The sequence below is a fragment of the Staurois parvus genome, unplaced genomic scaffold, assembly GCF_062004578.1.
Source record: "Staurois parvus isolate SC_StPar_1 unplaced genomic scaffold, SC_StPar_1.0 ptg000634l, whole genome shotgun sequence".
Taxonomy (NCBI): domain Eukaryota; kingdom Metazoa; phylum Chordata; class Amphibia; order Anura; family Ranidae; genus Staurois; species Staurois parvus.
In genome coordinates this window covers 3,299,056-4,452,488 of record NW_028318430.1, presented here as the reverse complement: position 1 = coordinate 4,452,488, position 1,153,433 = coordinate 3,299,056, and the positions used below count along the sequence as shown (strand labels likewise).

At 40.1% G+C, this 1,153,433-nt stretch overlaps 1 protein-coding gene across 2 annotated transcripts; it reads right to left on the bottom strand.

Annotated features, from left to right (window-relative positions):
* Nucleotides 1-263,485: 263,485 nt before the first annotated feature.
* GABRG3 (gamma-aminobutyric acid type A receptor subunit gamma3) lies at nucleotides 263,486-1,036,100 on the bottom strand. 2 transcript variants are annotated; one of them, XM_089693488.1, is made up of 9 exons: nucleotides 1,034,923-1,036,100; nucleotides 1,032,627-1,032,775; nucleotides 871,601-871,668; nucleotides 623,947-624,167; nucleotides 588,990-589,072; nucleotides 401,960-402,115; nucleotides 309,264-309,416; nucleotides 282,480-282,676; nucleotides 263,486-264,726 (listed from the first exon to the last, which is right to left on the bottom strand). In XM_089693488.1, exons 1-9 carry the CDS (start codon nucleotides 1,034,994-1,034,996, stop codon nucleotides 264,448-264,450), a joined length of 1,380 nt encoding a protein of 459 aa, XP_089549614.1. In that variant the 5' UTR covers nucleotides 1,034,997-1,036,100; the 3' UTR covers nucleotides 263,486-264,447. The 2 variants fall into 2 exon arrangements, with proteins under 2 accessions (XP_089549614.1, XP_089549615.1); XM_089693489.1 differs by having other exon boundaries at nucleotides 401,960-402,097.
* Between the last annotated feature and the right edge of the window lie 117,333 nt (nucleotides 1,036,101-1,153,433).

Here is a 1,153,433-nt window from a genome sequence, read left to right as displayed (position 1 = left end):
GAAACAACTGAACATCAGCAGTGATGTGTCACTGATCACTTGGAATGCCGACCAGCTGCAGCATCTTCAAAACATTATATCAATATGTTCAGGCAGTGTGAAGGTTAGACAGTATACGTACCAATCAGGAAAAGTCTCCCTTCCCTCTTGTCTTACTCTTTTTTAATAGCTGCCTAACCCAACCTGCACACTGCCTGAAAACACTGATAAGATTTTTGAAGACAATGCAGCTGTTTGGCATTCCAAGTGACCAGTGACTCATTGCTGCTGATGGCCACTTGTTTCTCTGGAGCTATTTTGGCTAGAGCTCTATGTGATGCAGGACTTCTTTGCTGTTACCTTTGGAGGATTTACTGCTGGTGCAGGCTTGCAGCTTTACTGATTCATTACCTATTTACTGTCCTCCACTGCTCTTGACCAGTTGTCTGTTTTATAAGACAAGATTGGAAGTGCTACTGCCTTCTGTCACTTAGGTGTACTTTCAAAGGAGATTTCCGACTTGATATTACAGGGCTGCAATATTTTACACTTTTACACTGGATTCAGGCATAATTACATAAATGCAGTCTCTGACCATCTCCTGTTGTATGTTTGCAGTCTCTGACCATCTCCTGTTGTACGTTTGCAGTCTCTGACCATCTCCTGTAGTATGTTTGCAGTCTCTGACCATCTCCTGTAGTATGTTTGCAGTCTCTGACCATCTCCTGTAGTATGTCTGCAGTCTCTGACCTTCTCCTGTAGCCTAACATCAGGTAGACTATACGGGGCCCCATGATTTCTAACAGTGGCCCTGGTAACACCCGTAACACCACTCCAGTGATTGATCCACATCTCTCACTGACTGTCTCCCTGTCTTACACAACAGAGCAGAGTCTGCACTGAAGCCCCCCCCCCCTTGGAAGGAGGAGGAACACCGCTGTAGATGTCCTACAGTGATCTGAGGTCTGTATGTATGTATGTATGTATATATATATATATATATGGGCACTTTGGGAGGGAAGAGGACCTATGCTAGAAATGGGGGTTGGATTTTTAATCTGACCTCATCTCCCCCCTAGCACAAGTGGAAAGGGGTGTGTGTACTGAGGAAGGGGGGTCTATACTGAGGAAGGGGGGAACTATACTGAGGGAGGGGGGTCTGTACTGAGGGAAGGGGTCTATATGTAGTGCAGATGGGGTCTGTACTGAGGGAGGAGGTCTATACTAAGGGGGACTATACTTGGTTTTATCGCACTGGGTGACATCAACCCTAGTGATGTCACTGTGCTGCACCCAAACCTCAGTGCACCGGTGTGAACCCTGCCTTAGGCAGGCCATAGATGGTGCAAATTTCTTTCCCACAACCACAGGTTGCAGGAAAGAAATTCACACGGTTTCCCCGTCAACACAGACAGTGGTAACAGGGAAATCCCTCCTGCCAAGAAATTGCCTTCTCTCAGAGAGTTGAACTCGCCCCCGCCAGGAGAAGACAGTCATTATTGTTAGCGGCTTTAGTAGCCACTAACAAAAATTGCAGGCAGGCTGGTTCTACCCAAGTTGATTGATCAATCACCTTGGAACATTCGGCCTGCCCACACATGGTTCGAATCTTGCCTGGTTTCTGCTGAACTAGCAGAGTTTCGAATTGTCTATGGCTGGCTTTAGTCACATCATGTTGAGGTTAACCTCATTCTGGCACTTTTAGTGAAATTTTACTGTTTTACGTTTGTTTTACATTTGTTAGGGGCTAATAAATGTATGCTGACATATTCAGTAATTAATCTGCTGGTATTGGTATTCAATGCTATCAATGCTTTTTTTAGAATGATGTACCTATCTTCACAATGCTGACATCATTGTTTTGTTAATTAGTGTTAAGATCAGATGAAATGTGTTTTAAAAAGATTACTAATTAAATTGGGTCTAAAACAAACTAAATTGTCAAATTAACACTATTAAAGCTGCCTCATAAGGGGACACATGGACTGCTAAATTATCTGGGGATAGTTATGTCAAGATAAAACAGAATTAAACTCAAAACTAAAAAAATCAAACATATGTTCTGAATATTCTACATGTGATATAATGCATTTTTAATGAATCCTATTTTGAATGAATCCTAGGGTTGAAAAAAAATGTTTTTTTCTACTTAATGGACAATCTAACTATTCCAGCTCCCGGGTAATTGCTTCCCTAAGCTTCAAGACAGTTTAGGAGCATTCATCACATTGAGAAATCAGACTCTTACACATGTATAAGAGAGCTAACTGTTCTCTGCTGCAGGCCAACAATAAAACTTTATCTTCCACCTCCAGCCTGTGATTAAGCAATGAAGAAGCAGTATAAGGCTGATGAGGTAATCTCTCCTCCTGTCAGCATGTTCTTCATCAGCACATGTGCATACAGCATGCCTGATTGGCTGCTCCTTCTCCAGAGTGTTGCTGTAAAGTCTATTGAAGACTGAGGTCAAGTGAAATGTTATTAACTTATATTACCCTCTAATCAGGTGTTACTTTATATTATATAAACACAAACCTGTTGTCATTACATTGGCTGGCAAAGCAGTGACTTTTAATTATGCTGTATAATAACATATAAGAGGAGATAAAGGTGTGACTTTGCAAAGTCATCATACATACTTTTTTTTTTTAATAAGGCTCTACTTTTCCTTAGGGTACATAAAGCCCAGTTATCTCAGCCCCCTACAATACAATATTTCTTCTACAGACAAACTGTTCTCCTATTAGCAGCTTTTGGACAGTGGGGAAAAAAATAAAGTGCCTAGAGAACCATAGAAACCCCTATGCAGATAACATGCTTGGTGGGAAATGAACCCAAGACTTTGTGCTGCAAGAGACTGGCACTAACAGCTAATCCACAGTGTTGTCCCAGACACCTCTTCAAAAACCTACTTTAAAATAGTTTGCTTCAAAGGATACTTTTTATTATCAAATTCTTAGTTTACATTGCTTTTAAGACTGCAGTAAGAAATTATGGTACGAAGGGATAATTTGAGTTAATGTGAGAAAAGAAAGACCTAATCTAGAGCACCAAACTGGCAGTGATAAATGGTGTAGCAAAATGATTAATATGTGCAATTACACAGCTGCCACTCATACCATATATCACTTTAGTCAACTTGAATAAAATGTGTCAGTGTGCTGCATAGATGCATGATATGATAAAATAACTGTGTGTAACAATAACTTAGGTAGAGAAAACAACAAAAGGTTAAAAGAGTAAAAGAAAGTAAGAGCAAATACAAATTGTGAAGTCAGGCCACCTTTCAGTTTAGAACATGAATTTAAATAAAATTCAAGGTTTCTGACTAAAAAGCAGTGTCATAGAAAACGATCCAAGATCAGTTGTGTATTTAAATATTTGTGCAAATGTTGAAAGGCAGAGCTGAGATACTAAAAGGGCAAGGTCAAATGTGGATGTGCCAAACAATTAGGCTCTTTGATGGCGCAATAATGCTCTATAGCGCAAAATGCAATGCCAGTGCATTATGAAGTATAAAGTTCAGTAACCCAGTAAATAACTACGTAGTTTGAGCTGAGTAAACTGAAATGTGAGAAAAAGTTATGAGTCTCTGCACTTTTCACATCAATATTTTTTATCATCTTATTAAAGTGGATATTTCCTGAAAATATGTATTAAGTTTGAGAATACAAATATGTTTTAAAGTACTTTAAATGTAAAATTCTGACATTTTTTATTTAATTTCAAATACACAATGGCAGCATTTTTAATGCTCACAGTTTACCATAATTAATGGCAAAAAATAACCCATCTGTATGAAAATTAAACAAGTTATGGTGTAAAGGGATGTTTGATTTTCAAGCAGAATCAAAGGCTGAATGTTTTTGACTAAATATAATTCTTGATCCCATGTTTTACAATAATTAAAATGTAACTAAAGGAAAAACTTTTTTTTTTTTTGGATAGAGGGAAGAGGAATTAGAACACCTGTCCATTTATATTGTTGTTTGTGCCTCCACTAAGGAGATTCACCTTCTCTGTTTGTCTTGTTTACTATTATCATTGAAAGTGAAAGTAAAAAAAAATAACTAACTTTGGGATCTCTCCAGAAAAGAGGGGAAATCGTCCAATGGGGACACTGGTTCTGGTGACCTGGGGGTGCCCAAGGGATTCCCTTAATTTTCAGGGATTTGCTCTCACTTCCTGTTTGGCTATGGGACTGCAAATTAAGGGAAATCTATAAAATTAGAAACAGATGGCGAAAAAAATTCTGACAGGAGTTAACCTCCCCTTTAGTGGATCCAAAATTTAAAAAATAAGTTTTGCCTATAGTTCTACTTTAAATCATATTCATCAGCTATAAGTATTTGGTTTACAAGGTTTAGTCTGTGCATTAATATTTTTAAAAAGTGCACAATATCAGAAAAATATATTTGGAAGCTTCTTTGATGATTGCTTTTTCATATGCTAACAATGTTTTCCTACAAACCACGAAGCAAATGTCACTTACTAATATATGATTGCAGTGATACTTGGTAATTTTTGTGACTGCTTATATGAAAATTAATCATTATTTATTGTTACTCTGTAAAATAGGGCTACTTTTAACTTTCAATAAAAATGAAATGTTTTAATTTAACTTCCTTAATGTGCAGTTTATTGCTACAGTCCTATATTCAATACAATATTCTGTTGTAAAATAGTAATTCTAGGCAACAAGTTAAATTATTTGGTTAGTTATTAACTCAAGCCAGTAAAATAAACAATTTTGCTAATATCAGAAAATCCACCCATCTGGGTTCTCCATAATCCTCAGCAGCATAAGAACACACATCTCCACAAACAGTAGGTACTTCCTCATGTCTGTGCTTTGTGACTTCTCTTTTTCTGCTTCTTTTGTGCTACCAACCATTTTCAGACTTTCAAGGAAGGTTTGAATTTGATTGGTGGCTCTAATAAACTTCCTCTGTGTGAGATGCTGAATTACCGACAGTTGTATTACAGAATCACCAGATTGCAGGGGAGCTGTATTTACTGTATTAAAAGGTATTCCGTCACTTGGTTTACTGTCCATCTATGTCTTCACTTTTTCTGTGTATTCTGTTTTCTGGTCTTGGAGGGATTTTTGCTTACTTGTTAAAACTTTTTTTATTCATACACAGTGTGGTTTAAGTTTCCTAAATACAGCTACACAAAACTGGTCACACTTGTTGTTGCTGGAGACCTGTACTTGGTATCCCTAAGAGAAACTCTATTAACATCTGCTCGCTTGCATTACCATGTGCACTGCATTTACACAGAAAAGTTTAAATCCAGCCAACCAAACTCATACTCGCCATCAACTGACTGAAAAAGATAAATATAAAACATATGTACCATGTTTATTATTTAATAGACTTTGTCAATTCAAGAAAACAAAAATCTGCTGAAACGAAAATGATGTATAGCCACTGTCAAGTACCTTGGTGGAGGTTGAAGTGGTGAGAGGGCTTCCCTTGAGGCTCTGGTCCAAACAAACTTGTATGTGAGAACTGGTATGCTCAGGGATGGTCTGCAGAGATGGTGGTTGATGCAGATAAGGAAACACAGAATCACCAGTGGTAGACAATCTGTGCACTGATTGTGTGGGAATGCCAGACAAGGCCCAGAAGGCAGATCTGGTAACCATATTTTGAAGGATCAGGCAGAAAGATGTAGTCGGAGAGCTGGATTCAAGGTCATACATGGTCAGATGACTGGAGAAGAGAATGGAGTCCAAAGCCAGGCCAGGGTCATACATGGATCAGCAGAGGTAGAAGCAGCAGTGTCTGGAGAACAACTGGGTCACGCACAGGATATCAAGCAGGAGCAAATTCAAGCAGCAAGCCGGGGTCATGATCAGGAGAGAGTCATAGGGAAATCCAGTAACAGACCTAGTTGGTAATAGGAAGTCAGTCAGCAGGGTAACCAGGAAACACAGGAACAAGAATCACAGAGTTGAAGAACATCCAGCAATCAGCACATGTTAGGACCTCTTTTAAATAGGCATCTTGGCACCATTCTGAGGACTAGAAGTAAACAGACAGGTGCCAATTCATGTCACAATTTCACTTACATGTCAGTACATGCTGGTTACTAGCCTGGGTCCATCTATGTTCTGACAAATGTACACGAGCATTAGCTGCATGAGTACTAGTTACCTGACAGCCACACTGTCTTCAAGAGCTTACCGCACCTCCTTCCTCACCTGAATTCTGGGTTGTTTTGGGCAAAGCTCCAACATTTGTGTAATATCAGAGCTTATTCAGTCCCTCCCTTTCACCCCCCCCCTCACACAAGATAACTGACCTATCACTTTCATTGGCTGCCCTACTGACCAAAATAATGTGCAGAAGGCAGAAAGAAGAGGACAAAGCAAGGGATGCTAAAGGCTGCTGCAGGTATGTATAGGCATCTCTGGGTGTCTACACCTCATACCTATCTGCTGCTTTTGTTTTTTTAAAATGACAGACTCTCTATGATGCCACTTGAACATAGGAAAAATAGCTAGTTTGTAGCCACATAGCATTTTCATTTTACAGATCTGATTACAGGTGCATTATTGTCTATGGGACAATGCACACAGCTGCTTTAAGATCTGTAGTCCTGTGGTCAAAGCTATTAAGAATGAATAGAAAATTGCACTTTTGAGTGCAGAAATTTACAAGCATACACGTGTATAGGTACGCAGATAGAAGTGTGTATGCGTATATTGCAAAATTAGCATTTAGAAGAGGATGAAGAAGAATTTTACGAATGTATACAAATGAGCACATTTTTGCACCTGTCTGTGCATATGGGCAAAGATGTTACTAATTATAATTTGCCTTTTTTTTTACTCCGTATCTTTCTGCCAGCAAGATCCTGCATATAAACATCAGTAAATAATTACATCAATGTCTGAGATGCCTAAAGGACTAAATAAGTAATTAACAAACAACACATAAAAGTACTTCAAAACATAATACATACATAAACAAAATATTTGGACAAAGGCCATTCACTCCCTTTCAGATACAACATGCAATTATACTGTACTACAGATGAACCTCTCTGCCATTACTTGCAAGAAGTTACTGCATCTTAAACTTATTCAAAGTTCCTGACTTTCTCTAATGTTTTTAATTTTGCTATATGTAGTGTTAATAAGTTTGATATAGCTAAAATAATAAATATACATACATATACATTTTTACCACATAAGATGAAGCTGAAAATGCAGACACATTTACAAATGTAATTATCTGGTATTAGATAGCTTTCATTATTTTCAAAAGTAAATTGCTAATAATTTCTTGATATCCAGGATCTGAGTGGGTAGCTATCAAGGGTCATTTGGAAAATAGAGCTGCACATACACCAAGTAGAAATGAGTTGAAACACTTTGATGTGGACTGCAGTAATTGCTGGACAGGGATGGATTTTACTTCGTATAGTATACTGCTTTTAGCCTTTAGAAAATATCAATGCTATTTAATGGTGAGGAAAAAAAAAACTAACTTGACCGACAGTAACCTTTTTGTAGCATTAAAGTTTTAATGAATATAATTTTGTATTGTGCTTTGTTTTTTACTGATGGTTTCGGAAAGAAAATTACTGGAAAACTATTATGTTTTAAATGCATACTTTGTAGATTGGGAAAAATTGTATAGAAGGTAATTCTGAGAAGGTATGCTTTCTCCACATACTACATATACAATGGCTGGTAATATGTAAATTGTCAGTTCCCTGACTCGTGAAACTCTGAGAGATATCTCTCCAGATTCAATCAAAAATTGTGGATGTTGATGTAACCCTAAGCAGCACTAATGCTTTGGAAAAGCCAGTAAATGGAGTTTTCTTGCCATTTTAGCAATTTTGTGTAGGACTCTCATAATAATTTAACAAAATTCAAAACTTTGTGTCTAACATTCTTGTTTGTCTCTAGCAAATTCTCTAGTGCTCACTTGCTATGTTTACTAATTCTTGCAATGCATGTTTTTGTGTTTCATAATGATTCCACAGATACTTGGATATTCTCACTTATTTTCAATTTCTCTAAATAAGTGGCGTTTAAACTTTTTCTAATTAGACATCATATTCTAAGTCCTGAAAATTCTCATGCTTTGCCCATTATAAAAATAATTCCAGGGCTGTAAACTGAACTTTAATGCACATTTTATATTACGTTCTGGCAAGTATTTACAGAATTGTTTGCCATTAATAAAAATGTATAATGTACAAGGTAGTTAAGCAACATTCTAGTAAACTCCACAGTATAAAATGCAACAACACCAATCTCAAATGAATTCTAACAGGAACAATCATAAGTTGAAATGCACATGAGCAAATACATTGGATACTTGAAAGAATTATCATGGATTCCATTGATGATCTATTCTGAAACTTGTAGTTGACTGGATGTCATGCTGATGGATTATTGCTGAGTTCTGAGTCACTTCCATGGAATTAATATGTACATTATGTAGAATATGTATGACAGCCAGGTAGCTAGAAGATCCACCCATACTCTTCCATCCAAAAGTGTATCCAGAGGCATGCTTCATATTTAATGGCAGGATGGCCCCTGTGAGGTGGGCAGTGTCCTTTCATGAAACAAGATTGAGCTTGCTGCATCATAATGTAAGCAAACTCTCTGTTTGTGTGTGTGTGTAGGGGGGTCTTTATTGTACAGCATATATATTTTTTATCACTTGGTAGAGAGTAGCTATGTTGAAAATTGTGTGCATCAAATGGTGGATGTGGCCAAATTGCACACAGTGGGAGGTCACTGTTAAAAAAGGGTAATTGTTCAATAAAAGTGGTAGGCTTCAGGAGTGCATTATGTACAGGGTGCAGAGTTTAGGAATGCCTTGATTCATGAATACACAACACATGCGGTGCAGGATCCAAGAGCGCATTATGTACAGGGTTCAGGAGTGCACTATGCAGAGTGCAGGGTTCAGGAGTATACAGTTGCAAGAAAAAGTATGTGAACCCTTTGGGATTACGTGGAGTTTTGCATGAATTGGGCATAAAATGTGCTCTGAACGTCATCTAAGTCACAACAATAGAAGAACACAGTCTGCTGAACATAATACTACACAAACATTAGATGTTTCCATGGTTTAATTGCACATAACATGTAAACATTCATAGTGCAGGGAGGAAAAAGTATGTGAACCATTGGACTTAATAACTGGTTGACCCTCCTTTGGCAGCAATAACCTCAACCAAACGTTTCCTGTAGTTGCAGATCAGACCTGTATAACGATCTGGAGTAATTTTGGACCACTCCTCTTCACAAAACTGTTTCAGTGTAGCAATATTCTTGGGATGTCTGGTGTGAATCGCTCTCTTAAGGTCATGCCACAGCATTTCAATCGGGTTGAGGTCAGGACTCTGACTGGGCCACTCCAGAAGGCGTATTCTGTGCTGTTGCAGCCATTGTTTTGTTGAATTACTTGTATGCTTTGGGTCATTGTCCTGTTGCATCACCCATCCTCTGCGGAGCTTCAGTTGGTGGACAGATGGTCGTACGTTTTCCTGCAAAATGTCTTGATAAACTCTGGAATTCATTTTCCCATCAATGACAACAATCCGTCCAGGCCCTGAGGCAGCAAAGCAGCCCCAAACCATGATGCTCCCTCCGCCACGTTTTACAGTGGGGATGAGGTTTTGATGTTGGTGTGCTGTTCCTTTTTTTCTCCACACATAGTGTTGTGTGTTCTTCCCAAACAACTCAATCTTGGTTTCATCTGTCCACAGTATATTTTGCCAGTAGTGCTGTGGAACATCCAGGTGCTCTTTTGCAAACTTCAAACGTGCTGCAATATTCTTTTTGGACAGCAATGGCTTCCTCCGTGGTGTCCTCCCATGTATTCCATTCTTGTTTAATGTTTTCCTTATTGTAGATGTGTCAACAAAAATGTTAGCATGTGCCAGAGATTTCTGTAGGTCTTTAGCTGACACTCTGGGATTCTTCTTTACCTCATGCAGCATTCTGCGCTGTGCTCTTGCAGTCATTTTTACAGGACGACCACGCCTAGGGAGAGTAGCAACAGTGCTAAACTTTCTCCATTTGTAGACAGTCTGTCTTACCATGGACACATGAACATCAAGGCTTTTGGAGATACTTTTGTAACCCTTTCCAGCTTCATGCAAATCAACAATTCTTGATCGTAGGTCTTCTGAGAGCTCTTTTCTGCGAGGCATGGTTCACATCAGACAGTGCTTCTTGAAACCAGTAAACCCAAAACAGGTGTGTGTTTTTTAAGGGCAGGACAGCTGTCAGCAACACATCCAATATCATCACACTGATTGGAGTCAAGGTTGGCTCACTCCTGGCTCCAGTTAGCTCTGGGAGAAGTCATTAAGCTAGGGCCTCACATACTTTTTCCTCCCTGAACTGTGAATGTTTACATGTTATGTGCAATTAAACCATGGCAACATCTAGTGTTTGAGTAGTATTATGTTCAGCAGACTGTGTTCTTCTATTGTTGTGACTTAGATGACGTTCAGAGCACATTTTATGCCCAATTCATGCAAAACTCCACGTAATCCCAAGGGGTTCACATACTTTTTCTTGCAACTGTATATCTCATAGACTAAGTTACAACCAAAAATGACCCTCCTCCCAAATATCATATATTAATTGGTTCAGGTGAATTTGAAAAATTTGATTATTTTTCCAGAAGATTGTTATGTATTTGATATACTGTATTGATGAATATTGATCCATTATCTGAATCATCAATCAAATTTGAAAACTGAATTAATTTCCCCATGGCCTCAAACTACTATCGCATCATGTGACATCAGAATGAAATTAATGCATTTGTTAACCACTTGCCCTCCTGAAGATTTACCCCCCTTCATTACCATACCATTTTTTACGTTACGATGCTGCGTTATTTTAACTGACAAGTGCGTGGTCATGCAACGCTGCACCCAAGTGAAAGTTACATCCTTTTTTCCCCACGAATTGAGCTTTCTTTCAATGGTATTTGCTTTGTGTTATCAGCAAAAAAAGACTGACAATTTTGAGTAAAAAACAAAATTTTGGACTATATGCAATTAAACAGAAAAAAAAAAAATCAAATTTCATCATAAATTTAGGCCAACATGTACTCTGCTACGTGTCTTTGCTAAAACAAATCCCAATACGTGTAAATGAATTGGTTTATGTGAAAGTTACAGCGTTGACAAATGGCGGTATAGATAATGGGATATTTTTTTTCTACTAGTAATGGCGACGATCAGTGACTTTTAGCGGGACTGAGACGGACATTCTGACACTGGGACGAACTAACTTGGTATCACTGACATCCCAGTGACACCAATACAGTGATCAGTGCTAAACAAAAGCACTGACACTGTTCTAATGGCACTGGGCAGGAAGGGGTTAAAGTGAGGGGTGATCAAAGGGTTAACTGTGTGCTGGGAGTGTTTTACTAGGTGGTGGGGGTGTGTTCTTCACCGTAAGCACACTGATCGGGATGGCTGTACTGTGCACAGCCATCCCGAGCAAGGTGCTCAAGCTGACAGGGAGGAAGATTGTTTGTAAACAAAAAAATAACATTTACATTATATCAAACACACACAAAGCAGAGGAGATCCAAACATTCAGACCACAAACTTCGTAATGTTAATGCTCTTGAAAGAATTCCAGTCAGTCAAAAATAAACTCTTAGCTTTTACTTTCCCTTCATTTGTTACTTTAGATCTGTCATCGAAGGTCCTGGCCAATATAAACACTTGTCTCTTCAACCACTTCAGCCCCTAAAGCCCCCCCCCTTCCTGACCGGGAATTGCTATTCAATTGGTAATTGCACAGTCATGCAACACTGTACCTAAATGAAATGTATGTCTTTTTTCACACAAATATAGCTTTCTTATGGTGGTATATGATCACCTCTGGGTTTTTATTGTTTGTGATATAAACAAAAAAAGCCAATATTTTCTACTTTCTGCAAAAAAAAAAAAAAAAGCCCATAGACTCAAATTTAGTCATAAATGTAGGCCAAAATGTATTCTGCTACATGTTTTTGGTAAAAAAAAAATAATCCCAATACGTGTGTATTAATTGGTTTGTGTGAAAGTTATAGCATCTACAAATAATGGTATATATATTGGAATTCATGCAGTTTTTACTTTCTGACTGCCTATCACATTTCTTGAAGTGCTAAAATGCCAGGGTAGTACAAAAATCCCCCACATTACTCCTTTTTGGAAAGTAGACACCCCAAGGAATTTGCTGAGAGGCATGCTGAGTTCATGGAAGATTTTATTTTTGCCACAGCAGAGAACATGGACATATGATGAATCGGGTATGTGGATCAATATGGCCTCAATTTATTTTTTTTGTAATGCCTATGTTGAGGGATAGGCTTAAAAAAGTTTTAAAGTAGGAAACCGTGATAGGTTTCCATGCAAATTGTCTGGCAAGAGCTGAATTTGGGTAGACGACGAAATATTGTTGTGTGTATAAATTGTTTTGGATCACAATCAATTGATACAAATCAGTGGAGGGGCTAAACACTAGTGCTGGCAGTGAACGGAGCTGATCCAACTAACAATACGTTTTTGGGGATACTATACTAAGGGGGCACTAGTATAGTTCTGTTCGTGATCAACACATTGATCCATACAAACACTATACTAGTGATAGTATAGTGGTGATTAGCGCCCTATAGCGTGAATGCAATAGTGTGCAGGAAATCTGCTACCAGCTGATCCTGGCTCGGAGGGGCACTAACTGACCCTGATGCTATCTGATGTCGCTATTGGCAGTAATACAGTGATCCGTAAAAAATTCTATATACTGACACTGTACTAATGGCACTGGCTGGGTTACAGGGGTGATCAAAGAGTAAATAGAGGCAATCAAAGGGTTCAATGTGCTAATCTAACTTGTGTGTGTAAAATGTAGCACTTGTACTCACAGTGTGGTGTTCTCTCTTCTCTCCCTATTGCATAGCAATCACATGGTCACCGGTCCCGATTACCGGATACACAATCTACTGTGTATGGTGGACACAGCAGGCATGGGGGGGGGTGTCCCCTGTGTTAGTACAGCCAGAGTGACCTACCAGTATGTTGCTCTGCCTGTACATGGTGCCCACCTGCAGTACAAGTACTGTGAGCAGTCAGCAAGTGGTTCAGCCTGTCTTGACTTGCACAGCGAATAGAAATTACAACAGGGATGGCATCTGCATCACATAATTATTTGATTCATTAAGGAGATTTCGTAAAGAGTGTTTACAGTACTAATGTCGGTGCTTACCACAAACTAACGCACCTGTCAGAAACAGGTACATGAATTTGGAGTAAACACTGACATTTGTTGTGCAGAGGGAAACTGGGGCTGAAGTGTCCATACAGACACTATGTCCTCAGTGTGGTAGAGCCCTACAAAATGACCTCCAGCAGGCCACTGGTGTGAATGTCTCTAAACCAAACAATCAGAAACAGACTTCATGAGGGTGGCCTGAGGGCCCAAGATCCTCTAGTGGGCCCTGTGTTCACTGCCAGGCACCATAGAGCTCGATTGGCATTTGCCATTGAACACCAGAATTGGCAGGTCGGCAACTGGCACCCTGTGCTTTTCACAGATGAGAGCAGGTTCACCCTGAGCACATGTTACAGACGTGAAAGGGTCTGGAGAAGCTGTGGAGAACATCATGCTGCCTGTAACATCGTTCAAACTACAACAACAAATCTTCAGGACCAGATTCTCTGCCGAGCAAAATTTATAAAGATTGCAGACAGCTTCTCTTGCCGGGACTCTTGCAGGTCTTTGAGGAGGCATATACACAACATAAACTTTACTATGTGTGAAGCTACCATTACTGTGCTTGTAAAATTTGGTAAGGGGTTGCTATTAGGTCATATCAGCCAATCTCCCTACTCACATCCAACATACGTACAAGAGTCTTGGCAAATAGCTGGCACAATCTATCACAGATTTCTCAAGGGACTTGGTCACTAATATCTGATGATTATTTGTAAATATGCAATTCCTGGTTGATAACCTGGTACAAAGAGCAATTCTATCATTGGATGATAATAAAGTGTTTGATAGTGTGGAATGGGAATATTTATGGGATGTCCTATCAGTCTTCAGTATAGGCCTGAAATTTTCTACTTGCATTTGTTTGCTATACCAATGTCCCATGGCTAGGCTGAGAGTCAACAACACCCTTTCTCAATTATTCAAACTGCCTGAAGGTACAAGGCAGGACTGCCTCCTTTCCCCATTCCTGAAACTAGCTATTAGACAAATTCCTAACATAGTGGGCTTTTCAGCAGGGGCAGAGTGAGGACAAAATGGCATTTTATGCCGATGATGCCCTATTATTTCTTGGAGATATACAAATTTCCTTAGAGGGGTTGATAAGGTTGATTCCACAGATTGGAACATTTTCAGGTTTCTGTATTAGCTGGGGCAAGTCTGTTTTCCTGCCCATTGACCCCCCACAGACTCCTCTACCTAGAGAAGCTTTTCATATTCATTACAGTTACAACTTTAAGTACCTTACTGTGAACATATCCTGGGATGTGCAAGAGTATGTATCTTTGAATATGAAACTGGATAGGTATAAAAACAAGTGCACCAGCTAATGTAAATTACCACTATCAGTAGGGAGAGCAAATTTGTATCAAAATGATTTGGGCCCTCAACTGCTCTACATTGCTTTACAATTCCCCCCTGGTAACATCTACCTGGTACAAGAGAACTGACTCTGTTTTCTGCACTCTAATGTGGGTAAGGAGTGTTAGCCATTACTTACCCAAAGTTCTATTTTCTGGCCTCACAACTTCCATTAAGGTGGGACAGAAAGGATAAGTCAGACCTAATTCAGGGTGTACTACTTACTAAGTTTACTAAATACCTTCTCTTTGCTCTCTTAGACTCCAGAAGCCTAAAACTTTACTCTGAACTCCCCACATGTTCACTCCTGGACAAGCTGTGGCAAACTATGAACATATGATGGGTGCAGATGATTTTCTTCACTATACCCCACTCTGGAACAATGCTGACTATGAAGAATTGCATAAACAGTGGGAAACAGTGCCTGTTACATTACCAGTGGTGTCTCTGTCTCCATTGCAGAGGCTCATGCAGCTTTTTCTTTTACCCAGTACTTATCACACTGCTGAAAAATGATTTACATGGCAAAATAGGTACACTCCACTTTTCCTAAGTATAATGGTGGTCCTGCTAACCTAATTCACATGTTTTAGAGACACCCCAAACGCCACCGCTATTAGAAAAGAGTATTAGCAGTCATATATATGGCCTTTCAAGTAACTCTGACAGACGACCCAAATGTTTGCTTGTTGAGTATGGTAGTGGCCACCTTACCTGAAAATACTTACATACCCATCATTAGAATACTATTCCAAGTCCACAAACTAATGGTTATCTCCACATTCTCCAACACAGCAAGAATTTAAGACCCAAATCAATAACACACTATTTAAAGAGAAATTAAATTCAAACACAGGAATGAAATTTGAAAAGACCTGGCACATGTGGTTGACTACCCCAGACCTATCCCAATGTCGCTGATTCTACATAGACTGCCTTCATGACTGGACTGTGTACTGGCTGGCACATTTCCCTACTCATCTCCACATTAACCATTTGCCTACTAGGCACTTCTAGCCCCTTCCTGCCCAGGCTGCCAATTTTCAGCTTTCAGCGCTGTCGCATTGTATTTACCCAGTGATCTGCTGTGTCATTGGCCATTTACCATATGATGTGATCAGCTGTGTCCATAGGACACAGCTATCATTGGCGGCGCCGGGTGCGTGCCACAGGGGGCAGGCAGGGGGGCGTAATCTGGAATGACATCCATGGACGTTGTCCCAGAATCAGACAACCACACTGTAGATGTCCTTTGGCTATAACGTGGTTGGGAACTGGTTAAATGGTGTTGCCCTCAGAGGATTGTTTCACTAAGGTTAAGGCATGCTATTGTCAATTGTAATAATTACAGGAGTCGTATGGCATGACACATTTAATGCTTTATTGTACTGCAAGTTAAAATAGGCATTATACATAGTTCAGCTTCTGTTAAAGAAAAGATTGTATAAGTTCAGGTGTTGGTAATATACATACTATACAACATTTACATCAAAGTAGTTGATAACTGCTTGACTGCTCATATGAAGTATGACCTTGAATGGAAGATGTGATGTGTTTTGAAAGGATTGTTTGCTTTTGTGGAAAAACTCAAAAATCTTGAAAAAAAACTATCTGAAAAACCTGTGATTAAACCTAAGGGCTACTTCTAGTTGTAATATACAGTATAGTGAGTGCTTGTTTGCAGTTTAGAAATAATTACTTCCCGTAATTAAAAATACCTTAGAGCAAATTGTATGTAGTTCTTGTCTGTGGTTAGAGTGCAGACAAAGTAAATGAAAATAATGCAAAGGCAGAAAATATTATAGAGGTGAAGTGGCTTTGTATACGTGACTTTATTAAATAAACAACTATGTTTTAAAAGTACAGCAATCCTTTTGCCTTGATGACCTTGTAAAGCCCAAACATATGCTTTGTATTTATCTTTTATTGTGCAGTTCTGTTCAGTTCTGTTCTAAAGTAATTAATCAAGATCAATAATTTTGTTAACAGGTAAGATAAAAGTACACAGAGCAAATGTAAAAAAAATGTTGCATTTATATGAATATCATCCTATCTCTTCACTGTTTTTACTTTCGAAAAGGTTCTCCCTGTAAAAGTATCACAGAAGAAGGATATGAAATGAGACAAAACATACAAATGTGATCTTAGCAAGTCCTAAGGGATAGCAGACTATTGGCCAGGAGGTTACATTGTTGGCAGGGGGAGTGGAGAACCAAATAGTGATTGAAACTATGCATTGTTACTGTGTATAAAAACTAAAATTCTACTTAAAAAGTAATGTGGCATGAATTTAATTGAAAAAATAATTGCCTATTTACACTGGGTACATGGACAAAATACGTACTTACATCACATAAAAATTGGTTTAAAAATAAAAAAAAACAGGTTATGGTGAGATGGACTAAAAACAGCCTTAAATCAGGAGGCAGACACTGTAAATATCAAATTTCCACCACAGATCTTAAAATAAAAATGTTTTTCATTTCAGGATAGTGGATGGAGCCACACAAATTGTTCCTATATGCTGCTGGGCCAAATGTACATTCAAAGCCTCCAGTTTACAGCATAGATGCAGAGATGTATTCCAAACTACACACAGTTGTTTCAGGCTTGGGAATGTAAGAACAAATTATAATCAAACAGTTTATAGTGATAGAAAGCCATGTTCCGTGTACGTTTCCCACACCACATTCAAAAGCACCACTTTTGTGATCTTCTGAGGGTGCCAATACATTGTTAATGGCACCCCAAATGCAGATCATAAATGCAGTGTTTTTGCAGGCACCAGATCTCATGGTATTACAGTACCATGCTATTTGGTGGAGCTTGTTTTTTTCAAAAGTAGAGCAGCACTACTTTTTGTGCTTTCTGGGGCAATTTGTAGCCCATTCAAATAAATGCAGGGTAATACACATGAATCACACATGACCTCATTCCTGTGCAATTCTGGTGTGAACTGGCCCTTAAAGTGATGATATGCGAGATGGTAAAAAGCATTCGCTGTGCAGCTCTCCCATCAGCTGCCTTCTTATACTCGCCTAAACCCGATCCTGATCTAGCGATGTGCACGAGAGGAGAAACTCTCCTGGATTTTTGCCTCTGCTGCCAATCATATCCAGTGAGGAGGAAGCAGGGTGTTTTTGGCTTTTGATGTTTTTTTCTACAGCCAGTAAACTCCCCAGCATGTTATCCTATGTGTCCATGCACACAGACTGTGATCAATGTTTTTTGGCAGGGGTGTTTTTGGCTGGAAAAAAAACCCTGAACTAGTGGGTTTCTAGAGGAGTTTTTTAGCTGTAAAAACATTCTATCGCTGAAAAAAAAATCTTTTTTTTGGTAAAAAAAACCTCTAAAAAATGCAGCAAAATGCCACTAAACGCTAAAACAAAAATGCTAAAAAACGCTGAAGAACTCACATTTTTAACGTGACTTTACACAGCTAACGTTACCAGTGTTATTAAAATGCACAGTGTGCATGGAGCTTCAATGTACTACATCCCAAAATAATAGAAAAAAGAAGAAATTGGAACCAGAAAAGGGGGATGATTCCCCTTGCCAATCTCCAATATACTGTATGAGCGGACTCTATTGGCACATCACAAGACAGCAATATTACAATTCAAACAGTTTATTACAAAATTAATTAAAATATAACAATATATAAGTAAAGCAAGCATTCAGGGATCTCAACCCTAAATAGTTAAAAACATGTACAATACCCTCTACTAGACTGGTAAGGCATACAGCCTAAAACGTTATACATATATATGTACAACCACTCAATATATATAATAGGCAGTTTGCTCCAAACTGTTAATGTGTTTCTCAGTAAGATTGTTTCTTCAGGACAAAGGGGTATGTAGATCAAAGCTGGGTAAATACTGTAAAAATAATTACGTAAGTGAAGTATACAAAAGGTAAAAAATGCATGTCATTCTTATATCTTTAGAGTTTATGAATAGTATGCTCCCATCTTGTACTAGCCAATTAAGAATGTATGGCATTGTAAAAAAAAAGCAAATAGCACATAGCAAATATAAATGGAAGGCCACTATATAACCTCCCAAAATACCTCTTTTTGGAAAGTATGTACCCCAAGGTGATCTGATCTTTTTCTACAATTTTTGGGAAATGAACAAACATTCCATTATTGAGTGGAATAAAACATGGAGCTTGGTAAAATATATTAGATACATTAAATGCACAGGTCATTTGCAAAGGAGGAGGAGGTGCAGAGGTTATTGTACAAGTCACATATAGTGGGAGAATGGAGATAAAGGGGTTAATGTACAAGGTAAAGATAGTACAGGGTTGATATACAGGTCACATCAGAGACCAGATGTAGCTGACACATACTGTAGGGGCTGGATGACATTATATTTGGTACTGGATGACACTGATACTAATTTACACTGGAAACCCTGAAGAGTGTGCCATTGTGGTTTAGGCTTTTAAGGGGTGCAGTGCTCTTTGGTTATTTGTACACCCAAACACCTGCTATGAATAGTAAGCTAGTGATGGGCCAGCTAACAGAAAGATGTTACTCTTAGCATTATTATTGTTTGCAGTAGTACTAATAGTAGCAACGATAGTTATACTAATATTATCTAACTATTTATTGCAATACTAACAACAAACTAAAATATAGTTTAAGTGCCAATGTATATAGTCTAAAACCATTCTCTTTATTCTAGTAAACTTAGAAACATAAACTACAATATTATGTGGCGAGTAAGATAAAACAAACTGAAATTGACTGAATAATTATTTGCCAGGCTAAAGAAAAGCAAATGATCCTTTTACTGTGCCCACATCAAAAGAAATGCCATATAAGTCTGGAGGAAAAGTAACAATGGAAAATGTCACTTCAGGTCTTGCACATCTCTTAATTGCTGCAGGCTCTGACCCCTGTTTATGTATAGCCAGCAGGGAACATGAATTCCTACTGACTAGATAGAAAGTTCACTGAAGTTTATTATTTTGTCCTATGAAATAGTGCCTTTAGTGTCTCTGTATTGTGCACTCAAGACTCCTTTATTATTTGATAACAGAGATTTATGACTGTAAAGACTGTGAAGGCAATGTGAAAGCTATTTAAAGGTCTCAGACCCGTAGAGGAGAGGGAAAGGTTGGAAAATGATGGACTGTAAAAAAGGCAAGAGGTCATATAAAAAAAAACAACAAACAAACAAAAATGACAAACAAGTGTTATGCAAAATAGGGAGCTGTAGGCTACAATGGCACACATCACTGTCCTCATAGCCATAGGCTTGTGCATGGGGTGCTTTGGGTATGCCTGGGCACATCCTAATCACTCCGTGTGCATTAGCATTGTACAGGGCTTTTTTTTTTTCAGGCAGAAATTCCAGCTGCGTTCCTCCTCCTCCACCAAAAGATATAGTAAGGGAGCAGAACTTTTTTACAGCAGGTTTGTGGTGGGACACATAATCCAAGACAGCTTCTGTACTGTTGGCTGTAACCCTGAAAGAGTGGAAGCTAGGGTGATACCAGCTGTACTCTGCCTCTCCCTGTAGCGGACTGGATCTTCCTCTCTTTTGGTGCCAATCAGAGTGGTAAGTAAGAGCTCTTGAATACATTTCTATTTGTAGTTTAATTGTCTGTGTTGCTGGATGTGGGATGTCTATTGTTGCTGACTGGATATGGGGGATGTCTTTTGCTGGTGTCGGTATCAGAGGGGTAAACAGGCTTTTGGGAGACAGTTCAATAAACTTAATCTTTAGCTTTATTCAGCATCAAACAGAAAAAAATGACAGGCTTGTCTTGAAATTCAGGCTACACACACCAGGAAAATCTTCCCAATAGCACAACGCAGGCCTACAGGAATTGCTTTTAGCATCTAATCAAGATATATACAGCAAAGAAGGTCCCATGTAGAGGCCAGATCACCCAACAGGGTCAAAGTCCGAGTATGGAGGCTTCCATGCAGCATCCAGGTCTCCTCAGTACAGATAACAAAGCTGCTGTCAGCCATTCTCTTTGACCAGCTGCTTAATAAACAGGCCTAAAAGGGATGTATCTGCTCTTTTCAATTAACCCTCTCTTAGCCCTCTCTTACACCTGCCCCAGGTTGATTCTCTACACTGGATTTGGGGGATGTCTCTTGCTAATATTGGGGCTGTCTCTTGCTCGATATGGCGGCTGCCTCTTTCTGAATATGGGGCTGCCTGTTGTTGGATATGGGAGATGTATCTTGCTGGATATGGGAGATGTCTCTTGCAGGACATGGGGCTGACTCTTACTGGATATAGGGCTGTCTTTTGCTGTATATAGGGGTTGCCTCTTGCTGGATTTGGGGCTGTATCTTGCAGGATATAGGGATGTCTCCTGCTGGATATGGGTCTGTCGTTTGCTGGATATGGGGGCAGTCTCTTGTTGGATATGGGGATGTCTCTTGCATGATCTCTCTGTGTGCCAGCATAAAATTGGAAAGATTGCCCTCTGCTTCCGCATTTCACTTTTACTGTGCCAGTTGGGAGATAAGAAAGATCTCCCTGGCTCTGTTTGTAAGAAAAGCATAGAAGCACTTTCACTCTGAATTTTCACTCTGAATTTGCAGGAATGGAGGTAATATGTCGGCGAAGAGATCAGAAAGACCGCCTGGCAGAGTGCCAAAAGAGAGAGTGGTACTGGCATTACAATTAATCAAGACACGTGGTAGGAGCTCATGTGACCATACTCCAAACTTCCTGATTGTTTGGAAAGGCAGTCTCACGGGACATCTGCAAAGAGAGGTAAGGAAATGATAATGCAGTGTAAATCTCAGATCCATTACTCCCATTTTCCAATCCCTCTAGTGGCTAAATAAGATATTTTAAGTCCAGCTTTATAGAGAGGAACGGATAAAGGAGATATCGCGAGGTCTGGATGTGTGGATATGTCATATTATTAACACGCAGTTTTTACATGCGTTGGAGGTGAGAGTTCTGTAGCACTGTTATTAGCATGAAAATTTGCATTCACCATGGAATTGTAGTTACGGTGTCGGATCATGTGATATTTGGAAATGTATGCACTAATTTATTGAAAGCACTTTAGTATCTTTATTCACATTATTCATTCGTTTATATTTATGGTCTATGTTCTTGGTCATTTATTCACATTATGATTATGAGCTTAATTTATCCACCTGTATTGTTTATTAGTATTGATTGATGTTCATCAGCAGGGCTACATCACCTTAAATTAATTAATTTATTTAACCTTTAGATTCTCTTTAGATTTATAATCTTAAACTATGTATAATCACTAAGCCTCATATCCCAGTTTTAGCTATGCTTTTACTTGCTTGGTAAATGCAACAAAATAAGTTGTCTGTTTTATTAGATTCATCAACTTCTTAAGACCAGTTAATCCAACAATTATGGACTGAGGTGTTTGGCCCATGAACAACAATTTTTTGAGGATTCACAACAACTATTTTGGAACTATGCAGTATATAAGAGGTGTAGGTAGAGTAACAGAGTCAGCTACATGGTTTAGATTAAAGAGGGGAATTAAGAGTTCTTGCTCTGAGAAGTGATAGACAAAACAAGCTGGAATCCAAACCTGCATGTGGGATGTGACCTATGAACTCCCTATAACTCACTGGAGTGATAGGGTGACACAATAGATAATGTGTACACACTTGATAAGGAACATAGTGGTTACCAGACAGTGTGAGTGGAGGAATCCTGATGTCTAACAGACTGGTGTGGAATGAGTGTGCTCCAGTAAGAGTATGGGCTCAGTGGCATTAATGTCAAAACATCCATTTTGTACCTACTTAAGGATCTACTGTAGCTTGAATGGTACAGTTCATATAGACAAGCATTGTTCTACTACATTTGACATGCTTTTGAAATACAAATCAAACACAGATTCTAATTTACCTATATTGTGTGGATGATAATTATGTGGTTGAATTTGATCTGCTTTGCTTTGTGTTACATTTTTTTGGATGCAGCAGGTTCTATTGAGATGTGTTAGAACAATCCTAGGTTTGAATGCAAAAATCATTTTTTTTAAAACAATGCCCATATTCACAAGCCCTTAAAGTGGAACTGGACTCTAGTAGCTGTGCCCAAAAAAGGCAGAGAGAGGGTACTGAAATACTCACCAGTATTTCCTGTGACCTCTCCTGCAGCTAATCTTTTCCTTGTTACTTACCATGCCTTTTCTGCACTGTATCCAGGTGTGGTGGCAGCCATCCTGGTAAGGGTAAGGCTTTGCTTCCTCATGTCAGAACATCAAAGAGAACAACAATAAGCAACACAGTAGCTACCATAAAATTCCACTGCAAATTTCCTGATACTAGTATAAAGCCACCAGTGCCTTGGATCTCACACTACAAATATACAGCTATCAGGCTTTAGACACAGGAGTGTTTAGGCACCATCACATTGCCAAGAAGTGCACTACAATTATTCTGGGAACAGGGGTGGACTGACAACTCATGGGGCCCTCGGGCAGTAGGGGATCATGGGGCCCCTGTGTCCTCACCCAAACCCAAAAAAAGCCTATGAAAAAGCCAATGAAAGGTACCAGGGGCATCTCATGAGGCCCCCTACTGACCCCGGGCCCTCGGGCTGTGCCCGAGTGCTCGAATGGTCAGTCTGCCCCTGTCTGGGAAATTCCCTACTAAAGGTACATTTTTTAGGGTACAACAGTTCTAGGTTTTTCTAATAACATAACAAATCTTCACTTTTTGAAAACAGGTCAACTTTAAGCTTTACTATAGAAGCCAAAGATCAACTTGGATATATACAATCAGCATTCTGCTGTCATAGCATTCAGAGAAAAATGAACTGCTACAGTTGTGTGCTCCAATACACTTGGTACATTGTGATCACTAAAGAATATTAAAATGTTGCAGGCAACTTTTGATGCATTAGTAACAATCAAATACCATTCTAATAGGACATTTGAGATATTGCTATAGCAAGTGGCCAAGTGAGGTACACAGTATGTAAAGCAACACATTTGGGAATCTTGTTGTTTGTAGTTGATGAAATATAGTGTTGTTTTCTTTTGCACTTTATATGTATATTGTCTAGGAATATGCCAAACATACCCAGATATGGTTTGATGCAGGATTAGAGAACATTGCCAAACTTTGAATCCTAAAACTTTTGAGCACTCCGTGCTCAGTGGCAGTATCATTAATGTAATAAAATGCAAATAATGCTTCCCATAGTGTATAACTGATTATTATTTGGTAGAAGTGATAGGAGACCCCACATAAAATAGTACTCCTCTTAAGAGTGAACTTAATAGACTGTGTGGAAAGGTATCTCAGTATATCCACTCTCACAATGTATCCTCCATCAAGATAAAGTACTCTGAGGATTACCAGAGCATATACAACCTCCACACGAGAAGCCATAAACAGCGTCTGTATCAAGCAGGTTGTTGGACAATCATTCGGCTCCAAATCGCTCCCTCAATATGTGGCAGCTTTTTATGAGAAAGTAAGCAAAAACTTGAGCAAAGGAGTAGCTATGTATATATTATACCTGGACTTTGCTAAAGCATTTGACACAATTTTACACAAACTGCTAATATGTAAGTTAGGGTCTAAAGGCATAGAAATTCAGTCTGTAAATGGGTCTGGACCAGGGGCGGACTGACAACTCATGGGGTCCCCGGGCAATAGGGGATCATGGGGCCCCTGTGTCCTTGCCCAAACTAAAAAAAACCTATAAAAAAGGTACCAGGGGCATCTCATGGAGCCCCCTACTGACCCCGGGCCCTCGGGCAGTGCCCGAGTTTCCAAATGGTCAGTCTGCCCCTGGTCTGGACCTTTTTTTTAAATTTTTGCTAAACTCCTTAATAGAGATGAGCGAATCGAAGTATCCAAAGTGGAATTCGAGTCGAATATCGGAAAAATTTCGATTCGTGCCGAATCCGAAAAATAGCCTAATTCGGACGCGCGAATCGAAATTTTTCAGAAAATGGCGGCTGACATGTGCGGCGACGGAGCGGGGATGTCTGGGAAGGCGCGCAGACAAGGCGCGCTGACCCATAATGCATTCCTCAACTACATGTGATCGCATCAGCCAATCAGCAGCCAGCCAGCCAGCACTGTGTAATGGTCGAGCTATAAATAGCGGCCATTTTGGAATTCTTCATTTGCCTGCAGTTATTGAACAGAGGCAGACCGCTCTGTACTAGGGACAGGGACAGAGTTAGGGCCACAGAAACGATAATTGGGGACAGAGAAAAGTTACTTAGGGACAGAGAACCATTACTCAGGGACACAGACTTGTTAATGAGGGCCACAGAATCGTTATTTAGGGACAAAGAAACGCTAGTTAGGGCCACAGAATTCATAATCAGGGACAGACAGAATTGTTACTCAGTGCCAGAGAATTGTTACTTAGGGCCACAGAAACGTTATTAGGGCCACAGAATTTTTACTCAGGGACAGACAGAATTGTTACTGAGTGCCAGAGAATTGTTACTCAGGGACAGACAGAATTGTTACTGAGTGCCAGAGAATTGTTACTTAGGGCCACAGAAACTTTAATTAGGGCCACAGAATTTTTACTCAGGGACAGACAGAATTGTTACTGAGTGCCAGAGAATTGTTACTCAGGGACAGACAGAATTGTTACTGAGTGCCAGAGAATTGTTACTTAGGGCCACAGAAACTTTACTTAGGGCCACAGAATTTTTACTCAGGGACAGACAGAATTGTTACTGAGTGCCAGAGAATTGTTACTCAGGGACTGACAGAATTGTTACTGAGTGCCAGAGAATTGTTACTCAGGGCCCCAGAAACTTTACTTAGGGCCACAGAATTTTTACTCAGGGACAGACAGAATTGTTACTGAGTGCCAGAGAATTGTTACTTAGGGCCACAGAAACTTTACTTAGGGCCACAGAATTGTTACTCGCACAGACACAGAATTGTTACTCGCACAGACACAGAATTGTTACTGAAGGCCACAGAACTGTTACTTAGGACCACAGAATTGTTACTCGCACAGACACAGAATTGTTACTCGCACAGACACAGAACTGTTACTGAGGGCCACAGAACTGTTACTTAGGGCCACAGAATTGTTACTCGCACAGACACAGAATTGTTACTCAGGGCCACAGAACTGTTACTTAGGGACAAAGAAACGCTAGTTAGGGCCACAGAATTCATACTCAGGGACAGACAGAATTGTTACGGAGTGCCAGAGAATTGTTACTCAGGGCCACAGAAACTTTACTTAGGGCCACAGAATTTTTACTCAGGGACAGACAGAATTGTTACTGAGTGCCAGAGAATTGTTACTCAGGGACAGACAGAATTGTTACGGAGTGCCAGAGAATTGTTACTCAGGGCCACAGAAACTTTACTTAGGGCCACAGAATTTTTACTCAGGGACAGACAGAATTGTTACTGAGTGCCAGAGAATTGTTACTCAGGGACAGACAGAATTGTTACTGAGTGCCAGAGAATTGTTACTTAGGGCCACAGAAACTTTACTTAGGGCCACAGAATTGTTACTCGCACAGACACAGAATTGTTACTCGCACAGACACAGAACTGTTACTGAGGGCCACAGAAACTTTACTTAGGGCCACAGAATTGTTACTCGCACAGACACAGAATTGTTACTCGCACAGACACAGAACTGTTACTGAGGGCCACAGAACTGTTACTTAGGGCCACAGAATTGTTACTCGCACAGACACAGAATTGTTACTCAAGGCCACAGAACTGTTACTTAGGGACAAAGAAACGCTAGTTAGGGCCACAGAATTCATACTCAGGGACAGACAGAATTGTTACGGAGTGCCAGAGAATTGTTACTCAGGGCCACAGAAACTTTACTTAGGGCCACAGAATTTTTACTCAGGGACAGACAGAATTGTTACTGAGTGCCAGAGAATTGTTACTCAGGGACAGACAGAATTGTTACGGAGTGCCAGAGAATTGTTACTCAGGGACAGACAGAATTGTTACTGAGTGCCAGAGAATTGTTACTTAGGGCCACAGAAACTTTAATTAGGGCCACAGAATTTTTACTCAGGGACAGACAGAATTGTTACTGAGTGCCAGAGAATTGTTACTCAGGGACAGACAGAATTGTTACGGAGTGCCAGAGAATTGTTACTCAGGGCCACAGAAACTTTACTTAGGGCCACAGAATTTTTACTCAGGGACAGACAGAATTGTTACTGAGTGCCAGAGAATTGTTACTCAGGGACAGACAGAATTGTTACGGAGTGCCAGAGAATTGTTACTCAAGGCCACAGAAACTTTACTTAGGGCCACAGAATTTTTACTCAGGGACAGACAGAATTGTTACTGAGTGCCAGAGAATTGTTACTCAGGGACAGACAGAATTGTTACTGAGTGCCAGATAATTGTTACTCAGGGCCCCAGAAACTTTACTTAGGGCCACAGAATTTTTACTCAGGGACAGACAGAATTGTTACTGAGTGCCAGAGAATTGTTACTCAGGGACAGACAGAATTGTTACTGAGTGCCAGAGAATTGTTACTTAGGGCCACAGAAACTTTACTTAGGGCCACAGAATTGTTACTCGCACAGACACAGAATTGTTACTCGCACAGACACAGAATTGTTACTGAAGGCCACAGAACTGTTACTTAGGGCCACAGAATTGTTACTCGCACAGACACAGAATTGTTACTCGCACAGACACAGAACTGTTACTGAGGGCCACAGAACTGTTACTTAGGGCCACAGAATTGTTACTCGCACAGACACAGAATTGTTACTCAGGGCCACAGAACTGTTACTTAGGGACAAAGAAACGCTAGTTAGGGCCACAGAATTCATACTCAGGGACAGACAGAATTGTTACGGAGTGCCAGAGAATTGTTACTCAGGGCCACAGAAACTTTACTTAGGGCCACAGAATTTTTACTCAGGGACAGACAGAATTGTTACTGAGTGCCAGAGAATTGTTACTCAGGGACAGACAGAATTGTTACTGAGTGCCAGAGAATTGTTACTTAGGGCCACAGAAACTTTACTTAGGGCCACAGAATTGTTACTCGCACAGACACAGAATTGTTACTCGCACAGACACAGAACTGTTACTGAGGGCCACAGAAACTTTACTTAGGGCCACAGAATTGTTACTCGCACAGACACAGAATTGTTACTCGCACAGACACAGAACTGTTACTGAGGGCCACAGAACTGTTACTTAGGGCCACAGAATTGTTACTCGCACAGACACAGAATTGTTACTCAGGGCCACAGAACTGTTACTTAGGGACAAAGAAATGCTAGTTAGGGCCACAGAATTCATACTCAGGGACAGACAGAATTGTTACGGAGTGCCAGAGAATTGTTACTCAGGGCCACAGAAACTTTACTTAGGGCCACAGAATTTTTACTCAGGGACAGACAGAATTGTTACTGAGTGCCAGAGAATTGTTACTCAGGGACAGACAGAATTGTTACGGAGTGCCAGAGAATTGTTACTCAGGGACAGACAGAATTGTTACTGAGTGCCAGAGAATTGTTACTTAGGGCCACAGAAACTTTAATTAGGGCCACAGAATTGTTACTCAGGGACAGACAGAATTGTTACTGAGTGCCAGAGAATTGTTACTCAGGGACAGACAGAATTGTTACGGAGTGCCAGAGAATTGTTACTCACGGCCACAGAAACTTTACTTAGGGCCACAGAATTTTTACTCAGGGACAGACAGAATTGTTACTGAGTGCCAGAGAATTGTTACTCAGGGACAGACAGAATTGTTACTGAGTGCCAGATAATTGTTACTTAGGGCCACAGAAACGTTATTAGGGCCACAGAATTGTTACTCAGGGACAGACAGAATTGTTACTGAGTGCCAGAGAATTGTTACTTAGGGCCACAGAAACTTTAGTTAGGGCCACAGAATTGTTACTCAGGGACAGACACAGAATTGTTACTGAGGGCCACAGAACTGTTACTTAGGGCCACAGAATTGTTACTCGCACAGACACAGAATTGTTACTGAGGACCACAGAACTGTTACTTAGGGCCACAGAATTGTTACTCGCACAGACACAGAATTGTTACACAGGGACACAGAACTGTTACTGAGGGCCACAGAACCGTTACTTAGGGCCACAGAATTGTTACTCGCACAGACACAGAATTGTTACTCGCACAGACACAGAATTGTTACTCGCACAGACACAGAATTGTTACTGAGGGCCACAGAACTGTTACTTGGGGCCACAGAAACGTTAATCAGGGACACAGAATTGTTACTGAGGGCCACAGAACTGTTACTTAGGGCCACAGAATTGTTACTCGCACAGACACAGAATTGTTACACAGGGACACAGAACTGTTACTGAGGGCCACAGAACCGTTACTTAGGGCCACAGAATTGTTACTCGCACAGACAGAATTGTTACTCGCACAGACACAGAATTGTTACTCGCACAGACACAGAATTGTTACTCAGGGCCACAGAACTGTTACTGAGGGCCACAGAACTGTTACTTAGGGCCACAGAATTGTTACTCGCACAGACACAGAATTCTTACTCGCACAGACACAGAATTGTTACTCAGGGAAACAGAACTGTTACTGAGGGCCACAGAACTGTTACTTAGGGCCACAGAATTGTTTCTCGCACAGACACAGAATTGTTACTCGCACAGACACAGAATTGTTACTGAGGGCCACAGAACTGTTACTTGGGGCCACAGAAACGTTAATCAGGGACACAGAATTGTTACTGAGGGCCACAGAACTGTTACTTAGGGCCACAGAATTGTTACTCGCACAGACACAGAATTGTTACACAGGGACACAGAACTGTTACTGAGGGCCACAGAACCGTTACTTAGGGCCACAGAATTGTTACTCGCACAGACAGAATTGTTACTCGCACAGACACAGAATTGTTACTCGCACAGACACAGAATTGTTACTCAGGGACACAGAACTGTTACTGAGGGCCACAGAACTGTAACTTAGGGCCACAGAATTGTTACTCGCACAGACACAGAATTCTTACTCGCACAGACACAGAATTGTTACTGAGGGCCACAGAACTGTTACTTGGGGCCACAGAAACGTTAATCAGGGACACAGAATTGTTACTGAGGGCCACAGAACTGTTACTTAGGGCCACAGAATTGTTACTCGCACAGACACAGAATTGTTACACAGGGACACAGAACTGTTACTGAGGGCCACAGAACCGTTACTTAGGGCCACAGAATTGTTACTCGCACAGACAGAATTGTTACTCGCACAGACACAGAATTGTTACTCGCACAGACACAGAATTGTTACTCAGGGACACAGAACTGTTACTGAGGGCCACAGAACTGTAACTTAGGGCCACAGAATTGTTACTCGCACAGACACAGAATTCTTACTCGCACAGACACAGAATTGTTACTCAGGGAAACAGAACTGTTACTGAGGGCCACAGAACTGTTACTTAGGGCCACAGAATTGTTTCTCGCACAGACACAGAATTGTTACTCGCACAGACACAGAATTGTTACTGAGGGCCACAGAACTGTTACTTGGGGCCACAGAAACGTTAATCAGGGACACAGAATTGTTACTGAGGGCCACAGAACTGTTACTTAGGGCCACAGAATTGTTACTCGCACAGACACAGAATTGTTACTAAGGGACACAGAATTGTTACTCAGGGACACATAATCGTTTAATTAAAGAGTATGTCAGACAACATGCAGAGGAGTGGCAGAGGAGGCAATGTTTTAGGAGCGAGCAGACGTGGCAGCAGAGGAAGGGGTCGAGGCAGCACTATTCGCAGCCAGAGGCCAGTGCTCCCGGTGTCATCCAGCGGTCGTGTCTCCACCGACAACCCTGCCGTCATCGATTGGTTGGCTCGGTCGTCTTCCTCTTCCCAGGTCACCTCTGACACCTACAGCCAACGGTCGGTGGGTACGTCAGACACAACCGTTAGTTGGCATGGCCCGGGACCAAGCCCACTGAAATCACGTGTCCTCTACCTGCCCCTGTCCTTTGGTGTTCCCTCACCAAGCGAAGTATCGCATGCTGTGGGCTCAGCCCCACTGTACAGTGAGGAAGAGCTAACAGAGGGCGGTCAGGAACGGGGGGAGACATCCGCCTTTTCAGCAGCTAGGCGAAGAAGTAGTGGCGAGGAGAGTGGCCCGGTAGCCGGTCTAGAGACAGGTCTGTCTCCTGACCCAGACGCAGCCGAGGGGGCTAGTAGTGAGGCGGAGACCCTACTTGATGATGAGGAGGTTGATCGCACTTGGCAGCCTCGTCGTCATCAGGCAATTTCTTCCGCATCATCAGGAGAAGAGGGTGCCAGCTTGGCAGTGAGCGAAACAGTCGGTGGGTTGCCCAGGAGACAGCAGCAGGGTCGCAGCAGTGTCAGTGGAAGCAGTGTCAGTGGAGCCAAACGGCCACGGAGTAGAGCACCAGCTCCACTGCAGCCTACCACCACGGCCAGTAGTGGTGCCGGTGTGCACGGAGGAAGCAGCAGTCAGCCAGTGAGGAGTATCGGGGGCAAAGTTTCCTACCCGGCGGTGTGGCAATTTTTCGTCAAGCCGCCCGAGGAAGTAAACGTAGCCGTATGTCGACTATGTGGCCAGAAAGTCAAGCGTGGCCAGGGGGCCCATGTTGGGACTACAGCGTTGCGGCAGCATATGCAGCGTCGCCATTTGGTGGCCTGGGAAAACCGTGATAAAGATACGGCGGTTCTGCCCGCCCCAGCCCCCGCTCCATCACCCGCTCCGTTACTTGCTCCGTCACCCGACGTCAATCGCCCTCCATCAGCCAGTCAAGGCTCCAACACCTCTGCTGAGGGGAGTTGTCGCTCGTTGGCATCTTCCGCTCGTTCAGATGCTCCTTCTCCTGCTACTCCTCTTCACGGATTCCGTCAGCAGTCTTTCTTGGAATCCGTTTCCAAGAGACAACAGTTTGCGAGCACGCACCCGACGGTGCAAAAGCTGAACGTCCTCCTGTCCAAGTTGCTGGTGCTGCAGTCCCTCCCTTTCCAAGTGGTGGACTCAGCACCTTTCAGAGAAATGATGGCTTGTGCCGCGCCGCGGTGGAGAGTGCCAAGCCGTCATTTCTTCGCCAAAAAGGCAGTGCCAGCCCTGCATTCACATGTAGAAGACATGGTGGGCCAGTCTTTGAGCATGTCGGTCTCTGCCAAAGTGCACGGCAGCGCCGACGTGTGGAGCTGTAACTATGGTCAGGGACAGTACATGTCATTTACGGCCCACTGGGTGAACGTGGTGCCGTCACAGCCGCACCAGCAACTTGGACAGGTCACGCCGCTTTTGCCTCCACGTTTGCACGTCCTTGGTCTGGCAAAGATGTCCGCCTCTACCACCTCTTCTTCCGCCGTGTCCTCAGCCGCCACCCCCGTGCCAAGTCCCATTACCCGACCGGCATATCACATGTGCAGGGCGCAACGGTGTCACGCTGTTCTGCACCTGGTATGCCTTGGCGAACGTAGTCACACAGGGGAGGAACTTCTGAGTGTAATGAACAGAGAAATCGACAGATGGCTGTCTCCGCGCAAACTGAAAATCGGAACCATGTTGACCGACAACGGAAAGAACATGGTGTCTGCTCTGCGTCAAGGAAGGTTGTGCCATGCGCCATGCATGGCTCACGTGTTCAATCTGGTTGTCAAGCGGTTCCTAAAATCCACCATCCCACTGCAAGACATCCTTAAAATGTCACGTAAACTTTGCATGCATTTCAGCCATTCCTACACCGCAAAGCACACCCTCCTTGAGCTGCAGCGGCAGAACAGAATTCCACAGCATCGCCTGATCTGCGACGTTGCAACAAGGTGGAATTCAACCCTACACATGTTAGACCGCCTTTACGAACAGCGAAAGGCCATCACCGATTTCCTGATGTTACAAGCGGATAAAGGTACTCCCCTGTGTAACTTCGATGTCAGCCATTGGCAGCTCATGCGTGACACCTGCCACTTGCTCAGGCCCTTTGAGGAGGCCACGCTATTCGTGAGTCGGCAGGACTATGGGATGAACGACGTCATTCCTCTGTTGCACGTCCTTGAACAAATGCTGTTAACAATGGCTGGTCAGGGTGCGGTAGACGTGGCGCACAGATCTCAACGCCACATGACCCCTGTGGGGGCAGGACAGGAAGAAGAGGAGGAGGTAGAGGAGGACATTTGTGCTCAGGAATTATTGAGTGAAATGGGTGGTTTTTCCACTCAGCGGACAGGAGTGGAGGAGCAGGAGCATCTGGTAGAGGAGGAGGAGACAGAGGACCCAGACGCACCGTGGCAGTATGCTGTGGAGATGGAGGCAGGGAGTCCCTCGCATTCCTTGTCACAAATGGCCCATAGCATGCTCGGTTGCTTGCGTAGCGACAGCCGAATAATAACCATCAGACAGAGGGATGACTTTTGGCTGTCCACCTTGTTGGACCCTCGCTACCGTTCCAAAATGGTGGCCTTTTTCACACCTGCTGAGAGGGAGGCCAAAATAACGTACTATAAAAACCACCTATGTAGTCAGTTGGTCTCTGCCTTTGTGCGCCAACGTCCATCCTCAGACACTGTGGGCCCTGTCATGGCAGCAGGGGAGGGGTGGGGTGGTAGGAGCAGTGGCAGCTCCACCAGCAGCGGCTGCCTCAGTCTGCAGTCGATGATGAGTAGCTTTCTTCACCAGCGCAGTGAGGAAACTACTAACCAGCCGCAGCAGCAGCAGCAGCAGCAGCATCAGGTGGACCTGGAGCAGGACCTCAAACAACAGGCTTGGGCCTACTTGGACAGCACCCTGCCAACCGAGGTAGACAATCCCCTTGACTACTGGTCAACGAAACTTGACCTTTGGCCTCAAATAGCTGAATTTGCCCTTGAAAGGCTGTCATGCCCGGCCAGTAGCGTGGCATCGGAGCGCGTGTTTAGTGCGGCAGGAGGTATTGTAACTCCGCGGAGGACACGACTGTCCACCCAAAGTGTGGAGAGACTGACGTTTGTGAAAATGAATCAGGCGTGGATTAGTCTGGATTTCAAACCACCAGTTCCTGACACAACTGACTAAATCCGCCATGAATCATGCCTCAAACATGTGCCACTTTGAGGTCTCCTCACACACTGCTGGTGTGTAGAATTTTTTGACATAGGGTGCTGGCAGATTACGGGCCTCCCATAGCTGCTGCCAGGCCCCTAATCTGCCATGGGCCCCTATATACCGCCTCCTCATGCTGCTGCCAGGTCCAGAGTCTCTCATGGGTCCCTGTACGGCCTCCCATTGCTGCTGTCTCCATCGCCACACTCTGCCATGTGCCACTTTCAGGTCTCCTCACACACTGCTGGTGTGTAGAATTTTTTGACATAGGGTGTTGGCAGATTACGGGCCTCCCATTGCTGCTGCCAGGCCCCTAATCTGCCATGGGCCCCTATATACCGCCTCCTCATGCTGCTGCCAGGTCCAGAGTCTCTCATGGGTCCCTGTACGGCCTCCCATTGCTGCTGTCTCCATCGCCACACTCTGCCATGTGCCACTTTCAGGTCTCCTCACACACTGCTGGTGTGTAGAATTTTTTGACATAGGGTGCTGGCAGATTACGGGCCTCCCATAGCTGCTGCCAGGCCCCTAATCTGCCATAGGCCCCTATATACCGCCTCCTCATGCTGCTGCCAGGTCCAGAGTCTCTCATGGGTCCCTGTACGGCCTCCCATTGCTGCTGTCTCCATCGCCACACTCTGCCATGTGCCACTTTCAGGTCTCCTCACACTGCTAAGGTGTAGAATTTTTTGACATAGGGTGCTGGCAGATTACGGGCCTCCTATAGCTGCTGCCAGGCCCCTAATCTGCCATAGGCCCCTATATACCGCCTCCTCATGCTGCTGCCAGGTCCAGAGTCTGTCATGGGTCCCTGTACGGCCTCCCATTGCTGCTGTCTCCATCGCCACACTCTGCCATGTGCCACTTTCAGGTCTCCTCACACTGCTGGTGTGTAGAATTTTTTGACATAGGGTGCTGGCAGATTACGGGCCTCCCATAGCTGCTGCCAGGCCCCTAATCTGCCATAGGCCCCTATATACCGCCTCCTCATGCTGCTGCCAGGTCCAGAGTCTGTCATGGGTCCCTGTACGGCCTCCCATTGCTGCTGTCTCCATCGCCACACTCTGCCATGTGCCACTTTCAGGTCTCCTCACACACTGCTGGTGTGTAGAATTTTTTGACATAGGGTGCTGGCAGATTACGGGCCTCCCATAGCTGCTGCCAGGCCCCTAATCTGCCATAGGCCCCTATATACCGCCTCCTCATGCTGCTGCCAGGTCCAGAGTCTCTCATGGGTCCCTGTACGGCCTCCCATTGCTGCTGTCTCCATCGCCACACTCTGCCATGTGCCACTTTCAGGTCTCCTCACACACTGCTGGTGTGTAGAATTTTTTGACATAGGGTGCTGGCAGATTACGGGCCTCCTATAGCTGCTGCCAGGCCCCTAATCTGCCATAGGCCCCTATATACCGCCTCCTCATGCTGCTGCCAGGTCCAGAGTCTCTCATGGGTAACTGTACGGCCTCCCATTGCTGCTGTCTCCATCGCCACACTCTGCCATGTGCCACTTTCAGGTCTCCTCACACACTGCTGGTGTGTAGAATTTTTTGACATAGGGTGCTGGCAGATTACGGGCCTCCCATTGCTGCTGCCAGGCCCCTAATCTGCCATGGGCCCCTATACCGCCTCCTCATGCTGCTGCCAAGTCCAGAGTGTGTCATGGGTCCCTGTACGGCCTCCCATTGCTGCTGTCTCCATAGCCACACTCTGCCATGTGCCACTTTCAGGTCTCCTCACACTGCTGGTGTGTTGAATTTTTTGACATAGGGTGCTGGCAGATTACGGGCCTCCCATTGATGCTGCCAGGCACGTAATCTGCCATGGGCCCCCGTACCGACTCCTCATGCTGTGACGTTGCAACAAGGTGGAATTCAACCCTACATATGTTAGACCGCCTTTACGAACAGCGAAAGGCCATCACCGATTTCCTGATGTTAAAAGCGGATAAAGGTACTCCCTGTGTAACTTAGATGTCAGCCATTGGCAGCTCATGCGTGACACCTGCGCTTGCTCAGGCCCTTTGAGGAGGCCACGCTATTCGTGAGTCGCCAGGACTATGGGATGAACGACGTCATTCCTCTGTTGCACGTCCTGGAACAAATGCTGTTAACAATGGCTGGTCAGGGTGCGGTAGACGTGGCGCACAGATCTCAACGCCACATGACCCCTATGGGGGCAGGACAGGAAGAAGAGGAGGAGGTAGAGGAGGACATTGGTGCTCAGGAATTATTGAGTGAAATGGGTGGTTTTTCCACTCAGCGGACAGGAGTGGAGGAGCAGGAGCATCTGGTAGAGGAGGAGGAGGAGGAGACAGAGGACCCAGACGCACCGTGGCAGTATGCTGTGGAGATGGAGGCAGGGAGTCCCTCGCATTCCTTGGCACAAATGGCCCATAGCATGCTCGGTTGCTTGCGTAGCGACAGCCGAATAATAACCATCAGACAGAGGGATGACTTTTGGCTGTCCACCTTGTTGGACCCTTGCTACCGTTCAAAAATGGTGGCCTTTTTCACACCTGCTGAGAGGGAGGCCAAAATAACGTACTATAAAAACCACCTATGTAGTCAGCTGGTCTCTGCCTGTCTGCGCCAACGTCCATCCTCAGACACTGTGGGCCCTGTGCGCTCGCGTTCCGCTGCCATGGCAGCAGGGGAGGGGTGGGGTGGTAGGAGCAGTGGCAGCTCCAGCAGCAGCGGCTGCCTCAGTCTGCAGTCGATGATGAGTAGCTTTCTTCACCAGCGCAGTGAGGAAACTACTAACCAGCCGCAGCAGCAGCAGCAGCAGCAGCATCAGGTGGACCTGGAGCAGGACCTCAAACAACAGGCTTAGGCCTACTTGGACAGCACCCTGCCAACCGAGGTAGACAATCCCCTTGACTACTGGGCAACGAAACTTGACCTTTGGCCCCAACTAGCTGAATTTGCCCTTGAAAGGCTGTCATGCCCGGCCAGTAGCGTGGCATCGGAGCGCGTGTTTAGTGCGGCAGGAGGTATTGCAACTCCGCGGAGGACACGACTGTCCACCCAAAGTGTGGAGAGACTGACGTTTGTGAAAATGAATCAGGCGTGGATTAGTCTGGATTTCAAACCACCAGTTCCTGACACAACTGACTAAATCCGCCATGAATCATGCCCCAAACATGTGCCACTTTCAGGTCTCCTCACACTGCTGGTGTGTTCCATTTTTTGTCATAGGGTGCTGGCAGATTACGGGCCTCCCATAGCTGCTGCCAGGCCCCTAATCTGCCATGGGCCCCTATACCGCCTCCTCATGCTGCTGCCAAGTCCAGAGTCTCTCATGGGTCCCTGTACGGCCTCCCATTGCTGCTGTCTCCATCGCCACACTCTGCCATGTGCCACTTTCAGGTCTCCTCACACTGCTGGTGTATTCCATTTTTTGTCATAGGGTGCTGGCAGATTACGGGCCTCCCATAGCTGCTGCCAGGCCCCTAATCTGCCATGGGCCCCTATACCGCCTCCTCATGCTGCTGCCAGGTCCAGAGTCTGTCATGGGTCCCTGTACGGCCTCCCATTGCTGCTGTCTCCATCGCCACACTCTGCCATGTGCCACTTTCAGGTCTCCTCACACTGCTGGTGGGTTCCATTTTTTGTCATAGGGTGCTGGCAGATTACGGGCCTCCCATAGCTGCTGCCAGGCCCCTAATCTGCCATGGGCCCCCGTACCAACTCCTCATGCTGCTGCAAGGCCCGTAATCTGTCATGGGCCCCTGTTGTCGCTTGTTGGCATATTCCGCTCGTTCAGATGCTCCTTCTCCTGCTACTCCTCTTCACGGATTCCGTCAGCAGTCTTTCTTGGAATCCGTTTCCAAGAGACAACAGTTTGCGAGCACGCACCAGACGGTGCAGAAACTGAACGTCCTCCTGTCCAAGTTGCTGCTGCCAGGCTCGTAATCTGTCATGCGCCCCTGTACCGCCTCCTCATGCTGCTGCCAGGTCCAGAGTGTGTCATGGGCCCCCGTACCGACTCCAAATGCTGCTGCCAGGCCCGTAATCTGTCATGGGCCCCTGTACCGCCTCCCCATGCTGCTGCCAGGTCCAGATTGTGTCATGGGTCCCTGTACGGCCTCCCATTGCTGCTGCCAGGCCTGTAATCTGCCATGGGCCCCCGTACCGACTCCTCATGCTGCTGCCAGGCCCGTAATCTGCCATGGGCCCCTGTACCGCCTCCTCATGCTGCTGCCAGGTCCAGAGTGTGTCATGGGTCCCTGTACGGCCTCCCATTGCTGCTGTCTCTATCGCCACACTCTGCCATGTGCCACTTTCAGGTCTCCTCACACTGCTGGTGGTTTCCATTTTTGTCATAGGGTGCTGTATGGCCTCCCATTGCTGCTGCCTCCACCGCCACACTGTGGCTCCACACTCTGGTTTTGGCCCCGTGACTGGCCAAATGAGTGAAGTGTGCGGTGATTCTAAGATCGACGGCACTCATCTGCATGTCATACTGCCTGACAGTATTATTTCTCTTCCCCAGCAGACTCCAAGGGCATTTAAATTAAAGGTACAGTGTTCAGCACTAATATTAAGTCTCTCTGAAGCCTAGAAACACCCTTTTTTAAGTTAAATTCACAGCGAATATATTCGACTCGAATCAAAATTTTTCCACGAATTCGCCGAATCAGTCGAATCGAATTTTTGAATACTTTGCTCATCTCTACTCCTTAATGCCAGGACCACATCCCTCTTGCTCCCCACTAGCACCTCAACCTTCCTACCAGACGAGGAGGAGGAAGCAAAGGATCAGTTGGCAGTCCTCCAAAAAATGGCTGCTATGTGCCCTTGGAGATGAGAAAAAGGATGCATTGGCATTCCTCAAAACACTATGGTTGCCATGCACCCACAAGGAGGTGGAAAGGGGTGCATTGGCAGCTCTTGGGTGCAAAGTAATTGCAAATAAATTGGCATCTTCAGTCACAGAGGAATAAGCTAAGCGGCACCAACGATTTTCCCTCTTTGAAGCTCAGTAAGCTCTGACATGACTCCGTATTACTAGCAGTACATGCAGTGAATGACGAAAGTGAGGCTGCCCATCTGTTAACTAGGTTTCTCATCGCAAAGCAGAAGCAAAAAAAGGTTACATCACTTTCGCTTTCAATGCGAAACATGTCACTTTCACACCTGCAAATCATGTAGCATTTCCATTTTTTGTCCTGCCCCCTGTATATATTTAACATTTTTTTGGACAATTGCAAGAGATTAGGCTACCATTACTCTGGGAGAGTTATTGCAGATAGAGGGCATAGGTTATCCTATTCCCCTTTCTGTTTCTTTGAAATCATTTAAGTTCCTCCCTGTAAGTAAATAGTCACACACAGTTTTGTATACATATTTTTAATAACATCCTAATAAAGCTTAAGTTGTACCCTAGTGGCCACTGGTATATGGGTAAATGCACTCCCGTTCTGCAGTAACATGTCAATTTCCCACAAGACAATCATACATAGGCATATTTTACAGTGAAGGCTTCTTGTGAGTTAATTGATCTACAATATTTATGCATCAGAAAATTTAGGGTGATTGCAACTGGGGAATGATTATAAAGGATCTGGGAGTTCTGGTAAATTATAGAGTTAATAACAGCATACAATGCTGCAATTTCTAAAGCAAATGACAGAAAGCAAGAGACATAATGTAACCCCTGTACAAGGAATTAATAAGACCTTATCTGGAATGTGCAATTAGTTTTTGGGATGTTGTAGAACTGGAGAGAGTGCAAAGAAAAATTAAACCAATAAGAGGCATGGAGGACCTCTGCTTTTGAGAATTGCGAGCATGAACAGGAACTTGTCATTGTTGGACTCAAAAAAGTGTATATATATATATATATATATATATATATATACACACATATATAAATATATATACACTAAATTGCAAAAAGTATTGGGACACCTGCCTTTACACGCACATGAACTTTAATGGCATCCCAGTCTTAGTCTGTAGGATTCAACATTGAGTTGGCCCACCCTTTGCAGCTATAACAGCTCCAACTCTTTTGGGAAGGTTTTCCACAAGGTTTAGGAGTGTGTCTATGGGAATGTTTGACAATTCTTCCAGAAGCGCATTTGTGAGGTCAGGCAGTGATGTCAGACGAGAAGACCAGGCTCGCAGTATCTGCTCTAATTCAATCCAAAGGTATTCTATGGGTTAAGGTCAGGACTCTGTGTAGGCCAATCAAGTTCCTCCACCCCAAACTAGCTCACCCATATCTTTATGATGTGATGGTGTCAGGAATGGACTGGCCAGCAATGGTGGGACTCACCTGCCTTTTGATCTGCAGTACCAGGGCTGGCCAGCGGGTGCTCCCAGCAATCAGAGACTCAACCTTTCAGCCAGCTAACACCTGGAACTGATGATACTGGTGTATTTAAGGGATGGCCAGACTTGCAGACTCTGCCTTGGTGTTGTGTTTGTCCTGGGCCCTGTATCTGTCCTGCATCCTGCATCCTGTATCCTGTTCCTGCTCCTGCTCCTGCTCTCTGTTCCTGTCTGATTCTCTGCTGACCCTGTTCTGATCCCTGGCTTGTGACCCTGACCATTCCTCTGCCTGACCCTCTGTACCACGCTGCTTGCTACCTGTTCTGATCCCTGGCTTGTGACCCTGACCATCCCTCTGCCTAACCCTCTGTACTACGCTGCTTGCTACCTGCTGAACCTGGCCTGTGACCCCGACCATCTCCGCTTGCTCCCCCTGTACCTACCTGCCCTATTGATATTGACCCGGCCTGCCTGACGACGCTTGCTTGTTTGTACTGTTATCTGTGGGTGGTTGGTTTGGTTTGTTTGCACTGTATTATGTTTTAGTATTGCACTGTGTTTATGGTTGTATTGTTAGTGTTAATAAATTACATTGTTTATCACATATCTGAAGTCTGCGTTTCCCTGCGTCAGTCACACATCTCTGGTCACACCTGGGAGCCCTGACATTACACCAAGGCCAATCCTGACCAGAAGTGGCTGCACAGGGAAGCCATCTTGGCTTGTTGATGGGAAGGATGGATCTGGATGAGGTTGAGTATTTATCTCTGCTAGTGCTTGATGACAGAGAGTATGCTTATCAGACTCTGAAGGAGTATCCCCGGGATGAACTGCTAGAATGTATACGGCTCGCTCATGTTCTAGTAGATCAGGGCACAGATTTCTCTATGGTGCAGCCATTGATTCAGGTTTGTGTTGAGTTGGTTTCATCTGGTTCCCCCAAATGCAGGGATGAATTTTTGCCACCATTTAGTGCAGACCAGGTAGAGTCCCTGGTATGGTTATTAGAGGATGATGTGGGTTACTTTCTGGAGCGTTATTCCACATGTTCACCACAGACACTAAGAGATTGTATAAACGCAGTGCAGTCATTGACCAGACAGGCTTTGTGTAAGCTCAGCTTTGTTCAACCCATACTGCAGACATGGACAGACTTGTTGCACCCAGCCTCAGTCAGCTTACAAAGACCCAGTCCTGCTTCTAACTCTACTCCTGTATTCCCAACAGCTCCTCCAGTTACAGCCCAGTATACTTGGCTATCTACCGCATGTCAGTACCCTGTTCCCACTCGCTGCACCTATCCTGCCTTTAACCCTGTAAAAAAGCCCTCTGTAGCAACTGCTCCCTCTTCTGTTCCATCCTCCAGTTCTTCTCTGTCTCCAGCTGCCCCATTCGTTTGCAGACCTGCGTTTACTTGCAGTGCTCCAGTAGTTAAAACCAGAAAAAAACGAAAATTCTTTCCAACCAATACCATCCTGCCAGTATCCAAACCGGTGAACCTGCCTTCCGTGACTCGGCCTGAAGCCTCTACTCGGCCTGAAGCCACTACTCGGCCTGAATCCTCTACTCGGCCTGATGCCTGTACTCAGCCGGATGCCTCTCTTCAGCCTGAAGCCTCTACTCGGCCTGAAGCCTCTACTCGGCCTGAAGCCTCTACTCAGCCGGACGCCGGCATTCAGCCTGATGCCTCTACCCAGCATGATGAACTGATCCAGCCTGACGATCCTATTAGGCCAGTTGACTCGATGCCCGCTGTTGATCCAGATGATCCGGTACCTGATCCGGTGCCCGCTGTCGTGCCAATTGACTCAGAGCCCGCTGTCGTACCTGGTGACTCGGTGCCCACTGCCTTGCCAGATGACGCGGTGCCCGCTGGGGAGCCAAATGACCTGATGCCTGGTGACCCAGTGCCCGCTGTCATACCTGGTGACCCGATGCCCGCTGTCGAGCCAGACGATCCAATGCCTGGTGACCCGGTGCCCGCTGTCAAGCCAGACAATCCGGTACCTGATGACCCGGTGCCCGCTGTCGTGCCTGTTGACTCGGAGCCCACTGCCTTGCCAGATGACGCAGTGCCCGCTGTCGAGCCAAATGACCTGATGCCTGGTGACCCGATGCCCGCTGTCCAGTCAGACAATCCAATGTCTGACCCAGTGCCCGCGGTCATACCAGTTGACTCGGAGCCCACTGCCTTGCCAGATGACGCGGTGCCCGCTGTCGAGCCAAATGACCTAATGCCTGGTGACCCAGTGCCCGCTGTCATAACTGGTGACCCGATGCCCGCTGTCGAGCCAGACAATCCGGTACCTGATGACCCGGTGCCCACTGTCGTGCCTGTTGACTCGGAGCCCACTGCCTTGCCAGATGACGCGGTGTCCGCTGTCGAGCCAAATGACCTGATGCCTGGTGACCCGATGCCCGCTGTCCGGCCAGATGATTCAATGTCTGCCCCAGTGCCCGCGGTCATGCCAGTTGACTCAGAGCCCACTGCCTTGCCAGATGACGCGGTGCTCGCTGTCGAGCCAAATGACTTGATGCCTGGTGACCCGATGCCCGCTGTCCAGTCAGATGATCCAATGTCTGACCCAGTGCCCGCGGTCATACCAGTTGACTCGGAGCCCACTGCCTTGCCAGATGACGCGGTGCCCGCGGTCGAGCCAAATGACCTGATGCCTGGTGACCCGATGCCCGCTGTCCAGCCAGACGATCCAATGTCTGACCCAGTGCCAGCGGTCATGCCAGTTGACTCGGAGCCCACTGTCGTGCCTGGTGACTCGGCGCCCGCCGCTCCGCCTGAGGGCCCAAGACCTGTCGCTCCACCTGGGGGTCCGGCGCCCGCTGCTCCGCCTGAGGGCCCGAGACCTGTCGCTCCATCTGGGGGTCCGGCGCCCGCCGCTCCGCCTGGGGGCCCGAGACCTGTCGCTCCGCCTGAGGGCCCGAGACCTGTCGCTCCACCTGGGGGTCCGGCGCCCGTCGCTCCGCCTGAGGGCCCGAGACCTGTCGCTCCGCCTGGGGGTCCGGCGCCCGCCGCTCCGCCTGAGGGCCCGAGACCTGTCGCTCTGCCTGGGGGTCCGGCGCCCGCCGCTCCGCCTGAGGGCCCGAGACCTGTCGCTCCGCCTGGAGGTCCGGCGCCCGCCGCCCCGCCTGGGGGCCCGATGCCTGTCGCCCCGCCTGGGGGCCCGGCGCCCGCCGCCCCGCCTGGGGGCCCGATGCCTGTCGCCCCGCCTGGGGGCCCGATGCCGGTCGCCCCGCCTGGGGGCCCGATGCCTGTCGCCCCGCCTGGGGGCCCGGTGCCTGTCGCCCCGCCTGGGGGCCCGGTGCCTGTCGCCCCGCCTGGGGGCCCGGTGCCTGTCGCCCCGCCTGGGGGCCCGGTGCCTGTCGCCCCGCCCGGGGGCCCGGTGCCTGCCGCTCCGCCCGGGGGCCCGGTGCCTGCCGCTCCGCCCGGGGGCCCGGTGCCTGCCCGATGTGCCTCTGCCCGGTGTGCCTCTGCCCGGAGTCCTGCCCGATGTGCCTCTGCCCGGAGTCCTGCCCGATGTGCCTCTGCCCGGAGTCCTGCCCGATGTGCCTCTGCCCGGAGTCCTGCCCGATGTGCCTCTGCCCGGAGTTCTGCCCGATGTGCCTCTGCCCGGAGTCCTGCCCGATGTGCCTCTGCCCGGTGTGCCTCTGCCCGGTGTGCCTCTGCCCGGTGTGCCGCTGCCCGGAGTCCAGCCCGGTGTGCCGCTGCCCGGAGTCCTGCCCGGTGTGCCAGTCTTTGATATCCCGCCAGTTACCAGACCCGGGCGGTGGAACATTTTGCCCAGCTAGGACTGTTTGGAGCGTCCTGAGGCCGCTCCTTGAGGGGGGGGGTACTGTCAGGAATGGACTGGCCAGCAATGGTGGGACTCACCTGCCTTTTGATCTGCAGTACCAGGGCTGGCCAGCGGGTGCTCCCAGCAATCAGAGACTCAACCTTTCAGCCAGCTAACACCTGGAACTGATGATACTGGTGTATTTAAGGGATGGCCAGGACTTGCAGACTCTGCCTTGGTGTTGTGTTTGTCCTGGGCCCTGTATCTGTCCTGCATCCTGTATCCTGTTCCTGCTCTCTGTTCCTGTCTGATTCTCTGCTGACCCTGTTCTGATCCCTGGCTTGTGACCCTGACCATCCCTCTGCCTGACCCTCTGTACCACGCTGCTTGCTACCTGTTCTGATCCCTGGCTTGTGACCCTGACCATCCCTCTGCCTAACCCTCTGTACTACGCTGCTTGCTACCTGCTGAACCTGGCCTGTGACCCCGACCATCTCCGCTTGCTCCCCCTGTACCTACCTGCCCTATTGATATTGACCCGGCCTGCCTGACGACGCTTGCTTGTTTGTACTGTTATCTGTGGGTGGTTGGTTTGGTTTGTTTGCACTGTATTATGTTTTAGTATTGCACTGCGTTTATGGTTGTATTGTTAGTGTTAATAAATTACATTGTTTATCACATATCTGAAGTCTGCGTTTCCCTGCGTCAGTCACACATCTCTGGTCACACCTGGGAGCCCTGACAGATGGCAACCTATCACAGTACCACTGATATAGTAAAAGGTATATGCCACGCTCATAAACATATAGACATGACAAGCATTAATATATCTCACGATCAATATATCCAAATTGGTGCTTAACACAAAGTGATGAAAATGTGAACCATAACATATAACATTATATCATAAGTAATATGGAAAATCTGTGACTTCTGTGATAAAGTCAATACAGTTTAGTTGAATATCCGTGACTCTTGTGTTGGTAGAAATGGATGTAGATTGCACTAACCGGATAACAAAAGTGCTTGCACATGGAGTATATAAGACCTACTCCTGGTTCTCTGGATTTGGAACACTGCAGACAGTAGAAGTCATCACCGCAGCAGCCACCAGGTGTCATACATCAGGGTAAGGTTTCCAGCCTCCAGAGATGCCGATTTCAGTGACCAGGGGGATCATTTACAATACCATGTGTCAGATCAGCAGGAATCAGGATATACCTTTAAAAGTGGGGCTCCCAGACAAAAGCCCCAGAGAAAAGCCTCCAATAGTGCAGTATTGTTTATTAAAGGAATTCAAACAAGCAAAAAGAATCTCACTTACATAAAAATCAAAGATGGCCACCGGCCGTCCATTTATGGCCATGTGGTGTGTACACAGTGGTTAGGGGCACCTCTCTAACGCGTTTCGTGTTAAAACACTTTTTGAAAGGGCACTTGAATTCACTGAGCTCCTGAGAGACACCCATTATACACCTGTGGCCATGGAGGTGGTTTGGAACACCTGAATCCAAAGATTTGGAGGTGTGTCCCAATACTTTTGGCAATATAGTGTGTGTGTGTGTACAATTTTCTGATTGGCTGAATCTAAGAAGCTGACTGTTGCACTACCAAAATTGCAGACGAAGTTCATCCTGATTACCAAAGCAATAGTATAACTGCCTGGATGAACATGTTGCAATATTATTTCTTTCCGATATTTAGCCATTTATATTTTGTGCACTTGCAAACACATCCTGCCCATTTTAAAGAAGTCTACAGAGTCAGCTAGAACTAGATCTTGTGGAAGACAATTTTCACATCTCTTACTGTAAAGAAACATATTCTCTTGTCCAAAATACTGGGACAAAAAATAAAAAATACAATTTTAGACTGAGCAGCCCATTTTTTAAAACCAAATTACAATTAATGAGCCAAGGGATCAGGTAATCTTCTATTGTGTATAAGAAGCCAAGGGATCTAGTAAACATCTTGTATATAAGATACCAGTGGATCATGTGAATATCATTTCTATATAAGAAGCCAAGTGATCTACCATTTCTCGTAAGTAAGAAGCCAGGGGATTGAAATAAAGAAGTCAAGAGATCTAGTCAGCATTTTAATATATAAGAAGCCAAGGGATCAAGTGATCATCTTTTATATAAAAAGTTCTAGGGGTTGAGTAATCAGCCTAGTTATAGGGATGATCTGTAACACGGACTCTTGCTCAGAAGTCAGGGGAAGAAGTAGTGAAGTCCTATAGACTCATTTTGTGGGTTCTCTTTTTCTAGATGCTCTCCACAGTGAAGACATGTTCCCCTGTGCCTGGGAGCCCCATTCTTGCAGTGCTCAGATGGTGGTGGGGAAGGCTGGGTACCCGAAGTGACAATGTTCATATACCTGGACTCCTTTGTCTACAGCTCTGCTGTTCCCTCCTGCTCTTCCCTGCCAGAGTTCATTCTGTAATGTCAGAGGGCAGATCTTGCAGCTGTCATCAAGAAACAGCAATTGCTGCTGATTGGGGCTCGACAGGCTCTGCCTCCCCAGAGTTGGAAAACAAAGAGGGAAGGGAGAGGATTGAAGCCATGGTTGACGAAGATTTACATTGGATCAGATTTTGTTAGAACATGCAACCCGGTGACACTGGCCCATTGGGCAAATGCTTGGTGTGCCCTATCGCCAGTCTAGGCTTGTTTTGTGGTGACCCTAAAAATGAACAATTTCAGTTTACTTTATTCCCTATGTATATACTTATAAAGAGTGATCATACTACTCTTAGTTACCTCTTCTGAACTTGTTTTCCTTTTTTCATGTGTCCTCCAAATGTATTAGAATAGCAAAAGTGATTGCTTGTAATTCTCTGTGGAGTCTTGTAAAACTGACTTACTTGCTTAGCTGCTTTCTGCATATATAATGGCATTAATTATCACACACTGCCACACTGACATTAATTGCTTTGCAAGACAGATAAATGAGCTATGTAAACTATGCAATTCTTTGCATTTATAAATGATTTGAATGGCAAGTGTGGATATAATGAACTATATTCACTGTTGTATCATGTAATGAGAACAATCAAATTTCATTGCAGTAAATTAAATGAAATAGTGGTATATAATATAACTAGATTTTTTATGGATTTACTACCAAAGAATATTCACAAATTATGCTTTGTTTGCCACATATACCATCTGTTACTCTTCTACATTCTTCATTGCCTTACTGTTTTATAACAATAAAAAAGATTGTGTATACTGTATATGGTCCTTTTTTGCAGTTCTTTTGATGGTACTGTGGTATGTGAAAAATGTAAATGAAGACAACTAATGTATAGAGTCACTGGTCAGGATTGTCCAAAATATAGTGATTAGGTGATAAAATGGAACCCATTTTTTTTATCTTCCATTAATTATTTCCACACCATATCATTCCCACCTTAGATCTAGCCCATGGCTGTATAAGGCAATGCTCTGAAATAAGGCTCCAATAATGTCAGGCAATATTCCTGGAATTATAAAGAGCATGAGCATTGAAGCAAGCTGTGCTTAAAGCCCAAGTCCAGCCAAACCTTTCATTTTCATTTTTTATTTAGCAAGGTTTTCATTTTTGTTTGTGTCTCTGTTGTGGTGACCACTTCTTATTTCAGGACATTGAATGAGGGGAATTTTTTTCAACAGAGACACAAGTAACAATAGAAACCCCAATCAGGTTATATTGTTTTCTGTGTTTTCTCTTCAGAGAGTTCAGTTGCTCTACAACTACATAATCACAGTGTTAACAAAGCTGTTATGAATGAATTCCATGTTTCCTATGCTGTAATTGGTCCTCAACCATCACATTGTACCTCGGCCAATCACATCACCCTCTACCATGTGATTTGCTGTAGCCAGTCACAGACCACTTGTGATCACAGCTCTCATGAATGTAACCCATTCATGACAGTTGAAAATGTTGCTATTACAATGAGCTTCATTGTATCAGCAAAGTGTAAAAAAAAATCCCTGATCACTCCCTCATTGTAGTACAATGGTGACACTGAACTACTCTGAAGAAAGTAAAAAATTAAAAAAGTTAAAAATGTTTAAAGATTAGTAAAAAAAAATGTCCCAGATCACCACCACATCATATGATAATGCTGTACTGTACTGGTGGCAGTATTTTTTTAAAAAATAAATGTATTCAATTTCTTCATGTTCAAAAAAAATGGCAAAAAATTACAACTTCAAAAAAATTGCTGTGCCTCTTACTAAATGCCTCAGACAGTCTCTTTTCAAAAAAGGGGTCATTTGGGGGGAATTTGTACTGTTGTAGCATTTTAGGGTTTCAAGAAATGAGAGGCTGACAGTACATTAGAAATTATCAATTTTCAAATATATGTATATCCCATAGTTTGTAGACACCTAGATAACTTTCACACAAACCTATGAATATACACTTATTGGGATTTTTTTTCCCACCTCAGAGAGAGGTCAGAGTGTTGGAAATCACAGAGGAGGCGTGCAACCATCCCAGGTGAGGCACCTCAGAGATTGTGCAGCACGGACAATTGACAACAGAAAAAAACTAGGAGAGACAGAGCCCCAGTCATCATCCCTTAAAGGAGTTAACCCTTGGAGACTGTACTTTGTGGATGTGGTGAGCAACTGCTAACCAGTGACATGTCAGTCCTTAAGAGCGCTCCACCGATTCACTAACACAGGCCTGTGCAACACATAGACTCACACAGTGTTACAATCCCACAGTATACAAGTGAATTTGGGACTGAGCCTAAAGAGATGTCAGTTTAGCTGGGGACATATTGCTGCTGTAGTTGCAGGGGGTTATTACTGATCTATAGCTATACCGGTATTACGTATACACATGAATATTGTGTTTATTGATATTATTGTGATAATTCTAGAAGGTTTGTGTATTCAGTGCATTTAACTGCTATTTTCCAAGTTAATTTGCAGTCTATTTGCAAAGTTTTACCTGTCCTATTAAACCTGTTATAAAACTTCCCACAAGGTGTACTGGTGTGCTGTGGATCCAATATATACAGTTGCAAGAAAAAGTATGTGAACCCCTTGGGATTACGTGGAGTTTTGCATGAATTGGGCATAAAATGTGCTCTGAACGTCATCTAAGTGACAACAATAGAAGAACACAGTCTGCTGAACATAATACTACACAAACATTAGATGTTGCCATGGTTTAATTGCACATAACATGTAAACATTCACAGTGCAGGAAGGAAAAAGTATGTGAACCTTTGGACTTAATAACTGGTTGACCCTCCTATGGCAGCAATAACCTCAACCAAACGTTTCCTGTAGTTGCAGATCAGACCTGCACAACGATCTGGAGTCATTTTGGACCACTCCTCTTCACAAAACTGTTTCAGTGTAGCAATATTCTTGGGATGTCTGGTGTGAATCGCTCTCTTAAGGTCATGCCACAGCATTTCAATCGGGTTGAGGTCAGGACTCTGACTGGGCCACTCCAGAAGGCGTATTCTGTGCTGTTGCAGCCATTGTTTTGTTGAATTACTTGTATGCTTTGGGTCATTGTCCTGTTGCATCACCCATCCTCTGCGGAGCTTCAGTTGGCGGACAGATGGTCGTACGTTTTCCTGCAAAATGTCTTGATAAACTCTGGAATTCATTTTCCCATCAATGATAACAATCCGTCCAGGCTCTGAGGCAGCAAAACAGCCCCAAACCATGATGCTCCCTCCGCCATGTTTCACAGTGGGGATGAGGTTTTGATGTTGGTGTGCTGTGCCTTTTTTCCTCCACACATAGTGTTGTGTGTTCTTCCCAAACAACTCAATCTTTGTTTCCTCTGTCCACAGTATATTCTGCCAGTAGTGCTGTGGAACATCCAGGTGCTCTTTTGCAAACTTCAAACGTGCTGCAATATTCTTTTTGGACAGCAATGGCTTCCTCCGTGGTGTCCTCCCAAGTACTCCATTCTTGTTTAATGTTTTCCTTATTGTAGATGTGTCAACAAAAATGTTAGCATGTGCCAGAGATTTCTGTAGGTCTTTAGCTGACACTCTGGGATTCTTCTTTACCTCATGCAGCATTCTGCGCTGTGCTCTTGCAGTCATTTTTACAGGACGGCCACACCTAGGGAGAGTAGCAACAGTGCTAAACTTTCTCCATTTCTAGACAGTCTGTCTTACCGTGGACACATGAACATCAAGGCTTTTGGAGATACTTTTGTAACCCTTTCCAGCTTCATGCAAGTCAACAATTCTTGATTGTAGGTCTTCTGAGAGCTCTTTTCTGCGAGGCATGGTTCACATCAGACAGTGCTTCTTGAAACTAGTAAACCCAAAACAGGTGTGTGTTTTTTAAGGGCAGGACAGCTGTCAGCAACACATCCAATATCATCACACTGATTGGAGTCAAGGTTGGCTCACTCCTGGCTCCAATTAGCTCTGGGAGAAGTCATTAAGCTAGGGCCTCACATACTTTTTCCTCCCTGCACTGTGAATGTTTACATGTTATGTGCAATTAAACCATGGCAACATCTAATGTTTTTGTAGTATTATGTTCAGCAGACTGTGTTCTTCTATTGTTGTGACTTAGATGACATTCAGAGCACATTTTATGCCCAATTCATGCAAAACTCCACGTAATCCCAAGGGGTTCACATACTTTTTCTTGCAACTGTATATATGTTTCATCACTGAAGTAAGGACAGAAGTGCTCGTTAATTCCAGCGACTCCTTCGGGGTTGAGCGCTACACTAGCTATATAGTTTGCAAGGCCCAGCCTCCTTCCCTGTCCCTCACTGCCAATTTGGAATTCCTTTTTTCTTGTCTTTTTTGGCAAGCTATTTTGAGATAATGGTTATATATGTATTGTTCCAACACTTGTTGCTTCTTTATGGTCTTTCAATCTTATGTCTATTTCTAGCTACTATTCCTTCTTTTCCTGCCTGGCTCTCCCTCGGAGCTTCCCCTCCACCCTTGGACCACCACGAAATTCCCACCTATCTACTGTTGTCCGTCACCTGCTGTCCTAGAATCTTGCTTATCTACAAAGAGATAAGTATAGCTTTTTCCATTTTCTTCCATCCACCGTGATTAAACTCTTCTCTCTTAATGTGAAAGGCCTTAACTTTAAAGCAATACTAAAGGTTATTTTTTTTTTTGTAAAATAACAAACATGTCTATGCTTACCTGCTATGTGTAGTGGTTTTGCACACAGCAGCCTGGATCCTCCTCTTCTCGGGTCTCCTTCTGGAGCTCCTGGCTCCTCCTTTCTGTCTCAGAGCCGCAGCTTGACCCCGCCCTTCTCTTTCCTCATTGGCTGACTGGCTGTGATTGATAGCAGCGGGAGCCAATGTCTCCTGCGTACTGTCTCAGCCAATGAGGAGGCAGAGACCTGGGACAGCCGAGACTGTCTTGCACATCGCTGGATCATGATGGTGTAAGGTAGGTATTGAGGGGGCTGCGGACACTGCTGCACACAGAAGGTTTTTTACCTTCATGCATGAAGGTGAAAACCCTTGAGCCTTTACGACCATGTTAATAGTAATTGACACCAGACCCTCTGTGAGTTTAGGTACTTCAGAGATAATATAATTTTTGTTCAGGGGACTCATCTAGACAAGACAGAGACATTGTCATTGACATTCTGATATTTCTCTAAAATTTACTTAGCTTCTAATCCCAAGTAGAATTCAGATGTAGCTATCCTCTTTAAAACAGGGTACCCTTTTCAAATAAGGAGTTCTTATACCTCTGATAAGTGCTGCTATCTCACTCTCAGGGGCACCTAGAAAGATACTAACCTCACCATCTGCAGTGTGTACTCTCTTAATACAAACCAACTGGATTTCTTAAATAGGGTATATCAGAGCCTCTTTCAGTTTGAACATATATTCTTAATCATTAGCTGTTACTTTAATTTACCATTCTCTACCTGTTTAGACAAATATACTTTCAACAACAGAAGCTCTCTTATGGTGCAAAGGAATCTCTGATCTTCTGCCAACTTACCAGGAATTATTCCCTTTTTGTCACAAGGCAAAAAACATGACACATCCTTCAAGCAAACAGTTCACTTACTATTGTCATACCCATCTCTCCCACTGTCGCTTTATGCCCCTACTTTGAAGATATATGTGGATTCTTCATCCAATTTCTTGGTCCAAACTGGTCCATATCACCTTTACACTTAAATATTGCCGGTCACACTCGAAACATGCCACTAGAATCTTAATGAGCTTTTACTTAAACATAACCCCTCTAGACTTGTTCCTGAATCTACTCTCCCTCATTACTTCACAGAAAATGCTTCTCTAGATATTCCTCTTACTTCCTGAGGGAAGCACACAAAGCTGTTTTATATGGACAATGCATCGTCCTATCTACTGCTCTAAAGAAAAATGTGAATGCCATGTGACTCTCACTTGAGGCTAAACTCAATCAATTAAAAAGGCAGGAACACCTGACCCCATCCATGTACCTCTCTAAAGACATTGTCCATACAAGTCTTAAGCTGACCATACTTTAGATAGATTTAAATTCGATCCATCTTCGGCCATTTCTGTTCATGAAAAGATGATCTATAGATCGATTGCTTATGAACGGTCTTGCTGCAAAAAAATTTCCAATTGGCAGTCATCGTTTTTGATGGTGGGGGAGTCCCACTATCAGAATATGATGACACAGCATGGAAGATATAAAATGTGTATATGGGGGAATTGGGTCAGTTTTTTTATTCAATTCACTGGCTGAAAGAAAAAAATGACTCTTCTGGCAAAGAAGCTTAGGTAATGAGTTAGTTATACTGCACCCACACTATCAAAGACAAGGTGGGCACCCCACATTCTCATTCAACCAAATAGCTCAAAACTTTTATGATTTTTACACTACTATTTATAATTCCCTGGATATCCCACACAACCCCCCTTTTCTGGATCTTCTACTGAAAATACAACAATAATTTATAGACAGTCATATATCCACAGTTCCAACTTCAGAGTTAGCATCACTTAATTCACCCATTGATAAAAAAAATATTTTCAGCAAACAAAGTCCTGAAACCAGACAGGCTACCTTATTCTTAATATATTATAAAAATTTGTTTTCTTATGGATACTTCTAAGGGATATGCAATTCTCTTTTCTCACACTTATTCCCAAACCAAAGACCATACTATTTGTGCTAATTATAGAATGATAATCTTATTGAACTCTGACCTGAAAATCTTTGCAAAACTGTTAGCCCTCTGTTTAAACAAAATTTTACCACTGATAATACGTAAAGATCAAGTCAGCTTTATTCCTTCTTGACAAGCTGGCGATAAAATTAGAAAAGCTATCAGTCTTCCTAAAGTAGCCAGAAGGGGATTGAAAGAGGCCCTCTTATTTAGTCTTTATGTGGAAAAGCCATTGAGAGGCTTAGCTGGCCCTTTGTTTGCTGCCCTTAGGTATCTTGGTATGAATGGACCCTTTCTGCATGCCATCTATGACCTGTTTAATTCCCCTACAACCTTGATTAGAATGCCATATGCCTTCTCTCAGCCCTTTTCCATATCCAACAGTACAGACACTTATTCAGGCTTCATCACAAACAATACAAATTTCCAAAACTGACTGTTTGCACAAACCTGTTTAGAAGGCCCCGCCAGTAAAGCCCTGGTTTCTAAAATGTACTAAATGTTAACAGATTATGCTTTTGGAAGCCCTAACCAGACATTCTTATATTTAAAAGTGGTAGCAGAATATAACGGAAGAACTGTCTTTGGAATCCTGACAAATGATTTGGAACCAGGCTTCCAAAAGCTCAATAAAATATTGTTTCACTGGTGTTCACTGGTCTGGTCAAGCATTTGAAGTGTAGAATTTTTGTTGGACTATTGCAGATCACTTTGCAGATTGGGCATACACTGCCCTGTATATTAGACAAATCTTTTTCAACACTATTATTTTTGTTTTCTTTTGTAGTTTTTTTATATAGTGCTGTGGTTGTGCTTACTCGATTGCTGCTGTGCTTAGTATAGTTGTTCTTACTTCATGTCCTAGCTTCAGTGACTCATGCATTTTTCAGGTAGGTCAGGATCTTACTAAGTATAGAAACTCCAAAATGAGAATAAAAAAGAAGGGGATCTAAAACCTAAAATAAAGTCATAAATGGTAGTTTACATATTCTATCTATAAAGTTTTATGTTCAAATTTTAGTAAAACAAAATAAATTGTTGGTTTCCTTAAATGTAGTATAGTAACTAAAGTCTTCTTGTCACTGGCTGCATTGTCTAGTTAAGGAAGTTGTAGGCAAAATTATCAAGTGATTTGCCAGTGCATACTTGACCATGACAGCATATGTCCTGCTGTGTGATTTTCATCCCCCAGACTCATGGTATGGTGATGGTTCACATTTTATTTATAGGAGGAAAGGTGACAAGCATCAGTTGGCTATGTTACTGTTGAAGAAGGGATGAAATGTTTCTCCTTGTGTACAACATCCTTTTTTTATGGAGCCCTCTTTCACAAATAACAAGGCTAATTGCCATTTGTTAATTACATAATTCATGTAAAGGGAAGTGTTATCGTGGTAATTGACCTCATACATTTATTTTTTACTGTCTTCTCCCCACTGGCAATGTGATAAAATATACTGTAACAGTCATAATATCCTCACTGCACTGATATACTCTGTTAGCAACACATACTAATCTTAGTTGTTGAGATGTCATTGAAAGCATATCCAGGGCTTTAACAGGTTTTGGGCATGAGCATTTGGGAAATAATCACTTTAGCAGTTCTGAGCCCAGGTTCTTTTTAAATATGTATATATCAGAAACAAACATTTCCTGTGCACGGGTGTGGGACAACTTGCTAGTCCATCTGAAGATCCATATATATATATATATATATATATATATATATATATATACATATACAGAAAATTACTATTATTATACAGGATATCTAAAGCTCCAACAGTTTGTGCAGCGCTTTACAATAAAAGGGAGACAGTACAATTACAATACATTTCAGTACAGAAGAAATGTGAGGGCCCTGCTCGTGGAGCTTACAATCTAAAGGAAGGGAGAGGTGATACAAAAGGTGATAGCTGCAGGAGGATGACCTGGTGGAGGTGATTCAAGTACAGTTCTTAGGTGGAGGTGGGGTAGGCTTCCCTGAAGAAGTGAGTTTTCAAAGATCGCTTAAAGGCAGACAGGGTGGGGGCTGACTGGACATGCTGTGGTATGGAGTTCCAGAGGATGGGAGAGGATGGGAGATTCCAACAGGTGGGGTCCAGCGAGGGTTTTTTGAGAATGGGGGTAACCAGTGCATGTTTGAGTGGGGATGGAAAGGTGCCTATGGAGAGTGAGAGGTTGAAGATGTGGGTTAGAGAGTGGACAGGATCCAGGGGACAGGTGGTGAAGTGGGCCTTGGAAAGGAGTTCAGTAACTTCCTTGGTGGTAACAGGGTCAAAGGAGGAGAGTGTTGAGTTTGGTGTTGGGCCTGGTATGTTGGTTAGAGGAGGAAGCTTGACACTGGAGATTTCATCATGAATTGTGTCGATCTTCTTCTTGAAATGACTGGCAATCTCCTGTGCAGTAAGTAATTTGGTGGGTGGAGACAGTGGGTGGTGGAGTAAGGAATTAAGGGTAGAGAAGAGTTGATGAGGATTGGATGAGAGGGCCTTGATGAGAGTGTTATAGTAGGTTTGCTTAGCACCGTGGAGACTGGAGTTGTATTTGAGAAGAGCGGATTTGTAGAGGGTAAAGTCTTTCAGGGATCTAGTTTTATGCCATGCTCGCTCAAGAGTGCGGCTGTGTCTCTTGAGACTTCTGGTGTCATCTGTTTGCCAGGGTTGTGACAGGCGAGGCCTGGTTCTGCGTGTAGAAAGAGGAACAAGAGCGTCCAGGGGGGATGATAGATAGTTGTTGTAGGCAGATGTGGCCAGCTCTGGGCAGGACAGGGGTGCAATTTCATCATAGAGGCGCTCAGTAGCGGAGTGAAGAAGGTCAGGGCTGAGGTAATGGAGGTTTCTACAGGTGACAGTTTGCTGGTTGGAGGCATGGGAGGTAGGAGGCAGGGAGAGTGTGAAGCTGATAAAGTTGTGATTAGAGAGAGGAAAAGGGGTGTTAGAGAGGTTACGGGGAGTGCATAGGTGGGTGAATACAAGGTCAAGGGTGTTGCCATTGGAGTGGGTGGTGGATTGTGACCATTGTGTTAGGTTAAAAGAGGAAGTTAGGTTGAGTAGTTGAGAGGTGGCAGGGGTGTGAACATTGACTGGGATGTTAAAGATAAAAGGAGTGTGTGTGGAGAATCTTCCAAAGTCTACCCGGAGGACTTGCAAGGTCTTGCTGCCTTCAACTGGTGGGGGAATACCAGACACCCACTGTAAAAGAAAACAAAAAGGTGCACTGGTCTAGTGCATTTAACCCACAAAGGTTTATTGATAAAAAACAAAAATTAAAATATACTGACAAACCATGGTGAGAATGAAGCTTAATAAATCACAAAGACAATGGCGAGAAGGACCCATGAGGAAGATTCCTTCAAATGGACATCTTCAGGGGGTCTGGACTGGCTTATGCATTTTGAGGGCAAGCCCTCTTCCTAGGGAGCCAAGAAACGGATACATACTACATGGTGGGACTTAAATAATGAATGACCTTGAGGTCATTGACGGAATCTCCCTCATGGGTCCTTCCCACGATTGTCTTTGTGATTTATTAAGCTTCATTCTCACCTTGGTTTGTGAGTGTATTTTAATCTTTGTTTTTTATCAATAAACACTAGGCCAGTGCGCCTTTTTGATTTTTTGTTCCTTTTTAAACATCGTTCTCCTGTAAGCATTTGGCCATAACAACCCTAAAACCTAAGTGGTTCACTAGTATAGAGCCTGTTGTTGCTATATTTTACAGAAAAAACATTTTTTATATAGGCTTTTAGGGAGTCTAAATGTAAATATACAGTATTTCCCTTAGCAGTCTGCTAATCCTGGTTACAGTGATTCATAGGATCACTTGCCAGCTTTTTTGCTTTGTCTCCAGGGTCATCATCATATTGACTCCTTAATGTATATGTAGAGGTGAGTAAATGAATTGGAAAATAAAGATCAACAATTTGAATTTACTTTGAAAAAAATTTGACCCATTTTGTTTCCAATGCCTGTTGTATAAAATTACTGATGTGTAGGGATGGGTGGAGTTAAAAAGTTCTAAAGGGGAGCATAACGGAAAAAGTTTGAGAATAAAGACAACTTTGGCAAGAATAATGTATTGTATCTTGATCTGAGAAAAAATAAAATAATATGAGGAAGAAGACCACATTCAATACCAAACTTGCCACCATGCTGTTGTGAGTTACCCAAATGGAGAGTGCAAGAAAGTTCATTTGAAGTATGTTAATGTGCAGGAGAAAGTGGACACTAATGCTGCCTTTGTCATTAGATATACTAGCATTGTTCATGTTGATAATGTTAACAGCACATTTTAACATAGCACAGTTCTCTAGAACTTCTTCTCCAGCAGTAGGGCAGGGTTGGCAATTGCAGGGCAATTGTGTTCCTGGTGAAGGTCAGATCTTGCTGAATGGAACCAGGAGTTGTGCCTGTGGTGGACCAGTTTTAACATATGCTATGAGTTCTCTATAATATGAAGGACATATACAGTATCTCCGGTAAGCCTTCAATTGAGGTCATTGGTGGTGGAGTTCCTTCCTTGGAGTGGGATACACATTTCAAAAATTTTTTGGCACTTGAGCATTTTTTTAATTATTAACAGAGAGTGAATTATTTCACAAGTGAACTCAACTTAAAGATTCACAATTTTGTATATTTTATGTTTAATGCAATTTCCATATTCTAGCACAGCACAATGTATATGCTTAATGTTGTTACTGTGGTGATTATCTCATAGTGTGGTTGCAGCTCATTCTGTTATTTAATACTTTTCACAAGCACAGGTTTTTTGCTTTTTAATTTTTGATTACTAGCTGTCTGACACTTGGCAGGCCACACATGGGAACTTGGTGGGCCGTAGAATCTAATGCTGAGAAAAAAGAAGTTAACTGTTATAATTACTTGCTAAATTGTGAGCAGTTATAGACCCATTTTGCTACAATAAATTCAATTGTGGGAAACCTCTAAAACATCTGGGGCTAAGAAGTTTGACTAGTGTAATTGGTGGTAATTGACTGGGTAATCAGGTGCAAATTTGGAATCAATAATGCAAAACAGGCCCAGGATGGCAAAGAGCATATGTACACTGCAGAATAAAACAAAATAGTTTATAAATTGTAAAGGTGAGCACTAAGTTATAAAAGCAGCCAATGCACTAAAAGGAAAAAACCATATGCCTTCAGATAAAAAATATATATAAAAGTGCAGCGCAAAAAAAAAAAATATTAAGACAAATATAATGCATCTAGAAAAACGCACATAGATGGGAATGTGTATTTAGACCATAAAATGTCCATTCATAAATTAAATTAAAAAAGTTCAAAATATCACCGCACCGTGGTTAAACATGCATTTATGTCATATAATACTCAAAATATTAAAATGAACACAGTTCATCAAAATGATCTCCTGATGACGCTATTATTCCCAGTATTCTTGAAATATTCAGGTGGGTGTGCAGGTAAATGGATAAAATGCGCACTCACCAGATGCACATGTAATTAGCACGTTGTATAGTAGAGAGGTGGTCTGTCAGATATCCCTTCTCAGCGTGGGTCTGGATACAGCCTGAGGGTAGTTGGCCCTCCTTTTGGTTACAGGAAAGACGGTCAGACAGAATTCCCCTTTAAGAGATATGTGGATCACCCTCTTCCAGGCACTGGGATGGTCATCAGGGGATAGCTGGGAAATTAAAGTGCTCGGTGCAGAGCAAAATATGGGGGGATTCCCATAGTGTAGTATTTAAAATTAAAGTGCTTTATTAGTAACGTTATCCATAAAAAGATCAAATGTAAACATGGTACGTTTTGAAAAAGGGGTGTGCTCCATGCTGACATGAAGCACACCCCTTTTGAAAATGTACCATAGTGCGAAACGCGTCAAGGAGGAGCCCTGCACGCCGTGACATCACGCCACTAGATCACGGAGGTCCGGTGGCCATTTTACTTCACCAGCTGGTCAGTTTTTACAGAGCAATTTCCACTGTATTGCTTTATTATTTGCACAAACTACAGTGTATATTTACATTTGATCTTTTTATGGATAATGTTACTATTAAAGCACTTTAATTTTAAATACTGCACTATGGGAATCCCCCTTTATTTTGCTCTGCACCGAGCACTTTAATTTCCCAGCTATCCCCTGATGACCATCCCAGTGCCTGGAAGAGGGTGATCCACATATCTCCTAAAGGGGAATTCCATCTGACCGTCTTTCCTGTAACCAAAAGGAGGGCTACCTGTCAGACCACCTCAATACTATACAACGCGCTAATTACATGCGCATCTGGTGAGTGCACATTTTATCCATTTACCTGCACACCCACCTGAATATTTCAAGTATACTGGGAATAATAGCGTCATCAGTAGATCGTTTTGATGAACTGTGTTAATTTTAATATTTTGAGTATTATATGACATAAACGCATGTTTACCATGGTGCGTTTCCCGATATTTTGAACTTATTTAACTTATGAATGGACATTGTATGGTCTACATATGTATTCCCATCAATGTGCGTTTTTCTAGATGCATTATATTTGTCTTAATATTTTTTTTTTTTGCGCTGCACTTTTATATATACAAAATAGTTTATTAAAGCAGCACAAACATGGACTCTTCAACGCAACATTTGGCTGCAAAGCATAGTCTTTGTCAAACTTTAAAACAATAGACAGTCAAGCTGAGATTTACTACTTTAGTAAAACAGTTAAAGTGTACTCCTTCCATGAGAAAGGTTACAAGGACAAAACTATCAACACCGGCATAAACACAGCCTTGAGAACCCGAAGGGAAAATCTACTTCAGTACAAAGAGAAAAAAAACAAACAACCGTGTACCTCTAGTAACCACATACAACCCAGCACTAGAAGGAATAAGAAAAATAATCAAAGATTTACAACCCATCATAACAGGGGATGGAACTCTGAAAGAAATATTCCAGCAACCCCCAATACTGGCTTTCAGACAACCCCCCAACCTCAGAAATAAACTAATCAGTTGGAAACTTCCTTCTGATTATGATTAGAGATGAGCGAAGTATTCAAAAATTCGATTCGGCGAATTCGAGGAATAAATTCGATTCGATGCGAATATATTCGCTGCGAATTTAACTTATAAAAAGGGTGTTTCTAGGCTTCAGAGAGCCTTTATATTAGTGCAGAACACTGTACCTTTAATTTAAATGCCCTTGGAGTCTGCTGGGGAAGAGAAATAAGTATGACATGCAGATGAGTGCCGTCGATCTTAGAATCACCGCACACTTCACTCATTTGGGCAGTCACGGGGCCAAAACCAGAGTGTGGAGCCACAGTGTGGCGGTGGAGGCAGCAGCAATGGGAGGCCGTACAGGGACCCATGAGAGACTCTGGACCTGGCAGCAGCATGAGGAGGCGGTACGGGGGCCCATGACAGATTACGGGCCTGGCAGCAGCAATGGGAGGCCCGTAATCTGCCAGCACCCTATGACAAAATGGAACCCACCAGCAGTGTGAGGAGACCTGAAAGTGGCACATGGCAGAGTCTGGCGATGGAGACAGCAGCAATGGGAGGCTGTACAGGGACCCATGAGACACTCTGGACCTGGCAGCAGCATGAGGAGGCGGTACGGGGGCCCATGGCAGATTACGGGCCTGGCAGCAGCAATGGGAGGCCCGTAATCTGCCAGCACCCTATGACAAAATGGAACCCACCAGCAGTGTGAGGAGACCTGAAAGTGGCACATGGCAGAGTCTGGCGATGGAGACAGCAGCAATGGGAGGCCGTACAGGGACCCATGAGAGACTCTGGACCTGGCAGCAGCATGAGGAGGCGGTACGGGGGCCCATGACAGATTACGGGCCTGGCAGCAGCAATGGGAGGCCCGTAATCTGCCAGCACCCTATGACAAAATGGAACCCACCAGCAGTGTGAGGAGACCTGAAAGTGGCACATGGCAGAGTGTGGCGATGGAGACAGCAGCAATGGGAGGCTGTACAGGGACCCATGAGACACTCTGGACCTGGCAGCAGCATGAGGAGGCGGTACGGGGGCCCATGGCAGATTACGGGCCTGGCAGCAGCAATGGGAGGCCCGTAATCTGCCAGCACCCTATGACAAAATGGAACCCACCAGCAGTGTGAGGAGACCTGAAAGTGGCACATGGCAGAGTCTGGCGATGGAGACAGCAGCAATGGGAGGCTGTACAGGGACCCATGAGACACTCTGGACCTGGCAGCAGCATGAGGAGGCGGTACGGGGGCCCATGGCAGATTACGGGCCTGGCAGCAGCAATGAGAGGCCCGTAATCTGCCAGCACCCTATGACAAAATGGAACCCACCAGCAGTGTGAGGAGACCTGAAAGTGGCACATGGCAGAGTCTGGCGATGGAGACAGCAGCAATGGGAGGCCGTACAGGGACCCATGAGAGACTCTGGACCTGGCAGCAGCATGAGGAGGCGGTACGGGGGCCCATGACAGATTACGGGCCTGGCAGCAGCAATGGGAGGCCCGTAATCTGCCAGCACCCTATGACAAAATGGAACACACCAGCAGTGTGAGGAGACCTGAAAGTGGCACATGGCAGAGTGTGGCGATGGAGACAGCAGCAATGGGAGGCCGTACAGGGACCCATGAGACACTCTGGACCTGGCAGCAGCATGAGGAGGCGGTACGGGGGCCCATGGCAGATTACGGGCCTGGCAGCAGCAATGGGAGGCCCGTAATCTGCCAGCACCCTATGACAAAATGGAACCCACCAGCAGTGTGAGGAGACCTGAAAGTGGCACATGGCAGAGTGTGGCGATGGAGACAGCAGCAATGGGAGGCCATACAGGGACCCATGAGAGACTCTGGACCTGGCAGCAGCATGAGGAGGCGGTACGGGGGCCCATGGCAGATTATGGGCCTGGCAGCAGCAATGGGAGGCCCGTAATCTGCCAGCACCCTATGACAAAATGGAACCCACCAGCAGTGTGAGGAGACCTGAAAGTGGCACATGGCAGAGTGTGGTGATGGAGAAAGCAGCAATGGGAGGCCGTACAGGGACCCATGAGACACTCTGGACCTGGCAGCAGCATGAGGAGGCAGTACGGGGGCCCATGGCAGATTACGGGCCTGGCAGCAGCAATGGGAGGCCCGTAATCTGCCAGCACCCTATGACAAAATGGAACCCACCAGCAGTGTGAGGAGACCTGAAAGTGGCACATGGCAGAGTGTGGCGATGGAGACAGCAGCAATGGGAGGCCATACAGGGACCCATGAGAGACTCTGGACCTGGCAGCAGCATGAGGAGGCGGTACGGGGGCCCATGGCAGATTACGGGCCTGGCAGCAGCAATGGGAGGCCCGTAATCTGCCAGCACCCTATGACAAAATGGAACCCACCAGCAGTGTGAGGAGACCTGAAAGTGGCACATGGCAGAGTGTGGCGATGGAGACAGCAGCAATGGGAGGCCGTACAGGGACCCATGAGAGACTCTGGACCTGGAAGCAGCATGAGGAGGTGGTACGGGGGCCCATGGCAGATTACGGGCCTGGCAGCAGCAATGGGAGGCCCGTAATCTGCCAGCACCCTATGCCAAAATGGAACCCACCAGCAGTGTGAGGAGACCTGAAAGTGGCACATGGCAGAGTGTGGCGATGGAGACAGCAGCAATAGGAGGCCGTACAGGGACCCATGAGACACTCTGGACCTGGCAGCAGCATGAGGAGGCAGGCAGAACCGCCGTATCTTTATCACGGTTTTCCCAGGCCACCAAATGGCGACGCTGCATATGCTGACGCAACGCTGTAGTCCCAAAATGGGCCCCCTGGCCACGCTTGACTTTCTGGCCACATAGTCGACATACGGCTACGTTTACTTCCTCGGGCACCTTGACGAAAAATTGCCACACCGCCGAGTAGGAAACTTTGCCCCCGCTACTCCTCACTGGCTGACTGCTACTTCCTCCGTGCACACCGGCACCACTACTGGCCGTGGTGGTAGGCTGCAGTGGAGCTGGTGCTCTACTCCGTGGCCGTTTGCCTCCACTGACACTGCTGCAACCCTGCTGCCTCCTGGGCAACCCACCGACTGTTTTGCTCGCTGCCAAGCTGGCACCCTCTTCTCCTGATGATGCGGAAGCAATAGCCTGATGGCGACGAGGCTGCCAAGTGCGATCAGCGTCATCATCATCAATTAGGGTCTCCGCCTCACTACTAGCCCCCTCGGCTGCGTGTGGGTCAGGAGACAGACCTGTCTCTATACCGGCTACCGAGCCACTCTCCTCGCCAGTACTTCTTCACCTGGCTGCTGAAGAGGCGGATGTCTCCCCCCGTTCCTGACCGCCCTCTGTTAGCTCTTCCTCACTGTACAGTGGGGCTGAGCTCACAGCATGCGATACTTCGCTTGGTGAGGGAACACCAAAGGACAGGGGCAGGTAGAGGACACGTGATTTCAGTGGGCTTGCTCCCGGGCCATGCCAACTAACGGTTGTGTCTGACGTACCCACCGACCGTTGGCTGTAGGTGTCAGAGGTGACCTGGGAAGAGGAAGACGACCGAGCCAACCAATCGATGACGGCAGGGTTGTCGGTGGAGACACGACCGCTGGATGACACCGGGAGCACTGGCCTCTGGCTGCGACTAGTGCTGCCTCGACCCCTTCCTCTGCTGCCACCTCTGCTTGCTCCTAAAACATTGCCTCCTCTGCCACTCCTCTGCGTGTTGTCTGACATACTCTTTAATTCAACGATTCTGTGTCCCTGAGTAACAATTCTGTGTCCCTCAGTAACAATTCTGTGTCTGTCCCTGAGTAACAATTCTGTGTCCCTGAGTAACAATTCTGTGTCCCTCAGTAACAATTCTGTGTCCCTCAGTAACAATTCTGTGTCTGTCCCTGAGTAACAATTCTGTGTCCCTGAGTAACAATTCTGTGTCCCTGAGTAACAATTCTGTGTCCCTCAGTAACAATTGTGTGTCCCTCAGTAACAATTCTGTGTCTGTCCCTGAGTAACAATTCTGTGTCCCTGAGTAACAATTCTGTGTCCCTCAGTAACAATTCTGTGTCCCTGAGTAACAATTCTGTGTCCCTCAGTAACAATTCTGTGTCCCTGAGTAACAATTCTGTGTCAATGAGTAACAATTCTGTTTCCCTGAGTAACAATTCTGTGTCCCTCAGTAACAATTCTGTGTCCCTCAGTAACAATTCTGTGTCTGTCCCTGAGTAACAATTCTGTGTCTCTGAGTAACAATTCTGTGTCCCTCAGTAACAATTCTGTGTCTGTCCCTCAGTAACAATTCTGTGTCCCTGAGTAACAATTCTGTGTCCCTGAGTAATAATTCTGTGTCCCTGAGTAACAATTCTGTGTCCCTCAGTAACAATTCTGTGTCTGTCCCTGAGTAACAATTCTGTGTCCCTGAGTAACAATTCTGTGTCTGTCCCTGAGTAACAATTCTGTGTCCCTCAGTAACAATTCTGTGTCTGTCCCTGAGTAACAATTCTGTGCCCCTGAGTAACAATTATGTGTCCCTGAGTAACAATTCTGTGTCCCTGAGTAACAATTCTGTGTCCATGAGTAACAATTCTGTGTCCCTCAGTAACAATTCTGTGTCCCTCAGTAACAATTCTGTGTCTGTCCCTGAGTAACAATTCTGTGTCCCTCAGTAACAATTCTGTGTCCCTGAGTAACAATTCTGTGTCCCTCAGTAACAATTCTGTGTCCCTGAGTAACAATTCTGTGTCCCTCAGTAACAATTCTGTGTCCCTGAGTAACAATTCTGTGTCCCTCAGTAACAATTCTGTGTCCCTCAGTAACAATTCTGTGTCTGTCCCTGAGTAACAATTCTGTGTCCCTCAGTAACAATTCTGTGTCCCTCAGTAACAATTCTGTGTCCCTCAGTAACAATTCTGTGTCCCTCAGTAACAATTCTGTGTCTGTCCCTGAGTAACAATTCTGTGTCTGTCCCTGAGTAACAATTCTGTGTCTGTCCCTGAGTAACAATTCTGTGTCTGTCCCTGAATAACAATTCTGTGTCCCTCAGTAACAATTCTGTGTCCCTCAGTAACAATTCTGTGTCCCTCAGTAAAAATTCTGTGTCTGTCCCTGAGTAACAATTCTGTGTCTGTCCCTGAGTAACAATTCTGTGTCTGTCCCTGAGTAACAATTCTGTGTCCCTCAGTAACAATTCTGTGTCCCTCAGTAACAATTCTGTGTCCCTCAGTAACAATTCTGTGTCCCTCAGTAACAATTCTGTGTCTGTCCCTGAGTAACAATTCTGTGTCTGTCCCTGAGTTACAATTCTGTGTCTGTCCCTGAGTAACAATTCTGTGTCTGTCCCTGAGTAACAATTCTGTGTCCCTCAGTAACAATTCTGTGTCCCTCAGTAACAATTCTGTGTCCCTCAGTAACAATTCTGTGTCTGTCCCTGAGTAACAATTCTGTGTCCCTAAGTAACGGTTCTGTGTCCCTAAGTAACGGTTCTGTGTCCCTAAGTAACGATTCTGTGGCCCTAACTCTGTCCCTCAATACAGACAGGTGGTCTGTCTCTCTTGAATGACTGGAGGCTAATGGAGAATTCTAAAATGGCCGCAATTTATAGCTCGACCATTACACAGTGCTGGCTGGCTGGCTGCTGATTGGCTAATGCGATCACATGTCATGAATGAATGCATTATGGGTCAGCGCGCCTTGTCTGCGCGCCTTCCCACAGATCCCCACTCCGTCGCCGCACATGTCGCCGCCATTTTTGGAAAAATTTTGATTCGCGCATCCGAAGTCTGCTAATTTTCGGATCGAAATTTTCCTAATATTCGAAACGAATTCCACTTTGCCAAGTTCGATTCGCTCATCTCTAATTTTGATGTCACAAATAATGGAAGCAAACCCTGCAATAAGAAACGCTGCAAGCTGTGCAACCAAATCAATCCATCAAAAAGTGTCAGACACTCAAAAGGGATCTTCAATATTTCCAGATCATACAGCTGCACCTCCAGTAATGTTGTGTATCTTATCCAGTGCAGAAAATGCAGCAAAGGATCTTATGTTGGCGAAACAGGACAGAAGTTGCAAACAAGGATGAATTTGCACAGACATACCATCAAGGAACATAAAGAAGATGACCTCTGCACACCTGTAGGACACCATTTCACACAACCAGGCCACACAATGGAAGACCTCAATGTTTTAGTTCTGAAAGGAAAATTTAAATCCATCCAGGAAAGAAAAACATTTGAACTAAGAATGATAATTCTATTTGACACAAAAGATAACGGCCTTAACTTGGACATGGGATTCCTCAACCATTATCCGACAGTTTTATGACTATCTATTAGCTGAAGCTTGACCCCCTCTGTGTGAGTGTAGTATCCCTCCCCCCCTCGCTTTTGATGTATCTTATCTGTAGCCTTTTTTTTTTTTTTTCAATCCCTTCTAACATTTTGCTTAAACTTTGTGATTTGTAATAGTACTGTTTGGACTTTGAAGAAGGGGACATACTCCGAAAGCTTGTCCTCAAAATTGTATGCTAGTGCAAATAAAAAAAGTATCACGGACAGTACTCAATTGTTTCTAGTGTAACAGTGACAAATTCTGGTAGCCAAAATTGTCCAAAGGCAACTCTTTTAAAAATCTTTACACGTCATCAGCTAACTACTGTATGAATAATGGCACAAGGTTCATTATGCTCACTCTGGAATGCACAATAAGACCTAACATTTTTAGCACAATTGTCAGTTTTGTATGTAATTGTACCTGACACATGCATTTATTTATGTATATGATTATACATAAGTCCATCCCCCAAAATAATTTTTTTTTGACTGCATCGGTTGCAGGCATTCTGATATTTCATACAATGAAGAACCAGCAGTCTTGCATTGAAAATGAGGAGGCCCACCCCCAACCTGGAGCATCCAAAGCAAGAAAAGAGTGCTGGCTCCTAAGAAGAGCAGGGGATTAGGTAATGAAATTAGCTTTTTGTAGGTACCATAGACAAAAATGAGCATGTAACCTTTGCAGTGCAAGGGGATCCCCATTGCAAGGGTAGTTTTGAAATTTCCATGAAGTTCAGCTTTAATTAAATTTTATTAAATAATAGAACTGATAAATGTTAATAAAATATTCTGTTTAACATTCCAGCTTGAAGACTTAAATAAAAAATCACTGCAACAGTGTGGGCCAGTTGGCTATTTTCAAACACTTCCTAAAGCCAAGTAATTTTAGTGTACGGTAAACACAGCTGTGCTTGATTTTAGAGAGTTTATATTTTATTTGATGATTTATAGTCAGGCTCTTTGTTTTCCATGTGTATAACCTAGCTTATAGGATGGAAGCAAAAAATATATTTGGTTTATAAGGACTACTCTGTAATTCACTTAAATAGTGATCCCCTGATTAAAAAATAGTCAAAGAGAGCATAACCGATACAGTCAGACATTAATAGCACCCTCCATCAATTTCACCCATCATTGTTCTCCAAACAGTAACCTCTGGTCTTCAGTGGCATTTTTTTTATAATTCAAATATTTATTAATTTTCCATTTCAATTACATTTCATCATCACAATATAAATATATATATATATATAAAATATATTCTATAATATTATATTAACCAACATTTCTACTTTATATACTCTATGCAACCTTTTCCCCCCTTCTCCACCCCCCACCCTATGTCCCCTCTGCCTATTTCTATCTTTTCTCTACGTCTTCTTATATCAGCAAGTGGAATTTTTCTGTTGTTATCTTTATTCTTTCCTACACCTCATATATAATCTGGCTTTTTCCCAGTTCTCCCATTTCCCATGATAAACCTCCATCTTATCTTCTTGGGTATGGCACAGCCTTTCCATCTTTCAATCCAGTCCTCTTCCTTTGGTGCCTCTATTTGCCTCCAGAACTTGGGTATCAGGGCTTTTGCAGCATTTATATAGTTTCATATCCCTGATTTTTTATATTTATTTACCGTTATATCCGTGATGTGCAAAATACATACTTCTGGATCTAGATTTATATCTATTTCTGTCAATTTTCTTATTAAGTGGATTATTGTTGTCCAGAATATCTGGATTTTTGGGCATCCCCACCATATATGGTATATTGTGCCTATTTCTCCACATCCCCTCCAACACAGCGGTGTACTCTCTCCACACATCTTATTTTCTACTACTGGTGAAATGTGCCATCTTGTCAAACACTTATAGTTCATTTCTACTTCTCTCATAGAGACATTTTCGTGAGTTAATCTATACATTCTCCTCTGCTTTTCCTCATCTATCACAACTCCCATATCCATTTCCCATTTTGTTAAATATGTTGGTTTCGTGTTTGTGTCTAGTTCAGTGAGTATTTTATAAATTCTAGCAATCCCGTGTTTCCCATCACCTTGTGTTCCCAATGTCTTTTCAAACAAGTTCCAATTGTCTCTTGTCCTTAAAGGTCTTGGCAAACTTCCGACAAAACACCTCAATTGGAAATACCGCCATTCGTCTAATTTAGTGAAAATCTCTCCCTCTTTTTTTTTCAATTCGCCATATGCTCCTATTTCATCTCCCACCAAGATGTCTCCTAATTGCACCTTATCTTTTTTAAACCACTTCCCTCCTATTTCTTCTCTACCTGGGGGAAAAAACTCTGTATTTTTTAGTGGAATCAGTGTAGAATTAAAAGTCCATTTCATACTTCTGTGTAAGTTATCCCAAATCTTTAAAACATTCAAAGTGTATGTATTTACATTGTCATTTAAACCCCTATACTGTGTTGGTACCCATATCATTCTTCCCAAGTCTGTTCCGCTGAGTTCATTCTCTATTCTCACCCAGCTTTTTTTATTATTAAATATCCAATCTATGGTTCTTGCCAGTATTACCGCTTTGTAATATCTTTTAAAGTCTGGGAGCCCTAAACCCCCTCTTTCTTTCCTCCTACTTAGCAGTTCGTATGACAGTCTTGGTTTTTTATTCCTCCATATGTATCTTGTTATCAATTTCTTAATTATTTTAAAGAAAATCTCTGGGAGTTTAATTGGGATCATTTGATATCTCTATATGATTTTTGGTACTATTACCATTTTTACCAGATTAATACGGCCCATCCATGTCGGGGTTCCTCCCTCCAATCTTTTTAATTCATCTCTAATCTCATTTATCAGTGTAATATAGTTTAGTTTATATAGATGTTTATGTGAGGCTGTGAGTTTTACTCCTAGATATTTTATATCTCTATCTTTCCATTTAAAGGGAAATTCTTTTTGTATCCTTTCTTTTTCGTTTTTTAAGATGTTTATATTTAGAATCTCCGTTTTTGTTGGATTTATCTTTAAATTTGATAGTTCTCCGTACTCCTTTAGTGACTTCATTAAGTTTGGAAGTGTTATCCTGGGGTTTCCTACATAGAACAACAAGTCGTCTGCAAAAGCAGCAACTTTATGTTCCGTATCTCCTATTCGGATTCCCTTTACGTCTCTATTCAGTCTTATTGTTGATAGTAGAGGTTCTAGAGATATAACATACAGCAATGGGGATAATGGGCATCCCTGTCTTGTTCCGTTTGACATCTCAATGGGTTGTGACCTCTCCCCATTTACCCCAATGACCACCGAGGGGTATCTGTACAGCTTTCCTATCCATTCTCTCATCCTAGGCCCGATTCCCAAAGCTTCCAGAGTGTCCATCATGAATCTCCAATTTACCCTATCAAACGCTTTTTCAGCATCTATAGACAGTAGTACCGCCGGTTCTTTTCCCTTTTTACTCTTTTGGATTAGCATCAATGATCGTACCCCATTATCTTTTCCTTCCCTCCCTGGAACAAAGCCCACCTGATCCTCATGTATCCATCCAGGCATTAGCTCTTTCAATCTGTTTGCTAGGACCTTTGCGTACAACTTAGTGTCTGTGTTCAGTAGTGAAATAGGTCTATAGCTAGAACACTGAGAGGGATCTTTTCCCTCTTTCTGAATGAGCACGAGTTGGGCTTGTAATGATTCTCTTCTTACTTCCATCTCTCCACCTAGTGCATTCATGTAGTTTTTGAGTTTTGGTACTAAGATTTCACTGAATTTTTTATAGTATCTCACTGTATAACCATCTGGGCCTGGGCTTTTCCCCGACACTGTCCCCTTTAATGCTAGTTTTATTTCTTCCTGTGAGATATCTGCGTCTAGGGAGTTTAGTTGGTCCTCATTTAATTTTAATAACCTAGCCATTTCCAAATATTTCTTTCTTTTCTGGTTTTTCTCACTGTCTATAGTTTCTGAACTTTCCGAGGGGCTTATATTGTACAGTTTCCTGTAATATTCTATGAAGGCTTTGGTGATATCTTTATTTGAGTGTTTCATGTTTCCTTTAGCATCTTTTATTTTTTCTATATAATTTCTATTTTTCTTTTTCCTCAGGGCTCTCATCAGATACTTTCCAGGTCTTTCTCCCCATCTATATCTCTCACTTAGAACTCTATTATATACTTTTCTCCTCTCCTCTTCTATCATTTCTTTCAGTTCTTCCTTCTGTTTTTTTAACTTCAGCTCTATTTCTTTTGTTATTCTATTCTTATGTATTTGTTCTAATTTATCTATTTCTTCTAAGAGCTCATTCATTTTCTCCCTTCTTTCTTTTTTCTTTCTAGCCCCAATCGCCATTAATATTCCTCTTATATAAGCTTTGTGAGCCTCCCACACTGTGGCTGTTGACACCTCCCCTGTCTCATTCTCCTTAAAAAAGCGTTCGATCTCCTCCCCTATTTTCTGAGCTATTTCCCTTTCCACTAAAAGTGTCTCATTCAATTTCCATCCCAGCCCTCCGCTTTTCCTTCTCCCCCATTCCATTTTCATAGTAACTGGAGCGTGGTCTGATAAAGTTATTGTCTCTATATCTACCTGGGTCAGATGGTCGATTAATTGATGTTCTATTAATATATAATCTAATCTTGAATATCTCTTGTGCATATTTGAGAAAAAAGTATAATCTCTATCTTGCGTGTGTGTAATTCTCCAGGCATCTATCAGTTGACTTATGTGTAATTCTTTTTTCAATAATTTCAGGGCCTTACTTCCTTCTGTCTTTATATGGGAGGTGGCATCCCTTTGTGGGTCCATACAGAAGTTAAAATCCCCTGCCAGGATCAAACGTCCTTTTTTAAAGTCCATCAACTTCCTCAACACCTTTTTCAGATACTCCTCCGGTTTTTTATTAGGGCAGTAGATGTTGGCCAGTGTACACTCGATCTCCTGTAACTTGCCCCTTAAGAACAAAAATCTCCCATCTGGGTCTGTTTTTCTATCTTCCAACTCAAACCTAACGTTCTTTGCCAGGCCTATTGCTACCCCTTTTGCTCTTTTAACCGGGGAATCTGCATAGTACCATGTTGGGTATTTTTTAGACCTCAGTCTAACATTTGAGCTTATCTCAAGATGTGTCTCCTGTAAAAATATCACTGAGGCTTCTCTATGATGTAATTCTTTAAATAATCTATATCTTTTCCCGGGACAGTTCAACCCATTTATGTTATATGTTATAAACTGAATCTCTTCCATCTTCCTTAAATTTCCTCTTTTCTCCTCCATCTATATTTTTTATTTCTCTCTCCTTCTCCCTTCTCACTTGTTTTTATATCATCTTTTATTTTGCAGAGAAAACAACCTCCCTCTCCCATTTCCCACCCTGCCAACCTTCCAACCCCCTCCCTCCCCCCTCCCCTCCCCCCTCTTTTTAGGCCTAACATTTGCCTACTAATCATTTATGGATTAAAAAATCCACCTTTGATTTGATCCTTGGGCTAAAACTCCGTCCATGGACGACTTTCCCCTTGACTAACCTCCCCATAACCTCCCAAGCCCCACCTGGATATTATCACTGGCAGAAAAATAGAGAGAGAAGAAAAATGAAAAAAAAAAAGAACGAAAAAAATCCATAACGAAGGCAATAGAGTGGGGGTAGGTGGCGAGAGGAGAAGAAAGGGGTTAAAAAAAAAAAAAAAAAAAAAAAAAAAAACACCTCTCTCCTCCTCCCCCCCTCCCCCCCCCCTCCACCTCCTCCCCCCCACAAATTGCCAGTCCTCTTTTCTCTTCGCTCTACTTTCTCATCGTTCTTCTTCCCAGCCAGGGATTTCCATTCTTTGAATTTTTAAACTGTCACAAAAATTTTTCGTATCTTCTGGAAACCTAAGGTATGCTGTAGTCCCGTTTTTCCATCCTATTAGGCATTCGGGAGTCCCCCATCTATATTGCACCTTTTGTTCTTTCAACCTTTTCAATAGGGGTCTCAAAGTTCTCCTTCTCCTCAAAGTCTCTGGAGCCAGATCCGCATATATCTGTATGTCTCCTCCTTCATACTTAATTACTGATTTTCCCTTAGTCTTCCTCCAGATTTTTTCTCTGTCCCGAAGTTCATAAAATTTGACAATTATATCTCTCGGCCTTTCTTTCCCCAGGTCTCTCAGGACTTTCCCCTTTCTAAAGATTCCTTCTATTTTAGACCTTTCCATTTCAGAGCTGTCTGTTATAATGTTAAATATTTTGCAAACCACCTCTTGCAAGCTTTCTCCCTTTAGGTTTTCTGAAACTCCACGTATCAAGATGTTTCTTTTCCTGTCTTTATTTTCTTGTATCTCAGCCTTATATAACAGTTTTTCTTGGACTTTCCCTATATTAATTAGTTCTTTTTCAAGTTCAGAGATAGCCTGGGTCTGGCCTTTAACTTTCTCCTCCGTTTCCTCAATTCTCTCCAAGAGATGTCCCAGATCACTGCGAATGTTTACCATTTCTTGTTTTATTGTTTTCTCCAGTTCTTTAAACATTTCTGCCATTTCCTTTTTATTAGGTATTTGTAGGTCTTTTTCCGCCTCTGTATTGCCTGATATTTGCTGGTTACTAGTATCCGGGCCTATTGATACTCTAGGGCTTCTTTCCATACTAAGGTCTGCTTCTCCTTTTTCAGATCTGCTCTGAGGTCTTTCTGGGGTTGCGTTTCCTTGGGATGTATATTTTTTAATTGTGCCAGTCTGGGACCCTTTAAGCCCACTTCCTTTTACATTTTTATTTTTCATTTTTCTCTGTGGCACTTATCCTTCTTATAGTCCTTTATAAGTTTATGGGTAGGGCGGGATATTATTTCTTAAAACTTTCAAGTCTCTGCTCTGTCCCCCTGCTGGTTTTTCTCCTTCTCTTCTCCTCCTCCTCCTCCTTCCCCCCTCTCCCCCTCCTTCTCCCCGAGCCTCTCCTCTTCTCTCTGCGTGTCTCTTCCACCTTTTATACAGACTCTAGGGGTCCCCCGTTCTTATATACACTTTTTAGAGGTCAGCATGATAGATCTTCAAAAGTGCAATTCATAAGTGTCACTCACCCTCCTCCTATGTCTTCTTCCAGTGAGTGCCTTTTCAGTCGATTCCTCTGAGGGTCTGTTCATGGGGGGGAACTCCCCAGGGTCTCTTCAGACTCCTTGTCCAGGTTTCAATAGTTCTCCTTTCACGTATTTTTAGGCTCCAGGGTTACTAGGGGGATAGGGGGAGAGTGGGAGAGTGTGTCGGCCCCCGGCAAACAGGTCAGCGCTGCTCTCTCTCCACAGAACGCCGGCCGGCCGGCTTCCCGGTCTCCCAGAGGTGCTTTGCGGCCGGTCACGTGATCGCGCCGGCCCCTCTCGTCTCCCAGCGTCCAGGGACTCTCTCTTCAACAATCGCCCGCCGCTCCTCTCTTTTCCCTCACCCACATCAGTCTCTCCTCCGCCGGGAGCCGTCAGACCGGGTAAGTCCCCCACCGCAAGGCTCTAACATGTTCCAGGGGATAAGCTGGGAGGCCTGGGGAGGTCAGACACCGGAGCTCCGTCCACGAGCTCCTACACTGCCGCCATGTTCAGGCTCCGCCCCCGGAGAATGTGGTCTTCAGTGGCATAAACTGATTTTCTTTCCAGCTGGGACATGGAGAAGAAATAATTCAAATCTCTGTATGCATCCTGACTCTAAATATGTTGGTCACTGATCTCATCCCAGCAGTGAGCACATGTCATCTCCCTGTACAGATCAAGGCCATGCTGGGAGTGCTGGCAGAGTCCAGGAAGAGTTCAGAATCCGGGCTACGTAGTCCTGGAGTCCTGAAGTCCTGTGTTGAGCTCAGAGTGGAGAGGAGGAAGGAGGATGAATAGGAGGAGGTGAGGGGACTCAGGAGCACTGCAAACCTATATCCTGCATTGTTGAAGAATTATCCAAGACCAGTCTGGGTAAAGCTAGATGTGTTCACCATCAAACTCTATAGTGTGCAGACCGCACACTTTGTGCATGATTTCCTCCTTGATTGGGAAGTCATGGACCCTGAAATCGACATCCCTCAGTCAGAAGGTAGACTTCACGATCAAAGAAACCGATGAGTTTAATCCAGTTTTATAGCTTGAGTTGAAGGATGTTGTTAAATAGCATGTGAAGGACATGTGTGAAGTCTTTGTCCTATTTTGCCTTTGGAAGGCCATAAACTTTAGTATTGTTTAGCCTTCCTCTATTGTCAAGATCCTCCAGAGACTGTTGGAAGTCTCAGATCTTGGAGGCTTGAAAGGTCAGATGATCATGGAGGTGTGACACTTCTTGCTGAATTTCATGTAGCTCCTTCCCCAAGGATGACACCTTAGCAGAAAGAAAGATATGGTCATTATGTAATATGTGCAATATGTTAATTTCAGATCTGGAAGTTTTATGAACCTCCTGTATGAGCAGATGAAAGTCATGTTTAGTTGGTAAAAACCTAGCATGTTCTCACCAGATAGTACATTCACCTGGGCCTAATTCAGAATCCCCCAAAGTAGCAGCATCTGAGGTCACTAGTAAAGATGTTTGTGCACCTAGTGTCTGAAGTTGAAGTTGGGAGAGATGCCATGACACAACATGTCAGATGTCTGCAAAAGCATGTGGTGTTGCAGAGAGCAACCATGTGCCTGCGTACCTCTCTGGGGATCCTACCTGTCTCTGAAAGCCCCTGTCTAATGGCTGCAGAGGGGGTGTGGTGATTTGCACGTGGGGACACTGAGGAAGAGCTTGCTGTAAATCCCAGCCCTGGCGTTGTAGGCCCCATGCTAGGGATTGCTGAAAGGCTTGTGGTGAATTATAACCCATATGTTTAGGATGGAGGAGAGGCATGTCTGGGTTCCTAGCTACCCTGGCGGCAGATATGGCTGAAGTGGAGGAGGCCAGGGTAGCAGCTGCTGAGGGAGAGGAAAGGAAAGTCCACCTACTTGTTGGTCTGTGTCTTCCTGGTAGGAGGAATAACTGCATTAGAGGAAGAGAAGAAGCCACTACTGGAACAGTCTGCACCATCTTAGGCAAGATCGATCCTGCCAGTGCACCTTGGTAGAAGGTTGGCGCAGGTGTCTTAGGATCCTTCACCCATTTTTGTTTGCCCATAATGTGGGGTTGCTGTGTGTGGGAGGATTAAAGGCAGGCCCAGTGAGGAGAGCTAGAAAAACATGTCCACTGCAGAGGTCATCCAAACCATGCCTGAAAAGTAATTTAAATCAGAAAGGTAGATATTGGGCAACCAAATTTTGAACATTCATTAATAAAAGCAATTGGGTACATTTTTTCAAGGCTTATGCAAAGGAAATTTTATTAATATATTATTATGCTGTCAACTTATTGTAGCCACACTTAAAAAATTTTAAGCTCATAGATGCCTTTTTTATGCTCTGAATATTGCAAAACAAGTACAGTATAATATGTAGATTTTTTTAAACCATCAACACAAATGCTAAAGATCTCTAGTACAAAACACAAAAGAGAATGTTGGGACATAAATAGTAATTTTGTTTTTTAATTAGAAAGCAAAAATTTTATGTGGATACATCCTAGGTTTGTTTAGGTTAAAAAATGAAATGAAGAAAACAAAAATCAATATTAACCTTTTAAGCTCAATAGTGGCAGAGTGGCAGCATTTGCAGGTTGCAGTAGATAATAACAGCACAATTTGGATTTTGAAATTGAATTGAAGGAATCTTTTGGTTGTCTCATGCATAACTCAGTCTGTATTTTAATGGTGGCTTTTTTAAACTATATATTTACTGCATGATATTGTTAAATTATTTAAAAATATAATTATTATTTAGAAAATTTCCAGCAGGGCTAGCATATTGATTGTGTTAGTTACTAAAACAATTGCTTTGTTTGAACACAATCCCACAACATGCTCTTCTCCTCAGAGGATTTTGTTGTGCATGAGATGGTGACAAGCATGTAAATCCTGAAAGCCCATTGGGTTATCTTCTCACTTTTATATTGTTTTCTCCTTTGATGATAGAAGGTGATGCTTGACTAAGTTTTTCAGTGGGAGTTATCAATTCTGTGACAAGTATTTTTTTAACATCATCCTGCAAACCAGAAAGCAAGATTATTTTTTCAAAATTGTAAATTATGCAAGAATGCACATTTATATTGGATATCCTTATGTTTGCAACTCAAGTTCTAATCCTTGTATACTTATTCTATGTAACTTAATGAATGGTAGCTGAAAATGTGTCACCATTCCCTTTGCACAACAAAGAATAAAAGAAAACAGTTTTTTTTGCAAGTGGATGTGCACCTTGTCTTTATAATAGACATTTTTTCCCCTCTTTGCTAAAACTTTCTACCACAAAAATTCTACCACAAGACATAAGTCAAAATAAAATTCTTCTCAAATATACAAGGGGCAAAAAATAATTGGCATCTAAATTGTAAATGCGTGACTTTTGGAAACCACATAAGCTTTAAATCATACAGGCATCAGAAAACATTCTTTTAGCTTGCTCCTAAGTTTTTCCAATTAGCACAGGGTAAGCACTCAGGCACTTATCACAGACAATAAAATTATGTAAACTCTGTTTATAAAAGCAAACATTTGATATTGAGTACAGCTAGTTTATTGTATTTGATTCAAATACCAACAGCATATTCATTTCATCTGTAAGGCATGGTTCAGGTTGACTTTTGGCTACATTGCCCTCACAGGGCTCCATTAAGGTGTCCGTTTATGAACAAGTGGTAAATGATCGCTGCTCAGTTCTCCGGCATTCTCGGAGAACACAGTTCTCCTGTGAATGCCTTTTATGAAACAGTTCTCCGAGCGAAGGGAGAATGGTCTCCAAACGCTGGAGAATGGTCTACAAAAGCTGGAGAACGGCTGATTTTACTATAATCTCACGAGATTACAGTAAAAGATCAGTTTACTAAGCAGAGGTAAATTATCGCTGCTTAGTTTGCGGTTCCTCCGATTCTCCAGCTCTGGGCTGGAGAATCTGGAGGGAGAACACAGATCTCCAGTGAAGGGCTGAACATGTTCTCCGCTGATCTCCTGAGTGTCATAAACTGTGAATGACCAGAGAATAGCTGCGATCCTCTGAATCACAGCTATTCTCTGTGTCATAAACGGAAACCTAAGTCCTGTGTAGCGTTTTAGTTTTTTTTGTGACATATTTTAAGTTATGATAGCAGTGTTTACCCTAAAGCTATTTTTATTGTGAGCTTCACATTTTACGTGCTTGCTGTCTCATATTTTTATTAAACCCAAAGAAGTGTAGTGATAAACAAAACAAATGTGCATACATATAGCATAAATCAAATAACAAATATGTGTTGAAAACAAGTGAGATAAATCAAATACCGTCATAAGATCGCAATAAGGTCCATAATATAGAACTGTGTAAGCTGTAGCAATGTCTGAATACAGTGGAAGATGACAAAAACCACACTGTTTATCAGAAATAAATTACTCTCTTATTATGAGAGGTCAAAAAGAGATTGATGGTATTGAAGCAACCAATATAGAAAATTTGCATGGACCTCCTCAGACTCCTCTCAATGTACTCCCACAAAGAACCAAAAACCAGGATGCCATTATGTGAAAACAAAAACTGTGACAATAAAATAAAGATGGTGTACAGTAGTATGTATTCTAACAGCTCAATAATACATGAGTGCAAACACTTGTGAAAATTCTGTTTTAGACCAAAACAGGCACACGCTATTACAGTAACGCCATCCCTCTGCCAACACTGTGAGAAATCTGTGCCCAGAATGTTTTCAGAAAGTGGGAACAGCACCAGCACCCAACAGCCAGACTGCTTACCAGAATCAATGGTACCATCAACATATGAAAGGTCTCAGGCTTAAGAACTGTGCAGCACTCCTGCCTTAGGGATGGATGGATCAGCCCCACTCCATTCAACACAGCAATATACAGAGGACAGATGATAGATAAAAAGAAAGAGGTTCCACAGTGTAGTAAAGTTAAAAGCTACTTTATTATCAAGGTCAATCAAAACACTCACATAAAATAGGAAAAGAATGGTACCGCCAGTGTATTTCAAACAACCACTGGAAGGAAGAGAGTGGCTCTGTCCGTGCTTCTGGAGACCTCCAAAACCCTGTCACCAATTGTAGTTAGGGAGTCACTAATGCTAAATTAGTTGGAGAGTGCAAAATCAGACTCACGTCTGCATAGAAACCAATCAGTATCTAACCTCAACTTGTTCAATTAAGCTTTGGCAATAAAACCTGGAAGCTGATTGGTTTCTATGCAGAAATGAGCCTGATTTTGCACTCTCCAACTTTAGTAAATAAACCCCACTGTGGTCCTGCATAACTAGTAGGTCTAGATGGCAGGATCACTTTTGCATAGAAACCAATCAGCATCTAACCTCAACTTGTTTAATTAAGCATTGACAATAAAATCTGGAAGCGGATTGGTTTCTATGCAGTAGTGAGCCTGATTTTGCACTCTCCAGCTTTAGTAAATAAACCCCACTGTGTTCCTGCATAACTAGTAGGTCTAGATGGCTGTCCTGTCAGTATCCAACATCCTGAGCAAGGGGGCATTTTCTGAACGCTGTGGGCCTGTGTGTAAAATCATGAGTTGAGCCCTCTTATTAAAATAAAAAAGAAAATGCAGTCTGTGCAGCCTGTCATGGAAAATAAGTGGAAATGGTATTCACTGTGCTGAATATTGGGTGTGGCTTAAAGGGGGCTAAATGGAGTCCAAACTAACTTACATAGTATAGAATAAGGTAGTGGTAAGGAGGGATAATATTAAATATAGTATGCAGTACTTTTTTCAGCACAATCCACCACATCACACCATCCTTTGAACAAACTTTCAACCTAATAGTGTAAACAGTGTAATGCACCAGGACCAATGCATCCGCACTGCTATTAGTCTACCACATGCCAGCAGCTGCATTCTAGCTCAGCTACTGGTGTGAACAAACCCTTATCAATTTATAGAATGAGGCTGGGGATGGAGGTACAGTTGTGATGACAACCTTTTAGATGCTGACCACTGAGCTGCACACAACACAGTTTACAGTAGGTGATGCTTTAAAGGGTAACTCGTCTTTCGTGGGAAAAAAAAATAGTAAATAAAAAAATAAATAATATAGCGTTTACAACTGTGACTCAAGTCATACTATAATTGAATGCTATTAAAAATGACTTTACCTTTTCAATCTGCAGCACTGTAATTTTCCCTAAAATGCAATGTAATATGGCTACCTGGAGGTGTTCTGTACACAGAACTCCCCCTGAAAATGTCATTTACTGCTTGTGTGATTGGCCTACTGCTTTTCCCAGAAGTCTGCACTAAGATACAAGTCAAATTTCTGGTATCTCCTGCAGCAAAATGTCATTTTTGGTGAGATATTCTCTGTGGGAAATTACATTTAAAGGGAGGCAGATTCTGCAATTTTCCCCATTAGTGCCCTGCAAGTACAGCTGCTGCTTGATAATTGTATACAGATTCACTTAGCACATGGACACAGACAAACAAACATCTATTTCTTCAGAATAACAAAATGCAGGACTCTGCAACACATTTTGTTAAAATCCCTACAATGTACACAGATCACCTAGAGGGGAATGTTTTTTTGTCAATAAAAGTGGAGGTACTCTTTAAACTCAAAAGGATTGGCACAAGATATGGTTAAACTCCAACTTGAAGAATTACAAAAGACTACCCTTGCAGTGTAGGCCAGCACACTGCAAGGGTTAAATGCTTATTAATTCTGGAGGATGAGGAATAGTCAGACAGGCTCAGGTACTCTCTTCATCTACTCTGGGTTGTGGGCAGTCCCCCATTATCTTCATATACAGGGAAGGGCTATTGGCCTATTCATCATCCCCTATATTTAATGTGCATTTAACCCTTGCAGTGCATGGGGCGGGGGTATACCTACACAGGTAGTTTTTTTGTGTAGGGCTTTAATTTTATATTTTATTTAATTATATTCTATTTTGTTTTGATCAGAGAACTGCTGTAAATTTAAAATTTGACCTATGATACTTATCTCAAAAATAACAAAATACAAGATTAGATGTTTTTTATCTGACCTCGGTGTCTACCCATTTCCTTGCTGCTTGTATAAGGCAAACCATACAGCACTGAAGACATGTATTGTCCTTGCCATATGCCATTGTATAAAGAGCAAACAATCCTTTTTCCATAATAAGATCTAGGCTATTTACTTTTTCATGGAAGGCAGTTTTATCTTTTTCACTCATCACTGTTCTGCACACCTGCTAAACTGCAGCTAATAAAATGAAATAGGTTTAAAATTTATCTATTGGGTAAAAGAAAAACTTCCACGTTTAAGGCCATCTGGTATTAATTCTTATTATGCAACGTCTGAATATAACCATGTCTACTCATAGATAAAGCAAAGGCATTCTTTCATCTGAGGTAATTCTCACTTCTTTTTTTTTTTGTAATTTGTATCTTTTTTTTTTTGTATTACTTCTAATATATGCAAATTTCAAACAAATGTTTTTTTTTTTAATCTGAGATGACTTTTTTGACACAAGCACATACCCCTTAGCATAAGTGTAACTGTTCTGCAACTAAAATTGTTATGCTCGCAGTTGTTGCCTATGTTCCATGTATTTGTGGATACATCCCAACAGCTGTAGGAGTATTTACATGAACACAGCTGGATCTGAGAGTTCTTACATAAAAGGGATAGTTCCAGCTACAATATACATTTATTGATAGAGTTATATAATATATACAAATTACACACTAAACAGTATCTACAACACAATGTACAGTTTAAGTCCCTTGACATCTACAATATTTACAAATTACCCACAAAACCATATTTTCAATACAAGTATGAAGTTAGTTTACCTTTCAACTTCTGGTCTGATCAGGCTGCCTGCTGTGTGTCCCAACACAAAGAGAGACCCACAGCTTAGTGACCAAGCATTATATCCCCCCTCCTTTCAGTACTGTGGCTAATATACTGTTCCCTAACTGGTCACTGTACCTAGCAAATGTATATTGAGCATAGCCTGGTTGGAAGTTCAAAGAAGGCTGCTGTTTACAACTCATGTGAGATGTGATAAAGGGACAACAAAAGACCAGAATGTATATAGTGGAAAACTATATGCATTTACACCAGTATGGAAGCTAGGAATAGTTTGATGCTGCAAAACACTCAATGGTTTAAATACTGTATATTTCAAACTAACTAAATATACTTGTAATTATAACATTATTTACATCTATTAATGAAGATTTCACATAAACTCATCTAACACAGTTCATTGCTCATGCATGCTTATTGGCCTATTCATTGGCAAAATGAGTAAGGTGAAAAACTGGTTGGTTGGAATGGGACATTGGTCTCTGCTCTTTGTATGAGGTTATTGAATAAGATACAACGAAAATGGCATACTTTGGTCAGGTACATAACTTGTGTTCACAAAATCAAATTAGTTTTTTATACAGTGATTACATTTTTTATTTTTGAACTTTGTAAGTACAATGTAATATAAATTTAATACAAACCAGTAGAGTAGGGAAAAAACAGAATTATTCACAAGGGTCCTTTTAAAGTGCTGGGATATGTGACTTTTATTAATGTCCTTTTCCTGTATTACATCGTGTGGATTACCCAGAGATATGTACAATATCTGCATAATTTTGAGACTGCTAGGTTAATTTCTGAAACAATATAGCTAAAGTGCCTACATTTTACAGGCAGTCCCTGGGGTACGAACACGAAAGGGTCTTTAGGTTTGTTCTTAAGTTGAATTTGTATGCAAGTTGGAACAGGTAAATTTTTAAGTATAGCTCCAGCCAAAAAAATTAATTTGAAGTTTTTTGGATAGCATAAGGAAGGGTTCACACCCCTGTAATGCTTGTTTTGCTGTCTGTGCTTCTATTCTGAAGATTTCACTTCACATTCTGTCCATGTGACAATTGGATTTGAAAATTTTGGGCTATCTTTGAAACAGGAATTGGTGATAAACCTTCAGTGGAGACACTTTTTTCCCCTGATAACTTTTACAGGAGTAAATTTCTCTTCCTAGGGGTAGATTATCTCACTTCTCATGTTCGTAAGTAGGAGTAGTTCCTAACTTGGGGACTGCCTGTATCAGACGTGCGCTCCATAGGGATTAATTTACTAAAGGCAAATAGGCTACCCACTTTGCAAAGAATATCTAATCACATGGAAGGAAAATTTAAAAATAACAGCATTTTTACTTGTACATAATGGGATGAATAAAGTCAGCAGAGTTTCACCTCATTCACTAAGCTCTTGTGCAAATTACCTAGCAAAGTGCAACTTCCCTTGCAAAGTGAACAGCTTTTTTGCCTTTAGTAAATCAACCCCATACTATACAAAGACAACACTCACACATCTATGTTAATGAACTATATTTCTAATAAAATCTACATTGCAAAATAAGATGAATAAAAAGTAAAACGATACAGTATAGGAATTTAATTCTCTTGTGTCTATTTGATGATTTTTATGTTTTACTCTTTTGCCTGTTACCTCCAGACTTCTGTGTTCTCGGAGATTATTTCTCGGTTATATTATCGACCATCTCTGTTTAGTCTTCTCAGTGCTGTTCCAGAAGTATGACTAGAAATTTTGTTTTGCATATTTAAACGCTTTATGACCGTCCTATAGCAGAAATACTGCTACAGGGTGGCATGGGTGCGCAGAATTTTGCATTTCCGAATAGGGGGCTCGAGTGAGGCGTGCCATTCGCGTCCATGGCTGTCAATCACCGGTGATTGCTGAGCATGTCCGATGGGGAGGAGAACTGTATGTAAACAATACAGTTCTCCACCCTGTCAGCTCGTGCACACTGCTTTGGATGATTGTGCACAGCACTGCCATGCAAAGCAGTGTGATTACAGTGTAAAGCACACACACAGACACAAGTATAGCACAAAAAAACAACAATGCACAGGCAATCAAATACCACTGAAAGAAAGCTCAATTCATGGGATAAAAAGGACGTAAATGTCATTTGGGTGCAGCATTGCATAACTACGCAATTGTCAGTTAAAGTAATACAGTGCTGTAACGCAAAAAATGGCCTGATCAGGAAGGAAGGTAAATCCTCAGGAGGGCAAGTGATTAAGAAATACATCTACAGTAGGTAAATCACCAGGATTACTACACATACATTAGCACTTTTGCTGCATCACACAGACCTCATAGCAGGGGGCTTCAGTGTGTAAATCTGACAAGCCAATTTCTGGCTGTCAGATACAAGTAGTAAGGCATCTCTGTTCTACTTGCTGTAACTGCCGCCCTTTCCACATGTCCCCAACATCTAACCCAGAATTCACTTACTCATCTGTGGGCCCAGGGCCAGCATAGTGGGTGCTGCTGAGTAAGGGGGAGAGAGCAGAGCAGACATGCATCCACTCTTCTCCGCTTCTTGTTGGTGACCCAGAAGTGACCTGTAGAACATCAACTTCACCCCAGACTTATTGTCCCCTATGTGATTAAAAAAACAGTTAAGTTAAAAAATATACTATATATAATATAAAGTTACACCCCAGCACATAACACCCCCCCCAATTTTTTTTTATGCCTTTCACTCCCATGTATAATAACGTAAGGACATAAACACACACATCAGGGGCACCTATGCATGAGTGAGAGCAATACTTCTAGCACCAGACCTTCATAATGCTAAACTGATGATCTATAGGAGGCTTTTAAAGCATCACCTATGAAAAATATAGGATGTTGAAGTCTGTTGTCATTTCATGGGCACACATAAATTTAAGGATTCCATGGTAGGTATCTACAGTATTTACTCGGAGCAACCTCATCTTTTATACTGTGCCAAAACTGAGTTAATTGCATTTATTTGCACCAAAATTATCTTGAGTGTATTTTTTTCTGAAATTTTGCATTTCCTTGACCTTTGCGGTAATATTGTGTGACAAAATTTGAAACTACCACTATCTTTCAGAAAATATATAATGTTTTGGGGATTTGTGCAACCTTCAGGCCTAAAATTACTTTTTAATGTGCAAATAATGCAAACACAGCTCTGGCAGCGAAAGGGTTAAACTATATTTAAACTTGTAAACAAAAATAAAAAAAAATATAAGGGCTGTTAAGCTGCAATATATATGTGGTGAATGCATTATTTTTTCACTTTTTTTAGGCTTTTTTCCCTTTATTTGCACCTGGTATTTCTGCCACTAGCACACTTCATGTCTTAAGCTGGGTACACACTGAGCGTTTTTCTCCATTCAACCACATCCATACATCAGAGAATCCCCTTCCCAACTCCCAACCCCCTTCACCAGCCAAATTTGGGTCCATGTGTACCCAGCTTTAGGGTTAGAAAATTTACGCAATGTACTGTATCTATGTTGGAGCAGCTTTGTCAACCCAGGAGAAAACGTGCTTAAGGACTGCAAAAGATTGTCATACAGTATGTCTTGTTCAAATGTTACATAGATTTTTGCTACTTACAAACTCTTTTGCTCATAATCTGTAGGAGTCTTCCAGCTAAGAACCAGTGATGACTAAACCAGGGGTAATTTGCAATATGAATATCTGGATGTTTGAATATTAGTCTAACATCTGCCTAATGCATAATTTAAATGTTTTCTTGTTTTGTATTTTTATCTGGATTAGTTGTTGATTTGGCCACAGAAAGACATTCCCATTGGGCTTTTAATTGTTTTCTATTGCAAATGTATGTATTTTCTTTATTTCAGTGTACATTAAGCTATAATACATGCTCACCTAGCATTTTATATTGAGTGAGTATGTATGTATATATATATATATATATACACACACAGTATACAGTTGTGCTCAAAAGTTTGCATACCCTGTCAGAAATCGTGAAATTATGGCATTTATATTGAAAATATGACTGATCCTGCCTAAAAACTGTCTTTTATTTAAGGTTGGTGATCATAAGAAGCCATTTATTATCACATAGTTGTTTGGCTCCTTTTTAAATCATATTGATAACAGAAATCACCCAAATGGCCATGATCAAGAGTTTACATACCCTGGAATGTTTGGACTTGGTACAGCCACACAAGGTAACACACACAGGTAAAAATTGCAATTAAAGGTTATTTTCTTACATTTGTGACTTTTTACATTGCATTTGGTGTCTGTGTATAGAAAATATTCAGTTAGTTTGTTAGCTCTCAGGTGGATGCACTGAGCAGGCTAGATACTGTGCCACGGGGAGTAAAAAAGAACTGTCAAAAGACCTGCACAACAAGGTAATGGGACTTTATAAAGATGGAAAGGGATATAAAAAGATATCAAAAAGCCTTGAATATGCCAGTCAGTACAGCTTAAGCATTTGTTAAGAGGTGGAGGGTTCAGGAATCTCTTGATCCCAAGCCAACGTCAGGTAGACCAAGAAGGATTGCAACCACAACTGCCAAAAGAATTGTTCAGGATACAAAGAAAAACCCACATGTAACCTCAGAATAAATTATAGGGTGCTCTGGAAAAAAGACGGTGTGTTTTTTTTTTTTTAAGTAAAACAATATGAAAATACTTGAACAAAAATTAGCTGTATAGTTGAGTTGTCAGAAAGAAGCCATTACTGCACCAAGGCCACAAAAAAGCCCAGTTACAATATGCCTGACATCTTGACAAGCCTCACCAGGCTTTTTTTTAGCATTGGTGCAGTAAAGGCTTATTTCTGGCAACTCGACCATACAGCTCATATTTTTTTCAAGTATTGTCATATTGTGCTCCTTGAAACAACCACACTGTCTTTTTCCAGAGCAGCCTGTATTTCTCCTGAGGTTATCTTTTCTTTGGGTTGTTCTTTGTATCCCGAACAATGCTTCTGGCAGTTGTGGCTGCAAACTTCCTTGGTCTACCTGACCTTGACTTGATATCAGGCGATCCCCAAACTTTCCACTTCTTTAAAAAGTGATTGAACAGTAAAGACTGGCATATTCAAGGATTTGGATATCCTTTTATATCCCTTTCCATCTTTATAAAGTTCCATTACCTTTTTAACCATGTCTTTTGACGTTTTTTTTCCTGCATCTCATGGCTTATTGTCTAGCCTGTTCAGTGCATCCACCTGAGAGCTAAGAAACTCACTATTTATACACAGACACTAATTGCAAAGTAAAAAGTCACATATGTAGAAAATTAACCTTTAATTGCCATATTAACCAGTGTGTGTCACTTTGTGTGTCTGTACCAAGGCCAAATATTCCAGGGTATGTAAACTTTTAATCAGGGCCATTTGGGTGATTTCTGTTATCATTATGATGTAAAAAGGAGCCAAACAACTATGTGATAATAAGTGGTTTCATATGATCACTATCTTTACATAAAAGACAGTTTTTTGGCATGATCAGTCATATTTTCAATATAAATGCCAAAATGTAATGATTACTGCCAGGGCATGCAAAGTTTTGAACACAACTGTATGTATACATCTGTATTGTATTTTATAAATGTACATACCTTATCTATTTATTGAATGTTTCTTGTTATTCTGTTGTGTCTAACTGACCATATCTGCTGCATTTGAACTGCTGACTTGAGATATGAAATGTTTTTGCGATCTTACCCCTCAATCTGTCATTTTGAGATAATATGATTAATTTTCTGTTCAGACTTGTAAATTTTACAAAACACTGCAAAGAGAGATATAACATTTTCTTTATCTGGCCAATCTCCCTTTGGCATATTTAAATCAATCCTTTTTTCCTCCTCCAACACTTTGTCCCTGTGTAAAGCATGTTTAACTCTGAATATATGATGCTTTAGACTGCAAAGAACTTTTCCTTTACCCTCCTACCTGCAGAAGAAATAATTATTTGGCACTGTGATTTGAATGGCAAGATCGAGCTGAACAGTTATTAAAATGATTTTGTAAAGGATAAACAAAAACATAGCTGGAGGTGAATTTAAATAACAAAATAATTACGCAAAGCTTGATTGTTGGCATATAACACTAAAATTATAATGGGCATGAAAGATTAATCTTTCTAACTTGTCAGCAGATAAGTAATACAAAAAACTCTAGTGCCATAAAATGAGAATTACATTGGGTAATATTCATACTTTTCTGCAGTAAGACAACCATAATGTTACTGTACCTACAGAACAAAGCTAAGGGAACACAATACTTTTGGTAGTTGACACATACATTATTCCAGGATTTGTAATATGATTAACAGTGCTTTTCTGAGCTCTGTTTTATTTGTTTGCATATGCTACTAACATCTTTTATCTTCTCTCAACTGGATAGATTATATGCTGATTGTATTATATTAAATAGCACAATACATTTATTGACAATCCTTTATTAAGGCTGACTATACTGCAGAAGTTAACCAGTAGAAGTAAATTATTTATATTTTATATTCTTACAAAAGTGTGCCTTTTGTAGAGTAAAGAAGGATTATAATAATGGTATATTTCTAAAGTATCACAATGGTGCAAAATGGTACAGTGTGTGGTTTAATATTGCTCGTCCAGCTGCAATGCACTGCTTTGTTGCTGGACATACACACCTGTATGAATGTTAGCAAGCTATGACATTTCAATGAACATAATCTTGTCTTTTGGAGATACCTAAGTGTATAGAATGACAGCTATTTTGGCCTCAACTTAAAACCTGAAATTTTCTGATACACAGAGTTTATGTTGTTTATATTCCTGCAAGGCAAATGCATGTATAGGTATTCCTAACTGAAAATTCTTTTTTTAACATGAATCTATAACTTATACATTCCAAATCTGCAAAATGTTTTAAATACCAACATTTATATTTTATGTTACCAATTTATTTGGGCTATTTTTGCATTTTGGTATCCTTATTCTATAGTACAAAAAAGTGGACAAATATGATTATTGATATTAATAACAGTAATAATAATAACTCAGTACATGATTATGGGCCAATTTATAAAATCACAAAAAAATAACATTGGGAATAAAAGTGATCTGATTCCTTGTTTTATAAAAAGCTAAAACCTGAAGGGTAACAATGGGCAACCACTCAATTTTTATTCTTGTTTTAATAGACCATTTAAAGGCAATAAGTAGGCTTCAAGTTAGAATTAAAAGCAGCCTTGAGTGTAAACCATACTAGCTTGATATATTAGCACTATCATCAACCCAATACTCTTGGGGGGTAAAAAAAGTTTGCACATTTATTTCTTTGAAATAGGGACATGCAACCCCAGGAAGGTCCCTATCTTCCCTATCTTAACCTGTAGAAAAAGTAGTAATTTTATTTACAAACTGCCCACTGAGAGCTGAACTGACATTATTACACATATACACTCCCTGCCACTTGGTGAATCCTATTTACATATTGCACTATGGAATATGCTCTGAGTAATAAGCATAAGTAAGCAGTTGATTCATAATAGCATTTAGTTAAATAAGCATCTGATAAGCAATTGATAAGAAGGGAGCATGGTAGACGTTAGGAAGAGTTGAACTGAGAGTAGTGGATCAGCAGCAGAGCAGTGGAGAAGATGTAGCTAGATCAGTTGTGACATCAGGCAATAGAGAGACATTTTAGTTGAAATCATCTGAGCAGTGAAAAATATATATATAGCTGGAAAATATATATATATAGCTGGATCAGTGGAGAGGGAAAAAAATCAGAGATGGCTAAGTAAACAGAAAAAAATAAATGAGAGATTATGTCAGCTTTGGTGAAACTCAAGATTTTGGAGCCACATCTCAATATCTGGATCCATAAGAGAAATTAAAAGACCAACATGGCTGGCAACTACAGTAAGAAACCCACTCTAAATTGGTGAATGTTTTGTAAGAAACAGCAAATGTTCTTGTGAGCATATTTCTTGATGGTTTTTGCATACCTGCAAATAAAGTTGCATTAATAATATTTCTGATTCAATAATTTTTATTAAAAGAAGGTTAGGAAAAACATAAAAATGAGTAGAGCAGCAACAATTCCATACTAAAAACTCTGATGACATAGTATTAAGTACATCTGGATGAAGCTACATACAAATAGAAAACACATATAGAGCAAACGTTGTCTATAAGTTGTCTCAAGTATAACCAGGTTGACCAATGTAGTACTAGTTGCAGACTGCTGTCTCTTGACTGGAAACTAATAAACAAATAGTCCACATAAAATGTGAGCCATTAGAGTTAAAGATACGTGTGTGCCAACCCCCGACCTAAGGACTGAGCGATGCTCAGCCCACAGCCAATTCTACGGCAAGATAGCAGCAAAGATATTATGAAATATGGTTCCATTTACCAAAAATAGAGATATAAATTCTATAGCAGCTATGTAAACAGTCTAAAAATTGTCATAGTTTACTTGCATCAGAGAATGCAGTAACGAAGGAGGGAAAACAAGAGAGACAGGAGAAGAGTGGGGAGAGAAGAAAAGAATACAGGACACACTTGACCACCTCCATCCCCAAGAAAGCCCACCTCAGGATGGCAACTGGAGGTAATTAAGCCAAGAGGTCCAGACTGGGTTAAATCTGGCCTGTTTATCGCATAGGATACTTGCTGTTTTTTCATGGACCATAATCTAAGAAATTTTTTCCTTAGTGTACTCATAAGTTATTGTCGGAGTCTTTCATGTTTTGCAATGGATACCCTAGCCGCCAAAAGAATAAAGAAAGCTAGGTTGTGATGGTGATTGGGGGCTCCTTCCAGGAGGTCTCTAAAAGTGCTGTCTTAGCATTTTTTGGCCAGTTACATAGTATATAAGATTAAAAATTCTGATCCAATAACATTGGACCCTTGGACAGGACCACCAGATACATAGTGCCTTCCTGTTTGCAGCCTCTAAAACACAAATGACACACTAAGCCACATTTTTGCTAATCTCCATGAAATTAAATACCAGAGGGAAAGCACTTTGTAATTAGCTTTCACTAATGTTGTATTAGGAATCCTCTTATGCACCATGACTGACCACTGTGCCTAGTCTTCCTCCACCATTTCCACACCCATTTCCTCTTCCCAAGCTATATGAGAAGTAAGTTTGTTCAGGGAATCAGAAAAAAGGGCATACAATTTGGAAATGCCCCTCCATACTATTTTCTCTCATCTATATTCAGAAAGGGTTCCTGTGGACAAACCATCTGTCTGGTGCTTGAGCATGGTTAAAAAGCCTCGAGCATGTATATAACATCACCTGCTAGGCCCCACCCAACATGTTTCGCCACCAATCAGCATCGGCAGGGGATGCATGCTCCATGATTGGTTGCAAAACATGTTGGGCTGGGCCTAGCCGGTGATGTCATATACATGCTGATACTCAAGGCTTTGGTGTCTGTTTTGTATGTGCTCCTATACTTCTTATGTTTGTGAGTATATATATGCTTATTTTAAATAAAAAATAGTTTTATGATATAACACCATTGTAGGCCTTTCATCTTCTTCTCCGGAGGGAATATCTGTTTATTGCACAAGAAGATTCCTTCTGGTGTCTTTCACATTATGCAGAGGATGTGGTGAAAGTATCCTGTCAGTGAGATGAGTGCTGAGTACGGGCACACAAGCATGTATTGAGAAAGTGAGATCAATATTTTTGGTAAGAGGCTAATCTTTGGTGGAGGAATCACTTTTGCTCATCACCTTTCAAGATTTGATTGAATCTCGGAGAATATATGTTGGACTGAGCACTTTTTCATTTTTTATATGGTTGGTTTCACTTTTCATATGACGGATTGCACTTATTTATAATAAAGTTGTGGTTTGTTAGCCTTTTTGTATTGAGAAAACTAACATATGTGTATATTGTATTATTATAAATATAAAGATGCACACCAAGTGTATGTTTAGATTGTTATAAGGTTATTATTCAACTTTTTTGGGAGCAGCACTATTTTTGATTTTTGTTTCACGAAGTATAAATAATTTCTTATAGATAATATTTTGTTTTGATGCCTTTGGCATCCAAAACAGCCTGAATTCTCCTGGGAATCGATAAATCTTGGACGGTGGATAATGGAATCTGATACCACTCTTCATGCAAAAATAATTCAAGTTCGCACAGAGTTGCCGGGGGTGTACAATGAGTCTAAACCTGGTTCTCCAAAATTGACCACAGAGGCTCTATGATATTGATGTTCAGTGGCTGCAGCAACTAGGTAAGGTGCAAGACTTCATCTGCATGCTAATCAAACCACGATTTGACAACACCAGCTGTGTGAATCGGAGTATTATCACCTTGGTAAATTACACTGTCTTACTGTCTTTGGAAACTAATGTCTGCACCATGAGATGCACATGGTCAGCCCGAATTTTTACATAGTCGCTGGCAGTGACTCTACCTTTCAAGGTGATGAAGGGGCCTGCAGAAAACCAAGATCTGGCTGCCCAAACCATGGTTGCACCACCACCATGCTTTACCGTTAGCACAAGACAGTCCTGGTAGTAAGCTTGGGGCAGTGTTTGCTTCACATAAACACGTCTGGTGGTAAGGAACAGTGTGAAGCTTGAATCAGAGGACCATCATACAGTCTTCCATTGATCGATAGTTCACGATTTATGGGTGTTGCAACACACTCTCTTCTTCTGAACATTAATATTGGTCACTAATGGTTGCAATTACTGATCGCCCATGAATGTTTTGCTTATGGAGTTCCCTCTGCACGGTTTTTGTGGACACAGGCTTTTAAAGACTGAGATTGAGCTCTACAGTGACTTTTGCAGCAGTTGTTTTCTTATTCAGGGTCACAATTCTGCGCAATGTCCTTTTGTCTCTTTTGGTCAGTTCACCATGTCGACCGCACTTACGCTTATCAGACGACTTTTTCCCAGAAACTGTATATTCCATCATAACCTATAATACTGTACCCCATAACACTGCAAATAAATTGGCAACATTAATTACAGAGGCACCAGCTAAGTGGGCACCAATAATTTGCCCTCTTTGAAACTCAGAAAGCTCTGGCATGACTTTGTATTACTGACAGCACACACCAGTTAGCTAGGTGTCTCATTACACAGCAGAAACAAAAGAATGTTCCACCAGTTCTGTTTTCAACACGAAACATGTCATCACTTTCACAACTACAAATCATGGAGTGTTTACATATTTTTGTCTAAACCTGTACATTTCACAATAATACAGTATAAAAATATAACCAAATTGTGAATTTTATATAATATAAATGCTAGTTTAGGCAGAAGAAAATTGGCATATGTCTTGTTCAAATGTTAAATAGATTATTTTTATACTCACAATTTCTTTTACTAATGATCTGTAGGAGTCTTCCAACAATGAACTGGTGAAACAAAAACAGGGGTTTCTCTGATCTACAAACTTGCAATATGAAAATCTGGATATTGGAATACCAATCTACCATCTGCCTAATGCACAGTTTATTCATTTTTCTTGTTTTGCATTTTTATTTGATAGATTTTGTTGCTTTGACCACAAAAAGAAATGGCATAGTTTTTTTTTTGAACATACCACTTGGTTATTGACCTCTGTGATTAGAGATGAGCGAATCGAACTTGGCGAAGTGGAATTCGTTTCGAATATTAGGAAAAATTCGATTCGCATCGAATCTGAATTTTAGCAAACTTCGGATGCACGAATCGAATTTTCCCCGATCAGCCGGCAAAAGTGTCACTGCAGAGAGCTCCGCTATTTCTGACAGTTCTCTGACAGTTCTGACAGTTCATTTACAGCGGTTGAAACATTGTATCTATTTGTTTCCATTTAGGATACAGATGTTTTTATTCGGAAATAAATAGATACAATGTTTCAACCGCTGTAAATGAACTGTCAGAACTGTCAGAGAACTGTCAGAAATAGCGGAGCTCTCTGCAGATACACTTTTTGCTGTACTGGAATTCTTCTTCTTTTCATTCTTCTTCTTCTTTTCATTCTTCTTCTTCTTTTCATTCTTCTTTTCATTCTTCTTCTTCTTCTTTTCATTCTTCTTCTTCTTTTCATTCTTCTTTTCATTCTTCTTCTTCTTCTTCTTTTCATTCTTCTTTTCATTCTTTTCATTCTTCTTCTTTTCATTCTTCTTTTCATTCTTCTTCTTCTTCTTTTCCTTCTTCTTCTTCTTCTTTTCATTCTTCTTTTCATTCTTCTTCTTCTTTTCATTCTTCTTCTTCTTTTCATTCTTCTTTTCATTCTTCTCATTCTTCTTTTAATTCTTCTTTTCATTCTTCTTCTCATTCTTCTTTTCATTCTTCTTCTTCTTCTTTTCATTCTTCTTCTTCTTTTCATTCTTCTTCTTTTCATTCTTCTTTTCATTCTTCTTCTTCTTTTCATTCTTCTTCTTCTTCTTTTCATTCATCTTCTTCTTCTTTTCATTCTTCTTTTTATTCTTCTTCTTCTTCTTTTCATTCTTCTTCTTCTTATTTTCATTCTTCTTTTCATTCTTCTTCTGCTTCTTTTCATTCTTCTTCTTCTTTTCATTCTTCTTTTCATTCTTCTCATTCTTCTTTTAATTCTTCTTTTCATTCTTCTTCTTCTTCTTTTCATTCTTCTTCTTCTTCTTTTCATTCTTCTTTTCATTCTTCTTCTTCTTCTTTTCATTCTTCTTCTTTTCAGTCTTCTTTTCATTCTTCTTCTTCTTTTCATTCTTCTTCTTCTTTTCATTCTTCTTTTCATTCTTCTTCCTCTTCTTTTCATTCTTCTTCTTTTCATTCTTCTTTTCATTCTTCTTCTTTTCATTCTTCTTCTTCTTTTTTTCATTCTTCTTTTCATTCTTCTTCTTCTTCTTCTTTTCATTCTTCTACTTCTTCTTTTCATTCTTCTTTTCATTCTTCTTCTTCTTCTTCTTTTCATTCTTCTTCTTCTTCTTTTCATTCTTATTTTCATTCTTCTCATTCTTCTTTTCATTCTTCTTTTCATTCTTCTTCTCATTCTTCTTTTCATTCTTCTTCTCATTCTTCTTTTCATTCTTCTTCTTTTCATTCTTCTTCTTCTTTTCATTCTTCTTCTTTTCATTCATCTTTTCATTCTTCTTCTTCTTTTCATTCTTCTTCTTTTCATTCTTCTTTTCATTCTTCTTCTTCTTCTTTTCATTCTTTTTCTTCTTCTTTTCATTCTTCTTTTCATTCTTCTTCTTCTTCTTCTTTTCATTCTTCTTCTTCTTCTTTTCATTCTTCTTTTCATTCTTCTTCTTCTTCTTCTTCTTTTCATTCTTCTTTTCATTCTTCTTCTTCTTCTTTTCATTCTTCTCATTCTTCTTTTCATTCTTCTTCTCATTCTTCTTTTCATTCTTCTTCTTCTTCTTTTCATTCTTCTTTTCATTCTTCTCATTCTTCTTTTAATTCTTCTTTTCATTCTTCTTCTCATTCTTCTTTTCATTCTTCTTCTTCTTTTCATTCTTCTTCTTCTTCTTTTCATTTTTCTTTTCATTCTTCTTCTTTTCATTCTTCTTTTCATTCTTCTTCTTTTCATTCTTCTTCTTCTTCTTTTCATTCTTCTCATTCTTCTTTTAATTCTTCTTTTCATTCTTCTTCTCATTCTTCTTTTCATTCTTCTTCTTCTTCTTTTCATTCTTCTTCTTCTTCTTTTCATTCTTCTTTTCATTCTTCTTCTCATTCTTCTTTTCATTCTTCTTCTTCTTCTTTTCATTCTTCTTTTCATTCTTCTTCTTCTTTTCATTCTTCTTCTTCTTTTCATTCTTCTCATTCTTCTTTTCATTCTTCTTTTCATTCTTCTTTTCATTCTTCTTCTTCTTCTTTTCATTCTTCTTCTTCTTCTTTTCATTCTTCTCATTCTTCTTTTCATTCTTCTTCTCATTCTTCTTTTCATTCTTCTTCTTCTTCTTTTCATTCTTCTTTTCATTCTTCTCATTCTTCTTTTAATTCTTCTTTTCATTCTTCTTCTCATTCTTCTTTTCATTCTTCTTCTTCTTCTTTTCATTCTTCTTCTTCTTCTTTTCATTTTTCTTTTCATTCTTCTTCTTCTTCTTTTCATTCTTCTTCTTTTCATTCTTCTTCTTCTTCTTTTCATTCTTCTTTTCATTCTTCTCATTCTTCTTTTAATTCTTCTTTTCATTCTTCTTCTCATTCTTCTTTTCATTCTTCTTCTTCTTCTTTTCATTCTTCTTCTTCTACTTTTCATTCTTCTTTTCATTCTTCTTCTTCTTCTTTTCATTCTTCTTCTTCTTCTTCTTTTCATTCTTCTTTTCATTCTTCTTCTTCTTCTTTTCATTCTTCTTCTTCTTCTTTTCATTCTTCTCATTCTTCTTTTCATTCTTCTTCTCATTCTTCTTTTCATTCTTCTTCTTCTTCTTTTCATTCTTCTTCTTCTTCTTTTCACTCTTCTTCTTCTTCTTTTCATTCTTCTTTTCATTCTTCTTCTTCTTCTTTTCATTCTTCTTCTTCTTCTTTTCATTCTTCTTTTCATTCTTCTTTTTCTTCTTTTCATTCTTCTTCTTCGTCTTTTCATTCTTCTTCTTTTCATTCTTCTTCTTCTTCTTCGTTTCATTCTTCTTCTTCTTCGTTTCATTCTTCTTTTCATTCTTCTTCTTCTTTTCATTCTTCTTCTTTTCATTCTTCTTTTCATTCTTCTTCTTCTTCTTTTTATTCTTCTTCTTTTCATTCTTCTTTTCATTCTTCTCATTCTTCTTTTCATTCTTCTTTTCATTCTTCTCATTCTTCTTTTAATTCTTCTTTTCATTCTTCTTCTCATTCTTCTTTTCATTCTTCTTCTTCTTCTTTTCATTCTTCTTCTTTTCATTCTTCTTCTTCTTCTTTTCATTCTTCTTTTCATTCTTCTTCTTCTTCTTTTCATTCTTCTTCTTCTTTTCATTCTTTTCATTCTTCTTCTTCTTCTTTTCATTCCTCTTTTCATTCTTCTTCTTCTTCTTCTTCTTTTCATTCTTCTTTTCATTCTTCTCATTCTTCTTTTCATTCTTCTTCTTCTTTTTTTCATTCTTCTTCTTATTTTCATTCTTCTTTTCATTCTTCTTCTTCTTCTTCTTCTTCTTTTCATTCTTCTTTTCATTCTTCTTCTTTTCATTCTTCTTCTTCTTCTTTTCATTCTTCTTTTCATTCTTCTCATTCTTCTTTTCATTCTTCTTTTCATTCTTCTTCTCATTCTTCTTTTCATTCTTCTTCTTCTTCTTTTCATTCTTCTTCTTCTTCTTTTCATTCTTCTTCTTCTTTTCATTCTTCTTCTTCTTCTTTTCATTCTTCTTTTCATTCTTCTTCTGCTTCTTTTCATTCTTCTTCTTCTTTTCATTCTTCTTTTCATTCTTCTCATTCTTCTTTTAATTCTTCTTTTCATTCTTCTTCTCATTCTTCTTTTCATTCTTCTTCTTCTTCTTCTTTTCATTCTTCTTCTTCTTTTCATTCTTCTTTTCATTCTTCTTCTTTTCATTCTTCTTCTTCTTCTTTTCATTCTTCTTTTCATTCTTCTTCTTCTTTTCATTCTTCTTCTTCTTCTTTTCATTCTTCTTTTCATTCTTCTTCTTCTTCTTTTCATTCTTCTTTTCATTCATCTCATTCTTCTTTTCATTCTTCTTCTCATTCTTCTTTTCATTCTTCTTCTTCTTCTTTTCATTCTTCTTCTTCTTTCATTCTTCTTCTTCTTCTTTTCATTCTTCTTTTCATTCTTCTTCTTCTTCTTTTCATTCTTCTTCTTTTCATTCTTCTTCTTTTCATTCTTCTTTTCATTCTTCTTCTTCTTCTTTTCATTCTTCTTCTTCTTCTTCTTTTCATTCTTCTTTTCATTCTTCTTCTTTTCATTCTTCTTCTTTTCAGTCTTCTTTTCATTCTTCTTCTTTTCATTCTTCTTCTTCTTTTCATTCTTCTTCTTCTTCTTCTTTTCATTCTTCTTTTCATTCTTCTTCTTCTTCTTTTCATTCTTCTTCTTTTCATTCTTCTTTTCATTCTTCTTCTTCTTCTTTTCATTCTTCTTCTTCTTTTTTTCATTCTTCTTTTCATTCTTCTTCTTCTTCTTTTCATTCTTCTACTTCTTCTTTTCATTCTTCTTTTCATTCTTCTTCTTCTTTTCATTCTTCTTCTTCTTCTTTTCATTCTTATTTTCATTCTTCTCATTCTTCTTTTCATTCTTCTTTTCATTCTTCTTCTCATTCTTCTTTTCATTCTTCTTCTCATTCTTCTTTTCATTCTTCTTCTTTTCATTCTTCTTCTTCTTTTCATTCTTCTTCTTCTTCTTTTCATTCTTCTTTTCATTCTTCTTCTTCTTTTCATTCTTCTTCTTTTCATTCTTCTTTTCATTCTTCTTCTTCTTCTTTTCATTCTTCTTCTTCTTCTTTTCATTCTTCTTTTCATTATTCTTCTTCTTCTTCTTTTCATTCTTCTTCTTCTTCTTTTCATTCTTCTTTTCATTCTTCTTCTTCTTCTTTTCATTCTTCTTCTTCTTCTTCTTCTTCTTCTTTTCATTCTTCTTTTCATTCTTCTTCTTCTTCTTTTCATTCTTCTTCTTTTCATTCTTCTTTTCATTCTTCTTCTTCTTCTTCTTTTCATTCTTCTTCTTCTTTTTTTCATTCTTCTTTTCATTCTTCTTCTTCTTCTTTTCATTCTTCTACTTCTTCTTTTCATTCTTCTTTTCATTCTTCTTCTTCTTTTCATTCTTCTTCTTCTTCTTTTCATTCTTATTTTCATTCTTCTCATTCTTCTTTTCATTCTTCTTTTCATTCTTCTTCTCATTCTTCTTTTCATTCTTCTTCTCATTCTTCTTTTCATTCTTCTTCTTTTCATTCTTCTTCTTCTTTTCATTCTTCTTCTTCTTCTTTTCATTCTTCTTTTCATTCTTCTTCTTCTTTTCATTCTTCTTCTTTTCATTCTTCTTTTCATTCTTCTTCTTCTTCTTTTCATTCTTCTTCTTCTTCTTTTCATTCTTCTTTTCATTATTCTTCTTCTTCTTCTTTTCATTCTTCTTCTTCTTCTTTTCATTCTTCTTTTCATTCTTCTTCTTCTTCTTTTCATTCTTCTCATTCTTCTTTTCATTCTTCTTCTTCTTCTTTTCATTCTTCTTCTTCTTCTTCTTCTTTTCATTCTTCTCATTCTTCTTTTAATTCTTCTTTTCATTCTTCTTCTCATTCTTCTTTTCATTCTTCTTCTTCTTCTTTTCATTATTCTTCTTCTTCTTTTCATTCTTCTTCTTCTTCTTTTCATTCTTCTTTTCATTCTTCTTCTTCTTCTTTTCATTCTTCTTCTTCTTCTTCTTTTCATTCTTCTTTTCATTCTTTTTCTTCTTCTTTTCAATCTTCTTCTTCTTTTCATTCTTCTTTTCATTCTTCTTCTTCTTCTTTTCATTCTTCTTTTCATTCTTCTTCTTCTTCTTTTCATTCTTCTCATTCTTCTTTTCATTCTTCTTTTCATTCTTCTTCTCATTCTTCTTTTCATTCTTCTTCTTCTTCTTTTCATTCTTCTTCTTTTCACTCTTCTTCTTCTTCTTTTCATTCTTCTTCTTCTTCTTTTCATTCTTCTTTTCATTCTTCTTCTTCTTCTTTTCATTCTTCTTCTTCTTTTCATTCTTCTTTTCATTCTTCTTTTTCTTCTTTTCATTCTTCTTCTTCGTCTTTTCATTCTTCTTCTTTTCATTCTTCTTCTTCTTCTTCGTTTCATTCTTCTTCTTCTTCGTTTCATTTTTCTTTTCATTCTTCTTCTTCTTCTTTTCATTCTTCTTTTCATTTTTCTTCTTCTTCTTTTCATTCTTCTTCTTTTCATTCTTCTCATTCTTCTTTTAATTCTTCTTTTCATTCTTCTTCTCATTCTTCTTTTCATTCTTCTTCTTCTTCTTTTCATTCTTCTTCTTTTCATTCTTCTTCTTCTTTTCATTCTTCTTCTTCTTCTTTTCATTCTTCTTTTCATTCTTCTTCTTCTTCTTTTCATTCTTCTTCTTCTTTTCATTCGTCTTTTCATTCGTCTTTTCATTCGTCTTTTCATTCTTCTTCTTCTTCTTTTCATTTTTCTTTTCATTCTTCTTCTTCTTCTTTTCATTCTTCTTTTCATTCTTCTCATTCTTCTTTTCATTCTTCTTTTCATTCTTCTTCTTCTTTTTTTCATTCTTCTTCTTATTTTCATTCTTCTTTTCATTCTTCTTCTCATTCTTCTTTTCATTCTTCTTCTTTTCATTCTTCTTCTTCTTCTTTTCATTCTTCTTTTCATTCTTCTCATTCTTCTTTTAATTCTTCTTTTCATTCTTCTTCTCATTCTTCTTTTCATTCTTCTTCTTCTTTTCATTCTTCTTCTTCTTCTTTTCATTCTTCTTCTTCTTTTCATTCTTCTTCTTCTTTTCATTCTTCTTTTCATTCTTCTTCTTCTTCTTTTCAATCTTCTTCTTCTTCTTTTCATTCTTCTTTTCATTCTTCTACTTCTTCTTTTCATTCTTCTTCTTCTTCTTCTTTTCATTCTTCTTTTCATTCTTCTTCTTCTTCTTTTCATTCTTCTTCTTCTTCTTTTCATTCTTCTTCTCATTCTTCTTTTCATTCTTCTTCTTCTTCTTTTCATTCTTCTTTTCATTCTTCTTCTTTTCATTCTTCTTCTTCTTCTTTTCATTCTTCTTTTCATTCTTCTTTTCATTCTTCTCATTCTTCTTTTAATTCTTCTTTTCATTCTTCTTCTCATTCTTCTTTTCATTCTTCTTCTTCTTCTTTTCATTCTTCTTCTTCTTCTTTTCATTCTTCTTTTCATTCTTCTTCTTTTCATTCTTCTTTTCATTCTTCTTCTTCTTCTTTTCATTCTTCTTTTCATTCTTCTTCTTCTTCTTTTCATTCTTCTCATTCTTCTTTTCATTCTTCTTTTCATTCTTCTTCTCATTCTTCTTTTCATTCTTCTTCTTCTTCTTTTCATTCTTCTTCTTCTTCTTTTCACTCTTCTTCTTTTCATTCTTCTTTTCATTCTTCTTCTTCTTCTTTTCATTCTTCTTTTCATTCTTCTTTTTCTTCTTTTCATTCTTCTTCTTCTTCTTTTCATTCTTCTTTTCATTCTTCTTCTTCTTCTTCTTCTTCGTCGTGCCCCGTGACTGCCCAAATGAGTGAAGTGTGCGGTGATTCTAAGATCGACGGCACTCATCTGCATGTCATACTGACTGACAGTATTATTTCTCTTCCCCAGCAGACTCCAAGGGCATTTAAATTAAAGGTACAGTGTTCTGCACTAATATAAAGGCTCTCTGAAGCCTAGAAACCCTTTAAATAAGTTAAATTCGCATCGAATTGAATTTCTCCCGCAAATTCAGCGAATCAGCCGAATCGAATTTTTGAATAATTCGCTCATCTCTATCTGTGATCTGTAAATCTAACTGCAGGTCTGCTCATGATCCTTTACTGTGTCTTTTATTATAGTTGTCTTATATAAGTCTTTAATAGTCTGTAATCATGGTAAAGCCTCAGAATAACTGAATCAGTATATTACAGGGTAATACAGACTTAAAGGGTAACTCCATTTTAATGAAAACAAAATATAGTAAATAAAAAATAATATAGTATATTCCTGCACAAACTATTTTGTAATTTAATGTTATTAAAATTAACTTTTATTTTTTATCTGCAGCTGCTGTAATTTTCTGTAAAATTAAATGCAACATGACAGCCAACAGTGTACAGAATGTCCCAAGAAATTTAATTTCCTACTTTTGTGATTGGCTCACTGATTTTCCCAGAAGTCTACATCCACCAAAAGGGGTGCTGACACTGTAGCTTTTTCTCATCAAACCTTGAATAATGCAACACCTTAATATAACAAACCAGTCACTCTCATACAGTATCGCTATCCAAAGGTCATAATGGATTAAACAACGTTCTTGCTTTTCAGAGCAGAAACAGGTAGGACTCATCAACAAAGTTTGTTAAAGTCCCTGATATGCACATTAATAACCCAGAGGGTATTGTGTTTTTTCTCAACAAAAGGTAGCGTTAGTCTTTACTGGTGTACTTCAAAATTTCTCCAAACACAAAGAGACACCATTGGTCTATAACAACCATAAAAGAACTAAAGAATGAACTTTGTAGATGGACATTATTTTACATTACAGTGATTAGACAATATATGCATGAAGGAGGTTTAGGAAAGAATATAACTAAGGGAAAACTAGAAGAGCGATGGCAGAAAAGAGACCAAGTGGTCCATCTGGTCTGCCCATTTTTTTAAAATGTATACATATTTGTTACTTTTGTTTTTGCCTTTTTGTTATCTTTTTTTTGTCTGTATATAGATCTATGCCTGTTCCAAGCATGCTTGAATCCACTTACTGTTGACTGACTCACTACCTGTGTTGAAAGGCTGTCCCAAGCAGTAGCCTCCCTAGCAGTCTGATTATGTCCATATTTCTGTGCTCAAATCCGTACATTTTTTTGCATGGAAATATTTCATTTTTTTTATTGTAGGCCTGTAATTTTTAGGAATAACTCACTGAAATCTGTCCGAACAAGAGTCTAGTAAACATTCCGGGTATGTTAAATTTGAAACACTAAATCATAAATTATAATTTAATAAATAATCATAAAAAATAATAATAATACATTTAATTCAATAATATAATCAAACCAAAAACACTGAAATTTAAAATAGAGCGTCAGTTCACTGAGCAGTCTCAAAATCGTTTTCAGTGTCGGATGACGAATTTCCCTACAAATCATTATCACTCAATTCTGCAAGTGGTTATAATTTACTATCGCTGTTCTCTAGCTGGTCTAAAACTGCTTTTTGGACGCCATGGACTTTTCTAAGTTTCAAGGCAGAAAGAACAGTAAAAATGCAGGCAGGGCACAGGACAAAGAACTCGGGACAAAATGTATGTGAAATGGTTTGAAACAGTAATGTTTTACTATGAGATTTTAGTGAATTTAGTGAATGTCACTTTTAAATTTTCAAATTTCCCGCCAGTTCCGTCCCCGTACATCCTAACGTCGCAGGGAATGGAACCCGGAAGACAGATGCCGGCATCGGCTGGAGGACATTGCCAGGGACACTGCAGGGGGGAATCGGGGGAGCGCAGGACAAGGTAAGTGAAGAAGAGATCCCGGAGCAGTGCTGCAAGGTATTCCCAAGTGTAGCTCGGGGTTACCGCTTGTGGTGCTGAAACTTTACCCCGAGCTACTCTCGGGAATACCTCCAGTGAGGTTAACAACTATTTTGGTAGCTGATGCTTGGAATAGATTTCCAGCAGAGGTAGTGAGTCAGTCAACAGTAAGTGGATTTAAACAAGCTTGGGACAAACACACAGTAGATCTATACTCGGACATAAAAAGAAAAAGAAAGAAAAAATGTATAACTAAAAAAATGTTGTTAACTACTTCAGTTTTTTGGATTATGTAGTACGTCCAGTGAGCGAAGGGTTAAGCACAAACTCATGGCAGCAGCCATAAGCATGTGCCCCATTTATTCAACTGGCTCCTGGCTGTAAAGTAAAATTGATCTGTGCTACTGTATAGCTGCCCCATCATTTTACAGTGAGGGCAGTTTCCCCTCCTCCCCTGGCACCCCCCTCTATGGTTTCCGGGATCTCCCACTCTCATATCAGAGGGCACATTAGAGGGCTTCAGGATGCTGAGCCAGAAAAAAACAAGGAGCATCCATTCCTCAATCTCCTCTGCAGTGAATGAAGCCAGAAGCAACAATGTTTTTGTCACTTCCAATTTCAGTTGCTACAGCCAAGGAAACAGCTAACCAAGCATGATCTGTGTGTGAAAAAAAATGCTTTACATCATTTTAAAACTTGACATGTTTGTATCTATTTACTCAACACAACCCGACCTTTTATATTTGACCAATAAATTGGGTATTATATTGTGTGTGCTTGCAGTAAATTCCTTTTATAATAAAAAGTTGCACAAATATTTTGCAACATTAAAGATGGCAAATATTGTCTTTTTATTCTGCGTGTTCTGTAGGTTTTAATCATTTTATGACCAAATGCAGGATTTTATATGAATGAAGAAATGCTTTAAAGATTAAGTGGTTAAATATTGTTTGGGTAGTGCTCATAAATATTATATACGATATGCCCCTTCTTTGGATATACAAGTGACCTTTAGTCCCTTTCATATGTTCTTTGTCATTCTTATTTCAAAATTACATTAAAGCGTTGATTGGCCTGTATCACTGAAAATTGATTGTATGTGCATTTTATCTGTTTTAAGATTTGTATTGATTTTACTGTTGAATAGTTTGATAGTTTATACATTGGAGTTCAAAATATAATGAAATGTTTAAGAATTAAATAAATGAACAGTGAAACAATAAAATGGAAGGCTACCTGATGAAACAGGCTCCTTATTTCACTGGGGTTGATTTACCAAAGGCAAATAGACTGTGAACTTTGCAAGGGCATTTGCTCCGGATCTTAATAAATGAGGTGAAGCTTCACTTTGCAAAGACTACCCAATCACATGCAAGGAAAATAATAAAACAGCATTTTGCTTGCACCCCACACATTACACCTGAACCCCACTGAAGCCTACGGAGCCAAATCTTATTTTTTTCTGGGTTTTTTCAAGTCCATCTTTTGTTAAAAAAAGGCATGTTTAGCTGAGGACTGCCATAATAGGCATGTACTATTCAAAAAAATACTATTCAGGTAAAGGGTAACATAAAAAAAACACAATTCCTTTGAATAACATGCTTGAGAGATTCCCTAAAACTAAAGGCAAAACCATGTTTTAATTTTGGTTAGAGTAAAGGAAGGTATAAAAAGTTTCCTTTTCCATGTCCCATTGGGGATACTTTTCTGTCCCATAGCTAAAAAGGAAGTGAGAGTAAATCCATCAAAAGAGGGAGAATCCTTGGTTGTCCCTAGGGTCACAAGCACTAATTTCACAACTGGAAAAAAATCCCTCTATTCCTGTTCTTGTGACAACCTAATAGTTAAAATTTTCTTTAACTCTTGATGATAACAGTAAACAAGACAAATAGAAAGGGTGACTCTCCATAACAGCACAGACAGAAAAAAAAGTGACTATGGTTCTAATCCCTCTCCCCTCTATCCATATTTTTAAAAAATGCCTTTAGTTATACTTTAAATCTTTACATAAAGTTGCAGGATGTACTCCCACAAAAGTGACATTTAGAAAATAGCTATAGCCACCAAAGGACAGTTCCCCTTAAAGTGCATACCATTTATGAAGAATAGTGTCTCGTACTGGAAGTGGAGAGCAGAGCTTGAGCCTCACTCTGGATGATCCTCATATAAAGTGGTACACAAGCTGAGAGCTGATATAAACCTCAAAAGCAATGTTTGACGTCCTATAATGCACAAGGGTAGCGCAATATGTGAGGGTAAGCTTCCATTTTTTGATCACACAGGTGCTTGTGTTGGATTGATTCAGTGGTGGCTGCCTTATTAAGAGTATAATTGAAATTTGATTTAATTCCTGGCCAGCTGAATGGTGATGGACACTTTTATAATATGGACATTTTTCAGAGGGTCAGGGAATTAGACATATTCACTTTGGTCACTGAATTGTATTGATGTATTGTTTCAGAGATATAAATTGATGATCATATAGAGTATATATTTTGATTGATTTTACTTTATGATGTAAAAGATTTTGCAGTGGGGATACATTTATATACATTAGTGTATCCCTTTGCAATTTTTTTTTTTAACTGAGTTAATTTGCACATGTGTTTGAGCATTGAAGATTTGTGGTTAGGAGCACTGCGCCATGTTTTGGTGGATATTGCATAAATACTTACATCGGTCCAAGCTGGAGGTCCTGATGGATCAAGGAACTTATTTACTGTATGTCAAAGGTAATGAAAGAGTTGCACAAATAGTTGATCATTAGACAGTTTCACAAATCAGCCTACAACCCTCAAACAGAAGAAATTGGTATAAAGATGTTTGCTAAAGAAAGTGTTAAACAAAGATGGGGAGATTGTGATTGCCTATTGCCTTATCTGTTTTTTGTAGTTAGAGAATTTCCACAGTCTTCTGCACGGTGTTTACTGTTTGAACTGCCCTATCGGCATCACCCTTGAGGGTTTCTAGATATTGCAAAGGAAATTTGGGAGATTAAGATTACTTCCTACAGCAGAATGTATAGCATATCTTGACCATGCAAGACATAATTGCTTTGGTTATGCCACTGGTCTAGGAATACCAGCAGTATCAAAAAACCCCAAATCAAGTATTCAGTGGGTCTGCAAAGGTTTAAACTTTCCATTAAAGAGATTGTGTACTAGTTCTAGCCTCCACAGTGCAAAGTAAGTTTCTTTGTAAATGGCAAAGACCCTATAAAATATTGGATTGGATTGCAAAGTTAAACCAGGTGTACCAACCAGACAGAGGTAAGAACTTAAATGGACATTTAACAAAATCCTGAAAAAACTGAGAATCCCCCCTAACCATGGGATATCATATAGCCCCAAGGTAGGAGGAAGGCATATGGAAGGTTGAGATAGCTGAGTGCCGGTCCTTAGCCCAACAGCATTAAACTTGAAAATATCACAAAGTTCAAGTTTGGCTTAAGCCAAAACTGTGTTGTGTTACAGAGTCTAACAAACAGGCAGTAGCCGAGGAAGTACAGAGAGTACTAGATCTTGGGGTGACTGAAGAATTCAAAACTAAATGATGTAGCCTAATGTCTCCTGTTTCCAAGCTTGAAGGTTTGATAAGGATCTGTGATGACTTCAGAAAACTGATAAGAGTATCAAACTTTGATACATACTTGATGCCAATGGTACACAAACTCATTGAGAGGCTGGGTCTGGCCTGATTCAAAACCAATCTTAACCTTACTAGGGGATATTGTCAGATGCAGCTAAAAGTGAAGGGAAAAGAATAGACAGCATTTGCTACCCCACAAGCATCTTTCCAGTATGTTGCAATGCCCTTTGGCCTACAGGGCCTATATTTCTGCAGATGATAGATTAGATCTTTAGACCTCATTTGTACATTTCAATGGCTTATCTAGAAGCAGTCCTGGTAAAATCCCATGTGGAAGCAATTAGGAGTTGGCCCACTCATGTAAGCAAGAAGAAATTTGGACCATGTATGGGCATTGTAGGATAATATAGATGCTTCCTTCCATAGTATGCTTCCTTCCATAGTTTGCAACCTTAGCAGCATTTTTCACTGATCTGACCTAAAATAACAAAAATATTAGACCTTCAGAGTGGGTGTAGGGGCTCCTTTGTCACAGGTGGTAAGTGGAGAAGAGCATCCGGAAGTCTATTTTAGTCAAAAGTGAATGTTGGCTTAAAGGAACTATAACATTGTGCAGCAAGAGTGCCTGGCTATTAAGAGGGCATTCGGGAGGTTTTGTGATACTATCCAAAAGGATGTCACTTTAGACTAATGATGTTTCTGTTCAGCTCCTGTACTGTGTCCGCAGTCTCTGGTCATCCCCTGTACAAATGTCCACAGTCCATTGGTTCAGAATATTTTTTTTCTTGTTTTTCTCCTCTAAAATCTATGTGCGTCTTATGGTCAGGTGCGTCTTATGGAGTGAAAAATACGGTACCTTGGACAGTGTACTTTCCAAAAAGGGGCCATTTGGGGGTATTTGTATTGTCCTGGTATTTTAGTGTCTCATGAAATGAGATGGCATGAGGACTGATCATTTTCAAAAATATATCATAATTTGTAGACTCTGTAACTTTCCCACAGACTAAATAATCTACACTGTTTTGGATTATTTTTATGAAAAAAGCAGAATACATGTTGTACTAAATTTATGAAGGAAAGTTATTTATTTGGAACATTTTATAAGAGAAACTAAGAAAAAAGTTTTTTTTTATTATTTTTGGTATTTTTTCATTTATATAGCAAAAATAAGAACAAATTCTGTCTGTCTCAAAAAATTACAAAATTTTCATTTATTTTGCATGCCTGCATGACTAAAAGATAAAAACTGGCTTGAACTGGAAGGGGTGAAAGTGTCCAGACCTGAAGTGGTTAAGGGGGAATGAGCAGTACATGCTCATACAGGATTGGAGACGATGCCAGTAGAAAGGGAGAAATTGAAGATGTGAGGTAAAGAGTATAGGAGAGAGAGCAAGAGGGTGGCCATAGCATTTGTGGTGGAATGGGGTCCTGGGGTCAGGTTGCATTGGAAAAAAGTCTAGTAACTTCCTCTGTAGTAATAGGGTTAAATGAGGGAAGTATTGACTGTGCAGGTAGATATGGAATGTTAGGAGGGAGAGAGTGTAATGAGAGTGATAAAACAGGTCTGTTTGGCAGTGCATAGGCAGGAATTGTATTTTTAGATGAAGTCTTGCTGGGACTTAGCCTTACGCCACTGGCACTCAAGAGCGTGGCTATGTTTTTCTTAGACTTCTGGTGCCATATGTGTGTTTTTTTTTTAACATTGGTATTAGAGATGAGCGAAGAAATGAAAAATTCGATTCGACTGATTCGGCGAATTCGTGGACAATATTCGATTCGAGTCGAATAAATTCGCTGTGAATTTAACTTAAAAAAGGGTGTTTCTAGGCTTCAGAGAGACTTAATATTAGTGCAGAACACTGTACCTTTAATTTAAATGCCCTTGGAGTCTGCTGGGGAAGAGAAATAATACTGTCTGTCAGTATGACATGCAGATGAGTGCCGTCGATCTTAGAATCACTGCACACTTCACTCCTTTGGCCAGTCACGGGGCCAAAACCAGCGTTTGGAGCCACAGTGTGGCGGTGGAGGCAGCAGCAATGGGAGGCCATACAGCAACCTATGACAAAATGGAAACCAGCAGGAGCGTGAGGAGACCTGAAAGTGGCACATGGCAGAGTGGGAGCAATGGGAGGCGGTACAGGGACCCAGGTCACACTATGGGCCCAGCAGCAGCGTGACCAGGCGGTACGGGGGCCCATGGCCGATATGGGGCTTGGTGGCACCTATGGAAGGCCTGTAATCTGCCAGCAACCTATGACAAAATGGACAACCGCAGGAGTGTGAGGAGATTTCAAAGTGGCACATGGCAGAGTGGAAGCAATGGGAGGCCGTACAGGGACCCAGGTCACACTGTGGGACCAGCATCAGCGTGAACAGGCGGTACGGGGGCCCATGGCCGATTTGACCTCATTCATCCCATAGTCCTGCCGACTCACGAATAGCGTGGCCTCCTCAAAGGGCCTGAGCAAGCGCAGGTGTCACACATGAGCTGCCAATGGCTGACATCTAAGTTACACAGGGAGTACCTTTATCCGCTTTTAACATCAGGAAATCTGTGATGGCCTTTAGCTGTTCGTAAAGGCGGTCTAACATATGTAGGGTTGAATTCCACCTTGTTGCAACGTCACAGCATGAGGAGTCGGTACGGGGGCCCATGGCAGATTACATGTCTGGCAGCAGCTATGTGAGGCCCGTAATCTGCCTGCACCCTATGTCAAAAAATTTAACACACCAGCAGTGTGAAGAGACCTGAAAGTGGCACATGGCAGCAGAGTGTGGCGATGGAGACAGCAGCAATGGGAGGCCGTACAGGGACCCATGAGAGACTCTAGACTTGGCAGCAGCATGAGGAGGCGGTATATAGGGGCCCATGGCAGATTAGGGGCCTGGCAGCAGCTATGTGAGGCCCGTAATCTGCCTGCACCCTATGTCAAAAAATTTAACACACCAGCAGTGTGAAGAGACCTGAAAGTGGCACATGGCAGCAGAGTGTGGCGATGGAGACAGCAGCAATGGGAGGCCGTACAGGGACCCATGAGAGACTCTGGACTTGGCAGCAGCATGAGGAGGCGGTATATAGGGGCCCATGGCAGATTAGGGGCCTGGCAGCAGCTATGTGAGGCCCGTAATCTGCCTGCACCCTATGTCAAAAAATTTAACACACCAGCAGTGTGAAGAGACCTGAAAGTGGCACATGGCAGCAGAGTGTGGCGATGGAGACAGCAGCAATGGGAGGCCGTACAGGGACCCATGAGAGACTCTAGACTTTGCAGCAGCATGAGGAGGCGGTATATAGGGGCCCATGGCAGATTAGGGGCCTGGCAGCAGCTATGTGAGGCCCGTAATCTGCCTGCACCCTATGTCAAAAAATTAAACACACCAGCAGTGTGAAGAGACCTGAAAGTGGCACATGGCAGCAGAGTGTGGCGATGGAGACAGCAGCAATGGGAGGCCGTACAGGGACCCATGACAGACTCTGGACTTGGCAGCAGCATGAGGAGGCGGTATATAGGGGCCCATGGCAGATTAGGGGCCTGGCAGCAGCTATGTGAGGCCCGTAATCTGCCTGCACCCTATGTCAAAAAATTTAACACACCAGCAGTGTGAAGAGACCTGAAAGTGGCACATGGCAGCAGAGTGTGGCGATGGAGACAGCAGCAATGGGAGGCCGTACAGGGACCCATGAGAGACTCTGGACTTGGCAGCAGCATGAGGAGGCGGTATATAGGGGCCCATGGCAGATTAGGGGCCTGGCAGCAGCTATGTGAGGCCCGTAATCTGCCTGCACCCTATGTCAAAAAATTTAACACACCAGCAGTGTGAAGAGACCTGAAAGTGGCACATGGCAGCAGAGTGTGGCGATGGAGACAGCAGCAATGGGAGGCCGTACAGGGACCCATGAGAGACTCTAGACTTGGCAGCAGCATGAGGAGGCGGTATATAGGGGCCCATGGCAGATTAGGGGCCTGGCAGCAGCTATGTGAGGCCCGTAATCTGCCTGCACCCTATGTCAAAAAATTAAACACACCAGCAGTGTGAAGAGACCTGAAAGTGGCACATGGCAGCAGAGTGTGGCGATGGAGACAGCAGCAATGGGAGGCCGTACAGGGACCCATGACAGACTCTAGACTTGGCAGCAGCATGAGGAGGCGGTATATAGGGGCCCATGGCAGATTAGGGGCCTGGCAGCAGCTATGTGAGGCCCGTAATCTGCCTGCACCCTATGTCAAAAAATTTAACACACCAGCAGTGTGAAGAGACCTGAAAGTGGCACATGGCAGCAGAGTGTGGCGATGGAGACAGCAGCAATGGGAGGCCGTACAGGGACCCATGAGAGACTCTAGACTTGGCAGCAGCATGAGGAGGCGGTATATAGGGGCCCATGGCAGATTAGGGGCCTGGCAGCAGCTATGTGAGGCCCGTAATCTGCCTGCACCCTATGTCAAAAAATTAAACACACCAGCAGTGTGAAGAGACCTGAAAGTGGCACATGGCAGCAGAGTGTGGCGATGGAGACAGCAGCAATGGGAGGCCGTACAGGGACCCATGACAGACTCTGGACTTGGCAGCAGCATGAGGAGGCGGTATATAGGGGCCCATGGCAGATTAGGGGCCTGGCAGCAGCTATGTGAGGCCCGTAATCTGCCTGCACCCTATGTCAAAAAATTTAACACACCAGCAGTGTGAAGAGACCTGAAAGTGGCACATGGCAGCAGAGTGTGGCGATGGAGACAGCAGCAATGGGAGGCCGTACAGGGACCCATGAGAGACTCTGGACTTGGCAGCAGCATGAGGAGGCGGTATATAGGGGCCCATGGCAGATTAGGGGCCTGGCAGCAGCTATGTGAGGCCCGTAATCTGCCTGCACCCTATGTCAAAAAATTTAACACACCAGCAGTGTGAAGAGACCTGAAAGTGGCACATGGCAGCAGAGTGTGGCGATGGAGACAGCAGCAATGGGAGGCCGTACAGGGACCCATGACAGACTCTAGACTTGGCAGCAGCATGAGGAGGCGGTATATAGGGGCCCATGGCAGATTAGGGGCCTGGCAGCAGCTATGTGAGGCCCGTAATCTGCCTGCACCCTATGTCAAAAAATTAAACACACCAGCAGTGTGAAGAGACCTGAAAGTGGCACATGGCAGCAGAGTGTGGCGATGGAGACAGCAGCAATGGGAGGCCGTACAGGGACCCATGACAGACTCTGGACTTGGCAGCAGCATGAGGAGGCGGTATATAGGGGCCCATGGCAGATTAGGGGCCTGGCAGCAGCTATGTGAGGCCCGTAATCTGCCTGCACCCTATGTCAAAAAATTTAACACACCAGCAGTGTGAAGAGACCTGAAAGTGGCACATGGCAGCAGAGTGTGGCGATGGAGACAGCAGCAATGGGAGGCCGTACAGGGACCCATGAGAGACTCTGGACTTGGCAGCAGCATGAGGAGGCGGTATATAGGGGCCCATGGCAGATTAGGGGCCTGGCAGCAGCTATGTGAGGCCCGTAATCTGCCTGCACCCTATGTCAAAAAATTTAACACACCAGCAGTGTGAAGAGACCTGAAAGTGGCACATGGCAGCAGAGTGTGGCGATGGAGACAGCAGCAATGGGAGGCCGTACAGGGACCCATGAGAGACTCTAGACTTGGCAGCAGCATGAGGAGGCGGTATATAGGGGCCCATGGCAGATTAGGGGCCTGGCAGCAGCTATGTGAGGCCCGTAATCTGCCTGCACCCTATGTCAAAAAATTAAACACACCAGCAGTGTGAAGAGACCTGAAAGTGGCACATGGCAGCAGAGTGTGGCGATGGAGACAGCAGCAATGGGAGGCCGTACAGGGACCCATGACAGACTCTGGACTTGGCAGCAGCATGAGGAGGCGGTATATAGGGGCCCATGGCAGATTAGGGGCCTGGCAGCAGCTATGTGAGGCCCGTAATCTGCCTGCACCCTATGTCAAAAAATTAAACACACCAGCAGTGTGAAGAGACCTGAAAGTGGCACATGGCAGCAGAGTGTGGCGATGGAGACAGCAGCAATGGGAGGCCGTACAGGGACCCATGACAGACTCTGGACTTGGCAGCAGCATGAGGAGGCGGTATATAGGGGCCCATGGCAGATTAGGGGCCTGGCAGCAGCTATGTGAGGCCCGTAATCTGCCTGCACCCTATGTCAAAAAATTTAACACACCAGCAGTGTGAAGAGACCTGAAAGTGGCACATGGCAGCAGAGTGTGGCGATGGAGACAGCAGCAATGGGAGGCCGTACAGGGACCCATGACAGACTCTGGACTTGGCAGCAGCATGAGGAGGCGGTATATAGGGGCCCATGGCAGATTAGGGGCCTGGCAGCAGCTATGTGAGGCCCGTAATCTGCCTGCACCCTATGTCAAAAAATTTAACACACCAGCAGTGTGAAGAGACCTGAAAGTGGCACATGGCAGCAGAGTGTGGCGATGGAGACAGCAGCAATGGGAGGCCGTACAGGGACCCATGAGAGACTCTGGACTTGGCAGCAGCATGAGGAGGCGGTATATAGGGGCCCATGGCAGATTAGGGGCCTGGCAGCAGCTATGTGAGGCCCGTAATCTGCCTGCACCCTATGTCAAAAAATTTAACACACCAGCAGTGTGAAGAGACCTGAAAGTGGCACATGGCAGCAGAGTGTGGCGATGGAGACAGCAGCAATGGGAGGCCGTACAGGGACCCATGAGAGACTCTAGACTTGGCAGCAGCATGAGGAGGCGGTATATAGGGGCCCATGGCAGATTAGGGGCCTGGCAGCAGCTATGTGAGGCCCGTAATCTGCCTGCACCCTATGTCAAAAAATTAAACACACCAGCAGTGTGAAGAGACCTGAAAGTGGCACATGGCAGCAGAGTGTGGCGATGGAGACAGCAGCAATGGGAGGCCGTACAGGGACCCATGAGAGACTCTGGACCTAGCAGCAGCATGAGGAGGCGGTATATAGGGGCCTATGGCAGATTAGGGGCCTGGCAGCAGCTATAGGAGGCCCGTAATCTGCCAGCACCCTATGTCAAAAAATTAAACACACCAGCAGTGTGAGGAGACCTGAAAGTGGCACATGTTTGAGGCATGATTCATGGCGGATTTAGTCAGTTGTGTCAGGAACTGGTGGTTTGAAATCCAGACTAATCCACGCCTGATTCATTTTCACAAACGTGAGTCTCTCCACACTTTGGGTGGACAGTCGTGTCCTCCGCGGAGTTACAATACCTCCTGCCGCACTAAACACGCGCTCCGATGCCACGCTACTGGCCGGGCATGACAGCCTTTCAAGGGCAAATTCAGCTAGTTGGGGCCAAAGGTCAAGTTTCGTTGCCCAGTAGTCAAGGGGATTGTCTACCTCGGTTGGCAGGGTGCTGTCCAAGTAGGCCCAAGCCTGTTGTTTGAGCTCCTGCTCCAGGTCCACCTGATGCTGCTGCTGCTGCTGCGGCTGGTTAGTAGTTTCCTCACTGTGCTGGTGAAGAAAGCTACTCATCATCGACTGCAGACTGAGGCAGCCGCTGCTGGTGGAGCTGCCACTGCTCCTACCACCCCACCCCTCCCCTGCTGCCATGCCAGCGGAACGCGAGCGCACAGGGCCCACAGTGTCTGAGGATGGACGTTGGCGCACAAAGGCAGAGACCAACTGACTACATAGGTGGTTTTTATAGTACGTAATTTTGGCCTCCCTCTCAGCAGGTGTGAAAAAGGCCACCATTTTGGACCGGTAGCGAGGGTCCAACAAGGTGGACAGCCAAAAGTCATCCCTCTGTCTGATGGTTATTATTCGGCTGTCGCTACGCAAGCAACCGAGCATGCTATGGGCCATTTGTGCCAAGGAATGCGAGGGACTCCCTGCCTCCATCTCCACAGCATACTGCCACGGTGCGTCTGGGTCCTCTGTCTCCTCCTCCTCCTCCTCTACCAGATGCTCCTGCTCCTCCACTCCTGTCCGCTGAGTGGAAAAACCACCCATTTCACTCAATAATTCCTGAGCACAAATGTCCTCCTCTACCTCCTCCTCTTCTTCCTGTCCTGCCCCCACAGGGGTCATGTGGCGTTGAGATCTGTGCGCCACGTCTACCGCACCCTGACCAGCCATTGTTAACAGCATTTGTTCCAGGACGTGCAACAGAGGAATGACGTCGTTCATCCCATAGTCCTGCCGACTCACGAATAGCGTGGCCTCCTCAAAGGGCCTGAGCAAGCGGCAGGTGTCACGCATGAGCTGCCAATGGCTGACATCTAAGTTACACAGGGGAGTACCTTTATCCGCTTGTAACATCAGGAAATCGGTGATGGCCTTTCGCTGCTCGTAAAGGCGGTCTAACATGTGTAGGGTTGAATTCCACCTTGTTGCAACGTCGCAGATCAGGCGATGCTGTGGAATTCCGTTCTGCCGCTGCAGCTCAATGAGGGTGTTCTTTGCGGTGTAGGAATGGCTGAAATGCATGCACAGTTTACGTGACATTTTAAGGATGTCTTGCAGTGGGATGGTGGATTTTAGGAACCGCTTGACAACCAGATTGAACACGTGAGCCATGCATGGCGCATGGCACAACCTTCCTTGACGCAGAGCAGACACCATGTTCTTTCCGTTGTCAGTCAACATGGTTCCGATTTTTAGTTTGCGCGGAGACAGCCATCTGTCGATTTCTCTGTTCATTACACTCAGCAGTTCCTCCCCTGTGTGACTACGTTCGCCAAGGCATACCAGGTGCAGCACAGCGTGACACCGTTGCGCCCTGCACATGTGATATGCCGGTCGGGTAATGGGACTTGGCACGGGGGTGGCGGCTGAGGACACGGCGGAAAAAGAGGTGGTAGAGGCGGACATGCTTGCTGGACCAAGGACGTGCAAACGTGGAGGCAAAAGCGTCGTGACCTGTCCAAGTTGCTGGTGCGGCTGTGCCGGCACCACGTTCACCCAGTGGGCCGTAAATGACATGTACTGTCCCTGACCGTAGTTACAGCTCCACACGTCGGCGCTGCCGTGCACTTTGGCAGAGACCGACATGCTCAAAGACTGGCCCACCATCTCTTCTACATGTGAATGCAGGGCTGGCACTGCCTTTTGGGCAAAGAAATGACGGCTTGGCACTCTCCACCGCGGCGCGGCACAAGCCATCATTTCTCGGAAAGGTGCTGAGTCCACCAGTTGGAAAGGGAGGGACTGCAGCACCAGCAACTTGGACAGGAGGACGTTCAGCTTTTGCACCGTCGGGTGCGTGCTCGCAAACTGTTGTCTCTTGGATACGGATTCCAAGAAAGACTGTTGACGGAATCCGAGAAGAGGAGTAGCAGGAGAAGGAGCATCTGAACGAGCGGAAGATGCCAATGAGCGACAACTCCCCTCAGCAGAGGTGTTGGAGCCTTGACTGGCTGATAGAGGGCGATTGACGACGTCGGGTGACGGAGCAAGTAACGGAGCGGGTGATGGAGCGGGGGCTGGGGCAGGCAGAACCGCCGTATGTTTATCACGGTTTTCCCAGGCCACCGAATGGTGACGCTGCATATGCTGACGCAACGCTGTAGTCCCAACATGGGCCCCCTGGCCACGCTTGCATTTCTGGCCACATAGTCGACATACGGCTACGTTTACTTCCTCGGGCGGCTTGAGGAAAAATTGCCACACCACCGAGTAGGAAACTTTGCCCCCGCTACTCTTCACTGGCTGACTGCTACTTCCTCCGTGCGCAACGGCACCACTACTGGCCGTGGTGGTAGGCTGCAGTGGAGCTGGTGCTCTACTCCGTGGACGTTTGGCTCCACTGACACTGATGCGACCCTGCTGCTGTCTCCTGGGCAACCCACCGACTGTTTTGCTCGCTGCCAAGATGCCACCCTCTTCTCCTGATGATGCGGAAGAAATTGCCTGATGACGACGAGGCTGCCAAGTGCGATCAACCTCCTCATCATCAAGTAGGGTCTCCGCCTCACTACTAGCCCCCTCGGCTGCGTCTGGGTCAGGAGACAGACCTGTCTCTAGACCGGCTACCGAGCCACTCTCCTCGCCAGTACTTGTTCGCTTGGCTGCTGAAAAGGCCGATGTCTCCCCCCGTTCCTGACCGCCCTCTGTTAGCTCTTCCTCACTGTACAGTGGGGCTGAGCCCACAGCATGCGATACTTCGCTTGGTGAGGGAACAGCAAAGGACAGGGGCAGGTAGAGGACACGTGATTTCAGTGGGCTTGGTCCCGGGCCATGCCAACTAACGGTTGTGTCTGACGTACCCACCGACCATTGGCTGTAGGTGTCAGAGGTGACCTGGGAAGAGGAAGACGACCGAGCCAACCAATCAATGACGGCAGGGTTGTCGGTGGAGACACGACCGCTGGATGACACCGGGAGCACTGGCCTCTGGCTGCGAATACTGCTGCCTCGACCCCTTCCTCTGCTGCCACGTCTGCTCGCTCCTAAAACATTGCCTCCTCTGCCACTCCTCTGCATGTTGTCTGACATACTATTTAATTCAACGATTAGGTGTCCCTGAGTAACAATTCTCTGGCACTCAGTAACAATTCTGTCTGTCCCTGAGTATGAATTCTGTGGCCCTGAGTAACAATTATGTGTCTGTGCGAGTAACAATTCTGTGTCTGTGCGAGTAACAATTCTGTGTCTGTGCAAGTAACAATTTTGTGTCTGTGCGAGTAACAATTCTCTGGCACTCAGTAACAATTCTGTCTGTCCCTGAGTAACAATTCTCTGGCACTCAGTAACAATTCTGTCTGTCCCTGAGTATGAATTCTGTGGCCCTGAGTAACAATTCTGTGTCTGTGCGAGTAACAATTCTGTGTCTGTGCAAGTAACAATTTTGTGTCTGTGCGAGTAACAATTCTCTGGCACTCAGTAACAATTCTGTCTGTCCCTGAGTAACAATTCTCTGGCACTCAGTAACAATTCTGTCTGTCCCTGAGTATGAATTCTGTGGCCCTGAGTAACAATTCTGTGTCTGTGCGAGTAACAATTCTGTGTCTGTGCAAGTAACAATTTTGTGTCTGTGCGAGTAACAATTCTCTGGCACTCAGTAACAATTCTGTCTGTCCCTGAGTAACAATTCTCTGGCACTCAGTAACAATTCTGTCTGTCCCTGAGTAACAATTCTCTGGCACTCAGTAACAATTCTGTCTATCCCTGAGTATGAATTCTGTGGCCCTGAGTAACAATTCTGTGTCTGTGCGAGTAACAATTCTGTGTCTGTGCAAGTAACAATTTTGTGTCTGTGCGAGTAACAATTCTCTGGCACTCAGTAACAATTCTGTCTGTCCCTGAGTAACAATTCTCTGGCACTCAGTAACAATTCTGTCTGTCCCTGAGTAACAATTCTCTGGCACTCAGTAACAATTCTGTCTGTCCCTGAGTATGAATTCTGTGGCCCTGAGTAACAATTCTGTGTCTGTGCGAGTAACAATTCTGTGTCTGTGCAAGTAACAATTTTGTGTCTGTGCGAGTAACAATTCTCTGGCACTCAGTAACAATTCTGTCTGTCCCTGAGTAACAATTCTCTGGCACTCAGTAACAATTCTGTCTGTCCCTGAGTAACAATTCTCTGGCACTCAGTAACAATTCTGTCTATCCCTGAGTATGAATTCTGTGGCCCTGAGTAACAATTCTGTGTCTGTGCGAGTAACAATTCTGTGTCTGTGCAAGTAACAATTTTGTGTCTGTGCGAGTAACAATTCTCTGGCACTCAGTAACAATTCTGTCTGTCCCTGAGTAACAATTCTCTGGCACTCAGTAACAATTCTGTCTGTCCCTGAGTAACAATTCTCTGGCACTCAGTAACAATTCTGTCTGTCCCTGAGTATGAATTCTGTGGCCCTGAGTAACAATTCTGTGTCTGTGCGAGTAACAATTCTGTGTCTGTGCAAGTAACAATTTTGTGTCTGTGCGAGTAACAATTCTCTGGCACTCAGTAACAATTCTGTCTGTCCCTGAGTAACAATTCTCTGGCACTCAGTAACAATTCTGTCTGTCCCTGAGTAACAATTCTCTGGCACTCAGTAACAATTCTGTCTATCCCTGAGTATGAATTCTGTGGCCCTGAGTAACAATTCTGTGTCTGTGCGAGTAACAATTCTGTGTCTGTGCAAGTAACAATTTTGTGTCTGTGCGAGTAACAATTCTCTGGCACTCAGTAACAATTCTGTCTGTCCCTGAGTAACAATTCTCTGGCACTCAGTAACAATTCTGTCTGTCCCTGAGTAACAATTCTCTGGCACTCAGTAACAATTCTGTCTGTCCCTGAGTAACAATTCTCTGGCACTCAGTAACAATTCTGTCTGTCCCTGAGTAACAATTCTCTGGCACTCAGTAACAATTCTGTCTATCCCTGAGTATGAATTCTGTGGCCCTGAGTAACAATTCTGTGTCTGTGCGAGTAACAATTCTGTGTCTGTGCAAGTAACAATTTTGTGTCTGTGCGAGTAACAATTCTCTGGCACTCAGTAACAATTCTGTCTGTCCCTGAGTAACAATTCTCTGGCACTCAGTAACAATTCTGTCTGTCCCTGAGTAACAATTCTCTGGCACTCAGTAACAATTCTGTCTGTCCCTGAGTATGAACTCTGTGGCCCTGAGTAACAATTCTGTGTCTGTGCGAGTAACAATTCTGTGTCTGTGCAAGTAACAATTTTGTGTCTGTGCGAGTAACAATTCTCTGGCACTCAGTAACAATTCTGTCTGTCCCTGAGTAACAATTCTCTGGCACTCAGTAACAATTCTGTCTGTCCCTGAGTAACAATTCTCTGGCACTCAGTAACAATTCTGTCTGTCCCTGAGTATGAATTCTGTGGCCCTGAGTAACAATTCTGTGTCTGTGCGAGTAACAATTCTGTGTCTGTGCAAGTAACAATTTTGTGTCTGTGCGAGTAACAATTCTCTGGCACTCAGTAACAATTCTGTCTGTCCCTGAGTAACAATTCTCTGGCACTCAGTAACAATTCTGTCTGTCCCTGAGTAACAATTCTCTGGCACTCAGTAACAATTCTGTCTGTCCCTGAGTATGAATTCTGTGGCCCTGAGTAACAATTCTGTGTCTGTGCGAGTAACAATTCTGTGTCTGTGCAAGTAACAATTTTGTGTCTGTCCCTGAGTAACAATTCTCTGGCACTCAGTAACAATTCTGTCTGTCCCTGAGTAACAATTCTCTGGCACTCAGTAACAATTCTGTCTGTCCCTGAGTAACAATTCTCTGGCACTCAGTAACAATTCTGTCTGTCCCTGAGTAACAATTCTCTGGCACTCAGTAACAATTCTGTCTGTCCCTGAGTAACAATTCTCTGGCACTCAGTAACAATTCTGTCTGTCCCTGAGTAACAATTCTCTGGCACTCAGTAACAATTCTGTCTGTCCCTGAGTAACAATTCTCTGGCACTCAGTAACAATTCTGTCTGTCCCTGAGTAACAATTCTGTCTGTCCCTGAGAATGAATTCTGTGGCCCTGAGTAAGAATTCTCTGGCACTCAGTAACAATTCTGTCTGTCCCTGAGTAACAATTCTCTGGCACTCAGTAACAATTCTGTCTGTCCCTGAGTAAAAATTCTGTGGCCCTAATAACGTTTCTGTGGCCCTAAGTAACAATTCTCTGGCACTGAGTAACAATTCTGTCTGTCCCTGAGTATGAATTCTGTGGCCCTAACTAGCGTTTCTTTGTCCCTAAATAACGATTCTGTGGCCCTCATTAACAAGTCTGTGTCCCTGAGTAATGGTTCTCTGTCCCTAAGTAACTTCTTTCTGTCCCCAATTCTCGTTTCTGTGGCCCTAACTCTGTCCCTGTCCCTAGTACAGAGCGGTCTGCCTCTGTTCAATGACTGCAGGCAAATGAAGATTTCCAAAATGGCCGCTATATATACCTCGACCATTACACAGTGCTGGCTGGCTGGCTGCTGATTGGCTGATGCGATCACATGTCGTTGAGGAATGCATTATGGGGCAGCGCGCCTTGTCTGCGCGCCTTCCCCGACATCCCCGCTCCGTCGCCGCACATGTCAGCCGCCATTTTCGGAAAAATTTCGATTCGCGCGTCCGAATTAGGCTGTTTTTCGGATTCGGCACGAATCGAAATTTTTCCGATATTCGACTCGAATTCCACTTCGGATGCTTCGATTCGCTCATCTCTAATTGGTATACATCACCTGTGGAAGTATCCAGTGTTTCATACCTTTCTTTAACAGTAGTTATAAACCAATAAACCCTAAAATTCATAATTCAACAGAAAAGTTTGCCCCCCATAGACTTCATATGTTTACTGAATTTTATTCAGTGAAACGTTGGAGAACTGAACCATTTTTATACTGTTTTATATATATATTACATGTGTATGTGGTGTGTAGGACATATACTGTACAGCAACGTTGACATACAGTATGCCAAAATAATTTGGAAACTGATGACATACCTTATATGAAAGCTTATTTTTGCCTCATGTCTTTAGCTTCTGACCACAAAATCAAGATGCAGCAAACATGACTGAACACAAGGTGACAACAAACAGCTGGTGGGTGTGTATTCTGTATGTCTAGAAAATTCATTGCACTTCAGATATTGGTGTTTCTCCCTCAGCTGCCAACATATGCACTGTTTGTTGGAGGAAGACTAAAAAAAAATTGTGAAAGTCATAAAACTTCTGTTGTGCCTGCTGTTGCCTCCATTGAAATAATAACCTAAACGTATTTATTGGAGGATAGAGAAGCTGTAAGTTACTGAGTGTCAAGTGCAACCTAATAAATTCCCAGCAGGAGTTTTGAAGGTGTTAATAACATAAGGACCATGAGCAGCTGTTATGTTTTTTTCTGGCAATTAACATTGAACACGTTAGCAAAATTTGAGAAAATGAGGAAACATTAAAAAGGTAATGGTATAATAATTTGATCATTCATCCCTTGCAATTAATTATAATAATCCTTTTCTTATTGTACAGCGACACTGAAATGCAATACTTTTTTCAACAAAATAAAAATATGTGTAATTATAGCCAAAGTTAAATATTCGCATAATGAGTTAAACAATAAAAAGAAATACCAGGGGAATTTACTATTGAAGATTATGATTGGAATGGTTTCTTTACTCAGTAAGTGAAATTCTTAGAAACAACGTTTCTGTTTTCAGCAAACTTTAGTGTTTTTTTGACCAATCTGTAATGAACCAAAATAATTTCTCAAAACAAAAACTACTCCACAAAACAGTTAGACAGCACTTCCTTTGGTGGTATTTAATCAACTTTTTTTTTTTTGGGGGGGGGGGGTTTGCTATATAAATGAAAAAATACAAAAAACAAAATACTCTTTTCTTGCTTTCAGAGCTGTAACAGTTTGAATATCTATTACTTGGTGACGCAACACTGCGCCCAAATGAATTTGTTTTTTTTAATTTTTTTGAGCTAGACAGCACTTCCTTTGGTGGTATTTAATCACCATTTTTTTTTTTTGGGGGGGGGGGTTTGCTATATAAATGAAAAAATACAAAAAACAAAATACTCTTTTCTTGCTTTCTGAAAATACATAATTATCTTTATTTAGACAGTTTGACCAAAATGTCTTATGCTACATTTCTTTACTAAAATAATGCAAATCAAGGTATAATATTTAGTCTGTGTGAAACTTATAGGGGTTGATTTACTAAAGGCAAATAGACTGTGCACTTTGCAAAGTGCAGCAAATGATGTAAAGCTCCACTTTGCAGAGAATAACCAATCACATGCAAGGAAATAAAAAACAGCATTTTTGCTTGCACATCATTGGATGATGGAAGTCAGCAGAGCTTCTGCTCATTTACTAAGCTCTTGAGCAATTGCACTTGCAGAGGGCAACTGCACTTTGCAAAGTGCACAAACTGTATGCCTTTAGTAAATCAACCCCATAGTGTCTACAGACTATGGTATATTTATTTGAAAATTGATCAGCCTTGATATGCTGACTGCCTGTCTTATTTCTTGAGGCCCTAAAATGCCAGAATTGTCATTTTAACAAGTTATTTCTCGCACGCGGCATAGGCGTACTTTCACCCCAAAACGCATTCAGCTACTCCTCCCAAGTTTGGGGATGCCAAATGTATGAGTCTCTTTCACAGCCTAGCCACATAATGGGGCCCAAAATCCAAAGATCACTTTTGGGCTTTCAAGGAGCAAAAATTATTTATAAATTACTCATCTAATATCCTGACCACCTATCACATTTTTGGAGGCCCTGGAGCACCAGGACAGTGAAAACACCCACACAATGACCACATTTTGGAAAGCAAACACCCCAATATATTTTCTAAGAGGCATTATGAATCTTTTGAAAATGTCATTTTTTGCTACAAGTCTTGAGAACATTTTTTAACACAAAGTTGTCAGTCTATAAGATATTTCTAACACACAGTATGGACGTAAATAGAATTACACCACAAAATACATTCTGCTACTCCTCCCAAGCATGGGGGTACCATACGTGTAAGATCTTTTCAATGTCTGGACTGATTATGTAGCCAACATTGCAACACAAAAATCAACATCAAAAATAACAAAACAATGTACTGTAATGGTGGCTTCTGTATGAATGGTCAGTGAATATACCATAGTGTTATTTCACCTACAGCAGTCATTGTTCCTAAAAGTCAAGCAGGCCTAATCTAATAGTACATGACTAAACAAAAGATTTCATGTGGTATCAGTACTGCAGTTGTCAATAGAGGATAATTGGGATTGGTGACTCACAAGAATATAGCCAATGGGATGTGCAGAAAGGTCAGTACTGGTGCCAGACTGAGGCATGATCAGCAAACAGGCAAAGGATTGGTCCAGGCAGCAGGCAGAGACATGGTCAGCAAAAGCCAAAGGAATTGTCTAGGTAGTAGGCAGAGACACGGTCAGCACAGCCAAAGGATTTGATGATCAATAAACAGGTCAGGGTCAGTTCAGGTGGCAGGCAGAGGCATGGTCAGTATGAAGGCAAATGGTTAGTCCAGGCAGCAGGCAATTGTCAACACAGAGGACATTAGATACAAGGAAGTGACAGGTAGAAATATGCTCATAATACTTAACTAAAATCATAGTAGTTTTCTATACATAGGCCTGGTTGGGAGGACATTGAGGACAATGATAATGGGTGTCATGTCTTAATCCAACTCTGGTGCATACCCAACATTTTTTTGTTTTTTTTTAGCCTGTTTCTATGGGAGAAATTATATCTGTGAAATGTCTTTCATGCAGTTTGCTCAATGCATCAGAGCAAATGGTTTCTGGAAGAGGGCCTTCCAGGTACACAAGGGCAGTAACAAAATCATTTTAACATTTGAGAAAGGGTCCTCATCTTTCTGTGAACTTATGACAGATGTCTTTCTTGTATTCCCATTGAGGTGTCATTGTGATCAGAGGAAAGCCCATACATATCTTGTGCATCTCTCCATAACTCACTGACACCCTTTTTGTAGATTTGTGGTCACCAGCCTTTGTGGGAAGCTCTTTTGATTTGCACTAACTGTGCCACATGATAGAGTTTAAAAAAAAAATACTCCTTTGCTGACTATATATAGCTTTTTCTTCTCACAAGCTGTCAGCAAGTACCGTTATGTGTTTCCATATCTAAATAAATGTTGTAAATGTTGGTGTCCCACTGCTCAAAACTACCACCAAACTACACTGCAGTTTGGTGGTTATTTTGTGCAGCATGACACTAACATTTACAAAATGCTAGAGTTTGCTTCAGACAAAGATGGTAGAAAAGGGGCAGGCTGGTGTAATGTGATACCCCTTATTGACTAGTGGTGTTACAAGGTCCTACACATTTTTTTCACTGTTCCCCATATAAGTTGGGCATTAAGGGGCTCCATCTGGCTGCCCTTTCCTTCATATGTGTAGAAGGCATACATGTATCCTGGGCCCTTTACAAAGTCTGTATAACTTCACTCCATATCTGACTCTTTTACTTTGTATGTACTGTTTGATGCCCAGCCTGCCACTGAAATGGATCAGTGAATTGTCAACAGGGATATGTTTCTCAGCAGTATACATCTGAGAAAATTTCTGGGAGAAAAATAAGTGGCCACATGTTATAAAGTTTGTCATAGTTAGGGTGTTATCAGGGAGGGCACAGTATGTTGTTGCTAAAAAGGAGGAACTGAGTTATCTTTTCATAGCATGTTCTTTACACAAACCAAAAATATCAGTGTCATGCGACAAACAAGACTGCCACTCCCACTATACTTGAATATAAGATATGTTTGAACAAAGAAAACAAAAAATGGTGAGTTGTTTCTTTATATCATCCTACTAAAGTGCAAAGCATGCTTAAATATCATAACCAACCAATGATAAAGCAGAATAAATAACTTGCAATGTGACATAAATCACTTACTATGCAATAATTTATCCAGAAAATAAAGTGCTATGTGCAATATTTTGCAAACATAATCCACATAATGTCCAACAAATGCCATTCCACTGCTATCGTGAATGGTTGCTATGGGTTACAACTCTGAGTGGGAGATCCCCACCATCCTCACAAAGTGCTCGCCAGACAGTTTACCTCCACATTATAAGAGGCTAACAAAGCATGGTTCTCCACTAATCCTATTGCAAAGTGATCAAAAACAGCATAGGGTGGTCCCAAAAAGCACACCTCCTTTCTCCACAAATCACCAACGCAATGCCTGACTGTGCATTAAATGGGTGGATTCTAGTTGCTGCTCAGTTAGAGGGAAGCTATACCAGATTTGCAAGGAACACTAGTATGGGCTCTAACCCTTTGTGGCTAACGTGAAACCCCACCACTAGTACCTGGCCTTTCATCCAGATGTACTGAACTGCTGGTGCTCACCACTTCACAAGGGTTATGTACAGTGCCGCTGGCAGTTGCCTGCTCCTCTCCAGAGCACCTCATATTTTTTGTAGGCACCCTATACTCATGTGGTTGGTTAATGACTCAATGCTCTCCATAGGTTTGTACTCAGAATCTGAATGAGACAGTAAGAACTCCCAGCTGCTGTCATCTGCAATGCTAAGGATTTGAAATGCCTGCTTGCTAAACTACAGTTTTTGCATATGGTGTACTCCCGCTCTGGTGACACAATACTGGTGTGGCTGAATCAGTCACCTAGGTTACCTTGTCTCTATAAAGACTTGTGATACTCACTAGCTTCCTATCCTTGATGAAGTAACGTGATGTGTGATGCAATGCGTCAGACGGAAGCGTGGTGACTTCATTTCAGGGGCGGCGACGATCATCACCATCTATGTTTATACATAACTAATGCTGTATGAGGGTTTCTATCCCTTATGTTCCATGTGTGGGTTTTTTTTAGTTGATTTTTATTTCTTTGATAAAAATTTTTGCACGATATGGAGCCCCTTTCCTTTATTGTGTTTTTGAGCACATCATCTACCGGGTTCCTGGTACTGGATTTTCCATCAGCCATGACACGCAGAGCAATAAGAAGTTGGATTTAGGTGCAGTTTGACCTGTATCATGTGGGTCACTTTGTGGGGGTGAACATGCATGCCTGGTGGTGGTGGATACAGCAGCACAACAAGGGAAAGATTGAAGAGGATTACACACTGTGGACTTATTATTGTGTGGGATATGATATTCTCATTATGGACTGTTACTTCATTTATTTATGAACTTTATGTATTGATTATCACTTTATGCCACAAGTTTTAATATTCAGTGTTTGGGATTTACACTTTATTTCACACGGCCCATACTAGGTGGGCAGTCGGATGTATATCTATAATTTTTTATGTATTTTTACATTCATGAATTTCGTTTCTTTACACTTACTTACATATTGGGGTTTACATATAGAATTAAATTTTTACATAATGTATTTTATATACTTTTCTAATTGAGGCTCTGTCTGACGTTTATGGATTTAGACTGTTGAATTTAGCATTGGTTTTATGCACTTTATATAGACATATATAATAGTTTTTTTGCACATTGTTTAGGAGGTAGATTTGTTAGTTTATAGTGCAGCACTTTTTACATACAATGAATCAGGACACTGACCTGTGCTGCAGTTCTGTGGCTGAATCAAGGCACTGACAGATGACTACACTGGTGGGGCTGAATCAGGGCATTGACGATGGCTGCAGTGGTGTGGCTGAATCCGGACACTGACAGATACTGCACTGATGTGGCTGAATCAGGGTACTGAGGATGACTGCACTGGTGTGGCTGAATCAGGGTACTGACAGATGCTGCACTGGTGTGGCTGAATCAGGGCACCACATATGGTTGAGTTGGTGTAGTTGAATCAGGACACTAACAGATGCTGAAGTTCTGTGGCTGAATCAGGGCACTGACAGATGACTACAGTGGTGTGGTTGAATTGGTGTGCACTGCAGATGGATGCAGTACTGTGGCTGAATCAGGGCACTACCGGTAGTTGCACTGGTGTGGATAAATCTTGACACTGATGATGGCTGCACTGGTGTGGCTGAATCAAGGCTCTGACAGATGGCTGTGATGGTGTGACTGAATCAGGGCACTGATAATGGCTGTACTGATATGTCCAAATTAGAGCACTGATTATGGCTGCACTATTGATGGCTGCAATCAGGGCACTGACAGATAGCTACAATGTTGATGGTTGCAATCAGAGCACTGACAGATGCTGCACTGGTGTGGCTTATCAGGGCACTAATGATGTCTGTACTGTTGATGGCTGAAATCAGGGCACTGACAGATGTTTGCACTGGTGTCGATGAATCAAGGCACTGACAGATGGCTGTACTAGTGTAGCTAAATCAGGGCACTGGTGATGGCAGCACTGTTGATGGCTGCAATCAGGTTACTTACAGATGGATGTACTGGTGTGGCTGAATCAGGGCACTGGTGATGGTGGCACTGTTGATGGCTGCAATCATGTTACTTACAGATGTCTGCGCTGGTGTGGCAGGATCAGGGCACTGTTTACAGCTACACTGGTGTGGATAAAATGGGTTAATGACAGATGGCTGTACTGGTGTGACTGAATCAGGACACTAATAAATAGCTGCAATGTTGATGGTTGCAACTAGGGCACTGACAAATAGCTGCACTGGTGTGGCTGAATAGGGAAACTGACAGATGGCTGCACTGGTGTGGCTGAATTAGGGTGCTGATGATGGTTGAATCAGAGCTCTGACAAATGTTTGCACTGGTTTGGCTGAAACAGGGCATTGGTGATGGCTGCATTGGTGTGGTTGAATCAGGACACTATCAGATGCTGCATTGGTGTAGCTGAATAAGGGCATTGATGACAGTTGCACTGGTTTGGCTGAATCAGGGAATTGACAGATGTTGCACTGGTGTGGTTGAATAAGGGCACTGTTGATGGCTGCATTCAGGGCACTGACAGATGCTGCACTGGTGTGGCTGATCAGGGCACAGATGAAGCTGCACTGGTGTGTGACACTGAGTAGCAAACAGACTCACTCATCCCACACAGATCGAGAGAGCCTGTAACTGCAAAAGATCTTTTTTTTAATACATTTGTGATTGCTGTAATTGGACACAGCAATCACATGGTAAAGGACCGGGGTGATTGGCCCTTTACCCCAATCTGTGATGTTTAGATTGCACCACTGTGCACCCCCTGGGTCTGCACTAGAGGCAGAAGGGGGGAGATGTATGGATACGTCCTTCCACAACTGGGAAGCACTTTCTCAGCCATATGTTGGCCAGACAGGAAGTGGTTTAAAGATCACTAAACCCAAGAATAAAAATTGCAGCTTACTGGTACTTGTAAGGTTGGGGTAAAGTTCATGCCAATCCAGAGTTAGACCCAAACTGTGCCTGTTCAATATTTGCCTGAACACTGAACCTTTATGTCAGTTCACAGGAGAACCAAAATGAATCTCCTATAATGCTATGAAATAGACTGAAAACTGTGGTCAGATTAAATTCTCTGGCCAATAATGTGGTTCAGATTATGTGCAATCACCCTCACTACACAAATTCTGCTCTGCCATAAGCCTTTTGACAATGTGTAAGTTTATTTATTAGGGGACAGCTCACAGTGCCTGCAGAGAGAGACAGTTTGTTCTGCTATACTGTACAGGGCTTGTGTGATAACACAGAGCTATACAGTTTTATATAGCGACCCTGCTACAGTACAGTGAAATTCACTGTGGTGGGAGTGGAATGTAGACATGTGCACACCAGAAATGTTCATTTCTTTTTGGCTGCATTTGTTCATTGAAGAATTTTGCTTCGTCACATTTGTTATGTTGACCCAATTCATTTTCAGAATTTGTTTCATATGTTCGGCATTCATTTCATATATTTGTTGGTCTGGGTGGTTTCGGAAAACATTTTGCAGGTTTTTCAGAAGATTGCTATATATTTAATATATTATCGAATCGGACAGATTTGAATCAGGAGGATTCCATATTTGCAGATGCTAGACCAATCCACCAAGAGAAATGGCATTAGCTGAGCGGACAATCAACTGATGTCATGTGCATTTGAATTAACACATGGAATGAAATTCGGATCCATTTATTATCCAAATCTAAATTATCAAACAAAGTAAAAAATGTAAGTAATTTCCCCATGGGCTCAAACTACTATCACATCATGTGACATCATCCAAATGAAAAGAAAGAAGTGAATGCAGTAATTAATTTTATTTTAACTTTATTTGTTGACTTCCATACTACGCTTATTTGGAGATTCGTATAAATATGAATCTGCAAAAATGACATTTTTGTTCCAAAAAACTGAACTGAACCAAAACAAAATGCACATGTTTACTGTACACACCGTATATTCACTGTAGTGTTCAGTGGCATCAGTGATTTATTACTGTAAATCTGCATTGTGATGTGACTGTGTACCAGCCATTGTATTCAGAGCAAATATTCCAAGCAATCCCATTTAGGACTGTTGATGTGTAGCATATGCTCCCAATGTTTGTGGTCAAGTTTACTGACAAATCACTACATTGTATCAAAGCACTACACCCCAATCCACCTATAGACATAGCTTGTAATCAGATTAGGCAATCGGGTAACAATATGTCCGGAAGGCCTTAAAGGAGAGGCAGAGGTTGTTCACATGCAGCTATTGGGGATGGACAGGTTGTTTATTCACAGACCAAACCTGACTGTCTTTGGGTCCTGTCAGAGGGTTTTCTAAATGGTCAGAACCAGGGGCGGACTGACAACTCATGGGGTCCCCAGGCAATAGGGGATCATGGGGCCGCTGTGTCCTTGCTCAAACTCAAAAAAGCCTATGAAAAAGGTACCAGGGGCATCTCATGGGGCCCCCTACTGACCCCGGCCCTCAGGCAGTGCCCAAGTTTCCAAATGTTCAGTCCGCCCCTGGTCAGAACACTCAGAGGAGGTGGTAAAGTGGACCATCCTTCTCCCTGGCACAGAGTAGTGAAACATCTTCAGCAGCTGCAAACGCACCCTCTATTTCTTCATCCTCCACAGCTAATCCTGTAAATTCCCCACAAGCTAGAACAGAGAAGTAGGTTAAATTATTACAGCACAGATTTAGTCACCTATGTGATGTGCAGCAATTATTTTCATCTTGGGATTAGGAGGATAGAACCAGGAGCACCAAGGGAGGGGACAACTTGAAGGGAGAATCTATTGCCAGTAACGTTCCTGCAGCTGCAGCTTGCTGCCAAGTTGGCTGGAGCAGTGAGGAGGGTGGGGATAATGATAAGGCTCAGACCATACTTAGATGCCCAAGAATGTAGAGGAGGAAGAGGCACAATGTTAGTGAAGCAAGTTGGCATCCAGAGGAGAAGAGAGAGAAACTGCGTATTAGGATGGCTCCAGAGGTGCAGGCCACTGTTATCCAGGTCCAGCTCAGCTATGTGGGCCTTTTTCACACTTGTTTTGCAGACAGCACCATAGTGCTTTGCAGTCTCTACCTGCAGTGTATCAAGAAGGGTAAATCTATCCACAATTTAGGTATCATTTGCATGAAGAGACACATGACTATTCGCTATAAAACACCTGGTGGACAGGCTGTGGAAGAACCTCTTATTGTTCTTTTGAGAGTCTAGCAAAAGTGCAAGTGGAAGCAGATCTAACAGTGGCTGTCTAAGTGAGGCTTTCAAGTTCTTTTTTAGTACACAGCACTCAAGACTGCCTGCTGGCAGCAAGTCTAGGCAGTGCCTGGGTTCAAGGGCAAATGTTTACCCTCTCACAATAGACAAGCCCTTGACTTTTGGACAACAAGAATGAACTACTGCCTGGAGCCTACTCCGTATGTGTTAGAGCTGGTGGGCACTTCTGCAGCTAATGTGATTTTGAATGTGCATTTAGTGCAGCTGGGCATTTTTTGACAGACCAAAGTGTCTGTCTGTCCACAGACACAGTTCATCTTTCTAAAAATGAACTAGTCCTGGATCAGTGAGGAATACCAAGCCTCTGATGCTAATGATTACATTTTTGGTTTAAATCAGGCTTCAATGCATTATTATATCATACAGTGTAAGCTTTTCCTTCCACCATTTCAGGCCTGTGAAAATACCACCTCTTACCACAATTACTATCTTCTGCCACCATTATCACATCTTGCTATCATTACTAGCTTCTGCTACCACTGCTGGCTTGACACCATAACCATCTCCCACCACTGATGTAGACCTGCCAGCATTACTATCGAATGCTGCCTCTACAAAAGTAGATTGGTGTAAGGACACTGTCATGGTTTCAGTTTTTTCTGGCTTCCATCTTAGAAAAAAATAAACTGTACATTTTATTTGCAGTTGAAATCTACCTGGTCTCTTTATCTGAAATTGTAGCCTAGCAAAAAGGCTCAGTTAAATTAAAGCAGATTTCCAGTTGATTTAAAAAAAATAAAAGTCAGCAGCTACAAAAATTGTAGCTGCTGACTTTTAAAATACAGACACTTACAGTACCTGTCCCATGATCCAGCGGTGTCCTCACCACAGCTGGTTTCACCAGCTGTCTTCTCTCCTCAGCTCCAGCATCTTCAATGTGGGCACCCAGCTGTGACAGCTTGCTGCTTCACAGCCAGGTGCCCATTGCGCATGCGCGAGCAGTGCTGCGCTTTGTGAATGGTTCCTTAGTCTTCTGGGACCTATCACATGTCCCAGAAGACTATGGGGAGGGAGGGGGGTGGACAACTTCCACTTCCGATCACCTTAGGCGGGAGCGGGTACCTGTCAAATTCGGGTACCCGCTCCCCAAAGGTGCCAATCCTTAACGGGGAGTGGGGGACAAAGGCTTGAAGTGGAACTTCCCCTTTTGGGTGGAGCTCCTCTTTAAATCCACACTTTTTTGTTTCCTGTCTGAGAAAAAAAACACTACAGATTGTATTTGCAGTTTAAATCTGTCTGCTCTCTTTCTCTGAAATTGCATCCAAATAAAAATGATAATATACTGTGCATCAAACATATACACTTTTTCTGGATTTTCCTTGAAAGAAGACACTGCACTTTTTTTCAGTTAAAATCTGCCAGTCTTATCACTATAAAAACTGCACCCTAAAGAACAATATACTGCACATCAAAAATTACAGAAAAAAAGTATTGTTATTTTTTAAATCCAGGTTAAAAACTGCCTGCATTCTCACTTTGAAATTGAAGCATAGCAAAAAAGGCTTAAATACTTTGCATCAAATTTGTAAGATATTTTGTATTCTTTGATATGACAATACATTAATTTTTGTGCTTTCATAAACACTGGTTCATCTCTCCATCTTACATTGGAACCTTATACCTGCTTACATAGTATGCATCAAGTATCTACAGCATGTACAAGTCAGCAGAGCTGCACCTCATTCACTTAAACTCTGTTACAAACTAACCTACACAATGCAACTTGTCTTGCAAAGTGATCAACCTAGTTGGCTTTTGCAAATAAAACACCTATATCTGGTTTTTATCACAGTAAAATGTCAGTAAACAGTCTGATTTTTATTTATTGATAACATCTGCCTAGTATCTAACTCTGAAAATATGACCTAGGGAAAAGGCCTACATATTGTAAATTTAATCTGTACTGCATTTGTCACATTTATCTCAGAAAACATACACTCTAATTTTTGTTTGTAGAAAAAAAATGCCTGGTCTCTTCTTCCTGAAATTGTAGCCTAGTAAAAAGACTTACATACATAATGATAACATTCTTAGTCTCTCTCCCTTTTAAATTGCAACCAACTAAAGCGGCTTACACAGTGTTCACCGTGTATGAACAGTATATTAGGTATTTACAGTATCTCTGAAATAATACACTGTCATTTTTATTTTATGACACCTGCCTAGTCTCTTCATCATCCATTATGACCTAGTAAAAACACTTGATGCACAGTTATTAGTGCAAGATTTCTGGCTCTTGACCATGATATAATAAACTGTAACTTTTTCAAAGTATAACCCGTATCTCTCCTTCTAACAAAGTTAACAAACAAAACTGCTTACATTATGTAATTCTGTGGCTACGTCTTTCAAATAGCACACTCTATTTGTTATTTTTGATTGAACAATTAATGATCTCTACCTATTACATTGCTGCCCAATCCAGCTGCTTACATGGTTTTCAGCCACTGTACTATATGTCTGGCTATTGTCTATGCATTGTATGGCATTATAACTTTTAGTTCAGCATGACAACTGCCTCATCAATGGAATGTTGGGGTTGTGATTTTGTGCACTCTGTATTGACATTTTTTTATACGTTGTACACAATACAGTGTGGTAATAAAAAGAAAATTACAAGCTATGCTATGAAACACATTTTCCACTGTTTGGCAATTTGTATGAAGTTGATGTTTTCAGCTTTAATTTTCTTGAGGTAAATACCTCCCAACAAGTTTTAGATGTGCTGTTTTCTGCTTACTGGTTCCACTGCTCAATTCTAGCCTATTTATCCTACATACAAATCTGGCGTCTTTGCAAAAACATCCTAATAAAGACTTTACTTTTTTATTTGAAAAAAAAAACCACATTGAGTTGCTGCTGCAAAGGAATAATGTAAAAGTAAACAAAATGCAATTGTTTATATGATCCCAGAATATGGTGTCAGTGATGCTGTCCCCACAAGTCTTACTTTTCTGTAATATCACATATAGCTTAAAGCGATTCTAAAGGTTAATTTTTTTTATTTGTAAAATAAAAAAACATGTTATACTTACTGTGTGCAGTGGTTTTGCACAGAGCAGCCTGGATCCTCCTCTTGTCAGGTCCCCCACAGGCTCTCCTGGCCCCTCCCTCATGTCAGGTGCCCACACAGCAAGCAGCTTGCTATGGGAGCACCCGCTGCTCCCTGTGTCCATTCACACACAGAGTTGTGACTTGGCCCTACTCCCTCTCTCATCATTGGCTGACTGGCTGTGACTGACAGCTGAGGAAGCCAATGGCTTCCACTTGTCTCAGCCAATGAGGAGAGCTGAGGCTGGGGTTCACATTGCTTTATTGCAATGAGGATCAGGTAAGTATTAGGGGGAGGGGGGCTGGGTGCACTTCTGCACACAGAAGGTTTTTTACTTTCATGCATAGAATGCATGAAAGTAAGAAACCTTCAGCCTTTACAACCACTTTAAAGGAAGCTCTAATGCATGTTATTTGAAGCCTTCATGCCTCTTTTGAAATTGTAAACATTTGAGGTCCCTGTCCCCTGAACTGTATTTTTTTTTTACATTGGTACATTTCCCCCATTAGAGAGTGATCAACCCCCCCCTCCCTTTTTTTTACAATCATGTTAATTTTAGCCCTGAAAATGACCAAAATTGGCATTTGGCATGACATTCACAAATCGCAAACTTTATGATCGGTTTGACAAATGTGTTGCAAATCAATCCCAGCCACATTCAGCCTGTCCCTAATCCTTAGTTATGTTGGTGTTGTGGAATTCAGTCAAAACCACTAGGCTTATGGTGGGATAACAAAGGGGTTTATTGATATACTATGAATGCACAGTATATGTTCTGTAACATTTATATTGTGGCTATTTATAATGTGAAGCAAACACATAATTGGTCAATAAATTTACAAACATTAGAAGACTTTAACAGCATAACCGAACAGATGACCAAATATGGGATGTCATAATATAATAAACAACATGTCAGGCACAGAATAACCCTTTACATATGCTACCAGATGGTTATGGTCATTAAATATTTACACATTCCTGTTGTAGCTAACCCAAGAGGTCTTGGAGATTTCAGATTTTACCAATATTTTTTTCAGCAGCAGTAATAGTTTAATTATGTATATTTATTTAAACAATGCCCTTTTTGAATCTTTACAACTCTGGTCTCTCTTGCTCTCTTGTAGTCTGTTTTTAGTGTGAAAAATTTGATCTGCTAGTCATGTGTATTTTATAACTCCTGATTGATTTATTCACAGGTACTACCTCACTCCATTTCAGTACAAATTTAGATCAGCTTTATGGTACAAGCACAGCCCTGAGAAAGCAGTCAGAAAAAGGAAATTTATTCACAATATAATCAAAAATACTCTTTCAAATAGTGTATTCAACTATTCAACACAAAATGACTTTAACCAATATGTACCACTTGACATGCCAGTTCTAAAACATTTTTTTTCAAACTTACATAAATGAGATTGTATAACAGATTATTTACTGAAAATATGCAGTATTTAGGCAAGACTAGAGAAATCCTCAGAGATGAGATGTGTTCTTATCACACAAAGCATCCCTGGAGAGAGAGACAACCCACTCAGAGTAATTTAAAAGGCAACCACGATCAATAAAAGTACCCATAAACAGTCATTTAAAGGTAAAGGTTAAGAATATCTATATGGGGCAGCACAGTGGCTTAGTGGTTAGCACTTCCGCCTGGCAGTACTAGGGTCGTTGGTTTGAATCCCAACCACGGCACCATCTGCCTGGAGTTTGCATGTTTTCCCTGTGCCTGCATGGGTTTCCTCCGGGTACCCCAGTTTCCTCCCACACTCCAAAGACATGCAGGTAGGTTAATTGGATCCTGTCTAAATTGGCCCCAGTATGTGTATGTATGAATGTGAGTTAAGGACCTTAGATTGTACACCCCTGGAGGGTTAGGGACTGATGTGAATGTATTATATATATATATTACATATATATATGTAAAGCGCTGCATAAATTGACAGTGCTATATAAATACCTGAAATAAATAAATATGACTCCCTAGGGCATTATCCCTAAAACAAATCCAAATGTGTATAAATGGGACTTTAAATAAGGCATCCAAGGGTATTCTGGGGCTGGCCCCACACCAAGGGTGGGACCAGAAATCCCTTCCAGACAGAATTGTGCACCCGAGGATAGGTCTCTCCCATTCGCCAACCAGTGCCAACATAACACTAAATGGAGTCCCAATATGGCTTCGGAAAGCAGAAATCACGTGACAGAAGTCCCATCAGTCCACAAGTAACCGGAGATGATGTCAACCACCTTAGGACCAGTCTAGATGTCAGTCTAGAAGTGATGTCAGGATAAGACAGAATTCAGAAACCAGGCTCTCAGTCAGAAAGCACTAGAGTAGAACTTCCCTACAAAGGTAGATCCCCTCCAGCAGCCAGCACCAATAGACCTTCCAGCACACCCCAGAACACCTTGTCATTACATACATTCAGTGCTGGAGATGGCGGAACTGAGTTCTCCCACATTCATACTAACAAAAAGCACTGGTAATAAGAATACCAAACATGTCCATCTTATCTGCTGGGAGGTTTACAGTCTGAACAAATTCATTCACATTCTGTTACATACATATTGTGCACTCTATAGCTGAAAGTACAAAAGCAAAGTACATTATGCCCGATATATACAATTCTAATATTTTTATACAGAATGGACCCTCCTAGATGACATAGATACAAAAACATTCTGCACATATTTGCTATCAGTCAAATTCTGCCAAATAAGGACATTCCTGAATTCCTGAATAGGGTAAACTATGGGGTTCATTTACTAAAACTAGAGAGTGCAAAATCTGGTGCATCTGTGCATAGTAGCCAATCAACTTCTACATTCAAATTGTTCAATTTGGCTTTGAGAACAAAAAAAACAAACTGGAAGCTGATTGTTTTCTATGCAGAGCTGCACCAGATTTTGCACTCTCCAGTTTTAGTAAATTAACCCTTATATATGGAAGCTCCATCCCCGTTAGTAGGAATATCTATTTTGTCTGTACCTGCTAAATAATCTGATCAAAATCCTCCCTCTAGGTAGGAGGTGTGCCTTAGCTAGGGCCACAAATTTTAACAAGTTTATCTTATATCGATGGGAGGAGGTAAAGTGTCCTGCTATGGGGAGCGCTTCAATTCCCCTTAAGATATCTGTGAGATATACATCTTTTATATGTTTTTGCCCTGGGGTATTCCCAATGGTTATTAGGCATCCACTTTTATGCCCCCTAGAGAATCCCTGTGGTCCCTGTGCTGTGCAGGGGTAAGGGAAATATTATTTGTGTAGACCAACTTATATCATCTTGACAGTCATATTCACGAGTGTTGGAACCTACTTACACCATTGCGATCATCATATATGTATAATATATATATTTATGGTGGAGCATACTGTAATATTTATGGTGAAGCAACTGCAATATTTGTGGAGCATACTGTAATATCTGTGGCGAAGCAATTGTAATATTTGTAGTGGAGTAACTGTACTATTTGTAGAGCATACTGTAATATTTGTGGTGGAGCAACTGTAATATTTGTAGATGAGCTGTAAAATTTATGGTGGAGTATACTGTAATATTTGTGGTGGAGCAACTGTAATATTTGTGGATCAGCTGTAATATTTATGGTGGAGTATACTGTAATATTTGTGGTGGAGTAACTAATATTTGTGGAGCATACTGTAATATTTGTGGTGCATACTTTAATCTTTGTGGTAGAGCAACTGTAATATTTGTGGTGGAGTAACTGTAATATCTATGGTGAAGCATGTTGTAATATTGTGGTGGAGTAACTGTAATATTTGTGGTGGAGCAACTGTAATATGTATGGTGGAGCAACTGTAATGTTTGTGGAGCATACTGTAATATTTGTGGTGGAGAAACTGTAATATTTGCAGTGCATACTGTAATATTTATGGTGGAGCAACTGTAATATTTGTGGTGGACTAACTGTAATATTTGTGGTGGACTAACTGTAATATTTGTGGCACATACTGCAATATTTGTGGTGCAGCAACTGTAATATATTTGAAGCATATTATAATATTTATGTTGGAGCATACTGTAATATTTGTGGTGGAGTAACTGTAATATTTGTGGAGCAATTGTAATATTTGTGTTCGAATAACTGTAATATTTGTGGTGGAGGATACTGTACTCTGACCATTCCTTGTGCCATGTATGCAGTCTCTGACTATCCCTTGTACAAGTACGCAGTCTCTGATAATCTCTTGTGTCATGTTTGCAGTCTTTGACCATCCCTTGTGCCATGTATGCAGCCTCTGACCATCTCCTGTACTATGCCTGCAGGCTCTCATCATCTTCTGTACTGTGGCTGCAGTCCCTGACCATCTCCTGTACTACTCCTGCAGTCTCTGACCATCTACTGTACTACTCCTTCAGTCTCTAACCAATTCCTGTAGTATATGTACTGCGTCTCACCATCTCCTTCTACACGTGAAGTCTCTGACGAACCCGTGTACTACACCTGTAGTCTCTGACCATCCCCTGTACTAACTGCAGTAACCTCTAGCAACCAATCACTGAGTGTGGACCAATTCTTTATGATTACATTATTAAAGTTTTTTTTAGATATGTCTATGTGTGTGTTTGTTTTTTGGGATGTTGAGGTGGAAAGCAAAATTGCATTGGGGGAGCCCAAGAAAATGACTCTAACCACACCCCTTTATGTCACGCCCAATATTTAGCGTACTTTAAACCACACCCACTTTCTGGCACAGCACACTATTCTTTTAACTAAACCACACCCACAAATTAATGTCCCACCGCTGATTTCCATATCGCTCTGCCTAAGCTGGCTTTATGGACAGTAAAAAAAGTGCCCCTAAAATTTTTTGGGAAATGTTGGCAACTATGTAAAGGTAAAGTTCACCTTTATACAAAAAATAATAAACTGACATTTTTTTCCAGTTAAAAAATGTGCATTTATTATTTTTTGTTGCAGTAGCCTCTAAAGCATTGTACCAGCGATTAGCAGATCGCTGATGCCATGCAGGTCTCCTGCAAAACTGTCAGTATATCTGCTTGCTTGTATGGGATGTACGAGCAAGCATATATTACTGACAGGAAGAATCTATGAACTACCATGGTGCTCCACAGTAGTTTCTCATTCACAGAATACAGTGAATGAGTGAAGCGCCTGGGCGGGTTGAGCCCCTCACGGCTGTGTTTTTTTTTAAAATTTGACAGCTAATGAGGGGGAAGAAGATCCTTCGCTAGCTGTCAAAGCAGGGGAGTGGGGGCCAGTGCATTCATAACATGTTACGTTACGCTCTGAATATGGATGTAACATGTAAGATGTTATGAAAAGTGAGCTTATCCTTTAAGTGTCTTTCGACTCATGACCTCACAAAGCACTTGAGAATGAGGGCTAGTTAGTATAAGATGCAAAAATGTTACAAGTCCAGTCAAAGGATGTGAATTTTAAGAAAAACTAAATTCATTGTTTAGTGCTTGGCAAAAGAAGTCAAAAAGGTAAAACATTCAAAGGTTTTAGCAACTTGGTCCATTCAAAGTAGCAATATATCTAGTTTCTAATTCATCTGGGGGAAAACATGTGGGGTTAAATTTCTGATACAACCCCTATTCTTTCACGAAGCTAAAAAAAGTGCGCTGTCCACTTTACATATAATCAATCAATAAAAATGAATGATCTCCAATCCCAGAGGAAGCCATTTTTAGGGAAACGCATCGGGGGGAGTCTTCTTGTGACACAAGCTGACGGACTGACAACATGGCCAAACAGTTTTATATGTTAATACTGCTCTTTTTACCCATCTAAGTGTAAGTGCAATATTAAGCTTTAATAAATCATTTGGTTTCAGTTGAGTTGCCCTATGAAGCTTCTTCCTGTTTAAACCCTTCCATACATGATCACGGAGAGCAGTATGAGGCGGTTAAGCAGGTATTGGGTGTGAACACGCAGTTGATTGCCGTATGCATCTGTCCTTCTTCAATCTGTCAGTGAGTGTATCAGTGTGGAGTTTGGACACAATCTGCTCATTTGAAACTCTTGAGCAGCACAGTGGCTAAATGGTTAGCACTTCCACCTGGCAGTACTAGGGTCATTGGTTCAAATCTCAACCATAGCACCACCTGCCTGGAGTTTGCATGTTTTCCCTGTGCCTGCGTGGGTTTCCTCCAGGTACTCTGGTTTCCTCCCACACTCCAAAGACATGCTGATAGGTTAATTGGGTATTGTCTAAATTGGCCCTAATATGTGTATGTATGAATGTAAGTTAGGGACCTTAGACTGTATGCCCCTTGAGGGTTAGGGACTGATGTGAATGTACAGTATATATATGTAAAGCACTGCGTAAATTGACATCACTATATAAGTATCTGAAATAATAATAATATAGTTTGAGATCAATGCTGTCTGGTAAGAGGCTTTCTTGTCTTCAGAGGAGCACTATTTGAGCACAGCAGCACTTTATTGGAAGTTATATTTGGCACGCCGCACTTCTTTCTTCACATTGGATTCAGGAACTTTTAATTTTTTATTTGTATTTTTATACTTAATATGTAATAATGATTTGGATTAAGTTTGTTGATAAATTTAGATGTATATGAACTATGTTTCACTTATATGTATAGGAATTTTATTTAGCACATATTTTTATTGATTGATTATATTTAAAGCGGACAGTGCACTTTTTTAGGTTGTTGTAAGATTCATTCTGGTATTCAGGAAGGTAGTAGCAGCAGTTTACTTTTTGTTATTACTCTATGCACTAGTTGGCTAAGCGCAAAGATTTTTTCTTATTATAAACCCCTATTCTTTCACAGAGGCTCAGCTGTTACTCTTTAAACTGTCTAGGACTCTACCTATTCCAGGAAACACGTCAACATACACAAGCACAAATAAATTCAAAGGGACTGCACTAATTCACAAGCTGTTTTTCTCTTGTTCTGGTAATATTTTCTAATACCACACTTTATCCCACCCCATTTCTCATTTATACTGCTCTGTAAATAGTGGTGATAAACCTTTCATATTATTATATCACTGTCTATTCACTTATGAATATATGTAAAAAAATGTACAAGGGTTACCGCACAGGTTTGTCACCCCTTAGGGCTCATTTAGACTTGCACAAGTCATTGATTCCCCTCTTAAAACTGGTCTGAGGTGCCTCCGGAATGTCCGTTTTAACATATGAAAGCCTGCAACACCACACCGCAACCACATGAGTTACATTGCTGCAACATGATCATGGCAGTCTATGGTAACATGGCTTCTGACCATGTCAATTTGCATCTGCTTTTGGCTTTTGTCCAGAACAAGTTCTTTGGAGCACTCACTATATTGGCAAGGAAAGGGAGAAACTGCAGCTGCTGCTCAGTGAGGCAGTGATAGTGTGAGACAACTCTATTCTAACAAAGCAAACAGCACCTTTTTATGGCTCCTGCCACAATAAAAGAAACACACTTAGATGCCATCACATATATTATTTTTTTTTTCTCTTACCTTTTGACATGCTTGCATTTCTCACTATTTACTGTTGTTGCACAGGATACAATCCTAATAACTTGTTTTGGTCTGGTCTATATGAGCTGTCTGCACATCAGGCCAGATTCATTTATCCGATATGTCAACACCTCAGACTTGTTAGTGCAAAGTATTGTTATGACATTTTACAGAGGCTTTTCATAATTGCAGATCTAGAGTTCCGTCCATAAGCATTTGTTTTGCTTTGTGTCTATTGATGTCACTTTGCAACAAAGCAAGGAAGTTTAGAAACCTCTGTAGTGTATTAATGTGCTTTTACTAAACAAAAATGTTGTACATAAAAACTATTCCAATTATAGGAATACAATACAGGACTGACAAATATGTATACAACAAGTAAAATTAACTACTTGCAAGCAAATAAGCATGATGGTCCATATACCAATAGGAATATGCTAAAAGTTGCTTAGTCGGGTTATAGCAGCTTCAAAGTCTCTAAAAGCAGCTAGGACGCAACTAGGATTCAACTATGACTACAGGCTACTTTGAGAGATTGCAGAAATCAGATGCTAGCTTCCTCCAGGTAAAGTTTCTTCGGACATAGACCTTCCTTGTTGTTATGCCGTCATGGAGTCCCCCTTCAGCTTACGTTGCTGGGCTTTTTATTTAGAAAGCTTAGGTAGACAATCCCACATGGGAGTAGCCGTTCTCACTACTTCTGTAGGAGTGAACATTTCCCAACTCAACATCTAGATGGCACTGTTGTATCATACATGCCATAGATCCCATATGTCAAAAGTCATACTATTGTTGACCTTTGGCTACCTGGACTGTTGACTATGGTTACAGAATTAACTGCTTTCTGGCCGCCCATATACTGCAGATATACAGATGTACTGCTACAGGGCGGCAGAGCTGCGCAAAATCATATCTATATATCTATCTATATATATATATGTAATTTTTTTTATTTCTGGGTAGGAAATGTGCCTTACCCACACCGCTATTCATGGCCTTGGCTGTCATTCACTGGGTCCCGGCCGCTGATTACTCACCAGCAGCCGGTGATCAGGGAGCATTACCGACGGAGGGAGAGAACTGTATGTAAACAATACAGTTCTCTCCTGTCAGCTACTGCACACTGCTTTGCATGGCTTTGCATAGCAGAGCTCTGCCTAACAGTGTGCTTACAGTGAAACAGCTTACAGTAATACAGCACACAGTTAACCCCACATTCCAACCCCTTCCTGCCCAGTGCCATTAGTTCTTTTTATTAGCACTGTTCACTGTCTTGGTGTCACTGGGGATGTCAGTGATGCCAAGTCAGTTCAACACAGTGTCAGAATGCCCACCGCAGTCCCGCAGTCCCACTATAGGTTGCTGATCACCACCATTACTAGTAAAAATAAAAAAAAAATCCTAGTATATACACCACCATTTGTAAACGCTATAACTTTCACATAAACCAATTCATTTACACGTATTGGGATATTTTTTAGCAAAGACATGTAGCAGAATACATTTTGGCCTAAATTTATGATCAATTTTGCTTTAATTTTTTTTTACTGGACATGTTTAATAGCAAAAAGTAAAAAATATTGTTTTTTTCTCAAAATTGTTGGTCTTTTTTTTTTATAGCGCAAAAAATTAAAAACGCACAGGCGATTATATACCACAAAAAGAAAGCTCTATTCATGGGAAAAAAAGGACGTAAATTTCATTTGGGTGCAGCGTTGCTTGACTGTGCAATTGTCAGTTAAAATAACACAGTGCTGTAATGCAAAAAATGGCCTGGTCAGGAAGGGGGATAAATCAACTGGAGGGCAAGTGGTTACTGTAGAACAGTAGAAGCATTTAACCACCAACTAACATACAACAATAGTGTCTATGTTCTCATTGTTTTAGAGGACAGCTTATGTAAACATTTCCAACAGCATTTCTTTGAGACGTGTCCACTTAAACACTCAAAGTAGCCTCATGCCTGCTTCTAATATAAACAAAGAAACAAACAAATTCTCCTAGGTAAGTCTGTTAAAAATCAGAAAACAGCATTCAGCAGTCCCAAAAATTTTTTAGGGGTTCAACCCTCTATGAATTCTTCCCTCTTTAAGAGTTTCCTAGCAACCACACCGCAAACAAAGGTCCCCTAATTATCAGGGATATCACTAGCAGAGTTCAGTTAAAGCTCCCTTTCTGTTTATGTGCATTCAAAGTTAGAAGAGTCAGCAAGATACACAGGAGAAGGATCTGTAACATCAAGGGTTGGAGGTAGTCTGCATTTCCCCACACATTTGTGTCAAGCCTTTAAAAAATGAAAACGATGGCACAAAAAGGAATGAAGGCCCGTTTTCCTCAGTTGGGGAACACACATACACATAGGGGTTTATTTACTAAAGCTGGAGAGTCCAAAATCAGACTCACTTCTGCATAGAAACCAATCAGCTTCCAGGTTTCATTGCCAAAGCTTCATTGAACAAGCTGAGGTTAGAAGCTGATTGGTTTCTATGCAGAAGGGAGTCTGATTTTGGACTCTCCAGCTTTAGTAAATAAACCCCATAGGGGTTTATTTACTAAAGCTGGAGAGTCCAAAATCAGACTCCCTTCTGCATAGAAACCAATCAGCTTCTAACCTCAGCTTGTTCAATGAAGCTTTGGCAATGAAACCTGGAAGCTGATTGGTTTCTATGCAGAAGTGAGTCTGATTTTGGACTCTCCAGCTTTAGTAAATAAACCCCTATGTGTCTTGTGTATTTGTCACAAGGCCATTTTATAATCGCTCTGCTGCTAGACCATTACTGGAAATAACGGTTTAATTTAATACCAATCCACATGGAAGAAAAATATATTTGAAATATATTTTAAAAGTATTCTTCCCGAATGCTACAATTTTGGCCATATTCAATATATTTAAAAAAAATAATATATATGTGTGTGTATATATATATATATATATATATATATATATAGCATGTTGAAATGCGTTATTACAAAATATATGAAAAATATTATTAAAAATATATTTTATATATACTTTATGTTTTTAAAAATACAAATCTACATTTTTGGAGTGCATTTACAAATATATGTAAAAATCTATGTTAAAATGACTGAAGAATATATTTAAAAAATATGTATTTGTAAAAATATTTTTCAGATATTTTGCAATTAAAATGTAATTCAAAACACTATATATATACAGTGGGGATCGAAAGTTTGGGCACCCCAGCTAAAAAGTTGTATTAATGTGCATAAAGAAGCCAAGGAAAGATGGAAAAATCTCCAAAAGGCATCAAATTACAGATTAGACATTCTTATAATATGTCAACAAAAGTTAGATTTAATTTCCATCATTTACACTTTCAACATAACAGAAAAAAAAAATGGCGTCTGCAAAAGTTTGGGCACCCTGCAGAGTTAATATCTTGTACTGCCCCCTTTGGCAAGTATCACAGCTTGTAAACACTTTTTGTAGCCAGCCGAGTCTTTCAATTCTTGTTTGAGGTATCTTTGCCCATTCTTCCTTACAAAAGTCTTCCAGTTCTTTGAGATTTCTGGGCTGTCTGTTACGCACTGCTCTTTTAAGGTCTATCCATAGATTTTCAATTATGTTGAGGTCAGGAGATTGTGAAGGCCATGGCAAAACCTTCAGTTTACGCCTCTTGATATAATCCCCCGTGGATTTCGAGGTGTGTTTAGGATCATTATCCATTTGTAGAAGCCATCCTCTCTTTAACTTCAGCTTTTTCACAGATGGCATCAAGTTACCATCCAAAATTTTCTGAAATGTTATTGAATCCATTTTTCCTTCTACTCGTGAGATGTTCCCTGTGCCACTGGCTGCAACACAACCCCAAAGCATGATTGATCCAACCCCATGCTTAACAGTTGGACAGAGGTTCTTTTCATTAAATTCTGTGCCCCTTCTTCTCCAAACGTACCTTTGCTCATTCCGGCCAAAAAGTTCAATTTTAACCTCATCGGTCCACAGAACTTGTTTCCAAAATGCATCAGGCTTGTCTATATGTTCATTTGCAAAGTTCAAACGATGATTTTTGTGGTGAGGACGTAGAAGAGGTTTTCTTCTGATGACTCTTCCATGAAGACCATATTTGTACAAGTATCTCTTTATAGTGGAATAGTGTACCACAATTCCAGTGTCTGCCATATCTTTCTGGAGGGATCATGCAGTCAAAAGTGGGTTTTGAATTGTTTTTCTCACAATCCTGTTTTGTCTGATATTTTTCTTGGTCTTCCAGATCTTGCTTTAACTTCCACTGTTCCTGATGACTGCCATTTCTTAATTACATTCCGTACAGAGGATATTGACATCTGAAAACGCTTTGCTATCTTCTTATAGCCTTCTCCAGCTTTGTGAGCGTCAACTATTTTCAGTTTCAGTTTTCTAGACAACTGCTTAGAAGAACCCACAGCGCTGATTGTTGGGGCAAGGTCAGATGAGTCTGGGCATTTAAAACCTTTGAGCTTGACATCACCTGGTCTTCCCAGACGATGATTGAGAACAATCCATGACACTGGCAGGTCTCAGCTTTGCAAAGGGGGCAGTGCATGCTATAAATTCTGAAGGGTGCCCAAACATTTGCAGACGCCATTTTTTTGTTTTCTGTTATTTTGAAAGTGTAAATGATGGAGATAAAATCTAACTTTTGTTGACATATTATAAGAATGTCTAATCTGTAATTTGATGCCTTTTGGAGATTTTTCTCTTTCCTTGGCTTCTTTATGCACATTAATACAAATGTTCAGCTGGGGTGCCCAAACTTTCGATCCCCACTGTATATATATATATATATATATATATATAAAATATATTGAATATGGCCAATTGAATATGACATATATGTCAATATATTTGGGAAGAATATTTTTAAAATATATTTCAATATTAGAATATTTTTCTTCCATATGGGTACACACACTGTCTAAGGTGATTTTTGTGAATATCTACTTTATCCTCATACAAATCAGACAAAAATATTCTTTATGAGTGTATTTCTATGTGTTTCTATTGAGAATCTTACTTAAGCTGAACCTGTTACTGATAACAGTACTGGTAAGCAAAAAATGACCTTTTTGTTGGGGTTCCAGTAATTTTTATTTAATGTATGTATAAAGCCAACACCTGTTTTATTTTGGTTAGCATATGAAATTATTAAAACCCCTGTCAACTAAATTTTGCCATCTGCATCCCATTTAAGGGATTTTCCCTTACTTCTTTTCCCATAGACAAAACAGGAGCTGAGAGGAAATCCCCCTTAAACAGTTGTTACAGAAACTTATCCCCATTGGAAGGTTTGTCTTCTATTCCTGTTATGGTGACAACTCAAAATGTTGGATTTCCCTCACTTTTAGTCTTGGTAACACTGGTCACCAGGACAAATAAAAGGTGTACATCTCTGCAACAGGACAGTTAGTACAATCCAATAGGGGTGCTGTATCTAAAACTAGAAAAATCACAGTTAGATGAAATGCAGCATAACAAGTACTACTAGAAAAAGATCAAAATAATCATCATTGATAAGACCCAGGTGTGCCACATTTGTATAGCTTTTAGTTGTACACAGTAGAAACAGAATGCATAAGAACATAAATCCAAGTAGAAAAAAAAAACCGTGCTATGGCAAACACTAAGAAAACCCTTGTGTACACTCATGATGCACAGGTGGGAATCACACACCACCCATATATTTAGTGAGAATAAATGTTTCCTATTGCAAAACAATTGATCTATTCTGCACAATAAGTGCAATCTATGGCCTATAGGAAAGTTAACACCTCCCAAATCATGAAATGGAATTCAGGAAATGGTTACCTTTCTCGAGTGCCACATTGCGTTCTTAAGAAAGGGGCTTGAAAATGTCAATAAGGTGCATAGTTACTGGCCCATAAAACAAATAACTGCATTCCATTTGCATAGCCTGGGCAATTCTCTACACCTTCACTAACTACTTCTGATAATACCACATAATCTCATTATTGGACAGCTTATCTAGAGGGTAGGTATGCCTTGTGAACTAATGGGACTATTGGATGAGCGCTACCTGAACCTGATCTCTCAATTCACTAGCACCAGCAAGAGTCTGCAATGCCATCCTGCTAGCAGCATGAGAATTGCTCTCTGTGCTAGCTGTTTATTTTATAGTTGCCAGAAAAACCAAATGAAAGCTGAACTATTTAGGTAACTGCTGATTGCTAAAAGGCATCCTGAGATATAGAATCTATGACATACAATATAGCTCAAAAATAATGTCCTAAAAGTTTTCTAGGTTTTGACAGCAATTTATGCCACTACAGAGCCATAGCATTTTTGTTATATTTTTCCAATTACAAACTGTCAAAGTTACACTTTAAATCTTTATAAAAACAGAGAGGAATATTTTACAGTGAACAAAGCTCTGAAATAAAATTTTTGCAATAAAATATAAAAAATATAGGCCTTTAAGTGTGCTTTGCTACTCAAAAGGAACCATAGTATATGTGTATTATTGAGATAAGAGAGTAAATGATAACTCTAATTTCATGGGGAGAAATAGCAAATAAAAAATAATATAGCCTATACAATTGCTACACAAGTCATATTGCAATTGAATGTTATTAAAAATTATCGTTTTGTTCAATCTGCAGCACTGTATTTTTTTGTAAAATGCAATGTATTACTGCAAGCTGGAGGTGTTCTGTACACATATGGTGTATAGAACACCCCCCAGAAAAATAGTTTCCTGCTTGTGTGATGGGCTTACTGGTTTTCCCAGAAGTCGCACTAATCTACAAGTTAGACTTTTGACACCCCTTACAACAAAATTTCAATTTTGGTATATACTCTACTCCCAAATACAGATCACATCTAATGGGATGCAGACCCTGACACTTTTGTGACACTGCAAGTGCAGCATCTAATTGATAATTATAAAGTCACTCCCATTCACATTCATTTTGCACATGGACACAGACAAACAAACTGCTATTTTTTCAGAATACCAAAATGTAGGAATCTGCAACAGAGTTTGTTAAATAGATTGCTTATGATCATGATAAAAGATGGTCTGATAACATATTCATATATACCCAAATACCACAAACAAGTAGGTTCTTCTTAAATAATTGTACTATCTAGATTAGTGCAAAATAGGTGTCTCTCTGTAATAGATTACAAAATATACAAAAACTTTCATCTTCGAGATAAAGAAGTCAAACAGGACTGAGCAATTTTGCATTTAAATAAAAAATGAATAAACAGTGGGCAAAATGTGGAATTTGACTTTATATGCTGACGTTTATACAAATAATGCAATTTTTCACTTATGGAAACTTGACAAATAACAATAAATCATAATTTCTAAACTGATCAGTCAGGAATATAAAAAATATGACAAAATATAGAGATAACTGGTATATTCAAATGAAAGTAATATGATATTTATGAATTTAAAAAATGGTTTAAATGTGTAAGATCGATCATCGTTAAATGTCAAATAATAGGTATGTGTATTTTGCTATCTACGGCCTTATGTGAACATAATTCATTCAAAAAGAGAATGTGATAGAAATGTCAAGTGTTAAAATGAATTATGCCTACTACTATGCTACAATTAATGTCTGACAACTTTGCATTTTTTTTCATCTTGGTGTACTTATGGCTCTTTTTTTAAGTTTTCTATATTAGTGAAAATATACAGTATTTTACTGTGCAAACTTATGGGTGATTTTCATTGCTCCAGGGTAAGCTGCCAGTGCAATGTAATGTTTTACATTTTCAAACTGGACTGAGAGGAAAGTTATCATTAATTGGCTGTCATCATTGGCTGTCTATATTTCATTTTTATAGTGGAAGGTGCTAAGATGTAATGCAAATACTCGATAGGTAACAATTGTTATGACCTCCCAGAACTAATGGTTTTACTACACTTTTGTGCTTCACAACTTTGGACCCTTCCCATAGAGAAGAGAATTCATAAGAGCAATAACAATCAGTAGGTTTACAGAGACTGACAAGTGTTAACCTATGTTATGTGTATTTGTGAATACACCCCAATCCCTGTAGGAGTATTTACATGTACACAGCTGGATCTGAGAGTTCCTACACAAAAGAGGTAGTTCCATCTGCAATATACATTTATTGATAGAGTTACATAATATATACAAATTACAGGCTAAACAGTATCTACAACACAATGTACAGTTTAAGTCTCTTGACTTCTATGATATTTACACATTACCCACAAAACCATATTTTCAATACAATGTACAATACAAATATGAAGTTAGTTTACCTTTCAACTTCAGGTCTGGTCATGCTGCCTGCTGTGTGTCCCAACACAAAGAGACCCAAAGCTTGGTGACCAAGCATTATATTCCCCCCTCCTTTCTCTACCTTGGCTAGTATAATGCTCCCTAACTGGTTACTGTACCTAGCAAATGTATATTGGCAACAGCCTGATTGGAAGTTTAAAGAAGACTGCTGTTTACAACTCATGTGAGATGTGATAAAGGGGCAACAAAAGACCAAAATGTATATAGTGGAAAACTATATACATTTACACCAGTATGGAAGCTAGGAATAGTTTGATGTGGCAAAACACTCAATGGTTTAAATACTGTATATTTCAAACTAACTAAAATATACTTGTAATGATAATATTATTTGCATCTGTTAATGGAGATTTCACATAAACTCATTACACTGTTCAACAGGTAAAAAGTTTTGGGCATAAAATTAGCTAATCTTACATAATTTTGGGGTGCTGAAAACGAAAATGACCCTAAAAAATGTTGATTGGCTCTAGTTTCCATGATATATTCACCCATCTAATGACGTAAGCCATTCAAAATTATGATGCAACTTCAGCTGCATATTGCGCAATTGATACTGGTGACCAATAGAAAATTGCATGTATACTGAGATGATGCAATATTAGCCCTTTAATTGCATCACTTCACTGCATAAAAGCTGCAGTATCTGTAGCTGATTGTAGTTCGACAGCGTCTTTACATTTCGTTTTATGCTTATATAGGCTACTCAGTAATGCCTCGAACTTGTGTGAATAAAGCAGATAATTTCTGCTATATCTGCGGTGAAATAACTTTTATCTCACAAAAAAGGAGGATAACAGGAATGATTAAGAAAGCCTACAACTTGTATTTTGGCTGCAAGATAGGAGACCAGGACAAGAGCTGGGCACCACATATATGCTGCAATTCTTGTGGGACGGCACTGGAGCAATGGTTGAATGGAAAAAAGGCATCTATGCCTTTCGCTGTGCCAATGATTTGGAGAGAGCCAACAGATCATGTTAGTAATTGTTACTTTTGTATGGTGCCTCCAATTGTAAAAGGTCTAAATAAGAAGAAAAAGTTATCTGTGCACTATCCAAATATTCCATCGGCAATACGTCCAGTTCCTCATGGAGAGGGGCTACCAATTCCTAAAGCACCAGAATCCTTTGTGGTTGAGTCAAGTGAGAAAGAACCTGAAGCGTGTAGTCACGTGCAGTTGTAAGAGATAGCCCTTTCCTCGAATACAAGAGAAAAGCCAAGAGAAGCAAAACCCACACAAACTGAAGACAAAACTAGTGAGAATCCTAAGTATTAAAATGATTCAACTTAGCTTATGGCTATAATTTTTCTTGGTAATCCTATGCAATATATTATGCCATTTAGGCTTTGTTATGTAGTCAATATCACTTGCTTTATATTTGTGGAAAGACATCTATCTATATAATTATTGTGCATTATGTAGTCATTACGCCTATAGTAGAAAACTTTCCGTTTACAGAAAAACTAGAGCCAATTGACAAATTTCATTGTTATATTTGAACTCAGAATGTGAAATTCATTAAGAAATGGATCCTTTTGTTTCCAAAACTGGCAAAAAATAAAAATTTGTTGAACAGTGTTATCTAACACAAGGGCCTGTTGCTGCAGGAAACATTTGGCACAATGTGATATAGCATAGAATGATGTCCATGCTTTCTTACTAGTATGCAGTTGGCCATTATGTCCAAGGTACCATTTGTGCATTTAGCCAATGTAAAGAATGCTGAATAGTTGTCAATGTAATAGGGCATACAGATGGCTCAGGATCCTTCTGGATATACACATATGTTATATTCTACAATAGATGGTGTTGGAATACATTGCATTCCAGTGCCCAACCTGGTTCTTGTTGACTGGCCCAAGCAATTGTAGAGTACTGAAGCTAGCCTGCAATTCATATTGTTTAAAAAAATTAAATATAATGCATGCAATAAATAAAACCAAAAAAATAAAGGTCTAAATTAAAGTAAAAACTGATCACATAACAAGCAAATATATTGTTATTTTGTGTCAAATTGTTTCAGCTTAGCACGGTCTTTGTCCAAGAACAGTGAAATTTGTAAGACTTCCACTTATATGCCGTTGTGCTTTTTTATATATGCTAACATTATACCACTTTCTTTAATGATCATAAGCAGAGACTAGCCCCTACCGATTTGCTTGGTATAGAAATACTCTAATATTTTATTAAAAAAAAGCTGTAAAGACATTATCACCACAGGAACATGGAACACACTTATTATGAACCTAGGAAAATTAGAAATTGTTAAAGATCAAGTGGATAAGGCCAACATCGGTTTATTAGGAGACAGTGAACTCAAATGGAAAGGGCAGGAACACTTTCAATCAAATGAACACTGGATATGCTAGTCATGAAACTTATAGGAAAAACAGTGTGGCATTACTATCAGTAATAGAGCAGGGGCGGACTGACAACTCATGAGGCCCCCGGGCAATAGGGGATCATGGGGCCCCTGTGTCCTTGCCCAAACTCAAAAAAGCCTATGAAAAAGGTACCAAGGGCATCTCATGGGGCCCCCTACTGACCCCGGGCCCTCGGGCAGTGCCCGAGTTTCCAAATGGTCAGTCCGCCCCTGTAATAGAGTCATCTCAATCCATCTACAGGGAAGCCCTGTCGATGTCATCATAATTGATGTGTATGCTCTAACAATAGATGCAGAAGTGGAGGATGTAGAATTGTTTTATGAACAACGTCAAAGTGCAATAGATCAAGCAGTGTCCATCATAAATACACAGTTCCAGCACCACAAGTGTCTTCTATACACGTGGACCTCTCCAAATGGCATGCATCATAATCAAATTGACCATATCTGCATAGGATAGAGGTGGAAATCTGCAGTTTTGAAAGCAAAGACTAAACCAAGAGCTGATTGTGGCAATGACCATGAGCTTTTGACATGCAAGATCAAGGTAAAGCTTCGCAAGCAAAAGATCATTAGAGGCCTTCCCAGATATGATATTGAAAATATTCCACAAGACTAAATTAAACAACAGATTTGCAGTTCTGGATACAGGAACTAGAGAGTCCAAAGAGTTATGGAATAATATCAAAACCATAATTAGCGACGAAGTTGAAAGAACATTACAGATGAAGAAAAAAGCCAAAAAGTCACCTTGGATTTCAGAAGAAACTATAGAAGTAGCAGAGCAAAGAAGGTAAGCCAAAATTTCTGGTGATAGAGTAAAAGTATCTCAAATGAATCAAATGTTTCAATGCCAAGTTTGGACTATAAAGAAAGATATCTCAAGGATATTTGTCAGAAAATTGAGGCTGAGAACATAAAAAGAAAAACCAGACTAGCTTTTCAGGACATTAAGAGATTGAGGCAGAAATTCCAACCTAGATTGGAGATGCTTAAAGACTAATGGACTGATACTGAACGATCCAGGGAAAGTTAAGAAGAGACGGACAGATTATACTTAAAAATTATATAATAAAAAGCAGTGTGGATAACATTGTAGAAAGTGGACCAGACAGTGACACTGAAGATAAACCAGATATACTAAAGGAAGAAGTCATAGCAGAAATGAAAGCTTTATCGAACAATAAGTCACCAACAATAAGTCACCAGGTATCGATGGAAATCCAATTGAGTTAATCAGACTCTCCGAAGGTACTATCATGGCCCTTACTCAGCTATGTCAAACGATCTGGAAGGAAAAAACACAGCCAACTGACTGGAGAAGGTCTCTGTTCATTCCTACATTGAAGAAAGGAGATGCCAAAGATAGTAACAATTGCAGAACAATTGCATTAATTCCTCATGCCAGCAAAGTATTAATGAAAATAATACAAAGCAGAATATAATCATATGTTGAGCAAGAACTACTTGAAGCACAGGCTAGGTTCAGAAAAGGCAGAAGAACAAGATACATTATTGCCAATGCTAGGTGGATATTAGAGACAATCAAAGAATACTAAAAGACTGTATACTTTTGCTTCAGACCTGCAGAGGGAAGAAGAAAGTGCTTCGAAATGCATTACCTGACCCTGTTCCTGTCCTGCCATTGGTCGACTGCCTAGGTCCTGACTTCCTTTCTGTCTATGCTGGTTTCGGCACCATTTTTAAAAAACTCTCTGCATTGCTGAATACTGACGGCTGCATCTCTGCTCATCCTGAACAACCAGAATCCAACTTCACATCACTGGCAGACTGAGGGCTTACCAAAGGCATTATTTTACCATGCTATTATACTTCTTACGTTTGTGAGTAGTTTTTAACCTCTTGTTACCAATAAATCTTTAACCCTCTATACTGAGATTGGTGCCCCCTTGTGCCCGATTTGTCTTCTACAGAGTTCTGCTTCACTCTATGGGGAGCTGCCTTCACCATCCATCCACCACCTAGGATCCTTTGACTATGGACTTCCCTGTCTCCATTTCTCGCTTTATCGCCACCCCATTTTGAACTCATTACTATTGTACGCTTATAACCCTATTTGTGTTTGTATTTCTCCTGCTGTATCTGTCATTTTTCACTAACCTATCTAGACTCTTCATGTGTGGTCCTCTCCCAGAGCCATTTTATTTTTCGTTTGTACCTACTTTTGCTTCATTGACTACAGTAAAGCATTTGAGTGTGTGGATCATGTCAAATTATGGAGGACTCTGCTGCAAATGGGAATACCTAAAAACATAACACAGATAATAAAGAACATCTTCATAAATCAAGAAGCTGCAGTGAGAACTGAATAAGGGAACACTGATTGGTTTCTGATAAAATGTGGTGTCAGGCAGGGATGTATCTTGTCACCTTACCTCTTCAGAAAAGTAAATTTGGAAGAGTTTGTTGGCATTAAAGTTGGCAGCCGAAAAATAAACAACCTGCGTTATGCAGATAACACAACATTCATCACTAGTAGCAAAGAAAATATGCTGTATCTACTGAAGAAAGTTAAAGTCAAAAGTCGTAACATGGAATTGAAACAGAAAACAAGATGAAGATCATGAACACAGAAAATAACAACAATTTTGAGCTTGAGGGTGATAGAATAGAAGTTGTAAATAATTCTAATCTCCTAGGCTTTCTCAATGATGAAATATTTCACAGAACTGCACTTGGTAGCTACACAATAAAGAAACTCAACAAAGTTTTCAAATGCAAAGAAATTACACTGAAAACAAATACCAGACTTATCTATGCTCTAATTTTCTCAGTTGTCAATTACAATTGTGAAAGCTTGACACTATGGAAACAGGACCGAAAGAATATAGGCTCATTTGAGCTTTGATGCTAGAAAAGTCAAACTCTGAGGAAGGAAAGGTCACTGGAGATAGGAGATTAAAGGAACCCAGCGAAGAGGGAGACTGACTACTAGGTGGTTAGACACATTGACTACAGCTGTGGAGAGGACACTGGATAATATCACAAAACTAGCACAAAGCAGACTTCTTTTTAGAGCTCTTATTCATCAAGTTGGTAGGACTCGAGTTGATGGCACTTAACAATATTAATAATAAGAAAGCACTGTATGACAGCAGTGATCTCATCGACACAGGAAGACATACCCTAACGTCTCAAACCCACCTATACTAAGAAGCCTGTACATGTGGACCTTGGAAAGTTATGGTTTAAATAAATAAAAACATCAACAGATTTATGTTTTCAGAAAGCTTCACACTATTTTTCATGAGCAACTAAACAATCATTAGTAAGCAAATTAGGAATTTATAATATCTGTAAGAATATAATTTCAGTTTAAAAGTAATTCTGTAAACATTGTGGGGATCCAGGTTGTGCTTGACTGCAATTAGCTTCATACCATCAGATTGTGCTATAGGTGTGCCCAATATTAATCCTATCTTTGTGTAATTTATTTTCATGGATTTTTAAAAAACATTTTAAAGGTTGTGAAATATATTCCTGGCCATACATTTATAATGTACTGTATAGTGTTAGCCCAGGGTTCCTCAACCTGTGTTTTGTAGAATCCTGGACTCCTGCAAGAGGCCCTCAAGAGTTCTGCCGCTGGAGGGGGTAGAGCAGAGTTAGAAGAGGATGCAATTTGCCAAGACGAAACTGGGTGGCATTTGCCAGGCTATCAGAGACAGAGGGGTTCTGGGCATAGTCAACATAAAGAATGGATGTTTGTACAATGGGCCACTCAGACACAAATGGAGCAGTGGATGCATCAGAAAAGAGCAGCTAGGAAGTTCAGAAAGCAGCATGGAACATGCAACCTGGAATGGCTACCTTTAATACATGCTGAGACATAACTGGAATGCCTGAACTGAAAAAGTACAGTTGGTACAGGACAGTGCTTCTGTGAAAAGAATAATAGGGGTTTGTGAGCATTCTGAATAGAGGGGGGGCTTCATGTGTTTTCTGTATGCCTCTACCTGCCCCTCCAAATATTGGGTCTAATAGGGCATCCGGAGGACCAGGATGACTATAATAATGATAGTGTGAGGATTTCTCTAAGGGGATACTGGACAGCAGCTATCCAACATTACTTTAAAGTCTTGACTTATTCTGCAGTGCACTACAAGATTGTGAAAGGCTGTATTAGATTGCTGTGAGACTGGCATTATCAATATGTGTCTGACAGTTAAACCTTCAACAGTGTGTTGTAAGCATGAGCTTCTTGATCTTGATTGGGACCAGGGGCATAGATAAGAGGGGGGGGGGTCAGAACCCCCCAGAAGGGAGTTGCCAACCATCCCTGCAGCCCTCGATCCACTCACCCACGATTGGAAATAAGGTGGGGTCAGCGAGCAGTGTCAGGCTAGGGGTGTGTGAGAGGGGTGAAAGTGGGGGCATTGACAAGCAGCAATCTCCAGTATGGCTTTCAATAAAGCAGCTGAAAGCCGTGGGAGGGAGAGGAGGAGAATCAGCCTCCAGCTGCTTCATTGAAAGCCATACAGGAGATCGCTGCTTGTCATTGCCCCCACCGCTGCACAGAACATACCTGATGGTTCAGTTTTCTTTCTGCCCCCCCCCATCACCTCTGTTTTCTTCTCAGTTCCCAGCCCCTCTCTCCATCCTCTGCACCAATAGCAGAAGAGGGGAGAGAGACTGGATCTGCTCTGCCTCTACCTGTGCCCACAGTCAGTGCAGCTTCAGAGGAGGTGTGGGTGGGAAACTTAACACGGCAGCCAACAGCTCTGATGCATCTGAAGGAGTCATGTTGAGTCTGACCTAGCCATCCTTCCACCCACCCCTCCCTTCCTTTCACCCCCCTTCCTTCCACCCCTCCCTTGCTTCTTTCCACGCCTCCCTTCCTTCCTTCCTTCCTTCCTTCCACCCAGCCCTTCCTTCCTCCCACCCCTTCCTTTCACCCTTCCACCCACCCATCCCTTCCTCCTCTTCTTCCAGTCACCCACCCTCCCTTCCTTCCACCCACCCACCCCTCCCTTCCTTCCTTCCATTCCTCCCTTCCATCCTTCCACCCACCTCTTCCTTCCTTCTTCCCACTCCTCCTTTCCACCCACCCCTCCCTTCCTCTCCTCCATTTAGCCACCCTCCCTCCCTTCCACCCACCCCTCCCTTCCTTCCATCCACCCCTCCCTTCCATCCTTCCACCCACCCCTTCCTTCCTTCTTCCCACTCCTACTTTCTACCCACCCCTCCCTTCCTCTCCTCCATCCAGCCACCCACCCTCCCTCCCTTTCATCCTTCCACCCACCCATCCCTTCCTCCCCTTCTTCAAGCCACCCACCCTCCCTTCCTTCCTTCCACCCACCCCTCCCTTCCTTCTTCCCACTCCTCCCTTCCATCCTTCCACCCACCCTTTCCTTCCTTCTTCCCACTCCTCCTTTCCACCCACCCCTCCCTTCCTCTCCTCCATCCAGCCACCCTCCCTCCCTCCCTTCCATCCACCCCTCCCTTCCTTCCATCCACCCCTCACTTCCTTCCATCCACCCCTCTCTTCCTCCCCTCCTTCCATCCACTCCTCCCTTCCTTCCTCCCACTCCTCCCTTCCATCCTTCCACCCACCCACCCCTTCCTTCCTTCTTCCCACTCCTCCTTTCCTTCCATCCACCCTTTCTTCCTTCCACCCATCCACCCCTTTCTTCCTTCCACACTTCCTTCCACCCTTCCTTCCACCCACCCCTCCCTTCCTTCCTCCCACACCTCCCTTCCTTTCTTCCACCCACCTATCCACCCCTCCTTTCCTTCCACCCCCTCCCTTCCTTCCACCTCCCCTTCCATTCTTTCCACCCCCCCTTCCTTCCTTCCACCCTTCCCTCCCTTCCTTCCACCCACCCACCCCTTCCTTCCTTAAGCCCCTCCCTCTCTTCCACCCACCCCTCCCTTCCTTATTTCCATCCACCCCTTCCTTCCATCCCCCTCCCTTCCTTCCACCCCCTTCCCTTCCTTCCACCTCCCCTTCCCTTTCTTCCCCCCCTTCTCACTTCCTTTCAGCCACCCCTCCCTTCCTTCCACCCCTTCCTCTCTTCCTTCTTTCCATCCACACCTTCCTTCCTTCCACCCACCCTTCCTTCCTTCCACCCACCCCTTCCTTTCTTTCTCCACCCACCCACCCCTTCCTTCCACCCCCCCTTCCTTCCTTCCTTCCTTCCTCCCTTCCATCCACCCCCTTCCTTCCTTACACCCACCCACCCTTTCCTTCCTTCCAACCACCCACCCCTCCCTTCCTTCCTTTCACCCACCCCTTCCTTCCACCCATCCACCCTTCCTTCCACCACCCCTCTCTTTATTCCTTCCACCCACCCCTCCCTCCCTTCCTTCCTTCCACCTACCCTTCCTTTCTTCCACCCACACCTCCCTTCCTTCCTTCCATTCTACATGTTGTGGGCAGACTTGTGACCTAGCTTTATTGCTTGAAGTGAAACTAAAGACACACTCTTAAATTTACATTGTCCCTTCTTTTTCTGTATGTGGATAAAGGCATTGTACTTTTTTTAAAAAAATTGTTTCCTAATTGATTTACAGCTGTCACATGACCCAGCTCTCTCCCAGCCCTTTCTATAGGGAAGGATAAGCAGGAGGAGCTTCTAGTTCTCTGATGCTGGTCAATATAAAAAAATCATGCAAATATATATTTGAAATCAAATGTTTATTATTTTTTGGCAATAGCATGGTGTGGGTGGATTTTTGCTAGTCACAGTCTTTGTCACACCCTTCCAGCCTGTGTCTAAGACTAACAGGAAGGTAAAGCCTCCATAAATCAAGATGTAATATTGTGTTTAGCTGGTTAGTGGACATGGATGAGGAGGGAGGGAGTGGGTTGTCACTTACCAATGTGTATATGCCCACATGTGGGACTCTATAGTCACATGGGCTGCTCAGATAGGAATAGGAAGGGAATGCTCAGCATCAAAACTCACTGAAAACTGAGCATGTGCAGTAGCTGCAAAAATCCCAACTGCATTGGGGACGTAGACAAAAAGGGGAGATAGAGAACAACAGGATCAACCCTTTTTTTTTTGTAGAATACAGAAAACAAATCCCATAGTGAATGAGTGTGTATGGATAGCATGTAATACAGCAATAGGGTATTTTAATCCTAGCAATAAACTTTTCTTATTTGGCTGCATGTTGTTATATTTGTTTGAAAAAATGTGTTGATCTTTTCAGCTGAAAAGTGGACTCTGGCTGTGCTGAGGACTTTATAAAACCTCTGAGGTTATCTCTGAGGACTTCAGAAAACCTCTCTGTTATGGTAAAGAGAAGAGCAGAGGGGAATTTTACAGTAATCCTATCCCAAGGTGACAACAATGCTTCACCATATATACTGCATGGTGAGTGAATGCAAGGACAATAAGTGGGTCCAGGTGGAAATAAAGAAAAAAGCTTGAAAAGGAAAATGAATGCAGGGCTGGTAGGCAGCAATATATTACATTTTGTGTTCTTGGGTTTGGATACTCCTAAACCGCAGAGAAAGGTTATGTCACCGGCATGGTTGTACAGGCAGCCAGACCTGTGTAAATCTCAGACTGGATGGACATAAATACAAAACTCTGGCAGGTAAAAGCTACATTATATGTTTAATGGTATACTTTGTTGTTTTTCTGCACAGCCTTAAGTCTGACGCAGCTTAAAAGGCCCTTTCTGATCTAGTCATAACTTAGAATAACTGTTATTAACTTGCTGGCTGCAAATGAATGAGTATTCAACTAAATGTAACATCTATCTTTTTTTGTTTGTTCCTTTAGTGCAAAGTAAATGTAATCACCTGAACTGTGAACAGTGAGCAGGCAAGTGAAAAATGGTGTGTGTGTGTTATGTGTATATATATTATTATTATTATTGATATACAGTATTTATATAGCGCCAAAGGGTATGCTCAGCGCTGTACAGTAGCAAGGGGACATAACATGAGACCAGACAGTAACAATACACTACACGAGGGGTTCGAGGGCTCTGCTCTTTCGAGCTTACAATCTAGGAGGGAGGGGAAGGTGGCACAGGAGGAGATGGCTGTGGGGGATGGAGTGGTGGGAGGAGTTGAGGAGGTTAGTTGTTAGGTGGGGTCGGGTGTTAGGTGAGGTTGGGGTAGGCTTCCCTGGAGAGGAGGGTTTTCAGGGTGCGCCTGAAGGTGAGGAGGGTAGGTGACAGTCTGATGGACTGGGGTAGGGTGTTCCAGAGGATGGGGGAAGTCCCTGGAGAAGTCCTGCAATTGGGCATGGGAGGAGGAGACCAGGAAGTTAGAGAGCAGGAGGTCCTGTAGGGAGTGGAGGGCACGGGTAGGGTAGTATCTGGGTATCAGGTCAGTTATGTAGTTCGGGGCGGCATTGTGAATGGCTTTGTAGGTCAGGGTTAGCAGCTTGAACTTGATGCGTTGGGCAATCGGGAGCCAATGAAGGGATTGGCAGAGGGGGGAGGCAGATGTGGAGCGCTTGGTGAGGTGGATGAGTCTGGCCGCTGAGTTTAGGATCGACTGGAGTGGGGATAGCATTCATTTGGGTAGGCCAGTGAGAAGGGAATTGCAATAGTCCAGGCGTGAGATGATGAGGGAGTGTACGAGTTGTTTGGTGGTGTCTGGGGTGAGGAATGTGCGTATCTTGGAGATGTTGCGGAGGTGGAGCCTGCAAGATCTAGATAGCAGTTGGATGTGGGGTAGGAGGGAGAGGTGGGAGTCCAGGGTGACACCCAGGACTTTGGCGCGTGGGTTGGGAGAGATGGTGGCGTTGTTAGTAGTGATGGAGAGGATGGGGGGGGCACGGGGTGGGGGGAAGACCAGGAGCTCGGTTTTGGATAGGTTAAGTTTGAGGGAATGGAGCGACATCCAGTCTGATATGTCGTTTAGGAGGTGGGCGATGCGGGCAGAGAGTGAGGGGGTGAGGTGGGGGGTGGAGAGGTAAATTTGGGTGTCGTCAGCATAGAGGTGGTAATTGAAGCCGTGGTAGTGAATGTTTGCCAAGGGAGGAGGTATAGATGGAGAAGAAGAGGGGCCCAAGGACAGAGCCTTGGGGGACCCCGACAGAGAGGGGGAGGGAGGGGGAGGTGGCAGTGTTGTAGGTGACGCTGAAGGAGTGTTGGTAAAGGTAGGAGGCGAACCAGGAGAGAGCAGCGTCCTTGATGCCAAGGGAGTGCAGTTTGTCAAGGAGGAGAGTGTGGTCAACAGTGTCGAAGGCCGCGGAGAGGTCGAGGAGCAGGAGGATAGAATAGTGGCCATTGGCTTTGGCAGTTAGCAGGTCATTCGTGATTTTAAGTAGGGTGGTTTCGGTGGAGTGCAGGGGGCAGAAGCCAGACTGTAGGGGGTCAAGGAGGTTGTTATCAGTAAGGTGGGCGCTTAGGCGATTGTAGACTAGGCGCTCAAGGAGCTTGGAAGTGAAGGGCAACAAGGAGATGGGTCTAAGGTTGTTAAGGTTAGTGGGGTCAAGGGAGGGTTTTTTGAGTATGGGGGTGATGTGTGCGTGCTTTAGAGGGGAGGGGAAGGTGCCGGTGGAGAGGGAGAGATTGAAGATGTAGGTGAGGGAGCGAATGATGGGGGGGGGGGGTGACTGGAGGAGCTGTGAGGGGATAGGGTCCAGGGGGCAGGTGGTGAGGCGGGCTTCAGTGAAGACCTTAGAGACCTCCTCGGGGGTAGTTGGGCTGAAGTAGCGGAGTGGTGGGGAGGTGATGATGTGCGGGGCGTTAGGTATAGTGGGGGGTAGTGCGACTATGAGGTCAGGGGAGGGGAGGGTTGAGGGGTTGAAGGAGGGCGGGAGGCTGGGTGGAGAGGTGTATTGTGTGTTGACAATGTCCTTACGGATTGCATCAATCTTGTTTTGGAAGTGAGTGGCAATCTCGTGGGTGGTGAGTGAGGTGCTGGGTGGGGGTGGGGGGGGGGAGAGCAGGGATTTGAAAGTGGAGAAGAGCCGACGAGGACAGGTGGAGAGGGTGTGGATAAGGGTTATGAAATAGGCTTGCTTGGCGGCGTGGAGGGAAGTGGCGAGGTAGGCGGCTTTATAGAGGGAGAACGCGCGAGGGGATCTGGTTTTGCGCCATAAGCGCTCCAGCGCGCGACTGCGTCGTTTGAGGCATTTCGTGTGGTCGTTTTGCCAGGGTTGAAGCAGTTGGGGTCTAATATATATATATATATATATATACAGTATATATTACATACATAAACACACAGTACATCTATGTTTATGAAGGTTATATTAGTCGTTTAAAATAAAAAAATACATATTCTTAGCTATAATATTACTGTGTTCACAACCACAAGTCTAATAAAAGTGCTTAAAGTAATTTACACATCTGTGTGAAAGCAATTGATCAACAGCGTCTTCTAATGCATTGTATTATTTCACATATTTATACCTTGCATTTGCCATTCCAATAGTTTAGGCAATGTCTTCCTTTCTCATACTCGTAATGCTTGGTATGAATCACATCTGCTCCTTTGGCTCTTAAGCACATAATTAGTAATAGAAATACATAAGGTTTGTAGGCGAGGATCTTTATATCTGATGTGGAGTCTATCTCATTCATATTCATAACATTGTACCAAATAAAAATGTCAACAGGTTCTCTATACTAAAGAGTTCTGCCTTGATCAAACTTTAAAATTTCTTCCAGTGTCATGAAATAATAAAAAAATAAATTCAGAACATACTGTAAATTCTTACATTCATATCTGATAACACTTAAAGCAAGATTCAAAAGCTTTGCTGACAGAATGGTCTAACTTATCAGTCCATTTGTGATTTTCCATTATAGATGAAAAAGATATAACCATGCTTCATCAGAATTATGTCTGGGAGAAAGGTAACTGCCCAGTGGCAATAATAAACCAGGCTTATTTAAGAAGGAAATACAGAGAGCAAATGCTGATGTCCAAACCAACCAAATTTCCTATGACTAAAATAAGAACACTTGGAATAGTTCTGAATAATTGCTGAGGTTATTGAACTTTGTTCCATTCCACATTGCCTTATTATAAAAGCCGTGTTTGTTGAATTATTGTTAAAAAGCTTACATATACTGAATTTTAGAACTGCACTTTTACAATCAAATTATCTTATAGCAGCCATTAGACTGTCTCATTAATTCTGAATCAACAAATTGCTGCTTTCTAATTTAAGAGTGATGAGACATCCAGTGGCCACATCCAGAACAGAAAAGGAAAGAGTAATTACACATTTTTACTTTTTAATATGTTGTTTATTGATATTCATATTTTACATTTACTATACTGCCTATCTGTTATATACAGAAATTTCGTTTTGTTTTCTTTAACAAAATGTGATCTAAATTTTTGACTAATGAAAGTAGTGACCTTTTGCAGATATATCAGCTGGACACACTCTTTGCATTCTTTCTACAATGGAAGTCAATGACTATTCAGAAAGTACTTCCCAACACTGTTGCAGATGTTCTGACAAACGTGTTGTACTTGTAAATTGCTTTGCTTTCACCCTTCTGTCCAGTTCATCCCAGACAAGCTCAATGGGTCTGGAGACTGTGCTGGCCATTTTATGATTTGAAGCCTACCGTCTTGTTCTTTTCTTCTAAATTAGTTCTGACACAGCCTGGAGGTATGTTTTGGGTCCTTATCCTGCTAAAGAGTGAACCACTGTCCAACACGGTGTATGGCATGGTGCAGCAAAGTGCTGTGTTTGTGGTTTTGGTTCAGGATGCCATTCACTCTATGCAAGTTGCTCTGGAAACCAACACCATCATGCTATCTCCTCTACATTTGGCAGTTGTTGTCACACATCAAGGAACCATTCTCTTGCCTACTCAATGGTGTGAAAAAACCCCGCGTGATGAACTGGGGATCTCAAATTTTGATTAATCATTCTATAAGACTTTCTTCCAGTCTGTCTGGCTTTATTGCAACCACTCGACCCATTAAACATGCAGCTTGAAGTCTTCTTGTCAGGGATCACCGCAGCGCTGGTCCCGGCGCAGGCGCAGTTCGCCGCCTCACACAGGAATGCGGGCACTAGGTCCGGGCCGGCCGCGGCGAGCTCGCGCATGCGCACTGAGTGACACGGGCACGCGCCGGACACCAATGACAGCGCAGGGTGCGGTATTTAAATCGCCCTGAGCTGTCATTGAATGCCGTTCAGTCTATTCTGTTCCTGTGTTACCTGATTACTGTGAGTACTTACCTGGATTGTCTGACCTTGCTGTTTTCTCCTGCCCTGACCTCTGGCTTGCCTGACCTCTCTCCTGGATGCCCCCTGTTTATTCTGACATACTGTTGCTGACCTGGCGTGTGACCCGACTACTCTCTGCCCGCTGTTTTGTACCTCGCAGACCCCACGGTTCCCGACCCGGCTTGTTTGACCCTGCACCTGCTCAGCCATCCATCCCGTCAGGACCTCCCGACCTCCTCACATCAGGCTCTTCCTCTGCGGGAGCCCTCGGCGGATACCTCTACCAGTGGTGGGTGTGCCCAGTAGTCGCAACATGGTCTCAGAGCGCTCCAAGTCCATCCCCACCATCAGGGGCCCTGGTGAACAAGTGCTCTGGGACTTAGATTCCGCATTCTGGAAGCACCTCACCGGTGGATTGCTAGAGGTACTGCCGGGTGGTCCCTTACACTTCTCTTCACAGAGGAATCTGAGACTTGCTCACTTCAATCAGTGTTAATCTTGAAGCTGTTGTCCTGTGAGCCACCTGTCACACTAGTTGCTGGCTCCCAGAAACTTGTCTTTTGGTTCTGTTGTGGCATTGGGTCTTCCAGATTTCATCCTTTGCCAGAGTTTCCCCTGCTCCCCATGTCCTTTTGATGGTGTAGGAAACTGTATGCACTGACACCTTGGCTTTTTTTGTAATTCCTCTGAAGGAAATTCCTACACTTTTAATGATTATAATGGTCTGTCTGTTAATTGCCTTGTCACCATTTTGAGAACAATATACTACTTCCTGCAATACAATACTGTCCAAATATTGCTTAAGAGGGTGTAGTAACGCAGCCTGTATCAACACTGATTTTATACAGACAGAGAGCTTGTAATTTACATACATTGCTGCAGAACAGCTTCTGTACCTCTTCCCTGAAAAAAAGCCTTTTTGTATAACTCTGAAATGCAGTGTTTATGAAACTAAACATTTTTCCTCTAAAGCTTGCCACTTACCTTTGTACCATTTCAGGCTGTTAGGTGGATTTGAACTGTTTGCATTTCAATAAAAACTGGAAAAATGGTGGTGCTCTAAAATGTTTGAATGGTAATATATATATATATATATATATATATATATATATATATACAGTGCTCAGCATAAATGAGTACACCACTTTTGAAAAGTAAGATTTTAATCAATATCTCAATGAACACAAGAACAATTTCCAAAATTTTGACAAAACTGAGTTTTACAGAACATTTGTTTAGCTCATTACATGCAAGTAAGGTTAATAATATAACTTAGATTACAAAATCTTCAGTTGTTCTCAAATTAGTTGACGCAAAAACGAATACACCCCACAACAAACACTACTCCATATAGTATTTTGTATGACCTCCATGATTTGTAAGGACAGCATTAAGTCTTCTAGGCATGGAATGGACAAGTTGGTGACATATTGCAACATCTATCTTTTTCCATTCTTCAAGAACGGCCTCTTTTAGAGACTGGATGCTGGATGGAGAGTGATGCTCAACTTGTCTCTTCAGAATTCGCCCATAGGTGTTCGAGTAGGTTCAGATCAGGAGACATACTTGGCCACTGAATCACTTTCACCCTGTTCTTTTTCAGAAATGCAACAGTGGCCTTAGATGTGTGTTTTGGATCATTGTCATGTTGGAAAAGTGCACGACGACCAAGGGCACGGAGTGATGGTAGCATCTTCTCTTTCAATATAGAGCAGTACATCTGTGAATTCATGATGCCATCACTGAAATGCAGCTCCCCAACACCAGCAGCACTCATGCAGCCCCACAGAACACTGCCACCACCATGTTTCACTGTAGACACCATGTATTTTTCTTTGTACTCCTCACCTTTGCAATGCCATAGAGGTTTGAAGCCATCAGTTCCAGAAACATTTATCTTGGTCTCATCACTCCAGAGTACAGAGTCCCACCTGTTTAATGAATAATTAGACTCACTTGTAGTTGAATTCTTGTTAATTAGGATTTTGTTGCCTAAAATTTTGCTTGTACTCATTTATGCTGAGCACTGTATATATATATATATATATATATATATATATATATATATATATATATATATATATATATATATATATACACACACAGTAAGTGTGGCCCTGCAGAATTAATCTTGATATGAAAGGGGAAGCTCCGTGAAGATTGTATTTTTAATATGTCTAAGCAGTCTGAAAGTGACTGTTTTGCCAAAATGTGAAAAAAAGGAACTTGTGAAAGAAGAGAGTAGTTATCACTTCTGCTACCTTGTCACCTGTTCTTCTGACCTTCACTCTTATGCATAGATATGCCAACTATAAAGGGTTCAGCAAACCTCTGTGGCAGCCACCACTTTGGTCTTCTTTCTTGTTCAGGAATGCAAATGGTCCCTTAACATTATTACTTACATTACAGGATTAGTGGTGACCACCAGTCCTTTACAAACTCAATAACATTTGCAAGAGGAGGGCAAAATGATGGTAAAAAAGTGGCTTTGGGAGACAAGATGAAACTCAGAGAGGAATCTTGAGGGAATAAGATAAGTAATACACTCTATTACAGTTTCCCTAGATTAATAGAGTAGTATTCTGTGTCCTGTATATGGGGGCTTTCACTAACTATTTTTGCAGTCAGCTCAAAGTTCAACAAAAAATGTTGCACTTATCAATGGCCCTGGCTCCAAGCACACAACTGAAAGAAGCAGAGCAGTAGTGCGACCACCTCCCCCTCTTTCCTGTCTGTTTTGTTCTGTTCACATATTTTAGTACCAATTTTGAAAAAAAGGCAACATTTTTCTAAACTCCAGATTTTTATGTTGCTTCAAGGGTGGTGTTGAAAATACAAACAAACATTCTTTAAATTATAATCTTGGGGGATTCTATAAAGCTGTGCTTTTAGGGAACAGTATGGTTTTCACAGACAGTCTCAGTGACAACATACTCTGACAGTGAATATTTTGCTGTTGGATTGCATTTTGTCTTTTGCAATTAGCTTGGCTTACATACAGCAAAAACACCTAAATCTGATTCATTTCAGCTTTTTTCAGATTTCTAACAGCTACACATACTTTTTCATCAAGCAGTAATAGGCCGCCCTGGCAGGCTTACATTGGCTAGTAGTTCCCCAAGGCTGTCTATGTTCTTGCTGATGCAGCAGGTTACTTTTAATGAGGAAGATTTGGTGGGAGATTGATGTGCTAGATACACAGAGTACGGGCAGGTGTTTTACTAGATGAATTAAGAAACCACACCAATACAGCACTGTTAAACTATTCAGTAGCAGGACAATTTTAATGAGCAAGATAAGGCCCAAATTCACTACTGACAAATGACACACCAAGGGATTTTGCTAAAAGAATTAAGATGCAGCAGAGAATACAGTAGTGTAAAAATTACTTGTAAGAGGTCAGTTTTAATCAAAGGTAACAAGCTGAACCTATATTGATAGAAGGGTGCAGTGAACCTGAGTGATATAATTTAAGGTGTTTTAGGTGCATATTGTTCTTGAACTTTTTTTCCACAGATACCAGCACTCTGGCAACTCACTTTTCACAAAGACAAAACAGAAGGATTATAGGTAAAGATGATTTATGTTCTAAAATTATCTTGGAGAAGGGGTGATTTAATGTAATACTAACTATTGACCATAAGATGCAGCCATGCAGCCATTTCTCTACTGAGATGTATATTTATAGGGTGATGAATATGATAATCAATTTGTTTAGGTAATAGTGATTGAAGTTCTTAGTGTCTGCTGATACTGGTTACCTGATATGAAAAAAGTGATGGACTTGAACAATGAAGAGTTAATACTGTGAAATGGAAAGGGAAGTGGAAATCACATCCAGAAATTCAGAGAGAACACTTTCTGGGGTACACCCTGAAGAGATCAAGGGATTATCTTGATTAAATGGATCAGTGATTTGCCTGAGACATGGGTACAAATTCCATTTCTAACTGCATATATCACACAAGACTAAGTAACCAAGTAAGCCTATAGCCCTGGAGATCAGCAGTGCTGAGCTGCTTTTGACTTTGCAAGAGATGTTGGGTGTGGAAAGTGCTGAGGAGAGAATGTAATATAATTCACAGCTTGACTGTGTGTGAAAGTAAGTTTGTAACAATGTATACACTGGCCAAGACTGGACACAAGTGAATGAAAAGGACTGGATAAGGAGATAGAGTAACAGAGAAGTGAATAAAACTCTTATTTTGCAAGCCTATCTGCTTGATTCTCTAATACCTCCATATCTATTGTGGATACAAGTTTGAAAAATTATAAGGACACTTATAAGAATTGTTATAGCTCACTCTGATGTCTCTACTGATATATAATTTGTGGGAATGTTATCTTGGTAAACACAGTGTATGTGTAATAGCTGATCCTAATTGATTAACTTGAAACTTTGAAGCAAAATTTGTTGCAATAAATCACATAAGATTGTGTCTAAAGGAGTAAACTCATCCTACAACATTCAGCATTGACACTTCCAACATCAGCCTTTTCGTAGGATTTCAATTTTTTAGCAGTTAGAAACAAAGTGTTTGTGCCTTGTATGTGTGATTGTACAGGGTAATGTTACTCAGAATATTTCATTTCAACAGAGATGGTTTATATTGGGGTTTTCTTTCTATATTATATTGTTTCTAGAATGGTTTGATTTGCTGTGCATTTTAAATTTAATAAAAGGTGTATTTTTGATAATACTGGGGAAACTAGCTATTACTTAATTAATATTTTGCTTTTTCTTTCTAATGAACCCTACAATTTCACCCCTGGAAACAAAAGCCACCAGCAAAGAAAAAGCAGTTTGAACTAAAATAAAGGTCTTATCTACATACAAATACTCGATCCTTCCAAGATAAATGAAAATCCATAAATATTACCCCTGAAACAAAATCCACTTTTGTATTCTGGAGTCCATACTCTGAGATGCAATATACTCTTCAGATAGCTTACTCTGTAATTGATTTTCTCCCAGTGGTTATGCATGTTGATTTTATATATATATATGGTATCAAAAATTCAAACTATAACAAGAAGCAAGTAAAAATCTTTAAATCATGTTAATTATTTTTTTTGAGAAATGTTATGCTACCAATGCAGTGTAGGTAATTAATAAGTGCAATATAATTTCTCTTTAAATGCATAAATATTTAAAGACCATCTTATAGTTAAAGGTGGAATAGTCATTTATTAAAGACATCAGTTAATTATGCATGAACATATAGTGCCATGATCTTAGTTTAATGGTTTTGTTGTTTGCAAATGTGCCCTGAAAATCTTTCTAATTAAATTTCTTCAGCACTTCATGCTTAGCTTTAGGATTTTTCTAATATTATCCTTGGAAGGTTTTTAAATAGGGATGAGCAGAATCATAAAGTTAGAAAAATGCAAACTTTAACATAAAATACCATTGAAATCTAAGGGGGGGGGGGAGACTCTTGAAAAACAATTCTGGCCATTTTCAAGGCTTATTCACAAGTGTTTCTGAAAATAAAGGTACAGAAAGCTGGGTGCTGCCATAGGGGACATGTACCAAATAAAAATTGTTAAAAATATTGTACAGTGAAAAGAGGGTCCTCCTTTTTAGATGACTTGGAAGGTGACATGAGAAATAAACATGAAATCATTACATTAAATGCCTTTAAGCTGTATTTGGTGCTGGAGAACTGTATAAATCTCAAGGACAGTGATTATTCTGACATCAGATACTTTACATGTGAAATAGATTTTTTTTTTAATGTTACATTAGTTCTTGGCTTAAATATAGCAGCCCAAACTGATTCATTATAACTTAAAAGGAAAGTTTTTAAGGGTGTTTTGGCTGCAACACATGCGTTTTTATCTATCCTTTTTTGTGCCTGCTAATACACCATTTTGCTCCTCCTCAATGGTGCACTTCATCTATTTTTTTATGGACTCCTAATGTGGCCTTTCCCTCCATCTCCTCTTAATGGGCCCATACTCTAACTGCCAATTTTAAAGTGTAGCTAATGTGCCTTTTCCCCCCTCCTTCTCAAAGAGGCATACATTTCAGCCATGCCATTTGACTGCTAATGCAGTTCTCCTCTTCAGCTAATGCTGTACTCTATCCCTACATCTGTTTCCCAGCAACTTGCTATCAAGAGTTGGAGAGATTTTTGTGATGCTATCCAGGGCTAGTCCATAAACCTCCACAGACCCTTGTTGAGGAGCAGGAGGTGTATTGAGGTTCTGGCAGTGAGAAGAAGGCTTAGGAAACTGCTAGTGAGGAAGAGGGGGTCAATAGGGCAGGTGGTAAGAAGGAAATTTGTGGTGGCTTCAGTAAGGATGCTTCACCCCTTCCTCATACAAGGGTAAAATCTGAGAATCTACTGCCACCATTCCAGACGGAGAACAAAATGCAACACTTTGAGGAGGCAGTATATATAAATTGTTTGCTGAATTTCCTGATCATCAAACAAATGTATACATTTTAATATCACACAAAGATAACCCAAGTAAACACAAAATTCAGTTTTTAAGAGATGATTTAATTTATTAAGAGAAAAAAAGCTGTTCAAAACTGCCTGGCCCTGTGTGAAAAGTTAATTGCCACCTAAACCTAATAAATGGTTGTGCCACCCTTGGGGGCAACAACTGCAGACTGCAGACCACTCTAACACCTTAATTTTGTTTTTCTTGAGCCATTTAGAGGTAGACTTGCCGGTTTGTTTTGGATCATTGTCCAGCTGCATAACCCAAGTGCGATTGAGCCTGAGGTCACGAACTGAGGGCTGGACTTTTTGCTTCAGGATTTTCTGGTAGAGTACAGAATTCATAGTTCCATCAATTATGGCAGGTAGTCCAGGTCCCGAAGCTGCTAAGCATCCCCAGACCATCACACTACCACCACCATGTTTGACTGTTGGTATGATGTTGTTTTTATGAAATGCTGTGTTAGTTTTATGCCAGATGTAACGAAGCACACACCTTCCAAAAAGTTCAGCTATTGTCTCATCAGTCCACAGAATATTTGTCCAAAAGTCTTGAGAATAATCAAGATGTTTTTGGCAAATGTGAGATGAGCCTTTGTGTTCTTTTTGGTCAGCAGTGGCTTTCACCTTGGAACTCTCCCATGGATGCCATTTTTGCCCAGTCTCTTTATTATTGTTGAATCATGAACACTGACCTTAACTGAGGCAAGTGAGGCCTGTAGGTCTTTAAATGTTGTTCTGGGTTCCTTTATGACCTCCTGGATAAGTCGTCATTGTGCTCTTGGAGTAAGTTTGGCAGTCCGGCCATTCCTTGGAAAGTTCACCACTGTTCCAAGTTTTCTCCATTTGTGGTTTCACTGTAGTCCCAAAGCCATAGAAATGGCTTTGTAACCCTTTCCAGACTGATACATGTCAATTAATGTGTTTCTCATCTATTCTTGAATTTCTTTAGATTGTGGCATTGATGTGTTACTTTTTTTTTAGATGTTTTAGTGTAGGAGAAAGTGTACCTGAGAAAACATTCATCTTCCTAATCTGCCCAGGAACAGACCATCTATTTGTCTGTGAGAGCTGCTAATGTGCCCCCTCCCCTTTAGGCACCATATTAGTCATTTATATGGACTCTCGATGTCTAAATTCCTCCTCAACCTCTAGAATCCAGAACAGCAATGTTTATTGGCCTGCCAATGAGCCCCTTTCTTGCAGCCTGTACTGTACCACAGTGGCACCACATTGGCAAGTACAGGTTCAGAGCCAGCACCATTATTTTGTAGGGAGAGACATCCCTGCCCTTCACCTGCATGTGGTATACCATGAGGCAGCAGAAGTAATAGGAGGAATGCAAAGGAGAGGGTTAGGGTGATGGCAGTGAAGAAGAGGAAATTTTGGGGGGAGGCTTCAATGAGGACATTTCATCTCTCTCCCCAGTACAAGGGGAAAATATATGGGGGTCTACTTTTGCCATTCAAGAGAGATCACAAAGTGTCCTATTGTAAGGATGCATAGCAAATAAGCTCTTTGTGGCATTTACTGATGGTGGGCAAATCCAATACTGCAAGGGGAAAACATATGGCAATAGGCTGGCCATCCTTCCATGTAATGGCTATGATGTGACACTTTTTGCTGGCACAGGCAATGCTTCCCTTTGTCTTTAGCATGTCACTGCATACTTGTTTGGAACAGTTTTGTGCACTGAAACCCTACTTTTCCCCACATATGCCATAGTTGCCATTGCATTTAGTAAATCTGGTGTCTGGATCTGCCACAGTAGAGGTAGAGATGCAGGGGGAAAAAACCTTATGGTAGAGGCTGGACACTGTCCTAAAAATCCACTTTGGTTTAATACACGTTGCTGAGAAATGAAAAGCTGCAGCACCAACCCATCTTGTTTGCTATACAGTAGCTGCCATTATGTGTTGCATTCTTAGGTAGTAGGTTTTTTAGGATTTTTTTAAGTAATATTTTTTATTTTAGCTACAATTCATTCAACGCATCTTTTGTATTTGTTCATTGAAAGGTCATCACGCCCTGTTGCAGGTAACATCTGCAGGAATGGCAATGCAACCTGAGTACTACCTTTAAAAAAAGCAATTCCTAGTCCTAAACATCATCAGGTCCCTGTTCAAAAAATAAATAATATGTTTCCTGCAAGATAAGGCTTATGTTCAGACACTGACCTTTCAAAGATGATGATGGTGACAAGGAGTCCACTTGGCATTATTTGTCCACAGTTCTCTAATGTAAAAGAGCATTCCTGTTTTTTTTTGACAATGTAGAGAGGGTATTTATAGCATAATAAAAATGTGGACACAGGCATTTCAAATAAAAATTGGCACATACAACAGATTTGTAACACAAATCAATGAAGGTATTTGTCTTTTTGAAACAATCAAATAAAATGGATGTATCCAGTATTAAATAAAAGAAAAATGTACAGTGTATCAATACAAATCAAAATGGGGATAACCTAATGGCAGTCAGTCAAAAACAGAATTAAGGGATATTGTATGTACTCTCCAGTGCCTCAGGAAATGCACAGCCAAAGGGAAGCCAAGGGAACCAGGACAGCGACAACCAAAGTAGATGCTTCAGGGGTGCAGCCCTCCTCAGAGGGGAGATCAGCCACTGGATAGAGAATAAACTGTTTGACTTCAGCTGACCTTTCAGTCCCTTAATTCTGTTAAAGAATAGACAGGTGGCGCACACACCTAGTGCATTATCCAAGGTTTATTCAAAGGTATAAAGGATAAAAACATACTCACAGACGAAGCATGTATCTAAAAAGCATTTGCATTATGAAGATGGCCACAACGGCAAGCAAGATGTTCCAAATGTCAGTGCAGTCAAATGACTGACGTGTTTCGGGGACGAGTCCCTTTCCTCAGAGCTGCTGACCAGCCTCTTGTGCAGATGTGTAGTGGATGGATGGTAGGAGTCTTGCTGGTGATGCCTTGAGGCATTGACAGTTGGAACACCTTGCTTGCCGTTGTGGCCATCTTCATAATGCAAATTCTTTTAGATACATGCTTCATCTGTGAGTATGTGTTTATCCTTTATACCTTTGAATAAAACGTGGATAATACACTAGGTGTGTGCACCACCTGTTTATTCTTTAACAGAATTAAGGGACTGAAAGGTAAGCTGAAGTCAAACTGTTACAAAGCAATATGGAAAAGTGACAGGAATAAAAAATACCACCTTGTAGGTGAGAGAGGAATGTAATTAATCAGTTAAAGGCCATTTCTGCAGAGAGAACCAGATTGCTGCAGAAAAAAAAATAGTGGACTCTGTGTTATCTTCATGTTGAGAGGAGGCACTTAACACAAAAGAGACAAAAGGTCTAGAACATTATGCAACCAGCTTTAGTAAGCCACAGTTTAGGAGGGAGAGTGCAGGCAGGTTTTAATCAAGAAATCAAAATTAGAGTGTATTATTTCACAGAAAAATATGATACAAAATTGTTGAACTTTATGTAAGCAGCTTAAGGTAAGCTCCAGTTTAATAGGAAGAGACCAGATAGGTTTTAATGTGAAAAAATGAGATTGTATTATTTCACATTCAGCAGTCAGAATATTGTACAGACTTCATATATTGTTACTAGGTCAAACTTTCAGAGGCAGAGACCAGGTAGGTTTCAATCAGGAAATAAATCGTAAAGTACATTATTTCATGGAAAAACCAAAAATATTGTACAGTCAATACCCACTATGTAGGTAGCTTTAGTAGTAAGGGAGAGCCCAGGTGGGTTTTAACATGAAATAAAAATTAGAGCTTATTCTGTTTGAAGTATTAGACAAATATTGTACAGGATCATGCACATATGTAAGAAGGTTTAATAGGCTGCAGTTTAACCCCTTCTAGCTGGTGGGAGCTCTAGGCCGGGACCTAGAGCTATCAGTGAGAGCATGGTTACTGTGCTAGGGGCTCCAAGTATGCTTGCTCCCAGTACAAAAAAGTGACACTGACTGCACACATATACAGTATGTGGCAGCTCAGCATTAAAGCCCACCACTGCGCTGCCATATATATGTGTGTAGCCATTGTTACATGATTAAAATGGAGAGACAAGGCATATTTTATCTTGAAATAAAAATTAGAGTGAACTATTGCAAAACAGCAAGAATTATCACATAAACTTGATGCATAATATATAAGCAGTTTTACTAAGCCACAATTTAAGCAAGAGAGACCAGGCAGGCCTGATTGTGAAATACAATTTAGACTTAATTATGAACCCCATGTAGCAGTAATCATATGGTGTAGGTGCTGCCTGTGACTGTTGCCTGGTTTGTGGTTGGAAAAACAACTTAAAAACATAGCTGAGGCAATCACTGCAGCTCCTCCTTTCAGAAATCTGAGGATTGGAGGCATATTGGGCATGGGAGGGGATATTGCCATAATCTGGAATTGCAGACATGAGATTTTCTGCATGTCTTCTAAGTGGCACTTTTTTTTGTTCCTTTTGTTCAGAACCTAATCTCCCATTAATAGCTGCATATGCAGATCAAGCCTCTCCTTTTTTGGCAAGCCTGATTCTATGAATACTGGGGTCTGCCTACCATTATTAGCAGATGGATGTGGTGTTTTGGTGCACTTAACAATGTGGGGATTTGTTCACTAAACTGTATCTCACAAGTATTCAGGGATGTGCTGCAAACAAAAGGCAGCTTAGCCTGTGCTAGGAACAAGTTGACACTGCTGACCTGAAATTAAAAAAAGACCCTAGCAATGATATCAAAATAAAATATACCGCCCTCAAACCTGAAACACTAAACTGAGTCCAAACCCATCTTTCTTTTGGTTTGTTTTTTGCTGAAAGTAAAAAATATATATAAATATCAAAAGTGAAATAAAACTCAAGAAGGGGGCAGCAGCTAAACAGCAGCTAAAATGATTGCTGATAAACAAAAAATGTAGTCTTAGAACGGACTGTTGGGTCTATGCACTGAGAACACAGATGGGGTACACAATAACTCATGAGGCCCCCGGGCAATAGAAAATCGCTGGGCCCCTGTGTCCTCGCCCACACTCAAACCACACCCAAAAAAGCCTATGAAAGGTACCAGTGGCATCTCATGGGGCCCCCTACTGACCCTGGGCCCTCAGGCAGTGCCAGAGTGCCTGAATGGTCAATCTGCCCCTGCTTTAAATCATTCTAATGTAGCACTATACAGTACTACATAAGGTGTAAAAAGGGGGGGTATACGAGCACTAGGAAATAAGTAAATAATTAGCAGCTAGCATAAAGGTATAACCTCTGAACCTTTGGTGTAAAATCTGTCAAAAAATGCAGCGCTATATTTCAGATGATAAAATGAGCAGTACTGTAACATAAATTCATATGAATGCGCTGTGGAGCGCTTGAGTAATAGCAAGTGTAAAACGTCTTTGATAGTAAAGTTTAAAGTGCAAAAAGTGACATATAATAAATTGAATACAAATCACACAAAATAATAGTAAAACGTCCAATAATAAAACATTAGCAAAATCCGAGACTGAGAATGAGTATATATTGACTAACCAGAGAGCACAAATAAATGCGCCTTGTCAGACCTCTCCTGGTCATCTGGATCTGGAAAGGCGAGGATCAGGAGATCATCTGGCAAACCAGCTGCAGGACAGGTGATCAGCTTGTCATCACTCTCCAGGTAACATTACTCATCCATCCAGCAGGGGGTCATAATCCAGGTATCATAGATGCTAAGCCATCCAGCAGGGAGACCTTCCCAATGACAGGTATGGGGCACCAAAAGGGAACCACCTTGAAAGGGGGGGGCTCATAATAAAAAGAGCCCAAGCAAAGATCTTGATACTGCAGTATTTTCCAATTTATTAATAAATTCACAGAAAGCAATGCACTCACATCCGCATATACAATAGTAAAGATGGCCGCCAGCCTCCACGTGGCCCGAGCGGCGTGACGTCACCGGCTAGGCTCCACCCTAAAGCGTTTTGTGCCACGAGCACATTATCAAAGGCCGCCTACTGACCCTGGGCCCTCAGGCAGTGCCAGAGTGCCTGAATGGTCAATCCGCCCCTGCTTTAAATCATTCTAATGTAGCACGATATAGCACTACAGTTAACATCATTCAGCAGCATTGTATCATTAAACATCAACAATCTCTCCCTGCAAACACTCATCTCTTCCTATTTGCTTTGAGTTTCCCAAATACGTTGATGGTGTATAGCACTGTACAGTATACTAACACTGTTCAAAAGTATTGTATAGCATAGCAGCAACTTTCTCTACCTGTAAACACTCTGTCAGCTCTCCTATCTATTCTTTGTTTCCAACACACACTGACAAAAGGAGTGATGGGAACCCTGGCTTCTATAAGCAGGGACTAGAACATAATAACCTTCATTACTGAACCTGCACCACCTGACCACAGTTTACAAGTCAGAAAGTGCATTACTGGTATTTGGGTGCTAAAGTGGTGAATGGCCACATTATTTTGCCATTTTACCAGACTGAAAATGACTTGGGTTTGGGTCAAACCTAGATCTTATCCCTATTTCTAACTTATTTTCTAGCCTGTTGGCAAAAAATGTAGCTTTCCCTGTGTAAGTGACTACAGCATGATGTTAGTCACAGAAAATGGAACTTCCAACCTAAGTACTCATTTTGAATTTCAAACCTGCATCAAAGGGCTGAGTGTGTAGGCTAATAGGATGTCTATTAGGAAGGGATGGCTGAAGCTTGACTATTCTTTGCAAAGTCAGAATTTGCATAAATACTGGCTTCCCATGGTGGTGCTAAGACACCATAAAAGGAAAAACCAAGAGTGGGCTGGTACGTTGCTTAATATGCTGTATACACGCACCTTGTAGGTTCACAGATTATGTGTTTTTGTTCACTTCAAGGATAAGTTCACCTTTGGAAAATGTTACATGTTCCAACTCCTGCCTCCTTTCCCCCCGATCCCCCCTTTCCTGTGATGGCGGGCAGCTGCTGTCAGAATTTAAAAACAGCGAGTCCCTGCAGGGCTTTACCCACATGGACCACATAAGAGTTCGGTCACTGAAAAAACTACAAGTGCCATTGGCTTCCACAACCAATGGCTTGTAGTTCTCAATGAACTGCAAAGGCACTGGGGAGCGCTCTCATAATTAATTTATTCTTCCTGCAATCCAGTAGCTGTTTGCCCATATGAGGCACGGGCAAACGGCTGTACTGAGTGTCTGCAGGATGCTGAAATTGCACCTGTGATCTGCTGATTGCGGGTGCATTGACGTACAGGATACAGAGCAAAAAAAAAAAAAACAAATGCATGTTTTTTACTTTGCAAAAAGATGTGCATTTATTATTTTTTTAGGAAATGTGATGTTTAAGCACACTATATTGCCAAAAGCATTGGGACGCCTGCCTTTACACACCCATGAACCTTAATGGCATCCCAGTTTTAGTCTGTAGGGTTCAATATAGAGTTGGCCTACCCTTTGCAGCTATAACAGCTTCAACTCTTCTGGGAAGTCTGTCCACAAGGTATAGGAGTTTGTCTATGAGAAAATTTGACCATTCTTCCAGTAGCGCATTTGTGAGGTCAGGCACTGATGTCGGGCAGGAAGTCCTGGCTCACAGTTTCTGCTCTAATTCATCCCAAAGGTGTTCTATTGGGTTGAGGTCAGGACTCTGTGTAGGCCAATCAAGTTTCTCCACCTCAAACTCACTCATCCATGTCTTTATGGACCTCGCTTTGTGCACTGCTGCACAGTCATGTTTCCACAAAGTTGGGAGCATGAAATTGTCCAAAATGTCTTGGTATGCTGACACCTTAAGAGTTCTCTTCACTGGAACTAAGGGGCCAAGCCCAACCCCTGAAAAACAACTCCACACCATAATCCCCCCTCCACCAAACTTTACGCGTGGCACAATGCAGTCAGGCAAGTACCGTTCTCCTGGCAATCGCCAACCCAGACATGCCCATTGGATTGCCAGATAGAGAAGTGTGATGCATCACTCCAGAGAACCACTCTGTAGAGTCCAGTGATGATGTGCTTTACGCCACTGCATGCAACACTTTGCATTGTACTTGCTGATGTAAGGCTTGGATGCAGCCTCTCGGCCATGGAAACCCATTTCATGAACCTCTATGCACTGTTGTTGTGCTAATCTGAAGGCCACATGAAGCTAGGAGGTCTTTAGCTACTGACACTGCAGACAGTTGGTGACTTCTACACACTGTGCACTTCAGCATGTGCTATTTTACATGGCCTACCACTGTTTTTCCCCGTTGCTTCCACTTTGTAATAATGCCACTAACAGTTGACCGTGGAATATTTAGTAGCAAGGAAATTTCACAGATGGACTTATTGCACAGGTGGCAACCTATCACGGTTCCACACTTGAATTCACTGAGCTCCTGAGTGACCCTTTCTTTCAAAGATGTTTGTAGAAGCAGTCTGCATGCCTAGGTGCTTGATTTTATACACCCATGGCCATGGAGGTGATTGGAACACCTGAATCCAATGATTTGCAGGGGTGTCCCAATACTTTTGGCAGTATAGTGTATATTGTATGTCAAATTCCAACCCAATAGCTTGTAACTTTAAAAATATACATAGGGAATATTAAAGTGACATTAAAGGCAATTTACAAAAAAATGACAAAAACTGTATGATTACCTGTTCTGTGCAGTGGATTGCACAGAGCAGCTGCTATTCTCGGGTCCCCTGCAAGTGCTTCTGGCCCCTCCATCCTGCCCCCAAAGCAAACAGTTTGCTATGGGGTATCCAAGCAGGTCGTTCCTGAGCCACTGCTCTGCATGTCGATCCCCCCTCTCTCCTCATTGACTCACTGGCTTTGATTGACAGCAGTGGGAGCCAATGGCTCCCACTGCTGTCTCAGTCAAGGAGGAGGGAGAGTCCCTGGAAAGCGGAGTCTCTTGCACACATTGTTGGATCACAGTAGGGCTTAGATAAGTATTAGGGGGCTTCTGCATTCGTGCATTCTAAAAAACCTTGAGCCTTTACAACCACTTTAACTGAAGACCGAAAAGCTTCCAAACACAGTTATGTGAAGCATACACTCACCTGATACCCTGCTTGTTCTTTGGATTCATAATTGGTCCTTCCAAGCTTATAAGCTGAAGCAAATAATTTTAAAGGGTAATTCCATTTTTGTTAAAAAACAAAACAACTTAAATTGTTTTGTAATTTGTTGGTAATACAAATTAGCATTTTAGCTTGAGTTGCAATCACCTATAGTGTTCTAAAAAAAAACAAATATGGCTTCCTTTTTCCCTTCTAATTATTATTTTTTTGTATCAGTTTATTTATTTAAAAAGTTGCTTTTAATAGATGTGTTATTACTAGTTTGTGTGATTTTTTTTTTTCTTAAGTCAAATGCAATTGGCAGATTTTTTAATTTATTTCTTTGAATGATACTTCTGGATCTTATCACACTGCTATTTCTATTTTATTTTTCATGATAAATTCTTGGAATGAGCACATCAGAAGTATATATAAGCTTCATGTGCACTGTTAGGAAAAACAGAGAAGGTGTAAGATGGCTATTTGGATTACATACAAATCTTGGCAGCTACAGACAAGCCAAGAGTTACATAATGTGTTTGCATGCTGATGTATTTCTAAAATCTTGTATTTTTCTGAGTAATACATCAGAAGGTTTGTTTAGTTTAGATTTAGATAGATTTTTCCAGCATTGCCAATTTACAGATGTGGGCTTTGTTTTGTATATCTTCACTCTCATGCTAAGCCTACAGCCAAATGCATGAAAGCATATTTTCCCTGGAGCATTGGAGAATTAAAAATAGCCAGAAAAATAAATTGCAGCTATTTGCATACCTCTCTTGAGATTTTTTTTCTAGTTATATAATGAAACAATCTTTTAAATCGTCATTTTATTGCAGGCATTTTTTTTTCTCTGAAGTGCATTTTCTCTAAAAGCATTTGTATCATACAAGCATCTTGCCCATCAACATCAATCTTTGTATGTTTTACTAAAAAATAACAGACAATGTTTGGTAGTATGTTCTTTTGTCTCTTCAGAGATTTTTGATCTAATGATTTCCTCATTGGGTCACTGTGCATCTTTATTCAAAGCTTCAAAGCAAGTAGATCATGGCTGATGGAAGGGGTTTTCAGGATGCTGTACATACAACATAGCTTCTTGAAAATAATACCGCATCCTACCTTAGTACTTTTTGTAGGGGCCCTCAGCCCTGATGCAAGTAGTGGGCTTTGTAAGGCGTTATACAAACATCAAAATGCCTTGATGATTGGGTGTCAGCTTGGAACAGTGGGCATTCCTTGCAAGATTTAATTTGCATGCTGACCACCCTGGGTAACACACACGTCATGCTGAGCTTCCACGATTGAAAGAACTGAAATCCAATGAAGGAAATGGGTGGATCAGAGACAGTCAGACATGGGAGGAAAGGACTAGATGTTGGACATCGTCCAGCCAGAAAATAAGACGGCTCTATGTGACTTGCTGCAGCATCTAATGAACATTATGAGAAGCTCAGTGTGTAGAATAAAAATTTCAGTAGAGCAGAGGAACATGTATGGGTACGGGTTAGAAAGTGTACTTTAAATACATATACATATAAAAGAAGGCAATTTATGACCTTATCAATCTTTTGTTTTGTTTTATCCAAGAACTGCATGACTGCACTAGACTTCCAGCTCTAAATGTCTAAAGTAATTACACTATTCAGTCTTAAACCACCCATCAGAGAAAGCATTGGAAGACATACAGTGCATCTTAATTTTAATTCTGAAATGATGCATTCTTTACAACTTACATTTTACAAAGATGCCATATACAGTATTCCTATGATCCATTTTATTTAAGTCCATTAAAATCATTGTACAGTATGCAGGGATTTACAGTTCTGAGAGAGGAAAGTTGTATAGCTCATTTTTGAGTTGAGTTTAAAGTGATACTAAACACACACTGTTTAACCCACATTGTCCCTTCTACTTTTGTATATGGATGATGACAATTATTTTAATTAAAAAAAAACTATTTAAGTACCTTTTTCCTAATAGATATACAGCTGTCACATGACCCAGTTCTTTTCCAGCCTGTCTGCAGAAAAACATAAATAGGAGGAGCGTCTAGTACTCTGCTGCTGGTCACATGTTAAAAAAAAACAGCCTTTGAAATGCAGAGTAAAAATAAATAATTAATATCAATAAACTGTTTTTAATCATCATACAAATATGTATTTTAAATCAAAACTTTATTATTTTTTTTTGCCAATAACATGGTGTGGGTGCATTTCTGCCAGTCAAAGGCTCAAGCCCCAGCCTGTGTCTTAGAATAACAGGGAGGTAAAGTCTACATCAATCAAGATGTAATATCCCCCCCCCATTGTGTTTAGCTGGTTAGTGGACATGGAGGAGGAGGGAGGGAGTGGGTTGTCATTCGCCACTGTGTATACACCCACATATGTGACTTTATAGTCACATGGGCTGCTCAGATGTGATAGGGAGGAAATGTTCAGCATAGAAACTCACTGAAAACTGAGCATGTGCAAAGCTACCAACACTGCTCTGCAAAATCCCCAACTGCATTGGGGACTTGGACAGAAAGGGGAATTAGAGAACAGCAGGAGCAACAAGTTTGTTTTGCAGAATATAGAATTCAAATCTCAAAGTGAATGAGTGAGTATGAACAACATGTAATACAACTATTAGTAACAGTTTTATGATGTGGATTTAGTGATACTTTAACCAATTGTGCTTGCTCATTATACAGTAACAATGGAATTTTGTCATGAAAAAAAATACAAAACTGCTGAAGCTGCCTGCAGGCACAGCTCTCTTTCAGCCCTGTCTCCTGTCATTATGATGGGCAATCTCATTGGTCAATTTTGTGAAAAGCAGGAAGAGAATGACAAAATTTAGCACTATGAGGAAGTTGGCTGTCAGAATGTCATTTGGTTTAGAAGGGAGTTGGGAAGGATGCTTCAAGCATGTGTAGGCATCTCTAAGTTTTTTTTCCCCAGTACCTCTTAAATATATACATACAATAGACATGTGGTAACAGCCCCAACTCCTTTACAGTTTTTAGCACAATGAGGCTACATTGTCATGCCCATGGGTAACTGAAATGCCACCTGTTGGCAAGCAATTTGTAAGAGCTGGAAATCCTTTCCCAATCACAATTTTCCCCCTAAAAAGCAAGAGACTGGCAGTGTTTTCCCCAATTCTTCACCCTCCCTTCAGTTCTTTTCATGCACTTAAACATGTAAGCTCAGCAGAGCCAAGCTTACCATAAAGATGCCCCATGTCTGACCATCTGCTTAAGTCTAATAGGATAAATGTAACTGGAAATGTCTAATCCTTTACTATTTGTGCTCATCTAAAATACAGTATAATACAATCTAATTAAGATAGATAAAAAAAAGCAACAACAAATTTAGATTTTTATTAATTTTTATAAAAGATGCAACCTTCATGAGTAAAAAAACCCACAAATATAATATAAACTATGAATAAGTAAATGCCACAAAAAGAGCTATGTTTGTTGAACATTCTGAAATGTTTAAAATATTTTGAAATTGTTCAATGTGTAATAATTAACAATTTTCCAAAATAATTATTTATGTAGTCTATGCTACACGATTTATCCCATAATGGCCAAAGCCACTAGAAAAAAAAATGTATAATTTGTTAACCACAGATTCTCTATTTTTCTGTTATAAATACAATACTTTGAGCTTCAATAGCTTTCTGAAAACTGAAAACAGATAAAAACTCAGAAAAAGACTAGTTTTTGCAATGAACCTGACAACTCACACAAGACTCCTTGCTGCTTCATTGTCCAGTAAAGAAAATGACGGTGGAGAGATTAATATGAAAAATCTATTCAAATTACAAGACTGGCTGGATCAAAATACTTTAGTGGGTAAAACAGTAGACATGTTATGAAATAAAACTAACTGATATATATATATATATACACGCACAGTTGTGCTCAAAAGTTTGCATACCCTGGCAGGAATCTTGAAATATTGGCATTTATATTGAAAATATGACTGATATCTGACCTTGGCTTGGTATCAAGAGATCCCAGAGTTTTTCACTTCTTAACATATGATTGAACAGTACTGACTGGCATATTCAGGGCTTTGGATATTTTTTTATATCCTGTCCCATCTTTATAAAGTTCCATTACCTTGTTTCATAGGCCTTTTGACAGTTTAGTTTTGTTCCCCTTCGTTCAGTATGTAGCCTGCTTAGTGCATCCATGTGCAAGCTAACAAACTCACTGACTATTTATACATAGATACTAATTGCAATTTAAAAAGACACAGATGTGGGAAATTAAACTTTAATTGCCATTTTAACCCTTGTGTGTAACCTTGTGTGTCTGTAACATGGCCAAACGTTCTAGGGTATGTAAACTTTTGATCAAGGCTATTTGGGTGATTTCTGTTATCATTATGATTTAATAGGTGGCTTCATATGATCACTATCCTAAATAAAAGACAATTTTGTGGCTTGATCATTCATATTTTTAATACAAATGCCAAAATTTCACGATTTTTGCGTGTGAAAACTTTTGAGCACAACTGTATATATGTTTTTTATAGTGTATAGTATCCATAATAAAAATCCACTAAAGTGTATGTGTCAAAACCATAAAAAAAGCGTTAATATTAAATAGCCAGAATAGCATAAGCAAACCTATAAGAGCAATAATCTCCCATGAATACATGTAAATGATAGATAGATAATACATAGTATGGATTAAATCATGATACCGAGCTTACCTCCTTCATTAAAGCCTCTTGAGATCATACCATTCAATGTAAAGGTCCAATACGTCTATCTGTGACATAATTTTGAGAAACTTTCAGATTATGGTACATTAACAGGGATGGCCTCTATGCAAACAGCAATAAACTCTGTGTGTCCTTAACCATGATATAATGAAAAATAGCCTGGCACACTATGGTACAAACCACCTTACTCTAAGGGTTATGGTGTTTCACCAAATCAAGTGCACATGCACTGTCTTGTGAAGCCCATATAATAAAATCCGTAAAGGCATTTGAGGCTATAAACTACAAACTTTGTGCTACAACTGATAAACATTTGCGATTTGGTTAGTTTGCATTATTTTTTGGATTAAAGTTTCAGGCATGATGGATCCAAATTTTATAATGCATTTTGCATAATGCATCCAAATTTCCGAATGGACATAGAAACCTATGGCAAAGCATCCAAGAAAAGTAATAATGAAAAAATACCAAATGCATTCGTTCATTAGTTTCACTTGGATTATGTCATTTTCAAATTCATTTGAAAGTTATCCAAATTCATTGTAAATAGCTGTGGTTGTTAGGAGTGAGCAGCCACCACTGGATTCCCTGCTGTCAGCAGAATGTAAATAAAACAAGTGCTGGTTAAAAAAATGTAAAAAAAAAACAACAGTGTGAGGGTTCTCCCCAATTCTTACCAGACCCTGTCTGATATGGATTTTAAAGGGAAACCCACTTCAAAATAAAAAAAAAGCAAACAACAAGGAACAGAGCTTATCGCATTACCTTAGCGGTAACTTTATTAATGTAAAAGAAGCAGATGTATACTCACAAGCAACATCAGAATAATTGCACATCAGTCCACAGTATACTATAAACAGCCTGGTCCCCTGGACTAAATAAATCACATGGTATCCAGTGCCATCTCCTCCCATCAGTGGGTAGATGACTTACAGATGTCAATAAACAAATAGATGCCTGACCACAAAATTAACGAACATGAAACTTAGCACAATTAACCACTTGTCATCCTGAGGATTTACCCCCCTTCCTGACCAGGCCTCTTTTTGCTATTCGGCACTGAACTATTTCAACTGGTAATTGTGCGGTTATGCTGTGCTGCACCCAAACTAAATTTACGTCCAAGGAAGATTTATTTTTTTTCTACAAGTTTTTGGAAAATGACAAAAACATTTTTTACACAAAGTTGTCATTTAAATGATATATTGCTCACACAAGCCATGGGTATATGTAGAATTATACCCCAAATACATTCTGCTACTTCCACCAAGTATGGGGATACCACATGTATGAGACTTTTTGGGAGCCTAGCCACATACAGGAGCCTGAAATCCAATGACCACTTTGAAAGCCTGAAGGTGCGTAACTTCCTCATTACACTTCCTCACTACCTATCACAGTTTTGGAGGCCAGAAAATGGTAGGATAGCACCAAACCCCTCCAAATGACCCCTTTTTGGAAAGTAGACACCCCAAGGAATTTAAAAAGAGGCATGGTGAGTATTTTGCAGATCTAATTTTTTCCCACAAGGTATTAAATTTATAAAAAAAAGAAAAGAAAAAATATTATTTGTTTTCTTTCTTCATTTTCCAAAAACATGTGGCAACAAATGAGATCTGCAAAATATTCACCATGCTTCTTATCAAGCTCTTTGGGGTGTCTGCTTTCCAATAAATTGGTCATTTGGGGGGGTTTGGTGCTATCCTGGCATTTCAGGGCCTCCGAAACTGTGATAGGTAGTCTGGAAGTGTAATAAGGAAATAAAGCCCTTTAAAAGCCTGAAGATGATTATTGGATTTTGGGGTCCTGTACTTGGCTAAACTGCCAAAAAGTCTCTCACATGTGATATCCCCATACTCGGGAAAAGTAGCAGTATGTATTTTGGGGAGTAATTCCACTTATACCCATGGCATTTGTGAGCAATACATCATTTAAGTAACAATTTTGGGTAAAATAAAACAAAACATTTTTGTCATTTTCCAAAAACTTGTGGTAAAAAAATAAATTCTTCTGTTGACTCAACATGCTTCTCAGCAAATAGTTTGGAGTGTCTACTTTCCAAAAAGGGGTCGTTTTGGGGGGTGGAGGTATTCTATGCCCATCATTAGAGGTTTATGCCACACATCACTCAGTCTTCTAACCACCTGAAGACCAAGCCTTTTCTGACACTTTTTGTGCACATGAAAAAAATCTGTATTTTTGCTAGGAAATTAATTTGAACCCCCAAACATTATATATTTTTTTAAAGCAGACAACCTAGTGAATAAAATGGTGGGTAGTGCAATTTTTTATGTCACATAGTACTCGTGCAGAGGTTTTTCAAATGCACATTTTTTGAAGAAAATATACTTTTTTTACTTTTAAAAAATATAAAAGATGATGGTAAGCTGAGTAAATAGATACCAAACATGACATGCTTTAAAACTGTTCATGCCCCGTGAAATGGCAATAAACTGCATACATTTTTAGTATCCGTAGGCAACGCTTTAAATGCCTTTACAAGCTACCATTTTAGATTTACAAAGGAAGTCTAGTGCTAGAATTACTGCCCTTGATCTAACACTCGCAGCCATACCTCACATGCATGGTGCAACCTTTGTTTACATACTGGCTCAGGGTCGACCCTTGCATACGGAGGTGTGCACACGCGTGGGAGGGGTGGAGGGTGCTTTTTTTTTGTTGGGTGTATATGCTATGTTCTTTTTTTTAATGTGGGCTTAATGAAAAAAAGAGAAGAAATCTCTGCCAGAAAAAGTGTGTGGTATGCCCACCGTTAGAATATACCGCCCTGCCTTCACCCACTTCTAGTCTGGGGAGCAGAGGGGCTCCACGTGATTAATATTTCCCTCATTAATCTGAAACGTATATGTATAGCCTGTTGCCCTCTCACAGGTCTTATACATCTTGACCCCAATATCTGGCATGCTTGCTGGGGGAGAAATTGTTTGAATGGAAGGCGGCCAGAAAATATAATGAGAGACTCATCAACACAGATGTTTTGCTGGGGAGTATAGACATCTGCAAATTTGTGGTTAAGGTGATTTGTGAGGGGCCGAATTTTGTGGAGCCGGTCAAATTCAGTGTCACCCCAAGGAAAGACAGAGTGTGTTGTCATTGAAATGAATAAAACACATTATACTCTCATATCTATGCCTGGCCATGGCAGCAGAGAACATGGGCATATGATGAGTCGGGTCTGTGGATCAATACAACCGCAATTCATTTTTTTTAGTAATGCCCACGTTGAGGGTTAGGCCCAAAAAAATGCTAAAATCGGAAACGGTAATGGGTTTCCATGCGAATGGTCTGGCAAGGTTTGAATTTGAGTTGGCAGCAATAAACTGTTGTGCATAAAAATTGCTTTGATCCACAATCAATGTATACAGATCTTATATGAAAAACAGCTCCATAAAATCTGGATTGGGCAGTGAATAGGGGAAGTACAGGTGCTGCAGAATTTGTGGGTTACCAATCGGGATTTGCAAGCACGTACTAGGGGCTCTACGGGCTTGTGTGCGAATTCTTGGTGGCTGCGGGACACTACTTGTGCTTGCCTCCACACCAGCTTTTACTGCACTTATGGGACTCGCCATGGAGCACCTGGCTGTCAGGGACTGCTTGAACCACTACAAAAAAAATTCCTAGAAATTGCTAACAGAGATCAGGCCTGATTCTGCGAACACTGCAGTTTTCTGTGCAATGTATCAAGTGACAGTGACCTACTTACACTGCATTTGCTGGGGAAGAAGGGGGGTGTAAGCGTAGGGGCTCAACGGGAATCTGACGCTATCTGGGAGGGGCGTGAAAACCGTAAGGGGCTAAACGCAGGTGCTGGCAGGTGCCGGGGCTGATCCCGGTAAAGCTGCGTTTTTGGGAACACTATACTAATGTGAATGCTGGTGTAGTTCTGATCTGATCAAAGATATTGATCCGTTCAGACACTACACTAGTAATGGAGGTTTATTGTGTATGTGAGCATTTTCCTGACAATCAAGGGGTTAAATGTGATTACTGGTGTACTGGCAGGCAATCTGACACTATCTGGGAGGGGTGCAAAAACCGCGGGAGCACAAATCACATATATATATATGTGATTTTGCACACCCGTGCCACCCTGTAGCAGTGTTTCTACTATAGGGTGGCGCGGAAGCGGTTAAACATGTCCAGTAAAAAAAAATTGAAAAATCTAATTTCGTCATAAATTTATGACAAAATGTATTCTGCGACATTTCTTTGCTTAAAAAAATCTAAATACGTGTAAATTAATTGGTTTACGTAAAACTTATAGAGCTTACAAATGGCGGTGTAGATACTGTCATTTTTATTTTTTTTACTAATAATGGCGGTGATCAGCAACTTATAGCGGGACTGCAGGACTGCTGTGGACATTCTGACACTGGAGGGAACTGACTTGGTGTCACTGACATCCCCAGTGAAACCAATACAGCGATCAGTGCTAAAAAAAAAGCACTGACACTGTACTAATGATACTGGGCAGGAAGGGGTTAACAATGAGGGGTGATCAAAGGGTTAACTGTGTGCTGGGAGTGTTTTACTGGGGGTGTGTGTGCTTCACTGTAAGCACACTGCTCTGGATGGCTCTGCTCAGACATCCAGAGCTCAGACAGCCCAAGCTGACAGGGAGGAGGACTGTTGGTAAACAAAGCAGCCCTCCTCCCCATCGGTGATCCTGGGCAATCACCGTCCGGGACCCGGTGATTGACACCCGGGGCCGCAATCAGCAGATCGGGTAGGACATGTGTGCGGCCCATGGACCCCCTACCTGGAAATGCAAAATTACGTATATATACGTGATTTTGCGCACCTGTGCCGCCCTGTAGCAGTAATTCTGCTATAGGGCAGACGGTAAGTGGTTAATACAAATGTAAATATAAATAATCATGTTACATGTCATACATCAATAACAAGTATAGATAAAAATAAAAAAAGTATACGTAGATACAAATGATTACAGATTATTATTATTATCTTAATGACATCATAATATAGTTTAATAATAATAATTAATTAGATGAGGAGCCCCTAATGGACCAAGTAATAAAGGTAAAAGCATAGGTTTACTGGCTGCAAATGGTGTCCTAGCCGACACCAGCAACAACAGCATGTTAGACACAATAGACGAACCCAGCTACTCAGCACATGCGCCGTAGACCACTGGGAAACGTAATGACGTCACATCAATCAACCCCGCCCTACACGTTTTGGCAGACGTCCATCCGATCCGTGAGGACGTTGATGACAAAACGCGTAGGGAATCTTTTAGGTCAGGATCTTAGAATAAAAGACTGCAAAAATGTCATACATCTGTCTGAGGACAATTTCAAGCAGTTACTGAAAACATAATACCATTATGCAATCAATATACTCAAGAGCAAAGGCTGGTGGCAATGTTTTGATCCCTTGAAAAAGGAAGCCAGTATCAAGAGCTGAAGTTTTTGCCAGTCATTTCATCACAAGCTCTTGGAAAAATTATCCCTGATACATGCACAGCAATAACCGAATCTCTTGTACCAGAGTACTCAAAGGAAAGTGCAAGAAAACATGCTTAAAAAAATTCTGTAATTACGTTTTGATTATAATTTGTCTAGTCATTACTTTCTTTTTTTGTACTCACTTGCTAAAGTACACCATCTCAAATGTTGCATTCTAAATTAAACAAAAATGTTTAACAATATACTGAAAAATAACATAAATGTAATATATATTTCTGGGTTCTCGATCCGAGAACTAGCATATCCCTTTGCATATTAATTACTCTCACTGCTCACATTACAAGAATCCTATCCTGCAGATCTCTCACCCAAAAAAAAATATTCTTGCCTGTTGGTATTGTTGCATTGGTGCCCTGCACAGTTTTCTGAGGAGACACAATGCAAAACAATAATGTCTGACTGGAGTTATGAACCTGTGGAAGTGTCTTAGCAGGGGAGAGGAGAGCATCACAGCTGTTTCCTACATATATGCAACACTGCCACACTGAGAAATGCCACATTAAATGCAAACCAAAACAGAGAAATATGTTGCATATTTCAATAGGAATGGGGCAGGAATAGCAGCCTGGGGACTGGAGACCTGGCCACTCAAAACACCTTGAACGACTCATAGCAGCACTTGCCGAATCATATCAAATGTCTCTGTGGCAGATTTGCCTAGTTTCACACAGACTTTCATGTTTTCTCTTTGTTCTAACTTGCTGTCCATGATGAAATAGCAAACATGGTAATGCACATGGTCAGAATACCACCAGTTGCACAGCTCCCGATGTACACAAAGCAATGTCATTTGGCATGCTGACTTATGAAGGTCAGTGCTCCCTGTGACTGTGCATGCAGTCTTGTACTGCCATCTGTTGGTGTGTTACAAAACTAGTCTCAAAACCTTTTGATACCACCTCATATATATATAGTCCTTTACTTAAAATTCAGAATCAATATATATGATCCTTCACTAGTGCAGTGTATTCACTTCATAATCACCACTTCATGCTCTACCAGCTATCACACAATCTGCTCACCTGGCTTTCCCTTTATTCAGGGCTTTTAACATCCCCAAATGCTTTGATAGACCATCTCCTTTTTCTCCAAGTACTGGGCTCCACATATACAATGACACTCCTCCAATCTTCATTTGTGTCTCAAAAATGATAAAATCACACCATTGTGTATTGCATTTAAAACACCATGCTTTATTTTAAAACTAATAAAACCATTCACAAGTGTACTATTATGCCAGTGCACTGTGGTATGTTCACTCTACAAAACCAGCATCTACCCATAAGAATATGGCATTAGTATTACCTGTGTATAGAACCACTGGCCGACACGTTGGGATTTGTGCTATGGTGTCAGCAAGTACCAAGACTGCTCAGCTGAACTCTTAAGTAACATGGTTACATACTTACATAGTTAGTCTAGCCAAAAAAAGTCCATCCAGTTCAACCACAGGAAAAAAAAAGTTATAATCCTGAACCCACAGTTGATCCAGAGGAAGGCAAAAAAAAACCCCCAGCAAAGCACGATCCAATTTGCTCCTGCTGGGAAAAAAACATGGTGGTCTTTGAAATTATAAAATAAATCATTAGCAAGCAGATAACAGATAATATACTCAGTACTTAGTTTTCACTGAACTCAGGTACCAGCTCCTTTTCTTCTTTCTCTGCACTTCCTCCATTGTTGGTTCCCTGATTCACAAGACTCTTTCCATGAAGCAACTGCCAGGCTCTCTCTCCTCCTTTCAAACTCAGAGATGCTCATGTGTCAGGTGCTGAGCATGCTCTGAGTCAACTCCAGAGTGCACTAAGTTGCTGCAGCTTACATGATTTCCATTTTTCTTCACCTGTCCTGTGCTTGCCCAGTGATTTCTACTCCTAGTCATAGTTCAGGGAAAGCTCCTGCCACAGATACTGTTGTCTGGCTACTAATCACAGACAAATTAGTCCAGTTGGGACCTAACTCAGTGTCCAAGTAGCCACTTTCTCCCTGCGACTAGTGAGGGATGGCACTATGTACCTATCTAAACCACAAATAATATCACATTTATGAAAATTAAGGCTAGGTATACGCATTGAAATTTCTCTTATTCAGCCTTGGGGGCTGAGTGAGAAAAATCAATAACTTAGATCAGCTATGCTAAACAGCATGGATGGATGAATCTCACCTATCGGCTAATGTATTCTGATAGCCACCGCTGTCAGAATACTCAAGCAGTGGCTGCATCTGATTGCCTGCATCAATGTTTGGCTGAAAAATCTGCCTGTCTCCATTGATTGTCAGATTAAAGTTTGGCAAGTCAGGTGGCTTTGCCAGACCCCACACTGCTGATATTTTAGCTGATTCAGCAGGAATCAGCTAAAATATCAGCAGGTGTGGCCAGGATAAGTATTGAGTGACCCTCTTGATACTGTATGTTAGCAAGAGCACTTGAGGCCCCTTATGTTTTCCAAGTTGACCACCACTGGCTTAGGTCAATTTATTACCTGATGGTGATCAATTAAAAAAAAATGCTGTACTTCAAATCTTTGAGGGGCTAACTACAGTTTCAGTTGCAGCTATGACAAGAGATATACTGAATTACAAAACAACACAAAATTATGCAATTTTCATAATGAGAAATAAAAATCTGTAACTATGCCTGCACCTGCATCTGGTAGTAGATTGCTTGCAGGATCTCATTAAGTGCTAATAGCAGGTGCACCCAGCTTCCAAACATCATTACAAAATTATAGATGAGAACGCAATTCAAAGCATTATTTTCCTATACTCACTACAGCAACAAGCTAAAATGCCACATTTGTGCACTAGCTTCAAAAAGGCAATGGTTAATTATTTTATATAGCAGCTAATGAGTTTCCATACAACCCATTCTCTATGTGTTTCATTATGGTTTAAATAAAAGTACAAATTAGCAGGTGAAGGACTAGTAAAGAATTAATTTGAAGACCTGAAGCTGATGAGAATTCAAATCTACTCATAATCATTTTTTGCTAATGCTATTATTGTTTCATCAGAAACTCAATCAGGATCTTTCTTACACAGGAAGAAAACAAGTTTAATTATGAAAGCTGAGTTTTAAGGAGAGAAACCAGAAAGTCAAAGAAACTTAATCTAGCTAAGAGCAATATACAAAGGGCAATATCCTTAGGCATTAGATCAATAAAAGGCATTGTTCTAACTGATAATACTTGGTGGTAAGTTCTGATTACTTGGTAGGAGTTGCAGTGCATCATTTATCTTTGTACTGCTTATAGGATAAGCTCACCTTTCCACAAAAAATAATAAATGCACTTTTTTTGCAAGTAAAAAAGTGTATTCATTATTTTTTGTGTTAGGAGCTTGTAAAGCATTGCACCAGGGATCAGCAGACGTTTTCTTTGATGCAAATTTTTGCTGTTCACAGTTTGCCCCAATGGTAAACTTATAGGTATATTCACCCCTGCTGTTTAATGCATGAACTGCGAACTGTGGTCAGGTGGCAGAGTATAGTCAATAATGGGGCTTGGAAAATGTTCCTCTCCCCTCCTTAAATAAGTCAGCTTTTCCTTCATGCTTTTTGTCAGTGTGTTGGAGTTGGAATAGTAACAGACATCTGAGAGTAATTCCAGGGAGAGGTAGCTTATTTATGCTACTGTGACTGGCATGGGATCACTGTTATTGTCCACTGCTACATTACTGTGAATTGTAGTGTGGTGGGCTACAAAGAATGGAGTGTATTCCCCTGTATTCACTGCATTGTGTACCAGACAATAAATTCACAGTGAATAGACCCAAACAGTCCTTGTTAGGGATACCTTTCTGGCTTCCCCTTTTTCTAATTTTTCTTTTGGGGGTGTTTTATTGATATTATGTTTTTCTTTTTTTTAACATATTTTGGTACTTTTTATATTTTACAAAAAAAAAGCAATATTCAAAACTTACATAAAAGGGTTTGGGGTTCCTTTTAGCATTGGTGTTTGGGTTTAGGGTTTTACTTTTTTATTTTTTGGAGGGGAACACATTTTGTTTCTATATTTTGATAGGATCTTTTAATTTTTTTTCACGGTTAGTAGACCTTTGTTAGCAGCACATCACCTTGTACTATTGTGGTCCACAAAATAGCCACTGAGTTTTGATAGGCTTCCCCTTTTCTAATTTTTCTTTTGGGGGTGTTTTATTGATATTATGTTTTTCTTTTTTTTTAACATATTTTGGTACTTTTTATATTTTACAAAAAAAAAAAGCAATATTCAAAACTTACGTAAAAGGGTTTGGGGTTCCTTTTAGCATTGGTGCTTGGGTTTAGGGTTTTACTTTTTTATTTTTTGGAGGGGAACATATTTTGTTTCTATATTTTGATAGGATCTTTTAATTTTTTTTTCACAATTAGTAGGCCTTTGTTAGCAGCACATCACCTCGTACTATTGTGGCCCACAAAATAGCCACTGAGTTGATTTACTAAAGGCAAATAGGCTGTTCTCCTTGCTAGGGAAGTTGTTTTTTGCAAATAAATTTAGATTAGATTAGATTCACCTTTATTGTCATTGTGCAAAGTACATGTACAGAGCCAATGAAATGCTGTCAGCATCCAGCCAGAAGTGCATAAATGGCTCATTTACAATAAATAACAATATAACAAAAATCGGGGTATGGAATATGCAGTAATACCATAACCGGTGCAATGAGTAGAGCATTAATGGATAACATATTCAGTAATGCAATGGTGAATAAAATATACAGTAATGCAATATTGTCTAATGATTAGCTGTTCAATGCTTTAACAACCACAGGGAAAAAACTATTTTTCAGTCTATTTGACGGGCTCTGAGACACCTGTATCGTTTGTCCGATGGAAGGAGTATGAACAGTCCATGGTTAGGGTGAGAGGCAACATTAATAAATTTACCCCAGAGCAACCTGTCCTGCCCAAGCAAGTAAGAACCCCATGCAACTGCTCTTGCAAATTCTGACATGCTGTTATGCAGCTGGTATGGACCCACACTAGGGCCAAGATTATTTTTGATTTTCAGGGAGAGGCTGAGAGTTTGCTGACCTCACACCACCTTGTATTGCTTACTGCTCTTCTGCAGAGAATGTTCTCACATGTACCTTGTCGCATTCTCCAATTTTTGGTGCCGCAGTTCATAATTAGGTACCCTGTGTTCCACGATGTTCTGCGGCAGGTCAGAGGAGAATGCAGCCACTTTAGTTGTCATACACAGTCACTGCTCAGCTGGCTGAAAATCAGTGGCAACACCAACTGCCTGCTAACAGCCTGATATGTGTTATGCCCACATGCTGGAATTTGAACTTGGCCATGTTGCAGCAGCTGCACTTGCATTTTCAGGCTGAAAATGTATATTCATGTTAATATGGCACAAGGACTGACTCTAAGGATGTATTTTTTTTTTATATTGTCACAGTTTGAAGGTGAGGTGACAGAATAGTGAGTTGCAATGAGGTGGGGATTAGCAACATGATACCGTTGGTGTTTTTTGAGCAAAAAATTTGTGGTCTAATAAACTCTCAGCCAGATTTATCTTGACTCTGTCTCTGTAAGACACACCAAATATTGAAGGAGGAGGAGGGTTGGGGTGCCAGCAGTGAGAAGGAGGAACACTTGGGGCAAATTTCCAAGGATATATTAGACCCCTCCCTTACACTTAGATCTGTACATGGGTGAGATTAAATTGTTGAGGACACTGTTGTCCTCAGTGACGTGGAAGACTCAGTTCTTTTGCCGCTAGAAATTTGTGGAGTGCACTGCTTATGAAAGAACCCCAGAATATGGGCCTTTTGTCTGAAATAGCTTTTAAAGGACAATATTACAAGCCAACATCCTAATTGGAGATGAGCGAATTATTCAAAAATTTGATTCGACTGATTCGGCGAATTCGTGAAAAAATTTCGATTCGAGTCGAATATATTCGCTGCGAATTTAACTTATAAAAGGGAGTTTCTAGGCTTCAGAGAGCCTTTATATTAGTGCAGAACACTGTACCTTTAATTTAAATGCCCTTGGAGTCTGCTGGGGAAGAGAAATAATACTGACAGTCAGTATGACATGCAGATGAGTGCCGTCGATCTTAGAATCACCGCACACTTCACTTATTTGGGCAGTCACGGTGCCAAAACCAGAGTGTGGAGCCACAGTGTGGCGGTGGAGGCAGCAGCTATGGGAGGCCATACAGCACCCTATGACAAAAATGGAAACCACCAGCAGTGTGAGGAGACCTGAAAGTGGCACATGGCAGAGTGTGGCGATGGAGACAGCAGCAATGGGAGGCCGTACAGGGACCCATGACACACTCTGGACCTGGCAGCAGCATGAGGAGTTGGTACAGGGGCCCATGGCAGATTACGGGCCTGGCAGCAGCAATGGGAGGCCGTACAGGGACCCATGACACACTCTGGACCTGGCAGCAGCATGAGGAGTCGGTACGGGGGCCCATGACACACTCTGGACCTGGCAGCAGCATGAGGAGGCGGTACAGGGGCGCATGACAGATTACGAGCCTGGCAGCAGCAACTTGGACAGGAGGACGTTCAGCTTCTGCACCGTCGGGTGCGTGCTTGCAAACTGTTGTCTCTTGGAAACGGATTCCAAGAAAGACTGCTGACGGAATCCGTGAAGAGGAGTAGCAGGAGAAGGAGCATCTGAACGAGCGGAATATGCCAACAAGCGACAACAGGGGCCCATGACAGATTACGGGCCTGGCAGCAGCATGAGGAGTCGGTACGGGGACCCATGGCAGATTACGGGCCTGGCAGCAGCAATGGGAGGCCCGTAATCTGCCAGCACCCTATGACAAAAAATGGAACACACCAGCAGTGTGTGAGGAGACCTGAAAGTGGCATATGGCAGGGTGTGGCGATGGAGACAGCAGCAATGGGAGGCTGTACAGGGACCCATGAGAGACTCTGGACCTGGCAGCAGCATGAGGAGGCGGTACAGGGGCCCATGGCAGATTAGGGGCCTGGCAGCAGCTATGGGAGGCCCGTAATCTGCCAGCACCCTATGACAAAAAATGGAACACACCAGCAGTGTGAGGAGACCTGAAAGTGGCACATGGCAGAGTGTGGCGATGGAGACAGCAGCAATGGGAGGCCGTACAGGGACCCATGAGAGACTGTGGACCTGGCAGCAGCATGAGGAGGCGGTACTGGGGCCCATGGCAGATTACGGGCCTGGCAGCAGCTATGGGAGGCCCGTAATCTGCCAGCACCCTATGACAAAAAATGGAACACACCAGCAGTGTGAGGAGACCTGAAAGTGGCACATGGCAGAGTGTGGCGATGGAGACAGCAGCAATGGGAGGCCGTACAGGGACCCATGAGAGACTCTGGACCTGGCAGCAGCATGAGGAGGCGGTATAGGGGCCCATGGCAGATTAGGGGCCTGGAAGCAGCTATAGGAGTCCCGTAATCTGCCAGCACCCTAAGACAAAAAATGGAACACACCAGCACTGTGAGGAGACCTGAAAGTGGCACATGGCATGAGACACTGTGGACCTGGCAGCAGCATGAGGAGGCGGTACAGGGGCCCATGGCAGATTGGGGGCCTGGCAGCAGCTATGGGAGGCCCGTAATCTGCCAGCACCCTATGACAAAAAATGGAACACACCAGCAGTGTGAGGAGACCTGAAAGTGGCACATGGCAGAGTGTGGCGATGGAGACAGCAGCAATGGGAGGCTGTACAGGGACCCATGAGAGACTCTGGACTTGGCAGCAGCATGAGGAGGCGGTATAGGGGCCCATGGCAGATTAGGGGCCTGGCAGCAGCTATAGGAGGCCCGTAATCTGCCAGCACCCTATGACAAAAAATGGAACATACCAGCAGTGTGAGGAGACCTGAAAGTGGCACATGGCAGAGTGTGGCGATGGAGACAGCAGCAATGGGAGGCCGTACAGGGACCCATGAGAGACTCTGGACCTGGCAGCAGCATGAGGAGGCGGTATAGGGGCCCATGGCAGATTAGGGGCCTGGCAGCAGCTATAGGAGTCCCGTAATCTGCCAGCACCCTATGACAAAAAATGGAACACACCAGCAGTGTGAGGAGACCTGAAAGTGGCACATGGCATGAGACACTGTGGACCTGGCAGCAGCATGAGGAGGCGGTACAAGGGCCCATGGCAGATTAGGGGCCTGGCAGCAGCTATGGGAGGCCCGTAATCTGCCAGCACCCTATGACAAAAAATGGAACACACCAGCAGTGTGAGGAGACCTGAAAGTGGCACATGGCAGAGTGTGGCGATGGAGACAGCAGCAATGGGAGGCCGTACAGGGACCCATGAGAGACTCTGGACCTGGCAGCAGCATGAGGAGGCGGTATAGGGGCCCATGGCAGATTAGGGGCCTGGCAGCAGCTATGGGAGGCCCGTAATCTGCCAGCACCCTATGACAAAAAATGGAACATACCAGCAGTGTGAGGAGACCTGAAAGTGGCACATGGCAGAGTGTGGCGATGGAGACAGCAGCAATGGGAGGCCGTACAGGGACCCATGAGAGACTCTGGACCTGGCAGCAGCATGAGGAGGCGGTATAGGGGCCCATGGCAGATTAGGGGCCTGGCAGCAGCTATAGGAGTCCCGTAATCTGCCAGCACCCTATGACAAAAAATGGAACACACCAGCAGTGTGAGGAGACCTGAAAGTGGCACATGGCATGAGACACTGTGGACCTGGCAGCAGCATGAGGAGGCGGTACAAGGGCCCATGGCAGATTAGGGGCCTGGCAGCAGCAATGGGAGGCCCGTAATCTGCCAGCACCCTATGACAAAAAATGGAACACACCAGCAGTGTGAGGAGACCTGAAAGTGGCACATGGCAGAGTGTGGCGATGGAGACAGCAGCAATGGGAGGCCGTACAGGGACCCATGAGAGACTCTGGACCTGGCAGCAGCATGAGGAGGCGGTATAGGGGCCCATGGCAGATTAGGGGCCTGGCAGCAGCTATGGGAGGCCCGTAATCTGCCAGCACCCTATGACAAAAAATGGAACACACCAGCAGTGTGAGGAGACCTGAAAGTGGCACATGGCAGAGTGTGGCGATGGAGACAGCAGCAATGGGAGGCCGTACAGGGACCCATGAGAGACTCTGGACCTGGCAGCAGCATGAGGAGGCGGTATAGGGGCCCATGGCAGATTAGGGGCCTGGCAGCAGCTATAGGAGGCCCGTAATCTGCCAGCACCCTATGACAAAAAATGGAACACACCAGCAGTGTGAGGAGACCTGAAAGTGACACATGGCATGAGACACTGTGGACCTGGCAGCAGCATGAGGAGGCGGTACAAGGGCCCATGGCAGATTAGGGGCCTGGCAGCAGCAATGGGAGGCCCGTAATCTGCCAGCACCCTATGACAAAAAATGGAACACACCAGCAGTGTGAGGAGACCTGAAAGTGGCACATGGCAGAGTGTGGCGATGGAGACAGCAGCAATGGGAGGCCGTACAGGGACCCATGAGAGACTCTGGACTTGGCAGCAGCATGAGGAGGCGGTATAGGGGCCCATGGCAGATTAGGGGCCTGGCAGCAGCTATGGGAGGCCCGTAATCTGCCTGCACCCTATGACAAAAAATGGAACACACCAGCAGTGTGAGGAGACCTGAAAGTGGCACATGGCAGAGTGTGGCGATGGAGACAGCAGCAATGGGAGGCCGTACAGGGACCCATGAGAGTCTCTGGACCTGGCAGCAGCATGAGGAGGCGGTATAGGGGCCCATGGCAGATTAGGGGCCTGGCAGCAGCTATAGGAGTCCCGTAATCTGCCAGCACCCTATGACAAAAAATGGAACACACCAGCAGTGTGAGGAGACCTGAAAGTGGCACATGGCATGAGACACTGTGGACCTGGCAGCAGCATGAGGAGGCGGTACAGGGGCCCATGGCAGATTAGGGGCCTGGCAGCAGCTATGGAAGGCCCGTAATCTGCCAGCACCCTATGACAAAAAATGGAACACACCAGCAGTGTGAGGAGACCTGAAAGTGGCACATGGCAGAGTGTGGCGATGGAGACAGCAGCAATGGGAGGCCGTACAGGGACCCATGAGAGACTCTGGACCTGGCAGCAGCATGAGGAGGCGGTATAGGGGCCCATGGCAGATTAGGGGCCTGGCAGTAGCTATGGGTGGCCCGTAATCTGCCAGCACCCTATGACAAAAAATGGAACACACCAACAGTGTGAGGAGACCTGAAAGTGGCACATGTTTGGGGCATGATTCATGGCGGATTTAGTCAGTTGTGTCAGGAACTGGTGGTTTGAAATCCAGACTAATCCACGCCTGATTCATTTTCACAAACGTGAGTCTCTCCACACTTTGGGTGGACAGTCGCGTCCTCCGCGGAGTTACAATACCTCCTGCCGCACTAAACACGCGCTCCGATGCCACGCTACTTGCCGGGCATGACAGCCTTTCAAGGGCAAATTCAGCTAGTTGGGGCCAAAGGTCAAGTTTTGTTGCCCAGTAGTCAAGGGGATTGTCTACCTCGGTTGGCAGGGTGCTGTCCAAGTAGGCCCAAGCCTGTTGTTTGAGGTCCTGCTCCAGGTCCACCTGATGCTGCTGCTGCTGCTGCGGCTGGTTAGTAGTTTCCTCACTGCGCTGGTGAAGAAAGCTACTCATTATCGACTGCAGACTGAGGCAGCCGCTGCTGGTGGAGCTGCCACTGCTCCTACCACCCCACCCCTCCCCTGCTGCCATGGCAGCGGAACGCGAGCGCACAGGGCCCACAGTGTCTGAGGATGGACGTTGGCGCAGAAAGGCAGAGACCAACTGACTACATAGGTGGTTTTTATAGTACGTAATTTTGGCCTCCCTCTCAGCAGGTGTGAAAAAGGCCACCATTTTGGAACGGTAGCGAGGGTCCAACAAGATGGACAGCCAAAAGTCATCCCTCTGTCTGATGGTTATTATTCGGCTGTCGCTACGCAAGCAACCGAGCATGCTATGGGCCATTTGTGCCAAGGAATGTGAGGGACTCCCTGCCTCCATCTCCACAGCATACTGCCACGGTGCGTCTGGGTCCTCTGTCTCCTCCTCCTCCTCCTCTACCAGATGCTCCTGCTCCTCCACTCCTGTCCGCTGAGTGGAAAAACCACCCATTTCACTCAATAATTCCTGAGCACAAATGTCCTCCTCTACCTCCTCCTCTTCTTCCTGTCCTGCCCCCACAGGGGTCATGTGGCGTTGAAATCTGTGCGCCACGTCTACCGCACCCTGACCAGCCATTGTTAACAGCATTTGTTCCAGGACGTGCAACAGAGGAATGACGTCGTTCATCCCATAGTCCTGCCGACTCACGAATAGCGTGGCCTCCTCAAAGGGCCTGAGCAAGCGGCAGGTGTCACGCATGCGCTACCAATGGCTGACATCGAAGTTACACAGGGGAGTACCTTTATCCGCTTGTAACATCAGGAAATCGGTGATGGCCTTTCGCTGTTCGTAAAGGCGGTCTAACATGTGTAGGGTTGAATTCCACCTTGTTGCAACGTCGCAGATCAGGCGATGCTGTGGAATTCCGTTCTGCCGCTGCAGCTCAAGGAGGGTGTGCTTTGCGGTGTAGGAATGGCTGAAATGCATGCAAAGTTTACGTGACATTTTAAGGATGTCTTGCAGTGGGATGGTGGATTTTAGGAACCGCTTGACAACCAGATTGAACACGTGAGCCATGCATGGCGCATGGCACAACCTTCCTTGACGCAGAGCAGACACCATGTTCTTTCCGTTGTCGGTCAACATGGTTCCGATTTTCAGTTTGCGCGGAGACAGCCATCTGTCGATTTATCTGTTCATTACACTGAGAAGTTCCTCCCCTGTGTGACTACGTTCGCCAAGGCATACCAGGTGCAGCACAGCGTGACACCGTTGCGCCCTGCACATGTGATATGCCGGTCGGGTAATGGGACTTGGCACGGGGGTGGCGGCTGAGGACACGGCAGAAGAAGAGGTGGTAGAGGCGGACATCTTTGCCGGACCAAGGACGTGCAAACGTGGAGGCAAAAGCGGCGTGACCTGTCCAAGTTGCTGGTGCGGCTGTGACGGCACCACGTTCACCCAGTGGGCCGTAAATGACATGTACTGTCCCTGACCGTAGTTACAGCTCCACACGTCGGCGCTGCCGTGCACTTTGGCAGAGACCGACATGCTCAAAGACTGGCCCACCATCTCTTCTACATGTGAATGCAGGGCTGGCACTGCCTTTTTGGCGAAGAAATGACGGCTTGGCACTCTCCACCGCGGCGCGGCACAAGCCATCATTTCTCGGAAAGGTGCTGAGTCCACCACTTGGAAAGGGAGGGACTGCAGCACCAGCAACTTGGACAGGAGGACGTTCAGCTTTTGCACCGTCGGGTGCGTGCTCGCAAACTGTTGTCTCTTGGAAACGGATTCCAAGAAAGACTGCTGACGGAATCCGTGAAGAGGAGTAGCAGGAGAAGGAGCATCTGAACAAGCGGAAGATGCCAACGAGCGACAACTCCCCTCAGCAGAGGTGTTGGAGCCTTGACTGGCTGATAGAGGGCGATTGACGTCGGGTGACGGAGCAAGTAACGGAGCAGGTGATGGAGCGGGGGCTGGGGCGGGCAGAACCGCCGTATCTTTATCACGGTTTTCCCAGGCCACCAAATGGCGACGCTGCATATGCTGCCGCAACGCTGTAGTCCCAACATGGGCCCCCTGGCCACGCTTGACTTTCTGGCCACATAGTCAACATACGGCTACGTTTACTTCCTCGGGCGGCTTGACAAAAAATTGCCACACCGCCGAGTAGGAAACTTTGTCCCCGATACTCCTCACTGGCTGACTGCTGCTTCCTCCGTGCACACCGGCACCACTACTGGCCGTGGTGGTAGGCTGCAGTGGAGCTGGTGCTGTACTCCGTGGCCGTTTGCCTCCACTGACACTGCTGCGACCCTGCTGCCTCCTGGGCAACCCACCGACTGTTTTGCTCACTGCCAAGCTGCCACCCTGTTCTCCTGATGATGCGGAAGCAATCGCCTGATGACGACGAGGCTGCCAAGTGCGATCAGCCTCATCATCATCAATTAGGGTCTCCGCCTCACTACTAGCCCCCTCGGCTGCGTGTGGGTCAGGAGACAGACCTGTCTCTAGACCGGCTACCGAGCCACTCTCCTCGCCACTACTTCTTCGCCTGGCTGCTGAAGAGGCGGATGTCTCCCCCCGTTCCTGACCGCCCTCTGTTAGCTCTTCCTCACTGTACAGTGGGGCTGAGCCCACAGCATGCGATACTTCGCTTGGTGAGGGAACACCAAAGGACAGGGGCAGGTAGAGGACACGTGATTTCAGTGGGCTTGCTCCCGGGCCATGCCAACTAACGGTTGTGTCTGACGTACCCACCGACCGTTGGCTGTAGGTGTCAGAGGTGACCTGGGAAGAGGAAGACGACCGAGCCAACCAATCGATGACGGCAGGGTTGTCGTGGAGACACGACCGCTGGATGACACCGGGAGCACTGGCCTCTGGCTGCGACTAGTGCTGCCTCGACCCCTTCCTCTGCTGCCACGTCTGCTCGCTCCTAAAACATTGCCTCCTCTGCCACTCCTATGCATGTTGTCTGACATACTCTTTAATTAAACGATTCTGTGTCCCTGAGTAACAATTCTGTGTCTGTCCCTGAGTAACAATTCTGTGTCCCTCAGTAACAATTCTGTGTCCCTCAGTAACAATTCTGTGTCCCTGAGTAACAATTCTGTGTCCCTCAGTAACAATTCTGTGTCCCTCAGTAACAATTCTGTGTCCCTCAGTAACAATTCTGTGTCTGTCCCTGAGTAACAATTCTGTGTCTGTCGCTGAGTAACAATTCTGTGTCCCTCAGTAACAATTCTGTGTCTGTCCCTGAGTAACAATTCTGTGTCTGTCCCTGAGTAACAATTCTGTGTCTGTCCCTGAGTAACAATTCTGTGTCCCTGAGTAACAATTCTGTGTCCCTCAGTAACAATTCTGTGTCCCTCAGTAACAATTCTGTGTCCCTGAGTAAGAATTCTGTGTCCCTCAGTAACAATTCTGTGTCCCTCAGTAACAATTCTGTGTCTGTCTCTGAGTAACAATTCTGTGTCTGTCGCTGAGTAACAATTCTGTGTCCCTCAGTAACAATTCTGTGTCCCTCAGTAACAATTCTGTGTCTGTCCCTGAGTAACAATTCTGTGTCTGTCCCTGAGTAACAATTCTGTGTCCTTCAGTAACAATTCTGTGTCCCTGAGTAACAATTCTGTGTCTGTCGCTGAGTAACAATTCTGTGTCCCTCAGTAACAATTCTGTGTCCCTCAGTAACAATTCTGTGTCTGTCCCTGAGTAACAATTCGGTGTCTGTCCCTGAGTAACAATTCTGTGTCTGTCCCTGAGTAACAATTCTGTGTCCCTCAGTAAGAATTCTGTGTCCCTCAGTAACAATTCTGTGTCCCTGAGTAACAATTCTGTGTCCCTCAGTAACAATTCTGTGTCCCTCAGTAAGAATTCTGTGTACCTGAGCAAGAATTCTGTGTCCCTCAGTAACAATTCTGTGTCCCTCAGTAACAATTCTGTGTCTGTCCCTGAGTAACAATTCTGTGTCTGTCGCTGAGTAACAATTCTGTGTCCCTCAGTAACAATTCTGTGTCCCTCAGTAACAATTCTGTGTCTGTCCTTGAGTAACAATTCTGTGTCTGTCCCTGAGTAACAATTCTGTGTCTGTCCCTGAGTAACAATCCTGTGTCCATCAGTAACAATTCTGTGTCCCTGAGTAACAATTCTGTGTCCCTCAGTAACAATTCTGTGTCCCTCAGTAACAATTCTGTGTCCCTGAGTAACAATTCTGTGTCCCTCAGTAACAATTCTGTGTCCCTCAGTAACAATTCTGTGTCTGTCCCTGAGTAACAATTCTGTGTCTGTCCCTGAGTAACAATTCTGTGTCCCTGAGTAACAATTCTGTGTCCCTCAGTAACAATTCTGTGTCCCTCAGTAACAATTCTTTGTCTGTCCCTGAGTAACAATTCGGTGTCTGTTCCTGAGTAACAATTCTGTGTCTGTCCCTGAGTAACAATTCTGTGTCTGTCCCTGAGTAACAATTCTGTGTCCCTCAGTAACAATTCTGTGTCCCTCAGTAACAATTCTGTGTCCCTGAGTAACAATTCTGTGTCCCTCAGTAACAATTCTGTGTCCCTCAGTAACAATTCTGTGTCCCTGAGTAACAATTCTGTGTCCCTCAGTAACAATTCTGTGTCCCTCAGTAACAATTCTGTGTCTGTCCCTGAGTAACAATTCTGTGTCTGTCGCTGAGTAATAATTCTGTGTCCCTCAGTAACAATTCTGTGTCCCTCAGTAACAATTCTGTGTCTGTCCCTGAGTAACAATTCTGTGTCTGTCCCTGAGTAACAATTCTGTGTCCCTCAGTAACAATTCTGTGTCCCTGAGTAACAATTCTGTGTCCCTCAGTAACAATTCTGTGTCCCTCAGTAACAATTCTGTCTGTCCCTAAGTAACAATTCTGTGGCACTAAGTAACGTTTCTGTGGCCCTAAGTAAAGTTTCTGTGGCCCTAAGTAACGATTCTGTGGCCCTAAGTAACGTTTCTGTAGCCCTAAGTAACGTTTCTGTGGTCCTAAGTAACGTTTCTGTGGCCCTAAGTAACGTTTCTGTGGCCCTAAGTAACGGTTCTGTGTCCCTCAGTAACAATTCTGTATCCCTCAGTAACAATTCTGTGTCTGTCCCTCAGTAACAATTCTGTGTCTGTCCCTGAGTAACAATTCTGTGTCCCTAAGTAACGTTTCTGTGGCCCTAAGTAACGGTTCTGTGGCCCTCAGTAACAAATCTGTGTCCCTCAGTAACAATTCTGTGTCTGTCCCTAAGTAACAATTCTGTGGCCCTAAGTAACGTTTCTGTGGCCCTAAGTAACGTTTCTGTGGCCCTAAGTAACGATTCTGTGTCCTTCAGTAACAATTCTGTGTCTGTCCCTCAGTAACAATTCTGTGTCTGTCCCTGAGTAACAATTCTGTGTCCCTAAGTAACGTTTCTGTGGCCCTAAGTAACAGTTCTGTGGCCCTCAGTAACAATTCTGTGTCCCTCAGTAACAATTCTGTGTCTGTCCCTAAGTAACAATTCTGTGTCCCTAAGTAACGTTTCTGTGGCCCTAAGTAACAGTTCTGTGGCCCTCAGTAACAATTCTGTGTCCCTCAGTAACAATTCTGTGTCTGTCCCTAAGTAACAATTCTGTGGCCCTAAGTAACGTTTCTGTGGCCCTAAGTAACAGTTCTGTGGCCCTCAGTAACAATTCTGTGTCCCTCAGTAACAATTCTGTGTCTGTCCCTAAGTAACAATTCTGTGTCTGTCCCTGAGTAACAATTCTGTGTCCCTAAGTAACGTTTCTGTGGCCCTAAGTAACAGTTCTGTGGCCCTCAGTAACAATTCTGTGTCCCTCAGTAACAATTCTGTGTCTGTCCCTAAGTAACAATTATGTGTCCCTAAGTAACGTTTCTGTGGCCCTAAGTAACAGTTCTGTGGCCCTCAGTAACAATTCTGTGTCCCTCAGTAACAATTCTGTGTCTGTCCCTAAGTAACAATTCTGTGGCCCTAAGTAACGTTTCTGTGGCCCTAAGTAACAGTTCTGTGGCCCTCAGTAACTATTCTGTGTCCCTCAGTAACAATTCTGTGTCTGTCCCTAAGTAACAATTCTGTGGCCTAAGTAACGTTTCTGTGGCCCTAAGTAACGTTTCTGTGGCCCTTAGTAACGATTCTGTGGCCCTAAGTAACGTTTCTGTGGCCCTAAGTAACGTTTCTATGTCCCTAAGTAACGTTTCTGTGGCCCTAAGTAACTTTTCTGTGTCCCTAACTAACGTTTCTATGTCCTTAAGTAACGTTTCTGTGTCCCTAACTCTCTCCCTGAATACAGCCAGGTCTGCCTCTGTTGAATGACTGGAGGCAAATGGAGAATTATAAAATGGCCGCCATTTATAGCTCGACCATTACACAGTGCTGGCTGGCTGGCTGTTGATTGGCTAATGCGATCACATGTCATGAATGAATGCATTATGGGTCAGCGCGCCTTGTCTGCGCGCCTTCCCAGACATCCCCGCTCCGTCGCCGCACATGTCGCCGCCATTTTAGGAAAAATTTTGATTTGCGCATCCGAAGTCTGCTTATTTTCGGATTCGGCGCGAATCGAAATTTTTCTAATATTCGAAGCGAATTCCACTTCGCCTACTTCGATTCGCTCATCTCTAATCCTAATGTTAGCGTGTGAAAAAAAGGTTGACTCTTAAATGTATAGTAAACAAACCTATGCAATCTTTCATATGCAAAATGCCTAGTGATTCTCTTATAAACTTCTCAAAGTTAGTAACAATAATCCCAGGGATAGCATTCTCCTCTGAGTGTTATGGAGAACCAATCTTCTTGTCTATAATGTGACATCAACGATGTAGCTGGTTATTGGACACTCTTGAATAGTTATAATATAAAACACAGGTATTTGTCTTCAACTGAGATATATATTTTCAGTTGTAGTATAGTATCCTGCTAATTGCAGCAGTTCAATATATGCTGAAGGTTAAAGAGTAGATATATAATGGATATATATAGGTTAGGGCTGTAGCAAAAGATCCTACAATGAAGACTTACCTATTTTTTTTTTCACAACAGACATATCATGCATATAATTCTTAATACAATTGCATATAGATAATAAAAGGAGACATATTAAAATTTCCATATTTCTTCTGGGTAAAACCATCTATTAATTTGATGTTTATTTTCCCATCTCTGCTTCCAAGACCTTCTTTCAGGAGACTACCTAATGGATCTTGCAGTAGGATAATACAGAGAAGCTAATTGGTAGTGACTTTAACTCCTGTCATGTTTGCGTCCCCGCATGTGTATCAGCCACTGTTGTCACCCAGCTCATTTACTTACATGGATGGGAATCCCAAGTCAAGTATGCAAATGGATGGGGATTGGAGGGTACTGAACATTGTCTAAATATGATCATGGCCATATTTGGACACAATGTCACAATTATCCCCACCCCTTCCCTTATATTGCCAATGACTGTTTAGGGAACTATCATTTGGCTACTGGGTCATGGAGTTAGGGTCATGTACAAGCATGTCAAACAAAACCCAGCAGCTGATATATCATTCATCACCATTGATACAGAAAAGGCTTTTGACAGTTAAACTGCAATGGTTTTTTAAGTCCTACATACCATGAACCTCCACAGTCAATAACCTCTTGGCATTGGCTCTCCATTGCCCATTGAAAGACATTGGTATTGAAAGACTGGAGGTAGAGGTGGGATTTCTGATTACGAAATCATTGTGACTGGCTGGTACAGTGGCCATATGATCAGGAGCACCTACCACCAGCATCTAATTGTTAACAGTGACTAGAAGCTTTCACTCACAGTTCGATTACTGTGCTGGGGGTGCACAGTGAGCTAAGACAAACCTCCTGTGCTGACACATAACACATTTTAAGTTATCACACATTTTTTTTATACCTCCAGGTATAGGAGAAAGTGATAGGTGCTACATTTACTCCATCTTATGCCAACCTGTACTTGGGGGGGGGGGGGGTTATTTGGTTACAAGCAGTACATTTTTTAAAATCAAGGAGGCTTTCCATCTTTCATGAATTACATTTGTGTCCCAGGCATGTGAATTTGATCTGGCATGATGATGACGACGATACATCCAATGTTGCAAAATGTTACACGTTAGTGTTTGCACATGAATGACTGGAACCAACTACAGTATATTGTTTTTCAGAAGCATTGAGCTGCCATTAGACCAACCATCGTTCAACTTGAGAAAGTCATAATGCATGGCTATGAAATGTGTCATAGAATAAGATGAAATCTCCTTCCCAGGCCCTCCCTCCCAGATCCTCTGGTCTCCTCAGGTCAAGCATCTGTTAACTATCACAGTAACTTTGAACTCTGTTACATCATTACATCCTATGATATCTGATGAGAGTGATATGTAACTAGACTTGCTGTTTAATCTATACCAACTTTTCAGACTTGGACTGAGCTATGCGATTTCTGTTTTTTTTTGGGGGGGGTTGCATATGGTTACTACTAACTACCATTTGTGCTAAAACAACAGTCATTTTAGTTTCTTTGGATACTTTATTACCTTTTACTTAGACTTCCTTATATGTTTACTGCATTGAATAATCTGGTATTTGAATGCTCTGTTGCACTCTATATAAATTTGGACACATTGCCTGAGAATATGAAAAACAATACACTGTGAACATTGTGAGTGATGTGTGATATCATCTCAGAACTGGAATTGCTTATTCTTCATTTTCATCTTTTATTGCACAATACAGCTGTGGAATATTTGCAGTTTTAATAAGGATTATATGCACAATATGCCAGTTTTTGACATGCAAAAGGGAATCCTTTGAGGTTCTAAGTTGTTCAGTGTTCATTGTGGGATCTCTTGCTACAGCTCTGGTCTAAGTCATATACTGTATCTATCTTTAACGCCTTGATCTCAAGAAGCTCTTAGGAAGAAGGATATCTCTTCGAAATACGTCAGGCTTCAGGGACCCCGGTGTGCCCCCCCTGTACTTTGGAGACTGTCCTATTTGGCCATGAAAGTGTGACTTGATGAGCGTATTTAATTCTATGTTTGTAAGTAGTTTTACATTAAAAATCTTTTGGATAATGCACTAGGCCAGTTCACCCTCTCTCTTTTCTGTTGCTACCTTTAAGGCCTGCCCGTTGAGTGGTGCTATTACAACATTTTGGAATATCTTTGATCATATATTGAACTTCTGCAACAAACAGGATATTGTACTACAGGTGAAGATTTCTGACTCCAATTGAAGATATATCATATACCTTAGTTCTCTAACATGTCTTCAACATTGTCAACTAAGCAACTAAACCATTGGTGGGGGTGAAGATTGCATCTCCACAACACCCATAGGAGGACATTATCTCTAGGGTTATTGCTGTTAACGTTGAGGTGCTTCAGGAGCATGGCATAAGGAGCTGGGCAGTGGCCTGGGAGACATGTACCAAAGATTTGCTTTTAGGTGGTTTAACCGCTCTCTTGTTCTTGGAGGACATCATATGGCATCCACCCATTCTAGCTGAGCATGCACACCCCTGGGGGTGCTCCGCACGGCAATCCATGTTGTGCTGTGTCCCTCGGACACAGCGGATCACTGATCGTGGTAAAGAGCCTATGACGTAGGCTCTACCAAGTGATCAACTGTGCCCAATCATAAACAGGAAATTCTGGATATCGGAAGTCCTCTCCTCACACTACCGTGAGAGGAGAGCAGGTAAGCGGAATTCCTTAGAGTGGACATCTACACTGACAATCTGGGTACTGATCATCAGTGCCCTGATAATCAGTGCAGTCCCATCAGTGCTGCCTTTCAGTGCCCAGCAATGCCACCGATCAGTGCCTATCAATGCCACATATCAGTTCCCATCAGAGCTGCCTTTCAGTGCCTATTAGTTATGCCTGTCAATGCCCAACAGTGCCGCCAATCAGTGCCTCCTTATCAGTGCAGTCTATCAGTACTCATCAGTACCACCTTCATTGCCAATCAGTGCCGTCTATCAGTGCCCATCACTGCCGCCTATCAGTGCCCATCACTGCTGCCTATCAGTGCCCATAACTGCTGCCTATCAGTGGCAATCAGTGCCACCTATCAGTGCCAACCATTACCAGTCAGTGCTGCCTATCAGTGTTCATCAGTGCCCATCAGTGCTGTCTTTCATTGCCCATCAGTGATGCTTGACAATGCCCATCAGTGCCACCTATCAGTGCCTCCTCATTAGTGCAGTCTATTAGTACCCATCAGTCCCACCTATCAGCGCCAGTAAGTGACACCTATCAATGCCAATCAGTGCCACCTGTCAGTGCTGCCTATCAATGTCCATCAGTGCTGCCTATCAGTGTCACATAGTGCCCATCAGTGCAGTCTTTCAGTGCCCATCAATGATGCCTGTCAGTACCCATGAGTGCTGCCTATCAGTGACATCTATCAGTGCTGTCTATCAGTGCTGCCCCATCAGCACACATCAGTGAAGGAAAAAAAATACTTATTTACAACATTTTATAACAGAAACTAAGAAAAACTTATTTTTTTTTCAAAATGTCTTTTTTAGTTTGTTTAGCAAAAAATAAAAACCCCAGTGGTGATTAAATACCACCAAAAGAAAGCTATTTCTGTCTAAAAAAAAATGCTAAAAAATTGGTTTAGGTACAGTGTTGCATCACTGCACAATAAAGTGCCATAGCACTGAAAGCTGAAAATTGGCCTGGGCAGGAAGGGGGTGAAAGTGTCCAGTAGGCAAGTGTTTAAAGGGCAACATTAAAAATATGAAAATCCTTTAAATTATATGCTTAGGTCATGCCTTAAAGCTGTGCATAGTTTCACAGAGAAAGCACATGTGAAACTGTAATGACATTACCTAAATGCATGTGTAATGATTTTGTTTACTTAAATTTTTTTTTTTCAAAAACAAAGATTGTTTAGTATAGCAGTGATAGACCATAATTGAATGCTGGAAGTAGTAGGGACAATATAGCTAAAATGTATCGCAAAATATATACTTAAAAAAAATTAAAAAAGCTAATGCTATTGGTTTCATGCAACTTACCAAACATATTAAAAAAACAAATACCATAACATATCTTGTGATCTTTTCAGTGCCACACTGTATTGTGCAGACAGTTTAACAACTCAGAGTGCACTAAAGCACCACAAAACCACAAACCCATGCTCCAGAGATGAGGTAGTTGTATAGGCAAGGTAATATAAATTATTGTGCCATTTTTCAGACACCACAGTCAAACATATGGCACAGTGGATGGAGATTATGTAAGCAGTTTGATTGAGGCCTAGGCAGTAATATAAAAGTGAGTGATATGTCAATGTTTTCAATAACTAACAGTATATGATATTTGAATGACAGCAGCCTTGTATAGATTAATTGTACATTATGTAAGCATTTGTACTTGGCCACTGTGTTAGTGGAAGAGATAACATGTAACATATGTTACTATGAAAGAAAATTCTTTTTTTTATGAACCTAAACCAACTTCAGCGAATCTCTGCTGCAGCATCCATGTCCCCATTTGTATATTCCACTGAATGTACAGGTCAGGCTGCCCTGACTCCATATAATCTGCAGAACAAGGAAAAATCTAAGCCACTGCACACGATGCAAGTCATATGCCTTGCCTAACTCAATCCAGTTAATCCCCTCCACCCACGGGGCTTAGTCATGGAGGTACCTCCATGACCTAGCCAGATGAAAATAAAAGAAAGCCTAAAAATGAAAATTAATACAGCCATCACATCCAAGAATTGGTAAGCTGTAATATAATAAACTTTTGATTTTGAGTTTAATACCACTATACCACTTTAAGTAAAATTTAATTTATTTTTCAAAAGCAACTGCATTAACATTACCTACATTTGAGGCACAGAATTCATCTTTTTTAATAGGAGGCAATTTTAGAGAAAATGACCAGGCATTTATCAGGCAGAAATATTAAATGAAAATTTAGTTTCTCAAATATTAAATACCAAATAGAACAGATTTGATGCACAGAATCACATCTTTTTTAATACAAGGACATTTTAGAACGAGGGAGGAGTAATTTTTCAGCCAGAAATCAGCAATTAGTCATTTTTCTAAAGGCACTGTATTATAATAATACTGATGTGCTTCACTGAATCTCTTCTTTTTTTAATAGCAGAGAATGCTCCTAATACAGCCATAACAATAAAATTACATTATAATATATTTTTAGAAACAGGTTAAAAATTGTAAAGATTTCATGCAAAAAATATCATTATTTTAAATAAGATTATGTCTTGGAAGTAGAGAGAAGTCAAATTTCAGTCCAAAGTAATACATTGTACTGCAATTTTTTCAGATATATAATATAGAAATGATTCAAATCAACTGCACAAAAGATAATTATTTTCTATAGGAGGCAACTGAACAGGTAGCAGACAGACTCCATCTCCTTTTGCCAAAATCTAGAGTAAATGTTTTGTGGATGCACAGAGAAAAATATAGAACAATGGGCCAAACAAATGGCACCACATCCCCATGAACATATGTATGTATAATTGTGATGAAAAAGCAGGACTTTAAAGGTGTAGTATTTGTAAACACAAGACTAAGAATACAATTTTAACATTCTGCACAATGACATAAAAACAAAAAACAGATACCTATGTATGTATAATTGTGATGAAAAAGCAGGACTCTAACAGAACTACATATATACACACACGATTAAGAATAAAATGTTAACATTTTATCTAAACAATAACATTAAAACATTAAAAACAGATTTGATACAATGTTCAGTCTTTTCAAGCTTTAAAGCTTTGAGTAGCTGCTTCAACATGTTTCGCCATAGTTGGCTTCATCAGGAGGAGTATAATAACTAGTGGAAGCAAACACCACAGTAGGTCTCCACACTTAATCCCAAGATCTCAGATTCTCATGGGGAAATAACTCATACAGGTGGAAAAGGATGTTTATTATTATGGATTCGTGGTTCTAGCATGTGATGTACTGCAGGAGAGGCATGTAAAGACCAACCTACATGAACTGAAAAATGCTCTTTAAGAATGATAAGCAATAAAAGAAGCTCAAGCACAGAAAAGCCTTCACCAGTAAATATTGAGTGAATTGGGATAATTATATGAACAGAGCCAGATCCTATGGATGCCCACAACACTTCCTTGCTGTTCATATAATTATCACAATATTATCCCAATTTCCCTGCACTTTAAATGTAGCTCACTGTTGCCACCCCACCAGGATTTAGGAATGTGATCAAAAATCATAAATCAAAATTTAATGTTTCGTGCAGCAAAATGTTTGGCAACAGGGAGCTCTGGCCTATCTGCTCTGAGTGAGGATTTGTGTTGTGGCTGTCCATTCTTCATCCTCTGTATTGTTTCCCCAATGAACTATAAATAACATACATTTTAGCAAATAAACTACAAAAGAGCTCTGACATGTGTAATACACTTTAATGTCTATTTTCCTGCCTGTGTGGGGGTAGATGAAAAACACTTTTATCTTTCAGTAACTACAATGCATGGAGGTGAATTCTGGCTTGTTCCTTCTTTCATACTACAGTAGATCTCTAAAGAGGAAAGCAATTTTACTAACCCATGAACCTGTAATCCACACTAAGGAGTTATGTAATATACAATATACAGTATATATATATATATATATATATATATTGGGGCATCCAAATCATCTTAGTTAAACCTGTCTACAAGCATGAGGGGAGTATCCAACATAGCCCAGTCTGCAGGTGTTAAATGGGGAATAACAATTTACTAAAAACATCCTTACATTTCTTCCTCCATTTCTAAAGTTTTGGAACTATAAAGACCTTTATAAAAGTTTTTAAAATAATTAACAATTTCTGGAGAGTGTGTAGACACTCTACCTGAGGGGGTAATAATGGAAGGTATGTAGGTAGATTCTTATTGTGCATTGGTGAGTAGTGCAAGTAAATGGCTGGTACGTTTCCTTTCCTCATAAAAGGCCAAACTACTTGCTACTAGTGCATACATACAAAATAATTCTGAACTGTGGCAGTGTACTCAAGTAGGTTCAACATATTGATACAAACAGCCAAAAAAAACCTTCAAATCAAAGAAAATGATTTGAAAATATTTTCATTGATGATGCGCTATAGTAAAATGCAAACATTAATGACCAATTTAGTAGTTTCCCAGCTAAATATATGTATAAATGCTGTTTTTACATAAAAATCCATGTTTTATTTGAGACAGTATAATTCCAACGTATAGAAAGGAGATTAAGAGGTTCTTCTTTAGCACATCCTCCAATTTTTTCATCTTCTTCCTTTCTGTGAGGGCAGGATGACTTCTGCAACGTTCCAATTTTGATTCCAGGAGAGCTACAAACTAGTAAGCGTCTCTTTTCGTGATGCCACAAGTCCTTTTGCAGGCTCTGTAGCATGAAAAAGCCCATCCTCCACAAGTTACAGGAGGCAGAGTAAGCCGAGTCCATGGTATCAATAAGGATGACAATTTCCCCAGCTACCTTGCTCCAATTACATAAACTCCCTGAGTTTGTGAGGGATGAAGCCCACCCCTGAATGCCTGCACCATGTTCTCCTCTTAAATTCTGCCATGCTAAACATTCTCCTCCTTCACCTCCTCATGCTCCTCACTTACCTGCTAAGGCCTCACAAGGAAGGTGTCTAAATATAGATGGCCCTGGCACACCAGAAAGTCCTCCTATTCCTCCTGTTACTGTACCTTGTGCCTTGTACCCACTCCTGTACCCTGTCTATGTCATGCAGTGTCTACTCCAGCAAGAAGACCCCAGGAATTTTGATACTGATGCCTGCATTGTCACAGCTCACCATTCTGGTTGCCTCCAAAAATGGTGACAACATGATAGCAGTGCCATGCAATTGTGAAGCACTGGCTTCCAGTGGAATAGGTTAACTGCTCTCTCCACTCCTCTTTGACCTGTCCCTGGATGTCATTTTTGCCTTACTGATGTTGTACCTCTTCCTCCCTTTCTTCATCTGCTATATCTGCCATCCAAGTATGATCAGAGACTTCGTCATTGATCCCTCCCCTCATTGATCCAACTTAGCAGTAGAATGCAACTGCAGCAACATCTGTGCAATATGGTTTTTTCTGACTGTTGTTACCTCCCTCCACACTCCCTCCTCAACCCCCTCAATATGTAATTAATTTCTGTGCATCCTCTTTCAGCAAGTTGCTAATACTGTACTTCATAACTTAGCCTATGTATCCATGCCATTTGGTGTGGCTTCAGAAGTAGCTGTGGATGGGGAGTCAGAACTTTAGCAACTGCTGATGATTTGAAGCTTCTCTGCACTTTGGATACAGAGGTGGATAATGATGGCTAGGTTAGCCACTCTGCTCTACCACCTGCTCTGTGTGCTCTGGACAGGGGCGGACTGACAACTCATGGGGCCCCCAGGCAATAGGGGATCATGGGGCTCCTGTGTCCTTGCCCAAGCTCAAAAAAGCCTGTGAAAAAGGTACCAGGGCATCTCAATCGGCCCCCTACTGACCTCAGGCCCTCGGGCAGTGCCCGAGTTTCCAAATGGTCAGTCTGCCCCTGGCTCTGGGTGTATAGCACACCCAAAGAACAGAGGTATACCGCTCAGGCAAACAATCCAGATCAATCCACAACAGGTGCAGGCTCTGGCTAGCCACCACACATGATGCAATAGGAAGAAGGGTTACTCCGGAGGATAGATGAATATAGTGTATATTTATTAATCCATAGGAAACACAAAACACCAGAACATAAATACAGAACCTGTTAATGCATTAACACGATCTCGTGCTTAATCATGACTGGTCATGAGTATAATACACGCACTACCAGAAAAGAGAGACATACATGACCTGCCTCTGGGTTTTGTACCCTAACCACTGCCATGGCCCCTAATAGCTGCCTGTCCCTTCGAGCCTCCCACACATGAAGTTGTTAATGTGGGGATTATTCACTACTATTATTAACAGCTATAACAAGAACTTACATGGGGGATGAGTGCTTGGGTGCACTGAAAACTGTGGTGCTTTAGTGGACTAAACTGAGCCACAATAAGTGGTTCGCCAATGCAAACAATGGGTCACCAACAACTTCACACTGTTGTTGCTGCTGCTGACCCCATCAAAAAAAGAACTCATAAAAGACCTTAGCAGAATAAAACAAAAATGTAAAAGATTATTAAAAAAAAACAAACAAACAAACAGCAACCCTAAAACACTGCAAGCAAAATAAAATACCTTTTTTAAAAATTCTGAAAAAATTAAACGGTAACAACAGCAACAGAAGTAGTTGCTGACACACATAAAACATTCTCAAAAAGACTGTTGGGTCTTATGAAAGTGCAGCAAATTCAGGTGGGCTTACATTCCACTCTCCCTTACCACACATACTACAATTCATTGCAAATTATCACTGGCAATATACAGCTCACCATCGGATCATCATAACATAACATTCTGACAGTACATAAATTCTAATTCAAGTGATAATAATGGAGCCAAGGAACTTATCTGTCTATAATTTGGCAGCCAGTTATTTTCATAAAGTAAAGTGCTGTTGTAATCATGTGCAAATCTATATAAAATTCTGTTTTCATTAAGTAAAATGCTGCTGTACCCATGTATAAATCTGCAATAAAGTTGTGTTATCGTAAATGTGCTAATTTAAAGATCCAAAGTAAGGTAAATAAAGTTCTACAGTTGTAAATGATGTATCTATTGGAAAGTGTGACAGTTATGTAGGAGACAGTCTGCATAATATTGTGATAATCCTCCTGCACTTCTATTACAAACAATATCTACTATCCAAGCAAGCCAGTGCTATCTGGGATTCATGCGCTAAATTGTAATATTGATCAAATGAGTGCAGTGCTGCATAACCTGCCTATGAAATCACTCAAACCTTGATATGATACATAGTCATAACCAGGGGCGGACTGACCATTTGGAAACTCGGGCACTGCCCGAGGGCCCAGGGTTAGTAGGGGGCCCCATGAGATGCCCCTGGTACCTTTTATATAGGCTTTTTTGAGTTTTAGCAAGGACACAGGGGCCCCATAATCCCCTATTGAGGGCCCAGGGTCAGTAGGGGGCCCCATGAGATGCCCCTGGTACCTTTTTCATAGGCTTTTTTGAGTTTGGGCAAGGACACAGGGGCCCCATGATCCCAAATTGCCCGGGGGCCCCATGATTTGTCAGTACGCCCCTGGTCATAACCATATCCTGAATAGTTCTCCATATGATGCATAATCACTATACCAAAATCTAATTTAAAAAGTACCCCGTGCTTAATGTGAGATTAATAAATTCCCCACAAATCAATCATCCTCTTATAAAGTGCTTCACATGCCACAAAACAATAAGCCACTGTATAACACATAGTTCATTTTAGTGGAATTATAATCAGTTTTTTTGTGTCTCCAACCTCCAGTTATTATACTCAATATTATACACAGCAATTACACAATAATTCCACTAACATTGACTAAAACAAACAGTGCGAGATAAAGTGTTTTTTCTTGAACATGAAGTACTATTGCACTTTAGAAGAAGATGATTGATTGAACGCATTGATTCATCTTACATTTAGCACAAAGTATTTTATAATTATATATTGGTAAAGTAATTATACATCATATCGATCACTTTATTAGGATATGGTTAGAGTTATGATTTTTAGTTTGCCTGATTACATCTCTGACATGCCCTGGTATACAGCAAAAGTTCAATGAAAAAAGCTCCACCTTTTATTGTTAAAAATCCATCACTGAGCACAAATCCACTTGCATTGCATATGCTGAGATGATTTCATCAATTTGCTGGAGGTAGGAAGAAGCATTTTCTCAAACTTATCTCACCATTTTGCAGACTGCAACATTGTAACTTTGCAGCAAGTCACAAGATGATAGGCTGACACAGAGGCTGATTTGTGACAGACATTTGAACACAGCCAGCTCAACTCAAGAAGTGAATGATGACCCTGAATGATGCCTAAACAAAGATGGTGCCATCCTTATAGGGACAAAAAACAGATAAAGGCTTTGTTGGGAGGAATTCTGGAATCCTTGTGAGGGGTAATACATTCCAAAAAGTGTTATAATAGTAAAATAGAACATTTCTTTTGAGTTTAACTTCAACAAAATTGAATTTAGGATTAAAAATAAACATATTCAAAAGTCACCAAAAATAGAAATAAAAAAAACCTAAATGCAAGCATATCAGATTTTTAAAGTGATATTAAATGTTCAGTATTTTTTTTAAATAACAAACATGTTATATTTACTTGCTCTGTGCAATGGTTTTGCACAGCAGACCCTCAATCCTCCTCTTCTTCTGCTGGCGCTCCAGGCCCCTCCCTCCTGCCTAGTGCCCCCATAGCAAGCAACTTGCTATGGAGGCACCTGAGCAAGCTCGCTACCAAGCTGGTCTGTGTGTCCATTTACACATGGAGTGCGGTTCAGCCCCATCCCCACTTTCTTTTCATTGGCTCACTGGCTATGATTGACAGTAATGGGAGCCAATGGTTTCAGTCAACGATGAGGGAGAGACCAAGGGGAGGGAAGGATCTTGTTCACATCGCTGGATCAAGCAGGGGCTTAGGTAAGTTTTAGGAGGGCTGGGGTCACTGCTGCTCACAGAAGGTTTGTTACCTTTATGCGTAGAATGCATGACGGTAAAACACCTTGAGCCTTTACAACCACTTTAAAATACATTTGAGAAAGGGGAAAAACAGTAACATACTCTGAGTTAAAAGAAAATATTGGAAAGATTCTGTACTATTTATTATTTATTTATTTCAGGTACTTATATAGCGCCATCAATTTACGCAGCGCTTTACATATATATTGTACATTCACATCAGTCCCTAACCCTCAAGGGGCGTACAATCTAAGGTCCCTAACTCACATTCATACATACATATACTAGGGCCAATTTAGACAGGATCCAATTCACCTACCAGCATGTCTTTGGAGTGTGGGAGGAAACTGGAGTAGCCTAAGGAAACCCACGCAGGCACAGGGAGAACATGTAAACTCCAGGTAGGTGGTGCTGTGGTTGGGATTCGAACCAACGACCCTAGTGCTGCCAGGCGGAAGTGCTAACCATTTACCCACTGTGCTGCCCCATAAACATAATAGCATATTAACATTCTGTGCATGCAAAATAATTGAACAAAGCAATATATTACAAAAAAAGGAGTAGAGAAAACAATTGTAGGAATGCCAAAAATAACATTCTTTATTAAGACTGAGATACCTATCTGCTTTGTAATTCATACATTTACTGTCCTTACATGAGAGCATCTCTGGAATCCAGGTGTAATTATTCTAATGCACCTAAACTGAGACCCAAGGCAAGGGATTAGATAAAAATGATAACGAAACTTCATATTAATTGAAAAATTATCACATAAATGAATTAAATTTATTTTCCTTAGGGAATGTATACAAAGAATATCAATCTCACACTGTGCTTAAAGTAGAACTATAGGCAAAACTTTTTTTTCTCATTTTGGATAAAGCAAGGTTTTTGTCAGGTTTTTTTTTGCCAACTGTGTCCCATTTCAGAGATTTCCCTTCAATTTCTGTGCCCTAGACAAATAGGAAGTGAGAGGAAATCCATGCAGATTAACCACTAGGGGACCGCCCGCAGTACATATACTGCTACAAGGTGGCCCTTGTGCACAAGATAACGTATATAAATGTGATCCTGCATTTCGGGGTAGGGGGCATGCGTGAGGTGCGCGACCGTCCTACCCGTGGCACCAATTGCGGCCGCGGGTGTCATTCACCGGGTCCCGAGCTGTGATTACCCTCCGGAGCCCGGCGATTGCCTGCAAACACTGATGGGGAGGAAGGCTGCATTGTTTTCAATGGAGCTCTCCTCCTTGTCAGTTTTCAGCACACTGTTCCGGATCGCTGAGCACAGCCTTCAGGAACAGTGTGTAATAGAGAAGTACACATCCCCACCCCCTAGTAAAACACTCCCCTCACACAGTTAACCCTTTGATTGCCTTTGATGTTAACCCCTTCCTTCCCAGTGCCATTAGTACAGTCTCAGTGTTTTTTTTTTTGTTGCACTGATCACTGTATTCGTGTCATTAGGATGTCAGTGACCCCTAATCAGTTCCCCCCCAGTGTCAGAATGTCCGCCGCAATCCCGCAGTCTCACTATAAGTTGCTGATCACCGCCATAAGTCACTGATTGCCACCATAAGTCGCTGATCACCACTATTATTAGTATATAAAAAAATCCAGTATCTATACCGCCATTTGTAAACGCTATAACGTAAACCAATTACTTTACACGTATTAGGATTTTTTTTTAGCAAAGGCATGTCACAGAATACATTTTGGCCTAAATTTATAATGAAATTTGATTTTTAATTTTTTTTACTGGACATGTTTTATAGCAAGAAGTCCAAAATATTGTTTTGTTTCTCAAAATTGTCAGCCTTTTTTTTTTATAGCGCAAAAAATAAAAAATGCACAGGTGATCAAATTACACCAAAAGAAAGCCCAATTCTTGGGGAAAAGGGGACATAAATTTCATTTTGGTGCAGCGGTGCATAACCACGCAATTGTCAGTTAAAGTGACGCCATAACACAAACCGCTTATGTAAAAGGAATCCATTGGGGATCCCCTGGTTACTACAACTAGTGTCCTCATTGGAAGATGTTCGCTCTATTACTTTTCTAGGGACACCCAAAATGTATGATTTACTTTTACTTTTACTTTCAATGATAATGGTAAATAGGACAAATAGTGAGGATGAATCTCCCTAATGGGGGCATAGATGGCAATAGAAACTGACAGGTGTTCTAATCCCTCTCAACTGTATCCAAAACTAAAAAAAAGTTTTGCTTTTAGTTATACTTTAAAGGAATAAATAAGGGAAACAGAAAAGCAGCTGTATTAAAAACACCTTAAATATGTGCACCAACAAAGAGTTAACAAAACTCTAAGTAGAATACAGCGCTGCAGTCTTCAATAAATACTTAGTCCAGTGATAATATCTCAAAACAATCATATAAAAATAATATTGTGTAATAATCAATATATGCAACACAGTGAAACAGATTATCTGTGTCCAATATGTGCCCACAAAGTACCAAAAAAAGTTCACGGTGCTTGATAATGTAACAAAGTGTCCCAAATAACAAAAATTAACAAAATATATTAGCCCTTCACTGCATGTATCAGTCAGACTCTGTGTCCACTTCAATCCTTTCCTCAGGTCAGAAGGTTGCCAGTAAAACACATTGGGGTTGATTATTTAAAGGCAAATAGCCTGTGCACTGCAAGTGCACTTCAAATGCAATATCTCTAGATCAAAAGGGAAGCTCTGAAACAGGGGCGGACTGACAACTCATGGGGCCCCTGGGCAATAGGGGATAATGGGGCCCCTGTGTCCTTGTCCAAACTCAAAAAAGCCTATGAAAAAGGAACCAGGGGCATCTCATGAGGCCCCCTACTGACCCCGGGCCCTCGGGCAGTGCCCGAGTTTCTAAATGGTCAGTCCGCCCCTGCTCTGAAATGAAGGGAAGCTCTGCTGATTTCTATCATTTAATCATGTGCAAGTAAAAATGCAGTTTTTCTTATTTTCTTTGTTCCCTTCAGATCTAAATTAAATAACAAGTTTATCTTTGGGAACATGTTACATGTTCCACCCATTTTTTAGGTGGAACATGTAACATGTACCCATACCTTGCCGCCCCCCCCCACCTGACAGATAGTAAAGGGAGAAGCTCCGCCCACACCAATGCATCATTCATTCACGGACTTCCGTGAATGAATAAACTGCAAGTCCAGGCAGCCTTAGAGGCTGTGGGCTTCCTTTATGGCAATAGGTATTCTGACAGGTCTGCAGGAGACCTGCATGGCAGCGGTGATCTACTGATCACTGGTGCAGTGCTTTCCAGGCTCCTTTGGACAAAAATAATAACTGCACATTTTTTTTACCTGCAGAAAATGTGCATTTATTTTTTTTGTCTAAACAGTGAACATATCCTTTAACCCCATTGTACTTCACTTCACCAAGCACAGGGGACGTTTCTGGTATTTTCTGGATAAATACTGGACACAAATGATCTGTTTCACTGTGTTCATATATTGATTATTGCACAATATTATTTTAAATGATTGTTTTGAGATATTATTATTGCACTAGGTATTGATTGAAGACTGCAGCTCCGTCTTCTACTTGTTAACTCTTTGTTGGTGCACATATCAATACATAATGTATTATATATACTATACACACTGTAGACTGTACTAATATGCAAAACTTACATTTCAACAGTAAAAGCTACATTTTCATTTAAAAGGGTGTCACAACTTGAACTACTGTAATTGCTACTTACCAAGTCATACTTTAATGATTTTTCTTTTATACAAGTGAAGGTAGGGACTATTTAAAGGATAAGTTAATCTTCAGGAACATGTAGCATGTTTCTGCTCCTGCAGCTCTCCTCCTGATTGCCCCCTTCTTTTTGACAGCAAGCTGGGAATCATCTCCCTGCACCCAGTGTTACAATTTGAAAAGAGCGTGACCATCAGGGGCTCTGCTTGTAGTTCTCAATGAACAATGAGGGCACTGGTGAACATAGAAACATAGAAAAGTGACAGCAGAAAAAGGCCGAGTGGTCCTTCGAGTCTGCCCATTTTTTTTTTTGGGGGGGGGTGTTTGTTTTTTTGGGGGAGAGGTTATTTACTTTTTTGTCTGAGTATAGATCTATGCTTGTCCCAAGCATTTTTGAAACTATTCACTATTGGCTGGCTCACTGTCTCTGCTGGACTTTATTCCAAGCATCAACTAATCTTTTAGTAAAATAATACTTTCTGGGATTAGTTTTGGACTTTTCTCCAGTTAGTTTAAGGTCATGTCCTTGTGTTCTTGGTTTTGGTTTCATTTTGAAAATCCTGCCCTCCTGAACCTTATTCACCCCCTTGATGTATTTAAAGGTTTCAATCATGTCTCCCCTTTCCCTTCTTTCCTCCAGACTGCACATGTTAAGTTCCTGAAGTCGCTCTTGATATGTTTTATCCCCCAGACCTTTCACCATTTTTGTTACCCATCTCTGGGCTCATTGTATCTTATCAATATCTTTTTTGTGAGTTCTCCAGAACTGCACGCAGTACTCTAAATGCGGTCTAACTAAAGATCTATATAGGGGAAACAGGACCTCCTTCCTCCTGCTGGTGACCCCTCTAGTGATGCATCCTAGAATTCTATTCACTTTCCCCCCTGCCTGGTCACACTGTTTGCTCATTTTGCAATCATCTGAAATAAGTACCCCCAAGTCTTTTTCCTCTGAAGTGCTGGCCAACACTGTACCCCCATCTTTCTCGTTCATTTTTCAAATTTTTTTTGCCATTCTGCCATACAGAAGATTAATTATTGAAGATTGGACTCAGAAGATTAATTATTGCTATTTTTAAGGGCACAACAAGTTTTAAACATCTCCTAAGGGCTCATTTAACTATCCTATACATGTTCTTATACAATTAAATAGGCCCTCCTTAACTGGGACTATAACATTACATGAACATGGTGCATTGTCACCATTATCAATTTGTTTTCTGTGTATTGTAACTATTGCCCATTTGTTGCTGGTGCATTGTCGCAAGTACCCATTTATGAAAAAGTGAAAACATAATTCTGAAACACAGTAGGGTAGATTTACTAGAAATAGAGACCACAGAATCTGGTTCAACTATGCATAGTAACCAATCAGCCTCTAACTTCAGCTTAGTAAGATAAGCTTTGACAATAAAACCTAGAAGCGTATTGGTTACTATGCAGAGTTGCCCCAGATTTTGTGTGCTCCAGTTTTAGTAAATCTCCCCCACTGTCTCAAAATTCTGGCTCTTTACCTTAGAATTCTCACTTTCTTTCTGAAATTTCAGACTTACCACCATAGACTTTGAAGGTTTATCTTGAAGTTCTAAGTGTTTATGTTTTCCTGGTGGAGTCCCTTCATTTTTTTGATAATCAACACTAAAAGAAATGATCCAATTTTCTTTATTTCATGTGGCTTAATGGCAAAATGATGTACAGAGAGATAGCAAGAATGGTGAAAAGGAAGACAAGTTGATTCTACAATTATATCAAGGAATTAGATTTCTCTTATACCAAGAGACTATTAAGCTGAAGAGCATTTTCAGTGAATGATGTAGCCTTTACCAAGGTTTCTCATAAACAAAAGAGTATGCTTGTCAGACTTGTGATATATTTTTTTGTACCATAAACAGTAATGAGTATCTCAGCTGAAAAACAGTACATTCAATAAATACACAGGCAAAGATACCGAATAATGTTTAAACAATGCTTCCAGGCGCGTGAAATGAGCATGTCTATAGTGCACAACTGTTCTATTATATTGGGATGGGAAAATCAATATACTGTAGGAAAAGACTGTTTGTTCAAAGGAAACATTCCAGGTATTTAGATCCAATTTACCACTAGTCTGCTTAATAAAAGATAAAAATAGTAGGACTAGAGGAATACATTTGTTTACCTGTAGGTTTCCTAAGACCTGTTGATCATGTCAGTGGGTACCCAAATGTTCCTGGAGTTATGATATATGCTACTGCTTCTCATCCTAACTGCAGTTTGAGGTTGGCTGTTGGCTCATCAAAGTACAGTTTGATGGGGTCAGTGTGTGCAGCTCTAATTAATTAATTGCTGTAATCTTTGTGATTGGAGACCAATAGCTGAAAAGAAGAGAAGTGTGAGTCAGAGCTACAATAATGTATACTGTATGTAACTGTAAAGTGGGGGTACAGCAACTTTTTACATGGAAGTAAAGGAACTTTAATAGAAGCCCCAACCACCCTTCACATTGGCATCTACAGTATAGTTTAGATCTATGAACACCCTTTCTTAAATATTTCAACAGTTATTCATGACAGATCATTTATAATATTCCAGATTCATACTAGTGCTCCCTATTTTGGCAATTCATAGTTAGAGGATAGAACATGTTTTAAAAGATTTGTTCATCATGGTTTAGGTCATTCTTTGAATATATTGTTTGTGATGATTTTGAATCATGCAGAATCTAAAATAATCAATTATATTACAGGATAACTAGCACCTTTGCTTCACATCAGCATACGGCTCACAAGTTATTATAATGGCTTTGATTAAAAGCTGTAGGATTTGTTCTTTCATAGTTCCGCAAAGACCAAGAGGCTTAGGTGCAAAGCCGCTGACATATCATATAATCAGTGCAGAGCAAAGGCAATGCCATTCAGAGCGGGGTTTCTCTAGGAAAAAAATGTGAAAGGCTTAACAATTCCTCTTATTTAATTTTGCAGGAACATGCAGTGACAGGCAATTTAAAGGTAACAGAATGGTACACCCATGTGCTGTCAAGCTGATATGAAGAAATGGTGGAGTTATTTTAGGCAGGGTGTAGAGAAAACATGTATGCGGCTACCATTTCACATATTCCAAATTACTGACTTTTATGCTCCCTACTGTACAGTTCACTCATGCCCTTTCACTTTAGTAATGCTAAAAATAAAGTCAAGAAACTTGTTCTTTTTCTTAAAGAAGTGTTGGCATTAAGGACATGACTGCTATGGAATTGTTAATATATCGTTCATGCTATTAATAATAGTATTAAAATGATAAATGCAGAAAAAAAATGTTTTTTAATTTGTGGATTCCTAAAAGTACTAGAAACAATTATTAACAAAGGTCACCAGAATCATATATATTGATTTAACTTGGTTCTGCTCTATCAGTCCAGTGACATAACAAGAACAGCACTGCACAACATTGATTTTGAGCATCAATACATAAAGTGTATGTGAGAGGTACATCCATATTTTAGAATACACAGTCATTCTCCTGGGTTTCTAGGATAAGCTGAGAAAGCTCAGTGCAGCTTTAGTTTATGTTGAAATATATTTTTAGCAAACATTCTGAAAGGGACATGAAAAACATTTGTTGTTATTGATTGATTATATTCTGCTCTCAGAACACATAATGTTACTGAAAACACTGCCCTGGTCCACTTTGCATGCTGCTAGCAGCTGAAATGTTGAAAGGCCAATTCTCCCCAAACTGATATTTCAGCTGGTAATGCTGGGGAGGTAAAACCCTTTTCAGTTTCTTATATCTCTCAGAGATTTGTTGGTGAGACCTCTACAATTATATTCCTGGATTTGCTGACCTGATCTGGCCAATATGAGGAGTTCTTACTCTTTTGCTTGGATTTATTATTTGTTTTGTATTATACTCTATACTGGGACAAGCAAAAATGTGTGGAAACATCTAAATGTAAAGTCTACAGCAACAGAGTGGAGCCTTATGACAGGAATATCTTGCTGAAGGAGTGGATAGATCAGGGGCAGACTGACAACTCATGGGGCCCCCGGGCAATAGGGGATCATGGGGCCCCTGTGTCCTTGCCCAAACTCAAAAAAGCCTATGAAAAAGGTACCAGGGGCATCTCATGGGGCCCCCTACTGACCCCGGGCCTTCAGGCAAGTTTCCAAATGGTCAGTGTACCCCTGGGATAGATAGATATCCAAGATATGCAGCAGTTTCACAATGAGCCAGTGCTCTTTGGCTGCAGTACAGTGTGCAGTTTTGGTGGGGGGTAAGTTGCGCTTTGCCATTGACTTCTGATATGTTCCATGGCTTTGGTGCATTTTCTGAAAGTGCACACAAAGTCCTGCATATATGCAAAGCCACCTATGTAAGAAGCCAGGTGGGTGCTTGGCTCAGCAGGCTCAGTATTGCATGACCGCGCAATTGTCATTCAAAGTGTGATAGCGCTGAAAGCTGAAAATTGCCCTGGACAAGAAGGGGGTAAAAGTGTCCGGACAGGAAGTGGTTAAAGCACAAAAAATTAAAAACACAAGTGTGATCAAATACCACCAAAAGAAAGCTCTATTTGTTTGAAGAAAAGAACATAAATTTCATTTGGGTGCAGCATTGCATGACCGTGCAATTGTCATTTAAATTATGCAGCGCAGTAACATAAAAAATGGCCTAGTCAGGAAGGGGGGGTAAATCTTCTGAAGAGCAAGTGGTTAAGAAAGAACGCAGTATAGTTATCTAATGTGAGAACTGATGGTCAGGTGGAGATAGCAACATGGGAAAGGTTCAGAAGCCAGTAGTTTTTCAGCTTTAGTTTTCCAAGATAGTTCTTTATAATCACAAGCTATGCATAGAAGCTAGATTTTTTTAAATCAACCATCACATACAAAATTGTATTAAGATAATCTCTTTTACATGTATAGCTGGAAAAAATACAAACTAAACTACAGTTAAACATTAAAGGAGAAGTGTGGGATTTACCCAGTTGCTGACCGCAGATTGCCGAATGATGGCTACACTGCGGCCGGCCACTTCTGGGAGGGCGTCATATGACATCCTTCCAGAACGCGCTCCCCTGCACGCCTGCGGCGGGGTGCCCCGGCAATCTCCGTGATCGTTGTGTCCTACGGACACAGCTGATCACGTGATGTGGTAAAAGGTCAATCACAGTGGTCTTTTACCACATGATCAGCTTTGTCCACTGACACGCTGATCACAGGGAAATGCAATTGCCAGTTCTTGGCTGCACTTTCCTCTCGCTGTCAAAGCGTGAGGAAAGTACTGCCGAGAACCGGCAGTTGTCAGAGCAGGGATCGGCACTGATGATCAGTGCCCTGATGATCGGTGCCCAGCAGTGCCACCCACCAGCTCTGCCCACCTGTGCCCAGCAGTGCCACCCACCAGCTCCGCCCACCTGTGCCCACCAGTGCCACCCACCTGTGCCCACCAGTGCCACCCACCAGTGCTTATCAGTGCCACCCACCTGTGCCACCCACCAGTGCCCAGCAGTGCCACACACCTATGCCACCCACCTGTGCCCAGCAGTGCCACCCGCCTGTGCCCAGCAGTGCTACACACCTGTGCCCACCAGTGCCACCCACCAGTGCACATCAGTGCAGCCCAGCAGTGCAACCAGTCAGTGCCACCAGTCAGTGCCCAGCAATTGTGCCAGTCAGTGCCCAACAGTTGCGCCAGTCAATGCCCAGCAGTGCCGCCAGTCAGTGCCACCTATCAGTGCTGAATATCAATATCCATCATCAGTGCCGCCTATCAGTGCTGCCTATCCATGACACCTCATTAGTACTGCCTATCAGTGCCACCTATCAGTGCCCTTCAGTGCTACCTATCAGTGCCCATCAGTGCTGCCTATCAGTGCCCAGCACTGCTGCCTCATCAACGCACATCAGTGAAGGAGAAAAATTACCTGTTTGCAAACTTTTATAATAGAAACAAAGAAACTTTTTTTTTTCAAATTTTTTGCATTTTTTTTGTTTATAGCGCAAACAGTAAAACACCCAGCGATGATTAAATACCATCAAAAGAAAGCACTATTTATGAGAAAAAAATGATAAAAATTTCATATGGGTACAATCTTGCATGACCGCGCAATTGTCATTGAAAGTGCAACAGCGCTGAAAGCTGAAAATTGGCCTGGTAAGGAAGGGGGTATAAGTGCCCGTTAGGCAAGTGGTTAAAAAAACAAACATACATACTCGCTATATCCAATGCTGCGGCTGACCCCTCCCGTTCTATGAGAGCTGAGTGATCACATGACAACTGATTGCTCAGTCCTCAGTATTCACTGTTAGTCATGGGCTCTCTGCTCTGCCCCACCAGTTCTCATTGGAATGCTAGACTGTGGAGGGAGAGGGAGTGGCTGGTTAAGACCCTCAGAGGCTCGCTGAGAGGCTGAGCCAGTTGTTGGTCAGGAATATGAATGGATCCCAACATTAAGGTTAGGATCCTTGCAGAGCCTGGATCGGCTTTGTTATGACAGCTGACAGCAGGCTTTAGTGCACTGTAGCCTACATCTGGGTCCATGGAGCGCATACATACAGTCAGGTCCATAAATATTGGGACATCGACACAATTCTAACATTTTTGGCTCTATACACCACCACAATGGATTTGAAATGAAACTAACAAGATGTGCTTTAACTGCAGACTGTCAGCTTTAATTTGAGGGTATTTACATCCAAATCAGGTGAACGGTGCAGGAATTACAACAGTTTGCATATGTGCCTCCCACTTGTTAAGGGACCAAAAGTAATGGGACAATTGGCTTCTCAGCTGTTCCATGGCCAGGTGTGTGTTATTCCCTCATTATCCCAATTACAATGAGCAGATAAAAGGTCCAAAGTTCATTTCAAGTGTGCTATTTGCATTTGGAATCTGTTGCTGTCAACTCTCAAGGTGAGATCCAAAGAGCTGTTACTATCAGCAAAGCAAGCCATCATTAGGCTGAAAAAACAAAACAAACCCATCAGAGAGATAGCAAAAACATTAGGTGTGGCTAAAACAACTGTTTGGAACATTCTTAAAAAGAAGGAACGCACAGGTGAGCTCAGCAACACCAAAAGACACGGAAGACCACGGAAAACAACTGTGGTGGATGACTGAAGAATTCTTTCCCTGGTGAAGAAAACACCCTTCACAACAGTTGGCCAGATCAAGAACACTCTCCAGGAGGTAGGTGTATGTGTGTCAAAGTCAACATTCAAGAGAAGACTTCACCAGAGTGAATACAGAGGGTTCTCCACAAGATGTAAACCATTGGTGAGCCTCAATAACAGGAAGGCCAGATTAGAGTTTGCCAAACGACATCTAAAAAAGTCTTCACAGTTCTGGAACAACATCCTATGGACAGATGAGACCAAGATCAACTTGTACCAGAGTGATGGGAAGAGAAGAGTATGGAGAAGGAAAGGAACTGCTCATGATCCTAAGCATACCACCTCATCAGTGAAGCATGGTGGTGGAAGTGTCATGGCGTGGGCATGTATGGCTGCCAATGGAACTGGTTCTCTTGTATTTATTGATGATGTGACTGCTGAAAAAAGCAGCAGGATGAATTCTGAAGTGTTTCGGGCAATATTATCTGCTCATATTCAGCCAAATGCTTCACAACTCATTGGACGCCGCTTCACAGTGCAGATGGGCAATGACCCAAAGCATACTGCAAAAGCAACCAAAGAGTTTTTTAAGGGAAAGAAGTGGAATGTTATGCAATGGCCAAGTCAATCACCTGACCTGAATCCGATTGAGCATGCATTTCACTTGCTGAAAACAAAACTGAAGGGAAAATGCCCCAAGAACAAGCAGGAACTGAAGACAGTTGCAGTAGAAGTCTGGCAGAGCATCACCAGGGATGAAACCCACCGTCTGGTGATGTCTATGCGTTCCAGACTTCAGGCTGTAATTGACTGCAAAAGATTTGCAACCAAGTATTAAAAAGTGAAAGTTTGATTTATGATTATTATTCTGTCCCATTACTTTTGGTCCCTTAACAAGTAGGGGACACGTATGCCAACTGTTGTAATTCCTACACCGTTCACCTGATTTGGATGTAAATACCCTCAAATTAAAGCTGACAGTCTTCAGTTAAAGCACATCTTGTTCGTTTCATTTCAAATCCATTTTAGTGGTGTATAGAGCCAAAAATGTTAGAATTGTGTCGATGTCCCAATATTTATGGACCTGACTGTAAGTGCTCTCCTGTGACCCATAAGATTCATATGGTCAAAAAATCTTTGGCCATATTTCTCCTTTAAGCAGCACAATTTTGATTGGATTATTTGTTATTTACCCAGGAATCAAAGGGCTTTCTATGCAATACATCATGAGGTTGAAGGAAGTTTTCTTTTATTTTACATAAGATTATATGATTTGATAAAATCATAATATACTTCTGTAAACTTATGTTTTAGAGTTGTAATAGAGATCCATCTGCAAAATACATCCTGTGTCAAGAAATTATGTGAAAATCACAGCTGCCAATGTAATTGTTAAGGATTATGTTCATGATTCAGGAGACACAGAACGGTAAACATCAGAAGTTTGATCTAGTTTGGAAGAAACCTAAATATCCAAAAAATGTTTAAAATCTCACACACATGGCACACAAAAATCACTGTCTGCTGCTAAATAGCCTCACCTTTGAGAGTACTTCTATGAAGGAGAGAAGCAAAAGCAATAGAGAGGAGATGACTGCTGGGAATATATAGATTAGCATACTGCATAAATTATTTCACACAGAGATGCTTCCTGAAAAATTGGAGACATCATAAATTATATTTAGAAACTTGTTATTCCAAAGTTTCTACCTATTAAGTTGAAAAACAACAAAACAAACTAGAAGCTAATAAATCTGAACAAAACAGTTAATTCTAGCCAAAGATGAAGTGGTAAGTGCTAAAGTTGCTAAAGCCTAATAAACTGTTAAAGTGGTGGTAAACCCTTACATATACACAATGAAGTGACTAGCTTTAGTTGATACACAAGTACGTGAAACAAATCCTCCTACATAAGTTGTAGCTGTTTATTTGTGGCCATTTGTCCTGTACATTCTTTTAAAACTCAGAGACTAAAATAATTTCTCACAGGCTCACAAAGCAGGGGGCAGGGAGCTGCAGGTACACACACTGTACAAGAGCTCTGAGAGCTGAACACAGGAACAGAGCTTAGGCTGTCAATCACAGGTTGTGTGCTAGAGGTCCCTCCCCGTCACCTTTTTACCTCTTGGTGTCACGACAACGCATCAGAAATGACTCATGCTGATAGCAGAGGAATGAGACAGTAGAAAGATATCATACTTTGTGTTTTGCCGAGAAGCAAGTAAACGCTATAGAAATATGTGCTTTGCTCAGATTTAATGTTTGAGGTTTACATTGCTTTAAGGTTTTTTTTTTTTTTTTGTCAAAACGTTGTTTATTATTACCTTAGAATAGGGCAGGGAATAACAGAAACCCAGGTCATTTGATGCCTTGTTGTGGAGATCTCCCTTTACAGTTCCAGAGAAATTAAAGTAAATCTCTTCAAATTGAGGGAGATCCCTTCTTACACAGTTGTCATAGCAACATGGCTCCCCCTTGGAAGATTTCCCCCTCACATCTTGTACTTTTGAAAAATGTAAAAAGCGTTACTAGGAAAAATAGAGGTGATTATCTATCTATCTATCTATCTATCTATCTATCTATCTATCTATCTATCACCTACTGATAAAAGGGAAGGAATGATAAGTGTTCTGTTGTCATTCCAAAATCTGTGCCTATGGATACAGTTCTTGTAATTACTTTTCTTTTCGTGGTAATTGGTAAACATGGGAGTTGCATTTCATTAAGGCGCACGATTAAGTGTTGCCATGAAATAATTTAACATGATGATGTGAATGCAGAACCTCTTGCAGGAGTCGATTAGTATGCAATCATTGTGGGAATTCCCTGCAAAACAAACTGAAACAATAAAATATTTGATTTAATCAGGAATATAAAAACTGAGACGACTAGATTTGGTGCTGAGTGCTCTCTGAGGACAAGGGGCTGCTTACTGTTCTGGGAGAAGAAAAATTGTTTTTAAGGTCCTATCATTATGGCAACCAAAAACTGCTAGTGAAATACAAAAATGATGTAAAGTCTTTGGATTTTCAGTTGTTGGCTCTTTTCCAGGTCGGAAATAAAAAATAAATTTGCATCCTGTATGTCTTGTTTCAAGCTTCTAGTTAACGTTTTTAAGCAGTGCAGAATACGGTGAATGCTTTTATTATTATTATTATTATTATTATACAGTATTTATAAAGCGCCAATAGTTCGCTCAGCGCTGTACATTTTATAATTATGCTTAAGAAAATGTCACACTTTCTTCCTTTTTTCTTATTTTTGGTGACTAATCACTGTTCTCTGATATACACTAATTTATCCTGTACAGTTCTATCAGCTCCCTTAATTCAGCCTCTCATTATTTTAAAACTTGACAGTTTTGTTCTGCTAGAAAATTGGCTTTAACAGGTGCAGTTAGTCACTCTGGGCTTATGCAGAGTCATTCACCCCATCAACCACTGGTCTTCAGAGGTAGCTTTCTATCAATGCACAAAAAGCTTCTTTTTTACCTTCTAAGCACATGCAAGGTTTTTACAGATAATTCCATCACCCCCTAACCTTACAATGTTATATTCAAAATCAGTTGCACATAATCCCTGTTCTTCAATATACTGTTTTATGATTATCTGCAAAACTGCTTAAATGAAAACTGATGTCTAATAAAAAATAAAACATTTTGTAAAGCGCTGCTGGTTGGTGCTATATAAATCCTGTATAATAATAATACAAATAAAAAAATTAGAGATTAAATTATAAAACATATATATAAACATGTATCACAAATCTACTAAGCGACATATCAGCATGGATGTCACATCACTACCTTAAACTCAATCTTTCCAAAACTGAGCTTGTAAAATTTCCTCCTCCCTGATCCCCCACTAACGATTTTACCATTAAGATCAACAGCACAACCATTGGTCCTTCCCCTCATGCCAGGATGGTAGGCGTAATCCTAGACTCTGACCTCTCCTTTGGGCCCCACATCCAATCACTGGCTAAATCCTGCTGCCTCAACCTCCGGAACATTTCCAAAATCCGCCCCTTCCTGACCAATGACACCACAAAACAACTTATCCACGCCTTGGTTATATCCCGCCTTGATTACTGAAACTCCCTCCTCCCTGGTCTACCGTTACACAGGCTATACCCCCTTCAGTCTATTATGAATGCTGCTGCTAGACTCATACACCTTACCAACCGATCAGCGACTGCTGCCCCTGTCTGCCAATCCCCACTGGCTTCCACTAACCCAACGTATAAAATTCAAAATACTAACCACAGCTTACAAAGCCATCCACAACACTGCCCCTAGCTACATCACCAACTTTATCCACAGATACCGCCCAAATCACCTACTCCACTCCTCCCATGATATCCTGCTCTCTAGCTCCCTCATTACCTCCTCCCACGCTCGCCTCCAGGACTTCTCCAGAGCCTCCCCCATCCTCTGGAACTCCCTTCCACAGCATGTCCGGTCAGCTCCCACCCTGTCTGCCTTTAGGCAATCTTTGAAAACTCACTTCTTCAGGAAAGCCTACCAAACCTCCACCTAAGAATTGTACTTGAATCACCTCCTCCAGATCATACCCCGCAGTTATCACGTTTTGTATCACCTCCCTCTTCCTTTAGATTGTAAGCTCCACGAGCAGGGCCCTCACATTCCTTCTGTACTGAAATGTATTGTAATTGTACTGTCTCCCTTATATTGTAAAGCGCTGCGCAAACTGTTGGCGCTATATAAATCCTGTATAATAATAATAATAGCTAACTACATGTTTAGCTAATACCTTTAACTGCTTGCATTGGTATGATAGGTCATTTAAACCTTAGTAACTTAATCCTCAAAAAGATATTCCATCAGTTCATTACCTTAGGCTATGTGATAGCAGAACTTACAATCAGTAGGTTGCATAGTATCCTAGGTGCTAAGCTTTTATTTTTGGTTCAGATTTACTCATTCCAAGAAGGAGGAGCCTATACTCGCAAGCGTTAAAATCTGAACTTTCCATATGTTAACTGATGTTCAAAAAATGCAGAAAATTGTATTTTTTAGGCACCACACATTATTCAAAAAAATAAAATAAAAAACATAAATGCTATTAAGAAATACATAAAAAGAGCTTTCTTAAAACCAAAAAAGCTGATTAGACAAACGGCCAGAATAAGCCAGCACTCTCCTAGATGCAGTATTATAACCCCCCATGTCACAAAATGTATGTTAAAATCAATCGACCTTTAACAGATTGTTGCATGTGGGGCCATTTGTCTAATAAGACTTTTTGATTTTATGAAAGCTCTTTTTATGTAGGCCCCCTGCAAAGAATCATTGTAACAATAAAGGCAATACAGTTTAATTATTTTAAAAAAACATTTTTTTTCTTTAATTCTGTGCACACAGGACATATAGTCCCACTGTCTAGGCTTAGGCTGAAGATTGTGTACGTGCTTTCTGACCAGAAGTTCAGTGAGCTACTGACATGGACACAGAGTGGTGAATATTTCTGCAAGGTAGAAGAACTGCTTAGAGGAGGTCTAAGAGAAGAAAATTAATTATTGAGTATTATTATTATTATACAGGATTTATATAGCATAACAAATGTATTTAAAAAGACATGTTCTTATTTATGGATGGGTAATACTACTTTACATAATTTCCTTTAAGGAAAACATCACTTTCATTAAAAAAGCCATTTTAAGAATTAATGATATTAAAACTATCTTTGCATTCACGCCTGCAGCCACTGTATTTTTCTAAAACTGTCAAAAATATCAATGCAATGGAGGGTGTTCTGCACACCATTGTTGCGTGGAGTGCCCTCACAAATGTAAATTCCTGATTCTGTGATTGACTGACTGATTTTCTCAGATGTCTGCAAGATACATATTACATTTTGGCTTCCATGCAATAAGAATTTTATTTTCGGCTAAAATCTCCCTAAGGATTAGCTACTGCTGCTTCTTCGTAAGAACACTGGGATTTCACCAGGTGTTAAAATGAGCAGAGACATTCAGGAATCCATCTGAAAAGGACTTAGTGAAACAAACAGCAAAATCATCAAAACAGAAAAAAATAGGAATGTGCAATAGTATGTATACAGTAGATGGATTTTTTTCCTCAACAAAAGTGGATTCACACTTTAACCTTGGTAAACCAGAGGGAAATAGTGTGTGAGGTGTCGTGTTTCCAGAGAGCTGGTATCCCAAGTCTATGCAGCACTTGTTTGGTGGCTGTTTAAAGAACTTCTGTATTTGGAAAGAGGAAGGCCAGTCAGATATAAAAAGTCATAGTCATAGTGCTAAGTATTACCTGCTGGACTGTCATCCAGAAGAAGCAAATGTGCTCACACTCCCAGAATATATGTAGAATGTCCTCCTGTGCATTCCCACAGAACCAGCAGGTACCTGGGATCTGTTTCTTGAACATCTGATTTAGGGAAGGGATTTAGTAACAGAGACAGGATATTTTTTACTCTTTCTCCTGTCATTTATTGGTTGTGCAAGAATTATGACCATTTCTTATTGCTTAGGTGTGAAACTAGTCGATAGGGTTATCCTCCATTTTTCAATATAGGAATTAATGTAGTTGTCTGGAAAGGGTGCAATATTTTAATACATAAAGCAAAGGGAGTAATTTATAGGTGTTTGGGAGTTGCAGATAGTTTCCTTTGTTATAAGGGAGCGGCTCCATGTGGGGGACCAGTGGCAAAAGGTGATGGAACTGAAGGGCACTCCTGGTGTCAAGAAGAGGGTCTGCTAGCTTTCTGATTTCCTCCTGAGAAAGCCACCTGGATGATGTAAGAAAGTAATTGGCCTTCTGATATATTACAAGTGTCTCTTGTTAGAATTCTTAATACCTGGGTGGGGTCATCTAGGATCCTAGGGAAGGATTAAGGAGAAGGACTAGAGGTGGAAACTGTCTTTCTGGCTATGTGAACAGTAGCTCCTACAGATTAATTATTCCTCACTAGTGATGGGCCAAACTGCCCCATGTTTAGTTCACGGTCGAATGTTCGAACCTAATGAATATTCGACTGTGAACTAAATACAAGTCTATGGGACTCGAACTAAATTCAAAAGTTCCCATTTTGAAGGCTTATATGCAAGTTATTGGCCATAAAAAGGATATGGGAACTCAGGTAAAATTGAAAAATTCAAAAAGTATCGTTTGTAAAGGGGCAGTCATTTTTTATTGCTTAAAGTTAAAGAAAAAGGAAAATTCCTTTAAATATCATGCCTTGGGGTCCCCTTAAGCTACTTGCAAAGTTACACATCTGTACAAAGTATAGAATCTGCTGCAGCAGGACTGACATTTGAATAAAATAATAACATTAACAAAATGTTAGGCCTTTAGGCCTGGTAGGACTTTTAAGAGGAACCCCACCTCCCAAAATGGAGGAAAAAAGTGCGTGGGGTTCCCCTTAAAAGTCCTACCAAGTCCTACGAAGACAGGGAATGGAAGGTAAGGGAAGAGAAGGGACAATGGAGCCACCTTTCCCTGCGGCTTTCCAGGCCATGTCCCCTCGGTATTGGGACGATGTCCCCATTCCAATGGGGACAAGGCTCTCTTCCCCACAACACTGGCCTGAAGATTGTGGGGGTCTGGGATCAGGGGGGTCATTAGCAGCAGGGCACCCCTTTAAATCAGGGGAACCCTGATGCTCCCCCCCTTGTGAATGAGTAAAAAAAAAAAAAACAACAGTTTTTTAAGTCCTTTAATAAAGAAAAAAATGGTTCCATTGATGTAATCTATCCTCAATCATGATGCTGTGATTTGGCTAATCTTGGCTCTCATGGGAGCTCAGTGCATTGGGGGGTGAACAGTTTACGTTCTACTTGAAAATCAAATCCAACACTGTTCCTCACTGCTGGAGCATGGCAGGAGAGCCCAAGAAAGCCAAGGATTGGCTGTTTGGAATTTTCCTGTTGCATGGTTACCAACAGTTTTGTATTACAGTAGCATTAACAATCTATTAAAGGGGTAAATGCACCATTTTGTGGAATAGTTTGATGTCTGGAAGTCCCACACCACCACACTGTGTTGCCGAGTCAGGATGGAATGCTTGTTTTATACCTTTTTCCATTGATTTATATTTTATGGGTATAATGTAACAATATAGGTGAAGGAAGGGGCAGGACTGTTAGTGCAAGGTCTGCATTTAGCATAATATCAAATAAATAGTGCATTCCTAAAATGTGCAGTATTTTATGCTGTTGATAATAAGTAAAATATAAACCTGGAAGGGCAACATCATCACTGCAACCTCTCTCTCTGATCGGTTTTATGAAAAACTCTGTGCTGAATATGTTAGTATTCCCATCAATTTTGATTAACTCACAATGGCAAAGAGCTAAATCACCACACAAAGCACTTCACCTTGCCAGGAAGGAACCTAGTAAAAACCAGCTTTAACATTTTAATAAAACAGAGGGTTTGCTGGGGTTAAAGGGGTGAAGTACGTACAGAACATACCGAAAATATAGAAGAATTGTTTATGAACAAGGCTGTTACAGAACATTAAATGAAAAGAGCTTATTCTAACCTAAAGAAAACAGGGGATTTTATAGCATATTTGTTCAGTTTTTAAGGCCAGAAACATTTCCAGAGACAATCTTCAAATCCAATGAATCAAAATTCAGGCAGGATCATTATTGCTTATGAAAACGCTTCAATAAAGCAAAGATTTATATTGGACTTGGTGGAGTGCTGGCCATTCATCCAATTTTTGCTACAATCAAATATGTAGCAATCACACTGACTGGTGCACCTGGCCTGGCATTGCACGTGAATAACAGATGTTATGTAGTTGGTGAGGTGTCTTTTGTTTCTACTATGGCCCTAGTTTTAAAAGCCAAACCAAATGTTTCTAAGTTATCAATAGCAATAGAATGCTATAGATACCTAGACATGCCTTAATCCATTGGTTTATTTGATGTTTCTAATGAGTAGATGTATGTAGCAACTAGATTTGCCATAAAAGACATCCAACACCATTGGTAATTCTTTAGTATGAATTATAGTGTACAGAGAAATTGTATAAACTAGTAGAAAATAAATTATCCCAAAAGATGAAACTGTTAATCTATGTGTCCATGAAATACTATATATCCTGTATTACAGAAAGCTTAACATTGTGTGTGTTTTTTTCAGATTAGTGCAGCGGAATAATATACTTTGCTAATGAATTCCTAAGATGAGTTTAACATACTTTTCTGTAGTTTACAAGGATGAAAACAAAAAGCAAGGTAGCTACAGAGAATGTGAAATAAAAGTAATTACAATTATTGTTTTATGGCAATACAGCAAAATCCAGGGAATCACTTTTTTAAAGTTGTCCAGGCAGGCAATAAAACTAACAAGAAATGGCCTAAAAGCTGCTAATAATGAATATAAATTATGATTTTAAAAAACCTATAATTACTTCATTTTTAACTGTTAAAAAGGATTTCCATAATCCTTATGTGCATCAGATGTCTATAACTAAAGCATTGATGAAGTAATGTACATATTACAGTCACCACCTACTCATTAGGTACTTTCTCCAAACTACACCTTTCAACATATGTTATGTCAATGGAATTTTACAGGATTTGAGGAAGCTGGTAAAAGAGGTTCTTTAAAGCTGAACTCCAGGTTTCTTGTGATTTTAAACAGTTCATTTGGTCCGAGCTGGTCAGAACAAACAATTTGCTTCATTAACAGATGGGCCCACTGGGAGTGCTGTATAAACTGTAGTAGCATCTGTTTTTATACAGAATACAGTACTGTGTTCAGGCAACAGGTTGGGGACTTCCCACCTTGCTCCTGGATCAAAATTGAGTTGGGCTAAGATCTCTGCAGCCATTCGCGGGAAGCGTTGCATTTTATCAATGAATATAGGCACTCTGATTGGCTGAGGTGAAGAGGCTGGCAGATGATGTCATGATCACATCTTCAGCCATCAGAGGAGCCTTGTAATCAATGATGGCACTCAGGCCATCTCAATTTCCTTCCAGAATGGGAAATCTCCATCCTGCTGTCAGAACACGGCACTGTATTTTCATGATACATACCGTTTATATTACACTCTCAATACGCACATCTGTTAGTAATGCAAATAATTCATTTGGATCAGCTTAGTCTGAACAGACTATTTAAAACCACAAGAAACCTGGTGGCAGACATCATTTTTAGTTTTCAAAAACATTTGCTGGAGCACATTAACACAGGACTGTGGGTATTCAGCTTCCCTAGGAGACAGCAGGGAGGCACAGTCATGTTACCAGTGCCTTCAGGGAATGGACAGACGTTGGGGTCTGAAGTAAATATTATTTTCTTGTTTCTTCAATTTTATTTTTGCCTAAGAGTACTTTCTATTTGGGGATCTCCCAGATGAGTAGACATTTTTGCAGGTTTAAAGAAAAAAAAATTACATATTACTGTAGTTGCTCTGAGCTCTTCGAAGTCTATTTTTAAATCTCTTGAGATGCAAGTTTGTTTTCCTTTAAAAGAAGTTGCCATAGGAACAATATTTTTATTATTTGTAGTGTTACAGTTTTTTTTCTGTAGTTTATTTAAAATAAAAATGTATTTAATCTACTAGGCAAGTATGAGAGCAGCTAAAACAACAAATCAGAAAACATTTAAAAGAAGACAAGTGTTGATTACCGCCTGGAAACAGTTGGGACAATGTGTTTTGGTTCAAGAGACAACTCATTTGAAAGCAAAATAAATCAGCTGACACAATCTTCTGAATGCAAGCAAATCAAGACCAACAAAATGTATAAGGTTTTTTTTTTATAAAACAAAATACTGTTTTTACCAATTATACTGAAAAAACAAAGCAAAGACATGCATGAAAAAACACATAATTGTTTGACTGGGCCAAATAATCTGATTTTAAGAGACTACATCATATTCCTGTCTATTTTGTAGTCAGCAATATTTTTATTTTGTTTAAGACATCAGCTACTGAAAATACATACTTCATAGTGCAATTGTTTTTCATGATTGGTTTTCACGATATCTGCAGACCCAAGAGACATGTATGCATCATTGACTGCCCTTTACCACCAAGACTGGGCAGTGCACTCTCATGTAAGAAGGTTGTGGTGGGCTGAATGGTCTTGCTTATCTTTTGCTTCCTTACCAAAAATATCACCCATTGAAGAAGACACCAAACACATACTTCCTGGATGGACGATAAGTCCAAACCCCACCGTCTTTATGGCTGAACTCTGGGATTGTATTAAACAGTTCCACAAGGTTACAAAACCTGTTCCGGGAGTATTGGAAGAAGCTGTATTAATTGCCACACTGTCTGCTCAATCTCCCCTCTCTTCTCCCTAGCATTCCAAGTAGAAGGTCCCTCCTTCTGTCTGTTTTGTGAATAAAATAATTCAGAATATGTTGAAAGAAAATATTGACTTGCCTTTCTGAACATCCTTTGAAGAAAAATTCCAAACAGTACTGCAGATCCAAATGTGTAAGCTCTAACGAGCAGGGCCTTCTGCATCCTCCTGTTTTAATTTGTATTGTGATTGTACTGTCTGCCCTTATGTTGTAAAGCACTGCATAAACTGTTGCTGCTATATAAATTCTGTATAATAATAATAATAATACAAATTTTAATTGAAGATTTCTATTGAAAAAAAAATAAATCACTAAGCTTAAAGCTGGCCATACATTATACAATTTTTAAATTCAATTTCCTTTAGATTTACCTTCAACTATGACGTGCAAGGGCCTGTCTGACTGCATACTGTGTGTGTGTGAATCATTACTTTTGGACATTTTCCTTCAAGTAAATATAAACTGGTAAAAGAAAAAGCAAAAGTGGTGTGAGTGGAGTTTAAAAATAACAGATTTTACCACAGTTCTAGTTGTGTTTTCAGAGATTAGAGCCACTGAACATTTTTTTCTTTTTTTATTAACTTTTAGTGCTACCTGTACAGATCTGATCACTTCCATTACTGATACTGTCTTTCCGCTAATGTTTCTCCTATTATGGGCCTATGTATGTTGTGTGGATCTCTATCATGCAAATGATGCCCATTGGCTATTTCCTTTTTCAGACATCCTTTCCCATGATGGTAGAGAAGAGGTAAATGCAGTTTTCACATATCTATAATAACTGTTATAGTGAGTGATTTCTATGATTCAGTTAAATACTTTAGTTGCTTTGGAAGAAAACATTAACTATTTCGGCTCTCATACCTCTTAAATGGTCCAAAGCAATGTTACATTTCTGCCCTGTAACAATTTCCTTATTAGTTATGATAACAAAGTAATGTGAGTACATGCGTTGTTTTTTATTGAAAAACAAGGCTTCATGTTAGAAATATTGTCTTGCATAAGTTATTTTATTTTCTATGTAATTTAGGCAACCTATAAAGTTTTTTTTTAAATCTATTTTAAGCAATGTTAATTTTTTTCCAAAAAAAGTTTTTATTTTGAAATAAGAAAGGCATAACAAGTCATATACGGATACGGAACACAGTCCGTGCATAAACATCTGTCTTAATCTCCCGTAGCGCAGACGGGTCATAAATTGTTTATTTGAAGTATAAATTACCCTGATACAAAAGATCACATTATAGTAGATGAATGAACTAGACCAATAACAGTGCTGATTATGATAGGTAGTCTGGAGAATTATAGTGGATGCTGCTCTTATGAGTAGGGATTACTCAAATAATGGGACTATGAAGCGTAGTACAATGTGTCCTCTGAAGGCGTACAGTTCTTCTGTGTCCGTAGCCGGGGAATATAGGGTTCTTATTGTGAAAGACAATCATACCTATATATGAAAGGGCACTCTGTCCCTCATAGAAGATGTAGTTACTTGTAGAAGAAAAAGGTGTGAAGAAAAGTAGGAAAGGAAAGGAGAAAGGAAAAGAAGAGAGAAAGACACATCAGGTGAAAAGAGGTGGGAAGAGTAACATTATAGAAGGAAGGGGATAAAAAAAAAAAAAAAAAAAAAAAAAAAAAAAGGGGGGGGGGGGGGGAAGGGGTGGAGCCGATCAAATAATGAATAGTGGCTGTCAACCAATCATATCATGGAGCATTATTTATGGTAACTTAGATTATACCTTTATGTAAGATATAGTCTGGGTAGACACAGTCTGTGGAGCAATTCTAGAGGTGAGAACTCAAAAGGTTTTTGTGTTTTGGATCTCGTCTCATTCATGCATATAAAGACGATAAATACTGGTGGTTTGAAAATGTTTCCAGCACGCCCAAGTCTTCCTGAATCTCTCGGGGTGTTCTTTTGCCACTGAAATCAGCTCCTCCATCTCCGCAATCCTGATGACCCTAAGAAACCACTCCCGCACAGTGGGAACCTGTTTTGATCGCCAGTGAACAGGGATACATTGTTTTGCCGCGTTTATCATGTGTAAGGCAAGAGACTTACGATAAGTCCGAAAAGGAAGTGAGGAGTGGTGGAGTAAAAATTGTGCAGGGGTGAAGTCTAGATTATGCGTGGTTACTTGTGAAACTAAGTCTCGCACTTTTCTCCAAAAGGGCAGCAGCAGTGGACAGTCCCACCATATATGTAGGAGTGTACCCTTTGCCCGTTGACATCTCCAGCACAAATCCGAAACATCAGGATCAAATCTATGAAGCAAGGATGGAACTCTGTACCATCTAGAATATAATTTATAGTTGTTTTCTTGTGTAGAGACACATATGGAACCTGTATGCATATGATCATAGATGTGATCCCAATCTTCCGGTGACAATGGCAGTTGTAGGTCGAGCGACCAAGCCTCACATGCCTTTCGAGGTTGAGACATATTGGCGGTATCCAGATAGGAATAGAGCTTGGATATAACATGTCTCTGGGGGACGTCCGTAAAGCAAAGTTTCTCATACGGAGTAAGTGGCCTTGAATAATCTTGCATATGTGGAGAGCTTCGTATAAAGTGATGAAGTTGTCTAAACATCCATGGCGTAAATATTAGGGATGGCCATGTCTTCATAATGTCCTCTCTAGATAAGAACTTCTTATCTTTGAAAAGGTGACGTACCGTCAGGTTGTCTGGACAATTATCTCCGGCTAGGAAGGCCCGGGACATACCCGGCAGAAAGTCTGGATTCATTTTGATCGGAGTTAAGGGACCCGGAGAGGAAGAGAGTTCTTTTTTCCGGAACAACTGATGGCAACAGCTTAAGGTAGGACCTATAAGAGGGTGTTCCCGAAACTCTGAAGGAATATGAGAGTTTTCCAGCCAAGGGGAAGGGGCAAGTGGTATCGTTGAGAAATCTGCCTCCAAACCAACCCAAACTTTACAATTGTGGGTCGTGGTCCAATCTACTACCCTTGCTAGGTGACAAGCCCTGTAGTATCGGGCAATATCAGGCAATCCAATACCTCCACCGTTTTTGGGCATGGTGAGTTGGGCAAAGCTAATTCTTGGGCGTTTATTAAACCAAAGAAAGGAGGTACAGAGTGTTTTATAAGATGCGAAGAAAGAAGATGGTAATTTAATTGGTATTGTTTGCAGTAGATACAATATTCTAGGAAGCACGTTCATCTTGAGAATGGCAGCTCTACCAAACCAAGAGAACCAAGGTTTATTCCAAGTTTGAAGGTCTGTGGAGATATTACGCAAGAGGGGTAAGAAGTTTTTATCGTAAAGTTCCGTTAGGTGAGTTGGTAATTGGATACCCAGGTACGTGATCGCCTTCGACTGCCAGGTAAAAGGAAAATTCGATTTCGCTTGTCTAAACACATCTTGGGTCAAGGAGACATTAAGGGCTTGAGATTTAGAGAAGTTAATTTTGAAGTTAGCCAGATACTGGAACAATTTGAATTCTTGTAGCAGATTAGGTAAAGTGATATGTGGGTCTGTTAGGAAAAGTAATATGTCATCAGCAAAGGCTGCTATTTTATGAATTTTGCCTTTTATCAGAATCCCCTTGATGTTATCATTCTGTTTGATGCAATTCAACAAAGGTTCCAGTGTCAGAATAAATAAGAGGGGGGATAAAGGACATCCTTGTCTAGTCCCATTACCTATCGAAAAGGAGTTCGAAAGGAGACCATTAACTCGCACTTTAGCTGTGGGAGTGGTATATAGAGACATGATAAACGCCAGGAAACGCGGAGGCAATCCAAGTCCAATCAGAACTGCCTCCATGTAATCCCACGCCAGTCTATCAAATGCCTTCTCTGCATCTAAAGATAGAAAGAAGCCAGAATGTTGTTTTTGAGTTAACCAATGATGAATATTTATGGCCCTTATTGTGTTGTCTCTAGCCTCCCTCCCTGGTACAAAGCCCACCTGGTCTGTTGATACGATGGGATCTATGATGCGTAATAGACGATTGGCCAGGATTTTGGCAAAGATCTTTAGATCAACGTTTAATAGAGAGATCGGACGGTAGTTCGCTGGAGAGGTTTGGTCCTTATTCTCTTTTGGTATGACCGTAATATGAGCCTCAGAGAGATGGCGCATGGACTGCCCTGGTGTATCTAAAGTATTAAAGGCCCGTAGAAATGGTTGTGCTAAGATGTCACTAAAGGATTTATAGTACGAAGTGATAAACCCGTCAGGACCTGGACTTTTACCAGGTTTCAATTGTGCAATGGCTTGTTGTAGCTCCGTCAGGGTCAAGGCGCCATCTAAGTCTTGCGCTTTTGTTCTAGAAATAGGGTTTGCCATGTATCTGGTCAGGAAGGTCTGAATAATAGCCTCACGAGGCCTAGTGTCTCCTGTCGGTTTAGAAGGTATGGGCAAATTGTAGAGAGAGGAATAGTATTGCTCAAATTCAGCTGCAATAATCGGTGATGTTTTCAGTGAGCGACCCTGCTTGGAAGTGAGCTGATAGATTTGCTGAGCTGCCCTTCTAGATTGCAAGGCCCTGGCTAGAAATTTGCCACTCTTGTTTCCATGTTCATAGAAAAGTTTCTGTTGTAGAGTAAAATTACGTTTGGTTTTTTTTTCAACGACATCTTGGAGTTGTTTTCGCGCCTGAACTAGTTCTGTTGCAGATTCCAAGGCTCTAGAGCGTTTATGCGTGCGTTCCAGTACACGGACTTTTTGCAATAAGGCGGTAAAAGATGCTTGAGCTAGGCGTTTTCGTGAAGCGGATATGGACATGAGAAGGCCACGCATTACACATTTGTGCGCCTCCCACTGTACGAGGGGGGTCGTATCTGGAGATGCGTTTTCTTTAAAGTAGTTGATCAAAGAATCACGGATCTGGAGGGTGACGGATGAGTCTGTAAGAAGAAAGGGATCCAATCTCCATGTTTTGGGTGCGGCTGGTACGTCCGGGAATTGTAAAGTCATCATAATTGGGTGATGGTCAGATAGAATCATTGGCTCGATCGAGGCCGATTTCAGTATATGTAAGTCCTTTTGTGAGAGAAAAAAATAGTCTATTCTGGAATGGCGTTTGTGTGGTGCGGAATAAAAGGTGTAGTCTTTGTCCGTAGGGTGAAGGGTGCGCCAGGTATCATGAAGGAGAAGGTCATGAAGTTCAAGTTTAATCTGTTTAAGTGCTTTGAATGGTTTAGAGGAAAAACCAGTTGAAGTGTCTTCCAGCGGATTCAAAGCTACATTAAAATCGCCTCCCAGAATCAAAATACCTGATTGAAACGTAGCAAGTAATTTGGAGATTTTACGAAAAAAGCATACTTGTGCAGTATTGGGGCTGTAAATGTTGGCAAAAGTAAGTGGCTTATTAAAAAGGGAACCTTTGAGAAAGAGGTACCTCCCCTCAGGGTCCTCGAGAGACTCAGTAACTTTAAATGGGAGCTGTTTGGTAAGTAAGATGGAAACACCTTTTGCTTTCACCTCCGTGTTGACTGCATGATAAGCCGTTGGGTAATTAGCATTTGAAAATCTAGGTATGTGATCCGTTCGGAAGTGTGTTTCTTGGATAAATAGCACATCTGCTCGAAGGTTTTTCATGTATGTTAGAAGTTGTGAGCGTTTCTCAGGTATATTTAAGCCCTTGGCGTTAAGAGAGGCCACTGAGAGCGTGCGGGCTGAACATGGAGATGTGTGGTTGATAGCCATGATATTGTATACTAGAAAAACCTGTGCAAAGTCTATAAGTACAACAAATGAGTGGCGGGGAGAAAAAAAAAAAAAAAAAAAAAAAAAAAAAAAAAAAAAAAAAAAAGGGGGGAGGGAGGGGAACAGGGTCGTCTAGAGGTAGAAATAGAGATAGTAATTATATGGAGGAAGAATTAAAGAGTGTGACAAAGAAGAAAAGAAGTGTCAGGCGTGTCTCATAGAAACCCATATATATGTATTAATATATATTCCTTCAACTTCCAGAACAAACTAAACTCCAGAGAAGAGATAGACCAGCTACTCTATCTCCTATTAAAGCTCTTATGAAATGGTTGTATGTAAAATTGTATACAGGAATACGAAATTACATGTGGAGATGTGTCGAACCCAGAGACAGCCGCATTGTGAGTGTACAGTAAAATCGTAAAGAGGTCTTATTCTCTCAAACGAGAGGTATACAAAGGAATTAGTTCCAACATAAGGTGTCCTTGACACACAGAGATATGTGGGAAGTAGCTAATTTATACCGAGAGGTAATCTATTCTTATTTGGAAAGGGAGGTAGGTGTAAAATAGTATGTATAAAGCTGGATGAGTACAAATATTGTGAATGAGCAAGAGGGTCGATAGTAAGGCTCACAAGAGTAAATGCACGAGAACCGATATGAAAGAGGTATGTGCTAAAGGAAAGGTCCTATTAGATTGAATGTATAAAATGTTGATGTGAATGGACACTAAGACTGTGTTATTCAATGGAATATAGCATGCTCATACCTCAAAAATACTATACGATCACAAGTTAAACAGAATGTAGGAAATAAGTAGACAATTCCTATAAATGACTTCGATCATGCATAGCAAACAATCGTGCCATCGTAAGATGGTCTTCATAAACTGTATCCGTTCCGAGTAAGAATACCATCTTTATGCGAAACAATGCAGGGCAACAGCAATAACATAACATAGGAATATTCCGGGATGTAGGCCTTAGGCCATTCATTCTGTTGAACCGTTTTCCATAAACAAGGTAAATATTGGTCCCAACCGAGTGATCTTATGCTGTACAGTAGGTCACTACTAAGGAATGCTGGACTCCCCAACGCCTATTAGACCAAGGCAGGCCATCAAGGAGAAGGCATTCATAATCCGTGGCCATACGTGAGCATGGATCAAATCGAATAACTGTATAGGTCAAAACTTAACACAACAGCGAGATGAACCATAAATGTGAACATCAAATATGGAGGTCCCATATCTCATGGCTGAAACACCACCTAATCCATGAGTGAGTAGAAGGTATGTACTATACCAGATACCACGATGTATGTGAAGGAGTTCGGGTTACTATGTAGGAGAAAAATATTGTAGGGAGAGTGAGGAGGTTGCAGGATTGGGGTATTAACATAGTGTCTGCTTAACACAGATAGCCATACACATGTATCCAGGCTGAATGATGGGTATGAAGGAAAGCATGCTAAACTGAGAATGAATCCTGTGAGACCGTGTAGCAGTAGCATACTCTGGGATTCATTAGGGGCAAGTTGTACAGCCAAGTATACTACGATCATGCACGAGCAATACCATAGGGTCACTTTAGAGATAGTAAGAAAGATTATAACAGCTATCTCCAGAGTGTCTCAAGGAATATAAAATACGTGTCCTCCAAATAGGATCAGTTGGTTTTACACAACTTTGGTGTTTTGACATAAAAAGCAGGAATATATGGATGTCTTATCTAAGTGCATCTAACGCATAAAAAGTTGAGATTCAGAGAGTCAGGCGTAGATCCAGAAAAGTGGATAGGCCAGCATCTCGAGATCCCAAACAGGTCTACATTTCAGTTTCCGTTAGAGCTAATAAGTTAATACATTAGGCCTTTCCTGACCAGGTGCGTAGGTGCCCAATTCAACAGGGGTATCACCCGCATCTCCCTTAGCAGAGTCACATATATTCCCCTGGGGCAAAGCGCGAGAATAACTTCAGCAGGTATATTTAAGATATACAAATATATATAACTGGTAAATAGTATACAGAAGCAATATGCTGATTTGATACAATAAACATACCCCAGTGTCCACTCCCCGGGAGTATAGGTGGTTTTCGATAGACTGTGGAATGGAACCTTGCACTACAAGAAAAATATGAAACACATTTGGGTCTTGTATAAAGAGGCCTCCGATTGGGAGAAAGATGCTACACAGATGGATGGAAAAAACTGAGGAGAGTCATTCGTGACGTGCCTTGCGATGTGCAGGTGATGCTGGTAAACTATCACCAGTGATGAGCCGCCGTCGTACAGGGGAGGTTGAGGCGTGAGGGGATCTGCTTCGTCTTTCTCTTCTAGGGTGTCTAGAGAATTGCGTCTCCATGGGGTCTTCAATTGACCGTGATGAGGGAAGAGTTGCACTTGACCAATTGGGAATGTCCAGTAAAGGGATATTCAGAGTTTCACAGAATAATGTAAGGTCTTCCGGGAATCTCATGAGAGCTGATCTCCCCAGGTGTGTTGCTGATAGGCCAAACGGAAACTTCCAGCGATATGCTATTCCCCTGGAGCGAAGTAGATCTAGTAATGGGCGTAAGTCTTTCCTACGTTGCAAGGTGAGGTGGGATAGATCCTGGAATAATTTAATTTCTGTTTCATGATATCGCAAGTGGTGTTTATCCCGAGCTCTACGTAGTATTTCTTCTTTAAGCCTGAAGTCTACCATACAGCAAATTATATCTCTCGGTGGATCAGTGTCTCTGCCCTTAGGACGCAAAGCCCTATGTAGACGTTCGATTTCAATTGGGGATTCAGGTGGTCTTTCCAAAATATCATTAAAGATGGTTAAAAGCGCCTGGGAAAGTTGGGCAGATTCGATTGCCTCAGGGACACCCCGCACCCTTAAATTATGTCGTCTTCCCCTGTTATCCAGGTCTTCGATGTGACGATCAAGCTCCCTCAAATGCATAGTGTGCGTATCAACCTGTTTGCACATATCATGAATGGTTAGGTCTTGTGCGATTACTTTATCTTCCACTGCGTCAAGCCTGTTAGCCACTGCCTGCAAATCAATATGTAACTCAGCAATTGCCGCAGAGAGAGTCCCTTTAATATCTGAGGCGACCGCTTTCAAGTCCCCTATAGTGAGAGGTGAGGTTTCAGAGTGTCTAATAGAGGAAGCTGCGGCTTGAGCCACGTACTGTAAAGGAGTCTCTGTACGAGGCGAATGTGGGGGAGATACATGGGAAGAAGCTTCCGCGTGCTCTGGAGTCTGAGACCGGAATAATTCCGGGATACTGCGATTGGCAGGGCCATTCAGACGACGAGGGGATCTGGAACGAGGGGTAGTAGATTTCTTGTCAGATTTACCCATGTTGGCGGTTACTCTCTGTGTTATAATTGCGTAATCCCACCTCCGTGCGTCAAGGATCAAAGTATTAAGTAGACATTTTCAGTGGGATCGGGTTGGGACCCCCAAAACTTGCGAAAGAGGGGGGGATAATTATTCCTGGATAGACTGTGTATATCTCAGCGATGAGCAGAAAGGCAGAGACTGATATTGCTGAATCTGTGTATTTCATAGAATTTTGTGTTCCTGAGGGGCTGTAGGGGTCGCCTTTGTGTTCCCCTAGTATATCTGTGCAGAGGAGTCAGCTTCGTCGGGCCTAGCTGCCACACAGCTCACTGTTGCAGGGGATTATATGGGCCCTATTGTTGGCTGTTTCTCTCTAGGTTCGGGTGGGGGGGTGCCCCGATGGGTCAGGGGACAATGTTCACTGTGCTTGGCACAAAGGTGCTGGGGACCTGCAATCCTCTTTATCACCCACCCGGCGTTTTAATGGGTGTGGTCGCGGTCTCGTCGGGCCGTGACAGTCCTCACCGCTCCACTGTGGAGACTGCTCAGTGGGAACAGAGGAATCCGCTGTCTCCCTTCACTGATCCGGGTGAGGAGGGGGAGATGACCAATAGTCCCCTCCTCACACTGACACTGTGCGTCACTCGCACCCGACACCCAGCCGAGCGCAAGCCGGCGAGTATCGCGGCTTCACTCAGCCGCAGTAGGCCTCACCGGATCACTGCAGCGGAGCAGGGCCAAGAACGTCCCGGGCCTCTCAGTGGTGTCCCCAATAGCGACGCCGGGTCTCCCGATTACTCCCGCCGAAGGAGATCACCTGGATGGCGGTGGATGAGGATCGGGATGCCGAGAGCTCCGGTTTAGGCGGCTTGTCCGGTCGCCATCTTGGACACGCCCCCCTAAGCAATGTTAATTTTAAGTGTTACTGTGTAAATGTGTACATTTTATTTTGAGGTGTTTCTATTTAAAAGGACACTACAACTTTTGTTCAGGTGGAAAGCATTAAAAGGTTATTTGCAAATGAAAAAAAAAAGTTAAAATTTTTCTTTTTTTAATGTGACACTGAATAAAAATAAAACAAATTAAAATAAATAACAGATAAAAAAAAGAAGAAATGAAAAATAAAATCAGCAGAAAAATAACTAAGGTTTTATAAGAGGTTAAAAAAAGAATATATTTTATTTAAAAATAGTTTACCTGTAAGGTGTCTTTATAGGTATGAGCTGATTGTAACAGGACTTGGTTCTGCAGGTTTGCAAAAACGGAGTATAATTCAGGTGTTAAATTTGGGACACATTGAAATCAATGCAGTAATGACCATTTTCTAGGCTAATAGACAAGGAAATTCCAAACAAACCCTTTTGAGGACCAAGGGACGTATTTGTCCCATGTTTTTAATTGCCTGTATCATCTGATTAAGAACTTAAAATACTTTTTTTTTTTTTTTGGTTTGAGTCAAAATATTAGTTCTTATCAACAAATGGATCTAGCTTTTTGCCAATTATTTCATGAAATGGCTTAGTTACGGCAACTGAAGTGTATGAACTTTAAAAACAAAAAATTGATTCTTTTGGCGTTCCGTAATCTTATGGTCCTCAAAGGGATAAAGGGCTATGAACTGCCCTGGGGAACATCTACTAAAGCAAAAATTAAAATTCTGTTTGGTGTTAAGCAGTAATCCTAGTAATGCTTACATGGCAACATTAAAAATGCTAAATTAAAAATGCCTTTAACAGCTTCCCCTCCTCCCTACAGCAGAAATACTGCTACAGGGCGGCAGGGGTGCACAAAATCAAGTATATATATGTGATTTTGCATTTCCAGGTAGGGGGCGCACGCGGCCTTGGCTGTCAATCACTGGGTCCCGGATGGTGATTACTCGCCAGTAACCGGTGATCGCCAAATATCTTCAACGGGGGAGAGACCTGTGTATAAACAACACAGATCTCTCCCCTGTCAGCTCCTGCACACTGCTTTGTATGGCTCTGCATAACAGAGCCATAAAAGCAGTGTGCTTACAGTAGAAAGCACACAGACACAGCACACAGTTAACCCTTTGATTGCCCCACATGTTAACCGCTCCCTGCCCAGTGCCATTAGTACAGTGTCAGTGCTTTTTATTAGCACTGATCACTGTATTGGTGTCACTGGGGATGTCAGTGACACAAAGTCAGTTCCCCCCATTGTCAAAATGCCTGCCGCAGTCCTGCTATAAGTTGCTGATCGCCGCCATTACTTGTAAAAAAAAATAAAAAAATTCCAGTATATATACCACCATTTGTACATGCTATAACTTTCATGTAAACCAATTAATTTACACGTATTGGGTTTTTGTTTTTAGCAAAGACATCTAGCAGAATAAATTTTGGCATAAATTTATGATGAAATTAGATTTTTTAAATTTTTTTTACTGGATATGTTTAATAGCAAAAAGTCAAAAACATTGTTGTTTCTCAAACTTGTCGCTCTTTCTTTGTTTATAGCACAAAAAATATAAAACACACTGGTGATCAAATACCACCAAAAGAAAGCTTTATTTGTGGGAAAAAAGGACATAAATTTAATTTTTGTGCAGTGTTTCATGACTGAGCAATTGTCAGTTAATGTAACACAGCCGTTATCGTAAAAAATGGCCTGGTCAGAAAGAGGGGTAAATCCTCTGGAGGGCAAGTGGCTAAATAACATACCTGGGGTATGCCCTTAACCTGTCTGTGAAGTGGGACATCTATATGATGTATACAACCTACTATAGCAAATTGAAATAAAAAAATATATATCTGCCACATGGTAATTCCCGGGCCTATATATCTGTTTGTAAACAAAAGGCTAGGGATTTTCTTAAGAAAAAAGCCATGGGGTCCTCCTAAAATTCCATACCAGACCTTCTGGGTCTAGTATGAATTTTGATTGGAAACCCTATGCAGCTCCCCCAAAAAATCCATACTGTACTCTTATTCGAGCATACATCCTGGCTGACCAGGAAAAAGGGGAGTGATGGTGTTGCCTCCCATGTGAACCATAGCAGGCCACATACCTTCAACAAGGGAGGTACTTTTGAAGGAGGGACACCCCTGGCAAAGGACCTTGTCCCCATGTTGATGAGGACAAGGGCCTCTTCTCCACATCACTGGACAAGTGATTGGTTAGGTCTGAGGGATTTTCAGAATCTGGAAGCCTCCATTAACAATAAGAGGGCCCCCAGATACTGTCCCTCAGTGCCAATGAGTAAGGGGTATATAATACCCCTACTCTGCTATTAAAATGTTTTGTGGCCATATTTGGTTATTGATACTACAGTAACTTTGTTCCTTTGTTTACATGGATGGGGATTCCTGGCCAGTAATTGAATGGGACCTGGTGACATCATTGGCTGCTGAGGACATGGTGAGTGCCAACTCCCACTGGTTTCTTAGTAGCCATTTACAGCAAGGAAGCTGTCAGTGGTATTTGTATTACTACTATACATGCTGCTTGGCTCCCACTGAGTAATCAAAAAGTCTGGAGTTCAGATGAATGCCTGAAAAGCCAAAGTTTAGTCTAAACCTACATTATATTGCCAAAAGTATTGGGACGCCTGCCTTTGCACGCACATGAACTTTAATGGAATTCCAGTCTTAGTTCATTGACCCACCATTTGCAACTATAACAGCTTCAAATCTTCTGGGAATGCTGTCCACAAAGTTTAAGAATGTGTTTATGGGAATGTTTGACCATTCTTCCATAAGCACATTTCTGAGGTCAGACACTGTTGTTGGACGAGAAGGCCTGGCTTGCAGTCTCCACCCTAATCCATCCCAAAGGTGTTCTACTGGGTTGAGGTCAGGACTCTGTGCAGGTCAGTCAAGTTACTCCACCCCAAACTCGCTCATTCATGTCTTTATGGACCTTGCTTTGCGCACTGGAGGACTTGTGCAATGTTAGAACAGGAAGGGGCCAACCCCAAACTGTTCCCACAAAGTTGGGGGTATGAAATTGTCCAAAATGTCTTGTTATACTGATGCCTTAGGTGTTCCCTTCACTTGAACTAAGGGGCCAAGCCCAACCCCTGAAAAACAACTCCACACCATAATCCCCCCTCCATCAAACTCATGGCACAATGCAGTAAGGCAAGTACCATTTTCCTGGCAACCACCAAACCCAGACACGTCCATCGGATGGATTGCCAGACAGAGAAGTGTGATTTATCACTCTACAGAACACGTCTCCACTGCTCTAGAGTCTAGTGGTGGTGTGCTTTACACCACTGCATGTGATGCTTTGCATTGCACTTGGTGATATAATGCTTGGATGCAGTTGGAAACTGCAGCAGCCATGAAGCTCTCTATGTACTGCTGTTGTGCAAATCTGAAAGCCACATGAAGTTTGGAGGTCTTTAGCTATTGGATCTGCAGAAAGCTGGCAACTTCTGCGCACTGTGCACTTCAGCTGCTGTTGTTCCCAGTTGATTTCACTTTGTTATAATACCACTAACAATTGACTGTGGAATATTTAGTAGCAAGGAAATTTCATGGATTAACTTATTGCAGAGGTGGCAACCCATCATGGTTCCACAATTGAGTTGACTGAGCTCCTGAGAGAGACCCATTTTTTCACAAATGTTTGTAGAAGCAGTCTGCATACCTAGGTGCTTGATTTTATACACAGGTGGCCATGGAGGTGATTGGAATACCTGAATCCAATGATTTGGAGAGGTACCCCAATACTTTTGGCAATATACTGTATGTTCATATTATAGTGTGTATATAGTATATGTTCAGACTGAAATTTAACAATGCATTGTCACACTGTATTACTCAACAACACTTGCAGACTATCTGCAAGACTGCATTTGGGAAAGCTGCCCCTTCTATGTAATACAGAACAAATTCTGACTGGGAATTACAAAAATAAGCAGCAGCAGCAGATGGACTATGTTAGATTTTATATGGTGTATCTCATAATCCTATAGTCCTCAAATGGTTAAAAGCTACTTGTTCCCAAGAAAAAAGTACAGTAAAATTCACTGAAGGTCTCTTAGACCATAGCTCTGAAAGAATATGGCCACTATTGAACAGTAAGCCCTTCTATAGTACAAACAGCATTTTTGACAGTATATATTCAAAGAGTGCTTTTCAAGACCAGTTGGACCCGACAGTGTGCCACATATTTTTTCTCTTCTGATGCTCATATCTAACAAAAGCATCAGAGATATTTGACAGGAAGAATATAGGACAGAAAAGCCTTAGGACAGTCAGGAATCATTTCTAAAACCACATTCTGAAAACTCACAGTTGTAGTAGTGTTTATTGGGCTTAGCAGTCTGGTAAGTGCACCATTAATTTTAGGAACAGAGCAAATTTATTTTCCCTATGTGTCTCTAGGCATGTGCAGAAAGGTGTATCTCTTTTAAACCCTACTCCAGGCCAAGTCTTTAAAGCTCAGGCTACAATACTTACTTTCATTCTGTCATGAAGTGGGACTGTCACATATGGTTGGGATTGTGGACCCTCTGTGCAGCATGTATGCTGGCTGGTGGTGTACTCAGAGAGCACACCCGTACATAGTACAGCTAACCTAGTACAGGGAAGCACAGAGATGAGGATCTTGGAAAACATGAAATAATGGGATGGCATGAGTAAAATGTAGCTCTGGAGTTCTGGTCTGAGAGGCAGGCAGGCAGGACACGGAATACTTGTAAAATACACTTACTGAACTAGGGTGCAGAGATCCCAAGGAGACATAAGAGCAGAAGTATCTAGTAGCAGTGGGATGCTGAGTTTACAAGAGCACAGAAAAACAAGATGTTTGAAGAACACTAAGGGGCACAGGGTACCCAGGGAATGCAAGTACACAGGGTGAAAGAAGAGGTACCTGAGGAGTCTGGGTCAAGAAGGAGACCTATTGGTGGTTCTTGGACTCACTGAAACAGTAGCTAGTGGGACCTAAGGGCTGATATGCAATAAAGGATCCCTAGCATCACAGGGATCACAAGACAGTGGGGAGTACAACCCAAGGTTGAAGGTGCTCATGGGAACACATAGACACTGAGAACAGGTCCATAGAGACACACAAGACAGGAGTGAGTAGCAATGCAAAAAGAGGCAAATATGAGTCACTAGGAGCAGGTGGAAATGCACGAGAACAGGAAAAAGACTTGAAATGTGCTGGGAAACACTGAACAGGAATCAGACTAGAACTGGGAGGCACAGGTGATACAAATGAGTAGCAGACGGGAATACACAGGAGATCACAGAGGGGCTGGAAGACTGAAAGCTGGCAAAGGTACACACTGAAAAACTAAAGGCACAAGGACTGTTGAATGCACAAAGGACACAACAGGATACAGGTAAAACACATTGAGAGTCACAGGGGACACAAGGAAACACTTGGGGAGTGCTCAGGGGCGGACTGACAACTCATGGGGCCCCCGGGCAATAGGGGATCATGGGGTCCCTGTGTCCTTACCCAAACTCAAAAAAGCCTATGAAAAAGGTACCAGGGGCATCTCATGGGTCTCCCTACTGACCCCGGGCCCTCGGGCAGTGCCCGAGTTTCCAAATGGTCAGTCCGCCCCTGGGAGTGCTATTGATATTCACAGAAAGTTAGGGACACAAGGAAACACTCTGAGTATGCTTGAAATCTTCTCAGGAACACTGGTGGACACGACACTAGAAAAACTAGCTGTTGCTCAGGCAAAGTCTCAGACACTAATCCAATTAATTAGAACGGGAGATGGCCTGATGGGGTTTGGCATGCAGCTAAATGAATCAACAGCAGGTGGTTAACATGTCTTGAACACAAGTCTTGTGGGATAATAGGTACCAGCAGAACCTTACAAGCAAAAACTATGCTACATAAACAAGCATGCCCGTTGTTCTTTGGGAATATAGGAGACAGATCTGCAGCACAGCTACAGATCTGTGTCACATTAACCACAAGGTGCTCTGTTTCATTAAACCTGGAGAACTGAGGAAGTATTGTGAACGTGGTATGTCATAGGCCTATCCCCTGAGAGGCCATCATGATGGCACCCTTCATTCACAGATCAATGCTGACTTCACCTCAACAACGTGCTTCACATTGTTAAGGGACCACACACCACTGGAAAAGATTGACAGAGGAAATTGACCCAGCGTGTCAGGTGACAATTTAAAAACAAACTTTAACTTTGTTGTTGGGGAAATGCATATTGTGCTGCAATTGGCCTCAGCAAACACACACAGCTATCATTTTTTGTATAATTACAGATATGATGTCTAAAAACACATTGGAATGCAACATGCTTGCTAATATAACCAATGTACACAAATGTATGGAAGCAATACATAAAAGATCCAATTTCTTTCTTTTCTTTTTGGGTAAAGCATGTCTTGATAAAACTAACTTTAGCAAAGATGCAAATGTTACATGTGTTAAATTGTAGGACAAAGGTTTCATTTACTAAAGGTAAATAGGCTGTTTACTTTTCAATGGAATTTTCACTTTGAACAGCAATTTTCTCTTAGCTTATTGAATGTGATAAAAATATACTTTGCAGAGAATAACCAAACTGTCAGGGATCCTGTCGCTGTGCGAAGGCGACGGATCCCCTTGGGCCGTAGCGGTGCAGTGTGCATGCGCGGGAGCGTGCTGGCACGCATGCGCAGAAGCACGGAAGTACGCGCATGTGCAGTAGCGTACACGCCACCGAAAGGCGGGCTATTTAAACCTTCTGGTCTATAACGTCCCTGCACTCTATTACCTGATTCTGTTGCCTGTATCCTGATCTGACCTGACTAAGAAAGAACTCCGCCTGCACCGACCCCGGCTATCCCTGACTATCCGCTTGCCTGCCCCCTTGTACTTGATTTGCTCGTTTGATCCTGACCCGGCTTGTCTGACTCTGCTGCACCTACTTACCTGTATCTGCACCTGGCTTGCATCCTGACAGCTGCCATACTTACCTGCTGCTGCACCCACGGTCCTGCACATGGCCTGCATCCTGGTCACCACCATACTTACCCTCTGCTGCACCCAAGGTCCTGCACCCGGCCTGTATCCTGGTCACTGCCATACGTGCCTGCTGCCGCATCCACACTCCTGTGTCAAGTCCCAGTCTGCATCCTGATTGCCGCCATACCTGCCTGCTGCTGCACCTATGTTCCTGCATCCGCACCTGGCCTGCATCCGGATCTCCTGGGTCTTCATCTACCTGCTGCCAGCTCCAGACCTAACTGGGACTCGTGCCACTCTTGGATCTGTGCTCCCTGTTCCCACTATCAGGGACTTCGAGCGGGAGTAGTAAGAGGACGCCTCCTCTCCACGTCAGGCTCCCCAACCAGATACATGACACAATCACACTCAAAGGAAATAAAAAAAAAAGTTTTGGATTCTCTGTTCGAGGAAGGTTTATAGCAAATCCCCAAAAATGTGCCATTGGTTTAGAGGAAGCCAGGTATTTAGGTTACACAATTGGTTGAGAAGTCATGAAACCTCATTTGAACAAAATATAAGCCATCCAAAAAAGGCCACGTCCTACAAACAAAAAGCATGTCAGAGCCTTCCTTGCTATTCCACATTTTGCAACTCTGGCAGCCCTGACTGATCTTACTCAGTAAAGGTAAATTGGTCCCCAGAAGCAGAAGATTCTTTCCAAGTCCTGAAGAGGGCTCTTTGTGCTGTATTCCCTTCACTTTACCAAGGATTTTGTGGTTCAGATGGGTGCATCAGATGTTGGTCTTAGAGCAGTGTTGTTACAGGTACACAATGGAAAGAACACCGTGTAATGTACCTGAGCAGAAAACGTAATGAACATGAAAGGAATATGCAGTGATTGAAAAAGAATATGTATACAGATAGGACCTGTGCAGTGGACTGGAAATAGATGTAATAGTTCAGCTGGCTGCTGCTGGCAGCACCACAAATGTATACGTATAAATGTATAATATAAATGCTGTGCTGCCACTTGTGATTATATATAGTATACTAGTGCTGGCTCTGCCACACTTCAATCGTCATTGTGTCCCAAAAAATAAATGGAAAAAATAAATAGATAAATCGATATGTGCCTAATACCATATATAAACCACAATGTGCCTTATATACAGCCCTCCTCCCCAGGGACTCGATTCATCCCTATGGATAGGGGGATGTGTGCATGTCTGTATAACCGTGCATATATGAAATACAATAACAGTGTTAATTATGTGCAAATTTTAAACAACCATGGGCATCAATACTCCCAATATGAGCCAATCTCAGTGAAAGAATAAATAACATTAAATATTAAAAAATATATGCAGTGCACTTGTATGCAATATTTGAAGTCCCAATGTAAAACACTTTCCACATTAACTTTCAATGTGATACAATGTGATTCAGTGACCAATCTTCTTATCCATAAAATTTTGTGTTAAGTGCACCACTCAGTGCTCCCCCTCCAGAGCCCCACTCACCACAAAGTGTTGACCACCTGCATAGGTAGGTCAACCTGCGTGTTTGGTGCTTCAGCAAGCCCCTAAACTGATCAGCTTCCTGTATACTTCTGAAGCCTCTATCCACTGGTTTTGGACTCCATAAATGAAAAGTTATTCAGACCATCCACAATACTCCTGCACCACTGTAAAAAACAATCAGAAGAAAGCTTCCATAGCGTCTGCCTGTTTTTATTGGATATAAAACACTTAAAATTGCACTTACATGTAAGCATATGTATGGAGCTTTAAAAAATCCTAAGACACTGCAACTTCTCTGTACTCCCTTATAGGGACAGATGTGGTGCTATCAAACCTCTCCTACATGTTTTGTCAAATGACATCATCAGGAGCGGAGCTGAAGCACCCCACTGAATGGCCAAATATACCCTACAAAATCCTGGTATCAATCGATATTGATTGATGGTTGCCATTTTGTTGTGGTCCTGGCGACCGTCATTTTGTTGTAGGCAGTTCCATGGTGTTATCTACTAAGATGCTGATACTAGTGGTTGTCATTTTTTGTAGTCCAGGAGGCAGCCATGATGTCATGGTCAGTCCCCACCGCTATACACAATGGGATCCAGGCAGACTGCTCCAAACACCGTGCTACACTTCACAATCCACTAAGCACTTGGCTAAAGGAACCGGTCCAAAAAGGATTAACAATTTATCAATGATAATATGTTGTACTGAGACACAGGACTCAATTAATGTCAGTCGTCATTTTAATAGAGATTGGCTCATATTGGAAGGATTTATGTCCATGGTTGTTTAAAATTTGCACATAATTTAGCACTGTTATTGTATTTCATATATGCACTGTTATACAGACATGCACACATCTCCCTATCCATAGGGATGAATTGCGTCCCTGGGGAGAAGGGGTGTATATAAGGTTTAATGGTTTATATATGGCATTAGGCACATATCGATTTATCTATTTATTTTGCCCAATCATTTTGTTGGACACAGTCACGATTGAAGTGTGGCAGAGCCAGCACTAGTATTTATAGAATCACAAGTGGCAGCGTGGCATTTATATTATACATTGAAAAAGAATGTTTGGACATAGATTGGGTCTTGGTGCTTTAAGATATTATTTTTTAGGACACAATTGTGAATTGATAACTGATCATGCTCCCCTAAAATGGATGGTCAAAAAAGGAGACAAATATATGGTGAACAGGTACTTTTTTGGCTCTACAGGATTATTCCTTCATGGTAAAACACAGACCAGGTGCGAAGATGGGAAATGTAGCTGCCCTGTTCCGGGTTCACTTTTGTTGCACTACAGGTGTTCCAACTCTGGGGTTGAAACAAGGGGGGTGGGATATGTAGCAGATTGTCTCAAACGCAGCCTGGAAAAGTCTTGTTCAGGAGTTATACATCTCCCAGGCTCCTTTCTTACATGTTTAGATTACCTCTGATCCTCTGTCCAGTTCAGGTTTTACTCCTCACCTCTTTGGCAATTTAGATTCACCTGGAACACATAGTCAGTGCTCTTGAGCTTGGGGGGAACAGGATGAGTTGTGTCTGTTAGAGCTGGAAGGTTGGTGGAAAGTTGTCAAACAGTGTCTGCGGAGGCTGACACAAGATAGGCTTGGACAGCCTGATAGTCAGGAATTTTTATTGTGTAGTTAGTTGTGTAGGTAGTGTGTGATTTTGTTTTGGAAGTTTTTGAACTCTTTCTACTTGCATCATTGTACAGCATTTGCAAATAGAACAAATAAACAGCAGTGTTTTCCACTACATCACTAGATTGGTATCTGTGCCTAAAAATGTACTCACCCCAGGGAGCTTCCTACTTGCTACTTAGTCCGCCCCTGAGCTGGGGATGACAACTCATGGGGCCCCCAGGCAATAGGGGATCATGGGGCCCCTGTGTCCTTGCCCAAACTCAAAAAAGCCTATGAAAAAGGTACCAGGGGCATCTCATGGGGCCCCCTACTGACCCCGGGCCCTCGGGCAGTGCCCAAGTTTCCAAATGGTCAGTCCGCCCCTGCCCCAGCTCACAATATATATAATATTACACAATGAGATGTGCTACCCTAGAGGATGTCTTAGGAATATAAGGTTTTTAATTTATTGAACATGGGAGCTTTGTCTGTTGGGGGTGTGAGAAGTGCATATGTAAGGTGTACAACATTTTGGCCATTTAAGAACAACATAAAAAAAACAATAGTCAGCTTTAATAAAAGGTGCATTACTTGAGAGTCTCCTCTGTAAGCAGTTTAGCAAATGCAAAGACACTCTGACTATTGTGGATCTGAGAAACAATTACATGTAATTTTACATGTAAATTGAAACAAGTTTCAGTCATGCTACCAAATTAAAAAAAAGCAGTGAATTGTTTGTGCTCAACTTGGCAAATGTACAGGCACTATAGTGAGTCTCAGAAACTACTTCCTAACAATATATTTTTTTCAGATTGTACATTGTAAAAAAAAGATCTGCTTTGATGCCAAGTAATAAAAAATGAGGCTTGAGAGTCCTTATAATGTTGGTGTCCAGGGTACATTTTGGACACTGTTACAGATGTCAGATACATTCTCAGTTATGGAATTACAAAACAAAGTGTCACGTAAAAACAAAGAGTAACAAACAAAAGCACAAGCACTCTGCTGACCATTGTAAACTTGAACTTCAGTTGTAGAATGTCACTTGCAGTTTTATCTGCAGCCATCCAAAACAATTGTCATTATTTCATGCCTTTTCCCATTTGAGTATGTTTAGCTACTTTAAAAAAGAACAGCAGGGAGCAGAGCAGAGGTCATCCTAAATAGGGATGAGCTTCTGATTTGGGTCAAGTTCGGATTCATGGTGAACCCAATCTGCACACAGTTTATGGAAGAAGCAAACTAAAGCTGCTGTTGCCACCATAGCAACCAATTACCAATAATGCACTTACTGGCCTCTGAACCTGGGTCAGGTGGCTTAGAATGACCAATAATTTGGGTGTTGTTATGTTCCAGCCCCTCATTAATTAAAGACAGGGTTCCTGGCAGCCACTTTGAAAATGTTCTTATCTGTGATAGGGAAAGGATAGGTATTGCTACTGATAAAGTTCATAGGGACAGATCAGGGCTTGTAGGCTGATGTCAAAATGTTGTGCATCTTGGGGAATTGGGGGTTTGGAGGAGGGAAGGATATTTGCATGTTAATGTTGCAAATGTATATTCTGCAGCCTCTTTACAGCCTGTTCACATGAATTGTCTGCAGTTATGGCAGGCTGAATGTGTGTGTTTAAAAGGACTTATTTCCTTTATTTTTCTGGTTGCATCTGGTTGTTTTTTTTTTTTAAAAGCCTGTCGCTACATCCATATGCACTTCACTGATAACTGGCTACATGTGTATTTTCACAGGACATATGTGAAAATATAAGTGCCCCTTGGATTGTAAACTCCCAGGATCAGGCCCTCCTAACCCTTTTGTATTGAACTGTATAATTGCTGTATTGTCTCCCTTTATATTGTAAAGCACCGAGCAAACTGCTTGTGCTATATAAATCCTGTATAATAATAATAGTAATCCAAACGCACACGTTCCTGCATTAAAAATTGCTGTGTGTATAAGTGGGTGCTGCAGCGACCGTCGGCTAGAACCAAACAGAATCAGCCAGGGAGAATGTCACCAGCACACCAAGGATTACCAATATGGGTCCTTGCTGTAACTATGTGATCATTTATTAAAATGTTTGGACCCATATATGTGAAAATATGGCACCTCTTGCTTTTGAGTGGGGCATTTGGAGCTCTGTCTCTTTTTGCCTTTGTAGGGGGTGAAAAGTCAGCCTTGAAGCCTCCCCCAGAAAATCTACTCCTCCTCACTGCCAGCGCCCCAATACTCCTTGATTTTCAAGATTTGCCACCGATAGGGGTTGGGATTTAGGTACCCAATTTTCAAACTTCATAATGGGTTCGATAAATCCCCCTTGAACTGAACCCAGACATATTCATTCATCCCGAAACCTATATAATGCTTATAAAGAAATTTTCTGTCATGTTGTTGCCCATGCAAAGCTGCTCATCTACGCAAATGTATTTACAAAACTGTACTGTGTGCAGACTCTGGCAAACATAAAATATACAGGTAAGTAGAGATAAACAAACCACAGAACATACTGTTCCTGCAATTGGGTTAGATAATATTAGATTTTTCAACCACCATTTTAATTCCCTCAGGAAAAAAAAACACCAACTCAGTAAATCATACCTACAAGCTGGTATCATGTAGCTAGATAACTGATTAACATGCACCATCTCTGCTAAGTAAATACTGGCCTAAATGTAACTCAGCATCAGTCTGGTAACTGAACCCCATGCTAAAGACACATTGTAATCTTTTGCAACTCTGTCTGTGGTGAAGGTGTGAGTAATTAGCTTGTTTTGTGCTAATTCTGTGAATAGGGAAGAGATGCATAAGACTGTGATGTGCCTTCAGCACAGTCTGGTGCTTGTGGAAGGGATGAACGGACTGTTTTTGTGAAACACATTCCTAAACCTGATGTGTACATTGCTTGCTACAGGGATACTATTTCATGGCTGGTGTACCCTAGTAGGTATGTAAATTTAAAAAACAAAAGAAGAGTGACAAATTAAAAGTAATAAGCAAATTTGCCAATGTTAGTACAATGTAGAAATCTACAAATTTTTGTTGACTTAAATCTAAAAACTTACCTACAGACTCTGGTTTCTGGGAAAAATTACGGTACCACATTTTTGTTTATTTTTTAAATTATTAAATTATTGATTTCAAGTGCATGTAGACATATAAGGAATTTTAATTTGTCAATGATTCTCTTGTCTAAGGGTTCTATAAGATTGTCTCAGAACTCCTGGCTGGGGGGAGGGGGAATTGAAAACTTAGTATATTGCCCTTGCTCTCTGCTTTTGTGTAAGGATGTGTAAATATTACATCTTTTGATACCTAGACTGTAATTGATTGTCTAATATAATTACCTTCGGTTGTCCTTGGTCACCTTTAAAAAAAATCCAGATAGCAGTTGTCTAATAATTTTTTAAACATTGTTATTTATTTTCCTTTGATCGCCTAGCTAGTTCATAAGAATTAATATGGGCTAGTTAGGAGAAACAGATCCTAGTAAATACGTTAATGGTATATCCAAAAATTATCAACTGCATCAGCTAAAAAGAAGAGCAAAATGTTTAAAAATAAAGAAAATATATTTATAGATGTTTTTAATTCTTTCATATATGTGTTTAGAATGTAGCTGGTAGGCACCACGGTAAATAGCCATTGTGACATAAAACACTGTTAATCGTAGGGGTATTGTAATCAAACAGTAATTGTAGAAAAAAACTTCACAATATAAAAGGATGCTTTTCTTCTTTTTCTTCTTTCTTTGTTTAGAAGTAGTCTTACAAGAGTACACATAGGATGTCTATAAATAGTGTTCTTTCAAAATGAGTCTTCTTTGTAAACATAAGAGTTTGTTTCACTTTTTCCAAAGTAAATGTATCTTCACATTTGCCAGCTAGTGTGCTTGTGTCATATCTTCAAAAAGTTACAGCTTTTTAATGTAACACCTATACCACTTATAAAAAGATAAACATGGCTTTTATTTTAAATGATCAGGTATGTTATCTTAATAAAAAATGTACTTCATTTTATATATAAATTTTTTAATTTTTTTTTAATAAAAGGGTGCAATGGTATCTTTCTTTACTTTTTGTACTTACAATATAACTCAATGATATTTTTTCAGTGTAATTTTTCTATGCCAAATATAGATTTTTACTATATAAGAATTTATAAGTATTGTCTCGTGGTAAAAATTAGTTAGGCATCGGTAGTAACATTTCACAATTAAACTCTTTAAATAGAGTCCTTTTTTTCTCGCTCAGTCAACCACAAACATGATTCCTGTGAGGAGGAAAAAAAAAGTCTTTTGTATCCTTCAGCTTTGTTTGTTGGACTGATTCAGATAAAGGCAGTCTTCACAATGCAAGTCTTCATAGGTAAAGATATCCAACCCAGTATACGAGGTTAAATAACAAGAATGATGTTGGAAAAAAGACTCTGGAGTATGAGTCCAATTCTAGAAGGTCTATATGTACCCGACCTCTTCTCCATGAGCCAGATTTACATTCATCGTAGCAACAAAAGAAGCTTTGACAGTCTTTACCATCTAGACACTCATAGACACATGCCTCCTCAAATTCTTGCCAGTACATGGCATTGTTCAAAGTGATGACAGTCGGAGGAGGTCTCATATCCAAAACTGAATAATTCTAAAGAAAAAGATGAAAAACAAGTTATATTAAATAGTGATATGCTATTAGTTGACACATACCAGCTTGATGGAACTATACATAGCAATATACTTGTCACTGATTTACCCATTGTATGTTTGCACATTACTGAAACAATATTGCTTTCAGTGCTAAATATAGAAAAGATATTGAAAAAAACTTTGCTTACATTAGCAAAAAGATGTTATTTTGTGGTGGTTTAGCATTTTGTGATGGTGCTGACCAATCAAAAGTTGTTTAGCCTGTACTCTCATCCCAGCAAGGAGAGGAGAGAAAGCTGCATGGATTTCAAATCCCCATGGCTTTCTCTCCTCTCCTACAGCTGTAAATCTGGAGCATTGCCCCGGCTTTCTCTTCTCTCCTACAGCTGAGAATCCAGAACATCTGCCTCCATCCTCTAATGGCCGACACTAAGGTATACATCCCCACATGCCCTTCTCTCCAACTCTCTGCTCAGTATGGGATTGGTGCAGGGAGGTTTCCCGCACCGCTCCTGTATGAACTCGGGCTATGACAAGCCTGGGTTAACACAGGAGCAATGGGGAAACTGCATGCAATTTTGACAGGAAATGCATTCCTGTTTAAATCGCATGCTATTCTTTGTGGTGCAATTTGTGTCCATACATTTTGTATTGGCACAAATCACATCGCAAAGTATCGGTATTTGGTATTGTCAAGTACTTGACTGAAAGTATTGGTACTCGTACTCGCCGATCAAAAAATGGTATCGGTGCATCCCTAATATAAAGTCTACTTTTGTCCTGTGCCTGGTGCTTGCTTGCTTTTTCTGTGGAAACACAAGAACTGTTCTGTTGAGCTTGTATGGCTTTAAGTGCTAACAGCAAAGGTCCATTCATTACTTGTTGAAAATCTGAAAAAGTACGTGTATATGTATGTGTCAGGGAGCCATGAGACTAAAAAGACTATTTGATATTATTCTGTTAATTGCCAAATGGTGTCTTGCTTACAGAAGAAAGGATGAAGCTTCTCATAAATTATTTTACCCTGATGGTAATTTTCTTCAGCTAATTTTGCTTCTAAGCAACTATAATATTGATCAGGTTGGGACCTAGAGTAGTAAAGGAAAGGTGCATCACCCCAATAGTAGATGGACAGGTGGTCTTGTAACATTGTTAAGCAAAAGTTCAACACTTTATCCTGGGAAAAGTGGTGGAATGACAAATAAGCTGAGATGTTGGAGAAGCTGTTAAGTTCATTGTGAAAATGGACAGTTCATAGGATGTTGCTGTGAAAATACAACACAGTATAATTCTGTGATTGTTAAGCAAAAAATGGTGAAGGACAGGATTTTCTCTTTAATAAACTGGAAAAAGCATATTTGGTATTCTGAAAAAAGCACTTGAAAGAGTTCTTGTTGAGTGTTCTTAATATCACTGAATGCTCATTTGATGGTGATGCAAATATCATTAGGAACCATAATGGAGTACAGGTCCACATCAAAACAATGCCATACTGTTTTGTGTACACATGGTACTATGCTCATGTTCTTAATTTGGTGATTATTTTTGTCACAAACATTATCACTCATGTGAAATCATTCTTTGGACTGTCTTTTTCTTAAGGTCCTACCAACACTCTTCTGAAAAGTTCTGCTCTTAGGGTCATGGCCATGAAAGCTCTCTAGAAAGTTGGTGATACTACATGGTAGAGAAAGCCAAGAAAATTGCATACCATCTTTGGTTCCACCATAGACCAATCAAAGGGATTCTATACCATTCTACTGTACTGCCTGGAACTCATTGCTCAGTCTCCCAGATATGTCAATAAAGACCTGTGTGAGGTCAAAAATTTGCTTCATGCTTGGACACAATCTGAAACCTTGCTTATATAATTCCAGTTTATGCAGATATATAATATTGCTAGTTCAGTTTTACAGTATCCAGAAGCAATTGGATTAGATAGTTTATATGATATAGCAAAATGGTATAAATTGCCAAAGACCAAATTTTAATGCTCATGGATTCATTTTTAAACTTAACTACAGTGGTGAAATAATTTATGACGAAGGCAAGCAGTACCTTTCTGGATCATTCTGCTAATGCTATTATTGAAAGCCATTTATCTTAGAAAGTACTTACAAAGAAACAAAAAAAATGCCTGGATAATTGTAAACAGGAAACAGATAGTTATAAAATGGCCAGAAACTGTCACTGACTGTGTGTCCTGCTCTAAAATGAGCTCTGAATTGGGTAGTATCTCCAATTAGGACCACCAGCCCAACATATTGTTTATTCTGGACCAGGAGGCACATGCTCTCTGGTGTCCCAGATCGGTCACTACCTATTTGTTCTCTTAAACACCTCACCAAGAAGAATAAATCTGATTATGGGTTTGGTATACGAAATGTAAAACACTGTAGTGCTCTGTTCAGTCAGCACCTCCATAAACTGCATCTTTCATTTTCCTGTACCTTCCAGTTCAATTTCTTTGTAAGTATTCTTCATGCGTATCATTATGAAGCCTACTCCTCACAAAACCTTATTAGTGGCTAGATCACTTTAACATCTAACAGAAAACTGAGTGAATAAAAATAAACATAAAGCACAATGAAATCAATGAATGTTATAAAGTCTAAAGAGGGAAAATCCTTTAAATCATTCATTAGGTAAGTATAGTTAGGCACTGAGGCATAGCAATAGAGATACAGAGGTTCTACCTTTATTTAAAATGTGTGGATGAACAAGATAGAAAATCCTAAGGTGCAGCACCAAAATCAGTATGTATATTGACCAAAACCCCTTAAAAGGTTTTATTTCACAACAGAATTGATGATTGCATGTGTACAATACATCTAAAGAAAGCATCTCCAAATTCCTAATAAATAATTCATAAAAATAAAGTAAACGTGATTTATTTATTAGAACCCCAGGCTTAAAACAATTGGGGAGATACATAACTGTCTACTTAAGGAATAAGTGCTGCACTTTTATAAATATTTTACCAGTTACTCAGATTTTGTTTAAATTGTTGGGACTTAATTAATTATTCTCCCTAGCAGAGAGCAAGCCAAATTGGTATAAGGTTCAGACAAGGAAATAATGTTAGTAAGTATTTAGATCTATTTTTGTTTTGTCAATAATAATTTGTTTTTTTTTTTCATTTTGAATTTATCCTTATATCATTTCCATTTTCAAGAATAGAAATAGGAAAGCTGCTATTGCTGACATGTGTTTAAAGATGAAAGTTTAGGGAAGGCTACACATATCCATATATTTGCTACATAGTGGGGGAGATTTACTAAAACTGGAGCAATCAAAATCTGGCGCAGCTGTGCATGGTAGCTAGTCAGCTTCTAACTTTGGCTTGTTCAATTAATTTTTAACAATAAAACCTGGAAGCTGATTGGTTTCTAGAGCTGCACCAGAAATTAGCACCATCCAGTATTAATACCTATAATAGCCGCTAGCAATATTCGCAGGTAAAATCTGACAGGCTAGTTGCACTCAAGTTAATGGACTATCAACTTGTGTACATTCAGCCTGCTCATACCTGGTTTAAATCTCAGCTGGTCCCTGCTGAACTGGCCAAGATTTGAACCATCTATGGCTGGCTTAAGTATCTTCCAGTGGGTCAATGACCCAGAAAAAATCTGAAGGTCAGGCAACCCTACTTTACTGGCAGAATAGTAGGTAGGAAGTAGTAAAGCAGGAACAATGATGACAGCCATGATGTCAGGGATCGCGGCTCCGTGCTCCACGATCGCGGCTCTGTCCCCCGCGCATGCGCATTGGCGACAGATCGCGCCGGGACACAGGCACTAGGTCCCGGCGAGCCGCGGCTGACAGGACGTCGCGCATGCGCAGTAGGTGCCGGGGGCGCGCCTCAGGCGCCCAATGACAGCCGGGGGCGCGTCCTAGCCGGCCAATGACAGTGCAGGGCGCACTATTTAAAGATGCCCTGCACTGTCACAGATTGCCGCAAGGTCTTCCTGTGATCCCGAGTTCCTGTACCTGTCTAGTGACCCTGATTGACCCTGACTATTCTGCCTGCTCCTGTGATTGACCCGGATTGTCCTGACTACTCTGCCTGCTCCTGCGTTTGACCCGGATTGCCCTGACCATTCTACGGATTGACTTCCCTGCTGACCCTGCGTGTGACCCGACTACTCTTCGCCTACCGATTCTGTACCCCGCTTACCCTCACGGGCCCACGATCCGTTACTACCCTGCTGGGGCCGCCATCCTCTTCATATCTGGCTCTCCCGGTACCTGTCCCCAAAGGTCTCCTCAGCCACTGGTGGGCCTGCTCGGAGGTCGTGACCTGGCCCGGGACTGTTTCAAGTCCATCCCCACCATCAGGGGCTCTGGTGAAAGCACAGCCCGGGCTTAGACCCCACGCTCTGAGTAGGTCTGTCAGTTGGCAGCCTGAGGCACCACCTGGCGGATCATAACAGTACCTTGCGGCCATGACAGAGCCAGGAAGTGGACCGGCGTCCCTAGAGGATATTTGTCAGCACCTGGCAACCTTGACCCAGGCCTTCCAGAACTTCCACAGTCGCTGCGCCCGACTGGAGGACCGCATGGAGTCATTAGCTCCCCTGACTCCCCCTGCTCAGAGTCCTCCACCTGCAGAACCTCCCGCTAACCCGGTATCCGGAGCGGTTGCCACACCCCTAGCTCCTGAACCCCGCGTTCCTCTGCCGGAACGATTCCGTGGTGATCGGAGCCGCTTCCGAGCCTTCCGGAACGCTTGCACCCTGTACTTTGACTTACAGCCCCGCACGTTCACCACCGAGACCGTCAAGGTGGGGTTTATAGTCTCCCTCCTTCAGGATGAGCCCCAGGATTGGGCTCACCGTCTGATGGAGAAGCACGACCCCCATCTTGACTCCGTGACCGAGTTCTTTCGGGCCATGGTCGTCTTGTATGACGACCCTCAGCGGGCTGCTTCCGCAGAGGCTACTCTATACTCTCTGCGGCAGGGCCGCCGGACAGCCGAAGAATACGCGTCCGATTTTAGGCGTTGCATGGGAGACACCAGATGGAACGATGCGGCCTTATGTCACCAGTTCCGCATCGGGCTGTCTGAGTCTCTCAAAGACGAACTAGCACGAGTAGGCCTACCTGACTCCCTGTAAAACTGATTGAGTTGGCCATTCAAATTGACCGTAGACTAAGGGAACGTCGGCTGGAAAGGAGCAGCCAGGGTCAAAGGGTGGCATGGATTCCATCCAGAGATACAGCTCCAACCCCAGGGAACCATCCGCGAAGCATGGAAACAGGGGACAACCCGGAACCCATGCAGCTGGGATTGGGGCGTTCCCACTTATCGGTCGAGGAACGTCAGAGGAGACTATCACAGAACCTATGTCTGTACTGCGGGGAAGCTGGTCATCAGGTGCGCTCCTGTCCTGCTAAAATGAGTAAGTCCACGCCCGTTTCTTTTACTTTACCTGCAGGAAGGGATGATCAGTCGAGTTACCTGGCCATTCCTGTGTCTTTACAGCTCCCCGGAGGAACATTGTCGGTGACCGCAATCGTTGACTCAGGAGCCTGTAGTTGCTTCATCGATCTGACTTTTGCCCACCGGCAAAAAATCCCTCTCCAGACCAAAGAAAGGGGGTTCAACATCTTCTTGGCAGATGGGTCCCGTATAAAATCAGGGGTGGTGGACCAGGAGACACCACCCATTTTCACCACAATGGCAGACCATCACCAGGAGTTCCTCCGTTTGGATGCCATCGCATCCCCCCTTTTTCCAGTCATTCTGGGGCTCCCTTGGCTGAGGGCCCATAACCCCCAGATTGACTGGGAAAAGGGAACAATTCAATTTCGCTCACCCTATTGTTTGAGTCACTGCCACGTCACAGGATCCGTGGTTCCCCGGTTCCTCCTGTGCTTGGATGGCGACACCGATTTATCCCAGGTTATTCCTCCGGCCTACCATGACTTCTTAGACGTCTTTAGTAAGCGAGGAGCTGATGTTCTCCCTCCGCACCGTTCCTACGACTGCCCCATAGACCTCCTACCCGGATCTGAAATCTCATTCGGCCGTATCTTTCCCTTGTCCGAAACAGAATCAGGAGTACTGAGGGAATACATTGACGAGAACATTCGGAAGGGATTTATTCGTCCATCCACATCCCCAGCCGGGGCCGGGTTATTCTTCGTAGAGAAGAAGGACAAATTGTTACGGCCCTGCATAGACTACCATGACCTGAATAAAATAACGGTAAAGAATCGTTATCCCTTACCCCTAGTCCCCGAGCTCCTCCAGAGATTGAGATCGGCAACGATATTTACTAAATTAGACCTGCGGGGGGCCTATAACCTTGTCCGTATCAGGGAGGGGGATGAGTGGAAGACGGCGTTCCGTACGAGATTCGGTCACTACGAGTATTTGGTGATGCCGTTCGGGCTCTGTAATGCTCCGGCGACCTTTCAGCACTTTATCAACGATGTTTTTCGTGACTTTCTCGATATTTTCGTGGTGGTTTATTTGGATGACATCCTAATTTTTTCCCCCTCACTGGAGGTTCATCGGGGTCACGTGATACGGGTATTAGGACGGTTGCGTCAACACGGGCTATACGCGAAGGCAGAAAAGTGCTGTTTCGAACAGCACGAAATCACGTTCTTGGGACTGGTTCTCTCTTCCGCGGGGGTCGCGATGGATCCCCAGAAAGTCACGGCGATCTTAGATTGGCCAGTACCCGCCGACAAAAAGGGGGTACAGCGTTTCATCGGTTTTTCCAACTTTTACAGGAAGTTTATTAGGAACTTCTCCGGTCTGGTCTCCCCGATCACGCAACTGACGAAACAAGGGGTCCGCTTTAAGTGGACTCCCGAAGCGCAGACAGCATTCGAAAAGCTCAAAGAATTGTTCACCTCTGCTCCCATTCTCTGCCATCCAGATGCTTCTCTCCCATATGTTTTGGAAGTGGACGCCTCCGAAAATGCGGTAGGAGCGGTTTTGTCCCAAAGGAATGGTACCAAGGAACTACTGCACCCTGTGGCGTTCTTCTCCAGGAAGTTGACACCAGCGGAACGCAACTATGACATTGGAGATCGGGAGCTCCTGGCCATTAAAACTGCTCTTGAAGAATGGAGGTATTTACTGGAAGGAGCCACACACCCAATCCTAATATTCACAGATCACAAAAACCTTGAATATTTAAGAACGGCAAAACGACTGAGACCTCGCCAAGCGAGATGGGCTCTTTTCTTCTCTCGATTCTCATTCCATATAACGCACCGACCCGGTACTAAGAACACTAAACCAGACGCTCTGTCCCGCATGTTTGAGGACCCCGACGACGCTGTGGTACCTGACACCATCTTACCTTCTGGGAGTTTCCTCGCTCTACAAACGGAACTTCGCTCCCGGCTTCTCGATGCTTCTGTAGGACTACCAGTTCCGTCTGGGTCACCCCTCCAGAGCCATGGTGGGCTATTTTGGAAGGAAGACCGGATCATGGTCCCAGAAGAAGTGCGAACCTTGGTCCTAGGGCACTGCCACGACCATCCAATGGCGGGCCACTTCGGGGTAACGAAAACTCTGGATCTACTACGGCGCTCGTTCTGGTGGCCAGACATGATCAAGGATTGTGAGCATTACGTCCGAACTTGTCCCACCTGTCAAAGGAACAAGCCCTCCAGGAGCAGGGCATGGGGATTGTTACGTCCATTACCCATACCCAAGCGGGCCTGGCAAATGATAGCCATGGATTTCGTGGTCGAACTTCCACCATCCCAGGGCTACACTGCAATAATGGTGATCGTCGACCGCTTCTCAAAGATGGCACATTTCGTGCCCCTGGAGAAGACCCCATCAGCACCAGAAACGGCACGGATCTTCATCAAGGAAGTGGTTAGGCTTCATGGTGTTCCCGAAGATATAGTGTCAGATCGGGGGGTCCAATTCACCTCCAGGTTCTGGAACGCCTTATGTAAATCGCTGGGAATCAAGCTGTCGCTTTCATCCACCTACCATCCACAGACCAACGGCCAAACTGAGAGGACAAACCAGACGCTGGAACAGTACTTACGGTGCTACACATCCTACCTTCAGGATGACTGGCTGTCGTTGCTGCCTTCCACGGAATTCTCATACAACAACTCGAGTCACTCAGCTACAGGTCAATCCCCGTTCTTTTCCAATTATGGGTATCATCCCACATTCCTCCCTGATCTGATGCCTGAGAATCCGGTACCGGCATCTCAAGACATCTTGAACTTCTTTTCTGTCAATAACAAGACAATTCAGGAGGCCATCGCTAAAGCCCAAGAGGACAGTAAAAGGGCATTCGACAGAAAGAGAAGAGGAGAATTACTGCTTCAACCAGGGGATCTGGTTTGGCTAGCTACAACCAACTTGAAGATGCTGTGTCCTTCAAGGAAGCTGGGACCCAAGTACATTGGCCCATTTCCGGTAAAACGAGTAGTTAACGAGGTGGCCTACGAACTCGAGCTTCCGCAGACCTTCAAGATACATCCTGTGTTCCATGTATCTCTCCTGAAGCCATCCAGACCGGATCCCTTCCCGGACCGTGAATCCAGACCTCCCGAGGCAGTCACCATAGGTGACCAGGAGGAATACGAAGTGGAGACTATCCTCAGTTGCTGAAGGAGGGGGGGCCAGACACAGTTCCTGATAAAATGGAAGGGGTATGGCCCTGAGGAGAACTCATGGGAACCCGCCCAGAACGTCCACGCACCCAGGCTCATCCGGGAATTTTGTCGTGCTCACCCGCGGTGGAGAGATCAGTGGGGCTCCCGGAGGGTGCCCATTGGGGGGGGCAATGTCAGGGATCGCGGCTCTGTGCTCCACGATCGCGGCTCTGTCCCCCGCGCATGCGCATTGGCGGCAGATCGCGCCGGGACACAGGCACTAGGTCCCGGCGAGCCGCGGCTGACAGGACGCCGCGCATGCGCAGTAGGTGCCGGGGGCGCGCCTCAGGCGCCCAATGACAGCCGGGGGCGCGTCCTAGCCGGCCAATGACAGTGCAGGGCGCACTATTTAAAGATGCCCTGCACTGTCACAGATTGCCGCAAGGTCTTCCTGTGATCCCGAGTTCCTGTACCTGTCTAGTGACCCTGATTGACCCTGACTATTCTGCCTGCTCCTGTGATTGACCCGGATTGTCCTGACTACTCTGCCTGCTCCTGCGTTTGACCCGGATTGCCCTGACCATTCTACGGATTGACTTCCCTGCTGACCCTGCGTGTGACCCGACTACTCTTCGCCTACCGATTCTGTACCCCGCTTACCCTCACGGGCCCACGATCCGTTACTACCCTGCTGGGGCCGCCATCCTCTTCATATCTGGCTCTCCCGGTACCTGTCCCCAAAGGTCTCCTCAGCCACTGGTGGGCCTGCTCGGAGGTCGTGACCTGGCCCGGGACTGTTTCAAGTCCATCCCCACCATCAGGGGCTATGGTGAAAGTACAGCCCGGGCTTAGACCCCACGCTCTGAGTAGGTCTGTCAGTTGGCAGCCTGAGGCACCACCTGGCGGATCATAACACATGACCTTTGCACAGGTTTTCAAAGTTTCCACACTTTTATCCATATACAGTGCTCAGCATAAATGAGCACACCCCTTTGTCATGGATCCAACCCACACGCCCATAGTGACTAGCTAACTGAGGAGCGCACGTGTGGCCATGACTTGGGGTACTAGGGAATAAGGTGGACTTAATCTGAATATATATACATATATAAGACCTGCCGTGATAAACTTTCACAGCCTGCACTACCTCTGGCCACCACTAGAGGGAGAATCCACTCCAATCCAGCTAGCCGACCACACACAGGCAGATACAAATCTTATATACAATCTGGTGCACGCTAAGGGCTGAGAAGCAGCCTAGCAATGGGCACCTCCATATTCCTCCAGCTATCTTACAAGCTAGAACCCTGGTGTTAATCACTCTTCCAGTGTCCACACACCCCCACACCAGACACACCACAAACGATAGCTTGCCACCACCCAACAGTTTTATCCTCAGACTGGTCTGCTGGGCCACCACACACACACAGATCTCCGTCTGACAGATCTGTTACCTTTACAATCTGCATGCAATCTGCCAACATGCAGTGCAATTGCATACAGATTGGCAATGAACTTGACCGAGCATATAAAGACACTGCAATACAACACAATCTAATCTCTCTGGAGATATGAGCCCGAGCTTAAGTACCCAGAACTCACTTATTAATTTTATGATTTAATATCCCGAAAGTGGGCAGTGCATAAAATATGTACAAAGTATAAAAAGTTAAAGAAAATACAAAAAATATAAGAATACACACAATTGGCTATTGACTATAAAATAAAAGGGAATAAAACAGAAATAAAACTTTTACCAAGAGTTATCCTGCGACTGAAGCAGGTCATAAAAAGTCCGCGATCTGCCAGTCGATAGAACTGGCTCCGTATGAATCTCAACGTCCATATCCCAGGTCCTCAATTTATGGGAATATGGACGTAGGCTGGACATTAGCCCTTGGCCAATCGACTCTGGGGGGTGTTCCTGTACCAGCCCACAGGATGTTCTGGGTACTGAAATGCCCAAAGTCGATTGGACCAGGAACGGTTTGAATCACCAAGTCAGGGATTGAATTTCCGACACCAGCGCATCAGTCTGATCACGACAGTACCAATCACTGTTCAGCTGCCACAATCAGGCGCCATATAACCATTTTCTGCATTTCTCTGGGATTCTACAGAGGCTACAAATACAGTTTTACATGCATATGTAGCCTACAGTGTGTCCAATCAGAAGGAAGTATTTTCATCTCTCTGCAACTAATATTTTAGCTTTTATGAGAGATTAAATATATTCCTTTGATCTCCTGATATACTTTAGAGCTCCTAGACAGATCAGAGCCCTCTCTTGGTCTCCCACTGCCTCTCAAGCCTAAATGTCTATAAGTAGGTGACAAGTCTTATCAGCATCTAGGTGTCACCTCCAGTTTAGAGGAAGCTCTGTCCCTTCAGATGCTAATTAGTGACCATATGTCTCTGACTTAATTCTGAACACATCTTATATTAACATGGAATGCTAAATCTACATTGTCATATTTCTACAGATCACATCTCAGCTACTCAAATCTTTACATTTATGTTACACCCTTTAATATTTGAATCAATATCTTAATAAACACAAGAACAATTTCCAAACTTTTGACAAAAGTGATTTTTATAGAACATTTAGCTCATTACATGAAAGTAAGGTTAATAATATAACTTAGATTACAAAATCTTCAGTTTTATTCAAATTAGTTGATGCAAAAATGAATACACCCCACAACAGAAACTACGACATCTAGTATTTTGTATGACCTCCATGATTTGTAAGGATAGCACTAAGCCTTCTAGGCATGGAATGAACAAGTTGGTGGCATACTGCAAAATCTATCTTTTTCCTTTCTCAAGAACAACCTGTTTTAGAGCCTTGATTCTGCATGGAGAGTGATACTAAACTTGTCTCATATATATATTGCTCAAAAAAATTAAAGTAGCACTTTGAAAACACATCAGATCTCAATGGGGTAAAATATGTTGGATATCTCTAGTGATATGGACTGGGCAATGTGTTATGAACGTAAGGATGCCCCATGGTTTGATGGAAATGAAAATTATCATCTTACAGAGGACTGAATTCAATGGTACCCCGAAAATCAAAGTGAAAAAATATGTAACAGGCTATTCCATTTTGCTTAAATTTCATTGCAGCAACTCAAAATGGTACTCAGTAGTTTGTATGGCCCCCACGTGCTTGTATGCATGCCTGACAATGTTGGGACATGGTCATAATGAGACGACGGATGGTGTCCTGAGGTATATAAACCCAGATCTGGACCAGGGCATCACTGAGCTCTCAGACAATCTGAGGTGCATCCTGGCGGTGTTGGATGAACTGAAACATGATATCCCAGAGTTATTCTATTGGATTTAGTTCAGGTGAGCATGGGGCCAATCAATGGTATCAATTCCTTCATCCTCCAGGAACTACCTGCATACTCTCGCCACATATGGCTGGGCATTGTCGTGCACCAGGAGGAACCCAGGACCCGCTGCACCAGCATAGGGTCTGACATATGGTTCAAGGATTTCATCCCCATACCTAATGGCAGTTAGGTGCCAGTGTCAAGCTTTTAGAGGTCTGTGCGTCCCTCCATGGATATGCCTCCCCAGACAATCACTGACTCATCACCAAAACGGTCATGCTGAAAGATGTTACAGGCAGCATAATGTTCTCCACAGCTTCTCCAGGCCCTTTCACGTCTGTCATATGTGCTCAGGGTGAACCTGTTCTCATCTGTGAAATAGGGCGCCAGTGGCAGACCTGCCAATTCTGGTGTTCAATGGCAAATACCAATCAAACTCTATGGTGCCGGGCAGGGAGCACAGGGCCCACTAGAGGATGTCTGGCCCTCAGGCCTTCATCATGAAGCCTGTTTTTGATTGTTTGGTCAGAGACATTCATACCAGTGGCCTGCTGGAGGTCATTGTTTAAGGCTCTGGCAGTGTTTATCCTTTTCCTCCTTCCATAAAGGAGCAGATACCGGTCCTGCTGATGGGTTAAGGTCCTTCTACGGCCATGTCCAGCTCTGCTAGAGTAACTGCCTGTCTCCTGGAATCTCCTCCATGTTCTTGAGACACACAGAAAACCTTCTGGAAATGGCGCATATTGATGTGCCATCCTGGAGCAGTTGGACTGCCTGTGCAACCTCTGTAGGGTCCAGGTATCGCCTCATGCCTCGTGCCAGTAGTGACACTAATCCTAGCCAAATGCAAAACTAGTGAAAAACCATCAAAAAAGATGAGTAGAGAAAACAAATGTCAGTGGCCTCCACCTGTAAAACCATTTATATTTTGGGGGTTGTCTCATTGTTGCCCATCTAGAGCACCTGTTGTTAATTTCATTAACACCAAAGCAGCTGAAACTGATTAACAACCCCCTCTGCTACTTTACTGACCAGATCAATATTAATTGACTTGATGCTATACTCTGATTAAAAAGTGTTCCTTTAATTTTTTTTGAGCAGTGTATATACAGTGCTCAGCATAAATGAGAACACCCCAACAGATTTGTCAGAAAACCTTTACTTTCATTTCAGAATAAACATTTCTCTATGAGACACTATACCAGAAAATACTCCCACAAATGCATGCCATTTATTGCAAACAAAATTTGCTAATTTGCACACACAAAAAAGGATTTTTCCTAACAAATTAATTCAAGACCATGTTGCAAAAATGAATACACCCCAATGAAAGTCTTAGGAGTAAAGCTAAGATTAAGACAACAAAATCCTAATTAACAAAAATTCAACTACAGCTGAGTCGAATTATTCATATATTCATATATGGCACCACATGGAACAGAAATGTCACAAGGCCTAAGAAAGAAAATAATTTCTTTACACAAGAAAGGTGAAGGCTACAAGAAGGTCAGCAATGCTTTACTTATCAGTCAGAATACTGTAGCAAAAGTGATACAAAAATTTAACAAAGATGGAACTGCAACCATCTCACAGAGACGTCCAACCCATCAATGAAAGTTAACACCTCAAGAGGAGCATCTTCAGATGAGAAGGGTTGAATAGAATCGCAATGCAAGTTCACTGCAGTTAGCTAAAGCAATAGAATGCCAGACTGGGGTGATTGTTTCCCATGACACAATACGGTGTACACTGCAGACGTATGGCATGCATGGGTGTCATCCATGAAGGAAGCCTCTCCTAAAGCCCATGCACAAAAAAACCCTCCTATAATTTGCCAGGGCCTATGCTGAAAAAGACTACAGGGTGTACAGTCACCTTTGGTTGTCTTGCACTTTTCCATCATGACAATGATCCAAAACACACATCTAAGGCCACTGTTGCATTTTTGAAGAAGAACAGGGTGAAGGTGATTTAGTGACCAAGTATGTCTCCTGATATGAACCCAATCGAATACCTATGGAGAATTCTGAGGAAACAAGTTGAGCATCAGTCTCCTTGCAGCATCCAGGCTCTAAAAGAGGTCATTCTTAAAGAATGTAAAAAGATCAATGTTGCAATATGTCACCAACTTGTTCATTCCATGCCCAGAAGACTTAGTGCTGTCCTTACAAATCATGGAGGTCATACAAAATACTAGATGTAGTAGATTTTGCTGTGGGTTGTATTCATTTTTGCATCAACTAATTTGAGTAAAACTGAAAATTTTGTAATGTAAGTTATATTGTTAACTTTACGTTCATGTAATGAACTAAACAAATGTTCTATAAAACTTGTGTTCATTAAGATATTCATTAAAATATTACTTTTCAAGAGGGGTGTACTCATTTATGTTGAGCACTGTATACAGTATATGTGGAAAAATGTGGGAACCTTTATGAAGAACCCTTGTATATCAACCTAACAATGACAGGCTCTTTATTTATATCCTGCCAAGTTGCCATTCAGTGACAATGTCACTTCTGAAAGATCTTTTCTTTTCTCATGTGATATATGCATTCATATATCCTACATAGCACACATAGCCGTGAACTGAACTGATATGGAGGAGCAGTGCTCACCAGGCTAACATTTCTAATCAGTTGTTACTCTTTTCCTTTCAACAAGGTGGCATAAGGTTATATGCTGTAAATTCACTGTATAGGCTCCTTGACATCCAAAACTGTAAACATGTCGTCTGGTTTTTGGAAACAAGCATTTGTTTTAGTGCATGCATTTATACTTGCATACTGTAGGTACTAATGTCCAAGGGCTTTGGGTTGTTACCATGAGCTTGTTTTGATACTAGTTTGAGACACTTCTGAGATCATATATAATTTTTGACAGGTGCATATGACCTGCTGTTGCCCTCTTTCTGATTTGCATTTGACTTTCTTCAAGTTGCTTTTGCATTTCCCTAGACTTGTATGAGAATAGGAGTAGTTCTGATGAGCACAAAACCCTGTCATCGCTGGCACTTCAGATAGATAATTTCCCATTCTCAAAGTATAACTGGAATTTTAGTACAGCTGTCCATATAAGGCCTTGATTCCTTCCCTCAACATACTTTTCACATCTCATAATTAGTTGTTCCTGCCCTGTCAGTGTTAACAAGAATAACTGAAAGTATTGTTATTATTATTGTACAGTTATTCTAAAAAAAAAGCATATTTTTTTATAATGCATTTAAACTGAAATTTATTATGTCTTACAATGTGAAAGTGGCATTTGGAGTCTAATTTATATAAAATATGTATTCCTTTAATGGAAAATGTGTTAATGGGTGTACTAAATAACCTGCGATAAAAGGTTATAGCAGTTCACATAAGCTCAAATAAACAAACAAACAGCTCTGGAGGGACCTGATTTGATCCTGATTTAAGAATGTGACTATATTTTGCTTCTCAACATGTCAAATGTGTTAAATTATGCAAAGTATTAGGGTTTAGCAAAGAAAATCATAGAGTTGTTCACATTCATTGGACCCATATTTCTTTGCTTGTTATCTTATTGAGAACTGGTCCCTTTGCTACTCCTGTGAGTTCTACAGTCTCTGTAGCCTATGAGAGAGGGCCAAACAACTGCAAGTGTCACCTCCACCAAAAGGAGATGTCCACATTGTGCAGGCAGCGGTGTGGACACTCCAAGAAAGACCCAAGGAAGTAAAGAGAAGAAGAGAGAAGGAGTGTCTTCAAGTAAGTAAAATAGGCATTTGGATACATTTTGTTTATAGCAGCAGTTAGTTGGCCGTTGGTGGGAGGGATTGCCAATATCCTGGAGTTAGGCTTTAATTTCATCTGTATTCTTTATTTTCTCATGTATGTTCTCATATGTTTCTGATGGTAGGCACCCTCATTGTAGGTAGCCTGCAACAGCTCTCAGATTTATATGCCAGATAGCTATGTGGCTGACCACATTCACCCTATTGACAGCTATCACAGCAGGCACAGAAATGGAAATATAAAATATGACTGAAACTACAATATATTTTATTTTTGTCAACACGTATTTTGGATTACTATAGTAATTTCATGTTCAAATATTTTTTGAATTTTTCATATTTTTACATGCTTGCTAGACCATATTTACTGTTCCTGTTGACTTAAAAATGTAATCATATGGAAAGTGCATTATTTCAGTTAGTAAGACATGAGTTGTAGAACTCTACAGACAGAAGAATAATGAAGCACAAGCACTTGGATCTATTAATCATGACTTTCTAAAAGACAAATATAGATACTTACATATTATTAGAAACTTACATAGAAATATGGTGTCAAGTGTTAGGGATTGTTCACAGGTGTGTTTGATTATGAAGAGCAAAGCAATGCTCATTAACTCACCTTGAACATTTATCATGTGTTTTGTTATGTTTTTGAAGTGTTGAAAAAGCACCAAGAATGCTTGTTAAATGCCCATGAAAGTGATGTTTTTCTAGTGTGAAAGGGGAAGTGATGTAGAAAGAATGATCTGCTTCGAGGTGTGTTTAAGATGTAGCGTGATAGTAGACATTTTAAAAAAATTTCCGCAAGATGGATTCATATATTTTGCAGACATACAAAACTTTACAAGTGGTAATAATATTCAATGCCTCTGATCCTGCCTGGTATTGCTGGCTGTCTTGATGTTTTTGCCCACACAAAGTAGCAAATGGTGTTACCATATGGCTGCTCTGTACAAACAGAAAGTTGCTGGAGTTTCTCCGCCCTAGTTATCTTTTATTTCCCAGTGTATTCTGGGATACAGGAGTCTTCATTTCCTCTTCCCAAGCTCCCAGCCAACACTTTGTAAATGCTTCACTAACACACCATAAATGCTATAGGTGCAATTAAAGTGTGGTCAAGGTGCATTACCAATGAAATTAATGGAGACAGCTGTTAACCATGGATGCCTCATAAAAGCGACCTGCTGCTTAATTTTTAACACAACACAATGCTACCACATCTGTGCTTATTACCCATTCTAATATTCCTAGCAGGCATTGGAGAGCAATTATGAAGCTTCAAAAACACTGCATAAATGCTGCTTACACAGGGTATAGAGGCACATGCAAACAAACACTTAAGGCCTTAAGTGTAAAGGTTGGCTTGATGGCTATGGTGTTGATTTAATAAAGGCAAATAGACAAGTGTGGTTACAATCTGCAAGGAAATTTTTCCCAGAGCTTAGTAAATAAGGTGAAGCTCTGCTGACCTTCAACATCCAATCATATGCAAACAAAAATGCTGTTTTTCTTTTCCTTTGCAAAGTGAAGTCTTATCACATTCACGAAGCTCTGGGGACAATTCTCTTACAGAGTGCAACTGCACTTAGTAAATCAACCCCTATGTGTTGCAGTAAGGAACATACAGTAGCGTACAATGCACGTGTTAGCATATTGAGATTCCATTTGCATCAATTAAATGAATAGGCTGCACTTAATGCATGCATTCTAACATGCAATATACTAAAAAAGTAATTTAATTTTCATGCACTAACACATCACACCAGACTAGAAAAGGCCTGCTGGTGGCAGAAAACATAACACAACACTATACCTATTGTAAAGGAAACAACACCATATAAGAGGTTGTAAAGTAATATTCTCAGAATAATTGAAATGGATATTCACGTTCCCTTGAGATTTTTAAGAACAATTTGTCCTTCCATTCTTATAGCTTTTAATAACATTTGATTTAATAGCCCCCAACCACCCATACTCACTCATTAAAGGCAGAAAACTTAAAACTCAACTTAAAATTAAAAAAAAACATGATAATGTAGGAAAGCAATAATGTCTTACCGATTTTTTCTTCTTTTTACATCTCGGCTTTTTGCAACTTGAATAGTAATTAAGAGCTGCATACTCCATCAATGCCGCAAACACAAATAAGAAACAGACAGTCACAAATAGGTCCATAGCGGTGACATATGAAACTCGCGGTAAAGATTTTCTTGCTATGGTGCTCAGAGTTGTCATTGTCAGTACTGTTGTGATACCTGGGTGAGAAAATACATGCCTTCAGTTTTTGCTACTTTACACTTGATCTATCAAACTTGTGACCTTTTTTCTTTTTATTTCTACAATTAAGAATTTTATGATAATAAATAAAAACTCAAGAGCAGATCTTCTATTGAAGCATGGCATAGCACAAGAAAAACATAACACAACATATCATAACATAATATAATATAACATAACATGTAATTGAATGGGATCTACCGTGCTCTGGAATGTAATATTATATTATATACTAATAATTAAGCATCAATGAAAGTGTGTACATCACAAGTTTATGCTTTTTGCCCCAGAGACCAGCTGTAATTTGCAGCTGTACCCATAATCAACTGGATAGACCTAGTATGGTACTAACAAAATCAGAAGTCATTTCCACACAAGCCACATTGAGTCTGAGGGTAGAGATACACAGAATTAAAGTATGAATTGAACAGAACTAAGTTGGGCAAATTGTGGCCTGACTCTGTCCGACTTCTGGTATGTGAGCAGCTCTCTTTTCATGCTCCATGCTGCAATTATCATCCTGCTACATAATCTTTCTCAGTCAGTGCTGCTACCACCAATCTAGAACTACCTCTTGCTTGGGAAGTTCTCCTGTGGAGTTTAATGATGGTCAAGATTTGGAAAGACCGTTCTAAGCCTCCCAGCAAGAAGCTGGCCCGCTTCACACATGCGACCCAAGATGGCGCCCACACCTCTCAGGCCTCCGGCACTGCCACATGCTCTGCAACCTCTATTTGGGAAGAGGGTGCCCAAGACTGGCTAGACTCCACTCTCTGACCATCGGCTGTCCTGCTGGCTGCTGATCTGGGGAATGCTGTCTCTGAACCCCGGAGGAGCAGGTAATGGAGCTGACTCTAACTCAGATTATGGAAGCCATTAAGAACTGCCAGGCCTCAGTTGCTAACCACATTGAGACTCTTAGAGTGGACTTTTCTCTCGTAAAAGAAGATGTTCATAAATTGCATCATAGGGTCTCTAATCCTGAACAACGGGCTAGTATGGTGGAGGAAGACATCTACCCTCTCTGCCTCCTTTAGATAATCTCAGGCCAAGCAGAGAGTTCATGCGACTAAACTGGGGGATCTGGAAGACCGCCTTAGATGGAATAATCTACGCTTTCTTGGATTCCCTGAAGGGGCGGAAGGCAAGAATCCAGAGGAATTTCTCACAGAATGGTTGAAAAACTCTCTGGGTAGGACACTTTTTCCCTGATTTTCGCTATTGAAAGAGCCCACCAAATTCCTCATAGAGCTCCCCCCCCCCCCCGAGAGGCCCAGCCAGAGCACTTCTTGCACGTATCCTTTACTTCAGGGATCGCAATTTGGAACTCCACAAGGCCTGTGTGCTACCTGATCTAGTTTACAGCAATAATGCCATCACTATCTTCCCTGATTTCACACAGAAACAACGTTCTGCCTTTCAAAGTGTAAAGAAGCGGCTACAAGATCATCATCTCCCTTACAGCATGCTATAACTGACTAGGCTGCTTGTGGTCCATAATGGCAAGGCTCAATTCTTCACTGGCCCAGCGGAGGTGGATCTATAGCTGGAATCTTTGGGCAAGTCCTGAACTCTCTGCAGTTGCTATGGTGAACCTTCTTCTCCTGTTTTGAACTCCCATCTGGCGTCCGACAGCTCTCCTCATTCTTCTGGTTTTTCGGTCTACTTTCCAATCCTTTTTCTTTTCCCCCATCTTGATGAGGGGGCTGCCAGGTTGGAGGTACTTTCATGATTCTATACAGCATGGCTGCCTCTTGCCTTTGGAACAGAGGACCACGGAGCAGCAGCATCTCAGGACCTTTTGTAACTCTCTCCTATATTTTTTTCTTTGTCTCATCCGCCTGCACGGGGCTGAACTGTACCTCCTATGTTGTTCTCTTGGTTCAGGGTACAAGCTCATACTCATTTGGGGATTATGAGCTGAGTGAGGGGAATTCCCCTCCCCTCCCCTCTTCCCCTTACTTATAGCCTCTACCTTTTTTGCTTTTTCTTTTTCACCCTTTTTTGGGGGGGGTTTACCTTTTTCTATTATGGAAGATGGCTACGCAGTGTTTAATGATGATCTCGTGGAATGTCATAGGCCCTAACTATGAAATGAAATGCTCACTGGTCTTTCAATAAATACAAAAACATAAACCTCACCTGATAGATCTACAGCAAACCTATCTTATTGGTTCTTAAGTGATGGCTTTGAAACGTGCATTTGTGGCCCACACTCTTCATGCCATGTACTCCAATTATTCTAGAGTGGTTACGATGTTAATCTCTGAATTGTTGGGGTGTTCCATTAACACTGTGGTTATGGATCCATTTGCCAGATATGTTGTGGCAGTCTTGCAGATTAATAACTCGGCTTACACTTTTGTTACTGTTTATATTCCTCCTCCTTTTACCATGACCTTTTGGGATCAAGTAATGGCCTGTGTACTTTCGGTGGTGGAGGAATCCATACTTTTGACTGGAGATTTTCATATGGTACTTTACAATGCCCTGGATAGATCATGTGTTGAACCTCATCAATCCTCCCCATTGGGTAATTATGTGGCCAAATATAACTTGACAGAATGTTGGTACTGGAAATACCCTTAGGCTAGAGAATCCTCCCGTCATTCTACTACGTACAGTTTGCTTTCTCTATTGGATTTGTGCCTTGTATCCCCAGACCTTTACCATCATGTCCTAGAGGTTAAATATTTAGGATATGTCCTATAGAGATTAAGTCCTTTATGGCTAAAAGAGGAGTTTTTTTTTCTTCAAAATTTCTACTGACATTTGTCGAATTTCGAATTCTGTGGACACCTCAATTGCTATTGCTTGGGATGCCTTTAAAGGTACCTTAAGGGGTAATATGATGGAGACGATTGAACAACTTAGATCAGATAGGGCCTGGAAGGTGTCCAAGCATGAACAGGCTGTCTCAGAGGCTGAACTAGAATATGTTAAAAACCCCTCTTCCGGGAGCGTGGCTTGTATATGGTGGCGTGAACACGCTTCTTGGAGAGCTCTGCTGGGATCGCTGCCCAGACACCCAGTCTAGCCCGCTTTGACAGCTGCAACACATGCTTGGTGATAAGACACATCCGTTGGCGCACGGGGGACAGTACAATCAGGAGATTACACATTTCCTGCAGCAACATTCGGTAGGGTCTCCAGCCTTGACCGCCGCTTTTCTACCCAAGATGGCACCGATTCAATCCAGACAGGCCGCATCCTCCTCCTCCAGGAAATCACCTGCTGCACAGATGCTCTCCCTGGCAGCTGCGGCCACTGCAGTAGTCTGCCCGGACTCCGCTATCCCTACACCTATACAGCCTTGCACAGATTCGCCTGGGGATCCCACTACCTCCCTACCCTTGACGCTACACCATGACAGTGACCTCTGGGAAATGATCGCCGATCTGCTGTCCAAGCAGGATATGCAGGCTATGGCAACCTACATTGTCAATGCTCTCGAGAGAGATCCATGACCTCAGTTAACAGATTGACTCGGTGGAGGAAAGAGTGACCACTCTAGAGTCTGCCGTGGCTCTTGGCACTGGAATGGGCCCAATCTGACTATAACCACCAGCTTATTGATGTTCAACTACATATTGATGATGGCGAGAATCGGAGCAGGAGGAACAATCTGAGGTTGCAGGGCATACCGGAGGCCACGGCAGGCACAGACCTTCGCCTGACAGTTGCAGGGTTGGGGGAGGGTTGGCTTTACCTAATCTACAATGTTACTATTTGGCAACCCAATTGACCCACATACATACCTGTTTTTTCCCTAACCATCCTATAGCTACGGTGACGTCTCAGGTAGCTTTGATGCACTCTTATGAAGCTTTAATCAATGTGTTGTATAGAAATGGTCCGTATCTCTCTACATGAGCTGCCATTCTAAAATATTCCTTTGTGGTATAATCCTGTATTATCTGAACTGCATCAGCTTCCTGATGTGCAACGTTGGGCTCAGTTTGGACTCAAATACGCACATCAGTTATTTTCCTCCAGGTCATTTAAATCATTTGCTGCCTTGCGGGCTGAACTTAATATACCCGCTAGCTATTCTTATTTTTACTGTCAACTCCGTCACGCAGTTGTGGCCTAATTTTGGCCATAGGGAGGTGGCTCTGCAAACATCTTCACAGGAAGCTGCTTTGTTGGGGAAGGAACACTTTACGTATTATCAGCTATTGTTACCCCTCCAAACTCCCCGGGTGGAGAAACAAAGCGCAGTGGCAATCTGATCTTCCAACACTACAGGATGACTCATGGCCCAAGGTGGTGGGGCCCCAAGTAACCAGTGTTATTGCTGCATGGGATAAGGTCATTCAGTTGAAAGTCTATTATAGGATTTATTACTCTCCACTCCAGTTATATTCTGTGGGTAGGCTGCCATATTCTCAGTGTCAGCAGGTGCTCTGCTGCTATTGGGAATTTTTTTCATATGGTATGCGCCTGTCCTGAGGTTACATCCTTCTGATCTTTCACTAAATTGATGGAGGATAAATTAGCTTTGCCTAATATATCTAATCCTAATAGATGTTTACTTGGCCACTTTTTTGTTTACTTGGCCACTAACACGATTCTTGTTTTTCTATGCCAAAAAATATATTGTGCTACATTGGAAAAAATCCAAACCTCTTAATTTATCATTGTGGATTGGATTGGTTAATGAATCCCTAGCGCTGTACAAATTGACTTATATTGCTAGAGAAAAATAAGGATATAATACTCATGCGCTGAAACAAATAAATGATAAGCTGCTGCAAGCACCTAAATGTGTTACCACATCAATAAAACTCCCAAAGAATAGGGCTGCGCTGCCACCTAGTGGATATAGAGTAATCTATACCTTGCCAAAAGATCCAAAAGGATAAGGAGAAACGCCCAGGGCACTTATAGTCAATAGGATACAATCAGTTGGAGCGAGGATGGGTCAATACGTTGACAACTTTCTACAACCTCTGGCGCAAAAGTCATACTTGAGACACACGAAACATTTGATTTAAATATTGGAAGATATCCAAATTAGATATGAATCTAAAATATTTACAACAGCAGATGTTTCTACACTCTATACAATCATTAGACAACAGAAATGCAATGGAAGAAAAAACTGGGAAATGTGCATCATCCTCAGAGGAAATATCTCTTGAAATTACTTTTGGCATGATCACCACTATTATAAACAAATTAAAGGAGTGGCTATGGGGACACGTTTTGCAATCACTTTATGGCTTTGTGGGAAGAAGAGGCTGTTTATTCTAATCCACCGGAACAGCTGAAGTTATGTAAGCGCTTCATTGATGATGTGGTGATCTTATGGGAAGGAGAAGCTTGGAAGTCTATTTGATTTGTTTGAATCAGAATGATAGAAAATCCCCTTTTCTTGGGAATGTGATTCTGTTAGAATTAATATTTTGGATTTAGAGATTTGTTTTAAAGAGGGAAGATTTTCAACTAAACATTTCTTTAAAACAGTGGATCGCAATGGATATATCCCTTTTGACAGCTGCCAATATGCATCATGGTTGATAAATATTCTTAAAGGTCAATTTATTTGTTAAAGATGAAATTGTACAGAGAAAAAGGATTTTTTTTGACCAAGCTGCTATTATTGGCCAATGTTTTATTAATAAAGGCTATCAAGAGACCTCTATTATGGAAAAGATTAGGGAAGTTGGTGACCTTGATCGAATGTTGTTGATCGAAGATAGAGTAAGAAGAGAAGAGTTAACAGAACAAGCAACAATCATTCTAGATTACAATAGTCAGCATGAGAAAATTGAGAAGATCTTCAAGAAACATTGGCCAATATTAAGAACAGATAGGCATTTGAAGGGCATTTTACCTGAATGTCCTAAATTTACTTATAGGAAAGCCAGAACCCTGAGAAATAGGATAGCGAAGAATGTGGTTGATCCTCCCCTGAAAAAACATATCTCCTTCTTTGATAAAAATGACTTCTTTCCTTGCAAAAGGAAGAATATGAAAAAAGACACTTTTTCCTCATACCACAGGAATTGAATATAAAATCAATGATTTTATCACTTGTAGGACTGAAAGGGTTGTCAATGCCCTCCAGTGTTTGTGCGGCTTACAGTACATTGGAAGAGCCAAGAGACCCCTTTGGAAGAGATTAAGAGAACACATACAAAACATCAAGAAAGGTTTTACAAAACATAGTATTTATAACCACTTCGCTACACATCACAATACACATACTCCTTGATTTTTTGGGGTATAGAAAAATATAAGCCCCACTGGAGAGGGAGTAACAAAATCCGTGCTTTGAGTCAAGATGAGTCAAAATGAATATTCGATATGCGAACGTTAGCACCCCTGGGACATAACACTGAATTTGACCTCAAATAAATCTTCCTAGTAGTCACTGATTAAACAATTATTTATTTTATTTTTATCCAGGACTGTAGTGACTTGTTATCTCTGGTTTTAGTTCACTTCAGGTCCATTTTAGGTCGCATTTCATATAGGAGCAATTTTTTTAGGATTAGTACCATTCATTGGCCAGTATAGGGATCTGTTATCTCTGGTTTTACTATGATTTTTTATTAATATCTTGTTATTATTTTTCAATATCTATTTATTCCTTCTATGTGTCAGTTTTATTTAGCCATTTCATGTGGTATTTATCTATTAGTTTTTAGCTTATATATTTATTTATTCTGTTATTTATTTGCTTTATTTAGGATTGCCAGTGTTGATCTTATATCACATATTTGACCTTCCTAATATGGATCATCTGAATAATCTTTATTGATTCAGGATTAATTTTGACAATCCTGCCACATAATGCTTGCATTTTTTTTTTATACATTAGATTGGTTGGTCCACATTGAAATAGTCATTACTATTGTGTATTAGTTTGTAATTTTTTTTGTCTAGAATTGTTGCCACGTAATGTGTATATTTCCCTTTTCTTTTAAGTACACAAAAATGGTCACCGCTATTTTTAATAGTTTTTAATATCTTTTTGCCTCTTAATGTAGATATACCTTTTCTCTACTAAGTGCATTGGTTGGTCCACACAAAAATGGCCTCTGCTATTGCATTTGTTTTTTGTTTGCATATCAATTATCATTGCTTATATAAGTCTGTTTGTCACTCGCTTCCTATCCATGAAGAAGCCACGTGTTTTGTGACGTAACGCGTAGGATGGTAGCTTGTGACGTCTTTTCTGGTACGTTTATTGCTATTGTGATCCTGTTTTTTTTCTGATATACGTTTCACATATTTTACTGTTTTTGTTGTTTTTTACACTTTATTCTTCAGCTCAGCCGGGTGTTTCTTATAGGCTGGCCAGGTGTTTATTACTACTTGATTTTGGTTTATTTTTTATTTATATGTTTCACTTATCATTTGAATTAGTGGCTCAGCCAGTTTTTTTTTTTAATTTACTGTTGACTTTATTTGTTTCACATATTACACATTTGGTTTGATGCTCAGGAGGGTGTTTATTTATTAGTGTATTTTTTTGAGTCACCTGGGGCGCAGCGCAGCACTATTCTTGGGGAGTTATATTGCTAGAGGTTGTCCCCATAAATTCAATAAAATGTGGTCTACCTGGACCTCCTCGGTATTGGGAGATATTGAGGTTTAGACTGTAATTCATTTCCTGTAGCTCATGTAACTATTACCCCTCAGGGGGCACCTTATGAAAAGGGAAGGGGAAGGAGTAAGAAACATTTTTCCTCTTAAAGCGGAGTTCCACCCAAAAGTGGAAGCTCCACTTGTTTACCTCCCCCCCTCCACTGCCATATTTGGCACTTTTCGGGAGGAGAGGCGAGCGGATGCCTGTTTTTGACAGGTACCTGCTCCCACTTCCTGCTCAGTTCACCACAATGAAATGAGCCGGAAGTTCAGCCCCCTCCTTCCTCCCGCAGTCTCCTGGGGACCTTCACAGGTGGATGACAGCTCAGGGCACACTATTTAAACCAGCTCTGGCAATGCTCAAATGGTCTTATTCCTTGTTGTTCCTGTTCCAGTGATTCCTTTTGTGCCGAACCCTGCTTGATCCTGACCATTGCTGACCTTCTCCTGCCCTGACCCCTGGCTCATTTGACCATTCTTCTGTTTATTCCCGATTGTCTGATCTCCTGCTGCTGAACCTGGCCTGTGACCTGATGACCCTCTGCCTGCTGCTCTGTACCGCTTGCCTCCACCGTTACCGACCCGGCCTGTCTGACTCCGCTATTGTTCCAGTGTGTGCTCCTTCCATCCATCCTGCACGGACCGCTCTGCCTCTTCACATCAGGCTCTCATCCTGCTACGTGCCACTGGCGGTCCGCTCTACCTCAGCTGGGTGTACTCAGGGGCCGCGACCGGGTCTCAGTCTGCTCCCCACCATCAGGGGCTCTGGTGAACAAGCAGATTGGGGCTTAGACTCCGCGCCCTGGGGAAAGCCGGGCCGTGGAGCGCTAGAGCTACCGTAGGTAGGTACCTGACAGCTGTATTATGAAACTACATGTCAAACAGCAAATTGGCAAGTCGACTGCTATCCTGAATGAGCCTTTATAGCTGACTATAGAAAAACAAAAATACAAAAACATAGTAATGTCTTCTGACCACAATCATTCTAATCATAGCCCAGTCATGAATGGTATATGTATATTTTAGGACCATATTTGTTCATAGTTCCTTACATATATAAATAAATAAACCCATAAAATAACACAAATGTCTCCATCACTGGAATTTTGTTGGGTTGTCACTTAGGATAAAATTATAATCATCTAAAAAGAAATATTATTAAACCTACTAAAAGTGTTAAACTAGTAATGGTTCCCACAGCAAAACACGTTGTTATGCTGATCCAATGCATTATTTCGCAGGAGCTAGTTCAGCAGCTCTATTTCCTTGAGTCTAACAGATCATTCTCAGTACAAAATTCCATTCAAATCCAGTAACAAACCAATTCAAAATGAGTGCTTTTTCTTATCAATGAAATTTGACCTTGTAGAAAGCTTTGCAGTTTTTAGTCCAATATTAAATTGAATTTACAGGTAATAAACATAAATGTGGAATGATATAAAAACAAAACACTGTTTTATCCTATATCTAAATAGCCATAGCTATTTTATAAATACAGCTTACTTTAGTAAATGTTTATTCCACATATTTTGCAAGTTTTCATCGATATATCTGGATTTTAAATAGCACCAAGAATTAGATGGGCCTTGACAGCAATTAAAAGGGTATTTACAGCCAAAGGGTAAAATTATATTTTTTGGTGAGATGTTACTTCAATGCCTGTCCCAAAGACCCAATAGGATGTCATAGGAAAACTCCAAAAAGTGAAGAGAATACTTCTTCAACAGTTGACAACAATATCAGTCACAATTGGAAGGTGAAGTGCCAGGTTCTGGTGAGAATGGTACAAATTTGAATTTCCCATTAATTAATTTATCTTGGTGACACCAGGACAGATATATAGCATGAATCAACTTAGTTGGGACACAGACAGTTGTGGAAACCTGACGGGGTTGTTATCCCCCTCTACGCTTTCCAAAAATAGTTTTAGCTACACATAGGGGGAGATCTGGTGCAGCTATGCATAGTAACCAAGCAGCTTCTAACTTTAGCCTGTTCAATTAAGCTTTGGCGATAAAACCTAAAAGCTAACTGGTTACAATTCACAGTTGTACCAGATTCTGTGTGCACTAGTTTTTTTTTAATCTCACCCATACAATTAAAGTTCCATACTGGAAAGATTAAAGTAGGCAAATTTAAATAGAGTAAGGGAGTGTTTTTCTATGTCCCATTGGGGAAACTTCCCATCACTTCCTGTCCCATGTCCAAAACTGGAAGTGAGAGGAAATCCCTGCAAATTAGGGAATCCATTGTGTCCCCCGTCCCTACTCACCAGAACTAGTGTCCCCATTGGAAGATTTCCCTTCTATTACTGTTCTTCTAGGGACAACTCAAAATTTGGAATTTTCTTTTACTTTCAGTTTCAATGATAATAGTAAACAGGACACATAGAGAAGGTGAATTCCCCAAATGGGGGCACAGACAGTAAAAAAAGCAGGTATTCTAATCCATTTCAATTCTATCCAATAAACAAAAAGTTTGCATTTAGTTATACTTTAAGCAATTTGGTAATATCTGGAAAGATTAATCTTTTTGATAATTGCCCTGAGCAGAAGTATTGACCTATTATGGAAATATTTTTAAAGGTTTTGCGACCACCGGTCAATTTACCTAATTGTTGGGTTGAAATCACTTGACAACTTCAGTAGGAAACAAATTTAAAGTTGTTTTAAAGTCAAAAGGTTTTTTTTACCTTAATGCATTCCCTGAATTAAGGTGAAAAAAAAAACATTCCACTACTTCTTCCCTCCCTCCCATCCCCAAAACAATTGTCTGGGTCCTCTCTCAATCCAGCGCTGTACTCCTCTGCAGCACTGCTGCTCTCTCGTCATATTCTCACAGGAGACTCTGGGCTACATTCAATAAAGCAGATTGCATGCAGTATTTAGGTGTTCTGACACATATTTCCTAAATATTGCATGCACTGCTGAAAATGTCAATTCACTATCACCGTATGTGGTATTTACTTAAAAATCCAAAAACGCTTGGCAAATATTACATTGCAATGTTGTTAAAGTCAATTTACAAAAGGAAATGAATAATTAAATACATAAGTTAAATAAGTGGAAGTCCAGGCATGCAGTATTTAAGGAATATAAAAATATAATAGTCAATGTTGACTAGTCTCTACCTTTTTGGATCAGTTCTCTCAACAGTAATGCACAGAAACCTAAATATGGAAAAACACAGAATCGTTGGGTTTGATTTACCTAAAGTATAACTAAAGGCAAAAGTTTTTTTAGTTTTGGACAGAGGGAGACAGAAGCTGTCTGTGTCCCCATTAAGGAGATTCACCCTCTCTATTTGTTCTGTGTACCATTATCACTGAAAGTGAAAATTAAACAAATCCCAAATTTTAGGTTGTCCCCAGAAAAGTAATAGAAGGCTAATCTTTCATTGAAGACACTGGTTCTGGTGACCTGGGGGTCCCAAGGTATTCCTATAATTCATATGGATTTTCTCTCACTTCCTCTTTTGGATATGGGCCAGGAAGTGAATGTAAATTTCCCCTATGGGACACAGATGGCAAAAAGGAAAAAAAAAATAATGACGGGTTATAATCCTGCCTTACTCTATCCAAAATGAAAAAAAAAGTTGTGGCTATAGTTCAACTTTAAGGCAAATAGACTGCACTTTGCAATATGCTCCAGAGCTTAGTAAATGAGATAAAGCTTCACTTCACAAAAGGTACATAATCACATTCAAGGAAAATAAAAAAACTGCATTTTTGCTTGCATGATTGGATGATGGAAGCCAGCAGAGCTCATTTACTAAGCTCTGGAGTAACTATACTTGCAAAGTGCTCAGTCTATGTGCTTTTAGTAAAATCTCCCCATTTCACTTAGTAAATCCACCCCATTATATGTATATTATTATATGTGTGTATATTATATGTACCCCAATATATTTTCTCCTGTCATTTTTCCAGATTTTCAGACTTTTTTGTGTTTATACAATCATATACATCATTTGCTGCAAAAAACTCTCAATCACTTCAAACATAATACAATGTACATGCATATCACAACGGTCTAATCCCTTGTTAGAACATATGTCATATGTAGTGGGGATACTTTACTTTTTCACAGTTATTTTTAGAGATATCTTTTGGCTCAAATATTCACAAGACAGAATGGGATTAGGAAAAGATAAGTATTCTTACAAAGGTGTGGAACTTGAGCTCTCAGGAGAAGGGTGTCATCAATTTGAAGGTTTGACAGATGATACCAGAGTGACACTTTCAAGAACATCAGAGAATGACAATGGCTATTCTCTAACAAGACAAAACAGACCTGTCCAAAGATATAGCAATGACTTTGCTAAATATCACAGCAAAAAGGACTTGAAAGCAGGGGTTCTAAGCCTGGGTTCCATGGAACATCATAGAAATCCTCCAGAGATTACCAAGGGTTATTCCAAGGGTTCCTCTGTGTCAAAAAGGTTGAGAAAGACTTCTTTAAAGGAAAAACTTTTCTGTTTTCATTTTGGATAGAGTAAAAGAGGGATAGAACTCTCTTTTGCCATCTGTGTCCCATTGGGGGTATTTACCTTCACTTCCTGCCCCATTGCCAAAACAGGAAGTGAGAGGAAATCCCTGCAAATTAAGGAAATGAAGCCCCCCCCCCAGGGCACCAGAACTAGTGCCCCCATTGGAATAACTCAAAATTTGGGATTTTATTTTACTTTCATTTTTAATGATAATGGTAACCAGGGCAAATAGAGAGGGTGAATCTCCCTAATACCTCTCCACTCTATCCAAAACTAAACTACAGTTTTTCCTTTAGTTATGCTTTAAGTAAATACAAATATCTTTATAAATGTCAAACACTGAATGAAAATAGTATCAAAAATCATACACATAAATACCCTTCTTCCACCAACAAAAAAAAGACGTTTTCTTTTTTATTGGTGGAAGAAGGGTATTAATATATGTGTGTGATTTTTTTATACTATTTTAACCTCCCTGGCGGTATGATTATTTCTGGTGCTGAAAGCGGTACCATTTTTTTGCATGGAAATATGTAGTTTTTTATTGTAGGCTGTAATTTTTAGGAATAACTCACTGGAATCTGTCCAAACAAGAGTCTAATAAACATTCTGGATATGATAAAACTTGAAACACGAAATCATAAATTATAATTTAATTAATAATCATAAAAAATAATAATAGAATAATAATAAATGTAATTCAATAATATAATCAAACCAAACACACTGAAATTTGAAATACAGAAGCAAATTTGCACATCGCTGAGCAAAGTCGCAAAATTGTTTTCAGCGTCTGACGAATTTCCCCACGAATCATTATCACTCAATTCTGCAAGTGGTTCTAATTTACTATCGCTGTTCTCTAGCTGGTCTAAAACCGCTTTTGACATAAAGGGACGCTTTTTGGACGCCATGGACTTTTCTAAGTTTCCAGGCAGAAAGAACAGTCAAAATGTAGGCAGGGCACAGGACAAAGCAGTAGGGACAAAATGTATGTGAAATGCATTGAAACAGCAATGTTTTACTATATAATAATCATTTTTAAAAAAATTACATTTTTAAAAAATTTCAAATTTGACGCCGGTTCCGGCGCCTGTACGTCCCGACATCGGCCGGAGGAGATCGCCGGGGACGCTGCAGGGGACACACCGCGGGAGCGAAGGACAAGGTAAGCGCTGCAGGGACTCCCTGAGCAACACCGCATGGTAAGCCCGAGTGTAGCTCGGGGTTACCGCCCTTGGTACTGAAATTTTACCCCGAGCTACACTCAGGAATACCGTTAGGGAGGTTAATTCAATATTTGACATTTATAACAATATTTTGTATTTACATGTGTCACGTGAAAGCAACTTCCCTTTGACTGGTATTCTAGTCACATTTTATTTTTCTTGTATTATTACATATGCTGCAGGGATCACACTGACTTAGTGAGTTGGCATATTTCTACGACTTAAACCACTTTATTAGCAATAAAAACTGACAGGGGTTCTAATGAGATAAAATACCAAATTGTTTCATGAGATAAACACTATAAATTTCCATGAAACTCTGCATGCCGTATTCTAGTAGCATTTTTTGTGAATTGCAGTTTTTTAAAAATGCTATGAGCTATTTTACTAAAAATTTTAAATGAGAAAATATCATTATAATAAAGCTTATAATAAAGCTTACCTGTAGGTAAAATTAATATCTCCTAAATGTGTACTGTTTATGAGGTATTACAGCTAGCAGCAGGCAGTGAGAAGTGACATGATGGTGGCTTGTCCAGTCAGATGGCCGGAGTCCGTGAACCAGGAAGGAAGAATGAGTGAAGATGGAAGCCTTGTCTACAGTGACAGCGTGCCGCTGGAGGGCTTCATTTTAACTACCTCCTGCCCACCATATAGTAATATGATGGACGCAAGGTGGTTCTCTCGTTCTGGGAGGATGTCATATGACGTCCTCCCATTCTAACCGCGCATGCGCGGCTCCCGGAGCGCAGGGATCAGCGGTGCGTTGTGTCCCTGAGACACAGCGGATCGCCGATCCACAGAAAGAGCCAAAGATGTCGGATTGGTCATGTGATCAGCTGTGTCCAATCACAGCTGATCACATGTAAACAGGGAAATGCCGGTTATCTGCATTTCTCTCCCCATGAGCTCTCACGCTGACAGCTCGTGAGGAGAGCCGGTAATGGCATTCCTTGGAGGGGACATGTACACAGATCATCAGAGCACTAAAGATCAGTGTGCCCTGATGATCTGTGTAGCCCCAGCAGCACCACCTGTCAGTGTCCATCAGTGCCAGCTCAGTGCCCATCCATGCCACCTGCCAGTGCCCATCAGTGCCACATTTCAGTGCCCATCAGTGCCACATAAATGCCACATATCAGTGCTCATCTGAGCTGCCTTTCAGTGTCACCCATCAGTGCCAGTCAGTGCCACCTATCAATGCCAGTCAGTGTCACCTATCAGTGCTGCCAGTCAGTGTCGCCTATCAGTGCTGCCAGTCAGTGTCGCCTATCAGTGCCAGTCAGTGCCGCCTATCAGTGCCATATATGAGTGCTGCCTTTCAGTGCCCATCAGTGATGCCTGTCAATGCCCATCAGTGCCACCTACCAGTGCCTCCTCATCAGTGCCACCTACCAGCAGCCTATCAGTGACCATCACTACAGCCTCATTAGCGCACATCAGTGAAGGAGAAAAATCACTTATTTACAAAATTGTATAAGAAAAAACTTTTTTTTTTCAAAATTTTCAGTGGTTTTTGGTTTGTTTAAGAAAAAAATAAAAAACCCAGAGTTGATTAAATATCACCAAAATAAAGTTCTATCTGTCACAAAAAAATGATAAAAGTTTCATATGGGTACAGTGTTGCATGACCTCACAATTGTCATTCAAAGTGCAACATCGCTGAAAGCTGGAAATTGGCCTGGGCAGGAAGGGGGTATAAGTGTCCTGTAGGCTAGTGGTTAAGGAAAGTATTTCATAATGTGCTAGTATGTGATGCATACTAACACATTATGATATTGATATTATCTTAGGAAACCTTTTTTTTTAAGAAGGTTTACTACCGCTTTAAACCTGATATACCATAGTTCTTCAAGTTTAAATGCATAGTTACTATTTGTTTGGAAAAAAAAATAATATAACATGTGACATCTGTCAGATATTGGACATTCTTAAAACTGATTTGTCAGTGGGAATATTTATTAAAGTTTAACACCATAATTGACTCATAGGGGTTTATTTACTAAAGCTGGAGAGTCCAAAATCAGACTCCCTTCTGCATAGAAACCAATCAGCTTCCAGGTTTCATTGCCAAAGCTTCATTGAACAAGCTGAGGTTAGAAGCTGATTGGTTTCTATGCAGAAGGGAGTCTGATTTTGGACTCTCCAGCTTTAGTAAATAAACCCCATAAAGTCTTAATTCAACTCCACAGTCTTCCTAAGCAGGCAGATGATGATTTGAAAATAAAAACCATTGACTCTTTAACAGCAGGGAAAGATTGCAATCTTCTGGCTTGCATTTCCTACTATCTATTAACCACATGCCGCCCAGCCACTGTAGAAATACGTTGGCAGGGTGGCATGGCTGGGCTAAACCACGTTTTAAAGCGTGTGTTTTCAAAACAGGTAGGGGGCGCGCGCGAGGCGCGCCACCGCCCTACCTGTCTCGCCGATCATGGTCACGGATGTCAGTCGCCGGGTCACAGCCGATCGTTACCGGCTGTGTCCCGGCGATTAGCGGCAATCACTGACAGAGAGCACAGCTGCAGTAGCTCTGCTCTCTGTCAGCTCCCTGACAGCTCCTGACAGGCTGACCGGAAGAGAAGAGTTTATCTCTCCCAATCAGCCGTGTTCCCTGCAGTACACACCCCCGCTCCCTAGTAAAACACTCCCCTCACAGAGTTAACCCTTTCACTGAATAATAACGTTAACCCCTTCCTCCCCAGTGCCATTAGTACAGTGTCAGTGTTTTTTTTTTGGACTGATCACTGTATTGGTGTCACTGGGGATGTCAGTGATGCCAAGTCAGTTCCCCCCCAGTGTCAGAATGTCTGCCGCAGTCCCGCAGTCCTGCCATAAGTCCCTGATCGCTGCCATAAGTGACTGATCGCCGCCATAAGTCACTGATCGCCGCCATTATTAATATAAAAAAAAAAAACCCCAGTATCTTTCCTGCCATTTGTAAACGCTATAAGTTTCACGTAAACCAATTAATTTACACGTATTTGTTTTTTTTTTTTAGCAAAGACATGTCGCAGAATGCATTTTGGCAGAAATTTACGACTAAATTTGATTTTTACATTTTTTTTTACTGGACATGTTTTATAGCAAAAAGTCCAAAATATTGTTTTTTTTCCTCAAAATTGTCAGCCTTTTTTTTTATAGCGCAAAAAAAAAAACCGCACAGGCGATAAAATACTACCGAAAGAAAGTTCAATTTGTGGGAAAAAAAGGATGTAAATTTCATTTATGTACTATATTGCATGACCGGACAATTGTCCGTTAAACTAGCGCAGCGCTGTATAGCAAAAAAATGGCGGAAATTGCAGTATCTAAACCATAGTTTGTAGATGTTATAACGTTCACACAAAGCAATCAATATACACTTATTGGGATTTGTTTTACCAAAAACATGTAGCAAAATACATTTTGACCTAAATTTATAAATAACTTTGAGTTTACTATATATTTTTTATAACTGAAAGTAAAAAATATTGTTTTTCTTCAATATTTTTGGTCTTTTTTTGTTTATAGCATGAAAAATAAAAAGCGCACAGGTGATCAATACCACCGAAAGAAAGCTCTATTTGTGTGAAAAAAAGGACGTAAATTATGTTTGGGTGCAGCATTGCATGACCGCGCAATTATCAGTTGAATTAGTGCAGCGCCGAGTAGCAAAAAGAGGCCTGGCCATTACGGGGGTAAATCCTCAGGAGGGCAAGTGGTTAATAATACAGTATTGAATGATTAGAACCTTTGTCAAGCTACATCCCTACTGGGTAGAATAGCCCTTTCTATTATTTCTGGTGATCATTGTAAAACTGCCTATAGATGTATCAAATTTCAATTCATGTACTGTATGAGCACTGTGGCTGAACAGAAGTAACTCTACCAGTAGACTTCGTTATAACTGCCCTGCTGGAAAATCTCCTCTCGATTAGTGCTGCAGGCTATAGCCTGTAGCACTAATCAGTGCATTTTGACAGCAGGGAAGTCCCTCCAAAGTCAGAATAAAATGTCATCTGTGGGGAGGATTACCCTCAAATCCACCTCAAATTTGTGGATGGGGGAATTGGGTCAGTTTTTTTTTTTTTTAATCCACTGACTGAAAAAAACTGAACAATCTATGGTGGCCATCTTTACTGAGACAGAAAATTCCTACAGTAGTCAGCAGAAGAAGAGGTGAGGGGAAATCTTTCAATGGGCATATCAGTTCCAAAGACAACTACAGTAAATGGGAATTTCACTTAACTTTGGAGATATTTCTTGTCACTTTCTGTGGTCTATAAAATAGGAAGTTTACCTATTCCCTAAACTTTACATCCAACATATAAATGTTTACAATTTTGCTAAAAAAAAAAAAAAGTGGTTTATATAGCTAATTTTCATTTGATCCGAATTAAAAGGTATGCGCTAATAACAAACTTATACAAAAGTGTATATCATCCAAAAAACATTAGTGTTTTAAATAAATAATTATAGTGTCCAAACATAAATTAGTGTCCAAAATATATATATATCTTCAGTGACTTGAACCAATTGTGAAAAATCCACCACCAAAGGAGATTAAATGAACTCACCAGAGCTAATGGCTGGTCAGATTATAAACCAGCAACAGCGCTTGTGCTCTGGGAGCAATGAACCCGATGTCCAAATAGATATGGTGATGTTTCAGATACTTCCAGATAATAATAATCACAGCCAAACAACTTTGCAGCCCAAGCTCTTATGATGAACTTCTCCACTCTCTCATACCTCCATGAGAGCATGCAGTACACTCAGGGACAAAAAAGAGAACATAATGGTGCAATACGTTTTTTTCATTTATCTCTTTAATAAAAAGGGTATAAGGAAACTCACAAACAAGGTGTTCAACAGACACCAGCTTCAATCGCAAAAAAGGGTTGAGATACAGTTAACGCTCACCGCAGATCTCTCCCATACAGCACAGACCAGCAAGGCTCTCTAATGTCCACATCAAGTAGGCTACGCCCAATCGGTTTTGTGACACCGACGTCATCAAGGGGCGGGTTGGGCGTAGCCTACTTGATGTGGACGTTAGAGAGCCTTGCTGTTCTGTGCTGTATGGGAGAGATCTGCGGTGAGCGTTAACTGTATCTCAACCCTTTTTTGCGATTGAAGCTGGTGTCTGTTGGACACCTTGTTTGTGAGTTTCCTTATACCCTTTTCATTAAAGAGATAAATGAAAAAAACGTATTGCACCATTATGTTCTCTTTTTTGTCCCTGAGTGTACTGCATGCTCTCATGGAGGTATGAGAAAGAGTGGAGAAGTTCATCATAAGAGCTTGGGCTGCAAAGTTGTTTGGCTGTGATTATTATTATCTGGAAGTATCTGAAACATCACCATATCTATTTGGACATCGGGTTCATTGCTCCCAGAGCACAAGCGCTGTTGCTGGTTTATTATCTGACCAGCCATTAGCTCTGGTGAGTTCATTTAATCTCCTTTGGTGGTGGATTTTTCACAATTGGTTCAAGTCACTGAAGATATATATATTTTTTGGACACTAATTTATGTTTGGACACTATAATTATTTATTTAAAACACTAATGTTTTTTGGATGATGATATACACTTTTGTATAAGTTTGTTATTAGCGCATACCTTTTAATTCGGATTATTGTTGCCAAAATTTATTTTGGGTGGGATATGCTGCTGACATTTTGGTGTTTTTTGTAAGTGGCGCTTTTTTCTTTTTTAATTTGGTATTAATTTTCATTTGAACTTTATAATGACTGGAGCTAAACTATAAACTATATATAAATCTCTCTCTCCCTACCAGGTCCTGTTAATTTTGACCTTCATTTCCTTTGTTCTGCAGTATTCTGGCTTGTCAAGAGACATCATGGAAACATTCAAAACAGATGAGAGGGCGCCAATTCCAATTAATGTGTACCTCTTACCCTTATTAAGGCAGCTATCCCTTTAAGTGCAAGATATCACCTACACATATGTAAACTGAACAAGGATAGCCTTGTGTGATAAAAGGGATTCACAATAAATAATATAAAACCATGAACATATTATCAAAGATACAAATGTGCACTTGTATCAATTAAATTCCAAGATTCAATATACGTTCCCAATCACCATGTCCATTAAAAATAAGGGACACGATAATTAGGAATACATATTTATTCTTGCGTCCAACAGGCTGGACTCACGGGAAAAGGGCAGAATTACATGAGTGCTATTTTGCCAAAAAAGGACCAGTGGTGCTGCATCAAGGTGGAATCTAAGGACAGCATTGGAGCATGGAGAGTTTAAAGTAAGGGTAAGTAAAGCATAGGTCCTTTTTATTTGATATGAGGAATGGAGGGACTGAAAAAATATGGACTTCTACTTTAACCACTTCCTGTCCGGACACTTTTACCCCCTTCCTGTCCAGGGCAATTTTCAGCTTTCAGCGCTATCACACTTTGAATGACAATTGCGCAATCATGCAATACTGTACCCATATGAATTTTTTACCATTTTTTTGAGACAGATAAAGCTTTATTTTGGTGGTATTTATTCACCGCTGGGATTTTTATTTTTTTTACTATGTAAATGAAAAAGTCCAAAAATTTTGAAAAAAAGTGTTTTTTTTAATAAAATTTTGCAAATAAATAATATTTCATCCTAAATCTTGGCCAAAATTTATTCCGTTATTTTTTTAGTAAAAAAAAAAATCCAAATTAGTTTATAACCAAACATTATAATTTTTAAACATTTTTTTTTACATTTTTATTTTATTTTTTTTTATATTATTTTTTATTTTTATTTTTTATTTTTACATACTGTCACCCTAGCAGTACAGTGTCACCATGGTGACACTGTACTACTTGTGGGGGGTGATGAAGATTTTTTTTTTTTTTTTTACACTGATTGCTTTTACACCCATATAGGATGTAAAAGCAATCATTTCTCTTTCTCTCTGTCTGCATTCTTGCAGTCATTGAGAAATACTGAGTGAGCTGTGATTGGTCACAGCTTGTCACATGGTACAAGGCTGTTGTGAATAGCCTTGTACCATGTGATCTCTGTGATCATTCACAGATTTCACACGTAGTAAGCAATGATGTCACAAGTGACATCTTGCTCACTACTTTGCATGTGATCACTGATTCGCCAATCAGTGATCACATGACCGGGACCTCGCACAGAGGTCCCGTCCGACGATCGGTGTTTCACTGTGTTTGGAGGACACAGCGGACACCGGATCGCGGTGGTGCGCGCTCCTAGGGAGCGCGCACAGCTAGAAAAGGCGGGTGCCGTTTAGGAACGGCAACCCGACCTTGGACTGCCACCGCCCTGCCGTTTATAAACAGCAGGCGGACGGCAAGAGGTTAAAGTGTATTTCTACCTTTTGCAGCCAAAATTGCAATAGTGTGTACTTCATATTTGTTCCTCTTCTATGCAATGTTAGGGAGGGAGCTGGTTTACCATAATAAGCCCTGCCTGTACCAGGGGCAGACTGACAACTCATGGGGCCCCTGGGCAATAGGGGATCATGGGGCCCCTGTGCCTTGCCCACACTCAAAAAAAGCCTATAAAAAAGGTACCAGGGGCATTTTATGTGGCCCCCTACTGACCTGGGACACTCGGGCAGTGCCCGATAGACTGAATGGTCAGTTCGCCCCTGGCCTGTACTATGTTTCCAGATCTTCATTATCAGTTGTAATCTAGATGTGCACACTATCTGTTCTAACAAAGGGTTAACCACTTCAAGTCTGGACACTTTCATCCATTTCCAGTCCAGGCCAATTTTCAGCTTTCAGCGCTGTCACACTTTGAACAACAATTGCACGGTCATGCAACACTGTACTCAAATGAAATTTTTAGCATTTGTTTGAGACAAATAAACCTTTCTTTTGGTGGTATTTATTCACCACTGGGATTTTTATTTTTTGCTATATAAATGAAAAGGTGTTTTTCTTATCAAATAAATAATCTTTCTTCATAACTTTTAGCCAAAATGTATTAAGCTATCTTTTTGGTAAAAAAAAAAAAAACCCAAATCCGTTTATAATTATAATTTTTTTTTATTATTTATTTATTTTTTTTTACATACTGTCACCTAGCAGTACAGTGTCACCTCTCCTTCTCTCTGGCTTCATTCCTGCAGCCATTGAGAAATACTGTGAGAGCTGTAATTGGTCACAACTTGTCACATGGTACAAGGCTGTTGTGAATAGCCTTGTACCATGTGACCTCTGTGATCATTCACAGAATTCACAAGCAGTAAACAGTGATGTCAGGATGTGACAGCTTGTTTACTACTGTTCATGTGATCACTGATTGGCCAATCAGTGATCACATGAATCGGGACATCATATTGATAGCGGTCCCTATATTGATATGTGTTCCTCTGTGTCCTGAGGACACAGCGAGCACAGATCGCGGTGCTGCACGCTCCCAGGGACTGTGCACAGGCAATGGATGCGGGAGAACGTTTAGTAATGTCCCCCCGTCTGGCCGTTTATCAGGAATGGGCTGGACGGGCAGAGGTTAAAGATATCAAAACCTAGGTGGTACATTGTATGTTAATGCACTTTTTAAAAAATGTTCCTAAAGTGTCCCTATAGTGTTTTGTTCAGCAAGTTATTCTGAAACTGACCATAAAGTCCAGTGCATAATCCTGCTCAAAAAAATTAACCAGAAAGGTAAGAAAAACTTTTTGAATGTATTTTAGATATGCTGTGTGAATGGTAACATGTAACAAACATGTGCCAAGGTTTATGTTTATTTATAAAGCAGTGAATGTGACTTTCAGCAAACATTTTTGGTGGAAAGTCTTGCAGGGCCATGTTCTTTAAATAACAGTGATTGATTCTCCACCAGGCAATGTTTGCTCAAAGTTACATTCACAACTTTATATTGACCTCCTAAGACCCTTAAACATTAATGCCTAAGTTTACTTATTTTTCTTAAACAGCACAAAGGGAGGTACTTAAATGTAATGAGTCCTTTGGCCTAGTTGAAAATTTCTGTCTGCTGCCCACACACCCCTCCCCTGCAGCAGTAATATTTTGGTGCTGCGGGGGGCTGTAACAGCCATTGGACATGTCATATGCACTCATTAAAAGTGTTGACTATGCCAGCCCCATCGCCCCCCATTCATAAAGGTGGTACTATAGCTTCCATCTAAGAAAGGAGTAGGGGTACCATTCATTCATCTGCCTGTCTTCCATTCATATAGTGCATTTTATTGACTAAAACTTTTTTTTTTTTTAGCAGTTCCCAAACCTTGACTTATTTACACCAAATAACACACTACAGCTGATGGGTAAAAGAACAGAGAAGTCACAAGACAAAACAGTATCTTTTGTTTGTTGAACTCTTACTCCTACTTTTCTAGAGCAACAACGTACTGTATGCCTGTCAGCTTTTCTGTGTTTCTGTTCTCCCTCCCTTTGACCTTCCAAGGCAGCAGTTTGTCTCATTTCTATGTCTAGTTTATGCCTTCAATGCTATAAAAGCAGTGTGTGTGTGCATCTTCACCTTATCAGCAGAAAGAACTCATGCGAGACATTCTAACTGGTCTGCTTAAGAAAAGATTCTTTGCATAAGGTCAGTGCCATTATTACAGAAATGCAGCTGCACAGGGCTAGAAAAGAAATATAACTACTAAAAAAGATAGATATGTTTTTAAATATTTAGCTATACAAGGATAAGGAGACAGTGAAGTGTTCTGCTTTAAATGTTATGGGCTCCCTTCAGTGGTTAAGTGCTATGAAAAAGGATAAGTATTAGAGTTGCTATGTGTTGAAGGTTTGTTTAGGCTTTCAGTACTACTTATTACCATGGGGGGAGGGTTAGATATTAGGATGGTGCTTCAGTTTGTGTCACACTTCATTTTTAAATTTAGTGGACTTGCAGGTATCTAAAGTGGTATTTCCAAAACTAAAAATGTAATATATTGAAGCTTTTCTATGTGATGGTTCTATCTTTTAAGCTTTTTTCCCGCATTTTCACTTGTTGATTCAGCCAGTAAGTCTGTTATTTTTCAACTTCCTTTAACAGACTAAGCTCTCCAGCAAAAGTGGCAATCTGAGGGTTAAGACAAACCATTTACCAACACCCCAAAATGAGGTCGCAGAACGCAGTGCTTTTCCTTAATCTGATTGCATGAGTAGGAATACCTATGAGATCAGATAACTGTGCAGCAAAAATGTGCCTGCCCCTTTTTATGTGCACATGTGGTGCAATTTGAGCCATGAAACATGATGGGCTCAAATCACACTGCAAAGAATCGTATGTTATTTGCACATGAATATGGTGCAATTCCTGTGTGAATCACATGCAATGTGACAATGTGAACTGGGGCTTATTCCAAAAAGAAAACCTGCTGCTGTAAGTGTTAGGTGGAATGTGGCTTTATTTTTATCAAGTCCATATAAATTTGATAGTCTACCACTATCCTCTCTCCAGATTTACATTGCTGCTGTCCAAAGGTAGCCTTGCTGCTCCTCTAGTGGAGTGGAGACATTAGTATGTAACTGGCCAGATCACCAGGTGAAAATAAAGTAGAAACACGTAAAAATAAAATGAATGCTGCAACCACATTTGAGGATTGGTTATCTGTAATATATTATAGTTTTTTTGTATTAATACTGCTTTATTTTGTTCTTGGCAGGGAGAGTCCAAATAAATACCAGTGCTTGTCTGTCAGCTCTGAGAACAACTATGTCAACAATGGCAGCCTGCCTTTTTTTTACCAATACAGAAAAACATTTTTTGATAGAGTAGGGAATGGTTAAAACCCCCATTTTTTTGCCATCCATGTTCTGATTAATAGATATAAATGTTCTTCCTGTCCTGTAGACACAGCAGGAAGGGAAAGGAAAGCTCTTCCAGGTATATAAAATCCCCTTAGACAGCTGTCACCAGAATAAGTGTCCTCACTGGAAGATTACCTGTCTATTCCTGTTCTGGTGGCAACATTTTAGATTTTCTCTCATTTTTCAGTCCCAGTGACAGTGGTCACCAGGATAATAGAGAAACTGCATTTCCTTGACAGGGACACACAGCAATAAAAACCTTGAACAAATACCCTTCGCCTCACCCCTTCAGTCTCCGCCCGAATCACTAGCCTACTTAATGACATATCGGATTGAATGTCACTTCCTCAAACTGAACCTTTCCAAAACTGAGCTCCTAGTTTTCCCCCTAGCCCGCCCCGCCCCCCGACTTCTCCATCACGACCAACAATGCCACCATCAGTCCCACCCCGCAAGCCAGGGTACTAGGTGTCATCCTAGACTCCAATCTGTCCTTCCAGCCCCAGGTCCAATCACTGACAAACTCATGTAGACTCCACCTCCGCAACATCTCCAAAATATGTCCGTTCCTAACCCCGGAAACTACTAAGCAACTCATTCACTCCCTTATCATATCATGATTTGACTACTGTAACTCCCTCCTCACCGGTCTACCTCACCACAGGCTATCCCCGCTTCAGTCTATCCTGAATACTGCGGCCAGACTCATCCACCTTACTAACTGCTCCGTATCCGCCACCCCCGTCTGCCAATCCCTCGACTGGCTTCCGATTGTCCAATGCATAAAATTCAAAATGCTAACACTGACGTACAAAGCTGTCCATAACACTGCCCCAAATTACATCACTGACCTAATATCCAAATACCACCCAAAACATACTCTCTGCTCCTCACAAGACCTCCTACTCTCTAGTTCCCTGGTCACCTCCCATGCCCGTCTCCAGGACTTCTCCAGGGCTTCCCCCATCCTCTGAAAATCCCTACCCCAATCCATCTGACTATCATCTACTCTCCTTTCTTTTAGGCGCACCCTGAAAACCCACCTCTTCAGGGAAGCCTACCCCGCCCTCAGCTAATTGCTGATCTCCTCCACTCTTCCTACCACTCCATCCCCCACAGCTAGTCCACCCGTAACACTATCCCCTCCCTCCTAGATTGTAAGCTCCAAGGAGCAGGGCCCTGGAACCCGTCGTGTGTCGCATTGTATTGTTATTGTACTGTCTCGTGTATTGTCTCCCATATCCCATGTCACTGTTGGTGCTATATAAATACTGTATAATAATAATAATAATAATAAAAGTGGGAAAATAGCATTGGACCCGTATGGTTATCTCCATGTATTGCTATCTTAAAGTATTGATATTGATGTAAATGGTCTGATTTCTGAGCATACAGCATCTACAGCGGTCTTTATGGTCTCCTTGGCTTGTAGTATATGGTAACAAAAATGGAAATTCACGAGCTATACCACTAAGAGGTCCATATACAATTTTATTATAATAAAACCCAGAAATACATTGGATACCTTTTGCATTGGCGTTCTGATTTTTATTGGAATAAAGTTTTATTTGAACCTCTTAACAGTGCTGTGGTGCTTTGATTTCCATTTTTGTAGAAATGTAAACCTGACAGGGTTATAGCCCTTCCCCACTCAATCCAAAACTAAAAAATAGTTGCATCTAGATATACTTCAATAGCCTATAGCCAAAGGTCCCTTTTGGCTTAAGTGAGCCATTTCTTAAAATTAGATATTAAATACCTTTTACATGTAATTTTTCAATCAATTTTTATTTATTTTTACCAGATATAGTGGTATTTATGTCCAATAAATAACCCGTTCCTTAAATGAGCATACAATATATGTTTGGGCAAAACAATTTTCAAAACCAATGTACCAGTTGTCAAAAAAATATCATCTAATTAGTATCATTTTACAATTAACATCCAGTGAAATCAAGATAAACACTTTTTTTCTAATAAAATGCATTTTATAGGGTTACCTTTAAGGAGAAATCTCGAGTGATGAAAAACCTTACTGCTGCTCAGAAGTGCGGGAACCATGCCAAAGAGAAGACATTCCATTGGCAGACAAAACAAAGGTGAAAACTCTCATACAGGCACCTTTTTTTCAGGCCAAATCAATCAGACCCTCCATTCTCCTGTATGCAGATGTAAACAGACTTGTGTCACTTACACCCGCCTATCATCAATCCGAATCGATCTGCAAAAAAAACCCCAGATGGGTATCCATTCTCCTCCATCTGGGTGGATCGGATCAGAGGTCAGTTGGGTCTGTTTAAATCCATCTGCCCATAGAGTAAAGTGGACATGGACCTGTCATCTGCCCACTCTGCTCTGCTCGGCAGGGGATCAGTGGACTGATCCCCTGCTAAGCAAAATGAATCCACCTTGTGTGAAAGAGAACTAAGACTCTTGTTCAGCATTTGAGCTTCAAGGTTTCATAAAATATGTAAAAATATCTTACCTAATGCTGTTCTTGCTGGTGTGGCATCTTTTTTTATCCAGAACGAAACCCAGGAAAGCACAACTGTTAGTATGCAAGGGATATATGTTTGAATAGTGAAGTATCCCATTCTTCTGCTTAAATCAAAGTATACCGTCATGACAATGTAATCACCTGATAAGAAAAATGGAGAACATATTTTATAGATGCATATCATGACCCCAAAGCTGAAAATGTCTTAACCAGATTGCAAAATCATCAATAATCTTTTAGAACAAGATTACATTTCTACAAGAAAACCCTATATAATTTCCCCTACTCCCCTCCTATGTTGTGTGCCCACCCTCCCCACAGACCTCAGATACACTGTGGACCTGCCCTCCATTCGACAGTAGTTACAACTGTTTCTTTAGAAGGATGTGTGTGCTGCAGTATTTAGGTTTATCACCATTTTTTTTAAATGATTGGAAGAGTTATCTAGCAGAAGATACATACTGCATCTGAGGTCTCTGTGTGGGTATACTAGATTGGGGGATGTGGGGAACCTGTCATGTGAAAATGATGTAGGTTACTGTTAGAGATGAGCGAATTATTCAAAAATTCGATTCGGCCGATTCGCCGAATTTCAGGAAGAAATTCGATTCGATGCGAATTAATTCGCTACGAAGTAAACTTATAAAAAGGGTTTCTAGGCTTCAGAGAGCCTTTAAATTAGTGCAGAACACTGTACCTTTAATTTAAATGCCCTTGGAGATGAGGAAGGAGAAGGAGAAGGATGAGAAGAAGGAGAAGGATGAGAAGAAGGAGAAGGAGAAGGATGAGAAGAAGGAGAAGGAGAAGGATGAGAAGAAGGAGAAGGATGAGAAGAAGGAGAAGGATGAGGAGAAGGAGAAGGAGAAGGATGAGAAGAAGGAGAAGGATGAGAAGAAGGAGAAGGATGAGAAGAAGGAGAAGGATGAGGAGAAGGAGAAGGAGAAGGATGAGAAGAAGGAGAAGGATGAGGAGAAGGAGAAGGAGAAGGATGAGAAGAAGGAGAAGGATGAGAAGAAGGAGAAGGAGAAGGATGAGAAGGATGAGAAGAAGGAGAAGGAGAAGGATGAGAAGAAGGAGAAGGATGAGGAGAAGGAGAAGGATGAGGAGAAGGAGAAGGATGAGAAGAAGGAGAAGGATGAGAAGATGGAGAAGGAGAAGGATGAGAAGGAGAAGGATGAGGAGAAGGATGAGGAGAAGGATGAGAAGGAGAAGGATGAGGAGAAGGAGAAGGATGAGAAGAAGGAGAAGGATGAGAAGAAGGAGAAGGATGAGAAGAAGGAGAAGGATGAGAAGAAGGAGAAGGATGAGAAGAAGGAGAAGGATGAGAAGAAGGAGAAGGATGAGAAGAAGGAGAAGGATGAGAAGAAGGAGAAGGATGAGAAGAAGGAGAAGGATGAGAAGAAGGAGAAGGATGAGAAGAAGGAGAAGGATGAGAAGAAGGATGAGAAGAAGGATGAGAAGAAGGATGAGAAGAAGGATGAGAAGAAGGATGAGAAGAAGGATGAGAAGAAGGATGAGAAGAAGGAGAAGGATGAGAAGAAGGATGAGAAGAAGGAGAAGGATGAGAAGAAGGAGAAGGATGAGAAGAAGGAGAAGGATGAGAAGAAGGAGAAGGATGAGAAGGATGAGAAGAAGGATGAGAAGAAGGAGAAGGATGAGAAGAAGGATGAGAAGAAGGAGAAGGATGAGAAGAAGGATGAGAAGAAGGAGAAGGATGAGAAGAAAGAGAAGGATGAGAAGGATGAGAAGAAGGAGAAGGATGAGAAGAAGGAGAAGGATGAGAAGAAGGAGAAGGATGAGAAGAGGGAGAAAGATGAGAAGAAAGATGAGAAGAAGGAGAAGGAGAAGGATGAGAAGAAGGAGAAGGAGAAGGATGAGAAGAAGGAGAAGGAGAAGGATGAGAAGAAGGAGAAGGAGAAGGATGAGAAGAAGGAGAAGGATGAGAAGAAGGAGAAGGATGAGAAGAAGGATGAGAAGAAGGATGAGAAGAAGGAGAAGGATGAGAAGAAGGAGAAGGATGAGAAGAAGGAGAAGGATGAGAAGAAGGAGAAGGATGAGAAGAAGGAGAAGGATGAGAAGAAGGAGAAGGATGAGAAGAAGAAGAAGGATGAGAAGAAGGAGAAGGATGAGAAGAAGAAGAAGGATGAGAAGAAGGAGAAGGATGAGAAGAAGAAGAAGGATGAGAAGAAGAAGAAAGATGAGAAGGAGAATTCCAAGCCGGCAAAAAGTGTATCTGCAGAGCTCCGCTATTTCTTAGCGGAGCTCTGCAGATACACTTTTTGCCGGCTTGGAATTCTTCTTATTTTCATCCTACTTCTTCTTCTTCATCCTCATCCTCATCCTCTTCTTCTTCTTCTGAGGATGAGGATGAGGATGAAGAAGAAGAAGTAGGATGAAAATAAGAATTCCAAGCCGGCAAAAAGTGTATCTGCAGAGCTCCGCTAAGTGTATCTGCAGAGCTCCGCTATTTCTGACAGTTCTGTGACATTCCCTCCATACAGCGGTTGAAACATTGTATCTATTTGTTTCCATAAATGGTTCCATTTATGGAAACAAATAGATACAATGTTTCAACCGCTGTATGGAGTGAATGTCACAGAACTGTCAGAAATAGCCTATTTCTGACAGTTCTGTGACATTCACTCCATACAGCGGTTTCAACAACATTCACTCCATACAGCGGTTGAAACATTGTATCTATTTGTTTCCATAAATGGAAACAAATAGATACAATGTTTCAACCGCTGTATGGAGTGAATGTCACAGAACTGTCAGAAATAGCGGAGCTCTGCAGATACACTTAGCGGAGCTCTGCAGATACACTTTTTGCCGGCTTGGAATTCTTCTTATTTTCATCCTACTTCTTCTTCTTCTTCATCCTCATCCTCATCCTCAGAAGAAGAAGAAGAAGAAGTAGGATGAAAACAAGAATAATTCCAAGCCGGCAAAAAGTGTATCTGCAGAGCTCCTCTATTCTGCAGATACACTTAGAGGAGCTCTGCAGATACACTTTTTGCCGGCTTGGAATTATTCTTATTTTCATCCTACTTCTTCTTCTTCTTCATCCTCATCCTCATCCTCAGAAGAAGAAGAAGAAGAAGTAGGATGAAAACAAGAATAATTCCAAGCCGGCAAAAAGTGTATCTGCAGAGCTCCTCTAAGTGTATCTGCAGAATAGAGGAGCTCTGCAGATACACTTTTTGCCGGCTTGGAATTATTCTTATTTTCATCCTACTTCTTCTTCTTCTTCATCCTCATCCTCAGAAGAAGAAGAAGAGGATGAGGATGAGGATGAAGAGGAAGAAGAAGAAGAAGAAGTAGGATGAAAATAAGAAGAATTCCAAGCCGGCAAAAAGTGTATCTGCAGAGCTCCTCTATTCTGCAGATACACTTAGAGGAGCTCTGCAGATACACTTTTTGCCGGCTTGGAATTATTCTTATTTTCATCCTACTTCTTCTTCTTCTTCTTCTTCTTCATCCTCATCCTCATCCTCTTCTTCTTCTGAGGATGAGGATGAGGATGAAGAAGAAGAAGAAGTAGGATGAAAATAAGAATAATTCCAAGCCGGCAAAAAGTGTATCTGCAGAGCTCCTCTAAGTGTATCTGCAGAATAGAGGAGCTCTGCAGATACACTTTTTGCCGGCTTGGAATTCTTCTTATTTTCATCCTACTTCTTCTTCTTCCTCTTCATCCTCATCCTCATCCTCCTTCTTCTTCTTTATCCTCATCCTCAGAAGAAGAAGAAGAGGATGAGGATGAGGATGATGAAGAGGAAGAAGAAGAAGAAGTAGGATGAAAATAAGAAGAATTCCAAGCCGGCAAAAAGTGTATCTGCAGAGCTCCTCTATTCTGCAGATACACTTAGAGGAGCTCTGCAGATACACTTTTTGCCGGCTTGGAATTATTCTTATTTTCATCCTACTTCTTCTTCTTCTTCATCCTCATCCTCATCCTCAGAAGAAGAAGAGGATGAGGATGAGGATAAAGAAGAAGAAGAAGAAGAAGAAGTAGGATGAAAATAAGAATAATTCCAAGCTGGCAAAAAGTGTATCTGCAGAGCTCCTCTATTCTGCAGATACACTTAGAGGAGCTCTGCAGATACACTTTTTGCCGGCTTGGAATTATTCTTATTTTCATCCTACTTCTTCTTCATCCTCATCCTCAGAAGAAGAAGAAGTAGGATGAAAATAAGAATAATTCCAAGCCGGCAAAAAGTGTATCTGCAGAGCTCCTCTAAGTGTATCTGCAGAATAGAGGAGCTCTGCAGATACACTTTTTGCCAGCTTGGAATTATTCTTATTTTCATCCTACTTCTTCTTCTTCATCCTCATCCTCAGAAGAAGAAGAAGAGGATGAGGATGAGGATGAAGAGGAAGAAGAAGAAGAAGAAGAAGTAGGATGAAAATAAGAAGAATTCCAAGCCGGCAAAAAGTGTATCTGCAGAGCTCCTCTATTCTGCAGATACACTTAGAGGAGCTCTGCAGATACACTTTTTGCCGGCTTGGAATTATTCTTATTTTCATCCTACTTCTTCTTCTTCTTCATCCTCATCCTCATCCTCTTCTTCTTCTTCTGAGGATGAGGATGAGGATGAAGAAGAAGAAGAAGAAGAAGTAGGATGAAAAGAAGAATAATTCCAAGCCGGCAAAAAGTGTATCTGCAGAGCTCCTCTAAGTGTATCTGCAGAATAGAGGAGCTCTGCAGATACACTTTTTGCCGGCTTGGAATTATTCTTATTTTCATCCTACTTCTTCTTCTTCTTCTTCATCCTCATCCTCAGAAGAAGAAGAAGAGGATGAGGATGAAGAGGAAGAAGAAGAAGAAGTAGGATGAAAATAAAAATAATTCCAAGCCGGCAAAAAGTGTATCTGCAGAGTTCCTCTATTTCTGACAGTTCTCTGACAGCTCCTTCACATGTACAGCGGTTGAAACATCTGTTTCCGAATAAAAACATCTGTATCCTAAATGGAAACAAATAGATACAATGTTTCAACCGCTGTACATGTGAAGGAACTGTCAGAGAACTGTCAGAAATAGCGGAGCTCTCTGCAGGGACACTTTTGCCGGCTGATCGGGAAAAATCCGATTCGCGCACCCGAAGTAGGCAAATATTCGGATTCGACGCGAATTGAATTTTTCCTGAAATTCGTATCGAATTCCACTTCGCCTGGTTCGATTCGCTCATCTCTAGTTACTGTTGTTGAAATGCTGATGTATTGACTTTAATATTGTTTGAGACACTTATTTGGAAAAAGAGCACTGAAAATAAAATACAGCACATTTTGACACTCATTTATAACATGTCTGTCACTGTTATTGGAATGAAATACATTCACTCTGTACACAGCACAATCAGACAACTAGTTAACTCAGATGGAGGCCAGCAATGGCAACCTTCATACTTTCCTCATGAAAAGTATACTTTAAGAACACATTTACTGAAAATTGTTAAAAACGCAACAAACCAGAAAAAGCACAGGCAATAAATTGACTTGTTTCTATACAGTTGATTTACTAAAGGAAGAGATTGTGCTCACTTTGCAAATGTAATTTTCAAATTGCAATGGAATTTTCACTTATCTTAACCCCTTTCCACCTGCAGTATGCATATATGTGGCATCATGGCAGTGAGCTTTAACATCGGGCCGCCACATATAGCTATAAAGCCAACATTGCAGTTTTGTGCTAGAAGCATGCTCACATGGTACCCTCAGATGACTGAGGGCTGTGACTGAGCTGTGAACCAACAATGTAACTGTTTACAATTGAAAACCCATTGGTCAGACTTATGATCATGTGATCACTGTGACAGCCAATCACAATAATAACATGATTGTGAGCCTGTCTGTTGGCCTCTGGCATTAAGATCCCGTAAAGAGCTGGCTCCCATTGGCAAGAAGGGGTTAAACAATAAGGTAAAGATGTGCTGACTTCAACCAGCATTCACGTGCAAGCAAAAATACTGTATTTTTTTTTCCTTTTACCTTGAACATAATTGGGTGTTCTTTGCAAAGATGCTCTAGTAACGGATTACAATAATCAATCAGAAATCTCAGTACTTCATTTTATGTAGTATTGCTCTTTAATGAGCAGCTCTGAAAATATAGATTTTGTGGGAATGCAATGAAACTGCTATAAGAAGAAATATAGCTATAGCAGACCATGCATATTATCAGGTGCCCAGTACTTGCTGGCTGCAGATACACTTTTTGATTAAAAAAAAAAGGCAAGTGATATGAAACTATAGTATATACACTGCATTTCTACTAAAATGTAGTAAGTAATGTACTGTATTGTTGGCACTGCTTTACTATGGCTTCGGTTCATGTAATAGAATTAGTTTTAATGTGGAAACTGGAGGATGATTGGCTTGAGGCTTATTTTGCTTCAGAGACCCATTATATAGTTACATCCTTCATCAACATATTTAAACATTGCAAACACGTTCAGAGTCACCCATTTTTTAAATTTTGATTACATATAAAACAGCACAAAGGATTTTTCCAGGAATGATATAGGAATGTTTATAAAGCACCAAACATTCATTGGCAGAGGTAAATCAACCACTGTCATTTAAAACACGCGCACCTGGAAGATTCGCCTGCAGTGAATGTTTGGTGAATATTGTATTCACTAATATATACATATATATATAGTGATGCTTTGGGGGTTTTATAGCTCTTTGGTAGTGAATTTTCTCTACGCCAGAGGTATGTTTTCAGGGCTTTTTCTATCTACTTTTATTTAAAACAAAGCAAAAGTTCACAAAAAAGGTTTCCCAAGCAAGATTCTCACCATCAAACACAACAGTATTCAGCCTCATGGTTCTTTATGCAGCATTGCAGATCAGCTTGTCAGTGTGGGTCCTCCTGACCATCAGACACATCCAATGTTCATGCACTAAACACTGTACCTCAGCTCTGTGTCCTTTCTGCAGTGTCTCAGCTGCTCTATTCCTCATAGACTGTCTCTCATACTCATGCTTCAAACTGTCCTGACCTGGACAAGTCAGTGTGACATGCACCTCTTTCACTGCTTCCTTGCTCCCTCAAAAACAAAAAAGAATTTCTCATTCAAACGTACTGAGCAATATCAGCTCATTTATTCTTACTGTTATAGCCAACATTCATAATGCACTTTGAAAAAACCCTGACTGACTGTGTACAATGTGTCCATTGATTAAAGGGTAGGTTAAAGAACTTGGAGTGGCAGACAATGTGCAGTGTTTGAAGGCTAATAATTTACTGCTTGTTAAAAAAGTCATAGTCCTATATTTATGTTAGCCATTACTACATACTTGTAACACAATACCCTTCAATACCTTTTTTTTTCAGGCTTGCATTGCCATAGGAGTTCAGATTTATCAGCGTGAAGAGGTTGTGTAAAATCTGACCACCATTTCTGAACAGCAATGTCACTCATAGACACTGCAATCTTCATTCTGACTTGGTGAAGTCAAGTTTAAATCTGTCACCTATTTCTTTTCTCAGGCTGCAGATGAACATTTTTGTACAGGCCATATATACTGTTTTGGATTGGAAATCTGATCCCACTAAGGGCAGACTGGCTGACCAGGACTTTGGTATAGTAGTTGAAGCAGACAGTGAAGAAAGTGACAGAAGAGCAGCAGGGAGCTCAGTGTGCCTCCTTGATTAGTGTAGGTGGGAGCCCCTAAATGGGCTGAGGTTCAGGGTCCAAGGAGCCAACTGGTCTTAGATTGGAGATGAGTTTGGCTGCTGACTGTGCCCAGGTTGCGGCCCTCTGACCTGAGCAGGCAACTACTGGAGACAAAGTACAGATACACAGGGATGAGTCTCATGCTGCCCTGGGACTCACTAGGAATAATTGGAATAAGTCTCAAGTCTCTTGTAGCAATGGGAGTCTGGAGAGGTGCTGGTAGCAGCATGTTGGCTGAAACACACAAGGAATCACACATGAGATGGAATGTAGGTTGTTGCATGGAGTACACAGGGAGTCAAAGAGGTGAAGAAAGACTGGATGCTAGCTGGGATGCAAAAGAAAGTCACAGGTAAGCTGGTTATAGACTAGAGTACTTAGAGAATCACACACGCTCTGGGATGCAAGTTGCCAACTGGAACACATAGTCACTGGTTGCAAGTTTCAGGCTGGTAGTCAAAAGGATCACAAGAATCAGGAATACTGGGAACATGCAGCAGTCACAGAGGATCGCTAGAGTCCCATTTTCCAGCAAGTGGACACATTGCTAAAATGCTGAGCAACATGTGCACTGGTCCTTTAAGACAGACCCTTACCACAGATTGACTGAGGCCACTGAATGACTACATGCCAATGGCCTCATATGGGGAGAAAATTGGGCACTAGAGCATGGAACAGGTGAGTGTGACATGAATGGGAACCTGTTTAACTAGTTCCTGCCTGCCCACAGTATATGTACTGTTAAAAAAAGAAAAATGTTTAAAAACTTAATAAAAATAATGTATATTTTTTTCTCTTACTGTCACCAGTCAGTATCTCTGATCACTGCCACACTAGTCATATGATGGCGTTGTACTCAATTGGCGGCAGTAAAAAAATTTAATGTAATGTAAAAAAAAACATTTTATTTCATTCTTTACTTTTCAAAAAATTGTGAGAAAAGAGAAACATTACAACTTCAAAAAATTTACCATGTCTCTTACTAAATACCAGACTGTTTACTTTTCAAAAAGGGTTCATTTTTGAGTTATTTGTACTGTCCTGGCATTTTAGGGTCTCAAGAAATGAGATCAGCCGTCAGCAGATCAAAACTTACATCAGATCAATTTTTAAATATATATACCCTAGATTGTAGACTCTATACTAATCACACAGACTAAATAATATACACTAATTTGAGGTTAGTGGAGGTTTTCTTACCAAAGAAATGCATCAGACTACATTTTGGCCTAAATAAGTGAAGAAAGATTATTTATTTGCAAAGTTTTACAACAGTAACTAAGAAAAACAATTTTTTTCTCAAAATTGTCAGTATTTGTTTTATCTATATAGCAAAAAAATTAAAAACCTAGTGTTGATTAAATACCACCAAAAGAAGGCTCTATTTGTGTAAAAAAAATGAACACAGTGCTGAATAGCCAAAAAAATGCCCTGGTCATGAAGGGGGTAAAACCTTCTGGAGGGCAACTGGTTAAAGATAATAAGACCCTCTTATTCAATAAAAAATATCCTGAGAGCATAGGTATTATGAAAGCATTTAGTAGTTTATTCATTCACACGAAACTGTGAATGAATGATGCATCTGTGTGGGCAGAGTCACATTACTTATAAAAAGTGACAGTGAATGTGGGGAGAGGAACCTCTGCCTGCTGTCACAAGAGGGCAGGGATCAGGGGGAGAAGGTGCAGGGGCTAGAACATGTTCTATGCTAAAAACAGGTGAAACATGTTCCATGTTCCAAAGTTGAACTTACCCTTTGAGGATTTAATTAATGGTGTATCCAGGCACCATATTGTGGAGGGTAACTTCAGGGAAGGCATGGGATAGACTTCTTTCATCCATGCACTTATCAGGTGCTATATTGTGGATAAAGATTTTGGAGAGGGAAGAGAACTTTCATTTCAGCAATAGAATTTTGAATAGGTGTCGTTGAGTGGAACTGCTCCACTTTGCACACTGTGCTTTATGTGCCTCCCTGTGCTGTCATGTATTCAATAACACATTACCAACTGAGATTGTGCTCTGTTATATATGCCATATACTGTAACTGCAGTTTGTGTACTTTGCTGTATTTTAGTTGATGCACACCACTGCACATATAGTGTGCTGGAAATTACATTCTATAAAATGCTCTGCTCTTTCTGCTGTGGTTTACACTACATACCCTTACTGCTGCACTGTATGGGTGTTTAGCATATTACTTATTCCAGACCTTTTAACACTGAATGATATGTGTTAAATGTTATATACTCCAAATCAAAAAGTTCAACACAACCTGCAACCTGTTGAAAGGCATGAGGCCTGGTATAGTTCATGCCTTGAGTACATGCTTTTTGCCCTTGCTTTCATGGCCATCCAGACTGCATGACTGGAAAAGTGTCTGGTATGAATTTTAAAAGAAAACCCCATGCAGTTTTTGTTTGCCAGATCTTGCCCTGCTGAGCAACCCCTCCTTGCAGGGTTGAAATGGCATACTGTACCCTTAGAATGCAGCCTGAAAAGACGGGGGGGGGGGGGGGGCAAGCATTCAGCACCCCTCCTGAACCCTGCTACACCACATGCTCTCAACATAAAGGGGTATGTTGCCAGGGTGCATATTGATGAGCACAGGGGCCTCTTCCTCTAATTCTGGCCCAGTGGTTCTTGAGGGTTTGTTGATTGGGGGCTTATCAGAATCTGTAGGCCACATTTACAAATATGCGGACCCCAATATGTTGCCCCTATGTGAATAAGTAAATAACTCATTCACACCAAAAAAAAAAAAGTGAAAGCAAATAAACACCTTTGACAAATCTTCCAACCCTTTGTCTACCAAGGTACATTTAAAAACATCCTGTAATTCAAGGGTTTAACCCTTTCTCTACCAGGTCCATGCATTGTGTGGACCTGGCAACCACTGGGATTGTGTGTACATCTGACAAGCAGAATCCTGCCTCTTAGATGAAAGCATTCTGAGGTGACATGCATGATATCACTTTTGGGTTCACAGCTGTCATTCCCTGTCTACTGTAGACAGGGAAGCAGCTAATCAAACAAACTCTGTGCTTGATTAGCTGCTGTGGAGGGCAGGGGAGACATTGGGGGTCTAATAGTTTCCTGATGTCTAGATAAAGAGGGCCTGTCACCTGCCAATTCTATCACATAGAGTGTTTTTAGCCCCTTTGTGATGGCAACAAAGTTAAACAAAAGGTGTTTAAAAATAATCATACAATAAATAAAAACACTGTAAAAAAAATAATAGCACCCCGTCACACACCAATACAAATGCATAGCATAAAGTGCTCATGTGTATGTAAGCATTAACTGTGCTACACATGCAAAGTATCATTGCAAAAGTTAGAGTGAGAGCAATAAATCTGGGGCTAAAATTCATGATTACCTCTAAAGTGATAATCTATAAAGGCTTTTAAAGCGCTACCTATGGAAAAATTGGGGTGCCATAGTTTTTTGCATTTTCACTGGTGCACGCAATTTTAAGGTTTGACAGGTTTGGTACATTTACTTGACACAAACCCATCTTTCATATTTTACCAAAAATTGGATATACTAAGGTGCTTGTTTGCACTAAAATTCATTTTAGTGTATTTTTTTTTCCTGAAAATATGCATTTGATAATTAGCTGTTCAAATATTGTGCACCATAAAAAATTGCAACTGCCTCCATTTTATTCTCCCAGGGTCTCTGCTTTCAGAAAATATGTAATTGTTTTGGGGTTTAACCGTTTCAATACCGTGTGATTTTACACCTTCGTACATACAACACTGTACCCAAACTAAAATTTTATCATTTTCTTCACACAACTAGAGCTTTCTTTTGGTGGTATTTAATCACCGCTGGGGTTTTTATTTTTTGCTAAATTAACAAAAAAAGACCAACAAGTTTGAAAAAAAAACACATTTTTCTTTGTTTCTGTTATAAAAGTTTACAAATAAATAATTGTTCTGCATAAATTTAGGCCGAGATGTATTCTGCTACATGTCTTTGGTGAAAATAACCCAAATTAGGATGTATTTTTTAGTTCGTAGGAAAGTTATAGAGTTCACAAACTATGGTATAGATCTGAATATTGATCAATCCTGAAGTACTGACGGCCAATCTAATTTCTTGAGGTCCAAGAATGTCAGAACAGTACAGATATCCCACAAATGACCCCTTTTTGCAGAGTAGACAGTCCGACGTACTTCATAAGAGGCATGACGAGTTTTTTGAAGTTCGGAAAATGAAAAAATTAAAAAAATTATTTTCACTATTTTTTTTTTTACATACTGTCACCAGTGCAGTACAGCATCATCATATAACTGGCATGGCGGCTAACAGGGACACTGACTGGTCACAGTATGAAAAAAAAAATATATTTTTTTTTATTTTTTTTAATTATATTTAATTTTTTATTACATTTTTTTTAATTTTTTTAAAGATTTTTTTTCATATTTTACTATGACCAAAGTAGTACAATGTTACCATAGTAACATTGTACTACTTTGGGGAAGTGATCAGTATTTTTTTTTTTTTTACACAATTTGCTTATAGCAAAGAATTACTTTGCTATAAGCTTGCATTTAACTGAATGAAATCGATTCATTCAGCTTTTTTTTTTTTTTTTGTGCTTAGCTGTGATTTGGTCACAGCTAATCACATGACATGTGCATGTGATTAGCTGTGATCATTCACAGCTAGGCACTAGTATACAATGGATGGCATCATGAATGAAGCCATCCATTGTATACAACTGTCATGTGACCTGCTGTGATTGGTCACAGCAGGTCACATGGTATCAGCAATGGGAGCCGGTACTCGGATCTGTCATCGGCCGTGTCCGAGGTGCACGGCCGGTGACAGATTGCACTGCTGTGCCGCTCTGCATTAGCGCAAACTGCGCATGTGCGGGAGCACGCCAAATGGCGTGCACCCGGAGTGAAGAGACACATCTGAAGCCGCCAAACGGCCATTGGCCGGGCGGCTAATGGTTAAACTAATTTCTAGTAAAAATGTTGCTTTTAACGTGTGTGAAAAAGTAAACATTTGCCCTACTAGACAACTGGTTAATAAAAAAAAGTCCTATGATGTGAGTATACCATCAATCATATTGTCCAGCAATGCAGTGATGCCTCAGTCATGATGAAAAGTGCCTGTTGACCCACCAAAAAAAAAAAAAAGTTCAATCCCGTTGCTTCACTTGCACTGAATGACATCTCCTAGTCCCTACTTCTAAATGAAACCAATGGTCTCCCAGATGACAGTATTGACAAAATATGGACCATACCACTTTTTTCTTTTATTTTTTGTGGAGTTCCCTCTTAAAATTACACCAGATTTGAATGACACAATCTTGCCCCAGGATGTCTAGCAATCAGCCTCATGGGAAGCTGTAACATTTAGCAATGGTAGTAATATTGCTGCTAAATGTAGTCACTTCCTGTTGCTACTGGAGGTTTGATTCAGTTGAACACCAATTTAGTCCATTTGATAAACCTACAAGCAAAATTCTGTTCAGACCCTACTGGCTGCTCATCCCTAATTATAGCAAGACATGATATCAGACAAAGATATGGAGAACTAGCCATCCAGGTTGGTGTGAACAAATTCTGAACATAAGTAGGAGCAAAAAATGTTACATACCCCACAATACTCCACTCTGTACTATTTACATTCCATTCCTCGCTCTGTACAATGCTTTACATATTATACTCCTCACTTGCTCAGCTCTTCATTATTTGTTGTACAATGTATAATCCACACTGCTCCACTCTTTATGTATACTGTGCTATATGTGATATACTCAGAATTCTATCTTGTCTATTGAACAGGCACACTTTTGCAAGTTACACATTTTGTAGCAGATTATTTATGCAAAACCCTATAGGATTATTTGGAATTTATCCAAGCAATCTCCATCAGGTATAAAGTGGTCATTACTTTTACAAAGTTATCGCCATGCTGCAAAACACACATAGTTTCCAGGCTATTGAATGCTTGCTTATCAGTAAAATCAGATACCTTTATGTGAACATAGCATCTTATAGTAAGAAATGTTTGGAATTGCAGTGGGATACTGACATCATAACACAAAGTCTTAAGATTAAAATTCAGCAGTATATATCAGGTTAGTGTTAAATGGGAAATGGGGCAGAGAGCAGTCAGTTCAGTTTTAAAAATGAAAAGACAGAATGAGGTCGGGGCAGTATGAGTTCATGTGTCACTGTACAGGAAACAAGGTATTAGCAACACACATATTAGATTAGAGTGGTAGCATTCATTGACATGCATTCCAGTTTCCAATGCAAAAAATTGATAGACTGATATGAAAATGATTTTTTTTCTAACACAATAACTGTTTATCAACATGTGAAAAAATACACCTCAATCCATAAAAACCTCAAAGTTTCTCATTAACAGAAAGCTTAGTAAAATACCCCACTTACAGTAAACCAGTTACCATTACTTTACATTTTTAAACTGTGTAAAAATAAATCTAATTACTATGGTTATTCCACATCACTGCCCTTTGTTCAGGGGGAGTCTTCAGTGGGACATTAGGACAAACACCCCCCCCCCCATCCTTTTTCTCCCAGCTCCCTTGACTACACCAGTTTAATGCTTGTTGGCTAAGAGGAAAAAAATAAATACAGATACTTACCACATTCAACACTTAAGCTGGCTGACCCCTTTTCATATGAATGGTATCCCAAAGAAGCTTCTCTTTGCTGCCTGGAAGGTTGCAGCTCTCTGACAGTATCATATACAATGCAGGACCAGCAATATGTACTGTATGGGTAAATGTAACAGCAGTCTGGTGTTGGGCTTTAAGCAATAGCATAAGATATGCTATACTAGGATGGCAAAAAATTCAAAGTGTATAATGATTGACTACATACTTTGAACATCGGTTTCTGAATGTTTAAAATTCCAGGCAACAAAAGAAAGCATTTAGTAAACTACTAATCTTTTCCTGAAAACACAGCAACTGCGGCAAAATCAGAAAGGTCATTCAATTCCCCAAGTACCTCTAAACCCTAACTTGGTGATATTTAGTTTTCTAAATACCAATGTATCATAAACAATTGCTATTTTTTTTATTTTCATAAAATACAGTTTTCAGGGTTTTTTTTTTATTGTTTCCTGCAAATGAAAGCCATAGATCTCTTAAAATCCTTTTGCTGCCACTGCCTGTCTTCATGCACTTGCTAGAGAAATTGTTGTCATTTCTCAGGGTGGACAATGCAAACTTGCCGAGGCTCTGTGCATCTCTATAGCCACTTATATGAGAAAATAGGCTGTTCACATTGCAAGTTGCATTTTACAAGTGAATTTGTCCCTGAACTTAGTGAATGTAGTGAAGTTTCATTTTGCTAAGAATACCCAATCATGTAAAAGAAAAATAAAAAAAAACACATTTATGCTTGCACAAGATTTAATGATGGAAGTCAACAGAGCTTCACCTCACTCACCACGTTCTGGAGCAAATTGCCCTGCAAAGTGCAACTTCACTTGCAAAGGGATTAGTCTATTTGTCTTTAATAAATCAATCCCTTAGTCTCCATCAAAAGAGCATATGATAGGGTAAAAACTCAGGATCACAACTGAAACAATTGAGTACTGTCCATGATACTTTTTTTTTATTTACACTAACATACAGTTTTCAGGACAAGCTTTCTGGGTATGTCCCCTTCTTCAAGGTTCAAGCAGTACTGTTTCTGTTGCAAGTGCACTAATATGGCTGCAATCACCTCAAGCCGGAGCACAACTGAAAGACAGGGACAGAGTCTTGCCACCCTATACAAGGACATGCCTGTACAAGGACCTTTATAGCAGATTTAATAGGTATTATTCAATAGGGGGTTAATGCAGACTTAAAAATATTGAAAAGTACATTTGAAATTACAATGTTAAAGCTTATGTAGCACTCACCCCCACAGGTGCACCTGAATAGATACCCAGGGTTTTTTTCCCAGTAATTGCCCCACAGCCAGGCACACAGCCACAGTCACTCCTTTTGCTCATTGAACAGTCTGTGGGTATGCTTTTCTGATGCTCTATTGCAGAATTTGAACTTGAATAGGTTCAAGTTAACTATTGCATACTCCAGTAACTCTTAGAAGTGAACTTCAGGACAGTAAACCTTCTCTTGGTAAGGTGATCAAGGGTCCTTGCGTGCAGCATATATTGGACCGGGCTTTTTAGGGAACACTTTTGTAGTGAATTACCTTTTGGTAGAACTGACTTTATTGCAAAAGTAGCAGCAGTATAACAATATTTTTTGCTTGCAGCAAATAGTGGAATGAGCTTTGTAGTAGCAGAGAATGATAAGCTTTCTCGTAGCCTCCCTAGCATTCTGATTATGTCCATATTTCTGTGCTCAAAGTGGTACATTTTTTGCATGGAAATATGTATTTTTTTATTGTAGGCCTGTAATTTTTAGGAATAACTCACTGAAATCTGTCCGAACAAGAGTCTAGTAAACATCCCAGGTATGTTAAAATTTGAAACACGAAATCATAAATTATAATTTAATAAATAATCATAAAAAAATAACAATATAATAATAAATTTAATTCAATAATATAATCAAACCAAAAACACTGAAATTTGAAATAGAGTGCCAAGTTCGCACATCGCTGAGCTAAGTCGCAGAATCGTTTTCAGTGTCTCATGACGAATTTCCCCACGAATCATTATCACTCAATTCTGCAAGTGGTTCGAATTTACTATCGCTGTTCTCTACCTGGTCTAAAACCGCTTTTGACCTAAAGGGACGCTTTTTGGATGCCATGGACATTTCTCAGTTTCCAGGCAGAAAGAACAGTAAAAATGCAGGCAGGGCACAGGACAAAGCACTAGGGACAAAATGTATGTGAAATGGTTTGATACAGTAATGGAATACTATCAGATTTTAGTGTATTGAGTGAATGTCACATTTTTACATTTTTGAATTTCCCGCCAGTTCCGTCCCCAGTATGTACTGACGCTCGCAGGGAACGGAAGACGGATGCCGGCTGGAGGACATGGCTAGGGACGCTGCAGGAGGGGACATCATGGGAGCGAAGGACAAGGTAAGTGCTGGAGGGATCCCAGAGCGATGCTGCAGGGTAATCACGAGTGTAGCTTGGGGATACCGCTTTTGGTACTGAAAGTTTACCTTGAGCTACACTCTGGGGAGTTAAAGCTCATAGCTCAAAAAGGTGTAGGAGCTTCTTTTGCATGAGAAAGGTCAAAAGGGGCAGTCCATTCAAATGGATAGGCTGCCTTATGCTTGACAGATGCAAATGTGTGTAAATCGCCTAAAACAATTGTGAACAGGAAAGTACATTCCCACTACACAAAGTGTGAATGGGACCTTACTATCACATTGCAAATGCCAGAGACCACAGCACACAGCAAAGCTTACCTGCAACAGTGTGTAGTGCCAGTCACCATGTAATCTCTCTCCTTGTTACTGAAACATAGTTTGATCCACTGATGTGGGAGATATAGATGTGGCCAGATTCCACTCGCTGATTGATATGGCAGCTACACAGCTAGTCCCCACCCAGTCTGTCATTCAACCTCACTATTTAGCTGTGCTCATGCGAACACCCATTGCCTAAGTAATACATTAATTCCACAGCCCAAAGCTACAGTCTTTGAAAGCCCATACCTATTTCTCTGTTTACTAGCCACAGCTTGTATTTTACTATGACTGTTTGCTGCCTGCCTTGACTTTTAGACTGATCCTGTTTCTGAATCTGCCTGTTGACTTTTTTCTATGCTCTGGCTATAACCCCTGGTCAGATGCGAACTAGCTCACCCTCCAGTTAAGTCCTTCATTTGTTTGAAGTGTCCTGGTGCAGATCTGGTGGCATGTACTTAGACTTTGTGCCTCAGTCCTTTTAAGGGCTCATTCCCTCTCCAACATGCATAAAGCAGAGCAGGTCTACTATCCATTTAGTCATTGACAGTATACCCGTTATAGCCAAAATGAAACCAGCAAAAGCTGAAGTTAAAGATGAAATTCCCCATCACACATGGAAATACGATAGTAAGAAATGTTCTATCTACTTTGTAAAAAAACTGGCTTTGATTTAGTTCATGTTCACACAATAGGGTGTATGATTAAGTAAGAGGGGAAATTGTTTATTAACCTTGAAGAAAAGGCAAGTGTGGTGGTTTAAAAAATGAATACAACACACCCCTTGGTCTCAATAGAGATTATTGAGATGGTTCACTGAAACAAATATTTGTGCATTGAAAATAAATCACTCAGCTTGGCTTGTGCATTTATTCCTAAACTGTTAAACACAGCAAAAAAGATGCTTTGTGAAAGTCCTGTGCATTCATCTGCAGGTAAAATTTGAAGGAAAAACATTTTCCCACACAAACAATTTCATGTAAGCACACTTTTGCATTTTGAAATGCCAGAAAGTTCTTGCAGTGCGATAATGACAGGGAGGAGAATAAATATGGACAGTGATGTTTCTCAGCTTTACTTTGATGCAACTAGAGTTGTCAGAAGCCGTGGTAAGTATTACCTACTAAATCAAATTGCAATGAATTGAAGGCAAAATGAAAGGAAAATGTTTTTCTCTATTTCTCCTTTTGACCACTTTCATCTAAGGACACAAAGTGAGGGCAGTTTCTTAATTTTTGAGTTTTCACCTGGACCAAAGATGAGGATAAATATTCTATCGGAGACACCTATTCCAGTTACAACTGTCTAAGAATGTAGTATGGTTCACTTTGGAAAGACTTCCTTTCACATTCCTCCCATCTACAGAACAGAAAGAGAAAGGATATTTCCCTAACAAGATGTAGACAATAGGAAATAATCTGATATGAGTTTTAGCTGTTGCCTACTCTGTTGAACACAAACAAAAAATGTTGGCTTTACATACATCTTGAGCATAATGATATAAAATAGATTTAATTTTGAACACCATTAATGACGATAAAAATTTACAAGGTTCCATATTTAAAAAATGTTAAAGCAGCTTCTGTGGTTGAGTGGCAGCAACTACATGCAATAGGTGAGAGGATGTTTTTTTTAAAAAAACTATGGCTGGTTGGTGATAAGGAGCTTATCTTAACTTGTATTTTAGGGTGACCAGCAGTGAATGTTGGGATTGAGATTCTGCCCTGCTTTTTTTCTGTCCATGGGATTGGAACTTATTTTTAGAGCTACAATACATTAATGTAGGTATTGAACTCATGTTTGTAATGTCTTGGGTTATGGGATGGTTGGTTTCAGGCACTGACGGATGTCCTATGTCTGATTTATTTTTCAGCCACAAGCAGCTAAGAACTCTTTTGGTGGGCTGCGTTGCTATATGCCGTAATAAAGGTACGTGTCACCTATTGTAGAGATGATAATCTATAGATCTAGTGATAGAAGGTATGTTTTCTATTCTTACAGAGCTATTTTTATCTGGGCTTTTAGGGGCATTGAGAGGAAAAAAATATATATCTCTTGTGGACAGTTATCTACATGCAGTTCTTTGATGGATGTTGATTACTTGCCTGTAAGTGAGCCCCCATTGGGGGCTATTATGCTCTTATATCCATAGATATCTTTGATCCTACTTATATTTGATGTAATATGGTGGATATTTTCCTGGAGCTGTTGCATGGCTCTAATGGATGCATGTATATCTGATAATTGCACCGATGGGGTGTGAGGTAAACTCTGGCTGCTGATAATTGCTACCTTCATTTTTTGCTCTGAAATGGTATGTGAGTATATATACACGGACATATTTTGAAAGTACAGTATGTGAAATAAATTGTAATGGTTGTAATTGTTGTATCTAATATATTTTTTTTCAGATAGGTTACTCTTTCCCAACTCCATGAAAAGGTTCTGAGTAAGCATTTGTGTGAAACATGTTGACCTTTTGGAGTATTCAAAATTGTGGAGTTATGTACCATCATGTAAATTGCACATTTATATCAATGTGATAATGAGAGATGTAACCATATGTTTGGGATTTGTTCCTTTGCATGATTTTTATCTATGTACATTTTAATAATGTAATAACATTGAAATACATTTTATACATTTGTGTCTTCCCTAGTACCAGTACAGTCTGGTTTCTTTTTTGTCTGTGTTTTTTTTTATGTAAAATCATATTTTGCAAACAATAAAAGACAAAACACATGTCTGTGCTGCATAATCTACCCCGTTTAATCCTAGACTACATAAAATACCCCTCGAAGAATATCTCACCCCAAAAGACAGCCTTTTTGAACTGTCCATTAAAGCAATGAAATACAGCATTTGCCACCTAAATGAGTACTTTTGAGTTGTTAATCCTTTTGGTCAAAGGCTTGAAAAAAACAGGCTTTTATTGTTAAAAAAAAATGAATGAGGAACTTTACCTAAAACAAATAATATTCCTTAGCAAAGAACATACATTCAACATGAATAATTATGATACCAAAATCAGTGTATGTTGTAAATTGTCCGTTTGAGCATTGTTGTTCTTGCCAGAAGCTGCCATTTTGCTGAAGCCCAGAGCCCCTGCGCAGTAGTAACTTTTAAGGCTGTCAGCAGATCAGGATCTACCTTTTCAGCAGTGCCAAAAAATAGGGAGCAAATAAGCATGTGCAGAGCAGGATGAGACCATGTACAGTTGTGTTGAAAATAACAGCAGTCAGACATCACTAACCTGATCAATCACTGTTTTTTGTGGAAATGATATTTCTACATGGCAAATAATTTACTAGCAGGTGTAGTAGAGTAATAGAAATCCAACATACCCAACAGTCATGACATGCATGCTGCTGATTCTGTGTAATTGAATCACTAATTGAAAGGGGCATGTTCAAAATAATAGCAGTGTGGAGTTCTATTAGTGAGGTCATTCATTCTTTGAAAAACAGGTGGCAATTGCCCTTATTTAAGGAAGGAAGGCAGCAAATGTTGTACATGCTGGTTACAGTGCATTTCTCTCTGAAATTCTGAGGAAAATGGGTTGTTCCAGACATTGTTCAGAAGAACAGCGTACCTTGATTAAAAAGTTGATTGGAGAGGGGAAAACATATAAAGAAGTGCAGAAAATGATAGGCTGCTCAGCTAAAATGATCGCAAATGCTTTAAAATGGCAACCAAAACCTGAAAGATGTGGAAGAAAGCGAAAAACTACCATTTGAATGGATAGAAGAATAGCCAAAATGGCAAGGACTCAGCCAACAATCAGCTCCAGGAAGATCAAAGAAGGTCTAAAGTTACCTGTGAGAACTATGACAATTAGAAGACGCCTATGTGAAGCCAAGCTATTTGCAAGAAGCCCCCGCAAAGTCCCACTGTTGAAAAAAAGACGTGCTGAAGAGGTTACAATTTGCCAAAGAGCACATTGGCTGGCCTAAAGAGAAATGGCGCAACATTTTGTGGACTGATGAAAGTAAGATTGTTCTTTTTGGGTCTAGTGGCCGGAGACAGTTTGTCAGATGACCCCCAATGGTCATGCAATGCTGCACCCAAACAAAATTTACGTCCTTTTTTTCACACAAATAGAGCTTTCTTTCGGTGGTAATTGATCACCTGTGCGCTTTATTTTTCACGCTATAAACAAAAAAAGACCAAATATTTTGAAGAAAAACAATATTTTTTACTTTCAGCCATAAAAAATATATAGTAAACTCAAAGTTAGTTATAAATTTAGACCAAAATGTATTCTGCTACATGTTTTGGGAAAAAAAATCCCAATAAGTGTATTTTGATTGCTTTGTATGAAAGTTATAGCGTCTACAAACTATGGTATAGACCAGGGGTGGGCAAACTTTTTGACTTGAGGGCCGCAATGGGTTCATATATTGGACCCGGGGACCAAGAGTAGATGAATGATGTGTATGTGTCATCCATAGTAAGTATAGTAATATTCCCCCATAGTAAGCATAGTAATTCATCCCCCATAGTAATTCATCCCCCATAGTAATTCATCCCCCATATAGTAATTCATCCCCCATATAGTAATTCATCCCCCATATAGTAATTCATCCCCCATATAGTAATTCATCCCCCATAGTAATTCATCCCCCATAGTAATTCATCCCCCATAGTAATTCATCCCCCATATAGTAATTCATCCCCCATATAGTAATTCATCCCCCATATAGTAATTCATCCCCCATATAGTAATTCATCCCCCATATAGTAATTCATCCCCCCTATAGTAATTCATCCCCCATATAGTAATTCATCCCCCATATAGTAATTCATTCCCCATATTAAGTCCCCAAGTCCCCCCTGTGTCAATTCACTTACCTTTGCTCCGCGCGTTCCTCTGGCCGTGTTCCCGCGCCGTTCCGGTGTAGCATGAAAATCTGTCTCCTATGAGGATCTGTCCCCCTCGACGTATCTGCGCATGTGCCAGTTTCAGGCATTAGCAGCCGATCGGCGATCTCCGGCACATGCGCAGATACGTCGAGGGGGACAGATCCTCATAGGAGACAGATTTTCATGCTACACCGGTCTTCAGGGCGGACTGTGAGAGGAGCCTAGCGGGAGCCTAGCTGCGCGGGCCGTATTAAAAGGTCCGCCGGGCCGTATACGGCCCGCGGACCGTATACGGCCCGCGGACCGTAGTTTGCCCATTGCTGGTATAGATACTGCAATTTACGCCATTTTTTTGCTATACAGCTCTGCGCTAGTTTAATGGACAATTGCACGGTCATGCAATACGGTACATAAATGAAATTTATGTCCTTTTTTTCCCCACAAATTGAGCTTTATTTCGGTTGTATTTGATCGCCTGTGTGTTTTTTATGCTATAAAAAAAAAAGGCTGACAATTTTGAGGAAAAAAAACAATATTTTGGACTTTTTGCTATAAAACATGTCCAGTAAAAAAAAATTTAAATATCAAATTTAGTCATAAATTTCTGCAAAATGCATTCTGCGACATGTCTTTGCTATAAAAAAACCCCAATACGTGTAAATTAATTGGTTTACGTGAACGTTATAGCGTTTACACATGGCGGGAAAGATACTGGGATTTTTCCTTTTTTTTTATTCTAATATTGGTGGCGATCAGCGACCCCAAACACACCTTATGGCGGGACTGTGGGACTGCGGCGGACATTCTGACACTGGGGGGGAACTGACTTGGGGTCATTGACATCCCCAGTGACACCAATACAGTGATCAGTGCAAAAAAAAACACTGACACTGTACTAATGGCACTGGGGAGGAAGGGGTTAACTTTATTATTCAGTGAAAGGGTTAACTGTGTGAGGGGAGTGTTTTACTAGGGGGCGGGGGTGTGTACTGCAGGGAACACCACTGATCGGGACAGATAAACTCTTCTGTCCCGATCAGTGTGTCAGGAGCTGTCAGGGAACTGACAGAAAGCACAGCTACTGCAGCTGTGCTCTCTGTCACTGATTGCCGCTAATCGCCGGGACATAGCCGGTAATGACCGGCTGTGACCCGGCGACTGACATCAGCCATGATCGGTGGAACAGGTAGGGCGGCGGCGCGCCTGGTGTGCGCCCCCTACCTATTTTAAAAACACACCTTTAAAACGTGGTTTTGCCCAGCCGTGCCGCCCTGCCTCCATATTTCTACAGTGGCTGGGCGGCATGTGGTTAATTAAGTGATTCAAAGGAAAGCAAAATCTTCAAACATTTTTCAGTTTATATAGTGAATGTTTGAGTTTGTAAAGAAGAATACAAACACTGCTATTTTTTTGAACAGTCTAATATTCACTTTTCTTCAATTTTTTTTTAGAGGAACAACACAAATTTGATATATTTTTCTTCATGATTTGATTTGGAATAGAATGTGTAGTGTTCCCAATGCATTTGTGTGTATGGAAATAAAAGCTATTAGAAGGATTTTGAGCTTTATTCACTTTTTTCAACACACTGCTATTATTTTGAACACAACTGTATTACTGGATTTTAAACAATATATGCACTTATTTTTAATGTTTTACATAACTACACCTGCAAAATGGTCCAGCCAGAAGTTATCTAGCAAGACTTAATTTTTTTTACTAAAGCTCTACTTTAACCATTTCAGTATCGAGCACTTTTACCCCCTTCCTACCCAGGCCAATTTTCAGCTTTCAAAGCTCTCACACTTTGAATGACAATTGGGCGGTTATACAATGCTGTACCCAAACTAAATTTTTATCATTTGGTTCACAAAACTAGAGCTTTCTTTTGGTGGTATTTCATCACCACTGGGTTTTTCTATTGTTTGGTAAATTAACTAAAAAAGACCGAATCGTTTAAAAAAAAAAAACACGTTTTTCTTCATTTCTGTTATCAAATTTTGCAAATATATGATTGTTCTTCAAAAATTTAAGTCAAGATGTATTCTGCTAAATTTCTTTGGTGAAAGTAACCCAAATCAGTATTTATTATTTAGTCTGTAGGAAAGTTATAGAGTCCACAAACTATGGTGTATATCTGAAAAGCAATCAATCTTGAAGTACTAATAGCCAATCTAATTTCTTGAGGGCCAAAAATGTCAGGACAGTACATATATCTCCCAAATGATCCCTTTTTGCAAAGTAGACAGTCTGAGTTTTTTTAAGTAATTTTTTGGAAAATCAAGAAATTAAAAAAAACATTTTCACAATTTTTTTTCTACATACTGTCACCAGTTCATATAACCGGTGTGGTGGTTATCAGGGACAGTGACAGGTGACAGTACGGAAAAAAATAAATGCTTTTTAAATTTAAAAACATTTTTTTATTTTTCATAACACACTATGACCAGAGTAGTATAATATACAGTATAACATTGTATTGCTTTGGGGAAGTGATCAGTTTTTTTTCACATTATGATTGCTTATAGCAAATAATTTCTTTGATAGCAAGCATTTACCTGAATAAAATTGATTCATTCAGGTTGTTTTGTTGTGATTCGCTGTCACTGGCCACAGCTAACTATGTCACTAGCTGTCACTGGCCACAGCTAATTATATGACGCAGACGGGCTGTGATTGGACCAGTCTGTACATGTGATCGCTGTTACCAGTCACAGCTAGTGACACAATTGTATACAGTAGATGGCATGAAAGGAAGCCATCCATTGTTTAGAATTGTCATGTGACCTGCTATGATTGGTCACATGGTATTGGCAATGGGCTGGTACACAGATCTGTCATCAGCTGTGTCCGAGGTAACAGCCATTGACAGATATCAAGACAGCGCAGCCCTGCGGGCACGCATGAGGAACGATCCTAGGAAGGACATCATATGACAACCACCCGGATTGACAAGAGTCCTGCTCGGCTGTCATTTTGCTATTGGCCAACAGGTTAATGAACATCTTAGTGACACATAAAAATTCTGTCCCTTTTTAGACCATTATCAACAGTTTTGAAATTGTGGATGCATTTACATAGCAATTCCAGCTTTTCTTTCCGTGATTTGAGGTTCCCTATCACTGTCATCATTCTGAGATCATTTATGCTGTGCCCTCTGCTCCCTCTGCTGCAGAAATGAGCTTCTGCAGGAACATCTGTTCTGTTGCTATTTATGTTAAAAGTGGAAAACTTAACATTGATCTAGCCTAAAGGGGTACTGAAGCACTTCCAGAAAAGTTACCCTTTCTCTTGTCAGCAGCTAAACATCACCTGCTTTCAGGAGGAAACATTAAGCTGTCTTAAAGAAAATTTCTATTTTTGCAGTAAAATTTGAGATGTGTTCCCAGTCACACAGTATGCATGTGTGTGTGTATATATATATATATATATTTATTTATATTTCTTACCTTTTATATGTTTCTCAGGAGGACGTTTTATGGCTGAATCCAAGGTTTTTTGAACGATGTTAGAGTGAGTCTGTCCCAAGTCTGTACTTTCATATACAATGCAAGAAGCTCAGAATCTACACTTCTAACTCTTTGCCAGAATAGACAGCATTCAAATCTAGTTACAATTGAAAATAAGGACCTGCCTTGAGGCTCTGAAGAAGTGAGTATGTCCCCTGAAGCACAAAAGCCTATCGCATTTAGGGGCCAGTTGGGCTGTGTGATGCCATCCCAGTACTGTAGTGGAATGTAATAAGAATCAATGTCTGTTATTCAGCATTCTTGCAAGTAATATTTTTTTCTGTGCGTTTGACGGTTAACAAAGTTTTACGGTAATGAAATAAGTGTGTGCACCCTCCTGTGTGTGTTTTTTACAGTTGTATTTAAAAACTATTTTAGAGCTTGAAGCTTACTGATGAATCAGTGGCACTGTAAGATCACTTTTGTAATATATATATATATATATATATATATATATATATATATATATATATATATATATATATATATATTTTTTTTTTTTTTTATATAGTATATGTATATGCAATGATCTGGACATTTATCAAGACCAGGGCACAAAATAGTGCCTATACTGTTTCCCAATGATTATTTCAGGCATGATGCAGACTGAGACCCTTTGCTAATAAAGAATTAAAGTACATGTAGGAGGATATTAGCACTTGAAATTTGTATAACTGAAAGGCAGCAGTGCTGAAGGGTGAAATATAATGTTGGATAACACTCACCTTGAAAGGAAGATTAGGTTTTGTCCGAAGAGGAGGAGGATGGGAACAGCATAGAAAGGGGAATCCAGGACAATGTTGTCTGGTATTTAACCACTTCCTTTCCGGACACTTTCACCCCCTTCCTGTCCAGGCCAATTTTCAGCTTTCAGCATTATCACAATTTTAATGGCAATTGCGCGGTCATGCAACACTGTACTTATATTAATTTTTTAGCATTTGTTTGAGACAGATAAAGCTTTATTTTAGTGGTATTTATTCACCCCAGGGATGTTTATTTTTTTTGCTATTTAAACGAAAATGTCCAAACATTTTGAGAAAAAGTGTTTTTCTTATAACATTTTGCAAATAAATAATGTTTCAGCATAAATCTTGGCCAAAATGTATTCCGTTATCTTTTAGTAAAAAAAATAAATAACACAAATTAGTTTATAACCAAAAATTATAATTAAAAAAAAAATGTTTTACATTTTTTTTTTATTTTTTTATATTATTTATGTTTTTTTTTTTACTTTCTGTCACCCTAGCAGTACAGTGTCACCATGGTGACACTGTAGTACTTGTGGGGTGTGATGAAGATTTTTTTTTTTTACACTGATTGCTTTCACACACGTAAAAGCAACCATTTCTCCTTCTCTCTGGCTGCACTTACAGCCATTGAGAACTACTGAGTGAGCTGTGATTGGTCAGAACTTGTCACATGGTACAAGGCTGTTGTGAATAGCCTTGTACCATGTGACCTCTGTGATCATTCACAGATTTCACATGTAGTAAGCAATGATGTCACAAGTGACATCTTGCTTACTACTCTCCATATGATCACTGATTGGCCAATCAGTGATCACATGACCGGGACCCCACACAGAGGTCCCGTCCGACGATCGGTGTTCCACTGTGTCCAGGGGACACAGCGGGCACCGGATCGCGGTGCTGCGTGCTCAGAGGGAGCGCGCACAACTAGAAAATGTGGGTGCCGTTTATGAATGGCAACCCGCCACTAGAGTGACACCGTCCTGCCGTTTAAAAACAGTAGGCGGACGGCAAGTGGTTAATAAATGAGGGTTTTCTTTGTTGTAGGTTTTGAATATTAATATAGTATGTAAAGGTATGTGCTATACTAAACAAAAAACTGAATTTTAAGGGGGGGGGGGTTAATTTATGCTTACAGTTTGCCCCCTTTTTAATTTTTTTTCTTATATTTCAGTGTAGCACCCATACAGGGTTTGTGTGCTTAGAAGTGCCTCTGTTTCAATGGCATTTATAAAGAGCCCCCCAGGCATTACATTTTAAGATGTTGGTAAAATAAGGTAACTGGGCAGAATTGTTCTTGAATACAGTATACCCCCTATATTTAAAATACATACTAGGGGGGTACAACTGGGGGAATCAATGGTGGAGAAGGATCTGGGGGTTTTGGTAGATCACAAGTTTAATAATGACATGCAATGCCAAGCTGCAGTTTCTAAAGTGAGCAAAGTCCTCTCTTGTATTAGAAGAGGTATAGACTCCAGAGAGAGAGATATTGTCAGGAATCAAGGAATGACCAGAAAGGTGTGGACTGACACAGGGAAACGCAGGTTTCAGGTATAGTATAATACAGGTTATTATTAGCCACCCAGATATATATATATATATATATATATATATATATATATATATATATAAATGCACAGTGAGCAAACCAACCTTCCACTGATCTTTAGGAGGTGCAGGAACACAGGCGTAGTCAGGGCTGGAGAGGTGGAACGGTCAGGCCGGCCGTAGGGTTCTGTAATGACCGTTTGGTGGTACCTCTAGCGGTCCTCAGGGCAGGATTCCCCAGGGCGCGGAGTCTAAGCCCCAGTCTGCCTTTTCACCAGAGCCCCTGATGGTGGGGATGGACTTGGCGCAGGACTGAGACCAGGTCGCGGCCCCTGAGTACACCTGCTAGTGGTAGAGGGATCCGCCAGAGGTATGTGCAGGTACGGCTGGATCCGTGCAGGATGGATGGATGGCAGAGTAGTTAGCGTGGTCAGACAATCCGGGTCGGTAACGGTGGAGGCAGATCAGTACAGAGCAGCAGGCAAAGAGTAAACGGGTCACAAGCCAAGGTACAGCAACAGGAGGTCAAACAGCATAGGAGTAGGCAGAAGAATAGTCAGGGATGAGCCAGTAGTCAGAACAGGAGACGGTCAACAGAGATTAGGATCAAGCCGGGTCAGCAACGAAGCAGGAACACAGGATACAGGTACAGAGGCTCATGGGAAAACATACACCAAGGCCCAGAGCACAGGCCTGGTCATGCCTTATATACACCTTTCTGCAATCAGCCCCAGGTTTGGCTGATTGTGAGCTTCTGGCTGCTAAGAGCACCCGCTGGTCAGCTCTGGTACTGCAGCCCACACGGCAGGCGAGTCCCACCACCAGTGCTGAGTCCGTTCCTGACAGTACCCCCCCCCTCAAGGAGCGGCCTCAGGACGCTCCAAACAGTCCTTAGTGGGCAAAATGTTCCACCGCCCGGGTCAGGTAACTGGCTGAATATCCTACTGCCGGAGTAAACCGGCTGGCTGGGTTTCCTGCTGGTAGACTTCTTTGTGTAGGAGAACCCAGGAAGGCAGGTCACTGGGCACAGGATTTCCAGGAGCAGGCTGGGTATCAGTTATCGGCCAGTTTAACTGGACATCAGGGGCTGGCATGTCGGGCTGTGCAGCGGGCAGAGGCACGTCAGCGGGCACCAAGTCATCTGGCATGACAGCGGGCACAGAGTCACCGGGCACGACAGCGGGCACAGTCACCGGGCACGACAGCGGGCACCAAGCCTTCTAGCAGAACCGCGGGTACCGGGTCACCAAGCTCGACAGCAGGCACCAAATTAACTGGCACAACAGTGGGCACTGAATCAACTGGCACGACAGCGGGCACCAAGTCATCAGGTATCAGGTTATGTGGCTCAACAGCGGGCACTGGGTCCTCAGGCATCAGGTCATCTGGCTCGACAGCGGGCACCGAGTCAACTGGCATGACAGCGGGCACCGAGTCATCAGGCATCAAGTCATCCGGCTCAACAGCGGGCACCGAGTCAACTGGCACCGCGTCAACTGGTACGACAGTGGGCACCAAGTCAACTGGCACCGAATCATCAGGCATCAAGTCATCTGGCTCGACAGCGGGCACCGAGTCAACTGGCACCGAGTCAACTGGTACGACAGCGGGCACCGAGTCAACTGGCACCGAGTCAACTGGTACAACAGCGGGCACCGAGTCAACTGGCACGACAGCGGGCACCGAATCATCAGGCATCAAGTCATCTGGCTTGACAGCGGGCACCAAGTCAACTGGCACCGAGTCAACTGGTACGACAGCGGGCACCGAGTCAACTGGCACCGAGTCAACTGGTACAACAGCGGGCACCGAGTCAACTGGCACGACAGCGGGCACCGAATCATCAGGCATCAAGTCATCTGGCTCGACAGCGGGCACCGAGTCAACTGGTACGACAGCAGGCACCAAGTCAACTGGCACGACGGCGGGCACCAAGTCAACTGGCATCAAGTCATCTGGCTCGACAGCGGGCACCGAGTCAACTGGCACGACAGCGGGCACCGAGTCAACTGGCACGACAGCGGGCACCGAGTCAACTGGCACGACAGCGGGCACCGAGTCAACTGGCACGACAGCGGGCACCGAGTCAACTGGCAGGATGGTACAGTGAGTGGGAGCAGGGTACTGACATGTGGTAGATTGCTGGGTATACTGGGCTGTCACTGGGGGGGCTGTCACTGGGGGTGCTGTCGGGAATGCAGGAGAAGAGCTTTGAGCAGAGGAATGATGAGAAACAGGACTGGTTCGTTGCAAGCTGATTAAGGCTGGGTGTAACAAGTCTGACCATGTCTGCAGTATGGGTTGGACAACGCTCTGCTTACACAAGGCCTGTCTGGTCAAAGATTGCACTGCGTTTATACACTTCTTTAGCACATGTGGTGAACATGCTGAATAATGCTCCAAGAAGCAATCCGGATCATCCTCCAACAACCATACCAGTGATATTATTTGACTCGCCCTGAATGGAGGAAGGAATTCATCCCTGCTTTCAGGGGTACTAGATGAAGCCAACTCAACACAAGCCTGAATCAATGGTTGCACCTCAGAGAGCTCTAGGTCCTGACCTACTAGGGAATGAGCGACCCGTATGCACTCTAGTAGCTGATCCCTGGTATACTCCCGCAGAGTCTGATAGGCATATTCTCTGTCATTAAAGACTAGCATAGACAAATATATAACCTAATCAGGATGCATCCTTCACAACAAGTCAAGATGGCTTCCCTGTGCAGCCACTTCTGGTCAGGAAAGGCCTTGGTGTGATGTCAGGAATCAAGGAATGACCAGAAAGGTGTGGACTGACACAGGGAAACGCAGGTTTCAGGTATAGTATAATACAGGTTATTATTAGCCACCCAGATATATATATATATAAACGCACAGTGAGCAAACCAACCTTCCACTGATCTTTAGGAGGTGCAGGAACACAGGCGTAGTCAGGGCTGGAGAGGTGAAACGGTCAGGCCGGCCGTAGGGTTCTGTAATGACCGTTTGGTGGTACCTCTAGCGGTCCTCAGGGCAGGATTCCCCAGGGCGCGGAGTCTAAGCCCCAGTCTGCCTTTTCACCAGAGCCCCTGATGGTGGGGATGGACTTGGCGCAGGACTGAGACCAGGTCGCGGCCCCCGAGTACACCTGCTAGTGGTAGAGGGATCCGCCAGAGGTATGTGCAGGTACGGCTGGATCCGTGCAGGATGGATGGATGGCAGAGTAGTTAGCGTGGTCAGACAAGCCGAGTCGGTAACGGTGGAGGCAGATCAGTACAGAGCAGCAGGCAAAGAGTAAACGGGTCACAAGCCAAGGTACAGCAACAGGAGGTCAAACAGCATAGGAGTAGGCAGAAGAATAGTCAGGGATGAGCCAGTAGTCAGAACAGGAGACGGTCAACAGAGATCAGGATCAAGCCGGGTCAGCAACGAAGCAGGAACACAGGATACAGGTACAGAGGCTCATGGGAAAACATACACCAAGGCCCAGAGCACAGGCCTGGTCATGCCTTATATACACCTTTCTGCAATCAGCCCCAGGTTTGGCTGATTGTGAGCTTCTGGCTGCTAAGAGCACCCGCTGGTCAGCTCTGGTACTGCAGCCCACACGGCAGGCGAGTCCCACCACCAGTGCTGAGAGCACCCGCTGGTCAGCTCTGGTACTGCAGCCCACACGGCAGGCGAGTCCCACCACCAGTGCTGAGTCCATTCCTGACAGATATCATATTACCCCTGTACAAATCATTAGTAAAACCTCATCTGGAATATGCAGTTCAGTTTTGGTCACCAATGCTCAAAAAGAACATTGGGGAACTGGAGAAAGTACAGAGAAGGGCAACCAAACTGATGAGAGGCATGGAGGAGCTCAGCTATGAGGAAAGATTAGAGGAACTGAATGTATTCTCTCTTGAGAAGAGGAGATTAAGGGGGGATATGGTTAACATGTATAAATACATCAGTGGTTCATATAGTGAACTCGGTGTAGAGTTATTCATCCTGAGGTCATCACAGAGGACAAGGGGGCACTCTTTACATCTGGAGGAAAAGAAATTTAATCTCCAAACACGGAAAGGTTTCTTCACAGTGAGAGCTGTGAAAATGTGGAATAGACTCCCTCAAGAATTGGTTCTGGACAGGTCAGTGGATTGCTTTAAAAAAGGCCTGGATTCTTTCCTAGATACACAGAATATAACTGGATACTAACATTTATAGGTAAAGTTGATCCAGGGAATATCCGATTGCCTCTCGGGTGATCAAGAAGGAATTTTTTCCCTGCAGGAGCAAATTGGATCATGCTTTGCTGGGTTTTTTTTTGCCTTCCTCTGGATCAACTATGGGTGTAGGATTATAACTTTTTTTTAATGGTTGAACTGGATGGACTTTTGTCTTTTTTCACTCAAACTAACTATGTAACCCGTGTACAGATGAACATGAAAGTATTTACATATTCTTAGCAAGCAGTGAAAGCGCTTTATTAGAAGCCTTCACAACCCATCAATCTACATATACTATAGTTGCCAACTGTCACAAATTAGCCAGGACAGTCACAGATACTGGTCTGTTGTCCCGACCTGACCTTGTCCTGGGCTGCATCCTGAAAAATCAGATTGATCGCGGACAGATAGCAGTGCCAATGGTGCCCGCATCTGTGATTGACAGGTGTGCTGCCAGGTGGGGTCAAAGTACCCACAAAATAATATAGGGAAAACATAGGGACAGATCCTCCTCCCCGGCAGCTGACGTTCTTCAGGTGGCAGTGGTACTGGTGTTCTCATTGGGGATTGACAACATCCCTGGCTGAGGCGGAGCCTGCGAGGCTAGCAGTTAATTAGGCGGGACTCAGGGAGGGGTTACAGCTGCAATCATGCCCCACCTGCCTTCTGCTTAGTGTTGGTACATGTGGAGGCTGCAGTGAGAGGGACCGAGGTAAGTTAGTGCTCAGCAACAGCTCCAAAATGCCTGGGTCAATCTGATCGCTAAACATGTCTGCAGACAGTTTGGTGTTTTTGATTTCTGTAGGATAAAGGACTGACAAAGTCTGTTGCCCATAGCAACCTGATCATTTCATTCACAAATCATTAATCATCTTTGTCCAGGAGATGTGACTGCACTGACTGGGAGGCCCAGCTCAGATCTGGCGATTTTGGATTGTTGGCAGAATAGCCATGATTCTAAATTGCACTGCAGTAGTGGCACAGCACACCACACCAAATGTGTTTGGGTGGCGTTCATTTTTAATGGCTCCTCAAATGCAGGCAGTTTTGCCACTTTTGTCGCACTGCAATCTGCATTCTGCAAAGCTTATCATCCAAAAAGGAGCAGGAGCTTCTTTTGGGCAACAAACTTCTCATGATGTGGTTTGCCGCCTAATTTATAGAGCGACAATCACGGCAAAACCACATTGCATTTGAGGAGCCATTAAAAATGAATGCCACCCAAACATGTGTGGTGCGTTTTGCCACTATTGCAATGTGATATCCTGTCCACAATCCCAAATTTGATCAGGTCCTGAGAGAGTCAGTCTCTCTCTAGGAGTGGGGAGGGCACAGGCAGTGAGTGACCTGTTAGTGAGCAGAGTGGAGGAGTCTCCGCACAGCAGTCCTGCACACAGAGGAGGAGGTAAGGGGACACGGTGGATCACACTGAAGTACAGGTCACTATGTACACATTGCAACATCAACCTCCTCCACAGAGATGTGAGGGGGGCTTTGGTCCCCAGTGCTCCCCCCTAAATCACACTCCTCAGAGTTCCCCTTTAAATCAGAGTCTGCAGGGTTCCCCCTTACAGTGCAAGTGGGAATTCTGCAGACCCTGATGTAAAGGGGAACTTGGATGTTAGGGGAACTTTGTGGGCTGTGATATAAGGGGGGCTCTGGTGACCACCTTACATCTGAGTTCTCCTTTACACCAAAGTCTGCAGCATTCCCCCTTACATCAGAATTCCCCTTTACATCAGGGTTTGCAGTGGTCCCCCTCGAACTGTAAGGGGGGAACTCTGCAGATTCTGATGTAAGGGAGATCTGTGTGGACTCTGATGTGAGGAACTCTGTGCACTCTGATGTACGTGTGAACCCTGTAAACTCTGATGTAAGGGGAAACTCTGGGGACTCTTGTGTAAGGAGGAAGTTTGTGGACGCTGATGTAAAAGGGAACCCTAATGTAAGGGGGGCACTCTGGTGTAAAGGCAAAACTCTGGGAACTCTGTGGACTTCGATGTAAAGGGGAACTCTGGAGACTTTTGTATAAGGAGGAAGTCTGTGGACTCTGATGTAAAGGGGAAATCTGATGTAAGGGGAGCACTGTGGTGTAAGGGGGGGTCACTGGGGATTCTGATGTAAGGAGGGACTCTTGGAACCCTGATGTAAAGGGAAATGCTGGGGACTTTGATATAAGGGCGAACTCTGATGTGAACAGAGCATTCATCTTAATTGCTGCACTCTATATGCTGTTTTGTGTGTTACTTACTCCTTTTGACCCCTGCACTCTATACATTATGTTGTACCTTACATAGTACTGACTATGTTCATTGTCCCAACAGTTGCTGGTTTTAATGAAGTCCTACTTTAAGGTAGGTTCAGTGAGTCTGTCAGCTGTGGTTTGTAATTTGGAATATTTTGTGGGTACAAGGACTGCTATATGTCTGCAGTGTATATAGCAACTAGGTACAGATTCTGTTTAACCACTTCCCCACTGCCCTATAGCAGAAATACTGCTACAGGGCAGTGTGCTTACAGTGAAGCACCAACACAACGCCCCCCAGTAACACACTCCCAGCACACAGTTAACCCTTTGATCGCCCCTCATGTTAACCCCTTCTTGCTGAGTACCATTAGTACAGTGTCAGTGCTTTTTTTTAGCACTGATCACTGTATTGGTGTCACTGGGGATGTCAATAACACCAAGTCAGTTCCCTCCAGTGTCAGAATGCAATCCCGCTATATTTCACTGATCGCTGTCATTACTTTGTAAACGCTATAACTTTCATGTAAACCAATTCATTTACACATATTGGGATTTTTTATAGCAAACACAAATTTATGATGAAATTTGATGTTTTAATTTTTTTTACTGGACATGTTTAATAGTAAAAAGTAAAAAATATTGTTTTTTTCTCAAAATTGTCAGTCTTTTTTCTATAGTGCAAAAAGTAAAAACCGCACAGGCGATCAGATACCACCAAAAGAAAGCTCAATTAGTGGGAAAACAAATTACGTGCAGCGTTGCATGACCACACAATTGTCAGTTAAAGTAATGCAGCGCCGTAACACAAAAAATGGCCTGGTCAGGAAGGGGGGTAAATCCTGAGGAGAGCAAGTGGTTAATCATCCCCCTTAAATCCCTTCTTGCTGTTAGCCAAAATCTGTCCATGTGTACTGATCAACTTATTTTTCTTTTTATCCCAGGGTGCCCTGGCCCTTTCATCATCCTAGTTATGCTCACATTGTGTCACTCTGTATTGAGTTTTTCATTGTAAAGCTGGCAGATTACTTGTTCTGAGTATAGCTAATGTTTACATACCATTTATACTGCGTAAATATTGATTGTCTGTTGTATTTCAGGAAAATGTCAGTTTAAAAAAATGTGCTCCATTAGTAAATTTTTCATGTTTTGTTAGTAAAAATAGGAGGTTGGCAATACTGGCATGCACTCTGATGATATGTGACAACGATCTGCCCCCATTTCCATTTGCACACTAAGAACAGTATATAAAGCAATAGATATGTTTATGATTTGCTTCCTGCAGAACCACACCCAGATTACATGAATGCCCCACCCCTATGTAAAGTACATGCTCCACCCACAGTGGCTTTCTGGACACACAGAAAAATGGTGTCCCTAAAAACGTTTTTCAAATGTTGGCAACTATGCATATACTATGGAGTAATTAATTGTTAAAAATAATAAAAGAGACTTTGAAGTGTGGGTAACAGTTTAACAGTTTAGAAACATAAGCTGTGTGTTTATGATCACCTCTCCACAAAAAATACAGGTAGAGGAATTGTGATTTCAATGCATGTGCTTTGAACTTAGGATACATTTTTCCACAATGCCTGTAAAAAGTGAAGTAAGTGCTTGTTTAGAATATCTAAATACTTTAATGTAATTAGTCTAGGAACAAATGCAATTTAACCATAACAGTCTAGTGTGGGGAACACTATGCTGATTTGTTCTTGTATACACATTTTCAGTATATGGCCTACCAATATGTTGGCACAGATCTTTTTTAATCCTTAAAAAAGTCATTTTTTAAATGTATATATGCAAGAATAGAACAGTACAGAATTACCATAGCATATACCTGTATGTACTTAAAGTGATCCTAAAGGATCTCTTTTTAATTTAAATAACAAACATGTTATACTTATCTGTTCTGTTCAATGATTTTGCACAAAGCAGCCCCAATCCACCTCTTCTTGGGCCCCCCACAGCTCCTAGCTCCTACCCCCAGCCTGCTATGGGAGTATTCATGAAGGCACGTCCCCAAGTCGGGCGCGACCCCAAGTCAGCCTATGGATTGAGATTGGACTCAAGTAAGTATAAATGAGGTCTGGGGGGTAGCTGCACAGAGAAAGTTTTCTACCTTACTTCATAAAATGTATTAAGGTAAAAAAACAATTTACCTTTAGAAACACTTTAATAACATCATTGTTTGTTGCTATTTTATTACCACTGGTTCAAATAGATTTTCTGTGACATACCAATATTCCATATTTGTTTAAGTCAAACAAAGTGATTTCTGTAAAAAAAAATGTGCGTGTATCTGAAATGCACAGCCTCATTATAAAATTGTCTTAATAATTGGATTCTAGTTTTATATTCCGCAAGATAACCTCCTATCTTGCTAATAGCAGGTGATGGAAGATTCATTAAGATGAAGTATTATGTTTATAATTAGACCATTTATCTCAGGTTCTAATCAAAATATTTGACATGGAAACAATTGTTGAGCATAAGGACGATGGAAAATGAAGGCAAGTTCTTAAATAAAGAAATAATTAGCAATTAAGGAAGGTCAAACTCTTAAATTAATTAAGCAGGAAGCCATACGCATATATAGAATGAAAATTAATGCATATTGAACCACTAAGGAAGACTCTTTACATTTATAGAAACCATTAATCTAATTATTATGATGTATTAAAAGTAAAAGCTTAGCCCCTTTCCTTTGTACAACATATTTATTTATCATAAAACTCGATTCTATTTGAACGCACGAAAAATAAAGCTTAGAAACTCCTAAAAATCCAATTAATGAGCAATCTTTAATAAATTAAAGAGGATCTATCAATTGCTTTAATGGTCAGAATAAATACATTTGTGATATGTGGTAGCGTGCAGAAAAATAATAATTTGTAAAAAAAAAAATCTGTATCTCTTCCGTTATAAAAAAGCAGACAGCTAAACATTTAATTCCCATGTTTAGGTATATATTAAAAAAATACTCATTCAAATTCCTTTATCCAAATAAAAAAGTGTTTTTTATAAACAAAATGAAAAATATTCCCAACATATGGAGATTTTAACTTTCCTGGTTCGGATGTACAGTATAGCAGAACTCAAAATGACACTGTTATGTATAATACTATCTTTTTAGAGCATTACAAATCAAGGTTTCTAGCAAATATATTTGGGATCCTTGATTCTCATGTTAAACACTTCATCTAGCTGAAACATAAACTTTCAATGTACTGGAACTGCAAGTGGATTAGCTAACTCACATATAACAAGATAATATCAAAATTACCCAATTCATTTTGTATTTCAATAGTTTTTATTAATTTTAAGAACAGAAGAATAAACACTGGCAGAAGGAACACCCACACAGGGGCTAGCAATGGTACATAAGTTGAGAACAGCTAGAGGAAAGGTCGAGCATGAACCGCCCTCACTAAAACCAGTTACAAACAAAGAAGAAGAAGAAGGAGAAGAAAAGGAAGGAGACAGAGACAGAGAGAGAGAGAGAGAGAGAAAAAAAAAAAGGGGGTGGGGGGGAAGCTCAGTCGCCAGAGGGCATAAGAGAAACAGTAACCATAACAGGGATTTGGGAGCACCCAGGTCAACCATCAAAACCATCAAAATAAGCCCAAACTAGCCGGGGGGATTGTGGGAAGAGCATACGTCAGCTATGGTTCCCAGACTCGGAGAAATTTACACTGGAAATCATTGCCGATACTTGACATCTGTTCATTGAGCATCAAGGCGGTCATGCGATCACATATTCCCTGGAGGGGGACTGATGCCTTCTTCCAGGCCTGGGCTATCATTCTAGTAGCTGCCAAAAACAGATAGGAGACCAACTTCTGCTGGTGAGCAAATAAGCCCGGTATGGAGAAATGGGGCAGAGCATACCGGGCCTCCCTGTTGATGGTCAGGTGAAGCAGGGTGTAGAGAAGGCTAAATACTCAAGACCAAAGGCAGACTAATTTTGGGCATGACCACCATATGTGTAAAACATCCCCTTGATGACAACAGCCCCGAAAGCAGCGATCACTATAGGATGGGTTTGCGCGGGCAATATGGGCCCAGTATCAACGAGACATCACCTTATACGCTGCCTCCAATGTGGTAGTATTGAATGAACATTTAGCCATGAAAGACCGGGCCCTACTCCAGTCCTCCAAATCTATACTCGCCGCCATATCCCACTTTCATTGCATGACATACAAAAGATGGATATGGGCAGGACGTCTCTTAAAAGAGGCATAAAGGATAGAGATAAGACTTGGGGAACTGGGGCGACTTTGGCAGATCTGCTCAAAAGCAGACTTCTGGAACGGATAGGTGGAAGTTCCTCATAGGGAAGTCAGCCAATGGCGCAGTTGGAGGTAACAAAAGAACTCCGTTTGAGGGATATCATGAGATTCCTGGAGCGAGTTCCAGGAGGGAAAGGACCTGGAGGTCAAAAAATGCAGAACATGGGAGAATCCATGGACCACCCACCTGAATAACTCCCAAGGTTGGTCCATACCCGGCAGAAAAAGAGGATTGTTAGTAATCAGGTGCAATGGCAAAAAGGATAACATCGGTTTGCCCGAATGACTCACAGAATCCCACACTTGTAAGCTATGAAGCATACAAGGACTCAGCATGGCCGGGCGCAAATTAAAAGGGAGCCATAGAAGTGTAGTTATCACAATGGGGGCACAATTAGAAAGTTCTAGGAGAAAATAGAGAGGAACATCAGTAGAGGCATGCAGCAAGAACAGTGAGGAGATCTTGCTAGCCTGATATTATTTAGCTACCTTGGGGACCCCAAGACCTCCCTGCAATCTATGGACAAAGAGGGTGGTTCTGGAGACCCTGGGGTGTTTATAAACCCAGATAAACCATATAATCCTAGCCTGAATGAAGCAAAGGAAGTGTGGCGGAACCCGCACTAGTAGGGTCCGAAAATAACATAATAGCTTGGGCAAATGATCACTTTTATTGAATTGACACAACCTATCCAGGACAGATGAGGAAATTTCCACCACTACATGAGTGAGGACAAGGCACGGAACAGGGGCTAGTAGTTTGCTGCAAATAAAAAGGAGTAAGAGGGAGTCAGGCGAATGCCAAGATACTCGAGGGAGGAGGAAGCACATTGCTGCTCATGAGTGCCCCCCCCCCCCCAAAATCACCCAATTAATTTTGAACCAAGATTACCCAATCAACAAAGAACAATGCTACCTACGAAAGCTGCTTTTTGTGTAAATCAGAAGTAATTAAGACTATTCCTGTACAAATGTAAAATCTCTTGTGGTTATTACCTAAAGATTGATCAAAGTTTAGCAATCCTACAGCTTCGTATTCCCATAAAGCCTTAGTCCATAAAGGAGGATTCATCTCCCCACACTTACCCTTATAAATCTTTCTCAAATATCCTTCCTTTAAACTACTGAGTCCCTGGAAGGCTTTTTGTGATGGCCACGTCACAATATCAATCAGCTATGCAAATAACATACCAAAGATAGTATTAAACTTTTTGATACTCTTCAATAAAATTTTCTGATACCTGCAAGTTAAAAATGACATTCAGCAAATTATACCCTGTGGTTTAAGTTGACAAAGTTTCACCTTCTTTGCACCAAACTTTCTCAAAGCTAGACTCTTGGCAGACATAAAAGAATTCATTAAGAAGGAAGTCATACGCATATATAGAATGAAAATTAATGCATTATGAACCACTATGGAAGACCTATTACATTTATAGAAACCATTAATCTAAGTATTATGATGTATTAAAAGTAAAGGATTTGCCCTTTTCCTATACAACATTTTTATTTATCATAAAACTCTATTCTATTTGAACACATGAAAAATAAAACTTAGAAACTCTTAAAAACCCAATCAATCAGCAATCTTTATTGAATTAAAGTGGATCTATTAATTGCTTTAACGGTCAGAATAAATGCATTCCTGATATGTCGTAGCATGCAGAAAAAGAATCAATTGTAAAAAAAAAATCTGTCTCTTCCTTTATTAAAAAACAGACAGCTAAACATTTAATTCCCATATTTAGCTTTATACAGTATTTAAAAATACTCATTCAAATTCTTTTATACTAATAAAATAAAGCATTTCTTAAAGCTAAACTCTTGGCAGACATAAAAGAAAAAAAGGAATGCATGTATTAATTTATACATCATTAAATATATTTTTTAAATGCAAACAACATAATTCTATAAGTTTGACTTATCAGCCTCACAATATCCCTATCTGCTCAAACTATGGAAAGGAGATGCAGCACAAGAGAGATGAGCTCATTAGTTTCATGTTTCTCCTTTATTTTCCAATCACAGATGAGGGGAAGGACAAGTGTTTATTCCATTCAGCAAAAAAGAAAGGTCTCTACATGCCTGGAAAGACTGTGCTGTGTGGAAAAGCTGTGTAATTTTCAGGACTGAGGATTCTCAGAGGTTCAGCTTTAATTCACATACCGTAGGTTAGGCATTGGGCAGCACTAGCATCGTCGGTTCAAATCCCAACCATAGCACCACCTGCCTGGCGTTTGCATGTTCTCCCTGTGCCTGTGTGGGTTTCCTCCCACTCTCCAAAGACAGCTGTAGGTTGGTTGGCAGGTAGGTTGATTGGCTCCTGTCTAAATAGTCCCTAGTATGTGTATGTATGAATGTGAGTTAGGGACCTTAGATTGTACACCCCTTGGGTGTTAGTGACTGATGTGAATGTACAATATATATATGTGTAAAGCACTGCGTAAATGGACGGCGCTATATAAGTACCTGAAATAAATAATTGTTTATTTTAAAATACCATAACATATAACTTCCACCATAACGGATAGCTCATCTAATTTTTAAAAATTAAAAGTCAGCAACTACAGAAGCTGCAGCTGCTGACTTTTAATAAACAGTCACTCACCTGTCCCAGGATTTAGCACTGTGTTCACCCAAGCCCTTTGTTCTACCAGTCTTAGGTCCCCAGCGGCTGCAGTTTAATTGTGGGCACCCAGCTGTGACAGCTGGCAGCTTCACAGCCGGGTACCCACTATGAATGTGCGAGCTGGGTGCTGTGAATGGCCCCACAGTTTTCTGAAACCTCTGTTCCAGAAGACTGAGGGGGGAGGGACTTCTGCTTAGCCTCAGGCTCTGCCTTGTTGCAAAGCCTGACACTGTTCCCTATACTCTCCTCCTTCCAGTGAGGTCACTTCTGCCCATGCATTCCACACTGTTTCCCATGCACTTCCTGATGTACAGAGGGCTTCCTGACCCCATTTTTCCATCTCCTAGCCTAGATGACAGCGGTGGACCCTGATAAAGGAGTGAGCTGAGGACCTACTGTCTGAAAGGTCTGATATTTGAGCCATTCTGTGAGTGTTTTTAACCACTTTTAATAAACCATCTTATATACATACTGCACTTAGCTGGCGCCTCCTGTTCTTCCCCACTGTCTTCCCTACAGAGCTGATCACACTCTGCGGACAACTGCTGCCTGTGCTCTATTGGAATTTGTGGAATTCAAGGACTTATAAAGACTTTGTAAGAAAAATAAGGACTTATATGAACTCTCTTACATATCGTTTGTATTACGCATCAGGCTGGTTCTGGGCTATTGGTCCTGGTTATATGCCAGATATTATACTGCTTTTTTCATCATATAACTAAGCTAATATTGTAAAGCTCTGTTAACTTTGAATACTTGATCATTTGCAAGGGAAGTTCAAAGAAACAAGACTTTTGCTAGAACATGTTTGAGTAATTGAAGTGAACGCAAGGCAATGTTTACATTCATTTTGCAGAGAGAACATACACTTTCCAATGGGAATACACTCTATTCCTTTAGCCCCATTGCATCTACTTTACTAAGTTATTAGATAATTTGCTTCTTAATTATCTATTACCGGTACTTATATAGCGTTGTCAATTTATGCAGCACTTTACATATATATTGTTCATTTACATCAGTCCCTAACCCTCAAGGACCATGCAAGTCGCTAACTTACATTCATACATATACTAGGACCAATTTAGACAGGTTCCAATTAACCTATCAGCATGTCTTTGCAGTGTTGGAGGAAACTGGAAGAAACCCACACAGGCACAGGGAGAACATGAAAACTGGGGCTGTGGTTGGGATTTGAACCAACGACCCTAGTACTACCAGGTGGAAGTGCTAACCATTTAGCCACTGTGCTGCTTCTAATGGGTTCTTGCACACAGGCATTCAAATCAAAAGTAAACAATATGCAACATGCTCATAAAAGTTGTTTCTTTGCATTACGAGAGTTACTTGTTAGCATTTTTTAAGTTCCATAGATTAACCTTTGAATTGCTCAAGTTGTGGCTTAGAGATGCTTTGAGTTGGTTTTGCATTTTGAAGAAAGAAAAGGAAATCAGACGCAAACACAAGCTTGTGTACAGGGGCAGTTACAGCAGTGGACAACATTCATGAAATGATATGGACATTAGATGACTTCTGATGCTAATGTTTTTTTTGCAGATAAATAGATAATACATAACAATATGATACTGTATATACAACTATTATTAACATGGTTAGGCATTTGTTTTTGTTTTTTTGCTAATGTTCAATCTCGATTCTATGTTTGCAGCTAGCTTTAGAAATAAAAGTACACCTGTGAAAATAGGGATTTTGATGCCCATTTGCAAATTAAAAAAGAATCTTTCTTGAGCTCTACTACAGAAACAGTCAGCAAAATTAGTTTTGTTTTTCATTATTAGAAAAGCAGGTGTGAGCGTATTAACACATAAATCTTCATAACACACTTTAATTAATCAGACCAAGCCATAAGAATCTGGCACTTACAAGAAAAGAATTTTATAATTAATGCCAGATGAGTACACTGTTACTTTATTCATACAAATTACCAGTATACTGTGCTTTGCCTTGAAATATATGTAGTAATCATAGAAAAGAAATACTTGATTTGTTCAATATATAAGGATATGTTTTTTAAAAGGATAAACAAAAAGGGGGTTAGAATCCCTGTTGAGTATTGCTGTCTGTACCTCTGCTGGGGAGATTCGTCCACTATTTTTTCTGGTGACCATTGTCATGGTATAGAAATTAATAGAAAATTCAAAGTTTTAGAATTGTCACAGAGTTGAATTCCAGTTATACCCTAACTAAGCGTAAATCTACTTTCACCCCCATTCTAAGACTATTCTATCTACCCTGTAGAAAAAAAAAAGATGTCTACACTTACCTATTCTTAATCTGCTTGGGTTCCGTCACATGATCGGGTCCCAGTCCCGGCTTCAGTGTAGAGATAGTGACAATGACTGCAGAGGCTTACTATGGGGCTTGAACTGTCCCTTCTCTGCACTGAAGTCTGTCCTGGGACCTGATCATGTGACCAGACCACAATGCCTTCAGAATAGGTAATTATAAGCATCTTTCCTTTTACAGGTAGATAGAATAGGCTTAGAATGGGGGTGGGAGAAGATTTAGGCTTAGTTAGGGTTTGACTGAAATTCAACTTTAATTGCTTGCTCACCACCCTATAGCAGAAGTACTGCTATAGGGCAGCAGGGCTGCTCAAAATCACGAAAATATACATGATTTGGATCTCCGGGTAGGGGGTGCATGTGCTACCCTACCTGCGCCACTTTTGTCAGCTAGAGATGTCAATCATCGGGTCCCAACCAGTGATTCCCGGCCGGCACTCGGTGATCGTCGGGGAAAGCTGACAGGGGAGAGACCTGTGTAGACGCCATTTGTTGACAGTATAAACCAGATAATTTACACATATTGGGCTTTTTTTTAGCAAAGACATGTAGCAGAATACATTTTAACCTACATTTATGAAGAAATTTGATTTTTCACATTTTTTATTGAATATGTTTTATAGAAAAAAAGTCAAAAATATAGTATTTTTTAAATTGTTGGGGTTTTTAAAAATTGTGTTTATAGCACAAAAAAACTCAGGGGTGATCAAATACTACCAAAAGAAAGCTCTATTTGTGGGAAAAAAAGGACATCAATTTCATTTGGGTGCAGCATTGCATGACTGCGCAATTGTCAGTTAAAGTAACACAGCGCCGTATTGCAAAAAATGTCCTGGTCAAGAAGGGGGGTAAATCCTCTGGAGGGCAAGTGGTTAAGGAGTAGGGAGTAGACCTACTTTAGGTTTTGACTTTCTCAGGGATATAATATTTACACAGGAGTTTGTGGTGCTCTGCTAATGAACCATATCATCAGGGGAGCTTGGGTAAGACAAGTACAGAATGCTTACAAGTACAGAAGGGCCATATTAAAAAGCATTGAATGTGAATCAGTCACTGTCTTTCAAAACACATGCATCAGGAAGATACACCTGCAGTGAATGTTTGGTGACAGCCACATGTACTGCTATAAGTATAGAATTTTGCTTTCAGTAAAGTAAAAGTGAAAAGTGAAAATTTACATTTAGCAAACTTCCTGCCTAGGGAAGCTAAGGGCACATGGATTCCAGGAAGTAAATGCTACTTGAATCATCTGCCCTTAATCAAGATGGGTGTGGCTAGAATTGTAGGTGGGTGTTTTTCAAAGTGATTTCTCAACAAAATAAAGTGTGGAGACATGGCTGGATTAGTGAGCTTGCTTTGAATTTTAAAAATGAATTAAATAACTTTTTCAGTTTGTGCTGCTTAGATAAAGTTAAAGGATAAGTTCACCCTTTGCCCCATGTTACATGTTACACCTATATTTTTGATGTAATATACAGCATGAGAGCATATCAATGTGACAAACTCCTGCGCTCCTACCTAAAAACTAATACCTACCAACAAAGGTAAAGCTGCTACATACAGTCATATACCCATAGACAAAAAATATAAATAAAACACAAATGATGCAGCGCTACTACCATAAAATTCTTCACACATAAATGAATGAGTGAAACAGTGCAAAATTAGTGACACAAATAACATAAACACACAATATTAAATAGTGCCAAAAAACTCATAAATAATCACATGTGACAAGTGTCAATACGAGGTCCTAAAAGGACCAAATAACATAAATGGTGCCTCAAGTTATCCAATGGGATCCAATAGTGCCCCAAATCAAACAAGTAAGTCACAACAGGACTCAATGTGCTAGAAAAGCCTCCCACCAGAACTAAAAATCAGTTCCCACCATATAACACAAAACACACGTGCATCCCAATAAACTAAGAGCTGATCATGCAAACAAACATGAATAAATATGTAAAGTCCCGTGAGGTGTAAAACACCTGACAATATACAAAAAACCATATATAAAGTCCACAGCAATTCTTGAAGAAGAAAACAAAAAAAGTGCTGATAAATGTGCAGAGATATCCAAAAATGGCTGAATTGCCTGCTCACCTCCCTCTTGCAACCCGCACAGGGTCAAAAGGCCTTCAGGATCACTAACACATGGACCCTTAATAGTAGGTAATCCTCCACAGCTCTCCACACTGACCTCCCCTCATGTACAGATTCAAGCACAGGCTCACAGGGCAGTATACCTTACCCCAAAAAGCCACTTGTATTCAGCCTCTTACCAGAATCCTAGGGTGCATCTTGTGTCTCATAAATACTTCTTTTAAAATTAGCATGCCCATGGGTCTCCACGCCCCACTCAGCCACATCATTCCTCTCTGCTGTCACTCCACTTCCTCAAACTCAATCTTTTCAAAACTGAGCTCTTAGTATTCCCACCAGCCCATACCCCCTGCGCTGACTTCTCCATCAATTTCAATAACACAATCATCAATCCCTCCCCTCATGCCAGGGTACTAGGTGTAATCCTAGACACTTTCCATCTGCCACCTCGGCAGATGGGTCTACAGAGAGCGTGCACGTTTCCTACTCTTTCCAGGGCACAGTTACAGCTCTGTGCGCACTCTCTGCCCTACAGTTGGCCTCCTCCTCTCACTCCATTCCTCCCTCCCTTGCAACTCCCTAAAGTGGCATCACTGCAGAGAGTAAAAAAATGCAGATGAGCAGCGACACACATGCGATCACACCACTTCCCTTGTGCCCTGTAAGAACTCCTATGACTTACAGTTCTTATAAGGCAGGGGGTGTGGCCTTGCAAATTATATCATTGACTTTCCATGTCCCTATCTAGGCAATGATATAAATTGCCAGACCATGCCCCCTACTTTATAAGAACTGTCAGTCACAGGAATTCTTACTCAGCGCAAAGAAAGTGGTGTCATCATATGTTAGTCCCCTGGCCATTTGCATTATTGCCCAAATAAGGACACGGAAAATTGTCAGTCACAGGAGCTCTCTTTCAATGGAAACCATGTGGTCTCATGTGTGTCTTCTTGCAATGATTGGTTAATGATGTGACTTGTCATATTAATAAACCTTGGAATAGAAGTCGCCTCACCCCCCCCCCCCCCCAACAGAATAGGGTGAGGACTTAGAAAGTTACTGCAGAATGAATCCTGCTGGCTGCTTCCCAAAAAACTGTTACTGTGTAGAGCTGACAGTTATAATTACTCAGACTACTCGCTCCAGTGAGCTGTGTCTCTGTGCAGCCGGGGAGACAGTGCTTAGTGGAGCGGCTGTGTCAGAATCCCTGAGCACACTCTTGAGGAATACTTCAGCCGTATGTGTCAGGCTTTAGAAGGACTGATGGACGTAGTAGTGTAGGGACGTCACATGCATTTGTTGTCCTTCCTGAAATCTTCTAACAGAAAGTCCATATAGAAGTACAAACCTAAGCAACAGACCTAAGCAACATAGTAGAGTTTGCAGAAACTTCAGCCTTGCACCCGTGATGAATCAACCACGACTGCAATGTTTTCCAGACTTCAATAGTTAAATTTTGTAAATGCAGTTTTTTCTAGCACTATTAGTGCATTTTTAAATTTTAAGAAAAAGGTGAATGTATTTTTTAAAGCAGTGACCTTTAAACTACGGCCCAGGGGCTGGAAGTGACCCTTTGCTTGCCCTTATACGACCCTTGGGGTATGTTTTCTCCCACTGATAGAAGACACTATTCCTCCCACTGACACAAGCAAGGGGACATAATTCCTGCTACTGACATCAACAACAGTCCCTATTCTTCTCACTGAAACAAACCATGGATCCCTATTCCTCTCACTGACACCAACAATGGGGCACTATTCTTCCCACTGACACCAACAATGGGGCACTATTTATCCAACTTACACCAAGAATAGGGTGCTATTCCTTCCCTAATGCTAAAGATGCATTGTTTACTCCAAATGACGCAGGATAATTTCTACTTCCAATGGCCACAGTGAAAACCCACATTCCCACATGCTTTTGCTTTGAGTGTTTTGGAACATTTCACTCATCGCGCATAGGGCAACCAAACACTTGAATGGGCTGCCCTACATGCAACAATCATCCCACAGAAGCTCCAGTTCACCCCAGAAACCCACTTTCAGTGTACATTTCTCACACCGCATTCAAAGCGCACTGCAGCGAGTGTCAATATTAAGTTAGTGAGCACAGGTCGCAAACGCAGTGCATTCACATGCACTGGATTACAAGGTATGGTTGCAGTGGTTTCCAAAAATAGTGAATGCACCTCTTTTGGAGTGGTGTGGTGTGGGGTAGTCCACAGAGAACTCCATGTGAATTGCACAGAAATGCACAGTGCGTGAAATGGCCTTAAAATTGGCTTTTTACCCACTGTAAATATTTTATAAACAAGGTATTAAAGTAAAATATTTTACATGCTGCTCCAGTTAAGATCAGGATCCACACTCCACAATTACATCTTAGGTGCTCTCTTGGCTTGTCTTCACTGAAGCAAACAATTGTACCAGCAACAGGAATGCCACACACCAAGACGCAAAATAATATTTCTCCTTTATTAAAATAGCCAATTGTTTATGATGCACATTCCTTTAGCTTAACTAAATGTCATCAATTTAGGGCTTATATCTGCTTTCAACTCTAAAGCTTAATAACACCTAATAACACTTTCAAGCATTGTGATTAGTGACAAAATAATTTACTATGTCTTTACAAGATCAAAGATATCTGATGTCTCTTCTTCTGAGATTGCAGACATGAGATAAAGTGTAACACCTCCTATGCCAAACTGTGGTATCAATTAAATGCATTCTAAACACTACAAATCAGAAATAACTTATTTATAGGAACACGAGGTCCAGGGTCTCTCCGTGTGTAGAATGCAATTTAAGCAATTCCAGTCACAATGCCTTTTATCAAGCTTTAATCAGACTACATGAAACATGAAAGTTGCTTAGGGCTAAACAGAATACATGTTACAATACTAAAGTTTTCAATAAATGAACTACCTGTAAAAGAAAGGTGAACATGCATACCTTTCCTACTGCCCATGCTGCTGAATACTACTCTGTTGTTTACAAACTGTCCTCTAAAGTGTCATTTTTCTAGGTACTCAATGGTTCTCAATAGTTCCTCCTGGTGACCTCACATCATCACAGGAAACAGCGGTGACATGGAAGTCACCAGGAGGAACCAATAAGTACTGCGGAGATGCACGGAGATTAACACTCCTGTGTCATTTCCCAAGCAGACTACAGGGAACCATTTCTCAACAATGGATCGGCATTTAGCAGTGCTGGAAAAGTATGTGCACTCCTCTTTTTTTGGAAACTTTAGTTTAGTGACAGGGTCGAGAGGCTGGTATCAATAATAACTCTCAGGGTATCTACAGGTTTGTGTCTATAACGTTTCGTATAGGCTGGCTTCCTGAGAGCAGGAGCATTTGCTTAGTAACCACCTCAGCCTAGGTAAGACCAGACAGGAAACCACGAAAATGAAATATTTTCAGCCCTCCATGACAGCACTAAGAGGTTGCTGCATTGCTTGTACTTACTTTGAAATCTGTGGCCTCCTTTCTTACATTTAAACAAATAAAAAAAAGAAAAGAAAGCAGAGCGTAAATGTTTGAGGGGAAAAAAGAGTGTTAATGTACACCCAAACTCTAGTTGGACATTTAGTTACCTAAAACACTTTATCTAAGGCTTTTACTCATAAAATACTTTTTTACTTTTTCTCCATCATTTTTTGTATCTCTGTACCACTAATCTTTTCCACCCTCTCTCGGCTGCTTCCTTTCTACAGCCGTCTTGCCAGCACAAGCTGCATATCATTTCTGTGGACTGGCTTCCTGTTAGTGACAACATGCTTGCAGAACATGTGTATGAATGGCTATTTGTAGTCTCCATCAGGGGTTAGTGTGACAGGGTGATAATTCAGGTATGCAATAGGGGAACAGTTGTCACCCCATAACATAAAATTCCATAAAGGATCAATACAATTATTTTAATAAAATCTGCAAATTTAACAATATTGAAAACAATTTTGAAAAGTTTGGTCTATGGGCTGGCTCTGTGGTTGGTCCCTCAGCATCTTTGTGCACTATTATTATTAACCTTTCATTGCTTGTGAGCATTAGAGTACCTCAGAGAGGGGGCAGCGCTGGTCTGGTCGTATGGGTGGAAAGAACCTTCTATAGGAGTAAGGAAAGCATTACATCTTATCCCTGCACCCTAGAATAATCAAGCATTTAACCCATGAAGTACAGTGCAGTGAGCGGCATGTCAAGGGGAAATTTTGTCTAATTCCTACAGTTGGGCTTTAAGGGAACTTTGTCTTTTTAATCTCTATCTCCAAGGCAATTCCTCCATATACTACAAAAAAAAAAAAGATACAAATTGTGGCTGGTGGCTGCAATCACAGTGGGCTGAGTAAATGTATACCCTTCAGTGACATGAATGGAGCAGAACACATCCATAAATAAGAAAGATCAGTCATTTTTAATATTGCTGCAAAGCTAGTGGGTAAAGGATTTATTTGTATGGGACATACTGGGGGTTTCCAGTGGTTTAATATATTCAGTAGTGGAAGTTGTATTATTAATGTATTAACAATTTCTGTAAGTTCAGGAACATATTAATTTTTGTTTGTGGTAACTAATTCGGCCCAAGATAAAGTAAAATTTAACTGAATGGGGGTGTGGCAAGGTGCATTTTTTTTATTCCTCTATATATTTTAATATTATTGAGATGTATTTGCCAAATGCTATTCTACTTCTAAAAATCAGAGTGTAAACAAACAGCACCCTGAGTTTCTAGGCCACATAGCAGTCACATGGTTTGCAATGGCTCTAGTTGGTCTACCAAAGATGAATGCATTCTGCAGCTAGTAGGTTTGAAAGTGCAATTGTATGACTCACTAACCTCTATAATGTTGCTTAAATAGCATTTGCCTAATGTTTGCTTAAATAGTACTTGATTCAATAACAAAGTGAGTCTTTAATAGCTGTAATCTAGTGAAATAAGTAACACACTACGCTTGTTCAAAAAATAAATCCAGCCACAAGCAGACAAATTAAATAATTACAAATAACTAAGAGGGTACTGGATTATGATAAATTAAAAGCAATGAAAACAGGAAATTTCAACAGAACATTGGCAATTTCAAGAACTTTATTGAATGTGATTGCTCTATCTGCATAATCGATTTTAAACATTAAGTAGAGTTGCAATAAATATATGAACAAAGGATTAGAATAAAAAAAAAATGAATTACTTAATGGTGTATTGTCCCAAAGCGTGCACAGTTTAGTACAACAGGCTTTTATTCCATCCTAAGTTGATATTCCCTACAGAACAAAAGAAATACTTCATAAAGATTTTTTTTTCTTTTTTATTAGCAGTTTCTAATATAAATATCTAAACACAAGCTGTGTACTTATACAATTTCAAGTGAAAAATAAGCCATTAGAAAGTAAATGTCATTGGCTGATGTTTTGTGATTACTCAAAACACTGCTCTATTAAGGTAAACTGTTGACTGAAGCTGCATCAACAGCCATCTAAAAACATTTACTTAAGGAGACGCAAATGTACCTTCTTTGCGTAACATTTGGAGAAGACAATTATGGCAAACAAATGCAAAGTAAGTAATGTGCACCTTGTGACATAAGTTTAAAATAAAAACCAAATCAACAATGGCCTGAGATAGGGCCCTCCTAAGTCAGGATAAGGTTTGGTTTCTGCTACCATCGGTTTGCTGAGAATTCTCCAAATATGCAAAGTCCATGAATACTGAATCTTTCGATGACAAGTTAGTATACAGATAGATACTGTTTTTCATTTATTTATTTTTATTTTGGTATTGTCACATGTCCATCATGGCAGTGTCCAGCTTCTCATGCCTTTTGTTTGACATTGGCTTGCTTATTAGTCCTACAGATGGCTAGAATTGAACATCAAGATTCTTCCCCCTCAATGGGATTTGATGCAAAATTCACAAACTTCAAGCATGATCTGTGACATTGTTTGTGAACCAAACCCAGGCATTTTCAGTAATTCCTAATCTGTGTATTAGTGTGAGCAATAAAAGTGTGTGTCTATGTTTCTCAATGTGTTTCCCAAGTCACTAATAGAATCTTAAACATCTTTGCATTATTTCGAAGGCAGATGTTTTGCTTTATAGATCGGTAGCTACATGACATCTTGCTCTTCCTATTAACCTTCAGTCATCTTCTTAATAAATGACCCAGCTCTGGTTCTAGTCTAGATGGAAGTGATCCCATATTTATCCAAGATGTCACTGTGAATTTATAGTCAGGGTGTCAAAAGAATCAGCACAATGTGCAGGCAAATCTTATCTCATTACTAAATATACATTTTTCCAACATCATTGAATTGACATTAGATAAATAGCGTAGAAGATTGTATACTTTAGCAACTTCTGATTGGTGACTATGTCAGGCAGCATCTAAAATGCAATGAAATCATGAACATACCTTAAAGCAAAATAATTCTTGACAGATTTAGTATAACAAAATAAAATGATATCTTAAGGCAGCAAATTGAATAGAGGAATAAAAATAGCAATATTGTATTTCCTATGAAGTTAGTTCATACTTTGACCCAGAGAATATTCATTAGCATTGATGCAGAGACATAAAACACATCTTCTTAATGAGGGTATCACCTCTTGTGACACATAGCAAATAAATATAACCTTACCATATGTGATCAGCATTCTATTTATTTCAGTGTTCTGTTTATGTTTTTAGTATTTGGAATTCAAGTTTCTTATTTTCTTTGTGTTGTCTCAGAATATTTCTGATTACTGTATATGAAAGCAGAGCATGAGACAGCAGTATTGCCACTCTGACATTACAGAATTGTATTTATCATAGGAACAGCCCTAGTTACTAGGCAATGAAGTTACAAAAGTCAACCAAAATCAATGTAGAAGCAATCTATAATTTCCTCATCTCTGTATGATAAATGTTAGTGGGCCATGGTATGTGGATTACACTAGAAAATGATTTCGTTTTTGTAATAAAAACATTAGAGTGGTATGGTATGTTTTAAATGTACTGGGAACACTGGCATTTAAAAAAATATTTATAATTTAATTGGTTACTTTTGAACTTTACCCATATTTTTAAGCACAATTCCCTATTTAGGGTTAACAAATATACATTTTATAATATCCTTAATTTAAGTAAAAAATGTGCCAGCAAATTTTAATTAAGTTTTTTTAGGAGAATCAGCTCTTCTCACCCTTTTGTGGTCTGGTGTCTAGTTATTTATGATAATACATACAGGATAGGGCTGCCAAGGGGGTTAAGTATAATATCTACAAATAGACGTTTAATACATGTCAGGCCTCATATAAACATTTTACACAAATCTTTACAAATTTTCAAGAAAACAAAATTGTTGCAGTCACAAATGAGCTGCTGATTTGACTGTTACATTTGCATTCTTTTTAATGATTTGCTATTGTTCAAAATAAATACAAACTGATCACCTCTGCAATAGTGACATGGGCCAGGATGTATATATTTTTTTCACTAGGCCAATTACCTTTTTACCCAGATCCTAAACAAACTGCTTTTGGACACTACCATCCAAAAAGCACACACACATACACACACGCGTCACATAAATGTAATAACTATCACAACCAGAAACAGTTCACAGAGACAAAAAAGTGTAGTGATACAAGCAGAAACACATCCACTGAGACAGAATACTGTTCTGATGCAATCAGAAGCATGTCTGCAGAGACAGAATACTGTTCTGATGCAATCAGAAACAGATCCAAGGAGACATAATACTGTACTGACAAAGCTGGAAACTCATCCACAGAGACAAAATACTGTACTGATGCAATCAAAAACACATCCAAGGAAACATAATACTGTACTGATAATGCAAGAAACACATCTGCAGGGACAGAAAAAAAACTAAATAACCTGAATCCAAAAAAAACAATACCACATATTTTTGTAAAGGTGCACATAAATTATTCCACGTGCATGTTTTTTTACAGACACCTTGATACCGTACTAGGGATCTGATGCCAAATTCTGTCTATTTTCAGAACTAATAAGCAAGCTATTGTCAAAAAATGCCATGGGGGGCAGAGCACTACTAAGGAGGCAAAAAAGAAAAAACACTTTTTAAATTTGTTACAACAGGGATAGGGTAATTGACACCATAGTCTGGCAGCGCATATTTTGGATGTGCAATTGATTTTTTTACCTTTGTATTTAGTTTGGCTTAAATAATGCAGTAATTTTTCAATTTGAATTTTCAACTTTAGGTAGTTTTGTCTGCAACATATGATATTTTATCAAGATGTAATACGCCTGAATTGAATGGTGCAAGTAGCTGTAACAACAGATCTAATAGATATAGGAAAGTTTACTCTTAAAAAAAAAAAGCTAAAGCCAATAAATTTATATAGATTTTAAATTGGCATAGCAGTTTAGCGATCCAGATGTCCTCTTTAGTACTGTTTTCTTGTATGTGTCAGCAACTACTGTAGTTGCTGTTTAGCTTTTGGACTCTCCTTGCAGGCTACATCAGTAGTAACATACCATCAATAGGTACCGTGTGATTATAGTATGAGGGCAGGATTTAGGGAGCTGGGGTTCTTTTCACTGCATCAGTGGCCTATCATTCAGGACATGTGCAACATTTTGGCAGGTACTGGAGAAAAAGCAGCAGAAGGATAAGGCGGAGGACTTGCTATTTTCTCAAGACCAGCAGGAAATTTTGCCTGAGGACAAATATGAGTAGAAGGAAGCGAGTTGGGTTATGGGTGATTAAGAGAAGAAATAAATGGGGCAAACTTCAAGGTGGATGTTTTTGTTGTACATGTGTGGGCTGAGATTGTTAAGTACAGTGTTGTCCTTAACAACACCAATGAGTTAAAATTTTAATTAAAAAGATGTTGCACTAACTATTTACTAAGGTGAATTATCTGTGCTTCTATTGTACATTTATATACACACCCGTGAATATTATGACATATCCAATAAAGCCAAATGCATATAGCAAAAAAGTTCAATAAATCAATAAAACAAAAATGAAAACTCCTTTTAAAGTGTCTCTGTTATTAATACAATGTCCCAATTATTTCACTTCTTGATATTTCATTCATCATGTGAATTTTTTAAACTGTGCTTTCCTTTACTGACTACTCATCCACCACCTCTTCATCCACCATTTGGTAAGTGAGTTCCAAATCGTGAATGAAGAAGTGGTGGATGAATATGGCGAACATATTAATAACAGAGACACTTTAAAAAGAGTCTTAATTTTTGTTTTATTGATTTATTGAACTTTTTTGTTATATACATTGGCTTTATTGGATATGTCATAATATTCACTGGTGTGTATATAGATGTACAATAGAAGCACAAATAATCCACATTGTCAAAGGGTAGCAAAACATCTTTTTATGCAAGCTACACAAAATTAGAGTATATTGCACATAGGTTTTATAATGTGGGAGTGCTACTAACATTCACAACACCAAGGAGTTGGGGTCCTCTGCAACAATTCAGTTTTTGGCTATTATGCTCACATGCCCATGCAAAGGCCCCAGGATCTGGGTCTTCAAAGAAAGGAACAGATTTTGGATGGTCATCCTCTTATGTCGAAAGGATTTACAAAGGTAAAATGGCTGACCTACTACCACCACCCATGAAAGGGCCATCAAGCATTTATAATGTGACCTCTTCCTTCTCCACCTTTACCTTTACCTCCTCCCTCTAGTCCTCCTCCTCTTCCTCCTGGACCTCTTCCTCCTCCTTCCCTCCATCTCCAAATCCTCCCCCCACTACTATTCCCCCTCTTCCCCCTTTACCCCCGTCTCTCCTTCCCTTTACTCCTCTTCTCCTACATTTTTTACTTCTGCCTTTTCCACCTCCTGCTTCTTCTATGTTACCTGACCTGGGTGGCCCCAGAATAACATTCTGTTTACTGCCATTGGTCTTTTCCTGTGTCTTTTTCCAGTGACCAGAGATAGGCAGCAGCAAAACCAAGCACAATTGTAAAGCTATAGGCTGCCTACCTCTCCCAAAATCAAAGTAGTACTCACCAACCCCTGCCTCTTTGTCACCAGTAACAACATTACCATGCTAGGTTTTTGCAGGAGTAGAAGAGAAAAAGTCTCATAAACCCACACATGTCCAGCAATGTATGTCAGCTTGGCACTGCAGCTGCTTCCATACCAGCAGGGGAAAAAAAACAATTGACCACTTTAATTCCAAAAAGAAATGACACATTTTATTGTCTGTGCATTTTCTCTCCCTTTGAACTTGTTCTCACTACCTTGTGTGTTGTCTTTACATTTAGGCCTGTGCTTATTTTAAAATTGTGGTGCTAGTGGCTAATTTGCCAAAGACCCAAGGCTCAAAGTCTAAGGAGCCATCTGATAATAACAGCTAACCCCACAAGGAATTACTCCCCTGTTGCAGCCCTTAAGTACATTCAGACTGGCATCTTTTCTAGTCCTTAAAAAAACTAAATTGGAAATAAACTGCCTGTGTTTACATGTTTTGGGCAATTTGACCAGCCTATGTACTGTTTTGTCTCTGCTAATTTCTTTTCAGAAGAGTTTTTGATATACTACACCACTGCACATTTTAATTGTAGAAAACGCACTTGCTTTGTTAGCCTGGCTATGTTGAAACTACCTTGCTAATGGTCAGTTTTTTTAGAAGTATCTCTAGGATAGTATGCTTTTATTTGTAGTGTAATTAAACATTTGTCTTGTGTCTAATCCTTTTCCCTATTCAGTATGCATACAAAACTGCCCTACTGCTGATCATTGCATCTAAATTTCTAGTGTAGCAAAACACCTTTCTCACTGGTGTTTCAATATTTTAGCCTGTTAAACCTGGTTATATTTGCATATTGTCTTTTTGTTCCACAACCATAACTTCTCAGTTATAAAAAATAAAGTGCCAAAGTGAGATTTGTAATCAAGATTCATACAAAAGATCAAAGTGGACCCATATCTATACAGATTGTCTCTAATCAAGTGTAGTGCTGCATATAGGGCATGCAAATATCATCAGTATAGCACACTAAACAATATACAACAGAACCACACAATAAACCACAATGTGTAAAAATAGAAGGTGGCATTCCTATGTCTGTTTAGGGGGTAACCATAATAAATTTATGGTTCTTTTCCCAGAGAGGCAACTTCAAGTTATTCCAGGCTCCTGTATCAGGGTGAATAAAAGGAATTTATACTGGGGGGTGTTGTAGTTCACAGTAATAGCATTTTTTCCCTGGTGAAAGGTATTGTGTTTGAGTTTTTACCCATCGAAACTAAGCATGTAGGCAAGGAGTACAAAGATTGGGTAAGATATACCCTCAAAGCCATTACACTAGGTCCCATATTGGTAGACAGAACTAGTAAACGTAACAAGGGAGAAATAGAAGGGAATAAGAAAAGAAGAGAAAACAGGTAAGGTAAAAAAAGGGGGGAGCGGAGGTGGGGTGGGTAAGGTCACCCAACAATCCTTCCCTCATCACCCAGACACCTAAAATACCTTTAACTCATAAGTACAGTTCATAAGAAAAAAACAGGCCATACCAGAACCTCTCAGGTCATTTAAACAGTCGCATCACCAGTGTAGAAAGCTCCCTTTTCTGAGGTTCAATCCTCAGCACAAAAGGCCCGTGTATGAAAATGTGAAAAAGTGCAACAACACAATAATGTGTGAAAATCCTCTAGAAATGAAAGGTGTGTGATAAGCAGTTAAACAGCTGCTAGCAGTATCGTGAGTTAAGACATTCCGCTACTCCATACATGATGTTTAAAATCTTCAAATGTACTGATTATTCACAAAAAGACACAGTATTGGTACAGCAGTTTCAGCCTAAGGCCGACAAGGCTGAAACGCATTAACAGCTGCTGTACTAACACTGCCTTTTTGTGGAGAATCCATAAATTTCAATATTTTAAAGATCATGTATGGAAAAGGCCACTGTAGATAGGTCGTGTTGTCTGAAAATAGGCACATGTCTTCTGAATTTAGAGATCTTATCTTGTGGTATGAGGATCAGCTCCTCCATTTCTGCTATGCAGGCAATTTGCAAAAGCTATTCCCACATTGAGGGAATGTGCTTAGAATGCCAATGGACTAGAACACACAATCTAGCAGCATTGACCTTGTGTCTTGCTCGCCACTTATGATACCATCGTGCTGGCACAGCAGAGAGGTGGAGGAGATAATGAGTCATGGAAAAATCAAGTTGGAGGTTTGATACACCTGCAACAATATCATGAACCTTTTGCAAAAAAAGGCTGAAGTTCAGGACACAACCACCAAATATATACATAGTAGGGATCCTCCCTATCACACTACCAGCATGTGCTGATTACTGATGGATACATTTTATGTAACAACAGAAGGGTTCTGTACCAGTGAAATTTGTAGCCATTTTCTTGAATGAGTATGTTTAAAGAGCTTTTATGTATTGAGGTGTGGCTTGCCATCTAGTCAACATCTGGAATTTTCTTACCTAGCTTCTCTCCCAAACACCACATGCTGATCCAAATTTCATGGGGTGTTTGTGGATGTTAAATTGATAAGTGACCTAGATTAAGTGTCTTTGCATTTGTTTCTTGGAACAAAGAGCTTCCTCAGGTGGACTCAGGTATCACCCTCTGTGGAAAAAATGTTGAACAGTCATTTCCTCAGATGGCCACTTTATGGCCAGGAAGGTCTTTTATTGTCCTGGCTGTAAGGCTGGATTAAGCCAGAAAGGAGTCAGTGCGGCAATACCAGATGAGAGTCCCGAAGATTTACAGATAGCATTCAAATTTTTGTATTGTAGAGCCAATTATGGGGTGTCCCTTAAGATGTCTAGGAATATCGGATATAGACAGTCAGTGTAGAGAGCCTAAAGCTTTTGAAGAAAACTAATTTCCAACCTCATGCAACGGTTCAGTTTGGCATTAAGTCTCCAGTCTACAACCCTGGTTAGGTGACAGGCTTGTGCATAGTATCTGATGCCCAGCAGTCCAATTTCCCCTTTGGACTTGGTTAAGGTGAGTCCTGATAGCCAATTTTTTGCCAAATCATGCCTAGGGGATAAAGCTCTGAAATTTGTTAAAAAGTAGGTATATGGAGATATGGCAGGGGGTTGTGGTGCACCTGGGGCGAGGGTGCGTGATGTGAGAAAAAGAAAAAGGGAAAAGACAGTTGTTGCAGATAGATATTGGCCCTTAGGATTTTTGATTGTACAGATTTTTGGCCACAGGCAGGGCATGTAAGAAAATGTACCCCAGTACTGCAATTCAAAGAAAGGAAACTTATTTTGTTAAACTAGATATAAACCCAACTACTAAAATATCATGTAAGCTTTACCATGACATTATCAAGCCTATTTTTATTTTAAAGTGATATTAAACAAGCAATGGGGTTAGTTTTACTAAAACTGGAGAGTGAAAAATCTGAAGCAGCTCTGCAGAGAAACCAATCAGCTTCCAAGTTGTATAGTCAAAGCTTAATTGAATGAGCTGAAGTTAGAAGCTGAATGCTAATCTCTCCCTTCACATACTGTCATTGCCCTTTAAACTACTCCAACTCACATTGTCAGATGGCTGCTGGAAATCCACCCTTTTATAGTGAGGGGACTGGCACTTAACAAAGCCCCCTTTATTGACCCTTTATAAGACATCTGACCAATTTCAAAGGCCAAACAGTGCAATATCATTACAAAGAAATGGGTCTTGTGAATTCCTGCAATAAATCATAAGGACCACAAGCCTTGAACATGCAGGGTACACCCATATTAGCAGTGAACCTGAACCTCATCACTACTACATACAGTGCAACAGCTTGGATTAAGATACAGTATATTCTAGAGAATTTCAAATACAATTTCCATTTTCATTTGCCCTTGTTTTAAAAAGCGTAAAAATAGATGAAAATATAACACCTGTCACATTTCTGACAGACCTTCACTCAGTGGCCAGAGCACAGTAACGTTCAGGTTACTGGTACAATCACTAAGTATAGAAGCCAGCCAAAACCTGCTGAGGAGTCTTGCATCGCCCCCTCCTCCTACCATCTCTGTAACAGTGCATAATGAAACATGTAATTGTTTGCTTTAAAGGAACCTAAAGGTGTAATTGTCCACCTTTAGGAACATGTACATGGTCCACCCATTTTTAGGGGGGAACATGTAACATGTTCCCAATGTGGCAGCCGCAGCTCCCCACCCCAGTGACAGAAGTACTTTTAAAAACAGCACGACCGTTCAGGCTCCACGGCTGCATGATTCACCGTGGAGCACCGTGGTAAGTCATTTAATCTTCCTGTCAGTATATCTGCTTGCCGTATGGGCAAGCAGATATTCTGAGAGGTCTTCAGGAGACCTGCATGGCACCAGCAATCTGCTGATCACTGGTGCAATGCTTTACAGGGTCCTGCAACCAAAAATAATAAATGCACATTTTTTTTTTACCAGCAAACTTATTCTTTAAAAGGGAAGGAAAGAAACTGAGGAAGGTTGAAATGTATATTTGCATTTTAACACCAATACCCCATTAATAATTACGAAACCTAAAAGCCAAAAGTAAAAATAGACAGATAGCATATTAGAATATTAACCTCTTGCCTACTGGACACTTTTACACCCTTCCTGCCCAGGCCAATTTTCAGCTTTTAGTGCTATCGCACTTTGAATGACAATTGCGCAGTCATGCAATACTGTACCCATATGACATTTTTATCATTTGTTTTCACACAAATAGAGGTTTCTTTACATGGTATTTAATCACCACTGGCTGTTATATTTTTTGCTAAACAAATGAGAAAATACCAAAGTTTTTCTTAGTTTCTGTTATAAAATTCTGCAAGCAGGTATTTTTTCTCCTTCACTGATATGCATTGATGAGGCTGCACTTATGGGCACTGATAGGCAGCACTGATGGGCACTGATAGGCAGCACTGATGGGAACTGATGAGCTGGCACTGGTGGGCATTGATGAAGAGGCACTGATTAGGCACCACTGATATGCGGCATGGATGGGCACTGATATGTGGCACTGATAGGCACTGATATGTGGCACTGATAGGCACTGATATGTGGCACTGATGGGCACTAATTGGTAGCACTGAATGGCACTAATAGGCGAAATTGACTGATGGTACTGACTGGCAGCACTGATTGGCAGCACTGACGGGCATAGTTTAGCAGCACTGATGGGCATAGATTGGCAGCACTGTTGTGCACTGCTGGGCACTTTTGGGGTTACTCTGATAATCAGGGCACTGAAGCAGATTCCTACGGTGGGCACTCGGCAAAGTGAAGGAGCAAGGAGTACCGACAGGGGACCTGAGAAGAAGAGGATTGGGGTTGCGCTGTGCAAAACTATTCCTCTTTTGGGGTCCCCTGCTGATGCACCTGGCCCTTCCCTCCTTTCGGGTGCCTTAGTAGCAAGCAGCTTGCTATGGGGGCATCCGAGCAGGTGAGCTCCCGTGAAACTGCTTCGTGTGTCCATTCACACATGGAGCCATGGTTCGGTTTGACATCAGCAGGAACCAATGGTTCCCGCTGCTGTGTCAGCCAATGAGGAGAGGAAATCTTGGGATAGCTAAGACTTCAGTGCACATCAGTAGATCGAGAGGGGATTTAGGTGTGTATTAGGGAGGGCTGGGGGGGGGGATTCTGCAAAGATAAGGTTTTTACATTCATGCATAGAATGCATGAAGGTAAAAAACCTTCAGCATTCACAACCACTTTAACTACATAATGCAAAAAAAAAAGAAGAAACATTCCATAACTCTAAGTTTTGAGGAACATGTAACCCTTTTCTGCCTCCCAAAATTCAGTACTTGGTGTCTGAATGACTAATCCCCAAGTCAAAGCTTGGTCCCATGGGAGAAAAGGGAAGCAAACAAGGCTCTATGCAAATTCTGAAATGCAGGAGGTCAAGATGTGTACAGGACTTCTGAGGGCTGAAGCACATTCTAAATAATTGCTGATAAGGAGGGTTATCCTTCAGTACACATATTTCCTGTTTCTTGCAATATATCCTGCAACCTACCCTTACACTGAGAGACAGCAAGAAAAAATTCTAAAGAAATGCATGTCTAACAAATTATGCACTGATTTGCATGTTCATTGTATTTATTTCAGGTACTTATATAGCGCTGTCAATTTACATAGCGCTTTACACATATATATATTGAACATTCACATCAGTCCCTAACCCTCAAGGGGTGTACAATCTAAAGTCCCTACCTCACATTCATACATACACATATTAGGGCCAATTTAGCCAGCATCCAATTAACCTACCAGCATGTCTTTGGAGTGTGGGAGGAAACCAGAGCACCCAGAGGAAACCCACGCAAGCACAGGGAGAACATGCAAACTCCGTGCAGGAGATGCCATGGTCGGGAATCGAACCCATGACCCATTTACTGCAAGGCAGACGTGCTAACCACTAAGCCACTGTCCCACCCGTGTTCATAAGGGAAATAAGTAATTGATCCCTTATCATTAAGCAGGATTTCTGGCTACCAGGTGTCTTTCATACAGGTAACAAACTGAGATTAGGAGCATTCTCTTAAAGGGAGTGTTGCTAATCTCATTTTGTTACCTGTATAGAAGACACCTGTCCACAGGAGCAATCAAATAATCAGATTCCAAACTCTCCACCATGGCAAAGACCAAAGAGCTGTCCAAGGATGTCAGGGACAAGATTGTAGACCTACACAAGGCTGGACTGGGCTACCAAACTATCGCCAAGCAGCTTGGTGAGAAGGTGAAAACAGTTGGTGCAATCATTTGCAAATGGAAGAAACACAAAACAACTGTCGGTCTCCCTAGGTCTGGTGCACCATGCAAGATCACACCTCATGGAGTGTCAATGATCATGAGAACAGTGAGGAATCATCCCAGAACTACATGTGAGTATATTGTCAATAATCTCCAGGTAGCTGGGACCACAGTCACCAAGAAAACAATTGGTAACACACTATGCCGACAATGATTGAAATCCTGCAGTGCCCTCAAGGTCCCTCTGCTCAAGAAAGCACATGTCCAGGCTTGTCTGAAGTTTGCCACTGAACATCTGATAGATGCAGAGGAGGACTGGTTGAAAGTGCTGTGGTCAGATGAGACCAAAATCGAGCTCTTTGGCATCAACTCAACTCTCCGTGTTTGGTGGAGGAGGAATGCTGCCTATGACCCCAAGAACACCATCCCAACTGTCAAACATGGTGGTGGAAACATTCTGCTTTGGGGGTGTTTTTCTGCTAAGGGGACAGGACAACTGCACCGCATCAAAGGGACGATGGACGGGGCAATGTACCATCAAATCTTGGGTGAGAACCTTCTTCCCTCAGCCAGGGCATTGCAAATGGGTCGTGGATGGGTGTTCCAGCATGACAATGACCCAAAACACATGGCCAAGGCAACAAAGGAGTGGCTCAAGAAGAAGCACATTAAGGTCTTGGAGTGGCCTTTCCAATTGAAAATCTGAAATTGAAAAAGTGGGCCAAAATCCCTCCTGAGATGTGTGCAAACCTGGTGGCCAACTACAGGAAATGTCTGACCTCTGATTGCCAACAAGGGATTTGTTGCTAAGTACTAAGTCATGTTTTGTGAAGGGGATCAAGTACTTATTTCCCTCATGAACATGCAAATCAGTGCATAATTTGTTAGACATGCATTGATATGAGTGGGCAAACATTCAAAATCAGTAGGGGATCAAATACTTATTTCCTTCACTGTATAGTGAATGCAGGGTCCTGGGTTTAGTAACACTTTAATTTATTTGCCAGTAATGCAGTTTTAGCCTTAGAAAAGCTCATTTGCAGGGCTGGTTAAGTGTAATGGAGCCCTAGAGCAAAACCATTAAAAAGGACATATGCTGTTATAGTCTCCATATTGAAGGCAATTCTACTAATAAGAAAGAATACTAATTGTCTCCAAAGCAATATTATAGAGGTTCCAAAACTGTACAGTATATACCTTAAATTCATATGAATGTATTTGGCAAATGCTGCTGCTACATTAAACCCCCCCCCCCCTATTTGTCTTGGACTCATGTTAGTGGAACTGCCTGCTATGTCAATAATTACATCATTTGCCATTATTCATTATCAATGTTGTCTAATATTATTGGAATACATGTTTAAATGTCCACTATACTAGCCCAAAACTCATGGCTGTTTTTTATAGAGTAGAAAAGAGTTAAAATCTCTATCAGTTTGTTTGTTTGTTGCTGTCCCTCACCGCTTTGGGAGAGATTTCCCATCATTCTTTTCCCAAGAACAAAACACTAATGAAATAAAGTCTCCAAAAATTGAGGGTATTCCTCTTTTAGTCTACATTAACACCTATGCATTTTTAGGCATTTTTACAGGTGGTTTACAAGCATGTTTCCACATGTAACACGTTTTAAGCATTTATTTTCTAGGCTGGACAAGGGGAGGAAAGCAGTTCTAAGGGAGAAGAAAAGTTCTTCATGTGAAAAAAATGTGTATGTCACACTTTTACATTGATGTCTATGGGGTCAAAAACACCTGTATATGCTAAAAATCTTTTATTAATACAGAGCATAAAGTGTAGGGCCACTGAACATGCAAATGCTCTTGTTTTGATAACAAATGTAACATTTTGAATCTCCAGAAAAAATTGTCTCATTGACAAGGGTCACAAATAGAGTGAATCTCCCCAGTGGGGACAGAGGCAGCAATAAAATATTGTTATTGGTTTTACATACACTGAAACTGAGAGAAAAATATGATAATTTCTAAGATTTTGTTAAATGATTGCTCTAAATATTAACAATGATGTTTTAGTGATGACTATCTATTATATTTGCACACCTCCCACATTTCTAAGATAAAAAAGAGGGACACTTTTTTAGTACAAAGTATGTAGAAAAACAGGAGCAGGGGACTATTGAAGACAGTGAGGGGAGCAGAAAAGAAGACGACGGTAGCGGCAGCCTCCGATCCCAGCTGATGTAGTGATCAGGGAACCCTGCTGATATGATCATACAGATTACAGTATAAAATTTGGGCAGATGATCTCCCGGGTGGATGGGGGAGAGTCTTCTGGTGTAGTATGGGGGATAGGGGAGCCCCCGTCCCCTCTTTTGCTCCCCCTCTCTCTCACATCCCCTCTTGCTCTCTCACCCCCTCTCTCTCTTATCCCCCTCTCTCTTTCACCCCCACTTTCTCTCATCCACTCTCTCTCCCACCCCCTCTCTCTTTCTCACCCCTTTCTGTCTCTCTCCCCCCTCTCTCCCACCCCATTCTCTCTCACACCCTCTTTATCTCACCCTCTCTCTCTCACTCGTCTTTCTCACCCCCCTCTCTCTCTCTTACTTCCCTTCTCTTTCACTCTCCTCTTTCTCACATCCCCATTTCACCTCCCTCTTTCTATCACTACTTCTTTGCCCACTCCCTCTCTCCCCTTCTTTTTTCTCTCTCTCCTTCCTGTTCCTGTTTCTGTTGGCAGATTTTCCATGTTCTCTCAAAAACGTTGTGGGTGTTGGCAACCCCGTCAAGAAGGAGCTTTGTGGGAGCCAAATGGTGGCACAAGGCAATTAACCCCTCAATTATTGAACATCTTTACTGTACTATGTAATCAGCAGGTGCTACCTAGAGTCCCTGAAAACCAAAGCCAATTTTTGACATGGTATGTTGCATTGCTTTCTCTGGCATTAGGGCTCAAATTATGATCTTGCACACAGGCCCAGTGCTTTTATAAAACACCTCTAAAACATACTTGTCTTTACAAATTAAAAAAACAATATGCAGATGTTGGTTTCTGGTAGATATACTATGAAGTAGAGTGGATGCTGCAAAGGGAAAGATTTGTTCATAAAATCAATTTATATCTAGGTTTTCAACGTTAGCAGTTGTGATGTAGAAGAAAACTTTGGGTGTATTGATTAGGTAAGCTGAATTTATTTATGAGTGTGTAAACATCCTACATTATTTAGTATTTCTTTGTTAAACACTCAGCACAAGTGCTGGTGATAAAATGAACACAAAGCAGGGTACGTGCATCTAATTTCAGACACTTGTAAAAAGATGTGACATATTTGGTGCCTATGTTGCTGCAGGAGTCATGTATATAAGAAATAGTCTGTAGCAAACATACAGTATAATATGGTGCTAATTGCTGGTGATATAGGCTTGGTCACTTTACTGCAACCACTTCTTAGATCTCTATTTTTATATATACTGTATATACTGTATTTGTGGCATTTACAGTATAAGATGAATGAAATATGTATGTAGAATTCATGTTAGAAAATGGCAAAGACCACTAGGTCTAGAAGGTGTTTGTACTGTTATTACTGCAGCACCCTCCTAGTCAGCAAGGGGGAGCTAGACTTCAATTGTTAGCAAGAAGGGTTGAATAGCAGCCTGGCTGTGATAGCTAGCAGGGGTCAAACTGCGGTCAGAGTTTAGAGGCTCTGCAGACAGCCCTCTGAAATTTCTCCATGCTCTAGAACTTTGGAGAAAGGTCTTGAAGCAGTGGGTGGCTCTGAGGAGTGGCTGGCCTGTGCATTTAGAGTATCCTGGCAAATCTCCAACAGGAGGCTTGGCAAGGGGCCAGGATAGCCTTTAAGAGTAACTGAGCTTTGATCAGCAAAGATAGGAGGGTTCGAGTGGAAGATGGAGAAGTGAGGCTGGAGAGCAGGAGCCTGGGAGGAGGCCCAGATGGGAGAGGGACTCACCTCCAGGCAGGAACCTTGGAAGGAGGAAAGCTTGAGACTTCACAGGCCCCCTGAAAGAGGACCACCTGTGTGGCAGGGAAGAAGCGGCCCAACTAGAAGGCCTGGTAGCAGCACTGACCCACCAGCAACACAAGAGAAGGACTACATGAGTAGACCTGCACTCCCTGGGCCAGATAGGTGAAGGAGCGCTCTGGTGGGAAACCAGATTAGCAACTGCCTGGGACTGTCATACTTTAAGGCACTGGTTCCCCTGCTCAGGGCGTGATTACATCACATTAATCCACCACACCTTAGCTGGCTGTATCAACTTTTCCATAATTATTCCTTTTAAGTTTTTGTTTTTCAATTACTGTTATATCTGAGTGTGATTGGTTTCCCTTAGAGGAATTGTATGCTTTTAATTGTCCAGCATTGTGCCCCCATTATAGGACAGGCGAATTGTAATCAACTCTTGTAGTTTACCTTGAATGACCCAATAATAACTAAGGTGATAGCATCACATATTCTATTTACCTTACTTTATAATAACTATGCAATTTGCAATCTGTTTCCTGCATCAAAATTAATGTAGTTGATCAGTATAGCTGCATACACTAAATCCAAAGTCTGATTTAGTTTGACTATTTTCTGAAATTTTTATCATTGTGATATGGAGAAGTATACAGTGCACAGTCTTGCATATTTGAAAAAAGGCTCCTTTCCTGTACTGAAACTGCTTACCCTGATTTCACTGCACACTACACTTTTCACAGTGGGAATTATAAGCTGTAGTATGTCTGATAATGCTTGCATCATTTCCTGTTTGGAGGACATCCAGCATCATCTACCTTTTTCCTTCCCAGCCTGACTGTCTCTGGCTCATTCCTTTCATCCATTGAATTTTAGTTATTTCAATTATGGAGGTTCAGGATCACATATGAACATTACCTAGGGTTGCAAGGCATTTGATACCTGTACAACTCCTCCTAAATGCCAGCTCATGACTTATATCAGTGATCAGGTCTCTTAAGAGCAATATTGGGGTAGGGTGTTGTCATGTTTTCAAGAAGGTATGTACAGCATCCTGTTATCCCCTCCCATCAGCCATGATCTGCCCGACTTATATAGAGAAGCCCAAAGATCTTGTGAAGACATTCTTAGGTGTAAAAAGAAAAAGTAGGCAGAACACAAAGATTGAATTACAAATGTCATTAGCATTTTAATGAGGGGGAAGGAGTTCCAGTTTACCAACATTTATTATGCTCTGTCTGTACAGCACAACGCCATTAATAAGTGTCACAGTTGAAATTCTGATGTCTTATGTATGGTAGTGCTGGGTCCTCCCACCCAGACATTATTTATAAAGGCCTGTTACAAAAACAGGAACATGAATGATGTGCCTTATAATATTGAAATAATGGGAACACCACTGTGTACACCCCCACCATACATAAAGCCCTGTCCCACAGGATGGAGGGACATCAGTTTGTGTATGACGTAGGAGCATCTTTATAAAGCAGTAAATGTGACTCTCTGTCCAATGCGACTCTCTCCAAATATTCACTGTTGGTGAATCAATCACTCTCATTTAAAACACATACACCTAGAATATTCACCTGCAGTGAATGTTTGGTGATTGTCAGATTGTAAGTCTGTCCCTTGGCCTATGACTGACTAGTGCATGCTTCTGAGAAACAATATGGGGTATTAAGCCTATTTATTTATTTCTGATAGCAAAACTTTATATTTATTGTTTTTGTTTATATACAGTATATACTCTGTTCGACATATTGTATGTAATCACAACAGAGTAGGCAGCCTCTACCTTTTTTTCAAAATAGTGCAATGCCTACAGGTGTGACGTATTGCCAAACTTCATTACATAGAAAATGATTCAATGCATAAATCTGCAGCACTTTTTATAACTTATTCATAAGAATCCAACAAAGTTACAACAGCTTTGCACCCATTTGGACACAACCTCAGGTAACACAAGCATACAGTGAATGTAATTACATGCAGCACATCATGATATATATATATATATATTTAAACCTTTCACTTGCACCATATCCAGATCTGCAGTCCGCTTTACTTCCCTTTTTTAATTGTTCTCAGATTGTCCTACAGAAGCATCAGGGGTACATAATATTTGATAATATACTTTTAGTCTGGTTTATGCACATTGATTTATCAATGTTTTGTTTCAAGTACATAACATGGCTTAGCTGTAACTTTTGTCATATGGGAAGAGGGACGATAGGTCCCTTCAGACTTTGATCAACAGTTACATTCTTTGATATCAGGCTTAAATTCAACCTACCAAGGAATGAGAACTCTATACCCTTTTTGGATGTTAGGGTTTACAGAAATGTTTATCAGCTGGATACTGATCCTAATGTAAACCCCACTGATAGAAATCAGTTGCTATTGCATTCCTGCTTCCATTCAACTAAGACTTTAATTGACTCCTTGTAGCAAGATTGAACAGGTAAGTCAAATAGTGAGTGCTCCTGCTGTTAGAGATAAGAGGTTATTGGAAATGCAGAATGAGTTTGAAGCTAGAGGATGTCATGGAAAACTATTGGAATCAAAAAGAGCTGAGGGGCAAGTTAGTATCAGCATGTCTAGCAAGATAACTTTACAAAACAGTGAGAGGATAACTTTCATCTCACAGTACCACCAATTTTCATACAACATTCATAACATCATAAAAAACATAGAGTATTCTGAGACAAATATATCAAATGCTTGGTGAGTATCAGTATCCTCCTTTGCATGTTTAAAAATGGGTAAAGTGATTTTGGATAAGGTGCTGAAAGCAGATTTTGTAGGGGTTTTTTGTACCAAAAATACTTACCTTCTTAGGTCCAAGAAAAAGTGGTTCATGTCTTTGCTTATGCTTAACATTAATTGATATTTTACATGACAAAGTTGTGCCCACATGGGTTCTATTTTGCGGGTGACACCACACAAAAATTATATATAGACTAGGTGAATATAAATATTCAATTTGTTCTCCACAATTAAATCTGCCTTTTAAACAGTGTGGACATTCTGTATTCAAGTGGAGATTTATGATGATCAATCATGTGCCAAAAACCAATAGAGGGGGTGACAAGGGACTACAACTGAAAAAATGGGAAGCATGGTGGATCGCAGGCCTCCATATAATGCAAACAAAGGTCTCTCTTTCAATTAGCATTGAGGGGTGAGCACATACCTGGGGATTTTATTAAAAAAAATTTGTTCAGCCAAGGAATAATTTGTTTAAAATGTGTAAAGTAGCATGCATGGCTGGCTCCGGGATGACAGCCCTGTGAAGAGAGCTCAGTATCCCCAACAGCCATAACCCGGCAGTCACCGGACCCAGTGACATCACAGACCTCTGCCCGCACTGATAAGGGGACACATGTCTCCTCTGGATCACCAGGGAAAATGCCCAGACACCGCAGATCACCAGGGAAGCCGGGAAAGCTGACAAGCTTTTTCCCAGCTCTCAGCCCCTGCAGCCAAGATGACGCCGGCTCCTCACAGCATGAGACCACACAGAAGGAATGCAGCAAGGAGCCCACCACAGACCCCAGGCTCAAACCATCCCTGTACCATGGAGAACCTGGTGAGTCCTCTACGCCCCTGTCTCCCACCACAAGCAGCCCTGCTAAGTCCAGACCTAGGCTGGACACAGAAAAATCCTCCTATCTCTCAGCGTTCCTATTCTGCACTTAATTCCGCTATATCTGCTCCATCCCTAATAGAAAATTTTCCTGCTTCAGACCAACCTATCACTGAACTGTCTATGAAAAGTATGCTTCTCTCACTGCGACAAACTTTACATGATGACCTGATGATGACGCTATCCCAAATTTCATCCACGGTACAACAACATGAAAACTGTATCCGCCATATTGAAAATAAAATGGGAGAAATGTTCGCCGCCCATAATGACCTCATAGATGCATACACTGACCAAGGCACCGACATAGAACAGATTAACCTTAAACTAGCAGATCTAGAAGACCGCTCAAGGCGGAACAACATCAAATTCCACGGAATCCCAGAAACCATTAATTCGGACGCCATAGTACCGTACTTACAAACATACATGAAAAACCTCATCCCCTCCTTATCAGATGTGGAACTCGCTATAGACCGTGCACACAGGTTGCCTAAACCGTCGTTCCTATCAGCTGCAGTACCTAGGGACATCCTGGCATGCATCCACTACTACCATGTAAAAGAAAAAATTATGATTGCCACGAGAAACACTGCATCATTACCAGAAGACCAAGCAAATATAAAATTATTTGCAGATCTATCTAAAGCCACACTTCTCAACTGCAAGAAGCTTGTTACTATTACAAAAGCATCGCAAAACCACGGAATTGGCTACCAATGGGGCTTCCCCACAAAGCTCATTGTTAAACAACAAGGAAGGCTTTTTACAATTAAATCCCTTGAGGCAGGCATTGATCTCCTGAAAGCTTGGAATATCCTACCGGCAGAATCTCACCAACCCGCCTCCAACCATATACAGCGCATGGAAGCTGAGTGGTCAGGATCCTGAGATCATCACCATCAACAACCACCCAACAAGCTGGGACTCTATCAACCACTAATGTCTGGCAGATGGCCCCATTAGGACCATCATTGAACCCCAAGTTGCTCGTCAACATGACTTGCTAAGCGAGTCATGTATGCTCCAATTCCCCCCGTCACTCAGTAGCAATAAGTTCTACACATAGCATTTGTATTTTCAACAAGTTTTTTTTACCCCCTTTCCCTCCTACCTCTACCAGTCGATCGTCTCAACCCCTCCTCACTCTAAATGCCGACCTACAAGATGGAACCTCCACACCAAACCAGCGACCACATCCAGCACGATATCCCTTCTTTGTGGAAACTTCTCCAAAACGACAAAAGGATATGCCTTCACTCTGCATGACTCATGAAATACCTCCGTTACTCCGTGGCCTCAACTTACCATTCAAAAGATCTCTACTACAAAAAGAGGCTCGCTCTTTGCAAGCTGATATCCTATTCCTTCAGGAATCCCACTTTGCCACCAACACACCTCCGTTTCATCACGGACAAGTGGACTCTGCAACACGCCACATCTTCCAAAATTGGTACCATAACCTGGTCTGATCACGCTCCAATCTCCATCTCTTTAGATCACAATCAACACTCAACAATCCCCCGTATCTGCAGACTTAATGCTCTTTTATTGAAGAACCCGGACCACAAAAAAGCTATAGTAGATGCACACAACATATTTTTTGACATAAATGACTCTCCTGAAATATCGGTATCCACTTTATGGTCTGCATATAAGGCATACATGAAAGGTATCCTTATACAATTAAACCTCCAAACATAGAAACTGACAAATTGAGGAACTTCTCCTCTCAATTAAAACAAAAGAAGAATAAAAAAAAACAAAAACAAATTCAACAACAGCCTCCCAACTCACCACTGACAGAAATAAACTTAGAACCCTCCTGCTCTACAAATATGACCTCAACCTTCAAAAAACAAAAACTACATTTTGCTCCCTTAGCAACAAAGCCAAATCCTTACTAATCAAAATGATTAAACAACGACGACTAAGCAATAAAATATCCACAATTTATCATCCATCCTCATGAACCTTAACCACAAACCCGCAAGATATACTGTAGCTAATGCCTTCGTGACCTACTACCAACAACTATATAACCTTAAAGATGACCCTAACACCATCCAACCAACACCTACGTCCATACAACAATTTCTCCACACAATTAAACTCCCTCAACTTTCTTCAACCCAACTTGATGACTTATCAATACCGATCACTTCCACTGAAATAGAATCCGTCATTAAAACACTCCCCCTTAATAAGTCTCCAGGAAATGATGGCTATATAAACGAGTACTACAAACAATTTGCCCCTAACCTTTCACCATATCTGACCAGACTCTTTAACCACGCAGCAACCAATGGCACATTCCCCAAAGACTTGCTACAGTCGACAATAACCACAATACGAAAACCTGGCAAAGATCCACAATATGTCCAAAATTATAGACCAATTTCCCTACTTAACACAGACGTCAAGCTTTATGCAAAAATTATATCGCGCAGACTACTCCCCTGTCTTCCCACTTTGATACACCCAGACCAGGTGGGATTCATACCAGGCCATCAGGCACCTGATGCTACTAGAAGACTCATATCCCTCATCCATCACTTAGAGCAAACCAAACAACCCTTATTATGGAATTCCAAAAAACCTTGATGTACCACCAATCTTCTAATCAGACCACCCTCCAAAGGAGGCGCTAGCCTACCACACCTCAAATCTTACTATAATGCCACTCTCATGGACCAAATGTATTTTTGGTGGCACGCAACCAGAGAAAAATCCTGGTCCATAATGGAAACCTCACCCTTCCTTCCACTTAAATCACAACATCTACTCTTAACCACAATATTCTCACAAACGACATATCACTTAAAACACCCATGCATCCAAGCCACTCTTCAAGCTAGGAAAGATCTTTTATCCACAGATTACGCAGACTCCAAACATCTCCATACCCCACTCAACATACTACACTCCATTACGCCCTTGTTAGATTTAACCCAGTGGGAAAAACGAAACATACATCACATATCAGATCTTATAAAAAATAACATCCTACACTCATTTCAATACCTTCACACCAAATTTAGCCTCCCAGCCGCTGAATATTTCACCTACCTACGAATCATCCACTGCATCCGAACGAACAATATACCCCAAACCATAACAACCAAGGCTACGGCCTACACTTATTTCTCCAAACCTCATTACCCAAGTAAAGGCATCTCCACCTTCTACAAATATTTAACAGACCTACAATTTACCTTAAAATCTACCTCTTTATCTAATTGGGAAAAAACCCTAGCGGAAACCATCCCAACCCACTCATGGACTACTGCATTTAATCACACTTACCTTCCAATGCAAAATGGAAAAAAGACTGGCCACTAATAACTCCACCCAACATAAGTTTAATTCTCTATGGTCTAACTGGTTACAAAATCCTAACTGCTCTGTAAAAACCTGATACTGTACAAACAATCGCACAAACTATCCACGTCAGACTGGTACTAATCCCCCATCCTCACACAACCTATCCCCCCCCTTCACTACCCCCCCATTACTCTCCCCCCGTTTAATCCCTCTCAATACCTACTACACCTCCCTATGGTTCAGTCCACCCCAAGCATACCTCTGATGCTTATGCAACAAATATAGCTCTGACCCCAGCCAAAAGGTGGGGTAACTGTCTAATAAAGCTGTATTGTATGCATACATTCTAAACTGAACGAAATGTTTATCTCTGTTAAAAAAGTTTCTTGAAAACCTTCAATAAATATTATTGAAATAAAAATGTGTAAAGTAGAACATGTTCCACCTCTGAAGGTTATGCCCTGGAGTGTAGCTTGATCTCTAATAGACTTAGGGATTGTGGGTACAAGAATCAACACATTGACAGGGATAGCCTCTAATAAACATAGGGTTTCCCTAGTTAACACGGATCCTAAGCCAAATAGCGTAGAGACTGGTAATAGACATGTCATGTTTGTTGCAATGTTTTCCAAGAATATAAACAAATAACAAATACCATTAAGAAATATCTACAGTACCTGTTTTATCTGCTGACAAAGATCTTTTACCAGTTTTCTCAAGTGGATGGAAGGTTTTCCAGTCTTCAATCTCATACTATAGCCTTTTTCAATCCAAACGATCTAACAAAACTTGACTTAGTATAACAGGTTCATATAGTTGTAGTTTGATTACCAGCCGCTATTGCGACAAGTATAATAAATGTAGTACTATCTGTTCTTGAGCCACAGGCAAGGAATACCTAATTTGAGACTTTATTCATTGTGGCTTCAAGAATGTAGTTTACATTATAGAATGCACTATATGTGAATTTCAATATGTAGGTTGCACTATCAGGCCCCAGGAGAACATTACAATGGTGCCATTAATCCCAAAGCTAAGACTAAATCTAATGTCTCAAAGCATTTCAGGAACATCTATGCCAGCAATATGAGCTCTTTCGCTTTCAGTGGAATTGAAATGGTTAAGAAATCTGGCTGAGGAGGTGATACCAACTGTAGATTGCTTGAAAAAGAAGTATGGTGGATTTGCATCTTAGGGACTAGGATTTCTTCAGGTTTTAATCACAGATGGGATGTAGATCTTTTTCTAAAACAATGGTATTTCCCAATCTTCTCACTTTTGATATTCCATATTTGTACAAAGGTTTATTTTCTTCTAACAGCTGACTCCAGAACCATTCTTGTTCTATGCATGACACTTGTATATTTTTGTAACAATAACTACATCTCTTTTTTATGTGCATTATTTATGTATTCCATATATATAGAAGCTATGGACTATAATCATATGTTTGATCGCTGTCTGATTTTTATGGGATTGGTAGTTCAGCCTTATATTATTATAAATGCATTGTTTATAATTTTTCCACTTTGTTGATTTTCTTTTTTCCTCTTTTTTTGTATCTATATTTGCTGTATGCTTATCCCAGCACCAGGATTGGCAATGCCCTGGATCTTACCTGCTGATGCATATATATATTTTTTTTTGTGAAGTATTGAAATTTTTGTAAAATCGTATTTTACTCTTCTATTTAATGTTTTTGTGTATATTGTGACATTCATTTGTATTGTGATTTGGTTTACAACGTGTATGCTTTGCCATCATCGTTACAGAGACTTGCATATCCTTCTCATTGATTTTACTTTAATTAATAACACCTGAATGTGCACAGGTGGAGGGTGTATACACTGAAACTAAGTTCCAGCTTGTACTATGCTATGACCAATGCCATTGGCCAAAACACGTAGGTTGATTTTATCTGTTATCACCTTGAGGCAAAAAAAGATCTCAACACAGATGCTTTGAGTTGCCAGCTCCCTATATTTATTTATATTCAGCAGGGATGATTAGAGGACACCTGAAGCCTGAGCACCGATTTTCCAAATTTATTACCTTGTTTCATTGGGACCCAATGTGCTCTCTGTGTTTTTTTACTATATGCATAAATTAGAAATGATAAAAAATGCCCAATTCCTTTAACCCTTTCACTGCCAGGGCCATACGGTGTATGGACCTACAGCACTGCTTCCAGCAGGCCAGGTCTATATGGACCTGCATTGCTCCTCTGCTATAAGCTCATGGTCACTTCAGTGACTTGAAATTATTGAATTTCTATTTATGATTATATGTTGGCATATCTGCACAGAATCATATTTGTCTACTAGTTGAGTATATTTATATTGTGACTTGAGCATCTTGTAATAGCGCCCCTATTGAGAGTTCAGTGCAGCTCAGGCTGCAGAGAAAGGGACTGTCTTCAGTCCCTTTCTGTTTCAAAAAAAGAGAAATTAAAGGTTTGTTTAGACCCCTGATGTCTCTTCTAACCTCCCCACAAAAAAAAAAAAGAAATTTAAAAACATAGTAAGGGTAGATTTAGACATGCTCCAGATCCAATCCAGATCATGCTCCAGTGGCTACTGACAGGTGGCGAGGAAGCAATGTGACGCCTCCTCACAGCCTATTTTAACCCCATTTTACCAACAACTGCACCGCAACTGCATGCATTGCATGAGGTTGCAGGGCATTTGCAGCTCTTCCCCATTAATGTGAATGTGTAGTGTTCGCTGGATGACATTGCTACAAGTTGGGTCAACTTTACTGTGGGCACGAAACATCAAGGAATTAGTACCCTGTCCACTGCCTACTGAAGCTTAAGGGGGGGCTTTTGGCAGGTGGCAAAAATGTAACTCAGTCACACATTTTTGCCACCCTCAAACTACAAGTCTAAACAAGGCCTAAGGCTTTGTTCAAGAGAGGCATACTACATTGAGGCCGTGTTTAGCTGAAGAAGGATACTTAGGTTTTCTGTGCATCCTCACGCAGACAGTTTCATTGATGTGAATTGGGACACAGTGGCTGCACGGGAATGTACAGGTGTTCCATGCATTCCTGTTCAGGCAGTCCCATCTATATCAATTGGGACACAGCAGCTGCATCAATGCCACCAATGCTCCCAACTTGACATCCATGTGGGCGCATGTCCCTGAACTAAGACTGTCTGCGTTTGGGGCCATGCACCAACAAGCGCACAAACGTAAGATCTGTCCTTGCAGCTGCTGCATCACAGTTGGCATGAAAAGGATTGCCTGCACAAAGAGGCACAGAACACCTGTGCATCCCTGTGCCAATAAACATGGCCCTCCATGTATATACACTTTAGCACACCCCATTGAACGAGGCTTTAGTAGGAATTTAGCAGGAATTTTGTTATGTTGTGGTTTTGTGGTTCCAAATAAGGATTTTAGTGTTTTTGTAGTGAAAATAGTGATTTGATAAACAACTATCGTGGTGCCTAAAAAAATCAGTAGCACCTCCTTTCAATTCTATGGTTATGTGCTTTCAGAAAATATATGGTTTTGGGGGTCTTTTACAAACTGAAAGCTGTAAGTGAAAATGAAAACCTCCATATTTTGAGAGAAATTTGTTTATTTACAGTTTTGCGTATGTTCGATTTTGCAAAAAGATGCAATTTAAAATTTACAAATATTTGTTATTTATTAACTCAATATTATTATTATACAGGATTTATATAGCACCAACAGTTTATGCAGTGCTTTACAATATAAAGGGAGTCTTTTACAAACTCTGAAAGCCATACGGGAAAAATAAAAAAGCAATTGGAAAATTGCAAAAATGGTCTGGCAACCTGGGTTTTTAAAGTGGAGCACAGGGCCTGGCAGCGAAAGGGTTAAATAACATGCCTGGGGGTGCCCTAATCCTGCCTGTGAAGGGATCCATCTCTGGGATGTGCAGAAAGTGCTGCAGCATTACTGACATCTAGAAAGGAAAACATTATTTAGAATTGTCAGCAATTAACTTGTTATTGGCAGGTTTTTTGTTTAAAAAAACACACGCAGACCCCTCCAAGTGTCTGCTATGTATTTTAGAGGATCTTTAGACGGGTCTGTGTGTAAGAAATGGGAAGTAATTTGAAGGCAATTTGAACTGTATTTTCTTTGTAACTGTCCCTTTGCTGTGGTACTTGCTACAATTAGAATGAAAAAAAAATCGTATACAGTCCCCCCCCCCCAAATGCCTACCAGACCCTTGAGTCTGGTATGGATGTTAAGGGAGTACCCATGAAAAAAAATCCAAAAATGCATGAGGTTCCCCAGGAAATCCATAGCAAACTATATATAGCCATTTTCCCTCCCCAGTATCATGTGACTTAGTGTTACAAGGTCTCAGGTGTGAATGGGGAGCAGGTGTGTTAAATTTGGTGTTATTGCTCTCACTCTCTCATACTGGTCACTGGAAGTTTAGCATTGCACATCATGGCAAAGAACTCTCTGAGGATCTGAAAAAAAGAATTGCTGCTCTACATAAAGATGGACTAGGCTATAAGAAGATTACCAAGACCCTAAAACTGAGCTGCATACATAGGTTTAAAAGGACAGGTTCCACTTAGAACAGGTCTCGCCATGGTTGACCAAAGAAGTTGAGTGCACGTGCTCAGCGTCCTATCCAGAGGTTGTCTTTGGGAAATAAACGTATGAGTGCTGCCAGCATTGCTGCCGAGATTGAAGTGGTGGGTGGTCAGCTTGTCAGTGCTCAGACCATATGCCACACACTGCATCAAATTGGTCTGCATGGCTGTTGTCCCAGAAGGAAGCCTCTTCTAAAGATGATGCACAAGAAAGCCAGTTTGCTGAAGACAAGGAGACTAAGGACATGGATTACTGGAACCATGTCCTGTGGTCTGATGAGATCAAGATACACTTATTTGGTTCAGATGGTTTCAAGCGTGTGTGGCAGCAATCAAGTGAGGAGTACAAAGACAAAAGTGTCTTGCCTACAGTCAAGCATGGTGGTGGGAGTGTCATGGTCTGGGACTGCATGAGTGCTGCAGGCACTGGGGAGCTACAGTTCATTGAGGGAACCATGAATGCCAAGATGTACTGTGACATACTGAAGCAGAGCATGATCCCTTCCCTTCAGAGGGATCATGACCTAAAGACCTCCAAACTTCATGTGGCCTTCAGATAAGCACAACAACAGTGCGTAGAGAGCTTCATGGAATGGGTTTCTATGGCCAAGCAACTGCATCCAAGCCTTACATCACCAAGTTCAATGCAAAGCGTCGCATGCAGTGGTGTAAATCACACTGACACTGGACTCTAGAGCAGTGCAGACTTGTTCCCTGGAGTGACGAATCACACTTCTCTGTCTGACTCTAGAGCTGTGCAGTGCAAAAGTGAGCTGGCAAGCCCTAAAACCCCAGTTTGGACTGACATGACTCAAATTTCTACCAGCCTGAGATTTCCCACATATAAATATATCTGTATATATATATATATATATATATGTATATAAAGTTTTGATTATTCTGTAGTTAGAAGACTGTGATTCTAGTTACTGTGAATATTTTATGCCCTACTGTTATGTCTTGTACAACACTTGTTCCTGTTAACTAACCTAAAATATAGATACTCTTGAAGACATCTAAGATGTATTAGACATCAATAAGCTCAGTCATCTCTAAATATAAAAGAAAAATCATATCCAATAATAAAGCTGACACAAGGCTAGTTATAAAGTTAATGTATACAGGCAGCATGCTTTACTTTCTTAGAGATATGGAATTGTTTTGTAAAATACTTAGGTCTATCAATTTTATGTTACATTCTTCATTCAGGCTCTCCCATACTATTTTCAGCTGTTATATTTCCCTTTTTCTTATTCTTTTACAGAAGGTTGCCTTCAAGAGGGTATTGTATAAGGTTTTGTTTGAGTGAGTTGCTGTGTCTATATACTTGTCAAGGTTAGATTGGGGTAATGTTAAAATGCTTTCAGGACAAAACAAAGCTCGCACTATGCTCTTTGAAGTTTAAAGTACTGAAAAAGCACAGGGCAGATTTAGCTAATGCTTCTCAAATGCACTTTTCCGTTAATGAGCTTTAAAACTGGCCAAGTGAGACATGCTTTAATGATATCTGTTAAAAAGCACTATACTCCCACCCAAAATTTTCAAGTGTTCTAAGCAATAATTTAAGCATGCTGGTTTCCAGCCTTTGAAACATGTTTTTCTTCTTGCTGGACACCACATAACACATAATGCATTTTCTGTAGCTGTCAAAGTAAAGCCAGTTGAGCTCTGACTATGCTCTATTTAAGATGTTCTTTATACTCTTCTTATAAAAAGAAGATATGACAGGGAATGGGCCAAACTTAATGTCCAAAACTAATAAAGACATACCTCAGTGGAGGAAAAATATACATTTTCTGAATGTTTTGCTTGACAAATTTCCAGCAGACTCCCTCAACTACAACATAATATAAAACAGCATAAACAATACACTAGCAATAGCAATGATAATTCATTGTCTAGACAAAGATAAAACAGTGAATGTTTCCCAGAAGGGGTGGTGCTATAAAGTTTGTTTCTGTTCCACTGTCAATTTCTTTGACAACCCCCTGATGATTCTCAGCACTCTATAGTGTAAAATCTTGTACTGTATGCACTTGAATACAGCTGATAACCTTAAAAAATAAAAACTAACAACAGCAAGCCAGTTATTAAAGTCAAGAGAAAGATGATTCATAACATACTTGGAATTGGTAAACGAACAGTGTTAGAAACTAAATGAAAAAATAAAGACTGTAAAAGTATTAACTAAAGCATGTTTACTGAGATTCCCATGCAAATGAAAATATCTTCAAGATGTGTGTCTGTGGAGAATACTTTTAAGTAGTTTATTACTTCCATTGTGAAAGTGTTTAAAAGATTATTTTTTTTACCCGCATACAGTATGATACATTTACAGTATATATAATGTATACATACTGTATGGTATTGGCATGCTGACTGGCTATTTTCACACCGACCACCTTGTCATTGTTGTTACTCTGGTGGCTTATTTGCTGATAGGGTCAAGATGCAGATAAACGCCTTACCTCCTTCAACATTCCTAAATAAATACTGTGTGACTTTGGGGGCAACCTTGTATTTATATGCAGGACAATTTTCAAATACACAGATCCCCAAATAAGTGAAAAGAGATGATTCACTGAACTATAGGGTTTGATTTACTAAAATTGGAGAATGCAAAATGTGGTATAGCTCTGCATAGAAACTAGTTGGCTTCCAAATTGTTTGTCAAAGATCAAGTGAACAACCTGAAGTTAGAAGTTGATTGGCTACCATGCACAGCTGCACCAGATTTTGCACTCTCAGTTTTAGTAAATCAGTCTTTTGGCACCTGTAAATCTCACATGTTCCCAGTAACATCTCCCCTCCCTCCAAGTTCTCTTGCTGACTGTGGCCATAAATGCTAAGAGGAAAACAGAAATTAAAAATAATCAGAGTGTACATTTTGTAGCATAATGTGGTCTTTCAGCTGACCTAAGCATTGGCAATTAGTGTTATATTCTGCATCAGGTTTGTGTCAATCATGAGTTTTTCTTCAAATAAAGGAATTTGTCATGGGAAAGGTTCCTTGCAAGAAATTTTAAAGGCATGTGGCTTGGGGTTTCCAGGCCACACAAGTTGCATGCCTGGATAAGGGTCTGGTATGAATTTTGAAGAGGGGTCTACAACTTGTATTTGTTTTTAGTGGATAGAACACATTAAAAAAGGGGCAAAAAGCTAAGTCCTTATTTAGGCATGCAGTCTGGGTAGCACGGTAAGAGAGGGCATACAGTCACTCTCTACTGCCCTGAACCATACCAGACACTCGCATCATGAAAACTTCCTTTGTAAAAAAAACAGTAAATAATGCCCCATTATGTAAATTCAGCACCAATCACATCATCTAGCATTCTAGATGCAGTGTCAATTACAATGACCCACCATCCAATGACTTTTCCCCACTACCCCAAAGACCCACCACCCACAATGTCACTCCACCACACTGCCGCCACAAAATAAAAGATCTCTGGCTAGCTTCTGTTTGTAAAAGGATTAACTGGGAATTCTGGGTGACCTCATTGGCCACCTATGGTATGGCCATATTTGGTCAATTACACTATGCTGGGTCTGTTTGTTTTCAAGCAGAATATGACTATAGATCTGTCTTTTAATGGTGATAGCACTTCCACTGGAAAATGACAGATCACCAAGCAGTTTTTTTCAATCAGAAGCCAGTCTGGGATCTGTCATTTAGCAAAGGCAGATTTTTAATGTTAAATAACTTCTTGGTGCCAACGTATGGAAATATGCATCCTCTCTGCAGCTGGGCCTTGATGCCGAGAGGACACATATTATGTAAACTAACATGCTGAGAGTATGCGCCCTGTGTGCTCCTGGCACATTTACCGGCACCTCATGGAAAGATCCCGGTCACTACTTGCTGTGACAGCCAATCACAATGGTCACATGACCCTAAACCCCACCCCACCTCCCGGTTTTGCAAACCTCTTAAAGGGCCGGGAGGTGCCAGTGCCAAAGGGTTAAAAAAAGGTTAACTGTATCTTCATATACAACTTGCATTGGTTGATGTCTCTTATGGCAATGCCCATCTACCCATGTCCATTTAAAATAAAAGCTTGCGTCTTACAATTAGAGTCATGACTGTTAAGTTGTTTACTAAATTGTATTATACGCCATCACGTATTCACATAATTTATCCTCATACCTCACCTCACTGTTTTTGTGGCTGCCCCCAATCTGGCTCCTATTTGCATATCTTTTGGGAGTGTGAAAAAATAGCGACAGCATGGTAAATTCTTTTTCATTTATCCTCTCAATTGGCTGGGAAACAGATCTCTTTAAGTAAAACAAATTGTTTGTTATTCTTCCATATTCCTGACCTCTCTAAACCAATGGAACGCTTGGTCATCACCATTCACTGGAAGTCTTCAGATATCCCCTTTTCCCAAGTGTTTAGTAGAATGGATGCTAAACTGGATCATTGGTTTCTCTTTTGTTTACCAGCTTTGGACTAATTACAGTACCATAATCATTATAAGTGTTGGTATCTATACTTTGCTATATAACAGTCTTTCGTAACCGGGGTGCCCAGGCACCCTGAGGTGCCTTGAGGTTTCTTCAGGGGTGCCTTGGCAAAATGTCTAAAAATTGCCCAAAACTTGTATACAAGCCAGCGAATGGAACAAGCCTGTCTTTTAGTTACACAAAGCCACAGGTTTTCATTGTGCACCATTACAACCTTCTAATCCATGGCGTCCTGACAACCAATTACATCATCAGTTGATAATGAGGATGTCAGTTGCCTGCACAACATCCTAGTTTGACCCTCTCCTGCCCCTCTCCATCAGTGCTGGGGTCACATTAGCTCAGTGATGGAGAAAAACTCAGGGAGAAGAGAAAAAACACTGGAATACTAGTCAGTACCAGTGTGGAAAAGTGTATTTGCTTTGGAAGAATAAATCACCTCTAATTTTGGATGTCCTACATGTGTGGATGTTGCTGCATTGTATAAAACTATTAGAATAGTTTTTCACATTTTAGCATGCGGTGCCCTTTTAAACTTATGGACAGTCTAGAGGCACTCCATTTTAGAACGAGGTGCTTCAAGACTGTCCATAATTTTAAAGGGTGACTCGGGACTGTCCATAATTTTAAAGGGTGACTCAGGACTGTCCATAATTTTAAAGGGTGCCTTGACTGAAAAAAGGTTCAGAAACACTGCTATATAAGATACTCTTACTGTTTTCCTTCTTTGATTTTTGTGTACGACATTGAAGGTGTACATATTTGTGTTCTTTTTCTATATATGTTTGAATTAGAAAAGTTTTTTTTGTCACTGTTCAATTACATGAACTGGCCTATGTCTGCCGATGTTTGGTATATTCTTTTGACCTTATTCTGTACATTTTGGATACTGGCTAAGTCCTCATGCACACTTGATGTTTTTACAGCTGCTGTTTTTGGCTTTTGACTTTTTTTTTCTACAGCTAGTAAACTCCCCAGCAATCGTTTTTTTGCTGGGACGTTCTTTGGCTGGAAAAAAACCCAGGACTAGTGGGTTTCTAGAGAAGTTTTTTAGCTGTAAAAATGCTCTAATGCTGAAAAACATAGTAAAAAGCCTCAAACCGGAGTTTTTGGACTTTTTTTACCCAAAAAAATTTGGGGGGGTCAAAATAACGCTAAAAAATGCAAATGCAGGAAAACACTGCTAAGCTAAAAAAAAAAAGCTGAAAAACTTGTGTTTTTAATGTGACTTTACACAGCTAACGTACCAGTGTTATCAAAACGCCTAGTGTGCATGGAGCCTTCATATTGCGCTATGATTTTATACTGTATATTTTAATAATATACATTTTTAAACAAACAAAAAATAAATCAAATAAAAGCTTGCAATTTAGCCTTTTAAAACAGCAAAAATAAAATTACACGATTCATCTCCCATTAAGTTCAGTAATCATTAATGCAGTCCTGAGTGTTAGGGACCCACTGTAGCTACAAATAACTGCATCTCTGAGTGGTTGCTCACAAAAAATGTAACCTGTTTAGCAATGTGAGACAATTGCAGCAATTAACAAAGCTTCTTTGTTTTGGATCCTATTTTGATACGATTTACTTAATACCACACATTATCTAGCTCATATCTTGTAGATCTCAATTTACAAAGTAGCATTATGTGCTTTATTTGGCCTGCTCTGTTAGTAGCTTTATTAGTGTTAATATAGCATTGTCAGCTTTATTTTATCGGCTCTTGAGATGAATCAATACAAAAAGTCGATTACCACACCTGTTATCACTCTTTAAAATAATGCTAGCCTCAGGGTGGTTATAGCTGTGAGTTTTAATAGATGTATATTGAGGAAATTAGAAACAAGGGCCATTTCTGGTGGTCATAAAATACCACTTTGGCTCAAGGCTAGGCAGCATTTACATCCGTCTGTGAATTAGCGGGCCCTGCAGTACTCTGCATGCAACTGTACCTGGCATTGAAAATAATAGTTTTGCTTTTTGCACTGAACAGTAGCTAAGCAAAGAAAAAGTCAAAATATGTATTACTAGTTGCTATAGACAACAATAAGCTTTTTCTTTAGTCTTCTTTAATTTTAAATAGATTGTTCTGCATTTTACAGTAATAACTAAAGTATATGTAAACCCTTACCCTTGTAATTCAACCCATTCTGTTTAAAACAGAAATGCAAGGCAAAAAATATGTATGTGTAGATATATATATATATATATATATTGCCAAAAGTATTGGGACGCCTGCCTTTACATGCTCATGAACTATAATGGCATCCCAGTCTTAGTCTGTAGGGTTCAATATTGAGTCTACCCACTCTTTGCAGCTATAACAGCTTCAACTCTTCTAGGAAGGCCATCCACAAGGCACTGATGTCGGAAGAGAAAGCCTGGCTCGCAGTCTCTGCTCTAATTCATCCCAAAGGTGTTCAATCGGGTTGAGGTCAGGACTCTGTGCAGGCCAGTCAAGTTCCTCCACCCCAAGCTCATCCATGTCATTATGGACCTTGCTTTGTGCACTGGTGTGCAGTCATGCTGGAACAGGAAGGGGCCATCCTCAATCTGTTCCCTCACAGTTGGGAGCATAAAATTGTCCAAAATATCTTGGTATGCTGACAACTTAAGAGTTCCCTTCACCAGAACTAAGGGGCCAAGCCCAACCCCAGAAAAAAAAACTCACATAATAAGTCCCCCTCCACCAAACTTTACACTTTGCACAATGCAGTCAGGCAAGTACCATTCTCCTGGCAACCACCAAACCCAGACACATATATTGGATTGCCAGGCAGAGAAGTGCAATTCATCATTCCAGAGAACAAGTCTCCACTGCTCTAGAGTGCTTTACACCACTGCATCCAACGCTTTGCATTTCACTTGGTGATGTAAGGCTTGGATGCAGATGCGCAGCTATATATATATATATATATATATATATATATATATATATATTATAAATACATTTTTTATCTTTTTTATAAATGATCACCAAACCTCTATTCTCAGCTGCATAAGAGGTGGGGGTGGAGACTGCAGGGGTGTGTGTCAGCAGGAGGCAGAGAAAGAGCAATAGACTTACAGTATGCTCAGTATACACTATAAGAAAATCGGATGAACGATCTTCCGGTTATCATCGATTGTACGCTGCTGTTCGAAAGCGATGTGCTTTTATGCATTAGAATATTGTACGATATAAAGGCATTGCGAATGAACGTCGTAGCGTAGCTGTGGAAATGATGTAATGTACGTGTGACCCTGTAGCCATGCCTTTCGGTCCCATATTTGTTTTCCATCAGCGACGGATCTTTCGTGACGAATTTTCGGAATAGTCATGGATACCATATCCGAACAGCTTAATGACATTAATGGATATAATGCTATGAATATTCTGTGGTGTTTATTTTCTTCAGGTTCTTCCGGGTCATACGCAGCTTCCGATTATGCACGGTCTTTCGTATCCAATTCTTCTCGTACGAAAACTGTACACATTAAACGAAAATCATTCGTTCTGTTCCCAAACGACAAAAATTTAGATGTCTGCACTATTGTTAATTTTTGTTCATAAGATTGGAATCGGCTGTCGAAAATGATGTACACACCGTCAGAAAATTGCACGATTGTTCATCGGACAAATACGTTTGTCCGATTTTCTTATAGTGTGTACGAGGCATTAATACCTGTGTGTGTATGTGGGGGGGGGGGGGTATCAGCGCAAGTTTTTGCAGTTGGAAGACAGACATGTTGTTCTCTCAGCACACTTAGAAAACTGACTATGCCGGGATGGGTGTGCTTCCATACCTAGAGTGATCAGTTTGAAACAGGAAAGCAGGGGAACTGGCAGTATCACCAGATATTTCACACAAAGGAAGAAATAGAAAGAAAACAGGATATTTTTTGACACAAGTACATGGTACTTGGATTAGGTATCAGGATTAGGAAATTTTAGTGTATCAAACACTTCAAAGTGTATTTAAACCCAAAAAGCAAAATTGATAGCATTGCACATTACTGGTCCTTGAACATGATGGCTGCATTGGTTTTTTCTTTTTTCACACTTTTTACCTTTTTTTAACCTGGTAATCTTGCTATTAATCAACATCCTGTCCTAGCATGGCAAGGTGTACTAAGCAAGACAGGGAAAGTGTTGGGACTACATAATACCTCCTTCTCTTTTCCATTAGGGGTGGAAGTGTTTTGTAGTCCACATACAAAGCAGATAACAATGCTAACTTATAAGATGCATAGAGCACAGGAAGTTATTGGCTCGAAAGATTTATGGCTGTATGAACAGCTATTTTTTTTCTTTTTGAACATGCCAATAAATATCATAAAACATGTTCAATAGTATATTTAACAGACCAAATGGGAGAAAATAGGAGAAACATATTGTTAGAGTTTACATACATTTCATATATTCTTGAATTTGCTTAATACATTATATCTCAAATATACTACAGTCACTTTGAAACTGAACATAAAAAAGATAAACATATTTATAACAAAATTGTTTTAGCTACAAAGAGAAATCCATCTATAAACTTTCAGATGACTTCCAAACAATGCTTTTAGTTGAAATCAAGACGCACAGTTTGACTCCAAGCAAGGTTATGGACAGGTGCTGGCTCTTTTCCAGAGAGAAAGACATCTTTCAGGACACATAGGGGAAAAAGAGGCAAAACATGTGCACTTTCCAATTTGTCACAGTGTCCTGACAGTTAATTCAGTTAGATCCAGGTGGTTAATAGGGGTTCTGTAGCAAGGGATTCCACAACTATGTGAAAACTGTGGAGACCTGACACATCTTGAATCAGAATGATTTTAATAATAAAATTGGTGGGCTGTGCCAGCTGCAGCCACTTCGATGTGACTGACTGTATATGAAGTAAATTTGGGCTAGAGTTTATTTCTTATTCCTTTCGTTTAATGCATAAATGTAAAATTGCTGTCATTTGTCTTTTCTGTTATAATACTGTACATTGTTTACTACTAGTATAAGGATAGATAGAGAGATAGATAGATAGATAGATAGATAGATAGATAGATAGATAGATAGATAGAGTATTTTTGACATCTATTTGCTCTGTAGAAATACTTGTATATAAAATTTTACACACATATACACGTGTATGTGTGTGTGTGTGTTTCTGCAGAGCAACTAGATGGCAGAAATGCGTCCTAGATTTTTCTTTTTTTTAATTTTAAGGATGGGCAAACCAGTTAAAGTGGAACTTTAGTCAGAAATATAAATCCTGTTAGATCACTTCAGGCATATATCCTGTTTAAATTGTTTCAAATGCCCCCTCCTTCTTGTATAAGAAAAATAAAATACTTTCTAAGTAAAAAAAGATCACTTCAGGCAGGCTTCTTTTGCATGTTTAGCTATGTAAAACATTAAAAAAGAAGTGCCTATACTGCTTAATCCAGTAATACGCTGTCTCACCCTGTTCTGCACATGCTCAGCTGCTTTTTTTTATTTTTTGTGCTTAAAATCAGAGCCATTAGAGACCAATAATCTGACAGCCTAAAGATTTACTGCTGCTCAGGTGCTCAACAAAATGGCAGCCTCCGGCAAGAAGAAACAGTAGCAATGCTGGAGGCAATTTACATCACACACTGATTTTGGTAGCATAATTATTAATGTGGGATGTATGTTTATTGCTAAAGAACAGTATCTTTATCAAGTTGTTATGTGTAAGGTTCCACTTTAAATAGGTCAACTGTTGCAACTCCTGGAATCCTCAGATCAAGCTACATACAAATGTTCTGAAGCATCAAAGCTGATTAATTGAAAACTCTGGTACAATATCCTTTATTACATTTTTCATTAGTTTAAATGTCATTCTAGATTTATTTTTAAATGTTTGATCAACACTTGTGAAACAGTAATGGGAAGAAGCAATGGAGATATGCAAGCTTTCTGCAAGGCTGCCAGTGTATTGAATGATAAAATCCTTGAAACTTGCTGGAGTGCTTACTAAGAAGGCTAGTAACAACTCCTTAGTTGCAGCTTAAATTAGGCAGTGACATAAGGCCAGATGCAGAGTTGGGGGCCTCCTGTGAGGTCATACAGTTATGATCCAATGTGCTAGTAAAAAATTAAGATACTAGAGTAGAAATGAAGAAAACAGTGAACAAGTGAAAAAGTATAGAGCACACAAAAAAGAAACAGCTAAGTTTGTAATCTGAAGTGGGGTTAAGGAGGTGGAGTTAGAAAAAAACTAAAATATCACAAATGCAAAAAGCAAATGGAAACAGTTCAGGTGCTGAAAAGCAGAGAACAGAGATTATCAGAGGCAGATACTTTCAGAAAGAGAGAGTTTCTCAGATTGGGAGAGATATTTGCTAAAATATCTGAGCACTGGAAATCAACTTACAGCTATCCATCACATGTCCCTACTTAACATAAAGAACCCTTATTCAGCACCAAAGTACTGCTGTGTATAGAGCAGTGACTTGTTCTCACTTGGGTTATGCAAAGAAAAGGAAAAGAAACCCTGAAAATATAGGTAAGTATTCTGGTATAAATGTATTCAGTAAATACATACAGTATATCTTATTTCATTACAGCATTTTCTTATAGACTGCAAAACAGTTTTGTTCTGTTTCTCAAAGTATGTGATATGGTTAAACATTCTGCTATCTTTTTACTCTGAACTGTCCTATTAGCCAGTTTTCAGTTTTTAGAGTTCTACCAGGAAGGCTGAAGTTTCCCTTCAAGTAAATTGTATGTTCCTGGCAAGAGTTCTTTTGGAAAAACATCAGGCAATTCAAAAAGGCTTTGTAAGGCAGACTATGAAGTTAATTTAAAGAAAGTCCTCACTATTTACAGACCTTCTCAGTAGCCAAAAATAATTTTATTCTGCAGGAATTTCATAGTGGAGTGGACAAGGTGCTGACTAGAGTAGTGTCAAATTATACCAGGGGTCTCCAAACTATGGCCCTCCAGGTGTTGAGGAACTGCAAGTCCCATGAGGCTTTGCAAGACTCTGGAAGCCACAGACAAGACTCCCAGAGGCAGAGGCATGATGGAACTTGTAGTACTTAAACAGCTGGAGGGCCATAATTTTGAGACCCCTGGTGTATACGAAAGCAACTGCGAGCTAACCTTGAGTAGTAGTCCATAATGGAAACATTTGTATACCTTATGCACACTGAAGGTTTTTAACACTGCTCCTAGGGTCATCTGGCATTTTTTTTTCTGCCTCTAAACACTCCTGTCTGTTAGCTTAAGTGTCCATGCACACATAGGCATTTAGAGAAGTTTATAGGCAGGGGCATTTAGAAGCAAAAGAAAAAAAAAATTCCAGCTTGTTCAAGAGCAGTGGTGTTTTGGCAGAGAAAAAGCTTGACGCGCGTAAATGTGCCTAAATGCATTTAAACGCCCCTAAGCACTAGGTGCATTTGGCACTTGAGTGTTAATTCATTTTAATTGCCAGAATAAATTATTATTCTGGCCAATTAAATGAATTAATGCCCAAGCGTTTGACTTGTCTAAATACGCCTAAATGTGTTATGCATGGTTACAGGGGTCATTCATTTTTTCTGCAAAAACACTACTGCTAGGAAAAAAGGCATCTAGGAGAGATAGCAACCCATGTGCATGAGGCCTTACAATGACCATTGAAGTTCTTGAAGGGTTGGCAGACAAGACCTGTTTTACTATTTACTGGTGGTGGAAACACCTGGGCTGTGTTTTGTCTCGGACAGAGGAACTATGGGGCTTTTTTTACTAAAACTGGAGTGTGCAAAATTTGGTGAAGCTCTGCATAGAATCCAATCAGCTTCCAGGTTTTATTGCCAAAGCTTTATTGAACAAGCTATAGTTAGAAGCTGATTGGCTACCATGGACAGCTGCAGCAGATTCTGAGTGCTCCAGTTTTAGTAAATATCCTCCTCAATGTGTGTGAAAGGGTGGAAAAAAGATTGACACTATCTGATTCACACTGTTGACCTGGCTGACATTCTACAGGTCTTCATTTATACTTACAGTAACATCACCCCAAGTAAAGTACTTAAAATGTAACTTTGAGCAAAGTAAAAAAAAAAATAATTATGATGCAGTCTGTCAACAGCAGTTTCTGTTTTTTATATCCCATAACATAGCTTTTTTTACCTGCTGATCATGCCAGTGGATTCATTTTTCTCCCACTTACATTAAGAGGCCAAGCTTTCTAGAAAAATTAGCAATTATAAGATTGAGACATACCAAATCAAATTCCAGAAGAAACAAAATGTTGATATAACTGCTCACAAAGAGGTAGCTAAAGCCTCCACCTAGAGAAAGGCTGTTTCACACTTGGAGCTGCTAGTTCTGGACAGCTCAGTAGATTAGAATCCGAGTTAAAAAGGGGCTGTATGCGTTCTTAAATGTGCAAAATATAACTGGATAATAACATTTCGAGAGAGTGGTGCTTCTCAGAAAAGCCCAGGAAAGTCTGAACAGCAGAATTAAGCTTTACCTCTCAGGCAGCACCACTTTGCTGGGCAGCATTAATTAACTAATGCAACTAATGCTGATAATACATGGGTTGAATTCCAAAAGAAATTTCTTTCAAAATGATAACTAAGAATTTTTTGTTGAATTTTGCACCATTAGCGGACCGCAGCATCGGCTGATTTTCATGCAGCTGATGAATTTGAGTGATCGGGCATGTTGGAAAGTTTTTTAAAAACAAAACATTTCTCCCAATGATGGGAGAATCATGTGAGAAATATAATAAAAAAGAAATGAGCGTGAGCTGTGATCTGGAAAGAAAAAGATTTCCATCCACAAAAATTATTTTCTTTAGCAGCATGAGGTGAAATTCAGAATTTGACTTACAGTATGTATGGCCTGCATAACACATCAGAAAATACACTTACCCAAAGAAATAACTAACACAGGCACAGTAGTACCTCTGTAAGCACCTGCTTTCAAACAAGAGTATATGAAGTGACTAGATACAGGCAGCAAAAAAAAAAGAAACTGACAAATTAAAATTAGAATTTTTTTTTTCTGGACTTGGTTTTGACATTTACAGAAATACAGTAAGCTATTTATGTAATCAACAATGAAACATATATTTTCAATACAACTCAAAAGGAGTACATACGAGAAGCAGAATGACAGAAATCAGAAGCGTGCCTTCTGTAATTACTTTTATTGGTGCTTCTCAACTTGTCATCTCCTTACCAGCTCCAATTTCTCTTTATCAACTTATATCAAAGTCAATTTTGAATTACAAAAATGAACTCCATTCATACATGCAAAACACATTAGTCAAAGAAATTCTACAGATAAAAAATGAAAGCAATGTAACAACAAGAACTATGAACAAAGACCATACGCAATAGATACAATTTTCAGGTCTCTTATTACCCACTATGTCACATTTGGCAACTCTTCACTGAACACAGTTCTTTTACAGTCACTAACCAATTTGTCAATGTCACAATGTATACTTGGTGGTATGTGATCATCTCTGTAAACCATGTATTTTTCCCACACAGTCTATCACTATGTACAGTAAGTGTACCACATTCACACTTCAATGCACAGTACATATTTCTCAAAATCAGAAATACTGATAGCTTTATTTCACCACCATCTTGTGTACCCCACACTTGTTGTGAACTCTAGTTGCATAGTATGGCTATATCCTTATAGAACCGTTCACATGGTTGACGGAAATGGTCTCAACTCTAGCTAGTGATGTCTTCTTCTCTATAGCCAGCAAGTGATGTCAAAAGAGACTATGCTAGGCATTGAAATGCCATGTCGCACACACTGTTTTCCTAGAAAAAGCTCCAGACTGGCAAACACATACTGCAAATCTAGATTACAGCTTTGCACATTACCAGAAGTAGAAACACGTAAAGCTTTTTAGCATGGTGTAGACAGATTTGCATACCATAAATAATTTTAATACATGTGGGTTGATTTACTAAAAGAAAATAGGCTAATAAGTTTCCAAGAGAATTTCCACATTGCAACAGAATTTTCTTTTGGTCTAATAAATGTGGTGAAAATAATTTTGCAAAGCGTACCCAATCATATACAAGAAAAAAACATATTTTTGCTGGCATTGATGCTTGATGAAAGTCAGCAAAGCTTCACCTCATTCACTTAGCTAAGAAAAAATTCTCTTGCAAATTGCAAATTCCCTTGAAAAATGAACATCTTTTTTGCCTTTAGTAAATCAACCCCATAACGTATATTTATATATTACACAATAACATACTTTCTTATAGACTACTGGCTTTGTTTTAGTTACATTATACAGTAGCTTACAGTTATTTATTTATAATAGCTTACAGCTATTACAATTACATGTGAGTAGTAAATAATATGACATTAAAAGTGAGAATACACAATATTCAGATGAACTACACAGTGTAGGCTTTTTAATAAAAAGTAATTTATGTTTTATGTAAATTCATTTTTGATGACACATGGTGATGTATAATAAATCTTTCAGAGAAAACAGAATTATATTGGTTAGTGGTAAATTGATTCTTACCTGCCGATGTTTTGACAATCTCTGTTGTGTTCCTGAGACCCATAAAGTCAAATTGGTAAAGTCTCCAAGATTTCTGATTTGCAGCTTCCACTGAGTTTTTCCTCCATCTGTATACCATTTCCTCCTTTGGGTAACCATCTGTTAACAAACAAAGACCTTATCTTTATCAGTCAAGTGAAGCACTTCATATAGCTTTGTCCTTGTAAGACATTGACTAGCAGAGTGCTGCTTCTAATTGTTAGAGGGAAAGTATAATGGTTTTTGGTCAATTTTATTGTGCTTTTGTTTTGTATGTTTCCAAGTTTACCAATTATTCTTGCTGTTATTTATTAATATAAAAACATTATTTTGAAAGCAAACTTTTGAGCTAGGATGAATCCTTAATACTGTTTGCAGATGATTCAGACAGCAAACTTACATTAGGAGGAGGAGAAGCATGCTCCCAATGGGTGAGTGCATCTACTGTGTGTTTATTAATGTCTCCCTGCTCTTTAGGTTTATTTTAGACCGCAGATGTTACATGAACTTGCAGCTGCTACTGTTATGGTAAATATGAATTATAATACACAACATATTATCACACATTTACCAGATCAAAAAAATATGTTAAGACTTTTCAAATAGTATTTTTAGCACTGAACAGGATACATAAATATAAAAGGATATACTGTATATGTTAAAAATACTATACATATCCTATACTAAATTATATATTAGAGGGGAACTCCAGATTCTACCATGGCCATCCTGTAAAGTTGGCTGTAAACTATTTATTTTTTTTATTAGGCCAAAAAAAAAAAAAAATCAATGGAGGCATTTCTCCCTGCTGGGTCATTGTATTCTGACAGTTGCACCCATCGCCTTCAGAGTATACTGAGCAGGGGTCGTAGCTACTGATGGAGGAAAAAGTTCCAGGATGTCCTTTTGACTGCAGCCGATCAAAGGATCGACTGCCGAACTGACTGAATTTCAATCAGTGCATGGCCAGTTTAGGTATGTATAAACATGTTATAGTAAAAAATGCTGTACCTGCTCTGCCAAGGTCCTTGATATGGAAATGTGCTCCTCCAGAAAACCCCAAATAATTAGCTGTCAGCATATGAGTTTGCCTACTGTCTGAGGAGACAAAGGACCCACTTTAAATTTACTGTAAGCATCCCATAATATCTAGGTTGTTCTTTTTTTCCTATTAATGCAACAGATTATAGTATCTAGTGCCAAAAGAATGTTTTATATCTATAACCACACAAGAAGTTATGACAAATCTTCCCAATGAGGTGTCAAGCAATAATACCATTTGACAGAGTTTACCCTACCCAATCCTTAGCAAAACAGAGTCTTGACTTTTTTTTGTAATCTTTATAGAAAAGTATGAAAAGGAAAAAAAGTGTCTAAATTTATTGGGAGATCTTAACCCAATAAATACAGTGAAGGTATCATAATTTGCCAGCGCAGACTCTTCAATCCATGACATCCATTTCATATACAGTATGTTATTACATAAATACTACAAATTCATATAAGGGTTAGATTACCAAATATACACATTGAAAAGTGATACTTTGCCAGACTCTACAAATAATGGACAAAATAGTATTTTTAACTATGCAATTTCTTTGCGCTTTTAAATTATATCTAAAGTCATATAGGATAGAGTAGGGAAGGGTTAAAACCTTTTTATTTCATGAGGGAGACTTCCCTTTGCTTCCCACCCTGTAGACAGAAACTGAGATGATGGGGTTGATTTACTAAAGACAAATGGGCTATTCACTTTGTAAGGGAATTTGCCACAGAGCTTAGTGAATGAGGTGAAGCTCTGTTGACTTCCATCATCCAATCACATGCAAGCAAAAATGTAATTTTTTTTTCCCTTGTATGGGATTGAGTATTCAATGCAGAATGAAGCTTTACCATGCTCGCTAAGCTCTGGGGCAAAATCTCAAAGTGCAAATTTACTTTCAACCTGATATCTTTCCACTGTGAGGGAAATCCACTCTTAACCAGTTGCCATGGACACATTTGTGCTTTTTGGAAAGTTTCCTTTTTACCCCTGTTCTGGTGTCAACTCAGACTTTCAGATTTGCTTTCAATTTCATTCCTAGTGACATCAGTGATCAGGACAAGTAGAGTAAATTGCCCTAATGAGGCCCTAGACAGCAAAAAAGCCTGAATGGTTCTAATTAATCATCCCTCTATCCAAATCTAAATCTATCCCTTCACAGTTCTATCCAAATAAAAACAAAAATGTTTTGACTTTATCTATACTTTAAAACCTGCAATGATTTCTACTACACTTAGTTATTATAATTGTTACATTCAGCTACTTTTTCCTCAAAAAACAATTACTTTGTTTTTCAATTCACAGCTATTATAGTTATACCTTTTAATCACATATATTAAGAAAATCTCCATTAATTAAATATAGAGGTTTAACCAAACTAATAATCTGGCAGCAACCACAAAAAAAATGTGAAAAAAGAAATAAAAGTGTTCCAAAATTTTTGTCATGGCAAATAATATATTGTACACTCTCCGGCCACTCTATTAGGTACACTTGCTCAATTGCTTGGTAACACAAATTGCTTATCAGCCAATCACATGCCAGCAACGCAATGTATTTAGGCATGTAGATGTGGTGAAGACCGCATGCTGGGGTTCAAACCAAGCATCAGAATGGAGAAGAAATGGGATATAAGGCGACCTTGAACGTGGCATGGTTGTTGGTGCCAGACGGGCTGGTCTGAGTATTTAAAAAACTGCTGATCTACTTGGATTTTCACACATAACCATTTCTAGGGTTTACAGAGAATGGTTTGAAAAGAGAAAATATCAGGTGAGCAGCAGTTGTGTGGACGAAAATGCTTTGTTGATGTAAGAGGTCAGAGGAGAATGGGTAGACTGGTTTGAGATGATAAAAAGGCAACAGTAACTCAAATAACCACTAGTTACAACCAATGTATGCAGAATAACATCTCTGAATGCACAACACATCGAACCTTGAAGCAGATGGGCTACAGCAGCAGAATACCATAACGGGCTCCACTCCTGTCAGCTAAGAACAGGAATGGAGGTTACAATTCACACAGGGTCACCAAAATTGGACAATAGAAGTTTGGAAAAGCATTGCCTGGTCTGATGAGTCTCAATTTCAGCTGCAACATTCAAATGGTAGGGTCAGAATTTGTCATAGACAACCTGAAAGCATAGATCTATCCTGCCTTATATCGGTTCAGGCTGGTGGCGTAATGGTGTGGGGGATATTTTTCTTGGCACACCAAAATATCTGAGGAATGTTTCTAACACCTTTTTGAATTTATGCCATGAAGAATTAAGGCAGTTCTGAAGGCAAAAGTGGGTCCAACCCGATACTAGCAAGACATACCTAATAAAGTGGCTGGTAAGTGTACTGTATATACCAAGTTATTGCCAGCTGTAAAATTGCAAGTAGCATTAGGTGACTATTAGAGATGAGCGAATCGAACCAGGCGAACCGGAATTCGAGTCGAATTTCAGGAAATATTCGATTCGCGTCGAATCCGAAATTTTGCCTACTTCGGGTGCGCGAATCGAATATTTCCCGATCAGCCGGCAAAAGTGTCCCTGCAGTGAGCTCCGCTATTTCTGACAGTTCTCTGACAGAAGGAACACATGTTTAGCGGTTGAAACATTGTAACTATTAGTTTCCATTTAGGATACAGATGTTTCAACCGCTGTACATGTGAAGAAGCTGTCAGAGAACTGTCAGATATAGAGGAACTCTGCACATACACTTTTTGCCGGCTTGGAATTATTCTTATTTTCATCCTACTTCTTCTTCTTCTTCTTCTTCTTCTTCTTCATCCTCATCCTCATCCTCTTCTTCTGAGGATGAGGATGAAGAAGAAGAAGAAGAAGTAGGATGAAAATAAGAATAATTCCAAGCCGGCAAAAAGTGTATGTGCAGAGTTCCTCTATTCTGCAGATACACTTAGAGGAGCTCTGCAGATACACTTAGAGGAGCTCTGCACATACACTTTTTGCCGGCTTGGAATTAATCTTATTTTCATCCTACTTCTTCTTCTTCTTCATCCTCATCCTCATCCTCAGAAGAAGAAGAAGAGGATGAGGATGAAGAAGAAGAAGAAGAAGAAGTAGGATGAAAATAAGAATAATTCCAAGCCGGCAAAAAGTGTATGTGCAGAGTTCCTCTATTCTGCAGATACACTTAGAGGAGCTCTGCAGATACACTTAGAGGAGCTCTGCACATACACTTTTTGCCGGCTTGGAATTAATCTTATTTTCATCCTACTTCTTCTTCTTCTTCTTCATCCTCATCCTCATCCTCAGAAGAAGAAGAAGAGGATGAGGATGAATAAGAAGAAGAAGAAGTAGGATGAAAATAAGAATAATTCCAAGCCGGCAAAAAGTGTATGTGCAGAGTTCCTCTATTCTGCAGATACACTTAGAGGAGCTCTGCACATACACTTAGAGGAGCTCTGCACATACACTTTTTGCCGGCTTGGAATTAATCTTATTTTCATCCTACTTCTTCTTCTTCTTCTTCTTCATCCTCATCCTCATCCTCAGAAGAAGAAGAAGAGGATGAGGATGAGGATGAAGAAGAAGAAGAAGTAGGATGAAAATAAGAATAATTCCAAGCCGGCAAAAAGTGTATGTGCAGAGCTCCTCTAAGTGTATCTGCAGAGCTCCTCTAAGTGTATCTGCAGAATAGAGGAACTCTGCACATACACTTTTTGCCGGAAACCGCTGTATGGAGGGAATGTCCCAGAACTGTCAGAAATAGACTATTTATGACAGTTTTGGGACATTCCCTCCATACAGCGGTTGAAACCGCTGTATGGAGTGAATGTCCCAGAACTGTCAGAAATAGACTATTTCTGACAGTTCTGGGACATTCCTTCCATACAGCGGTTGAAACATTGTATCTATTTGTTTCCATAAATGGATCCATTTATGGAAAAAATAGATACAATGTTTCAACCGCTGTATGGAAGGAATGTCCCAGAACTGTTAGAAATAGTCTATTTCTGACAGTTCTATGACATTCCCTCCATACAGCGGTTGAAACCGCTGTATGGAGTGAATGTCCCGTAACTGTCAGAAATAGACTATTTCTGACAGTTCTGGGACATTCACTCCATACAGCGGTTGAAACATTGTATCTATTTTTTCCATAAATGACATTCTGCAAATACACTTAGAGGAGCGCTGCAGATACACTTTTTGCCAGCTTGGAATTAATCTTATTTTCATCCTACTTCTTCTTCATCTTCTTCTTCTTCATCCTCATCCTCATAAGAAGAAGAAGAGGATGAGGATGAAGAAGAAGAAGAAGAAGAAGTAGGATGAAAATAAGAATAATTCCAAGCCGGCAAAAAGTGTATCTGCAGCGCTCCTCTAAGTGTATCTGCAGAATGTCATTTATGGAAAAAAATAGATACAATGTTTCAACCGCTGTATGGAGTGAATGTCCCATAACTGTCAGAAATAGACTATTTATGACAGTTCTGGGACATTCACTCCATACAGCGGTTGAAACCGCTGTATGGAGGGAATGTCATAGAACTGTCAGAAATAGACTATTTCTGACAGTTCTGGGACACTCACTCCATACAGCGGTTGAAACATTGTATCTATTTGTTTCCATTTGTTTTCATCTCCAAGGGCATTTAAATTAAAGGTACAGTGTTCTGCACTAATTTAAAGGCTCTCTGAAGCCTAGAAACCCTTTTAATAAGTTAAATTCGTAGCGAATTAATTCGCATCGAATCGAATTTCATACTGGAATTCGCCGAATCAGCCGAATCGAATTTTTGAGAAATTCGCTCATCTCTAGTGACTATAAAATAAAAAGTCATAACATCAAACTGATAGTCTTGAAAAAATTCCAATATTTAAACAGAACTCTAAGACCTATATACAGGGAAAAAAAGTGAATCACAGACTACAAAGGAAATCTAGGAAGCAAATGAAATGAGCCAATGAGGAACTAAAACTTTGTGTTTTTAAGAGTCAATAAACAGCCTGCAGTGAGTGTGTTTAGGAACAACTCTCCTGCATCACAACCTAAGGTTCTTAGTTTATGAGATTATTAACAAAAAACACTGGGTGGATAGGTGCTCTTCAGATATGCCTGTGATCATTGTCTGTATTTCAAGGTTAAAACTTACCACTGTGTACTTCAAACTATCCAGTGTCTACTTAAAGTGGTTGCAAAGGCTGAAGGTATTGTACCTTCATGCATTCTATGCATAAAGGTAAAAATCTTTCAGTGTGATGCTCCCCCCACAGCCCCCTAATACTTACCTGAGCACTGTGCACGGAAGCCTCGTCTATCCCAGGTCTTTATCTCCTCATTGGCTGAGACACAGCAGTGGGAGCCATTGGCTCCCACTACTGTCAATCACAGCCAGTGAGGAGCAAACCGGGCTCTGTGCTGGCTGCGCTCTGCATGTCTTATAGACACACAGAGAGGGGGTCAGAAGCAAGCATGCACAAGTGCCCCCAAAACAAGCGGCTTGCAAAGGGGGCACTCAGCAGGAAGCAGGGGCCAGGAGCACTGACAATTGACCCAAGAAGAGGAAGATTGGGGCTGCTCTGTGCAAAACCATTGCACAGAGCAGGTAAGCATGGCATGTTTGTTAAAATAAAAAAACTGAGCCTTTAATATCACTTTAAGTCTCCCAGCCACCAATCTGATCCCCACTGCCATCACCAAATGGTGCCATAGCCATATGAATAGTACTTGAAAATGCTAGGCTTGGAACAAACTTTAAAGCTGGTCATTAGACAATCATCAGTGCATTCTGGGAAGTCACCGGGAATTTTGAATGTTTCTTTACATCCAGATATAGTGGGATTTTAAACAAGATAACAGAAGAAATGTGCCTTACAAGAAACTTCTCCTTGTAGTAGCAATAAGACTTTGCTAAAAATGTAGAATGATCAAGCTACTGTTATTTATAGAGCGTTGCCAAACCAAATCTACTTATGTGAATGTAGTAACACCTAGTGGAGTTATATTATAGAATCTTGAAATATGTGATGCTGTAGACAAATATGATTACGGTGAATTTTAGTTACTACTCAAGGAATCCTAATCAATAGTCCATTTTTTTTCCCAGCGCAAAATACCTTTATGTTTGTTTTTTTCCAACGTTGTGAATTATAATCTTAAAGCAGTGGATGTTACTTTAACCAAACATGTGCTGCAAGTGAATCTTCTAGGTGCATGTGCTTTAAATGATAGTGATTCATCTGTAGTGAATGTTTGGTGAAAGTCACATTCACTGCTTTATTATTATTATTATTATTATTATACAGGATTTATATAGCGCCAACAGTTTGCTCAGTGCTTTACAATATAATGGGAGACAATACAGCAACAATACAGTTGAATACAAGAGGGAAAGGAGGGCCCTGCTCCTTGGAGATTACAATCTAGGAGGGAGGGGCTGGTGGTACAAAAGGTAGTAACTGTGGGGATGGACTGGTTGGAAGAGTAGAAGATTCCAGTATTAGCAGAGGGCAGGATAGGCTTCCCTGAAGAGATTTAGGTTTTCAGAGATCGCCTTAAAGTGAGCAGAGTAGGCAATAGTCTGATAAATTGGGGTAGAGAGTTCCAGAGGATGGGAGAGGCTCTGGAGAAGTCCTGGAGATGAGCATGGGAGGAGGAGACAAGGGAGCTAGAGAGCAGGAGGTCTTGCAAGGAGCATAGAGTACGGTTTGGGTAATATTTAGAGACAAGATCGGTGATGTAATTTGGGGCAGAGTTATAAATGGCTTTATACGTTATTGTTAATGTTTTGAATTTTATCCTTTGGGCAATGGGAAGCCAGTGGAGGGATTGGCAGAGAGGGGTGGTAGATACAGAACGGTTAGTAAGGTGGATGAGTCTGGCAGCAGCATTCATGATAGACTGAAGAGGGGATAGCCTGCGATTCGGTAGGCCAATGAGGAGGGAGTTACAATAGTCAAGGCGAGATATAACAAGGGAGTGAATAAGTTGCTTAGTGGTTTCCGAGGTTAGGAAGGGGGGTATCTTGGAGATGTTGTGGAGGTGAAGTTTACAAGATTTGGACAGTGATTGGATTTGGGGGTGAAAGGACATATGGGAGTCTAGGATTACACACAGTACCCTGGCATGAGGCGAGGGAATGATGATTGTGTTATTGATCTTGATGGAGAAGTCAGGGGAGGGGGCACGGGCTGGGGGGAATACTAAGAGCTCAGTTTTGTAAAGATTGAGTTTGAGGAAGTGGAGTGACATCCATGCCGATATGTCACTTAGTAGGTTAGTAATGCTAGAGGAGACTGAAGGGGTGAGGTGAGGGGTAGAAAGATAGATTTGTGTGTCATCCGCATAGAGATGGTACTTAAAGTCACGGTAGTTTATCAAGTGACCAAGGGAGGAGGTGTAGATGGAGAAGAGAAGGGATCCAAGGACAGAACCTTGAGGGATCCCTACAGAAAGAGGGAGTGAAGAGGAGGAGGCAGCGTTATAGGTAACGCTGAAGGAGCACTGCGAGAGGTAGGAGGAGAACCAGGAGAGAGCAGAGTCTTTGAGGCCAAGAGAGTGGAGTTTTTTGAGGAGGAGGGGATGGTCAACCGTATCAAAAGCCGCAGAGAGGTCAAGTAATAAGAGTATGGAGTAGTGGCCATTGGTTTTAGCTGTTAGTAGATCATTAGTGAGTTTTAGTAGGGCAGTTTCAGTGGAGTGGAGTGAGTGAAAGCCAGACTGTAAAGGGTCAAGAAGGTTGTTGTCGGTAAGGTGGGAGCTCAGGCGATTGTAGACTAAGCGTTCTAGGAGTTTAAAGGTAAATGGCAGCAGGGAGATGGGTCTTACGTTGTCCATGTGGTGGGGTCCAGGGAGGGCTTTTTAAGTATGGGAGTGATGTGCGCATGCTTTAGAGGGGAGGGGAAGGCACCAGTAGAGAGGGAAAGATTGAAGATGTGAGTGAGGGAGCAAAGGATGGAAGAAGAGGGTGACCGTAGTAGTTGTGAGGGGACAGGATCCAGGGGGCAGGGGGGAGACGGGCTTCTGAGAAAACCTTTGTGACCTCTTCGGTAGTAGCAAGGTCAAAAGAGAAAAGTGTTGAGGGAGGTTTAGTATAAGGTATGCTAAGTGGGATGGATGTCTGTGCAGTGGCGATGCCCCTACAAATTGCATCAATCTTGTTTTTGAAATGATTTGCAATCTCGTGAGCAGTGAGTGAGGTACTGGGTGGAGGTGGAGAAAGTACAGAGTTAAAAGTAGAGAAGAGACGACGAGGACTGGATGACAAGGTATTAATAAGAGTGACAAAGTAGGCTTGTTTGGCAGCATGAAGGGAGGAATTGTATGCTAAGAAAGCAGATTTATATAGGGTGAATGCTTGCTGGGATTTGTTTTTATGCCACAATCGCTCTAGTGCACAACTATGTCGTTTAAGATTTCTGGTGTCGTCAGTCTGCCAAGGTTGTAAAGGTCAGGGCCTGATGCATCGTGTTTTATAAATATGCTGCTTAATCATTAGCCGCCCGGCCAATGGCCGTTTGGCGGCTTCAGAAGTGTCTCTCCATTCCGGGTGCACGCCATTTGGCGTGCTCCCGCACATGCGCCGTTTGCGCTAATGCAGAGCGGCGCAGCAGTGCAATCTGTCACCGGCCGTGCACCTCGGACACGGCCGATGACAGATCCGAGTACCGGCTCCCGTTGCTGGTACCATGTGACCTGCTGTGACCAATCACAGCAGGTCACATGACAGTTGTATACAATGGATGGCTTCATTCATGATGCCATCCATTTTATACTAGTGCCTAGCTGTGAATGGTCACAGATAATCACATGCACATGTCATGTGATTAGCTGTGACCAAATCACAGCTAAGCACAAAAAAAAAAAAAAAAAGCTGAATAAATCGATTTCATTCAGGTAAATGCTTGCTTGTAGCAAAGTAATTCTTTGCTATAAGCAAATTGTGTAAAAAAAAAAAAATATTGATCACTTCCCCAAAGTAGTATGGTAACATTGTACTACTTTGGTCATAGTAAAATATGAAAAAAAAATCTTAATTTTTTTTTTAAAAAATGTAATAAAAAATTAAATATAATAAAAAAAAATATATATATATATATATATTTTTTTTTCATACTGTCACCAGTCAGTGTCCCTGTTCACCGCCATGCCAGTTATATGATGATGCTGTACTGCACTGGTGACAATATGTAAAAAAAAAAATTGTGAAAATAATTGTTTTCATTTTTTCATTTTCTGAAAAATTATGACAAAAAAATACAACTTCAAAAAACTCGCCATGCCTCTTATGAAGTACGTCGGACTGTCTACTCTGCAAAAAGGGGTCATTTGGAGGATATCTGTACTGTTCTGACATTTTTGGACCTCAAGAAATTAGATTGGCTGTCAGTACTTCAGGATTGATCAATTTTCAGATCTATACCATAGTTTGTGAACTCTATAACTTTCCTACAAACTAAAAAATACATCCTAATTTGGGTTATTTTCACCAAAGACATGTAGCAGAATACATCTCGGCCTAAATTTATGAAGAACAATTATTTATTTGTAAACTTTTATAACAGAAACAAAGAGAAATGTGTTTTTTTTCAAAATTTTTGGTCTTTTTTTGTTAATTTAGCAAAAAATAAAAACCCCAGCGGTGATTAAATACCACCAAAAGAAAGCTCTAGTTGTGTGAAGAAAATGATAAAATTTTAGTTTGGGTACAATGTTGTATGACCACGCAATTGTCATTCAAAGTGTGAGAGCGCTGAAACCTGAAAACTGGCCTGGGCAGGAAGGTGTAAAATTGCACGGTATTGAAATGGTTAAGAAATAACAGTATTGGCCAAGGTCACTTTAAAAGTTGTGAAAATTATGTAACTGCTTGATTCTTTACCACTCCCTGCTCTCACACCCTCTCAGATATCTTCCCTCAATGCCCCATGTACTCTGGAGGAAATAACCCATGCAATTAGCGCACTGCAAACTTCCACAGCACCAGGCCCAGATGGATTCACGGCTAGTTATTATAAGCACAGTGCTCCTCTGTTGGCCCCTTTTTTGATGTCACTGTTAAATTATATTTTGCAGGGTGGCAGGTTTCCTGAGGAGATGCTTTTGGCTATCATGTCCCTGTTACCTAAACCCTTAAAAGATCATCTTCTATCTCAAAACTATAGACCCATCTCAGTGATCTTAAGATACTTAGCCATGTTTTGGCAGATAGATTGGCAGATAGATTGGCCCCTATTATTTCCTCTTTGGTCTCACCTGACCAATCGGGATTTATCCCAGACAGACTTATCACAGACAACATACGCCTCACATTAAATGTTATTCAGGATGCTAACCTACATTCTAAAGAAGTGTTGTTGTTGAGCCTGGACATAAGTAAGGACTTTGATAGTGTCCTCTGGCCATATTTATTTTCACTGTTGCAGAAGGTGGGCTTCAGTGACGAATTTCTGTCTGGTGTACATGTTCTGTATGCCTTCCCCCAAACAAGAATTAGACTCCCAAGCTGCAACTCTGACCTTTTTACGCTGGGCAGAGGTACCCGTCAGGGCTGTCTGCTTTCACCCTTACTATTTGTGCTAGTTTTGGAACCCTTGGCAATTGCTATGAGAACACACCCAGATATTTCAGGATACCCACTTCTGGTCTCACAATTTAAATTATGTATGTATGCAGATGATGTTATGCTTTTCCTTACTAACTCATTAGTATCATTAGCTAATTTATCCACGTTAATGAATGATTTTGCATTCATATCTGGTCTTACTGTAAATTTTACTAAATCAGTTGTCATGCCTATTAATGTCACTGAATCCCTGAGTGCATCCCTCCGTACCTCTTTCCCATTTTGCTGGGCCACAGACTGGATCTCATATCTGGGTATCTATCTTACACCTAGATACTCAAGATTATTTGCAGCTAATTACCCACCATGTGTGTCACGCCTTTCTATTTTGTTAAAGATCTGATATGGACAGGGGCGGGCTGACAACTCTTGGGGTTCCCCGGGCAATAGGGGATCATGGGGCCCCTGTGTTCTTGCACAAACTCAAAAAAGCCTATGAAAAAGGTACCAAGAGCATCTCATAGGGCCCCCTACTGACCCCAGGCCCTTGGGCAGTGCCCGACTTTCCAAATGGTCAGTCCACCCCTGGACATGGATATCCTATCTCATTTTTGGGCAGAGTCACGGCGGTGAAAATTAATGTTTTGCCGAAATTACTTTATTTATTCCGAGCACTCCCAATCTCAGTCTCAAAAACATTCCTTGATCGTTTTCAACAGATGATTAACAATTTTATTTGGCGTAATAAACATCCCTGTTTTACTTCATCTGTTCTTTATCAGTCGCAATGGACGTGTGGCGCCGGACTCCCCAATTTTTGGCTTTATTACCTGTCGGCCCGCTTTGGAGACCTGAATTTTGTTGCAGCATTTTCGTCTCCACAGGCATTCTGCTGGTGGTACAATCGATCCCTTATCAGACTATCTGACTTTCAAAGAGGTGGGTCTTATATCACTTTTGAGACGTTACGAACACTTTTCAATATTCCACTTACATTTTGGTTTGATAGCTTCGTCCCTGATTACGTTTTTTGAACATATCAGCCATGACTCTCCTAGGGGTCAGGGTCTTATCGCAGATTTATACTGCCTTTTTTTGGCAACTATCTTTCCCTCACCCCCCTATATATAGACAGAAATGGGAAGCTGATAGTGGTGTCACCTTCTCTGTAGAGGGCTGGGACTGCAGGGTGTTTAACATACGTAAGAACTCTAGATCTCTTTCTGTCCATGAGACAGCCCTCAGTATATTAACCTGCTGGCATTATACCACCTGTAGACTACACATCATATTCCCAGAGACGTGTCACCTTTGCTTCCGAGGTTGTGGCCTAGCTGGTACCCCTGTACATACATTTTGGACCTGTCCAGGTCTTTCATTGATATGGCGTAAGATATATGCAGTGGCCTCTGCTGTGGCTGATGTCCCTGTGCATTTATATATGCAGACTTGCCTAATAGGAGCCCATATCTTGGGAATACGGACTGTGGCTATGAGGCTAATTCACACCATCTGTGTCTCAGCCCTATGGGCCATTGCCCTTCATTGGAAGTCGCCCATGGTACCATTAGCCTCAGTTTTATGAAGCGTCGATGCGGTGATGCTCATGGAACGTATTCACTATACGTTACTGGATAGGATGCACTTATTTGACAAAAAATGGGATGTTTGAAAAATGCATAGACATTTACTGTCTGACCAATAAATATTCATGATTTAATTGATGGTGTCTTTCTGTTGGTGGCTTTATTGCTCTGCCTACCTTTCTGCCTACCTTGCTCATGTACTTAACTTTTATGTTCTACATAACTATACCTTATTGGAATGAATATTACAGATGTTCCTTTTTTTCTGTTGTATGTTTTACCTTATGCTGTTAAGATGTTTTTGCAGCCTATTTCTTAATAAATTAAAACATTTGTAAACAAAAAAAATGGCTTTAGTGTTCACAACTGTCCATAGGTGACTATTTAAAAGCATTTACAGGCTATTAGTTTACAGTAAACCACAAATAATGACCCAAGAATTGTTCCTCCCACTATGACATGTGTAATACCTAATATGTGTAGCACAATCATCATGTTCATATATAGGCATACCAAATGTTCACATTTATATTTGCATACGTCTGTATTTGGGTGTGAGGGGTTTACTTGTTATGTTTAGTGATTCAGTGTTACTTTTTTTTTTTACTTTTCATACTTACCTTTATTGCCATCCATTTGCTGATCATGCTTCTGGTGAATGAACCCAGAAGCAGCAAGCAGTTTGTCCCTTCCGAGTTCATAGGTAGCTGCTTTGCCCAGAGAAGCAGCTAAACAAACACTATCTGTGCTTAATTAGCTATAATGCAAGGGGAACATTGGTGGTCTAATAGATCTCAGGTGTCTCAATAAAGAGAACTTATCACTCCATATATGCTCTCACTTATCTGCCCCCCTATGTGATATCAAAATGATATATAAATTTAACCATTTGCTTCCGCCCACAGCACATTTAATGTGAGTGGCTGGTTTGCGGCATGTATGTCACACACCCCCATCTGATCTGTGATGTGACTGGACACAGCACAAGTTTGTCTGCAGTTACAGTCAATTATTTTGGCTGTGGCCAATCACAGCACAGATCAGCTGTTATCTTGATCATGATCAGAACTATAATTGTGTCCCCAATAGTATAATGTCCCCAAAAATGCAGAGTTTGCATGATCAGCCCTGATCACTGCCACCAGTATTTCCCCCCCTACCCCAGCAAATGCAGTGTCAGTATAACTTTTCTGATCACTGCCACCTCTGATACATTGTTCACAAAACCCCAGTGTTAGGAAGATCAGGTGTGAAATCTACTAGCACTAGCAAGTCATTTTATTTTAGATTGCAAGCAGACTCTGATTGCTAGCCAGGAGCTCTTTTTCCTATTGTCACGCCTAGGTACCTGTAATGTTGGTGACCAAAATGTCCAAAAAATGGTACACTAGTGAGGCGGTGCACAGGATTCTAAGCATTACAGATGAGGGTGAAGGGGATGCCACACTGTCAGAATCAGGCTCAGAATATGAACCTTTAGAAAGCAGCCACACCCTAACAGCCAGGGGTGGACTGACATCTCATGGGGCCCCCGGGCAATAGGGGATCATGGGGCCCCTGTGTACTCACGCACACTCAAACCACACCCAAAAAAGCCTATGAAAGGTACCAGGGGCATCTCATGGGGCCCCCTACTGACCCTGGGCCCTCACGCAATGCCCAAGTGCTCAAATGGTCAGTACGCCCCTGCTAACAGCTAGCGTACCTGGCCCCATGTTGCTGACGTGCTAGAAACGTATAATTATGATCAGATGCAGCAGGGTACAAGTACTTGTGCTGCAATACATTTTGGTGATCTAGCAAGCACCAGCAGCATAGTACATCCTGGTCTTTTAGACACCAGTACTGCAGTATTTCATAGTGAAGTGGTTAGCACCAACAGTGCAGTACGAACTGGTGAGCTGGCTAGTGCTAGTAGTGTAATGCTACCGTAGCCACCAAGAATCTGAGCACAGGCCCACAGAGCACATAGTAGCCTTCCAGAGGTGCTTGCAAAACCTTATTGGCTGCCTCCAAATTCAGCAGTAGCCGTTATCAACCCATTCACAGCCCAGCCTGGGGTTCAGGTGGAAACAGCAAACTTAACAACACCCCTTGACTTTCTTTTAGCAGTTTTCATCGAAGACCTCTATAATTTGATTGTGGACCAAAGTAATGTTTATGCCCAACAGTACATCACTGCCAACCTAAATTCATACCTTGTCAAGCAATTCAGGTGGAAACCTATCACGGTTTCTAAATTTAAAACTTCTTATTAGTTCATATTAGTCCACGGACCCGATTCATCATATGCCCATGGTCTCTGCTGGAATGGCCAGACAGCGATATGAGACAATAATGCGTTTTATGCATTTCGGTGACAATACCCTCTGTCATCCCCAGGGTGACCCTGATTATGATCGGCTCCCCAAAATTTGGCCCCCTACCTGTCCCGGGAATTTTGTAGATGAATATAACAAAACATCTTCATAGATGAGTCCCTTGTACATTTTACTGGAAGGCTTGTAGTTAACCACTTCCTGTCCAGCCCATGTAGAAAAACGGCCGGACAGGAGCGCTACTGAAGTGGGTGGACATTTCTAAACTTCCCCCTGCATCCATTGCCTGTGTGAGCTCCTTGGGAGCGCGCGGCACTGTGATCGGAGCCCGATGTGTTCAGAGGACACAGTGGAACACAAATCACTGTACAGGACCTCTGTGTGAGGTCCTGATTCATGTGATCATTGATTGGCCAATCAGCGATCACATGAACAGTAGTAAACAAAATGTTACTTCCTGACATCATTGCTTACTACTTGTGAAATCTGTGAATGATCATGGATGACCAATCACAGCTCTCACAGTATTTCTCAATGGCTGCAGGAATGCAGCCAGAGAGAAGGAGAAATGATTGCTTTTACAGCCTTTATGGGTAAATTACAAATAATGTAAATTATTTAAGATAAAGAAAATAAAACAACAATAAACATACATCCAGTATAATAAAACCCCATGAACTAAAACCAGTGAATGTAATCAGTGCTAACAAACTACCTAAGCCAACAAAATAACAATGTACAGACAGGAGGATATGGCTGAGAAGCATGGTCATTGTCAAAGCCAGGGTCATGCATGGAAGCTCGGGCAGAGGGAACAAAGAGCTGGCCAGACAGAGAGAGTGTACACAGAAACAAGCAGGCAGGCAGAGGATCAGGAAGAGGGCCACGAGCAGGAGCAGGAGCAGGGTGCAGGTACATGGTTTCAAGGTCAGTTACACATGGGCCAAAACACAGAGGCAAGGGGGAATAGCACAGGAAGAGCTAAATATACTCTCAGCGATCAGCACCAGGTGATGACTAATTAGTATGAGCTGCTAGCTGCTGAGAGACACCTGCTGATGAACACTGGAACTACAACCTACAGGTGTGGGAGCCACATTGCCACCAAGAGGTGAACCCAGTCTTGACAATGCCCAATATTTGAAGAGTGGGTGGATGTGTGGCAGAAGCGTCTAATGTTGGGCATACCATACACTTTTTCTGGCATAGATTTCTTCATCCACATTGATTGATGTGAATGAAGGAATCTGTTAGGCTCTTTTTTTTTGTTCAGCCTGTGGGAAGAACAGTACATGTATACTCAAAATTAGGAGTGTGGCAGAAACTCCTAATCTTAGCCATACACGTAACGTTGTTAGAGGCCAAAAAATGCCAGAACAGTTTAAACACCCCCCAAATTACCCCATTTTGAATTACAGGCAATTTAAACAGCTTTTTTTTTTGGGGGGGTTTTGTTTTTAGGTTTTGCTGCAGGAGGATGTATACATCTTACAGATGTGTAACTTCACAGGCTGGTTAGGGACAACTTTTTAGAAAGTAGACAGCCCAAGGTATTTGTTGAGAGGCATGCTGAGTCCATGAAAGAGGAAGAGTGCTCCTCCCTCCTGAACCTTAACTTGTTACATGCCCTCAACATGGGGGTACCTACTGGGTCACCCCTCTGGAAAAGCACCTTTTGCCATTGTAGATAAGGACAAGGGCCTCTTTCCTACAACCCTTGACCCACCCTTGGTGATTGTGAAAGCCCTTCTTAAATATAAGTGCTCCCCCTCCCTGTGTAAATGAGTAAGGGGTACAGAGTAAATGAAAGTTATTTTTACTGTCAGGTCTGTGATTTTTGCCCTTAGGTAGGACTTTTACTCACCTTTACTTCACTCCCCCAACTCCATTAAGCCACCAGATGTGAGGAAAGGAAGCCTTGTTCTAAGTCATTCTAGTTACCACTTACACAAGGCCAAGGACTGCACTGGGCCAGTCACCAGGTAAAGCACTATTAAAATAATGATTCCAGAGATTGCCGCACAACTGTAGTTATAGTTTGGTGTCAGATTTTTACTATTTACTTCATATTACTGGCATGGGGAACTTAGGTCTTTAAAAAATTAATGTACACTTTAACCACTTCAGACTATTTTTCAGTTTTCAGCACTGTCACACTTTGAATAACAATTACACAGGCATGCAACACTATACCCAAACTAATTTTAATCTTTTTTTTAAAATAGATGTAGCTTTTGTTTCGCAGTGTTTAACCACCATTTTTAAATATTTTTGCTATATACAGTAAATAAAAAAAGACTGAAAATTTTGAAAAGCAAAACACATTTTCTTAGTTTCTGTTATGAAATGTTGCAAATCTTTTTTTTTTTTCATAAAGTTAGGCCAAAACGTATTATACTACATTTCTTTGGTAAACATAAACCAAATCAGTGTATATTATTTATTCTGTGAAAAAGTTATAGTCTACAAACTATGGTATATATACTGCATTTGCAAAAGATTTACTGACTGCCTACAAGGCGGAATTAAAAAGTTTCAAGACTAGCTCTGTTTACAAGAAAGTACTTTATCTATGTTTACACACTATCACCTTCAAATTAGTTCCCTTGCACAGCAATACAGCACTCCCAGCATTCCTGCCACTTCTGGAATGTGTCCTGAAGTCTTCTTTTCAAAGCCTGTCAAGCACCTTCTGCTATTCACACTGGATCTCTGCAATGTTGTCAAAATGGTATACTTTGAGCTGGATAATCATCTTTGGAAAGAAGGAAAAGTCCACAGGAGCCAAATCTGGTGAGTAGAGTGGGTGCGGAAGTCAGATCATTGCAGCCTTGGGATGAATTTGGCAGCAACATGGAGCATGTTCAAATCACACGCGAGGATTGCCTGGACTGTTTTGTATGACACACCGACAATGGCTGCATTGTTGTGGATTGTTCTCCGACGATCATCATGCACAAGTTGCCAAATGATTTTGACATTTTGTGTGTATGACATACGCAGCATGGGGATATCATATGTGCAAGACATACCCTAGATACAAAGGCTGCTGTTAGAAAGCACGGGGCCACCTCAGCCAATCTGACAGCCCCCCCCCCCAAAAAAAAACCTACAGTTTACTAGGCTTTGGTTATGAATGAACACAGTGAGTGATTAGTACCGAGCATTCATTGTGTTCATTCGGGAAAGAAAGGGGCTGGTAAAATGTGACATATTTACTGGACCCTTCAACCACTCTCCCTCCTGAAGGATCCTATTGTGTGCTTGCAGCTGCTGGTAGGAAGGAGGGGAGGATAGCTGGCAGCACTGCAGGGGTGGGGGCACACAGGGGGCCTGATTAGCATGGGGAAAAGTAGTGTGCACAGGGATGGTAATAAGGTATGTTAGGGGGCAATTAGTGGAACCAATCCCCTGTATGGCTTTCTCTGCAGCAGCTGAAATCCAGTGGGAGGGAGAGAAGAGGAAGCCAGCTTACAGCTGCTGCAGAGAGAACTATACAGGGGATTGGTTCCAGTAATTGCACCCCTACCATGCTGATTATCCTCCCTGCCCACATCCGATTCACCAAACTGCCTGGGCCCCCCTGCTGGCCTGGGCCTCGTACAGGAGGACTGGTGGAAACCCCTTATCCACAGCCCTGCATAGAGGGGCACAAAATCCAAGGAGCACCTTCAGGCATTCCAGGGGTATAAACTACACATCTAATTTCCTGACCAGCTATAACATTTTTGGAGGCCCCGGAGCATCAAGACAGTGGAAACACCCACAAAATTACCACATTTTGGAAAGAAAACACTTCAAGGTATTTTCTAAAAGGCATGGTGAGTCTTTTTTTTTTCCACAAATATTTGGAAAATGCAGGAAAGAAAATTAAAATGTATTTTTTTACACACAGTTGTCAAATAATAAGATATTTCTAAAACACATGATAGCCATACTTAAAATTACTCCCTAAATTACATTCTGCTAATCCTCCCGAGTATGTTGAATACCACTTTTTACAGCCTAGCCACATATAGGGGCCCAAAAGCCAAGAAGCACCTTCAGACATTCCAAACATTTCTCACACACAGCATAGGCATACTTAGAGTTGTGACCCAAAACCCCTTCTACTACTCCTCCCCAGCATGGCAATATTACATGTGTAAGATTTTTTCAGTGTCTGGATTTGTGTACTGGACATTGTATCTTGTATATCACACAAATCAACTAATTGTGTCAAAACTAATGTACTGGAATAGTCTCCTCTGTACTAGTGGTCAGGGAATATATCTTAGTGTAGCGTCACCTATAGCAGCCCCAGTTCCTATAAGCCAAACAAGCCTAACCTACTGGTGTGTTGCTGCCCCTGGAATGCCTTATTGCCTATAGGAGACTTAATAAAAGTAGAACAAAAGAGTTTCTGTGGTTTCAGGAGTGCAGTTGTCTGCAAGGATTGCATGGAACTAGTGTAGTCAGCAGGATGTTCAGATGGGTCAGATGAGGATGCAGGCAGAGGCAGGGTCAGCAAACAGGCAAAGGATCAGTCTAGGCAGCAGGCAGAAATTTGGTCAACAAGCCAGGCTTAGGATAGGCAGTGGACAGAGGCAACACTGCACTAGTGTGACGTGGTCAGGAACACTGTTGCTGGCTGCACTGGTCAGTGGGAATGGTGTGGTGACAATCAGTACAATGTTGCTGACTTACACTGGTATAGTGATGCTTTGACTGGCGTGCTGGTAATAAGGAACACTTTGCTGGCATACACTGGTCTGGTGACACTTGGACTGGTGTGGGGAAGATCAGGGACCCTGGGACTAGTATGTTAACAATCAGGAACACTGTAACTGGTGTGGCATTGATCAGGGACAATATGAGTGGTGTAGCCATGATCAGGGACTCTGTAACGGCCCTGGAGGTGAGTAGGGAACACATGACTGGTGTGGTGGTGATCAGGAACACTGGGACTAGTGTGGCAGTGATCAGCGACACTATAACTGTTGTGGTTATAAGGGACACTGTAACTGCTATGGGAGTGATCTGGGACATTGTAACTGGTGTGGCAGTGATCAGGTAAAATATGACTGTTGTGGCGGTAATCAGGGACACTGGGACAGAGCAGCTATGAAAAGGGACACTGTAACTGCTGTGGTGGTGATCAGGGACACTTTAAATACTGTGGTGGTGATTACAGACAAAATCAATTGTGTGGTGGTGATCAAGGACATTGTGACTGGCAGCACTGGTCTGTTGACATATTACTACTGTGGCATTGATCAGAGATACTGGCTGGTGGCACTGACATACAGTGATATCTGAGCAGCCAGCCATTGTACATGATCACCGTCACAACAGTGTAATGTCACCATTGTGACACTGCTCTTCCTTTGATGACAGTATTTAAAAAAAGAAAATTTTTTACAGTTTTTTTTAACATACTGTCACCAGAGCATTGTAATATCACCATAGTGACACTGTACTGCTCTGGGGGGATGGTCAGGGTTTTTTTTACACTAATATTGCTTAATAGTGATGATAACTCTATAAGTAATGCATCTTTAATTGTGTTTGGCATCTATTCATGATGTCATTGTTTAATATTATGATTGCCCACAGCTATCAAACAGCACAGGGATGCCGTGAGCTTCCCTGTGCTATGTGATCACTGTGACCAATCAGAGGGATCACAGTAGTAAAGCTACTACTAGTAATTACAGCCATTGTTTACTACTGGAGATGTGATTGCTGTGATTGGTCAATAAGATCACATGGTACCAGGGCCAATCACAGAGGCTTGTACCCCAGTCTGTGATGCAGGGCATCCAGTGGACACAGCAGTCACATATCACACTGCTGTGTGCTCTGAAAGTGTGCATGAGTGGGCAATGCAGTAGATTGTATGGATACATCCACTTGCATTGGTGCTGCTCTGGCTTCATACATTGTCCGGATGGAAGGTGGTTAAACTACAAAATTCTATCTGTAGCAGTTATATATGGTATATCTTTTTTAGGTTTTCTTTTAAGTTTTCCTTAATATCACATTTTGATATTTGCATAGAAAATATTGCTTTTTATATTTTATAGTTTGCAAGCTTAAAAATAAAACATTTCTCTAAACTTTCCATTCCCTTGGTGGATTATCTCAGTTTTGAATGGCATAGAAATTTACATAAGCTAATTTAAGTTGATGTTTGAAAATATATTAGCTAAAGGTTAGGTATTTAATTGAGACATTTTATAGTGTGATTCTTTCCTAATGCAGTAAAGGGAAAACAATTTATTTTGAAGACAAAGAAGTCAAATGGATTTACCAAATTAAAAAAGCAAACGTGTGACCTGGAATGTTAACACATTGTGCCATTAATGCACTTAATTAAGGCAATGTGCTAAGCCTTTTGCATTAACCATAGAGTATAAAAAAGAACATAATATTTTTGAATGTCTTAAAGTAAACCTGACATTATTATTATTATTATACAGGATTTATATAGCGCCAACAGTTTGCGCAGCGCTTTACAATATAAGGGAGACAGTACAATTACAATACTTTCAGTACAGAAGAAATAGGAGGGCCCTGCTCGTGGAGCTTACAATCTAAAGGAAGGACATAAGAGAAATGTGCAGGGGAGTCATAGCTGTGTTCTAGTCTGAAAATTATAGTGTTACTATAGAACTCCTGAAAGGCTCATCCAGTTGTGGTTCACTTGAAGTTTTAAAAATTCATCAGCTTTCGAAGTTAGGAATCTCCGAACTATAGGTCAGGAATCCTAACCAACCTCTAAAATAGTGCGTATTACAAAACAGCAAATTATGCCATTTGGTTTGGAAGCTCCTGACAGCCTTATCTGAAGAGATGATTAGGCCAAAACAGCCTAGGGATACTACTGTATGTTAGGAGGGGGGCACCTAGTGGCACTGCCAGTCAAGCTAAGGGTACCGAGATAATAGCAGAATCATATATATGACAGAAATAGCCTTTGGTATAGTCTTTGGTTTCTTTCTCCGAGGAGCATTTGGAATTGCAAACTGCAAAAAATAGCAATAAAATTCATATTCAGCTAAGGACTTCCAAATTCATGCAATTTAGTCTAAGCCTAGTTTCACATTGTCCAAAAAAAATGAACTTGAGTTGAGTTCTGATGTCCATATCTGTTTGTAGTTTCTCAGTAATTTATTTTTTCAATCCCATGCAAATTATGAAGAAAGTTATTTTATTCAGTCAATTCTGATCTGAAAGATTACATCTAAGTACAATAAAATTAATTATGTTACATAGCTTACACATACAACTAACTAAAATATTTCTCTCTATTTGTTTGCTGTGCTTTGAATTCTACATTAAAATTCAAAATTGAAAGTTTTTATAAACTATACAATTTAGATTTTTCATAGATTTGACTTGGCTGACAATATCTAAAAAAATAATTATTGGATGACATGCGTAAAACATGTGTGGGAAGAGAAAGCATTGTGTGCAATGTTGAGAAAGGTGTGTGTGTCCAATAAATTAGGAGTGTGGATTACTTTGTACATTAACACAATTTGGCTCTGTGGGTAAAATATAAATTATTATAATGTAATTGAAAAAGCTCTGTAAATTGCTAACATTTAGTTATTCAAGTGCTGTATCAATAGTTTGTAATTTTACAGTAATAGTAAGAGGAACATACGGTAGTAGTGTATTATAACTATCAATTGTATACAGTATGTGTGATATACTTATTTATACCACCTCTACTTTGGATACTTTTTACCATCTGTGCTTATTTGCCTCCAATTATCCCCTTCTCCTCCAGCTGTATTGTTGGTTTGTTTGTATGTCATGTTAAATGCAACACTTCTCATACAGCTTCTCTTACTGCTTCTGTCTGGAAATGTGGTGAGAAACTTTTTGGTCCACACACTGTCTGACCTTACTGAAAATGTTTTGGGGAGCTGGGACAATATTGAATATCCTAAATCACTTATTTGGCAAGTAATCTTTGCTGTGGTACCATGGTATTGGTACATGCTATTATCTGACTGGGAGATCTGAAGGCAATAGGATGACCATATAAAGAAGAAGTACACTAAATATAAAGGACTCTTTGATATCCATACCCACCATTTTTTTTTGCATGTTTGGTGTTCTCGGCATGCAGTATTGCACAAATCTATTTAAAAAGGCATGCTTAATTATTGTGTTTTAAAAGGTTTTTTTGTTTAAATGTTTGTAAATGTGATTTAATTTGTAATTTTGAACATTTTTGTGATAAAAGCATCTAGTATTTGCAGTGATGATGTGTTTGAAGAAGCTTGTCTCAAATGTTGTTTCACTTTACATTATCTCCTATAAGCTTTTTGTAAACAAAATAGGTTAAAGAATATTTCTACACACAAGAATTTGTAAAATTTAATTTCAAGATTGCTTAAACTGTTTCAAGGCAAAATAATGAATGCTGAAAAATGATTAAAAGAATGCAACAATTTTCATAATAGCTGAAGTAGTACATGGTGCCATGAATTGTTTAATAGAAATTAGTTTTCATAGTGTTGTATTAACCTTTTTTTTTACTATATTATATAGTAAATCAATATTTTCTTTAATAAAATACTTTTTAGCATATTTTAGATACGTCTTTAACCTTGAATGTAAAAGAGGGGATTGAAAATTTCCAAAAGTATAATTCCATGTATTAATAGGAAATATTAATAATATAACCTTTTTGTGATATACCATAAAATAATGATCATCTTATAACACATTAAAAATTAAAAAATTAAGATTAAACCATAAAGTGTCCAATACCAATAAAGTCCCAAAAGTGTCCAAAAAGTCAAAAATTTCAAACTTTCATCCAATAAGAAGGATTGACTCCTATTTAATCCGGTGAAAACCTCAAAATAAATTGCTGGATTAAATAGGAGCCAATCCTTCTTATTGGATGAAAGTTTGAAATTTTGGACTTTTTGGACACTTTTGGGACTTTATTGGTATTGGTCACTTTATGGTTTAATCTTAATTTTTTAATTTTTAATGTGTTATAATATGATCATTATTTTATGGTATATCACAAAAAGGTTATATTATTAGTGAACTTTCTAGGGAGAAAGTGTGACTTTTTGAGGGGATTGTAATGGAGGAGGTTATATATTTATTTGTTTAATAGGAAATATATTTGGTATTTTACGTAGGTTTTTATTTTATACCATAATAGTAATATACACTTGACAATTATTTTTTACATAAATTTTACCTGTTTAATGTTTTTTGTGCCCAATTTTTCAGTTTTTAGTGCTAGATGGAAAGTGTAATTAGGATGTTTGCTAACTACACTAGGAAACTCAGTTACAGAATACATTTCCTAAATTTGTATGTAATATATTCTCATTCAAATTGTTTTTATTCTCAGAACACTGATATACAATAAAAAAAACATGCATTCACAATTGTATTTCTTTATCTATGTACTGTACTTTACTATATGGCTGTTAGCAATCAAAGGGTTACCTGGCTATGTTCTGGGTTTTTTGCTCATTTTTAAAAATAGATTATATCTGCTTCAGGGCCACCTATTGCAGATTTACTGCAGCAGAGTGCACCCCCCCCCCGCACCAGATCACATGTATGTACTGTACGTGATCCGCCATTTCCGGGTAGGGGACATGTGCGCCAGCCACCTTACCTGTGCTGTTATTCCCTACTGCACAAGCCAGTCTGCAGGTCCCAGCCAATCATTTATGGCCAGGACCTGCTGACCGGCTTAGCGGATGACAGCTCAGAGTGTTTACAGAGTGTTTCCTTTGTGTTTAGTAACAAAACAGGGCTCTGAACCGACAGCAGCAATGTGATTGTTTTTTTTTCCCTGCAAAGCAGTTTAGTAGAAGCAACACATATTACACATGTTAGGCAAACAGTTAACGCTTTGATTGCCCCTAGATTTTAACACCTTTCCAGCCAGTGTCATTAGTACAATGATAGTGTATAGTATTAGCACTGATCACTGTATTAGTGATAACCTGATAACTTTCACAAAAAACAATCAATATATACTTAATGGGATTTATTTTTACCAAAGACATGTAGCTGAATACATTTTGGCTTAAATTTGTGAAGAAATCAGATATTCACAAATTATTTATAAGATATATTTTATAGCAGAAAGTAAACATTTTTTCCCAACATTTTCAGTATTTATTTGTTTATATAATAAAAAACAAAAAAAACAGTGGTGATCAAATACCAGAAAAATGTAGAGTAAAAGTCATTTTTAAGACTAATAGGCAAGGGCAAGAGGAACTGGGTACTGTCCTGGGAATGTGTTACAAAGCAAATTTTTTAATGCTCCTGTGGAATTCCTGTGCGGGCATGGTGTGAACTGAAGTAATACCACTTCTAATTGTTTTACTTTCCACTGCAACCAGAGGATTGGCTTATCCAAATACCCATTTGCTGAACTTCTAAACAAACAAATTCAGTAATTCATTCTGAACATGCATTTGGAGGCTGGAGGCTCATTCTTAACTGTGAGTCATCACAAAAGAATCATAAAAACATTTTTAGGTTTTCTTTGTGATGGATTACAGTATGAGTACATGGAATGATTTATTGGAAGAAATATGTATATGGTGCTAATCAATCTTTCCATCATGATTATTTTCATTATCTTGGCTGCTTGAATACAATAGCTTGAGATTGCTCCATTCACACTGTTAGCAGAATCAACTTATTGAAAATCTAGCTACTGTATGTATGGCAGACTGAGAGTCTTGCCAATGGTAAAGGGTCTCCTGATACATCATGGTTAACTCAGGGTAGTGGCACACCCAAGATGTACAGTTTTTTCAATAGCAGATCAGATAGTAAATAGTGTAATCAAACATCAAAACTTGTTGTTTTTTCTTTTCTTTATAGAACGTTTGCAATAGTTTGAGTAAAATACATGTTTAGTAAAATTTTCTTTGTGGTCAGTAAATATGATAACTTTAGACACGAGTTTAGATAATAAGATGCAGCTGTCAGGAATGTTCATTGTTCATACATGACAAGGTAAAAGTGGTGGATTCAACTGTAATACTCAAAGGAAACTATACATTTATATTTTGCAACTCAACATTCAAAGGTCATTGCCATTAAAACAGTTTTTTGCTAGTAAAATAACTATTATCTGCACGATAAACTGTAAATTAAACCCAATGGAGGAACTGCTACAATCTATAAATATGAGTAAATATCAGTAGTTTTCTGGCATCGTTTGTAATGATGGATTGCAAATTGTTATCCCTTTGATGAATTATTTGATTCATGTCTATATGTCAGGATGACTGGATGACTTACAGTAGTTCAGGGAAGCACAAGAGAGGGCAGGGAGGTTTAAATATTGTTAAATTTGACATCACTTGTATTCTTCTTACACATGCCACATATGCCTAACTATAATGAAGTCTGAACGGTCAGAGTTGAAAATTATCCAGTCAGTCAATGCAGTTGTGAAAACTGCTTGGTCCCCACCAGCAGTATGGCTCTATATGCCAACCACCACATCACTACTATATTCTGTAGTTACATTGGGGCTGCTAGATGTAACCACATCATGCAGAACACACCCCACAAAGATTCCTCAGCCAGATAGTTCTCCAAGAGGCTTTTTACCTTTATAAATATAGCCACAGTCCGACATGTACTTAAAGTTCAGTTTTAATCATTTATAAATCTGTGTAAACAAATATACTTCTTCTGGAATTACAGCATTGCATAGTATGTAGAAATAGTATCTATGTTACACACAGCAAACAACCAATTGTTTGTTTTAATTTCTTAACATATACTAGAAGGATTGAAGCATTTGGTTGGAGTCATTAGCCCTATAGTTGGATGCTTTTCATGTTAGCGGACCCTGATACCTGGATAAGTCAGATAGATTGAGCCATGATTCTCTGTGTACTTTTGTAAGAAAAATTATTTCATCACATCTGTGTTTGTAAGTTAGTTGGTTAGTTAGTTTAGCATTCAGTCTGTTTTCTAAATTGCTTTTGAGACTTCTTGAAAAGTTCTGTAAATTATATAATGTATGTTGTATGTAGCCTAAAACATGGTGAAATGTTGACATTTCTACTGCAAAAGCTGACTGCAGCATTCAAAACAACATACCACCTGATTCAGAACCTATTCTTATGCCTTTTGTGATATATTGGTATTTATGTCATTGTACTTAACATAATACATTTAGTTTAATTGAACTCTAGCTTTAGAACAGCAAGGAATGATGTGAAAGGGTGATTGTGTGATTTTCACCCTTATACTACTTTATATTTTTTCAGTGTTATGTTCTGAAAATTGCATTTCGCATTTTTAGCTTTTTTTCATAAGCACTATTCCAGGTAAGCATGTTCATTTTCAGTTCTCGTTTAATATTATGTATTATTATTCTAAGACAGCGCTAGGATACACTTCTGTCAAATGAGAGTAGGTGTAGCAGATGAACATACACATCCAGCTGTGAAGAAAAAAAGATTTGAATCCTTAGGAACTATTCATGTAGAAATCCCTAAAATTCCAAACATTAGATGAGATCTTCATTTAAGTCACATAAATGGCTGTTGTATCAACTGTCCTTGACCTTCTGTGTTGTTTCATCTATACAATAAAATCAAATGGGCATTTTAAAAAAAACACTGCATAATTCATCTGACAGGTCCCCTAATCTTTATTTTTTGTCCCAAATGAGGATGGCTAAAAAAATGAATGTTTAATCAGGTGCAAGCACTAAATACAACACAGACAGGGAAAGTAACCAGTATAGCATACTTCCTAGAATGTTTCCTTCTCTCTAATAATTGGTTTCAAATGTGACCATACTCTAAACCTTTTAAGGTGGATCTGGAAGGTGGCAGCCTAATCTGAAGTTCTGTACCACAGCCACAAAGCCTCACAAACTGTCAGGGTTTTTCCCAATGGTACAGTGCAGTCCACTACAAAATGGGATGCCTGCCACATGAAACAACTGCAAGGAGTAATGCCAGTGGGCATGGACAGCAGCCACAAGCATTCAGATATCCCCCACAAGACAAGCTCTTTCCAAATGGGGCATCATTCCTGAAGTTGTTGAGGCTTCTTTGGCCATAGCACAACCTACCACGATGGTTACGAAATGGCAAGTGGTCTCTCATAAGCACTCCTCAAAAAAGAAATCTCCTGAAGTCTTCCAATCACCTTACATTAATACCTTTACAAACCCCGGGGTTGATTGAGTGATTGACACCACTTCGTAACCCCCTGTAGAATATAGTAGTACACACTGCTCCAGGGTCCAAGGAAAGACTCCTCTTTTTTAGCTCACGTACTGCACTATTGTGCATCTTATTTTTACTTTCATCTTCTCAGTTTTTCTAATTGCTCTTCCTGATTGCACACGTTTCTGATGAATACTATCTATACTCAAGCTACGCCCCTACATAATGTTCACGCAGACCTTCTTCCCAATGCTGACATTCTCCAATTTGAACTTTTCCTGGTGACCCGACTACATCTCTCCTCAAAAGTACTCTGTCTATTGCTGAAACCCCAGATTCTACGTTGACAGCTTACATCGAGACCTCTACTTCAACCTGACTGAACACCCACCATTGTCATTTAAAATCATATCCTTGAATGAAAAAAGCTTGAATCATCTGGCCAAGCAGTTTTCGATGTGGCAAGAATCCTGTCAATCAAAGGCTAACATATATGCATACAAGAAACTCACTTTAAAGCCTCGGCAACTCCCAAATGTTTTCATCAGAACTATACCCACATCTTCCTTGCTAGTGCTTTGGAGAAGAGAGGGATGCTCCTGGCTGTCAGAAAATCTGTCTCCTTTCAGTTTAAAGACTTTGTACATTATCATTACTTGTGTCATTAATGCTAACCCCTATACAGTAGCAGTTGTATATGCTCTAACTCTCAGCAACTTAAATTCCTTAAGAAAGTCTTCCATTGCATTGATAAGGTAAAGTATGGTAATTACATTATATGCTGAGACTTTAATCTCATGGTTGACCCCCAGTTAGACACGAGCTTCCACACCAGAGGTTGCATCACCTCATTGGGGTCTATGTTCCCTGCTGAGGAGGTATTTGATGTCTGGTGCTGCCATCACACTAACCACCAAGATTACCCTTTTTCTCACCCAGACATCAATCCTATTCTCATATCAACCTCTTTGTGGTGGACCAGTGGTTGCTCCAGCAAATTATGTTCTCTGATATTTCAGACATCACTTGGTTGGACCATGTGGATGTTGCAATTACAATAGCGGAGCACTGCAATACCTAGATACGTCTAAATTATTATAGTGGGTGGAGCCACACTTGCTAACGTCACACTGCTGCTGCCGAAGGACGGAGGAACGGCCATCTTGGTCCATTTACTTCTTTTTACCATATACTCCACGTGGATTGTTTGTATTTGATTCTTGCAATAAAAAATACACTATATACCATTTCTAGGCTCCTGTGGTGAGCTGTTCTTCCTAGGAGAGGGTCCATCTGCAGTTTGCCCTTGGCGGAGCATTCCATATAGAGGCTTGTGGCTGTTTCCTATGTCCTGATGTGATGTGCTTACATGCTGTTTGCCAGTAGCTTTCTAGCGAGTTTACATCTGACAGTGGATTCCTTCACTGGATGATTTCACAGTTTTTTCACCGTGATTGCTATGACTTACAGTCCTACGGACATTATTCATTATAATTTATATGGACTTTACTAATTTATTTTCATCTTATGTGTTGCACTTGATTGTTCTACATACAGTTGTGCTCAAAAGTTTGCAAAAGTTTCCTGGCAGAAATTGTGAAATGTTGGCATTGATATTGAAAATACGAATGCTCATGCCAAAAAAATTTATTTTATTGAAGGATGATGATCATATGAAGCCATTTATTATCAAATAGTTGTTTGGTTCCTTTCATAATGATAATGATAACATACTAATACAAATCACCCAAATGGCCATGATCAAAAGTTTACATACCCTAGAATGTTTGGCCTTGGTACAGACACACAAGGTAACACACGGGTTAAAATGCCAATTATAGGTTAATGTCCCACATCTGTGACCTTTTAAATTGCAATTAGTGTCAGTGTATAAATAGTCAATGAGTTTGTTAGCTCTTACGTGGAAGCACTGACTAGGATAGATACTGAGCCATGGGGATCAGAAAAGAACTGTAAAAAGTCCTGCGTAACAAGGTAATAAAGATGGAAAAGGACATAAAAAGATGTCCAAAGCCTTGAATATGCCAATCAGCACTGGTAAATCACCTGTTAAGAAGTGGAAAGTTCAGGGATCTCTTGATACCAAGCCAAGGTCAGGTACACCAAGAAAGTTTGCAGCCATAACTGACAGAAGATTTGTCTGGGATTCAAAGAAAAACCCACAGGCAACCTCAAAAGAAATACAGGCTGCTCTGGAAAAAGATGGTGTGGTTGTTTTTAAGGAGTACAATACGGTGATACTTGAACAAAAATGAGCTGTTTGGTCAAGGTGCCATAAATAAACTTTTTCTCCAATGCCACAAAGCCCAGTTACAATATGCCTGACAACACCTTGACATGCCTAACCAGGCCTTTTTGTGTCATTGATGCAGTAATGGCTTCTTTCTGGCACCTCGACCATGCAGCTCATTTTTGTTCAAGTGTCATCATATTGTGCTCCTTCAAAACAACCACACTGTCTTTTTCCAGAGCAGCCTGTATTTTTCTTGTGGTTACCTATGGGTTTCCCTTTGTATCCCGAACAATTCTTCTGACAGTTGTGGCTGCAATCTTTCTTGGTATACCTGTACTTGGCTTGATATCAAGAGATACCCGAACTTTCCACTTCTTAATAGGTGATTTAACAGTACTGATTGGCATATTCAAGGCTTTGGACATCTTGTTATGTTCTTTTCCATCTTTATAAAGTTCCATTACCTTGTTACACAGGACTTTTGACAGTTCTTTTCTGATCCCCATGACTCAGTATCTAGCCTAGTCAGCGCTTCCACGTAAGAGCTAACAAACGCGACTATTTATACACTGAAACTAATTGAAATTTAAAAAGTCACAGATGTGGGACATTAACCTCTAACTGGCATTTTAACCCATGTGTGTCACCTTGTGTGTCTGTACCAAGGCCAAACATTCCAGGGTATGTAAACTTTTCATCATGGCCATTTGGGTGATATCTGTTATCATTATGATTTAAAAAGGAGCCAAACAACTATTTGATAATAAATAGCTTCCTATGATCATCATCCTTCAATAAAAGCATTTTTTGCATGATCAGTCATATTTTCAATATCAATGCCAACATTTCACAATTTCTGCCAAGGTATGCAAACTTTTGAGCACAACTGTATATCAGCTTTTTATTGAGCACTGTACCCTTTATCAGTGCCTCACTTGGATGTCTCACAATACTTTTGAAATTATTTGTCTAGTTTTTTCAATTAGCACTGCACTTTATACTATATCATTTTATAAGGAGTTGTTACCTTTACCTTTGTGCTAGCTGCTTCAGGTTTATTTCCAGCACTCACCTATACATGACATTTTCCACTTCTAAATTATTGTTTCAGTATCTCCGGGTTTTTTTCAAAACAATGCCACTTCGGTGGCAGACCCCTGCATAGTATAGAATGTCCACAAGGCTATGATGCGGGGCATTCTTATTCAACTGGACTCAAGGGCTAAAAAACAATATAATCATAATCTCAGTAAACTTCTATCTGAAATTCATACTCTGGAGAGGTAAAACAAGTCATCTCCTAATTTGACTTCCACTGCAACTCTTTTTAAGTTACATAATGAGTTGCGAGTATTACTGCTCGAACAATATGACAAGTATCTCTGCAATATGAAATTACTCACCTATGCTAATGGAAATAGGGCAGGTAAATTCCTGGCATGTAGAATAAAAGTCCAAAGAGCCAAAACAAGGATATCTCACTTGATCCATTTCATTTCTAAGTACAAGATTATAAAAACCGCAAGACATTGCTGATGCCTTTGCGGAATACTATGGATCATTATATAATCTTAAAGATGACACTGCCACCCCCAACCCCTAGCTTCAGAGATGAATGATTTCTTGTCCTCCATTAATCTCCTCTCTCTATCTAGAGCACAATAAGTTAACTTAACGCTCCTCTACAACAGCGGAAATCCTTAAATTCATTCATTCCCTTCCAAGTGGCAAAGCCCCAGGACCAGATGGGTTTTTAACTGATTACTCTAACATCTTTAAAAACATTCTAGCTCCCCATCTTCTCAATTTGTATACATACACAGTGTCCTTAGCTTCCTTTCCCCTGGAGATGCTGAGAGCTTACAGTTTCATTGCCTAAACTGGGGAAAGAGCCCACTACTCCATCAGACTTTCTTCCAATCTCGCTACTGAATTCTGATATGAAGATTTATGCCCTCAGGTTGATATATGTCATGCATACCCTAGTGAGACTGAATCAAATTGGCTTTATGAAAGGGAGACATGCCGTGATGCCACCAGAAGACATTTCAATATTATCCATTTTGCAGAAAAAAGTATTGCTATAGAGAAGATGTTCGACCGGGTGCATTGGACTTATATGTCTATGATCCTATTGAAATTTTGTTTCAAAGGCACATTTATTTCTGCTATCATGAAATTGTACTGTACTCTAATCCATCAGCCCAAGTTTATACCTCTAACATTCTCTCCAAGCCCTTTAGCATCTCTAATGGCACAAAACAGGGGTACCCCCTCTCACCCTCCATTTTCTTTTTAATCATCAAATTGTTGGCTGAAGCACTAGGCTCCGATTCGAATAGCTCACGATTTTCATTTGGATCACGTTCCCAGAAAATAAACTTATTTGTGGATGACGTCATTCTGCTCATAACAATTCCATTATTCTCCTCTCTCCTGTGCCCAAAATATTCTTCACAATTTTAGTAAACTGTCTTACTACAAAATTAACACCACCAAATCATTGATCTTCAGTCTTGGAATTAGCACCAATCTGAAACATGTCAGAGCAGCTGCCATATACCTGGAGCGATGCGGGGATACCTTACATAAGAATCACACTTATGGCTAACATGAGTTCCTTAGCAGCAGCTAACTATGTGCATCTGATAGCTCAACTAGATTGGGAGCTTAAGCATTTAACCCAATTTGAATTGTCATGGATGGGCAGATTAGCCTCCTTTTAAGATGACCATACTCCCACAGATCCTATACCTATTCCCATCCCAATTAAAGTAAAATTCCTTGCTTCCCTAGCTAAGCTCCTCAAAAAATATCTGGAAAGGTAAAAGTCAAGATGCTTGCACACCCTACTAATCAAATGTTGGAGATGTAGGATCAGTGGATATCAAAGATTGAAAACAGAATAGATATGAGCACTGGATAAATAACCAAAAAGCGACTTGCATGAAAGGCAAACACCAGGAGCCTCAAACTAAAATATAACGAACAACCATGCAGCGCTAGTAAACATAATATTGCATGCAAATCCTCATACGGTGCATATAATGAAAGTGCATATAGTGAATGGTAACATGAACACCACTTAATATTGAAAATAGATTTAAGAAATTATCCTAAAAGTCCAGGGATAATAATGATGATACATGAATGAATAAATCAATCAAAATCTTCAACAAGAGTGTTCTTGCGGTGTATGATGTAAACCAATTTCAAGGTAAAAAGGTGACACAATAAGTGACTTCTGTGACCATATTCTTCCCACAGAAATGAGTGTAGATTGCACTAACCAGAAAGCGCAATGGTAATGCGCATTTGAGTGTTAACCAACTCCTGTTCATCCGGCTACTGGTACTGGAACTGGATCACAGAGAAAGGTCATCTGGCCTGCATCAGCTGGGCAAACATCACAACCTCAGGGTCTCCAGATAGCAGAGGACTTGTAGTCGTTTCACCACCGGGGGGAGTCTAACCAATCCTGATGTGGCCACCAGATCATCCCAATAATCCTTAAAGGAGGGGGGGGCTCAGAAGTAACGAGCCAAAACAACAGGAGATACTAATAGTGTAGTACTTTATTATCCACAAGGGAAAAAAATAGACATATAGCTGAAAGAAACTACTCACATGTATAGTGAGCAGCTGGTAGCAGGGAATTCCAAAATGGCCGCCGGCCGTCCACAGGGGCCATGCAGTGTGACGTCACAGGGTATAGAGCACCTCCCTAACGCGTTTCGTGCGATGGCACGTTATCAAAGGGAGTGTGCCTCCTGTAATGACATTTCTTAAATAGCGAGTGCCGCGCATGCGCAGTCCACCGCGTCGCGTCATCGCGAACGATTCGCGCATGCGCGATGAGCGTGGACGGCGGCCATTTTACTGGAGCACATAGTGAAAGACAGCACAATATGTAGACAGGAGGATACCAGGACATGTAAGCTGGCTCCTGGACAGGGTGAATCACATAAGGGACAAAGCAATAACATACTCAAAGTAACCCTACTGGGTTAAAGGGACTTTGTGCTAAATATACCTACCCCCAAAGCATATTAAAAGAGGGGGGAAGAGAAAAATATAAAATGTATAATATTGCGCTCCTTACGAGCGGTTCGCGCATGCGCAGTAAGAGAAGATAACGACCATTACCCTGGAGCCCAATACCAATTGTTTATAGCAATGAGGTGATTTATACATCTTATGCCAGGGATCATGAGCTAGTTAATCCACCCCTTCCCGCAGGGTAAGGGGTATATGCTGCCTAAACTCTGTTTCCCTGATGGATACCAGAGTAGTTCAAAAATAGAAGACAGCTTACATGTACCTGTAAAGAACATGGTTAAAAATAAGAATAAATAAAATAAAAGTAAAAGTTGTAATATAGCCTAAATCCTATGACAACCTCACATGTTAATTAGTAAAGAGTGCATGGTAAGTATGTTATTGATAAGGAGTCAATCCACAAAACGTTAGAAGTAAAATTAAGAATAAAAACAAATTAAAAAATGAAAAATGAATACACCGAAGTACTCAAATAAAATCATATCTATTCCTATCTAGGAAAGTGCAGTGCGTGTCACTGTAATTAGTTTTAAGAATGGTATGCGAAAATGCCGCATTCCGATAATTAAAATAGGGTACCCTAGACAGGAAAAAAGAACTGAAAGGGAAACGTACTAAGGAATTATCCTCAAATTATGTGTACACAAATTGCATCATAATTAAAACCTGATGTGGAATTTTTTAAAATATTTGGATAGCACAATCTCAACTGTGGTTGTTAAGAGGTCCAAATAATCTAAAAAATATATATAATTACAGTGAATCTATATGATTACAGTGGATCTGCCCACCTCAACAGACCTCTGGGCAATCTACCAATATGAGTGACTCATGCCGTGTAAACATTAAACTTGAGAGGGAAAGACAGATAAATGTTCCAAAAAGGTCGATCAACTTGTATCGATAAAGCAATTGATATCGAGGTCTATATTGAGGCCTTCCGGAGCGGACGTTCTCAACAAGAAAATCCATTTCGTCTCTAGCTTGGATACTTCTCTTTTCTTAAACATCCCTCTCCAGTTATTTTTAATCACATCTATGCCAATGAATTTCAGGCAGTGTGAATTTCTGCCATGTTTCCTGCGAATATGTAAGGACAGGGCATGATCTTTAAACCCTTTCTTAATGTTAGACAGGTGCTCTCTTAATCTGTCCCTTAATCTCCTAGTTGTTCTTCCTATATATTGTTTTCCGCACGAACATTCCAGCAAGTACACTACGTGTGTACTATTGCATGTGATAACTGATTGTATATCATAAGTTTTACCCGTTTGGTTAGACTGGAAGGATGTCACTGGTTTCTTATGTATGCCGTTGTTAGTACAAATCATACATCTATTGCACCTTTCCGATTGAAGAAAAATGATAACTCTCTTGGGGGGTCAACCACATTAGGAGCCACCAGATTTCTCAACGGGAGTGCTCTGCGGTACACAATTTCAGGGATATCCGGCAGAGTTTTACCCAAAATTGGATCATTCTTCAATATTGGCCAATTTTTCTTGATGGTTTTTGCTATCTGTTTGAATTGAATCGAAAATCCAGTAATAAACGGACAACACATGTCTTTCTTGATTACATTCTTATCCTTAGTAATAAGAAGATCCTCTCTATTCAGATTGCCCACCTCTTTAATGTCTTCCTCTAAGTTCCTTGCGTCATAGCCTTTTTCTACAAACCTCATTTTCAAGACCTGAGATTGGATATTATAATCCTCAATATTGTCACAATTTCTGCGAATACGCAGAAATTGCCCCCTCGGAATAGTATTCAACCATCTGGGATGGTGACAACTATCTTTAGGAATGAAGCTGTTCCTGTCTGTGGTTTTAAAAAAACTTTTGGTTAAAATGTCCATCATTAAAAAGGGTCAGATCTAAAAAATTTATCTCACTGTAATCGTATTGAAATGTTAATTTAATGTTAAGATCATTAAAATTTAATGTGGTAAAAAAATTTTGTAGGGAGAATTCATCTCCGTTCCATAATAACAAAATGTCGTCGATGTAGCGACGATAAAAAATGAGGTGAGGCCATTCCATGGAGTAAATTAACTCCTCTTCCCATCTCGCCATAAACAAATTGGCTAGGCTGGGGGCAAATTTTGCCCCCGTAGCCACGCCCATAATTTGTAGATAATATTTGCTGCCAAACCAAAAGTAATTGTGGGTCATGGCAAAGTTAAGTAATTCCAAAATGAATATTTTTTGTCATTTAGGGACATCTTCTGTTGTGTTAAGATAAAATTCAGCAGCATACATACCATCTATATGTCTAATGTTACTATAAAGCGCAGCCACGTCAGCTGTGACCAGGTATGTTGGTTGTTGTACATCTATATGTTTGATGTCCGCTAAAACCTGTTTGGTGTCCTTAAGAAAGGCCGGTGTTTTAATGACTAGCGGTTGTAGGTAATGATCAATATACTCACCGATACGGGAGCAAAGAGAACCTATACCGCTTACTATTGGTCTCCCTGGCGGGTTGGTGGAATTTTTATGTATTTTAGGCAGACAATATAAGATGGGTAGCTTCGGAGCCATAGGACAGAGGTAATCTTTCTCTCTTTGGTTAATGACTCCTGCGTTGAAGCCCTGTTGGATTATATTTTTTAGGGCTTTCTTATATGGGATGAGTGGATTGCCACTTAATTCAGAATAAGTATCTTTGTCATTTAAGATGTTATAAACTTGCGTCAAATAATCTCCCTTGTCCATCACCACCACTCCGCCCCCTTTGTCCGCAGGGCGGACCACTAGATCTTTCTCCTTTAACAACCTATTGATGGTTAAATCAAGTTGTTTTGGATTATAGTTATTTGGATTCTTTATTTTTATACTATCAAGATCTTTGAGCACCATAGTTTTGAAAATGGTAATATATGAGTGCGCAGGGGGGTTGAACAGAGATGCATTTTTGAGGTGAGAGTTTTTAATTCCTTTCTGATTTGTATTTCTAGTTTCCCGTGTTGGGGGGTTACTTAAAAAGTATCTTTTCAGGGCCAATCTTCTGGTGAACTTGTGAATATCAATAAATGTGTTAAACTTATTAAGTTTAGCTGATGGGGCATATTTCAGTCCCTTACTTAGAAGATTAGTTTCTTCCTTGGTGAGTGGGTGTTTGCTTAAGTTAAAAATGCCTTTCTCATTTACACTTTTCTTCCCTTGTCTATTGCACCGTTTACCTCCTCGTCTTCCTCTGGTCTTATACTTCTTTTCCTTATTGGACCTTTCCCTAAAAAATGTCTATAGTGCTGTTCTGGGTATTGGTTCGAGTTCTCCTGACTGTAATCATTATTCCGATAACCATTATTTTGATTATAAGTGTAATTAGAGGGTCTCTGTTGTTGGTAATGTGATTTATTATGATTCTGGCCTTGTTGTTGAGAGCGACTAGTGTTATGTTGTGTATTCCTTGCGGGAGTACGGTAATATGATTGATCATATTGGTTATTATCTCGTGAATAATAATGACGTTCTGGATAGTCCTTGTAGTCCCTCGAGTACCTCCTTGTATTATATCTGGAGGGTGACCTGGATCTATGTTGTATATTAGGTTTGTGTTGTCCTCTCCTCTGTTGAGGCCCATTCCCTCCCATAGGGTGTGTTCTCATATTTCTGTCCCCAAAACCCGGGCTATTTATATTCCGTAGGTTTTCAAATCTATTCTGAGTGGGAACACGGGATCTCGGTTCAGGTGTACCTGTAGTGTGGTACCCATGTTGTTGTTTTGAAGAGTTTGGGGGTCTGTAGGAATCCCTCCGTGAGTGCCCTTTTGAGTTGGTATTCATTGGGGCTAGTGTGTTCTGTATAGTGGCAAACTCATATTTGGAGGTTTCCCATTTAAAGACCTCCTTTTCTTTGTAATCGTTCAAGTCCCTCAAGTATTTCTTCTTCTTTTTACTTTTTTGCTCCTTCTCGGTTTTATCAAGAAGGAGTTTGAGTTTGTCTAACTCTAGTTTGTACTCCTCTTTGTCCATATAGGGAATTAATTTTTCTTTGGTTTTATTTATTTCAGCGTCTAAATAAGTAAGTTTAATTCTTTTCCTAGAAATAAGGAATTTCAATAATTCTAATCCCTTGTTATTAAAGAAAAGGTACCAATCCGCTTCACTGTTAATGTCATCAGTTTCTGGGGGTATATCCCATCTCAGGGATCTTGGTACCATATTTTCTTTAATGTATTTCTCTAAAAAGGAAATATCCCATAGTGTCCTTATTTCTGAGGTAGTATGGTTGGTCTAGTGCACAAACAGACCATGAAGGTTATTAGTATCTTCCGAATAAGTGAATACATCATCCGTAATAACGGACCTCCTTGATCTGTATTCAAAAACATCCATTATATATACGGAAAAGGGCCAATTATGTTGCCTATGAAAATGATGTGAAAGGGAAACAATGGTGGCACCCTATTAATGAATATCGTAGACAGCGTGTTTAAAACACTCTACTAGATGAAAATGATGGTAATCACCAGTGTAGCAAGCAACACCATGCGATGTTCAAATGATAATAAACCAGTCTAATCCTGCCGCTCAATAAACCAAGGTAGTGGGTATAAATGAAAACAGAATAGATATGAAATTCTCATACGGTCATTATATGCACCGTATGAGGATTTGCATACAATATTATGTTTACTAGCGCTGCATGGTTGTTCGTTATATTTTAGTTTGAGGCTCCTGGTGTTTGCCTTTCATGCAAGTCGCTTTTTGGTTATTTATCCAGCGCTCATATCTATTCTGTTTTCATTTATACCCACTACCTTGGTTTATTGAGCGGCAGGATTAGACTGGTTTATTATCATTTGAACATCGCATGGTGTTGCTTGCTACACTGGTGATTACCATCATTTTCATCTAGTAGAGTGTTTTAAACACGCTGTCTACGATATTCATTAATAGGGTGCCACCATTGTTTCCCTTTCACATCATTTTCATAGGCAACATAATTGGCCCTTTTCCGTATATATCATGGATGTTTTTGAATACAGATCAAGGAGGTCCGTTATTACGGATGATGTATTCACTTATTCGGAAGATACGAATAACCTTCATGGTCTGTTTGTGCACTTGACCAACCATACTACCTCAGAAATAAGGACACTATGGGATATTTCCTTTTTAGAGAAATACATTAAAGAAAATATGGTACCAAGATCCCTGAGATGGGATATACCCCCAGAAACTGATGACATTAACAGTGAAGCGGATTGGTACCTTTTCTTTAATAACAAGGGATTAGAATTATTGAAATTCCTTATTTCTAGGAAAAGAAATAAACTTACTTATTTAGACGCTGAAATAAATAAAACCAAAGAAAAATTAATTCCCTATATGGACAAAGAGGAGTACAAACTAGAGTCAGACAAACTCAAACTCCTTCTTGATAAAACCGAGAAGGAGCAAAAAAGTAAAAAGAAGAAGAAATACTTGAGGGACTTGAACGATTACAAAGAAAAGGAGGTCTTTAAATGGGAAACCTCCAAATATGAGTTTGCCACTATACAGAACACACTAGCCCCAATGAATACCAACTCAAAAGGGCACTCACGGAGGGATTCCTACAGACCCCCAAACTCTTCAAAACAACAACATGGGTACCACACTACAGGTACACCTGAACCGAGATCCCGTGTTCCCACTCAGAATAGATTTGAAAACCTACGGAATATAAATAGCCCAGGTTTTGGGGACAGAAATATGAGAACACACCCTATGGGAGGGAATGGGCCTCAACAGAGGAGAGGACAACACAAACCTAATATACGACATAGATCCAGGTCACCCTCCAGATATAATACAAGGAGGTACTCGAGGGACTACAAGGACTATCCAGAACGTCATTATTATTCACGAGATAATAACCAATATGATCAATCATATTACCGTACTCCCGCAAGGAATACACAACATAACACTAGTCGCTCTCAACAACAAGGCCAGAATCATAATAAATCACATTACCAACAACAGAGACCCTCTAATTACACTTATAATCAAAATAATGGTTATCGGAATAATGATTACAGTCAGGAGAACTCGAACCAATACCCAGAACAGCACTATAGACATTTTTTAGGGAAAGGTCCAATAAGGAAAAGAAGTATAAGACCAGAGGAAGACGAGGAGGTAAACGGTGCAATAGACAAGAGAAGAAAAGTGTAAATGAGGAAGGCATTTTTAACTTAAGCAAACACCCACTCACCAAGGAAGAAACTAATCTTCTAAGTAAGGGACTGAAATATGCCCCATCAGCTAAACTTAATAAGTTTAACACATTTATTGATATTCACAAGTTCACCAGAAGATTGGCCCTGAAAAGATACTTTTTAAGTAACCCCCCAACACGGGAAACTAGAAATACAAATCAGAAAGGAATTAAAAACTCTCACCTCAAAAATGCATCTCTGTTCAACCCCCCTGCGCACTCATATATTACCATTTTCAAAACTATGGTGCTCAAAGATCTTGATAGTATAAAATAAAGAATCCAAATAACTATAATCCAAAACAACTTGATTTAACCATCAATAGGTTGTTAAAGGAGAAAGATCTAGTGGTCCGCCCTGCGGACAAAGGGGGCGGAGTGGTGGTGATGGACAAGGGAGATTATTTGACGCAAGTTTATAACATCTTAAATGACAAAGATACTTATTCTGAATTAAGTGGCAATCCACTCATCCCATATAAGAAAGCCCTAAAAAATATAATCCAACAGGGCTTCAACGCAGGAGTCATTAACCAAAGAGAGAAAGATTACCTCTGTCCTATGGCTCCGAAGCTACCCATCTTATATTGTCTGCCTAAAATACATAAAAATTCCACCAACCCACCAGGGAGACCAATAGTAAGCGGTAGAGCTTTATTCAAAAATTCGATTCGGCTGATTGGCCGAATTTGCGGAATAAATTTGATTCGATGCGAATTTATTCGCTGCGAATTTAACTTATTAAAAGGGTTTCTAGGCTTCAGAGAGCCTTTATATTAGTGCAGAACACTGTACCTTTAATTTAAATGCCCTTGGAGTCTGCTGGGGAAGAGAAATAATACTGTCAGTCAGTATGACATGCAGATGAGTGCCGTCGATCTTAGAATCACCGCACACTTCACTCATTTGGGCAGTCACGGGGCACGACGAAGAAGATGAAGAAGAAGATGAAGAAGAAGAAGAAGAAGATGAAGAAGAAGAAGAAGATGAAGAAGAAGAAGAAGAAGAAGATGAAGAGGAAGATGAAGAAGAAGAAGATGAAGAAGAAGATGATGAAGAAGATGATGATGAAGAAGATGATGAAGAAGAAGATGATGAAGAAGAAGAAGAAGAAGAAGAAGATGAAGAAGAAGAAGAAGAAGAGGATGAGGAAGAAGAAGAAGAGGATGAGGATGAAGAAGAAGATGAGGATGAAGAAGAAGAAGATGAAGAAGAAGATGATGAAGAAGATGATGAAGAAGAAGATGATGAAGAAGAAGATGATGAAGAAGAAGAAGATGAAGAAGATGAAGAAGAAGAAGAAGATGAAGAAGAAGAAGAAGAAGAAGAAGATGAAGAAGAAGAAGATGATGAAGAAGAAGAAGATGATGAAGAAGAAGAAGATGAAGAAGATGATGAAGAAGAAGAAGATGAAGAAGAAGAAGAAGAAGAAGAAGAAGAAGAAGATGAGGATGAGAAAGAAGAAGAAGAGGATGAGGATGAAGAAGAAGAAGAAGAAGATGAGGATGAAGAAGAAGAAGAAGATGAAGAAGAAGATGATGAAGAAGATGATGATGAAGAAGATGATGAAGAAGAAGATGATGAAGAAGAAGAAGATGAAGAAGATGAAGAAGAAGATGAAGAAGAAGAAGATGAAGAAGAAGAAGATGAAGAAGAAGATGAAGAAGAAGATGAGGATGAAGAAGAAGAAGAAGAAGAAGAAGAAGAAGAGAATGAGGATGAAGAAGAGGATGAGGATGAAGAAGAAGAAGAGGAAGAGGATGAGGATGAAGAAGAAGAAAAGGATGAGGATGAAGAAGAAGAAGAAGAAGAAGAGGATGAGGATGAAGAAGAAGAAGAAGAGAAGAAGAAGTAGGATGAAAATAAGAAGAATTCCAGTACAGCAAAAAGTGTATCTGCAGAGAGCTCCGCTATTTCTGACAGTTCTCTGACAGTTCCTTCACATTTACAACGGTTGAAACATTGTATCTATTTGTTTCCGAATAAAAACATCTGTATCCTAAATGGAAACAAATAGATACAATGTTTCAACCGCTGTAAATGTGAAGGAACTGTCAGAGAACTGTCAGAAATAGCGGAGCTCTCTGCAGGGACACTTTTTGCCGGCTGTAGAAGGGATGAAAATCTGCCGATCGGGAAAAATTCGATTTGTGCATCTGAAGTTTGCTAATTTTCGGATTCGGTGTGAATCGAATTTTTCCTAATATTCGAAACGAATTCCACTTCGCCAAGTTCGATTCGCTCATCTCTAGTAAGCGGTATAGGTTATCTTTGCTCCCGTATCGGTGAGTATATTGATCATTACCTACAACCGCTAGTCATTAAAACACCGGCCTTTCTTAAGGACACCAAACAGGTTTTAGCGGACATCAAACATATAGATTAGAGATGAGCGAATCGAAGTAGGCGAAGTGGAATTCGAGTCGAATATTGGAAAATTTTCGCGCCGAATCCGAAAAATAGCCTACTTCGGACGCGCAAATCGAAATTTTTCCTAAAATGGCGGCGGACATGTGCGGCGACGGAGCGGGGATGTCTGGGAAGGCGCGCAGACAAGGCGCGCTGACCCATAATGCATTCCTTAATGACATGTGATCGCATTAGCCAATCAGCAGCCAGCCAGCCAGCACTGTGTAATGGTCGAGCTATAAATAGCGGCCATTTTAGAATTCTTCATTTGCCTCCAGTCATTCAAGAGAGGCAGACCGCTCTGTATTAGGGACAGAGTTAGGGCCACAGAAACGTTACTTGGGGACAGAGAAACGTTACTTAGGGACAGAGAAGCATTACTCAGGGACACAGAATTGTTAATGAGGGCCACAGAATCGTTACTTAGGGCCAAAGAAAGCTAGTTAGGGCCACAGAATTGTTACTCAGGGACAGACAGAATTGTTACTGAGTGCCAGAGAATTGTTACTTAGGGCCACAGAAACGTTAGTTAGGGCCACAGAATTGTTACTCAGGGACAGACACAGAATTGTTACTGAGGGCCACAGAACTGTTACTTAGGGCCACAGAAACGTTATTAGGGCCACAGAATTGTTACTCAGGGACAGACAGAATTGTTACTGAGTGCCAGAGAATTGTTACTTAGGGCCACAGAAACGTTACTTAGGGCCACAGAATTGTTACTCAGGGACAGACACAGAATTGTTACTGAGGGCCACAGAACTGTTACTTAGGGCCACAGAAACGTTAGTTAGGGCCACAGAATTGTTACTCAGGGACAGACACAGAATTGTTACTGAGGGCCACAGAACTGTTACTTAGGGCCACAGAAACGTTAGTTAGGGCCACAGAATTGTTACTCAGGGACAGACACAGAATTGTTACTGAGGGCCACAGAATTGTTACTTAGGGCCACAGAATTGTTACTCAGGGACAGACAGAATTGTTACTGAGTGCCAGAGAATTGTTACTTAGGGCCACAGAAACGTTAGTTAGGGCCACAGAATTGTTACTCAGGGACAGAGACAGAATTGTTACTGAGTGCAAGAGAATTGTTACTTAGGGCCACAGAAACGTTAGTTAGGGCCACAGAATTGTTACTCAGGGACAGACACAGAATTGTTACTGAGGGCCACAGAATTGTTACTTAGGGCCACAGAAACGTTACTCAGGGACACAGAATTGTTACTGAGGGCCACAGAACTGTTACTTAGGGCCACAGAAACGTTAGTTAGGGCCACAGAATTGTTACTCAGGGACAGACACAGAATTGTTACTGAGGGCCACAGAATTGTTACTTAGGGCCACAGAAACGTTACTCAGGGACACAGAATTGTTACTGAGGGCCACAGAACCGTTACTTAGGGCCACAGTATTGTTACTCAGGGACAGACACAGAATTGTTACTGAAGGCCACAGAACCGTTACTTAGGGCCACAGAAACATTACTCAGGGACACAGAATTGTTACTGAGGGCCACATAACCGTTACTTAGGGCCACATAATTGTTACTCAGGGACAGACACAGAATTGTTACTGAGGGACACAGAATTGTTACTGAGGGCCACAACCGTTACTTAGGGCCACAGAATTGTTACTCAGGGACACAGAATTGTTACTGAGGGCCACAGAACCGTTACTTAGGGCCACAGAATTGTTACTCAGGGCCACAGAACTGTTACTTAGGGCCACAGAAACGTTAGTTAGGGCCACAGAATTGTTACTCAGGGACAGACACAGAATTGTTACTGAGGGCCACAGAATTGTTACTTAGGGCCACAGAAACGTTACTCAGGGACACAGAATTGTTACTGAGTGCCACAGAACCGTTACTTAGGGCCACAGTATTGTTACTCAGGGACAGACACAGAATTGTTACTGAAGGCCACAGAACCGTTACTTAGGGCCACAGAAACATTACTCAGGGACACAGAATTGTTACTGAGGGCCACATAACCGTTACTTAGGGCCACATAATTGTTACTCAGGGACAGACACAGAATTGTTACTGAGGGACACAGAATTGTTACTGAGGGCCACAACCGTTACTTAGGGCCACAGAATTGTTACTCAGGGACACAGAATTGTTACTGAGGGCCACAGAACCGTTACTTAGGGCCACAGAATTGTTACTCAGGGACACAGAATTGTTACTGAGGGCCACAGAACCGTTACTTAGGGCCACAGAATTGTTACTCAGGGACAGACACAGAATTGTTACTGAGGGACACAGAATTGTTACTGAGGGCCACAGAAACGTTAATCAGGGACACAGAATTGTTACTGAGGGCCACAGAACCGTTACTTAGGGCCACATAAAAGTTAATCAGGGACACAGAATTGTTACTGAGGGCCACAGAACCGTTACTTAGTGCCACAGAATTGTTACTCAGGGACAGACACAGAATTGTTACTGAGGGACACAGAATTGTTACTGAGGGCCACAGAACCGTTACTTAGGGCCACAGAAACGTTAATCAGGGACACAGAATTGTTACTGAGGGCCACAGAACCGTTACTTAGGGCCACAGAATTGTTACTCACGGACAGACACAGAATTGTTTCTTGAGGGACACAGAATTGTTACTGAGGGCCACAGAACCGTTACTTAGGGCCACAGAAACGTTAATCAGGGACACAGAATTGTTACTGAGGGCCACAGAACCGTTACTTAGGGCCACGTAAACGTTAATCAGGGACAGACACAGAATTGTTACTGAGGGACACAGAATTGTTACTGAGGGATACAGAATTGTTACTGAGGGCCACAGAACCGTTACTTAGGGCCACAGAATTGTTACTTAGGGACACAGAATTGTTACTGAGGGCCACAGAACCGTTACTTAGGGCCACAGAATTGTTACTTAGGGACACAGAATTGTTACTGAGGGCCACAGAACTGTTACTTAGGGCCACAGAATTGTTACTCGGACAGACACAGAATTGTTACTCAGGGACACAGAATTGTTACTGAGGGCCACAGAACCGTTACTTTGGGCCACAGAATTGTTACTCAGGGACACAGAATTGTTACTGAGGGCCACAGAACCGTTACTTAGGGCCACAGAATTGTTACTCACTGACACAGAATTGTTACTGAGGGCCACAGAACTGTTACTTAGGGCCACAGAATTGTTACTCGGACAGACACAGAATTGTTACTCAGGGACACAGAATTGTTACTGAGGGCCACAGAACCGTTACTTAGGGCCACAGAACTGTTACTCAGGGACACAGAATTGTTACTGAGGGCCACAGAACCGTTACTTAGGGCCACAGAATTGTTACTCAGGGACACAGAATTGTTACTGAGGGCCACAGAACTGTTACTTAGGGCCACAGAATTGTTACTCGGACAGACACAGAATTGTTACTCAGGGACACAGAATTGTTACTGAGGGCCACAGAACCGTTACTTAGGGCCACAGATTTGTTACTCAGGGACACAGAATTGTTACTGAGGGACACAGAATTGTTACTGAGGGCCACAGAATTGTTACTCGGACAGACACAGAATTGTTACTCAGGGACACAGAATTGTTACTGAGGGCCACAGAACCGTTACTTAGGGCCACAGAATTGTTACTCAGGGACACAGAATTGTTACTGAGGGCCACAGAACCGTTACTTAGGGCCACAGAATTGTTACTCAGGGACACAGAATTATTACTGAGGGCCACAGAACTGTTACTTAGGGCCACAGAATTGTTACTCGGACAGACACAGAATTGTTACTCAGGGACACAGAATTGTTACTGAGGGCCACAGAACCGTTACTTAGGGCCACAGAATTGTTACTCAGGGACACAGAATTGTTACTGAGGGCCACAGAACTGTTACTTAGAGCCACAGAATTGTTACTCAGGGACACAGAATTGTTACTGAGGCCCACAGAACTGTTACTTAGGGCCACAGAATTGTTACTCGGACAGACACAGAATTGTTACTCAGGGACACAGAATTGTTACTGAGGGCCACAGAACCGTTACTTAGGGCCACATAAACGTTAATCAGGGACACAGAATTGTTACTGAGGGCCACAGAACCGTTACTTAGGGCCACATAATTGTTACTCAGGGACAGACACAGAATTGTTACTGAGGGACACAGAATTGTTACTGAGGGCCACAGAACCGTTACTTAGGGCCACAGAATTGTTACTCAGGGACAGACACAGAATTGTTACTCAGGGACACAGAATTGTTACTCAGGGACACAGAATCGTTGAATTAAAGAGTATGTCAGACAACATGCAGAGGAGTGGCAGAGGAGGCAATGTTTTAGGAGCGAGCAGACGTGGCAGCAGAGGAAGGGGTCGAGGCAGCACTATTCGCAGCCAGAGGCCAGTGCTCCCGGTGTCATCCAGCGGTCGTGTCTCCACCGACAACCCTGCCGTCGTCGATTGGTTGGCTCGGTCATCTTCCTCTTCCCAGGTCACCTCTGACACCTACAGCCAACGGTCGGTGGGTACATCAGACACAACCGTTAGTTGGCATGGCCCGGGACCAAGCCCACTGAAATCACGTGTCCTCTACCTGCCCCTGTCCTTTGGTGTTCCCTCACCAAGCGAAGTATCGCATGCTGTGGGCTCAGCCCCACTGTACAGTGAGGAAGAGCTAACAGAGGGCGGTCAGGAACGGGGGGAGACATCCGCCTTTTCAGCAGCCAGGCGAAGAAGTAGTGGCGAGGAGAGTGGCTCGGTAGCCGGTCTAGAGACAGGTCTGTCTCCTGACCCAGACGCAGCCGAGGGGGCTAGTAGTGAGGCGGAGACCCTACTTGATGATGAGGAGGTTGATCGCACTTGGCAGCCTCGTCGTCATCAGGCAATTTCTTCCGCATCATCAGGAGAAGAGGGTAGCAGCTTGGCAGCGAGCGAAACAGTCGGTGGGTTGCCCAGGAGGCAGCAGGGTCGCAGCAGTGTCAGTGGAGCCAAACGGCCACGGAGTAGAGCACCAGCTCCACTGCAGCCTACCACCACGGCCAGTAGTGGTGCCGGTGTGCACGGAGGAAGCAGCAGTCAGCCAGTGAGGAGTATCGGGGGCAAAGTTTCCTACTCGGCGGTGTGGCAATTTTTCGTCAAGCCGCCCGAGGAAGTAAACGTAGCCGTATGTCGACTATGTGGCCAGAAAGTCAAGCGTGGCCAGGGGGCCCATGTTGGGACTACAGCGTTGCGGCAGCATATGCAGCGTCGCCATTTGGTGGCCTGGGAAAACCGTGATAAAGATACGGCGGTTCTGCCCGCCCCAGCCCCCGCTCCATCACCCGCTCCGTTACTTGCTCCGTCACCCGACGTCAATCGCCCTCCATCAGCCAGTCAAGGCTCCAACACCTCTGCTGAGGGGAGTTGTCGCTCATTGGCATCTTCCGCTCGTTCAGATGCTCCTTCTCCTGCTACTCCTCTTCACGGATTCCGTCAGCAGTCTTTCTTGGAATCCGTTTCCAAGAGACAACAGTTTGCGAGCACGCACCCGACGGTGCAAAAGCTGAACGTCCTCCTGTCCAAGTTGCTGGTGCTGCAGTCCCTCCCTTTCCAAGTGGTGGACTCAGCACCTTTCCGAGAAATGATGGCTTGTGCCGAGCCGCGGTGGAGAGTGCCAAGCCGTCATTTCTTCGCCAAAAAGGCAGTGCCAGCCCTGCATTCACATGTAGAAGAGATGGTGGGCCAGTCTTTGAGCATGTCGGTCTCTGCCAAAGTGCACGGCAGTGCCGACGTGTGGAGCTGTAACTACGGTCAGGGACAGTACATGTCATTTACGGCCCACTGGGTGAACGTGGTGCCGTCACAGCCGCACCAGCAACTTGGACAGGTCACGCCGCTTTTGCCTCCACGTTTGCACGTCCTTGGTCCACAAAAGATGTCCGCCTCTACCACCTCTTCTTCCGCCGTGTCCTCAGCCGCCACCCCCGTGCCAAGTCCCATTACCCGACCGGCATATCACATGTGCAGGGCGCAACGGTGTCACGCTGTTCTGCACCTGGTATGCCTTGGCGAACGTAGTCACACAGGGGAGGAACTTCTGAGTGTAATGAACAGAGAAATCGACAGATGGCTGTCTCCGCGCAAACTGAAAATCGGAACCATGTTGACCGACAACGGAAAGAACATGGTGTCTGCTCTGCGTCAAGGAAGGTTGTGCCATGCGCCATGCATGGCTCACGTGTTCAATCTGGTTGTCAAGCAGTTCCTAAAATCCACCATCCCACTGCAAGACATCCTTAAAATGTCATGTAAACTTTGCATGCATTTCAGCCATTCCTACACCGCAAAGCACACCCTCATTGAGCTGCAGCGGCAGAACGGAATTCCACATCATCGCCTGATCTGCGACGTTGCAACAAGGTGGAATTCAACCCTACACATGTTAGACCGCCTTTACGAGCAGCAAAAGGCCATCACCGATTTCCTGATGTTACAAGCGGATAAAGGTACTCCCCTGTGTAACTTCGATGTCAGCCATTGGCAGCTCATGCGTGACACCTGCCGCTTGCTCAGGCCCTTTGAGGAGGCCACGCTATTCGTGAGTCGGCAGGACTATGGGATGAATGACGTCATTCCTCTGTTGCACGTCCTTGAACAAATGCTGTTAACAATGGCTGGTCAGGGTGCGGTAGACGTGGCGCACAGATCTCAACGCCACATGACCCCTGTGGGGGCAGGACAGGAAGAAGAGGAGGAGGTAGAGGAGGACATTTGTGCTCAGGAATTATTGAGTGAAATGGGTGGTTTTTGCACTCAGCGGACAGGAGTGGAGGAGCAGGAGCATGTGGTAAAGGAGGAGGAGGAGGAGACAGAGGACCCAGACGCACCGTGGCAGTATGCTGTGGAGATGGAGGCAGGGAGTCCCTCGCATTCCTTGGCACAAATGGCCCATAGCATGCTCGGTTGCTTGCGTAGCGACAGCCGAATAATAACCATCAGACAGAGGGATGACTTTTGGCTGTCCACCTTGTTGGACCCTCGCTACCGTTCAAAATTGGTGGCCTTTTTCACACCTGCTGAGAGGGAGGCCAAAATAACGTACTATAAAAACCACCTATGTAGTCAGTTGGTCTCTGCCTTTGTGCGCCAACGTCCATCCTCAGACACTGTGGGCCCTGTGCGCTCGCGTTCTGCTGCCATGGCAGCAGGGGAGGGGTGGGGTGGCAGGAGCAGTGGCAGCTCCACCAGGAGCGGCTGCCTCAGTCTGCAGTCGATGATGAGTAGCTTTCTTCACCAGCGCAGTGAGGAAACTACTAACCAGCCACAGCAGCAGCAGCAGCATCAGGTGGACCTGGAGCAGGACCTCAAACAACAGGCTTGGGCCTACTTGGACAGCACCCTGCCAACCGAGGTAGACAATCCCCTTGACTACTGGGTAACGAAACTTGACCTTTGGCCCCAACTAGCTGAATTTGCCCTTGAAAGGCTGTCATGCCCGGCCAGTAGCGTGGCATCGGAGCGCGTGTTTAGTGCGGCAGGAGGTATTGTAACTCCGCGGAGGACACGACTGTCCACCCAAAGTGTGGAGAGACTGACGTTTGTGAAAATGAATCAGGCGTGGATTAGTCTGGATTTCAAACCACCAGTTCCTGACACAACTGACTAAATCCGCCATGAATCATGCCTCAAACATATGCCACTTTCAGGTCTCCTCACACACTGCTGGTGTGTTCCATTTTTTGTCATAGGGTGCTGGCAGATTACGGGCCTCCCATAGCTGCTGCCAGGCCCCTAATCTGCCATAGGCCCCTATATACCGCCTCCTCATGCTGCTGCCAAGTCCAGAGTCTGTCATGGGTCCCTGTACGGCCTCCCATTGCTGCTGTCTCCATCGCCACACTCTGCCATGTGCCACTTTCAGGTCTCCTCACACACTGCTGGTGTGTTCAATTTTTTTACATAGGGTGCTGGCAGATTACGGGCCTCCTATAGCTGCTGCCAGGCCCCTAATCTGCCATGGGCCCCTGTACCGCCTCCTCATGCTGCTGCCAGGTCCACAGTGTCTCATGCCATGTGCCACTTTCAGGTCTCCTCACACTGCTGGTGTGTTGAATTTTTTGACATAGGGTGCTGGCAGATTACGGGCCTCCCATAGCTGCTGCCAGGCCCCTAATCTGCCATGGGCCCCTATACCGCCTCCTCATGCTGCTGCCAAGTCCAGAGTCTGTCATGGGTCCCTGTACGGCCTCCCATTGCTGCTGTCTCCATTGCCACACTCTGTCATGTGCCACTTTCAGGTCTCCTCACACTGCTGGTGTGTTGAATTTTTTGACATAGGGTGCTGGCAGATTACGGGCCTCCTATAGCTGCTGCCAGGCCCCTAATCTGCCATAGGCCCCTATATACCGCCTCCTCATGCTGCTGCCAAGTCCAGAGTCTGTCATGGGTCCCTGTACGGCCTCCCATTGCTGCTGTCTCCATCGCCACACTCTGCCATGTGCCACTTTCAGGTCTCTTCACACTGCTGGTGTGTTGAATTTTTTGACATAGGGTGCTGGCAGATTACGGGCCTCCTATAGCTGCTGCCAGGCCCCTAATCTGCCATAGGCCCCTATATACCGCCTCCTCATGCTGCTGCCAGGTCCAGAGTCTGTCATGGGTCCCTGTACGGCCTCCCATTGCTGCTGTCTCCATCGCCACACTCTGTCATGTGCCACTTTCAGGTCTCCTCACACTGCTGGTGTGTTGAATTTTTTGACATAGGGTGCTGGCAGATTACGGGCCTCCCATAGCTGCTGCCAGGCCCCTAATCTGCCATGGGCCCCTATACCGCCTCCTCATGCTGCTGCCAAGTCCAGAGTCTGTCATGGGTCCCTGTACGGCCTCCCATTGCTGCTGTCTCCATCGCCACACTCTGTCATGTGCCACTTTCAGGTCTCCTCACACTGCTGGTGTGTTGAATTTTTTGACATAGGGTGCTGGCAGATTACGGGCCTCCCATAGCTGCTGCCAGGCCCCTAATCTGCCATAGGCCCCTATATACCGCCTCCTCATGCTGCTGCCAAGTCCAGAGTCTGTCATGGGTCCCTGTACGGCCTCCCATTGCTGCTGTCTCCACGCCACACTCTGCCATGTGCCACTTTCAGGTCTCCTCACACACTGCTGGTGTGTTCAATTTTTTGACATAGGGTGCTGGCAGATTACGGGCCTCCCATAGCTGCTGCCAGGCCCCTAATCTGCCATGGGCCCCTATACCGCCTCCTCATGCTGCTGCCAAGTCCAGAGTCTGTCATGGGTCCCTGTACGGCCTCCCATTGCTGCTGTCTCCATCGCCACACTCTGCCATGTGCCACTTTCAGGTCTCCTCACACACTGCTGGTGTGTTGAATTTTTTGACATAGGGTGCTGGCAGATTACGTGCCTCCCATTGCTGCTGCCAGGCCCGTAATGTGCCATGGGCCCCCGTACCGACTCCTCATGCTGTGACGTTGCAACAAGGTGGAATTCAACCCTACATATGTTAGACCGCCTTTACGAACAGCAAAAGGCCATCACAGATTTCCTGATGTTAAAAGCGGATAAAGGTACTCCCTGTAACTTAGATGTCAGCCATTGGCAGCTCATGCGTGACACCTGCGCTTGCTCAGGCCCTTTGAGGAGGCCACGCTATTCGTGAGTCGGCAGGACTATGGGATGAACGACGTCATTCCTCTGTTGCACGTCCTGGAACAAATGCTGTTAACAATGGCTGGTCAGGGTGCGGTAGACGTGGCGCACAGATCTCAACGCCACATGACCCCTGTGGGGGCAGGACAGGAAGAAGAGGAGGAGGTAGAGGAGGACATTTGTGCTCAGGAATTATTGAGTGAAATGGGTGGTTTTTGCACTCAGCGGACAGGAGTGGAGGAGCAGGAGCATCTGGTAGAGGAGGAGGAGGAGGAGACAGAGGACCCAGACGCACCGTGGCAGTATGCTGTGGAGATGGAGGCAGGGAGTCCCTCGCATTCCTTGGCACAAATGGCCCATAGCATGCTCGCTTGCTTGCGTACCGACAGCCGAATAATAACCATCAGACAGAGGGATGACTTTTGGCTGTCCACCTTGTTGGACCCTCGCTACCGTTCAAAAATGGTGGCCTTTTTCACACCTGCTGAGAGGGAGGCCAAAATAACGTACTATAAAAACCACCTATGTAGTCAGCTGGTCTCTGCCTGTCTGCGCCAACGTCCATCCTCAGACACTGTGGGCCCTGTGCGCTCGCGTTCCGCTGCCATGGCAGCAGGGGAGGGGTGGGGTGGTAGGAGCAGTGGCAGCTCCACCAGCAGCAGCTGCCTCAGTCTGCAGTCGATGATGAGTAGCTTTCTTCACCAGCGCAGTGAGGAAACTACTAACCAGCCGCAGCAGCATCAGGTGGACCTGGAGCAGGACCTCAAACAACAGGCTTAGGCCTACTTGGACAGCACCTTGCCAACCGAGGTAGACAATCCCCTTGACTACTGGGCAACGAAACTTGACCTTTGGCCCCAACTAGCTGAATTTGCCCTTGAAAGGCTGTCATGCCCGGCCAGTAGCGTGGCATCGGAGCGCGTGTTTAGTGCGGCAGGAGGTATTGCAACTCCGCGGAGGACACGACTGTCCACCCAAAGTGTGGAGAGACTGACGTTTGTGAAAATGAATCAGGCGTGGATTAGTCTGGATTTCAAACCACCAGTTCCTGACACAACTGACTAAATCCGCCATGAATCATGCCCCAAACATGTGCCACTTTCAGGTCTCCTCACACTGCTGGTGTGTTCCATTTTTTGTCATAGGGTGCTGGCAGATTACGGGCCTCCCATAGCTGCTGCCAGGCCCCTAATCTGTCATGGGCCCCTATACCGCCTCCTCATGCTGCTGCCAAGTCCAGAGTCTCTCATGGGTCCCTGTACGGCCTCCCATTGCTGCTGTCTCCATCGCCACACTCTGCCATGTGCCACTTTCAGGTCTCCTCACACTGCTGGTGTGTTCCATTTTTTGTCATAGGGTGCTGGCAGATTACGGGCCTCCCATAGCTGCTCCCAGGCCCCTAATCTGCCATGGGCCCCTATACCGCCTCCTCATGCTGCTGCCAGGTCCAGAGTCTCTCATGGGTCCCTGTACGGCCTCCCATTGCTGCTGTATCCATCGCCACACTCTGCCATGTGCCACTTTCAGGTCTCCTCACACTGCTGGTGGGTTCCATTTTTTGTCATAGGGTGCTGGCAGATTACGGGCCTCCCATAGCTGCTGCCAGGCCCCTAATCTGCCATGGGCCCCCGTACCGACTCCTCATGCTGCTGCCAGGCCCGTAATCTGTCATGGGCCCCTGTTGTCGCTTGTTGGCATATTCCGCTTGTTCAGATGCTCCTTCTCCTGCTACTCCTCTTCACGGATTCCGTCAGCAGTCTTTCTTGGAATCCGTTTCCAAGAGACAACAGTTTGCGAGCACGCACCCGACGGTGCAGAAGCTGAACGTCCTCCTGTCCAAGTTGCTGCTGCCAGGCTCGTAATCTGTCATGCGCCCCTGTACCGCCTCCTCATGCTGCTGCCAGGTCCAGAGTGTGTCATGGGCCCCCGTACCGACTCCTCATGCTGCTGCCAGGCCCGTAATCTGTCATGGGCCCCTGTACCGCCTCCCCATGCTGCTGCCAGGTCCAGAGTGTGTCATGGGTCCCTGTACGGCCTCCCATTGCTGCTGCCAGGCCCGTAATCTGCCATGGGCCCCCGTACCGACTCCTCATGCTGCTGCCAGGCCCGTAATCTGTCATGGGCCCCTGTACCGCCTCCTCATGCTGCTGCCAGGTCCAGAGTGTGTCATGGGTCTCTGTACGGCCTCCCATTGCTGCTGTCTCCATCGCCACACTCTGCCATGTGCCACTTTCAGGTCTCCTCACACTGCTGGTGGTTTCCATTTTTGTCATAGGGTGCTGTATGGCCTCCCATTGCTGCTGCCTCCACCGCCACACTGTGGCTCCACACTCTGGTTTTGGCCCCGTGACTGCCCAAATGAGTGAAGTGTGCGGTGATTCTAAGATCGACGGCACTCATCTGCATGTCATACTGACTGTCAGTATTATTTCTCTTCCCCAGCAGACTCCAAGGGCATTTAAATTAAAGGTACAGTGTTCTGCACTAATATAAAGTCTCTCTGAAGCCTAGAAACACCCTTTTATAAGTTAAATTCGCAGCGAATATATTCGACTCGAATCGAAATTTTTCCACGAATTCGCCGAATCAGTCGAATCGAATTTTTGAATACTTCGCTCATCTCTAATATAGATGTACAACAACCAACATACCTGGTCACAGCTGACGTGGCTGCGCTTTATAGTAACATTAGACATATAGATGGTATGTATGCTGCTGAATTTTATCTTAACACAACAGAAGATGTCCCTAAATGACAAAAAATATTCATTTTGGAATTACTTAACTTTGCCATGACCCACAATTACTTTTGGTTTGGCAGCAAATATTATCTACAAATTATGGGCGTGGCTACGGGGGCAAAATTTGCCCCCAGCCTAGCCAATTTGTTTATGGCGAGATGGGAAGAGGAGTTAATTTACTCCATGGAATGGCCTCACCTCATTTTTTATCGTCGCTACATCGACGACATTTTGTTATTATGGAACGGAGATGAATTCTCCCTACAAAATTTTTTTACCACATTAAATTTTAATGATCTTAACATTAAATTAACATTTCAATACGATTACAGTGAGATAAATTTTTTAGATCTGACCCTTTTTAATGATGGACATAAAATTTTAACCAAAAGTTTTTTTAAAACCACAGACAGGAACAGCTTCATTCCTAAAGATAGTTGTCACCATCCCAGATGGTTGAATACTATTCCGAGGGGGCAATTTCTGCGTATTCGCAGAAATTGTGACAATATTGAGGATTATAATATCCAATCTCAGGTCTTGAAAATGAGGTTTGTAGAAAAAGGCTATGACGCAAGGAACTTAGAGGAAGACATTAAAGAGGTGGGCAATCTGAATAGAGAGGATCTTCTTATTACTAAGGATAAGAATGTAATCAAGAAAGACATGTGTTGTCCGTTTATTACTGGATTTTCGGTTCAATTCAAACAGATAGCAAAAACCATCAAGAAAAATTGGCCAATATTGAAGAATGATCCAATTTTGGGTAAAACTCTGCCGGATATCCCTGAAATTGTGTACCGCAGAGCACTCCCGTTGAGAAATCTGGTGGCTCCTAATGTGGTTGACCCCCCAAGAGAGTTATCATTTTTCTTCAATCGGAAAGGTGCAATAGATGTATGATTTGTACTAACAACGGCATACATAAGAAACCAGTGACATCCTTCCAGTCTAACCAAACGGGTAAAACTTATGATATACAATCAGTTATCACATGCAATAGTACACACGTAGTGTACTTGCTGGAATGTTCGTGCGGAAAACAATATATAGGAAGAACAACTAGGAGATTAAGGGACAGATTAAGAGAGCACCTGTCTAACATTAAGAAAGGGTTTAAAGATCATGCCCTGTCCTTACATTTTCGCAGGAAACATGGCAGAAATTCACACTGCCTGAAATTCATTGGCATAGATGTGATTAAAAATAACTGGAGAGGGATGTTTAAGAAAAGAGAAGTATCCAAGCTAGAGACGAAATGGATTTTCTTGTTGAGAACGTCCGCTCTGGAAGGCCTCAATATAGACCTCGATATCAATTGCTTTATCGATACAAGTTGATCGACCTTTTTGGAACATTTATCTGTCTTTCCCTCTCAAGTTTAATGTTTACACGGCATGAGTCACTCATATTGGTAGATTGCCCAGAGGTCTGTTGAGGTGGGCAGATCCACTGTAATCATATAGATTCACTGTAATTATATATATTTTTTAGATTATTTGGACCTCTTAACAACCACAGTTGAGATTGTGCTATCCAAATATTTTAAAAAATTCCACATCAGGTTTTAATTATGATGCACTTTGTGTACACATAATTTGAGGATAATTCCTTAGTACGTTTCCCTTTCAGTTCTTTTTTCCTGTCTAGGGTACCCTATTTTAATTATCGGAATGCGGCATTTTCGCATACCATTCTTAAAACTAATTACAGTGACACGCACTGCACTTTCCTAGATAGGAATAGATATGATTTTATTTGAGTACTTCGGTGTATTCATTTTTCATTTTTTAATTTGTTTTTATTCTTAATTTTACTTCTTACGTTTTGTGGATTGACTCCTTATCAATAACGTACTTACCATGCACTCTTTACTAATTAACATGTGAGGTTGTCATAGGATTTAGGCCAGTGGTTCTTAACCTTGTTGGAGGTGCTGAACCCCACCAGTTTCATATGCGCATTCACCGAACCCTTCTTAATTGGAAAAATAAAATATGATTTTTAAAATTCAAAACATAGGTATATATTTAGGTATATATTTATACATAAGTGCACAAAATGAACAAAACCGTTAAGAACAAAGAACAAAACCATTAAAACATGATTTTCACACAAAAACAAAAATATAATAATGAATATTTACTGCACGAATCATATGAGTCGGGTGTGGGTCTTCACCTCCGCCGAACCCGCGAGACTGACTCACCGAACCCCTGGGGTTCAATCGAACCCAGGTTAAGAACCACTGATTTAGGCTATATTACAACTTTTACTTTTATTTTATTTATTCTTATTTTTAACCATATTCTTTACAGGTACATGTAAGCTGTCTTCTATTTTTGAACTACTCTGGTATCCATCAGGGAAACAGAGTTTAGGCAGCATATACCCCTTACCCTGCGGGAAGGGGTGGATTAACTAGCTCATGATCCCTGGCATAAGATGTATAAATCACCTCATTGCTATAAACAATTGGTATTGGGCTCCAGGGTAATGGCCGTTATCGGCTCTTACTGCGCATGCGCGAACCGCTCGTAAGGAGCGCAATATTATACATTTTATATTTTTCTCTTCCCCCCTCTTTTAATATGCTTTGGGGGTAGGTATATTTAGCACAAAGTCCCTTTAACCCAGTAGGGTTACTTTGAGTATGTTACTGCTTTGTCCCTTATGTGATTCACCCTGTCCAGGAGCCAGCTTACATGTCCTGGTATCCTCCTGTCTACATATTGTGCTGTCTTTCACTATGTGCTCCAGTAAAATGGCCGCCGTCCGCGCTCATCTCGCATGCGCGAATCGTTCGCGATGATGCGACACAGTGGACTGCGCATGCGCGGCACTCGCTATTTAAGAAATGTCATTACAGGAGGCACACTCCCTTTGATAACGTGCCATCGCACGAAACGCGTTAGGGAGGTGCTCTATACCCTGTGACGTCACATTGCATGGCCCCTGTGGACGGCCGGTGGCCATTTTGGAATTCCCTGCTACCAGCTGCTCACTATACATGTGAGTAGTTTCTTTCAGCTATATGTCTATTTTTTTCCCTTGTGGATAATAAAGTACTACACTATTAGTATCTCCTGTTGTTTTGGCTCGTTACTTCCGAGCCCACCCCTCCTTTAAGGATTATTGGGATGATCTGGTGGCCACATTAGGATTGGTTAGACTCCCCCCGGTGGTGAAATGACTACACGTCCTCTGCTATCTGGAGACCCTGAGGTTGTGATGTTTGCCCAGCTGATGCAGGCCAGATGACCTTTCTCTGTGATCCAGTTCCAGTACCAGTAGCCGGATGACCAGGAGTTGGTTAACACTCAAATGTGCATTACCATTGCGCTTTCTGGTTAGTGCAATCTACACTCATTTCTGTGGGAAGAATATGGCCACAGAAGTCATTTATTGTGTCACCTTTTTACCTTGAAATTGGTTTACATCATACACCGCAAGAACACTCTTGTTGAAGATTTTGATTGATTTATTCATTCATGTATCATCATTATTATCCCTGGACTTTTAGGATAATTTCTTAAATCTATTTTCAATATTAAGTGGTGTTCATGTTACCATTCACTATATGCACTTTCATTATATGCACCGTATGAGGATTTGCATGCAATATTATGTTTACTAGCGCTGCATGGTTGTTCATTGGATATCAAAGATTACCTCACGGTGGCTTGTTGGACCAATTAAGGTGGTGGTTCAAGGGTTCAACTGAAGTATTATGGTTGGAGATTGATTCCTCACTAACTCTGGTACCTGACTTGAAAATGCTATTACTAGCTGATATGTGGAAGAATCAAGAGCTAAAATTATTTCCTCTGACATTGCAGATATCTGTGGAAGCATGGAGGGCTCTCCTCAGGCCTTCTCTCTGTGGCCCAAATAACAAACAGGTGTCACTTCCCACACATGTCCTAAAATCAATAATGCCACTGCTGTCTGTCAGAAAGTTACTTACTCAGCCTGTGCTAGGGATTGACAGCTTTTACAACTGACCCAACCTCAAGAGCTTGGAGTACCTGGTGGAAGAGTTCAGGTTGCCTCTCAATACCCATTTCACCTGCATCCACATCTTAAACTTCTTGAAGTCTCTCCCCCTCCCCATCCATCAGAAAGCAAGCCAATGTTTTATTAGTTGCAAATCAGCCTTAAAAGGCATATCATTGTTTCATGGCCTTCTACAGGCTAAAAAGATTTTTACAAAAGTGGCTCCTTTGCTGAAGTGGGAAACAGATCTAAAGTCAACATTTACCCAATCAAACTGATTGGTGGTAATTCAATCCATCCAGCAGGTGACCCATTGTGTAAACCATTGGGAACTAGCCTATGAGCTTCTCAGCAGATGGTACTATACCCCATACAGGATTACTAGATTCTCTTCCTCAGGTTCCCAACTGTGCTGGCGAAGTTGTGAACATACGGGTCATTTGTCACATATACTGTGGTTCTGTCCTAAGTTCCCTAGCTTTTGGTGTAAAATTTCCCACATCTTATTGGAGGCAACAAACATTATATCCAGCTTTGGCAATAATAAAGTTAGGGATTGATAATTTTCCACCTCTATATTGTGCAATAATCACACATATTTTGATTGCTGCACGTACTATTATTAAGCTGGTGTATGCTTCTGCAGATCATTACTCCTTGAGCTTAAGTGGTTGTAGCTGGTTTATAATTTTACTAGAATGGAGCTCTTGTGAGTGGATTCAATTCATTTGGTGGTGGATTTTCACGGTGTTTCTGAGTCACATTATGAAAGAGTTTAATACAAAGTATCAAAGAAGATTTAATGTTTCACAAACAATATTTTTATGAATTATATCATTTATATGGACTTTTCTGTTGGACACTAATTCACTTGTCTATTCACAGAATTATTTGTCACATTTATTTGCCTTGTTTGGTATCACCTGGCATAGTATTTATTTTATTTATGCACCATTATTTATTTATTTTGCTGAGTTCACTTATTCAGAGATATATTAATTTGAGGAGCGCTGCCTTTAGTGTTTTTTTGTTATTCAGGAATTAATGCCTTAGCATATATATATATATTGTATATATAGCTGAGGATATCACCTACCCTTCACACTTGCTTGACATGTTTTGTGTATTTTTTGCTTCTTCAGGAGCAGAAGGTGCAACAATGAAATGCTACTTGCACTTACAAGAGTGTGTTAACCGGACACCTCAAAGGTTTAGTGGTGTATTAAACAGGACCTTCAAGCAGGCACAGGAGCTCCACATAACACCTCATCCAAGGGCAACAAAAAAAGGTAAACTTTATATCAAACTGTAAATGTTGGGCAACCTGCTCCAAACTATATCTCTTCAATCAGTTAAAGCCATATTCAATCAAATATTGGATGACAGACATAATGGTGCTATTTGCCAATATATACCCCTACTAGGGATTTTTAGATTTTTATTCATTGTAATAATGTGTTAATAAAGATTTTTGTATTTTTATTAATGTATTTTAAAACTAATGTATTGTGGTGCCTGCAATGTACTTGGACTTCAGTCCATTCATTATGTACATTTACTGTATATCTATTGGCATTTGGACATTGCTGTGCTTAGTATTGTGATTAGCACGTCCCCCCAGTTTCCAATGTCTGGGGTTGGTCCCTGAATGCCTCTGTACCTGCCATGTGCATATGGGAAACTATTTGATTGTACTTTCTAGTTTGAACTGATTGAACAGACAACCTCAATATAACATACTGAATGATGTGATTTCACCTTCAATAATACTTCTGATGAAGCAGTGTCAATAGACTATTAAACCTTTTTGTGGGGAGCCATTCCCATTTGATCACAAAGCCAACAGTTGATGTGCTGTAATCCATATATAAAACAACAGTTCTATAATACCATACAGTGCACTGATTCTCTATAGAAATATTTATTCCAATGCTAGAAAGATTAGGATGGGAATTCACCTTTGTTTACAGCAGTAGGAAGTTGGAAAGCCTCCATGTTACAATACAAAGGATGCCAGTTAATAAGGAATTTCTAATGGTCTTGGATCTCCCCGTTAAGGGAATATAAAGATTTAAAGTGACATCTAGGAGTAGATAACCTATTCTCTCAGCCTTTCGGCTGCGGGAAACAAAGTTTAATACTAGGGTGAGCATATAATATTCCACCACCTCCACTTGAATGCCTGGGGGCCTTTAACTGGCCTCCTTAGCACTATGTAAGCTTTGTCAAGTTGGTTTGTAGCTTACCCAGGGCTTTCCCTAGTCACAGTATTAAAAGGCAGTACGAAGTGTTGAGATGTGAGTATATGTTGATGGGGAGGTGAGGAGTTAAGTGACCCTTTTACTTTACCCTGCATAAGGAAAGGAAAGAGTCACTCTAAATAATTTACAAATGATTGTTTAAAATGCAAATTGATCACTGGTTTTATAGAATGATTTGTAAAAGATCTAAAGCAAATATGACATACTTCACCACACTATTTACAGCAGCAGATACAGTATATTATTTTTATTTAAGCCTAAATGTTTCTTTCTGAGCTCAGCCAGTACCTTATTTGGCAGAACTGCATTAATAATGAATGCAGAATATTTTCTATAAAAATTACTACACCTACCAAGACGAGCATCAAGTAGATAATACCTGTCAAAACACTCGCTGAATGTTAACGTTGCCACATGTCAGAATGATTTATACAGGGTTTGAATTTGGAACTCAGCCTAGCAGATGCTGCAAAGTAGGGCAGACACATAGCAAGGAGATGTTTGTAAGCATTTAGTTTCATGTTCATATATGCTTAGAAAAAGTGTGAGATCAACTGTCCGTATTTTAGCCATCATTTATTATAACTATCAATATATATTAAATGTTGAGTATTAAGATTTTATGTGTATGAAAAAATAGATGTTTGCAATAAAATATTTAACCTATAGATGATGTGTAAGTTAGTGCACACAGATTGACGCTTGATTTTGTTTGCTTAATTGTCAAACTATTTGCAAAAACAGGCAATATTAAGTTTAAGATTGCAGGGAGACTGTATGCATTTTCCACAGGTTCACATTACAGAATATTGCTGTAACAGTTAACTAAAGGTAATTCTGTAACTTTTACCTGTTTTCACATGCTTACCTTACCATATATTAATTAGTGCATTATATATACATACTGTATACATATACAATACATATACTAAGTGAAGTAAGGCAAACAATAAAACCTCTGTTTTCTATAAATATCTAATCATGTTTAGGAAAAGTTCCTGTTTTTAGTTTCATTTTCCTGAATACGATTGATTATTTCTAGTGAACACAGTTCAATTCGCTTCAATTCACTTTAAGAAATAATCTCCAAAGTGTGGATTGCAATTAATCTATGCATAAATACACTGAACAGTAAGACACTACGTGAACAGACGAGGACCGGGAAAGGATAGGATAGTATTAGAACCTTTGTCAGGTTTTAAAGTTGTTCTACAGGCTGAATGTTTTTTACCTTTATGCATTCTATGCATGAAAATAAAAAACCTTCAGTGTGCAGCTCCTCCCAGGCAGTGAAGATGGAGAGGGGACAAGGCTGAGCCATGCTCTCTGTGTCTCATAGACAAGCGGCTCAGGAACAGGTATGCACAAGTGCCCCCAGAGCAAGCAGCTTGCTCTGGGGGTACTCAGCAGAGGAGAGGGGCCAGGAGAGGACATTTTCTGGGGAAATCCTGCTCTCATCTACAGGTAGATGACCAATTATTGTTCCTCTTGCTTCATGATAACTTAGTAGGTAAGAATTACTATATTTAGGTCAATTTGCTTTTGCTATAGTGAAAATCTATCTCTTGACTAATATTCAAAGAGCTCAACGCTGAAAAAAAAATGAAAAAGTAACACTTTTATTTACTATATACAAAAGAAAAACAATCTTAAAAAAGTATTTGATTATTAATTATGTTGGTAACAGCTTTAAGCTAAGAATAACTGAACTATATATGAGATGAAATGACTTAGATTGTATTAGAGATTTTATTTCTGTGGATAAAGTTAGCCTGTGTGGTTTGTTTATTTATTTATTTTTTTTAAATGTATTTATTTATTTTAGGTCCTTCCTATGGTCAGCACCTGTGTACATATTTTTTTTACAGATCTGCCCTCTGGATCTCTACATTTACACTTGTACCTTTTCACTTTTGGGACCCTCCCACATGGGGTAGCAACACTACACTACCAGGATTATTGTTTTAAATTGCCATCTGTAGTCTTTTAAATGCTAAATTTTCTATGTGTTTGTGAGTATTTAGAGTACTTTTTTTTACCAATATGTTTTTATTAAAAGAGAAAACTGCATGTGCAACTAAATTGTAGGTGTATGTGAATAACCAACCAGCATTCAGTAAGTAATTCACACTTCAAACTGAATACAAATAAGAAAATAATTGCAACACTATCCCAATTATATAAAAAATAAAAAATGCATCATAAAATATTATAAAGTGTACATCATAAAATATTATAGAGCATCCAGTCACAAACTTTCAATTGTGATAACAAATACAAACAATAAAAAATAAAAACTGTGGAAGACTGAATATAGTGAATGTAGGGTCATGGGTTTAGTAACACCTTAAGCTTTGACACTTAACTCTAAAAACTGATTGGTTTCTTTGCAGAACTGCACCAGATTTTGCACCATCCAGTTTTAATAAATAACCCCCTAAGTGTGAGATGAAAAAGTGAAATCCAATGACATGATGACAATCCACACACTGATCTTCTTAATACTTTACTTATTACTTTCTCTGTGCCAAGACACGTGATTTTTTAAAAACACTCCTTTTGTGCTCAAAACACAAGCTCTCCCAACTCCACCTCATGCCAGTAAAACTGCTCACCTTAAGAAAAAGACCTCTTATATTATAATAGGTATAATATAATTTCTGGAACCAAATCCCTCTGTCAGTTCCTCTTCAGTTTTCTCTGTTTTTTGGTCTGGTAGACTTTTATATAAAATTTACCATACCATACTATCTAAAGTGTTATACCAAACTAAACCTTTGGTTTAACCAATCATTTTTGGAAAATAATTATTTGTAGTCAGCCTAACTAAGGATGTGACAGGGTAAAACATGTCTCTCTTTCTGATCTCAGAAATTTGGAAGCTTAAACATTCTACCTGATTTAAGTAGGTAAATATAGTTTATTTAGTGCATTATATAGTACATTATATGTAGAACAGAAGCTCTGGCAGTTAGATCTTTCTGCTGGAATGCCCAAAAGATAAATCACTAGGCAATTTAGCCCAGCAGCATTCACATATAATCTGTATTATTGGCATCGCATAAAAAATAATCATTTAAAATAAAGAATATGAGATTGATTTAATAAAGGAAAATAAAGGCAAACACTTTGAAAATGGAAGTTTTATAGTGTAGGATAATTTTCCTTAGAGCTCAATGAATGAGGTGAAGTTCTGCTGACGTCCATCATTCCATCGTGTGAAAGCAAAAGTGCTGATTTTTATTTACCTTGCACCTGATTGGGTAGTCTTTGCAAAGTGAAATTTCAGCACATTCAATAAGATTTGGTGAAAGTTCCCCATGCTAAGTGCATCTTCCCTTGCAAAGTGAACACCCTATTTTGTTTAGTAAATCAACCCTTATGGATCAGGGTGGCAAGTCTGACCCTATTTCAAGAATGCCCATACTTCATTAAGCTAACAAAAACATCATAATGCTAAATTGGTGTTTATGTTCAAAATTCATTTTGACATGTGAGGCATTGTGATAATGGTAGGTGTATTAAATAATGAGGATATAATATAAAGCCTTGGTTTCAATTACGGCCCACAGGAGTTTCAGTTCTGCCCTCAAATAGTGTGTGGCATGTTTTTCTGCAAAAGCTCAAGTGGCTGATACATTTTGCAGCACAAAATTATGTGTGCATGAAACTGAGAACACGTATAATAAACACCTACAGTATTGTGGTTAAAAACAATCACACAAATATACAATTTCATTACATTTACTGAAATTATCTCGTAACCATCATCCATAGACCATTAAGTTTAATTGTATATATTTTACTGTTGTAGCATTCCAGGTGTAAAATAATTTTAATAGGAAGACTGATCAAATGCAAATGCAGTGAATTAGAAAGCCAGGATATTAAAACCAATTATGTGGAATTATTTGTTCAAAATATTACCATGAAAGTCAAGTATTATTTTATAGGTACATGCTTCTTTGAGAAGGTAAATGATAGCTTAGAGTATATTAGATTCTAGGCATACTTTTTTTTTTTTCAAATTCTTCTAAATGGATGCATTCTACAAGGCTTCTTTATAGAAAATTGCAATTAATATAAAGGTATTAAACGTGAGGTCCAATACATAAAAAGTCATTTAATTTATGTATGCATTATTCTAATGTATAGAGAGTTGTTATTTTTCACAACATTTTCTATTAGGTTTTGTGGTAAAATATATGTTCAGCAGCATGGGTAGACACTGAAAAGAGACATTCATTTGTTTGAAAGACTATTGTGAGTCAATTGTATTACTATTTTTTAGAAATGCTTGAAAGTAGCAAGGTTTTTGATCAAATCCCTAAAGAATCATAAATCTCAACAGTGGCAAGAGGAAAGACACATACAAATATTTTGTTTGATTATCTGTATTTGCCATTATATAAAAAAAATCACTTAAGCATGGTTTATAAACTACTAGCAAAACTCTATTGAAATTTCAGAAAAGTCAAAAACATTCATTAAAAAATGCTGTTTGTGGGTAATGCTTATAAATCATACACATGTATCACAATTGTAAACATTTAGGAGCTAACCTGGTCATTTTACATCTGATTGAGCAACACTGATGAGTTTTGAAATATGCTCAAAGAAATAAAAAATAGCTTACCACTGAAACCAATCAAGCTTATCTGAATTTCCAGAAACATTTCCCTCATTCCTATCTATAACCAAATATTCTAACACTCTTAGACTAGAAAACTTCAATTTGCCAATATAAAGAAACTGACATTACTCTGAATGATGCTGCCAGAGTTTTTCTATATAGTTATGGCCTGGTTGTTCAGAATCTGAAGTCTGCTGACGGAAGGATCATAGTATGCACTGAAAAACCACAACATTTTTTAAATCCCTTCCCACCTGCCTATTGCAATATGAAGGCCGAGCGGGAACCCTATTATCCTGGAAAGGACATCACGCATGGCCATGCTCTGGCGTGATCTGTCACCAGCTGTGTCTATGGGAGACGGCTGCTGACAGATCACTACACTGACCTGCTACGAATGTCATGTGATCTCTGTGACCAATCACAGCAGATCACATGACGGTTGTATACAACAAATGGCTTCCTTTCACGCCATTCATTGTTTACAACTGTAAACTCATGTACAGACTGGGCCAATCACAGCTCATCTGTAGCATGTGATCAGCTATGGCCAATTACAGCTGATCACAGCAAAAACTACTGAATTAATAAGTTTAATTCAGTAAAAATGTTTACTTATGCCAATGAAATTCATTGGTATAAGTAATCATAATGTGTACAAAAAAAAAAATCCTGATCACTTGCCCAGAGTAGTACAACATTACTATGGTAACAGTGTATTACTCTGGTCCAGGAGTAGAAAATAAATTCACAAAAAATTTAAAAAAGTGTAATTTATTTTTTTTGAAAGTTAAAAAAATTATTATTATTATTTTTATTATTATTATTTATTCATTTTATTTTTTTTTACATACTGTCACCAGTCAATGTCCCTAGTGCAGTTATATAGTTGCACTGTACTACATTAGTGAAAATATGTGAAAAAAATTAGTGATTGTTCTTTTTCATTTCTTCATTTTCCACAAAATTATGATAAAAAAATGACAACTTCAAAAAACTCACCATGCCTTTTTACTAAATACCTCAGACCGTCTACTTTCCAAAAAGTGGTCATTTTGGGGGTATTTGTATTGTCCTGGTGTTTTTGGTGTCAAATAATGAGTAAGCCATCAGTACATCAGGATTTATCAATATTTAGATACTGTATATACCATATTTTGTTGATTCAATAACTTTCCTACCAACTAAATAATAAACACTGATTTTGGTTATTTTCATCAAAGACATGAATCAGAATGCATTTTGGCCTACATTTGTGTAGAAAGATTATTTATTTGCAAAATGTTATAACAGAAGCAAAGGAAAATTCATTTTTTCAACATTCTCTGTCTTTTTTCATCTATAGCGCTGAAAATAAAAAAACCCAGTAGTGACTAAATACCACCAAAAGAAATCTCTATTTGTGTGGAAAAAAAAGATCAATATTTCATATGGGTACAGTGTTGCTTGACCGCGTAGTTGTCATGTAAAGTGCAACAGCACTGAATGGTGAAAAGTGGCCTGGGCAAGAAGGGGGTAAAAGTTCCCAGTAGGCAAGTGGTTAAATAAATACATTGAATCTCCCCTTATTATCCATGGAAGGCAGCTTGTTGAGTCTCATGGCAGGTTTGTCCCAGCTAGCCAATGAAAATATATTTTCTTGGGTGTCTGGTTAAAGAGTAACATCTTCAAAACCACTAACCACTACCAATAACTCAGCACAATAAAATAAGGTTATTGCTACTGCAAACAAAATTAATTAGCTAAATTTCTACATTTTCGTTTTCCTTTTTGCATATTTTAATTTTTGCATGTCTAAAGGTAAAGCAACTGTTGAAAGAATGGCAGCAACTAAGCATGTCAGGATAGAAAATGGAGGAAGAAAATACATTGGTATATTTATAGCATCAAAAGTTAAAAAGGGGGAAATGTTTAGTCTAAATAATGAAATTTATTAAAAACTGAAATAAATGTATCAATGAGTAATCCTTTATTATATCAGATTCAGCATTTTATAAAGTCATTTTTTTGTCCAAGTAACAAGGAAAAAATGAAATTACACAGGTTGTTAGAGTGCTGCTGTGAATGATATTGCGCGGGCATTGCAGCTAATCAGTAGTCTAACTGTAAGATGCTCAGTCTTAGACTGGCCTGCTTGAGGGCCTTATGATTGGTTCCCACCCCATACATATAGGAAAATATTGCCATTGCCAGTCTGCCACAGATGCTGTAATGGACAGCTCACTAAGCTATTAAACGCTTCCTGACCGCCCTATAGCAGAACTATTTTTTTTATTTAAATATTTATTAATTTTCAGATAAACACATATTCCAATCATATTCTCATAAGACAAACAAAAACATTATTTATTACCCGAGTTATCTCTATTTCCCACACCCTCTCATCTCATATTATTATTATTATTATACAGTATTTATAAAGCGCAAATAGTTCACTCACACTGTACATTACAAAGGGGGACAGAACATGCGACCGTACAGTAACAATACAATGCGATACGCAAGGGGTTCGAGGGCCCTGCTCTTTCGGGCTTACAATCTAGGAGGGAGGTGGATAGTGGTACAGGAGGAGATAGCTGTGGGGGATGGAGTGGTAGGGAGAGTGGAGGAGGTCAGCAGATTAGCAGGGGGTGGGGTTGGTTTACCTGAAGAGATGGGTTTTCAGGGTACACCTAAAGGAGAGGAGAGTAGGTGATAGTCTGATGGGTTGGGGCAGGGAGTTCCAGAGGATGGGAGGAGAAGACCAGGGAACTAGAGAGAAGGAGGTCTTGTGAGGAGCGGAGTGTGCGTGTTGGGTGGTACTTGGATATTAGGTCGGTGATGTAATTTGGGGCAGTATGGTGGACAGCTTTGTACGTCAGTGTTAGGATTTTTAATTTGATCCGTTGCGCAATTGGAAGCCAGTGGAGGGATTGGCAGAGGGGGGTGGCGGAAACAGAGGGGTTGGTAAGGTGAATGAGTCTGGCTGCCGTATTCAGGATCGACTGAAGTGGGGATAGCCTGTGGCGAGGCAAGCCAGTGAGGAGGGAGTTGCAGTAATCGAGTCATGATATGATGAGGGAGTGCATGAGCTGTTTAGTGGTTTCTGGGGTTAGGAACGTGCGGATTTTGGCGATGTTGCGGAGGTGGAGTCTGCATGAGTTTGTTAATGATTGGACTTGGGGCTGGAAGGATAGGTTGGAGTCCAGAATGACACCAAGTACTCTGGCCTGCGGGGCGGGCCTTATAGTGGCATTGTTGGACGTGATGGAGAAGTCAATGGGGGGTGGTGTGCGGGCTGGGGGAAAGACTAGGAGCTCGGTTTTGGAGAGGTTCAGTTTAAGGAAGTGGAGCGACATCCAGTCTGATATGTCGTTCAGTAGGTTTGTGATTCGGGAGCAGACTGAGGGGGTGAGGAGAGGGGTTGGGAGATAAATTTGTGTGTCGTCAGCATAGAGGTGGTAGTTGAAGCCGTGAGAGTGTATGAGTTGGCCAAGGGAGGAGGTGTAGATGGAGAAGAGAAGGGGCCCAAGGACAGAGCCTTGAGGGACCCCAACAGAGAGGGGGAGTGAGGGGGAGGTGGTAGTGTTATAGGTAACGCTGAAAGAGCATTGTGATAGGTAGGATGAGAGCCAGGAGAGAGCGGAATCTCTGAGGCCGAGGGAGTGTAGTTTTTTGAGGAGGGGGTGGTTGACTGTGTCGAAGGCCGCGGAGAGGTCAAGGAGTAGGAGCACTGAATAGTGGCCATTAGCTTTGGCGGTTAGAAGGTCATTGGAGAGTTTGAGAAAGACCGTTTCGGTGGAGTGTAGGGGACGGAAGCCGGACTGTAGCGGGTCGAGGAGGTTGTCGTCATTGAGGTGAGAGCTTAGGCGAGTGTAGACTAAGCGCTCGAGGAGTTTGGATGTGAATGGGAGCAGGGAGATGGGTCTGAGGTTGTTCGGGTCATTGGGGTTCATGGATCGCTTTTTAAGCATGGGGGTCATGTGTGCATGCTTCAGAGGGGAGGAGAATGCGCCGGAAGAGAGGGAGAGATTAAGGATGTGGGTGAGGGAGCGTAGGATGGAGGGGAAGGGAGGTCGTAGGAGTTGTGAGGGGATAGGGTCGAGGGGGCAGGTCGTGAGGCGAGCATCAGAGAAGACCTTGGAGACTTCCTCGATCATAGTAAGGTCAAAGGTGTGGAGTGTTGAGGGGGCTTCAGTGTGAGGAATGTTGGGTGGGGTGGAGGTCAGAGCAGTGGTGGGGCCGTGGGAGAGGAGTGATGAGGGGGTAGCTGTTTCCGAGGGGACGGGGTTGGAGGGAGTTTGAGCAGCAATGAAGTCTCTGCGGATTGTGTCAAGGGTGAGGGGTGATGAGGGGGTAGTTGTGTGAGAGGGGACGGGTTTGGAGGGAGTGTGAGCTGTGGCGATGTCCTTGCGAATTGTATCAATCTTGTTTTTGAAGTGATTGGCAATTTCAAGGGCGGTGAGTGAGGTGCTGGGTGGAGGTGGGGGCGAAGAGAGTAAAGAGTTAAAGGTGGAAAAGAGTCGGCGAGGATTGGAGGAGAGGGTCTTGATGAGGGTTAGGAAGTAGGCTTGCTTGGCGGCTTGGAGGGAGGAGTTGTAGGTGTGGAAGGCAGATTTATAGCGGGTGAAGGCTTGTTGGGATCTGGTTTTGCACCATAGTCGCTCCAGGGCATGACTGTGTCGTTTGAGAGTTTTGGTGTGATCAATCTGCCAGGGCTGGAGCGGTCGGGGTCTGATGTTTCGTGTGGTTAAAGGCGCTAAAGCAGAACTATTGATACAGGGCAGCAGGGCTGCGCAAAATCATGTATATATATTTGATTTTGTATTTCCGGGTACGGGGATTGACAGTTACAGCTATCAATTGCTAGATCCCGGTTGGAGATTCCCCGCCGTCACCTGGTGATCACCAAGGGACACTGACAGGGGAGAGGTCTGTAAGTAAACAATACAGATCTCTCTCCTGTCTGACGCCTGCTGCCAAAGCTAGTGTGAACATAGCCTGGCAGGTGTTTGCGGTGCGGTTGCGACGTAGTTGCGAGGTGGTTGCAGAGCGGTAATACCATTTAACTTCATTATAGGAGTTTGTGGTGCGGTTTTAACGCTTGGCAAACGCCTATCAAATGCCTCAAAACCGCGCATAGGGCGTTTTGGGAGAAATTGAGTAGCATTAAAATTGCTTCCCATTTGGCAAGAGTTAGAAATAAAGTCAAGTGTGAACGAGCCCCCGGGCAATGGGGCCCCTGTGTCCTTGTCCACACTCAAAGTACACCCAAAAAAGCCTATAAAAAAGGTACCAGGGGCATTTCATGGGGCCCCCTACTGACCCCGGGCCCTCGGGCAATGCCCGAGTGCTCGAATGGTCAGTCTGCCCCTGCTCTGCAGTGATTAATAACACATGGCAGTCAAGCACACTGAAAACCTCTGTGCCCCCCAGGTTGCTAGCACAGCAGACAGCAATCTATGTGTCAGTACACACACACACCTACTGTATATTTCCAAAGTGTGTCAAGGCTTTTCAATCACATGCTTTCTGAGATCCACACCAAAAGACCTGCATCAGCTACAACAAAGAAGAGGAGATCCACATTCAAATCAGTAGTCCAGGCTCTAAAGTCATTGAAATTTCTTTCAAACAAAAACGTTTACATCAATATAAACCTATAACCTAATAACATACTGTGTATAAATAGAGATGAGCGAATCGAACTTGGCGAAGTGGAATTCGTTTTGAATATCAGGAAAAATTTGATTCGCACCGAATCCGAATATTAGCAAACTTCGGATGCACGAATCGAATTTTTCCCGATCGGCCGATTTTCATCCCTTCTACAGCCGGCAAAAAGTGTCCCTGCAGAGAGCTCCGCTATTTCTGACAGTTCTCTGACAGTTCCTTCACATTTACAGCGGTTGACACATTGTATCTATTTGTTTCCATTTAGGATACAGATGTTTTTATTCGGCAACAAATAGATACAATGTTTCAACCGCTGTAAATGTGAAGGAATTGTCAGAGGACTGTCAGAAATAGCGGAGCTCTCTGCAGATACACTTTTTGCTGTACTGGAATTCTTCTTCTTTTCATTCTTCTTCTTCTTTTCATTCTTCTTCTTCTTCTTCTTTTCATTCTTCTTCTTCTTCTTTTCATTCTTCTTCTTCTTTTCATTCTTCTTTTCATTCTTCTTCTTCTTCTTTTCATTCTTCTTCTTTTCATTCTTCTTTTCATTCTTCTTCTTCTTCTTTTCATTCTTCTTTTCATTCTTCTCATTCTTCTTTTCATTCTTCTTCTCATTCTTCTTTTCATTCTTCTTCTTCTTCTTTTCATTCTTCTTCTTCTTCTTTTCATTCTTTTCATTCTTCTTTTCATTCTTCTCATTCTTCTTTTCATTCTTCTTTTCATTCTTCTTCTTCTTCTTCTTTTCATTCTTCTTCTTCTTCTTTTCATTCTTCTTTTCATTCTTCTTCTTCTTCTTTTCATTCTTCTTCTTCTTCTTTTCATTCTTCTTCTTCTTTTCATTCTTCTCATTCTTCTTTTCATTCTTCTTTTCATTCTTCTTCTTCTTCTTTTCATTCTTCTTCTTCTTCTTTTCATTCTTCTTCTTCTTCTTTTCATTCTTCTCATTCTTCTTTTCATTCTTCTTTTCATTCTTCTTCTCATTCTTCTTTTCATTCTTCTTCTTCTTCTTTTCATTCTTCTTCTTCTTTTCATTCTTCTCATTCTTCTTTTCATTCTTCTTTTCATTCTTCTTCTCATTCTTCTTTTCATTCTTCTTCTTCTTCTTTTCATTCTTCTTCTTCTTCTTTTCATTCTTCTTCTTCTTCTTCTTCTTCTTGGTCGTGCCCCGTGACTGCCCAAATGAGTGAAGTGTGCGGTGATTCTAAGATCGACGGCACTCATCTGCATGTCATACTGACTGACAGTATTATTTCTCTTCCCCAGCAGACTCCAAGGGCATTTAAATTAAAGGTACAGTGTTCTGCACTAATATAAAGGCTCTCTGAAGCCTAGAAACCCTTTCAATAAGTTAAATTCGCAGCGAATAAATTCGCATCGAATCGAATTTCTTCCGCAAATTCGGCGAATCAGCCGAATCGAATTTTTGAATAATTCGCTCATCTCTATGTATAAATAACAGTACCTCAGCATACACAATATTGGCATACACCTAAAATACAATTGACAGTTCAAATATTTACATAACTATATAAAACGTAGTGTAAAGTGAATCCTGACATAAAGTATATATATATATATATATATATATATATAGAGAGAGAGAAAGAAAGAGCGCTGTACTGGGTGTCTACAGGTGCCTTGTACTAATTTGCAGGCTGTAGGCTTTGAAGGCTGTAGTGTAAAAAAATAATAAATGCACATTTTCTTCACCTGCAAAAAAAATGTGCATTTATTATTATTATTATTTTTTTTTTTAAACAATCACCACCTGGTGCCTCCACTCAAAGGAAAGTAAGTCACCCTCTTTTTTGACGATTTTATCAAGGAAGGTCAAAGAGCATTCAAATGATCCAATCAAAAGGTAACATTTCCACTCATAACTGGACTTCTGAGGTTGTAACTATATCTTGAGGACCAGATTCCCATCTGTGTATGCAAAGGAATAAGATAAACTCAAAATGGTGAAATACCTCTATGTGAAAATAAAACTTTATGCACTCACATGATCCAAATGCGTTTGCAGCACTATTAAAATATATCCATGTAAGAACTGTCAGCAGGCAAAAACTGAAAGTCAATTCCTGAATGTCTATGGAAGTGCTGATGTCACAAGACGTGCCCATGGGGGTTAGAGTTTTTTATTGATTTAAGCACTTTCTTATTTTTTTAATAATGGATTAGAACTTTATTTATTGGTTTATTTACTAACACAGTAATTTATTGGTTAAATATTTGTTTGAAAGAGCAGCTTTATCATACACACAAAGGTTTATTTACTAAAGCTGGAGAGTGCAAAATCAGGCTCACTTTTGCAATGAAACCAATCTGCTTCTAACCTCAGCTTGTTGAAGCTTTGACAATAAAACCTAGAAGCTGATTGGTTTCTATGCAGAAGGGAGCCTGATTTTGCACTCTCCAGCTTTAGTAAATACATGTAGATTTTTGGGTGTTGTGTATTATCATTAAGCTTGCTTGCCAGTTTTGCCATACCAGGAAGTAGATGCTGAAATTCACTTTACTAGGAGGATCATTTTCATTAACTGACCATATAATAAACCTGTAAAGTGGTCCTCCTTAGACTTTATGGGATCCCATACTAGCACACTCATATCATTGCAGAATATACAGCGTGCCCTCTGCAAAAGATTGCATTCTGGTCGACAGTATGATGGCACAGGGCAACGCTGGGAGCTTATTTATTCAGGCATCACAGAGAATGTTGCGCCGCAACAGAGGGGAAGAAATCTCACCCCTAACTACCCTGAACCTTTTGTACATAAACAAACGTTTAACCTTTATTGACTCTTGCTCACATGGCAGATCATAGAGGGACCTGTCAGACACTCTGAAATGCCCAAAAAAACTAGTAATAGTCCAATAGGCTTCTTGACTAGTTCACTATTTGCTGGGTGGATAGTGAATTTTAGAGCCAATCTCAGTGTTCTCCGAAAAAGGAAATTCAGCCACAATTTGTTATTTATGCTCTTCCACAATAACATTCTCTGCATAGCCTTATCAAATTAATTATCAGGAATCCACCTAGGTAACCCATATACCCCAACCGCCACTATCTACAATATATCATTCTGTGTCTTTTACAGTTTTTTTTTATTACTGAAGAGTGCTGCATTTTATGCTCTTAACTGATAATATGTTTGAAATTTCTTCTCTTGAGACTGTTTTTCCTACCACTATAATTACTCCTAACTGATCCGTTTGTGCTTAAGAGAAATCATTTATCATTAGTACCATTAGTAAAGAAAGGAAATAATTATGCGATGAAAATAAATTATTTGAAACCTGAGATTGTATTACACATGGGAATATAGTGGGACACAGACTGAGATTGTGTTTGATCAATTTCTTAGAGAATTTTGGAAAACATTTCTTGATCAGCAGCTGAGCCAATGAGATGCAGTCACTTATAGATTTATTCCAACAGCAGTGGGAGCTGTTCTCAAAATACAATATTCTAGAGAGGTGGGGGGGATTATTATTTGTGTGGAAGAAGAAGGAGGAATCTGTTGATTTTTTTTCATTCACCCTGCTAGCAGAACAAACAAAAACTTAGACTCTGCGCTCTGGGGAATCCTGTCCTGTGGGCTGCTAGAGGTACCGCCAGGCGGTTGCTAACAGTATAATTTTGCACTGTTGTCCTTTCTATTACCTAAAATCCTTCTCCATTAATGCCCTCCACTCCTGTAACTGTATATTCTGGTATGGCAGGGGTTAATAGAAGATTACTTAAAAATATAATCTCTTATTTTAATCAGAAAACACAAAGTATGTATGATTTTGGTTTTGCCAGTTAAGCATCAAAGTTCAATATTTGACACCTCCCACAGCTGATTTTTTTTCGTTCATCCTGCTAGCAGAACAAACAAAAACTAAGCATCTACAATGACTAGCTTTAGACTTTGTCAAGGAAGTGTCTTTGTGATTTTAACTGTAACAATGCTATGACAAAAATGTATTGTTTACACATTATTATTAAAACTGTACTTCATAAAAAACAAACAAACATTAGGTTACTTATTTTTATTTGCTAAGCAAATGAAAGCAAATATGTCCTGTACAAAATATTTAAATTAACCTAACTGGAATAATGTATTTTTTTGGAAACAAAAGTGCTGAAATGCATGTAGGCATCCTCCTGTGCCCACAAGTACCAGTGACAGTCTTCAGTTTGATTCATGTGTTGCTGGGAATTCCAGACCCAGACTCTGCCCAAGGTAAATTATACCCTGTCCCCTGCTGGTGCTAAGCTTTACCCCTTCTCAATTAACTGCTAAAAGTTAGAGCTTCCACTGCCCACTGAAACTTTGGAATGACAGATGAATAACTAAGGTTGGGTTTAGCATTATGAATGGCGAGACTTAAAGCATAAGTGCAGTTAAGATTAAAAACACGAACATCAGCACAAGGGTCACAACTTAGTCAGCAGACTGTGTCACTTGAACTGTTGCCCCTTCTGTTGCTTCTTCAATGCACCCCCCCTCGTGGCTGTAATTCTCTGATGTGTCAGGGGTTCACAGAACTGTGGTAGCTACCACAGGCTTCATCAGGAATGCTTGACTAGGCCCACCCTTTCTGTCCAGCTTTGTCATTTGTAGAAGCTTGTGCTACAGCTTCTATGAATGAAACAAGATCTATGAATGGAGGGGACAGACCTTTAAATCATCTGTCCATCCTCCATGCATAGATTAACTATCTTTATATGAATTCTCAAACACAGTTACACTTAGGACACTGGTAAATTGAAAATGCCAATTAATTATGGGAAGTTTATTAAAAAAGTTTTCTTAAAATGTATATCTTATTTGCTTCAGAAAACACAAAGGATGACTCATTTTGTTTTTGCCAATTAAGCCTTAAAGCCTAAGTGCAGTAAAATTAAAAACACAAACATCAGCACAAGGATCATAACTTACAGTCAGTAGAGTGTATCATTTTGCACTGTTGTCCTTTCTATTACCTAAAATCCTCCTCCATTAATGCACTCCACTCCTGTAACTGTATATTCTGGTATGGCAGGGGTTAATAGAAGATTACTTAAAAATATACTCTCTTATTTTAATCAGAAAACACAAAGTATGTATGATTTTGGTTTTGCCAGTTAAGCATCAAAGTTCAATATTTGACACCTCCCACAGCTGTACCCACATATCCTTCACTAAGTAAAATACTTTGATAAAAAGGTGCCATATAAACTTGGCCTGTGACTAGGACTTGCCAGCTGCAGATTACACTGCTCAGAGATTCCCATAGGGAGATACAAGCTAAGGACAACTGTAAGAACCTGTTTTAAATGGGTGGTAGTTCAAACAGAAATTCTTATAGATGTTGTTATTCCTAGTCATAGCCAAATTACAACATTTCCACCTTCTATAGTGAACCAGTGTAATAATAACCTCCGAAAATGTCCTATTTTCCACTGCTTCAAGCATCTATAGTTAATTGGTCCATTCATTCAATAGGTTCCACTTAAAATGTTGAATTGCATCTCCCAACCAAATTCTGAAATTCTAAAACAAATACAGATATCATTAGAGTTGGTGACTTGCATATTTGAGATTATTCAACTATGGGAAGTCAGCCAACATTATAGTGTCTGGTTTGTATCTTTGAAGGGTGACTGTGCACTTTTTTAACACGCAGTTAAAAAGAAATGATCAGTATTAGTTCAATAACATCAGATTAAAAGGCCCTCCACTCCAAGCAACATTTCTCTAGTGGTACTCAAACTCCAGGTACAGGAAGCAAGCTGTGCCATCCATGCTCTCTAACTAGGAGTAGAAGAAAAGGCTGCCATATACTTAATAGATCAAGCATCCCCATTTATTGTAGAAATTGTCCACAGACAGGGAAATGGTAGTCCCTGGCCTAGGAGCGCCCATTTAGCACGTTTCACTAAATCAGAGCTCAATCATACAAAAACTCTAGGATTACACCTTGATTAAATGAAACACATTGGAGGGTCTACCCTAGGGTGAAACTGCCATTACCATGTCAGTGGACAGTTTCTACTATAAATGTTTGCTGTATTAATTACTGATGGATTAGAACCTAAAAGAAAAACATTTGAAACTTGGACAGAATTCCATTGTGAAAATCTGCTGGATCCCTAAGTGAGTGTTTTGTGGAAAGCCCAGCTCAATATATTGCTTTCCCACAACATAACTACTTTGCAGCTGCCATATCTTGTTATTGATACAAGATGGTTTTAACAGGAAATTAAAGCTGTACAAAGCAAAAACCAAATGTTTGATATATTGCAGCTTACTAATTCTTAAATTTAGAAGTTGCATTAGCTTTCTTTTCTTTTTTTTTAAATTTTGCCTGGTTACTAAGCCAGTAAGGCTGTTATTTTAAACTTTTTTTAACAGCTGACCAGGAAAAGTCATAATTAGAAGGTTGATACAAACCATCCACCACTGTTAAGGGTGCTTACAATGAACAGCTTTTATTATTTTCCATCCCAAAATGTAAAAAAAAAACCTGTTTGCTGTAGCCGCCTAAAAGGTGTTAGCTGGAGTTCGGCTTTAATTTGTTACTTGCGCCCATCTAAATCTGTTACTCTGCTACCCAATTCTCAGATTGACAATACTGCTATCCAAAGATGTTTCTATTGCTCCTCCATCCAGAGTGTAGAAATAAAGGGGAAGGCTTACTAAAACTGGTGCAGCTGTGCATAATAAACAATCAGCTTCTAACTTCAGGTTGTTCAATTAAGTTTTGACCTAACAAAAATGGAAGCTGATTGGTTTTTATGCATAATTGCACCAGATTTTGCACGCTCCTGTTTTAGTAAATAACCCCAAAAGAGTATTACTGTTTTGATTTACCAGGTGAAAATAAGTGAACAAAAGGCCTAAAAATCATGATCACTAAATTTTAATATATTACCTGTTTTTTTTTTGGGGGGGGGAGGGGTAATGCAGTTTTAAATCAATCCAAAATACTATTTTGCCTTTAGAATTGAAAAAGGAGCAGCAACTGCATTTTCCTACTATTCCTCTTTGCATTATATGAGAGCTTTATTTTAATTACAATAAAGAACTGTCACAGTTTAAGATGTAAGAATTCTGCCATTGCTGACTTCTTTCTGAAAATGGTAGTTACCCAACTGCCCTTGGTTTTAATAATTTCTGACACACTTCTCTGTAATATGTGTGCAGATCAGGAGTGAAGTCAGAGCTCTAAATCAGCATTATGCCATAGTTTTCACTTGCAGTATTGCAGTCTCTGGACTAACATGTCAGCCAGGAAACTAGCATCAACAATGGTAGCCTCCATTCCTCAGTATATACCTACAGCATCACATTTTATTGTAAGAACCATTCATCTGTGACAAGAGAAATATGGCACTGTCATTGTTGATCTCCTTCTGAAAATGTTGGTTACCTAGTTATGTCTGGTTTTTTTATATCTAAGATACATGGCTGGCACAAGCAAACAGCTCAAGAGAGTCAGGAAAATGTCAGAATTCCTTTTCTCAATGTTTGTTTTATGTTAGTGACTCCGAAAGCTTTGGAACCAAAGCATCAGCACAACAGCCGGGTAATTAGCATTTGAAAAAGAGAGGTCAGCAATAGAAACCTACATATTTATTTCATGATAGATTTCCCTTAGTGTGTGTAAAGGCACAACTTTTTTTTTAGTTTTGGAGAGAGAGTGAAAGGTTTAAATCTGCTGTCAGGTTTTATTGTTGTACTTGTCCCTGCTGGGAAGATTCGCTTTTCTCTTTGTACTAGAGACAACTGTCACGGAGACATAAAGTAAATAGAAATCCTGAATTTTAGAGTTACAGTGAGAGCAAGAGGTAAGGGGAAATCTTTCAATGGGAAACTTGTGACAACTATTTAAGATAGAAGTTTCCTTAATTTTGAGATTTTCTTATTCTTTTTTTTTATTCAGTATAATTTGTATTGGAATACAAAACAGAGCCAAAGGGCATTCCCTGGCTCGGTGCACATATTAAACAACACACATGACAACAACACACAGGTAAAAACCTTAAGAACCAAACCGTAGCAGCTGCTCAGCATAGAAAGAAGGAGTGAAGAATCTAGGATGGTTATATGGGGCACCAACTCCCGAACTCCATGGAAAGGGGCAAGGCAACACCATATAAAACTAGCCATAAAGGAGTATACCACTACTCCCAAGCACAATACCCTGCATACTATACAGGCAAATATCATTTTTGTATAGTAGATAATACTTATATTGCAGCAGTGGTAGAAAAATCAAGCCAGAGGTCCCAAACCTTATTAAAATTCACAGGGCAACCCCGGGAAAGGTAGCTAGCTTTGTAGAGAGGGATGGCAGCATTAACTAGGGATTTCCAAAAGTTAAGGGTTGGGGCCTCCACCGACTTCCATTCTTGAAATTTCCTCCTAATTCCAGTTGTGTTCCCAAGGCAGGAATTGAAGAGAAATTAGAGCAAAAATAAGCTGGGGCAAATGTGGACTTTTAACTCTCCCCGAACTCTATCTAAAACTAAGGAAAAAAAAAAATGTCTCTAAATACATATTTTCTACCTAAGTAGTGTCTATAGGTGATAGTAGTACAGTGGTAAGGTTTTGCATGCAGTGAAATGTTAAAAACATATATAATATTTACAGTCTTTATTTTACTGACAGTTTTAACAAAATTGTTATGTATCTTCATGGCTGTTGCATTTCTCACTAAAATGTTTAGCTTGATTTCATACACTGTTGAAGGACTTTTTAAAATTGACTTAATGGTTACTTTACAAGTGTACATGAACACATTCCAGACATGTCACAATAAGCAACAACAGTATACTTTTTCTTTAAAAAACAGTTCATGTAATATTGGCTATTGACTACGTCGAAGCTGAAAAGTACAGGCTGAAAAATCGCAGTCATCAGGAGAGCTGAGCAGTATGCGATAACATATACACACAACCCATAATATAAAAGTTGCTGCAAAGGCACTTATATTAATTTGTTATATAGACAAATTATTGTAGTCCAAGAGAATAGATACTGACCCTGGTCAATTCCTGAACAAAGATGGTGCTGCTCTTCTATGGAAAAGGAAGATGAAAGCAGTTTTAGGTGGTGTACTGTGATCCTTGTAAGGGTTAATTAGTTAGTCTGCATGTCCAGAACATAAAAACGTATCTAATGATAGCTCTGCTTTTAAGTGCAAAAGTTCCTTTCAAATATAAAGTTTTGTTACTAACATGTTTGTGGAACTCAATAGGCTATAACCCTTTACCTCAGATTCAATAAAAACACAGAAACTGGAATTCAAAGGCACCAGTTTGGTAGTGCTAGGAATTTGTAATGAGCCACTTAGCAAGTTCCTTTTAAGGGGGCATTTTAACTAAAAGCTAACTGACAGATTCATCTGCCATTAGCAGCTGTGCAATTTTTAGAGGATCTCACTGTTACATAGTTAAAGCCACTTACCTCCTAGGCTTTCTAAAGCATGTACCGTACCAGCACTTTCAAAATGTTAGCCGTCTGTCAAGACCTCTTTAGAACTTTGCGACCCGTCACTGAATATAAGAATATTGTACATTGGCTATTCTTTGCAGAACATTTTAAGATCAATAGTTTTTTCCTTTAGAAAGCACTGTAAAATTTCTTATTAGCAGCAGTTCATTCCATAGGCTTTTTCCTGCATTAGTACTCAGCAAATTCACATGATGTTATGTGGGAGATGCTATAGAACTGCATATAAAATGCATATGTTAGGATGCAGAAATAAAAAATATCAGACTTATAGCTTCAGTAAATAAACTGTAAAATAGTGTTTCCACAAGAAGACACTATGAATAAAGGTTAATATTATATGCAAGCAAGGGTTTTGAAAATGATATGCTTAATACTTAACAATCCTCTATGTGTTATTCTTTCTTTATCAGGAAGCTGTATCTCATTGGCCACTTAGAAAAAATTGCTGGGCACTTCAAGGCTAACATTATAGTCATCCTCAGAAACTCATCATGTCAAGAAGAGGTTCTGACTTTGATCTCAGCAGATTTGTTCACTCAGTAGAGAATTACTGAATTCATTATTCATAACTTCCTGAAGTCCTTTTTCGTATAATTCTCTCCAAACTGGACAGAATCAAATATTCTGGTGAATCCACAATTTATGATATGTGGATCCTCCTCATTTAGTTTTCACTGAATGTCATTTTAGATCTATTGCAACAGTGACAGGGGCAAAAACCTAATGCCCCTGTGGGTTAGTGAACATGCTATTTTTTTATTGAAATAAGCACACTTTAAGACAATTGACTAAGTACCATATTTTTCACTCCATAAGACGCACCTGACCATAAAACACACCTAGATTTTAGAGGAGGAAAGCAAGAAAAAAAATTCTGAACCAATGGACTGCAGACATAGTACAGGAAATGACCAGAGACTGCAGACATAGTACAGGAGATGACCAGAGACTGCAGTCATAGTACAGGAGATGACCAGAGACTGCGAACACAGTATAGGAGATGACCATAGACTGTGGACACAGTACAGGAGATGACCAAAGACTGCGGACACAGTACAGGAGATGACCAGAGACTATAGACATAGTACAGGAGATGACCAGAGACTGCGGACAAAGTACAGGAGATGACCAGAGAATGAAGACCTTTGGGGAGCGGGGGGGCGGGTACCCGAATTTGACAGGTACCCACTCCTACTTCCGTGGAGTTGTCCCCCCCCTCCCTCCCCGTAGTCTTGTGGGACATGTGACAGGTCCCACAAGACTATGGGGCCATTCACAAAGCTCAGCGCATCTCGCGCATGTGCATTGGGCACCCGGCTATGAAGCCGTAAGCTGTCACAGCTGGGTGCCCACACTGAAGATGCTGGTGCCAGGAAGAGAAGATGGCCAAAGGAAGCAGCACACCGCTGGTCCAAGGAACAGATAGGATGGAGGAGCGGGTTCTTCTGCACAGTAGAGCCGAGCGGTCGGCCCAGTATTCTAACACCAGTGGTGGAAGGAAAGAAAATTGTATAATCTTTGGTTTTCTTAATCTCTAATCTTCCTAAAGGTAACTCCACTTTCATAGGGAAAAAAATAGCAACTTGCTACTCAAGTCATATTGTAATTGACTGTTATTAAAAATGACCTTTTCTTTTTAAATCTGCAGCACTGTAATTTTCTGTAGAATGCAATGCAATATTGCTACTTGGAGATGTTTTGTACACAGATGGTGTACAGAACACACCCCAGAAATTTCATTTCCTGCTTGTGTGATTGGCTCACTGATTTTCCAGGAAGTCTGCACTAAGATACAAGCCAGATCTTTGGAATCCCCTGCAACAAAAATTAAATTTTTGATGTGATACTGCCAAAGGGAAATTATGTCGAAAGGGATGCAGACCATGACATTTTCCTCATTGGGCACAGAGAAACAAACAGCTATTTCTTAAATATAATAAAAGGTAGGACTCTGCAAGAACGTGTTAAAAATCCCTGCAATGTACATTGATCACCCAGAAGGAAAAGAGTTTTTTTCTTCAACAAAAGTGGAATAACTTTTTAAGCACTTTTTAACCACTTGCCCTCCTGAGGATTTACCCCCCTTCCTGACCAGACCATTTTTTGCATTACGGTTCTGCGTTACTTTAATTGCGCAGTCATGTAACACTGCACCCAAATGAAATTTATGTCCTTTTTTTCCCCATGAATTGAGCTTTCTTTCAGTAGTATTTGATCACCTGTGTGTTTAAAATTTTTTGCGCTATAAAAAAAAAGTCTGACAATTTTGAGAAAAAAAACAATATTTTTGACATTTTGCTATTAAACATGTCGAGTAAAAAAATTAAAAAAAATCAAATTTCATCAAAAATTTAGGCCAAAATATATAATGCTACATGTCTTTGCTAAAAAAAAATCCCAATATGTGAAATTACTTGGATATAGCGTTTACAAATGGCAGTATAGATACTGGAATTTTTTTTTCTTACTAATAATGGCGGCGATCAGCAACTTATAGCGGGACTTCGGCGGGCACAGCCATCCAGAGCAATGTGCCCAGGCTGACAAGGAGGAGGACTGTTAGTAAACAAAGCAGCTCTCCTCCCCATCGAAGATCCTCGGTAATCACCGGGTGCCGACGGGTAATCACTGGCGGGGACCTGGTGATTAACAGCTGCGGCCACGAATGGTGGCGCGGGTAGAGACCCATACCCGGAAATGCAAAATCACATATATATATGGGATTTTGCACACCCCTGCTGCCCTGTAGCAGTATATCTGCTATAGGGCGGCAGGGATGTGGTTAATGGGCATCCAAAGTTTTTTTTTTTTTTTTTGCTCAGGGACCTTTTAGTGACTTTATCGGTCATTGCTTGGCAATATGATAAGGAGATATTAGAAGACTGGTTTATTTTTTGCATCAAGCCCCATAAGGTTTAAGTTGTGCCTTCATACCTTGTTAAAGGAGTTCTATGGTCACAACATACACTTCCAGTTTATAATATCAGCAGTGTAATAACAATGCAAACAACAGTTATCATTAGCAATTCAGTATAATCTTACCTGAAATATCACCTTTCATTGTGTGAGTGTTCCCTGTCTGCTAGCCTTCTCTTTATCCTCTACTGTTTACTTTTAAGTTCCAAAGACTTACTGCCTGCAGCCTGTAATTCCTGTACTGTCTACGCCACCTGAAACCCCGATGTTTCAGCACCCTGTAGTTCAGAAGGCAGGCTCTGTGAATTCTGTGACACAGCAGTGTCTACTCACAGGGACATAGTGAATATGTGTCACATAATTCAAGGAAGTAAATGTGTGGGGATATTCATAAATTAAGTTTGCAAATTCAAAATCATTCAAATTAATAGGGGTATGCTAGAAGAAACCTAAATACAATATAGAAATGAATATATGAATTTACATTTTGACTGTAGATACACTCTGACATTTCTAAATCCAGAACTGCAAAGCAAAATGATTTCGAAGAATTTCAGCCTTCATGCATGTTTGTTTTATTCATTTTACTCAGTTCTCATCGTGATTAATACAGCACAAATCACTGTCAGGAAAACTGAGAAGTCTGATGTTGAAAAGGAAAACATAAGTGCATTTTCTGAAGAAGCATACATGTCATGAAAATAAATCACTATTACCCAGAGCAGCAGATTTGTAAAAAAGACATGTTGTTTCTGTTTTTATCTTTTAAAATGTCTGTCTGTCACTCAGTGTCAGGAAAAAACATGCCTGTTTATTTTTTTTTAATATTGCATTGAAAAATGTGAAGCACTGCATATTGTTTTGTTATTCAGCATTGGTTGCCAACAAATGCAGATTTACATGTTTACAATTCTGTCTGCAATTATTATTCCATATTAAATGCACAATACAACATAGTTAAATATCAGGAATGAGGTTTGGATTCATAATGAACTTACTGCATGTCAGCATGCTTAGAAGGGTCAATAATGGGGCTTTGTTATGTGCAAGCCCCTACAAGAATGGGTTCCTAGATGCCATTTGTCAGTGCATGATGGAGTAGTTTGGAGGGAATTAACTGTGTAGGGGGGTTACTATACTGTACAAAATTGCAGTGTGGTTGACCTCATATTCTTTTGTACCCCATGTGTTAATTGTTCAGAGACCTTATCATGTGTGTTAGCACCAAACTTATATACTGTTTACAAGACCCCCCCCCCCCACAGACACACACACACACACACACACACACACACACTTTGGTGCTTTATTGTGGTTTTTTTTTGTTTTATTTCATGTTTTTTATTTTTTATTATTTTATGCTGGATGTTTCAGGGTTTTTTTGGGGGGAGATATATTTAATTGGCCTTTGTTTTATTTTGGGATCCATAGTGTACATTTGAGGCTGACACAGGCAAGGCTGCCCATTGTTTGCAGCAATACCTCATATTTGTGGAGTATGCATAAAAGCATCACATATTTATTCCCTCATTTGCATAGCTGAAATTTACCAATTCAATACCGGGCAATTTTACACCTTCCTGCCCAGGCCAGTTTTCAGGTTTCAGCGCTCTCACACTTTGAATGACAATTGCGCGGTCATACAACATTGTACCCAAACTAAAATTTTATCATTTTCTTCACACAACTAGAGCTTTCTTTTGGTGGTATTTAATCACCGCTGGGATTTTTATTTTTTGCTAAGTTAACAAAAAAAGACCACAAATTTTGAAAAAAACACACATTTTCTTTGTTTCTGTTATAAAAATTTGCAAATAAATAATTGTTCTTCATAAATTTAGGCCAAGATGTATTCTGCTACATGTCTTTGCTGAAAATAACCCAAATTAGGATGTATTTTTTAGTTTGTAGGAAAGTTATAGAGTTCACAAACTATGGTATAGATCTGAATATTGATCAATCCTGAAGTACTGACAGCCAATCTAATTTCTTGAGGTCCAAGAATGTCAGAACAGTACAGATATCCCCCAAATGACCCCTTTTTGCAGAGTAGACAGCCTGACGTACTTAATAACAGGCATGGCGAGTTTTTTGAAGTTGTATTTTTTTTGTCATAATTTTTCGGAAAATGAAAAAATTAAAAAAATTATTTTCACTATTTTTTTTTTTACATATTGTCACCAGTGCAGTACAGCGTAATCATATAACTGGCATGGTGGTGATCAGGGACACTGACTGGTGACAGTATGAAAAAAAAAATATTTTTTTTTTCTTTTTTTTATTATTTTTTATTTTATATTAAATTTTTTTCTTTTTTTTTTAAGATTTTCACATATTTCACTATGACCAAAGTAGTACAATGTTACCATAGTAACATTGTACTACTTTGGGGAAGTGATCAGTATTTTTTTTTTTTTTTTACACAATTTGCTTATAGCAAAGAATTACTTTGCTATAAGCAAGCATTTACCTGAATGACATCGATTCATTCAGGGTTTTTTTTTTTTGTTGTTGTGCTTAGCTGTGATTTGGCCACAGCTAATCACATGAAATGTGCATGTGATTAGCTTTGACCATTCACAGCTAGAGACTAGTATACAATGGATGGCATGAATGAAGCTGATTGGTCACAGCAGGTCACATGGTACCGGCAACGGGGGCCGATACTCAGATCTGTTATCAGCTGTGTCCGAAGTACACGGCCGGTGACAGATCGAGCCGCTGCGCGGCTCTGCAGGAGCGCAATCTGCGCATGTGCGGGAGGACGCCATATGGCGTCCACCCGGAACGCTGATGACTTTTGCCGGCCGCCATTCGGCAATAGGGCAGGCAGCAAATGGTTAAATTTAAGTAATCCCTGTTATTAAAAATGTCAGGCTTAACGTAAGAGGTTCAGCACAGTGAGCAGGTTTTAAAGGAACAAGCTGTGTTTGGGCCACACCATTTAAAGGCAGGGCACAAATGTATAAAAAAAGAAAAAAGGGAAGAGCAACCCTAGCGCAATAAAAACTTTTAATGAATATATGTTAAAAAACACATGAATTTCACTCACATGGTAAACAGAAGCCATGCAAGGTGGTAAAAAATCTCCATATAGCTGAAAATTCTCTGTCTGTCCATAGTCCACAGTCAGAGATGCTCCACCTCTCCCTGTATGTGTGTAGGGGAAGTGAAGAGTGGGCACTCAGCTTTGCTGTAGGTGCGGAGCTGAGAAAGGAGACAAGCATTTTGTCATTACATTTGGTCAGTCTCTTGGACCACCATTGACAGGTGTTACAGAGGTGGCCCACTATGAGCCCCTGGGTGGACTGTTGTTATCCTAGGAAAATTGTGTGGAATGGTCCTTTTAATCATGGTGCCACAGCCAGACTCTCAGCCTCTAATCTCTAAAAGATGTAACACATAAGGTGAAGTCTGTCTGTTGATGTCATTACACTGGGCAGAGGGGAGCCAGTCCAAGTGTCTGACTGAAGGAGTATGCACCTAACAGGTGATTAAGTAGTCCCTGAACTGGCTTTATATTGAGCAATGTGGACTAGCAGACTGTTTTTTATCTGTATACATGTAAGTGTACTTAAAGTGTGTTTTAGTGGTTTTAATAAAGTGAGCACAATGAGCTTTTCTATTTTTTTATTTGTGTTATGATACATATGGTGGAGGTGAAGGAGGAATACTAACACCTGTGGGGTTGCAAGTGTTGTATGACTTCCTATAACTAAGGGTTCCAAAGGCTGAGGTGAGCACACATCTTGAGCACAGTGTGAAGAGATTGGTGTTGTTCGCAAGATACTGGTTTAACACATGAGGTTACATGAAGATAGCACTGCTGTGAATGAGAATTGAAACACAGATATATATGTGGGTGTTTTTTCTCAATGGACTTCTGTTTGTAAAGTTTTTTATCTGTTTTCTGACAGTATAATGTACTTACACAGGGGCAGAGTTTCTCTCCTGTGCTGGATCACAGACTAGGTACTGTATGTGTTCTCTCCAGCCGGCCCGGCATCGCTGTGATTCAGTAAAGCACCAATCAGTCATCAGGTCCATGACAATAATTTTTGGCCCGGATCTGCTGATCGGTCCTACTGCACGACAAATCAGCCTGTGCCTGTACAAAACACAGGCAAGGCACAGGAAATGATGTGATCTTCTCTGCTGGAGCCATTTTCAGTAACAGAGAGAGAAAGGAGCACATCTACTGTGAGTAAAAGCACTACACTTACACTAAAACACTTAGTCACATTTAACCCTCTGATCACCCCCTAGTTAACCCTTTCACTGCCCTGTCACCAGTGTCATTAGTACAGTGTACAGATTTTTTCACTGATCACTTAGTGTCATGCGTGACATCAGATAGCATTTGTATCAGTTAGTTTCCCAGATAGCATCAGATTGCCTTCCACAGTATCACCATCACATTTAACCCTTTGATTGCCAGCAACATTATCACAGACACATTATAAACCTCCATTACTAAAATAGTGTCTGAATGGATCAGTATCTTTGATCAGATCAGAACTATACTAGTGTCCCTAATAGTAATAATGTCCCCAAAAATTCAGCGACACCTGCCAGGTCTTGCGTTTAGCCCCCCTCTAACAAGTGCAGTGTCAGTAGATCACTGTCACCTCTGATTCACTGCACACAGAACTGCAGCATTAGCAAGAACAGGCCTGATCTTTGCTAGCACTAGCAGGTAAATTTTATTTGTAATGGTTCACGGAATCCCTGACAGCCAGGAGCTCTTTTTCCCATGAGTCTCACTAGGTACCTGTAAATTTAGTGGCCAAAATGTCCAAAGAAAGGTACACTAGTGAAGAGGCCTACAGAATTCTGAGTATGTCAGATGAGCACGAAGGGTAATCCTCACTGACATAATCAAGCTCAGAATACGAACACCAACAGGTAGCTCAGACAATGGAGAAGAGGTCCCTGCTAAGGTCAGGTGTACCCAACCCTATGCCCAGGTTGCTGAGGTGCTAGAAATGCAAGAAGATTCTCATATGCAGTAGAGTGCCAGTACTAGCACTGCACTAGTTTTGGTGAGCTGGCGAGCACCAGTAGCATAGTACATCCTGGTCTTTTCCAAACCAACACTGCAGTATCATTTGGTGATGTGGAAAGTCACAAAAGTGCAGTCCAAGCTTGTGAGATGGTTAGCATTAGTAGGGTCCCACAGTCTCCAAGAATTTGAACACAATCTAATAAAGCCCATAATACCCACCGGATGTGCTTGCAAGTCCTGATTGGCAGCCCACAGATTCTGCAGCATCCGTACTTCCCCGATTCACTGCCCAACCCAGAATTGAGGTAGAAACAGCTATTCTCTTTGATTTTTTTAGCTGTTTTTTCATGGAAGAATTGTATATTTGATTATCGACCAAAGCAGCTTATATGCTGACCAGTACTTCACCACCAAACCAAATTTGTCCCTTGCCAGACAATTCAAATGGAAACAAATCCATTTGTGAGTTTAACATTTTTGGGGGTCTAATCCATTAAAAAAAAAATGAATTACAGTCATAGTGGACCACAGACCCAATTCATCATTTGTCCGTGTTCTCTGCTGCCATGGCCAGGTATAGATATGAGAATATAATGCAATTTATGCATTTCAACAACAATGCACTCTGTCACCCCGTCTGACCCTGAATATGATCGACTTCACAAAAGTCACCCCTCATAAATCCCATTTCCCAGAAATTTGCAGATGTGTATATGCCCCAATAAAACATCTGCATGGATGAGTCCCTCATTACTTTTTCTGGTCAGTTTGCATTCAAGCAGTATCTCCCCAGCAAGCGTGCCAGATCTGGGGTCAAAATGTATAAGCTCTGTGAGAGAAAAACAGGCTATACATGCTCTTTTAGGATTTATTAGGGAAAAGATAGTTATGTGGAGCATCAAGGATGCCCAGACTACATGGGGAACAGTGGCAAGATAGTATAGGACTTGATGTCCCCCTTGTTCTGAAAGGGGTACCACTTGTACGTGGACAGCTACTATGCAAGCATACCACTTTTTAGGCACTTATACAATCTTGGAATAGGCTCATGTGGTACCATACGACCTAATCATAGGGGCTTCCCCCAATGACTTGACTTAGAAAGGGGAAGAAAGCCTGCTTGTGGACTGGTGAATTGCTAGCAGTGAAGTAGAAGGACAAATGGGATATTTTGCCCTCTCTTCCATTTGTACAGTTATGATGGTCCAAATTTGCATGGCATCCTCCTGTTCTGGCCAACCGAGACTGTTTCCATCTCTTCCACACACTAGTGGAGCACTGAAAGATGTTAGGGAGTCAGGAAACTGTCTATTGCATTTTGAGAAACCCTAAAATCACAGGCTGGAAAGTTTATGGTTAAGTTACAAAAAAAGTTACAAAAGTATAAAAAAAATAGATTAAAAAGTAAAAAAAGTTAAAAATAAAAAAGTAAAAAAAATTGTATTATTGAGTTAATGTTATATTACTTTGTTTTCTTGTTAACCATTGTTGTTTGCCTTTCAGTCACCTGCAGCACTGATATGTTTATCCTAACAGCAACAGGGTATTTCTCAGAATATATACAGTATGTCAGCACTTGCTGCACTGCTGGAGGAGATTTCTCATCTGCGGTTAAAAAAAGACCATATCTGACCAAGCATGAGGGACCTGGGGTGGTCAGTGGGCAGATCAGTCCTATGCTTCGGCATATATTTTTTCTCATTAATTGATGTGAATGGAGGAATCTGTTAGGTCCTTCTTTTCATTCATGGGCTGAATGAAAAAAAATAACATTACATGTATGCCCAACATTAGAAGTGGGTGAATGCAGGGTGGTAGATTCTAATGGTGGGCAAACCACACTTTTTCTGGCAGAGATTTCTTCATCCACATTGATCGATGTGAATGGAGGAATCTGTTAGTTTCCCTTTTTTCATTCAGCCCAACAAGGACCAACGACGTACCATTATGTTGCTGGACTTTGAGTTGTTATACCAGCATGATGTCTCCAGTTGCAGGCATCATCTGGTATCAGCTTTCATGTAAAAGTGGTCAGCTTTCATGTAAAAGCAATCTGAATGGGTAATGTAGTAGCGGGATTGCTTTTACAAACAGTGAGTGGGGATCCCTCTCCCTCAGCCTTCATTCTCCTGTCCCACCGAGAATGCAGCCGGTGGTTCTGCCTGCAGACCATAGAGCTGATCTGAGATTGTAATAGCTCTGATCATCTGTATGGTTTAAGAAACCAGAAGCAATGAGCATTTCATCACTTCTGATTTCGCCAGATGTAAATGGTGCCACTTTTAAATTGGGAAGCATCTGATCACACATGATCTTGGTGTGATCAGACTCTGTAAAGGGCAGAGGACATTTTTTTCATAAATTTCCAAAAACATTTGGGGGGGGGGTGCTTCTATTGTCATGACATTTCAGGGCCTCCAAAACTGTGATAGGTAGTGAGTAAGCGAAATTAGAAAATTACGCCCTTTGAAAGCCTGAAGGTGGTCATTGATTTTTGGCCCCTGTACACAGCTAGGCTCCCAAAAAGTCTCACACATGTGGTACCTTTTTACCCTGAAGAAGTAATAGAATGTGTTTTGGGGTGTAATGCCACATATACTCATGGCATGTGTGAGAAATATCTAATTAAAATGACAATTGTGTGTAAAAAAAAAAAACATGCTTAGGACAAAAAGCCAAAATCAATTTTCCAAAAACTTGTGGCAAAAAATATATTCCATGAACTCAGCATGCCTCTCAGAAAATACCATGGGGTGTCTACTTTCTAAAATTGGGTAATTTGGTGGAATATTTCTACTATCCTGGCTTTTCAGGGCCTCAAAACTGTGATAGGAAGGAAGCGACATGAGGAAATTTCGGCCTTTGAAAGGTTGAAGGTGGTCATTGATTTTTGGCCCCCGTACGCAGCTAGGCCCCCAAAAAGTTTCGTACAATGTGTTTTAGGGTGTAATTTCACATTCACGTGTGGCATGTGTGAGAAATATCTTATTAAAGAGACAATGTTGTGTAAAAAAAAGAAAAAAAATTGTAATTTTCAAAAAACTTGTGACAAAAAATAAAATCATCCCTGGGCTCAGCACGTCTCTCATACAATTCCTTGGAATATCTACATTCCAAAAAGGGGTAATTTTGGGGGTCTATGTACTGCCCTAGCTTTTTAGCAAAAGCAATCAGAAAGCCAAAGCTGTGTAAATTCCAGTACTCTATATATTCTATAGTTTATAGATGCTATAAATTTTACACCAACCAATTAATATACACTTATAGCAGAATAAATTTTGGCCTAAAAGTATGATGAAATTTGAGTTTATTATATATTTTTTTTAACATAAGATATAATATATCATATTTTTTTGAATTTTTTTGTAGTTATTCGTTTATATCGTAAAAAATACAAAAAATCCAGTGGTGATCAAATACCACCAAAATAAAACTCTATATTAATGTGAAAAAATTACATAAACTTTGTTTGTGTACAGTATTTCATGACCGCGCAATTTCCAGTTAAGGTAGAGCAATGCAATATAGCAAAAAATGCCGGGTATGTAAAGGGGTATAACATTTACGGAGCGTAAGTAGTAGATCTATTTATTTACTATCACTGGAGTGGTGTTACACATCAATAGATTATGTGGAAGTGCATGATATGGTTCATGTTTTTTATGGCCACCTGTGTTTGTTATATACACGTTTGTGAGCGTTTTGGATATATGCATTTAGTATATGTAAAGCGCTGTACTTTATGCTTTATATATTTGAGAGAAACTAGCCATATGCACTCATTGTGTGTCAATGGCCACAAACAGCAACAGCATGGCAAGATGTGTACTCAACAGATAACTGCTGCTGTTCACATGTAACCACTTATGCCAGCGGTGATTTAACTGGCCCTGGGCACAGACAGTTTGCATCAAGGGATGGCAGTTCTGGCTTCACATAAACTGATCAAAATTATTAATTAAGTTTGTATGCAGCTATAGCACGTATGGAATACTACTGTGTCAAGATGTAGGATTGAACTGCATCTAAAATCTGAAGTCCAGCCACCTCTAGCTGCTCATCTTAATGAGCCCTAAAATTAAACAATGGGAATACCCCTAGGCACAAGAATTAAATATACTATATGTTTTCTGCTTATACTGCCAAAGAATTGCAATTCTCTACAGTTAATGTTGTGATTTGCATATGTTTTTCACTTATCCAGCTAGACAGATGACAGAGATGCTTTCTTTTTAAGCAATTCATATTCAGGACTGCTTTCTCTGTCACTTCTCCATGTTCAGCCTTCTAATTTGAAGGTGAATCAGCATTACCACCTCTGTTCAGTGAGCAAAAAGCTGAGCAGTAAAGTTCGGTCAGGAAGCAGTAGTTCTAAATACACTTCATTTACTGCTAAATGCATCATTGGCAAACAGTAAAGATAAATGCATTTAGGCGGATTTCAAATGACGTCCTCCCAGGATTTTGCCTTGCATGTGCCCCATGGGCTGCACTCTGGCAAGATCTGTCACTAGTTGTGTCCACAGGACACGGCCAATGACAGATCACTACACTCGCACGCTGCCAGTGTCAAGTGATTGCTGTGACCAATCACAGCAGATCACATGACAATTGTAAACAATGAATGGCTTCCTTTCATGACATTCATTGCTTACAACTGTGCTGCTTGGTCACAGTGGTCACATGTACAGACTGGGTCGATCACAGCTCATCTGTAGCATGTGATCAGCTGTGACCAATCACCGTTGATCACAAGAAAAACTGCTGAATGAATGAGTTTCATTCAGTAAGAATGCTTGCTTATACCAATGAAATTTGCTTATATAAGCAATCATAATGTGAAAAAAAAAAAAATCCTGATCACTTGCCCAGAGTAGAAAACTCGCCATGCCTCTTACTAAATACCAAACTGTCTACTTTCCGAAAAGCGGTCATTTGAGGGGTATTTGTACTGTCCTAGCATTTTTGGGCCTCAAGAAGATTTATTGATTTTTAGATATATACCATAGTTTGTAGACTCTGTAACTCTAATACCAACTAAATATTAAACACTAATTTGGGCTATTTTGACCAAAGAAATGTAGCAGAATGCATTTTGGCCTAAATTTGTTTAGAAGATTATTTATTTGCAAAAGTTTATAACAGAAACAAAGAAAAGCACATTTTTTTCAACATTTTTGCCCTTTTTTCATATATGACACAAAAAATGAAAACCCAGTGGTGATTAACCACTTGAGCTCCTGAGGATTTACCCCCCTTAATGACCAGGCCTCTTTTTGCTACTTGGCGCTGCACTAATTCAACTGATAATTGCGCGGTCATGCAATGCTGCACCCAAACGAAATTTACATCCTTTTTTTCACACAAATAGAGCTTTCTTTTGGTAGTATTTGATCATCTGTGCGCTTTTTATTTTTTACGCTATAAACAAAAAAATGCCAATAATTTTGAAGAAAAACAATATTTTTTATTTTCAGCTATAAAAAATATATAGTAAACTCAAAGTTGGTTATAAATTTAGGCCAAAATGTATTCTGCTACATGTTTTTGGTAAAAAAAATCCCAATAAGTGTATATTGATTGCTTTTTGTGGAAGTTATAGCGTCTACAAACTATGGTATAAATACTGCAATTTACGCCATTTTTCTGCTATACAGCGCTGCGCTAGTTTAACGGACAATTGCGCGGTCATGCAATATGGTACATAAATGAAATTTACATCCTTTTTTTCCCCACAAATTGAGCTTTCTTTCAGTGGTAAGTGTGCGGTTTTTATTTTTTGCACTATAAAAAAAAAGGCTGACAATTTTGAGGGGAAAAAAAACAATATTTTGGACTATTTGCTATAAAACATGTCCAGTAAAAAAAAATGCAAAAATCAAATTTAGTCATAAATTTTTGCCAAAATGTATTCTGCGACATGTCTTTGCTAAAAAAAAAACCAATACGTGTAAATTAATTGGTTAAGTGAAAGTTATAGCATTTACAAATGGCGGAAAAGATACTGGGATTTTTAGGGTTTTTTGTATACTGATAATGGCGGCGATCAGCAAATTATGGCGGCGATCAGGGACTTATGGCGGGACTGCGGCGGACATTTTGATATTGGGGGGTACTGACTTGGGGTCACTGACATCCCCAAAAACACTAATACAGTGATCGGTGCAAAAAAAAAAAACTGACACTGTACTAATGGCAATGGGGAGGAAGGGGTTAAGTTTATTTAGCAGGGAAGGGTTATAAGAGTGAGGGGAGTGTTTTACTAGGGGGCGGGGGTGTGTGCTGGGTGGGACAAGGCTGATCGAGAAAGAAAAACTGTTCTTTCTCGATCAGCTCATTCTCGAGCTGTCAGGGAAGTGACAGACAGCACAGCTACTGCAGCTGTGCCCTCTGTCACTGTTTGCCGCCGATCACCGGGACATAGCCGCTGACATCTGCGGCAGAGAACCACGGGACAAATAGGGCGGGGGCGCGCCTCGCGCGCGCCCCTATTTGTTTACAAAACACACGTCTTAAAACGTGGTTTTGCCTGTGAGTGCCGCCCTGCCACCGTATATGTACAGTGGCTGGGCGGCATGCGGTTAAATACCACCAAAAGAAATCTATATTTGTGTGAAAAAATTATTAACAATTTCATACAGGTACAGTGTTGCATGATCATGCAATTGTCATTTCAAGTGTGACAGCGCTGAAAGGTGAAAATTGGCCTGGGGGGTAAAAGTGCTTGGTAGGTAAGTGATTAATGTGAAACTCCAAGCAACAAGTGAAAATAGAATTATCCATTTTCTATCTGTAAGTTGCTAAAAACTGCTAAATTCAAATTATGACTGGTCGGTTTCTTAACCATTATGCAAGAATAATAACTCTTTACTGAAAAAGGCTGATAGTCTATTATGCTTTAAAGAGGACAACAATTAGCAGTTTGGAAGCCTATGTCAAACCACATTGAAGTCTATGGAAGTCAAATCTTGATACTTTTTTTGTCCTAACAGGGCATTGCCATGGTGGACATGTACCAATGCAAAAACATTTTTAACAATACTGTTCATAAGCAAGCAGATTTTGTAAATAAGTCTTAAAAGGGAACAATAAAAATACATATTTACTTTAAATAACAAGCTTAGGTATGCCTTAAACCTGAAAATGGCATAACTGTGTTTAATGCCAATAGTGATATTTGAAAGAAAAACTAAATATTTGCAGCCTAATTTCATTTCCAGCTGCTTTGTTCTGTTTGCTATAAAAATAGCCAACTTCAATATTTGACTCTTATTCTTAATGAGGGTCTGGTATGGATTGTAAGAGGGAACCCTATGCAAAAAAACCCCACACAAAATGCATGCAGTCTTCCCCTCTCCTTCTCCCTATCCTTGATGGGGGTCGGATATGGATTTTATGAGGAAAGCTCACACAAAAATAAAAATCCACACCAGACCCTGATGGGGGAGATAACTATGTCATAGAAACCCATCATGTTGTGTGGATGCCTGTGTTCTAGCAAATAATGACACTTGCAGCTGACAACACATCTTTGGTTGCTAGTATTAAACCAATAAGGAAGGGGTTGTACTCAGAGTACCACTAAATTTAAGGCTACCAATATAAAGCATGAGTATGAATGTTCTGGCCGTACTGGTGAACAGATTCAGTTCGGTGTTAACTTAAGGTTGACATGAAGCAGCTCATCTCTGATAACATCAAGAATTAAATACCTAATCGCTTTCATATTTTTAATAGCAACAGTTTTAATGTATTATTTCACTTAGTGTGGCTCCTCAACACAAGTCTAATTGAGTATAATACATTGCTTGCAAATATCCAGTGCAGTATTATGAGACTATATTCTACAATAATTTTTTAATTGAATAGGAAGCACATTTTTAGAGCTGGAGCTTAGTAGTGCTCCAAGAAAACTGTTTACCCACTTGCAGACCACCCACAGTATTTTTATTGCAGTAGGGACAGGCAGGTCGGTTCATGTACATGTACGTCATCCAGCCTGCTCTGGGTTAGAGCTTCCATGACCGCTGTGTCCACTGCACACATAGGATTGTGGATCTTAGTACTCAGGGCCCAGTGATCATGTGTTCTCTGTGTGATGTCATGATCACAATGTCAACATATCTGTTATGAATAAGTGTGTTTCCTTTGCTGTGATTGGCCCACAGCTATCACATTGTACCTGGTCCAATCATAGCACTCTGTACCATGTGATTATCTGTAGCCAATCACAGATCACTAGTGATCACAGCTGTAACCCATTCATGAAAGTTGAAACTTTGCTGTTACAATGATTTTCAATGTAAAAGGAAAGTATAAAAAAAAATAAAATCCCTGATCACCCCCTAAGAGTATTACAGTGTTACTGTGGTGACACTAAACTACACTGCGTAGAGCAGGGGTGTCCAAACTTTTTTCAAAGAGGGCCAGATTGGATGAAGTGAACATGGTGGAGGGCCGAACATTTTTCCGAACATTCTTTGAACCATTACAATTAAATGCAAATAAATTATTTTATGCCAAGTTAATTGCAAACGACATACTTTTCATTTCATAACATTAAGATCAACTGACAGCTGAGTTTTCATAATGTATTGAAAATAAATTTAAAAAAACTTACCTGCACTAATGTGAAGGGTGAAAAAGGTAGCTGGAGCTGAAGTCTCTGCTTGGCAGCCGGGAGGGGAAGAGAAACACACTTCACGCTGGAAGCCCGGCCCTGACGTCACCGCCCTCTGTCGCTCCCAGCGCGGCGCAGTCACGCATGCGCACTGCTCTCAAGCAGAACACTGTCTGCCACAGAAGGGAGGGCCGTGCGACAGCCGCATTTACACAGACCAGGGAGAACGTGCCTCAGTCAGGCATGCGCACTGCCCTCTGCTCTCAAGCAGAAGACTGTCTGCCATAGAAGGGAGGGCCGTGGGAGGGCCACATTACACAGAGTAGGGAGGGCTGTTGGAGGGCCGTATTAAACCGACCCCCCGGCCGTAAATGGCCCGCGGGCCGGACTTTGGACATGCCTAGCTTAGAGCATATTAAAAAAAATAGTAAAACATTAAAATACAAGTTAAAAAATAAACAAATGTTTAAAACTTTAATAAAAATTGTATTATTATTTTTTTTAACATACTGTCACCAGTCAGTGTCTGATCACAGCCACATCAGTCATATGATGACGTTGTACTGCACTGGTGGCAGTATGTAAAAAATTGTTGTGAAAAAAAAAACATTTTATTTAATTTCTTCATTTTCAAAAAACATTATTTATGACAAAAAGTTACAACTTAAAAAAACTCACTATGCCTCTTACTACATTGCCCAGACTGTCTACTTTCCAAGGGGTCACTTTGGGGGAATTTGTACTGTCCTAGCATTTTAGGGCCTCAAGAAATGAGATTGACAGTGACTGCACTGACACAGCCTCTTTTCTTTCATTCGACAGACGTGCAAATGCTGGTGGGTTGCCCCAAATGTGTGATTGGGGGCCCTCGACCACAACCTGCATGCCTGTCAAATTGGGAAGAGTGGCTGTGTCCATGCAGCAGCTGCTGCATGGAGACAGCCTTAAATGGACTGCCTGTGAGCAGCACTAGACTTAAATGGACTGCCTGTGAGCAGCACTTGGCTCAAAACACAAAACATGGCAAATTCAAGGATTATGTACCCTAGTTCCCATGTAAATGAGACCATAAATATGAGCTTTCATTTTCATCCTTGATGTGGCAAAATGCGCACAATATTTTATTGAATTTAGGTATGCAGGTATAAATGTACTATATGTATATATATATGAGAAGTGGGCTCCCTCTTTTTGTATGGCTATCATAAAAATAGGAAAATGGGGAAAATGTTGAGAATATTTCATATAACTTTCATCTCACAATGAAAGTTTTGTTTGTGCACAAAACATGCAATTACATAATATTGGGATCCACTCCAAAAGGGAAGATGCACATCCCTACCACCATCCAATCCCCCCCCCCCCCCACCCCCTACTCCTCCCACACACACACCTTCTGAAATAGTGTGTCCTTGTAAGTTCCTACATACTGAACTAAAGACTCAAACAATGTTTAGAATAGAAGAAAACCAGTGCTAGAATAGTTGTTAAGGTTGAAGGCCACAAATAAACAATGCCATGATATGTGCATATACCATCATTAGGGCACTATTCCTCACACTGACGTCAACAAAGGGGTACGATTCTTCACACTGATATGAATGATGGGGTATGATTCCTCCCACTGACACCAACAATTGGGCACTACTTCTCCCACTGATACAATGGATGGGGCATTTATTCATTCCACTGACACCAATGATGGAGTATGATTCCTCCCACTGATACCAATGATGGAGCACTATTCCTCCCACTGACAGCAATAATGAGGCTTGATTTCTACCACTGACACCAATGAAGGGGTATGATTCCTCCCACTGTAACCAATGATGAGGTACAATTCCAACTACTGATACCAATGGTGGTGCATTATTCCTTCCATTGACACCAACAATGAAGTACAATTCTTCCCACTAAGACCAATGATGGGGCACTATTTCTCTCACTGACACCAATGAAGTGGTATGATTCCTCCCGCTCACACCACTGTTGGGGCACTATGCCTCCCCCGAATACCAAAGATGAGGCATTGTTTACTCCCACTAACACCAATGATGGGGGGTGACTCCTCCCACTGATATCAATTATATGGTACTATTTCTGCCACTGACACCAATGTAGGGGCACTATTCATCCCACTGACACCAACAATGGGGCACTATTCCTCCCACTGACACCAATGATAAGGCACTATTCTTCCAACTAGCACCAATGATGGAGCACTACTCCTCCTCCAATACCAAAGATGGGGCATTATTTACTCCCACTAATGTCAAGACATTTTCTACTTCCGCTGTCCACACTCTGGCCCCCTTAAAATCTGAAGGACAGTAAACCTGGCACTTTGTTTAGAATGTTTTGAAACCCCTGCAATATAGGATTGCATGGCATTTTGATGTGAAGCTGATTGTCTATGATATTCTTTGTGGCAATGAACATTCATTTGATGGGTTAGGAAGAGTTTGCCAGATCTCAGGCATATATTTCTTAACTTTGGTAAACATCCATTGGTAGACAGCATTAGTGATATCAAAATGCTCTCCATTTTTTATAGCGGCATGCTCAGGGGCGGACTGACCATTTGGGAACTTGGGCACTGCCCGAGGACCCGGGGTCAGTAGGGGGCCCCATGAGATGCCTCTGGTACCTTTCATAGGCTTTTTTGGGTGTGGTTTGAATGTGGGCAAGTACACAGGGGCCCCATGATCCCCTATTGCTTGGGGGCCCCAAGAGTTGTCAGTCCACCCCTGGGCATGCTACATCCCCTCCAAGACCGATACATATAAGCATGCATACAACTAAATGACAGGTTTGTGGATTCTAGGTGTTTCCAGGGTAATATTCACACCATTTGCATAGCTTATAGGTTTTAAAGCATAAACGGATAAATTAAGCAATACAAAATTTGTGCCAAGAGACACATGGCTAGCCTCTGTGTAGCAGCAAATTCATTAGGTGGCTCATAGAAAATTGCACAGTACAGCCAGTATTACATTTTTGTGAAAAATATTGGAATGGTACAAACTGCATATGCTGGATGTTAGCAATGAAAAAGTGAGGGTTTGTGACCAGTTTTGTTTGGGCCCACTCTTTGAAAGTTTGTCCTATAGTATTTGACTGTTTCTGCTTTGCCTTAGAATTAGAAAAAAAAGCATTGTGGTGTTTGCTATTTTGGCACACAAAGAAAGTTTTTGTAGTTTGACATATGAAAAGCAGAACTAAACCCTCCTACCCTTTACAACCAAGGAAACTTCTGTCTTAGCCTCTGTTTGATCTGTAGTTGCTATGATGCCACACATGTGATCAGCTATGACACCTGCCATTTCATGTTTGGATTGAGAGCTTGAATGTAGCTTGAGTAAGTTTAAGTGAAGAAGTTGCCTTCTTCGTCACAGAAAATTACCTCAATTTTTTTACTATGCAATTTTACTAACTGACACTCTAACTGCAAATAATTTGTACATTCATTGAAGACATTTACAAAACTAATTTTTGCTGTCTATTTGTCAGCCCCAAGCCTTTCTCATGATTTTAACATAAAAAAAATACTCTTTTATAGTCTGTGCCTGCTGAGTTATTGGGAAGGCATTTCCCCCCTTGGCTGCCATTTTTCTCTAAACTGGATATCATTTTTAAATGCTTATGAACCTATTCAAGGGACAGCAAGATGGAAAAAGCAAGCCTTAAAACAAGTTTAAATGTAAATCTGATACAAATAAAGAACATGCAGCATTTTAAGAAATACTTATATAATACATACATAATTACTATACTCAAAATTCAAGTCATTATAATACATTACTCATCAGTTAGGGCTGAATTATACAGTACGTGTCAGTGTAATGCTATGTTAATAATTGCATAAGGAATCAGATATATAAACATCTTTCAGCTTTTTTTAATGAATCTAACTTTGATTAAAGCTAACATTTAAGTGTTCATTCATTTACAAAAACTCAGCATCGTTAAATCTTTGTAAGTATCAGCTGATTGTTTTTAGTTAAAACATTGAAAAGTGAAAAGTATTTAATTGTATAGTCAGTTAAGGGGTAAATGCAATTCTTTTTTACTCCCCTTTTCTTGCAGATGTTTGACCATACAATATACACATACCCTCATCACTGCTGTCTGGAGACCTTCTTTAAACAGCCCACCAAATGCCACAAAACCTCTAGCTGATATCTTCAGAAATTTGCCATGCTGTACTCACTCATGAATGCTGTGGTTTCTGGTTAATGCACTGGAAAGTACATCCACAGTGAGAATAATGTAAATTGAGACTGTATAGTGTTGACTTGAGTGAGTAGTGTTTTTTTCAGTAAGTATGTGCGATGATCAGACTGTTTTGAAATGTATCTTAGCCCATATATTATATTCTTTGTATATTTTTTTATTGCAAATTTGAAAGAAAATGTGATGTTTATCTTCAGTGTTAGCATGTTAGCCTTCTGGCATTGGCTTGCCAGTGCTGTAGATCTACAAACAAGGCAAAAACAAAAATCCCCAAATTCTTAAACGTTTCCTGAACAGCTAATTGACCCTATACCATATCAAAACACTGGGTAATGAGCTTTTAGCTATTACCCACTAATTAACATTCGATTTTAAACCTTAAAGTGGCTGTAAACCTCAGGCATGAAATATAAACAAAGCATATCCCAAGAGAAAAATAGTGACAGGGGAGGGATTGACAGCCTCAGCTCTGTTCCTGTGTGCTGTGTGGAGGGGGGTTTGTTTCTTCCTTCCAATCAACTATCAGGGCTCTCCTCACTGAGCTCTGCAGAGTGTAACTTAAGCTCTCTGCTCTCTTTTTCTGAACTCTCAGACAATCTGTACACAATCTGGACTTTGAATGAATGTAGAAAAGAGAAGACTGCAGATAAACAGGTACAAAATATAAACAAATAGAAATCATGCTATCAGATCAAAATAGCTGCTGGCAAAAACAATCAGATACATTGTGTATCAGAAATGTAAGTCAGCATTGCTGTGCTGTAAAATCAAAAATAAATAGCATGCTTTCAAAGTATAAAGCAAGATGTGAAAATGTTAGTCCTGAATAGTGAAATATAGTCCATGTTCATGACCAGTTAAGGAAAGAGAATCTTCCAAACTTGAGAATATAGTGGGAAAAATTCTGGTAAATAGATCTTCCAACCCCAAAAGTGTATAGTGAATACTGAACTCTTATCAGAGCAAATGGACTCTTTGTACATAAGAAGAGTCACTAAAGCTTGTGTAATAATAGGATCATCTGTTGGGAAACAGGTGCCACCTCGGGAACTTTGCATTAGTCACCAAAACACCTCATCTAATGAAGCAAGGTATTCAGCCATGACAGAGAAAAACGGGAATGCTAACATAGTGAAAAACCGTATGCAAAATTTATTAAAAGACAAATACTAGCCACTCATTTAGAAATAACAAGTGCTTAAAGTAATAAAAACACTGGTCTGGAAAATTGTGCTGATCACTTCTGTGTTACAGCCTGCATGGTGATGTCACAATCAATAGGATATACTGCAAGTGATGAAGTGTACCCTATTGATACACAATCTCAAGTGACTCTTTTTAATGTACAAATAATCCACTTTCTCTGGTAAGAATTCTACACATTCAATGTAGTGGTAAACTTTGGGGTTTGGAAGATGCAGTTACCAGGAATTTCCCCACAATATTGTTCACAATAAAGAACCACAAAAAAACAAATGGGATTTTACTCATACAGAAAGTGGACAACCTCATATTACTGTATAAAACATGTTTGTAGAAACATATCTTCCAAAAATTGACCATAAAAACAGTATTTTAGCTAGTCAGCGCAATAGATTACAGCATTATATGTTATGACATCTAAGTCCTCCAGACAGGGGCGAACTTACATCTCATGGGGCCCCCGAGCAATAGGGGATCATGGGGCCCCTATGTCCTTGCCCAAACTCAAAAAAACCTATGAAAAAGGTACCAGGGGCATCTCATGGGGCCCCTTACTGACCCCGGGCCCTCGAGCAGTGCCTGAGTTTCCAAATGGTCAGTCCACCCCTGCCTCCAGAGGTCGATGCAGTTCCCTTATTAGCTTCCTCAGGACCCCGAAAGAGTTGGAGGCAAAGAGGTCCAATGCCCTAGCTGGAAGATACATATATGCATATATATATATATATATATATATATATATATATATATATATATATATATACAACATTAGTCATATAGTTGTAATTATTACACAGTCTTTACAAAAAGAAACCTTCTCCACAAACTCACATGTCAACATGAGCGGTAACATAGGGTAGCAGCATCCACACAGCTGTTAAAATGGTCATAGATGAACATCCGCACACAGGGCCACCAACCCTCATACCCCACACAGTGAGGCCCTGTAAATAAATCAAGTGATCGTGTTCCATCCTAAGACAAAGAAGGGGGGGAGGAAGGAGAGAAACGGTAAACAAGAAAAGTCCCAAATATGACTCACACTCAGTAACTCACTGAAAAAAGAGGCAGACTGCAAATCTAGCCACATGCTGATGTCATTCATATGAAATATATCCTGTGCACACTCTACACAAAGCAGTCTAAATACAACAACAAAGAGTCAGTGGGAACATCCACATTTCCATCAATACCACTCAGCATCCGATTGTTAGACTCATACCTCTAATCCCAAAATCAAGGTAGAAATAGGAAAAGTCCACCCACGGGTAGTAATTATGCAGTATCACTAAATTGCTTGTCAAATAACTCTTCTGTGTCAGTCATTAGGTTTATCCGCATATGGTTCCTATAATCACAAACATATGTGGCCATATTCAATAAACAATACTGTGTGATACTGCATAATTACTACCCTTGGGTGGGCTTTTCCTATTTCTACCTTGATTTTGGGATTACCAGGTATTAGTCTACCAATTAGATGCTGAGTGGTATTGATGGAAATATGGATGTTCCCACTGACTCTTTGTTGTTGTATTTAGACTGCTTTGTGGAGAGTGTGCACAGGATGTATTGCATATGAATTACATCGGCATGTGGATAGATTTGCTGTCTGCCTCTTCCTCTTTTTTCAGTGAATTACTGAGTGTGAGTCATATTTGGGACTTTTCTTGTTTACCGTTTCTCTCCTTCCTCCCCCCTTCTTTGTCTTAGGATGTGTGGGGTACGAGGGGAGGTGGCCATGTGCGGATGTTCATCTATGACCATTTTAACCACTGCGTGGATGCTGCTACCCTATATGTGAGTTTGTGGAGAAGGTTTCTTTTTGTAAATATTGTGTAATAATTCCAACTATATGACTAATGTGTGTGTGTGTGTGTGTGTATATATATATATATATATATGTATATGTATATATGTCCAGCTAGGGCATTGGACTTCTTTGCCTCCAACTCTTTTGGGGTCCTGAGGAAGCTAATAAGTGAAACGTGTTGAAACTTAGATGACATAACATATAATGTTGTAATCTACTGGGCTTACAAGCTAAAATACTGTTTTTATGGTAAATTTTTGGAAGATATGTTTCTATAAACATGTTTTATACAGTAATATGAGGTTGTACGTTTTCTGTACCAGTAAAGTTCCATTTGTTTTTTGTGGTTCTTTATACGATATATTAGGGATGAGGTACGTTTGCAGTCTGGTTTATATAATCATATTGTTCACAAGTTTGGACAGTTCTCTTTCCTTCATTGGTCAGGAACTTGAACTATATTTCACTTTATTTGGGACTAGCGCTTTCACATCTTGCTTTATACTTTGTATTTATGCTTTTCACATTTTACAGAGTGGCAATGTTGATTTACATTCAGATAAAGAGGTACAGCTTATGTAGGAGGATTTGTTTCATCTCTGTGTATAACCTGAGGCCAATCACTTCAGGTTCGGTATACACTGGTGGCCAAAATTGTGGATACACCTGATTTTGTCAGTTTTGGTTGATATCTTTACTTACTCCCTTGTTTTTTCCTTCTAGACATTAGCTATTCTGTGCAAATGGTAAACAAAATATTTTTGACAACATATGATACAAGTTTTGAGTTAATTTGAGCAGATTTACTGAAAATTATCCACAGAAAGCTAGCTGGTGAAAATGTGAGGACATTTTGCCAATTTTTACTTGTATATTATTGTGTATATGTTATAGTATTTAGTCAAAATAAAGCATTATGTTGCATAACAGAGATTATAGTTGCAATTCCTGCAATTTTATATAGAGCTTAGGAAACTATTTTCCATTTTATGTATTTTTTTTAAATTATATTAGAATAATTAAATAATTTAAAATAATATTGTGCTGTTTTGACCTAAATGTACTTAAATAACTATATTTGTAGATATGAATGATACCATCAATTAAAAGGTCAGAATGGTCACCAAAGAAAAGAGCAACAGCAATAACATTAAGAAATGAAGGTTATAGTTTTCGCGAAATTGCCAGGAAAATGGGTCAAGGAGATTCTGCATCCGGAGCCCAGAAGCTGTGTGCACGATTTACGAACTTCAAAAGTATCGTAACACGCAAGGCAGAGGTAGGAAAAAAGCTACAACACCCAAAACTGACAGAAGAATTGCAAGACTTGCTTTTCAGAATAGAAAATCCTCTGCCAAGGATATCAACAAGGTGTTGTTAGATATAGGACTGACAGTGTCTGACCGAACAGTAAGAAGTCGACTTGTTGCTGCTGGATTAAGAGCTCAAATACAAAAAAAAACATTGTTGAACTGCTAACAAAGAAAGAAAAGAGTCGAATGGGCCAAGGAACATCAAAAATGAACAACAGAAGATTTTAAAAAAATTATTTGGAGTTATGAAACATGATTTTCTATGTTCGGAAGCGATGGTGTTCGATACATGCGAAGAAGGTCAGACGAAGAATGCCTTCCTGAGTGCATGACAGCAACACTGAAACACCCTCAAAGTGTCATGATATGGAGCTGCATGTCTTGGTATGGTGTTGGACGAATGCAGGTTATTGATGGCATTAATAATGCAGAGTGATACATCAAAGGGGTCCTGGAACCAAAGTTGATCCCATTAATAAGTGACTTAGCGGACAAAGGCACAGAATTTACTTTTCAACAGGATGGAGCTCCATGCCATACAGCTTCGTAAATGCCTTAAATGGTTCAATGACAAGAAAATTCATCTGCTTCCCTGGCCTGGAAATAGCCCTGACTTGAATCCCATAGAAAATCTGTGGCCAAGATTGAAACGCATGGTCTCGAGCAAGAATCCAAGCAACAAGCGAGGACTCATTAAGGCTATAATCAAATCCTGGCATCATTTGATCACAGAAGAGGAAGTCAAAAGACTTCTAAAGTCAATGCCTAGAAGGTGTCTTAAAATTAATTCTCTGTTAAAGTTTATTTAAACAAAAGAATGCATAACTTTCTGACTCATTAGCTAATCTCCCAGATTTAAGCCCCTTTGGCACCTGCTAATTAAAATTGTACTATTTAACCATCGCTAACAAGGTGAAATGAAGTTTTGATTCACTTTGTTCTATGTTTTTATTGTGTGTGTTTTTTTAATATATTAAGCATTTTGAGCACAATGGTGAACCTCCAGTTTACAAGCCATGAGTTGTGGCATACCCAGTTTAATGAGGAGAGATAAGTTGCGCATCAACACTCTAATTCATCACCACCTCCAATGAGACCGGTGGTGTGCAACAGCCTAACATCTGTCACCACCAGACCATGGCTAATGTTTTCAGAGGTGGCCTGATTTTGTTAGGGACAGTTATTAGCATAGGGATGAAATCTGCATGCATTCATGGTGCTTCTACTGTGGGAATACCCACCCGTTATGTCTGGTTGTGATAGGCTGTTATCTTTAAGAGGATGCTCATAATTTATTTCCTTAGTTCTCAAACTAAGAGTAAAATAACAGATAGAAAGAAACAGGAGAAACGATGCTGAACAGATCAGATATGTTTATAACAATTGCTTCCAAATGCAGGTCGGGCCAATAAAGTAAAATCTTACAACTAGCAGAACTATTTTCTCCTATTTACTTGCAGAAAGGTGTATAGTGTGGGTGTATTTAGGATAATTTCTCATGTCTTTTCTAAGTTAATACATTTTTAGAATTTTGTATTACCCAACTTTTAAATGTTTCCATTTTCTTTTCTTTGTTTATGTATTTGATTTACCTTCGGTGCACATAGGGCCCATCAAAACAAATTCATATGTTACAGAATAGGTCTCATAGAGGATAGGTTATTTTAATTTTGTCTGAGCAGACGAATCAGCTTGCATTGGAAGATTGGAAAAAATAAAAGTATTTTTCATTGATTGAAAAGCACTACTAAGCAAAAGGACGGTAAAGCAAATAGATAGATTTAGCTTTTCCCATGAACACATACTGTATATTTGTTTTTACCATATATTTAAATAAAAAATAACCAGGTATATTCATAAGAATGTTTTTCTACACCTAATCACATTCACAAACATTTCTAAAAACCATAAAAATGCAATAAAATATTTACTGCTTTTGAGGCAAATGTTTTTCAGGGGAACTGTATTAAATATAAAATATGTAAACAGTGTGGGTGAGCAAGACACTAAGCATCTAGGTTCAGTAATATGGCAAATGGCTGTCTTCTGACACCGTCTTATAACTTAATTATCTTTCTCATAAGGTAATTCAGATTGAAACGTGTAATGAATTTCACTTTATGCTGCAGATTTCTTTCGACTGTATGAGCCAGCAGTGTTTGTATGAAATCCAAAACTGTCTAAAACAGTCTGCTCATTTTTAGCTCTGCAGGCTATAGAGTAAGTACTCTTGAAATTTTTGTTACTTTGCATTTGTAAATTTCTAAGTTCATTAGATCATTTAAATGTAAAATGACCATGAATTACATTGGTGCTGAGAGCTGGAGATGTTATGTGATTATGGTCTAAAAGAGCTTTAGATATGACAGATTTAAACTTTGAATCCATGGGAAAACTATCAGAAAAATACTTCAATGGTCTTATAGCTGGAGATCTTGAACTTTTCCCGGGACACAGAGACAACAAAAACTACACTAAAGAAATATTTAAACTTAAAAGATCAGGACATTAACAGAGGCTACAAATATAAAAATGTTTTTGCTCATTCTAAATCTTGTCAACCCAAACATCTGTATAAATATTAAATGTATACATAATATAAGAATTACAAATTTTATACAAATAATCTATAGAAACAAACAATTTGCATTAAATCAATACATCAATGCATTAAAAATTATATTTAAAAAATTTAAGTAATTTATGACAAAAATGCTATGCAAATCAATAAAAGTGAAGCCAACCAATACAGCAATAGTGCATTCAACAAGTGAAGCAGTGAAAAAATAAATAAATTGTGCATAATCAATATAATAAATCACATTCTTCAAGATGCACACAAACTGCATAATTCACTGACCAGATTTGATTGTCCACTTGTTACAAAATGATCAAATAGCGCAGGATAACATTGCTCAAAAAGACAGAATTATTTGGTACCTAATCTTAACACTCATGAAAAGAAGTACCACACCAAAGCAGGGGTGGACTGACAACTCATGGAGCCCCCGGGCAATAGGGGATCATGGGGCCCCTGTGTCCTTGCCCAAACTGTGCTCAAGTCCCTCCCAATGCATTTTGTCTATAAAGATATCATCAGGACCACTCATGGAATAGAACTGGTGTGCAGTGGTGTGGTGTTCAATTCATGTCTTAGCTGCAAGAATCTTAGTGCTGATCTGAGAACTCTGTGTACCACTGGACTGTTTTAATGCAACATTTTAACAAGGAAGTTGTTTTATGCTATATTGATTGTGTGATAGTAGTTTTCAAAGGTATAGAGAAAGGGCTTCAAGGTATCCACCAAAAAATAAGAAGATAGGTGTAAGAACCATTATAGGGTAGTAAATAGACAGTGCCAATTCTTAAAAGTGTTTCATGAGGCCCATCCTCTTCTGGGTGTGGCACATTCCAGATGGACTGCACATGTGCCATATCCTAACAGGTCCCAGTACACTCTTCCAAAAGAGCCTGGGTATGTGCTGTAACACAAGCAGTTTTAGCACATCCCCAACTCCTTTGATCATGAAAGACTCTTGATCTCATCTAGTCTGTGTGGGGGAGCTCCTTAGAAATTTTCAGATAGTTATGGGTCCCTTTTATTAAAGGGGTGCAGATACTTATTCATATAATATATTTAAAATATGTATATGGAGCTGCACATATGGTGAAAGAGTAGGATTTAACTCAATAGTAAAACTACAGGGATGATCTTGATAGTCCTCAAAGTCATCATAAACATTTGGAGACACAATTGTGGCAATGTAACAATGATAGCTCTGATAAAAATAAAGATAATCATCATTATAATCATAGTACTCATAATGAACCACAATAGCACTTAAGAATATTAATAATCATAAAGGTAATAAAACTCATATGGAACCACAATATATGTGTATATACCCCAGTACCAATGATAATCATGATGATAAACATTTCAGTGAACCTGAGAAACTGGGTCACTCTAGAGCATTATATACCAGATAGAGTGGGCCATGTGTCTTACATATCCTCATATCAGCCACAGACAGCTGCTCCTTCCTTATTCTGCAGAGCACCCAATGAGGCAGCTTACTGATCGCAGCAGCTCCTTGTAACTCCCGCCCTGCCATGCTGTTAGCTGAAGGACTGCAAGCACCCATATTTCCACACAAAAAAAAACAGAAAGACACAAAAAGAAAGGAAGCCAAGCTGCTCTTTCATTGCCAGCCTAATGTGAGAGGCTAAACCTGAGCAGGGGATCCAAAATCACTTGTATACCTAAAGCTTCAGAGCAGGGGCGGACTGACAACTCATGGGGCCCTCGGGCAATAGGGGATCATGGGGGCCCTAAGTCCTCATCCACACCCAAAAAGGCCTATGAAAAAGCCAATGAAAGGTACCAGGGCATCTCATGGGGCCCCCTACTGACCCCAAGCCCTCGGGCAGTGCCCGAGTGCTTGAATGGTCAGTCCACCCCTGCTTCAGAGTGACTGGAGTGAGGATGTAAAAAGAATGCCTGAGGGAGTTTCAAGCCAAATTTATGGGCAAGTTATGTGTGGTCCTCAAGGGGTCAGAGGGGTGAAGCTGACCTGTAGTAAACTGATGTGATGAGATCCAGGAAATATATATATATATATCCATTTATTAGATTTAACATTACACAACCTATATGTATAGGGCTACATGGTCTTACGGGTCCCATATATCTCCCATGTTATTCCATGTTATTAATAACCTGATTCTATCATCTCATTTAAACCATCTGGGTGTAAGGTTTTTAAGATGAAAATCCAAAAGGACTATCTTTCTATCAGTTTAAAGAACCTACTTATTAGATAATGGAATATATTCAATTGCCACGACTCTGAGATGATCAGTGTATTTATTGTGGGAAGGTTAAGAAAACCTTTTTTGATATTCCCCCAGTGATGTCTGTCCTTGTTCTTAGTTTTTGTGTTGTCTTGCTTACATATTACAGGTTGCAGGGGCATTCAAAGAGGTATAGCACGCAATCCGTTTTGCAGGCAATGATGCACTTTATGCTATGTGTGATATTGGTTTTGATAACATTAAAGGTTTATATTCTGTTAGCTACTATTCAACAAGTCATGCATTTTTCTCATCAGATGTAGGTCTAGCTGTTTGTTGGTGGGATCATAGTGAGGAGGATGAGCTTGGAAAGGCAGCTTTGAACTTTTTCTCGTTTTGTACTTTAAATGATTACCTTCTTTTCATGAGTGTTATGATGATTGTAGGAACCAAGAGATTCATGTGCTTCTGAGCAATGGTGTCCGGCGCTGTTTGCCCTTTTTGTATATAAAATATTGGAAATTAAGATTTATTTTTTTCAAGTAGCAAATAAATGGTTTAACCACATTCACCCACCAGGTTTTTTTTACTGTTTGCTGCAGCTGTAATGTGCATGCGTCATTTACAGGATTTAGTTGCATTATTTCACACATCTGGACTTTCCATTCTTCAATATTCTTTTTACATATATGAATGGAGAGTGCTACAGCTTCCAAGCCTGATTCTTTTTTGCAAATTTGCTCCTTGGAGAGATAATTTAATAATTTTAAAATAATTCACTCATATCTTCCTATGGCGATCCTAACACTTTCATTTATTCCCTTGCACATTCATTTTGCAAATTTGCTGAAAACAAGAAAGAGAAAATGTATGCATAAAAGGTGATGGTGAAGGTGGTTAGGTTTATTTAGTAATAATAACTATGCCTCTGCAATATTTAATAACTTTGCATTCAAGAAAGTCAGACATTCCTGGGCTACAGATATGAAATTTTGAAGAATATGTAGATAAGGGAGTCATACAGTATACTTTAAGAGTTATATGACATTTGGAGGTTCTGGAGCTGTAGATATGAGAGACTCGGAAGTTCTAGGAGCTGTAGTGTTCCAATACAGGTACAGACTTTCACAGCTCTGTTTGAAAGACTACAACTCCCAGAGCATTCCATTCCTTCACGATCTGTAGATATGTCATACCTTCTAAGGAAAAAAGTGTTAGCCAGTCTTTTACACAATTAACACTAGCAATAAACTTGAACTCTAGGCAATACAATTATCCAATATAAAGTCCTCCTCTCCTTCCCCACTTAATGAAATAATATGGAGATATTCTATAAAGATATTATTTTATTATATTTGAAATGGCAGTGTCTTCATCATTGGGTCTCCTTTAGAAGTATCCCTTGCTGGAGCCAGTGGGAGAGGATGTCAGGATACCATAATTGTTTTCATTTAGTATTGGTAGAACTATGAGCAGTTTTATGGTCAGTGACAGGGGAGAGAGAATTTCCCATCATCTCTGCATCAACCCTGTACTGCCAGGGTTGCTTCCACTGGAGCCTCAGACTCACACATAAATAAAACAACCATCCTCTAATTAACCATAGTAATCTTTCTTTCTATTCCGCTAATAAATCGTGCTAAACAGTATTAGCTTAATAGAGAGTAGAGATTGTCATAAAAGACTTGAGTTTCAGATGATTTCTGCTGAATCAGCTGCAATCTAAGCCATGGATAGCTCTGTCAGAACTATTCAGCTCAAAAAAGGTAAATTTTTAATTTAACTTTTTTTGAAGGAGCCAAGTGGAAAATTGTCAGCCAAACACTGACTGCATCCAATAATATGTAGTAACTGTTTGGGATTTCTGACAGCTGTGGGTGCTGGCTATTTTGTATCAGAATCCAATATCCAGCAGGGAAGATTCCTTTATACATGCTGTTGAGCATGGATGGGGAAATCTATTAGATTCCCCTCTTTAAGCCTATGGGCTGTATGAGAAAAATCTATATGTTAATGGATAGCCTTGTAAAATATGATCTGAATTTTGTCACAGCCAGTAGTGTATTTAGTTCATGTGCTGTCCTAGGAAACACTAAAATTGGGTACCCCCAACACCACCCACATTCCCCCCACTGTCACCACCCTCTGCCACCACAGCCCATCACCGCAATCCCCACCTGCCACCCCCACCACTGACCAACACACATTCCCCTGCCCCCCCACCACAACCACTCAATTCATGCACTAACCTTAACCTGAGAGAAACAGTCGGCCACCCCTGCACCCTCCAGCAGCGTGAAGCCTCCTCGTATCTTATGGTGGAACTATCCAGGTCCCCATCCCTGCCACTTGTGTCTGTTTTTCTAGGGGGTGGCACTGTCCCCCTGAAAGTTGCTGACCTAGGCAAACACCTTGTTTGCCTCACGGTAAATACGCCACTGGTCACAGCAGAAGAGGAATGGACAGGTATTATATTTGTCTGAGACTGTGGAAAATGGCTCCAACAGAAATTGTATCTGCTAATTGGCTGAATTGAGGAGGAAAATAGACTCAGTGCTGTTACCTCTCCTAAAGCAGACTGTCAAAAGATAGTGGAAGGAAAAATTGAGTAACCAGCACAAACACAGCAAAGAGGTGAACAGCAGTGGTGGCAAAAAGAGGTAAAAAACTTTGTAAGCATAAAAGTACACAGTAGCAATGAATTAGGTTACCCTGCACATAGGAGTAGGCTTCCGTTACCAGTCATATAGACAGGAAGTAGATGCCTTCCGTCAGAAGGCAACCTATTCAGATAAACATAAAAGAAGATCACATTTTCACTTTGTTTTTGAGTGTTTCACATTGTTTTCAGTATTTTTGAAAACTGGAGTACAATGTGTACAATTCTTTTCCAGATTCTGCAACAATACAATGCAAAGAGGAATTATAACTTTCTGCAACAGATTTACTATACTATAGTAGCTTGATTTATAATTCCAACCTCTGTTGCTTAGAAGAAGCACTTTGCTAATATAAAAAATGCCTCCAGTCAGTTCTTACTGGTGCAACTGTTCTAAGTAAAAGTGAAAAAAAAACCTCTCAATAAAGATGATAGATCTGATGCGGCTGTATGTTTGGCACTGAGAAAGCAGCAATCACATAAAATCCTTGCTGATAGATAAATGTCTGATTCTGTGAGTATGTTGCTTGATAAATTTATTGCTATTGAATGCAATTGTGTTGCATCTTTAAGAGGCCTTTTAAAAAAATTGTGCTAGTGTACTAATTGTGCTAGTCATACTTTTTTTTTAACTTTAGCTCTTTCACTGCCAGTGCTGTTTTTGCATTTTTTTGCACACATGTTTAAAAAATCATTTTAGGTCTGAAGATTACACAAAACCCCCTAACATTATATATTTTCTGAAAGCAGGCACCCTAGAGAATAAAATAATGGAAGTTCTAATTTTAGGATAAACAATAATAATACATTACCCAAATTTTTGGTAAAATATGAGGTTGCAGCAAGTAATTAGATACCCAACATGTAAACCTTAAATTTGTGTGCGCCAGTGAAATGGCGACAAAATTCAGTACCCTATATTTTCTATCTACACTTCAAAAGCCCCTACAAGTCATCAGTTTAGTGTTATGGAGGAGGTCTTGTGCTATAGTTATTTCACTCACTGTGGTGTGTGTGGCGATATTGTAAGCAATCGATGTTCTCATGTGTAGGGGCTCTTGACACGTGCATTTATGTTCGTACATGCGTATTTGTGCTTTTTACTTTACTTTTTCTTTCATCATATACTGGACAGAGCATATTTCCTAACATCACTTCCTCACTATCTATCACAGTTTTGAAGGTCCCAAAATGCCAGAATAGTAACCCCCCCCCCCCCCAAATGACCCCTTTTTGGAAAGTAGACACCCCAAGGAATTTCATAAGAGACGTGGTGAGTATTTTGCAGATATAATTTTTGTCACAGGGTTGTGAAAAACAATAAAAATAAAAAAATACATTTTCACTTTGTTTCTTTGTATTGCAAAAACTCGTGGCAACAAAAGATATCTGCAAAATACTCACCATGCCTCTTAGCAAATACCTTGGTATGTCTGCGTTATAAAAAGTGATCATTTGGGGGGAGGGGTGCATAGCCTTGCATTTTCAACATTACATTTTCTCTATATGATAAAAAAAAGAAACATTTGAGGAGTATAATGGTTCATGGAAATACAGTATATATACAAAAACCTGCATGCACAAATATGCCTATTCGAACAGTACCATTTACAGTATACAGTGTATTCATAAAGTATTCAGACCTCCTTCACTTTTTTTCAATTTTGTTATGTTGCATCCTGATACTACAGTTGTTTAGATTCATTTTTTTCTCATTAATCTACACTCAATACCCCATGATGACAATTTGAAAACAGAATTTAAAAAAAGTCTGTGGATTTATTAAAAATAAAAAACAGAAATATCACATGTAGGCTTTTTCTTATTTCTTACTCTTAAAATGATCTGCACACTAATTCTGTACTCTGTAGCTCTCTGCCTGCCAAAGCTTACAATGCATTCATTTTGTACACAGAATAGAATATTTTATATATGACCCTGACAAAAAAATGAAGTCCAGCAAAGTATAAGCCTGGCTTATAGTCAAATAATGGCTGAGGGGGAGTGCTGCCATCCTGGGTGGACGTCATATGATGTCTTCCCAGGATCACGCCTCTCGCGTGCCCTCCAGGCTGCACTGCGGCATGATCTGTCACCCGCTGTGTCCACAGGAGAGAGTGAATGACAGAATGGTGTACTATATGCTGCCGGTACCATATGAGTGTTGTGACCAATCACAGCATATCACATGACAAATGTTCACAATGAATGGCTACCATTCACAGCTATTCATTGTGTACTATTGTGTTTCTCTCTGTGATTGGTCACAGAGATCACATGGTATGGGAAGGGCCAATCACAACGCATCTGTGCCATGTGATTAGCCGTGGACAACCACAGCTAATCACAATAATGCATATGGAATGAATGAATTTCATTTAGAAAAAAAATGTTTTTTTATAACAGTGGTTATCACTGTTATAAGCAATTATAGGGTATAAAAGAAAAAAAAAATTCTGATCACATCCCCAGGGCAGTGTTACCATAGTAACACTGTATTGTTCAGGTCACAGTATGTAAACAATAAATCCTAAAAAATAAAAAAAGTAATAAAAGAGAAAAAAAATATTCACAAATTTACCAAAAATGATTAATTGTTTGTCTTTACACACTGTCACAAGTCAGTGTCCCTGATCACTGCCACAACAGTTTTATGATGATGCTGTACTGCACTGGTGATAGTATGTAAAAAAAAGGTGAAAACTATTTTTTTTTCTAAATTTCTTCATTTTACAAAAAATTGTGACAAAAAAAGACAACTTTAAAAAGCTTGCCATACCTCTTGCTAATTACCGCCTACTGTCTACATCCCAAAAAGGGGTCATTTGGGGGATATTTGTACAGAGATGAGGCCATCAGTACATCAGGACTGATTGATTTTCAGATATACTGTATACCTTAGTTTGTGGACTGTATGAATTTCCTACAGACTAAATAGCATACACTGAGTTGGGTTATTTTCACCAAAGAAATGTAGCAGTATACATTTTGGGCTAAATTTATGAGAAAGATTAATTGTTTGCAAAATTTTATAACAAAGAACAACAGTTTTTTTTTCAAAATGTTTTGTCCTTTTTCATTTATTTAGCAAAAAAAAATAACAGAGTGGTAATTAACCACTTGCCTACAGGACACTTATACCCCCTTCCTGCCTAGGCCAATTCTCATCGTTCAGCACTGTTGCACTTTGAATGACAATTGCGCGGTCATGCAACTCTGTACCCATATGAAAATTTAATAATTTTTTGAGACAGATAGAGCTTTCTTTTGATGGTATTTAATTTCCTCTGGGTTTTTTATTTGTTGCTAAACAAACCAAAAACAACTGAACATTTTGAAAAAAAAAAGTTTTTTCTTAGTTTCTGTTATACAGTTTTGTAAATAAGTGATTTTTCTCCTTCACTGATGTACGCTAATGAGACTGCAGTGATGGGTACTGATAGGCGGCACTTATGGGCACCGATGAGGAGGCACTGGTAGGTGTCACTGATGGGCATTGACATGCATCACTGATGGGCACTGAAATGCAGCACTCATATATAGCACTGATAGGTGGCACTGATAGGTGGCACTGACTGGCACTGATAGGTGACACTGACTGGCACTGTTAGGCAGCACTGACAAGCACTGTTAGGCATCACTGATGCGCACTGATATGCACTGAAAGTTGGCACTGATAGGCAGCACTGACTGGCATTGATAGGCAGCACTGACTGGCACCGATAGGTAACATAGAAAGGCAGCTCAGATGGGCACTGATATGTGGCATTGATGTGCACTGGTAGGCACTGATATGTAGCATTGATGTGGCACTGATGGGTACTGGCAGGTGGCATTGATGAGCACTGACAGGTGGCCTTGATGGACACTGACAGGTGGCACTGATGCGGCTACACCGATCATCAGGGCACACTGATCATCAGTGCCCTGATGATCAGTGTACATGTCCCCTCTGAGGAATTCCGATTACCAGCTCTCCTCTCCTCACGAGCTGTCAGCGTGACAGTTTGTGAGGAGAGAAATGCTGATAACCGGCATTTTCTTATTTACATGCGATCGGCTGTGATTGGACACAGCTGATCACATGACAGAGCCGAAATCTTCGGCTCTTTCTGTTGATCTGTGATCCGCTGTGTTGTGGGTTGTCCTCAGAACAGTAACAGAGGAGGATTCTTTCAGTGGGGACGCTAGTATTGAGGGCTCCTGGTGACAACCAGGGATTCCCTCATTTTGGACAGATTTCCTCTTACTTCCTGTTTTGGTTAAGTGACAGGACATGAAGGGAAATCTCCCCAATGGGACACAGATGGCAAAATAAAACTGACAGGGTTATAACTCTTATTTAATCTAAAATGAAAAAGAAAAAAAATCTACTGTAACACAGATAAATAGAACAAAGATAAGACCACCCTCACGAACATTTAAATAGTTTTTTATTACATCAAAAACTCTCTGATTTTTGTATTTTGTGCTTCCTATTTTCCCATTATAACCCTTTCTTACTCTATCTAAAATGAAAAAAACAGCTTTTAGTTCTACTTTAACACAGATAAAAAGGACAAAGATAGGACTATTTTCACTAACATTAAAACAGTTATTTAATTACAAACTTTCAGATTTTGATCATTTTGTGCACTACATACTGTCCCCAACATAATGGTAGCTAGTGCTAGGCTAGTCATACACATTTAGATTTCTCTAATTCAGCCCCACGGACTGAATAACAGAAAGTAATTGATTTCCCCATCCATGCTAACAGCAGGAATTGAAGAATTTCCCTTGTGGGCTGTCTGAATGGCTAAACAATGACTGCATCTGATAGTATGCAGTCACTGCTCAGCAAACAATTTTCCACCAGTTCAGTTGATTTTTAAGAGCAACAGGTTGTGATCAGTGTAAGCAACAGCAACCAGTGTCAGCCTGTCATTGATTTGTACAGACTTCTAGTCCATAAGCATCTGGCTGTAACCACTGCAGGAATGTGTTAATCTGGGCAAAGAACAACCCTGGATGGCTGTGTGAATGAGCCCCAAATCTTTCTTTTTGAGTCAGATGGTGCCAACAGGGCAAACTATGGCTCAAACTTTGGCTGATTCAGCAGGAACAGTGGATCACCAGCCTTAGCTACGGCTTTGGCACTTGATAAAAAGTTAATGTTTACTGCTTGTCAATTTATATCTGTCAAGCTGTAGAAATCTCAGTGGGTGTTGGTTAGAAGAAGAAAGGACACTTTATATGTTAACTAAGTATACTATTAATGAAGAGGATGCTTACATTTTTGGCTTTAGCCTGTACTTCCTAAACGTAACAAGAAAACATCTTTCCAGCACATTTAACCAAGACAGAAAATCTATATGCATAATGAGAAGAATAAAAATCCAAGAGAGACGAGTGAAATCTGTTAAAATACAATGCTAATTGCTAATAAGACATGACAGAGATGAAGAGCATTAGCACTTATGTTTGATGTCCGGGGAGCTTTTCAGCCCAATACTTATATTCTAATTAGCTACTTTAAGGATTAAGAACATAGACAGAATACCCTTGAGCTTACGGAGAAACACACATTATAAAATGTATTAATAAAATATCTCTTTATTACTAACATATAATATAATGAGCCGCATTTCAGAAGCCTGTCATCCATGATAATATATAGGATTATTTGCAGAATCAAATATTCTTATTACCAGACTGACTTTAAATGTAGAAGTATACAGTATGTGGGCTACTTTATAATTCAGGAATAAAAGTAGCCTTACACTATATCTCTACATTGAATTACCGACTCTGCTAATCAAATGAATTAATAATATACCTCAGATGCAAATTAAGCTATTGGGTGGCACCTACCACTTCACTGATCTCCTGTGCAGCTGATTGTGATGAGGATGCATATGATGATGATGCATGCACAGGGCACATCCATGGAAAGCTATGTCAGCTTCAAATGTAAGAAAAACTCTGCCTGGTTGCAGGGAAAGATCTCTATTTCAGGTCCGTACATTGATAGACATACAGTATTTGGTTAAAGGGGTGATTACATAAATTATTTATAGGGCAATTATTCTTTTTAAAATAACTCTTCTTTCCCAGAATAAAATATGCTATATGAACCCCTCCCTTTCAGCTCATCATAAAGATGGTAAGTATCAGTATATCCCTTAGATGTAGTTTTCTCTTGTGTATCACTGCCTGGCTTTTTAAACTATGCCCATTTTTACTATATTCCACTTATCAAGTGCCTGCTGATTTCAGTGTAGAATTACACCAGGGGCATAAGATTTAATCGCTTAGAGCAGTGGAGTAATCCTGGGCTTTGGTCCAAATGACTACAAAGGGACTCTAATTAATACAGAGATCATATAAAGCAGGATTAGCAGGTTTGTGTGAAAGGGGAATGTACTAGCTATGCTGGTCTGGTCGCATAGAGTTACTTTGCAAAGTACATTTTCAGCTTTATAAATGAGGTGAAGTTGTGCTGAATTCATTGTGCATGAGCAAAACTCCTTACACACAATTAGGTATTCTTCACAAAATCAAAATAAAACAAATATGGATAGCACCACGGAAAAATATATATAACAATAAAAAACAAAAAACATAAACTATCACAGCTGCAAACCTAACCTAAAAAGGTGCATATATTGATAAACCAACAGGTTGCACCTGTGGATGTGACGTCATTACGTTCCCGAGCTGTCAGTGTCTGCGCATGTGGGACAAGGCTGGGTTTGTTTTACTGGTTAGTATCACGCTTTGTTTGCTGGTGTCGACTGGGACACCAATATGTTTAAGTGCAATGAGTTTTAATAAATAAGAAGATTTTTAAGGTACTGACCCCGGGCCCGGGGCGGACTTACAGGGGCGGACTGACCATTTGGAAACTCGGGCACTGCCCGAGGGCCTGGGGTCAGTAGGGGGCCCCATGAGATGCCCCAGGTACCTTTTTCATAGGCTTTTTTGAGTTTGGGCAAGGACACAGGTGCCCCATGATCCCCTGTTGCCCGGGGGCCCCATGAGTTGTCAGTCTGCCCCTGACCATAAGTTTTCTGTTCTCTTATATCCTGAGTGTTGGTCTGAACATCTGAGGAACAGGTGTTTATTAAAGAAGTGGATCTATATTGCCGAGTATTCCCTGCAGAGTATTGCTCCTTGAATATACGGATACATTCTTCAGTGCTGTTCATTCTCCTGCAGAGTATTGCTCCCAGAACAGGAAGCGCTTATGCTGATTTATAATTTGATCAGCATATTGCTCTGGTGAGTTCATTTAATTTATCTGGTGGTGGATTGGCACATGGTGAATTTTGTTGGACACTAAAACTTTTTTTCTTCACTGCAACACAATATTTCTATCCGGACTTTATATTTTTATATTTTATATTCAATATTTTTTGGACACTAATTTTATTTGGTTCACATTGTTGATATAAGCGCAACCTGTTGGTTTATCAATTCTTCACAAAATGAATTTATTTATGAATTTATATTTATTTTTTGTTTAGCCACTTTAATTCTGGACACTTTCACGCCATTTTTCAGTTTTCAGCAATGTCATACTTTGACAATTACTTTTTCTAGACAGATTGAGATTTCCTTTGGTGATATTTACTCACCACTGGGTTTTTTACTTTTTGCTATATAAATGAAAAAGGTCCAAACATGTTTAACTGCCTCCCGCCCACCATATAGTAATATGACGGACGCAAGGCGGTTCTCTTGTTCTAACAGTGCATGTGCAGCTCCTGGAGTGCACAGCACAGCGACCGGCGGTGTGATCAGCTGTGTCCAATCACAGCTGATCGCATGTAAACAGGGAAATGCAGGTTATCGGCATTTCTCTCCCCACGAGCTGTCACGCTGACAGCTTGTGAGGAGAGGAGAGTCGGTAATCGGCATTCCTCAGAGGGGACATGTACACAGATAATCAGAGCACTGATGATCAGTGTGCCCTGATGATCTGTGTAGACCCAGCAGCTCCACCTGTCAGTGTCCATCAGTGCCAGCTCTCAGTGCTCATCCATGCCACCTGCCAGTGTCCATCAGTGCCACATCAGTGCCACATTTCAGTGCCACATATCAGTGCCCATCTGAGCTGCCTTTCAGTGCTACCCATCAGTGCCAGTCAGTGCCACCTATCAATGCCAGTCAGTGCCACCTATCAATGCTGCCAATCAGTGCCACATATCAGTGCCAGTCAGTGCCCCCTATCAGTGCCAGACAGTGCCGCCTATCAGTGTGCATCAGTGCCGCCTATCAGTGCCCATCAGCGATGCCTATCAGTGCCGCCTAACAGTGCCAGTCAGTGCCACCTAGCAGTGCCAGTCAGTGCCACCTAACAGTGCCAGTCAGTGCCGTCTATCAGTGCCATATATGAGTGCTGCCTTTCAGTGCCCATCAGTGATGCCTATCAATGCCCAACAGTGACACCTACCAGTGCCTCCTCATCAGTGCCCAGCAGTGCCACCTATCAGTGTCCATCAGTGCAGCCTATCAGTGCCCATCACTGCAGCCTCATTAGCGCACATCAGTGAAGGAGAAAAATCACTTTTTTACAAAATGTTATAACAAAAACTAAAAAAAACATTTTTTTTTCATAATTTTCAGTGGTTTTTGGTTTGTTTAAGAAAAAATAAAAAACTTAGAGGTGATTAAATACCACCAAAATAAATCTCTATCTGTCACAAAGAAATGATAAAAATTTCATATGGGTACAGTGTTGCATGACCGCGCAACTGTCATTCAAAATGCAACAGCGCTGAAAGCTGGAAATTGGCCTGGGCAGGAAGGGGGTATAAGTGCCCTGTAGGCTAGTGGTTAAAAAAGAATATTAATATATAACCAATGTAGTGGGCTCTGAGCTGCTCACAGCCACTGCTGAGGATTCTCCGATCAGGTGGGTGCCTTTTCCTAGCCTGCAGTTACCAGTGTGACTAGACTAGAATGAATGGTTAGCCGTACGCCTCCAGGGATCCCAGACGAGGCAGACATAACAGACAGAGTGCCCTGTCCAACGTCTGTCCTGCAGAGCTGCTTGGAGCATCATCTCTATGGTTAAGGAGAGCCTGGTACTAAGAGCCCATTCACTACTGCTATATCTGGAATCTTGTCAATATCCAACTGGGTGCAACACCTATGATGTGCTGATGAATGGAAGGGATATACCAGGAGAGCCTACTGTTGTTCTCCTATTCATATCATAACAATGCAGTATTTGATGACCTTAATTAGGGTCAACTATCTCTGTTTAGTGAGAAATTCACTTATTTCATCTTCGCATGGTGAAAGCGCACAGATTTTGGTCTGCAGCAACGCATCTACATGGGACTGTCACTATAATATACTGTGATCACTATATATCACGTATATAATTGTTAGATGTTTATTATTGTCTAGATGTTACTGGGAGTATGTAATATCACATTTGATCTGGTACTATTACCTGCTAAAAGATGCAGAGAGTTGAATGGTTTTACATTTTGTTGCATGGTTGTTTTAGTGCCTAACTATTCATGTTTGTTTATGTTTAGGTGGTTTTTCATTTTTTAGGGGCAGCTGTCAATCTACACTGCCAGCGTACTGCGGCATACATTTATTGTTTGTATATACAGATACACAGGCACCACAATATTATTATTTATCAAAACACTGGACATACGGTTATGCCTACCTACATCGGCACTGCTCCTGTCTGGCCTTTAATGTACCATAGCTGAATGGGAAGCAATTAAATAGAGCATACTACAGCATAGATAGCATTTCACACTACATTAGGAATTGAATTATGTGCACTAATAGGAATGTTTCCTGTCACTAGACTGACCACTCTAATGCCACTTTAAAATGACACCACATCCGGTATTATGGACTCAGAGTGTTATAAAATTGCAAACGTTAGCAATTCCAGTCCTGCCCACATCTAGCTATCCACATTAATGTTTCAGCAGAACAATGTCCACTGTTACTAACCCTTGTGTCTTATGGTGTCTAAACAATTACAGGGAAAATGACTATATATTAAAATTGAGAACAAAGTTCCAAATATTAAGTACAACATGTAACATATAAAGTCATTGTAAAAAAAACCATAATGAGATCACACCAGCTTGACTATGAAAATCATAAATTAGTAACATAAATTAGTAACATATATCTGAGATATGCACAGAAAGCTGCTGCTTCTAGGACAGTGTGTGATAATTAAATGCAAAATGAACTCTCATGTACAGTATGTGTAAATCTTGGAAAAACATTCTATACAAAGCATCTTCCTAAGCATACAGTATATACTGTTATTTTTAGCTATATTTTGAATGCTGATAATGAAAACTGTATGCTGATTTACCTTCCAAATTTGCTATAGTTATCAAATGACAGCTGTTGCTTGGTTCATATAGTAAAAAAGACACCTCCTTTTTTCTTTCATCAGTGCACAATGCACACACAAACACAATGTTTTGCTTTATTAAATTATACTATAAATTAGAGAAATCAAAGTTCATGCTGCATTTTGTATTCAAATCTATAAATTAACACCATGTATTTTTCTCCTCCTCTTTGGCTTAACTCAGAAATAATTAACATTTCCTTAAAAATATTAGGATTGGAAATCATGCTCATTATTTCCGAGTAAAGCCAGAGAGGAAGAGAAAGAGCCTAATATTTTTAAGGAAATTATTCTCAAGCAAAATGTGCTTAGGCATTTATCTCCTATGAAAGCACATAGGTCTTAGTCCTGTCAAGCCACTGCTTATTTTTCTCTACTTTGACAGATTATCCAATATGTCAGAATTTCCACCTCACTAGCCTGCTTGTCCGCTGTAGCATGAGTGTACGGATTCTATGAATGTAGAATGCAGTACAAACGAGAGAGCTAAAAAGTAGCATGGGTAGTGAATCACATATCAGTGACCTGTGCTTCAAAGGGGATTTCAAAGGGAAACAGTTCAGTTGAGTGAGAATTATTCAGCTATAAACTTTCATGTCTAATTCAGCAGAAAACACAGAGCAACCCTTGCAGTGTTAGAATTTAAAAATGTGAAACTCTTTTAGGATTTATTCTGTCACAAGGTTCACAGACCAAAGTGTCTCTGCAAAATCAACAAATTCTCATTCACAAAAAGAAACCTATGAATCAGTCCATTGTTTGTTTGTGTTTATTTTGCTGCATATATACATTTATACACACACATACAGAGTAAACATATAGTATAGTAAACAGACACATTTGGATGTATTAAAAGCTATGCTTTGATCCTCTTTCATGTTAGGAGGGGTAGTTAGTTAAAGTTACAAAATATTTGCAATATGGATGAAGAACCATAAACACACAGATCTTCCTGTGTGTGTAGATATATTTGCAAAACAGTTTCTTTGATGCAGTGAAGGGATGAGCTCTCTCTTATTGCAGGCTGGACTCCTGTTCTTCTCACACAAATGCTGGAAGTTAAAGTATAATTAAAATGTTTTTTAAGTGGAAGAGAGTGGTGATGGATTAGAACCCATGTCAGTTTTTATTGCTGTCTGTGTCCCCCATAGCAAGGTTCACCCTCTCTATTTGTCCTGTTAACCATTTCATCAAAAGTTAACCGCTTTCCAGCCGCCCTATAGCAGATATACTGCTACAGGGCGGCAGGGGTGTGCAATATCACGTATATTTACGTGATTTTGCATTTCCTGGTAGGGGGCACATGAAAGCTGTGCATGCGCCCTACCCGCACCGCTATTTGTGGCCTCAGCTGTCATAACTGGGTCCCAGCCGGTGATTACTCACCGGCACCCGGAGATCGTGGAGCATTACTGAACGAAGGGAGAGAACTGTAAGTAAACAATACAGTTCTCTTTCCTGTCAGCTCCTGCACACTGCTTTGCAGAGCCATGCATAGCAGTGTGCTTACAATGAAGCACACACACACAGTAAAACAGCACACAGTTAACCCTTTGATCGCCCCACATGTTAACCCCTTCCTGCCCAGTGCCATTAGTATAGTGTCAGTGCTTTTTATTAGCACTGATCACTGTGTTGATGTCACTGGGGATGTCAATGACACCAAGTCAGTTCCCCCCAGTATCAGAATGCCCAATGCAGTCCCACAGTCCCGCTATAAGTCGCTAATCGTCACCATTACTAGTAAAAATAAAAATTGAAAATCCCAGTATCTATACCGCCATTTGTAAACTCTATAACTTTCACTAAACCAATTAATTTACATGTATTGGGATTTTTTTTAGCAAAGACATGTAGCAGAATACAGTTTGGCCTAAATGTATGACAAAATTTGATTTTTAAAATTTTTTTTACTGGACATTTTTTTCTTAATAGCGCAAAAATAAAAAATGCACAGGCAATCAAATATCACCAAAAGAAATCTCTATTCATCGGAAAAAAAGGACTTATAATTAATTTCGGTGCAGCGCTGCATGACCACGCAATTGTCAGTTATATTAATTCAGCGCCGTAACGCAAAAATTGGCCTGGTCAGGAAGGGGGGTAAATCCTCTGGAGGGCAAGTGGTTAAACTAAAAGATACCCCAAATTTTGGGCAGTCCCAAGAAAAGTATTAAAGGGGAAATTTTCCAATGGTGACACTATTTCTTAGGACATGGAGGTCCCAAAGGAATATCACTTAATTTGCTGAGATTTTAATTTCCTGTTTTGTCTGTGGAACAGGAAGTGAAGGTAAATCTCCCCAATGGGACACAGATGGCAAAAATTAAACTGACAGGGGTTATAGCCCTCCCTTATTCTATCCAAAATAAAAAAAAAATGGTCTGCCAATAGTTCTACATTAAATATATTTTTTCTAATGATCCAGCTTCCATTGCTAAGGTTCCACTAGGACATTCATTTCTACAAACTGACAGGGACATAGAGCTGTACACTCCTGCCCACTCACTGTGTATCCCCAAAGCTTTCCTCTCATGCACACATATTCTAAGAGCAAATACACCTGATGAATCTTCCCAGAGGGCATAAGCAAATAAAATCTTATATAAAGTGAAAGGATGAACATGCCAAACCACTAAAATTGTTCCTCATATCATTTTTATTTGTCACAACAGAAGAGTCTATTAAGAGTTGACAGCCAATGCATTTCAGGGGTTAAGCAAAAATCTCTCTCCATCAGGGCTAGGTGTATTTGGCAGGAGGAATCCGGACTAGTGGTTAATCTTAAATTTAAAATTTTACCAATTTGAAGTCGTATTAAGTCTAACCCATGAACATTGGCTATCAGCTCTTGATAGACTCCTCTATTGTGTTCAATACAAATGATATCTGGACCTATCCATACAGCCAATGCTCTCATGCTTTCACTCTTCAGAAGGTGATCACACAACAACCACACAACCATCTGATTCCTTAAGAACCTCCCCAAGTTTGAAGTCCAGTGCTCCACCACTCAAACTCTAAAGCAATAAAACCTGATAGAGGTTCTAACTCTTCCACAATCTTTTCAAAATCTTTATATACAGTACATGTTAGAGAAACGTGTTTACTTATTATTAGGTTTTTAGGAGTAAGTAAATAGATGTTCAAGTGTAAATTAATTTTTACTAAAACTGAGGAGGGCAAAACAAACAGGCCGGTTTTATCATGGCAAATAACAGCATACCATAAACAAATACAAATACAGCTCTGTTTTTAACCTGAGATATTGAAACAATTTGGTTGGTTATATTTCTTGTGCTAACAATCACCAATTCTCTCTCTCTGTCATATACAGTATATATGGCATATGTATCATTTTCACTTTCAATAGGTTTTTATTGAAGTGGTGGCGGATTGCACATCGGATTCCAGAGCACTGTGTGGGACTGAACAGGATTTGCTGTGATTGCTATTGTTACACCACTGACATACAGATTTATATTGGAAATACTTTTTTATTAATTATTTTATTGGTCACACTGAGGTTCATTTATATTCAATTTATATATTTTTTGTCACTGAATTGGTTTATTATTCACTTCATATGTTTTCACGTGCTGCACTTTTTATGTAATTATTTTAAAATATCATCTAGTGTGCTTGTAGCTGTTTTTCACATACTATTTTGCTTTACCATTAGCGTGGTTTCCTATTTTATATGTTTATAAAAATATAAGTTCCTTTGTACAGTAGATGACATATTGACACCTCAGAAATCCCTCACTGTTTATTTTTTCCCTTCCTTGCTATATGCAATTAGGATATTGTTTCTTGATACTCTATACAGGGATTACAAGATAATCTAAGACTGAAATTAACTTTACTGTAGAAAAGTTAAAGATAAAAGTTAAAGTGGGATTTCATTCTGCAGTCGAATAGGTTCTAGGTACTACAGAATCATGATATTGGAGCTTTCCACAAAAAATACCTCAACATAAAATAGAAAAGTGCAGCACTGGTGCATACTGAGAGTAGTGAGGCTGATAGGAGTATAAACTGAAAAAATACAACAATAAAAGGACAAAGAGAAGTATAGTCAGGTTTGCTAGAATGCAAGGACAATGAAAGCAACAGTATAGAGAAGAACTAAATATGAACAGAATATTGAGATCAGATATACAATACATACATAGAGAGTGGTTTACATAATGTAAGTGCCTCACATTTCAGGCAGAATACATATGCTTTGTATGCCCATTCCTTTAACCTCCCTAGAGGTCTGATTATACCAATATTTCTGTGCTCAAAGCGGTACATTTTTTTGCATGGAAATATGTTGTTTTTTTTATTATAGGCCTGTAATTTTTAGGAATAACTCACTGAAATCTGTCCGAACAAACAAGAGTCTAGTAAACATCCCGGGTATGATAAAATTTGAAACACGAAATCATAAATTATAATATAATAATCATAAAAATTAATAATAATAATAAATGTAATTCAATAATATAATCAAACCAAAAACACTGAAATTTGAAATAGAGCGCCAAGTTCACACATCACTGAGCTTAGTTGCAAAATTGTTTTCAGTGTCTGATGACGAATTTCCCCACGAATCATTATCACTCAATTCTTCAAGTGGTTCTAATTTACTATCGCTGTTCTCTAGCTGGTCTAAAATCGCTTTTGACCTAAAGGGACGTTTTTTGGATGCCATGGACATTTCTCAGTTTCAAGACAGAAAGAACAGTAAATATGCAGGCAGGGCACAGGACAAAGCACTCAGGACAAAATGTATGTAAAAATGCTTTGATACAGTAATGTTATACTATGTGATTTTAGTGTATTTAGTGAATAGCACTTTTTAACATTTTAACATTTCCCGCTGGTTCCGTCCCCCATACATCCCGATGCTTGCAGGGAACGGAACCTGGAAGACAGATGCCGTCATTGGCCGGAGGAGATGGCCGGGGACGCTGCAGGGGGGACATCGCGGGAGCGCAGGACAAGGTATGTGCAAGAGGGAATCCCTGAGCAACGCAGCAGGGTAATCCCTAGTGTAGCTCGGGGTTATCGCTTTTGGTACTGAAAGTTAACCCTGAGCTACACTCAGGAATACTGCCAGGGAGGTTAAACTGTTTTTGTGGAAAAAGCAAACCCTCCTCAGCTGCCTCATCAAAACTAAGCATAGAAATCCAGCCAAATAGAAAAAAAATGTCTGTGTTGATTTCTTCATTTAGAGTGAAACTACACTGTATCTAGGCACTACAAATCTAAAGCACTATTTAATTAATTTTTTAATATTCAGAGCAAACTCACCCATTCATACAGGTCTCCATGCTTTGTTTTGCTGAAAAATTACTTAGAAAAACATCCCCTATCATTTCTGGCTGTTGCTCTCAACAACTACAGTTGTGCTCAAAAGTTTGCACCCTCCTGGAGAATGGGTAATATAAAATACCATTTTTAAGGAAAACATGAGTGAGCAAGCAAAACTTATTTCTTTTATTTTGTATGGGAGTCATATTTAACTGTAGATCATAGCAGAATGGCACAATCATAAAACAAAACATGGCAACAAGTAAACAAATGAAATGACCCCTGTTCTGCATACCCTTAGTTCTTAATACTGTGTATTTAGCATCAATGACAGCATGCAGTCTTTTGTAATATAGGTCTATGAGGCCCCAAATTCCTGTAGGTGGTATAGCTGCCCATTCATCTTTGCAAACGTCCTCCAGGTCATGCCTTTGGTTGTCTTGCATGAACAGAATATTTGAGATCTCCCCAGAGTGTCTCTATGATATTAAGGTCAGTAGAGTGTGATGGCCACTCCAGAACCTTCACCTGTTTTTGCTGTAACCACTGGAGGGTCAATTAGGTCTTGTGCTTAGGGTCATTCTCATACTTGGAATTCCAAGGGCATCCAATGCTCAGCTTTTATGCAGAACAATGCAAATTGTCTGCCAGTATTTTTTGATAACATGCTGCATTCATCTTGTCATCAATTTTCACAAGATTTCCTGTGCCTTTAGAGCTCCCCCCCAAAAAAAAAAATCAGAGAGACACCACTATACCTCACAGTGGGTATGGTATTCTTGTCCCTATAAGCCTTGTTGACCCCTTTCCAAACATAGTGCTTATGGTTGTGGCCATAAAGCTCTATTTTGGTCTCATCACTCAGATTACAGTGTGCTAGAAGCCATGAGGCATGTCAAGGTGTTATTAGACATGTTGTAACTGGGCTTTTTTGTGGCATTGGTGCAGTCAAGGCTTCTTTCTGGCAACCTGACTGTACTAGTGTGCCCCTTGAAACAATCACACTGTCTTTTTCTGGAGCAGTCTCTAATTCTATTGAGGTTACCTGGGCTTTTCTTTACATCCCAAACAATTATTCTGGCAGTTGTGGCTGCAATATTTATTGTTCTAACTGACCTTGGCTTGGCAAGATATCCCTGAATTTCCCCTTCTTAAGAAGTGTTTAAATAGTACTGACTGGCATATTCAAGGCTTCGGTCATCTTGTTATGCATTATCTTGTCCCATGCCTCAGTATCTAGCCTGCAGAGTGCATCCATGTGAGAGCTAACAAACTCATTGACTATTTATACACAAACGGCGGACTGACCATTTGGAAACTCGAGCAGTGCCCGAGGGCCCGGGGTCAATAGGGGGCCCCATGAGATACCCCTGGTACCTTTTTCATAGGTTTTTTTGAGTTTGGGCAAGGACACAGGGGCCCCATGATCCCCTATTGCCCGGGGGCCCCATGAGTTGTCAGTCCGCCCCTGTACACAGACACTAATTGCAATTTAAAAAGCCATCAAGCGGGAAATTAACCTTTAATTGCCATTTGAACCTGTGTGTGTTACCTTGTGTGTCTGTTCCAAGGTCAAACATTTCAGTATATTTAAACTTTTGATCATGGCATTTTGGGTGATTTCTGTTGTCTCTATAATTTCAAAAGGACCCAAAAACATGTGATAAATGGCTATCCTTAAATAAATGGCAGTTTTTGGCATGATCAGTCTTAACATCAATGCCAAAATTTCACAATTTCACAATCTATTTACTAATTTATTCTCCAACAATTCCCATAGCCCTGTATTATTCTGCTTTCCAAGGTAGACAAGGTCCTCCATCCCCCTTATAAATGTTATTGCCCTTCACTGAACTTCCAGCAACTTCTTTCCTGAGGATTGGTGACTAAAACTGAACTGCAACTGCAAAGTAAGGTAGAACCAGTGTTTGGTAAAGGGGTAGAATTATATTATTTTACTAGTTTTGCTATGTGTGGCTTCGCAATGCAATGATGTTTCATCCTATGCCAAATTTATTTTCCTTTTAATTTGGTATAATCAGAAAACATTGAACTCTTAACTCCAAATCTCTGTATTATTAATAAACAAATTGAATACAATTGGTCCCAAGACAGAATCCTGGGGAACACCACTAACAACTTTAGACTATTCAGAAAATTATTTATTTATCACAACTCTCTGGACCCATTCATGTAACCAGTTTCCTATCCATGTACATCATTCACTAACTCCAACAGACCTTACTTTATAGATTAAAGCATATGAGGTACAGTATTAAATGTTTTCATATGTTCTAGATAAACTTTGTCCACTGGACTTCCACCATCTAACTTCTCACTTACATTACTTTCTCATAGAACTTTAACAGGTTAGTCTGACAAGAACAGTCTTTTATAAATCTATGCTTGTTTTCACTTAAAATTCCTTTACGCAGACAAATATTTGAATATGTTGCCTTACCATTCCTTCCAAATACCATACATACTATAGATGTTAGGCTGACTAGTCTGTAGTTTTCTTGCATACATATCAATCCTTTTTTTTTTTGTAAATTAGTACCACATTTGTTCTATGCCAATCAGTTAGTACTGTTTCAGTCCATAAGGTGTCTTCAAAAACTGGAACCTGGTGATTTGTTCTCTTTAAGTTTTTCTAGTCTCTTTTGTACCTATTTTTCTGTCAACCACAGGGCTACCTTCAGTGAAACATCTTTAGTATTACTGTTATGACTATCAAAACTGTGTTTTTCATCCGAAAAAAATAAAGAAAACAAATTAGCTTTTTCCATTTAATTTGAGACCACATATGTTAGCGGGCTTATCTGTTCTTTGTAACCTTTTTACTATAGATATATTTGAAAAATAGTTTTAAAATAATAGTTTTGCTTGCTGTAACATTGCTTCTTGAATTCTGTTTCAACTGCTTTGATTGCTTCTTAGCATTTCTTGTTGTATTCCTTGTAAATCTGAAATACCAAGGGTGTCCCTTCTACTTTCTACTTTTTAAAGGCCATTCATTTGTTTTTTCATACTATAATTTAGCCACATAGGTTTTAATTTCTCTCTTTTATGCTTGTTACACAAGTGAATACAATGACTAATGCACTTATTTAATTCATTTTTAAAACACTCCCATTTGCCTTATGTGCTCTCTATTGCAAACATTTGTTCTCATTGAGTGTTGTGCAGTAGAGATTGCTGCCTAATGAAATTAACATTTTGAAATTTAGAGTTCTTGTCATACCAACATTCTTTTCTTTATGGTAACTTATGGCAAATGTGATTATATGTGATAAATAATGTTTCTAACAGCTGCTTTAAAGGAATTGATCCAACAGAGCAGTTTTCCTTGTTGGGGCTTCCACCATCTGTTCTATGAAGTTGTCCTGCAATAATTTTAAGAAATGCCAAGCCTTGAGTGTGCCATTCCATTTGCCTAATCAATATCAGGATAAAAATTGAACCTGTGTTTTAATGAAATATCCTGTTTGAGGTGATAGAAGCCTCATTAGTACACTTTCAGCAAAAACAACTATCCATAATACTTTCATATTTGTACTAACATTTACACTTTCATATATAAATACATATATATATATATATATATATATATATACAATAATTAAAAAAATTATATATTGTCTGCGCAACTGATGTCTGCTAGCACCCTTTTGACTCACTTCACGAAATTACAAAAATGAAATTAAAGTGTGCAGAGCTTATCTACTTTAAATTAGATACAGGTCACGCTACCCTTGGAGATCTTGATTATTGAAACATGTCAGGTTTTCACATGTGATATTTCCTTATACTGTATCTTTGTATAATTTGATAGCAACTATGTTGCACATGTGGATAGAGGAATAGAGAGCTGATGATACATATGTAGATGACTGATTTTCTCTTAAAGAATGGGTCAGCCATCATGAATTTTAAAATCACTATTCTCATTGCTTTGTAATACAATAACATTTTTAGTTTTATATACAGTATATTTTGTATTTTTGGGTTCATAAAAAAGTCTTAATATATAAACAGTATCTACTGTAGTCTTTGTCAATTTGAGAATGTGGCACCAATTTATATATAGGCCAAACTGGGTATTTATAATCTATCTTTGAGAAAAACATATATATAATTCATATATATATATATATATATATATATATATATATATATATATACAGTATCTCACAGAAATGAGTACACCCCTCACATTTTTGTAAATATTTTATTCTATCTTTTCATGTGACAACACTGAAGAAATTACACTTTGCTACAATGTAAAGTAGTGAGTGTGCAGCTTGTATAACAGTATAAATTTGCTGTCCCCTCAAAATAACTCAACACACAGCCATTAATGTCTAAACTGCAGTCAGTCAAAGAAATGTGGTCATCAAAATCCAAATTAATGTCCAGGCAGAGACATGGCCAGCACAGCCAAACTATTGGTCCTGGCAGTGGGCAGGAACATGGTCCATAAGCAGCCAACACATGTAACAGGCAGAGCTGTGGTTAGTTCACTTAGCAAGCACAGCTGATTAACAGGCCAGGGTCAGATGGCAGCATGTAGAAACATAAAGCTTAGGGACTCGGCCAAGTAAGACCTGGACACAGGGGTAGAGGCTTCTTCCCACCCAAGTCTCTTTGAAGCTCCCAGTCAGCAAATCCTAATCCAATAATTACAAAACCTGGAAAAAGCCAAAAACTTATTTTTCTCCACTATCCTGGAGCCCCTCACATACGTGAGACCCCTGTGTTGTCTTGAATCCCACTAATACAGTGGCAGGGCAAAACATCAGTTCAGGCTGCGGGCAAAAAGCATGGTCGATTAACAGGCTGAGGTTAATTCTTGTGGAAGGCAGAAAGTTGATAGTTCAAGTGGCAGGCAGAGGCATCATCAATAAACAGTCCAGGGTCAGTTCAGGCGGCAGGCAGCAGGCGGCAGGCAGCAGGCAGCAGGCGGCAGGCAGATGCATTTTTTGATAAACAGTGCTGGTCTCACAGGGAAATAGCAGATAGTGGACACCGGAAAAATAGCTTCACTTCTCACATACTTCACTAATAGTGTAGTGATGTGTGATATATCCAGAAGCACTCTCCAGGTAGGGACGTTGGGGACAGTAGTACCTGACAGGTAGGGACATTGGGGACAGTAGTATCTGGTGTCACAGCGAATTATGTTACTTGAATATACACATTGTGTGGCCTGTTTGGGCCTGTTTGGGTAAGAGGGTGGAAATTGAGGAAATGCCTTTCATGAAGTTTTGTCAATGAATCTGAGCGAATTTGTTTAGGGGTATAGCCATGCAGATAGAGAAGACCTGTAACAATGTCCTCTTGGTATTTCAGGAAGGTTAGAGATCTTTGTGTGCACTTAGAAAAGATGACATACAAATTGTACAGGGCTGACTGAAAATAGCACATGAAGACCTTTTTATACTAAGAGATTGATCTCTTGGTGGCTTTAACATCTGTTCATTTATATCTTCTTCCCCCCCCAAACCTTCCCCATGAACTGGTTATAGTTGTGTATGCATTTTGGTTTCTGGACTGGACCTTGTCTTGTTTGAAGTTCCACCGTGTTATCACAGATTGAGGAAGGGATATAGACATCTCTTTTATCTCTCCACTTTAGGGCTAGTATATCTTCATACCACAAACTGGCTGTTTCCCCCTGTTTTAGTTTTATGGTGACCAATCGTTTTGGGAAGGCCTTGTGGTTGGCCCGTGTTGTCCCACAGGCCAAAGTTTACTTTAGACAGAGATGGCGGAACAGTAGGAGACTTGTGTAGAAATTATCTACATACAGATGGTAACCCTTCTTGAACAGAGGTTCTATACGTTGCCAAACAATTTTGCCACTTGTCCCCATATAGGTAGGGCATCCAGGGGGGTCTAGCTGTCTGTCCTTTCCATCATAAATTTTGAAGTTATAGGTATATCCCGTGGCCCTGTCACATACCTTGTAGAATTTTACCCCATATTTGGCCTGTTTACAAGAGATGTACTGTGCCAAGCCTTCCAGTGAAATGGAAAAGGGATTCATCCACACAAATATTTTTGTTGACAGTAAACACCTTGAACATACTGCAAAAAAAGTTGTACCATATGTCGTAATCAGGATGATTTTGAAGAGGGCACTGGGTATTCTTATTGAAATGTAAAATTTCATTATCATCTCTCTCAGCGTGTTCTGGGCATACAAGATAAATACTGCAGACTGGCATATGATGTATAGGTTGGGTAGGCCAGTAGGCATGGACTTCATTTTTTTTGTCAGTCCCATGTTCAAAGTAAGTCCAAGAACAATTTTAAATTCCTTCATGGTGAGGGGTCTCCACACAAATGGGCTGGCATATGATGAATTAGGATTGCTGGCAATATATTGGCTGGCATACAGATTACACTGCTCCATAATGTAATTTAGCAGATCATCAGTAAAAAATAAATGGAAAAAATTAATTGGGGTAACATTTTCTATTTGTATCTGAGGCCCTGGCTGCACTGTAAAAGGGGGGATTGTAGGTTCTGCCAAATTAGCTGGCAGCCATGTAGGATATAAGTCTAGGAGGCTAGTATGCCCCTACCTCATTGTTGTGGACACAACATCCCCTTGCTAGTGCCTGGACTATCATCTGGAAGGTTGCCCTGCTTGTACTCGCCATTGCACCAGGTTTTGCAGCACTACTGGTGGATATCTGCCTATCTTCTGGGAGTGCTGCGCTGCTTGTATTTGCCACTGCACCAGGATTTGCAGCTCTACTGGTGGATGCCTGCTCCTCCTCAGATCTCATTATCCTCTTTGTTTGGACTCCTCAGAATCCATTGCTGACCCACTGCTTTTAATTTGCTCATACTCAGAAGCTGAATCTGACAGAGAGAATTCCTCACTTCTCTTGTCTGTCATACTCAGTATCTGGAAAGCTTCTTTGCTGCTGTATAATTTTTTAGACATGTTGATGCTGCACTGCTGATATTGCTGATGTTTATCACTGGTACTGTGTGACAGATGTTGATGGACACTTGTACACTGTAACATATATTGATGTTCACTGGTACACTGTGACATATGTGGATTTGACACTGGTACACTGTGACAGATGTGGATTTGACACTGGTACACTGTGACAGATGTTGATCACTGGTACACTGTGACAGATGTGGATTTGACATTGGTATACTATGACAGATGTGTATCACTGGTACAGATGTGAATTTGACACTGGTACACTGTGACAGATGTTGATCTCTGGTACAGATGTGGATTTGACACTGGTACATTGTGACAGATATTGATCACTGGTACAGATGTGGATTTGACACTGGTACACTGTGGCAGATGTGGATGATTACTGGCACAAAGTGACAGATGTTGATCACGGGTACATTGTGACAGATATTAATCACTAGTATACTGTTACAGATGTTTATCACTGGTACACAGATGTGGATTTGACACTGGTACACTGTGACAGATGTGGATTTGACACTGTGACAGATGTGTATACACTGGGGACACTAGCTGGGTAATCAGTGTAAGCAAAGCAGTAAAAATGTGTGATGAGGCGCAATGTCAATCAACCGTCAATCGGCTGTTTACATTACATGATAGCTGTGATTGGACACAACCATTATGTGATCAGAAGGGCCCATCAGAGAGCCCTTCTGCCGAGTGGTGATGTGCTGTGTCCAGAGGACACAGGCATGCTGGAAGCATGCAGCTGCGTGACCATGTGGCCAATGGTGCCCACATTCTGAGAGACATACAGGTACATCCACTCAGAACAGCAAAGCTCCCACCCAGCCATTAAAGTGCAGTGGATGGGTGGGAAGTGGCTAAGGAATGTAAATAGCCAATTTGGAGTAGTCTTTACCTTTTTGGATCTGTCCTCTCAACAGTAATGCATAGTAACCTAAATATAGAAAACCACAGAATCATTGGGGTGGATTTACTTACAGCATAACTTAAGGCAATGTTTTTTATTCAATATTTGACATTTATAAAGATATTTTGTATTTACTTAATTTAACTTAGCTGTTTTTGATGAGATAAGTACTGCACATTTCCTAAAAATACCATATGCGATATTTTAGAAGCGTTGTTTAGTGAATGCCAGAATTTTAAAAAAAAACGGTAAGCAGAATTTTACCAGCAAAATTATTGTACAGTATATATCTTGGGCACCAGGTAAAAGTTTAATAAAAATGAGCAGCTAAGATTTCACAGATTGTTTTCCACTGTAAATATATCCAGCATTATTCTAATCAAAACTGTACCTGAAAAATCTGATTGAACAATGCATAAACTTGCATATACAGTATTACCTTGTCTAAGGTTTTCAATAGCACAGGGAAAATGAGGCAGCATAGCAGGGGAAACACTCACAGATCATTTCCAGCAAGTGTCTGTGTGATCTGGTGACACCAAAGACTATCATTGCAGTTGCAGCTGGGTTTTTAGTAGGTGGCATGAAGATAATGAGATGCAGCAGGAAGTGGAACACTCACAGCTGATTTCCAGCAAGCATCTTTTTGAAACATTCACTGCAACTGTAATTGTACAGGATCAGTCAGCAGTGGAGGGGCTATGTGATTGATCTGCTAGCTGCTAATAAACATCCACTGCACTGTGGATGCTTACTAGCAGCTGGCAGATGGATTGCACAGCCATGCCAGTGTTATCAGATCCTTTATTATTGTGAGTGCTTGAGTTGTGATCTTAGATGACCCTTCCTCCTCAACTCCAAGGTACATCTGCTAAACAAGATTAATGCTGTCATTCTGACATTTAAATATATTCTTCTCTTTCTGGCTAGCATGGCTAGACTTCAGTGGTGGGAGGGGGGTGCTGTTTACCCTTCTAGTTCAGCAACCACAGCACAGATCAAAATTGAACAATGTGTTGAATGTACCTGGTCCCCTATGGGTTTAAAAAAATTATGGTGATACTTTTTTTTTGAAGATGACTGGTGATTAGTTCAGACGTGAACTCCCCATATACATACTGGAACTTGATACTCTCCATATAAAACTAAAACTGCACCTCCACCCTACAAGCTCACCCAGCAATAAAAAGCACTTTTGAGGTGCTTATATTGTACTGTTGGTTCCCCAGATGTTCTCTCCACTGCAAACAAAGGCTGTTGTAGGGTTGTGTCAGAGTTTAGAAGAGGTCATTCATAAATATTATGGAGAAGTGTCTGAGGTGGAAAAAAAGGGGAGGATTATTAAAAGTGCAGCACCAGAGAAGTCTATCATGTTAGAATGGTAACAGAAGACAAGTGACAAGTTTTTGGTGCCAAACTAGGTTTTTCTCTTTAGCTTTTATTTTTGTTTTAGGCCTAAGTAGAATAAGGGAGAAAAAAACTAGTGATTGTGTCTTGAAGTTTGGTCACCAGTTTCAATGAATTTTGTAACTGCAGTTACATCAAGCATTGCATATGCTGAGGATTAAAATTCTGGTTACTTAACTGGGTTCACCTTTTTATCACATATTTGTTTAATACAAATGTTCCTTTCACATATATAAATATATTAAAAATGCTTAAGTTTTTTAAGGTGAGTTGGGATTTGGCCATTGTGATTTTGAAGTTTGTAGACATGGGTGGGTTAAAAGAATGTTTCAGTTTGTGGGCAAACATGGGGATGACTATGTAGTACATATTTGGATTTTGACCAGTGTAATGCTTTTTCAGTTTTCTCTGAGGGCAAGGTGTCTAGAGCAAAGTAATTTTTGTGTACTTTGCTATGAGAAGGTCCACTGAGAAAGGATGTATTTGAGACAGTTTGGATTAATTTTTGGCTGCAGCCATTTTAATCAGATTATCTCTCATTATAGTTTCATGGGCTGTCCAGACAATAAGAATTGACAATTCTGCAGTATGGGGGGAAATATTTTTCTAATTATTTATTAGATCATTTTTGAAGCAAGGCTTGACCTGTCTTTAAGGGTGCATGTACACTGGCTTAAAAATCACTGCTTCTACAGCAGTTTTGTGTTTTGCCTGTAGAAGAAGCTCAATGTTACCCCAGATGTCCATGCATTTGGACCATTAGAGGCATACTTTAAGCTCAATGTTTAGAGGTGGGAAAAACACTTCTGGTTTACATTTTTTATTGGAGCTTTCTGGCAGAAAAAACTCTAAACACTCCTAAACTTGCCTAAACTGTGTACAAAAATACTCCATATGAGTGTTTTTTTTTTCTGGGAACTGGCATTTTTTTTTAAGCCCAGCGTGCATGAAAGAATCATTTAGCCATCACAAATTAGGTGTAACAGACAGGCCTTTTTGACATGTCTTAGAGGAAGTTATATGATGGTCAGACCATGGGCAACTATGAATAGAAGCTGCTGAGGAGTTGGCCCCTTGTATGGGGCTGTTAAAGATAATGTCAAGCCTAGCATAACTATCATTTGGGTATAAATAGTGCGTGTACTCCTTAGCCCCAATAATATGAGCACACCAGGTGTCTATGAGTTGTAAAGTATGTAAATGTCTGAGAAGGGTTTTAGGAAATAGAAATATAAAGAGATAGTCAAGCTGCTTCTATCTAGAGTGGATTGTGTTAACAGGTTATATTTTCCACTTATAAGGATATGTGGTGAGTGGCAGTGATCAAGCACATTAAAAGGTTTTGAGAAAAAGACTGCTTGAGAGCCATTTGTGATGGTAAGTTTGCAACCCAACTCAGAGTATTGAATAATAATAAACCTACCTGGATTTTTATACATATGCTGTAATTCAAAAGGTACAGCTTTACAAATAAATACCCTTGCTTTAAAAGAAAAGATGGTAAAATAATACTGTCTAAAAGATCGAACAAAGAATTGAAGAGGGCTTAAAGAAGAGAAATGTGTCTCTTGGAAGAAAACAATATCTGCTCTAAGCCTTTTTTAATGAAATCCCTTTTCCTCTAATTTAGAGAGTTAAAACCCTGTACTTTGTGTAAAACACGTGCAATTATCATGAGGTATAACTATAGTAGTCAACAGTGCTATCTTAGAGGATAAAATATTTTCATGGTGTGCATTTGCTGTGTGCAGGATCAAATCTTTTAAAACATATAAACGGATAGGGAGGTGCAAGTCTTTCCAGTTCATACTAAGAATTATAGATTGAGGGAAATGATTCAGTACAGCATACAAATAACCAGTTAACCACATGCCCAACTTCAAAAGCAAACAGAATATAAAGGCAGAACATTTATGCAAACAACTGTAGGTAGCCAGTCCAAACTAACTAAGGGATTAGGGACAAAAGTACTGAACAATAATAATAAACAAAGTTTGAACTAACAAGTCCAATACTCTATAGCAGGTAGGTTTAATATTTTTTGCTTATTTTTTAATAAAATCTTCAGCTAAGAAGACATTTGTTGCACCTGTTATATTGCATTCCTTCATTAAAACCTTCATTGTTGCACTTTCTTTAATGTAAGTTTTATTTCTTTATTTTCTATAATAAACATTTATTTTTAACATAGAGTAGTAAAATTCTGTGACAAACGCATGTAATGCGGTCAGTGCAATATTTAGGTGGGGCTTTGTGCGGGTATGGCTTAAGTGTGGGCAGGGACACAGAGGGCCCCATGAGTTGTCAGTACACCCGTGCTTTGCACTATGTCTATACTAGAGCCTCAATCCAATATGATGGATAAAGAATATAAAACTAATTTAAACAAATACAGCAGCTGGTACATGTCTAGTAAATACACAAGACATTTCATTTAAAAATGTGCAGCTCTAACTAGTTTAAAAGGGGGAATATTACTGGAATTGCTATACTTTCAAGAAAGCATTGGCATTGGAATCTAGTTGCACTTTATTCCAACAACAAAGACTGTGAGTTGAAGTAGAAAGTTTGCATGGACTATATATTTGCTACTACAGATAAAGGATAACCTTTATGCACTTTGCTCTTTTTATGTGTTATGGACATGATGCTGCAGGGTTACACTACGCTATAGCAACCCTCTTTCTGAGCTCATTTCTGTTCTGTGGATTGTGTAACCATCTTGTCACAGGACAGCATTATGTCTTGGACCTCTCCATCTTGTAGTCCCACATAGATATAACTCAGTAGCTTTTTCCCTGTGGAAATAAGTGAAGCCTATGATTGCTATTAACATATGATGCCATGAACTAATTGCCATTACTATAATGAGATAAATGGAATTATATGGCTTTTCTTGTAGCCCTTTTACTGTCAGTATGGATGAAATGGAGCTATCTACAAAATGTGTTGACAGCAATCTGTCACCTGTGAAATGGGACACTCACTATAATGCAAATATATAAGTGGTCTTAGTAGAATATAAAACAAATATTGTATTGAACTGTGCATCATATATGATTCTTTTAAACTCTTATATAACCTGGAAATTGTTTTTATATGCATGCATGTTGAATCCATGTCCATGGGTGCCATCCTAGAGAGTTCATAATTCTTTTTCTTCTGTAATCATTTCCTTGTTTGGAATTATGGCACTCCAAAGTTTCATCTTAGTGTGATAATAATTGTATCCCTTCTTCTTTGAAACCTTTGCTTTCTAAGCTTGTATCAAATTCTTTCTTAGCTGGTCCCAGTGCTTTGTCCATAATTACTACATTTGACTGCCACCCACACTAACCTTCAGCCTATTCTTGACTCTGCATGCACCTAATGATAAATGAGAGCTTCAATATACTCCCTGTCAGAAGTCCCCAGTGGCCAAGTCTGGATTTTGCTCCCTTGGGAAGTTTGCAGTAAAAGTCCAAAGCTCCATGAAGAATTCCCTGATGAAGACTGAATTTCATTTCATTCTCGAGTTTTCAGGTTAAACTGCACTTTTCACACAAAGAGTCCATCTACAATCCAGTTCCATGTCACACTGCAATTTCATATTGCTCACAAATAATCTCATATTATGTTTCATTATTTTACTCAAATAGTTTTATGCTCTCCTCAATATGCACCCTAAATAATGTAACAGTTAATACTAGCTAAATCTAGAGCTATTTCATAGAGTAAAGTCCATCCAGTAATTTTAGGGAACTGAATATTACATACAAACTACTAGAACATTTCAGTACTAGTTTGGGCTATCCCTTTAAGACTAAGCAAGGCTCACCTGAGACAGCCCTTACCTGGAAACAATGGTGATTGGACAGTTCCTTGATGCCCTTGTTTATAGCCCCATGTTGTACACTCCATCAGTGTTCGAGATAATGGATACTACCTTGTGTGCTCTTGCTTGATCCAACTTGTATCAGTTCTGTGTATTACTTTGTATGGTCCAGCTTGTATCTGCTCTGTGTATTACCATGTATGACCTTGCTCTCTCCTCACTGCAGTCTGTGTACTGTTTGAACCTATATGTGTGTAACCTGACTTGTCTAGACCTCCTAACCCTCTTGAGTTATCAGACTTTCTGTTACAACTTGGCCTGCACTGACCTGCTCTTGCAACACACCAGTCTTACTGCTGCTCTACATAAATCTACAGCAGTTCACCACAAGTACCAGCAAGCCTGATCTGTCTGTGGTATGTGCTATTAATTACTGAACTATCTGCATATTCAGCAAATCTGAACTGTTGCATTGTTACCTATACTTTAAGGCCAAAATGGGAATAAGAGCCAGATTAACTGGTTATACATTTTGAAGACATAGTATTCACTGCAAAAATATTTAGTGGTCTAATTTATAAGGTGTAAAAATACATAAAGAAACAAAATGAAAACACAACCATGCCATTCCTGCATAGTAGAGTAAACTGATGACTGACTGGTATTATATGTCATTCCTTTTCATTACTTTTCTGAACTTGCATACAATACCAGAAACTATCAGATAATTTCAGGTGTTCAGTGTTTACAAAATCTGAAATTCTTTAAAAATGCAGTTAGTGAAAATTAGGCCCAAAATGATTACATTTTCCTTTCAAATACACCTTATTTGCTAGAAAAAGAAGCCCAGTATGTATTAATATGAGTGTACTAGTAGAGGAAGAATATAGATTAGGAGTCTTTCATTAATCTCTGCTCAGTGACATGCATTATGTGAGGTGCTTGAAAATCGTTGAAAGCTATTGTGATTCAAGCTGATGGGCTTTAATGATCTGATAAACTGGCTGGAAATATTTCAAGAAGCTCAACAGAAAGTAATGAAACCTGGGAGTAGTATGTTGTTCTGTTCTCCCTGCTATACATTCAATCATGAAAAGAATGAAACAAATTCAAAGGAAAGAGAGTGACATAAACTCAGTTTCAAACAATATATATAAATCATTGGCTCTATAATGATTTAATAAAGCTGTGACTCTACATAAAGCAAAACATTGAAAGGTATGAAAAAATACAGTATATGATATGATACATTGCTGTGACTAGTGTCCATTATGTCAATAAATATGATGGAAGAAGGTGTTCAGTTATCACCAGTGTCGTTCAGCAAGGAAAAAGGCATTAATATCAGTAAATGAGAAAGAATGCAACACCATTTCTGATGCAAAATAAATGGCTAACAATATCTATCCGGATGAAGAAAGTAATCATGCTAAAGGCTCTATCATGTTTTCAGTCACTCAATGAAAACAACCAGGATTTGGGAGCATATTTATAAAGTCGCAAATTCACTAATTTCCCAATAGTTATTCACTATTGTAATAAAGCACATGTGCTGCCCACAAATATGCTAGATTGAATTCTATTTGTTGCCTGAATGTCCCGTTCTTTAATGCAAACCAGGTCTCAGCAGCATTAGTAGTAATATTATTTTTAATATACTGGATATGTGGTGACAATACACCTGCTGGGTGAAACCACTTTGTGATGTTCACTGCTTGAGAAGACAGAAGTGTTGCTTCCTACGGAAGACCTGCTGCACCTGCTCCTACTCTTTTCCATGTTACATAGTTTCATAGTTAGTCTGGCTGAAAAAAAACATACGTCCATCCAGTTCAACCATAGAAAAAAAAAAAAGTTTTAATCTTATACCCACAGTTGATCCAGAGGAAGGCAAAAAAAAAACACAACAAAGCATGATCCAATTTGCACCTGCTTTGAAAAAAATTCCTTCCTGATCCCCCAAGAGGCAATCGGATATTCCCTGGATCAACTTTACCTATAATTGTTGTCCAGTTATATTTTGTGTATCTAAGAAATAATCCAGGCCTTTTTTGAAGCAATCCACTGAGCTGGCCAGAACCAACTCTTGAGGGAGTCTATTCTACATTTTCACAGCTCTCACTGTGAAGAAAACTTTCCGTGTTTGGAGATTAAATTTCTTTTCCTCCAGATGTAAAGAGTGCCCCCTTGTCCTCTGTGATGACCTCAGGGTGAATAGCTCTACACCGAGTTCACTATATGAACCACTGATGTATTTATACATGTTGATCATATCCCCTCTTAATCTCCTTTTCTCAAGAGAATAAATTTAGTTCCTCTAATCTTTCCTCATAGCTGAGCTCCTCCATGCCTCATATCAGTTTAGTTGCCCTTCTCTGTACTTTCTCCAGTTCCCCAATGTTCTTTTTGTAAATTGGTGCCCAAAACTGAACTGCATATTCCAGATGAGGTATTACTAATGATTTGTACAGGGGTAATATGATATCTCTCTCTCTGGAGTCTATACCTCTTTTAATACAAGAGAGGATTTTGCTCGCTTTAGAAGCCGCAGCTTGGCATTGCATGCCATTATTAAGCTTGTGATCTACCAGAACTCCCAGATCCCTCCCAGATCCCAGACCATTGATTCCCTCAGTTGTACTCCCCCCCCCCCCTAGTATGTATGATGCATGCACATTCTTAACCCCCAAGTGCATAACCTTACATTTATCAACATTAAACCTCATTTGCCACATAGTTGCCCAATTAAACAGTGCATTGAGGTCGGCTTGTAAGTTGAAGACATCCTGTAAAGACGTTATTCCACTGCACAGCTTGGTGTCATCTGCAAATGAAATTGGATTTTTAATCTCAGACTCTATATCGTTTATAAATATATTAATATAAATATATTAAGTAGGAGTCCCAACACTGAACCCTCGGGTACACCACTGATGACCCCAGACCATTCAGAGTATGAATCATTAACCACTACTCTCTGAATATGATCTTTTAGCCTGTTTTCTTTCCATTTACATACGGATTTTTCCAAGCCTGTAGACTTTACCTTACAAATTAGCCATGTGTGGGGAACTGTGTCAAACGCTTTTGCAAAATCCAAGTATACCACGTCCACCGCCACCCCTCTGTCCAAGGTTTTGCTCACCCCGTCATAAAAAGAAATCAGATTTGTTTGACAACTTCTGTCTTTCATGAATCCATGCTGTCTGTTGCTTAAAATATTTTTTTCCAGCAAGAACTCATCTATGTGGTCTTTTATTAAACTCTCCAGTATCTTACCAACTATAGAAGTTAAACTAACAGGTCTGTAATTGGTAAAGATTTTGACCCCTTTTTAAATATTGGCACCACATTGGCCTTACGCCAATCCAGTGGTACTATGCCAGTCATTAAAGAGTCCCTAAAAGTTAGAAACAATGGCTTTGAAATGACAGAGCTCAATTCTTTAAGGACCCGTGGGTGTATGCCACCTGTGCCAGGTGCTTTATTCACCTTTATTCTGTCTAAATATTTTTGGATCTTATCAATTGTGAGCCAATGTGGATCATCTGGAGCTGTGTCAATACCTTGCCCATTATGGACAAGAGCTCACCCATGCTCCGTTGTATATATAGAGCTGAAGAAGGTGTTAAATAAATTTGCCTTCTCTTTGTCCCCAGTCACCCACTCTAGATTATCTTGTAAAGGGCCTACATGCTCGGACCGAACCTTTTTACTATTAATATATTTGAAGAATTTTTGGGGGTTGGTCCTGCTATCTTTTGCAATCTGTCGTTCATTTTTTTCAACTTTTGCAGCCTTTATTTCCTTTTTGCATATTCTGTTATATTCTTTGTGATGTTTAAATGATGATGATAGTGTTCCTTCATTTTTATATTTAATAAAAGCTCTTTTCTTATTATTTATAGCCTTTTTAACTTTGGCCGTAAGAAACATAGGTTTGATTTTTAGCCTTTTAAACTCGTTGCCCACGGGAATATATTTTGTAGTGTGTTCATATACAGTCTTTTTGAAAAACTCCCATTTCTGTGTTGTGTTCATCAATGCCAATATTCCCTCCAAGTCTAAATCTTGGAAAGCAGCTCTTAGCCTTGGAAAATTACCTCTCTTGAAATTGAGAGGTTTTATTTTTCCCCTATGTGTTTGCTGTTTACAGCTAACAATAAATGAAATCATGTTATGGTCACTGCTACCCAGATGTTCTTTTATATGGACATTCGTAATAAGCTCTGCATGGTTTGAGATTACCAGGTCCAGCAGAGCATCATTCCTAGTTGGGGCCTCTATGAACTGTACCATAAAATTGTCCTGTAGTAGGTTTAAACATTTTTTCCATTTAACTGTTCCTGCAGCAGCATTACTCCAGTAAATTTCTGGGTAGTTAAAATCCCCCATTATTATCACTGTCCCAGCCCTGTCCCACTGGGAGGCTTATAACAAACTCCAATGATTACCTTTGTAGTACGCACCCCCATGTGCAGTTCCACCCATAATACTTCAGTCTCATCACACTCTCGATCAACTAGTTCTTCTTTCACACTCACTCTGAGATCACTTCTCACATAGAGACATACACTACCAGCTTTCCTATTTACTCTGTCTCTCCGAAAGAGAACATAACCAGGAATATTAATGGCCCAGTCATGCGAAGAATGAAGCCAAGATTCAGCAATACCAATTAAATTGTAGCTCTCTTCATGCAAAAAAGCTTCCAACTCACCTGGCATTCTGGCATTGGTGAACAAACACTTTAATTGACACCTTGTTCACACGTATTTTGCATATTTTTTATTTTCATACAAATGGTACCAATTCCACTGGTTGTTTGTAGCATGGGAACCTTCTTATCATCTGCCACAGCCTTCCCCCCATCTTTCCCCATTCCACCCACCAATAATTACTGATCCCTGTCTGATCTGTCTACTCCTTTATAATCTAATGCTCCCTCCCCCCTCAATCCTAGTATAAATACTCCTCCAGCCTTCCCATAAACCTCTCCCCCAGCACAGCAGATCCCCTTCCATTTAGGTGCAGACCATCTCTAGCATATAGTTTGCACTCCAATGAAAAGTCAGCCCAGTGCTCTAGAAACCCAAATCCTTCCCTCTTATACCAGGTCTTCAGCCATGCATTGATTTCTCTAATCTCCCCTGTCTTTCCTGAGTTGCACATGGCACAGGTTATATTTCAGAGAATATCACCTTGGAGGTCCTTCCCTTCAACTTGCAACTTGCAGCCTAGTTCTTTACTTGATTAGAATGTTAGTGTAGTGATTTTAAAGTGAGTGCATAGGCAGGACATTTTGTATCATAATGCAATCTCTGAATTTTGGTAAAATAATGTCCCATCTATTGTTACACCCCCCCCCTCCTCATCTCATGAGTACGAGAAGGAAGAGGGTAGTTGGGGTTTTGGTGATGAGGAGTAAAAGGAAAAGGTTCAGTCTCCAGGAGTATATTTTGCCACTCTCAAACCCTGTACACCCTTGGTGAATTGGCAAATTCTTTCTAAAGTGTCTGCACGAGATTCAAAGGTTTTGGGCCATGCAGGAAAAGGACCATTACTGGTGTCTACGCTTTTGTCTCCCTTCATGCTGCCATGCCTTTGAAGAGGTACTGTGGTAGAACCTTTTGGTCACCTTCTAGACAGTGACATGATATTATTTCATGCCTCTGATCCTCAGGCCACTGAAGCAGTGATGGTGGTTACCTCAGTGATGCTTTTAAGTCATTTTTAAAACCATAACAGAAAGGTCTGATTGTGGGAAGCTTAGTACAAATGCTTAAATAATGTACAGACTCACTACAATATTTTTGTGATTTTTTTAAATTAAATAAATACACTTTAATGTTAAATTTTGTATGGTGTCTCTCCTCTTCAAAATGCTGTCTAGCAAAAGTGCATCAATACTGTGTATGTAGTCTGTATAATATTTAGCTGGCTTTTTAAATGTGAAATACACTCTAATGTTGTTTTTTGATTTAAAATCTGATGGGTGCCCCACCTGTTCAAATGCAGCCTATTTCAATAATTATGGTAAATAGTAAAAAATCAACACATGCAAAATATATGATGCCAGAATATAGTCTCATTAATGCTGTTTGAGATAGCTGTACTGTCTCATAGCACTGCATACAGCATGGTTAGTGACTACGTCTGCAGTTGGAGACGTATCAAAATCTAGAAGCCCTTATTAAAATAAATGGACCTTCAGATATTTTCCCCCTTAATGAGTGGGGTATACAAACATAATGTAAATACTAATAAAATACACACCAATGAAAACGATTTTTATAGAAAAAAAAGTCCCACAATATAAATCCAATGAGAAACACATTATTCAGTGAATTAGACCCTTAGTTAATCACAATGAGTGATCCTAAACAACCCAAAGTGGTTCAGGGATTAGAACTGTTATTTAGTGGCAATAGTTTTTTGTGTTATTTCATTGGTACATGTCCCTCAATGGCAGTGCCCAGCTATCCATACGTTTTTACCAAAAGCTTTCAAACTGGTTTTGAATTAGACCTGAAAAATGAATTTAGCTCCCCTGAATTTCAAAAGGGTTGTGGGTACTTTGTTGAGGGTTTTCTGATTTTTTTTAAAGTTGTTTAGCAAGTGTCAATTGAACTAAACTGCTCAGTTGCATCCTTGCAGATGACAGCATAAAGAGAAATGTTTCTAATTGGTTTAAAAGGTGATTTGTGAAGCTCAGAGAGGACCAGATTCAGATCCCACAGATTTACAGGAGAATGAGCAGGGGGAGCTACATGAGAGACTCCCTGTACAAAGGCCTTATTCAAGATGGAGAAGGACAAGAGTCTCTAATACAAGGTAGAAAGGGCAGAAGCCTAACCTTTGATAGCACTGAAAGTCAAACTCATCCATACCAGCTGGAAAAAAACAGATTCCTTCCTCAGTCTTGACTTATCCCAATCCCAGTTTCCAACCCATCATAGCTACTTTTTAAATATTTTTTACACATTACTAACAAATTTTCTTTTTTTTAACATTTTTTCTAAACGATTTTTGTATTGCTGTATGTGCCCTTCTCAAGCAAACACAGGCAGGGGTAGCAAAGCTGTAACTAGCTGGGTACATAGACATTTGAAAGAAGTTATGCTACCAATACAGTGGTGCCTATCCAATACAAAAAATAAAAACCATATAAACAAGTGAAAACAGAATAAATTCAGCTTCCAAATTATGCAGCTGCCCCTTTAAGTGTGTAACACTAGTGATATATTATGCTAAATAAAGATAGGCGCTTGCTAAATTCCTAATAATACATCAAAATACATAATTACAAATTTGTGCAATTACAAAGTAGATGAAAAAAAAAGAGAAATAATATAAAAGTAAAAGTCTGCCAGAGTGTGTAACCCAACACCAAACAATGATGTGAGTCCTTCAGTGGAAGTGAGATCAAACCAATCTCCTCAACTCTTCACCATTTGTGTCCAGGAAAAAAAATGCACACTCACCAGAGGGTTCTGACCCCTTTTTACAGGTAGGTCAAACAGCATATGATCTCTCAAGGGTGCTTTAGGTCAAGGAGTGGATTCCACGTGTTTCTTCAAATGATCAGCTTAATATGGCATACTCAGTAATGAAGCAAGGAACAATTATTAAAAGCATCTAAGTGTAATATTTATTTAAGGTATTGTACATAAAAAAGTAAAAAGAAATGCACTCACATCAGAAGATGGCTATATTACCAGCACCAGTGTATACTCACCGGCCACTTTATTAGGTACACCTGTTCAATTGCTTGGTAACACAAATTGCTAATCAGCCAATCACATGGCAGTAACTCAATGCATTTAGGCATATAGGCGTGGCGAAGACGACTTGCTGAATTTCAAACCGAGCATTAGAATGGAGAAGAAAGGGGATGTAGCCTCCCTAGGGGTCTGATTATGTCAGTATTTCTGTGCTCAAAGCGGTAAATTTTTTTGCATGGAAATATGTAGTTTTTTATTGTAGGCCTGTCATTTTTAGGAATAACTCACTGAAATCTGTCCGAGCAAGAGTCTAGTAAACATGTTAAAATTTTAAACACAAAATCATAAATTATAATTTAATAAATAATCATAAAAAATATTCATATAATAATAAATTTAATTCAATAATATAATCAAACCAAAAACACTGAAATTGGAAATAGAGTGCCAAGTTCACACATCACTGAGCTTAGTCGCAAAATCATTTCAGTGTCTGATGACGAATTTCCCCACGAATCATTATCACTCAATTCTGCAAGTAGTTCTAATTTACTATCGCTGTTCTCTAGCTGATCTAAAACCGCTTTTGACCTAAAGGGACGCTTTTTGGACGCCATGGACAATTCTCAGTTTCAAGGCAGAAAGAACAGTAAATATGCAGGCAGGGCACAGGACAAAGCACTAGGGACAAAATGTATGTGAAATGGTTTGATACAGTAATGGTATACTATGTGATTTTAGTGTATTTAGTGAATGTCACTTTTTGACATTTTTAAATTTACCGCTAGTTCCATCCCCGTACGTCCTGACGTCGCAGGGAACGGAACCCGGAAGACAGATGCCGGCATCGGCCAGAGGACATGGCCGGGGACACTGCAGTGGGGACATCGCGGGAACGCAGGACAAGGGAAATGCAGAAGGGATACCGGAACAACGCTGCAGGGTATTCCTGAGTGTAGCTCAGGGTTACCATTTGTGGTACTGAAACTTTACCCCGAGCTACACTCAGGAATACCTCCAGGGAGGTTTAGTGACTTTGACTGTGGCATAGTTGTTGGTGCCAGACAGGCTGGTCTGAGTATTTTAAAAACTGCTGATCTACTGGGATTTTCATGCACAACCATCTGTAGGGTTTACAGAGAATGGTCCAAAATAGAGAAAATATCCAGTGAACGGCAGTTATGTGGACAAAAATGCCTTGTTGATGTCAGAGGAGAATGGACAGACTGGTTGCTGCGACATTCAGATGGTAGGGTCAGAATTTGGCATAAACCTGAATAGCAAAGTGTACCTAATAAAGTGGCCAGTGAGTGTATACAGCCTATATTGGATGTTAGTCACAGCACTTTATTTAGTATAGTATAAATCAAATTTTGGCAGAGATTTGGTGCACATGGGTAGAGGTGTATGGTATTTTTTTTTCAAAGGATGTAGTACGTTACTGTTAAAAAGGTAGCTCTTGAATGGACAGTCAGAAACAATTGCATGATGTGCTCCAATCAACCCCAATCTAAAAGTTATAATCCAAAAAAAGGAAAATATTCAAACTAATTTAAGCAGCTAAGTTCTTGACAATTGAAGAGCTAGTTTTCCCTCAATTGTTGTGATCAGATGCCTATTCTTTTTTATTGTGTATTTTTGATTGTACAGAAGTGAGTTCCTGTGAAAAAAAAACAATTACAGGCAGAAACAATGCACTGTACTGCATGTGGCCAGGGACAGGCTGTAAAGAAATGTCCAAATGAAAAGGTCAGCCACTGCATGTAATATGCTCTAAAATTCCATTTATTAAAGCTTCATACAGAGTACCAAAAAAGTCTCAATACACAAAAGGTTCATGCGTTTCAGTCCTTAAGTGATTTAGTGATAACAAATTAAGGTTTGACCATGAATATGCAGGAACATCTAGCTCTATGAAATCTTAGGAATCCTACGCATCTTGTAATTAAAGAAGGAGACAAGGGGGAGGGTGGTTTTAAGCAAAGAACAGTACCATGTGGAGGCTCTTAGGTAAATAAATGACTGTAACACCTATCTCCCCTCTCTATCAATCCCACCTCTTCTTTTCAGAAAGATCTAGCAGATCTCCTACATAAGGGCAATCACTGGGAGAAACCCATGGCACAGATCTTCCACCAACTACCTAAAATTCAAAAATCAGGCGACCCTGTTCAGAGTCACCTGATTGTGACAGGAATTGGGACTCTTTCAGAATGAATGGGAGAGTGGGTGGAACTCTACCTCCAACCATTGCTCTTGCGTTTACCAGGTTACCGGGGTTGGTTTGTCAAACATCAGGGCTTTATAAGGGCATTCTAATTTTTTATGGGTAACTTTGGATGTTCATGCCTTCTATTCATTGATCCACCACATCACTGGTATCCATGCCATCAAATACTATCTGTCTAGATACCGTTCCTATTCCCAGGAACTACTAGAATTTTTACTTTTATGTGTAGCGTTTTTAATCACTCACAATTTTTTTTCTTTTTGATGACTGTATTTATATCCAGCATTTGGGGCTTTGATGGAGGCTAAATTTTCACCCTCTATAGCCAATCTCTATGTGGGAGAAATTTATTTTATTTCTCAATAAACAGACAAGCATTTGTTAGGACTAAAGCCCTTTTGGGCTGGAACACGTCAATCTTTTGTATATTTTGGACTTTTTTTAAAGAAGCTTTAGTAAATGGAATTTTAGAGTGTATCACACAAAGTTGAAGACCTTTTCATTTGGACATTTTTCTACAGTTTGTGTGGCTTTGGTCTGGGCACATGAGAAGCTGTAATGAGGCTGAAGGACATCAACAGCATGACGATGTAACAAAGGATGAAAAAGTAACCCCTTATCCTCTCCAAATTTTCCAAGATACAAAGCAGTTTGCTATTTACAGAATATGCAGAAAAAGTTACTCCTTCTTTAAGAGACCTGTCAGTGCCTGTCAAAAGCCTTCTTAGTTGCCCTTCTAAGCAAGCTAACCTAAGTTGAAAGGCCATGCAGGGCATTAGAATCACAGATAATTCAGGGGAGATCTTACATAAGTTTGCTGTGGGGGTGTAGGAATATATTAAAAAGTCCATAGGTCCAAAGACATCCATGGCAGAGACTGAAGTAATCTCTGCAATATATAAAGGAAACATATGAGGGCGCCAACAAGTGCAGTATAGGAAAAAAAAATAGGAAAAGACTTTATTAAGAGCATGTAATCCACCTATTGTGGTTTGCTGTTGAGCATTAGTGTGTATCCAAGCAGAGGCTTCTGTCACGGGCTGTGTAGAACACCAAAAACAAAACCAGAAAACCTGGGGCCACCCTGGCTTAAAAGGAGCTTTTATGCTCTCAAACATGTAGCCACCCTTTCCATGCTGCTGCCCTCCCAGGTGTTAACATCACTTCTGATCTTGCACAGTCCATGCACTCCAGGGTGACTCTAGGATTTCCAGTTTTGTTTCTGATGTCCTACACAACTTTTGACAGCAGCATCTGCTTCCTGGCTACTGAAGACACAATGACGCTCAACAGCAAACCACACTGAGTGCATTACGTGCTCTTTCCTATATACTGCACTTAGTTGGCTGTTGTTTCCTTTATATATTGGAAACTTGACTCTTGAATTCTTCTTCATCCCATTTGGTGTTTAAAAACACAAGACTGAAAATAACAATGAAAACATAAACGTCTTCCAAAAAGATCAGCAAGATCTACAAATAAATGCAATGAGAAAGCCAGTCTAAATTCACCAGCAAGGAAAATTTACTTACAGAAGGAATAACATATGTCCATTTGACACAGTGTGTGTTATTTACTAAAACTGGCAAGTGCAATATCTGGTGCAACTCTGCACAGAAACCAATCAGCTTCCAGGTTTTATTGCCATAACTTAATTGAACAAGCTAAAGTTAGAAGCTGATTGGATACCATGCACAGATCCACCAGATTCTGAGTGTAACAGTTTTAGTAAATCCCCCCCAAACAGCACTCCTGAATGTATTCATGTTTAACAGAATAGGTAATCGGCCAGATGATAGGACAGGGAGTTGTTGACCAAATCTATAGATTATGAAATATAATATTTTTTCAATATGATTTGGTAAATTTAGAGTTCTTACCCAGAAGTGAAAGGTTTAACACAACAACCAAAATGTATTGGTGAATAGTATGGATGTCTAAATTAACACAATCTATCTAGTTACATAAAAAAAACATTATTAAGAAAGTTCTAATATATTACAAAATACAAACAGTGAGACAGAAAAGACATAAGACAAACATTTAGATATAAGTGAAAGGGATATATTCCATAATTACCATGGAACTGTACGTACTGGTTCTATTCTCTTAACTGGTGTTCCAAAGAGAGCCTCTCTCTCCATCTAGAGTCTATATGTCTCTCCTCCATTAGTTTTCATGGAGTAGCTCTGATTGGTTGGAAAATCTATTCCCTTTCATAATTGGCTAACTTTAAATCCCCTGTATTTAGCATACACCAACCTCCTTTAAGGCAAATCTTGGCACACCCTTTATGGAATTTAAGTATGCAGGTTCATGACCTTTTCCTGGGAAATTAAGTATTCATGAAAGGCTTGCCACCTTCATTGCATATCTAAATGAGGTATCCTTTGAAGTGGATATTTGTGAAGCCAACAGGTTTGGGTCCCTTTGTTAGATAAACTAACACTGGCACTGAACCTTCTGAAAGAGGATACTCAGCAAAGGAGTGTCAAGACTTCTGTTACACAGTAAAGAAGTTGTAATTAATAGAATATTTTCTCTGGCAACTTAAACCATCCCCAACTATCTGTAGAACAGGGATTTATGGGAAGACATATTACACACCCACACTGATACAGTTCTAGCTGAAATATATTCATAATTACAATCTTATTTACAGTGGTAATGAAGATTTCACATAAACTCATTATCTAAAAGAGTGAATGTAACTTGCAATCATTGCTGATTAATGTTTTCTCCTATTAGCTACAGTATGTAACCATCTACCTACTATTTCAATGTACTTGCAGCTGTATTGCATGTGTTTACACAGTCTTAGTCAGAAATGTATCCAGACATTCACACTTTTTCTCTTCTTTAAACTTCCTAGCCATACATTCTCTGCATTCCAAATCCATTGTATTGCCCTCTGTGATTCTTTGCACAGTAAGTACATTGCCACCACCAAAATGTCTTTGGGGTGCATAGATGTAGAAAGATCCAGTTTACTGGCTAAATAAAGCTGCACATATTTCATACTTTGGTAAACACTGTGTTATACCATTCTGAAAGTGGAAAAAGTAGAGTGGCAGCAGAGGGATGTTTTGAAATCCATCCTGGAAGTTGGGTCTAGTCTCAAATCTGATCACTGGGAATACTGGACCTATACCAATGATATGTATACTTATTATTTTTATGAAGTACAGTATGAAAACATGCAAACATGGTTAGTTAAAATAAAGACAACTGCATTTGTGTAAGGTCTTTGACTTCACAAGACTTTTTTTCTAGCTTAATTTATGTTGAATCTGGAGCAAAGGGACACATGTATTTATTGTTTAATTATTAAACAGTTTAAATAAAATTCTACAGACAAGTATTTTCCAAAGTAGAATGTGGTGTAATTAGACCTCTGATTGGGCAGTGTATGATGGCAGCAGAGCATTATTTACAGTGATGTTGGGAGTGCTCATCTAGCACTCAAAAAATGTCAGTTAATTATATGTAATTTTAATTAAATATTTTTAAAGCATTAAAACACTTTTGTAGTACTTTTGTTTTGCCTGCATTTCTAAGAAATATTGAATGACATATGAAGAGAAATTGAAGAGACTGGATACCAGTATTAAGCACATATAGACTTTGTTTAACAACAGATCAAAAAGTAAAAAAGATCACTTTGAAAGAAAAAAGAGGAAAAAAGAAAAGGACATATTACTTTTAATGATGACTGAAAACAGAACTGGATATCGTTCCGGATAAATTGTTGCATAGTGTTATTATACAAATTGGTAGGCTTACTTGTTCTGTGGATACTGATATATATATATATATATATATATATATATATATATATATATATATATATATATATATACATATATATATATATATATATATATATACATACTACAGTATACTACAGTATATACATATGTACACTATTTGCACTAAGTTTAGATTATTATATATTTTCAAAAGTACTTCATGCTCTAGAACAGAACTCTGAAGGAATTGGTTATTTGTAGACATAACCAAATAATTAAAATATGTGGGCATAATTGAGAGATCAAGTAGAATTTATCTGATGATACTTATTCTGTTTTTTTTTAATAAATTAACTATTTTTGTTATAAATTATTAAATTATTTGTGTTTGTTTAACAACAAAATATGCAAGAATATATTTTTTCTATTTAGGCTGCTGAGTGATTTTGGAGAGTGTATGGTTCCCAATATTTCCCCTAAATTTCTTAGTTTTTATTAGCATTTTGAAATATAGTATTAGGCTACTAAAACTTCTTGACTGTCAAAGCATGTTGTTAGTTTGCTGCTGATATTTTTACATACGTGAGTTACTGTGGTACCTAGACATGTGCAGTTCGTTTCATTCCGAATTGAAATTCAGAGGAATTTTTTGTTATTCAGGAATTCAGATGTATACAAATTTCCGATTTACAACAGTAACAAATCCAAAATAGCAAAAAGAAATTCAGACAAAATTCAAATTCAAATCATATTTGACTTGAATTCAAATTAAATTAGATTCAAATTGAAATCAAATAAAAAAAATAGAAGAGAACTTAAAAGAATAAACTATATTAGAATAGAATATAAGATAATAGGATATAAAATTAAAGAATAGAACAGAATAGAAGAGAAAAACAACAGAATAGAATAAAATAGAAAGAATATATCTGTCTTCCAAGATTCAAATTGATTAGAATAAATTCAAATCTGAATAGAATAGAAAAAACAATAGAATGTAAAAAAATAGAAAGAATATAACTGTCTACTGAAATTTCAAATAGAATGAATTTGAATTTGCATATAATAGATTAGAATAGAATAGAAAAAAAGGAATAGGAAAGAATAGAATAGAATAGAAAAAAAACAATAGAATTCAATAGAATAGAAAAAAAAATAGAAATAATATAACCAACTTCTTGAAATTTGAAATTTGAATATAAGAAATTCTAATAGATTAGAATAAAATAGAAAAGAATAGAAAATAAGAGAATAGAAAAATAATAGAATAGAACAGAACAGAACAGAATAGAACAGAAGAATATAACCATCTTCTGAAATTTTAATTTCAAATAGAATGCATTTGAGTTTGAATGCCAATTTGAATTCGAAAACAAATAAATTAAATAACTAATTCCAAAAATGAATTAAACAAAATTAAATTATCTAAATAACAAAACCATTTTTTTAATTCTGCACATGTCTACTGGTACCATTAACAAATGATCTTGAAAGGCTTTGTCTACATATACTTATTTAATATAAAAATATTTAACTAAACGTAGATTGCCTTTTCCACAGATGTCATTGGGGCATTCTTTGGAACAGATTGAAGTAATGGTATTTTCCATCAGATTTTGTAATATTTTAAATTCCATTAAACTATTGCGTTTAATTTGCATAGAAAATGTGACTTGTTCATTTCCCTCAAGCATTTACATGATGTCCCACTTGGATTTTTTTTTTCCCATTAATTTCATCTGTGACCTTCATGGATTGATTGAGGATGAGAATGTTTAAAAGACCAAAAAACAATTCTTTGCATAACAACCAGTAAGAGATTAGACCACAAAAGGGTCTAAAGGTAGATGTAAATTCAGAGTTTATTTTTTTCTACAGGGTATACAGAATTGTATTGCCTGACACAAATAAAAAGCATTGCCTTATTTAAACAGGACTATTCATGACTGGATTAAAATCCGAGGAGCCGACATGTACAGATATCATGATTCCCTAATGTTAACCTTTACTTTGCCTATATTGGGCAATGTAACATGTTCACTTTACAATAGGGACTTTGTCCAAGCAGTGCAAAGAAAGAGGTTAACTTTATTGGCAGCTCTGCCAGCAGCACAAACCTCCACTTTGTTCCCAACAATACTCTGTGTTATTGTAAACAGAAAAGAAAATTGCATGATGCTTTTTAGCATGGGCTCTCCTTTAACCTAATTTTGATGATTTTGTTATTCTTAAAGTTCATATGTGACCCCAGTAGCAGATGCTATGTTATTCTCTCATTACCACCCTGCACCATGTCTAAGGTAGGCAAATGGGATTTGGTTCATTCAGATAAATGTTTTGGACAATTTGGATTCATTTAAATTCATTTAGATCGATTGACAAAATGGTTGTTAAGGAGTGGGCAGCAACCACATCCTTAACAACCAGGACTCATCTTCTGTCAGTGGGGTTCCCCGCTGTCAGTAGAATGTATACAAAAGAACTGCCGATTAAAAAAAAAAACAGTGTGGGGGTCCCCCCAGTCAATACCAGACCCTGAGGTCTGGTATAGATTTTAAAGGGAACCCCATGCTGAACAGGGAAGGGGTGCTTTGATACTTTGCCCCGTGTTGATGGGGACAAGGGTCTCTTTCCCACAACCCTGGGTGGTGGTTGTGGGGGTAGGAGCTTAACAGATTCTGGTAAACCCACTTAAGAAAGGGGGCCCCCCGATCCCCCCCTATGTGAATCAGTATGTAAATTTATAATCAGAAGGACTTTTCCTGCTGGTTAGTTTATTTCTGAGGTTGGGTGGTTATCTGAACACAACCAATGCCCCCAATACTGGCATTCTGACGACCACACAACCTCAAAGATAAACTAACCAGCAGGAAACTTCATTCTGGTTATGCAGTCACAAATAATGGAAACAACCCCTGCAATAAAACACAATGTAAACTATGCAACCAAATCAATCTATCACAAAGTGTCACCCTTAAAAGGGACCTTCAATATCATAGGGCCATACAGCTGCACTTCCAGTAGTGTTGTGTACCTCATCCAATGCAAATGGTGTAGCATATGATCTTACATTGGCAAAACAGGACAGAAGTTGCGTACAAGGATGAATTTGCACAGACACACCATCAAAGAATATAAATTAGTTCTGCACACCTGTGGGACATTATTTTTCACAACCAGACCACACTATGGAAGACCCCAATGTCTTAATTCTTAAAGGGGATTTCAAAACCATTCAGGGAAGGAAAACTTTTGAACTAAGAATAAAGTTCTATTTGACACAAAATATAATGGCCTAAATTTAGACTTGGGATTTCCTAAGCCTGGCACACGCTACTAGTTTTATTTTCTTTCAACCTAGCAGGCTAAATGAAAAAAAAAACCTGACTGCTCAGGAGGAGCCACTGTACTAACTATCCAATGTTAGTGCAGAAATCTCCCCTGCTGTGCTATTATGTTCTGATGGGGGACCCCCACCAGAACACTCCAGTCAGTGCTCTCAGCCATTGGCTGAGAGCACTGATTGGGAGCTAATCGGCAAATCTTTTTCAGTCAAGCCCCTTCGACAGAAACCAGCTGAATAGCCAGCTGCTGTCGGACCAGCTGCCGTACACATAGGCCGAATGTCGAATGGTTTCTATTGAACAGGCCGATGTTGCCCTACATTCAGCCTGTATGTACTAAGCTTTACTGATTATCCAACAGGTTTATGACCCCTCTGTGACTGTCATCCCCCCAATTTATAGCTCTCTTTCTGTCTTATCGCACTAACTATCCTAGTTTTATTACCATTTCTGTGTACATTTGTGTGTGTGTGTTTTTTTCCTCTGAGATTGTCTTTTTTAACATTCTGCTAAAACTTTGTATATTAGTACTGCCTGGACCTGGAAGAAGGGAACAAACCCCGAAAGCTTGCCCTGAAAAATTGTATGTTATTGCAAATAAAAAAAGTATCACGGACAGTACTCAATTTCTTCTATAGCAAGCATCTAAAATTGATTTTAAAAGCATGCTACATTTGCCATGCATAACCCATTAACAAAGGCCCTAAAGATATGTACACTAAGCCAGACTGAAGTCAAAAGCAGCATGCTTTCAGGAAGTTGAGGATATTTTTAACTCATTTTGAAATTAGTTTCAAATGTATTGACCATATTTTTATATAGACATTTACTAACATCTGCACAGTAATGAATTGCAAAGTATACATGAAGCCAAATGCGCACTTCTCTAAAAGCTTTATCTGAAGGCAGAATTCAAACTATTACTTAGCATTGAAATACTCTTACCCTAACTTTAAGTCCCTAAACCTTAACCTTTTCACTATCCCCAACCACACCCTGAATCTAATGCTCAACACAATTTTACCCAGTTTAGAAATACTTGTACAATATCACCCAAAGTATTACCTGATGCATCACTGTTGAAATCTAATAGCCTATGGCAAAGATCTACAAGCACATATAGGTATGTTTGCTTTAGAATTATTTTCAGAGAAAACTAGTTAAGGTTATATTTCTTATTTATTGTAACTAGAGATGAGCGAATTATTCAAAAATTCGATTCGGCTGATTCGCCGAATTTGCGGAAGAAATTCGATTCGATGCGAATTTATTCGCTGCAAATTTAACTTATTAAAAGGGTTTCTAGGCTTCAGAGAGCCTTTATATTAGTGCAGAACACTGTACCTTTAATTTAAATGCCCTTGGAGTCTGCTGGGGAAGAGAAATAATACTGTCAGTCAGTATGACATGCAGATGAGTGCCGTCGATCTTAGAATCACCGCACACTTCACTCATTTGGGCAGTCACGGGGCACGACGAAGAAGAAGAAGACGAATGAAAAGAAGAAGAAGAATGAAAAGAAGAATGAAAAGAAGAATGAGAAGAATGAAAAGAAGAATGAAAAGAAGAAGAAGAAGAATGAAAAGAAGAAGAATGAAAAGAAGAATGAAAAGAAGGAGAAGAATGAAAAGAAGAAGAAGAAGAATGAAAAGAAGAAGAAGAAGAATGAAAAGAAGAATGAGAAGAAGAATGAAAAGAAGAATGAGAAGAATGAAAAGAAGAATGAAAAGAAGAAGAATGAAAAGAAGAATGAAAAGAAGAAGAAGAAGAATGAAAAGAAGAAGAAGAAGAATGAAAAGAAGAATGAGAAGAAGAATGAAAAGAAGAAGAAGAATGAAAAGAAGAATGAGAAGAAGAATGAAAAGAAGAATGAAAAGAAAAATGAGAAGAATGAAAAGAAGAATGAAAAGAAGAAGAAGAAGAATGAAAAGAAGAAGAAGAAGAATGAAAAGAAGAATGAAAAGAAGAAGAAGAAGAATGAAAAGAAGAAGAAGAAGAATGAAAAGAAGAATGAGAAGAAGAATGAAAAGAAAAATGAGAAGAATGAAAAGAAGAATGAAAAGAAGAAGAAGAATGAAAAGAAGAAGAAGAAGAATGAAAAGAAGAATGAAAAGAAGAAGAAGAAGAATGAAAAGAAGAATGAAAAGAAGAAGAATGAAAAGAAGAAGAAGAAGAATGAAAAGAAGAAGAAGAAGAATGAAAAGAAGAATGAGAAGAATGAAAAGAAGAATGAAAAGAAGAATGAGAAGAATGAAAAGAAGAATGAAAAGAAGAAGAATGAAAAGAAGAAGAATGAAAAGAAGAATGAAAAGAAGAAGAATGAAAAGAAGAAGAAGAATGAAAAGAAGAAGAAGAAGAATGAAAAGAAGAAGAAGAATGAAAAGAAGAAGAATTCCAGTACAGCAAAAAGTGTATCTGCAGAGAGCTCCGCTATTTCTGACAGTTCTCTGACAGTTCCTTCACATTTACAGCGGTTGAAACATTGTATCTATTTGTTTCCGAATAAAAACATCTGTATCCTAAATAGAAACAAATAGATACAATGTTTCAACCGCTGTAAATGTGAAGGAACTGTCAGAGAACTGTCAGAAATAGCGGAGCTCTCTGCAGGGACACTTTTTGCCGGCTGTAGAAGGGATGAAAATCGGCCGATCGGGAAAAATTCGATTCGTGCATCCGAAGTTTGCTAATTTTCAAAAATTAGCTAAGTTTGCTAAAAGTTTTGCCTGCTAGCCATATATCTGTTTGGTGATCCCTGCCTTCTCTTGTATCTTGTGTCCAGTGTGCTGTATACTGTTAACCCCATCTCTGTTCCCATTGGTCCTAGTCCCAGTCCCGCTCATGCCTTGTTTATAAAAAGTCAGCTCCCCTCCATTTGTGTATAGTGTATATAGTTAAGTTGTTGGTAAGGCTTTGCTTCACTGTCATGTTTATTTTTCACTTTACTTTGCTTATGAAGTGTTAGTTTTGGATTGCTGTTGTGTGCATTTATAAATCTTACTTTAATTATACTCTGCCTTGCTCGACATCATCCTAGAAGGAGTCGGTGCATCCTAGAAGTTTGCACATGCATGGTAAGATAGTTGGAATGACGTCATATTCTGGCTCAGTTGCCAGCACTTGACCTCTAGTCTGGGGCTTTGAATAGGGCTTTAAATAGGATTCTGGGTTATTGGCAGGGACTGGGGAGATAGATGTATTGGAGGAGCCCTATTTGTGTAATCCATTCTTGTCTATTCAATTTCAGCATGTGCAAGATTTCAGTAGAAAGGGGGAATATTGGACTTGTAATTTTTGCTTGCAATGAATTGAGATTGGTTGTAGGGGTGACTATATGCTTCTCATGGTACAATTGGGGACAAATGAGAAATGTGTCTTGTGAATCTGGAGGTTGGATATGTATGTCACTATTGCTTATTGAATTGATAATGGGAATGCCTGGGTCACTGTGTGGCATTATTGAGGGGTGCTAGGACTGGAGGTATGCTCAGTTTTGATGGAGTTGAATCATGGGTTGCGAGCATATTGTATACCTTCTGAATAATTGTCAGGTTGATGTGTGTGAGGGGGGGAGTAGTGCGGTTGCTGGGAGGGTGGTGGATGTGAATGATGTCTACATGAGAGGGAGGGGGCTGGATGTAAGCACTGATGGATGTTGGGTTGGATGAAAGGTTATGGAGGATATGTGAGTGTGTGTGTGGTAATGTGGTTAGGTGTGCTTCCATGTACAGTATATGTGTGCTGCCTGATGGTGGTGGATTTTGTATGGGAGATATTTATGGGATATGTGGGGTTCTATATGGGTGTATGGACACGTGTGTAAACATGTATATACATATGTATGCAAATGTGTTTTCCCACCAACTGGGATTCTACAAGGACATATAGTGAGATTTTATATATACTGTATATATACTAAACACTCCATAGAAACTGCACTCCTAAAACTCACAAACTATTTACTAACAGCAAAAACCAATGGACACTACTCTGTAATCCTACTGGTGGACCTTTATGCTGCCCTTGATATGGTCAACCAATCCCTTACTCAAAAAAAACCTTTGCTCCTTGTGGAATGCCCCTGCACTCTTCCCCAGAGGGTTTTCAGTACTGGATGTCCCTTTCCTGTTTGGATTGTTGGTGGAGTGGAATTTTGACTCTAGTGAGTAAAACAATACTAAATGTATGTTGTATTTACTGATGTATTTATATATATATTTATATATGTGTGTGTGTGTGTGTGTGTGCTTTACATTCTGTTGTGTATCTATACTCTGTATAAAAATATTGTTTTAATTGATTAACTAGATCACTATCCCTTGGTTGAGGAAGCAGGTCCACCCTGTGAAAAGTAGGCAGGTCCACCCTCTGAAAAGTAGGCAACAGCAAGGTGGCTGAGAATCCCCTACACAAATCTGGAAATCACATAACATGTGTGATAAAATTGTGATAAATTACAGGGGGGTCTGTTATGCTACAAAGGGATTTTATTTGTGTCTAATTTAACAGTGGTGTATACATATTTTTATTCATTATTATGAGAATAAAGCTTGCAAAAACATTTTTAGTTTGGTTTGTCTGTCCTTGCACACCAGTGAAAATCCACAATGTCCTTCCTTTGGGGTTCTTCTGTTTAATCATACACAGTCTGATTTCAGTTTCCTAAGTGCAGTTACATAGATATGGGCATCTCTGCTGCTGCATGCCTGCAATCAGTATCCCTTATAGTAATAAATGTTGAAATATTACAACAATTATTTGAAAATATGAAGTAAACATAATTATTCAACCATAAATTCAGAAACATAGACAACAATACACAACATGATTTAAAAAGTAAAATTACTTAGAAAATGTTCAAAAACAAGCTCATTGAATTATTTAACATATTTCAAATATAGTTAGAACATTTTCCAGCTGGCTTCTTAATGTAGAAATGTAGAGAAAGTACCTAAGGCACATGGAAAATTACCCTGACAATACAGTCTACATACTGTATGCTCTACATTACTCATGCAACTGAATCTATTTAATTGTAAAAGAAAAAGAGAATATATTAATTTCCATCTACAATGGTTAAAGATACAAACATTTATTAGGATTTAATATACAAAACAGTGAAAAGCAGATTTATTTTCTTTTAATGGTAAGTAAAAACATGGGATTTAGAAAGTAAGAAAAGTTTTTAAAAATTAGCAAAATACGTGATACACAAGAACAAAAATATAATATATCTAGTTTACACTTGCCCGCCCACAATGTACTGCATGAATAAGGAACGTTTTGGATAGAGTTGGTTTGGTAGTTTGATCACTGCTTGATATTCAGTGTGGCTTTTTACACTATATTGGAGTGAATCACTGTTTATTGTTTGCAGTCGGGGGGGTTCACAATTGGAGTGTATTCACGTTTATTTAATTACTTATTTTTAAATTGATGATATTATATATTTTTATTAATACTGAATATATTGTTTATATATAGAGTATATTATTTTTTTTTCCCCTTCACGTGTGTTTTGCACATGCACATGCAGTTTTTTTTGCATGATTCATGATTAGTGGCACGTTAATAATTTATAAAGGGTAATACACTATTTTGAGCTTATTTTTTTTGAGGTACAAGAAAATCTGGATACATCACGGTGACTAAAGTAAAGTGATACATTTATTTTGGAGGAAGAAAAGACTTTAATATATGGAGACTGAATCTTAAATTTATCGCAACCTGGGAGCCCCATTTAACATTAAGGTGGGGTCCAGATAACAACCCCCCCCCATCTGAATGAGTAAGAATTACATTATTTTTAGCAAGTTCTTCAAAAAAAAAACCCAAAAATGCCCCACTATGTACATCCACACCAATTATGTCACAGTCATTGTCCCGATATGACCATATCCATATTTTGCCAATGATATCACATGAGAGATCCCACCCCTTTTTATATATCATCTGTCATCTGCCATGTCATATGGGAATAAGCAGTCATTGAGATTAGACATGTCAGAGTTTTCTTTCTATGGCGGGTCAGACAGACATTGTACTTTGCATTTTATGGTGATCTGGAAAACTAAATGATGTGACTTACAATGGATGTACTTTGTGGGACTTTTTTTTTTATTAAGGACTTGTACAGACCTTGTATGTATTTTTTTTTAATTATTTTCCTTTTTTTGTTAATGAGTAGGGGTATAATGTACCCCTAAATCATTATCACTATTGTTAAATCTGCAGACCCCCACATCCACTGGGTCAATATGGAGACACTGGGTCAATATGGAGACAGGTTGCTTTTCCAGGGGACATGTTGAGGCCTGGTATGGTTTTGGAGGGAGGGGTGACCACTTTTAGTCTAGTACGGAAATTTGGGTTGAGTCCATTTTTTTGTGGGGTCCTCCTTGACATCCATGGCAGACCCTAATCAAGGATAAGGGTTTGGTATGTATTTTTATGGGAACTTCATGCTGTTTTGTTTTTTTTTTTGCATGGATTCTCCCATTAACATCTACAGTATTCCAGACCCTTATCTACATAGTTACGTAGTTGAAAAAAGACAGCAGTCCATCCAGTTCAACCAAAAAATAAAAAAAAACACAAACAAACAGAAAACCACCATATATTCTATTCTATACCTACAGTTGATCCAGGGGAAGGCAAAAAACCCAATAAAGCATGATCCAATTCACTCCAGCGGGGGAAAAAGTTTCTTTCCGACCCCCCAGGAGGCAATTGGATATTCCCTGGATCAACTACCCCCTTATTTATTTACTACCTCTAAATATTAATATCCAGTTATATTTTATGCATTTAGCTATTTTTTTAAACAATTTACTGAGCTGTCCAGAACCAGGTTTTGAGGGAGTCTTTTCCACGTTTTCACAGCTCTTACTGTGAAGAAGCCTTTCCTTATGTGAAGGCTAAATTTTCCTCCCGATGTAAACAGTGTCACCTTGCCTTCTGTAATGACCTGAAAGTGAATAACTCTACATCAAACTTACTATACTGTATGGACCACTTAAATATTTACACATTTTCATATCCCCCATATCTTCTCTTCTAAACTGAAAATAAATTCAATTCCTCTAATCATAGCTGAGCTCCTCCATGCCTCTTTTCAGTTTGGTTTCCATTCTTTAGACTTTCTTAAGTTTGTCGATATTCTTTTGTGAACTGGTGCCCAAAATTGAACTGCATATTGTAGACGAGGTATGGCTAATAATTTGTACAGGGGCAAAATGATGTCTCTCTCTTTGGAGTCTTGTTTAAGCATTTTGCTTTAGAAATGCCACTTTTGCTGCAGTAGGTTGACATTTCACAGGCAGGTACATGGCATTTGAAAGCATATTTGTATTATAAATGATTAACTTTAGACATTGTTAAAATGTTTGCTCTGGTACATTCCCATCAGGGCAGTGCCCAGCCAGTCATGTCATTTGTTTGATAATAACTTGCCTAAACCCTAGAGAAAGGACAGAAATGGTTTTGGTTGTTTTTTTGTGGGTTGTTTTGTGACTTTAATGGGGTTCCTTTCTCTAACCGTACCCAGATACGTTCAAGGTCATCCTTAGTCACAATTAGCAGTACTGCTGTCAGTCTGCTGTTCCTGCTCCTTCATTTGCCCATTGGGTTTTCTATCATGTCTGCAGGTGGGGTGCACAGATTAAAAAAAAATAGATTTTAGGGTTTATATATACTTTATGCACTCTGTGTGTATATACCTTGAAAAATATATATCAATCTGCTTTTAAGCCATACAAACTACACAGGGAACCTGTTTTTCCACTGATCACACCTTTTTTAACCTTGATATGTAGCTCAAACATTCAGTGCATGTTGGGTTATCTCCTTGCTGCTCCCTGCAGACAGTGTGGTGTTTGTTTAATCACCAGAGACCATATAGGAACTGGGCTATCATTTTTGAATGACCCAGGCTAAGCACAAAACCAATTTCTCAAGGTGAATTGCTTCTATCATTTATACCTGCCTTTGTGTCAATTTTGATAAGGATGATCACCATTGTATCTTGGCAAAGGTCTATTTATTTACTTTACCAGAATGCTTTATCAGAGCAATACTGATATAGCCTTTATCACAGAGCAAGTTAACTGAATACAGTCCTCTGATGCTTCCTTCCTATTTCAAGTGCAAATAATTTTTTCATGTTAGGTGTACACATGCTATGTGAAGTGTGAGTGTAATAAAACAGGTTTTACCTCTTACAGTGATGGCTAATGCTATCTCTGTTCAGACATCATTCAGAGTCAACACCTACTTTATTTAAATGTCTAAGTGCTCATTCACACATAGTGCAGTGACAACATTTTTCTGCACTGGAAGAACATCCATCAGTCACTGCTAGGGGACATAGAAGACAGTTATTTTCTATGTGTCCTATTTGCACTGCAATGCAGCCCTAAGGTGTGGTGCAGTGAACTGGGCTAAAATACAGACATATTGCATTTTGCCACAGCACACAGGTTGTCACTGCATGTCACCACGTAGCAGCACAATGCACTGCACTGCTGTGTAGTGATATAAATAAAGTGCAACTTTGTGGATATCAAATAAGTTGACATAAAATGAAAAAGGAAACATATGATGTGCTGAAACATGTGTCATACTTCCCACTACCGCCCCCTCGGAGTGGCACACCGCAGCTCAATAATCAAATATGAAAACCAACTTCACAACTATCTCACTAGGAGAAGAACAATAAAAAAAAAAGAAAACACTCACAAGAAAGTTATTTGTGGGTTGCAGCCATATACTGTTCAGTGGTCCCACGCCTAAGCAACTATATGAATATAATAAAGTGCAGCGCTACCCTCTATACTTACATCAATAAATATACAGCTTTCATATGATGGCGGTAACCTCTTCCCCTAATTACCAACTACAAGGTAAAATTCACAAAAAAAATAAAATAATGTATATATAGAACAGTGTCCGGTGAATGATGGTGAAAACCCCAAATTAGTGAGTCCCACCTAGAAAAATGTATATCATGTAACTCGGTTGACTATTACATGGAGTATAAATTAGAAAGGAGTACGGAATAGCAACTTGTCAAAGTGAATGTTAGTAGAAACCTCCAGACAGATTCTCCAGCTTCTAAAGACTTGTGCTATTACATCATATCTTCAACATTGTGGTCAAAATAATATTTTATTTAAATTAAACAATATTGCATTAAACAGCACATGATTATGAATAATGGTGGACACCTCTCATGTAAATCCAAAATTGTGATGCATTTAAAACAAGTAATATGTGACCAAATACTCTAAAATTCAAAATAAAGTCACTTATATAAGTGCAATTTGTCCAGTGTTTCTGTAGTCCTTGAAAGGTAATTAATGAATCACCATGTGCTATCCTCCACTGGTCAAACAATTTGCTCACCTCAGATATTTGACCTATATAAATGATAGGTCTCAATGCATCTTTCCCACAAAGGGGGTCTTATCCTCTCTAGGTTGCTCTCTGCAAATTCATCATTCAGGGTTTTTCTCCAAATTCCTTTAACCGGTTGATCAGAATAGAATTCTTCACTAACAATCGTGCTCAAATAAGCCCAAAAAGGCCATCATCGAACTTTGATCTTTAAAAGTTTACGCATTTATTAAAATAGTCTCAGAAAAACACTCACATAAAAAGTGCACTGAAATCTGTGCACAATGGTATATAGCATGTGAGGATGTACTGCCCCCTTAAGGGGCTTTACAAGCCAATATCACCTATTTAGACAGACTGATCAGTGTCACTTCCAGTATGGCGTCATGACATCATAAGCCCCACAAGATGAGTTTTGGCACTAATCATTTGACTTTCTCAAGGGGAAAAGGAATCATCATGACATGCTCTTGCTTAAATACCAGACTGTGTATTTGCTGTTACTATGCACCCAGCGCCATCTTGCCAACCAGATGATGTACATCTACAGAAGCCATATTGCCAACCATAAAATGTTATTGGGGAAATATAGATTAAATCACCAATGATGAACATCATGTTTTTCCTGCTGCTGTGCAACCGGTTCCATCTTGCAAACCACATGGTTTATATGTACAAGCGCCATATTGCCAACTTTAAGATGTGCTGGGGGTTTGTAAATTAAGTCACTGATTACAGGGTTAAAATTGTGATGAATAAAGAATACTAAATGCAGGTAAATATTAAGGGATTGTTAGATTAAACACCAATATGGGAAACCAGATAATCCAATGCAAATCATCCTTTTCTTCACTGAGAAGACATCATAAAAGCTTTATTAGTCTGGTAAAGAAATACTTTTGGCTTGATAAAATACAGTATTACATAGCAATAAAATAGCAAACATAATGCCATAGATACATGAAAAATTCTTATTAAAATGTTATTATTAATTTCTCCCAGCTCCTTGAGAAAATATTTATGTGCACTCCAGTGTCTCTAAATGGAACCATTCTAAAATTAAACAGAAACTCCACCTCCTCTTTGTATTATATTTCCCTTAAGGAGGCATTCCACCTTCATGCAATATGCTAAAATGAATCCCCTACACAATCTAAATATACTAAATGAATACTTTTTGTTAAAATTAATCTACTGTCTGACTTTCATTAAATCAATTATTAATGGGAGCACTTAGCACAGTTTTTATTAATTTATTTTGAATATTAAAATTACCCTAAAAATCAGATATGAAACAATACATGTCAAAATAAATGTCTCCTAGGGGTTAATGTTCTCATCTCATAAATCCACCATGACTCCCTTTGTCTTTACATTGTTTGAACCCCTCCAATGACTCCAATATTTTCTTTCACAAAGTTTTATTGTGTTTTCAGCATAAAAAATGACATCATTACAACTTGTAAGCCTCTAACATTCTGTAGGAATAATAACATTAAGGCCTAAATATCAAGGAGTAAATCCTCACAGAGTGGTTACAGCTGCAAAATCAGCCATTAAAGACCATTGATAATAGTAACACAGAGGTGAAATCTAAATGATAGAAAAGGAACAGAGGTGAAAGAAAAATAAGCACATTCCATGGATACCATTACACTTCTTCTGGAAATTCCATAAATGTATCGGTGAACAAAAAATTTTAAGAGTACCGGTAATTTGCATGCTGGTATTTCCATAAACCGATACCATTATAAATCATCTAACATGAAAAGATAGAGAGGAAAGAAAAAGGGGTGAAATGAAACGAAGGAGAGAAGACTGCATTTAAGTTTATCCTTGAAGACATCCTATTGCTCCTAGCTAGAGAAACCCTTAATCAATGAAAGAGATATGGACTTCTCATGCCCAGGGCTCCCAGATACTCTCAAACTGTTTAACCTTATCAAGCAAAACACTAACAGCTTTTTCTTGGCGCATAATCCAAGTGATTTGTTGCCATGTCACTTTGAGCGAAACAGAAGGTTGTGTCCAAAAATGGGCAATAGTCAGCTTTGTTCCGAGAAGAATGAAGTAGATTAATATCAGTTTGTTTCTGGGGATGTGAACCACTGGCATGTTGAATAGAGCGATCTGTGGGTTCTGGGGTGCAGCACAGCCTGTAACTTTGTGGATCAGGTAAAAAACCTTATTCCAGAATCCACAAATTTTGGGACAGGATCACCAATTGTGCAGCATAGAACCCAGGTGCTTGCATCCCTGAAAATTTAGAGGGGAGGTTTGGAAAGAAGAATATGGAAATGAACTTTTTAAAATTTCACTTCCATATTCTTCTTTTCAAAGTTCTTATGCAGGAATGTGGCACTTTGTTACCAACTGGGTTTTGACCTCCTACCACCCAAGGGTCAGCCCAACTTTTCAATATACTGGAGGGGATGTTGTTGGATAAGCCTTGGCAAGATGTGTGTGAACCAAATAACATCTAGTTATGAGTTTCAAGTTTGCCTCTATCAAGGAAATATTTAAAATACCTTGAAAGGAGCAAAGGAAACACATATGCCATTCGGCCAAGTCCAACTCTCCCTCCCATTACAACATATAAAGATGCTCATGTGGGTTTTCAGCAATGACTTTTAAATGATAGAGATTCCCCCTCTCTGCTCTGAGAGCACAATTTTTCATAAGGTGAGATTCGTGGGGGATTTGGTTTGTCCATCCAAATCAAGTGCAAAAAGTGAGAAATTTGGAGGAACCTGAATTTCTCTAATAGAGCCATTTCAAGAAAATTCAGGCAAAAACCCAGGGTGAGAGGGCCAGAGGAAATAAAGACATAGTCAATTCTGTATAATCCTTTGTCTAACCACCAATGGAAAGCTTTAATATTTAATCCTGGGGGTAAGAGGGGGTTATGGAATAGGTGAACTGACTCCGATATTTTCAATCCTCCAGAATTTCATTTCTGTAGGATACTTTTTATGAGTCACTCTAAATGTTTTAGACATGTGGTGTTTTTTCTATCCAGTCATGATATTATAGACATGTCCCCGTATCCTCTTTGCTCTCTCTGTACAATTTCCTGTAGATTTATTATTTATCATCCATTCACTCTATCCGATCAGTAAGGCACTTGCACTACATAGTTGATGGTAGATCTAAAGAAGATTGTACAATCAGATTATATAGTGTATAAAGACTTCCAGGGACACACTTCTGTTTTCAATACTACTGCTTGCATGTCAGTTAAGAGGTGGGTGGAGCAATCTTCTGAAGGGCGAGAGAAGGTGCAGTGTGTGTGCTAATGAGGCCAATTGGTGAACTCCTTCCTGTGTCTTATTGGTTTTTATGTCCTAAAACTACAGACCAGGAAGTCATGAACTTTCCTATGCAACACACCAGGGGATAAGGTACGGCCTTGTCCTAAAAAAAATATTAAAAGCTTTTTTTTTCTGTAACAGAGGTACATTAATGGTATATAGGGGAGCTGGCATTTAGAAATAAAAAAAAGGTAAACTTAGCCTTTAAGTTTGGAGCTCTTCTACAAATGAATTGAGGTCTGCTAGGTAAAATTATTCCTAACTCTCTATTCTTAAGCAGAATGGACCAATATTTCCTAATTATGTTTTTTTTTAATTTTTATATGTTGCCTGCCATACTACAGTATGATGACTGTTGATAAATCTTTCTCCTGATTATCATTTCTTGATCCTTGTTCTTGATAAGATCACCTCTGTCTATTTTATTCACCTCCTCAATATATTCCCTGATAAATTTATCACTGTATCCTTTATCAATGAACTACTTTCCTGCTTCTTTTTTAGCCTGTTATTTAAAAATCTTCTTACTTAGTGCAATTCCTGTACATCCTGAGGAGTTGTCTTTTCAAAATATTAATCAACCTACAGCATTTCTTCCAGCTGGTCAGGTCCGTGCAGACTTGACATTCCTCCTCCTGCTATAAGCTCATGGTCATTTCAGTGACCGTGAGCTTACAGTAAAACTGTTCAGTAAGCAGACTCTGCTGAACAAATAGCTGTGATAGTAGTGGCTCTTCTTCTTATAAATGCCCCCCCCCACTCTTCTTTTCTTTTTTCCTGCATTCACCCCTCCTCCCAGCACCAATTACCCCCACACCAATCCACCCCCCCCAGATTCCTTCCTCTGCCTCTCCCACTATCTTTAGGTGCTGCAGGGGCTTTGAAAGCACCAAAATATGTGCCCCCTGCGAATCCAATTTCCACCGCAATGACCCCTACTGTTGCTGGCCCGGATTTCCACCTCACCCTCCCGCCTTTGATAACTAAGCATAGTAAACAGTGAATGCATAGAAATCTCTATGATAATATAATATTAAAAAATAAAATTGCAAAAAGCAGAGAAAAATTAAAAAAAATTAAATTTAAATGTAAAAAAAAATAGTAAAACCTTGCACTAAAAATAGTAAAACCAGCATGCACAGCGTATGCCCCTGCAAGGCCATGTTTACCCACCCAGGGATTCACAGGTGTAACGTGCATCCCCGTGCAGGCAATCAAATTGATGAAGGACACATCTGTTGCTCCCAATTTGATATCCATGTCCAGGTCCGGGTGCATGTCCTTGAGCTCACATTGTCTGCATTTGGGGTTGTGCACCCACACCCACACAGGTGTCAGATTGGGAGCAGTATCTATGCCTGTACAGACATTGGATCCCAATTGCGGGTAAACACAGCCCTCCACAGGCATACACTTTAGTATGTCCCATGTGAACAAGGCTTTAGTAGCAATGTAGCAGGCATTTTATAAGTTATGTTGTGTTTGTGTGCACAAATAAGGATTTTAGTGTAGTTTTGCTGAAAATAGCAATTTGATGAACATTTACGCATCTATTGTGAGGCCTTAAAAAATCAGTAGCACTTTTTTTCATTGCATAGGCCGCGTGCTTTCAGAAAGTATATGGTTTGCGGGGTCTTTTAAAAATTCTAAAAAATAACATCCAGATTTTTTGAGAAATTGTTTTTACAGTTTTCACCATTTCACAAAAAGGCGCAATTTAAAATTTACAAATGTTTGTTATTTATTAACTCAAAACAATTTTAGCTTTTCTATTTATTGGGAATTTAGCAGGAATTGTATAAATTCTGCCATGTATGTATCCACTAATAATAATTTTAGTGTATTTCTAGCAAATATATTGTTTTAATAAACATTTGCGCAAATATCACAGGGCATAAAAAAATCATTAGGACAATCCTTTTTATTCTACTGGTCCTATGCTTTCAGAAAATGTATGGTTGGGGGTCTTTCACAAACTCTGAAATCTGTAAGTGAAAAATAAAAAAAACAGCCTGGCCACCTGAGTTTAAAAGTGGAGCGCAGGGCCTGACAGCGAAAGGGTTAAATAAAGTTCTGGTTACTATTTTGTTGTGTAAACTCTATTTCTACATCTAGGAAAGGTTTTTGTGTTGGACTTACTTCCCACGTGAGTATTATGTTTTTGTCATTACTGTATCATCCGTATTCCTCATAAAGCACTCCAAACTCTGTCTATCACCTACCTAGCAAAATGTAATCTATGATGTGGTGATAAAGCAGCAATTGCTCAGGTTTATATCTATATACCTTTGCATTTTCCCACATAGCCATGAAGAGATTTGCTACACTGGGAGCAAAGCCTGCTCCCTTTGTAATTCCCCTTATCTGTTTATAATATTGTCCTCCATACCAGAAGAAATTATGATCAAGGCAAAATTTAAGTTATAAACTTTCGCTCTTTCCTACACAGACCCCTATCTAGTTCCATAGCCCATTTTGGTGCTTTTAGAGCATCCTCATGGCCTATCACGGTATATAAGGACTTACAGTTGTGTCCAAAATTATTCAACCCCCACTGAAATTGAGTGTTTTGGCCAGTTTGACATTGCTTTTGATCATTCAGTCATCTTGCTTACATTTACATTAAAGAGGCACTTGTAGGTCAGACAAATATAACATAACAGTTATAATGAAATAACCACAAATGTCTTTTCTGTGCTCACAGCATTATCAGTTTTATTCAACCCCCAAGTGACATTCAATCTTAGTACTTAGTACAGCATCCTTTTACAGTTATAACAGCTTTTAAACGTGAAGCATAGCTTGACACAAGTGTCTTGCAGCGATCTACGGGTATCTTCGCCCATTCTTCATGGGCAAAGGCCTCCAGTTCAGTCACATTCTTAGGCTTGCGCACTGCAACTGCTTTCTTTAAGTCCCACCAGAGGTTCTCAATCGGATTTAAGTCTGGTGACTGCGATGGCCACTCCAAAATGTTCCAGCCTTTCCTCTGCAACCATGCTCTAGTGGACTTGGAGGTATGCTTGGGATCATTGTCCTGTTGAAAGGTCCAACGTCTCCCAAGCCTCAGGTGTGTGACGGACTGCATCACGTTTCCATCCAATATCTCCTGGTACTGAAGAGAATTCATGGTACCTTGCACACGCTGAAGCTTCCCTGTACCTGCAGAAGCAAAACAGCCCCAAAGCATGATTGACCCTCCACCATGCTTCACAGTAGGCAAGGTGTTCTTTTCATCATAGGCCTTGTTCTTCCTCCTCCAAACATAGCGTTGATCCATGGGCCCAAACAGTTCTAATTTTGTTTCATCAGTCCACAGAACACTATCCCACAACTTTTGTGGTTTGTCCACATGGCTTTTGGCATACTGCAGTCGACTCTTCTTATTCTTTGGAGACAGCAAGGGGGTACGCCTGGGAGTTCTGGCACGGAGGCCTTCATTACGCAGTGTGCGTCTTATTGTCTGGGCTGAAACTTCTGTACCCACATCTGACAAATCTTTTCTCAGTTCCTCAGCAGTCACACGGGGACTTCTCTCCACTCTACGCTTCAGGTAGCGCACAGCAGTCGAAGTCAGCATCTTCTTTCTGCCACGACCAGGTAGCGTTTCAACAGTGCCCTTTGCCTTGAATTTGCGAATGATGCTTCCTAAGGTGTCTCTTGGTATGTTTAACATCTTTGCAATCTTCTTATAGCCATTGCCCTTCCTGTGAAGAGAAATCACCTCTTCTCTTGTCTTCCTGGACCATTCTCTTGCCTTCACCATGTTTGTAACCACACCAGTAAATGTCTAGAAGGAGCTGAGTATCACAGTCATTTTAAAGCTGCCTAATTGGTGCTTATTATGCTTGATTGCTGCTCGGTGACATCCACAGGTGTTTTCAATACCTGATGGAAAGCACCTGTATGAACCTCTGTTCTTCAGAGTGGTAGTCTTTAAGGGGTTGAATAATTGTGGCAATGAAGAAACCACATAAGAACCATTTACTACTGTATTACATAAACAATTGATGTCATTTTAGTTGCATTTGGGTAGTTACAACGTCCTTGTAGGATTTGATTCTGAATACAATTCCAAATGTACACTATAGTCCCTAAACCCCTTTACAGCATTGGGGGTTGAATAATTTTGGACACAACTGTACATCAGACGTTACTAGTATGCATTCAGAATTTACCTGCATGAACCAACGGTTGCAGAAAACATTCAATGTATTGTCCCAGCTTAGCACATACTGAGTTGATGCCATTTACTATAGGTTTACCTTGGGAGCATTAACATTTTTTGTGGATCTTAGGTACTATGTATATTATTGGTACCCTACAGACGGAAGGCACCAAAATATTTATTTTTCACTCCCATTCAGAATTTTCTATTTTATACAAGTCTTTCCAATTCTTGTTTGTATTTCTTTGTTGGGTTATTCTGCAATATACTGTAGGTGTCCCTATCACTTGGCAATCTTTCCATCTCTCTCAAATAGTCTGATTTCGATAATACCACTATGCCCCTTACTTTTTCCACCAGCTGGATAATTACATATTTCTTTTCTTCAATTTGGTGAATACCTTCTGTATTATACTCATGATCCTTGTATTTCTTTAATTGCAATTTCTTTAAATTGTCTGCAATCATCTTTTGTAAACATTTCTGCGGTCATTGATTTGTGGGTTAAACATGGATTTGTTTCTTTAAATTGCTATATATAATTTATGTCTTTCTACTAACAGCCATGTATATGACATATGCTTATATATTTTCAAATTTCTTTAAATTCTTGATGGGCACAAATTATAAACCTTTATCCACAGCCTTCAGTTCATTTTTACTAATATTGTGAATACCCTCTTCTACTGTTTTCTTCTATGCTTGTTTCCTCTGGCTCCTTCTACATCCCTTCTTCCTTCTGGGGATCTTTGGGTACCTCTTTGGGTCACCTCCTGGTCTCCGGAGTTCCTCCCACAAAAGGGGTACTCAAAGATCCTCTTTGCTAGGTTCTTTTTTGTAAATTCTGGGGTCTGGGGATCTTTGGGTACCCCTTTGGTGGGAGGCACCCCAAAGACCAGGAAGGGAACCTAGAATTTACAAAAAGAAGCTAGCCAAGAGGATCCAGGAACATGTCTTTAACATCATGACTGGATATATAAAAAAATCACCTGCCTAAATATTTTACAGCGACCCATCACAAGGAACCCACAAGCAAAGTAAAGACACTCAGTCAAAGGGAGTCATGTTTGGAGATAGGAACATTAACCCCTAGGGGACTTAACATGGACATTGATGTAAATTGTTTCATATCTGATTTGTAGGGTAATTTTAATATTCATTGTATTTAATGTAAGCCAGATAGTAGATCTAGCTATAGCAGATGCTATTCATTGGATCCTGTCTAAAAAATTGGCCCTTGTATATGAATGTGAGTTAGGGACCTTAGATTGTACACCCCTTGAGGGTTAGGGACTGATGTGAATGTGCAATATATATATGTAAAGCGCTGCGTAAATTGACGGCGCTATATAAGTACCTGAAATAAATAAGTACCTGAAATAAATAAATAAATAAATTCTGTTCTTTTACTTTATTTTCTATTCTGTTTTATGCGATTATGTTTTAGTCTATTATTTTCTATTCTGTTCTATTAAATTCTATTCTATTCCTTTTTTTCTATTTTATTCTGTTTTATTCTATTACATTTTTTACTATTCTATTCTATTAAGCAGTCTAAGTAGGACTCATCATCCTATTTCACTTTTTATACCTTACTATATTTATTGCAATATGCTTCCATTTTGAATTCAAATTCATTTTCAAATTCATTTTCAAATTCGTATTCAAATTCATTTTTAAATTCATTTTCAAATTTGACTAATTTATTTTGTTCTAATTTATTTTGGATTTGTTGAAATTCATTACTATTGTGATTCTATTATCTTGTTACATCCAAATTTCCTAATAACGAAAATTGTGTCTGAATTTCAATTCCTAACTAAACGGATTGCACATGTCAACTATCTAATATGTTATCAACCCAAAATTCAATTTTTTACCAGATGAATACAGCTTTTGTGGTGCCATCTCAGTGAAGAAAAGATTATTTTGGTGGTTTCTCATATTGGTGTTTAATCTAGCAACCCCTTAATATTTGCCTGCATTTATTATTATTCATTCATCACGATTTTACTGCTGTATCCATTAATACAGACAACAAGACTCAGCTCTGCCCCCCACTCCCTCATCACTTTTATTGATTGACAGGGGGCCAGCAAAGCCAGTGAGACACAGAAGTAAGGGGAGAAAAAAGCTGCAGACATACACAGCTCTGGATTGAACAATAGCTAAGGTGAGTCTAAGGGGTGGGGGAGGGGCCCAAATTAATGCCTAAACACTCTTCCTTGCATTAAGGTAAAAAAATGTTTAGGCTTTAGAACCACTTTAACTAGCTGCCGACCGCAGATAGCCGAATGACGGCTGCACTGCGGCCGGCCAGTTCTGAGTGGACGTCATATGACGTCCTCCCAGAACGCGCTCTCCTGCGCGCCCCAGGGGGCGCTCACCCGGCGATCTCCGTGATCGCTGTGTCCTATGGACACAGCTGATCATGTGATGTGGTAAAAGGCCAATCACAGCGGCCTTTTACCACGTGATCAGCGGTGTCCAATGACACGCTGATCAGAGGGAAATGCAAGTGCCGGTTCTCGGCTGCACTTTCCTCACGCTGTCAGATCGTGAGGAAAGTACTACCGAGAACCGGCAGTTGTTAGAGCGGGGATCGGCACCGATCATCAGGGCACTGATGATCAGTGCCCTGATGATCGGTGCCCAGCACTGCCACCCGCAAGTTCCGCCCACCTGTGCCCAGCAGTGTGCCCACTAGCTCCGCCCACCTGTGCCCAGCAGATCACCCACCTGTGCCCAGCAGTGCACCCACCTGTGCCCAGCAGTGCACCCACCTGTGCCACTCTGCAGTGTCACACACCTGTGCCCAGACGTGCCACCTACCTGTGCCCAGCAGTGCCACCCACCTGTGCCCACCCACCTGTGCCCACCAGTGCCACCCACCTGTGCCCACCCACCAGTGCTGCCCACCAGTGCCACCCACCAGTGCAGCCCAGCAGTGCTGCCAGTCAGTGCCACCAGTCAGTGCCCAGCGGTTGTGCCAGTCAGTGCCGCCAGTCAGTGCCCAGCAGTGATGCCAGTCAGTGCCGTCTATCAGTACCCATCATCAGTGTCACCTATCAGTGCCGCCTATTAGTGCTGCATATTAGTGCCGCCTATCCGTGACACCTCATTAGTGCTGTCTATCAGTGCCGCCTATCCGTGCCACCTCATTAGTACTGCCTATCAGTGCCCTTTAGTGCTGCCTATCAGTGCCCATCAGTGCCGCCTATCAGTGCCCATCAGTGCTGCCTCATCAACGCACATCAGTGAAGGAGAAAAAATACCTGTTTGAAAAATTTTATAATAGAAACAAAGAAACTTTTTTTTTTCAAATTTTTTTATTTTTTTATTTATAGCGCAAAAAGTAAAGTTCCCAGTGGCGATTAAATACCACCAAAAGAAAGCTCTATTTGTGAGAAAAAAATGATCAAAATTTCATATGGGTACAATGTTGCATGACCGCGCAATTGTCAATCAAAGTGCGGCAGCGCTGAAAGCTGAAAATTGGCCTGGTAAATAAGGGGGTATAAGTGCCTGGTAGGCAAGTGGTTAATTTACAAACCCAAGTAACATCTTAAGGTTGTCAATATGGCACTTGTAGCTATAAAGCAGGTAGATGGCAAGATGACGGACGTTGCATAGCAATAGGAAACATACGATGTTCAGTATCAGTGGTTTAATCTATAGTTCCCCTTTAACATCTTATGGTTTGCAATATGGCGCCCATAGATGTATATCATGTGGTTGGTAAGATGTCGCTGGCTGCCTAACATAGCAAATACAAAATGTCTGGTAGTTAAGCAAGAACAAGGCATAGTGACTCCTTTTCCCCCACGTGACTGGTGAAGAAACATGTCCGTTTGGTCTTATGATGTCATCATGCCAGACAAAAGTGACACTTTTTTGGCTTGTAAAGCGCATTAGGGGGCCAGTGCATCCTTACATGCTATATAGCAATGTGCACAGATTTCTGTGCACTTTTTATGAGTGGTTTTCTGAGATTATTTTAGAAAATATGAAGTTTTTAAAGATTAAAGCACAAAGATGTGTTTTTTGGTTTTACTTGAGTGCGATTGTTAGTGCGTAATTCCACCCTGGTGGTCTGGTTAAAAGAATTTGGAGAAAATCTGAAATTGTTCACTGTTTTCAGTGAGGAGAAGGAAGCAGAGCCAAATCTCCCAGCATGCCCACCCAACACTGCACCCAGGGCATGTGCCCATTCTGCTCATCCCCTTGTCCTGACACTGTGGTCCGCTATTCCTTTCATGTACTGTATCTACCCATCAAGGGGTTACCTACAGTTAGGGACAATTGTTCATTCCTGAATGCATCTGTGTGCAAAGAGGGTTGGAGACCTGTTTCTAACTGCAGGTAATCACTTTATGTGTAGATACATAAAGACATCTGCAGCTCCCGTTAGCCTGTCATTGTCTTGTACAGACTGAACAGCTGCAACTGTCCAAACGTACCTGCCAGCACAGATGCAACAATATGCTGTCTACAGCTACTGTCCACACCTGTCCATGCCCGTTGTCCATGTGAAAGAGGCCAAAAAATCATGAAACATTTGGAAATCTGCATGTGTAACAGAGATGTACTGCATATGCGTGTGTGTTTTTTTATTCTGCCCCAACATATACATTTTTTATAGGCTTAAAACAGGTTTTTTGTGTTTAAAGTGTTACTAAACCCACATCATTAAAAAAAAACTATCAATAAATGCTGTATTACATGCTGTTCATACTTACTCATTCACTATGGGATTTGTTTTCTGCCAAATAAACTAGATAACCTTGCTGTTCTCTCTCTCTCCCCCTTCTGTCCATGTCCCCAATGCAGCTGGAGATTGTGCAGAGCAGTGTTAGCTGCTACTGCATTTGCTCAGTTTCCAGGGAGTTTCTATGCTGAGCATTTCCTCTCTATCACATCTGAGCAGCCCATGTGACACATGTGGGCTTATGCACAGTGGTAAATGACAGCCCACTCCCTCCCTCCCCTTTCATGTGCACTAACCAGCTAAACACAATCGGGGGGATATTCCACATTGATAGATGGGGAGCTTTACCTCCGTGTTATCCTAAGACACAGGTTGGAGGGGTGTGACACAGCCTGTGACTGGGAGAAATCCACCCAAACTATGCTAGTGCCAAAAAATAATAAAGATTGTATTTCAAATATATATTTGTATTTAGAACAGTTTATTGATAATAATTATTTATTTTTACTCTGTATCCCAAAAGCAGTTTTTTTATTTTGAACATGTGACCAGCAGCAGAGGACTAGAAGCTCCTCCTGCCTATGTTTCCCTACAGACTGGCTGGGAAAGAGCTTGGTCATATAACAGATGTATATCGATTAGGAAAAAAGTGCTTAAATAGGTTTTTCCTATTAAAATAATTACAGTGCCATCATCCCCTTACAGAAAGAGAAAGGAGTGTTTAATTTAGACGAGACTTTCAACTTTAGCTTGACATTTATACCTTCAATTTCCTTTCCCCAAAATGTAATATAACAGGGAAATCATAAACACAGAGTCTGATGCAGCTGTGCATTGTAAGCAATCAGCTTCCAAAATCAGATTTTCGTAGCATTGTTCAATTATGCTTTGACAATAAAATGTAGAAGCTGATTGGTTACTATGCACCACTTCACCAGATTATGTGTGCATCAGCTTTAGTAAATCCACCCAATGTGTTATTGTAGTTGAGCTTTCTGTTTGATCAAGATTGTTTCTCAGAATTGAAGCTATTTCTGGTGGCTCATGCTACATCTATGTTGTTTTGGATTCAGAATAGAGAAATACATTTTAGAAATGATAATACAAAGCACAACAAAGATGTGTAACATGAGGTACACTGCAGCAATCATACAGTGAAGTAAAAGCTGACTGGTTGCTCTGGGTTATTGTATTTTTCATATCATTTTTGTTTGCCTTGCCTTACTGTATATTACAAAGTGAATTGCATTTTTATTCTTTGCACAGACTTACCATGTCTATTTAAAAAATAATAAATACTTTAGGGGACAAAACTTTGATATTTTAGTTTATTTTATTCCTTGCATTCTCCCTTCAGCTTATATTTATTTGAAACACAATCAAGTGCACTATGATAATAATAGTTATCGTCATAATATATTTAATATTCTTTGTTGCATCTTGTATAGTGTGTTTACTTGGTTTACTTTTTTTTTCAATTCAATATTGTTCCTTTTTTTCCAGACACTTTTTTTTACATTTAGGAAGCCTTCAGAAGCTGCATCTGTATTATCTCTCTGCCAAAGGCTATATGTTTGATAGATGAGGAATATTTTTAAGCTCAGTTTGATTTGATCAGTATGCAACTCCTCCTGGCTTTTGATATTTTGCTTTAATATAAAAGCAATATGAAAGCAATATTTTATCTAACATATTGTTTGTCATGTATAATGCCGCTTCTTATTATTGAATTATATAATTGAATTAAACTATATCCATGGGTTATTATCATGCTTAGTGGCTAAATTCCATTAATTTTTGCAATACTGTTTTCCAGCATATTACATATAATACCATATTGTTTTTCTACTTTTAGATCACTCCTTTACCCATTTACCAACATATTATTTTGATTTTGCTAATTGTTCACAATGTATTATAGTCACAGTAGTATATTAAAATATTGTTCAAATATACTGTATAAGGAAAACAGCTGACATTTTTGAGTATGTATTTACTGATGTTCATTTTCAACATTAAAACATTATTGTGTATCAAACTGGCACGATCAAAAAACAGTCACTTTTCCTGGCTATTACTACCTTTTATTTTATTACATATAATTATTTAGGTTACTGTGTTTAAAGCTGAACTCTAGTATAAAAATATGTAAAAATTTAGAAGCCAACTACATAAAAAAAAAAACACAGAATTTACTGCAATACTCAAGTTCAATCCGGAGCTGCACAAATTGTAATTTCTTTCCATCAATAGATAATGTCTGTTTTCCAAGTTGAGTCATGGCCATCATCCTTCATTCCATTTCCTCTTAGTTTGGGTTTTAATGGAATTACCTCCTGATTGAAAGTTCTCATTTCGGCCTGAGCTCAAATTGCTTTCTTACTGAATGACACTCACAGATCCTTACATATATGCTCCCTGTCACCCCCACAAGAGTAAAGGACTCACGATATCACCAAATCGGCTGGAAGATTCTTGTGAAAAGAGGGGGTTTGTAATAACTATAAGTCTGTGAGGTTTATTTACTAAAGCTGGAGAGTGCAAAGGTAGGATCACTTCTGCATAGAAACCAATCAGCTTCCAGATTTTATTGCCAAAGCTTAATTGAACAAGCTGAGGTTAGAAGCTGATTGGTTTCTTTTCAGAAGTAAGTCTAGTTTTGCACTATCCAGCTTTAGTGAATAAACCCCTGTGTGTGGCCAATGGTTGGATCAATAAATAATTTGCATGCTCATGTGCAATGCTCTTTGTTGTGGATTCTGAAACCTCAGTATAATAATTGCTTATTCTCAATGTTTTTTATGATTTGTGCCTAGAGTTCTGTATCAACAGAACCTGGATAAAAGTGGTAGTCTGACAGTGAGACAATCTCAAAGAACACCTTAAGTTGATTTCATCCTGTAATAGAAAACTGCTTGGTAATATAAAGAGCTGATTTTTTAGATATTGAATGAGTATACATACCTAGCTGCAGTTCTTAACCAACTTTACCTGCAGTCAGCAAATGCAGAATTTGCCCCTGACCTCACAATGTCAATACATTTTAATGATTAGTTCCATGAAACAAAATTAAGCCACTTCAGCAATAAATATATGTTTTCTGACCAGCAGTCTAAACAAATCTATACAAAAGTTACAGTTTCAACTGAAATTAAAAGTTTAAACCTCAAGCAAATGTAATTTAACAGAAACAAGCAAAAGTATACAATGTAATAACCTGATTAACACAAAAGAGAGTAGGAGTAATTGTCCAATACAATCCATTACATTTAATTATAAAATTGAAATACTGCATATAATAGAATCTCATAGATGTTAGAATAGATGTTAGCTAGATGCATGTTAAATTCTACTAAGAGCACATAGAGACTAATGAGACTGAATACAACTATGTATAATTATCAGTATGAGCATATTGACCAGCCAATATGAAATGTTATTCTCTACAGAACATGTTTCCATACCACTGAGTTTATAGTTGTATCCCCTATCTGGGCATCAATAGTGTACCCTGCTTCCAAAATCTTTGGCACAATCATCCACCATTACTGTCCCAGACTCAGCAAGAGTGTAAGGAATATTATCACTCCTTTGTTTCCTGGACAGGTGGGGTTGCCATTGGAAAAATTATGATCCTTCCTAGAATACTTTATGTATTTTATACTGTTATTATATCAGCACCCTCTAACTCTCTCCTTATACTACATGCAATCCTTAATAATTGTTTTCTTGCAAGGCAATAGACCAAGTGTGAATAGACAATATGTTTCATCTCATATTATTACAAACTCTAGCATTACCTTAACTTACAACAAAAAATGGGTCCACATGAAAAGTGATATGATGGGATGCTTCTATTTAGGAGGTTCCATGCTGAAACCCAAAAATATGCTGCCTACCCCTTTATTGTCAATTAAAACTTCTTTGGAAACATTGCTGTTCTTCCACTAGAACAGGAGACAACCATATTTAAAATCTATACTTGATTTTCCACTCTACTTTGTTGTCAGACAGCTGGGGTGACCAAAGTTGGGGACCTGTTCCAGGGGGATCTACTCCACACCTTTAAAACTCTTTCTTGAAGCACACCGAAACTTCTTTAAGTAACTTCAAGTGCAACACTTGGTCTGCAGCATCTCCCTTTCTAATATCATCATGGTATCTCAAGAAATTGCTTATTTAAATCACCCCAACCCCACTCTATTTTTGTTTTTCTATTCTCTCTCTTAGTACATTGTACTATGAAATGTTCTGAAGTGGGAAGGGGAACTGGGTAGGATTTTCTCAGAGGCTCAATGGTCCACAGTCCGCCGGTGGTTTCACAGTGTACCCTGCATTGGGAATCAGCTCAGTAAAATTTGTTTAGATGTCATGGTGTTGATACAACACAACGAAAGTTAATTGAATCCAGTTTCTCAATTCTATAAGTTATTTTGTATTTCCTACTATTTTTGCAGTTAAGAGATGCAATACTAAATTGTGGAAATGACTGCAACCCCATCTTTCCATTTCACTTTTGGATTTATTTATTGCATATTTTAAGGATACTATCCTGTCTGACCATCATAGCAAATATTTTTTCTGATCCTTGAGTAATTATATTATTAGTAATGGTATTTAATGTCAAAGAGTCTCAGGTTTACTTCTTTTCCTAATTACACATTTTTCTCCTGTTAGCTGCACTGCAGTAGGTGTGTCGCAGTAGGTAAAATGTTAGATAAATTATTAAATACTTTCATTTAGGAAACAGCATAGATAGCAAATCTATGTTTAAAAGTTAACAGAGATATTAAATCGGTTGTAAAGTGAAAATCTGCAGATATTTTTAACAAAACCAGAAAAAGCAAAACATCTAAAATGCAAAATGACTACAGTGTCAAACAGATCATAGTACACATGAATATACAAGCAAGCAGCATGAGAAGCTCACAATTTACTGCAAACACAGCACAAACTCTGCACTTTGAAACCAAGGCATACTTATCAAATGATACATTGCATAAAATATTGGTCTGACACAGAATTAATACTTACAGCTGGAGAATATGAGTGGGCAGGAATGTTCATCCATAGGAAAGTTGTGCAGCTGAAGTTGACATTCAGCATTGATGGTAAGCCTAGAATGAAATAAAGCATCACTCGAATAACCAATATGGAAATCTGTTATTTGCTATTACTTGCAATGAACAAATTCAATGAAATGACAATACTAAAAAACATCATCATCATGATCATCATCACATTAAAACATTTAAGTGGCAAAAGAAATACATGTATACAAACCCCATCCTGGATTTTTATTAGACGTACAACCTAATTCACTATAAGACTAAAATGAGTTTGCATATCTAAGTTTGGCATTTTTCACATACTAACTTCTTTTCAATTGAACTTTTAGCGCTTTGATTTTTTGATATGCAAAATTTTGACAAAAGAAATATATTTGTGTATTTGCACAGGCTAAATGCAAATGCTCATTTTACAGCTGGTGTTTGTGTTTCTTTTTATAGTAACTGTGTATCACAAGCAATTGCCTTGTTTTAACCAGTTGTTTCAAGGGGTATGGGTGGATCACATACATGTATGTCACCAGCTGAGAGGCATACAGAACATCACTCCCATGACCTGTTTCACCGGACACAGCAGCATATTGTGGCTCCTGGTACCCAGCAGCTTTGAGAGTTCATAAAAGCTGTGATTCCTATAGTAATGGCTGTGATTGGCCCACAGATATCACCTGGTACCTGGGTCAATCACAGCTGTGGGCCAATCACAGCATACAATAGTAATCACAGCTGTTATGAATGTAATCCATTCATAACAGTTAAAAACATTGCTGTTTTTTTGATTATCACTGTAACAGCAATGAAAGTTTAAAAAAAAAGTAAAAAAAAGTTTAAAAGTTTATTTTATTTTTGTTTTTTCATACTGTCACCAGTCAGTATCCCTGGTAACCACCAAACCAGTTATATGATGACGTTGCACTGCACTGGTGACAATATGTAAAATTATTTCTTCATTTTCAAAAAAATTGTGACAAAAAATTACAACTTCAAAAAACTCGCCATGCCACTTACTAAATACCTTAGACTGTCTACTTTCCAAAAAGGGGTCATTTGGGGGTATTTGTACTGTGCTGACATTTCAAGGGCCTCAAGAAATGCGATAAACCATCAGTACATCAGGATTGGCCAGTTTTCAAACATATTTTCCATAGTTTGTAGATGCTATAACGTTCATACAAACCAATTGCTAAACACTTATTGAGATTTTATTTTACCAAAGACATGTAGTAAAATAAATTTTGGCCTAAATTTATGAAGATAATAAATTTTATTGGATATGTGCTATAATAGAAAGTAGAAAATATTGTTTTTTTACTGTTTATATAGCAAACAAAAAACACAGGGGTGATCAAATACTACCAAAAGAAAGATATATTTCTGCGAAACAAATTACCGTAAATAAATTTTATTTGCATACAGTGTTGCATGACCATGCAATTGCCAGTTAAAGTAGCACAGCTGAATAACATAAAATAGCCTGGTCATGAAGGGGGTTAAACCTTTTGGAGGTCAAGTGGTTAACTAAAACACTGGTTTCACTTTTTTCTTGTTTTGTGGCATCTCATTGCAGCCACTTTCCATTTCTGTGCATTTTTTCCAATGATGTCTGCATGGCATTTTTCAGAGCAGGTATCCTGATGGTGGCAATATACTTGGGTAATGTGTGTTGAAATGGCAACTAGCTGTTTCCATGAGTTACCTGTGTGACAGAGTGATTCATGGACAAAGTGTTGTCACTTCACAACAGGAAGTGCAAAAACAAAGCCCTTTATGACAGAAACACCAGTTATTATTTTAAGAAAAACTGCTAATTTAAATATGTGACTTCTAAAATTATATTACATAATAAATCTCATATGAGATTTTAGAGATTAGGTTTACATTTACTTTGGAAATTGAGGTAGTTTACAGCTAACAGTTTACGTACAACAGGTGATATTTAGCAGGTGACAAACAAAGGGGGTAATTTACTAAAGGCAAATAAACTGTGCACTTTGCAAGTGCATTTATGCTCATTTTACTCAGCTCTTAGTGAATGTGGTGAGACTTCACTTTGTAAAGAGTATGACCAAACCGCAGTGCAAAAAAATTATATATATATATATATATATATATATATATATATATATATATATACACATTTCATCAAGTGAAAACAAGTAAGTGAACATATGTAAATATATACATTTTGTATTTATTTATTTATTTTTTAATGTATACAAACAAATAAAGTCCAAAAGTCCCAAATCAGTGGTGAAACATGTGCTACAATCAGAATATAGTGCTCAAAAAAACTCTCCAACGTGCCCACACAATCCGTGACTTCCAATCTGGCCCACACTCACCAAATAGAATGGACTCTTAGTTGGTAGGGCTCAAGAGTCAAACAGGCTTAAAGGTGGGGTATATCCTCCACAGATGTACCCCACTCAGGAAATCCTTGCTTAACAAACTGTAGATTGTTCCCCAGCTTGCAGGGCAATTCTTCTTTTCAAGTTTGTAAGGAAACCGCTATTAACGTCTGAACAACGCTCATGGAGGAGGTACAGGACACACTCCGGGTGACATTTCCCCCGGACTATCCTCTCTCATACAATTTATCAGTCCGACCGCAACTGCAATGACGCCATCATACACCCTCACTGCTGTGTGGCGGAATATTCCTTCTTTCGAAAATCATCACCAATAGCATCATATCGTTGAGCATAAAAAGTTGAGTAAACCATAAAAGCAGGCCACAAATTAAGTAATATTTTTTTTATTTACATATACAAATGTTTGTACTATGCATTATAGTGAATCCAAGCCATAGTATGCAGTACTGAAACTCATGCTTTTAGGGCTCATTTAATTTATGCTTTACTATGTGTTTGAACAGTACATTAGTTATCAATGCCTCTGGTTATGGCCACCACATAACTGGTGGAGTGAAGCTATGCCAGTGAGGTTTTGTGGTGGCTATTTTAAGGTCGGCAGAGCATACTGTTCCATACGCTTTATAGAGCACTGTGTGTGCTCATGTTTGTAATTTTATACATTTTTATACGTTCTCCTTTTATTTATGGAGAGCATTATTATTCTTTAATCTTTTGATGAGTGATTGTTTACACAATCAGAGCAGAGTGGAAGAGATTAGCACTGCATTTGTGGAGCCATCAGATCTTTGGTCCGTGACGGGGAAAAAGTGCTTTGGCCCTTGACTAATAATTAGGGTCTTACCTGAAGGTGAGCATGAATTGTGCCTGCATGCAGATCACGGGTGACTTATAAGAAGATTTTTAAAGCATGTGGAAAGCATTGGAGGATGGACTTATATCTAATTAGAAATAGGATATTTATTTAAAATTAATAGGAAGTGTAACTAATTCTACATACTTTGCATTCAAAGAAAAATACTTTTGTGCAACTGACACTCTTGGAAATGGTGGGCCTGATTCAGGGGCGGACTGACCATTTGGAAACTCGGGCACTGCCCGAGGGCCCGGGGTCAGTAGGAGGTCCCATGAGATGCCCCTGGTATCTTTTTCATAGGCTTTTTTGAGTTTGGGCAAGGACACCGGGGCCCCATGATCCCCTATTGCCCGGGGGCCCCATAAGTTGTCAGTCCGCCCCTGAGCTGACATCATATAAACAAAAATAAGATCAGAGATCTATCTGTATTCAGAATACATCATTTACTATTCAGCAGGTTATTTGTTATTACATTTTTGACACAAAATCAGTAAAATAAGTGTCCTCTTTTCAGAAATGCAAGTACCCTGTAATTAGTCGCAGAGATTTTCAAGCATTTTGAAAATTTCTAGCTAGTGACACCGAAATGCTCATCCACATTGCATGCTCATTATTGTTTTCTGTTCACAACTAACAATGAAACGTTTGCTGCATATAAATCACAATTTGGATAATTTATGATCTGCCTCAGCTCACTAATGTCTATGTACTAAAATTAAAATAAACAGCACTGAACAAATATATTATGTATGGTAAATATAAAAATAAAAATGAAATGACTTTTATTGGAAACATATATACTTTGTTAAACCTTAAAGCAAAATTCCGGGCAAAAACATTTTTCCATGTCCTTGCTGCTGATCTCCTACCTTCACTGAATATGTCATCCATCTTCTGGTTCACTCACTAGTTGCTCTGAAGTAAGCTGATGATTTTAAAATCAAATCCCCTGTGGTTTCCTGTTTGTAAGACCAGTGGCTGCTATTCCTCTTATTCCCTCAGCCACTGATCTTGGCACAGCCCCTCTGTAGTTCTGGCCCCTGGTCTGTACCCACCCAGGCAGTGTTCTAAGAGTGACAGCTCAGGACATTCTGGATCTGTCCCACCTCCCATAGAGTCTCTGCACCTCCTCCACTAGTAACAGTATATAAACTATACATACTAGGGATGCCCGCATATATCGGTGGCCAAAAATACTGCAGTGTTTTAGTATTTTGTCAATAGGAAAAAAGGTGGTGATAATGGCTACCAAAAATGTGATTTTACCCACTATTTTGCTGTGATTTTACCCACAATTTTACCCGGGATTTTGACACAATCATGTGTAAATTGAGAGGTTTATTGATGAGCAAGGATTAAACTGTCCACACTATTGTGTTGCTTGAATGAGAGTAAAAAGTGACGATACAGTATAATGGTGAACTAGTAAGCAAAGGGGGTACAACATTGGTAATTGAGGTAGTTGGGGTAGTGGGTACAAAATGTATGTAACCTCTGCTTATATTTTCACAATTACACAATATGAGGAGAATATATGGCTATAACACCTACCACAAGCTGGACCTAATTCTTTGATGGGTATAGAAAATTAGCTTGAATTCTGGGAGACTACCATGTTCAATTTTATGCAACCTAAGCTTACATTTTTAAGTATTACACAACATGAGGAGAACATATAGATATAAGTAGGGATGAGCTCTTTGTTCAGTCCAAGCATAAGTTTGGGCTGAACACTATCTATTCAGGCATTCATCTGAACACCATCCATTTAGGGCATTTGGAGTGGGTAAATGTGACAACTGCTGGCTGTCAATGGTTGCTAAGGAAGCGTCAACTGCTTACACCCGCTGTGTCCTTACCAACCCAATCACTTACGTAATTATGAATCCGCGACCATGTAGGCAAATGGGCAGAGAATGGAGCATTACACAGTTGCCTAAATATGGTCACATGGCCATATTTAAGCATTGATGTCATTGTATCTGTAAAACAATGCAGGAAATAAACTGATGCTGCAGGAAAACCTTTCAGCATCTGAGTTATTGGGAGGCATGCAATAATTCATCTGTGCATATAATGTCAAATCAATTGTCAGTAGTAAAGAAAGAACGTACAGTTTACATGTCTTCTCTATCTCACATGCCTTTCATATTTAGGCATTGATGTCACCACTATCTCTGCCCCTTCTTTTATATAGCTGCTGACAGTACAATGCACTGTCATTCAGCTTTGTGCCCAACTTGTTGCTGGTGAGAATAAAATAGAAAAAGCATTAAAAACGTAACACGTGTGTGTTTTTGAAACATGTTTGCAACATTTTTAATGCATTTCAGGATTGGTTCACACCAATGCACTTTGTGTTTTGTCTGTTTTGCCATGTTTTTTTCAGTGTGTTTTGGCATGCATGTTTTTGCTGAATGGACGGTCGGAACATTTTTTGGGTGTCGTGCATGTCACAATCTTGTTTGCACGATCGCAGTGCATTTGTTGCGTGAAAAAATGTGCACTGTGATTGCGGCAAAAATGCCCTGCATTTTCAGATGCCATTGAAATGAATGGCACATGAACATGTGATTGCTCATTATCACATTTTCACAGCATGTTTTCAAAACGCTGGCAGAATTGCGGTGATTATGCCTGCAATTTGAAATGCTGTAGTGTGAATGGAGCCTTAATCTGCGTTTTAATCTGCCCAGCAAAAAGTTGGCAAAAAAAAAAATGCAAAACGTGCCAAAAACAGACATTCAAAAATGAATAATGAATATAGCGAGCGCTCAGAAAAACCAGCTGCTGGAACACTTCAAGGGATCACTAAACCTCATAGTAGAGACATTATATATATATAGTGCAGCGCTGAAAATGTAATAGAATAAGAAATATAAAATATAAAATATAAAATATATATGAAAGTCTTTCTCATGACAATAAAGTCAAATATGTGCAGGTCTTCTCCTCATTAGGTGACTGGAAAATAACAAGATTGCGCACTCACCGACCGCACATTTAAAATGCGCCTGTGTATGATATATTCCAAAAGACCAGCCAGGTATACAGCTCCAGATACCACACGAATCCTCCCTCTTCCACACTCTCATCCGCCTTGGGTGTAGCAATATCTCCAGATCCAAAGGTAGAAAGACAGAGATCCCCCTTTTTTGGTTCCGGACACCCCAAGAATGGAAGATGTATATCTGCACCCTCCAACTCAGTCTTTGTCCAGGCACTGTACACTTAGTTTAAAGAAGCTCCTGTGAATCGGGGGTATTAACCTCAGTCCGGGGTCTGTACAGGGTGGCGGCAGCGAGGAATCTCCCCTCCGGGTGTCACTTCCAAGTTCACTTGGAAGTGACACCCGGAGGGGAGATTCCTCGCTGCCGCCACCCTGTACAGACCCCGGACTGAGGTTAATACCCCCGATTCACAGGAGCTTCTTTAAACTAAGTGTACAGTGCCTGGACAAAGACTGAGTTGGAGGGTGCAGATATACATCTTCCATTCTTGGGGTGTCCGGAACCAAAAAAAGGGGGATCTCTGTCTTTCTACCTTTGGATCTGGAGATATTGCTACACCCAAGGCGGATGAGAGTGTGGAAGAGGGAGGATTCGTGTGGTATCTGGAGCTGTATACCTGGCTGGTCTTTTGGAATATATCATACACAGGCGCATTTTAAATGTGCGGTCGGTGAGTGCGCAATCTTGTTATTTTCCAGTCACCTAATGAGGAGAAGACCTGCACATATTTGACTTTATTGTCATGAGAAAGACTTTCATATATATTTTATATTTTATATTTTATATTTCTTATTCTATTACATTTTCAGCGCTGCACTATATATATATAAAGACATTCAAAAATGCAACACGCACTGCAAAAAGCACTGCAAAATGGACAAAACGCAAACTGATTTTTTTGTCTGAACCAGGACTGTAACGCATTGAAAACACAACAAAAATGCATCAAAATTGCACATGTGTTTTACGTTTCTGATTTGTTTTGTGTTTTTAACCTGCCCAGCAACAAGAAAACGCACTGAAACAAGCACGGCAAAATGGACAAAACATCAAACTGCATTGGTGTGAACCAGGTCTGAAATGCATTGAAAATGCTACAAAAATACTCCAAAAACATGCATATTATGTTTTTGATGTGTTTTAGGTTTTTAATCTGCCCAACAAGTTGGCCAAAAAAACTTTCAAAAAATGAAGAATGTATCAAAAATGGCATCAAAAAAGATAAAACACAAACTGCATTGCTGTAAACCAAGCCTGAAATGCATTGAAAGTGCAGAAAAAACACACACGTGCTGCGTTTTTGATGTGGTTTTTTTAGTCACATGACCTACAAAAAATGCACCTTAAATATGGTAAAATCGCAGGTAAAATCACAGCAAAATAATTAATAAAATCGCAACAAGATCGTGGGTAAAATCGTGGCAAAACCACAAGTAAAATCTCAGCAAAATCATGGCAAAATTGCGGGTAAAATCACAGCAAAATTCCAGGCAAAATCGCTCCAAAATCATGGATAAAATTAGGGGTAAAATTGTGGCAAATTCATGGGTAAAAACTCGGCAAAATTAAAGTTAAAATCAGGGGTAAAATTGCAGCAAAAACCAGGGTAAAATTGCAACAATATGAGTTTGTCCCACAGAAAACAATGCCATGATCGCGGCAAAAATGCCCCGCGTTTTCAGGTGCCATTAAAAAGAATGGCACCTGAACATGCATTCATACGTTTTCCCATTGTCGCAGTGCATTTTCAAATCGTGGGCAGAATTGCAGTGAATGGAGTGTGAATGGAGCCTTATGTCCCTTTGTTTCTGTTCTGTTGTGGCCAGAATTGTGATCATACTGAAGCATACAAGCAGCGGCAGCTGTTACAAAAATAGGAAGAAGAATTCAAATTTTTCATCACAGCAGACAACCGTAGTATGTGTATGTATGAATGTGAGTTAGGGACTTTAGATTGTACGCCCCTTGAGGTTTAGGGACTGATGTGAATTTACAATATATCTATATAAAGTGCTGCGTAATGTGACAGTGCTGTATAAATCCTGTAATAAATAATTCTGGGCATGTGGCCATATTTATCCTGGGATTAAAAACAGAATGTCAGGGCAATTAGTTTCTATTCTGATGTGACTGAAGGGTGAGTGATTACATGTGAGGTTAGCAGTGGCAGCTGGGAAATGTGTTTTCTGTTGAAGTGAGCAAATATACTTTCATCATGTACAGGCCTAGTGTACCCACCCACACTCACTGCAATACCCAAAGGTTGATGGGAAGTGTAGTTTCCTGAGAGGAGAGGATATGATGTAATCCCTGCTATTACACCTCCTCCTTGGCAGATCGGATGCTGTTATCTTTTGAATTACAGAGATGACTCAGATGGTTAAATTAGACTTTTCTCTTCTATCGTAAGGAATTTCAAAAATGTATTAACTGTTTAGTGTTTTGCATACAGGTGAAACTCAAAAAATTAGAATATTGTGCAAAAGTTCATTTATTTCAGTAATGCAACGTAAAAGGTGAAACTAATATATGAGATAGACTCATTACATGCAAAGCCAGATAGTTTAAGCCGTGATTTGTCATAATTGTGATGATTATGGCTTACAGCTCATGAAAACCCCAAATCCACAATCTCAGAAAATTAGAATATTGTGAAAAGGTGCAATATTCTAGGCTCAAAGTGTCCCACTCTAATCAGCTAATTAAGCCATAACACCTGCAAAGGGTTCCTGAGCCTTTAAATGGTCTCTCAGTCTGGTCCAGTAGGAATCACAATCATGGGAAAGACTGCTGACCTGACAGTTGTGCAGAAAACCATCACTGACACCCTCCATAAGGAGGGAAAGTCTCAAAAGGTAATTGCAAAAGAAGTTGGATGTTCCCAAAGTGCTGTATCAAAGCACATTAATAGAAAGTTATGTGAAGGGAAAAGTGTGGAAGAAAAAGGTGCACAAGCAGCAGGGATGACCGCAGCCTGGAGAGGATTGTCAGGAAAAGGCCATTCAAAAGTGTTGGGGACTTTCACAAGGAGTGAACTGAGGCTGGAGTCAGTGCATCAAGAGCCACCACACACAGATGGATCCTGGACATGGGCTTCAAATGTCATATTCCTCGTCAAGCTGCTCCTAAACAACAAACAATGTCAGAAGCGTCTTACCTGGGCTAAAGAAAAACAGACCTGGTCTGTTGCTCAGTGGTCCAAAGTCCTCTTTTCTGATGAGAGCAACTTTTGCATCTCATTTGGAAACCAAGGACCCAGAGTATGGAGGAAGAATGGAGAGGCACACACTGCAAGATGCTTGAAGTCCAGTGTGAAGTTTCCACAGTCTGTGTTGATTTGGGGAGCCATGTTATCTGCTGGTGCTGGTCCACTGTGCTTCATTAAGTCCAGGGTCAATGCAGCCATCTACCAGGAGATTTTGGAGCACTTCATGCTTCCTTCCGTAGATGAGCTTTATGGGGATGCTGACTTCATTTTCCAGCAGGACTTTGCACCCGCCCACACTGCCAAAAGCATCAAAACCTGGTTCAATGACCGTGGGATTACTGTGCTTGATTGGCCAGCAAACTCGCCTGACCTGAACCCCATAGAGAATCTATGGGGCATTGCCAAGAGAAAGATGAGAGACATGAGACCGAACAATGCAGAAGAGCTGAAGGCCGCTATTGAAGCATCCTGGTCTTCCATAACACCTCAGCAGTGCCACAGGCTGATAGCTTCCATGCCACGCCACATTGAGGCAGCAATTGCTGCAAAAGGGGCCCAAACCAAGTACTGAGTACATATGCATGCTTCTACTTTTCAGAGGTCCGATATTGTTCTATGTACAATTGTTCTTTTATTGATTGCATGTAATATTCTAATTTTCTGAGATTGTGGATTTGGGGTGTTCCTGAGCTGTAAGCCATAATCATCACAATTATGACAAATTACAGCTTGAACTATCTTGCTTTGCATGTAATGAGTCTATCTCATATATTAGTTTCACCTTTTAAGTTGCATTACTGAAATAAATTAACTTTTGCACGGTATTCTAATTTTTCGAGTGTCACCTGTAGAGTGGTGTACTAATGAATTTTTTTCGCCTATCCCAGAGTTCTTCTTTAATGTCAAACCATTTTCAGACATATTCTTTTCAATATTGTTAAAAGTGACACTGTCAGTCATGTATTTGGATATGTAAAAAGCACATTGCAGGCACTTTCTGACACAGAATCAATTTTCATTGCAATTTTGTAAGGATCTGTGACAGTATTGTGCTATGTTGAATATAACTATAACCAATACAAAACTGACATATTTCTAAAGCAGTGAAACATTCAGCAAACATTTGTTGCATGTCAATCTTCCTGGTGCATGTGTTTTCAATAGCAGCGATTGATTTACCACCACCAGTGAATGTTTAGTTAAGGTCACATTTACTGCTTTATATATATGCCTGCAAATATCAAAACACTGAATGATTGCATTAAAAATGACTAATTTCTATTGTTCTATGTTGATAAAGGATAGTTATGCAAGTACCACTTAATTAGCCCTGTTCAACAGATGTGCATGTTGTGTGAAATAAAGGAGCTTCTAAAGGTTGTTTTACAGAATAAAAGGCAGCACCAGTTAAATGAGCTATAGGTGGAAATAATATTACAGAAATTCCCCAATAAGAAGATCTATGGCAATAAAAAGTTTAATTAACAAAAAAAAACCTAAGCCCTTGTAAATTGAAAGCCAAATAGGCATTATGTTATCTAAAACATATTTCATAGCTGGATCTGTTTCTGTGAGGTTGATATGGCTTTATGCATTAGAGATTCACATTACATTTTCACACAGTAAATGCACATTAGGTTTGTGTATAAAAAGATATTCTTATTATAATTATGTGGATATGTTGAAACATATAACTCATCATTTAATACTGCGTAATATTCTGTCTACAGATACACAGTATATATCATTTTAGAGTGTTTCGATTAAAAATATGCAAAGTGTCAATGGCCAGTTTTGCTTTATAAATGGCAGTAATGCAGCACTTATGTTATTCTAAAATTCCTTACTTTACACAAATATGTATAACAACATAATAGACTTGCTTTAAAGTGTGTTCCACTCTTCAAGACAATGCAGAAAACCTCTCACCTACCCTTTGGTGTGGAAGGCTGACTGGTCTCCCTGCCAAGAACCAATGAGCTGTTTGTGAAAAATAAGACATCAGGTTGTTCCATAACTCAGAGTTTTGCAAGTTTTTTGGTGAGACATAGCCATGACCCATTGCTTATTAGGTCAAGGCTGTGCCATGCTGAGGAATGTTGAACAGTTCTAAGAACATCAATAGTGTCAGAGCTGCTATTCTACAATCAATGATAAATGGAAGGTGCAAGCAGCAAGTTAGCCAAAATTCATAATAAATTGGAAATGCCACCCAGGGATTGATTTTCACTGGCAGAGGTATGTCCCTGAAACACAGTGAGGGTTGATTTACTAAAACTGGCGCACTCACAATCTGGTGCAGCTTTGCATGGTAGCCAATCAGCTTCTAACTTCAACTTGTTCAATAAGCTTTGACAATAAAACCTGGAAACTTTGTCCTACATACTGCATATTGTATATATGACTATAAAAAATGCAAAATACACTATATTCCCAAAGGTATCGGGATGCCTGCCTTTACACACACATGAACTTTAATGGCATCCCAGTCTTAGTCCGTAGGGTTCAATTTTGAGTTGGCCCACCCTTTGCAGCTATAACAGCTTCAACTCTTCTGGGAAGGCTTTTCACAAGGTTTAGGAGTGTCTATGGGAATGTTTGACCATTCTTCCAGAAGCGCATTTGTGAGGTCGGATTAGAAGGCCTGGCTCGCAGTCTCCGCTCTAATTCAACCCAAAGGTTTAGGTCTAGACTCTGTGCAGGTCAGTCAAGTTCCTCCACCCCAAACTCACTCATCCATGTCTTTATGGACCTTGCTTTGTGCACTGGTGCACAGTCATGTTGGCACAAGAAGAGGCCATCCCCAAACTGTTCCCTCAAAGTTGGGATCCTGAAATTGTCCAAAATGTCTTGGTATGCTGATGCCTTAAGATTTCCCTTTACTGGAACTAAGGGGCCAAGCCCAACCCCTGAAAAACAACCCCACACCATAATCCCCCCTCCAGCAAACTTTACACTTGGCACAATGCAGTCAGGCAAGTACCGTTCTCCTGGCAACTGCCAAAACCAGACATGTCCATCAGATTGCCAGACAAAAAAGCATGATTTGTCACTCCAGAGAACACATCTCCACTGCTCTAGAGTCCAGTGGCAGCATGCTTTACACCACTGCATCTGACACTTTGCATTGCACTTGGTGATGTAAGGCTTCGATGCAGCCATGGAAACCCATTCTATGAAGCTTTCAAGTCACTGTTTTTGTGCTAATTTGAAGGCCACACGAAGTTTGGAGGTCTTTAGCGATTGACTCTGCAGACAGTTGCCGACTTTTGCGCACTGTGCACTTCAGCATGTGCTGACCCTGCTCTGTCATTTTATGTGGCCCACCACTTAGTGGCTGAGTTGCTGTTGTTCCCAGTTGCTTCCACTTTGTTATAATACCACTAACAGATGACTGTGGAGTATTTAGTAGCAAGGACATTTCACGGATGGACTTATTGCACAGGTGCCAACCTATCAAGGTACCACACTTGAATTCACTGAGCTCCTGAGAGTGACCCATTCTTTCACAAATGTTTGTAGAAGCATGCCTAGGTGCTTGATTTTATACACATGTGGCTATGGAGGTTATTAGAACACCTGAATCCAATGATTTGAATGGGTGTCCCAATACTTTGGGCAAAAACGTGTTTGTGTTTGTTTGTTTGTTTTATTACAGTAAAATCAGAAGAATTACTTTACCTGCTATATTTTTCTCTATCTATTTTTTATTGTCTAGTATATTGTATAGTAAACAATAAAAGTATTAGTGCCAAAAATATAGCAGGTAAAAGAAAATGCTCCCAAGGTAGACCAGCTACAGTCACTTGTCAGATTACAGCACCTGATAATCAGTCACATAAATCAAAATGGTATATAAACTATAAAATGATTTTGTCAATAAACAAAACTTCTTAAATGAATAAAATCACCTATCTATAAAACAATGCAGGAAATAAACTTATGTTGCAGGAAAACCTTTCAGCATCTGAGTTATTGGGAGGCATAGAATAATTCATCTGTGCATTTAATGTCAAATCACTTGTCAGTAGTAAAGAAAGAACATACAGCTTACATGTCCAAACTGTTGTGCATCTCACATGCCTTCTATCTTACTGAAGAAGATCGCTTTTATCTCAAATAGGCTTCCCACTTAAATGTATCCAAACCCAAACTTTTTTCTTTTTAGTATTGAATAAAGTAATGTTATTTCATGTCTGTGTCCAACTGAGAAAATTTGCCTTCACATCCCGTTCCAAAGAAACAGCAGGAAGCTAGAGAACAGCATATTCGTGTATGTAGGTGCAATGTTGGATAGCACCATATTACACTAAAGAATACATCATCCCTAAGTAAACATCACAAAAAAACATTAAAAAGGGGGACTTTAAATATGCCTTCAGTAGTGACAGTACTGTAACCACATAATATAAAATCTCACATACTTATCACAAAATTAAATAAAAACATCCCCACAATGAAAATATCCCAACACCACGAAAAGCGTAAACATATGAATATAGAGATGTACTGTACATAAAAGACCAAAGTCAATGCATTTTGTGGGATCCCCCACAGTTTCATTAAGCAATTAAAGTAACAAAGTACGGTAACTGTTGATTTATATAACAAATTGCCTAATTGTGGTTGTTATTATTTTTTATTTTTTGCTTATCTTTACAGATGTATTTCCCTAATAAATTTTCTGTCATATATATGAGACTTGTATTTCCCCAATACATTTTTCATCATATATATTAGACCGAAGAGACCTGAAGAAGCGGAGGATCCTGTGCAATGCTATGACTTCAGTCTTCTATGCTTACATCTCTGTATTCATATGTTTACACTATACATGGTTTTAAAGTCACACTTTTTCAGGTATTTTTGTGAAGCTAGAGAAAACCTCTCCAAATTTGAGGAGAAACTGATACTTTCTCTCTTTATTACTGCTCTGGTGATAACTATAACATTTTGTATTTTCCATAATTTTTTCCCCAGTGACAACAGGGGTTCTAAGCATTCCCTACTCTGTCCAAAATGTCTTTATATACACTTTATTCACACGTAATTCCAGCATAATAGATACGTTCTGTGACTAATATCACAGAGTTTTGATACATTTCCAACCATTTCAAGCTAATCTTCAGCCTGATATATTATCTTGTTTATACTACTTTGTGTTTTGCCAGTGTTAATTTGTCCTTGTGATAAATATGTAAAATATAAAGCTGTGTTCACTTTGAATTCCCTAGTAAGCAAAGCAAACAAAAAATAATCCTAGCATGTGATTGGGTATAAAAAGTGTTCATACTTCCACTCATTTACTATTATTCATTTTGCAATGTAAACATTCACTTTGATAACAGTACAGCTTCTACTCATTTTTTCCATCAGAACCATTACATTGTAAATGTAAACATAAAGTGGGTTTTACTTGGGTATCATGTGTAAATTGAGAGGTTTATTGATGAGCAAGGATTAAACTGTCCACACTATTGTGTTGTTTGAATGAGAGTAAAAAGTGAAGATACAGTATAATGGTGAACTAGTAAGCAAAGGGGGTACAACATTGGTAATGGAGGTAGTTGGGGTAGTGGGTACAAAATGTATGTAACCTCTGCTTATATTTTCACAATTACACAATATGAGGAGAATGTATGGCTATAACACCTACCACAAGCTGGACCTAATTCTTTGATGGGTATAGAAAAGTAGCTTGAATTCTGGGAGACTACCATGTTCAATTTTATGCAACCTAAACTTACATTTAGGTATTACACAACATAAGGAGAACATATAGATATAAGTAGGAATGAGCTGTGTGTTCAGTCCGAGCATAAGTTTGGGCTGAACACTATCTATTCAGACGTTCATCTGAACACCATCCATTTAGGGCATTTGGAGTGGATAAATGTGACAACTGCTGGCTGTCAATGGTTGCTAATGAAGCGTCAACTGCTTACCCCCACTGTGTCCTTACCAACCCATTCACTTACGTAATTAGGAATCCCCGACCATGTACACAAATAGGCAGAGAATGGAGCATTACACAGTTGCCTAAATATGGTCACATGGCCATATTTAAGCATTGATGTCAATGTATCTGTAAAACAATGCAGGAAATAAACTGATGTTGCAGGAAAACCTTTCAGCATCTGAGTTATTGGAAGGCATGGAATAATTAATCTGTGCATATAATGTCAAATCACTTGACACCTCCATGCCAGTTATATTATGATGCTGTACTGCACTGGTGACAGTATGTAAAAAAAATAGTGAAAATAAAATGTATTAATTTTCTGAAAAATTATGACAAAAAAATTACAACTTCAAAAAACTCGCCATGCCTCTTATGAAGTACATCGGACTGTCTACTTTGCAAAAAGGGGTCATTTGGAGGATATCTGTACTGTTCTGACATTCTTGGACCTCAAGAAATTAGATTGGCCGTCAGTACTTCAGGATTGATCAATTTCCAGATCTATACCATAGTTTGTGAACTCTATAACTTTCCTACAAACTAAAAAATACATCCTAATTTGGGTTATTTTCACCAAAGACATGTAGCAGAATACACCTTGGCCTAAATTTATGAAGAACAATTATTTATTTGCAAACTTTTATAACAGAAACAAAGAAAAACGTGTTTTTTTTTCAAAATTTTCGGTCTTTTTTTAATTTAGCAAAAAATAAAAATCCCAGTGGTGACTAAATACCACCAAAAGAAAGCTCTAGTTGTGTGAAGAAAATTATAAAATTTTAGTTTGGGTACAATGTTGCATGACTGCGCAATTGTCATTCAAAGTGTGAGAGTGCTGAAACCTGAAAAAAGGCCTGGGCAGGAAAGGGGTAAAAGTGCCCAGTATTGAAATGGTAAAGTGGAACTTTACCCATAACAACTTAATAAAAAATATTGTTCTTTAACAAGAAACATGCATTCCACATTAATAATGATGCTACTAAAATTAGTGTATGTAAATTGCCTCCAGCATTGTTTCTGTTTCTTCTTGCTGGATGCTGCCATTTTGCTGAAGTCTGAGTCCTGAGCAGAATTAAACCTTTAGGCTGTCAGCAGAGCGGCCTCTACAAATTCAGCACAGTGCCAAAAAATAGAAAGCGAGCATGTGCAGAACAAAGAGAAGAGCAGAATGTGTATTACTACATTTTAAACAGTATAGGCACTTATAGTATTTTTAATACTTTACATAGCTATACCTGCAAAAGGGACCAGCATGAAGTGATATAACAGGACTTAATTTTCAAACTAAAGTTCCACTTTAAGACAACAATAAAAATATTACTCTGCCTAAGACACCTGCTCTTGAGTGCAAGATGAAAGTGTGACACCATTTGGCAATCCTAAATGTGTGGGGTAGGTTGCACTGAACTCATGTGCAGCGAGTGTTTAAATGTAAAAGTCAGTAAAGAGAGAAAACATGTCTAAGGGGATGATTATGCTGATGATGAACTGATCAAAGACATTGATACCACAACAAGAAGAAGAAAAAACTCCCTAAATCAATATTACAATAGTTGATAATGTGACAGAGAAACCTGTTTCATTTAAGGATTGTTTTTGTAATCACACTAGGCTTTTATTCCCATTTAGGCCCCAGTCACATCAACTCCTTAACCAACCCCACTGATGACAATAAAAGCAGCATAGTCATAATGAGATGCATATTTTCTTCACCTTATCATTTATATAAACTTTCACCTCCACCCTCATAAATTCTATATTTCCTGTGGCTCTACTACCACACAAACCAACACACAGTAGACAGCTTTTGACAAAATTATCACCTCTATCTCCATGTTCTAAAATATCATAATACCACCTAAAAACCATAGAAAGTGTTAAATGACTTGAATACGTATTGTATTGATTACCTAGTACTAGTATATGTGACATACATGTGTTTGCTGTGATTTATGCTTAAAGTATATTAAAACCCAAGAACAGAAGTATAATATACAAGAGGTGTTCAAGTCAAGCTGGGACTTTTGAGTTTATATAATATAAGAACAAATTCAAGGAGTGGAAACTGCATTTATTTTTCAACATATCCCCCCTGCTATATTGATATACTTATCCCAGCGTTTAACTAATACCTGGAAAGCTTCATCATAGAAAGGTTTGTTAGTACGCCTGGACCATTCTAGGACAGCCTGCTTCACTTTGTCATCAGTTATAAAATGCTGACCTCCGAGGAACTCTTTTAAATGGTTTCAATTTCACAACAGGTTATGCATCGATTATCCAGGATCAGGCATTCTATGCGCTGAATGTTCACAGGAATGACTGCTGTGGGCTGGGAACAACCATGGCCAGGATTGTCATTTACAGACGTATGGCCATCTTTGAAATGTTTGCACCATTCGGATGTCTTTCTGTGGCTGAGCTTCTCATCAAAGTACTGTGCTTGAAGTCTTCTGTGGATATCCACAGGTTTTATGCCTTTGTTTACTAGAAACTTCATCACCATACGCTGTTCCTTGCATGCACTAACACTGTTGCCTGCCATCTTAATTAATGGTCTCTGGACTGGTCCACGACATTTGCGCCACCTATCAGTAATAGGATAGACTTGCCACTTAGTACTGAGTGTAGCACCACCATGCTAGCATCTCTTTTTTACCTGTAAAATTAAAAGTCCCAGTTTGACTTGAATGCCCCTTGTATTGCAGTTTACGAGTCCTTAGAGGTGGTGGTAGCATTATGTTTTTAAAAGCTTTATTTTTAACTATTTTCACTGGATGATCCCACCAACAAAGAGACAACTCTTACTCACTGCACTTTATCTACAGAAGGAGTATTGGCATCATTCTATAATAGAAAGTGAGTTGGGATTGCAGAACACCCTCTTCTCCATATCATGGACAGGGTGTTCTGTAGTCCATAGAGCTGAACTAAGCAGGACTGGTAAGTCTAGCACACACTGAACAGCTTGATTTTTTGCCAATTCAACAGGTATTATTTTCCCTTATCAAACAGAAATAACAGAAACCCTTTCAATAATATAATTAACAGGCAAAAATGCAACAAACAAAACAAGTGCATTGTTAGGGCTAGCATGCACCTGAAGACTTCTTATTTCTTGGGTGTATATCACAAAAAAGCTTTACAATTTTACCTTTAAATCCTGTGTCTACATGAGGGAGTGCATTCATTCTGAATGACTCTTTAGATAAAATCTAAAAGCCGCCCAAATGTTTTTTCAATATTGTTACAGAATGGATTAATTAAGTGAAATAGAGTGAAAGAAAATGTATCACCATTCAGCACCGTTAAGCTGTAAACGTAGCCTGTATACATAGTAAGCAACTATGTAATCTGCTACAATGTTAATATAATTATTTCCATAGGAGATATGTTCTTGATACCATCTTTTAAAAAACATTTTGAACAGAAACGTACATTAAGGCAGTCATATGCTTCTCTTCATTACTGTTAAATCATTAATACAGTATGTAGTCTACTGCAAATACAAAACACTCTGATCAAAAATGTTTGTATTGAAAATCTTCATCACAGGAGATCCTTATCTGAGCTCTGGAAACCTGTTTTTTGTCAAAGGAAAACTAAAAGTAACAATGGCTAACTGAAGCCATAGCAAGGCCTCTTCTGTCATCTGATAACAAATGGAATACAGAGGGCTGTCTTGTCAAACTTTGCATAATGAAGTAATGTACAAATATAAACCAGGCCATAGTGTTTAAAAGCACCGCATCCCAGATAGGAACCTATATACACTGCTCAAAAAAATTAAAGGAACACTTTGAAAACACATCAGATATCAATGGGAAAAACTATTATGCTGGATATCTATTGTATACTGATATAAACTGGGTAATGTGTTAGGAACCTAAGGATGCCCCATCGTTTGATGAAAATTAAATTGACCAACCTACAGAGAACTAAATTCAAAAACACCCCAAAAATAAAAAGTGAAAAAATTATGCAGCAGGCTAGTCTATTTTGCTGAGATTTCATTGCAGCAACTCAAAATGGTACTCAGTAGTTTGTAGGGCCCCACGTGCTTGTATGCATGCCTGACAACATCGGGGCATGCTCCTAATGAAATGACAGATGTCGCCTTGGGGTATTTTCTCCCAGATCTGGACCAGGGCATTACTGAGCTCCTGGACAGTCTGAGGTGCAACCTGGTGGTGTTGGATGGACCTTAACATGATATCCCAGAGGTGTTCTATTGGATTTAGGTCAGGTGTGCATGCGTGGTATCAATTCCTTCATCCTCCAGGAACTGCCTGCATACTCTCGCCACATGAGGCCGGGCATTGTCGTGCACCAGGAGGAACCCAGGACCCACTGCACCAGTGTAGGGTCTGACAATGGATCCAAGGATTTCATCCCGATATCTAAGGACAGTCAGGGTTCCATTGTCTAGCCTGTAGCGGTCTGTGCATCCCTCCATAGATATGCCTGCCCAGACCATCACTGACCCACCACCAAAATGGTTATGCTGAATGATGTTACAGGCAGCATAACATTCTCCATGGCTTCTCCAGACCCTTTCATGTCTGTCACATGTGCTCATGGTGAACCTGCCCTCATCTGTGAAAAGCACAGGGTGCCAGTGGCGTACCTGCCAATCCTGGTGTTCAATGTCAAATGCCAATCGAGCTCTATGATATCGGACAGTGAGCACAGGGCCCACTAGCAGACGTTGGTCCCTCAGGCCACCCTCCTGAAGTCTGTTTCTGTTTGTTTAGACAGAGACATTCACACCAGTGGCATTCTGGAGGTCATTTTGGGATTGCACATCCTGTTCCTCCTTGAACAAAGCAGCAGATACCAGTCCTTCTGATGAGTTAATGACCTTATATGGCCCTATTCAGCTCTCCTAGAGTAACTAAAAAGGGGAGAAGACAGGCACATGGAATAAGCAATCTGCATAGTCTCTCGGCTGAATATGGGATCAGGAATTGGCGGAGGAACTCAGAAACACCCGGCGAGCTGTGGTAAATAAAGCAATGACTCTGAAGTGGATGAGAAGAGAAACACAGTGCCTCTTAGTGTTTCTGAGCTATGCTTGAGAAAGGAGCGCACCGGTCCTTAGAAATGCGTTGCATGTCTATGACGTCACACGCCATCGCCGCTGCTCCCGAGCACACAGGAATCTGCCAGGATTTCTTCTTCAGGCTTCAGCTGACATCGCTCAAGCACACCCTGCTGTTAAGCCAGAGTCCACACAGACTTGCCAGGCTTGCACCACAGGCTCCATCCAGGTATCGCCTCATGCTACCAGGTGTGGCACTAACCCTAACCAAATACAAAACTAGGGAAAAACAGTCAGAAAAGATGAGTAGGGAAAAAAATGTCAGTGGCCTCCACCTGTAAAACCATGCCTGTTTTGGGGGTCATCTCATTGTTGCCCATCTAGTGCACCTGTTGTTAATTTCATTAACACCAAAGCAGCTGAAACTGATTAACAACCCCTTCTGCTACTTAACTGACCAGATCAATATCCCAGGAGTTTAATTGAATTGATGCTATACTCTGATTAAAAAGTGTTCCTTTAATTTTTTTGAGCAGTATATATATATATATATATATATATATATATACTCTCTCGAGGGGACTTTTCAAGTGCTATGATGATAACAACCAAACTTTGACCACTTGTCAATGTCTTGCTGCCCACTTAATGCATATGTGTGGAGGAAAAAGAGGCTTTTAAACCCACATGATGCACATATGTGACTATGGGTGGCAGAGGTCAAAGACAGCTCTTGGTCTGTACTAATAATCAGGAACTGGAGAGACCAGCTTCAGTTCATGTGACAGACAATCACAGCGGTCACATGATTAGGCCCTTCGGGCACAAAAGAACAGTTGAAGGGACACTGAAGCAGGTGGGAAGGGCTTAAAATACACTGAAGTATTGGTATATTCTCTAATTCAAGGTCAATTTCCAACATTCTATGGGCTATGATGGTACTCTAATGCCTGAGATTAAATATCAATATAAGGATTATAAAAAATTGACCTTGCATAAAAACATACTGTATACCAGACTGTAGTGTATTTTAACAAGCTTATCAAATTTTATTAGCATGTGAGCAGATAATGATAAAAACGAAAAATAATAAAAATGTAATTATTAAAATAAATTTAAAGCAAATAATGATGTCTATTTTTTTTCAAAGTATTTTCTACTATAGCTTCATCTGGGAACACAATAGATCACATTTGTAAACATACTCACAGGAAATACTTTTGACATTGCCTAGTATATCTTTTATCAACCACAGGTGATATAAACCATACATACCATATAACTTACCGGTAGCTGGTATGTACTGTATATTTTGGTTTATATTTGAGTGCATACTTTTATCTATTTTAAATGTGATTGTCCAGTCCATTGTATTTTGCATATTAAAATGTGAAGTATTAAGGAAGATCACTTTTAAATGGGCTGCCAATGCACTGGAATCAGACCAGCACTGCATTTTCTGAAGCAGCACACCACAAAGCATATTAGTGCCTTAGATGAGTTGGGGTTGCATTATTGATGAGTTGTTCAGTATGCATTGCAGTACATGACTTGCAGTATTCCACATTACTGCAACCATAACACTCTGAATGTGCCTTATTCCTTAAGAGCTGATTGATTAAATTATTATAAGAAAATTAAAATAAAAGTTGAGTGCTGGGAACTGCAAACAGTCAGTTTTAAGGTTGATTTTAAGGAATAGATCAATAGGAATTCTAAATGAAAAATGGAAATTAGCACAAAAGTTGAGTGCTCATTAGGAACAGGTTTAATGAGTAATTTTGATAGTAATCCATGTTGGAACTAACATTTACTTATACCATTAATAAAAAAACATTTTTACTGTATGTATAACTTTTGGAGAAATAATCCTTATATCCTACCCTGCTTTGACAATAGGAATTGAAGAGAAAACCTTCTGGTAGAGACAGCAATAAAAACATGAGGAATTCTAAACCTTCTTTAATATATTCAATATATATATAAAAAATAGTAGCTACAATCCATACTGTAAACTTAACTCTAAAGCTAAATCTTAACCTGAGCTCTAAACTCTAAGCTGAAGCCTGAACCTAATTCCTAAATATATCCTCTATCCATCCCCTAAGCTTAACAGTTAAAGACAAGCTGAAGTAAAAAAAAAAAAACATTGTACTAATAGTCTCCATTTTCATAGTTTCACCTCTGCTTTACATGTATATCAGATGTGCAGTGTGTCCTAATGCACAGGTCATTGCACAATTCAATAAGTGTAAAAATTTCCAACAAAACAATGCAGCGCTGTGACATGAATGTATATATGGAAATTATAGTGCAATGCAAATTAATACCAAAAATAATTAAATTAAAAATTTTAACTCATGTGAGCTGCTGTTAAAGTGACCACATTTAAATGCTTGTGTCTAAATGCATATATGTGAAAAAAACAATGTATGTATGAAAATCCTTAATGTTCCTTGGTGCACTTGACAAATGCACTTAAACACATATATAGCACAATTATAATGACTCTATGTAGATGTATGTACCAAATGCACAATATATAACAAAATGCTTAATCATATATACCACAATTATAGTGATTTTATATGTGTATCAGGAACACAAATGTGAAAAGAAAAAAACAGTGTAGTGCATAACAGTCCTAGATATAGAGCCTGAAGAAAAAGTCTGTGGATTTTCCTTTTTGCCAAAAATGGTGGACAGATGTATGTCCCAATGCCTTTTTAAGCCTTCATGCAGCCAAAACGCACACCACCTCAGTGCAACAAGAGGGGGGCATACCTGAGTAAAATGACCCCCAATTAAGAGTGGTCCAATTGCAATTTTCATGGAAGGGAAAAAAACACTCTCCATAGTGAAGATCAGCAGGGCATAAAAGATTTAATGTGGTATTGCACTTACAATAGGTGAAAAACAAACAGTCACTTCATGTCCTATACAGTGGTCTCATAGGTGTATTCCATCTCCTCCCTGCGTGTTTCGTCATACGTGACATCATTAGGGGCACCTGCTTGTTTTCACCTACAGTATTGTAAGTTGGAGTCTGCTGGAGTTAAGCTGATTGCCTTGGGAAGTGTAAAGAGTGCAATTATACCACTCTTAATTGGGGGGGGTTATTTCACTTCGGTAAGCCCCCCCTCTGGTAAGGTGGTGTGCATTTTGGCTTCATGGAAGTTTAAAAAGGCTTTGGGACCTACATATGTCCTCCATTTGCTGCAAACAGCAAAATCAACTGACTTTTTCTTCAGGCTCTAAATCTGAGACTGTTTTGCATAACACTGTTTATTTCTTTACACATTTGTGTTTCTGATACATTTATATGAAATTACCATTATTGCTCTATACGTTTAAGTGTTTTGGTATATTTTTGTGCATTCAGTACATACATCCACATAGAGCCATCATGATTGTTCTATGTATGTCAGTAACCTGGATATGACCAGAGATGTGTGGACTGACACAGGGAATATCAGGCTTCAGGAGTGATGTGGATAATATAATTTATTGTGAGATACACCAGTATACAAATACGCACAGTGCAAACAAAACCCAAATAACCGAAAACCTTCACCCAATATATACATGTACAGCAATAAAAGCGTAGTCAGGGCTAGCCAGGGTTATACACAGGAGATCAAGCATGGGATGCATGGAGAAGACAGGACACAGAGTGGATCACAGGTAACAGGTTCAGGGAAACAGGATAACACAGGCTCATGGGAACAAACACCAAGGCACTGATTAAAGGCCTGGTTACTGTTTAAATACACCTCCTGCAATCAGCCTCAGGTGATGGCTTGATTGCAGGAGGTGAGATCCTGGCTGCTGAAAGGCACCTGCTGGTAAGTCCCAGTACTGCAGCCCATAGAGCAGGTAAGCCACAGCACAACCAGCAGTGAGCCCTTTCCTGACAAAATATGTGTTTAAGTGCACTTGTCAAGTGCACCAAGGAACATTTGGAATTTTCATACATACTTGCATCACATATATGCCTTTAGACACATGCATTTATATGAGGTCACTTCAACGTTGACTCATATGAGTTTAAATTTTTTATTTAATTCTATTTCGTATATATTGTTTTCCAGTATAATTTACATTTATACATTAATGTCACAGCGCTGCACTGTTGTATTGTATCTTTAAGATATTATGTGTTAAGGTACTGAGCTAGCTGCAGTGTATTGTTGCAGGATTTTGGGCCCTAGCACACTTTTTTTTCTTTTTAATTTTAAAAACTTGAAAACATTGTCCAGTGAACTTTGACTCACCTAGTCTGACACTCCTCCTTTTTTCTCCTGCAGTGTAAAGCCAGCCATAGATGGAACGAGTATCAGCAGAGTCAGCATTGTCTGGCTGAGATTCAATTCATCTATGGACAGGCTGGTTGTACTGAATTTGATCCATCGACTGACTTCAGTACAATCAGCCTGTCAACTTTTCTTCATGTGATCACTGCTGGCGGATACACAGTAGCTATCAGCAGGTTTCATTGTGTTCTGGTGGCAGGAAAGGTTCCCCACCAGCAGAACACAATTAAGGTGTGGGACAAATTTCCCCAGCAGTACTGACTGTGTTGATGGGGGAAATGAATGATTTTCTTTCTTTTCATCCATGCTGAAAAGAAAAGAAAATCTCATAATCTATGGGCTGCTTAAGAGTGCATGACAATGCCTGGTTGTTGCATACCTATGCTGGCACTGAGCACTAGAGTGAGGGCACTAGAGTGTGAGAACATAAAGTGCTTTTCCACTAAGAGAAATGAAAATTTTATCTAATTTCCAAAGAAAAAAAAACTAAACTAAAAATGTAAATATGTTAGATTAGGACAATAAAGAGAACAAAAGGAGTGTGACTTTAATTAGCCTTTACATCAAAACTTGTGCTTTACCCATATAGGGTAAAGTAACAGGTTTGCTTAAATGCCTCCCCTCCCAGCATACTGTATACACACCTTTCCTACACTCACCCAATTGTTCTGTTCAGCTGTCAAAGGAATTACTTTCGTTTGACAGCTGAAATGTTCAGTATTTATGGGTATAGAGTGGTATGTGACTTAGTGGTGATTGGTTGTGGCCCTTGTACTGTAACACAGCTGACAAGAGAGAGCCCTAATCTCTGTTTTATCTTTAATTGGAACTGGATGAAACTTTTAGAAATAAATAAAATGCACCAAATTATTGAAAAAATTACTCTAAAACTTTGTAGTTACCTGGCTACATAGTTTATAAGGCTGAAAAAGACACATGTCCACACAGTTCAACGTGTATGTGTGTGTGATTTTTTTCTTCCTGAGGAAGACATCAAAAAGTTTTTTTTAAGTTGTTGACACTCTCAGCTATTGCCACTTCCTGGGGGAAGGAGTTCCGCATTTTTACTTCTCTAACAGTAAAGAATAATTTCCACAATCTAAGGTTAAACATCCGTTCTTATGACCTCAAATTATGACGACATGTTCCGGAACCTTATAGTAAATAGTTTATTACAGTTACTGAAGTCACCTTTGATATATTTGTACATTGAACTGTGTGAGTGAATAACTAATCTATGTAATATATCCTGATAGCTGAAGTCCTCCATCCCCCTATTATTATTATTATTATTTTTGTCCATCACTGATCTCTTCCTAATTCAGCAATGTCTTTCCTGAGGATTAATGACCAAAACTGAACTGCATAATCAAGATGAGGTTGGCCACTATTTTGTAAATTACTGATTTTTGAATTATTGATTTATCTCTGGAATCTATGCCCTTGACAGTATTTTGCTAAGCATGTTAGCTGCAACTTTGGATTGTATGCTATTACCAGGTCTGTGATCTACAAGCAGCCACTGATTCTTTTCCATTACTGATTCCCGCAGGGAAGCCATTCCTAATATGTAATTTGCATGTGTATTTTTGGCACCTAAATACATGTCAGAACTTTTGTGAAAAAAAATGTACATTTTTTCATTTTTATCCTAGGACTGTATGAAACAAATATCAAACAAATCTAAATAATACCTTCATTTAAATTTGACCTTCACATCAGAGAATCTCTGTTTTTCTCAACTGCTCTGTAAACAAAGCTATTTACAGAGCAAATCTTTTTGAACAATGGATCTCCCCACATGAAGTTTAGGAAAGATTCTTCTGATTCTTGTGAATATAATATCTATTTGACAAGTCCTTCCAGCTAACAAATACAGGACAACATTGTATGGCAGGAGACACAGAGACCCTGATTTACTAATCTGCCTAGGCGCATTTCCGTGGGCTAAGGTCTACTTTTTAATAGCGACCGTCTACTTTTAGATGGCAAAGACATTTACTAAAGAAAGCATCAACAAGTAGACGCGAAATCGAATTTACTTACCAGGCACAATCCAGGAATCAGTCTCAAAAAGCAGACGTGCTAAGAAGCACGTCTAACACCATGACAATGCACTGCAGAGACATGTTCACATTGAAGTTTGCTTTGCCAAATATCAGGACTTCACTGTAAACGATATCCATCTCCCCGTCCCCTAACACCCCCCCCCAAATGTCAAACCATCACCAGCCGTAACCTCCGCAACCTGAACCCGGCCCCTCTCCACTCTGCAGCTGACCGTCTGTATGACAGTATCCTTCCACTAAATCTATAATAATATATAATCAAAGATCCTCCTGCTCTATAAATGGTGAAAAAAACCAACTTAAAGCTGCCAACACTCCCCTGCTGATACCTAGTACAGTGTAAACGCCATAAATGAATAAATAGTGCAGCACTCTAAATAAATAAAAATAAATATAAATATAATACAATATGTGACCAAATCAATACGTGACCAATTCATATAGTGAAATACCTGAAATATTTCCAACCCAGATGATACAAATGAAAAATAAACTACCTATTATCTATACCTCAAGTGATCTTTAAATAATAAATCTAGTGTCTACAAATCATGTTTGTCCATAAAAGACATTTCATAAAGTGACCATATATAAATATATCCTATACAAAGTGAACAACGTGCTAAAGTGCCAAGAAAAAGTGCAAAAAACATATATTTCAATTCATAAATAATCCATAAAACACACAGTCCATCAGGTGATAAATATAATCATGCGATGTGTGGTGATAGAAAATGGGGGTTTGTGCCAAACTCTTCTCCTACAGGTGGCTAAATTGCCTCCTCACCTCCTCCTGGTGACCCCTAAGGGCCAGCAGGCTTGCAGGATCACCCTGGATCCTTAATCCACAAAAGGCCAGCAGCTTTTCTCCTTCTTTAAATTCCTTTTGTGAGACTCCTGTTTCTCTCACTCCGCCAGGATATTTCTAAAGAACAATGGCTCACCAGTCCAGTGAGTCAAGAAAGAGAATGCCCTCTAAGTGCAGTAATTAATGACTCCTTTATTTGAAAGTATAGAGTGACAACACTCACATTTTCTGACAGTCCACCCTCCTCACCGATGTGTGGGTGTACTTCATGTGAATGGGACTTCCTAGGTGCAGCAAGATGGCGTCGTACGCCGGAAGTGCGTCACCTCGCACCGGAAACTGCGGACTTGCGAACCTATGCGTTACGTCACTGTCTGCTCGTGACTTCCTCGGGGAGCACTTTGGGAACATCCAACTTCTTTTGCAATTACCTTTTGAGGCTTTCCCTCCTTATGGAGGGTGTCAATGATGGTTTTCTGCACAACTATCAGGTCAGCAGTCTTTCCCATGATTGTGATTCCTACTGAACCAGACTGAGAGACCATTTAAAGGCTCAGGAACCCTTTGCAGGTGTTATGGCTTAATTATCTGATTAGAGTGGGACACTTTGAGCCTAGAATATTGCACCTTTTCACAATATTCTAATTTTCTGAGATTGTGGATTTGGGGTTTTCATGATCTGTAAGCCATAATCATCACAATTATGACAAATCACAGCTTGAACTATCTTGGTTTGCATGTAATGAGTCTATCTCATATATTAGTTTCACCTTTTAAGTTGCATTACTGAAATAAATTAACTTTTGCACGATATTCAAATTTTTCGAGTTTCACCTGTATACCAATTGTCTGTTCATGATAAAATAACCACCCAGAGTTATATGTTTTACTTTTGATGCATATATTATTATTTTTGTGAGTGCCATATTGGCATACAGTTTTGCATATTTTGACGCTTATTCCTGCAGGGAAATAAACATTGAAATTCCGTAAAACACAGACCATTGTCTGTTAGTTAGATGTTAATGGTTATATTGTTAACGGGAAAAATGAATTATTGAATTTATATATATATATATATATATATATATATATATATAAATATATATACAGTATATATATATGTGTAGGCTATTGCTACAGACAAATTTTGTAGCGTCTATGCAAGTTTTCTTGTTATCTATGTGCATCACAAATGACTATTATATTATATGTTTGTATGTGACTTATTGTAAATAAATAATAATGTATTTTATAATTTGGAGTACATATTTACTCTGAACGATTTTGTGTTTTTAAAAAAGAATTTTGTTTGGCTCAAAATAATTTTATAAACTATTGTTATATTTGGAAGCACCTTTAGCTGACTGAATTAATTGTATAACATACACAACTTTACAATTCTCTATATTGAACCTCATTTGCCATGTACAGTAACTGTCCAATCCCCTAATGTGTCAAGGTTTTCTTCTAATGATGCTATATCCTGTGCCAAAGGTATTTCCCAGCATAATTTGGTATCATCAGAAAACACTTGAGCTCTTGATTTCAACCTTTATATCATGAATAGACAAATTGAACAGCATTGGCTCAAGACAGAACCCTAGGGCACGCCACTCATAACTTTAGGCCTTTCAGAGAATTAATCAATTAATACTACTCTCTGGACCCATTCACATAACCTGTTTCATGTCCATGTACTACAATTTCATCAACTCCAACAGACCTTATTTTATAGATTAAATGTTTATGAGATACAGTCTGGATAAACTATGTCCACTGGACTTTCCCCATCCAACTTCTCACTTTCTTCCTCATAAAATGATAACAGGTTGGTCTAACAAGAATGGTCTTTCATAAATCCATGCTGATTGGCGCTCATGACACCTTGATCCTGACTCTCAGCACCTCCATGTTTCCTCTCTATGCGCTCTCATCTCTAGATCAAGATCCCCATCACCTTGGACTAATTTGGCCCATTTGGAGCCAACAGGTTTTTGGACACTCAACCATATCTCATCAGTACACAGGCTAGTGTTACAACTTATTATAATTTTAAAATCTCTGAATAGAGTCCTTTACTATAACCTCAAATACCTAACATTCTATTGATCTTAGGCTGGCTGGACTGGAGTTTTTAGGGACTCTTTAATGACTGGCATAGTACCACTGGATTGGTGAAAGGCCAATGTGGTGTCTATATTTAAATAGGGATCAAAATCTTTACCAAGTAATTATAGACCTGTTAGTTTAATTTCTATATTTGGGAAGATACTGGAGAGCTTAATAAAGGACCACATAGATGAGTTCTTGCTGTAAAAAAAAAATATTTTAAGCAACAGACAGCATGGATTCATGAAAGACAGAAGTTGTCAAACAAATCTGATTTCTTTTTATGAGGGGGTGAGCAAAACCTTGGACAGAGGGGTGGCTGTGGATGTGGTTTACTTAGATTTTGCAAAAGCGTTTGACACAGTTCCCCACACACGACTAATGTGTAAGGTAAAGTCTACAGGCTTGGAAAAATCCGTATGTAAATCAATAGAAAACTGGCTAAAAGTTTGTATTCAAAGAGAAGTGGTTAATGATGCATATTCGGAATGGTCTAGGGTTGTTAGTGGTGTACCCCAAGGTTCATTGTTGAGACCCTTACTTTTTAATATATTTATAAATTATATAGGGTCTGGGGTAAAAATACTGTTTCAGTCTTTGCAGATGACACCAAGCTTTGCAGTGGAATAATGTCTTTACAGGATGTCTCCAACTTACAAGCCAACCTCAATGCACTGTTTAATTGGGCAACTATGTGGCAAATGAGGTTTAATGTTGATAAATATAAGGTTATGCACTTGGGGGCTAAGAATATGCATGCATCATACATACTAGGGGGGTACAAGTGGGGGAATCAATGGTGGAGAAGAGTCTGGTAGTTCAATAGCTTAATAATGGCAGCTGCAGTTTCTAAAGCGAGCAAAATCCTTTTTTGTATTAAAAGAGGCATAGACACCAGAAAGAGAGATATCATATTACCCCTGTACAAATCATTAGTAAGACCTCATCTGAAATATGCAGTTCAGTTTTGTGCACCAATTCACAAAAAGAACACTGGGGATCTGGAGAAAGTGCAGAGAAGGACAGCCAAACTGATAAGAGCCACTGAGGAGCTCAGCTATGAGGAAAGATTAGAGGAACTTAATTTATTCTCTCTTGAGAAGAGGTTAACAGGAATATGATCAACATGTATAAATACATCAGTGGTTCATATAGTGAACTCGGTGTAGAGCTATTCACCCTGAGGTCATCACAGAGGGCAAGGAGGCACACTTTACGTCTGAAGGAAAAGAGATTTAATCTCCAAATATGGAAAGGTTTCTTCACAGTAAGAGCTGTGAAAATGTGGAATAGACTCCCTCAAGAGTTGATTCTGGCCAGCTTAGTGGATTCTTTCCTGGATACACATATTATAACTGGATACTAACATTTCTAGGTAAAGTTGATCCAGGGGATATCTGATTGCCTCTCGGGGTATTAGGAAGGATCTACTAGCACGTGATCCAGCTCTTCTGGGTAGGGGGCACATGCATGCACTCCCACTGCCCCGGATGTGCTGTGCTTAGACACAGCACAAGCAGATCAGTGGGTCCCAGTCAAAGACTGACATCCAGGACCCAGTGATCAGAGAAGAGGCTGACAGGACAGAGCTCTGAGAATGTAAAAAACACAGAGCTTTGCCCTGGCAGCGGGGATGAGCCGGGTTTTGTTTCCCTGCAAAGCAGGGAATAAAAACTGGCTCATCCACTAGTAAAAGCACTACACAGTGAACACACAAAGCACTGTTAGGCATACACTTAACCCTTTGATTGGCCCTAAATGTTAACCCCTTCCCAGCCAGTGTCATTAGTACAGTGTCAGTGTATATTATTAGCACTGATCACTGTGTCACTGGTTCCCACTAAGTGTCAGTTAGTGTCAAATTGTCCACCGCACTATCACAGTTCCGCTATAATTCACTGATCACCGCCATTACTAGTATAAAAAAAATTCCAGTGTATATACTGTCATTAGTAGATGCTACAATTTTAAATCAAACCAATTAATATACACTTATTAGGATAAGCAGAATACATTTTGGCCTAAATTTGTGAAGAAGTTATATTTTTTTATGGAATGTTTAATATTAAAAAGTAAAATAAATTGTTTATTTTTCAAAATGTTTGGTCTTTTTTCATTTATAGTGAAAAAATTATAGAAATTTCATTTGTACACAGTGTTGCATGAACACGCAATTGTCAGTTAAAGTAGCGTAGCTCTGTATAGGAAAAAATGGCCTGGTCAAGAAGGGGGCTAAATCTTCCCCAGGGCAAGTGGTTAATCAATAGTTAACATGATACAGAGAAAAAGTAACATGCACTAGTAATCTAAACAGTGTACACAAGTAGGTTTATTATGCATATCTACGCATCTATCTGTCTATTGGTAAATATATTTGGAGGACCTGAACCTTTCAAAGCTGTGCCCAAAGGCAAGAAGAGAGAAAAGAGCTAGTCACCAGTATTGCCTGTGGTTGATCTACAGTTGATATTTTCTCCATCACTTACTATGCCCTGTTTTGAATTGTGCCTATGTGTGGAGGCAGCCATCTTGGTAGAAGCAAGAGGTTTTGCTTTCTCATGTCAGAGCCTCAAGCAAGGAGAACAGAGAGCAGCACAGTGGTAAAATTGCCTAATCTCACTCCAGATCTCATGGGAAACTGTGCTTTATATCTCACATTGCAGTAACAGATATGAAACTATAGACCCAGTTACATACCAGGAACTGCACTGTTATTTCTCAGGAGAAATTGCAAACAAAAGATCAAGTTTCAGGGTATTTCTTAGGCACAATTAACATTTCTGAATGTTTCCTATAACCTAAGAAATATTTTCTTTTTGATGTCAGGCCCACTTTAAATACATTAATTGCATGGGGTTGATTACTAATTGCAAATAGACTGTGCAGAATTCACTTTGTAAGGGAAGCTGCACATTGGAATGGAATTTTGTAAGAGCATAGAGAAGTGGTAAAACGTAACTTTCCAAAAAATACCCAATCACATGGGGAAAATTCCCTTGCAAAGTGAACCTAAGCCTATTTACCTTATATATACCCATATATATTGCCAGAATTATTTTTATGCAGAACTGTCTCAAGTCCACATGTATTTCAAGCCCAAAGATTACAATAAATTTAAAACTGATTTTATGGAATGTAAATTAACATGTTGCAAACCTATAAACCTGTTCTAAAGCTGTGACCCTATTTAAGACCCATTTGTTGCTAATCAAGCAAGATAAAATACCACAATATTATGCTTCTCGTGTAATTGTGAGATTCAGTGGTAATAATATGATTTGTTTTGTAAGTACTATCAGTATATAGTAACTTAGACTACTTAATATAAAAGTTTTAAAGTATATCTAAAGTATTTTTTTTTCTTTTAAATAGAATAGTGAATGGGTAAAACCACTGCCCAGTTTTTTCTCCTACTGTGTCTCATTGGAGAGATTTGGCTTCACTTCCTGTCCTATAGAATCAACAGTAAGTGAGGGGAAATTTCTCTAAAGTGAAAGATATCCTCTTTTAAACAGTTGTCACTGCTACAAGTATCCTTATTATTCTCTTTATTTCTGTACCGTTGACAACTCAAAATGTAGATTTTCTTCTGACAATGGTTATTAGAACAGAGATAGCAAATCTCCCCAGTGATAACACAGACTGCAGTAAAAATCTGACAAAGTTGCTAGTTCTTCCCTACTCTATGTCATAAAGTTGTGTCTTTAGATATTTTTTAACTGTCAGCAACTAGTGTCTCTGCTGGGGTACCTACTTTTAGACATACCATTTTCCTATTCTATTGGCCATAACCTTGGTTAGGAAACCGTGACACTGCTTTATAAGATAACATTAGGTTAGTATATTTCTAAGGTTGATGGGAAACAATATGCACCTTCAAAGGTAATAGACTCCTCTTTGCCTATGGCATAAACTCTGCCAAAGGTCAAATCTACCAATGACAGCAGATGTGTACAAATTTGATCACATACTTTAATTATAGCATATGACTAAGGCTGGCCATATATGAATTAAAACTTGCTGAGCTGGCCTAATTTCGATTCATGTGCAGCTGTTCTCATACATGAGAAGTCTGTCTATTGCTCACCTTCTCATGAATGGTCCTGCTGTAAAAATGACAGCCAATCCTTATATGCAGCCAATGAGCCAATTCTGCTGTCAGAATACAATGAAAATACAATACAAAATTGCAGTGCAAAGGGAACCAATACAATTTAAAAAATGTTTTTAAAACAAAAGCAGCAGCACATAAAGGTACAGGGCACACCAAATAAATATACAATTAAAAACATATGCCACAATACTAAAGTGTTAAATCAATATATAAAGGATAAATATGTAAAACATAAACAGTCCAATATACAATAAACGTCCATGCAGAGCAATGTGTTCACCGCTTGTGCAGTAATCTACCAAATAAAAGTACTCTTCAAACTAAAAATCATCCAAGTGACCCTTCCACCACAGCACACATATGTGCTTACAACAGTAAGTATGACTTTGAGCAATAGAGAAGTCAAAACACGCTTAAATGAAGATGATGTTCAAAAGCCTCTCTCTGATGGGCATTCAGTGCTCCTCAGCTCAGTAATGCTCAGAGAGATAAAAGGAAAGGAGCAACGATGCTCACATAGTGTAAATCCGTAAACGATTTTTATTTAAAAGTTGTTACAAACACTTACATTCTCACAGAGAATGGACAGCATTGATCAATACAGTCTCGGGAGCCCAACAGAGGCTGCGCATGCGTGGTGACATCATGATCTTCTGTCACACCCCTTCCATGTACATTTCACCATAAATTATGTCATCAGGAGCACAGAATATAGAACACAGAATACAATGAGAGAGCAGGGATGATTTCTGCATCCACCTCAAAATGTGTGGATAGGGGAACTGGTAAAGTTTTTTTTTGTCCAGCCAGCTGCCTGAACAAAAAAACTTGTACTATGTATGGCTAGCTTCACAAATAGACTGAAATAAATGTTAAAAGGTTTAATTTTTCATATTTTGGTAAATTTATGTCCTCAATTTAGATGTTTTTATTATTACCCTATTAAAAAGCATATCTCAGTTTAATCTTTTTAATGTTTGTAAACAATTTGTTAATTGAAGTGCAAAATTAGACTGGTCAATTAAGTGTCAATAGTAACTAAGGATACTGGCATACCTTAATGTATACAAAATTTTGCCATCATTCCATATTCGAAGAAGTTGATTTGGAGTTGTAATCCAATGCGCTTCTGCAGTTTTAGAATTCCTAAAAATAGTATCTGGAATCCAAATTAATCCAACCATATTGCTGTTTAGGGTTAAAATCTTCATGGTGCTATTAAACCTGAGACGATTGTCAGTCCATGTTTGGGCAAAAAATATGTCTATTTGGTATTCCTGTTGGAGACAAGAAATATCTGATATAAATTACTTCATTTCCCCACATTCTGATACAACACTACTTAAGCAAATATATAATAATTCACACTGCATTTATCTACAGTATACTAGGTTCATATCAAGATGTGTATTGGCGTATTATTCGTTAAATTAAAAGAATTAACCATTTATTCCTAATGACATCATGTACAGAAGTACAGCATTGTATATGTTTCTTGAAAGTAATTGCATTTCTCATGAAATGTAAGAAGAAAACAGACTAATCATGGCCAGTAACACTCCGCAAAACTTATATCTCAAAATATATAATACATACTATTGAAATAAAAAATACATCAAGAATAAGCTTATGGTTTTAATATATTACTAAAAGGCAATGCTCACAAAGGGTATAAATAGACTGAAATATCAAAAGCAAGACTAGGAAAAAATGATCTTGAGATGCAATTAAGATATTGAAGGAAACATCTGAAATAGACACATATTTTACACAGATTACACAGTGTAAAACTACAAACTAGTTTCTTACTAATTGGTTGTAATTTTGTTTTGTTTTTTTAATTTAGGGGTTAACAAGAGAAGAGGAAACAAAGTAGGACTATCAGGTAGCAGTAAGGAGAAGATGTCAATAAACATCAGGTATAACATTTTGTATTGTTCCGCAATAACCCTACCCCTAAATGTAAGATGCACTATTAATGAGCTACCATTAGGGATAGGCCTTGAGTTCATGGTGACACAGGGTTTGAAACAAACTCTGACCATTCATTGTTTCAGTTAATTAAATAGCCTATTTACCCACCAGCCAAAGCAATGACATCATTGGTTGCTAGGACACCAGTGTACCACAACAACCAATTAAAAGTATTTTTATTTTAAAAAGATATTTATTTGTATAACTTCACCCCAAAACCCTTACCCATACAATCAATTACAACAATCACATCGTCTGGAATGAATTGATGAGTAGAACTATTACCCCAACAAACAAGAACAAATATACAAACAAAAATAATAATCAAAAATATATGCAAAGGGAAACAAAAAACTATACCCTATAAAACATTCAAGAGAACAAGTTATGTTGAACACAAAATTAAAAAACACAAAAAAGCAATATGGACCACTCATGAGTTCCTGTCCAAAGAGAATCAGACAAGATTGCAATACATTGTTACAACAACATTGCACGGAAGCCATACAATGAGAAATGCTTGGAAACATTTATTCTAATAAATTCTGAAGCCGCAATGGAGCAAGATATCACACAAATGGTAGTCCCAAGATGGAAAATAAGGTCACGGTAGTAAACAGATCAACCAGGCTTTTATATAGTGGAATTCTTTTAACTGACTATTCATATAGTAACAGCAGATCCAGTCAGGGAAATCATAAAAATTCCCCAAAAAAATGTATGTGCAGAAGATTGCTTGGTAAGTCGCTGGATGTGGAAGAGATGCTAGTAATCTGAGATGTGTTTTATCACCCATGCAGCAACTTTCTCAAAATGTTGTTGGGTTTCTCTTGAAATCCTTACCAGACCTTATCCTAGCAGTGAACCTGGCTTGCAGGAAAGAGGTGTGGGGGGGGGGCTACAACAGGTGTGCAGACCTCTTCCCGAAACAATCCTGGATACATGCCCTCCACATATGGAGGGTGCCTTGGAAGGGAGGCCCTTCTGGCAAAGCACTTTGTCCTCATGTTGATAGGGACAAGGGCCTCATTCCCACATTTCTGGCTCACTGGATTTGGGGGTCTGAAGAAGAGACTTATCTAAATCTGGAAGCCCCCTTTCTTTCTGAATCTGGAAGCCTTCTTTCCCCCATGTGAATAGTAACACCTAATTGTTCTGTGACATCTAGCCATGGAGCAATAATAAAACATACAAATGCAATGGTTAAACTTGAGGTATGCAAATTAGCTTTCCACTGAAGTTTTCAACTGTGTTACAATGTAAGATTCAGCAACTGACTTTTTTTTTTAAATTTAACCCGAACCCTTATCTTGTCAACCTCATACACTGATTTTGTTGGAACAACTCATTTTCTAATGAAAGAAGTTGGTTGCGGGCATAAAAATTAGGAAGCTAACATTTTTTCCAAGTGTTGTTTTATCAAAACAATCATGGTTTATTCTTGTGTTCATTATTAAAAGGAGAAATACTGGATGAGTGGTCACAAAATTGTGTATGATAAGGCAAAACGTTATTTTTAGTGTTGAATGGACTGTAAAAGAGTTCAACCCTGCCAATGTTTTAATGCTTTCTGTGAGAAATTCATCATCTCTTCTTGTTTTGGTAGCCATTGTCACTAAGACATAAAGAAAGGGGAAATCCAAAATTTGTTACTAAACCAAGAAGTAAGCCTTCCAATGGGGCATCTGTTCTGGTGACAACTGTATGATAGGGTTGTCACCAGAACTAACGGTCTTTCAATGGGGCACCTGTTGCAGTGACAGCTGAAAAGAAAAAAACGTCAAAAGAACAGGAGGTGATGTTATGTTTTTAATGGGGACATCTGTTCCAGTGATAAGTGTATAAACGGGTTGTCAACAAAACAAGAGGTAAGGAAAAGTCTTCCAATTGTAGCACATGCTAGAGTAGCAACTGTAACAGTGAATTGTCAAAGAACAATAAGTGAGTGTATGGCTTACAATGGGGACCCCCCTGTTCCAGTGACAACTGGCTTTCAGAAAAAACAAACTTTGAAATGAAAAAATATACTATATTTGTAAAAATATCTGCATTTCAACAGATGTATTCAAAAGGTAATAAACCCATACTAACCAGCAAACAGAACTATTATTTGAAACTAATTTGAAATTGGTAGGTTGCTATAGAATACTATGCTTTGTGTATCATTGATTCTTTTTGCACTGCCTTAGTGAGTGAGCCTGTAAGTGTCTACCAAGGATAAAATGTAAAAGATATTAAACTAGTTCATAACTTAACACGTTCTTGAAAAAATTTTATGTATGAAAAGTTCAGATCTATAAGAAAACAAAATATGTTTCCACAATAACAAATAACAGCCTCTTTTGAACCCATGATGTATTAGTCCTTTATCCATAAGGAAAGGTTAGAAAGGCATAGGGTGCTGCTGTCAGCACAGTCAGGGCTGTAGATAATTTTTTTTCTTTTGGGGGGGTTCAGCTCGCAGCTGAGCTGCATTTTTACCACCCCCTCCCCCACCAACTTTTCCTCTTGAAGGAAGGAAGGCAGAGGTGGAAGGAAGGAAGGAAGGAAGGACGGGGTAGGTGGAAGGAAGGAAGGAAGAGAGGGGTGGGTGGAAGGAAGGGTGGGTGGAAAGAAGGAAGGAAGGAGGGGGGGTGGCAGGAGGAGGTGGTAGGATGGAAGGAAGGAAGGGTGGGTGGGTGGAGGAAGGAAAGAAAGAAGGTGTGGATGGAAGGAAGGAAGGAAGGAAGGAAGAGAGGGGTGGGTGGAAGAAAGGGTGGGTAGGTGGAAAGAAAGAAGGAAGGAAGGGGGGGGGGGTGGCAGGAGGAGGTGGTAGGATGGAAGGAAGGAAGGGTGGGTGGGTGGAGGAAGGAAGGAAAGAAGGTGTGGATGGAAGAAAGGAAGGAAGGAAGGGGTGGTTGAAAGGAAGGGAGAGGTGGGTGGAAGGAAGGGAGAGGTGGGTGGAAGAAAGGAAGGGGTGGAAGGAAGGGGTGGGTGGAAGGAAGGGATTGAGGGGTGAGTGGAAGAAAGGGAGGAAGGGAGGGAGGGGTGAATGGGTGGAAGGAAGGGAGGGAGGGGTGGGTGGAAGGAAGGAAGGGAGGGGTGGAAGGAAAGGAGAGGTGGGTGGAAGAAAGGAAGGGGTGGAAGAAAGGGGTGGGTGGAAAGAAGGAATGGAGGGGTGGATGGAAGGGAGGGGTGGCTGGAAGGAAGGAGGGAAAGGGTGGAAGGAAGGGGGGGTGAGTGGGTGGAAGGAATGAAAAGAGGGGTGGGTGGAAGGAAGGAAGGAAGGGGTGGGTGGGTGGAAGGAAGGGGTGAAAGGAAGGAAGTAAGGAGGGGAAGGGTGGGTGGGTGGAAGGAAGGAAGGAAGGAAGGAAGGAAGGAAGGAAGGGGTGGAAGGAAGGAAGGGAGGGGTGGGTAGAAGGAAGGGAGGGGTGAAAGGAAGGAAGTAAGGAGGGGAAGGGTGGGTGGAAGGAAGGGAGGGGTGGAAGGAAGGAAGGAAGGGAGGGGTGGGTGGAAGGAAGGGAGGGGTGGAAGTAAGGAAGGGAGGGGTGGGTGGAAGTAAGGAAGGGAGGGGTGGGTGGAAGGAAGGGAGGGGTGAAAGGAAGGAAGTAAGGAGGGGAAGGGTGGGTGGGTGGAAGGAAGGTAGGGGTGGAAGGAAGGAAGGAAGGAAGGGAGGGGTGGTTGGAAGGAAGGAAGGGAGGGGTGGGTCGAAGGAAGGGAGGGGTGAAAGGAAGGAAGTAAGGAGGGGAAGGGTGGGTGGGTGGAAGGAAGGGAGGGGAGGAAGGAAGGAAGGAAGGAAGGAAGGAAGGAAGGGAGGGGTGGAAGGAAGGAAGGAAGGAAGGAAGGAAGGGAAGGGTGGAAGGAAGGGAGGGGTGGAAGGGTGGAAGGAAGGGAGGGGTGGGTGGAAGGAATGAAGAGAGGGGTGGGTGGAAGGAAGGGAGGGGAGGAAGGAAGGAAGGGGTGGGTGGAAGGAAGGAAGGAAGGGAAGGGTGGGTTTAAGGGAGGGGTGGAAGGAAGGAAGGAAGGAAGGAAAGAAGGAAGGAAGGAAGGAAGGAAGGAAGGAAGGAAGGAAGGAAGGAAGGAAGGGAGGGAGGGAGGGAGGGAGGGGTGGAAGGAAGGAAGGAAAGGGTGGAAGGAAGGGAGGAGTGGGAGGAAGGAAGGGAGAGGTGGATGAAAGGAAGGGAGGGAGGGGTGGGTGGAAGGTAGGGGTAGAAGGAAGGAAGGAAGGAAGGAAGGGGTGGGTGAAAGGAAGGAAGGAAGGAAGGAAGGAAGGAAGGAAGGAAGGGGTGGGTGAAAGGAAGGATGGAAGGAAGGAAGGAAGGAAGGAAGGAAGGAAGGAAGGAAGGAAGGAAGGAAGGAAAAGGTGGAAGGAACTGAGGTCGGACTCACCATGACTCCTTCACATGCATCAGAGCTGTCGGCTGCTCTGTGTTCAATTTCCCACCAACACATCCTCTGAAGCTGCTTTGACTGGAGTGTGGGCTGGCACAGGGGGAGGCAGAGCAGATCCAGCCTCTCTCCCCTCTTCTCCTATTGGTGCAGAGGATGAAGGGAGGGGCTGAGCAGAGAGAAGAACACAGTGGGGGTGGGAGGGAAAGGAGGGGGGGCCAGAAAGAAAACGAAACCATCAGGTATGTTCTGTGCAGCGGTGGGGGCAGTGACAAGCAGCGATCCACCTCTCCCTCCAGCTGCTTTATTGAAAGTCATACAGGAGATCACTGCTTGTCACCGCCCCACCACCACCCCTCTCACACACTCCTAGTCCCGTCATTGCTCGCCGCCCCCACTTTATTTACACTGGTGGGCGAGGGGAAATTTTGAGGGCTACAGCCTGCAGGGATGGTTGGCAACTCTCCTCTGGGGGGGGGAGGTTCAGACCCCCTTGATCTCCTCCCCCTGAGCAAAGTAGGAGGTCCATGTGCTGGAGGCTCTCTTAGTAAGAAAATGCCAAGCCAGATCCAGGAGAACTTAGGTATTTTCTGGAGGGGGCTATTTTGAATTGACAAAACAGAAATAATCAAGATGATCCTGAGGATTGCCTGACATTTGCATACTCTACCATTGATAAAATGTACCCAAGCTCAAAAACAAAAAGTTAACATTGCAGCTTACCAGTCCTTAGAGAACGTGGCTGAATTAGTTTTATTTTCAGGGTTTTGTCCTTTTTTTCACCTTGTAATCCTGTGAATAACATGCTTCCTGTCCCTGGGTAGCCACTCTTACTTCTCCACCTTCTCCACTGTATTTATGGAGGTATCCATGGTTGACACTCAGGCTGTGCTGTTAATATGCCTACCTTTGTTTATCTCTATTAAATAGGGGGGCTACTATTTTACCCAAATAAACTGTTTTTGTCCTCTGTGCAGCTCTCAGAAAATTACAAAGGGGCATAGCATTTGTGGCAAAATCAAGGTATCAGGTATACTCTGTTTTTGCTGAATATGCTCTTGACTAGAAAAACAAAAATAATGCAGCCACTACCCCTAAGGATCAATGGACTGCAATATATAAAGTTTTTGTTTTTGAGCTTGATTATCATTTAAGACTTACACCTTCAATACTGTATTTACAAATGCCATATGTGAATTATGGCAAATGTATGCACATCCAGCTGAGTATAGTTCATAATCATATATATATTTCCAACCACTCTGTCCAGTTGCTTTACTCTTGTTCTCTAGAATGTTTTTATGCCAAAGTAAGGATCATTTTCATCTAACGTTTTGAAAACTATTCATGCCCAAGTGTCAAAAGGCAGGCATTGCTGTGTTTGGGTAATATTAACGAAAAAACAAATATTTCCAAATAAAAAAAACATTGCTAACCATGACATTTAGTGAAAAACAAAATAATCAGAACTTTTATAGAGGTTTCTGCATATTGTCTTTTTTATATCAAATTAAGTTATTTAGCCAAAAAAAAAGAATACCAAAATGACTTTGTGATTTGCATTATGTTATAGGCACATTATAGTCATAATTAAAAAAATTATCTTGAAATGCATTCAGGGAGCACAGTCAACCTACTAAGTCCTCTGATTTCCATCTAAGCATACCGGCAGTACATTATTCCACCTCAGTCCCTGTTATTGGTAATCCGGCTATCAGAAAAGCCCTGCTTATGCATGCATGAGATCATTTTCCAATCACACCTACTCATTGTTTGCAGATTTCTAACTTCAGCAAAATTGTCAGGTTTGCTGGATGGCATTAGCAACTCACCATTTTCACTTGTTGCCTGGAATTGTTCTTTATTTTTTTTTACTTACTCATGAGACACCTCTAAAACATGATTGTTATATATTTTGTTAGATATTATATCCTATTTTTACAGTGTAGCAGGCATGAATTTTACAATCTAAAGTTTACCCTGATAATAAATGTGCATAGAAATGGAAAGAGAAAAAGGATATTTCATACTTTGTAGTCTATATCATTTCATACAATAGATTTTAGATCTCATAAATTTTAATTTCAATGCACATTTATTACTGCCAAAACTCCAATAAAGGAAACATTTTTTTCCTTGCAATGAAATAGTAGTCTCCGATTCTAAATATGTGGCAAACTGTTAGTAAAATTAAATGCTGCTAATTTATCTTAAAATACAGCTGCCTAAACTGCAACCATGTGACTAAGCAAGACTTTTATGTATACTTAAATGCTTTTAAAACATTATCTTGGTAGCTGCTTACTTCCTTCAAGCAATGATTAAGTCATGCACTGGTGGAGTCATTTGTTTCATTCAAAATGAATACCTAGCCACAGTGTGCTCTCCTTCATGAAAAAATACTTCAATACAATCATCTAAAGTTTGGAGATAAAATTTGTAAGGGAGATTATGATTCCTTATCAAAACAGCCTTTCACCTTGAAGCAATATTCATTTCAAGCCCTCCACTATGATATTTTACTTTGCCATATTAAGTAGATTTTAAAGGTTGAACCCTTCCATGGGTTGATTTTCTAATAAGCTGTTCACATTGTAAAGAAATGTTTACTTTGCAAGGGAATTTTCCTTTAGCTTAGTGAATGAAGTGAAAATTCACTTTGCTAGGAATACCCAATCATGTACAAGGAAAAAAAAATGATTTTTGCCTTAGCATGCTAGGATTATGGAAGTCATCAAAGTCTCACTAAGCTAAGAGAAAATCCCCTTAAAAATGTGACATTTTACCCTTCAAAGTGAAAAGCCTGTTTGCTTTTATAAATGAACCACCATGAATAAAACAATAATGGACACCCAGGCCCACCCTGACTTACTGAAATTAGCTGCACAGCCTGCCATGATTGGAATAAGATTGCATTAATTTGAACTGCATGAAATGTGTGTCAGGAAAATACCTTGCTATACAAAAAGAATGTTAGAGCATGACTGCAGTTTGCTATTGAACAAATAGGCAAAGATCAGAAAAGTGTGCTGTGGTTTGATGAATTAAAGATAGAGATGTTTGGCCACAGTAGACACATTTGGCACAAACCAAAGACAGCATTTAAGAAGAAGAACCTCATAAAATGTGAAGCATGGAGGGGAAAATGCTATGGCTTGGTTTAATACTTCAGGTTTTGGCAGCTTGCTTTCATCAAGAAAAATATGAATTTTGCATCATATTACAAAGTGTGCTAGAGGAAAATGCGGGACCATCTGTCAGAGAGTTGAATATGAACTAGAAATGGATATTTCACTATGATAACACTGTTCAACAAATTTTTATTTATTGCCAGTTTTGGAAACAAAAGGATCCATTTCTTAATGAATTTCACATTCTGAGTTCAAATATAACAATGAAATTTGTCAATTGGCTCTAGTTTTTCTGTAAACGGAAAGTTTTCTACTATAGGCGTAATGACTACATAATGCACAATAATTATATAGATAGATGTCTTTCCACAAATATAAAGCAAGTGATATTGACTACATAACAAAGCCTAAATGGCATAATATATTGCATAAGATTACCAAGAAAAATTATAGCCATAAGCTAAGTTGAATCATTTTAATACTTAGGATTCTCACTAGTTTTGTCTTCAGTTTGTGTCGGTTTTGCTTCTCTTGGCTTTTCTCTTGTATTCGAGGAAAGGGCTATCTCTTACAACTGCACGTGACTATACGCTTCAGGTTCTTCCTCACTTGACTCAACCACAAAGGATTCTGGTGCTTTAGGAATTGGTAGCCCCTCTCCATGAGGAACTGGACGTATTGCCGATGGAATATTTGGATAGTGCACAGATAACTTTTTCTTCTTATTTAGCCCTTTTACAATTGGAGGCACCATACAAAAGTAACAATTACTAACATGATCTGTTGGCTCTCTCCAAATCATTGGCACAGCGAAAGGCATAGATGCCTTTTTTCCATTCAACCATTGCTCCAGTGCCGTCCCACAAGAATTGCAGCATATATGTGGTGCCCAGCTCTTGTCCTGGTCTCCTATCTTGCAGCCAAAATACAAGTTGTAGGCTTTCTTAATCATTCCTGTTATCCTCCTTTTTTGTGAGATAAAAGTTATTTCACCGCAGATATAGCAGAAATTTTCTGCTTTATTCACACAAGTTCGAGGCATTACTGAGTAACCTATATAAGCATAAAACTAAATGTAAAGACGCTGTCGAACTACAATCAGCTACAGATACTGCAGCTTTTATGCAGTGAAGTGATGCAATTAAAGGCTAATATTGCATCATCTCAGTATACATGCAAATTTCTATTGGTCACCAGTATCAATTGCGCAATATGCAGCTGAAGTTGCATCATAATTTTGAATGGCTTACGTCATTAGATGGGTGAATATATCATGGAAACTAGAGCCAATCAACATTTTTTAGGGTCATTTTCCTTTTCAGCACCCCAAAATTATGTAAGATTAGCTAATTTTATGCCCAAAACTTTTTACCTGTTGAACAGTGTAATTATCCAAAGCTTACTAGTCAATCCAGCAAGTAATGTCTCAAAAAGAAGAAAATAGAGGCTATAGACTAGCCTAGTTAAAGCTGTGATTTGAATCCCATTGAAACATTGTGAAAGAAATTGAAATGGACATTTCATGCAAAGAATCCCACAAACATCTTGTATCTAAAGGAACTATTGCATGGAGAGGTGGTCAGAATTCTCAGTGTCAGCTACGGGTGAAAAGTTATGCAAAACTTCTACAAGAAGTCACATTTGGGGCAACACTAGCTTCTGAGGCCAAGGCTGCATGTACTTTTTCACAGTATACAATTGGATCTATGTATATTTTTGTTGAATAAATAATTGGAAAGAATCATTTGGAGTTTGTTTTTCTGCAGTAATGTGTCATAAAATGTGATCTGATCTGTCATCTAAGTAACAACAATAAAGGAACACAATGTGCTTAAGCTGATGAAATACAAACAATTCTAGTGTCTTGTGTCTTTATTGAACACAACCATTAACATTCACAGAGATGAAAGAAAAAGTAAGTGAACCCATAGACTAATTACTTCAACAAATCTAACTGGAGTCAGTAGCTGGCACACCTGGAGTTCAAATAATGAAATGAGTTTGGAGGTGTAGATTGGAGCTACTTTGATTGTTAAAAAACACTGAGACATATTAAAGTTGCTTTTGAAAGCATCAGCTGATGTGAACCATTCCTCCCAAAAAGGAGCTCTCTGAAGACATGCGATCAAGAGTAGTTGATCTCCATAAGGTTGGATCGGAATAGAAAACAATCTCAAAGTGTTTAGGCATTCATCGGTCAGCAGTTAGACAAACTGTCTATAAATGGAGACAGTTTACTACTGTGGCAATTCTTCCTAGAAGTGGGTGCCCAGCCAAGAGGACTCCCAAGGCACAAAGCAAAAACCCCAATGAGATAAGGAAGGGTCTATGCATAACAGCTAAAGGCTTGAAGACATCACTGTAACTGGCAAACGTTCCTGTTCCTGAGTCTACATATATAAGGCTTTGAACAGGCAGGGAGTCCATGGCAGAACACCATAAAGAAAGCTACTGCTCTCCCAAAATAAAATTGCTGTGCAGCTGAAGTTTGCCAAAGAACACCTTAGTAGACTATTGGGAAAGTGTTTTCTGGACTAAACAAAAGTTTAATTTTTGTTCTGTGCTTAGTGTTTGTGGTGATTGTTACAAATATATTGCTCTATGCAATTGTTCTCTCTTGTTGCTTTTGTTCTTATATAGAGGCCAGGGGCGGACTGACAACTCATGGGGCCCCCGGGCAATAGGGGACCATGGGGCCCCTGTGTCCTTGCCCAAACTCAAAAAAAAACTATGAAAAAGGTACCAGGGGCATCTCATGGGGCCCCCTACTGACCCTGGGCCCTCGGGCAGTGCCCGTGTTTCCAAATGGTCAGTCCGCCCCTGATAGAGGCATTCTCATTGTCACCTTAGGCTTGGAAGGGTGTTACTGGCAAAACTGCTAGCGCAAAAATGTAAAAAAAAAAGTCTTTAAAAAGAAAATGAACCATATAGGTAGTATATGGCAATCAACAGCTGTCCAGGAAAATCTACTTTTATTAGGTTGCTGCTGTTATTTTTAGCGTTCTCCCAAACTTACAATTACTTTAACATGGATCCACTTGGATCATTATGAAATAAAAATAGATATCTAAGTTCTAGAAACTAGATATAATTTTATATACAGTAAATTAAAACCCTATATCCTACATCCTAGGACTGGACATGTGTTAGTGGCAGACTTACTAGGTGGAAAAAAGGTTACATCTAAGGACTGGCAAGCTGCAATATATTATAGCTTCATTTTTGAGTGTAGATACACTTTAAATAGCACCCATATATTTACCCATGACAAGGGATGAGACTGAGCATTGGATCAAGTATTGGTTTGAGGCAAACTCAGCTTATTCACGGTTCATGGACAGGGAAAACTAATGTACAGTTTTTCTGCCTTAGAAACTACTAATACTGTACTGCACTTCCTAGCCTTTAAGCCTTGGATTGTAAAGGAAGTTTTGATAAGACAGCCCCCTCCAAAAGGTTGAATTCCTGGCAGCCACATGCTTAGTTGTGATAGGGTGAGCATAGGTATGAATGCAGATAAAGTGCATTGGGATAGATTCGTGTAGGGCTTGTAGGTACTGGTCTCCTAAAGTAGATGGAAACCCTTACTGAATGTCTTGTAGGTAGCAAAATGCTGTGCATCTTGAAGAATATGGGTGTGGGGGAATGTTTTTATGTTTTACTGCTGCTAATATGTGTTCTGCAGCTTCTTTATAACCTCTCCATATGTACTACAGTCATAACAGGCTGCATGTGTTTTTTGACATGGCAAATGTCCTAATTTTTGTTTGCTGAATTTGATTTTTTTTTTCACAGTCTGTACCTATCCACATGCACATTCAGATAGAACTGGCTACATTTTCACATACAATATTTCCTAATTGTTGGTGGCTGCAATTTTTTTCAAAGGCCTTTTTCCAAGTCATAATATCATGTTATAGCTTATATGAGATTTTAGTGATTGGGTTAAAAATAGACATATGCAATTCAAATCAAAATTCAGACAAAATGTTTGTTATCCGGAGATTCAGATGTATCTAAACCTCTGAATCACAATAGTAATGAATTTCAACGAATCCAAAATAAATTATATTGAAAACAACAAAGTCATTTGTGTTAATTAATTTAATTTGTTTGCAACTTCAAAGGGTTTTGTAAGCTCAATAATATGTGTAACATTCATTGTTATTATTGGCCAATGTCAAAGTGGCAAAACATCAAAGTTGCAAAAAAGTTGCATCAAAGTCACAAGCAAGTCACTGAAATAACATAACATATAACAAATGAATTCAAATCTTCCAAAATAACTTTGGAAAATAGGAATCAATTTGGAACAATAAATATACAAAACAAATCCAAATACACAAAATAAATCCTGAAAACTAATCATTCTAACATAACAAATATTATGAAATTAAATGATTGATTTGACAAATGAATCTGAAATGAAATGAATTGTCATGCACATCTCTAGTTTACATCTACAAATGATGCTTGAGTTTTTGAACTGCAATGTTGGAGGATTTTTTTAATTTATGGTCCTTGCCTGTGACACAGATCTCCTTTTAAGGATAACTAATAATAGTTAGCTAGTCAACACCTTGACAAATTTAGTAAAATATTCTCTGCAGTGGTTAAAATAAATAGGTGAATTAAATCATGGGTGGCTGCTGTCATTGAGCACAATCCCTACTAAATAGAAATGTGTAATAAACTGAAAAAAATATATATTTATATGGTGTAGCGCTGCCAGTACTAAACAAAAATGAAAAGTGTAAAAAAAAAGATGTGCTACAGTGCACCTCCCCCACTAAGATTTTAACGTATGATCATTATGTGCAATCCTTCAATAGCTGTCTGCCAAATATAAAAAGGTACTCAATACAATAAATAATAAAGTGTTGTGAATCATATGTAGGTATACATATAAATATATTATAAACCCATGCTAAATACTGTGAACAAGTTCCCTCCCACACCAATTAGGATCTATATCCAGTTCTTAGTGGAATATGAATGCGCGGTGAGCTTAAGCTTCTACTCATTCTGTGTGGTCAAACAGGTGAATCTATTCATGCTCTCCCTCCACAACCACACACATTGCAATTATTTGGCCCCTTATGATAAGCAGGTCAAAAAGCACTCAGGTTGAAGCTTTGCTCTCATTAGGTTCCCAGTATTATGCAGGGAGAGTCCCCACTGATCAGATAATGCTTCCTCAGTAATAAATAATATCCTTCTCCTCCAAATGGACCATGCAACTTTATATTAAAAAAAATTATATTTAAAAGTTTATTTTGTTTTGTATTTTGGTGTTTTCCTTTTTTTTTGAGGTATAGTGTTTATTAGTTTATGTTGACAGGGCTTTTTATTTTAGGTGAAACTTTCATTGCTTTCCCTAGGGGAAGTGCAGTCTTACAAAGAAGAGAAAAGAAAAAAATGTGATAAAAAATTTAAATTTGTACATTCTACAGTATTTTAATAAACTCTATTTCCTAAATGGACTAGCAGTTTTGGCAATAGGTGGAATGATCTTGTGGTGGTTTTTTGCATACAACAAAAAGCAAAATCCTTGTACGTAAAAACCTTGTATATGGCGTAGGTCTAGATTTGAAGGAAGATTTGCTGCTTATTGGCTTCCCCGCTGTGTTATGGATGGGCTGGCAGCCTATTGCAGTAGGTTTTCCCCCTGCAGCTATATCTCCAGTACAAGGGATGCTGGCTCCATCAAGAAATACAGCAAATAGGTTGTTAGCACCTCCTCCTCAAAGTAGGGAAGTTTGAACTCTTGGATTATGGCAGCAGATTATGTCAATTTATCCCTTGAATCAGGAAGTGGTGCAATGTCCTTCTTGAAGCCTCATCTTCCTCCTCACTACAAGCACCCCAATTATCTTTTACATTCCCATCACCCCAACAATCCTCCTTCTCACCACCAGCACCTCAGCTTTCTCCTTGTAATGCAATGTAGTGAGCAATCATGCAGTTTTGGAGCTATCTGTGAGTGAAGTCTGCAGCCAAAAATTCATTTCAGAGATCATAGAATCAGAGGCACATTGGTCATCAGATAGTATCCTGCCACAATTAAAAAAATGTGGTAGAGAGGTTGTTGCAAAATAATGGTGGTCACTGGGAAAAACTAGTGGCTGAATAACTGACACACCAAAAATATAAATGGTGCTAGGCAAAGCTGGCATTATGATGTTGGGCATGATGGTGATTGGACATTTTATTCTTATGCTCCATAAAGTATATATTTAAAGAAAAGACTTGAAATACATAAAAATTGTGTGTGGAGTTGTCCTGGAAATAGCAGCAGTAAAATTATTCAGTTGGCAAGGCTATGGTGAGATTAGCAGAAGAGTGACTCTACAAGGGAAATCAGCTGCATCTTTGAGGAGGAAGAAAAGAAAATAAGGGCTCATTATCTGAATTTAAAATATAGCTGCTATGTGAACTTAAGGAAGTGGAAAAGAAAAAGGGTGTGTTAACAGTGCTCATAAAATTGCTGCTATGCCCCCCTGGGGAGGATGAGAAGTGGATGTTATATGCCTTTGAGGAGGAAGAGTGTGAACCTTTTGCTGGTTCACTGCAAAGTTTGCAAACTTCTAAAAAGATCAATGAAATTGTTTGTGACCTGAACGCAGGCAGATTTGCTCATCCCCAATGTTAAAAAAAATGTGGTTGGTTATTAATGGTGCCATGACCTATTCGACCAACACTGTAGAAGGAAACATTAATGCAAAGTAATAGTTGTGGCTGCTGAAATATTTGTGATAAAACACAGGCATGGAAATGTATAGAGTGGTAGTACCATGTCCTGAAGTTAATTTGTATTTAAAATGTATTATGTGCATCAATGCACTGCTTATAATTACACAAATTACACAATATGTATTCCAAAGGCAATGTTAACTGGCACAAACTATCTACAACTTTGGTTAAAATTCTGTTCCACATCTGAAATGCCCTTTCCTGGTAAGATAATAAGATAAAGGGCAACTCATCTATTCACATCACTTTTCTGAAACATGTTTTTGTTGTAACTGTATCATTATCATAAATCGAACTAATAGTAAAAGTGTTTCCATACCTGTAGCTTTTTTTGCCATTTAATACAAATGCAAACTGCTGGACTGATTGAGAAGTAAACACTAAGTAAACATTTTAATTCTGATTCATTCATAATTGTAATTTCATTTTGTATATTTGTAAGCCTTTAAATTTCAGGTTTGTGATTCATGGTGTAGTACATGAATAAAGCATGAAGAATTGAAGCATAAACATTTGTTTGATGTAATAGAGAGCCAAACATGAATATTCATCATAGCAAAGTCTAAATATATATACTTTAAAACAAGTACATACTTTGCAGAAACATATTTGTTAATATATAAACATGTTTTAAATACACATAAGGTGCAGGCTTTAAATGCCACCTACACTCAAACCTGATTTTATTTGGTTGCTGGAAAGTCACATTTCTGGAGTACTCCAGTGGCCAAATATCCCTCAAGATTTTTTTCTATTCCTCTCAATTGCTAAATCTGTTGCAAAAAAAGTATAAGCAAAGACTGTAACTGCATATTCCAGCTGTAGGAGATGCACTTTTGTTATAGTCTTGAAAGAGGAGACCAAGACACAAATTACTAGATGGAATTATTGCCACTGGAGGTATAATATATATATATATATATATATATATATATATACATATATATACACACACACGATATAATACATAATCCACTGGGTGGTCAATAATGTTGATATTTTATTTTTACAGAGAGACAACTCTTACTAGATATCTGTCCTGGCAATACTCACTTGGCAAGAATACCTCTGACACCAGCAGCTTTTCAGAATCATCAGCCTGCATATAAGTTATGGATATTAATGACAGTGAAGCTGAACATCTGAACTGAGTGGGAGGTGGTGTTGGACTTTGGGTGCAAAGTCGGTTAAGCCAGTGCACTGCGTTGTCAGCCCAAGCAGGAAGTTAGGGAATTATTGGATTTCTGACAGATTGACAGGCAATTTTCTGTCTTTGCATTTTAATAACCATGTCTTAGATTTCACAAGAGTGTGTCATCCCTTTTCTCTTTTAACTTTCATCATACTGACATATTTTATTTTCACTAATACCTTTCAGCATACCTGCCAGCCTAGCATCTTTTACAGGTATAAAGGAACTGCTCTTGCTTTTCCTACATCCTTTCAGTTCAGCGCTAAAGTGATTCTAAACTTTTTTTTTACTACAAAAACATTATACTTACCTGCTCTGTGCAATGGTTTTGCACAGAGAAGCCCCTGATCCTCCTCTTCTGGGGTTCCCTGCCAATGCCCCTGGGCCCTCCCTCCTACTGAACCCCATTCCAGCAAGCCACTTGCTAAGGGAGGTACTCATGTGGGCTTGATCCTGATTCCTGCTGCTTGCATCCATAGACACAGACAGCAACGCTGTGCCCCACGCCCTTTTCCTTGGTCATAAGATTTGATTGACAGCAGCAGGAGCCAATTGTTAAGGAAAAAAAATCTTAATGTTTTAGAACCTCTTTAAAGGCATTTTTTTTTACCTTCATCTCTTCAAATGACTAAAAAGAGAAAGATACAGAAAAGTTTGAATCAGATTCAGGCTTTAGGTTCTCTCCAATGTTTTAAGTTGTGTACAATGCAAGGCTAGTATTCCTGCATTGAAGATGATGATGTCAGATTGTGACTGTCAGCTGGAGCACCTTAGGAGAAGAGACTTTGGTTGGACCAGTTGCATAGCAAGGAGGAAGCCCTGCTGAAGTGAGGTGTAAGGTAAGTATTACAGATTATTCTTCTACCCCTAGACCTAACAAGCATTTAACCCTTGGAGTGTACTAAAAAGCTGTTATTTGTGTAACTTTCAGAAGCTCAGCTTTAAGGGTCAGTGCTGGGAAAACATCAAAATGATATTTCCCCCCAAAATTAAGCCTGTATGTTGAGGCATACACAACCCAGTAAATGTCACATCACTTTTGGGTGAATTGCTATATTAAAAGATGTAAAAAAAGATTGTATATTGTATAATGTAAATTCAATTTTATAGTGAAAATTATAAAAGGAGATAAAACCTCTGCCCCAGGGAGGCAACAGGAAATTTGAAGAAATCTCCCTAAAGTGATTGGAAATCCCATGTGTGAGGACTATCATCAGATCTGGCAATTCCACTTTACACCTGTTCTTGTGACAACTGTAAATTTATAATCTCCATGAACCTTCTGTACCAGTGACAACAGTCACCAGAACAACTTGAATGTAAACCTCTCAAATAAAGACACAGACAGGAATAAAACCATGATAGAAGCCCCAACCCTTCCTTTCTTCGCCCATTACTAGAAACACGTGTTTTAACTGGGATTTCACCCTAGTAGCCTATGCCATTTTTGTTAAAATAGATATTTCAGAGGTACCTCTATTCTACTTTAGTGTTCCTTCTATCCTCCAACCTCCCTCCAAGAAAAGTCCCCCTCCCTACAACAAATAAACTATAAAAAACGTAAAAAAATCTATGAAAGATTAAATCTCTGCATTCATAAAGCTTTTGTATACATCTTCAAACAGTTGCTTTAGTGCACAAAATGAAGTGAGATTTCTTTTAATTTTTCAGATCATTGAGCTTACTGATGGCTTTTTTGTTTATTTTACTAAAGCATGAAGCAGATAATATACTTTGGATAGTAAATACTAACTGGTTAGGAAAAGGATGTGTTGCAGCAGAAACAATTTTTAATATATTTTGTGAAGAGATTCCAAAATAAACAACTGGAAACTGCTTAAAAATGGTAATGTTGGCCTTCAGGGCCCATTCACGCCTTTGCATTCTGGTAAGGTGTGCTAAAACCCTTATTTATGTGCACTGTACTGCACTGACATTCATTCTGAATGACACCCGAAGATGCATATACAGTAGATATAAACACAGCTGGACTATAGCACACTGCAACATACAGATGTGAATATTTTGTGCACTGAGGTATGCTGCTTTATCAAAAGCTGAGACACTATGAGGTTGCAGTTAAGGTGTAAGTGGTGGGCTGGTATGTTAAAAGGAAACAAAGAAAATTGAAAATCACCAAATTTATCACCAAATATGCACCATGCTTAGTAAATCTGTCCCTTAACCATTACATCATGATATATGAAGTGGTCTGTCTGGACTTACCTACAATTTTGGTAAGTACATATTTGAAAAAATTATTGCTATACTTACCTGGTAATTTTTGCCAGCTTTACCAGCAGTTCACAATTGTGAGCAAACAAAAATGACAAATATAATGTAGTAACAAGTCAATTAAAATAAATGGACAAAGATAGCATAGTTCACAGTAGAATTAAAATTTAATCCCATAGCAAGCTTTCTTTATTTGTTAGGATTCAGTGGAATCGATGGAGACAACACTGTGGTTAGTTTAATTAGAGGAGAGCCCATAGTTCCCTTATTGGCCAGGGATCCCTAAGGAGATAAGTTAGCATGTTGATTTTATCATGAATGCTCAGCAGAAACAGCAGGTGTATTGTTTATATTTAAATAGCAGCAAAAAATATGTGCTATATTAAAGAAAAAACAATGTGTGCTATCATATAATTTGATAAGCTAAATGAGCTGCTGCAATACCACTTAAAAGTGATCCCACACTCAATACAATAAAATAAGAACAATAGTGTTGCGCTAACTCATATCATAGATGAAAATAAATAACATATGTGTCCAAAGTGAGAATATACTGTAAGAAATTAGAAATGCAAAGTATTTTTGATGTGACAGTTCCAGCCCAATAATGTGCTTGAATAAAATGTGCTTGAATAGAAAATATGCTCCACAACGCCAACCCACAGTGCTCCACCGCAAGTAAGTGCACCTCCACCTGAGAATAAGGCTTTGTCAGGGATAGGTTGGTGGCGTAATGTGTGGGGCGGAGCTTAGTGACGTCAGTTCCGGTTACGGACTCGTGGACTGGAAGGAATATGCTGTTACTGCTCTTTATCCTCCAAGTTTTTGTGAGTGATACTCTGTTTGTGTTTTTAACTTAACCTCCTTAGCGGTAATCCCGAGTGTAGCTCGGGGTAAAATTTCTATACCAAGAGCAGTAACCCCGAGCTACACTCGGGCTTACCATGCGGCGTTGCTCTGGGAGTCCCTGCAGCACTTACCTTGTCCTTCGCTCCCGCGATGTGTCCCCTGCAGCTTTCCAGCCATCTCCTCCAGCCGATGACGGCATCCTGCTTCTGTGTTCCGGTCCCTGTGACGTCAGGACGTACGGGCGGGAAATTTGAAATTTTTAAAAAATTTCATTTTTGCTGTCATTGCTGTTTCAAAGCATTTCACATACATTTTGTCCCTACTGCTTTGCCCTGTGCCCTGCCTGCATTTTGAATGTTCTTTCTGCCTGGAAACTTAGAAAAGTCCATGGCATCCAAAAAGCGTCCCTTTACGTCAAAAGCAGTTTTAGAACAGCGATAGTAAATCAGAACCACTTGCAGAATAATGATTCGTGGGGAAATTCGTCATCAGACACTGAAAACTATTTTGCGACTTTGCTCAGCGATGTGCGAATTTGCCTCTGTATTTCAAATTTCAGTGTTTTTGGTTTGATTATATTAATGAATTAAATTTATTATTATTATATTATTATTTTTTATGATTATTTATTAAATTATAATTTATAATTTCGTGTTTCAAATTTTATCCTACCCGGGATGTTTAATAGACTCTTGTTCGTACAGATTTCAGTGAGTTATTCCTAAAAATTACAGCCTACAATAAAAAACTACATGTTTCCATGCAAAAAAATGGTACCACTTTCAGCACAAAAAATCAGAAAGAATCATACCGCCAAGGAGGTTAATAAATGTTATGATGCTATGGGAGGTTGTCCTTTTCTTCCTACATGTGGATATGGAGTTGTGAAGAGATCCTTGTGGTACTGTCATTCCTGGTATTGCCATAATCAGCTTTTTGCTGGCATCTGGAGCCCATTGATTGAATTATTATGATTGATCGACCTACAATAATATAATACCATATAGGTCCATTTCATGAGGTGAGCGGCCATCCTTATTCTTAGGTGGAGGTGCACTTACTTGTGGTGGAGCACTGTCGGTTGGAGTTGTGGAGCATATTTTCTCCTCAAGCACATTTTATTCAAGAACATTATGGAGTTGGAACTGTCACAAAAAAGTATGTGCTATATTACTCACTAAACCTAACCATAAAGCAAAAACTAAACACCTGACAGAGCCCCTAAGGTAATATAAGTGCATACCTTGAAAATAACCAAGCACACGTGAATGAAAATATAAAAAAAATGGAAGATTAACGACTACTAGCAATCTACTGCTGTATTGTTGATGATTCCTGCTTATCGTCTTTGGAAACATGTGAGTGCAATATCAGTGTGTCTGCTTTTAAATTAATAAACCAAATTACACTATTTTGGTTGCCTATTTCCATTCCTTACATGCATATACCTTTACCGGCTTCATATCTGGATCACTGAGGATGACAAACATCATGTAACCAGGAGGACTACAAGCTCCAGCATGATTTTCCATGACCCCCAAAAGCGTGAATGACTCTTACTTCACTATAAGAGTCCGCTATAGTTGATGAGTTAGGGGGCACACAGACGGGGAGCACAGAGTACTTATCATCTTTTGGATGTGAAAGAAATCTTGCACCTATTGTTTGCACATTAAGGACTTTATTTAACAATGTGTATTCATTGTTCTAAGTGCAAATTTTGTGTTATTTAACAAACACTGAGGCAGTGCTTCTGTTATTTTGTGTGTTATGTTGATAAGGTTGTACCTTTATAGGAGTAGCAGCCCATTATTGATTAACATTGAGTGTGCACTATTGATTGGTGTGTCCTAAGCACAGGAGATTACTATCTAGCATTTTTGACTACCTAGGGTAGACTATTCTCTGCAGCTATGGATGTTTATAACTTTTTTAATGGTAGAATTGTTGACACAGAAGAATTGTTTTCACATTCTAATTTTGATTTGTATTTAGAGGGAAATTTTAAGTTATTGAAACACACATTAGACAAACAAATTAGGACATGGTGGGACATTGTCACTTTCGAAAAATATATTAAGGATAACATTACACCTAGGAGACTTATTTATTTATTTTTATTTATTTCAGGTACTTATATAGCACCATCAATTTACACAGTGCTTTACATATATATTGTACATTCACATCAGTCCCTAACCTTCAAGACTTAGGTGGGACATGGATCCTAATGATGAATTGGAAGTGAAAGAACTGGAGGAACAATGATTTCAGTTATTTAATACTAGTGAGAAAAGATTGATGGATTTAATTATTTCTAGGAGAAGGACTAAACTTAAGATTATTGAGAGGAAAATCCAAGAAATAAAAAACAAATTAGAAACAGCAGCTGACACTAATGAATATAAGGAGAAGATGACAAACATACAGGAATATGTTTCCAAAATAGATAAGGATATACAGAAAAAAAACCTAGGAAATACCTAAAAGACATAAAAGATTACAAACAAGGTACTGTTTATAAATGGCAAGAAGAGGGTAATGTGGAGGAGGCAGATTCCAGAGATATGTCCAAGGATAGGGAGATTATTTCATATGCCAAATAATTTTAAGCAAAAAACCCCTAATAAAGGTTATACCATGAAAGGAAATTCCAATAATGAGGTACGAGAAAAGGATCAAGGGAATGCCCGGTATACACCTGGGACTAACCAAACTGTGAAATATAAAGTTCATGTCCAAAATAGGTATGAGCCATTGAGGCAAAGCTATGCCTTGGGCTCCGCACACAGACCACCATACACACCGCCTCATGGACAGTTTGGCCCGCCCCCCAGGAACTACATACTTTATAGAGGTGATTCCCATTAAGGAGGATATAGGAGGGATTTTCAAGAGAGGGGCCCACCATGGAAGGACAACACGGGGCCGAGAGGAAGGGGAGGTTATTTTGCACCCCACAGGGGACCCCTACCATATTGGAAGCAGACAGAATACAATTATGCCAAAAACCAACGAAGAAACACAGAGGATGCAGAGGGGGTCAGAGGAGAAAAACAGGTGACTTAACTAAGGGTATCTTCAATGTAAGTGATGCCACATTTTCACCAGAAGAAATTGATGTATTAAATTTAGACCTCAAATATGCCCCACCCAAAAATATAGATCAATTTAAGGTATATATGGACCTGCAGAAATTTATAAGAAAACTGAATCTAATTTTTTTTTTCTTGGGAAAGAGGAACAGGTGACCCCAGGGGAAACATGCTATATACACAGTGGGTTGAGGAATCGATCCACTTTCAACCCTAAATCTACCAGTAATCAGTGTCTGGATGTATCTAGAATGCTGTTGGAGCAAGAAATAGAAAAAATAGAAGTTAACCCTATTAGGGGATCCCAGAAAAATAATGATGGAATAAATTAACTGGAAAAAAGGAAAAATATTGTCATCAGACCAGCCGACAAGGGGGGGGGGGTATAGTTCTCAACGAGAATGACTATCTGAAGGAATTAAACTGATTGGTTCAGGATAAGGAGGCCTATGAGAGATTGGTAGGAGACATGACAAATAAATTAAGTGCAAAATTAAAGAAAATAGTCAAACAAAAATAGGGTATTTTGAAGCCAAATATATTATTCCTGAAGCACCAAAAACATCTATCATCTACCAAGTGCCCAAAATCCATAAGAATATCAAGGACCCACCAGGAAGACCCATAATTAATGGAGTAGAGTCACTTTTTTCTAGGGTAGGAGAGTATTTGGACCATTTTTGCAGCCCATAGCATAAAGCTATCTGTCATACCTTAAAGATAGCAAAGATTTAATCAACTTGTTAAGAAAAAAAAAGTAATGACAACTGTATATTAGCCAGCATAGATGTTAATTCGTTGTACACCAACATTAAACAAAAAAACACTCTAACTGCAATAGAGTGGGCTCTAAATAGATTCTTCAATAAAACACAAACAAACAGCCTTCATGCTGGAACTTTTGGAATTGGCTGTGAAGGGCAACTACTTTTGGCATGAGGGATATTTCTATGCACAAACAAAAGGAGTAGCTATGTGTGCAAAGTATGCACTTACTGTAGCAAACATCTTCATGAGCAAATGGGAGGCAGAGTCCATCTATCCCCATAATAGGAAGGAACTGGTAATGTTTAAAAGATACATTGACAATATTTTAGTGGTGTGGGAAGGAACGGAAGAAACACTATTGGAATTTCTAGAAGGGATGAACAAGAATAAATATGGCATTTCATTCACAGCTACATATAATAAAAAGTCAGTTAATTACTTGGACTTGGAAATTTTGAATACGGGAAGCAAAGTGCATAACCGCATCTTCTTTAAAGCCACAGATCATATGGCTTTATCCCTACAAATAGTGGGCATCACTCTAGTTGGCTGGGAGCTTTCTCCAAAGGTCAGATGATGAGGATTAAGAGAAAGTGTGACCTAGAAGTTGACTTTGAGATGCAGGTAGATGTATTGATGGATAGATTCAGGCAGAACGGCTATAAAAAAAATCTGAGCTTAAAAAATTAAAGAACGGGTTAAGCAGATGGAAAGAGTAAAACTATTAAAAACATCAAGCAAGCAAAAGGTAGATTATAGTATGACCTTCTGTACGACGTATATTGGCCTATTGTCAGGGATCCCCTCGATCCCTGCCGCGATGGTCCCGGCGCAGGCGCATTGCTCCGCCCTGTGCAGGGACACGGGCACTAGGTCCGGGTCGGCCGCGGCGTTCGAGTTCGCGCATGCGCAGTAGAAGCCGCGGCCGCCCGCTGGGCACCAATGGCAGCGCAGGGCGGGATATTTAAATGTCCCTGAGCTGTCATTTCATTGCCTTCTGGTCTTACCTGCTTCCTGTGATTCTGAACCTGTGCCTTGTAAGTTATTTGACCCGGATTGTTCTTGACCTGCTGATTTCTCCTGCCCAGACCCTTGCTTTGCCTGACCTCTCTCCCTGGATGCCCCTCATTAGATCTGACCTACTGTTGCTGACCTGGCGTGTGACCCGACGATTCTCTGCCTGCTCCCTTGTACCTTACCGTCCTCTACGTTACCAACTCGGCCTGTCTGACATCGCACTTGCTCAGCCATCCATCCATCCCATCGGGGTCACCCGACCTCCTCACATCTGGCTCTCCCTGGTTGGAGCCCCTGGCGAAAACCCCTACCACTGACAGGTGTGCTCAGTAGTGGCGACCTGGTCCTGGGGTACTACAAGTCCATCCCCACCATCAGGGGCCCTGGTGAACAAGTACCCTGGGGCTTAGACTCCGCGCTCTGGGCACGCCTGACCAGTGGAGTGCTAGTGGTGCCGCTCGGCGGTCCCTCACATCTATTCTGATGAAAAACCAAACACTAGCCAAGGTCCTCCCTAAACATCCTCAGGTACCCGCACTTAGAAATATAATAGTAAAAAGTGTACCTGATCCACCTATAAAAGGGTGACTTTTTTGGATCAAACAGGTTTCTTCAAATGTGGTAAATGCGTTATATGCAGAACCTGTACTCAGGGCCACAGGAAGATTACCCATTTCCAATCTAATAATACAGGAAGGAGATATGATCTAAAAAAGTTTATCCCATGTAGTTACTTATCTCCTTGAATGCAGCTGTGGATTTCAATATGTGGATAGGACCACAAGAGAACTCAGGGTAAGACTTAGAGAGCATGTTAGCAGTGATGTGCGAACTTGGCTCTCTATTTCAAATTTCAGTGTTTTTGGTTTGATTACATTACTGAATTAAATGTATTATTATTATATTATTTTTTATGATTATTTATTATATTTTAATTTATGATTTCGTGTTTCAAATTTTATCCTACCAGGGATGTTTACTAGACTCTTGTGAGTTATCCCTAAGAATTACAAACCTACAATAAAAAAACAACATATTTCCATTGAAAACAATGTACCACTTTGAGCCCAGAAATACTGACGTAATCAGACCGATAGGGAGGTTAATGTGTGGTGGTGTGAATACTTTATACCAGCAGGGGGCCCCATCATACTTATCACCGCATATGTAATAGTATTTAGTAAATGTCCCTATAGGATTATTATTGTATGTATAGACATCACATTTTACTATGCAACATACAGTATCTGTACTTGTTAGCCATGGATGTCAGCTTTTTTTGGTTTCGCAGTTTAGTTCAACACAGGACTGTGGTTATTAAGATGTGTATCCAAGAGAGTACTAAGATGGCGGAATACCAGCTTCCAGTCCTTAGAGCCTTCCGGTTTCCTGTTGAGGGTACCAAGATGGCTGAAACTGCACATCCCGCCAAACAATGTACGGGCCTCTTTCCATTCCTTACATGCATATACCTTTACCGGCTTCATATCTGGATCACTGAGGATGGCAAGCATCATGTAACCAGGAGGACTACGAGCTCCAGCATGATTTGCATGCCCCCCAAAAGCATGAATGACTCTTAATTCACCATAAGAGTCTACTATAGTTGCTGAGTTAGGGGGCACAGAGAAGGTAAGCACAGAGCACTTATCACCTTTTGGATGTGAAAGAAATCTTGCACCTATTGATTTCACATTAAGGACTTTATTTCACAATTGATTAATTATGTGTATCCATTGTTTTAAGTGCAAATTTTGTGTTATTTAACAAACACTGAGGCAGTGCTTCTGTTATTTTGTGTGTTATATTGATAAGGTTGTACCTTTATAGGAGCAGCAGCCCATTATTGAGTAACTTTGAGTGTGCACTATTGATTGGTGTGTCCTAAGCACAGGAGATTACTATCTAGAATCTAAATAATATATATCAAGGCATAAATGAAAATAATAATATATATAACAAAGCACACAAAATATAAAGAAAATATTAAATAAACACCCGGCTAAGCCCTCAACCTAGTGACAATCTGTGAATAAATGTAGTAAAAATCAAGATCTGTAATGCAGAAAAATCTTCCAATCAGCATATATTCCACACGTGACTTGAAAATTGATCACCCTTAAAAATCCTCCACCAGGTAGCGTGTACGCTCACCTCCCATTTTGTCCTATAGGGAATATAGATCAAATGCGTTTTAATATGAACCCGAAATCCAACCAGCTCTCCTTTGTAAGCGTACTGGCTCCTTCGTCAATTCCTCATCAGAAATCCATGTTAAAAAAAATCAAACGACATCTCGTAGTGTAATACGTCCATGTTTAATGTATAAAAGCAGGTATAGAATGCTCAACTTTTAAAATCGGGCCAGAAGACCCATACAAGCATTGGTAATAGAACACATAGGAAGAGGTGTACCAAGATGGCAGCCGCCATCTGACCGAAAATGATGTCACCACACTTTCTTCCTACGCTTTACATCATGAACCATGTGACTTCCTCAGGGATATCCCATTTATTTATCCATTTATTTTTAAGTGATGTGGGAACACAATTTGATGTTTGCAGCCACTCTTAGTTTATCACATTAGGTTTGGCAGAGCAAGAGGCTTTTTTCTTTATTAGATGTGCTATATTGTAACTAGGGATGAGGCTCTGGTTTGTTGTACAGTGCAATAATGGCAAATCTGGAGGGTTCAAGGTTTGCTGCATCAGTGATTTGTGGTGAAATTTTAAAGGACCCATAATGTCTTGCCTGACCTTTCAAATGTTATTAGCAGGGCTACAATTGGAAACAATTGGAGTGGGCTTTGTGGCAGCCCTCTCACTATAAAAGGGTGGGTTCCCAGCAGCCATTTGTCAGTTGTGTGGTGGAGTAGTTAAAGTGGTTCTAAAGGATTAAGGTTTTTTACCTTCATGCATTCTATGTTCAGTGGGCAGCTCCCCTCTCTGCCCCCTAATATTTACCTGAGCCTCATCTTGATCCAGTGATGTGCAAAAGAGCAGCAGCTCTCCCAGATCTGCACCTCCTCACTGGCTGAGAAACAGACAGTGAGGAGGGAGTGGGGATATGGGGCCATGCTTTGTGTGTCTTATAGACAAACAGAGGCAGCTCAGGAATGAGCATGCATGAGTTCCCCCAGAGCAAGAAGCTTGGTCTGGGGGCACTCAGCAGGGGGGAGGAGCCAGGAGTGCAGAGGGGGGACCTGAGAAGAGTAGGATTGGGACTGCTCTGTGCAAGACCATTGCACAGAACAGGTAAGTATAACATGTTTGTTTGTTTTTTTTAACTGCCTTTAATATCAATTGAAAAACCTTTACAATTCATCGGTTTAGCGCTAACCACAAATAATGGCTCTAGAATCATTCCTCCCACTCTGAACATTTTGTATCACTTTAAGAGGACTTGACAGTTTGTGTTGGGAGATATAGTTGTTATATGGTTCTAGACTGTTCTAAATTGCACACATTTAGGTTGGACTGTGGGGGCTACATATTTTTGTGTACCCCTTGTGTCCATAGTTCAGAGACCCAACAGTCCCCTTCAGGACTACCTTTTTGTGTGTATGACCATAGTTGCTGTTTATATGCTGGGCCCCCCTTTCACTTTTTTTTTTGTTGTTTTAGTGGAGTGGGGTGCTGGGAATGTGGGGTTGTGGTTTTAAAGTGTTTGTTCACTCTGTTTTTGTTTTTTTATTAAAGTTACAATAAGCAGTATCCTTATTATCCACAATTCATGCATACACATCTACCATCTAATGGCCCTGTAATCTATTTTATACATTAAATTGTTTACTACTGTGTTTTTCTGTCTCCTTGTGTTCCTACATACATCAGGGCCCTGGAGAATGAACATTACCACCCTTTAACAAGAGGTAAAAATCACAGCATCAAGCATTAAAAAAGGAATTCAGTATTTTGGAGGAGGCTGAGAGCAATAAAAGGTACTTTTATGAGTTAGGAACACATACTTGAATATAATTTTCTTTTTTTAAACCAGAGACCAGTGTCACTTTAAAGATTTAGGACAATTCAGTGTGATACTGGGGAAAAAAGGAGAAAAAAACTATACTATTAAATTATTGTGCCACTAGCAAATTGGTACAAAGTTTAGGTCTTTAACCCTATTTTTAAGAGGAAACTTTCCAATAGCTTTTAGTTCTGTTTTTCCCTACAGTATTAATACTGGATAACCAAGTGTTGTGGCCAAAACTACATGAACAAGAAATAAAAAAAAAACAGTCAAACTAAATCAGATGGGGGTGTTGCTTCTGTATTTAATTGATAAATTCACCTTAGGAACATGTTACACGTTCCACCCATATTTGGGGAGGAACAGGAAACATATTCCAGCCTGATCCCCCCTCCCTGTGGCAGAGGGTGGGGATCTTTTCCCCGTTTCTGCTGTCAAACCTTGACAGAGTTCTGTTAATAAATTAACTACATCTACTGAAGGCCTCTATGGCCTGTGGCTTGTGGTTCTCAAAGAACTGTGAGGGTGTTGGTGAGCACTAGTCACATCATAGTCCATTGATTCTCCCTGCAATTCATTTTCTGCCTGCCTCTATGAGGTATGGGCAGATAGATTACTGATTGTCTGCAGGATCCAGCCATTTCACATGCAATCTGCAGATTACAGGTGCAATGCCTTACAGGCTACAGTGTAAAAAAAATAACAAGTGTGCATTTTTTTCCTGCAAAAAAGATGTGTATTTATTTTGTTTCTTTGTAAAAGGTTAACTTAGCTTTTAAGCCCAGCTAAATGTAAAAGTTAAAAAATCAATTATAAACAGTTACGTAAAGCACATTAACACACTGCAAAGGATTGATTAAGTGTGAATAGGTTCTCAAGATTTTCTTGGCTCTTTGTGAGTTACACAACTATTGGACTGGGTGCACATGAGCAATTTGTGCTAGATCAATAATCACCCATGAGTGCCCCCCACAATAGGTTGGTTTTGATGAGTCACTATGCATAGGGAACAATGGAGTACACTGCACATGTGATGTAGCCACATGGCAAACTAGCAGGATTTTTGCAAATCACTGCATCTGCATTCATTAAGCCTACTTTGAGGCTTTTTCAGTGTAAAGAGCTTGGTATAAAGCTTTAATATTGAAAATTATCTCAGTTTAGTGAACATTTGGAAGATTTATAATAAATCAAAATACTTGTATCTGGTTTATTGTAAGTTCAAAAGAAAAAATTGGTTCATTGACTCCCTATTTCAAGGTCAATGTTGTGGAATAATGTAAAACATTAACTTCCATGCTATCAAATACTTCAAGAATACATAAATATCCCCATCATAGGCAGGGAAAGTATGCCAGGAGGCAAGTATTTGAATTTATAATCTTGAAAAGGGTATGTTAGCAGTTCCCAGATCACACTTAGACTTTCTAATTCACTCTGACAAAGTATATGACCATTGTCCAGCACTAAAACACTTCAGTCTGTATGTTTTATTTAACTATTATTGCTATCACTATTTAAAGCCGCAAGCTATAGGCTGTATAAAGTGACAAACATTCTTCAAAAATCATAAAAAAAAGTGAGGCTAATTTTTAACTGCCTCCCACTCCACCTATTGTAATAATACGGCGGGGTAGGAGCACTGCTATCCTAGGTGGATGTCATATGACATCCTACCAGTCGCACACAGTGAAATACAGATCATTGTACCGGCTGCTGTGCAGTGCCCTAGTACCACGTGATCACTGACCAATCACATTGATCACCACTATTTTGGGGGGAATTTTACTGTCCTGGCATTTTAGGTCTTCAAGAAATGAGATAGGCAGTCAGTACATCAGGAATAATTTTCAAATAAATATACCATAATTTGTAGACTCTATAACACACACACAAGAAATAATATACGCTGATTTGGGAGATTTTTACCAAAGAAACATATCAGAATACATGTTGGCTTAAATTGATGAAGAAAGATTATTTATTTGCAACATTTTATAATAGAAACAAAGAAAGGTTTTTTTTTTCAAAATTTTCAGTATTTTTTTTAGTTTATATAACAAACAGGAAAAACTCAGTGGTGACTTAATACCACCAAAAAAACTCAATCTGTCTAAAAAAGTGATAAAAATTTTATTTTGATTAAGTGTTGCATGACTGAGTAATTGGCATTCAAAGTGTGACAGCACTGAAATCTTAAAATTAGCCTTGGCAGGAAGGGGGTGAAAGTGTCCAGTATGGAGGTGGTTAAATATCAGTAAATAATTAAAAAAAAAACATATTTTTGACTGCACATTTTTTTAATACTCCTTACACATATGCCAGTCATGCTGAGAAACTAGCAAATACGACAGACTTTGAATGCCCCTGGTACGGAAAGCTGAAAAAGCATTTTTTAACTTAGTTATTGTGACAAATTGAGGACTATGGCAGCATTTAGCCTGGGAAATTGCAAATGCTTTGAGGCTCTCAGAAGTAATTGCTGATTCCAAGGAGCTGGAGGATGAGGTCAGTAAGGAGGAGCGGTCTCCAGTGACTGCACTGTTACCATTGGTGACAGGAGAAGATTGTTTCATTTTTAAAAAATCAGTGCACAAAATAGAATAATTGTTCTTAATTTTTAATTTTGGGTACTTATGTCCTGTATGTATTTCTGAACATTAGCTGCTATTCGATGGTGTTCACTGTACCTATATACAGGCATATTTTTTGGGCGTTGGAATTACCAGAAACAGCACTATACATAATTTACAAAATTGAAGCAGGTGAAATAACATTAAAATCAGAGACCTCTATGCTTAAGCCCTGTGGATGGCCCCCAGGTCGCTGAGAGTGCATGAGCCAGTCTAATGCAGACAGTTGATGTAAGGAGGCACTCTGATGGGAACACCAGATGTAAGGGGGCACTCTGATGGGGTTAATTGAAAATGTGCAAGGGGACACAGTGATGGAGACACCTGATGTAAGGGGGGACTCTAATGGGGACCCTGATGTAAGGGGGATCCTGATGGGGACCCTGATGTAAGGGGGAACACTGATGGAGACATCTTATGTAAGGGGGACTCTGATGGGGACCCTGATGTAAGGGGGGGACTCTGATGTATTAGGGACCACTTACATTAGGGATGTACAGTAAGGGGGACCTCTGATGGGGACCCTGATGTAAGGGGGCAAGCTGATGGGAACACAATATAAAGAGGGACTCTGATGGTTGTAAGCTCTAACGAGCAGGGCCCTCTGTTTCCTCTTGTACCAAATTGTATTGTAACTGTAATATCTACCTTAATTTTGTAAAGAGCTGCTCAAACTGTTGGTGCTATATAAATCCTGTATAATAAAAAAAAAAAATAATAATAAGGACTCTAGATGTTAGGGGGACTCTGATGGGGACATCTGATATATAGGGCACAGGTTCTGTTTAATCATCCTATTCTAATGATAGTCTAATACATAGTAGTGTTTCCCAGGTCTTGACACTGTGACAGACTGTCAGTGACTCAAACACAGTGCTGACATTCTGCCCCCTGACTTTTTCTTACTGTATCCCCAGATCAGATAGGCTAGATTCGGCCCTGGCCAGTGGGTGGGGAGAAATGCATCAGAGGAGTGTGGCTTTCCAGGATTTCCAGGCTGAGGCCATTCACATTCTTCTCCACCTGTTGAGTTAGTGCTGTGTGGTGTCCCTCATCCCCTCAAGATACTTGCAAACTTTAATACCATTCTTGACCAACTTGAGTCAACTGAAATGAAAATTGACTGAGTACATTGTACTCTAGGACCTGTTGCTTCAGACACCAGAGCAGATGGCATTGAGTACACTTTTATGCCATGAAAGAACAGATTATGCAGAATGCCTGGGAGACAGGCTCAATTGACATACTGTAGACGGTGCACAAGTTACCATCCTTCCTGACCTCTCCTGCAAGACAATGTTTATGAGAATCCAGCTCGAGCTTCTTCTTATGCAGATCACTTCTACAGGGTGCTCATTTAAATTTCAGCTTCTGATCTGCAAGAATAATTCCATCTCTTGTCTACAATCTAAAGCTCAACCAATGGTAGTGCTCCAGTACTTAGACCTGAATCTTCTAACACTAATACTGAACTGACTGAAACCCCAGAGAGTTGTTTGAGGCTCAAGATATACCAGAAGACCTCAGCAAGCAGAGAACCAAGAACATCAGGCTCCTTAAGCTGATATATGACTTATTAAATATATGATAATGTGAAGCATTTGTTATATCTTTATCTACTACCTGACTTCGGGGTCTCTAAAGATAAGCTGTAATTTGGATAGAGGAAAGCCTGTGGACATAGGGTATCTGGATTTTACTAAGGCATTAGATACAGTACCCCATAAATGTTTAATTTACAAATGAAGGTCTTTTGGCATTACCAAGGTCATATGTTCCTGGATAGAAAACTGGTTACAGGGGCATGTCCAGAGGGTGGTGATTAATGGCATATTTACTGAATAGTCTAGAGTTAGTGCCCCAGGGCTCTGTCCTGGGACTAATTCTATATAAGTTATTCATGAATGATATAGAGGTTGGAATAAATAGTTCAATCTCAGTGTTTTCTAATGATACAAAGCTAAGCAGGGCAATAACTTCACAACAGGATAGAGCACCGCAAGAACATCTATTTATAACAGAGGAATGGGCAGCCAAATAGCAGATGAGGTTTAATAAAGAAAAATGTAAAGTAATGCATTTGAAAGCTAAAAATACTCATGCAAGTTACTTGCAAGGATGGAAAAGAATCTGGGAGTCTTGGTAGATTGCAGAATCAGCAATAGCATGCAATGCCAAGCTGCAGCAAGGAAAACCAACAGACTATTAGCATGCATTAAGAAGGTACTTACTCTATAAATCTATAATTCTACCAATTTACAAAACTTTGGTATAGCCATATCTTGATTATACTGTCCAGTTCTGGCCACCCATTCTTATGAAGGAAGTTCTTTAACTGGAGAGAGTCCAGAGAAGGGTAACAAAGCCAATAAGGGGGCTGAAGGACTACAAACATTATACCTTGTTTTTTTTCAGGACAAATTGGGCTTTCGTTTGGTGGTAAATGGTAATGGATATCTCCTCATTTTTTTTTACTATCAAAGGAAAACTGATCCAAAATAGTAAAAAAAAAAATATTTTTTTTAATTTAGCTGTGTGTTTATTGTTACTAGCATAACCTACCACAAAAGAAAAACCCAAAATAAATTTTCCAGCTCTTGATGATCGCAGCTATACCATATATGTGTATGTTATTTTTTGTTTGTACCCACGGTACAGCCCAGAAACAATAGTGCGCGTTTTGTTTTGTTTTTTTTACCTAAAACACACTGACACTGATACCAATTTAAAAAAAAAAATTGGGATAGCCAATCATTATATCTGGCCTCTCACAGTACACAGAACATGGAAATGCAATTATTTTAGTAAATATAAACTGCTAAATACCTTTTCTCTTCAGCAATATATAGCAATATTGTGACTGCTATCAGTGTCCAGCTGAAAACTGGTTAAAGCTTGTAGGAGAAGTTTTAATTCTGCTATGGCTATCCTATGAGGTTGCATAATCCTTGACAGTGCTGAAGTCCCTGTGCTGATGAAATGCACCCTCCCAATGAAAAAAAACAACTCTCTAGCAATACACACTAAACTAAGCATGAGCACACTGACTCCTAACAGCAGATGGACTTTGGACAGTAGCAGAAGGGAAGGATCGGAGAAGACAAGATCAAACAGCCTGCTTACATAGTGCGGAGGATTACCCCTTAGGTTCCACAGTGAGTATAACAAGCATGCGTTACTGTATATACATACTGATTTTTACTGTTGTGGGTTTAATAACACTTGAAATTGCCTTTTTTCAGGAGACATTTTAGGACAGACCATACACCAGCCCTCAATAATCTATATTTTCCCATCAGGTTAAATAGCACATTTACTCAATCCAAAATCTAGAGAAGTGTCTATTGTTCTTCACAAATCTTTAAACTACCAATTACTAGAGACTAGGAATGATCCAGAGGATAGGTTTCTGTTTCATAAAATCCTTATTGCAGGGAAACATAACCCGGCCAACTTATACATTCCTATCCAAGGCCAAATCACCTCAAGTATTCATTATTCATGGACCTCATGGAATTTGCAGAAGGGGCAAAAATAGTTGCACATTATTTTAATTGCATCTTGGATACTGTATTAGATCCATCCATGGGTAAAAGCACCATCTCCCATACTCAAATAACCGTCTCCAATGCTTCTTAACACAACACCACATGGTAGATATATGGATGACTTCTTACCCCACAGACTAAGATTCTACCTTCCATTACCCAGTCCATGATTCTTATAACAAATAGTTTTTTTTTCCTTATCTCTAGAATTGATTATTTTTCTTTGATCTGATCTTGATTGACTGTGTTGGATAGATACCAAAAGAGGCCTTGAGTGTAAACACGTAATGGTGGATGGCCGCTTGCAAGGTAATTTGGCTACTTTGGTGGGATAGAATATAGGAGAAGCAGAACTGGTAGCTATACTATTTGATGATTTTTAATAAGAAAAAATCATTATGATTATGCACTTTAGGATCTGTAGAATATGGTAAGATGGACTAATATATACATCCTAGATTAATTCTACAGACCATATTTAGGTAGGATTTCTAGCTCTATTAATTGGATACATTGAAGTGAGTATACAGTAAGCAGTGCCAATATGGTTTTTAATTTATTTGCATACCTGATACACACCTATTTGTTTTTCTTGAGGCTGATTGACAGTACTCCCTCAGCACTGTAGATTATGTCTCTTTACCTTGGTCCAGGTATACATGCTTATATAATTTTCAAGTACAAATTGTTATGCATGTATAGCTAGATATATTTTCTTTATATAAAAGTATTATTTTGCTATTTTATAGATCTGTGCTGTGGTTAAACAAATCATATGAGACATCTACCTGTAGTTGTGACGTTAACACTGTGTAGGTTGATATGTGTATAAAATAAAGTCCCATCATGCCTCCACCTCTGGGAGTCATGCTTGTAACTGTTAGTCATCCCATCATGCCTTTGCCTCTGGAAATCATGTTTGTAACTGTCAGTCTTGCAAAGCGTCATGGGACAGGTAGTTCCACAACAGTTGGATGGCCACAGTTGCCCACACCTGATTTAAATAGTAGGTAAGCTATTTATGTGATGCTATAGGATCATTAAAAATGAGTGCCTTACTGTATATTTGGATCTTGAGCTTATATACATATTGATTGGGGAATGACACATCCTAACTGTCAAGGTCCTACCTTTCCTCAGGGCTTGTGCTGCTCCATGTGCTGGCATCCATCTTAGGTGTCTGCAAAGCATTGTGGGATCCTTTATGCTTTCATCCCTCTGCGGCTCCTCCCAGGAGGTGGCGGCTTATCACATTTAAGTCTGCTGTTTGTATCTTTCCATTGCATTTGTGTCCTGTCTGTTGCACAGCAGCAAGCTCCTGTTCAGTTCACTCATTGCTCTCCTGGATACCGACTCGGCTTTGGCAAAAACTCCTCCTGGCTTCTGACCCCGTCTCTGGTGACCATTCCTCCTGGCTTCTGACCCCGGCTCTGGCGATCATTCCTCCTGGCTTCTGACCCCGGCTCTGGCAACCATTCTTCCTGGCTTCTGACCCCGGCTTTGGCTACGATTCCCGCTGGTTCTTGACTTGATTATCCTGGAAGACGACCTCGGCAGGAGAACTTCTATCCTACCAAGTCATCCGCTGTTGCTGTCAGACTTGCATAGACTCTTGCCTTGTTTCTGTGTAAATAAACCTACCTTTAATTGCACCTCCTTGTGTGTCTGGCTCCTCGCTCCCTGACACTAACTAAGAAAAGGTTGAACTTGGTTCAGATGCCCTAGAAATTTTTGAGGTTTGGGTGATTTTTTTTATACACAGGTATGCCTTATTTCATTTATAATGCACAAAAAAGGGAATCTATATCCTTTGTGGCTATTATTGGATATATTTAAATTAAGTTTTGTGCCTATAGCTTAGCTTTAATCAGTAGTTTTCTGTGTCTGCTTGAAACAACTAGGCTACAGTCAGCCTAAGCTTCCATGATTTTGTTCTGTGCTTTTCAAAAGTTCCTAAGTTCAGGTCATTAATTAATTTTGCTAGCTACTGTTATACAAGCTTCAGTTGTCATTTATCATTTCAGCCAATCACTGAGGAGTTAGCCTTGTCATGTGAGCTGAGAAATTTATAGATATTTTGGATAACCCTTCTAATGTTCTCTTTGTGGTGTGCTTTGATCTTCTTTTGATAAGAGGGAGCTGTGTTAAGACAGCAGAACCTTGACTTTGAAGAATCTTGTCCTGCCTTGCCACCCCAGGTGTACATAGGGCCTATTAAAAGAAGCTGCCACTTTTTTTAAAGCCTCAGAGGACACAGAAGCTGAAGTTAAGTTGTTTTTTGTTTCAGTATCTTGTCCTCCTCACCCTCATGACTTCTCAGAAATAAAAATTAAAAAATAAACACAGAACATCAGGACTTAATGAAAGTGAGCATGGATGCACATTTGGATAAAAACCTACCATAAGTGTTGTACTCTGTAGTCCTATAGGAAAACAACATATATTTTAGATATATTTTATTTACTAAATTTGTTTTTACCTTCTATCATCTAGCAATCGTATACACACTGGTGAAGTGCTAATACTAAAAAGATAAAAAAACATTAAAATACAAATACACAGCAAGCAATAAAAGTGTGGTGGACCTATAGAGTGCAAATCCACTTAAATCAAATAAAATGCTGCAAAAAGTGGAGTAGGTGAACCTCTAATTATACACATAGTCCCATTTCATAAGGAAAAAGATAAAAAATCAATTAACCCCCCATCCACATAGAGGACTAATAGTGAGTGAATGGGTGACCCCTCAGGGGGTAAAAACACACAACAGTTGTGAAAAATAAAAATAAAATAAAGTGTCCAGATGATGGAATCTCAGCCAAATAACAAAATGGATGCACATGCAAAAAAGCATGCAAACAAATATAGACGCCTAGACAACACTATGTATAACACACAGGTATCTAGATGCAGTAAAAATCCTAAAGGGTTGCAGGCAAAAGATGTAGGTGCTCATGATGGGTGATATTCACACAGGGTGACAGAAATCCTGAATGGCAGAAATTCCCCCTCACCTCCAAGCAGTGACCACAAGGGCCAGATCGCCTTATGACTCCCACCACGATACCACGTCCAAATCAAGATGTTGCACAGGTACCCTGATGAAGTCACGTGATCGTGACACAACACGTCGGTACGTCAGTTCCGGTGACGCACTTCCGGTTGGACGCCAGGCTGGGCTCTGTCCAAGGATCCATGCAGTACACCCATATTAAGTGGTGGCAAAGCGTTTTTTTCATCTTTTACATGTGAGTGGGCAATTGTATTTTATCTATTGTTGTTTAATAAACGTGTTACACTATGGAGGTTGTTCTGTGCTTGTATTTTTACGGTGTGGCTCTGTGAGGAGTGTGACCTGGAATCATTAGTGGACAACTATCCTGTGCAACATCTTGATTTGGATGTGGTATCGTGGTGGGAGTCATAAGGCGATCTGACCCTTGTGGTTACTGCTTGGAGGTGAGGGGGCATTTCTGCCATTCAGGATTTCTGTCACCCTGTGTGAAGATCACCCATCACGAGCACCTACATCTTTTGCCTGCAACCCTTTAGGATTTTTACTGCATCTAGACACCTGTGTGTTATACATAGTGTTGTCTAGGCATCTATATTTGTTTGCATGCTTTTTTGCATGTGCATCCATTTTGTTATTTGGCTGAGATTCCATCATTTAAACACTTTATTTTATTTTTATTTTTCACAACTGTTGTGTGTTTTTACCCCCTGAGGGGTCACCCATTCACTCACTATTAGTCCTCTATGTGGATGGGGGGTTGATTGATTTTTTATCTTTTTCCTTATGAAATGGGACTATGTGTATAATTAGAGGTTCACCTACTCCACTTTTTGCAGCATTTTATTTGATTTAAGTGGATTTGCACTCTATAGGTCCACCACACTTTTATTGCTTGCTGTGTATTTGTGTTTTAATGTTTTTTATCTTTTTAGTATTAGCGCTTCACCAGTGTGTATATGATTGTCTTTTTACCTTATGAAGTCAGGTTAGGTGATAGCAGCTCCTTTGTAGTTCTCTCCATTTAAGCGCAGGAAGTTCTATCCATCTTTATCATCTAGCAATACCTCTTGTTGAGAAACCGTACAGTACAGAGTATGCAAATGCATTAAAAAATATTTTCAAAACAAAAAATAGATACGTTTTTGAAAAAAATCAGCTAAACCAGTTAACATGTTTTGCTATGTGATTTATTTCTGCTGTTTCTGCTGCTGTTCCTAATTTTGATATTCTCCCCATATATTTTTTTAATGGCTGATAGGAATGTTCATTAGAAAATGAAACGATGATAACAATTTCTTAAAACTACAACACAACATCTTTTGTTAAAACTTTTTATCTTCACCTTTTGTCTCATTGTCACTTCTAGTATTCCACTTTTGTGTTCAATGTTAACATTCTGTTCTGTAACTATAAAATAGGGCAATAGGTTTGCAAAAGAGGGGAGTACAAGCAATTCTGTTGCACTGCTTGTCATTGCTATTAAGAAGAGTCACAGATGTTTATGAATTGCTATACCTGAAATGTGAATTAGGAACCTTAGATTGTAAGCTCCTTGAGTGTTAGGGACTGATGTGAATGTACAATATATATGTAAAGTGCTGTGGAAATTGACTGTGCTATATAAGTATCTGTAATAAATAAATAATAAATAAATAAATAGGGCATTGTACAGGGGATCAGCAGGTCAGTGTACAGGGGATCATCAGGGCAGAGGTTAGGGTCAGCAGTTTATAGGGCAGTGTACAGAGGCCATAGTTTGTAGGACAGTGTACAGCGGGTCTCAGGGCACTATACAGGGGATAGCTGGGAAGAGAACAGGGAGTCATCCATTTAGTGAGCAGTGGGTCAGCAGGGCAGTGTGCATGGAGTCAGCTGGGAAGAGTATGAGAGATCAGAAGGGGATTGTACAATTAGTAAGGCAGAGAATATGGGTCAGCAGGGCAGGAGAAAGGGGTCAGCAGAGCACATGAAAGGGGGCAGCCAGGTGAAGAGCAGGAGTTATCAGAGCAGAAGACAGGCAACAGTAGGGCAGTGTACAGGGGGTCAGCAGGGTGGAGGACAGCAGTCAGCAGAACGGAGGACAGGGGTCAGCAGTGCAAAGGACAGGTGTCAGGAGGAGAGAGGACAGGGGTTACTAGGACACAGGACAAGGATTAGGAGGATGGAGGACAAGGGTCAGGAGGATGGAGGACAGGGGTCCGCAGGATGGAGGACAGGGTACATCAGGGTGGGGGACAGGGGTCATTAGGATGGGTTAAAAAGGGGCCAGCAGTGCAGAGGACAGGGGTGAGCAGGATGGGGGACAAAGGCCAGCAGTTCAGAGGACAGGGGTTAGCATGATGGGTAACAAGGGTCATTAGGATGGGGGACAGGGGTCATTAGGAAGGGGGATAGGTGTCAGCAGTGCAAAGGACAAGGGTCAGCAGGATGGGGGACAGGGGCCAGCATTGCAGAGGACAGGGGTCAGCAGGATAGGGCCAGAAATACAAAGGACAGCAGTCAGCAAGGCAGTGTATAGGGGCTCAAATCACTCCCAATTCCACATCCAAGCCAAAGATCCCTCCAACCCCCCCTCCTAGCATATATCCTCCCTATTACTCCTTCTAAAATGAATCCCCCCTTCCCCTCAAATTACCTTTTCCATTACGAATAGTCCACCTTTCCCCTCTTCTCCACAAACTTCTCATCCCAACCACAAACGATTGTTATTCCCCACCCCTCATTGTGTTGAAAGTAAAATTCCCCTACCTGTAAGTTCCACCCTCTCCTGTCCTACCTGCACTCCCCCATGGAACAGATGTCACAGGGTCGCTAGATTGGACTGTACACACACTGTTTGGTTACCAGCCCGCTATATACTCCAAGGGCTGCTTATCTGCTAGCAGTAGGAAATGCGGGTAGGGGGTGGTAAACAAACTGTGTACAGTCCAATGTAAGCGTGATCCAGTGACATCTGCTTTGTGAAGGAGTACAGCTATGACAGGAGGGGGGAGAACACAGCACAGTACCTGACCTTGTCTCTCCCCTGTCATCTCTTTCCAGACATTTATAGCACTAGACTGCCTCCACACCTTGTCTCAGCTCTGAGCACGGGGATGGGGAGAGGAGTTTAGGAAGCCAGACTCAATGTCCATGGGGGGGAGGACCTTGGGGGGGGGGGCACAACTGAAATCTGGGGGGGTCACAGCCCATCCCAGCAGCCCCTAGATCTGGCGATGCTCTACATTAAAAAAAGTGTGCTGCCCCCTTAAGTAAAAATATATTTACAACTCAATACTCATGATCAAATGAAATATAATTCAATGCACAATTGTGCACAATTAATAACCAATATTAATAAAAAATATGTTCATATAAACATATATTCCATTATGAAGTTGTGCCATCAAAGTGCTCCAAACAAAATTATGTAAAGGTGCTTCAATGCATAAAGTGCTTCTCAAACAATAGGGCCTCTTACCAAATAGGAATGATCTCAAATTACAGAGATCACATGCATTTTATCTCTCCACCTATGGGAAACGCTCTCATTATCAGACCTCCAGATGGCTTCCTGACCCCGTCAGTAAGGTAAAGAAGTGTTCTTCCCACAGCAGGAAAGCACGCCTTAGCCCTTACTCCGAGCAGCGCTCTCCAGCAATCATATATATTAAACAAAAAGGAGAAGCCTCATAGTGTAGTAAAATAAAATCTTCTTTAATATAAATGATATTGCACTTACATTTAAGAGGATTAAAATAAGTGGTGCACAAGAAGAAAAGCACTGCCGTGGGAGCAACTAACATGCTCGTACATGATGTTACACTCATACTGGGCTTCATTTATGAAGCTGTATTTATCTAATGAAACCTTGTAGAATTTTATCTCATGTGATATCCAGTGGGATGGAGACAATGGAGAGGAATTTGAATCCATACCAGTTTTTATTGCTAATAAAGTGGTAAATGGTTTAAACTATAGAAATATGCCAGCTCACTAAGTCAGTGCAGTCCCTGCAGCATATGTATTAAAACAAAAGAAAAAAGTGACTGGAATACCAGTCAAAGGGAGGCTGCTTTCACAGGACACGTGGTGTATCAAAAACAACTTAATCAAATTAAAGAGTAACTCCACTTTTGCTGAGAAAAAAAAATCCCCTTTGGGTGATCTATGTACATTGCAGGGATGTTAACTAACTTTATTGCAGATTCCTACCTTTTAGTATTCTGAAAAATTAGATGTTTGTTTATCTGTGTCTATGTGTAGAGTGAATCTCAATGGAAGTGGTTTTACTATTATAAATCAGCTGATGCACCTGCAGGGCTCTAATGAGGAAACTAGCAAGGTCTGCATCCTTTTAGACGTAATTTCCATTTGGGAGTATCTCATCAAAACTGACATTTATGTTGCAGGGGATGCCAAAAATCTGACTTGTATCTCAGTGCAGACTTCTGGGAAAATCAATAAGCCAATCACACAAGCAGGAAATAACATTTTTAGGGGGAGTTCTGCACGCCCTCTGTGTACAGAACGTCTCCAGGTAGCCATAGTGCATTGTATTTTACTGTATTTTACAGAAAATTACAGCACTGCAGATTGAAAAGAAAAGATAATTTTTAATACATTTTTTTACAATTACAATTTTTAATAAATTTCAAATATATATATATATATATATATATATATATTTGCTATTTTTTCCCCTCAAAAGTGGAATTATCCTTCAAGCAAATGCAAAATATCTTTATAAATGTCAAATATTAAATGAAAATAGTATCAAAAATCACACACTTATATAAATATCCTTCTTCTACAACATTGTCTTTTTATTGGTGGTTGAAGGGTATTTATGTATGTGTGTGATTTTTATTTTCATTCAATATTTGACATTTATAAAGATATTTTGTAGGGTATAGGGTGGAGAGGTATTAGAAACCTATTTTTATTCCTGTCTATCCCCATTAGGGAGAGTCATCCTCTCTATTTATCCTGTTTAGCATTATCATTGAAAGTGAAATTAAAAGAAAATTAATAGAAAATCCCAAATTATGGGTTGTCCCAAGAAAAGTAATAGAGGAGAAATTTTCCACTGGGGACACTAGTTCTTATGACCTAGGGGACCCCAAGAGATTCCCTTAATTTGTGGATTTTCTGTCACTTCCTATTTTGGCAATGGGCAGGAAATAAAGGTAAATCTCCCCAATGGGACATAGATAGCAAAAAAACTGACAGTAGTTATAACCCTCCATTATTCTCTCTAAAATTAAAAAGAAAATTTTGCCTTTCTTTGCATTTTCAAGCAGCCTTTCTCAACCTTTTCAACACAGAGGGACCCTTGAAATACCTTTCCAGTCTCAGGAAATCCCTGCTAAAAATGACTATATCTACAACTCATCAGCTCCTTACACTTGTGGTCACTGGGAAGAATTACCCTGTTATAGATAGCTAAAAAGACCAATGATGTCAGTGGGAAGATATCTCTAAAAATAATTGTGAAGTGATGTAAAATCCCTACTACATATTGAATATGTTCTAACAAGGGATTAGACCATTGTGATATGCATGTACATTGTATTATGTTTGGAATGATTGGGAGAGTTTTCCAGCAAATCATGTATATGGTTGTATATTTAGAACAAAAGTCTCTGAAACTACATGTTATGGGGTGGATTTACTAAAAGTATTGGGGTGGATTTACTAAAAGCACATAGACTGAGCACTTTGCAAATAAACTTGCTCCAGAGCTTAGTAAATGAGGGGACCTCCATCATCCAATGATGTTCAAGCAAAATGCTGTTTTTTTACCTTGCACGTGATTGGGTATTCTTTTGTAAAGTGAAACTTTACCTCATTTACTAAGCTCTGGAGCAACTTGCAAACAGTCTATTTGCTCCAAAGTAGAACTATAGGCAGTGTTTTTCAGTGTGGATAGAATAAGGAAGGGTTATAACCCCTGTAAGGATTTCTTTTACTTTTTTGCCATCTCTGTCCCATTAGGTAGATTTACCTTCACTGACTGTCTCATAGTCAAAACAGGTAGTGATAAAATCTGTTCAAATTAAGGGAATTCCTTGGGGGCACCCAGGTCACCATAACCAATGTCCCCATTGGAAAATGTCCCATCTATTGCTGTTCTAAGGACAACCAAAAATTTGGGATTTTATTTTGCTTTAACTTTCAATTATAATGGTAAACAGGTCAAATAAAGAGGCTGAATCTCTATAAAAGGGGCACAGACAGTAATAAAACCTAACAGGTGTTCTAATCCACCTCCACTCTATCCAAAACTGGAAAAAAAATTCCTTTAGTTATACTTTGAATAAATCAACTCCAATGATTCTGTGTTTTCCATATTTAGGTTTATATGCAATGCTTTTGAAAGAACTGATCCAAAAAGGTAGAGACTACTCAAAATTGGCTATTATATGTTTACATATATTTGCTTAAATACCGCATACCTGGATCACTACTTAATTATTGCATGCATTTTATTATTTATTTCCTTCTGTCAATTGACTTTAACCCCTTTTTATGCGATATTTACTGAGCGTTTGGAATGTTTTACTCTTGAAGTGTCACTATGCTCACTCTAGAGGGGAACTCTTGCCTCCTGATGTGGCCATAGGTTATATGGACTAAATGGTTCTGATCCCCAGGTCTAGGTTAGATTTTCCCAGATCAGCACATTGTCCTGGGCACAGCAAGTCCAAATATCCCAAGGCTTCCACAGGCAGGATCCATGTAACCATTGTGTCTATTACTAAAGGGTTGTGTACAACCAGGACAAGTCATTTTATATCTGCATGTAGCTCACACATACTATTAGAAGGAATGATTTTCTTCTCCCTGCAACTTATATTTTGTATTTCATAAGAGATTAAGTATAATCTATCTGATCTAAGAAAAGGATGAATCTCTTCCTCCTTCCTGTTTTTTTTATTCAGCAGGTCTAAAGAATTATTTTGAGGGCTTAGGAGGTGATAGTTCATTTACCTTTATCCATGGCCACAAGCCTATGGAGCTTGTCAAAAACCCATTGGCAGCTAGGTGTCAATATTTAAAATTCTCAGGCCCAGCTGTCTATTTATATTCCATAGGGGAATGGGTTTAATAGTATTTTTAACAGTAGAAACATTAAAAGTTAAACAATAAATATCTTTATTTTTAATAATTATATTTTATTAAGGGAAAAAGAAGGACACAGCAGTCCAAAAAAAGTAGAAAAAGAGGGGGAAGAGCAGCTTTTATGGCTCCAGTTCATATAAGAATTGTGGTGAACAGTATCTCTCAGAGATAATGTAGGACACAAGCTAAGTTTAAGGGTGAGGAATTGTTGGCAATCTTATGCTTTAAAGGTGCTCAGCACGTTCTAAAAGATTTGGTAGTGGATACAGTCCTTTTTTTTTGGAGGGGGGGTGAATATCTTATCGGGTAGTCAAAGTTCTGACCTCTCCAGAATTAGTTAAAGCATAAGTTCACCTTTCATAACATGTTACATGTTACACCCATATTCAGGGTGTAACATGTTATGATCAGACCGGCCCCTGCTCCCCCCTGACCCCGCTTTGACAGCTAGCTGGGGATCTTCTTCCCCCTTCATTAGCTGTCAAATTAAAAAAAAAATCCTCTGTGAATGAGAGACTACAAGTCCCTACAGCCTTAGTGGCTGTCAGCTTGTAGTCCCCAACGAACTACCATGGCGCTATGGAGCGCTGTATGGGCAAGATATTACTGACAGATCTGCAGGAGACCTGCATGGTACCAGCGATCTTCTGATTGCTGGTGCAATGATTTACAGGCTCCTGAAGACAAAAATAATAAATGCACATTTTTTACCTGCAAAAAAATATGCATTTATTATTTTTTACTAAAAGGTGAACTTAAGTGATCTTGGGTGTCGTATTAATGGGTGAGCAAAGTTCTTGTACCCATTCTTTTATGGTGAAGGAAGTGGAAGAACACAAATATTCAATAGTGGCATTGAAGTCAAAATGGTAAAATCCAATGACAGGCACAGTTTTTATAACAGAAGAGACCCTAGACATTTTTCCTGTCATAAATATCCCCTTTGCTTGTAAGTGGCAATGTGATCTGAGCATATGCAGATCAGACCACATTTATGGGATGCTCTGTGTGCTAGAGTGATGTGAATCCCTTGCACATGCATGGGAGTGACATCACTGTGGCCTGGACATTTAAGTGGCTGAAGATATGAAGATATGACTCTGGAAGGAAGCCCAGGCAAAGATGGAAGTGCCAGCGGACAGAGGAGCCTTGATAGTGCTGATCTGAAAGGCCCCATTTGCTTGTAAGTCTGTCATATTGTACTAGTATGCAGTGCACTGCAAATCTTTTTTTTTCTGGTTACTTTAAAACCATTTTAAGATAAGTGTGTAAGGGCAGAAATTAAAAAGCAAAGCATGGTCTTAGAAATTAGAGCGTGTATGACCTGGACAAGATTGACAATAGTGCTATTTTGGCAGAACTAGTTGCTCCTCTGACTGAAGAGTAGATTTTGAAGATTGCCTTCCAGAGCTGCTTGATTGGCATACAAGTACATTGTGCCACCAAGTGCATTACAATGCCAACAGCTAGGAGACTTTGAGATTGCTCTATAAAAAGGGAAATAGGCTATTCACGTTTCAATTAATGCACATGTGGTGAAGATTCACTTTACAACTAATGCCTAATCGCATGTAAGAAAAATAAAAAACAGTAATTTTGTTTGAACTTGGCTTGATTATGTAGATAATGAACTTCACTTAATTAATTAAGCTCTCTTTCCAAAAGTCCCTTGCAAAGTAAACAGCTTATTTGCCTTAAGTAATTCAACCCCTATGTCTTTTATCAATGGACCTTTGCCATTTTTAATGAATTTAATATGAAGTGGAATTTTCTCTTCAAAAATAACTTTATTATATCTGTTTCTGCTTGAGAAGGGGAGTGTAGAAATGGTGACCCCGCTATGAAAATTTACTAAATTCTGAGACTCTTGCAAAGAGTTACCTTCGTAGAGCTTTTGGTAGAAGGTGTAATAAGAGTTGCATATTTTATTAAGGTTTGAGGTACTTTGAATTTTGATTTTTTTTTTTGCATTTTTAGTTTAGCTGTTAGCAATTTGTTGACTTTAACCATATCTTTGTAATAGTTTGCTTTGGTCTGTTAGAGCTTTACCTTTTCTAATGCATGGAAGTATATTTAGTTGAAGTTTGTATGTTTTCTATTTAGAATTACAGAACGATGAGGTTGAATTGTTGGTGTGCTAGTTCTAGCTGAGATCATTTATATTCTAAATTTGATCAGGCCTTGGTACCATTTCCTCTGTAGTGCATAGCTCTTTGTAGGAGGAATTCACCAGATGTATGATCCTTCTCTTCTTGGGTCCCCAGCCAGTGATCCTAGCCACTTTCCCCCCCGCCAAGTGCCCCCAGAGCAAACTGCTTGTTCTGGGCGCACTCATGCATGCTCACTCCCAAGCTGCCTCTGTGTGTCCATAAAACTCACAGAGTGTGGCTTGGACCCACCCTCTGCTTCCTCCTCATTAGCTGTGATAGTGAGAACCAATGGCTCTAAGCCAATGAGATGTGAGAGAGCCAAGAGAGCCTCAGCTCTTGTGCACATTGCTGTATTGGGATCCGGGTCAGGTGAGTATAAAGGGGGCTACAAAAATTCTGGGTTATTGCATTATATTATGTAGATAACCTCCTGTGCTCCACAGAGTTATTTGAAACCAAGCAAGCTGCTATCATCTAAATCCTATACCTTGGGATCCAAAAAAACACCAGAAAAATGGATGAAGCGCTCAGCCTAGAGGGTACTATATTAATTAACCTAATAAAAATACATATTAAACAAATAAGAATAAGGTGACTAGTGCATCAATCCAATAAATGTCTGGTATTGCATTATATTAACGCAGCAAAGAGTTTGATCCCTAAATTCTGGAGGGAACAAGAAAGTGAATTTGGACTTCCCAGACTCCCTCAGGACCTAGGTGAGCCCACGGTACCCATGAAGGCTTCAGATGAGGGGACCTCGGCATTCCCAGCATATAGAAATTATAAGGTGGCTTTAAAGCTGTCTGAATCTCTTCTATTATCTGAAAGCCTGAAGATGACTCTGTGATAGGTAAAAAAGCCAATCACTATCCTGCCACGCTGTAATACTTACAACAATGAGAGCAAAAGGATTAATGGACAACAAAGCAAAGAATGAAAAGATAATATATTGCACTTTACCAGTCCTTAGCTGTAGTGGCTGCGTTAGTTTACATTTTTTAGGATAAGAAAATTTTCAGCAAGTACAGAAAATAACTATTTATTTTGGCAGAAACATAGGCAGCCTCCCTGGTGGTATTCCCAAGTGTAGATCAGGGTAAAGTTTCATTACCACAAGCGGTAACCCCGAGCTACCCTCGGGCTTACCATACGGCACTGCTCCGCGATCCCTCGGTCACTTACCTTGTCCTGCGCTCCCGCGATGTCCCTCCTGCAATGTAATCCAGTGGATGCCGTCATCTGTCATCTGGGTTCCATCCTCTGCGAGCATCGGGACGTATGGGGGCGGAAAATTTGAAAATGAGAAAAAGTGACTCACAAAAATCACTAAAATCACATAGTAAAACATTACTGTACCAAACCATTTCACATACATTTTGTCCCTAGTGCTTTGTCCTGTGCCCTGCCTGCATGTTTACTGTTCTTTCTGCCTGGAAACTGAGAAACGTCCATGGCATCCAAAAAGCGTCCCTTTAGGTCAAAAGCTGTTTTAGACCAGCTAGAGAACAGCGATAGTAACTTAGAACCACTTGTAGAATTGAGTGATAATGATTCATGGGGAAATTCATCATCAGACACTGAAAACGATTTTGCGACTTTGCTCAGTGATGTGTGAACTTGGCGCTATATTTCAAATTTCAGTGTTTTTGGTTTGATTATATTATTGAATTAAATGTATTATTATTATATTATTATTTTTTATGATTATTTATTAAATTATAATTTATGATTTCGTGTTTCAAGTTTTATCTTACCCGGGATGTTTACTAGACTCTTGTTCGGACAGATTTCAGTGAGTTATTCCTAAGAATTACAGGCCTACAATATAAAACACCAAATTTCCATGCAAAATAATGGTACCACTTTCAGCACCAAAAATCTGAAATAATTATACCGCCAGGGAGGTTAAGAAGATTTATAAAACTGGAGAGTTCAAAATCTAGTGCAGCTTTGCAAAGAAACCAATTAACTTCTAGGTTTTATCATCAAAGCTTAACTGAACAAGCTGAAGTTAGAAACTATTTGCTACCATGCACAGCTGCACCAGATTCTCAATGTTCCAGTTTTAGTAAATATCCCCCAGTATTTTTCACCTTTTATAAACTGAAAGCAAAAACAATCTTTTCTTTCTTATTTAAACTACCGATCTTGCATGAAACTCTATGAAATTGAGATGAACAAAGACAGGCATATCTGTAGTCCAGCATGGGTGGAAACCAGATTTAGCAAACCTTGGTCGCATTAAAAAGTAAACTGATTTATTCAGTATACATTTAAAAACCGAAGTTTTACATCTTCCTAATCATTGCCCCTACAGCTAATGATTTACTGTGACAGTTAATTTTCAGTAAAACATATGCCACATTATAACTTTTTAAACATTTTCTTGACATTTGGCAACCCTGTTTAGCATTCATGACTTTTTAAAAGGAATAAAAAGGGAAATTTTCATCAATAATTTTAGAGCTATGTGAATACATACACTAGATTGCAAATCATGATAACATGAACCAAGCAAGATTACCATAAAAGTATGTGCAATCAGTTTTTCAAAACATTTCTGATATCTACTATTGTTTTCAACATCTGCTCTATGTAATGTCTTGAACTGTGCTCTTTATTTAAATTATGATTACCTTATTTATGCAATTACATTGAATGCTGCTTGGGCATGTAATCACTGGAAGAGATTTTATTTTAAGCCTGCCTCTCATTTTTTATGTGATGTTTATGTATATGTTTCTTAAAGGATAGTTCTATATTTAAGAAAATATTTGAGAGCAAGGTAGGGCGGTAAAACATTTATAAAATAATAGCTTGCGTGTATTCTGTTCTTATAGTCCTTTTGCTCAACAGACTTCCTCAAAAACATAGTTTTGTGGGAATTACAGATATAATAAATACTTGGGCACATTGGACTGTCATTCCTAGTGACTGTCAGACACTTGCAGGAACACTACAGGTGTGTAGTCAGGTTATTTACACCTGTGGTGAAACAATAGTTAAAAGACAGCGGGGATGCATAGAAAGAGGATGCGGCTGTGCATAGTTATGAAATGTCACCTGAACATTTCATGTATACTTTTAAGTTCAATTCCACTGTAAAAGCACTTGCTTTATAGTAGGGCAGAGATCTAGATGGTTTTGAAGTTATGCCCAAAACTATATTAATGCCTTCAAGTAGCAGTTACCCTTATTACTAAGGGGTTCACTCACCCAACAATGTGCAAGGAAAAATATTTTTTTATTTTTAAAATCCACTGCATGTGATTGGCTATTCCGTATAAACATACACTGTATTATGTTTGCTTAGTTAACATTAACTTTACTTGGATTATTTTCAATAATTAGTAAATGAATCCCATAAAATCTATGTTGCAATAGCTGAAACATACAAAAACATGAACTGCACTAAGTGTATGAGAATGCCGGTAATAGTAGCTGTACGCAATTCTCCAAGCTGATTAAGCCCCTTGTCACATCGGGTGTGATTTGTAATGCGATTTGCATGCTAGGCAACTTGCAAATTGTATGCCAAGTCACACCCTATTGTCGGCTATTAGAGTGGTCGTATCAGTGTGGTTCCGACTTGGTTGGAGCCAAACCGATTTCTAAAGTAGTGCATGCACTACTTTTGTTGCAATTTACATAGACATCTATATCAGATGTCTTGCAAATCGCAAGGAAATTGGCAGGTCACCCGAAATCGTACCACTTCACTGTAAGTCACACGATTTCAAAATCAGCTTTGATGTGACCGGGGTGTAAGAAAATGTTAATATTTCCAATTAGACACCATTAGGACTAACTGTACATTAAAAATGATACATATCTGTCTTAATCGGTATTCTCTTGGAGTAACATATAACACGAAAGCCACCAACTCCTCAGTGCAAAATATTGTTGCCCTAGAGACCAAGTATAAATTACTCACCCTTTTGGATTAGACCCCTGCCAAGATAGCTAAATTCACCCCCAATTACTCCCCCTTGTGCTTTTGTGAGTGAGGATCCTCTATTCTCAGGTACTCTTCAACATATGCCCTCCAGGTTTGACCTCTACCCATTTAAAATTATTACTACAAATTACCACTGCTTTGAAGCAAACTATTGAGAAAGGCCTGGAACTCTCCCTGCATACCTATTGTAAAAACTAAGAACAGGATCATTCAATCCTTGATCCATGCTAAAATTGAGGCCATCCACTAGCCACTAGCCTACAGGACACTTATACCCCCTTCCTGCCCAGGCCAATTTCCAGCTTTCAGCGCTGTCACACTTTGAATGACAATTGCACGGTCATGCAACACTGTACCCATATGAAATTTTTATCATTTTTTTGAGACAGATAGAGCTTTCTTTTGGTGGTATTTAATCACCTCTGGGGTTTTTATTTTTTCTTAAACAAACCAAAAACCACAGAAAATTTTGAAAAAAAAATGTTTTTTCTTAGTTTTTGTTATACAATTTTGTAAATAAGTGATTTTTCTCCTTCACTGATGTATGCTAATGAGGCTGCAGTGATGGGCACTGATAGGCTGTACTGATGGACACTGGTAGGTGGCACTGATGGGCACTGATGAGGAGGCACTGGTAGGTTGCACTGATGGGCATTGACAGGCATCACTGATGGGAACTGAAAGGCAGCACTGATACATGACACTGATATATGGCACTGATAGGCGGTACTGACAGGCCGCACTGACGCGCACTGATAGGCGACACTGACTGGCACTGATAGGTGGCACTGACTGGCACTGATGGGTGACATTGAAAGGCAGCTCAGATGGGCACTGATATGTGGCATTGACAGGTGGCACTTCTGATCATCAGTGCCCTGATCATGGCACTTCTGATCATGATCAGTGTACATGTCCCCTCTGCGGAAAGCCGATTACGGGCTCTCCTCTCGAACGGTCAGCGTGACAGCTCGAGAGGAGAGAAATGCTGATAACTGCCATTTCCATGTTTACATGTGATCAGCTGTGATTGGACACAGCTGATCACATGACCGAGACGACATCTTCGGCTCTTTCCGTGATCCGCTGTGTCTGAGGGACACAGCGCACGGGCGATCGCCGCGCTGCGCGCTCCCTGAGCCGCGCATGCGCAGTGAGAATGGTAGGACGTCATATGACATCCTATCAGAACGAGAGAAACACCTTGCGCCCGTCCTTGTACTATAGGATGGGCGGAAGGTGGCTAGGTAGAGTTCACAAATACAAAAAACTGTGACAGCTATGGGTGACTCACTTCCAACTTTAGTGAGTCCCTATATCAACCCTAGTTATGCCACTAGGTCACTGACTAACCAGATTATTATGTTACTTGTCTTCTCATTACTCCTTAGGAACCCTTTACCTACTTCCCCCCTCAGTCTTCTTTTTTTCTCCTCCCTACTTCTCTTTCTCTTCATTCTCTCGTCTTCTGTGGCTGTAATCTTGGAATCAGTAGTTTAAGCATTCACACTTGCTCAACCATTTCTTGAAAGCATTCTCTCTACATTCATGCTGTCCTATTATCTGTGCTGATTACTCTTTGGGTAGGTATACTTGCTCATTCCTACAACTACTGCTGATTTTCCTTGTTGATAGATCCTCAGTTTTGGGATGCCTATCCCTTAGGCCACCTTGCTACCTTGTATTTGCCTCTTGGATCACACAAACATTTTTGTTTGTCCACATTGCGAAGTACCTTGATATGTTTCTTTAGCCAAATACCATATACCCTATTGGGTTTGATCCAGTCACATTGTTGTACTGCTTTCTTTTGCAATAAAATACAGTACTTGTACCAGACAAAGTGTAGATGAACCCTCACCTTGTAAAATTACCCACTGAGTTTAAAGTAGAAGTGAAAATCAAAACATGCATATATATATTTATATATATATATATATATATATATATATATATATATATATATATACCGTATTTTCCGGCGTATAAGACGACTGGGCGTATAAGACGACCCCCTACTTTTCCTGTTAAAATATAGGGTTTGAGCTATACTCGCCGTATAAGACTACCCCTCTTCCAACGTACACCAAATAAAAAAACATCAGATTTGATTTCAATATGGTATGCTATTTCAGTATGGTATTCCAATGATGGGGTGCTATTCCTCCCACTGACACCAATGATGATGCACTACTCCTCCCACTGACACCAATGATGGGGCACTATTTCCTCCACTGACACCAATGATGGGGCACTATTCCTCCCACTGATACCTATGATGGGACACTATTCCTCCCACTGACACCAATGATGGTGCCCCATCATTAGTGTCAGTGTGTGAGGAATAGTGCCCCATCATTAGTCAGTGGGAGGAATAGTGCCCCATCATTGGTGTCAGTGGGAGGAATAGTGCCCCATCATTGGTGTCAGTGGGAAGAATCGTGCCCCATCACTGGTGTCAGTGGGAGGAATAGTGTCCCATCATTAGTGTCAGTGGGAGGAATAGTGTCCCATCATTGGTGTCAGTGGGAGGAATAGCGGCCCATCATTGGTGTCAGTGGGAGGAATAGCGGCCCATCATTGGTATCAGTGGGAGGAATAGCACCCCGTCATTGGTGTCAGTGGGAGGAATTGTGCCCCATCATTGGTGTCAGTGGGAGGAATTGCGCCCCATCATTGGTATCAGTAGGGAGAATAGTGCCCCATCATTGGTGTCAGTGGGGAGAATAGTGACCCATCGTTGGTGTCAGTGGGGAGGAGGAATAGTGCCCCATCGTTGGTGTCAGTGGGGAGGAGAAGTAGTGCCCCATCATTGGTATCAGTGGGGAGAATAGTGCCCCATCATTGGTGTCAGGGGGAGGAATAGTGCCCCATCATTGGTATCAGTGGGAGGAATAGTGCCCCATCATTGGTGTCAGTGGGGGGAATAGTGTCCCATCATTGGTGTCAGGGGGAGGAATAGTGCCCCATCATTGTTATCAGTGGGAGGAATAGTGCCGCATCATTGGTGTCAGTGGGGGGAGGAATAGTGCCCCATCATTGGTATCAGTGGGGAGAATAGTGCCCCATCATTGGTGTCAGTGGGGAGGAGGAATAGTGCCACATCATTGGTGTCAGTGGGGAGGAATAGTGCCCCATCATTGGTGTCAGTGGGGGAGGAATAGTGCCCCATCATTGGTATCAGTGGGAGGAATAGTGCCCCATCATTGGTGTCAGTGGGGGGAATAGTGTCCCATCATTGGTGTCAGGGGGAGGAATAGTGCCCCATCATTGGTATCAGTGGGAGGAATAGTGCCCCATCATTGATGTCAGTGGGGGAGGAATAGTGCCCCATCATTGGTATCAGTGGGGAGAATAGTGCCCCATCATTGGTGTCAGTGGGGAGGAGGAATAGTGCCCCATCATTGGTGTCAGTGGGGAGGAATAGTGCCTCATCATTGGTGTCAGTGGGGAGGAATAGTGCCCCATCATTGGTGTCAGTGGGAGGAATAGTGCCCCATCATTGGTGTCAGTGGGAGGAATAGTGCCCCATCATTGGTGTCAGTGGGAGGAATAGTGCCCCATCATTGGTATCAGTGGGGAGAATAGTGCCCCATCATTGGTATCAGTGGGGAGAATAGTGCCCCATCATTGGTATCAGTGGGGAGAATAGTGCCCCATCATTGGTATCAGTGGGGAGAATAGTGCCCCATCATTGGTGTCAGTGGGGAGGAGGAATAGTGCCCCATCGTTAGTGTCAGTGGGGGAGAGGAGCGGCTGCTCCTTCTTCCAGTTCGGCCGCTCGATTTTCGCGGGGCCGCTCGGCTACGCCTCCTCGCAGGTGATTGGTCGCCTGTGTGCCTTTCCAGTGCTGGCGCCCAATCACCGGTGAGGAGGCGGAGCCGAGCGGCCGCGTGACCATCGAGCGGCCGGACTGAAAGAAGGAGCAGCCGCGCTTCCTGGACCGGATCGTCGTGGGACCGGAGCCAGGTAAGGTATAGCAGCCCCTCTGCCCACCCCTGTACTTAGTGTCTGTTGGAGGAGGAGGGGGGCGGCGCTGCGCCGCCCCTCGAAAAAGTGCCGCCCTGACACCGGCTCGCACCGGCGTATAAGACAACCCCCGACTTTTCAGAAGATTTTCAGGGGTTGAAAAGTCGTCTGATACGCCGGAAAATACGATATATATATATATATATATTGACAGGACGAGGCTCTATTACTTTGAAAACATAGGAAAATGTGACACACGATTTGTGTTTAAGGTAAATGCCACATCCCAGACTAGCGTTTCTGAGCAGAGAAGGCTGTGTATTTGGCTTTTTCTGGATTCTGTAGTTCTGGATCAGAACACTCAATCTTGTGTCTGGGTTTTGCTCGATACCTACAACCTGGCTGAGTACACAGGTGTGCAGTGTCGTTATATTCTCAGGCCTGAGGGTATCTCAGAGCTCCCAGTTTGGATACAGCTCTCAGTGGGGGAGACAGAAGGTCTCATGGAGGGGTCAGAGGACCCAGCCAGAATCCAAGAGACAAGGGTCTCAGTTCCAGGAGACAGGTTAGCTTCTACTGAAGTGTCAGGAGAACCCCAGTTCATATGCCAGAGGTGGGCCATGCAGTGGGGAACTGTGGCTAAAGGCTAGAGAGGCAAGTATCCACGAGAGAGCTGGATAACACAGCCACTGAGACTGGTAAAAGGTGCAGCGTGGTTCTGCATATGAAGCTGAGTGAGTTTATGAGCCAGGTGGCTCGGCATTTTCCAGTATTTGTATTATGCTGAAGCTGGAGAAGATCCCGTGTGAGAAATGTTATGCTGGACTGTCATTTTGCTTTCTGCTGTTTTAATAAAAGTGGGCTACCAGGCCCTTAAAAATAGTTCCTGTCTAACATGGACTCACTGTATGAACGCATGTACCACAAGCGCTAACTACCCCATGTCACTATGTATACAGTGCTCAGCATAAATGAGTACACCCCTTTTGAAAAGTAAGATTTTTTCTTTGTTAAGCCCTTTTGTAATCAACTGTCTCATGGACACCTGTCTAATGAATAATTAGACTCATCTATAGTTGAATTCTTGTTAATTAAGTTGTGATTTGCTGTCTAAAATGTAGCTTTGCTCCTAAGACTTTCATTGGGGTATATTAATTTTTGCAACATGGTCTTGAATAAATGTGTTAGGAAAAATACTTTTTTAAGTGTGCAAATTAACAAATCTTGTTTGCAATCAATGGCCCACATTTGTGGGAGTATTTTGTAGTAGAGTATCCCATAGAAAATGTTGATTATAATTAATATACAGTGGGGATCGAAAGTTTGGGCACCCCAGCTAAAAATATGTATTAATGTGCATAAAGAAGCCAAGGAAAGATGGAAAAATCTCCAAAAGGCATCAAATTACAGATTAGACATTCTTATAATATGTGAACAAAAGTTAGATTTTATTTCCATCATTTACACAATCAAAATAACAGAAAACAAAAAAATGGCGTCTGCAAAAGTTTGGGCACCCTGCAGAGTTAATATCTTGTACTGCCCTCTTTGGCAAGTATCCCAGCTTGTAAACGCTTTTTGTAGCCAGCCAAGAGTCTTTCAATTCTTGTTTGAGCTATCTTTGCCCATTCTTCCTTACAAAAGGCTTCCAGTTCTTTGAGATTTCTGGGCTGTCTGTCACGCACTGCTCTTTTAAGGTCTATCCATAGATTTTCAATTATGTTGAGGTCAGGAGATTGTGAAGGCCATGGCAAAACCTTCAGTTTACGCCTCTTGATGTAATCCCCCGTGGATTTCGAGGTGTGTTTAGGATCATTATCCATTTGTAGAAGCCATCCTCTCTTTAACTTCAGCTTTTTCACAGATGGCATCAAGTTACCATCCTAAATTTGCTGAAATTATATTGAATCCATTTTTCCTTCTACTCGTGAGATGTTCCTTGTGCCACTGGCTGCAACACAGCCCCAAAGCATGATTGATCCAACCCCATGCTTAACAGTTGGACAGAGGTTCTTTTCATTAAATTCTGTGCCCCTTCTTCTCCAAACGTACCTTTGCTCATTCCGGCCAAAAAGTTCAATTTTAACCTCATCGGTCCACAGAACTTGTTTCCACAATGCATCAGGCTTGTCTATATGTTCATTTGCAAAGTTCAAACGATGATTTTTGTGGTGAAGACGTAGAAGAGGTTTTCTTTTGATGACTCTTCCATGAAGACCATATTTGTACAAGTATCTCTTTATAGTGGAATAGTGTACCACAACTCCAGTGTCTGCCAGATCTTTCTGGAGGGATCGTGCAGTCAAACGTGGGTTTTGAATTGTTTTTCTCACAATCCTGCGAGCTGTTCTGTCTGATATTTTTCTTGGTCTTCCAGATCTTGCTTTAACTTCCACTGTTCCTGATGACTGCCATTTCTTAATTACATTCCGAACAGAGGATATTGACATCTGAAAACGCTTTGCTATCTTCTTATAGCCTTCTCCAGCTTTGTGAGCGTCAACTATTTTCAGTTTCAGTTTTCTAGACAACTGCTTAGAAGAACCCATGGTGCTGATTGTTGGGGCAAGGTCAGATGAGTCTGGGCATTTAAAACCTTTGAGATTGACATCACCTGGTCTTCCCAGACGATGATTGAGAACAATCCATGACACTGGCAGGTGTCAGCTTGGCAAAGGGGGCAGTGCATGCTATAAATTCTGCAGGGTGCCCAAACTTTTGCAGACGCCATTTTTTTGTTTTCTGTTATTTTGAAAGTGTAAATGATGGAAATAAAATCTAACTTTTGTTGACATATTATAGGAATGTCTAATCTGTAATTTGATGCCTTTTGGAGATTTTTCCATCTTTCCTTGGCTTCTTTATGCACATTAATACAAATTTTTAGCTGGGGTGCCCAAACTTTCAATCCCCACTGTATATATATATATATATATATATATATATATATATCCCTTTTTTTCCTTTTTAGAAGTAGTCATGTGATCTCTGTTAGTTGCATGAGGGGTTTAGGGAGCAAACAGTACACTGATTTTCCCAGCGGTGTGTGTCAGCCAAGTCAAACCATTGGAGGACAGGCAGGCTGTTTTCCCTGCACAGCCAGAAAACTGGATGACCAAGGATTTCACACAAAGTAAGCAAAACAAAGACAACAGAATACTTTTTAACGCAAACACATGGTACAACAAGCACATACCAGTAATATGAAATGTTGAGGTAATATATTCTTTAAAGCTATAATGAAAACTGACAGTTTTGAATCTGTCTTATGGCTGTGGAGTATCTGAAGAATAAAGGTGCCTATAGACATTACAAAAGTAATATTTCAGCCCCCAAATCCATTTTTACTAAGACACACTCAATAATAAATGCCTTTTCTATGTAATACACAAATGATTATAGTCCACAATTCACATGCATCATATCTTGAAAATTCTTTTCCTTCACTTGCTCTCAAACAAACCCTCTTTCATTAGGTGTTCATTACAAGAAGGCCTATATGAATGAAAGAGGAGTCTTTTCAAATATATCCCCACCCAGATAACCAAAGCTTATACAGTAAATATTTTTTTAGCACTTCAACAGTTTCACAAACTTTTTTTACTATAAGCCTTGTATAATAATTCATAGAAAAAATGCTCAATGGCAAAAGAATTAATCAATTAGGATGGATGTCCCTGACAAAGCACCAATAATTTGCCTCATAAAAGACTGGTACCTGGTGTCCCCTCTCCAATAGCACAAACATGCAAATTCATAACTGCTTAGAGGCCAGATCATTTGTGCAACATGGCCTGCTTTTGTGTTCATAGGCACCTTCAGGCCAATTATGGTGAGAGGAGTTTGCATCAATGCATTGAAACTTAGTCCCTTACTGCTGCCTTCAGTAACACAAAGAAATGAAATACTCCTGGCCACATTTCATACTTCCATATCCTGTCTAGATGTTTTAGTAGAAGATAGGTATTGTAACATATTTAACATATATTTTATTTACATTATTATAATTTTAAATATATTTTATTTAAATACTATGCCATACTATAGACACAGAGAGTGCAGCTTAGCCCCACCAACCACTCTCTGGCTGTTACTGATTGCAGCAGCTCCGGCTGTTGTGTCCATGTATAGTAAAGAGAGACAGAAGAGAGACACTACTCTTGGGCTCAGTTCTGGATTGAGATCAGTCTCATGTCTCTCCTTACTGGACATGGAGGCAACAGCAGGAGCCATTGGCTCCTGCTGCTGTCAATAACAACTAGAGAGCATGTTTGGGGCTGAGCTGTGCTTTATGTGTCTTTAGATACACATAGTGCAGCTGGGGATCGAGTCTGCATACTTGCCCCTATAGCAAGTAGATTGCCTTGGGGCCACATATGCAGACTTGTTCTAGTCCTGCACTCTGTGTGTCTATAGACACACATATTTATTAAAACTGGAGAGGACAAAATATGATGCAGCTGACCATGGAAGCCTTCAGCTTGTTCATTTAAGCTTTGACAAAAAAATTCCTAAAAGCTGATTTCTAGGCAGAGCTACACCAGATTTTTCACTCTCCAATTTTTAGTAAATCAACCCCATAGAGTGCAGCTCGGCCCCACCCACCTTTGGCTGTAATTGCCAGTAGCAGGGGCCAATGGCTCCCACTGTTGCCTCCATGCCCAGTAACGAGAGACAGCAGAGAGAGCTGCTGCTCTCGGAAGCAGTGCTGTATCAAGATCGGGCTCAGGAAATTGTAAGCGGGACTGGGGCTGGGGGTGGCATTGCACACAGAAGATTTTTTACCCTAAAGCAGAGAATGCATTAAGGTAAAAACCTTCTACCTTTACAGCCACTTTAACCCCTAGCCTGTGAAGGCTCGATTTAAAATAATTTCTATATAAAAACCTGGATAACAGTAACCACTTTTAGTGTATGGCCCTTGCAATTTTCAAGACAGACACATAGGTGTTCTTTGTAGAAAATTGATAATTACTTGCCATGTTAGCAGAGCTTATCAAGACCTTTGATAGTTTTCTATTTTTAGATAACCCATTCCTTTCAAAAGTTCAGAAATTAATGTATACACTTAGAGAAATTGACTAGATGTACTGTTTGTAACCTATTCCAATATAATTAATGGTTCTGAAAGGTGTTGTAAATATGAGTGGCTTTTCCATTTTAGTATATCATAAAATACCCAAGGATAATTGGGAGGATATAACTGGAACATGTTTATAGACAGGAAGAGTCAAGCACACTTGTTAGTAAAGCAAGCGATATAAAATTAGTCATTATTTCTACAGCTTTTTATATAATGTTGTTATGCTCTACTGACATTATTTGGCAGCAATGATGAAGATACATTCAGAATTAAATGGTTTCTCTAATGACCCAGATCATGCCAAAGCTTTAAGGTTCACCTGAGAAAAGATATGCAGCCAAAATGTATTTAACTGGGAGGCAACCATTTTTACTGGCATATTTTATCAAATGCTGTCACCCAACAGACTTTCATGTTTAAGTTTGGACAAACCTCCCCAAACATTCTTGTATGTTTTATTTTGGAAAACAGTGAAAATATGTTTATAATATGCAGTATTTTTGTTTGTTTTTCATTGGTTACTACTTTTTATCATCACTGTAAAAAAGCCACAAAAGAGCTGTTGCATGTCTTAGGGGTCTATTAGTGCATTTTCACACAAGTTTCCTACACCTTTCATCCAGGATTTATCCTTTTTCCAATTTAGTCTAACTAGAAAAATATGTGAATCTTGAGTCTTTTGTGAATACATTTATTAGATTCTTTAATGTTAAATGTTAATTATATGTATCTGATAGAAATAAACCATCATGAAGGTTCTATTATATATTTTTTTAAAGCTTCAGATGTATGTTTGTACCATGTTGACCAACCTTATTTAGCCCAATGAAAGCAAACCTCTTAAGAGAGAAATATTGAAGCTGCCAGTGTTGGCCTGCTTCTAAAACAGCTAGTTGCTTGGCTGTTACTCTGATCCTTTGACCTTGATACTTTCTGAGTCACTGACCAGGAACATGTATGAAAATTAGTAAAGTCAAGAAAAAGTCAAAAATTATTATTTTCATGTTGTTCCAGATTAATGACTAGGGAGATTGTAACTGGAAGGTTAGCATAAAAGCCAAGTGATTATATCAATAAAAAATGGCTTTGCCTGGGCTGAGATAATTTCAACAGTCTCCTGCATGGAAGAGTAAGCATTTTCTTAGTCTCATCTGCCCTGGTAAACAGAATATAATACTAACTTTATAGTAAGTCAGAATGTGACAGGGTCAAGCAGCAGGCTTAAGCTGCTTTCACACTGATCTGCTTTGATCTAAGGAAAGACCGATCAAAAGAAGGATCTATTAAAAGAAGGATCGATCATCGAAGGAACAAATGATCATGAAGGAAGGATAGATTGATCAAAGGAAAAACTGATCAATTGACCGATCGAAGGAGGGATTGAAACTGCTTTAGTGTAAACCTAGGTTTTAGGCAGCAAGGATGAGGGAGGTGAGGGTTAAAAAAAAACACTGATCCATCAAAGTTGCACAGGAATGTTTCTTATCCATGCTGATGGGACCTCTGTGAGATAGCATAGTAGTCTATGGGGCTGCAATAGTAGCACCGGATATTGCATGAAAATCACATTAGAATAGTGGGAAGTGATATGGGGAAAATGCAATGCAAACGTGGCAAAAACACATCAAAAAAGCATACTGCATTGTGTTAAATGCAACGTGGGAAAAACAGGGCAAAATGCATGTGCATTTTTCAGACAGAGCAGTGTGAAAGTAGCTTTATCTGTGTCCAGGGGCGGACTGACAACTCATGGGGCCCCCGGGCAATAGGGGATCATGGGGCCCCTGTGTCCTTGCCCAAACTCAAAAAAGCCTATGAAAAAGGTACCAGGGGCATCTCATGGGGCCCCCTACTGACCCCGGGCCCTCGGGCAGTGCCCGAGTTTCCAAATGGTCAGTCCACCCCTGTCTATGTCTGAAATGTTTGAATATTGTTAGTAACTGCAAAGATACAGATTTACAGAACTGTCATCACTGAGCCAGCAGTTGAGTCCATAAAACAGATATTGACTCAACAAAGACATTATGTAGAGAAAAGCAATTAAAGGCATTGTCAAGAGGAGTACTCCGTGAGAGGTAAAAAATACCTAGAAGCAAAACACTTACTCATTACATAGCATGTATGCACTTAAATAGAGAAAGAATAATAGGGTTAGTACATCACACACAATTCAATAATGTTCTTACCTTGAATTACTTCTTCTCTATTAACAGTGAGATTATTAGAAAACTACATCCGTACTATGCAAGAAATATATTCAGTGAAAGATCCGCTTATTAAAAGTTTGTGAGATTGGCAAAGATGTTCACTTGAACAGTCAATGAGAAAAGGAAAATAATCTGTTCACTGTTATTTGTACTTCATAGATTAGGGATTCAACGAGGATCCTGCTGTCCCTCACTTCTCCATTACTCTTGCCTTTCTTACATAAGAATGAACACTCAGCCAAACCTATTAAATTGGTAGCTGTTAGTAGGTTTGGTTTTAGGGCCAGTTCATGCCTACATACCTGTCCAACACCCCACTAATTTCTACATGCACTCCAAGGAGTCTATTACAAATTTGCTTTGCGAATAACTCAGCATTCACACAAAGGTCATGAATAATTTTTATTTTTATTATTTTAAACTTTTTTTTTGTGTCAAACTCTGGTACCTCAGTGCTTGCCAGAAATTTGACTACAGTCAATTCTCTAGCAAAGCCCCTTCCACATTACATGTCATAGCCCTCTCCTCTTCTGGAAGTGTCAAATTGCTCTCTGTGCTGGCCCATCTCCTCTGCCTCTCCCCTCACCTTTCTACAAAACCTTTTTTTATTGTAGCTGCCAGGGGAGGACTGAAATGACATACTATAGAGTCACTCAAGTGACAGCTCTGAGACTGCTGACATCACATTCAAGAAGTATGTGCACAGCAGCAGTCGTCTCAGGGCTTTTGGAAGTCTACACAAGGGAGGCTTTCACAGCTAAAAACCATGCCTAGATATGTTAAATGCACACTTAATCTTATGGAAAGATTTGCAACCAAAATATATTGCAGCTTACCAGTCCTTAGATGTGGTGGCTGCACTAGTTTTGTTTTTTCAGGCTAAGAACATTTTCAGTAAGTACAGAATATATCTTTTGGTCTTGTCAGAAATAGTTTTTGCTTTTTCAGTTCACAGAAAGTTACACTAAGAACCTTTATCTTTATTTTGTAAAGGAGTCCATCAGTCCACCATTTAATGAAGATGAACAAAGGCGGACATGTTTGAAGTCTATCCTATGTGACATCCTTGCCTCCATTGATACAATGGAAAAATTAGTGGAGACCTGAAGGGACAAATATATGTTTTGGTATTCACAGGATTACAAGGTAAATAACTGGGGGGGGAAAAGAAAACTAATGTAACTAGGACATCTACGAACTGGTAAGCTGCAATATACACTCATCAGCCACTTTATTAGGTACACCTTGCTAGTGCCAAGGAAATATCCCCCACACCCGTACACTAGCACCTCCAGCCTGAACCGTTGATACAAGGTTTCCCCTTTTCAAATCATTCTCTGTAAACCCCAGAGATGGTTGTGCATGAAAATCCCAGTAAATCAGCAGTTTTTGAAATCCTCAGACCAGCCCGTCTGGCACCAACAACCATGTCACGTCCAAAGTCACTTAAATCCCCATTCTGATGCTCTGTTTGAACTTCAGCAAGTCGTCTTCACCACATCTAATTGCCTAAAGGCAGTTGCTGCCATGTGATCCTGCCCTCAGCTAATAATGGAGTCTTCCACTCTTCCTAACAGTCCATTCCCCAGTTATTACCTTTTGTACCACTAACACCTCCCTCCTAGATTGTAAGCTCCAAGGAGCAGGGCCCTCCTATCCCTCTTGTATTGAACTGTATTGTTGCTGTCTTGTCTCCCTTTATATTGTAAAGCGCTGAGCAAACTGTTGGCGCTATATAAATCCTGTATAATAATAATAATAATTCTCATAATGTTTCTATCAGGTCACCTTTTTTGCAGGGCAAATGTAACATTCCCTAACATTGGATCCTAAGAGAAAAAAGGCTTAGGAACATTTGACCTGAAGCGTTAAAGAACATTCAATCAACAGAGGAATTAGCCTAATACAATAGGCTAAGAACATTCAACCAGAACAGAAAATAATATGAGGGAGACCTCTGCCCTGTGTTCAAAGTGTATGAAGATTCCTGTTTCATCAACAGTGTACTGAATCAGCTTTTACAGAGAGTGAACTTCTGTACAAAATTGTTAACTTTTTCCAGAAACAGTACTCCATTGTCTGACAAATGTACCAGACTGAAACTCTTCAGAGATGAGCAGCAGATCACCTAAGGTAAACAACCAAGTTCTGTCTGCGCAACATTGTATCTATTCGATATAGCAATAAACTGTTAGTGGTGAGCACAGGAATTTACAAATACTTGTACACAGTGCAGATGCCTCCCTTATATTATTCCCTCTCCTAGCTGAACATTTCAGCCTATTGTGTTAGACTATTTTCTCTATTGGCTGAATGTTCTTTAACTGTTTTAGTTGAATGTTTTTAACCACTTGAAGACTAAGCCTTTTCTAGCACTTTTTATTTACAAGTAAAAATCAGTATTGTTTGCTAGAAATATATATATATTTTTAGCAGAGACCCTAGAATATAAAATGGCAATCGTTGCAATTTTTTATGTCACACAGTATTTGCAGTTTTTCAAACGCAATTTTAAGAAAAAAAAAATACACTTTAATGAAAAAAGAAAAAATATAACCCAATTATTTTGTAAAATATGAAAGATGATGTTATGCTGAGTAAATGGATACCTAACATGTCATGTTTTAAAATTGCATATTCTCATAGAATGGAGACAATCTGTGATACGTAAAAATTTTCATATGTGCCACTTTAAAAATTTTCACAGGTTGCCTGTTTAGAATTACAGAGGAGGTCTAGTGCTAGAATTATTGCTCTCACTCTAACATTTGTAGCGATAGCTCACATGCATGGTGCAAACACAGTTTACATATGCGTTTGCTTCTGCGCACAAGCACGGAGTGATGGGGGGTCTTTAATTTTTTTTTTCTCATTTATTTATATTTTTACACTGTTTCTTTAATATTTTTTTATCACTTTTATTCCTATTACAAGGAATGTAAACATCCAATAAGCAATGACAAGTCCTCTTTATGGAAACATCTGGGGTCTATAAGATCTCCACCTAGATCATAGAGGTGAGGAAAGATGATCTGGTCTTTCCTCACCTCTGTGTCCAGCAACTGCAAATGTCAGATCGGATCTCAGGCTTTCCAGTGAGAACAGTAAGCTCAGGAAACATGGCCAAGGCAAGAGGGGGCATCCCACTGCTTATAAAAGCAATCCAGTGTCTAATCAGCCACTCAAATTGCTTTTATCAGAAAGAGAAACGGCTACTGAAAATAAATACTGGGGTTATGGCTTATAGCTTCAGCCATAACTCCAGTATATCACTTAAAAAAAGCACCATATGTATTGCAGTCTTTAAATAGAAACAAAAACATAACTTTTTCATGGATAGAGTGAGGGGACTCTGATTCCTGTAGGGTTTTTTTGCCATTTGTGTCCCATATTTCCCTTCACTTCCTGTCCGATGGCCAAAACATGAAGAGGAGATCCCACCAAAGTAAGGGGTTCCTTGGATGTCACAAGGGTCACCAGAACTAGTGCCCCAATTGGAAGATTTCCCCAATATTACTGTTCTGGTGACAGCTCAACATTTGGGATTTTCTTTCACTTTCACTCTAATGGTAATGGTATGCGGGACATATCGAGAGGGTGAATCTTTCAACTGGTACACAGACAGCAATAAAAACCTGTTAGGGAATGTTATATTGGCCCTGTGAAAAGGAGCAAATTGAACCTGACATTTCAAACATATTACAAACATTATGGGTATTATTCATGCCTTTTTTGTGATTGCTGAAATATCCATAGAACATTTTATACAAATAGACCGCTAAGTACCGTTATATGTTAATTTTAAAATAGTCAAAATTTTGTTTCAAATTGTATCTTTCAAATCTGTTAAAATTAACAACAGTTATGTTATGCGAGGTCCTACCTAAACAATTTATTCAAATTATATCCTCACACTATATAATTATATCGTTTTTTTTTTTACTTCAATTCAATACATTCAATAAGGGAACCAAAAGAAAATGGACTTTTTAGACATCAATCACAAAATAATTTGTTAAAAATCAATTCTTATTGGTACATTATTAGATTCAATAAAACATTTTGGTGAATCCTAAGAGTTTAAAATCACAATCAATCACAATCAATAGATATACTAGTATTGTGATACCCTAATGGAAGGTATAGATAGACATCTGGTGTTTGGGAAGCCACAGCCCAAATGGTCTAATTGCAGCTTAACATGTTTCGCACTTAATGCTTCTTCAGGAGCTTGATAATACATCTATTTGAACAAAATACAAAGCGTATGAGTTTCCCATATATTACACTGTTAAAAGTACAATATGTTATTAGGTGTAGACAAATAGGGGGAGAGCAACAGGCTCGGGTCCAGTGCGTATCCCTGTGCGGATGTGGGGACAAATCCATAAAGAATCAGGCAATAAGGGGAATGTAACACCTCAAAAATCAGTTTAGAAAATATACATGGTAAAATCTGATGAATTGGACACTTAAGGCCACTGTAAAGAGAACATTTTTTTATAAAATCTTCATATATATATATATATATATATATATATATACTGTATATATCACCATAAATGTAAAGATTACAGTGGGTTATATTCACATAAATCACTCACTATGTATTAATATCATGATATCACAACAATTTTGCTTCATCTTGTGAATGGTATTACAGTCAGGCCTACAGATCCCACTGCTATCTAGCCAATTTCTATGGAACTGGTACCAAGAAGATGTATAGTCGTTTGTGACTGTTACTGCAAGGTCTCCTATATAATGAAGCCCAAGAACCTCATCTGGGATATAAGTCAAATTGGTAATTATTATAAGGAAAGATCTTAAAAATTGCCATGTAGGAATCAAACACTAATTGCTCACCAGTGTGCCATATATAAAGATTGCCTCCTCCTGCCTTGCTGACTCCCACCACATTGTTGCCCTGAAGTCCCCCACATGCCAGCCCTCGCCATAAATGCATCCCAACTGGCAGCCTCCGGCCCGTCCAATTACCGCACGTGCGCCACCAAATCCACGCATGTGCAGTCTGCCCTCCGAGTGGAATCACAGGGAGGGTATTAGGCTAACCACAGACATGAACTGACTATGGCACCACTAAACTATCTTGTATATGAAAGCTCTTTAATAATCTTGCAACATAATTTAGCACATGTTTATGAACTAAGAACATACACCTAGTCACATAGTTTAGGGAAACAATCAATATCAATTGTGAAAATCCATTCCAAGTTATTAACTTTTTTACACAAAATTGATTGGCTAGAGGGAAAAAAAGAGGTAGTTGTTTCCAAAACCCATTTTATTTGGACAGAATAGGAGGCAATCATCTCTTATCAGCCTTGTGATGGTTTGTGCAGCTTGTGGCATGATGGATTGTACGTTTGATTGAAGATGAAACGTGAAAAGTTATCACAAAATGTTAAATCTTTCAATGAGGAAATCATTTTGAGCATGAATTTCTCTTAGTCACTAATTTGAGTACAACAACAGGAGGTAGTTTGTGACAATGCATCTCTAGCCCTGCCATACATATTTAAATCTCTTAGACTAAAGATGTAATATTTCAGGGCCAACAATTGATATACTATGTTTATTATGACAAAAGTAATGAGAAATCTTTAAGCCATATTAGGCAAAATAAAATTGCCCTGTTTGACTGATTGAAAGAGACACCAGTTCAAAAGAAGCTACAAACTGTCACCAATAATCTTGATAATAGCAGAATTTCAAGTGCTATTAAAGATGAGTATTATGCAAATTTCAAAAGGGAAAAAATGTTATAGCTCAGAGAGTCTGTTTTGTGCTTCTGTATTGGAATAGTCGGTGGAATTCACAAATGATACTGTAAGTACAAAAAGTATACTCAAGCAGAGGAAATATAAATCCACTTCTATAACTGTACACGTTAGCACAATTATGTACATTTCTACTCCAAGACACAAGTAGGTATTACATAAAAGAAAGAATGGTATTCTGACCAGGTTAAAATAATTCCTTTCATTTATGAATACATGGTAATTTAATTATTGGATTATATGTTTAACATGTACTGAGAGAAAGATGGGGAAGGTGCCATTACTGAAATGATACTTTTCTGGGTGCTATGGTGACCCTCCTGTTTCAAAGCATTGGAACTGACTTATTAACTGCTTGCTGACAGTCCTATAGCAGTTAAATGCTACAAGGTTGCTGCTCTGTGCAGAATCACACATATATATATATATATATATATATATATATATATATATATATGTATATATATATATATATATATGTGATTCTGCACTTTTGGGTAGGAGGCACGCACATATGTGATTTGTCACAGCAGAGGACGATCAACAGGTGCCGGCCAATGAATGACGGCCAGCATCCGCTGATCGGCGAGGAGACACACAAGACAGAGCTCTGCATATGTAAACAATGCACATGATAGGTTGAGTGAAGTGAACACAGCTTTATCTTTATTCACTAAGCTTGATTAACATTCAATTTCCTTTAAAGTTTATACTTTGAATACATTTTTTTTCATCAGTATACCTTCAACAAAAGGACCAAGATTATGCATGACTGATATTATTTAAATACAAATCATTCAAATTCAATAGTGATGGCTGAACACCCCTGTGCTTGGTTCACGGTTGAATGTTCTAATCTAATGAGCGTTTGACCCTGAACTTGGAACTGAATGCAAGTCTATGGGACTCGAACTTGTAAATTCAAAAGTGCCCATTTTGAAGGCTTATATGCAAATTATTGGCCATAAAAGGGATATGGGGACCCTGAGGGACACGAATCAGTGAACATTTTTTTTTTTAAATACCGTTTTTAAAGAGGCAGTCATTTTTAATTTCTTACAAAAAAAAGACAAATTCCTTTAAATATCATGTCTTTTAAATTGAAAAGATAAACATAGTACAAATTTGCACCACAACTTTGCTATATAACATGGATCCAGGAGCATGTTGCTCCTGACACACAAAAAAGCAGAAGAAAAAACTGAAAAAGTAGTCCTTTCAGGGACTATTGAGTCTTATGAAATTTCAGTGAATGTAAGTGGTCTTACACTCCACTCTCCCTGGCCCCATTCACTGCAATCTCCTGCAAATATTCAGGGGGAATATACATCAGCAATGCATAGAGCACTGTATATGCCACACTATATAGTTCTGTGGTAGCACACTGCCTTATAACCCTCTCTCTTCCTGCAATACTCTAAGCTGCTCCTATCTCTCACTAAAGGGGCTCGTATTAAAAGAGGTATAGACTCCAGAAAGAGAGAGACATCATTTTGCCTCTGTACAAATTGTTAGTAATACCTCAACTAGAATATGCAGTTCAATTTTGGGAACCAGTTTACAATCAGTGTATCGCAGAACTGGAGAAAGTGCAGAGAAGGGCAAGCAAACTGACAAGAGGCATAGAGGATCTCAGCTATGAGAATAGATTAGCTGAACTTAATTTATTGTCTCCTCAGAAGAGGCAATGAAAGGGGAATATGATCAACATGTGTAAATACATAAGCAATCCATATAGTGAACTTGGTGTAGAATTATTCACTTCCAGGTCATTACAGAGGATAAGGGGGCACTCTTTACATCTGGAGGAAAAAAGAACTGGTTTTGGACAGCTCAGTGGATTGCTTTAAAGAAGGGTTAGATGCATTCCTAAATGTACAAAATATATTTGTTTATTAGTATTTAGAGGTAATAAAGACAGGGCCGGGGCGGACTGACAACCCATGGGGCCCCTGGGCAATAGGGGATCATGGGGCCCCTGTGTCCTCGCCCACACCCAAAAAAGCCTATGAAAAAGCCAATGAAAGGTACCAGGGGCATCTCATGGAGCGCCCTACTGACCCCAGGCCCTCAGGCAGTGCCCGAGTGCTCGAATGGTCAGTCCGCCCCTGGACAGGGCTAGTTTATCCAGGGAATGGGAGTATGTACAGGATAGTAAATGTGAAGAATTTCTATTTTTTTGGTTTAACTAGTGATAGATGGACTAGTGTCTTTTTCAACCTAACAATGTAACTATGTATTAAATAGAAAGCTTGTTTAATAAATGCACACAAAAATAAGAATTAAATAAATATTTAAATACAAAAAAAGTTACATTGTTTACACTATGTAACATTTTACTTTTCTGGGACTGGTTCTGTTTTAAAACAGGAATAGGCAGCTTTGTATTGCCAACCCCTAATTGTCTGACTATAGATAAATTAAATTTGATTTCTATCTTATTAGCAAAATTCTAAGTGAAGGAAAACACATGATTGTCTATTGATCTGTTAAATATGGTATTTGTTTTTTTTTTTTAAGAAACATAAGAATTTATTGTATCTTCCACAGTTTTTACAGAATTATTATTTTCCCGTTACTGTCTTCAGACTTTGTTATTTATAAACCCCCACTCTTCTGCTTAATCTATTGTAATTTGCAAAGAAATTGTGCCTTTAACTTTCTGCCTTTGCTATTCAAAAATGATTGCCCCTTATTGTGCCTAATGGTGTATAGAAAGCTCCTAAATCTACAGCACTGCAAGATTTTGTTTATTCTATTCATTTTCTATAAAAGACAAAGAACAAAGCTTGCATGTTACCAGGAAAAACAAGGATAGGAGAAAGAACACATTTGCCAGGTTTTATCTGTATTATTTAGGGATAACTACATGTTACCCATAATAATGGATGGTTACTCCCTCACAAAAGACAGGTGGCCATGGCTCATTACAGATTGTGATTTATTGTAAGCTAAGGACAAGCAAGTGCATCTGAAAATGATATGGTATACATTTACCAAAATCAGGGCATAAGAATTAAGTCAACCCATGATTAAACATACAAAAATACAGCAATTAGAGAAAGAAAATACTTAAAAGTGAAATGCTAAGTTGATGTTTTTTTGTGTCTGAATGAAGAAAAACAATCACGTATGTTATCCTTAGAAATGGACTTTAGAGATAGATTAAATGATTTGGAATAATCACCGCTTTTTCATTTTTATTCACAGACCACCATAGACTGGGGTGAATCCTTATGATCTGATGTATGATCAAACAATGAGATAAGTATAATAATTCTGTTATATAAATTCCCTGGAATGTATCCAAACAGGGTTGTCAAACAAAGAGAAATTAGGTTTTATCAAGTATATTGTTTTGTATACTCAAAATAGAAAAAAACTGAAACCAGAGAGTTTATTTTTAGACTCCATGTATGAGACAGATTTTTGAATAGGTGAATTTCAGCAGTGTATCTTATAATGGCACGAATGTATAAAGGATGCTATGATGGCTTTTTGGGTAAGGAAAGATGAACAGGAGATTTTTTTTAACCGTCAGTCTTAAATGGAAATTCTAATTAGTCTGAGGGCATAATGATCCAGTACATTAGGAATCTCCACCCATGACTTTTGTTTGTATCTACAAACAACACAGGGCTCTGTGCATAGAGAAGCAATCTGGCTGTTTCTTTTCCCTGCAAAGCAGGACCAAAAAAACAGCCACATGTCTTAGTAAAAGAAGTACATATTACACACATTACACTTGTTAGGCACACAGTTATCCCTTTGATTGCCCCTTGATGTTAACCCCTTCCCATCCAGTGTCATTAGTACATTGACAGTGTACAGTAGTAGCGCTGATCACTGTATTAGTGTCATTATTGATGTCAGTGTCAGTTAGTGTACCTCCTAGCCAGCATCAACTACCACCAGATTTCCTACCACACTATCACAGTCCCACTATAGGTCACTGATCACTGCCTGTACCAGTGTAGTGTCATAGCTGCATAAATTCCAGTATATATACCATAGTATTTATACGCTATAACTATCACACACGCCAATTAATATACACTTATTGGGATTTTTTTACCAATAACTTACATTTTGGCCTAAATATATGAAGAAATTAGATTGTTTTATTTTTTATTGGGTATGTTTTATAGCAGAAGAAAATATTGGGTTTTTTTTAATTTTGGTCTTTTTTCAATTATATAATAAGAAATATAGAACCCAGTGTTGATCAAATACCATCAAAAGAAAGGTCCATTTATGAAAAAAATAATACAAATTTAATCTGGGTAGAATATTGCATGACCGAGCAATTGTTATTTAACTGCTTCCCGGCCACCCTATAGCAGATATATTGCTACAGGATGGCAGGGGTGTGCAAAATCACGTATATATACTGTACGTGATTTTGCTTTTCTGGGTGGGGGGCGCATGCCATTTGCAGCTGTCAATCACCAGGTCCCGCCCAGTGATTACTCACCAGCGCCCAGTGATTGCAGAGCATCTCCAACGGGGTGGAGAACTGTTTGTAAACAAAACAGTTCTCCTCCCTGTCAACTTGTGCACACTGCTTTGGATGACTGTGCTTACAGTGAAGCACAAACACACAGGCCCATAGTAAAACACTCCCAGCACACAGTTAACCCTTTAATTGCCCCTCATGTTAACCCCTTCCTGCCTAGTGCCATTAGTACAGTGTCAGCACTTTTTTTTAGCACTGATCACTGTATTGGTGTCACTGGGGACGTCAATGACACCAAGTCAGTTTCCCCCAGTGTCATAATGCCTGCCGCAGTCCTGCAGTCCCGCTAGAAGTCGCTGATTGCTGCCATTACTATTAAAAACAAAAATAAATTCCATTATTTATACAGCCGTTTGTAAATGCTATAACTTTCACGTAAACCAATTAATTTACACGTATTGGGATTTGTTTTAGCAAAGACATGTAGCAGAACACATTTTGGCCTAAATTTATGATGGAATTAGATTTTTAAATTTTTTTACTGGACTTGTTTAATACCAAAAACTCCAAAATATAGTTTTTGTTCTCAAAATTGTCGGTCTTTTTTTTTATAGCACAAAAAATAAAAACCGCACAGGTGATCAAATACCACTGAAAAAAAGCTTGATTCATGGGGAAAAAGGACATAAATTTCATTTGGGTGCAACATTGCAGCATTGCATGACAGATTTCCCTTGCAAAGTGAATAACCTACTTGCCTTTAGTAAATCAACTTCATAGTCTCAGAAGGAGGTGTACCTGACCTGTTCAACTGTACTCACATACACATTCTGTTCTGAATGCAGCAAAATATTAAACCAGAGCTAAAGCCACAAATACGTACCTCCACTCCAATGATATGATATCTGTAAGGTCTCTGTCATTAGCAACGTTTTATTTCTGACTTATTCTAGGTTCCAGGTCTCCAGCCATCTTAATTGACTTGTGTGGGATGATGCAACTCCTGTGTATGTTCAGGAGTTCATTCTTCTTGGAACATAGGTATGATGATGGGAATGTACTATGAACTGGGCATGCCTAGGTAAACACTGATGTAAAGAAGCATTTGCATTTACAAGAATATGGTCACATACAGTCATTCACTTGTATAGAAGGCTGTACATGGTATGTGCTGCTCTCAAGGATAACAAAGCACTGGGAAATTTACACTAGACAAAAAAAAGTAAATGCCTAAAACTATCCATCCTTATTTTTAACCAACTTTATACCCAACTAGCACTGCTAGTTTTTAACATGCTGTATAGCAGTGGTGTACCTAACACATCTGACACTCAGGGCCAATCATTTTTTTTACACACCTTCAAAAAAGAAGAAAATAAAGCAGCACATTTACTGTCCTATTGCAAATTGTAGGTGTGGTCAAATTCTGTTAATAGTGAGAGGGGATTAAAAGGGCAATTTGAACACCTAAGCCTACTCCCTCTATGTTCAGCACACACATATACCACAGACATGTACAAACCTCTGAACACTCATTTAGTTAAGTGAAACTCTTCCATTATATAGTATATGCTTTTCTACACATAGCCTTCATACTGAAGAATGTAATGTCTTTGGAGTACAGTAGTCAAGAGTATGAAATGTAAAACACAGTGAGGGGAACTTACCAAAATTGATGCCAACAGAATTTGGAGCAGCTGTGCATAGCAACCAATCAGCTTGTAACTTCAGCTTGTTCAGTTAAGCTTTGAAAATGAAAGCTATGAACAGATTAGTTACTATGCACCGCTGCTTCAGATTCTAATTGTTCCAGGTTTTATAATCTCCTTTAAGAGATTGTTCACATCAGCAGTGTTCTCTGAAGAGCAATCTATGTTTGTATCACTCTTCAGAGAGCACACCCTTCTTTAATCCCTTTATCCTCACACTAATGCCACAACATTGCATGTGGTTGAGGCACGCTTACAGAGTGGCCCCACTCACTTGAACAGATCATGGTTGATGGGTGCTAAGCCCGTCAAAAGTGAAAAGTGGTATAATAGACTACCTTACAAAGTACAAACAAAATTACATCCTCTTCCCAGTACAAATCACTCCCAGCCCATAACCCCTACCTTACATACTACCTTACAGAGTACAAACAAAATTACATCCTCTTCCCAGTACAAATCACTCCCAGCCCATAAACCCTACCTTACATACTACCTTACAGAGTACAAACAAAACTACATCCTCTTCCCAGTACAGATTACTCCCAGAACATATCTCCTTCAGAACAGATCTCCCATAACATGCCTAACCCCCCCTCCCAGCCTACCCCTTCAGTACAGAGCCCCCAGAGCCCCTCAGTAAAAAATCCCTTCCCAGCACAGATTGGACCCCTCAATACAGACTGACCCTCCCAGTCACAAACCCCTCAGTACAGACTCCCCCTTCTCCAGCACAGTCAAACCCTCCAGCATAGATCCCTCAGCACAGATGAACCCCCCAGCACAAACCCCTCAGTACAAACTCCCGGTTCCCCAGCACAGACACCTCAAAACAGATGGACCCCCCTACACAGACCCGACAGTATAGACTGACCCTCTTAACATTCCTACACCCTCTTCCCCTTCAATAAAGACCCCTCAATGCAGACACCCTTCCCCCAGTTAGATAAAACTAGTAAAGTGAGCGCTCTAGATCAGCAGCTGTAACACTAAAGGTAACCACATAAAACCTTCAAATTGATAAAAAAATGTATATAAAGTGCAGCTCTAATAAATAAACCTAGGTGTAAAATATATAATATAAGTTCATCCAGTGTAAGAAATAAATAATGGATAAAATAGTTCACATAACATCAAATGGATGATCCTCTCAGCAGCAGATTTCTAACAAGCTTGTGACTGGAACCAATGGTAAAATTGCGCACTCACCAAAAGCGCATAGGTAATGCGCATATATGTATAACCACCAGGATCTCTTAAATAGGCGGAATGTTTCAGGTGAACTTCCTTCTATGGATAGGTCAAGACTTGATGACCAATCCATAGAAGGAAGCTCACCTGAAACATTCCGCCTATTTAAGAGATCCTGGTGGTTATACATATATTACCTATGTGTTCCGGTGAGTGCGCAGTTTTACCATTGGTTCCAGTCACAAGCTTGTTAGAAATCTGCTGCAGAGAGGATCATCCATTGGATGTTATATGAACTATTTTATCCATTATTTATTTCTTACACTGGATGAACTTATATTATATATTTTAATACCTCTGTTTATTAGCGCTGCACTTTATATACCCTTCCCCCAGTGCCCAACTCCTCAGTACAGACTCCAACCGATCTCCAGGTAAGACCCCTTAGTACAGAAACCCCTGTTCCCCTATCCAGTACAGACACCCCCCACAGTACCCTAAGTACAGATAGTCCCCTCTCTAAACTCACTCATTATGTCATCATATACAGCGGAAGCTCAGAGTGAGAAGAAGCACAGAGCAGGGAAGGAGAATGGTGGGCTTACTGTGGGCTTATTTGCTGACTTACTGTTAAAAGTAAGTCAGCAAATGCTGCTCCAATAATTTTCAACCAAACAGATTCCCACTTAACCTCAAATGCATGTTATCTTGACAATTAATACTATATTTTGCTGAGATAAATATGATTACAACAACAATCATGGCAAAAATACCACCAGAGCAAAAATGTAATTCTATGAAACTTTGGTACTAATTTTAATAGTGCTAAAAAATCCTACTCAAAAACAAAGAAAGGATCCAGTATGTTGCAGCTGCAATGCTAGGTCCATGAGCTGACGTGAAGAAGAATACTATATTTTCAGTCAATTCTCACTGCTCTTGAGTATTAACTTTCAGTAAATCAGGCTCATCGTGTCTTTTAATTGATATGATTTATTCTTAAGTCTGACTTATCATTTGAGCTCATACGGAAATGGTATCTTATATCCCAAGCCTTCTTGTAGCTTCACAATTAACTTCTGTCAAAAACGCTATTTGATTCATGTTTTTTCCCATAGAGGGTTTTGGATGTAAAAATGCCAAGGTTGTTTTTATAGTTCACATTTTGTACTCCATCCATCAATCTATTTAGTTCTCAATGTTGTTTTGCTGTGACATTGAGAATTTCGAGCTCAATTGTAATAGAGATTCCTGCTGTCAGCAAGGTCAAGTCCTCCTTTGATTGATAGACATCCTCAAACCTTTATGTTTGTCCATTCTGACAGCAATTTAAGTGATTCGCTGAGTCCTTGCAATTAAACTTTGGAACTAAGAACTAGAATAGAAAAGCTGATTAAGGGAAATAGTTAAAGTGCAGTTATTTTATATGACTAAGTGAGTTTAAGTTAACAAAAAGCTTGCATATAATTGCTTCAACCAAATGAAAAGCTCTACCTAAAACAAACACAATTAATTATCATTTAGCTCAGTAATAAAAGATAAAATAAGACATTTTAGCATGCTTTGGGGTTCTATTAGCTCAATATGAAGACTTCTACATTCTGATTTCCATCACAAAGACTCTGTATATACTTTCTTTTTCTAAAAATTCTTCACATGTATTACATTTTATAGAGTATATACTGACATTACCATTGCCTCATTTGAGCTTACAAGGCTAGTATATTTACCCACAATATTAGAAGAACCCACATAGTAAGGCAGCCAGCATTTAACATTCACATGCACAAAGAGAAAGTGCACATTTGATACACAATAAGGTCCCTAGTGGATTCTAACCTTTAGATCTCAGCACTGCAAAGTACTAAGTATAACAGTGCTCTCTTTAGATCACTTGCTGTCTGTCATCCTGGTAAAACATAAAAAGAAGTGAGGGTTTCAGATCTGATCCTCTGCATTTTTAATAGTGGGGTTTCTTCTCTTGTCATTCATTTCCATGATCTACTTATATATTCAGCATTTTCTTCAGTAGGTAATTTTAGAGTCATTTATAATCTAAGAAAGATTATTTAAGTGTATTGAGCTTATTTAAAAAGGTAATGCAAACTGCAACCAATTTGATTTCACTGCTCTCTGACTGGCTAAGCTAAACTGAAATCTAGACTGCTGAACTTTGCACATCTTTGCTTCTGTATTTATTGCCTTACTTAATACATATTATCTTTTGTGTGGAATTAAAACAGTGCTCAAATATGTCCTGTTGGGGCTAAGGACCATTCTCATTAGGGGCTGGTCCACCCCATTCCTACACATGAATCCTCACATTCACATGCGGCTCTGTGCAGTGTGATTTTATCCCATTCATTTTGAATGGGCTAAAATTGTACTGAACCGCACGAAAAGTAGTGCATGGCTATTTTTAAAGTGCACTGCAACCAGATTGCATGGTACAAAGGTACCATTCAGTCTTGTGCGGGCACCCACTGCAGATCTCAAATGGAGTGTGTTTTGCATGCGGTCTTATTTGCACAGTAACTACACTCCAGAAAAGGCCTTTATTAAAGCTGATAGAACACAAAACACACTCTACAAAAGCCTTTAGATAAAACATGGGAAACTGGCAACAAGAAAGCTCATTAGATCTAAACTATGCTTTTATGGACAAGTATACATGTATGGACAAGTATACCATACATTTTTGTCTTAAAGCAGTAATAAATCCAACAACAAAAATAAAGAAAAGTAATATATTGCAGCTTACCAATCCTCTTTCTTTTTTAAGCCTTTATTCCTTTATCACCTAGTGATCCAGTCAATAACACACTTCCTGCCTTAGGATGCCTGCATTGTGGATGAAGTAATAAAACAGACACTTTGTATAGCAGCATTGTCAGCCTGGGGGGGAGGGGGGTAATTTTAGACTAACATACTTAGATAGACTAGACTAACAAATTAAGGGCAGTTATAGCAAACATTTTTTGTTTTGGGATAAACGTTTTCCAAAACGAATAAAAGCTTAATATTGTAAGCATCCTGCTAGTGTTAAATGATTTTTCTCAACTCTCTAACTGCTAATTTGTCTGTACAGCATGGTCTGTTAAATTAGTTTAACAAATAACAGACTTACTGGCTGGATCAGGTAAAAATAAAGGAAAAAAGCCACAAAAAAGAAAAATAATGAAGCCACAATATCTAGGAAGTGGTAAGCTGCAATAGAATACATTTTTGGTTTTGGTTTTAATACTACTTTATACTACATAACTAATGTGCACTTCAGGGTTTCTCTGGGGTTACAGAAGGAAGACGTCGAGTAGGCTGCAGGGACATTTCCCTTATTTTAGTGAATGAGGTAAAATTCTGTTGACTTGATGTGATTGGGTATTCTTTTCAAAGTGAATTTTCACTACTTTCTCTTGTGATGTGAACAGCCTATTTGCCTCTGGTAAATCAACCACACAGTGTTCACACATTTCTATCATACCAATTCTATGTTTTTATACAATTAACAGCATGCTAATTGCTTTGTTCAAAAATAACTTAAATTTGCAAGTGTTAGTATTAATTTGCATTCTCTCTTACTGTATGAGCCTATGGCAATTAGGTGGTCTTACCATGCAATAGGAAGGCCCAAAGCTAACGACAACTTAGGAAATCAGTCTACTTACTGAGACATGGAATGGAATTTAATTATAGTTACGGTTATAGTTTTTACTCTGTGTGGCTTTCCTTTATAACTTAACAAGATTAGAAACAATTGATTACCGTCCGTTTTGTTTGCACTAACATACAAGCAGACAAATCCACCTTATTATATAATGATTGAGCTTCTACCCATTGTTGCTGAGTGGTAGGATTAGGATTGGCCACCAGCTCTACCTCCCTATGCTGGACCTCTGCACAGACCTCTTCCTCCCATTCCCGCGAACTAGGCTTAATAGTGATAATCTCCCGGATAAGTAACCCATTCAGATATGCTTAGAGTGTGTCCAATAGGACAACCGCAGATGCAGAGCCAGTGTTAAAAGCGAGGAAGCCAGTCAAAGCCCCAGGAAGAGGGTCAGAAACAGGAAAGAGAGTCAGCCAGAATGAATTGAGACGCCACAGAGATCTTGTAGATTGCACAGGAATAGACAATCGCACCCAGAATGGGGACTGGTCCGAAAGGAATCTAGGTTCGTAGGCTGAATCCTCTACATAAGGCATTAAGGCAGTGTTACCTAACCCTAAATCTATTCAGGACAAACCACCATGAGAGGAGGAATAACAGGAATAACATTTAAGATCTGCATGCTTCTTCCTCCACATATCCTGCAACCCTAACTCAGTAAGAAGGACAGCAAAAGGGGTGCATTTAGCTGCAGGAGCAGTAGTCTGTGAAGTAAGGGACAATTTATCCATGGCAGGATGCAAAAAGTTATTGAAATCCCCCAAGGCCAGGACTGGAACATCCTGGTGCAGGGCCATGAATTGACCCAGTTTTTCAAGGGTTCTGAGGAGAATGGTGGAGGGACATAAACAGCAGCAACATTCAGGTTATATACCAAAAATACATATCGACCCATTTCGTCAATCTGTTGCTTCAGGCACACAAATTAAATTGTTTTGGATATCAGGACACTCACCCCGTGAGCGAAAGAAGAATATGTAGAATGAAATTGGGTAGGAAATTTATGAGAATGCAACAGGTGGACAGAACTAGATTGCAAATGAGTCTCCTGCAAACATATCATAGAAGGCTGCAAACGAATAAAGTGACTAAACATAGCTCCTTTTTTTACCTTATCCTTTAAGCCCCTTATGTTCTAGGTCAAAAATAGTAGACTTTTAGAGGTTGTGTCTTTCATGAAACAAGTAAATAATGATCCGAGGAGTATCAAGGCTCCCCCCCTTATACAGGATATAGATCAATATTAGTAGAGGTGGTACTGTACACCATAATATAAGTGCATAATACCATCTCATTATAGCATCAGAAGAGATACAGTATAAGCCCAGCAACCTGAGGATATAAAGAAGACACTCGGAAAATGACTCAGATATACATGAGCGTCCCACCTGCAAATAAAAAACATTAAAAAACACAAAAGATAGGAACAAGCGGACCAACAGTTCCAATAAGGCACTAAATTCCTCATAGGAGAAGAAGGAGTCCACGTAGGACTGCGGAATAGGGTGAACAAATGTAGCCACTTAGGCTTGCTTCCAATTCCTGAAAGAATGGAATGTTTGTCAAAAAGGAGGGTGTCACCCAGTGGCAAACTTCCCATATAGCAGCAATGCCAGTACAAAAAAAAGGAGTAAAAAAGGAGTAGGGGTCAGAAGTGGTTCCAACTTGGATTATCAAGAATAGAATATCGTTATAGAAAATTTGAAGGTGTATAAGGACACCCATCTATGGAGGAGGTGAACGGTGAGCCAGATTGCGTTCCTCTCTATCAAGCCAGTTTAGCACAGCTGACAGATTATCGAAGAACTGAGAAGTGCCATTGACTATGATCTTCAGCTTGGCTGGGTAGAGCGTAAAATATTGCATGACAAGAGCTTGCAGTCTCTTTTTAATATCCAGATATAGTGGTGTCGTCAGGATGATTAGCAGGATGCTGGCGGAGCTGCTTAAGAACACGTCCGGTTTCATACCTCGCTGACCACGCCACCCTTTGAAAGTCATCTTAGTGCTGACACCAAAAGCCCACAATACAGTAGTTGGCATACAAAATGAACAAGCAGAAGCCCTGAAACAATTAAGCCTTAAAGTTTACTGACCTGGAAGACCGTTCCAGGTGCAACAATATAAAATTCAGAAAAGTACCTGAAACAGTCACCTCCTTAGAGGCTGTGCCTTATTTACATCAGCTTATCCACAAATTACTCCCCACAATCACGCCACATGATATGCTCATTGACAGAGCTCATAGAATTCAAAAGTTGAAACACCTACCAGCTTCTGTACCTAGAGATATCTTCGCTCAGATGCATTTTTTTCATATCAAAGAGCAACTCATGCATACATCTAGATCTAAACGATCAATTCGATCATTATCAGACCCCTTTGCTGGAGTCTCATTATACGATATATCTGCGGCTACCTCAAGGGCATGCAAAGCCTATGTTCTGATCACCTCAATCTTGACTAAACATAAATTGCCCTACAAATGGGGTTACCCAACAAAGGTATTGGTTACATACCAGAACCAAATGGTCTCCTTTTTGACACCTAAGGATGGACTCAAACAACTCCACAATTGGGGTATTGCCATGCACACCCCTCCTTCTAGAACCCTCTTCTAAAATCTCAGATCCCTGGGCTTCTAGCAACGTAACATAGGACGCAATCCCACCTAAAAATCTACATTCTCTGCCTGAGTATAAGGTGGCTACCAGCCGGTACACCTTTAACTAAAACTGTGGAGAAGTAGTTGTTTTGTTGCTTTGTTTCCACACCCCACAGTAGTAGTGTGCTATGCACACAGTTAGTTATTATTTTTCTTCTTGTTCTCTCTTTGACAGTCTGATTTTTTAGATTGTATTGTAACTACAAAGGTTGCTCTTCATGTATTTGTATCTTATGTACAGTATTTGTATATCATGCCTTTTATCTAAGTTTAAACAATTGTGCTAAACTATTCTAACACAATTCTAACATATCTGTTGATTTCTACATATAGTGAATCGCTTAGCTATAGCTGGAGTAATGCCCTTTGCATTTTTTGTAGCATTTTAGCACCTTCTCCAGGTAAACTATGACATTTAAAATCATATCCCTTTACGCCAAAAGTCTTAATAGCCTGTTCAAGTGCTCTCTGCTATGGAGGGAAGTAATTTCCCAAAGGGCTGATATACTTTGCATCCAAGAAATACACTTCTCTAAAACCAAAGCCCCACCTTGTTATCACAAGATTTTTCTCCATTGTTACTATGCTTACAGTCCGCTCTTCTGTATCTTTCTCTCTATCCCATCTTGAACAAGATCCCTTGGGTAGGTTCCTTATATTGTCAGCCACAATCAATAATACCCCATTAATTCTGGTTAATGTCTACGCTCCAAATTCCCACCAGAAATCCTTCTACAAATCTGTCTTACAGAAAATCCAACATTATCCCAGAGATAAAATCATTATCTGTGGAGACTAATGACATTGTTGACCCTTCCTTAAACTCCTTTAGTACTAAGCATTGATGTTCTTCAGCTCTTTCTTCTCTCCTGTCTATGGAGGATATTTATGATCCCTGGAGATGCCAACATGCCACTGAAAAAGATTACTCCTTTTATTCTCAGTCCCAAAAGACATATTCTATGATTGTAAACATACACTTGGTGGGTATCTCTACACTTATAACAATACAGTATACACTTGTGAACCTCTTAATACAAAAAAGCTAACAAACCACAACTTTATAATAAATAAGTGCAAGCCATATGAAAAGCAAAAGCAGACATGAGAAGTGAAAAAGTGCTCAGTCCAACATATATTTTCTGATCTTGAAAGGTGGTGAGCAAATGTGTGATTCCTCCACCAAATAAATGATTAGCCTTTTACCAAAAATATTGATCTCACTTTCCAGAGATCAATACACGCTTGTGTGCTCATACTTAGCACTCATCTCACTGATATGATACTTTCACCAGCTCATCAGCATAATGTGACAGACACCAGAAGGAATCTTCTTGTGCAATAAACGGATATACCCTCCGGAGGAGATGATCAAAGGACCACAATGGTGTTATATTGTAAAACAATTTTTTATTTAAAATAAGCAGACATATACTCACAAACATAAGAAGTATAGGAGCACATAAGAAACAGACACCAAGGCCTCGAGTGTCAGCATGTATATGACATTACTGGCTAGCCCCGCCCAACATGTTTCACCACCAATCTGCATCGTCAGAGGAAAGTAACTCCCTTATATAAACAAAAATGTACACCTCGGTTTATTTCCCCTGGAGGTAGAACAACAGTGCTCCAAAGCTCAGTGCTCTCTTGGCACTTTAAACAGCATGAGAGTATAAGATGTTTTATAGCTATGAATATGTTTTTTTACTGAAACAAGGAAACTGCTGTAACTTGCACACTGTTCCCTTTCTTAGTAAAGTGATTTTATTGGGAGAACAAGTTGCCAGCTCTTCACTTTATTCTCTCAAACTTCCTTACATACTTTATGACATTTTCCTGGAAATAGCTTTCCCTTAAACTAGGTGAGACTGGGTGGGACTGAAAATACTACAGATATGTGTGGTTCTCTTTAAGCTTCAGCTTTCATATTATAAGAAGACCAAGAAACGTCTAAGCTACTGTGTTAGTTATAATGTGATATGAGAGCATGTCCCTTAGTGATCTAAAGAAGCAATGTGAAAAAGAACCAACTAGACTGTGCATTATCAATCAGGGGCAGACTGACCATTTGGAAACTCTGGCACTGCCCTGAGGGCCCGGGGTCAGTAGGGGCCCCATGAGATGCCCCTGGTACCTTTTTCATAGGCTTTTTTGAGTTTGGACAAGGACACAGGGGCCCCATGATCCCCTATGGCCCGGGGGCCCCATGAGTTGTCAGTCCGCCCCTGTTATCAGTTTTCTATTTTAGGCAATGCAAAACTTATACAGGGATCTCTTGATTTGGAAATATAATTTCTTTTATTATTTTAGCTTTTACACTTTACACTAATTTCCATGAGCTGCATTGCACAAGTGACTATCGTATTAGAACCAAAGGTATATGTATTTCATAAACTGGCTTTAAAGTCATTCAGAATAGTTATTATTTTTCTGTTGAATGCAAAACCATCTGGAAAAGGACTGCATAGTGAAGATACAATGGAGCATACAGTAGTATGACCTTATATGCTAAACCAGTCACAAAACTATTTTTCTTCTACTAACAAGAGGTTAGCAGTGCTTTTATAGCTGATATTGCTATTAGTTTAATGTATAAATAAAATGAATATTGGACTTAAAAAAGGGCTTCTTTTCAAGTCTAAGCATTACATGGGGATAGCAGCTACAGCAAAATCAGGATTCCTTTATCTCCCCTGTTCTGTTCTGTCCTGATATTTTATTGCAGTCTCTATATGCCCTGTCTTTACTTTTTACTTGTTTACAAAAAATAGGATCTGCATAATGATAAAAAAAAGTTGCAAATAATATCCAGTTCCAGTTAAATGTTGCTTCATACCAGAGTTGCTAGCACAACTAAATGTTTCTCCGCTTGCTTTCCAAGGGTAAGGGTCTGTGTCAGCAGGGTTTGGGCTGTAAATGCAGTTTACTTTTAACATCAAATTTTCCTGAGATCATACAGTATTCACTGACAGCGGCATTTTATCTGCAGCTAACCTCCTTCTAACCTGCATAATTTCTCCTGGTTTGAGCTGCTTATGTATTTTTATAGACTTGTATGGGTAGAGAAGCAATTCTGATGCAAAAAATACCCCTCAACATTGGCCCTCTGAAGACTTCAAATTAATAAAGATCTGTGGGGAATTAAAAATTCTTATTCTTATAATTATGAATGTTACACATGTCATTGTAGCTGATCTTTTGCAGTAGTGCTATCACCGTAAAATACATATTCCTGGCTGATGTTCAAGCAGGCAAATTGGCCAAATATACTGTAGCTAGTTTATTCAACCATTTGGCTGAACTGAAAATGCATGTTCAATTCAAACCCCATGCTCATCTCTATTTATGACAGAAATGCATTTTTAATATTAATCAATAGATTGTCAGCTCTGCCTTCACACATTATAACACACAAGTGATTTGGACACCTAAACTAATATAATGTCATGTGGAATTAAATATTTTCTCAATCTTGTAAAGATTGATTGTTTATTATAGGAAGGAAAAGTGGTTAATTAGAGATTACATCTCCATTCTGTGTTTCTTCAGTTGTACCCTCCTGACAGAGCAATGGGGCAAATACCCTTTTGCAGCCTTCAGTGTCAGACTGTCAGGGCTCCCAGGTATGACCAGAGATGTGTGACTGACGCAGGGAAACGCAGACTTCAGATATGGGATAAACAATATAATTTATTAACACTAACAATACAAACATAAACGCAGTGCAATACTAAACATAATACAGTGCAAACAAACCAAACCAACCACCCACAGATAACAGTACATACAAGCAAGCGTCGTCAGGCAGGCCGGGTCAATATCAATTGGGCAGGTAGGTACAGGGGGAGCAAGCGGAAAATGGTCGGGGTCACAGGCCAGGTTCAGCAGGTAGCAAGCAGCGTAGTACAGAGGGTCAAGCAGAGGGATGGTCAGGGTCACAAGCCAGGGATCAGAACAGGTAGCAAACAGCGTAGTACAGAGGGTCAGGCAGAGGGATGGTCAGGGTCACAAGCCAGGGATCAGGACAGGTAGCAAGCAGCGTAGTACAGAGGGTCAGCAAAGGCACAGAAACAGGATGCAGGACAGATACAGGGCCCAGGACAAACACAACACCAAGGCAGAGTCTGTGGGTCTGGCCATCCCTTAAATACCCCAGCATAATCAGTTCCAGGTGTTAGCTGGCTGCAAAGTTGAGTCTCTGATTGCTGGGAGCACCCGCTGGCCAGCCCTGGTACTGCAGATCAAAAGGCAGGTGAGTCCCACCATTGCTGGCCAGTCCATTCCTGACAGTACCCCCCCCTCAAGGAGCGGCCTCAGGACGCTCCAAACAGTCCTAGCTGGGAAAAATGTTCCACCGCCCGGGTCTGGTAACTGGCGGGATATCAAAGACTGGCACACCTGGCAGGACTCCGGGCAGCGGTACACCAGGCAGAGGCACATCGGGCTGGACACCGGGCAGAGGCACATCGGGCTGGACTCCGGGCAGAAGCACATCGGGCAGAGGCACACCGGGCTGGACTCCGGGCAGAGGCACACCGGGCAGAGGCACATCGGGCAGAGGCACATCGGGCAGGACTCCGGGCAGAGGCACATCGGGCTGGACTCTGGGCAGAGGCACATCGGGCTGGACTCCGGGCAGAGGCACATCGGGCTGGACTCCGGGCAGAGGCACATCGGGCTGGACTCCGGGCAGAGGCACATCGGGCTGGACTCCGGGCAGAGGCACATCGGGCTGGACTCCGGGCAGAGGCACATCGGGCTGGACTCCGGGCAGAGGCACATCGGGCTGGACTCCGGGCAGAGGCACATCGGGCAGGACTCCGGGCAGAGGCACATCGGGCTGGACTCCGGGCAGAGGCACATCGGATTACCGGGCGGAGCAGCAGGCACCGGGCCCCCGGGCGGAGCAGCAGGCACCGGGCCCCCAGGCGGAGCAGCAGGCACCGGGCCCCCGGGCGGAGCAGCAGGCACCGGGCCCCCGGGCGGAGCAGCAGGCATCGGGCCCCCGGGTGGGGCGACCGGCATCGGGCCCCCAGGCGGAGCGGCGGGCGCCGGGCCCCCAGGAGCGGCGACAGGCATCGGGCCCCCAGGAGGGGCGACAGGCATCGGGCCCCCAGGCGGGGCGACAGGCATCAGGCCCCCAGGTGGGGCGACCGGCATCGGGCCCCCAGGCGGAGCGGCGGGTGCCGGGCCCCCAGGAGGGGCGACAGGCATCGGGCCCCCAGGCGGGGCGACAGGCATCGGGCCCTTAGGCGGAGCGGCGGGTGCTGGACCCCCAGGTGGAGCGACAGGTCTCGGGCCCCCAGGCGGAGCGACAGGTCTCGGGCCCTCAGGCGGAGCGGCGGGCGCCGGACCCCCAGGCGGAGCGACAGGTCTCGGGCCCCCAGGCGGAGCGACAGGTCTCGGGCCCCCAGGCGGAGCGGCGGGCGCCGGACCCCCAGATGGAGCGACAGGTCTCGGGCCCTCAGGCAGAGCGGCGGGCGCCGGACCCCCAGGTGGAGCGACAGGTCTCGGGCCCTCAGGCGGAGCGGCGGGCGCCGGACCCCCAGGTGGAGCGACAGGTCTCAGGCCCTCAGGGGGAGCGACAGGTCTCGGGCCCCCAGGCGGAGCGGCGGGCGCCGGACCCCCAGATGGAGCGACAGGTCTCGGGCCCTCAGGCGGAGCGGCGGGCGCCGGACCCCCAGGTGGAGCGACAGGTCTCGGGCCCTCAGGCGGAGCGGCGGGCGCCGGACCCCCAGGTGGAGCGACAGGTCTCGGGCCCCCAGGCGGAGCGACAGGTCTCGGGCCCTCAGGCGGAGCGGCAGGCGCCGGACCCCCAGGTGGAGCGACAGGTCTCGGGCCCTCAGGCAGAGCGGCGGGCGCCGAGTCATCTGGCACGACAGTGGGCTCCGAGTCAACTGGTATGACCGCTGGCACTGGGTCAGACATTGGATCGTCTGGCTGGACAGCGGGCATCGGGTCACCCGGCATCAGGTCATTTGGCTCGACCGCGGGCACCGCATCATCTGGCAAGGCAGTGGGCTCCGAGTCAACTGGTATGACCGCGGGCACTGGGTCAGACATTGAATCGTCTGACTGGACAGCGGGCATCGGGTCACCAGGCATCAGGTCATTTGGCTCAACAGCGGGCACCGCGTCATCTGGCAAGGCAGTGGGCTCCGAGTCAACTGGTATGACCGCGGGCACTGGGTCAGACATTGGATCGTCTGACTGGACAGCGGGCATCGGGTCACCAAGCATCAGGTCATTTGGCTCAACAGCGGGCACCGCGTCATCTGGCAAGGCAGTGGGCTCCGAATCAACAGGCACGACAGTGGGCACCGGGTCATCAGGTACCGGATTGTCTGGCTCGACAGCGGGCACTGGGTCACCAGGCATCAGGTCATTTGGCTTGCCAGCGGGCACCGCGTCATCTGGCAAGGCAGTGGGCACCGGGTCACCAGGCATTGGATCGTCTGGCTCGACAGCGGGCATCGGGTCACCAGGTATGACAGCAGGCACTGGGTCACCAGGCATCAGGTCATTTGGCTCGCCAGCGGGCACCGCGTCATCTGGCAAGGCAGTGGGCACCGAGTCACCAGGTACGACAGCGGGCTCTGAGTCAATTGGCACGACAGCGAGCACCGGATCAGGTACCGGATCATCTGGATCAACAGCGGGCATCGAGTCAACTGGCCTAATAGGATCATCAGGCTGGATCAGTTCATCATGCTGGGTAGAGGCATCAGGCTGAATGCCGGCGTCCGGCTGAGTAGAGGCTTCAGGCTGAACCATGGAAGGCAGGTTCACCAGTTTGGATACTGGCAGGATGGTATTGGTTGGAAAGAATTTTCGCTTTTTTCTGGTTTTAACTACTGGAGCACTGCAAGTAAACGCAGGTCTGCAAACGAATGGAGCAGCTGGAGACAGAGAAGAACTGGAGGATGGAACAGGAGAGAGAGCAGTTGCTACAGAGGGCTTTTTTACAGGGTTAAAGGCAGGATAGGTGCAGCGAGTGGGAACAGGGTACTGACATGCGGTAGATAGCCAAGTATACTGGGCTGTAACTGGAGGAGCTGGTGGGAATACAGGAGTAGAGTTAGAAGCAGGACTGGGTCTTTGTAAGCTGACTGAGGCTGGGTGCAACAAGTCTGTCCATGTCTGCAGTATGGGTTGAACAAAGCTGAGCTTACACAAAGCCTGTCTGGTCAATGACTGCACTGCGTTTATACAAACTCTTAGTGTCTGTGGTGAACATGTGGAATAACGCTCCAGAAAGTAACCCACATCATCCTCTAATAACCACACCAGGGACTCTACCTGGTCTGCACTAAATGGTGGCAAAAATTCATCCCTGCATTCGGGGGAACCAGATGAAACCAACTCTGCACAAACCTCAATCAAAGGCTGCACCTCAGAGTACTCTGTGCCCTGATCTACTAGAACATGAGCGAGCCGTATACATTCTAGCAGTTCATCCCGGGAATACTCCTTCAGAGTTTGATAAGCATACTCCCTGTCATCAAACACTAGCAGAGATAAATACTCAACCTCATCCAGATCCATTCTTCCCATCAACAAACCAAGATGGCTTCCCTGTGCAGCCACTTCTGGTCAGGATTGGCCTTGGTGTAATGTCAGGGCTCCCAGGTATGACCAGAGATGTGTGACTGACGCAGGGAAATGCAGACTTCAGATATGGGATAAACAATATAATTTATTAACACTAACAATACAAACATAAACGCAGTGCAATACTAAACATAATACAGTGCAAACAAACCAAACCAACCACCCACAGATAACAGTACATACAAGCAAGCGTCGTCAGGCAGGCCGGGTCAATATCAATTGGGCAGGTAGGTACAGGGGGAGCAAGCGGAGAATGGTCGGGGTCACAGGCCAGGTTCAGCAGGTAGCAAGCAGCGTAGTACAGAGGGTCAAGCAGAGGGATGGTCAGGGTCACAAGCCAGGGATCAGAACAGGTAGCAAGCAGCGTAGTACAGAGGGTCAGGCAGAGGGATGGTCAGGGTCACAAGCCAGGGATCAGGACAGGTAGCAAGCAGCGTAGTACAGAGGGTCAGCAAAGGCACAGAAACAGGATGCAGGACAGATACAGGGCCCAGGACAAACACAACACCAAGGCAGAGTCTGTGGGTCTGGCCATCCCTTAAATACCCCAGCATAATCAGTTCCAGGTGTTAGCTGGCTGCAAAGTTGAGTCTCTGATTGCTGGGAGCACCCGCTGGCCAGCCCTGGTACTGCAGATCAAAAGGCAGGTGAGTCCCACCATTGCTGGCCAGTCCATTCCTGACACAGACAGGTGTGTCAAAGACAGATTCCCAAAAAAGAACCACCACCAAAATAACTTTAGATGTTGGGATATTTTGAAGTTTTTGTGCAATTAACTTACCTTGGATGAGAATAAGCTGGTTTCTGCCCCCTCACAGTTCTGTAGCAACTGTTATCAATTGACCATGCTGCAACTAAAAGGTTTATAAACATGCTGATTGTGTTTTTTATTATCTCAAATAAAACACCCTCAAATCAAGATCCTCTGTTTAAACAAAAAGGTATGTCAAATAATTCTGAATTTTCTATTTTTTGCTTCCTAAACTGAGTCTTATCTCAATCTTAATAACTATGTAGGGTTACATTTTTTTTTAGATTGTAAAAAGCATATGTTCACCAATCTCAACATGTTGCATGTTACACCCATATTTAGGGTGTAACATGTTGAGCATCCACCACCTCACTCACTGATCTAACCCCATCTTGTGACAGTGGGCAAGGGACTTTCTCCTCTCACCTGCTGTCACAATTTGAAAACAGCATGGCCATGCGAGGCTCCTCCCACAGGACTGTGGCAATCATTCATTATGTGAATGAATGTCTACAACTACTGTCAGCCACTGTGAATGATGGCTTGTAGTTCTCAATGAACTGTGAGGGCACTGATGAGCGCTCTCATAGTCCATTGAGCTTCCTGGACTTCAGTAACTTCTGGCCTGTTTTGGAGCTACAGGCAGACAGTGTACTGACAGTCTGCAAGAGCCTGACATTGCACTTGTGATCTGCTGATCACAGGTGCAATGCTTTACAGGCTCCCAAGAAAAAAATTTTTTTAACCTGTAAAAATGTGTATTTATTTTTTTTTAAGATAAACTTATCCTTTAACTGATGTATGGGAAGTAAAAACATTACCATACTCCAATTCATAATATGGTGAATATAACCAATATTCATTTCCCTACCTCTGTAGACGTCATACAAGTAAAGATCTTTGATGGGACAGAAAAAGTTTACTGATATGGCACATCTCAAAGCAAGCAAATAAGAGTAACTTCTGTGAATCAGTAGCAGACAGTGTGTATAGCCAGGATTATGACTACAAAATCATGCAAGCAAACCTGTTAGCAAACGTTTTGTATGGTATGTTTTTCTGTTGGTGCCTGCTCCTTTAATATATTCTTTGTAACATATATACATCAACATTCTTTATTATGCAACAAATAGGTGCATAATATAATTTACAATTACTTGATTTCTGTATCCTAGACTGTGTCTTCTCAATATCCCAATAATGGGAAATCCTAAATTTCCCATTTTATGGTTGATAGCTGCAGAAAAAATAAGACTTATACAGATTGATTATACTAATTGAAATATGGGATTCCATACTCCACTCCTACATGTGAAAAACCAATGTGTGAGGACTGTTTTATAGTAATTTCTTGGAATCCCTTATGTCTCTTGGAATCTCTATGTCTTTCAGATGACTTTTGGAATGTTACTGGTTATTACAGTATTAGCCGCATTTCCACTTCTCATTTTATATAACAGACACAGGTTATATAGATGGCTTGACATATTGGTATTTTATTAAAAAGTATTCTGGATGTAAAGATAAAAATAAAATCAACATTTTCATACGTTTGTGTTTTTTATGATGTAATACTTTTGGTATTATATACACTCCTTTGTAGTATATACACAGGGAAAGGAAGACCACAGAAAACATTTAGAAGATATGTGATTGATTCCAACATTTCTTGCATTTCTTTGGATATTTAAGGGAAAAATACTGAGTGGTAATAAGCTGTGCTGGAAGAACTTATTAAACCATTTTTCAGAATATTCTACGTGGGAGATATGCCTGTGCATGTCAGCCAATGATTTAATAAGCCTGATTTTGGCACTCGAGTACCATAATTTAGTACAATATTGTATATTTTTTTTTCAAAAAGAGATGTGTATTAAATTATCGATACAGAGTGCATAGCCACATCAGAAAGTACAGTAAGTACTTGGTCATCAAAGACAACAAAACAAATTCAGATACAATCAACATCATGGTCCAGGAAATCAAAAAGAGTTGACAAGTGACAATTAGATTCTATTATCATTTTGATGAGATTAGCTCCTTTGTTGTACGTATACAAATATATATGTGGGGTAAAAGGGTATTTAGTCATACAATGAATGCCCTCTTGCAGGATTGCCAAACAAAATGGACAGGGGAAATATAAAGCCAATGATAATTGTCAATAGAGAGTAGCATATATAAAACTGCTGTGTGGTTCCAGTTTCACACTGGATATCAGCCAGCCATACATATAATGTAAAGCCTCATATCTAACATAAAATTGCAATATAGAATGCAAAAGTAAGAGCACTCCAAATAGTACTGGTAAATAAAACAATTTTGTATTAAAAACAAAAATAAACAACAGTAAAATGATACAGGTACAAGCAATGATCTCCTCACCATTCTGTCCTTTCACAGCAGACATGATGATGCCAGTGCACTACGATCTGACCGATGCGTTTCATCATAAATGGCATCATCAGGGGCTGTATCATAAACGCTACCATGCTACTACACAATATATGGACTAACTCAAATAGAAGGCTGGTTGGACCATCAGATTATAAAATCCTGTTTAATAAAACATCTTTGTAATTTAAAAAAAATTGATGAATCACATCCATTAAACCCATAGATCATAGGACCTTGCTTTCCATATTATTTTATGTTCTCTCCCCCTGATCCTAGTTTAAACGCTCCAGTCTTCTAACCATTTTCTCCACCAACAGAGCTGTATCCTCCCCATTAAGATGCAATTTGTCCCTACAGTATAGCAAGTAACTGACCAAAAAGTAATCCCAGTTCTTCGGGAACCAAAAACCATCTCCCTACAGCAGTTCCCAGCCACTTCAATTTCTTAAGCCATCACTTCCCTATCTAGTGTGGCTAATGGCACAGGAAGGATTTAGATAATATTTAGATAGACTGTTTGGAGATCATGGCTGTCCCATGCAGCAGAGCTTTTCAGCTCACTGTCTCCAGGGGCCTCTTTGCAGGAGACATCGGGGACCACTGTTTGCACTAGAGAGGTAGGTGATCCATCAATGAGGAAATTTGTGAGTGTAGAGTAGATCTGACATAGAAGGATAATTGTAGGATAGTGTAAATGGCAGAACTCTCCCCTCATGCTGCTTACTTCATGTACCACACCTTCCAAACTGTATTTATTTTAATTATTTATTTAGTGCAGACATTTTACTATCCAGATTTACATATACAGTACAATCGTAGAATGTACCATTTAATTCTTTCTCCCAAAGGAGAATGAAAGCAAATTACCTTACTATAGTAACACAGCACAATAAGGAGCCATCTAACTCACAGGTACATTTATGGACTAAGGTTGACAATCAGAGCAATCTGAAGGAACACAAACATGGTGAGAATATAAAAACTCCATGAGTATATGGGAACCCTAGTGGGGATATAGCCTAGAAGGTATGTCTGCTTACTATTTAATCACTATGCTCCCCACATATATGGAATAAGACATACATTTTAATCCATGTTATTTTCCACTAACAGAGGAAAGTCATACTGACACCACAAATAATGGATTTGAAGAGCTTATATATTCATATATCCTTTAGCGAAGAACATTGATGCATTTATATATTCTGAGACCAACTCCAGTTAAATTAGAAACCTTATTCTAGGTTATTAACGCTCTGCTCTCTATTGTTCATTATAACAATGGTTCTGTAAATAATGCCAAGAGAATTCCCAATTTGCCATGCTGTTTGAAGGGTACCATTATATTGTAAAAGGGGAAACTTTTGTTCTGCTTTAAAAAACACCTGTATTTATTTGACATGTGCCTAGGTCTGAAAACAAAATTGGCTTTAAGCTGAAATCACATAAAAACATGCTAATGGTGAACATTCTAAAGTTTGACAATTTCTTTCTAAACAATTCAAATTTAAAAGAAGCAGAACAAAAGTTTTCCCTTTTACAAAATAATGGTATACTTCAAACAGCATGGCAAGTTAGGAATGCCCTTAGCATTATTTACAGAACCATTGCTGGCGGCGGGGGATGTCAATCACAGGGTCCTGGCCGACAATTCCCAGCTGGCACTTGGTGATCATTGGCAAAGCTGACAGTGGAGAAACAACACAGGTCTCTCTCCTGTCAGCATGGATATGCTGCTTTGTATCTTTCTGCACAGCAGTTAACCCTTTGATCGCAGCAGATGTTAACCCCTTCCTGCCCAGTGTCATTAGTACAATGGCAGTGCATTTTATTAGTGCTGATCACTGTATTAGTATCACTGGGGAAATCAGTGGCAGTTAGTCAGTTCCCACCCAGTATCAGAATGCAGTCCCGCTATAAGTAGCTGATCGCCACCATTACTAGTTTAAAAAAAAATTCCAGTATATATACCGCCATTTGTAGATGCTATAAATTTCCAGTAAACCAATTAATATACAATTCTTGTGATTTTTTTTTAGCAAATACATGTAGCAGAATAAATTTTGGCCTAAATTTAAGAAGAAATTCGATTTTTTAACTTTTTTATTGGATATTTTTTATAGCAAAAAGTCAAAAATAATGTTTTCTTTTTAAAAATTGTTGGTCTTTTTTTGTTTATAGCACAAAAAAATAAAAAAATGCAGAGGTAATCAAATACCACTGAAAGGAAGATCTATTTGTGGAAAAAAATTTACATTAATTTCATTTATGTACAGCATTGTATGATCGTGCAATTGTCAGTTAAAGTAACACAGCACCGTATCGGAAAAAAATGGCCTGGTCAGGGAGGGGGGTAAATCCTCTGGAGGGCAAGTGGTTAAAGAAGGGGGGTTTAAATTCAGCAGTCAATGAGCCATGCTGGGTTTTTCATTAATAGCAAATTTATTGTGACTTTGTCTTTTTTGTGGCAAAATGGAGAGCTAAAACACAAATGTTCTAAAATCACATATTTAACAGAAAACAACTAAACAGAAAGCAATGTTTGCTCTACAATTCAACAAATGTGACAAGCACTGACCATCTGCTCAGCAAATACATCAACAGATATTGGCAGGGTCTCAACAGCCTCAGGGACATGCAGTCTATTTGTCAGTAGTCTGTGTGCTGGACAACTTGCATGCTGAAATATTGTCATTGTGTTGGATTCTTCTGAAGGCCATTTTATTACCTCCTGGAGGATGTTGTCCTTTGTGGCCTTTCTCGGTAATGTTGTTGCAGGTGTTTCTGGTCTCTTTTGTGAAGATATGGATTTATTTTTACCTGACAAATGCATCCAATCCACCAACTTGCAGAATTGTTTTGTATATTTAACAAATGTATGCCTCATTGTCCTTTCCTGTTTTAGTAATTTGAAATGAGAAATGGTAGTTTACAGTAGCATAGACATCTAGCCCACATATAGTATAATAGTAATAATATTTTTAAAGTTAAAGCGTCCAGTCGTACACAAAAGATTTAAATCATGAAAATGGTTCTGTTATGGTTTACGTAACATCCGTTCCTCTGTATTCTATAGGTTTTCTGTTTCTGCACTGTTACACGTATTGCATACTATAGGAGAGTCTTTCCTATGAGACTTGAGGACCTCCTGCATTCCCAGAACTTTTGTGAAAGGATTGTGATGTCATCCTGATTAGGTACTGAGGGCAGAGCCAGGGGGTTTTTTTCTTACTGTATAAAGTACTGTTTTTTACATGGGGGAAGGGGATTAGATTTCTCCAAATTTTAAACAAGATTCACTGAACCCTTGCTGAATAAAACCCAGGCAGATTTGCCCATCACAAGCCAGAGAGATAAAGACTGCTGTCAGGGACCCCTCTGTGCAGCCGTACGACAGTGCCGGATCCCCTTGGGCCGCGGCAGTGCGAGTGCATATGCGCAAGAGAGTGCGGGCACGCATGTGCAGGAGCATGCGAGTGCGTGCATGCTCAGTAGCGCTCACGTCACCGCAAGGCGGGCTATTTAAACCTGCAATACAGTTTAGTCAATGCCTTCTGGTCTATAACGTCCTGCACTCCATAACCTGATTCTGTTGCCTGTATCTGATCTGACCTGACTAAGAAAGAACTCCACCTGCACCGACCCCGGCTATCCCTGACTATCCTCTTGCCTGCCCCCTTGTACTTGATTTGCTCATATGATCCTGACCAGGCTTGTCTGACTCTGCTGCACCTACTGACCTGTATCTGCACCTGGCTTGTATCCTGATTGCTGCCATATTTACCTGCTGCTGCACCCACAGTCCTGCACCTGGCCTGCATCCTGGTCACCGCCATACCTCCTGTGTCCAGTCCCAGTCTGCATCCTGTTTGCCGCCATACCTGCCTGCTGCTGCACCTACGTTCCTGCATCCGCGCCAGGCCTGCGCTCGGATCTCCTGGGTCTTCATCTGCCTGCCGCCAGCTTCAGACCTACCCGGCGCTTGTGCCACTCCTGGCACTGTGCCCTCTGTTCCCACTATCAGGGGCTCCGAGCAGGAGAAGTAAGAGGATGCCTCCTCTCCACGTCAGGCTCCCCAACCAGGTACGTGACAACTGCAGACTACTACACCTCTAGGTGCCTGAAATTTAGACTTGTAAGTAGGGTTTTTAAAGTGAAAAACAGAACACTTCTTTTAGATATTCTGATAAGAAGCCAGTGCATACAAACAACAGCTTAAGGCACTTGTTCACACTGTTTCACTACATTAGCACAAGTATGTTAATGTGAGTTATGCTTTTTGTTAACATGTATTGGAGTAGACTGTGTATTAATGTGCATTGTGTTAAGGCAGCCCATTCATTTTAATGGGCTGCCTAACACACCAAAACAGAAAATGTTGCTTGAAGCATTTTCATCAGTGCATAGCAAAACATGTTGGTTTCAACGTTTGCTTTTATCAGGACAGGACATAGAAAATGGCTCCTTAGAAATAGGTTTTGTCAACCTCCATACAATTGTTATTAAGGTCTGAGAAAGCTTCACACCTTAAACTGCAACAGGATTATTGCCTGTGACATCTTTTTCAACACAAAATTGGTACCACACTTACTGTAAAAAATAACTAAGTGCTGTATTATATTGCTGTGCTTGAATATACTAATTGTGACCTTAATTTGCTATTAATACTATAACGCTACCCATTTTTACTATGATTTAAATATAAGTGCAGGAGTTATATTTTCATTTGTTATCATTTGTTTTAATTTTTTATAAGTAACTTAGAAAATTATTTAATGTACATGATAGACTTCATAATCTCTGAAAAAGCCTGCTGCAAAGGAGAGACAAGGGGATAGTCACTAATTACACAAAACTCACATTAATCATGGTGAAAAAGAGCTGATACTTAAACTAAGCTACAGCTTTAAATACATTGTAACGAATCTGATGCATTTCTTTGAAATTTCTGCCCTCAATTACTTATTACTGATTGTAGGGTGATTAAAGAACTCCATAATCAAAACTCTTTTAACTTAGAAGGCTCCCTTTCCTATTTCTGCATCCATTTCAGTATAAGCATAGTGATGTGAACTGCTCATATTTCGATGTAGAAGAAAACTACTACAGTAATTACACTGATTGTGTTTATTAACTTACTACAGAAGATTCTAATTATAATCTGGCTGCCTTGCCAATATTAGAATTACTTTCAACAGCAGAAATGAAATTGGCAGATGTTTTTTGCTGTTACAAAGTTAGATAAAAGAAAAATATCTCCAATCAGTGAATATGAATTCCATTTTTCTTAACTATAGAACATTCATTGATGGTCTTTATAACAGTAGCAAATTAAATGCATTTTAAAATACTACTCAGTATGTAAACTTAGAATGCCTAGTGACTCAATTTTAATGTTTTGTTGTTCAAGCAAACTTTTTTTTGTTTTCTTCAGTTTGTAATTATCTTATTAAATCATTTATTAGGCTTCATGCAGACTGCATTTGTTATTGTACCTGCATCAGCCCCAAGCTGTGAAGAGTCTAGCATGGTGGATGCAGATGAAGCAGCTGACACAGCCACATGTAAAAATTGTGTAGGAGTGGGTGCACAGATCCAAACACACTGCCTGCATTTAGATCCATGCTCCTGCAGACATGTTCGATTTTGACATTCAGCTGTGTTTGTGCAGTCATTACATCTGCATCCACCTTTATACACTGCTCAAAAAAATGAAGGGAACACTTTTTAGTCTGAGTATAGCATCAAGTCAATTAAACTCCTGGGGTTATGATCTGGTCAGTTAGGTAGCAGAGGGAGTTGTTAATCAGTTTCAGCTGCTTTGGTGTTAATGAAATTAACAACAGGTGCACTAGATGGGCAACAATGAGATGACTCCCAAAACAGGAATGATTTTACAAGTGGAGGCCACTGGCATTTTTTTCCCTACTCATCCTTTCTGTTTTTCACTAATTTTGTATTTGGTTAGGGTCAGTGTCACGACTGGTAGCATGAGGCGATACCTGGTTCCTACAGAGGCTGCACTGGCAGTCCAACTCCTCCAGGATGGTGCATCAACACGTGCCATTGCCAGAAGTTTTGCTGTGTCTCCCAGCACAGTCTCAAGAGCATGGAGGAGATTCCAGGAGACAGGTAGTTACTCTAGGAGAGCTGGACAGGGCCATAGAATGTCCTTAACCCATCAGCAGGACCAATATCTGCTCCTTTGTGCAAGGAGGAACAGGATGAGCACTGCCAGAGCCCTACAAAATGACTTACAACAGGCCACTGGTGTGAATGTCTCTGACCAAACAATCAGAAACAGACTTCATGAGGGTGGCCTGAGGGACCGACATCCTCTAGTGGGCCCTGTGCTCACTGCCCAGCACCATAGAGCTTGATTGGAATTTGCCATTGAACACCAAAATTGGCAGGTCTGCTACTGGCACGCTGTGCTTTTCACAGATGAGAGCAGGTTCACCCTGAGTACATGTGACAGACGTGAAAGGGTCTGGAGGAGCAGTGGAGAACATTATGCTGCCTGTAACATTGTTCAGCACAACCGTTTTGGTGGTGGAGCAGTGATGGCCTAGGGAGGCATATCCATGGAGGGATTCATAGACCTCTAAAGGCTAGACAATGGCACCCTGGCTGCCATTAGGTACTGACCCACTGTCAAACCCTACACTGTGCAGTGGGTCCTGGGTTCCTCCTGGTGAACAAAAATGCCCGGCCTCATTTGGCGAGTATGCAGCCAATTTCTGGAGGATGAAGCAATAGATACCATTGAATGGCCCCCATGTTTGCCTGACCTAAATCCAATAGAACACCTCTGGGATATCATGTTTCGGTCCATCTGATGCCGCTAGGTTGTACCTCGGACTGTCCAGGAACTCAATGATGCCCTGGTCCAGATCTGGAAGGAAATACCCCAGAACACCATCCGTATTTGCATTAGGAGCATGCCGCACTATTGTTAGGCGTGCACACAAGCACCTGGAGGCCATACAAACTACTGAGTATCATTTTGAGCTGCTGCAATGAAATTTCAGATCACGATTTTTTCCGATCACGTGACTGCTTTGACAGCCAATTCCGCCCACCTCAACCTCCTGGCTTTTAGAGCTCGTAAAGGGCTGGAAGGCAGTCAGACAAATCCTCATAGTAGCTACTACCATCCCTTCTATTAGCTAATCTACAAAGGTCTACATTTACAGTTTATGCCCAGGTTATACTGACCCTCTAGATCATATCACAGAATTTGTTTCTATTACCCCTTGCCTTGTTTCTGTGATGAGAAACAGATATAATTACTTTTAAAATTCTTGCAAGAAAAGCTGTTAAAGCTCAGTGCCCATTGTTGTAGACACATCTCCAAACTACTGAACAGCTCTTTTTCTACAGACAGAGGGGTTGATTTATTAAAGGCAAATAGACTGTTCACTTTGTAAGTGTAGTTGCCCTCATTTTCCCTAGAGCTTAGTGAATGCGGTGAAGCTCTGCTGATTTCTGTCTTTCAATAATGTACAAGCAAAAATTCTGTTTTTTTCTTGCATAAGCTCTATAGAAAATGAGTCCAACTTTAGTAAATCAACCCCAATGTGTTGGCAGGCTCTTAGGAGTCAAAACAGCAATATTGTTGCCTGGGAAAGAAATAAATTTATGGTGAGACAGAGTAAGACAGAGAGAGGCGGGAACATGTGAAGTTCTGTAGTTCAACAGACCTTTGCTGTGTTAAAAGCTCAATGAGTGTTGTCAGCCCATACATAAAGCTAGGACACTGGATTTCTCCCAGATCAACACGACTTTTTGGAATGGAGAGTGCAAAATTTGGTGCAACTCTGCATAGAAACCAATTAACTTCCAGGTTTTCTTGTCAAAGCTGAATTGAACAAGCTGAAGTTAGAAGCTGATTGGCTACCATGCACAGATGTACCATATTTTGCACTCTCCAGTTTTGGTAAATCAACTCCTTTGATGTAATGAATATGCCTTTTTTTTTGTTTTTTTTTTAAATGTTAAAAAAAAACCACATATGCCAGTACAAGAATGTAAAAACACAAATAATTCATACAAAACAGGATTTTGAATACTACAATGATAAATATGTGCTCACTAAAATACATTATAATATACTATACTCAAAGCAACCACATATACTTAACCAATATATACTATATATATAATATTCAGTCTACTAGTTAAACTCACAAGTAGTTTAGGAAAAATGCAATATGATAAGGTAAATACTGTATGTTTGATTTTACGCAAAGAAAGCTTGGGATTTGTACTGTTTAAAATACACTATCATAAGTTAATTATATTTTAAAATTTTGAAGTTTCATTTTTGTTTTTTAGAAAATTTTAATTTAAATTTTAATATATTTACACATTTCTTTTGTTGAATAATTACCTTTTTTTAATTTCTTGCACAGTAGTCATCAGAAGGAATTTTTACATTTATTAAGTAATTGAAAATATTTGCATCACCTTCAGGTTTAGCCCCAGGCTTAGCTAAATCTTAGCAAAAATCTGGAGATTCAACAGCTTGATTCCGTTAACTCATAACCTGATGTAATAGAAAGCCAAAATACCTTTTTGGCCTTGGAAGACATCTCTCAAGAAGATTGCTCTGTGTGCTTAATTTTCTGAAGGGCATATTAGATTAAACAGATGTTCTTTGATTCATGTCTTTTTATACAGTTGTTGAGGTTTTATTAATATTACATTTATGATTCAAATATTGCACAAGAACAGTCTTTTGAATACACATTTTCCTTTTTATTAGATTGCGCACATTACTGTTAGTTTCATTTTCTGCAAGTTCAAGTTGATTTGCTGATTAAATAAATAACAATAAAATGCTAATAGAAAGAAACATCACTGCTAAAGCAAGCCATACAATTGGGAAAGCCTGGACTATGAACGGAGGCAGCATGTTTAGGTACATTCTGACACTAACGTAAATCATGAAGCAGACAGTTTTCATCCCACACATGAAATTTTAATTTGTCCCAGTTCCATTATTTTAATTGTTTTGTTTTTTTTTCACCAAAGATGTAAAAAATGCAGTTATTGAACCTTCCCTCACAGCCTGTTCCAGCGGATACCACTATTCTTTTGGCACTTTGAACAGAGCTCTGAATAACATGTGCAAACAGATAAATTCACAGCTTACTAAAGAAATGTGGGATATTGGGAAGAAGACACATTTATTGAAGCATCACTGCAATGATATTATAATTTTATAATAAGATGTTATAGATAGTCATGAGGAGGAGATTGAAAAGCTGTGCCATATTAATGTATTTCTCCTTTCTCAATGCAAGGACTATAAAAATAGGGGTTGGAAACCCAACTTGCGCCTGCGGGAGGGTTTCCTAGAATTTATAGTGGACCTGCAGTCTACAATGACAGTGCTATTCCAAGAGCTGTATATCAAGAGGGTCAAATTCAATGGGATCCACAATGCTCTTTCTAGAGCAGTATTCAATACAGGTGGGAGTTTCCCTTTAAAGTGGTTGTAAACCTTAGACAAAAATAATTATAGACATACATTTTACTATAGTGAGTATTAACCTGAATCCAATGTACCGAGGTCCCTCTCTGATCTCCCATCTCTCTGCTATCTGCATGACTCACTCCAAATAGAATAAGCTGACTTCCCAGGAGATGGCCCCTCAAGCACACAGCAGATGACTCATACTCTTAGCTCTATGTTTCTCTGAATCTGTGAAGGAGGGTGTCACTTTCCTCCAAACAGTTGTCAGATTACACTCAACTCTATGCTCTAGTTCTACAGTGTGTGTGACATCAGATCCCCACCCCCTGCTGTCTGCTGCTAAAAAAAATCCTTTCATCTGTGTGTTGTAGAAGGCTGTACAGGCATATGGCTGCAGATAAAACAGGTGCAACAGTAAGAATATTTGTTTAATCACTGTGCATCATCCCATGCTAGTCACTAGCATGGGAAAATTACAAATGTGATTTAAAAGGCCATATAAAGTATTCATATTTATTTATCAATTTATTGTTTTGTGGTCACCTATCAAGTTTCTGATACACATATATGTTGAAAGACTTTGGTTGGTCCTATGTTTTGTCTTTAGTCAGGTTTTTATCCTGACCGTCCTATCGTTTATTTATAAAGGCACCATTTATGCCAGTTGTTAGTCCCTTTTCACTGCATAGTTGTGGGCATAATTTATGAAAAGTGTCCATCACCTTGTGATTTTGTGATTCATGTCACCTCACCCTTGTTTTAGGGACACGTGTATTTTTTGCACTATTTTTTTTTTACATGCATTCACATATTTGTTTGTTTTTTTCCATATGGGTGTAGATTCTGCATATGATTGCACGTTTTTATGAATAATAGATCTATATACATCCCACACAGTGGACTGTATAAGAGGATTATTTATTTATTTTTTATTGAGTATATATAATATATAGGTAATAATGTGGGAGCGCAGCACCAATGTTTCCAATTAGTTGTCCTGCCATTATTAAACGTCCTGTCTTATGGGTGCAATGCTTGTTGACCATAATGTATCCATGAAGTAGCAGCACTGAAATCCTAGACTGCTCTTCTAATTTGAACTACAAACATCCTCCTCTTCTCATCACTATCAAATATGACAGGGAGCATCTGTAGTTTACAGAAGATGGCTTAGACGGAAGATAACATTGTTTAAGTTTTCAGTTCAGTGTACATAAAGTTACAGGGACACTGGATTTCTGTACAAGATAAATAGGTATTTTCTGTACTCGGTGAACATTTTCTTAGCCCAAAAAAGAGCTAAAACAGCCACCACATTTAAGTATTTGTCAAATTTTTAGTTCCTGTGTTTACTATTATTCATTTATTTTTAGTACAATTTTTTGTGGGATAACTATTATTAAAGTGTACTTAAACCTAAGAACAAAAATATTATATATATTACAGATTACTTGTCTCTAGCTGTGATGGCTGAATTCATTTACTTATTTTTCAAGATTTTATTTTTACTTTACTTTTACTTCCTGCTAGTACCAGCATCTCATATTTAATCAAATTAATGACACTGTGGGGGAGATTTACTAAAACTGAAGCACTCAGAATCTGGTGCAGCTGTGCATGGTAGCCAAATAAGCTTCTAACTTCAGCTTGTTCAATAAAGATTTGACAATAAAACCTGGAAGCTGATTGGTTTCTGTGCAGCGCTGCACCACATTTTGCACCATGCAGTTTTAGTAAATAACCCTCTTTCTATTCGAGTATGACAATGTTTACTCATGGTACTGCATGTACTGCATGTATCAAGGAAAAATGTTGTCACCCTAGGGCATGACTGAAAAACACTATTCCTTCTTATCTTCTCTATAACATAGCAGGGAAATGTTCAGCAGCCCACAGAGAAAGCTGGGTACAACAGTAACTCATAGCATTCAGTAGGTGAGGTGGGGAAACAGGATGTTATCAGCTCAGAAGATTTCTGGCAGAATCAGCAGGTTTTTTTGTGCCCTGTTTACAGTTATAGCAAGATGCTTTCTATGGTATGTTTAACAGACCAAAGGTTAGTGAAAAAAATGCCTATTGTTATGGTTTATTTACACATTAAAACCGTTTTATTTCTGTGGGTTATTATTTGTTTTTTAACTCAATTTATCAAATTTTTATTTAAATCTTCCATCACTGACAAAAAAGGTGCACCCCAGAAAAAAACAGTTTATAACTGTAGGCTTAACAATGGAATTCACTGGGCTATGAAAATTGAGTGTATCAAATCTTCAGAGCATTAATGTAACACAATGTATATGTGTTCGTATAATTAATGTCTGGTTGTCTAATTTATGTCTGTAAAATTAGATTAACCTAAAAACCCGCATGTAGGCATAAGCATGCTCATGAATTTAATGCATTTTGCTACTGTGACCATAAATCTCTTTCAATAAATTAAGCAGCAGTTAAGGAATCTACATATTCTTGTTAATTTAAAATAAGAGCATTCATGAAAAAAAAAATTAATAGGATTAAGAAGACAACATTCTGAAACACTGCTTAATTAAATAATTAAAACAAAGAAATATGTCATTCTGTGGTGACCATTTAAATTTCAACTTGCTGTAATTATGACAAAACAGAAAAAAAATGATCATGTGCACAGGAGTGGCGTGTTTTAAATACTTTATCAAATCCAAATCTGAAAATCTAGCAGGAAGAACATTAGCTAGAATTTTATCATGTTTATTTTACTGCATTATTTATTTCACTTAACAAATTAAAGTGGAACTAAATCCTCCTATTTTCCTATCCACTAAGGACAGTGCCATCTTAGCTTCTATTTAGATTTTCATATGTCATGGTACTGTATACATGACCAGCTGTAAAAGCAGTCATTTGATGGCTTAAAATATTGGTTGAAAGCTGACATAAGCACAATAAAGGTATGCTTTGAATTTAAAATACACTGCACAATAGGCAGAATGTAAATGAAAACACCACAGAAAACAGCACTGGTAGATTTCATTAGATTTCTTTTGAGAAAAAGTTAAATCAGTGGTATTAGATCCACTTTAATAGCCAACATAATTGAAAAGACGATTGATTTTAAAATAGGAAGCCAAACTATGAAAAATATGGTTTCACCAATTGCTTGTTTAGTAAGACAGATAATTCACTATTTACATCCCTTTACCAGATAAAGCCCATCCCCAATTCTCTGACTTAGTTACACCCCAAAATGCATCAGTGGCAGCATAAATGGGTCTATTGCCAAGAGTCAAAGTCCTTAGGCTGTTTTACTACATACTTCTTTAAGTGGAATACTTTTTATCTCCCTTCAGGCCATCCAGAAAATGTAGAATGTCTCCTCCAATTCTGACTTCAATGAGGATCAGGTGTACAGTATGTACATGCAATAGGTGGTTTCATGTTGTGGCAAAATATTTCAATTATGTAAATTTTTTAAATGATCGTCTGTACAATCTAGTGCTTTTGTTTTTGCTTTGTTTTTTTAATCATAGTGATGTCAATAGATTAAGAAATATTGTGGTTTCTTTAGATATAAGGAGTGCTCTTTAGTAGGTTTTTTCAGAAACAATTCAGCTCCTGGACTTAGCATTGGAACTTGGCTGACATTGACAGACATTGACAAATGATGGTTGTACCAAAATCTGATGGACCCTTCTGCAACCATAGAACCCAACTCTTTTACTTTATATCAGCTGGCCTGAGAAACATAATCACAGCATTTTTTGTTTCCAATCATTTTTCTCAAGGAAGTACAGAGAAATCATATGTCAATACATACATTACAAAAAGAGCAAAGTTATAGAGTAATAGGGCTCATTACAGTATTCCTATGGTGAAACACGGGAGGCATAGGCTCAAGACATTCAGGATATCCAAAGATAGACTGAAGCCTATTGTGTGACTTGTTTCAAAGTTATCAAGATATAAAGGGCAACAATTTAGTACAGCATTGTTGGATAGATAAACCCTCTTGCACGCTAGGTGAAGTATAGGTCATAGGCCGATCACACCTTAGCTATGGACATCCAAATCATTTGGAGCACCCTGGTTGGCTGTGGGATAAGTACTGGCGTCACAGACCTGCGCCTGTGATGTGCTTTTCATGCTAATCACATCCCCTTTTTAAAAAGGGCTTAACGGTTTAAAACTGCATGGTAAGCTGTTAAGAATGTGGAAAAATGAGCACAAAGCCTCTTTTTCAATTGATATTATGGCTCTTTCTATACTTATGTAACTGCCATTTCATGGGTCAAGTGGTCTGACTTCTTCAACCACACTTAAGTAGTTCTGAGGTTGTTGATCAACACCAAATATTTGCAAATTCTTCTATTGGTGTCTGAAGTTTGGGATTTGCTGACACCCTTTGATCAATTAGCCAGCTGTGAACATGGAAGGCTCAAATTTAGTACATTATTCTCATATATGAACTTTTCTTTAACAAACTAATAGGTATAGGGCGGCAAAGTAGTTTACACAGCTTTTTTTTAGGGTGCATGCGCAAAACATCCTAACCAGACAATAATATCAAAAAGCATTCTCAATATGCCACCACAGATCAAAAACTGATTGTAATGGGCCTTCACTGGACTCTTACCCATATTCAAGGTTAGTATGTAGGATGTGGTCATTTCTAATGTTTTTATATGAACAATATATGTATAATTACAACTGTCATGAGACAAATACCTGAGATCCATTGCTAACCTTTACTCAAGAAATGCTAGATCCTTGCTTGCCATTCCAAAGCTTTAGCTTTTATAGGGGAGCAATCAAAGCCTGAAAACAAGCTCTGACCCACAAACCCAGCCAAGAGCTTGTTTTAAATTTAGGAGCTTGCTTTATTTCTATTCAGTAAAAATGATGGGGGTGGCTGTACATTTTCACTTGCTGGTTCCTGCCATTCAGTGATAACCCTTGTGAGTAACCAGCCCCAAAGTGCTTAGCTTTGAGCTCTAACGCTTTCCCAGGCTCAGTATCCTGATGGTACTGGCTTGTTTAGCTGCAGATTTGGGCCTTAGTCTCCGTGATGTGCATGGGCTGAAAACAGAGGAGACATAAACGGTCTAAAAAACACTTGATATTTATATAAGGAGAACGTGGCACTGCTAAAGTGCTATCAAATAGGGGCTGCCCATTTTTGAGGTATGTGAAAAATAGGAACAATAGGTCTGGCAGAGAAAGGGTTATTTCATGGAGTCACTGCTTGTACATGTATAAATATAAGAATGTCTAACTTTTGTTAAACTTTTATTTGTAGCATGATTATTCTGGGTCAGTAACTCAAAACACAAATTAAATGCAACAATGTAACTATTATTTTCAGAAAAAGGACAGCAATTTCAGTACTTTAATCACACATTCTAAGATATCATGCAGTAATCATTTTATTGCTGGATGAAATAACTGGTGATAAAAATTCTAAAATGTATATGTTCACATAGATAAATAGTAGGTAGATAAATAGACAGACAGACAGACAGACAGACGGATAGACGGATAGACGGATAGACGGATAGACGGATAGATAGATAGATAGATAGATAGATAGATACTACAGATAGAATAAGGATATATTTTACTGTTGTCAAAATGTTCAAAATTAATGGAGCATATATTAAAGCAAAGACCATTGAAAATATTAATAAATGTTTTTAAAATGATTTTGCCTTAATGTATGATATTGCTGTTGACAACATTAATTAATTATCATTATGATGTGATGTGGTCTGACAGCTCACTGGAACAAAGAGTTCTACTGGCACTGAGAAGAGTCACATAGTGACAGTCAGTGACAGTTCTTCAGCACAAATGCAAGAATTCCACCTCCATGCAATGCTGTTCAGAAATTAGATACAGATCTATGTTATCTGCCAGGAGGGAAGATTGAGACGACTGCCAACATGAAATATATTAATAATTGTTAATGTGTTCCTTAATACTGAGCAGGTGTGGGGTAAATACGTCTGTGGATTGATTCTGAAAGCTAAATGTGCTATACAAGGCTTATATTACTAAAAGCCATGTTGCTGCATGCAACAAGACTAGCATATTATAACACAATGCATATTTAGGCATATGGAACATGGAAAACGTTGGAGCTTTTATACTGAATGTGCATTGAAATCATTAGTCAAGGTAATATATGATATTTTGGAATTTCAACTGCTTCTACATCAAGAGGTCTATTTATAAAGAATACAGCATGACATTCACTGTACACCCATTGAATAAACACCAAAAAATTACAGAAATGTCACTGCGCAGAAATAACCCTATTCATAAAGTGTTAATTAAACACTCACAGTTAAATGACCATTTGACCAATATTTGTCTAGCGAAACATACATTCTCATGATTCAGTATTCAAATGTGCTAACCGAAACATCTGTCTTATTTAGAGAAGAGTGAATGTTATCATCCCTGCAATTCAATGAAAACTTTTAAAAACACAATTTATAATGGCTTACATATTGCACTGAAATCATTAGTCAAGGTAATACAGTGGATATAAGAAAGAATCCCCCCTTTAAAATAATCACATTTTGTTGCTTTGCAGCCTGAAATGAAGACAGACACAACACCTAATTGAGTTTACAAGTCATTTTTTTAAGGGGGGGATACTTTTATCAACTCTGTGATTCTGTTTTTTTTTTTTTTTTGCTATATTGGTGTTATATCTTTCACATGGATGTTATACGTTGCACTGAGTAAATACAGCTGGATACAACAAAAACTGTGTCTGTCTTAATTCCAGGCTGCAAAGAAACAACATGTAATTATTTTAATGGGAAGGGGTGTGGTAATTATTTTCTATACCAACTTATATGATACTGTATTTTGGAATTTCAGCTGATTCTACATCAACTGGTCTATTTATAAATAATACAACATGACATTCACTGTGCATACATTGAACAAACACTAAAAAATTAAAGAAATTTCACTGGAAAGCATTAACTCTATTTATAAAGTGTTAATTGAATAATCACAGTTAAATGACCATTTGACCAATATTTGTCTAGTGAAAAATACATTCCCTGGATTCTGCAATGATCTATCTTATGTGGGGTAATTAGTTAACTGAAACATCTGCCTTATTTAGAAAAGAGTGAATGTTATTTTCCATGCAATTCACTGAAAACGTTTAAAAACACAATTTACAATGGCTTACATATTGAATCATTGCATGAAATGCAATGATTGCCTAAAAGAGTGATAAACATGTTAAAAGCACAGGTTCCAGCTGGTGATCTGCTTTTTGGAAAGTATGCACATGGGTGTGAAATGTAAGCAAATACAAATACTGGACATTCTATGTTTCTTTCACTAATAGTATACAGGCTCATTCAGGTTCTGGTAGCATCCCTAGGTAGGTCTTCTCGGTTGCTAGAATGGGAAAAAAGGAAACACAACTCTCATCTCCCTTAATGCTGAGCTCCTAATTGATGAGGATTGCATCATTAGGAAAGTTTTAAATGTAGAAAGGAATTCTAAGGAGGTGTCCTGTGACATACTGTCATTGCCTATAGTTAGCAAAAGTTTCAGCACTGTGGAGAGCTCCAGACAGCAAATTCACTTGCTGACTTAAAAGATGCTTTAACCACAAGCCTACAGGCCACTTATACCCCCTTCCTGCCCAGGCCAATTTCCAGCTTTCAGCGCTGTCGCATTTTGAATGACAATTGCGCGGTCATGCAACATTGTACCCATATGAAAATTTTATCATTTTTTTGTGACAGATAGAGCTTTATTTTGGTGGTATTTAATCATCTCTGGGTTTTTTATTTTTTCTTAAACAAACCAAAAACCACTGAAAATTTTGAAAAAGAAAGTTTTTTCTTAGTTTTTGTTATAAAATTTTGTAAATAAGTGATTTTTCTCCTTCACTGATGTGCGCTAATGAGGCTGCAGTGATGGGCACTGATAGGCTGCACTGATGGACACTGATAGGTGGCACTGATGGGCACTGATGAGGAGGCACTGGTAGGTGGCACTGATGTGCATTGACAGGCATCACTGATGGGCACTGAAAGGCAGCATTGATATATGGCACTGATAGGCGGCACTGAACGGCACGGATAGGCCGCACTGACTGGCACTGTTAGGTGGCATTGACTGGCACTGTTAGGCAGCACTGACTGACACTGATAGGCGGCACTGACGGGCACTGATAGGCAGCACTGACTGGCACTGATAGGCGGCACTGACTAGCACTGATTGGCAGCACTGATAGGCAATGATAGGTGGCACTGACTGGCACTGATGGGTGCCACTGTAAAGCAGCTCAGATGGACACTGATATGTGGCATTGATGAGGCACTGATGGGCACTGTCAGGTGGCACTGATGAGCACTGACAGCTGGCACTGATGGACACTGACAGGTGGCACTGCTGGGGTTACACTGATCATCAGGGCACACTGATCATCAGTGCTCTGATGATCAGTGTATATGTCCCCTCCGCGGAATGTCGATTACCGGCTCTCCTCTCCTCTCGTGCTGTCAGCGTTACAGCTCGAGAGGAGAGAAATGCCGATAACTGGCATTTCCCTGTTTACATGTGATCAGCTCTGATTGGACACAGCTGATCATATGACCGAGCCAATATCTTTGGCTGTTTCTGTGGATCGGTGATCCGCTGTGTCCAAGGAAAACAGCGCACCGCCGATCGCCACGCTGCACGCTCCGGGAGCAGCGCATGCGTGGTTAGAATGGGAGGACGTCATATGATGTCCTCCCAGAACGAGAGAACCACCTTACGTCCGTCATATTACTATATGGAGGCCGGGAGGAGGTTAATATTACACTGTTCAACAGGTAAAAAGTTTTGGGCATAAAATTAGCTAATCTTACATAATTTTGGGGTGCTGAAAACGAAAATGACCCTAAAAAATGTTGATTGGCTCTAGTTTCCATGATATAGTCACCCATCTAATGACGTAAGCCATTCAAAATTATGATGCAACTTCAGCTGCATATTGCGCAATTGATACTGGTGACCAATAGAAAATTGCATGTATACTGAGATGATGCAATATTAGCCTTTAATTGCATCACTTCACTGCATAAAAGCTGCAGTATCTGTAGCTGATTGTAGTTCGACAGCGTCTTTACATTTCGTTTTATGCTTATATAGGCTACTCAGTAATGCCTCGAACTTGTGTGAATAAAGCAGATAATTTCTGCTATATCTGCGGTGAAATAACTTTTATCTCACAAAAAAGGAGGATAACAGGAATGATTAAGCAATGATTAATACAAGCCTACAACTTGTATTTTGGCTGCAAGATAGGAGACCAGGACAAGAGCTGGGCACCACATATATGCTGCAATTCTTGTGGGACGGCACTGGAGCAATGGTTGAATGGAAAAAAGGCATCTATGCCTTTCGCTGTGCCAATGATTTGGAGAGAGCCAACAGATCATGTTAGTAATTGTTACTTTTGTATGGTGCCTCCAATTGTAAAAGGGCTAAATAAGAAGAAAAAGTTATCTGTGCACTATCCAAATATTCCATCGGCAATACGTCCAGTTCCTCATGGAGAGGGGCTACCAATTCCTAAAGCACCAGAATCCTTCGTGGTTGAGTCAAGTGAGGAAGAACCTGAAGCGTGTAGTCACGTGCAGTTGTAAGAGATAGCCCTTTCCTCGAATACAAGAGAAAAGCCAAGAGAAGCAAAACCGACACAAACTGAAGACAAAACTAGTGAGAATCCTAAGTATTAAAATGATTCAACTTAGCTTATGGCTATAATTTTTCTTGGTAATCCTATGCAATATATTATGCCATGTAGGCTTTGTTATGTAGTCAATATCACTTGCTTTATATTTGTGGAAAGACATCTATCTATATAATTATTGTGCATTATGTAGTCATTACGCCTATAGTAGAAAACTTTCCGTTTACAGAAAAACTAGAGCCAATTGACAAATTTCATTGTTATATTTGAACTCAGAATGTGAAATTCATTAAGAAATGGATCCTTTTGTTTCCAAAACTGACAAAAAAAAAAATTTGTTGAACAGTGTTATTTATTTATTTATTTCAGGTACTTATATAGTGCTGACAATTTTACGCAGTGCTTTACATACATATATTATACATTCACATCAGTCCCTAACCCCCAACGGGTGTACAATCTAAGCTCCCTAACTCACATTCATACATACACATACTAGGGCCAATTTAGACAGGATCCAATTAACCTACCAGCATGTCTTTGGAATGTGGGAGGAAACCAGAGTACCCGGAGGAAACCCATGCAGGCACAGGGAGAACATGCAAACTTCAGGCAGTTGGTGCCATGGTTGGGATTTGAACCAACGACCGTAGTACTGCCATGTGGAAGTGCTAACCATTTAGCCACTATACTGCCCCTATATAATAGCAGATTGTATACAGCAGATTGTATAATGTTTGACAGCTGTTACATTCACTTGGTGCATATTGACTGTATATAAGTAGAGTGAATGTAGGCATAAATATGATGAAATATAGTAAAATGTCAGATGACCAAATTGTGATAAAAGATTGACTAACAACTTTTTTCATGTCCAAGCACAATTCAGTATTCCTGAATTGTATTACTGCTTTGTGTTGTAGAGATGAATATTCAAGGCACCAAGAAATTATATGTTACATTTGTGTTTCAGTCTTATATATAATGCTGTGACAGATTCACTTTTAATATCACATACAATATTAAAAAATGTGTTAAAGCAAATGGCCAGTTTTAATACCATAGCAGTAAGTAACACTGACATCCACAGGTGTCCTCCAAACTAGTCAACACAATTCCTATTCTGCTGTATTTCATCTCTTGAGCTAACCAAAGAAAAGATGGGTAATTGGCAAAAACCCAAGGTTTTCTGCACCCTCTTTATCCAACTACTATATTTGAATGTGATGCTACAAAAGAAAGGAATTCAACAAAACTATTAAGCTCTCATTTGATTTGTGCATTCTGAGGTTTCTTATTACTTTCAATTGTTCTTTTTTTGGGAGGGGAGGAGAATTGTAATTCATCTTGCCAATACAGTTCAAGAGTTACCACAGAAAAAGCAACCTATAATCATTCTTGATGTTAATTATCTTAAAACTGCCTTTAAACGATACAATTTCTGCACTGGAAAATGTTTTTTTCCCATGTCAGACATTTAAACAGAATTCTAGATGTTACACTGCATGAAAAGAATTAAAAACGAAGTGCAATGCAAGAGTGGATGCATCTAAAAGTTGTTCATTGCAAGTCAAGATGTCAAGTTGTGGCTGCCAGCTTTATGGGCATTTGTAGGGTTTTAGAAACATAATTATCAAATTTTCATGGCTGAGTGCTTTCTAAACTTACTGACACTTTATGTGTGATTGAAGCACACCTTTTAGCTGGGACCGAGTTAAAGTCAACCTGTTTACCATTGTAAAGTTTTAAAAATAAAGGTCTTGACTAAGAAGCAATGTTACAAGATATCTGTAACATTATGATTATTAGAAAAAAAAGCTTCAGTATCACGTTACTGGGAGCTGACTTTCCTAACTTCATAGCTAAGCCCTATAACATGCATTTTTACTGTTCAGTTAAACTGCCTCATGGCCACTAAAGGCATTCTCATTGGACAAAGTCAGAGAAAGTCAGGGTGCAAAAACAAACCTGAACTGAAGCTAACCATACATATCACAATCTGATTATACAATCTCCTTTAGAGCTACTAAAACATATGTAGTGCAAGGATTTCCCTGACTGGATACAGGTAAAAGGATGGTTTACGTAGGCTCAGATTACATTATTACTGTAAATTCAATGGAGATTTGGATATTGTATAATCAGACTATAACATTTATGGTCAGCTAAAGTCAGACAGGAGCACAGAAGAAGGTTTTTTTGGCTCATAAAGGCAATATCAATCTTCATGCGGTGCAGTCATTTAGGCAAGACATTTAATTTGTAAAGTTTAGAATACAGTACATGTTCACTTTAATCTTTATGGTTTTTACTTAATGTAGGAGTACAGAGGCAAGGCAGCCTATTTAATACGTGATCTAGCTCTTCTGGGTAGGGGACACTTGTGCATGTTTCTGCCGCCCTGGCTGTGCTGTGATTAGTTACAGCACAAGCCGATCAGTGGGTCCCAGCCAATCGATAAAACAGATGAAAGAACAGAGCTCTGTGAATGTAAACAACACAGAGCTCTGGCCTGTCAGCGGGGATGTGCCGTTTTGTATTTCCCTGCGAAGCAAGGAATAAAAACCGGCAAATCCCTTTTAAAAGCAACACACAGTACATACCAGGCACTGTTAGGCACACAGTTAACCCTTTGATTGCCTTAGATGTTAACCCCTTCCCAGCCAGTGTCATTAGTGCAGTGTATATTATTAGCAGCAATCACTGTATTAGTGTCACTGGAGATGTCAGTGGCAGTTATTGAGTTCCCACAAAGTGTCAAGTTAGTGTCAGATTGCCCATATTACTATTATGGTCCTGCTATAATTTCTGATCACTGCCATTACAAGCATAAAAAAAATACAGTATACTGTGTATACCATAGTTTGAAGACGCTGTAACTTTTTCTTATAAACAAACCCTGTCACTTCTTTAAAAAAAACTTTGAGAAAGTTGCACCCTTTAATGTAATATAATGAATTCTTACCTATCTTGGGGTGGTAGGGAATCATTTCTTCACTTTCTTGCAGAGCCAGCAGCACCACTGCTATCCAAAATTTCCTTGTGTGTCAGATGGCCACTGCCTCCAGATAGCCACTGAGTCCTGAACCACAGTCCCTTCCTGTCAGCCTGAAAAAGGAAGCATTTTAGCACTACAGAACACCTACCCTCTTATATCCAAAACATGGGAGGTGCTCTCTATTCCACAGAACTGGGAAGAATGCAACTGATACCAGGGCAGCTGTTGTAGAGAGCGCAGGAAGCTATTAGCTTACAAGATTTATGGCATCATCATTTTTTTTTCTTTTGCACTTATTAAAACAGATATACTGTAACAAAACAGACCAACAAAACAGACCAACATGGATAAAATTAGGAGAACTACATTGTTAAGGTTTACATACATATATACAAATATACATATTACATACATATACATACATATATAAAAAAATATAAAACACCCTAATTTAGAACTGTGTTGCATTAATAAAAAATCCTTAAATGTAATCCTAAATAGTACCTAATCATCTTTTATTTTAGCATCATTTATGTAGAGCTTGCCTAGGACTAGAAGAGGAAGGGGCAAGTACTATAAAAGAAATAGTGTACTTCCCATTGCACAGTGCTGCCAATCAAATATTGAGAGCTTGCTGACAGGAGGTAGCAGCACAGGTATGATGTAATCAGAGGAGCTTTTTCTGCTTTTTTTCTGATTCACTCTATTCAATCACTGGCCGGGGTACCTGTCGTTACCTAACTGCTGGAGAAAAAAGTGAGGCCAACAACCTGGCTATTCATTTTTTCAATTGAAGCTGGAATACTAATTTCACTCCATGTGCATAAAAATTGGACGCCTTGGAAACTTCTTGGTTATTATTTGTGGGAATATTTTGCAATTAGCTAGTTATATTTCTGAAGTTTAATTGCTGCAGTTCATTAGTGTGAGTTCTAAAATTGGGTGAATTTTCTAGTTTCCACACTACAGTGTTCTACATTTGGTATCAAATGCAGATTGTTATTGCCTAACAAAAATAGAATGAGTTTTATTTGTAGGATTGCACAAAAACTTAGAAAATTAGGCAATATTATTAGGGGAACCTATAAAACTGTGCTTAACAAGTCAAAATTAGTCATCCTAATCAAACTACTTTGTATGCATTAATTAAAAATATAAATGCATAACAATTTGCATGATTAGTGTTATACAGGCAATATGCTGTGTCCAGCTGATGAAATCTATGTAATTAATTTGCAATTTATGTTTTGGAAATAATCCTAGAAAAATACTATTTTTGATTGCCAATTAAATATAACAAGCCCCTTCTACTTAAATAACCTTCATACAGGTCATGAAGAAACCATTGCACTCATTGGAAACAATTATATATTGATAAGGAAAAATGGAGAAACAGTTGCAGCTACAGAACCCATTGAAGGCTTTAAAAATCCCTTCTAGTGATTTATAATATAATAGTATTTTAGAGACAGGATTCCATAAACGCATCTAAAATCTCGACTGTTACCATTCCCACTGAAACCTTTCATAAACATACTAATTTACTACAAACATGAGACAACAAGATAGGTGAATAAATACAATATTGAATTAATAAGATCCTTATTTTACTGGCCAAATGTAAAATATTCAGTTTTACAAATTGGTGGAGTTTAGGTTATAAGCAGACATTTCAGAAGCAGCAGCAATATGATTTTGTGCTATCTCATTGTGAGATTTTCTTCCTTTTGGTTATAGCACTGATTGCATGAAAACACCACAAAGATAACTTGTCAGCTTTAGTTGTTAGGAAAAATTCAGAAAGAAAATAGTGTGAACCTTATCATCTATAAACACAATTCACCTATACAGATTCAAAAACAGACTTTTAAGTCCACACAAACTTGAGAGGTGACCTCTGCAACTGCAGTTTTTAAAGGAAAACAATAAATAAAAAATACCAGTAAAGAATATTGCATAGCTATATAAGTTAACATACAACCAAGCAACTAGTTTGTAATTAAAACTACATTTCCCTTACAATTAAAAAAAAAAGCTACCAAAAAGTCTCCTCCTTACAACCACGGAAACATAAGTGCTATTCATATATCTATATACCTACAAATTGCATCAATTTAAATATTTATGTAATTATGTATATATTTATTGGGTTCAGTTTATGTTTTGTGCAGATGCTGCAAACAATAATAAACATACTAGTATGTTCGAGAAAAATTTTAGGAAAGAAAAAATTTAGGAAAGGAACGCAAGTCATGTGTCTTCAGTTATGCTCTATTGCAAGCATAAATCCACATATAGACATGAATAACATTGTAACAAATAAAACCACAACATAGAACTGTAGTATCTCAAAACCAAGTGTACCCAAGCAGAATCACTCAGCACTTAATTAGAAACTGCATGCTGCTGCATACACTCATGTGTTCCCACAAGTGAAAATAACTCCAATGTATATAAATAGTGCTGTGTAGTACAAACAAACTCAACCAGTGCTCATCTAATATTAAGATATTTTCTCAAATTGCCACAAATTATGATAATAAATCTCTAATAACTTGTGTTTTCAAACAAAAATATCCATGTATACCTATAAAAAGTCTATTTGTACCACTTTAAATGTGAATGCAAATCAACAGTAACAATCTTAATTGTATTAATATGTGAAAAAATAAAATATTGTTATAATTTATCCACGTATCCCACTAATTTATCTGTGTGTACCACTTTAAATACCCAATCTCCCTCTGAAGTGCAACAAGAGTCCCCAAAATGTGCATGTAAACTCTGTAAATCTTAAAAATGCACACAGATAATTCCAAAGCATAAAATGATTCGAAACAACAAGTAATTATCCGTATGTACTAATAGGCAATATATAAATTATTGTCCATGTGTACTGAATTAAATGTGAACCAGATATTTTTCAGATTAAGTCCTTATCTTGCATCAGATATTCGTATGGAACACCCTTATATGTGTACTGTCCACATATATTCAATTTGTGCACATACCACACAATATTAGATGAACACTGGCTGGGTTTTTTAGTACTGCGCAGCACTTTTTATATGCATTGGATAGAACTGTAGTAACAACAGCAGATTTACACAAACACACAAATATTGAGTGTATGTTTATTACATATATTTCCATGAAAACAATAACAAGTATACAGCCTCTATACCGCTTATGGATATATATACATATACAGTATATATATATATATATATATATACTGTATATTTCTGATACCACTCTTAATGCAAAAATAATTCCAGTTCTTGCAGAGATGCTATAGGCGGAAAATGAGCCTGAACTTTGTTCTCCAATATTGACCATAGTGATATTAAGGTCTGGCAACTGCATGCTCATCAAAACATGCTTTGACAACACCAGCTGTGTGAATCAGAGCATTATTACCTTGGTAAATGGCACTGTCTTCAGAAAACAATGTCTGCACCATGGGGTGCAAATGGTTTGCCAAAATATGTACATAGCCACTGGCAGTGACTCTACCTTTCAAGGTGATGATGGGGCCTGCAGAATACCAAGATATGGCTGCCCAAACCATTATGGCATTGCCACCATGCTTTACTGTTGGCACAAGACAGTCCTGGTTGTAAGCTTGGAACAGTGTTTGCCACATGTAAACACGCCTGGTGGTTGGGAACAGTGTGAAAGCTTGATTTATCCAATCATATTCTTTTGATTGATAATCCACAATTTATGGGTGTTGCACCACAAATCATTACTTCTAGGACTCCCTATTCTTCTTTACGCTGAAGATAGTTCTTATTGACACTGGCTGTATGTTTGAGGTCATTGTCCAGCTGCAAAATAAATTTGGGGCCAATCACATGTCTCACTGATGGTATGGCATGATGAAAAAGTATCTGCCTGTATTTTTCAGCATTAAGGACACCATTGATCCTGACCAATTTTCCAACTTCATTTGCAGAAATTCTTGCAAGAGCCTACAACTTTCAAGGAACCTCCACCATGCTTCACTGTTGACTGAAAACACTTGTACCATTTTCCAGCCCTTTGGTAAACACACTGCCTCTTGCTGCAGCAAGATATTTTAGATTTTGACTAATTAGTCTAGAGCACCTGCTGCCATTTTTCTACACACCAGTTCCTATATTTTCATGCATAGTTAATACGCTTAGCCGTATTTGACTGTCAGAGGTATGGCTTTTCAGCCACAATTCTTCTATGATGACCACATCTGGCCAGACTTTTCCAGACAGTAGATAGGTGTACCTGGGTCCCACTGATTTCCACCAGTTCTGTGTTGTTGTCACTGCTGGACATATTTTTCTATTGAAGAAAAGTAAACATGATGTGTCTTTTTTCTGCTGCATTAAGTTTCGTTGGCCAACCACTGTGCCTACAGTGTTCAATGTTGCCCAGTTCTTTGTGCTTTTTCAAAAGAGCTCGAACAGTACATCTTCAGATTCCAGTCTGCTTTGAAATCTTTTCCTAGGAGAGACCTTGCTGATGCAGTATAACTACCTTGTGCATTTTCACTGTGTTTCAATTTTGTCTATGACCTTTACCATGAAACTGTCTTCCTCAATCTCACCTTAGTAGCAGAGTTTGGCTGTTCCTCACACAGTTTAAGCCCCCTACACAGCTGTTTCTATTGCAGTTAATTAATGTGTTTCAAACCTACATATGAAGTTGATGATTGTTAGCACCTGATTTTTATAATTGGTTAATCATACAATGCCCCTGACTCTAATCCTATAAAATCCTGACTTTGTGCAAGTGTACAAAATGTGCAAGTATTAGAATTCATGCTGGTTTAAAGCCAAATTTACACACTGAATATTGATTTGATTCAGATTTTTATGTTCGTTCACACACACATATATATATATATATATATATATATATATTAGCATATAAGCATTATAAGCATTCTTACGTTACATCATTTCTTTACACTTGCCTAAAACTTTTGCACAGTACTGTATTTATTTATATTTTAAGAATGAACAGAGCAGAGAGATATCAATGAAATTGTTTTGTGCCAAAACTGTTAATGTTGCTGTCTTAGAAATTTCACCTTATTGTGCTGCATAGGCAGGGGCGGACTGACAACTCATGGGGCCCCTGGGCAACAGGGGATCATGGGGCCCCTGTGTCCTTGCCCAAACTCAAAAAAGCTTGTGAAAAAGGTACCAAGGGCATCTCATGGGGCCCCCTACTGACCCGGGCCCTCGGACCTTTCCAAATGGTCAGTCCGCCCCTGTGCATAGGTGACCTTTTCCTAAGGGAAGAATGTAGTTTTTTATTTTTTTTCAGAAGCTTTTTTTGGTGTATTTAGGGTAGTTAAAGTGACAACAAACAATATCTTTATTCTCTAAAAATAATACATACCTGTACACTCCAATGCTCTATGGCCCTGTATTATATTTCACATGAAACTATTTATTACTGTGTTTTTCTGCCTCCTTGTAACATCCCCTATGAGCTCCAAAACCTCTCCTTCCCCCTCTCACTTCCATTTGTCTTTGTACAAGCATTGTATGTTAGTTGAGGCTATGCTTACTGTTTTATACACACTAGACACAGCTCCAGATGATCCACATTGGCTCACAATTGATATGATCCAAAAATATTTAGACAGAATAAAGGTGAATAAAGCACCTGGACCAGATGGCATACACCCACGGGTCCTTAAAGAATTGAGCTCTGTCATTTCATAGACATTGTTTCTCTTTAATGACTGGCATAGTACCACTGGATTGGTGTAAGGCCAATGTGGTGCCAATATTTAAAAAGGGGTCAAAATCTTTACCAAGTAATTACAGACCTGTTAGTTTAACTTCTATAGTTGGGAAGATACTGGAGAGTTTAATAAAAGACCACATAGATGGGTTCTTGCTGGAAATAAATATTTTAAGCAACAGACAGCATGGGTTCATGAAAGACAGAAGTTGTCAAACAAATCTGATTTTCTTTTTATGAGGGGGTGAGCAACCTCGGACAGAGGGGTGATGGTGGACATGGTATACTTGGATTTTGCAAAAGCGTTTGACACAGTTCCCTACACATGGCTAATTTGTAAGATAAAGTCTATGGACTTGGAAAAATCTGTATGTAAATGGATAGAAAACTGGCTAAAAGATCGTATTCAAAGATTAGTGGTTAATGATTCATACTTTGAATGGTCTGGGGTCATCAGTGGTGTACCCCAGTGTTCAGTGTTGGGACCCTTACTTTTTAATATATTTATAAAAGATATAGGGTCTGAGATTAAAAATCCCATTTCACTCTTTGCAGATGACACCAAGCTGTGTAGTGAAATAACGTCCTTACAGGATGTCTCCAACTTACAAGCCGACCTCAATGCACTGTTTAATAGGGCAACTATGTGGCAAATGAGGTTTAATGTAGATAAATGTAAGGTTATGCACTTGGGGGCTAAGAATATGCATGCATCAGACATACTAGGGGGGAGTACAACTGGGGGAATCAATGGTGGAGAAGGATCTGGGAGTTCTGGTAGATCACAAGCTTAATAATGGCATGCAATGCCAAGCTGCAGCTTCTAAAGCTAGTAGAAAACTATCTTATATTAAAAGAGGTATAGACTCCAGAGAGAGATATCATATTACCCCGGTACAAATCATTAGTAAACCTCATCTGGAATATGCAGTTCAGTTTTGGGCACCAATTCACAAAAAGAACATTGGGGAACTGGAGAAAGTACAGAGAATGGCAACTAAACTGATAAGAGGCATGGAGGAGATCAATTATGAGGAAAGATTAGAGGAACTAAATTTATTATCTCTTGAGAAGAGGAGATTAAGGGGGGATATGATCAACATGTATAAATACATCAGTGGTTCATATAGGGAACTCGGTGTAGAGCTATTCACCCTGAGGTCATCACAGAGGACAAGGGGGCACTCTTTACGTCTGGAGGAAAAGAAATTTAATCTCCAAACACAGAAAGGTTTCTTCACAGTGAGAGCTGTGAAAATGTAGAATAGTCTCCCTCAAGAGTTGGTTCTGGCCAGCTCAGTGGATTGCTTCAAAAAAGGCCCGGATTATTTCTTAGATATACAGAATATAACTGGATACTAACATTTGTAGGTAAAGTTGATCCAGGGAATATCCGATTGCCTCTCGGGGGATCAGAAAGGATTTTTTTCCCAGCAGGTGCAAATTGGATCATGCTTTGATGGGTTTTTTTTTGCCTTCCTCTGGATTAACTGTGGGTATAGGATTATATTTTTTTTCCTATGGTTGAACTGGATGGTCTTTTGTCTTTTTTCAGCCAGACTAACTATGTAACTATGTAACTAGAAATCTCATAATTCATAGTCTCTAGTCCATCTTGGGAGTGAGCATTAGAGGGTGGCTATGTTCTTACATGGAGTGGGACCATGGAAAATTAATGTTTAAAAATAAAAATAGAAGTTATGTTTTTTTTAAGTTAAGAGTACATACTTGAATAGAATGGGTTTTTTTTTAAAACAGATTTTAGTGTCACTCAAAGTTTATATCATTGACTTATATTTGAATAGAATAGAATTTTTTATTTTTAAAACAGATTTTAGTGTCACTCACAGTTTATATCATTGACTTATATTTGTATGTGTTATTTTTTATTTTGTATGTGCACTTCTGCCTGGTATTTAAGTATGATCACTTTAAATATTTTATTTTATATTGTTCAATTCCTGTTTTTTCTGTTTGTGAAAAAAGAACATAAGGGACTGTTGTTTGCACAAGAAAGGGTCAAGGATAGCTGAAGTTAGCCTCTGTAACCGTTAGGAACTATTAAAAGCCTACTGCACCCTTTAAAGCTACCAAAAACCAGCTTACATTCACCCTCCCATTGACTTAAATTAAAATGGCAAATTTCCGTAAAGAGAAGGAGGAAGGAAGGGACCAGAGGGCCTGAATGGACTTCTCATGATCTTTCCTTGAACAATAAAGCTTTGACATAGCTGAGGCCATCATAGTGCAACTGGTATTTTTGCAGCTGCATATAATAAATTTTGTCCTAATTCTGTCTTTACTTATTCATTTGTTAGTCAATTATGAAAAGTCCATTTAAGTATAGTAGTCCATCTAATAAAATCTTCTCCACAGATTGACAATGCTTCTGTCCAATGGGGGGAAATCTTGCCCCTCCATGCATAGAGTGAAGCAATGAGTGAAGGAGCTCTAAAAAAAGAGAAGCACCCAGTAAAAATAAGGGGGGGGGGGGAGTCCTAAAATAAAAACTCAATGCAGCCATCAAATCTGGGCCTGATAAGCTGCAATATAATACATCTTTATTTTTTTTTTAGATACGCTTTAATTGTTGCTAAAATCAATCAAAATAGTGGCCACTTGCATCATCACTAACTGACCATCCAGGCTCCTGGGGAGGAAAGAATACACGTGAACATTAAAAAAATCTTGCTATGTTACTGTGCATTGACGTTTCACCAAAGTGGATAATGCTAGAGAGGGGAATATCACCCTTCCATACAGTACTGCTAAATGGTGGTGAATGGTGAGCATGTAAATGCTGCCAAATGCTGCTAATCAGCATGTCTACCAGCTGGTTAGCAGGCTGGTGGGAAAAATAGAGGGGGAGTGGTGAAAGTAAATTTCCTCAAGAGCACTGAATGCTGGGATTTGTAAAGCACAAGACAGTACATGCTCTGTACTTGTTCTTCCACAGGACCGCAGATAGCCAGATAATGATGATGTAAGTAGCCACTATTTTGGTTTAACAACAGAATTAGGTTAGGTAGACCATGGCAAAATATTTGTTTATGTAGAAAAAAGGTATGCCATTTATATTACTGATTTAAAAGAGAACTATGGGAATCAAAAAAACAAACAGCTATACCCACCTAGATGGCTGCAGCACCAATCCCAACTGCAGCTGTTTCTTGCTGCCTCTACATCAAGAACTGAGTGATCAAAGACCGCTGATTGCTCAGTTCTCAGTCTTTACTGAGCAGAGAGCTGATGACTCTCAGTCACCAGCTCTCTTCTCTGCCCCTCCAGTACTCACTGAAACTCTGGGCTGTGGAGGGGGCAGGGACGGTTGGCTCCATCTACCAGTCGCTCAGTGAGAGGCTGAGCCAGCTGCTGTTCCAGGCATCTTGGTGGATCCTAACTTTAAAGTCGGGATCTTTCCATAGTTTGGACTGACTAAGTCACCGGGTCACAGGAGTGACCCTGAACAAAGTGCACAGCTGTAACCCATAGGAGAAGTAGAGCCAAAAGAGCTTTGGCCTTTCTTCTCCTTTACCTTACAATATCATTTTTTAAAATATTCATATTAACTGTGATAAAGTAAATGCTAAAATGAATTAATTTATTGAATATAGAAGCTGCAACCCATGTGGACCTTAGAGCTATCTATATGTCTAAATGCAACCTTTATTTCTCAGATAAAGAGAAAATATTACTATCACATTGCAGGAGAACTTTGTACCACTCACCTATTTTCATACAAAGATTACAAAGTTCAGTAGCATTTACTAAGTGACATTTTAAAAATTATAAAAATCATAGCTTTCTGTGATGGAATTACTTCTTTGGAAATGTCATTAGGGCAAAAAGAATGATTAATGCTCATAACATAACACAGTAAAATGGATTATAATATGAAATGCTGTCTAGTTTCAAAATAAATATCACATGCCAGAGTGCCTAGAAGGTTTTGTTTTCAAGAAAATAGAGAAATTGCGTTTTGTTTAAAAATTTACTCTTTAGTTTATATTTATTTTTTTCTAAATACCTTTTAAAATAAAGTTTATGTATTTTTAATTTTGATAAAAATGGTATGTGATTTGTTTACTTTATTTTTTATGTTCAATACAATTTTGGAAGCTGTATTCTATAAACAATATGATTTTTGTATTGTTCTAGATTTAATTTTATATGAGAAGTTTGTACAGACTTTAGTTCTTCACTTGGTATAACTTTACGAACAAGATTTAGGATAAATATATATATATATAATGACTCTGAACACCTGTGCACTCAGACAAGTTGCATCTGGCAATATCCCGACACTGGATTGAAAGTTTGATCCAGAATCCCAGAATCCAGAGAAACCCAAAAGCACAGCTATCTGCTCAGAAACACCAATCTGGAACGTCACATTAACCCTAAATGCGAATCCTATGTCACATTTTCCTATATTCTCCAGGTGAAAATGTCTCACTTTGTCACACTGATTATCCACTACTCTATCCACTTTTAGTTGATCCCTAGGCCTATCCTGCCTCTCAGGGGCCCCTGGGCAATAAGGGATCATGGGGCCCCTGTGCCTTTGCCCAAACTCAAAAAAGCCTATAAAAAAAGGTACCAGGGGCATCTCATAGGGGCCCCTACTGACCCCTGGCCCTCAGGCAGTGCCCGAGTTTCCAAATGGTCAGTCCGCCTCTGCTGCCTCTATGCCTCTAACTAGTAAACTGTACTTTTACTTTCTCCATAAACTCATCTGTAATCATTATTACATTTTATATCACTTGACACTCCCTTCTTATATTGAACTTTATTGTAACTGTACTGTCTCCCTCAATTTTGTAAACCACTGTGCAAACTGCTGACAATATATAAATCAAAAATTATAGTAATTATATACAATATATATACAAAACACAATGGGGTCACAGAGCACATATTTATTTGCTCCTATTAAATAATAATTTGAAAACTTTGGACATCCCTGCCCTTTTAATCTTTGACCGGCACTATGCAGTAGAAATGGAAGTATGTCTGGGAAAAGGTCCTAGATGCCTTCCATATATACAGCACATGAGATACTGAAGATATATAACCACATGTTACTCCTAATATATTCATAGCTTACATTTTACTTTTAGTACAAGGATTCTTAGTTTGCATATATTGCATATTATGTAATATACATATATATGAATTATATATAAAATATACAGCGGTCTATGATACAAACACAGATTAGCTAACACAAAAATACACCATAGCTCACATTCTAATATAACATAATAATTCAGATGATGCCCACACCCACAATATAACATAATGCAATGTAGAACATGGCCATAATATAAGAACACACAATGTCTAAATATATTACATATATGCCTCAATAAGGCACAATACCACAACAAATTATGTGGCAATTCTCACATTTTAACACAGTGCCCTAATGTGAAACATTTCCACTATTAATCCCAGGTAGTCCAGTGGATGTCCCTACCCTTTAGTAATAATCTGCAATGGTCTCGTGGAGTAAAAATACACCTATAACATAAAACAAAATGTTTCTTACCTGTTCCTGGACTTTTCTCTTTACTAGAATGACAATTCACTCTGGGCACACTATGGCAACACAGAGACCATGCTGGTTTATGAGTCTGTAAAATGATAGTCACATACAGCACTGCTCCTCTTCTGCTAGCTACATAGAGAGGTCTCACTTGCTCATAGCTCCAGCTCCTCTGGACCCGCAACTCAGAAGTGAAAACATATAAAACATTTATAGACCACAGAAGTGGAACTGAAAGAACTCATTTGAAATGGTAGTGGTGTCAGGGCTCTGGCAGAAATCTCTAGCAGTCTCATGTAACATATCCCCAATCTCTAACAGTCTTCTCTAGCAGGTCTCCAGTCTCTGACTATCTCTTGTATTATGTCTGCACTCTCTGGTGTTTTTTTTCAGCATTATATGTACTGAATATCATGTACAGCCTTTTAGTGCATTCAGGTGCTGAAAGTGAGATCCCCTATACCTCAGAAGTTGACAATCACTGATATACACTCACCAGCCACTTTATTAAGTATACCTGTTCAATTGCTTGGTAACACAAATTTCTAATCAGCCAGTCACATGGCAGCAACTCAATGCATTTAGGCATGTAGACGTGGTGAAGACAATTGCCCAAATTCCAACATAGCATCAGAATGGAGAAGAATGGGGATTTAAGTGACTTTGAACGTGGCATGGTTGTTGGTGCCAGACACAACCATCTCTATGGTTTACAGAGAATGGTCTGAAAAAGAGAAAATATCTAGTGAGAGGCAGCTGTGTGGACAAAAAGGCCTTGTTGATGTCAGAGGTCAGAGGAGAATGGGCAGACTGGTTCGAAATGATAGAAAGGCAACAGTAACTCATGTCAATATGGGCCAACATCTCTGAGGAATGTTTCCGACACCTCGTTGAATCTATGCCACAAAGAATTAAAGCAGTTCTGAAGGCAAAAGGAGGTTCAACCAGTTACTAGCAAGGTGTACCTGCTAAAGTTTCCGGTGAGTTTAGATGCTATGGAGTTCCAGCTCATCACTCTTGATACCTATTATAGAATAATAAATAGCGAAGGACTTTTGATTGAAACAGATCTTATTATCCCTTGCTCATAGGACCTAAGCCTGGATTCTCAAAAGTAAAGAACATTATTTGGCCATTTTTAATTCTGCCACACCGAATATGGTAATGTAAAAAAAGCCAGGGGCAGCACAGGCAGGGGTAGCATTGGCAACTATCATCATGTAAAAAGTATTGATCTTGGATTAAGTATTGAGCATTGCCCTTTGGCTCTGCATCATCTGAATAACTCTTCTCTATCCCATCACAGGTAAATGTCTGCGAGCAATATCCATCTGTAATATCACCCATGCCATGTATGAATGCCAATTCCCCCTGCACTGCTATACGGTAATCTATACTGCTTTTAAAATCCACCTCTAACTGAAGCTGATTCATAAAATATCAATGTTCTTATTGGTCATTCTTACTGCTTCAAAAATCTTTAACTCCATATTACTGTGGTGTTTATTTTGCTCTTATTGTCTAACTCAAATTTATGAGCTGATCCTAATCTTTACAACTCTGCCCTCTTGCTCTCTTGTTGTCTCTTGTAGTCCTTCTTTGGTGTGAGAAGTTTGCCCTGCTAGCCATGTGTCTCTGCTAAGCATTCCTAATTGATTATTTGGCAATACACCCACCCAACTTAGTATACATTTAGGCCTTCCTTAGCACAGCCAGAGGTAGCATTGGCAACTATCATCATGGATAAAGTATTGATCTTTGATTAAGTATAGAGCATTGCACTTTGGCTCTGCACTGTAGCGTATGCACAAAGCGAGAAGCAGACAACTTCAAATACAAACCAGACTACAGGTGACCTTTTCCCTATCCAGCTCTTTCAGCTCTTATCTAGTCTGCTTCATCTCCACTCTTTAACATGCACTCCCTACTCCTCTTTCTCACAATTCTTGTCTCCACATTATTTTATCACTCTCATTAACACCCTTTCATGCAATTCCCGTCAACTCTTTTTTACCTTTAACTCTCTACTTCATCCTTCTTTACCTCCACCCACTAACTCACTCACTGCCCAGGAGATCGCTAATCACTTCAAAAATAAGATTGATACAATTCGTGATGAGATCGCAACTGTACAGATATCTCCCTCACCCTACACTCCTTGACCACCTGCACAGTCTATACTTCCCTTGTTTAACCCAGCTACTATAGAGGAGGTTGGTAAACTGTTTTCTAAAACCCACCTAACCATCTGCCCCTTGGACCCTGTTCCCTTGCAAATACTATGGTTACCCTCTGGCTCTATCCTTCATTCTTTAACTCATATCTTCAATCTCTCCCTTTCTACTGGCATCTTCCCTAAGGCTCTAAAACATGCGCTAGTTGCCCCCATTAAAAAATCTTCACAGAACCCCACCAATCTTAGCAACCTAAGACCCATGTCCTTACTCTCCTTTGCCTTCAAACTCCTTGAACGTCTAGTCTAAAACAGGCTGAGCTGCCACCTTATTGAGAATAACCTCGATCCCCTTCAGTCTGGATTTTACCCACAACACTCCACAGAAACTGCCCTCCTAAAACTAACAAATTACTTATTAACCACTAAAAACAATGGTCACTATTCTGTACTCTTGCTCTTAGACCTTGCCGCTGCCTTTGACACAGTTGATCACCCCCTCCTCAAAAAAAACTCTATTTACTTGGTCTCCATGACTGTACTCTCTGTTGGTTCAAATCTTACCTATCTCACCGCACCTTCATTGTCACTTACAACTCTACTTCCTCCTCTCCTACTCCTCTTACTGTCGGGGTCCCCCAAGGAGCTGTCCTTGGACCTCTCTTATTCTCGATCTACACTTCTTCCTTGGGTCAGCTGATAGCTTTCCAATACCATTTCTATGCTGATGACACACAAAGCTATCTCTCTTCTCCTCAGCTCACCCTATCAGTTTCCTCACGTATCCTGATTTACTAACAGACATATCAGACTGGATGTCACACCACTTCCTAAAACTCAATCTGTCCAAAACTGAGCTCATAATATTTCCTCCCCCGTGTGCCTCTTCCCCTGATTTCTTGGTCAGGATCAATAGCAACACTATCAACCCATCCCTGCATGCCAGGGTGCTAGGTGTAACCCTAGATTCTGAACTATCCTTTCGGGCCCACATCCAATCTCATTTTCAGAATAAGCCCCTTTTTAATCAATGATATCACAAAACTCCTAATTCACTCCCTGGTTATCTCTCGCCTCAACTACTGCAACTCCCTCATCATTGGCTTACCTTTACATAGGCTATCCCCCCTCCAGTCCATCATGAATACTGATGCCAGGCTCACCCACCTTACCAACCATTTAGTGTCTGCTACCCCTTTCTGCCAATCCCTCCACTGGCTTCCACTCGCCTAATGAATAAAATTCAAAATACTAACAACAACTTACAAAGCCATCCACAACTCTGCCCCCAGTAACATCACCAACCTGGTCTCAAAATATCAACCAAACTGCTGTCTTCAATCCTCCCAAGACCTTCTCCTCTCTAGTTCCCATGTCACCTCCTCCCATGCTCACCTCCAGGACTTCTCCCGAGCTTCTCCCACCCTATGGAACTCCCTACCTCAATCTGTCCCTTAATCTATCTCCCTTTAGACAATCCCTGAAAACCGCCATTTATTTCCTCCATCAGCTCATCCCCCCACAGCTATTACCTTTTGTATCACTCAACCCTTCCTCCTAGATTGTAAGCTGTAATGAGCAGGGCCCTCTGTTTCCTCTTGTATTAAATTGTATTGTAACTGTAATATCTACCTTCATTTTGTAAAGCGCTGTGCAAACTGTTGGTGCTATATAAATCCTGTATAATAATAATAATAATAAAAAGCACCTAAGCTAATTTGTAAACTATAAAAGCAGAATTTAACAAGCATCTAGTATGGATTTTATGGTGCATCCAGGCAGTTGTCAGGGACAATGATTTTGAAGAACAACTTTAAAAACAGGGAAAACAGAGCCAGATGTATGAAAGCATCAGTACTAAGAACAAGAGTTATATTTCAAGTCAGAATCAGGAGGCTGCATGGAAATTGCATAACTTTTTAATACTGACATTTCCATTTCAATACATTTTTATTGAGGTTTTCCAATGTCAAAAACAATGGCTTAATACAATGACAGCAAAAGGCCTGGCGTTGGCCAAGGGTATACAAGTCAGAAACATCACTACTCCAAGTCACATTATTCACACAGTGGTGAATTTGCATGCATGTGATACATTATTATTTTATTGGAGCAGCCCAACTGGAGAATACCAAAATGTACAGCAAAGTGTTCGCCATAGGACAATAAATGATGTAAAGGTAGAGAGGCAGTAATGAAAATGGTGGGTCAAGAGAAGGAGTGGTATATAGGGGAAAAGGAGAAAGAAAACTTTGGGGCAGGAGAAACCCCCTAAATCCCCGTTATTTACATTTTTAATTAGTAAGTATTATATAGTCAATAGAGAGAGATCAAATTCCATTAACAGAAAGTGGGGTTGCAAACATTTTGCAAACTATTTATGGAGTTCCCCAGTATGGCTTCTATTTTTTCATTATTAGGTACCAAGTCACTTTGTTTTTAACTATACATCTGGCTGTGTGTCGTAATCGATGGGTGGATTTTCTTTTTCCTTCTCATTTGCCCTGCCACATTTTTCCAAACCATGGATGCATCTGAATTTTCAGTAAGTGATAATTGATTGCTAGCAATGTTAGTTATATCCTTGTTATAACATAAATGGTATATTAATGTAGCCTTTCTGTACTTATATATAGCACATTTTACCTATTCAGCACCCAAAAGAAGCTCCTAAAGAAGCAGTTTCTGCGAAACATGTCGAGCCATCTACAGCAAGAAAAAAATGTATGTTACCTTAAGCCAGCAGGCATAGGGACAGTATATATCTTGTTCTACTAAGGGTGCTTTTTATGCACTGTTCACTGATCTCAGTGTTTTTAAATGTGTATTAATAAAGGTGGAGTTTAATTTTATATAATTGTAGTCTTCTGCCTATAGAGTTCATATACCGTATTTGGCTAAGTAGTTATATTGCTCATGAGTGGGATGTGGTGCATTTTACAAAGTGTTTTTCTGGGTCTTTGCATTACCCCCCGACAAGTACTCATAGGCTTTCTCTATCATATTGTTTTTAACTTGGGCTATGGTTAGTTGTGCTGACCACCATACTTTACGTAATCTCTGCTTAACCAGTGTAAATATAAAAGTGAGCAATTTAGTTTGGTATTTTTTTTTTGAGGCACATACACATACTTTGAATAGGACCTCATATGGATGTATGTTCTGGCCTGTTGCACTGGACTTAGCTTAAAAGGAACCATGGAAAGGAGTGATGATGTATGTTTAAAAGTGATTTGAGTGACATTTTTAAGCTGTAAATAACAAAGCAATTTTGAAAGAGGAGCTTTAAGGGAGGTTTGGAGGGAAGGAAAAGATCTGTTCTGATGCATTGAAGGTAAATTATGGATACTACAAAATCCATGTTTTGGCCACCATATTAAACTATGTGGTTCTTTGAAACCCAGTGGAAATTGACGGTTATGACAGAGAGTGGCCTTAGGAGTATAGGGTCTGATTAGATTTCCTGAATAATTATTACTGTCTCATATTCTAAAAGAATGTCTAGGATGATAAGATTAGTAATCATGGAGCATAGTTGGGGGGGTCTATAGATTGTTGTCTCTAGCTAATGAAGATATTTTGTACACTTCCTGGATTCTTCAAAAAGGGGTAAGAGAAGTAGTGTGGACACAGGTATGATTCTAAATGGATACAGACGTTTAAGGAGAAGGGTCTATTTTAGGGAAGTAAAATGACCCAGCCTCTATATTTCATATTTCTTCCATGATTCCAAAGTCACAACAACTTGCCTAAACGCAGAGGAAAAGTTACCCTTATAATAAATTTCATAGGTTGCAGTAAAGTATATGTCCAAATAGGTTGAATACCTATTTTATAGAAAAGGCGTGTTACTTGCCAATGAAATGGGAAAATAGTTTGTAACATCTGTATGAGAGATGTTGGAAAGTTGATATTTCATGAACAAGACTTAGTACTATTAACCAGAAGAAAGTATGGACTAATTTTAACTTAAAGTGATACTAAAGCCTGTTTTGTTTCTAAAATAACAAACATGTCTATACTTACCTGCTCTGTGAAGTAATTTTGCACAGAGCATTCTGAGTCCTCTTCTTTTTGGGTCCCCTCTGGTGCTTCTTCTCTTTGAGCAGTGCCCCCAGGGAAAGCAGCTTGCCCTGGGGGCACCTCTGTGTGCTCATCCCCAAGCTTCTGCTCTATGCGTCCATAAGACACATAGAGCCGTGGCTCAACCCCACCCAGCACTCTCTCCTAATTGGCTCACTGGCTGTGATTGACAGTAGTGTGAACCAATAGGGAACATTGCTGGATCAGAGGGGGCTTAGGTAAGGATTGAGGGGGCTGGGGGCAGCTGCACACAGAAGGTTTTTTACCTTCATAAATAGAATGCATGAAGGTAAAAAACCTTGAACCTTTAGAACCACTTTAAAGCAAGTTGCATTATCTAAGAGATCTTAATATGCTTATTTTTACTGACAGTTACGTATTCTGTCATGAAACAATTTAAAATGAATTATAGGGCATGAATGGCACGAGCAAGCATGAAAAGTGCAATCCAGATATTTCACACAGATAAGGACCAAAATCCACCACAACATATCAAATAATGTTTTTTTCTTTATAAACAGACAACTCCAATGCAAAAGGGTACATTCCTTAGTGCTCTCTGATTTTATGATATATGATAGTAGTTCCTTCACAATTCTTATACAATAATTTCGGGAGTGACAGCTACCACATTTTTTTTTACTGCCTTTGTCATGTAAAGAGAATTAGGTGATTGACTACAAAACAAGAACCTTCCTCTCGGATGGAAATATTCATCAAGTTTCTACGTCCTAGCAGAAATATTTCTAAATGGCTGTTTTTATATTTCACAAATATGCTTTCATGCAGATATATCTAGTTTTGTATGTTCATTTTTTAAAATCAGGCAGGTCTGATTTTCCTATGACATCAATGGATGAAGTTGCACTATAGTACCCTAGAGGCATAAATGTACAAAAAAGGAGTGCCCGGGTTTCATAATATTTGCAGTGAGTGTATTGAAGTCCTCACAATAGGTTTCTTCAATCAATCTAAACAGCTCTATGATTTTACTTTAAAACACCACCATCTAACCTAATATTTAAGATGTGTGTGGCTTCTGCTATGTTAAATATGAACTCCAGGTCTACGGTATATAAAAATATGCATTTATGCAAATCATTACAGTACTATTTTTTTAATACAACTAGTGTAAGTACCTGAATTTGAGTTCCCTGTAATCTCTTTTACAGCAGCACACAGATTGGGACAGGGAATGTCAGAACTAGGAGTCAATGGGATGCACTGTTTACATATGTGTTTATAACACAGGAACATGATAGGAGGAGAGGGCAGAGAGATTACCTATTTGGCCTGCTGCTGCTCTTTCAGCCAGCAGGTAGAGAGACAGAGAGTGGACATCACTGTATCCCTTAACTGTTAGTATTGGTATTTACCTGTATCTTTCATTGGTGGTTTAGTTCTCAGGACAAAGAAACACAAAACCTTTATAGGTAAAGGTAAACAACTAATGTATTTGTATTTTATATGTATATTTATCTGCTTACCTGGAGCTCAGCTTTAACTCTTATGCTGACTTTTTGGACTCGATATCTCCACTTAATTTCCACAAATGTTATAAATACAAGTGATGGTGCTAACCCAATAGAAACTGTATAAAACATGCTAAACAAATAATGTTAGTGCTTATATAAATAGTATAAAGAAAGATAAAAAGGGTGAGTGAATAAAATGAAATGATGTCTAATAAAAAAAAGTAAAAGTCTATAAAAAAGTAGACTACAATAATTGAATAATTTTAGATCATTCCTTTTATTGTAGACCACACTATGCTCCTTTCAATTATAATTAACCCCTCTCAGATTCAAGAGAAACTGCATATGTTTCTCAAAGGTACTTTAAAATTAGTTATGCAAATAAAAATAATATAATTACAGTTTTGTTTAACTACAGCAATTAATGTTGAGTGATTGCCAAAGTGTTATGAGTACATGCTTGATTTGCTCCAACTAATTAATTTTAAATGAGTTGTTAAACACCTTATGTTTTTTATTGAAATGTATTACACAGTAATCAAAAAATGCATAGAAAATATTACCTTGAGTAAATAAGTAATAAAGGGGACTTTTTAAAATAGATTCCATTTGTTGGACATTCTTGTGACTATCTTTATTTTCATGAACATGAAACGTCTTAACATATGTGATTGAAGATCACCAGAAGATATTGCCAATGAACAATCAATTTATTCAAATAAGAGGGTCAGTTTGACACCTGTCAAATTGCATTTTGAGATGATCTGCAGTAGCTATAGCATATTTCTTTTGTGAAACTTTTAAATTTTTTTCTCTCAATTTCCTTCACATACAAAATCACTTTGCTGTAATTTTCTTATGACGTGTAAAGATCTTTATTTTACTTTTGTGACATTTTTAAACTATTCGATTGGTTCTTTGGACTTACTGGACTTTACACCCTGCTATTACGTATTCCATTGCCAGATAGCATGTCCCAGGCACAGAAAAGGTTATTAACCTGTTTTTGCAAAGCACAGAGGATAACTTTTTTTTTTATTTACAGGATTAGGAAACTAGCTTTCCCTATGCAGCCATCAACTAGACTGTCTGCAAATGTCTTGTATGAATGATTTTGTAAATGCAAGCATGTTATTTGATTATAAAATTGTCATAAAATTGCTTCTCACCTTTATTTCCTGCCATAAATAATGATATATACAAATAATGAAAAAACCCTCTTTTTGGTTGCCTTATTGACATTGGTTTGGATGTGTGATTTTGACTGATTTAGGTCACTACCACTACTAGTTTAAAATGTGCTTCACAGAAGTAGTCAAAATAAGATTTGAAAGCATCAAGCGGACTTTGGTTACTGTGGAGTTCTATTAACAGCTACTGAGCATGCTGACACATCATTAGTTATGGTAAATTCAACTTTAATTTAATAATTATATATTCCTATATCTATAAAAACACATTAGGCTAGTAGGTGTACTTTGAAATATATTATTCAGCTCACTGCAAGAATTCATTGTATGAATGTGTGAGCTACAAAAAGGGAACATGAAAACCGACGAGTCTGTAGAAAAAAGAACTAATTTGATCCACAAAAAAAGATGTCATGTGAGAATACTTATATACACGCTAGTACAGTGCTAAATAAAATGAACACAAACAAAAAAAAATATCAGAAACACACAAATCATAAAGTCTGTACTGTCATAAGTGATTATAATTTTCATGTTTAACAACAATCCATGGTGAATTAGTCATTGGCCATACACAAGTGCACAGTGATCTCTGCACTTGTTCACTAACATATGTGTGTGTAACAGCATGGGGTTATTTACTAAAGCTCACTCAAAATTTCATGCACCTGTGCATGGTAGCCAATCAGCTTCATACCTCAACTTGTTCAATTAAGTTTTAGCAATAAAACCTGGAAGCTGATTGGTTTCTATGCAGACGTTCACAAGATTCTGAGTGAACCAGCTTTAGTAAATAAACCCCCTTGTGCCCTCCACCAGCTACCATCTGAGCTACTTGTTTCGACAAATATTGCAGCTTTTAGTATTCTGACATCCAAATGAAGGCCACACACTGACCAGATCTCTCTATATGAGAATACTTTATTCAGCTAGAATTGACTTGCTGGAAGTCCCGTCCAGAAGCCACTGTTCAGATGCATTTCACCCCAACTAGGCTCTATGATTAAGTCTAACTGGGGTTAAATACATCCAACGTGGCTTCAGGTACTTCCAGCAATTCATTCTGGCTGAATAAAGTTTTCTTATGTGGAGTGACATGATCAGTGTAGGGCCTACTTTTGGACATTTCTAGTGGTGCATTTTGCTGAGCTGGGCTCAACAGGTCTACCCTGGCCAGAGAGAGAGGGAAAGCAGTGGAGCCATTCTAGTTTCTGTGAATCTTTTAGTATACTAAGAGTAGAGATTGATTGCTAGCCCCAGAAATGTAAACAGTGAGGACTTTTGTCAAATAAAGTATATACTTGTATGTGCTTCTAAACCAGGGGTGGGCAAACTTTTTGACTTGAGGGCCGCAATGGGTTCATACATTGGACCCGGGGGACGGACCAAGAGTAGATGAATGATGTGTATGTGTCATCCATAGTAAGTATAGTAATATTCCCCCATAGTAAGCATAGTAATTAATCCCCCATATAGTAATTCATCCCCCATAGTAATTCATCCCCCATAGTAATTTATCCCCCATATAGTAATTCATCCCCCATATAGTAATTCATCCCCCATAGTAATTCATCCCCCATATAGTAATTCATCCCCCATAGTAATTCATCCCCCATATAGTAATTCACCCCCCATAGTAATTCATCCCCCATAGTAATTCATCCCCCATATAGTAATTCATCCCCCCTATAGTAATTCATCCCCCATATAGTAATTCACCCCCCATAGTAATTCATCCCCCATATAGTAATTCATCCCCCATATAGTAATTCATTCCCCATATTAATTCATCCCCCATATTAAGTCCCCAAGTCCCCCCTGTGTCAATTCACTTACCTTTGCTCCGCGCGTTCCTCTCACCGTGCTCCCGCGCCGTTCCGGTGTAGCATGAAAATCTGTCTCCTATGAGGATCTGTCCCCCTCGACGTATCTGCGCATGTGCCAGTTTCAGGCATTAGCAGCCGATCGGCGATCTCCGGCACATGCGCAGATACGTCGAGGGGGACAGTTCCTCATAGGAGACAGATTTTCATGCTACACCGGTGTTCAGGGCGGACTGTGAGAGGAGCCCAGTGGGAGCCTAGCTCTGCGGGCCGGATTAAAAGGTCCGCCGGGCCGTAGTTTGCCCATTGCTGTTCTAAACCCTCACTTGAAAGCTGCCGAATACCCACTACTCTTTTTTTCTCTCTCTTTTGTCATAATGGCACCGCAGGTTTTTATAGGGGGGCGTTTCCATGCACTTTACCACTGATGATATAGCTAAATTGTTTCATAAGGCAAAGGAGATGTTAGAGATTGTGAGAAGGAGAACCAAAGTGACAACAGATATACTAATGCTTCAAAATGCTGCAAATCATAGAAGTGAGAATCACTTATAATCCAGAAACATAGTGGTGCAAGGTGAGCTGTAAGGATTCAGCCCCAGTCCTTATTTGGGCATGTCAGATTTCTTATCTCTACAACTGTACACAGTTTAGTATAGTCAAAACAGGTTCAGTAACATTTTACAAATGTCTAAGTTGAATCAATAGAATTAATAGCTATGACAACGTACCTTAGCACAGTAAAACATTTGAATTAGTAAATTACTAATTAGTTGGAACAAGTAATTCTATAACTATGCTTGAAATTTATGATAAGGCATTATGTTTCTGGGATCATTAACAAAGGATGGATATGCTTTCTTATTCATTTCATAGTACTTTCATGGTAATGATCCAAACAAATAATACAGCTAAGGGATCTTTATAGGCTAACCCCAACCCTAGCTATAAAGTAATACATCTAAGAAACAATTTACTATTTTATTGTTCAGCTTGAACACATGTGAATAGATCTATTACAGCCTAAAAATAACACACTAGATCTATGGATTGGATTTATCACACATTATGATAACCTCTAAATGCCCATTCTGTCAACATATGATGAGGTGTTGCTTTAATCCCTTCTCTAACCCTTCTTTGTACATAATGTTCTTGACACCTACAATAACTAATCTCTTCTGCTGCAATCAATTCAGCTCCCAATAACCCCTGCAAAGTCCTACTGTTTTATTTTTTCCACTTGTTACGGCTTTTAGACATGCACTCAATACTTCTATTTGGTAGACCTTGTTATCTTCACAATTTACACATTTCCTTAGCTGTTAGAATCATAAAATCTATTTATATGTGAACCATGCCATACTGATCATGGAAAGGCAGAATGACAGTTGGAATTAATTCCATTTTATTTTAAATAATATTATCACAAACCATTTTATTTATCAATAATAAATACATTTTTGTGAACTATTGTTTTTCAGATCATTTGCTCTACTGAAATATTTAAGAGCGCTTTAAGATGACAGGCAATGTCTTTTTATTAATTTTTTTTTTAATTTAAATTTTTAATATGCAAGGTTACAAAAAAACAATCCCAGAGTAGCAAGGTATAAACTCATGTACAACTCTCTCCCCCTTTATCATTTTAACTTCCCCTGAAGACAAGATTGATTAACATGATCCCCACAGAAACAGAGCAAAAACATAAATCAATGCGATGCTGTTGAGCATTACCAGTTTATACTAGTACACAACAATGTGTACTTACGTCTTGCTCTCATGACAACTCCAATTGTAGGTATCTCCTTGGTCTCTCTCTCTCAGTGAAAATGCTCACTAGGGCCAAAAAATGGGTGAATCTAACTCTTCCCCATTGTTCCCATTATTATATACACAACATTTAGGATTTAATAACTTTAGGATATCTCATATTGGATGATAGGAGCAAGACATAACAACGGTTCAATCTATATCTATTAGTATTATTATTTTACCAAGAATGAGCTTTTGGGGCCACATGACCTCAAACCTCCTCAAGCCCCAATTTTCTTCACACCCACTCAGTAACTACTCAAAAGTACTGTAAACACATGCTGCCATACAATCATCTGGAATGATGAGAAGGAACTTAACATGAGAGGTGAGAGGTCTGAATAGTGCTCTGAACTGGTATAGATTTCAGCTGTCCTCTGCATTACAATTTTTGCTCCAGCAAAGGTATTTTTGAGTACCATAACCTTGAATAAATACTCACTTTATCTGCCACTTTTTCTGAGTGAAGAGAGGAAGGCATGTGCCCTCAAAATAGTGTTACTGATATTTTTTCTTTAATTTTTCTTCAATATTTTATGGAATTGTGTGCATGTAGTAGCAATTGGGGTGTGCATAGGTCTAGGTTTATTTCAGAACAGTATGTTGTTCACCAGAAAACTCCCCACATGCACATTTAAACAAGATCAGCATTCCAGGGAAGGAATGAAACACAATTCTTTACTTTGAACTCTATTTGCAAGCTTAATTTAAGAACTTTCTTAAGGCAAATAGGCATATTGGAGGTATGGGATAGAGGAGGTAGACACTGTATTTGGTTCGGTCAATGAATCAAAGCCTAAGTGTGCACTGAGTTTCAATAAGATAAATACATTACAGGTGCATTGACACATTTCATTTTCTTTATAAAGCTGTTACAGCCTAAGTTGAAAAGCCTGTCCCCACCCAGCAGTTGCAGAGTCGAGACCCTTGTGCAGTGATCTGATCGCAGAGCTCTAATACGCCTTTTACAAGTGCCTTGTTAAAAGAGGGCAAACCCTCCTCGTCTTGCAAGGAAACTCATCCCCAATGTTGAGAGGACAATTAATTTACCCCCACATTCTGTCCTATAAAAAAGGTATGTGGGTGTTTGCACTAAATACCCTGTGTTACTCATTCATGAAAAAAGTAAAAAAAACACACCTTAAGTGTGTTTAAGTAAAAATAAAAAATACACAATGCTCATTGATGTAAGCCCAATGTCAATCACCACCACTAAATGATAGATCCCCAGCAGGTGTTTGTAAATTAAAAATGTTACTTCTTTTAGTGCTGGAGCCAATCTTTAATATTTTAACTCAGGTTGCCATTGGGTATGAGCTTAAAGTCTGGTCCGATCACAAGTTCAGACTGAACTTTGGCTTTTCGGGTATTCAGACCAATGCCAGAACTTTTTCCCATTCAATGGGAGCCAAACATAAAGTATAATAGAAGTATTACTTTAACTATTACACTTGAAAACTTCTTCCTGTCAATAATTGTTCAGGACACCAGTTGGTGAAGGCACCGCTGAGCCCTTAACAATCAGTGATGTCACAGGCCCATCCACTTACATGACTGGGAGTTCCCAGCCATGTAGGCAAAGGGACAAAGCTAGTTTAATGCAGAAAAATTTCAGAGGGGTACTTCCCTTTTTCATACCAGGCCCTTTAATTCTGGTGTGGATATTAAAAGGGTGCCCCATGCAAAAACAGCACAAAAAATGTCCCCAAGGAAATCCATTCTAGACCCTTTGGGGTCTGATACAGGTTTTAAGGTGTGCCTCATGTATATAAAAAATGCATAGGGGGCCTTCTCAGAAATCCATAGCAGACCCTTAACCCTTAAGGTTGCAGCCAGCCTGGTCAGGTAAAGAGAAATGAGCAAGCCCCCCCCCCAGAACCTTACCAGGTCACATGTCCTCAACATGGGGAGGCAGCCCCTCATACAAACCATGTTGATAAGGACATCATGTTACACTTCCCTACAACCGTGGCCAGTCCCTTCTGCTGACTTTTCTTTATGGCATGAGATGTTTTGGTGCATTTGCAAATTTTCAGCCCATTGATTTCAGTTAACTTCTTTACCTCAGTGTACATTTACATGTGTTATTGCACAGCAGAGATGTATATATTTACAAATGTAAGAAATCAGCAGAAAAAAAACAGCTAAGGAATGAAGGGTGTGTGTGTGTTAAATAGGGCTGATTAGGGTTTATTAGGGTTATTTAAGGGGGTTTGCATGTTTTCCCTCTGCTTGCATGGGTTCTCCCAAACTCCAAAGACATGCATGTGAGGTAGGATTGTAAGTTCTTTGAGGGCAGGGACTGATGTGAATGCAATATATACTGTATGTAAATTGTCTGTGCTATCCAAGTACCTGTAATAGATGTATATCCTCTGTATATATATATATATATATATATATATATATATATATATATAGTTGACAGGATTCTGGATAGTTTTTAAGTGTCATCCTGGTTTTTACCTACATGTAATGAAGGGCTCCAGGGTTTATAAATGGTAAAGAGAAAATAAACCGTTTGCTTTATTAGTATCTTAATAAGTCTCACTGTGGGTCCTGCAGCATAGAGCCTGGATATCTGGCATTGAAAAAAACCTCCATGCCTAGGTTCACTTCTTACCTGGTAGCCAGACTATATTAGTCTCAGTTGTTCACAGGCCTACATATATGTGAGCTGACTAATGCCCAAGACTCTCTCTTTCTCTCTCTCTCTCCTGTGAGAGCAGAGATCACATTTTAATGTACATAAAATGATTCTATTTTTAATGAATATTATTATTATGTACATTATAATGTTATTTTATTACTGAGCTCTATCTCTGTTTTTCCATTAACTGTTCCATACATAGCCTGTGTAGAGATCTGAACTACGGGATTGGCCCCGCCCACTACAGGGTGCTCACAGAAAACTACAGAGGGGTTGAGACAAGACCAGTCGTCCTGCACAAGGGAAGACAGCAGCAGTGACTGGTCTTTATTGCAGGAAGCTCCTCTATAAGGGAAAATTGTCCAATTGGATTACTGCACAGATCTGAAATAAATACACAAAGCACAGCCAAGATTCAGGTAAGAATACACAAGCTTCTTTTTTTTAGACAACATTTGCTTATCCTGAAGTTCAGTCTTAATGTATACTGTCCTTATTATTTGGGTGTAAATCAAGTATTTTACCAATATGAAAACTCAAGTAATGACAGGGTCAAATATTCAGACTCCATGTAGAAAGCATCCCTGGTGGTGCTTAAACATATTACCTCAATGCGACAGGGGTGAGATGCTATCCATTTAGCCACAGAGCTATCTGTAGTGCATCATGCCAGAGACTCCAACTTGTCATTGCACACCAGCAGAAAAAACAAACAAAAAAACAAAAGCAGGCTAAAATGAGGACTCATGCATGTTGGCTGCCATGTTCTTTTAGCGATGTCATCATCGGTTGCTAGGTCACTGGAGATCACATGGTCATTTGGTTATTATGGTGCACAACCAATAATGGCTTTGAAAAAAAACCAGCATGCAGCCTGTCTGGCCAAGAAATAGGGTCAGCAAACATGTGCTACCCTTAATACAGGCCATATACCTTCAAAATGGTGATGGTGCCTTACCAGGGAGGCACGTTGGCAAAGCATCTTTTCCCCATGTTGAAAAGTACAAGCATCCCCACATGCCTGGCCCAGTTTATGGGGGTCTGCAGGATGGTGTTAGAAGCCAATGGAGGGAGGGCTTCCCTTGCTGCTAAGTTCCAGACACTCCTGAGAGTGGGACAGCAGGAGTCAGGCCCAAAGTGGCACAGGTCGCCTGTAGGAGTGCTCGTTGGTGGTCCACCCAGGAGCACAGCTGATGCACTGAAATGGGATCTGCAAACAGGTGGTGCCTGTGCGAAGTATGCAAGCCTTCCAGGAAACAGAAGATCACAGGATAGCCAGTTCAAAGCCAATGTCAGGTACCAGGTGGGAATCAGAGAGGATGTAGTCAGATGGGATAGCCAAGGTCATACACAGAGGAGCAAATAGGGAATATCCGTTAGCCAAGCCGGGGTCAGATCAGGGGTTAAGCAGAGAAGACAGGTCCAAGAGCAAGCCGAGTTGGTATCAGGAAATCACAGATCACAATAGCACAGGAAACAGGAACAAGGTACTGGGAAGCCAGAGATCAACCAGCACCTGAAAGTAGGGCAGGGCTTCCTTATAAAGGCCATTTGGAGCCCATTTTGAGCCGATGTGAACTTCTGCGGCCATGCAAGGTACTGGCAGAGGTGCCAGGTCTCCTAACACCTCTGGACAGAGCCCTGACAATATGAAAGCCCCTTTAAAATAAAGGGGCCCTCAGATATCTGCCTACGCCCACTTGAATGAGTAAAGGAATATATAGTATCCATGTTTATTCATTTACAAAAAAAGTAATACAGTAAATAAACATGCACACCATACATAATGTCCTTCATTATAATAATAAAATGAATACACCGCGATGTCCAAAAATAATTTTTAAATGAAGTAAATGTCCCAGGATGATCCTCTCACTAAGAATGAAAGCAAAACTACACTGCTGTTGTTCACAGTGGGATAGAGGTTGCTAGGATGTCCTAGTAACCAGTAATACTTGCTCGACCCTGTTCACTGTTGGCTGGGGATTCACCAGCCAGCATGTGACTGTAAACAAAAGGACTGGAGATAAAGAGGAAAGGATCACCGCTACTCCTGACCAGCCCAGGTGAGTAAGCTTTTATTATTATTTTACAGAATTTCTATAGTGTCAACAGTTCATGCAATGCTTACAATATAAAGGGAGACAGTATAGTTACAATACAATAAAATACAAGAGGATTAAGAGGGCCCTGCTCTTAAGATCTTACAATCGAATACAGTAGGGCAAGTGGTACAAAAGGTTATAACTGTGGGGGATGAGCTGGTGGAAGTGAAAAACGTTTATTTGGTTGGAGATGAGACAGGCTTCTCTGAAGACATGAGTTTTCAGGGCTCACCTAAAGGCAGCCAGAGTGGCTGCCTTTAGGTGATAGCCGAACAGACTGAGCAGGGGCGGACTGACTATTTTGAAACTCGGGTGCAGCCCGAGGGTCCGGGGTCAGTAGGGGGCCCCATGAGATGCCCTTGGTACCTTTTTCATAGGCTTTTTTGAGTTTGGGGAAGGACACAGGGGCCCCATGATCCTCTATTGCCCGGGGGCCCCATGAGTTGTCAGTCCGCCCCTGAGACTGAGGTAGAGAGTTCCAGAAGAGAAATCTTGGAAACGAGCATGGGAGGAGGAGAACAGGGAGCTTGAGAGCAGGAGGTCTTGAGAGGAGTGGAGAGAATGGTTTGGGTGATATTTGGAGACAATATTGGTGATGAAGTTTGGGGAAGAATTGTGGCTATGTATGTTGTTAGTATTTTGAATTTAATTAACTGGGCAATCGAAAGCCAGTGGAGGGATTGGCAGAGAGGAGTGGCAGAAACTGAGCCTGTGTATAGTAGATGAGTCTGGATGCAGCATTCACGATAGACTGAAGAGGGGAAGGCCTATGCAGAGGCAGGCCTATGAGAAGAGAGTTGAAAAAGTCAGTACGAGAGATAACAAGGGAGTGAATGAGCTGCTTGGTGGTTTCATTAGTTAAAAAGGGATGTTACAGAGATGAAGTCTGCAAGCTTTTGACAGTGATTTGGGACCTAAAGGACAGGTCACAGTCCAAGATTACACCTAGTAAGTTGTGAATCACCAGCATTAGTAGTATTAAAAAAAATAATAACTTTCATTCAAACCAATCAACATACACTCATTGAGATTTTTTTTTCAAACACATTTAGCAGAGTACCTTCTTGCCAAAATTTATTAAGATTTTGTTTTTTAGCAAAAAGCACAAAATTATTTTTTTCCCAAAATATTTGTTTTTTTTTATTTATTTCACAAAAAAAACCTCAGTGGTAATCAAATACCACCAAAAGTAAGCTCTATTTGTGTAAAAAAATTATATCAATTTTGTTTTGGTACAGTGTTGTATGATCGCACAATTACCAGGTAAAGTAGCATGGTGTTAAATAAGAAAAAATGGCCTGTCATGAAAGGGGTAAAACCTTTTCAGAGCTCAAGTGGTTAATGAAGGTTCAGATTTTTTTCCTTTTTTTTTGGAAAGGACTATCATGAATATGTCATGGTGGTATATGGATGTGTAGGAAGACAGGGAAGTGCATTGATCTAGCAACATTTTTGGGGGAAAAGCAAAGTATGCAGTTGCACTCACATGTGTTCAGTGGGTATGTACATCGTGGTGGTAGTATGCTCCAGAGACAGCATACTACCATCAGGGTAACCGGCGTAGTGAGATGTTGGTACAGTCTTCCACCTCCGGGCTCCTGTCAAATCAGGCTAAGATGGTGCAAGATCACACCTGTCTGATACACCACACTGGGGATCTCAAATAACAGCAGTTGGATCCTAGCTAGTCCATGTAACAACCCACCTCCTCTTGGACAACCAAGAGTATACACTTTTGTAATCAAGGCAATACGTTTTGAGGGTTAGTCCTGCTTTCCTAGGCCCTAGACTCATTGTATGCTGATGAAAAGCAGTGGAGTTGAAAAAACAAACAAAACCCAGTGCCCCACAAATAATGTAAACTAATGAATACTTATATTTTATACTATAAAAATTAAAACTACACTCCAGAAGTTCTGAATTCATGTAAAACAGTCACTAAACAAAACAAGTTATTGAAAATGCACACAGTAAATAGTATAACACTATGCATATGATCACTAATGTAAAAAGAAAGTAAATATGTAATCTTGAGGGGTGTTGTTGGTGGGCTTATTAGTCTGTTTACATCCATGCTTTAGTGTCTTGAGAAAGACAGACTGAGCTCTGTTGAAATGTTGACAATAAAATGGTGTTGCTTTGATTTATTTCAAGACCTGTGAGTCTACTTGTTTTGGATTAGTGTAATTATACACACATTGTGCAATTATACACACACACATACAGTATATAATATTTTAGAGTACTTACAAAATACAGTATATAAGAAAATACTAAATGACATAAAAAATGTTATGTATAAAATATGTAGGGTGCAACACCATCACCATCAGCATGAACAATAAAAATGTATAAACGATTGCATATGCACCAATGTTTTTCCATGTTTTATGAATTACGCTTAACCCTTAAAGCCTGTTCTTATTTAAATGATTATCAGCTTCCGTATAGTTTTAAATCTATTGTCTGTATTATGAATACAAGAATAACTACTTAGTGATGATAATAAAAATAACTTCATTATATAAATAGTAAGAAATAACCACTGAAATAAAAGGAGGAGGACTTGTAAAATCCAGAAGATGCATATGATTATGACAGAATACAATGGAAATATATTACTTTCTTAAAGAAATACCTAGTGAAAGGCTTAGCCTTTAGGGACAGCAAAATATGTGCTTACTAGAATCTTACAGAAACTTAGGAGAAAGTTTCCGCTCTCTGAAAAGCACAGTGGATGGAAATCCTGTGCATGCAGAAAGCGAGAGAGAAATTGATGAAGAAAAATAAAGCAGCTATTCAAATCAAACAGAAACCCTCAAAGTATGAAAAAAGTTTTATTAGATGCATAGGCTTATCACCAAATACACTAAAAACACTAAAACGTTTGAGGACATCTTGACGGCTAATAAAATAAATTCCAAAGGGATTTAGAGAATTACAAAAGTGGACAGATTTTGCAAAGAAAAAGATTCCAGAAAAACATACACACATCTGAGGAGCCATATGTTAAGAGGAATAAAAATATATCCTCATTTCCCCCACCCATGAGAAAAAGAAAACAAAAAAACCCCAGAACAAAACAGAAGAAAAGGGGGTAGAAACAGCCCCTTCTCATCTGGCATTACACTTTTTGTATACCTAAAAGGCATAATTTTAGAACACTCACAATAATGCATTCAAATTATGGGCTATACCCCAAAAAAACAAAACAATGCTAAAACAAATAAAAAGTCCCCTAGAGGTGGTGTGGTACAGAAGAGAACAAACATACACAAACCCACCCAAACCAGTACTATGGGACAATTCATTTTTCTAAACTTTAGACACCTGATAAGACCACAATACCTATACAATAAAACATTCCCATTCCCATTACCAACCCATTTCAATAATTGTAAACTGATAAATAGGGAGAGGCATCTCTGCCATCCTCATCCACACAAGTAGCTGCAGGGGTAGAAAAGGAGAATGCAAATGAACCTTTTTAGGTGTATCCTTTCCCCCAAAAGTAACACAAATCATCAAGTATAGAGAGTCAGACGATCAAATGGAAGTAAGAGAAAGGCTAAAAAACCAAGGCAAACAAGTCCTGAAACATCCACCATAAAAATCTTCAATTTAACATCTCATTAATGGGGTGAGAGTGCAATTACTTTACTTCACAAAGTTTGGAATTTTGCCCCAAGGTCTAAACCTAAGCTATTCAAGTTGTTTACGGATCTGCAGAAGTTTCTCAAAAACATCACTGTAAAAATATTTTTTAGCAGAAGAAAAAAAGATAGTTAATCATAAAAAAACAAAAAGACCATCCAGTGAGGTTCCTGGGGTTGAATTTCATAAAGACTATGATTTTATGCAGTAAGGTAAAAAAAAACCTTCTGTGTGCAGCTTCCCCTGCAGTCCCTCCCCCTTCCCTAAATAGTCACCTGAGTCTGATCTCGATCCAGTGATGTGCACGAGAGCCAAAGCTCTCTTGCTCCTCATTGGCTCTGATACAGCATCAGAAGGCATTGGCTCCTGCTGCTGTCAATCAGAGCCAGTGAGGATGGAGGGGGCAGAGCTGAGCCCCGCTCTATGTGTCTTATGGCTACAAAAAGTAGGGCTCAGGAGTGAGCATGCACCAATGCCTCAGAGCAAGCAGGATGGGGGCACTTGGCAGGGGATGGGAGCCAGGAATTGGAAGAGAAGTGTCAGGGCTGCCCTGTGCAAAACCATTGCACAGAGCAGGTAAGTATGACATGTCTGTTATTTTAATAGAAAAAAGCCCTACAATCAATTTACTTTCTAACTGTACCCTGTTTTGCTTTAGAACACACACAAATTCAGTTTTTGGACACCTATTATTTGCATAAAACTGTAATAGTGATGGGCATTAATCCTGTGCCATGCTATGGTAATTTATTCATGGGTTTTTGGGTGAAGCATTATATCTGGTCTAATAGTCCATTACCCAAACATCTGATTTATTGTGGGTGTTATTTAGATGACATAGATGATTTGGAATGGATCATTGGAACCAATTATATCTTTTGTCCAGTATTTTATTGATAATTTGCAATAATTTCACACATGACTGAACCCCATTTCTGGGTGTTTTTGGATTTGTAGTTATTTTCACAGATACTTTGGATAATATATTATCTAATACTATTATCTAATACTTATATAAAAAAAAATCTGAGCTTTAGAAAAAACCCTGTGAAACAACAGAGAATAGTAATAATGAAATGTCAGCTACATATATTACCAAAAATGATAATGCTGTGCCATCAATAAAAGTAATAATAAACATTAGCGGATATTGCTACATGATACAAAACTAGAAAGAATACTTCCAAGGAAGCCCAGAATGGTCTTTAGGAGGACCAAAAAATATCAAAAAGGTTATTGCACTTAACAAATTGACTAATAAAAATACATTGATTAAGGACATACTGATCTTCCTAAATATCTGAGGCAGTTATTATTGCAGGAAAAATAGATGCTTAACATGTCAGTTATTTCACATGGTCAAAATGAGTATATATTATATAGCAGCTTATCAATTGTGCTACCCAATTGATTGTACATGGCCTGATATGTGGTTTTTATTGCACAAGCAGCACAAAGTGCACCATATTTGGTGAACAAAGGAGACTCATCAAACATGGCAGCCTAGATCACCGTGTACTCTGACATTTTTTATCTCATCAAAACAAGGACATACGTATTCTCACCTTATTTGGTATCAATGCTATTCCCATAAACCTAACTGAATTAGAAATTTTGCCAAAGGGTGGCCTATTGGATCTTTGTTTAACCCCTTCACGCCTAAGGACAATTTTGCAAGGCTGACATGTGTTAGTAAAACCGTACATATCATCAAACCTGCCTTGTACATCCAGGTGAATTATACCTTGTTTTTTTCAGGACAAATTGGGCTTTCATTTGGTGGTAAATGGTAATGGATATCTCCTGATTTATTTTTTATTATCAAAGGAAATCTGGGCCAAAATAGTAAAAAAATATATATATTTCTTTTAATTTAGCTGTGTGTTTCTTGTTACTACCATAACCTACCATCAAAGAGCAACCCAAAATAAATTTTCAGCTCTTGATGGTTGCAGTGATACCATATATGTGTATGTTATTTGTTGTTTGTACCCTTAGTACAGCCCAGAAACAATAGTGCACATTTTGTTTTGTTTTATTTTTACCTAAAACTCACTGACATTGACACTAACTGACACAGATAACACATTTTTGTTAAAATCCTGACCTTTGACCTTGACATTTGACCCTGACCTTGACCCAAGCACTTACCCTGGTACTGAACTAGATCAAACCTTGATCTAGGTATTTTTCTTTATTTTTTATTTTATTTTTTAATATTTAATTATATTTTCCTTTTTTTTTTAGCAAACATTTTTTTCCCCTCTATGCCAGGAGTTAGAGAGATACCATGTATCTCTCTCCTCCATTCACAGAGAGAGAAAAAAACAAGGGGGCCGGGCTGTACAGTGACTGATCACTGTGATAGCCAATCAGAGGCTATCACAGCAATCATGTGTCCTGGAATCGGGATTCCCAGGTCCATCGTTAGAATGGGACCCGGGGCTCTCAGTGACACCATGCTCTTTGTGCTGGGAGCGCGCCGTGCAGTGCACTCCCAGCACAAAGACAGGTACGCAAATATGCTGCCCCACAGAAAAAAGCCCAGTTCTGTGAGGCCGCATATTTGTGTTACATCAGCGTTAAGGGGTTAAATAGCATGCTCCCCAAGGATTTAAATGATAAGACTAAAATCAGTACTAATATCTAGCTACCTGATAATAAAACAAAGTTTGTAGCAATTTATCTCTACTGCAACATTGAATCTGATGGGTGAAGAGTAATTGGTAATGTGCTTGCACCTATAGGCTGTTCCAAGTAGCATCCACATTAACCACTTGCCCTCCTGAGGATTTACCCACCTTCATGACCAGGCCATTTTTTGCGTTAAGGAGCTGCGCTACTTTAACTGACAATTGAGCGGTCATGCAACGCTGCACCCAAATTAAATTTACGTCCTTTTTTTCCTACGAATTGAGCTTTCTTTTGGTGGTATTTGATCGCCTGAGTGGTTATTATTTTTTGCGCTGTAAGCAAAAAAATTCCGTCAATTGTGAGAAAGAAAACAATATTTTGGACTTTTTGCTATTAAACATGTCCAGTAAAAAAAATAAGAAAATCAAATTTTGTCATAAATTTAGGCCAGAATGTATTATACAAAATGTTTTTGCTAAAAAAAATCCCAATATGTGTAAATTAATTGGTTTACGTGAAAGTTATAGCGTTTACAAATGGCAGTATAGATAATGGGATTTTTTTTTCTAATAGTAATGGTGGCGATCAGCGTCCAGTGACACCAATACAGTGATCAGTGCTAAAAAAAAGGACTGACACTGTACTAATGGCACTGGGCAGGAAGGGGTTAATGTGAGAGCGATCAAAGGGTTAACTGTGTGCTGGGAGTGTATTACTAGGGTATAAATGAGTCCATTATCCACTTCACAGGCAGATTTAATATTAAGCAGTATGCCCCCAGTAAATGTGCTAAGTATGCAGAGAAATCAATAGTGTATGTTTCAAAAAAACTTGGTCTTTGACCGTTTAGTAGGCATGTGCTCTTTGCACAATAGTAACTTTTTGTTAAATATAGCCCTGAGGTAGTAACAAATGTGTATTTATACAGTCCCATAGTTACAGAATTTGTGATTTATTATTTTTTTTAATGGTTGAGCTGGATGGACTTTTGTCTTTTTTCCAGCCAGATTAACTATGCAATCTGATGAAAGACAGCTATTGACATGTATGTATGCATATATATATATATATATATATATATATATATATATATATATATATATTTATATCTTTGCTTGCAGAGCACTCTTTATTCCTTTATTTCTTTAAAATTCACATACGAATCAAGTTAAATTGACAAGGTAAAATAAATGCCTAACTACATTTTATTTGACTATAAGTACATAAGGGACATAAGTGTGACAGTCTATATTGTTCATTGTTAATTTATCTTTTAGGTTTCAAAGCTGGAAAGGCTAGGAACACAATCCTGCTCACAAATGATTTCCAGGAATCTTTTTTGGAGCATTTTGTCTTTAAGTCCCATTTTCGCTTTTCCAAAATGATAAAACAGTACAAACATTCCCCATATGAGACTGCAGGGTCATCCAGTACACAATAATACTACAGGCATGCAATTCAAATGAAAAGGTTTTCATCAACAGCAGGCTTACAAAATAATGCTGAGAGCACACCTAAAATTGTAAGATCAATCATGTGGTATGTTAGACAGAAGGAAAGGGAGCTGGGGAAAGGGTAGGGAAAAAGGGGGATAGAGGTAAATACACAACTAAGGGGAGGGAGGAGAGCAAAATAATGATAAAATTGTTAAAAACGCTTGTGCTAGATACCTTTCACATCTATGATTATCTGGTGTCTTATTACTACAGTTGTTGCTCCTGCATATTCTCACGGCACAGACACCAATTTTCAGACATGTTAGTTATAATTAACTCCTATGGCAAATCACGGCCAATGTGCATCTTGATCTATACAACAGCATTGTAGATATTCTTTTAAGCAACAGCAAAGGTTTTATTTCTGCAAATACAATATTTTATTGCATTGGTTTTTGAAAAATAGTGGATACATATTTTTTTTTCAGATATTTTCCAAAGACAAGGGTTTCCTTAAAACAGATTGAATGTATCCCAAAATATCTCATAACTATAAATCATTTGCATGCTTCATTGGTTTTCAAGTGTTCTCTGCATTGTTAATAGGGCATCACACTACATTATTAGCAATCCCTCCAGCTCTACTATACCTAATAAATGTGAACCCAAAGCTCCTTCTGTCCTGTAGTCTTTGTATCTAGGGATTCCTCATTCTGCCTTTGTATTTTCCAGTTGTATAGCCCTAAAAAAAATGCTTAACCTCTTAATTTCACTGCACTTAGTGATACACCACAATAAATAATTTCTCAGCTGCACTCACAAACATCTCACCATGTATATAACTTAAATTCAATAAATGTTGCAAATGAGTACAAATGATAAATTGCTCAATAGTGAAATAAATTAATATACGTTATCTCCAAATGATCTACCATATACAACATAGTCATGTGTCAAATAAATCTTCTGTGAAGAAAGTGTCCATAGATCAACTTAAATCAGTATTCAAGAAGAGTTCATAAATCAGCATGATCCATGATAATGTGCTCCACCACCACCAAACACAGCATCGTACCAGAAAAATAGACCCCAGGTTATAGAAGGTCTATGCAGGCATACAGCTATGTGTAATCCACTCTGGTGTCACTCATGCAGTATTCTGATGCTCAAATATCTTTCCTCTTTATAGAAGGCACTCAAATGCAAGAAAAGGTCTCCATAGTGAAGTTCCACAATAATTTATTAAACAAAAACCAAAACAAATCTACTCACAAGATGATTGTTCAAAAATCACATTCAGCCAGAACGCTACTGGTGCCAGACACATCAATTGACATTAGCATAGGCTCCTCCTCCTCGATGTACGTTTTGTCCAAACATTTTAAAGGGACTAGTCTCAGGTTTCAGGAAAGAAAATCTCTCAACTCCCCCATCAACACAGTCAGTGTTGATGAGAGAATCCCTCCCATGGAGCTATTGTGTTCTTCCGGAGGGGGGCGAGGTGAGCCATCCCAGCTGGGAGGACCCACAGTAATTAATGCTAGTGGCTATAGTCGCTGGCAATAATTACATGAAACATTTGTCATGCTGATTGTGCTAAAGTTGGTTAATCACTCAAACTGGGTACAATCAGTCTGCCCAAAAATGGTTTGAATCTCAGCTGGTCCCTGCTGAACTGGCTGAGATTCAAAATGTCTATGTAAGAGTTTAGTAACATAAGCTGTTACAAGACCTTGAACTAACTGTCAACACAGTCATTCTTTTTTATTTGTTTGTCATTTTCATTTTTTAAGGCTACTTATAGACAATAGGATCTAAGAAAATAACAAAATTAATGGTCCCACGTTTATAAATACAGTTCCTAGGCAGCAGTTGCTTTGTTGTATGGCTGAAAATTACTAATGCAATGGAAAACAAAACATTTTTGAAGATACAATTTACATGACTTAGTCTCTGCTTTCAATGAAAGGATGGCAGATTAAACAGTTAAGTTTATAAGATACACTATATTGCCAAAAGTATTAGGACACCTGCCTTTACACACACATAAACTTTAAAGACATCCCAGTCTCAGTCAGTAGCGTGCAATAATGAGTTGGCCCACCCTTTGCAGCTATAATAGCTTCAGCTCTTCTGGGAAGGCTGTCCACAAGGTTTAGGAGTGTGTCTATGGGAATATTTGATCATTTTTCCAGAAGCGCATTTATGACATTAGGAACTGATGTCAGCTGAGAAGGCCTGGCTCACCGTCTCCTCTTTAATTCATCCAAAAAGTTTTCTATCAGGTTGAAGTCAGGACCCAAACCTGGTCATCCATATCTTTCTAGAACTTGCTTTGTGCACTGGTGCACATTCATGTTGGAACAGGAAGGGGCTATCCCCAAACTGTTCCCACAAAGTTGGGAGTATGAAATTGTCCAAAATGTCTTAGTATGATGACACCTTAAGAGTTTCCTTCACTGGAACTAAGGGGCCAAGACCAAACCTTGAAAAACAACTCCACACCATGATCCCCTCTCCGCCAAACTTTACACTTGGCACAATGCAGTCAGGCAAGCACCGTTCTCCTGGCAACCACCAAACCCAGACACGTCCATCAGATTGCCAGACAGAGAAACGTCATTGGTCACTCCAGAGAACACGTCTTCACTACTCTAGAGTCCAGTGGCAGTGTGCTTTACATCACTGCATCTGATGCTTTGCATTGTACTTGGTGATGTAAGGCTTGGGTGCAACTGCTCGGCCGTGGAAACCCATTCCATGAATCTCTCTATGCTGTGCTAATCTGAAGGCCACATAAAGTTTGGAGGTCTTTAGCTATTGACTCTGCAGACAGTTGCTGACTTCTGCGTACTGTGCGCTTCAGCATGCACTGACCCCACTTTGTCATTTTACGTGGCCTACTGCTATTTTTCCATGTTGCTTCCACTTTGTTATGATACCACTAACACTACTGTGGCATATTTAGCAGGAAAAAAATGTCAAGAATGGACTTAATGCACAGGTGGCAACCTATCAGGGTACAACACTTGAATTCACTGAGCTCCTGAGAGTGACCCATTCTTTCACAAATATTTGTAGAAGCAGTCTGAATGCCTAGGTGCTTGATTTTATACACATGTGGCCATGGAAGTGATTGGAACACCTGAATCCAATGATTTGGAGGGATGTCCAATACTTTTGGCAATATAGTGTGTATTTGATTTTACCCAACCCAGAGTTTCTCACACATAAACAAATTCAGGCTGGTCTAATCATTGCAGCAAAAAGGATTCTTGATCTATTGCAATAGTTGGCCTAACCACTGAAACAGAGAAGTTCACTGACCTACTGCAAAAGTATTGACCTATTGAAAAATTAACTGTATATTGTAAAGAAGAAAAATGATCCAGCTTTTCTTTAGCAAAGCAGCACTTTTAAGAAACTATATATTCTTTCTATTATAAGCATATGATACAAAAATGATTATTCTACTGCCAATTTCTCCCTTGCAGCACTTTTCCAACTACTTTAAACTATGCTTTCTTTCAGATCATCTTCCTTCTTGGTCTATGCCATGAAACATTCTGCCTCCTGGATTTGCTCCCATGTGTACATTCATCTGTAACCCACAACTTGTCTTTCTCCCTGAAAGTATTATTTTTCTTCATGCTTTTGCCATTTAACTTACTGTATCTCTTTTGTTGTCTGCCTCAACCATATGTAACACTACTCCAATTGGAGCAGCTTGATAGATATGTCCTCCTGACTTTCATGAGTGTTAACCAATTTTGAATACACTCTGAATTCACCTAAACACTGATAGTGTAAAGTGTGCTTTAGTAAAGTAAGGAAAAGTAAGAATTAAAGTCCTTAATGGATATTTCTTAAAATTAACCACTTCCCGACCGGCTGTTGTATATAAACGGCCGGACGGTGGCAGTGCAGGGTCGGGTGGAACGAGAACTAATTCTTGTTCTGTACATTAACTGACAGAGTGGATTTTGTGGGGACCAGGCAAAAAGGATTACAATTTTGTGGACAGCTGCCCAGTAATCCAGTGCTCTCTCTACTGGGATTGGTAGCTGCACAAATAATGCAGACAGCAGCAGGCTTTCCTCAGTTAATGCTAAGAGTACAACTGGGAGGTAAAAATGTCTGAAGTACAACCTGTGTGTTGGAGTTTTCATGTGTGGCCATGAAGGTGAGCTGAACAGCACTGTCTCCTCTGTTCTATTACTGTGAAAGCTGCCTAAAACATGAAAATGCAAAATCCTTATTTGGGTTTATGAACATGAACTGAACCCAATTTTGTTTCACAGTTCAGTGAATTGGCAAACAAACTGGCCATGTTTGGCTAGTTCACCTACCTGCCTGAATCACCAGCAAATGTAGCTGGAAGTCTGTAATTTAGGGAAAGTAACACTACCGTTACTAAATGACCAAACATCCAATTTTGGTTTTAAGCAAGCCAGTGGGGATCATAGGTAATGACACTGACCAAATACATGACCTGGATAAAATTGACCAACATTTGTTTCCCCCCCCATGCACATACAACAAATGTGTATGTTTCATAAAATGAAAAGCTCTGCAAATTTTTAGTAAATACGCCCCTTATAGTTTTGTGCTAGAATGAGTGAGAAAGAGGAGTTCTTAGTATTGCAGTAATAAAAGCCAAATAAATGGGCATTTTCACATTGTGAGAGAGGCTGGAAAAATAGCATTAGTGGTGGCTAAGCATATTACACCCAAGAAGGGGTATAGGTTCCTGAGGACTGGTGATCAGAACTGGGTAGAATACTCAAGATGTGGATGAGCCAGAGTTTTGTAAAGTGGAAGAACTATGGTCTTACTGTATTTCTTGAGTAAAAATGTAGTGTTCTTGCACTACCATCGTGCTTCCTTTTCCTATGATTTATGTTGAATATAATTAATCTGTAATCGTTGTTTCCAAAGTTATCCCTTATTTCCACATCTGCAATCAGGTCTATGTTATTTGTAATTAGTAGATCTAGCAATGCATTATTTCTAGTCAGGGCACCGACCAACTGACACATGATGTTGTCCTGCAAGACAATCAAGAGCCTACTTACAATGTTTCCAGTTACTTAGTCCTCAGTACTCACAATGCTCCCAGTTACTCCCAGTCCTCAGCACATACAATGATCCCAATTACTCACAGTACTCAGCAATTGCAATGACCCCAATTACTCACAGTACTCAATATTCACACCCCTCAGTACTCATAATATTCCCAGTTACACACAAGCACTTGCTCCTTCCATCATCTCTGCTGCTGGTGTAGGAACATGTAAGGTGATTGTAGAGAATGTCAGCAAAGATTCATGAAAGTGTTTCACCTCCTTCTTCATGTAGTGGAGAGGGTCTTGTGGCTTTTATTGATTAGCATTTTCCACTGTATTAACCCTAGTTTAATATTAAATAACAGCCTTCAGTACTTTAGCTACTGTACTGTGGTATAATTACTGCTATAATTTACTACAAGCAGATACTGATCATTTTGGAACAGGGCTAGGCTGGCTGGCGTCCTGATGGGCATGGGGCAGACCATTCAGAATTTGAACCCCGGAAACCACTAAGCAACTTTTTCACTCCCTTGTCATATCACGCCTCGACTATTGCATCTCCCTCCTCATTGGCCTACCTCATCCCAGGCTATCCCCACTTCAGTCTATCATGAACGCTGCTGCCAGACTCATCCACCTTACTAACCGTTCTGTATCTGCCACCCCTCTCTGCCAATCCCTCCACTGGCTCCCAGTTGCCCAACGAATAAAATTCAAAACACTAACAATGACATATAAAGCCATTCATAACACTGCCCCAATTTACATAACAGATCTTGTCTCTAAATATCACCCAAACCGTACTCTCCGCTCCTCGCAAGACCTCCTACTCTCTAGTCCCTTGTCTCCTCCCATGCTCGTTTCTAGGACTTCTCCAGGGCTTCCCCCATCCTCTGGAACACCCTACCCCAATCTATCAGACTATCGCCCACTCTGCTGACTTTTAGGCGATCACTGAAAACCTATCTCTTCAGGGAAGCCTATCCTGCCTCTGCTAGTACTGGAATCCTCTACTCTTCCAACCACTCCATCCCCCACATTTATTACCTTTTGTACCATTAACCCCTCCCTCCTAGATTGTAAGCTCCAAGGAGCAGGGCCCTCAAATCCCTCTTGTATTGAACTGTATTGTTACTGTACTGTCTCCCACTATAATGTAAAGCGCTGAGCAAACTGTTGGCGCTATATAAATCCTGTATAATAATAATAATGAACAAGTCTATTGCACTCTATAGATTCTGGGCGTGCCCTCACATCACAACACACCCAAACTCAGCTGAACAAGATTTCAGTGCTTGCACATGCATTTTTACTAGTGCTTGCAGATTACAGACAGAAGCAAAATGACAATTTTTTAATGAACTGTGTGTGAATTAACAGAAGATTGCAACCCTGCAATGGCATGAAATGTAAAGAGGTAGAGAGGAGTTTTAACGGGTTTGTTATAGGGTCCATCCCACAAATTTATAGGCCTGTTTCGTAGTTTACAAACTAAACAACTTAATTTATGTTTGGCCTACTGTACTTTGGCTTGTTCAAATGTAAGCACTGCAGGACCCATAGACCCTAGCACTGAGGTAATATCTCTATCAGGTGGCACATGTTCTCACTATTTGGGCCATATATAGATTTCACTAGTACTCCAACATTTACAGATGAGCTTTATTTAGTTTCACAACATATATATAGATGCAATTTTTTAGAGCCAAAATGCATTAGTGACAAGTGATGAGTGATCACAGTTGCTTTGATGTAGTGGTACCTAAGTGGCTTATGATCATTGCATCTACACTTATGCTCTTTGAATAAATAGATCTAATTTTGAGCAATATTGGAGTGCTGATGACATCCATGTCTGATACAAATGAGGTTTCCCTCAATTTCTGTCCTGGACTATTTGCTGGTGCCACCAATAAATAAGGTTGTGTAAAAATTATTATTATATATATTATATACTGTAGTGCCAACATTTTTAGCAGCACATTACAACATGAGGGAAGACAATATGTTACAAAACAATTCAATACAGGGGGAATCAGAGGGCCCTGATCATTACAGTTTGCAATCTAAAAGGAAGGGTCCAGTAATACAAAAGGTAATATCTTGGGGGGTGGAGCTGATGGACAAAATAAAAGTACAGTTGTTATGTGGAAAAGGATTCTCTAAAGAGAAGGATTTTCAGGGACCACTAAAAGTGGACACATTAGGATATAGTTGGACAGATTTGGGTAGGAAGTTCCAGAAATTGAGAGAGGCTCTGGAAAAGCCTAGGAAGCAAGCATGGGAGGAGGTGTTGAGGAAGCTAGCACACAGGAGGTTTTGGGAGGAATGAGGAGAACAATTTGGCTGGTATTTTGAAACTAGGTTTGTGATGTAGCTGGGGGCAGAGTTGTGGATAGCTTTATAAGTTGTTGTTAGTTTTTGGAATTTTATTAATTGAGTGAGGAGAAGCCAATGAAGAGACTGGCAGAGAGGGGTAGCAGACACTGAATGGTTGGTCAGGAGGATTAGTCTGACAGTGGCATTCATGAGCGGAAGGGGAGCCTATGTAAAGATAATCCAATGAGGAGGGAGTTGCAGTAGTTCAAGTGAGAGATAACCAGGGAGTGAGTTAGAAGCTTTGTGATGTCATTGGTTTAGAAAGGGAGTATCTTAGAGATGTTTCAGAGTTTGAGATTTGGACAGTGATTGGATGTGGGGCCGAAAGGAAAGTTTGGAGTGCAGGATTACATCTAGCACCCTGGCATGTGGAGAATGACTGATAGCAGTGTAGTTTATCCCAACAAAGAAGTCAGGGGAAGGGGCAAGTAGGGGAGGAAATATTATGAAATCAGTTTTGGATATATTGAGTTTGAGGAAGTGGTGTGACATCCAGACATACATGTCAGTAAATTAGTGATGCGTAAGAAGACCGATGGAGTGAGCTGAGCGGTAGAAAGATAGATTTGGGTGTCATCAGCATAGAAGTGGTATTGAAAGCCATGGGAAGCTATCAGTTGACCCAGGAAGGAGGTCTAGATATAGACTAAGAGAGGTCCAAGAACGGAACCTTGGGAAACCCTGATCAAAAAAGGAACAGGAGAAGAGCTGGTAGAACTACAAGTGACTCTGAAGGTGTGGTGGGATAGGTAAGATGAGAGCCAACAAAGAATACAGTCAGGAATGCCAAAGGAATGGAGTTTTATGAGGAGGAAGGAGTGGTCAGCTGTATCAAAGGCAGCCAAGAGGTCCAACAGTAAGAGCACAGAATAGAAACCACTGGATTTAGCCAATAGTGAATTGGTGAGTTTTGGGAGAACAGTTTATGTGGAGTGTTGAGACTTAAATTCAGACTGAAGGAGATCAGGAAGGTATTATCAGTGAGGTGGAAATTCAGGTGGTCATAGACCAGGCATTCAAGGAGTTTGTAAGTAAATGGAAGCAAGGAGATGTGTCTTATGCTTCTAACACAGGTGGGATCCAGCAAGGGCTTTTAAGTATGGGGATGACCAGTATAAGTTTTAGAGAGTTGGGGAAGATGCCATAAAAGAGAGGGAAAATAGATTTGAGTTAGTGTAGGATAGAGCAAGAGGGTGACAGTAGTATTTTTGAGGAAACAAGGTCCAGGGAGTAGGTGGTTAGGTGGGCATTAGTCTTAGCAACCTCCTCTATAGTAGCAGGGCTAAATGAGGGAAGTATTGAGTGTACCTTGGACATTAAATGTTAGGTGAGGGATATATCTGTACAGTGGCTATCTTATCATGAATTGAATCAGTCCTATTGTTGAAGTGATTGGCAATCTCCAGGGGCAATAAGTGAATTAGTGGGTGGAGGTGGTGGGGGATGAAGTAGAGAGTTAAGGTAGAAAAGAGCTGAGGGGTATTGTGTGAGAGAGTGTTAATGAGAGTGATAAAATAGGTCTATTTGGCAGTGTGGAAGCAGGAATTGTATTTTTGGAGAGCATCTTTATATTAGTTGAAGTCTTGCTGAGACTTAGCTGAGTTCGGCTACATTTTTTGAGACTTCTGGTGTTGTTTGTTTTCCAAGGTTGTAGTGGTTTGGACCTGATTCTATGTGTTGTGAGTGGGCAAGTATGTCCAGGGAAGATGACAGTGCACTGTTTGTAGACAGAATTGGCTAGATTGGGGCAAGAGAAGGGTGAGATTTTGTCATAGAGGTGGTTAGAGGCAGAATAGAGAAGAGAGGGTTAAAGTGGTGAAGGTTTCTACAGGTAACTGTTAAGCTGTTAGAGTGAAACTAATAGGGCAGTTATCAGAGAGAGGAAAAAGATTGCTGGGGAGGTTGCAAGTAGTGTACAGGTAATAGAATACAAGGTCAAGGGAGTTGCCATCAGAGTAATTAGAAGCATGTATCCATTGCTTCAGGTCAAAAGAGGCGGTTAGACTGAGAAGTTTAAAAGCAGTGTTAATATTACCCTGGATGTTTAAGTCACCAAGTATGATTGTAGGAATTTCAGAAGAGAGCAAGTAGGGTAGCTAGGCAGAGAAGTCTTCAAGGAAGGTTGACAAATAACCAAAAATCTTGCGAGCAGCCAAAACAGAACAACACAAAAGCAACAATTCAATATAGTGCTTCTAGCTCACATCTACACATACCCATATAAATGTGCCCAAATATAAAAGTGAATAATAATGATGCTGTGCCTTTTAAAAAATCAATAAACATTACACATGCAATAATAAATACAACAAACACATTAGTGATTAAAGTTTGTGAGTCCTCTCGGTTATGTGTAAAACATAATTATTACTGTGACATCCTTCTATCCTTTATCCTTCCTTTTCTCCTTCTATCAAGATAAATGAAAGATCAATAGTGTCTTATCTTTATAAAATGAACAATTTATTTAAAACCTAAAATAGCCCTCACATAAAAAGGTGCTGAATGGCACTGCATGTATTCAGGACAATATACATAACATGGATCTATGGATCTCACTCATCTCATGTTCCTCGATCTCAGGTAACCACAAGCATTGTGACTTCACAAGGCCCTCCACTATGTGTTGCACAACAGGGTCACGTGGCTTCGTCAGGGGGATAAATCCCCCATGTTATGTATATTATGCTGAATACATGTGGTGCCATTCAGCACCTTTTATTTGTTGTATCTATTATTGCATGTGTAACATTTATTGATTTTTAAAAAGCACGGCATCATTATTATTCACTTCAAGGAAGGTTGATACCGGTCCAGGAGGCTGACAGATCACAGCATTTATCAAAGACACTAGATAAAATAGATGAATACAGTGCTTTAAATGAGGAAAGGGACAGAGAGATAGGTGAGTGAAGAACCTGAAAACTTCTTTGTGTGATAGAAGGATTTCTACTCCACCTCCCTTTTCCACTGTGTCTGAGAGAGTGAGTCCAGAGAGGGCGACCATGGGAGAGGGCAGTCAGATTCTTGAAGCCAGGTTTCAGTAATAGCAAGTAGGTTAAAGGAGTAAGTGATAAAAATGTTATGGACAGAGGTGAGTTTGTTATGGACAGAGTGTGCATTCCAAAGGGCACATGAGAAGGGGAGGATGGCTTTGGGAACAAGAGGAATAAAAACTAAATATCCTCAACTGACATGGACAAGGAAAGCAATTAAAAAACACCTTTTTTTAGTAGGAAGTCAAACATTATAACTCTAGTAAGTTTTTTTATTGTTGTCCCTGTAACCACTTTTTCACTTTTTCCAAAGTTTTTTTTAAGTTTTTGGTTTAATTCAACATACAACCATTTTCCATGCTTAGAGTTCATGTTGTACAGAAATTTCAGTTTCTGTAATGAAGTAGACAGTTATTGGTATCTTCTGCTTCCTTCCTATTTAGAAAAAAAATGCATGTATAATATTTACAGTGTGTGGTTTGGTGGTACAGATACATTTTCTCAGATTACTCAAGTTGAACCATTACTAGTTTAAACTGAAAAAAAAATACAAGTACATAGCATGATTAACTATGAGTAAAAAGTATGCCTGAATTTGCTAAGAATGCCATTGGCATAGGGCTAAGCTCTTAGCACAAGCAATTAACTTAGATTAAGTAGTTTAGAGAAATATCAGTGCCAGCAGCAAAAAGATCAAGACAAGTAATCATTGACATTCATTTCTCAATGACTTTTTTTCCTACTCTTTATCAATGTGACAGATCTACAATATTCAAAGGAGGCTTTAAAATAATAATGTTATTAACAAAAGCAAGTGTCATTATCTGACAATGTTTATAAATATCCTTGCTTCCAAGTTTTCTCGTTTACTTGCCCCCCCTTACAAAAAAAAAATGTGGGACTAATTCCCCATATAGCAACATAAAGAATATATGTTGGATAAACTGTTACATAATCAGAATCAGTTAGATTGAATGTATGCAAATTAGATTTTTGGGTTCTTGGACTATTACATGTGTGCATGCTTTCATATGAAGTATTTGCACAGCCCCTGTAGCCTAAAGGCCAGTTTGACAGTTGCATTTAAATCAATTCCTGAGCATACATTAAATAATAGACAGATAATTACAGGAATGTAAATAGGGTATTTAATATCCACATCCATCATAAATATTAAATAAATCAGTTATGCGGTCTAGGCAGTCTGTGGAATGGTGCCCAGAAACAACCATTTGAACTAATAGGGCTTTTTAAAGGAGGCATTATCAGAAGGTATTAATGTGCTCATCTTGTTTTCAAAACATTTGCTATCTGCCCTATTCCCATTGTTTATAATCCTTTATATATGGATTGTATGGATCTGAAGCTATGCAGCTGAACAATCAACTGGATTACTACAGTCAGTGCCTATTAGTATGTAAAGAGCAGGAGTAGCATGGATAGCCAAACAAAAAGAGACTCATAGAGAAGCTTAATACTTCCTTTATTATAGCACATTACCCCCCCCAAAAAAAAGTTCTTGGATGGTGGCTATATTTGCTTTCTTATTCATGTTTTTTCCCATTATTTTTCCCTGGTGATCCTGTGAATAAAACACCTGTCCTTGGGGGTTACTTGCTGAAAGTAGTTTTAGCCAGAAAAAAATGAATGCCACCACCACATTTTGGGACTGGTAAGCTGCAATATACTACATACAATATTTGTTCTCAGACTGAAGTATGCTTTAACCACTTCCAGGCCGAACACTTTTACCCCCTTCCTGTCTAGGGCAATTTTCAGCGCTATCACACTTTGAATGACAATTGCGCGGTCATGCAGCACTGTACCCAAATGAATTTTTTACCATTTTTTTGAGACAGATAAAGCTTTCTTTTGGTGATATTTATTCACTGCTGGGATTTTTATTTTTTTTGCTATGTAAATGAAAAACTTTGAAAAAAAGTTTTTTTTATAAAATTTTGCAAATAAATAATATTTCATCATAAATCTTGGCCAAAATGTATTCCGTTATCTTTTTAGTAAAAAAAAAATCCAAATTAGTTTATAACCAAAAATTATAATTTTTAAACATTTTTTTTTACATTTTGATTTTATTTTTTTATATTATTTATTATTATTTTTTTTTTTACATACTGTCACCCTAGCAGTACAGTGTCACCATGGTGACACTGTACTACTTGTGGGGGGTGATGAAGATTTTTTTTTTTTTTTACACTGATTGCTTTTACACCCATATAGGATGTAAAAGCAATAATTTCTCTTTCTCTCTGTCTGCATTCTTGCACTCATTGAGAAGTACTGAGTGAGCTGTGATTGGTCACAGCTTGTCACATGGTACAAGGCTGTTGTGAATAGCCTTGTACCATGTGACCTCTGTGATCATTCACAGATTTCACACGTAGTAAGCAATGATGTCACAAGTGACATCTTGCTTACTACTTTGCATGTGATTACTGATTGGCCAATCAGTGATCACATGATCAGGACCTCGTACAGAGGTCCCGTCCGACGATCGGTGTTTCACTGTGTCCGGAGGACACAGTGGGCACCAGATCGCGGTGCTGCGCGCTCCCAGGGAGCGCGCACAAGCAGGGTGCGGGGAGGCCGTTTATAAACAGCCACCCGACCCTGCAGTGCCACCGTCCGGCCATTTATATGCAACAGCCGGACGGGAGGTGGTTAAAGAAACTATTTGTGCAAAAGGTTGTTTGTGGACACAGGTGCACATTAAAGTAAAGCCTTTATTACAATACTGTTGTGATCATTCTCTGCAAAACCTCAAAACATTTTGAAATTTTGAAATCTGGGACAGTAAATGGATGTATACTAACAAGCATGTAAAATGTATTGTAACATACTCAAATAAAAATTAGGTTGTCTGTAGGCACCTTTGCTGCAAATGGGTAGCTCTACTTTAAGTCATGCTGCTGCAATTTTTCATTGTCAGGGTGTCAGACATTGGGGTTTATTTACTAAAGTTGAAGAGTGCAAAATCTTGCTCACTTCTGCATAGAAACCAATCAGCTTCCTGGTTTTATTGTTAAAACTAAATTGAACAAGCCATGGTTAGAAGCTGATTGACTATCTTGCACAGCTGAAGTTTAAGTAAAGCTACCCCATTATGTTAACACTGTCCTCGTGGTGCCACACAAGACCACTACTAACCTAGGCCTGTTTTCTAAATTCCAAAAAACACTCAGTGGCTGTGTTTAATGCATGCAGACAAAAGTGGATTCGCCATCCACATTTGTTTATTTTTTGTGTGGTTTCCCTCATGTAGATCAAGTAACAGGGACAAAGTAGCGCTTATACAACAAACAAGGAATGGAATGTATTAGTTACCTACTGAATATCGTGTTTCAGGGATACTGTTTGCAAAACTGCCTCCCCTAATTATCAGCATACAGTGTGTTTGCCATAGAATATCTTTCTCTCCTTTGATCGTCCAATGTACTGATTCAAATCTCCAAAGAAAAAAAACTAATATAGTGTAGTATTTCTTATACAAATGTGCTACATGTGCACCCGTGATCAATAAATATTATACAATATACAATACTCTTACCCTCTTAGGGTAAAAATGTGCATTGCACTCTTTCACTGTGAATGACATCCAAAATACACATGTGACCATGCTCCATCCACCACCTGTGTGTGAAGCAAATCAAACGTGCTCGATCCCTTTCCCTTCAGACACGTACCTTACCCTGCATGTCTTGTGAATAGCTTTTTCAAAATACATAATCAGCGTGCTCAATCTCCTCCTTGATTCTTCATGTATTCTCAGTGATCATAAAAGATAAAACATGCTCCCATAGTGCAGTATTACATGAAAGATCAATTTAATAATGCAAAATTGCGCTTACATACGTTTGAGGTACAAACAGCTTGATTCAACCAATCTCCAAAATAGCCACCGTGGTACTCTCGGTTGCATCTGATGTCACATCTGTCCAGGGGCGGACTGACAACTCATGGGGCCCCCGGGCAATAGGGGGTCGTGGGGCCCCTGTGTCCTTGCCCAAACTCAAAAAAGCCTATGTAAAAGGTACCAGGGGCATCTCATGGGGCCCCCTACTGACCCTGGGCCCTCGGGCAGTGCCTGAGTTTCCAAATGGTCAGTCCACCCCTGCATCTGTTTGACGCATTTTGTCATTCAATCGACTTCCTAATAGGCAGTCAAATGCCTATGAGGAAGTCGATAGGTGCACATGTAGCACATTTGTATAAGAAATATTACACTATATTAGTTTTTTTTTTCTTTGGAGATTTGGATCAGTACATTGGAAGATCAAAGGAGAGAGAGATATTCTATGGCATACAATATATTCTGGTTAAAGAGATCTTCGTAAGAAGACAGGAGGATTGGAGCATGAAGTTGTGCGCTGTTTGCATATAAAGACTTTCTTACCCAGGGGGATATTGGACTGTCAGTTGCACTTTCGTTTATGTTGTATTTTGTGGTGCTATATATAATTTGAAATACAGTGTGGTTGATTTATAAAGGCAAATAGGCTTTTCACTTTGAAAGGGCAGTTGGACTTCAAAAGGGAATTTTCCCCATAAACTTTCTGAAGGAGGTGAAGCTTCAATTTGAAAAAAATACTCAATCAAACCCAATGCTAGAGAAATTTAAAAAAACAGCATTTTTTGCTTGCACCTGATTGGATGATGGATGTATACACATTTAATTTTAAGCCAATACCTTATATGTTGATCTACATGGGAAGACCACACTGAAAATAAAAGATCATATAGTATAGCATAGCAGCTCTGTTAGAAAACAACAGGTGACACTACCATTATCTAAACACTTCAATGAAAAAGCCCACCTACAGATTTGCATTTTATAGTTTTAGATGACTTGCCCCATGACAGGAGAGGAGGTGATATGACATTTACCATTCAAAAGAGAGATGTGTGGCAGATTGACATTTTGGCATCCCTATACCCTAAGGGTTTGAATATAGGATTTGATTTATGTTTATTCATGTGATTTTATAAAACTCTCACAATTGTTAATTTATACACACCTTCCTGTAGTCATCAAAGAAAAATAAAATCTATGTTGTACAGTGAGTCCTGTTAGTGAAACACAATTTACATTTTGCGAGGGATTTACTCATGCATGTTTTAAAGTTTTTTCACTGTTTCCTACACATTTGAGCCTGATGAAGGGTAGGGTGCCCGGAACAGTTGTTGAGTATGTTCCTATGCTCCTGATGTTTGCTGTTATACAACAAATTTTTGTAGCAAGGAGAGAAGGTGTGCAATGCTTCTTGGGGCTATATGCATTGAGACAGTGGAGTCTACCAGCTCTGTGCACACTGCATTAGTAACTGACTATGCACAGGTGCAGCTCACTTTTTAAGAAATAAAATACAAATGCCAGCACCAGCTTGATATTATCAGCCATCTAGTGCACTACCATCTGTTCTACTAAGTCCCTCAGTGCATACTATAATGAGGACCGAAAGTGAGACGGAAGAGCTGTATGTCCCGAGAGATTGTTTTGTATACATTGGGGCTTTAACACGCATTGGGGTATGGAAGACCTTAAATGCATAGCCACCCTGAGAATTAAGAGGGCAAACAGATTTCTGACAAAGCTGAGGGGGCATTCATCATTATTCCTGGAGTGAGGGAAGCACACAGAGACCTATATTTGTGTATAGGTCAAGTTATGAAGCTGAGAGTACATCCATAGTCCCTTTTTTGGGTATCGGCACATAGTGTGAAGAGAGGTCTTGCAGCACTGGGACTGTGGGATCAAAACCTTGTGTGAAATTTATAAAGGCACTTGGAATCATGCTTATGTCTTGTGAAGAACATCTTTACTAAAACTGGAGAGTGCAAAATCTGGTGAAACGCTAGCTGAAATTAGAAACTGATTGGCTACCATGCATGGCTACACCAAATTCTGAGTGCACCAGTTTTAGTAAATCTGCTCTTTTGGATTATATGGATATTTATGCATATTGATTATATGCACTGGTTGGTGCATATAATCGTTTGGTTGATATACAGTATATTAGTTGCACACAGTCACAAAAATTGTTTGCAGTGTATGTCACAGTCATCACTATATTATTTTATTTGGCATATTTATTTTAGCATTTATTATGTCAGCAGCACAACACAATTATTTTTTATTTTTTAGATATCAATTTCTGGTAGGTGGAGAACACACTGGAGTAAGGGATTTTTAGTTATCAGTTTGTGGAGTCAGTGGCAGAGCATACATATTTTTGGTTTATTTTATACTAACCACTTGCCCTCCAGAGAATTTACCGCCCTTCCTGACCAGGCCATTTTTTGCGATATGGCGCTGTGTTACTTTAACTGACAATTGCACCGTCATGCAATGCTGCACCCAAATGAAATGTATGTCCTTTTTCCCCACAAATAGAGCTTTCTTTCAGTGGTGTTTGATTGCCTGCCTCTGTGTTTGTTTGTTTTTGCACTATAAACAAAAAAAAGACTGACAATTTTGAAAAAAAAAAACATATTTTTGACTTTTTGCTATATAACATCCAGTAAAAAAATGTTAAAAATCAAATGTCATCATAAATTTAGGCCAAAATGTATTCTGCTACATGTCTTTTCTAAAAAAAATCCCAATACATGTAAATTAATTGGTTTATGTGAAAGTTATAAGGTCTACAAATGGTGGTATATATACTGGAATTTTTATTCTAACTTTTTTATACTAGTAATGGCGGCAATCAGCTACTTATAGTGGGACTATGGCGGGCATTCTGACACTGGGGGGAACTGACTAACTGCCACTGACATCCCCAGTGACAGTAATACAGTTATCAGTACAAAATCAGTGAAAATACAAAATCTCATATATATATCACACACACACACACACATATATATATATATATGTGTGTGTGTGTGTGTGTGTGTGATTTTGCACAGCCCTGCTGCCTTGTAGCAGTAATTCTGTTTTAGGATGGTCAGGAAGCGGATAATATGCATTTCCCTTTATCTTCCATAAAAAAGTTGTTCACCCATTAAAGCATTAAAGTTGCAATACCCTCATTTTGGTTAGTGTCTTACGGTGCCTCCAAAATAATTTACTTAAAATGGAATTATACTCACCTCTGCTTGCTTACTCACCAGCCCTGACATCTTTGCCCCATCTTTGCCCCATCTCTTCCTTGTTTGGGATCTTAGTTGATGCAACTCCCATGCATTGGAGTTCAAACATCCCAGAACCTAGCATTTTCCAGGATTTTACATTGAGCTGCAAATGCACAGCTCAGTGTAGATTCTGAAGAAGATTGTGAACAGGCAGATAGGCAAACTTTATTGCAAAAAAGATGTGTATGTCGTATCTGCAATAAAAGCCTAGCTGCTCACAGGTTTTCCTTTTTAATGGAAAGTCCAGCTTTAATGATGTAAACAGTCCTTTTCCTTTGTAACAGAAGACACTCATACAAGTTCAGTTTAAGTAGCCTTTTCAATAAGATACAAAAATCATGTTTATATGTTTGTTGTTATGTTACAATAGGCCATCCACACTAGGGGAATACAGTGCCATTGTATTATACTATATGTTTGTTGAAAGGCAAGCAAAGCAAATGGATAAACCAGTAGGAGAAACAGCTGTGACAGAAGGAAAGAAAGATTAGAAGAGAAGTGAGGAACATTTTTTTCTTCAATCATACCATCTAATTTTAATTAGACCACAGATGTGGATGGAAAACAAAAGGTAAATTGTGATAAAATGGTAGTAAGACAGAAGGATCAAGGGAAAGGAGTAATTGAAAAAAAATTAGGGTAACACCTAATACTACTGTTTTTGTAAACTGCTAACAGGAAAATGGGTGAGAACTAAGCATTAAAAAAAACTAAATAACAAAAGAAGTGAAAATAAAGATAATGATAATAACAAAGGTATTTTTTTTTCACTTAATACTTACAGAAAAAAACTCTAAATTAGAAAGAAAAACACAAAATGTCTTATGTCTGTAAGGGATAGGAAGCTAAAGAGGAACTTAAAGCATGTTCTTTATAGCTACTGTATTTCTCAAGATTTGCTTCTGCAGTTTGTTTTCTCATGAATCAATAATTAAAAAAGATTCCTTTATTGTTTATCACACTTATGATGTATCTGCCTGTGAATGATGTACTCCCGCATAAGGGTGTAAAAAGACAAAAAAGAGCGATCATTGAAACACAGGGTTAAAGCCCAACTCCAGCCAAAACTCTTCATCTTGTTTTGGATAAAGTGAGGAAAAGTAGAGTCTCTGTTATGGTTTTATTGTCATTTATGGCTCTATTGGGAGACAATAATTGGAAGGAAATTTCTCCAACAGGGACTTGTTTTCAGTAGAGTCAGAAAAGTTAGCACTTCTGACAAGGTATTTGTTTTTGTCTGTGCATTCATGTTCTTATGATAACTGCACCTCACATCGCTTTTAGAAGGCATCATGGGAATTGGAAACATAAAAACAGACAGAATTATAAACTTGACATTGTAATGTCTCCCAACTCTGTCCAAAAACCTTAAACTTTCTGTGAAGGCCAATTATTAGGATGGATTATGTCCCTCTCTATGCTACAACCAATTGCCTAAGTGAGGATGTCCCTTGCAATCAGTGCCCTTCACTTAGAGACATCATAAAATTTGTAAATATACAGTATACCTCTTCTTTTTATAGATTTATTATTTATTAAGTCATTTATTGATTGTTTTATATATCAGTTTATCTATTCAGAAGAATGCTTGCATCCAGATGATTTTAGTAGTATTAAAAGAAACCACTGTAATTTCAGCTGATTTCTTTTTAAAAAACTTTTCTGTGTACAAACTATTTTTTTCTTGTTTCAAGTTGTCCGTACTACCTTTTCTAACTAAGGGGATGGCTGCACTCACACAGGCACTTAAGGAGGACATTGTAGTTACTGTGTGATTTATTTCAACACCTGAGCCCAATCATTAGGATAAGCTGCTCTTCGTTCTTTGTACAAACCAAAGTTTCAAATTCTGCAAAATATATGACAGCACTTCCAGTGGCCACTGGAATGACACTAAGGGATGTACAGTGCTCAGCATAAATGAGTACACCCCAACAGATTTGTCAGAAAACCTTTACTTTCCTTTCAGAATCAACATTTTGTATGGGAGACTATACTACAAAATACCCCCACAAATGCGGGTCATTGATTGCAAACAAGATTTGCTCATTTGCACACACAAAAAAGTATTTTTCCTAACAAATTCATTCAAGACCATGTTGCAAAAATGAATACACTGCAATGAAAGTCTTAGAAGCAAAGTTAAACTTTTGACAACAAAATCCTAATTAACAAGAATTCAACTACAGGTGAGTCTAATTATGCATTAAACAGATGTCCAGCAGACAGCTGATTATAAAAGGGCGTTACTTAACAAAGAATACCCCTTCCCATTTCATGCTGTCAGCAATGACACCACTTGGAAAAGAAATGTAAAAAAGCCTGAGAAAAAAAAAAATTTCTTTACACAAGAAAGATGAAGGCTACAAGACGATCAGCAAAGCTTTTTTTAATCAGTCAGAATACTGTAGCAAAAGTGATACAAAAATTTAACAAGAATGGAACTGCAACGATCTCACAGAGATATCCAGGCCATCCATGGAAGTTAACACTTTGACAGGAGCGTCTTCTGATGAGAAGGGTTGAATAAACCATGCTGATTTACTGCAGTTAGCTAAAGAAGTAGAAAGCCAAACTGGGGTGACTGTTACCCATGATACAATACAGCGTACACTTCAGAGGAATGGCATGCATGGGTGTCCTCCACAAAAGAAGTCTCTCCTAAAGTCCTTGTACAAAAAAACCAGGACCCATGCTTAAAAAGAAGAAAACTACTGGGACTCTGTACTCTGGAGTGATGAGACCAAGATAAATGTTTTTGAAGCTGATGGTTTCAAAACTGTATGGCATTGCAAAGGTGAGGAGTGCAAAGAATAATATATGGTGTCTACAGTGAAACATGGTGGTGGCAGTGTTCTTCTGTGGGGCTGCATGAGTGCTGCTGGTGTCGGAGAGTGGCATTTCATTGATGGTATCATGAATTCACAGATGTACTGCTCTATATTGAAAGAGAAGATGCTACCTTCTCTACGTGCTCTTGGCCGTCGTGCACTTTTCCAGCATGACAATGATCCAAAACACACATCTAAGGCTACTGTTGCATTTCTGAAGAAGAATTGGGGGAAAGTGATTCAGTGGCCAAGTATCTCTCGAAAAACTATGGGGAATTCTGAAGAGACAAGTTGAGCATCACTTTGCATTCAGCATCCAGGCTCTAAAAGAGGTAATTCTTGAAAAATGGAAAAAAGATAGTGTTGCAATATGTCGCCAACTTGTTCATTCCATGCCTAGAGGACTTGGTGCTGTCCTTAGAAATCATGGAGGTCATACAAAATACTAGATGTAGTAGTTTTTGTTGTGGGGTGTTGTAATCTTTGCATCAACTAATTTGAGTATTACTGAAGATTTTGTAATCTAAGTTATATTATTAACCTTACTTTCATGTAATCAGCTAAAAAAATGTTCTATAAAAGTCAGTTTTGTAAAAATTTTGGAAATTGTTCTTGTGTTAGTTGAGATATTGATTAAAATCTTACTTTTAAAAATGTACTCATGTAAGCAGAGCACTGTATTTATAAAGCAGTAATTTTAACACTTACCAAACATTCACTTCAGGGGAATTAATCAATGTACTTTAAAACACACATGCCGGGAAGACACACCTGCAGTGAATGTTTGGTCAATATCACATTCACTGATCTAAAAATGTACCCCTAAATTGATTAGTTAATACAACCATATTAAACACATTACATACAAAGCCTTGATCAGAAACCAATATGCGAATATGCAATATGTGTTCTCAGCTCAGAGTGTTCTGTTTAATTGTTAATTTGATATTAAAGCCTGGAATGTTTTAAGCTAAAATGAAAAAAGAACTTATACTTACCTGCTCTGTGCAAGGATATTGCAGAGAGTAGCCAATTACCTCCTCTTCTGGGGTCTCCTACAGGGGATGTCTGCTCCTTCTCTCCTGTATGTGACCCCATAGCAAGTCACATGTGGATGCCCTTCCAAGACAGTCTGTGTGCATCCATAGACATTCACAACCCGACTTGGTTGCATACCCTGCTCCCTCCTCACTGGATTTGATTGACAGCAGCAGTAGCCAGTGGCTCTCACTGCAATCAGTATGTCCTCTGAGAGCAGGGAGAAAGACCGGTGCTTCTGCAGACAAGCACAGTGCTGGATTGAGAGAGGACTTAGGTAAGTATGTAGGAAGGGAGGAAACAAACAGTAAGGAAAAACACTTTTTGACTTTAGAACCACTTTAAGTTATACTACATTATAATAATGAGGAGCACTGACATTCATACTTATTATTCGACAAATGCATCCAGAAACTGTCGCAAGTGCAGATTTCAGAGTAAACTACAACAAAGCTAGAGCAGCTAAATGTACTTTCAAAAGTACAAAAATGAAAGGCTACAAGTTTATAAACAGAGAGTGCTGACTTCACAGATGGGAGCTAACGGTTGTCAGAACACCTGAATGAAAAGACTATCAAATGTGTAAGAATTTTCCTAACAGTTCTACAACATCTTTCATTGTGACATCCAAAAAATACATCTTTTCAACTTAACCTAATTTTTTCTTACCACACATGGATGTTTATTTGTGTGTGTGTGTGTGTGTGTGTGTGTGTGTACAGTGTTATAGACCTCTTCAGTGATAAGATAATACTTAGCAGGTAACTCCAATCCCATGGGGAAAATAGCACAAAGCCTAACTCCAACTTTTTTTTTTTGGTTTCAGAAGAGTGAGAAAGTAATAGAATGTTTGCTAAAGTGTGATTTTAGGCAAAATCTTTTTAGGTTTTGGATACAGTGGGGCACAGCTAGACACTGTCACATTTTTAATGATATCTGAGAGATTTACCTATCTATTTGTTCTTGTGACCATTGCCACAGAGAAAGAAAATGAGGAAACTCAACATTTTAGAGCTGTCCCCAGAACAAGAGGTAAGGGGAAATTATCCAATGGGGACAGTTATTTTAGGACAACTAAGTTCCTCTCACTTTGGGATTTTGTCTCCAAAAAAGAAAGTGAAGAGAAAGTTGCCCAATGGTGCACAAATAGCATGAAATAACTGGCTGGCAGAAATCTGACCCCTACTTTATTCAAAACTAAACAGAAAACAAGTCTTATAGTTTACAAATTACCCATTCATAATGATTTCCTGAAAGACTTCTAAAATACTAATGACCTAACAAATATTTTAACAGGGTGAAGTAAGGGGATATGACTGCACATTTGGGAAACCTACAGAATGGATACAGGCTTTCAGAAATAAATATACATAAATAAGGGAGATATGTATTGATTGAACAATCATAGCTTTATTACCACAAAACATATTAAGCCTACTTGAAATTATTATTATTTATTACAGGTACTTATATAGCGCTGTCAGTTTATGCAGCACTTTACATATATATTATACATTCACATCAGTCCCTGCTCTCAAAGGGTGTACAATCTAAGGTTCCTAACTTACATTCATATACACCCAAACTAGGGCCAGTTTAGACAGGATCCAATTCACCTACCAGCATGTCTTTGGAGTGTGGGAGGAAACTGGAGTACCCTGAGGAAACCCACGCAAGCATAGGGAGAACATGCAAACTCCAGGCAGGTGGTGCTGTGGTTGGGATTCAGAACCAACATCTCTAGTACTGCCAGGCACAAGTGCTAACTATTTAGCCACTGTGCTGCCCTATGTGGTCAATATCACCTTATATTTAGACTATAAATCACAGTGTTAGCTAAAATCACAGTATACAACATTGTCCTAAGCCAACAGCCATGCCATGTGGCTTGTATATTTAAGTAAAGGCCAACATATGCACTTGAATTAATATTTAGAACACTAATGTGTGTTTCAATGCTGCTGTTCAGTGAGTGCAGGGTGATTTACTGACTGATACTACATGCTGCTTGTACTGTATTCCAACAGTCACTAGGGCTAAGATGTGAGATGGAGCTCTACTTAAATACAATATGAACCAGTCTGAGCAACACATGGATCATCTACACAGATAAGTGAATTGACTTATTTGCTACCATACTGCATAATATCTTGTATGCATTGTTTGTTGGCTTCGCTGCACATTGATTGACTCTCTGAAAAATAGCCTCTTGAGCATTGATACTTCTAATTTGCACACTTATCAGCCTTCAGTGTGTTTACTGACCTGCAATCCATATTTATAAGCATGTTAAAGTATACCAATGTACCATGTTAGACCAATCAGCCATAATGTTATCATCACCCAACTAATATTGAGTAGACATGTGCAGAACAAAAAAAATTGTTTAGTTTCGGATTGGTTCATTAAGTTACTAATTTTGTTTTGTTGTATTCATAACAAAATTCATTTTGTTTAGTTAAAAATATCCGTTCCAAACTTATTGTGAAGAATATCTTATTCTATTAGAATTTTGACATTTGGAGTTCGGAAGATGGTTATAGTCATTCTATTCTTTTATTTTCTATGTTGTTCTTTTCTATTTTAGTCTCTACTATTCTATTCCTTTATATTTCATTCTAGCCTTTCATTTTCTATTCTATTTTCTTTTATTCTTTTTCAAAATTAGAGTTTCAGGAGAGGGCTGTATTCTTACTATTTTGTTCTATTCTATTGTAATTTTTTTTACTATTCTATTATTTTATTTTCTATTCTATTCCTTTATTTTCTATTCTATTCTTTTATTTTCTATTCTATTTTTTTCTACTATATTTTATTTCAAATTCAGATTTCAGAAGACAGCAATACTGTATTCTAATATACATAGTTTTTGAAGAAAATCAGCAATATTCAGCATTATGTTTACATTTCAAATTTGTTTTCGAATTTGATTTTGTTTTCAAATTCGTGTCTGTTTTATTCAAATTTTGTTATATTATTTTGGATTTATTTAAATTTGCTACTATTGAAATTCAGAAATTCGGATACATTTGAATCTCCGAAAAATTTAAGTTTAATTGAAATTTCAATTCGGAATGAAATGATCTGCACATGTCTTATATTGAGTCACTTCCCCTTTTTGTCTCCGAGCCCTGACCCATTGAGGCATGGATGCCACAAGACCTCTGAAAGTACACTGTGGCATCTGGCACCAAGCCATCAGTAGAAGATTCTTTAAGTTTAAGTGTGTGTTGCGTGGTGGGGTTTCCATGGATTGGACTTATTTTTCCAGCACATCCCACAGATGCTCGATTGGATGGAGTTCAGTCAGATGGAGAACTCATTGTTGTGTTTCTCAACCCATTCTTGAACCATTTTGTAGCATGGCAGTGTGCATTATTTTGCTGAAAAAGGCCACTGCTATCAGGAAATACTGTTTCCATGAAGAGGTGTACTTGGTCAGTAACAATATTTAGGTAGGTGGCACATGTCAAGTAACATCCACATTAAAGGGAGGACCCAAGGTTTCCCAGCAGAACATTGCCTGAAACATCACAATGCCTCTGCCAGCTTGCCTTTTTCCCGTACTGCATTGTGGTGCCATCACTTCCCCAGGTAAGTGACATACATGCACCAGGCAATCCACATGATGATGTAAAATAAAACTTGATTCATTGGACCAGACCACTTTCTTCCACTTCTCCATGGTTCAGTTCCAGTGCTCACATGCCCATTGTAGGTGCTTTGGCTGTGAACACAGGTCAGCATGGGCACCCTGACCAGTCTGCAGCTATGTAGCCCCATACACAATAAACTGCAACTGCTTTTAACACATCAACTTCCAGAACAACATGTTTACATGCTGCCTAATATATCCTACTGACTTTCAGATGCCGTTGTAACAAGGTAATCAGTGGTATTCAATAAACCTGTAAGTGGTCATAAAGTTATGGCTGATCTGTGTATATTCATATCCATGTTTTCATCTTGAATCATCAATGGATTCTATCTGTCCTCTTGTGCATCCAGACAATACCTAAGCTGTATTGCAGTAGCAGCTGATTAACATATCTACATTGTGTTGATTATATTCAATCAAATCTATTTTTAATTTGTTGACTACTGTCTGAAAAGGTCAGGTTTAATCAAACTTTATTTGACTTTTGCTAAGGGCAATATTGATCCATATTCCAGCTGAGCAGTAGGATTGAAGCACCTACTAGTGTACTACATACTTATTTAAAGGCATTTTTTGACCACTACCAATATCTGCAAGTCAAATAAAAGTTTGTATTGGTTAAGAACAATGTTGGCTCTTGTGATTTTAGCTAACCCAAAGGTTTATAGTCCCTCAAGGCTCTGTCCTCGGGCCCCTTCTCTTCTCCATCTACACCTCCTCCCTTGGCCAACTCATACACTCTCACGGCTTCAACTACCACCTCTATGCCGACGACACACAAATCTATCTCTCAACCCCCCACCTCACCCCCTCGGTCTCCGCCCGAATCACACACCTGCTGAGCGACATATCAGACTGGATGTCGCTCCACTTCCCTAAACTGAACCTCTCCAAAACCGAGTTTCTTGTCTTCCCCCAGCCCAGACACCACCCCCCATTGACTTCTCTATCACATCCAACAACGCTACCATCAAACCCGCCCCGCAGGCCAGAGTACTTGGTGTCTTTCTGGACTCCAACCTATCCTTCTAGCCCCAAGTCCAATCTTTAACAAACTCGCGCAGACTCCACCTCCGCAACATCGCCAAAATCCACACGTTCCTAACTCCAGAAACCAATAAACAGCTCATCCACTCCCTCATCATATCACGACTCGACTACTGCAACTCCCTCCTCACTGGCCTGCCTCGCCGCTGGCTATCCCCGCTTCAGTCTATCCTGAATACGGCTGCCAGACTCATTCACCTTTCCAACCGCTCCGTTTCCACCACCCCCCTCTGCCAATCCCTCCACTGGCTTCCGATTGCGCAACGGATCAAATTCAAAATCCTAACGCTGACGTACAAAGCTGTCCACCATTATGCCCCGAAATACATCACTGACCTAATATCCAAGTACCGCCCAGCACGCACACTCCGCTCCTCACAAGACCTCCTTCTCTCTAGTTCCCTGGTCTCCTCCTCCCATGCCCGCCTCCAGGACTTCTCCAGGGTGTCACCCATCCTCTGGAACTCCCTGCCCCAACCCATCAGATTATCACCTACTCTCCTTTCCTTTAGGCTCACCCTGAAAACCCATCTCTTCAGGGAAGCCTACCCCACCCCCTGCTAACTTGCCGACCTCCTCCACTCTTCCTACCACTCCATCCCCCACAGCTATCTCCTCCTGTGCCACCATCCCCTCCCTCCTAGATTGTAAGCTCGAAAGAGCAGGGCCCTCAATCCCCTCATGTTTTGCATTGTATTGGTATTGTTCTGTCCCCCTCTGTAATGTACAGCGCTGAGTGAACTATTGGCGCTTTATAAATACTGTATAATAATAATAATAATTTTGAGAGGTTTATCATATTTTTTTACTAATAAAGATTCCATTATTCCTACAATACATTCCTCCCATACATACTCTCTGCAGTATATTTATTAATTGGTTTGGTATATTTTATTTGAGGATAGTGATACATGGACACTGTAGTGCAGAACAAGTAGCATTTATTTGTTAATTAAGTTAATAAAGGCAGATTTCGGAAAACCAGATTTTGGGGCAGTTACATTTCATGCAAATGTGTTTGTGGTATGTAAAAAGAACCTATCAACAGTTATTGTGGAGTTTTCTGGGGGGGAGGGTTGTATTTAGTATACCTATATTTTAAATGTTTTGGTATATTTTGTTAGTTTTACCAAAACTGTCAAGTATAAGGTAGGTCAAATTAATTTGACATAACATCCATTAGTATTGTATGATTTCATATACCATCCATTTTTTCCAAATTACAGTTTTTGACAGAAACAGCTATTTTGTACCCAGTACATTTTCCCAGCCAGAGGTGTAATTCAATTGTTCGCATTAACAAAGGTCCAGACTTTTCTACAGAAAAAAACTGTAAAATTTGTATTTTTCACAGACACATTTTGTATAGTGAGCTTAGAACTCAATGCAGGTGAAGAAAAATGATAGAGAAAAAAAAATAGAAAGAAAAAAAACTTTGAACTGTAGAAGTGGCTTTTCCAGTCTCTAGGATTTAACACAGCATGTGGTCCTACAGCAGAGTACTGGTTCCGGACTGTTATTTTTTCCTATTGTAAAGATGAATAATTCTTCTTACATCAGCTTAACAGGAAAAAAAAAACAATATGTGCAGAGACACCTTTTACATATTATCTTTTCCAATAGGGAATGTAATTTTAATCACCATTAAAAGAAAATTCCTAATTGCATTGCACATTACATAGGTATTTGCTTAGGTTTGCATCCTTTTGATAGTGTAAATGTGTAAGGATAAAATAAACGCACTTGAATATAAATTACGTTTATAGAATTTCAGTGATATCATATTTTATATTTTGCAGCACCAACTTCTATGTTTATTTTAGGAGTGCAATATAGCTTGTAAACTATGTGTGTGGTAGGAATTTAAATGACCCATTCTAGTTCTCTTGCTATGTAATCCAACAGTACCTGTTTGTAAAGACTTTTTTTATTGCTTTCTTTTTCAAGTTCACCAGAAATCCCTTGATAGTCGTGTCACAGAGTTTAAGTCATTATGGTGACATAATGATGTCACCAGGTTTGACAGTTAATAACAGGTAGTATAAATGCTGGAGCCCTCAGACAGATAGTCCTCAGACAGAAAGTCAGAGCAAACGGACTCATTAGGTAAATCAAGGGCAGAAAAACCTGCTGTAAGCAGAGTCCAGATTTCCGAATTGTGTACGCAGAGTCCAGATTCCGAATTGGTAGATATAACATTGACTGACAATAGCAATAGCAGAGTTAAGAGGCAAGAGGCAGATGATCAGGAACAGCACAGACAATCTGAATACAAATGTAGTTCAAACAATTCACAAGGATAATCGAGGGCATGAACAGAGATTTCAGAAAGAACCAAAGGCATGAGCAGACAGACAAACCGTACAGACTGAATGTGCAATAGGGATGAACTTTAGGGTGTTTGACATTGATGAACTTGACAGCTTCTGGCTGTCAAGGGTTGCTAAGGAAGCAGTGTGTGCTTGCATCCATTGCATTCTTATCAACCACTGATGTTACCCAGCCCATTCTCTTACATAGCTGGGAATCCACATATGCAAATGGGAAAGGATGGGAGGGTATACCATTGCCTAAATATGGTGATATGGCCATATTCTGCCCTCGCAAACACCTGCCAGGGTTGTGGGGAAGAGGACTTTATCAACATAGCAAAAAGGTGCTCATGTGGATGAGTGCCAGTACACCCCGGATCCCCTCCTCATTGTGCTGTGATGAACGATTCATTTCTGCTGATCCTGTGAGTGTTTTTTTAACTCTGGCAGAATTAATTTTAACTTTTATACTGCACTTACAAAGCTCTTGCCTTTCTCCCTTTTTATGCTGTAAAGAGTGTATCTTACTCTGGGATGGCTGCTGCTTGTGCTATGTAGAATTACATGGACATTTAAGGACTCCATATGGACTTACTGACATTATCCATATCAATTTCAGGAGTGGTTATATACCCTTTGTGTTGGCTTACAATTGTCCTAATTGTATATTTCCAGGGGGCCTGTGTGGCCTCCCTGTACACCTGGATAGTAGCTGCAGCAGGGCGGCATATAGAAAAACAGATCCATTTTCCTCCTGAAGCCTCTGAAAGCCTGATTTTCCTCTTGTCATTCCTGCAGGCATTCAGTGGCTGCTGGAGGAAAATGGAAGGGATCCGTTCTGCTATATGCAACTCTACTACCTCTTCTATCCAGCATCCCCCCCACACAGGGTTCCCTCCTCTCCTGTTCTGCTAGCTGCTGCAGGGGATGTGTCAGGGTGGAGAGTGATCTGTAGTGACTCTGCCCATTCATAACTAAAGCATAGTAAACTGGTCAGAGCTATTACTGTCCATTCATTCTGTGCTGCTGAGGGTACAGAGATGGAGATTAGTATTGTGTCCTCAATCTCTTTTCTCTGCCTCAAAGGTCAAACATCACAGGTCTGTTTAGACCCCTAATATTTCACCAAATCCCCCCAAAAGGGCTTAAAAAATTGTAAAAATAATAAAAAATAAAATTGAAATAAAAGCCCAAAATAACATGGTAAAAAATAATGGAAAATTTAAATAACAAAATTTAAAAACTACTGAATCCAGTGGCTGAACTACCAGGGTCTCAAAGGTCACACTTGTGACTGGGCCCTTGGGTTCCATCACCAGGTTCGGAGGGAAGGGCCCTGGTCAGGGGGGCCCTTCATGGTTTCTTGCACTGGGGTCCTGCAGGTTATAGTTACAGCTCTGCCACCCATGTTGAGGGCATGTGACTTGGTATGGTTCAGGATTGGTGGGGAACATGCTAGTCTTCCCATTCCTGAGTTTATAGGCTGCATACTCAGATCAGGGCTCTGTTGCAGATTTTTAGGGGGTCCTCCTTTTTTTTGCATGATGATCCTCCTTAACATCTATTCAAGACGTGAATGAAATTTTTTATAAAAATGTTTGTACTGGTACATGTCCCCTGGGCAGTGCCTACCCTCCCACTTCCATGCTATGTTTTGTACACTTCTATGTCTATTATCCCAGAAAATAGGTATTTATAATTTGAGTCTGCTCCCATTGATTTTAATGTCATCATAGTTCACTGAACCCTGCTCAAACTGAACACAGGCAGTTTGATTCATCCCTAATGTCCAGTACTCTCATTAAACACTCCCAATTAGAGCAAGAAAGCCTGGAGAAATATTTTAACTAGTATTTAAAGTAGGATTGAGGGAGGAAGGAGAATTAGTATATAGTGGGGCATGGAAATCAGATGGTGGTAAGACACTAATGAGAGTGGAATGGAGGAAGATAAGGGGATGACTATGGCAGTGATAAGGTGTTCCCCATGTTATGAACAACCATTGGCAACTATAGTACTATTTGTATTATGAAAAAATATATAAAAAGCACAACTGCAATATGTGACAATTATTACAGTGTTTTTTTCACCAGTGCCAGAAGTCATCCAAGGAAAATGGAATAGTTGGAAGCTTTAGTGCTTGAAGAGATCTATGATTTAATTGGCATTTCTGTATCTTGGCATCATTCTTCACATGACTGGACTATTAATATTCCTGGCTAGGCTCTCTTTCGAAGACATAGGATAAAAATAATAGATTGAAATGTTTGTCTCTATGTGAGAAGTGGTCTCAGTGTGTCTTTATGTGAGAATGTGATGTGCTAAAGCATTATGGGTAGAGCTGCATATTGGTGTTTGTACTTCAAAGTTAACCCAGTGTTAATTGATAAAAAGACTAAGCACCTTCTCTTACCATGCAAAGATAATAAACTATCTTTGTGAAAATATGTATCCGCTAAGAAATATTGATTTCTAATCAGCCATATGGTGTACCAACATAAAAGGAAAAAAATGTTAGCTGCCCCTTAAAGTGCAAAATCAATTGTTACCAAAATGTTAAAGTAAGGTATGGCGCTTCACATACATGCTAAACAAACAACATTCCGGCTGTAACGTAAACATACAAAAACATAAAGTGGTATAGATCAGCAAGTCCAAAAACAAAAGTCCCATGCCAAATTGTGGATCAAAATCAGTGCATAATCTTCTAGTGCACATTAGGTTGCTTCATGCAGACCCTCTGTGCTCCACCACCATATGCCAATACATTGCACTCACCAACCATCGATGATCTCTTAATTAAAAGAAGATCGAATGAGCTTTGTGTCCCCAAGGCTTTGGAGCATCACTGGATATCCTCTCAATAGTCTCCCAATTTACTCCATAATCCAAGATCATCATAAATCAGAAGGATACATTTTTATAGTGTAGTATTTTTATTATTAAAATAAATAAAGCCAACAAAAGTAAACTTACATTAGTTGGTGCCCAATCCTTGGCACTAATACACTCAGCTTTAAACCGCTAGCACTGCTCATACAATAGAGTCGGCATGCGTTCCATTGGTCGGAAGCGGATGTGACATCACCGGACCCGAATGTGGTTGGACGCAACACTCACATGTTTTGCCAATCTGGCATCTTCAGGAAGCTCACTGTTAATGAGGAGGAGGATGCACAGCTCCTTGCACACACAGAAAAGGCTGCAAGGGCTGGGAAAATGATAATAATGGGGGATTTGAACTACCCTAAACTAAATGGAGTAATGGCACTGCTGGAACAGTAACAGTGTGTAAGTTTTTAAACCTTTTACAAGACAATTTTATGTTACAGTTTACAGAAGCCCAAACTAGAAAAGATGCTCTTCCAGATCAGTTAATCTCAAACATTGGGAAGCCTATTAGTAATCTTTATTATTATTATTATTATTATTATTATTATTATATTATTGTTATACAGGATTTATATAGCACCAACAGTTTGTGCAGCACTTTACAATGTGAGGATAAACAGTACAGTTACAGTACAATTGAATGCAGGAGTCAAAGGGCCCTGTTCATTATAGCTTACAATCTAAAAGGGTTGGGTCAAGTGATACAACAGGTAATAACTGTGGGGGATGGTGGAGGTGGAGAAAAATTTTCAGGGATCGCCTAAAAGTGGACAGAGTAGGAGATAGTCATATTGATTAGGGTAGGGAAATCCATAGAATGAGAGAGGCTCAGGAAAAGTCATGCAGGCAAACATGGGAAGAGGTGACAAGGGCACTAGAAAGCAGGAGGTCTTGGGAGGAATGAAGAGTGCGATTTGGTTGGTAGTTTGAGACTAAGATAATGATGTAGCTGGGGGCCGAGCTGTGGATGGCTTTTTAAGTTGTTGTTAGTATTTTAAATGTCATTTGTTAGGCGAGTGGCAGCCAATGGAGAGAATGGCAGAGAGAGGTAGCATAAACTGAACAGTTGGTAAGGTGGATAAGTCTGTCAGCAGCATTCATGATGCAGTGGAGGGCAAAAAGCCTATGCAAAGGTAAGCCAATGAGGAGGGAGTTGCAGTAGTCAAGGTGAGAGATATCCTGGGAGTGAATTAGGAGCTTTGTGGTGTCATTGGTTAGGAAGGAGTGTATTTTGGAGATGTTGCGGGGGTTGAGATCGCAAGCATTGGAAAGAGATTGGATTGGAGAGTTCGGAGTCCAGGATTACACCTAGTACCCTGGCATGCAGGGATGGGTTGATGGTTGTGCCATTGATCTTGAAAGAGAAGTCAGGGGAAGGGGCAAGTGGGGGAGAAAATATTAGAAGCTCAGTTTTGGATAGATTGAGTTTGAGGTAGTGGTGTGACATCCATGCTGATATGTCGGTCAGAAAGTTAGTGATACTTGAGGAGACTGATCTGAGCTGAAGGGTAGAGAGATAAATTTGGGAGTCATCAGAGTAGAAATTATATTGACAGCCATGGGAGATGATCAGTTGACCCAGGGAGGAGGTGTAAATTGAGAATAGGAGAGGTCCAAGAACAGAACCTTTGGGGAGGAAGTAGAATTGTAAGTGACACTGAAGGTGTGGTGGCATATGTAGGATGAGAACCAACGAAAAGCACAGTCATGGATACCCAGGGAGCAAAGTATTTTTAGAAGAAAGGGGTGATCAACCGTATCAAAGGTAGCCAAGAGGTCCAAAAGTAGGAGTACAGAATAGTGTCCATTGGTTTTTGCTGTTGGTAAATCATTTGTAAGTTTTAGGAGAGCAGTTCTGTGGAGTGTTGAGGGCAAAACCCAGACTGAAGGGGATCAAGAAGGTTATTCTTGATGAGGTGGTCACTCAGTTGGTTATAGACCAGGCGTTCAAGGAGTTTGGAGGAAAAGGGGAGCAAGGAGAAGGGGCGTGTTGTTAGAATGTTGGGAAAGGTGCCAAAAGAGAGGAAGAGATTGAAGATGTGAGTCAGAGAGTGTAGGATAGAGCCAGAGGGTGATCACAGTATTTGAGAGGGAATAGGGTCCAGGAGACAGGTGGTTAGGTGGGCATTAGAAAGAAATTTAGCAACCTCATCTGTAGTAGAAGGGTTGAATAAGGGTAGTGTTAAGTGTACCTGTGGACATGGGGTGTTAAGTAAGGGAGTTATCTGTACAGTGAAGATTTCATTACGAATTGCATTGATCTTATTTTTTAAGTGATTGGTGATTTCTTATGACAGTGATTGAGTTAGTGGGTGGAGACATGGAGGATAAAGAAGAGAGTTGAAGGTAGAGAAGAGTTGACGGGGACTGGATGAGAAGGTGTTAATGAGAGTGATAAATTAGGTCTGCTTGACAGTGTGGAGGCAAGAGTTGTATTTTTAGAGGGCAGTTTTATATTGGTTGAAGTCTTTGTGAGACTTATACTTACACCACAGATGCTCACGAACGCGGCTACATTTTTTGAGACTTCTGGTGTTGTCTGTTTGCCAGCATTGTGGGGGTCGTGGGCCTGATTCTGTGTGTAGTGAGAGGGGCGAGCTCATCCAGGGTGGAGGACAGGGATCTATTGTAGAAAGAAGTGGCTAGATTGGGACAGGATAGGGGTGAGATATTGTCATAGAGGTGGTCAGTAGCTCAGTGTAGAAGAGAAGGGTTAAAGTGTTGAAGGTCTCTACGGGTAATTGTTAGGCAGTTGGAGGGAGAGGTGGTGGAAGACAGGGAGAGAGTGAAACTAATAAGGTGGTGATGAGAGACAGGAAAAGGATTGTTGAAGAGGTTGGAGGTAGAAGAATACAATGTCAAGGGTGTTGCCTTTAGAGTGAGTAGAAGCATGTACCCATTCCTTCAGGTCAAAGGAGGAGGTTAGATGAAGTTTAGAAGTAGCAGTATTGTTAGTTTTAACAAGGATGTTGAAGTCGCTGAGAATGATTGTGGGAATTTCAGAAGAGAGAAAGTAGGGTAGCCAGGCAGAGAAGTCATCGAGGAAAGTTGATAATGGTCCAGGGGGCAGGTAGATGACAGCAATTCTTAGAGAAAATAGATGTACATAGTGAGCTTCGAACAATGAGAGGGGCAGAGAAGGAGGAGAGTGAAGAACCTGAAAGGTGCTCTGTGGGGATAGGAGGATTCCCACTCCACCTCCCTTACGTCCACTGGGTCTGGGGGAATGAGTCCAGAGAAAACCAACATGGGAGTGGGAAGCAGGAGAAGCAGTGACGGATTCATGAAGCTATGTTTCGGTGACAGCAAGTAGATGAAAGTAGTGACAAAAATGCCATGAACAGAGGTGAGTTTTTTGCAGACAGAGCGTGCATTACAATGGACGTTCTAAACTGGTTTTGGGAAAAAGAGGAATGGAGACTAAATAGTGTGGATTGCGGCTGCCAGAGAGTACAGTGTGATGGGTGCGTTCGTTACAGTTAAATAAAGGAGGCCCAGGGTTTGGGGATATGTTTCCAGAGGGGACATGCCTTCATATAAAAGAACATCTGGATAGCAGTGACCATAACGTGGTTTCATTTAATGTTAGCTTAACAACAAGCGCATACAGGGAAGAAAAAAGCACGTAATTTTAGGAGAGCAAACTCTCCAAGGCGGAGGGCTGCTCTCCAAGATTTAGCTGAAAGATGGCTACATTGGGCATTGGGCATGCTCTGTGACATCTGCATCCTTTGGACACAGCTGATTACAGATCGAGGTAAAGGGCCAATCATACTTCCTCTTTACCACTTTATGTAATTAGCTGTGTCCATACTTCCTGGTTATCAACATTCCTTTCCTGACATGCTGTCACTGTGTCCACTTTGGCTGAAGGAGCACAGGGGCACTTTGGACAGCAGCTTTGTCAGTTTGGGAAGAGGGGAATGTTACATGTACTAACATATTTTGATACACTAACAATTTAAAAGGAAACTCCAGAGTCCCAGTTTATAAGCAGTTATGGAAACATATTTTTTTTCTTTTTCAATAAAGATGTTATATTTTTTAAAAAGTAGATCATAGTAAGCACCCCTGTCAGTGGTAAGTGGTTTGTCTCAACTGCTACATCCGCAGGACAGCTTGATCTGTTGAAAAATAACAAACTTAGTGGCAGGATCACAAGGTGAAAAGAAAAGAATGACAGCCTAAAAAAGAAAATGAATGCGGCCATCACATGTAAGAATTGGTAAGCTGTAATAAAATAAATGTTTGATTTTGCATTTTAGTATTGCTTTAAGCAATTTTAGTAGGCTGCATTTTAAACATAAGGCACAGCTGTCAGCTTTTAATTCAAAAATAAAATTTAGAGTATATTTGTTTCACAGAAAAAAAACAGCTCAATATTGTACAGACTCAACATTGCAGTGTATTATTTCACTGGAAAAAGCAAGCAAATATTGTACTGACTCGGTTCTATGTTGACAGCTGAATGTAAAAAAAAAATTGGCAGCAATTAAAAACTAAGAAAAAAAATGGTTTGAGGTCTCCCCAAAAATAAAAAGATGAACCCCCAAACCAAAATACCTCTACTCATTCATCAAAAAAAGTTTAGTGTAAAAAAACACAGGAGGCAGTTTTTGAAAAGTCCTTTATAAAAAAAAAAAATAATTAAAAAATGTCCCCCGGTGTAGATCCATCATCAGTCACAATGCCCGTTGCAACCGTGGATCAGGAAAAAAAGGCTCCGCTCCTAATGAAGGATCCTGTCGTCTGAGAGCTCAGCCGACTAACAGTTCCTAAGGGGCGGGGCCACCTGTGAAGTCACCTGGTGACCCCCTTTGAAATATCATCAACCCAACATGCCCCAGTTGATAACATCACAAAGGGGCATGGTCACGTATTGATGCAACTTTTTTCTTTTTTTGGGGTTGGCGGTGGTGGCGGGCATCATGATTGATGATGGATCTAATTTTTTTAATAAAGGGCTTTCCTCCTGTAGTTTTTTACACTACACTTTTTTTTTCGGTAAATGAGTAGGAGTACCATGTACCCCATACCCATTCACATGGGGGGGTGGGATCTAGGGGTCCCCTTGTAAAAGGGGGCTTCTTGATTTTGATAAGCCCCCCACCAGCAGACCCCCACAACCACCAGCCAGGGTTGTGGTGAAGAGGCCCTTTGAGGCCTCCTGCCCTAAAGCCACTCCTCATGTTGAGGGCATGTGGCCTGGTATGGTTCAGGAGCGGAGGTGCTTGCTTGCCCCCCCCCTTTCCTGACCTGCTGGGCTGCATGCTAAGGCTCTGGTATGGATTTTGTGGTGACCCCACTCCGTTTTTTTAATTCGGGCATCGGGTTCTTCTCAAAATCCATACCAGACCCAAAGGCCTTGGTATGAATGGGAGGACCCCACACCAATTTTTTTTCTTAATTTTTAATTGTCGGCAATTCTTTTTTTTTTACATTCAGCTGTCAGTTTACATTACCGCATGTTTTCACAAATAAAGCACTGCATGACTAACTCATGAGGTATTTTAGCAGAGTTTTTTAGTGAATGCCAACAATTTTTTTTTAAATGCTGTGTGGTATCTTACTACATACCTGGATGTGGCAAGATCTATCTGTAGTACCTTTAAAGTGCCTGATCACCAGAATACACTGTAAACTTTGATGGTGCAAGATTGACACTGCAGAAAATTTTTTTATTTTGCAGCTCAGACCCAGATGCAGAAAAATTATGTGTGGCACCATGGCAGTGCAAGAGCACTAATAAACAGTAGGGCAGTAGAGGCAGCACAAGATAGTGTTGGTGGCAGGCCAGCAGTGGTTTCATGAGATGGTTAAGGTATCAGGGCAGCTGTGGTAGAGGATGCTGGTACTAGTGGCAGAGCTGATGATGGTGGCAGGCCAGCAGCAGTGGAAGGAATTGACAATGATGGCAGGCCATCAGTGATGGAAGGAGCTGGTAATGTTGGCAGGAGATAGTAATGTTGGCAAGCCATCAGTAGTAGCTGGAGAAGGTAATGTTGTAAGGTTTGGACACATTAATAAAACAAGAGATGGTCTGAGGGAGTTATTTAATTTCTTGGATACTATATCCCAACATATAAGAATTACCAAGAAGATAAAAAGGAAGAAAGGGATATTCCTTTTATCCAATATATACAAAATAAGCATTGACTTTATGATAAAACAGTTATGTTTAATTGTCTACTTTTTCCAATGCAGAGCTCATAAGTACTTCTCTAAAATGAATAGCTACAAAATATGCATTATCCAGCACAGATATATACTGTGAGAGAATCTGCACCAATCAATTTCTAAAATGTTTTTTTTTTCTGGAAAAATCACATGATTTTTGTGCACATTTTGATATTCATCTAATGTACTTCTTTGACCAAAGTCCATTTTCTCAAGAATACATGTGTAGCTCATACAGTTCATATAGGTGGGTCACTCTAATATATACGTATGTATGAGGAACATAAATGAAAATGTAAACCTCTTAAACTTTGGTTTGCTGTCCTAAAGTGTAATGCCAAGTAAGAGATTTGAAATCACTGAGCAGTGTTGTTTTATAAAGAGAATGCCATCTCCTTCAATTCTGTCTCTAAGAGAAGAAAGACCAGCAGAGGTGGAAGTAGCTGGTAATGTTGGTAGGCCAGCAGCAGTGGCATAAGATAATGGCAAAGATAAATGTGTAAACTATAATAATCTTTGGAGATTTAGATTCCAAGAAAAAATGATTTCATTAACAATCAACTGCATCAGTTTTGAACTCTTTGATTATATAGGATTGGTTCATCTTTGTTCATTTGAGACAATGTGTCAGGGGACAGGTGGATTTGTTACTCTGTCACAAAAGACATCCACTGTGCTGAATGCCCTATCTAACCATACCCTTGCCACAAACCATGGTTTAGATGCTGCCTGTGACTGCAGGCAGCTAGTCCTGGCAGATGAATTCTGAAAAATGACTTTACCGCACTGCTTATGTAGCCATTGATATTGCTCCTCCTTCCAGTAATCTGAGAATCAGAGGTATGTTGGTCCTAAAGGAGGATTCTGCCACTCTATGGAAAGATAGTTCTTCTGCAGCATCTCTTCCATGTGGTGCATTTTGCTCCCCCTGGGATGGCAGCAAGAGATCTGCCATTTTCTTCTTTTATCGGGCATCAAAAAGATGGGCAGGTAATCTTCAGCATGACTGAGCCCATTTGCTACAAACTGCCTGTGGCAAAGGCCCCTGAGTGCTCTGTGTCGCTAAGGACAACAGTGTCCTCAACAATCTTACCCAACACTTGTGCAGCTCATTGATTTTGGGAGGTGTAAAACATATCTCTGGAAGCCTGCCCCTTTAGACAGCAGAAAGTCCACCTCTTCCTTCTGCTGCCATGCTTCTAGTGCTCAATCTATTACACCATGCAGTGTGTTCTCCAGCAGGAACATCACAAGGATCTGATCAATTATATCCATCCCATCAGGGCTCACCATTCTGATTGCCTCTTCAAATGGTGATAAGATGGTACACATAACCTGAATCAAGAGACAATTTGGGTAAAAGAAATCCAAATCCCCAGAACTTCTACTCATCCCTTACTCCCACAAATACTCATTGATGGCCTGCTGCTGCAATGAAGCCATTATGATGAGTAACAGTGTGTAGGTGTATTACATATCAGGTGTTTGGCTAGCAGCTGTGTTGCCAATGACTTCCTAAAGTGATAACACACTCCTCTGGCATGCCAAAAAACATTCTAGAAGCCAGAGTTGCTAACTAGGGATCACTGCAACACCAGGCTGGGGGCTCATGCCAGGCAAGGCAAGTGTGTTAACGCTGCCAAAAGACAGAGAATGGGTTGGTGACCTTGGATGGCACAAGATGGTACCTCTTGACTTGCCTCTAAAGATTTAACAAAATCTCAGGCCCAGTGAGGCTCCTGTTCTTCAGGCATTTCAGTTTCAAAACCATATAACAGTGTTGTGCCTGGACTTTTGTGTGTTTCCTCATGAATATGGTACCAAAATAGCAGGTATATTTACCAGGCTTGATATGCTGCAGGCAGAGACTACAAACCACCAAGTTATGTGGATTGCTCATTTGATATAATAGGACAGTTGCTCCCTCCACTCCTCTAAAATGTTTACCTTGCACCTGGAAAACAACCTGCTCATCTGACATCTCTCCCTCACTTTTGGCACCCAGGTAAAATTTGCCACCTCATCATTCACAATCTCCTCATTGCTCAAGACCAGTTTACAGTAAGCTGCAGGAACATCAATAACAATTGCTTCTCTCTGCCTGTTGCCATGCCTTCAATGCTGCTTGCACCTTAGTCCCCTAACAAGAATTCTTGAGCATCCTCCTGCATCAAGTGACTCATGCTGTGCTGAAATAATTTGAGCTAGTTTTCAGGGTAATAACATTCTTAGATGTAGAAGAGAAGAAAGAAGAAGGCACAAACATGCAGCTGCTGGGGAAAATGTGCTGCTCTGTGCCTGGCAAGAGGATGAAGAAAGCTTGGTTAGCCACTCCACCACCTCCCTTGCCTTTCAAAGGTGTGGCCTGACTACCAGATTGCTCCCTACCAAATGCACATGAAGAATCACTGCTTCCATCTTTAAGCCTCCCAGACACGACGAATACAGGGAATTGCCCTTTATTAGCATTTATAGCAATTGGGGATATGTTACTTTGGCAATGTGGTGCACTAAATGTAGCACTGCAGGTGGCGGTGATGTGTTGAAAATAAAGGACAGTTTTGCATCTGTCAGTAACAAGTTCACGTTGCTGACCCCCTCCCCACCAAAAAAAAGAAACCTTATCAAAATACATAAAATATCAATCTCTTAAAAAATTATATTATATTTATACAGTATAATTTAACCTAAAAAAGTAAATAAGAACAAACGAAAATGTGAAATTAAAAAAAACCTTAAAAAACTTTAAGAGCCTAACAGTTAAACAGCAACTGAAGTTGTTGCTGACAGTCACAAAAATGTATCCCTAAAAAGAACTGTTGGGTCTACTCACTGTGAACACAGATGTGAATATATATTAATATGGAACCCTAATGCACTGCAATTTGCAGTTTATGTATCACAATACAATTCATGCTAATATTTTAGCACAATATTTCACTTTATATTTCACAGGTTTGCAGCACTGTAAGACAGCAACTATTTCCTCCTGAACACTCAGCTTACCTGTCAGTGGTCCCTATGTACTCCAAGCAGGTCTCTGCACACACTAATAAAAGCCTGCTGGCTTTTATAGGGATGGGTCTAGCACATAATAAAACACCCAATATTGGGCATTCTGAACCACCTGACCAGTCAAGAAGTCAAGAAGTGCATGAATGGTAATTGCTTGCTATGGTGATAAACAATCACATTAGTTTGCCATTTTCCAGAACTGCTGCAAAAGAATTGAATTTGGGTCAAACACATGGGCAACTGGAACCCATGGCTCATCCCTAGTGGAGGAGGGAGTAAAGGGGTGAACAATCCTTGAAAACAAACTGTAAAGTTTATTGATAATTACAGAGGCTGAAGTCAAACAAACAATAAACCTAAGCAGATGTGGTAGACTTACCAAGGCATACGGGCATAAGGAAACATCAGATCAAAGTAAAATAAAATTCTCACTAATAAAAAGGAGGATAAAATGCATAAGTGTAGGAAACTTTTAATTTGAATGTTGTTTAAAAAAACTGATTTAACCACTTGCCCTCCTGAGGATTTACCCCCCATAATGACCAGGCCTCTTTTTGCTACTCGGCGCTGCACTAATTCAACTGATAATTGCGCGGTCATGCAATGCTGCACCCAAACAAAATTTACACAAATAGAGCTTTCTTTCAGTGGTATTTGATCACCTGTGCGCTTTTTATTTTTCACGCTATAAACAAAAAAAGACCAAACATTTTGAAGAAAAATTATATTTTTTACTTTCAGCTATAAAAAATATATAGTAAACTCAAAGTTAGTTATAAATTTAGGCCAAAATGTATTCTGCTACCTGTTTTTGGTAAAAAAAATCCCAATAAGTGTATATTGATTGCTTTGTGTGAAAGTTATAGCGTCTACAAACTATGGTATAGATACTGCAATTTACGACATTTTTTGCTATACAGCACTGTGCTAGTTTAACGGACAATTGCGTGGTCATGCAATATGGTACATAAATGAAATTTATGTCAGTTTTTTCACACAAATAGAGCTTTCTTTTGGTGGTATTTGATCGCCTGTTCGTTTTTTATTTTTTGCGCTATAAAAAAAAGGCTGATAATTTTGAAAAAAAACCCCAATATTTTGGACTTTTTGCTATAAAACATGTCCAGTAAAAAACATTTAAAAATCAAATTTCGTCATAAATTTTGGGCAAAATGCATTCTGCAACATGTCTTTGGTAAAAAAAACCCAATACGTGTAAATTAATTGGTTTACGTGAAAGTTATAGTGTTTACAAATGGTGGGAAAGATACTGAGATTTTAAATTTTTTTTTATACTGATAATGGCGGCGATCAGCGACTTATGGCGGTGATCAGTGACTTATGGCGGCAATCAGCGACTTATGGCGGGACTGCAAAACTGTGGCGGACATTCTGACACTGGGGGGAACTGACTTGGGGTCACTGACATCCCCAGTGACACAAATACAGTGATCAGTGCAAAAAAAAAAAATGACACTGTACTAATGGCACTGGGGAGGAAGGGGTTAACTTTTTTATTTACTGAAAGGGTTAACTGTGTGAGGGGAGTGTTTTACTAGGGGGCGGGGGTGTGTACTGCATGGGGGACATGCTGATTGGGAGAGATAAACTCTTCTCTCCGGCTCAGCATGTCAGGAGCTGACAGGGAACTGACAGAAAGCAGAGTTACTGCAGCCTTGCTCTTTGTCAGTGATTGCCTCTAATCGGCGGGACACAGCCGGTAACGAACAGCTGTGACCCGGCGACTGACATCCGCGGCCATGATCGGCGGGACAGGTAGGGCGGTGGCGCGCCTTGCGCACGCCCCCTACCTGTTTTGCAAAAACACGTTTTAAAATGTGGTTTTGCCCAGCTGTGCTGCCCTGCCGCCGTATTTCTACAGTGGCATGTGGTTAAATGTATAACATGCTACCAGGGGTGGACTGACAACTCATGGGGCCCCCGGGCAATAGGGGATCATGGGGCCCCTGTGTCCTCGCCCACACCCAAAAAAGCCTATGAAAAAGCCAATGAAAGGTACCAGGGGCACCTCATGGGGCCCCGTACTGAGCCCGGGCCCTAGGGCAGTGCCCGAGTGCTTGAATGGTCAGACCGCCCCTACATGCTACTACTCACACATGCAGAATATAAATGCTCTGCAGTATGTAGAAGAACAACCGAACATGGGATAGTCATGACATTGTCATTCAATGAAATAATAGTTTTTATATACACATTTAGTGAAAGTACTGTACAATGTTTGAAGGCTCCATCTCTGTTCTCAAGTTCCCAGCCAAAGGTGCAATTTTTGCCATGAGGACAAGTCCAGGATAATTAGAGTTTCTCTAACCCTAAGGAGCCATTTAAAACCCATTTCACCTGCCCTGCATTCCAATTGAAATCAATGAATTTAACCAAAATGTTGACACACTATTGCTGAACTGTCCCAATTTTCCCCAAATTTTGGAAAATTTGGGGTCTAATTATCTGTACTTTAAGAAAAAAATATTATTATATTTCATTGGTTGACTTTTAGACATTACATTGCCATTTGGTATTTCAAAGAATAATGTAACTGAACTGACTGTGTAAAGCATTTAGTGTTTTGTGTTCTGCTGCAGCTAAAAACAGCACCAGGCTGAGTCTTCTTTGTGCAGTCAAGTATGTGGGTCATTCTCACACTGTCCATCACACAGATACTCATTTGCCTGAAATTAGCATATGTGAATTAAGTTGTAGCCCAGCATAAGACTGAAGCACTTGGCCGTCTGCATAATAGGTGACATAAATGTAATAGCTGAGATACTTGAAAATGTAACAATAGCATTACACTTGCTTTAGCAAGCAAAAAAAAAAAAAAACATAACATAAGGCAGCTACAATCCTTGATAATGTGCAGTGATAACAGACTCAGAGAAACGTAAATCTCAAAACAGCAAATGTAAAAGTAAAGAACACAAGAAAAAAAATAATGGTTTAAATGTCTGTAACAGAAATGTTTTTTAATTTGGCCTTATAAATAATGAACTAAAGGGCCTAGCCAAAACAATATACACTGCTCAAAAAAATTAAAGGAACACTTTTTATCAGATATTAAACTCCCGGGATATTGATCTGGTCATTTATGTAGCAGGGGGGGTTGTTATTCAGTTTAAAAAAATAACAACAGGTGTACTAGATGGGCAACAATGAGACAACCCACAAAACAAGAATTGTTTTACAGGTGGAGGCCACTGACATTTTTTTCTCTACTCATCTTTTCTGACAGTTTTTCACTAGTTTTGCATATGGCTAGGGTCAGTGTCACTACAGGTAGCATGATGGTTTGGGGAGGCATATCAATGGAGGGACGCACAGATCTCTACAGGCTAGACAATGGCACCCTGACTGCCATTAGGTATCAAGATGAAATCCTTGGACCCATTGTCAGACTCTACTCTGGTTCATTGGGTCCTGGGTTCTCCTGGTGCACAACAATACCCAACCTCATGTGGCGAGAGTATGCAGGCAGTTCCAGGAGGATGAAGGAATTGATACCATTGAATAGCCCCCACGCTCACCTGACCTAAATCCAATACAACACCTCTGGGATATCATGTTTCAGTCCATCCGACGCTGCCAGGTTGCACCTCAGACTGTGATGCCTTGGTCCAGATCTGGGAGGAAATACCCCAGGACACCATCCATAGTCTCATTAGGAGCATGCCCCAACATTGTCAGCATGCATACAAGCATGTGGGCGCCATACAAACTACTGAGCACCGTTTTGAGTTGCTGCAATAAAATTTCAGCAAAATGGATCAGCCTGTTGCAAAATTTTTTTTCACTTTGATTTTTAAAGGTGTCCTTGAATTCAGTCCTCTGCAGTTTGCTAATTTTCATTTCCATCAAACGATGGGGCAACCTTACATTCCTAACACATTACCCAGTCCATATCAGTATAGATATCCAGCATATTTTTCCCCATTGAGATCTGATGTTTTTTCAAAGTGTTCCTTTAATTTTTTTTTAGTGGTGTAGAACGTCTCACCAGAGGCTAAGCTCTTTGAATCCAAGGAACAAAAGGTATACCGCTCAGGCAAACAATCCAGATCAATCCACGACAGGTGCAGGCTCTGGTCCGCCACCACACATGATGCAACAGGAAGAAGCGTCAGCCGCACACCGGAGGATAGATGAATATAATGTGTATTTATTGGTCCATAGGACACACAGAACACCAGGACATAAATACAGGACTTGTTAATGCTTTTCACACGATCTCGTGCTTAATCATAAAAAGAAAACAACAAAAGTGCTGTCTTATATAGGTATTAGTTAATAAAAAACACCTGTCCTAATCAGCACTCCTGAATCCTGAGGGTACACCTATTAATACATTGTAACAAGACATATAAAACCAATGTATCAAAAGTAGTGATATCAAAGAACAACCAAAAAGGAAGAAAAGAATAAAGAAAAATGAAGTAAAATAAAAAGATAAACAAAGAAAGAGAAAAATAAATAGAAAAAGAAAAATGGATACAAATAATTGTGAAAAAATAATTATGAAAAAATTATAAATGAAAAATAGAATAACAAACACAGATAAAAGTGAGAAAATATCCCAAGAAGATATGGGCTAAGAAGCCACATAGGTAAATGATCAAAATAAATATAAACATATGCAAAAAAAACATACAAAAAAAAACAACAACACAAAACGCATGTCTACTTGGGATAAAATCACAAAAAAAAACCATGCATATTCAGACCGGGTTATGTCAAAACGGCAGAAAAAGAAATATATATATATACCAAAAGTAACGCATCGAAAAACAACGCCTCAAAAAACAAAACGCATAAAAAAAAGAAGAAAATTCCAAAGGGAGAAAAAAGAGATGGTATTGAAGATATGTGTGTATATGAATATGCATATGTAAGGTGCATGATGTGCCCAAGTAATCGTGCATCTAAATAAACTAAGTAATGAAATATATGAAGGGATACATATATACATATAAACAACTCAATAAGCATAATTAAAAGCACATATAAAAACACATATATATATGGATGCACACACATGTGCATATACACACACATGCATCTATATGCAAGGGTGAAGGGAACACTAGAGACATGCTCTTAATCAATCATAAAAGTATGTGATGTCCCATTCATGGTTCAAACCCTGTGGAACACGTGTATTTAGATGAAATATCCAAAATACCTCTCTTTTGCACAACCGCAAAAACGTATCACCACCTCTTTTGGAAGGACAAATTTTTTCGATAACTTGTACCTGTACTGCCGTAATATCTCCTGCATGATAATTATTGAAATGGCGGGCCACACTAGTAGAGAGATGTCTTTCTATACTATATAGATGTTCAAAAAAATGAACCCTTAAATGTCTGATCGTATGTCCCACATACTGAATATTACAAAGTTTACAGGTGATCAGATAAATCACATAGGTGGTATTACAGTTATAGAAGGAAGAAATACTATATTCTTTATTATGAGCAGTAGACTGAAATGTATTGCCCTTCATAATATGTATACAGCATGGACAGGAAAGCGCACCACAACGATAGTTGCCTTTGAAATGCAACCACGTAGTGGATTGTGCTTGTATGGGACTATAGAAACTGGGAGACAAAGAGTTACCTAAGGTGGGGGCTCTTTTTGAAACTACATTAATACCGTTCTTGAGTATATTAGCCCATGTCTGGTCCTCACATAGGATAGGAAGATAATGGGTGACAATGCGTTTAATTTCATTAAATTCCAAACTGAATGGAGTGGAAAATGTAAGATTCCTTTTACTGGATTGATTGACATTATAATTTCTCTTACTATCACTCCCACTGCATGGTTTTTTCTTCAGTAGAAGATCTTCCCTCCGTTTAGAACTGGCTATACAGTATGCTCTATCCAGCACCCATTTAGGATATCCCCCATGTAAAAAGCGCTGGTATAGAGCAAGAGCCTCTTTGTCAAAATCCTGTTGGGCACTGCAAATGCGACAAATGCGCAAAAAATGTCCAACAGCAATACTTTTGATAGTATGTCTGGGATGGCCTGATTGGGCTAATAAAAGAGTATTACCAGATAGAGGCTTCCTGTATAGACTAGTGGTAACTTTACAATTATCACTGGTCAAACGGACGTCGAGGAAGAAAATCTCTCTCTTGTCCGATTGTCCCGTGAATGACAGATTCTTATCATTGTTGTTTAAATAAGATAAAAGGACTGACAAGTCTCCAAGACCTTTGTCTACAACGAATATAAGGTCATCAATTTAGCGAAAGAGCATTCTGATATGGTGTGTTTTTTATTAACTAATACCTATATAAGACAGCACTTTTTTTGTTTTCTTTGTTATGATTAAGCACGAGATTGTGTGAAACACGTTAACAAGTCCTGTATTTATGTCCTGGTGTTTTGTGTGTCCTATGGACCAATAAATACACACTATATTCATCTATCCTCCGGTGTGCGGCTGACCCTTATCCTTAAGCTCTTTGAATACCTTTATCTTGTTCAGATGTAAAAGTCTCAGTCCTATCTGAGAGTGTAAAACAAAGTCAGATAACTGCTCTTTGATAATAGGCCTAGCTACGAATAGTTTTGGACACTTTCAGTAAAGAAGACTAAGGGGTTCATTTACTAAGGCTGGCTCACTTCTGCTTATAAACCAATCAGCTTTCAGGTTTTATTGCCAATTGAACAGGCTGAGGTTACGTGCTGATTGGTTTCTATGCAAGTGAACCTAATTTTGCACTCTCCAGCTTTAGTAAATAAACCCCTAAATGTGCAAATAATTATTTTGGAGAAATGGGCCTCTTGGAAGTTTGGAAACATAGTGGGAACAGCACCTCTATGTTGCTTCTGCTTTCAGCAGTCACTCATACTAGTTTTTCTCTCACCCTAAGCTTTTGTATTTATACTGGTGGGGTACTGGTACTTCATGTGCAATGCATAAACTCTTTCAAGATGATATTTAGAAATTCCCCCAATGGTGTTTGATGCATTGGGTTTTTTTTTTCTTTTTACTCTGGTATTTTAAACTTTTTAATTTGAGGATCCAATTATGAAAAATGTTAGTGTGCTGGGATGAAAGAATACAATTATTACCAAAAAGTAACCAAGCCATACAAAGACAACACTTTGCAGGGCTCTGCACCATTTTTGTAAGCCTTGGCAAAACCAAAAGGAATACATTCTTCTATATATTTTTTAGACATTTTCAACTAGTGGTAGGTTGTGCTGTCTGCATAATTTCATCCAACCTTGTCTCCCCCACGTTTATCTGGGTTGTCAGTCATATCAGTTTAATTACTTCACAGGTTTTTAAAGAAATAGGTGCATTATGGGCATAAATATATATTATGTTTTCACAACATACACGCACAACTGCACCAGATCCTGCACTCTTCAGTTTTAGTAAAAGAACCCCTATGTCTCAGATCATGGCAGTATACAATTTGAAACATAAAGGGGTTGATTTACTAAAACTGGAGAGTGCAAAATCTGGTGCAGCCCTGCATAGAAACCAATCAGCTTTCAGGTTTTATTGTCAAAGCTTAATTGAAGAAGCTGAAGTTAGGAGCTGGTTGGCTACCATGCACAGTTGAACTAGACTTTGCACTCTCCAGTTTTAGTGCATCAACCCCATAGTGTGCTACTGCATATCATTTGCCACTGGTTTCATGCTTGTTTAGGCTATGTTTACCACAAAACATGTTTTGAGTCATCACAAACACATTCACATCCCAATTTGAATCCTAGGAAACACTGCTGTATACTAGACATTGGTCTACATCAGGGGTGGGCAACTGTGGCCCTCCAGCTGTTGTAGAACTACAAGTCCCATGAGGCATTGCAAAACTGACAGTTACAAGCATGACTCCCAAAGGTAGAGGCATGATGGGACTTGTAGTTCACCAACAGCTGGAGGGCCACAGTTGCCCACCCCTGGTCTACATACATGTAATGTTTTTTAATAAATTTCATTATCTATTAAACTGGTCGCAGCTTACCTAAATATTGTTGGTAAAATCAATTTCAAATAAGTGTCTAAACACCCAGTGCATACCTTCCAAGTTTCTGAGAGGAGAAAGAGAAACACCTTTTAGTGGGAAATAAGCAATGAAACATTTCCTGTAATGCATCATTTACATGGACTATGAGGAATTGATATACAAAAAATGATTGGTTTAACCCACAAGTATTTTCTTTCATCACTACTTTTTCTTAATACTGGCTTTTCAAGCTAATTAACAAATTCAATAATTTAGTGATCGAATGTATAGTTTAGGACAGTATAACATGTCTGGTAACTAATTACCACATTTCTTTATATTGGCCAATTCATCTGAAGATGGGACAAATGAGGAGGAAAGAGGGACGGATGGACTTGGATCCAACAGAGGGACTGCCACTCCATATTAAGGACAATTGTTTACTATGCCAGTGGTATAACTTTGGATTTCTATAGCCTATGAGACACAGCAGTTCAGTGATGGTATGTCAGAAAACCCTTTTGAAATTTCAAGGGTAAACGTTTTAAAATGCTATGGGTGGCATCTTTGAACAGCTAAGCTAATGGTACTATTCTTATTGTTATCACTGTTGGAACACAATAAAAACAAGAAATTTACTACTGCATTGATGCACATCCTAAAAAAATAGGATATCTGTTGTTGTGTATGTCTTTCTATGTGCCAACCAGATTTTTGGTGGTGAGAAATATTTACAGAAAGGGCAGAGAAAGACTTATGATCACATGAAAAATCAATGTCTATGAACAACATAGTACAAGACAAAGAGCCTCCCTGGTTCTTTTAATACATTGGAGTGAGGTGCCTGATGAATCACCACCATTAGTCATTCAATTCTGTGTGTACATTTTACCTTGAACTACAGATCTATGTAAACAAAAGGCTTTTTTTCAACATGTAGTAGGGGAAGCAAGGAAAGGAGCCCAGAGCTCCATCTACTGCTTGTATAAAACCCTCACATAATATTCACATATTTCAGATTTACCTAAATACGTATTTTTTTTAGTAACCATATTAAATAAGTAAAGAAACATTTAGATCGATAAAAGTATATTTCTAAAAATAATTCTCTTTTCTAGATGTACTGTAGTTGCAATTGGCATAAGAAACATGTAGCAATTAAATCTATAAACATGATAGGCAATTGCAAGTAGAAGTCACGCATACAAAGTTGGAGTTACAACCTTCAAAATGCATTGTCCAAAAACACACATAATAATAAGACATTTTAGAGGACATGGTAAAGCTTAGCAAAGACTCTTCTGCTTGATATCTTGCCTATCTTAAAACCTGCCTACTTAATAAGAGCCGTAAATGCTTCTACTACCCGTCATGCTGTCCACATGGCACCTGTTTGCCAGAAAATGTCTACTACTAGTGCTGAGAAAAAGGTTTTATTATGGACATTTTAATAATTGACATTATTGTATTTGTTCACGTGTTTTTCTCCTGGTCTGTGCATTGCTGCCTAGATATTGAGACCAAACTTAACAGCCTTAGCATGCATTATTTCCATGACAATGACCTAATGACTAAATAGCATACCTAAAGCATTTATTTTATTTAAAGTACATACAATCCATTTGCTGGGTATACTGTTTTAGTAAAAAGCATAGTTTTTTTTACTGTATGCTATATATTGAACAACTAGAGTATAAAGCTTATAGCACTGCAGATGCCACAGCAGCCTGAGGGTGACAGTGTTCATCAGCAGGCTAAAGGCTTTTATTTCTTTTCAGTCAAGGTATAATTAAACCCATAATATTAAAAAATGTCAGTACATGCTGTATTTCACATGCTGTGTATATTCACTCATCACTATGGGTTTGGTTTTCTGTTCTCTTGCAAAAACCTGATTGATCCTGCTGTTTGCTGTCCCTCCCTCCTTGTCTTTGTCCTCTCAGCAGCCTGAGCTTGTGTAGACCAGCTCTTGCCACATCTATGGAGCATGCTTCAGTTTCAGTTCCCTTCTAAGCTGCTAATTATCTCCTTTTTCTTATTTGTGCAGCTCACATGACTATAAAGTCACACATGTGGGCGTTTACACTCCAGATAAATGACAGCCCATTTCCTTCCTCCTCCTCCATGCCTACTAAACAGATCTACACTATGGGGGCAGGATATTACATGATGGTTGATGGAGGCTTCACTACTCTGTAATTCTAAGCACATACAAACAACAGACACAGGCTGGAAGGATGTGAAACAGACTGTGATTGCCAGAACCTCCTTCTAGGTAGTCCACACCATGTTTTTGCACACAAATAATAAAGATTTAAGTTCAAATTGAGTTAATTTGATATTAATTATGTATTTTTCCTATGCATTCCGAAGGCTGTTTTTTTTTTTTGAACATGTGACCAGCAGCAGAGAATTAGAAGCTCCTCCCACCGATGTTTCTCGACTGAGGGACTGGGAAAGAGCTGGGTCACCTGATGGCTATATATCAAATATGAAAAAAATTGACTTAGATGTTTCTTCTTAGTAGCCTCCCTGACGGTATTCCCGAGTGTAGCTCGGGGTAAGGTTTCAGTACCAAGAGCGGTAACCCCGAGCTACACTCGGGCTTACCATGCGGCGCTGCTCCAGCATCTGTTCTTCACTTACCTTGTCCTGCGCTCCCGCGATGTCCCTCTTTCAGTGTCCCCTGTAATGTAATCCGGCGGATGCCGGCATCTGTTATCTTGGTTCCGTCCCCTGCGAGCGTCGGGACGTACGGGGACGGAACTGGCGGGAAATTTGAAAATGACAAAAAGTGACATTCACTAAATACACTAAAATCACATAGTAAAACATTACTGTATCAAAGCATTTCGCATACATTTTGTCCCTAGTGCTTTGTCCTGCGCCCTGCCTACATTTTTACTGTTCTTATTGCCTGGAAACTGAGAAACGTCCATGGCGTTCAAAAAGTGTCCCTTTAGGTCAAAAGCTGTTTTAGACCAGCTAGAGAACAGTGATAGTAAATTAGAACCACTTGCCGAATTGAGTGATAATGATTTGTGGGGAAATTCGTCATCAGACACTGAAAACAATTTTGCGACTTTGCTCAGTGATGTGTGAACTTGGCGCTATATTTCAAATTTCAGTGTTTTTGGTTTGATTATATTATTGAATTAAATTTATTATTATTATATTATTATTTTTTTGATTATTTATTAAATTATAATTTATGATTTCGTGTTTCAAATTTTAACATACCCGGGATGTTTACTAGACTCTTGTAACTCACAGATTTCAGTGAGTTATTCCTAAAAATTACAGGCCTACAATAAAAAAAAACATATTTCCATGCAAAAAAATTTACCGCTTTCAGCCCAGAAATACGGACATAATCAGACCGCTAGGGAGGTTAAAATAAATACAGGGTAATCATAAATATAGATAAAGAGAAAGGACGATGTAAATTAAAGAGTGTGTGTTTAGTATAATAATATTAGTCTCCAGTCTGTATCAAATGAACCACTCTTTCTGGGATTGAGATCCAGCAGCTACACAAGGGGGTTGACTTATTAAAAGTGGAGAGTGTAAAATCTGGTGCAGCTCTGCATAGAAACCAGCTTCCATTTTTTTGTCAAGACTTAATTAAACAAGTTGAAGTTAGAAGGTGATTGGCTATCATGCACAGCTGCTCTGGATTTTGCACTCTTTTAGTAAATCAACCCAAAGTGTCATCTGCTGGCTCTCATAGGAGCCACATTTATTTACATACCCCATGGGATATCCTGCAGGGGGTATTTATTTACAGATTGCAGTCAGTAAGGGGTTAACAACATTGACATTTATGTTACTTAAGGTTGAATAATGTGCATATTAACTGCGGCCGGCCAGTTCTGGGAGCGCGTCATATGACGTCCTCCCACAACGCGCTCTCCTGCGCGCCCCCAAGGGCACGCACCCGGTGATCTCTGTGATCGTTGTGTCCTACGGACACAGCTGATCCTGTAATGTGGTAAAAGGCCAATCACAGCGGCCTCTTACCCCGTGATCTGCCGTGTCCAATGACACGCTGATCACCGGGAAATGCAATTGCTGGTTCTCTGCTGTACTTTCCTCACGCTGTCAGAGCGTGAGGAAAGTACTGCCGAGAACCAGCAGTTGTCAGAGCAGGGATCGGCACCGATCATCAGGGCACTGATGATCAGTGCCCTGATGATCGGTGCCCAGCAGTGTCACCCACCAGTTCCGCCCACCTGTGCCCAGCAGTGTTCCCACCTGTGCCCAGCAGTGCCACCCAGCAGTGCCACCTACCTGTGCCCAGAAGTGCCACCTACCTGTGCCCAGCAGTGCCACCCCCTGTGCCCACCCATATGTGCCCACCAGTGCCACCCACCAGTGCCCATCAATGCAGTGCTGCCAGTCAGTGCCACCCATCTGTGCCCAGAGGTTGTGCCAGTCAGTGCCCAGCAGTTGCGCCAGTAAATGCCTAGCAGTGCCACCTATCAGTGCTGTCTATCAGTACCCATCATCAGTGCCGCCTATCAGTGCCACCTATCAGTGCTGCCTATCCGTACCACCTCATTAGTGCTGCCTATCATAGCCTCCTATCAGTACCCTTCAGTGCTGACTATCAGTGCCCATCAGTGCTGCCTATCAGTGCCCATCAGTGCCGCCTATCAGTGCCTATCAGTGCTGCCTCATCAATGCACATCAGTGAAGGAGAAAAATTACCTGTTTGAAAAATTTTATAACAGAAACAAAGAAAACAATTTTTTTTCAAATTGTTTGCAATTTTTTTGTTTATAGCGCAAAAGTTAAAGTGCCCAGCGGCGATTAAATACCACCAAAAGAAAGCTCTTTTTGTGAGAAAAAAATGATCAAAATTTCATATGGGTACAGTCTTGCATGACCGCGCAATTGTCAACCAAAGTGCGACAGTGCTGAAAGCTGAAAATTGGCCTGGTAAAGAAGGGAGTATAAGTGCCCGGTAGGCAAGTGGTTAATAGAAATTGGAGAACATCAGCTGTATAAATTTATTTCCTTTTTTGCATCAAAATTGAAACTCATTTTAAGGGGATGAGGTAAACTATACATTTTTAACTATTAGTTAATTTGTATTCTTCAGTTAGTGCATATTTCTAATGCCTATTGTTCATCTTTCAGTACATACAGTATATGATTCTATACTCATCATTCATCTGCCATTGCTCTTCTTCCATCACTTAATACTTATTTTCCAGTCATTTTATGCCCATCATCACATTCTTTACTCCCCATTAACCATTCATTATAGCAGTTATTCCTTATCCCACTTCACTTATTTCTCTAAATTTAATATTTTATTACTTAACTATCACTGTCCCCCCCATCACTATCTAGCCCTTAAACATCATTAATCACAGTCAGGTTTCGCTTATTACATCATATTTCATTATACTGTTGAGTGATGATTTTCTGTTAATTCTAACATTTGACAGTGATACATGATGAGTAGACACCATAAACCCTTACTGCTTTAACATCAATATAGGCATCAACTTAAGAAACGAAATACTCTAATTGAAGTAATAAAGCAACCACTTTTATATTTTCTTTTCAGCTGTATAGCCTTTAAATTTGCAGTTTTATTAAATGGCTCACTGCAAACATGTGCAAATGTAGCCTACATCTATCATTGATTTATATAACAAAAAGGATAACGGCCAGGTAGTTAGACGAAACACTGTGTCCCATATCTGAAGCAATAACTAGCAAAATGCTTTTATACAACCTTTTTTCCCCTGTTTTTCTGACTCACAGTGAGAAGCAGAGAAATGGTCATCACAGCTAATTTTGCTTCGCACACTTTACAGTACTAAATAACAGGCTTTTCATTTGGCATGGCTTTTACACATTTAATAGCTTTATGATCTACAACTGGATAGAATGATTTTATTTTATATTGCTGTACAAAATCCAAGAAGACTTCAATGTGTCTTTGATTTTTATAGGCAGAACCCTCCCAATTACAATGCCTACTTCATAAGAATTCAGAAACTGTCAGCCTAAATTCACTTTCCTTTCAATTTCTCCAGTGATGCATAAAAAAGAGATGCAGTTTATGACCTAATCAAATCTGGGTACTCCATCTCTCTCACAATAATACCAACATTGTCAATTGCAGAAATAATATATGTATAAAATACATACAATGAGTAAATTAGTACAAACTCTTTACTTGCTTGATTGAAGATGGGTTGAATTTATCCAAACCAGTTCCATTATATCTTTATGGAGCTGATTGCTGCTTTCTCATGTGGTGCCTGGTATACACTGTAGGTGGAATAATATCAGTAAGAGCTTCTATTACTTATTTTATTTACTCACCTAGGTTAAAGAGCAAGAGCTGAATTTGATGAAGGGTGAGGTTGCTCAAAACTGTCTTCAATATACAGTATGTATAACATTCCTCACATCGCCTCACAGCCCCCTCACATCTGCGCTGCTTTAAAAATTGTAATAGAGGGTGCAGGAGGGGATCCCCTGCCCGCTGTCACGATGGGGAATCAGGGGGTGCAGTGCTGCTGCTTTAATAACATCTTACATGTTATACCCTGAATACTGGTGTAACATGTAACTAAAGGTGAACTTCCTCTCTCGCTCGGAGCTGGCCCTGTTGGGTATTCATGAAGATGACCAATGATCAAACCATGCTAACTTCTAATTTCATTCCTATTATTTTATGCTAAAAAAGAGCTATTTTTTAAATGGACCTTCCCAGCCCCTCCACATTTGTCGGCCTGGGAGGCACTGGTGGATGCAGCTTTGCCAATGTATAAAGTTACCAAGATTAACCGGTGTTGTCCTTGGAAATATGATAAAGTGTGGGCTCCATGGTTGCACTGTTCAACAGGTAAAAAGTTTTGGGCATAAAATTAGCTAATCTTACATAATTTTGGGGTGCTGAAAACGAAAATGACCCTAAAAAATGTTGATTGGCTCTAGTTTCCATGATATATTCACCCATCTAATGACGTAAGCCATTCAAAATTATGATGCAACTTCAGCTGCATATTGCGCAATTGATACTGGTGACCAATAGAAAATTGCATGCATACTGAGATGATGCAATATTAGCCTTTAATTGCATCACTTCACTGCATAAAAGCTGCAGTATCTGTAGCTGATTGGAGTTCGTCTTTACATTTCGTTTTATGCTTATATAGGCTACTCAGTAATGCCTCGAACTTGTGTGAATAAAGCAGATAATTTCTGCTATATCTGCGGTGAAATAACTTTTATCTCACAAAAAAGGAGGATAACAGGAATGATTAAGAAAGCCTACAACTTGTATTTTGGCTGCAAGATAGGAGACCAGGACAAGAGCTGGGCACCACATATATGCTGCAATTCTTGTGGGACGGCACTGGAGCAATGGTTGAATGGAAAAAAGGCATCTATGCCTTTCGCTGTGCCAATGATTTGGAGAGAGCCAACAGATCATGTTAGTAATTGTTACTTTTGTATGGTGCCTCCAATTGTAAAAGGGCTAAATAAGAAGAAAAAGTTATCTGTGCACTATCCAAATATTCCATCGGCAATACGTCCAGTTCCTCATGGAGAGGGGCTACCAATTCCTAAAGCACCAGAATCCTTCGTGGTTGAGTCAAGTGAGGAAGAACCTGAAGTGTGTAGTCACGTGCAGTTGTAAGAGATAGCCCTTTCCTCGAATACAAGAGAAAAGCCAAGAGAAGCAAAACCGACACAAACTGAAGACAAAACTAGTGAGAATCCTAAGTATTAAAATGATTCAACTTAGCTTATGGCTATAATTTTTCTTGGTAATCCTATGCAATATATTATGCCATTTAGGCTTTGTTATGTAGTCAATATCACTTGCTTTATATTTGTGGAAAGACATCTATCTATATAATTATTGTGCATTATGTAGTCATTACGCCTATAGTAGAAAACTTTCCGTTTACAGAAAAACTAGAGCCAATTGACAAATTTCATTGTTATATTTGAACTCAGAATGTGAAATTCATTAAGAAATGGATCCTTTTGTTTCCAAAACTGGCAAAAAATAAAAATTTGTTGAACAGTGTTGTCTGAGCAGTGATCCTTTCCCTTCTCCTCCCCATGTCCCCCTTTCGTAGGGATCTTTTCTTTTTATTGATGGTTATGGCTGTGGGGTAATGGATGTACTACTTTGCATTATTATTGCAGGACTCATCATATTCACGGTCACATGTTATATGCCATATTGTATTGAGTTTTGAGGAGGGAGGGGTATTGTAGTATTTGTTGCAATTCAATTCCAATTCACATAGCATTTAACAAAGTTTATAACATAAGGTGCATATGCATCTCACAGCAATTCCATTACACGTGCACTAGGTAGAGGAGGAGGTGCACTGTAGATCAGTCACTATATTTTACTTTTACTCACACCATTACACTATTAATTCAGGTAGCACTACACCCTATTTATGTATTTATTTATTTGGATTTTACAAACTTTTTTTGGGTGGTGGTAGGTGTTCAGCAGCCACCTAATTTATATACATACACAAAGCTTGCAACATTCTACATTGCAAAGATTCCCAATTTATCATATGAAGGAAAAAATTGACCCATGTATGGTCAGCATTGAGTAGAAAAGGAATAAGGTACCTTATAGCTAAATAAATGCCTTAAGATATGTGGTTTTGAATCAATACCACTGCTAATATCTCAAGAAAACATATTTATTTACACCACCAAGAAAGTATTTTAAAGGACAAGTGTATTCATTCACCAAAATCAATTATTCGAAAGTGTTAAATTAATTATTTCAGATGCCAAACTACCTGATAAAAGAATAAAAAACACTAGACTGAAGAGAATGTTCAGTACAATAAGTGGCCAAGCAGACACAAAATGTATTTTTATAACTTTATAGATGCACCCAATTGTTAAGTCTTACACTGAAATGAGAAATGTATCAAGATTTACTTTCCTTTTTTTATATTTATAGTACTGCACTTAAAGACACAGATCATGTACGAAGGGTATCAACGACAGAAGACCGTTGCAAGCTTGCAACATTTTTCAGTGTTAATAGAAACAGTTTTAGTTTGTGATTTGAATCATGATAATAATCTTTGACATGCACAACTGTGAATTATGTACTCAGTTTACTGAACAACCATTGTCCCATATTAATTAGTCAATTACTCTAGCTCTATTTTGCCTGAGGATGTAATTTATAAAAAAAAAAGTCTCCTACAGGCATCTACAGAACACTAAATACATATTTAGCAATTAAAGCATTTATTAGAGATAAGTAAATAATTAAAAATCCTCTCAGCTAGCAATTTTTCCAGTCCACTCACACCATCCAGTCTAGCTGATTTGCATACAGCTATGAGGCTATATTAATTACATGTGACATTTTGTGGAAAAAAAAAATGTACTTAACTGTCCAGCCCAAAGATAACACTGTTACCAGGCATATGGGCTGGTATCCCCATAGCTAGGCAGTGGTGAGTATGCAACAATATTGATACCAGCCTGGATGTCTTCTAAGCTGAGTCTTTAAAAAAGGGGCCACAAAAGAAAGTGAAGTTCCCTTTGAAAGATCAACTCATGAAGACAGATAATTTGCTATGCCAAACAGTATTACGAAGCTGTTTTACTTACTGTATGCATTATGTGTTGGAAAAGTCTCTTATCGTTTTGTCCCCTATAATTAGGACAGGCATTGAGGGGATCCATCCTATTAAGGATGAGCTCCCAGTCTGATCCAAACACAGTTTTGGATCAAACTTTGCTTGTTTGGGCATTTCTCCAAACAATGGACTTTCAGCCAGAAGTACATTGCATTTAAACAAAGCATATGAATAACTGAGCAAAACCATGACACCCTCATGCGTAAAACACAATATAACATTATAAACCTATAACAGAAGGGAAGATTACGCAAAACAGTTATCACCAGATATAGCCAAAGCCTTGGGATCAATTATGCTATTGTACCCCATACCAGTAAGAGAGATATCATCAGGAAAACGTGTAAAGTCAATGCGCCCTGTAAATAAGTGATATCATAACACTGTGAAGCTGTTATCTGATAGGACAAAAGAATAGAAAACAGAAAAGGTAGAAAGAGAAAGAAGAAAAAGAGAGAAAATAATAAGAACAGAAGAGAAAGGAAAGAAAGGGGTCTAGACGATTGGGATAGGAGAGATTCAAAAAACGATGCAGATCATGTCAGGCAATCCATACAATGCTGCTTACTCAAATAATGTTTCAGTTGAGTGTAGCGTGCTCAATTTTAAAGCGAGACATGTTTGATATCTATTTACTCAGCATAACATCATCTTTTATATTTTGCCAAAAAATTGGATATTATATAGTGTTTGCACTAAAAGTTGTACTGCATGATATACAAATTTGCAAAACCCATCATTTTATTCTCTACGGCCTCTGCTTAAAGTGGAGTTGCAGCTGCAAAAAAAAAAAAAAGTAATCAGCTACAAAAATTGTAGCTGCTGACTTTTAAAATACAGCCACTTACCTGTCCCTCGGTTCAGCAGTATCCTCACCACCTCTGGGGGGTTCTAAGTAATTTTGTAGCAATAAAAAATTGCTGAATTTTACATATATGTGAAAAGTGTCACAATAGGCCTGGTCTTAAAGTGGTTAAACAGCAATTTTTTCCTTCCTTTGTAAATTTCAGTTTTGCTGTAGTAGGTTGTGTATATTATGTAGGTAAAAGGCATATCTAGACATTTTGATTTAAATTATTTTTGTATTTTTAATGTTTCACTTTAAGCATTATTAAAAATCAATGCTCCCCACCAAAAAGAATGTATATTTTTTTATTTAATTTGATACATGTTCTCTAGGGCAGTGTCCAGCCACCATCCCATGCAAATGGCTAAAACCGATTATTAACATTCAGCCTATTGGTGTTTGGATTTGGCACTCAAACTTTTCAATGTTTACTTCAAACTGAACCCAGGTATGTTCGGATCATTCCTGTTTCCTAATAGGGATGCACAATTTTAAGAACCACTATAGAGGTTCTAACTCCTCCCTGCTCCTTACAAACAAAAAAACATGTTTTGGCTCTCAGAATCTCAGAAGCAGGGCAATACAGATGATGAGGATACTGTTGTAATATAAAGACATATAGGTCCAGAAGATTAATTTAAGGATACAATTTGGAAGAGTCAGTAGGGTAATTGTGCCTCTTGAAATAAAAATTTTTACGTTTAACTGAGATATGATATGTGAAATTGTGGCTACATTTTACTTTTTAGAAAATGTACCTTTTTCTAAGAAGGGCACAGTAATTAATATCTGAAGCTGCTGTCTCTGTCACTTTGCCTACTATTGGCCCATAACTATGACTGCTTACCTCTGCAAATAGTAAGACCAGGGGTGGGAAGCGGCAAGACAATTCTCTAAAAACACAGGGAACAGGGGCTGCTCAGGAGGATCTGAGTACATGGAATATGTTCAATAGGATTTGAGTTCATTGAAAATGTTCAGCCGTATAATAGATGATGGAAAATAAAAGGATTTATCTTGTAATGAATAAAAGGGATGTTAGTCTAGAGAACTGTATTCACTGTATGTAGAGAAATTTTAATTTTTTTAGCTTTACAAAAAGTTGCATTGCATATGAAGAACTCAACAAAAAAAAAAATCTAAGCAACACGTAACAGGCAAATACAAATAAAATAAAAAGGTTCAAGGTAAATTTATAAAACTAAAAGGCTAGAATTTAGAAAAAAGACTGTTGATTGTTTTATTCTGTTGCACCTTATTATATTTGGTGCAGTTAGATAAAGCCAAGACAATATCACATAGAGACAGTTAAACATATATTGCTCCTTTCAATGGCAACAGAGACCAGCAGTATATAGGGAAGAGAACAATGGAAGCGTCAGCTCACTAAACATTTTTATGCAGACACAGACTTCTGTTAATCTATGATTGTGTTTTACCAGAGTGTCACACATTCAAAGGTACAGCACATTCCTAAGAAAATTTGCAACCCAGGAAATTGGAATATCACAGCACAGCCTCTTTACTAGGGATGAGCAAACCAGGAATAAATAATTTTGCTGGAGGTTCGATAAACTCAATGCAGTCCCCGGACATTGTGCTCAACCCAACTGAAGTCTATAGGAGCCTAATCATTTCATTTGCTAATTTTCTGGCCTTTTTTAAGGTTTGCAGGTTTTTATTGAAAAATGGTTTTAGTAGCTGGTCAGTTGGTTAAATACTATTCAGTGGGGAGAGGGTATTTTAACGTAGCTTAAAGGGCAACAATGAAAATACACAGTAGGTAGCTATCCTTTAAATAGAATGTTTGGGAGATGCCTTGAAGATGCAGGTAAAGTCATGGACCAGTATGCATTAGCTCTCTTTAAAAGTGAATTGTTTGTTTACAAACTGCAGCTAGGGATCTGTCATTCGGTAGTGCAGCACTACTGTTGCTAAATGACAAATCTTTAGCCAGTTTTTCCTTGTGGATCAATGGATCTTTTATTTAGTGGTAGTAGCACTACATCCTCTTAGCTTTTATTTATGAACAAACTTGCAGGGAATTTTCAGTGACCTCCTGGGAGGGAGCCTTGAAAGGGGGGCAGCAAAGGCTTTCCTCATTGCTATGAACCTTGTCACCATGTTGAGGAAACAAAGACCTCATGTCCACATGTGGTCCCCAAGAGGGGGTGGAGGACTTCTTGGAATCTGAAAGCTCCCTTTAGAATAAGGAGGATATAGGTATTTTTCTTCCCACTTAGGGGAATAATTACAGGGTACAGAAGTATTTCTTTTTACTCATTCCCTAAAACAAGTTAAAATAAATACAAATATCCACACCATGACAAAGTCCCTTGAGTTCATTTGAAAAAAGTATACATTGTCCCCCCACGTTAATCCAATTATATAAATCATGCTGTCAAGTGATGCAGAGCCTCATCAATCATGGCAATCCGCTAGCACAACTACCCAATACTTGTCAGTAAATCAGCCTAAAAACATGGGTGACATCGTTGACCAAATATGGTCATGAACATCCCAAAAAGAAGAAAACGGAACAAATACTCACAATAAGTAATCTAACACATAACAACTTCTAATACATTTGTTCAATACTAATAGAAAAACTCTTTCTTTCCCTCCCTTTGACATACAAATTAAGAAAAAAGACAACTGTCATTCTCCCAGGAGACTCAAATCAGTGGTCATCATCATATTTGGTCAAAGACGTAACCCAAGATCCCTGAATTTTCAAGTGGATGAATTGTTCAGCCAAACTGCAAATAGGCATTTGACCTAAACCCAGATCTGATCTAAACTCTGCAAAATATGAGAATTAATGTAAGTGTGGAAACAGTTGGACAGGTTGTTCCTTGTTAAGGTGGAGTTCCACCCGAAAGGGGAAGTTCTGCTTTAAAGATTGTCCCCCACTCCCTATTAAGGTTTGGCACCTTTGGGGAGTGGGTACCTGAAATTGACAGGTGCCAGCTCCCACTTCTGCTGCGATCGCCTAGGCAAAACGAGCTCCGCAGGATGGAGGGACAGGTGAGTGGCTGTTTTTTAAAAGTCAGCAACTACAGTTGCAGCTGCTGACTTTTATTTTTTTACAGTGTGGAACTCCGCTTTCTCTTCCATGCTTTTTTTTTTTACATGTTCCTCTGGATTTTTTGGGCTCATATATACCAGTGTACCAGTGAATTGACTCCTACAGTTTAAAAACCAGGATTTTTGGGCCCAAGCACATGTGCACAGGTGCAGCATACAGCCCAATGTCAGCAGCCTGCTAAAATCAATGGCAGGCTGAAATATATGACATTTGTATGCAGCTGGGAGCTGTTCTGAGCATTACTCACATGTAGGCCCATATGCCTTCAGGGACATATGCCTTGAAATGATAACTTCTGTGTTCAGCATATGTCCCGAAATAATATGGCTCTAAACATGAATAATGCTTGAAAAGCCTCCAGCTGCATACAGCTGCTGTGCAATTCAGCCCTGTCATTACTTTTGACAGGCTGCTTGCAGCAGGCAGTGTGCCACCCCTGTGCCTCCCAGGAACTCAAAAAATCAAGGTTTGCATGCTGCATGAAGAGCTTGTGTGCATTAGAAAACAAATCACCTTCTTCACCACATGATGCCCTCAGTCTTTTGGGTTTAATGATACACAGAATGTAGAAACCCTGGAAGGCTAAGGAAGATTGTGAGTGCAGAATGTCATTGCTCCACCACCCTGAGAATAGAATTCTGCACTTACAGTGAATTGATGCAGAGAGTGGTGCTGATGTCATCATATTAGTGCCGCTTTCTACAGGACCATCCAGCACAAGGAAAAGACTGAAGAGGAAGAAGACATCTAAAAAAGTACATTTACAAAATGCATAAAATGCAGCCAATGTGGGCCTCAAGCCTCAAGGGGATAGGAACCACTGACAGAGTAAGATAAGCATGGAACACAGATTCAGGCTTTAAGCTCAGCTATTTCCTCCTGTGGTAGGGTAACTTGATGGTTAGGGAAATCACCATATTATGCTTTAGGGTTGCGTTAGTCACACTGTCCTGCTTGAAGTCATAAGAGAACATTAGGTTAGGTTTAGAAATTCTATTCTATAAGTAGAGCACACATCTCACTAGAATTGTTAAGGTAACGAATGAGGTCATGTAAAGAGTTGAAATAGCTGAGTGCAATGTATATTATCCTATGTTATACAACTGCTCATAAAGCAGGTGATAGGTCTAGGAAGCCCCTTAGCCCTGTGCATCTGACTAGATTGACTTGGAGCTTATGCAAAACTTCTTTTTGCTCTTAAGGGCAACTTGAGTGGCCGGGAAGAAAACCAAAAGGTAAATATGAACAGCCATGAGATCAGCATTGGAGTGTGTGTCAATGGGGAAGAGCAGCTTACTTTCAGGTATGTTCAGCTTGGATTTGGGATAAACGTGCAATGTTTCTGAGATCATTTAAAGTTCATTGTCAGGTGCATATGACCTTTAGTTAATCTCCTACTAAGCTGCATCAACCTACTTCAAACTGCTTTCACATTACAGCTGACTAATAGTTATAGGGACAGCATTGAGCTAGTCAAATAGGCTAGTGCAAATTGCTTTCAGGTATATTCAGCTTGGATTTGGTATCAGTTTGCAATTCTTCTAAGATCATTCAAAGTTCATTGACAGGTGCAATTCACCTGCAGTTGATCTCCTAATCTGTTCTAACCTGCTTCAAGCTGCTTTTGCATTCCCACTAAATTGAATAATATTTGGCGAGAAGCATTTCTGCTGTGAACTAAATCCCACTGACAATGGCCCTTAAAGTTCTCCTGTTGCTTTTCCCTGCATGGGCAAAACACAGGTGTGCTTTAAGTCTACTGAGATTTTTATCAATCATTTCAGACTGAGAGCAACATTTACGAAATGCATTTCTTGCTAGATATTTTAGGGAGGCTGCAAGACCACTCTTCGGATGTTTCTCCAAAAAGAAAAATGCAAGTTCCTCCACCAATATATAACTAGATAAAAGTATATAGGAGATGGAAGTGTCAAGAAAATACCATTTTTCATCACTAATAAAACTTTTCATCATTTTAAAAAGTAATCTACAAGAATATTAACAGCAGAAGACTTAGGTGAATCAGTATGCAAATATATGTGCAAAAAGAGATATGATCCTCAGGTTAAGTTTTAGTTTCATATATTTGCAGATGTATAGAAGTAAAACTTCTGCTTTATTACTATTTTAAGAGAAGTTTTTAGATTATTTCGGTATAAAAGACAGGTCATAAAAGGTGTCTGTTTCTGAGCACTGCAGTGAATTCATACATCTTCACTAGTTATACACTGAAAGATCAAGAAAGCTTCCATTTTTTGGAGACGCATTTGAGACAACATCTACTGCATGAGTAAATTTGTCTTATCTAAACTCCTTCGAACATACTGTGTAGCTTCCACTTCATGTACATTTAAGCCTTAGAGATCTATAGAATCTAACAGTATCAGCTTAGCATGTTTTATATGCCTTTGCAAAAGAAAACTACTTATCTCTGTCCGTATAATCAGTTGGCAGGAGTAAGCAAATGTTTAAATGTTTACCTGGTCTACAGTGCATACACATATAGTGGTCATATTTGTGAACATTTGCTAAAGTGCTCAAACTGTAGTTTTACCCCATGAATGCCTAAAAATAAATGAAAAACTCTGCTCAAAGGACCAATTATAGAAAAGTGAGTGATCAGCAATATATTGCAGTAATGGATGTTCTGCTAGTGTGCAGGGAATAGGATGGATTGGATGTACTGAAGTCAATGGAAAAGCGAGTTTTGATCATTTTCAAAAAATTATTTTACCTAATATTGTTACTCATTTGCAATCCAAGTATCAAACTGATTGAGAGTCTTCCATCTCAGTCATTGGCTTAACAATAGCAGCTCATGTGGCTACTATGGAGCCTAGGTGCAGGGGACCAATTATGGAAGCTACTGAAGGAATTTAACCAGCAAAGTCAACTTTGTAGAACATCTGAACTTTTGTTTTGCTACAGCTCTAGCACACTCTGAGCTCCTGATGCTATAAAAATGTCCAAAGTATCACCTCAGCTAAAACCCGATAAGACAGCTGAGGTTTGAAGTTCTTCCAAAAATCAACAGTTTAAATAGTTTTTATTAGGTTTATAGAATAATTGTGTATAGTAGGATACTATAATAGAATCCTGGTGACTATTATTATTATTAATAATAATCATACAACTATTTATTACTGTCTGCTAGACCACCCTTTTCAGAACTTGCTGGCTTTGACACAAGGATTTTGCACTAAAACTCTGAGATGTGATATGCTGAAAACTGGTGAGCTACTAAGGACAGAATTGTTTTTTTCAAAAATTAAGGTTAAACGTATTTGCTCCTTCCTAGAAAACTTCAAACAGCTCTAATTCCTAGAAGTGTATTGACTATGCTGACAGTTCTCTTGCTGCCTATTCTTGAGTTTCTTTATTTTAGGATGAGTCACAGTATTGTCACAGTTGGCACTACTAGATGTCAGAGAGAGAGGGGTCACAGGGAGCCCAATCAACTGTTTGCAATGGGGGCCGAATATATATATAGTTACACCCCCGATCCCTATCCTTCTGCAGCTGTGCTGGATGCTGTTTAACTGTACCAGTGTACTATACTACCTGCACTCTGTGTAGCTACTGAGCATACACATAAGAATAAGCAAGCAATTGTACACACAATTGTTAGTTTCAAATTATTCACTAGAAAATGGACATTTGACACAACAAAGATCAATTCAACTGAATTTGTCTTGATTTTCTGCCAGAACTTGTAATTTTTTTCAATAAAAATGATCCTTTATTGACTAAACCTTTCCTTAATTACTCAGTTTGTAAAAATAAATGAGTCTTTCATTAACATGATTGTTTTATCAGATATATGCAACAATATGATATTTGCGATATCCATCACTTCTATAAAAGAATGTTTTCTTTCTGAAACACGGTAATACACATATACAAACAAAAACGTGTTTGAAAACCTGGACTTTTCAGGTACATAGAGAGACAGTCAACTATGTCACTATAGGGTATAAAAAACATAATGTTTAGTTATATCATATTTAAAAACATGACTCTAATAAATCAGTATAAACACAGGAGAATGTATCAAACATTATATAAAACACATACATATATTACTGTCAAACATGGAAGGACATAAACCCATATATAGTATTATGAATGTTTTTCAAAATATATTTAAAATGGATATGGGCTGAAAGTGCACACTCAGGTTTAATTTGAGGGTATGTACATCCAAATTGGAGTAAGGGTGTAGGAATTACAGCTCTTAAGAGTAACCGCCCTCCCTTTTTCAAGGGACCAGAAGTAATTGGACAATTGAATCAAAAGCTGTTTCATGGCCAGGTGTGGGCTACTCCTTTGTTATGTCTTCAACTAAGCAGGTAAAAGGTCTGGAGTTGATTCTAAATGTGGTATTTGCATTTGGAATCTATTGCTGTGAACCTACATCATACGTTCAAAGGAGCTGTCCATGCAAGTGAAACAGGCCATTGTAAGGCTTCAAAAACTAAACAAATCCGTCAGAGAGATAGCAGCAACATTAGGAGTGGCCAAATCAACAGTTTGGTACATTCTGAGGAAATAAGAATGCACTGATGATCTCAGCAACATAAAAAGGCATGGATGTCCACGGAAGACAACAGTGGTGGATGATCACAGGATCCTCTCTACTGTAAAGAAAAATCCATTCACAACATCCAGACAAGTGAAGAACACTCTCCAGGAGGTGAGTGTATCATTGTCAAAGTCTACAATCAAGAGAAGACTTTATGAGAGCAAATACAGAGGGTTCACCACAAGGTGCAAACCATTCATAAGCCTGAAGAATAGAAAAGCCAGATTAGACATTGCCTAAAAACAAATCTAAAATCCAGTTCTGGAAAAGCATTCTTTGGACGGATGAAACTAAGATTAATCTATACCAGAATGATGGGAAGAAAAAAGTGTGGAGAAGGCTTGAAACAGCTCATGATCCAAAGCACACAACGTCATCTGTAAAACATGGTGGAGGCAGTTTGATGGCATGGGCATGCATGGTTTCCAGTGGCACTGGGTCATTGGTGTTTATTGATGATGTGACAGAAGACAGAAGCATCAGGATGAATTCTGCAGTGTTTAGAGATATACTGCCAGCCCAGATTCAGCCAAATGCAGAAAAGTTTATTGGACGGAGCTTCACATTATAGATGGACAATGATCAAAAACACACTGCAAAAGCAGCCCAGGATCTTTTGAAGGAAAAGAAGTGGAATACTCTGCAATGGCCGAGTCAATCACCTGATCTTAACTCAAATGAGCATGCATTTCACTTGCTGAAGGCAAAACTAAGGGCAGAAAGACCCACAAAGAACAAATGAAGACAGCTGCAGTTAGAGCCTAGCAAAGCATCAGAAAGGAGGAAACTCAGTCTTTGGTAATGTCCATGGGTTCAAGACTTCAGACAGTCATTGCCAGTATAGGATTCTCAACAAAATATTAAAAATGTAATTTTTTTTATGATTATATTCATTTGTCCAATTACATTTGAGCCCCTGAAAATGGAGGGACTGTGTATAAAAATGGTTGTAGTTCCTAAAATTTGTACTTGATAGTTATGTTCAACCCCTTGCATTAAAGCTGAAAGTCTGCACTTAAAATTAATTTGGATTGTTTCATTTTAATTTATTCTGGTGGCATACAGAGCCAAAAGTATGAAAATTGTGCCTGTGTCCAAATATATATGGACCTAACTGTACATTCCCACATTGCTTTGCCTTCTTTAACCTATTTCAAATTTGTTTATAAATACTGGGAAAAGTTACCAATAAATATGAGCAAATCAAGGCCCAAAAATGTTAAAAATTAAATTGGAGGGGGCTCATGCACGGAGGCTGAAGATGGCAGTCGCACATTAATCCCGCTTCGCTTCACCACTCTCTTTTCCAGCTCCTTCGGAGTTTACGTTAGCTGACTACAACAGAGGACCACAAATACTGGACCCAGCATCTTTTGCAGATCCCCATGGGCAAAATCAGGCATCAGAAATACCCTCCATCACCCAACAGGCATCTGCAACCTACACATATAGATAAGTATGTGTCACGGGCCGCATCCCCAGCCTTGAGTGATTACATCATCCCAGTGGCAGAACCGGATGATCCGACAGGCTGCAAGGCAGAGGTAACACAGTACTCTGCACTATCCCCTACTGCTCCTGTCCCCTATCTCACAGCAGACATTCTGGATGAAAAGTTGCATGGTCTTCTGCAGAGTTTGTCCCATACTATTTCTGCGGCAGTGGGGAAAATAGCTCAGGAACTCAGAGGGGAGATAGCATTGGTGGAAGAACATATAGATCACCTGGAAACCAAATTAGATGATCTGGTGGAGTATGTGCATGTACTGGAGGAAGATAATCATACTTTGAAACAACAGATGTCCCAGTTGCAATCTCTACAAGAAGATTTGGAGAATAGGGAGCACAGACAGAATCTACGTACATGTGTCGTTCCTGAGTCAATAGGTGACGCTGATCTGCAAGATTATTTACGGGGCCTGTTCACCACATTGGTCCCGGCAGTTCTGGACATAGATTGGCAAATGGATAGGGCCCACCGCTGTCTTGCCCCAAGGCCTCCACTAGGCACGAGACCAAGAGACATCATTGTCCGGTTTCATTACTATGATAGTAAGGAATCTCTGCTGAATTCAACGTGTAACACTGCCTCGGTTGACTTTAGAGGGAAAAAAATTCAAATTTATAGTGATTTGTCTCCTATGACACTGTCTAAGAGATGTAAACTTTGTCCGCTTACTTTCCACCTTCAGAAACATTGCATTATATACAGATGGTGCTTCCCGTTCAGGTTAACTGCAACCAAAGATGGCACTCAACACACAATCAGAGATCTTCAAGAAGGAGAGGCATTTCTACATAATCTGGGCCTGCCCCCTCTCCCGGGTGAAGCTTTAGCACTGCCCTTACGCAAGTCAAGAGTGGTCAACACCCCTAACAAGATGTGGAGCCTGGCAAGATCCAGAAACAAGGCACGCCTTCCGATTCCTCAACGGTCTCCTGCCTCCCGGTTGTCTTCTAATACCTGATGATGTCATGCAAATCACAGCTGCTGCTACCTAAGACTCATTGTCTAAGAAAATGTCTTGCCTGTCAATTTTTATATCCTTTTTGGGATAAATCTGATACCCTACCGGGATCTTCTCCTAAATTACCCTATTATTAGCAGTTTAATTTGGAAGAGAGGAGTGAAGCTACTGCCCAGTTTTCACCTTCCTTCTGTCATCTTCAAACATCTACAGCTCTTGCTGTGGATGCCTGGGCGGCCTCGGTTTCTCCGGCCTCCTCCATACTTTGATATCCTACTATGTTTGCAAATCTTTTGTGGATTTGTTTATTCTGTGTCTGCTAGTCTTTCTGAGATGCACTGGATGCGTCTTCCTTAGTCATTGTTTTTTGTGTTATTCATTTTTTGAACAGCATGGTATATTTGTTAGATCACCCTGCATACCATTGGTTCATGTTCAAAACACACCAACATGTCTTTACGACTCCTGTAATGTTAAAGGTTTAAATTCCACGAGGAAGAGGTCGATAGCGCTTAGGGAATTCAGTCAGTCTAAAGTGGAAATTATTCTTATCCAGGAAACACATTTCAAAAAGGGAAGCTCATTTAACTTTGCCCTTAAGTATTTTCCTATAACATACTTATAGGAAAATACTTAAGGGCAAGGGCATACTCCGCTATGGATAGCACTGGTAAAGCAGGTGTTGCTATTCTTGTCAATGCCCTAGCCGGGTGTTGTCCTCTGTACTAGACACCCAGGGCAGATTTATACTACTGCAATGTCAATATGGTGATGTCCATATTACAATTATTAATGTCTACGCTCTTAATACTAATCAATTGGTGATCTTTAGAGATTCTATATCCCCACTTTTAGCTTCTTCACACCCCTTCACGATTATTGGTAGGGACTTTAATCTAGCTATCTTACCCGCACGAGATAGAAGATGCCCTCAAAACTTGTTTTGAAACAGTCCACCTCCTTCCGTCAATGGATCAGGGGACATAAGCTGTTTGATATTTGGAGAGTACAACACCCAAATGCTAAAAGGTTTTCATTCTTTTCCCCAGTACACCACATTTACACCAGATTAGATCACTTCTTGCTTTCAGCCCTCCTACTTAAACAGACAGTAGGCTCCGATATTATCTCCAGCTGTTGGTCAGATCATTCTTTTTTAGCTTTAGATCTATTTGTAGATCGTTCAAATTCATGCACATGCCATTGGTGCTTGAATGACACACTCTTACGTCAAGCAGGTGTCAATGCTTCTATTGCAAAGGTATTACATGAGTTTTTTTAACTCAATAATGGAACTGTGTCAGCATCTTCAACTTTGTGGGAAGCCCATAAAACATTTATTAGGGGTCGTTTTATAATGGAAAGCTCACGTTTTAAGAAGTCCCTGCTCCATCAGAAAACTGACCTTATGAACCAATTATCACAAGCAGAAAAAAACCTTATCGATTTGCCCCATCAGAAAACTGACCTTATGAACCAATTATCACAAGCAGAAAAAAACCTTATCGATTTGCCCTCTCTACCTAAACTTTGCTTACTGGTACAACTTAAAGATCAACTTAAGACACTTGAGGCCAGTTCTGTAGCAAAGAAAATGTTATGGATGAGACAGACGTTTTATCAATATGCTAATAAACCTTATAGGATGTTGGTTAATAAACTGAAAACACATTCAGCTACTTTTGCTCCTGAATTTTTGTTTCAAGCGGGTGGCACCCCTACATTCTACCCTCAACAGATAGCCTTTAACCTCCCTAAACTTAAAAGGGAAGATAGATTACTCTTAAATGCATCCATTACTATGGAGGAGCTGTTAAGTTGTTAAGGCACTTCCGTCACATAAGGTTGCGGGACCAGACGGGTTATCTTACACATATTATAAGTAGAGATGAGCGAATCGAACTTGGCGAAGTGGAATTCGTTTCGAATATTAGGAAAAATTCGATTCGCACCGAATCCGAATATTAGCAAACTTCGGATGCGCGAATCAAATTTTTCCTGATCGGCCGATTTTCATCCCTTCTACAGCCGGCAAAAAGTGTCCCTGCAGAGAGCTCCTCTATTTCTGACAGTTCTCTGACAGTTCCTTCACATTTACAGCGGTTGAAACATTGTATCTATTTGTTTCCATTTAGGATACAGATGTTTTTATTCGGAAATTCTTCATTCTTCTTCTTCTTCTTTTCATTCTTCTTCTTCTTTTCATTCTTCTTTTCATTCTTCTTCTTCTTCTTTTCATTCTTCTTCTTTTCATTCTTCTTCTTCTTCTTTTCATTCTTCTTCTTCTTCTTTTCATTCTTCTTTTCATTCTTCTTCTTCTTCTTTTCATTCTTCTTCTTCTTCTTTTCATTCTTCTTCTTTTCATTCTTCTTTTCATTCTTCTCATTCTTCTTTTCATTCTTCTTTTCATTCTTCTTCTTCTTCTTCTTTTCATTCTTCTTCTTCTTCTTTTCTTCTTCTTTTATTCTTCTTCTTCTTCTTTTCATTCTTCTTCTTTTTATTCTTCTTTTCATTCTTCTTCTTCTTTTCATTCTTCTTCTTTTCATTCTTCTTCTTCTTCTTCTTCTTTTCATTCTTCTTCTTCTTCTTTTCATTCTTCTTCTTCTTCTTTTCATTCTTCTGCTTCTTCTTTTCATTCTTCTTTTCATTCTTCTTCTTCTTCTTTTCATTCTTCTTCTTCTTCTTTTCATTCTTCTTCTTCTTCTTTTCATTCTTCTTTTCATTCTTCTTCTTCTTCTTTTCATTCTTCTTCTTCTTCTTTTCATTCTTCTTCTTCTTCTTTTCATTCTTCTTTTCATTCTTCTTCTTCTTCTTTTCATTCTTCTTCTTCTTCTTTTCATTCTTCTTTTCATTCTTCTCATTCTTCTTTTCATTCTTCTTTTCATTCTTCTTCTCATTCTTCTTTTCATTCTTCTTCTCATTCTTCTTTTCATTCTTCTTCTTCTTCTTTTCATTCTTCTTCTTCTTCTTCTTCTTCTTCTTCTTTTCATTCCTCTTCTTCTTCTTCTTCTTTTCATTCTTCTTCTTCTTCCTCTTCTTCTTCTTCTTTTCATTCTTCTTCTTCTTCTTCTTCTTCTTCTTTTCATTCTTCTTCTTCTTTTCATTCTTCTTCTTCTTCTTTTCATTCTTCTTTTCATTCTTCTTCTTCTTCTTTTCATTCTTTTTCTTCTTCTTTTCATTCTTCTTTTCATTCTTCTTCTTATTCTTCTTTTCATTCTTCTTCTCATTCTTCTTTTCATTCTTCTTCTTCTTCTTTTCATCCTTCTTCTTCTTCTTTTCATTCTTCTTTTCATTCTTCTTCTTTTCATTCTTCTTCTTCTTCTTTTCATTCTTCTTCTTCTTCTTCTTTTTCTTCTTCTTCTTCTTCTTCTTCTTCTTCGTCGTGCCCCATGACTGCCCAAATGAGTGAAGTGTGCGGTGATTCTAAGATCGACGGCACTCATCTGCATGTCATACTGACTGACAGTATTATTTCTCTTCCCCAGCAGACTCCAAGGGCATTTAAATTAAAGGTACAGTGTTCTGCACTAATATAAAGGCTCTCTGAAGCCTAGAAACCCTTTAAATAAGTTAAATTCGCAGCGAATAAATTCGCATCGAATCGAATTTCTTCCGCAAATTCGGCGAATCAGCCGAATCGAATTTTTGAATAATTCGCTCATCTCTAATTATAAGCAATTTATTGCAGATATAGGTCTTGCCCTATTGGACTTTTACTCCTCCCTGCTGAGTGGAGAAGAACCTCATTTGCAGTTCCAACATTCTCATATCACAGTCATTCCCAAACCAGGCAAAAATCTAACGACCCCAGTTAACTACAGGCCCATAGCTTTACTAAACACGAATTATAAAATTTTTATGAAACTTTCAGCTAATCTGTTAGCTCCTTTGCTTCCCAAAATCATACATAATGACCAGGTAGGATTTATCTTGGAGAGACAGGCAGGAGACAAAACTAGGCATACAATTAATTTGGTTGACATATTCAATGGCTCACAAACACCGGCCTTATTGTTAAGTTTAGATGCTCAGAAGGCATTTGACTGGTTGGGATGGCCCTATATGTTTGAACTACTGCGACATGTGGGAATACAAGGGCCTTTTTTTAAAGCAATTAGGGCACTGTATTCATGACCTACTGCACAGGTTAAGCTTCCCTTTGCCACATCTGACACTTTTCTTATGCTCTATGGAACTAGACAGGGGTGTCCTCTGTCTCTGCTCCTATTTGTGTTGTGCCTTGAACCATTGGAAGTGGCGATCAGAGAACACCCTGACATAGTGGAAGTGACTGTGAGGGGGAAGGAGTATAAACTCTCACATTTTGCAGATGACGTTCTATTGACTATCAAAAAACCACACTTGCCTTTGCCTGCTTTCCATAAATTTACAAGCTTTTAGGGACTTGTCTGGTTATAAAATAAACACTTCAAAAATGGAAGCTCTACCCTTCAATATCCCATCCCAAGACCTTTTACTGCTCCAACAAACTTACTCCTACCACTGGAGTTTGTCATCTATCAAATAACTTGGCACTCATATAACTCCAACTTATGCTCATTTGTTTGAGGCTAACTATCCCCCACTGTTTTGGGAAATCTATGCTCTCCTAAACCAGTGGGATGCCTATAAGATATCTTTACTGGGTAGGGTGAATGTGTTAAAGATGTCAATTTTACCAAAGTTACTTTACCTTTTTGAGACCCTCCCAGTGGCAATACTGCAAGCTCAACTATACACTCTACAGCGCGCATTTTTTAGATTTATTTGGCATGCCAGAAAGCCTCGAATAGCAAAAACGGTTCTCCTGACATCTAAAAACAATGGATGCCTGGGGGTACCAGATATTATGAAATACTATCTAGCCACTCATTTGAGACAAATGCTATCATGGTTCACCCAAAAACCCCAGAATAGATGGGCAGAGATTGAATTAGGATATATCTATCCGATGTACACAAGCTCATTGGCACTCCCTTTTCAGTATGCATTACCTCTGTCTCCCCTTATTCTTGACTCTATGAAATTCACCCTCAAAATTTGGTCAAAATATCCCTACACTAAATCATCTCTTAAGAGCGATCTCTGAAATCAGAGAAATGGGTGACTACCCAGGTCATTTTCGATTTATTTGGGAACCATGGTACCATTCTCCCTTTAGTAGACTTGCTCCCCCCCTCCCTTATATAGCTCAAATACATTTCTACTTGTTAAGCTTCTGACAAATAACGTAACCCAACAATGTGCAGGTGTATGTCGTTTTGTGCTTATGCATTGTATAGTTTACCATGCTGTCTAATTATTTTACGTTCACATATCTTATGTTTCTGTTATTGTGATTTTCTTTTCATGCAACGTTTACACTTAAAGTGTTGTTGTAATCTTGTCTTGAAAAAATGGACCCTGGCCTGTCATTAAAATACACAATATAAAAGCTAAATTAGAGCTTTAGTGACTAAAAAAAAATACATATATGCAGTATATATATATATATATATATATATATATATATATATATATACACACTTGTCAGTAAAATTGTTGATACTGTATGTTTCAAGGCAATTATAGTATTTTTAAAAAAGCAGCACAACCTTTTTAAGGAAAAAAAGAAAAATACTACCATACTATATTTTTTAAAAAAATCCATAAAGATACAGACTTTAGGTCCAAGTATCTCTTAGCTGGTCACATAATGAGTGGGTTCCTTCCTCTTGTCTTCCAGCATCTATGATGGATGATCTTTACTGCTTTATAGAACTATGCAACATTTGACTGTGAGCTCAGACTGCATGATGAGACACTCATAGGGGGTGTGTGGTTGACAAACTGGGCTTACTGGAAATGATTTAATGATCCTGTGGGACATAAACCTGAAAGTGTAGCAGAAAAAACTTTGGAGGAAAATGCAAAGGGCAGCACTGAGATATGTCGAGGGTGAGTAGTATCCTCAATATGCACGTGGCCTTTAAGCTAACCATCTTTCTTTTCTTGCTTTAGAAATGTATTTCCTTTGTAACTGCTTCTGGTGCAGAAGAATCCTTAGGGCTAGTTCACACCATGGTGCAGAGATGTCAGTTTTTCTGCACACGTTCTTCAAGGGCATATCGAAATCTATTGTTCTCTATGTGCCCTGTTCGCATCATAACACTAGTATGACGTGCAGAAAATTTCTGTGCAGGAATCTGCAATGTGTATAAAACTAATGGAAGCTAACATGAAAACTGATGTAAACGGATGTCTCTACAAATGAAACATGCATGTCAATTTTCATCAGTTTTTCTGAACATATGGTGTGAACGAGGCCTTACTCTGCCACATGGTGTACTTAAAAAAATATAGCTATTAAAACCTGGCAGCAGATCACAAAGCAGAAAAAAAAGCTACAAATAATTGTATTGTGGTAATGATGAATTCAGGACCCACTAAAGCAAGTGTTTACCTGTTTCCATCTATAGCCTGTTTTATAATAAAAACTATTAAGATGCTTGTCTAAATTGAATGGAAATGCGTACTGGAATGCTACCAAAGTGTCTCATCCTTTCTGAGCCTAATGTAGCAAGTCACAACATTCAATGTTGTTGAAGATACTGCAGGATGTGTATTGATTTTTAGGATTTCCAGAACAACAAGTTGTGGTTACCCACTGGGATGCACTTATACACTTATTTAGGACATGAAGCACACAGACATATTAAACATTATATGGAGACTCTTCAGTTTAAAGCTCAAACCAGGTCTTCTGGTCTCCATTTCTGTATTGGAGATCAATTATCATCCTGCAGAGTTTTTAATTAAAACTTATATCACCAATATACTAGGTTTCACAAAAAACAAAACGAGGAAGCATAATAAATGGAAAGTAGAACGATCAATAAGATTTTATTTCCTGGTAAAGGAAATACACTGAATGGGAAAAGGTGCCATATCCCTAATATCAATATATAAAGATTGGAGCAAAAGGAATGGGACTTTACAGGCACCAATGTCATTAAGACCACAAAAATATATAAATATATTTTTTTCAATTCTTAAAAAAATAGTTAAAAAATCATACATATTAGAATAAATGGTCAATAGTTTCATCAATCAATATTTGTTACTGCATCATTCTAGTAGATAGATATACATATTCCCCTCAGATATAGAACCCCCAGGTGTTTCAATTCATTAAGAAACGTCTTCAGAGAGATACGATGCAGAAGATGTTTCAGTCAATGCAGTTGACTGAATTACCTACAGAGGTAGTGACACTGTTTTGATATCATAAAATCTTCCTCTTGTACCATCATCCTATGTGATTGCTTTTATATAATTTTTCTCAATCCTTCAAAGATACATGGGTCTGCTTACAGCATGATATTCTCCATGAGTAAACAATGAATGTATGTTTTTTGGAGTTTTGGTTTATTACATTGGTTTCTGTACCAACTTTGACTCAAGGCTCTATTCTGGTATAAAAATATATATTTTCTTTTATTAGTACTAGTTTTCACCTGTGTGCGGACCTCCGCGGCATCCTTTTGTTTCAATATACCCAGGAGCTTCCTGTAGAAATTAGGCTCTGTAATGACAAATGGTTTTGCAAGTCTTGTTTTTTCCTTTTCATTACCAATTGTGTACAACCACTTAAGGTCCGCCCTATAGCAGTTTTACTGCTACAGGCAGCCCTCCTGTGCAAAATCACATATACTGTAGATATATACACACACACGTGATGTTTGCACTTCTGCTATAGTGCTATAGGGAGTGCACGCACTCCACCGGTTGATTGCTTCTGATGTGAACAGTAACAGCAGAAGCCGATCTGTGAGTGCCAGTGAATCGATGTCCACCGACACCCACCGATCCTCAGGTAAGACACAGAACAGATCTCTGCCTATGTAAACAAGGCAGAGCTCTGTTCTGATAGGGGGAGTGAAAGACTGTGTGTCCCTGCAAAGCTGGGAACATGATTCTTCACTTCCCCCAGTAAAAGCACCACCTAATGTACACCAAGCACATAGCTAGGCACACAGTTAATCCTCTCTTCACCCTAGATGTTTAATCTCTTCCCAGCCAGTGTCATTAGTACAGTGTCAGTGCATATTTTTAGCACTGATCACTGATTTAGTGTCACTGGTTCCCACAAAGTGTCAGTTAGTGTAAACATGTCTGCCGCAATGTCGCAGTCACGCTATAGGTCACTGATCGCTGCCATTACTAATATTATTAAAAAATAATTAAGTATTTATTAAATTATTATTTATTTAAACATTTAAAAAACATTAAAAAAAGTTCCAGTACATGTCTCATAGTTTAAATATGTAGCAGAATACATTTTGGCCTAAACTTATGAAGAATTTTTATTTTACATTTTTTATTGGATATGTTTTATAGCAGAAAATAAAAAAATATATATATTTTTTCAAAACTGTTGGGATTTTTTTGTTTATAACACAAAAAGTAAAAAACGAAGAGGTGATCAAATAACACCAAAAGAAAGCTCTATTTGTGGGGAAAAAAATATATGATATATATTTGATGTATGTTATTTCATGTATATGTTTTTATCTCTTAGAAACTTCTTCTGCATCATATCTCCCTGAGGAAGATTCTTAGTGAATTGAAACACATTGGGTTTCTATACCTGAGGGGAATACGCATCTCTCTCTACTAAAATGATGCAGTAACAAATGTTGATTGTTTAATGAAACTATTGACCATTTTTTCTAATATATATGGTGTTTTAGCTATTTTTTTAAGTATTAAAAATAAAATTTAAGTTTTTATATATTTTTGTGGTCCTAATGACATTGGTATCTGTGAAGTCCCATTCCTTTTCCCCCGTCTCTCTATATGGAAAGTATAACGACTTTTAAGATTTTTTTAATTATAGTAATGTTTTATATATTTTTAAATGTAAAATATTTATTTTGAAGGTGTGGCCAAGATGGCGGACTGAGCGGGCATTTTTCCCAGAGCTCTGCTGGAGACTTATCCATGTTTTCTGCTGCACGGAACTTCTTTGGCTTTCCACTGCATTTCTTGGATTCTGCATGCCTCACAGAACCCTTGGGGAGAAGGAGCTCCGGTTTCCTCCGGACACGTCCTTTTAGTTGGCCTCTGCTCCTCCTACAGCAGAGCTTCTGGCATGATTCTCCAATATGGCCTCAGACCCCAAAAATTGGAGCCAGTGCAACTATCTCCATATTGTTGGCCTGATGGAGGGAGCAGAGAGTAAGAACCCCACTGTATTTGTTGAAAAAAATGCTGTGATCCTTTTTTTTCCCTGCGCAGTTCTCCCCTTATTCTACTGTGGAATGGGCTCATCTTGTCTCACCATGGCCAGGCCTATAGGGCTGTCCTCCTTGCACCTTTATCCCTTGTCAACTCAACTTTCAGGATGAGGGCGAGGTACTGCGGGCTGCCAGGGCTAAAGGACCGCTGGCTTATCGTAACACCAAGTTGCTGATCTTTCCTGATTATACTGTGGAGATGCAGAAACTGTGCAAGTCCTTTGACACGGTCAAGGCCACCATGATAGCTAGGGGTATTTTCTATAGTTTCATCTTCCCTGCTAAGCTGCGTGTGGTAGATGGGGAAACAGTCTGGTTCTTTACCTCACCAAGGGATACTGCTACCTGGCTGGAATCGCTGCCTCCTACATCCTACATCCTGTGTAATGCCTTCAATGGCTACACTACCTCAGGTTCTAGTTTTTTCTTTTTGTTTTTGTTGACTGTATTCTGATCTTCCAGACCTGAGTATCCTGTTCTTCAACTTCTCCCCTCATCCATAGGAGGAGCCAGATGTACAAGACGTCTGAAGAGTCCTGTTTTTTTGTTTTTGCTGTTCTTACCATTTGGCCAAGTATCTGAATAAGATTATATTTCTCAACTCCAGTATCTCTTTAATGGGAACACTTTGCCCAGGGCTCTGGGTTTTGTGGGGAGGGGGGTGGGGGTAGTCACCTGTTGCTGCCCTTGTTGGTTTTGTTTTATTTGTATTGCTTCTGTGTTTTTTACAGGTTGTTGTTATAGTATTACTCTATTGTTGTATATTGCATTATTGCCATCCCATAGTGGTATACTGCAGACATTTGGGTTGGAGGCTGCTTTCTCTCCTGGGCATGGATAGCCTGCCCGTACTGATAGTTCTCCTTTTCTATATTGTCATCTTTGACTTCCAAGCTCACTATTGCCTCCTGGAATGTTTGCTTAAACTCTGCCATGAAAAGGTCTCTGGTATTTACTTATCTCCATAGATATACCCCTCATATATGTATCTTACAAGAATGCCATTTGATTGGCTCTCGTATTATGAGTCTAAAAAAAGCCTGGGTGTGTTCTCACTATCACGCCACCTATTCTAATTATGCAAGGAGAGTTAGTGTTTTTCTCCACAGATCCCTGCAGTTCCAATTATTAGAAGTGAAAACCGACCCAGGTTGTCAATATGTGTTATTACATGTCCTTATTGCCGGTATTACTTTTATAATAGTAGGGTTGTATTTACCACCTCCAGCTTTTGTCAACTTTCTCCTGTTATACAGGTGGTTGCCACTTTTGAATGTTCAAATGTTTTACTCCTGGGAGACTTCAATTTGGTTATGTCTCTGGACTTGGACACACTTCACCCCCCCTCCTCTTGGACCCCTGCCCTATCCCAGTGGGAATCTACCTTTGCCTTAACCAATGTGTGTCCTCAATTTCACCCCTCAGGTACTATCTGTGGATATCCTTTCCAGCGGTATCTAGGATCACCCCCCTCCCCTTGCTTACCATGCAAATGGTGGCGCCGGTGGGTCGGGGGTTCAGGAGACTGTCCAAGTACTGGACCCCAAAATTCATGATGATATCCCTGAGGTTCTCTGAGAGTAATGGCTTGCGAATTATGACTCAGTTAACTCCTTAGTAGTGTGGGATGCCTTTAAAGCCTGGCTTAGGGGTGAATATGTCACCCATATTGCTAAAGGGAGAGCGATTCTGTGCACTCTCTGGAGCAGTTAGATGGTGCCCTGCATGAGGCAGAGGCAGCTTATGTGGTGATCTTTATTAGTTCTACTTATGCTACCTGGTAACATGCCCTGCAGTAGGTCTCTATCTTTCGTACAGCACAAACTTAGAAATCCTTGCTTTCTACAGCTCAAATGGTGTTTGAGTATAAGAATAAAAATGGCAGGCTTTTGGACTGGTTGGCCAGAGGGCAATTTGCAGTAACCCATATACAGAATATTAAAATTGTAAATGGGGATCTCTTGACTTCTCCAGACTGTATAAATAGTAGATTTCAACAATTCTTTGAAATGCTTTATTCCACCAGGGTGCGTTACGATACTTCTGCCTTGAGTGCTTATTTAGACTGTATCACATTTACTACACTTGCCCCTGCTGCGAGAAATCAGCTGGATAGAGATATCATGCTTGTAGTGGTTCAGACTGCTTTGAGACATATGCAGTCAAGTAAAGCCCAGGATCTGGATGGAATTCCAATCACGTTTTATTCCTGCTATCAGGAAATACTGGCACCTAGCTTCATGGCTCTTATCAGTCAGTTTACCTCCCTAGTCACTCTGCCATATTCCATGTCTGTGGCCCTTATTGTGTTGGTGCCTAAACCTGGTAAGGATCCAGAGAACTGTGCCTCATACAGGCCCATCTCTTTGAATAATTCTGATGCTAAACTCTTAGCTAAAATCTTGGGCCTTCACCTCTCATACATGACCTCATACATGTGGATCAGACCGAATTTATGCCAGGGAAGGGCACTGACATTAATATCTGTCATCTCTATCTCATTTTTTCGGCCACACATGACAATGCTGGCACAGGAGTAGTGGCGTCATTAGATGCTGGAAGGCCTTCAACTAATTTGAGTGGCCCTTTCTTTGGGAGGTGCTGCGTAGGTTTGGCTATGGGTCTAGGTTTCTCCAATAGTTGGGCATGCTTTACCGTGCATCCTGGGCACAGGTTAAGGCTAATGACAGAGTTTCTGAATCCTTCCCTTTGGGTCACGGAACTCGGCAGGGATGCCCCCTTTCCCCAAGCCTTTTGCCTTAGCCTTAGAGCCGTCGCTATTTTGGTAAGGGATTCTCAGATCATTAGGGGCTGGCAGGTCAGCCCCCTAGAGGAACAAATCACACTATATGTGGATGACACACTGCTATACTTAGGTGATGCAGAATCCTCCTTTTGGGCTACCCTGGCATTTTTTTATGAATTTGAGCACTTTTCTGGTATTTGTATTAACTGGAATAAGTCGGTGCTGCCTCAACTCCCCTAATTTAGGCAGAATAATTAAAATACTTAGGTATACACTTATCAAAAGATCTGAGAAGCTTTTATAGGCTTAACCTCCGCCCCCTGCTGTTACAGTTAAAATAGAAATGCTCCTCATGGACTAACTTGCCCTTAAATTTATTAGATTGAATTCATATTTTTAAAATAATTTTTCTTCCCAAATTCAGTTATGTGTTCTGTAACTGTCCCATACGGCTCAGGGGTTCCTTTTTCTGAGAGATTGACCACTGTATAGACACTTTCCTGTAGGTGGGTGCTACTCCCCGTTTAGCTAAATCCACTTTGCAATTGCCAGTCCACTGTGGTGGACTAGCTCTTCCAAACTATTTAGTCCTTTAAGGAACTCAGTAATCTGACCTATCATTCCCTGACACTCCCCTAGGGTACGATTTAGGCAACCTAATTGTTGGTCCATATCTTCCTCACTTTAGGATGCTCTCTGATCCTCAGTTTAGGGCTATGTGTTATATCAAGCAGCTTCAGGACATTATGCCCTCTGGTACTCTGTTAACGTTTAAGGAGCTGTTCTCTCGGTTTGGCCTGCTCAGATGGATGTATTTCCTCTACTATCAGTTACATCATGCAGCTCGCTCACAGTTCCCCACTCTGCTCATTTTGGAAACAGATTCAATCGAAGATCCTTTGGTGCAGAAAATTCTGGACTAGCCTTTTTCTAAGTTCTACCTAGCACTACTATGTGGAATCTCCTAAGATGGATACACTGTGGGAGCAGTGGCAAGCAGATATTCCAACTCTATATATAGGGAGTCTTAGAAGGACAGTTTTGAGGACAGCTCCAGATTGGTCATATCCTCCCAAAATAAAGTGATCCATACAAATGTTTTACACAGATTGTATTACATGCCATGGAGGCTGTAAAGGAGAGGTCCTCTACCTGCACTAGATGCCATATGGCTGTGGGTATATGCATTCATATGTTTTGGTCCTGTCCTAGGGTGGCACAGTTCTGGACAGAGGTATTTGACCTTATAATGCCCAACTACAACTGTCCCTCCCATGTACACCTGAAATGGTGCTCCTTGGTATTCAGGATGATGAACAAAGACCTAGGTACACCAAATTGCTATTATTTTATTTATTGTATTATGCCAAGAAGGAAATACTCTTTAAATTGACCTCTCCTCCCACGTTATCCTCCTGGGAATCTACAATAAATGCAATGCTACAAATGTATAAGTTGACATACATTAATAGGAATTGTCCTGGAAAATATGAAAATATTTGGCAACTGTGGATGCAATGCTGAGTGCTTAACTCTTATTTGAGATGGTTTTCTCCTTATTTTGGTGTTTGCATGTATCTTTGTCCCCCACGTCTGTTATATTCTTATATTATAATATTCTAATGGTCTTTCTGTGTCTGTTTGTCTTTTTGTCCTTCTGCTGTGTAGTATATTTGTTGCTGTATCATTCCTCTGTGATATCAGATATTTTATTGTATCACTTATTGCTCAATAAAAGTGCAATCCTGGTTGATAAAATATTTATTTTATATATGGACATGTAATACAGGGTGCATCCACATCACTTAGTTTGCAGCTCAAGTTGAGCTTTTTAATAAGAAAGCCCACAGGCACAGAGCTGATCAGATCTGCTCTGTGCCTTACGATTGCTGTGATTCCAAACACAGTGATCACAAATCTAAGCCTTAAGCCTGTCACCTCCTAGGAGCAAATGGTATATACCGTATAAAATGTCTATTTACAATACTTTCATATTTGCCAACTACAAATTGAAAAATAAATGTTTTAGTCCTGGATAGTAAATTAAAAAAATCAAAATACAGTATACATTCCTTTTACCTTTTGTCATTGAATAATATAATTAAACTAGAGACAGTGTGAAGAAAATGCAGTCAGGGAATGAGGTACTTGATTTGTATAAAGATCTGTCTGCCTGTGTATCTGCATCTATTGACTGTTTATATGGAACACAAACATTGCTTATGTATTTTTTTAATCACATTCACAGTTTGTCACAGGTTTTAAAAGGTATTACAGTGATAACATTTGGTTACAAAATTTTCATCTCACAAGTAATTAACATCACATTTCTTGTCTATGATGGTACAACATCCTTGTTAATTCAATTCACCATTACATGGCATAAATGCAGACTTGTCCTGCTTTTAGCAGCAATCATACAGTAAATGTTTGTTTATTGGTATTCTATAAAATACAGCTCAGAAATATCACATGTATTTGCTTTTTTTGCTTGTTAGGAATGCCACTTACAATTGCCTTTTTTATTGCATTTGTTTGCATTTGGTAATTTTAGTTATGCTGACACTTTTATAGGCCAGATATTGCCACAAAAATGTCAGATCTATTCTGGCTACAATGATTCAAATTCTTTTCTCAGATATAATCTATCAGGTCAACAAAATTTAACTTCCTGGATATACTGTCACATTTTGTTGTTCTGACAGATCAAATCAGAGGCAGAATCTGACTATATGGAAAGTTAATCAGTAAATCACATATAAGATTTAACATGATAATATCATTTGAAAAGCTATTTTCAAAATGTTTATATCTGCAGCAATCATTAAAATAATACCTGGTAATCCTGCCTTGAAGGTCCTTGTTTAGGAATTCCCTGTTATAGAATGACATTGTGTCCTTTTCTCTCAATTGTACTCCTTCATTGCCATCCTGTTACATAGGCTTTCAATAGAGACTACAAGTGGCCATGTCAACACACAATATAAGGCATGGTCCCTGTTATCATTATGTAGCCTGTCCTGATAAATGCAATATGGGCATTGCTGTAGCCCATGCCGATTGACAAGAAATATCTGTAAACAGACTGCAGGTGATCAGCAGCATTGACACAAAAAATGATTACAATAGTGAAACTATTTTAAATAATAAAAAATTATATAAAGTGTTTTACCAACAAAAAACCATTTAATTAAAGTATATATAAAGGCAAAACGTTTTATTTTTTAGTTATGGACGGAGGAGAGATGGATGAGAACACCTATTAGGTTGTATTGCTGTCTGTGCTGACATTAGGGAGATTCACCCTCTCTATTTGTCATGTTTACCTTTATCATTGAAAATATGTAAAAGAAACCACAGATTTTGGTTTGTCCCCAGAAAAGTAATAGATGGGGAATTATCTAGTGGGAATACTAGTTTTGGTGACCTGGGGGGCCCCAAGGAATAAACTTGCTGGGATTTACTCTTACTTCCTGTTCAGGTTAAGGGACGGGAAGTGAAGGTAAATTTCCGCCATGGGAGGGGTTTTAACCCTCCCTTACTCTTGCCAAAATGAAAAAAGTTTGCCTATAGTTCTACTTTAAGGTTTGCATTCACTTTAAAGCTCAAATCCTACCCCTACCACTTTTGTTTTCTTTTTTTGTGGTTGTATGTCTTTAGTTTAGTCTTCTAACCCCATTAATGCTCTTGCTCCTTTTCTATCTTTGGAGGTGGGCAGGTCCTCAATACTGCATTGTAATTGCATGGTACAGTTCTCTGAAGTATTTTCTTGTAAACTCTGAGCAACTTACCCTCTACTCTGTACTTTAGGGTAGTTCTTGATGCCCTGGGCTCACAGAAAGTAGGTTGAATGACACTTGGACTTCTTGTTTCAGATCACTGATGTAGTAAATCAAGTTTAAGGATGAATGCCCCAGACCTCACTCCTTAATTATTAATCAGTGAAAGATCTCATATATTTGTAGGGATAGGTTTCTTTTAATACTGTGCTGCTCTAATAAACCTCTAATTCATGTTATTTCAGTTTTCTTTTTAGACAACTATAAATCTGGTGGCGCTACAGAGTTGCATAGCTGTGCCAAAGCACTTCCAAATACCTTTAATCACCCCCATCTTTATCTGGTGGCAAGTCTGTTCAAAAGAGACTAATATTTCCACTTCAACAGTGCAAAGCTCGCATGAAGCAATGCACTCCCCTTATAGTAGAGTCCATGAAGAAGTGGGGATGTAAGTGAAAGCAATTTTTGTAGAGCTTCTCTGTGTCTCCACTTCCCTGCTGAAAAGAGGACCTTATAGTAGCAAGCAGGCCTCCTAGTATTTAATTCATATAGCAGTATGCTAAACCTTTATGCCAAGCTTTTCTACCAGATATTATGTCCTCCCCAGGTCACACTGAACTCACTTCTACTATTTATTTTATGTTTTCTGATGGAATGCTCTCCTAAGGAAAGATCCATCAAGGGAAAAAGACATTGTTTGTTTGTTCGTAGGTGTGTGTCTATGAATGGATGAGTCTCTTCAAGGACTTTGGTCCTGTTGATAGCTACATCAGCCTACATCAGATTAGTAGTGTATATGCATCACATCTGTGGGTGGTGATAATCTTCAGACCCTCACTCTCATAACCTATGTTCTTCTGTCACTGTCTATATCGCCTTCCCATTTTCCTGTGTCTTACAGCGACTTCTCCCTCCCTCCTGCATTAGCTTACATTTCCTTGACCTTCTCTACTTCCTTCTTTACTTCCCCAATCTTCTGTTTTTCTTTCTCACTCTTTTTCCCTAATGTATCTCTTTTGTTTCTCTCTTCTTTTTCCCTTTCCTTTCTTCTCACCATTGCTCCCTCTTTCTCTGCCCCCCTCCAGCTGCTTCCTTTCTTTCTTCTTCCTGTCCCTCTCTTTCAGAATTATTATTATTGTGTCTTGGCACTTGCTGGGGGTTACACTTGCTGGCACTGACACCAATTCTGAAGGGTATTATTCCTGCTACTGATATCAACAATGAGGCTCATCTCACACCAGGTTCTATCATAGCAAAGAGAGAAAGGTTGCACACGCAAGCCATATACTGTGAAGCAACACCCAATTTACTGGCCATACTCATTTTTGGGACCGTCTAGAAGGGCCTGGTGGTTGGCTTGCATATCATGCTGCATTTTTCTTCTCAATCTCTTTAATGCTGGCAGTGGACAGTGACTATAACACACTACATCTTTTTTTCTTAGTTTCTTCATTGTGTATTTCTTTTCAAATGCTTGCAACTATGGCTTTTTGTATGCCTGCCTACAACAATCAAAACCTGATTTTTGCACTTTTCCACTTTATATTCTTAGGACCAACACAGCATCCCCATCCCAAAAAACTTTTCTGGATCTGACCCATAAAAGTTAGGTCAAATGGGACAAAACATTGGATGTCACAAAATCTAACAATCCCTGTAATCTCACAGGGATCCCCTCATTGAATTTAGACCTGCTATCATTCATGGCAAATATTGGGAGAAGAAAAAAAAAACTATTCCTCTCTTTCATCTCCCGTGTACACCAGGATATGTAGACATTAGGAAACCATGGGGAGGTGAGACTCAAAAGGGCTGATTTGCTAAAGGAAAATAGACTGTGAACTTTGCAAGTGCAGTTGCACTTATTTTTCCTAGAGCTTAGTGAATGTGGTGAAGCTTCACTTTGTAAAGAATACACACTCAGGTGAAAGGACAAGAAAAAAAAAAGCATTGGCTTGCACATGATTGAACAATGGGAATCAGCAGAACTTCACCACATTCACTAAGCTCTGGGGACAATCAGTGCAACTACTGTATATTGCAAAGTGCAGTCTTTTAGCCTTTAGTAAATCCACCCCAAAGTGTCAACTGAGACAGATTCTCCATATTGCTTAGTGCAGGAAAAGCACTGGTGTGCAGAGAAGAAGAGTTTGCATGGATTTTGAGTTTCTGGTTTCTAGAAACAAAACAAAAATATTCAGTTCCTTCTACAGGATTTAACCTTTTTTCTTTATTTTGCACACAATTGGAAAGGTAAAGAAAATTAAGCACATATGCATTGAGAGAATACATTAAACTTCTACAAGTAAAAGGATAAAATGACTAAAAATAATGAAGTCACTTAAGAAAGCACAATAATATTGAGCAAACATATCAAACATAAATCACGTTTTCATTTGCTTGCAGCAAGCCTATTGTATACTGAAACTGGAATGTGTTTAACGTTCCCAGAAAAATGACTACAACCATTGTTTAAAGCCAGCTCGACAAATTACACATTTTAATAAAGCAAAACTGTTTACATTTTTTCAGACACAAACTATAGCTAGGGAAAGATATTTACTAAATACAAGAAATGAAGCTTAAATCTAATTTTGTATTAATTGAAGTTTTTTCCAAGATGCTACAGGAAATGATGATTTTTTTGTTTCATATATAAAATAAAGTGATAGTAGTGTAAGATGCATTTTCAGAGAAAAACTGAGAGTTACTCTACAAAACTAAGATGCATCGTTGCTCAACAATGGTTTCTATGGAAAAATGCAGAAGAATTTCATTAATTTCTAAAGTGTAATTCCACACATTTTGTTAAGAAAAAGCAATCTCCTCTAGGTGAACTGTGGACATTGGAGGCATTTTAACAAACCTTGTTGCAGATTCCTATCTATTTTTGCTTTGAAAAAAGATCTGTTTGTTTCAACATGTCATTTTCATGTTGATTTTGGATGGGAGAGACTGGTTCCTTATTATCAGCTGGTGTGTTTTCAGTGATATTAAAAGAAAAGCTACAGGGTATTTAACCCTTGCAGGGGATGCCTAAAATGTAACTTGAAACTTAGTGCAGACTTCTGGAAAAATCAGTGTACAAATCACACAAGGAGGAAATGTTAGGGTGGTACATTGCATTAAACTTTACAGAAGTGCATCTGCACATTGAAAATTAAAGGTAATTTTTAATAACATTAAATTACATTTTTACAATATATATACACACAAAGATATATATATATATTTTTTTTTTCAAATAATTTCCAGTCAAGCCTGTGACAGTCGCGGCGTCAGACCCCCAGCCCTTCTCACCAACTCGTGACCGAAGGACTAGCCGATCTAAAACCGCGCTGTCACGTGCGTAACAATGCCACACCCAGCTGCACCCTGCACAAAGATTTTCCAGCTAATAGACCACAATCTATGTACCTGCAGCCTGAGAGCGATTGTTACTGGGTCAGGTTAATTACGCAATTAACCCTTCACAGTGCCACCACCGCCTTTTTGTAGAGAAAAGGAGGAAACTCACCAATATTAGCAATAACACTATGATGTTTGACTAAGCGTCTGTATACACACTGTCACTGAAGGCAGAGATATACAGAAGTTTAAAAACACACAGTAGCGCTCTTCAGAGACAGGGATTCTTAGTTTGCATTAAAGAGCTTTAGAAACAGTTCAAAACTTTTCGGAAAATAAGATTTATTACTAAAAAGGTCAAAATGGTGCAATGAAAGTATTTACAGAAAAAGATGTAGCCAATATGTATATATAAATACAGAGAGCAATAACACAGCAAAGAGATAACAGAAAGAAGTTTAGAGAGGTAGAGTACTTGCCCAAAGTCCTGGGTTAAGCAGATCAAGTTTCAGAGCAAAAGGGTACCGTCTCCCCAGTTGGTTCCGATGTTAAAAGGGAAAATTCTTCAACTTCTTCTCCAAACCTGACAGCCTTTTTCTAGGAACTCAGCAGGGTGTCTCCTTACAGCAGAGAGCCAATTGCCTCATTTGGGGAGGGGTGTTTGAGGCGGGGGACTCAGGCTAGAACCAAAATCCCTCCCAAGTTATACCAGGGTCAATAACCTTCCCTAGGTACATGTAACATTCTATCCACAGGTAGATTAATATGCAGAATCATCTCCTGAACGTCTAGATATCAAACATGCCATGTTTTACTATTCCAGCTAGAACTATATGGCTTTCTGCTCTCCTGTAGACTTCAACTAGCGGTGTAAGATATCAGACAACTCACATTAAACTGAGCTATCCGAATATATGCTTTATTTTTATGTAATTGTTTCCTACCTTAAGATATGAAATTATAGGCAAAAGTGGGTTTTAAATGTGAGGACTGTTTTACGGCTACCTAGGTATGCGTTTGAAGCCCAGTGAAGGACTGGTTTATGGCTTTACGATTATCTCAGATTGAGAAGCTAACAGACACTCGGGCACCAGCTAATTTGGGATTTATAACCATGAAGCTGTCCCGCTGTGCCTGATTGCTTGTGCACTTCTGAACCCAGCACACAGGGACCACGTGTCACTCAACAGAGAGGGGGGGGGAAGCTGATTTGAAATGGAAATGATACAAGATGGAGGGCCTTTGGCAAAATGGAGGTTCGCATCCATCTCTGTACGTACAATTGTTACGATGCCCAAACAGGTTTCCACCATCACACAAAAGGTATTGATCCCAAAATAAGTAATTGGCAGCCCCATGAAGCAGAAATGTTACAGCTTGTTGTACACCACCTATCAGTTGCAACTGCCACAGGTGTCATTTGCAGTATCACCGTGTCTAAAATGTATTTTCGAATTTTGCATGTTTTTCGGCATGCGTTTTGTTATGAATCGATTTCAGACACAAATTTGATTTTCAGAGATTCAGATGTATACATAGTGTATCTCTGAATGTACATAGTAATGAATGTCAATGAATCTGTAAAAAGTTAGAATGCAAGTAACAAATTGATGGCGTCACATGAGGCGATGAGAAGATGGGGGAGATTAATAAAATTTTTGAACTTGATCATTCGGATTCTGAATTTTGTTCCATTTGTTAATGTCGGATTTACATGATGCCAGTCAATACTGTACAATCAGCTTGTGCCATTTCTTGTGGTGGGTTGGACTAGCACAGATGTATATAAGGTAATCTCCCAGACAGGGTGTTGTCACACATAGAGTCCTCAGATGGACTCTTTGTCAGTTAGCCTGTGATCATTGTGTGTACTGTTATTATATCTGCTGGTACATTTAATGTTTTATATATCAGGTAGGGAGGGAGATAGTGACAGACTTGATAGACACTGAGTTTAGTTTTTTTCAGTAGTGAAATCCACTCATAGGTGGACTCAGGAAGATTTAATAAAACTGGTGCTTTCCGAATCTGGGGCAGCTGTGCATGGTAGCCAATCAGTTCTAACTTCAACTTGTTCAATTAAGCTCTGGCAATAAAACCTGGAAGCTGATTGGTTTCTATGAAGATCTGCACCATATTTTGCACTCTCCAATTTTAGAAAATAACCCATTCAGTCAGTATAGTTCTTAGTCAGTGTGTGCCTAGTCTAGCTAGTGTCTCTGTCTCACTGTTGTGTGAGTGAGTAAAGGAACTGAAGATATTGAATCCTCCTGAATATTTTTGATATATGAATAATGAATCCACCCGAAATATTGAAACTGAAAACTAATATATAGCAATCTTCCAAAAAGTAACTGCAACATTTTTAAAATCCACCTGGAACAATGAATATACAGAACAAATGCTAAAAATACGTAATGAATTCCAAAAACGAATCAGTTCAACATAATGAATGCGCTGAAACAAATTTCTTTAATGAATGAATGCTTCCGGAAGAAAACAAAATGAAAATTTCTAGCGTGTACATGTCTAAAGCAAAAACATTTCCCTTTGCAAAAGAATGCATTTATCTCTGGGCCTAATTCATTCTATGTGTCCCATTATCAGTGGTATCGTGCCATACCGGGATTTGTTTCTGGGGTTTAATTGTTGAAATTTATCTTTACACGTCGGCAAAGCATTCTAAGTTGTTTACAGGTGAAAGCGGACCCTATCAGCAATTAATTAATATCAGGTTATTATTAAATAAATATACAAACACCAAACACATAAGTACTACTGAAAAGGAATTCAATCAAAGGTATAAGCAATCATTGTTTTACTTACTGTTAGTAGTTTTGCCATAATAGGAACTTTTCACAAATTGTCAAAAAGTGTAACAAAATATCTCAGGAAAATCCATAAAAAACAGATACCTCAAACTTATGAGATATTTAACACAGTCCATACATTAGATTAGTCATCTGGGGCCATTTGCTAGTGCCATTGGTATGGGATTCATACAAAAATTGCCGGGTCAGGTGGCAGTAATTGAAAATCTAATGCTAGAGTTAAGAGACATAGGTGTCCGTTTATGACACAGAGAATAGCTGCGATTCAACGGATCTCAGCTATTCTCTGGTCATTCACAGTTTATGACACTCAGGAGATCATATCAGCCCTTCACTGGAGATCTGTGTTCTCCCTCCAGATTCTCCAGCCCAGAGCAAACTAAGCAGAGATAATTTACCTCTGCTTAGTAAACTGATTTTTTACTGTAATCTCACGAGATTATAGTAAAATCAGCCGTTTTCCAGAGTTTGTAGACCGTTTTCCAGCATTTGGAGACCGTTCTCCCATTGTTCCGAGAACTGTTTCATAAACTGCATTCATAGGAGAACTGTGTTGTCCGAGAATGTAGGAGAACTGAGCAGCGATCTATTACCGCTGGTTCATAAACGGACACCAAAGCCTTTTCTCCATCTTATGCCTATGTTCCTAATAAGATATACTGCAAATTGATATATCTTATGACTTTGGGAGGCGTCAAATGATAAATCCTTCCACCATCCACTGCAGCCACTTTCCTTGCTGATGATGCCCTGTATTTTCCTCTGTACAGAACTTCTATCAGAGATCTCCTATTAGAGATACACTGACTGCCATGTTCCACAGTCCCCTGAATGGCTAAAGAAAATAAGATGATGGCATGTACAATATTTTCTTATTATTTGCTATTGTAGCAGGGCATCCATAGACAACTACAATAAATATAGTACAGAAATCATATAAAATCCACTAGGCAATTAAGTTAACATAGTGGAGAATCAAAAGAGGTTAAGGTTAAACTCTGGGAAAAACCCTCCTCCCCTTCACTTTTCCAAACTAATTGCTAGATTAAAATAATAATTTACAAGTCCTTTTTACCAGTATAAATCTATTGTCATATGTTGTCTCAAATTTCCTATCATCTTCACTGCAGAGGAGAAATGTCCTTCTCCAGGTGTCCATGTCTCTGCCTATTGACTATTTAGTGACGGTGCCCCACTTATGATATCACGAAGCAGGGACCAGTCAATGGGGGCATAGCCAAAAACCCAAAAAATAATATTATTGCTCTCATAAGTCCAAATTTGGCAATGTTTTCAAATACTACCATATAATGTAATGTAGCAGCATCTATATTTTTGCCTGATTTTTCACGTCTAAAGAAAGAAAAGATAGTGAGGCAGACATTGAGAATCTTCACACATCAAATTGTTTGAATATTCACTTTGATAACCCAATCATTACAAAAGCACACTCCTGTTTACTTTTTTTTCCTACACATGATTGGTATTCCAAGTGAACAGTAATTTGCTTTATACTTGACTGGCTAATTGAAATGAATATTCACATAAATTATCATGAGAAGATTGCCAACTCCTGCAGTAAATCAACCCAACTGTCAAGACCTGATAGACTAAGTCATATATAGCTAGGCAACCTAAATAACAAAAATGTTTGTTTGAAGAGCATACACTCAAAGTTTTAATGTATGCCAGCTGGGGCTAGTTGAGATCTGTTAGCTGTTTTGCTTATAAATTTCTTGCAGGAATAGGACTACGTAAAGTGTGTAATGATTCAATAAACTGAATGTAAAAAATACAAAAAGTAAAAAAACGATAGTCCTAATTGTGAGGAGTGTACAACAGTGAGAGTGTAGGCTTTATTTACTAAAGCTGGTTCACTCAGAATTGTGCACTTCTGCATAGAAACCAGATTACAGGGTTTATTGCTAAAGCTTAGAACAAGGTTAGAAACTGATTGGCTACCATACCAGATGCACAGGATTCTGAGTGAAGCAGCTTTAGTAAATAAACCCCTGTGTGTACTATAGGTGCAAAGTTTGGCCACAGCAAGTAGCGGACACAAATACATATGCTCCTATTTGCAGATGAAGGTTCCAGCAAACAATTCTCATGTATATGCTGCCTTATCTGTATGATTTATGGATATTATTGGTGTATTGGGTTTTGCCTTTTTTTAAACATGTTTATTTGATACTTAGTGGCAATTGTGCTGCTTGTCACAAAGTAGTTTGTGATTTTTAAATGTTAGGTTCAACCGATCCATGCACATCCCTTAGCACAGCTTATTGGAATGAAAGGCACAAAAGCAGCATTATTCTGATATTTTATGCACACTGCAAGCTGAAACTGAAATGTATGCATGAAACATAAATGTAGATTTCTTTTAGTAACCAGGTCTACTGTGTATGCATGTGACTATTGCTCAGTGTTGAATCAATCTGTGAGTGAGAAAAACAAAGCTGTGTACACAGGAATCAAAAATAAGCTGGTTCAGCATGGACCTGCCATATTTTGGTCTGTGTGTAGCCCTCCCTGTTCAACAGAAACAGAATGTTAGGTCAATTAAACCCATCGGAAAACCTTCTTTGATCAGCAGCTTGCAACCAATAGGCTGTGGTCCTGATCAGTGTATTCTGACAACAGAGAGTCCCCACTGTCATAATACAATGTCTCGGTGAGTTCAGGATTCCTTCATCTACCTCATTTGTGTGGCTCAAGGAATCTGTTTTTTTCATGCTGGCTGACCAATTTCATATAAAGAATGAACATTTCCATTTATTTACAATGTTTCAGTTTGATCTATCAATAACACTGTAGGGCATAGGTACTCAATCTGTGGCCTGCGGGACAAATGTGGCCTGCAGAGCTCTCTAATATGGCCCACAACCTCATGCTTTGGGATGGCAAGTCAGTAAGCCCAGATTGCGGGTTGCCAACCAGCCATCCCAGAGCATCAGATTGCATGGAGCAGGTGCTGGCAGCAGAGGTAGCAAGCAGCCACAGAGGAAGCAGGAGCTGCATAATGCCTCCTCTGTAGCACCGACTCTTTAACCAGCTAGAGTGATACCAAGTACACTTTTCCTTGGACCTTTCTAGCAGCCTAGTGATGCTGGCAGAAGCTGGAAGCGAAAAAGGTCAGTTTATTGAACATCACATAGTTTTACAATGGGCATATTAGCACTTTTAAAAATGGTTATTAGGCTTCTTTCACACTTATCTGTAGGTGCAGTGCAGTGTACCTGTGGCTTTCCTGCGGGTTAGCTGCACTGAGCCATAAATGTCTATTATATCCTGTGGGTCTGGTGTACTGTCTGAAAACACACTCAAATTCCTGAAAACAGGAGTTTTGGTGTGCTTTCAGAAACTGCATCACATCTGCAAGATATAATAGAAGTCTATGGTAAAGTGCAGCTAACCCCCAGGAAAGCCGCAGGTGCACTGTGCTGCACCCGTGATGCAGGTAAACTACAGCACATCAATGTGAAAGCAGCCTTATATAGGACTTAAGACAGTAAGAGCTTGTTTACATTTGTGGTTTGGGGGAAAACCTCATAGTTGAGCTGTAGTTTTACCACATCCCCCAAAAAACGTTATGGCATCAGGGGTCGCCTGTACGGTCTCTCTGTCAAATTCTGTTTTACACTAGGACAGGAGAGGCAGCAGGGGCGGCATATACAGGAACCAATCATCTCAATTTTCCTTCTGCAACCACTGAAAGTCAGCTTCTCCTTCTCTCCCCCCGCCGGCATTCTGAACCATTTCATTTCATTGTGGCCCACGACCGGTTACCAAATAACTTAAGTGGCCCTTGCTATTCAAAAGGTTGAGCACCCCTGCTGTAGGGCAAAGGCCAACTGGTATGAGTAGACATTGAGTGGCTTGTTTAACTAGAATACCTCATTACATGATTCTTATGCAGGCCATAGACAGTTCGTTTATCGGACAATTTTTTGGCTGAAAAAATAATCGGACGATTTTCGCACTGTTAGTAGGGCAAAGGCATCGGCCAATTTTCGCGGTTCCTCCTCATTTCTTTTATTGGTAATGCTGGCAAATTTGTTTTTAGGGTGGAACATGTAACATGTTCCCATAGCCGCAGCTGCATCCGCCACCCCCCCCCCCCTTTGACAGATAGTATGGGGAGAGGTTTCCCCGTACTATCTGTCAGATCTGAAAACAGTGCAGCCATGCGGGACTCCATCCACACGGACGCGTCACTCATTCACAGTGTTCTGTGAATGAGTGCCTACAAGTCCCAACATCCTTAGCAATTGTAGGATTGCAGTTTTCAATGAACTACCACGGTGCTATGGAGCACCTTGGTAGTGCATTGAAACTTCCTGTCAGTATATCTGCTTGCTTGTACATTCCATACAGCAAGCAGATATTCTGACAGGTCTGCACGAGACCTGAATGGCATCAGCAATCTACTGATCACTGGTGCAATGCTTTACAGGCTCCTTTGGACAAAAATAATAAATGCACATTTTTTTTACCTGCAAAAAAATGTGTATTTATTATTTTTGTCCAAAAGGTGAACTTATCCTTTAATTACTGGATATGTCATTTGCAAACCCTACTTGACCTCCAGTGTCTGAGAAAGTGATGACTGTGTTGCCCCACAAAATGCAGTTGGACATCAAACATTGTTCAGTGCCAGTCTGAATATAATTATATGAGACTATACAGACAGTTATTAGACATGTTGCTTAGGTCCATTTTCGGTTTATTTATAAAAGTTATTCTGTTAGATATGAAAGGATCTGTCTTTAGTCTTTACTTACTCAAATGAAATAAACTTAAGCCTAAGTTCCACACAAAACATGAAAAAAGGAGAAAGGAAAAGTAGTGATATAACCCACAGTAAACTATTGCTATCACTTATCCTCTCCTTCAGCTTTTTTGATAAGAGAATCACAGAGCTTTAATTATTAAATATTAAGGTCACATTTAGATGTTACATCTATTTGCTTAGGTTTCCCACATAATTCCTTCTCGAATATTTCTACTCAGTAGTTAATGATTTATGTGCTTTACTAAGCTTTTCACAATGGAATCACATTATATGTTTCATCCACATTTTCAGAAAAAATAGAAAAATGACACAACAGAGGCAATAAATATTTGAGGAACTGAGGACTGCAATACAATGAACAGTGTAAAAGTAACGACCATGGGAGTTGACTTAAAAGTTAGGAAAATTTCAAAATAAGTTGCAGTAGCCCACCCTCCCACGTCCCAAAGGGCTATACTCTATAGGAGTTCTTGCCCAAGACTGTGGGGCGATGATACAGATTGGAGCCAGCTTCAAAGAGGGCTATGAAGTTCTACTGAGCATGTACAGACATTGGGTAAAGAAGCTGGCCTGAAGAATGAACACATTGCTGCAGGCTTTGAAGGCAACAACTTGGCAAACACAGAGCTTAAGGGGGGAATAATTTAGATTGGTGGGAGGATAAAAAAAAAAAAAACTTTGTTTGAACAATTTGTTAACATCAAGGGCGTTTTTTACTTATCCCAGTAGATCTGTACTTGCCTAAAACATCCATGTTGAAGAGTCTGGTTTTTGCTTTTTTTTTATCTGGGAAAAGTGGAGGGGCTACAACTTTTGCAAATAATTCAATGTGTCTACAGTTTAACAGCAGTGGCAGAGAATCATAAAGCATATTGAATGGAATACTATAATGAATTAATGTTTTGAATAGTATACTATTAATTATTTATTAAGTAGAATGTAAAACAGCCTTACCATATTTATTGAAGACACTGGTCCAATGCTGTTTACATAAATGTCCACATCAATAATGGTGGGCTTAACTGTGAAAAAGGAAAATGTACAATATTAGATATGTAAGCAAAGTGCACCACTAGCACCCCTATGGCAACATGAATGATCACATTAGCCAAAGACACACTTCTACACAGAAAATGTATGTACTATATTGTATTTCTACCTTTTGGACAAAATGCCCATAAGATTTACAAGTGCAAACCAATTATAACCACATTCAAGAAAAGTACAAATCTACTTAAAGAAGAAGTATGGCCAAAGCTCTTTTGGCCAAACTTCTCCTGTGAGTCACAGGTGTGCACTTAGTTCTGCACTGCTGTGACCCATAGTGAGCCGACAGTGGGCTAAAGTCTGCTGTTGGCTGATGCCACTTATCTGCTCCAGACTTAGAGAGATCCTGACTTTAATGTCAGGATATGCCCAGATTCCTGAGCAGCAGCCAATTCAGCCTTTTAGCATGCCGCTGAGAGCCTGATCCAGTAGCTCCCATCCCCTTCACAGCCTTAAGCTCCAGTGAGCATTGGAGGGGAAGAACAGATAGCTGGTGACTGAGAATCACCAGCTGTCTGTTCACTGAAGATCATGAACTGATTGATTAGTGGTCTTTGATCACTCATTTCTCAGTTTTAAAGGCAGTGAGGGACAGATGCAGCATCCACCTAGGTTAGTAAGACTATTTTTTTTTCTCAAACTTCTCTTTTAAATCTGAACTCCAGGCAGATACAAAAGCCGTATCTTAGTGCAGCTCTGTAATCTTTAATGTATGAATAAAACTGCAGCAGAGCAAAATCCGGTCCCCATCCCTTTTAGACAGGTTAGAGCTGTGTGGTGGAGCTGTGCAAATCTCAGAAATGGATGGACAAAATACAGATAACATATTTAATGCATCTTTGATATATGTGCACTTTTCCCCATGTGTTGTCTCTTTTTAAATGTTGTGATACAGAAAAATGACTAAAAATTACATGAGTGTCTGACTTCCTCTGCACTCTTCCTTTGTTGCACGTGAATCTCATGTAGTGGGATCAGCACTGTCCAGCTCTGGTCTGTAAACTACAAAACACATCCCCTTTATATTGTGGAGATGAAGATGGGGTTGCATATTATAGACCAAATCAGAAATAAGTAGCAGTAGTATTAGTAAGATGCAATATTTTTTTTTGTACTTTGATTTAGATATATATTTAAAGCTCCAATGAGGAAAACCTATACAGCGGGAAATATTTGACATTTTATATGTCACCTAGGGTCAACTTGGGTCATCAGTTTTGAATCCCAACCGACTGGCTCCTGTCTAAATTGGCCCTAGTATGTGTATGCATGAAAGTAAGGGACCTTAGATTGTACGTTCCTTGAGGGCAGGAACTGATGTGAATGTACAATGTCTATATATATATATATATATATATATATATATATATATGTATATATATTGAATAAATTGATGGTGCTATATAAGTACCTGTAAAAAAAATAAAGAATGCTATTGTTTGTAAAACCCAGCAAAGGAAAAACAAACCTGATGTATAAGGAGGATAATCAGTATGTACAGTACATGACATAAAGTAAAAATAATTAAAAAAACTAAAGTGATAATGTACCAGTACAATTAATCAGCAGTCCCTTCAGTAACTGTTCACAATGGCATGCCTTTCTTCCACCTACTGTATATTTGCCTATGTGTCTCCTTAGATTCTAAGGTTTAGAAGGTGGGTGGAATATGGCACACACAGTAGTTAACACTGCAGAGTCTAGACACTGTCACTCTTCCGTGCTTCATATACGTTCCTAAGCAACTGTCAATTATTCATACAAGCTAAATCATTGAAGTTATTGAGTCAAAAATTCCTTTATTTAATTCCTGGATTTTCTTTTATCATTTCTTAAATCTGTAGAGATTACTTAAATTATTGCTCATAGGTTTATATAAACAATAACACAAATAATTTTATTTAAAATTAAATAATAAATGTGTTTGCATTATACATATTGTACCTGAGTACACTTCATCATATTTTAGTCAAATGGAAATGTTTACTATGAATGTTTTCAAGGGAAAATAAAACATATACAAAATATAAACACATGCATGTAAAATATTACTGAGAGCATTATTTACCTCAATAATTTTGTATATTTTTATCATAATATCAAAGTTATACCTGACAATCCCCTATAAATACAGTACCTCATAGAAGTAAAAGGATAATTTTACAACAGTTTAACTTTCAATTCATGGGAAAATAATAATTTATAAACATGATTTAAATTCCCTAACTAATGAGTGTATGTTTGTGTGCCTTTCACTGAACTTGATCACACTCCATGCTTTATGAATTCAGGTCCTATATGGACTACACAAGTATATCTAGACCCAAAAGATAAACAATATACTGCAGCTTAAGAATCCTTAGTGTGCAACTGTTTTATTTACTGAAGCTTTTTTCCTTTATATTAACCTCGTAATATAATACTTCCTTAAATAAACCAGGCTGCCCAGTAAAATTGGCAGTTAGGGGGTTGAGACAAACCATGTACTACTGACAAGGGTGCTTACAATGGTCAGCTAGCATATTTCATTATGTAAAACTTTTTTTTTCCTAAAGAAAAAAAACCTGGTGCTGTAACTGCTGAATAAGTGATAGATGCAGCTTTAATTTGAAAAGTACACCTTATGGCACCGCATGAGTCCAAGCAATTCCAGTGTCAGCCAATACAAGTGAAGGGAGGGACGCTGCTCAACTGACCCCAGGAGTCCAATGTAGAGGAATGCCCTCATCTGCCATACTGGCCATGCCCTCTAATGCATTTCACCCCGCCCACTGGGGCTTGGTCACAGAGGTCCTCTGTGACCAAGCCCCAATGGGCGGTTTGAAATGCATCAGAGGGCATGGCCAGTACCGAGGCTGTGGCCATTCCTCTACATTGGACTCCTGGGGTCAGTTGAGCAGCGTCCATCCCTTCACTTGCAGCTTTAATTTGTTAGGTCCCTCTAAATTTACTAGTGCATGTAACACTACCCTTTCCCCAGACAGTGCCACTGTCCAAGGGTGGCTCTGTTGGATCCACTCTAAAACAAAATATTTTACTAGCCAGATCACTATGAAAGGTGAAGACTAAAAAGGAAAGACTAAAAGCCACCACATTTATAGATAGACAAGCTGCAATATATGACATTTTTAGTTTCGAGTTTAGAAATGTTTTAATTCACACAGTAACACATTTGGATAAAGATACTTATTTTCAAAATATGACAATTGTTTCAGTAAGCCTAATGAGATATTAAAATTACTGCCACTTGGCTAAAATAAAGGTCATTATACTGTACTCGTGTTAAAGCTTTGTGAATTGAGCCTTATGAAACAACAACATTTCTTGTAGACCTTAGCAACCAATCTGAAAGCTACATGTGCATGTTAAAAGCATACTACAGCTATACCACCATTTTTAAAAAAGTGCAATGCTTGTTTATAAAGCACTGTGAAGTCTGAAGCTGGCAAAGAGCAATAGAAATGGATAGGGTTGTAAAGAAAGTAATGCCCAGCCATGTAACTGATTATCTGCCCTCCAATTGCAGAGTTAAACAGAAAGAACTGGAATTTTGCAAGGTTCAGTAATATTGCCTGCATTTCATCAATATACAAAAATGTACGCCGTGGATAGGATCAATACTAAAAACATCTGCTCTCTACTATAAATTGCCCCCCCCCAGTTTTATTTTCAATTCTTCACTCAAGAATGACAATTGGATGCTGAATGACTGGTATGGACAACTGTAAATGTTCCTGGTAGCAAATATGTTACATGTATTACCCAAGAGCATTATTTTGTGCATAATGTGCAAATGTGATAATTGGCCTTGTGTCTGAAATATGTAGAAATTGTACTTCAAGTGCCAATGTTGCCTAAATGGTCAACCTATTTCTTTATTTTTTCACTAACCGCTGTCAGTAAAATGACACCTGGAAGGTTCTTAGTCACTAATAGGGATTGACTTAAGGTTCTGTACAAGAAATACTTCATTTGGATATTTGTTATTGTTCATCCCTATTTGGTAATAGGGATGAACACCTGCTAGGCTGTTTTGATGTGCTTAAGACTTATTATATAAATTCATGGATAATACATGCAACATGAGTGGTAAAGCTACATTTTTATGATTAAATACACCAGTGTGAGACAGCTGAATTTGATTTGAATGGTTTGCTGGCTGTCACTGATTTACAGTCCGCTTTCACTCTAGCTGACACTGCTACATAATATAATTTAGTTGAGATATGTGTTCTGCATGTACTAGGATACTGCTGAATTTCAAGAGATTAAATCATATCCTAGTTGGATCACCTCTGCATTTGCATTAAGGTGGGATTGTTTTAAATTGGACAAAGGTACCTGTACAGGAACCAATGAGTGGCTATTTAATATCATTATTTTTGATAACTTAATTGACCCACCATGCTCAGAATATTTTATTTGGCTTTCATTTTTGGATTATGGTTGTAGGTACAGTCATTTGAATAAATTTATTTTTTAAATACATTTATGTTGTTTTTTGCTTCTCTGCTGATTTATTTAGCAGATTTTAGAGGACACCTGAAGCTTTTTAAAGAGTCAAGGTGCCCTCCTCCCTTCTTTTTATTTTCTGAGGTTTTGATTTATTGCTTGGATTTTGCCTAAGAGCTGTTTACCTTTACACTGTGCATTTATAATTAAATAAATAGTTGTGGGAAGAAGGAGTTTACTGGTCAGCCTGTAACTTTTCCTACAAAATGTAAGACTTGTATATCAGCATGCCCTGGGTTTGAGGGGTCTTGAGGAACTGTTGAAAGAGAGATGTGTTTGGTGAAGCACTTCCTTTAACCTGTCATGTAATAATGTTTTGAGATTACAGCATTCCAAAGTCAAGAGAAACTTGTAAAATTTAATAAGATGTGCATGCATGCATCTGAGAATGCCTAAACTTCATTATATTGAAATCAATGGTTATTTAACAATATTTGCACAGTGTAGAGGTTTGTTTTAAACTTTTGAAGTGCACCTGTGCCCCATCTTTAGGTCTTTAGACTTCAAACGATTTACATTTTCTTAAAACGCAGTAAAATATTTAAATCAAGCCATCATGGTCCATTCTATCTGTTTTAAACATTAATTTTTTCATTCTCAAAGATCCTCAAATATCACAACAAAGACTCTAGAGTGGGGTTTCTAGCGCTTTAGAAACACCTGTTGAATGTTTACATCATTAGAATGGCAGTCTGCCAAGATTCTGTCCTTGAAGAATAAAGCTAAAATTTCATCCATTGCCTGGGTTGTGAATTTTTAAAATTAATTTCTTCAGAGTGCTTATAGATACAGAGATTACCAAGGTCATGTTTTAAGTGTTTTTTCTACCTTTTTCTGAATAATCTAGTGTGCATTGTGATGTAGAGCCAAGTCAGATTTCAGTCACTGCCATGCTCATGTGACCACAGTGGTGTCACTAACTCATCGCCATGCAACCAGTGTGTGATAAGAGCACTCTCAACTTCACTCTGCACAAAAGGTTTCCAGTTTGCTAGACCATCTAGATGCCAGCAGACTGTGAGTGACTGACAGTTGAAGTGGTTTATCCTAAAGTTTTTTCTTTGCAAACACGCATTGTTCACATTATTATAGGTTTGAAGTTAGAATCTAGTAGCGTTCTTCAAACAGACAAAGGTTCTTTGCATTCTGGCTTAGTGCATGAGAGATAAGGCTTAACTATTTCAATTCAATAAATGAAAATATATGAAATATAATGAAAGAAAAATAAAGGTAAAATAAAGGATATAAAAATAAGTACTTAAAAAAGAATTTGCTTGATTTGTAGATCCACAGAAATCAGTTCAATGTAGCATACATTTTATCCAGGGTATCAAAGCATTTGCTCCTCAAGAAAAATGACTCTTGGCATATGTGTTTTGCTTTGAGGGTAAAGGAGAGCTTCTAAGCCATAGTTGCAATGACTTTTTATTTGTGGACCTTTTAGAGGGTGTCACTTAGTCCTCCACAGGGGCGGGCTGACCATTTGGAAACTCGGGCACTGCTTGAGGGCCCGGGGTCAGTAGGGGGCCCCATGAGATGCCCCTGGTACATTTTTTATAGGATTTTTTGAGTTTGGGCAAGGACACAGGGGTCCCATGATACCCTATTGCCCAGGGGCCCCATGAGTTGTCAGTCTGCCCCTGGTCCTCGACCTACCCAATTCAAAGAGCTGAGGAGTTGGACATAGAAGTGCTGAAATGTTTTATTATACTTTATCGAGAATATCAATACTTTCAGATGAACATATCTTACTGTGAGGCAACCAGCATATTATTACTCAAAACTGATAAAGTTTTGTATACATCAGATGTATAGAGTGCTTAGGACAGTTAATGTGACTAATTAGCCTCTATCATATACCCTAACCATATTTGATCTAGGATTGTTTGTGTTCTCTTCTAAATTTGGATATATTCTTATGAATGCAATTTTAACAGTTCAAGATTTTCTTAATTGCTGGATATTTTATTTACAACCTTCACAAGCCAGCTTTGCCTAATGAAAGTTAGACCCTCCAGTTACGACCTGCCAACTTTCTATGGCTTATTTAGAAACCTTTGAAATTCTGAGCCAAACAGTGTTTATTCCACTTGAGCTTGCTTAATACGTGTTATCATTTAAACCTGTGTCCCGTGAAAACATGCTGTAATGTGAATGGTATAATATGATATATGATAGGCCTCATTATATGGTTTATGATTATCAAAGGTGTGATAAGTATTGTTACTGTTAGAATTGTTAATGGCAATATGTAAGGCTTAATAGAATTACTTTGAAGTGTACAGACCAGGGGCGGACTGACCATTCGAGCACTCGGGCATTGCTCGGGGCCCCATGAAATGCCCCTGGTACCTTTTATACTCTTTTTTTGAGTGTGGCCAAGGACACAGGGGCCACATGATCCCCTATTGCCCAGGGACCCCATGAATTGTTAGTCCGCCCCTGGTACAGACCCTCTGATTAATGTTTACTTAACTAAACTGCTAAAGTTTTGAGAACAGGGGTGGTTTATGGAATATTATCAGTTTTATGTGTAACCTTTAGGATATAAGATTAAATGTGATAGTTTGTTGCACAGCTGCGAATGTTAGCACAATAAGGTTGCCGCTATGGTTTCTTGCTCAATTTTGAGTATTCAGACCTCATTTCTACCACATGAATGATCTAGGCATAGGTCCCCTATAACCACTTGCCTACTGGGCACTTTTACTCCCTTCTTGCCTAGGCCAATTTTCATCTTTCAGTGCTGTCTCAGTTGAATGACAATTGCACAGTCATGCAACACTGTACATAAACAAAATTGTTATCATTTTGTTTAGTCAGATAGAGCTTTGTTTTGGTGGTATTTAATCACCACTGGGTTTATTTTTTGTTAAACAAACTAAAAAAAAATGAACATTTTGATAAAAAAAGTTTTTTCTTAGTTTCTGTTATAACATTTTGTATATACTGTAAGTAATTTTTCTCCTTCACTGATATGTGCTAATGAGGCTGCAGTGATGGGGACTAATAGGCTGCAGTGATGGGCACTGATAGGTGACACTGATGAGGAGGCAGTGATGGGCATTGACAGATATCACTGGTGGGCATTGACAGGTATCACTGCTGGGCACTGAAAGGCAGCAATCATATATGGCACTGATAGGCGGCACTGATGGGCACTGAAAGGCAGCACTGACTGGCACAGATAGGTGGCACTGATTGGAACTGTTAGGCGGCACTGACTGGCACTTATAGGCAGCACTGATTGGCGGCACTGATAGTTGGCACTGAAAGGCAGCTCTGGTATGTGGCATTGATGTGTACCGATATGTAGCATTAATGTGCACTAATGGACACTGGTATGTGGCATTGATGGGCACTGATAGGTGGCAGTTATGGGCACTTACAGGTGGCACTGATGGGGCTACACTGATCATCAGGACCCTGATGATCAGTGTACATGTCCCCTCTAAGGAATGCCAATTATTGGCTCTCCTCACACACTGTCAGCATGAGGAGAGGACTGCCGATAAATGGGATTTCCTATTTACATGTGATCAGCTGTGATTGGACAATGCTGATCACATGATAGAGCCTACATCATCGGCTCTTTACTGCAATTGGTGTTCCTCTGTGTCCCAGGGACACAGTGCACCACTGATTGGCACACATGTGCAGCTAAAGTGGGAGGACGTCATATGACATCCTACCAGAACGAGAGAACCGCCGCCCTCCCATCATTTCCTTATATGGCAGGTGGGAGGCGGTTAAATTATTCTTTTTACCAAACCAACAGAAAGTGCTGAGTTAATGTTTTCACTAGTTATGAACTTAAAGTAAAGTGTATGTCACACAAATCATTTTTTTCTAGGTTTGAATAGAATGGGGAAGGAATTTGGAATTTACGTCAGGTTTTTACTGTTATTTGGTGTTGTGTTAGAAATGTTTTTCCTCACTTCATGTCCTGCTGCCAACAAGAGAGGAAGTGAGGGAGGAAAGACAGGAAGTAAGCAAGCAAAAAATACAAAAGCGATTATATGCCAGTCCCATCATATCCAAAACTATGGAAAAAAGTTTTGACTGGAAATATACTTTAAAGCTAGCTGGACATTTGTATTCATCTGAATTTCTATTTTAAATTGTTTTATTAGAGCACTCAAATATAACTTTGTGTTTCTTTTCATTTCTTTTTGGAGCAGTGAATTATAGGTTCTGGTAAGTGTAGGTCCCCAAGAGGCTGTCCCTTCTCTGGCCTTAGCTCAGACTCTGGGCTTCTGCAGGAGGGCAATCTGATAATTACCACAACCTTCAGCTTTATTTCATGCAATCATGACAGCACTTTCATTATTTGACAGCTTTAGGGGTGTATGTTAGCCATACCAAACTAAGGCAGGAGAAATGTGAGCCACACAATAAGTGAAACACTTCTGCTAAGAGAGAAAGAGAATACTAGACAAATATACATTTATGATAATAGAGCACAATTTTTACCTCTCTTTTCTCTGTTTAAAATTGAAAAAAAGTTTAGAGAATATTTTTACTATAAATATCTGAAAATGATTTTGTCTAGTTGTAAATAGATGGCATGACATAACTATGCCACTTAAATATACCTTGTAAATGCTTATTCAAAATGCGAACTGCAAAAACTGCCATTTTTGTTTCTTCTACAGTGATTTGTAAACTGCATTGTAAATCTGGCAACCAGCCTTTTCCTTTTGTATGTCTTTGTTAATTTGGTTTGCAGGAAAAGCTAAAATTGAATGTCACATGTACATTACACTGTATGAGGTTTTATTTAACAGATTATCTCTCAGCCACACAACACGAACTATAATATTTCTAGTATGCGCTTTTGTATTTGACATTGTAGCAATTTGTGCCAAAAACTAATACGGGGAATATTACTCCTCATAGTCCTTAAGAAACACAGTGCAAGCTATTTATTCTTGAATGGACATTATATTTTAGCATCAATAGTTTTATGCATTACCTACTGTGTTCCCATCTAATCCTGTAATAGCGAACAACTGTGTCATGTATCCCCTCACAGCCTGTGTTTTATAACACTCACACCATCCAGAATGCATTTCTTTATTTTTATCTCTTGCCTTTCAGTCGTTTATTTCACTTCAAAATTAGTGGAAAAAGCTCTATTTTATAAATGAAGAATGGAAAAAAAAAAACATATGTTTGCATTATGACTTGATATTTTGCATTTAACAATAACAAAAACTTCTTTAGCAAATGAAAAGTAAGCATTAAGAGTCTGAGGAGAATTTTATTTATTTATTATATTTATCAACAAGTGGAGAATGAATGTATGGGTGTAGCTGAGTTGTAAACAGATAAAGATTCACTCTACCCTGTCGGTAAAAATAACAGCTGCAAAGATTCATAGTCTACCTTAGCATATAAAGATAACTCCACCTTATACATAAAAAGGTCTTTGATTTAGGAAAAAGACTAATAGGTTGTTTTCTGACCATTCATATGAAACTCCACCATAGCACATAAAAATGGGTAATACAAACAATTCTTAAGACTGACTTATGGCTTAGTAATACAAGTTGAAAGTTTTATGCATAGAGCTATAAATTGTGTGAATGAACTGACTACTAATGAGAACATGATTAATTATTCTGACAAACAGTAAATATACAAGATTTTGTGCTTAAAAATGGACCAGAGAAAGTGAAGGCAGTCTGACCGAACAAGCAAAACATTTGGAAAATTTTGAAAATATCCCACTTAATTTGCAATGTACATGCTAATGCATAAATGTTCTACTCATAGCATAAACATATTTAACAAATTTTGTACGTGTGCCATGAAGCTAAAAATATAATAAAATATCTGAATATGAAGATATGGAAATTAGAGAATAACAAAATTAACATCATAAAGACATTATTGTATTAACAATATTTTAAAAATGTTAACATGATTATTTTAACATTATCATAATAACAATATTGACAACAAAATGAACATCATAAAATAACATTTACAATGACCTATACAACCCTGGCAAAATGACAACACCAGGAATCTCAGGAAATATAACTGTGCTCTTGAGCCATTGTGGCATAAAACCAAATCCCTGCAGGAATTCACCCTATACAAATCTGCCCTCCTAAAATATAATTCCTGCCTCCATGCTGCCAGTCAAACTTATTTTTGTCTTATTAATACCTTGTCATTCAGTCCTCGTCAGCTCTTCTTTGCCTTTAACTCCCCCACCCCTTCTACCTATTAACTCACTCACTGACCAAGAGCTTGCCAATCACTTCAAAAACAAGATTAATGCAATTCATGATGACACCTTCACTGTACAGATATCTTCCCCACTCAACATATCCCGTCTAACAGCACATTGAGCACTTTCCTTTTTTGAACCGGCTACTACTGAAAAGGGTACCAAATTTTTCTCAGATGACCATCTAACCAATTGTCCCCTGGATCCTATTCGATCACCTCTTCTATCCTATGCTCTCTCACTCACATCTTCAATCTTTCCCTATCTACTGGCACCTTTCTCTCCTCTCTAAAATATGTCCGTCACTGCAGCCTATTAGTCCCCATCACTAAAGCCTCATTAGCACACATCAGTGAAGGAGAAAAATTACTTATATACAAAATGTTATAACAGAAACTAAGAAAAAACTTTTTTTTTCAAAATTTGCAGATTTTTAAGTTTGTTTAACAAAAAAAAAACCCAGTGGTGATTAAATACCACAAAAAGAAAGCTCTATCTGTCTCAAAAAATTCTAAAAATTTTGTTTGGGTACAGTGTTGCATGACCATGCAATTGTCATTCAAAGTGAGACAGCACTAAAAGATGAAAAGCCCTCACTGGACCTCGTCAACCTGAACAACTTAAGACCTATTTCTTTGCTCCCATTCACCTCTAAATTTTTAGAATGCTTAGTCTACAACCATCTGTGTTTCTAACTTGCTGAAAACAAAATTCTTGAACTCTTACAGTCTAGCTTTTGCTCGCAGAAACTGCCCTGCTACAATTCACTAATGATTTGCTAACTGCTAAAACCAATGACCAGCATGCCATACTTTAACTACTAGAACTCTCTTTTTCCTGGTTCTCCTCCTACCTATCACAGTGTTCCATCAGTGTTACCTATGACTCTGTCAACTCCTCTCTGCTTTCTCTTTCTGTACTGATTCCCCAAGGCTTTGTTATTGGACCCCTTCTCTTCTCTATCTACATCTCCGCTCTTGGTCATTTGATACCCTCCCATGGCCTCCAATACCATCTCTATGCTGATGACACCCTAATCTATCTGTCTACTCCTCACCTCACTCCTTCACTCTCCTCTTACATTACTAACTTACTAACTGACATATCAACATGGATGTAATGCCACTTTCCTAAACTAAATCTCTCTAAAGCCAAGCTCCTAATATTACCATCTGCTCCTCTGACTTTTCCATCAAAGTCACTGATACTACTATCAGTCCCTCCTCTCACGCACGGGTACTAGGTGTAATCCTAGACTCTAACCTGTTCTTTCAGCCCCAAATCCAGTCGCTGTCAAAAACCTGTAGACTTCACCTCTGTTACACCTCTAAAACTTGCCTCTTTTTAACTAATGAACCCACCAATTCCCTTGCTATCTCTCTCCTAGACAATTACAACTCCCTTCTCATAGGCCTACCTCTACATAGGCTATCCCCTATTCAGTCATTCATGAATGCTGCATCCAGACTCATCTAACTTACCAACCACCAGTGTGTGCCACCCTTCTGTGCCACCCTTCTGTGCTGTGTGTGCCACCCTCCACTGGCTTCTGATTGCCCAGGGAATTAAATTCAAAATACTAACAACAAAATACAAAGTCATCCTTAACTCTGCCCCAAGCTACATCATCAATCTTTTCTCCAAATATCACCTAAACTGTCCTTTCTGCTCTTCCCAAGACCTCCTGCTTTCAAGATTTCTTGTTTATTCCTCCCATGCTTGTTACCAGGACTTCTCCAGAGCCTCCCCCATCCTCAATAGGTCCAGCTATCCCCTACTCTGGCAGCCTTTAGGCAATCCCTAAAAACTCATCTCTTCAGGGAAGCCTATGACGCCTCCAACTAACTGAACTTTTAACTCCCCATCAGCTCCCTCCCCACAGTTATAACCTTTTTGTATTGTTACAGTACTATGTCCCTGTAGAATGTAAAGTGGTGCACAAACTGTTGACACTATATAAATCTGAATAATAATAACAACAACATCAGCAGCTCTATGGAAGTGGCCACTGTACTGTACATGTGGATTGGCAAAGGGCTTTTACAAATTATTTTTGTCTTTTAGCAAGTTTTGTTTTTCTTTAATCTGCCTTTAGAACTGCAGCAGAAAGCCAAGAGTGAACTTTGCCTGCATACTGGTTAGCATCAGTGCAAAATGGATTCATGCTCTTGCCTTTAGCTCCTAAAGTACCAGCCAGGGACAGCTTTGGGCAGAGTGGGGTAGGCTTAAACTGCCCCAGTGGGTACACAGGTAGAGGAAAAAAAACATATTTTATTAGGCTTAGAAAACATTGGAACCTATGCCAGGATTTGATTGCATTCTAGAGGGGGAGATTTCCTTTTACCTTCTGTCCAGGTGATGACTGTCAGACAGAGTAGAAAAAAAAGTTAAACACTTTTTATTGAGCAACAGACGGCAATTAAATCTGAAAAAAAAATCTCCTCAACAGAAATACAAGCAACATTTGTAATTTGATAGTTATTTACTATGCTACTCAAAACAAATATAAAGTTTTGCCAAGAAATATTCAGGTTCCTCTACTTCAGCTAGTTGGGTCAACTCTGAGTTTAAAAAGATGTGATTATTGATGATAAAAAAATAAGATGTAACAATACAACTCAAATGTCATTATTTGTTCAGATTCAAAAAAATTACAGACAAACCAAGTACATTTATGTGCACTGGAGCATATTTATTATTATAGTCTAATGCAACCGTATCATTGTTTCTAAGAACACTGGGGCCTCCTATACACAAGAAAATATGATCTCCAGTGACCAATTAGTCAAGTTTCCACCAGGATAGCCCTGAAATTACAATCTCAACTTTGACCAAAATAGAAACAGCTTAATAGTCTCTCTGTACATATTCAGAATATTAATCATTTCATTACTGTTGTTGCACCAAGATCAAATATACACAACAGTATATAGCAACAGCTGTTTCATTGCAGACTGTCAGCTGCATACTGGCTTGACAAGGTATATTGTCTTGGCATAAAATTTCAAGTGGAAAAAGACACGAAAAAAAAAAAACATTTTCACCCAGGAAAAAAACATGAATATAAATTACCAAATAAACCAAATACTGTAGTAGTAGTCCAAGCAACAGTAGTAGCAGTCGAAGTAGTAGTAAAAAGTGATCTTGTAATTTCTTTAAAAATATATTTAAAATATTTAGTCTGTTCTCCAAGTATTAAAAAGTTAAACTCTAGGAATCTTGTAACTTAGTTTTTCAAAATGTTCTCCCCTTGCTCAAACTCCAAATTTAATCTATATTACCAGTAGTATCACTGTGGCCCTATGCAAATCACTCTGCTACTGGGCTCCAGAAAGAGGACTTTAGATCTAGTTGTATAGTAGGTGCATATGCAGGAAGAACTGAGGGCAAAACTGAGGGCTGTTTCTGTGTGTGCAGGTGGAGCTGAAGGCGAATGCAGATAAAGTGGATGGCTCAAACGAGGAGTCCCTCCCCTACTACCTTAATTAGGTCAGCAAAGTAGTTACAAGAACGGTGGCCAGCAGGATAGAGGCTTAATGACCACCAGTCTTATATAGTGGATGAGAAGATGACAAATCTATTTTCAGCATTACAGAAATATTGGCTTTATCATTACCTAGAAAATGATTAATGGAAAGAAGAAAAAATTTATTTAGGGTTTAAAGGTACCTAAAAGCTGTCCATACACTATATAATCATATTGTTCAATTTTTGTACACTTTCCTTTAGATTCGCTAAGATCAGTTATACACGATCAGAAAATTAGACGAAAGAAAATGTTTTCACAGCGATTGTACGATAATCTGATTGTTAATACACAGCTTTCGAGGGCCAATCACGACAGTTCATCCAAGGAGCATGAGCGAAAATTTTTCTCTGAAGACTATGTAATATAAAGATAACCATAAGTCATCCATTCAAGTTTATCCAGTTAGGCTGGCCGTTACACAACATAGTTGATGGATGATCCAAAAGATTCTTTACAATTATTTTGTTTAGTTTATGGTCATCTTTACCCCTATACAGAATTCTACCTGGATTCCAGCTTTTAATCCTGGGACAGATTTTTCTCTTTTTTAGCAAAATACCTTATTTGCAGTCAGACCATGCAGAGCATAACACAGCTGTAAAATTTGGAAGTGTCATTATTGTGCAATTTGCAGAGGTTCACTGTTTTCTGCTTCATATAAACTGGATTTAAATAGACGTGCACATTAATACAGATTGTTACATTAAAGCAGACCTTGCCTGAAATTGTAAGGTCTGATTATTGACTAACTCACCATCCCTTGAATAAACAATGCAAATAAAAACAATAAAAGGATTAAACATTAGGCAAAAAATACTCACCTTAAAATTGGCTTTCAGCAAGCTTGTCTAAGAGAAAAATCCTTATATTACATCCCAGCTTCTGGTGGGCTTGTAAAAATAGTGGTGACATCACTTTTTGGATACTGGGAGAGTTAAAGACCTCTCACCAGAATCTCACCAAAATACAAGTCTATGTGCTGCAAGATCACCTTCTTATGAGATGTGGGATCTTCGTCCAAGTGCAAGGTCCACTTGTTCACTTCTATTACATAAATCAATACCACCCCAGTAAAGGATTCTTATGTAATTTTCAGTTACACCACTTCGTGGAGTCTTTGCAGAAAAACCACAATTCCCCTATGACCTTTGAATGTCTCTGTATAACTAATCCAAATACTAAGGGTGTCCTCTCTCTTATACTCTACTATACTGGGTAACACTTTCACCAGAGCTCCCTCTTATTGTACCCACTTGGAGCAAATTTTCAATAGCTTTCCCCAGAAGATTGGGTTACCATTTGGAAAGTGATAGCCAAAAGCTCTCAAAATGTTCAGGCTCTGGAAAATTCCTGCAAGGTACTCTCTCGCTGGTACTTTACTCTGGACAAATAGCCAAATGTCTTCTGAATTATCTACCTTTGTGCTTCTGGGGTAATAGAGAACAGGGCCACATACTCCATGTCTGGTGGACTTGCCCAAAGGTGTGTCGCCCATGAATCAGAGTTTATGCTATGATTCATTCATTTCTGCAGGTTAACATTCAGAGGAACCCAGGAAACTCTTTTCCACAGATCAATAAAAGATATTCTGCAATGGAGTCATGTCTTTATCACACATATTTTTATAATGACTAAACAAACCATTGTACATGTGTGGAAGTCCCCTTCCCTCAACTTTGAAGAGGTAAATTCTAGGGTTTTAGGGTACGTTCGTGAAAAAAAACATACCAGCATTCTTGGAGGATAACTTTGATAAGTTCCTTTCAATGTGACAGCCCTGGTCCTATTAATCCCCACCCTCACAACATACCTCCCTTTCAGCCCAGTTTGCATTCATTCTTATTATTGGCTTGGGGTGCGTACATTAGGGCCCTCTGTGGCCTTATCTTTCCTTTATTCTTTTTACTCCTCTTTTTCATTTCCCTTATTATTTCCTTTCCCTGTTTCTAGCCTCTTACCAGTTTTCACTTTCCCTCCTTTCATCTTTCTCTGTATTGCTTTCTTCTGTGCAGGAAATTTTTCTTGGTTTTGGGTCATACCACATTGATTTGGATGAGCTAAAACAAAGATGCCAGTGCCAGAATGACCCATTGGCTCTTGTCCTTCCAAGAATATAATTTGATGGTACTGAACAGACCTCTCTGACCCAGTCCATACCCTTACTGGTACCAGACAAGGGTGCTCCTTGTCACCCCTACTATTTATTTTGACTGTAGAACCATTTACACAGACAGTTAATCACAATAATTCAGTGAAAGGCTTCACAATCTGTGACAAGGAATACAAATTAGCCCCCTATGCAGATAATCTACTATTTTGTTTTACATAACCACTTACCACTATTCCAAACTTGATGACTAACGTTTCCCAATTTGGCTATTTATCCAATTTTAAAATAAATTACAGTAAGGCGGAAGCACTGAATCTTACTATGAACCCAAATAAGTTGCATCAGCCCTATAGAGATCTGCCTTTTTAAATGGGAACCTGACACACAGAAATATCTTGGCATACAGCTCACTCGAGACCCAAACAAACTATTTGCTAGTAATTTTTTACCCCTATTGAGGACTATGGAAAATGACCTCCAGAATTGGAATTTTTAGGAACTTTTCTTGGTTCGGTAGGGCAGCCAATATTAAAAGGAGTGTTCTCCCCAGCTTATTATATTTTATGCATGCTCTTCCTACCAGTCTTCCAACATCTTTTTAAAAATGCATATAATCCCTACAAATTAATTTTGGTTGGGCAATCAAAAAATCTAGACTTAAATTTCTTTGTTTAACTAGAGTGAAGATAATAGGAGGCATAGGACTCCCAAATTTTAAGCATTAATATGCCACTCAGGTGACTTGGATCATAGATCGGAATTGTCATTGGGCTAACAAAGATTTGGTGGTGCTATATCACACTTTCACTCCTATACCATTGAAATATGCACCTTGGATACCTAACACTAGATCTTCAGCAGAAATCAAGTTACATCCAACAATTGGAGCAACCTTGCTGGCTTTTCACCGAATAGCATTGCCCTACAACCTCTCTTCTTCATCCAGTCCCCTGACTCCTCTTGCCTTGAACCCAGAGTTTCAAACTGTGATTTCCTTAAGACCTATATTATGCAAGAATTACAAATCACTTTTGATAGCAAAAGTTTGCTTTCAGTCTGGTCTTCTGAAATTCTAAACTGAAATACAATTGGTTGTTCTTTCAGATACGGAATTACCTACTGAATTCCAGCCATAAGAAATTGTTCTCCCGATCATTTACACCATTTGAGAGACTTTGCTGGAGAGGGGAGGAACTTAACGGGGTCACCTCCATGGCGTATTCCTGGCTTCAACTAAGACATTCAAAGGGTATGGAAAAGATAAGAGCACAATGGGAATGCGATCTACACATGGAAACTTCTGATGAAACATGGCAAAAGGCATGTATTTTTGCACATAAAGGTTCATTGTGCACTTACACCCAAGAAACTTTATCTAAGCTTCTTACATGATGGTATGCAACCCCAGCTAAGATTCACAGTTGGTATCCACAGGCGTTTTAGCTTTGATGGAGATGTGAAGATGGGAAGGGGACCCTGATACACATTTAGTAGCATTGCCATTTAATTGTTCCTTTTTGGACCAAAATACGCAAACTAATACTACATATACCAGAAACTACTATACCTCTTACAGCAGCATGCTGTCTTCTTCACATGTTCATATGCCCCTTCAAGAAGTATAAAAAGTCACTTACCAAACACTTACTCAACGCTACCAAATCGCTAATTCCATTAAATTGGAAATCTACACATACAACTTCTGTTAGAGAATGGTTTCTTCAAGTGGAGTTGGTATACAACATGGAGGAGACTGTAGAATAGCTAATAAATCCTCAGACTATTTTCACAAAACCTGGACCCACTGGTTTCTTCTCCTGCTTTTGCAGGAGTACACTAACTATGGTATGTAATGAACCTATAGCTTTTTGTTTTTTCTTTTCATTAAAATAATAATTGTTTGATATACAGTATGAGAAAGGCTGATTACAACATTTTTGCCCAGTTTTAGCAAATGATTGGGTAATTTGGGGCAGACTGTATCTTTGAGGTTGATTTCCTTTCTCTGGGGAAGAACCCCAGAGACTACTGCTATGCCCTAATTTGAGATGGGATGATGTTTAATATTCTTTCACAATGTATGTCTCTAATGGTTGTTTTCAGTATGGAATTTGCACACTTTAAGCTGTTTCTGCCATTTTGCATTGTCTACATTTTGTATTGCTTATTTCTATTCTATATTAACGACATCTTATTGAAATTAAACTAAAAGATACAAATTATGCAGCATTAGCAATTTTTAGCTGTCAAGAGGAAATAAAAGTGTATATGCACACAATAATAAATTAACATACAATGTTGTGTATAAGAAAAAAAATCAAGAAATGAATATAAGTTTTTAGACAGCATTATGCATTTGATATAGTGAATAGGTATGAAAGTCTCTATTGGTTGCTCTTGAGAAATATGCACATCAAACCCATTCAAACTAACCCTGTGGTCTGGATTAACTATTTAATTGTCAAGCAATGCAAAATTAAGTAAAAGTATCCTTGGACATGATTCCTTTTTCAGCCAGTGAGGGAGATGGCAAATATTTCCAGGAAAAACCATAACTAATCCAAAGAAAGGAGACACCGCTCTAGGTCTGTGTAGCAGGATCCACCTAGCACTCCAATTGCAGAGGTGCTCACCAGGCTCGCCTCCAGAAACAGCAACAATAAGAGAGAATGTCTGCACACTCTGCTGGGGTCTGGAAATGTATTTAAATAATCTTATTAACAAATATCAAAGTTCATAACACACAAAATAAGAGTATAATCAGGAGAGATGTTTCTCGCTCCATAGCGCTTGTTCATAACATGAAAACCATAACTACTGACAGTAAACAATCCTGTCTATTCATTTAATTCTATTCTGAAACAAAAGCTGAACTGTTACTCATAATTACATTAGTCATCAAAGGTCTATAAGCATTCTTCAATGACCTGCTACCTAACACTGTCCAAAACAGAGGCACATCCTAGTAAGAAACCTATACCTGTTTATTGTATGTAATATTATGGCCACCAGATACCTTTGTAACAAAACCTGTAAATGTGGTAAGTAAACATGGTGATGTGTAACACTAAAAAATCTTTATCCCTGTAATGATGTGACTTGGCCAAAGCTGGACACTTAAAGGTGTTCAAAAGATAGGGATAAAATATTCTTGTTACAATTTCTTCCTAAGTAGTAAAGAAATCATACCATAACACGTTTCTTTCAGGGTACAAATTTGATGTGAACCAATAAAAGCAAAAACAAAACAGTTTTTAATTAGTAAATTATTTTCATCATTTGTAATAATTCTTTTTTTTTTTTTACAAGAAAACAGTAGACCGTGCTTAAAGATACCAGCCTGGCATACCAGGTTAGTGTCTCAATAGCAAAATGGCCATCAGTATGCTGGCCCTCTTATGTTGATACTAAACTAAATACTCTTTAACATTGGACATGTGCTTTAATGTTCTCAAAACACCAACTGCTAATAGGTATCAGACTCTTCTCCCGTAAGAAAGCATAGGTATTTTCCCGCTATGTGGTGTGAATCCTTGTGAGCTATTATGAATCCAATAGGTGTTTAAAATACTAATTATACACTAATCTTTAATATATGGTGCGCTGGCACTTACACAAACTCACTTGGTAGTGTCAAATCAATATAAATGGTATTTAAAGTGCCGCGCTCCTAATATTGTGCATGTATATCTCTAAATACACTCTATACTTGTAAACTCAATCAATGAATATATAAATCAAGTGTAAACCATAATCATGAGTAATATTCCATAAATTAATCAATACGATAAAAATTATTACCAGTGAATTACACACATCATAAATTAGATGTGTGTGATGAAAGATGTGAAACCTTAATATAATGTGAGTATTAGGTGAATATTTGTGATACATATAATTAGTAGCTTTCTAATTATATACAATCAATCCAGTAATAATTGTGCAGCTATACACTCCCATGTGCGCGTGCATGAGTGTAATAAATAAATAAATTAAATTAAAGTCTTTGTAAAAAGAGAGGCAGGCAGGGAGGGAGAGCAGAGATAGAGGTTTGCTCACCCAGGATTTGTATATGATGTATTTGCCGCCCTGTACCACCAAGGAAATGTATCTAGCTGCATAATACCGCCACAGGCAGAAATAAACTTCCATCATTCTAAAGGATAAGGCACCATCGTTTTGTTTTATTTTCTCTATATCTGACCCCCAAATTGCATATGGGTGAGAGGAGGAAATGAGAAGGAGATGACCCCTGGAGGGGAATAAGGAGATAAAGCTGGTCTCACAATCGATATATGAGCAGTGGAATAAAGGAGAAAGAGGAGAGCACAGGAGTACCTACATCCACACCTTGGCACATCTATAACACAAAGCCTTTATCCATCGATCCTGGCAGGATCAAAAAGCGTATTTGCCTGAATTCTTTCAGGCAAACTTAAAGGTGAGCGCATAGGAAGACCATAAGGCACCTGGCGAGAGGAAACAAGGAATCACCCTCACTTTTGCACTTTTTTACAAAGACTTTAATTTAATTTATTTATTTATTACACTCATGCATGCGCACATGGGAGTGTATAGCTGCACAATTATTACTGGATTGATTGTATATAATTAGAAAGCTACTAATTATATGTATCACAAATATTCACCTAATACTCACATTATATTAAGGTTTCACATCTTTCATCACACACATCTAATTTATGATGTGTGTAATTCACTGGTAATAATTTTTATCGTATTGATTAATTTATGGAATATTACTCATGATTATGGTTTACACTTGATTTATATATTCATTGATTGAGTTTACAAGTATAGAGTGTATTTAGAGATATACATGCACAATATTAGGAGCGCGGCACTTTAAATACCATTTATATAGGTATTTTCCCAATGCTCATGAACAATGGGCTGGTATGAATATATTGGAGGGGATTGGATGCTTTCCAACCTTCTTTCTGTAGGGATATTAGACTGAATACCTGAAGTTCCAGTTATCTTAGCAAAAGATCATAACAAGTGGATACCTGCTATCCATAAGGCAGGCATAACAATTTTGATTCTCGATCAATGTAAAATTGGATCATCTATTTTTAATAGATATACTGTATATGTGTCCTCTTCTAGTCAGTTTCATTCTGACATTACTCACACATCTAGTAAGAACAAATTGATTGATTTGATTTAACTCCAATCCTTTTCACATTGTCACAGCAACATCTGAACCTATTTATAGCACCTAAAGCATATCTGCATATCTGCATTTAAGATTAACCTTAAACCTTATAATCTGCCCCTTATGATGTATAACAGACATTTCCAGATGCAGACTCATGGGTTTATTTTCCTGTAGAATTTCCAAAGATCACATAACCTTGGGTGCTCTTTTATGCAAATTTAATTTTCAGAATGGAAAGTCAAAAGTTGGACCACCCTTATCATTCTTGAATATTGCTATTTCCCTTCAATGAATTAGATATTTGCAAGCTCTCAATGTTCTCTAGAGAAAGGATAGATGTGGTGGCCCTTAATAGTTGCTGTTTTACATTTTAATGGATGATTTAAAAGTTGTATCCTAAGCACAGATATACTTAAAGGATAAAAGCACATAAAACTCAGAATTCTACTCCCTATCTGCAACCCATAACTTCTCCAGCCAAAAAAATGAAAAGACAAAACCTAGGCTAGGGAGCACTAGAGGATAACAAAATATGGTTTGTTAAAATGGTAATTTAGACACCAGGAAGGTTTTTCCATTTTCATATACATTTTGGCTACTGATGCCTTTTTAGTGCACTTAAGCTTTAAGGCTGTTATGTGATTCTGCAGTTGAAGCCTTAGTGGAGTCAACTACAGAGAGCTGCTAAGCAAAATGACAAAGTTAAACATAATTAATTAACTTATTTTTGTATTACTGTTATTGTTTAAGCATTCAGTATATTAAAGATTGTGATTTGAATGATTCACTTGATAAAGATACCTGCACATTTTTGTCCATCTGTGTGAAAAAGTATTGCTGTATTTGGTTTCTGGTGACATTATAGGGTTTATTTACTAAAGCTGGAGAGTCCAAAATCAGACTCCCTTCTGCATAGAAACCAATCAGCTTCTAACCTCAGCTTGTTCAATGAAGCTTTAGCAATGAAACCTGGAAGCTGATTGGTTTCTATGCAGAAGTGAGTCTGATTTTGGACTCTCCAGCTTTAGTAAATAAACCCCTATGTGTGCTTTCTCATTCTTTGTTTTTTTTTTTATCAACCCCTGTGTCTGCCCAATATTTTCTAAAACCAGTCAGGAGGGTTAGTCTTCAGACGCTGCTTTATTATGCCTTGTTTTTTTAATCAATTCCTGTGTCTACCCAATCAAGAGGGTTAGTCTTCATGCACAGCCTACATACAAACATATTGCAAAACACAAAAGTTACCATTACCATTGAGCGCAATTAAAGCCGGACAGCTCAAATCCTTTATTAATCATCACACTACATAGTCACAATGTACACTGAAAACTGCACGTCCTCTGTATCGTATCATTATTATCATCATCAACATTATCCTAAAATCACAGCGCATTTGCCATTTCACCATTTTTGTCACTGTGTTATACTTCAACAGTCACAACCACTCAATGACAAATATCAAACAGACTCATTTTAGGGGTCTGTTAGTGACCTACGGTTAGAGTTAGAAAGCACAATTGATATATCTGGATACAAGGTTAGAAGATTCATGTCAAGTTTCCTAATTTGTTTGTACAGATAAATAACGCTGTACATTAAAGCACTGTCATTCAGAAGAGCAATTTTCAGAAATGAATCTAGACAGGTTAACACACTATGTTTTGGCTCACATCTTAATTTGATTAGTTCGTATATGTTGAAAAACTTTGAAAAAAGTAAAACTTCACACGATAAAATATGACATTCCCAAACAATAGTAGTAGTAATGGTAAAGAATGGTTACCACCACCTAGTTAGTAATCCTTGGCCATCTGACCAACAAAACAAGCAAAAATAGATGGTCATGGATAAGTATGAATGAATGTGCTTGGGTTCGGTTTGTGGGCCATTTGCTCTGATCATAAAATTGTGAACTTTATTTCAAATCCCCCTGAAGTCTATAGTGAAACAAATCTTAGAAACCAATCAAAGCTAATAAGCAAAGGGTTTGTCAAACAAAAATCTTGCAGTGTAAAAAAAAGGCAGTTTGAATATCAGCTAAAAAAAAGTATACTTTTTTATTGCATAAATGAATACACTTGTCTGAATGTTGCACATCATGTTCTAATAATCTTATAGATTTAGATATATTTTTAAATCCTATGTAAAGCAGTTTTCAGTGCTTTCTCGGATTAAAAATAATTGCTAAGTATTTAAGCAAGGCATTGAAGTAATTAACTGTACTATCTGGTTAATGGAATTGGAAGTATCAATTAATACAGTGTTCCCCAAACCAAACCTCAAGTACCACTTTATCAGTCTATGTTTTCCAGTGTTCATATGGATCAAAGGCATAATCATTAGCAAGAATACTTGTTTTCAGTAGATGGACTCAAAGCATAAGGAAATCCTAATTTATTATCTTTTTTACAGAACAGTTTTTATTCAATACCACAAGTCATATAAAGCACATAAAGGTTTTAAACATTTGTGGTACATAAACCTAATTAATGCATATCAAGGTGTTAATTCATTCATGCATCAAATAATAGCACTAGTAGGTCCATCTCTGGAGGGGGGGGGGGGGGGGTGTAGAAGAAAAGGAAGGTAAATATAGGGAAGAGAGGAGCAGAAGGAAGGGGGAAGTATAGTATCTGAAGAACCACTGCAACAGGTAGTCTCAGATAATTTCCCAATCTATAGATTAACATATAGATAAACATATATAAACCCATAGAGAAGGAGACGCATGGTCTAGAGGGGAAGCATCACAGCATTAGATTTCTATGTTCTACCCATTCATCCCATATTTTTTCAATATCTTGGAGCAATTTTGGGCCAATATATGTAAGTTTATACAGAGGTAAGGTTGTGTTATTCATGGATCTCCATATAGAAACTTTCCATTTAGACAATGTCAACAAAACACTTCTAAAGGACAATCCCACATTCCTTGAATCCCCTCCCATCCTCGTATCCCCAATTATTCCCCAAAATATTCCATAATTAGGGTTTAAATTCAAGACTACTTGCTGGAGATCCTCTTAATTAAGAAGTCAAAATTTAAGTCTATTATTTATCTGAAAAAAAAAAGACAGAAAACTTGTTCAGTCCATGCACTCACATGCTCCATTAATTTTGCAGTGAGACAATGGGCAGGTTTATAGATCAAAATTAGACTTTCACAAAAAAAAAAAACATAATTATTTTACCGACTCCATACACAGTATGTAAGCACGTTTCTTAGGTTGTTGTTTCAGTGAGAGTCAACAGGCAGGTTTTAATTAAGAAAACAAATTAGTGTGTTATTTCAAAGGAAAAAGCTGAAAAAAGTACAGATTTGGTGCTCTTTATGTAAGCAGCTTTAATAGGCTGCAGTTTCAGACGTAAAGAGACACATTTTAGTCAAGAAATCTAGATTATAGTGTATTATTTTTAAAAAATTGTTGTTATTATTATTATTTTAAAAAGTCAGAAAAAGTTATACTTTATGCACAATGTGTGAACAGTTTAAGTAAGGTTTAGTTTAAGAGGGACAGAGAGTGCAGGTTTTCACTAAAACACCAATATTTGAGTGTATTATTTCACATACTTGAGAAATAAAGAGTGTGAAGAATTGATTTAGACTATGTAAGCAGCTTTAGTAGGCCATGGTTTAAGAGGGAGTGACCAGGAAGTTTGTAATCAATCAATCAATCAAATCAATAATCCGTGATGTGGATCTTTCACCAAGTGCAACTGCCCCCACTGTACATATATCCCATGAATAAAATGCAACCAAGGTAAGTAAAGACAATATGGTGTGGTGCTTGCAATAGTACAACACAACTTACCTAAACAACAATGTAAATAAATTCCCTTCAGTGACACCATATACATGGAACTGTACTACAACGCACCTCCCTCAGTATTGTCCTTAATTAAGTAAAGTGCATAAATCAATAATACACAATATTTCAACTATAACAATCACTGTGCAATATAGTGCAGAAATATTGTAAATGATATAGTGCATAAATATTGTAAACAATAGAAACCCTGTGGAAAAGTCAGCAACACAAATCTCCGAGATACAAATATCCAATAAACAATGTTGAGATTCAATGTTCATAAAGTACTTTTTAAAAAGTGTCTTGCGCTCACAGGTAGAAATTCCAATATCTTCACTTATTGTGACTGATGTGTGCTCCCCTTGTGAACACCACACTCATCAGATCTCCATGACCCCCTATAAATGGGTCTTCAGCGCTTTAAGAGCATATGTTCCCTCCAGCAACTTTATCCAGATTCACTCCCCAGGACCACTTCTTCGTAAACTTTGCTACAGTTTGTATATGTAAAGGGAAAAAACCAGGAGGCAGTCTCCAATAGTGTAATTCCGCATTTATTGGCAATTTAAAACAATTAAAATATACCGTATTTTTCGCTCTATAAGACGCACCTGACCATAAGACGCACCTAGGTTTTAGAGGCAGAAAACAGGAAAAAAAAATTCTGAACTAATGGACTGCAGACATAGTACAGGAGATGACCAGAGACTGCAGACATAGTACAGGAGATGACCAGAGACTGCAGACACAGTACAGGAGATGACCAGAGACTGCAGACACCGTACAGGAGATGACCAGAGACTGCAGACACAGTACAGGAGATGACCAGAGACTGCGCACACAGTACAGGGATGACCAGAGACTGCAGACACAGTACAGGGATGATCAGAGACTGCGGACACAGTACAGGGATGACCAGAGACTGCAGACACAGTACAGGAGATGACCAGAGACTGCGGACACAGTACAGGGATGACCAGAGACTGCGGACACAGTACAGGAGATGACCAGAGACTGCGGACACAGTACAGGGATGACCAGAGACTGCGGACACAGTACAGGGATGACCAGAGACTGCGGACACAGTACAGGGATGACCAGAGACTGCGGACACAGTACAGGGATGACCAGAGACTGCGGACACAGTACAGGGATGACCAGAGACTGCGGACACAGTACAAGGATGACCAGAGACTGCGGACACAGTACAGGGATGACCAGAGACTGCGGACACAGTACAGGGATGACCAGAGACTGCGGACACAGTACAGGGATGACCAGAGACTGCGGACACAGTACAGGGATGACCAGAGACTGCGGACACAGTACAAGGATGACCAGAGACTGCGGACACAGTACAGGGATGACCAGAGACTGCGGACACAGTACAGGAGAAGACCAGAGACTGCGGACACAGTACAGGGATGACCAGAGACTGCGGACACAGTACAGGGATGACCAGAGACTGCGGACACAGTACAGGAGAAGACCAGAGACTGCGGACACAGTACAGGGATGACCAGAGACTGCGGACACAGTACAGGAGATGACCAGAGACTGCGGACACAGTACAGGAGATGACCAGAGACTGCGGACACAGTACAGGAGATGACCAGAGACTGCGGACATAGTACAGGAGATGACCAGAGACTGCGGACATAGTACAGGAGATGACCAGAGACTGCGGACATAGTACAGGAGATGACCAGAGACTACGGACATACTACAGGAGATGACCAGAGACTGCAGACATAGTACAGGGATGACCAGAGACTGCAGACATAGTACAGGAAATGACCAGAGACTGCGGACACAGTACAGGGATGACCAGAGACTGCGGACACAGTACAGGAGATGACCAGAGACTGCGGACAGCACAGGGATGACCAGAGACTGCGGACACAGTACAGGGATGACCAGAGACTGCGGACACAGTACAGGAGATGACCAGAGACTGCGGACAGCACAGGGATGACCAGAGACTGCGGACAGTACAGGGATGACCAGAGACTGCGGACAGCACAGGGATGACCAGAGACTGTGGACAGTACAGGAGATGACCAGAGACTGCGGACAGTACAGGAGATGACTGCTGACCTTTGGGGAGGGGGGGAGCGGGTACCTGAATTTGACAGGTACCCGCTCCCACTTCCGTGGAGTTGTTCTTTCATCTTACCTGTTCCTCTATCCAGCCGCGCGCTGTCTTCCCGGCTTCTGTAAAGGCACTCGGCATGACAGCCAGGTGCCCAGTGCGCATGAGCGAGAAGCACTTGCGCTTTGTGATTGGTCCGGCGGCTTCTGGGATCTGTCATGTGTCCCAGGTGCCGCCTTACCATTCACAAAAAGCACCGCTTCTTGCGCATGCGCACTTGGCACCCGGCTGTCATGCCCCCACTACAGAAGCCGGGAAGACAGCACGCCGCTGGATGAGGAACAGGTAAGATGAAAGAACAACTCCACGGAAGTGGGAGCGGGTATCTGTCAAATTCAGGTACCCGCTCCTCCCCCTCCCCAAAGGTCAGCAGTCATCTCTATAAGGTCCCGCTGCAGAGCTGAGCGGCCGGCCCGGTATTCTGCACAGCGGCGGTGGAAATACCGGACCAGCCGCTCTATATTCGCTCCATAAGACGCACTGACATTTTCCCCCCTTACTTACTTACGGTACTTACTCCATAATAGTGCTTGTATATACACACGCTACACCGCATGTAAACCACTTCCTGGAGCCACCTGCTCTCAACAGTCTGGAAGTATGAAAGCAAAAGTGACGTAGTAAGCAAGGGCGGACTGACAACTCATGGGGCCCCCGGGCAATAAGGGATCATGGGGACCCTGTGTCTTTGTCCAAACTCAAAAAAGCCTATGAAAAAGGTACCAGTGGCATCTCATGGGACCCCATTCTGACCCTGGGCCCTGGGGCAGTGCCCAAGTTTCCAAATCGTCAGTTCGCCCCTGGTAGTAAGCCCCATCCAACTAGTTTTGTCACACTGATGTCTTCAGAACGGCCATTCCTTTTGGAATTACTAAAAAGGTTGTCAAGACAATTGGTGAATTAAGGGGCAACACCGTGTGCCCCCCCCCCCCAAAAAAAGTGTACAAAAATTAAAATAGTGCTCCCATAAAAACCCAAAATGTTTTGCTCTATTGGGCAGAGCTTTGTAAGGGGTACATAATAAGGTGCAAACATATGGGTTAAAAAATGGAGACTTTGTTTTCCTATTTACAATTCATCCAAGATGGCCATGAAGTGACATCCTCATGCATGCAGCATCAGCATGTCACAGCGCCAGCGCATTGTGCGGTGCTCTTCTTGCAGATTGCCATCTAGAGGAAGGAAGCTAGAAGGCAGGTGGTAATACTATTGTATACAAGGCATACCAAACTGCTTCTGATCATTGAAATAAGTATTGGGAACTTTCTCAGCATCACTACAATATTTCATACCCAATAAAACCATTATTTTGGAGTACTACTAAATTCTCTATATGGATTACTGCATTTTCTTCCCCAATGATTGTAAATATTAAGGCAATGGCAAAATTATATTTATACACTCCCCAGCCACTTTATTAGGTACAATTGTTCAATTGCTTGGTAACACAAATTGCTAATCAGCCAATCACATGGCAGAAATGCAATTTAAGTGACTTTGAATGAGGCATGGTTGTTGGTGCCAGACAGGCTGGTCTGAGTATTTAAAAAAACTGCTGATCTACTGGAATTTTCATGCACAACCATCTCTAGGGTTTACAGAGAATGGTCCGAAAAAGAGGAAATATTCAGCGAGCAGCAGTTCTGTAGATGAAAATGCCTTGTTGATGTCAGAGGTCAGAGGAGAATGAGCAGACTGGTTCCTGATGATAAAAAAGGCAACAGTAACGCATGTCAATATAGACCAAAATCTCTGAGTAATGTTTCCAACACCCTGTTGAATCTATGCGATGAAGAATTAAGGCAGTTCTGAAAGCAAAAGGAGGTCCAACCCAGTACTAGTAAGGTGAATTTTAAACATTCTGTTTTTTTTCCATGCATTTGCAAAACATGGCTTGCAATAGCTATGTCCTTCTTCAGCACAATAACATTTATATGCTCCAAGACTGTACATCTGATTTGATGGATTGATGGAGTTAACTTTTGCCGAAAACTCAATTGCAACTCCTTTTGCCCCCCTTACAGGTGAATCCGCATATATCCAAGTTTGATGTTATTTCGAATATAGTTTCACATTTGTATTTCTGGTTAAGTGGGTTTGTTGGAGAAATATTATATCTATTGAGTATTGCTGAACTTCCCTAAGTATCATGTCTTTTTAGGGGGGAATTTAGCCCTTTCACATTGTAGGTCATAATCTTAATCCAGTTTGTTTCTCCCATAATTGATCTGACTTGTTGGCTTCTATTCATATGATGTTAAATACAGATAGTTTCTACCATTCCTCTTCCCACAAAAGTCATTATATTCTTCTGGGTATCTCAACCTTGCCGATCTTACATCTTTCCAACCGATTAAGGAGGCTGGAAAACCCCAATTATATCTGACTTTTTTCTCTCTCATATGGATTAACAATAGCTTTAAAGTTCTCCTCCTAGCTAATGTCTCTGGGGCAAAATCTACAAATATCTGTAAAACTGTTTCTTCATATGTTATTTCAGCAAAGTCCCGCATCCCTTTCCATATACGTTCTCTTTCTCCTAGTTCCTGAAATTTTACGATCACATCCAGGGGGCTTTCTATTGGGATTCCTTTTGGGCGTCTAGCCCTGTATACTCTGTCCATTTTCAAATTATCTGACTCCACTCTGCCCATTATTGGGTTACAGATTTTTTTTAATTTTCCCCATCAGATCCTCTTCTTGCCTGTCTTCTTCAGGTATCCCTCTGATCCTTAAGTTGTTCCTTCTTATACGGTTCTCTTGTTCCTCTAATTTGAATAAAAGTTCTCTCTGTTCTAACCGCCTCTCTTCTGTTTGTCCCTCTAAATTCTTATTTTTTTTTTCTTGTTCCTCTGATTTTCTCTTATCTTCCATTCGGCCTATTAAATGCTCCAGGTCACTACGGAGATTCCCAATCTCCTTTTTCAGAACCGTTTCTATTTTTGCAAACATTTCAACCAGATCAGTTTTTTTAAATTAGGTGGGCCGAGGCCCCTTCTTGTTCAACTCTGCTTTGTTCACCTGTGCTTCCTATAGGAGAGATTTCTTTATCTTGACTCTCTTCCATTATACCTAAAGACAATCTGGATTGGTCTCCTTCTGAGTTAATAGGCCTTTCACAGTGATTCTCATTATTTTGCGACTCTGGGCTTTTTTTTTCTTGAGTGGGAATATATTTTTTTTATAGTGGAGGAGCTCATGGCTGGTTGGGGGGTTTTAGGGCCTCCCCCTTTATTCGCTCTGCTTCTCATTTTTCTTTTTTCCTTTCCTTTTCTTCTTACTCCTACCCCCAAATATAGCTAATAACTCTTCAGTTACTTATCGAATAAAATATCGCTCTTCTAATCCTCTTCACCTTTCCCGCTAACAAATCTGTGGAAAGGATCTTATAGTCCTCAGTAGTAGTACTCAATTTGACTTTGCACACATTAATACATATTAATAGAGCAGTGTACAGTTCCACTATGTCACAGGACCTCTATCTTTTCCTCTTCAAATAGTTTCCACATTCATTTTGTATTATGTTTCAGGGCAATAACGTTCATATATAAAAAAATTTCACATAGTTCTACTGCAACTCACCCTCCTCTTCAATTTCCTCTTGTGTTGCTGTTCCTTCAATATTCAGATTGAGCTCTGCCACTTTTATCTGCAGGTCCTGTGTTCTGTGACCTCCTTTAATCTCCCTATCCCAGAGCGATCTTAAATGCTGTTCATTGGGACCCCTTTAATTTTTATTTAATTTACTGGCTCTGGGGTGAGGGTATTGGAACTCACTGGGGTGTAAACGGAGTTTCTTTTCATTTTTACACTCCGTAGCCCCGCACTTTTCCATCTCTGTTTTCCATCTCCTGTGCTTCTGCTGGGAACAAAGAGACATGCATCCACTTTTATGTCAGGCAGTCCACGGGCACCTGTGGGTCTTTCAATGTCTCTAAGGTCCTCATCTCTCTCCTTTCCTCTGCTCAGCAAGACCTCCAACTCCCCGCTGGATGCTGGACCCACCGGACCGATCACAGACCCGCTCCTATGCTCCCGCTCCACAGGGCACCTCCTCGCACTCCCAGCTCAGCCGCACCACGGATCCGGGGGGGTAAGCTCACTCATCTGGATTCATCAGGCTGACAGGTTTGCAGGCTGGCATCAAGAGCTCCCGGCCACGCTGCTACGGTGCCATGCTATAGCTCCTCCCCCCAGCTGCACCAGCTCTGACACTATTTTAGCTTGTATGGAAATAACCATAGTGCAGTTCATTCATTGGTTATATTTGGTCACTGATTATGCAATCGTTACACTCCTTCCCTGCAAGTCTTGGCTGTGCTGTTGTTAAACTGTGTATAAATCTCAGAGTTGTATGGACAGGAATACCAATCTTTCATCAGGTAAAACAGTTCCTTTATGTGTATTTCATCTGTGTATTTAGATTTTTGCCCTGAACCCAACTTTAACCACTTCCGGTCCGGTCCATGGATATAAACAGCCAGACGGGAGCAGTGCAGGAGTGGATGGCCTTTTATAAATGTCCTCCCCGCTCCCTGCTTGTTCGGGCTTCCTGGGAATGCACAGCACCGCAATCCGGTGCCTGCTGTGTCCTCTGGACACAGCGGAACACCGATCATTGTATGCTGGCCAATCAGCGATCACATGAAGAGTAGTAAGCAAGATGTCACTTCTGACATCATTGCTTACTACTTGTGAAATCTATGAATGATCACAGAGATCACATGGTACAAGGCTATTCACAACAGCCTTGTACCATGTGACAAGTTGTGACCAATCACAGCTCACACAGTATTTCTCAATGGCTATAAGAATGCAGTCAGAGAGAAGGAGAAATTATTGCTTTTACAGCCTTTATGGGTATAAAAAAATCAGTGTGAAAAAAAAAATCTTCATCCCCCCCCCCCCCCGCAAGTAGTACAGCATCACTATGGTGACACTGTACTGCTAGGGTGACAGTATGTTAAAAAAAACATCAATAATATAAAAAAAAATAAAAATGTAAAAAAACATAAAATTTTTAAAATGATAATTTTTGGTTATAAATTAATTTGGGTTATTTTGTTTTTAATAAAAAGGTAACTGAATAAATTTTGGCCAAGATTTATGAAGAAAGATTATTTATTTGCTAAATTTTATAAGAAAAACACTTTTTTTTTAAATTTTTGACTTATTCATTTATATAGCAAAAAAAATAAAACTCCAAGTGGTGAATAAATACCACCAAAATAAATTTTTATCTGTCTCAACAAAATGCTAAAAACTTCATATGGGTACAGTGTTGCATGACCGTGCAATTGTCATTCAAAGTGTGATAGTACTTAAAGCTGAAAATTGGCCTGGGCAGGAAGGGGGTAAAAGTGTCCGGACTTGAAGTGGTTAAAGTGACTATCAGTCACTTAAATAATTCTAAATAAAGGTGCCTGACAACAGAAATGTTATTATATTCCCAGAACACTGCAGTTTCATCCTTCTATCCCTTTGTTACTACAGAACACAGTAGTTATGTAGAGGTCAAAGGATGAAACTACAACTTATGGTGAGGGACATATTCATCCAACACTGCTGGAAGCAATAAATGCTGAAGTGTCAGACAGATGCAGCAGTGCTGAAATAAAAAGCAGCTAGGAAACAATGGACAGTGGAGAGGTGTGTATCATAGCTCTTTTATTGCTGGGGACTTCTGGTTTGTGTCTTTTTCAAGTGACTGACTGGGTTGTTTTAATGACATATTAACAAGTGCTGACAGAAGAATCTGGACCCAGAAAATATATAGCTTCTACTGTTAAATATTAAAATGGTAATTGTTTTTATGTTATGTTTATCAAAATGCTTAAGCACTTTTTGAATCACTGTTGATGTATGCAGATCAGGAGGCCAAGTAAATAGCATTTTCAAAAGCAGGTCAACCTCTCACTATATAGGTTTGCTTCAGCATCAAAACAAAATTTTCAATTGCTACATATTAGCATAGGTGTACTTTGACAAATGCAGTAAAAATTATTTTAAGATATAGTATAGATAGGCAAAAGGTTCCAATGATTTTACTGCTTGTAAACATATAGTATGAAAAATGTTGCACTGATAAAATAATCACATTGTATGTAGCAGTTAATTTATATATATATATATATATATATATATATATATACAGTCATGGCCGAAATTGTTGGCACCCTTGATATTTTTCCTGAAAATCATGTATTTCTCACGAAACGTATTGCATTAACACATGTTTTGCTATACACATGTTTATTCCCTTTGTGTGTATTGGGACAAAACAAAAAAAGGGAGGAAAGAAAGCAAATTCGACATAATGTCACACAAACCTCCAAAAATGGGCTGGACAAAAGTATTGGCACCCTTTCACAACTGCGGATAAATAAGAATGTTACAAGCATGTGATGCTCCTGTAAACTCACCTGGGGCAAGTAACAGGTGTGGGCAATATAGAAATCACACCTGAAAGCAGATAAAAAGGAGAGACGTTCACTTAACCTTTGCATTGTGTGTCTGTCTGTGCCACACTAAGCATGGACAACAGAAAGAGGAGACGAGAACTGTCTGAGGACCTGAGAACCAAAATTGTGGCAAAATATCAACAATCTCAAGGTTACAAGTCCATCTCCAGAGAACTAGATTTGCCTTTGTCCACAGTGCGCAACATTATCAAGAAGTTTGCAACCCATGGCACTGTAGCTAATCTCCCTGGTCGTGGACGGATGAGGAAAATTGATGAAAGATTGCAACGCAGAATAGTCCGGATGGTGGATAAGCAGCCCCAAACATGTTCCAAAGACACTCAAGCTGTCCTGCAGGCTCAGGGAGCATCAGTGTCAGCGCGAACTATCCGTCGACATTTAAATGAAATGAAACGCTATGGCAGGAGACCCAGGAGGACCCCACTGCTGACACAGAGACATAAAAAAGCAAGACTACAGTTTGCCAAAATGTACTTGAGTAAGCCAAAAGCCTTCTGGGAAAACGTCTTGTGGACAGATGAGACCAAGATAGAGCTTTTCGGTAAAGCACATCATTCTACTGTTTACCGAAAACGGAATGAGGCCTACAAAGAACAAAACACAGTACCTACGGTAAAATATGGTGGAGGTTCAATGATGTTTTGGGGTTGTTTTGCTGCCTCTGGCACTGGGTGCCTTGACTGTGTGCAAGGCATCATGAAATCTGAGGATTACCAAAGGATTTTGGGTCGCACTGTAGGGCCCAGTGTCAGAAAGCTGGGTTTGCGTCCAAGATCCTGGGTCTTCCAGCAGGACAATGACCCCAAACATACGTCAAAAAGCACTCAGAAATGGATGGCAAAGAAGCGCTGGAGAGTTCTGAAGTGGCCAGCAATGAGCCCAGATCTAAATCCCATTGAACACCTGTGGAGAGATCTTAAAATTGCTGTTGGGAAAAGGTGTCCTTCCAATAAGAGAGACCTGGAGCTGTTTGCAAAGGAAGAGTGGTCCAAAATTCCGGGTGAGAGGTGTCAGAAGCTTATTGATGGTTATAGGAAGCGACTGATTTCAGTTATGTTTTCCAAAGGGTGTGCAACCAAATATTAAGTTAAGGGTGCCAATACTTTTGTCCAGCCCATTTTTGGGGTTTTGTGTGACATTATGTCATATTTGCTTTTCTGCCTCTGTTTTATATTTGTTCCAATACATACAAAGGGAATAAACATGTGTATAGCAAAACATGTGTTAATGCAATACCTTTTTTGTGTGAAATACTTGATTTTCAGGAAAAATATCAAGGGTGCCAACAATTTCGGCCATGACTGTATATATATATATATATATATATATATATATATACACATATATACACACACACACACATATACACACACACACACAGGTGAAACTCTAAAAATTAGAATATCATGCAAAAGTTCATTTATTTCAGTAATGCAACTTAAAAGGTGAAACTAATATATGAGATAGACTCATTACATGCAAAGCAAGATAGTTCAAGCCGTGATTTGTCATAATTGTGATGATTATGGCTTACAGCTCATGAAAACCCCAAATCCACAATCTCAGAAAATTAGAATATTACATGCAATCAATAAAACAAGGATTGTACATAGAACAATATCGGATCTCTGAAAAGCATAAGCATGCATATGTACTCAGTACTTGGTTTGGGCCCCTTTTGCAGCAATTACTACCTCAATGAGGCGTGGCATGGAAGCTATCAGCCTGTGGCACTGCTGAGGTGTTATGGAAGACCAGGATGCTTCAATAGTGGCCTTAAGCTCTTCTGCATTGTTCGGTCTCATGTCTCTCATCTTTCTCTTGGCAATGCCTCATAGATTCTCTATGGGGTTCAGGTCAGGCGAGTTTGCTGGCCAATCAAGCACAGTAATCCCACGGTCATTGAACCAGGTTTTGGTGCTTTTGGCAGTGTGGGCAGGTGCCAAGTCCTGCTGGAAAATGAAGTCAGCATCCCCATAAAGCTCGACTGCGGAAGGAAGCATGAAGTGCTCCAAAATCTCCTGGTAGATGGCTGCGTTGACCCTGAACTTAATGAAGCACAGTGGAGCAACACCAGCAGATGACATGGCTCCCCAAATCAACACAGACTGTGGAAACTTCACACTTGACTTCAAGCATCTTGCAGTGTGTTCCTCTTCATTCTTCCACCATACTCTGGGTCCTTGGTTTCCAAATGAGATGCAAAAGTTGCTCTCATCAGAAAAGAGGACTTTGGACCACTGGGCAACAGACCAGGTCTGTTTTTCTTTAGCTCAGGTAAGACGCTTCTGACGTTGTTTGTTGTTCAGGAGGAATACAACATTTGAAGCCCATGTCCAGGATCCGTCTGTGTGTGGTGGCTCTTGATGCACTGACTCCACCCTCAGTCTACTCCTTGTGAAATTCTCCAACACTTTTGAATGGCCTTTTCCTGACAATCCTCTCCAGGCTGCGGTCATCCCTGCTGCTTGTGCACCTTTTTCTTCCACACTTTTCCCTTCCACATAACTTTCTATTAATGTGCTTTGATACAGCACTTTGGGAACATCCAACTTCTTTTGCAATTACCTTTTGAAGCTTTCCCTTATGGAGGGTGTCAATGATGGTTTTCCGCACAACTGTCAGGTCAGCAGTCTTTTCCATGATTGTGATTCCTACTGAACCAGACTGAGAGACCATTTAAAGGCTCAGGAACCCTTTGCAGGTGTTATGGCTTAATGAGCTGATTAGAGTGGGACACTTTGAGCCTAGAATATTGCACCTTTTCACAATATTCTAATTTTCTGAGATTGTGGATTTGGTGTTTTCATGAGCTGTAAGCCATAATCACCACACTTATGACAAATCACGGCTTGAACTATCTTGCTTTGCACGTAATGAGTCTCTCATATATTAGTTTCACCTTTTAAGTTGCGTTACTGAAATACATAAACTTTTGCACGATATTCTAATTTTTCGAGTTTCACCTGTATATGCTTATTCTGACTTTTCTATGACTACACACTAAAAAGAAGCAACCAAGCATCAATGGTACTTATTTAACTATAACTATATACTGTAGCATGATACTACAAGCATGTGTAATACCCTAATTGATTCAATAAAAAGCACAGTGATTATTTTATCTTCTCATATTGTGAACAAATATTGAGAGCAATGGCAGCTCTATGGATATCATAATTATTCAACAAATAGACTTTGCACCTCAGCTTTTTTATACTACATATACAGAAGATATGCTTGAACTTAAATTGACTGGAAAGTGCACATTATTTCTTTCTTTATCTGTAAATTGTCAGGGCTAAAAAAATGAAATAAATATAGTAAAATATAGGTGAAATATGTAAATATGAAATATTCAATTTAAACTGTAGTCTTTTATTTATTCAGCAGGCGGAGTTCTAGGCTCTATGTTTCTTCTAGGCAATTCTTACCACAGTGTTAGTTGTTTACAGAGATTAATAGCTTAAAGTGAAATTTTCATACACAAGTGAATGGGTCATAGGAGTAGAGATACAGATATCACCAGCTTATGTCCTTGAATAATTGCCAACATACCATAATTATGCAGAAAGATCAAAGGACCCCCAATGTTTGGACACGGGACTTTAAGGGCAACAAAAAGAATACTGAGGTAAAATACAACAAAGCTTTATTCTAGTACAATAAAATACTACAAATGTATCAGTTTCATAAAAGTCACAACACAGTGGCTACATAACTGCAAATAAAGGAACTTTATCTGATGTAAAGAGACTCTCATCTTGTTATTCCACTGGACATACATCTAGTGGAAACCTGACGCATATATATATATATATATATATATATATATATATATATATATATATATACACACACACACACACACACACACACATACACTTACCTGAGCCTGCTCTCGATCCAGAGCTGTGCACGAGAGCCGCGTCTCTCTCTACTCTCTCCATCCTCACAGGTAAAATTGGAAGCCATTGGTTCCATCTGCTGTCAATCAAATCCTATGATGAGATAGTGCGGGCGTGGTAAAGCCCTGCTATTTGTGTCTATGGATGTAGGCAGCGAGCCCGCAGTAGTAACTCACTTAACAAGTGACTTGCTAGAGGGTACTCGGCAGGGAGGGGGAGCTAGGAGCACTGGCGGTGGACCCCAGAAGAAAAGGATCAGGGTTACTCTGTGCAAAACCATTACACAAAGCAGGTAAGTAAAACATATTTGTTATAAAAAAAATGTGAAGGTTTAATATCACTTTAATGCTGCAGTCAAATGGTACCTGGTAGTAGAAATCAGTACAAACATTACTACCAGTTAGATACATGAGAAGGAAATCTCAGGGATATTATATATCTTAATGTACTATTTAAACTTCAGTAACAAGCATGGATGCATTTGGCATGTTATGTGATGTTAATGTAAACCCACATGTTCTTTCAAAGTTGTTAAATACATGTACTAGTTTGTTACAAAGTCATGCTAAAGCATTCAAATATACTTTACTTATACATTGTTATGATAAACTCTCCACCATGCATATCATAAGGTATACCTAATTAAAGGCTATTTAACTTTGCTTTTGTAAAATAAGCTATACAATTTGTTGGTGAAAATAGCCCTTTTTACTAGCTACCTAGTAGAATGCATATAATAAAAAATATTTCTGGTTCAAGTATAGAGCTAATCAAAAACCCAGAAAGAGCTACATAGGAATTATGAATAGTAAGTTATGCCCAATTAAATTGCATAAGTTTCCCCGCTCTGCCATCTGTAGGACATACGTGGAAAGACTCCACACTGCACTGGAATTTTACATTTTATTTATAGTTTGCAATGTTCTATGTGTGTTCTCTGCATATCACTGCTAAGAATTCTAGCAGAAAGGAGAATACTGAAACAACCCCTTACTTGTCCCTCCTAATACCCAATGATAATGCAGTATATTATTTCATTCCAATTTCATATCGCTTTTTATACGGCAGCTATAGATTTTATTCCAAAACCAGGGAAGGATATTTGCCGAGATAAATAACGTTTTTTATTACAAATCCATAAATATTAAAACATATATACTTTACTAATTCATGCTAGAAGTACTATTAAATCAGACATGTGTATAACTCATTGAAAACTAACTATAATAAAAAGAGAGATATAAGAAATATGAACTTGAAGAAAGTAATTTATTTGGTTAAAAACTCAAACTACATTAAACATATTATATACTTCAAATACAAAGGGTAAGGGGGATAGATATATCACATCTGGCTCATAGGGTTCACGCTGCCACAGTGCTTATGGGTTAGGAGTTTTTTTTATCTGCTAAATACAACCTTTTCAGTGATCGTTTACCAATTTTTGTGTTTTTAAAATAAGAATTACACTATGGGAGGTGCTTTTGTTTGTCTTTTGAATGGTGAGAGTCGCATATGGTACTGAGTGTAATTATTACACTGGAAGAGTGATGAGAGTAAGAAGAAGTACATAATTTGGGAGTTCCTATATGCAAGTAAATCCTGCAAAACAAGTGCTATTGACTTTTAATGCTTAAGCATAGAGTCTGTAGGTTCCGGTAAGTGCAGTAACATTTGATGGGGGAAGCACAGCACAAGAGATTGATGAATGTGAAGCAGTGAAGATTTGGCACACTAGCACAAGTATTTGGGAGATTGTATAAGATTTTATCCAAGCACTAGCATTTTGTTACAAAAGACTACATAATTTGCACATTGAGCACTATTACCGAGAGAGACTGCAGAACTTGCACATTGAGCACTGTTATTGCAAGAGACTGTATAATTTGGACACTGAGAAGTTTTATTTCATTTAGGCACTTTAATGTTTATTATGATGTATAAGTCCTGATTTATTAGTGGATTACATAGGACAGCACTGTGAGTTTGGATATATTAGGTCTCTAAAAAGTCTGTACAAACATGGTACAGGATAATTAGCTGCATATTAGAGCACTGAAAATGGAATAAACTGGGAGAGGGTTAATCTAGTGAAGAGTGGCAGATCTACAGCACCAATGGCAAATCAAACTTCCCTGCCAAATAATGTTCAATTGGAGCAAGAGATACAGCCAAGCAAGATATCTTCCTATAGCAAAGCATAGCAGTAAGCAAAATGCAGAAGATAGCAAGTTGTAGAAATATATATACAGCAAATTGTTTTGTGGGTCATCTCACTAGCTCGAATCATACATATGACAGATACTACTCACATTCACTTAGCCCAGTACGCATAATGTAACTGCATCTAGGCAGGGAAAGCACTGTGATGAATGGGCTATAGAAAAGGATGATTTGAAAAAGCATATGCATAACAGATTGCTGTATAATCCTGGACACAACCACATTTTCTTTTTTTCTCTCCCCCAACTTAGGCCCGTGGTATACAAATCACATAGGGATTGTTGCCACATCTATGTCAGTCGTATAATAAATTGAATGCTTTGTATGTTGACCTTCTTGCCACCACCATGTAACTGGAGTTATGTGGCTTAATGTATTTCACTACGCTAGGCAGCTTCATTGGAAAGGCATGTCTTCTGTCCACTATTGCCCAATCTTCATTGAATACATGTTGTAATATTAACAGATTTGTATTACATGAGCAGTTCAATGCAATTTGCTTTGATGCAACTTTGAAGTTTTGCTTGACATTGCCTTTGGCGAATTATAACAATACAGAGTGTGACACATATTAATAGACTTACAAAACCCTCTGAAGTTGCAAACAAATGAACCAAATGGATACGAATGAATGAATTGTTTTCATTATATTTAATTTTGAATTCATTGAAATTCCTTACTAATGTGATTCAAATATTCAGTTAAATCTGAATCTCTGAATAACAAAAAATTTGTCTGAATTTTAATTCCTAACAAAACAAAACGTACATGTCTAATGAGCATTATTTATGTCAGAGTTGGTTTGAAGTCTGTTTAATAAATACCCATCCTTTGCTCTTCATGACAAAAATACTGTCACATGATCAGTAATGAGTCAAGAGGAGATTGTGGTCTACCTCTTGTCTTTCATCGGCACCTCTTTTGAGGTTTGAAATCATCTGCATCATATCATTTTATCAATATATCATAAAAATGCAGCGCTATGGGTAGATGAGGAACTGATACATATATCAATACAGTGAATAGAGGAATTAGTCCATGTAGCAGTTAATAATATAAAATAAATATAAATATAAAGTGACTTCAAGTGCTCTCCTTTAATTCGTATTCAGGCGTTGTGCGGAATGGTGCAGAAAAAATGCACACTCACCAGAACGCACAGATAAATGAGCGTTTGTTAAGCATATGTTCCCGTCTGGGTCTTTAGGAAAAGGTCTGTGATGCGATAACCTCCCTCTAGGGTTCCTGGGTGCTCCTGTCTGCTCCCTCACAAGGTGGATTGTGGACTTCTCCTTACAGCACGCCCATTCCAGAGATGATGCTAACGTTTCCTAAACCAATCTCACATACATTTCCAGATGCAACCTGCTGCATTTCCTTTTCCGGGTTGTCATATGAGCGTCATATGAGCGCCTCCTCCATGAGGCGCTCAGATGACAACCCGGAAAAGGAAATGCAGCAGGTTGCATCTGGAAATGTATGTGAGATTGGTTTAGGAAACGTTAGCATCATCTCTGGAATGGGCGTGCTGTAAGGAGAAGTCCACAATCCACCTTGTGAGGGAGCAGACAGGAGCACCCAGGAACCCTAGAGGGAGGTTATCGCATCACAGACCTTTTCCTAAAGACCCAGACGGGAACATATGCTTAACAAACGCTCATTTATCTGTGCGTTCTGGTGAGTGTGCATTTTTTCTGCACCATTCCGCACAACGCCTGAATACGAATTAAAGGAGAGCACTTGAAGTCACTTTATATTTATATTTATTTTATATTATTAACTGCTACATGGACTAATTCCTCTATTCACTGTATTGATATATGTATCAGTTCCTCATCTACCCATAGCGCTGCATTTTTATGATATATTGGTTCTTTAGGGTGTTTGGTTACCTTATGTTCAGCTGCCATTTATTCTTTATAGGTGCGCTCGTTTATATTTCTTTTTACTATATCATTTTATCAATTTGGGTTTTTTTCTTCATCTGCAAGCCACTCAAAGATTTCCAGTCAGAGGTGGTCTGGCACAGTCAAGGGGTCTTTTTTCTGCAGCTGCATGACATAAACAACTATACTTACTTCAGAGCCCCAAAGCAAGTGTAGCAGTGTCAGCAAGAAAACAATACAGAGCAGGGGCGGACTGACAACTCTTGGGGCCCCGGGCAATAGGGGATTGTGGGGCCCCTGTGTCCTCGCCCACACCCAAAAAAGCCTATGAAAAAGCCAATGAAAGGTACCAGGGGCATCTCATGGGGCCCCCTACTGACCCCGGGCCCTCGGGCAGTGCCCGAGTGCTCAAATGGTCAGTCTGCCCCGACACAGAGCAGTTCACACCACATAAGAGCAGTTTTCACTGTACATACACAAAAATATTTTAATTTGGAGATGCAATGTTTTGTCTGTGTTATGGGGGTTTTTACATGCTTTAAAAATATGATGGCCAAGTGTGCCAATTTTAGGGCTATTACAGTAAAACACAACTTAAATACTTGCCCCCAAGTTTGAAATTAATTGATCCAATATGAAACAGATTACAGCCTTGCAAAACAGATTGAAATCACTGCGGCAATTCATTTTACTGTTTAAATTCATATTGCAATTGCTGAATATTTAAGAGTAAAAATATTCATGTTTTGTAGGTTTTATTCAAATGTTAGACTCAGCACAATGCTGTACAGAAGGAGTTCTCAACACTGCAAAAAATGTTCCAAAAGGGTGCTTGCAAATACAGTACAGTTTATTATTTTAGTATAGCGTCAGTCAGAAAGCTGCCCTTTATGAAGAAGACTGCACTGATGGCATCCAGAGCCAGTGTCAAGCATTAGGAGGCAGTGTCACCAAAAGTAAATTAAGTGCTCCCTTACATACTCTTAATATATTATTTTCTATCATTTCTTCCATAGTAAGGGTGTTAATCCACTAAAGATACACATGCCTTTTTGATCAGTGCCTAGAGCCAGTCTGTGACATCAGAGATAAAGAGTCATGCGTGCATGCCATTCCACAAACCCATGATAAGAAACCAGTTTTCAGGCAGTGATCCTGTCTTTAGCGTAAGGCAGATTAAAAACAATACACTATTGTTGTATAATACCAATATAAATATATGTTGTGTGTTTTCCAAATTATTACACATTTGTAATTGCAGCATATTTTATAGTCTGCTTAAACCGACTGTAGCTCTCTGTTCTGCTACTTAGGCGAATGTGACAATTTTTGCTATACTTTTGGGGTGAGGGGAAGAAGGAAGTCATTCTGTGCTTACTGCTGATCAGCTCACGCTACAATTATAAAGTTAGTGAACTTTGTAAAGTGCAGGTGGCGATGCGTACTGATCTCTTGGTTGGAGTTTTTCTGTGTCATTGGTTCAACACTGTGAGAAACCAATTATACTCAAGAACATCTACAGCATTTGCTAATACTTTGAAAGTACTGTATCTTCTGGTTTCCTAGTTATGATAACTTCCAGAGGAAAGTTTTAAAAAGAGTCCCATCTCCTGTATAGTTTATTTTTTAGCAATTCACCCGCCACTACCTCATGCAGAGGTTTGCCAGAGGAAGAATTATTCAAGTCGTTTGTACAGCTTGGCTTGTCAAAAAGAATTATGTCCCCCTTACCCTTATGCTGTTTTTCAAATTCAGGCACTTTTAAAAAAGCATCCAAAAAAGTTGATGTCGTGGGTGGAGGCATCATTATAACCTTTTTTTTTGGAAAGTAGAAGTTACTTATTAAAGGGGAATTCTACTTTTCATTAAAAATAAAATATAGCATATACAGTTGCCATACAAACCATCTTTTATTTTAAAGTTATTTAAAATTACTTTTTCATTTCAATCTGAAGCTGCTGGAATTTTCGAAAACTGTCAAAAAGTAATTTCCCTTCTTGTGTGATTGTGACTGATTTTCTCAGACATCTGCACTAGGATAAAAGTAACATTTTAGGCACCCTCTGCTGTTTTTCTTTCAGCTGTGTTCTACTGTTGGAGCTTGTGAGATACTCTATATTTATTATAGATAATATACCATGATTCTTGACAGCAGCTGGTACAACTACCACACTATTGCTAATGGAGGATGAGAAGAGGTAGTTAATTAACCACCTCCCACCCGCCATATATTGAAATGATGGGCAGGCGGTGGCTCTCTCATTCAAGGAGGACATCATATGACGTCCTCCCAGTCTAACTGGGCATGTGCGGCCAGCGTGGCGATCAGTGGTGCACTGTGTTCCTGGGACACAGCGGATCACCAATCACTGCAAAGAGCCGATGACGTCGGCTCTGTCATGTGATCAACTGTGTCCAATCACAGCTGATCGCATGTAAACAGGAAATGCCGGTTATCTGCAGTCCTTTCCTCACACTGATGGAGGAGAGCCTGTAAGTACCATTCCTCAGAGAGGACATCTACACTGATCATCAGAGCACTGATGATCAGTGCCTTGATGATCAGTGTAGCCCCATCAGTGCCACCTGTTAGTGCCCATAAATGCCACCTGTCAGTGCCCATCAATGTCACCTGTCAGTGCCCATCAATGTCACATATCAGTGCTTACCAGTGCACATCAATGCCACCTATCGGTGCCCATCAGGGCTGCCTTCCTGTGCCGCCTATCAGTGCCAGAGAGTGCCACCTATCAGTGCCCATCAGTGCCGCCTAACAGTTTCAATCAGCACCACCTATCAGTGCTGCCTATCAGTGCCATCAGTGTGGCCTATCAGTGACATATATGAGTGCTGCCTTTCAGTGCCCATCATTGAAGCCTGTCAATGCCCACCAATGATGTCTGTCAGTGCCCATCAGTGCCCCCTATCAGTGACCATCAGTGCAGCCTATCAGTGACCATCAGTGCAACCTCATTAGCGCACATCAGTGAAGGAGAAACATTACTTATTTACAAAATTTTATAACAGAAACTAAGAAAAAACTTTCAGTCTTTTTTAGTTTGTTTAACAAAAATAAAAAAAACCCAGTGGTGATTAAATACCACCAAAAGAAAGCTCTGTCTCAAAAAAGCAATAAAACTTTTGTTTGGGTACAGTGTTGCATGACAACGCAATTGTCATTCAAATGCGACTGCACAGAAAGCTGAAAATTGGCCTGAGTAGGAAGGGGGTAAAAGAGCCCGGTAGGCAATTGGTTAAGTAGTGGTTCAGGCATGCAGTATTTAAGGAATGCAAAAATATAATAGCCAATTTGGATCAGTTCTCTCAACGGTAATTCATAGAAACATAAATATGGAAAAAACTGAATCAAGGGATTTCTTTAATTTGTAGTGATTTCCTCTCACTTCCTGTTTTGGTTATGGGACAGGATACTTTCAAGAAGTAAGACCTTCTGATGCCATTCATCCATGAAGAGACTGTGACAGGACTGCACAAAGGTTTTCATACCTTACTCAACAAGAAAAGTAAGCACACTGTGTTAGCTAATATTCAATATGTTAGCTATTCATGTTCAATGTTGATGCAGGGTCTCCCTTGCAGCCCTAGTGTATGCTGTCAGAAGGAACCCCCCCCCCCTCTTTAAGAATACAGTGCTGGTTTGGCAATCTTTCCCTAGAGGTGCCCATGCAGCATCTTTGCAAAGTACTGGAGTTATCATGGACTTGGGTGAGTTTTCAAGAAAGGGAGGAAATGGGCCAACTTTGACTTAGATGTCCTTTTATCATGCAGCGATAAATGACCGCTGCTCAGTTCTCCGGCATTTCCAGAGGAGAGAGTTCTCCTCTGAATGCCTTTTTATGAAGCGGTGTAGATCGCTTCTCCAAATAAAGAGAGAAGCGATCTGCAAACACTTTGAACACTGGAAAATGGCTGCTGTTACCATAATCTTGCAAGATTACAGTAAGAGATCAGTCAAACACCGTTTGCTAAGCAGCGGTAAATTACCTCTGCTGCGTTTGTAGTTCCCCGATTCTCCAGCTCTGGGCTGGAGAATCTGGAGGGAGAACACAGATCGCCAGTGAAGGGCTGACATCGATCCTTCATATACTGGCCATCTGTGTGCTGAGATGATCAGCAGAGAACATGTTCTCCACTGATAATCTCTGTTTCCTAAACCACTAATGATCTGAGATCAGCAACGATCCTCAGGATTGCCGCTGATCGCTGTTTCATAAAAGGACACCTTAATTAGTATTCGTTCTCTTCCAGATAACCACGCAGAAGAAGGGGTCCTCCAACTCTATTCTGAGCCAGCAGATATTCCTCATATAGCCTTCACTCCATCTAAGAAGAATGACAACAACTTCAGCCAGTCTCCAGAACAGCCTAATGTCATTGTTTAGGTGGTCACCCTTCTGCCAGCATCCTCAATTTCCAAACCAACTTATGTCAATTTATAAAAAATTTCAGCAGATAGTAATACCAGTATGGGGTCTCCCACTCCACCAATAGACTTACGACGTGGGAGTACTATATGTCGCACATGAAATCAGGACCAAGAACAACTTGTTCAACAACTGCAGAGTGAGAGGTTCTACCAAGCTCAAATAGAACATCATGTACTGCTATAGGGTCATTTAAAGGCCATTGAAGTTGAAATTAAGGGCATGAAGGCATGTATGCAGGAATTTTTAGAAGTAGAGAGTATCAACAAACAAAAATTGACTTACTCAGTCAGTGGCTTAACAAGTCTTCTGGCATTAGTCCACTGCATGATTTTGCCTCTCCCTTTGCTGTTACCTTTTCATTATGTTGAACTATAGCCACCAGTTTTATGTCTAATGTTAATTTTTTATATGTAACTCTTGTATTGCACTGAAAGAAAGTGTAACCGAAGGCAACATGTATTTTTTTGGTTTGGATACAGCAAAGAGGGGTTAGAACATCTGTCAGTTGAAGTGCTAGGCATAGGAAATCCAGTTCCTTGTATGTTCCAAGTGGACTGATGCCATGGAACTACTCCTTGCCTACCTGACAACCATCTAATGGTATGTGAAAGCACCTTTAATGAATTTCCACTTTCTTTTTATTAATTTATTTATTGCAGAACAGAAAAAAACAATACTTATAATATCTATTTTCATTTTAGGTGCTTAGGCATTGACCAAATGTTAGCTAATCTGCACTTTGATTTTATAATGGGAAAATCTATGACAAGCTACAATATAAGTGACACATGCACTTTTCCAATTGATAGGAATAGCATATGGGCCATTAAGTTCTTTAATTATAAAAAATAATTGTCTTTTGTTTTAATGGCAGTCACTGATGTTTTTTGCTATATTGATGTAGGGTCATATGGGATAGCCTCAGACTTCAGTAATTTTGGCCAACCTTTTTTTGACAAATTCTCTAGAACTTCAGCTTCTTGAGAACTATCCATTGCTGAGACTAAAAGGTCCAGCTCTACCTTCCATGCCCTGGATAAGAATTTGCTAATATTCTAATTGCTTGCTGGATGTACAAAAGAGGGTGTTTAGTTTTTGGTTCACCAGTGCATGAAGAGTTTTTTTTCTGTGTACTCCCATTAATTTAAACATGCATAATGCTATCATAGCAGTCAAAGTAGAATCTGCTCTCCACAAATATGTTTGCCAAAGTGATGGCTTTTATTTTGAAGACATACTGATCCACAACATAGAAAGGACCCATTGGTTTTCAGCTCAGGGCACCACACAAGGGGAAGACACCTGAAATGAACTTGCATCCTACTTTATGTCCCCTACAGGAAAGTTGCCATGACAGCTTGAGGCTATTTAATCATTTTTAAGAAAGTCTTCTTACGTTTCTTGCTACACTTTGTTCTTCTTTGGATAAATAAAATCTTTAAAACATTCATACTTGTATATAGGGATGAGCTGATGGTTCAATTTGAACCTAGAGTCATTTACAAAAAAAAAAAGAAATGATACAGTTTAAATTGCCAGCAAATGTCATTTCATTGCTGGCTTCTTTTAAAAAATATAGACACACAGACCTTTGGATGGGGTTTTGTGCCGTTGTGTTTTTTTTTCAAAGAAGGCAGAGAATAAATGTCCCTTGCTGGAAGTTTAAAACCACTTTCCTTTAGAAATGCCATGGTTTAAAAAAATCAATGCTCACAGCCAAATAAAATAAAAAACAAAACAATGTTTGCACTGGTACATGTTCCCCAGGGCTGTAACTATGCCTCTTTCCCCTATACTATTTTTGAGAAAATTTTTATCACAGAAAATTGGCATTTTTTAATTTCTCAGGTCCAACTAATTTCAATAGGTTTTGGGTTTGGCTTCCAAAATTTCTTTGAAGTTCACCAAACTCTGCTCAAATTCAGGGCAGTTTGGCTCATCCCTACTTCAGTATATTTCATTATTTGCCATATTTGTATTAATTATTGCTAGTATTGCTGACAGCTTCTACAGCTTTCTCTCAACAAAAAATTAGCAAAGCTTTGCTAGTGAACATGTGCTACCCTCTGGCTACAATTCTGTAAACACACATAAACAGGGCTCACATGTCTGCACATTTGCTACTGCAAAGATAACAAAGATAACATACATAACATGCATTCTAGGAATGCATAGTGACAACAAACTTAATTTCACTACAGAATCAAAGCAAAGCAATACAGACATAAAGGGGCTGATTTACTAAAACTGGAGAGTGCATAATTTGGTGTAGCAGTACATGGTAACTAGTCACCTTCAAACTTCAGCTTGTTCAATTAAGCTTTGACAATTAAACCTAAAAGCTGATTTGTGCCTATGCAGAACTGCACCAGATTTTGCACTCTAACGTGGAACACCTACCTTGCTTTTTGATCACAGTAATCTGTCAAATCTGAAATCTTTATCTTCATTCATCTTCATATATATTGGGGTGGAGAGTGAATACCCTTTGTCCTCAATAATTTTGTAAGAAAAAATTAATATAGGGTTGTAGAAGAGGAGGAGCAAATGTATTCAGCTCAATAAAACCCAACAAACCACTAGGGTTGCCACCTCATTCCTTTAAAAAAGAACACAAATTAATTACACAGGTTCTGTGGCTAATTAGGATGGTAATTAACTAGTAGCCGACCGCAGATAGCCGAATGACGGCTGCACTGCGGCCGGCCAGTTCTGGGTGGACGTCATATGACGTCCTCCCAGAACGCGCTCTCCTGCGCGCCCCAGGGGGCGCGCACCCGGCGATCTCCGTGATCGCTGTGTCCTACGGACACAGCTGATCACGTGATGTGGTAAAAGGCCAATCACAGCGGCCTTTTAGCACGTGATCAGCGGTGTCCAATGAACCGGCAGTTGTCAGAGCGGGGATCGGCACCGATCATCAGGGCACTGATGATCAGTGCCCTGATGATCGGTGCCCAGCAGTGCCACCCGCAAGTTCCGCCCACCTGTGCCCAGCAGATCACCCACCTGTGCCCAGCAGTGCACCCACCTTTGCCCAGCAGTGCACCCACCTGTGCCACTCTGCAGTGCCACCTACCTGTGCCCAGAAGTGCCACCTACCTGTGCCCAGCAGTGCCACCTACCTGTGCCCACCCACCTGTGCCCACCAGTGCCACCCACCTGTGCCCACCCACCAGTGCTGCCCACCAGTGCCACCCACCAGTGCAGCCCAGCAGTGCTGCCAGTCAGTGTCGCCAGTCAGTGCCCAGGGGTTGTGCCAGTCAGTGCCCAGCAGTGATGCCAGTCAGTGCCGTCTATCAGTACCAATCATCAGTGCCGCCTATCAGTGATGCATATTAGTGCCGCCTATCCGTGACACCTCATTAGTGCTGTCTATCAGTGCTGCCTATCCGTGCCACCTCATTAGTACTGCCTATCAGTGCGATTTAGTGCTGCCTATCAGTGCCCATCAGTGCCGCCTATCAGTGCCCATCAGTACTACCTCACCAACGCACATCAGTGAAGGAGAAAAAATACCTGTTTGAAAAATTTTATAATAGAAACAAAGAAACTTTTTTTTTTCATATTTTTTGCATTTTTTTTATTTATAGCGCAAAAAGTAAAGCGCCCAGTGGCGATTAAATACCACCAAAAGAAAGCTCTATTTGTGAGAAAAAAATGATCAAAATTTCATATGGGTACAATGTTGCATGACTGCGCAATTGTCAATCAAAGTGCGGCAGCGCTGAAAGCTGAAAATTGGCCTGGTAAATAAGGGGGTATAAGTGCCTGGTAGGCAAGTGGTTAAACTCACTTAGTGCCTTATCTGCAATAAATTAGCCTCATTACCTCTGTAATTAATATGTGTTTGGGTTTAAAGGGATGAGGTAGCAACCCTACAAGCCTCACATAAACACTTGTGTTGCACATTCACAAGTAACTCCATAGTCTAAGGGGCCAACATGCTCTACAACCTCCAAAAAAAGTTCATATGCTTTTTGGAGGAGTGATTGAGTGTACAGATGTGAACAGCCTTTATTAAAGATAATGGGATTGTTTTTATTGAGTGCTGTAGGGCTTAGACACAAAAATGCTCAGGCATGAATGGAGGCTAAATGCTTTGAGCCCTGGTTCACATTGATGCAGTGTGGAATTCACAGCGTTTTCTGTGTGAATTCCGCACTGCATCAGAATCGCACCCCATTAATGCGAACAGCTGCTCGTGTGTATGTTAACAACACCCCGAAAGTGGTCCACAAAACGCTGTGCAATGTGCAGAATCAGGTCACCTAGGTGTGAATACCCATGCGATCCAATTCTAGCGCGGACCAAAAAAAGGGTGCTGCAAGTTTTCGGTGCAGATGCGGTGCGATTAGAGCCATACAAAATGTATGGCTCCAATGTCACCGCACACAAATCGCATGTTATTTGCACAGGAATGTGGTGTGGTTCCTGTGCGAATCACATATGATATACCACACAACATATATGTGAACCCAGGCTTAATGAACAGAGACATTCTCATTCAGGAATCAATCTGGAAAAAAAAGACTTGCAGTAAACCCTAGTAAGAAGACATGGGCTGTTTGGCTGCAGCTATAAAGCCCTGTGAAAAATATTGTTTTACAGTCTCTTGTCACATGCAAAAACTGACTGTTGGACTTCCCAACTTTTGTACCTACACAGTTAAAACCCTAAACTAGGTGGTCATTTGGTAAGAGATTACCACTTGGTTTAAGAAATCGCCACCTATAAAAGCCACACAGGTCTTAGATCAGTTTAACTCCTATCCTTCAAAACTAAGTTACAAAAGTCAAAAACTATATGCCATTTAGCTTGCTAATGTAAGTGCATTGTAAATAATTATTAAAACTTGTACTTTAATCCTATTATGCATCCCAGTGATGCTGATCTCCTCACTCCTCTTTTAGCTACTTCTGGTTTACTTGTTTGAGCACATCAGCTCTGGGCTGGTTATGCTGTGTCAGCATGGCACATTTGACTGGGTGACATTGCAGGAGCATAATTAGGTGACAGCTATCACTTCATAGCAGGAAACGCCTGAACAAAGACTTTTATGCAGAACTGCCAGGCATTAGTTGCAGATCTCTTTAGATTGAAAAAAATCTATTAAACTTGTCCCGCCTTTTACTTTATCTAGATAGGATTGTAGTGAGACAGAGGCTTGTTTCGAAGTCTGGGATGGGATAAGTTAGCCTGGAAGTGAGGTAGAGAGGTCACCTCAGGACAAGCTGGGACACTCTACAGGTCAGGGCTTCTGGAGCCCTCCCACCCTTCCAGAAACTGCTGGAACTTTCTGGAAGAGGGATGGAGGAGGGAAGTAGGCTCAGATTTGTGTGTTTAAGGTAACTTGGTGATCCCCAGGCAGGAGGCTAGGCATAGTGGCTAAGAGCAACCCTTAAATGTGGAAGAGCCTGTGCAGCAGGAGAGTCAGGTGGAAGACGGATGGATGGTCGGGTCGAAGAAAGTGATGGGAGGGGGCCTACCTACAGGCTGATGCTGGATGGAAGGATCTCCACTGTGGCACAAGTCTCCTAGGGATGACATCCTGCCAGCAGGGAAGGAGCCAGCCCAGAATAAGGCCTGAAAGCAGCTGTAACCCATCAAGCTAACAGGACAGGACAGTGTGAGTACTTCTACACCCCCTGAGCCAGAGAAGGGAGAGGGCGGTCACGTGCAATACCCAACTAGTTCTCAACCGGGACTACTCTTGGAATCCCTTGCCCAGGGATACCCTCAGGATAGCTGGGTGAAAGAGGAAAGAATCATCTGTGTTCTGAGGAGGTACACCAAAGGGGACATCAGTGCGCCTTAAAGAGACAGTTGCTACTGTTTTCTACAGTGTACAGTGTTTGCTGACAAGTTGTCCTCAAGCTTTATATTTCCTTGGGTATCCCATATACCCCTAGACCCCATCCAAATTGTTAACCCCTAATAAAAAAAACCAAAAAGAACAAGCTCAAGGAATGTTTTTCTGACTCTCTGTGTGAAGATGTGGAAAATGTGTGTTGCCTGGCTGTTCAGAGCTTAGAGGAACCCATAAAATTTAGCAGCCTGTGGGTGAATGCTACAAACTTCTAATAAGATGCAAAATATATACGGTGTTCTGGTGATTGTGTTAAAATGTACTGTAGGCTTTGGAACCAGGGACTAAGCCTATACTAAGAAGTATTTATTTGTGTCTGCATGTTCAGCATTGTAAGTATGTAATCTAATAGCTAAAGTTGTCAAGTGTTAATTATTCAAAATCATTGTTAAAAGCAATGAAGTAGCGAAGTGTTGTCAGAAAAATTCCAGACAATAAAGCAATTCTCACAGTTAGTCGTCTTCATCCTAGTATCCTTACACACAGTATTTATTCTTCTAAAAATGACTGTCAGAAAGATGGTCTGCATCTATTGACATATTATATAGCACTGTGTGAGTTACAGCGTAGCATTTCTCTGATGCACAGTATTCCTCCTACACTGATCAATGTTAGCCACCAACGCACATATACATTATATTACACAACAGGACTCTTCCATTTTAAAGCACTTTGTACAATATATAATGCTACATTTCCAGAAGCTGATCAAATGTATTTCATGCAAAGCTCTCATTTGGAGACGTGCCTATTTGCCACAAAGCAAGCTGTTGGGGAAGTCAAACTGAGGGCCAATAATTTTATATATAATTATGTGGACTGAAATAGATGATCGGAGATAATCAGCAATTGCAGATGCAGATGCACATTCTATGTACTGCAGCAAAGCAAATTTCAGTATCTAGTATCTAAGTCCATAGCACAACTGCAGAAAATGATGATTCATCATTTATAAGCAGAATATATTTATAGACTGGAAGAAGTACATAGTCCGCATTATTCTGCATAGTCAAGAATATTCAAAGATACATAATGGTAAGCTTTTTATAGCAGAGTACCTAAAAACAGTGGCTATGGCAAAAACAATATTAAAAAGCAAAAGGACCCTGCAGCAAAATCACCCGATAACTCTACTTATAATCAGCAGCTGAACACATGTAGAGTCATTCACATAAATCAAACAAATACATGAAAAAAAAGATGGTGGTGTTATGAGTGGGAATACTTAAACATAAAACCAGACAAATCTACAACAGACAAATAAATGTGTTTTAAAAAGGCCATGGACAGTGAAAGGTGATGGGAGGGGGCCCCAGGGAGAAACATCCAGTAATAATTCCTCACAGCACCTTGCAATAATACACATACATTGTCCATGAAACCGAACAACATTTCTTTTATTGATTACAGCACGTCAAACAAATGTGCTCACCCCTCCACAGACCTATAAGAGATCTAAGTGTGCCAGAAGTATATTGCCTTTTGGTTATTCCAGGGATCCCCCACCATGGTGGCAAAGATCCCCTTCTTAGGCTTATAATACTCTCTTCTTCCTTTCCTCCTCCATCAGAGACAAAGAATAAACACTTCTAGTGCTCTCTGTTTTAACATTTTATTGAAATATGCACCAATATTATATTCACATAAAAACATAGTATACAACTTTAAAGGAAGATCACACAGTAACCAGACAGAGGTATGTCCTCTACACCAGGTAGTGACAGACACAGGACATCATCAGGCTACCTGGAAGCTTCCACTAGATTTGGTGTTGAGGATATACAGTACCTGTGCCTGTGTTTGGTCACTGTGTGATCTTCTCCTAAAGCTGTATACTACCTTTTTATACCTACTTGGTTGGTAAAGTGTACCTTAGTGCTAAGTGTCATATACAATACCCAAATTGTCATGCTTACCCCTACCACAAATGGTCAGACACTATAGCTAGCTTTTGTGTTCTTCCCTTATAGCAGCATCCTTTCTCATAAGGCAAGCAGGCCTACCAGGACTCGGTTGCCCCCGGGACTTACACAATGCTATAGTGCCTGGCTACTACACTAGCGGACAAATGAGCACAGCAAACAGATACGTGCAGTTGGCAGACAGGAAGAGTGGTTCGGTGACAGTCCAGGTACAAAGCAGGCAAGGTTCAGAATAGTCAGGGTCAAATCCATAGTCAAAAGGCAGGCAGAGTTCAGAGAATAGTAAATATATGATTCAAGGTCATAAACACAGGAATCCAAACAGTAGAGCAAGACAGACAGGGAGATTGAGCACATATTACACACGCTATCACAAGCCTGAGACTGCAGGCTTGGCTGGCTTAAATCAAGTTTGGTCTCCACCTAGAGACTGGCCACATCAATCACCTTGCAGGTGGACAGTCAGGGGGAATGTATCACAACCAAAACCAGGATGCTGGATTGAGACCAGCAGCAGTGATGCAGCAGGAGCGCTATACTCCTGACACAAATATTCTGCAGTATATTTATAATGATCCCAGCATAACCAAATTTTATGGAGGTGTGGATAAGTTCTTTCATTTCAGCTACCCTTTCCAGGCATGAAAACTAGTCTTTCAGTGTTAGAGAATACCTTTGTCTCCAAAATATAGTTATACACATATATGCTGCATTGATGCATGGCCAACGATTTAGAGTAAGAGTGGTTAAAGACAGAGGAATGATGAAGTAAATATTGCGCTGACTGAAAAGTCCAGGGAGTAAGTTATAACTGTAGAGACTATGTTGTGCACCTTTCTCCAGTAAGTTTGCAGCTCATAGCATTGGTACCATACATGTAGCATTGCACCCTCTTCTATTCTGCAGTGCTCAAAGCAATCTGACACCCGAGGATACATTTTAGGGGTAGGGCAGATGTTCTTCACTGCCAGGGATATATTATATACAGCAGTGTAGTTATGTTCTTGGGTAGTAACATTTGCAGAGCTTTTAAGCCTAGAATTATAATCTCTATCCCAATCTAGCTCTGACAGTACAATTCCTAGCTCTCTTTTCCATTTATCCTTACATGTATTAGTTTTAGCAGGCACATCTACAAGGGGAATGTTGCAGATTTCTGACTATATCTCTGAGCTAACTATGTCTCTGTGGAGTTTGTGATGCATAAAGTTTTTCAAAGGGTGTATATGGTCAACCATAAGCTGCTTTGTCTTTGGGTAATTCAAGAAATGTTGAACCTAAAAAGATCACAAGGATGATTTTTTTGAATAAGATGTCAGCATGGAAGGGTCATGTAGTTGTTGAAAAGTGCCCTGAGTGAATAAATGGCCCGTGGTAACTTTGAGAACAAGATTTAGGATGAATGTTACATTGATTGGTCTACTTTTATTGTTTCAATTTTAAATATTTATATATACATTTCCCCTTTATATACTTGGCTCTTAGAGGATCTGTCAGAGAATAGAAACAAAAACTGAAAACATGTTTCTATAAGTAAGGTACCCCTCCCTCCCCCTCTCTGTTGGGGTCCCCCAAGGCTCTGTCCTTGGACCCCTTCTCTTCTCCATCTACACCTCCTCCCTGGGCAAACTTATACAATCTCACGGCTTCAACTATCACCTCTATGCTGACGACACCCAAATCTACCTCTCCACCCCTCACCTCACCCCCACTATCTCCGCCCGCATCACTCACCTCCTAAATGACATCTCAGACTGGATGTCGCTACATTTCCTCAAGATTAACCTCTCCAAAACCGAGCTTCTCGTCTTTCCCCCTGCCCACACCCCCCCCCCCCATCCTATCCATCATCACCAACAACTCCACTATCACTTCCGCCCCGCAAGCCAAAGTCCTTGGCGTCATTCTTGACGCGAACCTCTCCCTCCAACCGCATGTCAAATCACTCACAAACACATGCAGGCTCCATCTTCGCAACATTGCCAAGATCCGCTCCTTCCTCACCCCAGACACCACCAAACTTCTAGTACACTCCCTCATCATCTCACGCCTTGACTACTGCAACTCTCTCCTCACTGGCCTACCCAAGTGCAGGCTCTCCCCGCTCCAGACCATCCTGAACTCAGCTGCCAGACTCATCCACCTTACCACCCGCTCCACCTCTGCCACCCCCCTCTGCCTCTCCCTCCACTGGCTCCCGATTGCCCAACGCATCAAATTTAAACTCCTTACCTTGACCTACAAAGCCGTTCACAACACTGCCCCTGACTACCTCACCAATCTGATCACCAGGTACCACCCTACCCGTACCCTTCGCTCCTCACAGGACCTCCTTCTATCCTGCTCCCTGGTCTCCTCCTCCCATGCACGACTACAGGACTTCTCCAGGTCCTCCCCCATCCTCTGGAACTCACTGCCCCAATCCATCAGACTGTCGCCTTCTCTATTCACATTCAGGCGCTCCCTCAAAACCCATCTCTTCAGGGAAGCCTACCCCACCCTCACCTAACGGCCATCCTCCCTCATTCCTCCTACCACTTCATCCCCCCCAGCCACTTCCTACTGTACCTTTACCCCCTCCCTCCTAGATTGTAAGCTCGTAAGAGTAGGGCCCTCTTACCCCTCGTACGCTGTCTGTCTTTGTTGTTCTGTGCCATGTATTGTCCCCCCCTATTGTACAGCGCTGAGCAAACCCTTTGGCGCTATATAAACTCGTAGTAATAATAATAATAATAATGTGGCTTAATACAGAGGCAAATATGAACTTTCTTTTCTGTATACAGTGTTAATGTCTAGATATATTTTTGCAGTTTTACTCTGTACAATAACTGTAATTTCATATTTATATATCACGTTTTTGTCTCTGTAGAGGTGGCCATACGCTCCTTGGGAATATTGAGCCCCGATGAATGTTGTTTTATATCATGGGGCTCTCTGCAAAGATGTATTTCATAGTTCACCAATATAAATTGACTTGGGATGAAGTGAGAAAAGAGGGGGAGGGAAGAAGGGAAAAAAAGGTGGGGAGAGTAGGGTGAAGGGAAGGTAGAAGAAGAGGAAAATGAAGATTAGAGAAAGAATAAGAGAAAGCTAATAAGTGTTCTTCTATCTCAACAAGGGGAGGTAGGATAAAGCATTGAGAATAAATGAAAGACACAAAAGAGAATACTGAAGAGTATAACTATAGGTTTGGGGCATTAATACCTCTCCCAATTGTTGTGACCGAAAAATGTCAGGCAAATATTCAAGCTGTGTGGAGTAACTCAAAGTTTGACAAGACAATGTAGAGCTGCCTGTGCTCTCAGAGGGGATGAAAAAAGGGCTAATGAAACACTGCCCTGGATAACAATGACAGTGAATAGTGATTAGTATGGTCACCAGATCAGGGTGTAGACTGAGTATCAAGAAAGAAATTGAGGAGGAATCAGCTTTTACCATCTGCAGGTTGCATGGAGATACAGAGTAAAGGATTGTAAATGGAGAGATTCTGAAAAACCCCAGGTGTAGGGACCATACACTAGCTGAAAATAAATATTATATAGCATGCATTCATATGGATTATTGCTCTAAAGAGAGAGAAAGAAATTTCAGGGGTATAAGATTGGTGGGATGAAGCACAGGGGGATAAGATTGGTGAGATGAAGCACACAAATGCATTGTCAGACAGGATACTAAAGCAACTAGCACCCTAGCATCTGCAGTGCAAATGATGAACTGAGCGAGACAGCAAATGTCCCCTGGTAGCCTTGGAGCTATCCCACTGAAGGGATGCCCACACATAAATTGTTCTCAGGGTGTCAGGGATCGCGGCGTCCTGTCGGCCGGCGCATGCGCGCTGGCGACGGCTCACGCCGGGACACAGGCACCAGGTCCCGGCGAGCCGCGGATGACAGGACGCCGCGCATGCGCAGTGGGAGCCCGGGGGCGCGTCCTGGGCGGCCAATGACAGTGCAGGGCGCACTATTTCAAGATGCCCTGCACTGTCAGTAATTGCCGCAAGGTCTATCTGTGATTCCGAGTTCCTGCACCCGTCTAGTGACCCTGTTTGACCCTGACTACGCTGCCTGCCCCTGTGATTGACCCGGATTGCTCTGACTACTCTGCCTGCTCCTGTGATTGACCCGGATTGCCCTGACCATTCTACGGACTGACTTACCCTGCTGACCCTGTGTGTGACCCGACTACTCTTTGCCCGCTGATTCTGTACCCCGCTTTTCCCACGGGACCACGGTCCGTTACTACCCTGCTGGGGCCGCTATCCTCTTCACATCTGGCTCTCCCGGTACCTGCATACGTCCCCGGAGGTCTCCTCAGCCACTGGTGGGCCTGCTCAGAGGTCGTGACCTGGCCCGAGACTGTTTCAAGTCCATCCCCACCATCAGGGGCCCTGGTGAAAGCACAGCCCGGGCTTAGACCCCACGCTCTGGGTAGGTCTGTCAGTTGGCAGCCTGAGGCACCACCTGGCGGATCATAACAGTACCTTGCGGCCATGACAGAGCCAGGAAGTGGACCGGCGTCCCTAGAGGATATTTGCCAGCACCTGGCAACTTTGACCCAGGCTTTCCCGAATTTCCACAGTCGCTGCACCCGACTGGAGGACCGCATGGAGTCGTTAGCCCCCCTGACTCCCCCTGCTCAGAGTCCTCCATCTGCAGAACCTCCCGCTGCCCCGGCATCCGGAGCGGTTGCCACATCCCTAGCTCCTGAACCCCGTGTTCCCCTGCCGGAGCGATTCCATGGTGACCGGAGCCGCTTCCGAGCCTTCCGGAACGCTTGCACCCTGTATTTCGACTTGCAGCCCCGCACGTTCACCACCGAGACCGTAAAGGTGGGGTTTATAGTCTCTCTCCTTCAGGATGAGCCCCAGGATTGGGCTCACCGCCTGATGGAGAAGCACGACCCCCATCTTGACTCCGTGACCGAGTTCTTTCAGGCCATGGCTGTTTTGTATGACGACCCTCAGCGGGCTGCTTCCGCAGAGGCTACCCTATACTCTCTACGGCAAGGCTGCCGGACAGCCGAAGAATACGCGTCCGATTTTAGGCGTTGCATCGGAGACACCAGATGGAACGATGCGGCCTTATGTCACCAGTTCGGGCTATCTGAGTCTCTCAAAGACGAACTAGCACGAGTAGGCCTACCTGACTCCCTGGAAAAACTGATTGAGTTGGCCATTCAAATTGATCGTAGACTAAGGGAACGTCGGCTGGAAAGGAGCAGCCAGGGTCAAAGGGTGGCATGGATTCCACCAAGGGACACAGCTCCAGCCCCAGGGAACCATCTGCAAAGCACGGAATCAGGGGACAACCCGGAACCCATGCAACTGGGACTGGCCCGTTCCCACTTATCGGTCGAGGAACGTCAGAGGAGACGATCACAGAACCTGTCTGTACTGCGGGGAAGCTGGTCACCAGGTGCGCTCCTGTCCTGCAAAATGAGCAAGTCCACGTCCTTTTCTTTTACTTTACCTGCAGGAAGGGATGATCAGTCAAGTTACCTGGCCATACCTGTGTCTTTACAGCTCCCCGGAGGAACATTGTCGGTGACCGCAATCGTTGACTCAGGAGCCTGTAGTTGTTTTATCGATCTGACTTTTGCCCACCGGCAAAAAATCCCTCTCCAGACCAAAGAAAGGGGGTTAAACATCTTCTTGGCAGATGGGTCCAGTATAAAATCAGGGGTGGTGGACCAGGAGACACCACCCATTTTCACCACAATGGCAGACCATCACCAGGAGTTCCTCCGTTTGGATGCCATCGCATCTCCCCTTTTTCCAGTCATTCTGGGGCTCCCTTGGCTGCGGGCCCATAACCCCCAGATTGACTGGGAAAAGGGAACTATTCAATTTCGGTCGCCTTACTGTTTGAGTCACTGCCACGTCACAGGATCCGTGGTTCCCCGGTTCCTCCTGTGCTTGGATGGTGACACCAATCTATCCCAGGTTATTCCTCCGGCCTACCATGACTTCTTAGACGTTTTCAGTAAGCGAGGAGCTAACGTTCTTCCTCTGCACCGTTTCTACGATTGCCCCATAGACCTCCTACCCGGGTCTGAAATCTTGTTCAGCCGTATCTTTCCTTTGTCTGAAACGGAATCGGGAGTACTGAGGGAATATATTGACGAAAACCTTCGGAAGGGATTTATTCGTCCATCCACATCCCCAGCCGGGGCCGGGCTGTTCTTCGTAGAGAAGAAGGACAAATCATTACGGCCCTGCATAGACTACCGTGATCTGAACAAAATAACGGTAAAGAATCGTTATCCCTTACCCCTAGTCCCCGAGCTCCTCCAGAGATTGAGATCAGCAATGATATTTACTAAATTAGACCTGTGGGGGGTCTATAACCTTGTTCGTATCAGGGAGGGGGATGAGTGGAAGACGGCTTTCCGTACGAGATTCGGCCACTATGAGTATTTGGTGATGCCATTTGGGCTCTGTAACGCACCGGCAACCTTCCAGCACTTTATCAACGATGTTTTTCGTGATTTCCTTGATGTTTTCGTGGTGGTTTATTTGGATGACATCCTAATTTTTTCCCCCTCACTGGAGGTTCATCGAGGTCACGGGTATTAGAACGGCTGCGTCAACACGGGCTATACGCTAAGGCAGAAAAGTGCTGTTTCGAACAGCGCAAATTCACATTCTTGGGACTGGTTCTCTCTTTCGCGGGGGTCGCGATGGATCCCCAGAAACTCACGGCGATCTTAGATTGGCCAATTCCCGCCGACAAAAAGGGGGTACAGCGTTTCATCGGCTTTTCTAACTTTTATAGAAGGTTTGTTAGGAACTTCTCCGGTCTGGTCTCCCCCATCACGCAACTGACGAAACAAGGGGTCCGCTTTAAGTGGACTCCCGAAGCTCAAACGGCATTCGAAAAGCTCAAGAAATTGTTCACCTCTGCTCCCATTCTCTGCCATCCAGATTCTTCTCTCCCATATGTTTTGGAAGTGGACGCCTTCGAAAACGCGGTAGGAGCGGTGCTGTCCCAAAGGAATGGTTCCAAGGAACTACTGCACCCTGTGGCGTTCTTCTCCAGGAAGTTGACACCAGTGGAACGTAACTATGACATTAGAGATTGGGAGCTCCTGGCCATTAATTTACTGGAAGGAGCCACACACCCAATCCTAATATTCACAGATCACAAAAACCTTGAATATTTAAGAACGGCAAAACGACTGAGACCTCGCCAGGCAAGATGGGCTCTTTTCTTTTCTGGATTTACATTCCATATAACGTGCCGACCCGGTACTAAGAATACAAAACCAGACGCTCTGTCCCGCATGTTTGAGGACCCCGATGACGCAGTGGTACCTGACACCATCTTACCTTCCAGAAGCTTCCTCGCTCTACAAACGGAGCTTCGCTCCCGACTTCTCGACGCTTCTGTAGGACTACCAGTTCCGTCTGGGTCACCCCTCCAGAACCACGGTGGGCTGTTTTGGAAGGAAGACTGGATCATGGTCCCAGAAGAAGTGCGAACCTTGGTCCAATGGCGGGTCACTTCGGGGTTACGAAAACTCTGGAACTACTACGGCGCTCGTTCTGGTGGCCTGATATGATCAAGGATTACGAGCGTTACGTCCAGACCTGTCCCACCTGTCAAAGGAACAAGCCCTCCAGGAGCAGGGCATGGGGATTGTTACGTCCTTTACCTATACCCAAACGGGCCTGGCAGATGATAGCCATGGATTTTGTGGTCGAACTCCCACCATCCCAAGGCTACACAGCAATAATGGTGATTGTCGACCGCTTCTCAAAGATGGCACATTTTGTACCCCTGGAGAAAACCCCATCAGCACCAGAAACGGCACGGATCTTCATTAAGGAAGTAGTGAGGCTTCATGGGGTTCCCGAAGATATAGTGTCGGATCGGGGAGTCCAATTCACCTCCAGGTTCTGGAACGCCTTGTGTAAAGCGCTGGGAATCAAGCTGTCGCTTTCATCCGCCTACCATCCACAGACCAAAGGCCAAACCGAGAGGACCAACCAAACGCTGGAACAGTACTTACGATGCTACACATCCTACCTTCAGGATGACTGGCTGACGTTGTTGCCTTCCGCAGAATTCTCGTACAACAACTCGAATCACTCAGCTACGGGTCAATCCCCGTTCTTTTCCAATTACGGGTATCATCCCACATTCCTCCCTGATCTGATGCCTGAAAATCCGGTACCGGCGTCTCAAGACATCTTGAACTTCTTTTCTGTCAATAACAAAACGATTCAGGAAGCCATCGCTAAAGCCCAAGAGGACAGTAAAAGGGCGTTCGACAGGGAAAGAAGAGGAGAGTTACTGCTTCAACCAGGGGATCAGATCTGGCTGGCAACGTTCAACTTGAAGATGCTGTGTCCTTCAAGGAAGCTGGGACCCAAGTACATCGGCCCATTTCCGGTAAAACGAGTAGTCAACGAGGTGGCCTACGAACTCGAGCTTCCGCGAACCTTCAAGATACATCCTGTGTTCCATGTGTCTCTCCTGAAGCCATCCAGACCGGATCCCTTCCCGGACCGTGAATCCAGACCTCCCGAAGCAGTCACCATAGGTGACCAGGAGGAATATGAAAGTGGAGACTATCCTCAGTTGCCGAAAGAGGGGGGGCCAGACGCAGTTCCTGATAAAATGGAAGGGTTATGGCCCTGAGGAGAACTCTTGGGAACCCATCCAGAATGTTCACGCCCCCAGGCTCATCCGGGAATTTTTTCGTGGCCACCCACGGTGGAGAGATCAGTGGGGCTCCCGGAGGGTGCCCATAGGGGGGGGCAATGTCAGGGATCGCGGCGTCCTGTCGGCCGGCGCATGCGCACTGGCGACGGCTCACGCCGGGACCAGGCACCAGGTCCCGGCGAGCCGCGGATGACAGGACGCGGCGCATGCCTAGTGGGAGCCCGGGGGCGCGTCCTGGGCAGCCAATGACAGTGCAGGGCGCACTATTTAAAGATGTTCGAGTTCCTGCACCCGTCTAGTGACCCTGTTTGACCCTGACTACGCTGCCTGCCCCTGTGATTGACCCGGATTGCATTGACTACGCTGCCTGCTCCTGTGATTGACCCGGATTGCCCTGACTACTCTGCCTGCTCCTGTGATTGACCCGGATTGCCCTGACCATTCTACGGACTGACTTACCCTGCTGACCCTGCGTGTGACCCGACTACTCTTTGCCCGCCGATTCTGTACCCCGCTTACCCCCACGGGACCACGATCCGTTACTACCCTGCTGGGGCCGCTATCCTCTTCACATCTGGCTCTCCCGGTACCTGCATACGTCCCCGGAGGTCTCCTCAGCCACTGGTGGGCCTGCTCAGAGGTCGTGACCTGGCCCGGGACTGTTTCAAGTCCATCCCCACCATCAGGGGCCCTGGTGAAAGCACAGCCCGGGCTTAGACCCCACGCTCTGGGTAGGTCTGTCAGTTGGCAGCCTGAGGCACCACCTGGCGGATCAAAACACAGGGCTGCTCAGGGAGAAACTGTCAGTATACTGTAGATAATGTCAAGTGAGAAAACATCACACACAACACGGATTCAACCATCAAAACTTCCAGTTTTTTTAGTTAAAGCTTACTTTAACAATCTGAAGTTAAAAGCTGATTGGCTACCATGCACAGTTGCACTGGATTTTGCACTGTTCCATTTTACCTAATCAACCCCCTTGACTTCAGAACCAATAAAGTTTCTTGCTCCTTAGCTACCTGTACAAGTTTTTCTTTTAAGCAAAATTCCATGAAACAGCAGATGAAGTCTCCATGGGATTCCCCTTCCCTTCCACAAGATCTATGTGCCCTATGTGCCCTTTCCAAGTCAAGAGGTGCCTCTTGCGGTTGCTCCAGTAGATTGTTAAACAGAGTTTGAAGAACCAATGGAAGTTGATCATGTTCAGCTGATTCTGGGATCTCCCTGATCCAGAGATTTCTGCATTGACCTTGATTGCCAAGATCCTCCAAGCAACGTTGCATATACTGTAAGTCAGATGGTTAGAATACTGTACTGCCATCTGTTGCAGATCTTGTATATTAGTGTCATGGCTGGCCGCTGCCTGTTCCACTTCCATAAGGTGGTGAGCTATTCCTCTCAGCTCTTCATTGAGGTCAGTTACAGCAGCTGTTAATGCAATCTTTATGTCTGACATGCTCGGCTGCTGTTGAATCAGCCTAAGTACTGTGTCAGAATCTCACTGTGGATCTCAATCTTTACAGGAGGATCCTGTGACTGACATGTAATTGTGCTTGAGGAGGATCCTGAGCCATACGGTGTGTCTGAAATATTTTGAGAGATTTTGCCTATATTGAGAAGGCAGAGTCTTAATGAAGGGCAGTGAGATACCAATCTTGCCTACATTACAGTCCCACACAGTGTACTACTGTACCTGCTTACTGTAATGGACTGGTAATGGGTCTTGGTTTCTGGGGCATCAGTGCCACAGCTGGAAGATTGCTTGCGGAAGACTGCTATTGAAGCCTAAGGGTCATAAGTTTGCAGGAAATGGAAAAAAACTCAGTACATCGGGAGGTTCCCTCGCAATGATGCCAGGACTCGTTCACCAGAAGTGATGTGTTGACACACCAGAAGTGACCTCAGATGGAATGCAGGAAGGCCGGAAATGAAGCTACTGGTCTTCAGAGAAGCAGAAAACAATGCACCAAGCTTGCTAGACAAGAACTGGTTACCATAACAGCACGTTTCACACATCTATTGCTTTGTCACAGTCAAATGGCAACCAGGGAGAGCTGAAATTTTAAAGGGAACAGGACAGAGTCAAGGGGAGGGAATAACTGGGGGTTCTTAAAGTCACAAACAACTAGTAAGTTGATATCGATGCCGCAATAAAACGGTCTTGTAATCCACCACCTTGACATATAGATGCATAAAAGACATTGTTAAAATAAATAGTTATATAGCAGCAGAAGGTAAATAAAAACACAAAAAGAAAAAAAAAAGAAAAATCAACCATTATAGGTTAACATGGTACCCTTTACATAGAGATGTATATAATGTATAACCACAAAAGGCCATTACTGGTCCCTATCAGTAATATGCATAGACCTTGAAACTTATTATAACACACTATGTACTTCTGGATCCTCATTTAACCTGTTGGGAGCCATAATACCCAATTTGAAAATCCAGAATGTTTCCCTTCTACAAAGAAGAGAAAATCTTTCATTAAGAGTAAGAGATTTGTCATCAATACACTCTATAGCCATAAATTCCATTTTCTTAAAATCTTTATTGTGGTATTGAAGGAAATGACGTGGAACACTATGTTGGTTGAAACCATCTGTAATAAGTTGGTGATGTTCCCCAACCCATTTTTGTAACTTGCGTTTTGTGTGACCAAAATATAATAGTTTAATGGACAGCGTAGCACATAGATAACGTATTTGAATGAACAAGTAATTAATTGTTTGATTGTAAATTCATTCCTCTTGCTGTTCAACAACAACTAGATCTGCAACAACTACTAGATCTTCAATTGTCAACACTGTAGCTACTTTTTTCTATTAATCTGGTCTTTTCCCACTTGCTGACAGTCTGTTCAAGAACTGCCTTTTTTACAGCACCTCACTGCATTCTTTGAAAATAAAGTTTAAAAATTCTGTGCTCCAAAACACTTTGCCCCTTCACCCCAGATGCACTGCAACCCACAGCCTATTCCCACTGAAAAGATAAAATGTGTTTCATCTTTTCTTATTTAACAATAAATGAAATAAATGTATTGAATACCTTCTCTAAAACCACTACAATGCATAAATGGGAGACAGAAATAGGTAGTATAACCCCTGACTACAACTGAAAAAGCAATCTTCTACTCATACATTGCCTCCCACTGCTTTAACCACTGGGTACTATACCAAAAAGTACTCAATCGCTGGTATTTAAATATCTATAAATTGTAAAAAGTTTTCCCTACACAATTTCCTATGTACTGGAGACTGTGTAGAGAAACATGATCACTCTACCATATCCTTTGGCAGTGTAGATCCATATGTTCATACTGGAATTGGGTCTTCTCACTAGTTTCTTCTATTCTGCAGGTTCAACTAACTCCTAACCCAACCCCAGCACTTTTCCACTTAGGAACTGATCAACTTTCTTCTAATACTAGAACCATTATTATTCACGTACTCCTAGCCAGAAAATGAAATATTGTTAGGTTATGGAATTCCAGTAACCAGCCTAGTATAGCAGATACTTTAAGGGACTTTAATTTTCAATGCAAAATGGAGAAACTACTGGCCTCAAAAGATCTACTATACCAAAAGGTACCACTAAGGTGTCTCACCTTAGTCTGTATGGTTACACCATCCACATTTTGGTTGATGATGTGCACACATCATTTTCTTACTATTGACTGAATCCTATTGGTTTAGCTGCACTCTTTGTTTGTTTTTTTATACTTATTGCCTATATTTTCTGACTGCTTGACCTCTCTTCCCTCCACCCGCCTTCTCCTCACCCTTTGCAATACCATTTCAATTTCCCTTTCTCTACACCTCTGCACCACCCCTTCCTACCCCCCTCCTTCAACAAGATGTAACAACTCAACTTTTAATAGCTGTCAGTACTAGTGACGAGCTTGATGTTTTAGTCAAAAGTAAGTTTGACTCGAACATTGCTTGTTCGTGTGTTTGCAGAACACACGAACGGTAAAGGCGTTTGGCGGGCTGTTCGCCCACCGTATAGTCACAGTAGCAATGCACCTGACCACAGGTCAGGTGCAATGTTTTGGCCAATCACAGCACCATTGGGTGGAGCTAGCGGTGACATCACCACTAGCTCCGCCCAATTGTTTACATCTGACCGAGAAATGTCAGATGGAGGCGAGTGTGGGCCGCACGGTGGGTATCTTTTTTTTTTTCATTTCCGTGACACCGCGACGATGATGGATGCCGTGATTGACAATGGATTGCAATGATGGAACCATTTTTTTTGGCTTTTTTTTTTAATAAAGCACTTGTCAAAAACTTTTTTTTTCATTTTTTGTTCATTAAAGGAATTTTTCAAAAGACTGGTTTCTTTATTATTTTACTAAATTTAACCCTTTAGTGAATGGGTAGGGGTACAAGTACCCCTTACTGATTCACAATGGGGGGGTAGCATCAGGGTGCCCCCTTATTTCAAGAGGTACCCTGATGCTAATGAGCTCCCCTACCCACAGACCCCCACAACCATCGGGCCAGGGTTGTGGGGAAGAGGCCCTTGTCCCCATTGGCATGGGGACATCATCCCCATGCTGAGGGCACATGGCCTGGTAAGCTGAGGGGGGTGAATATTTGTCCCTTTCCCCCCTTTCCTGCCCTGCCAGGCCTGTGCTCAGATCAAGGGTCTGGTAAGAATTCATTGGGGACCCATGCTTCCCCCCCCATTTTTGGGAGGTGGGGTTCCTCTTAAAGGCTCTACCAGGCTTATAGGGCCTGGTATGGCTTTTAGGAGGAACCCCACACACATTCTTTTGGAATTTTTTACTTTTTTGTGTTTTAGGGTCTTTTTAAATATTAGTCCTGTTGCAGCAGGTTCTATACATTTTACAGATGTGCAACTTTGTAGGTAGTTTAAGGGGATACCCCAAGCATAATATTTAAAGAATTTTTTTTTTTTACTATAAGCAATGAAAAATACCTGCCCTTTTAAAAACTGTATTTTTTTTTTCACTGATTTGTGTCCCTCAGGGCAGTACACGAATCCCCATACCCCTTTTATGGACAAAAATATTGCAGAAAAGTCTTAAAATGGGCAATTTTGAATTTACCAGTTCGAGTCCCATAGACTTGCATTGAGTTCAAAGTTCTCTTGGTTTCTGAAGACTGTACCATTACAACTAACATCTTGTTGTCCCTTTTTATATTCTTTTCAAAGTCTTAATAAAGAAATATTTGAACTAAAATATATGTATTGATTTTATCAGTAACATCTACAATAGGCATTTGGTAGTCCTCTGTGATCCATGTCTGATTTCTTTTATAAAAGTTCTGCTTCTTTGACTCATTCTCAATGCCTATTATTCTTATCTATCTCTGATCATCCACATCCTTTAGAAAGATTGCTCCACACCCTGTGTGGCTATGCATTGGATCATTGCATTTTACTGGAAATATACAACTGTGCCTTTCCCTCAGTCTCTAGAATGGATGCCGTTCTCACAGAATGGATATTTCACGCAATTCATGATTCTAAACCCTGTTTTGATGTCAAATGGGATCCTTGGTTTTTATATAGCCAACCCAACCCCTCATAATACCATTATCATGCTCTGGTTTAACATTGTTTGCGATTTACAAGGATTCTATAACTGATGCTGTCCTTTGGCCTGCATTAACTCTTGATATGCTGGAAGTATAGGTTGCTAACCTATGTTCTTATTTATACCTGTGAAAGTGCCTTTTTTCTTTTTACTCTTATTATGGATATTTTTATATATGGCACATGTATACAGTATTTTTCTATGGTGTTTGTATGGATCCACTTTGGATCTTTATATTTATACTGTTGTCTTCTATTCTAACTGTGTAACTTTTGTACTTCATTTTTGCTTTGATAAAAGTTTGTAAACAAAAAAAAAAAGAGAGCTTCTGAGTTACAAACCCACCTCCTCCCCACTGTGCTGACAAAATGTACAACAGGGCAGATTAGTATGCCAAACCCCTATTGGATTAAGTCCAGCCATTGGTACATCCTTGACACCCAGTAGTCCAATGAAATTAACATTTGTAAGTGTTTTAGTAACATCCCTGCCTGTATTTCCTATATTTGCTTAAACTCCCTATCCCCACATTGGTGGTAGTGGATTTTAATAACATTACTGACAACTAGTACACATATTTATTAATTTGACTTCCTTGATGACCTCATTTGGGAAGATGCGTAGCACACTTGGTCTTTATGATCAATGGCAATTGTTTCATCCTACAGTAATCCAGTTCACTTATCATTATAAAACCTGTAACTCTCTGTCAGGAATAGACCCTACTTTGGGCACTAGTAATTTAATTCCATTTGTCATCTCACCTAATATTCTTGCTTGGGACATTTCTGACCATTCACTCACATACTCACCGTTTACTGGATACACACTAATTGGGCCTCACATAACTATTTTCCTCTATATTTATGAGTCTACTGCCGCAGTTGGTGTTGTGCGGGATGCTTTGAATGGGTATTTTAGATATATACTTCTTAAAGAGATAAGTGTAGTCAAGACTTCCATTAGGGTTAGGGAGGCAACCGCTAGACAAAAAAATGTTAACACAGATGCTGCTACATTTGTGACCCCTGCCCCTATAAGCTTTTATTTTGGACTCAAACCCAAAAGCAGTTGGAGGTTTTGATACTCAAAAAAATTCACAAAAAGCATTTTTCTCACAAACAATAGATACTGACTAGCTGCTGAGAGCTCACAACTATTGAAGCCCTATATATGAGCTTTAATACACCAGAATGGTAAATAATGACTTCTATAGCATATTGACAATATTTTAGGAATTCTGTGTAAATTTATATGCTACTAAAGCCAACTTGGAGTTTTATTTACAAACTGTGCCACTCCCGCACCCTGTTGATGCTTGAGGAACTTAAAGCTGTAGTGGCTGGTTTAGTAACAAAGCACCTGCCAAAGATGATATGCCCATTGGGACTTATAAACAGTATATACAGGTATTGCTTCCCGCCCGTCTTCATATATTTTAATGATGCCCTGGGGATCGCTCCATCCTTGAGGGAAGAATTTATAATTGTCCTGCCCAAGAAGTATAAAGTCCTCCTACTAGTTGAATCCTACTGCCTAATTTCACTGCTGCCTACAGATGTTAATATATTAGTCTGCTGCAGAAATATTGTGTATAACCTTTAAAATGTAATGTGTGCCTTGAAGAACTGTATATACAGCTTGGTTTTTTGAAGCTTTTTATGCACTTGTGCAAGCTCTTGTGGGCTGTTCAGCCTTACTCTGGTCTGTGTGAATAAATTAACATTTTACAATATGTTTTACATACTTTGCCTTTGGGCCACACAATGCTAGTGTGGAACCACCTCAACAATGCTAATACGTATAGACTTTTGCCTCATGAAGCTTGGCAAACACTGAAACTAAAACTTGATTTTTATTTTTCTTTTACAAAGCTTAGCAAAGCTTGATTATATGCATAAATATAGATTGTTGTACTATACAGGATTTTTTTCTATTACTAGGTCAATTTTATACATGGAAATTCAAATTGTGCAACACTAATTAAATTAAATTGCATTTTACTGGATATAAAACAGTAATGAATAAAGTGTATTTTTTAAATAGACTATACACACCATAACCAGTGTAATGCAAATGTGTTAACACATTCAACAGTTTGTTTCTATTTATAGTTCTTGAATTATATTTATGTATGGGGCAACCACATATGCTTATTACAAATTCATGCTGTGCTTCATGTTGAGCAGTGTCTTTTCCAACTCGCAAGTGTAATTAGGTACCGGTGCTAATTGCATTGCTTGACTGAGAGACTGAAGTCACTACAGAAAGTCTATGCAAATATTGCTCAAATTGCTGAAATGTATGTAAATTACACAATATTCAAGTTACTGCCAACTGCCACAACTAATGAGAGCAAACTGTCATGTTACCTGTTGATTCTGCTAGTTGAAGAAGATCCAAAGTCACAATTAGTGATGGGCTGAACTGTCCTGGGTTCGGTTTGTCAGGAGTTCAGCAAACTACAAAGACGTTCAGATGCTGAACATGAATCCCATGGAAATCATTGGAAGCCAAATCTATTGAATTAAAAATTACCATTTTCTGGGTTAATAGGCAAAGGGGTGTCAAAAATAGTATGGGGAAGGTGGGCACTGATGTGGGAACATGTACCAATGCAAAACAAATGCTGCCACCGAGACACGTCCCACTAATTCTTGCCATCCACTAAATGATTAGTCTGATGGCTAACAGCTATTTTGTACAAAAGGGTGGGATCTCCCAGTGACATAATTGGCCATATATGGAAATGACTATATATGGTCAATGAGTTCCCTCGAATCCCGCTTCTTTGCTTACATTCCCAGCCATCCAAGTGAATGGGGCTAGTGATGTCACTGGTTGTTAAAGACCTGCCTGGTATTAAACATGACGGCAGGAATCTGTCATGTATAATATCAGTAATATTGCTATTATATATGATGTTCAGCTTCTGATTGAACCTTGAGCTTATCCCTAGTTACAACATATACTTTCATTTTTTAACATCAGCATTGTACTAGCAATATAACCAATAGTTATTTTTTTTAAATCCAATATAAGTTTACTTGAAAATTTTACTTAATTTTGTGCTATCTATCTGATGACCATCTGTATCAAAAATGTCCTGAATTCTCTGCATACTTCTCCTCTACTCATTGCTTTGATTTACTTTTGATTTCTGAGGATTACATATTCCATGGTAGCTTGCTGCCTGCAAGCAATAATGATGTGGTGTAATTCCTGTACTGACTGTTTCAATTGCAACTCCTCTTCTTCCCACCTCTGTAGTTCAGACAGCAGGTTTAACTAAATGTGTGACACAGCACTGCATATTCACAAGGCATAGTGAATATGTGTCATGTAATTTGAAAAAGTAGTTTTAAAAACATTGAAATTATTCAGATTAAAAGGAGAAAAGTGACAATGCAGAAAACACCTGCAGGGAATTAGTTGCAGCACTGTCACCTTGCTTAGCATTGTAGCCTCAAATATTAGTGTTACATCGCCATGCACAATGAAGAAAAGTGTTTATGGGTTGTCATTGATAACCCTCCTCTTTACTGCCATACCAGGTGAAAGACATGCAGGGAACCCTCAACAATTCCTCTTCCTGACTTCAGTGGCTTGAAGATCAAGAAAGATCTAATGATAATGTCGCTGGGGAAAATGAAATGATTGTGGGGATTTGTCGAAAAGGTAAATAAATAAATAAATGTCAAGCTTTTTCATAGGGTGTGGGGGTGTAGGAGCTTAAATTAATTTAGACTAAAGACTGACTTTAAAATGTATGCTCATCATAGATTCATGACAGCCCCCTTCTGATTTGTAATTAATGCCCTTTCACCATCTTTTTACATACTAAATAAATAAAAATCATTTTATAATTGAACTCATTTGGTAGCCCTTTTTGTTGTGTGTGCTATTGTTTAGATGGTTTTGTGATAAAAACAGCTATTGCACACAAAACAATGATATGATCAGTCAAGTACAAAAAGCTCCAAATAAACAAATTTAATAAGCAGCATTAACATATCTGCTAGGGAAGATGTCCCTGGTGAAAACAAAAATAAATGTTTGCACTTGACAGCAGACAGTGATATAAATCTAGATAAGGAATGTATCAGATATAAAAGATTGTGTATTTTGTCTTCCAATGATATGTCATTTATTCTCAACTAAGAAGCACAATAAGTGAAAAACAAATAAAAGTCTTCTAAAGACCTGAGTAGAAAACTATACTACTGGAAAGATTAAGCTAGCACAAACAACATCAAACAGATTGCATAAAAGGTTTTTGCACAAATTATAAACCATTTCGTTTTCTCACGTTACCCTTATCTTTGCTGAACACCTTTATGATTACGCCATTACTCGGCACAAATTATTTTAAATGGAAGAATTTGTGGCAGCCTATGTTTAATTAGCCATTTTACAAACTATTCCATTTTTGCAATATCTTCTAACTATATTAAAGTGTTTCATATAAATCTTATAATATTGCATGATTCCATGGGCATGCTGCAGTATTATATTGAACGTATTTAGTTCCATTCAAAATAAATGCTTCATTCATACCATAAAAAGCTTTTGAGTTTCAGTTCTGATCACAGGCTGTGATCATAGACAGAAAGTTATACTATTGTCAAATATCAGTATTATATTAACAATATGAATACTGCGATCTTCTGTCAAGAAACAACTATCAATTTTCCCATTGCACATATTCCCAGCTTAGGCTGAGAACTAAACTGTTGCTGCAGCAACAACCAGCTGCAAACTGGTAACTTCACAGATCAACATACATATATACCAGAACATTACTGATGTTCAAGTATCATCTAAATATTTTTATTCAAAGGGATCACAGTGGAAATGAACAACATTTTGGGGCCACACAGGACCCCTTCATCAGGCATGTGATAAATGCATACAATGGTGCAAAGACATTTAAGGTAACATTCAATCAGATGCAAGATATAAGGAGTCACCCTTCCCCCACCTGCTGATGTCATCTGACATCACAAATACCACCATAAGGTAAAAGCAACAAATATCAGAATTGCTATAATAGTAAATTGTGCATTCAAAATAATAATCATAAATAAAGAAAGGGGGCATCCATCATCACTGCTCTTTCCAGCCCCATCCCTCTATTGGTTGGGACTATTTTTAGCAAAAAACATATGTGGGCTTACATATAAAATAAATGTAAAAAAACTGTAATCATACCAATACATAAAATGTGAATAAAACAACAAACTGAGACCCTGACTACAATAGGAAAAATGCCTAGGCATTTGACACGTTTCGAGATAGGGCTTTATAATTCTTCTTCAGGGATTTCCATATATTAGGTTCAAGGATATTCTACAAGGTAAAGATATCATTACAGATTAGTATCCTAGTGTAACAAAAATCATTTTAAATTGAAATTACACATCATTCATGACTGCTAACCTACAGTATGTATGCAAAACAATTGAACAAGTATAGCTGCATAAATAATTCCAGCAGCTCACTTGCACTTAACAGTTGCATCTTTAATCCAGGTATCGGCTCTCTTATCAACATGGGATATAAGTGCAGCTGATTTTTTTCACTGACTGCATAGCATTTAATTATAAGTCCACATTGATTTTTGATTTATATTTTTATTGGGAGCTATGATTTGGACATATTCAGCCTTCATTGTCACCTGGTGGCCTTAGCAGCCGGAGACTGTGGGTCTGCTGTTAATGCTCCTGTTCTGGGATATGTATAATGGTGACAGCATGTATCTATACTGTATTTTAGTCCATGCTATATAAGGTACAGGTCTGTGAGAGCCAGAAATCTTGCTTGTTTGTAGGTGACCAAATATTTATTTTCCACCATAATTTGGAAAAAAACTCTTTCCAAATCAGCCAATGTGATTGTCTGGATTTGTTTTCTCATTTTGTCTCTCATAGTTGAGGTCTACCTATGATGCCAGTTACAGGCCTCTCTCATCTTTTTAAGTGGGAGAACTTGCACAATTGGTGGCTGACTGAAATACTTTTTTGCCCCACTGTATGTTTCTTGCCCAAAATACTCCAAAGCAATAGATGGAATTCTGTCTATATTGTTATAAGGATGATAGCACTCCCATAGCACTCTATCATATCTTTTGATCTGGGAGACATGGTCAGCGCTATCCAGTGTCACCGTTGCTGGGCATTCTGACTGCTTGTTAATCACAATGCACTTTGCCAGCCACACACAAGAATTTCAGCCAGCTGTGCTATGAAAACCAGAGACCTCGGGTAGTCAGGCCACCAGACGTCAGAGATGCAGGCTGAATAGAACACAATAGCAGGGGGTACTGTCAATAAATACACATAAAAATATAAAATAAAATAAAGGTGGCTGACTTGTTTTCAGGGGTTTTCCTCCAAATAAAAAAAAAAAAGTTATAGCTCTGACACCTATTTTTATCTGAGTGAAAGATGTCCATCACCGGCACTGACAAAAAAGGCACTCACCAAGATGTAGCTAACCTCATCACCTCACCCACTTACCAAGGTCAAAAGCAAAAGCTCTGTTACTAAACATATTCTATATTATATAAATAAAGTGACAATCCACAAGCACAGCCCTTTTCTGACAACTTTCCCATTTAAACTTGCAGATGTTGTGGGCAATGCCGTGCAAGGCCCTATGTTGAGAGCCGAAATGAAATGTCAATACTCCCCCAATAACTCAATGCCTCCAAGAATCCCCACTTTGAGACTGAAGGCAGATATTGGCACTCTTCTCTCTGCTGTTCTAAACTGGTTAGAAATATGGCCCCTGTGCACCCCACTCTCCCCCGGTGCATCTTCTTACTAGTAATGTGCCGAACAAACCTGGAACGTCAGTTCAAATGTAAATTCCAACCCTATTAAAGTCAATGGGAGCTGAAACTTAAAACATATTTTAGCCCTTTTCCAGGAAATAGGAATGGATTGTTTGACAAAAAGCAAGGGGAGGTGGGCACTGCCAGGGGACATGTAATAATGTTAAAATTATTTTATTAAAATACCTTTCAGTGGTAAGAGAATATTTTATGGCAGCTTAAAGGCAGCACTGGAACTACACAAATCCTTTATATAATAATTTTGGGGGATGCATTATAGCTGAACATGGTTATTAGAGAACATCATGATTTTACGGTACAGAATTAGCAACACCATATTCTGGCATAACATAAATTGCATTTGTAATGATTTTGTATTCCTTCACTTACATACAGCAGCAGCAACCCAATGAGACTGATTTGCACAAAACAAAAATGTTTATTAGGTAATTTTGGCAAAACAACAGATTTATTGTGAAGCAATAATAGGCCAGAATTAAGTAAGGGAAGGAACAGACACACATTTATCAAAAAGGTGGACACCTTTTGCTATATCTGATGATGTGTATGGACACGATACGCGTCAGGGAAGTGCCCATCACTGCTTTCTATGTACATGTACTACTAGGCCAGCTATCACATGGCGGCCGAGCTACCTATGTAAGTTGTCTTCTATTTATTATTGTTATTACCCCTGAATAAACGATATTACTCTATTGGAGGCCTTCTCTGCGGGCTCTTTATTTCCTTGGGAGCCTGTGTCTTGATGGTACTTTGCTGAGACTGGGAGCTGTGTTTAGCAAAACCCCCTCTGGTGGCTGTGGCTGACATCATCGGATCCTGGACACCTCTCTCAGATGGATGACATCTAGTGGCTACCATACAGATGACACCACTTTGTTCCAATATCACTTATCCAGAGTACCAGGAGCAGATCTTAAATGCTCCATGCACATCCCATCCCCACCTTGAAACATTGTTAAAGACTAGTTATTTAATGGAGGAAGTATTATAGAAAATGTGTTCTTCCTGAAAAACTGAAGATAAACATATCTAGTCTCAGAGTGCCACCTGGTGGCCAAATTGAACGCGTGCTTGTACAAACAAAGAGACAATCAATAAATTAATGCACCAATGAGAAAGAAGTAAAATAATACCAAATATACCCCCTGGGTGAAGTTTCATGGGCTATTGTTCTCAATAGATAAAATAGGAAGTCAGGTAAACATCTTGGACCTGATCAAGAACACACATCAACTAAAGATCACCTCATCCTCAGACACATCTCATCATCTGGATACACACATCAGACAGGAGAGGATACCTCTTCATCAAGAGAGAGACTCATCATCTGACATTTTGGGAAGGCAAGTCCAGCCATTGGTTTGCAGGCATTTAAAGGGTCCAGTTGACAGCCATCTTAAGGCAATAAATTTACAGCATTCCACTTTATTGCTTCTGAGAGTAAATACTGTATAATGTATTATTCTTCTGTGATTTTTGTTTAGGCCAATTACAATATTCCTTGCTGTAACTTAGTCACACAATACCATAATCATTAGAATTAGATAATTTTTTAAAATTTTATTACATTTTTTTGTTCTTTTCTTTTGATGCAGACTTTTACGTATTTCAACGCTAATTCTGTCTGCAGGAGATTAACAGTCGAACTCAATAAAATGCAGATCAATGTCTGCTAGGTAGTTATCAATGGTTATGTTGTCTATGAGGGGAGATTCATTATTTAGTTTAATCCAACATACAGTCAGGTCCATAAATATTGGGACATCGACACAATTCTAACATTTTTGGCTCTATACACCACCACAATGGATTTGAAATAAAACAAACAAGATGTGCTTTAACTGCAGACGGTCATCTTTAATTTGAGGGTATTTACTAGAGATGAGCGAATCGAACTTGGCGAAGTGGAATTCGTTTCGAATATTAGGAAAAATTTGATTTGCACCGAATCCGAATATTAGCAAACTTCGGATGCGCGAATCGAATTTTTCCCGATCGGCCAATTTTCATCCCTTCTACAGCCGGCAAAAAGTGTCCCTGCAGAGAGCTCCGCTATTTCTGACAGTTCTCTGACAGTTCCTTCACATTTACAGCGGTTGAAACATTGTATCTGTTTCCATTTAGGATACAGATGTTTTTATTCGGAAACAAATAGATACAATGTTTCAACCGCTGTAAATATGAAGGAACTGTCAGAAATAGCGGAGCTCTCTGCAGATACACTTTTTGCTGTACTGGAATTCTTCTTCTTTTCATTCTTCTTTTCATTCTTCTTTTCATTCTTCTTCTCATTCTTCTTCTTCTTTTCATTCTTCTTCTTCTTCTTTTCATTCTTCTTTTCATTCTTCTTTTCATTCTTCTTCGTCTTCTTTTCATTCTTCTTTTCATTCTTCTTCGTCTTCTTTTCATTCTTCTTCTCATTCTTCTTCTTCTTTTCATTCTTCTTCTTTTCATTCTTCTCATTCTTCTTTTCATTCTTCTTTTCATTCTTCTTCTTCTCATTCTTTTCATTCTTCTTTTCATTCTTCTTTTCATTCTTCTTCTTCTTCTTCTTTTCATTCTTCTTCTTCTTCTTCGTCGTGCCCTGTGACTGCCCAAATGAGTGAAGTGTGCGGTGATTCTAAGATCGACGTCACTCATCTGCATGTCATACTGACTGTCAGTATTATTTCTCTTCCCCAGCAGACTCCAAGGGCATTTAAATTAAAGGTACAGTGTTCTGCACTAATATAAAGGCTCTCTGAGGCCTAGAAACCCTTTTAATAAGTTAAATTCGCATCGAATCGAATTTCTCCCGCAAATTCGGCGAATCAGCCGAATCGAATTTTTGAATAATTCGCTCATCTCTAGTATTTACATCCAAATCAGGTGAACGGTGTAGGAATTACAACAGTTTGCATATGTGCCTCCCACTTGTTAAGAGACCAAAAGTAATGGGACAGAATAATAATCATAAATCAAACTTTCACTTTTTAATACTTGGTTACAAATCCTTTGCAGTCAATTACAGCCTGAAGTGTGGAACGCATAGACATCACCAGATGCTGGGTTTCATCCCTGGTGATGCTCTGCCAGGCCTCTACTGCAACTGTCTTCAGTTCCTGCTTGTTCTTGGGGCATTTTCCCTTCAGTTTTGTCTTCAGCAAGTGAAATGCTCAATCAGATTCAGGTCAGGTGATTGGCTTGGCCATTGCATAACATTCCACTTCTTTCCCTTAAAAAACTCTTTGGTTGGTTTTGCAGTCTGCTTTGGGTCATTGTCCATCTGTACTGTGAAGCGGCGTCCAATGAGTTCTGAAGCATTTGGCTGAATATGAGCAGATAATATTTCCAAAACACTTCACAATTCATCCTGCTGCTTTTGTCAGCAGTCACATCATCAATAAATACAAGAGAACCAGTTCCATTGGCAGCCATACATGCCCACGCCATGACACTACCACCACCATGCTTCACTGATGAGGTGGTATGCTTAGGATCATGAGCAGTTCCTTTCCTTCTCCATACTCTTCTCTTCCCATCACCCTGGTACAAGTTGATCTTAGTCTCATCTGTCCATAGGATGTTGTTCCAGAACTGTGAAGGCTTTTTTAGATGTCGTTTGGCAAACTCTAATCTGGCCTTCCTGTTTTTGAGGCTCACCAATGGTTTACATCTTGTGGTGAACCCTCTGTATTCACTCTGGTGAAGTCTCCTCTTGATTGTTGACTTTGACACACATACACCTACCTCCTGGAGAGTGTTCTTGATCTGGCCAACTGTTGTGAAGGGTGTTTTCTTCACCAGGGAAAGAATTCTTCGCTCATCCACCACAGTTGTTTTCCGTGGTCTTCCGGGTCTTTTGGTGTTGCTGAGCTCACCAGTGCGTTCCTTCTTTTTAAGGATGTTCCAAACAGTTGTTTTGGCCACGCCTAATGTTTTTGCTATCTCTCTGATGGGTTTGTTTTGTTTTTTCAGCCTAATGATGGCTTGCTTCACTGATAGTGACATCTCTTTGGATCTCATCTTGAGAGTTGACAGCAACAGATTCCAAATGCAAATAGCACACTTGAAATGAACTCTGGACCTTTTATCTGCTCATTGTAATTGGGATAATGAGGGAATAACACACACCTGGCCATGGAACAGCTGAGAAGCCAATTGTCCCATTACTTTTGGTCCCTTAACAAGTGGGAGGCACATATGCAAACTGTTGTAATTCCTACACCGTTCACCTGATTTGGATGTAAATACCCTCAAATTAAAGCTGACAGTCTGCAGTTAAAGCACATCTTGTTTGTTTCATTTCAAATCCATTGTGGTGGTGTATAGAGCCAAAAATGTTAGAATTGTGTCGATGTCCCAATATTTATGGACCTGACTGTATATTCCAAGGCTTTATGATAATATCCCTGTGAAGTTCATTTAGTGTCTGTGTCAACCTCTTAATCCAACTGTTAGTGGTGTTTGTAAAGTGACTTAATGTAAATAAGAATCAATATATATAAAGCTTGTGAGCTACTATAATGGGTTGTATCACTCCACTAAAATGAAATAAAATTATATATCTATATAATAAATAATAATCCCTCCAAATATAAAGTGCTGTGCCTCTAAAATTATAAAGTGCTAAAAAGCATCAAACATCAACTGCTAAGCACTTGATGTGACTCTCATATTATTGAGCAAATGAACATTTAAATAATTAGTGCAGCGCTGATAAAGAGATTATAGTGAAACAGTGGAAAGGCAAAAATGTAAAAAAGTAACCTTTCACCATTAAACATATTATGTATAATAGTATAACCTAAACAAATAAAGTCCTCCATAATTGACTGTGGTGTCAGTGTCCTGTGTCTTTAAATATGTGTCACCACTTGTGCTTCAATTCAATAATGCTCAGTGAATACACCATCACCAGATGTATGCTCACCTCCACTATATGACCTCACAGATTATGCTTGGTCATAATGCGCTTTTGTTCCTTTAATGGACCATGATAGATTCTTTGGAGCAACAGATGTTAGGATCCACAGTTTACTGTTCACCTCCTTCTTTACCTCCACTCCACCACATGCAAAATAAAACTCTAAATTTGCTTTATCCTATTAAAACTTTAATTCCTCCATAAAACAAATGTATATGCACTCACATAAAATGGGTGCTAAATCACACCACATGTATACTGTTCAGCCTAGGTATCTAGGATTCAGCAATTCTGTGCAATGTCGCCTCCAAACGCTAAAAGTTACCAAAGTGGTAATTTTATAAACTATTTTTGTATTGGATGCACTGTTGTTCATCGATCGATTAAACAATCGATATAGCTGACTAAATGAACTGTTCAGACAATTCCTGACAATAGCGTGCACCAAATAACCTCAAATATCTCAAACCTTCATTCCATAAATGAGCTTGTTGTTTTGCTGAAATAAATATTACAATGTCTTGTTGCAGAGACAATGGCCAGACATGTAGCACAGTATCTGAAGAGTATCCAAGCATCTTGAGTACGCACAGGGTGCATTGTTTCAAAGAAATCAGCCAGAATTATTGTATATAATTGTTGCACATTATGTAAGCTATTTTACTGGGTCATCACATTACAAGCTGTTGCATAGGTCTGAACAGACAGTCCCTTTAGACAACAATTGAATTCCTCTTGTAATCCATTGTTGTAGAATGGCTGAAACCTAGCAAATCATGCAGGTGTGAACAGGAACTTCTGTTCTGTCATACTGGAATATTAAACCCAGTGCCACATAGGAGTGCCTATTATATTTATTACACAGTAACACATACCTCTGTGTGCCACACAACCCAACATGCTTCTCATGTTATAAACAGTACTGCACACCTCTGTATTATATACAGTACCTCATATCACTGTATTACCCAATGTAATATACTTCATTGCTGCATGCAATGTCTTGTGTTTCTCTATAACACACTAGGGCTTATGTACTATAGCTGGTTCACTCAGAATCTTGTGCACCTGTGCATGGTAGTCAGTCAGCTTTTAACCTCAGCTTGTTCAATTAAGCTTTAGCAATAAAACGTCTTAGCTGTTTGGTTTCTATGCAGAAGTGCACAAGATTCTGAGTGAACCGGCTTTAGTAAATAAACCCCACTATGCTACTTACCTCTCTATTAAATAGAGTACATTTCTATTATATGTAGTGCCTCATACTTCTGTACTATTGATGAGCTTCAGGGTCAGGTTGACTATGAGTTCAACCCAAAACCTAGGCTGTTTACAGTTCTCCAAAATGGTGGACTAAATGAACAGTTTTGACCAGTTCACTTGCCCACCAGACCCTTTGGCTGGTGAAGCTGGACACCATTATTTAGTGGCAGTGTTGCTACTGCCACAAAATAACAGTTTCCCAGTGTCTTTGAAATTGTATATTTGGTCAATGACGTCAGCTAGCATACCATACTGATTTGTTGACAGTCATCCGCTACCTGTGGAGCTGCCAGTTGCAATGAGAGTATGATCAGGAAAGAATCATCATGTCCACAGGTAGTCAGAGCGTTACTCATAGTGATTGGAAATAGATCTACATCAATGGATGGCTTGATTGATGTTGGATTTTACATCAGGAACAATGTGTGAATAAAAAATACCACTGCTAAATAACAGTTATTTTCTTGCCTGATTCTGCTTGTAAACAAAGACCACATCTGATCAAATAATTCACCAGCATCCCTGACCATGGGGTTGACCTTAAAAGCTAGCAAAAGGTGCGGGCAGCAAGCCCCCTCTCCCCTCATAAACTATAGCAGCCCACATGCTCTCAATATTAGTTTAGTCTGTAATTAGATGTCTTCAGGAAGCTTCCTGAAGATGTCCAATTACAGACAAAACTAGCTGAATCAGTGTTCTCCAGCTGATACATCACATCCCATCCCATCCCATCCCTGGACCGCAAGCCAACTTCTGATTTCAGGGCAGTGGCAGCCATCTTAACAACAAGCACAGTATGTACCTGATGCCGGTCCCTAGGCACATATACATGTGAGTGAGGTATATCGTTTATATGATTTCTGAACATGATTTCACTTGTTCACATATCTTTTGGCTTTCAAGCAACTATTATTTGAATGGGACTTACTGATACATTGGACTTTATTTGTATTTATTTGTTTTATCCATTTATATAATTTTTTTTCCATTTTTTTGATTTTCAAATGTGGCAAATTGTTATGAAATTTTGGTTCACATTTCTGGCAGCGCAGTCTGTATACACATTTATAAAATGCAAATAAACACTACAAAGTTTGGGGTTTTTAGAATCTGTGGTAGCGCCAGTATCACACAAAAACTGTTTTTAAATAAGTAGAAACTCCTCTATTCAACACAAACATCAGCAGTGTTTCATTCACACAAGGCTTTTACCCTCTGGAAGTAAAGTTCAGCCCATTTAGGCAGTTCCCAGCAGTTATTCAGCACTCCAGACACTTGTCTTCCCTCAACTCCGCACTACTCAAATCCTCCACCCCTGTACTCAGGGTTTTAGGTTCTTTTCCACACAAATATCTCTCTGAATTGCGGGTCCCAAATGAGGAGTTACCAATTCAGAGGATACTGTAAGTCTGTGCTTGCCTCTCTGAATGGACTACCCCAGAACCTCTCACCCTGCTTGGGTGAGAACCCCTGAGTACTCCATCTGCATGCCAGTCACCCCACTTAAAGGAACTGCAACCCATATATGGGCAAAATATATCGTCCATCCAGGACCCATCCTTGGCCTTCCTTATACAACACACATACACCATCAAAAAGCCCTTTGTTAAAAAAATGAAATAAATAACTATTGCCCCCAATGTAAAACCAACATCAATCATGTCATCCAGCCATGTAGGCCTATTGTCAATCATGATGAGTGTCACCCTGAGGACCCATGGAGTAGATGTTTTGTTTTTATGTCACGTTTTGTGGTAGTACATCCTACAGGTGGACCACTTCATGTGAAGGTTTAAGGCATCCTCCAAGCATGGTTTTTACAGATATTGTGCATTTTCCTTGTTCAATGTTTTTATTAGCTGAATAGGAGACATTGGTCTCAAAATGCAAAACAGTAAAAATCAGGGGTTTTACAGCAAACATGTAGGAAGGTGTTACCATTGATAGTATTAGAATAACAAAATGTGAACTACTCCAGTATTCAAAAGTATAAGTGGAGTCTCGTGGCTAAAAAAAGGGAAGATGTACTACTGACATACAATAGTGAGTTAACCTTTTAAAGGAAGTAATACGTCTTTCAATGTAAAGGATATCTGGAACTAAATAGTAAACTTCTCTGAGTAACCAGATCAGGTGTGGCAGTAGCAGGAAGAAGGAGGGCAGGGGATGGAGGAAAGGAATTCCTAGAGGGCCAATGGGTAGTCTGGGCCTAAAGGGAGTAAGGGATAAAAGTTAGAGAGGTAGAAAAATAAATATTAGGGGAGCAGAAGAGAGTAATCAAAGAGAGAAGGTAAGAAGTGGCTGCCATAGTTTCATGTAATGTTCATTCCTATCTTAAAGGACTGCATCAACTTTAGCATGGATCACAGCCTTAGTAATCCTGTTTGTTCTCCACTATATTAAGGGAGTTAGTGTTTGAGGCATTCACTATGGTTTGAGTAGCAGCTGTTGGTACTTGGAGCAACAGTTTAAATTTGGTTTGGGATAAATTCGGGGAGTGCAGTATAAAGTACATTAATCCCTCTTAAATATAAAGTCTGTTATTCTAACAAACATCTACTAATGCAATATATGTCACATATATAATTTTTCCTGCTTAAATTTACCACAACAGAAAAAAAAAAAAATTCTGCCACAAGCATTAAATTGTTTAAGCAAACTTAACTTCTGCATTCACATCAAACTTTATTTTCATTGGTTAAAGGAATAATGTCTGCTTCAGCAATCAGAAAATAAAATATACATGAACTTTGATCTGCTTGACCCCCATGTGACTTCCATAACAAAATAAGCTGAATAGAACACCACCTGCTTTGGTATCCACATCATCACTCTTTTGATCAGGAGTTTGGTTTAAATAGAATATCTTTGTTACCAATGCAGAGCCATCACAAGATCATTTCACAGGTGTAAAAGTCGTGGAAGGCTGTCCTGCCTTTAATTTGGGAGATATTATTGTCTGTAAGCTCATTGTAATAAAAGTGGGGGATGGGCAAATAGTTAGGTTTGGACAAGCGTTTTGCTCTCGGTTCTGTAAAAACTCATCTTGCTGCCTTTCTATCTTGTTTAATAGACTTTAATAGAAGGTTGTATTTCTTGTAGCTATCACCTCTATCAGTCTGTTGATTGGAAAAAATGTAAATATTTCAATGCAAAATACAAGGTATGAAATAGTTTGCCAAATGCAGAAGCTCTGCTTGTCACTGTAGCCATGGCTGTCCTTTTTTAAAAATAAAGACCTATGGCCCCCCAATTTCCTCTTCATGTATCATGAAACAGTAAAACATGACTGTTAAAATTTCACCCCAACACTTCTCCTTCTCACCACAAGTACCCCAACCCTCCTCTTTTCTTCTCTGCCTCCTGCTTGTTTATGGCATTGCATATTCAGTTGTCGTATGGTCTTCTGGGCAAAATAATGACAGCTGGGTACCCAAGAATGCGCTGTAACACAAACCACAAAAAAGTGTAAATGGGATGTTTGGCAAAGCTGGCAGGAAGAAGCCGGGCATGGGTATGATTTGGAGAAAATTTTCCTTGCACACCCACAGCAGCACTGTAGAGGTCTGTGGAAGGGCCTTGAGGATAGCAAAAAAAGAATCATTTGATTTCTCATAGCCAGTTGCCATGAATGTGTCAGGGTTTGCTGAAAAGGAGGAGTAAGAAAAAGGTCCATGTGCAGCACTGATAAATAAAAAGGGCTGCTCTGTGACTTTGAGGAGGAGGATGAAAATGAAGTAAATAAAAGGAATGTTTTGAGAGAAAAAACATATGCATTGCAGTGTTTGAGGTGAGAGAGAACAAGGAGGAGGACAATTGGCATACCAAAAAAAGGCTGCTGTGCACACTTGAGAGGGAAGTGAAGGAAAAGGGTGCATATACAGGCCCCAATAAGATGGCTGCTATGCACCTTTGAGGAAGAGGAGGACACAAAACATTATTGCATTACCAGGCCACAAAAAATGGCTACTCCCTCCCTTGAAGGAGAGTGAAGGGGTCAGGAACATTTCACCAAACTATATGGGAGGGGATGCAGTGCAACAAACTTGGCTGCTGTGCTCCTTGAGATGAAGAAGGAAAGAGGTGTGTTAGCAGTCTTCCAAAAAACACATTCCTACACACACTTAAGGAGGAGGCAGCGGAAAAGGTCTCATTTGCAGTCCTCATGAAAATGGCTACTATATGCTCTTAAGAAGGAGCACAAGTGAAGGGTACATTAGGAATTCTCAAAATTAAATGGTTGCCATATACCCTTAAGAAGGAACAGGAAGAGGAGAAGGAGGAACAGGGTCATTAGCAGCACTGTAAATGAAAATGGCTGTTATGTGCCTTTGTGGAGAGGGGGGAGGAAATGGCACATTAGTCACTCTAAAAATCTAAAAGAGAATGGTTGATATGTGTCTTTGACAAGGAGGGGCAGTGGTGCTTGCCTCTTGCTGTCGACTTTTCTTATTGAGGTGCTTCTCTCAGTGAGCTTGACGATGCAGAGTCATGTGTTTTCTGGTGCATGTAGTACTTAAATGGCTGGTACTTTTACCATGACTGGGGACCACAATGGTGCTATTGGAAGCAGATAGTTTGAAAAAGGCCAACACTGTAGTGATCTTTCTATTTGATGCCTATTCAAGTGCTCACGTGCAGTCCTGATGCTGGCCAATTTTGCCCAAACATTTACGTGAAGTCTATATTTGATTGTGCACTCGGTTTTGACATTTTATTAAACATTTAAAAAGCTAACAAATTATATAATTATCACTGGTCAATTGATAAGAAGTTGAGGGCTTTAGTTTTATTTTCATACTTTCCTTTAGCTTTTAAATCTTTTGTGGCTGCTACTTCCACCAGTCAATTTAGCTCTATAACTGCTGGATAGAAAAAAAATCAGGTGTTGCAGCAAAAACTACTTGAAAAGCTTTTTGTAAAAGTCATAATGAAAAAAAAAATGATCAAAGATTGTAACAAAGGATTGTTTGAATGGTGGATAAAGAACCTCAATCAATTTCCAGACAAATTCAAGATGACCTTCAGGCACAGGGTACAACTGTGTCAGCTCACACTATACGTTGCCATCTGGATGAAAAAAGACACTATGATAGGAGACCCAAGAGGACCCCACTGCTGACACAGAAACATAAAAAAGCCAGATTAGAGTTTGCCAAAACTTACCTGAGGAAGCCTAAATCCTTTTGGGAGAATGTGCTGTGGACAGACAAAACAAAATGACAGCTTTTTGGTAAAGCCCATCATTCCACTGTTTTCAGAGAGAGCAATGAGGCCTTTAAAGAAAAGAATCCAGTCCCTACAGTCAAACATAGTGGAGGTTCACTGATGTTTTGGGGTTGCTTTACTGCTTCAGGTTCTGTAAGTATTCACCATGTGCATGGCATTATGAAATCTGAAGACTACCAAAAAATTTTGGGGTGCAGTGTAGGGCCCAGTGTGACAAAGTTTAGTATTTGTCCAAGGTCATGGCTCTTACAGCAGGACAATGATCTAAAGCACCCAGAAATGTTTTCAGACAAAGCACTGGAGAGTACTGAACTGGCCAGCAATGAGCCCAGATCTCAGTTCCATAGAGCACCTGCGGAGAGATCTCAAAACAGCAGTTGAGAAAAGGAACCCTTTCAATATGAGAGACCTAGAGCAGTTGGAGCAGAAGAGTGGTCCAAAATTCCAGTAGAGAAGAGTAAGAAACTCATTGATGGTTACAGAAAGCAATTTATTTCAGTTATTTTTTCCAAGGGGTGTGCTACCAGATATTAAATTGAGGGTGCCAAAAATTTTGTTCAGTCCATTTTTTGGAGTTTTGCGTGGAATGTTATTTGGAGTTTTATTTTTTGTATCATACCAACTCAAACAAAAGAAATAAACATAAGAATGCCTAAACATTTGTAATTGCAACAATTTTCTGTGCAAATTGGTGCATTATCTGACAGAAATGTAGGAGTGCCAATGTTTTTGGCCATGACTGTATGTCAATTGGTGGACGGATGTAAATAGATGATCATCCTTTTACACCAGCCTACATCCATGTCCGTTCAGGTCCTTTTTTTTTTTTTTTTAAATGGAACAGCCAATGTCCAGATCCATTGAAATGGAATAGATGTAAACAGATACCATCTTATTTACATCCGTTCTGTTTATGTCCATTTTTAGGCAAGACATTTTTTGTTTATACTTTTGTCACTTCAGACTGGTCTCTAAAACAACTAAAAAAAATGGATGCGAAAAATGATGTAGACTGATGTAAATTGAACCGAACTGATATAAATGGATGTAAACTATGCTGAGCTGAAGTTCAAACTGATATAGACTGCGAAAAACTGAACTGAAGACAGATATGCAAATTGATGTAAACGGATGTGAACTGAATCTATTTTATCTTTGAAAAAACATGACTGAAAGGCTGACTTCCATGTGAAAGGGGCCTTAAAAATGTCCAGTTTTGAATTTCAAGATTTACCCCATCCCTAGACTTCAGCATGGTTCAGTTTTAAGTTTGCAATTTTGGGACTTCAATGTGGGTTCAGTGAACACCTCATGAACTGAATCCAGCCACATTTGCTCCACTGTGCACATGCATGTATGTATGGAAGGACACTTAGGCCCCCTTTCTCACGAATGTTCCAATTGGGTCCGCCTGCCCGTTTTTCAGACGGACCCGATCAGAACCTCTATTTTCCTCTATGGAGTGGCAGGTGGAAAAAGACATGTGTCCATTTACATCTGCCAACATCCAATTCGATCTGCCAAAAAGAGATGGATTGGGATCCATTCCCCGGGTTGGGATCCATTCCCCTTCATTCCCTGGAATGGATGGTATGGCAGTCAAATGGAAATGGACAGGCGATCCGTTTGCATCTAACCTCTCATAAAAGGACAGCAGGCTGTATCTGTGTCCACTCTGCAGCAGCAGAGTGGACATGGACCTGTCATCTGCTTGCCGAATGGGGATCAGCAGATCCACTGACTGATCTGCCCCATGTGAAAGGGGCCTCGGGTTGCAGCCAAATTCAAAAATCATTAAGAGGGCTGGTAAAGAGCGCTTGTTTTCTCACTGTTCAACAGGTAAAAAGTTTTGGGCATAAAATTAGCTAATCTTACATAATTTTGGGGTGCTGAAAACGAAAATGACCCTAAAAAATGTTGATTGGCTCAGTTTCCATGATATATTCACCCATCTAACGACGTAAGCCATTCAAAATTATGATGCAACTTCAGCTGCATATTGCACAATTGATACTGATGACCAATAGAAAATTGCATGTATACTGAGATGATGCAATATTAGCCTTTAATTGCATCACTTCACTGCATAAAAGCTGCAGTATCTGTAGCTGATTGTAGTTCGACAGCGTCTTTACATTTCGTTTTATGCTTATATAGGCTACTCAGTAATGCCTCGAACTTGTGTGAATAAAGCAGATCATTTCTGCTATATCTGCGGTGAAATAAATTTTATCTCACAAAAAAGGAGGATAACAGGAATGATTAAGAAAGCCTACAACTTGTATTTTGGCTGCAAGATAGGAGACCAGGACAAGAGCTGGGCACCACATATATGCTGCAATTCTTGTGGGATGGCACTGGAGCAATGGTTGAATGGAAAAAAGGCATCTATGCCTTTCGCTGTGCCAATGATTTGGAGAGAGCCAACAGATCATCTTAGTAATTGTTACTTTTGTATGGTGCCTCCAATTGTAAAAGGGCTTAATAAGAAGAAAAAGTTATCTGTGCATGTCACGGTGTAAGGTCAGGTTCAGAGACCAGTTGCTATAGCAGTAAAAGGCTTACCTGGAACCAGCAGGATAGGTACACCAGCAGATCCCCCTGGGAATGACGCAGGCTCACCTGAGGTGCGGGGTCTAAGTATTAACCGGTATTCACCAGAGCTCCTAATGGTGGAGATGGATTGGGCTGCGTGTTAATACCAGGTCGCAGATCTCAGGATCACCCCACCAGGGAGTGAGCAGACTGGGAACCAATAGCGGATCAACAGGTTAGGGATCAGACGAAAGCAGAGTCGGTCACAAGCCAAGGGTCGGTCACAAATGGTAGCAGATCAATCGTGGTCAGGAACAAGCCAAAGGTCAGTAGCGGAGGTGTAGACAGCAGCAGGAACAGTAGCAGGATATTGGCTGGAAAGGCACAATAATCTGGCAAGGAGGAAGTCCAAGGACATGGCTTATATAGGAAGTTCATGGGAGGAGCAAGGAGTTCAAGGTTCAAGAGCAAACAAGGCAGGATTATCCACTAGATGAGGCAAAGTGTTGTCCAGCATCCCAGGTAGCTCAGTGAGTAGAGTTACTGCCTGACACAGTAGAAGTCCCAGGTTCAAGTCCAGGCCCTGACAGTACTCCCCTCCTCCCAGGACGTCCTCTGGACGTCTTAGGACTATGCTTGCGTGGAAACCTCTGGTGGAATTCTCTTGTTAGTCTAGGAGCATGAACATTCTCCTCAGGCTCCCAAGAATTTTCTTCCGGTCCATATCCTTCCCATTGAACCAGATACTGTAACTGATTCCTAAAGATCCTGGAATCAAGGATTTTCTCCACCACAAATTCTTCTTCACCCTGTACCTCAACAGGTGGAGGAGGTGAAAAAAATTCTTCCAGGGAAAGGATTTTCCTGAAACGGTTTGAGTAGTGATATATGAAAAACAGGGTGAATCCTCATACTATCCGGAAGCTGTAAGCGAAAGGTGACTGGGTTGATTTGGGCAGAAATCTGAAAAGGACCCACAAACTTTTGACCCAACTTAGCAGATGGCACCTGGACCTTCAAATTCTTTGTTGATAACCAAACTTTTTCACCCACATGAAACGTAGGAAGTGTTCTCCGGTGTCTGTCTGCAGACTTTTTGTAATACTCCTGAGCTTCCCTCAAAGTCTCAATCAATTTCTCTTGAATCTCCTGCAATGTAGTTAGTCTATCGGTAACAGCAGGGATTGGAGTTGTGATAGGGAGATCAGGAATAAAAACTGGATGGTAACCGGCGTTTAAGTAAAAAGGACTTTGAGAGGTGGAACTATGTTTAGAATTGTTGTATGCAAACTCTGCAGTGGGAAGACAGTCCACCCAGTCATCCTGAAGATAAGTGACAAAGCATCGAAGATACTGTTCCATTGTTTGATTAGTTCTCTCAGTCTGACCATTAGACTGGGGATGAAAAGCAGAGGACAGATTAATTGTAACACCTAAGGCTGAGCAAAAACTTCTCCAGAATTTCGAAGTAAACTGCACACCTCTGTCAGACACCACATCATCAGGGATTCCATGCAGTTTAAAAATTTCTCGAACCATCAATTCAGCAGTCTGTTCAGCAGTGGGCACCCCCTTAACTGGAACAAAATGGGCCATTTTAGTGAGGCGGTCAACCACTACCAAAATGGTGGTCATTCCTTTTGAGGGAGGTAAATCCACCACAAAATCCATAGAAATAGACCCCCATGGTCTTGATGGAACAGGGAGTGGCTGAAGCAACCCCAAAGGGGAGGCTCGGGGAATCTTATTGCGTGCACAGGTCAAGCATGAGGTCACATAGCGTTTGACATCTTTCTTGTACCCTGGCCACCAAAAGAAACGTGATAATAGTTCTTCGGTCTTAGCGACTCCAAAATGCCCAGCAAGTTTGGAATCATGAACCAACTTGAGAGCTTCCACCCGAATAGATTCAGGTACATAAAGATGATGTCCTTGAATCCAAAAGCCATTCTTATAAGTCAGGTTAATGTCCGTAGGTGGATGATTGAGAAGTGGGTCATTCTCATACCCCTCTTTAAGAAGATTCAAGAATGCCTTAGGACTTGTGGCCCCTAGAAAGTTCTTTTGAGGCAGGATTGTGCATTCAGAAGTGTTCTCCTGGAGAGGCCCAGACGACATTCGTGATAAGGCATCAGCCTTTCCGTTTCTTGACCCAGGTCGATATGAGATAATAAAATTGAACCTGGAAAAGAACAGTGACCAACGTGCTTGTCTAGAAGACAATCTCTTGGCAGAACGGATGAATTCTAGATTTTTATGATCCGTGAAGACAGTCACAGGATGCTTAGCCCCTTCCAACAGATGCCTCCATTTGGAAAAGGCTTCCCTAATTGCCAGCAACTCCTTATTCCCAATGTCATAATTCCTTTCAGCAGATGACATCAAACGAGAAAAATAAGCACAGGGATGAAGCTGCATTTTTTCTCCTCATCGCTGAGAAATGATAGCTCCCACGGCGGAGTCTGAGGCATCCACTTCCACAATAAAAGGTAGCTCAGGATCAGGATGTACCAATATTGGTGCAGATGTGAAGAGAGTCTTTAGCTTACTAAAAGCAGTTTGTGCCTCAGTTGACCATGCAAAGGGCACTCCTTTCTTTGTCAGCTGTGTAATTGGTGCTATTACCTTAGAGAAGTTTCTTATGAATTTCCTGTAAAAGTTTGCAAATCCAATAAATCGTTGTATTTCCTTAACGTTTCCAGGGGCAGTCCAATCCACCACTGCCTTGATCTTTTCAGGATCCATGCTCACTCCTTCTGAAGAAACGATATATCCCAAGAACTGGATCTGGGCTCGTTCAAACTCACACTTCTCCAGTTTGATGTAGAGTCGGTTCATCCTTAACCTTTTGAATACAGTGCAGACATGCTTGCGATGCTCCACCAGGTTGTCCGAAAAGATGAGGATATCGTCCAGATAAGCAATAACAAACTGGTCCAACAAATCTCGAAACACATCATTTATGAAGTGCTGAAAAGTCGCGGGAGCATTACATAGGCCAAAAGGCATAACTAGGGACTCAAAGTGTCCATATCTGGTTCTAAAGTCAGTCTTCCATTCGTCGCCTTGACGCATGCGTACCAGGTTATATGCCCCCCGTAAGTCAAGTTTTGTGAAGACTTTGGCAGAGCGGAGTCTTTCCAACATCTCTGCGATGAACCTCCCTGGCGGTATTCCCGAGTGTAGCTCGGGGTAACATTTCAGTACCAAAAGCGGTAACCCCGAGCTACACTCGGGAATACCATGCGGCGCTGCTCCGGCATGTGTTCTTCACTTACCTTACCCTGCGCTCCCACGATGTGTCCCCTGCAGCGTCCCCGGCCATCTCCTCCGGCCGATGCCGGCATCCGGCTTCTGTGTCCTGTCCCTGTGACGTCGGGACGTACGGGCGCCGCCGCCGCCGCCGGCGGGAAATTTAAAAATTTAAAAACATTGTCATTTTTTTTTTTTTCATTTTACACAGTAAAACATTGCTGTTTCAACCTATTTCACATACATATTGTCCCTAGTGCTTTGTCCTGCTCCCTGCCTGCATTTTGTCTGTTCTTTCTGCCTGGAAACTGAGAAATGTCCATGGCGTCCAAAAAGTGTCCCTTTAGGTCAAAAGCGGTTTAGATCAGCTAGAGAACAGCGATAGTAAATCAGAACCACTTACAGAATTGAGTGATAATGATTCGTGGGGGAAATTAGTCATCAGAAACTGAAAACGATTTTGCGACTGAGCTCAGCAATGTGCGAACTTGGCGCTCTATTTCACATTTCAGTGTTTTTGGTTTGATTATATTATTGAATTAAATTTTTTATTATTTTTATGATTATTTATTAAATTATAATTTATGATTTTGTGTTTCAAATTTTATCATACCCGGGATGTTTACTAGACTCTTGTTCGGACAGATTTCAGTGAGTTTTTCCTAAAAATTACAGCCTACAATAAAAAAAATACATATTTCCATGCAAAAAAATGGTACCGCTTTCAGCACCAAAAATCTGAAATAATCATACCGCCAGGGAGGTTAAAGGGAGTGGGTAACGGTTTTTAACAGTGATTTTATTCAAGCCCCTAAAATCAATGCATGGACGCAAGGTGGAGTCCTTTTTCTCAACAAAGAACAGGGCTGCTCCTGCAGGAGATGTTGAGGGTCTGATAAAGCCCTTCTCCAAATTCTCATCAAGCCACTCCCTTAGCACCTTTAACTCAGGTTCTGATAAATTGAAAATGCGGCTGAATGGTATTTCTGCTCCTGGAAGCAGTTCAATGGGACAATCATATGGACGATGAGGAGGTAGTTGATCCGCATTTTTCTTATCACCAACGTCTCGAAACTCATGGTATTGTGGAGGCAGATTGTCATATGACTGTGTAGTTACCATATCAGCCTGTGATTTCCTGATTGGTAGACAACTTGTAGCACATGGTTTCCTACAATGTTCCTCACAATGGGGGGGATGTAAAAATTTATGGTCCGTGCTCCCCAGTTGATGAAGGGATTATGGGTAGTAAACCAAGGGATGCCCAGGATGACAGGAAATTTAGGTGATGTAATCAGCTGAAAGCTGATGGTCTCAAAATGGTCAGCCTGAAATTGGAGTACTAGAGGAACTGTTTCATGAGTAACTGGTCCTGATGATAAAGGTGAACCATCAACTGTCTCCATATCAATAGGGGCAGATTTGTTTCTCCTGAGAATATTATTATTGTGGGTAAACTCTATGTCCATAAAGTTTCCCCCAGCCCCAGAGTCCAGCATAGCAGAACAAGGAATTTCATGGCCCTCAGTAAAAAGTTTGATAGGGACAACAAAATGAGACTGTTTAGGACCAACTTTATTTTCTTCATCGATCAATGGGGAGATAGACTGGGTAATTGAATTTATGCGTTCAGGCAGGATAACATCAGTCGCAGCAATTGTTCTTTTGGCTTTATTAGGACAATTGACTGCGTAATGCCCAGAGTCCCCACAGTATAAACATAAATTCTCCAAACGTCTTCTCTCCTTCTCTTGAGTAGAAATTGATCTTTTAACAGTATCTACTTGCATAGGTTCAGGTGTGTTATAATCTGAAGAAATGTTTAAATCCTTCTGACTGAACTGATTAGCAGAAAAACGCATGCCACCATTACTTCCCAATCTCTCCTTTCTGTCAGTCTTTGGTCAATCCGAATGCATAATTGGATGAACTCCTCAAGATCATTAGGAGTCTCTCCTCTGGCGAGCTCATCCTTCACCTGTTCAGAGAGCCCCTGCCGGAACTGACTCTTTTGCGCTGCTGGGTTCCAGGTGGTGTCTGAGATCCAGCGTCGAAATTCAGTTGTATACTCCGCAACAGGGCGTCTACCCTGCCTCAAACTATGCAGCTTTGCTTCAGCGGTAGCGCAGCGGTTGGGATCATCAAAGACCTGGTTCATTGCAGTCACAAAAGTCGCAAAACTGTTTAACATTGCATTGTTTTGCTCTATATAGGGAGAGGCCCAAGCTAGGGCTTCCTCAGTCAGGAGGTTTATAACAAACAATACCTTATGCCTCTCAGTATTAAATGCAGCAGGTTGCATCTGGAAATAAATGCGGCATTGGTTAAGGAAACCCCTGTAGTGGCGGCGGTCTCCATTGAACTTGAGTGGCAGAGGCATGCGTGTATTAGCAACATCGCGGGAGCACATGTCCAGCAATCGTGTCTGCAGAGCATGGATCTCTTCCTGTTGCCCCTCTACTACACTTTGCAGTTCAGCAAATTTCTTTTGGTAGGTAACACCAAACTCTTGTAGCTCTGAAATTTGCTGCCTGACAGGAGCCATGGCATTTGCTATAGCGGCCTCCATGTGTGGGCCAGATTATTCTGTCACGGTGTAAGGTCAGGTTCAGAGACCAGATGCTATAGCAGTAAAAGGCTTACCTGGAACCAGCAGGATAGGTACACCAGCGGATCCCCCTGGGAATGACGCAGGCTCACCTGAGGTGCGGGGTCTAAGTATTAACCGGTCTTCACCAGAGCTCCTAATGGTGGAGATGGATTGGGCTGCGTGTTAATACCAGGTCGCAGATCTCAGGATCACCCCACCAGGGAATGAGCAGACTGGGAACCAATAGCGGATCAACAGGTTAGGGATCAGACGAAAGCAGAGTCGGTCACAAGCCAAGGGTCGGTCACAAATGGTAGCAGATCAATCGTGGTCAGGAACAAGCCAAAGGTCAGTAGCGGAGGTGTAGACAGCAACAGGAACAGTAGCAGGATATTGGCTGGAAAGGCACAATAATCTGGCAAGGAGGAAGTCCAAGGACATGGCTTATATAGGAAGTTCATGGGAGGAGCAAGGAGTTCAAGGTTCAAGAGCAAACAAGGCACAAGGCAGGATTATCCAATAGATGAGGCAAAGTGTTGTCCAGCATCCCAGGTAGCTCAGTGAGTAGAGTTACTGCCTGACACAGTAGAAGTCCCAGGTTCAAGTCCAGGCCCTGACAGTACACTATCCAAATATTCCATCGGCAATACGTCCAGTTCCTCATGGAGAGGGGCTACCAATTCCTAAAGCACCAGAATCCTTCGTGGTTGAGTTAAGTGAGGAAGAACCTGAAGCGTGTAGTCACGTGCAGTTGTAAGAGATAGCCCTTTCCTCGAATACAAGAGAAAAGCCAAGAGAAGCAAAACCGACACAAACTGAAGACAAAACTAGTGAGAATCCTAAGTATTAAAATGATTCAACTTAGCTTATGGCTATAATTGTTCTTGGTAATCCTATGCAATATATTATGCCATTTAGGCTTTGTTATGTAGTCAATATCACTTGCTTTATATTTGTGGAAAGACATCTATCTATATAATTATTGTGCATTATGTAGTCATTACGCCTATAGTAGAAAACTTTCCATTTACTAGAGCCAGTTGACAAATTTCATTGTTATATTTGAACTCAGAATGTGAAATTCATTAAGAAATGGATCCTTTTGTTTCCAAAACTGGCAAAAAATAAAAATTTGTTGAACAGTGTTATATATTACTCTACAACAGTTTATCAGTCCAATTGTTTTAAAGAGTTTTGACATTTTTTTTCGTTTTTTTTCAACAATGATATCCAAGAAATGTTTTTTGTACATGCAACATTGATGTATAAAAGTATGTGCTTGTGATTTAGCATACTGTAGTTTGTGTCAGTTTCATACATAAGTTTCATACATAAGTTTTTAGGTGTAAACATTAGCTTAGTTACTTCTGGTGAAAGCAGAAAATATTTTGCTTCTCTCAAGTGGGATGGGACATTTTATGAAGGTTTTTGCATGTGTTTCATTGGACAAGGGGCCACGAGGTAAATTTTTCCTTTTTTCAAACATAGATTCACCATTATATAAATTAGCATTAGAATGCGTCTTTAGCCTCCATAACATGTGTAACTTGCTTTTATATCTGTATTCATTATATCTGATGTATTCCAAGCTGAACTAGGTAGTATAAGCAGCATAAACATACTGTATGTCAGTGTCTACAATACAGAAACATATGTGCATGTGTTGAAAGAATAGCGTGAAAATAGAGAAAGATTTGCTCAGCCTTTTATTAAGCAGAATTTAAAGTCTTGCTTTTCAATCATCAGTCTGCTAAATTTTATTCTGTTTTATACTGTGCTTCATTTGGTTGGTAATGAAGGATGCCTTTGCTTAGCATGGTGTCCAAGTCTTTTCTAGCTGCATCTGCAGCCAGCAATCTTCCAAGAAAACTGTTCTCTGTGTTAACACTTTTCTTTTCAGTAATAATAATTCCCCTTCCTTTTGTGCTACTATATATTAACCTTTACCCTACCAATCTAAGAACAAACCAATCAAAATAACGGTGCGGTGCTGCTATCTAGAAAAAACAAATACAAATATTTATAAACAATTCCAACAATATAATATTCCATGAATCACGACACCCTCTATATTAATCGAAATATATCTTATAGCCGTGATGAATATATAGTTACATAGTTAGTCTGGATGAAAAAAAGACAAAAGTCCATCTAGTTCAACCATAAAAAAAAGTTTTAATCATATACCCGCAGTTGATCAGAGGAAGGAAAAAAATCCCAGCAAAGCGTAATGCAATTTGCTCCTGCAGGGGAAAAAATTCCTTCCTGATCCCCCGAGAGGCAATCGGAAATTCCCTGGATCAACTTACCTATAAATGTTAGTATCCAGTTATATTATGTGTATCTAGGAAAGAATCCAGGCCTTTTTTAAAGCAATCCACTGAAATGGCCAGGACCAACTCTTGAGGGAGTCTATTCCATATTTTCACAGCTCTCACTGTTAAGAAACCTTTCCGTCTTTGGAGCGTAAATTCTACACCAAGTTCACTATATGAAGCACTGATGTATTTATACCTGTTGATCATATCCCCCCTTAATCTCCTCTTCTCAAGAGAAAATACATTCAGTTCCTCTAATCTTTCCTCATAGCTGAGCTCCTCCATGCCTCTTATCAGTTTGGTTGCACTTCTCTGCACTTTCTCCAGTTCCCCAATGTTCTTTTTGTGAATTGGTTCCCAAAATGTAACTGCATATTCCAGATGAGGTCTTACTAATGATTTGTACAGGGGTAATATGATATCTCTCTCTCTGGAGTCTATACCTCTTTTAACCACTTCAATACCGGGCACTTTTACCCCCTTCCTGCCCAGGCCAATTTTCAGGTTTCAGCGCTCTCACACTTTGAATGACATTCATGCAACACTGTACCCAAGCTAAATTTTTATCATTTTTTTCAGACAACTAGAGCTTTCTTTTGGTGGTATTTAATCACCATTGGGTTTTTTATTCAGGAAATCACATTGTATGATTTTTAAAGAATTTATTTGTCTTGCACTGCTGAACATAAGTATTTGAACACCTACGAAACAGCAAGAATTCTGGCTTCTGCCTTTAAAAGGTCCACCTCTACTCCACTCATTAATCTAACTTAGTAGCACTTGTCAGAGCTCTTTAAAGACACCTCTCCACCCCACAGTCAGTCAGACGCCAGCTACTACCATGGGCTAGACCAAAGAGCTGTCAAAAGACACAAGAGACAAAATTGTGGACCTCCACAAGGCTGGAAAGGGCTATGGGACAATTGCCAAGCAGCTTGGTGAAAATAGATCAACTGTTGGTGCAATTGTTAGAAAATGAAAGAGGCTAAAGACGACTGTCAGTCTCCCTCGGACTGGGGCTTCATGCAAGATCCCACCTCGTGGGGTATCACTGATGATAAGAAAGGTGAGGAATCAGCCCAGAACTACAAGGGAGGAGCTGGTCAATGACATGAAGAGAGCTGGGACCACAGTTTCAAAGGTCACTGTCGGTAGAACACTACATACCACATCCACCGCCACCCCTCTGTCCAAGGTTTTGCTCACCTCCTCATAAAAAAAAATCAGATTTATTTGACAATGTTTGTCCTTCATGAATCCTTGCTGTCTGTTGTTTAAAATATTTTTTCCAGCAAGAACTCATCTATGTGGTCTTTTATTAAACTCTCCAGTATCTTCCTGACTAAGAAGTTAAACTACCAGGTCTATAATTACTTGGTAAAGACTTTGATCTCTTTTTAAATATAGGCACCACATTGGCCTTACGCCAATCCAGTGGTGCTATGCCAGCCATTAAAGAGTCCCTAAAAATGAGAAACAATGGCTTTGAAATGACAGAGCTCAATTCTTTAAGGACCCGTGAGTGTATGCCATCTGGTCCAGGTGCTTTATTCACCTTTATTCTGTCTACATATTTCTGGATCATATCAACTGTGAGAAAATCTGGATCATCTGGGGCTGTGTCAATACCATGCCCATTATGGACAAGAGCTCCCCCATGCTCCCATGTATACACAGAGCTGAAGAAGATATTTAATAAACGTACCTTCTCTTTGTCCCCAGTAACCCACTCTAGATTATTTTGTAAAGGGCCTACGTGCTCGGACCTGACCTTTTTACTATTAATATATTTGAAGAATTATTGGGGGTTTGTCCTGCTAACCTGTTGTTCATTTTCAATTTTTGCGGCCTTGATTTTCTTTTTACATATTCTGTTACACTCTTTGTAATGTTTAAACGATATCATTCCTTCATTTTTATATTTTATAAAATCTTATTATTTATAGCTTTTTTTAACTTTGGCCATAAGCCACCTAGGTTTCATTTTTAGCCTTCCAAACTTGTTGCCCATGGGAATATATTTTGCAGTGGGTTCACATACAGTATTGGAGAGCAGCTCTCAGCCTTGGTAAATTATCTCTCTTAAAGTTGAGTGTTTTAATGATTCCCATATGTGCTTGTTGTTAACAGCTAACAATAAATGAAATCATGTTATGGTCACTGCTACCCAGATGTTCTTTTATATGGACATTATATCATAGAACCCCTGATGAAGTCCATAGGACATATTGCATAGGGCAAAGCCTAACAATGCACTATTCAGGATACTAGCCAAACACTAAAAATCGGACACATATCTGATCCCAAGAAGAAGGAGAGGTCCTAGATGGGACAAGGAAGACTGTACAATGCCTGTTTTCAATGCAGCTCTGCTCCCTGTCAGTTCCCAGCTCACTGTTCTGGAGAGCAGAGCTTATCTTTCCTGGACAGCATGCAACAGTGAAGCACCCCCCCGCCCACTAGTAAAACACTCCCCTCACACAGTTAACCCTTTGATTGCCTAAAAAAGTTTTTTTTGCACTGATCACTGTATTGGTGTCGCTGGGGATGTTGGTGACCCCAAGTCAGTTCCCCCCCAGTGTCAGAATGTCTGCCATAAGTTGCTGATCACCGCCATAAGTCACTGATTGCCGCCATAAGTCGCTCATTGCCGCTAATATTAGTATACAGAAAAAAAAATCCAGTATCTATACCGCCATTTGTAAATGCTATAACTTTCAAGTAAACCAATTAATTTACATGTATTGGGATTTTTTTTAGCAAAGACATGTCGTAGAATACATTTTGGCTGAAATTTATGAAGAAATTAGATTTTTTTTTTTTTTACTGGACATGTTTTATAGCAAAAAGTCCAAAATATTGTTTTTTTTCTCAAAATTGTCGGGTTTTTTTATAGCGCAAAAAATAAAATATGCACAGGCAAACAAATACCACCAAAAGAAAGCCCAATTCATGGGGAAAAAAGGATGTACATTTCATGTTTGTGCAGTGTTGCATGACCGTGCAATTGTCAGTTAAAATGATGCAGTGTCATAACACAAACCGCTTATGTAACCGCTTCCTGACCACCCTATAGCAGAAATACTGCTACAGGGTGGCACAGGTGCGCAAAATCACATATATATATATATCTATATATATATAGATAGATATCTATATATAAATGTGGCACAGTGGCTTAGTGGTTAGCACTTCTGCCTTGCAGTAATTGGGTCATGGGTTCAATTCCCAACCATGGCACCTCCTGCATGGAGTTGGCATGTTCTTCCTGTGTTCGTGTGGGTTTCCTCTGGGTACTCTGGTTTCCTCCCACACTCCAAAGACATGCTGGTAGGTTATTTGGCTCCTATCTAAATTGTCCTAGTTTCATACCTGGCCACGCAGGATCTCCTGCATGGTAGGGGTTGGGGAAAGACCTGGCGATCTACCCTGTACAAGAATTGCTAAGAGAATTCGTGGAAAAAGTCGCTTACGAGTGACAGTCCATGCAATCGCCAAGGGTCAGATACAACTGAATGGATATATATATATATATGTGATTTGCGCTCCCGTGGTTTTTACACCCCTCCCAGATAGAGTCAGATTGCCCGTCAGTACACCAGTCATCACATTTAACCCCTTAATTGCCAGGAACACGCTCATACACAATAAACCTCTATTGCTAGTATAGTGTCTCAACGGATCAATATCTTTATCAGATCAGCACTATACCAGCGTTCCCCCAAAATGCAGCATTAGCGAGATCAGCCCCGGCACCTGCCAGCACCTGCGTTTAGCCCCTATGCTTTCCCCTCCTCTCCCCCAGCAAGTGCAGTGTCAGTAGGTCACTGTCACTTGATTGCACACAATCAGAAGAATCAGGCCTGATCTCTGTTAGCATTTGTCTGTTAGAAAAAATTAGATCTGCAAAATACTCACCATGCCTCTTTTTAAATTCCTTGGGGTGTCTACTTTCCAAAAAGGGGTAATTTGGGGGGGGTGTTTGATGCTATCCTGGCATTTCAGGACCTTTGAAACTGTGATAGGTAGTGAGGAAGTAAAATGAGGAAGTTACGCACCTTCAGGCTTACAAAGTGGTCATTGGATTTCAGGCTCCTGCATGTGGCTAGGCTCCCAAAAAGTCTCACACATGTGGTATCCCCATACTCGGTAGAAGTAGCAGAGTGTATTTTGGGGTGTAATTCCACATATACCCATGGCTTGTGCTAGAAATATAGAATTTAAATGACAACTTTGTGTTAAGAAAAAAAAAGTTTTTGTCATTTTCCAGAAACTTTTGGAAAAAAAATAAATCTTCCATGGACTCAATATGCCTCTCAGCAGATAGCTTAGGGTATCTTTCCGAAAATGGGTTATTTGGGTGTTTGTACTATCCTGGTATTTTAGCACCTCAAGAAACGTGATGGGCAGTCAGAAAGTAAATTCCATTATCTATACAATAGTTTGTAGACGCTATAACTTTCACACAAAGCAATCAATATACACTTATTGGGATTTTTTTAACCAAAAACATGTATCAGAATACATTTTGGCCTAAATTTATGATGAAATTTTAGTTTTTTTTGGATATTTTTTATCACAGAAATGAGAAAATATTTTTTAAAAAAATAAAAATTTTCTCAAAACTTTTTTTGTTTATAGCACCAAAAATAAAAAGTGCACAGGTGATCAAATACCACCAAAAGAATGCTCTATTTGTGTGAAAAAAGGACATAAATTTCATTTATGTACCATATTGCATGACTGCGCAATTGTCAGTTAGACTAGTGCAGAGCTGTATAGCAAAAAAAGGCGTAAATTACAGTATCTATACCATAGTTTGTAGACACTATAACGTTCACACAAAGCAATAAATATACACTTATTGGGATTTTTGTTACCAAAAACATGTAGCAGAATACATTTTTACCTAATTTTACAGCTAACTTTGAGTTTACTGTATATTTTTTATTTAGTGTATCTTTTTTTGTTTATAGCGCAAAAAATAAAAAGAGCACAGGTGATCAAATACCACCAAAAGAAAGCTCTATTTGTGTTAAAAAAAAGGTCGTAAATTTCGTTTGGGTACAGCATTGCATGACTGTGCAATTATCAATTGAATTAGTGCAGCGCCGAGTAGCAAAAAGAGGCCTGGTCATTAAGGAAGGTAAATCCTCTAGAGGGCAAGTGGTTAACAATACATATAGTGAGAAGTGAAAATCCCTCTTATCCATGGAAATAGTGGCAACCTGTAGTGCTATAGTCAGAAGCCCCAATGATGAGACATAAGAAGCTATGGGTTAATTAAGAAGCCAGCATCATGACCCCCACACACAGTCAGGCTGGCTAAAGACAGAGGTGAGGAAGGAACATTCATTCCTCGCTCTCCTCTGTGACAACCAATCCCAGAAACGACTAAAATTTTGTCACCTTTGATTTTGGTTGTTTGTTTACCTTGTATTCCTGGTCAGGCAAGCATCTGATCAAACCAATCTCAGTTTGATTAGATCCTTTGGAAGGCAGAGGAGGAATTAAGTGTCTGCTAGATCCCAATATCTCAATAAAGAGTACCTTTCACTACCTCAGCTATCACAAGAGATGTCCAACCCTTGAGATAGCAATAAAGTAGAATTAAAAAAATTAAAGAAATTGCAAACAAAATTTATATAACTAATGAAACACAAAAAAGAAATTGCCCCCATCCCCCCATGCTCACATGCAAATGCGAATACACACCTAGATCCCACACACATATGTAAATTGTGATTGTACCACACCTTTGAGGTATTGGCATGAATGTCAGAGTGATCAATAATTCAATTATGGATATTTTTAGGTACCTTAGTATTTTGCCATTTCACAGGTGTAAAACATTAAAAATCCTAACATATTTGGTATCTATTTACTCAGTGCAACATAATCTTTTATATTTTACCAAAATGGATATTATATTGTGTTTGTGTGCACTAAAATGCATTTCAATATATTTCTTCCTGAAAATTTGTATTTGATAAATGTTTGCATAAAAATTGTGTAAAATAAAATATTTAAACAACCATTTTATTCATCAGGGCTTCTACTTTCAGAAAACACTGCATATAATATAATTTTGACCAAAAAATGTAGATCTTTACATATATGTGAAAAATTCAAAAATTGCCCTGGGCAGAAATTGGTTAATATAATGCTTCTCCAAAAGCTGTACAGATTCTTATGGCACACAAAGCAAATATAAGTTCTTTCAAAAATAAAATACTGGTAATATGAAAGTTAACATTTGTTTCTTCACTACTGTATTAAAAGACCATAAACTGTATATAAATCAGACATAAAGCTGAGAAGAATTTTATTCAATCATTATTCCATCTTGCTCAAAGCTAGGAGCTGTTCATTTATTGTGCTCTGTGCTGCAAAAGATCAGCTTAGTACAGTTCCGCACTGAATATGCTTTGTAGTCAGGCTCATAAATCTTAATCAATTTATTGAAGATTGCTTGTAGATGGTATCCATTAGGGTTGTGATAGTAACACTCCTAGTGTTATTGCATTGGATCTCCCTCAGCCCTTTCTTCATGCCCATTTATACTTCCCTTATTTCCTAATATCAAAACCGATATAACATTGAAGTTAGAGGGGAAAAAAGACTTGTTCAAAAAAAGCAGTTACATATACAAATTAACATAGAAAATATACAGTACAGTCAGTAACACTAGATAGGTATCATATCTATAGTTCAGTAGGCTTGAGGTTCAGGTTCACCTCAACCACAGAGTTGTGAATAGCATACTATTGGTAGGTTTGCTGCTAGAAATAGGGAACAACCCATAATGCAGTTCATAGCCTTTGCCCTGGATCAGCTAAATCACAAGTGACCATAATTTTAAGGAATGGAAAACCTAGATCCCTTTCATTAGAATGATGAGCTCACAGAAACCATATTGTCAGTTTGTGTAGGACCTGCTAGGGAGAGCTGACAATTCTGAGTATGAAGAGAAAATGTTTTTAATTTTTTTTTAGTACATGTCCCCTACGGCAGTGCAAGACATCCCATGTGTTTTGTTTGACAATAGCTTGCTGATAATAGCCCTACAAATGGCCATAATTGAATAACAAGATTCAGCCCTGTGGGCTTTAAAGAGGATTGGTGCAAAGTGAACTTAAAGTAAAACTCATAAAATTCCAAAACGCAAACAGACTTGCTCATCTCTGATGCCCATACATTGTCCACAAGTTAAATAACAATATTTAAAATTGCTTAGATATTCAGCTGGTGCTCAGTGGCTATTAAGAGCCTAATATATACCAAGAAAACATGCCCTACAACATACCATCACCATCACAATCAAATTAAACTATTTATATAAGACATGTGTTTGTTAGATTCTGACTTGTACACTGTGTTTCTGCTACTACTGTTGCTGCCCTGTCTCTTTAAGATTTGATGTGTTGTGCAATAAAAGATATCATTCTCTATATCATTATTTAAAGATGTTATGTTTTAGCATTTGCAGCCTTCCTGTTAGCTTATACTGGGCTGTCTATTCTCTGCTCATCTCTATCAATAATGGCTGCAGGTGTTTTTCTCTTGATTTGTTGCACCATTCAACATAAACTCCTAAGACTTCTAAGACTACTATAAAACACAGCAAATTCTTTACTCCTGCGCTGGGGATGGACTCAGCAGAAGCTAGGATGACAATGTAAATGTTCTGGAATATGCACTGCTTGCTGCCCTCAACGGACCGGGGTAGTCCAAAGTCACTAAATGCAAATGAAAAAACAAAATGAGGGTGCCTAGTGCATTATCGTTTAAAATATTTATTGAAAGAATAAAGACTCTTGGAGTGTTGACTCTGAGGAAGAGGCTGAGTCCTCGAAACACATCAGCACTTTGTCATCCAGGGTTCCATCGTTGTGGACTCAGATGTTATATGGATTGAACACCTTTGTTCATTGTGATATGCCTATGTTTTATATGTCCATTGTGAGTATGGTACCTACTTTTTTATTCTTTCAATAAATATTTTAAACGATAATGCACTAGGCCGGAGCGTCCTCCTTTTGTTTTCTCATTTGCATTTACTGTATAAAAACCCCAGGGAGTTTAGGGTGCTTCAACCCTTACATTTCGCACCAACAATCATGATTATGGTGTCTGCAATGTTTACATGAAGGCGTACCTAATAAAGCTTGATGTTTTACATGCTATGCAAATCTATAAAGGGTGGAAGGAAAAATATACATGTGCTGTTTACACATATGTGTGTCCTAATAAATACTGTATACTGTATATTGTATTTTACTGAAATAGGCAACTATTCAGGTTTCTTAATTGAATGTGCATGTAATAGTTTGCATGAATATTTTACATTAAATCTTAAAAAGAAAATCACCTTTTTTTTCTAAAATCCAGCTCCCCTGTGTACTAATATACCATTAATGTACCTTGGTTGCAGAAAAATAAAAACTTTCTTGGATTTTGAGAACAAGGCCTTACCCTAGCCCTTGCTGTATTTCTTAGAAAGCTTCATCACTTGCTGGTACATAGATTTAGGACAGAGAAACCAGTAGAACAGGAAACAGTTTACCAGCTGACCTTATTAGCACACGCATCCTGCACTGACCTCATTAAAACACACCGTTTACCCAGCAACAATTTTTTTCACAGCATCCCCGGCATCTCTCCACGCGTGCATTTGCCTGACTTCCCCAGCATGCCTTCAAATGGGCTCAGGCCACATGCTAAGTTCCCTGGGGTTGCATGCAGTGCCATGATGTAGTGCAAGGGCCTGCCTGATTGGATACAGAGTGATTGGATAGATGGTGTGCCCTCCTATTACGTAGTTTTGGTAAATATACAGGAGATTGTACATAGATTGTACAATCAGATTGTATAGTGTATGGCCATCTTTATACACCTAAAATTACCTAGTTGCACTTTTAGTATTATTATTTGTTAATGGCACACCAAACAAACACACATTTTACCACATAAAAAAATGGGTGACAAATGCAGCAAAATGTGCACCACACCAAAATGTTCCATGAGCTACTCTGCCACTTGTAGTGCAGCCCATTGAAATCAATGGGCTGCCCTATGTGGGTCACTGGAAAATTGAGCTAAAAAAATACTCTCCTACTACTCTCGGTGTGAATGGAGCCTGAAAGTGAAATTGGTTTGTTTACACAAGAACATTGAGGCTCTATTCACATCTGTGCATTTCTGAACGCATGGCAAGCAGAAAGTTAGTGCTTTGCCATACATTCCAGAAACATGCTGCAAATGAGCATCATGTTTATGTTGTCATTACATGCTAAAGGCAGCCCAATTTGTATCAAATCAAACAGTCTCTTGTACTACATAGCTGATGGAAGATCTAAAGGGGACTGTACAATCAGACTGTATAGAAAGTGGGTGGAAAGTAGTATTGTAAAGAGGGAGGTGTGGTCCAGAGTGGAGAACACACCCTATCACACCCTCTTCTGTGATGCAATAAGGAAGTAAAGGCTTCTGGGAGATAGCCTAGAAGAAGTGAATGCTTAGAGATGATCTAAAGGAAGTGATGGAATTTGAAAATCATTTTAAAAATTCAAATAAACTGACAAGATGTTAAACCTCCTGTGGATAACGTAAGTGAGAGAAAAGCACATTGGGATGGCTGGTCCAGAAATGGCATTGGAAAATGCTTCTATGTATTATGAAAAGTGAATATCTACTTGAAAAGGTGAACTTATCCTCTAATGCCACTCTCACTTTTCCATTGGGAGATTCTGCCTCCAGTCCGCTGAGATCTCACCTCTAGCACACTCATTGGTCTCTCCTTCATATCCTCCCCCAGGGGCTATACCACACTTCCTAGTATCTATACCAACAGTGAGATGACTATCCTGTATTGTATAAAAACACAAGAGCACTGGAGACTTCTTGCATTCATTTAGGTTTACACCCTCAATAGATATGCTCCCACCTCTTTGTCTGTTCTCTCAGTGTTTACTCTTCACTCTCATTTGAGCACCTCTGAGTTACTCAGGATCCCCATGATCAAGTCATGTGATTGATGACGAAACACATTGGCAGGAGCTATTGGGTGACATCATTGTGAACAACATGGACCAGGAAATAGCTGCATGTTCTGTATGTATGCTGGCTGCTGATGTCCTATTACTCTGTTATACTATGCTGTGATACTTGGGTCCACTGAAGTGATTGTGCACTATAACATGTGAGTAGTTACTGGAATGAGATTTTAATAAAGTTTTTTTAAAGACGTAAAACACTTTGTAAAGGTTTCTTTGTTTTTGCCACAGTGTTATGAAGATTGGAGAAAAAGAAAGGCGCTTGCTGGAGTGGACATCTGGGGACCCTAGAGAAAGGGGAAATATGCTGTATATGACCTATTGTAATAATCAGGCCATGAACAGAAGGTCAGAGCACAACTGGTGTTGATCACAGAGGTGGAGGAAAGTAGTTAAAATACTTAATATGTGGAGACACAAGACACAGTGAAAGTGTAACAACTGGATGAAAACACAGACAACGTTTGCTGGATGTGGGACATCTATTGAATAAAAATAAATAGAACTACACAAATTTACACTGCATGGTGGTCCACATATATTTTTGTTTTTGCATTTAGTGTTTTATGTTTATATTTTTTATGAAGTAGCATTACTCTAGTTTTGATTGATTTGCACACCTCTGTGTTACTGTCAGTGGTGCTTAAAGCTTCCTGCACACAAACTTACATTCTCTTTGCTTGTGTGCACCTCACTAGTGTTTCACTCTCCCCACACACTCTTGTTACATTACATTACAATATTACATTCTCCTGTTTCTCTCCCTGTATTTTGGCCTCCAGTGGACATACGCTGTATAAACACACAATTCAGACAGGTCCTCATTGTTGAACAGTTAATATAAGTAGAGATGAGCGAATTTCTCAAAAATTCGATTCGGCTGATTCGGCGAATTCCAGTGTGAAATTCGATTCGATGCGAATTTCTTCGCTACGAAGATGACTTATAAAAAGGGTTTCTAGGCTTCAGAGAGCCTTTAAATTAGTGCAGAACACTGTACCTTTAATTTAAATGCCCTTGGAGATGAGGAAAGAGAAGGAGAAGGAGAAGGAGAAGGATGAGAAGAAGGAGAAGGATGAGAAGAAGGAGAAGGAGAAGGATGAGAAGAAGGAGAAGGAGAAGGATGAGAAGAAGGAGAAGGAGAAGGATGAGAAGAAGGAGAAGGAGAAGGATGAGGAGAAGGAGAAGGATGAGAAGAAGGAGAAGGATGAGAAGAAGGAGAAGGAGAAGGATGAGAAGAAGGAGAAGGATGAGAAGAAGGAGAAGGATGAGAAGATGGAGAAGGAGAAGGATGAGAAGAAGGAGAAGGAGAAGGATGAGAAGAAGGAGAAGGAGAAGGATGAGAAGAAGGAGAAGGATGAGGAGAAGGAGAAGGATGAGAAGAAGGAGAAGGATGAGAAGAAGGAGAAGGATGAGAAGAAGGAGAAGGATGAGAAGAAGGAGAAGGAGAAGGATGAGAAGAAGGAGAAGGATGAGAAGAAGGAGAAGGATGAGAAGAAGGAGAAGGAGAAGGAGAAGCAGAAGGAGAAGGATGAGAAGAAGGAAAAGGAGAAGGATGAGAAGATGGAGAAGGAGAAGGATGAGAAGAAGGAGAAGGAGAAGGATGAGAAGAAGGAGAAGGATGAGAAGATGGAGAAGGAGAAGGATGAGAAGAAGGAGAAGGAGAAGGATGAGAAGAAGGAGAAGGAGAAGGATGAGAAGAAGGAGAAGGAGAAGGATGAGAAGAAGGAGAAGGAGAAGGATGAAAAGAAGGAGAAGGAGAAGGATGAGAAGAAGGAGAAGGAGAAGGATGAGAAGAAGGAGAAGGAGAAGGATGAGAAGAAGGAGAAGGATGAGAAGAAGGAGAAGGATGAGAAGAAGGAGAAGGATGAGAAGAAGGAGAAGGATGAGAAGAAGGATGAGAAGAAGGATGAGAAGAAGGAGAAGGATGAGAAGAAGGACAGTTCTGTGACAGTTTCTGTCTATTTCTGACAGTTCTGGGACATTCACTCCATACAGCTGTTTCAACCGCTGTATGGAGGGAATGTCATGGAACTGTCAGAAATAGACTATTAATGACAGTTCTGGGACTGTCCTTCCATGCAGCGGTTGAAACATTGTATGTATTTGTTTCCATAAATGGATCCATTTATGGAAACAAATAGATACAATGTTTCAACCGCTGTATGGAAGGACAGTCCCAGAACTGTCATTAATAGTCTATTTCTGACAGTTCTATGACATTCCCTCCATACAGCGGTTGAAACAGCTGTATGGAGTGAATGTCCCAGAACTGTCAGAAATAGACTATTTATGACAGTTCTGGGACTGTCCTTCCATACAGCGGTTGAAACATTGTATGTATTTGTTTCCATAAATGGATCCATTTATGGAAACAAATACATACAATGTTTCAACCGCTGTATGGAAGGACAGTCCCAGAACTGTCATTAATAGTCTATTTCTGACAGTTCCATGACATTCCCTCCATACAGCGGTTGAAACAGCTGTATGGAGTGATTGTCCCAGAACTGTCAGAAATAGTCTATTTCTGACAGTTCTGGGACATTCACTCCATACAGCTGTTTCAACCGCTGTATGGAGGGAATGTCATGGAACTGTCAGAAATAGACTATTAATGACAGTTCTGGGACTGTCCTTCCATACAGCGGTTGAAACATTGTATCTATTTGTTTCCATAAATGGATCCATTGTTTCCATAAATGGATCCATTTATGGAAACAAATAGATACAATGTTTCAACCGCTGTATGGAAGGACAGTCCCAGAACTGTCATTAATAGTCTATTTCTGACAGTTCTATGACATTCCCTCCATACAGCGGTTGAAACAGCTGTATGGAGTGAATGTCCCAGAACTGTCAGAAATAGACTATTTCTGACAGTTCTGGGACTGTCCTTCCATACAGCGGTTGAAACATTGTATGTATTTGTTTCCATAAATGGATCCATTTATGGAAACAAATACATACAATGTTTCAACCGCTGTATGGTTGAAACAGCTGTATGGAGTGAATGTCCCAGAACTGTCAGAAATAGACTATTTATGACAGTTCTGGGACTGTCCTTCCATACAGCGGTTGAAACATTGTATCTATTTTTTTCCATAAATGACATTCTGCAAATACACTTAGAGGAGCGCTGCAGATACACTTTTTGCCGGCTTGGAATTAATCTTATTTTCATCCTACTTCTTCTTCTTCATCCTCATCCTCATAAGAAGAAAAAGAAGAAGTAGGATGAAAATAAGAATAATTCCAAGCCGGCAAAAAGTGTATCTGCAGCGCTCCTCTAAGTGTATCTGCAGAATGTAATTTATGGAAAAAAATAGATACAATGTTTCAACCGCTGTATGGAGTGAATGTCCCAGAACTGTCATAAATAGTCTATTTCTGACAGTTCTGGGACATTCACTCCATACAGCTGTTTCAACCGCTGTATGGAGGGAATGTCATAGAACTGTCAGAAATAGACTATTAATGACAGTTCTGGGACTGTCCTTCCATACAGCGGTTGAAACATTGTATCTATTTGTTTCCATAAATGGATCCATTTATGGAAACAAATAGATACAATGTTTCAACCGCTCTATGGAAGGACAGTCCCAGAACTGTCATTAATAGTCTATTTCTGACAGTTCTATGACATTCCCTCCATACAGCGGTTGAAACAGCTGTATGGAGTGAATGTCCCAGAACTGTCAGAAATAGACTATTTATGACAGTTCTGGGACTGTCCTTCCATACAGCGGTTGAAACATTGTATGTATTTGTTTCCATAAATGGATCCATTTATGGAAACAAATACATACAATGTTTCAACCGCTGTATGGAAGGACAGTCCCAGAACTGTCATTAATAGTCTATTTCTGACAGTTCCATGACATTCCCTCCATACAGCGGTTGAAACAGCTGTATGGAGTGATTGTCCCAGAACTGTCAGAAATAGTCTATTTCTGACAGTTCTGGGACATTCACTCCATACAGCTGTTTCAACCGCTGTATGGAGGGAATGTCATGGAACTGTCAGAAATAGACTATTAATGACAGTTCTGGGACTGTCCTTCCATACAGCGGTTGAAACATTGTATGTATTTGTTTCCATAAATGGATCCATTTATGGAAACAAATACATACAATGTTTCAACCGCTGTATGGAAGGACAGTCCCAGAACTGTCATTAATAGTCTATTTCTGACAGTTCTATGACATTCCCTCCATACAGCGGTTGAAACAGCTGTATGGAGTGAATGTCCCAGAACTGTCAGAAATAGACTATTTATGACAGTTCTGGGACTGTCCTTCCATACAGCGGTTGAAACATTGTATCTATTTTTTTCCATAAATGACATTCTGCAAATACACTTAGAGGAGCGCTGCAGATACACTTTTTGCCGGCTTGGAATTAATCTTATTTTCATCCTACTTCTTCTTCTTCATCCTCATCCTCATAAGAAGAAAAAGAAGAAGTAGGATGAAAATAAGAATAATTCCAAGCCGGCAAAAAGTGTATCTGCAGCGCTCCTCTAAGTGTATCTGCAGAATGTCATTTATGGAAAAAAATAGATACAATGTTTCAACCGCTGTATGGAGTGAATGTCCCAGAACTGTCATAAATAGTCTATTTCTGACAGTTCTGGGACATTCACTCCATACAGCTGTTTCAACCGCTGTATGGAGGGAATGTCATAGAACTGTCAGAAATAGACTATTTATGACAGTTCTGGGACTGTCCTTCCATACAGCGGTTGAAACATTGTATGTATTTGTTTCCATAAATGGATCCATTTATGGAAACAAATACATACAATGTTTCAACCGCTGTATGGAAGGACAGTCCCAGAACTGTCATTAATAGTCTATTTCTGACAGTTCCATGACATTCCCTCCATACAGCGGTTGAAACAGCTGTATGGAGTGATTGTCCCAGAACTGTCAGAAATAGTCTATTTCTGACAGTTCTGGGACATTCACTCCATACAGCTGTTTCAACCGCTGTATGGAGGGAATGTCATGGAACTGTCAGAAATAGACTATTAATGACAGTTCTGGGACTGTCCTTCCATACAGCGGTTGAAACATTGTATGTATTTGTTTCCATAAATGGATCCATTTATGGAAACAAATACATACAATGTTTCAACCGCTGTATGGAAGGACAGTCCCAGAACTGTCATTAATAGTCTATTTCTGACAGTTCTATGACATTCCCTCCATACAGCGGTTGAAACAGCTGTATGGAGTGAATGTCCCAGAACTGTCAGAAATAGACTATTTATGACAGTTCTGGGACTGTCCTTCCATACAGCGGTTGAAACATTGTATCTATTTTTTTCCATAAATGACATTCTGCAAATACACTTAGAGGAGCGCTGCAGATACACTTTTTGCCGGCTTGGAATTAATTTTATTTTCATCCTACTTCTTCTTCTTCATCCTCATCCTCATAAGAAGAAAAAGAAGAAGTAGGATGAAAATAAGAATAATTCCAAGCCGGCAAAAAGTGTATCTGCAGCGCTCCTCTAAGTGTATCTGCAGAATGTCATTTATGGAAAAAAATAGATACAATGTTTCAACCACTGTATGGAGTGAATGTCCCAGAACTGTCATAAATAGTCTATTTCTGACAGTTCTGGGACATTCACTCCATACAGCTGTTTCAACCGCTGTATGGAGGGAATGTCATAGAACTGTCAGAAATAGACTATTTATGACAGTTCTGGGACTGTCCTTCCATACAGCGGTTGAAACATTGTATGTATTTGTTTCCATAAATGGATCCATTTATGGAAACAAATACATACAATGTTTCAACCGCTGTATGGAAGGACAGTCCCAGAACTGTCATTAATAGTCTATTTCTGACAGTTCCATGACATTCCCTCCATACAGCGGTTGAAACAGCTGTATGGAGTGATTGTCCCAGAACTGTCAGAAATAGTCTATTTCTGACAGTTCTGGGACATTCACTCCATACAGCTGTTTCAACCGCTGTATGGAGGGAATGTCATGGAACTGTCAGAAATAGACTATTAATGACAGTTCTGGGACTGTCCTTCCATACAGCGGTTGAAACATTGTATGTATTTGTTTCCATAAATGGATCCATTTATGGAAACAAATACATACAATGTTTCAACCGCTGTATGGAAGGACAGTCCCAGAACTGTCATTAATAGTCTATTTCTGACAGTTCTATGACATTCCCTCCATACAGCGGTTGAAACAGCTGTATGGAGGTAATGTCCCAGAACTGTCAGAAATAGACTATTTCTGACAGTTCTGGGACATTCCCTCCATACAGCGGTTTCCGGCAAAAAGTGTATGTGCAGAGTTCCTCTATTCTGCAGATACACTTAGAGGAGCTCTGCAGATACACTTAGAGGAGCTCTGCACATACACTTTTTGCCGGCTTGGAATTATTCTTATTTTCATCCTACTTCTTCTTCTTCTTCTTCTTCTTCATCCTCATCCTCATCCTCTTCTTCTTCTGAGGATGAGGATGAGGATGAAGAAGAAGAAGAAGAAGAAGAAGTAGGATGAAAATAAGATTAATTCCAAGCCGGCAAAAAGTGTATGTGCAGAGCTCCTCTAAGTGTATCTGCAGAATAGAGGAACTCTGGACATACACTTTTTGCCGGCTTGCAATTATTCTTATTTTCATCCTACTTCTTCTTCTTCTTCTTCTTCTTCTTCTTCATCCTCTTCTTCTTCTTCTGAGGATGAGGATAAAGAAGAAGAAGAAGAAGAAGAAGTAGGATGAAAATAAGATTAATTCCAAACAGGCAAAAAGTGTATGTGCAGAGCTCCTCTAAGTGTATCTGCAGAATAGAGGAACTCTGCACATACACTTTTTGCCGGCTTGGAATTATTCTTATTTTCATCCTACTGCTTCTTCTTCTTCTTCATCCTCATCCTCATCCTCAGAAGAAGAGGATGAGGAGGGGATGAAGAAGAAGAAGAAGAAGAAGAAGAAGAAGAAGAAGAAGAAGAAGAAGTAGGATGAAAAGAAGAATAATTCCAAGCCGGCAAAAAGTGTATGTGCAGAGTTCCTCTATTTCTGACAGTTCTCTCACAGCTTCTTCACATGTACAGCGGTTGAAACATCTGTATCCTAAATGGAAACTAATAGATACAAATTGTATCTATTAGTTTCCATTTAGGATACAGATGTTTCAACCGCTGTACATGTGAAGAAGCTGTGAGAGAACTGTCAGAAATAGAGGAACTCTGCACATACACTTTTTGCCGGCTTGGAATTATTCTTCTTTTCATCCTACTTCTTCTTCTTCTTCTTCATCCTCATCCTCATCCTCTTCTTCTGAGGATGAAGATGAAGAAGAAGAAGAAGTAGGATGAAAAGAAGAATAATTCCAAGCCGGCAAAAAGTGTATGTGCAGAGTTCCTCTATTTCTGACAGTTCTCTCACAGCTTCTTCACATGAACAGTGGTTGAAACATCTGTATCCTAAATGTAAACTAATAGATACAATGTTTCAACCGCTAAACATGTGTTCCTTCTGTCAGAGAACTGTCAGAAATAGCGGAGCTCACTGCAGGGACACTTTTGCCGGCTGATCGGGAAATGTTCGATTCGCGCACCCGAAGTAGGCAAAATTTCGGTTTCGCCGCGAATCGAATATTTCCTGAAATTCCACTCGAATTCCGGTTCGCCTGGTTCGATTCGCTCATCTCTAAATATAAGTATATTTTAAACCAAATGGCTAGAAGAAATGGGTATCAGTTTTCACTATTCTAATCCTCTGTTCTAGGAGTACTGTCCTAGAGGAGCAAATTGTCTCTTTCACCCTCTATGTGCCCAATTTTGGTGCCATGTTTGACTAGAATGTTTGAATTTGTTAATCTGGTGCTAAGGTTACCCAGTCAAGGAAGACAAAAGGGTGTGCAAGACAGTTGGCCTAGGAAGCAAGAAGTCTAAATCCAGTCTTGCAAATATACCTTCATGATTAAAAGCAGATTAGTACATGTCTGTTTAGTAAATCCTAATCATAACTTGAGGTTAAGCTCTGGTTGACAGTTTCAAATCGCATGACAAGTCACACCATATTGTTGGCAATGGAACCATTTAAATAAGTGCAACTCTGACTCAGGACAAGTGTCTGACTCCATCGGAGTTGCAGCGATTTTGAGAGTAGTTCCTGCACAATTTTTTGTGATATTGGGTTTGAATTGCATAGACATCTGTGCTTGAAATCCAAGCCGCACCTAAAGTTGCACTAACATGCAACTCTGGAATCATGCAACTTCAAGTGAAGTTGCACAATTTCAAAGTCAGATCCAGTGTGATTCAGCGCTAAAGGCAGTTTCTGGAGTCAAGATAAAGTTTAAGTTTTTGTTTAAAATAAATGAAGAATACAAATGCAGCACATGTGCACATTAACAAACATTTACATTTATATTCGAACATTAACCAGAAATCAGTGCTCAAATCTTGCTCTACTCAAAATACAGAATCTAGCACTTGCTGAGGTGCTGCCCTTGATAGATTGGGGAATTTTGGTACTAGCAGAAAAGAACAAAACAGGGCGCACTTTCCTCGTGCATTACCGTGATAATAAGAAATGTATTTTAAAATACAAATGCATACTCACAAACCAAAAAGGTCACGTGTTTCGGGAGTCGAACTCCCTTCCTCACAGCAATGGATCATTACTCTGAGGAAGGGAGTTTGACTCCCGAAACACGTTAGCACTTTACCCGAGGACCTCTGTTGCCCATGACTGGCATCTTTGACTCCTTGTCTCTATTTTTATGACCTTTTTGGTTTGTGAGTACGCATTTGTATTTTTATAATAAATTTCTTATATAGTAATGAACGAGGAGAGTGCACCTTGTTTTGTTCTTTTCATTTAAACTTATATGTTTTATTTTCAAAGTATCTATACTTTTATATTTTCAAATGATGGGTAAATAGATTCCAGCTGCACTTTCTGCTTCAGTTATGATGCATAAGGGCTGTGTATAAACTGATTTATATGCCAGAGGATTTTAAATTCTTGTTTATCCAGTTTTGTGAACAAAACATTTATGTATAGATATAAAAACATTATAAATACCTTTTCTCCCCCTTTTTTAAGAATTGATTACATACCTTCTGTTCTCAGCTGCATAACGAGCGCAGATAGTTGAGGGAGGAGAAACAGCAGCACCCTAATCTTCCCAGTGAATAGCTGTGCAGGGTGTGCGTGTAAAGACAAGTCAGATCATTGGATGGGAGCATCTCATTTCTTGAGGTCTGAAAATGCCAGGACAGTAAAATACCCCCCAAATAACTGCGTTTTTTCCAAGGTATGGCAAGTATTTGGAAGTAATTTTTTGTCACAATTTTTTGAAAAATTAAGAATTTTTTTTTTTTCACATACTGTCACCAGTGCACTACAGCTTAATCATATAACTGCTGTGATGGTGATCAAGGACACTGACTGGTGACAGTTTGCAAAAAAAAAAATCAATTGTTTAAATATTTTTTCTTTTAAATTACATTTTCTTTTTTTATAATTTATTTTTACATACTGTGACCAGAGCAATACAGTGTTACCATAGAAACACTGTACTACTCTGGGGAAGTGATCAGAATTTGTTTTTGTTTTTTACACACTATGATTGCTTATAACAGGGAAACTCACTGGTATATGCAACCATTTTTTAGAAATGAAATACATTCATTCAGTTTGTACTATTGTGATTAGCTGTGGTTGGCCACAGCTAATTGCATGGTACAGATGGGCTGAGATTGGCCCTGACTGTACCATGTGATCACTGTGAATAGTCACAGAGATGAGCTCAATAGTACACCATGAATGGCTATGAATGGAACCTGTTCATTGTGTACAGCTGCCATGTGATCTGCTGTTATAGGTCACAACCATCCCATGGTACCGGAAGTGTCCAGTGGACACAGCGGTTGACAGATTGTGCCGCAGAGTGGCCCATGACATGATAGCTAAGCTGTCATTTATCTATAGGTCAGGCAGGAGGAGGTTAAAGTGGAACTAAACTGCATCTGACCACCACACACCAAAATAGCTATTTAATTAATTTTTGATAAATCAAAGTAAACTCGCCCATTCATCCATGTTTCCATGCTTTATTTTGCTGAGAAATCACTTTGGGTGTAGCTATTTTGAGTAAGGTCAGATGATTTATGTAGCATTTACTTCCTGGAATCCATCTGTTCTTAGCTCAGCCATGCAGGCAGGAGAGTGTGCTTAGCTGGAAAAAAACCCTCCTCCCCTCCTGAAGACTCCTGGGATGTATGATATCATTTGCTTAGGCTTGGAAACCAGGAAGTAACTGAAGAAATATTTAAAAAAAAAAAGTTTAAAACAAGTAAATATGATATGCTTTCCTATTTATTTACTAGTGATGGCAGCAAAAGGATGAAATATAGTCAACTTTGATTGAGAAAGTGAAGTTCTGATTTACATTTGACTCTGTTTCTTTGAAAGGTCCCCAGGAGCCACCCTTGCAAGTGCACTCCTGACCAGCATTGCAGCCTGATGCACTGATGCTCCCTGCTTTAACATGCAGAGACAGCTCAGAACCCCATGAATGGCTTACTCTCAGCTCCCCCCAACAGGTATTGATTGACAGTTTTGGGGACAGAGAGACACGCATGTGCTGTGTGTTAATGCTTTATGTTAATGCTGCTAAGATTGATGGGGCATGGGGCCCACTTCGTGTAGTCGTGACTTTTTATGTTGTTTATTGTGCATGGAAGTTCATGGAAACTGCCATGGGGGCTGACTGGGAGCATTCATTTTCTGGTTTATGTTTGCCATCTTATAATTTATATAATTACACCATCCCTAGGGCGTTCTGCACACATTTACTTTATATCCCTAAGATAAATATCTTTAAACTCTGGCTTTTTTTTAACAACTACAAGCATCAGCTGTCTCATTAGGATTTAGCTGAGGAAAGTCTGTGAGGAAGACTCATTTAGGCATACAGGGTTAATTTCAATGCTGGGTAGGAGCTGTAGCAGAAGTTATAGGGACAATAAATCTACACTACTAAGACAGCTAAACACTCATTACTACAGAAACAGCAAGGGGGATCTGTGACTGTCAACGATCCTGATGAATCCTTCTGTGTATTCAGTTCTTCTGGACTGCAGACTTTACAGCTTGATTTGACTCAAACGTATCTCTAATGGGACCCCCCCCACACACACACAAACATACATGCTTCCACTTCCAGGCCCCATGCAGCCCAATGACTGCCATGGCTATTGTTACATTACTGACTGATGCTCCTGGATGAGATGTTATCAGCCCCCACAGACTTAAGTGACCCTCTATAGCAGGGGTAGGCAACCTTAAAGAGGTGGAGATCTACCTGAACAACACATGAGAAGTCAAAGATCAGCGGGCACAGTGTCGCTTCCTCACACCTGATTTAAACCTCTAATTGCGGTACAACCATGTCGCAATCGCATGCAATGCACGGCAATCAAAGATTTAAATCAGGTGGTGAGGAGGCAACTTATCGCCTCCTGAGCACCTGTGAAACACACACAGATCATTTCTCAGAGTAGCAGCGGTACCTGCTGCATTTGTGAATGTGCATTAAGTTGCATTCAGCAGTGGCACCTTTAGGGCAGACATTCACTCGTAAAGGGGGGGGGGGAACCCTGCGGTTGAGTCACTCTTTTCCCACCCTTATCCCCTTTAGCTGCTGAGGCAGCGGCCAAAGGTGTACACATGGCGCAGCAGGAATTGCCCATTCAAGTAAATGGGGTCACTCTGCAAGTGCCTCGCAACTGCATGCTTCCACGGGTTACAGGGTATTAAAGCAGGTGGTGAGAAATCAACACAATGTTGCCTGCTTTAACGTCTTGTTTGCTGTACTGCACAAGGTTGCAGGGCACTTGCAGATCGGTCTCATTCACTTGAATGGGTCATGCTTGGCAGGTGCTGCACCCACCAACCATGACAGAAGTATATAACTCCCTGCTGTGGCTACGACATGTGGACAACCCTGGCCACTGCCTCTAAAGAGGGTGTGGTTGTGGCGGGGGTCTTAACTATGGGGTTTTACCACCTCTCAAACTGCAAATGTAAATGAACTGTTAGTATTCTGTGCCCTCTATATGTCTGCTTTCACACTGATGTGCTGCAGTTTACCTGCACTGCGGGTGCAGCACAGTGCGTCTATGACTTTCCTGGGTTAGCTGTGTTTTCCCATAGACCTCTGTTATATCCTGCAGGTGTGGTGCAACTCATTCAGGAGTTTTGGTGCACGTTCATAAAGTGCACCAAACCCGCAGAATATGATAGAGGTCTATGGCTAAGTGCAGCAAACCCACAGGAAAGTTGCAGGTACAATGCGCTGCACAGGGGCGGACTGACCATTTGGAAACTCGGGCACTGCCTGAGAGCCCAGGGTCAGTAGGGGGCCCCATGAGATGCCCCTGGTACCTTTTTCATAGGCTTTTTTGAGTTTGGGCAAGGACACAGGGGCCCCATGATCCCCTATTGCCTGGGGGCCGCATGAGTTGAGAGTCCGTCCCTGGCGCTGCATCCACATTGTGGGTAAACTGCAGCACATCAGTGTGAAAGCAACCCTATACTATTATGCCTAGTGTATTGCTTCACACTGGCCTGAAGATTTCTTCTTTCCTGCTGCTGGCACCACTCTGGAGACCACTAGCCAGGATAAGAGGTGGTGTGCAGTTGGTATCACTCTGCATGGGACAAGAGACAGCACTACAGAATAGGCATTGGCTTATGTGGCTCTTTCTCCCTACTACAGCATCAACTTTACAAGTAGTCCCTCTGCATTGCACTCTGTTTGATGCGCTGGGATGGCGGGTCAGCAAGCCCAGACTGTAATCTACCAGTCACCTGGCCAAGATCTACTGGTAGATCACAATCTACTAGTTGCTGACCCCTGCTCTATAGAATACCCCTTGGCTCCTCTTCTAGCTACTGCATAAAAGGTTATGTAGGAAGGTGAGGGGAATGGCAGAGAAGCTTGGCATCCACTGAGAGTCTTCCAGGAATAGCCAAATTTTCTAACAAGTTTGAAGGCATATTTCATGTGAATACAATTTGATTTATGAAAAGAAAAAACACTAAAAGTAAGTATTTTGAATACTTGGTTTTCTGTGCTTTTACCTGCAGTTTGTAAAGTTGGTGAGAGGGTCTTTTTAAAGGGAACTCTCACTGGGCAGTCATGCAATCATAGTCATGATGTTAGAGAAATTCACCCTTAGTAACAGAACGCAACACGTTTTAAAGAGGCACATAGAGAATAGTTTTCTTGGTAAATGAGGTACTAGCAGGAATCACATGGAGTCTTCTTTTAAAAGTATATATACGTACATGGAGGAGTTATGGAAATAAAGAGTTGAGCTGTTCTGAGGTCTGAGAACTTAGACAGGGCTGACAAAACTGCTCAGGATTTCAGTGAAGTGGTAAATCTAAACCTAGGTGTGTATTCATTCTGGATCCAGGGTCCTCCCTGAGCATTAAGGAAATGATCTAAAAACAAGCACAAGCACTTGCAGACACAACAATGTACCTACACTTTTGCAGTAATGTTAATTTTTACACTTCAGAGGATATGACAGAATCATTTTAAAAGGCTATGAGGCTAGGGGAGAACCGTGTCCTATGTTTCCAGTAGAGGGCAAAGACTGACAAAACACTTAAATAAAAACAGAACTCTGACCATCAGCACCGCACTGGTTGCCAAAAAGGAACAATTGGAACAATCTGATAGAATAGTATATGTTGGGCAATACACTCACTGCCCTCTTTATTAGGTACACCTGTTCAATTACTTGGTAACACAAATTGCTAATCCGACAAAATACATCATGGCAGCAACTCCATGCATTTGGGCATCTAGGCATGGTAAAGACGCCTTTCTGAAGTTAAAACTGAGCATCATAATGGGAAAGAAAGGGGATTTAAGTGACTTTGAATGTGGCATGGGTGTTGGTGCCAGACGGGCTGGTCTGAGTATTTCATAAACTGCTGATCTACTGGGATTTTCATGCACAGCCACCTCTAGGGTTTACAGAGAATGGTCCAAAAAATAGAGCACCTTTGGGATGTGGTGGAAGGGGAGATTCACATCATGGATGTGCAACTGACAAATCTGCAGCAACTGTGTGATGCTAGCATGTTAATATAGACCAAAATCTCTGAGGAAAGTTTCCAACACCTTGTTGAATCTATGACATGAAGAATTAGGGCAGTTCTGAAAGCAAAAGGGAGTCCAACCCCACACTAGCAAGGTGTACCTAATAAGGTGGTCGGCCAGTAAGTGTATATTGGCTGTGGAATCCAATAGGAGATACCTATCTGTTATAATAATATCTATAGGAGATTCTTGTGTGGGACACCACAATGAATGAAACTGTGTAAATATATATAAAAAAAATGAAAGAAGAAAGAAGAAACATTACACTGAAAACATGAAACTAAAAGCAAAATCCCAGAGGTATGAGTCTGTGACTAATTAATCAGTGATTGAGCTCTCTGGCTGGGAAGGCTGTCTCTCCAAAACAGGCTGGGAACCCAAACACTGCAAGAGAAAAAGGGAAGGGGGAAAAGCAAGGCTCCAAGCTGCCAATGGTGCAGTGAAGTTTTTTTAAATCAGCAAACATAAAAAAAATAATAGCATAATGAAGCAAGCGCTATAACCAAATGTATGAAATGAGCAGCTGAACACGCTAAACGGTAAACCAAAATGCCTTCAGATAAATAGAAAAAATAAATATTGGTGCAGCACTAGAATAAAATGGAAATGACCAATTCTTATCTTATAAATGCATGTATGGGATAAATGTGTTACGCATATAATATGTAATAAACATCAATATTCACAGTAATAATCTGGAAGTAAACGAGTAAATTAAAATGTGAATATTTATGAAAAACGCATGGTCATGACATGTGTGGTGGTAATATAATGTCCAAAATATCTTTAAATCTGGTGCGATCTTCAAATGACTTTTGTAAAGTCCCAGAGTGTTATTTCTCCGTAGGTTGATGTATTAAACATACAGAGTGCGCACTTACCAGATGCGCTGATAAAAAGCGCATTGTATAATATACTCCTGGTATACAAGGGTCCCTCAGGTGTGGTCAGGTATACAGCCTGGGGGTAGATGGTCTTCCTAAAGGTGCTGAGGTGTGGTGGTCCGTATTAGTAGCTCAAACTCTTCAGAGTGCTGGGACACTCACTGGAAGTGGTGCTGGGGGATTTAAGGTGTTCGATGCAGAGCAAAGATTAGGGATATCCCATAGTGTAGTATTTAGAAAATGCTTTATTAATAGTACTAAAAGTTATATTAAAAGAATGTACAAAAACTGCAGTGTGAATGAAAATGCCACAATAATGATCGTATAAGCTATGTACATAAATGACTGACCAGCTGGGAATATGAAGTGGCCGTTGGATCCCTGTGATCCGACGGCTTGACGTCAACGGTTTGCAAGGGCTCCTCCTTAACGTGTTTCGAACTCAGCGTTCATTATCAAAAGGGGTATTTTGGGGCATGCCCCTTTTCAAACTCAGCGTTCATTGTCAAAAGGGGTATTTTGGGGCTCCCTGAGCCGCGCATGCGCGGTGAGAATGGAAGGACCTCATATGACGTCCTCCCAGAACGAGAGAACCACCTTGCGTCCGTCATATTACTATATGGCGGGCGGGAGGTGGTTAAGGAAGTGGTGCGACATCTATGCTGATAGGTCAATTAGTAAGAATGGTGAAAATGATACAGTGGGTGGCTGCTATAAAAAAATAATGCTCCCACAATCCTCAATGATAAATAAATTAAAATAGAATTGACAGCGCCTTCCCTAACATATTACAATAAATGTGCATCATCACTGTTGTAAATACATCAAAATACATCAAACAAATAAATCAACACCATACCTCCTACCTATTGCAGCACTCCTTCAGTGTTAGCTATAACTCTATCTCCTCCTCCTCACTTCCTCTTTCTGTAGGGGTCCCCCAAGGCTCTGTTCTTGGATCACTTCTCATTTCTATCTACACCTCCTCTCTTGGTCACCTGATAATCTCCCACGGCTTCCAATAACATCTCTATGATAAATAAATTAAAATAGAATATGCAACGCCTTCCCCAATATATCAAAATGGTTGTAAGCTTAGCATACTAAAAGTTTAGAGGTGAATGGGAGCAGCGAGATGGGTGTTAAGTTGTTCAGGTTGGTGGGCTCCAGTGAGGGCTTTTTCAGTATTGGAGTGATCTGTGCATGCTTTAGGGGGAGGGAAAGATGCCAGTAGATAGGGAGAGATTGAATATGTGAGTGAGAGAGCAGAGGATAGAAGAAGATGGTGAATGTAGCACTTACAAGGCAACAGGATCCAGGGGACAGTTGGTTAGGTGGGCATCTGAGAAAAGTTTGTTAACTTCCTCAGTAGTAGCCATTTCAAAAGAGGGAAGTGTTGACTGTGCTGTTAGACAAGGTACACTATATTGCCAAAAGTATTGGGGCACCCCTCCAAGTCACTGGATTCAGTTGTTCCAATCACCCCCCATGGCTACAGGTGTGTAAAATCAAGCACCTAGGCATGCAGACTGCTTCTAAAAACATTTGTAAAAGAATGGGTCACTCTCATGAGCTCAGTGAATTCAAGCATTGTACCATGATAGGTTTCCACCTGTGCAATAAGTCCATCAGTGAAATTTCCTTGATACTAAATATTCTACGGTCAACTGTTAATGGTATTGTAACAAAGTGGAAGCAACTGGGAACAACAGAAACTCTGCAATTAAGTGCTAGGCCACGTAAAAAGTCAAGAGTCAATAGCTAAAGACCTCCAAACTTCATGTGGCCTTCAGATTAGCACAACAACAATGCTTAGAGAGCTTCATGGAATAGATTTCCATGGTCAAGCAGCTGCATCCAAGCCTTACATCATCTAGACAGCTGGTGGTAGTAGGGGATTCCATGATCAGAAGGACTGAGAGAATAATTTGTCACCAGGATCGCCTCAACTGAATGGTTTGCTGTCTCCCTGGTGCCAGGGTTTGGCATGTGGTGGACCGGGTTGATAAATTACTGGGAGGGGATGGGCATGACTCAGCTGTCTTGGTTCATGTTGGAACCAATGACAGAATACATGGAAGGTGGAAGCTCCTTAAGAATCAATATAAAGAACTAGGCTGCAAGTTGAAGGGAAGAACCTCCAAGGTGATATTCTCTGAAATATTACCTGTGCCATGCGCAACTCAGGAAAGACAGGGAAGATTAGAGAACTCAATGCATGGCTTAAGACCTGGTGTAAGAGGGAAGGATTTGGGTTTCTAGAGCACTGGGCTGACTTTTCATTGGGGTGCAACCTATATGCTAGAGATGGTCTGCACCTAAATAGAAGGGGGTCTGCTGTGCTGGGGGAGAGGTTTATGGGAAGGCTGGATGAGTATTTAAACTAGGATTGAGGGGGGAGGGAGAATTATATTATAATGGGGTAGACAGATGGGGAAAGATGGGGGGAAGGTTATGGCAGATGATAAGAAGGTTCCCGTGTTACAAACAACCAGTGGAATTGGTACCATTTGTATGAAACTAAAAAATATGCAAAATACATGTGAACAAGGTGTCAATCAATTAAAGTGTTTGTTCACCAATGCAAGAAGTCTGTCAAGCAAAATAGGTGAGTTGAAAGCTTTGTTGTATGAAGAGAGCTATGATTTAATTGGTATTGCTGAATCTTGGCTTCATTCTTCGCATGACTGGGTTATTAATATTCCTTGCTATGTTCTCTTTCTGAGAGACAGAGTAAATAGGAAAGGTGGTGGTGTCTGTCTCTATGTGAGAAGTGATCTCAGAGTGAATGCGAAAGAGGACCTAGTTGATGGAGAGTGTGATGAGGCTGAAGTATTATGGGTGGAACTGCACATGGGGGTGCGTACTACAAAGGTAATCACTGGAGTTTGTTATACCCTGCCCAGTGTTAATGAGGAGGTGGAGACTCAGCTCCTTGCACAGATTGCAAGGGCAGGAACAGTGATAATAATGGGGGATTTTAACTACCCAGAAATTGACTGGAGTAATTCTGCTGCAGAAACAGTGAAAGGGCAAACATTTTTAAACCTACTACAGGGCAATTTTATGGTACAGTTCATAGAGGCACCTACTAGGAATGATGCTCTACTGGACCTGGTAATCTCAAACCATGCAGAGCTTATTATGAATGTCCATATAAAAGAACATCTGGGTAGCAGTGACCATAACATGATTTCATTTATTGTTAGCTGTAAACAGCAAGCACATACGGGAAAAATAAAAACGCTCAATTTCAAGAGAGGTAATTTTCCAAGGCTGAGAGCTGTTCTCCAAGACTTAGACTGGGAGGGAATATTTGCACTGATGAACACAACACAGAAATGGGAGTTCTTCAAAAGGACTATACAGTGGGGATCGAAAGTTTGGGCACCCCAGCTAAAAATTTGTATTAATGTGCATAAAGAAGCCAAGGAAAGATGGAAAAATCTCCAAAAGGCATCAAATTACAGATTAGACATTCTTATAATATGTCAACAAAAGTTAGATTTTATTTCCATCATTTACACTTTCAAAATAACAGAAAACAAAAAAATGGCTTCTGCAAAAGTTTGGGCACCCTGCAGAGTTAATATCTTGTACTGTCCCCTTTTGGGAAGTATCACAGCTTGTAAACGCTTTTTGTAGCCAGCCAAGAGTCTTTCAATTCTTGTTTGAGGTATCTTTGCCCATTCTTCCTTACAAAAGTCTTCCAGTTCTTTGAGATTTCTGGGCTGTCTGTCACGCACTGCTCTTTTAAGGTCTATCCATAGATTTTCAATTATGTTGAGGTCAGGAGATTGTGAAGGCCATGGCAAAACCTTCAGTTTACACCTCTTGATGTAATCCCCCATGGATTTTGAGGTGTGTTTAGGATCATTATCCATTTGTAGAAACCATCCTCTCTTTAACTTCAGCTTTTTCACAGATGGCATCAAGTTACCATCCAAAATTTGCTGAAATTTTATTGAATCCATTTTTCCTTCTACTCGTGAGATGTTCCCTGTGCCACTAGCTGCAACACAACCCCAAAGCATGATTGATCCAACCCCATGCTTAACAGTTGGACAGAGGTTCTTTTCATTAAATTCTGTGCCCCTTCTTCTCCAAACGTACCTTTGCTCATTCCGGCCAAAAAGTTCAATTTTAACCTCATCGGTCCACAGAACTTGTTTCCAAAATGCATCAGGCTTGTCTATATGTTCATTTGCAAAGTTCAAATGATGATTTTTGTGGTGAGGACGTAGAAGAGGTTTTCTTCTGATGACTCTTCCATGAAGACCATATTTGTACAAGTATCTCTTTATAGTGGAATAGTGTACCACAACTCCAGTGTCTGCCAGATCTTTCTGGAGGGATCTTGCAGTCAAACATGGGTTTTGAATTGTTTTTCTCACAATCCTGCGAGCTGTTCTGTCTGATATTTTTCTTGGTCTTCCAGATCTTGCTCTAACTTCCACTGTTCCTGATGACTGCCATTTCTTAATTACATTCCCAACAGAGGATATTGACATCTGAAAACGCTTTGCTATCTTCTTATAGCCTTCTCCAGTTTTGTGAGCGTCAACTATTTTCAGTTTCAGTTTTCTAGACAACTGCTTAGAAGAACCCATGGTGCTGATTGTTGGGGCAAGGTCAGATGAGTCTGGGCATTTAAAACCTTTGAGATTGACATCACCTGGTCTTCCCAGACGATGATTGAGAACAATCCATGACACTGGCAGGTCTCAGCTTTGCAAAGGGGGCAGTGCATGCTATAAATTCTGCAGGGTGCCCAAACTTTTGCAGACGCCATTTTTTTGTTTTCTGTTATTTTGAAAGTGTAAATGATGGAAATAAAATCTAACTTTTGTTGACATATTATAAGAATGTCTAATCTGTAATTTGATGCCTTTTGGAGATCTTTCCATCTTCCCTTGGCTTCTTTATGCACATTAATACAAATTTTTAGCTGGGGTGCCCAAACTTTCGATCCCCACTGTATGTGAACACACTGCAAAATATATTCTCATGGGCAACAAGTTTAAAAGGCTAAAAATCAAACCTATGTGGCTTACGGCCAAAGTTAAAAAGGCTATAGATAATAAGAAAAGAGCTTTTATTCAATATAAAAATGAAGGAGCGCTGTCATCGTTTAAACATTACAAAGAATATAGCAGAATATGCAAAAAGCAAATAAAGGCCACAAAAATTGAAAGCGAACGACAGATTGCAAAAGATAGCAGGACCAACCCCAAAAAATTCTTCAAATATATTAATAGTAAAAATGTCCGGTCCGAGCATGTAGGCCCATTACAAAATAATCTAGAGTGGGTGACTGGGGATAAAGAGAAGGTAAATTTATTTAATACCTTCTTCAGCTCTGTGTATACAAAGGAGCAGGGGGGAGCTCTTGTCCATAATGGGCATGGTATTGACACAGCTCCAGATAATCCACATTGGCTCACAATTGATATGATACAAAAATATTTAGATAGTATAAAGGTGAATAAAGCACCTGGACCAGATGGCATACACCCACGGGTCCTTAAAGAATTGAGCTCTGTCATTTCAAAGCCATTGTTTCTAATTTTTAGGGACTCTTTAATGACTGGCATAGTACCACTGGATTGGTGTAAGGCCAATGTGGTGCCAATATTTAAAAAGGGGTAAAAATCTTTACAAAGTAATTATAGACCTGTTAGTTTAATGTCTATAGTTGGGAAGATATTGGAGAGTTTAATAAAAGACCACATAGATGAGTTATTGCTAGAAAAAAATATTTTAGGCAACAGACAGCATGGATTCATGAAAGACAGAAGTTGTCAAACAAATCTGACTTCATTTTACGTGGGGGTGAGCAAAACCTTGGACAGAGGGGTGGCGGTGGATGTGGTATTCTTGGACTTTGCAAAAGCGTTTGACACAGTTCCCCACACACGGCTAATGTGTAAGGTAAAGTCTACGGTCTTGGAAAAATCCGTATTTAAATGGATAGAAAACTGGCTAAAAGATCGTATTCAGAGGGTAGTGGTTAATTATTCATACGCTGAATGGTCTGGGGTCATCAGTGGTGTACCCCAGGGTTAAGTGTTGGGACCCTTACTTTTTAATATATTTATAAATGATATAGGGTCTGAGATTAAAAATCCCATTTCAGTCTTTGCAGATCACACCAAGCTGTGCAGTGGAATAACGTCCTTACAGGATGTCTCCAACTTACAAGCCGACCTCAATGCACTGTTTAATTGGGCAACTATGTGGCAAATGAGATTTAATGTAGATAAATGTAAGGTTATGCACTTGGGGGTTAAGAATATGCATGCATCATACCAGGGGCGGAATGACCATTTGGAAACTCGGGCACTGCCCAAAGGCCCGGGCTCAGTAGGGGGCCCCATGAGATGCCCCCGGTACCTTTTTCATAGGCTTTTGTGAGTTTGGGCAAGGAAGGACACAGGGGCCCCATGATCCCCTATTGCCCGGGGACCCCGAGTTGTCAGTCCGCCCCTGCATCATACATACTAGGGGGAGTACAACTGGGGGAATCAATGGTGGAGAAGGATCTGGGGGTTCTGGTAGATCACAAGCTTAATAATGGCATGCAATGCCAAGCTGTGGTTTCTAAAGCGAGCAAAATCCTCTCTTGTATTAAAAGAGGTGTAGACTCCAGAGAGAGAGATATCATATTACCCGTGTACAAATCATTAGTAATACCTCATCTGGAATATGCAGGTCAGCTTTGGGCACCAGTTCACAAAAAGAACATTGGGAAACTTGAGAAAGTACAGAGTAGGCCACCAAACTGATACGAGGCATGGAGGAGATCAGCTATGAGGAAAGATTAGAGGAAATTAATTTATTATCTCTTGAGAAGAGGAGATTAAGGGGGGATATGATCAACATGTATAAATACATCAGTGGTTCATATAGTGAACTCGGTATAGAACTATTCACCCTGAAGTCAACACAGAGGACAAGGGGGCACTCTTTACGTCTGGAGGAAAAGAAATGTAATCTCCAAACACGGAAGGTTTCTTCACAGTGAGAGCTGTGAAAATGTGGTATAGACTCCCTCAAGAGTTGGTTCTGGCCAGCTCAGTGGATTGCTTCAAAAAAGGCCAGGATTGTTTCTTAGATACACAGAATATAACTGGATACTAACATTAATAGGTAAAGTTGAACCAAGGAATATCCGATTGCCTCTCGGGGGATCAGGAAGGAATTTTTTTCCCAGCAGGTGCAAATTGGATTGTGCTTTGCTGGCTTTTTCTGCCTTCCTCAGGATCAACTGTGGGTATAAGATTATAACTTTTTTTCTATGGTTGAACTGGAGGGAGTTTTGTCTTTTTTCAGCCAGACTAACTATGTAACTATTTAAGTGCAATGCAAAGCGTCAGATGCAGTGGTGTAAATCATGCCACCACTGGACTCTAGAGCATGCTTCACTGTCTGGCAATCCAATGGACATGTCTGGGTTTGGTGGTCACCAGGTACTTGCCTGACTGCATTGTGCCAAGTGTAAAGTTTTGGTGGAGGGGGGATTATGGTGGAGGGTTGTTTTTCAGTGGTTGGGCATGGCCCCTTAGTTCCAGTAAAGGGAATTCTTAAGGCGTCAGCATACTAAGAAATTTTGGACAATTTCATGCTGCCAACTTTGTGGGAACAGTTTGGGGATGGCCCCTTCCTGCTCCAACATGACTGTGCACCAGTGCACAAAGCAAGCTCCATAAAGACATGGATGAACGAGTTTGGGGTGGAGGGACTTGACTGGCCTGCACAGTGTCCTGACCTCAACCCAACAGAACACCTTTGGGATGAGTTAGAGCGGAGACTGTGAGCCAGGCCTTTTCGACCGACATCAGTGTCTCACCTCACAAATGTGCTTCTGGAAGAATGGTCAAACATTACCACAGACACACTCCTAAACCTTGTGGACAGTCTTCCCAGCAGAATTGAAGCTGTTATAGCTGCAAATGGTGGGCCAGTTCATGTGCGTGTAAAGGGAGGCGTCCCAATACTTTTGGCAGTATAGTGTATTTTAAGTGGGGAAGATATCTGTATAGTGGATGTGTCCTCATGTATTGCATCAATCTTGTCTTTGAAATGATTGGCAATCTCTTGGCAATCTCTTGGACAGTGAGATGAGTTAGTGGGTAAAGGGGGTGGAGGACAGAGCAGAGAGTTAGGTAGCAAAGAGTCAACGAAGACTGGATGACAAGGTATTAATAAGAGAGATGAACTAGGTTTGTTTGGCAGCATGGTGGCAGGAATGGTATTTTAGGAGGGCAGATTTATATAGAGTGAAGTCCTGCAGGGATTTGGTTTTACACCACAGTCTTTTAAGAGCATGAAAACGTCTCTTGAGAATTTTGGTGTTGTCAGTTTGGGTTGTAACAGTCGAAGCTTGATTCTTTGTATAGTTAGAAGAGCAAGTGCATCCAATGAGGTTGAAAGTGAACTGTTGTAGACAGAGATGGCCAGGTTAGGACAACAAAGGGGAGAGATTGTGTCATAGAGGTGGTCAGTAGCAAAACAGAGATGAAAACGTGTAAAGTGGGGGAGGTTTCTACAAGTAATCTTTTTTGTTTGGAGGGGTAGGTGAATGGAGACAATGATACTGTGAAAGTTTTGAGGTTGTGATCAGGAAAAGGGGGGTGTTGGTGAGGTTGCTAGGTGTGCAAAGATGGGAGAATACAAGATCAAGGATATTACCACTGGAGTGAGTGGAAGTGTGTGTCCATTGTGTTAGGTCAAAAGATGAGGTTAAGTTGAGAAGCTGAGCTGTAGCCAGTCTGTTAACATCAACAGGGATGTTAAAGTTACCAAGAATAATAGTGGGTATTTCAATGGGTAGCCAGGCAGAGAAGTCATCAAAAAAGTGTGATATTGGTCCTGGGGGATGATAAATCACTGCAATCCTCAGAGAAATTGGAGAAAACAGACAAATACAGTGCATCTTTTAAAAAGAGAAGGATAGAGAGGGTGGGGTACGAATGACTTGGAAGGTGCTCTGTGGGGATAGAAGCAAACCAACTCAACCTCTTTTCTGTCCACTAGGTATGGGTGAGTGAGTCCAGTGGAGGCCACCATGGGAGAGGGCAGCAGGAGAAGCCGAGTCAGAATCCTAAAGCCAGGCTTCAGTTATGGCAACTATGTTAAAGCAATGGGAGATAAAAAGGTAATGCACAGATGTGAGCTTGTTACATACTGACCTGGCATTCCAGAGGGCACATGTGGTAGGTAGGTCTGGTTTTTGCAAGCAGGGGAATAGAACATGTATTGCAATAGGTGTGAACTAAAAATATTTTTATTGCAACATTTGCTGGAAATGGTATGTAGTAATGTGCAAAGGGTTCCTATGGGATTTCGGAGGACAAAGCCACTCCTCCTTCATCAGCCTGAATAGTGCTCTAACCTTCAGGAGTGTATATCCACACCTGCATGCCCACCCAAGCTGCTGTTAACCCCACCTTGCCCAACATGTGGAAGGATGTAAGGGGTATTACACTGACTTTGAGAGGTGTACCCATGCATGCAGGAGGAATATATTAAGAAAATACGTACCTTTCCCTGTGATGGAAACTATTGCTTTGGTTACTGTTCCAGTAAGAATGGTGACCACAAAAGACTGAGCAAAACCAAACAAACTGAACTTGGAACTATTTCAGTTGTGTATACAGTATTTGACACATTGCCCACAGCAGCAGCTCATTTTTAGAAGGACTGCACTGTGCATTGATTAAAAAAAAAGTTCTGCAACATTCAACCCATAGAATTCCTTTAAAAAATCATGTCACTTTGCGGTCAAGCTGTGCTCCTGTTCTTCAAATGGTTCTGGCACCTTCAAGGGTGAACAAGCAAATGACCCATATGACATATCACTAGAATAACTGTAAGGATAAAAAGACTATAATGCAAGAACACCACAGGCTGCTATGGCCCAGAAAAGTATACTGCTGACCTTTTTGAGTATTTTGCATGATGACATGATTCTAATCATACAGCAAAAATATGAATTCACCCATTGTTCCAGTTTACATTACATCAAAAATTCTGCTTGGCTGCAGTTTTTGTAATACACTTTTGTACAGCAATTTCTTCCTTTTTTAAAATAGCATATCTGAAATTCAATGATATAAAATGTATTTGAAAAGGTACAAAGGTTTTATAAATCTTTTCTAGGGAATAAAATCAATGGTATTTAATTCTCACTTGTTCTTAATATTTGCACTAGCAATAGCAATGGTCACATTGTATTATTTTCCTTCTTTGTCTTATTTTTTTCCATTGTCATTATTATTAGCCAAGAAAGGCAAAATAGTATATTTAGAGTTTTTTTTTAAAATAATTTTTATTAAGTTTAACAAGTACAGCAGTACTTAAATACACAAAAAACATTGAGTACAATCAACTGGCCTGGACAGTAATAAAAAAAAAAACCAGAAAGAAAACTATCCCTACCCCCCACCCCCCTTCCCCAGCAACAATATTTAGAGTATATTTAAAGGATAAGTGAAGTTTTAAATGGAAAGAATACATATTTCCATCCAGGACCTTCTCAGATATATGCAAAACAAAAACAAAGAGGGCGCCCGGGGCTAGTGCATTATAGTAAAAAATATTTATTGAAAGGATAAAAAAGTAGGTATCATACTCACAATGGACATATAAAACACAGGCACATCACAATGAACAGTGGTGTTCAATCCATATAGCATTTGAGTCCACAACGATGGAACCCTGGATGACCAACTGGCTGACACGTTTCGAGGACTCAACCTCTTCCTCAGAGTCTGCACTTCTCTTATATAAGCTAACTAATGCTGGTATTAGAAATAAATGTGGGCTGTCTCCAGCAAGCCCAGGGGCGGAGACTGCCATCACATGACTTGTTACCATATATCATAATGAATAGAACATAGCATAAATAAAAACAATATATAAGCAATAGTAAATCCAATGAATATTGGAATATCTGTAAAACATATATAACAAAAAAAGAAAGAAACGCATCAAATAGGCATATGACCGTACACGGTCAATGTTCTGGAATTTCATGTATGCTCATATACGAATTGGAGAATCTTATTAGTCTTTAGTTTGATTTAAGGAATTGACAGTAATTGTATTGCATATGGAATATCGCAGACCATGGTAGCTACCTCTAGGACACAACGTTTAAAGCTAAGCTTAAAGGTGAAATCTCACGGGAAAAGTGGTGCCTGTTACATAATAAAAGTGCATGATCACATAATAATAGAGTATGTCAAAGTTTATATTATAATTGTTTAATCTGAAATAAAAAAGGAGACATATACATGTTTTTCCTATGATCAACAGATACTACTGTGTATTATAATGAATGGGTAGATTAGAATTCTACCAAATGATTAGCATGTTTAAAACATAAATATAGAAAACTCCTACTTCAGCTACAGTGTAGGTATGCATTTATTAAAACACATCAATGTATTTTAAGTAGTACCTCAAGCTTCCTGTAGTCCCTTTTTGATTATACAGACCTCCTGCCATCCTTTGTTGATCAGAATTCAGACTGCAAAGAATTGGTTTCACTGTAAGCAAATTTGGCTTCATTGTGTGAACATTGCTGGGAATCTAACAAATTAAACTTGCTGATTGACATAGAGTGCACAGAGATGGCATTTACCAGTGCGGTGCAGTTCCTTCACTATCTAATTACAATCATTCATGGCCAAGATGTATCTGTCTTGTGTCTTATATCTTTTAGTAGGGTCTACTTTTCAGAATTCCCAGTTTTTCTTCTCCAAAATTGGATATTATCTGCAGCAACGTGAATCTTACTGGTATATTTTTCATAATGCAAAACAGCTGAAAAATCAAGAGAGCTATGTGAGTCCTTGTAATAAATACAACAAATTCATGGACCTAGGAATCCAGGTGCACAGATCATGCTACAGTAAACGAGTTCCTGATAGATATAGGAACATGGTGGGGGATCCAACCTGCAAAATTCTACACACAACGGAAATGTTATCTTTAAGTGGACCTAACCAGATCTCAGTTAAAAGCAAAATTGTACAGTTTATCTAATACAGTAAAATGGTCAAAATGATTATAATTATTTAATGGTCAAAACGTAGGGCAGATGCTCACAGTTATACACGAATTAAAAAATAATGTCATGTTATTGGACATGGTAAACCGAGTAAGTGAGTACTATAAATGACTCTGTTTTGGCAATGCTTACTTTGATATCTTCAAATGCAGCTTTTAACTACAGAAATGTATGTCTTCATTAACATTTAACATTTTGAAGAAATTCTGAGCTGTGAGTTGTTTACAGAATGTACTATAGCTGCTTTTAGGTTCTTTAAGTAAACTAATCACTGTCTGTCTCCGTGTCTCTCTCTCTCTCTATACATATACACATGCAGTATATATATATATATATATATATATATATATATACAGTTGTGGCCAAAATTATTCAACCCCCAATGCTGTAAAGGGGTTTAGGGACTATAGTGTACATTTGGAATTGTATTCAGAATCAAATCCTACAAGGACGTTGTAACTACCCAAATGCAACTAAAATGACATCAATTGTTTATGTAATACAGTAGTAAATGGTTCTTATGTGGTTTCTTCATTGCCACAATTATTCAACCCCTTAAAGACTACCACTCTGAAGAACAGAGGTTCATACAGGTGCTTTCCATCAGGTATTGAAAACACCTGTGGATGTCACCGAGCAGCAATCAAGCATAATAAGCACCAATTAGGCAGCTTTAAAATGACTGTGATACTCAGCTCCTTCTAGACATTTACTGGTGTGGTTACAAACATGGTGAAGGCAAGAGAATGGTCCAGGAAGACAAGAGAAGAGGTGATTTCTCTTCACAGGAAGGGCAATGGCTATAAGAAGATTGCAAAGATGTTAAACATACCAAGAGACACCTTAGGAAGCATCATTCGCAAATTCAAGGCAAAGGGCACTGTTGAAACGCTACCTGGTCGTGGCAGAAAGAAGATGCTGACTTCGACTGCTGTGCGCTACCTGAAGCGTAGAGTGGAGAGAAGTCCCCGTGTGACTGCTGAGGAACTGAGAAAAGATTTGTCAGATGTGGGTACAGAAGTTTCAGCCCAGACAATAAGACGCACACTGCGTAATGAAGGCCTCCGTGCCAGAACTCCCAGGCGTACCCCCTTGCTGTCTCCAAAGAATAAGAAGAGTCGACTGCAGTATGCCAAAAGCCATGTGGACAAACCACAAAAGTTGTGGGATAGTGTTCTGTGGACTGATGAAACAAAATTAGAACTGTTTGGGCCCATGGATCAACGCTATGTTTGGAGGAGGAAGAACAAGGCCTATGATGAAAAGAACACCTTGCCTACTGTGAAGCATGGTGGAGGGTCAATCATGCTTTGGGGCTGTTTTGCTTCTGCAGGTACAGGGAAGCTTCAGCGTGTGCAAGGTACCATGAATTCTCTTCAGTACCAGGAGATATTGGATGGAAACGTGATGCAGTCCGTCACACACCTGAGGCTTGGGAGACGTTGGACCTTTCAACAGGACAATGATCCCAAGCATACCTCCAAGTCCACTAGAGCATGGTTGCAGAGGAAAGGCTGGAACATTTTGGAGTGGCCATCGCAGTCACCAGACTTAAATCCGATTGAGAACCTCTGGTGGGACTTAAAGAAAGCAGTTGCAGTGCGCAAGCCTAAGAATGTGACTGAACTGGAGGCCTTTGCCCATGAAGAATGGGCGAAGATACCCGTAGATCGCTGCAAGACACTTGTGTCAAGCTATGCTTCACGTTTAAAAGCTGTGATAACTGTAAAAGGATGCTGTACTAAGTACTAAGATTGAATGTCACTTGGGGGTTGAATAAAACTGATAATGCTGTGAGCACAGAAAAGACATTTGTGGTTATTTCATTATAACTGTTATGTTATATTTGTCTGACCTACAAGTGCCTCTTTAATGTAAATGTAAGCAAGATGACTGAATGATCAAAAGCAATGTCAAACTGGCCAAAACACTCAATTTCAGTGGGGGTTGAATAATTTTGGCCACAACTGTATATATATATATATATATATATACAGTCAGGTCCATAAATATTGGGACATCGACACAATTCTAACATTTTTGGCTCTATACACCACCACAATGGATTTGAAATGAAATGAACAAGATGTGCTTTAACTGCAGACTGTCAGCTTTACTCTGAGGGTATTTACATCCAAATCAGGTGAACGGTGTAGGAATTACAACAGTCTGCATATGTGCCTCCCACTTGTTAAGGGACCAAAAATAATGGGACAGAATAATAATCATAAATCAAATTTTCACTTTTTAATACTTAGTTGCAAATCCTTTGCAGTCAGTTACAGCCTGAAGTCTGGAACGCATAGACATCACCAGACGCTGGGTTTCATCCCTGGTGATGCTCTGCCAGGCCTCTACTGCAACTGTCTTCAGTTCCTGCTTGTTCTTGGGGCATTTTCCCTTCAGTTTTGTCTTCAGCAAGTGAAATGCATGCTCAATCGGATTCAGGTCAGGTGATTGAATTGGCCATTGCATAACATTCCACTTCTTTCCGTTAAAAAACACTTTGGTTGCTTTTGCAGTATGCTTTGGGTCATTGTCCATCTGCACTGTGAAGCGGCGTCTAATGAGTTGTGAAGCATTTGGCTGAATATGAGCAGATAATATTGCCCGAAACACTTCAGAATTCATCCTGCTGCTTTTGTCAGCAGTCACATCATCAATAAATACAAGAGAACCAGTTCCATTGGCAGCCATACATGCCCACGCCATGACACTACCACCACCATGCTTCACTGTTGAGGTGGTATGCTTAGGATCATGAGCAGTTCCTTTCCTTCTCCATACTCTTCTCTTCCCATCACTCTGGTACAAGTTGATCTTGGTCTCATCTGTCCATAGGATGTTGTTCCAGAACTGTGAAGGCTTTTTTAGATGTCGTTTGGCAAACTCTAATCTGGTCTTCCTATTTTTGAGGCTCACCAATGGTTTACATCTTGTGGTGAACCCTCTGTATTCACTCTGGTGAAGTCTTCTCTTGATTGTTGACTTTGACACACATACATCTACCTCCTGGAGAGTGTTCTTGATGTGGCCAACTGTTGTGAAGGGTGTTTTCTTCACCAAGGAAAGAATTCTTCGGTCATCCACCACAGTTGTTTTCCGTGGTCTTCCGGGTCTTTTGGTGTTGCTGAGCTCACTGGTGCGTTCCTTCTTTTTAAGAATGTTCCAAACAGTTGTTTTGGCCACGCCTAATGTTTTTGCTATCTCTCTGATGGGTTTGTTTTGTTTTTTCAGCCTAATGATGGCTTGCTTCACTGATAGTGACAGCTCTTTGGATCTCATCTTGAGAGTTGACAGCAACAGATTCCAAATGCAAATAGCACACTTGAAATGAACTCTGGACCTTTTATCTGCTCATTGTAATTGGGATAATGAGGGATTAACACACACCTGGCCATGGAACAGCTGAGAAGCCAACTGTCCCATTACTTTTGGTCCCTTAACAAGTGGGAGGCACATATGCAAACTGTTGTAATTCCTACACCGTTCACCTGATTTGGATGTAAATACCCTCAAATTAAAGCTGACAGTCTGCAGTTAAAGCACATCTTGTTCATTTCATTTCAAATCCATTGTGGTGGTGTATAGAGCCAAAAATGTTAGAATTGTGTCGATGTCCCAATATTTATGGACCTGACTGTATATATATACACACTGTATATGTACTGTAAATCCTACTAAAGTGCACATTGTCAGTTATCATCAATTGCCTTGACATAGTAGCCCTGTCTGGCTCATATCTATCTATCTATCTATCTATCTATATTCTATACAGCATCCAATATAATTATCGATGTTGAAAACTTCCCTTGTACCCCTCCACATTCTTCTAAGTGACTTGCTACCCATACTGGTCTATGGCAGAAACATATCAGTGAGCAGTACCTTTTACTCCTTCAGCTTCCTTGCTTCATTACATGAAGTGGCTAAATGCTTTCTCCAGCTTAAAAAAGGGCATGCCATCATTTGTTGTCTCTGCTAATAAATTCCACTGACCTAAGAAGCACTAGCATTCTGGACCAGATTAGCATTACTCTACAATTCATTTAATGCACCATCATATTGTCTAGGTAACTTCAGCCCAACCTTGTCTCTCCCATCCCATTGGGTGGCACCACTTCCAGTGCCATGTGTACTAACATAGGTGACATCTGTCTCAGCCTCTGTTTCAGCAGTATCTTCCCAAAGAACACATATCTTGTGAATCAGCTCATATTCTAGCATTTGGGAACCTTCACTCAACTTGACACAACTTTAACAACTTGCTGTCCCTTCCCTCTTTCATCCATTAGGTTGTTCAAAATTGTCTATCAAAAATGGAGTTTGACAATGTAAACTCTGATGTATGAAAGTACCCATGTGGCCTAAACAGGAAAGTTGAGTGATATAGTGTGAGGGACAGTTGGTTTTCCAAATTTTCCTTACAACTGTAAATAATGAGCTCCTGAGAAACCTTCTAGAATAGAGGGAACAACTACTGTATGTCACTGCCACTGGTCTACCTTCTATTGCAACTGGCATTATCTTCACCATGACTCTGGACACTTGGATTTAGTAGAGAACAGGTATTGGCATTATCTCTGCCATGCCTATGGCCACTACACTTTTTTGCTGAAATCTTAAACAGTCATTACCAGATGTTCAAAAAGCATGTTCTGGGTCAGAGTGGGTGTTACGAATGATGGAAGAACTGCCAGTATCACAGTAAACACACATACTGCATCACAATGGATTGGATTACTTCTCCCTAATAGAATATGCCTTTAGCTGGACAATGGATATAGATGAGATACCATATGCCTTGTGTAGTTGCAAAGGTTGAAGTGGTCTTGCATGCACACAATGAAATCAGGTCATGTAGTGCTGCACATGACAGTTATATTGCTATCTCAGCAGATGCCAAAGTAATTTGCCAAAGGCAAGATTCCCACTTTTCGTTATGGCAGGCAGAGACCTAGAGGCAAGACATCATTTTGTATATTATTTTTATTAGAGGATGCAAATCATTTCATATTATGCATATGTTTCAGTAAGTTATTTAGGTTAGAGAAAATGCTTCCACTGTGTTCCAGCTATGCAAATAAGAAGAGGTATCCACACTAGTTCTGTTTCTCCACTTTCTCTGTCTCTTTTCCTCTCAGTATATTGAAGAAATTGATTTTAGACGTCAATCTGATATTACTGTCCTTGGTCATTTAAAAAAGAAGGGTCAAGCCATGAAATAATCAAGTGGCCACAAATTGTCTATTTGCTTTAAAGTGCAAGCTATGTTATTGGTTTAAAAATGTACCTTTTAGTTTGAAATAAAGAATTCTATATGCAATACAACAATTCCCCTTGAAGCTACAGTCAACCTGTTTTGTTTGTAACTGTTGAATAATCTTCAATATGGCCGATATACCTCCAAGCTATAGACTGCATAGTTTTTACAAGTAAAAAAAAAAATAGGTGCATTTAATTAATTAATTTCTTTTAAGAAATTGTCTTTTCTTTTGCAGCTTTTTCCCCGTGGACATTTATTCCAACACTTTGTTAACATGAAAAAATATGCTGAAAAAATAGCACATTAGTAGACTCTGTATGCTCTGTTTTGAATTTCACAGACATATAAAAGGAGCAACAAAAAATGCTTATATTGTCATCAATGGAACCTTCACATTAGTCGCTGAATAGAAACAAATGCTACAAAATTTTCAGTATAAACGTAGGAGGATTATATTGCTAATTTTCTTTCAGTAAATTCCTCATGTTTATTTACATACTTAAAAAATACAGTACAGTACAGACTAATTTCTGTGTGATAACAAGTTTGTACTTTAATTCTCAGCATTAGGTCACATGAGCAAAAAAAAAAGTTAAAAAGTTGTAGTGAGTTCATGGAGATAAATGTTAGTCTCACCAACAACAGAAGTAGTAATAGTCTTTCTACTGCATTGTTCCGCAAATTAGATTAATAATTCCAAGATAAAACAATGTGTCAAAGTTTGCAATTAATAGAACATAGGGCAGAACTTTATCAGGCAAGGACAATTTAAAAAGACATAACAGATCAGACCAGCAATATAATTTAGAATAGAATAGTATTTTAAGAAACATGTGAGAGAAAAGTACAGAAACTGATATTGTTGACTTCCAGTCTACTAGTTGCTATCAATCATTCTACTGCTTTGACAGAAATAGTTTCATCAGGAGCAGTCAGAATTAAATTAATGACTTTTGGTCTGCATACTGAATACTGTATTGCAGGAGAAGGTTAAAGGAGACATCTGTCCCCTTTATCTACCAATGGATATAAGGTATCAGTCAGAAATAATGGGTGGATTATGAAGATTGTTGTTTTTCTAAGATTGTATGCCACCAGAAAAACAGAATTGGTACACTGAAATGTTTCCATTTTACACATGTGCTTGGGGAATCCTTTGTCACATATAAATTGTATTTATTTAATTATACACACAAAAACATGTATATACACACACACACACACACACACACACACACACACACACACACACACACACACACACACACATAAAAATAGGCTGTAAAACATCAGTTTAATTAAAGAAAGAACTGTTCCAAAACTATTAAAGTTTTCTTCACAAACAGTTGAACTGTTGTACACTGTGTGCATTGACTGTACAAGCAAGCCCTAGCAACAGGCAAGTAGCATTTTGAAAAGTAAAACTGGTCAATTCCAGTCTCTCAGTGCAGATTTCTTTAACCAAAATATCCAAGTATCTAAGTAGCAAGTATATACTTCTCAGCAGCTGTAAATACTCATCACAGTATTGTGCAGTATCTACACAAGAGTTAAATGCTCATTAACACATTTTGTAACAAACAATATATATATATATATACAATATATGTAATACAAAAAATATATTTCCGGTAATAAAAAGTCCTAGTTATACAAATCTTTGAACATTTAAAACAAAATTTAGATGCTTATTGGCAAATTGCATAATCACTCTCAGTGTCAAGGTACAGAGCAGTGCTGTCTGCTCTAACTGCACTGTGGCTTTTGGGCAGCTGATTGGTTTTTCTCTTATAATATTTCTAATATATGAGTAAAAGAGGCCCAGACCAGTGAGTTTCCACTGCTGACTGCTAGGTAATGACAGCATTAGCTTAAAAATGCATCTCTGCAATGTTTCAGTATATTCTGTGACACAATGACCTTACATTTTCTGGACACATTCACTTTAATGTAATGAACATCTTTAATGCCAACTGCAAAAGATTGCTAGTAATTTTAACAGTTACACAAAGTAACATTATTGTAGCATTAACATTTGAAACATAATATTAAATTCACCCTGAGCTCTGCTTGCTGCATTGAATAATCATCCAGACAAACAGCAGCATACAGAAGCAAATTCTATACAGCCGATAGGATGTCCAATACAAATATATTATGATATATATATACAGTGCATCGAGAAAGTCTACACACACCTGTTAAAATATTAGGTTTCTATGATGTAAAAAGTGAGACAAAGATAAATAATTTCAGAACTTTTTCCACCTTTAATGTGACCTATAAACTGTACAACTGAGACACTGTGGCCTGCACTTCATGAATGACTGACAAATAGTAGATGCAGTGTGCAGTTAGCATTTCGATGTCTAGCTAAGACAGGGGTAACTGATCTCCTTTATGAAATGTTTCTCTAGATATAGTCAATAATGCAGTGCAAAGTTCAATAATGGTGTAAAATACAGTAACCTAAAGCAACTAAAAGCATAACTTTAAGTTGGAGCTGACAGATCATATAATTAATCAATGACAGGTTGCTACTGTGCTGTGTACAAGCTTCTTTGTTGTTTTTAAGGTGGTTCTAAGTGCAAAGCATTTTTATCTTAATGCTTTCCCTGCATTAGGTTGAAAAATGTCAAGACACAAAGGCAGCAGTGTGAGCTATTGGCTCCTGTTGCTGGCAATCAAATCATGTGAAGAGGGAGCAGGGGGCTGAGCAGAGCCCCTCTGTGTGTGTCTATGGATGCACACAGACCTGCTTGGGAGTAAACCCACATGTGCCCCCCCATAGCAAGCGGCTTGTTATGGTGGGGCATGCAGAAGTCGAGGAGCATACAGCACTGGCGAGGGACCCCAGGACAGGAGGATCAGGGCCACTGTGTGCAATACCATTGCACAGAGCAGGTAAGTATAACATTTGTTATTTTAGAAAAAAAAAAGCCTTTACAGCCACTTTAGGCTGAACTTCAGGAAAGCAGGTAAATAAAAATATGAAATTCAAATACAAGAGCTGCCTTACATGTCAAAGGTGTTATATTCAGTGGCAGGACAGTTTGCTTAAAAACACAAGACCTGCCTAATGACTAGAAGGAAACAGGAGCACTCTGACATGTTATAAGATATCCTGATATCAGATATAGTCAGGTTTTACAAAAGCTGCATTTAAAAAGACATTTAATAACATGTTAATGAATGCAGAAGTGCAATCATCTGTGCTTCTTTTATATCTGCCTGGAGCTGTAAATAGGAAAAAAGATAATATTGTGTTGCATATATATCTATAAAGAAATGAACGTGACATTTACTTCAAGTAAATCTTCCTGGTGCATACGTTTTCAATTACAGCAACTGTGTCCTTCCACATTTTTGTTGTTATCAGTGACCTCAATGGGGTGATTTCTCCTCACTCTCTGAGAAAGTAAGTAAAGGTAATCTTTCATACAAGAACAAATAAATAAATTATGCCAAGTGGAAGAATTAGACCTTTTGATGTCTGTGTCCTGGTCAGGTGATTCTACTTCACTTGCTATGTGCTCACTGGTGCAGAAAGAGTGGGGAAATCTATCCAGTGGCAGCATAGAGATATAGAAACACATCAGAGAGGTTCCAGTTTTTTAAACTGAAAATTCCTAAATCAATTGTGCATTCTATACTCTTTAGGGGTGAATTTATAAAACAATGAATGTATCACTACACGTTCACTGCACTTTTCCAGGAGAATAATCTGCAAGATTTTACAAGCATATTCACAGGTTAGATACACCAATATCAGCTTCTTCCTTACTTAGCATAACAATGACCCGGGGGCATGGCTTGGCGCATGAGCCGCATGGCAGCACACTAAGAGAGCTCCGTGGAGCAGATCGATCCAGAGCCACTCAGTGGGTACACAGTGGGGCGATCATGGGCAAGATCATAAAGCCCACACCACACAGTCACCCGCACCACTCCAATTCAGCATCTTCCACTCGCCAAATCCCAGAACTTTTTCAAAGTAGAGGGACACCCCAGAGGGCAAAATGGTGCCTATACATCACGAGAAGGATCACAGTGAAGAGTCCTTGCCAGCATCTGAGGACATGGTAAGAGAGAGCACTCAGTCTGACCTACCCCTCACTTATTCAGAGATGACACAGATCGCTGCAGATCTTAAAAGATCGTTCACAACAGCTATTACCGATCTGAAAGAAGACCTTCTTATCCTCTCTGACCAAATGGCAACACTTAAGAGAGCTGGCACACAGAGGGACTGAGCATTTTCTAGGTTATGAAAAGTTTCTGAAACACATGCCACACAGTTGATCACAGTGAATCGCCATCTTGAGGATTTAGATAACAGAGGGAGATGGAACAACATAAGAGTGAGAGGCATTCCTAAAACGGTGTCTGCTGAGCAAATTAGATCAGCTTTACAATCTATTTTTAACAACCTGCTAGAAAGGCCCACCAACACTGCTATTGATTTTGGTAGAGCGCATAGAGCCCTCAGAACAAGAGGAGCAGAGAATCCCGCCCCCAAGGAACATTTTCTTCTGTGTCACTAACTTTCCATTAAAAGAAGAGATTCTTAGGAAGGCCAGACAGAATGACCGCATAGCTTTCAATGGGGATGATATATCCCTTTTCAGGACTTGTCCCCAATTTCATTGAAAAATAGAAGAGCACTGCGTCCTCTGCTGACCATCTTAAAAGAAAATGGAATATCTTACAGATGGCGGTTCCCCTTTGCCTTATAGGCAATCCAAAATGGCAAACACTACATGCTAAGACTACCTAGCGAAACTCAGAGTTTTTGCAATGACCTACAAATTCCATTCGTAGAATTACCAGAATTGTACGAAGAATTCAAACTTCCTCCAGCTACACCAACCAATCCAACAAAAGTCTGATATACTCCCAATTAACAATGAAATGAGACAGGGCTTCTCCTTATCCCCCCTTCTTTTTATCCTCACACTTGAACCCTTTATCAGGCTAGTTCACCAAAACGATGCTATACATGGTTTCGAAATAAACATAGGACATTTAAAATTGCTGCATGCGTGGATGACCTTTTATTTGTTCTCTCCCAACCCCACGTTTCGTTACCTAATCTTTTAAGCTTATTCAACCATTATCATTTTTTCTCTAATTTAAATATAAGCTATTCTAAATTGGAGGCCTTAAATATATCTGTCCGCACCCCCTCTTTAGCTCTAGCTAAACAAAATTGCTCCTTCAGATGGGTTTGCACAGCTCTTAAATATTTAGGCATCTAACTTACACCACAATTGGAGGACTTACATATACAAAACTACATTCCGGGGTGCATGCACAGCTTCCTGGAGTACAGCCGCAAGGTGTAGTAGCTCTGTTCTAAACACAGTTTCTGCTTGCTTTCTGGGGCCAGTCTGCCACTCATGTTTCGCTCTAATCAGCTATCACCCCCAGGAACAATTGGCATATGCCATCAATGAAGAAGAAAGGTAAGGGGACTGCTTTAAAAGTCTCTTACTACATACTTAATGTGGACACAGGAGCAGTGCAGCATGTCTCAAGATGGCGCAGACGGAGACTCTCCATCCCGTTTCTCACAGGACGTGGCGGCCCAGGCCCAGGACAGTGAGTACTCTCAGTAGCTTACAAAGGGGGATTTGATAACTTGTCTGGATGCCATGTATACAAAACTGGCCACTAAATTTCAATCAGAGCTTCATAAAAGCATTAATGTCCTTTCTCAGGAGTTAGCTGCACTTTGGGTCCGAATGGATCACCTGGAAACTAAACATGACAAACTCAGTTTGGCCTATGGAAAACTTTCTAGGGATCATGACCTTTTACATTCTGCTTTTACTCAATTGCAATCGCAAGTGGAAGATCTTGATAACCGTAATCGCAGAAATAACCTGCGCATCCGATGGATCCCTGAGTCAGTCACTGATCTTACACAGGCTGTATTCAAATTATTCAAGTCCCTTCTCCCTGACCAGGACTCTAAGGCCTTTGCTTGTGACTGGATACATAGAGCATTGCGTCCAAAGCCTCCTATGGATAAACCTCCTCGGGATATAATATTGTGCACGAAAGATTTCTTGGTTAAAGAGGACATTCTTAGAGCTGCTCACAACACTTCAACGATATCCCTGGAGGGTTTGACCCTGCAAATGTTTCCATATATTTCCCCAGCCTTCCCAAAGTCCCTTACAAAATGCCTGAATTCGCTCCAATTGATTGATTCCTGGAGGGCTCACAATGTGGGGGCCAGTGATTATACCTTTTACTCCCATCTGCATGACTCCTATGCTAGGTTGGACTATATATATTGCTCTCTGATCGTTTTGGCCAACTCCACGAAAGCTGTTATACACTTGGTTGGATCATATTATTGTGGTGTTGTCTTTCACCTTTATAGGCCTAGCATGTACTCATTCCTGGTGGCTGAATGGCTCTATGCTCATAGATCCCACTTCCCGACAAGAAGTGGCTACATCAATCCAAGAGCATATTCACCTGAACAATACCCCTGACACCTCCCCAGCTACGTTGTGGGTAGTTCACAAGGCAGTTTTTCTTGGCTACCTTATCTCTATGGCGGCCGCCAGGAATAGGGACCACTGGAAACAGATTCAGACACTCACCAGGGAACTGGAAATGCGATATAAAGCTCATATAGGTAACCTGCCCCTAATGAATAAGGGCATGATATCACAAAAGCACTTGGAACTGAATACCCTATTATCTCAAAAAAACTGAAAAAGCCTTACGCTGGTCTAAGGTGTCCTTTTTATTACTTAGCAGTTCGGCATTAACCATGTTTGCTCGTACATTTAACCATTTAATCTGTCCCCCACATATATATAAATTACACAATAAGCAGGGTAATGTCTCTTCTTTGCCCCATGAAGTTTTGAATATTTTTGAAGAGTTTTATTCCTTCCTATTGGCTACTCCTCGGGTGGAGTCCCCTTCCCCTGTGGCCTCCTGGCTTGATTCTATACCTCTCCCCACTCTTACGCCCTCTAAAATCTCAACTCTCAATGCCCCTTGTACATTGGAGGAAATTACTCAAGTAATTAGCATATTGAAAAATTCCATGACCTCGGACCCTGATGGGTTCTCGGACAGTTATTATAAACATTTTGCCCCTATTTTAGCCCCATTGCCATTGCCATAAGGTCACACCCTGATATTTCGGGCTACCCGCTCTTGGTCTCCCAGTTTAAATTATGTATGTATGCTGATGATGTCATGCTCTTTCTTACTAACCCATTAGTATCTTTGCCTAATTTATGTTCGGTGTTGAATGATTTTGCATCCATATCAGGTCTCTCTGTAAATTTTTCTAAATCGGTAGTTATGCCTATCAATGTTGCTGAACCTCTGGGGGAGTCCCTTCGTGGATCTTTCCCATTTCGCTTGGCCATGGACCGGATTCAGTACTTGGGTGTTTATCTTACACCTATGGATGATTCTGGGCTATTTGCAGCCAATTACCCACCATGTGTGTCCTGTCTTTATACTTTGCTCAAAATCACGGCAGTAAAAATGAACATTTTACCTAAACTCCTCTATTTAGAGTGCTTCCAATATCGGTTTCTAAATCGTTCTTCGATCACTTTCAACGTGTGGTCAACAATTTCATCTGGAGAAATCAACGTCCTCGTTTTTCCTCCCTTGTCCTATATAAATCGTAAAGAATAGGAGGCTTAGGCCTTCCTAATTTCTGGCTATACTACTTATCCACTCATTTTTCTCAACTTGTACAATGGGAGAGTATCAATTCCCCAATTTTCTGGGTCAGATTTGAGTCTCAGTCGATACACCCATATTATTTACCGGGTTTATTATGGACAAATATCCCTCCTCATTCGTTATTGGGATACAATTCAATTGTGTTTCACTCTTTGACAATTTGGTCCCATTATAAATCGAAATTGGGTCTTATTTCCTGGGTCCCCCCGGGGGTCAACGTTTTTTGGAGATCTGAATTTTTCCACATTTTTTTCGAGTCCACTGGCACATTGTTGGTGGTGGTATGATCGTGCCCTTATCAGACTAACAAACTTTTAGAGAGGCGGATCGTTTATATCTTTTGACCTGTTGCACACACTTTTTGATATCCTGCTCCATGAACATTATCGTTATATGCAAATACGCCACTTTTTTTAGTTCCCATTTTGGATTGACGCCTTCGTCCCTGATTACTTATTTTGAACATATCTGCCGTGACTCACCCAGGGGTAGAGGCCTTATCTCATATTTATACCAATACTTTATACTTTTTCATGTGCCTCTTATCCATCCCCCCTTTATATAGATTGAAATGGGAGGTTGATTGTAACATTACATTTTCAGATGAGGACTGGGACTCCATGTTAGATAATATACGTAGGGGTTCTCGATCCCTTTCGGTCCATGAGATGGGCCATAAGGTCTTAACCCATTGGTATTACACCACCTCTAGATTACATGTCATGTTTCCAGGAATGCCACACCTCTGTTTTAGGGGTTGTGGCCTTGCTGGAACTCTGGTGCATATGTTTTGGGCTTGCCGTGGTCTCTCTTTGATCTGGTGTAGGATATCGGAGGTAGCCTTGGCATTGGTGAGTTCTCCAGTGGACTTGATGCTGCAAATTTGTTTATTGGGTGCACCCAGGGGCGGACTGACAACTCATGGGACCCCCGTGCAATAGGGGATCATGGGGCCCCTGTGTCCTTGCCCAAACTCAAAAAAGCCTATGAAAAAGGTACCAGGGGCATCTCATGGGGCCCCCTACTGACCCCGGGCCCTCGGACAGTGCCCGAGTTTCCAAATGGTCAGTCCACCCCTGGGTGCACCCATTTTGGGGATCCCAGCTAACCTAATGAGGCTAATTCATACTATTTGCATTTCCACTCTATGGGCTATTGCCCTACATTGGAATTCGCCGGTAGTTCCTTTAACATCTGTATTGCGAAGAGTTGATATGGTCATGCTCATGGAATGTATTCAGTACACATAATTGAGCAGGATGAATTTATTCAACAGAAAATGGAATGGTTGGAAGATACATCGACACTTAATGTTAGATTAATTTTCTACTGTACTCTGTCTTTGATTCTTTGCCAGTCAAGCTATTAATCTGCCTACAATGTTGTCTACCTCTTTCATATACTTGATCTTTTTTTTTTGCGATTATCTTTATTTCATTGTAAATAATCATGTGCCTTTTTCTCATTGTTCACTCTACCTTATGTATGATGTGCTGTTTTTGTAGTCTGCCTTTCAATAAAAACATTTGTAAACAAAAAAAATTACATTCCCCTACTACATAATTTTGAACGGGATCTCAAATTATGGCAAACAAAGGGGCAGAGGGGCTATCATTAAAATGGCCATACTGCCTAGGCTGCTATGTTGCATGAAAACACTCCCAATAAAAGTGCCATTATTTTTCTTCAAGAGGTTACAACAAGCCCAAAGAGCCTTTGCTTGGGCTAATAAAACACCATACATTCGCTTTCAATTAATTACTCACACTAAAGACTATTGTGGAATGGGCCTACCAGATTTCAAAAGGTACTACTACGCCACACACATTACCAGAATTATTGATTGAAACTATAATTCCAATAAAAAACACAGGGTCACCCTAGAAGACTCCTACACCTCACTCTCTTTAAGATTTCTACCATGGATATCTAAGTCTTCCTACCCAAAACAACTGCTAGCACACCCTTTGATCAATGCTACAACTGGACGTATTTCATAAAATTACAAAATCTTCTGACTTTGCTAATACACCAGGCCCTCTAACAATCCAGAGTTTATCCCCATTATGGAGTTGGGAGTAATCCCAACACTTAGCTCAGGCATCGCTTTGTAAGCGACCCACTGTGTAAGCCCTGGTGGCATGACATCAAAAAGAGAACTCCAGGAGCTATGTGGAGATATAAACATTCCATAGTGGAAATATTTTCAAATGCACAACTATTTAACAACCCATAAATAGAGGGATGCTTTTGCTAGATCTTTAACAGAGTTCAAAAAACTTTGCCCTAAAGGAAAGGCTATCATTAAGACCACCTCCCTAAACTACTCATGGCTCCAACGAGATCACAATAGAATTCCTGACAACTTTAAGTGTAGTTGGGAAACTGCTTCAAGGATAGAATTTTCTGAGGAACAATGGAGGAAAGCCTGCATATTTGCGCAGAAATGCTCTATAAGCACTAGGATGCAGGAAACGTCCTACAAAATATTAACTCAATGGTATGCCACACCAGATAGGCTGAAGAGAAGGTTTCTGCAAGCCTCAGATTTGTGTTGGAGATGTGCGTTAGCAAAAGGTACCATGCTTCATATTTGGTGGCAATGTCCACAGATTGTAACCTTCTGGGAAAAAGTTTGCGAGTTAATTTACACTATCGCAGACACAGCAATGAAACCAACCCCTGAATGTTGCCTTTTACACATATCCACATGCTCGCTTAGACTATACAAACACTTACTAGTGAGACACCTCCTAAATGCAGCGAAGACCTTAACCCCCAGATATTGGAAAACTACTCACACATCTTCAATAGAGATGAGCGAATCGAACCTGGCGAAGTGGAATTCGTTTCGAATTTCAGGAAAAATTCGATTCGCATCGAATCCGAATTTTAGCAAACTTCGGGTGCACGAATCGAATTTTTCCCGATCAGCCGGCAAAAGTGTCACTGCAGAGAGCTCCGCTATTTCTGACAGTTCTGACAGTTCATTTACAGCGGTTGAAACATTGTATCTATTTGTTTCCATTTAGGATACAGATGTTTTTATTCGGAAATAAATAGATACAATGTTTCAACCGCTGTAAATGTGAAGGAACTGTCAGAGAACTGTCAGAAATAGCGGAGCTCTCTGCAGATACACTTTTTGCTGTACTGGAATACTTCTTCTTTTCATTCTTCTTCTTCTTTTCATTCTTCTTCTTCTTTTCATTCTTCTTTTCATTCTTCTTCTTCTTCTTTTCATTCTTCTTCTTCTTCTTTTCATTCTTCTTTTCATTCTTCTTCTTCTTCTTCTTTTCATTCTTCTTCTTCTTCTTTTCATTCTTCTTTTCATTCTTCTTCTTCTTCTTTTCATTCTTCTTCTTCTTCTTTTCATTCTTCTTCTTCTTTTTTTTCATTCTTCTTTTCATTCTTCTTCTTCTTCTTTTCATTCTTCTTCTTCTTCTTTTCATTCTTCTTCTCTTCTTTTCATTCTTCTTTTCATTCTTCTTCTTTTCATTCTTCTTCTTCTTCTTTTCATTCTTCTTTTCATTCTTCTTCTTCTTCTTTTCATTCTTCTTTTCATTCTTCTTCTTCTTCTTTTCATTCTTCTTCTTTTCATTCTTCGTTTCATTCTTCTTCTTTTCATTCTTCTTCTTCTTTTCATTCTTCTTCTTCTTCTTTTCATTCTTCTTTTCATTCTTCTTCTTCTTCTTTTCATTCTTCTTTTCATTCTTCTTCTTCTTCTTTTCATTCTTCTTTTCATTCTTCTCATTCTTCTTTTAATTCTTCTTTTCATTCTTCTTTTCATTCTTCTTTTCATTCTTCTTCTCATTCTTCTTTTCATTCTTCTATTTCTCCTTTTCATTCTTCTTCTTCTTTTCATTCTTCTTCTTCTTCTTTTCATTCTTCTTTTCATTCTTCTTCTTCTTCTTTTCATTCTTCTTTTCATTCTTCTTCTTCTTCTTCTTTTCATTCTTCTTCTTCTTCTTTTCATTCTTCTTCTTTTCATTCTTCTTTTCATTCTTCTTCTTTTCATTCTTCTTCTTCTTCTTTTCATTCTTCTTCTTATTTTCATTCTTCTTTTCATTCTTCTTCTTCTTCTTTTCATTCTTCTTCTTCTTTTCATTCTTCTTCTTCTTCTTTTCATTCTTCTTCTTCTTTTCATTCTTCTTTTCATTCTTCTTCTTCTTCTTTTCATTCTTCTTCTACTTCTTGTCATTCTTCTTCTTCTTCTTGTCATTATTATTTTCATTCTACTTCTTCTTCTTTTCATTCTTCTTCTTCTTCTTCTTTTCATTCTTCTTCTTCTTTTCATTCTTCTTCTTCTTCTTTTCATTCTTCTTTTTCTTCTTTTCATTCTTCTTTTCATTCTTCTTCTTCTTCTTTTCATTCTTCTTCTTATTCTTTTCATTCTTCTTCTTATTCTTTTCATTCTTCTTTTCATTCTTCTTCTTCTTCTTTTCATTCTTCTTCTTCTTCTTTTCATTCTTCTTTTCATTCTTCTTCTTCTTCTTTTCATTCTTCTTCTTCTTCTTTTCATTCTTCTTCTTCTTCTTCTTCGTCGTGCCCCGTGACTGCCCAAATGAGTGAAGTGTGCGGTGATTCTAAGATCGACGGCACTCATCTGCATGTCATACTGACTGACAGTATTATTTCTCTTCCCCAGCAGACTCCAAGGGCATTTAAATTAAAGGTACAGTGTTCTGCACTAATATAAAGGCTCTCTGAAGCCTAGAAACCCTTTAAATAAGTTAAATTCGCGGCGAATAAATTCGCATCGAATCGAATTTCTCCCGCAAGTTTGGCAAATCAGCCGAATCAAATTTTTTAATAATTCGCTCATCTCTAATCTTCAATTCAAGACTGAATATGAGAAGTTGACACTAATCAAGAACTGGAGAGGACATTAACTATGTCAGACGACAAGGGCAATAAATTTCATAAATTGTGGTCAAACTGGTATATTTTCACCTTCTCAGATACATATAATACATGGATGAGTGTGTAATCCATTCCTCAAACACACTGTTTATGACATAATGACATGTTAAAAGGTTGTTACATGCAGATTTAGACTTACCCTTTTTGTTCTACCCCTGCTCCTTTCTTTTCTTTGGTGTTTCTATTATAATGCAGTCTAACCTAGCAACTCATAACCCTGACTTTCAAGTCTTTCTTAAGCATATTAATGAGTATGGTTGTAAATTTGACATTTGTTGAAACATATAAGGTGTACATGTTAACCTATGCTTTAATGTCATTTGTATATTTCATCTATTATACTTTTTGGTTCAAATATGTAACGTTATTCTATAAATAAACTTCAACTGTTTAAAAAAAAAAAAAACAATGACCCCAGACCTAATTTGCCCCTTGCTGATTTCACATTTATTGCACAATTGCCATGTAACCAGAAACAATTACTATTATGTACTTTCCATATTCACAAATGTGAAGCAGCAACCCATTTCATAATGAAAATTCAATAATACCCTATAAAGGCCTGTTGTCCATAGTGCAGAACTACAAATATAGCATCTAGAGAGTTTATTTGTTCTACTTTTTATTGAAAAATGTTGAACTACAAAAAAATACAGTTAATTGCCATGTCACATTTGTTATTATACCAGTATTAAAGACAGAGCTGTCATAGGGTACCTCTGAGAGACCTTTTCTGAGAATTCACTGGGTACTTGAAACTGTTTTCTGACTAAGATGCTTCTTTCTTCTTAGCCCACGGCTAATCAATGTGGAAGGGGAGACTTTGTTAATCCATTAGAGACTATGTTCAGAACAAACTGAAGTTTCAATGGATACATTTTAGTTGAGAGCAATAAAGTTAATCCTAAATGCTTATGGGTTGTATTTATTACTTTGCATATCCACATTCACTGCCCCCCCCCCCCCCCCCTCCTGGCTGACCGGAGAAATGTCACACGGTACAATTATCGCCAGCATTGGCGCTTTGAAATGTTTTCCCCTTTTTATGGGGGAGGCAGCTCTTAAGGCACCATAATCATTAATGCATATGTGGAGCTGATCTTTTGCTTGTGCGCAGTCCTGGTCTGCAGTTACAGATCAGATGCAGTCAGTCTTAATGTAAATAATTACATTTTATAGTTGCCTAAGCCTCTGATGGCAGCTCAAAAAAGAGCACAAGGAAAAAAGGGTATAATCTGTATTTTTAAAGACTGTTAGCATATGTGTTACATTAAAAGACTACACAATAACGTAAATATAAAAGTAAATTTACCATATATAATCATTTTAAAAATATATTAATGAGGACAAGGAGCATGATATTCATTTTTATAATCTATTCTATTTCCTCCTTTGTGTGATTATAACATTAATCTAAAAAGAATATAAAACATGGATTGCTTATTCATTATTTTATTTTTGCTATGCACAAATGTACATGAAAATCTACTCGAACCTTCCCACAATTAAATTCCATGTCAAAACACACATGTTCAGATGTATGCAAAACCATGATTATTATGTCTGGATCACTGGCTTTTTATTAAATTTGCATGAAGTGCACTGTGAGCAGGCGACAGAGTAAAATGAGCTTGGCATAGCTTTGCATGCGCAGTTTGAAAACCTCACTTCATTGAAATAAGTGGAACAGGCAGCAGACTGAAACAATTTACAACTGCCTTTTTAATCAGCTAAGTTATAAAACACATTCTCACACAAAATACTATTTATTTAAAAATTATTAGCAATGGGCATATTTACTCAGATTTTCTGTACCAGTGATCCAGTGGACCCAGTTTTATATCCTGCTTTGCAAATCAGATTATTCACTATGGATCACTGTCATCGGGTGAAGAGGTAAAGGGTCCTTTCATTCCCATAGCAGTCCACTTGTATACGTTCTGGGGGCTTTTCCACAAATGAGTTTCCCTCAAATCATTGCTGACCAGAGTCAACAATAAATGGATAATAGACAAATATGTCCTGCACCAACAATCTAGTGGGTAAGCCACATTGTTGCAAAGTAGATATTTCTAAAAAGGTTTTATATTGTATACAAATAAAGATATCTAAGTTATGATAATGCAACGCACAGTTATAAATACTCAATGACATACTAATGCATCAAAGGGTGGGCAGCGAAAGAGACCCTTTGTGTGCTCTGTAAAGTAGGAGTGAGCTAATAGGAAGTTCATATAATGAATATGTTTACCAATAGAGTAACAACAACAACATACCAGAGTTTAATTACTAAAGCTGGTTCACTCAGAATCTTGTTCACTCCTGCATGGAAACCAATCAACTTCCAGGTTTTATTGCTAAAGTTTAATTGAACAAGCTGAAGTTAGAAGCTGATTGGCTACCATGCACAGGTGCACAAGGTTCTGAGTGAACCTGCTTTAGTAAACCTCCCCCTCCATGTCAAACATTCTATTAACTCAAATCAACACAATTTGCTACAAATGCAGTTTTGAGTAAAGTGACCACTCATCACTTTCATTACTAGAAAAAGTGTGCTGGTTATGGGATAGGAAAAGTTGGGTATATTGTTTTAAACATTTTTTCATTTAGCTTTGATTTATATCAATAATATAAACACATTTCCATTTCACAAAATAATTTAACATGGGCAGTCTGTGTAAGCAAATTGTACATCAGGATATGCAAAAACTGAATATTATATAAATCAAATTTTCATGTTTGGACTGTGAGAAAAAAAACAGTTTGACAGAAAACTTTCATGTATGAATTGCCATTCAGTTAGATATCGAAGATACACTTGAGCAACATTTTACTGGTGGTAAGTTGGGTATATACCAATCAATACTAAAGAATTCTCATAGCAGGCCATATATGCAGCATGAGAGGAGTGTGGACAGCATGCCAGTAGCAATATGTGCAGGAATAAAGTGGTATAGAGGGCAGTACATGGGAAATACATGCAGGAAAGTAGTGCAGAGAGTATAACAGTGGCAGCATATATAGGTGAGGGAATCGGACAGTGTGACAATGGACTGTGTGGGGCTGACTAAAATTGGAGAGTGCAAAATCTGGTGCAGCTGTGCATGGTAGCCAGCGTCTAACTTCAGCTTGTTCAATTAAGCTTTAACAAAAAATCTGGAAGCTGATTGGTTTCTGTGTAGAGCTGCACCAGATTTTGCACCCTCTGGTTTTAGTAAATCAACCCCTATGTGTCAAAGAGGTGCATGGAAGTTATGAGCAGGCATTATGTGCATGAGATGAGTAAAGATGAGAGAGGGTATGACAGGGGACAATGCATGCAGGATAATAGTGTGTTTTTTTTCTCACAAGAAGTAGTATGTGTAGGGGAAAGGTATGACAACAGGCAGTATGTGCAGGAGAGAAGTGTAGGCGGTAAGACAGAGGGTAGTATGTACAATAAAAGATTATGCAGTGTATGATGACAATATATTTAGCAGACAAGTGTGGATACTGGGGGACAATATATACAGGGGAGAGTGCACAGTGCATGGAAGCAGGCAGTGTGTGGCATTGAGGGGTGTGGAGGGCATTTCAGGGGATCATTAGGAGCAGGAGAAGAGTTCAAAGGGTAATATTGGGGGGGAGGTGGTAATATGTGTCAGAGAGGAAAATATGTTCAGTGTGGGAAATTTGTGCAGGAGAGGAGTGCAAAAGGTATGTAAAAGGGTACTGCACTTTTTTTGCAGTAGAGAAGTCTGGACAGGTGTCATGCTGAACCTCCAAACTGTGCACCTGGGCTCAGTGTGCAATCTCAGTTTTACCTTTAAATGTCTAGCTTTGCTTGTTATCTTCATACCTCCTGAGCATCACAGTATTTCAAAAAGGCTGCCCATCATACTAAATAACCAGTAGTACATCTACAGTAAGTATATGAAAACAGATCCATGCTCTGCTCTAGATAATCATCCATACAGCTGCTTACTCTCAGGTGCCAGTTATCAAATCTCCTCTGCCTCCCAAAACAAACACAAGAAAAAACCTGCACCATATGTTTCTATTAAACAAATACTTGGTACACTGGCAACCCATCTAAGCTCATCCACTGATGCATTTCAATCACCTTGTTTTTTTTTGTTGTTATTTTTTTTAAGTGAAGGTTAATAAGTATCAACCGTTTTAATATGGGTAGAAGGAGGAAAGGTATTTTTTATATATGTATCAGTATTATAAATGCAAAAATGTAAATATAGCAGTGTTAAAGTTGATGCATATTGCTTTTGCAAAAAACTTTCACTGGGTACTATGTTATATTTAATTGTGGCTGAAAGCAGCACTAGAGACATTATATCAGGTGCCAGTCCTTGCTTTGCATGTTTATTGGTCTAATACATGTATAAGATCATTTATTATTTCTGTTAGCTCTTTATTATATGGCTAATCTCTTTTTGAGTGAAACACATTATGGGAAAGGGATGGGAGCTCAAGTGGATTGTCGGTGCACCATGATTTTTTTTTTTTTAATGAAAACATATGCTCAATGATTTAGAGTACAGCTTTGTTCTTCCATTGGCTATGTGTGACTGAGGTGAACTGAGAGCCAGTACCCAAGATGGAGCAGCTGTGGAGATGAATACCTGGAGTCAAGCAGAGATGTTTTCATATAGGACATTTTGTCCAGATGTTCCTGCTCAATAGCCCTTAAAAAAGAGAGATGATAATAGGTGTGATCACAGGATGTTCAACAAAACTAGTGTTGATTATATAAGCTGGGTGGGCATTTCCATAGAGTAGATCATAAGTAACAGAGCATGAAATGCATATGTGTGTATATACTTCTAATCTTCATTAGAGATTGTGTATGGTACTGGGGTTGTGATGTTAAGAGAAATAGTACTGTATGTTTATAGCAAGCTAAGCCAGAAGGACTGCCCATTACCAGAATGAATCACAATGATTACAGCCATGCATGGAACTTGATTTCCCTTACTATACATTTGAATTAGATATCTATTGGGGGAAACATCCAAAGCAATCAAAGTGGTTAAGTTAGTTCAAGCCTATAATGCTACATTACATTAATAGTTATATATCCAGTGTAGCTATTATTATTTTTCCAGTTGTGAAAATTTAGAGACTATTGAACTTTAATGAAATAGCAGAGAATCTACCTGACTATTTAAGATCATTAAGACTGCTTGGCAGAGATACAACATGGGGTACTGTGTGGAGACACGTTTTTAATAATGAGATGGCAGATGACAAAGAAATCTGCTCTCCTGTTGTTCAACCATTTGCAGAGATTGCTGGTCAATGAAAACTAGATTTTCATGGGATGTAGCTGCCTTGTCAGAGTATTTTTAAGGAAAAAAATCCTTCATGGGCTCGGAATAAAAATTCTAACTTTTTAATTTAAAGAAGAGTAGTTTAGGAAAGAGGGCATTTTGATTTTAGAAGAGACTTCTTTCAAGTTTACTGGAATGGTTATCAGATATAAACAAATAGTACTGGAATAAATCCATAAAAATATTATTATATTACAAGATGATGTATCTAAGTTTAAAGAAACTGAGAAATTTAAAGAACTAGATGATAAACTGAATTACACTTTTTACAGCTTTGGAAAAAGGATGTAACATTTAAAAAGAGATCTAAATTCTTAATAGATAGACAAGATCATGAATAAAAGAAGGTATGATCATGATCATCGAATCTCATCCAGCAAATACATTACAAAAAGCAAATGATAATCCAAATAAACAACATAATGATTCTATTTTAAGTGGAAGCTCCACTCCAACATAAGGTGTGATTCTTTTTCATACTGAGAATGAGATATTAGTAGTGTCTGAGTATACGACAATTCTCAATTGTATTACTTTATATGAAGATAAATTGAGATGTTTATCAGGTCTACATTTTACACTGGCATGTTATTTTAATCTATTGAAAACATTGGTGGCTGTTGAAAATTTTCCTAAAAAATGACCATTGGACAAGCACTATAGTTGTTTAGAGGGACTAAGGGAGATGTACCCAATTTAGGGGAGACCTAATTATGATTGCATTCAATGAATACAGCTATGGAATTACAAAAGGTACAAACACTGAGTGGTTTTGAATCCTTACAGATGAGCCGGAGAGTTCCCAAAAATAAAGATTAAACACACATTTATAATAGTCTTGAACTATGAATGGGATGTTGCAGGTCATTTTGTTATGTTTAAGATAGTTATGATTAATATACTGATTTGATAGAATTATTACCTTGGGTATGATTGCTTTTTATAAGTATTGAGTTCTGGAAAATTACTAGAAATTCTTTTAAATGAGTTACCCTCCTATTTATTTTTCCCTAACTGATCCTCTACATGAGGTGGACCATTGTTCTCATTTGTAATCAATCAGATAAATGTGAAAATTTGCATAGCCCACACTCTTGCAAGAGCTCAACATATGATAAAAAGAGGCAAGGCACAGTGAGTACTGGGTACATTCCTTGTCATTCCTGTCTAATTTGTATTCAGTTAGAAATAAGCACCACCGTTACAGAGGATATAGCTAAGGATTTTTTTTTCTTGTTTTTCACCCTACAAATCTAAAATTCTAATCATGAAGACAACCAAAAAAAGAAAAGCCAATGAAGCCACGGATTAAACTCAGTCTGTTACATACACAACATCCTGTTAAATAAACATAAAAGTACCACTCCAATGCTCCTATCACTAATATTAGAAAACATGACATGTAATGAACTGGTGCAGACTGCAAAAAACAGATTGTCAGGCTAAAATGTGCTACAGATGAATGGCCTCAACAGTTAAGCCCACAAGGGAATGAAACACGCCTGAGGAACCTCTCCTTTTGGTGAAGAGCAGAGCTGAAGCCATCTTACACTATCTGGTTTAGTTTTGCTCACAGTAAGTTTGTGTCCTGAGTGTGATCAGTTTCTATTTGTCTGTATTATCTTGTTCAATTCAGTACACATGGTGTATGCTAATAAAGTAAAATACTATAAAATTAACTTTAAAGTGGGCATTCAAGATACCTCCAGGTGCTTGTAATATTGAACAAAACTGCTGCTGTTCATGGTCCTGAGTGCTCTTGGTCACTGGGACCTGGATTCACCTCTAGGTCAGAGCTTTTCCATTCTACAAACCAATGGGACTGCTGCTGATGTTGCTAACAAAAAACAACAAGCTTGCGTTAAACCATGGGTTGAAGGAAAGAAAATTGCTTGACTCCCCCATTAACACATACGGGGTTGATGGGGGAATCCCTCCCGCTTTGCTATTGTATTCTGACAGCGGGAGGTTTCCCTGCCATCAAAATACAATGAACACGGCTTGAGGCTATAGCCACTGGCAGTGATCATATGAGAAAGAAAACCAACAGACTGGTTGTACTAAAGTTGATAGATCGACTTCAGTACATCCAGCCTGCCCATAGATGGATTGATTTTTGGGCGGTTTCTGCTGAACCGGCCAAATTTTGATCTGTTTATGGCCGGTTTAACTGCAATCTACAATTTTGTTGGGAGATAGCAAGTTATTATTTTCTTAAGATACTGTTTTAAATTTGAAATACCTTAAAAAGGTGATTTGCTAAAGAAGTTATTTTTTTCACTTAATTGTTTAAATATGAGTATAGTTCAAATACCCAATTATGTATATGATGATAATGAATTTGTTTTGCATTTGATTGGAAAGTACAAGCTGGATTGGATTGACTAAACACTGTGGTCTTTGCCAAATAAACCACTGATTTTCTTTAATGATACATACTTAAAAAGGCTAATTTTGGATTTTACTGTTCCTTTAAAGAAAATTAAAGAGCGACCTGACATGTAGTAGTTCACCAGATAAAATAATATGTTTTACCAAGCCTACTACTATACTTTATAGATTAACATTTCTTGTAATGATAGATTGTTGTGAGTAAATCTATTTTGAATAATAAGCTGCATGTAGGTTTCCGATAGTCAGATAAAAACTCTATAAAAACAAGAGCCCCAAACCACAGATTTTCTAATGCTGATTATATAGCAATAGCAACATTTTTAGATTCACATTTATTTCCATTTACCTCTCTACCTTGCTGTGGATCAGAAAGTACAAATTTTTCAGCAATTGGGGCCAAATAGCTCTCCATGTCTAAAACACATTGCCATAATGCTGTTTTAAAAATAATATTTGCAATGTATGTTATTGTGCTAATTGTCATACATTATAATTATGTGAACCCACTCTTGCCTGTGAGTGTTCTTTTTATCAAGGGTGAAACATATAAAGCATCAACACAACATTATAGTACACAATTCATTGGCTACTCTGCTATTACCAGTTGCATTATCAATTTTTACAGTTCAATCTGAAAAAGAAAACTCACTTCCAATGTCAGGTCTCAGCTTCTTGTCATATTCTTTCAGCAACTTGTTGAGTATAAGTGTAGCATCCGTGTCTTGTGTTTTTGGAGCCAGTACCCATTTTTGGTTTATTGTTAAATCTTCATACTCATCATCATCGATCTTCCTAGAGCTGCAGTTAAAAAAAAACAACTGTTTACTGATGCATCCTTTCATATACCATTTTCTTTGAAACATCTGTTATGTTTGTGCATGTCTGCACTTCACTTTAAATGAACATTTAAAGCAATAAACATCCATATGCTTTTGATGAAAGCAGCAAATATTTACAAATGGCAACAAAACACAACATTGTTTCTAGAATATGTCTTTGCATTAGACAGACATAGTGCTCTACACAATGCTGTACAATGACATATGATCTACTATATCATAAAGTAGTAAAGATTCAAACAGCATTACATAACTGTTGAATGAAAATATTTGTGTATTTAAATACTGAGAAATGCAATGTTTGCTAACAACATGGACATGTTTAAAATACAAATAATATTAAGTTATGTTAAATGGAGCACCCATTTTACTAAATGCATATGAAACGTATTCTTTGATTTTGAAAGCCTAGAGCCAATAGCTTCTTAGATGTTCAGTCTTTGTAATAAACTATTCTAGTTCCATTAAATGAATATTTCTATACTTGGCAAAATACTGCAGCTGAGATGTGACTATACTCTGCTAATGATTATTACTTCAATGTTGCCCCTTAGGCCTTGACATTTGCTATTGTTATTTTATCACCTATACTTTCCCACACACTGATTCCCTTTTTGTGAAATTAAATACACACACACACACACACACACACACACACACACACACACACACACATATATATATATGACTTATAAGATTATAGAGTTTTATAACTTAACTTGGGATAATGAATATGTGTACTTAGGTTCCATGACACAAAACTTCCCTCCTTACAAGATTTGTGAAGTCCAATATCCCAGCAATGAATAAGACAAGAGCAAGGATAAGCCATTACATTGACAATGCTCTTAGGCATTACTAAATGTAATGGAGCTCAGCTGGAACAGAGAAGTTGACCAGTCCATGTTAAAGAATTAATATCCTTGTCATAGGCCTTACAAGAAAAATGTATTACAGAAGCTAAGAGGCAGCCAGATACAGACACCATACTTCTTGTCTGATATTATTCATTGGCAGTCACACTGTCTCACTAAGTTTCAAGGGGAAACAGGGAGATTAAATGGTGGCTACTTTCTTCACTCTGCACCTCAGGATGGTCCACCGTTTTCAAGGTATCTGGCAGTACATTTTGTAAATCTTCCCAAAGATCCACCCTTCTATTTTTAAATTTCAATATATATATATATATATATATATATATATATATAGTGATGTTAAAACAACTATTGTAATGACTTTTAAGCAGGATTCTAGCAGAAGCCTATAATCCACTTTTTATAGCTGTACTTCATTTTTCAATTACAGTAGCCTTATCTGCACCACAGAGAATAAGCATCATTGCCAGTAATGGCAAATACAGCCCCTGCACAAATAAGTAGCACAAAACAAAAGAGAAATGATTTAAAAGCCAGCAGTATGTAGTAATTCATGGCAACTAACCACAAAGTGATTAACTTAGAGTGGGCAGACCAATAAAAGCTGCACTCTTTATATAATAATTGTTGTGGGTTACTTGCCCTGCTTTTTTGTGCTGTGTGCTATAAAATAAGCCCACGTCTTACAGATGAAATGTCTTTTTAGTTTACTGGCTCCGTTCCAACAAAAGAAGATAAATGTTACTGCCAGCAGTGAAAATGGAGTGGCTTCTTTAGACACCATATTATTTCCAACCTCACAATTAGAAATCAGAGAGAAAGCAATGCATATCATTCACCAAAGTTAGCCAGAAAGAAGTGCAAGTAATACTCAAACAGGTAGCTGTTCTATTGAATATAGTCTGCACATTAGAGCAATGTTCCAATGATTGCCCTTTGTCAGGCTGCCTATTCACAGCACAGGTATTTTATAAAGCAATAAACTGAAAGACCAACTTCCTTAGAGAAGAGACAGCAGCACATATACACTAGTAGCATCAGTTGGCTCAGTTCAATTTCCTCACTAATATGAGGACAATCAATCACTTTCATCAGGACTCTGTGGAACATGCAATATTTTAAAATGTGGAAAAGGAGCAGCAAAACTGAATCCACTAGCTTCTGCTCTAGCAGTGCAACACAGTCAAGACATAAAACACATCATGATAATAAATGTTGATTTTTCACTTACCAGGCTTGGAAAACCGACAGTAACAGGAAAAGCACTAGGAGCTTAGCAGACATGACTGCAAGCAGTGTTGTCATGTACACTGTACAAAATATAATAGTATGCAGTGAACCCACAGTGATGTAAGTAAAAAATCCACGGTGTCTCTTTGTTCCTCCTCGACTGTAACTTAGGTTTGCCTTTACTTTGTAGGTTGCCAGTGCTATGCTTCCAGATGCAAAGACAAGCAAGGGCTCCTTAGACCTATGCCAACTGCCTTCTTGTAATTACCCTCAGCTGGACTCTGCCTCTCCTCTTCTACTTGTTGTAATAGGTATAAGAGATTTTAGACTGCGATCCAAAAGCAACAAGGGGCAAAAGGCACAGTGATTGAAGAACACCTATATCCAAAGAGTAAGAATGTCAGTTCCAACAGGCAGCAGAGTGATCGACTATCTTCACTGCCAGCAGAGACTGGACTGCAACTCGGGGAGCTCTGAGATCTACAAGCACCATATTCGTCCTGATCCCCAGGAATCTACCTGAAACATATGCACCTATGCACCAAGAAGAGCATCCCACTACAGGAAATCTGTCACCAGTGGAATCTGTTACTTGGTGCCTGGTCTCAGTCAGTACGTTACTGCCCATGTGATCCAGTCATACAATACTTGCTTTTTCTTGTGGTTAGGAAACGATCCTTAAAAACTGAGGCGGAGTGAGGGAGTCTGAGAAGCATCATCATTGCCGGAGATGGAGCGAGCACAAGTTGACAGACGTAACTCAGCCGCAATGACAGGCATGAGATGGTCATAGACATAGTCCAGAGGCTAGGGAAGGTACGGTCATCTGCCCATGGCAAGAGCAAAGCTACATCGTTGCCTTCTGCATCTGAGCTGAAAGAACGCTACCAAGAACGCAATCACACACGCAGCGTCTTAAATAGGAAACTTCATTCTCTTCTCCTAAGAGGAGCACACAAACACATCATAGGCACAGGGCAGTCATCTCACATCTTTCCTCCTGAGCAGCCTCAACTGCCAACAGGAAAGTTCATTACAGTGTGCTGGTGTCAGCTTCATCATTGCAAGAGCACAGTTACCAATGGCAGTTAATGAGTTAATGCCTGTGACACCAGAACAGGTAGCGATCAATGCGTAAGTTCAGTTGTCGGTAGAGGATCTGGGCAATGAATGGCTGGCAACTCACGTTCCTAGTGCACAATGAGGGGGATTTACTAAGAGTGGAGCAGATGGAACCTGGTGCAGCTGTGCATGGCAACCAATCGGCTTCTAGCTTTTATTGTCAAAGTTTAACCGAACAAGCTGAAGGTAGAAGCTGATTGGTTACTATACACAGGTTCTGTATGATCCAGTTTAGTACATTCTCTTCAGCACATATAAAGGTTAAAAAAAAAAAAAACATGGACACTTTGAGTAGTGCAAACAGCAATGTAGAATATTCCACAGCAACCAATCAGATGTCAAATAGATTTAGCACAGTAAAGACAATGAAAGAAAATCGCAGACTGACTTCTATGAATTGTTTGCATGTTGTCCCTAAATAATTGTAATCGTCTATTTTCTCAGAAAGCATGAGTGAGCATGAAAAGAAGACCGTGAACACTTTAATCAGTGCAAACAGTTATGCCGAAAATGCCATAGCAACCAATCAGATGTAATCTCCTGTAGGTTAAGCACTGTTAAGACAATGAAAGATGATCGCTGACTGGTCACTATGAATTGTTTGCACATTGCATCTATTAAATAGTCCCAACCGTCACTCTAGTTCTTCTCCCATACATTAGTGAGATTCAAAGGAAGATCATGGACACTTGGACCAGTGCAAACAGTTATGCAAAAAATCCCATAGCAACCACTCAGATGATATCTTCTGTAGGTTAAGACAATGGTTGATTGGTCACTATGAATTGTTTGCACATTTCATCTATTAAATAGTCCCAACCGTCACTTTAGATCTTCTCCCAAACATTAGTGAGATTCAAAGGAAGATCATGGACACTTTGACCAGTGCAAACAGTTATGCAAAAAATCCCATAGCAACCATTCAGATTATATATTCTATAGGTTAGGACAACGGTTGATTGGTCACTATGAATTGTTTGCACATTTCATCTATTAAATAGTCCCAATCGTCACTCTAGATCGTTTCCCATACATTAGTGAGGTTCAAAGGAATATCATAGACACTTTGACCGGTGCGGACAGTTATGCAAAAAATCCCATAGCAACCAATCAGATTATATATTCTGTAGGTTAAGACAATGGTTGATTGGTCATTATGAATTGTTTGCACATTTCATCTATTAAATAGTCCCAACCGTCACTTTAGATCTTTTCCCATACATTAGTGAGGTTCATAGGAAGATCATGGACACTTTGACCAGTGCAAACAGTTATGCAAAAAATCCCATAGCAACCAACCAGATGATATATTCTGTAGGTTAAGACAATGGTTGATTGGTTACTAGGAATTGCTTGCATCTTCCCACTATGAAATATTCCCAGCCGTAGATCTTTTCTAAAACAGCATTGATGTTGAAAAGAACATCATGGAAACTTTGACTAGAGCAAAAACGTATGTAGAATATCTCATATCAACCAATCAGATGCCATATTCTGTAGCTGAAGCACAATAAAGACAATGGAAGGCAGTGGTTGATTGGTCGCTATGAATTGCTTGCACATTGCCCATATTACATTTTTCTATCTGTAGATCTTTTATCAGACAGCTTTAGTGAGGTTGAACAGAAGATCATGGACTATTGTCCAGTACAAACGGTTATGCATAATATCCCATAGCAACCAACCAGATATCATACTCTGTAGTTTCAGCACAGTAAAGGCAATGAAAGACAGTTGCTGATTGGTCGCTATGCATTGCTTGCACATTGCCCCTATTTAATAACCCCAACCATCTAGATCCTTTGCTCGACAGCCTGAGTGGGACTGACGGCCATAGAATGAAAGTGGGAAGCTAGTTGCAAAATCATTATCCCTTCACTTGATTTCATATAGCTCACGTACAAATGATAGTCACATCCAGATCGCAGTACACGTTACTCCAATTTGTATTCTCTGTTTAAACCACGTTAGGGATAATGAGTTGCCATTATGAAACATGCCATTATGAGCCCATAAATGTTACCTTTATGCAAGGACCGTTCTAGAAAAATGGCATCGGTTATAAAGAAATGGACAGCTAATGAACTGAGCTGATAAATGTTTTACTTATAAAAAAAAAATCCTGGCTTCTTAAAAAATGAATGACGTCTAGTGGAAAACTAAGTGAGAAACAGATAATTCTATTATAACCTGATGATTAGACTTCGGGTATGTGCAATGAGAATGTAAAAAGACCCTTGCGGGTGGAAAGAGTGTTTGCTCGTTGACTTGCATTGCCTGGCGTTCAACACCAGCAGAGCGGACAGTATCGCCTGGCGTTCAGCACCGTTAGGGTGGACACCGCCTGGCGTTGAGCCCTGGCAGAGTGGATAGCATCGGCTGGCGTTCAGCACCATCAGGCTGGACAGCGCCTGGCGTTTATGGGCAGTAGAGGGGACAGCATCGCCTGTCGTTCAGCACCATTAAGGTGGACAGTGCCTGGCGTTTAGCGCTACAAGAGTGGACAGCATAGCCTGGCGTTCAGCACCATCAGGGTGGACAGCGCCTGGCGTTCAGCACCATCAGGGTGGGCAGCGCCTGGCGTTTAGCACCATCAGGGTGGACAGCGCCTGGCGTTCAGCACCATCAGGGTGGGCAGCGCCTGGCGTTTAGCACCATCAGGGTGGACAGCGCCTGGCGTTAAGCACCATCAGGGTGGACAGCGCCTGGCGTTTAGCACCATCAGGGTGGGCATCGCCTGGCGTTCAGCACCATCAGGGTGGACAGCGCCTGTATACAGAGCGGCGGCCATCTGTTTGCGCTGCCAAACTACTTCCATCAGGTCCGCCGCTCGTCCTATTCTCCGCACACCAAGGGAGACAAAATGACCTCTTTGCCAATTACTTGAATGCAGCTCTTGGAAGCACAAGTAATTCAGCATTTGTAAATGACTCTTTGCCTGCAGAATCCCCTTGTGGCTGACGCTGGAAACACTTTACTAAACAGCGTTCTTGTAACTGCTCTATTCAATACATAACGCCTGAAATTGTCGGGTGCCTTTAATGTTATTCTGCTTTCTAAGATATGGTTTCCTTCAGTGACATTTCGGAAAGCTATAATTTACTACTGACGAGAAAGTTCTAGTTCGATGTGGATATTCATCGACTTCCTTCAGGTACTATGGTTATGCATACCATTTTACTGCACTTATATTAGGATGTTGTTTGAGTTAAAGTGGTATTAACCACTTGCTCTACAAGCCAATTCTGCGATTTCTCACATACATGTAAAAATCTGCATTTTTTTTTTGTTATTAGATAATTACTCAGAAACCACAAACATTTTCTGAAAGCAGAGACCCAGGAGAGAAAGAAAAATTGTGCTTGTTGCAATCTTTCATGCCACACTATATTTACACAGCGGTTTATCAAATTAAAATTTTCAAGAAAAAATACACTTTATTGACCTTTATGGCACTCAAACACAATATAATACCCAATTTTTTTTGTAACATATGAAAGACGATAATTCTGAAGTACCCTCTGCAGACTGGTATATACCCTTTCCAGTAGACTTTGCAATAAAGAATAGGGATATTTAGTTCACACATATTGCAATACATGGCCAACTGCGTCAAAGTAATCCCTCTATGGCCAGTCCTACTCTTCTCTGCCTATGCAAATGCTACTGTGGACACCATGCCAATATAGGGGAAAAGACAAAGTGGGGGAGAGCTACCAGGTTTGGGTCTGGCTACTGACTCGCAATACAACAAACAAGATATACCTGTGCTCAATAATTTTGAGCACAGGTATATCTTGTTTGTTTGTTTTTTATAAGAAAGACAATGTTACATCGAGTAGATACCTAACATGTCTTGCTTTAAAACTGTGCACGCCCATGGAAAGGGGACAAACTACAGTACCTAAAAATCTCCATTGGCAACACCTTAAAAACCTTTACTTATTGCTCTTGCTCTGTCGCACATGTTTGGTGCGATCACCATTTACATACGCATGTGGGACCTACTTATGCCTTTGCATTTGTGCGTGAGCACCCGGGGGGGGGGGTGCTTTACTTTTTTTTATAATATTATTTATTTTATTTACTTTTTTTTACAATATTTCCTTATATATTTTTTTTAAATCAATGTTATTGCTATCACAAATGATGAACAACATCTCTTGTTATAACATAGGCAGTGACAATGAGAAATCTGGGGTCTATTAGACTGCAGACCTCTCCTCTGCCCTCAAAAGCAACTGATCAAACTGAGATTAGTTTGATCAGATGCTTTACAAGCCAGTAATGGCTTGTAAGCAACAAACTGAAACCGGATGTGACAAAATCATTGTTGTTGCCAACTTCATGCACCATAGAGACAGTCAGGGAATGGAAGTTATTCCTTCATGTCTATGGTGTGCTGACCCAAGCACCCACATCAGTCCTGGGCTCCCCTGCGGAAAAGGAGAGCCTGGTAAAGGTGGCAGGTGGAGGGGGACCCCTTCCACCCCCTGTAAAATTGATCAGGCAGTTGTATAGCAGCTCAGATCACTTTTACGTTACGAGCAGCTCTGACTTTAAAAAAAGACACCAGGATCATGGCTTCAGCTAGAGCCATGATCCAGGTAGAACCACTGAAACCTGAGAATGTGCAGGTATGTCCATTTGTGGAAAGTTGTTAAAGTGGTTATAAAGCCTAAACATGTTTTACCCTAATGCATTTCTTGCATTAAGGTAAAAAAAATATTTAGGCATCAGTATTCCTCCTCACCAGAGCCCTCATTCGAGCCAGTGCTGTGCCCACCAGCAGCCTTTTCTCTCCTCACTTTCTGGTCTCTTGGGCTTTGCTGAGGCAATGAGAGTCGTTGGCTCATGCTGCTGTAAATCAAAGCCAGTGATGATGGAGTGGGGGAAGGGCCGAATCCTGCTGTCTGTGTCCATAGATGCAGACAACAAGGCTCAAGAGCTAGCCAGCATGATGGCCCTCATAAAAAGCAACTTTCTATGATGGCACTTGGTGGAGGGGAGAAGCCAGGAGCACCAGTGGGGGACCCGGGAAGAGGAGGTTCTGGTCGCTATGTAAAATCCCATTGTACAGAGCAGGCAAGTATAAACTTGTTATTAAAAAATACTTTACTACTACAAATACTTTAAACCCAAAAGCAAGACTGTAATGTATTACAGCTTGCAATTCCTTAGATGTATTGTCTACATTAGTTTTCCCTTTTAATTTTTCCTCTTTATTTTCAGCTTGTGATCTAGCAAGAGATACACTTTCTGTCTTAGAGTGTATACAGTACACTCTGGATGGAAGAGCAACAGAGACACTTTTGAACAGTAGACTTGTCAATCTGGGAGATGGTAGTATAATGGTGGCCATACACATTTTGATAAATGATCAATTTATTTTATGATTGATCTCTGACAGTTAAAATAAGATTGTAATATATAAATTTAGGTTATCGATTGTATCTCTTTTTTCACCATGTAACCTAATAATCTGATCTATCAGAATATGATTGTATTGAAGAATAAAGCATCCGAGTGCTGCAAATCAATGCAAAAAGATCAATAATTTTCCACCCTGGCCAATCAACTCAGTTTGATCTAAATCTATTTTTTTAATCAGTTTGATCTAATCCAAATGGAATTGAGACTAAATTGGATTGATTGGTAGGAAAGTTATAGCTGTTTGATTTTTTTGCAGATTCGATCCTTTTGATTGAATAGCAGATTGATTGTATAAAAAAAATCATATGGCCACCATTAGATGTACTAGCAGATTTAGATGAACTTCAATAACACATTAAAACTCCAGCTAACACTTTTAAGCAGTTACAGAAAGTTGTTTTTTCCTTTTGGGAAAAAGGTTTTGCATACAGTATCTGAATAAAAGCCCATTGTAATGATTTGTCATCAACCCTCCATCTGTCACTTTTGCTGGACAGCTTGGTCTGTGAAAGGAAGTTTAAAATTAACAGACTTACTGGCAAGATCACCAGGGAAAAAAAGGAAATGAATGCAGCTTGCAGCCACCACAACTAAGAATTGGTAAACATTGTAATACATTTGGTTGATTTATGGTTTAAAGCAGAATTCCAGTATCAACCTAACTAGTCTTAAAAATACCCCCCCCCCCCTTACTAACACCTATGCTGACTAAACTGTGTGAAAAAAAAATATACTGTATATGCTTACCTATTCTCAGCCTCCTCTAGTCCAGTCACATGATCTCCTGTGTCAGCCAGCAACAACTGCAGGGGAGAGGAGAAAGTGTTCCCAACAGCAGATGGGAATGCCTGGGAGCAGTGACATCACTCATAAGCTCCCATGTCCCAGCCAATGTCATCCCTTCCTCCTTTCCCCTGCATCCGCCTCTGGCTGACACAGGGAACCAGATCACATGACAGGACTGGAATGAACTAAAAATAGGTAAGTAAATACATCTTTTACACATGTTAATCAGCACAGGTGTTAGGAGGGGGGAGGGGGAGAAGACTAGTTAGGCTGAGGCTGGAATTTTACTTACCACTTTAGACCCTAATTTTTCAAAAATGTTCAGCAACTGATGTAATCATTTACCGAGTATGAAGCATCTTCATCTTTTAATCATTGCCTATGTTCCTGTTTAAAACTGAAAGTTTATCTAAACACTTTTTTTTCTCTACAGATTAGTTATATTACTTACCTGCATTGAAGTATGTCCCCCCATGTGCAGTCTGTGGGATTATGTAGAAATTTGCAGTGCAGGGCTGCCCCATTCTCTTCATGGTACTTGACTTGAGGTGGACTAACAGTTTCATCTGGGTGTGTCCCCATCAGATCATCTTTATCTTTATACAGCTGAGCCCCAAGACTTGAAGCTGTTAACTTCCACAATGTCAGAGGTTCAGCAGCAGAAGAAAGACAGGGCAGCCCTGTAGTGATTATTTCTACAGAATTCAGCAGCCTGCTCATAGTGGGACATTCTTCATTACAGGTACAGTAAGTAATGTAGCTCAAGTTGTAGAGGAACATGTTTTTATTTAGCTAAACTTCAGCTTTAAGCTGCATGTTATGATCACTGTCACAGGTTTCACTGTGATTCCTTTCACTTACTGCATGTCGTTTAGCCACCCTTTCAAGCAAGGACTAGAGTCATGTCTCCTTACACCATGTGCATCAATAAAAACACACAGCCCCATAGCCTAGGATGGCAAGGCACTCCCCTGCTCCTTCCTCTCTTCTGCAAGCTAACAAACTAACTAGAGACTGCATTGCTTTCTGTTAATTCTTTCCTGTGAACACTGAAAGTTCAGGGAAAGAATTTTAACATATAGTTTACTAGGGAATTTTATTTTTTGTATATGATTATTATTATTATTATTATTATTATTATTAATAATAATAATAATAGTATTATTAGTTAATAGTAAACATATAGTTTACTAGGGAATTTTATTTTTTGTATATGATTATTATTATTATTATTATTATTAATAATAATAATAATAATAATAATAATAATAATAATAGTATTATTAGTTAATAGTAAACATATAGTTTACTAGGGAAATTTATTTTTTGTATATGATTATTATTATTATTATTATTATTATTATTAATAATAATAATAATAATAATAATAATAATAGCATTATTAGTTAATAGTAAACATATAGTTTACTAGGGAATTTTATTTTTTTTATATAATTATTATTATTATTATACAGGACTTATATGGCACCTACAGTTTGCTCAGCGCTTTACATAATGGAGGCAGACATTACAGTAACAATACAGTTCAATACAAGAGGGATTAGAGGGCCTTGCTCCTTGGAGCTTACAATCTAGGAGGGAGGGGATAGTGGTACAAGAGGTAATTAGCTGTGGAGGATGGAGTGGTAGGAAGAGTAGAGGATTGCAATATTAGCTGGGGTCGGGGTAGGCTTCCCTGAAGAGACAGATTTCAGAGTGCACCTGAAAGTGAGGAGAGTAGGCGATAGCCTGATAGATTGGGGTAGGGAGTTCCAGAGAATGGGTGAAGCCCTTGAGAAGTCCTGGAGACGAGCATGGGAGGAGGAGACAAGGGAGAGTAGGAGGTCTTGCGAGGAGCGGAGAGTAAGGTTTGGGTGGTATTTAGAGACAAGGTTGGTGATGTAATTAGGGGCAGTGTTATGAACGGCTTTATACATCAGTGTTAGTGTTTTGAATTTTATCCGCTGGGCAATTGGAAGCCAGTGGAGGGATTGGCAGAGAGGGGTGGCAGATACAGAGTGGTTAGTAAGGTGAATGAGTCTGTCAGCAGCATTCATGATGGACTGGAGTGGGATAGCCTGCGATGAGGCAGGCCAGTGAGGAGGGAGTTGCAGTAGTCAAGGCGTGATATAATAAGGGAGTGAATGAGCTGCTTAATGGTTTCAGAGGTTAGGAACGGTCGTATCTTGGAGATGTTGCAGAGGTGAAGTCTACATGAGTTTGTCAGCGATTGGACCTGGGGCTGAAAGGACATATTGGAGTCTAGGATTACGCCTAGTACCCTGGCATGAGGGGTGGGACTGATGATAGTGTTGTTGATCTTGATGAGGAAGTCAGGGGGGGGGCACGGGCTGGGGGGAATACTAGGAGCTCAGTTTTGGAAAGGTTGAGTTTGAGGAAGTGGAGTGACATCCAGTCCGATATGTCACTTAGTAGGCTGGTGATGCGATCGGAGACTGAAGGGGTGAGGTGAAGGGTAGAGAGATAGATTTGTGTGTCATCCGCATAGAGATGGTAGTTGAAGCCATGGGAGTTTATCAATTGGCCAAGGGAGGAGGTGTAGATGGAGAAGAGGAGGGGTCTGGGGACAGAGCCTTGAGGGACCCCGACAGAGAGAGGGAATGAAGGGGAGGTGGCAGCACTATAGGTAACACTGAAGGAGCGTTGCGATAGATAAGAGGAGAACCAGGAGAGAGCAGAGTCTCTGAGGCCAATGTGTTGAGCTAAAACAATGCTGAGTGTTTAATACTTTTTTAAGCACTTTATATTTTTATTATGGCTGCTTATGTACTGCTGCTTAGGTACACCCTGATATCGTGCAGTGATCAGTTTGTGCAGCTTATTCCCCAAGTAAGTGTTTTATCAAATTCGAATTTGCTGTAAAATGCTTCATTACATTCCTACGAAGTGCGGTTTTCCATCTAACTAATGCCTTGTGGAAATAAAAGATTTGAAATCAGACTGTAAAAATCTATAGTACATAGTTGCAAAAGGGACCATAATGTTGATTACAATCCCATAGCATGGAGCATGAAAGTGTTGCTCTTAACTCTTCATTTCTGGCATAGCAAAGTGCCACTAATCTTTGTTGATGGAAAAGCTAAACAGCGAAGCACTGTTTTGTAATTTAGGTTTATTTATTTTTTTTATAAGAGTAACTAAATCCATATTCATGTGAATGGTTTAATACAAAATATTGTACAATGCATTGAAGAGGTACTCCAGCCAAAGAAAACAAACTCTTTATTTAAAGAAGACCTGTACTGTGGAAGTTGTGCCCCAAAAAGGTCAAATGACTTACTGAATGCAAATGCCATACTGTTGGAAGAGCAGGGCTTTGCTTTCTTAGACCAACCCCTTGGTGACTGGAGTTTTGATGACTAGTAGCATAATGAATAAGAACCACAGATTGACTAACTGCTCGCAGAGGAGTGCCTGTGCATAGTCAGGAAGTGCATGAATATATTTCAGAAGGAATTCAAGACAAAGGGTACATTATCAGAATGCTGTTTAGGTACAAATAATGTTTCTTGATGTTCTCTAAAAGGCTCCATATCTTAACTTTTTCATTTGGGCCCACTTTAAGCTGGCACAATGGACAATCTATAAGTGAAAAAAAAAACTTGTAAAACATACATGTACATACAGCTGCAGATGTAGTCTGCTACTGCAAAGGCCCTGAACAGGACAAAAATGCAGGACGAGATCGGCCTACACCCAGAAGAGCCAGATGTGGTCACAGAACATGGTCTAAACTGGACTGGGAGTAGGATGCAAAAAGCCTTTTAGGCCAGGCTAAGAGTTCTCTGAGGTGAGCGCTAATCCAACTGGAGATCTGGAACTACATGAAGGGAGTCGTGAGCTGGATGCGTAAAGACGAATGGGCAAGTCAGAGCCCTCTGGGTTAGTACTAATGACCCTGGGCGTAAGAGTGTCATGTACCTGGTGGAGAGTGAGCTTGAGAGGGGGGCTTCTTTTGCACCTCTTGTCCAACACCCCTGGTAGAGATGACAGGGAGTGTGAGGACACAGAGTGGCACAAGGGCCAGTGTAGCAGGTAGCACCAGCTGGGTTTTGCAGAGCAGATGACCATAGATCACCAGGCAGGAACAAGGAACTGGAGCATGGTGACACTTTCTTGGCAGACAGGAGTGTAGCCAGGACACAACCCAAAAGGTCTTCAACCAGGTGCGGACTGACAACGCATGGGGCCCCCAGGCAATAGGGGAACATGGGGCCCCTATGTCCTTGCCCACACTAAAAAAAGGCCTATAAAAAGTACCAGGGGCATTTCATGGGGTCCCCTACTGATCCTGGCCCCTCGGGCAGTGCTCGAATGGTCAGTCCGCCCCTGTCTTCAACAGCAGCGAAGTACAGGAGCATGAGACAGAGACATAGTCAGGATACAAGCAGGGATCAGTACACAGCCGGACAGCGAGGTACAGGAAGGCAAGACAGGAGCAGAGTCAGAATACAAGCCAAGGTCACAGTAGTCAGGCAGAAATCCAAGGACAGGTCAGGGTCCATCACACTTCCCCAATCATACCCGCCTTCATCACACTGCCCCCTTCATACTGCCCCCCTCTATCACACTGCCACCATCATACTGCCTCCTTCCTATCACACTGCCCCCCTCCTGTCACACTGCTGATTTCTTCTGTTACACTGCCCCTCCTGTCACACTGCCCCCTCCTGTTACTTTTCCATCCTAATTTCAAACTGCCCTCCTCCTTTCACACTGCCTCCTCTTCTGTCACTACACTCCCTCTTTTGTCACACTGCACCCCTCCTGTCACAGTGCCAACCCTGTTGTCACACTGCCTATTCCTGCCACACTGCCCCCCTCTTCTGTCACACTGCCCCCTCACCTCACAATAACCCCCTCCTTTCACACTGCCCCCCTCCTGCCACACAAACCCCTCTTCTGTTACATTGCCACCCCTCTTGTTACACTGCCCCCTCCTGTCACACTGCCCCCCTCTTCTGTCACATGGTCCCCCTCCTGTCCCACTTTTCCACTCTTCTGTCACACTGCCCCTCCTATCACATTGGCCCCCTTCATTCACACTGCCCCTTTTTCTGTCATACTGCCCCCTTTCCTGTCACACTGCCCCCCTCTTCTGTCACATGGTCCCCCTCTTCTGTCACACTGCCCTCTCCTGTCACACTGCCCTCTCCTGTCACACTGCCCCATTTTCTGTCACACTTCCCACCTCTTCTGTCACACTGCCCCCTTCTTCTATTACACTCCCCCCTCCTGTCACACTACCCCCTCCTGTCATTCTGCCCCCTATTCTGCCACACTTCCCCCCTCCTGTCACTGCCCCCTCCTGTCACACTACCCCCCTTTATACTACCTGCTTCCTGTCACGTTGCCCACCTTATACCGCCCCCTCCTCCTGTCTCACTGCCCCCCTCCTGTCACACTGCCCCCACTCCTGTCATACTGCCCCCCTGCTGTCACATTGCCTCCCCTGCTGTCACACTGCCCCCTCCTGACAAACTGCCCCCTTCTTCTGTCGCATTGCCTCCCTTTTCTGGCACACTGCCCCCCTCTTCTATTACACTCCCCCTTCCTGTCACACTACCCCCTCCTGTAATTCTGCCCCCTATTCTGCCACACTTCCCCCCTCCTGTCACTGCCCCCTCCTGTCACACTACTCCCCTTTATACTGCCTGCTTCCTGTCACATTGCCCACCTTATAACGCCCCCTCCTGTCACAATGCTCCTCCATTACACTGCCACCTTCCTGTCTCACTGCCCCCCTCCTGTCACACTGCCCCCTCCTGACAAACTGTCCCCTTCTTCTGTCGCATTGCCTCCCTTTTCTGTCACACTGCCCCCCCTCATGTCATACTGCCCCCTCTTCTGTCTCACTGCCCCCCCCCCCACCCTCCTGTCATACTGCCTCCTCTTCAGTCACACATCCCTCTCCTGTCACACTGCCCCCTACTGTTATTCTGCCCCCTCTTCTGTCACACTTCCCCCCTCCTGCCACAATGCCCCCCTCTTGTCACACTACCCCCCTCTTATGTCACACTGCCCTTCCTCCTGTCACACTGCCCTCTCTTCTGTTGCACTGTCCCCCAGTTCTGTCACACTGCCCCCCCTGTCACACTGCCCCCCACCTGTCATAATGCCACCCTCTTGTGTCACACTGCCTCCCTCTTCTGTCACACTTCCCCCCTCCTATCACACTGCCTCCTCCTGCCACACAAACCCCTCTTCTGTTACATTGCCACCCCTCTTGTTACACTGCCCCCTCCTGTCACACTGCCCCCCTCTTCTGTCACATGGTCCCCCTCCTGTCCCACTTTTCCACTCTTCTGTCACACTGCCCCTCCTATCACATTGGCCCCCTTCATTCACACTGCCCCTTTTTCTGTCACACTGCCCCCTTTCCTGTCACACTGCCCCCCTCTTCTGTCACATGGTCCCCCTCTTCTGTCACACTGCCCTCTCCTGTCACACTGCCCTCTCCTGTCACACTGCCCCATTTTCTGTCACACTTCCCACCTCTTCTGTCACACTGCCCCCTTCTTCTATTACACTCCCCCCTCCTGTCACACTACCCCCTCCTGTCATTCTGCCCCCTATTCTGCCACACTTCCCCCCTCCTGTCACTGCCCCCTCCTGTCACACTACCCCCCTTTATACTGCCTGCTTCCTGTCACGTTGCCCACCTTATACCGCCCCCTCCTCCTGTCTCACTGCCCCCCTCCTGTCACACTGCCCCCACTCCTGTCATACTGCCCCCCTGCTGTCACATTGCCTCCCCTGCTGTCACACTGCCCCCTCCTGACAAACTGCCCCCTTCTTCTGTCGCATTGCCTCCCTTTTCTGGCACACTGCCCCCCTCTTCTATTACACTCCCCCTTCCTGTCACACTACCCCCTCCTGTAATTCTGCCTCCTATTCTGCCACACTTCCCCCCTCCTGTCACTGCCCCCTCCTGTCACACTACTCCCCTTTATACTGCCTGCTTCCTGTCACATTGCCCACCTTATACCGCCCCCTACTGTCACAATGCTCCTCCATTACACTGCCACCCTCCTGTCTCACTGCCCCCCCCCTGTCACACTGCCCCCTCCTGACAAACTGTCCCCTTCTTCTGTCGCATTGCCTCCCTTTTCTGTCACACTGCCCCCCCTCATGTCATACTGCCCCCTCTTCTGTCTCACTGCCCCCCCCCACCCTCCTGTCATACTGCCTCCTCTTCAGTCACACATCCCTCTCCTGTCACACTGCCCCCTACTGTTATTCTGCCCCCTCTTCTGTCACACTTCCCCCCTCCTGCCACAATGCCCCCCTCTTGTCACACTACCCCCCTCTTATGTCACACTGCCCTTCCTCCTGTCACACTGCCCTCTCTTCTGTTGCACTGTCCCCCAGTTCTGTCACACTGCCCCCCCCGTCACACTGCCCCCCACCTGTCATAATGCCACCCTCTTGTGTCACACTGCCTCCCTCTTCTGTCACACTTCCCCCCTCCTATCACACTGCCTCCTCCTGTCACACTGCCCCCACTTCTGTCACCCTGCCCCTTCCTGTCCCACTTCCCCACTCTTCTGTCACACTGCCCCCTCTTCTGTCACACTGCCCCCCTCTTATCACACTGCCCCCCCGTATGCTGTTTCCCTCCTGTCACACTGCCCCTCCATCACACTGCCCCCCTCCTGTCACACTGCCCCCCTCTTTTGTCGCCTCAACCAAACTGCCACCTTTCTGTCACACTGCCCCTCCATCACACTGCCCCCCTCCTGTCACACTGCCCCCCTCTTTTGTCACACTGCCCCCTCCTGTCACACTGGCCCCTCTTCTGTCACACTGCCCCCCTCTTATCACACTGCCCCCCTCTTATCACACTGCCCCCCTTATACTGTTTCCCTCCTATCACACTGCCCCTCAACCAAACTGCCCCCCTTCTGTCACACTGCCCCTCCATCACACTGCCCCCCTCCTGTCACACTGCTGCCCTCTTCTGTCACACTGCCCCCTCATGTTACACTGCCCCCTTTCTGTCACACTGCCCCCCTCTTCTGTCACAATGCTCCCTCCTGTCACACTGGCCCCCTCCTTTCACACTGCCCCCTCTTCGGTCACACTGTCCCCTCCTGTCACACTACCCCCCCTCCTGTCACACTGCCCCCCTCTTCTGTCACAATGCTCCCTCCTGTCACACTGGCCCCCTCCTTTCACACTGCCCCCTCTTCGGTCACACTGTCCCCTCCTGTCACACTACCCCCCCTCCTGTCACACTGCCCCCTCTTCTTTCACACTGCCTCCTCCTGTCACACTGACCCCACCTATCATACTGCCTTTTCTTCTGTCATATTGCTCCCTCCTGTCATGCTGTCCCTTCCTGTCACACATGGCCCCCTTTCATACTTCTCCCCATCATACTTCCCCCTCTGTCACACTTCCCCTCATCCACTGCCCCATCATACTGCCCCCGTCTGTCACACTGCCCCAAGTCATACTGCCCTCTTCCATCACACTGCCCCCCTCCGTCACACTGCCCACCTTCATGCTGCTTCCCATTATACTGCCCCCTCATGTCACACTTCCCCCCTCCATCACACTGCCCTGCCATATTGACCCCCTCCTGTCACACTGCTCCCAGTTATACTGCCCCCTCCTGTCACACTTCCCCACTCCACAACACTGCCCCGAGCCATACTGCCCGCTCTGCACACTGCTCGAGTCATATTGCCCCCCTTCTGTCACACATGGCCCCCTTCATACTTCTCCCCTCTGTCACACTGCCCCATGTCATACTCAACCCTCCATAACACTGACCCTGTCATACTGCCCCCTCTCCATCACACTTCCCCCATTATACTCTCCCCCCATCACACATCCTCCATCATCCTGCCCTCCTCCTGTCAAACTGACCTCTCCATCACACTGCCCACCATCATACTGCCCCCCTCCATCACACTGTCCCCCTCCTGTCACACTTGGCCTCCTTCATACTGCTCCCTCCTCTTCACACTGCCCCGGGTCATACTGCCCCCCACCATACCCCCCCTCCATCACAATGCCCACAATCATACTGCCCCCCCCCATTATATTACCCCCTGTCACACTGCTCCCAGTTATATTGCTCCCCTCCTGTCACACTGCATCCTCCTCATCACACTGCCCCCCCATTATACTGTCCACTCTGTCACAGTGCTCCCTTATTATGCTGCTAGCTCTTGTCATAGGGCCTCCTGTCATCCTGAGCCCCTACATCACACTGCTCCTGTCATACTGCCCCCTCCTGTCTCACTGACCCCCCTCCTGTCACACTGCCCCCCTCTGCTGTCACACTGCCTACTGCTGTCAGACTGCACCCCCTCCATCACACTGCACCCATCATACTGTCCTTCTCTGTCACAATGCCCTCTCATTATACTGCTCCCTTCTTGTCACAGAGCCCCCTGCCATGCTGCCCCCCTCCTGTCACACTGCCCCACTATCACACTGCCCCCCTATTGCACTGCCTCCTTTTTTTAACACTGCCCCCCCATCACACTGCCCCCTCTTCTATCACACTGTCTGTCCTACATATATATATGACAAATCATCTCCCACTGACACAGGTGCTTACAAACTTCAGCTTTTATTTATGTGAAACCTTTATCCCAAAAGAAAAAAAAGCAGCTTGCTGTAACTGATTATAAAGTGTTAGGTGGGGTTTGGCTTCAGTTTGTTAGTGTATTTAAATCTGCTAATACTTTTAACACTCCCCCCCCCAGACTGAAGATGCCCCCTTTGCTCTTTCATACAAAGCATGGGCAATCTAACACAGGAAGGGTGTTACAGTGTGTGGCAGGTTTAGAAGGAGGATGGTGTGGGGGTGGGGGGTAAAAATTCACTGGTTTCTAAAGCCAATGGTTGTCTATTAAGTACAAAGGAACTAGTTCCCTCCTCCCTACCAGCACTCACTTTTCACCTTGCTCGACCACCACCTATTCAGCAGTTGGGAGTGAATAAAATACCTCGTATTTTCAAGGATGGTGGAACATATGGCTCACTGTCCTTTTTCTCATGTGATATCTCTAGTGCTTAGAAATTTTCCCAGCACAGTAACATGGGCAGGGGAGATGTCACAAATAGCAGGAGACTGTTGGCCATAGTAGGGAGATTTGGGATTTCCTGGAGCAAAAGAAAGGAACATAGTAGAAATCCAGGTCAGACAAAGAACAGAAATATGAATGCCGTGCAGGCACAGTATGCAGGGCAGAACAGAACAATAGAATAATACCATATTGTTAGCAGTTGTAAATGGCTCTCAGTGGAGTGTAGGGATGTGGTGCTCCTGGTTTTCACCAGAGTTGTGAAAAGTACAAGATGGACTTATACCACAGAACAGCTAACATTGATTGATAGGATTGCCCAGCTATACAACTGTAAACACAAAAACAGGATCAGTTGTGAAGCTGGTACAGACAGATAAACTGTAAAAGAAGCTACAGTCAGAAGAGGTCAGAACAGAATAATCAAGACAAAGAGTCTGGCCCAAACCAGAAACAGCCAGAGGCTAAAGTGCTAAAGTTTGTAGACATCAAAGCTGTCTATACGATGGTAGATTTTTTTAATGAACATTCAGAATGAAAATTCTCAGCACATTCGATGACTTGACAAATGTCATTCAGCAGTATTTCAAAACTGAATTTGCTTTTAACATGTAATTTTGGAATGAATGTAATTTCCCAAATGAAAACCACATACACTGTTAGAAATGTGTTCATTTGAGAAAAATGTCTATACTGCTCTTACAAATTTTCTCATCACTACAGCTGCAAAGGAACAATGATTTCATCATAATGATTAGAAAATTGAAAAAGCGTTCTTAAAATGAAAATTTTTCAATTATATTTTATGAATGTATAACAAGCTTTACTCAGATTGATGGGCCAGAGCTGGCTTGTGAGAGTGGAGCCCCTAAATATACAGACATGCTACACATCACAGAAACTTTTTTTCTAGGCCACATTTTAAGAGGAAGAGATAATTCAGGTTTTAACTTAAATAGAAAATAAGAATTAGAATGCATTACGTCAAGGACAATAGGTAGAAATATACCTCAGATATGCTGTACATCATGTAAGCCTTTTTGCTAGGCCACGTTTGAAGAGGAATAGACAAGTCACTTTTTATCAAGAAGTAAGAAATTACAGTGCATTCTTTTAGAGACAAGAGCCAGAAATATACCACAGACTGAGTATTATGTAAGACTTTTTACTAACCCTCATTTCCAAAGGGAGAGACCAGGCAAGATTTAACATGAAATAAAATTATAGCGGGTGGGTCACAGACAAGAGCCAAAAATATATCACAGACACATCTGTGATAGCAGGATGAGATCTGGAATTTCCCCTTGTGAAGTGGATCCAAACGGGTTGCTAACCAGTAATGATCCCTCTCCTTGATACTCTGAACCAAGGAGTCCTTGTGCAGGCACTGAAGTATGAATGAGCCCATTCATCACAAATGGGGAGCCACTGACATGTTAAAAAATAACCCAGATCCCAAGTCCCATATCGGACAAATACTCAGTGATGGCCCATTGCTGTTTTCGCAGCAGCTGCAGCATGGCCGAAGTCTAGTTCCACTGCATGGACATATCACATAGGCAGTTGGCAGACAATTCATGTTCTAAACATGGGGGGCACCTTGTTAGGTTGCAACCTCCTGCCGCAACAGCTTGTCCCCATGTTGATGAGTACATTTGCGTTGATGAGTACAAAAGTGTGCAAACACTTTTACCCAAGTGTTTGTGGCAATCTGGGGGCTGAGGGATTATTGGAATCTGAAATTGTTCTTTTAAACATGATGGGGCCCCAAATAGCACCCTTTTGATGAATTAGCACAAGGAACTTATTCCCTGAAATTCCAGTGATGTTATTGATCAAATAGGATCATATTAATATGGTCAATTACATCGTCCAGGAGATCCCTCCCTTTGGGTGTCAAACAATAGGTTTCGACATGTTGGCAGGTGGCATATTTTTTTCTTTCTGATGGGCATCATGATTGACATGGATCTGCATCACTGGAAGACATGACTAATGATGGATTCACATGGTGATGCATCTTTTTTTTAATTATCCCCTTCATGATGGAAGGTAAAACAAATCCTGAACACAATTTTTCAACTTTGTTTTAGTAAAGCTGTACATACCATTGCAACTACTTATCCAGGTAAAGTATACCTTGTTTTATTTTTCAGGACAAATCGGGCTTTCATTTGGTAGTATTTATATATTTATTGTTTTTTTATTATTTTTTACATATACTTTTTTTTGTTTACACTATTCTCCTCTAGCAATGAAAAAAGGTACAATGTACAGTATCAAAGAAGGGAAAAAAACAGTGGTGGGCTGTACAGTGACTGATCACTGTGATAGCCAATCCAGGTTCCTGATCAGTAGTATGAGACATGGGTCTATCAGTGAGAGTTTGGTCCCTGTCCTGCTAGCATGCTGTGGTACTATGCAGCTCACTCCCAGCACAAACACAGGTATGCATATATGTGGACCCATGGATAAAGATCCACTTCCATGAAGCTGCACATATTATTACACTCAGTTGGAAGAATTTAAAGGACTTATCATAAATTGTTTGCTTATTTACTATTAACATTATTTTTTGAATGAGTAGGGGTGGTGTGGCCTGATATGTTTCTGGGGAAAGGGGGGTAACCGGACCAGATACTGCATGAAATAAGGGTCTGGTATGGATTATTTTTGCATTGGATTCCCCTTTCAAATCCATACCTGACCTGAAGAGTTTAGGCTTTTTTTTCTCTATGTGCAACACTTTTTTTTTAATGGTCAAATGTCCTTATAGTTTTTTTTTCTTAGGATGGTACATGGTACATTCGCCCAGCCAAAGGAAGCAAACAGTAACTGGCATTACACACATATTACAAACATTATGAGTATTATTTGTTACTTGTGCATGAATGGTGAGATATTCACAAAGTTAATTTTTTTTTATAAATAGACCCTAGAGTGTTGTTTGCTAGTTTGTGGCCATTTTCCTGTGACAGCATATAATTTGCCATTTAGCTTGGTGCATCATGTGCATTTAATTGTATAGTAAGCTAGTTGCACTCGTTTTTTATTTAATGTTATTGTATTTTTAAAGCAGCCTTGTCACAAATAATAATAAGGAAACTTTTGTGTATAGGACACAGTAGTGACATGGAGGTCAGCAGAAGTAATCAGTGAGAGCGGAGATCAACTTTACCAGAAGGGTCAGTTTCCCAGGGGACTTTGGAGAATGAGAAGTATTGAAAGGAACAGTGTTCAATTCAGTGACACTGTCACCAGTAAAAATTTGTATTTCTTTTATAGGAAACAAAAGCTGTAATTATTTTTTCACACATTTACTTGAAACATGCATTGCAAACTAGGACCCCACTTTTGCCACTGAACATCGTATAATCAGCCAGATAAGTGCAAGGATCAAAGTTGTGTCTAATGTACCATTGATGTTATGCTGCAAAAAGCAACAGCTTTGCCATGGCATTTTACATATGAAAATAGGGGAGAATTTAACAGCTTATCTTTCTTATGAAAAATGATGGGCCTGACTTACTAAAGAAATGAACAAGAGCATAAGTGATCGCATAGCAAAAGCAATACCTGAGCCCGTAGCGTTCCCTGCATGTTGAATATCACAGTAATGCCTTTGTGTGCTTTCTCTTATGATAAGGTACACAATGGAATGTCAACATTTTATGTTTAAAAATGTGACAGCTTGCTAAGAAATTAAATGCATATAATACAAACCCAAACACTGTGCTATCAAGGCAAAAGAGGCAGTATATTAAAGGTATTAATAACTGGATCTACTGGAGCAGCACGGTGTGCACTATGGATTTTTAAAGCCTTTTTACAGCAAATGCAAACTGCGCTCTCACTCATTCACTATATATATATATATATATATATATACTGTATATATTATGCATTTAGTGCACCTAGTGGAGGATAGTAATACTGGAGATAGTGTGCACCCAGAAAGGAAAGGAGAGGAAGTTAAAGCAGCCATTGGTGGCTCAGCTGACGTAATGTCAGCTTGACTTACATGCAGGTGAGATAAGAACAGCATGCACAGATATTAGAGATCAGACCTCACCTGCTGCTCAAAGCACATTTTATTCTCCATGTTAGAGAGTTCAGGCATTGTAAGTATTCTGTAAAAGAGCTGTGAGTCTCCTGAAGCTATACATAACCTGCTGCTGAACTACATGCCTTATTGTGACTCTGCACTACCTACATGCTTTTCTTCCACCTTTAAATTCCTCATAAAGTACAATGGAGTTGAGCTGCATTTTTATATTTTTTTCTGCCTTATCAGCATCCACACTTGCATCCCATGTCTCTACAAACTACAAGTCCCATCATAAACCATTGTTCTAAATCAGTGATGGCCAACTCTCATGAAAGCCACACATAATATTCAGTGAATGCCAATGTTACAAAAGGCTGTCAAGTCTTCAGATATACAATAGGAGATGGTCAGATACTTCAGGCATGTTGCAGAAGACATTCATAGACTGTAATTTTAATAGAATAGTTATTTGTGAGCCACCAGGAGTTAACTTACTCTATTATTAGTGTTAATTGTGTGCTTAAGTGAATATTTATTAAATATTGGATCGCCAGGCACTAATTACACCCTCTCTAGGTGTATGAAATTAAACTATGAATTCTTATACTGTACCGCGCTCCAATATTATCAACCTTTTGTGATTAACCTTTTTTGGTTGTGTGAATTTCTTAATATACCACCTATAATCCAATCATTACTTACTTCTATGGTGCTTAAATATACAATTAACATAAATTAATTTATAAATATGAATTAAAAAATTATATGTGATTATAACAAATATTAATAAAAAATTTATGAAAAATTGGAATGTCAATTCTATGTGAATAAAATAATAAAAAATTAATAAAACATTTAAAAAAAAAAAAAAGGGAATGTCAATTATTTTCTTTAAATTTGAGATGGTGTTGTTATTCAATTTAGTTAATGTGATAAGTCTGTGTTGGCAGCTTGAACCTCTCCCTCGTCTCCTCTCCTCTCTCCTCAGCTCAGCTTTCTCAATTGTGCTTTCTTCACTGGCTGCTTTGTTTATTCCTCCATATACGGAACATGCAGAGAAGGGAAAAGAAACATAGTGTCTTATCCGGGATATAAGTGATTTATTGCTCTTTGATCTCCCACTCACATTGTGTAAATGTAAATAACGCTTTGCATACAATGTATCAAGATCGTGCTTCAGACAGCCTGGCTGATGTGTTTGCTTGCAGTAAATATACTCGCTGTTCCTCTGTGGATGCGTGATAACGTCACCGCCCCTTATCACGCCCACCCTGATGACCCGGTGCCTGCTGCCCAGCCTGATGTGCCTCTGCTCGCTGCCCAGCCTGATGTTCCTCTGCTCGCTGCCCAGCCTGATGTGCCTCTGCTCGCTGCCCAGCCTGATGTGCCTCTGCTCGCTGCCCAGCCTGATGTGCCTCTGCTCGTTGCCCAGCTTGATGTGCCTCTGCTCGCTGCCCAGCTTGATGAACCAGTGCCTGCTGCCCAGCCTGATGACCCGGTACCTGCTTCCCAGCCTGATGACCCGGTGCCTGATATCCAGCCTGATGCCCCGGTGTCCGTTATCCAGCCTGATGACACGGTGCCCGCTATGCAGCCTGAGGAACCAATAACTGCCATTCGGCCTGATGACCCATTGCCCGCTATCTGGCCTGATGACCCGATGCCCGCTATCCGGCCTGATGACCCGGTGCCCGCTATCCAGCCGGATGACCAGGTGCCCGCTATCCAGCCTGATGATCCACGGCCTGCTGCCCAGCCTGATGACCTGGGGCCTACTGCCCAGCCTGATGACCCAGTGTCTGCTGCCCAGCCTGATGACCTGGTGCCTGCTGCCCAGCCTGATGTGCCTCTGCTCGCTGCCCAGCCTGATGTGCCTCTGCTCACTGCCCAGCCTGATGTGCCTCTGCTCGCTGCCCAGCTTGATGTGCCTCTGCTCGTTGCCCAGCTTGATGACCCAGTGCCCGCTGCCCAGCCTGATGCCCCGGTGCCCGCTGCCCAGCCTGATGCCCTGGTGTCCGCTATCCAGCCTGATGCCCCAGTGTCCGCTATCCAGCCTGATGACACGGTGCCCACTATGCAGCCTGAGGAGCCAATAACTGCCATTTGGCCTGATGACCCATTGCCCACTATCTGGCCTGATGACCCAGTGCCCGCTATCCAGCCTGATGACCCGGTGCCCTCCATCCAGCCGAATGACCAGGTGCCCGCTGCCCAGCCTGATGTGCCAGGTGCCCGCTGCCCAGCCTGATGTCCCGCTGCCCGCTGCCCAGCCTGATGACCTGGTGCCTTCTGCCCAGCCTGATGACCCAGGGCCTGCTGCCCAGCCTGATGACCCGGGGCCTGCTACCCAGTCTGATGACCCGGTGCCTGCTGCCCAGCCTGATGTGCCTCTGCTCACTGCCCAGCCTGATGTGCCTCTGCTCGCTGCCCAGCCTGATGTGCCTCTGCCCACTGCCCAGCCTGATGTGCCTCTGCTTGCTGCCCAGCTTGATGTGCCTCTGCTCGCTGCCCAGCTTGATGACCCAGTGCCTGCTGGCCAGCCTGATGACCCGGTACCTGCTGCCCAGCCTGATGACCCGGTGCCTGCTACCCAGCCTGATGACCCGTGCCTGCTGCCCAGCCTGATGACCCGGTGTCTGCTGCCTAGCCTGATGACCCGGTGCCTGCTGCTCAGTCTGATGTGCCTCTGCTCGCTGCCCAGCCTGATGTGCCTCTGCTCGCTGCCCAGCCTGATTTGCGTCTGCTCGCTGCCCAGCCTGATGTGCCTCTGCTCGCTGCCCAGCCTGATGTGCCTCCGCCCGCTGCCCAGCCTGATGCACCTCCGCCCGCTGCCCAGCCTGATGCGCCTCCGCCCTCTGCCCAGCCTGATGCGCCTCCACTCGCTGCCCAGCCTAATGCGCCTCCGCTCTCTGCCCAGCCTGATGTTCCTTGGCTCGCTGCCCAGCCTCATGTCTCAGCCCCTGATGTCCAGCTAAACTGGCCGATACCTGATTCGCAGCCTACTCCTGGAGATCCTGTGTCCAGCAACCTGCCTTCCTGTGTTCTCCTACATAAAGAGAAGTCTACCAGCAGGAAACCCAGCCAGCCGCTTGACTCCGGCAGTGGGATATCCAGCCAGTTACCTGACCCGGGCGGTGGAACATTTTGCCCACTAAGGACTGTTTGGAGCGTCCTGAGGCTGCTCCTTAAAGGGGGGGGTACTGTCCTGCCCTGCTACCTGCTACCTGTTTTGTGTCCTGTCTTTCCCTACGCTGGATTGCTGTACATACATATATTGGGTGAAGGATTTTTGATTTTGTATGTTGTTATACACTGTGGTAGCTCACATTAAATTATATTTTACATCACACCTGAAGCCTGCGATTCCCTGTGTCAGTCCACACATTTCTGGTCATATCCGGGTTTCTGACACAAACCTGTCAATTCTGGTGTTCAATGGCAAATGCCAATCGAGCTCTATGGTGTGGGGTAGTGAGCACAGGGCTCACTAGAGGACATATGCCATCAGTCCACCCTCATGAAGTCTGTTTCTGATTGTTTGGTCAGAGACATCCACACCAGTGGCCTGCTGGAGGTCATTTTGTAGGGCTCTGGCAGTGCTCATCCTGTTCCTCCTTGCACAAAGAAGCAGATACTGGTCCTGCTGATGGGTTAAGGACCTTCTATGGCCCTGTCCTTGAGTAACTGCCTGTCTCCTGAAATCTCCTCCATGCTCTTGAAACTGTGCAGGGAGACACAGCAAACCTTCTGGCAATGGCACATATTGATGTGCCATCCTGAAGGAGTTGGACTGCCTGTGCAACCTCTGTAGGGCCCAGGTATCGACTCATGCTACCAGTAGTGACACTAACCCTAGCCAAATGCAAAAACTAGTGAAAAACAGTTAGAAAAGATGAAAAAGGAAAAAAATGTCAGTGGCTTCCAACTGTAAAACCATTCCTGTTTTGGGGGTTGTCTCATTGTTGTGCATCTAGTGCACCTGTTGTTAATTTCATTAACACCAAAGCAGCTGAAACTGATTAACAACTCCCTCTGCCACTTAACTGACCAGATGAATATCCCAAGAGTTGAATTGCCTTGATGCTATACTCTGATTAAAAAGCATCCCTTTAATTTTTTGAGCAGTGTATATTATATAAATCAAGAGAAAATTATTGCTGCACTTAAAATTCTTTAATGTAGAAAAAATACTATACAAAAAATACAAATACAGTGTTCAATAGTTTCAGGCTTGCCCAGATAACACCCTTCTTCTGATCAGAACACATGTACAAATGAATTAATTTATACCATCAGAGAAAGCTGGAATCAATTATTCAATTAACCACACGTCAAACAAGCATATTCTAAAAAATGTGGCTGGAGCAAACAATCTTTCAGGTAGAGAAAGCTTCCATATCACAAGGGAAGAATGCAGACATAGGGAGCCTGGTATGAAAAACACTTTTATACACCATTTAAGTTGTCTAATAATAAACAAAAAAAATAAAAATTATAAATAAACCTATGCACAATAATGATAAAAAAAAGAATCAATTCCTGAAAGTTTTAGGGAAATACAGGTCAAGATCCAAATTGAGTCTCCTAGGGGTTAATGTATCCAGACGATGGGTCCACTGGACCTCATGTTGTCTCAGTTGTGATTCTCTATTACCACCATGTCTATTTTTTGGAATTCCATCAATAAACCTAAGTTGGGACGTTTTTTGCTTTTCATTTGAACATGTGTTCTAATTTGAAAAAGAGCGTTATCTAAACAAGCCCGAAACTGTTTATTGATACAGATAATAATTTTGGGGTAAGCTGAAGAAGTACTAAAGTCTGTGACACCCATGTTACAAGTATTTGTAGAATAAAATGACCAAAGGTTGCAGCCATATTTTTCACTTTTAGGCTAACTTTAAGTTATAGAAGGTAATAATCATAACACTAACGTTAACTGGACTACAGTGTTATTAGTTGCCAAGTTACAGTGCCTTACCAAACATGCATGCTTACAGTGCACAACATACGTATATAATATACATACACAGTGGGACTGAGTAAAAATGTGCAATGTTAATGTGATGTCAGGTTTCAGTCGTAGTGAGCCCTTGTAGATCACCAACTCAGGGCTCCCCAGGAAGCCAAATCTAAGTCCCAGCCTGGTTTTTCACCAGTGCCCCTGATGGTGGGGATGGACTTGCAGCAAGCTGGGACCAGATCTTGATCCCCAGATGTGCCCAGATGAGGTTGCAGAGACCTCTAGATTGTGCAAAGTACAACAACATGAGACAGAAGGAAAACCGGGAAACAAGCCGAGGACAGGGCGGACGGCAGGCAAGCACAGACAATAGACAAAGATTGGAGTCGGTATACATGAAGTCAGACATAGAATATATGTAGTCGTAATGGAACAGGAGAGAACTGTGAAGTGGATCGGGCAATGTGGGTTGCACTGTGTCCTTTTATATATAGGGAAGCAGTCTGGGAGGTGAAGCAGGAGGTGATAGAAGGGAAAAGGATATAAATCCACAGTAGAGCAGGCAACACCCATAGATGAACAAAGAATCCAGCAGCACATGTGAATGGAATCAGAGATCTAGCAGAACCACTGCAGTAAAGAGGTAAGATTTTCTAAAATAGAAATCTGCAGACATGTGGTTTTGGGCAGCCTCTAGGGTTAGGGTTAAATGGGCTTTCCTTCATCTGTGCCTTCTGTGATAGACACATTTTAAAATGCATTAACAAAATTCGATGATTTTATACACCCCCGATAGAAAAGTTGCACTTAGCAAATACACCATGCCACATGGAGTGTTTGTCGATTCTTTCATTTTTCTGTTCAAAATAGGCAATTATAGATCATCATTGAATTGTGACATTTTCAAAGTAGTTAATTGCAGCTCAGAATGACAAATTTCTATTAAATTCCTTGGCATATGTTCTCTCCACAATGATGAAGCCAGTGTATAAAAGAGCAACTAAAGTGCTATCCATAGCAAATGTAAAGGGATTTATTTATTTTCTAGCCTGAACAAAGGCTAGGTTGATCTAAAACAACAGGTGGCATCTAGCTGATTATTCTTGGCAATACCTCTACTTGGTTTTTCTCTTGCCTATACATAGAATGTCCAAATAATCCATACCCCAAAGAAACAAGGGTGGTAGCAGAGAGGGTCCAGTACTGTATGGATTAACTTTCCACCCAAGGATATATACCTGCTCAGTGCTATTTTCTTCAGCTTTCTAGTGGCTCTGCCACTTATCTGTCTTTCAGTGCAATCGAGACAATCAAGCTAAGAATGCTTATACACTGTCTTGTATTTGGAATTGAGAGAACAAATACAAGCATTACAAACAGTCATCAGGTCATGTAGGCCCTACATTTCAGATGATACTGAGCACTTGAAAGCATCAAATAGAACACATTGATAACATTATGCGATCATTTATTAATCATTAGTTTATATCCATAGAAAAGGGGACAGTTCCTCCACCACATCATAATGTCCGTTTAGGTGAGGAATAAAAATCACATGGGTTGGAGTTTGGAGCAGCTATGTGAATGAGCAAAAACTCTCACTACCTGTCATTCCTTAAATCTGAATATCTAAGGCAAACCATAAGAATTTCATACATCACTGTATTCTTATTTCCAAGTTTTATATATTAATGGTGATGAGAGAACCAAGCAAAGTTCAGTTAGCTGGACATTTGCCAAACAGTTAAAAAAAAATAATCAGCAATCCCAAAACATAGCACCGGAACCTCATTAAAGTCTATGTAGGCTGAATCCTGTATTTTTCTGGTCTATTTTGTGGCCAATTTGAAGGTTTTTGGTAAAAATAAGTCATGGGTAGTTGGGAATTGCAATGGGTGACAGATACTAATGTACAAAAAATACCATTCAGTGAGGAGAGGATGCTTTATTACAATTAATTTAAAGAACAATATTAAAAATAAACAATTTTTTATGTGCCTCAAATCTGCACATAAAATGGCAGAACAGTAGAATATACTTATGCAAAAGTGAAATTGAAAGTGAAAAAAAATACTTCCACTAAATGAAAGCTCCAATGCCCTGCCTGCTTATGTTTGTAAACAAAGCAGCCAGATAATTATAGATAATGAATTTAACCGCATATGTTCATGAACATATGTGATCAATGCCATCAGCCAGTATCCCTTTCTGATTTTTTTTTTTTATATTCAGTAGCCAGCCATGGAACTGTCATTTGTGATGGGAGTCTGGCAGGAGAATATCATCATAGCACTGGTAGTTGTGTTCATGTTGGTTGGTTGGCTAGGTGTTGATCATTGTGATACCGATTTTTTTTAATTTGATGACCTCAAAACTTGGGGTCTCTTTTGAGTCTCTTATTCAGGCATGCAGCCTAGGTGGCCAGCACATTTGCTGCCCCCACCTTGTGAACCATAGCAGGCCACATGCCCTGGTGTTTTCATTAGACATATGGTAACTTGGTACCAGTAAAGTCTGATTAGTATTCATGTAAGGTTGCGCTGCCCAAGATGCCTGATGGCTTGTTTATAATCTAAAACAAGCTGGTGGGCAGACAGTGGAAAGATGTCATCATTTAGTGGCTGTAGTGAAACCTCCACTAAATGAATGAAACTTGGCTGCTGCAGCAGCCTGTGATTCAAGCAGGTGGGTGAGCCAGCTATATTTGTACATTTCATTTTGTGAACAAACTGATAGTCTACTCAAAACCAAAGCTCATCAGTATACATGAGGTCAAATTTTCTTATGTAAAGAAAAAACACAACAAAGCTAAAGAATGTTTTGTCCATTTTCAGATTCTAAGACTAGTGGCTCAAGGGCTTTGTGCATACAGGGTCCATTTACATAACTATGGTACTGCATAGGGGGAACAAAATAATTTACCAGGAGAACAAAGCTTATTATTTATTGTGAAAATAGGTGATCAGTGTACATTGTTTTGTCCATTTTCAGATTCTAAGAGTAGTGCCTCAAGCGCTTTGTGCATACAGGAACTATTTACATAACTATGGTTCTGCATAGGGGGAACAAAATAATTTACCATGAGAAAAAAGCGTATTATTTATTGTAAACATAGGTGATCAGTGTACATTGCAAATATTTTAACAATATTGTTGTTGCAGATTCCTACCTGTTTCTGCTCTGAAGAAAAAAACATTTGTTCCACTTTGAGTCTTTGGATACTAATTCTGAATGGGAGTGACTTTTTCATTTTTAATCAGATGATGCACTTGCAATGTTCTAATGAGGAAAGTTGCTATGTCAGCATCCCTTTAGTTGCAATTAACCCTTTGAAAGCATTTCACCAAAATGACACTTTTTTTGCAAAGGATGCCTAAAATCTCAGACTTCTGGGAAAATCAGTGAGCCATATTAACAAGCAGTTTCAGGGGATTGTCTCCAGGTTGCCATATTGCATTTAATTCTACAGAATATTACAGTGATGCAGCTTGAAAATAAAGGTCATTTGTAATATAGTCAATTACAATATTTCTTGTGCAGCAATTATATATGCAATATTTTTTTTTAACTTGCTATCCTTGTTACCATTTTAAGCTTATAAATGTTTTCTAATACAAAGCTTTTGCGTGCCATTTTTTCAACTTTTTTTTAGATAGACATGTAAAACAGATCTAAATTCTTAATGATCTCATCATGGTCAAACTGATGCTTTTGACACAATCATAAAGTCTGACAACTTAGTCCATTACTACTACAATGCAAATGTATGAGTCAGCTGATTCACTGAAACCAATGAACTCCTTGTGTGGCTGTCATCATAACAAATGTTAGACAAGGTGACTGCATTACTGCAGTGAAATATCTCCATACTTAATACATTAAACAATAACAGATGTATGGATGATCAATCACAAAACAAGAGAAAGTAACAATAAAAAAAATCACTTTTTAGTTAAACACAACAATAATAAAGCAAAAATGTGTTATTTTTATGTGTGTAGCATAATTTCCCCTGAGTAACATTACTGAAAATCATGTTTGCCTAGTTTATAGCTTTTTTATATTCTGATAGCTACTAAATGTGATTGCGCAATATTAGATCAGATAACGATATGATACCATTAACATTGCCCATTAAAAATCAAGCCAGCACATATCCAGTGCTTTGTCAGTACAAATGTCATGGTATCCTAGTTCATAATTGCAAGTTAATTATTTATTACAATGCAGAGGTCAGTATAGTATAATCCATTCACAGAATGAGAGCCTTTAGTGGTTAGTTTAGTCATTTTGTTCCAAACCATTAACAAGATCTATTAAATTACCACAAGAACATTTATAAGACATCAGAGACACAGATGAATCTAGGGTCAATGGCAAACTCGGAAAACTCTGAAAACCGAATGCAGAAGCTGTTACATTTTGTTTTGTGGCAACATGTTTCCGTTTTCAAAACATGCTGTAATAAAAGTCATACAGTGAAAAAGTACATAACAGCATCATTTTTATTAGCAATTAAAGCAATTGTAAATATATATATATATATATATATATATATATATATATTGTGAGAACTAGCATCAAATGGTAGAGCTTTTTTAAAGCACACAGCAACTTGCTTCTTCTTTTTAAGGGCCTTTTTGCCCAATTTTATTTAAAAGAAAGTTCCAAAACATAAGCTTCCCACGCAGGGGTGTTCACCATCAAAACAAATGAAACTATTCAGCCTCCTGGCTCTCTTAATCAGCCCTGCTGGTTAGCAGTACCTCTATTTATGTGGGTATCCTAGAACCCTGGTTAGTCCCAGTACACAGCGTTAGGCTGCTTCCAAAATATGGCTTTTTCCACACAGCTAGCAGCCTCTTGCTGTTCTGGCTCCCACCTCTCCTAGGTGGAGCTCTCCTGACTCCAGGGCACTGACCTCTTCTCTGCTGGGGTGGAGCCCAGAATCATGGTTAGGCCTCTATAAAAAGGCCTGCACACACCTGTGCACTCAGTGTGCTGGGGGTTCTGAAAACACGGACCCCGGATTGGAGATTTCATCCCTCCCAGATCACTAAGAAATCTCCAGGCTCCAGATCCCAAAACGGACTTTACGAATAAATGAGGAAACTGAAAAGCCAGTTTCCTCTGCATTACATAAACCCTCTGGAGCCCCTCAACCTGCCTGGTTGAGAATCCAGGGTTATACGCTTGATTTCGACCATGGCAGGATACCACGCTGCCACTATATATATATATATTTTTTTTTTTATTTTTTTTTTTTACTTTATAATAACTAACATGGTCTACTTACCTGCTCTGCGCAATGGTATTGCAGATAGCAACCCCAAACCTTCTCATCTGGTGTCCCCCTCCCAATCTCTCCTCTGGCTCCTGCACTTCTCTGTGCAACCCCATAAGAAGCTGCTTCCTATGGTGGCGCACTAGTGGGCTTGTTCCCAAGCCAGGTTGTGTGCTTTTATAGACACATACAACCTGACTCAGCCCCACCACCCACTCCCTCCTCACAGTATTTGATGGACAGCAACAGAAGCCAATGGACCCCCAGTACTGCTTCAGAGCCTGTGAGGGGGGGGGAGAGGAAACCAACTCTGCTGCAGACAGGCGCAGTGCTGGATTTATACAGGACTCCTGGGGGAGAGGGCAACAGCTAGTGGAATGTTTTTGCCTTAATGCAGGTAATGCGTTAAGACAAAAAATGTTTTGGCTTTAGAATCAATTTAATGTAAAGGAGACAGAAGAACAGGAGCTTGCAGTCCATGCCAGAAGATGTGACTTGATAGTAAAAAAAAGATTGATTTGTGACAGTAACTGTACAGTAAATTTAAATAATAAAGGGAGTCCCTCAGCTTAGATAAAAACTTCACTGGTTATACTACTACCCAGGTATATGGTAATAGTTAATAGTCTCACATCACATTTGCGCTTTATAGGAAGAAAGCTCACTATGGGCAATACCCGGGAATCCCTAATGGTAAGTGCTGTTGAAGTTTTGAGTTCTGCTACCTTCTAATGTTTGAATGTTTCTGAAACCTTAGCAAAAAGTATGAGCTTGGCCCTATAGTGCCTGTTGTAAACACCCACCAGTAGGGTCAGCACTGTCCATTTTAAAGAAACAGTTTCAATGCAATTCAGGAAGTTGGGGCATCCCTTTTTTCAGGGCTATGGTAGTGTTAGAACTGTTGGATATGGATAAGGACATGGACACTCAAGTCTGTGCTAATATGATAACAGTGTTCCAAATTGTCTGTTGTGCCTGCAGGATATGTTTTAAGTCATACACTAAAATTGTGACTAATAACTAATATTGCAACAAAGTCTAGCACTTCCTCACTTCTGCACTACAAAGCAATATTAAAAACGGGCAGAATCGACACCTGTAGTGTGGCCACTTTATTACTCTACTATGACCATGTAAGAAGTCGTATAACGAAACACGTAAGGGAGTGATCAGCAGTGATGTCACCACGTACGCCACGACCATGTGGCTGGACCATGTGACCATTACTACAAGATTTATATTCTACAGAGCAGATGGTGCGACGCACACTGATTCTGTTAGCGGTTTTACCGCTACTGGAAGCTACAATTTATATACTGAATGCTTTTTGTACTTTTATACAATGTGAGTTTTAGTCCAAGGGGGGTATTTGTTGGCAATACATTTTCTAAACGTTTTTATGCTATGGCGAGTGTTCTTTCATTTACCCACATATGGAATTTGAATATCACTTACCTTGATGGAGCCTAAACTGGATTAATCATTTGATGAGTGACCATTCTCACATCTAAGCCGATCTGGTCAAAATAGTCTCTGCATCTATTGGTTTTTGATTCAATGCTGAATAATCACCAGCATCTGGTGAGTTTTCACTTTGATGGGGTGTTGAGCACATCAGAGATCACACTTTTGGTGGATATTCTTTTGAAGGGAAGATTTGGACTTCTGATATGAACTGATTTTTGTAACTTTTTGCACTTTTTTTGTTGGAAGTGTTATTTTCATTGCAAATTTATTTATATATAATTTATTTATGTTTATTTTTTAATATTTCACATAATTTTGGCAATGGATGGAATAGTATGAATTCCAAGAGAAGAAACTTGCATATTCAAGTTTTGGGGAAGTGAGGTTTCTAAATTCCATGTTCAGTGGTCACTTGAAAGAGGTCTGTTAGGTATAAGACTATGTAATTTGCATGTTTTCTCCTTTAAGCCCTTTCTCTTAATTCACTATTCAGCATTATAGAAAATGAGTAACAACCAATTTCAAATAGACACAGAAATCAGGTTTATGCATACTGGTTAAGCAAAATACAGAAAAATATATGCATCCTTTGGTATCCATTACTGTTTATTTATAAATGGGATTTTGCTCAGACTATAGCTCCTCTTGTTATTAATGTGCTTTCCCCGTGCTGGATCTTCATTTCCATTGGATTTAGTGAGATTGACTGTTCACTTCTCAAGGTAAGTTGCACTTTGCAAAGGAATGCTTGCCAGAGCTTAATGAAAGAATACCTTATCATGTGCAAGAAAAATAAATAAAAAAAAAACAGCATTTTGCTTGCACATGATTGGATGATGGAAGTCAGCAGAGCTTCACCTCATTCGCTAAGCTCTGGGGGAAAATTCTTTGCAAAGTGAACAATGTATTTGCCTTTAGGAAATCAACCCCTTTATATTTCTTTTCTGATTATGTTCCTATAGGTCAGAAATCCATATTCCCCACTGTATTTATCCATTTGATCTCCAGAAGATTTGTCCCCTTTCATGGCACTGCACTATTTTAACTGACAATTGGGCAGTCATGCAATGTTGTACTCAAATGAAATTTTTATAATTTTTTTTCACACAAATAGAGCTTTCTTTTGCTGGTATTTGATCACCACTGGGCTTTATATTCTTTGCACTATAAACAAAAAATGACCAAAAATGTTTTTAAAAAAACATATTTTTAACATTTTTGCTATAAAACAAATCCAATTAAAAATTAAAAAATTTAATTTCTTAACAAATTTAGGGGAAATGTATTCTGCTACATGTCTTTGGTAAAAAAATTCCAATAAGTGTATATTAATTGGTTTGCATGAAAGTTAAAGCATCTACAAATGATGGTATATATGCTGATTTTTTTTTATACTAGTAACCGCAGTGCCCAGCCACTTATAATGGGACTGTGATAATGCAGTGGGAATTCTGACACTGGCTAACTGACACTGACATCACCATTGACACTAATACAGTGATCAGTGCTAATAAAATGCACTGACACTGGGCAGGAAGGGGTTAACATCTGGGGGAATCAAAGGGTTAACTGTGTGCATAACTACAAAGCAAAAGCAAAACATCCCCACTGTCAGCAGAGAGATCTGTGTTGATTAACAACATAGATATCTCTCCTGTCACTTGCCCTGAGGATTTGCCATGAATCATTGGCTGGGATCCACTGATTACCATATAAAAGGAGCCAGTGACATTGCAGAAAGGCGTGTGTATGTACCCTCTACCTGAAATAGCAGAATCACGTATGGCACATGTGCGGTTGGCAAGTGTTTATTCCAGGTATTTATTTAGTGCTCTCAATTTATGCAGTACTTTTAAATATTTTACACTCACATTAGTCTAGGCCTGCATTCAAGAAGCTTACATCCTACCGTATGTGCATGCAAACACTAGGGCCAGTTTTAGACATAAAGGGAATGTCCACACTAGCATGTCTTTGGAGTGTGGTAGGACATTCATGCATGCACAGGGAGAGCATGTAAACTCCATGCAGGTAGTGTAATAGGGGGAGATTTACTAAAACTGGAACAGTCAGTTTAAGTACCATGCAGCTGTGCATGGTAGCCAATCAGCTTTTAAAGTGGAGTTCCACTCAACCTATCAAAAACTGTAGCTGCTGACTTTTAAAAAACAGACGCTTACCTGTCCCTCTGTCCCGTAGTGTGTCCCCCGCAGCCCGTTTTACTGGCCATCCTATATTCCAGGAGGCCGGCATCTTCAGTGCGGCTGTGATAGCTTGCAGCTTCACACTACCCACTGTGCATGTGCGAGTAGCGCTGTGCTTCGTGAATGGCCCTGTAGTCTTCTGGGACCTGTGACATGTCCCAAAAGACTACAGGGAGGGAGGACACCTTCTGCTTCCGATCGCCTAGGCGATTGCACCGGAAGTGGGAGTGGGTACCTGTCAAATTCAGGTACCCACCCCCCAAAGGTGCCAATCCTTAATGGGGAGCGGGGGATCAGTCTTTAAAGTGGAACTTCCCCTTTTGGGTGGAGCTCCGCTTTAACTTCAGCTTGTTCAATTAAGCTTTGACAATAAAACCTGGAGGCTGATTTGTTTCTATGCAGAGCCGCACCAGATTTTGCATACTCCAGTTTTTAGTATATCCCCCCAAGAGTTTCCAAGTTGCCAATCAAGACCCCAGGGCTGTAAGGAACTAACCAATACGCCAATGTGATCCCCATCAATTCACTACTTAACTACATATAAAGAGCAACAGCACACATTTGATGGCACCCTAGCAAGTGTGCTGATCCAGACAAACAGTTCAAAGTACCATAATTTTTTTCCAATATACACACTTTCCTTTTTATACAGCATGAAACTGACTAGAAGAAGTCCTTATCTTGTCATTTAGACTTCTTAACTATAGTGCACTGTTGTTTTCCTTTATGTGTGATTCAACAAATATACCTTCAGAACATACAATATAGTTTATTTCTTTTTGTACCATAACGAGTACAAAGTGTCTTATTATTTTTCTGTTACTTGCATCTTTTACTTTTTTCCTGTAGGACAATGTGCATTGAAGAAGATCTCATATTCCTTTGCTCAAAGAAAGAACATAGTAAGGAATATAATTCAGTGACAGTTTGTATAGACTGACTTGTAATTATTTGATGACAGGAAGATTTCTGTAATATCTTTTTCTATTACATGATGCATCAAATGCCAATGGAGTAATTACTGTGCTAGAAATAATAATGTATCAATCATCTGAAAAATCCATTGCCTGATCAGCTTTGAAAATTGAAAGGGCTCAAGCTGTTAACACATAAATCGATTCTGATTTTTCTTCCTCCATTTTTTGCTTCAGAAATCTTGAAGTAAAGATGATCAGAGAGCTAAATTGCAATAGTTTTATCAATAACTTTTCTGAGAGTGAGAAGAGAATACTAATTAGAATGTAATTGTTAGCTGTCAGTGATGTCTAGATGTAGGATGGATTCATACCAAGTTCATTTTCAACTGCAGATTACATTTTTTTTCTAGGATTCTTTGAGGTGGGTCTTCCTAATTCATGGGTACTGCTGAATAGTACTGAAGGGGCTCTGACAAACCTTATGAGTTTACTATTTGCTGTATTTGTATATGCAGCTGGAGCACAAACCAAAGGTTTCCATGTACTTAAGACTAAGGCTGGCCATACACTATACAATTTTCTTACAACTTTCTGTCCAATTTCTGTCCAATTTCCTCTAGGTTTCCTTTCAACTATGTAGTGCAAGGACCTGCCTAATTGAATACAACTGAAAGTGTTGTTTAGGTTTGCCCTCATATTTTATGGTTTTTGGTAAATCTAAAGCAATATTTTCAAGAAAATTGTATAATGTATGGTAAGCCTTAAGATATTTTACAAACAATAGGACTATCTTGGTAGCCTAAAAGAGTTTTATTCACATTTTGCTAAAAAGTACACAAATAAAATAAGTAACGTTTAAAGAAAAAGTCTCCATAGCAGGAAACAGCTCAATTAACCAAGTAACCCAAACCTTTTTACATTGAACTATGCCACTAACATGCAGTTTCACATTGTAGATAATTTTCATCCACCTTTTTCTCCTGAAGAAGTGTTCATGGAATGTATAGGGAAACTCCACCTCCAATAATGGTGATTGGGAGTGAGAGTGTCCCAGGTAAAAGGACAATTCATACATTTTACATTAGCACGATTTAGCTAAAAGAAGTGTGTAAACTGTTTCTTTAATATGTGAGTTTTCAAAGCAACGTGGAGTAACTATCATTGTACCAAAGAGACCAACTAATGACATTATTACATTAAAGTGACACTAAGGCTTCATATTTTTTTAAAATAACAAACATGTTTATACTTACCTGCTGTGTGCAGTGATTTTCTACAGAGAAGCCCCGATCTTCTTCTTTTTGGGTCCCTGCCGATGCTCTTGGTTCCTCCCCCTCAAACAGTGCCCCCAGGGAAAGCTGCTCGCCCTGGGGGCACCTCTGCTTGCTTGTCCCCGAGCTGCTACTCTATGCTCTAAGTTACTGTTTTTGTTTTCATTCTACAGGGCCTCTGCCTTCATTAAATATATACTCTTCTGGGGATTTTAAGTAATTTTAAAGCCAACATGCAGATTTTAACATGTGTGTGAAAAATTAAAAGATTGCTCCAGAGGGAAAGTGGTTATAGAAATTGTGTATTTATTTGTTGCTCTTTAAGCCTTATTAAATAAGTTGCTCCCCACTGAATGTTTTTTTTTTCATTGGTATATGACCCCTAGGGCAATGACTAGTTATTCGTATCTTTAGTGGGTCCCCATCCTATTTAAAAAATCAACAACCTTGAAAATGTAATTTTGCTGCAATGTTTTTTCTTTCTGTCACTTTTGCAGCAGTACATACTACAGATGTGCCACTTCACAGTTTAAGAAATCTCACAGCAGGCTTTTCAAAGGAATTGTGCATGTTTTACTTTAAGCCTTATTGGAAGAACTGCTCCCTGAGGAATGGTATTATTTATGTATTTATTTATTTATTCATTTTTTGCATTGGTACTGTACATCTCCCCCTGGAAGTGTCCAGGTTCCTAAGGCCTTTGTTTGACAGTCCTATGCCTATTAGTCTTGAAGATGGGATAAACTGATTTTCAAGATTCACCTTAAGTTGACTTTTAATTGGGTTCACATTAAAGTCCACAATTTGCAGATGTTGGGACATGTTCTCCTAACTTGCCTTCAAATTGAACTTAAAGTGTTACTAAACCCAGGACCCTGCATTCACTACATCTGGTCTCCCACAGTACATAGAACATGGAAGTGCAATTATTTTAGTCAATATAAACTGCTAAATACCTTTTCTCATGAGCAGTTAGAGCAGTCTTGTGACTTCTATCAGTGTCCAACAGCCCATATGTTAAAGCTTGTAGGAGGAGTTTTCTTTCTGCTCTAGGAGGATGCAAACCCCTTACCTCTAGCAACACACGCTAAACTGAGCTTGTGCAAAGTGTCTCCACATGATATGTCTTATCAGGAGATAAGAGGGAAACACTGGAATAATGGGAGGATCAGAGAAGTCAGGATCAAACAGCAGTTTTACACAATCTGGAAGTTAACCCTTTAGCCTCTTAGGTTCCACAGTGAGTATACAGACTGATTTTACGGTTGTCGGTTTGGGATGACTTAAAGCTCTCACAGTGCATTGTGATTGGCCAAAGCTATGCACCTGGCCACAGGTCAGGTGAAATGCTTTGGCCAATCACAGCACAATTTGGTGGAGCTAGCGGTGACATCACCACTAGCTCCACTCAATTGTTTACATCTGATCGGCAACTGACAGACCTGTCCAATCACAGTGAGTGGTCAGCGGGTGCAGACGGGCATCCATTTTTTTTATTTCGGTGAGTCAGCATCGTCGTGACAATGCTGGTTGTCATGATTGAAGATAGATTACAATTAGAGATGAGCGAATCGAACTTGGCGAAGTGGAATTTGTTTCGAATATTAGGAAAAATTCGATTCGCGCCGAATCCGAAAATTAGCAAACTTCGGAGCACGAATCGAATTTTCCCCGATCGGCCGATTTTCATCCCTTCTACAGCCGGCAAAAAGTGTCCCTGCAGAGAGCTCCGCTATTTCTGACAGTTCTCTGACAGTTCCTTCACATTTACAGCGGTTGAAACATTGTATCTATTTGTTTCCATTTAGGATACAGATGTTTTTATTCGGAAAGAAATTTTCATCCTACTTCTTCTTCTTCTTCTTCTTCTTCATCCTCATCATCATCCTCTTCTTCTTCTTCTTCTTCTTCTTCTTCATCCTCATCCTCTTCTTTTTCTTCTTCATCCTCATCCTCTTCCTCTTCTTCTTCTTCTTCTTCTTCATCCTCATCCTCTTCTTCATCCTCATTCTCTTCTTCATCATCCTCATCCTCTTCTTCTTCATCCTCATCCTCCTCCTCTTCTTCTTCTTCTTCTTCTTCTTCATCATCTTCTTCTTCTTCCTCACAATCATCCTCTTCTTCTTCTTCATCCTCATCCTCTTCTTCATCCTCATCCTCTTCTTCTTCTTCTTCATCCTCATCATCATCCTCTTCTTCTTCTTCATCCTCATACTCTTCTTCTTCTTCTTCTTCATCCTCATCCTCTTCTTCTTCGTCATCCTCATCTTCTTCTTCTTCTTCTTCATCCTCATCCTCTTCTTCTTCTTCTTCTTCTTCTTCTTCTTCTTCTTCTTCTTCTTCTTCTTCTTCATCCTCATCATCTTCTTCTTCTTCTTCTTCTTCTTCTTCTTCTTCTTCTTCTTCCTCATCCTCTTCTTCTTCTTCTTCTTCTTCATCCACATCCTCTTCTTCTTCTTCTTCTTCTTCTTCTTCTTCTTCTTCTTCCTCATCCTCATCCTCTTCTTCTTCTTCTTCTTCTTCCTTTTCATCCTCATCTTCTTCTTCATCCTCATCCTCTTCTTCTTCTTCTTCTTCATCCTCATCCTCTTCTTCTTCTTCTTCTTCTTCTTCTTCATCCTCATCCTCTTCTTCATCCTCTTCTTCTTCTTCTTCTTCATCCTCATCCTCTTCTTTTTCTTCTTCTTCTTCCTCATCCTCATCCTCTTCTTCTTCTTCATCCTCATCCTCTTCTTCTTGTTCTTCATCCTCGTCCTCCTCTTCTTCATCATCATCCTCATCCTCTTCTTCTTCTTCATCCTCATCCTCTTCTTCATCATCCTCATCCTCTTCTTCTTATTCTTCTTCTTCATCATCCTCATCCTCTTCTTCTTCTTCATCCTCATCCTCTTCTTCTTCATCCTCATCCTCTTCCTCTTCTTCTTCTTCTTCTTCTTCATCCTCATCCTCTTCTTCTTCTTCTTCATCCTCATCCTCTTCTTCTTCATCCTCATCCTCTTCCTCTTCTTCTTCTTCTTCTTATTCTTCTTCATCCTCATCCTCTTCTTCTTCTTCTTCTTCTTCTTCATCCTCATCCTCTTCTTCTTCATCATCCTCATCCTCTTCTTCTTCTTCTTCTTCTTCTTCTTCATCCTCATCCTCTTCTCCTTCTTCTTCATCATCCTCATCCTCACCATCATCCTCTTCTTCTTCATCCTCATCCTCTTCTTCTTCTTCTTCTTCATCCTCATCCTCTTCTTCTACTTCTTCTTCTTCATCCTCATCCTCTTCTTCTTCTTCTTCTTCTTCTTCTTCTTCATCCTCATCCTCCTCTTCTTCTTCTACTTCATCATCATCCTCATCCTCTTCTTCTTCTTCTTCTTCTTCTTCTTCTTCTTCCTCATCCTCATCCTCTTCTTCTTCTTCTTCTTCTTCATCCTCATCTTCTTCATCCTCATCCTCTTCTTCTTCTTCTTCATCCTCATCCTCTTCTTTTTCTTCTTCTTCTTCCTCATCCTCTTCTTCTTCTTCATCCTCATCCTCTTCTTCTTGTTCTTCATCCTCATCCTCTTCTTCTTCATCATCATCCTCATCCTCTTCTTCTTCTTTTTCTCCTTCTTCTTCTTCATCCTCATCCTCTTCTTCTTCTTCATCTTCATCCTCTTCTTCTACTTCTTCATCATCCTCATCCTCACCATCATCCTCTTCTTCTTCATCATCCTCATCCTCTTCTTCATCCTCATCCTCTTCTTCTTCTTCTTCACCCTCATCCTCTTCTTCTTCTTCTTCATCCTCATCCTCTTCTTCTTCTTCTTCATCCTCATCCTCTTCTTCTTCATCATCCTTTTCCTCTTCTTCTTCTTCTTCTTCTTCATCCTCATCCTCTTCTTCTTCTTCTTCTTCATCCTCATCCTCTTCTTCTTCATCCTCATCCTCTTCTTCTTCTTCTTCTTCCTCATCCTCTTCTTCTTCTTCTTCTACTTCATCCTCATCCTCTTCTTCTTCTTCTTCATCCTCATCCTCTTCTTCTTCTTCTTCATCCTCATCTGCATCCTCTTCTTCTTCCTCATCCTCATCCTCTTCTTCTTCATCATCCTCATCCTCTTCTTCTTCTTCTTCTTCTTCTTCATCCTCATCTTCTTCTTCTTCATCCTCATCCTCTTCTTCTTCTTCTTCTTCTTCATCCTCTTCTTTTTCTTCTTCTTCTTCCTCATCCTCATCCTCTTCTTCATCCTCATCCTCTTCTTCTTCTTCGTCATCATCCTCATCCTCTTCTTCTTCATCATCCTCATCATCTTCTTCATCCTCATCCTCTTCTTCTTCTTCTTCTTCACCCTCATCCTCTTCTTCTTCTTCTTCTTCTTCATCCTCATCCTCTTCTTCCTCTTCATCCTCATCCTCTTCTTCTTCTTCTTCTTCTTCATCCTCATCCTCTTCTTCTTCTTCTTCATCCTCATCCTCTTCTTCTTCATCATCATCCTCATCCTCTTCTTCTTCTTCTTCTTCTTCTTCTTCTTCTTCCTCCTCATCCTCTTCTTCTTCTACTTTATCCTCATCCTCTTCTTCTTCTTCTTCTTCATCATCCTCATCCTCTTCTTCTTCTTCTTCTTCATCATCCTCATCCTCTTCTTCTTCATCCTCTTCTTCTTCTTCTTCTTCTTCTTCTTCATCATCATCCTCATCCTCACCATCATCCTCTTCTTCTTCATCATCCTCATCCTCTTCTTCATCCTCATCCTCTTCTTCTTCATCATCCTCATCCTCTTCTTCTTCTTCTTCATCCTCATCCTCTTCTTCTACTTCTTCTTCTTCATCATCCTCATCCTCTTCTTCTTCTTCTTCTTCTTCATCCTCATCCTCTTCTTCTTCATCATCTTCTTCTTCTTCTTCTTCTTCCTCATCCTCTTCCTCTTCTTCTTCTTCTTCTTCATCCTCATCCTCTTCTTCATCCTCATCCTCTTCTTCTTCATCATCCTCATCCTCTTCTTCTTCTTCATCCTCCTCCTCCTCTTCTTCTTCTTCTTCATCATCCTCATCCTCTTCTTCTTCCTCACCATCATCCTCTTCTTCTTCTTCATCCTCATCCTCTTCTTCATCCTCTTCTTCTTCTTCTTGTTCTTCATCCTCATGCCATTGGACTCTTGATAGTCGTCTCCCCACGCTGCTGCTGGGGGGACTTTTTAACCTAGGCCTGTGTATGGCCTTCAATTGAAGCTGCTTCCACTCCGCCACTCTGCCATTGGACTCTTGATAGTCGTCTCCCCACACTGCTGCTGGGGGGACTTTTTAACATAGGCCTCTGTATGGCCTTCAATTTAAGCTGCTTACGCTTCGCCACTCTGCCATGGGCCCCTGTACCGCCTCCTCATGCTGCTGCCAGGCCCGTAATCTGCCATGGGCCCCCGTACCGACTCCTCATGCTGCTGCCAGGCCCGTAATCTGTCATGGGCCCCTGTACCGCCTCCTCATGCTGCTGCCAGGTCCAGAGTGTGTCATGGGTCCCTGTACGGCCTCCCATTGCTGCTGTCTCCATCGCCACACTCTGCCTTGTGCCACTTTCAGGTCTCCTCACACTGCTGGTGGGTTCCATTTTGTCATAGGGTGCTGTATGGCCTCCCATTGCTGCTGCCTCCACCACCACACTGTGGCTCCACACTCTGGTTTTGGCCCCGTGACTGCCCAAATGAGTGAAGTGTGCGGTGATTCTAAGATCGACGGCACTCATCTGCATGTCATACTGACTCCAAGGGCATTTAAATTAAAGGTACAGTGTTCTGCACTAATATAAAGGCTCTCTGAAGCCTAGAAACCCTTTTAATAAGTTAAATTTGCAGCGAATAAATTCGCATCGAATCAAATTTATTCCGCAAATTCGGCGATTCAGCCGAATCTAATTTTTGAATAATTCGCTCATCTCTAATTACAATGATGGAATTATTTTTGTAGCTTTTTGTTTTTTAGTAAATGACTTTTGTTTTGTTTTTTTGTTTAACAAAGGATTTTTTTCAAAAGACTGGTCTCTTTTTTTTTACTACATTTAGCCCTTTATTGACTGGGTAGGGGTACAAGTTCCCTTACTCATTCACAACGGGGGGCAACATCAGGGTGCCCCCTTATTTAAAGGGGTACCCTGATACTAATGAGCTCCCCTGCCTGCTGACTCTCAGAACCACTGGACCATGGTTGTGAGGAAGAGGCTCTTTTTCCTATTGGCATGGGGACACCATCTCAATACTGAGGGCATGTGGCCTGGTAAGCCACAGGAAGGAATGTGCTCGTTCATCCCCCCTCCCCCGGCCTGCCGAGCCTGTGCTGGGATCAAAGGTCTGGTAGGAATTTAGGGGGACCTTCTGCTTTTTCCCTCATTTTTTGAGAGAAGGAGTCCCCTTAAAAGCCCTACCAGACCTAAAGGGCCTGGTATGACTTTTAGGGGGAACCCCATGCAATTTTTCCCCCATTTTTGGGAGGTGGATCTCCCTTTAAAAGTTCTACCAGGCCTAAAGGGCCTGGTATGGCATTTAGGGGGAAGCCCAAGCACTTGAAAAAAAATAAATACTGTGGGGTCCCCCTAAGCTTCCTACCAGACCTAAAGGGGACCCCTCAGGCATGAAATGTAACTTATTTAAATTGTTTTTTTTTTTAGGCAATGAAAAATGACTGTCCATTTAAAAATGGTGCTTTTTGAATTTTCTTTTTCACTGATCCATGTCTGTCAGGGCAGTACCCGACTCCCCATACCGCTTTTATGGTCAATAACTTCTATTTAACTTTCAAAATGGACAATTCTGCATTTACAAGTTCGAATCCCATAGGCTTGCATTGCGTTTGAAGTTCGCAGTCAAACATTCATTGAATCGAATGTTCGATCGTGAACCAAACAGGGGGGCGTTCGGCCCATCACTAGACAGTGGTTACCTTTAACTGCTGTACTGTTCATAGAAAACTTTTTCTGCTGCAAGGCTTATCTTTAAAAATGGAGGTGGTATTTTGGGGTTTTAATTTATTTGGGGGCATATATTATATATATATTTATATTTTTTGGTACAGATTTCAATAAATGCTGTTTTATTGAGTTACTGTTCTATTGTTACAGTTTTATTGTTAACCATTTTTGTTTTCTTTACAGGAACACCATTCAGCTGCAGCACTAATCTGTTTATTCTGACAGCAACAGGATATGCTTTCAGTGCATTCAGCACTGCTGGATTAGATTTTTCTTTCACAGTTTAAAAAAGAACATATATATCCAAGCATGGGGGGGCCTGGGGTGGCCAGTGCATGGATCACTCCTATACTTCGGCATACATTTTTTTCATATTTTTTGGCACAGATTTCAATAAAAAAAGTTGTTTTATGGAGTTACTGTTCTATTGGCACTGTTTTATTGTTAACCGTTGTTGTTTTCTTTGCAGGAACACCATTCAGCTGCAGCACTGATCTGTTTATTCCGACAGCAACAGGATGCTGGATGAGATTTCTTTTTACATATATAAGGTAAAATATACAGTAAGCGCTCATCAATAGTGGCAGCAGCTGAACATAAAGGAAAACGCATATAAAGTCCCACAATTCATATATATAAAAAATGCAGCGCTTGAAAAGAAAGGTGATGATAAGACACAGTCCAGTGAACAAAATGTGCTCCGTATTTCCTAGTGCAGGTGGTAAAGATTTACACTAACCAGATAGCGTAAAATTATACGCATGTGTATATGTATCCTGTAGAGTCCCCTTCTGCACTCAGATCTGGTCAAAATAGATAGCCGGAAAGGATAGACATCCTACGCCCTCTCGTGGTAAAAGAGTGGTCCAGCAAGTCAGAGCGATGCCAATCAGAGTAAGCCTTCCCCCTTCACTGGAGATGACAAGGAGATTCCCTTGGGGCTGTAAAAGTTGAGGAAGCTCCACACAGGGGACACAGGGAAGTGCTCATAGTGTAGTAGATAAGGCTTTATTGTAAAAACATAGGTGCACAGTAAAACGGGTGTAGACAGGTATGGATGAACACACTGACCCCCTTTTAATTAAAGATGGCCGCCGGGCCTCCTCGTGGCACCGGCGGCTTAGTGTCAACGGCGTCCTAGGTCCACCTGACGCGTTTCGTGCGCATGCACTTCTTCAGAGGTGGAGCAAGGACCGCCGTGACCGTCTCCTCTAACATATATACCGTATCTGGCGCATGCGCACTGATGCGGCGCCATCTTGCCGAGGTCCGGGCGTCCGCAATTAACAAGTGCGCATGCGCGAATGCCATTTTACCATGGGCCAAAGTGAATGCAAGCATCTAAACAGCGGCTCCGTACTAGTGGAGTCCGGGCGTCCGTGTTGTGCAACTGCGCATGCGCGGGCGCCATTTTATCATATGCCAAAAGGCAGAATACTCTGCGCTAACAGGAACAATATTATCATTATCGGACGTGATGTACGCCATGATAAAATAGCAAATTAAATGATATTGTATGGGAAACCCCCTCAGGGGACATCCAATGTGGAATAATGTAAAGGGGAGAAGAATTAAACAAATTCCCAAAAATTGTGAATTGGCCAGGACAAGGGCTCAAAAAGGTAAATATTGAATAAACAGGTGTCCTAAATAGGGGGCCCATAGGTGCAAAAGCCCCATACAATAATCCAATGAATAAAATATAAACCTTAACTAAATAGGGTATCGCGCCCTATACGTAGGTATTAATCCCATATGTAGGGACAAAGCAACATGGTAAATTGGCATTTATAAAACATATAAAATACCTGTCACATGGAAATGCAAGCCCATAGTGACAAGGTAAATAAACAAAGAAAATATATATAAAATACATGTTTATATTCAGCAACGGATTAAAAATACTAAAAGAACAGGTGTCACAAGCATATGTTATAACATGCAAAACCAAGGAGCAGAAGATAGATATAGTCCAATTCTAGTAGGCATGTGTGAATAATGGGTTTACACTGATGTATGGTTACCACACACAAGTGGTTGAAATAAAATTAAAATAAAATAAAATTAAGTATATAGTAGCTCCCCGTTGACCCAAAAGTATAGTCAACATGGTTTCTTGTGTCAATATCCTACAATTGACCCTAGTGGGTTCAGCTGTTATCAATATAGCAGTTGACGTCAAGCTCAATATTCAAGCCTGCGGGGTACAAAGTATCTAGTTCAAAAATATATTTAGTCTCCATCTGTGAGACCGCCCTGGTCTTAAAGGTTCCTCTCCAATGTGCGGTTACTACATCAATGCCAACGAATCTCAGACTAGAGGGGTCTCTATGATGATATTTCCTGTAATGGAGGGACAGAGAGTGTTCCTTGTACCCCTTTTTGATGTTATTGACATGTTCCCGGAGGCGGTCCCTAAGCCGCCTAGTTGTCCTCCCAATATATTGCTTGGAGCAGGGGCATTCTAATAAATATACAACGTACCTACTGTTGCAACAAATGAATTTTTCAATATTGTAGGATTTCTTAGTCTGGTTAGAGGCAAACGTGTCAATCTTTCTCTTCCTCACTCCATTGCACTTACAAGCAATGCATTTATTGCATGGATAGAAACCGGTGTAGCTGAACAGAGAGGGGGGTGGTGTAGGCAAAGAGACCACATTAGGAGCTATTTTGTCCCTCAGGGTAGATGACCTGCGGAAGATAACTTCAGGTTTATCCGGGAGTATCTTAGAGAGCGTGGAATCAGCCTTCAAGATCCCCCAATTTTTCGTGATAATGTGTTTTATGGATCTATGCTGGGCCGAGAAAGTGGTAATAAATGGACAGACCAAAGTTTTGGATGGTTTAGTCTGGATACTCAATAATTCCTGTCTGTCTGTATTGGCTATTGCTTCCATAGTACCATCTAACATCGCTTTGTCATAGCCTTTTTCAAGGAATCTATCTTTTAGGATATTAGCCTGAGTGTAAAAGGCGTCAATACTGGTACAGTTTCTCCTAAGTCTAAGGAATTGTCCTTTCGGTATTCCTGCTAACCAACTGGGATGGTGACAGCTTCCTAGAGGAATAAAGCTGTTGCGGTCGGTGGGCTTGAAAAAGGATTTTGTAGCAATATGCCCCTCTAGGTTTAGTAAAGTGAGGTCTAAGAAATCGATTTCTGTATTGCTTTAATTATATGACAATTTTATGTTAACCGTGTTGTTATTGAGAGTGGTGAAAAAATTAATAAGGGACTGCTCGGTGCCGTGCCAAAATAAAAGTATGTCATCAATGTACCGTTTATAGAAAAGTAATTCGGGCCAGTCCATAGCATAAATATTGTCCTCCTCCCAAAAGGACATAAACAGGTTTGCTAGGCTGGGGGCAAACGTTGCCCCCATAGCAACACCCTTGACCTGCAGATAGTATTTACTATCAAACCACATATAATTTTTTGGCATGGCAAAGTCCATGGCAAAGTTACATAGTTACATAGTCTGGCTGAAAAAAGACAAAAGTCCATCCAGTTCAACCAAAAAAAAAAGTTATAATCCTATACCTACAGTTGACCCAGAGGAAAGAATAAAAACCCAGAAAAACCCAGCAAAGCATGATCCAATTTACTCCTTCTTGATCCCCTGAGAGGCAATTGGATATTCCTAGGAAAGAATCCAAGCTTTTTTTAAAGCAATCCAATGAGATGGCCAGAACCAACTCTTGTGGGAGACTAATCCACATTTTCACAGCTATTACTGTGAAGAAACCTTTCCATATTTGGGGATTTCTCATCCGCAGTTAAAAAAAAACATATATGCCCAAGCATGGGGACCTTGGATGGTCAGTGGGTTCTATGCTTTGGCATATATTTAAAAAAAAAATTTGGCAGAGAAATGTTTCATCCACATTGATCAATGTGAATAGAGGAATCTGTTAGGTTCTTTTTTTATTTGCTCAGCCCGTGGGCTGAACAGAAAAAAAAGATCATTTCATGCATGCCCAACATTAGAAGTGAGTGGATGCAGGGCTGTATATTCTAATGGTGGGAATACCACACACTTTTTTGGCAGAGATTTCTTCTCTTTTTTTCATTCAGCCCACAGGCTGCATAAAAAAAAGAACATACCATACACAGTGGATATAAAAAAAAGTCTACACACCCCTGTTAAAATGTCAGGTTTCTAAGATGTAAAAAATGAGACAAAGATAAATAATTTCAGAACTTTTTCCACCTTTAATGTAACCTATAAACTGTACAACTCAGTTGAACAACAAACTGAAATCTTTTAGGTTGAGGGAAGTAAAAAACTAAAATAATATGGTTGCATAAGTATGCACACCTTTACACTTTGTTAAAGCACTTTTTTATTTTCTTACAGCACTCAGTCTTTTTGGGAATGAGTCTATCAGAATGGCACAACTTGACTTGGGAAAATTTGCCCAGTCTTCCTTGCAAAAACACTCACATCTGTCAGATTGCGAAGGCATCTCCTGTGCACAGCCCTCTTCAGATAACCCCACAGATTTTCGATCGGATTCTTCTTCTGGTAAATCCATTCCTTTGTTGATTTGGATGTATGCTTTGGGTCATTGTCATGCTGAAAGATGAAGTTCCTCTTCATGTTCAGCTTTCTAGCAGAATTCTGAAGGTTTTGTGCCAATATTGACTTGTATTTGGAACTGTGCATAATTCCCTCTCTGTTGACTAAGGCCCCAGTTCCAGCTAAAGAAAAATAGCCCAAAAGCATGATGCTGCCACCACCATGCTTCACTTTGTGTGTGGTGTTCTTTTGGTTATGTGCAGTGTTGTTTTTGTGCAAAACATATCTTTTGTAATTATGGCCAAAAAGTTCAACTTTGGTTTCATCAGACCATAACACATTTTCCCACATGCTTTTGGGAGACTTCAGATGTGTTTTTGCTAAGTTTAGCCAGGCTTGGATGTGTTTCTTCGTAAGAAAAGACTTCCATCTTGCCACTTTACCCCATAGCCCAGACATATGAAGAATATGGGAGATTGTCACATGTACTACACAGCCAGTACTTGCCAGATATTACTGCAGCTCCTTTAATGTTGCTGTAGGCCTCTTGGCAGCCTCCCAGACCAGTTTTCTTCTCGTCTTTTCATCAATTTTGGAAGGTTGTCCAGTTCTTGGTAATGTCACCGTTGAGCCATATTTTCTCCACTTGATGATGACTGTCCATGGTATATTTAATGCATTGGAAATTCTTTTGCACCCTTCTCCTGACTGATACCTTTTAACAATGAGATCCCTCTGATGCTTTGGATCACACTGCGGACCATGGCTTTTGTTGTAGGATGTGACTAAGAAAATATCAGGAAAGACCTACTAGAGCAGCTGAATTTTATATGGGGTTAATCAGAGGCACGTTCAATGATGGCAAGTGTGTACTGACTCCTGTTTAACATTATTTTGAATGTGATTGCTTAATTATGAACACAGCTACATCCCTAGTTATAAGAAGATGTGCACACTTATACAACCACATTATTTTAGTTTTTTATGTTTACTCCCCCCTAAAAGATTTCAGTTTGTTTTTCAATTAAGTTGTATAGTTTATAGGTCACGTTAAAGGTGGAAAAAGTTCTGAAATGATGTATCTTTGTCTTGTTTTTTTACATCACAGAAACCTGAAATTTTAACAGGGGTGTGTAGACTTTTTATATCCACTGTGTATGATGTGTTCTTTTTTTATGCAGCCTGTGGGCTGAATGAAAAAAAGAGAAGAAATCTCTGGATTTATTGTTGAAAAAATAAATCTTCCACAGACTCAACATGCCTCTCAGCAGATAGCATAGGGTGTCTACTTTCCGAAAAGGGGTAATTTGAGGGTGTTTTTATTGCCCTGCCATTTTAGCACCTCATAAAAAAGTGATAGGCAGTCAGAAAGTAAAAGCTGCGTAAATTCCAATATCTATACTATAGTTTGTGGATGCTTTACCTTTCACACAAACCAAAAGACATGTAGAAAAATACATTTTGGCCTAAATTTGTGATGAAAAATTTAGTTCATTGGATATTTTTCATAACAGAAATTAGAAAATATTGTTTTTTTTTCAAAATTTTCAGTCTTCTTTTGTTTATAGTGCAAAATATAAAAAACCCAGAGGTGATAAACTACCACCAAAAGAAATCTCTATTTGTGAAAAAAAAATGACATATGTAAATTTAATTTATATACAGCATTGCATGACCATGCAATTGTCAGTTAAACTAGCACAGCACCGTATATAGCAAAAAATGGCGTAAATTCCAGTATCTATGCCATAGTTTGTAGACATTATAACTTTCACATAAACCCATTAACATACACTTCTTTGGATTTTTTTTTTACCAAAGACATGGATTAAAATATGGTATAAACAAGGAGATATCAGCGAGTGCTACCTAAAAAGACAGCCACTAGAACACCAAAAGGCAACCAAGAAAAACTTTCAAAGTAAGTTTCAATAAAATAGGTGCAGCGCTAGAACAAGATATACAACATTAATGCGTATATGAAATAGAAATAAATAAAGTGCAATATATATATATATATATATATGTGTGTGTATATATAAAGTGCATTAATATATATAAAGTGCAAGGTATAGTATCACCACATGGTGACTGTAATAGTGAAAAAATGTCCCAAATAATATTGCAAAACGTGAGGATCTCATAAGATCACAATTAGTGTGTATGGGTATCTGATCCAGGGTGACAGATGATGTGTCTGAATAAGCAAAGTGTGCACTCACCAGAAGCGCACGTTAAACACGCATTTGAGATTATTCCTGTCTCATCAGGTATAATCAGGTCATCTGCTCCCAGGTCAGGCCAGGTTCCTATACACCACCAGGTCCATGAACAGGTGTCACAGTGTCTGGTCACATCTGTGTTAGATTTGTTGGATCCCTTGGTATGTATCGCGGCCTGAGGTCATCTCTAAAATAGGCTCTGCGAATGACGGCACTCACAGGGAGAGACCAATAAGGGACACCACATAGTGTGATACTGTTTAAGGGATAGCTTTATTCCATAGAAAAACAGGTGTATAAAATGATAAAATAATAAGGACACTGACCATAAAATTCAGGATGGCCACCAGCGGTGGCGTGACGTCTGGATGCTGTAGTCCCTCTGACGCGTTTCGTGCTATGCACTTACTCATAGAGTGCAGGCTTAGTTAAGCCTATATTTTAATGCACTTTATATATATATATATTGCACTCTATTTATTTATTTATTTCTATTTCATATACGCATTAATGTTGTATACCTTGTTCTAGCACTGCACCTATTTTATTGAAACTTACTATGTATTAAAATACACTTTGACCTAAATTTATGATGAAATCTGAGTGTATTGGATATTTTCAAAATTTTTGGTCTCTTTTTGTTCATAGCACAAAAAAATAGAAAAACTCAGAGGTGATACAATGCCACCAAAAGAAATCTCTATTTGTGTGGAAAAAAAACCTCAAATTTTGTTTGGGTACAGCGTTGCATGACTGCGCAATTACCAGTTGAAATAGAACAGTGCCAAATAGCAAACAAAAGTCTGGTCCGGAAGGGGGGGTAAATCTTCCAGAGGTCAAGCGGTTAAAAATGTCCTGCAGCTTGCTGACTTTACACTGCTATATTATTTTTAGTCTCTTAATTCCCACTGAGAGTTTGATAGAAACTTGGCTTGTCCTGGACAGTTTTGCATCAGCAAAAACAACGAGAGCCTCTGGGAACTTATAGCCAATTTCTATCTGCTGGTCAAAGCAGGCCTGTTACTATTCAATTAAAAAGCACGTGTTGCTGCTAAAACTAACTGAAAAAAAACTTTTTTTCAACTCGAAATAAATTGAGTAGGGGTGTTTCTGTTGTATGTAAGCCAAGCAAATTGTAATAGAAAAACACATTGCAACAAAATATGCACTGCCAGAGTACACTTTTGTGCTCTTGAATATCCTCGAAAAACATACTGTTCCATAACACCATGTACAACTTTAACATATCCCCCAAACATGTTATTTAAATAATTTGTGTATTTATAATGTGCATTGAAAAAAATTAAATTTTTATTATTATTGTAAACATTATAAACTGTTCAAATATGGTGAAGCATACAAAATCAGGACTATCGTGTTTTTATTCTATAGGTCCCCTGCTTTCAGAGAATATAGATGTTATGGGGCCTTTAATACTTATGCAAACCCCTATTTTTTTTTTATTATATTATTGGAATATGTGAATTAAGCATGTACATGGAAAGGGAGTTGAGTCAAAGTTATTAACCTGCCTCAGGCTTTTTTTGATCTTAAAGACATATTAATACAAATAAATCCCCTATGGGACCAAGTGCATGTAGTACAGTCCATTCAATTACAAAAGTGTTGGTGGTTCATTCACAAAAGTAATTGATCAGTCAGTGCTTGATTACACAGCCCTGCAGCCCTGACTGATGTTTTTTTTTTATGAATGAACAGTCAGGAAATGGCTAAATGATGCAGGCAGTCTTCCACCAAGAAATGAGGTGGGCTTTATCTGACTTGCTGTAGCTTCTAAGGCATCAGTGTTAATTTTGTCAATGGAAATATTTTCATCATAATTCTTATCAGCGGCATGTTTTCAATGACAAAAACTAGACAAAAACACCTTGAATTTTCATCAATTGACTAAAACTATGACACAAATCAATTAGAAATTTTGTCAATTGATAAAAACTATGACCAATTCCAATTTTCAGCAAGGAACAAAAACAAAATGAAAATGAGGGCCTGTTCACATATGGATGTGTTTTAAACTGCATCCAATTTGCACGACATGTGAAATAGCATTTCTGTTCACGTATATGCGGTGCAAATTCAGTGTAATTTTCTGAGCAGAGCCTTTCTTGAAGCAACTGCCTGATGCTCAAAGGCATATGGGTTGGTATCAACAGGACATTGAATTGGATAGATTTCTGGCCCTCCAGCCAGTGGGATGCCAGCCCATATACCGATGAGTAAGGAAGGTTGCACTATTTTTGCTTTTTTGTCAAGTAACATAACCAAAACATAATTCTTACATGGTCAATCCTTTTACAAAACATGAATAATTCTTTGTAAAATGCATCAAACACTGTACTTATCATTAATTAACATATGTACTTCCTTTAAATGAATGGTGAACTCATATGCAGTAATAAATAGCATTTGTATTTACGGCTCTGCATTACATGCAAATGTTTAATTTATATTTTTAATGAATCAAGCACTAACTAGTTTACAAACAAGAATATTGTTCAGATTAAAGTAATTTAAAAATAATATTATGTTTAAATAGATAGATGGAATGTTTATTGAAATAACTGCAGAATCAAGAGTGCTACTAAGGTAGTTGAAAAGAGTAACCAAGAATATGGCCTTAATTAAAGGATCTGGCATCTCAATACTCAATTTAATACTAGGGCTTTTGGATTTATATTGAGATCTAATAAACTTCTTTACTCAACAAAACTTTCATCAAACTATCACCTCCAGCAGCACACACGATGCTGTCTATACCTTGTAAATGAAACCTGTAATAACTGTAGCATGATGATTCAGAAAATACCTAGCGGCACAGCATTGATTCCACAGCATCTGGATTGCTAGGTTTAATCAGATGTTCCAACAATCTGTCTGAAATTTTCTGGCATTTTCTTTACATACTGAGCTTTACATTTCAGACAAATATTAATATATGTCAGTATAATGATAACAATAATCAATCAAACAAGCAACATAGTTACATACAAATAAAGATAAATAAGAAGCTATTGTTTTTTTAACGAGTATGGCCACTTCTCAGCTTTAGTATGCCTCACTGCAGCTAATCCAACTTGAACCAACAAACAAAAATCTCAATTGCTCTGACGCAATAACAGATCTCAATGCTGTGCTGTCAGTACATGAAGCCATGAGTGTTGGATACAGACGTACGTTGGCTTATTCCATAAGGTAGTACAAAGTGCAATGCCATGTAGTGGGTGCAGTAAGCCAAAACAGCCAAACAACTTTCAGATTACTGTAGTTACATGACAAAAATGAAAATGCTGTTGGTTACCAAGGTTACTATGCTTTGAACATGCCAATTGTCTTTCTGTATGCCTTTTTAAATGCCTTTGAACATTTTCAAAGGTGCTTTCCTGATGTAAAGAAAGTAGGTTAAAGTGCTAGTAGCTCAACTTTTTCATTAAATCATAGTTCCTTTTTAATAAACCTATAAAAAAATGCAAGGGTACAAAACACTTCATCCATGGATACAATTCAGACTTTTTCTCTAACTTATTTTTCTCTATCTATATCTCACCAATATAGGTATTTAAAACAATTTAATGAGTGAATGGTGATGGCTATTGTTTATTATACTTTGTATATTGCCTAAGCCAATGTGTAATATACCTTTGTAAAATCTTGATGATATGAATCGATTCATGTACATTTTAAATTCTGTTTACACTTAGGAATAATAGCACTGTCAGCTATGTATGTCTTTTTCAAGAGGCATTTTGATAACACTGCTCAGAAAGGAAATAGTGCAGAAAATAATCTGTATCCTAGAAAACTATATTACTTGTGTTGACAACTAGATGAATTGATTGTAATAACCAAAATTCATAGAATGAATATTACTAGCCTCAAGCTTTAAAATTACTCAATTATTAGTGCTTATAAATGAGGGAGAGGCAGCTTCAATTATCATATAACAGAAACCATTCTTTGACTACTTGACAACATGCTCATTTGGACCAATGAAGCTTCATCTATTCAGTTCCCCTGCCAGTGACCTAAATGCTTCATAAATAGTAAACAGTCATGGGTGAACAAAATCTTCTTCAACCACTCTTCAGTCCCTTTCAACTGAAAACTAAAGTTACCCTTTCTAGTCTAGTGTTGAGTCAAACTGAAGCAGCTTCCTTGGCTGTAAAGGATAAGAGGGTTTAATTCCACTTTCATTCTGTCAGAAGATCAGCCTGTACACATTTGTCCATGCCTAAAAATCCCTAAAAATAAAGAGCAACTGAACATGTGCAGAGCAGGGTGAGACAGTGTATTACTGGATTTTACACAGTATAGACACTTATTTGAACATTTTTTTACATAGCTATACCTGCAAAAACAGGCCAGCCTGAAGTGATCTAGCAAGACTTAATTTTCTGACTACATTTCCACTTTAAGTAAATAATTAAAAAATCAATTCAACATACATTTAAGAATCTAACATCTAAAAAATGCTTTACCATGGCAAATCTTTAGCTCATGTATAAAAAAAATCATTGAGTTACAGATTATTGGGCATGTAAAGGCCAGTGATGAAAGCCTCCATGTTTCACCCATGACAAGGCTTACATACAAGGAACAAACAAAAGTGACCTTAAAAACAAGCCTGCACAGACCTGTAATTGCAGGCACTGTGCAACAAATCACCTTCATTTTTTTGGAAGAATCAAAAAAGCCATTCTTTCAGCATTTCAGCTCACCCTGCCCCTCTCCCAACAGTATCTCAGCAGGCTGTTATCTCTAATCCTTAAGATAAGCACAAAGCAGTTGCTTTGGGAAGGGGGGTATCAAAGAGACCATTCTCAACCATTTCAATGCTTTATCTGTGAATTCTAAGGATAATATTCTAGCTAGATGTTTTGTCAAGCTGGCATTAATGCATTCTTCATGGGGGTGATTTGAGGACTTTATATTTCTCTAGCAGCTATATAAGCAATAATTGCCTTGAGAAGGATGTTGCTAGAGTTGGCAGGGTGGATGTAGGAGAATTCTGGAGAGTTTAAAGCCTACTCATGACCCTCCTCAGCATAGCTCACAACCCTCTTCCCCACATGACATGATGTATCCTAAGCCTTTAAAACCCCTTTTGAACCCCTTTTGAGTCTTTCCTCCCTGTCACTATAGGTTGCAGATGTTGTTTCGGATGCAGCAGGAGAATGATGGGTAGTTGAGTAACAAGGAGGAGTGCTGGCCTTTTTGCTGTCAGTTGTATTATGGTGCTGCTTTCAACAGGGTTTGTCACGTGTTTCCCTCTGCATGTTATACCCAAATGGCTACTGATTTTACCATGTTTGATACACGACAGACAGTGAAAAACCGTGCTGTCAGCAGAAGATATGTTAAAAACAGCCCACACTGCTTTGTGGACCTGCCTTGGGGATGGCAGGGACCTGTAGCTGTGGGGTAATGCCACCAGATGGATTAGGATGTTTTTCTCTTCATCCCTCTGCAAGCTGCCCCTGCCTCTCTCACTGCTGTTCTGCATCTTACACTGAACTTTGCTCCTCTCCAAATGGTGGTACCCGCTGACAGTCTGCCACCTCATCATCTACCCCTTCTTCATCACTGAGGCCCACTTTAGAGTAATCTCTAGCTGTTGTAACAAAACTGCATTTTGCTTCTTCCTGCATTATGTCCCTTTCCTTTGTGGCCATTGTGCGTCCTTATCCTTACTATCTCAAAAGGAGGAATGCTTACACATGGACAAGATAATACTCCTGCAGCAAGTCAATAACCACGCGATAAAACAATGTTGGCAACGTCTTATTGCCAGTTTGCAGGATTCTGGTGGAATTGGAGGAGGAGGAGGAAGGAGATGGTGCATTAGCAGCACTTGCAGAGAACAGGATGCTTTGCATCTGGGAGGCAGAAGAAGAGGAAGGCTTTATTATTCACTCAAGTACCTTCTTCACATGGAAGAGAAAGAGGTGAATGAGGAAGGGGAGAATGAATAGAAGAAGGAAGAGGGGGAAAAGGAAAGGGTGAAGGAGAAAAGGGAGCAGAAGCAGAGGGGTGAGGGAAAGGAGTACGAAGAGGTGAAGAAGGAAGAGAAGGGAATAATAGAAGAGGAGATGGAGGAGGGGAATGCAGAAGAATGAGGTCACATTAGCAATGATTGTCTTGGTACCTACTAACTCTATGTGGTAGCATTTTTACTGCCACTTTTTATAGGAGAAAGGATTATAAACATAATTTTTGCTGCAGCCTGCCCTTACCACCGACTGAGGATTCCATTCCCCCCATTTGCTGCTACCTTTACTTCCCCCTGCATCATGGAAGCATGAGCAGTCTATGATTGGATGTTTTCCACCTGCAGCTTAGCCTCCAGTGCTCTAACTTTAATGATATATGGGGGGGAGTGTCAAAGATCGCGACCGGAGCGGACGTCTGATCCTGACCTCCGGCGCCCTGAAGTTAAATCTGCTGCCTTCCAGGCGACAGCGGGCCTTACACGGCCAAAGGAGACACTTCGGACCCTGCCTGACATCTGAGGAGGGGTGCCAGGTGTTTTCATCCCCCCTCTGGCCATTCAGAGCTCCGGACGATTTGCGGCACGCCGTGGTATTTCCCGCTACCGTGGCCGGGTCAGGACGCTGCCGCGGCCGGGACGGGACACTGCCACGCTGCTGCTCTGCCCCCCCCCAGCCCCCTGCTATAAGGCCAGCTGCTGGGTCAGCCTGTGTGGGTCCCCCTGGCTTCTGTGTCAGTCCCGGGGATCACACCAGGCCTACATATATTCCAATAGGGCCCGGAGGCCCACCGAAGTGGATGAGCGGCCCTTGATAGGGGTGGAGGCTTCACCCATCAGCCCCCTTTCCATAGAGGGTGAATCAGGGGCTCCTGTGGCCCCCCTTGCAGGCCTTCATTGTTGCTGACCACCTGGCCTGATTGTCGCAGACCCTCTCGCCCCACCGGATGCTGAGATCTTGAGGCCTACGCCCGCCCTACCTGGGACTTCATCACCCTATGGAAGGTACTGCTACAGTTACATCTGCAGTCTATATCTACCCCTCCCTTCCCAGTGCGATAATCTTTTCTACAATTTATTGGCATGATGTGTTCCACAGCAATGGATTTTATGTGAAAGCAACCCCGTCGGGGGACACGCACATGTAATCGGGGAAGATGACCAAGTGATCTCCCTGTGCCATGCCACCGGAACATATATCTCGGCAATTGGGCTTCTACACCCTGGCGTATAATTTCAACCGGTTGAAGGTGTTTGTGAACTAACTATAATTTTATATATATATATATATATATATATATATATATATATATATATATATATATAATGTGTTTTTGCAGCTCCAGTGGCAACTGTGTCAGCTGCCATCTGGAGGTTCACTGTATAGCCACTGTAACTATTCGGTATTTTATTTCAATTAGTAAACTCTAATTTCTATTTCAAAATAAAACCTTCCACACCCTTCTGCTTATATTGTAGCCTAACTAAGGTGTTTACATAAGCCACTTGTCAGGGTCCTGTCCACAGCAGAAGTTCTGGAAGATCTGACATTTCTGCCAGTACCCTGCAGGGCCGCAGAAGCACACATCAGCCTCAGTTTGGTGCCAGACGGCCTTTATAAGGAGGCTCATCACTTCCTCCAGTTGCTGGATGATCTCTAGCTCTCCATGCCTTGTTCCTTTTCCTGTTTCATGTGTTATTGTGACCTGTAATTTCCTGATACCGACTCGGCTTTCTCTTGGACCTGTCTACTCTGCTTAACCCCTGATCTCACCTCAGCTTGGCTTACAGATGCTCTCTCTCGCTCCTCTGTGTATGACCTCGGCTATCCCATCTGACTACGTCTGTTCTGATTCCCACCTGGTACCTGACCTCGGCTTGAACTGGCTATCCAGTAAATCTCTAAATCCCGGAAGGGCTTGCATAATTCACACAGGTGCCACCTGTCTGCAGACCTATCTATGTACATCAGCTGTGCTTCCGGGTGGACCACTAACCAGCACTCCTACAGGTGACCTTTGCCACTTTGGTCCTGACTCCCGCTGTCCCACTCTCAGGGGAATCTGGAACTTAGCTGCAAGGGAAGCTCTCTCTCCATTGGCCTCCATCACCAGCTATGTGATACCACTGAACAATGATTGTGGCTATTTTCTCTCAGATAATATAGTACAAGAAACATTATATTCAGAGATCATGGCTTTAAAGTTAATTGTTTAAACTTCTAAAGACTTTTATTCTTCTTAACATTAAAATATTGTTAAACTCACATTTACTGTATATTGAAGTGAGTTTGTAGTTATACTACCACCTATCTGCTAAAGAAACAGATTTAATATCTTGAAAAGGCATTGAGTAGTGGTCTCATTCCTCTGCAAGTATCAACTGGAAAATAGAAAATTGAATTTAATATTGGATCTTAACAAGTAGATGGCATGTAAACTTGTGTAATGTGATTCTAATACTATTTTAATGTAAACAGTATATAGAATTTTTAAATATTTATGTTAGTTAATGTTAATGATCATTTGTACCATGTTCTTAATTATATATTTAAAGTAAGGTATAATCAGAAATGCAGTGCCTTGACTCTAGATTAGTCTAAATATATTACCCAGTTGTAGTTAAGTTTTATTGCAAGATAAAGCCTGCCTTGTTTCTTTCTATTTGCTGCCTATTCATGTACTCACTAACCAATTTGTAATAAAAGCATACCTGAAATCTATATTTTGCACATTTTGGAAATAACTGGTGATATAATGATGAGAGGAGTTCGGGTAACAGGGGTCTATGATTTTGAAGACTTTTAAGACAAGCGATGTGATACTGCAGAAAAAGAAGCCAACAAAGAATTAAACTGTTGTGTTACTGGACAATTTGCATGAAGTTAATGGCTTTAGCATTATAAAGTAAACTTTCCTATAGGCTTTAAAGATCTGTTGTGGCTGTTCTTTCTGCCGATCAATTCAGGACTGTTACCACTTAATTAAAAATCAGTTGTTGCAGCCAAATGATTTTTTAAGTTGAAAAGAATTGGATTGGATACTGCTGCTTTATTTAAGCCAATATAAATGTAAAAGTTAAAAAACACAAATTTCACATCCAAAATATGTGATGCCAGAATACAGCGTCACTGATGCTGTCCATAAAAATTGCACTCTTGCACACCACAGCACACCACAGCTTAAAGACATCTCAGAAACATAACAATTAAAGGATTGGTGTTTTTGCCATGTCATAATAAAAGACTCATTGAAAGACACCTCTCCCTGCTGTATGGTATTCTTTTGGATATATTTATTTATTCTTTTTGCTTTGCTAGCTTCCCACTCAGCTCTCCATGTCATTTTTTAACAATAGCCCACATATTAGCACTGAAAATGGACAAAATGTAACATTGGGTTTGCAGATCTCAAACAGGGTTTTATTAATCCCTTGTGAATCAGACCTATGTAGATTTGCCCATCCCTAACCTTCATCACTGATGCAAATTAATAAACATTCAATAAACATGGCACATAGCCAAACAGAGAAGTATTGTGGCAACAGAAATGTACAATAGCAGTGTTTAACACTGTTTACTAAGAGGACACCTATGTATGAAATCCACAATTACTGCATAATTATGTTATAATTACATAGAATACAGCTCATTGCTTATAGTGTACAATGCACAGACAAAAAAATTATTTGTGGAATAAATAGAACAAAATTGGCAGAAAATAATAAAAGCTTTTCTGAAATAAAATCAGCAATGTATTCATCAAACGTGGGTGGAAACACGGTCAAAATTAATTGTTAGTGAACATTACCATGTAGTGTTCTGCCTGCTGACCTGATTGCTGCCTCGACATAGATCAGACCAATGAACTACAGGTGATGCATTTACATTTTATTTTTCAGGCCAACAGGCAATAGTAAGGTTTACATGCTGTCTCTTACTTTTTGAGAGGTAGGTTTACCTTTTCACAGAAATACAATTTCGAGAAGAGTATACACTGTTTAATAGAACAATGAACATAGCAAAGTATCACATACCTGGTACTGGAGGCCAATGGAGAGAGGGCTTCTCTTATTGCTAAGTTCCAGACTCCCCTGAATATGGAACAGAAGGAGGCAGCACCAAAGTAGCACAGGTCACCTGCTGAAATGCTTGCAGACATGATTTGGCTAGGATGCTTGTCAGAGGAAAGCCCATGGGGTACAGCTGATGCACTGGAGTGGTGTCTGCAAGCAGGTGGTGCCCATGAGAAGCAGCAGGTCTTCAGTAGAGCAGAGGACAGGAGAGTAGTCAGTTCAAAGCTAAGGTCAATTGCCAGGTGAGGATCAGAGCAAGCGAAGTCAGAAGGATAATGGGGGTCATACACAGGAGAGTAGAGAGAAAGGATCTGTTAGACAAGACTGGGTCAGATCAGGAGGAGGGCAGAAGACAGTTCCTGAGGCAAGCCAAGCCGGTAACAGGAGCAATGGCATTGGGGAGCTGAAGATCAGCCAGTAATTGCAGAGAGTGACTGGCTTTGTTATAAAGGCCGTCTGGCACCAAACTGGGCTGGGTGTGCGCTTAGCTGTGCACCAGTGCGCATGCGGTTTCTGGCTCACAATCCATCTGCCAATGCACAATGGTGTATGTCTTTGTGCACCCGTTATGCAACAGTGCACATTTCTATGGCCATGCAAAGTACTAGCAGGAACTCCAGTTTTCCCAGCACTTCTGCTGTGGACAGTGCCCTGACACAAAGACAAAATGTAAGGCCCTTTACAAAATAATCTAGAGTGGGTAACTGGGGACAAAGAGAAGGCAAATTTATTCAATACCTTCTTCAGCTCTGTGTATGCAAAGGGACATGGGGGAGCCTTTGTCCATAATGGGCATGGTATTGACACATCCCCAGATGATCCACATTGGCTCACAATTGATATGATTCAGAAATATTTCGACAGAATAAAGATGAATAAAGCACCTGGACCAGAAATCATACACCCATGGGTCCTTAAAGAATTGAGCTCTGTCATTTCAAAGCCATTGTTTCTAATTTGTAGGGATTCTTTAATGACTGGCATAGTACCACTGTATTGGCATAAGGCCAATCTGGTGACTATATTTAAAAAGGGGTCAAAATCTTTACCAAGTAATTATAGACCTGTTAGTTTAACTTCCATGGTTGGGAAGATACTGGAGAGTTTAATAAAAGAACACATAGATGAGTTCTTGCTCGAAAAAACATTTTAAGCAACAGACAGAATAGATTCATGAAAGACAGAAGTTGTCAAACAAATCTGATTTCTTTTTATGAGGAGGTGAGCAAAACCTTAGACAGAGGGGTGACGGTGAACGTGGTATACTTGGATTGTGCAAAAGCATTTGACACAGTTCCCCACACATGGCTATTGTGACACAATTCGCAAGGACATTGCCACAACTCACATGCCCTCTCAACCCATCCCCTCTCACACAGCTACCCCCTTATCCCCCCTTCCCCTCGACATAACCCGCAGGGACTTCGTCGCTGCTCAAACTCTCTCCAACCCCCTTCACCCTCACTCAGCTACCCCCTCATCACCCCTCTCCCACGGCCCCACCACTGCTCTGACCTCCTCTTCCACCCCACCCTACATTCCTCATACTGAAGCTCCCCCAACACTCCGCACCTTTGACCTTACTACCATCGAGGAAGTCTCCAAGATCCTCTCTGATGCCCGCCTCACCACCTGCCCCCTAGACCCTATCCCCTCACAACTCCTACGACCTCCTTCCCCCTCCATCCTACGCTCCCTCACCCACATCTTCAATCTCTCCCTCTCCTCCGGCACTTTCCCCTCCCCTCTGAAACATGCACACATCACCCCCATACTTAAAAAGCCCTCCCTGGACCCTAATGAACCGAACAACCTCAGACCCATCTCCCTGCTCCCATTTACATCTAAACTCCTCGAGCGCCTAGTCTACACCCGCCTATGCTCTCACCTCAACGACAACAACCTCCTCGATCCCCTACAGTCTGGCTTCCGTCCCCTACACTCCACCAAAACTGCCTTACTCAAACTCTCCAACGACCTGCTAACCGCCAAAGCTAATGGCCACTATTCAGTGCTCCTACTCCTTGACCTCTCTGCGGCCTTCGACACAGTCGACCACCCCCTCCTCCTCAAAAAACTACACTCCCTCGGCCTCAGAGATTCTGCTCTCTCCTGGCTCTCATCCTACCTGTCACAACGCTCCTTCAGCGTTACCTATAATGCTACCACCTCCCCCTCACTCCCCCTCTCTGTTGGGGTCCCTCAAGGCTCTGTCCTTGGGCCCCTTCTCTTCTCCATCTATACCTCCTCCCTTGGCCAACTCATACACTCTCACGGCTTCAACTACCACCTCTATGCCGACGACACACAAATCTATCTCTCAACCCCCCACCTCACCCCCTTGGTCTCAGCCCAAATCACACACCTACTGAGCGACATATCAGACTGGATGTCACTCCACTTCCTCAAATTGAACCTCTCCAAAACCGAGTTTCTTGTCTTCCCCCCAGCCCGGACACCACCCCTCATTGACTTCTCCGTCACATCCAACAACGCTACCATCAAACCCGCCCTGCAGGCCCGAGTACTTGGTGTCATTCTGGACTCTAACCTATCCTTTCAACCCCAAGTCCAATCTTTAACAAAGTCGTGCAGACTCCACCTCCGCAACATCGCCAAAATCCGCACGTTCCTAACCCCAGAAACCACTAAACAGCTCATCCACTCCCTCATCATATCACGACTCGACTACTGCAACTCCCTCCTCACTGGCCTGCCTCGCCGCTGGCTATCCCCGCTTCAGTCGATCCTGAATACGGCTGCCAGACTCATTCACCTTTCCAACCGCTCTGTATCCGCCACCCCCCTCTGCCAATCCCTCCACTGGCTTCCGATTGCGCAACGGATCAAATTCAAAATCCTAACGCTAACGTACAAAGCTGTCCACCATACTGCCCCGAACTACATCACTGACCTAATATCCAAGTACCGCCCAGCACGCACACTCCGCTCCTCACAAGACCTCCTTCTCTCTAGTTCCCTGGTCTCCTCCTCCCATGCCCTCCTCCAGGACTTCTCCAGGGTGTCACCCATCCTCTGGAACTCCCTGCCCCAACCCATCAGATTATCACCTACTCTCCTCTCCTTTAGGCGCACCCTGAAAACCCATCTCTTCAGGGAAGCCTACCCCACCCCCTGCTAACTTGCCGACCTCCTCCACTCTTTCTACCACTCCATCCCCCACAGCTATCTCCTCCTGTGCCACCATCCCCTCCCTCCTAGATTGTAAGCTCAAAAGAGCAGGGCCCTTGATCCCCTCATGTTTTGCATTGTATTGGTATTATTCTGTCACATGTTCTGTCCCCCTTTGTAATGTACAGCGCTGAGCGAACTATTGGCACTTTATAAATACTGTATAATAATAATAATAATAATAAGGTAAAGTCTACAGGCTTGGAAAAATCAGTATGTAAACCGATAGAAAACTGGCTAAAAGATTGTATTCAGAGAGTAGTAGTTAATGATTCATGCACTGAATGGTCTAGGGTTGTTAGTGGTGTACCCCAAGGTTCTGTGTTGGGACCCTTACTTTTTAATATATTTATAAACGATATAGGGTCTGGGATTAAAAATCCCATTTCAGTCTTTGCAGATGACACCAAGCTGTGCAGTTGAATAACGTTCTTATAGGATGTCTCCAACTTACAAGCCAACCTCAATGCACTGTTTAATTGGGCAACTATGTGGCAAATGAGGTTTAATGTTGATAACTGTAAGGTTATGCACTTGGGGGCTAAGAATATGCATGCATCATACATACTAGGGGGGGTAGAGCTGGGGGAATCAATGGTGGAAAAGGATCTGGGAGTTCTGGTAGATCACAAGCTTAATAATGGCATGCAATGACAAGCAGCTGTTTCTAAAGTGAGCAAAATCCAGTCTTGTATTAAAAGAGGTATAGACTCCAGAGAGAGAGAGAGAGATCATTTTACCCCTGTACAAATCATTAGTTATGCCTCATCTGTAATATGAAGTTCAATTTTGGGCACCAATTCATAAAAAGAACATTGGGGAACTGGAGAAAGTACAGAGAAGGGCAACCAAACTGATAAAAGACATGGAGGAGCTCAGCTATGAGGAAAGATTAGAGGAACTGAATTTATTCTCTCTTGAGAAGAGGAGATTAAGGGGGGATATGATCAACATGTATAAATACATCAGTGGTTCATATAGTGAACTCGGTGTAGAGCTATTCACCCTGAGGTCATCACAGAGGACAAGGGGCACTCTTTACATCTGGAGAAAAAGAAATTTAATCTCCAAATACGGAAAGGTTTCTTCACAGTGAGATCTGTGAGCATGTGGAATAGACTCCTTCAAGAGCTGGTTCTGGCCAGCTCAGTGGATTACTTTAAAAAAGGCCTGGATTCTTTCGTGGATACACAGAATATAACTGGTTACTAACATTATAGGTAAAGTTGATCCAGGAAATATCTGATTGCCTTTCAGGGGATCAGGAAGGAATTTTTTCCTCTGCAGGTTGAACTGATGGACTTTTGTCTTTTTTCAGCCAGACTAACTATGTAAGGTTTTAGCTAGTTTCTGGGTGGATGTTAATTTGACAAAATATTATTCTTGCTTTGATCTGTAGACTTAATGAACCTGTATTTAACAAAAGCAATATTCCTTTTCTTTTGCTGAGGGTATGGCAGGAAATTTCAGTGTATTTGACAGTGCTTTGCCTAGAAAGTATGATGAATACTGAGCAAATCCTGATACCCACCCATCATTATTTGCCCATGTCCTTGTACCTTTAACAAATTATTCTTGTTTTTCCTTTTCTGGTTCATGGATCAGTTAAAGCTCAAATACGGGTGCCATAAACACACTCAGTTAAAGCAAGTATACATGTGTCTAATGGGATATGAAGTGAAGTATAGTTTCCATAAAGAGATACAGACACTCAGAATCTACTTCAGTATAGACTGAAAAGTAAGAGCTTTCAAATCTTTCCACTTGAACAATGTAATTGTAATAGGGAATGTAATGCCCCATCATTTGATGTAAATTAAAATTATCAACCTACAGAGGTCTGAATTCAAAGACACCCCAAAAATCAAAGTGAAAAAATGATGCAGCAGGTTAGTCCATTTTCTGAAATTTTATTGCAGCAACTCAAAATGGTAGTCAGTAATTTGTATGGCCCCCACGTGCTTGTATGCATGCCTGACAATGTCGGGGCATGCTCCTAATGAGACGAAAGATGGTGTCCTGGGGTATTTCCTCCCAGATCTGGACCAGGGCCTTACTGAGCTCTTGGATAGTCTGAGGTGCAACCTGGCAGCATTGGATGCACCAAAACGTGATATACCAAAGGTGTTCTATTGAGTGTGGGGGCCATTCAATGGTATCAATTCCTTCATCCTCCAGGAACTGCTTCCATAGTCTTGCCACAGGAGGCATTGTCATGCACCAGGAGGAATGCAGGACCCACTGCACCAGCGTAGGGTCTGACAATGGGTCCAAGGATTTCATCCCAATATCTAATGGCATATCTCCATGGATATGCCTCCCCAGACCATCACTGACCCACCACAAAAACGGTCATGCTGAATGATGTTACAGGCAGCATAACATTCTCCATGGTTTCTCCAGACCCTTCCATGTCTGTCACATGTGCTCAGGGTGAACCTGCTCTCATCTGTGAAAAGCACAGGGTGCCAGTGGCGGACCTGCCAATTCTGATGCTCAGCACATTATATAAGAATTGGTTCATCATTTCTTTACATTTAAAGCATTTACATTATTTTTAGATACCCATTTTAAATCAATCCGGAGTGCAAAAAGGACAATGAATGATCCTTATCTGTTGTTGTTGGTGGATTTGTTGTAGGTGGATACACCTACAACAAATCAACCAACAACGATGTTGTGTAAAGGCCTGCCTGATTGGATACTGATTCATTGAGATAAATCAGAAAGGAGTAAAGAGACCCCCTAGACTCCAGGAAATAGGTCTCTAGGAAACAGCGAGACCCCCTGCTGGAAAAAGGGAAATTCTCCACTCATCCATCCATCCATCTTGGACAGGGTTTGTCAGGAATCCCCGCTGCGACGGGCTCGGCGCAGGCGCAGTGCACTGCCCCGTGTCAGAATGCGGGCACTGAGACCTGGCCGTCCGCGGCGAGGGAGTTTGCGCATGCGCAGTAGGGACCGCGGGCGCGCGCGTGGCACCAATGGCAGCGCAGGGCGGGATATTTAAACGGCCCTGAGCTGTCATTCAGTGCCTTCTGGTCTTTCCTTGTATCCTGTATCTGCGAACCTGTTCTAAGTAAGTTATTGACCCGGATTGTACCTGACCTTGTTGCCTTCTCCTGCCCAGACCCTTGCTTTGCCTGACCTCTCTCCTGAATGCCCCCGTTTGGATCTGACCTTCCGTTGCTGACCTGGCGTGTGACCCGACTACTCTCTGCCCGCTGCCTTGTACTGCTCCGTCCCCACTGTTACCGACCCGGCCCGTTTGACCCCGCACTTGCTCAGCCATCCATCCATCCATCCCGACGGGATCACCCGACCTCCTCACATCAGGCTCTTCCCTGCGGGAGCCCCTGGCGAATACCGCTACCACTGACAGGCGTGCTCAGTAGCCACGACCTGGTCTCGGGGTACTTCAAGTCCATCCCCACCATCAGGGGCTCTGGTGAACACGTACCCTGGGGCTTAGATACCGTGCGCTGGGGACGCCTGGCCAGTGGAGTGCTAGTGGTACCGCCTGGTGGTCCCTTACAGTACCAGAAGGCCCTGACTGAGCCTGGAGGAGGGTCAGCCCCGCTGGGAGATATTTGCAGGCACCTATCAGCCCTGACACAGGCTGTGGCAACCTTGCAGGACAAATGCACGCACCTGGAAAACCGTTTCCAGACCCGCTCTGCATCTGGCCCTGCTCCACAGGCCCCTGTTTCCGCTCCCCCGGTGGAAGAAGCTCTGGGGCCAGCTTCAGGGGCCTCTGCTCCTCTACCAAGGGTTGAACCCCGAGTACCACTACCTGAGCGTTTTCATGGGGACCGAACACGCTTCAGGTCTTTTCGGGATTCCTGCCTCCTGTTTTTTGAATTGCAACCCCGCACCTTCCTAACGGAATCAGTGAAAGTGGGATTTTTAATTTCACTATTGCAGGGTGAACCCCAAGATTGGGCCCATCGGTTAAGGGCAAACCATGACCCTCACCTGGGAACAGTCAGCGGTTTTTTTGAAGCTATGGCCATCCTTTATGATGATCCACAGCGGGCAGCCTCTGCTGAAGCAACGTTATCCACGCTTCGACAGGGCCGCCGGGCAGCAGAAGAATACGCCTCTGAATTTAGGTGTTGGATGGGGGACACACGCTGGAATGAGTTCGCGTTGCGACACCAGTTCCGTATGGGTCTGTCAGAGCCCTTGAAGGATGAGCTGGCCCGAGTGGGGGTTCCCGAGTCACTAGAAGACCTAATAGCCCTGACGATTCAAATAGACCGTAGACTGCGGGAACGCAGGTTGGAGAGGTCCGGTCAGGGTCACGGAAATGCATGGGGTCCAATTCCAGGCCCCAGCCAACAAACCAGAACAAAGATCCAGAACCCACTTCCAGGAGATGCGCAGGAACCAATGCAACTAGGCTTGGCTCGGCCTAAATTATCGCCAGAAGAACGCCAGCGGAGACGCTCTCTGAACCTCTGCTTCTACTGCGGTGAAGCCGATCATGTGGTACGATCCTGCCCTCAGAAAATGAGTAAGTGCACCTCTATTTCTTCTCTGGCTATTGGCAAAGTCAGTCCGTCCCAATACTTAGTGGTGCCCCTCTCCTTTCAGCTTCCAGAAAGGACCGTGGAGGTGACGGCCATAGTTGATTCAGGGGCATGCAGTTGTTTCCTGGATTTAGATTTTGCTCATCAGCAGGGGATTCCCCTCCAGCCCAGAAAACGGGGCTTTAACATATTTCTGGCAGATGACTCCCAGATAAAGTCAGGAGTAGTTAACCAGGAAACTCCCCCTATCGCCACTACCATTGCTAACCAGCATCAGGAATTCCTCCGCCTAGATGCCATTGCGTCACCTCTTTTTCCAGTCATTTTGGGACTCCCTTGGTTGCGGGCCCATAACCCCCAAATTGACTGGGAAACTGGGTCTATCTTGTTTCCGTCCCCGTATTGTCAGGAACACTGTCACACTGCGGGCTCTGCAGCCCCCCAGGTCCTCCTGTGCTCCGAGGGAGACTCCGACCTGAAACAGGTTATTCCCGCAGCATACCACGAATTCTTAGATGTATTCAGTAAGCGGGGGGCAGACACCTTGCCCCCCCCACCGCCCGTATGACTGTCCAATTGATCTGTTGCCCAGCTCCGAGATCCCTTTTGGACGGATTTTTCCCCTGTCTGAGCTAGAATTGGGGGCCCTGAAGGAATACATAGAGGACAGTCTCCAGAAGGGGTTCATCCGTGCCTCTACTTCACCAGCCGGAGCGGGGATCTTCTTTGTAGAGAAAAAAGACAAATCTCTGCGACCCTGCATTGACTATCGTGAACTGAACAGAGTCACGATTAAAAATCGTTACCCACTGCCATTGGTACCCGAATTATTTCAGAGCCTGAAGGCTGCGGCAATATTTACTAAACTAGATCTCAGGGGGGCCTACAAATTGGTTCGCATAAGGGAAGGGGATGAGTGGAAGACAGCATTTCGTACCCGGTTTGGGCATTTCGAATATCTGTTAATGCCATTTGGACTGTGCAATGCCCCAGCCACATTCCAACATTTTGTAAACGACATTTTCCGGGATTACCTTGACGTTTTTGTAATAGTTTACCTAGACGATATACTGATCTTCTCATCCTCTCTGGAGGATCACAGAATACATGTGACAAAGGTATTGGGTCGATTGCGCCAGCATGGGTTATACGCCAAAGCAGATAAGTGCAGTTTCTAGCAGTCCAGCATTGCGTTTCTGGGGTTGATTATCTCCACCACGGGAATCGCAATGGACCCTTAGAAGGTCTCTGCAATTTTGGATTGGCCTGTGCCCACAGACAAAAAGGGCATCCAGCGCTTTATAGGCTTTGCGAATTTCTATCGGAAATTCATTAGGAACTTCTCGGGTCTGGTCTCCCCCATAACTCAGCTAACCAAACTTGGAACCCGCTTCAGATGGACGCTGAAGGCTCAGGAAGCCTTTGAGGCCTTGAAAAAACTATTTACCACGGCACCCATTTTGGGCCATCCAGACGCTTCCCTGCCCTACGTACTGGAGGTAGACGCATCTGAGAATGCGGTGGGTTCCATCCTGTCCCAGAGAAAAGGCACCAAAGAATTACTCCAGCCCATAGCATTTTCTCAAGGAAGCTCACCCCAGCCGAGAAGAACTACGATATTGGTGATCGGGAGTTGTTAGCCATCAAAACTGCACTGGAAGAATGGAGGTACTTGCTGGAAGGGGCCTCACACCCCATCTTGATCTTCACTGATCATAAAAATCTCGAGTACCTGAGGACTGCCAAACGGTTACGTCCGCGGCAGGCAAGATGGGCACTGTTTTTCTCCAGATTCATATTCCATATCACTTACAGGCCTGGGTCCAAAAATACAAAACCCGATGCGCTATCACGCATGTTCGAAGACTCCAAAGAAGAACCGGTACCTGATACTATTCTGTCCTCAGGGAATTTCTTGGCTCTCCAAACTGACCTTCGGTCCAAACTAATGGATGCATCCACGACCACAGTGACCCCAGCTGGGGTACCCCTCCAAAACAAGGGGGGACTCCTCTGGAAGGAAGGATTGATCATGGTACCCGAAGAGGTCCGAACCCTTGTCTTGGGGCAGTGTCATGACCATCCAATGGCGGGACACTTTGGCCCAGCGAAGACCCTGGAACTTCTCCAACGTTCCTTTTGGTGGCCAAACATGGCCAAGGATTGCAGGCTCTACGTAAAATCTTGCACCATCTGTCAGAAGAACAAGCCATCGAGGAACAAGGCCTGGGGGCTGCTGCGGCCCTTGCCGATCCCCGAGCGACCTTGGCAAAGGATCGCAATGGACTTTATAGTCGAGCTCCCCCCGTCTCAAGACCACACCGCAATCCTCGTAGTCATTGATCGGTTATCGAAAATGGCTCACTTTTTACCGTTAAAGAAGACTCCGTCAGCAGCCGAGACTGCGCGAATTTTTATCCAGGAAGTTGTAAGACTACATGGAATCCCAGAGGACATCGTCTCGGATCGAGGGGTCCAATTCACGTCTAAATTTTGGAGGGCACTGTGTAAGGCCTTGGATATCAAATTATCCCTCTCCTCTGCGTTCCACCCCCAGACCAATGGACAGACCGAGAGGACCAACCAGACCCTAGAACAGTACCTGCGTTGCTACACATCCTTCCTACAGGATAATTGGCTACCACTCCTACCCCTGGCGGAGTTCGCGTGCAACAACGCCAACCATTCCGCAACAGGGCAATCACCGTTTTTTTCAAACTACGGATTTCACCCTGTCTTTCTCCCTGACTTGGTCCCTGAATGCCCAGTTCCGGCGACAAAGGACACGCTAGCTTTCTTCTCCTCCAACAATAAGATACTACAGGAGGCTATTGCTCGGGCCCAGGAGGACTACAAGAAGGCGTTTAACAAAAGACGAAGAGGGGACCTGGTGCTGCAGCCCGGGGATAAAGTGTGGTTGGCAACAACGAACTTGAAAATGCTATGTCCATCAAAGAAATTAGGACCAAAGTTCATAGGCCCCTTTTGCATAAAGCGGGCGGTTAATGAGGTGGCATACGAACTTGTCCTCCCCGACACACTCAAGATACACCCGGTCTTCCATGTGTCCTTGCTGAAACCAGTAATCCCCGATGCCTTCCCAGAACGAGAATCTCGACCTCCGGAGGCCATAACGGTCGAAGGAGAAGAAGAATTTGAGGTGGAAACAATCCTGAAGTGCCGAAGGAGGGGGGGTCAGACCCAATTTTTTATTAAATGGAAGGGCTATGGCCCTGAGGATAATTCATGGGAACCAGCCCATAATGTCCATGCACCCCGACTTGTCCGGAGGTTCCTTCGTGATCACCCGTGGTGGAGAGATCGGGTGGGCACCCGGAGGTTGCCCGTAGGGGGGGGGCAATGTCAGGAATCCCCGCTGCGACGGGCTCGGCGCAGGCGCAGTGCACTGCCCCGTGTCAGAATGCGGGCACTGAGACCTGGCCGTCCGCGGCGAGGGAGTTCGCGCATGCGCAGTAGGGACCGCGGGCGCGCGCGTGGCACCAATGGCAGCGCAGGGTGGAATATTTAAACGGCCCTGAGCTGTCATTCAGTGCCTTCTGGTCTTTCCTTGTATCCTGTATCTGCGAACCTGTTCTAAGTAAGTTATTGACCCGGATTGTACCTGACCTTGTTGCCTTCTCCTGCCCAGACCCTTGCTTTGCCTGACCTCTCTCCTGAATGCCCCCGTTTGGATCTGACCTTCCGTTGCTGACCTGGCGTGTGACCCGACTACTCTCTGCCCGCTGCCTTGTACTGCTCCGTCCCCACTGTTACCGACCCGGCCCGTTTGACCCCGCACTTGCTCAGCCATCCATCCATCCATCCCGACGGGATCACCCGACCTCCTCACATCAGGCTCTTCCCTGCGGGAGCCCCTGGCGAATACCGCTACCACTGACAGGCGTGCTCAGTAGCCACGACCTGGTCTCGGGGTACTTCAAGTCCATCCCCACCATCAGGGGCTCTGGTGAACACGTACCCTGGGGCTTAGATACCGTGCGCTGGGGACGCCTGGCCAGTGGAGTGCTAGTAGTACCGCCTGGTGGTCCCTTACAGGGTTACAGATATCTACTCATCTCCAAGTCCAATTAAAGCCACACAAGCTGTTTTTGACCTCACTTAACGGTTTGGTCATATAAGTCAGGTGAGCGCACACTGGTGAAGGAGCACTCAAGATAAAGATTTTGTGGACTTTTTAATAAAATTTTTATATATATTTTTTTAATATAATTTTTATTTTTTGTGTATATATATTTTTTATCTATTTTTCACTAGTGGAAAACACACTATAAGTCACGGTTGGTTTGAAATAAGCATGCAGCTTTAGCAGGATTGCAAACTAAAGTTGGACTCACTTATGTCATTTAAAAATATTTAAAATTATACTTATTGATTTACTTAATTTATGTATATACCTTTTTTGCATATTTCACATTGGAGCGCGACACGTTTGGATTTAATTTTGATTATAGCGACACAATAGTATGAGTATGTGTATGATTTAGGCGACCCACTCGCTTATTTATTTATTTATTTAAGTTATTTATTTATTTAATCAATAAGTATATACAGTGAAGGAAATAAGTATTTGATCCCCTGCTGATTTTGAATGTTTGCCCACTCACAAAGAAATTATCAGTCTAAAAAGCGAATGGTAGGTGTATTGTAACACTGAGAGACAGAATAGCAACAAAAAAATTCAAAAGTAATGCATGTCTAACAAATTATGCACTGATTTGCATGTTCATGAGGGAAATAAGTATTAGATCACCTTCACAAAACATGACTTAGTACTTGGTGGCAAATCCCTTGTTGGCAATCACAGAGGTCAGAAGTTTCCTGTAGTTGGCCATCAGGTTTGTACACATCTCAGAAGGGAATTTGGCCCACTCCTCTTGGCAGATCATCTCCAAGTCCTTAAGGTTTTGTGGCTGACGTTTGGCAACTTGAACTTTCAGCTCCCTCCACAGATTTTCAATTGGATAAAGGTCTAGAGACTGGCTAGGCCACTCCAGGACCTTAATGTGCTTCTTCTTGAGCCACTCTTTTGTTGCCTTGGCTGTGTGTTTTGGGTCATTGTCATGCTGGAACACCCATCCACGACCCATTTTCAATGCCCTGGCTGAGGAAAGAAGGTTCTCACCCAAGATTTGGCGGTACATTGCCCCGTCCATCGTCCCTTGATACAGTGCAGTTGTCCTGTCCCCTTAGCAGAAAAACACCCCCAATGTTTCCACCACCATGTTTGACAGTTGGGATGGTGTTCTTGGGGCCATAGGCAGCATTCCTCCTCCTCCAAACACGGCGAGTTGAGTTGATGCCAAAGAGCTCGATTTTGGTATCATCTGACCACATCACTTTCGACCAGCCCTCCTCTGCATCATTCAGATATTCAGTGGCAAACTTCAGACGGGCCTGGACATGTGCTTTTTTGAGCAGAGGGACCTTGTGGGCACTGCAGGATTTCAATCCTTGTCGGCGTAGTGTGTTACCAATTGTTTTCTTGGTGACTGTGGTCCCAGCTGCCTGGAGATCATTGACAAGATCCTCACGTGTAGTTCTGGGATGATTCCTCACTGTTATCATGATCAATGACAATCCACGAGGTGAGATCTTGCATGATGCACCAGACCTAGGGAGACTGACAGTTGTTTTGTGTTTCTTCCGTTTGCGAATGATTGCACCAACTGTTGTCACCGTCTCACCAAGCTGCTTGGCGATAGTTTTGTAGCCCAGTCCAGCCTTGTGTAGGTCTACAATCTTGTTTCTGACATCCTTGGACAGCTATTTGGTCTTTGCCATGGAGGAGAGTTTGGAATCTGATTGTTTGTTTGATTGCTCCTGTGGACAGGTGTCTTTTATGCAGGTAACAAAATTAGATTAGCAGCACTAAAAGTCTCTAAAATTAGATTAGAGACTGCTTCTAATCTCAGCTTAGACCACACACACTGCAGCTCCACACAAAGTATCTTTATATCCTTTGTGTTTATTGAGGAATATATTTGATGAAAGTATCCGTGACTGGTGTTAATCTTTAAGAAATATACCTACCAGATCTCTGTGGGACACACTTTTACAGACTAAAATCTTACATCTACTGCTAATAAATTGATCCAAATTTCATAACTCATCAAGCCCACATGTGGAAATAATTGCAATAGCCAATGTATGCAGTAACACATTGATACAACTGATTTTTGGCATTGATCAGCTTTGAAGTAATAACTACAGAACCCAAGTTAGTTTGGATTTACAAAACAAAAACTGCCCTGTCACCCAAATACCCAAAGTTTCTCAGCTATGACTAGAAAATGAATTGCTCCTAAACTTAACCAGTGATAATGACGTGTATGCAAGAATTAAATGTTCACTGCTAAATTATCATAAATGTCCAGGCTTACAAATGAAAGACATATATTTTCCCTCTATTTATCTTAACCACTAGCCTACAGGGCACTTATACCCCCTTCCTGCCCAGGCCAATTTCCAGCTTTCAGCGCTGTTGCACTTTGGAATAAATGTTGTCATAAATCTTCTGCCAGAAAGGATACTTTGGGATTTTTACTAAAACTGGAGAGTGCAAAATCTGGTGCAGCTGTGCATGGTAGCCAGTTAGCTTCTAACTTCAGCTTGTTCAATTAATCTTTGACAAAAAAAAAGTGGAAACTGATTGGCTACCATGCACAGCTGCACCAGATTTTGCAATCTCCAGGTTCAGTAAATTGACCCCTTTGTCTTTCTGCCCTAAAAAGAACTACATTGACAATTCATAATGTACACCAACCCTATAGTTTTACAAGTTTTATCCCAGGTATCTGTCCATTAGGCATTATATTAAATGCTTGTACTTATATATTTGCAACTCACACAATCTCCACATCTAAATGTCCCCTTGATCATACACAGGCCTCCTCTCTTTTGGTCCAGGTTGGCTGTCCAGTACTGACTTATTATTTGTCTTCCACTTTTTCACTTTAGGATTTTCTTTTCTCCAATTATCTATATTTCAGTAAATCTGTTTCTTTCTGATCTTCCATATCATTTGAGCAGTTTCCACAGATGGGTAAACTGCATAGAGGATTGGGTTTACACATACTTAAAAGCCCCTTCAAGCCTTTAAGTATGCTACATGTCTGTTGCGTGAACTATGTAAAACACTCCTATTAAGATATGTTCATAGTACTCACAGACTGAAGCTGAAAGGTGTTTAAGGTCTTCATGAAAGCTGTTCAACATTTTGGTAAATGCTTGCAGAACCTACTGCTGTACAATCTATCTTTAACAAGTTAGGATTAAAAAATTCACTTGTGTGCAAGGCTTGTCAGACTTGCTAGTGTCTACATCAAAAAGTACTATCCTCAAAGCTGTTTATGAACAAACTGAGAAAGCTGCTTCTTCTCATAAAATCTGTTTTTGAAGCCTTATTCAGAAACAATTATTTTCTGAGTTTGGGACAGCATACTGATTTCAAAGCAGTGAACCTCAATCTATTAACCTGTGAGCGATGTCACCACCCTGAAACTAATAAGCACTCCAGAAGAGGCTGGCTGATTTCATTTGAGATTTCTCACGTAGGAATTTGCTTTATACTACATTTCCACTGTACTGTCACCTCTTCTTCAGTAATAAATGTTAATATGGAGTTAACCAGGAAAATCAGTTAATATTCATAGCATACAATGAGTCAATTTGTTGCAGTGATACCGTCTGATCTTTAGATTATTGGACAGCATTGATGCACTTTAGCCCTCAACAACCAATTACAGATCAACATATTTTAGGCTAATATCACAGTGGTTTCTATGGCTTAATGTACATAATGTACTATTATCCTTAGTATATTGCTAATGTGTTGCACATGAAATGCATTTAATTCTAGGGTTTCATAGTAAACCCTTTCATTCATATGCATTGAATATAGTTAGAATTCTACATATACCATGTAAAGTTAGATTCAAAATTATGTAGATTTTAACACTAATCAAGCATAAAAGTATACTTATGTTGATAAACAGTATAATCCTGTATATCCATGCTATTGTTTAGGCAGCATATTTTCATTTCAAGCTTCAAAGTATGTCTCCTTGTTATCAAAAGAATATTTTAGCACATAAATGATTCTCTGCCTTGTTACAGATTATTATCACTTTTATAGTTTAAAATAAACCACTTATACAAATCTAATTCATCATAATTCATTTTTCTTCTGCACACAAAATTAGACTTTGAAACATCATTTATCTATATTGTTTGCTAAACATCACATTGTGTGCTTTAACAACCGTATTTATCTGTGTTTTGTAATAGTTGAAATTTAACAAATTAAATTCTTGACGCAATAAAATTTAAAATAGATTAATCATAGCTCTATTTAAATGAGACATTCATAGAGTTTTGTGATTGTGTTCATTCATCAAGTATATTTGCAAAAGATTTTGACAGCCATTGTGCTTAACACAGGAAATAAACATAAGCTACTTTGACACTGAGGTTTATTAAGAAACTGAAAAGCAAAGGGGAGCTGTTTGCAGCTATTCAATTTTGTAACTATGCAACCTGAAGGTTGGAAACTTCCATTAATTAGTCTTTTGGTGTCCTCAGTTATGAGATATTCCATTTATTCTACTACCTGTTATCAGAAGCTACATATGTTTAAGAGGTACAACATTTTTAGCTCATTTTGTAATATTTTAATGTTCTAATTTATTTCATGTAATGTGCTGTTCTAACTATGCCTGCAGGATGTAATCCTATATACTGTATATAAAAAAAGAATGTAATGTGGAATGGTGAAAGCCCAACTGAACGTTCAGTACAAATCAGCTAGTATCTCTAAAAGCCTTGATGTTCATGTGTCCACGGTAAGACAGACTGTCTACAAATAGAGAAAGTTTAGCACTGTTGCTACTCTCCCTAGGCATGGTCGTCCTGTAAAAATGACTGCAAGAGCACAGCGCAGAATGCTGCATGAGGTAAAGAAGAATCCCAGAGTGTCAGCTAAAGACCTACAGAAATCTCTGGCACATGCTAACATTTTTGTTGACACATCTACAATAAGGAAAACATTAAACAAGAATGGAGTACATGGGAGGACACCATGGAGGAAGCCATTGCTGTCCAAAAAGAATATTGCAGCACGTTTGAAATTTGCAAAAGAGCACCTGGATGTTCCACAGCACTACTGGCAAAATATACTGTGGACAGATGAAACCAAGATTGAGTTGTTTGGGAAGAACACACAACACTATGTGTGGAGAAAAAAAGGCACAGCACACCAACATCAAAACCTCATCCCCACTGTAAAACATGGCGGAGGGAGCATCATGGTTTGGGGCTGCTTTGCTGCCTCAGGGCCTGGACGGATTGTTGTCATTGATGGGAAAATGAATTTCAGAGTTTATCAAGACATTTTGCAGGAAAACGTACGACCATCTGTCCGCCAACTGAAGCTCCGCAGAGGATGGGTGATGCAACAGGACAATGACCCAAAGCGTACAAGTAATTCAACAAAACAATGGCTGCAACAGCACAGAATACGCCTTCTGGAGTGGCCCAGTATGAGTCTTGACCTCAACCCGATTGAAATGCTGTGGCATGACCTTAAGAGAGCGATTCACACCAGACATCCCAAGAATATTGCTACACTGAAACAGTTTTGTGAAGAGGAGTGGTCCAAAATGACTCCAGATTGTTGTGCAGGTCTGATCTGCAACTACAGGAAACGTTTGGTTGAGTTTATTGCTGCCAAAGGAGGGTCAACCAGTTATTAAGTCCAAAGGTTCACATACTTTTTCCTCCCTTCTCCTGTGAATGTTTACATGTTATGTGCAATTAAACCATGGCAACATCTAATGTTTGTGTAGTATTATGTTCAGCAGACTGTGTTCTTCTATTGTTGTGACTTAGATGACGTTCAGAGCACATTTTATGCCCAATTCATGCAAAACACCACGTAATCCCAAGGGGTTCACATACTTTTCTTGCAACTGTAGGTGGGTGACCACCAGGGGTTAGAGCAAAACATCCACTAAATCTCCCAAAGATTCACAAAGAGAATTGATGCTGGCTACACTGGATATGCCAGTCACAGAAACATCTGGCTCCTGGAAATATAGGAGCTGGTGAAATATGGGGGTAACAGGAAATTCAGGAAATAATTTCTGAGTAGATATCAAATACACAAAATACACAAAATACAGCACTGAAAACACAATATTAATAAATAAATCAGCGTTAACATAATCCACTCTTCACATGAATGTGTATATTGATTTTTTTTTTTTTATTTCTGAGCAATTTCATAATCAAAATATTCCCAGTGCTATCACCTCAATGACAATTATACCTAAATACTTTTTTTATAACTCATAGTGGGATCATGTCAACTCTCAATAAGTGCAACTGTCAGACAATTGTCTTAGGTCTTCTTGATGATAATTGTGGGCATATGCAAGGAAATTTGCATTTGGGGTATGTTTTGTGGCTAAGAAGGCAACCAACAATAAGTAAAGTTCTATCTTCCAGTTTGTTTAATTAAAACAAAAACTGTGGTTCAGAACAGTAGGCATGTTTATATATTTTTTTTCTGTTGTTTTTTTTTTGCACTCTTTTGGGAGATCCATATTTAAGCTAGAATCAACATGTTGACAGGACCACACGATGGCTGTGTGATCATGTGAAGCACCTTTCTAATATCAGGACACAAAAAGCAAATGTAGTTAGATTTATTTAGAAAACATAAGTCCAGTACAGACTCCTCTTCAGTGCAAATAATAAAGAGAATGGATTGCCAGATTAGAGAAGTTTATCAGTTTTGCCAGTTTGAGGAATATTTTGATTATAAACTGGATACTTTTCTAGTCTGTTCATAATGAAAATGTAAAACACTATGGACTGAAGGACTTTATCTTACTGTAAACGATACATCACACATTGTATATTTGGGTTTGTGTATTGACATTTGGAAAATGTACATAAACATCTCCCCCTGACTGCCCCCATCCCTATGATCAAGCCCAAGAGGGTGAAGCACATTAGAAGGGAGGTTCTCAAGGTGGGGACTGCAACATGTATTGTCTGATGGTATAAGGTTGCTGAAGGGACATCATTGGCACATGATCTTTCAATTTGTATCTTTCTCTTAAAACAGCTGTCCCTAACTCTCCATCTACTCCAACTCCAACACTCTGGCAAAAGACTGATGGAAAGACTGAGTTTTATAGGAAGCTGGCACATTTGAAAACCGATATTACGGGCCCTTCTATGCCACCTAATCATAAGTTGCACTAATTGGTTGCTTTACGTTTATGTTTTCTCGAAATGCAAACTCATGGTTGGTTGAACTCAAGATCAGCCTGAACTTGAAGCTTGTCCCTAGTAGTCAGCTTTAGTAGCAGGACAGTTGGACTAAATTAGGACAATAGGTGGTAACAGCAACATTTATGCTCATAGAATGGCAAAGAATGGTGTAATTACAGCATAGGTAAATTACCCCCTTAAATCTGAACTCTATGCTTACCTTATCTTTAGGACATGCATTCACAGTCTCTCCCAGTGTTCTTGTTTAATATTCCTTCTTGCTCTTTAATTCCATAATGTTTTATTGAAGATAAATTTATGAATTACATATAATATAAAAAAACAGGAGCATACGGTGACAGAACTCAGACAAAGTTCTGAAATAACAGAGATGCCACATAAGTATCAGCTGTAGAGGATCACACTGTAGAATTAACATGCTGGTTTTTGCAAAGAATTACATAATTGATCAAGATGTAAAGAAATAACAAGAGAGATAGTTTTTTTTGTTTAACTAATTATAGTATAGCAATCAGGGAGGTAGTAGGGATTGATGCACTTTTAATAATTTATATTGATGCACTTTTCAGCCCCAAATCCACTGCACAGACATCCATCCCACTTAGCATACCTTGTACTAAACCTCCCTCAACACTTTCCTCTTTTGACCTTGCTACTACCGAAGAGATCACTAAGGTTTTCTCAGAAGCCCATCTCACTACCTGCTCCCTGGATCCTGCCCCCTCACAACTACTAAGGTCACCTTCTTCTTCCATCCTATGCTCCCTCACTCACATCTTCAATCTCTCCCTCTCTATTGGTGCCTTCCTCTCCCCTCTAAAGCATGCACTCCCATACTTAAAAAGCCTTCCCTGGACCCCACCAACCTGAACAACTTAAGATCCATCTCCCTGCTCCCGTTTACCTCTAAACTCTTAGAACGCTTAGACTACAATCGCCTGAGCTCCCACCTCACTAACAACAACCTTCTTGACCCTTTACAGTTTGGCTTTCACTCACTACACTCCACTGAAACTGCCCTACTAAAACTTGCTAATCATCTACTAACTGATAAAACCAATGGCCCCTACTCCGTACTCTTACTACTTGACCTCTCTGCGGCTTTTGATACTGTTGACCATCCTCTCCTCCTCAAAAAACTCTACTCTCTTGGCCTCCAAGACTCTGCTCTCTCCTGGCTCTCCTCCTACCTATCACAGCACTCCTTCAGTGTTACCTATAACTCTGGCTCCTCCTCCCCACTCCCTCTTTCTGTAGGGGTCCCTCAAGGTTCTGTCCTTGGACCCCTACTCTTCTCCATCTACACCTCCTCCCTCGGTCACTTGATAAACTTCCATGGCTTTAAGTACCATCTCTATGCTGATGACACACAAATCTATCTTTTAACTCCTCACCACACCCCTTATGTCTCCTCTCACATTACTAACCTACTAAGTGATATATCTGCATAGATGTCACTCCACCTTCTCAAACTTAATCTTTCCAAAACTGAGCTCTTAGTATTCCCTCCAGCCCATGCCCCCTCCCTTGAGTTCTCCATCAAGATCAATAACACAACCATCAGTCCCTCCCCTCATGCCAGGGTGCTAGGTGTAATCCTAGACTCCCATCTGTCCTTTCATCCCCAAATCCAATCGCTGTCCAAATCTTGTAGATGTCACCACCACATCTCCAAGATACGCCCATTCTTAACCTTGGAAACTACTAAGCAACTTATTCACTCCCTTGTTATCTCTCGCCTTGACTATTGTAACTCCCTCCTGATTGGCCTACCTCATTGCAGCCTATCCCCTCTTCAGTCTATCATGAATGCTGCTGCCAGACTCATTCGCCTTACTAACCAGTCTGTATCTGCCACCCCTCTCTGCCAATCCCTCCACTGGCTTCCCATTGCCCAACGGATAAAATTCAAAACGTTAACAATAACATAGAAAGCCATTTATAACTCTGTCCCAAATTATATCACAATCCTGTCTCCAAATATCACCCAAACCGTACTCTCTGCTCCTCGCAGGACCTCCTGCTCTCTAGCTCCCTTGTCTACTCCTCCCATGATCGTCTCCAGGACTTCTCTAGAGCTTCCCCTATCCTCTGGAACTCTCTACCCAAATTTATCAGACTATTGCCTGCTCTGTTCACTTTTAGGTGATCTCTGAAAACCTATCTCTTCAGGGAAGCCTATCCTGCCCTCAGCTAATAATGGAATCTTCTACTCTTCCTACCAGTCCATCCCCCACAGTTACTACCTTTTGTACCACTAGACCCTCCCTCTTAGATTGCAAGCTCCAAGGAGCAGGGCCCTCCTAACCCTCTTGTATTGAACTGTATTGTTGCTGTATTGTCTCCCGTTATAGTGTAAAGTACTGATCAAACTGTTGGCGCTATATAAATCCTGTATAATAATAATAATAATAGTAATATCAGCTTACACTTCACTTTAAAATGATATAAAGACAGCAGAACAATGTTTAGTAAATATATGGTAGAAGTCACTCTGATTAGTCCCTCCTTGTCAGGCTGGGACTTCATCCATTATACGAACAGTGGGGGTACTGGCAGGATCATCCTCAATGTTGTGCAAAGCAGATGGAAAGGGGTCTGTTAGCCACTTGCCCTCCAGAGGATTTACCCCCCCCCCTCCTTTCTGACCAGGCCATTTTTTGCAATATGGTGCTGTGTTTCTTTAACTGACAATTGCACAGTCATGCAACACTGCACCCAAATGAAATTGATGTTCTTTTTTCCCACAAATGTAGCTTTCTTTCGGTGGTATTTGTTTGCCTGTGTGTTTTTTATTTTTTGCGCTATAAAGAAAAAAAGACCGAGAATTTTGAAAAAAAAAAACAATATTTTAGACTTTCTGCTATTAAACATATCTAGTAAAAAATATGTAAAAAATCTAATTTCATCATAAATTTAGGCCAAAAATGTATTCTGCTACATGATCTTTGCTAACAAAAATCCTAATACGTGTAAATTAATTGGTTTACCTGAAAGTTATAGCATCTACAAATGACGGTATATATACTGGAACTTACTTTTTTTTGTTATAGTAGTAATGGCAGTGATCAGCGACTTATTGCGGGACTGCGGGACTGCAGGACTGCGGTGGGCATTCTGACACTGGGGGGTAACTGACTAACTGTCACTGACATCCTTAGTAACACTAATACAGTGATCAGTGCTAATAAAAAGCACTGACACTGTACTAATGGCACTGGGCAGGAAGGAGTTAACATCTGGGGCAATCAAAGAGTTAACTGTGTGCTGTGTTTGTTTTACTGTGTGTTGTGTGTGTGCTTTACTGTGTCAGCACATTGCTTTGTATTGCCCTGCAATGCAAAGCAATACAAAGAAATGTGCAGGAGCTGACAGGGGAGAGATCTGTATTGTTTACATACAGGTCTCTCCCCCATCAGTGATACTCTGTGATCTCTGGGTGCTTGGGGGAATCACAGGCTGGTACCCGGTGATCAACAGCTAATACCACCAATGGGGGTCAAGCGAATCAAGAGATCAAGAGAAGAAGAAGCCCATTTGTAAGGGAAGTGGGACTGTAGGCGCAAAACCAAATCTAAGGCCAAAGTAATATTAAGCGAGACAGTCTTATCCAAATTAATACGGAGACCCGAAATCAAAGAGAAGCGCTCAAGAACCTGTTGCAAATTTGGAAGCATCGTCAGGAGATTAGTGAGAGTCAAGAGGGCATCGTCCGCAAACAGGTTCAACTTGAACTCCTGTCCCGTGTATGGAACCCCCGATACATTACAATCGGTCCGGAGTGCCAAAGCCAGCGGCTCAAGCACCAGGACAAAGAGTGCCGGATTCAAATGGTTTTTAAATAAAGTCTTTCCATTTCTCTTCATACTTTATTTGTTACTGGCTTATCATTGCTGGGTATCTGTGCAATTGAGGCAGATCAAGACTAGTGTAATGGGCTAGCAAGGTGCTATACATAGCTTCCGGAAAATATTGCAGTATCCTTTTTCAGAGCCCTGCTCAAGAGCCCTCAGCCCTGATGCAAGTAGTAGGCAGGTTCTTAGGAAGAGATATGCAAATATCAAAGTGCTTTGATGGGTGGATGTTAGTCAGAAAAAATGGGTGTCCCTAAGCAGGCTTTATTTTTCCATTGAGACTGATCTACAAAAAGACCACAATTAATGCTGAGCCACCAAGGTCAAAAGCACAGAACTCCATTGAATGAAATGGTTGGGCCAGGGACAGTGGTTGGATAATGTTAGACACCCTCCAGTGAGGAAATGAGCTGGGCTGTATCTGACTTGCTGACTGAAGGAGTATATGCATTAATAAAAAATTAAAGGTTGAAATTCAGCTATGTGGTATTAGCAGTTCTAGCAGTTTAAAGTACAACTTCATGACAGCAATTTGTAAGCTGCCATTGCTGAACTCTCCTGAAAAAGTTAGTTTCCTAGCTGTCATGCTTTAGGCTAATGTCAGATAGGGGCTTTGCAGCTAGTTATCCTGCCTTTGGCAATTTGTCAAAATAGTCAGCAGCAGGATTGCTAAGAGGCTGCCTGTTTGTCCCCATGGAATCGCTCTCTCTGTAGCTGATACAGCAAGATGTTATTTCTATCACTAGCTTGTTTAGAAGGCAGCCAGGTATGGCAACCCACATATTTATTTAATGACTGGTGTACTTTAAGATAAAAGCAAATCTATTACTAGGCTATACTAAACAATTAACTTACACTGGAGTTCTCTGTGACCCAGCCATTGTAAATTATATATTTGATCATGGAACCAAAGGCTACCAACATACATCTATAAGGGACAGTTTTATTTGGTAGCATTCTTTAAGAAGGCTAATTGATCTTTGCTTGCTTCAGCGTTGTAACCACATGTGAATGTGTTTCATCCCCTGTTGGTCTGTTACTATCAAAATAACCGATATTATCATTATGTTTTGCCACAGTGCAAAACACAAGCAGCTCAACAAAGGCACCATCTTTGAGAGCAGCAATGAATGAAAGGTAAATCGGATCACGTGACTAAGAGCCATATGTCAAAACAGAGAGGAAAAAGAAAACAGCAAGGGTTAAAGAGAATGCACAGAGGTTAAGTAAAAAAGGAAGGGAGGATGGCGAGTAAAGGAAAGGGAGGAAGGGTAAATAGGGTTCCATGCAGGTGAACCCCCTTTAAGAATCTGCTATGTACAGTTGTGTTCAAAATAACAGCAGTCAGACATCACTAACCTCATCAATCACTGTTTTTGGTAGAAATGATATTTCTACATGGCAAATAATTTACTAGCAGGTGTAGTAGAGTAAAAGAAATCCAACAGACCCAACAGTCATGACATGCATGCTGCTGATTCTGTGTAATTGAATCACTAATTGAATGGGGCATGTTCAAAATAATAGCAGTGTGGAGTTCTATTAGTGAGGCCATTCATTCTTTGAAAAACAGGTGGCAATTATTGCCCTTATTTAACGAAGGAAGGCAGCAAATGTTGTATATGCTGGTTACAGTGCATTTCTCTCTGAAATTCTGAGGAAAATGGGTTGATCCAGACATTGTTCAGAAGAACAGCATACCTTGATTAAAAAGTTGATTGGAGAGGGGAAAACATATAAAGAAGTGCAGAAAATGATAGGCTGCTCAGCTAAAATGATCGCAAATGCTTTAAAATGGCAACCAAAACCTGAAAGACGTGGAAGAAAGCAAAAAACTACCATTTGAATGCATAGAAGAATAGCCAAAATGGCAAGGACTCAGCCAACAATCAGCTCCAGGAAGATCAAAGAAGGTCTAAAGTTACCTGTGAGTACTGTTACAATTAGAAGACGCCTATGTGAAGCCAAGCTATCTGCAAGAAGCCCCCGCAAAGTCCCACTGTTGAAAAAAAGACATGTGCTGAAGAGGTTACAATTTGCCAAAGAGCACATTGACTGGCCTAAAGAGAAATGGCGCAACATTTTGTGGACTGATGAAAGTAAGATTGTTCTTTTTGGGTCTCTTGGCCAGAGACAGTTTGTCAGACGACCCCCAAACACTGAATTCAAGCCACAGTACACTGTGAAGACAGTGAAGCATGGTTGCGCAAGCATCATGATATGGGGATATTTCTCATACTTCAGTGTTGGGCCTATTTATCGCATACCAGGGATCATGGATCAGTTTGAATACATCAGAATGCTTGAAGAGGTCATGCTGCCTTATGCTTTAGAGGAAATGCCCTTGAAATGGGTGTTCCAACAAGACAACGACCCCAAGCACACCAGTAAACGTGCAACATCTTGGTTCCAGACCAACAAGATTAACATTACGGAGTGGTCAGCCCAATCCCTGGATCTTAATCCAATAAAAAACTTGTGGGGTGACATCAAAAATGCAGTTTCTGAGGCAAAACCAAGAAATAGAGAAGAACTGTGGAATGTAGTCCAATCATCCTGGGCTGGAATACCTGTTCACAGGTGCCAGAAGTTGGTTGACTCCATGCAACACAGATGTACAGCAGTTCTCAGAAACAGTGCTTATACAACTAAGTATTAATTAAGTGATTCAAAGGAAAGCAAAATCTTCAAACATTTTTCAGTTTATATAGTGAATGTTTAAGTTTGTAAAGAAGAATACAAACACTGCTATTTTTTTGAACAGTCTAATATTCACTTTTATTCACTTTTTTTAGAGGAACAACACAAATTTGATATATTTTTCTTCATGTTTTGATTTGGAATAGAATGTGTAATGTTCCCAATGCATTTGTGTGTATGGAAATAAAAGCTATTACAAGGATTTTGAGCTTTATTCACTTTTTTCAACACAATGCTATTATTTTGAACACAACTGTATATGAGTGAAAAAAGTGAGGGTCATCACTTTTATTATGCATTTAATGTTAAAACAGATCATGTGCTAAAAGAGCAAGTGCATATAAATAGCCTCTTGAGAAAATGAAGATATACAGAAATAACACCTTATATGTAGTGCTCCAACCTCCCCAGATAAAATTAATATATTATTAACAAATTAGCCAACACATATCATATAATATTCATATAGTGGAGAAGATGAATGATGTGTTGGCAAGGGGTTGGGGGTACATCTCAACATGCTTCATGAAAAAAAAAAAGTTTTGACAGGAGACAAAGTTTCCCGGAATCGCAACTTTCAAACTCTGACAGACCATAATAAGATCCAGGACTGCATTTGCATGGCCCCCAAGGGCCATGGACATCTTAGGCATGTCTGGTACAGGTCTATCTGCCAGGTCACTAAGTCTGGCAATGCAGGGGACACATCCCTAAAATATAGGTGTAATAATTAGTAACTTACACCACATCTTCAGAACAGCTAGGCTATTTTCAAGTGACATTTAGCAGCCCTTCAAGCATAGTTGCTTAGTAGGGATAGTATGGAAAAGGCAGTGAAGGGTGGCACCTCAAAATATTCACAAAGCACAGTTTGCATCCTGGGTCCCCTGCCTGTTACAATAACTACAGGCAGACCCAGCTTCCTGGTATACAGGTTGCTGGTTGCAAAGTAGTTCCTAACAATTTTAATTTTAAGTTAAGTAAGATTAGACAAAGTGTTAGCTCTCTCTATATATTCAGTGTCCAGAAATATATGAAAGTATTCCTTCTTTAATAATGAATATTTTTGCCAAGGTTTATGTGTGTCTGTTTGAATAGCACAGTAACTAAGGCATATTTGTGGGTACAAGGGCTGAGGCATGTATGTAGTATACATTGTGTAGCAAGTAGGCTCAGACTCTATTTAACCTATCTCTCCTAAGTCATTCCCACAAGTAATTGCTATCCCTACAAGGCCACCATTAGCCATGGCATGCATGGCAAGTGATTTTTCAAAATGTGTTCCTGGGTGCCCTAGGTCTTTCACAATTTTAGCAACACCCATGCACTATGATCAGAGACTGCATTTAAAGTCACACTAAACTCTGTTTTAAAAATATATATTTTACTCAAGTATGTATTCTCAATGCAAAGATTATTTTTGAAAAATAAGGATACTGTTCAGTGCCATTTTAACTTTTCCTAGCTAATAAGCAATGACAGAGGGGAGTCAGGGGAGTCTGTGACCTGGAGAATTGTCCAGTGTTAGCAGACTGCTGGAGCTTAGTGCTGTCCACCATTAAAAGATTGAAATAAGAGCGGTTGCTTGTGGTGCAATGGAGAAGAGATCTCTAGGAGAATGTGGTGTCAGCCCAGGACAGAGTGCTTGACTGTATGGCCTGTGTACTTTCCAGTGTGTCACTGAGTCTTCATATGGTTCTCTGACTTCTCTTCAGCAATTGATTTACTACATCTATACTACCCCACTGATGCCAATGATTGTTTTTCCCAGTGGCTTGAAGTTATTGCTTGTCCTGATACCTTGCTGAGAGTTATCATTGCTGGCCATGACACTTGCTGGGGGCTTTCATTGCTGGTCTCACTGGGGCCTATTTTGCTTGCACAATCTCTTCATTGTACCTCCAGGCCCTATTAGGCTAAACAAAAGAGTAAATGTGAAACAATACAAGCCATAGACTGTAACAATAGGTTACACCCACCTTCAAACATGCCTACATTTTGGTCACACCCACAAGTACATAGCAGGTTACACCCTGTGAAAGCTGCATTCAGCTCTCCCATTCATACTTCCAGCACCTGCACAACACTCCAAAACAATTTACTGGAGCCTCTCCTGAAGTCAGGTGTCATCTGTATTGTTACCAAAACATGGGACTAGTCAAGGAGGGCCAAAAAATGGAATGTTACAATCAGTTCCTCTTTTCGAGATCCGGGCTTCATGTTGCATGGTGGGTCTTAGCAGATAATAGGCTCACAGTAGTCAGTCAGCAAGGCATGTAGATTCCTAGGTATCCAGATGTTTTAGAGGGAGAACTCAGTCAAAAAAGAGAGGGGCATGAAAAAATAGATGCATGATAGACCCAAAACTTCACAAGCCCTCCAGGTCTCCCCCGCTTTACTTACAGCCGTTGTCCATAAACTTACACAGCTGCTTCAATTTGAAGCGGTATTGTGATGATCTGGGGTAATAGGTACCCAGTATGGGATAAAAGTTTCACCTCCCACTGTAAATCAAGTGCATGTAACATGAGTTCCTGCAAGCTTCAGCTAGGCTAATTAACATGACTGACAAGAACCTCAGGAGGGGGTAACAACTGGAGTCTTGTATTACATAGCAAAATTGAGCTGTCCAGACAAATGTGACTGATGAACAAAAATATAAGCTCTCAAACTTATTAAATGAAATCATAACACAGTATACATTACATACGACTACTTTAAGAAAATCTAAACTATAAACTATCAATCATTGAGTCTAACCTACCTTTCTAAAATTACCAACTCCAGACACAAATAATTAACATCTGTCATTACTTAGCTCAAAACCTTACCATTCACGTCCAATTAGAGGGTATATATTCTGGCCAGGCATATATCATAACTTACTAAAGACCAAATTCAAATTTAGATATTAAAAATTAATATCACATTCCCCTCTGAAATATGAATAAGCATATTTATATAATTCTCACACCTTATATATCCCATTCACACAGGTTTTGATTTAATAATTTCAAATGTATCATCATTTGTAACTGAGTCAGCAAAACCAGAAAATATTTTTCTCTTAAGTTTATTTTGTAATAAATCATGTCCTTTCCTAATTTCATTTTTAATTCCCCTATAGAAATTTCTCATTTTACACATCAAAACATAATGGAAATACAATGCATAATATGATAATGATAAAAATAATTATTATAGGATGTAATAAAATATTTCCTGCTGCAGAAGCAACTGACGTTTTTCCCCACATTGATACAGCACGTTTAAATTCTGACTACCAAGAGTGACCTGAAAATTCAGATCATTCATGTTCTATTTCTTGCAAGTTCCCTTGTTCATGTTTAAACAATATTTCTGCATTTTGGAGTTCATCTGATAAAGCTATCAGTAAACCTTTATCTTTTGTATAACGTTTGCCCAATCTCTTCAAGGGAATTCATCCACTTGAGACATATTGTACTGTATGGGAAGAGCACTTATATTTTTCATAAGTATGTTTGTCAAATTCATTCTCATCCCATTAACACTTATTGATAAAATATCTCCTTCTATACAAAACAAACCTCGACTTAAGTTTTCTGTATGTGTACAAGAAGAGAAGAAATATTTAACACTTTCTGAGTTTGACATAACTTGGAAACAAACCTTCTTTTTATCTACAATTGAAATTAACTCAGAATTGGTTTTAACCTTTTCTATCCTTGCTGAACACAAAGTATGATTATGATAACAAGAATGAAATATACCTTTGTCTTGATTAGGTAGACAAATAACTTTAGACTGAAATTGTAAACATGAAAACAGATCTAATTGTTCTAATTCAAAATTATTATCATTAAATGCAAAATCTGTATATTGTAGTTGATAATATAGTAACTGTGTTTTGCTAACAGGTAATCCCAAAACAGTGATTGGAACCAACATTTGTTCTTTTCCTGCTACAGGAATCATTGAAGAACTATAACATATGTTCTGATAACATCCTATCCATTTATTTACCCACAGATCTGTATGATTTATTGCATATGCATACTCTCTGGGTAAATTTTGTATAATACCTAGAGGAGTTATTCCACTTTGAAAGGCTTGAGCTATTATTTTAAAATTTGTGGAATATTCCATCTGGATTTCTAAACATGCTCTGGCTATATGGGAATGCTGTTCACTTCTCATTAAATTAAGAGTAATATTCTGTAAATGTAATATAGATGGACCCAGATTATTAGCTGTTTTAATCACCATGTTCTCCAATATCTGATTTAAATTTCTTTGCACTTTAATGCTATTGCTTCCCACTAAACCAGCTGTCTCGAGATCAGACTTTAATATACTAATGTCCATACTATTTGTTATACCTACTCCTCCTAAAATACATACAACTATACCACACTTATTCCTGTGAGGATTCTTAATATTAGTTCCAAACCATCTTTCAATACCTAGTTCCATATTAACCAGATGTTCTTGACATTGTGTAAACCTTGTTGAGATTTTCCATTCTGAAATATTGAAGTTTCACAATATAATAACAAACTTTCCTTTTCTTAAAAGGAGTCTGTTTTGGAAGTAGTTAATTTGGAAAGGATTAGCTGGAAAAAATGTATTATCTGTGCACTGTGTTCTTTTAGGGGATATTACAATTACATTTGTATTTATACATTTCATTGGATAATTTTCTATTGATATGCAGCATTCATATAAACCCGTGTCATTAACAGATATATTGTTTTGATGATACACAAATTTATCATTATCCCAGTTCAAATTACCAAAAATACTTTTATGGATAATGACAGTTTTATAGTGATGAAAACTGCCCAAAAATGTACCATTTCTCTTCCAAGTTAATAATGAATTTTGAGGTAGTTGTATTTGTGTACTACACATCAAATTCAGATTATCCTCTCCTTCTATGAGTCTTAAAGATTGAGGAGATATTTTTATCTCTGGGACAATAAAATCTACCACAGTAACAATTACTTTGACTTTAGTATGAACCAAAGCTCTTGTTACTTGGAAATCCCATATTTTAACTATGTCCTCTTTTTCATTACCATTTATATTCAGATGTTCGGGATCAAGAAATTGTGAATAACTTTGTAATTGATACCAAATATCTGCTTTAGAACTTCCTTTTTGCCCAGAATTAAACCACCTCCCATCCGGCCCATGTATATAAACGGCTGGACGGTGGCAGTGCAGGGCGGGTGGCCGTTTATAAATCCTGCTTGTGCGCGCTCCCTGGGACACAGTGGAATACCAATCATCGGACGGGACCTCTGTGTGAGGTCCCGATCATGTGATCACTGATTGGCCAATCAGTGATCACATGCAGAGTAGTAAGCAAGATGTCACTTCTGACATCATTGCTTACTACGTGTGAAATCTGTGAATGATCACAGAGGTCACATGGTACAAGGCTATTCACAACAGCCTTGTACCATGTGACAAGCTGTGATCAATCACAGCTCACACAGTAGTTCTCAATGGCTGCAAGAATGCAGCTAGAGAGAAGGAGAAATGATTGCTTTTACAGACTTTATGGGTGTAAAAGCAATCAGTGTAAAAAAAAAAAAAAAAATCCTCATCACCCCCCACAAGTAGTACAGTGTCATAATGGTGCCACTGTACTGCTAGGGTGACAGTATGTAAAAAAAATAATAATAATAATAATATAAAAAAATACAAAAAATGTTAAAAAAAAGTTTAAAAATTATAATTTTTGGTTATAAACTAATTTGGACATTTTCATTTACATAGCAAAATAAATAAAAATCTCAGTGGTGAATAAATACCACCAAAATAAAGCTTTATCTGTCTTAAAAAAATGCTAAACAATTCATATGGGTACAGTATTGCATGACCGTGCAATTATCATTCAAAGTGTGATAGCACTGAAAGCTGAAAATTGACCTGGACAGGAAGGGGGTAGAAGTGTCTGGACTGGAAGTGGTTAACATGTCTCTTGTAATATCTCTTGACCAAATAGTAGGCTCATTTCCTTTTTCAAAACTATTACCCAAAATCCCATATCTGATAAGTTATTGATTATATAAAATACTTACATTTTAACAAATTTTGATTTAGACTCTACTTCAATATCATTACTATGAATGAAATACAATTCCCTACAAGTTCTTCCGTAGCCCATGCACACAAGTCTTCAGCTGTATTAATGTCACTGTTCTTTGGAAAAAATATTTTGTTCCTAATAAGTGTAATGTCTTTCTTGTGTAGGGCTTCAATCCTGTTAACCTCTGCATTACTGGAACAGTTTATGATGTATATTACCACTGATATAATTGTTACTAGAGAAAAGATCAATCCTGTGATGATAAGTCTTTTCTTTCTACTGTTTTGTTTTTCTTTATGTTCTTTTGTTGTAATTTTTACTTCTTTCTGGAATCTGTGATTCTTTTTCTTTTCCAGATTTTTGAAATCCATTTCTGTAAAAGAAATGCAGTATCATTATTTCGGCATAAACAATTTACTTTGGTCAGTGTGTACCCACATTTTTTGTTGTCTACGAGCATTTGTCCCTGAATTGAGAGGTCTTTGAACTTGTACCATTACTCCTTCAACATCCAAAACATCAAATGGACCTTCCCAATTGCTTTGCCATGGTCCAGTTTTTCTAAAAGTTGGAGGAATCATTTTTTGCATGCGAGTAGCTGCATGTGGTACAATGGTGTTCAGATTGTCTTGCAACATCTGTAACCACTTTGTTTTTTCTATTGCCTCTCTTTGCGGTGTAGACAAAAAAAGGTTCATGGGGAAACACAAGCAGCATTTTCCTTCCTGTCATTAATTCAAAAGGAGAATACTGTGTTGCAGAAGATATTGTACTTCTGACACTCATCAGAACCAATGGTACAGCATCAACCCAAGTATTTCCTCTGTCCAATAACATTTTTGCAATTATTGATTTGACAGTCCTATTCATTCTTTCCACAATACCTGCAGATTGCGGATGATATGGCACTTGAAATCTCTGTTGTATTCCTAAAATTTTACACATTGCCTGCATGATTTTACCTGAGAAATGGAATCCTCTGTCACTTCTGAGGTTTGTTGGTATACCCCAGACTGGAAAAACATGATTAATTAGCATTTTAGCAGTTGTTAATGCATCATCTTTGTGAAGAGGCAAAATTTCAATCCATTTCGAGAAAACATCAACTACAACTAGAGCATATCTGAACCCATTTTTCCCTGTAGGTAATGGTCCTATATAATCTAGTTGTAATGTGGACCATGGTCCATCTGCTGGAGGAGTTCTTTGTAATGAATGTTTTTGGCCTTTTGGTCGAGGATTCACTTGTGCACAGATTAGACAAGATTGAATTACACTGACTACTGTTTCTTCCATTTTGTCCCAGTAAAATATTTATTTGAGAATTTCAAGCAATCTTTGTTTACCTATGTGATTTAGGCTTTCATGATTGTATTTTGTAAATTCTACCTGTAGATGCTATGGTATAACAGGATGCAGAAACCCGTTTAAGTCATGACACAAAATCCCGTTTTCACAAACAAAGGGAGATTTTGGATCAACTTGAGAAGCAGAAAGAGATGGATCCCTTTTCTATTCTGCAAAGGAGGGAATCTGTGTGTCTGTCTTCCTAACAACATTAACTGAGACTGGTTCAGACTGAATCACTGGTTCTCCATTTAAAGCTGCTTCTTTTGCTAAAAGATCGGCTGTTCTATTGCCCACACTCATCTCATCATTGTCGTTTCTATGAGATGGAATTTTAACAATTGCATAGGCAAAAGGATTTTCTTCTGCAAGTTCAAAAATTGATTCAAGTGTCTCTTTGTGCACAAGGACCTTACTGAATGCATCTACAAAATCTCTACATTTCCAAATCGGTAGGTAATCAGTCAGGGAACGTACAACATATGAGCTGTCACTATAGATTACAAATGGACTTCTGTTCTCTTCCTTGTCTATTGTCATCACAGTTTTTACTGCTTCAAGTTCTGCCCTTTGAGCCTAAAATGTCCTGGCAATTTGTGTTGTATTAAATAATTATGCTCTGGATACCAAATTGAGTATCAACAAATACAGGTTCATCAGTTTTCTCTGCCTCTCTACGGAAAAGAGGAGAGGAAGCCTCTTGAACTTCACATAAATATTCATGTTCTAACCCATTGTATTCCATCAACTGAGGTAGGACATACTTGGCATTATGTTCAACCTGCATTTGCTTAGGTGATAGCGTTAACAACCATTGAGAAAATCTTTGGTTGGAAACTCCAGGAACATTTTTCTCAAAAAGAAACTTCAAAGTACTATGTGGGGTTTGTAGAATAATTTTGTTGAAGCCTACAATATGCTCTGTTGCTTTTACTGCATAATGTACTCGTACAGGTTGTCTGACACAATCATCAAAACCTCGCTCTACTGGAGAAAGATGACGTGAGAAGTACCCAAGACTTCTCCAGACTCCTCCCTGTTTCTGTATCAAGACAGCTGAGAAGACAGTTTCTGAAGCATGCACCTGCAAAGCAAATGGTGCTTGTTTATCCACAGAAACCAATGCTGGAGCTGTTTGTAAATAATTTTTCAACATTTCAAAAGCCTTTTGCTGGATTTCTGTCCAGGGGCCAAATACATTTTCCTCATTGTGCTTCAACAAATCAGATAGTGGTTTGGCTTTTTCTGCAAATGATTCAATAAAATCTCTGGAGAAATTTACCAAACCCAGAAACTGTCTCAGTGCTTTGAATGTTGTTGGTACAGGAAGTGACACAATAGACTCAATTTGTTCTTGTAAAGGCTGTCTCTTTCCAGAACTCCAAGAAATTTTACTTCATTTTCATGAGCTGATCTTTGCTTGTATTCAGCTTGAGACCTTTGTCTAGCAGAAGTGTAAGCAATTCTGCCAAGAGGGTCATATGTTCAAACTGATTATCAGTCATAAGCAAGAAGTCATCTACATATTGGATTAAACAATCTGGTCTAGAGAATTTAGATAAAACATTTGCTAATTCCTGATGAAATATAGACAGAGGGGGCGTGGTCTGCCGCGGCTGGAAGATGGCCGCATAGAGAGGGAGCTCCCGCCGGCCGGATCCCTCTGTGTTGCTACACTGCGGAGCGGGGTGAGAGGGAGCTGTCACATAATGGGGAGGACTGACCGGACCTCATCCGGTACCCGATCGCGCTCCCCACGAGGCCAGGGTGTGCAGGGGAGACACATAACGGAGCTCTTCCGCTCCCAACAGCAAAGGGAGGGGCCGCAGCCATCTTCATCTCCTTCTCCTGCTGCATCCCCCCCCCCTCCTCTCTACGGCTGCTAACATAATTAACCCTCCCTGCTCTGATATGCAGGCAGCTACAGACACAGTGCCTCAACATGATGTCCCCTCTGCCTCACAATCTCTGTCCCTGAGGGATCTTCAGGCTGTGGCTGCTGACATTAAGGCCACCCTGACAGCCACACTCACTGCAGCATTAGGGGACCTGCATAATGATTTAAGGGCCATGGGTTCACGATTGGATCACGTGGAATCCGCATCCAGGCAAAATGGTTCCGCAATTCTTGATTTACAACATCGGTCAACGATACACGCGTCAACTATCAGAGAGCTCCACAGGCATATTGAGGATTTAGATAACCGTGGCCGCAGGCGTAATATCAGAATCCGCGGTCTCCCAGAATCAGTAGAAAATACCGATATTCCCAAGGCAGCAATGGCCATATTCAATAACCTCCTTGGTCGCTCGCAAGCAACCCCGATTGACATCGAACGTGTGCACAGAGCGATCCGCCCCAGGAGGGGAGATGCAGACCCACCCAGGGATATCGTTTGCTGCCTAGTCAGCTACCCGCTCAAAGAAGTTGTCCTCCGCTGTGCTAGAGACAGAGGGCGCCTTTTATATGAGGGAACAGAAATACAATTGTTTCAGGACTTATCCAGCACCACCCTGCGCCAACGGCGTGCTTTACGCCCTCTTCTGGATACGCTCCGATCGCGTAACATTCCGTACAGATGGAGGTTCCCCTTCTGTCTCTCTGTACAAGTTAGTGGTCGTTCCTACAACTTGCGCACCCCTGAAGAACTGCCCTCTTTTTGTGCCTCCATAGACATCCCGCTGATTGACCTGCCTGATTGGTTCAGCTCCATGAGATTGCCGCTATCCCAGGATTTGGCAGCCGAGGATAATGCTATGGATTGGTGCGGTCAGTCCTCTCGTAGAGGGCGGATGGCCCCATCGACCCCTCCGAGACCCCTCATGGGGGACGCCACGACTGCCTTTAGTCCGACGGCCTCGCCAGCACACAGGAGGCCACGACGCGAAACCTAATGGTCCCTGTTCTTCCCTTCACATTGCTACTTTGATGCATACACTGCTGAGTACGTTCTACTGTTACTGCACACCTTTTTTCGTCCACCCGCCTCATATGTTCTAATTGCGCACTTGCGCTCTCTGATCAATGCTCGTCGGACTCCTACTTTACCACCTTTACTATTTATCCGTCAAGATTGTGGCCTGTGCTTCACGGAACTCTGTCACTGCCCTATGCGCAAATAGTGGGCCTCCACAGCTCCTTCATGCCTTACAAGGGGTTGGGAGTCGGCACCATTCTAGCTGTCTCGTCCTCATACATGGTGGATCAGTTTTTGGGCTCTGCCTTACTAATTGTCACCTAGTCCTCCGCACTCCACAGCGAGTCCTCCGCCTCCAGCTGGTTACCGATTGGTGCCTTCTCCTAGCCTTCTATTTCCTATTACCATCTGGAGGCATCCTGGGCGATGAACATCCTCCGACATCGTCTTGCTGGTACGCTCTGAACTTCGCCCTCACATCTTTGCGGACGTCCTGCTGCTCGCCTGGGGCTGTTCGGTGATGGTTTGTTCGCCCCCCACATCCTCTCCGTGGACATTGGAACGCTTGGCCTTCCCGATCCTATGGCAGTGCTCCCTGCTCAATTTGTAATGTATACTTTCTGCGTGCATATGTTAGTGTCTCTAAATTTCGACCGGGGGGTGGTTTTGGGGGAGATGGTTATTGTTTGCGGGGATGGATAACTGTTTTTTTTTTTGGGGAGTGTACATGTGCTTTTAGTCAGTGAATTTGATTGTGTGGACGAGCATCGCCTCTTCCCGCTACTGGCTAGATATTTCAGAATGGTACCATGTCATTCTCTTCAACCCGGCATTTACTTGGCCGAAATGGCGTACCTGTGGGCCTGCGTGCCATTGATCACTCCCATGCTCACTTCCCTCCTCCTCCTCCTCCCCACTCTTACGCCATTCCGAGAGAGGTGATGCTCATACCCTTTGTTTCCCTGGGGACGCTAGCTAATATCTTTGTGTGGGGGGGGGGGGGGGTAGGGGGAGGAAGGGTTTTCTATGTCTTATTTAGTCCCCTTGATACTCATATATTTGTGGGATGATGACGGGCCTTGATCTTAGGGGGCTTCATTAGTAACGGCTGAATAGGGGCTTATTGATGTTTTATCTGATTTTGCCATGCTCATTCATGTTTTGATATTGTTGACTTGTTATGTTTATGCCTTGTGCTGTGGTTTGCCTGTAATATATGCAGGGGTCTTCATCTTAGGGGGCTTCATTAGTAACGGCTGAATAGGGGCTTATTGATGTTTTATCTGATTTTGCCATGCTCATTCATGTTTTGATATTGTTGACTTGTTATGTTTGTGCCTTGTGCTGTGGTTTGCCTGTAATATATGCAGGGGTCTTCCGATATTCTCCGTTCAGTGAGGTGCCCCTTTACTATCTCGCGCCCACCTTGGCGTAGGCTGCTCTTCCCAATGCGGTCACTCTGTAAGTGCCTTACACTTCTTTCATACTAAGCGTAGCTGGACCCCTTGCTCGGCAACATTTCACGTGTGATTCATCTACTAAAGTTGCCCAGGTCTTCTTCCTCTGCATGTCACATGCCACTTCATCTCCCATGGAAGACCGGTACCCAAACCTTTATATGCCCCACCCCTGCGGACTTCTGACATCACTTACATCTCTCGAACCCCGCCCCCTTGTTCTTGCCTTTTGTTTTATGATTTCTCATAGGGGGCTACCGGCCGGCGGATGCGCACTTCCTGGTTTCACGCCGACCTCGTTCCCCACACAGTGAGCTCGGCGAGCTTCCACTGATCCTTTTCATTCGGCTTCTATCCATATCTTTTTTCTGAGCCCCTCTTCTTTCTTTCTGCTCCTCTTCCTTTTCCCCGACCCTTTCCCCTCTTCCTGTTTTCTTTCTCTCACGTGGAACAGCGGGTCTGTTCCTCTAGCCGTATACTTTCTATATTCCTTTTTTTTTTTTTTCTTTTTTTTTTTCTCTCTCCTTCCCCCCTCCTTTTTCCCTTCCCCGGATCCTCGGCATACCGAAGCCCCGGACTCAGGCTCCGCCTTCCTACAGCCATGCTTTCTTCCGCTTCACAGACGGGACAACTGTCTCTGAAACTCCTTTCACTTAATGTCAAAGGTTTGAACATACCCGAAAAGCATTCCATGCTCCTCTCTTACTTACACAAACAGAAAGCGGATGTGGTCTTTTTACAAGAAACGCATTTTCGCCAAGACTCCATTCCAAAGCTTTACAATTTCTACTTCCCCACGGTCCTCCACGCCGCCAACCCCCTGGCTAAGTCTAAGGGGGTTGCAGTATTGTTCGCCAGACACCTCCAGTTTCATATAACGGATTCCATGGTGGACCCTGAGGGTAGATACCTGTTTATAAAGGGAGTATTCGCTAACAGACCTATCACATTCGCCAATGTCTATGCCCCCAATGTTCAACAGGTCTCCTTCATGCACTCAGTCGTCTCTGCCCTAGCTGCTTTCCAGGAAGGGTTACTGGTACTTGGAGGCGATCTGAATGTCCCCTTAAGCCCTCTGCTAGACTCCTCCTCGGGAAGTTCTTTTCTGCCCTACAAGGCTCTCAGGCAAATACATATACAATTACAGCTTCTACAATTACATGACACCTGGCGTACACTTTATCCCACTGTTAAAGATTATACTTTTTTTTCCCCACCACACAATAAGTATTCTAGGATAGATTACTTTTTTTTGTCGCAACCAGATCTCCCTCTCCTCCATGCTGCTACTATTGAACCGATGGTCCTTTCCGATCATCATCCCATCTCCATGACGCTACGGTTCCCCATCTCGCACCCGCGCTCCAAATACTGGCGTTTGGATGCTTCCCTTCTTGCGGATGCCGCTATTGTTCAAGAGCTCCGCTCTAATATGGCTGAATATTTTTCCTTGAACAGCTCGTCAGACACCTCACCCATCACACAATGGGAGGCCCACAAGTGTGTCATACGGGGTAGCCTCATAGCCCTTGCAACAAGACGTAAGAAAGCCAAACAGGAGCGTCTGAAGCTCCTCTCAGATAGGATCCGCTCTTTGGAGAGAGTACACAAACGGACTCTGGCTGCGTCGACCCTTTCGGAACTCACGCATGCACGCACACAGCTTCTCACGGAACTGGATAAAGCGGTTAGAAAAAGATACATTCTTACTCATAAGCTCTATTATGAGTTCGCAAATAAGAGCGGGAAATTTCTAGCTAGAGCTCTTCGGGAGAAACGGGCTAGTATGACGGTTCATAAAATCAGAGGCTCTGATGGCATTGAGGCTACATCTAACCCCGATATTGCCGCCCATTTTGAACGCTACTATAAATCCTTGTACAACCTCCCTCCGGAACGTCCCCCCATACATTCGGACAAATCTAGAACTACCTTGATCTCTGAATTTCTCCATCTCTACGGTTCACCCGCCCTCTCCGAGGATCTGGTACACGCTATGGAAAATGATCTCACCCTACTTGAACTGCAATCTGCAGTAAAACAGATGAAACCGGGGAAGAGCCCGGGCCCTGATGGTTTTTCAGTAGCCTATTATAAATCCTTTTTAGATATACTGGGTACTCCATTTCTTGCTGCTTTTAACACTCTCGCTCAACCTTCAGGACCGCCTAACCACCTGTTTGAGGCTCACATTACAGTTATCCCCAAAGACGGGAAGGACAACACCCAGGTTTCCAATTATAGACCCATTTCCTTACTGAACGTGGACGTCAAACTATTCGCAAAGATCATTGCTAATCGTCTTCTTCCCTCGCTTCCCTCCCTGGTCGATTTGGACCAAGCAGGATTTATCCCTGGTAGAGAAGCAAGGGACAACACTATCAAGGCCCTTAATCTCCATCACTGGCTTCGCAGGTCTAACACGCCGGGTTTTTTCCTCTCCTTGGATGCAGAAAAGGCCTTTGACAGGATTGCCTGGGATTACTTGAACGCGTCTTTGGTGGCACTGGGTTTGGGTGAGAAGATGCTCAACTTTATCATGGCCCTCTATTCTGCCCCTACTGCCCGGGTCCGGGTGAACGGCCATCTGTCCAACTCCTTTCACTTACGGAACGGTACACGTCAGGGATGCCCCCTCTCCCCGCTTTTGTTTGTCCTATCCCTTGAGCCCCTGTTGCGGAAAATTCGTTTAAACCCTGATGTTAAAGGAATCACGGTGACAGATAAGGAATATAAGCTTGCAGCTTATGCGGATGATATTCTTTTGTTCCTGGCGGACCCTCACATCACTCTTCCAAACCTACTGAAAGACTTTGCCCTTTTCAGATATTTGTCGAATTTTAAAATTAATTTTTCCAAATCTGACGCCCTTAACATTACTTTGTCTGCGGAGCTAGTCTCTGCTTGTGAGGCCCAATTCCCATTTCACTGGGAAAGGGATTCCCTAACTTATCTTGGTATCCAGCTCACCAGCAACCTTGATGACCTTTACATGAAAAACTTTCTTCCCGCTCTTCGCTCTATGCAAGAAGACCTCAATAAATGGCACCGTCCTTGTTTCTCGTGGTTTGGAAGGGCAGCGATCATTAAAATGAATGTACTTCCCCGTCTCCTGTATCTCTTCCAAACATTACCAATTCACTTACCTCCTGCTTTCTTTGCTTCTTGCAAAAGACTGTGTTCACTGTTCCTTTGGAGCCACAAACGTCCGCGTATTGCCTACTCCCAATTAACCCTCTCTAAACTTAAAGGGGGTATAGGATTCCCTGATCTTTACCGCTACTATTGGGCGTGTCATCTTTCCCGGATAGTTGATTGGCACGTTCACACTGCCTCTAAAGACTGGATATCTATAGAGAATGCTTGCTCGCCCTTCCCCCTGGCATCGATTCCTTGGCTTTCGCCGAAACACACGCCACAAGTTCTTCTCACCCATCCTTTGGTGGGACCTACGTTAAAAATTTTCCGTTCGGCTTGTAGATCTGCAGCCATTTCTAGCACACCCAACCCCCTGACCCCCATACGCCTCAACCCTGACTTTCCCCCTGGCATGCATAAAGACTTTTTAATGAAACATTGGCCACACAAACAGCTCTTAGTGAAACATTTTCTCCGCAAGGGCAAGGTGAAAACACTCCGAGAATTGCAAGAAAGCCTGGGTATTCGCGAATTCCCTTTCTGGGTATATTTCCAGATCAGACATTATCTGCTCTCTCATAAACCCCCTCATAACTGGCATCGCTCTCTTACCCCATTTGAATCTGCATGCGCGAAGGCTGAACCGCGGAAACATCTGATCTCGGAGATCTACCCACTTCTAGTGGAGAGCCGGTCTTATGACTCCCTCCCCGCATGTCGGGCTTGGAGGAGAGATCTTAATGCTGAGCTGTTGGACTCAGACTGGGACCTGGTCTTCCAATACTCTCATAAATGTTCCCTCAATGTCTCGACACAAGAAAACAGCTACAAAATAGCCTCTAGATGGTACCGAACTCCTTCAAGAATTCATCATTTTAACCCTGCCTTCCCCAACAGCTGCTGGAGATGCGGGACTCCAGATGGGTCCTTTCTTCACATTTGGTGGTCTTGCCCGATTCTTCAACCATTTTGGCAGGAGGTCCACAGGTTAGTAGTGTCTATAAGTACCTTACCCTTAGCTCTCTCTCCTGCTCAATTCCTCCTCCATCATTCTTCCCTTCCCAGGGCTCAGTACTTTAAATCATTAGCCATGCACATGATCAACGTAGCCAGACTCTGTATTCCGGTTCTGTGGGGCTCCACTCGCTCTCCCTCTATACGTGAATGGCTCACCCGAGTGGGTAAAACGGCGGACATGGAAGAACTGGTTGCGACTGCTCTCGACACTCCTACGAAATTCTCTCACGTATGGGCCTGTTGGACCCATTTTCTGACTACCCCGGAGTATCGATCCCTCATGGACCAGCCTGTCTGAACCTGATATGGACTTCTCGATAGTGTCATTTAGTAGTATTTGACCTGAGGGTGCTGTCATACTCCCCCCTGTGTTACATGCGCATTCTTTCGACGCCGATGAAAGCGTATGTTCCACCCACTCCCGTTACTGTTTGTATTGAGGATAAGATATTTTTGACAGTTGTCCCCTCTCTTATTTTACCCTCCATATTTGCTTCCCTTCCTCCCTCCCCCCTTCCCTCCCCCCCTCCCCTCCTTCTTTTTTTTTTTTTCTCTCTCTCTTTCTTTCTTTCCCTTTTTTCTCGCCTTCTCTTGTCTTTTCTTTTCATATGCTTACACACGTCTCGGACAATTTTTCCAATAGAACATTGAGTAGGTGGTCAGCATCACCTCCCGCAATTCGTCAGCGGTTCCCACGACAATTACTCCTACATTCGCACAATTCCATCATCGTATTCTGTAGTATTGACTTCTACTTCGGTATCGTATTTGCTCGTCTTCCCCCTACAGATTTTTACCGCAAGACAATATGGTAGGAGGTCAAACGTCTCTTTCTTTTTAGCACTTGACAAGCCTACCTAAATATTACAGGCACAACCCTGTGGTGGCCTAGTTCATCCACACTGTTTGGTTTTGCGTTGGACCTCATTTACCTTTGTATGATACATGCTTTGCTGTATGTCCTATGTACACTTCATCTGTACATTTTCGTGTGATCACTTGTATCTTGTTTTCAATAAACTTTGTTTTTTGGAAATATAGACAGAGAAGACTGAAATCCTTGAGGAAGATGCTTGAAACAATATTGAACGTTTTGATGAACAAAAGAAAATTTGTATTGGCAGCTCTTAGCCAATTTAATACTAAAAAATCCATTTGCAATGTCAAGTACAGAGAACACTTTTGCATTAGTATTTATTTGAGACATGATGTCTGGAGTTTCCACCACAATAGGTGTACAACTTGGAGTGTATTTGTTTAGCATTCATAGGTCTATTAAATCTGTATGCACTAGGGTCATCACGCTTTGCCACTACCTACAAGGGATTATTTGTAACTGAATTAGCTTTCCTGATGATTCCCTGTTCCAATAGTTCTTTTATGATCACTGATACAGATTCATTGGATTCTGGCGGCAGCTTGCATTGCTTTAATGGGAGATGGTCTTTGCCTTGAATATCCATTTCAACATCTTTAAATAGTTCTGCTTCATTTTTACCTTGACTACAAAGTTTTTTGTGTAATTGTATCAACTGTTTCAATTCCAAATCGGCATCAATTGCTTCTGTCAAACAGATGCTGCCGACTTCGCAATAATCTGCTGGGTCAATTACCACAAGCTTACAATTAGCAGGGCCTTGCCAAACAATGCCATTGGCTAAATCAAGTATCCACCCTCTTTGAGACAAAACGTCTGTACCAATAATGTTCTCTGCACCTTGACAATACCAAATGTCAATTTCAGTTTGCAAACAACCTGGAATTTCAAAGACACATTTTAAAATTTTTTAGCATGAGCATAACCTTTCCCATTGAACCCTACAACTGTACAAACTGCTGCATTTGATTGAATAGGTAATTTCAAACCTGTGAAACTAATTTGAGCTCCTGTGTCTAAAAGACATTTCAATTTTTGGCCGTTAATTTTGGCTTTTACATAGGGATGCCCACACTTGTCTAAGGAAATTGGAGCTACATAATCCAGACAGTGAGGCTCATACTCCCTTTCTTTCACCAGTCATGGTGAAGGTAATAATGGCTGTCTTAAAGCATTTGGATGAATGTGAGTTGTTATCATTTCCTCCATTACCAATTGACATTTCACTGAACTCTTCTATCAGAGGAGCGTAGGGTGAAGATGGAGCAGACTGTTCAAGAGGAATAAGTCCATTTTCCTTTCCCAAATTCCTCATCTGAATGTATTTCAAAAATGTCCTGCACTGGAGATTAAAATGACCTGGTTTTGAACAGAAATAACAAGTAAGTGGCTATATTTGAGTCCCTTGTCTTACTCTGTCATTCCTGCGGGGGCAGTGTTTCCTGTCTTGAATTTTACCTGATTTTCATTTTTAGGATAACTATTCTGAATTGTAGCAATTTTTGGTCTTACATTACTTTGTTTTAATTGCTTTTTTACTTTGTCTATAACATAAGCTGCATCATCTAAATTATCTTTTTCATTAGTAATCAACAAAGATGCTGGATCTAGATACTTACATTTTTTTACAAAATCTTTCACCATAGCAGGGATCTCATCCTCCAAATTAAATATCATCCTGTATGCTTTATAAAATTGAATTCTAAAATTAAAAAGATCATCATTAATAGTAGCTCTTAAGGAGTCTAAGATTTCCAAACTAGGTGTTTCCTCTCCAGTTGTGCATAACAACAACTGACGCAATTGGTCTGATTCATTGCTATGAACTTCCATATCATCCTCATTAATATATGGCATCTTGGTTAAACGACATGCCATAAAGTTGGGTAGCCATAATCCATAAATTCGATTTCTTTGATCATTATTTAATAGGAACCTATCGCAAAAACTCTCGAAAATATCTGCATTATGAAATGCCTCTGCTTTCATATCATATGCTGGTATATCCTTCAATATTTTCATTAACTGATCCTGAATCTGTAACTTCAACTTAGAAGCCCTAGCTAACAACTTCTGTCTTTGGACAGTAGCTTCACTGCTCTGTTCCTCTGTACCATTGGGTGAATCTGGAATATAAGAAGCCTTTGCTGCTTCTGATTGCTTTTTCTTAGACAGCACAGCTATTTGCATGTTTCTTGATATTGCAACATTTTGAGTTTCAATTTCTTGCTCAAGATGCTCAATATAGTTACAAAAAGTTTCACAGTCTGTACAATTGGATTCAATAGTAGATATATTATCATGCATGTTTGTACTCTGTAAGACATGTTCACTTTCTGCCTTATTACAACACAAACCACATTTTTCTCAGGCAATTCAAACACCATAGAATTGAAAACTCTAGCTTCATAATGTTAAGCAAATTTTCTTTTCATCTTATTAAACGAAAATCTAGCTTTATCAATATCAACATTAGCCTGCATAAATTGCTCATACATAGATTTCCACAAACCAGTATCAGAAGCATGGCTAGCTGAACCCCAAAATTCCAACTTGCTTTCACCTCCCACTGTAAACTAAGTAAAATAAGTTCCTGCAAGCTTCAGCTAGGCTAATTAACATGACTGACAAGAAACTCAGGAGGGGGTAACAACTGGAGCTAAACTGCGCTGTCCAGACAAATGTGACTGATGAACAAAAATATAAGCTCTCAAACTTATTAAATGAAATCATAACAAAGTATACATTACATAGGACTACTTTAAGAAAATATATACTAAAAACTATCAATCATTGAATGTAAACCATTCACATCCAATTAGAGAGTATATATTCTGGCCAGGCATATATCATAACTTACTAGAGACCGAATTAAAATGTAGATATTAAAAATTAATATTACAGTCCTTAACAACCATAACTCATCTGCTGTCAGTAGGTTTTCCAACTGCCAGCAAAATGTAAAGAAAACTACAGCTGGTTTAAAAAAAAAAAACAGCATGGGGGTCCCCTTCAATCCATGCCATGCTCTTTGGGCCTGATATGGATTTTAAGGGTAGCCCACAGCCAAATTTAAAACAAAACGGTGTGGGGTCCCCTCCGAAATCGATACTAGAACCTTATCTGAGCATGCAGCCCAGCAGGTCAGGAAAGCGGGAGGACAAGTGAGTGTCCCACTCCTGAACCATACCAGGCCACATGCTCTTAACATGGGGGGGGGCTTTGGGGCAGGGGGGCTCCCCCCCAAAGCACCTTGTCCCCATGTTGATGGGGACAAGGTATCACTTACCTGGTGGTGGAGGTCAATGGACAGAGGGCTTCCCTTCTTCCCTTGCGGCTAAGTTTCGGACTCCACTGAGAGTGGGACAGCGGGAGTCAGGCCCAAAGTTGTACAGGTCGCCTGTAGGAGTGCTGGTTGGTGGTCCACTCAGAAGCACAGCTGGTGCACAGAGATAGGTCTGCAGACAGGAGGTGCCTGTGCGTGGTATGCAAGCCCTTCCGGGATTTAGATGTTTACTGGGTAGTCGATTCAAGCCAAGGTCAGGTACCAGGTGGGAATCAGAGCAGACGTAGTCAGATGGGATAGCCGAGGTCATACACAAAGGAGCGAGAGTATCTGTAAGCCAAGCTGAGGTCAGATCAGGGGTAAAGCAGAGTAGACAGGTCCAGGAGCAAGTCGAGTCGGTAACAGGAAATCACAGGTCAGAATCACAGGAAACAGGAACCAGGAACAGGGCACAGGGCACTAGAGATCATCCAGCAACTTGAGGAAGTGATGAGCCTCCTTATAAAGGCCGTCTGGCACCAGACTGAGGCTGATATGTACTTCTGCGGCCATGTAGAGTATTGGCAAAAATGCCAGATCTTCCAGAACATCTGCCATGGACAGGACGCTGACACAAGGGCCTCTTCCCCACAACCCTGGGTGGTGGTTTAAAAGTTGGGGGCTTATTGAAATTTGGAAACCCTCTTAAACAAGGGGACTCCAGATCCTGGCCCCCTATGTGAATGAATATGGGGTACACTGTACCCCATATTCATTCACAAAAAAAGTGTCAAAAGTAAATAAAAATAACAGAAATAGGTTATAACAAGTACTTTATTAAAAAAAAAAAAACCCATAAACATTGTCCCCCGAATTAATTCCAGCATCAATCACTATGGACACTATGGACACAGACAACGACCCAGAAAAAAAGAGCTTGCCTCCTGGCGTCTGACATGTCAGGTTCCCACTGACAGTAAATAAAGAAATAAAGAAAAGGGGTGGGATCAATGGTGACAACAGGTGGCTTTGCCCCTTTGTTTATTTACCATTGCTAGGCACCCACTGACTGGCAACTTTGGTACCCAGTGCTGACAGTAAGTAAACAAAGGGTGGGGGTCACCTGTCACTGGTTTTGGTGTGGATCATAAATTGTGTTAATCTATGTTTCGTCTCATAGGTATAAGTTGTGCAGCCTGGTAGTATTTTGCAAAATTCAGAAGACCTAATCCTTTTTGAATGCATCACAACAGTTCTGGACAAGCGTGGCTTGACAGAACCCCATATAAAATGTTCACTTGATCCTGAAGTATGCGTAGGTAGTAGGGAGACTGCCATGGAGAAATACATTTTTTAAAACCCTATGAGCTCACCTTAGTCCCCTTTGCTGCCTGAGTCTGGGGAGTGGGCTGCTTGTGAGTGTCAGGGAGGAGACCCCTGGCCAACAGCCATATTGAAAGAATGCTGAGAAGCCATGTACTCTCTGTCCCGCTTTTGAGCCAGTGAGTTTGCCAGCCTAGTGCTCCCACTTGCCACCATGCCCCATTGCAAAGAAATGCTGTAGAATGGGATTCTCCAGATAGCTACCCAGGCTGCAACATGAGCTAAAACTAAAAGTGTCCTCTAAATGTTTTTTTTAGCTAAAATATACATAATAAAAATTTAAATAATGAAAATATTCACTCTCTCCATTTCTACTGCCCAATATTAGCATTCACATAATTTCATGATTACTATTGCAATGCATTTTTTGTATAAACATACACTATATTGCCAAATGTATTGGGACACCCCTCCAAATCATTGGATTCAAGTATTCCAATCACCTCCATGGCCACAGGTGTATAACATCAAGCACCTAGGCATGCAGACTGCTTATAAAAACATTTGTGAAAGAATGGGTGTGCCCCTTAGTTCCAGTGAAGGGAGCTCTTAAGACATCAGCAAATCAAGAAATTTTGGACAATTTCATGTTCCCAACTTTGTGGGAACAGTTTGGGGATGGCCCCTTCCTGTTCCAACATGACTGCACACCAGTGCACAAAGTAAGGTCCCTAAAGACATGGATGAGCGAGTTTTGGGTGGAGGAACATGACTGGCCTGCACAGAGTTCTGACCTCAACCTGATATAACACCTTTGGGATGAATTAGAGTGGAGACTGAGAGCCAGACCTTCTCATTCGACATCAGTGCCTGACCTCACAAATGCGCTTCCCATAGACACACTCATAAACCTTGTGGACAGCCTTCCTAGAAGAGTTGAAGCTGCTTTAGATGAAAACGATGGGCCAACTCAATATTGAACCCTACGGACTAAGACTGGGATGCCATTAAATTCATGTGCGCGTAAAGGCAGGCATCCCAATACTTTTGGCAATATAGTGTAAATGGATGGGGTGTTAAAAATCTACCGCAACTGTCAAGAAGCTGGGTACACCACCTCTTCCCTTGACTAAAATGGCAGTTCAGAGTGGCACTATGTAAGATGACATTATGGGCAAGTAGTTAGAAACAAGTACACATGATTTTGTTTTCTTTTTTTAGATTAGGGCTCCATTCACATCTAGGTTTGTTGTAGCTTGGAGCTCATGAGGATTCCCATTGTTTCCAATAGGTCATTTTCACATCTGAGTGTCCTGTCTCTTTTTTTGAAATTCTTTAATTTATGAAAATATTTTAAAAACAGGGAGAACCAAAAGAAAGGTTCACCAGTATATATAAAGAACAATACAGGCAGTTACGTCATACAGTAAATAAACATACAGTAAGTGTCCTGTCTTTTGTAGTTGGAGGAATGTAGCTCAAAAACGACTTTTCAGTCAAAATTGAGCATTTTGTCCCCATTGACTTCAATGGATACACCTGTAAACATCAACACTAATGTTTTTGCATAATTTTTAGCACGACTGTTGCATTTTTCTTCCCAAACAGCAAACAAAGTTCCCACTTGTAAACACACCTCTTGTGATTAAGATGGAGGATAGCACATTGTCTCAGTTTGAAGCAGTGGTGAAGCTAGATATTCTTTCACCTTGGGCAGAGACTCAGTCCAGCACCCCCCCTCCACCCACCCAAAAGAGAAGTTCTCCATCTGGGGGTCAATATAGCTGAATCGCTGATCGGCACCAAGTATGGTGAGTGAATGGGGGCTGAATGAGGTGATTTCAAGCCTCACTTCCATTGCAAATTTGAAGAGGGGCGCCACTGTGAAATAAGAAGTGAGCCAAGAAGAGGGTCTTTAATAAAGCCTGCTTCTGTGCTCTCTTCTTCCTTCCTGGCAGCACCCCTCCTAATCTGCTGCAGAGATGAGGCTTGAAATCACATTATTCTACAGTTATGGCTGGCCTTATTAAAGGCCCACCCCACTTGGCTGGTTTTTATTCAAGCCTCACCTCTGGCCAGTGTCATCTTAATAGAATCATGGACCCCTGGGAAAAGCAATGCACTAGGGCCCCTACTAGGGAGATGGTAACATGTGGTGAGCTATGCACGCCACGGCAAAAAGTGGGTGTAGGTAAATTATGTTATGTAATGGGTGTGGCTTTTAAGTCTCATTAGAAACACATAAACACAACCTGAGAATAATCACAAATTAAACTCGCCTCCTGTACACACTGTCCCACTCTATACACTGCCCCCCTGTATACATCACCCTTTTTTACCGTATTATTTTTAAATTATTTTTTACACAATTTTATTATTTTTTACATTTTAATTTTTTTAAGTTTTTTTTCTACTTTTTTTATAACAATACTGTTGGGGATCTTTGGTGAAATAAGCAGACGTCCTGATGTCTCACTTTTGAGACAGAGAAAATGACTGGGGGCATAGATTCCACAATCCCTTTCTTTGCAACCTCAGCTGCACTGGAGATGAGTTTTCCTGTTCATTCACAAATTGAAGCATAGTAAACACAGTTTACTATGCTTGTTTTGAATGAACACAATGTGCTCGTTAAGGAAAGGAAGGGGCTGGCAAGTATGATATATTTACTGTGCCCCACCCCCTTCCTCTCCATCTGAAGATCCCTGTAGCAGCCAACGGGAGCAGAGCACAATCACATGTGGACAGAGCAGAAGATCAGTGCGGCAGGTAGGGGAAATTACTGGAACCAATTTTCTATGTGGCTCTCCCTGCAGCAACTGAAAGCCAGTGGGAGGAGGAGATACCAACTTTCACCTGCTACAGGAAGAGCCACACAGAAGATCGGTTCCAGTAATTTCCCTCACCTGTTGCACTGATCACCCACTTTATCAACCGATGGTGCCCCTCTCAATGAAGCACCTGGAGCACATGGCCCCCTTCCCAGTTTCGACCTTGGTTATTTATATGCCTAGTGTGTGCCCATGCCAACATAATACAACCCCATGGTTCGCTATTAAAATCACAGAGGAAGAAGAAACAGAGTCTCGGGAAGAAATTGTGACACAAATATTGCTTTACTATATTGGACCAGCTATTCTACCTCCCAGAAAGTGAACAAAGGTAAAAGCTTCTATCTGTGTACAGCATCTGTATTATCTATGTTCACACTGCATGACATATGTTCATGTTTTCCTGTTATGATGTAAACCGGCCTACAACTTTTGTTAGACATAGCAGCAGTATGCTTTTTCAGACATGTGAGCCCAGTATGTTATGAAGTGTTGTCATTAGAATTCAGCATATGGCAACCTTACTAGACAGATGTATGAACCTTTTTTTAATCTGAAAGGTATTTCTAGATGCAAAAAATTCTATCGCAAGCAACACCATAGTGATGCAGTGCCAGCTCCTGCTGGGTATACTCATGTAAGCTATTTTGTATTGGTGCCTAAATTCAGGGGGCAGGAACCAGTGGATTCTTGTTTGCTGCTGCAAAAAGCTCTATTCAGACAGACTATCCGAAGGCTGACAGAATCTGCAGCTGTTCCTGCCCATTCACATGTTTTCATACAAGTAACAATTAGATATGAATATGATCATGTGTCCCTATTGAATGTCCACATTTTTCCAAACAGGCAGGAAATGCTTTTGCCACTCTCAGTCTGTCATTGCTTTGCATTGGCTGAGAAGACAGATGTCATACCAGTCACAATACTTTCACAGAATTAACAGGTTTGCTAATGGTAATGATGCCTAAAAGAATATAGATGTTCTAAAGAATATTGTTTTTTCAGTACCATAAGCTCCTGGGAATTGGCAGATGAAGAGGAGGAATGGGAGGAGGAGCTACCCAGCCAAGAAAGTGTAGTGTGGAGGAGGGCAGCACTGAGGCTGGAGTGCCCATTCACTCCCCCACCTCTCCACCTCATCCAATCAGAGAATTCTTTGCACAATAAAATGAAAAATGTTCTCTAGATGGCACCCATATAGAGTGGCCAACCTCCTGTGTTCCCAATCCAGCAGGGTATCTGCATGGAACCTGGAAGCTAGTGGTGATTACTGTAGTAGCAGTGCCTGCTACAGTGATTTCTGCTTCTAGAGGGATCCCACAGGTATGATATATGCATATTTACATTTGTCAAAGATGGACTAATGTAACTTTCTAAAAATAATTATAAATAGAATTCTTTACGGAAAATGGTATTTTCAAGGATAATGAGACCTTCAGAAGATCATGTGTTCCACTAGACTGTTCAAGCCATAGTATGGAGCATTATGGTGGCTCCCTGGCTGACCTCTGTTTAAAGCAAACTGTCACAAACATGAGCAACACAAAATTAACATATATTGAAATCAAAACAAACAAGCATGTATATATATATACTGTATGTATATACTGTATATATGCACACACACACACACACACACATATATATATATATATATATATATATATATATATACTGTATATCTAGAGAAAGAGAGAGACAGATTTGTTGGTACCCCCACATCTGAAATAATGATTCATTCCTCCTGAAAAGGGATTAAATTAAAAGCAATTGTCTCATGAATTCTTGAATGTCGATGATATGTCATAGAGTGAATCAAAGGAAGTGTGGAGAGAAATAAGTTATTGCCTATTATACAAAGACGTTTAAAATGATCTAGACAGATTTGTTGGTATCACTAGAAAAGATCATATATAATTGCATCATAGTAATATTTCAAACTAACAGTTTTCTGTAATTAGTATCAGGCATTTCTTAAATTCTGTAATCAGTCAGTCAACCTATTTAAAAGGAGAAAAGTAGCCACTCTGTTGCTGTTTGGTATCATCATGTACAATACACTGAACATGGACCAGAAAAAGAAAAGATGGAAGTCACATGAGGAGATTAAAAAGAAAATTAGGGATCAGAATGTCAAATGCCATCTATAAGGAGTTGTTTTGTTCCTGTGACTACAGTTAAAATTATTATTAAGAAGTTTAAGGTCCATTGGGAGTGCAGCCAAGCTCCTTGGACATGGCCTCAAGAGGAAATCTAACAGATGAATAGTGAGAATAGTAGGCAAAGAGCCAAGGAAAACTTCCAACAAGACACAAGATGAATGCCAAGGATAAGATATATATTGAACCATCCATTGCTTTTTGAGTGACAGTGGGTTTAAAGGAAGAAGATCCAGGAGGACTCCAGAAAAACACAAGCTAGATTGGAATTTTTTTGCAGGTCAGATGTGCTCTATGTTCATTGAGGAAAGAAAATGAAGATGTCAAAAAAAGGACAGAATACTTACTGTGAAACATGGAGGAGGCTCGATATTGTTTGGGGCTTACTTCTGGTTTTCTGGTTTACTTCTGCTTCTGGTATGAGATCCCATGAATCCGTACAGGATACAATCAAATCTTAAAGCTATCAAAGAATTCTGGTGTGAATTTGCTGCCCAGTGTTAGAAAACTCTGTCCCAGTCATAGGTCATGGGTCCTCCAGCAGGATAACAACCCAAAACACACAGCACAAAGCGCCCAAGAGTGGCAAAAGACAAAACATTGGATTATTCTGAAGTGGATTTTATAAGGCCTATTGTGAATGCTATTGATCATCTATAGAAAGAGCTGGAACATTCAGTCTAGAGAAGGCATCCTTTAAACCCGAGACAGCTGGAGCTTGCTTAAGAAAAGTTAGAAAGCTACCTGTTGACAGATGCTGAAATCTCATTGAGAGCTACAGAAATTTATTGTCTACATTAATTACTGCTAAAGATTGTGCAACAAAGTATTAGGTTAAGGGTCCTGTAATTTTTTTCATGCCATTTCATATGGTTTAATATTAAAAATGTAATTTTGGGGGGCATATTAAGCTGGGTTCGAAGTTGGCTGCTTTCTGGTTAAGCTCTAGTTCAAAAGCCTGTGTAGCAACCCTGCACCACGACTTCAGTACTTCTAATTTGTTCATCTGTGCCCAATACAGCCGCCCACACACTCCAGCATGCCTAAACAGGGCAGTCAGCAGTCAACAACATGAAAACTTAAAAATTTCTTCTCCCCAGTTTTGGAGCTGAACCTCCAAGATGGTGTTGATTCTCCCATGAGGACTCTTCCTCTGAATCCAGCAGATCTACCTCCTCCACCTGTACAGATATCTGCTTTCCTGCTGCTTAGCATGGTGTGTTCTCACGTCCAGATAGCCCCTCTTAATGCAGTCTAGCTAAAGCCAAGAAACAAAAGCAGGGAGATCCACATAGGGATTACACTAGCAGTGCTGAATACAACTCTCTCCTCACACTGCAAACTCCTCTAGAACAGTTTCCTGCATCCCCCCAGCCAGTGTCTGTCTCTGATCTCAAAGACATGTTAATATCTCTCAGAGATTCTTTACATCTGGATATAGTAAAAATGCTGGACAAAGTCTGATCTGAAAAAAATGAACTCCAAATTAGTAGACCTTGAAGACCAGTCCAGACACGATAACATAAAATTTTGCAGAGCACCAGAATCAATCCCTGCCTTAAATCTTTAAGTCCTCATGCACACTTGACATTTTTACAGCTGCTGTTTTTTGGCTTTTTTAAGTTTTTTTCTACAGCTAGTAAACCCCCCAGCATGTTATTCTATGTGTCCATGCACACATAGACTGTAATCAATGGACTGTAATCAGCGATTTTTGGCTGGAAAAAACCCAGAACTAGTGTTTCTAGAGGAGTGTTTTAGCTGTAAAAACACTCTAATGCTGAAAAACGCTGATGGCAAAACGTGGTAAATGCCAGAAACCGGCATTTTTGGACTCTCCCCCATTTTTTTTAGAAAAACACTAGAAACTGCAAATGCGGAAAAATGTGGGAAAACGCAAATGCAAAAATGCTAAAAAAAGCTGAAAAACTCACATTTTTAACGTGACTTTACACAGCTAACTTTACCAGCGATATCAAAATGTCCAGTGTGCATGAGGGCTAAAGCTTCCTGCAACAACTGCATGCATTAATGCCAGATACGCAGGGGTACGAATTTATCATAAACAGACCACATCACCTTCCTAAGCCAGAATATTTTCCCGACTGTCAGACATGAAGTCCTAGCCAGAATTCACTATTATGATATCAAGGAAATAGCCATGCATGTGGTTAGGAAAAGTCATCACCTACCAGATCAGTTTGAGGGCATATCCCTTTATGTGAATCTGCTCCAAGCCACTATTCAAAACAGAAAGATGTTCCTCACTATTACGAAGGCTTTGAGGGATCATAAAATTTTATATAAATGTGGTTCCTGATAAAGCCATCAGTCACCTATCAAGGCAAATCTGTCACAATACACTCACTGAAAGCTGGTCTCAAGCTTCTTGGCAAATACTCGCACCTAACGCACCAACAAGAGAAAAACTGGGCTGAGTCAAATTCCATAATGACTGGTCATAAATAACTGAACTCACTGCTAGAGATGTCACTTTTCTTAACCCAACTTCTACAGGCCTACAACAATTCACCTCTATCTGATTCAAGTTGGAACCATTGTGTTCTTATTTGGAACTCTCTTCTCCCCACTTTCTTGAGAGTCCTGCTCTGAAGTTCCTGTAACAATGGGCAGATCAAGCACTTCATTTTAAGGTACCTTTTTACTACACTTTGCTTCTGGCCTCAACCAGCATTTAAAGCTTGTACACCAGCGTGATGCCCATCAGACTGATCTCTTTGAATGTAAATAGCCCATTTAAATGCAGTGCTTTTATGAAGGATGGGCATACTTTTCATTCAGGAAACTTACTTTGCAGTGGGCAAAACCCTTAAAATATCTTTAAAAATTATCCTTATGTGTTTCTGGCATCCTCCGCCAAGAAAAAAAGCTTTTCTCATGTTTAAACATATTTTTACAATTGAAGATCCCCAGGGTCAATATATGACTGTGATTTGTAACATTAATAATGTTCTTTCTACTTTGGTGAATGTATTACATCACATATCAAAAATTCAGTGTCTTAACCAACTTTTTTAAAATGTAATGAGGAATCAAAAGCAAACTCTAATTATTATTGAATATGTAATACACAATTATAGTTGCAAATTAATTTAGTCAGTTTTAATTTATTTCAGAGAAAACTGTGTGTTCTTTTTTTATGGTTTACCAACAAATGTTTCCATGGGTTATATATACATATATTTTTTATATAACAGAAAATGTGAAGTAAAGTGTTGCAAACACAGCACTAAAATATTGTATGGCTCATATAGACTTATACTTTGGACTGAATTGCAATAACACACACATAAACATGCAGATTAATGCACACTACATGATCTGCATATTGCAGTGACATTTATTTTGAATGGCAACTAAGGCAACTGAACTGTGATGCATATTGAAAGCACTACCGTGTGTTGTGGTGCACTTCATTGGAAAAACGGTGTATGCCCATTTTTTTTTAGTGCCTTGGCAGTTTAATTATTTGAATTGGCTGCCTCAACACATGCACATTAACATGCAACATAAAACACGTTACCGCATATGTACAGTTGTGTTCAAAATAATAGCAGTCAGACATCACTAACCTGATCAATCACCGTTTTTAGTAGAAATGATATTTCTACATGGCAAATAATTTACTAGCAGGTGTAGTAGAGTAATAGAAATCCAACAGACCCAACAGTCATGACATGCATGCTGCTGATTCTATGTAATTGAATCACTAATTGAATGGGGCATGTTCAAAATAATAGCAGTGTGGAGTTCTATTAGTGAGGCCATTCATTCTTTGAAAAACAGGTGGCAATTATTGCCCTTATTTAAGGAAGGAAGGCAGCAAATGTTGTACATGCTGGTTACAGTGCATTTCTCTCTGAAATTCTGAGGAAAATGGGTAGTTCCAGACATTGTTCAGAAGAACAGCGTACCTTGATTAAAAAGTTGACTGGAGAGGGGAAAACATATAAAGAAGTGCAGAAAATGATAGGCTGCTCAGCTAAAATGATCGCAAATGCTTTAAAATGGTGACCAAAACCTGAAAGACATGGAAGAAAGCAAAAAACTACCATTCGAATGCATAGAAGAATAGCCAAAATGGCAAGAACTCAGCCAACAATCAGCTCCAGGAAGATCAAAGAAGGTCTAAAGTTACCTGTGAGTACTGTTACAATTAGAAGACGCCTATGTGAAGCCAAGCTATCTGCAAGAAGCCCCCGCAAAGTCCCACTGTTGAAAAAAAGACATGTGCTGAAGAAGTTACAATTTGCCAAAGAGCACATTGACTGGCCTAAAGAGAAATGGCGCAACATTTTGTGGACTGATGAAAGTAACATTGTTCTTGTTGGGTCTAGTGGCTGGAGACAGTTTGTCAGATGACCCCCAAACACTGAATTCAAGCCACAGTACACTGTGCAGACAGTGAAGCATGGTTGCGCAAGCATCATGATATGGGGATGCTTCTCATACTATGGTGTTGGGCCTATTTATCGCATACCAGGGATCATGGATCAGTTTGAATGCATCAGAATACTTGAAGAGGTCATGCTGCCTTATTCTGAGGAGGAAATGCCCTTGACATGGGTGTTCCAACAAGACAACGACCCCAAACACACCAGTAAACATGCAACATCTTGGTTCCAGACCAACAAGATTGACGTTATGGAGTGGCCAGCCCAATCCCCAGATCTTAATCCAATAGGAAACTTGTGGGGTGACATCAAAAATTCAGTTTCTGAGGCAAAACCAAGAAATAGCGAAGAACTGTGGAATGTAGTCCAATCATCCTGGGCTGGAATACCTGTTCACAGGTGCCAGAAGTTGGTTGACTCCATGCAACACAGATGTACAGCAGTTCTCAGAAACAGTGCTTATACAACTAAATATTAATTAAGTGATTCAAAGGAAAGCAAAATCTTCAAACATTTTTCAGTTTATATAGTGAATGTTTGAGTTTGTAAAGAAGAATACAAACACTGTTATTTTTTTGAACAGTCTAATATTCACTTTTCTTCAATTTTTTTAGAGGAACAACACAAGTTTGATATATTTTTCTTCATGTTTTGATTTGGAATAGAATGTGTCATGTTCCCAATGCATTTGTGTGTATGGAAATAAAAGCTATTAGAAGGATTTTGAGCTTCATTCACTTTCAACACACTGCTATTATTTTGAACACAACTGTATTTACAAAACACAC

Coding starts and splice junctions, on each gene's coding strand:
- GABRG3 (XM_089693488.1), bottom strand. CDS start 1,034,996: ATGACAACACTGCTTGCAGTCATGTCTGCTAAGCTCCTAGTGCTTTTC. Junction 624,168..871,600: donor CAGTGTCTTCAATAAATATG/GTAAGGCTGTTT, acceptor TGTCTCCAACAG/GAATACCAAATAGACATATT. Junction 282,677..309,263: donor ACCAGCAAGAACAGCATTAG/GTAAGATATTTT, acceptor TTTCTCACCCAG/GTATCACAACAGTACTGACA.